The sequence below is a fragment of the Microcebus murinus genome, chromosome 1, assembly GCF_040939455.1.
Source record: "Microcebus murinus isolate Inina chromosome 1, M.murinus_Inina_mat1.0, whole genome shotgun sequence".
NCBI lineage: Eukaryota > Metazoa > Chordata > Mammalia > Primates > Cheirogaleidae > Microcebus > Microcebus murinus.
Window position 1 is genome coordinate 96,060,871 of NC_134104.1, and position 1,153,433 is coordinate 97,214,303.

Here is a 1,153,433-nt window from a genome sequence, read left to right on the forward strand (position 1 = left end):
ACTTATTAGTTTTTATTGTTGTATACTGTAATAACATATAGTTTTCCATTTTTCCATTTTTTAAATGCATAATACAGTAGTATTAAGTACAGTCACAGTGTTGTACAACCATAACCACTATTTTTAAAACTGTTTTATTACCTGAAAGAAAAACTCTGTAAATCATTACACAATAACTCTCCCTGCTTCTTCATCCCAGGCCCTTCTTCCTTTTATTCTGCTTTCTGTTGCTATGAATTTGCCTATTCTAGATACTTCATCTAGGTGGAACCATACAATATTTGTCATTTTATATCTGGCTTGTTTCACTAAGCATAATGTTTTTAGAATTTATCACTGCTGCGGCATGTAGAAGAGCTTTATTCCTTTCATGTCATGGCTGAATAATATTCCCTTTTATGTGTGTATGTATCACATTTATTATCTTTCTATTGATGGACACTGGGATTGTTCCCACCTTTTGGCTGTTGTGAATAATGCTGCCATTGACATTGATGTCCAAATATCATGAATCCCTGTTTTCGATTATTTTAGGCATATACCTATGGATAAAATCGGTGGGTCAAGTGATAATTCTATGTTTCCTTTTCCGAAGGACTGACAAACTGTTTTCCATAGAGGCTGCAATATTTCATATTCCTACTAGCAATGCACAGTGTTCCAATTTCCCTACATCCATGCCAACTCCTGTTATTTCTGTGTTTTAAAAAATATCTACTACTGTGGGTGTGAAGTATTATTCTAATTTTGATTTGTGTACACCTAATAACTAATATGTTGAGCATTTTTTTGTGTGCTTACTGGTCATTTATATATCTTCTTTGGAGAACTGATTATTCAAGTCCTTGCCCATCTTTTGATTGAGTTGTTTGTTTTTGGTTGTTGTTCAGTTTTAGGAACTCTTCAAATATTCTGTATATTAGTCTCCTGTCAGCTACATTCAAATATTTCCTGTCATTCTGTGGGTTGCTTTTTTACTCTATTGATAATATCCTTTGATGCACACAAGTTTTTAAAATTTGCATAAGTACAATTTATTATTTGTACTTTTCTTACATGTTTTTGGTGTCATATCTAACAAAAAATTGCCAAATCTAAGCTTTTCCCCATGTTCTCGCTTAAGAATTTTATAGTGTTAGCTCTTAAGTTCAGGTCTGTTGTCCTTTTGAGTTGATTTTTTTTTTTACGTGGTGTAGGTGATGGCCCAATTTCATTCTTTTGCATGTGGATATCCAGTTTTCACAGCACCATTTATTGAAGGAATTTTAATGTAGCTAACTCTACAAGTCTCATTTTTCTACTCCTCATGAATTGTTGAATTTTGCTTGTTGAAGGTTGATACTGTTTGTGACTTTTCCTTTTTGCAAAATGTGTATTGTTTGCTGTGTGAGGTCACTGAGATTTCCCTTCCATTATCTTTATGATTATCTAGTAATCTGACAAATATTTTCTTAAATGTCTAGCTTCAAAAAGGGGAAGAGAAGTAAGTGCACTGGCCCTTTAAATCTCCCTATAGATGCCACTGAAGAAAGCTGCTGTGTCATAGAGGCCACCAGCCGGCTACTCCAGGAATATGGGCCACTTAGCCTATAGCCTAGGTGGGAATGAGGACTGGAGAGTGGTAGCTTGCTGGAGGACACCGCTTCTCCTCCTTTATAAAAACAGTCTAACATCCTCCAATTGTTAATATGTCAGTCAGGCCTTCAGAGTTACTAAATGTTTGTACCAATCTCTCCCCAAATCAAAGATTATTTTGTTGGAGACACCTATCCTCAGACTTTCTTACTCAACCATTTTGCATGATGTCATTCTTCTTTTATCAGTGGTTTTATAAACACAATTTCCATAATTTTCAAAGTTAATGGTAAAGAAAATGTTTAACAATTTTTCAATTAAATTAAAAACCTAAATTTTGAGAAAATTATTGCCCCCAAATTATGTATGATATATATTTATTTATACCTAAACATTGAGGAAAGCATTATCAAAATCTTACATTTTTCCTTTTTGACATTTATAAATATGTAAGATGGATTCTTGTGAGAAATGTAGTGTGGTTATTACAAAGATACAAAGCATAATTGTTATGGTTACTACCACTGAATTGGAAACCCTTTTCCTACCAATGAGATAGCTTTTACTTAGCATGTTAAACTTCGAACTTCTGCATTTACTAAAACCACAAGCTATGTATGGTGTTAAAAAAGTTAAAAAAATAACTTTATAGAAATAAAATTTAGCAGAATTTATTTGAGCAAAGAATGATTCATGAAATAGGAAGCAATCTGAATCAGCAGATGTTCAGAGACATCCAACAGCAACATGAGCAGGCAGTATTTAATAGAAAGGAAAAGGAAGTGACATACAGAAAGTGCTTGACTGATAACAGCTCAGCATTTGCCATATACAGACATGGTCTGGTCAGTTGGCAGTCTGTAATTGGCTGAAGCTCTATATATACAATAATATACTCTTAAGTTAGGTTGCAGTTTGCTATGTAGAAACTCAAAGTACTAGGGCAATCTCAGTCTAAATTTAGTTTAATTTAACATTCTCTCCATGTTTTTCAGCTTCTCAATTTGAGAGAATGACCAAAATTTTGGACATTGACACCACTCTCTGTCACCATCATAATGGAAATTTTGCTCTCGGTATGGAATTCACAATTCTCAATAGTGAGTCAGCAGAGTGTTTCTTTCTGTTCTGTTTGTGTTTTTGATGCTCTAATTATAGTGAGAAAATTTGAAGTATAAAGGATGGCTGTATGTGAGCATTCAAGACTCTTGAGAAAATATGGCACACCAAGGAGACTATAATGATGGCTATCAGGAGAATAATACTAAGAGATTAAAGTATACTCCTTAACAGAAGCCTCCATGAACAAAATTGATGAAAATTAAATATATCAAAAATGAGCCAAAAGAGGCATCTGTTTTAACTAAGTAGCTTATTTTTTGATTTCTTACAAATGAGTTTCTACCATGTCAGACAGTTTTATACAAGTGCAGCAGGAGGTGTTACCTATTGCAGACTCCCCCTGCTCAGACATCAGATAGTCCAAAGTAATTCTGTTATCTAAAACAACTTTAGCAAGAGAATTTAAAAAGTTTTGCTGGGCAACTATGCCTTTTGCATTAGAGTCAGCTACACTTGCTAATGTTTGAGACAGATCTCTAATTATAAACTCATTTACTTTTATTCTAAACCAGGGAAGAAGCATTTACCAAAAGATGCCTACTTAGGGGAATTCTGCCTGTTGGCAAATTCCTCTTTATTCCATAGTGCAAATTAAGAAGTGTTCAGTTTCCAATTTGCTGTGGAGTAACAGTGATACCAGGTGGTTCTCAGTGAGTCCACACTTAACATAAAATTTAGGTCTTCAATGGTAATTTATTTCTTCATTTCAAGTGCATAGTACTGTTTATTAAATAGGTAATCATAGGTAATTTGACTTAAATCAATCTTATGGATTTCATTCTAATCACATATCATAACACTTTCAGTATTGGCTGAGTTATCACAAAAATCTGCCAAAGCATTTTTTTTTTTTTGTATTCAATTAATTCTTCTTCTGCTTCATGTTGGGCTAGCAGTTTTATGAAATGAACCAATGTTTTTCATTAGACTTCTGGGAATTTTTATCCAGTCCCCAATGATATTAATATTTTCTTAAAGTTATTAGAAACCTATTCTTGTCAGTCTTTTCCATGAATCTTCTGAAAGGTAAAACACTTAGGCTTGCGACAGCTTACATAGGTGCTTGTACCAGAGTAAACACTTAACTGTCTGTGAATAGATGACTTAAAATGGCCGTGCTTAAAAATATAAATTAATTGCCATAATCACAATTGTCAAGGAAATTTGGATATTTCTATTGTATGCAACATTTTAAGATAAAAAACTAGAATTATGAAAGATTTCTGAAAATTTCTGGAACACATATTAATCACACATGGGTACAAATATACCTGAGATAAGGTTTAGCACTTTATTATTTGACCATGTTTCACATATATCAAATAAGTCCAATTAGTTTAATATCTGTCTTTTTATAAGGATAGAGATCTTTTTTCAGATGTTTCAAAAACCCATCTGGAAAATTCCAAACTTAATTCAAGCTCAAGAAAAAGACTTAATTTAAAATTTAAATTGGGTAATTTTATCAAAAATATCAAAGGTTTAAAATAGAATCACAGGTCACTGTAAAATAATAGTCATTCATTTAACAAGAGTAATAATCTAAGGAATTCAAAGATAAATATAGAAAGTTACATAGTTGTAGGAAAAAATCTTAATTTTTTAACAGAGAGGACTTAATTTTCATAAGTAACCAAAGCCTAACAATGACAACATGAAGCACATGAAATTATCTTGGTAAAACACAGAATCTTTGTTTTCCAGTTCAATTACCCAAAAGATAAAGAAAAGACTTTCACAATGTCTTATTAAGAGCAGAAAAATACTCCAAGAAAATCTTGCTGTCATAGGACAAAATTCTAGTTTTGCTTTAGTATACTTTTGATATTAATGTTCAATTTTTAAAAAAAAAATTATAAATATTTCCTTCCTAATCTTAGGCAGCTTGATCATATCTAAAAGTCCTTTCACAATATTCATCTTTCACAAAACTTTCATAATTTTCTTTTATCCTTTTGGGTTTTTGTCCCATATTTTTCCTTTTTCTGATTTTATAATAACCAGTCATTCTACTTTAAGACAAAAATTTCTCTCTTTTTCCCTTAACAAAAACCACATATTTTATGTCAGTTTCATTTACTAAAAATGTCTTAGTTTCCTTCATAAGAAATTTTTCCCTTCTTATTAATAGTTTTCAAATTTAATTTAATTTTTATTTTTAATTATTATGGGTATGTAATAGATATATATTTTTTTAGGCTACAGGTGATATGGGCATAAAATGGTAATTAATCAAATAATTACCATATAGTAAGTAAAATTTTAATTCTTAGCAATGGTGAGTCAGCATTTTATATATTAACATTTCATAATTTATAGAAATATTTGCTTTATTGAAGTATAAATTTTCATGTTTATTAACAGACCCAAATATATTTATCTTTTCTAAATCATATTAAAAACAAAATGTCAAAATTATATGAACATAAACTTTTGACCAGCAATTTTGTATTTTACCTTATTTTTAAATGATCTAGATATTAAAGGAATATTCATCATTTTATTTAACTTAGCAAAATTGCAAGGATGTAAGTTATCAAAGAGATTTATAAAGGTGTCTTTAAGCAGACATATGTAACACAAAATAAAGCTAGCCACCACCAGGTTATTTCCTTGTTAACTATTTTTACTGAGGGTACATGCATGTTAGGTAGTCATCACAAAAGCAAAAACCTAGAGTTAGATATATGATCATTTTCTTGTTTTACTGTTGTGCTTGATATACATGAAGTAATGGACATTTCACTTCAACTTTCATATTTATTCTTAACCTGAACTCCTAATTTCAAGATCTTAAATATCTGATAAATACAAAAGTTGTAAATCTACATTATACTTAATGCTGAAAACTCTGAGAAGATGCTGGTTTTAATTACATCAATCATATTCTTATTTACCAAAAAGATTCTTATTTACCAACTTATTACCCAAGTTATATGAACTTGAAAATCATTTGGGTTAGTTCTTTATTTAATGAGACAATACTTCCTTTATATGGGTACTAATTTTTCTTAAAGCCAATTAAATAAAACTCTTTTACAGTTTGATTTGCCAATATCATAGGAAGATAGAAAAATATCACACATATATAACATACATACAGATACACATAAGCATATAAACACATTTTATAGCCTTCATTTGAAAATTTTAGCCATGTGCCAAGTTCAGTAATACAAATCTCATTAATTTGTTAAAGAATATCTGGATGCAAATTGTTTTGATAGCCAATGAAATAACATTTCCTGACCAGAAGGCTAAAATTTTTGACTAATATTTCTGAAAAAGACTTTAAACATTTTGTTATTTGCTTTCTGTAGGAAATTTTTTAAAGAGGCAATCTTTGATTTAGATAATCTTTTAGATAAACTCAACATACCAGTTGCAGAAAGCATATCATTGCTTTTGTGGCATTTGGGGTACTTTATTTTCTTATGCACCTTGCAAGTAAACAATTTTATCTAGGCTAAAACTTCCTCAGTATGGCAATTGTGATTCTTAGTTGTCCTTAGTAAAATTAACCCATAACCCATTTTTCCAAAAATATACAAGTCCCAGACCATAATTTTTATACATAAATTTAGCCAGTGTCTCAGGAAGTGGATTCCCAGACTCATGGAGTCCTTTATCTTTGGAGGAACTTATTTCCAAACCATACCTACCTAAGGCCTCTAACAGGATCCAGTCCAGTTAATTATGAGATTTAATCTGATCTTGGATCCAATCCAAAAATTATTGCTCAAATACATCAGAGAGCTCAAGATGCAATTTTGTGGAGCTCAAGTCTGAGAGAGAACTCACCCATAATCACAGGTGCTGTGAGAGATCAATGGGCACAATTGGTTCTGGCAGGTACTTTTTCTTGGTCACTCAATCCCCATTGGGGTCACTGGAAGTTGAATTTGGATCCTAATTCTGACACTCCAAACTGTTGTGAAAGGAAACTTTAGATAATTTAAATTTAGCAGCATTTAATTAGGCAAAGCATGATTCACAAATCAGGGAGGATACTGAACCAGGTGAAGTTTGAAGAGATTTACTCAGCAAGCTAACAGGTAGTATTGATAGAAAGAAAAAGAAGTGCCACTTAAAACAGCTTGATTGATTACAGCTTGGCCTTTACCTCATATGTTTATAGTATGATCAGTTAGTAGCCTGTGGTTGACTGAAGTTTGGCTGCAGTGATTGGCTGAGACTCAGACAGTTGTCACAAGAATATTCTCTCCAGTTTGTTTACATACTAAGTTAGCTTACAGATTGTTATGTATGAACTCAAAGCATGGAGACAGGCTCAGGACAAATTTAGCTTAATTTAACAATGGTTAACAAAAGCAATACTCTATTCCTGAGGATTAATAAGAAGTGTTTATTAAACATAGTGATGATTATAGGGAACATGTTACTAATTGTTACTATAATACTGTAAATTTGGCCAGCACAAACTAGACAAGACCTGGCAACTAAGAGATGTCAATGGGACCTAGAGATAGATGGTCATTGTTTTTATTTTTAATTTTATTGTGGTAAGAATACTTAATATGACATCAAGCCTCTTAATAGATTTTTAAGTGTACAGTACAACATTGTTATCTATAAGCACAATGTTATACAGCAGTTCCCTATAACTGAAATTTTATACCTGTTGATTAGCAACTCCTTTTGCCCTCCCCTAGTCCATGTAAACAACCTTTCTTTTCTTTCCTTTTTTGAGTTTGACTATTTTTGATACCTCATATAGGTGGAATCAAAGTATTTGTTCTCCTGTGACTAGCTTATTTTACTTAACATAATAATAGTAGTAGACTTTAATGACCTACTTTCAATGACAGAACCAATAGACAGAGAATCAACAATGAAACAGTGGACACGAACAACACTATAGATCACATATATAACATCATGTATATAACAGACATATGCAAACATTCAAGCCAACAATGGCAGAGTATATATTCTCCAGGATAACATCACATGTTAGGTCACAAAACAAGTCTTAGCACATTTGAGAAGACTGAAAACATACCAAGTATCTTTTCTAACCACAATGGAATAAAATTAGGAACCAGGCAGAAGGAAAACTGGAAATTTTACATATACATGGAAATTGTACAACATACTTTTGAACAACTACTGGGTCTAAGAAAAAATTGAAAACAAAATTATAAAATATCTTGAGAAACAAAGTGAAACACAATGTATCATAACTTATATGATGCAACAAAAGCATGAAATTTATGCAGTAAATGCTTACATAAAAAAAGAAAGATCTCAAATGAACATCCTAACTTTACATCTTAAGGTACTAGAAAAACAGAATAAACTAAACTCAAAGCTAGTAAAAGGAATTAGATTATAAACATTGGAGCATAAATAAGTAAAATAGAGAATATAAAAACAATAGAAAAATATCAACAACACTCAGAGTCATTTTTTGAAAAAATAAACAAAATTGACAAACTTTTAGCTGGACCAAAAAAGAGAGAGAAGACTCAAATCAACAAACTACAAAATGAAAGAGGATGTGTTATAACTAGTGCCACAAAAATAAAAAGGATCACAAGAGACAACTATTAACAATTATACACCAATAAACTGGATAAATGGACAAATTCCTAGAATCAGACAACCTATCAAGGCTAAATCAAGATAAATAGAAAGTCTGAATAGACATATAACTGTATGAAGGTTGAATTAGTAATGAAAAATCTTTCAACAAATAAAATCCCAGGACTCCATGGCTTTACTGGTGAATTCTAAAAGAAGAATTAATTCTGAAGAATTAAAGAAGAATTAATTCTGAAGAAGTCAAGTATTGGCTTATGAGGCACAAACTTCGATGGAGGTTTCATTAGTCTTCAAGCAGTAGGGAGGTATTCTCTAACAAAAGCACATTGGCCAACTCCATAGATTCAAAGTTTTTAAAAGAATCTGGGCAATCTGTTTCACTATAGGATTAGAAAAAATAATAAAAAAAAAAAGAATCTGGGCATTTGAGATTCTTACATATAAGTACCTGGATACACATTTGGCCTAGGAAATTTTCCTAGGCTGTTAGTTCAACCTTCATAAAATTCTGCCACACTTAGAATCAGGAATCAGTTCCGGTCTTCAGTTATTTTTCCCCATTGGTTGAAAGAGATTAATATCTTATTAAATGCACTTAAGTAGGTGTTCTGACTTTCATATGGCTTTATATTCATCATTAATAGATTTTAGCCTAGTATTTTATCTCTTTAGATGCTAGTAAAAGCCATCTATTTCTCCTGTACCACACACATGTCAGAAATATTGCACACAAATATAAGTCTTCCCATGTGGATCTCTTCCTAGTGCAATGAAGGCATGCATTCTGTTAGAATAATACACAACTATAACATTGCAAATATCACCAATATCCCTACTAGTGATGTAGTATTAGAGTATAGAATGTTATAGAATGATGGAGTCTTATTGCCAACTTCATGAAGAATGATACAACGTCAGAATTCCATCCATAAAATCTGTTTTCTGGTCTTCTCTTAGTAGTAATACTCTTTGGTAAGGGTCTCTAGAAACACATCTTTACATGGAAATTCTTGTGTAAGTTATTATTTTTATTTCTTTATTTTCTGAAAGCATTTGAAATGTTTCTTTCAATATGTTCATTCTGGACAATTTCTTAACAAGCAATTTGAAAATGCAGAATTTTATTTATTAAGATTAAATACACTAGAAATCAAAAAGCCCATTCAAACTATAAATGCATAATTAGGCATATCTGAATGCTATGTGTTCAAGAAAATAAACAGCATTATTCAACAACATTTCTATGGTCTTGAAATTCATGGGATATGTGCATTTTCTCAATGATCCTTTAAAACTCAGTAATGTTGCTGAGAATGGGAATGTGAAATAGCCCTGGAAAATCTTATGGCAAATTGGAAAATCTTAAGGTAAATAAGTAATATGTTTTAAATACAGATAAATAAGTATAGATAAAAAATAATAGAAATGCCTCCATTAATTCCATGATACAGGGATTACTGAATGGAATTTGAAAGTACCTTTTGTCTCTCTCCAACAATTTCATTGCAATTGTATTCTCGACACAGTGATAAAGGAAGAAATTACAAAGAGAGTAAGAATAAAGGCTGGGGCAGGATTGGAGGTAAAGTTCTGGTGCTATGTTTTACATTTCAAACATGTTAAGTTGAAATGGTTCTTAAATGTGCAAATCAGTCACTCATAGTAAAAATTTTGAGTTATGGGAATTTTCAAGATCAGTTTGGTGTTTTAGAAAAGAATAGCCTTGTAGGTATGTGGATAATTGACAAGAGTGGAAGCTTTAAAGGAAGGAGACTATGGAAGACCATTAACACTGTATGAGATTAAAGATTTTACCTTGGACCAGGGTTGCAGTACAGATGGAGAGAAAGGAATAGATTTTGGACATATGTTAAAAGAAGGAACTACTGAATAAATGATAAATTCGATGTAGGATATAAAAAATAAGAAATACTGAAGGATGACTTGTAGGTTTTTGGTTGGAAGAAATCAATGTGTATTCAGGCTATGACTAAACTGTGAGAAGATGAAGACTAGGAAACGAATAGGTTTTGTTTTGGATGCAGTGTGGGAGGGAGCTCAAATCATGAGTTTTCCTTAGAGTCTAGAAAATGACACATATAAAAGTGAGTTGATAGTCAAGTTGTTACGGTCAGCAACTATTTTTAACCTCTGTGTCAGACACTGTTATACTCTCTGAAGGACACAAAAAAGCAAGATTAGAGAAGTTACCTAATCTCTCTTTGCATCATTTTCCTTTATTGTAAAACTGGCTTAAGAATGGTATCTAGTTCATGACATTGTTGCAAGGGTTACATAAATAAGTTACATATTTATCTATTATAATTGTGTTTGTTAAAGTGTAACCACTACAGAATAAAAATGGGGGTGCAAATTAAAGTTGGAAAAATAATTTTGTTCTAAATTTAAATTTGTTAATTAACTAATTATATGTAAACATCTACAAACAATTCTTCCTGCAAAATAAAATGTTATTAGTGTTGTATGTGAAGATTCCAGGGTTCCACAAAACACAGTTTGAAAAATTAAAGTGTAAATCTATGATGTATTACTTGGGAAGTAGTCGTTAATTGGCTTGGCTCAAACATTCTGTTTCCCACCTTCAATTTAATTTCCGAAGCAAGCGCATTAAATTTTCCACACTGTGATATTAGAAAATAAAGTTAATCTACACACCCAAGGAGAATCAAATTAATTTAGCCACAAAAATTCAGTAATGTTTTGCCAGTGCCGTCAGATTTTATTTTGAAATCTGTCAAATTTTCATGCGTCACTGATCAAGAGACCCTCCAGTTTCATTTCTCTGTGATATATAGGTAAATTTATTTACTGTTTGTCTTTAAATGCCTTTCTTCTCTCCTCTTTCATGTTTTGCTGCTGTTTGTTTTTACAGTGAACAATTTACCATTTTAAAGATGCTCGCTGTCACCAGTGTTGAAAGCAAAATTTATGGCTTCAACTATTTTTTATATTTCAGTAATGGGTTTATATATTTTCATTTAGAAAAAAGGAACTTCCCAGTTGTTGCCTACCATTGAAAAGCAGAATATTGGTCTGAATTTAGCAACTGTATAAATCTACGAAGAATCATCCTTTTGGCAATACTATTAGTTGAGTTGATAGGATAGCTACAATGACTCATCATCTGTTTGTTGAATGGGCTGGGGATCTCTTTTATTTTTTTGGAGAAAACTGTAACGACATTATTTTCCTTCCTATTTTTCCTGATTGATTCCACAGTTTTTTTCTTCCTTATCATAGATGTTTTAGCTTTAATAGTATCTTCTTTAGAGAGGCTTACATTAATCACTCTATCAAATTAGCTCTCTTTCTACTGTACTTTATCCATATATCTTGTTTATTCCCTCAGCAGCACTCATCAAAATGTCTAATTATCTTTTCATTTGTTTCCTTACATTTATTTTCTTATCTATCGCACTTTATTATAATTTCTTCAAGATCAGAGACCATATCTGTTTTATTCACTTACTTTAAAAAATCTATATTTTTTGCTTAGGAAACCTTTCAGCTAGCTAACTTTTTCCAGGGCAGTTCTGTGGTGACCAGGTCACAGGCTTCCATCAGCTTCTGGGGCGTATACCTGCCACTTTCCTTTTTATTGTGTATTTTTCTAATGCTCTTGTAAGCAACACCCCAGGTAAACACTTTTAGTCCTTATGCCTGTGAAATCCTAAATTGTGGAGATGTTAATGCCTGTGAGATTCTGGATCCATGGAGAAAGAAAGTGGAGAGATAAATATTTCTTCTTTTAACTTTCTGAGGGTATAGTCTCAAAATAAATGCTGTAAAGCTCCTCAAAAGTACTGAAAAAGTGAAGATCAATTGCTACAATCCATAGCTAACTTGTTAATGCAACCTTATATTAACTTTCCCTCCTTTATTTCACTTTCATTTTCCTTCACTTTCATTCCCTGGCATTGCATTTCCAAGTAAATTAACCTCTTGCAAATCCTTGTCTCAGGCTTTGCTTTTCATGTTACCCCTACGACAGTCTATTTCAATCTAAATTAATTAACATGAAATAAAATCTAAAAATTAGTTTATCAGCCCCACTAGACACATTTCTAATGCTTAATAACCTCATATGCCTAGAGACCACCCCATTGGAAAATGTAAATCTAGAACATTTACATCAAGGCAGAAAAGTCTGTTGAATAACACTGACCACTAAACCATGAACTAGTGTACTATAGAGCCCCAGAAGATAGGTGAAGGCACATGTAGGTAGATATTAACCCACCTTTATTATCTAAAGGAGAATCAAAGCCCGATGGTTTTGATACATGTGGCAAGATTTTATTCATTGATTCATTTTCCCTAGATCATATATTTTAATTTTTAAGATTTGCCAATTTCCAGGATTTATCAAATGACTATGCCAATTTTGGGATTTCTTGAAAAAAATTTCTTGTGAATAATTTATAAAGGCAGCAATAGCACATGGAAAAGTGATTATAGTTTTTTAAAAAATTAAAAACAAGTATTCACTAAAAATAGAAGAGATACACTACTCTTATATTTGATAAATATTTTGAGATCTTTGCATCAAATGAGATTTAACAGTCAGTCTTAAGGTATAATTTAAAATAAAATTAAAAGAAAAGAACAATTTTGTTTTAACCAAGTCAATTGGGATATTCCTTAAAATAATGTTGGCACTATTTGCTGTAATCAACCACTAGTCTCACTGGTGTAAATAGAATACTATTTGAAATATTCTTAAAGTTAAAATTCTGCTAGATAATTCTCGTTTAGACAAAGGTGTTTTGTGGTTTCTGAGTTTTAATAGTGTAATGATTTCTCTTCTTGTATCACTTCAGGCATCAAAATTCAAATTTGCTCCGATTAATTGTCTAAACTAAGACTTCTGTCATGCAGGAAATCTTCATAATGCTTATTTATATTTCCAAGACAAAAATTGTTTGTTGCTTATACCACTGTCCTTTTTCTCCTCTAGAGTCACAAGTGTTATCATAGATGAGCTTAATTCACCTTTTTTATAGGTTCTTCAAAATCAATAGGTTCTTCACATTGTAAGGTCTGTCATTCAGGCCTCTATCAGAATCAAAAAATGTTTTACTAAATAGGAGAAACCATCTCAGTAAATATTTGAGGTATAGTACAACATGTTCTCTTTGATCCTTCATAGGTCCTCATATTTTGACAGTTATTTTATAACAAATGTATGTATTTTTCTGTATAGACACAATCAAAAGATGAGGATGTTTAGAGAATTAAAGATATTCCTTCTTATTTGAAGCAGGAACTCACATATTTATATAATATCATTAAGACTGATAGTGTTGCTTCTGATAATTTGCTTTTTTATAATCCATAAGAGGGCATTTTCACATTGAATACAAATATAGGTTTCCAGTTTTTAAGATTTTAAAATTATTTTTGGTTATCATTCTTTGCTATACTTTTTTTCTCATTGCTTGTTATACTGTCTTGGAAAATACCTAGCACACAGCCATACTAAGAAAATACTAAGAAAATACAATGAAAGCATGTTCTTCACTCAATTAATGTAACACTTGGTTCTCAGCACACCCAGTCATTCTGTAGCTATTTAAGTTTCTATTGTTACTTAGCACTGGACTAGCCTCTCTCTCTGTCTCTGCTTTCTCTGGCAGATAAATATTAGTAGATAAATATACAGTAAATATTATATTATATGTGAAGAAAGAATAAAGAGGACATAGAAGTGAAAGGAATCTAAGTATAGAGAAAAGTGTAAAGCTTCCTGGAGGAAATAACTAAACTAAGGCAAGTCTACTTTTATGCTTTTATTACAAAAGCTAACTCACATTAGATGTGTTATCTTTCAAACTAGGAGTTCTCTGAAAGGAAAAGTTAACTCATAATGCTGCATCCACAATTTCAAGTGTGTGCGTGGTATGGAGTACTCACTCACACAATTTATATTTATTTATTAATGAATTGAACATTTGAGCTTAATCACAATAAACATACTGCATAGAATTTTTGTATATTATGCCTTATTTTAGTACAGCTTATTTTCATTAGACTACATTTTATAAAATATTGTAAATGTGATGCCTAAGGGCTACCAGTTATTTGATAATAAATGATTGATCTACCCTCCAATCCCTTCAAATAAATGGTTAGTACATTCTTTGGAAATCAAGCCCTTTCTCCATTTTCTCTCCCTGCCCCCCATTTCTCTTGCTTTCTCTTCCTTTTTGTTTTTAAATAATTAGAAATATTATTAGTACTTTTTCCAGAAATAATACTGCAAAAGATTCCCAGGGAAAATTAATTTTATATTAAATGGCTGATATCCACAAGTTTTTAATTGTTTTAAATCAAATATTCTTTTTTAGATGATCTCGTAACAAGGAATAATCTTTGTCTTCAAAAAAACCAAATTTAAAACTATTTGAGAAAAATTTTTTGAAGTTTAAATATATGCATTTCCTTCAAAAAGAATTCGAAAAAACCCACAAAACCTAATTCTCTTGGCAGAAATGGAAGAATATCGAGTTTAAATGCATATAATTTTTGATTCTAATGTGCTTCATTAAAATCTCTGATGAAGTCAAAAGACAAAGATTCCATCGCTCTGTTCACTGAATCTGAATTCTTACAAAATTTTGCCTACATATCCTCCCAAGAAGGAAATATATATAAAATATATTTTAAAATAAATACCAAGTGGAATCATCGCATTAAAAGTTGTATCATGTATATTAAAAGTAACACTGTGAACTAAATGATGATTAACTATGTACAAAAGAAAATTAATTTGCTGCCTGTCTGTTCATCAACTTTATGAGAGATTTCTGAAATGATGATCAATGACTTATAATTAACAAGTAGTACAAGATGTGTTTGGTATGAACTTGTGCATATTAAATTAAACATGTTTGACAATGAAAATGAATGTGTGAAGCACCTCAAATGAAATTCACCAAAAAGAAATATCAATGACTAATAAATATGCAAAAGCATATTCAACTTATTAATGTTCAATAACTGTTTCAGAAAGAAAAAATGATATTACTAATATAAATGGAATTATAGATTGGTGTGAGTTTATGGGAGAATATTTGACATAAAACAAAATTTTATGCTGTAACTTTTGATCAAGGCATACCACATGTCATGTACATATTTATCGCATGAAAAAAACTCAGAGAAAAGCACAGAAATACATGGTTTAGGATATTCACTATACAATTACTTTTCATAGAGAAAAAAGTAGTAAACCATAATTTTCTACTTTAGGGGATTGATATGATTTGGATGTTTGGTCACTTCAAATCTCATATTAAAATTCAATCCTCAATGTTGGAGGTGGAGCCTGGTGGGAGGAGTTTGGGTCATGGGGGCAGATTTCTCATGAATGTCTTGGTGACCTACCCAGGATGATGAGTTCTCTTTGTATTAGTTCAGAGAGAGCTGGTTGTATTAGAGAGCCTGACACCTCCTCATTCTCTTGCTTTTTCATTCACCTTATGGCATGTCTGCACCCTCTTTGCCTTCCACTTTGATTGAAAGCTTTCTGAAGGCCTCACCAGAAAGCAGATGATAGCACAATGCTTTTTGTAGTGTCTTCAAATCTCTAAGCCAGAATAAACCTCTCTTTTCTTTATATTTGCCAAGTCTCAGGCATTCCTTTTTTTTTATTATTTCGGCATATTATGGGGTACAGATTTTATGGTTTCAATAAATGCCCTTTCCCCCCTCTCCCCCCCACAAGTCTGATTTTCCAGCATGACCATCCCTCAGATGGTGCACATGTCACTCATTATGTATGTATATACCCGCCCCCCCCTCCCCTCCCCCTCCCCCTCCCCAATACCCTATTACTGTAGCACCTATGTGTCCACTTAGGTGCTACTCAGTTAATACCAGTTTGCTGGTGAGTATATGTGGTGCTTGTTTTTCCAATCTTGGGATACTTCACTTAGTAGTATGGGTTCCAGCTCTAACCAGGAAAATATAAGATGTGCTATATCACCATTGTTTCTTAGAGCTGAATAGTACTCCATGGTATATATATACCACATTTTATTAATCCATTCTTTGATTGATGGGCACTTGGGCTGTTTCCACAGCCTTGCAATTATGAATTGTGCTGCTATAAACATTTGAGTGCAGGTGTCTTTTTTGTAGAGTGTCATTGGATCTTTTGGGTAGATGCCCAGTAGTGGGATTGCTGGATCAAATGGTAGATTCACTTGTATCGCTTTAAGGTATCTCCATATTGCTTTCCCCAGAGGTTGAACTAGTTTGCAGTCCCACCAGCAGTGTAGGAGTGTTCCTCTCTCTCCACATCCATGCCAGCATTTGTGGACTAATACAAAGAATGAATTATCTGATCAGGTAAAATATTACCACACAATGACTTTTATAAAGTCACAAAATTATATTCTTAAGAACCTAAAACTGTTCTAAAATTAAGTCTATTTAAAATTATTTTTAAATATATTCATGAATCTATACAAACTCTCACTACATTATTAGATGATTAAATCCAATTACAAAGCACAGCGTGTGTTATGTTGCCAACACTATGAAATGATAAATAATTAAAGAGAGATATAGAAAAATTATAAGAATATAACAGTAAAGTTCTTTATGCAGTAAGTGCTTTGAGTTTTCTCATTTGAACATCCCAACAACTTCATGAACTGGACACTAAATTCTTTATCCCATTTGATAATTGAGTAGACTGAAGCTCATAAACATTAACTAATTTACCAAAGATCAGGTTATTACAAATGTGATTTCTAGAAGATTAAATTGTGGAAAATTTTAACATTGCTCTTTTTATCAGACTATGTTACTGAATTTTCCTCAGATAATTTGCACTGTTTTAACAATCAGAAAAAAATGCAATTTTACTAATAGCTGTGTCTTTTGATGCTGATGTGTGACCATAAATGTACTGGCATTTTCATAAACACCAGCAATTATCCTCATCTGAAAATTTTAAATTTCAATTTAAAGTATTTTTACCTTAACTAAGTTTCCTGGGATGTTTTCATAGTGTTGTGAGCATATATTAACAATATTCCCACCAAACAAATAATAGTTCAGGATATTTTAATTAATAGTTAAATAATTAAATATTTAAATAATATGTTGCTTGAAAACTATTACTATAACACATACATTAATATTTAAATGTAATTTATATTTTTGCATATCATAAATCTTACTTAAAGTTGATATCAAATTAAAACCCTTCATATTTCCCTGTGGAAAATAAATTTTTGCCTCAGGTTTAAAGTTCAGGTTTGAGTGATAGGGTACCAGGATCTATCACGTTAAGATAGCAGATTGTAGAGAAGGTACTTGGGTATAGATGTTTAGGTGAAGAGTTTTGAAGTCTTACATTAAATAAAATCGAAGACCAGTTAAACTGAAGTTTGTTTTTTTTTTCCTTTAAGTAGTGGTCACAATTCTCTGTAGTTTCAAAAAAAGTTATCATTTAAGAACAGACACAATTTTCAACTTTTTTAATATTTTTCCATATTCTTTCATTAATCCTTTGCCACAGGAAACTGATTTTGAAGTCTTTATTGTCATAGTTTGGTACAAAGTCACCCCACTGGAATGGTTTAGTAATGAGTCAAGGAATAAATTACAGACCTGAAAAATTTCCTCAATTTTCAATTCCAAGGGGCATTTCAGAGTCTCCAGGAGGAAATAGCAAGGTCTCTCTGGATCACCTGCATGAAAAACAGTTCTGGTGACATTGAATAGTCTGAAGTGTGTTGATTGTTTTTGTTTCTAACACTTTATTGTGAGAATTTTCAAACATACACAAAAGTAGAGAGAATAGTATAATTAACTCCCATACGCACATCTCCCAGTTTCAACAATTATCAACAACCTGACAAACTTATCATTTCCTCCCTTCTTCCCTTCCTTCCTTGCTCTGTTCATTTCTTTTTTTTTCTTGCTCCTTTTATTCTTTCTTCTATTATTTCCTTCCTCTGACCATCTAATTAGTCATATTTAGTTTTGTTTGTTCTTTCAATGTGTCCTTTGAAAATAATAAGAAGAAATATTTTTAAAAACTATGTATGTATGTAGAATTATACCACTTCTAAGTTATTCCTACGTATAACTGTCCTGTGATTATGTAATGTATAAGTGTTAGAAGTGGATGATACAGAAACTGTACTAAGGTTGCAACTTTATTACAAACTCCAAATTATCTTAAAGTAAAAAATATATATGTATATGTATTTCTTTTAAAAACTTTTTTCAATTTTTTATTGTGAAAAAATAAATTTAACAAGATTTAACATCTTAACTACTTTTATTAATGCATACAATTAGTGATATTAAAGTAATTATAATATTGTGTAACCATTACCACCATTCATACCTGAAACCCTTTTCATCTTGCAAAACTGGAACTCTACCTATTAAACAATAATCTTCTCCTCCTCCCTACCCCTGGCAGCCACCATTCTGTTTTCTATCTCTATGATTTTGGCTACTCTGAGTAGCTCATATAAGTGGAATCATAGGATGTTGGTCTTTTTGTAACTGGTTTATTTACTTAGCATAATGTTCAAGATTCATCCACATTGCAGCATATATTAAAATTTATTTCCTTTATTTATTTTTTATTTTAGCATATTATAGGAGTAAAAATGTTTAGGTTACATATATTGCCTTTGCGCCACCCGAGTCAGAGCTTCGAAAGGCTGAATAATGCTTCACTGTATTTATATACTACATTTTGCTTATCCACTAGTCTATCAATGGATACTTGAGTGACTTCCACATTTTAACTATTGTGAATAATGCTGCTATGAACATGGATATACAAATATATCTTCAAGATAATGCTTTCAATTTAGGGGAAGTGGAGTTGCTATGTCATGTGGTACTTTCATTTTTAATGTTTTGAGGAACTGCCATACTGTTTTTCACAGCAGCTATGCCATTATATATTTCATTTCTACCAGCAATGCACATGCACAAGGGTTCTACTTTTCCTAATCCTTCCCAATATTTACTACTTTCTGGCTTTTTTTTTTTTTTTTGAGACAGAGTCTCGCTTGTTGCCCAGGCTAGAGTGAGTGCCATGGCGTCAGCCTAGCTCACAGCAACCTCAAACTCCTGGGCTCAAGCAATCCTGCTGCCTCAGCTTCCCGAGTAGCTGGGACTACAGGCATGCACCACCATGCCCGGCTAATTTTATATATATATTAGTTGGCCAATCAATTTCTTTCTATTTATAGTAGAGACGGGGTCTCGCTCTTGCTCAGGCTGGTTTCGAACTCCTGACCTCGAGCAATCCGCCCGCCTCAGCCTCCCAGAGTGCTAGGATTACAGGCGTGAGCCACCGCCCCCGGCTTACTTTCTGGCTTTTTAAATTGTTTTTTGTTTTTTAATTTCAGCATATTATGGGGGTATAAATGTTTAGGTTACATATATTGCCTTTGCTCCACCCAAGTAAGAGCTTCAAGCATGTCCATCCCCTAGATGGTGTGCACCACACCCATTAGCTGTGAATATATCCTTTCCCTCCTCCCTGTCTTGCCTGCCTGACACCCGATGAATGTTACTACTATAAGTGCACATAAGTGTTGATTGGTTAATACCAATTTGATGGTGAGTACATGTGGTGCTTGTTTTTCCATTCTTGTGATACCTCACTTAGTAAAATGGACTCCAGTTCTATCCAGCATAATACAAGAGGTGCTAGATCACCATTGTTTTTTGTGGCTGAGTAGAACTCCAAGGTATATACCACATTTTATTAATCCGCTCATGGATTGATGGGCACTTGAGTTGTTTTCAAATCTTTGTAACTGTGAATTGTGCTGCTATAAACATTCTAGTACAGATGTCTTTTTTATAGAATGTTTTTTTGTTCCTTTGGGTAGATACCCAGTAATGGAATTGCTACTTTGATTCATTTGTTGTTGAAGAATGTGCTGTTAACCTTCACAATTTTGCAAATTTTCCAGTTTTACCTCTGTTATTCATTACTAACTTCATCATGTTGTGGTTGGAGAAGATACCTAGTATGATATCTATTTTCTTAAAATCTTTTGAGATTTATTTTGTCACCTGGCATATGGTCTATCCTGGAAAATGTCCCATGTGCACTTGAGAAAAATCTTATATTGTTGTTCTAGGATAGTGTGTTCTTTATATATCTGTTACATCTAATTGGTTTATTATTGTGTTTAATTCCTTTATTTCCTCACTTATTTTCTAAAATTCATCAATTCATGAGTGAATAGTACTCTGTGGAGTGTGTGTATGTGTGTGTGTATCACATTTTCTTTATTCATTCATGAATCGATGAGTTTTAGGTTGATTTCACATCTTTGGAATTGTGAATTTTGCTGAGATAAGCATTCAAGTACAGGTGTATTTTTGATAAAATGACTTCTTTTCCTTTGGGTAGACACCCAGTAATGAGATTTCTGGATAAAATGGTAGGTCTACTTCTATTTTTCTTGAGGAATCTCCATACTGTTTCCATAGGGCTTATATTAGTTTGAAGTCCCACCAGGAGTATATCAGTATTTCTTTTTCTCTGCATCCATGACACCATCTGTTTTTTTGTTTGTTTGTTTTATTTTTAATAGTGGTCATCTGACAGTGGTCATTCTGATTTTTTAATAGTGGTCACATCTCATTTTGATTTTTATTTGAATTTCCCTGATGAATAGTGATGTTGACATTTTTTAATATTTTTTTACAATTTGTCTATCTTCTTTAAAAAAGCTTCTGTTCATATCTTTTGCCTACTTTTTGATGGGGTTGTTTATTTTTTCTTTTCCTGGCTGAGTTCCTTAATTTCTTTATAGATTCTGGATATTAGTTCTTTGTTAGATGTAAAGTTTGTGAATATATTCTCCCATTCTGTAAGATGTCTGTTTACACTGATTATTTCCTTTGCTGTGCAGAGCTTTTTAATTTAATTAAGTTCCGCTTACTTATTTCTGTTGTTGCACCAGCCTTTAAATCTCCTGGCAATCACTTCAGCTGGGATGGCAGCAGGCTTGCCACAATGTGGAGTTTCAGTAATAATGGCTGCCCACCTCTTTGTGTGAACTTCTGTTATTAGAAGCAAATATCAATGATCAGAACACATATTCTGATATTTGGTAGCTAGGGCCTTTTTTTGCACACCTTGGCTCCTGATAGCAGTGTGCTCCAAGAACATGTGCATAGCTACCTGAAACAAGGCTAGAGGTGGGGAACGGGTGGCTGCTGCTGTGCTGAAAGCTGAAATTGACCATCATTCACTGCAATTTACCATTCAAGCCTTCCCTTGGAAGTTACAAGCTTTGGACACACTCCTTCTATGTTCAAAAAGTAACTTTAGCTATCTATCATCTAACTAGCTAGCTATCAATCATCTGTAAGTATTTATCTACCTTCAGCAAAAGTGAATGAAGTTGCTTTTTTCTCTTGACAATCACTTAATATCACTACATAGAAATATTTTCCAATTCCTTTCATGTGTGTATAGCACCTCATTTATGAATGTGTCGTTGTTTTAATAAATTCCCTGATGCATATTTGAATTGCTTCTATTATTTCCTATTACAAATAAAGATACAATTAAATAAACTTGTGTGTTTTTATTTATATTTTTGCATTTGTATGCTTAGATTCCTATAAGCAAGTCAAAAACTAAGTGGAAGTTTGTTAGTACTAAAATTCCCTTCAAAAAGGTTGCACTATTTTATATTTCCACCAATAGTATGACATTTTTGTAAACTTTAAAAGTTTTTTCTAGTTAGATTTTTGGGTTTTTGTAATGTATAGATGAGAAATAGTCTTAATGTGGTGCTAATTGTCTTATTAAGAATGAGATTAAAATTCTTTTAAATGTTCAGAGACATTTGCATGTCTTTTACTATAAACTGCATTTGCATATTTTGTTTATCATATCACTGGTATATATCTTCTTGATTTGGTAGGAGCTCTTTTTATATTAAGGACATCAACCTTTGTATGTAGTATAAGACTGTTATAGTTTCCTTTATTAGGATGTTTTATATATTTTTTCATCTGCTATAATTTCTGACTTGAAAAGTTACTGCAGATTATTGTGCACAGATAATAATTCTCACATCTTTATGAGAATTTTAAGGCCATATGAAATATTTCTTTGTTCCTTAATTTTCTGGTAAAAATTCTATTTTTTCAGATGTGAAGATTATGACGCTTAGGTTCCTTTTATTTGCATTTGTCAAATATATATTTGCTAATGCTTTTATTTTTAAATACTAAAAATCATTTTGTTTTAGGTATCTTTCTGTTTTACTTCAAATGAGTGGATTTTATATTGTTAAAAACTGAAAATAGGCCGGGCGCTGTGGCTCACGCCTGTAATCCTAGCTCTTGGGAGGCCGAGGCGGGCGGATTGCTCAAGGTCAGGAGTTCAAAACCAGCCTGAGCAAGAGCGAGACCCCGTCTCTACTATAAATAGAAAGAAATTAATTGGCCAACTGATATATATATATAAAATTAGCTGGGCATGGTGGCGCATGCCTGTAGTCCCAGCTACTCGGGAGGCTGAGGCAGAAGGATCACTCGAGCCCAGGAGTTTGAGGTTGCTGTGAGCTAGGCTGACGCCATGGCACTCACTCTAGCCTGGACAACAAAGCGAGACTCTGTCTCAAAAAAAAAAAACAAAAAAAACTGAAAATATTTTTATTTTAAAGATGGAATTTGACATACTTATTTTTACAGAAAAAAATGTTTGTTTTCAATTTTGTCATATTGTTTTATTACACTTTGTATGTAAAGAAAACATGTTACTACCTGATTTGTTTATTTATGATTTTTCTTTTGTTCTACTATGTTTTTTGAAATTTAATCAGATTTCTTGACTCCTTGAGACTAAGTATTCACAACATTTAGTATACCATTTAGAAAAAAGCATACATATTGATCACAAATATTATTTTCTGATAGAATTAAGAACTATTTCTTCTCCAGTTTTCTCTTCTTTTTATTCTTCTCATTTACTCTATCCTTCTTCTCCCAGGGGGATCAATATTTGGTAATTTAAATTTTCATGGACCATGAAAATACATATATTCTTTCTTTTTCCCCAAAAGGTAACTTTACCTTCCCTACCACAGGTTTACTAAGGATAATTAAGGCAGATTATTCCCAGCATATATAATGAGAATATTCTCTATCTTCTGGCCTTTAAAATCTGCCTATTTTATTCTGAAAACTGCAAAAAATTCAAGTATAAAAATTTCAGTTTAAGATTATTTCTAATGTTAGTATAAGGAGAATTTACTTGAATACATGTTGAGAGAATTGAAATATCATTTTGTCATAAAGCAAAAATATGATTTAGTATAGGTCAACCTATTTCTCCATAGTCCCACTAAAACTGTGCCTGACAAAGACAGATGGAGATAATTTGAGACAGGTGCGACAGTATTTGTATAATAAATCTGTTCTGTACAGACAATGATGTGGATCTGATGGGCCAGGTGTCAACAGAACAACCAGCATCAACTAAGCAGACAGGTTTGTAGTTAATATTGTTTGAACAGGTGCAGGATATCTACAAATATAAAAAATATCCATTTATTGAATGGAACATGTCCAGTTGGAATCAGTACTGATTCGTAACAGATGAAGAAAATGTACCAAACACCTGTTAGGTTTTCAGAAGAGAAAATATGTTGGTGGTGTTAACTAGGTTGTCAGATAATTATGAAAAGCTATTATAAGACAACTGAAATTTAATTTTAATTTTACTGTAATGTATCACCATGCTGAACTAATTCCCCCAGAGATACGGGTGATGTGAACTTGCCATCAGCAGAGCAACTTCTCCACAGTAGATGCTAGAGGACATCATTGAACATAAATTGGAACTTCAAATTTATGCTCAAAAGCATAAATTGCTTCACCAAATACAATTGAATTGGCTGATTTGACTAAATTCTTATAATTGCTATTCAATTTAGATAGAATTGATTTATCTCATAATGCACTCCCTCACAAAAGGATGTAAATTGGATGTCAGGCTTTCATTTTAAATCAGATGTGTTGTTTGTTTCTGGTCAAATCTCTTGTCAATACAACCAAACGACAACAACAAAAAAACCCACAAAAAACAAAACAAACAACAAAACTAATTCACCCATACATACAGAGATACCAGCCCTGAGGTCATTATAAGTCAAAATTATTCTAGTCTAAAAATTAGAACAAAAATGTAGTTATGCTTGGAGGTACTCTGAAATATTTGCAGATATAAACATTGGTATTTAATTTAAAGATAAAAATAAATGATTTATATTCAGTCTAACATTTTATAATGTCTCAGTAATATATGTATATATGATCTACAAAAGATATAAACATGCCAATAAAAAATATTAATATTATCTCTAATCCACTTGAAAGTAGTAGGATCAGCCATCTCCCCTCAAATTATGTGAGAAATATATATGCAAATATTTTTATATGGTATCAAATTTGTTTCCAAATCATTTAATTTAAATTTTACAAAATCTTAAGGATGTTATAACAGCAATGTAGATGATTTTGAATCTTTATTCTAAAATTGAAATTGAGATTGTAACATTTTAAGAGCAATATCAAACATTTACAAAATTTTTTAATGCTTAAATGAACAAAGTGATTAAATGCCTATGAACTTTTCATGCATGTCAGTTTGTGACATGTATAAAATATCATTTCTTTAGCATTTATAGTCTTTAAAACACTCGCTGAAAACAATGAATCACACAACCAACCAATTCAAGTCATTATTACTCTTGCAAACATTGAAGACCATATCTACTGAAGCAAAGTTTACCAACTCAGATTATCTCTCCTGCCATTTTTTTCTTAAGCTAATTGTTTTATAAATTAGAAAATGAAGCTCAGAAACTTTACATGAAGATAGTCATAGAAACTGAGCATAGGATCAGAATGAACAACCAAAACATCTCATCATAGGGCTGGGTGTGGTGGCTCATGCCTGTAATCCTAGCACTCTGGAAGGCCAAGGTGGGTGGATCCTTTGAGCTCAGCAGTTTGAGACCAGCTTGAGCAAGAGTGAGACCCGTCTCTATGATAAATAGAAGGGAATTAGCTTTACAACTAAAAATATTCAGAAAAAATTAGCTGGGCTTGGTGGTGCATGTCTGTAGTCCTAGCTACTTGCAAGTCTAAGGTAGAAGGATTGCTTAAGCCCAGGAGTTTGAGGTTGCTGTGTGCTAAGCTGATGCAACAGCAGTCTAGCCCAGGCAACACCAGGCAACAGAATGAGAATCTGTCTCAAAACAAAACAAAACAAAAAATTTCATTATAGTCAATTGCTATTAGAAAGTCCAGAATCAAACCCAAGTACAATATAAATAAATTACCAACTATATATAAGCATAAAAAAATGCTACTAGGGTTTTACAGTTTGCACACACTTTTACATGTATAATTTGTTCTCAATATATTTTAAAATATTCATTTTTGAAGAAAGAAATGTAATATTTTGTTTTAAATACACTGAACATTCTTGGAAATTTATGACCTTTCTTTATTTTGAATCTTCACTTCTTTGTATTAGAGTGCCTACCACCAAACTATTGTCAACTATTGTCTCAAGTTACTTTTTTAAAAAAGCATTTAACTGCTTAGCCTGCTAAATGTATTACGTTAAACTAATTTTTAAATGCCAACTATTATAAAGGTTTCAGCTTTAAATCCCAGGAATCTCTGAATATGTTTAAATGTAGAAAGACTATGAACACATCCACATGTGGGATGATCACAGTGCCTAATATCTGCCTGAGTTTTTGAAAATAAATTCAGCACAACAGATGCAAATGACACACTCACTGTACCACAATCCATTCTCAAGCTAATATTCTTCCCTATTCTCAGAGGCCCAATTGGCCACAAATTCCAGCTAGTGGCTCTCTCTACTTCTCTCCTGAGGGATGGGTCACAATTGGTTTCAACCATCCAGAGTGATGTCATTCTCTGTGAGAGGGATTGGTTTAACAAAGACATGTATTAATATTTTCCAAACCAGAGGGACATGAAATGAATTCTGATGGGAGTCATGAAAAAGGTTGGCCTTCCCTATTTAAGGACGCACTTGGGAGTAAGTTATCTGTCTTCTTTGCTGCATCACAAAACTGCATGTAATACCTGGAATTACTACAACAGTCTTTCAATTGAGGATAAGGGCATAGGAGGGAAATTGTTAACAGCTGTGGTAGTGACAGATGAAAAAATCTGGGTACCCAATACTGTGTGTCATTAAACCAGCGGCTTTCAATTTCTGAAGGTTCAGGACTTCTCAACAGTCTCAATAATTACTGAACAATCCAAAGAGCTTCTGTTCATGTGGACTATATCTATCAGTATTTACTGTATTAGAATTTAAAGTGAGAAATTAAATATATTATTTATATATAATTAAATATATTATATAATATATATTAAATATATTATTAATAATACATATTAAATATATTTAAATATATTATTTAATAAATTAAATATATTATTTGGTTACTTAAAATGAAAATAACATCTTCATATAAACTCACCCAAAGATTCTAATTTTGATTTATATTTTTTAAGTTGCTATGAAAATACTAAGCCTATCCAGCAGAAGCTATAGAAAAAAGAATTTAAAGTGGAAAAAGCTATACTTGTTTTGCAGGAGAAGTTTCCTAGTCACAAAGTTAGAGTCCATTATATTGCATCTATAAATTTGAGTTTTAAAATAGTTTATTTACTATTGAGTAGTTAATTAAATTATATATTATATAATATTAATATATTTATGCTCAATCATGTTTTGGAACTGACAAAATTTATTTTATTGGAACAGAGAGCTCTCAAGGAGCAAACACCTTAATGTTGACAATTTGTAAGGTCATTAAATTAATTCCATTATAATTTGAAGTCCAACAGTTTCTTGCCAGATATACTCATAGTTAAAACAGAAAAATACATATTTGCATTTTAGGAACAGAAGCTCATATAGATTTGTTGCTATCACATTTTAAATTGATTTGATGGTTTAAACATGATAGGCAACTTAGAAACACAACATTGTTTATCATTTTGAATCTGTCTTTCCTGAAAGAAAAAATAATTTATTATGAAAGAAATTTCCATAGAAAATTAGCCTTTGAAATATGTTTATAAAATTAAATTTGGAGCCATAAAATGGAATATTCAACTAAACATGCCACAAATTATTTCAAGTTTTTATGAAATATTATATAAAATCAATATTATCATTTCTCTGGTTTGATATGAAATGAAAGTTAACATATCAAGAAAAATTGTTAACAGCTGGAGTGAGTGTTAAATTAGTTTATTTTGAATGCTGGCAACTCAGAAATATCATTGAAATGTTTAACAAATGACCAAAATAATGTTTACTACATATTAATAACTTAAAATATTTTAAAATTTATTTTTTTCCTGATAGAATTTTAGAATCAATTATTTGAGAAAATATTTTAGTGGAAAATTTATTTAAATATTAATGAAATATATTAAGTTTTATAATGTTTTGAAACTTTGGATAATCATAAAATTATTTTCTCATAGAACTAATGAAAATGGATTTTTAAAACCTAACACCATTGTTATGTTGTGTCTTTCTATCTTGCCCTTGTGTTCTGAGTTAAAACTACACTAGAGTTACCAAGTTTTTGTTTTTGCCATCTACTTTGAAACTGCCATCGTGTTGCCAGGTTTAGTGCCTGCTTCACTGTTTTGGCTAAGTAGTTATTCTATTCTGGAATGCTTTCAGTGGGGGCACAGGTTATTTGATTCCATTTAAAGGTAAACCTTCCTCTTTGGTCAGGCGTGGTGGCTCATGCCTGTAATCCTAGCACTCTGGGAGGCTGAGGCGGGCTGATTGCTTGAGGTCAGGAGTTCGAAACCAGCCTGACCAAGAGCAAGACCTCGTCTCTACTATAAATAGAAAGAAATTAATTGGCCAACTAATATATATAGAAAAAATTAGCCAGGTGTGGTGGTGCATGCCTGTAGTCCCAGCTACTCGGGAGGCTAAGGCAGCAGGATTGCTTGAACCCAGGAGTTTGAGGTTTCTGTGAGGTAGGATGACGTCATGGCACTCACTCTAACCTGGGCAACAAAGCAAGACTCTGTCTCAATAAATAAATAAATAAATAAATAAAAGTAAACCTTCTTCTTTACTTTTATGTATCCTTACCCAAAATCTACAACCCCAATCTAATCTAAATTTTTAATGAGAAAACATTAGAAGAATCCTAATTCATGGATGTTCTACAAAATAACATGACCCATAATCTTCAATAGTGCACAGTGCATGAAAAACAAAGAAAAGACTAAGACATTGTTACAGATTGAAGGAGTCTAAGGAGACATGATGACTGGATTCAATGTGGTATTCTAAACTGTTCCCTGGAATAAAAAAATGGACATTAATGGAAAACTGGGTGGAATTGATAGTTTAATTAATAGCATTTTATTACTTTACATTCTTAGTTTTGATGACCGTACCATGATTATGGTTAGGGGATCCTACCTGAAGGGTATAAAGGAGATGTTTACTATCTTTGCAGCTTTTCTATAAATATCAAATTATTTTAAACAAAAAGTTAAAAAGTTAAGTGAAAATATATTAAAAATTGCCAAAGCCTTGCAGTTTTTCCAAAGAATTTATGCAGTCTTTAACTCTGAGAGTACCAGTAGTAAGGAACAAGACAGACATTTTCTTTCTTTTTTTTTAAATTTATTTTTCCCATCATCTTCCAAATCAAACATTTTCTTTCTTTCTTTTCTTTTCTTTCTTTTTTTTTTATTTCAGGGTATTATGAGGGTACAAACATTTTGGTTACATTTTATATCTTTGTCTTTCCCTAGCAAGGGTTAGAGGCATGCCCTTCCCCTCTGCAATGCTCACCGTGTCCTTTAGTTCTGAGTTTACTCCCCCCCCCCACAGAACACCCTAATCCCTGGAGAATATTACTACCACGTGAACATCATAGTGTTTATCAGTCAGTGCCAAATTGATAGCTGATCAAATGAAGCATTGCGTAATATCAAGGCCCCAAACAATGTTTAAAAAATAGATAAATCATTTTATTCCTCTCCCTTACCTGGAATGACTAAGTGATTGAATATCTTAATCACAATTATTTTCCAAGTAGTATTTTTGAGATATTAACCAACCCAATTTCTCATTTATATGGTTCACATGTTTTGGAAGAAAAACAATTTAAAATGTATTTCAAGTCTATGATTTTTATAATCAGAAGTAATATAGTTTTATTTTCTTTCAAAATATAAAGTCTTAAGGAAATGACAAAAGATAATAAAGTTTCCTTGATGCCTTCATTTCCTAAAGGATTTATTCACTATTTTAAAATATTCTGATTTCATAGTCCTAACACAAGCAGTAACTTAATATGGAGTACAGTGTAAAGTCTGTTCTTATCCTTTATCCCAGCCTTCCACCTCGATCACATGATAATCTGAAGAAACACTGTCCACATATAAATTGGGAAAAAGGTACTGGACCAGTGAGTTGATTGGGAACATCATCACTTTTCAGGAGAGATATCTTATTGTTTTAATAAATATTTCAGGGTTTGAAAGATATCTTTTGAAATATTTTATAGTATAAAAAACATTTATAAATATGAAAATACATAGGGATTCAATATATATCTATTGTTTAAAACTAATCCCTTTTTGTCTTCAGTTTTATGGAGTTATGTCAACAATAATACAAAAGGACATATTAAAAATTAATTCAATTTATAAGGAGTTCTCATTGCAGGCCTTTTAAAATCAATAAAATGAGATTTCAAATCTATTTTTAGTTTATTTTTTTATCTAAGATTCCTTTATCCTTAATTTATTGTAAAATAGTTATGAATAGGATATACATTTTCATTTTTATACATATATATTATAATTTTTTGCTTTTTATTTGCCCCCTATACTTTGTTTTGCTATATAAAAGATCTCCAAACAATATTTTTTAGTGTATTTGCTTGATAAAATAGAGGATGGGATATAATTAGTTATGCTGTCCACTAGCACCTGGATAAAAGAAACTGTAGAGAAAAGCCCAATTTCTTCTCTTTCATTTAAAAATGGTAAATCTTTATTTTATTGTATAGGAACAGTCATGAAAGTTTGAATCTTACTAAGTTTTATTAGTCTATGTTATACTAAGATTTAACTCTTTTCTGTCCCTTAGGTATAGTTCCCTGATGTTCAGTGAATCCATTCTGGGAGAACAGTAATAAAGACGATCTAACATTACAGGTAGAGAAAGGAATCACTGATCTTCATGAAGAGTCTACAAGATGAGCAGGTAAGTAATGTTACTCTCTATGCAAATTTTTTCTGCAGGATATTGTAGGGGCTGGGCCTAGAAGAAAGGTTGGATGCATGGAAAGAATGTGAGCAAGGTGAATGAAGGGTCAGGTGAAAATTCCTGCCCAGGGCTGCTTGTTTGCTCAGTGCAAAAGTCAGCTGAAAACAGCTGACCTGTATGGAAGTTGTTAAATAAATTAACAAATGGTCCTGACCCTTTGCACATGTCCTTGGAAATAAATATGGGGAGGAAGTTAGCTGAGGAGGCAATTTTTTCCTTTAGATTATGGTCTCTCCCCTTCTCTGTAAATACTATGTGTTTCAAGCAATTATTCATTCCTTCACTACCTAGCTCAGGAGTGAAAAAGTAGCCACAACAGGATATCACACTTGTTGTCTTCCCTTGCCTTCAACTTTCTTGAAAGAATCGTATCATGTAAATAAATATGATGAATGAAGTCATTTAATTCTTGCAATACCATAGGCAATGTGCATTTTATTCCTTTGTTAAGTAAAGAAATCATGACTAGAGTTGTGCTGCCAGATTTGTTTAATTGGCTGTGGCCCTCAACCCCTGGGCCACAGACTGGTACTGGTACTGGTACTGGTCTGTACACAGAGCTCCACCCCCTCCCCCACCTCCAGTCTGAAGAAAAATTTTCTTCCATGAAATCAGTCCCTGGTGCCAACAAGGTTGGGGACCACTGGTTGGTTATTCCTTTGCTGTAACCCATGTTCTATGGATTCTGTTATTGCCTCTTTTGTGACATTGCTATAGGATTATAAGAAGGTCTTTTCCACAATGTTTGGAATTAACAGTCATTGCTTGTATATTGTGTTTATGGTGTCTTGCTGTCATCTTCAATATCAGTCTGTGATGCTGAATTAATGTTCTATCTGTCAAAAGTTGCAGCACCAAAACAAATGTATAGTCCTGCTGTCACTAGAACTCTCCACCTGGAGTAATTTAGTCTTAGCTTAGTTAATATGATTTTGTTTATGTTGACATTCTGTCAAAATACAGCAAACTTTCAAAATTTGTTTTCTATGCATTGTCCTTCATCTAAATTATACATCATTCTGAATATTTCAATTTTAAGCCTTTTTCCTGAAAAGAAAAAGAAAGAAAAATAAAAAGAAGAATGTTTAAATATCCACCTTGAAATGACTCTACTCTAGAACGATTTCTAGTTTTTTCATAGGGACATTTTTCCCCGTCTATCCTTGGGAGATTTAGATCTATAGGAGAAACAAGGCATCAATAAAACTTTATTTTTAGTATTTATGGATATGTCATAGGTATACATATTTAAGGGACACATATTAAGGCGGTACAAATGTTTTTGTTACATGGATTCCTTGTATAATGCTTAAGTCAGGGCTTTTGGTTTGATAGGCTTTTGCCTATCACCCAAATAGTGTTCATTGTACCCAGAGGTAAGTTTATATCTCTTACTCCTCCTCTCAACCTCCCTGTTCTTGGTTTCCCATGTCATTTATATCTCCTTTTGTCTATGTGTACCCATTGTTTAGTTCCCACTTATTAGTGAGAACATAATGTGTTTGGTTTTCCATTCCTGAGATACTTCACTTAGGACAATGATCTCCAGTTCCATTCAAGTAAGTTGCTGCAAATGATATTATTTCATTCCTATCTATGGCTGAGTAGTACTCCATGGTGTCTCTCTCTCTCTCTCTCTCTCTCTCTCTCTCTCTCTCTGTGTCTATATGTGTATACACAGACACATTTTCTTTATCTACTCGTGAATTGATGGGCACTTAGGTTGATTCCACATCTTTGCAATTGTGAATTATACTGTGATAAGCATTTAAATGCAGGTGTGTTTTTGACAAAATGTATTCTTTTTCTTTGGGTAGACACTCAGCAGTGGGATGGCTGTATTGAATGATAGATCTACATTTATTACTTTGAGGAATCTTCATACTGTTTTCCATAGAGATTGTACTAATTTGCAGTCCTACCAGCAGTGTTTTAATGTTCTTATCTCTCTACATCCACACCACCATCTGTTTTTTTGGTTTTTGGTGTTTTTTTGTTTGTTTGTTTGTTTGTTTTTTAGTAATGACCATTGTGATGTGGGTAAGGTGGTATCAAATTGTAGTTTTAATTTGCATGTACCCATTAGTGATGTTGCACATTTTTTCATGTTTGTTTACCATTTTTCTGTCTTCTTTTGAACCTCTGCTCATGTCTTTTGCCCACTTTTTGATGGTGTTGTTCATTTTTATTTCTTATTCATTTATTTGAGTATTTTGTAGATTCTGGATATTAGTCATTTGTCAGATGTAAAATTTGTGAGTATTTTCTCCCATTCGGTAGATTGTCTTTTCACTCTGTGAAAAGACTATTGATTATTTCCTTTGTTGTGCAGAAGCTTTTTAATTTAATTATATCCCATTTATTTATTTTTCTTGTTGCTGTATTTGTGTTTAGGGTCTTAGTAATAAATTATTTGCCTAGGTAGATGTCTAAACGAGTTTTTCCTACATTTCCCTCTATTATTTTATGGTTTCATGACTTACATTTAAGTCTTTTATCCATCTTGAATTAACTTTTGTATGTGGCAAGACATAAGGATACTTATGTCCCCATTTGGTATGATGATAGCTGTGGGTTTGTCATAAATGGCTCTTATGATATGCTCCTTATATGCCTAGTCTGTTGAAGATTTTTATAATGAAATGTTGCTAGATTTTATCAAATGATTTTTCTACATCTATTGAGATGATGACATGGTCTTTATTTTTGCTTCTGCTTATATAGTGAATCATGTTTATTGATTTGCATATATTGACCCATCCTTGCATCTCTGAATATTGTTGAATTCAGTTTGTTAGTATTTTGCTGAAGATTTTTGCAAAAAAATCTATGTTCATAAGGGACATTGTTCTATAGTTTTCTTTTTCTATTTTTCTTTCTTTCTTTTTTTTTGTACTTTTCTGGCTTTGGAATCAAAGTGATACTGGCTTCGTAAAATGAGTTCAGGAGGAATTCCTACTTCTCAATATTATGAAATAATTTCTGTAGTATAAGTATTAGTTCTTCTTTGTAGGTCTAGTAAAATTTGTCTGTGAATCCATCTGGTCCAGCCCTTTTTATTATTGGAAGATTTTTTATTACTGCTGCTCTTTATTAGTCTGTTTAGGATTTCTATTTCTTCCTGATTTCAACTGGGGAGGTTGTGTGTTTCCAGGAATTCATCTATTTCCTCTTGGTTTTCTAGTTCATGTGAGATTTTGTAATATTTATGAATGATATTTTATATTTCTGCAGTATCAGTTTTAATGTCTCCTTTTTCACTTCTGGTTGAGGTTAAGTATCTTCTCTTCCGTTTCTGGTTAATCTGGCTAACAGTCTATCACGTTTGTTATCTTTTCAAATAATTCACTTTTTGTTTCATTGATACTTTGTATAATTTTTGGTATTTAGTTTCTGTTCTGTGTGATTTTTTTTTTTTTTCTACTTCTGGCTTTTGAATTTGGTTTGTTGTAGTTCCTTGAGTTATGACATTAGGTTTTTAATTTGTGACATTTCTATCTTTCTCATGTAGGCATTTAAGGCTCTGAACTTTCCCCTTAGGACTATGTTTCTTGTATGCCATAGATTTTGAAATCTTATGTCCCTTTTGTCATTCAATTTGAGGAATCTCTTGATTTCCATTCTAATGTCATTATTGATCCAAGGAGGTTCAGCAGTAAGTTGTTTAATTTTCATGAATTTACATAGATTTATGTTTCTGTTGGAATTCATTTCTAGTTTTAATTCACTCTGGTCTGAGAAGAACCATGGAATGATTTCAACTTTTTAAAATTTTATTGAGACTTATAATGTGGCCTAAGACATGATCAATCTTAGAAAATGTCCCCTGTGCTGATGAGAAGAATGTACATTCAGTAGTTTGGGGGTAGAATATTCTATAAATGTCTGTTGAGTCTTTTTCTTATAGAGTCCCATGTTTCCTTATTCATTTTATGTTTCAATCATCTTTCCAGTTCTGTCAGTTGGGTGTTGACATCCTCAGCAATAAAGATTCTACTGTTTATCTCTTTTCATAGATCTAGTAGAAAATGCTTTATGAATCTGGGAACTTCCGTATTAGGTTTATATATATTTAGGATTGTTATGTGTTCTTGTCGAATTGCTCCCTTAACAATTGTATAATGACGATTTTTGTCTATTTTTTTTAACCATTGTTGATTTAAAGTCTATTTTATATCTGATACCAGAATGGCTATACCCGTTCGCTTTTGGTTTCTGTTTGTGTGGAATATTTTTTCCATCTCTTAATTTTGAGTATATATGAGTCCTTGTGGTTTAGATGTGTTTCTTAGAGAAAGCAAATACTTAGGTTGGGTTTTTTTCTTCTTTCTTTCTTTCTTTTTTTTTTTTTTTTTTTTTTTGGTCACCTAGTCTATATCTTTTAAGTGGGGCATTCAGACTGTTCACACTGAGTGTTAGTATTGATATGTGGGATGCAATACTGTTCATCATGTTGGATGATATCTTCTTTTATTTTCCTTCTTTTGCTATTGTTTTATAAAAGTCGTGATCTTTGTCTTGTGAGTGTTTTTACAATGTTCAATATTTATTGTTCTGTTTCATATAAGATGAACATTTGAACATTTCCTGTAGGGCAAGGCTGGTAGTGACAAATTCCCTTAGTGTTCCCTAAATGACTGTTTTATTTATTTAACCACTTCGGTACGGCGCTCACCAGCCGGGAAACCTTGCCCACAGTCGGCACTCATAGTTCGCATGATAGTTTGTGCTGTGCATTGACGACGAATCCGTTTTGCTCTTGTGTGATGAGGAAAGCTTTAAAGCACTGAAAGCTTGTTTTACTTTACAGGCAGCTTTACTTGTAATGTAAATCAGAATAGGTAACATATACATATATGTTTTCATTACGTTATTTTTAAATGTTCACAATTTTATTTTGTTAAATGAGAAATTAGAAAAGTCATATCACAGCTGTCGGCTAAAGTTGACGCTCAGCTGTGCGCCTTCATACCACGGCTGTCAGCTAAAGTCGCTGTCGCGTTCATCTGTGGCTATCGACTGTAGTCAACGCTGGTACCGAAGTGGTTAAGTTCAGTTATATCCATTCTTATGTTGTGTATCTCCTTATCAAGGTTTTCATTTTTTTCATTCATGTCCTGAAATTGTGTGTGTGTATGTTGCTTTTCAACTTTCTCTTCAATCCCATTCATCTTATTTTCCATCCTTATTCTAATTCCATTTCTGATATTTTGACAATTTCCTTTTGGTTGAAGTCTGTTGCTGTAGATTTATTGTGATCCTTTGGGGATGTTGAACTAGCTTGTTTTATTATGTTGCCAGAATCCTTTGCTGATTTATTCTCACCTGAAACCTCTTCTCACAGCTCAAGGCTAATAGGTTTGTGGCACACTTGTTCTCCTTTGCTTGGAACTGTTTTACTTAGTGAGAAGGAGGATATGTCACTATATAGCCCTTTTGTGCCCTACTCTAGAGGATTGACCCAGGGGGAGAGGGGCGGATGCACTGAAAGCCTATAATGTAGCTACTCTCTGACATTTCCCTGTGGTTGTCACAGTCCATGCCAGTGCTGGGAGATATTCTTTCAGATTGGTGGGTTGGTCTTCAAGCCACTGTTGGAAGTCTTTGCTGAGTGCTGGGTAGTTCTTCTCCATGAAGGTGGGTGGTGACCTTGGCAGATGCTTGGGCAAATCACAGGACCTTAGTTGGTGCCTGAGTGTTTCACAGGACTGCAGCCAACAGTGGAGTTGATCATGGGAATTTTTGTGTGGTTGCCTGCACATTTTGTGGGATCTTGTTAGGTTCCTGGACAGGTTGGTTGGCCTTGGACAATACCTGGGTTCATTGGAAGACTGTTGCTGACAGCAGGGTTGTCAGGCTGCAGTGCTGTTGGCTGATGGGGCTGTAGAGATGTACTCCTCCTCACTGGGGAGTTGTGGTGACTGGGGCTTTCCCTCAGCCCAGGTCTGACTGTGGCAGCTGCTGTGGTACTATGCAGGTGGTAGCAGCAATGCCAGATGCTGAAGGTCTATGTGCACCTGCTCTGCTTAGCTCCATGGGTGGGAACCAATGAGGGGCATTCAGGTGGGCACCACACCCAGTCACAGTGTGTGTTAGAGCATCTAACCTTCTCACACCTTCCCTGGCCTGGAAGGGGTTATGGGGAGGTGAGCAGTGGAGCCAACCCCTCTCAGAACAGGCACTCTGGGGCTGAGAGCATAGAGTGGTGCCTGTTACACCTGAGACCAGAAGCTGGTGGGACCCCACCATGCCTACTCTAAGGTGCAGTGCTGTTGCACAGTCTCCAGGCAGCTCTCTGATCAGTTCATAGGCCTACTATGGATGGGGAGCCCCTCTTGAAGCTTGGGTTGCAGTGTCTGCTTGGGGAATGTGGAACCCTGGAGATCCTTCCACTGTCACTTTCTCACATGTGAATGCTTCCCTCAGGAACCTTCCGATCTTGCCAAGCAGAACACCCTGTGTCTCTCTCCCCAACTTAGGGTATCCCTGTCACTTCTTTGTTGATTCACTGTGCTCTCTTTGAAATGATCTGTCTCCAGGTGAACCTCTACACACAACCCTTCATCCTCTCCTTGAAAGCAACAAGTGCAGGTTGCTTCTAGTCTGCCATCTTGTTCCACGCACCCAACCTGGGACATTTTGATACATGCATACAATGCAGAATGATTGAATGTAGGTAACTGGAATATCCATCCCCTCAAATATTTATCATTTCTTTGTGTAGAGAAGGTTCAAAATCTTCTCTTCTAGCTATTTTGAAATATGCAACTATTTCAAATAGTGTTAACTATTGTCATTATATTTTGCTACCAAATACTAGATCTTATTCCTTCTATCTAACTGTACTTTTATACCCATTAAGCAACCCCTCTTCCTTCCTGCCTCTCCCTTACCCTTCCTATCTTCTGGTAACCACGATTCTAATCGCTATCTCTATGAAATCAATTTTTATAGCTCCCACTTACGAGTGAGAACATGTGATATTTGTATTTATGTGCCTGACTTATTTCACTTAACCTAATGACTTCTAATTCCATCCATGTTGCTGTGAATGATATTTCCTTCTTTATTATAGCTGAATAATATCCCACTATGTACATATAGATTTTCTTTATCCATTCATCCACTGATGTACATCTGTGTTAATTCTATATCTTGACTATTGTCGATAGTGTTACAATAAACAAGGGAGTACAGATGTTTCTTCAGTATACTGATTTTCTTTCTTTTTGATAACTGGATCATATGGTTGTTCTGTTTTTAGGTTTTTGAAGACCCCCCACACTGTTTTTCCTAGTATCTGTACTAATGTACATTTCCACGAACAGTAGAAAGAGATTCCCCTTGCTCCGCATCCTTGCCAGCATTTATTTTCTATACTTTTGATAATGACCATTTTAACTGGGGTGAAATGATGTCTTCCTCTAGTTTTAATCTGCAATTAATCTGATGATTAGTGATATTGAGTAGTTTTTTTTATATACCTATTGGCCATTTGTATGCCTCCTTTTGAAAACTATTTCAGGAGGAAAAAAGGCCCTTTTATCAGGCTCTTTCAATCAGCTTCAGATGCTATGTTAAATAACTTGAGACCTTGAGACCACTCTTTCATGACATCTTAACGAGGGGATTTCTTGTGAGGACTATGGAATGCAATTATCACAATTTCTCTGACTCAATTGAGACTGCTAGATTCCAAGTGAAAAATTTCCAGGTTTGAAGATTAGATAGACAGATGATGGATGATAGATAAATTTGACTTCTCTTAAAGTAAGTTGAATTATCAAAGCATGAAATAGATCGTCACACTTATCTCTTTTCAATATAAGGCAAAAAAAAAAAAAAAAACATACCAAGAAAACCTACTAGAAAATTCAAAGGAAAAGTGATGAAGGAACTTCATTAAAAATAAGAACATTCATCTGAATTATTTAGGATTTTATAGGACTAAATACACCATTCTCTGTATATTGCCAAATAATGAGAAATTAAAATCTGCCCTTCAGTCCATTGGGTTATTTGAAAAGTTTCTGCAAATAGAGTAGTGTTACAATACTTCTTGTTGTGAACCATCACTAAAAACTCATGTCTAAAATATTCTTTAAATATGTCTCATATTTTAGGTAATTATATCACACAGACATAGTCACCTATATTTAGGTAAACTGTTTTATTTGAACCAATCAAGTAACAAAAGATGTGCCTGTATGTATGTGTGTGTGTGTAATTTACACATATAAACTGAAGTTCTTAAAATTTTTGATCCAAAGGGAAATTTATTGTGGGAAGCATGAGAACTTCCTACTCCAAATAAGTGAAAAGCATATGAATTTGCAAGAAAATTGAAATACAGGGTTTTGAATTTTGAATCTCATTGTTTCTATTACCCAGCTTGTTTATATTGATGATATTCAAAAAGAAAATCTATAAATGGGGTTTTATAAGAACATATCCATATTAGTGGTTATATAAAAGTAAAAAGAAAACACACCTTCTGTAAGCATCACTCTGATATGTAGAACATAATTGTATTATTCAATATTTGTTGAATAATAATGTTACATATTTGTTCACTTATTTTATTGTATGTACACTCTGATGCTCCCATTTGTAATTTCATCTATAAGGTCATCAATGCTACACTGGACCAGTGCTACACACTGTTAGTGTTACACTGGGCAACATTAACATATGGTCTTCATGTTTGCTAATTCTAGTACCCACCTGACTCTCATCAGGGCAAAAGATGATGGCAAAAGCTTACACATAGTGACACCTCTCATCATGCTCGTATTATAACTGTCTTACAAAAATGCCTTTTGTACTTAGAAACATTGGCTATTTTCTCATTATTTTAGGAAAATGAACTCACGTTATATATAATAGTAAACATCTTACTTTTCTCACTATATTATGGTGAGAATATAATGTAGAAATTCCTATATTCATACTAGATTTAGTTCTAAGGAACAGGTGTATGATATTTCATGATCTTGAATATTACTGCAACCCTTCTTCTATTCTATATTGAAGCACTTTCACTTTCTTTCTAATTCTGTTTTTGATTTTTTTTTTTTTTTTTGTATTTCTTTTTGTGCCTTTGCTACTACAAATGATTCTTCAGGAAACATTCTAAAAAATAAATTACTGAGAACAGAGTTTTCCAGTATGATACTCTTTTATTTTTGGTGTAGATTCCCAGAAACTGAATTTCTAAGACAGCGAGTACATGTTTAATGCAATAGTTTTAAAAATACACTTTTATTACACAGCGTGGCATCCGAGAAATGTGATTGTTGAGTCAATGGGTACATTTGTAATGAAATTGTTTTTGAATTATGTTTTTATTTCTATGGTATAAAATTTCCAGAATGGTATTGCTGAGTAAATGTGTACATTTTTAATGCAATAATTTCCAAATAGTGTTCAAAGAAAACCTAGAGTTTAAAGATGGCTTTTTGTTGTCATTTTTAAATTTTTAAACAGGTTGATGGAATGTCTACTGGGTGGTCTTGGGTTCACTTTCATGCTTTGACCAGAGTAGGTCTGCTTTTTATACATTTAATGTATCGCTATGGCACCTATTGATAGCTATTCACCAGAATCTGTTTTCTTTTCCCTGGGCACACATCAACATTATATTTCCTAGCTCTCCTTGATGTCACTTGTGGCTGTGTGGCAGAGTGCTAAACGATGGAACAAGAGCAGAAGAAATGAGATCAGTGACCTCGAAGACCCCCCAACCCCCATAGAAGCCTTCCACATGTCCTCCATCCATTCACCTTCTGGCTGAAATTGGGAGCCACATTTTAAAGCTTGGAAAAGCTGTCAGTCTAAGTGGTTATGGTAAGATGCACTCTCCTGATGGCTAGGAAAACTCACCTTGGAAAAATAATTTAAAGGAAAAAAATTATGTCTGAACCATGGCAAACTTGGGATCAATCGGTTATGTAGCTAACATCAACCTAACTAATAATTACATCCATGCAAGTCTTCAGCAGAGAAAAAGCCTTCTGATGACAGGTACCTTGCTTAATTAATACCCTACTAAATGCTTAATATAATTTCTAAAAAAATAAGTTATTTTATTTTCTAATAATAGTGGCAAATATGATTGTAGAAATCACATAAAACAAGATATTTTTAAAAAGGTGCAATGTGGCCTTGCAAAGCTGGAGGCTTAATAATTATTTCCAGCTTCAGGACACAAGAAGATAATAATAAACTATATATAGATTTCAAATTTTCAACACCTATGTTAAGATTTTATAAAAGACATCAACATGGTCTGTCTTTAAATAAATTGTGATTTGGAGGCTGATAAAGGTGTGATAGTCTTTAACAAAGTAGGGTAAAATCAAAATTAAAATGTTACCAGTGATAATTCTCATGACATCTCTCAGCAGGAGCAACAGTAATATCACAGAATAAAGACCAGGAGGAAGACATTATCCCTCTTCATGAAATAGAAATAGATTACATCAGTCTCTTTCTCTTTTCTTAATTTTTCTCCTGACATTGCTTGTGTCTTAAAGTAAAATTAGATTTGTCTCCCAAAATTTGCTCAAAAAAAAATGATTCTTCCTGTCTTCCTTCCTTTCCTCTTTCTTTAATAATGTCACCAAAAGCCACTAAATAGACAAGTATAAAGAAAGGCCTGGTGAGGCTTGGGACCCATATGAGGAAGGGGGCCAAATAGGGTGGCAGCCGTAGGTGTCAGGATATTGGTTACCTATAAGGGGATTGAGAAATAAGTAAATATTGAGACACTATCACTAGACAGATTTCTCAATGTTAGAGGAAAAAATTACAAATATAGAAAGGAGGAAACCTGGAATGAATACCATGGTGCTGGATTGGAATTTAAGTTTTTAATGTAAACTTATGAATATATATATATATGCATGTGTGTATACATTTTTAAATTATGAATTCTTTTACTTAATTATAATTACTATATTTTCTAATATGTAAAGGATATGAAAATTATATCAAAATATATTATTATGATGATGTAATTTTGTATTAGCTTACAGATAGACAAAGTTGCCAATGAAACAGAAGAGAAAGTCCAGAAACACCAAATACTTCTGTGGTTACCTGATTTATTACAAAGGCAGTAATGCAGCATAAGAGGAAGAACATATCTTTAATAAAGGTCTCTTGACCCACTACCCTCATATCATATACAAAAGTCATTTTACCATGGATTAAAAATTTAAACAAAAAGTAAAAGTTTTAGTGGAAAATATAGGAGAAATTCTTAGTGATCCTGGAATAGCAGATTGTTTTTATAAAGGATACAAAACCTTATGAGAATTGTAGAGAAAAAGCTAAAACAGTCTTTATTAAAATAATGAACTTACATTTAACAAAAGACATAAGAGAATAAAATAACATTTTAAGTGGGAGAAAATATTAACAATGTATATATTCCTCAAAGAACTCTTTATGAGCTCTAACAAATTATAAATTAATAAACACAGATAATCCAATAGAAAAAAGGCATAACATATTTGAACAGATGCTTCATAAAAAATATATCCAAATGACCAATAAACATATTAAAAATTGCTCAATTCCATTAAGCATAAGAGAAATACAAATTAAAACCACAAGCTGATATCACTACACATACTTCAGGGTAATGCAAACAAAGAAAATACTAAGTGAAACCACCAGAACTCTCATGCACTGATAGTTGAAATATAAATGGATAAATACAGTATATTGATAAAATGAAATACTATGTAGCAATGACCACAAATTATATATAACTACATGAGATAATAGGAATGGATTTCATAAACATACAATTGAGTGAAAGTAGTTAAACATAAAAGAGTGCACTGCATGATTCTATTTACATAAAATATAAAACAGCCAAAACTAATCTATTGGGTAGTAATCATGAAAGTGAATATCTTCCTGTTTTCAGAGGTTATTAAGTGGAAGAGGGTATGAAATTTCTTCTAAGATGCTGACAATGTTTCTACTTAATTTGAGTGCTGGTTACACAGTTATCTCCATTTTGGGAGAATACACTGGACTGTATATGTATATGCATATTTCTGTTTTTCATACATCTCAATAAAAATTTTAAAAAAAATAAAAATCCTGAAATGGGAATGGATTGATTTTTATCATACACCAAATAGGAATCTAATATAAATAAGTAAAATATGCCTGCAGCCTCTAATTTTGGATTAAAAATCTATATATCCTTATTTTAATAACTTATGTGACAATCATATTTAAGTATGCTTTGCAGTAAGTCATATAATTAGACTAAGACTTTCTTTATCTCTATTGAATGTTGATGGAGAGTTTTAATTCTGCAGTGTCAGAAGGTAAACTTCTGAAAAGAGACTATTTTCATAGTAATTCTCACTATTATAATGTAGGCATTTCTACCATGAGAAATGCTTCCCTGTAGTTCTGAAAAATCTGCTTGATATATATTTTTTGTGAGTATAACACATTTAATTTTTTAAATATAAATGGTCTAAAATCTAACAGGAAATTTTACTTTTAGGAATTACAATCATCATTTATTAACAATATAGTGGACAGTTTTAGTGAAACATCACTCAGGCTGCATACATTTACATTTTGTGTGCCTATTTTGTTCTTTTCTGCTCATAATAAATAAGTCCTACAAAGGTATTTTTTTTCTTTTTTTGGAATATTTGATAATGTTTGACCCTATAAAGAATTCAGTTAATCTTTACCATTTTGGAAAAGAAGGCAAGGAGAAAGAGCCCTTTAAGTTTCATAAGAAAAAGAAAGCTCCCTGATCCCTAGTTAGATAATCAAGCATATAAAAATAGTAACAATTTTATGTTTGCAATTTCAGCAGCTAAATATATACTTCTGTGATGCCGAGGAACTTAAAGGGTCATGAGTTTGAAAGAATTGGAACCTAAGGAATTCCTTTTTGTGAACTCGGGACATTCTGAGTCAAGTTTGACATGGGAAGACTGAAGTTACCACTGAAATCTGTCTCACATGAAAAATAGCTCTAGCCTCTGCTTGGTTCAGGTCAAGCAAGGCAGAACTGCATCAGGATCTGAAGCAGTCAGAATATGGAAGATCAGTGCTCAACAGGAGCACATTTTGATAAATGGATCTAGGAACAGTCATGGGTTGATTGAAAAACATAGATCTCACTGCTTAAGGAACTGAGTGGAATGTGAAGGTTATTTGGAAATGGATAATTTTAGAAATTGGAAATGGGGAGTGGGTGATGTGTCAAAGAAGGAGATATTAGACTTTCTGCTACTCTAGGCAGAGGCTCTTTAAAATACTATGAATTTGAGAAAGAAAATACAGGAGATTAACCATGCATCTGAATGGTATGGATTATTTCATATTGTTTATTGGTTATCATACCCTTAGGTACCTAAAACAAAATGATAAAAAAAGAAACAAATAAATAAAAAATTTAAAAAATTAAATGAAGCATAAATAGAGGCTGAGGAAAGCTTGATAGGAATAAATATAAGGGAATCTTTGAGATTGCATTTAAGTAGCACATAAAGCAAGGGATGTTTCTGAAGAAAAAATTCAATATGAACCCAAATAATGAAATTAGATGACAATCAAACACAAAGACTCAATTAATATTTTTTTCTTTGTACTAAGATGCAAAACATTGCAACCAGCATGGGTCACCTTTGTTCAAAGCGAATAATAAGAGAGTAAGATAAAAATAAATCAAAATGAAAACACAAATGAACACAAATGGGTATAGTGGAGAAAAATAGAAAAAAATGCAAAATCAAGAGAGTGTTTTGACTTCTATTAGTTGTAAATTAAAAGATGCTAAATTTGAAAATGTTCTTATCTCTAAATGCTCATTTAGGAGTAATGTAAAACACAGCAACATTTTGACATCTAAAAGCCACCTCAAAGATGATATGTTAAAGTGGACAAATTGAAGTAGTATGGAGTATTGGATTTAAAAACTCTGAAAAAGTTTTAACTATCTTCAGTAGTTTGATTTTTTACTAATAATTTCTTATTGTTGAAAGTTTTACCTATTTCTTTTCTAGTTTAATGATTCCTTTTTTTCCATTTGTTACTTCATTCTTTTATTCAATATATCACTATGTATTTATTATTTTAGGCAGTTTAGTAAGCTATAGGAATTCGCTAGAAATGCAACTGAGAAAAATGTAGTGTTATTCTTAGACTTTTAGCTCTCTCTCTCTCTCAACATATATATAAAATATATATTAGTGTGTGTACATCTATATCTATATTTATCGTCTATACATGGGCCAGCAACCTATGGCCTATGGGCCAAATCCAGTCGGCCTCCAATTTTTGCATGGTTCATGAGCTAAGCATGGCTTTTACATTTTTAAGTGGTTGAACAAAATTAAACAAAGAATAATATTTTGTGACATGTGAAAATTATGTGAAATTCAAATTTCAGTGTCCCTAAATAAAGTTTCATTGGAACACAGGTACACTCATTCCCATATGTATTATCTATGGCTGCTTTCATACTACAGTAGCAAAGTTGAGTAGTTGCCAAAGAATCTGTATGGCTTGAAAAGCCTAAATCATTTACTATCTGTCTTTTTGTGAAAACTATTTGTTAACTGCTGATACAGTACCATATGGTTCTATAGTGTTGCTGGTAGTCAAAAATTAGGCACACTGACCCAGAACCCAGGCAGGAGGTCAAAGAAGCACTTTGCTCTGTAGTGGTCTTCCAGAGATACACGGCATAATCCAAAAATTATCACTCTTTTAAAACTTTTAAATTTTTTCCTTTAAAATGTACCAAGATTATAATACAAATAATTTTCAAATAAATATATATTTGTATTCAATATATATATATTTTCATCTATAATTGTAAATTAATACACATTTACATATACCCATCATAGAGACAACAGAAATGAGTGGTGGAAGGTTTGGTTGGAGTTTTAAAATAAAGGTCATATGAAATCAGGTTGTGACCATAATGAAAAATTATCTATATATATTTTAATAGCAACATAATTTACATCAAATGGATTATATTCTAGCATCTTAAAAATGAGGCAAGGGAAAGCAGTGAGGGAAGTAGAAAGTGAATATTTATAAAATTATTCATAAAAATATAACTAAAATAAAAACAACTACCATGCTCCTTACATATGTTACTTTTTAACCACAAATAGCGATTCTTAATTATATTTACTTAAAATGTATTCATAGTTATAGACAGGAGTAACCACCTATGTATATACCTATTTCTTAGGTGAAAAGTATTATCTCTTTATAGAGTATTACTGTCTTACAGCTCAAAAATTGGAGGACAAATTTCATAGGACACTATGTATACTACAAAAAGACATCAATTGAATGAATGTCAGTAGTAGTTCTCGAGTATTTGAGAGGCACCTTCTCAAGCCATTAAAAAGTCATATAAAAAGTGAACACAGGATAGCAGGATGTAATGTAATTATGCCACATGGTTTAGTTATTTTCCTACAATAATCATGAGTGTTTTCATTTTAGTATTTAAAATACAATGTAAAAATCACTCACTAGTTTTTCCATATGGTAATGATTAGGGTACACCAAATCACATTTCAGCTAAAGTGCAAAATGATTCATGATTATGTTGTGATTTGTCACTTTATTCATGTTCATAGCTTGACCTTATGCTCCTTAGACATTAAATTTCCTTTTGTCTTACTCTGTTATCCATATCACCCTCTAAATTAGTAATTAAATTGGGTAGAGTAATAACCAACAGCATTTTGTTTTCAAAAATGAAATTGTATAAATTGTTTTTGGTTAGTTCTTTGTAAATGACAAGCTTTACAAATAATAGCAAGCCATCATATGTTTATAGTTTATCTAAAACTTTGAATCTTTTCATGTCATGGTATACTTAAAAAATTATATTACCTGCACAACACACTGGGATAAGCACTTGGGTCTGCTTTCATCAGTAGGCAATTGGCAAGGAAGCTCCAGCTAACTGAAGACCTATGCAACCACTCTGAGGGATGTGGGGGCATATAATACTGGCTGTCTTACACTAGGATTCTCCAAAGTATATGCTGAGAAAAAGACTTGCAGGTAGATATAATTTATTTGAGAAGTGACATCAGGGAGTAGGAATGAGGAACAAGGAAATCAAAAGGGAAAGAAGGACACATTTCACCATGTTGGCCATCACTGTGAGTGATTAGGGCTCAGTCACAAACTGTCCACCTATTGTACAAGAGACAATAGTGTTTGTTTGTTTATTGGTTTCCATTCTCCATTGGCCAAGAGTGTTTTCATGGACTAGCAGTACCCACTTCTAAATTCCACATGCCATGAGCACTCATTCAGTGGGTTTTCCATGCCACTCAGGAGCATTTCAGACAAGGCCTGTGACAGGAAGTGAGAGGCACACAGTGAAGGCCTGAGATGAGGTTGCACCTCTGCAAACTTGGTTAAAATATTCATGGAAGTTCTTAATACAGTAGCCACTATCAAGAGGATTTGGAGTGGCATGTAGCACCTTAACCCGTTTAACAACAGCCCTGTCCCTTTAATGATGCCCTGGCAGTCATATACCTGCTGGGAGGCTCTGTGTTATTGGAAACATTAGTAAATATATGTACACTGATCCAGGGGCAATGAATTGGTGCTGTAAAAATTACATAAATGTAACAAAATTGATCCTCCAGAATAACTTTTCATTCAATTCTTTCAAACATTGATTCCTTCCCCTTTAGTTTTTATGTGTAAATCTCAATCTAGTTTTAATTCTTTTGTATTTGTTAACATAGCTTACTTCTTTATTTTGATGCCAATTTGGCAACCATTTACATCACTACCTCTCATGATTTATCTTCAATTCTATGCATGTTATGTCAATACTTTTATGTCAATAAACCAGAGAAAGGGGAGAGAAGTGAGAGGAGGAAGAAAGAGAAGGGGGGAGAGACAGAGAGAGAGAGAGAGAGGGGAGAGAGAGAAAGAAAAAGAGAGAGAGAGAGAGAGAAAGAGAGAGAGAGAGAAAGAGAGAGAGAGAGAGAAGCCTCTGTAAATAAATTTAAAAGTTTGAGAGAAAATGTTTCCTTACTGGAGAAGATTAAGTAAGACATCATCAGACTATAATATATTCGAACTAAGGACAATGTGGAATCCAGATAAGCCACAGATGTGACCAAATGGTTAAGTCACTTCCAAGCTGTTACAAACTTGAAATGTCACTTTCTACTATAATAAACTTCAATATGTTTTTGTGAAACCTTATTAGATACATAGTGAACTCTGTGTGGTTTATACAGAAGGCAGATATTATATATTCTATTTGTGTTTGGTCAGGCAACCTTCACAACTTGATAGTTAATGAACATAACATGATGCTAATATTTTTTCTCCCTTTTCATGTTTTGGTTTTGGGGAATTACAATCTGTTTTTCCTTAACTGAAATATCCATTAAGCTATTAGAACTTTGTTCCACATTAACAATTTTAATGGATGTTAAAATTCTTCCCATTGTCATGTAATCACTGGATGTTTTTAATTTCTGCAAAGTTGTTGAATCTAGTCATTTTTGTATTCTGTGAGTCTGCTTCTTAAGCTGCTAAATTCAAGTAGCTCAGGATCATCACTTGATTATTATATTTGTTTTCAATTTTTAAACACTTTGAGTAATAATATTTCATATTCATTAGCCATTGCTTCTTCCCAAATTTCATCAAAATAAAAATATATTTACAATTGCATATAATATTTTAAATGAAAATATCGTTTCCAATAAAGATCTACTCATTCAAAATTTTGAAACGCAGAATTGAAAATAGGTAAAAAAATGTATGGATACATTAGGAAAATACTATTGACAAAGAGTAGTAACAAAGTCCTGATTCTCTTACTTAGCTGGAACACTTGAATGTGGCACATGCCTTCTGTGTATCATTTTCTTCATCTGAAAATTTTACAATTAGAATGGATGCTTTCTAAGAATTCACCTAATTCAAACAATTTTTGATTCATATATAGTCAGTTCTTGATTGTATGTGAACTGATTTATCTACTCTTTATTATCTATTGGCACATAAAAATTATACTTAACTTTATAAACATTAATATCATGATAATTAAAATGGCTATATATTTCAGCTCTTGAGATTGGTCTGTTCAGGAAATCTATTTCTTCCTGGTTGAGCCTAGGAAGGCTGTGTATTTCTAAAAATTTGTCCATTTCCCCCACATTTTCCAGTTTGTCTGCATAAAGATTTTTGTAGTATTCATAAATTGTATCTTGTATCTCTTTGGGATCAGTTGTGATATCTCCTATTTTGTTCCTGATGGAGCTTATTAAAAATTTCTCTTCTCTGCTTTTCCGTAGCTTAGCCAATGGCGTGTCAATTTTGTTTATTTTTTTCAAAGAACCAACTTTTTGTTTTATTAATCTCCTGAATAGCTTCCCTGTTTTCAATTTCAATTAGTTCTGATTTGATCTTTTTGATTTCACTTGTTCTGCTGGGTTTGTGGTTGGTCTGTTCTTCTTTTTCCAGCTGTTTGAGTTGTTTCATTAGATTGTCTATTTGTGATTTTTTTGACTTTTGGTTATAGGCATTTATGGAGATAAACTTTCCTCTCAGAACTGCTTTAGCTGTGCCCCAGAGGAGTTGATAACTTGTCTCTCCATTATCATTTTGTTCATAGAATTTTTTTATTTTCATCTTGATTTCTTCATTTATGAAGTAATCATTTAGTAGGAGGTTGTTTAATTTCCATGTTTTTGTGTAGAAATGTGAGTTTCTGTTACGGTTGATTTCTGCTTTTATTCCACTGTGATCTGAGAAGATACATGGTATGATTTCTATTTTTTTAATTTCCTGAGATTTTCTTTGTGTCCTAGGATATGGTCAATCTTAGAGAATGTCCCGTGAGCTGATGAGAAGAACGGAAGAACGTATATTCAGTGGATTTGGGGTAGAATGTCCTGTAAATGTCAGTCAGACCCAATTGTTCCAGAGTTTTGTTTAAGTCCATTATCTCTTTAATAATTTTCTTTTTAGAGGATCTGTCTTGTGCCATCAGTGGGGTGTTGAAATCTCTGGTGATTATGAAGTTGCTATTAATCAATTTGCTTAGATCTAGTAAGGTTTGCTTTGTGAATCTGGGTGCACCTAAGTTGGGTGCATATATATTTAAAATTGTTATTTCTTCTTGTTGAACTGTGCCCTTCAACATTATTAATGACCCTCTTTGTCTTTCTACTTTTGTTGGTTTAAAACTAAATAGTCTGAAACTAGAACTGCCACACCAGCCTTCTTTTGGCTTCCATTTGCTTGGAAAACTGATCTCCACCCTTTTACTTTTAGTCTATGTGCATCCTTGCAGTTTAGATGTGTTTCCTGAAGACACATACTTAGCCTGTATTTTCCTATCCATTCAGCCAGCCTACTGTCTCTTGAGTGGAGAGTTTAAGCCATTCACATTTATTGAGAGAACTGATAGGTAAGGTAGATTACTGTTCATTCTGTCGAGTTGGATATTGTTGCTTTGATTTCTCTCTTGAGCCATTATAATATCTAGCCTTTAGTCTTTGGGTTTTGGTTGCTTTTAGATTCGTGAGTTTTTATTATGGTGTTCCGTGCATAACACTGTTTTGAGTACTTCTTGTAGGGCTGGTCTTGTCTTGGTGAAATTTCTGAGACTTTGCTTATCTGAGAATGTCTTTATTAATCCTTCATATATGAAGCTTAGTTTATCAGGGAATAAGATTCTAGGCTGGGCATTGTTTTGTTTGAGAAGAGTGAGAATGAGGCCCCAGTCTCTCCTTGCTTGTAAAGCCTCATTAGAGAAGTCTGGTGTTATTCGAATTGGCTTTCCTTTGTATGTTACTTGCTTCTTTCATCTTACAGTGCTTAGAAGGGCCGCTTTAGTTGATATTTTGGTCAGTCAGATGACTGCATGTCGTGATGTCTTCCTGTTTGCATTGAATCTCCCAGGGGTCCTCTGAGCTTCTTGAACTTGTGTATCGATATTTTTAGCAAGGCTTGGGAAATTTTCCTCTATTATATCTTCAAATAGCTTGTCCAACCCTGAGTGTTGTCTTCTTTCCCTTTTGGTAACTTTATGACCCTCACATTAGGTTTCTTCACATAATCCCACATCTCTTGTAGGCTTTGCTCTTTTCTCTTGTTTCTCTGCTCTATCTCTGTGGCTAATTTATTTAATTGGAGGGTGTTATCTTCAATCTCTGAGATTCTTTCTTCTGTTTGATCTACCCTGTTCTTGAAACTTTCCACTGCATTTTGTAGCTCCCTGAATTGATTCTTCATTTCTAGGAGTTTAGTTAAACTTTTCTTCATTGTGTCAATTTCTTAAAGCTGAAATAGAAACAGCAATTAAAAATCTCCCTAAAAAGAAAAGTCCCGGTCCAGATGGTTTCACACCTGAATTTTACCACACTTACAAAAAAGAACTAGTACCTATCTTGCAGAAACTATTCCACAACATTGAGAAGAACGGAAACCACCCCGACAACTTTTATGAAGCAAATATTACTCTGATACCAAAACTAGGACAGGATGCAACAAAAAATAAAACTACAGACCAATATCACTAATGAATATAGATGCAAAAATTTTCAACAAAATCTTAGCTAACCGAATCCAGACGCTTATCAAAAAAATAATCCATCACAACCAAGTGGGCTTCATCCCAGGGATGCAGGGATGGTTCAACATACGTAAATCTATAAATGCAATTCACCACATAAACAGAAGCAAAAACAAAGACCACATGATTCTTTCAATAGATGCAGAAAAAGCTTTTGACAAAATTCAACACCCTTTCATAATACGAACACTTAAGAAAATAAGCATAGAAGGGACATACCTAAAAATGTTACAAGTCATATATGACAGACCCATAGCCAACATTATACAGAATGGGGAAAAACTGAAAGCATTCCCACTTAGAACTGGAACCAGAAAAGGCTGCCCACTATCTCCACTGCTATTCAACATAGTGCTGGAAGTCCTGGCTATAGCAATCAGACAGGAAAATGGAATCAAAGGTATCCAAATAGGGGCAGAAGAGATCAAACTTTTTCACTGTTTGCTGCTGATATGATATTATATTTAGAAAACCCAAAAGATTCAACCAAGAAACACCTGGAACTGATAAATGAATTTAGTAACGTCTTATGATACAAAATCAATACACAGAAATCAGAGGTATTCATATATGCTAACAACAATCTAATTGAGAACCAAATCAAAGACTCAATTCCCTTCACAATAGCAACAAAGAAATTAAAGTACCTAGGAATATACTTAACCAAGGATGTAAAAGACCTCTACAGGGAGAACTATGAAACACTGAGGAAGGAAATAGCAGAGGATGTAAACAGAGGGAAATCCACACCGTGCTAGCGGATCGGAAGACTCAACATCAGTAAAATGCTATACTACCCAAACTGATCTACAGATTCAATGCAATACCTATTAAAATCCCATCAGCATTCTTCATAGATATAGAAAAAATAATTTTACACTTCATATAGTACCAAAGAAGACCCCGAATATCAAGAGCAATTCTAGGCAACAAAAACAAAATGGAAGGTATTAATATGCCAGATATCAAACTATACTACAAAGATGTAGTAATTAAAGCATTCTGGTATTGGCACAAAAATAGAAATATTGACCAGTGGAACAGATCTGAGAACCCTGATATAAAACCATCCTTATATAGCCATCTAATCTTTGACAAAGCAGACAAAAACATATGCTGGGGAAAAGAATCCCTTTTCAATAAATGGTACTGGGAAAACTGGATAGACACTTGTAGGCTAAAGCAGGACTCACACATTTCACCTCTCACAAAAATCAACTCACGCTGGATAACAGACTTAAACCTAAGGTATGAAACTATTAGAATTCTAGAGGAAAGTGTTGGAAACACTCTCCTAGACATCGGCTTAGGCAAAGAGCTTATGAAGAAGTCCCCAAAGGCAATCACAGCAGCAACAAAAATAAATAAATGGGACATGATCAAACTAAAAAGCTTCTGCACAGCCAAAGAAACAGTCATGAAAGCAAACCGACAACCTACAGAATGGGAGAAAATTTTTGCATTCTACGCATCTAATAAGGGGCTGATAACTAGAATATACTTAGAACTCGTGAAAATCAGCAAAAAAAATCAAATAACCCTATTAAAAAGTGGGCAAAGGACTTTTCTAAAGAAGACAGAAGAATGGCCAACAAACATATGAAAAAATGCTCAACATCTCTAATCATCAGGGAAATGCAAATCAAAACCCAATGAGATAGCACTTAACTCCAGTGAGAATGGCCTTTATCGAAAAATCTCCAAACAATAAATGCTGGCATGGATACAGAGAGAGAGGAGCACTCCTACTCTGCTGATGGGACTGCAAACTAGTTCAATCTCTGTGGAAAGCATTATGGAGATACCTTAAAGTGATACAAGCGAATCTACCATTTGATCCAGCAATCCCATTGCTGGGCATCTACCCAAAAGATCCAATGACACTCTACAAAAAATACACTTGCACTCAAATGTTTATAGCAGCACAATTCATAATTGCAAGGCTGTGGAAACAGTCCAAGTGCCCATCAATCCAAGAATGGATTAATAAAATGTGGTATATGTATACCATGGAGTACTATTCAGCTCTAAGAAACAACGGTGATATAGCACATCTTATATTTTCCTGTTAGAGCTGGAACCCATACTACTAAGTGAAGTATTCCAAGAATGGAAAAACAAGCACCATATATACTCACCAGCAAACTGGTATTAACTGAGCAGCACCTAAGTGGACACACAGGTACTACAATAATAGGGTATTGGCCAGGTGGGAGGGGAGCGGTGGGGTGGGTATATACCTACTTAATGAGTCAAATGTGCACCATCTGGGGGATGGTCTTGCTGGAAACTCAGACTTGTGAGGGGAGGGTCGAAAGGGAATTTATTGAAACCTTAAAATCTGTACCCCCATAATATGCCGAAATAATATAAATGGCTATATATATATTTATATGCACATTCTTCTGTATATTTATTTAAATATATTCAAGCATAATATCTCATCTGATTGAATTCTCATATGTAGTCATAATTATTCAGCTCTTACTAAAACTGTAATTGTTAGAGTACGAAAAGATAGCATAGGCAGGCAATCTAATTCAAAATCAAACTCAATGAAGGAATTCTTTATGCTTCATACCTTAATGATAGTCACCTAGGATTTCTTTTAATACCTCAAACAGTAAGAAGATACTCTGGTAACAAAAAAACCTTACTAACACTCAAGGCAGTCCATTCAATTTTTAAATAGATTCAACTATTCAACTCAATCACATATATCTATTGATCATTTATAGCAATCCATGTACTATTCTAGGCATTTGCAATATCCTTCCTTACATTGAACTTAAGATGTGCTTCAGTGTATATTTCTTCCAATTGCATTGTCATTCATGACTGAAATGGATATATCTTAGGACTATGGGTATATTTTCAAATAAATTTAAATGGTAATCTACACACACATCTTTGTTAGAGTGTTCATTGTTAATTTTCTGTTCAGAGAAATAATCTGATTCTTTCTAACTTTCTAGTGGCATATTCAGCTTAGAGAAAAAAATGACAAGTGTATAGATACATCCTCTGTACAGTTGTCTTTTCCTGCCATTTCTCAGTGTAGCTTTGACAGGTAATGTAAGTTTGCCCTATTCTATGCGTAGTTAGACGACATTTGCTTCATAAATTGTCAGCATGTTCTCTCTTCAAAGTTGTAAGGATGACCTTAAACAAAGACAAATGTCTTGTTAGAATACTAAATTTCTTCTAAAAAGCCTTAGCTTTCAGACAGAATATCAAGATCTTTTCTTAAGAGCACATCTGAAACCTTGAAGCACAAATAAGTTAAGAATACATCTAAATTAGAGATTTCTGACCTTTACCATTTATACATTGGCATTTGCTTAAAATTCTCCAAGGTTTGGCTAATAATAATTAATATTAATTATATTGGATACAACTATCAAACTACTGGAGATTAAAATTTTTAGTGGAAATACTTTGATATCTCTTTTTAATTTATATTACTTTCCTCATCCTTAAATTACTCTAGGGCATGCCATCATTTGTGGCTACCAGGACTTGTCACTGATGTTCTCGTTTTTATATCTGGGCTAAAAATTATCTCTACTCAATAAAGGATCTCTGTGTTTTAAAGGGCATTGTATTACTTTGACATATAATGATATATTATAATTTGGATACAAAATACTAATCTGAAAGTCATTGTACTCTTATACAGTATGTATATAATTTATTAGTTAATTAAAGACAATGCTATTAGTTTTATTATATAACAGTCAAAAGAATAGCATGTCCATTAAAAACTGGACATGGAAGTCATGTGTAGGGTGGCATTATTACTTTCTTTTATGCAATAGGGTGGAGAAGGCTAGCAACAGTCTAATTATATTCCATAATCATAAATTATATCAAGAGAGAGACATATTTTATAATTTAATCCATAAAGTTGTTCACTTATTACTGCAGTTAATATTTATTTACTGTGTGCTACCATGTATAAGGCATTTGGAGTACAGAATTGGAAAAAATATTCTACCTTGAAGGAACTTAAGTTTATTGTAAATACCAGTCAATAGAGTTGTTATCCATGAATGACTATTTGTACCTTATTAATTTGGTATCATTTATAGTATTTGACTATACACTAAATCAAATAGCAAATATGGCAAGGGTAGATAGCTTCTATAAATTGTCAGCATAAATCCAATCATGATATCATATTAATTATCTTTGTTCTTTATATTCTTTTGGTTTGGGTAATTGCTTTCAGTGTGATTTTTTTTCTTTTTGCTTAATTTTCTTCCTTGGAACACTTTGCTGCTGCATAAATGTCAGTACAACAATAGTACAAAAATTCAAAGCTAAAAACGTAGCAATTAGGGTGTGGAAGTATAAAATATTGTTTTCATACTTAAATCAATTTTTCAAGTGTGGAATATACTTTGGATGGAAAATTGGTGTCACCAGAGCAAATGTTTGACAGATTTAGGCAATTTCTAATTGAAAATGCCAATGGGACACATACTTTTTCCTCTTTGTATGATAACTGTAGGTCATTTGAGGACTTCAATAAACTTAAACTGTGATTACTTTGATCCTTGCCATACAGTTGCATTGTTGTTGTTATTGTTTTATTTTGTTTATTTTAAAGGTCTAGTAAACAGAGGATTTTGGTGGTTTGGGAAAAAATGGTTAGTTTTCTAGTAATGCTTTCTCCAAAATAATCAAATATCCTGAGAATGTATTCATTCTTCTCCTTCAAATAGAAGCATATTATATAGAGTAGAGATCAGGAAACTATCCCTTGCTATCTTTACTTGTAAATAATGTTTTACTGGAACACAAATATGCCCATCCATTTAAAAACTGTGGCTGATTTTGCATTCATAGAGAATGTGGGATAGTTGTGATAGGGACAAGATGATATGGTTTGCAAAGCTTAAAATATTTACTATTTGGTCCTGTACAAAAAAAATGTACCTTAACCACTTGAATAGAGATAAGGAATAATGTATTACCAGAGAATGGAATAGAAACCAATGTGCAGAATATGCACTATTCAGATGAGGAAGGAAGAGTTCGATTAAATGAAGAAAAGCATAGAGATCATAAAAGTACCAGAGAAAATATAAATAAAAAATATCTACACAAATATGAAGCAATTATAAAGGCCAACAATATCTTGGTAGTGATAACAACAATTGCATATCCTTCTCTCATATACTAGAGACAATTAGAAAATTAGAGACATTCTAAAAGTAATATATAACAGGTGCAAGGGAGGCAAGATCTTGGTCAAGTACCTAAATAAACCTAGCATGATAACGTTACTATGGAAACCAACCAGGTTTTAAGAAAAGAGGATGAAAGCACCATATGTATTCACTCCGGCTTCAAGAACTGTACTAATCTCAAGAACTTGGAACTTGGAACTTGGTATTTCAAGAAGAAATACCTGAGAATTGGCAGCAATGCAGTAGTGAGCAGGTGTTAGGCAGCAAATATCTGTGAAATCTGTACCCGAGATCCCTCAAGCCACACTCTGTTGGATCACTGTACAGATAAATTAAATCTCGGGCAAATGATAATTACTACAGTAATCTTCTGCTAAGAACTGTAGCCCTGGAAGAAAGGGGGAGGTATAACTTGGGAAGCAATTCAGGTGTCAATAGTGATTGCAGATGCTTAAAGATGAAGATTGACCAGAAAGCATATGTGCTTCATGATGATGCCAGCAGAGAACTTCTTTATCCTTTGAGGAAAACTAATGAAGGAGTGTGATGTTACCTTTCTGATAACTGATTTCCACGCAGAGAAGATACATTATATATGCATTTGTTAGTGGACTAGCGGATAGATACCCTTTATGGAGGAGAAATACAGGGAGACCAGTAAGATGAAAGAGTCAGTCATTGCTGGCAGCATGCATAGTCATGACTGAGGAGGGTTTTTTGTTTTGTTTTGTTTTGTTTTTTATGAGTTTTAGAACATCTGATTGGATCTTGTGGCTTTCCTTCACATTTCCCCCAATGCCTCTTTCGAGTTATCTTATTACTCAGGTGCTTCTGTTTCTTGGTTTTTTTCTCTGTTTGTTTCCTGTTAAAGAGCCCAATTTTCAGATAATCAGTAGCTTCAGCTTTGTATTTGGTGAGAAGAAAGAGACAAGAGAAAAGAAGGATAGGTTAACATCTTTGTCAAAGCAACAAGGTTAGAAATATTTTAAGAATTAACAGTTGAGTTTGAGAGACAAATAATGACAAAAGTAGTCAATAAACATCACCTTTAAAACTTCTGGCCAATTCACTGTTGCCAACTACTGTGTACCAGAAATTATAACCTAAACAATGTATTGTTTTATGCCTGCTTAATTTGTTCAAATATAAGCTAGTTTGGGGACTTACACTAATATAGTCACATGTCATATAAAGACTTTTTCTTTATTTCAGCATATTAAGGGGGTACAAATATTTAGGTTACGTATATTGCCCTTGCCCCCTCCCTACCCCCACCAGTCAGAGCTTCAAGCGTGTCCATCCCTCAAGACAGTGCACATGGCACTCATTATGCATGTATGTACCCAGACCTTCTTCCCACTCCATATGCCAGATGCCCAATGTATGTTATTCCTATATGTGCTCTTAGGGTTGATCAGTGAAACCAATTTGCTGGTGAGTATATATGGTGCTTATTTTTCCATCCTTGGGATATTTCACTTAGTAGAATGTGTTCTTTTTTGATCAATGGTGGACCATATATACAATGGCGGTAACATAAAATTATAATGGAGTTGAAAAATTACTATTGTCTAGTGACACGGTAGCCGTCATAACATCATAGCAAAATTTATTGCTTTTTCTATGTTTAGCTATGTTTAGATACACAAATACTTATGTTACAACACACAAATCATCATGTTACAATCGCCTGTAATATTCTATACAATGACATGCTATGCAAGTTTGTAGCCTAGAAGCAATAGACTATGACATAGGGCGTAAGTGTGTGCTAGTCTATACCAACTAGGTTTTGGTAAGTATACTCTCTGATTTTTGCATAATGACAAAATCTCCTAATGACACATTTCTCTGAACCTATTCTATCACTAAGCAAAGCATGACAGTATTTTTTTATGGAGTCTCAATGTAAGAGTTATATCAAAGGTAATTATTGCATCTAACATTCTTAACATTAGTTTTATCTATTGATCTGCCCATTAACCTGGGGACATGGTAAGTTATGACTGTACCTTTGTTATGTCCCTACCCACAGCAGAAAAAAGAGAGGAGAAATAATAAAATAATAGTAATACTTTGTGAAGAAAGATGTTATATTTTGTGTTGGGTATTTATGTTGGGAAGTAAACACTTTTGGGCCCAGATTTTCATAGGGTTTCAATATTTTTATATCACAAATAAGGCATTAACTTTAGCAGTGAACCAAGGAACAATGAAACACTAAACTGTCCTTTAGAATAGTATATTAGTATTTCCAGTGAATACATGCAGATTTCCAAAGAGCCTAAGGGAAAACTGGAAATAAGGCTGGGTATAACATGTCTGATTCACTGATATCTCTTTGGATTGACAGCATCAAAGATTTGGGCACTTCAGATCAATATTTTTTATATTAAAAAAATCATTAATGAACTTGTTCTTGGGTATCATATAAAATTTTATCATTTAAGTTTTTGATCCAAAGTGGCATAATGTAGAAGCAGTTTATATATTCTATCATTTTATAAACATCCAAAATAAGGGCAAATTATTGGTCTACTTTAATATATCAAAAGCTGTCGTCTATATTCTAGCAATGCTGCTTCTCTGCTGTGTTTGGTCATACCAAAGAATTTCTTTAATACACTTCTAAATGCACTTCTAAACTAACTGCATTATTTCCAGAAGATCATAACACTACCTTTTAATTTTTTCTGATTCCATTATAATACACATTTAGTTTTTCAGAACCAGTTAATAAAAGCAAATCACTTTTTCTTAATTACAACTGGGAGAAATTACAACTACTTGAGCAATGATTTTACACTTATGGCTCTGAAACTAGGCCAGCCTGGATTCTTCTGTATGGCAAACTGACCTAAAAAAAAAATTGCTCAAGCATTACAAATTTTAAATAAAGTAAAATATTTATTTTTAAAGAGCCAAGCATTAATGAATTCCTTAAAGATGTGCACAAATATTACCTTCATAGTAAAAAAAAAGTTTTTTCCACCCACTCAGAGTGATTTTTTCCACGCTGTGGACATAGGACATGAGCTAATACTAGCACAGATGCCACTGACCCATTTGTTTCATTATGAACTTATTTATTTATTATCTCTTATGATAACTGAGAACTTTAAAGTCAAGTATGATGTCTTATTCATCTTTGCAGAATGCCTAGAAAAACTGAAGATACATAATAGGAATTCAAGTATAATTTCTAAAACAAATTGTAATTAACTAAAACTAACAGAATTACAAGTATGTGAAGTTTCAAACTTTATTAATTTATATCTGTTTTGATAAGGCAGTTGAACTTCGCCAAAAAATATGTAAGGTCCTCTGGCATATTTAAGTAGGTGGAGAGAAAATCAATAATGCTTAGAACCACAGAAAACTGAATAATGAAATTACTTTAAGGATTATCATTCATACATAGTTTACCAATACGGATTTTTCATTTCAATTACTGTTGGTAAGTTTTTAGACAAACATGTGAATTTTTTTATTAAAATTATCTTTCAGTACTTTGACTAAGCTAATGCTTAAATATTTCTAAAACTTTTACTCTTAGACAAACCAATAAAGCTTGTAAATAAAATATAATGCTTGCTGTTACATTTAAACTGCTCTCCATCAGGTTAACCCTGCAATTAATTGGAATGTCTTCCCTAGTTATATTGTAATACAAGTAATTCTTATATTGATAAATGTTTAAACATTTAAACATATCTTCTAAGTTAAGCAATATTCTACAGAAGTTGTCTGGAAACTTGAGGATAAGGAGTTCATATTTTAAAAATTTTTAACCACAATTTTTGAGAAGTGACAACCACCTAATATTGGATATTATTCACATATGTAGGTTTTTGACCATTTTAATCTAAAGTAGAACTATGTCTCAGAAAATTGATGTCAGAAATTCCAAGTTTAAATTAGAAAATATTAGCATTTCAAAATTATTTAAAAGACAAAACTCTGATACAAAAGCATTAGGACATATTTGAGTCACATTCAAGGGTTAATATTTATTGGTTGAAGTCTACACAAGCATTTCTTCCTAGTGGTTAAAAGCATAGTTTTTGGGGTAAACATGCCAGTGTTTAAAAGTTGTTTCTACCAATTCTTAGCTTTTCGTTCTTGTGACTGACAATTCCTTTCTCTTAACACAGAGAAATAATAATTGCACAAGATTGTTATAAGGTTTAAATAGAATAATACAATAGAATAATATTTCTAAAACTTTATTTCTTAGAACATAGTATTCTCTTTAAAAATGATGCTATTTTTTTATTTCGGCATATTATGGGGGTACAGATTTTAAGGTTTCAATAAATGCCCTTGTGCCCCTTCCCCCACAAGTCTGAGTTCCCAGCATGACCATCCCCCAGATGGTGCACATCTCATTCATTATGTATGTATATACCCGCCCCCGCCCCTCTCCCACCTGGCCAATACCCTATTACTGTAGTACCTGTGTGTCCACTTAGGTGATGCTCAGTTAATACCAGTTTGCTGGTGAGTATATATGGTGCTTGTTTTTCCATTCCTGGTATACTTCACTTAGTAGTATGGGTTCCAGCTCTAACCAGGAAAATATAAGATGTGCTATATCACCGTTGTTTCTTAGAGCTGAATAGTACTCCATGGTATACATATACCACATTTTATTAATCCATTCTTGGATTGATGGGCACTTGGGCTGTTTCCACAGCCTTGCAATTATGAATTGTGCTGCTATAAACATTCAAGTGCAAGTGTATTTTTTGTAGAGTGTCATTGGATCTTTTGGGTAGATGCCCAGCAATGGGATTGCTGGATCAAATGCTAGATTCACTTGTATTGCTTTAAGGTATCTCCATATTGCTTTTCACAGAGGTTGAGTTAGTTTGCAGTCCCACCAGCAGTGTAGGAGTGTTCCTCTCTCTCCGCATCCATGCCAGCATTTATTGTTTGGAGACTTTTGGATAAAGGCCATTCTCACTGGAGTTAAGTGCTATCTCATTGTAGTTTGATTTGCATTTCCCTGATGATTAGAGATGTTGAGTATTTTTTCATATGTTTGTTGGCCATTCTTCTGTCTTCTTTAGAAAAGTTTCTGTTCTAGTCCTTTGCCCACATTTAATAGGGTTATTTAATTTTTTCTTGCTGATTTTCATGAGTTCTAAGTATATTCTAGTTATCAGCCCCTTATCAGATGCGTAGGATGCGAAAATTTTCTCCCATTCTGTTTTTTTGCTTTCATGACTGTTTCTTTGGGTGTGCAGAAGCTTTTTAGTTTGATCATGTCCCATTTATTTATTTTTGTTGCTGCTGTGATTGCCTTTGGAGACTTCTTCATAAACTCTTTGCCTAGGCCGATGTCTAGGAGAGTGTTTCCAACACTTTCCTCTAGAATTCTAATAGTTTCATACCTTAGGTTTAAGTCTGTTATCCAGCGTGAGTTGATTTTTGTGAGAGGTGAAAGGTATGGGTCCTGCTTTAGCCTTCTACAGGTGGCTATCCAGTTTTCCCAGTACCATTTATGGAAAAGGGATTCTTTTCCAGCATATGTTTTTGTCTGCTTTGTCAAAGATTAGATGGCTATATGAGGATGGTTTTATATCAGGATTCTCAGATCTGTTCCACTGGTCAATATTTCTATTTTTGTGCCAATACCAGATTGATTTAATTATTGCAGCTTTGTAGTATATTTTGATATCTGGCATATTAATGCCTCCCATTTTGTTTTTGTTGCCTAGAATTGCTTTTGATATTCGGGGTCTTCTTTGGTTCCATATAAGGTGTAAAATTATTTTTTCTATATCTATGAAGAATGCTGATGGGATTTTAATAGGTATTGCATTGAATCTGTAGATTACTTTGGGTAGTATAGACATTTTAATGATGTTGAGTCTGCCGATCCATGAGCATGGTATTGATTTCCCTCTGTTTACATCCTCTGCTATTTCTTTCCTCAGTGTTTCATAGTTCTCCCTGTAGAGGTCTTTTACCTTCTTGGTTAAGTATATTCCTAGGTACTTTAATTTCTTTGTTACTATTGTGAAGGTGATTGAGTCTTTGATTTGGTTCTCAATTAGATTGTTGTTGGCGTATATGAATGCCTCTGATTTCTGTGTATTGATTTTGTATCCTGAGACTTTACTAAATTCATTGATCAGTTCCAGGTATTTCTTGGTTGAATCTTTGGGGTTTTCTAGATATAATATCATATCATCGGCAAGCAGTGAAAGCTTGATCTCTTCTGCCCCTATTTGGATACCTTAAATTCTACTTTCCTGTCTGATTGCTGTAGCCAGAACTTCCAGAATTTCCAGTTGAATAGAAGTGGAGATAGTGGGCAGCCTTGTCTGGTTACAGTTCTAAGTGGGAATGCTTTCAATTTTTCCCCATTCAGTATGATGCTGACTATGGGTCTGTCATATATGGCTTGTATCATTTTTATGTTAGTTCCTTTCTGTAACTATTATATTGTTCATGCTATGGCTATGCCACTTCAGATTTCTAACTCCAGGTAGAAAAACAACTGATGAATATCCATTGACATACTTGAAAGATTAAAATAAGAGCTATACAATTTCAGAATAAAAATATTTTAAAATAATAAAATCGATAAAAATGGTATTCAAGAACTAGAAATATGAAAGTGAATTTGATATTTCTACTACCAGATGGATTTCAAACAAAGTAGGTTTAATGCAAGGAATCTATTGGTTACAAAGGTTTTGAAAGGCTGGATTTTTAAGTGGAGAAAGGAGTAACCCAGATATTAATCTTGAATGTAGCCTCAAACCCTATGACTGGTGAAAAATGAAACAGGTGGTGCTATTAGAAAGCAGTTGATTAGATTAGAGGGCCCCACATATTCCCAGGTGCTACGAGGTACTACTTTGCTGATCCCTGAACAAACGTGGCATGGGGATTATGCACAAGAGTACCTGTAAACTGAGACTGGAGCCTTACCTTTCCTCAGCTACTACAGCATATTAAACACAGCTGGAAAAATAAGCAAGTCCTGTTTCTTTTCTTCTTTGTTCCAATCTTCCCCTAGTGCCTCCCATTGGCAGAACCTAGTAAGAAGCACATAGTAATTGCACTGGGAAAAGGTAGTTCGCCTGTTCTCATCTCAAGCACAGAACAGATTTTAAAATAGTGATTTGGGGAAGAAAGAAATAAACAACTGGTATATGTCTTTCTAAGTCTATTAATACAATGAAAGAAAAATAATAAATTGCCTCCAGATATCTAAGGGAGAAATGAGAAAAAATAAACTTAGACAAATTTTCTTTTAACAATCATAAGGCAAGAGGAATAAAGAGTAAGAGATGGAGAAATTCAAGTAAACTTCATGTTTCTTAAACAACTACTTTCACAGGCACATGAAAAAATAAGCTAATTATGTAGAAAGTGTAAAAGGAAATCAAGGAATCAAATTGGCTTAGTCCAGCACTAAGGAAACCCGAAAGACAAAAAAGGTGATCTTGAGACAGGAAATCAGGGCAAGTCACAATGAGGGTATATGAAGAAATAGTATATGTGGATAGGGAAAGCAGTACATACAAAAATGGCAATGCAGTTTGAGAAGCGCACTAACAGCAATGAAAACACATTGCTCAATTATGTGAGATGCAGTGATTGTCCAGGAAGAATGCTTCATCTCATGAAATAGTAATACAGGTACATATATTTACCTAAAAATAATTTGTCTTTCTTATGAGATCATAGCTATGTTCTTTTAATTATTTGTGGATTTTAAGGAAGTGTTTTATTTCTACTTGGAAGAATCAAGATGTAAAATCAAGACAACACATTAAAAAGCATAAGCCAAAACCTTTGGCAATGTTCTTAATCAACACTTCTTGGTGTCATGTATTGCAGAATTCATGCATAATCAGCAGGTGATATTGCAAGTTAATTAGATATTAATTTTAAGTTCCTTGAAGGTCTGCAGAAGTAGTCTAGGATTATTCAAATTTAAAATCATGGAAAAATAATTAAATACAGAGCTATTATTTTAATATTTGGAGAGTTTCCAGAAAAATGTAGAAAACCAAAAAGCAAAGATATTATCAAGTAAAAATAAACATTTGAAAATAGTATTTTAATTTAATTTTAATTTTTTTCTTTAATAATTTGGTAAACCAAAGAAATAAAAAGTTGCTTTAGTGAAATAGCTATAGGCTCACACAGACTATTAGGGTTCTTATTACCTGTCCTAAAAATTACGGACTTTGAAAACCTGTGTAACCAATTCCTTGTATTAAGTCTACTTTAGAACATATCCAGTAAAAAATAATATCAAATTTACTTTGATTTTTCTAGTGATCATTCTCCATTTTTATTGATTTTATTATTTTAAAAGAGTTTTATTCCTAAATAAATATTTTATATATTTATGTATATATTTATATATTTTTAAATACTTTTATTCTGAAATTTTATTTCTCATTTTAACCTTTCAATTATTCCAATGAACTTGATTATTTAGCATCCCAATCCCTCAGTTTCTTTAACTGCAAATTGGTAATAATAATGGTGCATCCTAATAAGGTTATAGATTGAATAATTTAATATATATGACACTTAGAAGAATATTTTATATATAATATAAACTCAATAAAAGCTGTATCTTCTAATTGTTATCTGACAGATATCTTAAAGTTATTTTTGGTCAAACATTTTGTTCAATTTTATGATATTATCATAACCAATGGATGACTAAGGGGATAATAAGTGAGATAACTTATAGCAATTATTTACTAAAGAAAAAAATAATTCTTCTCTTTTTGCTTTCATTTCTGTCTTTATATCCATTTCATTCCATTATCACCCTCAATCTATTCACTCCAACAATATTGTGCATTATTCAACTTTTCTTTGAACACAATATTTTATTTGATTATAAAAATTGCCCACATTTTGTCCCCTCCTTTTTGAAATATATTTTTCCACTCCTGTCACCCATACTCTAACTTGTCACAGCTCACATTCAATTTAAAATTAATTTTCTCAAAACATATTTTCCTGACTTACAATTATGTCCTCACTCATTCCAAATAATTTCTTACTCATCATAACATTTGTTTTATTTTTGATTTGCTATTGACTGATTTATCTTCCCCATTACATATAAGCTCTGTGAGAGCTGGTGTCTTCAAGAACCAAAATAATAGTTTATCTTCATACGTGGAATGTAAAACATTCTATAATTGTGTACTTGGAGCATTAATTAAATTTTTTTACCCAAAAGAGCAAAACAAATTCTATAATAAAGACATCTGCACCCAAATGTTTATGGCAGTACAATTCACTATTGCAAGGATGTGGAACCAACTCAAGTGCCCGTCAATTCATGAGTGGATTATGAAAATTTGGTATATGTATACAATGGAATGTTACTCAATATAAGAAACGACAGTGATCTAGCACCACTTATATTTTCTTGGATTGAGCTTGAGCCCATTATCCAAAGTGAGGTGTCACAAGATCGGAAGAATAGGCTCCACTTGTACTCCCCACCAAATTGGTTCTGACTGATTAACACTACGGGGCTTACATGGTAGTAATGTTCTCCAGGGATTAGAGAGGGTTGGGGAAGATAAACTCACAACTAAAGGACACGGTGAGCATTGTAGAGGGGAAGGCCTCTGATCCTTGCTAGGGAGAGGCAAAGATATAAAATGTAACCAAAATGTTTGTACTACCATAATTTCCTGAAATAAAAAAAAAATAGGGGAGATGTTCCAACTTTAGAAGTGATAAAATAGCTCTTATTGGACTAACCTGCTCAAATTACAATTATAAAATAAGGCTTGAAAATGTTTTAAAAAGCCCAGCTATTTGAAATCTCCGGAGAGTGAACTAAAATAGGCAGAAACTGGAAAAAATTCTACACTTGAAAGAAAAAAAAATGTATTGGAAGAAATCAATCCTTCTATGTTTCTCTGCTTTCTGCTAAGAATACTCACCAGTCTGTTTGGAGTGAGGTGGATGGAATTTAAGCAGAAAGCCTTATTGACCCAAAAGGCTGAATTTGGGCCTGCCAGAACAGGTGAAATATTTGCATAAAAACTCTCCTCATATCCTTGGCTGACTCCTGAACAACACATTCCTTGGAAGACTTCAGGGAGCTCAAAACAAAAACAAAAATAACAATTGGGTGCCTGAGAGAATTGAACAAGATTTCAATTTTTGTTCACTGCAGGAAAGAAAGAGTTTAGAATTTTGAATCCAGTAAAGCTGAAGTGCTCCAAAAGCATCTCAAACTTTCTATAGATTAACTCTATCAAAAAACAAAACTGAGCCTTCATGATTTCAGAGGTAGCAACCAATAATTTAAATGCTTGCTTAAAAAAAATAAACACAGGAACACACTTCAAAGAAAAAACATAACTGAAAACCTGTGAATGTATTATCTACATTTTTCACTGTATAATTCAAAATTACTATGCATATGAAGAAACAGGAAAATGTGAGCCATATTGTTGAGAGGTAATAAAAACAACCACTAGAATACTGGAAATGTATTCAATAGAATAAATACTGTATTCAATAGAATACTGGAAATAGAAACTGGAAATGTGAGACTTAACAGTCAGGAACATTAAAGAAACCAGTATACATGTAGGTAAGAATATAAAGGAAAAGACTGTCATAATAAGTAAATACAGTTAATCTCAACTATGAAAACCAAATATAAAACTAAATATAAAACCAAAACAGAAAACTACATAAAAATTTCAAAGTTCCAATATCTGAAATTCCAATATCTGAAATATCTGAAATAAATTCAATGTACTGGAATGGCTACAAAACACAATGAAGGCAGCAAAAGAAAGTTTCAGTGACTATAAAAAGAGATCAACACTTATGTACACATATGGAAGTAACATTCATGGGGTGTTGGGCAGGTTGGGGGAAAAAGGGCATGGGTAAATTCACACCTAATGAGTGCAGTGAACACTGTATAGGGGATGGGCATGCTTGTAGCTCTGACTCAGACAGTAAAAAAGCAATATATATGAACAAAGTGTAATTGCACCCCCATAATATTATTCTGAAATAAAAAAGATATTATTTATTTATTCATTTTATTTTAGCGTATTATGGGGGTACAAGTGTTAAGGTTATGTATATTGCCCATGCCCCCCTATCCTCCCTTGAGTCAGAGCCTCAAGCGTGACCATCCCCCAAGTGTTGCACATCTCACTCCTTGTGTTTGTATATACGCATCCCCTCCTCCCCCTTCCCACCTACCCGACACACAATAAATGTTATTCCTATATGTCCACCAAGGTGTTGATTCGTTAATACCAATTTGCTGGTGAGTACATACGATGCTTGTTTTTCCATCCTTGAGATACTTCACTTAGTAGAATGGGTTCCAGCTCTATCCAGGAAAATACAAGAGGTGCTATATCACCATTGTTTCTTAAAGCTCAGTAGTACTCCATGGTATACATATACCACATGTTATTAATCCACTCATGAATTGATGGGCACTGGTTGTTTCCACAACTTTGCAATTGTGAATTGTGCTGCTATAAACATTTGAGTGCAGGTATCTTTTTCATAAAGTGACTTTTGATCTTTTGGGTAGATTCCCAGTAGTGGAATTGCTGGATCAAATGGTAGGTCTACTTGTATCGCTTGAAGGTATCTCCATACTTCCTTCCACAGAGGTTGAACTAGTTTGCAGTCCCACCAGCAGTATAGGAGTGTTCCTATCTCTCTGCATCCACGTCAACATTTATTGTTTGGGGACTTTTTGATAAAGGCCATTCTCATTGAAGTTGAGTGCTATCTCATTGTGGCTTTGATTTGCATTTCCCTGATGATTAGAGATGTTGAGCATTTTTTCATATGTTTGTTGGCCATTATTCTGTCTTCTTTTGAGAAGTTTCTGTTCATGTCCTTTGCCCATTTTTTGATAGGGTTGTTTGATTTTTTCTTGCTGATTTTCCTGAGTTGTAAATAGATTCTAGTTATCAGCCCAATTATTTAATATAAAGAAGAAAACAAAATATAAAAGAGTTACAGTACCCTATGAGATAATATCAAGTGGTCTAATATAAATTAACTAGGAGTCCAAAAAGGAGACAAGGTAAATGATATAGAAAAAGAAGCAAAAAAAAATATGAAGAAAAAATGTCCATAAATCTTTAAAATATGATAAATAGCATAAATGTAGAGATCCAAAAGCTTAGCACAATTCAAGCAGTATACTTACAGAGAAAACTAACCCTAGGCAAATCCTAATCAAATTATAGAAAATCAAAGAAATAAATTTTTTTTAAAATGTTGAATATAGCCACACCAGAACACTGATATAAATTAGGCCTGACTTTTCCTCAGAGATCAGAAGCAGCATCCAGAAAAAAAATGTAACATTTTTAATACACTGAAAATTGGGTGACTCAAACATTCATCCCATAGTACCCACTGAAATGTAACCTGTAAAATCAGATAATTTTTCACCAGCTTACTACACTAAAGGAAATTCTAAAGGAAATTTTTCAATTAAAGGGAAAGGACACAGGAAGGAGTGCAAAATATCTGAAATGCTAAACACAACAAATTATTTAAGGCAAAATTATAACATTATTTTAGCTTATAATATCTTTAAACATGAAATATAGAGTAGCAATGGCACAAATATTAACTGTGAGTAGAGTATAATAAATTAAGGGTGCCTATTTTAATCCATAGAACACAATAAAAATAATTATAATTGTGGGAAGATGTATAGTTTAAGAGGCAAAAGAGGAATCAAATAGGAATACTGAAATGATTCAATTAACTCAGAAAAGACAGAAAAAGGCAAAGATAAACTAAATAGCCAAATGGAACAAATATAAAATAAATATTAAAGTGATAGACCAAAACCCAAGCATGTATTTTTTGTAGAGTCCTGAGTACTTATCATGTTTATCATACATTTTCCAGAAAAAAAAAAGGAAGATCGAGTCTAGGTTCAGTGTTCATTTAAATTGACTTCAATCATTGGTATGTTTGATAATAATTACATTCAACATATTCTACAATAAATGGAAAAATAAAATAGAAGAATTAAGAATATGCTTCTGTACTTTATTATTAGATAGAATCTCAAGTAACAGATATAAACATTGTATTCCCAAGGATAGTTTAACACTTAAAGAGTTTTATACCTATAGAGTGTAGTGAAACTACTTCAAAACTGCAATTAAAAACTTCATGAAAATATTGATAAATATATCAACTTCTCTGCCATAATACAGTAGGCTATTCTGAGAAATTTAAAAGTAGGTAAAATATCTAAAAATATTTTTGACACTATATAAATGGGTTGATACTGTTGTTCAAGCAACTAATATTGATTTGTGAAAGATTCATGCTTAAGGTTTGAAGTTTCTATCGTACAGATAGCAAAGTAGTTGTTATGGACTGAATTTTTGTTTAGACAACATGAAAGTTATTATATCATTTCTCTACATCAATGGCATGGATCTAATTGGTCAGCATGAACAAGGAGTGGCTAGCATGCTGGAGGCCTGGCAAGGACAAATACTTTCTAGATGGTGTAAGATAAATTCTACTAAATACTCAAGGACCTGCCACTTCAGTAAAGGCTTTAGGGGTCCAGTGATCAGAATATCACTTTCAAAAGAAGAGACAAATTGTTAATTTTCCATTCCTTACTAACAAGAGGGAAGCACAGTGTACAAGAGGTCTTTTAAGTTTCTGGAGGCAACACATTTTACATCTAGGAATAATGCTCCCTCCCACATACCAGGTGACATGGAAGCCTATCCATTTTGAACAGCTTCTAAAGGCCACTCATTTTCCTTGGTTCCTGGTCTCTTAGTCCATTTTTAAACACAGCAATGTTGGTCCAAGTTTTTCTAACCAAGTGCTATTTTCCTAAAATATATATTTTTACTTAAGTTGTTTGCTAAATATAGGGTTTAGGGTTGTAATTCTTACACTAGGGCACTCCTTAAACTCTAATTGGCATATTTCCCACCTCTACCACAATATAGTATTATACCTCTAATATTCTTGGCATCAGATCTACTGGATTTTATGTCCCAATCATGATACCATTTTTCCATTTTTTTTTTCTTTTTTTGGTTCTTTGACCATAGCTGGGAAAGGTTCTCCACTTATAAGGACTCATTAGATTAGGCCTACTTGGATAGTCCAGGATAATCTGCCATCTCAAGATTCCTAATTTTTTAATCACATGCAAAAGTTTGCTTTAGCTATATAACCTAACATATTTACAGTTTCCAAGGGCTAGAATGTGGACATCTTGGGGAGACCATTTTTCTGCCTACCATACCAATCTTCCAATCTTTCTCTTTGTTTCTTTTGTAAAAAAAATTATTTCAGAATATTATGGGAGTATAAACGTTTTGGTTACATAAATTGTTTTTGTACCATTCGAATCAAAGTGTGCCCATTCCCCAGATAGTGTGCATTGTACACGTTAGGTGTGAATTCACCCATGCCCTCCCCGCCCTCCTACCTGCTTGATTTCCAGTGAACGTTATTTCCCTATGTGCACATAAGTGTTGATTGATTAGTTCCAATTTAATACTAAGTACATGTGGTGTTTGTTTTCCATTCTTGTAATATTTCTCTTAGAAGAATGGTCTCCAGTTCCAACCAGGATAATACAAGAGGTATTAGTTCACCATTTCTTATGGCTGAGTAGTACTCCATGGTATACATATACCAAGTTTTATTAATCCACTCATGTATTGATGGGCACTTGGGCTGTTTCCACATCTTTGCAATTGTGAATTGTGCTGCTGTAAACATTCGAGTGCAGGTGACTTTGTTATAGAATGTCTCTTTTTCCTTTGGAGTAAATATCCAGTAATCGGATTGCTAAATCAAATGGTAGTTCTACATGTAGCTCTTTAAGGTATCTTCGTATTATTTTCCATAGAGGTTGTGCTAGTTTGCAGTCCCACTAGCAGTGTATGAGTGTTCCTATCTCTTTGTATCCATGCCAACATTTGCTGTTTGGGGACTTTTTGAGAAAAGCTATTCTCACTGAAGTTAAATCATATCTCATTGTGGTTTTGATTTGCATTACCCTGATGATTAGGGACATTGAGCATTTTTTTATATGTTTTTTGGCCATTGGTTTATCTTCTTTGTCTTTGCATGTTCTGTCCTGACAGTAAAGCCATCCACAACTGCTCATCTTAACCATGGTCCACTTCTCTTTCCATACAAAGTATATGATTAGGTATATAACCTGACGATCAGACCATTAAGAAGTTTTTCTCTCACTAATTTTTTAATACTGTCATTGAGTAGGGCTATACTGCAGTCATTAACCAGTTTCTGATTGCACCAAAGCATCAGACAACCCACTGGGGATTCTTCTCTTAGCATATATCTGAGCTGAACTGTGCAATTGTAGTGGATGACATGAGGCCCCTACTATCTGATCACATGGCTTGCTTCTGCCTTTTGTCCCTGCTTATACTCAATTCTGGTTGTATTAATACTATTTCTATCTTAAAATAGGTTGTTTCTGGACCTGTGGATGACTTGTTGGTTTTGGTAGAACCCAACTCATGACTATCGATTCTGTACGCATGGTCAATTGTGAGATGTTTCATCTCTACAGGGGCCCAATGGTAAACCAAGTGCTATTTTCCTAAAATATATATTTTTATTTAAGTTGTTTGCTAAATATAGGGTTTAGGGTTGTAATTCTTACACTAGGGCACTCCTTAAACTCTAATTGGCATATTTCCCACCTCTACCACAATATAATATTATACCTCTAATATTCTTGGCATCAGATCTACTGGATTTTATGTCCCAAGTAGTATGACCCTCTGAATCACAACCTGATCTTACAGTACAACTCTTTCTTGCTCTGGACCCCATTCACAGCTAGAAGTATTTTATATCATAATGTTCACGAGTCAGAGCACTATTTCTAAGAGTAGAATATGCTAAAGAGGAGTACTAGGCATTATTGTCCCTTACTCCTGTTGGGATCTGCAATAAATGCAATATTTTTTCCTTTATTATAGAGAGAATGACCAGTAGGTCTCAGGCCATTGGTACACACACACGCACACACACACACACACACACAATTTTACTAATGTGATTTTTCTTTCATTTTCTACAGTTTACTTTCTACCATCTGGAGTTCATATGCCTTACCAAGGCCTCCAATAAGTTAGCACATTCTTGCTCTACTGATCATGATATCATCAATAGAATGGGTCAGTGTGAAATTCTACAAAATATCAAAGGGGTCCATATCTCTCTGGACTATGTTATAAGAAAAGGAGAAAGAGTTAATATAGCTCTGGAGAACAACTGTTCATTTGTTATATTTTCTTGTTGTTGCAAATAAACACAACCCACTCTTCGGAAGTGAATGTAAAAGGATTCATTTGACAAATAAATAGCTATATATCATGCACATGATATTGTGTTAATTTGCAAAAACCCCATATCTGGCACAGTGGCTACAATTGCACCTTGGTTGAATTTATAACAGTCCATCATCATCATCCATGATCTATCTGTGTTGTTCAGCAAGCAGGTAGGTAGATTAAGTTGAAATGTGACAGTGATGATCGTCACATTGAATATCTAAGTCTTTAAATGTAGCACTAATTTCTGACATTTTCCTCATGATAAAATATTGGTATTGCTTTACTATTTGTGAAAGAGTAAAATGTGAAGAACTGGAGACTTACACTTGGCTTTGCTTGGTATAATATCTTTTACCCTGCTGTATACAGATCTAATATGAGTTTTGTGCCTGCAAACACGTATGTCTATTTCAGTGATAAAGTCAGTGACTGGATAATGAACACTATGTATATACACAAATCTAGTGGACCCACTTTGACTAGAACAGGCCAAAACTATTTATGTTTGACCCCAATATGCCTCATATAACACAGAGCCATAATGGCACTTCGTATCTCTAGACCTAAATGACAACTTTGACTCTATGTCCAATAGTCCTCAAAATATTTGAGTATCTCCTTTACTTCAAGGTACCTGAATAAATATCTTTATGTTCCTTTGAACATGGAACATGGGAATCATTAATGTGCAGATTTGCCCTGTCATTGGAATGTCATTTGTCCTGGGGACCTGTCTTTTGTTCAGGCAATGAGTTCTGTGTAAGAAAATGGGATATGATTCAGAAGCTGAGAAAGGACTAATGAATTTTTATTGGAGTGATTACCTTAGGCCCATGATCATCCTTCTTTGGCTTCTCTGATGATATAAGTTGAGACACACCCTTGGTATCATCCTTTTTTTGTCCCTAAATATGCTGTGGCCTATTGTGGTGCATAATAAGAACACCCTGACTGTTTCTCCAAATTGCCACTCAAAAGTCTTGAAATCAAAGACTGTGCCCACAAGGTTTTTGAGAATTATATTTCAACCTGGCATTTATTATGGTGGCTGCTGTTACCACTAGTGCCATTAGTGAGCCCAGTTTTGTAATATCATCTTATACCATCCACCCCAGCCTTCAGAGGAGCTGCCTCTAAATTGTTAGTGATGCTGGTGACCACTCATCAGCATATTTCTTATTGCTTTGGTAAATGGTATATATTCCAGGCTATTTATGGGAATGTACTCACATGGGTATTTTCTGGCCTTACTTATTAAATCCAATCTAATATTCCCACTTCTTTGAGCATTTTTCCTATCATTTATTTCTGTAATTCTGGCATTTTGCCTCACTTAAGGTGGGCAATGTTTTTCATTTTTTATTTTTTTATGTATATGAGCCTCCCCAGAAACAGGTTCACACCATTTCTCAGTATCTTTGCCAGAGTGTTAAATCCTGTATACTGGAAGAGTATATTATATTAATAAATCATATTTTCCAAAATTATGTTTTAGCATTCTTATTCCAGCACACTCAGAAGTCAATAATATGTGTACTTTCCAGGGCCCTGTGGGTATATATTGGCTATGTCTAATAATTCCATAATGTCATAGTCCCTTTACTCTCATCAGGCTCAGCATGTTTCTGCCAGACTCTGTTGTGACTTAATTATAGTTAATGACCTAATGTCCAGGAAGGAAGGAAAGTAGAGGCAGACTATAAGTGAGAACCTATTGTATTTCAACAGAGAGTTCTGTTCTTTGCCATCAAACAAGGTATAGGTATGTGTGTGTAGGCGGGGAGGTGGTAGGTGAAGTGCTATAGTTAATAGAAAGCAGATTAATGGGCAAATATTTCAGAGAAATCTAGAGTATGGGAATTTGGGGGCATCAACTTAGATATTCCCATGATGATTCTGGATCCTATTTTTCCTGATTATTGTCCTAATTTTGGCATAACAGATCTGCTTTGTTTGGACTTTCAAACTTCTTTGAAGTTTGGCTACTCTCACAATAAATTCCTAGTCCTGATCCTGCCTTTTCTCTGCTTGCTAGCTGCCCAAGCTGAGAACTTCTTTATATGAGACAAATGAGGCCCTTTGGTTTTCACAGTTGATTTTAAATGGACAATTTGCTGTTCACTCTCATCATTTTGCTGTCTTTTCCCTGATATTAAGTGTTCCTAGCAATAACCATATAATTCTACTATCTTAATAGTTACATTTCCTCCTTCCCCATAACTCTCAAAATTTTAATACATTTGCACAACCAAGTGCATTTCATTCCTCTAGGTGTGCCTTCTCAGCTGATCACCAGTGAAAATGTTAACAGTTGTCTTTTTGTGACAGGAGTTCTGTGCCCTAGCTACCACTAGTTACAGGGTCCTCATGCCAGAGAGGTGCTGTGACAGTGCTAAAATCGCATCTGAGCACTTGCTTTCTCCAATCATTTCTGGTACCAATTGTCACAGCAGGTCGAGTCTCATAAGAAACAGATGGGGAGCTTTGAATTCTGTCCCGTTGAGTTGTCTCAAATAGGGATGAGGTGATAAAGCCTTTACCACAGCATTTCATGCATTCAGTAGTCTAAGGATCCCCTAGAAATTCAGTTTTCCTCTGTTGAAGCATTTCAAAGGAAATCTGATAGCTGAGGTTGATTTTCTGGCTGCTCTACAAGCAGCTAAAAAGAAAGATCAGAGCTGTGTTTCACAGTGCATATTGAACATAGTAATAAAAAAAGATCTTTGGACTTAACCTTATATAATCATTCAACTAAGATTTTATCAAGATTATAAAATTCAATACAAATATTTTAAGCTCTGAAAATGAAAAGATAAAAGGCAACATCAACAGTGACTGAGATGTAGAAGGGGAGGGACTGGTGTAAATGAATATGAGATTTCATACCTTCAAGTCCATGATGGAGTCATGATATAATTCTGTGAAGAGGTAGAATAGGAAAGTTAGAAAATGAACATACTTAAATAGCAATACAATTATAAGAATGGAAGAAAGAAAGGAGGCTGAATGGAAGTTGTATAAGCAAATTAAATTGTCATTTTTTAATGGTGTATCAATGTATATGTTGTCTTAACTGATAAAACAAAACAGATTTATGTTAATATATTATTATGTTAATATATATTATGTTAATATATATATATTATAGTTATGGAAATAACCAACAAACCACCTTAAAATAGAGAGACTTAAAAGAATTAATTTTGAAGAAGTGTCTGGGGGTCAGAATTAGTAGCACAGAAGATCGATTCTTTTTACACCAAGTTTTTCTATTTGCATCTATTTCATTTGTGTTTTAAAGCAAAGTATTAATATATAAATCAAAAATAAAAGAAAAATTATTGTTTTTGGAAAGAGAAATTTATTAAGGATTTTATTCTTCAATAGCATTGATAGAGGCTATGCAGAATCTGGTTAAAATGCAAAGTTAATTTCTGGTTAATTCCTCTGGTTGTTGAATATATAACATCAATGTAAAGAAGAGGTTCAAAAAGTTGTATAAAGAAAACCACAAAATGTTTTGAGGTTTTGGCATGGATTATTTAATATGGTGATTTATATTGATCCCTTCATCTTTCATTTGCATTCTACCCTCTTAGCCAGGTACTCCACTACCCACCGCATATCTTTTATTCCCCTCTTTCTATTTAGAGAGGTTTAAAATTGTAATACACTTGATTAGATAAGACAGTTTGTAAATAGTCAGCTCTAGTGAATAGGATAACTATTTGTGTGTGTATGTGTGTGTGTGCATATACATATATATACACACACATATAAATACACACACATTTATACACACACATTATATATGTCACAGACCAGGAAACCTGTCTTCTGAATTCTCACCAATGAAAATTAAAGGTAAATATAAGCACTTCAGATATAAATTTAATCTCCTCTAATGTAGGATGTCTTCTTTGTAGAATTAATGGCTTTGTTAAAGTATCTTGGTTTTTACTTTTTCTTCCTGAATTTTTTTTTTTAACTCATGAACACAAATTCCTTCCTATGTGAGTTTTAACAAATGATAATGGCACATAGAATTTTCTACTACATCTGAACTACTGCTATACAAATTGAAGGCAAAATGTCAGAAAGTTAGGAAAACCATGAAGAAAAAGTCCACAAATTCTTTGACAATAAAACAAAATTGATATTTAAAAGGAGTATAGCTTGAAGTCTGGTAATGTTATGTGTCCAGATTTATTCTTTCTGGTTAAGATTGCCTTGGTTATTCGGGAGCTTTTCAGGTTCCAAGTGAAACACCTGTTTTTCTTATTTGCTTTAAATCTATCCTCAATAAACCTTAAATCTACTCAAGTTTAATCTGCATATATTTATTTACAAGACAGATTAATGAGCCTTACTTTTTTGGAATTATGCACATACATTTTAAGACATCATTAGTGTTGAAAGGAGGAGAATTCTTCGCAGACTCACTTTCTCTCTCTCTCTCTCTCTCTCTCTCTCTCTCTCTCACACACACACACACACACACACACACAGAGTTGGAAGCAAATCGTCATTAGGAAGCTAAACCAGACTGTAAGCAATGAAAAGTAGCATTCTTTTAATTGCAGATGTTAACAATATCCCTACTAACGGGATACTCAGCACTGTGTAAATTGTAAAGTGAGGAAAAAGAGCTGTGGACTTTTATAGTGAGGTGAGAGTTTCAAGAGTTCCTGAAGTGAACTGAGATTTTGATGCTACTAGTAAAAGCAAAAGCACATTTTCTCTTGAGAAAAAGTTTCCCAAATTAGGTCCACAGGGTACTCACAGACTGTGGTAAAGTAATAAGTTGAAAATCATAAAATCAATAGGCATAAGATAATGTATTATTTATGCCAGTCAAACAAAACAACCAACAACAGGTCTACTTCCTCCCCACAAATTGCATAAGTCCTTATTATGTGGGAACAGAATTCTTTTTATTATTGGTAATTAAATCAAAGAAGAACTATACAGAACATTAGAACAACACAATTAATTTGCTTTATGTGATAGGCATATATGAAATTCAGCACCCAGCAATTAGAAAACATGCACTGTTTTCAGTAACACATGGAATATTTATATAAATTGAGAAATTCCAGGAAATAAGGATCAACATATTTCTAACAAATAGTACTATGAGCACAATATAATGAATTTTGAAGTCAATAAGAAAACAAATGAAAAAATTCAAGCACACAGAAAACAAACCTTCCTAGTCAGAAAAGTTAATCTTAATGTAAAAACACTTTGAAATAAAAGTTATGTGATTTGGAGAAAGTGGTAGTTACAGAGAAACATCTTGTCTTAAATGTATGTATTAGAAAGAAAGGCTAAAAATTAATGAGGTAATTTTACAACCTCAGAATTTAACCAAAAAACAAATAAGCAAAATCTAAAGGAAATAAGACAATAGAAAACAAAAGATGAAATCAAAAGAATTTACAAAGATAATGTTTGTTTAGTTAAAATTCTAATAAAATAGAAAAAGATGAGATTATAAAAAACCAAAGGGAGTTCCACTTTCTTTACTTCCTCTTCTGCCCTCCCTAAACAATTCAGTCCAGCAGCCACCAGGTGTTGCTGAGCAACATAGTTACTTGTCTGTGCCAAGGTGAGGAGGGAAGCTGCGGGGAGCCAGAGAAAGCTGTGAGAGTTTAAGGACTGTGAGGAGCCTATCTATCTCTGATGAAGAATAGAAACCTGGTTTGCATGTTAGAGTTCCTGCACGGCTGGGAGAGCTTCTACATAGAGAGATGTCCCAGCTACATGACAAAGAGAGTATTCTTGCTCTATGACAAGGAGACAGGGTAGGGGAATCTGAACGCAAGTTAAGTGAAGAGAAAATCTGCATGTGCATGTACATACACAGATACATGTGCACATATATGTGTGTGTATATATATATATTTTTTTATTTCCCCCACTGAGTGAGTCTAGAAGCAACCACAACTCAATTGAAATGAATATATCTCTGATTCTTCATCTATATTAAGTATTATCTGGAGTTTTAAAATATGCTCTCCAATGAGTATAAAATGTTTGTTCAATGTCACTTTAATTTGCATTTTTGACTACTAATTAGTTTGAGTGTCTTTTCATATGCTTATTGACCATTTGGATTTGTTCCTTTGGGAATTGCCTCTTCATACCATTTCCACATTTTCCTATTGTGCTTTTTGTCCCTGACTTATCAAATTATTTTTCTTCCATGCTTTGAATGTTTCATTTACTATTTTAGGGCAGAATTCTCATCTCAACAGTGATTATATCTTCAATTCATTTACTAAATTGTTCATTTGGGAAATCATGTTTTTATGTGTCCTAGCTCTAAGTCTTTTCTATGTGTGTATGCTGCACTTGAATCTACTAACTTGTTTTTTATGTTGTTATTGAAGCAGCTACCTGTCAACACCAATAACTTTGTTTTCCTTAGTCTGTATTACTTTTGTTTTAACTGCTCTTTTTGTCTTGCTACTTGGAATCTTTAAGTTTGTTGTTATTATCATACTTTCTTATTATTTTGGAGGTTTCAGGTTTAGTTTGTGCAGCACCACCTACCTGTGAGCAGATGGTATGAAAGTGTTTTCCACTCTGTGGAGATGGGGATGCAGCATTTGACAGGCTGTCATTGAGCCACAAAGGCACCTGGAGAAGTGTATACTAGGTCTCCTCATTCTTAAGGCCTCAGGATTGAGGAGGGATAAGCACACTTGCTCACATCACTTGTGTTAACATGTCATAGATGAGTCAAATGATCTCAGAGAGCTAAGCTTTTCCAGGATATGATAGTCTTTCATCTTTAGCACAATGAAGAGTCCTAGATAGGCAGAGAAATATGAAGTTCAGAGTAAAAGGAAAGAGCTGAATTCAGCTCTCAATCTTTTCAGAGTTTTATGCCTGTATTTTGTTTCTATGATTAAGTATATACTAATATAGATTAGCTCATAGTTACTTGAGTATAGTGAAGTCTTTAAAATATCTCATGCAAAATTGCTTTCAGCATATAAATAAAAGGTGAGAACAATTGAATTTAAAATAGATTACTAGTAAAGTTAAAATTGGTAAGGCTTTTTTGTCTCTGTCAAATGCAAATGCATTTTTTAATCCTCTTTCTCTGTGTTTTCTTTGCTATTATATTCTAACTTGTCAGTCATAAAGATAAAATTTAAAAAGAGAACAAATAAAAATGAGGTGAATATAAACTTTTATATTTATCTTTTTACAAAACTTTTAGCAAATGAAAGCCCAATAGTATTGAAATTCTTTTTAAAATACAATATCTTAAAAATTCACAAAAGAAAGTTCTGGCAGTGACATTTGTACAGTGTTTCACTCTGACAGTATGTTCACTAGTAGTATAAGTGACCTACACTCCCTAAACCTTCACAAATATCTATATTTAGGGTGCATATTTTTCTTTTGAGTTTATATTATATAAATTTTTCAAAATTCAGAGTTGCCTAGTGTATTACAAACAAAACTAAGCATCATCTAATTTTACTATTTCAGAAGACTTTTTAAAGAGAAGGTTGAAAATTTTACTTTTCCCTTTAAAAGCTTTGGGGTGGAATTAATAATGCATAATAATATTCATATTTCATTTATGCCTATTTTTAGGTTAGCCATTTTCAAAGTAATAATGCTATGCTTTAATAATACATATTAATGGTGTGCTATTAGGTTGCTGGGCAATTTTCTTATTATAAATAATGTCTTTTATATTAGACAGATTCTTTTTATCTCTATGGATTGGTTGTCCTATGCTTTGTATGCATCATATATTATGGGCTCATTATTCCAAGCGCCAAAGGTTACCTACCTAAAACTTTAATGTAACTAGAATATCTTCAGGATAATTTCTACTACTATTAATAAATCACATTGGAAGACAAATATAGTGGTCACTTTAGAAAATCAGATGCCATGTTAAAAGTTATAATGAATTATGATATAAATGATAGCATAATGTAAAACTTGATACATTGTTCTGCTTAAAATTTTTAAAAATCTATGTGACTTTGAAAACTTTAATTACAATTTCAAAAAGATATGCAAGTAGAAAAGTTAAATAATAGTAATAATATTAAATAATAATTCAGTAATTCAACAGCACCAACAAATATTTTATCTATGCAACATTCTTAATAAGAAGTGGATTTGTAATGCAAAGACCTGAGTTTAGCTTTGCATCTACTCTATGAAAAATTTATTTAAAAACTTTTGGGAAACTGTTCTACAGATCTTTGCAACTCATTCTCTTCATGTGTCACATGGGAGAAAATAGAATTATCATAAAATAAATAAGATAATATATATGAAAACGGTTTTAAAACCCCTTTGTAATGGGTAATACAAATGTAAGGATTGGTACATTATAAGACATAAACAATTAATGACAAAATAAATGTATATTCTAAATTTTTCATGTCTCACATTTTAGAGATAGTTATTAATTAGATTTTTAAAGTTTAGTCTATATTTCTGAAAAAGTAGAAAAATAATAATGAAGGGGAGGAGAAGGAAGAAGAGATGGGAGAAAGGAAGAACAAAGGAAAGAACAAGTGAAAAACAAAACAAATCAAAATTATAAAATCAAAAATGCCTATCTGACTTGTACTTCATGAAATGGATTATATCCTGTTTATATGGAAACTAAGAAAATACTAAGCCATCAGACTAATGAAAAAATTCATAATAAAATATTTTAACAGTTTTTAACATAAAAACATGCTAAAATATATTTTAGCATTTCTGTAATATTACAAACTGAATCTGAATCATGTGAAACTTCTGTCATGATATTTATTTGTAAGAAATGTAGGGGAGTCATTCTCTAGCAGTTTGCTGTCTTAGGTGTGTTGGATCTTTTCTCAGTTAATCTTTGTAATCATCTCTGAGTTACTCATGAGTCCCATTTCACATAAAAGAATACAGGTAAAAGACATTCAACATTAAACGTTCAGGAAGAACTAAACTGAGATTTGAAGCCCAGTTACTTAATCAGAGACATTTTTGTTTCATCACACCATCTTCCTTCTGTAAACATTTTCTTAATAATTAGGTGAGAAACTGAAGTGGAGAGAAGCTAATTTGTATAATATTAAAAACATCATTTAACAAGTATAGGATTAACATGATTTAGGAAATGTTTATAAAACTAATAAGTTTAGAGTAAGCAAAATCAGCAACATCAGCAGTCTCAATTACAACATAACCTTTCAGTTAATCTTTTAACATTTGATCAAATGAAGCATGATTACTCTTAATTTGAATGTGGATATCTTTTTAATATAAAAAACAGTTTTTTACTGATTATTAAATTCATAAGAAAGGTACAATATAAAATTTCTGCAACGGCATTATTTTTTCTTTGGGAAATTGAAAATAATCTCATTGAAATTAATTGATCGATGGGAGGATGATATTTGCAATGAGCTATATTTTTCAAACAACTCCCTTTGTGACAAATTATCATTATCTGTACATGTAAGATTAAGTTCTTGGTTGAGTTTATTTCATTTTAGTTTTCTTGTCGATCCATATTTCCAAGTCACATTTAATGCTCCATAAACAATAATACAACACCTATTTGTTTGATGTATGTCCTTAAATAATGGTGCTCCTTGTAAAATACATTTTCATGTTTATCTCAACTTTAAAATTATAATATTGTGCTATGTACATTGTTTATGTTTTGTACGTTTTATTCATACAACTACATTTCAACATTCATCTGCTTCTTTAGGAACATCTTATTTTTGCTTTCTATTAATAATTACATGACACTGAAGAGAATTTTATCCACAGTATTTAATTCATTCATTACTGTAGATATGAAGGTATAGGGCCCCTCTAACTCTCAACTAGAATAAATATATTCAAATAGTCTTTTATTATGGACCTTCTATATAGACCAGAGAAATTATATATATATATGCATACATGCACACATATATTAATATATATGTATGTAGATCTATATATACATGCCATACACATACACAGGCATCAAATTGCTAAGTTAAAGGAAATACAAAATATTAAATTCTGCTAAATAAAAGCAAATTACACAATGGCCACTATTTCACTTTCATCTTCACACTGTCATTCTGTTGTATATAATATTTGTGGATATGGGCAGCATTACTTATCTGGTAATGTGGAGGTTACCTGGCCAGAAACTTGCTTTGTAATCTGGGCCCTACCTGTAACTGGGCAGAGAGTGTACTCAGCCCCACCCAGTTTCCTTTGGGACTCACGGCACCCTCTCCACAGCAGCCTCCTCTATGCCACATTCCAGAGACCCTGTTAGTTTCCAGATAATGAGAAATTATTTTCCCAGGGATTGCTTTAAATTGCTGCCATTTCATGACAAGCAGCTATGCCATAAAAAAGGAATCAGAACAGGAGAGAGTATACAGTGCAATCAGTTCAGCTTTGGACCAAATTACTAGGAAGTTATCAGGAAATCAGGGAAACGAACATCTTCTACCTTTATGCCTTTGAGATTATCAAGTACCAAGCAATGCAGCTGGTGTTTACCCTGAGACCAGAACATAGAAGTAATTTTTTTTCAACACCAATAAAATATTACTTCATTGACTGCTTCCAATCAGAGACATTAGAGGAAAATCTGATTATTTGATTCTTGTTCATTTTTATGTGATAAGTTTTTTTCTCTTTAAGCTTTTATAATCATCTTGTTTATTTTTCTAAAATTCCATAACAAGATAGAAACACTTAGAATATTCTTTTGGTTCATGATTTTGTTAAATTTCACATAACACATCAAAGTATGACTTTTTTTTAATCCATCCTCTTTGATCCTCTATGAAATAATTGACAGATATTTTCCATTATTCTTTATTTCAAAAAATTCTTATTCCTTATATTTTCAAATACTTTCTTACTTACAATTACTTTCTCTCTCTATCTGGTAATACTATAAAGTTATCTATTATATAAGATATTAAAATTGTCATTCCTGCATTTTATCATCTGTACATATATTTCTTTTCCCATTCTTTTATTTCAATATATCTTTATCTTTGAGTTTGAAGTGAGTTTCTTGCACGCACAATATAGTTGGATTATGAGAGTTTTTTTGTTTTTTGTTTTTTGTGTTTTTTTGAGACAGAGTCTCACTCTGTTGACCAGGCTAGAGTGAGTGCCGTAGTGTCAGCCTAGCTCACAGCAACCTCAAACTCCTGGGTTCAAGCAATCCTCCTGCCTTAGCCTCCCGTGTAGCTGGGACTACAGGCATGCGCCACCATGCCTGGCTAATTTTTTCTATATATTTTTAGTTGGCCAATTAATTTCTTTCTATTTTTAGTAGAGACGAGGTCTTGCTCTTGCTCAGGCTGGTTTCAAACTCCTTATCTTGAGCGATCCACCCGCGTCGGCCTCTCAGAGTGCTAGGATTACAGGTGTGAGCCACCGCCAGGCCTGGATTATGTTTTTGTTTTAAATCCACTGTGCCAATTCATGTCTTTCAATCTGCATACTTAGACTATTCACATTGAAGGTAACTATTTGTATGTTAATGTGTAATTCTGCCACTTTATTACATACTGGTTTATACATTGGTTTTCTGTTTGTTTCCTCTGATTCTCATCCCTCTGGCTCATTTTTTCTTGTCTCCTTGCAGGTTATTTGAATATTTCTTATATCTTGATTTTTTATACTGGTTTAAATGCATCTCTTTGTAGAATTTTTATAGTGATGGCACTGAGTATTTTAATATACATAAATGACTTACACTAGTCTACTAATATCAACATTTAAAACTTCTGGAGAAGTGTGGACTTCCTTACTTCCATTTGGTTTACCTTTTTCTTTCACTTTTAAATATTCATTATCAGATTGTGCAATAATTTTTGCTTCTATCATTAAATATAGTATATAAAACTCCTGAAAAACAACATAATCTATGGTATGTACCAATATTTCTGCTCTTTCTTTTCTGCCTTCTTCTCATCTGATATTCCAAGATTGCTTCATTTATCATTTCATTTCCACTTGAAAAATTTTTTAGCCAATATTTACAAATAGATTCTCTTAGAAAAATTATTTTAGTTTTCCTTCACCTGAAAATTTCTTATTTTTTCTTAATTCACAAATAGTAATTTTACCAAATATAGAATTCATGATAGAGAGGATTTTGTTCTTGTTTTTTCTTTCTTTTTTTTTTTTTTTCATCCCTTAAAAACATTTCATGGTTTCACATGAGAAATCTCCTGTCATTTGAATTGATAGATAAAGCATCAATTCTCCCTGACTTTTTAAAAGATTTTTTGTTTTGGGGCTTCAGTTTTTTAAAGTTTAATTATGATGAGTTTTTGTGTAAATATTTTTTTAGATTTATCTTGTTTTTGTTTGTTCAACTTCTCAGATCTATAGGTTTTTGTCTTTCGCCAAATTAGTGAGGTCCTCAGCCATTACGTCTTCAAATACTCTTTTAGCCTCACACCTTTTCTCCTCTCTTTCTGCAACTCTGATTATATAAATATTAGATCTTAGTTACTGTCTTGAGGTTATGTTCATTTTTTCCCAATCTATTTTGTCTCCATTATTTAGAGAGGGAGAGTGTAGTGGCCGTTTTTCGCTTCTGAGCTCAGTAGCAAAGGAATAATTACTCTAAACCCATAGTGTTTAGAGAGAAAGGGACAGACCAAAGCCTGAAGGAGAAATTAGCCTCCTCAGCTAAGTTCTTTCCCATATTTACTACCAAGGATACGTGCAGAAGGTCAGGAAGTACACAAGAATATGGAAACTCAAGCAAGCATCGCTCTTTGCAGATAAGGAACAAAATGTGTAGGTATCAGCTAATAATTCTTAGAACACAGACTTAGCTAGAGGACAAAGGTCTGGGTTTTTGCTAACTTCTTTAACAACCTGAACTTTGCACACAGCAGACAAGCAGCTTCCTCTGTCCTTTCATTCACTCTGCTCACATTCTTTCCATCCATCCATCCTTTCTTTTAGACCCATCCCCCACAGGAGAGTTCTCTAGTTTTCTTCTCTTTAGTTCCAATTCCTCTATCTTTTGTCATCTCCAATCTATTATTGAATCCATCCAGTGACTTTTTTATATTTCTATTATTGTATTTTTGATTATATAATTTCTATTTACTTTTATGACTTCTACTTGTTGATATTATCTATGTTTTCATTTGCTTCAAGAGAACTTATAATTTACTGCTGAAACATTTTTATTAATATGATGGCTGATTTAAAATCCCCATCAGATAGTTGAATTTCAGATTCCACTTGACATTGGCATCGCTCTTTTCTCACTTAAATTGTGATTCTCTTGGTTCTTGGTATGATGGGTGATTTTTAATTGTATTCTGGAAATTGAATCGATTATGTAATGTGATTCAAAATCCTACTTAAATATTTTATATTAGTAGGTTGTCATCCAATTTAGGTTTAACATATGCATTTTGGTGTACTTTTGTGGGCTGTGGCTCAAATGGCAGTTTAATTTTCAGAGTCTTTTCAGTGCTATGCTGGTCTGTATATTATTTATCATTCTCTAGATAAATAAAATCAATAGGATATATATATTATTTATTATGGGAACTGGCTCTGTGATTATGGAGGCTGAGAAATCCCACCATCTACTGTCTGCAAGTTGGAGAATGAAGAAAGCTATTAATGTTATTTAGTCTCAGTCTAATAAAGGTCTGAGAACCAGAGTAGCCAATCCAGGATCCAAAGGCCCTACAACCAGGAGTGGCAATATCTTAGGGCAGGAGAAGATGGATGTCCCAGCTTGAAAGGAGAGAGACAATTTGCCATTCCTCTGCCATTTTTTATATTTGTTTCCAGTCCCTTAATTATTCGGATGACGGGTATATTCATTGGTGAGGTTGAACTTCTTTACTCAGTCTACTGATTCAAATGCTAATCTCTTCCAGAAATGCCCTCATGGGCATACCCAGAAATAATGTTTTATCATCTATTAGGGCATTCTTTAGCCCAGTCAAGTTGATTCATAAAATTAGCCATCACAGTCTTCTGTTTCTGTTGCTGCTGGGCTTCCTGTTCTTTGCTGTTGCTACCTAAGGAGGAGACAAGGCTTCTGATGACTTTGGTGAAGATCCTCCCTCTGACATAGTGTCTCTAAAAAGAGGACTGTATGGGAGGTCCTATGAGGAAAAAGTCTTTCTAAACCAGCCACTTGTTGTGGCTGCATCCCTTTTGCTAGCTCTACCTGCCTGCCCAGGCATCTCTGGGTTGAGGAATAGAGTCTCAGGCTTACTGGGATAAAAAGGGGTTTTGGATCTAGTCCTCTGCTGAAGTTGGATCTCTTCTCCTGATTCTGTCTGTCTGATAAAAGATACTGGAAAGTCTCCAGCCTGGCAGAGAAGGAGAGTGCCTCCCCTAACTGCTTATTTCTGGCAAGATCCCCAATCAAGCCTCCTTCTGGTGGTGTTAGGTTCATATGATGTGAAAAGAAACCCAACTTGACACAGAGGAGGAATCAGAATACCCAGGATGCCTTCTGTTGCTAGGTTGGGGGTCCATAAATGCCAAGTTTGGTTGGTCTTTTTTCCTGAGTGAGAGGTCTCAGATTTTCTGCTGTGTGCTGTTCCTCCAGTTCCGAGGTCCAAAAAGAACTCTTCTCTTTATTTCCTTTCAGAGGCCTCCTTTCATTGTTTCTTGTACCATTTCCAGGATTTATAGTTGTGCTTAAGGAGGAGAAGCAAGGATAAACAGATCTATGCCATCTTGTCTGGACCCAAAGAATCAGTCTACTCAATTTTGAAATGAGGAGTTTCAAACAATTGTAATTTAGAATTACTTTTTCTTTGAATGTACTTTAAGGTAGACTAGTATAGTACTGGTTTTAAATCTTTAAAAATTAAATGTTTCTTTTATATAAGTAAGATCCATGCTATCAATTTGACAAGATATAAATAGTAGGCTTACTCAATTAAACATGGTTGACCTAGCACACACATTAATTTTTGCTACCATCCAATTTATTTTTCAGGTATATTGTATTGGGTTTGGACTATATTAATGAAAACATTTTAGAGTACATGGACATATAAAATAATGGTATCATTTTTTGCTATGAAGAACTATGAAGGGTATGAGATTTTTTTTCCCTGTCTATATGCTAACAAGTTAACCTTTCACAAATTCCTGGATGCTAGTAGAAAGTAGGAGGCTGCTGGGTCAGAGACAAAGGACTCAGGTACAGCACAGCAAGTAGGGTGAACTTTGCATTTGCATAAGTTCTCCCTAAACCCCAAGTTCCAAAGGAATGGACCAGAGAGGGTCCAGGTATTTGCTGCACATGTAGTCTCTTTGCATCACAGCTGAGGAACCTTGAGCCTAGGGAACACTCAATCTTTAAAAAGGCCAGCATTTACCTCTCATGCAGCACCCTCTAGGATAGTAAATCCACCCCCCACCCCCCACCCCCGTCCCCAGGAATTGTGATGTAACTTCCCCACAGTCCTGCACTTTGGAACAACTGAAAAATACGGAATATAAATCTGCATACAGGGTATGCAGCATAAGCTCACTTTAGAAATCATCTCCTTCAGGAAGAGTTAACTGAATCCTTAGACAATGCTAAGCCTTCTCTGCTATGCACTGGTTTATGTGTGAGACAAAAACTCCATGCCTTGAACATAAGCCTTGTCCATATCTTTGCAGAAAGATATTCTTCTGAGATAATTATAAAAGTACCCCATGCCAATAGTCAAAGTTTCAAGAAAAATGTCCTGCAGTACAGGCTTTATAAATAGGATCCATTCATTTACTAAGTCTCAATATGTTCCCCAAAATATGATTTGAAGGGCCTGAATTAAAGTAAACCAAGTCCTTCTTTTCAGGTTGACTATGCTGGCAAGAATCTAACTAAAATAAGTTGAATGATGATTGGCAAAACTGACCCAGCTTCAGTGGGTTGAAAGAATAATGCATAAAAGGATTAAGAAAAAAAATGTGTTTTGAAAAAGTCTTGAAATCTGAGGTGTCAAAAAGGAGACTATGTCATTGGAATGATAGAAATTCAGATTTTTGACAATGCTTCAACTGAGACAGCAAGATGTTCATTCATCAAAGGGTCACAACAAAGGCTCAGAATTCAGGGAACTGGGAGAATCTGTATGTTATCAAGGATATGGCAAATGTGTGATATGGTTTAAGAATAAAGAAATGTAAAGAAGAAGGAAAGAGTAGAAAAAGAAGAAGGAAAGAGTAGAAAAAGAAGGAGGAGGAAAGGGAGATGAGGGGCAGGGGAGTGAAGAAGAAGGAGAAGAGGGAATTTTCAAGAGTTGAAATATAGAAATATGTGGCATTAATTCCTTTTTAGGATATTCCCAGAAAGATTAAAAGTAAGACATATCAAATGATCCAGTTTTTATATTTTTTCTTTGGATTTAGCTTTCTCTGATAACAAATATAACTGAATTATACACACATACACACACACACATACACATACAGAACAAGTAGCATTGTCATGGATTTCATTTACATAGTGTCATCCTGAATTTCAACTTTTAGAAGGTTAAATTTGAATAAATTTCAGGATTAAACTCTGTTTATAACTAGAGGAAAAGAAGTCCAGGTAAGGGAGACAGTGATAGAATCAAGGCAGAATAGTTAAGAGGCTATATCAACTATCCAGAGATCTATGGTACAGGTAGTAAGAAGTCTTTAGGTTCTGCATACTTTTAGATTATAGAAGCAAGAGAGATTTGTGATCGCTAGATGTGAGATATGAGATAGTAAAATTAAGCCTTTGTTAAAATCAATGGACTATACACTACTAAGAGTGAATTATTCTGTAAACTATGGACTTTAGGTGATAACAATGTGTCGGTGTACATTCAAATGTACCACTCGGTACTGGATGTTGATAGTGGGAGAAGTTGTGCCTGCGTGGGGGAAGGAGGTATATGGGAATTCTCTGCAGTTTCTGCTTAACTGTACCATAAACCTAAAATTGCTCTAAAAATAAAGTCTATTAGTTTAGAAATAAATAAAAAGAAAATAAGAATAATAAATGTCTTAAGCAATTAGAGAAATGGAGTTGCCATTTATGAAGACAGAAAGACTCTAGGGGAAAGTTTCTGCTAAGTTGAGAATCATGAGTTCAATTTTGTCCAAACTAAGGGTAATGTACCTTCTAGATATATAAGTAGATGTATTAAATGGATGCTTAGAAATATGATTCAAAAGTTCAGGGGCAGAATCTAGGCCAGAAATAAAAACTTTAAAAATGTAACTATACAGATTGTTTTCAAATATACAGAGATGTTTTGATCACTGAAAGAGTGAGTAGAAATAGAAACTCCAACAATTCAGGGTCAGGAAGGTGAGAAGAAACAACTGAAAGGATGTAGAGGAGCTTCCGGGGAGGAAAGAGAAAAACAAAAAATGGTAATACATAATAACTGATCATTGGATGTGGTAACGTGAAAGTCATAGAAATCATTGACAAGAGAAGTTTTCTAAAGTTGTCAGAACAAAAACCTGATTGGTTTGGGTTCAAGGGAGAATGAGAAAAAGGTTGCTGGGTTTCTATAAGATAAGATGGTTAAATCAGATTATTTTAGCATATCCTCAAAATATTATATATATATTATATAAACATGGAAAACTTACAATATAACCTGTAATCTGTGGTTAATAGTATCATACAGCATAAATAAAAACAGAATTTACAACAAACTTTAAGTTAATGGAGAAATAAACTTCTAAAACTGGAAGACACATCTACCACTACAGAGTATAGAACTGGGAGAAAATCAGGCAGGAAGGATATCTTTCCAAAGTAGGACATACATAAATACAGACTGTGCTTTTTCTCATGGCTAGAGACATATTTATACTCCATGATTCCTGAATATACACCAGATAGCTAGGGTTGTTATGCAAATGACCTTTTCATATGTATAGTAGTGCTGAAACTGGATGATAGAATTTGAGTCATGTCATACAGATGATATTAAAATATTAGTCATCAGGAACTGATTTCTAATGATAGTATCTAAAATTAGTAGCTGATTTCCACAAATTAAAAACAAAACATATTTATTCAATCTATATTAAGGAAAAACAAATGAATGTTTTAGCCTAAATTAAAACTTCAGTTGTGCTAGTCTCAAATTTCTATGCAAATATTATAATTTCTGATTATGTAACTCATAATGACAATTTAACAGTTACACAATTACATTATACAACTTAAAACACTCAAAAAGAACATTGCATAAGTATACATGTAATTTGAGAATTTGTTTCTAAGTAACATATTAAGTAATGCAATAATTATTCCAGAGGAAATTAGTTTATTATTTATTTGCCTGCTAAGATATTGAGATTTCATTAATGCATAGCTTATTATATTCAGTCTCCCACAATGATATTTAATTTAGGTAATGAGAAAGATCGATAATATTTTTTTAAAACTCTGAAACTATAGGCAAAAAATAAATAAAATAGGTCCTTCATCATACAGAAAAGGAGACCAGTGCTTGATATCTCTCATTTAACTTATCTAATTGGAATTGTACTCTAAAAGAAAATGTTCTTCATAAAAATAAGCATTTCGAAAAAATAAGTGACATGTTGCCAGTACCAAGTGAAAATGAAATACCAAACCAACAATTAGAGACTGTGTGAATTAAGGGAAAAATAAATATTACAAACCTGAATTTGGAATTACAAATCAAGATTAGGTTCCCAGCTCTCCTGTCTTGGTAGCAAATCATGTCATCTACTTACTGAACTCACATAGGCTTTGTAATAGTTAGGTTAAAGAATGTGTGGCAGAGAATTTTATAAAAAATATAAAATTCTAAGTATGTATCACATAGTAAATATTTTTACATAATAATAAACATGATTTCATGCATACAAGATGTATGACACAAAGCTGCAGAATATAATATTCACATATCCAGGTCTTATTAACCATAAAGTTTAAATATATTATATTTATATATTATTTTATATAATGTAATTAACATTTATATATTATTATTACTAGTTAATAATAACTATATTGCTTAATTTTTTTCTCTATACTAGAATTGTCACTGAGCTCAAATAAGACATAAAAGACACCAGAGGAGGCTGTCTACCTGGTAGCAAAGAAACTAAGGGAGTCAGAGTTCCATTAATAAAGCCCAGGTAGCTCAACATTACACTGATCTTCACTTCCCAAGAAAGAGAACAATCACAGATCATAAAAGAGGCTTAGAGCTATGTTCTAGAAGGTGAAATTTAAATGGGTTGTGTATTATAGTACTGAACTATTGTTAAATAGGAAAAAAACACAAATATATTCTCAAACTGTACAAATTTCCTGCTTCGGGTAGGGTAAAGTGACACAGCAACTCTAGGTGTAAAATTCCCACAAAAAAGAAGCAGATGCTTTCAACACTAGTAGTTCCTCCTTGTTAGACCATCACCATTTGTATTACATGCTCTCTAACACTTACCTATACTTTTCTTTCCTTGACAAAATCAGATCTTCTCCAGACTCTCTCAAAATCAGTTAAATTTCATTTGCCTGAGGATCAGTCTTGATTTTATTGCGTGAGAACACCCTACATTTGCGCCCTATATATAAAACTTTATTTATCTATCAGTGTATTGGTGACTACACTTCTTTTCCTTTGAGACAAACTTTTTATTTATTTTATTCTTAAGGATGAAAGGCATAATGTTTATAGGTTAACTCTCTGATGCTCATTTTTGTCAAAGAATAATAAAACATGTCAATGAAAAAGACTGACAAGGGGATTTTTGTTTTGTTTTGTTTTGTTTTCTATTTTTAATAGGGAAAAACCTTACAGAAAGAAGGTAGACATTCTGGCTCTGAACAGAGAGTTTGCTGCCTGAGGCAAGAACAAGCAATGAAAAGGCTATAGAAAGGGTAGTTTCAAAATAAGTGATTTTCACAAATTTTAACTTTTTTTTTTAAAGAGTTAAACAGATTTACTTCCACCAGAGTGGGAACAAAGAAAAGTTGCATGGATAGGTACAAACCTCAAAGCTGATGATATATAATAGTAGTTTTTTGTTTTTTTGTTTTTTTCCATTTAACAGAGTTGAATTCATTGTATTACTCCAGATATCAACGTATTTGTGATAGTGGCTCTCAAAGTCTACTGTGCATAAAAATAGCCCAGAGGTCCTGTTTAAAAATGCTGAGTTCCTTCTCCCATTGTCAGAGATGGAAAAAGCAGGCCAGGTGATTCCTATATAGGCAGTCCATGGATCCCCACATGTTGAAAAACTCTGTGGACACCGTTTAATGAAAACCATATGGAGAACAACTGCTTTGGTATGTACACTGAGAAAAGACATTTGAATATTCACTCTGCCACAAATATGGTTAATAATAACTAACACATTTTCTCCTAGGTGTAATATCTTGTTAAATCTATGCAACCATTTGTGATAGAGACATTATCTTTAGCACCATTTTCAAACTGAGGGAACTGAAACTCAGACCGCTCAGGTAATATATACTCTTCTTCACATTAGTTCAGTAAATATTAAATAAGTATCTCAAAGCATTTGCATCCCCATAATAATCTGAAATTTAAAAAAGGGGTCTCTTATGTGCCTCGTGTTTTTCTAAGTGGTTGGCAAACTGTGGTGAAAAAGACAAATAATTCTTTGTTCCTATGGTAAGAGGTGTAGTAAAAAGGGAAAATAAAATATGAACAAATAAATGCAAAAATGAAATAATTTCTATCAGTTGAAGGAAATAGCAAAAGATTATATAAACGTGGTGGTCAGATGAAGCCTGAGAAGTTATTTTTTGAGTGAGACCTGAATAACAAGAAGGAATGCAACCATGAAAAGGAGCTAACAGATCTTTTCAGGCAAAGGAAACAGCAAGTGTAAAAAGGCTCAAGGCATTTATGTTAAAAGCTACAGTTGTAACTCCTTTAGCTGAATTTTTGCAATGGCTATTTTTGTTCGTTTCTCAAAAAGACATGTACACCTGGAGGGGTATGTCTTGCTTTTATAATAGAACAGGACTCTCATACTAATTGCCAAAGTAACACAAAGATATTTTATTTTCTCTTGGCAAGCTGAACAGAGTACACTTTAATCAGATAGAGTGGGGCTGTATAAGTCAAATGTGTATGGCTTAAGCAATTACTTATTTGCTTGTGAAATACTTTAAGTTAAAGAAATCATGAACAAAGAGGAAGAAAAACAAATGCTGTGGACATAAAGAGGCTGAGAATATGCAACCAAGAGGTGAACTTAGGGCCTCTGACCAAGAGCTCATCTAAGCTGCCTGTCGTCAAGTAGAATGTTTGTCTACATGTACGTGGATTCTGGAATAATCTATGAAAGGCTTAATATAGAAAGATTATTTTTTTAAAGAAATGAGTTGAATATCATATTATTAATGAGTTAAAGTAAAGATGATGCTTGCCTCATTGTATGTCAAAAAAGTGGTTTGTTCAAACATTTTTTAAATGTAGACAATCGGTTACTAACAACATACCAATTAGGAGTGTACACCTTTCTAAGATTTTTTTGTCCTATCTTGTATATACTGTCTAATATATAGAACTAAAGTCAATTTCAAGGGAGAAAATATTTATTGATACTTTGGAAAATTAAAAACAACACAAAATCAACTTTGAGTGTTGTGGGTTCTTAATGTTTCTACCTAAAGACTTAAGGAAATAAAAAAAAAACACTCTGAGATATTAATAGGTTAAGATATCTCAAGTAGTGGAATACTTTTAATTATTTAATTTAAATAATTTTTTAATAATTTAAACAGCCTACAAGTTTTGCCTCAATTTATAATAGCTTAATCTTCTCATTAAAAAGTGAAAAAGTATGAGTATCATATTTTCAAAATGAAAAGTAATCTGAGTCCTAGTGAATCTATCTAGTACCGGTATCTTGTTTAGAAATAGAGAAATGCATGTGGCATAGAAGTCAAAAGCTGCAAAGTATTTCAGAGTTTCTTGCTCTACCCACTTTTACTCCAAAACTCCCAACATCTAACCTGATGCCATTTAACTTTCGCCTGCAGGCTCCAGGCTTAATCTGATCACCAGCAAGGGATGACATAAATCAAAGCAATTCAAGGCTCAGCCTTAGATATGCCCTGCTGCCTACTAAGACCTGTACTTCTTTGCATATTTTGCTTTGTTCTTCATAACCAAATCATTGACTTATATTTCAATTAACAATTACTGAGAACCTTTCCTACCCACTTCTACCAGTTTCCTTTCTGGTCATCCCTTACTTAATTCAGCCTCATTTTCTGCCCTGGACCTTGGACCCTGAACCTTAGTCCCCACTGTAGCCTCCCACTATGTTTTTGCCAAATTCATGTATCACCTTCCTGCTATTATCCAAGTTTCTCTATCCACCTGCCAGTGTGTTCTGGTCTTGCACACTTTTGCATTACCTGACACAGAGACAAGGTTCCAATTCTAGGTTTTTTGTTTTTTTTTTTCTAATAAGAAAGTGCTTCTTAAATCTGCTTGTATATAATAATCATAGGAGGGATTGAAGAAACTATAATTTCTGGGGTACACATTCCAAACCTATTGAATTAAAAACCAACCCATATCACAAAAATCAGTATTTTATAAAGACCCTCACTGATTTTCATATTGCAAGGATTAGCAAACCTGAAGATATTTTAGAATAGCTTGAGAAACTCAAGGAAATCTATTTCTGGACCCCACTTCAGATACATTTAATCAAAATCTTGGGAGCAGACCCAGGTCTAGGTAGCATTTCTAAGCTCATCAGGTGATTCTAATATATAATCAGAGTTGAAAAGCACTGAATCACAACCAAAATATTTGGGACTCACTGTTCAAAGACACTTTGAGTCATCTACTTTTGATTATACTGGTTACTATCTATATTATTATCTGGACTGCTTCATATCTATTGTTTATGTATAATTTTAGTCATCACTCATTACATATTTTTTTTAGTGCTGAAAGGTGACAAGTATAATGCTAGGTTCCACTGCCCACCCAATCTTGACAGATTTCTATAGACTTGGCTGTGATTTTTTAAGAAAAGCAAACATATATCATTAAAACTTACAGGGAGGCATTTATAAAATACTAAATTCCTGAGATCTTATAGCCAGGGAGTGGCTTTCTTGTGTAATAGGAATATCACAGTTGCAATAATTTAAGCAAAGCAAATATTTTGCCAGTAATATTGAGTCTAAAAGTTGTGCACTTCTGAAAAAAAGGAAAGGAAACAAAATAAGCAATTGTTGAAAGAGGGAGGGGGGAGAAAAAGAGAGAGAGAGAGAGAGATAATGCACATGAGCTAGGGAGAGAGCTGGCAGAAAGAAACAATAGAGAAAGAAGATGCTCTTCCTTGGTAACTTTGAACTAGGTATTTTACATGGCCCAATTGATCCAAGGAATCTTTCTTAGGTTCAATATACATGAGACTTCGATACCAGTGGTCTTTTTGTCTTCCAGGAGGCATTGACAATATCTGAAAACATTTTTTGGGTTATCACAACTTTGGGTAGGGTGCTACTAAAGTCTAGTGGGTAGAGCCCAGGGAAGCTGCTAAACATCCTACAATGCAAAGAACAGGACCACACAGCAAAAATTATCCAGCCTAGTGTATCAATAGTACTGAGGTTGAACAGTCCTGACCTATAACAGTAAATTAGGAAGAGTCTGAGCTGAAGCTGAAGAAAAGATTGTTGAGCAATTGGAATCAGGGAGACAGAAATCTAAGTTTATATAAAAGCCTTGCTAAGTTTATATTCTAGTCTAAACTAGCCCACGATGTGAAACAAAGGAAGAAAACAGAACAAAGGCAATATAAGTAGAAAGAGATCCAAATAGAACTGTGACAGATTCAGCTAATGGTAACTCCATACAGCACTGTTCAGCAGAGGTTTCTGTAATAATGGAAAAGTTCTGTATGCAAACTTTCCAATACAATTGCCACTGGCCATATCAGGTTACTGGGGACTTGAAATGAACCTATTGAGCTAGTATGAATGAGGAACTGAGTTTTTAATTTTATATAATTTTAGTTAAAAATACTTCAAATATTAAAATACAGTCAATACTCATTATTCACAGATTCCAAATTTGAAAACTTGCCTATTTGCCAAAACTTATTCTAACCCACCAAATCAATACTTATGTTAGTTTTACAGACATGGGCAGATTGGTGGAAAATTTGAATCATCCGATGCATATGTTCCTACTTGAGGTTAAACAAGGCAAGACACTGCTTTCCTGTGTCAGCTCCCATACTCTAACGTTTCCTTTTTGTGGTATATTTTATGTCATATTTTCACATTTTTTTTGGTTTTGTTAATGATTTTTATATTTAAAGTGATCCCCAACTGTAGTGCAGAAGTATACTTAGTCCAGGAAGTCTGTGATGTATCTTTATGAAGAAATTTATTTCAAGAATGAGTTATAGTGCTGTTAGCAATGATTTCAATGTCAATGAATCAACATCATTTTAATATGTGTATTAATAAGGTGTATTTAGAAAGTAACACACAACAAACAATGTTATGTATTAATCTACTGATAAAAATATTGTGCCACGAGGCACACAGGGATCTAAATCTGCATTTTCTCTAGAAGCAATGGTTCAGTGTTCACTAATCCAGTGTTTTTGATGACCTTAGGAAACATACCTACTTCAAATAATGAGAATAAAGTGTATTAGAAATTAATTTCTTTGAACTAGAGCAGAAATGTTACTGCTGAAACTGATTAAGCCTTTTATATATCTCATCAAATTTCACTGACTTAGCACTAAAATTATAGAAATATTCAAATATCTATTTTTTAAATAAAAAGTACCATAGTCAAAAATTTACTAAAACCCAACTGTATCACTATCAATATACAGAAATGAAACATCTATTTAATAATTCTGTAGCCTCCTTTAAATAATATATAAAAATTCAGGTGGATTGAAGAAAGATTATCTAAATTTCAATCTACTCTGATAGTAGATAATCTGATATGCATGGAGTCATGACAAACCAAAAATTAAACTATTAATTTATTTGATCCTATAATAAATGTGGAGTTATTTTGGAGTCATTTGTATTCCAAAATCTCTGTAAGAATTGTATAGTGTAACTATCAATGCATACTTTATGTTAACCATGCATATTCAGCTTAAGTTTGTATTTATTTTTTCACTTTTACAAAGTACCACATTTTATGTAAAGCAATATCATTGTTTATAATTTTATTTATTGGGAACATATATGTAACTGTATTTTCAGGATTATCCTGAAAAAGAAAACATATACACATATATATGTGTATATATAATATATATTTTATTATAACTATCTACAATTATATATTCCAATTTTTCATATACATTTATATATAAATAATTATGATCTATATGTATATATAGAGAGATTGATTATAAGGAATTGGCTCACATGATTATGGAGGTTAATAAGTTCCAAGATCTGAAGTCCACAAGCTGGAGAGCAGGAGAAGTGATGATGTTGCTCCAGTACAAAAGCTGGCAGTCTTGAGACCTGGGAAGAATTCATGTTTCAGTTCAAGTCCAAAGGCAGAAAAACAGAGATGTCCCAGTTAAAGGAAGTCACACAAGAGGAATTCCCTCTTATTCGGGAGAGGGTCAGCCTTTTGGTTTATCGAGGCCTTCAACTGATTGGATGAGGCCCAACTCCATTAAGAAAGACACTCAGCTTTACTTAGTATATCAATTTATTTTTTTTTCAGCCAAAACACCTCAAAGTTTATTAGTAATATAGGTGTTTGAATATAACTACTGTCCATAAATGCTGTAGCAAAGGGATTAATATACTGATTTGAAGATTGTCTGCCAAATAGATAGGGCCTTTCTTTGGAACAACCAAATTTTATTGGCCGTCTATTATAGTATATCAACTTAAATGTTAAATATATCCAACAATATTCTCATAAAAATACCCAGAATAATATTTGGCCAAATATGCAGGCATCCACTAGTCCAGTCAAATTAACACATACAATTAACCATTACAGTGACCAAGATATATTGAGGCACAATCTTAAAATTAATTGTTTCTTTAGCAAACATACATATTGAGCAGGCTTATTCTAAGAAATTTCCAACTGTTCTCTCAATTAAGTTCTATACATATCTCATGTAGTAACTCTACTTGCAGATTAGGAAACTGAGGCATAGTGAAGTCAATTAATTTTTCTAAAGTAATACAACTGGCAAGTTTTAGAGCCATATATAAACCTATTCCATAACCTCAAAGCATGAGGCTATGTTGCCTTTTTATCTTCCTACAAAAAGTACTCCTCCACACCTAAACTCACTTTACTCTTACAATAACATGCTGAAATAATCATTATTGCCTTCATTCTACAAGTGGGAAACTGAGTTTCAGAATAATTAACCAGGTATATAAAATTGGAAATGTACTAAGACAGAACTAAATTTCACTTTTTAAGAAATTTCTGAAGTAATCTCAATTATAAAGTGGAAACACTGGATAAAATATTTTTTTTGTTGAGCCATTATTGTATAACTGACATAAATGGACATGCAATATACTTAAAAAATAATCATGTGGAATCAGAATTTCTAAAATATTTTTTTCTGCCTGCTACTCAGTTATTGAGTTAATATATCACCAAGACACACTTGTTCTAATTATGTAACAGTGTGATTCATCACCACAAATACACTATCACACTGATAATGTATTACTCAATAAAGTCACAACAGCTGGCAAGAACATCCACCGAATTATACAATGTGTAAATTTATTGTGTTTTATTATTTAATTTACTCAATTCAGGACAAAAGAAGACAACATAGCTGTGAAACCTCAAGAGAAAGTTTAAAATTTTCCAAATTAGCTTTTCTACTGTTCTTTCCATAATGGAAAATGTAAAAAGCTGTAATTTAATTTTATTTATAAACTTTGTATTTGCTTGGCAGCTTAATAGTCATCGTGAGAAAGCCTCTATGTAATGACCTATTTGAGTGTCTCTGGTAATATTTAAATAGTGTCTAGTCCTTTTGATATCCTAAATAAAGTTCTATTTCCATTCTAGAAAGGGAAGCTGATAATAAAAGAGATTGAAATGATCTTTATATTCTTTGCTATTTTTATTATGTGCATATCAAGTTGTAGCTAAGGTTATATCCTACAGAATTGATCTCCATATGAATCTTGTAAGATTGAGAGTAACTCACAATCTTGTTCTTATGATTTTCAAGCTGGACATCAGATGTGCTGAAACAATAACATTTGTGTAGCAGTAAGTACTTTTTTTGTTGGATTTTTCTGATTTTCAAATATGAAATAACAACCTCTAAAATCCTGAAAAAGACTCTTCACCTGCACATTTGCTCTATTTTTGCTTCCAAAACAAATATGCTTAAAAGGACTTCTTCCTGAAGTTTCCAATAAAATCTTCCTCCAAATAATGGCTTTTCAAACTGACTCCACTGAAGGGCATAATCATATGAACTATTTATTTTTATCCCATTTGTGGTCTTACTGTCTCAGCCGCATAGAGTTGAAAACTCTATCTTTGACTTTTCTGTCTCCTTTGTCCCACCACCAGGTCAACTGACAAAACAACATTTACTTTGGGGATATCTTTAAAACCTGATCTTTGTCATTCTGCTTGTTGAGTCTTTCAGGTATACTGCAACCACCGCATGAGTGATACATTTGAATCACCATCAGGCTTAGAATAAAGGCAAATCTCTGATGTCCTGGATCTTCTATATTCCCCTCAAGATGCTCACTGAGTCTCCCTTTCTTCAAAGGATATCTTGTCTACCAACAATTTCACAGGTTTTGTGGAGTTTAAATAGCAAAGAGCAATAATATAAAGACTCTAAATTGCAATATAATATAAGGCCAAAGGGGATTCTTTGGAAATGGAGTGTGAAATGTTGGAAATAGGAATGGCTTTGACTCAAATAGAAATAGATTTGAATAGTCAATCTACCTGGAAGTGGTACATAACTTTATAAGGATCACCATATAATGCAACCGATTAGTAGGCACTTATTTTTTCTTCTTCTAAATAGTTCATTTGAATCTATCCAACATACTGCCTCTGGGTATGGGGCCACATAGGAATTAGGTCTAGCAGACCTCCATCGATAGGTTCATTGTTGATCAAGAGCCCCAGATGCTGCACTCTGAAATTCATCACAGTCAGACTTCCTCAATAGGTGGGCACAGCAAAAGTACTTAAGTCAGGCCTGTTCCTGAAAAATATGGAACTCCTCTGATTTTGACTTTGGGACTGCTGGAGGACAGTTGAACATTTCCAAAACATTAAGGCAGTTGATCTCCTTCCCTTGAGATCAGATTTGCTTGCTGCTTCATAATTCTCCCATCCTTCACTCAGATTCTCTTCCAATTTTCTCTCACTGTGGTGGTTAATTTTAAGTGTCATCTTGACTGCATAGAGGGATGCCTAGATGATTGATTAAGTATTCTTTCTTTCTATGTCTATCAGAATGTTTTTGGAGAAGATTGGCATGTGAGCTGGTGGATGGGGTAGAAAAGATCTGACCGCAATGTGAGTAGGCACCATCCAATTAGCTGGGAGCCCAGATGGAATAAAAAGGCAAAAAAAAAAAAAAAAGGGTGAGTTCTCTCTCTCTCTACTACCCCACTCCTGGAGTGGAATGTCCTTATCTTTCTTCCCTTCAACTTCAGAACTCCAGATTCTTTAGCCTTTGAACTCTAGAACTTGTACTAGTGGTCTCCTGGGGCTCTTTGGCCTTTCAACTAAGAATGACAGCATTGGCTTTCTTGGTTCTCAGGCTATCTAGTTGGTACTGAGTAATGTTAATAGTTTCTTTGATTCTAAAGCTTGCAGATGACTTACTATGGGACTGCTCAGCCTCCATAATTGTTTGAGCTGATTCCCCTTATAAATCTCATACATCTCTATATTTATCTATTTATATCTATCTATCTACCTATTTATCCATCTCCTATTGGTTCTGTCTCTCTGGAGAATCCTGATTAATATATTCTCTCACAGTATCATAGACCATTCAGACTACTATAACAAAAACACTATAACTAGGTGGTTTCTAACAATAAACATTTATTTCTCAAAGTTCTGGAGGCTGGGAAGTCCAAGATCAAAGTGCTGGAAGATTAGGGTCTGGAAAGGGCCCTTTCTTCATAGACAGCAACTTTTCACTGTGTGCTCACATGTTGGAACAAACAAACAAGCTCTCTTGGGCCTCTTTTACAAAAGTACTAATCCAAGTCATGAGAGCTCTGCTCTCAGATCTAGTAACCTCCAAAGTCCTGCCTCTTAATATCATCATAGTGAAGATTAGCTTAGATTTCAAAATATGAATTCTGAAGGTGAACAAACATTCAAATCATAGACTTTCATTCAGAGGCTCCCAAAATTCATGTCCTTCTGCAATGAGAACTATATCCCTTTCATCTTAATAGACTCCAAAGTATCAACTCATCCCAGCATCAACTCAAAACTATTTAATGTAAAATTGTGAGTTTTACTTAAAACTAGACAAGGGTGAGACTCAAGGTACACACTATCCTGAGGCTAGCTTCCCTCCAGCTATGAGCCTGTGAAATCAAACATGTTATATGCTCTAAAATAGTCTGACAGACATGGGATACACATTTTATTCCAAAAGGGAGAAGGAAAGAAAAAATGGGTAACAGTTCCCAAATAAGTCCAAGACCAATAGGGAAAATATTACATTTTAAGGCTGAAAAATAATATTCTTTAAATCAATGGCATGCCTCCTAGACACAGTAGGGCAGGGATTTGGCCTCAGGGCTCCAGATGACCCTGCCCCAGTGAATTTGCTGGACACTGCCCTAGTGGGAGTTGTCTATAGTGGCCCTACCCTAGAGCTGATCCTCTGCCTGGGTTCAGTGCCCAATGCTCTGGGTGGCTCAGTCCTTCAAAATCTAGAGAAGGTAGCTACATCCCCATGGCTCAGGTACTGTGTGCATCTGTGGATATGGATGGCAAGTTTGTGTGTGGATGATAGAAAGGTTTAACACTCGTGCTCTTTGTAAGTGTGGACAGTGTGGCCCACACTACACTGGGCCACTGAAGCCACACCTGGATGGCTGAGAAACTCTGTGGCAGAATGCAGGGAGCAGAGGCTTGAGATGGCTCTGGCCAGAAAGTACCAAGGGTCCATGAGTGCTTGAAAACTCTCTTTTGACATGATTTTGTCTCCTGGGTCTTGGCACTCTGGGCCTGTGATGGGAAATGCAGTACCGATAATCTATGAATGCCTTAGGTATCTTTCTCACTATCTTGATAAATAGCACCTGACTTCCACTGATTCATACACAAATCTTTATTAAACAGTCACTTGGCCACACCCTGGTATTCTCTGCCAAACACACTTTCTCATTTTTTATCATATGGCAAGGATGAGAATTTGACAGACCTTTACATTCTGCTTCCTTTTTGATTATAAATTTTCTCTTTAAGTTGTTTATCTATTTTTTGCCTTTTGCTATAAATATTCAAGAGAAGCCATGCTACTCCTTCAATACCTTGCTTAGATATTTCCTCAGCCAAATCTCCAATTTCATCATTCACAATTATACCTTTTGTAAAATACTCAGACAGGCATGTAATTTAGTCAATTTCTTTGCCATTTTATAACAATGATTGCCTTTCCTCCAGTTTCCAATAACATGTTATTTATTTCTATCTGAGACCTCATCATTATAGCCTTTATTGTCCATATTTCTCAAAACATTCTGCTCAGGACCACCTAGTAATCTCTAAGAATATTAAGGCTATCATACATTCTCCTCTTCTAAGCCATCGCCAGAATTGCCTTTTATGATCCATTCCCAACAATAGAGGCTTTTTTTTAGTAGGTACTTCAAAACTTTTCCAGTCTCTTCCTATTACTCAGCTCCAAAGCCAGTTGCACCTTTTTAAGTATTTGTTATAGCAGTGCCACTCTTCACACCAATTTCTGTCTTAGTCTGTTCAGGATACCACAGCAAAAATATGAACTTCTTGATTTATAAACTACAAATATTTATTTCTCACAATTCTGGAGGGTGGGAATTCCAAGATCAAGGCACTGGAAGATTTGGTGTCTGAGGAGGGCTTATTTTCCTAGATAGCAATGTCTCCCTGCATCTTCACATGAGGGAGGGGGCAAACAAGCCCCCTTGGGCCTCTTTTTAAAGACAATAATCCAATTCATGAAGGCTATGCCCTCATGTCCTAATTACATTCTAATGGTTACACCTCTTAATACCATCTTATTTGGGATTATTAATAGGTTTCAATGTATGAATTAGGGGAGGGGTATAAACATTCAGACTATAGCACATGATTCCCTTAATAAAATACTGGTACATTTAATTCAGTCTTGGTATTTGCTTCCCAGAGAACTCAGACTAACACAAGAGGTGATCTATAACACCCTCAAAATCTACCCCTAGTTACCTTCCAAAAATCACCATCAACAAAATCATACCCATTTCTAGTGCCATGATTAATCTCTTTATTATCAATAAAATGAGGCAACATATTCCCTAATGAATAATAAGCCCTCAAATATACAATGTTTAAACTTTAGAACTATCTATCATATGTGATAAGATTCTTATCGTTTTGCATAAAGGAAAGCACAGGCTTACAGATATTAAGTAAATAAACACGTCTAATACTGATAATAGATGGTCAAGGAGAAATTTAACCCTGTTCTTCCTGATTCAAAAGCAGGGCTTTTGAAAGATGTGAGATGCTGCCTCCTGAGTATCACCTAACTATTACCTCATGTGTCAAATAATACACCTCAAACTTATTTCCAGATCATCACTGCTTCTTCTCTCCCATTATTGCTCTGTCTTAATATATTTGTGTTTCCAATATTACTGCACATTTCACAAATGGCAGCAGTTCAATAAGGATTCAATAAATATGTATTAATTAATGAATCAACATGTAGATGATGGACCAGTTAGCTTTCAAAAACTTACACTTACAGATTTTTGAATCTTATTCATAAGTACTCAAAATTTTTCTGACAAATTCTTTTCTTTTCAGAGTTTTTCATAATGCAGTATCATCACAAGCTCGATAAACATCTGCACAGAGTCATTGGAAACTGAAGACAGGAAGAATGTAATTAATTTTACTGAAGTACACAATTTAAAATGTCTACAACTCTTCTGTTACTGAATTTAAATATAGCTTCAACTTAAGCACAAGATTATGTTTTCATACATGGGAATTTTTGTCATTTTGACTTTGCTATATTTCCAATATATTTATTTCTACATTTGACCATACTTTTATATAATAGACTTTTAATAATTATAAAATAAAGAGTAATTTATGGAAAACAAATTTTCATTTAATTAAATAGGCCAAATTAGAATAAGGAAAATGTTAATATGATGCCAAGAACAGATTTATCCCTAGTCACAACTAAATATTTATACATTTTTACATTCAATAGTTGACAAAATATTTCTCAATTTTAATGACAGTAGAAGGAAATTTATTGTAAGAGCCAAACCACATTCCTGGAATATATTTCTTAACATAAAAACTAACTTTTATGAATAAACAAAAATGTCAATTTTAGTAGTGTATACCTTCTAGATTTCTGAACCTCATTTTGTTTATTGCTGTGGAAATTACTGCTTACCAAATTGCATCCCCATGGTGTGAGTGAATCAGAAAAGTATATGTGTATACAAAGCTGTCACATTTAGCATGAGAAAATTTTAGAGCTTGAAATTGGCATTGAAATGACAACCTAATCCTACTGTTTACAATATCGGAAATGTGCTACTAAGTACCAGGTTAATGCAATAAAAAAGGTGCATTTTCTCAGTTTAAAGAAAGTAAAACGTGGTTCGTTAAACATAATGTGTGTCTAATCTGAAACTGTTTAAACTTGCAAATACTCATTAATGCAGTAACCTGAAGTCATTTTATTACTTTCGTTTCACTCTTTCCACTAATTTTTATTGAGCACCACTTATGTGCAGGACACTCTGAAACTCATTTTACAGGAAATATACCATCTGGTATTGGAGGTAAGACATGTATACAAATAATCATATGTATCACTTAAAATTATAAAAAGATCATAAGAAGGATTCTGTTCTGGTAAAATGGCAGCTTGAGTGAAAGCATCTAAGTATTTATTTCCCAAAGTTAATGAAATCCCTGATTTGAAAAAAAAAAGTTTCAAAATAAAACATGAGCTTAATTTAGCAATTGAGAGAAATTTAGACATCTACATCAATGGGAAAAAAAATAATAAATGGATTTTATTGCTGCTCACTTGTTAGACCTAATCCTGTCCCATGGCACATCCATTTGGCTCTGTGTTTTTTCAAGTGGTCATAGGATTCCAGAAGGAATGCTGCACGATAGCTGAGACTAAGAATTGCCTGGATGCTTATGTAAGCACCATTGAAGATACCCTGAAGAAAGAGGCTGCAGCTAAGCTGTGCTCATATTCCTGAGCCAGGGAAACTTACAGATAATTAATGTGCTATGCTTTAAACTTCTACATCTGTGATAATTTTATTAGGCAGCAATACATAACTAATAGATGCTCTTATGTCATTATAAATAAGACTTCTCTTATAGTGATCTGGTACTCCTAGCAATCTGAATATTTAAAATTTCTCTTTCACGATGATATTTTTAAAATTTCATCATACAGCTATAAATTTATTAGAATAAATAGTAAATAAAAAGAATTGTCTGAAAAAGCCTGTAAGGGAGTATTGTGAAAGAAGCAAAGTAGCATTTGATATAATCTCAGGCCTCCACAATAGGTTTATAAAAACAAGAGCAAAAAAAGAATGGGGCTCAAAAAATGAAAAAAAGTTATAAAACAAAGTATTATAATTAAAATATAATAAAAATTTCCTCTCTTTATGGGTTGTCTTTAGCCATTATCTTCAACCAGGAATGTCTGAATACTGGTTGTGATATTAAAAATGTAGCACCTGGGTTTCTGGTTCTACAGGCAAGGAGCTTGGAAGTCACTGTTTCCATTCTAAAAACAAATTAAAGAGTTGAAAAATCGAAAACTCTTTTTAGATTGGGAAAAGGTGAGATTAAAGGGCAAATTGTTGCTCCCAAAATTAGTGAAATAGACAAGTAGATACAGAGCAGATACTTCCACAGGAATCAGTGCTGGCGTAGGAAAACCTGAACTGTAACTGAAAAAAATGCTGAAGTTCAGTGTAGACAAGTCTAAAACTTAAAAACTCCAGGGGGACCCAGCCATGGGGAGGGTCCACACTTTTGTGAGTTTTGTCTCTAAGAGCTCCACTCAGTTGTCAGAGTAAATATCAGAGTAAAAAATGTCCTCCTGCTTCTAGAAGGGAAAGGAATAAATGAACCATTTGAAATACATAAGAGCATTCTGATCTTAGCAAGGTTTTCCCTCAGGAGAAACTAGTTAACCATAACTAAACCTACTAGAGTTGTATCAGAGTCTAACTTACCTCAGAGCAAAAATAAGAATTATACCCAACTTTTTTGGTCCCTGGTCTTACTAGAAAAGCTTTGAGTTTTACATCATTAAGTATTATGTTAGCTATGGGAGTTTATTTATAGATTATTTTTAATAAACTGAGGGAATTTCCCTTTATTCCTGGTTTATTTAAAGTTTTTATTTTTTTTATCATGAATGGGTGTTGGATTTTTTTTAAAATGCTTTTAATTGTGGGAAAATCTTTTATCAAGTTCTGTGCAATTATATAATGACAGTCACTGTAACTTATTGACTACTATTCTAGGAACTGGACAGGGTGACTTTTCTAGTCACCCACAGTTGGCTGACTTGTACCACAGTATTCTTGATCTTCTCTTCCCACAGCTTGTGCCAGCAATTGGTCTAAAGTCTTCAGACTTGAGCAGTGACAAAGTGTGAGAGAGCACAGGTATGCCTATGGTGGAATCAGACATCTTGTTTCTATAACAGCTTTGCATTTCTAAAACTTTTAGAGGGGGAGGAAAGAGTTCATTTTTAAAAATTTCTTTGCTTATATGTCAAAACCATTCATGATGTGACTAATCAATTTCAAGGTTTTCATGAAATGAAATATTTTATAATGTTTTAATATTTGCTGTTATTTAATCATTTATGTCAAAAATATTGGTGGAATAGTAAAACACAGTTTAGAAATATCAACCTAGTGTCTATTAGTCTATTTGTATTTGCTAGTGAGGCATTATAGGCTATAGCCTATGTTTGTTACTGAATAAACGAACTTCTCAATTCTTCTAAATTTAAAAAAAAATTTTTTCATAGCTGGTAACTGATTTTTAATTACATAAAAATTTGTTATTGTTCATAACTTTATATTTCTCTAGATACTATGTAAATTGGAAAAAAATGAGCAAACCCAAAAGCATTTTATAGATCTATGATATTTTTTCTTTTTCATTTTTTAAATTTTTATTTATTTTTTATTTATTTCAGAATATTATAGGAGTAAAAAAGTTGTTTTGGTTACATGGATTGCTTTTGTATTTTTTGAGTCAAAGTTATGTGTGTGTTCATCACCCAGATAGTGTACACTGAACCCATTAGGTACGATTTCATCCATCCCTTCTTCCATCCTCCCACCTGCATGATTTCTGTTGAGTTTTACTTCCATCTGTGGACAAGAGTGCTTATCGGTTGATTCCAATTTCATAGTGAGTACATGTGGTATTTGTTTTTCCATTCTTGCAATATGTCAGTTAGGAGGATGGTATCCAGTTCCATCAAGATTGTTGCAAAAGGTATTAATTCACTTTTTATAATTGAGTAGCACTCCATGGTGTACATATACCACATTTTACTAACACATTGACTGCCACACCAGAAAAAAAAAATCTTTTTCCTTAGGGCCACAGTTTTTTTATTATGAAAATAGTATATAAACTTTGAAAATAAATTGATCCTTTCTAACTTAATAAAAGAGTTATTTTTTATTGTTTTCTGTGTGTGAGTTACATGCAACTTGAAAAATAGTTCACGTAGCTCCCAAAGTGGAGGAATGTGAATTACATATGCTTCACAAGGCCACAGGGTCAAAACTAGCATGAGTTAAATACAACTCACTTATCAGTTAATGTGTAATCCACTCATAAATTGATGAGCACTTGGATTGATTCCACGTCTTTGCGATTGTAAATTATGCTGCTATAAACTTTGAATAAAAGTGTCTTTTTGATAAAATGACTTTTGTTCCGTAGTGGGATTGCTAATCAAATTGTAGATCTACTTTTAGTTCTTTGAGGAATCTCCATACTATTTTCCATAGAGGTTGCATTATTTGCAATCCTATCCACAGTGAATTTACTTTCTGCATCCACACCAGAATCTATCGTTTTGGAACTTTTTGATAAAAGCCATTTGCACTGGGGTTAAGTGATATTTCATTGTTGTTTTGATTTGCATTTTTATGATGATTAGAGATTTTGAGCATTTTTTAATATGGTTATGGCCATTAGTCTATTTTCTTTTAAAATGCTTCTGTTCATGTCTTTTGTCTACTTTTCAATGAGTTGTTTGATTTTTTCTTGCCGATTTGCTTGAGTTCTTTGAAAATTCTGGTTATTAGCCCTTTATCAGATGGATAGCATGCAAACATATTCTCCCATTCTGTAGGTTGTCTCTTTGCTCTGTTAATTGTTTCTTTAGCTGTGCAGAAGCTTTTTGACTTAATCAACTTAAAAAAATTCAAAATATTACTACAGTACATATGTTTTTGGTTGTATGTATAGATTTTGTTATGCTTGAGTCAGGGTTATAAATGTCCCCATCACCCAGATAATGTACATTGTACCCTTAGGTAGGTTTTAGCCTGTCCTCTTCTTCCCCTCCCCACACTTGATTTCCATTGTGTTTTACTTCTGTCTGTGCATGTGTGTTCTTCTGTTCCAATTTAATAGTGAGGACATGTGATGTTTGTTTTTCCATTCTTTAGGTGTTTCACTTAGGAGAATGGTCTCTAGTTCCAATCAAATTGTTGCAAAAGGCCTTAATTCATCCTTCTTTGTGGCTGCGTAATATTCCCTTACACATACCATATTTTGTTAATTCATTCATGTACTGATGGACACTTGGGTTGATTCCACATCTTTGCAATTATAAACTGTGCTGCAATAAACATTCATGTGCAGGTGTCTCTTTGGTAAAATGACTTCTTTTTCTTTGGGTAAATACCCAGTAGTGGGATTGTTGGATTGAATTGTAGGTCTACTTTTAGTTCTTTGTGAATCTCCATACTGCTTTCCATAGAGGTTGTACTAATTTGCAGTCCTACCAACAGTGTTCAAGTGTTCCTTTCTCTCTGCATCCATGCCAGCATCTATAGTTTGGGGACTTTTTAATAAAAGCCAGTCTAACTGGGATGAGGTGATACCTCGTTGTGGTTTTAATTTGCATTTTCCTGATGATTTCTGATGTTGAGCATTTTTTCATGTTTATAGGCCATGTGCCTATCTTCTTTTGAAAAGCTTCTGTTTATGTATTTTGTCCACATTTTAATGGGGTTATTTTTTTTCTTACTGATTTGCTTGAGTTCTTTGTAGATTCTGGTTATTCGCCCTTCTAAAGTTTTTAATCAGATCATTAGACAGTGTGGGTCAGTGGCCAAAAAAGACCTATATATGTATTTACTCTCTCTTTCAATGTATTCTCCATCTCATTATCTTTGTTGGCAAAACTCTCAAATCCATGTTCCTATGTATCTCAATCAGACCAGCCATTAAATACTAGCTTATTCAATTTGTCTATCGGTTAGCACAATTTCATTTGTAAGTAACAGAATATGTAGCTGTGGCGTAAATCCTGAAATTAATATGCATCTCTAAGCAATAGAGTATATTTTAATACATAGTTATATACTCTGATTTATTGTTATTTCATTTATTCTAAAATATTCACCATTCTTTCAAATAGAATAATTTAGAAACATAAAATCACAAGTAAATCAGAGGTGTCTATAGCTCACATTTATGCAGTAGACATTATATGCTAGACCTATAACTATGTTGTATTACTTAATAGATTAAATAGGTCCATACATGCAAAGCTGAGAGTACTGAGCACATTGCACTCACTTGCTGTGTGGTAGGTAGTATGGTAATATAGAGCACTTAGTTAATCAACATAAAATTTCTATGAATTAGGTTTAATTTTCCTCATTTATAAACTAGGAAGCATAAGCACAGAAAAGGTAAGTAACATTTTCTATTCAAACACTGGTAAATAAAAGACAATATTCACATTCAGTTCTAGAGTATTCCAAATGGTTTGCTCTTTCTGTGCCATCAGGGAGGAACAATAGAATTCCCTAATATTATCATGCAGAAACTTGTCTGTTGGGAAATCAAATGAACCTTGTTCTGGCTTGTAAACCAAACCATATAAACTGAAATTCTGGAGAAAGATTTACTTTCAGCCTCAACAGAATATATATCTTCTTCAACCTTCCTCTCCTAATGCAAAATCACAAGAAATGCTCAGAAATGACAAATATTTCTCCTGTGATCATTTTCTTCTATCCCTACATCTCTTCCTACACCAGAACCATGGGTGATTGGGCCATGATGAATCACCTGAAATCACAACCATGCTAATTAGAGTCCTTCCCTTTTTGGAATTTAAAACCAGAACCTAATGTTGCTAGTATTTGTAGAGAGTTTTCGTAGAAAGTTTTCCTGCTCTCTATGATGTCTGTGAACAATAAAGTCACGTAGAAAAAAGGCTAGGCCAGGCTGGTAGAAAGACAGTCACCTGAAATGAGTAACAACAAAGTAGATAAAATGAAAGAAACAGAAAAAGAAATTTTATAACTCTGGGTGAAGAGGACCATTGAGAGGCAGAAAGCAATAGGGAGAGTGAGAACAAAATTAAGAGTGAGAATTGGCTCCTCAAGGCTTGGTACTTCTTGGAGTTAGTCTTTCCAAAAGCTTCATTGCAATTAAAACATTAGGTCTCCTGAGATACATCCATATCATTCCAACACATTTTCTTTTGCCTTTAACCTAGTTTGCCTTGTCATCCTTCTTGGAGCTGAAGGAGCCCCACATGAGAAAACAAACAGTATAAACTGACTTCAATTCTATAAAAGTTCAAAAGATGAATGAGTTTTAAATTTTTGAAAATACTGACTTTATTATATTATATATTTACACTTTTAAATACATGATACTCTATTTTCCACAAATTATATGGGATATATTTTGCTCAACATGCTTATTTTACATTTCCCAATTGACATGGGAAAACATCTATGTAGCTCCAATTTACTCACATGTAATCTGGTAATTATAATATCTTAATACAAAATCTGAAATAAATTACAAAAAGCAATTCTCACATAATTTGAAAAATGCTCATGCATATTTATTACTCTGAGTTCTCCAAAGATTATTCTTTTCACATTTCTGCACTTCCTGGAAACTATGAAATCTAAAGGATAAAAAGAAAAACAGTGGGCATGCCAAAATGTAGTGGTGCTATAAACACTCTCTTCTTTTTTCCTAACACTTCATTTTCAATCTATTCCCACAAAAGCCATCAACTGACACATATAATATTCCAATTCATTTTACACACTGAAATGTTGTCATATTTGGCACTCAATTGTGTCAAATTATCACAAGCATCAGATTTTTAAACACATCACTGACAGATGATTTCCAGGAAGCAGTCCACTCACAGAAATTGTGTTAGTTTAATAATATAAAATAACTTGGGAAAGCAGACTTGTGTTTTTGAAATATTTCCAGGTTCACTTTAAGATATCAACAGCAATTTACTTGTTTAGTTTCTGACATACAGTGAAAAATGCTGCAAATGATATGAAAAAATGAGGACATAAGATCATGTTATCATATCATTAAAAAACAACTAACTTTCTCTACTGGAGGAATCAGACCTCAATAAATAGAATAGAAATTATTTATGTTTGGAGTTGAAAAATTATGAATTAGTTTTATATGATAATCAGATACTAAATTGAGCATTTATTCCAACTAGATGACCAAGAACATCTCACTAATCAAAGCAGCCTGCCTTTCCAGAATCACTGTCAACTGCTGTTAGTCTTAAACTTCACAGTCCAAAACTGCTCAGAGTTCTCTATATTTGCAGGGTGCTGTTTCAGGCCTGTACCTATGTTCATATTAACTTCCTTCTACCTAGCTTTGTCATATAAGATAATATGGTAATCATTTTTTGGGATTTATCCTCCTGAATGTCTGGTAGGTCTTTGAAGATACGGACTATTTTCTGTCCACTCTCGTAATCCCCTGCAAATACCTGGACTTCTATTTATCCCTGTTGTGGGGCGATAATCACAAATTGTATCCCCCCCACTCCTTTTCTGCTGCATTCCTGGTAGAAGTATAGCCTCCGCCGTGGCAGGATTTGCTTCTACCTGGGAGAGATGAAAGAATGTCTTCTCGCTCGATGTCTTCACCTGACAGTACTGGTAGACAGAGACTTCCTTCTTGAGCTTTCTTTCCTCATCACAAGATATCTAGGCGTGACTAACTTAGGTGCACTCTCACATATGAAATGCTACCCTACGGCTCTCCTCCCTGAATACCAAAACAACTGCCATAGTTATTGGCCTCACAGTAAAATATACCGGTGACTTCATGATGATGTGAAGTTTTTAGTCATAAACATTAATGCGTCTTTAAATGTTTACCTTTCACTTTGTCAGCAAATCTCACTACTCCATTTTTATAATCTCATGTTGGCAGATAATGCAAAAAGATGAGAGATTCCTCTACCTACTTATTAGTACTTTGAAATAAAGCATTTCTAGAGTTCTTCCAAAAAAAAAAAAAAAAAAAAAGACAGCATTGTCAAGGTGTCAAGGTCATCTGGCAGAGTGTATCATCCACACACCATTTGTCATCCACACACCATTTTAACACAAAAATTTCAATTTATGTACCTATTCAAAAGGGCCTCAATGTTTAGCATTTTCCCAACTGACAAATATTATAACTTATATAAGGAACCAAATACATCTTGAGGCTCAATTGCCACGTAATTGGCACTCTGTCAGGTTTGAGACAAAAGAATAAATTCAGCTAAAATCTTTTTTTTTGTTGTTGGACTGCCTAAAGAATGCACTGCTAAAACTACCAGTTTAGCCAAATTAAGCGACTTGTCAGTCAGTTTCCTAAAAGGATCAAAAAGCATCACCCAAAACAAAAGGAGATGGTCAAACATGGATATTTTGCTTTCAGAAATAGTGTCACATAGGTTTGGAATTGATACTTTAATATATACCACTTGGGTTGGTCAGTAAGACCCCCCAATTGCTTTGCGAAAAATGAATATCTATTATTCATTTAGATGAAGTCTGACACATTGGTCTTGCTAAGCAGATTATGAACATTTATTTTCCGTTTCTCATTAAATGATATAATGAAAGAGCATTAGCTCTAGCATTATACCATAGGATCCTTGAAGAGTTATTTTCCATTCACCCTCCCCCACAGCATTCATATTCCAAATTAGGCTAATAGCCTCTTCCAAGATTTATGGCATATACTTAGTGGTTGCTTTCCTTTGAGGCCCCTCATGACTTTATTCCCAGTGCAGGTTATAACACAAATTTCAGCTAACTCACATCTGGATTCAGCATCATTTTCTTAAGATTCCAGAGTAGCATTAAATTAGTTAGATTAAACAAATTTAGGCCTCTGGGATACTATTTGGTACACTAGAGCAGACTTTCTCTATTAAACTAATGATGCACTAAATGGCACACTGATGACCTGAAAGAATAAATGTGTCTCCTTGAGAACAGGACTTCTAACTAGGGAGAGACCTGGACAAGAAGAAAAAAATGTTTCATTATTACTCAACCATCAACTACATAATCAATAATCTGAGAATCCAGAGGCCTCTTTATATAGTTAGGCATTAATATATTATTAAAATTCTTTTTAAACATTGATAAGATATATCTTGTTAGCTAATTAAAGCACTGTTTCTACTAGATAAATACAGAAGAAAGAGTAAATTTCTAGTGGATTCCTGTCCATTGATTAGCTTACAGACTGATTTACTAGCATTATATTTAATTAAAGCCCTATTTGATATTAATGGGAGGAAGTTCTGTTTATAAACATTAACTTCCTTTCCCATTCTTCTTTTCAGCTCACAATCTCTTTGTATAAAAAGAATATAAATTTCACTGACTTTGAAAGGTTATACCCATATATACATTTCAAATTTGTAGTTAAATTATGCACAGCTGTGAATTGTGAATAAATTACATATTCCTTGCTGAAGCTACAGTTTCATTGTTTTTTTTTTAATTTCTCGATTCAGACATTAGTTATACTAACAGAGTTATAATAACAATACTAATTCCTGAGTATCTCCCATGTGACTAAACTATTTATTTACATTTTTATTGTGAAATAATTATAGACTAACAGGACTCTTGTTAAAAAGAGTACAGAGGCCTGTGTGCCCTTCACCTGGCTTAAACCAATGGTTACATATTACAGTAGTGAAATAGCAAAACCAGGAAATTCACATTTGTATATTACTAGTACAGACTTTACTTAGTGTCATCCCTTTTTAAAACTTGCATTCATATGTCTGTTATATGTATGTATAAATAATTTTATTCACTTTATCCCATTTAAAGTGTTGTGGTTTTGATAGAAATTCAAAAGAAATTGTATTCATTTTATATTGCTGCATAACAAATCACCACAATCTGGCCTTAAAGCAATAATGAAAATGTATTATCCACGATCTTTTTTGAGAAAAGAAACATAGATTTAATTTGACACTAGAAACTAAGAAACATTATGCTAAAAATGTATCTAAAAGAAATTAAGACAGAAAAAATAAAGCAATGAATTCTGTGGAAATTTAATAAAATGTGAACTTGCAGCATGAAATTAAGATAAGAACTAGGTAAGTTATATGGCAACTGTCTTTAATATACCAGAGGAAGAATATGCTTGACAAATGTGTTTGAGCTCTTTAAATGTGATAAGAATAAAAAAAATTAATAGCAAATAAAATTTTCTATACATATCAGGAATGATTTTGGTAATGGTACATCACAGATATTTAAAGCACAAAGTCTTCAGTCATAAATAATGTTATTAATGTATAATTTTACAACATAATAATTAATATACACATTTTATACAGAAGCAATTAGTGTGATTTTTTTTTACATCAAATGATAACAAGGAGCATTCAGTTCCTCTAGATATTAGTTTTCAAAAGAAAACACATACAATATTCCAAAATTAAGGTGAGAAAGTACAAACAAATTAACAACGAGAGATACAGATTTGGTTTATGGGGAGAGAATAGTTGGAGCTTTTGAATGTTGATGGAAAAAAAAAACAAAAACAAGATAAATCTTGGACTGTGAGTGAAAAAGAAACATTTTCATGAGAGAAATTAAGAAAAGAGATTCCTTAAGAATAAAATTATTTACATAATAGGTCATTGAAGAATAATGGAAATAAAAACATAGAAAATATTTACCATTTAAATCTCTAGAATTAACCATTAAAGTTTCTTTGGGAAAGGAATAGTCAGATTTGGAAACATATAACTATAAATGAAAAACAACTATATAAGGATAGAAAGCAAATCAAAATTTCAGGATTTATGTTAGGAAAATTTATGAATAAAAGAAGATATTAACTTATAAAGTTAATAATGAAATGTTTCCCTTCGCCTTTTCCCTTTTCCCCAATTGTCCATACTTGATGCTAACAAGGTGTTCTTTGTTGGAACTAATTAAAACTATATTTTCCAAAAGACTTAAAATAAAATTTAAAGCTACTAGCCATGATAGAAGAAGAGTACCTCTTTAGAAGGGTCATGAAAATATCAATGTCTTAGAAAAGAGGCCACATAAATCAGGTGAACAAGAGATTAGACAAATTAGTGAAGTAAGAAGAAACTAAGATTACAGAAAAGGATTATGAACTTGTTATTTTTTTTATAGCTCCGTTAACCTTCACCATAAGTAAACTGGATTACTTCTGTTGCCGAATATTCTTTTACTTTTTATTAAAAATCAAAAAAATAGATTTAATATTTAGTTGAAAACTGAAGTGCAGGGATAAAGAGTATTAAACAGTAAAACTGAGGCATTTTCTCTTACTCTGAGAATTTTACTCATTGCCTTTAAGGGAAACCACAAGATTTGTTTATATTGTGAAAATGTAGTTAATGAAATGTACATGTGAGCACACACAATTTGGCAGGATGATTGAGAACAGGAGTGTGTTAATTACAGCAAAAGTGTGCCTCCCAGAAGGAAACTGTGATCCATCTAAATGTCCACAAAACAGATACACTCTTTTTTAACCATAGTTGCTGCAGTCACTGGTGGTTTTGATAGAAATTTGAAAGAAATTGTATTCTTTTTATATTGCTGTATAACAAAATTATCACAATCTGACCTTTAAAAAATAATGAAAATGTATTACCTCACAATTTCCATGAGTTAGAATCTAAGTGTGGGTTAGCTGAATTACCTGTTCAATGTCTCATCAACCTGAAGTCAAGGTAGTGACAGGAGTGCAATCTCATCTGAGTGCCTGGGCCCTCTTCCCATCTCACTGGTTGTTGGCAGAATCCATTTCCTTGTGGTTGTATGACTAAATTCCTGATTTTCTTTCTATCTGTCAACTGGGAGCCCCTCTCAGCTCCTAGAGCCACCCTGAGTTTTTTGATATGTGTCCCATTTCTCTCAGAATGTGTAAGTTTGCTTTATCTCAATGTGTGCAGGAGAGCACCTCTCAAGCTTTGCCTTCTTCTAAAGGGGTCAGTTTTGCCTTCTTGCAAAAGTCAGCCCTAACTGGGTCAGGCTCACCCAGAATTAAATCCCTTTAATTAACTCAAAGACAACTAATTAGTGATATTCCATCATATTCACTGGCCCTACCCACACTGAATCAGAAGTCATTATATGGGACATGTATACCACAGAGTGGGAATCTTGGACGGCATCTTAAAATTCTGCCTATCCTAACAAAGGATGAAAATAATTTAGGGCAATAGAATAATAAAGAAATGGAAGAAGTGATACCAGAAAAGTGAATCAGAAGATCTCTCTTTTCCCACATGAAACCAAAGCGGTATGAGAAGCCAAAATGAAATGACTATAAATGATGTAAAGCCATTTAATGGCATATTATACAGCTATTAAAAACATGTTTTCAGGCAAAATATAATGACATGTAAAATGCATGAGGTACAATACCAAGTAAAAATAAGAAATTACACATAATAGGATCTACTGTAAAATATTAGCAGTAGCTATAGCTGGGGAATCATCATCATTTTGTGCTTTTATGGTGATCCATGGTTTTCAAGATAATGTATGTTATTTTTATAACCAGCAAAAAAATAAACATAAAAGTAAAGCCCATCTTCTTTAACAGCAACAGTCAATTTTAAGGAGACATACTACACAAAGCATTAGCTGTTTGGGCAGTAAACTTTTTCAGTACATTATTATAAAATAAAAGTATAAAAATTGACATTGTAATAAGCATATCGAGGAGTTATTAGAGCTCTTCAAAGAGTTTGGAATTTTTAGTTTTGAAAACTGCTGGGACATAGCAAAGCAAATAACTGTAGCCTTAGAAATAGAAATTAGATTTAAAAATCATTACACTCAATGGACAAGAACACTATTTTCCTATGAAGTTTTGGATAAACCAACTTCTACTGGGGAAGCCAATTTTAAAATTATTTTTTCTTATAATCAAAGATACAGTGATACAATTCAGAAGCAGGTTTTCTGAATTATGTACAAAGCATGAATTCAATTTTAGTGTCTCATATGACTGCCATAAGTTACAGAAATAGCTTAGGAAACATTAAAATGTCATCGTATAAATTTACATTTAAAATCAAAATCAAGATCATCCAGACAGAAAACCAACAAGAACAACAACAACAAAAACAGAACTGCACACTAGACCAAATAGGCCTGATATTTATAGAGCATTTTACCCAACTGCTGCAGAATACACATGCTTTTCATCAGCAAGTGGGATATTCTCCAGAGTAGACTATATCTTAGGACTTAAAACAAATCTCAACAAATACCAAAAAGTACAAATCAAATCAAGTATCTTTTCTGACTATAGTAGAATAAGAGTAGAAATAGTAGAAATTAACAAGAGATAACTCAGAAACAACAAAAACGCATGGAAATTAAAAAACATATACCTCAATGAACAATGAGTCAATGAAGAAATTAAAAAGGAAATTAAATTTTTTTTGAAACAAATGAAAATAAAAACACAACATACCAAAAATCTATGGGATACATAAGAAACTGTACTGAGAGGGAAGTTTATAGCAATAAACGCCTATGTCCAAAAAGTAGAAAGATTTCAAATAAACAACTTAAGGATGCATCTCAGGGAGCTGGAAAAGCAAGAACAAATCAAACCCAAAGGTAGTAGAAGAAAAGAAATAATTAGCTGGACATGGTGGTGTATGCCTATAGTCCCAAATACTCAGGAGGTTGAGGCAGTTGAATCGATTGTGCCCAGGAGTTTGAAGTTGCAGTGAGCTATGATGATGTCATGGCACTCTACCTGGGGCAACAGAGTGAGACTCTGTCTCTAATAATAATAATAATAATAATAATAATAAATATTAAAGCAGAAATAAGTAAAATTGAGACCAAAAACCAATGGAATAATGGAAACATATTCCAACAATGAAACATAAAGTATTTAAAAGATAAAAAATCAACAAACCATTAGTTATACTAACAAAGAAAGAGAGAGAAGACTCATGGAAATAATATTCAGCAGGTGCTGGGCAGGTGGGAGGGAGGTGGAGATGATGGGTAAATTCATAACTAGTGGGTACAGAGAGCACTGTCTGGGGGATAGGCATGCTTGTAGCTCTGGCTTTGGCAATGGAAAAGCAATATATGAAACCAAAATGTTTGTACCCCCATCAATTCTGAAACTTATAAAAAAGAAAATAAATAAATAAAAGTTAAAAAAAAAAACCCAAACAATAAGAGAGAAGAACCAAGTAAAGAAAATCAGAAATGGAAAAGGGAGGTATAGCACTTAAGACCACAGAAGTACAAAGAAAATCATTAGGGACTATTATTAATAATTATGAAAGCCAAAGTAGCCCTGTAAACAGAAGACATCACCTTATATTTAGAAAAACTTAAAGACTTCATGAAAAAACTCTTAGAACTGATAAATAGATTCAGTAACTTTGCAGGATACAAACCAATATACAAAAATCAGTAACATTTAAATATACCAACAGTGAACAATCTGAAAAAAAATCAAGAAAGTAATCCCATTTACGATAACTCCAAAAAATATAAAATATCTACTAGTCAATTTAACCAAAGAAGTGAAAGATCTATACAAGGAAAACTATAAAACACTGATTAAAGAAATTGAAGAGGATACACAAAAAAGGGAAAGATATTGCATGCTCATGTATTGGAAGAATTAATATTATTAAAATGGCAATACTACCCAAAGCAATTTACAGATGAATATAATTCTTAGCAAACAAAATACCCGTGACATTCTTTACATAAGTAAGAAAAACAATGCTAAAGTTCATATACCAAATAGCCATTACAGCCTTGAGCTGAAAGAACAAACGTGGTGCCATCACACTACCTGACTTCAAAATATATTGCAAAGCTATAATAACCAAAACAGCATGGCATAAACATAAACACCTAGACCAATGTAAGAGAATAGAGAATCCAGGTATAAATTCACGCACTTATACCTAACTCATTTTCAACAAAGGTGCCAAGAACATACAATGGAGAAAGGACAGTCCTTTAATCAGTGGTACTAGGAAAACTTGATAAACAATCATATGTAGAATGATGAAATAAGACCCCAGTCTCTCACCATGTAAAAAAGTCAAATCAAATGGAATAAAGCCTTAAATTAAGTTTTAAACCTGAAACTTTAAAAGTACTTGAGGGAAACATTGGTGAAATTCCCCAGGACATTTCTCTGGGCAAAAATTTTTGTGTAAGACCTCAAAAGGACTGGCAAAAAAAGCAAAAAGAGACAAATGGGATTACATCAAGGTATAATGCTTCTGCACAGCAAAGGAAACAATCCACAAAGTGAAGAAAAAAATCCACAGAATGGGAGAAAATATTTTCAAACTATCCATCTGACAAGGGTTAATAACCAGAATATGTAAGAAGTTAAAAAAACAGCAAAAACCAAATAATCTGATTAAAAATTGGGCATAAGATTTGAATGAACATTTCTCAAAAGAAGACATGCTAATGGCCAATGGATGTATGAAGAAACACTCAACATCACTAATCATTAGAGAAATGCAAATTAAAGATTAAAGCCACAGTGATATATTATTTCATTCCAGTTAAAATGGCTTGTATCAAAAAGAATAACAGATGGTGGCAAGCATGTTGAGAAAGGGGAACCCTTTTATTCTGTTTGTTGGAATGCAAATTAATACAGCCACTATGGAAAAGAGTATGAAGCTTCCTCAAGAAACTAAAAATAGAACTACTATATGAACTAGCAATTTTACCACGAGGTATATATTCAAAAGAGGAAATCAATATGTCAAAGAGATATTTGCACTCCCATGTTTATCATAGTGCTATCCACAATAGCCAAGATATGGAACCAACATAAGTGACATCAATGCATGAATGGATAAGGAAAATGTATATATACACAATGAAATATTATTCACCCATATAAAGAATGCAATCCTGTCATTTGCAGCAACATTGATGGAACCAGAAGCCACTTTGTTAAGTGAAATAAGCCAAACATAGAAAGACAAATAGCACATGTTCTCGCTAATATATAGACACTAAAAAAGTGGATCTCATGAAAATAGAGAGCATATTGGTGGTTATAAGAGGCTGGGAAGGGTGAGTATGGCAAAGAGAGCTTAATTAAAATTAGACAAATATACAGAGAATGAATATACATTTTGATAGAAGCAATAAGACCTACTGTCTGAGAGATGGCTAAGGTGACTATAGTTTATAATAATCTATTGTATATTTTAAAATAGCTAGAAGAGAATAATTTAAATGTTCACAACATAAGGGAAATAATCTTTACATAAAATTGATCTTTACATAAAATTGATCTTTACATAAAATTATCACAGGTATTCTGAAAATATGTACATCTTTTGTGTATGAATAGAAAATAAATTTTTAAAATTTTTAAAAAATTAAATTCAAGTTTACACTAAGCAGATCTGTATGAAGTGTTAAATATTTTTTTAAAAAATATTGCATAAGAATTATATTTGTAAGTAATGTATCATAAATTTTTGCAACATTGTCACAGCCTGTAAAATACTCTTAACAGCTCTAGTAAAAATTGCATCAGTGCAAAAATTCTTCTCAAAATAAAAAAAAATTATCAAAATTGTTTGCAATACTCTATTTGCCAAAAATGACAGATGATGCTTTCAATTATGTTGTTTGGATATGAAGTTGTTAAAAATATATACTTTGAAAAAAAATATATACCTTGATAACTAAATGAATATGCAGAAAAGTGAATCAGAAAAATTTTATGATTAGTTAAGATATCAACTTATGACCAATCAAGACAACCTGCTATGACTCATCATAAATACTATTAATATATGTATACAATCTACTTCTGTACACAAATATGTAGGACTCTTAAATAAGTTTTTCAGGCTCTGCTTACATATAGTTATTCATTTCGCCTATAGATAAGATTCCTCTAGATCATGTCATGATAAATTAAATATATGGGCAATAATATTTGAGCCATATTTTTTCTTCACTGTGAAAGAATGAGTTGGTCTAATATATCCAACATAAAAACTCAATAGTTATTGTAGTTTTCTTAATTTTCTACATCCCCCTACCTCATCCCTCTTTCTACCTCAGGTCACTACAGGAGGCTGAATTTGTACTAGGAAATTGATTAAACATGTACATATTTTGAGGAAAGTAGAAGCCAAATCTGTCACTATCAGAGAAGACAATGATGGATATGAAAAATGGAGAAAACCAGAATAAATATTGAAGTGTTATATGCTTGATTCCTCCATCCACACAGAGCTTCTGCATACCCTTTATTCATGCTGTCCTCATCTCACTGTGGCTCTGACCCTACCATAAATACAACCCCTCTTCACGTACACCCTCCTCATCTTTGGCTTCATCAGCCTATACTAAGTTGTTTCCTCATCAAAATGTCTTCCTTACCTCATGAAGGCTCTGATACTTTGTGCTGGGCTGCTGCAATCCCTGGCATTCATAGTCCCCTTGCTCTATTTAGTCTCCGATATCCCACAATGGATTCTGCCTTTCTCCTCACCCCTCTGCCATGTGGCCAAGGGTGGTTTAGGAATGGCTTTGCAACCACTAATTTATAGTGACATCAATTGGTAAAGATTTGTGCTTTTTGTCCCAGCAATGTTTAGCTCTATAAGTAAAGTCAAAGAAAAGGTGTATATTTAGGTACATCTACCACTTACACCTTGTATTTTTCCATGCAGATGCAATAATTCAAAAAACTAAAAGCAAAGTGAAAGAAAAAAAGAAAATATTTGCAATTCATACAGAACCATGCACTTAAACTACAAAAGAGCACTCCCCCCAAAAAAGGGGGAATCTTGATCATGGCTCTCAATGAATGAATGAGCTGAAAGATTCACAAATTGTGGTTGGAATGGGGGTCATTTAATTCATTACTTTGGAAAGAGGTGCAACTGCTGTTGGTGATGATAAAATCCAGAATATGAGCAAGTGTGTTCTCACCATAATGTAGAAAAGATGTTATTAGTGTCAGAAAACTGTCAGAAAAGCAGGTATATACATTTTCAAAGGCCATGTTAAAGAAACATACAAAAAGTTGTCAATATCAATAGTCTGTAAAGATTTATTTGTGTTAACTTTGAACTCTGACCTCAAGTTATTACAGCCATAGAGAAATATTAAACCATCATTTGAGGTAAATATTTAATTTTGTCTCAATTTCTGAAATACTTGCCTACACTAAAAAAGTTACAAAACATGGCTTATATGTTAATTAATCATATAGTCCCAAAACACAATTAAAGGATACACAAAGGACCTAAAATAGACCATTATAATCAACATGCAGTATGTAATGGTTGGATAGTTGGTTGATTACTCTTCTGAATGTAATTTAAATATAATAAAAATGAGAAACATAAAAACTAATTATAGGAGAATGTGTTTGAAATTGTAGCTATTAATGGTCTAGTCCACACTACTAATAAATAATATCACACTGTTTAATTACTTGGAGAAACTCTAGCTATTTAAAATAGATATTTCATGACATTAATAATTACAACAGAATAAATATATTTGAAGATAACTTAATTTAGTCATTTATTTAGAAAATGAAATAAATAATATATATACTTATATTAATATTAATATGTAGCAAATATAGATGTAACTGTAGTTATAAACTAAGATATACTTGTAGATATAAATATTTAGTGGACTTCAGGAGTGGCTCAATTCTAGTCATGCCTAGCAAACATCTAAATCATTCCTAGGTAGGATTTATTTCAAACATAATTTTAAATATTATGGAAATATATTGACAAAGATCATACATATTGGCATTTCAAAGAAAGGAAAACATACAGAGAGATAAATTTTGTCCTTTCTTAAAGCACATAAGTAAAATAATTTAACATAGGGGTCTTACTAGTATTTTCCTTTCTTTTTCCTTAAATATTTAATAGTCTGATGCTGTTATAAAAGGTCTTTTTTAAAAAAAATTATTTTCCATTTTTTTCATTATTATTACTAGAATAAAATGTATTTTTGTGTATTCATTTTATAGTATTATTTTGCAAAATTTATTTTTTGATTCTAGCCTTTAAAAAAAAATACTGTTATTTACAACAAAATATTTTCTATTTATAAATCCACTTTTACTTTTTTCTTTCCAGTCTTTATGGCTTTTATTTCTTTTTCTTCTTCGATAGTACTGGCTTGGCAGTCTAGTAAAATGCTGAATAGAATGATGAAAACAGAAATCCTTTCCTTATTACAAAATCTAGAGAAGAAAATATTCAGATTTTCATTATTGTGTATGATATTAGCTAAATTTCTTTCAAAATGCCCTTTACTAAATGACAATTTTTTTTCTTTCTTTTGGAATATTTTATCATAAAGCAATGTTGAATTCTGCCAAATGACTATTTTTTGCAACCATTGAGATGATTGTATGATTTTTCTCCTGTATTTTATTAATGAGTTTAATTATACTAATTGGTTTTTAGATATTAAAAAAGATTTGTGCATACTGAGGGTATTTTTTATCATTTCTGAATTTTGTAAGCTTATCTCACTGAACATATTATCACACTTACAAATTATGTAGCAATTTTAAAAAAAGAAAACAAAACAAATAATACATTAGAAAGAGCAGAACCTGTATGTCTTGTGCAAGAAGTAAAGGCCAAAATACAAAAGGGTGTGATCAGTTTAACCAGAGTGTCAGACATAACATTATAAAACAAGTAGTATTTGAAAATGATTTTAAATAATTTTAGTATAATGTATTTAGAAAAGCATGTGAATAGAATAGTATGATCAGGTTCATTGCCAAATAGTAATAACAATAATAAAAATAGACTTAGTGTAAAAATTAAATAATGGTAGGTTTTAAAACTTGCTCAGTAACTTACTACAAAGCTTGAGTTTACCCTCTATATATTTGCTAAAATATTATTTTTTAGCATTAGACTGAAATTATCAATTAAATGTTTTAAGAATATTAATTTAGCAGTGATAAAATAAGAATAAGATGACAGAGGGAAAGCACATCTTGAAGACTATTGCAACAACCCCCAGAAAGCCATTGAAAGTAAGCAATACATGCAAGATATATTGTACTTGGAATTAACAAGATGTGTTGTCTGTGAATTTAGCAGATAGAGAGGGAGGTACTGAAGATGTTTTTCAAAATTTTGAGAAGGGAAATACTAACATTTACTTTTTTGAAAATTAAAATAGTAGAGAAACAGCTTGTTATTTAGAGGAAATAAAGTGTTTAATTAAAATTTTAAGTGATCTTAAGATGATGATGAGACATCAGAAATAATTTTGCACCAGCCAATGGAAAAGTATTTTGGGATAGTGGTATGTCTAGAGATTACTTATCTTCAAGAAAATGACAATGAAGAATTCCCAAATATACTGGAAATTATAACAGTGCTTAAACTGCAAATATATCCATGAAATTGATTTCCTGGAACTTAGCTTCCTAAAAATTCATTTTGAAAAATAGTATTTATGAAGAAATACTCTGAGGCTGTTCTAAACTCTTTATGAGAACATTTAATGATATGGGAAAATGCAGATAACAATTATAAATTTGGAACTGGAGCTGAAAATCCACTTTCCCACCACCAGCCATTGTATCATACCGTCCAAGTTATCAGATGGCTTAGAAAATTTTGTAAAAACAGACTTTCAATTTTGTAATGATCATAGTTATTTCTCCATCATACCACTTACCACTGTGTATTGCATATAGTGGATACTCAATTATTTTTTGTGTGGTATTTTTATAAGCAATAAAAGAAACAGAGAAAAGGTGTGGTACACTAGCTTTGGAACAACTGCATTTTAAAATAAGAGGAAAGATTTCCAGCTTAAAGTATGCCCACTGAACACCTAAATAGTATGATAAATGAAAGATGTATAATTATTTGATGATCATGGAAATAACTATGACATTGGCATAGAAAAGTTTTTAAATAGTGTGACACAGAAAAATTATATACAGAAAATTATACAGAAAAAATTTATATATCTTCTTAAAGTATAAGCACAGTTTTTGGTGCAAAAGGTATGTTTTAAAACATGTCACAAACTGGGAAGTGATATTTGTATTTTAATAACCAAAGAAATATTGCTATCTAGATTACATAATAATGCTGTAGTCTTAATTCTTAAAACAACAACAACTAATGAGGACAAATCAAATAATTCCAAAGATAAAAATGGGAAAGCATATCACAATGTGAAATTCATAGAAAAATAAAAATAAGTGTTCCATGAAGCTGTGAAAAGATTTTTAGTTACACTAGTAATCAGAGAAATAAAAACCAACAATCATTTTTCATTTTGACATTGATAACTTATCATATTGGCAAAAATTAACATCTGATAGTACTGCATTTTCAAGGGTGTGGGGCAAATGGGACAACTTACATGTTTCTGGTAGAAGAATAAATTATGACAACACTGGAATTCAATTTTCTGTTTAAGTTTTTAGCCTAGAGATAGTTCAGCACTTGAGAAAAAGCTTACATGGTTTAGGAGACTCACTGTTTTACCATTTATAATGGTGAAAGTACAGACAAAGTCATTGTAAAAAATTATATTTTATTCAAATAATAGAATATTTTTATAGATTACTAAATCTACATATATTTACATGAATCAAAATAAAAAATACATAATACAGGGAGAAAGCCCAACTTCCAAAAAAGTTTGTTTATGGTATGAAACCATTCAAATAGAATAGAAAACAATGTGATATATTCTTATATGAATGCAGATATATGGGCCAAATATGTTTAAAATACATAGGACTAATAGGCACAAACTTCAAACTTCTGAGTTCATTTCTGAGGAAAGTAGAAAAAGGGATAAGGATAGGGCTTTGGTAATCTGTATTATCTGTAATTATTTCTTTATAAGAAAAACATATAGGAAACAAGACAGCTAAGCTTATGTTTAGTTTGCTTAGTTTCAAGAATGAATAGTTGTGTTAATTCTTGTAATTTCAAATTTTCAAAATTAAAGTTAATCCTTTCAAAATAAATGGTAATGGTGAATGGATTTAAACATCTAATTTTTAACATCAGGTGACCTGGATTTAAACATCTACTCCCTGAAATTGTTGTTCTCTCCATCACATTCCTATAGAAAGACCAAATTCTTTGTGCATCCAAAGCATGACTAGCATTTTCAGTGCACCAAATGAGAGAAACTTCCCTGATTAAAACTAACAAAGTCTCTGAAGAGCAACTACGTATAAAATTTCTTTTTGATTTGTCTCTGGCCCAATTAAAATGGGTTGTATTAAAATTTAAGTATGACTTCTAAGCCATACACATACCATTAAATTTGCAGGAATAACGAAGCCAACCAATTTTATTCCTCTTTAATAATGCATTCCTATATTTGCTCTTAAGGTAAGGGTAGCATTTATTTATTGATCACGATGCATTATCTACACAGTGGAAACTACTAAGCAGTTTTCATCTCCTGTTATATTTCTAAATAATTCAGAAACTAATTTCTATTTTCTTTTTCTCATTAAAGTTTGTCTCTTTTAAATGTAGAAAATTTAAGTGACCTATGGTTATTGAGTTTGTTTATATATTGCCCAGATGGCACAAATGGCAGACATCAGTATCCCCTATAGTTTCACCTTTTTCTATATTAACACCTGTCCTTTCCAAATATTTAGGAACAAAACACAGAATAATTTTTAAAATATATCTTTTTAACCTACCTCTCCTTATAAAAACTAAAGTCTCACTCAGGTTATTCATAGCTGGGTATTGTTCAATGCCTCCATTGTGTCACTTTCCATCAATTCCTAAAAATTGGAAATCTAGCTGGCTTCTGCTTCTCTATCTTCAATCCTTTAAAGCTAATCTTGCTAATATCAACAGTAATTTTTTAATTCTTATTTGACCTCTCTTTGGAGGGTGGTGGTATGGATCTTTCCCATTTCTCCATGGAAATTATATATGAGGATGAGTTCTAGCCTCAGAAGATGAGTATAAAGTATACCTTGAGATGGAAAAATAATATAAATTCATAAAGAATTGAAAGAACATTAGTTTTATGCCTTGTTAATTCTACACTTCACAACTCATAGTGTGTAAATTACTTTTGCTATTAAGATTTGATTTTCTTGCAATTGTTTCTTAAATCCACTCTTTTCATTTCAATCTATTGCTCAGCTTGTTTTTTTTTTTTATCAGAATTTATAAAATTGGATTTGCTGTTAACTAAGCAATGTGACTTTTGGCAAGTTTTAAAACATTGCATTGGTCCAGTTTCCTTAACTATAATATGTAGGTATTAATGTGCCATTTATTGTGTAATTGTTCGGATTAAGCTATTTAATATCTGTAAAGTAGTTAAAACAATAAACAAACTGACCGATGGAACAAAATAGAGGTTCTGAAAACAGACTCACAGATATTTTATAAACTGATTTATTACAAAGGCAATAGGGAAGCATGTACAGAAATACTTTCGACAAATGATTGGGTTGGTTGGATAACCATATCTCACACCATAAACACAAAATAATTGCCAATGTATCACAGGAGTAAGTGTGAAAGGTAAAGCCATGAAGCCATTAAAAGAACACATAAGAGAGCATTCTTTGTAAATTTGGAGTAAGCAAAGATTTCTTAAAAATATTCACACACCAAGTATGAACAATATCAAAAAGAAAAAATTAAATCAGGTGCACTAAGATTTAGAAATTAGGATCACCAAAAGTAGCCAATAAGAGAGCGAAAATGCAATTTAAAGAGTGGAAAAGATAATCATAATACATAAATCAAACCCAAAAAACTTGTATCTAATATGTACAAGAGATTCATACAAATCCGTAAGACAGATAACCCAAAAGCAAAAAAATGGGCAAAAGATTTGAACATATATTTTATAAAAATTATATACAAGTACAAACATCTGAATCTAATTTACACTCTTGGACAATAGTGATTTATCTTGATTAGCATGTAGGTGGGGTTAGGGGGTTAGATAGCAACAGAAAGGGAAGACAAGAGGGGCTTCTTGGTCCTAATAATGTTCTGTTTATCTGGTCCTGACTACGTGAGTGTCCTTGGTATTGTAAAAAATGATCACACTGTAGATATGCTCATTTTATATATTATACACACACACATTCATATATATTTGTAGAAAGTAACTGACACATAGTAAATACCATAGAAATATCAGCTGTTATTATTATTGTTATGGTTATTATTATTTAATCCTGTATCTTTCCTATGAACATGACAGGCTACTTTTCTTTTGGCTTTAGAAAGTACAATAGCTTTTAGAAGTAAGCTTCTCTTCCAATTCTTTTTCAGGGTAAAACTCTCCTGTTCCTTATGGTGCAGAATTTTTATAGACCTCATGTTGAGTTTTTCCTGTTTGCTCATCCTTCTACAAAGGAACATCTGCTATGCTGGGCACTTGCCAACAGCAGGGTGTATCGAGTGCACTTGACCCCCACTTACTGTCCACATGAACACTTGTAGACTGTCCCACATGGCTGTAAAGCAGAGAACCAGTTGACACAGCTCCTAGTTTAATTTTCGGAGTCTAACAGAGATTCATGTAGTGCCTTTCTATCAAATTGAAAGGCATCCTTTCTTGCTGCACTAACCCATTCTCTCAAACACAAGAAAAAGAATATCTATCTTATATCAAAGGCTTTCCAAAGTGTGTTCCTCAGAGGCAAGCTGAATTTCATTCAAAAAAGGCCCTTAAAACTTTTCAGTGTACAAATAGGAGTTCTGCAAACAATTTGAAACTGAGAAAGAATTGAAGAATATAATTCCTAAAAATGGTTTTAAAAGGAGCAATTTATATATTATAATATAAATTCTCTATAATCATACCATATAAAAGAGATTGTATTACTCATAAATCTTGAACACGGTTAATGACCAGAGAAGAAAATATAGATTTATTTATTTGACTTCAAAATATAGTCCCACCAGCTCTTTATAGCTCATTTCTACTCATTATGCATTTTCTCCTCTAGTAAAATCTAATGTCATTCACCACACATGCCATACCATTTCCCAGATCTAAGATAGTAAATAAACCTCATCTTTCCACCTAGAGAAGTCTTCTCCAAGATACTCACATTTTCATAAGCTAATTATATTTTAGGGGATAAACCAATCATCATCTATTCTAATGTTACAATTCCCGCTTCTGAATTTCCAGGGCATTTTATCTGAACATTTTTTGTTTATTTTTTAATGACAGTTCAAGCTGGTATATTTGTTTCGATACGTGTCTTTCTTCAAAGGCAGCATCATCACCTAACACAACTGTATATTATCTTCATCTCTTCTTAAACCACCGTAAGTTCTCATAATAATTTGTACTCTGATAGTCACTTATGAATATATTATCCATAAATATATCAAAACATTTAATGGACCTGGTACTGAATTCTACTCTTTACATCTGTAACTGTGTAACCACAGTTTATGTATTTGTTCTTTCTATTCTATTTCCTCAGAAAAGATATGAAAATGGGTGAATGGGAGAAATGAGTTATGTAATGTAATTACTCAGCCTAAAATTCAATAAACACTTAATAACTATATATCTTTTAAACTTAAGTTCTGAATATAGGTTTGGGGATACTAGCCCTTCCCTTCCTGCTTTATATTTTGCCTAAATAACATTCTTGTTTATTGATTTGTTTTCAAATTTTTTTCATTCCCTAGCATTTGCCTCTTTCAGTTCCAAGAAAAAGTCTGTCAAGTTTTTCTCTTTGGCCAATCTGACCAATATTTTGAAGGATAATTCAGAAAATATAGGTCTATGACATTTTCCTTCAGTAAAACAGTAGATGCAGCTTTTTTTTTTTTTTTTTTTTTTTTTTTTTTTTTTTTTTTTTTTTTTTTTTTTTTTATGGAAGCTGTTCAGCTTTATTTTTAAAAATTGAATCATATTTACAATGTAGAACAAGTTTATAAAATTGGTGTGCAAAGTTAATCTTAAAAGGATAACACTATTTGTTTAGAAACAAGCTGCCTCCTGTTTAAATTTCCTTAATTCTTAATATAAATTGGAGACATATACTATTTTAAAATAATACTTTTTAGATAGTAAAATATACAAGAGATTCCTGAGCATAACAAAAATATCTTGAAAATATGTGGCCATTTGAAGTATAAAATAGCAAGTGTAAGAATAGCGTGATTGTAAAACTACTGTTGGAAGGCTTATAAACAGTACAAAATAGTTTGCCTTTTCTGAGTGCATAATTATACATTAGTGCAAACAAAAATGTCTCAAAATTTAATGGCTACAAATCTCAAAGATTTGCAGAGGTGCGCAAAACATGAAATTTCTTTAGTGTCATGCGAACGGAACCCAGTTCCCGATTAATCATTTCCAAACGATCTTCCAAGGCTTCCTGATTTAATCTTGTCTGTAAAGTGATTCGTCCTCCAGGAGAAGGCATCCGGCTTAGAGCTGCCTCAATCTGGTCCTTTTCTTTTGTAAGTTCATCAAAAAATCGTTCCGTTTCAGCTAAGGTCCTAATTTTTGCTGTATATTCAAAATCATTACCCTGTGGTGTTACTGAAACAGGCTTACACTGTTCATAGCTAACTGATTTATTCTTCTCCCAGGCTGGTCTTACAGATACTTTCTTCATTTCATTTGGCAACGGTTCGGGGCAAGAGCTATGATTAACATGGTTGTCGGTAGCTTTTTCTGAATATTTTTTTTCTTCCGGGTCATCTAGAGGAAGAAACTGGAGTTGTTTTCTTGGATTGGTACGTTGTAATGTCGACACAGGAACAGTATCTAAATCATCCAAAAGTATATCAAATCTAATTGGACTGTTTTCATTTTTGCTAAGTAGATGACTAAATCCTGGAGACAAATTTTCTTTAGGGGATCGCTTTGGACTATAAGCCACAGTCACTGGTGTTAACATAATCTCTCTCTTTGTTGGAGTGCTTGATTTACGATTTGAAGGTGGTAAAGAGGATGATCTCTGTGAAGCAGAATTAAGTCTCTTTTGTCTCTGTTGGGCACATTTTTCTGGGGAACGACTTGCATTGACTGAAGTTTCAGTTTGCCGAGGATTCACTAATTTATTTGAGGTATCCTCTTTCTCTGTTTGTGTCCCCCAATTTTTAAATATTTTTTCTTCATCAAGTTCTTTTAAAGCTTTCATGATCGGTATGTCTGAAGTCTCTCTTTGGTTTTTCATCAATAAGCTTGTTGGTGAACTTTCAGGTGAAGAATCCTTTTCTGGAGGGGAATGGTACCCAGGGACACAGGTTTCCTCCAGCTGGTGATCTACGCTACTGCCCTGGATGTCCAGGGGCTGGCCAGTGAAGATGGAATACTCTGCGCCTGGAATCAGCCACTTGCGCCTGCTGACGTCAGAAGTTGCCAGCGTGTTGGCACGAGAGGGTCTCACGTGAGTTTTAGAATTATGACGAAAGCTTAACATATTTTCATGCTCCACTTGTTTGACCTGAGCTTCAAGTTTTGAAATCATTCTTTTCAAATCAGAAATCTGAGTATGTGCATCAAGCAATTTGTTCTCAGTTGTATTTAATGTATCCTTTACTCTTCCATGTTCTTTTCCAAGGGACTCATACTCTCCTAAAAGATCTTGAAACATTTTGTTTTCTTGTTTTAGCCTAGCTTCTTTATCATCTGAGAGTTTGTAAGCATTCTCAAATGCTTCTTCTAAATCCTGCAGTCTAGATTTTAGTCGAATGATGGTATTGTCTTTTTCTTTATTACTTGTTCTCATTTCCTCAATTCGTTCCTGCAAAATTTTGGAGGCACTGCTGGCTGCGCTGAACCGTTCTCTCAAGTCATTCACTTCTATTTCCAGTAAGTTATTCTTATTTTCAAGTGTTCTGACACGACCAGTAGCTTCATTCAAAGCATTATCTAATTGGCCACATCTGTCTACAAGAATTTGATTGGTTTTTTTCCAGTCTTCAACTGCAGAAATTTCTTTTGCCTCCAGCTTCTGTTTCAAGCTACTTATTTCTGCTTCATAATAAGCTCGAAGATCTGCTATGTGTCAGGCATGCTTTTCCTTCAGATTCTGCCTAATCTTGGACAGTATCACAGGGTCTTCCACGGAAGTCAATGAAATGCAGTCTGGGACCCCACCGGCTGTACCTGGAAGCTGGGACGGACTGACAGAGGCTGAAGCTACCATGACAGTGTTTTCTTCATCTACAGTGTTGACGGAGACATCATTACTGGTGATAGTATATACAGAAGGAAACGTGGAGCTGGTCCTGCTTTCGTTTTGGAATGCATGACTTTTCCAGGAGTCCATCAGGGAGGCTTTTGTATTTGTAGGATATTTGGGGAATCCAGATAACTGAGAAGCAACATTACTTGCTTGTGAAAATGAGTCTATGTCAGAGTGACTAGACATACTAGGTTCTAGAACAGAGTCTGGTGAAAAGGATATTCTGTCATCAAGGGCATTCAAAAAGTCATGTGGCTGAATCCCTGAAATCTGCTGATTTGGCTTCATATGTAACGAGTGATCTAGAGTCAGTACCTCTGGAGGATGATTTGGGTTGGAAGCAGGAGTGAGATTCCTCTCAGGTAACTGCTTGTTTTCCCTTTGTTTTTTATGATAAATATCCTTCAGTGATGGTAGCTTCATCTCATTACTAGTATTAGGCTGCCCGGATAACATATTTGTGGAGGACAACGGTACAAGAGTCTTCTCTAAAGTTTCAGGTAAAGAGTGATACGTGTCCTTCTCCTCTAGTTTCCAGTAAGTCAGTCCTGTTCCTGAATCAGACATCCAAGAATTTGGAGTTTCATCTGGTTTACTGAGATAAAAACCACAAGGATGTGGAGCAGCAGCAGCAAAATCAGTTCTCTCAGTTGGTGGTTTCTTGCTTTGCTCATTTCCTGGCTTAGATCTTGAACATTCGTCTTCTGCATGTGCTCTCTTTGGTTGGTTCTGCTTCAGCTTTTGTGCCCATGATGTTACAGATTTACTATTTGTTTTTCCACTGTATACTTCAGAAATCTTATTTTCACCAAGAAAATTATGTTCAAATTCACCAGGAAAAATGGAAATATCTTCCTTTAAAGATGCACCAAACTCTTCAGTAGTCTGTATATAAAAACCCTTGTTTTTCACACTGTCTACCAGCGAATCAGACTGAACCACAGGTGCTACGTACTGTCCTTTAGAAACGTCTGTGTGCTCCATGAACTCTTTAGGGTCTTTAAGTTTGTATGTATTTAACTCTGAGACACAAAAAGTACCATACCCACTGCTCACTGAGCTACTGTCCATGTTACAGTCTGGTTGTGATGAGGACGTTTCTTGATGCATTTCAGTTTCTTTAGATTTAGGGTAACTGATAACAGATTCATTTCTCTCACTGTTTTCAGAAAAAAAACCCATTTGACTTTCTGATGATACTTGTTTGCATGAAGAACTTCTATCATAGGAAGCCCAAGAAGTATCACTCGTCTGTAATTTGACTAAATTTTTTATCTCCTCTTGTATACGTTGAATTTGGTTGTGGAACTGTTCCTGCTGGGCAACTATCTGTTCTTGGCATTGTTTTTCGACCAAATTGAATAGTTGTAACCACCTGGTCTCACAGTTTTTCCAAAGTTCCGAGTCAGTCTTTCCACTGTTTTGTAGCTCTTGCATTAAAGAAGTCAGGACTTCAACTGTCCCTTGAATGACAGATGGTCTGGTCTTCCCTATTGGTATTTAAGTTCGGTCCAAAAGAATGGGGAAAATTTTTGATATCAGATTCTACAGAAGATGAAGTTTTCTGTAAGGTTTCCACCAAGTCAAAATCTCCCATAATGCACAGAAATTGTTATACTCTCTTATTGGAAAATAAAGATTCTTTGACTGTTTGAGGAAACTGAATCCGTGTCATCTTCAGATGCTTCATCGTCTACCGGCATTTTCAGTTGCTAACATTCAGAACCACGAAATATCCTAAACTTCCAAGAGAGTCTGGCCGCCGCTCCAGCTGCCGAAGTAGATGCAGCTTTTGAAAAAGAAAAAGAAAACTCCAATTTTCTAAGAGGACAACAGCATAAAGATGGTCTGCTACAAAGTTTCATGTGTATCTCTAAACTTTTGAACAAGGCTTTAGAAAGATTAAGACAATGGCTGCTCTGCTAAGAATATTGTGTTCCAAAGGAATTATGCTCATGAAATATCTCTAAATTCCTTCCAAAGAGCATTACAAAACACTGGCAAACTTTTTGTACAATTAGAATTTACAAATCAATAGTGAGAGGCAATCATCTGGTGATGTGAAGTCTGTGATTTATAATTCTGGGCACTAAATGAAGCCCATGATGTTAAAGCCCTTTGTCCTTCTTACCCAGTTCTTCTTGTTCCCTTCTTAAGCCTCTGACAGGCTTTCAGGCTCAGGAATGAACTCTGGTAAAGCTACAGCTACATTCATTTCAATCTCCCTTTGTCAACTGCGTTTCAGCATCTTATGCAGTTCCAGACTCTCTATAAAATGTTGATTGTTGGTTGTTCTTTCACATTTTAGTGGTTGTTGTTATCATATGCTATCTGAGGAAGCATTTCTCAACCAAGCATTATACCAAAGATATCTCTATACATAATACAAACCTTCAAAATAGGGCTTCATTAACCCTCCGAGGACATCAAGAGGCAGCAGATGAGGCTCTCTTCAGAGTAAACCTCTGCTACAGTAAGCCTGTGAACACACAGATTAGAGAAGACCACAGAGATCTTAACGGAAAATAACAATTTAACAGAAAACTGTCTAGCCTGGGAGGAAAACCCTCCTTAAAACATCATAACTTTTCAACCAAATTTGTCCCAACATCTTTCCTAGATGTGTACATTTCAATAGAATTTTTTTTTTACTGCTTATTCTTAAATACTATCAGTTAAGCAAACCTCTAAGTATTGTAAATTGTAATGTTAATTTAAAGTTATTTATAGAATATAAGCTTTCATTATTCTTTATGTTCAGTTAAACTGGTTTGGGCCCTCATTATTTATTACCTAGATTGCTGTAACTACTCCCTAGTTGGTTTCCCTGTCTCTCCTCTTATACACTCTAAACTTCTTTCACAGTGATATTCCTAAAAGGCAAATTTCACCAGAAATTCCGGAATTTTTTTGTTTTTTTTGTTTTTTGTTTTTTTAGTTTGGCTAGGAAGTAGGATTTATTAGTGGGCACAAATGAGGGGACAGCACAGTGGAAGCCCTCATGAGTGCAGGGCCTGCCACTTGTCAAGGGGGCCACAATTGGGGATGTATTTGACCCCACAGCCATCTGGGATGAGCCACTTCTCAGCCGTATCTTCAAATTCATACACATTAAACTTGGTAAAGCCCCACTTCTTTGTGATGTGGATCTTTTGGCGGCCAGGGAACTTGAACATGGCTCTGCATAGGGCCTCAATCGCTCGCACGCTCGTTGTTCTGCAGTTTGGTGCGGATGGACATGACGACTTGTCCAATGTGAACCCTGACCACCATGCCCTGGGACTTTCCAAAGGCACCGGGCAAAGCTGCCTGGAGCCTAGACTGGGGACAGCACATGGCCTGACAAATGAACATGTACTGGAAGGGACTGTCTTCAAGGTCCCATACTAGCAGCAGGCTGCATACACTATCAAGGAGGCTGCTGTTTGCAGCCATTGCACACCGGGCCCCCATGAGGAAAGTAGCAGGGTAGGCTTAATTGGCTGCAGGAGGAATTCCTTACTTTAAATCATTTAATAGCTACTCGCTGTCATCAGAATAAAACCTTCACCAGGTTGTCCTAAGTCATTCTGGACCTGACACCTATTCATTTTCCTTTCCAATTTCAATATTCTCCCCACAAGCATACCTACCCTCACAAACTACTCTCAGTTTGCAGAAAGCTCTACCACTTTTGTTGCCTTTGATTTTGTAATTGGTATTCACTCTGGTTAGCATGTCCTTGGTATTTATACCTGGGTATTCATCTTACTTAATCCTCATGATTCTTCTCACGTGACACCTCTGATAAGTATTTCTTGACCCTCCCAAGCATTCAATATATGAACATTGTGACACTGCTATAGTGTGTGAATCAGATTCATGCTTTTATTTACCTAATGCAGTCTTACTTAAGGGTTTGAGCTGTTTTTAATAATTTAAATTTAATTCCTCACTTCCACCTCTTCAAATCGATTGAAATCATAGTGATGAAAGTTTTCTGTTTCTTTGTTCAAGACTTGTTTGTTTATTAGTTATGAAAAAAACTTTGAAGATCTACTATTTCTATCCAAACAGAAATCAAAAGGTATCAATATCATTATCATAATAATCAATATCAGCATGTAGTCATAAAAAGACCAGTAGATCTTAGATTGGTCTTTTCACTTGATGAATTAAATGAAAAAGAAACTTTCTGGCTTAGGAATAGTTTAATACACCATGGGCATTGTTATTAATACAATCAGTGGACATGAATTGATTCTCACATTAATGCCTTTAGGTAGGTAATAATTTTTCACTTTATAGATGAAGTATAGAGTGTTTAATTAACTTGCCAAAAAGTATTACAAGACGAGTAAATGTGAAGCCAATATATAGAAAAAAGCAGTTTCTTTGCATTGTACCACCTTGACTTTTAAGATTTTTTTTCTATAATGAGAAATTGTTGAGAATGAATCCTGAAAATTGTAAAACTCACACCCAAATAAGATTAGTAAGAAATATATTATTAACAGTACAAAAAAATCTATATTTTCTAAAATTATCTTGAAAGTGATCAAGGTAAACCAATGACGTGACTGTTAATTCTTAAGAATTAAAGGTGCAAATAAAAAATACTTTCCTATACCTATATTATAATATTTAGAAATATTTAGAAGCCTATTGATTGTATGTGATTTAGATTGAGAATTTTGTTAATATACAATTTTTGTTTTCTTCTGTCAAAATATAATATTGGTCATCTACAAGAGTTTGGTGGATATATCCAAATAGAGTTGTAGCTATTAATATTGAATGATCTTTTAAAGGGATTCATGTCTGGAGTGCAGATGTGGACTAAATGATTTTTACATTCTCCTCTGAATATAATATGTTATGATTCTGCCACGCTCCACTACTTGATTAAAAGATCTTCCTAAAAGAATATGCCCTGAGCTTAAATGAGCAAGTACTTGCTATAAATTGCCAGTGATAGGACCCCAAAGTTGCCAAGACTTGCCTCTAAACTAATGTGCAGATTTAGTCCCTTAGGAGATTTTCACTGTCCAAGTCCATAGCCCACCAACTTTAATTTGCACTGCTGAAAAATTTGTTCCCTGCAAAGCTTTTCCCACTGGCAGATCTCATTGGTAAATTATCAGATGTTACATCAGGGAAAGCTTGCCAAGAAATAACAAGTCATAAAATTGATAAGAGACATGCCTATGTATGGAGCTCAGTTTTCTGCCCAGCATTAATTATAAAATTGAAAAGAAAAAAAGGAAAAAGAGAGAGAGAAGGAGGAAGAAAGAAATTAAAGTTTCTATTAACTTTAAAACCTTAGTTAGCAAACTGGCCAACTTGAAAATGTTGCATTCCCTTTGCAATTTGATCACTTTAAAAGTGCTGATAGCCAGACTTTTTAAAACTATTTTAGACCTGTCTGTCTGACTATGAAACTTAGCAGGTATTTGAGATCTATCGATCATGTACAGTAAAACTTCCTTTTACTTTATAATTTCTGAAAAGTTTTCTCATTTAGTGTCAAATCAGCAAATTTGTTTTCTCAGGCTCCTAAGCAAGCTAGTTCAGGATCTGAAATTCAGATGTGATAGGTGGACATGCCTGAACATAGCCTTGAAAGTTTTGGTTCTCCCAACCATCACATGGAAGAGAGTATTAAGGAGGGCTCCTCACGCTTAGCAATGATGCAGTGGCAGTGCGACTAATGGTGACAAAGAGACTGATGATGGGAATGGTCAGCAGTAGCCTGGAGAAATAGGCCATCAATGGCCAAAAAACATCTTTTCCAGTTTCATCAAAATTCTTATAATGGGATGACTGCTTCTTAGACGCAAAGCATGAGGCTATAGGCTTATGTTCATTGCCATGACTACTTCATAGCTTCAGAAAGCTTTTTAATATTTACAGTGTATAATCTTATTTTGTGTACAAAATGTATACATTACCTATGTACCTGTATAATTTACGCTTACATAATTCTTTTTTTTTCATTATCTTAATATTTTTAGCCTCAACAAATAAACAGATTTGGTACTATAAACAAATAAGATATTCTACTGTGGCTATTTTGAACTGTGGCTATTGAACTGTGGCTCATTGCTACTATGGAAAATTGTCCTTGATTAATTTCCTAAAAAAGATTGACTTACAGTTTCACAGTAATCAATGGCAATATTTATTTAATCAATTACCTACATTTTCTTTCTCTTCAGACAATGCCTCTATGTCAAGACAAATATGGCTTAGAAAGATATTGTATTAAGCTAGATTTGATGTGAACTTATGAAAGAGATAAAAGGAGGTAGAGAGTAGTTTCAAAAGTGTTTAAAAAGCAATGTTTACATACTGAATAATCTATTATTTATTTTCAGGTTCTGGAGTTGAATGCCTAAACATAGAATAGAATGCCCCTAAGTCATCACATTTCAAGATGCTTCACCATTTGCACTATTTGGGCCATGTGTATTTATTTAAAACACATAGTATATTTTAAATAAAAGCTTAAGAGGCCAGTGTGGTGCTAGTGAAATATTATCCATCTCAGGCACCTGCACTAATTCGGCTAATTATTCACTCATATAAAAAAGACTCTGAGGAAGAGCTTACACTTGGCTCCATTACCTGTATCGGTTAAATCCTTCCAATATTTTCTGAAACCAGATTATATCTAAACTTCTTAGAGTTTACCATCAGACATGTAATTAAAGATATGCCTCTCCCAAATTGACAGGACTTTCTTGAACCAGCAATTTCAGTATGGAATTTCTGATGCTCCTAAAATATCAATGCCACTGGCTGAAATTTTCAATTTAGTTCCATATCCTTATTAGGCATGTTTTGGAATGATTCTGCCCACCTCCCCCAACACACACACACACACACACACACACACACACACACATACATACATACACGTGCACACGTGCGCACTCACAATAAATCCCTTCTTCCTGCACCCAATGCCTGCTGAGTGGCCATGTCTGTTTAAATCCTGTGATTTCTTAGCCTAGTTGGTAAGATTAAGGTCGAGCAACTAATTCCAAGCCAGTCCATCAAGAGGAGAACAAAATTCTATATTGTGTAGGACCTGGAATAATCAATATCCTCTTTGGAAGGGTGAAATTTAGAAACCGGTGTTATTAGTGCCAAGAGAGTTGTGAGCAGCTGAGCTGAACCATCATTTCAGTCTGGGGTTAAGGAAAACCCCTTGAACTGTCTGCAGAAAAAGCTGCTTTGTTGGAAGGAAAATGGAAAGATCTTACACATGCTTGGCACTCATTCAATATGTGTAAATTAATGTTCATTAATGATAAGAAGTAAATAGCCAAATGCCATTGAATTCTCTCCATTACTACTATTATTTTAAGCCAGAAAAAAGGATTTCATGGAAATGTAAATCCTCTAATCATTTCAGAAACTGGAATATGACCACTCTTTCCAAATATTATCCCTAAGATAGATGGCTTTGAAAACAAAGCAGAAGATGCATATTTAAGACAGAGCAGAATGAGATCATATTCTTGCATCATTATTTCTACAGAAGAAAGACCAAGAAGCCTGTAGCTCAAAGACAATGGAGAGTTATCCACATCTAGAATTGAGGGAAGGTGGAGACAAAAGAAAGACCTACCTGTTTTCTGTTCTGATCATCAAATCCCTATACATAGGCCTTTCTTTTGAAGCATGAGTGTCATTCACACTTGCTTTCATTAGTCCTATACAAGTAGGAAGAAATTTAGAGATCCTAATGGATATGAACCGTCAAGCCAGTGTCATCAATATCACAAGGGGAAAAAAAGACAAAAGAATAACAATTCCATACAGCAATTACCAGTTATATCCCTCTCCTCTGGGAAGGTATGCTGGACATAAAAAAATAAATGACACATAATAGTATTGGATTCAGCTGACTCTAGGCCAATGCATTGTACAACCAATCTAGAATCAGAGATTTAGATCCCCATCCCAGTTCCTCACTGAAAGTATTTATGTAGAAAACATGATTATACTCAGAATCTCAGTTTTCTCTTTCTTACAGAGGTGGTAGTTAAACAGGCTTGACAGGGTTACTGCAGAATTAAGGAAGATAATGCTTCTGGTCTGTAGTAAGTATATCAAAAAAAAAGGTAGTTACTAATATTATCACTTCTAATATTAGTATCTATTCCTTTACTTGAATCTGAGGTGCCTGATGATAGAGCACATTCCTTATTTCTCTTTGTATTTGCAGAAGCACAATGCCTGGAACCAAGTAGATGCTGCATAATTATTTGTTGCTTTTAATAGAACTGCCCCAGACAAAACTAGGACTTAATGTCAGTGAAGCGGGAGTAACAGGCCAGATGGGAGAGGTTTAGGTTTATGAGACCAGGCATGTTGAGGGAATACCAGCCACACACAAAACAGCAGGCAGGGACAGGAAATTCATACAGACAGATAAAAGATGCTACTGAGAGCAAACCATTCACAGAAATTGGAGGGAATCAACTTACATAAATTAGTGAAGACCAAAAAGAGCATAGTACATTTCAACAGAGTAGAAAAGCCTAAGCTTTGACAACTGTCAACTGGGAACATAAAGATAAGTAGTGACAGTGCCATGGAAATCTTTTAGAAGTCAGTATATAGTTGTCAGATAAAATATAGGAAGCCCAGTTAAATTTGAATTTCAGATAAATGGTAAATAATTATTTTAGTAAAAGTATGTCCCAAACAATACATTATCTCTCTTAATTCTTATAACAACCCTGACAGAATGTGCAACTACAATCTTTTTAAAGAAGAGAAAACTGAGATTCCAAGAATGATCCTATGTAATATTTAGGACATACTTATAACAAAAAAAATTATTTGTTAATTATCTGAAATTCAAATTTAACTGGTATTCTATATTTTATCTGTTAATCAAATAATCTTGAATTAGTGTGTGAAAGTTAGAATACCAAGCTAAAGTAGGACCCACATATAGCAAAAAACTGGATTGGTAGGCAAGCCAGTAAGAAACAAGTGACAAAGACAGAGGCCCAGATAGTGGAATTCAAGCTTAGTGAGAAAAATGCTGACACTTATGGAAGCAATGCTAAAAAGCTCTTCTTGGGTTTCCAATAATTTAATGTACCTGAGTATGATGGTTGCGCACTTCTTACCATTATGAATCCAGGATCTCCTATTTCCCCCTAAGTATAAATTTGAGTTACAGCTAACTCCTGAGTCAGGGACAAATCTGAAACAGAATATGGGAAGGTACAGGGCCAGGAATCCAATCAGGTTTTCATTTTCCTAAAAATTTTTGTTTTATATTGTATTTAATTCTGTAAACTTTCCCAAATCTATTTAAGACAAAAACTCAGGTCAATCCTAAAAGAAAGAATAAATTAATATGTAAAACCTCACCCAGCCCAAAGCAATTATAGACAACTGAGGTTAGGAACGCAGACATAATCTAAGGAGCAGTTCACATTTCTTCCTATTTTTTTTTGAGGTCCTTCTCTCTGTTACATATTTCCCACTGTCAATTTTATGCTTCCATATCTATGGGAGGAGGGATGACTACTCTGTTACAAGAGGTGTTCTTCAATTTCCCAAAGCCAACTTCTAAATAAACCTCTAGGACAGGGCTGGAGGACATACATAAAAGTCTATAAAATAGAAAAAAAATATTTTCTGTCTCTTTAAAACTTTCCCCACTATATTTGGGAACTGAAGCCTGGCCTGCATCCCTGAGGCAGGTTAAGGCCTTTGTTAAAAGAGATAACTGGGCTATCCCAGGCTATCCTTTGTCTTCAGCAGAGATGGGACACTAGAGTAGTTAACCACAATAACCTAGAACTGAAGGGCCCTCCCTTTAAAAGCTCTGTATTTCTGCTTATGTTCAGGAAAAATTGGATTTTGAGATGAGAAGGTCTACCATTTCTCCTCCTTTTCTGGCAAAGTAATAAAAAATTTCTTTCCTTCTCCACAAACTACTTGGTCCCATTCTTCTGGTGTGGCCTTGGAAATGGAAATAAGTGCCGATCTTTTGAGCTTTCAGTAACACTCTTCCAACATAATTGGAAAAGAGTATTAACAGTAGGCACTTGTTAGCACAGCACTCTCTTTAGTTCTTTCCAAGGGGTGACAGTAGAAATTGTGGGGGTGAGGAGAACTTCTGCTTTCCTCAGAAAGTTTGCTGAAAGATCAGACCACAATTAAGGAAGATTAGTAAAAGGATGAGGTTTATTTATCCTGCACATGGGAAGAATCCCAGAGTGATTACCCAATATCACAATGAAGTTCAGAAATTTTTATGCCTTTCCTTTAGATGAGAAAGGATATATGATATATATATATATATGTATATAATGAGATAAGGAATATAGATAATTGTGTTATTATATATATATATATATTTTTTTTTTTTTTTTTGAGACAGGATCTCACTCTGTTGCCCCAGATAGAGTGCAGCAGCAGCATCATAGGTCACTGTAACCTCAAACTCCTGGGCTGGAGCAATCTAATCCACCTGCCCCAGCCTCCAGAGTAGCTGGAACTACTGGTTTTCACCACTATACGCAGCTAATTTTTCTATTGTTTGTAGAGATGGTGGGTCGAGGGAAACATTGGGGTGTTTTGCTCTTGCCCAGGCTGATCTTGAACTCCTGACCTCAAGCAATCCTCCTGCCTCAGTCTCCCAAAGTGCTAGGATTATAGGCATGAGCCACCTGCCTGGTCTGTTTAGGGGCAATAAATGGTTTCTAGAGAGGATGAATGTGTGGGCAGACACACTGACTTGTAAATTAATCTCTCTGCAAATTAAATTAACCTTGAGAGAAAGGTATTATATTTAAAAGAATTTGAGCCAGGTATGGTTGCATTCTTGATCATCTTTCCTGTAAAATACTGAGATAATATGGAGGGGAAGAGAAGTCAATTGTCGTTTGTGATGGGTCAGTCTGTTTTGTGCAGGTAGAGGGAAATCCCCTTTCAAGGGCTTGCTGATCTCTAAGGGCCTTTAATTCAAAATACTTTTTATACCAAAGAGTCATATTTGGGGGTGAAATGTCCTGAGCTCCTTGAAAAGAAAGACAAAATTATGACTGTAAAAATTCAGGATCATTTTACTGCTCAAAAATTCAAGTACTCAGCTCATTGAAGCACTAAAAGAATGAGAGAAATCCCTGGGTACTCTGTTCACTCTCTGCTCTTCTTCTGTTTTGTTGGTGACTCATTCATTTCTTTTGATTTTTATTTGAAATACATTGACAGTAGAGGAAGCTCTGATATTGTGTTCCTTTTCAAAAAGACAAAGTCACCCAAATTGTTTTCCATAACAAAATTATAGACTAGGAAACCCTGATTCTATCTTTACTATTAGAAAAAAACAGATTAAGTTATAATGTAGACTATGTAAGCAAGAAGAGAAGAGGAGGCATCTGGGTTGTTTTTGTTGTTGTTGTTTTCATGAATAATATTTCATATTGTTACTACTCAATTACTTAATAAACAATTATCTATATACCAAGAAGAACCTGATATAAAATGAGGGTAAAGATACTTTTTAACTAACCAAGACTACAAAGGACTAAACACCAAACTAGGCCTCTCCACTCTAATCTCCCTTCTAGCATTCCCAAATCATGTTTGCTATGACAGAGTTTTGCTCATATCAGACTAAAAAATTCCCTTTTTTAAAAATAGAAAAATACAAAATACATAAAAATTGTTTCTTATTTGATTTCTCAAAGAGCTAAAAGCATATCTGCCAGTCAATCTAGCAATCTTCCTACTGTATATCTACCCCCCAACCCCAGTTAAACTCAAATCATTGTATCAAAGGATATCTGCACTTGTGTGTTTATCACAGCATTATTCACAAGAGCAAAGTCATGGAATCAACTTAAGTGTCCACCAAGGGATAATTGAATAACTAAAACATAGTATACTTATATCATGTAATACTACTAAGTTATAAAAATAATGAAATCATGTCTTTTGCAGCAACATGAAAGAAACTGGGGGCCATTATCTTAAGTGAAATAATGTAGAAATAGAAAATCAAATATTGCATATTCTCACTTCTAAGTGGGAGCTAAACAGTGGATACAAATGGATAAACAGGGTGTAATAATAGACACCAAAAGGTAGGAGTGTGGGAGTGGGATACAGGATAAAAAATTGCCTGTTAAGTACAATGTACATTTTTCAGGTAAGGAATAAACTTAAAGTCCGGACAGCACTACTAAACAATATATTCATTTGTAACAAATCTACACTTGTATGCCATAAATTCATAAAAATTTTAAAACATTGAAAACAATTTTTAAAAAATCCTCATAACATATTAAAATAAAAATAAATTTGTATAAAATATAAGCTTATTTGATGAAATCAAATGAATTTCCCAAAAGTTTTATATCATAATCATATATCTTATTATTTTATAATTATAAATTAAATTATAACTATATTTTTAAATTTTGTAATAAAAGGGCTTATTAATTATAGTGGTAGATATATTTTTAATACTATGGAAAAATAGATGAGAGGGAAAAATGAGAAAATTATTTCAGATAGGGAGAATTTAATAGAATATCATTATAGGAAATATAGAATATTCTCCAAATTTAAAAAGGTCAACATTTCTGATTGACCATAGCAGAAGAGTATATTTTAAGGTGTAGAAAAAAAACACGAGTCAGACACATAACAGGCTATTTGAGAGCATTATACATTTGGGCTGGGAGATACATGAAAAACAGTAATAAGACTGTAACTGAAGTTTAAGTAAAACCCTTGTTTTGCTATCCAGAACTTGATTACTTACCTTTTCAGTTAAGCTTTCTTTCTCTTCTTCCTGAACACACTGTTGTGCCACATAATTCTATTTTGTTTTTTTTTGTTTTGTTTTGTTTTCATTTTGGGGGGGTTGGCAAGTTGTCAGGCCAATGCAATTTGGGTGGAAATTATATTTTCCATATTGAGCCACATAAAGTCATATTGAAGCTTAGGCTATAACAACCTCATATACAGTATCCTTTTTCTCCTCTGTGTTTGATGGTTGTCAGTGACAAAGGTAACCTTGGGAACCAAGTTTTGAGGTTAGAGAACTTCTGTCATCTGAGTTCCTGAATTTATTTCATCAAGTCAGGGAGTGAAAATCTGTTTTTTCAGGCCACTGATATTTCAAGGTATACCTGTTATAGCACCTAGCATAATTTTAAAGCACTATATTATATAGACTGTGCTGAATTATCAGATATTGGTGACTAGGAGCGATGCAACATTGTGCACTTTAGGAAGATTACTATGTTAGTAGCATAGAGAAAGAATTCAAAGGAAGAAAAACAGAAAGCCCTTTTGAAAGCCTTTGCAATAGAATAGAACATTTATTAGAGAAACCTGAACTAGGGGAAATACAGTGACCAAAAAAAATGCAATTACTACCTATATCAATCCATTATCTCTATCCAGCATAGTTGCTGTTATATTGTAACATACTTGGAGCCATTTCAATGTTCAATGACTGTTCTAGCTTTTTGTATTTAAATTGGGAAACATCAAAGCTTACCTGATAAGAAATAGCATTCTCTTTTTCAGATTCACAAAAGATCATGAAAGAAAGAAAGAAAGAGTAACCTCTGAAAGCTATAAAATAAAATATGTGTTTTATTTTTGAAATGTTTCAAATAAGCAATATTTGAAAGTGAAGTTAATAAGAAAACATAGAAATTAAGACTACACAGGAAGGAAAAATAGCACACACAGCTTTGAGTCAGATGCTTTATTTATTAATTGGGAAAGCTCTTTAAGCAACACTTCATAAGCTATTTATCATCATACTCCTTCATTACCAAGTACTCCACAATATTTATTGGTGATAACCTGATATTGGGTTGACATTTTAAGATCTGTCCACTGTTCCTTTTCTTTTCATTCCTATACACAGTTTACCAAAACTTGCATCAGATTTTCTAAAGTCCTCAGAGCCTGAGGTCATCACTTGACAGTTAATAACTAACTACATTAATAACTCTTAATTTGAACAGCTGGGGACATTTGTTGTCAGAAATTGTCCTTGGTTTATTCCCACATTAACCATTATCATATAAATAGATATCATTCAATGTGAAAAATTTTTAAAGTATAAATCCATTATAAGAACTCAAAACAATTATCTCTGCATATCATCATTAAGGCTTTCATACACATATTTCAACATGATAAAGAATATATTATACAAACACCTTTTATCTAATCTCTAATGTTATCTTTTTTATAGACATGGGGTTTTGCTATGTCGTTCAGGCTGGTCTCTAACTCCTAGTCCTAAGGAATCCTCTTGTCTTGGCCTCCCAAAGTGCTGGGATTCTAAACATGAGCCACTGGTGCTCTTATATGGTCATGATGAGTTTTTCCCCTCAAATTGTTTATATCCTAGTCAAATTCCAGATAATTTATATAGATATGTTAAAATATCTTTTATTTATTAAAGTTCTCATACAAGATTTAATTGAAAAGCTAATGCTATTTTGACTTTATTAATTGCTTAAAGAGCATAATAAGACATTTAGTCTTTGTTGAACTATTTTCTTGATTTTTGACTTTGGATATTTGGTTTTTCTTATAATTTCGTTATTTAATATTGGGTTACTAACCGAATTTCCCAAATCCTTTATTACACACATGCACACTCACACATGTGCATTGTGTATATTTAGTAAGCAAAAAAATGAAAAGCATGCACATAGATCACATATACAGAGTGTTAGAAAAAAGAACACATACTGCAGTATAATAATTCATATGAAAAGAAAAAAAGATCATTCTGAAAGAAACTATGTATCCAGATATTCTTGCATCTGTCAAAAAACAATTACACCATTTTGAGAAGATGGAAAAATATCCATCTCTAAGGTCTCAATTCTCCAAATGTTGTTCACATTTTTACTCAGTTTCAGGTTCATATGTGCCTCAGAAGACATTGGTGACTAACATAGGTAAGGATATGCCAGATTGCTCTAGAAATTTCTCCTTATATTTGTTAAAGAAAAAAATATATTATCTTAAATCTTAAGTAAAGGTAATACAAATCCAAGTTTTTAACTGTGGGGGAGAAAAATGGTAAAAACATCCAAAAACTTTACAGAAAAATTTCCTTTGACTTTTAGGGCCAGGCTCAGTGGCTCATGCCTGTAATTCTACCACTTTGGGAGGCTGAGGCAGGAGAATCACTTGAGATTCTGTCTCACACCAGAAGTTTTGGGTCAAGATTTTGAAGAAATGGCCAAAATGGAGTTACTTTGGAAATGCCTAAAATAATTCATTTGCATGAACAATTGGAAAAGAAGTCGGTTTTATAACCAGACAAACTGAATGAAAAATGCACTTTATGTTTGTCCTGGCTGAAGTCTGATAATAAAAGATTTGAAAGATTTTTATGGTAAGATTTTATGGTCAAAGAGCTTTATGGTCAGAAGTCAGCTTAATTAAAAACTAATATTAGGCTACAAATTTTTTTCAAAATTAAAAAAAGTCTTGTGTATATTTTTTTTCCTTTTGGATCCTATTTCAGCAAATTTTTTCAGTTGATGGGAACCCCTTTTTAAAAGTGTTTTATTCCTATCATGTGGGTATGATTTTTGCTCAGAAAAATCTTCATTGGCATTTTGGAAAGTTTAACATCTCCCCAAATTTATTCCTCTAAGACTAGCTCTTCCATTTCCAGCTGATTCCTCCTTCATGTAGCCATTTTTGATATCACATGAAGAAATATAGAGTAGACTTCTATTGACTCTGAACTCCTTGAGAAATACAGAAAAAGGCACCACTCAATCATAATTCAATACATGGAAGTTGTACATTGGTTTCTCCTGAAAAAACAGGACATCTCAAAGTTGGGCATTCTGGAAGAATGGAAGTCTGGAACATATACCCAGACTCAAGTGATCTGTAAGTAAATTGATGACCTACAGATATGGTTTAATTTTGGATTATGTAGTCTGAGGACTGTTAATGATTTACAAAGGGTATTTCCAGGAAGGAAAGATGCATGATGACACATGTCTGATTTCCCTTCTCATGGCCAGCAACTCACTATAGGGTATTTCTGGAGTCCCTTTGGCTGAGAGGGGTTCATTTAGTTAGCTGGGGTGCTTAAGATTTTATTTTAGCTTGCAGAGTAGTTTAATGATAGTCATTTTAATATCAACAACTGTCTTCTGAGTTATCACAAAAATGCATATATTTAATTTTAAAGATTTTGCTTTTAGGACACTTGGCCTGATGTACGGTATTATAAAAATGTTTAATAGAAAATTTAACTTGAGATGTTGGCTAGATTTGTCTAAAGTATCCTAAAATTCCAAACATAATTGTTAAGAATGAATAAATTATACAGATATAAATGGGATAAAAGTTTTAATAATAATTATGTTTTCTAATCTGTTTACTTGAAATGGTTTTTCAAATCCTCTTTGGTAACTTTTTCCTTAGAGTTTTGCTAAGCCAAATTAAATAATGAATATTTGTTGAATATGTAGATCTTCTACAAATAAGATATAGTGGTAAGATATTAATGACTACTTATGAGTTTAACCTTATATACTCTTGGCTTCCTATTTCAGAGAAATGAAGATGTTTAGATCTGTTAGTAGAAATGTACTATTCCACATTGAAAACTTGTTTCATTATTTCTAAATATTATATTCATAATTTGTTGGTTTGCTACTCACAGTTAAAAATTACTTACTTTGGTTGCTAAAAGGTAAAAATGATACTAATATGTGGTGACTAAAACTAGGACAAGAAGTGAAACAATTTTACACAATGTATAGAAAAGTAAAATATGTTTTTGTTAAATGAAAAGTAATTTCATGGTTATTAAAGGCTGCTTTAAGTTGAAGTGATAAAATAATGAAAGAATTAGATAGATAAACTGAATGGATATAGAAAATTGGAAAAGAAAGAGAATGGGAAAATTGTAAAGGTTGTAAAATGTTTATGGAAACTTATATTTTGTGGTCAAAACTGAGATTGGATGAATCTGTTTATAAGGGTTTATTAAAATTAGGTATAATATTAATATTAATAACACTGATACAAAGATAAAATATTGTTTTCTCTTTTGAATAAGATTTTCATACAATATTAATAACATAAATAAAAAACCTTTTGTGTACCTTTTGAGTAAACTGAAAAACAGATTTTGTTGGTGTCATGTAGTCTTTATTAGGTCTTTCAATTGACTGAAAAACTAAGTCTCCTCTCTATTAAAAAGTAAAGGTTTTTGCTTTTTTAAATATTTGAATTATCACTTTGACTAAATGAATGACTATTATTTTACATTGATTTGTGACCCTATTTTGATAAAATTTTTTAAACCTCTAATATTTAACATACTTCCCCAAATCAAATTTCAAATCCTATAATTAAGCTTTTTCCAAAAGGAACCTCTGGAAGTCTAGGAGAGACATACTCGGTTTATTTGATACTTTAAAGTCATACAGAAAGCATTGCCAAATGAGAAATTGTGTTTAACTTTCTTTAAGTTATATTTGTATGTATATGTTATTAATATGTGTTCCAAAATTATATATGATTCCCAAAATTTTGACGTGTTTTGATCTATACGGTGTTTCCCCCAAAATAAAACAGGGTCTTATATTTATTTTTCCTCAACAAGACACCCTATGGCTTATTTATTTTCAGGGGATGTGTTATTTTCCTCTCAAAGCCTCAGCTTGCAGCAGGCACAGGATGGCTGGCACCTGACAGAGGGAGCCGACCTTGTTGATGGGGCTGCCCGCACCTTTCTGGTCACCTCTGGGATAGTAGCTGTCACAATGGGACAGATGTGAAGGGCTGCTCATCTTCTTTGCCGCTGGGCAACAAAATGCATGGGTTATGCAGATATGCTGCATAGCTACGCCCATCACTAGGTCTTATTTTGGGGGCAGGGCTTATATTGTGCAAATGCTTAGAAATCCTGCTAGGGCTTATTTTATGGGTAGGTCTTATTTTCAGGGAAACACTGTATTATCAAACATAATTATGGCTATTATGCTAAATTGTTGTATGCCACAGAAATAACCAAATTTCCTCAGGAATTATATCTTTAATCATGGTTACTCTAAGTTTTTTGTCATCCACAGAAAATATTGCTTTATTTTGATTCTTCTCAAAACTGGTTTATCATTGGTTACAGTCCAAAATTTGCTGCTTCTTCAAGGAAATTCATGGAAAGGATTATGTCAAAAATTCTAGGATTTTAATTAAAAAGTTTATGTGTTCATGAAAATTGCTAACTCTTCATTTAAGCAGAACAGGAATTACATGGGCCTGAACTGATAGAGGACTAAAATGCTTTTATAACTTTTTGTTTGAAACATTGATGATTCTTTTTGTGATTTTTTTGGTCCAGAGTCAAAAAAATATATTTTTGAGCTATTTATAGATTATAGCAATTTGGTAAGATATACTTTGTGGGAAAAATCGAAACATTTACCTCTTTACCTAATTTTTCTATAATTTGGAAACTATTTATGAATATTCTTATTATATAATGATCTAGTCATTGTATACACTCAATAAGAATCTGTTTTCTTCTGTGACAGGACACAGTGGGGAAAACTGGTTATTTTACCAAGGCTTTGACTGGAGTGGCTTATTATCAGATATCACCAGAGTACTTTGAGAAATAGAAGTTAGCTTTGCAGAGCTGATAAAAAGCCCCTTGGAAAGACTGGTCTAGTACTTGTCTACACAGTTTCCTTGCAAGGTTCATGTCCTTATTGTAAGTAAAGAATGCCACTTTCTGACTGTCTCATGAACCACAAGGTATTTTGGGAACCTTGAAAAGAGAGGAATTTACCCAGTTCTTACAAGTATTATGAGCACACTCTTATGATAAATCCTTGGTTTGTCTTTCTAGTCTCAAGGTTTTTAAAAATCTAATCCAAAATTTCTTATAAAATTTTCAACAAAGCTGACTTAAAAGAGCTTCTATGGTCAATGACTATTTTTGTTGCATTTTATTCAAATAGTCATGTCAAGTATAATACTAAAATTTATTTTGTAAGTAAACTGGTATTACTAAGATTTATCATTGGTAAAAACAGAAAACTAGAGAGAGAAAAAATATGTTTTAGAGAAAAATTATAGCATACTGGTTATTAGATTCCAGCCCTGATCATTGTTTTTGATTTTTTATGATTTTCTTACATTTTAGACTGAATCTTGAATTATTTCCTAGCTATAACTAGTCTCTAAAGTATTTAATTCTCTTCATAATGTTTTATTTATTTGTTTTTGTTTTAGTTGACTCCCCAGTGGAATAAGTTTTAACTATGTATCTGTCATTATTTTACTTCTTCCCAGAAAAAAAAAAAAAGCATGATATTGAGTCAATACACTCAATCATCAAACCTTCAGGAGAAAAATTTAAAATTCCTTACTCTGGCAAAGAGTGGACAAACTTGTCTGATATTGGGGGAAAGCATTAAATCAGAAAATAATTCCATTTTATTCTTCATCAGGACATTTGTCTTTTAAATATATGTACAATTATACAATCTAATTGTAGAAATTTAACTTTTAAAACTCTTACTGAATGCCCATTATCTGTAAGATTCTAAGCCAATTACAAAGGAATTAAGTATAGCTCCTTTTACAGTAATGCTAAGTATTTAAAGGGAAGTTCATAAACTATTTTAAAATAAAGTCAAATATGATTGTGCCACATGATATTGAAAACAAATTTTAAAACATGGAAAGATCACCTCAGATTGGCAGGATCATGACAAAAACTTGATAGCATATTAAATATGTGTTTCTTCATTTCATCATTCAGCCTCTGCCAGAAATATAGATATGGTTATTGATTTATAGATAGATCCAACAAGTAAAATTATACTTGGAGCGTCAGAATAAGAATGTTTGAGCAGATTTTTGTTAGGTTAAATTGGGAAAAAGTGGTTTGTAGAGAGAAAACTCTAACAGCCACAGTGCCCTCAGGACCCACGGGTTAATATAATAAATGGAATGAGTCACATGTAAGACTATAGGGAGAGGTAGGCACATGTGCCCTTTAATGAAGAATTAGCCTTTACTCTTCAGACAAGTACTTCCATGCAGCTATATATAAATAAATATATATATATATATACCCACACAAAAAATAAATGCATATTGATAAGACACATTATCTGCCTCCCAGTGATCATTTTCAAGAGTTAAGAGAGCTTTCACAATGGCACTGCTTACTGGTTTGTATCTGTTGGCCCATATAGTTCTTCATTTAAATATCCTAAGATTTTATGTCAGTGAGTGTCTTATTGTGAATCTCTGAGAAAAGTCTGCATTTGCTCTTTATCTGATAAAGGATCTTTCTAGCAAAAATTAGTTCAAACATTCAAGAATCTAAGGAAAACATTACTATTACAAATCACTTGAAATGTAAAAAGTGAATTTAGTAATAAACAAAATGTTGAGGTAAATGTGGTCTTGTTACAATAGGTTATAAAATATCAGTGCACTTTGAGTCATTGTATTACAGTATTACAAATATTCAAACTTGATTATCAGTATTTTTGAAACAAATTTTCACCTGCAGCTCTTATTCTTCTATTCTCACCCTCCCCCACTAAAAGCAAAACAAAACAAACAAAAACCTTATTGCAAAGGAGATTCGATGGCCATCAGTGAGATTAAGTTCTGAAGTGAAATACTTTCTTCAAGTCGTTGATACTTTTCCATCAAACAAAACATCTAATCACACATATTTTCTTCCATTTTTATACGGAAAATAATTAAGTGATAAAAAAATTTCAATCTAAATCTTTGTGCTTGTTTGTTTGTTTCTTTATTTGGTTATTTATTTTTGAGACAGAGTCTCACTCTGTTGCACCCTAGCCATTCCATGGCGTCAGCCTAGCTTATAGCAACCTCAAACTCCTGGGCTCAAATAATCCTCCTGCCTCAGCTTCTGGAGTAGCTGGGACTGTAAGTACCGGCCAGGGTGCTCGGATAATTTTGCTATTTTTAGTAGAGATGGGGTCTCTCTCTTACTTAGGCTGGTCGCGGAACTCCTGAACTCAAGTAATCATCCTGCCTCAGCCTCCCAGAGTGCTAGGATTACAAGCATGAGGCACCACATCCAGCCTAAATCTTTGTGGTTTTAAATATCTGCAAGACTTCAAATTGTTGAAAATATTGAGGTTTATATAACCTAATTAAAAATTGAATGTATTCAGCATATACATAACAAATGCCCAATTAATACTATATAATCAGTTAATGATAAAGACTATATTCAATATATTATATTTTTAATAAATCACAATTCATATCTGGTAAAGCAATGATCCATACACTATCTTAATCTGGAGATATTAGATTTTAGAAAGAAACCTTAAGCGTTTTAAATAATTAATTAGGAGAGATCATTAGGTATACAATAATTTAAAAATTATCTATTAATTCTCAAAAGAATCACTTATTAAAACTTACCAATTACATAATAAACATTTTCAATATTGTAGTGACATGTTTGTGCAATCATACATCCGTTATCTCAGAAAGAAAACTAAATAAATTTTGTAGATTTGACACATTGTGTCAAATAGAAATGGAAAACAAACTTAAGTAACATGTTTAAAACCACAGAGACTGAAATACTGGGTTCTCTATTCTGTTCCATTGGTCTGTTTATCTACTTTTATACCAGTGCCATGCTGTTTGGGTTACTGTTACCTTGTAGTATAATTTCAAGATGGGTAATGTGATGCCTCCAGATTTATTCTTTTTGCTTAGGATTGTTCTGGATAATTGGGCTCTTTTTTGGTTACATATGAATTTTAGGGTTGCTTAAAAAAGTATCTCTAATTGCCACAGCACTTTAGTTTTGCATTCTTAGAAAAAACTAAATTGGTCAAACAAAATTAAAATTGTCACATTTTATTAATGCTTATGGTCTATAAATTTTCCAAGAGAAATTGTTTTTAATCAAGGAAAATGACCAATAGCTGATATTGAGGGGAACATTCCTATTGAATCAAATTAATTCAGATACCCAGAGGGCCCACTATATTTTTAAACTTCATGATATTTCTTGGTTCTATTGGAAAATAGAGAATTTGGTAAAGTAGAAAGATTCAGAGGCATATTTCACAAGACTTAATATTTTCTTGGCCCTACACTCTCACATTTGTAAAATGTATTTCAATAGATAGCCACAGTAGTTTCTAAACAAAAGGAAAACATAAATTTACCACACTAAATGTATTATACTAAGGGAATAGTCTAAAATGAATACAGATATTAAACCTATTTTAAAAATTAATGTGTATTGAATCACCAGACAATAATTACAAAAGAAAAGTTTGGAACCCATGCTTTTTCCATTAATTGTTTCATTGTGATATTTAAACATTGCATTCTATAAATTTGATTCAATAATAATAATTTTCACAAAATAAGTTAATCCAGGATATACTACCAGTCATTATTGCCATGTGTTATCTGAGAGAATTCAGAATAGAGTGGGTTGGCCTTTCTCCACTAGTGGAGACTAACCCATTCCTCACTCTGGGACTATTTTTACTTTGTATAGCTATTGCTTCCTTCTTTCACTCTCACTTTGTATATAGCTTCCTTTTTTTCTATAATAAAAACTATTTGGAAAAAGATGGAGTGGATTAAGGTTAATTCCTTGTTGAGTAACGTTTCAAAATCAAATTAAAGTTCAGGGAGAACAGCCAAAATTTCTGGCATGTGATATACAAAAGTAGATGCATATTATCCTGAGTAAAAGGAGTATTAATTTTTTTGAATTATAATTAAGATGAGAAGTAATTGAAAATAAATCCAATCATGTAGAGGAGATAATCTTATCAAATATAAATATTTATTTTTCATTAATGCTAACACAAAAGTCCTATTTCTCCTAAGCCAACAGAAAATTAAGTTCTTATTAATCTGCAGTAATGATGGCAACAGCTGAATTTGGGACCTAATAGCTAAGATGCTTAACCTTCAGTTTCATATGACAGATTGTTTAAGCCTATATATGAAAACAGTAATGTGCTATGAATATTAGGCTAATGACTTGGAAGAAACAAAATTTTATGCTGATCTAAATATGTTTAATTTTCTATTATATAGAATTAATGGCAAAAGACATTATTTTAAGAAAGGCTAAAAACTTCAAACACAGGCAAGCAATGAATTTTTATCTAGTTTTTAAAATGTAAAAACATGTCAAAATGAATTTCAGTACTCTGTCATGGTTAATAGACAACTCATGATTTCAGAAGATAGTGTGCCTAATGCACTGATGATTTCAAATTTATAGCCCAGCTGTATTAATTTTCATGTAAGGAAGATCACATTAATTGTAAAGTACGCAAGTTAGACATTTCAGATTCTGAAAATAGCAGCAAACAGAAACTAATCATATAATTTTAATAAAGAAAGATAAAATTCCAGAGTAGTTGCTTCTGCACTTTTTATTCCTCCCAATATTTCTGTGGCTTACCCTTCTTTGGCTTCTACTGGCTCCTCTTCATTTTGATTTGGAACCCTTCTTCTATCTCCCTGGACTTGCTCCTTCTGCGATCACCCATGCATAGCTTTAACTATCAAAGCCATTGTGACTGATCTCCAAAGAAACCCAACTACTCTAAGTTTCCATTTGATTCATTTACAGGAATTTACAGAAGACTTTAGAAATGGTCATTTGGCATTCTGTCTTAGTCCATTTGCATATCTGTAACAGAATACATGAGACTGGGTAATTTATAATGAACAGAAATTTATTTCTTACAATTCTGAAGACTGGGAAGTCTAAGATCAAGGAGCCAGTATACAGTGAGGGCCTTTTGCTTTGTCATTCTATGGCAGAAGGTGGAAGGGCAAAAGAGACGATGAGAGGGAACCAAACTTGCCCTTGTATAGAGGCACCGATTACACCCATGAGGGTGGGGTCCTCATGGCCTAATTACCTCTCAAAGTTCCCACTTATTAATACTGTTAAAATGGCAATTAAACTAGAAAATGATTTTTGGAGACAACAAACATTCAAATCATAGCAGTTTTCCTGTACTTCATGGATAACATGAACAAAACACAGGAATGCTTCTGAACAAACTCCCTTCCACTCCACAATTCTATGTTTCTGCAAATGGCATCAAATTCTTTATGTTTGTTCTCCCTTTGACAGCCTTTACCTTTAATATTTCATCAAGTCTTACTGATTCCTCCTAATGAATTCATCCTTCCATTTCTTCTTTTACTCCTGTTAGCAATTGTTTAGTTCTGCACTCTATACTTCACAAATTGCTTTTCCCAATATAATCTTTTTTGTTCACTCAACTATTCTATGTATATCATTTAAAAAAAAAATCCTATGGAATACTTAATTCTATTCAAAAGGAAAAACATAATATGAATGATAAAAATTATCATTTTTGAATGATTGTTATATTTTATATACTATAGTGGACAATATCATATTTAAATTGAACCTTTTGAATTAAATATCATTATTAAAACTTACAGAGAAATTTTTAACAGCTCAGTGAGGCTAAATGATCTACCAGCTTGAGTAGCATATGGAAGGGCCCCATTAATAATGAAGGTCTTCTGTTGATTACTCTCCCATATTGTGCATAGTCAAAGGGCTTTTTATTGCCAACTTCAAGTTCTATCTTTTTCCTGTGATGTATAATTTTCAAAGGTAAACTTATGACCATCAAGCAAATAGAAAATGAATATATGCCCAATATTTTATTTAACTCACTAATTAATGAGGGAATTAGGAATATGTCATGACTGATTCAAAGACCATCTGAGAAGCTAGGATATATAGACATTTTAACAAAGAAATGTTAGGATATATTTTCTGAAACAGTTTAATGATCACAAAACCATATATCTTTAGGGTTATCTGTTCCACTAGACAAAAATTATTTGTATCTCTGTTAGACAAATATCTAGAAGTTAGCAAGTAACTTAAGAGTCTAGAACTTTTAATCAATAGTGACTAATAGCATGAACTAGAACATTCCTCTAGACCAGTTCACAGCAATAGAAATATAATGCAAGCTACACACACACAATTTTGATTTTTAGTAAACATATTAAAATTAAAGAAATGAAATGAATTTTAGTAAATAAAGAAATGAAATGAAATGAATTTTTACTTAAAAATATACATAAAAATATTGTGTGATTATGATTTAAGCATATAATTAGCATAAAAAATTAAGAAGATATTTTAATTGTTTTCATACTAAGTGTTAGGAAACTGGTATCTATTTAAATAGCACCTCTTTCTTCGGACAAGTCATAATTAAAGAGCGTAACAGCCGCATGCGGTTACTGTGTTTGATTGGACATTGTGGCCCTATCCCAGACAATCTTTGAGTGGCCTCTGCCCAGTATGACATACCACCTCTCTTTTATGGCCTTATTTATAAGTTTCAGACAATTTTTCTGACAGGGAAAACATTCAACACCTTCCCTAAGGTTGAAAAATCATATCACTCTAGGAATTCGTTAACACTGAGGTCAACTCAGCCATGACACATCTCACAGGTCTTGCCATTTCTCACTAAACCTTCATCTCTCCTATGGTTGCTTCATTACACCAGGTGAATTTTCAGTTGAATGCTACCTGCTTTCTATGTATCATCTCATTTAATCCTTTCAGCTATCTCATGAGATTGGTGCAATATTATTTTTATTTTACAGATAAGAAACATGAGACAGGAAGGTTTAAAAACTTAGCTGAGATTGTAAAGGTAGCACATGGCAGAGCTTGGATTTTAACCCAGGCATGTAGTCTCTCAGACTATTCTCTGAATTTTTCTATCTCACTTTAATGCTTTAGCATTCTACTTCAGCTAATATTAATAGGTGATTTTCTGGGCATATACAGTATGTTTATAATGAATTCTATATAACTTAGCACTTACTTTTATATAATTGTTATAGCTGAATCATTCCTGTTTTCCTTGTTTGACATAAGCTCTGTAAGGACTAAGGTACTAATTTGTTTTCACCAAACAGTATATATTGGATAGATAATCAGCTGGACATACAGGTAAATGAATTTTATTATGATTAATGCTCCATACTGTCTCTTTCAGAACTGACACTTATCTTACCTACATTAAAATGCCAAATAATGACTTCACACCTGGCTGAGATATGGTCAGGGAAGGGAAAATATGATGAAATAAGTGAATCAAATTGCTCCGAAAGGTTTTCAGTAAGAAGAAATCAAGAATATTGATACAACCAGAACTGGTAGACTCCCTTCTCTAAGGTTTACACTTGAATTCTGATTGGCTAGTGATCAAAAATGGTTAGCAAGTGTGGCATTACTAGACAAGGAAGATAAAAGAAATCGAAGACTATGTAAATAAAGCGATTAAACTTAAACACATTCTATCATTTAGCCATTAACTTTAAGCATCCACACTGCTTCTCTTAGTTTCCACAATTTACTTAGTGCCTAGGGAACATTGATTACTACATTTCTGTAGTACCAATGGATTTACCAACGAAGACAACTCTGCTTTTCAACATCTTCTATTGACTTCAAGTAAATTGAAAACAAAAGGAAAATTGTAACATACAAATATATTTGGGCCAGAAACTCTATGTATACACAGAAGATGTTTTGCTTAGTGACACATTTTTTAAAAAATAGAGCAATATATACATGATTTATTCTTTGTTATTGCTAATGCATACTAGACAGGTTATTTCCAAGGAGGTCAGTGTTTATGAAAATCTTTACTCTTTGATAAACATGATACATCTGTTCTCAGAAATTTTAAATTTAGGTATTTGTGTTCATAGGCTTATGTAGATATACTTGCCCAGAGCAGTCAGCAATTGGCTAGAATAGAGAAGTCTTAAAAATAAATATTAAAGTAAATGCATCTGATTGAATGTTTCTTTGAAACTAGGTTTTGTTTTGTTTTTTTTTTTTTTTTGGTGTTCTAAAAAGGAGACTTTAAATTCCTTTCTAGTTATCTTCCCAGTGGCAATTAGATCATTTGGTATACAGAAACAAGAGTGGTTTATTTTTAAGAGTACTGTGTTTCTGAATTTGTGACTCTTCACCTATCATCCATTACTAGTATATTAATCTTATATTTCTAAATTTTTAGTTTACTATACGATGTGAATTTTTTTAAATTAATGAAATACTCTTCAAAAATTAAATATACCACCTATTGTTTAACAATAGTTTAAAAGTGATAGTTTTCATGCCGGATTACCTTCTTTGCCAAAAGTTTTCTTTTTATTTTTTCCAGCTAACAATTTCTACTCTAGATATCATAGCTGAGATTATGATGCTAACTGTATGAATTTTTGATATTCTTATAAACTTCCAAATCTTAAATCACAAATGTTCTTTCCCATAATTGAATACTTTGACTTTATACAATTACATATGAAATGTTTAAGACCTAAAATAAAGCAAAGGGATATAAGAGACCAAAATGAAATATGCATGGAAACTTGCCTGTTGTCTTGAGATTTTTAAAAGATTTCCAATATGACCTTCTCTGTAGATGTAAAAGTTTAACTCTCACAAAACTAAAATAGTCTTTCCCTCAAAGGAGACATATCAAAGCTTATTATGTGCAAAATTTAGCATGGTTTTGAAAAACTTATAGAGATGTTCTTTGACTTGACTAAGGCCACAAAGGCCATATGTTAGAGCCAAGATTGACCATTTTGCTTTTGTTTTTTAATTCAAAGCAACATGTTTATTCAAACTACAAATTTTGCGATAGCCTGGTATTAACTTATTCAGATAATAATTAGGCGACTGTATTAAGGGTTTTGGCATTTGTTTTGTCAAGTCAGAATTTATTTTCTCATAGTTATAGATTTTATTTCAAAAAACAATTTTGGTATGGTTTTCTTCAATCTGATATATTGTTTTTTCAACATTGTACATAATATATGTCATGTACTAAATTTTAAATTAATTAAAAATATTGAGCATTAATTTTACTTGTGAAGAATATTTTAAATATGAAACTTTATAAAAATAAATGGCTGCCACTATACTTATATTTTAAAGAAAAATATTTATTATGTATGATTTAAATACACACCATTTCTATTCACTTACCCCCATTTTTCAAAGAAGTTAATAACACAAAAAACTAAAGAATCAGAGTAACTGAAGTTGAAATTTACCAGAAATTTATTTCATTGCATTTTATCATGAAGTTTAACTTTTGAAAATGATGCTTTTAAAGTTTTAAAATAGCAATTATTTCATTTTTTTTTAAAAAGAGAAGTACAATTCTTTTGTCTGAAAATAACTAATCCCTTCCAATTCTTTAATATTACATACAACATTCATGGGCATTATGAATATAAAAGTGAGGAATATTTTTAACAGATGGTTGTTACAGCCTCTAATCCTTATTTAGAGTAACCTCTCACACTATAATTTAGATCTTCATCTGTTGAGAATGTGATCATTCAAGCCCTTGTATTGCTTATAAAGCAAAGCACTGAGCATTGAAGTCAAAAGCATTGCGAATTTAAAATTTACAACCTTTTTTAAATTAAACAAATAATGTATTCTGAGTAACTCATGCCTTGTGGGTAATATTGCTGTGACAGATCAAAGATATTCTAAAATGAGATATAAGTGTTGAAAGTAAGTTTATATTCACTTAGGTGTGTTATGCTTATATATTTCTGGATACAATAGTTTTATTTCTATCATTAAAATAATAAAACAGTAAAAAAGAACATTTTGGACTCATTTCACTAGTTAAAACCTGAAGGTAATTTAATTCAAGATGTAAGTCATAATATTGAAAATGTTTGGGGAAACAATAAAATAAATTCTGACTTGAAAAGACAAATGCCAAAATTCTTAATACAGTGGCCTAATTATTATCTGAATAAGTTAATATCAGGTTGTTGCAAAATTTATATAGTTTGAATAAACATGCTGTTTTGAATCAGAAAATAAAAACAAAGTAGTCAACCTTGGGACTAACATTTGGCTTTATGATCTTGATCAAGTCAAAGAACATCTCCAGTTTTACTTGTCTCGTAAGAAAATGACAATAATAGTTCCACTTATTTTTAATGCATATAATTGTACCTATTAGCTCAGATCCATTGGTGAAGCCCAAAAGCTCTGTGGATGTCCTGTGCTTACCGTAATAATTATAAGAACCATCATAGAAGGACTTTTTATATGCACTAACTCTAATTTTATGATTTACTTTTATTATTATTATTATTTTGGAGTATGAGTAGACCAAGGTTTCTCAACATTGGCATTATTGACATTTTGGACTGGATAATTAATTTTGTTGTGTGTGGAACTCTAGGATGTTCAGAAGCATCTTGGCCTCCAACCACTTGATGACAATAGAACACCTCAATCTCTATGACCCATTTATGACAACTAGAGCTCTGGCCAGATATTATAAACATTTCTTGATAGGCAAAATTGCCTCCAGTCAAGTACCACTGGAGTAAACTGCAATTCTAAAGTGTGCTAGAGCTCTGTTGTATTTAAATGGTGAAATAAAATGTTTCAGACATACATATATTTAATTTCAATATAATACAATAAGATGTTTTTGTTTTTTTTAATCAAGATGGAAATTAGACTGAATAATAATTAGGCATTGAGAAACAAAATTGTAACAAGTTTCTAAAAGAGGAAAAAGTGAAATAAATTTTACAGCGGTGAACCACATTAAATTTACGTTTGTTCAAATGATTATGAAAGTTCCCCCAACCAGTACTGACCTCTTTGGGAAAGATGCAAAATTTGACCTGCAAAACAATGTTTGTTAAACCAGATCTGAAACATATGGCAAAAATAATGAAGTTACTTTAGATGACTGAGCAATTTTCTAAGACTGTGTCCCCAAAACTTTCCTGGGTCTAAGAACTGCTTTAAACTATTTTATATACACAAATTTCCAGTCGTCACTTTTAAAGAATCTGATTAAATAAATCTGAAGTGGGACTCAAAAATTTTCACTTTACAGGTATTGTAGAAAATTTTGATGCAGAATATCTACCACATTTTGAGAAACTGAAAATTATATTTAAAAAGTTCTGAAAATGGAATTTCTTGGGAACATTCCATTCACACCACCCCAAGCTGAAGCTGAACCTCAATATTCAATATAGAAATGAATCATGTTTAAGGTTTTTGTCACTATAAGCTCTTTAGATGTCTGTGATTATATTTTTGTGTGTATATGTGAGTGTTGTGATTCCACATACTGGATCACATTTGTAGAAAAAAATTTGGTTTTTACTGGAAAATTATGCATTGTGTGCAACATACACTGTGGGTTATCAGATTCTCACTCTGTTCATTATTTTTACAACTCTGTATTATTTCATACTAATTTAATTGAGTCTGCTTCCTTTCCCCTTTTGCTTTCCCCCTGTGGAAAACCAGTTTTGTATCCATTTGCAATTCATCTTAACATTCCTTTGTCTTATATAATATGTGTTTTTTGATATTTCTTTTGAATTGGTTATAATATTTGCCTAATTCCCTCATATTACGTGAGTATAGTAAATTCTTTAACATGCTCATTTTTATATGTGTATGAGAGTCAGGATTTCACCTTTTTCTAAAAATTATCTTTTAATATATTTGAAAATTATTCCTCATCATTTTGTGATACTGTGATTTGAAGGTACTTTATTTCGATATGTGGGAATTCTTCAGGTATAAGAAATACTTCACAAAGAAGTACAGATTTAGATGAAAAAGCATATTCTTCACTGTGTTTATTAAATCATGATACATAATATTCAACCAGATTCATAAATTATTTAATAATTTTATTGAATTTTAGCCAGTAAATTTTTGTGTCCACTGCTTTTAATCAGTCTCACATACTAAATAGAAAGTGTAGAATTTTCATATTTTTGAGAAAGAGGTTCAAGATCAACTAATATTTTTTCTTTGAAATAATTTTGAATTTCCATATAATAATTATATTTGAACTCTAAATCATGAGAGTTTCATAGGTGCCACTTGTTTTAATATGAAAATTAGATGATTATAAAAACACGTTCCCAAATGTCTATTTTCATAAGGTTTCCCAATAAAAGGATCAAATGCACTTCCTACTTCCACTTTGGAAAAGGGCAGGTGAGTAATTTGGACCAGCCATGTCCTGTTGCTCAAGAAAACCATAACATTGGAATGAAACTCTGCATGAAGTCTTCAGAAAGTAAAAAGATGTAGAGTATAAGAAAAGAATACACTGACAGAATGTTTAACTATCAAGCAAATAGTGAGCAAAAAAATAAATCAATAAAAGAGAGAGAAAAATAATAAAATATGCTATAACAATCAAAAATCTAAAAGAAGAAAAAAATGAAGCCAAGGATTCAAGAGATAGTACTCAGGGAGGGGTTTTATAACAGAGAGTGAAATAAAAAGAAAAGGATTTATGGAGTCTTGTAGAGAAAAGAGTCATATTTTGTAAGAATTTAATTAGTGTAATGAATTTCTTTAAAGTTGAATGGAAGGAATTATCTAAAATAGTAAATCCTCATAAAGAGGTTTTTGGTAGTTTGAGGTAGCAGGTAAATAAATTATGCATGTGACCTGGCTAGGCCTTAGGTTTCTTTTGTTCGTTAGTTCCTTCATTTCTTCCTTCCTTATTTACTCCCTCCCTCTTTCCTTCCTTCCCTTCTTTTAGATGAGCATATAGTCCAAAATTTATTTTATGCTTCTTAATTTCTTGACAACTATTCTATTGCCCTATTTCTATAATGCTGCTCCATCCTTCTTGCCTATGGTCATCATTACACATGTTTGTTTTGATCTCTGAGCTGTCACCTTTGTAATTCTCATGATATTGCTTTTCTCTATTTTTTTCCTAGAAAATCTATATAAAAACAAATGCATGTACAAAATTTAACTCATATAAAATAGTCATCAAGAACTGTAAAACAGTGAGGAAGCAGTATGTATCACCATTACTGTGTGAGTGTAGAAGTTTTCACTATTAAGAATCCACCAATAAGAGCTATAATCTATCATAGCTATTTGCCTTTGAATTATCTTTAAAAAAATATCTGTCCAAAATGAATGTCCTGATGGTTTCCATTGAATATCCATTTGGAAACTGTCAATGTAAATTTGTAAAAAATATGCCCACATGCATAGTTAGATAAAAAATGTTTCCTCTTAATATAGTTCTTAAAGGTTTGAGAGTATCTAAAACTGTACACAATTTTCTGTAGATCTAAAAAAGGTTACTGAGTCCTATAAAAATTATTACTCACATTTTGTAGAAATTCTTTGGCAAAAGAGGAAAAAGGAGGAGGAGAAGGATATAAAAAATAATTTTCAGAAATAGTAGAGCTAAACTTTCATTTCAGTAGTTTCCTCAATCTTGCATTTATTTCTTTGACATAAATATACTATTGACATGCACAAAAATAATAATAAATAATCAAATGTTACAGAACTATTATCTTCACACTAAAATTATTATTGTTGTTAGTAAATACTGATTAATTCTTAGTTCTAAGTTCTATATTAAATGAAAAGCAATATGAAGAAATTGTCTTTTTTTTATATTCTCATGAAAAGACAATCTTTGTCAAAACCAAGTAATCAATTAAATTGTATGCTTGCTTATTTTGGCTTCAATATAATTTACCAAGTAAAAAAAGCGAAGAGATTGGTAGTCTGTTAGTTTAGGTTTCCTCACAAAGGTTAGATCACATGTTTGTGTCACTACAGGCAAGGCATTTGATGGTCATTCAGAATTTGTAGATAATAAAGTTCCTGTCTACTGACAAGGCTGCATAGAGGCTTAGTCACTTAACTGTATATAAAACCAGGTATATTTTATAGAAAAATATATGCCGCTATTATATTATATAATATTTTTATTAATTCTTAATACCTACCAATTGAAAAAAATGAAATGCATCTTATTGCTAAAGGCCTTTCTGAAAGACCAGTTAACCACAAGGATTTAAGCCTTTTATTTTTATTTTTTGACTCTCTATGTCACTGATAAATATTAGTTCTCATTAGTGGTTAAAACTTAAGGTCTTTCAATTAACTATTTCATATTATTAACATTACTCAAATAAAACATAATATTAATAATAATGTAACATTTTAATATAAAATTATTTTTGAAGAAAAGTAATTTTTTTCTGTGATTGCACTTTTAAAAGTTCAAAAAGTATATTAAGTGTATTTTATGTGAAGCTTGTTAAGAGAAGCACTAAAATATTTTGGAGGTAGTTATTAATAAAATATTAATTGTTAGAAGTAAAGAAAAAGATCAGGAAGCAGGATTATGGACAATTTTCAAGGATTCTATCCTGGATGATATGTCCACATAAGAAAGTTTGCAATAATCCATTAAAAATATCAAAGGTTACATTAAATAAGTACAAATTTTAGAGTGATAGGGAGTGGAGGATTTAATATATAAATATATACCTTAGAAATAGCTATTAGTATAAAACAGCAATATAGATATAAGATTTTTGTGTTTTATTAGAGCATTTTTAATAATTGACAATTAATACATTCAAGGATTCAAAGATTATTAACACTCCAAAAGACAATAAGTATATTGTGTTTATTTTTTAAGAAAGAAGAAAAATATAATTTTATAAAATTTTTTTAAAAAAACAGAAATTTCTCTATTTTAAAAGATCATCAGCTTATAATTCATTAAGGAAAATTCTCAAGAGAAATATTTAATATTTTTTTCTTCACTGAATCTTATATCCTCTAAAACCTTCCCTAACCGCTTAGGTAAAGATTTAGCATTTGGAGAAAATTAAATCTGAAAATCAAATTACAGATTTGACTTTTGACAAAGAAAACTAAATATTAGGTGATTTCATGGAGTTCTGTGTTCCATGAAAAATTAAATAGTCTTAGGGTATGGGCATAATTTGTCAAGAGCAGTTGAAAAACTTTTCAATTTTTATATTCCTGGGTAAAAGTTAATGATTATGTTCAATTTAAAGAATCATAGAAGCATAACTGCTATCATTATTGTTACACAGTTATATATTGGGTGCTTATACTGTGCTACCTACACTGGAAAATCTGTGTATCTATATCACTGTATTAGCCTATTATTTTTCAATTAATTCCTATGAGGAAGTTCTTGTCAAAGATTAGAAAAATGATGTTTAGAAGGCCAAGAACTTTTTCCAAGGTCACACAGCACATGAAAGACAGAAGTATAATTTGTTTGATTTGGAAAGCCCTCATTCATTCTGCACATAATTTATTGCATGTCTTTCATGTTCCAGCTCCTTGTTCTAGAGGCAAACTGAGACAGTAAAGCAGTCATTTATTTCACCCAGCTTTCATGTTATTTTTTCCCCAGTATTTTTAAGATTTTTGTAAACATGTGCTGTCCACTCTGCTTCCTCATTGATTCCATAAAGGCACTACCACCTGTTGTGCCAAGCACATTCAGCTAGGGAAGTTAGTGGCCAAGGCCCATACTTCCTGATACCCTATTTGGAAGTATTTGTACCACACAATGCACTGATAAAGCATGTTTTAATATGTTTGTAATATTATCTTAATTGATAGAGTATATAATTTAGACTTCCAAAGAGGTACATTTATGCTTTCAAACCTCTAAGACACTCTTGCCCTGCTTCTGTAATGTAGGAAGAAATAAAGTTTATATTATGACACAGATGTCTTCATGAAGGATACTGATCACTGCTATGAAGATGTTCTTGTGGCAGTACTCATGGATTTTTAGAACAGCCAACATAAAGAGATAACCCATGCTATGGTCAGTTAATCTTGCATATATGGGCAAGGTGCTATGTACAACCCAGTGATTAGTTTACAGCTGGTTTAATTAAAGAACAACACTGTTCTTTGTAGAAACAGAGTCTCTACTTGATTCACGCACAAAAAAGAAGACATACAGCTAGTTAAAACATTACAACGTTGCCTAAAATCTTAGTGTTATCTCTTGCAAGTAGGACACAGTGAAGAAAAGCAGCAAGCAAAACATGTATATTGTATAATATTATATAAAGGATTTACTGACACTAGAATACCTAGTAGTAAGAAACATTTTACAGTTATGCTTACTTGATCTTAACAACCAGCCTGAAATTCTTTGATGCAGCGAAAGAATATTAGTTATTAGAATCTTTTAAGAAAAAAAAATTGAAAACACAAGAAAAGTGATTCCATTTGCTTTTATTTCTATTTTGAACTTCCTCCTTTTATAACTTTGCAATTGTACAATTCATAAGGAACAAAATGGGCCATGAAGTTAAAATGAAATAGCACATATAAAAGACTTATGACAATAGCTTCTATGTAACAGGTGCAAAGTATATCTTAGAGTTTTAAATATTCTTTTATCATTAAATGTTGGTAATATTTTTACCCAACTCTTAAGAACAAATTTGATTCACCATGCTATAAAATTTCAAATTGAGGGAAGCAGAGCAATTTGAGGGAAGAGAAAATACTGATTTTTATGGCTTAAGTCAAATTCTAAACCTAAAGCAAAATCTATTTATATAGATTATACTATGTGCAAAAATATGATTGATCTTAATAAGGGAATAGGGAGGAAAGCATGGCAATTTATACATATAGCTAGCAATTTTTAAAAGCAGAAAAAAGAAAAATGTGATTGTTTCTCTTTCAATCAAAGTTTAAATAAAGAATAAAAATAAAACACACACACACAACATACTAAAAATGTATTAATATTCTCCACAGAGTATTTAAATTGTCTACTAACCTAGTTTATCTTAATTAAACACAGGTAAGTGATAGAGAAACCCTTTAAAAATATGGCAATAGCAGAACTGGATAACTTTGCTCCTCATAATAAATCCTGAGCTGTCAATGTGTACAAATATTACATTCATTTTAGGATGTTTATATTATATTTGTATTTATAAATATATTTATATGTATTTATTCTGATACTTAATATACATTTACTTCCATTGGTATTTCTTAAAAAGATGGTCAGTATTTTATGTTTAATATCTTAGCATTTTGTTGTTTTTGATAAGTGTAGTAGTTTATTATGACTGCCATAAAAAAATAACACAAACTAGGTGAATTAAACAAAAGAAATTTATTTTCTAATACTTCTATAGGCTGAAAGTTCAAGATCAAGGTGTCGGGACAGTTGGTTTCTCCATAGTTCCCTCTCCATGGCTTGCAGATGGCCACCTTCTTTTCATTATACCCTCACATGGTCTTTTTTCTCTGTGTGTGCATCCTTCATGACTGTTCCTCTTCTTATAAGTCCACCAGTTCTACTGGATTACGGCTTATCCTTATTACTTCATTAAACCTTAATTACCTCCTTAAAAGATTGTACCTCCAAATACAATCACATTAGGGCTTAAGGCTTAATTTTTACTGTTATTCAGTCCATAACATCAGGAAAGAGAGAAGCAATTACATTTTCAAAGGCTGATGGGTAGATGTGCAAAAAAGGATTATCCTTGCCCCCCAAAAGATTTGACCCGTTCTTCAAGGTCCTGAATGCTTAATGTCTAAGCCCTTAAAATGTTCTGCCTGTTAATAAAACCACCTATATTAAAGTAATGTATGGACATAAGGCAATAATTATGGCCTGATTACAAAAAAGTCTTGATTACTACAGAATGATAGACATAACTATAAGTTAACCAGACATTGTTTCCTTACTTGCCTACCTGTAATTGCTTATTGCTTAAGTGTCTGGTTTCCTTCACAGGTGCAAGACTTGTGACTTCCCCAATCACTTCTATAGATAACATGACTATTGAAAAACCTAAGAGTGATCATTAAGATATCTTCCAGACTGCATTGCTGGGCAGCGGGGCAGAGAGAGGGGGCAACTGATGTCAACTGGACCAGTGGCCATGTGTAGGAACTGACCCAAGAAGTCTTATGACCTTCTATGCAGAAAGTCTCTTAGCCAAGAAGACAATTTCTGCTTCGCAACCCTATGAGTTTATCCCTAGCCAATCAGCAGATCCAATTCCCTAGCCCTCTGTTTGCCAAACTACCTTTAATACACTGACTGCCACACTAGAAAAAAAAAACGTCCTTGGGGGCCACTGTGTTTTATTATGAAAACAGAATAAAAACTTAGAAAACAAAACAATCTAATTCAATAAAAATGTGTTATTTTTTATTGTTTTCTGTGAGTTATATGCAATTAAATTATCAGTATTAATTGTAACAATAAGTACATCAACAGGTAAGATTTTCACCAACCAACTACAGTTACATATGCTTTTAGCCCTGGGCTAAAACTATGTAAAAGAGTAAAACAGTAAAATAGTAAAACTATGAAATATGATTTTAGCCCCTGGGCTAAAAACTAGTGTGAGTTAAGTACAATTCACATAGCAGTTAATGTGTTAAAAAACATTAGCCTCCAAATACTTGGGGAGATGGATTTGAGAAATTTATCCCATCTCAGATTTGAGAAATTTCTCCCATCCCCTTGCTTGACACTTTGCACTATTAAACTTTTTCTACTGCAATTCCTGTTCTCTATGTATATTAGCCTCCTCCTGGGTAGCAGGCAAGGGACACAGTTAAGTGGTGACATTAATATTTTCTTTGATTACTAGGGGACCTAGGGACATGCTAGCTAGTCTATGCTAATAAAGTGATTTATGGAAGGGGCTTTGGGCCATGGGGTATTATCTTGACCTCTAAAGGAGATGGAGAATAAAGATACAGAAGAATTTAGCCAAAATCAAGTTTAAGGGCATGGTCCTTCAGATTACTAGGTCTACCCAAGACTTCTGCCACAAACTGCACTTTCTGGGATTTCCCAAAACTACCTCAGGTTCGGTAATTTGCTAGGCTTACAGAACTCCGCAAAAGCTATTATATGCATGGTCACATTTGCTACAGGGAAAGAAAATAAATTATAACCAACAAAAGAAAGAGATACATAGGACAAAGTCTGGAACAGTTTCAAATGTAAAGTTTCCTTCTGGTATCAATATATAGCAACATGTACGAAGTAATACCAACTTAGGAAGCTAACCTGAGTTTCAGTATCCAGTGATTTGCGTGACACTTTATTACGTAGGCATGATTGATTCATTTACTCGAGGGGTTGAACTCAGTCTAAATCCCCGCTCCCCCAACCCCAAGTCAGACTGTTATCACATGGTCCAAAACTCTAACCCTCTAATTGTTTTTCTTTAGCAGGGCCAGCCCCAACTCTGACTCATCTTGTTAGCATAAATTATCTGGTGTGATCAAGGTGCCCACTCTGAATAGCAAAGACTTTTACCACTCAGGAAATTCCTAGTGCTTAGAGATTGCCTCCCAGGAGCCTAGATGAAGGCAAGACCTCTTTTGGATGTCAGACTCTTTGCTCCACATAAGGTCAGACACGTGGGCAGTCAGCCATGTCTAAGTGACCAATATGCACTAACTCTGGACCACATGGCTCAGGTGAGCTTCTTTGGTTGGTAATGCTCGGTGATTGTTGCCAAACATGGCTTTTGAGGAAAGTAGGCACTGTCTCCATAATCCACTAGATGAAGGTGACATGAAACTCTATGCCTGGTCTTTCCTGTACCCTTCTTTATGTGGCTCTTCCCTTTGATAATTTTAATCTTTATTCTTTTTATTTAATAATATGTACTTTTGAGAGTAATAGCTTTTCTGAGTTTCTTGAGTGTTTTTTAACGAATCGTCAAACCTGAGGGTGGTCTTGGGAACGATTTCCAGAACACATGGCACTATTTTGAATGTGGGGAAAGATATTGATAACTATCACTATAGAATTTTTATTTTTTGGTTTGCTCAGCAGTCAGAGAAACTACAATCCTAATTATTTTATTGCATCATGAAGACTGAAGATAATTTAAAGATCCTGAATCACAGTGCAGACTCTTATATTTCCACTTTGGAAAGGATATATGAGAAGCAAATCAATATGATAAACCTCCAAAGGTAAGGTATTTAGTCTGAGAAAACCACAAATGCTATTTGATTTGATCACTGGCCAGTGTAATTTAATGACCACACAAATTTTCTAATATTCTTTAGTGCCAACAAGAACATCCAAGTCAGAGACATCAGGATTTTTTTTCTTAGATATACAAAGAATATTTTTCAAACTGTAAACACTGGAGAGAAAGCAAATTTAAGCCTAACCTCAAAACTGTGGTGTATATGCAGTCACAGAAGATGCTAATTAAACTTCAACATACTCTAAACCCATTTTTATCTCTAAATGTACATGTACTTTACATGTACATTATATTGTCTTTGTGTATAAATATACATGTAAGCAAATATACCTACACCAATACAAACAAGTGTTTTAAGCACTTTACATATATATACTAATTTATTTAATCCTCACAATATTCCTATGACTTAGGCACTATTATTTTACTTGTTCTATGGATAAGAAAATGTGGGCACTAAGGTTAAATAATTTAGCTCAGTATAGACAGCTTATAAGTGCTAATGCTATGATTCAATTCAAACCTTGCCAGCTTAGCCCCAGAGTATAGAAACATGATGCTATGGTGAAAGACAAAGCAAAACAAAAAACAAAACAAATTATATATATATATATATATGTAATATATATATATAACATAATTATATATATATTTAATTTTATTCAGAATCAGTATAGGTCAGAGCAGTGTTTAAGAGAAGTAGAATAAAAATTAAAATCTTGGCTTCCACATTTTGTTACTATGACTTTTGGACATGATAATGACCTCACAGTGTCCATGATTTCTGATTAATAAATTAGTGTAGTCACGGTACTCATCTTAGTTCATAAAGTAATGGTTACATGAACAAATTTATATCAAGTATTGAGAAATTTTCCTAGTGCATAGTATACACTTGAGAGATACAATGTTTCCAGTTTTAGAGCCCAATTTCACAAATAAATCTCAGACAATTATTAAACAAGAATCTTGAAATTGCCTTGTATAAATTTATTCACGTTTTATACAATAGAAAGAATTCAACAACTGTTTTTGAGGGCCCCTTTGATAATATTTGTTTCAACTGATCTTGAAATATAGATGTGCAGGTTAGGAAGGTTCTCAACACTTTGCATTACTTCTATATCATATAAATTACAAATTCTGAGAGAATTTCAGAATCACCTAGTTTTAATTACAAATAAATGTTTCTCTGAATTCAAATATAATTAGCCATTGGTTCACGTTTTTACACTGCATGTTGTAAGCTTCTGTTCTCTGTTAGACTCAATAGCAAACTTGATTGAGTATTCAGGGAATTTCTATGGTGCTGATGTGTCTCCTGGTATGGAACCTTGTCTTAAGATAAAAATAAGCCAGAAGTTTAGACCTTGGCCCCATGACAAAGCTTTGTCTAATGAAAGGATTTCTAAATTTATTGTTTTTATAAGGCCCATTTCATTAAAAAGAACTAAAGAAGTGAATTCCACTACAAATGTCTTACCTTATTAAAAAACATGCTTGGAATAGAATGTTCTTGGAAAGAAATGTGTTTGGAATAAGATGTGCTTGAAATAAAAGAGTAAAATAAGATATATTAGGACCTGAAAGCTCATGGCTCTAAGGAGGGAGGGGACATTTTCAGGTTAGGTTTATTCTAAAAGATACACTAGTGGTGAAGAAAGGGCTTTTATCAAGTTAGAAGAGCACAACGGGGAGAAAAACAACAGGAAAACACAGAAGCACAGGCAGTTACAATAGTACCAGGCATTGGCATTTGCTAGAGGACAAAGGATCACAAAAATCACCATTGAAAGACGAACAATAAAGTGTCTATTTGTAAAACATGAACTCTGAAGATACAAGGGAGGACAGCAGATTCTTTCTATTTGAAATTAAAAAGTCCAACTGAAGGAAGACAGAGTGCTAAAGCAATTCAGTTTGGGGTACAAGAAATATATAGGAAAAAATGGGTAGGACAAAAACATTTCCTGTGACCACTTATACCTGAAAGTATCCCAAATTGGCTGCAGGTGATATATTTGTAGAAAAAAATCAAAAATTAATTTTAGCTAATTATGTAATAGTTCATGCTTACATTGTAATAAGGTATATATTGTTCTATGTGTTATGATATGATTCTTAATGTTGAGATTGTGAGACATGTCATATGACTGAAAATATCAATATTTTGAACCCTTCTACTTTTAAAAAAGGCTTGTTTTTTTATTTTTTCTTAATTGATGGAGTTATAATAAAGGAAATTATTTTATACTTCACAGAGAAACAATGATACCTTTGCTCAAAAATGATTCTTTTAAAACTATACTTTCAGACTTCAAGAATTTTATCTGTTGCAGTTGTTTCCTAATGTGAAATAGCTTTGCTCCATTGCTCTTGTCTGTCCTTCACCATGTCCTTATAGCATTCTGTATTCTCCCTTTCCTGCTTTTGCACACCCAATAATAGATTGTCCAAGAATGCTGCTGTCACTTGTCATTAATGTGAATTTAACCCAAAGTAGACAATTGCTGTAAATGCAATTCCAATACTGATAATCTGGCTGTATTCTCAGAGGTGGCATAATGTAGTATAGTAGAAAAAGCATTAGATTTGAAGCAGGATCTCTATCTCTTTTAAGGTTAAGTCTTTATTAGGCAAGTTAATTTCATAATTTTGTGAATCTTCTTGCAATTTCAGGAGCACAAGTTTCAAAAGTGCTTTAATAGACAGTACATGGAATTTTCAGTAAATACAAGTTGTCTGACTTTGTCAGCAAAGTATTCTTTGAAGAAGAGTACATATGACATCATGTTTCTGTTTTACTTGGAGCAGCTTCATTTTAATGCTGGAGTTTATTTACAAAATGTGTGCAATACATTAAAATTCATTGACTGATAGCCCTCTATAACGATGTATACCAAGTAATTGCTATATATTAATAGTGATAGTATAATAATTCTGTCAGGTATGGCCATAAACGATGAACTACTATTGACTTCAATGATATGGCAGGCAGAAACTGTCAACATTTTATTCAGATCTATGAGCAAGTAGTGTGGAAATATCTAATTGTTAACCATTTATGAGGTGATAAGAGTTCTCTAGATTGCACTAAATCAAAGTTTATACGACAAGTAACTATAAAGTACCAAACAAATGAGCATATGGGAGCTCCGAAATTCTCTAATTTTGACTGCCAGATTTAACTTACTGCTAAGTTTTGCAACCATGCAAAGGGAAACTCACTTCACAGTATTCATGAGGGAGTTTTCACTCTGTTTAGACAGTGAAAAAAACGCCAGTGTATTTTTTTACTGATATTGCATGGGTCAAACTGGAAAATTACAAAATTATTCCAAAGGGTAATACACATGGAGGCAATGCTTTATGTTGTAATCTTTAGTTTGATATTGAGAAGGCAGTTTTTTCTCCTGATTTTAAAAAAAAGTCTTTGTTTTAGTCCTTTTGGGCTGCTAAAACAAAATACTATAACTGGGTTGTTTATACAGAATAGCAACTTATTTCTCACAGCCTAGAGGCTGGGAAGGATCAAGGTGCTGGAAGATTTGGTGAGGGCCCACTTCTACATAGCCAATTGTTTTCTCATTGTAACAATGGTGAACAAGCTAACATGGTGAACAAGTAACATGCTGAACAAGCTCTCCAGGATATCTTTTATGAGATCACTCACTAATCTTATTCATGAGAGCTCTGACTTCAAGACTGAAGGACCTCCCAAAGGCCAAACCTCGTAATACTATCACCTTGGGAATTGGGATTTCAACATATGAATTTTAAGAGAAAATAAACATTCAGACCACAGTAGTCATACTCAGTTTACAATCAAATTTTCATTTCCATAAAATGCATTTATGTGGGTTTTCTTCTCTTTGGTTACTCTATGAAATCATTGTGCATTAATAAAATATTCTAAATTGGTCTTTTATATCACTTATTGTTCTGTCTTTTTTTTGGGGGGGGGACACTGAATCCTTATATGAAGACATACTTAACCTTCAATTTCTGTCTCATATTTATCTCAGTGGAGATAATATTATAGCATAGAGACTGAGGTTATTTTATTTCTAAAGACACATGTTTTTCTATTATTCTTTATGAAAAACATAAGAGCTAAAAAAAGCTCTTAGATAATCATTGCAGAACATGTTAAGGAAATAAATCTGTGTTCAAACTAAAAATGTTAGTAGGTAAGTATTGCTTTCAGCTATAAAGAAAGGGTTCATAAATTTTTCCTTTTAATTACAGTAAAAATAATGTCCCATCTGCCTCTTCTCAGAAATAAATAATAGTTTCTGTAGGATAGCATCCCTTGAGAAATTTAAAAGAAGAGATTTTTTAGGTTTGTATTTATTCCCCAAACAATTTTGCCTTTGTGTATATGTGTGTGTTGCTACTTTTGCATTGGTTTCACTAGAGACATCTTACATTAAGCATTTTAATGTTTTCCTTTGTGATGTTCCCTCTGACCATCTTATCTATAAATAGAGGTACCACTAGGATGAACACATGTTAAGAATTTCTGAAGGTGAAGAAGACAAGATTTTCAATACACAGAAATTAGAAGGCATACATTAAAAAATTATAAAATATATAACTTAAGTAACTGAAGTTTTATCATCTTTCTTATCCAACATTTTCTTCGCTAGGTGAGGCATTTGTATAAGCAGAGAAACTCATTTTTTTTTTTTTTTTTTTGGACAGAGTCTCGCTTTCTTGCCTAGGCTAGAGTGAGTGCCGTGGCGTCAGCCTAGCTCACAGCAACCTCAAACTCCTGGGCTCAAGCGATCCTCCTGCCTCAGCCTCCCGAGTAGCTGGGACTACAGGCACGCGCCACCATGCCCGGCTGATTTTTATATTATATATATTAGTTGGCCAATTAATTTCTTTCTATTTTTATGGTAGAGACGGGGTCTCGCTCAGGCTGGTTTTGAACTCCTGACCTTGAGCAATCCGCCCGCCTCGGCCTCCCAGAGTGCTAGGATTACAGGCGTGAGCCACCGCGCCCGGCCTGGAGAAACTCATTTTTGAAAATTCACTTGTAATAAGGGTATGTTACCACTATACTTTATAATAGAGTTTGAATTCTAGTATGGATGAAAAATCCAGAAGAAAATGGAGATTATATTCACCTTCAAAATAGCATAGCTGTCATGTTTTCTACCTGATGTAAGTATGTGTGTGTGTATGTGTGAGTAATGTTCCCAATGAAGAAAGAAGGGGGATAATTAATATTTCTATTTTTTCACAAAAAGCTAAATGGGGATTTAATAAGACTAATACCAGTGATCTGTCATTAATAATATGACGTACTGGCATGACATTATTTCTAGAAATTAATTAATTTTCTGTATACATTTGATATTTTATAGAATCAATTTAATGGTTCTGCCTATCTGGGTGGAAAATAAAACCTCAAATATTTTTGCCACCACACTATTAAACTTCTTTCATTTCTAACTATCTTGCATAGAGTCCATGCCTGCTTGATGCAACTCATGTGTTAATCACAAAGTAATATGATCTAAGGAGCCCATTATTCAGTGATAAATATAAATTGACTTATGAGTTTATAAATTATAAATACAATAGTTCACCAAAGCATACATGCAATATTAGAGCAATGCAATATCTTTAGCATATCATAGGTTCACTTTTCGATACAAGATAAAACACATACACAAGAAATCTAGCAGAAATCATTTTAACTGAAAATATTAAAACTTTCTTCATAGAAAAGACTTAATACAAATTGAAAGTTAAAAAGTGGTTTTCACTAATAAGGAAATGGCAATAGTCAATATAATGTAAGTCACTGAATAATTTTGCATATTAGTAGTGCCAAGTACTGGGGTGGCTGAGGCAGGGGAATGCTTGAGCCCAGGAGTTCAAGGCTGTGGTGAGCTATGATTGTGCCACTGCACTCCAGCCTGAGCAATACAGTGAAACTATGTCTCTAAAAAAATTTAATCATTTACTTGTACAATTAGTTTTCCACTGCTACTCTTTCAACATATAATATCAAATTTATATGTGTTACAAATACAAGAGTCACTATTTAATTATATTTAAATAATTGCCCTGATATATCAAATAATTTTAATCAGCAAAAAATTATTTAGAGGGAAGATGAGAAGAAACAAGAGAAAAAAAAAGGAGGGGGAGATAAAGAAAGAGGGAAACACTGCCTTGTGTTCTTAAAATTAGAACAAAATAAAATTAATTCTTTAATGTTTTGTTGGCAATATTCTACTCATATTCCAGACTTTATATTAAAAATATGTTTAGTTAGGTGTCTGCTCAACTCATCAGTGGATATATTCCTGTTATTGGACACCTTAAGGCAATAAACTTTCTCCAGACATTTTATCTAGTAGACTTGGCCTTTATGTATTTTTATTAATGTAAACACTTAGCAATTAGCCATAAGGGATTCTTTCCAGTCCCTTCCTTAAACAGAGTGAAAAAAATGACCAGGCCAGAAACAAAAAGCAAACTCATATATCAGTATTTCCCAACACAAATTTGTTCCAACTAGTTAAAGTTACCATGTAATATAAACAGTGCCTGAATTTGTCTGTGCATCTGTTCAATTTATTTTACACACACAGGAACACACACACTGAGTCCATAAGTAAGTGGTGACTATTTGAGTGTTAAACAAGAGTTACAAGACACAGTAATACTCTTACATTTGTTTATAACATCAATTTCATTGAGAGTGAAATTATCATGAAGGAAACATATAATTAATTGTTAGCAAAATATAGATACACACTCACTGTGTACTGTATTTTGTCTGTTTGGAAGAGAGACTGAAAAGGTAAATTAGATACTTAAATACTTTGAATCCCTCTTAAGAAGTTGAAACTATTAGAAAATTTGACACCATCAAAGATTTTCCAGCAGAGAATCCTTATATATTAATATGTATGATCTTATTATATGTGACATGTATGCTTATTACTCCCATCAGATGTTGAATTCCTTGAAATCTAGAAGAGAGTTTAATTTATCGTTACATCTCTATTATCTAATTAAATGACTACTGGATACCATTGATCAAGACCTATGTTGATAACAACATTTTTAGAAAACTGTCACTGGATTTACAGGGGTGGCTTCCTGTAAGCCATGTTGATACTTTATAACCCACTCCTCATCCTCAACTGTGGGCATGGCTCATAGGTTTGTGCTTCTGTTCTTTCCTCAAGCTAGACCAGGTAGGATTATCCTCTCGGAAAATTTTAATTAGAATTTTCAGATTGTGTTTGTGGCTAAAAGAGGGATTAGGGATACATAACAGAAAAATGGAACAGAAAGCACAGAAAGTTTCTACATATTATCTCTTCTCCCTACACACAAGGTTTCCTATTATTAATAGCTTGAGTCACTGTGTTGCATTTGTTTTAAGTGATGAACCAATGATTATACATTATTATTTAGTAAAGTTTAAAATTTATATGAGAACTCACTCTTTTTGTTGTACATTTCTGTGCTTTTAAAATGACAACTTTCCCTGGATATATTCTTAATACTTTGGTCTTATTTAACACCTTCTGAATATTTCAATTCTCTTTCTCTTAGTATAGGCTGAATTGTTCATAACTGATAATGTTCATCATGAGCATTGGAAAGCTCTTGAGATATGTGTGACTACACCTGCATAATTATTATGGGAAAAAAAATTTTTATATCTGTACTTACGTTGTCTTACATACTTTCTATAACCTGATTTCTTTTATATGTTTATTTTTGAAACAATAGATATTTTGAAAAGTGATACATTTTAATTCCAACAAATAAGAAAATATCACATTGAACTCTTGAAAATAAAAAGTAATGACCATAGGTAACAAAATCTCATTGGACTCTACAAGGCCGTATGTCTTTTCAGCCCAGATAATGTAACTGCTCAGAACAAAAGGAAAACATAGCAAGAAAATCTCAGGTATTTTTAAATTCGGTTATTTTCTGTCATCCTGGGACTTTCTAATGACCCTAGACATTATAGTTTAAAATTCTAAATATCATTATTATTGAATCTGTTGTGAACTATTCAATCTGTTTGAAAGCACAGACAAATGAGGCCATCAGAACTTAAATGATTTCTATTCCACACAGTGATTTCAAAATGAATCACAGCTTACATTTGAGGATCTGAATAAAGAAGCAGTTGTCATCACAGACTCAGCATATAAACAGGGGGAAATGTGTTGCTGCACTTGAAATAATCTGATATAAAGAATTTATGATAGTGACAAAGAAAGAGGAAAACTAAGAATAGCGATTGCTTTGTGTAATTTTGGTTAACAAAGGAGTAGAAAGTACCTTGGAAACTCAGTTTATGGTAATTAAGAGAAAGCAGTTTCAAGTTATACCTTAAATTTTAGTGCTAGACTGTATCTAAAGACTTTGTGTTATGGAATCTGCAAATATCTTTCCCTGTGTTCTTTCCATTATCTGACATTGACATATTTTTAGTTCTTCAACTATAAATTATTAACAATTCACTTCTATATTTCACGGTCCTTCAAGAAACCCCTATGTGAGACAATGCTATTAAAATCCACATATTTCCAGACTTTCCCCATTTACCTCCACTCAATATCCGTGGTTTACCTTCTATCAACATCTATACCATTGCTTTTATTGTTGCCAAGTTATTAATGTTATGTTCTCTTTACTGTCAAATCTTCTGCATTTTTCCCTAGGTTGATTCTAGATGATGGAAAAAAATGACATTTATCTTATTGCTCTTATGCAATTATTTTTTACCCCGAGTAAAGTTCTGGGATTTTATTTTTTTCTGTATAGATAATATGCATAGATCTTTGGGGCACATGAAAGAGACTTTTTTTTTCTACTATCCAAACAACACTGATTCTTTTTCTCTTCCTTTTTTATATACTCTGATTTTTTGTTTGTTTGTTTTATAATTAGGCCACATTTTACATAATTTTATATTTGAATTCTTAATTTCTTTTAATATGTTTGTTCCTTTTGAGTTTTATGTTTTCATTAAATATTTAGTTTTTTTCCTTCCTTCAAATGTTTTCCATTTTTAAACCAGGTCTCTGTCTTGATAACTCTATCCTCTCATTCCTAAAACTTCATGTTCTCCTGGATGGGGCCACTGTTTTCTAGACTTCATACCTTTTTACTTATTTATTTTCATCCTCATTTTACTGAAAATAATCTCAAGTAATTACCTCAAAAAGGGTATAAATAAGAAAAATATTTTTAGAATGTTTCCATTTGATAATGTTTATTTTATATTTTCTCAATACATTACCTGAATATATACTTCTTATTTGCAAATGTTACACCAAAATTTCATAAAGATTTTGCTTTCTTGACTACCTCTTAATTTCCAAGAGCCCTATAGAGTTTTCTGCTCACTTTTCACATAACAGAATTCACATTTTAAGGACATCTTACTATAATATTTTGTGTGTATTTCTTAAAATTCTTTTTTAAAGTTCTCTTTTCTTTTCTAAATTACCCTTTTCATATCTTTTTCATGATGCTATGTCTTAATTTTTTAAATTATACATATTGATGTTCTGTTTATATAATTTTGCTATTGCAAGTCCTTTCATAGTTAAGGCATAAGAACAAAAGAGCTAATAGCTGTGCTACGGTATATTGCAAGTGGCACTTTTCTGCTAGGTATTGAAGAGTGACAATTGTTATTGTAAGAAGTGTGTATTTTGTCAGAACAATTGTCACATTAGAAAATGCTGGCAGGCAATGGTTTGTCAGGATGAGGTTAGTGCAAAGCCCAAAAGTGAAGTTTTTATTTGGTGGAACTAACTGCTACACTGAAAGATTTAGCTTTCCACAGAAAATGTATTCTTCTTCCCCCTTTGGCCAAGGAGTGCCCTGCATTTTGTTAAGGATTATTAAAAGACTGGCCATATTTTCAGTTAAGTCTCTCTGTTTAGCAGTCATACTAAACCCATATTTAATTTAGTATGTATGCAGTATGTAATTATCAGTAAACAACCCTCCTCCTCTTTGTTTTTGAAAAATTAGTTGCATATCTCATCTGCTGAAGATACTTTATTCCTGTGATTATCTTTGTACTTTCGGACTTTCCCTTTTGTTCTATTAGTTTTATATTTCAGATAGATTAACAGTGAGATACGGAGTAGGTCTACATGTAGATTAGTTTAAAATCATTTATTGATTTAAAAATGATCCTATTTAAATGAGCAATATATTATGAGATTTGATATATTTTGGATGATTCAACACACCACATAAAAAAATTCAGTTACAGAAAGTTCTGCTATTTGTTCTATATTCTTGTTTTCTGTTTTAGATATCTTTAACCACTGTCCTAGAAATCCATATTTTACTGTTATATCTATATTCTCCTATAGACAGTGAGGTCTTTAAAAATAGCAATAAGGTCTTACATTATTTTTTATTCTTTTCTAAGTCATACACAATGCCTCTGGTACTACATTAAACATTGAATTAATGAATTGAATTCCAGTATGCAAAAGTTTATTGATAGCTTTAGAAATATTTTAGATTGTTCAACAATGAATATTTCATGTATGTTGCCCTAAGCATTCAAATAAGTAGCATATAATTAAATATATAAACACATAGTGTCTAGATTAAAACTCTAGGAATACATAGGTAATATCCATAATCTATAGCTATATTTATATCTATTTCTATTTGTAATTATTTTTTTCAACTTCTATTTCTGATTTTGTTTGTCTTATGCAAGATAGAATGTATAGTTTTTCTTAGGTTGACCTAAAAGTCAAGAGACTCGTGTAATATTTTTATTTCAACAGCATCAGATGTCATGACTTACAATCTTCCAACTCATTTATATCTATAATATATGGAAAAGACACAAAGCTTTATTCCCATGTTTTACTCAGACTATAGAATATAGGTAACCACCCTTTGTATAAGTGTGAGAAGTAAAATTACCTCAGGTCTGGTATAAATCTCTTTTAACATTATGCTTGTTGTGGTCCAGAAACCTTGAGATATGCTAAATATTACTTTCCTCTTTAAACTTGAATTTTATTTATTTTTTATTTTTCTTATTTTTTTATTTCAGGATATTACAGGGATACAAATGTTTAGATTACATTTATTCCCTTTGCCCCACTTGAGTCAGAGCTTCCAGTTTGTCCATGACCCAGACGATGACCACCACACTCATTAGGTGTGTATATACCCATCCCTTCCTACTTCCTCTCACCTGCCCAACACCCAACGAATGTTACTACTATATGTGCACATAAATGTTGATAAGTTAATACCAATTTGATGGTGAGTATATGTGGTACTTGTTTTTCCATTCCTATGATATTTCACTCAGTAGAATGTGCTCCAGCTCTATCCAGGATAATACAAGGGGTGCTCCATCACCATTGTTTTTTGTGGCTAAGTAGAACTCCATGGTATATATATACCACATTTTATTAATCCACTCACATATTGATGGATACTTGGATTATTTCAACATCTTTGCAATTGTGAATTGTGCTGCTATAAACATTCTAGTGGAGATGTCTTTTTTATAGAATGTCTTTTGTTCTTTTGAGTAGATGCCCAGTAATGGGATTGCTGGATCAAATGGTTGTTTTACTTGTAGCCCTTTGAGGTATCTCCATATTACTTTCCACAGAGGTTGAACTAGTTTGCAGTCCCACCAGCAGTGTTTGAGTTTTTCTATCTCTCTGCATCCATGCCAACATTTATTGTTTTGGACTTTTTGATAAAGGCCATTCTCACTGTAGATAAGTAATATCTCTTTGTGGTTTTGATTTGTATTTCCCTGATGATCAGAGATGTTGAACATTTTTTCATATGTTTGTTGGCCATTAGTCTATCTTCTTTTGAAAAGTTTCTGTTCATGTCCTTTGCCCAGTTTTTGATAGAGTTGTTTGATTTTTTTCTTGATGTTTTTCCTGAGTTCTGTATAGATTCAAGTTATCAGTCCTTTATTGGTTGTGTAGCATGTGAATATTTTCTCCCATTCTGTAGGTTGTCTGTTTGCTCTCATGATAGTTTCCTTGGCTGTGTAGAAGCTTTTTAATTTGATCAGGTCCCATTTATTTATTTTTGTTGTTACTGTGACTGCCTTTGGGGTTTTCATAAATTCTTTACCTAGGTCAATGTCTGTAAGAGTTTTTCCAAAATTTTCTTCTAGGATTCTTATAGTTTCATGTGTTAGGTTTAAGTCTGTTATCCACTGTGAGTTGATTTATGTGATAGGTGAGAGATTTGGATCCTGTTTCAGTCTTCGGCATGTGGCTATCCAATTTTCCCAGCACCATATATTGAATAAGGACTCTCTTCCTCAGTGTATGTTTTGGTCTGCTTTGTCAAAGATTAGATGTTTGAGGATGTATGAGGATGTTTTTACATCTGGTTTCTCAGTTCTGTTCCATTGGTCTATGTCTCTATTACTGTGCCTGTCCAATGTTGTTTTAGTTACTATAGCCTTGTAATATAGCTTGAAGTCTGGTAAGTTGATGCCTCCCAATTTGTTCTTTTTGCTTAAGATTGCTTTTGCTATATGGCATCTTCTCTGGTTCCCTAAAAAAGGTAGAATTACTTTTTCTAGATCTTTGAAAAATGATGCAGGTATTTTAATAAACTTTACTTTTAAAACACATGATATATGTTTTCAAAACAGGGTTGCTTTTATGGATTTTAATAACCACACTTATTCATTATAGCCATAGTATTTGAGTATGCATGTAGGATGATAACAAAATGTTAAGCCTTTGTAAAATGTGGTATACAAAATGGCATCACTCTGATTCAAATCTCTAAAGTGGAGCCGGGAAGCCTTTCTAAGAAAGACTAACTGTGCAATCAACAACTTTGCAAAACATTAACTTACTATGAACCTTTGAATTGGGCTAAATTTCCATGACCTAACCATTCTAGAAAACAGCTAAATTTTGCCAGTGCTGCAACTCCTAAACAGCTACTACCAAAGAACTATGGACTCATGTACTAAGTTCAGTTACCTCCACAAATGAAAATTATTTCAAAAACATTGCATAATTAGCCTTGTCTGTTAGTCTTGAATTAGTCTGTTGAAAAAAAAAAAAAACACCTATTTTCCTCCCTGTCTCTACAGAACATAATTGGTTTGTAGCTGAATCTTTTTCTCCCAAATTGCAATTTCTGGAACTCCAATAAATGCCTTGTATTACTTCTTTTCGGTCTGGTCTTTCACTTCCTTTTGAGGCCAATTTGAAGACTTGACACCTTCAAATCAAGTAGATTTACAGTAATTTTCAATACAGATGTGTTTGAGACACATCTTCTGATTACAGAAATGAAAAAATAATTTTGTTATTGGAAATGGAGTGGATATTTGAAGCAATCCCATAGATGCGAGGACTGAACAGTGATCTTTTTTATTTTTTTGCTCAAAAAATTCCTTTCTAAGGGTGCCTGGTGAGTCATGCCTATAAATGATAAAATCTCAGTAAGCAGGGTTTTATGATGTGGTTTATTTTCCAATCTGATTCCAGTATAGCATCCCATAAAAGATAGAAGAACCTTATCTTAACTCAAGCATTCCTTTCAGCTGATTTCTAGTGTTTTTAAACAAAGCCTAGCTGAGGCAATTATCAACTAAAGAATCCCTAAATTCACCTATAACTTGTAAGCCCCCACTTTGAGATGCCCCCCCTTTTTTGGCCAAACCAATGTATGCCTTCAATGTATTGATTTATGAATTTATCTGTAATTCTTGTCTCCCTGAAATGCATAAAACCAAACTGTAACCCAGCCACAGTGAGTCCACTTGCTCAAGGCTTCTAGGGTGTGGCTTCAGGTATGGTCCTCAAATTTGGCTCAGAGTAAACCTCTTAAATTCTTTTACACAGTTTGTCTTCTTTTCAGTTGACACATATTTGAATATTCCAGAAGAGTTTTGTTAAAAGTTTTTTAATTCAGATTTCATGAGATAATGTGAGAATGATCTTTGTGTTGCATTTTTAGACCCCTGCAGCTCATTCTACTTACAGTCTAAAATCATGTTTCAGAAAGAAGATTGAGAATTTATAGTAATTTTTCTCTGTAAAATAAAATGATGACTAAAAACTGAGAGTAAAGTATAGGATGGTATTTAAGCTTGAAAACAATATTTTGTTGCCTAATTACATTTGTTTAATTACAGCACTGAAATTATGTAAAGGGGTAACATAATTATAGAAATTCTTTATGAAGAGTTTAATAAGCATACTGTTTCTTTGAAAAAACAGCAAAAGTTCTTGGCAGTATTTTCATTTTTTTAAGTCTTTTTATAAGACTGTAAAATGTCTTGCATTTTGGTAAGTGCTCATTATCTATTATCAAGTCCCCTTCATACCTAAGATGACACATGTAGATAAATTTGTTTTTATTATTAAAAGAAATAATTTGTGGCAAAATGCTAAAATTACATTTCTTAGATTCTTAATAGTGACATCATGTGTTTATATGTTTTGAAGAGCTAACATCTGAAGTAATAAAAAGGAGACGAAATAATCAGTTCCTAGGCCATTAAAGATGTGGATTCAAGGTCAAATCATGCTTTAGCTACTTAAGAATAAACCAAAGCTGGAGACTCAGGCTTTTAAGAGTCATTAAGTATTTAACAGTTATTTGCCAAAAGCCTCTGGCAATTTTATTTGCTACAAAGAACTTTGCTTCAGTGGCTCCACATAAAAACATCTTAGGAGTTTTGATTGATTTATTTAGGGTTACTTGGCATATTTAGAAAAAAATGGTAATACAATATCTGTGTCTAGATTATTGTTTGAATTTGTTTGATGGTACAATTATATTATAGCTTTAAGCAGTGGAAAATACACAAATAAACCCCGTAAGAGGGCATAATATAAGGTAGAATTTTCTTTATTGCATTGTTTTTTCATGTGGCTCATGACATTACAAATTTGATGTTAAAATGAATTAAAATTACTACTTTAAATTTGTCTTTGATGAAAAGTTGGCCTGTGAAGTTAACACCAAATATGAGCAAGGGTTGGAATAATTGGACACTTTTTATGAATCATTGAGTGTCTAACTAGGTAAAGTATCACTAGTGAAATGAATGCTGGCTCAACTGGAGGGCCCTGCTTACTTGGAAATCTCTGCCACAACAAAAAAAAATCAACAGAAACAGAACAATTGTACTTTTTCAAAACTGGTTGCATTCAGGGGAAGATTTACTAGGAAGAGCACTAGAGACTTTGACAATTCTACATAGTAACCAATAGTCTTCTGGGAATGATGAAATAAATAATGACATAAATAATATTCATGTCTCAGTAAAATCTAGTTGTATCTCGAATGACAAACATAAAATACTATGCTTAAATAATACCTCACAATTAACTTCAGATTGAAGTTTCAGTCTTACAAAATCACCCATGTAGTGGTCTTTGGCATTTTAATTTTACCTGTTAAGCTTGGCAAATGTACCCTTATTATATGCTATATAAATATTTAATAAATATATGATACTGTATGTCAACATATAATATTAATATGATATTTATACTATATATTTCATAGTTTTATATGCACTTTTTATTTTAATTAAGGCATATCAATTTTATTCTTATTCAAATGAAGGAATTATTTCATAATCTGGTTATAAAAAACAATTAAATATCTATCATTGGTTGTTCTTTTTGCCCCTTTCTTTTCATTGAAACTTAATATTTTCTAGCTTGAAATTTTAATTTTGCTTTAAATTGGATTATTGTAATAAACAATAAAAATATGATTTTTTAAATAATAAAATATGCTACCTCTTCATTAAGAAATATGAACACACAGTGACATGAATTAAGTGGGTCAAACTCATATATTTACAAAAATATTGAATTAAAACAATGACTAGTCCAAGTGAACCAGCATAAATATTGTTAATGATTAGATTATTTCATTCCATAGAGAAAACGACTGGTGCCATAGTCTCAGTTTGAATAGTTTTTTTGTTCTTTTCTTCTTCTTTTTAAACACTTAAGGTCACCACTGGAAATATGAGTCTATAAAAATAAGTAAAACCTGAACTTCAGTCAAAATAGTATTTTACTGATGGAAGTTCATTATGTACCCTACATCACATCCACAGTAAAGGAAGGCAGAAACGAAGCATTATCAAAAGAAGAGATAGGCTTTTTTCTTCTTTGTTGACATTTATTCTACTCAGAAGTTAATGTGAAAGTGCTCTGTGATCTTTAGTATCTTTCTTCCTAACAATAAAAAGAATTGCATAGGACATTGTCAAACCTAGTGGGCCAGAGTGGGGTGCATTGCTCTTATTCAGCGGATGGCTATCAGAATGCTTAGCATATGACAGGAGTTTAATTAATGATTCAAGAAGTTAAGAGTAACTGATATATTTAGGCATTTAAAACACAATGAATATGAAACAGAACTAATTATACATCTCCAGAATCTTACTGACGTTGAGTCTTAGTTCAATTGCCTTGGAATCTCCAGTTAACAGGATTTTCTGATTGTTTCCAACAGATATAAGCTCTCTGTGGATCCATCAAAGAAAATCTAAGCTGGACAATAAAGTAGGAAAAAAAAGTTTTACTCTGGAACTATTGCGATAGAAGAAAAGAGACCTTGGTACAGATCTGGCTCAATTCTGAAACAATATGGAAAGGTGGGTTTTATTGCCAAAAAACAGGTTGGAGTAGATCAAATAGTGGATGGAAAATTACTGAAAGAAATTTCGGGGGTAAAAGGGGATTTCTAAGCTGACTTGACAGGCTTTTTGCTGAAGGGAGGCCAGGGTGATCAGATATCACTTAGATGATGATGAGGAATTTAATTTGATATGGAAAGTGATCAGATATTAAAGGTTGGGGATTCTTAGCATGATTTTTGCTAAAATGGGGTGATGCAAAGACAAACATGAAAATCCAAAGGTCAAGGCCCACTTGAGTAGAAGATTCAAAGAAAACTGAAGTTTGGTGGAGAACTTTTGTCAGACTCATGGCACTTCATTAACAATGTTCTTACAATATTGGTCTCATCATAGTGAGAGGTTATTGTAGATCACTGGTTTTTAACAGGAGGCAATTTTGGCCCCTAGTGGACTTTTGGAAGTACCTGAAGATATTTTTGATTGTCATAACTGGGGATGCTACTGGTATCTATTAGGTAGCAGTCAACAATGCCACTAAATATCCTACAATGAACAGGACAGTCTCTCCTAAAAAAGAATTATCTATTTCAAAAAGTCAAAAGTGCTGACATTAAAAAACCTTGCAGTAGATCAAGAATTCTGTCCTACTGTCATGTTCTTAAATCTTTTCTCAGTGTGTGTTTCATATGAAGAATATTTTCCAAATTTTACACATCAGTGTAAGAGATGCTCAAGTCTACTAGAGGGAGCTCATGATTTTTAAATACTATCACACAATAAGATCAGTTAAGTACTCATTTAACTTATTTTGTTCTTTTATTATAAAAATCTTTTAATAAAATCTTTATAAAGGCATTTTATGGCTTTAACAAGGAAGACATGTGTTTCTCCCTCCTTAAAAAGTCTAGATATAAGTGAGCCAGTAAATATAATGGCTCCACGTCATCAATACAAGGTTTCCTAAATCTAAGGTAGTTTCTCTGGAGCTCTTCACTTCCATTCTATTGCAAGGAAAAAAAGGTAGGTGAGCACATTTGCATTTCCAATTAGAAACATAACCTAATAGCCTATTAGTCAGAACATGGGGCCAAGTGATCACACTAAGGCTGGAAAATGTTGTTTCTTGATAGAAGGCCATATGCAGAGTTCAAGTTCAGGAATTCTATAGTACTTATAAAAAAAGGTAGAATGAATATAGAACTAGCAATCTCTGTCAAGTAAAGTAAGGTAAAGTTTGAAAAATATGGAAAAAATATAAAATAACAGCTCAGTTTTAAGAATATTAAGTTCTAGGTTTTTCCCTCCTATTTAACAAACTACAACAGTAAGACATCCCAATGCTATTAAATATTTTATTATGAACAGCCTTTTATGAAAGTGAATGCTCTCCAAAAAATTAAGAGCTTTAATTACTACAAGGTGTTTCATTATGAACTTATGATATTATTTTCTTAACCATTAGTTTTTATGGACATATCTATAACTTCTTATGAATCACTGCTGCAAAAATCACAAATGAACATTTTATACAGATATGTGTCCACCTCTATAATTATTTTCTTAGGAGTGAATCCTAGAATTGGAATTTGTAGATCAAATGTTATGAGTGTTTTATAAAAATCTTAAGGCACACTAACAAATCGCCTTTCAGAATGGTTATAGAAATTTATACTCCACCAACAATATGTGAGGCTGTATATTTGACTAAATCTTTGCCAACAATTGTATTACTGCTAAAATAAAATCATTGCCAGATTTACAGACAATCTATTGCTTTCCCTTGTTTTTAAATTACATTTGTAAGTATTAGAATTAACATTTTAAGTATATTTATTGGTCATTACTACTGTATTTTAAATAATTATCTTTATCTTTCCACTCACTAGTTTTCAAACTGTATGATTAAAAAACATTACCTTTACTTAAAAATATTACAATGTCATTTAACTTAAGTCAATCAATAGGCCTCAAAGTCAACAACATATCTTTAAACTAGTTGCCACTTCTATTCATCTTTTTAAAATCTTTTTTTCCCAATTCCCGAAAATTTTCAGTAAATGAAGGAATTTATTTGGCACTAAAGTCATATCTGACTTTACTACTCTCTCATTAGGGTTCATTTCTGCACCTCGCCTTCCCTATTCCACACAAAAGATTACCCAAATTGCTCTAAAATAGGGAAAGTTTCTGGAGAAGCTAAGAGTCAAGAGACAGAGAAACTAAATTAATTCTGTTTAAAAATGGATGATTAAGTGATGATACAAAAATTGTGGTATCAAATCAAAGCAAGAGCAAAGCAGCATCAGTTTGGAAGCAAACCACTAGAAATCCTCATGGATATGCTCAATTTGCATTCATGAAATGTTAGGTATATGGGATTTGAAGGAAACAGAATGGCCTCAGATTTTATGGAATAGAAAAAGAAACATATCCTTAAGTCATAACTATCAATAATAGGTATTGTAGTAATTAGTAATTAGAGTCCTTTATGATTACTCTTTGTGCCAAATTGTTTCTCATTACTAATGTAAGATAAACCAACAATGTTTTAGTTTATTTATAGTACATAATACGTCCTGTACACATTCTACATGTGACAATAGAGTCACATGCTCTTAATAAGAACAATTTTACAGATAACTATGAGTATTATATACCATTTTACTATTATATACTTTATGCTCATTCATCATTTTTGGCTCTTTAAGGAATATTATTTTCTGGACTGTACAATAATCTCCAGATGAAGTGACATTTATAGAAACTTTAATTCATGCAAACTGTCAAGTGCAAGCACATTCAGAATTAAAACAGTCACATTTAGGTAAATTATTTAATAAAAAGCTATGAAAATAATATTTAAAATTATTATTTTAGTAAGAATCACTATGATAAAATAAATCAATTTTTATTTAGCATATTATGAAAATAATAGTGCTAACTAAATGCATATAAGCTTGAGGTCACTTTATCCCTTAAGGCTTTATTTTTTAGAACAGTTTTAGATTCACAGAAAAATTGAGAAGAAAGTACAGAGATATCCCATATACTTCCTGCCTGCACACATGGGTAACCTCCTTCATTGTCAACATCCTCCACCAGAATGGTACACTTGTTACAACTGATGTACCTACATTTATACATGTTATCACTCAAAGTCATAGCTTACATTAGGATCCTCTCTTGGTGTTGTACATTCTATGGGTTTGTAAAATGTATAATGACATATGTCCACTATTATCACATGGGATATTTTCACTGCTCTAAAAATGCTTTGTGCTCAGCCCATTCATTCTTCCCTCCCTACTAAGCCCAGACAACCACTGGTCTTTCAAAATTCTCTTAACATTTAACAATAAGAAAACAATCTGATTTTAAAATGGACCAAAGACCTTACCTGACACATCACCAAAGATATACTGATGGCAAATAAGCATATTAAAAGATATTTCCCATCATATGTCATCCAAAAATTACAAATTAAAAGAACAATGAGATATCACTACATACCTATTATAATGGCCAAAATCCATAACACTGAGAACACTAAATGGTGGTGAAGATGTGAAAAAACAAGAACTCTCATTTGATGCTCTTTGGAATGCAAAATGGCATAGCCACCTTGGAAGATAGTTTGGCAGTTTCTTACAAAAGTAAATATATTCTTAACCATAAGCTCTAGCAATTGCACTCCTTAGTATTTACCCAAAGGAATCGAAAACTTCTGTCTATAAAAAACCTTCACAAGGATATTTATAGCACCATTATTAATAAGTGTCAAAACTTGGAAGAAATCAAAATGCCCTTAAGTAGGTAAATGTGTAAATAAACCGTGGTACATCCATGATATGGAATATTACTAAGACCTTAAAAGAAATGACCTATCAATCCATAAAAAGATGTGGATGAATCTTAAGTGCATATTACTCAGTGAGAGAAGCCAATCTGAAAAGGACATATACTATATGATTCTAACTAAATGACAATTTGGGGAAAAGAAAACTATGGAGACTTTCTATGTTGAGAGAAAAAAAACGATTTTCGAATACCCATTTATTTGCAATTGGTATTCTGTAAAAGCTCAACTAAATATATATGACTAGGTTGATTTTTAGATTCTCTATTCTTTTCCTTCGATTTATTTACCTATTCTGTTTTTTTTTTCATTTCATAGATATTTTATTTGAGAAAAAAATTTTAATTTCAGCATATTACAGGGGTACAAACGTTTAGGTTACGTAAATTGCCCTTGCCCCACATAGTCAGAGCTCCAAGCCTGTCCATCCTGGGAAAACTGGATAGCCACCCGTAGAAGACTGAAACAGGGTCCGCACCTTTCACCGCTCACAAAGATCAACTCGTGGTGGATAACAGACTTAAACCTAAGGCATGAAACTATAAGAATTCTAGAAGAAAATGTTGGAAACACTCTTATTTATCTATTCTTTGCCAATGGCTTAACTAGTATAACATATCAGTGAATCCTAAACTCACATTGTTGTAAGTTTTTCAAGTTTATTCTTCTTTTTCAAAGAAGTTTTATTGTCTATTCTAGGTCCTTCGCATTCCATATAGAGTTTTAAAATTAGCTTGTCAAATTCTACAAAAAACCTTGACAGAATTTTGACTGTGGTTGAGTTGCTTCTATAGATTACTTTGAAGTGAATTGACATCTTAAAATACTGAGTCTGTCATGCTTCATAAGAGACATAGTAATTTTCAATTAAATGCATTTCTAAGTGTTTTAAGCTTTTTGATATTATTATATGTTATAAATTTCATCCTTTTTTGCTTTTATTTAGAAATACTGTTGATTTATACTACATATCTTTTTATCTAATTTCACATTTACAGAAAAGTTTCAAGGATTACAGAAAAAAGTGTTTATCCAGATTCACCAATTCCTTACATTTCCCCCATATGCTTTATGATACTATTATTTTTCTGAACCATTTGAGAGTAAGAGGAGATATTAATATCTTGTCACTTTATCCTTTAATAAGTATTCCTTAGTACAAAGCCATTATCTTACATGGTCACAGTATAATTATTAAAAGTGAGAATTATACCATAAATATAATATCTAATATCTAGATATTAGATATTATCTAATATCTAACTTTAGTCCATACTCACATTTTGTCAATTGTCTCATTAACGTCTTTAATGGCCCTTTATTTTCTTAGTCTAGGATCACACATTGCATTATTTACTTGCCAATCTTTTTTAGTCTCATTTAAATTATCTGTATTTTTTTTATCTTGACATATGAACGTTACAGGTATTTTGCAGAATGGCTGTCAATTTGATTTTTCTGATAATTCCTTATGATTGAATTCATGCTATCTATTTTTTGGCAGAAATACTACAGAAATGATGTTTTTCTCAAAGTATTATATAAACAAACACATGGTGTTGGCTTGTCACTACATTGTTATAGCTAAAATTAGATCACCTGTTTAAGATTGTGTCTGCCAAGTCTCCTCTCTGTAAAGTTAATATTTTTCCCCTGGTAATAGATACATTTTGTTGTGACATATTTCAAGACTCTAAATATGAGATATTTCAAGATATAGATATTATGTACTTATGAGCATGTAAATATCTGGTTCTTCATTAAATACTCACTAGTTTTAGCATCCACTGATATATTTCTAAATCCATTATTCTCTCTATCATCTGGTTGACATACTAAACTGACATGCTTTTGCTTTATTTCTTATTTATTTATATATTTATATTCAGGTAGACTCATAGATTTTTTACTTTAATGGATTATGGTTCATTATGATATTATTTATTTTACTTCCCTAATTGCCTCTGATTTGACTAGCAGGAATTCATCAATGTTTCTCATATTATTTTGATATGTTTCCTCATTCTTTGAGTGCTTACTTTAGTTTTTTAATAACATGATTTTCCAAGTTCATTTTATATTTTCCCTGACCAAGTTCTAGAATCACCCTTTTCTTTCATTATTGTAGTTTCTTTTAGTGGAAAATACAATTTAAGCAATAAAAATCTGAGACTCTGTGTACTCATAGCTATAGTATATTCTTGCTTCTACCTCTATGCAGTCAAATACAGCACAAAAATATGTTACTATTTTAATTTAAATATAATTTAGCAACAATTAAATACTATTTAAAATCTGTTTCTTGGTCATACTGGCCACATTTCAAATGCTCAGTAAACAAATGTGGCTAGTGCATGATGACCAGCACAGATAGAGAACATTTTGTCATCACAGGAAATTCAATTAGGTAATTCTATTCTATAACCACTCAGTGAAAAAAGATTGAAAATACATGCACACATATATAATGCATGTATATACAGGTTGAGCATCCCTAATTGAAAAATCTGAAATCTATAGTGCTCCAAAACCCGAAATTCTTAAGTGCTAAAATGATATCACAGTGAAAAGTTTCACCTCTGATAGTTCAATGCACTCAAACTTTATTTCAGCACAAAATTAGTTTAAAAAAATTTATAAATATCTTCAGACCAAGTTTATAAGATGTATATAAAACATAAATAAATTTCATGTTTAGAATTGTGTCCCATCTCCAAGATATCTCATTATGTTTATGCAAATACTCCATAATCCAAAAAATTCCGAAATCTGTAAGACTTCTGGTCCCAATCATTTCATATAAGGAATCATCAACCTGTTCATAATATAATATATGTAGAAGTATGATCTCAGAGCTCTTGCTATTACCTTAATTATATGGAACATTCTAATTTTTCCCTTTCAAAAGATTTAATTTGTATAACTGAAAGTGAAAATCCTGTTCCTTATTGTTCTCAACATGTTCCATATTTGTTTAAAATATAACAGAAACAGAAACTAGTTCAGAATTTCTCACCTCTACACAGCAAAGAGAAAACCCAATAATAGGAATTCAATATTTTTTAAATTCAATTTTCAATATTCAAAAGTTTTGAAATAAAGTTTGCATACACTGGGCTTCTCATTCTGGCCAATATAGAGTAAGCTTGCTATAGCCTGTCTTATCTGCTGATTCATTAAATGTTAAAAATAATAGTGCTATAAGTAAAAACTCTGGAGAGAAAAATCAACTATCCGAAGATTCAGAAAGTAAACAAATGGAGGCATCTGGTAAAAGGAAGACAGCACTTAAAGAAGTGATCTACATGAGAATTAACTTTGTTTTTAATTTTTCCATCATGATTTTTTTTCCTGAATGTGGTTCCCAGTGGCAGAGCTTTATAGTGACAGAGATGTAGGTGGCTAAAACTTTGGCATAAACTCTTCCTGGCTAGTCTTACCCTAGTCATAGAGCTGTATGACAGTACAGTATGAATGACTGAAACTCTGAGATAATCATTATGATGTTTTAGCTATAGGACTTGTAAAAATGTAGCCCTGTGGGCCACAGTGTGTGAGGAGTGCATCACAGATGACTAGAAAGCTGGAAAAGGAAATCTAATGAATGCAGACAAGCCCTAGGCTTATTCCCAAGGTATACATGTGTGGAACCAAAACAAATTAAAATAGTAAAGGCATTGAAAATTGGACTCAGTTTTAGACCACTGTCCAATTCTGAGTAAGCCCTGAGTCATATTTGTGTTAGGCAGATCCAAAACAGTGTAATAAAAGTATGAAAGAATGATTTAGAAGACAAGACAGAATTTGCATTCTAAAACCAACCATACTGAAACAAACAATAATAATAAAAAAAGAAAACAAAAATCTCTAGAAGATCACATCAAGACCCAGAGCTTACACAACATAGTATTCAAATTTTCCAGCATATTATCCAAAGATTCCTCAATATACACTCATTTGAAACCTGTAGACACTTCTCAAGGGGAAAACAATAAATAATTGATAATATGAGATGATCTATCTGTTGTAATTATCACATAAAGACTTTAAAGTAGCTATTATTAATATAACTACACTGCATTAGGTAAAAGTAAATGCATTGAAACAAATGACAAGATGCAAATTTTAGAACTAAATAATATAATTTCTGAAATTAAAAAACAATCTCTTATTAGGCTGAATAGCATGACAGAGATGATTGAGATATGAGACATTAAATATAAATTAAAAGTAATTATCCAATTTATAGAACTGAGAAAAAAATAAATGGAGCCCCAAGGACTTTGGAGAAATTATTGAAAGGTCTAATATTCATACCATTGGAGTCTATAAGGAGAGGAGAAAAAATGGGAGCAGAAAAATATTTAAATAATTGCCTGATATTTTCCAAATTTGATGAAATATATCATTTATAGACCTAAGAAGCTAGGTATATCACAAATAGATTAAACTCAAGAAAAAAAAAAAAAACACAGCCAGACACACCTTAATTAAACTGCTGATGGGATGAACGAAAAGCTGCCTCAAATTATGGCATCTTGGAAAGTGAAGCAGGGAGGCCATTTTCAACTTCCCTTAACATTTATTATCTGAAGTAGTCCATAAAGTGTTCCTGATTATACTCTGACATTTTTCCTCCCTTTTCTCCCAAAGACACTTCTGTGACACTCAAGTGTCACACAGGGATGCCAATAACAATTTGAACAAACAGGCCTTGCTAAGTTCCCTCAGTGTATTACTGGTAAATCATACCTTTTCTTTCTTCAACCATACTTCTGCATGACTTTCCTTAAGAATACACAGATTTCCCCATTTCTCTGGTTCTTTATTTTTGAAGACTCCTGTTTCACATAAAACATATTAAATTAACTTGTTAATTATGATGATGATGATTATGCAGAGTGTTTCTTTTATACTACTAAATACTCATACTGTGCCAAGAACAGTTTATCACTTAAACCGCACAAATTCTTATTTGTTATATATTGGTATCCCAATTTTGGAGATTACTTAAATGAGGTCCAGAAATGTCAAATTCTTCACCTGATTAACAGAATTAATGTCAGAGGAACTGTGATTCAATTACCAGTTCATATCTAAGATTTCAAAGACTAGAGTACTGATTTCACGGTGGTAATCCAATAAAGTGTTGTTTTAAGAGCTTGATATTTGAGATATAGACATGCTAATTACCTCAACTAATTCAGAGAATTAAGAAGTGAGAATCAACTGGGATTCAATTACTAGTTGATCTGCTCTGAAGATTAGGTGTCTGGAATGCATAGTGTGGACAGTTTTACAGTTTGTCTTTGACTTAATGCATACAGTTTTGTCATCTATATCATCTTCATCAGCAGAGTTGTCAGACATTGACACATATTGGGTACTATAATTTTGACTGAATATGTAATTGCTGAAGAAACAAAGCAGCTGAGTCATTAGTACTCATTGTTAAAGGAGAAGACATATTCTATGTTGAATTATTTTTCATCTCTTAAAATGTAAATTTGTTTTACTGATATCAGAAACTATCACCAATAGCAAAATATTACATATATGACCCAACATTAAAAATCAGAGTAACAATTAGAATTTGGTTAAACACAGACCTTCATACACTACTACCACTTCTATATGTAATATTACCTACAGCGGTAATAATACTTCCAATAACACTGAGTTTCTTTACCAGCTTGCTTTAATGATGATTCTAGTTTAAAATATAAACAATAGTCTCAACTTTAACTTTTACACTTTGGAAATTCATGATGTCTTCCCTTTATTGGAAGAATTCTGAATTTGAGACCCATCTTTATATGTATTTGAATTAATTACTTTCTCTGGAGGCTTGCTAATGTACAGCAAAAGTGAATTTATCTTGTACAATATAAAACCCTACAGTGGTATAGGCTTTTGGTGTTATAGTGTTATGGCAGCATAGATGAACATCTTTCAAGGAAAATGTTTGTACATCAAAGGTCTTTCCTTGGCATGATTCCAAAGGTAGAGAAATATTTTTGTTGGGGTTACATTCTGATAGGAGACAGATTCTTTCTGTTGTTTGCTGCACTCTAAGAACAACAAAAGAAAGAAAAAATTTTCTAAAAAAATATTTTAAGAAGGCAATGATTATGTGCTTTCACATTGACCGTATTGTGAACCTTAATGGGCAGAGAATAAGAGAAAATGAGCAACTTATGGGTATACCCTTTCCAAGTAACTATCTATAGCACAGGTTGATACATTTTTTTCTGTAAATGGCCAGATAGTAAGTATTTTTAGTCTATGTAGGCCATATGGTCCCTGACATAATTATTCAACTCGGCTTACCTGGTGCAAAAGCAGTCATTGACAATGGCCAAAATTGTGTTCCAGTGAAACTATTTATAAAAATAGGCTATGGATTGAGTTTGGCTCATGGGTCATAGTTGGCAACTGCTGATATAGATCATCTGCTTCCACCCACATTCTCTCAGAAGTTTCTGGGGTTGTCAGTTAAACAGCAACTTGGATCAGAACGTTGGGTCACTTTGTTCCAGCCCTGGAATGAATGTTGGCTATAGCAATGTTTATTGATGTATTTAAAGAATAAAGGTTCTCTCTTAACTGTCTGAACTCATCTATGTACCTATTTCTCTTTACTAGTGTTTTTGAAATTGCCTTTTCCGAGGGAAATTTTCTTTAAAGAGAGAAAGGAGGTACAAAATTGAAAAGATATTCTTTTTCAAGGTTATTCCATATAATATCAATCTGGGCTCATAAACAAGCGTATTCCTTTCTTGTCCTACACTGTGGTAAGCAAATCTAAAAGGGCCTTTGTGTTTTTTGATCACTGATTTTCTTTGAGTGAAAGGGTGAGATTGATATGCATGTATTTTGAAGTATTTTCAAATGAATTAAATATGATAGCATTTAAAAATTCCAAATATAATGTTTGATACACAGTCTTCCTTTTTAATATATAAATTTCTATCTTCCATCTGTTTCCTACTTTTCTCATCTTAAACATTTTTCTTTCTCCATGACTTTAAAGCTGTTTTAAATTTGATCTGCCCAACTGTGTTCTTGTTCTCTCTTTGTTCTTTTGTTTTTTGATTGTACATTAATTTAATAAATATTTGGAGAGGTTACTGTGCTTAAATGTATAACATTTTATCTTAATCCTCAATCATGTCATATCTGATTTTTCACATTAGTGTATATATGTAGATACTTACTTAAAATTGATATAATTTTTTCAACAATGCCATGCTTTGACATGATTTTGGAAAAATATTCTCCATTGGATTTTTAGTTATTAGTTGTATCATGAAATGATGCAATACACATAAATACACATGGTATAAATTCAAAGAACATAAAAGGTAAAGAAATCTCAAAATTAATATTTTTAAGATTCTTAATTTTTTTAAAGTAGCAAAACAATAAATTGTTTTTCCTCAAGGAAACAGACTAGAGGAAAAATTATAATTCAGTGTGTTGTCTGTAAGGTGGTACTGTTTCCACATTTGCCAATATAGTCATTATTTTTTGTTTTTGTAAAAATATGATTCCTCTCATCCAAATATCTAGAAAAACCAGCATTCATGCTGAAAAGATGTGTGTTAAAACACAGTTCTATTTTTGTTTATATTAGAAATAGATAGTCTCTTTCATACCCAATATTCATGTAATTTGCTAAATTTTATCTGATTGTTCTCAAGACTAACATGGTTTGTGAGTTGTTGGTGATAATAGAGGTTAACTATGTATGACCTTTTGTTTCTAAGCCTTAATTTCTCATTTCAAACTTGCTTCCTTTGAGGTTTCTATTTTAAAGGAATGAAGAAATTTATTATCACAGAACAGACATTTTCAATGTCCTTAATCCTCAGTATGACACATAGCTTTGTTGATCCTGTAGGATTTTTTCTGAGAAATTACTTTTTTTTTTTTAATGAGGAGTCAGACACACTTAAAATTTCAGTGTATTCAAGTCCTCCTTGAGGCTTGAAGGATGCATGCAATTATGCTAATGGAACCATCAAGTCGCTGTTGCTAAGAAAAAGCATGAGAGATATCTCAAGCCGCAGTAAGTTGACCTCTCCAGAATAAAAAATGAGAATTTTTTCTCATATTTTCCAAAGTAATTAGCAAGGATGGCAAGTCTCATGAATTTGATTTAAACCAAATGATACACTAAATTCAAATCCAATAAATCTTAATATACTCTTTAAGAGAATGGAATATATTGCTTCTATGCTCTAGTATGTAATATAAAGGAGAGCAGCATATGGTGCCTTGTTAGAAGCATTCCCTGGTGAGCTGCAATAATAGTCGACAGTGGGCAGAGGTTATTTACAGCAATAGCAAACATTAGGGACTTTCTCTTCTAGCTGTAGGGTAGCATACAGAGAATTTGAAAGCAGTCTACTACTTCATTTTAGTATCTTCTTTATAAAACATTATCAATTTATTATGCTGACAGTGGTCAAATTGTTGTTTTGTTTTGTTTCCAAATAAGAGTTTTAAAAAGTCATTCTATAAATCACCAGTGGATGGTGAAAAATGAAAGCTTATTATTGTTTATTCTCACGTTATTTGAATGTCCTTAAAAGAATTCAAATCTATAATTAGAGAATGGAATTGAAGTGAGTTTGGAGAACACAGTGTTTATCTAACAATTTGATCTCAATTATCTAATGATTTACTTTCAAGTGTATTCTATCAGTAAATATTGTATTCATACACTATTTTAATCTACTACATTGTCCCCATTCAATGTAAAAAGTAAACTGAAAGTTACCAGAATAGGAGATAGGTATGCTGAAGAACAAGCTCTTCCTTAAGGACTTAACGGTGCACCCCTGGAAAAATACCTTCATAAATCAAATTGATGCACCCAAATTGTTATGGTAACTCAGAGGTGAGACAGAGTATGTCTATTTGGAAACTTGGATGCAACGACCTTTGTGTTTGGCTTATAAATACATTGCAAAGTTAATCACAGATCTAGAATGATTTCATTGACATCTTTGAAAGGATAGGAGACTATAGGGCCAATACTGGTAATCATATCATCTTCCACATCATCTTCAACCATCTAATAGTTTTCAACCATGGAGTGAAGCCCCAAAATGCCAAATCTTAGATATACTGCAATTAAATTTACATTAAGGAGTTTATATTTAAGTAAGTTCAGATTTTATTAATTTACAATGCATAATACCCATGGTTATTTCCCTTATTTCTTTTTAATGAAGCAATGTAAATGGGAAAGATGTTCTAATTAAATTTTCTCAATAACCAAAACAATAAGAAATGCCCATAAATAAATAGATACATAATACCATAGAGATTTCAGGGGTGATAAAGTAAGTTATGTAAGTATTTGTTCATGACCAGTAGTGTTGATTATTGTTAGGGTGTGAAGTCCATACACCATACATGGGGTTGGGAGATGGGGGCAAGGGGAGAATCCTCAGACAGTGTTTAGGATAAACAAAAGTAAAAGTTTGTTTATTTTTCTGAGAAAGAGAGGGGTGGGGGAGGAAGAGTGACCATAACACACAGAGGGAGAAAAGAAATGTCAGGTGGTGAGGAAAGTTGCTTGGTGCTTTTAAAGGGTAAAAATACCTCTTTTTTCCCTCTCTGTTTCAGGGGACTGATAATACTGTGAAGCTACTGTTTTGGCTTTTTCTGTTTCTCACGCATCAGATTGATAGCATAAATTACTTCCTTCTTTCTTCTTGGTAGCGGGAAGCACCTGGTACCATCTCTTCTTGAGGAAGCAGGAAAAGTTCGCACTCCTACTGTCCACTCAGGAATTGAGAAAGAATAAACTCAGAGATAACAAGTTAGGTCACACATGTTTTAATTAAACAAAGGTAGCTGTGTTGTGAGTTTATTTCTCTTACTTTCTGTTTGGTAGTTTATTTTCCTTTGTTACATAGGTTTTAGTAAGACCACCTTTCAATTATGACTAAAAATGGGAATGTTTCTGGGGAAACACTATTTTTGTAAAAAATGCATAGTTTATTATTATATTTATAGGTTATAGAAAATAAAATAAATGCAAATATATTGACTAATTCATCACTTTTACAAAAATAATAAAAATATTATGAGTTAGGAAAAATCACTGTATCAATAGTAAATATTTCCATTTTCTTTTTATATTGAGATAAAGGCACAACTAATCATTTAAATTTTTGCTAATTTTCATGATCATTAGTGCTATACAATGCTCATTATAATTATGCCTGTAATTGTTTAGAGATTTGTTATTTTGTAAAATATGGATAATGAAGAGGGAAGGGATCCTATCCCAAAACATCTCAATGTTCTCCTTTCTCATCAAATCTATTTTCCTAGTCAATACTTCTTACACCTACAGTGCATGTATACACAGAGGTTGCAGCACATGAGGAAGAAGTTTTATATTCTAGTTGAGGCAACAAACAACTTTCTGGTACATATCTCCTCTGTTTCCAATTCCACATATATATTTAAGACGGGAACCCCTAAATGTACACTACTAATTACAAAATCTGGATAGTGGCATTAAATATTATATATTTTTTTATTTTTGTTTTTATAACTTCTAAAAATACATATATTACTTATAATTATATATTATAATATAATTATATTAATATATATAATTATATTAATATATATTAAATATATAATTATATATTTTATAATTAGTAAAATAAACAGAGTATAAATGTAATATAACTAGTTTTGATTAAAATCATATTTTAGAGAACAGAGCTTATACAAATTACTCAATGAAGACATGGAATTTTGAAATTCGTCGCATGATTAAATTCTAAAAACAACTTTAGTCTCCTGTTTTCTAACAATTATCAGCTACAGAATCATTTGATGATGTGAATATTTACATTCATACACCTCCTTATTTATATTTATTTGTCATTGCATGGTAAGCATGCATTATGAATAATTAGCCCTAGTAGTGTTTCAGAGACTGAGTCATACAATGCATTGACAGTGTTATCACAGTTCCAGTGAAGTCCTCCCTGAAGTTCTACTTCAAAGCACCTTTCTTATCAAATCCTGTAAAATTATTAGAGTCTTATATTTGACTTCTATTTTTTATATATCAAAAAATGACTAGCACTCTGGGAGGCCAAGGCGGGCGGATTGCTTGAGGTCAGGAGTTCGAAACCAGCCTGAGCAAGAGCGAGACCCCATCTCTACTATAAATAGAAAGAAATTAATTGGCCAACTAATATATGTAGACAAAATTAGCCAGGCATGGTGGCGCATGCCTGTAGTCCCAGCTACTCGGGAGGCTGAGGCAGCAGGATTGCTTGAGCCCAGGAATTTGAGGTTGCTGTGAACTAGGCTGACACCATGGCACTCACTCTAGTCTGGGCAACAAAGCAAAAGAATGTCTGGCAAGCTCACAATATGTTTGATGTGGTGCTGAGTATCTGTTTTCCTCAGTGTTGACAGGGACAGCCTGGTCTTACTGAGGTGATGTTTGCCAGGTCAATCTATATTCTGCAAGTTGCTTAAGATATTCTTGATGTTGATTAGGTATACTTCCAAGTCCATTAGTTCTTGAGAGCTATAGGTATATGTATATATTCCATATCTCTATGGAAAACCATTTTCAGGTAATTCTTATTTAATCCTCCTCTTAGCTCTTCTATCATCTTCTCCAACTAACACGTAAAAATAGATTCAATATATCCAGTAATATCCAACTATATATATTTACTAAAGATCTTTGATAGCTTACTAATGAATTGAAATATTACATTCACCACTGGACTTATTTCTTAAACACATTATTAATCATTGCTGTAATAATTGGTTCAGTGTGGATTGCAGAGGCAAAAGAAGAGGGTAAGGAGGAATAGAAACAATACAGATGCCAAGAGATAAAAAGCAGTTTTTTTTTTTTTTTTTTTTGCAATCACACAAGAGGAGGTTTATTTTCTGGCTAGCTAGGGTCCAAGCCCCAGAGCACCAACGCAGTGGCCACTCTCGCAGGCAAGGACCCCGACCGGAACAACGGAACAACGGCATGCCTTTTATCCCCATGGTGCACAAGCTGCGCACAAGCTGACTATGCATGGATCATGCGTTGACCTTTAAAATGATTGGTTGCCCACTATTGCCTTTTGAAATAATTGGCGGGTTGGTTGCCCTCTATTGCCTGATGGGCCAGTCGCCCGTGCTTCAGTGACCTCATCCCATAATTCCCCAGACAGTGGCGTAGCAAGCAAGCAATGACCAGAAGCAAAAGTTTGCGGTTAGCTCATTGCCCCACCCAAGTAAATTCCCCACAATTGGAAAAACTCCTCTGCCCTTCCTCTGTCCTACAAATTCCCCTGCCCTACATTCCCCCCTTTCTCTAGGTAGCAGACGAGCACTCCTGCTCGTCCTCAAGGTCTCTTAGGTGCTCTAGTTCTATAGCACTTGACCATAGCTGCTGATATTGTTGTTGCAATACTAGTAGCTGGACAGTGTTTATCCGTTCTTTCACAAAAGCTACTAGTCTATTAATTACACATGGCGCAAAAGTAAGGACAAAGATTAGCATAATCAGTGGGCCTAGTAGGGTGGATAGTAGCATTGTTAACCAGGGGGAACTGTTAAACCAAGACTCAAACCAACCTGCTTGCTGTTCATATTCTCGTTTGTGGCGGGCAAGCCCTTCCCTGACCTTAGCTATAGATTCTCTAACAACTCCCGTATGGTCTGCATAGAAACAACATTCTTCTTTGAGGGCAGCACACAGTCCTCCTTGCTGGAGGAATACTAGATCTAACTCCCTCCGGTTCTGGAGCACTACCTCGGATAGGGAGGTTAGTGACTTGAGTATTAAACCCTCTTTGCCGCATTGCCAGAGAAGAGATACTAGTTCCTGCTCCTATTGCCCCTAAGCCAAAAAGAGTAGCCAGAGTTATGGCTGTGAAGGGCTCTCTTTCTTTCAAAAATTAGGTTGGTGACTCTTCGCCCTACTATGCCCTCATACATTGTCTCCTCAGTGTGGTATATTATTTTTGGGAACACTAGCACTATTATACAGTAATCTTTAGACCCATGTAAGGTTATGGGGGTGGTTGGGGTTTGGGGCAGTAAGTACAGCTGTAGGTCTCTATCCCATTAGACCAAAAACACAACATCCCCAAAACACAACAACCAACCCCCACCGTGACCCGTCCATGTTTGTCACCCAGTTCAATCTTTAGATGCCACAACCCCAGTCCAAGTCTGGGTCAGCAGTCCCGGGCTCTCGCCGCCACAGGGGTCATTCTGGTCTTCAGAGGATTCTTCGGGTCTGCAGTTGTTTTCCACTGGTCCTGGCACCGCTCCTGGTCTTTTTTATTAACAGGTCTCACGTAGGAGTGGTGTATCCAGGTCACTACTATTTTATCGACCTTAAGAGTAGTGGGGGTAACAAGAATAATTTGATAGGGGCCCTTCCACCTCAGCTCGAGGGTTCTGCTGTTATGCCGTTTCACCCACACCCACTCCTCCCGCTGGTGTGGGTGAAACGGTGTCCGGCACCCTCCTCCTCAGGCCGGTAGATAGCACGGAGGGCCAGCCATACTTGACTGTGGACACGTTGCAGAGCCTGCACCGCTTGTAACACTTCTTTGGGATGTCCCGGAAGAGTCTCAGGGCTCATCCTAGGAACTACAGGAGGGGGTGTGCTGTACATGATTTCAAAAGGGGTTAAACCCAACTGATAAGGGGTGTTCCGGGCTCGGAACAGGGCGAAGGGAAGGAGGGTCACCCAGTCTCCGCCAGTCTCTAGGGCCAATTTAGTCAGGGTCTCCTTTATTATTCTATTTATTCGCTCTACCTGCCCAGAGCTCTGGGAATTATATGCACAATGTAATTTCCAATCTATCCCCATAGCCTGGGCCAGCCCTTGACTAACCTGACAGACAAACGCAGGTCCATTATCTGATCCTATCCCTTCCGGCAGTCCATACCTGGGGACTATTTCTTCTAATATTTTCTTAGCTACTGTCAAAGCTGTTTCTCCTTTCGTAGGGAAGGCTTCTACCCATCTGGAAAACGTATCTACCATGACCAGTAAATATCGGTACCCGTATTTTCTAGGCTTGACCTCTGTGAAATACACTTCCCAAAATAGTCCTGGCTGCCTCCTCCTTTCCCTTGTACCTGCGTGGGTCCCTCTGGTCCTCCCCGGCTGCATGACCTGACAGGCTTGGCAACTTTTGACGATGTCATCTGGAACCCGTCCTTGTGACTTGAACCTTAGTTGAGCAGTGTCCAGCAGTTGCAGCATCTTTCTCTTCCCTAGATGTGTGGTCTGATGCAGGTGTTCTAACAGGTGGCGTCCTAAGAGTTCTGGCACTATTAGGCGATGCCCTTCGTCCCGCAACCAGCCATCTTCACATAGCTGCTCTGAGGCCCAGACCTCATCTACACTGGAATAGTCCGGCAGAGGAGGCAACTGTCCCATGCCCGGGGGGTGGCAGGCTAAGGTGCAGGATGTTTGGCTGTGGAGTGCCTTCTGCAGCCTTCTTAGCTTCAGCGTCTGCTCTCCGATTGCCCCATGCTTCTACTGAATCCCTGCTCTGGTGTCCCGGGGTATGGACTACCGCCATTGCCTTTGGCAGCAAAACAGCCTCCAGTAAGTGGAGTATTTCAGGTTTGTGCTTAATTTCCTTTCCCTCTGCCGTGATGAAGCCCCTTTCCCTGTAGAGGGCCCTATGTATGTGCACAGTCCCAAAGGCATAGCGGCTGTCAGTGTACACCGTCAGCCTTTTTCCTCGGCCCAGCTAAGAGCCTCCGTCAGCGCTATTAGTTCTGCCTTCTGAGCAGATGTCCCTTGCGGAAGGCATGCCGCCCAGACAAGTTTACCTTGGTCATCTACTATGGCCGCCCCTGCGTACCTGTGTCCGTCCTGGATGAAACTGCTTCCGTCCGTGAACCAGGTCAGGTCGCTACCTGGAAGGGGGTGATCCTTCAAGTCTCTATGGGTCATCTGGATCTCGGCTAGGATCTCGAGGCAATCATGTTCAGGTGCGGCTGCATCGGGGGTTGGCAGAAGCGTAGCCGGATTCAAGGCGGCAGGGGTCCGGAACTCGATGCGGGGTGCGTCCAGCAAAAGTCCTTGGTAATGAGTCAGCCTCACATTTGTGATCCACCGTCCCAGTGGCTGCTTCAGAACCCCCTCTGTGGCGTGCGGGGTGGTGATCTGCAACCGCTGCCCTAGGGTGAGCTTATCAGCGTCTTTGACCAACAGGGCCGTGGCTTGCGATGATTCACAAGCACACTGGCCACCCCACCGCCACCGGATCTAGTTTTTTTTTTTTGACAAGTATGGCACCGGTCTCTTCCAGGGTCCCAGGGCCTGCGTGAGTACCCCCTTGACTATTCCCCTCTTCTCATCTATGAACAGGTGAAACTCTTTTGTAGGATCAGGGAGTGCTAGGGCCGGGGCTTCCAGAATGGCTGCCCTCAGGGCCTGAAAAGCTTCTTCTATTTGCACAGTCCACTCCCATGTTCGCCCCGCCCTACACCTTTCATAAAGAGGTGGAGCCTTTTCCGAAAACCCAAGGTCATCATGGAGGGCCTCCTTGAACAGGGTAGGCAAGTTTTTAAACACCTGGGGCAGTCTCGTCTACCTCAGCTGCCCATAAATTCCTCTGTCCTCGTCCTGCCACTCAAAGGCGAAAATCTCCTGGCTGCATGTCGCCACCGCCAGGCTAAAGAAGGCATCCTTTAGGTCTAGGACGGTATGCCAAGACAGTGTAGGAGAGAGAGAGCTCTGCAGAGTATAGGGGTTAGGGACTGTAGGGTGGATATCCAGGGCCCTTGCATTGACTTCCCTGAGGTCTTGCACAGGCCTATAGTCCTTACCCCCCTCCCAGGTTTCTTCACCGGCAATGGGGGTGTTCCAGGCCGATTGGCATTTCCGGAGAATCCCACTGTCCAGGAGTCTCTGAATGTGGGGCGTAATTCCCACTCTGGCTTCCTGGGACATGGGGTACTGTCTGACTCCGGCTGGCTCGGCTCCGGGTTTTAACTCTGAGTGACCCGGGGGCTGTTGATGAGATTGCTTTTATTATCAGTTATTATTACTCCCTCTTCTTCAAAATGAATTTGAGCCTTAAGCTTGGTAAGAATGTCTCTTCCCAGTAGCGGTGTGGGGCACTCAGGGATGACCATAAAGGCATGACTCACTTGTCCTGAACCCAAATCCAATCTCTGCCACGTGGTCCACCGATATAGTTTGGCTCCTATTGCCCCCTGCACCCAACTGGTCTTACTGGACAATTTTCCTGTGTCTTCCGTTAGTACCAAATGTTCTGCTCCTGTATCTATGAGAAAGCTGACTGGGTTCCCCTCCACTTGCAAAGTTACCCTAGGTTCAGGGAGGGGGACCGATCCCCGTCTTCCCTATTCATCTGTCACCTGTCCTGCAACCATGACTTCTTTAGGACCTCCAAGTCTTCGTCCCCCTTTCTTTTTGGGGCACTCTCGGGCCCAATGCCCATGCTCTTTGAAATTGGCACATTGATCTTTTTAGCCTCTCCCGCTGGGGCCTTTCCCTATCCTCTGACCCTATCTGCCCCCCTCTTGTGGTGGCTAGCAGGATTTTAGCCATCTCTCTGTTTGCTTTCTGTGCTTCCCCAGCTTGGAATTTTCTATATTCTATCCTGATCCTCTCTAACCTCTCTTCTGGCGTTTCTCTATTGTTATAGACCTTGTCCGCCACTTCTAACAGGTCCTGCAAAGTCTTCTCGCCCAATCTATCTATTCTCTGCACTTTGTGCCTAATGTCGGGGGCCGCCTGATTGACAAACGCCATCATAACAGCTGCCTTACTCTCCTCCATTGTGGGATCTATGGGGTGTACTGCCAGAAGGCCTCCATGATCCTCTCTAAGTATGCTGCTGGGCTCTCCGGCCCCTGACGAACATCTCCTACCTTGGCCAAATTGGTTGGCTTTGGCGCCACCATACGGAGACCGGCCATCAGAGTCTGGCGGTAGACCCGGAGACGCTCCCTACCTTCAGCCTCATTGTAGGCCCAAAACGGCCGTTCAAGGGGAAAAGTTTGGTCGATGGTTCACGGGTTTGTAGTAGGTCTGCTGTCCTCCCCCGCGCCTCCCCCTGAATCCTTTCTCTTCGACAACTGCTGGCAATCATCTCAGGTGGGCTGATGAGTAAAAAGAACAGAGTCTAAAAGATAAATTAGGTCTCTCAGATTCTTGGAGATTGGAGTCCGGCAACACTGGCGTCCCAACGGACCGCGGACCGCGTGCCCTCTCCTTTCTGACCTCTTTAACTGCCAGAACTTCTGCCTTTCCCCTCGGGGCAGGTAGTCGGGCCTTCAGCCAGGGTGGCAGGTCTAGAACCAATTCTTGCCGGACCACAATATAGGGGATCTGATCAGTGTGGCTGTGGTGGCCAAATACCACCCCTTTTACCTTTTCGATCAAGGAGGCATCAAATGAGCCCTCCCTGGGCCACCCCACTCCAAACGTGGGCCACTCGGCCTCACAAAGGGTAACAAACTTTCCCTTCTTGACCTCCAGGGACAGGTTGTGTGCCCTTGCCCTGACATCCTTAAAATGGCTCACCAGGATGGACAACGGCGTTGTTAGAGCCTGTCCCATGGCTAGTCAATAATAGGCAGATGTGCAAACTGATATTCCGCAGTTGGGGCACTGGGGACAAGGATCTGAATCCCTAGCCTTTCACTCCCTACGGAGGTAATGGCCGTGCCCCTCCCACACTAGCCACTCCTGGCACGGGCAGCAGGAGATACACTGTGTGTTGCCAGCCCATGTAGGGGAATACTCACCTGGAGGTTCTAGTCGCCCCTGCGGATCTTTTCTTGGGTCCCCTGATTCCACAGCCCCAGCCCTAAAACCCATGCAACCCTGATGGGTTCTCGGGCTGAAACCATAGAACCCAGAGACTCCAACAAGCCAACGAGAGATATCACACTCACTCACACACATACAGAAAGCCGGCGACAAACAAAGCAGACAACAGACAAGTAGACAGTGAGGTAAACACACAGCCTAACCTGGTCCGGACCTACTCCCCGGTATCCTCCTGACCGAGCCCTTGGCTACAAGGTCAGCTCTGGAGTCCCAACGGGGCCAGAGGACGTCTCCGCCTGGCTCCGACCGGCGACCCACCAGCACGTCCGCCTAGGTCCTGTGCCGGCATCCTGATCCAGGGTCCTGCAAGGGGATTCCGCGTCCCTTGCCCAACACCATACCTGGCTAGTCCGGGGGTGGATTTTCACACTCCTCCCTCAGCCCTGAATTCTATCCGGTAGTCTGTGGGGAAGGCAAATCCTGGACGAGCCCCCAAATGTTAGGGACTGACCTTCCACAGCCCCACCGGACAGAAAAGCAGAGACATCGAGGATGCAATCACGCAAGAGGAGGTTTATTTTCTGGCTAGCCAGGGTCCAAGCCCCAGAGCACCAACTCAGTGGCCACTCTCGTAGGCAAGGACCAAAAAGCAGTTTTTAATTTGTGTAAAATGTGTCTTTAAAGGACCACATAGAGCAAAGAAAGCCACATAAATATGGATTACTGACACTTTATGTATGCACATTTAAAAATTTAAAGAGTATTGTGAATAAAAGGTTGTTCTAAATTTTAAAAAAACTGTGAATTCAGTTCAGATTGTATTATTTTAGATATTATCTATATGAACAAGAGAGAAAGTAGGGAATAATGTATGAGAGAAAATGGAGCTGTGTTTTGGTTTTTAAACTGGTACTATTACTACTTTATGTAGACTGGTTTTAGACCCTTAAATGAGGGAAGAAGTCTGTAACTATGGACCTCACATGTTAGCACCTTCTCTAACCAACTGAGCTATTTATATCATTCCAAAAGTAGGTGTGGGATGTTAGAAGAGACACTGGAACAAGAAGACAGGACTAACTAAAAAAAGAAAATGATTCACAATTTAGGAGCTAAAGATACACCTGAGAGTTAATTATTAACTTCAGAAATTTCTTGAAAAGCTATTCCTTTAACATTTTCAATATACAAATATTATAGTTATTACCTCTATAGCTTATATATAAAATGAGAATAATAATATTGTGCCACAAGGTTTTTTTAAGTGATTTAATAACATGAGCTCAAGTTAAGCACTCAACAATATTAACTGTTACTATTTGAGTTACACAGATAAAAATGCTGATAGGGTTGCAATTAGTTTAGAAAATTATATCCATTTTAAAAAGGAGCCAGTATGAATTTTTAGAAATAAATTGTCTTATGAAAGGTATAGCAATATAACTGTGGTTATTTTAATAGGTGAATATGCTAGAATAGTATTTTTAAAATCTCCTTTCAATAATGCAAATTAAATGGATTTCAATGTCTCATTATAAACATATATAATAACTTTTACCTGTATAATGAAAAATCCATTTATATCTGTGGGTTTTAATACTCAAATATTATAGCTATGCATAATTGAACACAGTTTTAAAACTCTTACATCAGAAACAAAAATCATGTCAGCTACTGTTCTAAAGTCAGGACACAATTCTGTCCCACTCTTTTGGGTTCCATTTTGAGAGCAATTCATTTTTCTGGTGACATTACTGTTAAAATAACCAGATAAAAGGAAGAAGTACAAGAGGTCATGGCAGATTTGCAGCCAAATGTTCTTTCTTGCTGTTTCCCTCAACTAATCCTGAATCTTGGGAGGGGTGACATTTCTAACCCCAGAGCTGTTTTTGGACCACCTGTCATTTCTCTAATAGTAGTAATAATAAAAATAATTTAAATAGAACAGCCATCATTTACTACTGTTTGCCATGCTGATCTCTTCTACATACCACTTTTCATTTAATCCTCACAGTATGTTGAGTTAGATATGATCATTACTATTTTACTAATGAGGATCCTAAGGCTCATAAAAATATGAGCAACTCACCCAAGGTCCTATAGCAAGTAATTGGCAGAGATATAATTTAAATTTAAGTTTGTCTATCAATAAAGCTTGTGCTCTTACCAACTGAGTTATGCTACAGTGGTTGCAAAATGCACCGAGTAGTGAGGACTACCATGTGACAGTTCCCTTTATCTCTAATAGTAACCAAAGACACTGATTAAAATAAAAGCAGGCTTAGTGTAGGGAGTTTATTGCTGGTTATTCCCTTCTGTTTCATTTTACTAGAAAATTTCCAATTTGTGTTTAGAAATAAAAATAGTCCATATTTTTCATCCTCATAACTTGTATCCATGCTTTAAAACATAAAACAAATTATTGGATTATAAGAGAAATATAAAACATGCAATGTATTATATAGAGACTGAAAATAAAATTAATAGAAAAGGGGAATACATTCCAAAGCTTACTATAATTACAAACAACCCTATTAAAAAGTGAGCAAAAGAAATGAATAGAGGTTTTTCAAAGGAAGACAGACAGATGGCAAAGAAACATATGAAGAAATGCTCAACATCACTAATCTTTAGGGAAATGCAAATTAAAACTATAGTGAGATATCATCTTGCCCCTGTCAGAATGGTTATTACTAAAAAGGCAAAAACAATAGATGCTGGAGAGGATGCAGAGAGAAAGGAAAGCTTACACACTACTGGTGGGACTGCAAATTTGTACAACATCTATGGAAAACGGTATGGAGATTCCGCAAAGAAAATAGATGTAGACTTACTATTTCAGCAATACCAATACTGGGTATCTGTCCAAAGGAAAAAAAGTCATTTTATAAATAAGACCCCTGCACTCGAATGTTTATTGCAGCACAATTCATAATCGAAAGGATGTGGAATCAACCTAAGTGTCCATCAATTCTTGAGTGGATTAAGAAAATGTGATGTGTGTGTGTGTGTGTGTGTGTGTGTATTTAATTTATATATATATACCATGCAGTACTACTCAGCCATAAAAAGGAATGGGATAATGTCTTTTACATCAACTTGGATGGAATTGAAGACCATTATCCTAAGTAAAATACCTCAGGAATGGAAAAACAAACACCACATGTATTCACTAATAATTGGAAACTAATCGATGGTCACACTCAGGTACAAAGAGATGTTAAAATCATAGGAAACAGACAAGGGGGAGGAGGGAAGACAAGAGGGTAAAAACCTACAGATTGGGTACAATGAACACTATTTGGGTGATGGGCACACGAAAAGCCCCAACTTAAGCATTATAAAAAGTTTCCATGTAACAAAAACATTTGTACTCCCTTAATATTTTGAAATTAAAAGAAAACAAATGAGTAAACAAAATTTAAATTTAACTATGGATCCATAGTATATTGTTCTCATCCAAAAAGTAATTGGGATTTCTTATCTTATAAAGGAGTTATTATTATACTCTTTAAGGTGGAACAGTAGGAACTGAATATTATAGAAACAGGTTCTTAGGTAAGATTTTATAGTAAGTCATAAAATAATGAGAATACATATCATCCAATCAATTTTAATCTGCCATGAATTAGTTATTAAAAAGGTTTATTAGTACCTACCTACTCAATATATTTTAAATTAAAAATAATAAACATATTTATAAATGTTTCTTGGTGATTATAATATATATGGCAAAATAATTTTTCTTTATTTATGAACATATGATATCAGATTATTTTGAATCCATTTTTCCTGGACATATCCAGGACATAGAAATTTAAGGATTTAAACATCTTTTTATGGGAAATAGTGAGGCAGAAATAATACTATTTTTTAGGCTAGTTATTTTTAAATCCTCTTTCTCAATTAATAATATATGACTATAAGATTACTCTTAATAACTTCAGGATAAATCAAATACCATAAACTTATTTTACATAATAACCAAATTAAATTATAGTTTATAGTTTCTTTTTCTTAGTCCTTCTGCCTTCTAATAGGCTTTGTTGTATAAAAAACAAATCAAAATTATTATATTTATAAAATAACCCAATTTACTTTCATTGTATTTTTATTCCAGAGTTCCATTTCAATTTTTTGATAATTAACCCAAATAAAAATGCAATACAATTTAAGATATTAGAACCAAAATGTCAGAATTTCAGTATACATATCACAGATTTTTGCATGTGTTTATGTACATGCATTATAATTCTGTGCAAAAGAGAAGAAATTAGGATTCTATGAACTATATAATATATGTAGTTGGAGTTGAATATTGTATACTAGGAATTATAGAGATAAATTTAACTATGTTCAGTATTCTAATTTTAGCCTAACCTGTGACTCTTCTAAGAAATCTTATGTGTACGATAGGAGAGTCAGGATGAATTCAATTCATATAAAATCTTTCCTTTTAAAAAATTTATTTTAAAAAATAAAATATTAATGAGGAAGCAGAAAGGATGATTATTTTATAATTCTTAATAAACATTTTATACATGAAGTTTGATTAAAACAATATGTTAAAATTATGTACTAAATATTAATCAAAATCAACATATAGAAAATAATTATATTAATTACATGCAATGATAGTGGACAGATTTAGATCACTTACATGGTCTCTTACAATAATTTGGGGAAAATTCTGAGCATAGAATAATGTTTGCTATTCAGATATGTTATTATTCCCCTGAATCAGGAGTAGAAGTAGTTAGAGAATGAAAATAAAAATAGATACAACAGAATTGCTAAAAATAACTTATGGGAAAAGGTATATATTTCCAATTCTACAAATCAATTGACACAGCTTTAGTATACTTGAATATTCACAGATCATTTATCCTGTAGAAGAGAATCTGTGTTATTGGAGGTACATTTGAGGAGATTCTAGTATTGAATGGAATGATGAAACTTATTGTAAATGATGCTGCTGCTAATCAGATAAGACTGTGTCCAGTGGAATTGGAAGGAATCCACTCAATGTGCTTAACAGGAAATGAGAAAACCTTCTTGAAGTAATGTGATTACCTGATGAGATGTAGCAGGATATGATAGGAGTCTATAGTACCTGGAAGATTCAATGTTACCCCCTGGAAGAGAAAATTTTTCCTGAGAGATGTAGCAGTACAAAATGGGAGCGGAAACATCTGGTGGAAATAGCAACAGAGACTTATAGGCAATTAGCAATACTTAATCAGCTTTTATTGAAATATGCTGTGTAACAACTTCTGAAATCTTAGTGGTTTTACAACAGTAAACATCTTTTCTTATCAACATGAAACATATGCTGAGGGTTGACTGTGGCTCTGCTACAGACTGTATCTTCTCACTTTGACACCTAGATTGAAAAAGCACTATCTTCTAAGGTGTGTCATTCTAATGACTGTGGTAGAAGTATAAGAAACTGAACTGACAAAGGTAATCATTATAAAACCTTTTTTTGGACCTGTTAAAAGTCACATCTAAGAAGCAATAATAATAAGTGTAAGGCCAAGCCAACTAATGATATGGGAAAGTATAAAAAATGCATAGCAAGAAAATGAGATTACAATCCTCCTACAGAAGAGGAAACATGTAATTATGAATAAGAATACCATTTAACCATAGGAGTCTTCCTTTTACCCCCTTAAATATCTCCTAAAAGAATTTTGGAAAAAAAAAAATATATATATATATTCCCTAAATTTTAGGTTAAAAACTAAAATTTTTTATTATAAAAGCTTACTTACATAAATTATAAAATTTAATTCAGAATGAAGTCAGCATTTTAAAACTAAATTGACTCTAATCTTTCATACACAGCCCTATGGATCTTTAACACAGAAGAAAGTAAAAATTCAGCTCTGGAGTTTGGATTTCAAACAGATAGTGAAACCTTTTACAGGCAGCAACATACAACTATATAGGCAATCAAAACTTCAATGATGGTGACTCCAAAAGAATTATACAAAAAGGAAAACCCTTTAAAATAAAAGCTTATGAACATTTTTCAATCTTATACTCAAGTATCATTGAATCACAAAGTACATTGTCACTGAGGAATTTAATGAAGCCTATGCTGGTATAGCCAAATTTCCCAATGTAAAAGAGAAACAAATGAGTAAGAGTTTTTCTACTGTATAACAATAGTGTACACAAGATCCATGGCCAATATCATACTGAATAGGGAAAAATTGAAACCATTCCCACTTTGAACCGGAACTAGACAAGGATGCCCACTATCTCCTCTTCTATTCAACATAGTGCTCGAAGTCCTAGATATAACAATCAGGCAAGAAAGGGGTATTAAGGGCACCCAAGTGAGGGCGGATGAGATCAAACTGTCGCTCTTCACCAATGATATGATATGATATCCAGAAAACTCCATGGATTCACCCAAGAGACTCCTAGATTTGACAAATGAATTTGGTAAAGTCTCAGGTTACAAAATCAATATACACAAATTAGAGGCATTCCTATAAGCCAAGAGCCATCAAGCTGAAACTCAAATCAAAAATATAATATCTTTTACTAGTGCCACAAAAAAATTAAATATCTAGGAATATATTTAATGAAAGACACGAAAGACTTATACAAGGAGAACTATGAAATGCTAAAAAAAGAAATTGTTGAAGATGTAAACAGATGGAAAAATCTACCCTGTTCATGGATTGGTAGAATCAATATCGTTTAAAATATCAATGTTACCTAAAGTGATCTACAGAATAAATGCAGTCCCCATCAAAGTACCATCATCATTCTTTACAGATCTAGAAAAAAATAATTCTTCACTTTGTATGGAACCAGAAAAAACCTCATATAGCCAAAGCAATCTTAAGTAAAAAGAACAAACTGGAAGGCATCAGTCTTCCTGACTTCAAGCTGTACTATAAAGCAATAATAATTAAATCATCCTGGTACTGGCATAAGAACAGAGGCATTGATCTTTGGAATACGACTGAGATTCCAGAGATGAAACCATCGGCATATGGTCGCCTAATTTTTGATAAAGCAGACAAAAATATACATTGGGGAAAAGAATCTCTTTTCAATAAATGGTACTGGGGAAACTGGATAGCTATATGCAGAAGAATGAATCAGGATCCCTACCTCTTACCTGTCACAAAAATCCACTCAAGATGGATAACAGACTTAAACCTAAGGCATGAAACCTTAAGAATCCTAGAAGAAGATGTTGGGAAAACTCTTTCAGACATCAGCCTAGGCAAAGAATTCTTGGAGAAGACCCCCAAAGCAATCACTGCAGCAACAAAAATAAACAAATGGATCTGATCAAATTAAAAAGCTTCTGCACAGCCAAGGAAACTATCACTAGAGCAATAGACAACCTACAGAATGGGAGAAAATATTTGCTCTCTACACTTCCGATAAAGGTTTGATAACAAGAATCTATCTAGAACTCAAAAGAATTAACAAGAAAAAAATCAAACAACACCATCAAAAAACAGGCAACAGAAATGAAGAGAAACTTTTCAAAAGAAAACAGAATAATGACCAGCAAACATATAAAAAATGCTCAATGTCTCTAATCATTAGAGAAATGCAAATCAAAACCACAATGAGATATCACCTAATGCCAGAGAGATTGGCCTGTATCAAGAAATCCCAAAACAACAAATGCTAGTGAAGATGTGGAGACACAGGGATGCTCTTACACTGCTAGTAGGACTGCAAATTAGTGCAACCTTTGTGGAAAAGAATTTGGAGATACCTCAAAGATCTAAAAATAGAAATACCATTCAATCCTGCAATAGCATTATTAGGCATCTACTCAAAACAGCATAAGACATTCTATTATAAAGATATCTGAACCTGAATGTTTATGGAAGCATAATTTACTATTGCAAGGATGTGGAAACAACCCAAGTGCCCATCAATTCATGAGTAGATTATTAAAATTTGGTATATATTTACAATGGAATATTACTCAATTCTAAGAAACAACAGTGATCCTGCACTGCTTATATTATCCTGGATTAAGCCTAAGCCCATTATCCAAAGTGAGGTGACATATGATCAGAAAAATGGGCTCAACTTGTACTTGTCATCAAATTTGTTCTGACTGATTAACACTATGGTGCTCAATGGTGATGGTGTTCACCAGGAATTCAGGGGTTGGGGGGGTAGACCCACATCTGAAGGATGAGATGAGCATTGTGGAGGGGAAGGGCATACCTCTAATCCTTGCTAGGGAGAGTCAAAGACATAAAATGCAATCAAAATGTTTGTACTTTCATATTATCTTGAAATAAAATAAAAATGAAAAAAAACAATAGTGTACACAAGAAATAATGTTCACATATCGGGAACAAAATTAGATGACTACAACTTATATTTTATGCATTTGAACTCAATATTTTAAAAGATATTTCGATATATAGGTATAACTATTTTTATTTTTTATTATTTCAGAATATTATGGGGGTACAAATTCTTTGGTTACATAAACTGCCTCTGCACTGCCTGAGTCAGAGCTACAAGCATGTCCATACCCCAGATAGCATGGAGTGCATTTGTTAGGTGTGAGTTTATCCTTCCTCTCCTCCCTTCTCCCACCTGAGAAACATTTGATGAATGTTACTACCATATGTGTGCATACATTTTGATCGATTAGTAACAATTAAATATTGAGTACAAGTGATGTTTATTTTTCCACATTTGTGATACATATTTTTACCTTATTAAAAGAAACACTTTTTTCCTCAAAAAATGTTAATGTGTCAAAGTTTCAATTTTTATTTATGTGTTTATTCATTTTGCTTAAGCATGTATAATAATGCATTTATCTGTCAATGTTGTGCTGTGTGGCTAAGGTACAGGACATTTAATTTCATATGAGTTCACTGACTGTTCTTTTTTCTGTCAAACTACCTTCTTCTTTTCAATAGCTATAATAATGAGTTTTCTTAAATTAGTTTGGAAATTTATGTACTTGCAGAGTAATGTGAGTGTAGAAGCCTTCAAGAGATGAATGATTTTTTTCCTAATCTATTTTCCAAATATATTACATAAATGTCAAAATATAAAAACTTGAAAGAATAATATAACAAATCCCTGCAAATGCATCATATCCTATAGATTTAAAAATTGTTGATGTTTTGCCACACTTGCTCTAGATTATTCAACCATGCCCACAGTAGTATCTTTTGTTATTACTAATAATGCTCCAGTGAATAGCCTTAAGTTAGTTTTAGTTTCTTAATAAGAAAAGTGAATCTATCCTTTAATAAAACATTTTTAGTATCATTATTTAAAAATCTATAAATAATAATTATAAGAAATTTATTAAAGGAACATTTATAAAAAATATGTCAATGACAGTAAATGAAATATTGACAGTTCCAATTATGTTTTCATAATTTTAAAAATTGGTTTAGTAGGCTTCTTCATTTATATCAATTATAAGTAAAGAAACTTAATAATTTGGTATTTAGGTATACATGAATAGATATCGATATTTTTGTATATAGGTATATTTATGAACAGTTAAACATTCAACTGGCCAAATATATTTCTATATTCATGTTAGCAATATCCTGACCAAATATTACTTAATGCAAGTACCGAAAGTCAAGGAAAATGTACTTAAAATTCTCACAGAGATTTTTTTGTAGGAGTAAATATTTGTGGCCAGTAACCTATGGGTTCCAAATTAATTCCAGATTGGTGCAGCCTGACAAGTAGCAAAGAAACTAATAACAGATAATATCCAAACATAACATTAAATCAAACCTTTAAAATTCTACAACTAAATATCTTCTAGGTTTCATTAAATATTGAACATTTGTCAGACATTATGTTCCATTTATTCAATAAAAAAAAACTGATTAAATCATGCATTTTCCTGACGATAATTTATGCATTACATTTTTGTCATTTTTGGAAACCTAATACACTTATGGAAATTGTAGTAATATTAGCAATAAAATATTTTTAACTATATTGTGTTTACTAAAACATATTTTTTAAATTCTTTATTGATTTCTTCTGTTTCCCTTCTGAGTATACTTATTAAATTAAAACTTTCATTTTACTTACTTTATAAACAGATGCTCAAGTCAAAAAGTGGCATTTATGTATCTAAGTATATATTTCTAGAAGTTTTATTTGGTAAGAGGTCTATCTGATGGAAGAGATTATAATAAAGAACACCTCTATCATAAAATACCTATCATTAATGTGTAAGTGTAATGAATGTTTAAATACTTTTAATCATAATGTACCTATCATAATTGAACATGATTAGCTACTATTTTATTTGAGTCTTTCATGATGATCAACTTTTTCATGATGTTTTAATTCTTTTATTAAAGAATAAATTGGTTGATTCAGTTTATAGCATTATTTCTCCTCTGGGAAAAATTTAAAATGTGGAACATGAAGGGTATCTATTTTGTGATGTTTTCCTTCTTTAAGTAGAATTTATTATCAATCATCTTTGTCATAACAATTCATAATGAAGTTATAATCCAATCAGTTTATAAATAAATGTGTGAGAGCTTTATGTATTCACTGAGAAAATATTTAATATAAAATAAAAGCAAAACATTTGTGTTAAGGAGTCATGCATATGCTTAGGGCATGAGTCTTTGGTAAAACAATTGTTTTTCTAGAATAATCTTATGTATTAATTGTGTAAGACTCTCATTTTGAAAAATATTCAACTTAACTTGCACATGCTTCACTTTTATTTACTTTCATGGTGAATTGCTTTTGGTGTGTTACTATAAAGGAAGCTTAAAAAGTTATTTAGGTAAATACAAAACTATCTGTAAGTAAACATTCCAGGATTGAATCATTTATATGACAAGATTTACATTTCAAGAAGAAATTAATAAATATGAGTCATTTCATTTTTTTCCCATGAAAATTGAAAAATATTAATGGGAGCAGTTTTATCAATTTAACAACTCATCCTTTTAATTATACATATAACTGAATAATATATATTTTATTTAATATATTTATTTTTCATTATTGTGGGTACATAATAGTTGTATGGGTACATTTGGCATTTTGATACAGGTATGCAATGTTAATTAATAAAATTAGGTAGTAAAATGAGGTATCTCTCACCTCAGGCATTTATCATTTCTTTGTCTTAGGAACATTCTAATTCTACTTTTTTAGTTATTTTAAAGTATATCCTAACTTATTCTGGATTATAGTCACTTTGTTGTGCTATCAAATATTATTCATTCTATCTAACTACATTTTTGTACTCCTTAACTATCTTTACTTTAACCTCTTCTCCCACATCCCCTTCCTAGCTTCTGGTAACCATCATTTTACTTTCTGACTCCATGATATCAATTGTTTTTAATATTTAGCTCCTGCATATGAGTCAGAGCATGTAAGATTTGTCTTTCTGCACTTGGCTTATTTCACTTAACATAACGTTCTCCAGTTCCATCCACGTTGTTGTAAATGGCAGGATTTTATTTTTATGGCTATATATTTCATTGGAACCCATTTCTATATAATATGCCATTATGTACCACTATTTCCTTATCCATTTCCTTACCCTTTCCTTATTCATTGACGGATACTTAGGTTGATTTCCAATGTTGGTTATTGTGACTAGTACTACAATAAACATGAGAATGCAGATATCTTTTTGACATACTGAATTCTCTTTCTTTGAGTAAATACCTAGCAGTGAGATTGCTAGGTCATATGGTAGTTCTATGTTTAGTTTTCTGAGGCGCCTCCATGCTCTTCTATATTTTTCTTGCACTAATTTACATTCCCACCAAAGGTGTGCAAAGTTTCTCCTTTCTCCACATCCATGCCAGCATTTGTTATTGCCTGACTTTTTGATAAAAGCCATTTTAACCAAGTTAGAAGATATCTCACTGTAAATTTGATTTGCATTTCTCTTATGAATAATAATGTTGAACATTTTTTCATATATCTGTTAGATATTTGTATGTCTTCTTTTGAGAAATGATTATTCAGATCTTTGCCCATTTTTAAATAAGATTATTTGATATGTTCCTACTGAGTTGTTGGAACTCCTTATATATTCTAGTTATTAATCCTTTGTCAGATAGGTAGTTTGCTAATATTTTCTCCCATTATGTGGCTTGTCTCTTCACTTGGTTGATTATATCCTCTGTTGTACAAAAGTTTTTAGCTTGACGTCATCCTATTTGTCCAATTTTGCTTTGGTTGCCTGTGTTCTGGGGGTATTACTCAAGAAGTTCTTGCCCAGACCCATGCCCTAAAGCATATTTCTTTTAGTAGTTTCATAGTGTCAGGTCTTAGATTTAAGTCTTTAATCCATTTTCATATGACTTTTGTGTTTGGTGAGAGGTAAGGGTCTAGTTTCATTTTTCCGCATATGGGTATCCAATTTTCCCGGCACCATTTATTGAAGAGATCATACTTTCTCCACTGTATTTTCCTGGCACCTTTGTTGCAATAAGATCATTATAGATGTGTGTATTTATTTCTGGGTTCTTGATTCTGTTTCCTTGGTATATGTGTTTTTCTTTACACCAGTACCATGTTATTTTGTTTACTACAGCTCTGTAGTATAATTTATAGTCAGGTCATGTGATTCCTCCAGTTTTATTCTTTTTTTTCACAGGATGACTTTGACTATTCTGTGTATTTTGTGGTTTCATATAAATTTTAAGATTATTTTTCTACTTTTTTGAAGAATATCATTGGTATTTTGATAGGAACTGGATTCAATTTGTAGATTGCTTTGGGTAGTATGGATTCTTTAAGCAACATTGATTCTTCAAATTCATGACAATGGAATCTTTCCAGTTTTTATCTGCTTTTCAATTTCTTTCATCCACATTTCATCAATATTTTATAGTTTTCATTATAAAGATCTTTCACTTCTTTCTCAAATTTATTACAAGATATTTTACTTTATTTGGAGCTACTGCATATAGGATTATTTTCTTGACTTTTAATTTCACATTGTTTGCATTATCATATAGAAATACTATTGATTTTTGTATGTTGATTTTGTATCCTGAAACCACTGAATTTACTTATCATTTCTAATATATTTTCAGATAGTATTTAGATTTCTCTTGCTATAAGGTCATATCATCTGCAAACAATAATAATTTCAGTTCTCCTTTTCCAATTTAGGTGTCCTTTATTTCATTCTCTTGTCTTACTGCTCTAGCTAGCACTTCCAGTACTATGTTGAATAACAATGTTATAGTACTGGAAGTGTTCCAGAACTTGTCTTGTTCCAGACCTTAGAGGACAGGCTTTCTGTTTTTCCACATTCAGTGTGATACTTGCTATGAGTCTGTCATATGTGGCTTTTATCATGTTGAGGTAAGTTCCTTGTACATCCAGTTTTTTGACAGTTTTTATCATTAAGGGGTGTTGAATTTTATCAAATGTTTTTCAGCATAAATTGATATGATCATATGGATTTTGCCCTTCCTTCTGTTGGTATGATGTATCATATTGATTGATTTGCATGTGTTAAACCATCTCTGTATCCCTGGTATAAATGCAACTTGATCATCATGAATAATCTTTTTAATGTGTTGTTGAATTTGGTTTGCTAGTATTTTGTTGAAGATTTTTACATCTGTGTCCATCAGAGATATTTGCCCATCATTTTCTATTTTGTTGTATCTTTTTCTCGTTTTGGCATCAAGGTGATACAGGCCTTGTAGAATAAGTTTTGGCATAGTCCCTCCTCTTTGACTTTTTGGAATAGTTTAAATAGTATTGATACTAATCCTTCTTTGATTGCTTTGTAGATTTCAGCAGTGAAGCAATAAGGTCCTGGGCTTTTCTTTGATGGAAGACTTTTTAAATTAGTTCTTCTATATCATTAATCATTATTGATTTATTCAGGTGTTATAATTTTTTCTGGTTCATATATATCTAGGAATTTATGCATTTTGTCTAGGTTTTTCAATTTATTGGTATATAGTTCCTCTATAGTCTCTAATGATCCTTTGAATTTCTGCAGTATCAGTTGTAATATCTCCTTTTTCATCTCTGATTTTATTTATTTAGATATTCTCTTTTTTTGATTAGTCTATCTTGAGGTATATCAATTTCAATTTTGTTTATCTTTTCAAAAAACAGCTTTCTGTCTTACTGATTTTTTGTATTTATTTTTTGTTTCAATTTCATTCATTTAAGTTCACATCTTTATTATTTATTTTCTTTTACTGATTTTGAGTTTGGTCTGCTCTTGTTTTTCTAGTTTTTTGAGATGCATTGTTAGGTCATTTATTTGAAGCTTGTCTAATTTTTTGTGTAGGTATTTATTGCTATAAACTATCCTCTTATTGCTGCTTTTAATATATCCCATGGGTATTAACATGTTGTATTTTAATTTTCATTTGTTTTGAAAAATTTTTTAATTTCCTTTTTAATCTATTCATTGACCCACTGGTTGTTTGGGAGAATATTGTTTAATTTCCATGTATTTGTATGTTTTCCAAAGTTTCTCTTTCTGTTTATTTCTAGTTTTATCCCATTGTGGTCAGGGAAAATACTTGATATGATACTTTTTTAATTTTTAAGATATATTTTGTGGCCTAACATATGATCTATCTTTGAGAATGGTCCAAGAGCTGAGGAGAGGAATTTGTGTTCTGTAGCTGTTGAATGAAACATTCTGTAAATACCTATTAGGTACATTTGGTTTATAGCACAGATTAAATCCAAAATTTCTTTGTTTATTTTCTGTCTGCATAATTTGTCCAATACTGAAAATGGAGTGTTTAAGTCTCCAAGGGTTAATTTATTGGGGTCTATCTCTCTCTTTGGCTCTGATAATATTTCCTTTATATATTTGGGTACCCCAGTGTTGGGTTTATATACATTTAAAATTGTTATGTCCTCTTGTTGAATTCATCCCTTTATCATTATATAATGACTTTCTTTGTCTCTTTTTTATTAATTTATTTTATTTTTTAATTTTTTTTATTTCAGGAAATTATGAGGGTACAAACATTTTGTTTACATGTTTTGACTTTGCCACATCCCAACCATGATTTGAGACGTGCCCTTCCCCCCTCTATCCCCAAAGAATATTACTGCTGCGTGAGTACCTTAGTATTGATCAGTCAGTGCCAGTTTGGTGGCGAGTACATGTGGTGCCTATTCTTTCATTCTTGTGATGTCTCACTTCAGAGAATGGGCTCAAGCTCTATCCAGGAAAATATAAGAGGTGCTAGATCACTCATTGTTATAATTGAGTAGTGTTCCATTGTATACACATATCATATTTTATTAATTTACTCATGGATTGATGGGCACTTGGGCTGTTTCCACATCCTTGCTATGTGAATTGTGCTGACATAAACATTCAAGTGCAGATGTCTTTATTATAGAATGAGTTTTGTTCCTTTGGGTAGATGCCTAATAGTGCTATTGCTGGATCAAATGGTAGTTCTACTTGTAGTAGCTCTTTGAGGTATCTCCAAATTCTTTTCCTCAGAGGCTGCACCAATTTGCAGTCCCACCAGCAGTGTAAGAGTGTTCCTATCTCTCCACGTCCTCACCAGCATTTGTTGTTTTGGAATTTCTTGATACAGGCCAGTCTTACTGGAGTTAGGTGATATCTCATTGTGGTTTTGATTTGCATTTCCCTAATCATTAAAGATGTTGAGCATTTTTTTTTATATGTTTACTGGCCATTATTCTGTCTTCTTTTGAAAAGTTTCTGGTCATCATTGCCTCATTTATTGATGGGGTTATTTGATTTTTTTCTTGTTGATTTTTTTTTTTTTTTTTTTAGTTCTAGATAGATCCTTGTTACCAATCCTTTATTGGATATGTAGAGAGAAAATATTTTCTCTGTCTGTTTATACATTTTTGTCGTGAAATATATTTCAAAAGTATAAATACTCTTGCCCCCCCCCTTTTTTTTGGTTTCCATTTGAATGGAATATCTTTTTTCCATCCCTGTAAGTTTATGTGTACTTTTATAAACGAAGTGGGTTTCTTATAGACAGCATACAAGATTTTTTTTTAATCCATTCAGGCAACCAAATCATTAGGTTGGAGAGTTTAGTACATTCAAATTCAATGCTATTATTGCCAGGTAATGACTTACTACTGCCATGTTGTTATTTCATATCTGGTTGTTTTGTGATTGTCTCTTTCTTTCCTCCTTATGTTGTGTCTTCGTTTGTTAAAACTGATTTTCTCTGGTAATATGTTTTAATTTCGTGCTTTTTATTTTTGCTTATCTGTTATAAATATTTTGATTTGAAGCTACCATAAGGTTTGTAGAAAACATTATTAACCAATTATTTTAGACATATGACAACTCTACTTACAAACAAACAAGCAAAGAGAATGCTAACAAATTTTTTATACTTACTCTGTCCCCTCCACTTTTGGAGGGGACAGAGATAGATGTACCACATCTATCTCTCAACAAGTTGTAGTAGTTATTTTGATAAGTTTGTTTTTTAGTCTTCCTATTCAAGATATAAGTGGTTTATACACTACAATTACAGCGAGAGTGTATTATGTACTTGAGTACCAACTATTGCCAGTGAGTTTACCTTTAGATAATTTTTGATTGTTTGTTAACTACCTATTCTTTTATATTGAAGAACTTCTTTTAGTATTTCTTGCAGGGGTTGTCTAGTTTTGATGAAATCCCTCAGTTTCTGTTTGTCTGGGAAAGCCTTTATTTTTTCTCAATGTTTGAAGAATACTTTTGCAGGATATAATGTGGTAGGGCTAAAGATTTTTTTCTTCATCACTTTGAATATGTCATGCCTTTCTCTTCTGATCTGTATGCTTTGCACTAATAGTTCAGTGGAACTATATAAAGGAGCTCCTTTATGTGTTATTTTTTTTCTTGCTTCCCTTAGGACCTTTTTAAGAAATTTTTTATCTGTGATCTTCAGGACCATGATTAGTCTTTAAGTTAGTCTTTTTTGGATTAAAGTTTCTTACTGTTCTGTGATTTTCTTATACCCGAATGTTGATATTTTTCTTTAGGTTTGGAAATTTCTATGTCATGAATATTTCTTTGAATAAGCTTCTACATCAATCCATCTCTTTCTATCTCCACTTTGAGGACAACAACTCTTAGATTTGCCCTTCTGGGGGTCTTTTTTAGTCATTTTTCTTTTAATTCTTTATTCTTTTTATTCTGACTGTATTTTCAAATAACATGTCTGCAAGCTCACTAATTCTTTCTTCTGCTTTATCAATTTTACTGTTGAGAAACTCTGATACACTTCTCTGTTTATCAATTGAATTCTTAAGCTGAAGAATTTTTGCCTTTTTATTATTTTAATATTTGTTACATTTCTCTGATAGGCTTCTGAATTTCTTCTTTGTGTTGTCTTAAACTTTACTGAGCTTCTTCAGAACAGCTATTAAATTTTTTGTCAGAAAGATTACATATTTCCATCAGTCTGGGATTGGTCACTGGTACCTTGTTTAGTTTATTTGGTAAGATGTTTTCCTGGATGTTCTTAATGCTGTGGATGTTTGTAGATGTCTGGGCATTAAAGCATTGGGTACTGATTTAATTTACATCTTTCTAGTCTGGACTTGTTTGAACCTAGTGTTCTTGAGAAAGTTTTCCAGATATTCAAAAGAAATTGAATGTTGTGATCTAAGTCTTTGGGCACTACAGCCATAGTAGACTGGAAACAGCCCATGCCCAGTAATGCTTTGATTCTTATAGACTTTCTAAGACTCTTGCAGACTTGTCGGCATTACCACCAAGGTAATACCTTGGAGGTCTAGAGTAAGATATAGAAGAATTCCCTGAATTGGCAGGCAAAGTCTCTCACTCTCTTTCCTCATTCTCTGCTAGGCATCTGGAGTTGGTGGAGGAGTGATGTGGGCACTCCCTAGTGGCCACCACAACTAGGACTATGCTGGGTCACACCTGAAGCCAGCCTAGTCTTACCCAAAGCCTGCGGTGACTGTTTCATGGCGAACTCTGATGTTTATTCAAAACCCAAGTGCTCTTTATTGAGTGAGTGGTGAATCCTGCTAGGAGTGGGTCTTTCCCTTCAGGGCAGTGTGCTTTCTTCTGGTCCAGGGTGAGTCTAGATATACCATCCAGGAATTGAGGCCTATAATCATGGGCTTTAGGAGTTTACTGGGTACTTTATTTTATGGTGGCTGAACTGCAACCCAAGTTGCAAAGCAAAGTTCTCTAAACTCTTCCCTTGCCTTTCCCAAGTGGAAGAATATTCTCCCTAAGCCACACTGCCTATAGTTGGGGCAGGGGTAACACACCCACTGTCTTGGCCACTGCCACTGGTGTCTCATTGGGTCATATATCCTTCAAGTCAACTGTCTCCAAGCCAGCACAGTCACAGAATTTCCCAAAGACTGCAACCTTCATAGCCTGACTGCCTTATGAATTTATTCCAGGCCCCAGGCCACTTTTTGTCAGCCAGTTATGGTGCTATCTGGAACTCATGATTCGGGGTAGAGGATCTCTCTCTGGACAGGCTGGTCTAAAGTGTCCCTCCATGGACTCTGGCAGAATTCTCCCCGTGCTTTGTTCCTCTGTGACAGACTGGCCCTGATTCTTAATGCAAAGTGCCACAATCACTTCACTTTCCTTGCTCCGGGCATATAGATTCTCTCTCCACTGGCTCAGCTCTGCCTGGGGATGAGGGAAGGATAATGTATATAATGAAAGGCTATCTTTTCTGGCCTCTTAAGTGTCTCTTTCCTTGATACAATGTTAAAGCCAAGTACTGTGATCACTCACCTAATTTTTGTTTCTTCTGAAGGTGCTTGCTAGTGTGGATAGTCGCTGAATTTGTTATTCATGTGGAGCGATGATCACTGGAGTTTTCTGTTTAGCCATCTTTCTGTGGCACCTCCTTTATTTAATATTTGATAGTATTTCTATATATCCAAAAGGAACACTGACAAGTAAATGCTTTTATGATTTCAAAAATTTTAATGTGAATTAATTCCGAAACATTTTCCTGAAAAAAAAATGAGTAATGTAAAATCTCTATTTGTGGGGACTATGACTAGTAATCTTATAACCAAGAACAACTGGCATGGTGATTGCTGAGTAGCATGAATTCAAGCAAGGATTCAAGAAATGAAAATGTTCTTATCATTGGAGAAAAGAGTAAAACCCTAATCCCAGGAAGAACACTTTTATACATTGAAATCTCCTTTTTATAATTTCCTTTCTTGAGAGGCAAGTTCTCTCTGGGAATGAGGCTTAAAGTTTTTTGAAAAGTCAAATATAGCAAAGAAAATATTATTTTCTCTTATCATATTTTCTACTTGTATAAATAAACTCTCTGACCATGGTGGGCTTAATTTTTTTCTTACTTTTTCTGCCTTTCATATTATCTTGATAAAATGCTCTGCATCTTTAAGAACTATCACAAAATATTCCAATTTTATGCTGAAGATAATAATATTTATTCAATGTTTTGTAAACCTAAAGAAAGTAAAAATGAAGGCCATGTGTTCAGCCAATAAGTAGAAACTTGCACATAACTGTCATTTACTTATAATTAAGCCAAAATATTTGACCATGTATGGCAATGTAAAGTTTCAGTAAAAGTGTACTAGTTACTGCATATATCTACATGTCAGAATTGCATTTTTTATTTATTATCAGACTAAATTTCTTGATATATCATAAAAATAGGTCATACATATGATTTATACATAATATTTTTTCAGCAGATTCTATTATCAAATAGCTATTCAAAAATTAACTATAAACTTAAAAACTATGTATCTGAAAACTAACCCACCAAATTTCTTAAAAAAATGGTTGGAGGAAAGAGATTTTGGAATAACCTTACAAAAGAGAATTTTTATTAAAAGAAAGAGATTTTAAACTTGACAAAAACAGTGATTCAGCTCTTAATATATGCCAGACATGTTACAGTGAGTTTACATAAATTTCTCATTTTTACGATTTGTGATGTGTTTCATTCAATTCCCTCAAGAAAAAACCTAGGAGATAGGTAATATTATCTCCATTTTTCAGATGAACAAAAAATAAAGCTTTAAAAATTGCATGCCTCTTCCCTAAGATCTCATAGCACCAACTCTCAAAAGCAGAATCCTCCCATCAGCACAATGGCAGAATGCGTGCTTTTATTTAACATTTGTGCACTACTAGATGTTTAACTGCTGAATTATTCAGTCAGGTTTTCCAGAGAAACAGATCGCACATTTTATATATATATATATGTGTGTGTGTGTGTGTGTGTGTGTGTGTGTGTATACACACATATATACGCACACATAATATATATATGTGTACATATATATGTGTATACACACATATGAATATATACACATATACATATATATGTGTATATATGTATGTATATGTATATATACATATATATGTATATGTGTATATATCCATATGTGTGTATACACATATATATGTACACATATGTATATTATGTGTGTACATATATGTGTGTATATATACACACACACACATATATATATTTAAAATGTACGATCTGTTTCTCTGGAAACAGATCTCTCTCTCTCTCTCTCTCTCTCTATATATATATATATATATATATATATATATATATATATAATTTATTGTAAGGAATTAGCCCACACAATCATGAAGTTAGTGAAGTTCCAAGATCTTCCACATGTAAGCTGGAGACCCAGGAAAGCTGGTGGTGTCGTTCCAGTTTGAGTCCAAAGGCCTGAGAATCAAGAGAACTGATGGTGTAAGTTCCAGTCTGAGGGCAGGAGAAGATTCTATCTTCTTTCTAATCAAGTTGAAACATAAAATTAACCGTCAGAAATCCAACTCTTTTCAACTTGAGGCCCATATGCACCTCTATAAACCATAGTTAATCTGCAACTAAAATAACAAAGTCATAATTCTATCTAACATCATATAATTATTTAGCATGTAATACAAAAATGTCCTAGCCTTTTCCCTTGAAGAGGAAGCAATATCTGATGTATGATTTGCATTTTTCTCTCCCATTCCATACGTTATTTCTTCACTCTCTTTATTGTTTCTTTTGAAAACAGAAGTTTTTAGTTTGATGTAATTTTATGTTTATTTTTGCTTGTGTTGCTTGTGCTTTTGGTATCCTATCAAAAGAAATTGTTTCCCAGACCAATGCCCAGAAGCTTTAATTATGTTTTCTTTTAGTATTTTTACAGTTCCAGATCTTACTTATAAGTCTTTAATTCATTTTGAGTTGATTTTTGTATATGGTATAAATATTCAATTTCATTCTTCTGCAAGTAGATACCAGTTGTGCCCCACCATTTATTGAAGATATTGTCTTTTCTCTACCGTGCATTCTTAACACTTTTGTTCATGATCAATTGACAATAAATGTATGAGTATTTATTTTTTGACTCTCTATTTTTGTTCTCTTGATCTGTATGCCAGTTTTTATGCCAGTAAAATGTTGTGTGGAGCCATTTGTTTTATTTATTTATTTATGCATATATTTATTTATTTGGGCTTTGGTCATTACAGAGATAAGCAGAGATCTGTTCTACTTATTTAATGTATTTGACCTTTAAAGAAAACATGTACTCATGCTTCTGCCAGAATTTCTTATTTTGTCACCACTGAGGCCAGCTCATCTTTGTCTTGGCTCTCCTGAAAGATGATTCTCAAACACTGTGTGAGGATTATTTTTGAGGTCAAATCTCAGGAAGCAGGAGTGAGGGTGTAGGGAGACTGAGACAGAAGAGGAGGAAGAGCTAATTTACAGGTGTCTTCAGGAATAATTAGAGCCTAAATATGTAATCTCACTTCCATTTGATGATGTGGTGCTGCTGTGCACACCCAACTTTATGAATTTGTGGCTTGGATAACATCTAGTTCATTATGAGCAACTAAGTTTGCATAGTAACTTGGTGGCCCATGGTTAAACATTTAGCCTCTGCTTATGCCTAGTAGCAGGTCAAGTGTTGTTTCTCAAAAGGAGAGTAGTTATCTACTCTTTGTGGAGGATGTCAGGGATTTGATTTAAAACCCTAAGGACTTACTCTACAATTCACCTACAGCACACACCAAAAGCTTCAAAAACATCCCTGTCTGCCCCTGATACTTCAAGTAAGCTCAGATCTGCTATGCTACATCTTATTGTCCAACTGGTAGAGCAGCTTACACATCTGCCTGGATCTGTTGCAGAGCTTTCTCTTGTTCTGAGTCTCACTGAAGACTACCAGCTTTTTTGGGTTACTCAATAAATGGGTCAGAGTAACACACTCAAATAAAAAATACATTCCATCAAAAATTCATAGAATTTTGAATTCAAGAATTTTGAATTAATAGAAATTTGAAATTCATAGAATTTTGAATTCAAGAATTCACAGGTCTTGTGACTATTTTTTGATGGTAGGAAGGGTCATATACAACAACTTACCTTTTGCTTTGGAAAGATATCTTGACATGCTCCAGTGTCAGTACTGAAAGCTGTTTTAGTCTGTTCAGGCTGCTCTAACAAAATCCCATAGACTGGGCAGCCTAAATAATTGCCATTTATTTTTCACAGTTCTGGAGACTAGGAAGTCCAAGATTAAGGTGTTAGTAGATTCAAATGCTGGTGAGGGCCTACTTCCTGGCTTTCAGATAGCTGCCTTCTTGCTGTGTTATTAAATGGCCTTTACTCCATGTATGCATTGGAGAGATAATCAGAGAAGAAGCAAGCCCTCTGGTGTCTCTTATAAGTACACTAATTTTATCATGACTATCCTACTCTCATCACCTTATCTAAGCTTAATCATCTCCCAACAGCCCCATCTGCAAATATCATCACATTTGGGATTAGAGCTTCAACATATATAGTGGGTTATTAAGTAAGAAATGTTCAATTTAGTTAAGTACTGATTTTGACAGTATCTCTGACACTGCACTTGGACATTTCTAGTTTTATTTTTATTATGAAGCCACATTCTCAGTCTTTCAAATGCACATGTTGCCTTGTGATTATCTTTCAAATTCTTTTTAGGGAAATTTTTGTGAAACCATGGATAAGTCAAAAATTCAAGTCATTTTCAAATATGGGTTCTGGTGGAACCAAAGCAGTCCGGACAGCTTGAAATATCAGCGGAATATTTGGGAAGAATGTAGCTAATAAACGCACAATATCTCCATGGTTTGAGAAGTTCTGTTCTGGTGACTTTAATTTTGAAAATCAGCCACATGGGCAACCTGAGACTAAGGTGTGAAATGATGAACTGAAAGTTGTAGCTGAAGTGAATCTATCTCAACTTATGTGAGAATTGGCAGCAAGGTTTGACATTACTATTCCAACAATATTGGAATATTTGAAACAAATCAGCAAGGTAAAGAAGCTGGATAGATGGGCTCTGCATGAATTAAATGAGCATCAGAAAAAAAATCATCTGGAATTTTGCCTTTCTTTTTTGTCATGACACAAAGGTGAACCATTTCTACACCTTATTGTTATGTGTGCTAAAAAATAGATTATTTTTGACAATTGCAACCATTCAGCACAATGATTGGATAAAGATGAAGTGCCAAAACACATTCCAAAACCGAATATTTATCAGAAAATATTAATGGTGTCTGTTTGGTAGTCTGGTATTGTCCACTACAGCTTCTTGTAACCTGGTCAATCGATTACAGCAGATGTCTACTGCAACCAATTGGACAAAATGATGAGGATACTCACAATTAGGCAGCCCAGATTGGTCAATAGAGACAGGTAAATTCTCTTGCAAGACAATACTTCACCACATGTCCCACAAATAATGCTGCTCAAACTACAGAGGCTGGACTTGGAAGCTCTCTGTCATCCACTGTATTCACCAGACCTTGCATCAACTGACTACCAGGCTTTGGACCACTTCTTGCAAGAAATAATATTCAATTCTCAACAGCTGTGGTAAAAGTTTTTGGTGATTTCCTCACCACTTGCTCTCCAGGCTTCTTCTCTGCTGGCATAAAAAGGCTACTATACTTTGATTAATTGTACTGTTTCTTTTTTTTTTTTTTTTTTTTTTTTTTGAGACAGAGTCTCGCTTTGTTGCCCAGGCTAGAGTGAGTGCCGTGGCGTCAGCCTAGCTCACAGCAACCTCAAACTCCTGGGCTCGAGTGATCCTTCTGCCTCAGCCTCCTGGGTAGCTGGGACTACAGGCATGTGCCACCATGCCCGGCTAATTTTTTACATATATATCAGTTGGCCAATTAATTTCTTTCTATTTATAGTAGAGACGGGGTCTCGCTCTTGCTCAGGCTGGTTTCGAACTCCTGACCTTGAGCAATCCGCCCGCCTCGGCCTCCCAAGAGCTAGGATTACAGGCGTGAGCCACAGCGCCCGGCCAATTGTACTGTTTCTTGTTTGAGATATAATAAACTACCCTTTTGATTTAAAATCAGACATTTCATATTTAATGACCTAATATTTTGGGGGGAGGACACACTTTAGTCCACAGCATTCTGCCTGTGACCCCCAGAGGCATGTTCTTATGCAAAATACATTCATTTAATCCCAACACCATCAAAAGTCTTAATTTGTGCTAGCATCAACTCTAAAGTCTAAAGTTCAAAGTTTTGTCTAAATGTCATCTAAATTAGATATGGATGAGATTGGAGGTACAATTTTTTTCTGAGTCAAAAATCCTCCCTAGTTGTGAACTTGTATAACTTAATAGATAAGATATTTGCCTCCAAAATACAATAGTGGAAGAAGTATAGGATAGATGTTCCCATTATAAAGGGAAAACTAGAAAAGAAAGAAGGGTTCTGCACAACTCCAAAACCTAGCCAGGCAAATTCCATTGGACCTTAAGTTTTGACAATAATTCTCTTTGGCTCAATGTCCCCACTTTCAGGCCCATCATGGTGTCAGTGTCACCTCTACAGTTCTGCCGGGCAGCCCTGCTACTTCAGCATCTCTCTGCAAGGGCCTCTCCCATACAGTTTTAGTAAAGGTAGCCTGAGTGATAAGGTCTAAGAACCAGGAAAATGGTATAAGTTTTAGTCAGTGGGCAGAAGACTTACGTCCCAGCTCATGTCTTCAGGCAGAGAGAGCAAATTCTCCCTTCCTTTACATTTGTGTTCAATTCAGGCCCTCAAGGAATTGGAAGATGGCCACTCACATTGAAAAGTATCATTTTCTTTATATAATTGACGAATTCAATCTCTTGAATTGGTACTAATCTCTTCTGGAAACACTCTTACAGACACATTTAGAAATAATGTTTAACCAAATATCTGGGAATCAGGGCCCCATCAATTTAATACATAAAATTAACCACCACACTGCCAACTACTTAAACTGCATAGAAATAAAGTCATTCATTTTCCATTCTTTTGAAGAGTATAAAAATTGTTGGTGTCAGGACAAAAAAAATAAATGAAAATACCACTTACCAGAAAAATATTCCATCAATATGCTATCAAATATAGCTTCTGGTGTACTCCTGCAAATATGGGTACTAGAGTAAACATTAGTAATGAGGGAATCTAGAAAATTAATTTTCCCATATCTTTATATTCTTGTTATAAAGAAGTGGGTTAGTAAAACAACACATTTGTGAAGTTTGTGTATTATATTTATATAAGTTTTTAAAATAAAATATATTAATTTATATGAATAAAATTGATGACATGAAGGCATTCAGTTCACTTTTTTAAAAAACTGTAGATTTTTTAACTAAAAAAATACAAATATATGAATTCTATTAAAACTTGTTGAATATATAGAGAGATGAGATATATAACTGAGGTAAAGCTAGGATATTATAAGCAAAAAATTATAAATGAGTTTTGAAAGATTACTATATCTAAATTTGGGGCTTATTAAAGGCATAATTATTGAGTCAGTAGTGACAGAGACCTGGCAGTGAACAGAGTCTTTGATCCTCACAGTGCCAGTGATATTACAACTGGCCAGAGATGGTTATCAAAAAATATTCAGTGGAATATTTAAAATCTATTGAGCATAGATTTTAATTTTTTAATGTTCTTCTGTCTTTAAAGTAAAATATATTTTGTAATCTAGGAGCAATATTTTAGTATCTCATTTTTCTTATTATATTTGACAACTATAAATTCTATCCAGTAAGAGTACTATTGAAGGCTGGGTGCAGTGGCTTTCTCTGCTAATCCTAACACTTTGGGAAGCAGAAGTGTGCAGATCACTTAAGGCCAGTAGTTCAAGACCAACCTGGGCAACATAGTGAGATCTGTCTTCACACACAAAAAAATTTAAAATTAGGCAAATGTGGTGGCATGTGTCTATTGTGTCTGCTACTGAGGAGGGTAAAGTCGTAGGATCCCTTGAGCACAGGACTTAGAGGTTACAGTAAGCTATTATTGCATGACTGCACTCCAAACTGGGTGACAGAGTGAGACATCGTCTATTGACTGAATAAACAAAGAGTGCTATTAAAAGTTTTGAATCACAGTTTCGAAGACTCAAGAAAATAAATAAAAATACCCTAAATTTTTATATCTGGAAAATTGTTCATTTCTACCAATGTATTAGAAATATTCTTTGAATTATCTCAACATAAGAGCAAATATTTCAATGAAGGTATTGTCTTCAGGATAACATTCCTCTCCTGCTCTAGGAAAGATAGGTTCACCTCGTGGGTTCTTAAAATGGTCTCAAATTGTTTATATAAATGTCATTTACTTATTTAAAGATTGCATGCTAGTGTTAACTTTAGAGTCTCAGCAGGGAACTATGCCATTTAATTGTCATTATGCTTTCCTGATGTGAACTGAATGATTATTAAACTTAAAAAGATAAAAAGTCATATACTTTTAATGCCCAGGTTAGGATGCTTATATACAATGACATACTTGAAAATTTAGGTGATGGCTTTCTATTTTAAGTAACACACAACATGAAAATATTTGGAGGCTTAAAGAATTACCAATCTAGTCCATTAAATTCTGCTTTAGAAAGCCTTAGAGTAATAGATCTTAAAAGTTATGATGAGATGTTAAGCAACATTTTGCCTAGGCTCTGATTTTATTCATTAAGAAAATTGAAGCAGAAATGATTTAAGATATTTGGTATTTAGTATCAAAGCCAAGGCAAACAAACAGGTCATCTGATGCCAAACAGTGTTCCTAAACCATTTATTAATATTCAAATAAAAATTAAAAAGTTTGCCCCACTAGGTGAGTTATTTTAGATTCTATGTGACTTGGAATGTATATCACAATTACTTTTAAAAATACATTTTTATGAAATAGTTATTTTATTTGAGACTTTTTCACATATAAATTTTTAAGTTTAACAACAGTTCTTAAATGCCAAATGCACATATTTTATGTGCATAAGAATATTTAAGATTAATAGTAAAAGCATTTCTCTTCTGTTTATTTTGTTGATCTGGGCCTTTCCTAGTATAAATCAGAGTCACCAAAGGATTAGAATGATTTTTATAGATATTGTATCTATCATCATGTGATGTTAATATCCTTTCTTCTGTCTTGTTTTAATTTTATTTTTAATAACACATTAAAACTGTCTTTCTTGTTTTTTAAAAAGAGAAAAATGCAGAAAAATGCAAGATAAAGAAAACAAAATAAATATGCAGAATATATATGGAAAATTACTTAGACTTTCCTCCAATTTGAACATTTAAATATGGTTAGATCTTCCTGCTTTGTCAGCATGTCCAGTACAAAGTTTAACCTTAGGCATCCTGTCTTGGTAATTTTACTGCATGGTATGAAAAAAAGGGTGATGTTGAGTATAACAGTAATTTCTTTAAGAATTGAGTTAAAAAATGTATGATCAAGTGTTTCATAGATTTTAAAGTGCTAAGTAGAAAGTATCATTATTTCTATATTAAGAAATCCATCATGTATTGATGGGCACATCGAAAAAAAAAAAAGAAAAAAAAAAAGAAAAAAAAGAAATCCAATCATTCAAAATCATAAAAGTTACACAGCCACATGAACAATGGAAGATAAAATAAATTAATTTTTATTTAGTGCCGACATCTTATATACGTCCAATGAAACAGAGGTTTAGAAATCATAATCTTGAAGACTGAGAGCCATTTGAAGAGTTTCAGAGGAACCACTTAATATTTTATGCTAATTCTACATTAGTAAAATTGTATGTTTGATTACCACATGGCTAAGTAAGCTGCTATAGATTTGCATCACAAGAACATGCTCTAAATACATTTCTATTGTCCTATAATTCCATATTATATATCTAGATTATTATTTTATTTATTTTTTCCTTACCATTACATGGTCTATTAAAATGGATCTTATAAATAAAGGAAAGAAATATTCAGAAATGTGTTTGAGAATGTCGAGATGTACGTATGTGTATATACCCATTCCGTCATTCCCTTACTTTTGTCTAGTCCTCTATGTGGACCTAGAACTGTCAGTTAGCATATTGAAAAATAATGTCAGGTTGATTATACACATACACACGCATATATATATATATATATACACACACACTTAAATTTGTGTATATTTTAATGTTTGTATATATGTATATTTGTACATATATATGTATATGAGGATTACTTTATGCAGTCATATAAAAACAAGCTTGTTTCATATATGTATCAAAAATTGTAATAATTTTTAGGTGACAAATAAATGCAAAGAACACTTTAAAAATTTAATTCTGTGAAAAAGCCCATGTTATTACTATAGTTGTAATAACTATGACAAATACTATTGAGGTGACCAAGTTACATTTTCTTAATCCAGGGGAATTCTGGAGAAATTTCAATAAACATAGAGACTCATTTATATTCCATAAATAATATAGATAATCTACATTGAATGATCTTGGGATATTTTATTGACGACATCATGATCACAAATAAAAGGAGATTTAGGGAATTTTAAATATGATATGCATAGAGAAACTGTAACAATGACTATAGGAATGGAAATAATAAAATATTTTCCCAGTATCCTTTCAATTCTAACACTATCCTATCATTAGAATAAACTCAGTAACAAAAGAAGTAGAAATCAGTTCTAATACAGATTCACAGACTTTCATCTATTTTTTTAACATTAAAAGATTTACCACAGCAATGCATTTAATGAAGAAGATCTCAAAGTACACAAATTTTACCTATATATCTTCATATTCCTGTCAAGGCTTTTCATGTAAAGGGAATAGCCCTAATCAATTTACTATAAATAATAGGAATAGAAGTAAAGCCATGTGCTAGCAGTTCTTGAACTGCAGTTTGCATACAAATCTCATATACTTCTTTAAAAATGTATATACATACATAATGAATGCGATACGCACCAACTGGGGGATGGACATGCTTGAAGCTCTGACTCCAGGGGGTAGGGGGCACAAGGACAATATATGTAACCTTAACATTTGTACCCCCACAATATGCTGGGAAAAAAAAGAAAGTTTCATATAACCACTACAAGGATTCTGATTCAGTTGACTTTTAGAGTTTGTGAAAGTAGCAAAAATCTGCATTTTACCAAATAACCCAGGTCATTCCATTACGGTGATCCAGAGACTACATAATGGGAGAGTCTATACTCTGCAAATGCAAAACCATTCTCTTTTTCCAATCTTAAAACATAAAGTGAGCTCTAAGGCCCAGAAAGGAACAAGAACCTTGGCAAACTGGTTTAGTGAGAATTCCTCTAAATTACTATATATATGATAAAAAATAATTTATTAAAAAGATTGTTAGCAAGATGGCGATGAATAACACCGCCAGGCTGAGTGTCTCTGCAGAAAAGACAGATTCTAGCAGAAATTATAGGAAAGAAGCAAGAAGATGAGCATACAGCAGACGAGGGCCGGAAGGAGGGGTACCTGAGACCCCGGGAGACTCCGCGGGAGGAGGCTGTGGAGGAGAACTGGAGGCTGAGACCACCGGAGCAGCCCGGAGACCAGCAGCAAGGGTAGGTGGATTTGCTGTTTCCCCTCCACTACATTTGGGACTGCTGGTGGGCTCCCAGTGGGTGGAGAGACCTGCTGACATCAGCCCAGAGACGGCCACTGCCAGCCAGCGGTGAGCCTGTAGCAGACGTGGCACCAGGTTCCCAACTTCCTCCGGCACCTCCATATGCACAGACCCGAGCCACACGGCAGGCGCCATATTGCCTCCTCCTCCCCTCCGCCGACCCTACCCGTGGCTGCCCAGAGACACAATACAGCCAACAGCCAGAGGCACTTCCAGGGGACAGGACCTTCCCTTTTGGGACCCTACAGCAGACTCAGGGGAACTCAGAATGTGAGCCCCCTACCCGCCCGCCCTCCCAGATGCTGCTGGCACGGTGTTCCCAGGAGAACGGTGCCGACTCAGAGGCTGAGAGACATAGACCAACCTTGGGCTCCCTGTGGGTGAATTGGGACCAGAACTCCTTTCCCTGGTGGGGATACAGTTTGAACTCTGGGACACAGAGGTCGGACTTGCAGACCAGATCCCCTGCACCGAGGGCTAGCATTGCCCGGGGCACAGAAGGGTTATACGTGAACAGCCTACTGAGGTGTGTGCCTCCAGGGGCAGATCGGCGTCCTAGAGGGCAACCCTCCTCCCAGGAGGAGGCCGTGCACCCAACCCAGGTGGCGTTCCTGTGCAGGGAATCTCCCTGCCGGCATCACAGTCTGGGGAGGCCTGGTGGCTTGTGGTCTGGCCTGCTGGCAGAGGCCCAGGAGTAGCTGCAGAGTTGGGGAGGGTGGAAAGAAGCGAGGCCCGCTCCAGACTGTGGGTCTCAGACAGCCCCAGCCCCACACACAGACTTTCTGACTGAGCGGGACTATTCCAGCACCACCCTGACAGCTTTCCCTGGAAGCAGAGAACGGAACTTTGACCCCTGCTAACGGCCTGAGGGCAGGCTTACCCAACCAGCTCTGCCCAGAACAAGAGCTGATAACAGGACACAAAATCAACAGCATAGTCTGTTCCTCCAAGCAAATGCCACCTACTGACAGGGATGGCATCTTGCACAGCCTTTCCACGGCACCCACTGACTCAATATACAGGGAGTGGTCCAATTTCACCCACAGACACCATCTAACGCCTCAGAAACTAAACAAGGTGTGTGAATACCCAAACAATAATTTAAGGAAAGAAACAACAACGGATCGACATGGGAAGAAATCAGCGAAAGAACTCAGGAAATATGAAGAACCAAACAGAAAACACACCCCCAAAGAGGAGCCAGCCCCCTAGAAACTGACACCAACCAAAATCAGGCAACCAATATGACAGAAGAGGAATTTCGTATGTGGATCATAAGAACACTCACCCAGCTGCAACAACAACTCAATAACCAACACAAAGAAACCACAAAAAGCCTCCAGGATATGGGAAAAGAAATAGACACAATGAAGAAAAGTGTAACCGAACTCCTGGAAATGAAGAATCAATTCAAGGTACTACGAAATACAGTGGAAAGTCTCAAGAACAGGGTAGATCAAACAGAAGAAACAATCTCAGAGCTTGAAGATAACACCCTCCAATTAAATAAATCAGTCACAGAAATAGAGCAGAGAAACAAGAGAAAAGAGCAAAGCCTACAAGAGCTGTGGGATTATGTGAAGAAACCTAATGTGAGGGTCATAGGCTTACCAGAAGGGGAAGAAGACAACACTCAAGGGTTGGACAAGCTTTTTGAAGATATAATAGAGGAAAATTTCCCAGGCCTTGCTCAAAATCTTGATATACAAGTACAAGAAGCTCAGAGGACCCCTGGGAGATTCCATGCAAACAGGAAGACGTCATGACATGCAGTCATCAGACTGACCAAAGTATCAACTAAAGAGGCCCTTCTAAGAGCTGTAAGACAAAAGAAGCAAGTAACATACAAGGGAAAGCCAATTCGAATAACATCAGACTTCTCTAATGAGACTTTACAAGCAAGGAGAGACTGGGGCCCCATTCTCACTCTTTTGAAACAAAACAATGCCCAGCCTAAAATATTATTCCCTGCAAAACTAAGCTTCGAATATGAAGGAGAAGTAAAAACATTCTCAGACAAGCAAAGGCTCAGAGAATTCACCAAGACAAGACCAGCCCTACAAGAAGTACTTAAAACAGCGTTATGCACGGAACATCATAATAATAACCCATGAATATAAAAACAACCAAAACCCAAAGATATTAAAGGCCAGATATAACAATGGCTCAAGACAGAAATCATAGCAACAACATCCAACCCAACAGAATGATCAGTAATCTACCTTACCTATCAATTCTCTCAATAAATGTGAATGACTTAAACTCTCCACTCAAGAGACATAGGCTGGCTGAATGGATAAGAAAACACAGGCCAAGTATATGCTGTCTTCAGGAAACACATCTAACCTGAAAGGATGAGTATAGACTAAAAATAAAAGAGTGGAGATCAATGTTCCAAGCAAATAGAAGCCAAAAGAAGGCTGGTGTGGCAGTTCTAATTTCAGACGATTTAGTTTTTAAAACAACAAAAGTAGTGAAAGACAAAGAGGGTCATTATATAATGGTGAAGGGCACAGTCCAACAAGAAGAGATAACAATTTTAAATATACATGCACCCAACTTAGGTGCACCCAGATTCATAAAGCAAACCTTACGGGAGCTAAGCAAATGGATTAATACCAACTCCATAATCGCCGGAGATTTCAACACCTCACTGACGGCACAAGACAGATCCTCCAAACAGAAAATTAATAAAGAAATAATGGACTTAAACAAAACTCTAGAACAATTGGGTCTGACTGACATTTACAGGACATTCTACCCAAAATCCACTGAATATACGTTCTTCTCATCAGCTCACGGGACATTCTCTAAGATTGACCATATCCTAGGACACAAAGAAAATCTCAAGAAATTTAAAAAAATAGAAATCATACCATGTACCTTCTCAGATCACAGTGGAATAAAACTAGAAATCAACCCTAACAGAAACTCACATTTCTATACAAAAACATGGATATTCAATAACCTCCTACTAAATGATTACTTCGTAAATGAAGAAATCAAGAGGGAAATAAAAAAGTTCTATGAAGAAAACGACAATGGAGAGACAAGTTATCAACTCCTCTGGGACACAGCTAAAGCAGTTCTGAGAGGAAAGTTTATCTCCATAACTGCCTATAACCAAAAGACAAGAAGATCACAAATAGACAATCTAATGAAACGACTCAAAGAGCTGGAAAAAGAAGAACAGACCAACCCCAAACCCAGCAGAAGAAGTGAAATCAACAAGATCAAATCAGAACTAAATGAAATTGAAAACAGGGAAGCTATTCAGGAGATTAATAAAACAAAAAGTTGGTTCTTTGAAAAAATAAACAAAATTGACACACCATTGGCTAAGCTAACGAAAAGCAGAAAAGAGAAATCTCTAATAAGCTCCATCAGGAATAAAAAAGGAGATATCACAACTGATCCCAAAGGGATACAAGATACAATTTATGAATACTACAAAAATCTTTATGCACACAAACTGGAAAATGTGGAGGAAATGGACAAATTTCTAGACACACACAACCTCCGTAGGCTCAACAAGGAAGAAATAGATTCCCTGAACAGACCAAACTCAACAGCTGAAATAGAAACAGCAATTAAAAATCTCCCTAAAAAGAAAAGTCCCGGTCCAGATGGCTTCACACCCGAATTTTACCATACTTACAAAGAAGAACTAGTACCTATCTTGCAGAAACTATTCCACAACATCGAGAAGAACGGAAACCTCCCCGACACCTTTTATGAAGCGAATATTACTCTGATACCAAAACCAGGAAAGGATGCAACAAAAAAAGAAAACTACAGACCAATATCCCTAATGAATATAGATGCAAAAATTTTCAACAAAATCTTAGCTAACCGAATCCAGACACTTATCAAAAAAATAATCCACCACGACCAAGTGGGCTTCATCCCAGGGATGCAGGGATGGTTCAACATACATAAATCTATAAATGCAATTCACCACATAAACAGAAGCAAAAACAAAGACCACATGATTCTCTCAAGAAAAGATACAGAAAAAGCTTTTGACAAAATTCAACTCCCTTTCATGATACGAACACTTAAGAAAATAGGCATAGAAAGGACATACCTAAAAATGATACAAGCCATATATGACAGACCCATAGCCAACATCATAATGAATGGGGAGAAATTGAAATCATTCCCACTTAGAACTGGAACCAGACAAGGCTGCCCACTATCTCCACTTCTGTTCAACATAGTGCTGGAAGTCTTGGCTACAGCAATCAGACAGGAAAATGGAATCAAAGGTATCCTAATAGGGGCAGAAGAGATCAAACTTTCACTGTTTGCTGATGATATGATATTGTATCTAGAAAACCCCAAAGATTCAACCAAGCAGCATGATTCATCCATCTCTCTATGAGGATTTGCCAGGGAAGAGGGGTCACTCCCCAAATCTATCATACTTCACTAGCCACATAAGAGTACTGGAAGTAAAAAGCAATCCATGGAGGGGGAAAAAGGGCAATGCAAGAGGAGAATACAAAAGAATTCAAAGATGTTAATGATTTAAGTGATAAGCCAAAATCAAGCTCCTTAAAAGAATATACAAATAGAAAATGACATATGAAGTTATGAAACATGTTATAGTCTATTCCCTCATTATACCAACACTCTGTTCTAATGCAAAGGCAGAAGAGGACCCCTTGGGATTGATCATGCGGTGAGTGATATGTGCTATATGAGTAAAGATGACTTTGGCTACACTGTACAGAGGAGACACAGGGAGATTTCTCTTGCTAGGAGACAAGAGATGATGGTGACTTAGATAAGATGGAAGTGATAAGAATGCTTAAATCCTGCACACACTTGAAGTTAGAGCCCACAACATTGGTTGATAGATTTGAAAGAGGAACTCTATAACTTTCACTCTAGATATCATGCTTTGAGTGGCAAAAACTGTAGATCTGGAAAATTAGTAATGTTTGGCTCCTAGTAACTGGCTAATCTTCATCAAAATTATCTCAGGAACTGCTTGCATCTGAAACTGTATGTTGACTGTCCATTGCTGTATCTGTGGGGAGTTGTGTGTGTAGCTGGATGAAGAATAACACAGAGAGGTGACACTATTTTATTTCTGGTGCATAGGTCAAAACTGGATTCATATTTCCTTTCTTAAAAGGCATAACAATTTATTTTGGACAACAGACTTAAATGGCTGTATCTTTTAGAGGTACTTTTAAAAAATACTATAATTACAGTCTTTTACAAAAAAGTTATTACTTTGTTTCAAATGTTAGTTGATTAAAGTGGAGTCCACTAAACTGAAAAAGAAACTCTCTTACAACTGTTGAGATTGTAGAAATTGCAAAAAAAAAAAAAAGGCAGCAATTTATAAATTTATATTTAGCCTACTCCACAATAAATGTTTTAGAATCCACATGGGAATGTTAAATCTCCTCATATAGAATTTCTTTCAATGAATCAAGTTAAAGTACCCAGTATTCAATTTTATGGTCTCTTGCATCCAACAAAATAGGACATTTAGGATTGCATTAGGCTATTTTAGGTACACATGTAATTCTGTTCAATCCACTAATTTCCAAAGAAATATTTTATTTGAACTTTTGGGCATCAAAACTTAATCCCCAGTGTTAAATTATATGAAAAATAGAAAAGAAATAAAGTTATAATGGATTTTCATATTTAAAATTGCTTCTAACATGGTAAAAACATTCCAATTTTGTGAATCAGCTTAAATATACTCTTCTTTGTTTGCAGTACCTATACTATCTGCATATAAATTAAAAAGAAATGCTGTAACTTTAATATGAATGCAATTTTCTGCATCCTTACAAATATCCACATTCAAGCAAATGCATGCACCATAAAATCTTGGTGTGTTGAAATTAACAACTTCTACAACATCCTGAGAACAAGACTAAAACTGTTTAAATGCAAAAATGTAGTGAGGTATGATACTATAAAATCAGTATTTACACCCTCTTAAAATATCTATTTTGGGGAAGGATCAAGTTTTATATAGAGAAAAACAAAATAAGTTTAATTTTTCATGTGTTTAGTAATTTTTAAAGAAAAATGTGTTTAGTAATTTGTTTCATGTGTTTAGTAATTTGTTTTAAAGAAAAAGTCATATTAGAAAGTTCATTGAAAATAAAGCTTATAATGAAGTTTCTCCTAAGTTCATTATGAACATTTATACATATTGATGTCAACTTAGTGGAATTTGACAATGATAACTTTTTCCCTAATTTTACTTATTTAAATATACTTTAGAATGATTTTAAATTTTTTAAGGGAATATCAATTTGTAGTTTCTTAGAAGACAAAATAGCATCAGTCTGCTTTAGAGTTTTCTTTCAGAATACCTGAGGGTAGTTTTTTATTTAGGTTGTTTTTGAATCAGATTTCTACTCTGATTCGCTATTCAACTATCACCATAATGAACTTTATTTTCAGAATAAAAAAGAAAAACATACCTAAGTCAAATTTTTGGGAGCACTGACTTAAATCAAACCCATTTTAGATTCTATAAGGCCTGATGATACATTTAATTACATTGCAGGTTTATATGGTTCTTAATTTTATGAACTTGTGAAAGAACATCTGGTTTGCTACACTAAAATCATATTTTTATTTCTCATTTCTTCTGTAATGGAATTGATTTAATGGTGGCAGTTCTTACTCTTATGCTGATGGACTGTTTTACCTTGTCGTTTGATAGACCATATGGTGCCTAGATGATAATGATGCGATATTTAAGAAATGGATTGTGACAACAATATTGATTTAATATCAGGCATCTTAAACAATGTTAGTACTGAAGATTTTTAGAACTGATTTTTGTAAATTTGATCTTTTATTGACAGTGTTACTCATTTTTTCTTTCACTATCTACACATCTCTTCATCCCCCAATGTAGTAGTAGATGATACTATTTAGTGGTAGCATTTTGAAAGTTTTGGAAGAAAACAAAATATTCACTAAAAGATAGTTTAAATTCTTCATAACAATCTTTCTAATTTATTGTTACCTGATACTTCACAAACTTTTGAATTTACCTAAAATTCTGTTCCATGTCAAATCATTTTATATATTCATATACATATAGTTTTATATCTATATATCCAATATATCATATTCATTATTATAACCATAGATGAAGCATTTTGATTTCTAGTTGAATTTAGAACACAAAATCCCATAACTTAAAGTGTGAAATAAAGTTTGATTATTACTGAAATAAAATAATTTGTTGATTACATAATTTTCACTTTTTAAAATCTAGTAATAATGCAAACCAAACTTCCAAACTTTTAAACATTTCATTTAGAAATGTAGTATGGATCACATCAATATAAATTATTTTCAAATATTATAATGGTTCTGAAATAATTACCTGTCATTTGTCTATTTTGTTAATTTGCTCAAAATTTACCTTTTATTTAAAAAATATTTATGAATCAGATCTATACTTTTTATTTTCTTTATCTCTTTAATTCTGCTTTTATCTTTATCATTTCTTCTTTGTAATTTCTGTTAACTACTCTTTGTCCTCATGGGAATTAATTTTTTTAATTGATATAAATTGTGGTAGTAAATTTTATGAGTCAACGTGCCTATACCATGATATCCAAATATTTGCATAAACATTATTCCAGATGTTTCTGTGGAGGTATTATTTACACAAGATTAGCATTACCCTCTGTAATATGAGTGGGGCTCAACTAATCAGTTGAAGGCTGCTATAGAAAAAAGACTGACTAAGGAAGAGAAATTCTGCCAGCAGACTGCCTTCTGCTGAAAGAAGAAGACTGACTAAGGAAAAAGACTGACTAGAAAAGAAAAAAGACTGACTAAGGAAGAGAAATTCTGCCAGCAGATTGCCTTCAGCCTAGAGCTACAACCTCAACTTTTCTCTGGGTCATCAATTTGTCTGTCGCACCATAGATTTTTAATTTCCCAGGCTCACAATAACAAGAGGTAATTTCTTAACAAATCTCCCACTTTCCCTCTTTCTCTCTCTCTATTTTTTTTTTATTTCAGCATATTACAGGGGTACAAATGTTTAGGTTATGTGTGTTGCCCTTGCCCCACTGAGGGAGAGCTTCAACAGTGTCCATCCCCCAGTCAGTGCACACTGCACCCATTAGGTGTGAATATGCCCAGATCTTCCTACCTACCTCCTTCCACCTGCCCGACACCCAATGAATGTTATTACTATATGTGCACTTAAGTGTTAATCAATTGATACAAATTTGATGGTGAGTACATGTGGTGCTTATTTTTCCTTTCTTGGGATACTTCACTTAGTAGAATGGGCTCCACCTCTATTCAGGGTAATACAAGAGGTGCTAGATAATCATTTTTTTTGTGTGTGGCTGAGTAGAACTCCATGGTATACATATACCACATTTTATTAATCCACTCATGTATAAATGGGCACTTGGGTTGTTTCCACATCTTTGCAATTGTGAATTGTGCTGCTATAAACATTTTAGTGCAGATTTCTTTTTTATAGAATGTTTTTTGTTCTTTTGGTTAGATGCCCAGTAATGGGATTGCTAGATCAAATGGTAGTTCTACTTGTAGCTCTTTGAGATATCTCCATATTACTTTCCACAGAGGTTGTACTAGTTTGCAGTCCCACCAGGAGTGTATGAGGGTTCCTATCTCTCTGCAGCCACAACAGCATTTATTGTTTTGGGAGTTTTTGATAAAGGCCATTCTTACTGGAGATAAGTGATATCTCATTGCAGTTTTGATTTGCATTTCCCTGATGATTAGAGATTTTGAGCATTTTTTCATATGTTTGTTAGCCATTAGTCTATCTTCTTTTGAAAAGTTTCTGTTCATGTTCTTTGCCCACTTTTTGATAGGGTTATTTGATTTTTTCTTGCTGATTCTCCTGAGTTCTATATAGATTCTAGTTATCAGCCCTTTATTGGATATATACATGCTGATTCTAAAATTTATTTGGAAACACATGGATCCATGTAACTGATAAAAAAAAAATTAAAGATAGTTCTAAAAGGAAGACTTCTACTACCTGATTTAAAGACTTAATAGAAGTGCCAGTAATTAAGACAAGGTTGTACTGGAAAGACAAGAGACACATAGATCAATGGATTGATTTCAAATAAAAATTCCAATGTATCTAATTCTTCTTCCCCAAAGAAATTCACATCCTTATCCCAGAGACCTATAAATATGTTGGCTTACCTGGAATCAGGGACTTTCCAGAAGTAATTAGGGTAACAAACCTTGATATTGGAAGATGATTCAAGATTATCTGAATAGGAACAAACTAATTATGAATCTTCAAAATTGGATAATCTTTCCTGCCGATATTCACAGAGACATGATAATTGAAGAAATTCAGAGCATAAAAGAATCTATTTGTTGTTACTGCCTTTGAAAATGGAGGAAGGGGACAGCTGTCCAACAAATGTGGGCAGCCTCAAGAAGCTGGGAAGGTTTTAGCCAACAAGGAAATAGGTTCTTTAGTCCTATAAATGCATGAAAATGAATTCTGTCAACAAACTGAGCAAGGAAATGGATTCTCTTCTAGAGCTTCAGAGAGGAATGTAGCCTTAAGGACATCATGATTTGAGCTCAGTGAAACTATGTCAGACTTCTGAACTACATAAATATTAAATAATAAGTTTGTATTATTTTAAGCTGCTAAATATGTTGTATTTTTTTTGTCACCAACAGAAAATAAGTACAGTAATTCAAGAAGAAGAAAACAGTCATTTTAACAAATAAGTTCTGGATATCTACGGTACAGCCTGGTGAATATAGTTAGCAATAATGTATTGTGTACTTGAAAATTGCCAAGACAGATTTTAATGTTCTCAACACAAGAATGCAAGTTGATAGATATGTTAATTATTTTAAGCATTTCACAAGGTATACATATATCAACATCTCATATTTTAGACTGTATATATAAAAAGCTCTATTAGTCAATTATACCTCAATAAAACTAAGGCAAAAAAAACCCTCAAACAAATAAAAAAATGGTTATTAAACAATGGATATGGATATCCATATTCTTATGTAATATCATATTTAAAAAGTAATTCTATAAGAAGTATAGCCCAAAATGTGAGATTTATAGCTATAAAACTATTGGAAAAAATAGAAAAATATTTGTGACCTAGAGTTAAATAAAGATTTCTTAGGACACAGAAAGCAAGAATTATGAAAGAAAAAAGGTTTTAAATTTAATTTCATACAAATTAAAAGTTTTACTTTTAAAAGTTTACTAATGGCTGTATGATAAGAGGCTCTGGTTCAAGAAACTAATTCTTTCTCTAGAAAGATATCTTACCTTCGCTTCTGTACCTGTGGAGTTGATCAAAGAACTAAATTACAGAGAAAAGGAATTGGTGAATGAGAACAAACAAACAAAGAAAAAGACACAAAGACAAAAGGGAGAAAAAGGAAGAAAATATGTTTCCATGAGAATGTGTTTGTATATGTGTGTGCAGGAAAGAGAGACAGGGAAGGCAAAAAATAAATCAAGATTGTTAATGAAGTTTTAAGATTTATATTGAGGTTAAAGTGCAGGATGACATATGTCTACAATGATTTAAAAAGAAGGTTAAATTATTAGCTGAATTTGTTATATAGAAGAGTGTACATTCTTTCAGAATCTGCCTTATTGAAACTATTATTTATTATTATTATTTTTAGAGATAAGGTCTTCGTATGTTTGCTGGGCTAGACTTGAACTTCTGAGCTAAAGAAATGCTCCCACCTCAGCTTCCTGTAAACTACTTTTAAAAGTGACTAATAATTTGAAACCACATACCTATGTTTATAAGAAGAAGAAGGAAGAAGGAAGAAGGAAGAAGGAAGAAGAAGGAGAAGGAGAAGGAGAAGGAGAAGGAGAAGGAGGAGGAGGAGAAGAAGAAGAAGAAGAAGAAGAAGAAGAAGAAGAAGAAGAAGAAGAAGAAGAAGAAGAAGAAGAAGAAGAAGAAGAAGAGGAGGAGGAGGAGGAGGAGGAGGAGGAGGAGGAGGAGGAGGAGGAGGAGGAGGAGGAGGAGGAGGAGGAGGAGGAGGAGGAGGAGGAGGAGGAGGAGGAGGAAGAAGAAGAAGAAGAAGAAAGAAGAAGTTGGAAAAAGATGTTTTTCCAACTAAATCTCATTGCAAAAAATGCATATGAAATACATAATGGGAACTAGTGGAAGTATAAAAATAAAATTCTAGGTCCTTTTATTATGACACAGGGGCCTATTCCCCATCTGTGGCGAATGTATCTGGCTCTTGCTCTGTGAACTTATCCTGTCCTGAGTTCCCAGCCATGACATGATGGGAAAACAGACACCTTGTTATACTCCCTCCCTTTTGCAGTTGAAACACAGCAACTGACAAACATTAATGTTAAAATATAGGTAATAAGACTGACAGAATAGATTCTTTGTGTCAATAAGAAACCAAATTGTAAATAGGATCTAAGGACATGCCAGGAAGAGTTAAGTCATGCACCCCTACACTTAAAGAATAAAATATGTTCTAATCGCCACAGGTTTTCCTTTTTCTCTAGGAGCTAAATAAGCACTGGTCTTAAGATAAGCAATATTAAAACAATTTGCATCTCTACCACCAGACACTGACACCCCCCCAGACACACTTTCTGTTCCATAAACCATAATTATAGCTTTGATTGGACATTAGACTGATTTCAATAACTTTCTACTGCTCAAAAGACCACTGGTAACTTTTGATAAAATGACTCACTTTCCCTTGGGTAGATACCCAGTAGTGGGATTGTTGGGTCTAATCGATGGGCACACACAGGCACAAAGAGATGTAAAGGTCATAGGATATCAAGAAGTAGGATAGGAGGGAAAGGGTAGAAACCTACCCATCAGGAAATACAATGAACATAATCTGGGTGATGAGCACACTAAAAGCTCCGTCTTAAGCAGCATAAAAGTTATCTACGTAACAAATACATTTAAACCCTCTTAATAGTTTGAAATAACAACAACAACATCAACAACAAAAAGATCACCCCACATGGATGTGTTCTGGCTGGTTTTACAGAGGCTACACACTAGAGTGCCTTTGGATTCTGAAAAGACCTTTTGACATACAGGGCCTAAATGTACTACATTTAAATGTTAAATCTCCATCCCAAATTGAATATGAGTCATATGTTACATACATATTTGTTCAATACACATGCATCGGGACCCCCTTTATTAATGTTCATAGATCCTCCTGTAACATGTTGAATATGTACTCTTGCCCGACCCATTCAGTATAAATTCTGTCTTAACCCTTCTTAACCCTTCACTCCTTTAAAGTATGTGTCTCTGGTCTTTGTGGGAGGCTAAATCTATGCTTTGCAGCCTGTCAGAATGGCCACTTTTTAGGCTGTAACCCTGGGTAAGAAATAAATTAGCCTTTCCAAATGTATAAATTGTGTGATGTGATTTTTAAGTTAACGTAAGTGTGGGCTAAAACAGGAACACACGGAGAATGAAATAATTGCTTCATAAAATAAAAGCCTTATGCTGTAGATATACAGAAGGAGTGATTAATTATATTCAGGTGCATTTGAGGAGGGTTTCATATAGAGTCTCATGTGAAGACAGTCTTTAGTATGAGTTTGAAATATGCATTTTTATAGGCATATAAAATAATTCAAAATTTCTGAAAGGTAGCATAAGGAATAATACCATCCATGGAAAGAAAATATGGGTATATTAAAATATATATAAATAATATAATGTATCACTGAGTCTCAATCAGACTATTCTGAAAAGTGCTAGAAACTTCTGTTTGGTAAGCAAAAGATCAAAATGCTGCCACACTGAACAGGTGTCTATTTATCTTTTTATTGCAATAATGTCTATCTTTTGGTCTTTCTTTCTTTTAATCTTGACCAGCGGTTTTCTTTGCATCAAGACTCAAAAACTCACGGTAACAACACGGCAATATTTTCCTCACCAGGGTCCAGTAGTGTTACTCATTAAATCCAAACACGGTTGCTTTATAGGAAATTCCTCCTGAGACCCATTGCTAGGAAGATAGATCTTTCTTCTTCTATACAAAGGCAATGAAATTCTCCTTTCACAGTACTGCATTACTTAGCTAGATATGGATTATTAAAAATAAAACCAAGCTCTCATAAGGCAAAAAATCTGATAACTTACTTTCTATACAGTTTCAAACTGGCTATATGTCCTGTTTTAGACAACTCTCTAAAAGGAAAATATTTCTTAGAGTTTAACAGAGGTGCTCAGAATTAACATACAAAAGTCAATGGAGAGATTTAAAGTGAATATGGGAAATATTTAACCCGGGACCCTTAGATGGACATGTGATATGGTCAAAATTATTTTTCCTGTCCTCTCTTTTGTCTCTGTACCTACTAGAGCGGGGGGGGGGGGGCATTACTAGGTCTAAAGATCCTCCCCAAGGTACAGAGCAATACTAAATGATTTGCCCCTGTGGCTTCAATTACAATACATATACACTAGGATTATTTGGGATTTACCTAAAGTGTACTGAATCTTAAAAGCTTTTTCTAGTAAGACTGGAATATTTGTGTTTATAAAAACATAGGTCATTAGGAACTCTATGCCCTTGGTGCAAACTCATTAGTTTGGAATAATTTCCAATTACTTCTCACTTGAAAGTTACTTGTTTACTGTCTTATTATATCTGGATTTGGCTATTTTCTAGAGGCCAGTTGCAATGAAGATAAATCTGTACCAATGTTATTCACCTCTAAGGTAATACATTAAAAGTTCATTTTCTTGGAAACATCCTTAAGGAATGATTTTAATTGACAGAAATTCTGGCACTGTGGAAAAACTGTGAGGCAGATTATTAAGCCAGGTAATTTTTAAAGGTTCCTGAAAATATGGCGCATAGATAGCTATTAAGATCATTCTGCCTATATACAGGCTGTAAACATCATCCATGTGGAACAAATGAAATAGTTTCCCTCTGTCAGTGGAATCAGAAGAAACTCATGTTAAAAAAAATAGTTATAATGACTCATAAATAACTTCCACTATTATCTTTCAGCTTAAAATGGCAGTCAGAGTATGTGAGAGTGCATCTTTTCAAGTGAAGTCATTCGGCAAAGTGATTTTCCTACATAATACTCAGTTTTATAGATATTTGAGATAAAAATGTACATGACAGAAAGTTTCTGATACAAGAAGCTTAACTTGCACAGCTTAATAAATAAAACAATAAGTATTTACTGGACAAAATTAGATAATTGGAGTTTTAAGATGAGAAAATCTCAGAATGAGATAAACATCTAAACTCATATTGAAATATACTGTACAATTACATGTGATATTTAGAAAAAACATTTTTATAGCCAAAATGAATTGTTCCATAGTGCCAATCTAGTTTATGAATAGTATACATTTTGTGTAATTTGATTTCTTATGTTAAGCATTTTCATGTTTACCCTCAGGCCCAGAGTAAACTAAAGAGGACATGTTTTTCTTTATATATTACTGTTTGCTATTTCTGAAGAGAAACAATTTTTAAAATAAAGATGATTCATATTTTTGCATATTTTAAACATACTGTAACATTTTAGTCATGTGTGAAAGTTGAAGTTTTATTTAGACGGGACAAAGTATACACAAAAGTCTGAATACTATGCAAATTGAAATAATTATAATAATTATACAAATAACATGTTTTGAAATTTTCATTGATGAATCCTCAAAAGCACCTTGGAAGAGGAAATTTTTATCAGAACATCAAATTAGGAATGGCATATACATGGGTAGAAATTTGATATGTAGAGTTGGAGGAAAAATACTACAAAGACACAGAAGTGAAATATCATAAGTCACTTCTTACATCTTCAGAGATATATAGTTTGGCTTGAGTACTGGGTAAATAGAAGTGAAAGGGTACATAGAGGAAGCAAAGAAATTTATTTATTTATTTATTATTTATTTATTTATTTTTGAGTCAGGGTCTCACTCTGTTGCCCTGACTAGAGTGCAGTGGCATCATCATAGCTCACTATAACTTCAATCTCCCTGTGTTAGCCTCCCGATTAGCTGTAACTACAGGTATGTGCCATCACACTCAGCTAACTTTTCTATTTTTTTAAGAGATGGATTCTTTTTTTTCTGATTTTATTTTATTTTATTTTTTTATTTTAGCGTATTATGAGGGTACAAGTGTTAAGGTCACATACATTGCCCATGCCCCCCTCCCCCCTCGAGTAAGAGCTTCAAGCATTTCCATCCCCCAAATGTTGCACAACTCACTCATTGTGTTTGTATATACCCATCCCCTCCTCCTCCCTCCTTCCCTCCCGACACCCAATAAATGTTACTCGTATATGTCCACTTAGGTGTTGATCCGTTAATATCAATTTGCTGGTGAGTACATGTGGTGCTGGTTTTTCCATTCTTGAGATACTTCACTTAGTAGAATGGGTTCCAGCTCTATCCAGGAATATACAAGAGGTGCTATATATATCACCCTTGTTTCTTAAAGCTGAGTAGTACTCCATGATGGATTCTTGATGTGTTACTCAGAGTGGTCTCAAACTCCTGGCCTAAAGGGATCCTCCCACCTCAGCCTCCAAAAGTAGTAGGATTACAGGAGTGAGCCACTGCACCTGGCCAGCATTTAACTTTGATTAGGACAATGACTCACAGTGAAATGTTTGGAATTTACATTCCCTGTATCATGCAGATTTACCATGCAGTTAAATCATATATTTGGAAAGTAATTTGGGTTCCTTAGGATTGAGTCTTATTTTTGCTATTTACTGTATGTGTAGGGAAACCATATATTTTGGTTTGCCTGGGACAATTCTGACATATATAGAGTTAGATAGATATTTATTGATAGTTTCTCTTTCTCTCTCTACTATGTCCTGGCTTGGATGATATGGTCACCATAGACTTTATTTAACTCCTTTAAGTTTCAGTTTACTTATTTTCAAATATGGATGATTACTATAACTACCATATGAAATTGTTATGGACAGTAATGAGATATTGCCTCTGGAGTACTTAATTTAGTACCTTGCACAAAGCAATCAACCAATAACTTTTAATTATTATACTTAAAGCATTATTTAAAAGATGATGCCAAATATTCACTTGAATACAAAATATTCAGTTGACTCAAAAATCAGTTGGCATGCTAATCATTCAGATAATTTTTAAATTGTTATTCAGCTACGAAATTGATGTAATTAGTATGTATAAACCACTAGTTGTAAATTTTCTTTTTCTCTCTCATCTGCATACACACATATGCACAAACACAATTTATAAGGAATTATGTTCTAGTGGCATCATGTATTGGATATTTTTCTAATAAATGGAAAGTTTACAGTCACCTCCCAATTTGATTATATACAAATGATTTGATACATTATTTTAACTGAGGTGAGATATCTCATTGTGGTTTTGATTTGTTTCTCTTTGATAATTAGTGACATTAAATATTTCTTCATATACCTGCTGGCCATTTGTATGTTTTCTTTTGAGAAATATCTATTCAGACCTTTTGTTTATTTTAAAATTTTATTTTATTTGAGTTGTTTCAGCTTCTTATATATTCTGGTTTCATGTCACATATATGGAATGGTCCATGGGAGAATGCAATTCAAGAGTATAAACAGGTGAACAAGATGGCAGTGAAGCAGTATCTCTAATCTGTTTTCTCACATAGAAATTAAACTGTTTGATAAAAGTAATCTATAGTCTGAAGTGATTATTAAGTGTATTTAATGAATGTTTTCAGTCTTTTTATAAATATTAAAATATTCTGCAAAAATTTTCTGAACCCAAAGCCATGAAAATGTCAGTGTTTGCATGATACGTTATATGTTTTAGTACAAAGAGGTCTTTTATTTTCTGAAGACACTAACATATTTCCAGTTGAGGAATATAACTTTCCATCAGCTAATAAAAACATTGAAATAGAGTAATAAAATACTTTGAAATATTTGTATATGCATGTATTTAAAGGTTTTAATGTTCTAATTCTGTTTATTCTGAGATTTTTAAAAAAAATTTCTTTCAAAGCATCAGGAAATTCAGGAACATTCTGATCTCTGTAGTAACTACGATCCATGCTACACACAATACTACCTTTTTGTATGGCTAGCTGAATTCTAATATTTCTGAAGCAAATTCAGATTATTATTATTAACACATAGATGTTGGACAAATATTGCTTAATGTTTTAGCTCTATTCATTGATGCATAATAGATGTATTAATACATAGTTGAGTGTACATGTGATGAGTTGACACATCCATATACTCAGATCAGAGTAACTGGGATAGGCATCACTTCAAATATTTACCTTTTCTTTACACTTGGAACATTCAAATTATTCTCTTTGAGCTAATTTGAAGTATATAATTGATCTACATTAGCTATAGATCTATTGATCTATAGATATAGCTATAGATACAATTGATTTATGTTAGCTATAGACCTATTGACACCAAGACATTTCTTCTATTGAAGTGTATGTCTGTACCTATTAATCAATCTTACTTCACCTCCCTTCCCCCATACACTTCTTGGCCTTTGGTAACAACCAATCTACTCTCTATCTTCACACGATGCATATTTTTAGCTCCCAAATATGAATGAGAATATACAATATTTGTGTTCCTATGTGGCTTACTTTACTTAACATAACATCCTACAGTTGTGTCTATGTTGCTGCAAATAACTGGATTTCATTCTATTTTATGGCTGAATAATGGTCCATTGTGTGTGTGTGTTTTAGCCACACATCCATTGATGGACACTTAGGGTAATTCCATATTATGGCTATTGTGAATAATGCTGCAATAAACATAGGAGTACAGAAATCTCTGTGATATATTGATTACCTTACCTTTGGATAAATACCCAATAGTGGAATTACCAATCATTTGGTAGTTCTATTTTTAGTTTTTTGAGGCACCTCAAAATAATATTTTCCATAGTGGCTGAATTCATATACATTCTCACTAATAGTGTACAAGATTCCCCTTCTTTCCACATCTTTGCCAGCACCTATCTTTTTGATACATTATTTTAACTGAGGTGAGATATCTCATTGTGGTTTTGATTTGCTTCTCTTTGATAATTAGTGACATTAAATATTTCTTCATATACCTGCTGGCCATTTGTATGTTTTCTTTTGAGAAATATCTATTCAGACCTTTTGTTTATTTTAAAATTTTATTTTATTTGAGTTGTTTCAGCTTCTTATATATTCTGGTTTCATGTCACATGGATAGTTTGAAAATATTTTCTCCCATTCTGTAGGTTGTCTTTTCACTTTGTGGATTGCTTCCTTTGCTGTGCAGCACTTTTTGCTTGATGTAATTTGCAATTTGTCCATTTTTGCTTTTGTTTCTTGAGTTTTTGAGGCCTTACACAAAAAATATCTTTGTCAGACCAATTTTCCAGAGCATTTTCCCAAACTTTTCTTCTAGGAGTTTCATGTTTCAGATCTTAGATTTAAGTCTTTAATCCATTACATTTGCTTTTTATATGGTGATAGATAAGGGTCTAGTTTCATTATTCTGCATATGTTAATAGTTATTCAGTTTTCCTAGGACTATTTATTAGCATCTTTGTTCTTGACATCTTTGTCAAAATAGAATTGGCTGTAAATTTGTGGATTGACATCTGAATTCTCTATTTTACTCCATTGGTCTTTGTGTCTGTTTCATGTCAGTGCCATGATGATTTGGTTGCAGTACCAGGCTGATGTTTACTATAGCTTTGTAGCATATTTTGAAGTCAACTAGCATGAGATGCTTTCAGCTTTATTTTGTTTCTCAGGATCGCTTTGACTATTTGAGGTCTTTTGTAAAGGACCGTATAAATAAATAAATAATACTAAAATAATAAATAATAATAAAAATAAAATTCCATATAAATTTTAGAATTTTTTTTCTATTTCTATAAAGAATGTCATTGGTATTTTGATGAGATTGCATTGAATCTATAAATTGTCTTGGGTAGTATTGTCATTTAAGTACTATTAATTCTTCCAATCTATGAGCATGATATATCTTTCCCTTTTTAGACCTCTTCAACCTTTTAATCAGTGTTTTATAGTTTTCATTAGGTAGATCTTTCACATCTTTATTGAAATTGATTCCTAGTTATTTTATACTCCTTGCAGCTATTGTGAATGGGATTTCTTTCTTCAATTCAACATATCTTTATGATAAAAACCTTCAACAATCTGAGTATTTAAGAATCAGACCTTAAAAATAATAAAGGCCATATGTGAGAAACCCACATGTGACATCATATTGAGCAGAGAAAAATTCTAAGGTTTTCTTTAAAATCTGAAACAAGACAAGCCTGTTCACTTTTGCCACTTTTATTCAACATGGTACTGAAAGTCCTGGCCAGTGAAATTAGGCAAGAGAAATAAAAAAAAGGGGGGGGGGGCATCTAAATTGGAAAAGAGGAAGTTAAATTAGCCTTGTACTCAAGACAATGTGATACTATATTTAGAAAAGCCTAAAGAGTCCAACAAAAACTATTAGCACTGATATATAAATTCAGGAAAGTTGCTGAATACAAAATCAACTCAGTGGCCTTTACATATACCAACAGTGAACAATCTGAAAAAGAAATCAAGAATTTGTATCTCATTTGTAATGTTTTTATATTCACTCCATTGACATTACTCTATGACAATTCCTAAGATATAGAAGGTAAATTAATGTTCCTTTTCTAGGGTTCAGCAAAGGTCATGATCAGGACATAAATAAAGTGACTCCTTATTTGGGGGAAAATCTGTAGCAACACACACGCAGTAGTCAATTCATAAATCTCTCAAGGTGAAATCTGATTATGGTATCACTGGATGCTGTTGGTATAGACATGCCATCAATCAACCTAGAAGTAGAAATATGTTTAATTTGTCCAAGTTATTCAATGAAAGTGAGTCTTTAAAAAATGTAACCAGAGATAACACTAGAAATAATAAAACAAACCAGGCTACATAAAAAGTAAAACAAATATTCCTTTTATTCAAAGTGTTTTGTTTTCAGAAAAAGAATGGAATATGTGGGCCCAGCTGGATTAGCCATGAGTATTTACTTTCTCCAAGTGTTCCAAGTTATGTCATATTTGAGTCTGTTTCAGGTAATGATTCTTTCAGCTATTTTGCAAACACAAGAAGAAACTAATGAAGAGCATTTACATTTTATAGAATAGACTATGAGTTTAAATTGGAGGTAGAGGGAAGGGACTTTACAAAGAAACTATGTGGAAGCCTTTTTTTGAAAATTATCATCCATGGCAAATGGTTTGGTTGAGGCATCTTGAGACTTAAAGTTAATTCTTTTGGTTTGGTATCTCTATTCCAATCCAATAAGTTTCATCCTGCTTTAATGAGACCCAATGTTTCTACCCAAGCTATGATGATACTTGAAGGAAAAATCATCATATGCTCAAAAATTACAAGTCCTTATTTGAGTAAGTTTGTCAGAAATGTTGAATGGATGCCGCATTAGTTCTCATTGCTGCTGTAAACAAATTACCAAAAATTTAATGGCTTAAATCAACAAGTTTCTTATATTGCCTCTGGAGGTCAGAATTTTCACATATGTGTCATTTGGCTAAAATCAAGTGGTTTGCAGGCTGTATTTCTTTTGGAGCCTCTAGGGAAGAATTCATTTCCTTGACTTTTCCAGCTTCTGGAGACTGCTTGCATTTTTTAGAACTTTGACACTTCCTCCATCTTCAAAAACACCAATGGCCAGTTGAGTTTTTTCTTATATCACTTCATTCTGACTCTGACCCTCTGACTCCCTCTTCCACATTTAAAGGACCACTATAGTTACATTATGCCAACTTGGATAATCTAGGACATTTTCCTTTTTTTACAATGATCTGATTAGCAACTTTAATTCCATTTGTGACTTTAATTCTTCCTTGCCATGTAACATAACTATTTGAAGGTTTCTGGAATAAGGCCATGGACATATATGGGGATCCATTATTTGTCTACCACACTTGAAAAAGATACTCCATAGGTGTTTTTTTTTTTTGTTTATTATGCTTTCACTCATAGTGTGACCAGGTTGATAAGCCAACTAGGTGTTTTGGCTGTCCATGCTTAAGACTCTACTTGTCTCTGAAGAGACTAACCTGATTCTCTTCACTGCAAATCTTATCTAGGGAAACATCTTACAACAACACATCCATAGCTTAACGAAGTTTGAGATATAATAATCATAATGCATTCTGTACTTTTGCTTTGATACATCTTAGTGCACACAGATAAGGCATTTCTAGGGGAAATATGGGCATGTCTTGTAGAGAAACATGAGGTGAAAATACTGTCAACCACTATTATAGAGATACCTAGTCAGACACTTATGATATTCATTGCATAAGAAGAGATTTTGGCATCTCTAGTTCACCAGGAAATGTCAAAATATCCAACTGAAAGAAACTGGGTATTTTTATAAAACTCCTAGCATGGAGTTTAGAAGTCAAGACCAAAAACCTTAAATGATTCAAATAGGACAGTTAGTTACATCAAGGATTCTTGTTTGTTCTCAGCGGGGCCTACTGATCACAGGTGTATGGATTACAGTCTGGTATCCAGTTGAGGGGATTTTGAGGGGGAAGTTGCAAGCTCCAAAAGATCTGGATTACTGACAGCCAACCAAACAAGGGCTGAAGTAAAGGAACCTTTTTGTTACAAGTGAGAATAAAATTTGGGAAACTGGAAAAGGTAAAAACCCAAGTATTAAAAGTAAAATAGTACATCAGAACAATCCTAGCAGCACACGCTGACTGGTGCATCCTGAGTGCTCAGTAAAAATTATGAACTTTCTCCTGCTTAAGTCAAATCCATTTGAGAGACAGAAGTTAAACTGAAGTTGATTCGTGTAGGCTGAGTGGAGGATTGTGAATATTTAAAAGAAGAAATTTTCTGGGAATGAGAAGCAGTACCTAGTATCTTAAACAATTATTTTGCCTGTAGCATAGCATAACTTAGATCATTGTCATTTAATATATTAATTTTGTTTACAAAATTATAACTTTCAGAATAGTAACCAAGCCTTTTTCATCTTGATTCTCTCTTACCATACCTACGATGTTTACTCATATGAAATAGATGCCTGTAATCTTTCTTACAGATCGTCCACTTTGATAATTTTGCCTCTCCTAAAACACATTTGTTTGTTTGCCATGGTTTATAAACCTATATTGGCCTTAATTAGACCATGGGTTTCTGAAGACAATTGGTAGCCTATAAATATACTAATTATAAGACAGAAAGGAGAGGTTATGGCAAACTTGTAAATGCATTATTTGAGAATAAGAAGAAATATCAGCATTTGATTATTCATAATAATTAGATCACCTCTTACTTTAGCTATCCCTGATGTTTATTCTCTTTTTATTAAATTCTGATGATTCAAAAAGCATACTTACTATGGATATGCTCTAGCCATATGCTATTTATTATAACTGTTAGGCTGGACCCTTTGCCTTTGAGAAGCCCCCTTCCCCTTTGAGGGCCCACACAAACCCCAGTATAAAAGCCCTGGACACCCACCATTTCGGCCTGATGCCATCCTTGCCTCAGCCCATCTGTATGCAGATGCCCTAATAAACTTTTCTCCATCTACCTCGGCCTTATGCATTCCTCCCTCAGCATTTCTAGCACTAATGTGTAAGCAACTTACTTTTATTGTTTCTCCATAAATTATTTCTTATATTTGCTTATCAATTCATCTTTATGATTTTCTTCTTAAGCAGGTAAAATTCTACTTGTTCTATTGGATTTTTATCTGTTACAATACAACTTGATATCAATTAAATATTCTACCATATCAGTGTATGCTTAACTGTTTAAATATGTCTTTTTGCATTAGTCTCTATGATGTTCTAGGCATTTTATCTATTCTGGTCCGAAGATAGATGATATTAATAGACAGATAGATTCAATGATTCATTCGTTGATTGTATAAATGTACCAAAAATCTCCAAAATACTAACAAAAATTTGTGCATATGGATGACAATCCTCACTCTTTAGGGATTTATAATCTAATCAATATTAGAAAGCATTTAGACATAAAAAATTACATAAAAAAGGAAAGCACATGATTAAATCCAAATATATTTTAAAATATAAAAGGTGGGGTTTTTTTTCTGGTTTACCACACACTTCCTTTTGCTTTATGATATTTGATCTTTATCATCTCCTAATGTACCATGATTTCTTTTTAAGCTGAGGCAATGACATCAGTTATTAAATAGCAGAGATAAAATTCTGACTGTCCTCTAACTATAATATTTATGCTCTTTTCTAAGTAACACTTAATTAGCTGTGTATGAGAAAAACCTAGTTTGGGAGGCTCAAAATAAGTAAATTTATTTACTTAATGATACGGCAGACAAGACTTCAATAAACATGTGTCTTGACTTAGGCCTTAAAAGGTAGATGTAATATAGATGCTGGGAATAAGAAAGATAGGCATTATAGGCACAGAGCAGAATAAGAAAAGGTATGGAGAAAGAAGTCAGCCCAAAATGTTATCAAAACAATAAACAGCAAGTGCCAAACAAAGTCTGATTGAATCATTCTACCTCACATTTGTTCATCTCAAATTCAACACTAAACCTTTATCCAATCGGCCTATCAGGTCAGGAATTACTTTCAGATAAGACAAATTACTTTTACCCAGCATATAGTTTCAGAACCTAATGCCAAAGTGGTTTGCTTTTCTTCATTTGTAAACAATACTGTGTCCTGAGTCAGGAGTATTGGATTCACACTTTATATAGGAATATATTAGATTTTTAAATTACATGGCGTCGTATATGTCACACTCCAGCAGGCTCATTCCTGAAGGGATACAGTTAGTCATGAATAAAATACTTGCACTAGAAACACAAATGCCTGATGAATATACAAGGGTAAATAAGTGAAATGTGTATTGACGATATGAAGACTGAGCTGAGATTAGACAGCCTACCAAGGAGGCAGAAAAGGCTTCTCAAAACTCATTATTTAATATGAAATTGTACAAATGGTCACCTTTTATTGTATAGTCTATCTTTTCATTTCATGTGCCACAGGGTGGCCAATAGGCAGAATGCCTGTTTTGACATATACCACTCAAGTGTGAAAGTAACCTTTTGCTTTAATGGTTTCTTCAAGAACTAGCCTGGTGTTTTAATTCGCTAATACTGCTCTAAAATGTGCAGTCTCCCAAGGAATATAATACTTCCAAAAAACAGTTCTATTTTAATTTCTTTCATTTCAGTGTAGCTTAATATGAAATCTGTTTTACATCCCAGTTGTAATTAGTGAGTATAATAAGTGTAAAAATTTGAATGGTGGTTGCAGCTGCAGTATATTTGGACTGTAAACATTACTAATATTATAAAAATATTATTCTAGAATCAAAAAGGAGATATGAATGCCAAATACAGTTGATATTGCAAAGCTGATTTAAAAAACTATTTCTGGAACCTATATTTATTCTAATGTTGATGTAGCTAATTTTTACTTTCCTCCATTTTCTAATTTTTTCATTTAATTTCCAGCAATATAATTAGGTACAGAATTTTTTTTTGTCTTCTGACTTCAAATAAAATCAATCATGGTATTCATAAGACAACAAATAGTTTAGACATTTTAATCATCTGTCTTTAAAATTAGTAATATAGACAATACATATTTTAAAAATGCAGTTAACCTTAATGACTAATTTTAGTTCAACATTGAAAAAAGGGAGATGAATAATAATAGGAAATGCCCTTAGTAGAGGTTATAGATAAAATTCAGTTTCAGGTAAACTGTATTTGTCATACACATATGTTGTTGTACCTAAGGAAATTCTGTGTTGTTTTCAATTACTTCAATATGTTAATAAGTTATCTAATACTTTAGATCACTTTTTCCACAGAAGAATTTTTAATACTTTTAAATTAACAGCTTAGAAACTACTAGAAAAATAAATGTTTATTTTATAAGAAAATATGAATATTGTACAAGTACCAAAGACACTTGTAAAATTTGACATTGAACATTGTAATTGACAACCTCCAAGTTCTCAAGTCATTTACAATTTTCAATTATCTTTGTTTCTTAAAGAGTAGACCAGTTTGTTTATGTGGCTTTGTGAATGATTAAAATTGCATTTAACATTTGGACACTTTTCTTTTTTTTTGAGACAGAGTCTCACTCTGTTGCCTGGGCTAGAGTGCTGTGGTGTCAGCCTAGCCGAGCTCACAGCAACCTCAAACTCCTGGGCTCAGGTGATCCTCCTGCCTCAGCCTCCCGAGTAGCTGGGACTACAGATATGTGCTACCATGCCCAGGGCTAATTTTTTATATATATTTTTAGCTGGCTAATTAATTTTTTTTTCTATTTTTAGTAGAGAAGGAGTCTCGCTCTTGCTCAGGCTGCTTTTGAACTCTTGACCTTGAGTAATCCACCCGCCTTGGCCTCCCAGAGTGCTAGAATTACAGGCGTGAGCCACCGCACCCAGCCTGGACGCGTTCTTTAAAATTTCAACTTTTGTTGAAAAGTGAAAATAATTTATCATAAGTCTATCACTTCCCACAAAATTGCACATTACCCATCTTTACCTTGTCTTTCCACTTACCAAATCACTTTGAATGAAAAAGGAAAACCACTACAAAAGTAAATAAATTATACCCAGTGCAAGGTGCATTTCTCCCTCTCAGATATTTAGATGTTACTATCTTAGATTATCTTTTGCTTTCTAATGTTGTGGTCATATACATGGCACTAAGTACCAGATTCCAAATCAGGGCTACTATATACAATATGGTTCAAATCATCTGAGATATATATTTAGTTATTGTTAAATATATTGAAATTTGGTGTTGAATTGGGAAACGTGTTAATTCTCTTACCTTTATTTTGAAAGTATTTGGAATTGAATAATGATTCAAATTTCATGCCTCTACATCTAGCATTAGTTACTCAGTATGACTTTTTAGAATGCCTAATTATTTTAAAAATCTGTTATATATTACTAGAGCAGCTTATCCATATTTAAAAACAGCATTATGTAATTATTGAATAATTACATTTTAATAAAAACATCCTAAAATTCTAATTATGTGTAATATTAAAAGTTGAATGGAAGTTTTTGCTTGATTATTAATTTGCACATCACCTTCAGAAAAGTGTTTGATATTTAATATAAAGATACCCTATTAATATTGTTTTAGGTATATTTATTTATTTTTTTATTTCTGATTATTATGAATGTACAAACATCTTGATTACATAAATTACCCTTCTACCATTTGAGTCAAAGCCACAAGTATACCCATCACCCAGACAGGCATAACACCCATTAGGTGTGAATTTACCCATCCTCTCCTCAAATTATATACTTTTATAATCTACCTTATTGTTTGTTGAATTCTATATCATGAGCATGTCATTATGATATCAAATTCTCTTATACCCACATTTTAATAATCATCTAGTATTTATTTGTCAAATGTAAATATTTTTATATCTGGATTATTGGAAATGTAATATTCTTCTGATTTTTATCATTATGACTAATGCTGAGATTGCCATTTGTGAATATAGACTTTTGCCTATAATTCTAATAGTTTCATAGGAATAAATTTAAGAAGGAGAGCGATATATCAAAATTTATCAGGCAAGACTCTAGACATACAGCGATAATTTTTTTTTCAGAAAATCTTTATTTACCAAATTACATCTTTACCAGCAATGTACAAGGGCACTAGATAAACATCCGAATGTTTTAAATTAATTTTTCCCTTATTTTATATGACGAATGGCTTCTTCTGTTAATATCATTTTGTATTCTGAAAAGTGTTGAAAAATGTTTATCACCTAGTTTACTTTCTTATTTTGATATATTTGGTCAAATGCTTGTTATAAGGTGTATAGTATTTCTTATTATCATTTATAAATTATATATGACATAAAATCCTCAAATCCTTTTTTAAATCACATTCTGTATTATTTCCCCATACTTATTTTCCATGCTTATTTTTAATACACAGAATATTTGTAGTTTCATTTAGAAAAAAATTATATATTTTTGCTTTATTTAAAATGCCTCAATATATAGAAATTATCACTTTCCAGAAGTTGTTCAATATTTAAATTTTCTTTGTCTCTTATTTTTGAAAATATTTTATTTTAATTAAGTTTTGATTTGGTTCATATAGTATGAAGCAAGGATATTTACTTATTTACAATAAAAATCAGTGTGGTGGTTAATTTTATGTGTCAACTTGTCTGGGTCATATGGTACCTTGATTAAGAGTTAAGCATTATTCCTGGTTGTCTGTGTAAAGTTCACCCAAACAATTGAATGGGCATCATGCAATCAGTTGCAGGCCTGAATAGAACAAAAAGGTAGAGTGAGGTTGAATTCCTTCTCGGGCTAACTTGGTCTGAAACATCAGTCTTCTGTTTCTCCCAGTGTTCCTTGTTTTCAGGACTTTAGACTGGTGGTATCTACACCATTTATTTTCTGTCTCTCGGGCCTTTGAAATATACCAATAGTCTTTGTGGGTCTCCAGACTGCAGCCAGCAGGACAGACTATGGATCTCCTAAACTTCCATAAACACATAAACCAATTTCATATAAGAAAATCTCATTCTAGCTATCTGTCAGTCTATCTCTCTATCTCCTATAGGTTCTGTTTCTCTGGAGAACCCTGACTACTATCTCAGTACACCTAAGATAAACATTAAAAATTACTTCTTCATTAAGATGGAAATTACATAGTACATAATAGTAACTATTTATGGTGTTTTTTCTTTTTCTCTGGCCTATTCTTTCCAGTATTGTGTCATCATTTTCTTTATTCTGGTTAAAAATAGCATGTTCTAATAACTATAGAAATAATATCCTATTTTTTTCTTACACTAATATTTTCAAGATTACTGTCCTTTTTTTCTTCTGTATAAAGTTGCTAATATTTGTCAAGTTAAAAGAAAATTCTTAAAATTATCTTATTAAAATGAATATGAAATTGTAATTTTGAAGATAATAGAATTCTTTCTAATGTTTTTCATTCACATATGTTTTTCATACATTTGTAATTTATGTTTCTATTTTCTATATTATATAGTTATATATGGATATAGCTATATAGTATGAGAAACTTTGCCAGGTGTTTTATGTATGTTATATATTTATATAATATATTTATATACACATACATATTTATACATCATATATGTATATACACATGCATACACATATGCAAACACACATATATGTACATAAATATATATTATAGTCTCTTTTGAAAGGAATAATTATTTCTCAATAGATAATATAAAAATGATATTCATGTAAACAAATAAAAGCAATATTATGTAGTAATAACAAATGTAAATGGAAAGTATAGAAATGGTATTGTAGACTAAGGCATTATTAACACTCTGACATCAGAGTTTAAATTTTATGTTGTCTTTACTACCCTAACTTTGTATATTAGCCAACTTATATAATCTTTTAAGCCTGAGATTTTTTCAATTCAAATAAGTTTAAGACAATAATGTACGTACAATGTTCAACATGGTGTTATGAATACACACTTTAATTTTAATAATGATATAGTGATGATGATGATGATTAAGGCACTTAAGAGAATGATTTGAAATGTCAAATAAACAGGAATAAAGGATAAGAATTGGTTTTCAAATATAGGAATTATTCTGGAAGATAGAGAAGAGTTCTCCTAAGGACAAAATAAAGGTGAATCAAAGGCTATAAATTTATAAAGACTACCTTAGGAGATGTTGGACAGATAAGAAAGGGCAATTTGTGCAGTGACTAGATGATCTAGTACAAGTAAAAGGCATGGGCATTCCAGATTTTTGTTTTAGGAAGATTATGAACATGGTTGTGTTGAATATGAATCTAAAAGAAGCAAAATCACAGATAAGGATTTATGTTAGAAGAATATAATATTTCAGTAGCCCACAAAAGTGTTGATGGTGACCTGAACTGGAATGTTCTCAAGTTAAAAAGTAGAAGGGTGAGATGGAATTTGGATCAATTTAGGAGGATGAACTCTCTTTTGAAAGTGGAGAGAAGGTTTGGGGCTTATTCTTGACATTAATACTATGGTAGATAGTACAATAGAAATTGAAACATTCACCAAGAAACAAAAGGCAAAAGAAAGTACTGGTTTAGGTAGGAAGAAAATGCTTTTAGTTTTTAACAGGCAGCAATTTAGATATTTATTGGACATAGGATGGAGTTATCTGTTAAGCAGTCTGGGGTACAGCAAGAAAGTCACTGGGCTGGTAATATAAACATGGGGTTATTTGCACACTGGTGATGTCTAAAGATAAATAGAAAACAACTAAGGAGACTGTTTAGAACAAGAGAAAAAGGCAGTACAATATACAGGAGAAGAAAATTCCTAAAGATGGCTGTGAGAAATTGGAAAGCTTTAAAAACAAAAGGACTTTGGATTTTATAACTAGGAATTATTAACAAAGTCAATTTGAGTGGAGTTGTGAGAGATGAGTGCAGATTCTAATATAGTGAATAATTAATGTGAGGTAATGATGAGGAAAGAACATGTAGACTACTTTTTTGGGGGATGAGGAGAGTTTTGATGTTAAAAAAAGAAGAAAGTGGAAACCTTTATAATATGAGTGAATCTTAAGCATGTTTAAAGAAACCTGACAGAAAGGTGACAGAGGGAAGAAGAAGGGGCTGTGGGAGAGGGTGGTGGAAGAGAAAGAGAAAGTGAGAGAGAGAGAGAGAGATTGAGATTGTGATTAAAAACACTACATTGCAGCTATAATCTTCAAAGCATATGAGGCTACCTGCTGCAGTTTCACAGTGGATGGGCTTGTCAAAAACGTAGATTCATAGGCCCCACAACAGAGATAAAGATATGCTGCAGATATGCAAATTAATATTTAAAATTCACTGCTCTAGAGAAAATAATTTGTGTTTTCTGAAAAGACATGAGGTGATGGGATCCAGGAAGGATATGGGTGAAAGACTTAATATCCATTAAATAAAAATAATAACAACAAAAAAAAAACTTTTCTGGAATTTTAGCCAGATGATCTTTATTTTAACTGATGACTTCTAATATTTAAAAGGAATAGTAGAAAATGTTATCATAGAGTAATGCAGTTTGAATAAATTGCCAAAATAAGTTGAAAAATTACTTAGAGATGTGATGTGGATTCAAATGTTGGAAATGACAAATTTCAGGGATAGAAAGCTTCATATAGTTTTTCTGCCCCCAGCCACATTCTGCTTAGAATGGTGTGGTGAACAGAGAAGGTGGATAAATTCAGGATAGGGACTTTATATGGCACACTGGGAATGGTTACAATACCACCAGGGAGGTGAGGGATGCAAGTTTGTTAGTTGTGTTGGCAGACTGTATAATTTAGATTTGATCAAGGAGGAAATAAGAATTAGAAGAAGGAAGATTGATTAGAATAGACATAGGTTAAATGATTGAAGTACCAATTAGATCAAATTATGTCAATGAGAGAATATGTATAAAAAAACTGTTGTGAGAGACTTGAATTTTGTAGATTAAATTTGCAGATGTGGTCATCATTGGCAATCAGCTTCATTAGTTTAGTCTCATGACATAGTTCAGTCACGTGAAACCAAACATATTTAATTTGTTTTATCCAAAAAAAGAGTTTGATCTAAATTAATACTTACAAAATTAGTAAATTCCATATCATTTATTAATCAAAATATTATGTCAGTTGCCATCTATATTTTGAGAAATGTTAAAAACAATAATAAAGAATACTTAAATGAAATTTGGATACCCACATGACAACATATTTTAAAAAAATCAGTTCCAGAAAGATATAAAACTTAAATGTGAACAACTTAAGATTTTTAGAGTAAAAAATACAGGAGAATTTTAAAGGTCATATGATAAAGAAGGACTTTTAAAAAATGCAGAACATGACCACTTATACTCAACCATCAAATTGGTATTAACTGATCGACACTTAAGTTGGCATATAGTAATAATATTCATCAGGTGTTGAGCAGATGGGGGGAAAGAGCTGATGAGTACACATCTAATGCGTGTGGTGTGCACTGTCTGGGGGATGGAAACGCTTGAAGCCCTGACTCAGGTGGGGCAAAGGCAACATATATAACCTAAACATTTGCACCCCCGTAATACACTGAAATAAAAAAAAAATTTAAAAACTTATCTCAAAAGTGAATTGATTGCCATAATAATTGTATCATTAAATAAAAATCATAAAATAAAAAAATTCAGAACATGGAGGAAATGACTGATAAAGTACACTGTACAAAAAGAAAAATCTCTCTTAATGAAAATGTCATAAAAATTAAAAGACAAGCCACTTTTTGGAACGCATATAGCCAACAAAGGGTTATTTAGGGCAGATAAAGAAGTATTCTATTATTGTTCAGAAATTCAAGTAATAGAGTATATCTTAAGAAGACTATTTATTTCTCCTGAGATTACTTCAAAAAAGTCTGTGTTAGTAGTGTTATTGTTTTGAATAGCATGGTAGATGAGAGAATAGAGCCTTTCAAACTTAATGTATGTATAACAACCACCTAGGGAACTTATTTAAAATGCCAGCTCCCAATCATAGAGATTCCATTTTGCAACTTCTGGATTGTGCTTAAAGAATTTTCTTTTTAGCAATCAAATGGATATTAGTTTTCAAAATAGAACATAATTTTAATATTTAAATCCATTTTAATTATCAATGTTAGTGAAGAAGCCTCATCCTCCAGATAACTTTTAAAATCATTAATACATCTTTCAGTTATACTAAGAATCAGCATAGATATACACATATGTATACATCAGAATATATTAGTAAGGCCTCTGCTTTATATATATATTCAGTGCGGTGGTTGCCTCTCTTTGGACAGAGGTGGGGCAAATGTGTAGAGGGGCACATAGAGGACGCTTCATTTTTTGGTATTATTTTTTGTTTGTTTCATAAGCTGATGTGACACATGGATTTTATTTGGTATTTTGTTAGAAACTGTTTATATTTTATATGCTTTGTATATAATTATAATAAATAAAAAATTAAAGGAAACCAAATTGTATACACTGATTTGTACCTTCTCAAGATATTGATAGTCACAAGATAGAGATATCAAAATGTCCACAGAATGAGAACAAAAAGCAGTTCTTCATCAAAGTTTTTCTGTTTGTTTAAGAGTAGCTTAATCCCAATCTGGCTGGTTAAAATGCAATAAAATTTTACTAAAAGACACTGGGCAACTCTGATAATTGGTAACAGGCCACACCACTAGGTTCTACATTGAGGAACAACCTCCCAAATCACATTGCAGAGCATGTTCAGTGATGAAAATCTTGCAGCTGCCAAGCATCAAATAGCTTGAATTGCCAACACAACCAGCCTTTTTTCACTGTGTTACACCACCCCAGGATGTTTGCCTACCTGTAGTTGTCTCCAGAGGTAGATTTTAGCCATTCCCACTTGTTTGCATCACCAGAGATTAATTCAAGGACTGAATGGGTTATTGTATTGTTTTTGAGGCTGTGCCACATGGCCATGAACTATTTGCAAAAAAGTTTAAAAAAAATGTAATACCTGACATTTTAAGCTCCTACAATTGGAGGTTTTCTCAGTTTCTCACTAAGGATTGTAATCTGGAGATTTTCCAAACACAGAAAAGGTGTTCAGATTATGGGCAACCAAAAGAATAACATCTGTTTACTTCAAGCTTTATTCATGATGTAGACCCTATCTAGATTTTCAAAAAGAAATTAATTGTCAAAGAATTTCTTGTTTTCCATGTGTATATTTACAAAGCAGGCTTTCTCAATCTCTGCACTATTGACATTTTGGGCCAGATAATTCTTTAATGTGGGGCTTGTTCTGTGTATTGTTTTAATAGGATGTTGAGCAGTATGTCTAGCCAGTAGGAGTCCCCCACTCCTCCCAGGCATGATAGCAAAAAATGTCTCCATTCATAGATAAATGTCTTATAGGTAGACAAAATTGCCCCCATTGAGAACAAGTGCTATTATATGATGTTCATGAGCACAGCTTCATCATAATAGACAACATGGAGACAATAACATTAAATCTCAGTCCAAAGCATATATTTTTAAGCATATTTAATGCTTAAGGCAATAATTATATGGTATTTTTAACCAAATACAATCATCACCAACTAGAACTTAAACTTTATAAATTAAGGGCATCCATATTCTTATGGAATAGTCATGAAAGAAGTGCAAGCAACATGTCAATAAATATAACATCTTTCTTAAGAGTTTACAGTGATTTTGCATGAGCAAAATACTGCTTCACATGTGTTATCTCTGTGATAGGGCACAAATTATTGTAACCTAATTTTTGTCCTCTATAAAATGGAGATTTAAAAATATATATATTAATTATATATGGCTTATTGTGAAAATTCATTGAGTTAATGTATGCATGAACCATATGGAGCTCTTAATAAATATGAATTATTATTGATTGAAAGATTAAATTCGAAAGCCTTCATATTATAGAATAGACTCCAGTGAAGTGAAGTTAAAATTACTATCAAGACCATAAACCTTCATTATATTTCCTCAACTTGCTGGTTAGGGAAAGAAACCTGTTGGAGGACAATTTGTCATGGTGAGGAGTACACCTTACTAGCCTGTATAACACATAATGGTATGGATGTCCCTGTAGAGTTGCATGTAAGACCCTATATTATGGACACTGCATTCAGATAAGATCTCTGCTCTCTCCCTTGTCCCAAGATTTTAAATAAAATTTTTATTTCAATGACTCCCAAACACTGAGAAGTTTTTTGAACTGCAGAGATATGTAGCCATCTCTTTATATATTGTATCCTCAAATTCATCATTGCCAAAAGAGCACCTCTGATTTTTTCCTGCCACACTTGCTCCTCTCCCAGTTGTTCTTATCTTAGTAAGATACCATTACAAAAATCTGAGTTATCCTTGTGCCACTTTTTTTCATTCACCTCCCACATACAATCAATCACTAATTCCTATGAACTATCATTTCAAAATATGCAAACCCCAAATATTCTGCCATGAGACTACTGAATTTGAAAAACTGAGCAAAGTCTCAGGTCACAAAATCGATGTACAGAAATCAATAGCATTTCTATACTCCAACAACAGTCAAACTTAGAATCAAATCAAAGACTCAATATCCTTCACAATAACAACAAAGAAAACATAATACCTAGAAATATATTTAACTAAAGAGGTGCAATACCTCTACAGGGAGAACTATGAAACACTAAGAAAGGAAATAGCAGAGGATATAAACAGATGAAAAACCATACCATGCTCATGGATCAGCAGAATTAACATTCCTAAAATGTCTATACTACCTAAAGTGATGTACAGATTCAATGCAACACCTATTAAAATATCAACATTATTTTCACAGATCTAGAAAAAATAATTCTAAACTTCACATGGAACTGGAGAAGACCCCATGTAGCAAAAACAAAAAGAATAATTGGGAGGCATCAATTTACCAGATCTCACACTATACTACAAAGCTATAGTAACCAAAACAGCATGGGATTGGCACAAGAACAGAGACATAGATCAATGCAACAGAACTAAGAAACCAGATATAAAACCATCCTCATATTGCCATCTGATCTTTGACAAAGCACACAAAAACATACACTGGGGAAAAGAATTCCTATTCAATAAATGGTGTTGGGATAATTGGATAGCCACATGTAAAGTACTGAAACAAGATCCACATCTCTCACCTCTCACAAAAATCAACTCACAGTGGATAACAGACTTAAACCTAAGCATAAAACTATAAGAATTCTAGAAGAAAATGTTGAAAAAACCCTTATAGACATCGGCCTAGGCAAATAATTTATGAAGACGACCTCAAAGGCAATCAGAGGAACAACAAAAATAAATAATGGGACCTGATCAAATTAAAATGCGTTTGCACAGCCAAGGAAACTATCACTAGAGCAAATAGGCAACCTACAGAATGGGAGAAAATAGTCATATGCTACATGTGCAATAAAGTGCTGATAACTAGAATCTATATAGATCTCAGGAAAATCAACAAGAAAAAATCAAACAACCCTATCAAAAAGTGGGCAAAGAACATGAGCAGAAACTTTTCAAAAGAAAATAGACTATTGGCCAACAAACATATGAAAAAATGCTCAACATCCTCTGATCATCAGGGAAATGCAAATCAAAACCACAATGAGATATCACTTAACTCCAGTGAGAATGTCTTCTATCACAAAGTCCCCAAACAATAAATGTTGGTGTGGATGTGGAGAGATAGGAATACTCATACACTCTGGTGGGACTACAAGTTAGTACAATGTCTATGGAAAGTAGTATGGAGATACCTCAAAGAACTAAAATAGAACTACCACTTGACCCAGCAATACCACTACTGGGTATTGACCCAAAGGAAAAAAAGACATTCTATAAAAAGGACACCTGCACTTGAATGTTTATAGCAGTACAGTTCACAATTGGAAAGATGTGAAAAAAAACCCAAGTGCTCATCAATACATGAGTGGATTAATAAAATGTGATATATGTATAACATGGAGTACTATTCTGCTACAAAAAACAATGGTGAACTATTAATAGTATTATCCTGGATGAAGCTGGAGCCCATTCTACTAAGTAAAGTATCACAGAGTAGATAAAGAAGCACCACATCTACTCAGCATTAAATTGGTACTAATTGATCAACACATATCTGTGCATATGGTAGTAACATTCACTGTGTGTTGGACAGGTGGGAGGGGGGAGAAGAGGATAGATATATGCACACCTAATGAGTGCGGTGCACACTGGGGATGGGCATGCTTGTAGCCCTGATTTGGTTGGCACAAAGGCAATATATATAACCTAAACATTTGTACCATCGTAATATTCTGAAATTTAAAAATTTAAAATTAAAAAAATATATCCCCTGAAGACATCCATGTCTTTTCATTCCCCATCACTACCTTTGTCCAAACCATCCCCTATAGACTAATGCAACAGATCTTAACCTGTCTACATGTATCCAATTCTCTTTCTTTATAATCTATTTTCAAGAAATAAATCAGAATGAGTTTTGAGAATGTAAGTAAGATTTTATAATTTTTCTGCTTGAAATATTCCTCCAGTGGTTTTTCATTGTACTTAAAATAAATCCAAACCTATACCCTAACAAATCTGGGCACAAAATCCTCACTCTCTCTGACCATAACCTACTCTTTTTTTCTTAGACTTGCCCAGTATTTTTCAACAAATCAGCCTTCTTTTGGTTTCTGAACAGGCTTGCTGCACTGCACAACTCAGAGAGCACCAGCCATCCTACTTAGAATATGCCTGTGGATGTTTTGCCAGCGGCTCTTGCATTTTCCTGAAAGAAGCTTTTGTTAAAGGTGGCTTCTACCTGTAATTTAGGCCTTAGATTAAATGTTACTATCTCAGAGAGGCTTTCCATGATCATTCAAATATAAATACCTATACGGCAGATATCATATAAATGTACAGTATCCTAACTTTATGCACATGGTATATTTTATGCTTTTATGTATGAGTTATATATTTGTAAAATGATTGATCAAATTATTTTTTTATTATCTGTGTCTTTGAAGTAGAAATTAGGCTTTATTTTTTTTTTTTTTTTTTTTTTTGGCCACAAAGTATCTGCTGATAGGCTTTATTTTAAAAAGGAACTTTTCTGGCATTTTCACATATATCTTAAGTGCCTAGCATAGTGCTGGGATATAGTAAGGCTTTATACAAGAATTAAAATTTTTTAAGTAATTGATATTTTTCATAGTTATAAAACACTATAATATCCCCTTACCAAAGAAGTATTTTATCTAGAGGGCAACTAAGTGACAATAAAGTCCTTTGACTTTTAGAGATTGGAGGGGAAATTGGTAACAAGCATGTGACTTCTGTTATTTAATTTGCAGAATGAAGACAATGAACAAAATATATCCCAATTATCATTTATATAGCCAAAAATGTTGGAAGGCCATAACCTCCAAACACAGGATTGTCTGTTAAATCGAACACATTTGGTCATAGAAAGAATTAATCACATTATGCATGTTTTTCCACAAATTTTCTCTAATAAGTCAGTGAAAGCTTATTTCTAGAACAACGGGAAATGTTTGGGAAGCATTGGCTGAACGTAGAGAATAGAATTTCTTAGTCTAAACTGAGGTTTGTCAATTTTATGTATCTTTCACAGAGTTGGCCAGGGTAGTTTTGCCAGCTCTGACTCAGGGGACCAGAGACTATGTAAAGTCTTATTATTATATATTTTCTGTCTTTGAACTCTGCCTTTCTTCTTTTGAACGCCTCTGGTTTATGAAGTGTTCCATATCTGGCCTGATCTAATTATCCTCTATACAAACCGCCTTTCTCAACCAGTTCAGCATAACTTCAACAACCATTAATCACTAACTGCTAATACCAGTTTGACCCTAACATAGATCCAACAATGAAAGTTGAGATTTTTTTTTAAAAAGGTGACTGTGAACCTAACTCTTGAAGGTAATGGGGAAATAATCTGATTGGGGGGAAAAAAGCAGATAGATATTCGACAGGCAGACAGGAGGTAATGACATGTGCAAGACACAGAGGTGGAACTTAATGAGTCATGTACAGAAAATGACAATAAAGACCTACTTGCCAGGGGAAATAAGACTTCAAATAACATTTCTATCTATTCCTTTTCTGATTTATTTCTTCTGCCCAGAATATTTTTAAAGAGGGTTGGAGAAGAAATATATATGGGCCCACAGTTCTGATTTGTCTTGAGACACAATATTCCAAAATCATTTTCTACATACAGAAGCTTTCTTCATGTCCTCACAAAGGAAACAATTTTACACAATCTACATTTTTTACATCACTCAAAGATGAGACAGCCAATTTTTTCTGAGCTAGCGACAGCAGGTTTCTCTATTCTCATCACAGTAAAGAGGATTTGAATGATTCACCTCTCATCGTTTAGATAGCATACACACACAGAAGCGGCAGCTGGGCTCCTGCTCTCCAGGCTGAAGATGAAATGGATGTATTTAGATTATGATGGATATCATTTATAAATATTTTAACTATTGCTGCTGTAGATGTCACTCTTTCCTTAGTCTTTTATATATTCAAGGATATTTTTTCCTGGGTTGTGTATTTGAATAAGATTTGCACAAGACCAGGTAAGCAAAATATGGTAAGCCTTCAGATCTTTTATTTTCAGAAATACTTTTTCTGGAAAACATATTTCTTTTCTGTAAAGGTGCAATTTTATTTGAATTTTTGACAAAGATAAAATAACATTACAATAATTTATTTCCCCTGATATACACTCATGAGTTAGGACTGATACTAAATATTATTAAGATGGCCCTATATATCCTCTTTTGTGCTTATTTGTTGTTTTTAAAGTCCAAGGTGCTTTAATGTAGCAGCTTTTAATTAAAACTGGCATTTTCTGAATTATTTAGTAAAAATCTCTTACAAGCACAGGAAGGAACATTTTGTCAATTCTAGTGTCCACCCATTTACTTCCTACAGGTAAAACACAAGAGTTTTATACTTTCCTTCATGTTTACACTGAATCTTGTTTCACAAAAGAGTTTGTTGTATTTTTATAAATTAATCTTTACTATTTAGGTAAAAATATTGCTACTGAAGCTAATCCTGCTTTCCAAAAGAATTGCTCTTTCTTGCTCTTGTGATTTACTTTTATAGCTATTACTTTTTTCTTTGTATCAATATCAAAAAAAGTGGCAGCATATATGTGTAAAATACAATTAAAAGAAATAAAACATGCATAACTACAAATGGAATTAACATGGTAAATGTGATATCTGATGTCTTCTGACTAATAAATAATTCATCCATTCCCCCATCTCCATCACATCACCTTCATCAGATATTATTAATATAAGCTTTATACTCTCTAAGCTTTCTTAATGTCATTCTATCTAGTACATCTTTCTATCCACTTTAGTGACTTCAACATCCACTTTGATTTATCTTATAGATCTTAACTTCTTAGTTGTTTTATCCTTCTAAACTTAAATGACCTTTATTTTAGCATGACATCATTGCAAACAACTGCCTACATAGGTTATGTTTTAAACTCCACTGCCATTAAAAATTGATATCAGCAATATCAAATTCCAATCTATCCCCCTCTCATGACAAGCTCACTACTTTTTACTTTTAATTCATATATTCTCTTCCTTCTCCCTTAAACCCTAAGTCAAATCCAATGAAAAGCCTTGATTTATCATACTTCTAAAATTCCTCAAAATAACACTATTTACAATACCCTGTGGAATTTTGTTTACTCACTTCCATTTCTGGAACAGTAACTTTGTGATTGTAATCTTTTCCTCTCCAAATTTTTCACCACTTTGGTGCAAAATGCTAAGCTAATTGTGTCAGCTCTCTGATCAAAACCCTAGAATAACTGTACTAAATTATTTTCAAACATCTTAAAGAACTGTCGTGTTTTTCTTTTTACTTCCCTCTGTAAAAAATACAAGATTTTCTTATCTGCCCATGATTAACATCAACTCAACTTTCCTGTGTGAGCCTAAATGGAAAATTCTATAGTAGCATACTATGACCTATCGAAGCCAGATTGACATTCAAGGTGTCTCCATAATCCTATGTCCATATTATAATTTTTATAATATGAACAATGATTCATATTATAAAAACTATGAATCTTTGTTCTATTAAGCTACCCTAATTTTTGGTAACTATACTTCTATTTATAATCTGCATTTATCTACATTTTAAATCCTGTTTTTATCCTACTAAATCATTTCCTCAGTGCTGTACTTTAAAAGCCACTTCCTTATAGAAGCTTACTCTAATCTCCTCAGACTATGTACACCAGCTCCATTTTATAAATATTTTCATAGCTACCAAAATTTTTTCCTCAAAATACATTTTGCTATGTATTCATACGAAAGTGTGATTAATGGAAGCCACCCTGATTACAATTTTACAATCACCAGGGTATTAACTGAGCCAATTTTGCCAGTTACCATATATTGAATATGTAACATTGAGCCTTAGAATAATAATACGTAAGTAGTGACTATATTGTATAAATAAATAAGTCATTTTATTGGATTTAAAACACAATATTATTTTGTAGACTGCTTGATTCACTAAAAATATGTGTTGTAAAAAATCATTTTATGTCAAGATTATCCTCATGAATAAGATATAAGAGATCATGCTAGCTAAAGATCTTGTGACAATTAGTTTCTGACCCCCAAAAAAATTTCATACTGTTCATCCTTAAAAGAACCCACATAAATTATAAGATCCTATTTTAATAGTAGCAAGGAGCTGTGAATGCCATGAGGATTAGATAAGCAAATATTCCAGACAAGAAAATTTTTCTAAGAGAAGCTGATGCACTTCACTAGGTGTTCATTAATTTTTGGAATGGGCTAAAGATTGGAATTTTCCCAACAGAAAACATCTGTTGGGAGAAAAAGAAATTAAAATAAAATTAGTGGTCACGTAGAGCTGATTGGACCATGTAGAAATTAGAAAGAAGGGAATGCATCATAGTCAGTTTTTTCCAGTGGACATTTGTTGAGTTGTGATGCTGTGCAAGAGACTGGGAACTAGGTTGAAAGGCAGAGTAGATCTAATGTATCCTGCAGTGCTTAGGAAAATAAGGCTTATTTGGAAGGATATTTGCTCCAAGCACAACACTTTTCTTCCCCTTGAGATATTATATATGCTAGATTTTTAGTTTCTTGGAACAGAAAGAGGGAGAGCTTGGTTTGTAGTCTCTAAAGGACTGAGCTAGATCTCATAATATTTTAGAGCTAGGGAGACAGATATTCATTATACTTCAAGGATCATGCCTTAAGAACAAGGGTGAAATTGAGATGGACTGAGTTTTATTAATAATGCTTTCTAGCCTGACCCAACTCAGCCTTTGATTGCTTTATATAATAAGATAGAGAGACCCATGTCTGATGAAAAATATCATCTGGATTTTTTTTTCCCTCTATTTTCAACATATAGTAACAATAAAAAAATGATGAGAAATGTGAAAAACAAAATTAATGGCTGGTAAGCAAGAGTAAAAACCGATAACATATGTAGAACATACAAATGGATCATTTATTAAAATCTGCAGAAAAGATTCTTTGAATTAACTATGATAAATTTATTAAACAAAATATATAAAAAATGGACAAAAGTAAATAGTATAATAAAGATTTTCAAAAGATAATAGAAATCTATAAAAAAGAATAAAATGAATATTTCAGAACTGAAAAACATTATGAAATTTTAAGTGGATTTATTTAACAGCAAATATAAGATTAGTGAACTCAAAGACAAATCAATAAAAAACAAATATCACATAAGAAAAATATTAATAAAGTAAAAATAAAGCATAAGAGATATGTGAATTATATCAAAAATATTTAACTTATATTTTCTTGGAATCCTAGAATAATACAAAACAAATAATATGGCAAAAACAATATTTGAAGAGATGAGGGTTGAGAATTTTCAGAATTGAGAAAGTATAATATAGTATACTATAGTGTACTATAATATATACTATACTATACTATAGTATAATACAGTATATAAGTATAATATATCAACTCTCAGATGCAAAATGTTAGAAAACACCAAAGTGAAAGAAAACCCATACCTAGGCACATAATAGTAAACCTGTTGGTTATCTTAGAAAAAAAATTTAGTAGCACCTTGAGCAAAAATACATGTTGCTTTCAAAGGACCCAAAATATAATAGATCACCAATTACTCAACAGAAATACTTCAAGCCAAAAGGTAATGGAATCTTTACAGTGATTATAGGAAGTCTACACAAATCTTGAATTTTTTACTCAGTGAAAACATCCTGCAAAAATGAAAAAGAAGAATAAATAGATAGTTTTAAGCAAACACTAACTTAGGAAACTGGTCACTAGCAGGCCTTCACTTAAAAAGAAAAGTAAATGTAGTTCTGGGAAAAAAAAAAAGATTTCAGAAAGAAACCAGCCTTTTTAGGACAAATTGAAGATATCAGAGAAGGCAAATATTATATAGGTCAATAAAATAAATACTGACTGAACAAAATAGTTATAGAAATGTCTTATGGAGCTCAATTTATATTAGGAAAAACATGTATGCCAAAACTAAAAAAAAAAAACATAATTGAGGACAAATTTTAAAGGATCTAAAGTTCTGCAACTCTCTCAGAATTGGTAAAACTAAGAATTGGTCAGTAATAAATCAAAGATGCAAAAACACTAAAAGAATAAAAAAATCATTAACTAATAAATTAAAATTAATATAAAGAAAACATAACAAAATAATATAAAGAAAAATAATATAAATTACAAATATAAAAGAGATGGGATAATAACAACAAAAGGTATCTTTTGGAAACACGTAAAGAGAATGTAGATGAAATAGTATGATGAGTGGAATTACATTAAAATAAATCTGGAGGAAAAGACTGTAGACATGACAGTATAAATGGAACAAGATTGGTGATGAATTGATACACATTGAAGCTAAGTGATGGATATCTGCATGTTTATTGTATTATTCTGTCTACTTGAATTTCTTCATAATTAAAATACTACATATTGATACCTAATAATTATAAAGGTATAATACAAAATACCTGTTAAATATTTTTGTGAATTTATTTAATTTATTTTTATAAAGGTAAAATATACATATATAATTTACCATCTTTATCATTTTTAAGTTCAGTGGTAGTGAACTCATTGCATCCCTGGGTTGAATCCCATTTGATCATGGTGGATAGTCTTTTTAACGTATTGTTAAATTCAATTTGATAGTATTTTGTTGAGTATTTTTGTCTTTATGTTCCTCAATGATATTGGCCTTTAGAGTTTTTTGTTGGTGTTGTGTCTTTGTCTGATTTTGGTAGCAGGGTAATATTGGCCTCGTAGAATAACTTTAGAAGTAGTTTTTTCTCCTTTTTAATTTTTTTTGAATTTGAGTAAAATTGGCATTAGTTCTTCAAATGTTTGGTAGAATTTAGCAGTGAATTTATCAGATCCTGGGCTTTTCTTTGATGGGAGACTTTTTTTATTACAGCTTCAATCTAATTACTTGTCACTGATTTATTGAGGTTCTCTATTACTTCACAGTATACTCTTGGTAGGTTGTATCTGGGAATTTATGCATTTCTTCTAGGTTTTCCAATCTGTAGGCATATAGTTTTATAAAATAGCCTCTAATGATTCTAGGTCTTTCTAAGGTCTCAGTTATTATGTCTTTTTTCATTGCTATTTTTTTTATTTGAGTCTTCTCTTTGCTTATTCTTTGTCTAGTTAACAGTTTGTTGATACTATTTATGTTTTTAAAAAATCAACATTTCATTTTGTTAATCTTCTGTATTGTTTTTTGTATTCTCAATTTCATGTATTTTTGCTTTGATTTTTATTATTTATTTATTTCTACTAGTTTTAGGGTTGATTTTTTTTCTTGGTTTCCTAGTTCTTTGAGGTACATTGTTATTTTTTTAATTAAAGTCCTATTATTTTAATATAGGCATTTATTATTGTAAACTTTCCTCTGAGTACTGCTTGTGCAGTAGCCCATGGATTTTGATATGTTCTATTTTAGTATGTTCATTTCTTCCAATAAATAGTTAATTTCCTTTTAAATTTCTTCATTGACTTGTTTGTTGTTCAGGACCATGTGGTTTAATTATGTTTTTGTATATATTCCTATGTTCCCCTTGCTATTGATTTCTAGTTTTCTGTCATTGTGGTCAGAAAAGATACTTGATATAAGCTCTATTTTTTTTCAATTTGTTTTGACCTTTTTGTTGCTTAAGATATAATCTATTATGTAGAATGTTCCATGTATTAATAGGAAAAATGTGTATTCTGTACCAGTTGAGTGAAATGCTCTGTAAATATCAGTTAGGTTTATTATATCTACTGTGAAGTTTAATTTCACTATTTCTTTGTTGATTTTCTGTCTGGAAGATCCATTACTGAGAATGTAATATTGAAGTCCCCCACTATTATTGTATTACAGTCTCTATCTTCCTTTAGATCTTTTAATGTTTGCTTTACATACTTGGTAACACCGGTGTTTACAATTGTATTTACAATTGTTACATCTTATTGCTGTATTGACCTGGTTATCATTATATGATTACTTTTTTTTATCTCTTTTACAATCTTTGATTTTTAATATATTTTATCTGATATTAGTATAGTTGCTCCTGTTCTTTTTGGTTTCCAGTTGCATGGAATATCTTTTTCCACCCCTTCACTCTCAGTCATATGTGTCTTCACAGGTGTATGAGTTGCTAAAGACAAAATATAGTTGGATCTTATTTCTTTATCCATTCATCCTTTTAATTGTACAATTCAGACTATTTATTTATTTATTTTTATTTCAGCATACTATGGGGGTACAAATGTTAAGGTTACATACATTGCCCTTGCCCCTCCTCCCCCAAGTCAGAGCTTCAAGCGTGACCATCCCCCAGACAGTACGCACAGCACTCATTATGTATGTATATATCCATTCCCTCCTCCTCCTTCCCATCTGCCCGACACCTGATAAATTTATTCCTATATGTCCACATAGGTTTTGATCAGTTAATACCAATTTTCTGGTGAGTACATGTGGTGCTTATGTTTCCATTCTTGGCATACTTCACTTAGTAGAATGTGTTCCAGCTTTATCCAGGAAAATACAAGACGTGCTATATCACCATTGTTTCTTATAGCTGAATAGTACTCCATGGTATACATATACAACATTTTATTAATCCACTCATGGATTGATGGGCACTTGGGTTGTTTCCACAACTTTGCAATTGTGAATTGTGCTGGTATAAACATTTGAGTGCAGGTGTCTTTTTTATAGAGTGTCTTTTGTTCTTTTGGGTAAATGCCCAGTAATGGGATTGCTGGATCAACTGGTAGATTTAATTGTATCATTTTAAGTTATCTCCATATTGCTTTCCACAGAGGTTGCACTATTTTCAGTACAAGCAGCAGTGTAGGACTGTTTCTATCTCTCTGCATCCAGGCCAACATTTATTGTTCTGGGACTATTTGATAAAGGCCATTCTTACTGGAGATAAATGATATCTCATTGCAGTTTTGATTTGCATTTTCCTGATGATTAGAGATGTTGAGCATTTTTTCATGTATTTGTTGGCCATTATTCTATCTTCTTTTGAAAAGTTTCTGTTCATGTCTTTTGCCCACTTTTTGATAGGGTTTTTTGATTTTTTTATTGCTGATTTTCCTGAGTTCTAAATAGATTCTAGTTATCATCCCTTTATCACATGTGTAGCATGTGAAAATTTTCTCCCATTCTGTGTGTTGTCTGTTTGCTCTCTTGACAGTTTTTCTGGCTATGCAGAAGCTTTTTAATTTGATCAGGTCCCATTTATTTATTTTTGTTGTTGCCGTGATTGCTTTTGGGGTCTTCTTCATAAATTCTTTGCCTAGGTCAATGTCTACAAGAGTATTTCCAATATTTTTCTCTAGAATTCTAATAGTTTCATATTTTAGGTTTAAGTCTGTTGATTTTCATGAGATTTGAAAGGTGTGGATTGTGCTTCAGTCTTCTACATGTGGCTATCCAGCTTTCCCAGCACCATTTATTGAATAAGGATTCTTTTTTCCAGTGTATGTTTTTGTCTGCTTTGTCAAAGATTAGATGGTTATATAAGTAAGATTTTATACCTGGTTTCTCAGTTCTGTTCCACTGGTAAATGTCCCTATTCTTGTGCCAATATTAAGCTGATTTAATTATTATAGCCTTGTAGTATAGTTTGAAATCTGGCAAACTGATGCCTCCTATTTTGTTTTGTTTTTTTTTTTGTTGTTGTTTTTTTTTTTTTTGAGACAGAGTCTCGCTTTGTTACCCAGGCTAGAGTGAGTGCCGTGGCCTCAGCCTAGCTCACAGCAACCTCAAACTCCTGGGCTCAAGCGATCCTCCTGCCTCAGCCTCCCGAGTAGCTGGGACTACAGGCATGTGCCACCATGCCCGGCTAATTTTTTTATATATATATCAGTTGGCCAATTAATTTCTTTCTATTTATAGTAGAGACGGGGTCTCGCTCTTGCTCAGGCTGGTTTTGAACTCCTGACCTTGAGCAATCCGCCTGCCTCGGCCTCCCAAGAGCTAGGATTACAGGCGTGAGCCACAGCGCCCGGCCCTATTTTGTTTTTATCGCCTAGAATTGCTTTTGCTATACGGGGTCTTCTCTGGTTCCATATAAAGCGTAAGATTATTTATTCTATATCTATGAAAAATGATGATGGTATTTTAATAGGGTTTGCATTGATTCTGTAGGTCACTTTGGGTAGTATAGACATTTTAGCAATGTTGATTTTGCCGACCCAGGAGCATGGTATGGATTTCCATCTGTTTAGTTCCTCTGCTATTTCCTTTCCCATTGTTTCATAGTTCTCCCTATAGAGGCCTTTTACCTCCTTATTTAAGTATATTCCTAGGTACTTTATTTTCTTTGTTGTTATTATGAAGGGTGTTGAGTTTTGATTTGGTTCTCAACTTGACTGTTATTGGCATATGGGAATGCCTCTGATTTGTGTGTATTGATTTTGTATCCTGAGACTTTACTAAATTCATTTATCAATTGCAGGAGTCTCTTCTTTGAATCCTTGGGATTTTCTAAATGTAATATCATATCATCAGCAAAGAGTGAGAGTTTGATCTATTCTGCCCCCATTTGGATGCCTTTCATTCCACTTTCATGTCTGATTGCTACAGCCATGACTTCCAGCACTGTGTTGAATAGAAGTGGGCAACCTTACCTGGTTCCAGTTCTAAATGAAAATGCTTTCAATTTTTTCCCTTTCGGCAAGATGTTGGTTGTGGTTCTGTCATATATGGCTTGTATCATTTTTAGGTAAGCTCCTTCTATGCTTATTTGTTAAGTGTTCTTATCATAAAAGGGTGTTAATTTTGTCAAATGCTTTTTCTTCATCTATTGAAAGGATCATATGGTCTTTGTTTTTGCTTCTGTTTATGTGGTGAATTGCATGTATAGATTTGAGTATGTTGAATCATCCCTGCATCCCTGTGATGAAGCCCACTTGGTTGTGATGGATTATTTTCTTGATAAGCACCTGGATTCAATTATCTAGGATTTTGTTGAGAATTTCTGCATCTATATTCATAAGTGATATTAGTCTGTAGTTTTCTTTCTTTGTTGCATCATTTCCTGGTTTGGGTATCAAAGTGATGTTGACTTCATAAAATGTATCAGGTAGGATTTCATCCTTATCAATGTTGTGGAATAATTTCTGCAGGATAGGCACCAGTTCTTCTTTGTAGGTGTGGCAAAATTTGGGTGTGAAACCAACTGGTCCAGGACTTTTCTTTTTAGGAAGGTTTTTAAATTACTGTTTCCATTTCGGCAGTTGATATTGGTTTGTTCAGGAATTTTGTTTCTTCCTGGTTGAGCCTAGGGAGGCTGTGTTTCTAGAAATTTGTTAATTTCCTCCTCATTTTCCAGTTTGTGTGCATAAATGTTTTTGTAGTATTCATAGATTATATCTTGTATCTCCATGGCATCAGTTGTAATATCTCCTTTTTTGTTCCTGATGGAGCTTACTAGAGATTTCTCTTTTCTGCTTTTTGTTAGTCTAACCAAAGGCGTGTCAATTTTGTATATTTTTTCAAAGAACCAATTTTTTGTTTTATTGATTTCCCATATAGTTTCCCTGTTGTCAATTTCACTCAGGTCTGATTTGATCATGTTAATTTCAGTTCTTCCCCTGGGTTTGGGTTTGGTTCGGTGTGATCTTCTTCCTTGAGTTGATTCATTAGGTTGTGTATTTGTGATCTTTCTGACTTTTGGTTATAGGCATTTATGGAAATAAACTTTCCTCTAAGTACTCCTTTAGCTGTGCCCCACAGAATTTGATAATTTGTGTCTCCATTGTCATTCAGTTCAAATAATGTTTTTATTTCCATCTTGATTTTCTCATTTATGAAGTAATCATTCAGCAGAAGGTTGTTTAATTTCCACATTTTTGTGTAGAAATGTGAGTTTCTGTTAGTGTTGATTTCTACTTTTATTCCACTGGGATCTGAGAAGATGCATAGTATAATATCTATTTTTTTTTTTTTTTTTTAGTCTTTTGAGACTTGCTTCGTGTCCTAGGATATGGTCAATCTTAAAGAATGTCCCATGAGCTGATGAGAAGAACGTATATTCAGTGGATTTTGGTTACAATGTCCTGTAAATGTCAGTCAGACCCAATTATTCTAGAGTTTTGTTTAAGTCCATTCTTTCTTTATTAATTTTCTGTTTGGAGGCCCTGTCCTGTGCAGTCAGTGGGGTGTTGACATAGTTGCTGTTTATCAATTTGCTTGGATCTGGTAGGATTTGCTTTATGAGAGAACATTCATATTGTGTTATTATTTATAAATAAGGATTTACCTCTGCCATTTTGTCATTTATTTTCTGGTTGTTTTGGGTCTCCTCTCTTCCTTTCTTCTTTGCTTCCTTTGTCACTAATTGATTATTTTTGGTTCTTTGTTCTAATTTGTTGCTTTTCTATTTTTAGGAGTCGATTAATATTATAGGTTTTTGTGCTGTGATTACCATGAGGCTTAAAAACTCATTTTATAGATGAAACAAGTTATTTTAAAGAAATTACAACTCAACTTAGATCAAAAATAAAAGAATAGAAATAGACAAAGGAAAAAAAGCACATAAATATATATACTTAAATCCAAACCCCATACATTTTGACTTTTTGTTTTCTCAATTTATATATTTTCATATTACCTATCTTTTCATTGGTTGCTATAGGCATAATTGTTTTTGATAGATTTATCTTTTGGGCTTCATACTAGAATTATGAGTGGATTTGACACCCAAATATGGTAATAGAGTATTCTGGGTTTGTCTGTGTACTTAATTTTACAATTGGGTTTTATTCCTTGAAAAGTCTTATTTTGCACATTAGTAAATTATTTTTCTTTCAATCTGAAAAACTCTCTTTAGCATTTCTCGCAGCTTGGTCCTAGTGGTGGTGAATTCTCTCAGACAACAAAGTCTTTGTCAGAAAATGACTTTATTTTTCTTTATAGTTGAATGATAATTTTTTTGGATAAATGATTCTTGGATGGCAGTTCTAAGACCTTCCTATATCCAAATAATTATATCTTTATCACTTTTTGGAATGTTTTCTGTTATTATTTCCTTGAATAAACTTTTTACCCCTTGCGCTTGTTCAGCTCCTTCTTGAATACTAATAATTGTTATATTTGATATTTTGAAGTAATTTTTTATACCTCTTAGGAGGTCTTCATTTCTTTTTTCTTTTTTTCTCTCTGTGTATTTTCAAATAGCAAGTCTCTGAGATCACTGATTCTTTTCTTTCACTTTGTTCATTCTGCTCTTGAGAGCCTCTAAGGATTTCTTCACTTAAGCTAATATATGTATTTTTTAGTTCCATGATTTCCAATGTATTTATTTATTATTTCAATCTCTTCACTAAATTTGTCTAATAAATTTCTGATTTGCTTTTCTATGTTATTTTTGACATCAGTAAGTTTCCTTAAAACTATTTTGAATTCTTGGCCAGAGAGCTCACAGATTATCATCTGGTTAGAGTCTGTCACTAGATTTTTGCTTTGTCCTCTTGGGGAAGTCATGATTTCCTATTTGTTGTGGTTTCTTATAGGTGTACATCTATGTCTTTACACTATAGAATTATTTATTACATTTTCTTGTGTATATTTTGTTTTAGTTTCATTGAATATATTTGCTTAGTGGACCTTTATAACTATGTCATTGCCTCCATTTTGGCTCTAGGTGTCACCTCAGCACAGATTTGCCTTGGCTCTAATAAATGGTTGATGTTCTGGCCTGTCCCAAATGGGGGAGGTTCCAAAGAGATTATCTTGGTATTATAAAAAGGCTGTCTGGGGCTCCATGCCCAGCAGACCTGCAGAATATTTATGATACAGTGTGGTACTATTAACAGCCACTCTTATTTGGTATCTTCTTTGGCTTAGTTACAGAGCAGAGTTTCCAGGTCAGGGGATAGTAGATCCACCTTTCTACCTTTTTCTCTGCTTATCTTCAGGAATATTTCTCTTCAGGCAGTCACCATGCTTCCCCTGGGTTAAGTCAAGGACAGATATCCAGCCAGAGAAAACAAGAAAGTGGAGGAAATGGTTGATTACCTTTATTTTACTTTTTCCAGTGTAGAAATTGTGAGTACAAGAGAGATATTCCACACATTCTTGGTCCTGGGGAGTTTTGTGGATGTGGAAGTCCAATTTTTCTACCATCTGCTCAGGGATTTTCCATTTCTCTGTGGTCCTAGGGACTGTCTCATCCTCATACTTTAGCTCTGGATTGTTGCAGGTGAAAATCTCTGCATCATATGTATGGTTTTGTTTTTCTGTGAAGGAAAATGAAGCCAGCTTGCTTCTACACTGCCATTTTGGAGCCAGAAGTTTAAAATACTTACTAATCTTTAACACATATTATAGCACCCTGCCATAGCTACATTGCCAAGATAATTGCTTTCTAATGTTACTCTAAAGTTTTAAAAGAAAACATATACGTTAATTGGGAATTTAGATTATGATGCCTAAAATGAAAATGAGGAAAACATAAAAATGTGACATATTTTAAATTATAATAATTTATAGACCTACCTAACACCTTAAAATAACATAATTTTGATACTTTACTTTTGTTAAAATTAAATTTTAAGAAGTCTGTACCTTTATGATTGTGGAAATAGGTCATTGTATTTTAAAAATAGTCTTTTGCAAAAAGATAATATCTATGATAATTGATCTGACCTATAATCCACACCTTACTTTGGAATCACTCATAACTTTGCAAATCCCATGTGGTAACAAAATACACTAAACATATCATATCATGTTCCTGAGCCCCTGCAATCATCTATTTGATCAAAGAACTCTGTGAATTAAAGAAGTTATATTCCACTTTATAATCATTTGATTTTGTATCTAAATTTGCTTCATGATTCTCACTCTTATTATTAACCTTTCCTAGATTTAGTATCCCCTACTATGTTAAATTATCATCCAACTCAGATCACTCTCTGACTCATCTTTCACTAAATTTTGGTGTTATCTATTTTTTCTTTTTCTCAGTCATCATCTCCTTTTGAAATTATCAACTCCTTTTTGCCCTCATAATTTCATAAGGCTCTCATACCAGTTGGGTGACTTAATAGTTTATAAAATGAACCTAATGGTTTATTGCTGATAACAGCAATCTATATCAAGAAATATTTAGCATATTGTGTTAAAAATTAAAATTTTTGCATTAAGGAAAATGTATTAGAAGTTTTAGCAATATAGTTTTTTTCTTAAAAACAAGATTTCTATTATCTAGGAACCATCTTCATATTGACTTGTTATCTTATCTTTCAATTTCTGTACAAAATTTACTTGACAAATAATTATCTGCCAAATACTGCATGCCAGTCTTATCAAGTATAAGATATGAAGTAATGAACAGGCAAGTTCCCTCTTGTAAACTTAATAATATAGTTGAGTTTGAGAGACTCTGCTTTCTTAACTTACTAGGATTCTTACTCATTTTTATGTATATATTTATCTACTTACATTTCAGATTAATTGCTCTACATTCTTTCAAAACAAATCATTCCTCTTTAAAGGCTTCAATTCCATATCATAACTTTTCCCCCTGTATTAGGATTTTGTATTATTTATGCTTGTTGATATAACTAATGATTTGATTTCTAGATGTTGAAACCTTTCAATGTATGGTAAAATCTGTTTTAGAATTGGAGTGGTATTTGGAAGGCAAAATAATAGTGTTGTATACTAAAAACACTTGGGTCAGAGTTCCAGTTTGGAATATCTATACCGGAAGAGAGTGGAGAAGTCTCACATAGATAATGCACTAATTTGCTAATGCTTCTGTAACAACTCACCAAAAATTTAGTGGCTTAAATCAACACAAATTTATTATATTATTGTCCTTGGTGTCAGAAATCCTAAAATCAGGGCATTATCAGGCATGCATTTCTTCTGGATGCTCTAAGGGGGAATATGTTTACTTACATTTTCCATCTTCTAAAGGTCACCTTCATTCTTTAGCATGTTCTACTTTCCTTCATTTTCAACACCATTAATAGTATGTTCCATTTGTTCTCTCTCTCTCTCTCTCTCTCTCTCTGACTTCTGTGCCTTCCCTCAAATTTGCTTATTTATCTCTTCTTCCCTAAGCATATTGCACTCTTTTACTGACCCTCCTACCTCCCTCTTATAAGGGCCTTTGTGATTACCCTGCATCTACCCAATCTAGACTAATCTCACCATTTCAAGCTCCTTAATCACATCTGTAAAATATCTTTCATCATGTAAGGTAACATTTTTAGAGGTTCTGGAAATTAGGACACGAGCAACTTTGGGAGCCATTATTAAGCCTACCACTATCTTAAACAGAGCTTCTCTATGTATAATAGGGAGGGGCTAGCACATGTCTTTCTCTAACATAATAAATCTGGATTGATTCTGTTCCAAAAGATAAGATTTAAAGTTTTCTGAAGATTATGCCATGGTATGTAATAATCTTTAATAACTAGAATGGAGGAACAAAATATACAAAATTCAGTGTATTTCATTGAGCTTTGGAATAAAAATTCTCAATTACAATGCAATACTCAGCAAAATATTTGTATAAAAATAAAAAGATTTACCGATTTAGACAATTTATTGTGAAACACATTACTAATTTCCAAAATTTGCTGATTAGAGTTATGCAAGAAAATAAAATAAAGCAAGTATTGTCACCACATCAAAAATACAAACTATTATAGTATTTTGTATAAAGCATCTAAAAAGTATTATAACACTGTATAAATACATTTCTAATTTTTTTCACTTATTATTCTTAGAATTTTGGTCCTATGTAAATTAAAGTTATTAATATTAATTGTTGTTGAGGCAAGAAAGACTTTTTGTTTCTTAAATATAAAGCATCAAGGTTATATTCAAAATCATGTGTGAGCTATAAATATTTGTTGATGAGTTCATCTTTATGTACTTCAGTCGCAATAATGTTTAATGTTAATTATAAATCCACAGTTTGAAATAACTCATCAAAAATACTCACTAGGTGCCTACTGATACTGTAGTTTTCATGTTATATAATTGGGTTACAAATCAAAAGCTGTAGGATAGAGTTACTTAACCCTCATAAAATGTAACATTCAGTAATCTAATGTCATGGAAAAATAGACATGTATTAAACATATCTGCACTACCATGTTTATTTCAGCATTATTCACAATAGCTATGATATGAAATCAACCTAAAATGCCCATCATAAATGGCTAAAGAAAATGTGGTACATATATACAATGGAATATATTCAGCAACAGAAAGAAAGAAATCCTGTTATTTACAACAACATGGCTGGAACTGGAACTTAACATTATGTTAAGTGAGATAAGCCAGGCACAGAAAGATAAATATTGCATGTTCTCACTAATATTGAGAGCTAAAAAATAACTGAATTCTTGGAGACAAGAGAGTAGATTGATGGTTACCAGAGGCTGAGGAAGATAGTTTGGGTGGAGGGGATGGTTAATGGGTACAAAAATACATTTAGATAGGAGGAATAAGATCCAGTGTTTGGTAACACAATAGGGTGAATATAGTTAACAATAACTTATTGTATATTTCAAAATAACTAAATAGTTGAATTGGAATGTTTCTAACACAAAAAATGATAAATACTTGAGGTGATGGACACTCCAATTACCCTAATTTGATCATTACACGTGGTATGCTTGTATCAAAATATCACATGTACCCCATGAATATGTACATTATTTTTTAAGAGACAGAGACTCACTTTGTTGCCCAGGCTAGAGTGAGTGCTGTGGCATCAGCCTAGTTTACAGCAACCTCAATCTCCTGGGCTCAAGCAATCCTACTGCCTCAGCCTCCCGAGTAGCTGGGACTACAGGCATGTGCCACCATGCCTGGCTAATTTTTTGTATGTATATTTTTAGTTGGTCAATTAATTTCTCTCTATTTTTAGTAGAGACGGGGTCTCGCTATTGCTCAGGCTGGTTTTGAACTCCTGACCTCGAGCAATTCACCTGCCTCAGCCTCCCAGAGTACTAGGATTACAGGCATGAGCCATCACGTCCGGCCACCGTGTTATATTTTAAAAAAATATCATTACTATTTCCATGGGACAAGAATTCAGGAATGGTTTAGTTGAGTGATTCTGGCTCAAAGCTTCTTATGAGATTGCAGTCAAGATATCAACAAGACTTTCAGTCATCTGAAAGTCTGGTTGCAGAGGATCTCCTGCTAAGGTGGCTAACTCACATGACTGACAAGTCAGTGCTGGTTGTTGGTGAGAGGCTTCATTTATTTTCAACAAACAGCTCTCTATAGGCTGTTTGAGTGTCCTCATGATGTAGCAGCAATCCACCAAAGAGAAAAAGAACTAGACACAAGTGGAAACTATACATATTATGAAGTAATATTATAAGTCACATAACTTTACTTCTGCCATATTCTATTCATTAGATAGTAGTCACTGGTACACAGAAATGATGGCTCTAATTATATATAGATGTGACTATTTTCCAATAACATGAGGTAGTTTGAATAACACTCTGGGAAATATCTTTATTTTTATTCAAATTTATAATATGAATATATTGTTTGCGTGGCATTATGTCAAATATGAAGGAATATCAGGTATGACTTCACCTTAAATATAATTTAAATAATGTGCAACATTAGAAATATTTTCCACTATATATACAAAGTTTAGACAAGAAAGTTCTCATGATGGTGTTTACCATCCTGGGTAACTTAGATTCACTTATAAGTCTTACAAGCATCATGGACATATGACATTTTGAAATGTCTTTCAGATTAACTTTTTTTCCCTCTATTATCCCCACTAATAGTATTGTCTAGAACATATAAATTATAGAACATATCCCAGCAATTTTCTCAAGTTCTGTTCTATTCCAACTCTTTGAAACTCTCTGTCTTTGCCAGAGAAATCTCTCTCTAAACCATATTCATTATGATTTTCTAGTATTTATTGAAATAAATATTGCATCAAATATTCACAAAACCCTCTGCCTGGTGTTCCAAACCTATTATTATTCAGCACTACCCTACCACCATACTGGTTCTGATATTCTTTTTCTGTTCTAAATTATATTCTAAATTTACTCATCATTACATTTGTCCACAGTGGTAATCCCTGCCTTGTTTACTTGTGTCATACTGCTATTCTATTTATGAATTATCTCTTCTTCTTCACTATTTTTTTTGATATCTTTATGTTTGAAGTCTTAGAAAACATTCTACAACAAATAATTAAAAAAACTAAAGAAACATATTTAAATAACAATTCAAAATAATAGAAAATATGCCAACAGAAGCACATAAGTAATTGTTAGCTCAGTAATGTCTAAAATATTCATGAAAAGAGGTTATTTTACCAAAAAAGGTGTCATTTGTTATAATCCTAAGTGTTGTAGTCATTGATTTAGCATTCCTCTGCTCATTCGTCATTTCTTTGACCTATTAATCATGAGAGGAAATGAATATATGAAAGCTCTAAGAGTTTTCCCTGCTTATGTATTTCGATGTAATAAATCACCCCAAAAGGTAGCAACTTAAAAGCTCTTTTAATTATATTAATGTTTCCCAATTCATAGGTCAGGAATTCAAACAGTGATCAGGTGGGAGATTCTTCTGCTCTATGTAGAAGTGAGCAAGATACTTTAGTCATTTTCACCTGGCAGTATGTCTTGTCAGAGGGTGAAAATGACTTCATTTACACATTTGGTTCATTGTAGCAATGACTAAAAGGCTAGAATATGCTAGGGGCTGTTGCTCAAAGCTCCTATTGATCACCTCGGTGGCCCACCTGTCAAGATAGCTGTGCTTCTTACGTGGTGCTCAGAGGTCCCTGAGGAAGGGCTCTAAGACACTGAGCTTCAGAGCACCTTATAACCTAAACTTGGAACTCATACATGAACACTTTTGCCATATTGTATTTATCAAGCAAGTCACTAAAGCCTGCCAAATTTAAAGAAAAAGAACTAAACTCCAACACTTAATTAAAGAAATAAGAAAAACATCTCAATTATCCTTAATATGCTATGGAGTGATTGTAATAATGGAAACATATCTCAAGAAGAAGCCCTCATTTGACTAAGTTTCTAGGAGTCTACATTGAGCAGACAGCTTTACCAATGGAGGTTGGAATTATATCTACAATGAGAAACTTCTGAGTTGTTAAGTAGCAGATTTGGGAGGTATTTGATAATTGAAGTATAGCTAGGTCATCAAGGCTGCTAAAGAGTATTTTTGATGGATCTGGAAGACCCAATAGACAGTGTGAAAAAGTAAAGCTTTGAAGTCAGGTAGAATTGGGTTTAGTCATTTCTTTACTGAATGACCTTTGATGAGTGAACACTAGAAAAGAGAAAAAATGGAAGGTGCCTTTTGGAGGGAATTGCTTGAGTAGGGGATGGTCTAGAAAATTTTAAATAAACAACTTGATTGGAATGGAAGCTTCTAGAAGTTAATAGTGAAAAATTCTGAAAAATATGCTGTGGTCAAATTTAATTCAACTTAAGAGTATTGAACTTCAGCTCCAGGCAACAACAATTCATGAATCTGTTTATTATAGGAAAGTAAGAGTATAGAAATAATCAACCATCAAATAAATAACTTACAGGGTGAATACTGAAGATGAGTAAGTCAGTCACAAGTGACAACTGAAACTCTACTAGAAAATGCCTCATTTCTCTCAGTAGCCAATATACACATAGACAATTATTTATCACTTAGCATATGTTGGTTTCTACTCACAGTTTTGTCTTCTGTGTATATTCAAATATTCTTTCAAAACAGAAATTTCCTTTCTGTTTGGAAGGATACCTAATTTCCTTGGGTATCCTTTATGTCCTCCACAGATCTAATACAATGCTAGGTACATACTAGGCCACCTAGAAAACCAATTTTAATAGAATAAATTATATAATATTATATCTATTTTTATCAGGATCTGTTAGAATCTCTTCTCTGGGTAATTGCAAAAATTTTATTTCTATTTTCAGAATAGGAAATGCATGATATATTAAAACATGAAGTTTTAGGCTATGGTAGATATAAAGAAGTATCATTTTTTAAAAAAAGAAAATGCAAAATGCAATAGTTTGGCTTCTTTTAAATGGAATTTCACACTATGCAGACACATACAAAGAAAACTTAAAAATTGAGGCAATTTTGTGATTTGAGGCTTGAATTATCTGGATAATTGCTTCAATTTTCCACCTCACTACACATGGAAACACACACTGAACATATTAATACATATTCTCACACACCAGAAAAAAAAACACAGTTCTTTTTTATTAATGGGGAAATATAAAATAAAAAAAATAAATCTTAATAATAGTACAAATATTATGAACAAATTTTAGCCTACATGTTTCAATGATTGGTTTTGGGTAGTTATCTTAAACCTTCCATTCAAATTCAGAATTTTGAATTCAAGGCAATATTAGCTTTTAAAAAACAAATGGGTTTAAACCATACAATCTTCATTCCTGAACTGAAATGGAAATGGATCATTGCAATCTGCAGGGAGGTGAAGGAATGCTCATAGTTCATTAAATAATGTGGGTAGTAATGAGGTTTACACAAATCAAACAGTGTGTTAGGTAATTGTAATGTTGCTTTGTGGTGAACCACCTGTCAGGAAGCACTTCCAGCCGAAGGCTCAATCTGCTCTTGTGCCTCCAGACGATTTCTAATTAGTGTAAACTTCATCTGTGGCAGGCTCCCAGAAAATAGAGAAAAAGTTATTTGTATGCCTCTTTCTTTTCTCCGTGATGAAGGAAAATAATTGCTTTACTTCAAGTACTCACTTTAATTTTTTGAGAAGTCATTTAATATGCAGGCTGTAAAAGAGAAAATACATGCAGATACTTAGACATAAGAAACACAGACACTCACAACAAGAATGTTTCAGAATAGAGAAGCACTCACTGAACCTTTTCTTTATCTTGGGTCATAAGGAAAAAGAAGAAATAAGAAAGAAAGAGAAGAAGAATGAAGAGGAGAAGGGGGAGGGAGAGCAGCAGGGAAGGAGAGAGGGGAGAGGAGGAAGTGGGGAGAGATGAAAGGAGGCAGGAAGAAATAAAGGAAGGGAGCCTAGTAAGAATAATAACAACGGAGATGAGATTTTAATTTACATATCTCTATTATTTCTAATATTTTGAAAATCCTCGACATCAAATAGATATAATTATGTTTGATATCAGCCAAAAAGAAATGTAGATATAAGCCTTTTGTAAAATGACCTATATACATTTCCACAGAAATAAGTACAAATGTGAGAGTATATTCGTAGTAGACAACAAACAAAATACCCACAGTTAGAATTTGCAAGATTTACATGACCATAAAATAATCACCAAATTTTAGATTGTATTCTAACCTAGATATTCTTTGCCATTTTCCACCAAACACAATTAGGACAATAGGATCAGTGACTTAAATTGATTCTATGCTTACTGTAATTATACAGATCTCATGATTTGAGCCTTAAAGGAAAAGCACCTTAGTAATAAAAAGCTTGGCCTTTTCTGTTAAAAACCTTTGATTTCAAATCAGATCTCTAACATTTATCAGCTGTGGTCCTTAGGCAATGTCATGAAACTGTCTAAGAACAGTTTTCTAATTTGAATAATAAGAATGATGATAATCCCTAATTCATAGCTTGTTACTATGGATTAAATGAGATTTCATATTCCTTTTATCTGCTCTCCAGATATCTTTTGCTTAGCTAATTGACTTACTCAAATTTTCAATCTCTTTGTTTTTAGGTTTATGTTTTACTCTACTCCATAAATATTTAACACACACTAAAATTTCGAGACTTACTTTCTAACTAATTCATGTTGCTCCGTTAGCTTTGTCTATAGCTGTAGGACTTCAGTCTTTGGCTCTTTGAATGTACTTACTGGCCACTTTCCACAAATGGAAGTAGCAGCCACTAATGAGCCCTTAGACTCTTTTCCCTGTGTTATCCCTTTATCCTCTGCTATACTTTAGCATCTACTTATAGACCCCAACTGACAAGACTTGCCCCTTTTCTCTCCTCATCATGACTCATCATCCAAATTTGGGTTTAAGTCCATCACAGGGTGGGTAAGAGCTGTTCTACAGCTCAAGAGGGAGTGTCTTTTGGAACTTAGTAAGAATGGAAAGGAAGACTTCAGGAAGTCTAGCCTTAGGGGGAAGCATTTAAATAATAATCTGATCATTTAATTCTGATATTAGCCTCCTAATAAAATTTGTGTTGTGATTTATACTGATAGAGTACAATATTCATTGAGTTATGATGAAAAACATCACTTCGGGCCGGGCGTGGTGGCTCACGCCTGTAATCCTAGCACTTTGGGAGGCCGAGGCGGGCGAATTGCTCAAGGTTAGGAGTTCGAAACCAGCCTGAGCGAGACCCCGTCTCTACCAAAAATAGAAATAAATTAATTGACCAACTAAAAATATATATGCAAAAAATTAGCCGGGCATGGTGGCACATGCCTGTAGTCCCAGCTACTCGGGAGGCTGAGGCAGTAGGATCGCTGAGCCCCGGAGATTGAGGTTGCTGTGAGCCAGGCTGACGCCATGGCACTCACTCTAGCCTGGGCAACAAAGTGAGACTCTGTCTCAAAAAAAAAAAAAAAAAAACATCACTTCGATTTCCTTAGTATGGGTAACTGCCAATATCTAGGAGAAATAAATGGTGGTGAGAGAAATCTTTCCCGGCTGTATATGTAAATCAAGTAACTGGGTGCCTAGCTCATATATACTACAAACATACTGATGCTGACATAGAAAAAGATTGAAAAGAGAGAGACTCTTTCTCTGAAAGACACTGAAATTCTATTATGTTTCACTGTACATTTCAGTTTTCCTCATTATTTTCAGATAAGAAGAGAAGGAAGACCCTCTACTTAGGTATATGTTCTAAGGGAGAAGTTGGGTCTATTAGCACATATATGTATGGACATGTTATACTATCATTACAATTTTGAACTTATACATAAACTTTGATCTTTGAAAAATGGATAAGAAATATAGGGACTCAAATGATAATGAAGACAATGGACGTTATCTTTGACTATGAATGAGTTTAGTTTCCATCTCCATTCCCTTCAATATAAGCAGAGATTATTTTATTTTACTGTGATGATTGGCTGTGGAGAAATATCAACTTTCATTGAATGTCAAATAAATTCATAAAATTCTAGACTTTCAGCATTGAATTTGACTGTGACATGGCCAATGTAGAAGTTTACCAGCAAATAATATGCAGAGAATTTGAATAATGTTCAATTAGAAAGAAAATAAATATAGAAAGAAAATAAATATAGAAAGCTATGTTTGTTAACTGGCCTTAAGTGTACGTCAGCCATATAATTGAAGAGTTAAGCATTGCTGTTTTTAATTGTGTTAATTTCAGGTAAGTTTGCATATTTCTGAATGTTTTTCAAAGATGGGATATCAGATTAAGCTTTGAATTTATGTTACACATTTGACACTGTACAAAAGTTGCTAATATAGCAGCCAGTTTTCTACTATGTTTTGAGAAAAACTGCTTGGAAGTTCCTAAAAGACTGCTTGTTAAAAGAAAGAAGAAGGAAGATAAGATGAGAAAAGAAAAAGCCAAAAAAACAAAAACCCCATTATATAAAAAATATTCACTTCACTGTGATTGACATAAGGCCTATTCTAATTGTGTACTCCAATTGTGGAGTCATCCCAGATATCATTCCATATAAAAAGGACTGAGACATAGTGCCAATTAGTTTATTTTTGCAATTATATTATATTTAAGCTCTACACCATTAAATTGTAATGAACCTATGCAAAATAATAAAACATAATAAAATAATAGGATCAACCAACATCAAATTTTTTCTTATATAGAGACATGTAAACACCCAAGTTTTCTAGGATACAAACTTGTATCCTAGTTTTTTACAAATATGTTTAATACAAAGATTTTAGTCATAACCATAAATATGCATAACCATAAAAAGCATGGAATGAAACAATTTTTAAAACATCAAGTGATCTTAATCATTATGTATCTCCCTAATACCTTAGTCTTGATGAGAATTCAAAAATCATGGCTACTATATCTAAACTATTAATAATTGCCCATAAAATTCAGACAGTAAATGTGTTAGTTATGAAAATTGATTATAGTATTTAGTCCTTTAAAAAATATTGTTAGGTTAGGCATCAGATTGTACTTCTTTACCTTTGCCTAGATTTCAGAAAGCAAATAAAATATTTTAATAAATCTATTCACTATTGATACACGATAGCTGTGCATATTTTTGAGGTACATGTGATATTTTGATATAGGCATACAATGTGTAATGTCCAAATCAGTGTAACCAGAGTAAATATCACTTCAAGCATTTATCTTTTCTTTGTTTTGGAGACATTCTAATTCTTCTTTTAGCTATTTTGAACTGCGCTGTAAATTACTGTTAACTATAGTTATCCAATTGTACTATTGAACAGTAGATCTTATTCCTTCTATCTAACTCTATTTTCATATCCGTTACCAATCTCTCCTTAATGCCCCTCTCCCTACTCTGTTCAGGCTCTGGTAACCACCAATAAACACTCTACCTTCAAGAGATCCACTTTTTTAGTTCCTACATATGAGTGCCAACATGTAGTATTTGTCTTTGTGTGTCTGTTTTATTTCACTTAACATAATGATCTCCAGTTCCATCCATGTTGCTGCAAATGACAGAATTTAAATTCTTATACTATATATTTTTATGTCTAAATCTAAAAAATTTATATATATTTACATTATAAATTTTATATAATTTTATATTATTGATTTATTTATATATTATAATATTCCATTGTGTTTATGTACCATATTTTCTTTCTCTATTTATGGACATTTTGGATGTCCATTTTGATGGACATTTAGGATGATTTTATATATTGGCTATTGTGAATAGTGCTGCTAAACATGAGAGTGCAGATATCCCACCAATACACTGATTTTCTTTCTTTGTATATATACCCAGCAGTGGGATTGATGGATAACATGGCCATTTTATTTATAGTTTTTTATTTATAGTTTTGTAGTTTTTTATTTATAGTTTTTTGAGGCACCATCATTCTATACTAATTTACATTCCTATCAACAGAGTACGAAGAATTCTCCTTTCTCCCTATCCTGACCAGGGTCCATTATCTTTTGTCTTTTTTGATAATAACCATTTTGATGTAGTTGAAGTAAGAATGCTAAGATTACAGGCATGAGCCACTGTGCCTGGCCAATGTTACTGATTTTTAAATGCTGATTTTGTGTCCTGCATCTTACTTGAATTTATCAGTTCTAAGAGTTTGGGGGCAAAGTCTAGGTTTTTCTAAATATAAAGTTGTGTCATCTATGAACAAGGATAATCTGACTTTTTTCTTGGTGGCCTTTATTATTATGTCTTGAATAATTGTTCTGGCTAGGACTTCCAGTGCTATTTTTTTAAAAATATTTTTTATTTCAGCATATTACAGTGGTACAAATGTTTAGGTTACATATATTGCCTTTGCCCCACCTGAGTCAGAGCTTCAAGCATGTCCATCCCCCAGACGGTGCAGACCACACCCATTAGGTGTGAATATACTTATCCCCTCCTCCCCCCTCCCATCTGCCCAACACCCAATGAATGTTATAACTATATGTGCATTTAAGTGTTAATCAGTTTATACTGATTTGACGGTGAGTACATGTGGTGCTTGTTTTTTCATTCTTGTGATACTTCATATTGAATGAGGATAACTGAAAGTCCTTCCTCTGAGATCTGAAACAAAACAAGCTGACTACTTTCACAACTTCTATTGTGAATAGAAACTAGATTGCTAGTTTCACCTCCCCTCTTTGTCTCAAGCTGCTCTCAGTAATTTTTCTCCCTACAGGCACTTGTGGGATTTCTCATGAGTAGAGGCAAGAATGGTTTGCCTGGAAGGAAACCCAGAATGACAGGAAAGCTGACTGTCTGCCTTAATCTTACTTTTCCCAGCATAGAAACCATGAGTCTGTGGGAAATTTTCCATGTGTGGTGCCTGACATATTGAAGAAGGGATACTGTGGTTAGAGAGATCCATTTCTTTTACAGTCTGCTCAGAGTTTCTCACTTCTTTGTGGCTCCAGGGATCATACCATCCTCAGGTTTTAGCAATGGGCTATTGCTAATGATAATCTTGGCACTAGGTATTTGTTTTCAGTGTTCTATGTAAGGGAGTGAAGCCAGATTGCTTCTTATCTGGCGACATCACTTCTCTTTTGTTTAATTCCTTATCAGTTGTTAGATGTTCAAATTTAACATGGAATAAAAATATTTAAATAATTATTTGTAAAAATAGTGTGATTTGTGTTTATTTTCACTGCTTACACCTGTTAATGCCATTGAAAGCCTCTGCCTTATTGTTCAGCAGCAAATTTAGCAGTAATTTCTCATCCCTTTTAGAAAATAAATGTCAATCAATTACTAGAAAATAATTAATAATTGTCCTTTGAAGATTTTAATCATAGAAAATTGGGGGCTCGGTATTATTCTGAAAATATTGATAATAATATCTTTAAGCATACTTAGAACTTTCTCATAAAATCATTTTATAGAAAACACTTTTACATAAATTTTATTGTTAATCACTTTGATTAAAACACACAAAGGAAATGTGATTTGTCTTTTTACTAGGAAATTTTAGTGATTGGATGATATTATTTATGCATAAAGAAGCCATAGTAATTCATTCAGAAATTCACCCTAGGTTCCAAGTATTATCTCAATCAAAAATAACATAAAGAACAACAAATAAAAGAAGCCAGAGAACTAAAGCATTGCTTTTAGAGTTGAAATTAAAGCATTAATATGCTTGCATAACTTGCATAAAATAGAAATTCATAAAAATCATCTTCTCCACCACAGACAACTTCTAAGCTCTCTAGTTTCTACTTATTGAATGACAGAAAAGGTTAGTTTGATGATTGATTTGTCACCATTACATTTTTTTAATGTAGGTCAATTTTCAATTGCCTGAATGAATTGCTGTGTAGAGAGGTTTGTGGCAAAATGTTTGGGGGGGCCCACAGATTTTTATAAATCTAAGCTTGTAAGACACTCACTCTAATTAATTCTCCCTCACCATCCTTACACCAGTGAGAAACATTACTGAAAACTCACTGCTTAAACTCACAAAATATCATGTCACTTCCTTTCTTTTATGTTTTTGTGTGAGCAAATAGTCCTTAATACCCATACCCTCACTCCACAGTACTGGAAATTAGTTTATACTATTATCTAATGCTATGAAGAAATATAAAACCAGATTTTAACTGAGTATATTTGTAACAATATCATTTAGTAGGACAGAGTTATGTGAACTATATTATTTTACTAAAACATTTTTTCTGTCCTTTTTGAAAATACAAAGGTCTGAATATGAATTCATATAACACGTGTACTGGGAATACATTTCAAATGTATGATAGGGCATTATTATGTCTTATTTTTCACCAGTAAAGAAATTGAAGGATGGGACACTTCTATAGAAGTCATTGGAAAGGGACAGATAAGAGAATAATTGGATGTGAATGAATACCTAGGAAAAATATGGAGTGAGATGGTATTGCATATGTGATACATTTCATAAATGTAAAGCTGACAGGTTGAATCAAAGGAATAATCCTGCACAATGTCTTCTATTTAATTTTAAATACTAGTGGAGGAGATACTGAGGTCAAATCTAAGTATTTAATTTAATAAAATTTAATGTGTCCATTCAAATATATTTTGAATATAGTTAGTGGTTCAGGAAGAGCCTTATTCTGGAGAGACCATGAGACTTCTGCAGAGAAGTTTACAAGTGTATTCCAGGCAATTAAATTGCCTTTGGTTTAGAAGAGACAACATGGTGGTAGCCATTGTTTCTTGTTGCTGTAACCGAACATGATTTTTTTCTATAATATTCCTAAAATCTCATATATTCACATCATATTACTGTTATATGTTATTGGTAAGATTTTTATCATCATGATAAAAATAAAAATTTATGTAGCCTTTTCCAGGAACATTAACACATTTTTCAAATTTAAATTATAATTAGTGTAAAATAGCATTTTATATTTTATGAATCTTAGCTACTTTTCTAACTCCAGATCAAAGAAATTTTGCATTTTCAATGTTGTTTGGATAAAGTACATTTCATAGACACACCTGTGCTTCAAATCTCTTTAACTCTCACCTAAACCAAATCAACCCCATAATATGTTTTTAGCTCTTATATTTCTTTAATTCAATCAACCTTCAACAACATTGGGAGATTAATTTTATGAAAAGAGCTCTGATTATGTAAAATCCTGGACCAATTCAGAATAAATTTATCATCATGTCTTCTACAGCATTACCCCAATTTTTGAACTCTTTGTAGACACTATATCTCACTCAATATAGGCTATATTTTTAAAAATATTCCTAAGTATTTATTTCTCATTCTATACATTAAATATAAATACCATTTATTTACTCCAACTTTAAAATTCTTTGATTATTATAGATATACTTCCATTAGATATTTTTCAATTTCCTCTCTTTTTAAACCTACATAATACAAGCGTTTTTTTTTTTTTATGTATTTATTGATTGATTTTAAAAGACTAGTTTTTAATATATCTTAATGCATCTACTTTCTTATTTTAATTACACTGGATCAATATGAATACAAGGTTAAAATAATCAGTAATAGAGATAAACATTCCTTTTATATCTTTCTGAAATTCCTTTTCTTGCAAACCTTGCTTTCTGGTTGAAAATATATATGCCTGGGTACATATAACAATTTGTATTTTTGTTTTGTTTTATGTATTTTTAATTTTAGATGTAATTTAACACATGTATATTGTATCCTAAACCTCATTATATTTTTTAATCTGTAACTTAAAAGTTACATATGTTCTAGACACTCATATACCATATTTGATTTTACTATTATCATGTTAAAGAATATTCAGGTCATTATATTTTTTCTGATACTATACATAATGCTGCAAAAATTTTTTTATGTCTCTTTATGCTCATAACTGATTTTTTAAAATTCTGTTTTAAAACAGAATTTGTAGGTAAGGTTTGATTAGGTTATGCTGCAATAAGAAATAATTCTGATATGCCCTATATATTATTATTACCTGTACATTTTCTGCCTTTTAAGGTAAAATTTATTTTCCTATTGATAATTTTTATTTCAGTATACCACATTGAGAAGTTTACAAGTGTATATCAGAAGATGAGGCTTGTCTGCTTAGCATTCTGCTTCCTACCACTTGTCATTTTGCAACATTTTGAGTAGAGGAAAATGTGTATTTATACTTTGGATCTACCTTTGGTGATTATCTTCACTTTATTATGGGCTTATTTCTGAACAAATATAGGTAAATTTAAATATTTTATTTTTTAATGACAATAAAGCATGCTTTAATTAAATAAATAATCATTGACATGAAAAAGTCAAGTGTATAAACATAAAATTAAAAAAAAATCACAGTCTTTGTATCTCACCCCTTCTGCCAACCTGTCTTCTCAACAACATTCTCAATTTTCAAAATTTTTATATTTCTTGACTATTATATCTTTGAATACTATACTTTGTTTATCTATTGATGCCAGATTAATACAAACTCACATTTTAAAATAACAACCATTGAATTATTTTTTAGAAATGTGTCGATCAGGAATTTGGACAGGGCACATAGAGGAGAGCTGATCTCTGCTCATAAATAACATCTGCTAGGACTGGATATTCAAGATGACATCTTTATTGATATGTTTGGCACTTCAGCTACCTCTACTTGCTGGGGGCTGCCTGTAATAACTAGGGTTATATTTTGATTTTCAGTTCTCACTATTGGCTGAATTCCTCAGTTCTCCTCCATGTAGTATATAGTTCTATTTCCAGGAGATTTTTATATACGTTCTCCAGGAATGCAGCTACTCTTATGTAAATGTGTTCCCAGATTTTATGTGTTGAAAACTTAATCTTGTAATTCATATTTTGATTGGAGTTGGGGCCTTTGGGAGGTAATTGGAATTGGGTAAGGTCATCAGGGTGGGTTGCTGATGATGGCATTGGTGGCTTTATAAGGAAAGGAAGAGATACTTGAGCTCACACACTTGCTCTGTCTCACCATGTGATGCCTCCCACCATGTCATGATGCAGCAGGAAGCCCTTCTCCAGACTCTGGTGCCATGCTCTTGGACTTCCCACCCTCCAGAATTTTGAGCCAAAGAAACTTCTTTTGTTTAGTAATTATCCAGTCGGTGGCATTCCGTCACAGCAACAGAAAGCACATTAAGAGAGTAGCCAAATATTTTACATAGAAGCTCAGGATTTCCAAGAACAAGAAGGTTGAAATTGTCCCCTCATAGGCTAGACTTAGATTTGGAATATTTCATTAGTCAAAGTTAAACTATAGATCAGATCAGATTCAAGATTGTGAACAAATAAACACCTTGTCTTAATGGAGCAAGGAACAAAGAAATTATGATCGTTTTTTTATTCAAATATAGATCAACCATTGATTACAAGTTGTTGTCATTCCTCTTATATGCAAAATACACTCGCCCTTGCCAAGACCTCAAAGCTCTCAGAGTTTTATGAAATTAGGTTCAAATTTAAATTTCTGGGTCTTGTCATATAAATTATGACTAGGTACAGATGAGGCTTCTAAGTTATAGCTCCTCTTGATTTAAAGACAGTGAATTAAAGAGACAACTTATCTGGTCACATTCTTCACACGCAACTTGCAATCTTCATCAGAGACTTGAAGATATGTCCATTAAAAAAGAATGAAAATGAGTGGCCATATCCGCCACTGGCCCATTGAAGTTCTGGAAAAGCACTCTGGCATATGCCTCCAGTTTCTAAATTAAGGCTTTGTCATGCTTCTTAGGAGTAATTTTACATGGCTGTTATGTTCATTTTTCTTATACCTTGGCTATACCTTCTGAATTATCTTTTGTTTTTCATTAGAAATGATTTATTTTTACATCTGAGTAGCTTTCTCATTAATCAGGATTTCTACCAATAGAAAGTTCACTGTTCAGAGCACTCTTTTTCTTTTATGGGTCACTGAATTTTTTAGTCCAGGTTGATATAATATTATATATATAACATATCAATTTATAGTATTTTCATCACAACAAAATAACCCACAGTCCCAATTTCTTCAAGGTAGGCCCCTATATATCTTTACTCATGAATCAGGATACTGTGGGATAAAATCTGAGATTGTGGAAGTCTCCTGTCTAGCTTCGAGAATTTTAGGAAGCAAGTCATTAGCATTCTTAGAAACATTGCTATCTAGCTTAGAAAGTCTGTGAAGCATACCCTTCAGAAAGGGTCTTTTATTTACATCTTCAGTCCCCAAATCCTAGGCCGCAGACTGGTACTAGTCTGTGGCCTATTAGCAACCAGACATCACAGCAGGAGGTGAACAGGGGACAAGTAAGGGAAGCTTCATCTTTATTTACAGCTACTTCCCATTGCTCACATCACTGTATAAGCTCTACCTCTTGTCAGATCAGCAGCAGCATTAGATTTTCATAGGAGTGAGAACCCTACTGTAAACTGCACGTGAGGGGGCTCTAGATTGCACACTCCTTATGAGAATCTAATGACTGAAGATCTGAGGTGGAGCTGAGGCAGTCATGCAAGCTCTGGGGAGCGGATGCAAATACAGATTATCATTAGCAGAGAGCTTTGACTGCACAATAAATGCAATGTGCTTGAATCATCCCCAAACCATCACCCTCCCCAACCTAGGTCCATGGAAAAATTGTCTTCCATGAAACTGGTCCCTGATGCTAAAAGGATTGGGGACTGCTGATTTACATCACTGATATGATTGATCATGACTGTGGGATAATGTTTTTCTTGTAGTATCTTGGAATATTCCTTTGCCCCCAGGTTTTATTTATTTTGAGAATTTCTTGTGCACTAGAGAAGTTTGGAATTAGGAATACTTGTATTTCCTAACCTTGCAAGTTCTGTGTTGAAAATGTTTTCTCTAGGTTTTTGTTAAAAACGAAACAGTTTCTTCTCTACTTCATATTTTCAATCTGTATCTTACCCCTATTTTATCATATGAAAATTGAACTTTCAATATTCTGCTTGAAAATTTCCTTAGCCAATTCTACAACTTCATTAGGAGTGTGTGTGTATGTGTGTGTGTCTATGTGTATATATGTGTGTGTATAATTTTTTACATTTTTCCAACTTCCAATACTGCCAAACATCAAATATTGTTTTAATGCATGCCACATTTTTTCACTGCTCTACTGGTCTTGGTTGATAGTATTTTCAGGACTCACTAGACTCTGCCACTAACCATTCCTGACAACAATGTTTGACAGACTTTTTTCTAACAGCAGCAACCACTTTGGGTACAAATTCCCACTATTGGTGTCTATTGCTACATAACAAACTATTGCATATTTGGTACTTTTAGAGGAAAAAACCCTTTTTGTTATTTCTCATAATTCTGTGTAATAAATTGTCTCTGCTCCACATAGTGTCTTCTAAGGCTGGAGTACCCAAGATTATATCTATGTGACCTAACTAGTATGTCTCTAATCCATGACGGCTAGCAGGCATGATTCAACTGGGATTATGTTTCAGAATTCTTAGTTTTCTTTTTTAACTGATTTGCTCTGTTCTTCTTTATGTAAACTCTAGGTCTCTTTTTTCCTCATGATGTCTCCATATATTCTTTTAAGAAAGGTAAACTAACATCTGACTCTACCAAAATTAATTTTTCTTTATCTTATTTAGACAATATTAAGAGAGAGAAATCTTGCACACTTAACCTACCTTCTGTTTCTATTTCTTATTTTACCACTTGATTTTTTAGTTATATTATCACTTTTTATTTTAGTGGTTGCAGGATTTGAATAGTATAATCAACTATTTTTATCTTAGTTTATCAACTTTAACAATTTTATCTTTCATCATCTATCATGAAATTTCAGAAAGTTGGGGACTCATACTTGTAAACTCAGTACTTTGGGAGGCTGAGATGGGAGGATCACTTGAGGCCAAGACTTTGAGACCAACCTGGGTAGCATAATGAGACCCTATCTCTGCAAAAAATAAGAAAAATTAGCCAGGCATGGTGATACACCCTGTAGTCCTAGCTACTCAACAGGTTGAGGTGGGAGGATTGCTTGAGCCCAGGAGTGTGAGGCTGCAATGAGCTATGATCGTACCACTGCACTCCAGCCTGGGTTACAAAGCAAGATTCTGTCAATAAATAAATAAATAACATGCAATGAAAGAGCATAGCAAACTTATGCCAGGCACAGTGGCTCATGCCTACAATCCTAGCACTTTGGAAGGTCAAGGTGGGAGTATTGCTTGAGGAGGCCAGAAGTTAGAGATCAGCCTGAGCAACATAGCAAGACCCTATTTGTTATAAAAAATACAAAAATTAGTTGCAGTGTGCCTGTAGTCCTAGCTACTCAGGAGACTGAGCTAGGAGGATGGCTTGAGTCCATGAGTTTGAGGTTGCAATAAGCTATGATGATGATGCCACTGCAATCTAGCCTAGGCAATAGCCCTGTCACCAAAAAGAAAAAAAAAAATAGTGAGAATCAAATATTTAAAGATTATCTACACACATATTCTCTCTGGGATAAAAAAAATAAAGAAATTAAGAAACTTAGAGTACATGACATTCATACTACCTTCTTTACACTTTTACCAATAGTTTTGTTAATTAAATATTTAAGGCTGCAACAAAAAAGACACCTGCACTCGAATGTTTATAGCAGCACAATTCATAATTGCAAGGCTGTGGAAACAGCCCAAGTGCCCATCAATCCAAGAATGGATTAATAAAATGTGGTATATGTATACCATGGAGTAATATTCAGCTCTAAGAAACAATGGTGATATAGCACATCTTATATTTTCCTGGTTAGAGCTGGAACCCATACTACTAAGTGAAGTATCCCAAGAATGGAAAAACAAGCACCAGATATATTCTCCAGCAAACTGGTATTAACTGAGTAGCACCTAAGTGGACACATAGGTGCTACAGTAATAGGGTATTGGGGAGGTGGGAGGGGGGCGGGTATATACAAACATAACGAGTGAGATGTGCACCATTTGGGGGATGGTCATGATGGAGACTCAGACTTTTGGGGGGAGGGGGGGAAATGGGCATTTATTGAAACCCTAAAATCTGTACCCCCATAATATGCCAAAATAAAAAAAAAAGTATATTATATAAATCCTCTAGGTTTTTTCTATATTAACATTTTTAAAGAACTAGTTTACTGTTTGTGCTTCTGTAAATATTACCTACTAGAGTATCTAATAGTGTTATTGGAGTCACATTTTAAAAATTCAGTCCTTAAACAACTCAGACTTCCTGTTAAATTGAGAATCTACCAAGTGTTCAATCTAACAACTATCTTTCCATTATTTTTGGCTTCCTTATGTTAATTGCACTCCATTTTTCTAATTTCTCCAATTTAATGTGACATTCTATCTTGGATTAATTTTCCTCACCCATATATCAGGCATAACACTTATATGGGTAAACTTCACGAGATATTGCCTGATGCACTCATTCTTGAAATTTGGTTGGATCTAGAATTCTAAGGTTAATGCAATTTATTTTTCTTATAGACCTTGAATTATAGTAATTTCTAATATGGAAGGGTAATTAAATGACTAAAGTCTCATTTCTGTTGCTTTATGTGTAATGTTTTCCTCTACAGAATACTTTTTATTATTTTATTATGTGAATATTACAAATCTGTGACAAGAACTCTCACAACTAATGTTGTATTTTTGTTTTTGAAATTTAAAATCAGTACAGCAAAAATTGAAAACTCTCAGACTTTCTTTATCTTAAAGCCATCTGCCCCTGTCATGCATGACTAAGTGCAATATAGGGAGAAAAACAATGCTGTAACATCAGCCTAAAACATCTCATTGTAGGTTGCATAAAGCTGCATCCTGGGCAGATTTCTTGAATGCAAAGATATTCCAAGAATCCTTTGGAAAGTGTTGGAGTATTTTGTTAGGCAGTATTTCCTACAGAGTCAGAAGATTAGTGAGGATAAGATTAGAAGACCAGGGAATAAACTACTACTCTACCTGATGAGTATATTCTTTATAATTAAATTTATTTATTTATTTTTCTTTCTCGAGCTTAAACTTGCCATTAACATTTATTTAAAAAGAATATTGAGTTTCTTCTGGTTTTTCATGAAAGTAAATAAATGTATTTCTTATGTTTTATCTGCTACTGATACTTTCTCCCCAATCACATACAACTTCTATCTTTTATCAACACTTTAAAGTTATATTTAAGTTACAGACTCTCTTTCCCACTTCCTTAAATATTTCATTTTTGGGTCACTTTCATGGGAACTTGGGATCAATAATAACTAAATCTGTGAATTCATTTTGCTCAGGAGAAATTCTGGAATTATACTTTCTGTGTTTATATGTCTTAGCTCAACTACTAACTGGCAGTGTAACACTGGACAAATTAATTAACCTTTCTGTGCTTCCTTTTCTTCCTGCATTACTATAATGATAGTAACTACTTCATAGAGAGTATGAAAACCAAATAATTTGATATTGATAAAGCTTTCATATGAGTGGCATGTGTATGATCAGTGAATTAAAGTACACAACAAAACAAAAATTTTAAAAATTTTAAGAGAAAAACAATCACAGGTGCAGTTTTTCTAATATTAACAAACTATGAAATTTCAGTGTATGTTAAATTATAGCTTGTATAACTCTACATAGAAAGACAAAACACAGTTGATTTTCTTCTAGCAATAAACCAGAGTTTATTACAAAGATCAAGTAAATCATTTGTTTATGGGGTAATATATACATGTACACACACACACACACACACACACACACACACTAGAACTATTTGTGTTTACATAAAATCAGGGTGTATATTTCCTGACAAATATTCAAACACATAGCTTCTTGTATGCAATTGTTATATATGGTAACACATACACATAACATGTTTAGAAATTACATGCCAGATTGCAATCTTGCTTTAAAAAGAACATATTACATTCATTTTAAGGAGTACTGGAAACACGACAGTTAAACATGTCAAGAGCTTTTGCAAACTTAGTGAGAACACTTATTGCAGAAGTGTTGATTCCAAAAGGTCACACCCATAAAAATATTAATAAAAGACTGTGAACTTAATTTTAATCTGAAACTCTTTAGTTTCATGAAACATTTCTATTAGTCTATCATTTTTAATTACATAAAGTTATTATTTTAATTATGTAAAATTGAGAAAAAGATAACTATTATCTAAAGGTGAATCCTTCATGTAATTTGGTTCATTTGAGGTTGTTACAGAAAATGGCTGAGGAACGGGGAGAGGAATTGTTGGCCATTTTGGGAAAGGCAAAGAGAAAACTCATCAAGGAGGCTTGCTCATTCTACACACTCATTATGAAGTCACCAAGTAGTGGGTCAATTTAATGTTCCACAGAATGTACAGAAAATCCAGATATCTTTGAACCATATTATGACAGAGGGAAGAAGAGTTAACATATCCCCAGGGCAAAACTGTCAATGAATATTGTCTATTTCAAATAAATGTGAACTATTTTTGATTAGATTTTCTGATTGATATAGAAAAGAACACATTCACTAAATCAGTGGCCACACCCCCCAAGTCCTTATCATACCTTCTAGCAATTGCACACTTTATCACAGAAGTTGGGATCAGGGATACTACTTGTATGCATTTTCAGTAGTTTATAGTTATTCTCTAGGATCCATTCAAGTTTTGCATGTGTCAGACCGGGATACCAAATAGAGATATGATAGGTGATACGACCTTTACAAACCTTAGATCTTTAAGGATGGTACTAATTGCTGCCTTTCCTCCGCTTCTAGATAAAATGCTATTTATGATTTACTATCTTGGCCAGGAAAGGGGAAGTTTCAAGTATTCTACTTGGCCTTCCTCAGTTTTACACCCCTTACTCCAGAGGTTAAGGGCTTGATGTGGAGGTTATTCCAACTTCTACATATATCAGTCTCAATTACACATTTGAGAACAAGAGAAAGGACAGATAAATGGGTCTTCAGATCCAGTGGACATACTATAAACTGAATTATCCAGCATTCCATATATATTTCCTAGCCATGTGTACCTCATGATAACAGACCAGTCATGGTGCTACTTTTTGCTTACAGTTACCAAGGTCAACTCAGATACTATGTCCAGTAGCCCTTAAAATATCCATATATTCCCTTTACCAAGTTTATATGGAAAAGGTCCTTTGGGAAGGGACTGTGAAAGTTTTGCAGGATATACTGGATGTGGTGTCACAGGGTCCTTCATTCTAAGGACCTATCCACCCTTTTAATCAATGAATTCTGGAACTGCAAATTGGCTCAGATTTAGAAATGGAGGAAGGAATAATGTCTTTTCATTGAGGTAATTCCTTCATTCTCCTGTTCTACATTAATGTCTTCTTTTGATTTTAGATATTAAGTTGCAGTCTCAATGGTTGTTTCTTTTTGTCCCTAGGCATACCTAGGGACAAAAAGAAATGTTCTGTTAGGCACCTTCATAAATATCTGAAATTTGATATCCTTTGACTATCCCTCTAGCTTTTTGACCATTATAGTTATTGTGACCTCTGGGCTTCTAGTTAGTTAACATTCTTCACCTGGCCTCTATTGTGTGTAGGCTCCATCATCCCTATCAGTATTAATAAATAAAGTTTTATGACCACTCCTTGTACTTTCATCCCTCATCCGTGGTTGAGTGTCAACATTGAACTTTTTATAAAAATATATCATATGCAGAAAAATGTATTGCATAAGAAGAAATTATATTATTTATATGGCTTTTTATTTAGTGGATAAAAATAAGCCCTGAAGAAATACCTGAGGATATTTTTCCATGATAATTTATTTTGGTGTCCTATCATAATATCAATACTTATTTGTTAAATTATTTGATTCTTAATGTGTAGTAAATATTTTTTATACATTTAAAAATGTGTACATGTTTTAATATTTTTAAAAAAGTCAATTTAGGGCCGGGCGCTGTGGCTCACGCCTGTAATCCTAGCTCTTGGGAGGCCGAGGCGGGCGGATTGCTCAAGGTCAGGAGTTCAAAACCAGCCTGAGCAAGAGCGAGACCCCGTCTCTACTATAAATAGAAAGAAATTAATTGGCCAACTGATATATATATATATAAAAAAGTAGCCGGGCATGGTGGCGCATGCCTGTAGTCCCAGCTACTCGGGAGGCTGAGGCAGGAGGATCGCTTGAGCCCAGGAGATTGAGGTTGCTGTGAGTTAGGCTGACGCCACGGCACTCACTCTAGCCTGGACAACAAAGTGAGACTCTGTCTCAAAAAAAAAAAAAAAAAAAAAAAAAAAAAAAAAAAAAGTCAATTTAGTTAAAAAGACAAACACCTATGCTAGTCTGAAACATACTAAACCAGAGAATGATTAGAAGATTTATAAAATTTTTAAAATTTGAATTAATTTAATATGTATTTTGATTTATTGAAATAATGAAAAGAGTGACCTAGAAATTACATACAAGTGTACTTGATTTTAGGTTAAAATTAATTTGTAAAATTAATTTGTAAAATAAAATGTATAATACCAGCTGACTTAAAGTTTATTTAGCATCTTAATAAATTATTTCATTAAATGTATATTTTGTTAGATTGTCTCATTTCTATACATGTTATATATATATATATATATTACAATCCTTACTTTGTTTTTGATATTTCAATTTTTTTTCCTACATCTTTCTTTAAAATATTGTCAGCTGCTTTGGGGTAAATGAAGTTGACAACCCTATCATCTCTAAAGGAATCATTATATCATAAAATTTTAAAACTAAATTCTAATTGTCTCTTTTTATGAAAAAATAACATTGTTATGATATTTACTTTTTTCTTGTGACAAATGAGCATCATATATTTAGTATAAACTAAGTATTAATATCATATTTTTATATTATCTTTTGAAAGCTACTTAAAAGGACATACTTTTCTAATGGTACAAAAGGAAAACTGAATAGATAAATTTACAAAAAAAAGAAAAGTCTGATTGAGACACTTTGTGATATTTAAATTAGTGGAACATTTAAACTATATATTATTTTATAATAAAATATTTTAAGTATACTTCATACTTAAATTCAAGTAAAAGTCCTGGTGAACTGAACACATCTTTCATTTACTTGCATATAAAGAGCATTTGTTGAGTCTTTAAAATCGTATGCACCTAGTCAACATGTAATACATGTTGTATCCTTTGCTGATGTGCTTAGAAACCATTCTTAAAAAGGGAAGAATCAAACTTAACCTAACTAAGGTTGTATTGTGGAATACGCCAAACGAATCTTTTGCTAATAATTACGTTTCTTGTATTTCCATTATTGAATACAGGAAAATTCTGTCAAAAAATGATGCTAGAAAGATTCTGCATTTCCCTGTGATTTTTTTTTTTTTTTTTTTGCTTCTTACAAATATAACAGAGTCCCTAGTATCAGGATATCTAGTTACCTGTTTATAATTACCTATCTGAGAGCTATAAGCACAAATGTAGAGTTGGTTTCAAAATGCTAATTTTCTTGTACCTTTTTCTAAAGTTCTTTAATATATTGCATGTTAAAAAAAAAGTGTTTCACCAGTGCTTTTCACAGTTATAACCTTATTATGTATTCTCTACATAAGATAAAACATATATAATAAATATCTGTTCTTTTAAACTATATCTTCAGAACTAAGTAAACCTGATATTCAAACCCAGAATTACTCATTTCATTTCTGTGACCTTAGGTATAATTAGCATTTATCATTGCACTGTTCCTCCACAGAGTTAGAATAATTGCACCACCATTTATGGCTCTTATGTCAAAGAGATAATAAATTCACAGCCTCTTCATTGTAAGCATGCAAATGGTAGGTATTATTTTGCTTCTGATTCGAGTACTTGCTTTTGTATATATCATGGACGTAAAATAAATTCATTGTATAAGTAATTATGTGGAAGCATAGCCCAAGAAATGATGGGTCTGTGTTTCAAAATAATAAAGAAAATCAGTCTTTGAAATAAAAACATTTAAAATTAGATTTGTGTAAATGTGTCTTGTCAGAAAAGATGTTGTTTTCTGATTCTATATTAGACCTAAAAAGGCCTTAAAAAGGGACTTAAAAAGACTGAGGGCAGTCAAGTTATATTTAGCTCCCCTAGCTAATTTCAAATGCGTACTGATTGCAGGAACAACAAAAATAATTCCTGCAATTAAATGAGTTACTTAACTTGATAAGTATCTGTATACATTTAGCTGGATTCAAGGTTCTAGAATAGATTTTAGAAACTTAACTATATAGGAGAGGCTACAGATCATGTATTTGCAATCAACATCTCTTCTAAATGATGAAGAAGGAAGAAAATATGTCATTTACTTTTTCCAGAATTTCTAAAGATTTATCAAATATACTTTGCATATTTTATATATGATTCAAATTCACAGTACTATATAATGGAAATCATATTTTCTATCAGTGTTCTGAGAAAAACAAGGGATCCATTTTTCCAAATAATCAATTTTTATGATTAATATTTTCATGAACAGAGTTAGAGTCAATCAAACTAATGACCACTTTTATTTGGTAGTCATCGAATATATGTAATGTATTGTTTATATATGTCTATGTGTGTGTGTCTGTGTATACATATACTTGTTGACAAATACACATTATAGCCAATGGCTTAGTTGGGCATTTCTCTGTAGTAGGTAGCTTCCTGAAAAAAATGTATGCAAATCATAATACACTTTGGTCGTATCTTTTCATAAAGTAAGTTAATTTGGGAGCTGAATAATGCTTTTAAATTACAGCAAGGAAAAAGGCATTGCATAAAAATAAACCTCCCAATGTACCTTTAGTTGAAAATGCCTTTAATGAATTTAGGCTCACCACAACATACCTGAATCTACAATATTACCTACTTGATGGTGCTCTTTAGTTTCTGGCTTCTCCCTGGATTTTGAAATTTATTGCCTCCTTTATTGTTTCTTTGTTTATCTCCATAAGTCCTTCAATGAACTGTAATTGATTATTGATACTTGGTGTCGAGTTTATTTATCTTTCTCTAATATATTTGTTCAGTTTTTCCACCAAGAAGTCCTCATCTTCGGGGGGATTACATAACAGAAAAGAAGCAGTCTTTTGTTCTATCTTTTGACACATTTTTTTTCCTATTGCACCAAGAATCAGACTCTTCAAATTGGGATTCATAATTTGAAAGAAATGTGTCTCTAAAGTATAAAGTTAAAACATTCCTAAGTGTTAGGTAATTTGTATAGATTGCTTTTTTTGGTAGCATAGTTTAATGGGAAGTCCCAGATAGAACCGGGTTTCATTTGCAGTTATTTGGCCTAAGAGTAGTATTAGTACATATGTAACCTCTGTAAGTATTAGGTGAAAACTAGTCAAATTCATAATTTTCTGACCATTAATCCAGAAAGACGTGTGTCAATGTGTACAAAGGAACATGAGGAAATATAATTTTTTTTTTTTTTTTAACAAAGATGCCTCTGGAACTAATTTTATGACCCAGAGAAGTGATGCAAAGGGTGATGGACAGATAGATTGATGGAAAGTAGATAGATGATTGGTAAATAGAGACTAAAGAAGGAAGAAAGAAAAGGGAATGAGGTAGGAAGTGGGGAGGAAGGGAGGAAGAAAGAAGGCGACTTCGTTGTAGTAGTGAATTTCAAAGAGCCTCAAACCAACTGGCATGCCTGTATTTTTGCCTCTTATTAGAATCACTTCTTCATAATCTTTTTTCTCCTTCATTTATTCCTATTGTGGTACTTAGCTATAGCGTTCTTTTTCATTTTTCTTTTGTTTCTTTCTTTTTAGGGGGAGGTAGGGACATTCCTGTTGTTGGCTATTCTATCCCATCAACAACTTTATTCCCTTGGCCAAGAAATGAACATACCAAATATCCTGAACTATCAGGATCTCAGCTTAATTTTTATTCATTTTCAAATATAATTATTCAAGCCAATACCATCCCCAACAATTTTTCTACAATTTAAAAATATTAACTTTGCTTAAAGAGATCATACTAGAAATAATGATACACAATACATTTTTGTTAACACATTGTGAGGAGCTAATTAAGATGCTGATATATCCTTTAATTTCGTATTGAGCTCATTTAATCCTTAGTTTAAAATTGTTATTTGCTCAGAATCAGACTATGGAACAATGAAACAAAATAGAAAAATAAAATATATAAAATCATGTATACATCAAAATTTACACTGTGATAAAGGCAAAATTTCAATTTAGTTAAAAAGAGAAGAACTATTCAATAAGTTGCTATACTTTTTGAATTGGCTTTTAACATTACGAAATTAATAATTAGAGTAACTGGGCATTGGAACTCAGGCAAGTCTGATTCTAAACTAAATGCTTTTTCCAATTAAACATGTTACCTCTTTAAACAGAAAATTCAATGAATATTTTCTCTATTTTTAAGATTTTTTTGAGATTTTAATTATAAAATTATTTATAAAAATTTATTCATAAAATTTCTATTTTTGTTTTGGATTTTATATTCATAAACTACAAAAATTAAAATAATCCACATATAGATGGTATTAATATGGTGTAATATTTCTTATCAGTCCATCATGTTTGCATTCACAGATTTATTTTTATAAATTAGAAGTATACCTGTTTTAGTTCAGGCTGGTATAACAGAAGACCATAGAGTAGGTGGCTTACACAACAGATTTTTTTTCCCTCACAGTTCTGGAGGCTGGGAATTTCAAGATCTAAGTGCTGAAAGATGTGGAGTCTGGTAAAGACACTCTTCCTGACTTGCAGATGGCTGTCTACTTGTATCTTCTTCACATGAGGGAGAGAGAGATCACTTCTCTTGTGTCTCTTTTGTGTCTCTTCTTTTAAGGACCCTAACCCTATTCATGAAGCCTACACCCTCAAGACCTAATTATTTCCCAAAACCCACCTCTAAATATCGTCACACTGGGAATTTAGAATTCAGTAAATGCATTTTGGGGGTATACAAATTTTCAGTCCATATTAATGCCCTACACATACATAATTATCATTTTTTGGTTTAACTCAACATTATACTTTAGTGAGCTTTTTTCCTAAAAGTGACAATTTTTTTTTAGTTCTTATTTAACTTATATTATTTCTCTTTAGCATTTGACATAATTTATCAACCTCTCTTTTCAGTATGAGCCACTATAAAACAATTCTTTTTTGGTTTTCTTTGTACCATTTTGGATTTCTTTTCTCATTCACCTTTGCATTCTTCTTCTCCATGCATTTTTGGATTGTAGTTCTTAAAGAATTCATGTTTGTTTTCCTGTCCTTACTGTAGAATCTCTTCTTAAATTGCCTTATTCAACATCACGTTTTCAATTACCACCTATATATTAGTGGAATTCTTACTGAGCAGCTCTATGTAGATCTTCTGTACACTGTCCAAAATCGAATTCAGATTTTCTGAAAAACAGTTATCTTCTTTCTCCTTTAATTTTCTTATTACCTTCTAGAGGAAGTTTAAACACTTTGGTATACTATTTAAAGCCTTTCAAGATCTTCTTCTGTTCTTATAGTGCTGCTACTCTTTGCTTGGCTATGCTTTATGGAATAGAAAATGAGTAGCAATCAAATACATCTTTGTGTGCTAAGACAGTCTCATAAAAAGATTTGCTGGAAAAATTTTTATTTACAATAATGTTTATGTTTTATTTACTTTTAGCTCCAAGTATTTGATGGATCACTGTGAGAGTTTAGATTAGATAGCCCAGGGTGGATCCTATAAATTAGTATTTAACCGGAGAAGTACTCTTCTATCTTTAGTCTGCGGTGGAGAAACATTCCCAAGATAAGGTCCAACAAAATAAATAAATCATAGTCACCACACAGAGAAATTGCTATCAGGAAGAAGATGGTAAGCAACTGTGTTTTATTTTCCACTAACTGCTAGAAACAATTAATTAATATATAATATGAAGAATTCAATATGGTGCTCACATGGTAGTAGTATTCTCCAGGGATAGGGGTCTGGGGGGAAGGTAAACTCACAACTAAAGGACATGGTGAGCATTGTAGAGGGGAAGGGCATACCTCTAACCCCCGCTAGGGAGAGGCAATGATATAAAATGTAACCAAATGTTTGTACCCTCATAGTACCCTGAAATTAAAAAAAAAAAAATAGAATTCAGGATTATCATAAGTTATTAATCAAGTTCATTAACAATATCAAAAAAGATTATGGTACAAACATAAGTATTGGTGTCTTAAAACTTAAATTTATCTTAAAAGTAGGATATTATGTTCAATTTCCTAAGCAAATAAATAGATTAAATAATTACATAATAATTGCTTCATTTTTTCTTTTTTTATATGGATGATTCAATATTTACCTAATTCTACATTAAGGTTTGCAATTAAATATTACACTATGGGGTGACATAAAACCTTTAAGTCAAACTCCTCTCTTTTTTGCCATGATAGATTGTCTTTATTCTATTAAATAAATAATTCAAATATATTTAAAATCCATTCAGCATAAAACTTCTTTTGTTGTATTGACTTAGAAAAATATTGTCTTGGGTAATGTAGGCTCATCTTATTATAAGAAACCTGAATTCTATCAATATTTTGCCACTGTACATTTAAGTTTTTCTGAAATATATAAAACTAGAAAAATATAATTCATTTAATTCTGATGACAAATAAGACATTATTATCTCACTTGGTAGATGAATAAAAAATTCTCAATTTAGTTAATAAAAGCAAGCTTGTTCTACATTAAGCAAGTGGTAAGATGAGAAATCAGGATTTGCACTCACAAAAATTGAAACACACAAATTCATTTTTCAGCTATAAAACATAACTTAATGATTTTTCTCCTTTTCAAAATTATATGATTTCAATTTCCTCTAGCATTTTTCTCAGATAAATGAGATAACTTTATCTCATTTATTTTCAGATGAGTATTTTTATGTGAATAATTTATTATTATTATTTGTTTTCTATATGAATAATTGCATGTGGTAGAACTTCTCTGTAACTTTATAAGTAATATAAATGTGTCAAGAAGCTAAAAGATTTCTAATTATACTATAAACTGCTCATCATGTTCATTATTAGTCTCTGATCTATTATTTGTAAAGGTATATCTTATGAGGTCCAAGAAAGTCTTGGTATGGATCTGGCGTTTTGTTTTCAAACTTCCAATACTGGGTTTCCTGTATGTAAACAGTCCTTCTTACATGTGCAGAACATCCTACTAGCATTTGAAATACACACAATTTCCCAAGGCTTTACACACATGCTCATGGAAAAAATAGTTGTTAGCTCCCAAGTCCTCTGCAACCAACAAGTGTAACTTTTTAATTGTTGTTCATTCAGTGTATTTGAATAAAAAACAAATTTTGTATTTTTACTGAAGAGATCATGAGTTTCCATCCATGTCAGCACATTACTCAAACTATACAAATCATCAGAGCAAATGACAAGTTTCTTACAAAATTGTTGAAGGTCTTGCCTTCTAAAGAGCCTGTTGCCTAAAAATCAATGTTATTGCCTGACATACTCCTATGATAACAGGAATTCTGTATCCTTGTTGCTCTACACTCTGATTATTACAAATGAGCAAAGTTAATTATTTAGATGATAGAGAACCAATGTTTAAGAGTTTAGTAGAAATTCAAAATATTTATGAAAATTCAACAAAAGAAAAAAATATTATCTTTGAGACTCAATTGAGTTAACTTCTATATATATGTACTTCAATGATAATATGTGAAGAAGTTCAGTTAAAATTGACTGATTGATTCATAAGAAAAATAATACTAGTTAAACATATTTTTAAACTTTATATATTTAAATAAAACGAATATGTGTCTTTAAATAATTTTCGGCTAAATTAGGTAAAACTTGTACCTAAAGAATAAGGATATACTTGAGGATTTTTTTTTCTTTTTGTTTACTATCTCTCCCAAAATTAGTTATGTATTTTTTGGTGGGTGGGGAGATACAAATAATATTTTCAAAATCAAATGAATAGTGAAAATTATTAATAGTATATACAAAGCAGTGCAGATATAGTATAATTGCAATTCATTTTGATAATTAGCTAGATGGATATTGATATGTTAAATAGTGATTTATATGACATAGTTTGATAGCATTATATGCATTTTAGAAATGCAAAACTTTAAAAACAAATCTAGTCAGATATTTTTAAATATGCTTGATTTTTGCAAAGACATTTACTTTTATTTCTAGATCCCTTATTTAAAAAAAATAATTCTAGAGAAAATAAATCTATTAAACAGCAGGATGATTTCTTGAACTTTAAAAAAATTATAATAGCCTTAGTTGGCCATATATTGAATATTTTAGTAATCTAATATGTATCCTATATATGTAATATCTTATTAATGACTGGGAAAGTATTTATAACTGAACCATAAATTATTGCCCTTATAAGTAAGCATGACTAAATTATCACTTATAATCAAACCAGGTGAACATGCATGATGTATGCAATTGGTGCAGGTGCTTTCAGACTTTCAAAATAAATAGTTTTAATCTACTTTAATAGTATTTGAAGCAGTCTACCCTAAATCTTGAATAATAAATAAACATGTGGTTTTCCAATATACCACATTTTCCTTTTTGTAGAACAATATTGCTAAGCTGCTTCAAATCATAAAATGTAAACTCAGAAAATGAAGTAATCTCTAATTAAATATATAAAACCATCACTGATATTTAAGAAAAAGGGTATGAATTTTATGTAGATCACATTTCAACCTATTGTTGTATAATTGTGGATTTTTAAAACAATGAGTATATAACATTTTATTACAGAGTGTATTTTGAGCACTTTGGTGACCATCAGTTCTTTACAAATTATAGAAGACATATGTATAATTAATTGTTAAAATAATATTTTAAATTTATAACTTTGTTTTGGTTGCAAATTCCTTTATAAAAATGTATTTTTCTAATAATTCTTAGAATTAGTTCATTTTTTAATCTGTGACTTTCCTGAGGATAATTTCAAAGATCTTATAGTTTAAAAACACTAAAATTATCTTTGGAAGAAAGGGTATGTTAAAATTAATCGATAGAACTAATTGATTCAAATTAATTAATTACAAAATTCAAGTTAGAGAAATAAAACATATTTTCAATAAGTAAAAAAAATGCTATCTATAAACGTATGTGTTAGGTAGTTATTTCAGAGTTGGACTTTCTACAAATGTTTTCTATTTTCAACAGCATTTCCAACAGACAGTAGCAGCTTCAAGTTCTATGTGAGCTTTTATATTGTTGGTCTTAATAAACATTATTCACTTTACTTGGGCCAATAGAATATCTTACAACCCATAAAGTGTACATTTTTTAAAAAGAACAGATTGCATTTTGTTCTTGTGAGTTCCTTTTCAAATTGCAGATAGCCAGAGGCTCAGCAAATATAGAGATGACATCAGTCTGCTATATTTTAGACAGTGTGACATCTTTTTATTTAAATGAGCAAATGTCGATGGATCAGATTAAGAAGGTTAAAATAAATGGGAAGCTAATAAAACTGGCTAAATATATTAAAAGTAATTTTTAAAATATATATTTGTGTCAAAAATGTTTGTAGCATGAAATATAATAGAGTCAAAATTTATTTACCTAAAAAATTTTTATAATGTATCTCCCAAGAGATCTCCAAATATAGTCCTTTTGCATAAAAAGGAAGAAATTGAAAAACCAATGAACAATGGAGCTGTAAGCATGATGCTATAGGAGTCAAGCAGTACTGGGAGTGAGGAGTGGCAATATTTGGCTGTATAACATTTTCTGAGCTAGAAGAGGTCATTTTCTAAATAAAGTATGAAACAAAAAAACAAATGCATATCCTGAAAGAGCAAATGCATATCCCAAATGTAAGCTGCTATTCCCTTATCACAATTAGGACAAAGCATAGTTTAAACACATTTCAACTACTTGTCATTTACATTTAACGCTGGGTAATTTTGAAAAACATTCATCTTCATCTCCTTAATGTAACATTTTAATTTTAGTAAGGTATATAAAAAACAATCTTATTTTGAGCTTAATCAGGAATGATCAGTTGTTTTTATGTATTGTAGATTTACAGTAACATTCTAATAGCAATTAATAGAGTATGAAATGTTACAAACTGGGAAAGTTTTATAGAGGTATAATTTATAAATGCAAGATAACTTCTGTTTGAATAATGACAAAATATTTTTAATGATATTTCCATTTCTTTTATATAAAGGAAAATTTAATTTCAACACTCTCCAGTAATCTTGAGACATATTTTATCATCATATACTAAACAAAAAGATAGTCCCTGGCTTTTGCACTAATTTTAACAGAGTGAATTGAAATAAATTACACTTTTATCCCCAAATATAAATTTATTTCATGTTTTAGCTTTACTTCTGTGGTAATCAGAGAAGGGTGAAACAATTTTAAATGCATTTCTTAGCAACCAATTATCTAAAAATATAGAAAACCATTTTTGTGCAATAGTTCCATCTACTGCTTTGAATTTCTGTCTGCCTTAATACTTCATTTTCATGTGAGCAAATTTTGAGCACATCAAAATGCTAATCAGTTGTCAGAATAATACAGTATTCTATGCAGAATTCTTTTCTGTGGGAGCAAACAGTAGGATCACCTTACATAACCTAGAATAACATTTTCTTCCTAATTGGCAGAATATATCTGTCATTTTCTGGTGGTTTCCTGTTGGTTATAACTAACCTTTGTGGATATTATTAATATATTGGATCACAGTGTTTTCCATATGTATGTTTGTATATATGTGTTTATTTAGGTGATATAGGTAAGATTATTTTTTTATTTAAATGATATCATTATAGATATTATTTGGATGTGGCTCTATTAGCCCATTTGGAGAGAATTGTAGACTTCATATATACATGAAAAATTAATGAGACACTAAACTCTTGTATGCTAGGGCTGTAAATAGTTTGATTTTATATTTGTAATACTTTTCTGGGTGACAAGCACAGAAGTCGTTTGTTGAATTAGTGTTTAAAATGTGAAGATATTTCGTAGCTCATGCTATTTAATATTTGCTGCTTTGCATAATAGTATTACTTTTTATTAACTAAATATGATGCTTATTGTTTTTCTGATCATCACCTATGCTTAATAGAAAAAAATATGAAAAGTAAAAAAATTAAGATTCATAATCTCTCTTATAGATATAATTTTTAATATTCTGTGACTTACATATGTATTTTTAATTTTAATTTATATATGCGACCTTAATGTGAATTTTTTCAAGTCATTAAATTTTTTCATGTATCACACATAATATTGATATAATATTAAAGTATTATGTTATTCTATAACAGATGTATATACAGTTTATTCGTAATTACTGCTATCATTGAACATGTAAGTGGTTTCTAATGGTCTTATAAATAACTCTGTAAGATCATATCCTTGTGCATACATCTTGGTATACATTTTGCCTTTTTTTTTTTTTGAGACAGAGTCTCACTTTGTTGCCCAGGCTAGTGCGAGTGCCGTGGTGTCAGCCTAGTTCACAGCAACCTCAAACTCCTGGGCTCAAGGAATCCTGCTGCCTCAGCCTCCCGAGTAGCTGGGACTACAGGCATGTGCCACCATGCCCAGCTAATTTTTTCTATATATATTAGTTGGCCAATTAATTTCTTTCTATTTATAGTAGAGACGGGGTCTCACTCTTGCTCAGGCTGGTTTCAAACTCCTGACTTTGAGCAATCCGCCCGCCTCGGCCTCCCAGAGTGCTAGGATTACAGGTGTGAGCCACCGCGCCCGGCCTACATTTTGCCTTTTTAAAAAATAATTTATTACTAAGATAAAACTACCGACTCAAGATTGTCAGAATTTTAAAGCTCTAGATACATAATTATTAACATATTATTTATACTGTAGGGGAGGAAGGTTTCCTCAACCTCTTATGGTCCCTGGCTGAATCAAAGAATAAAACTGACAAAAGCAGATTAACAGAAGAAAAGCATACAAATCTATTTAATGTTAAGTTTTCCCTGTCACAGCAGCCTTCAGAAATGAAGAACCATAGACAGGCAAGGTGGTACACGTTGGTAGTTACAGCTACGCAGGAGGCTGAGGCAAGAGAATCATCACTTGGGCCTAGGAATTGAAGATTACAGAGTGAAGTATGATAACACAGCTGCATTTAAGCTGGAGAAAGAGTGAGACTATGTTTCAAAAAAAAAGAAGACCCAAAGGAACAGGGAACTCTGTGTGAGAGAAAAAAAACAAGCATTTTAAGTAGAAGTAACCATGGGCAAGTAACCATTCCAGAGAACAGCTCAATCTGTCAAAATCTGGGATTGGGTTTCCTGTAGAAGAGAGAAAGATAGAACACTTCAGGAAATAAAAATGTAAGCTTGAGGAAGGCCAGATTCTGAAGAGTATCACATACCAAATGATGGAGTTTGGACTTTATCTTTAAGACAAAGAGAATATTACTCAGGCTTTAAGGATCAATCATTAACAACAGAATCTCCTTTTAGAAGACTGATAGAACTCAGTCTGGACCCCTATAAATGTCTAATTACATAAATTAACCAAAGACTCCAAATCAAAATTGAAGTCTACATTATTTCTCATTTAAAATGGACATAATAACACGTAACATTAAGTTTTGTTATAATGATTAAATAAGTTGATCCTTTTAAATAATTAAAATTAAAGTCAGTCATAGAATAAGTACTCAATGGAAGAAATTAATATGGATTAAGGTGTTAGTTATAAATTAAACTTTCAGTGTTTGAGAAAAATATCAATTTATCTATTCTACACAGTTTAGATAATTTTATCATGTCCTAAAACATATTTTCTATATGACATACAGAAAATCCAAGTCTAGAAGCTTCACAAAGTCAACATGGACAGTTTAAATTATTTCACATGATCCTACCAGGGATCTCACCCTCCTGTTTTACTTCCACCTGTCAGTGGTTCTGGTCCATTATAGAAGAACCAGAGAGCCATTCTTGAAATTTCTTTTGAAATTCACTAGCTCCTTTTCACATTTTCTTATGCAAATTTATGTCATTGTCTTGGCCATTGTAATTCTAGTACATTTTTAAAATGTGTTTATTTTCTGCTTACTGGTACATTGTGTTTTCCCCCATCTGTATGCTTGTAGTTTAAGATTTGGAAAGTGAAAACTTTAACAAAATATTTTTTTAGTGTGGGCATTTTAATCAATATCACTGGTACTTGTTGAATTTCTTCATTGTAAAGTTTTGTGTTTATGCTGCATATTACTTTGATTTTTGCTTTTCTAATTGTTCTCTTCTCTCCCAGAATTACTGTTTCAGGAATATTGAATCATGTACTCATGATTGGTATCCAATTTTTTGTTGTTGTTCCTCAAAATTCTAAATAATTTCTAACATTGACTTGCTTGTAAATAACAGCTCATGTGTCATTATCTATTGCATAATACGTCTTTCATTAAGACTACTCATTTCTGATTCAAGATCACAGATCTTGTAATTGATATTATTTGTTTTCTTAAGTTTTCTTTTTGTTTTATGAGAAAAATTGTCTCTTTGTTTTCTGAGCATGACATACTTCTTTTGAAGTGTTTTTTTCCACACTTCTACTGCTGTTTTTATATTTTCCACCCTTTAGAGAAATGTTCCTATATTTGCACATTATTAGAATTACAATTGGATTCTGTGTAAATTTATTCAAAATATTGAGTCTCCAAAATAAAAGTGGTAACTGTGATTTTTCTAATTTTAGTTTGTTAGATCAAGACTTTCTTGCCCATGAGACATACAGAGTCAGAAACTAGGAAGCCCATCTGTAAAGGTCTTTTCACTAGTTTCTGAGTGTTTTTGTTTTTTTTTTTTAGACATTTTATGTAAAGTAACTTAAGAATCATTCCCAAATAATTCTTGGAGATGACTTATATCCTATTTTGTTCAAGATGCTGCCTTTGCCATCAGTTTTTGGTTCCTTAGGCCAAAATAGCAACTTCTTATGGAAGGCAAAAAATTAGACACACAAAAAATCATTTTATTGTCAGGGAAACCATTTTTTATGTCAAGACATCTGGTGACTTGCTTCTTTTTCTTGTTGGGAGTAGCATAAAAGTAGCTGCAGTATGTATTCCTTTCTTCATCATAATTATCATTAATTGTTATTATAATATAGTTTTCAATGTCTTTTTTATTTTGGTTCACTAAGTTCATGGAAGTGGTAGCTTTTTGTTTAATAGCTTTATTGAGTAAAAGAAAGTAATTCCTCACACATTTTTAAATTCTAAAATGTGATAGGTTTTGGGATATATATATATATACACCTGTGAAACCATTACTACTTCAAGATAATAAATATCCATTACTACCCCAAATGTCTTCATACCCCTTTGTAATCCCTGTCTCTTCTCCCTACTGTCAAGCCCTCTGCAGCCCTTGCTGACCACCAATTTGCTTTCTGTCACTGTAAACTGGTTTGCATTTTCTGGAGTTTTATATATCATAATATGCACTTTTTTTGGTCTGATTTTTTTACTCATATAATTATTTTGAGATTTATCCATGCTGTTTCATGTATTAATAGTTCATTCATTTTTATTTTGTGTCATATATCATTGCATACATACAACACAATTTTTTAATCCATTCTCCTATAGGTGGGCATTTCAGTTTTTGTTGCTGCAAGTCAAGTTGTTCTGAATATTTATGTACAAGTCTTTTTTGGATATATGCTTTTGTATTCAATAAATACTTGTGAGTGGTATCACATAGATTATCTGATAGCTGTATGCCTAAATTTTTAAGAAATGGCCAGAATTTTTCCAAAGTGGTTATAGCACTTTACATTTTCATCTTTCATCACAGCATATGAGAACCAGTGTTGTTCCACATCCTTGTCAACACTTGTGATAGTCTTTTTAATGACATGTTCTAATAGGTGTGTAGTGATAACCTATTATGGTTTTAATTTGAATTTTCCCAAAATGATTACTGATATTGAAAACCTTTTTTTTTTTAGTCAGTTTGACATTGGTATGTTTTTTCATAAATTTTCTGTTCAAATATTTTGTTCATTGTTCTTGAGCTATTTTCTTACTGAATTTTGGGTATATCTTGAATATTCTAGATGCAAGTTCTGATATCATATGATTTTCCCAAATCTTTTGTTTAAAGAATATTTTTTATTTTCATTAAGTCAAATTAAGATTTTTTAATGAATCATGCTTTTGATGACATAGCTAAGAAATTATTGGCTAAGAAAATGTCAAACAAATCATTTTCTACATTTTATTATAGAAGTTTTATAGCTTTAGATTTGGGAATGATCCATTTAAATTAATATTTATATATAGTGTGAAGTAGGTATGACAGATTATTTTTCTTTAGATATCTAATTGTTTCAGCACGACTTGTTGAAAGATTATCCTTTCTCCCCTGAATAGTTTCTGCACCTTTGTCAAAATTATTTGTTTTTAAACAAAACAATATGTGTATCTGTTTATAGAAGCTCCATTTTGTTCTGTTGGTTTATGTGTTTATCTGTATACTCAGACCACACAGTCTTGATTACTCTATATAGCTTTATAATAGTCTTAAAGTAAAGAAGTATTATGCTTCAACTTTATTCTTAATTTTCAAAGTTGTTTTATCTATTGTAGGTTCTTTGCATTCCATATGTATTTTAAAATCTACTTATAATTTCTACAAAAGGAAGTCTGCAGTAATATCGAATGGGATTGCATTAAACCTATAGATAAATTTTAAAATATTTTATATCCTAAAAATATTGAGAATTCTGACACACATTGTATAACTCTCCATTTATTTAAAACTTCATTAATTTGCTTCTATAATTTGCTCCCTTGGTATTGCTTTATAGGTATCCCACATATATTGCTATTAATATATTTTGTTTTATTTTCATTTTAGTTGAAAATACTTTCTAATTTCATTTTTTAATTTTTTTCTTATACTCATGGGTTTTTTAGAAGTATATTAGTAAGTTTACAAATATTTAGAGATTTTTTTTCAGGACTTTTCTGCTACTGACTTCTAATTTAATTTTACTTTGTTTAGAGAATATTCTTTATAAGATAAGACTTTTTTGAAATTTATTGGGACTTCTTTTTGTCTAAGGTCCAGGATGACAAATGTTTCATGCACACTTACAAATAATCTGAATTATGCTATTGTTAAACAGAATGTTCTAAAAATATCAATTAGGTCACGTTGGATAATTTTGTTCAAGTCTTTCATATTCTTACTGATATTCTACCTACATGTTCTATTGACTGTAATCGTGGATTCAATTATTTCTTCTTGTAGTGCTATATTGCTTCATGAATTTTGAATCTGTTACAAGGTGCATAACCAATTATGTTGTTAGCTCCTCTTGCTGAATCAACCTCATGACATTGTTATTTGATCTTTTTACCCTTAAAAATATTATAATATTCAATGACCTGAAATCAACTTTGTCTGATATTAATGTAGCCACTGCTACTTTCTATTAGTCTTAGCATGCTATTATCTATTATCTCTATCTCTATTCTATTATCTGTGTCTTTATAGTTAAGGTATATTTCCTGTAAGCTACATATAGGTGGTAGTTAGATCTTGGCTACTTTGTGTATGTGTGCGTGTGTGTGTGTGTGTGTGTGTGTGTGTGTGTGTGTGTATGGTTTATGTGTTTGTCTATTTTTTTCCCAATATGAAAATTTGGAAGATATTGGGTGGTTTATAGTTAATGCAATTGTTGATATAATTAGGTTTTTTGCTTTATTTTTCCCCAGCATATTATGGGGGTACAAATGTTTAGGTTACCTGTGTTGCCTTTCCCACCTTCCCTTTCCCCTGGGTCAGAGCTTCAAGCATGTCCATCCCCTAGATGGTGCTCATCGCACTCATTATGTACGTATATACCCGTCCTCCCTCCCTCTTCCCATCTGCTCGTTTAATTTGCCATTTTGGTATTTGGTTACTATATGCCACATCTGCTTTTTTAATATATCCCTCTTTTCTCTGCCTTGTTTTTGATTGAGCAGTTTTATAATTCTATTATTAACTTATTAGTTATAATTTATTTTATTTTAATTATTTCTTTAGCTTTTATAGTATACATCTTAACTTATAATCTATGGTATAATGATATTATATCACTTTGTGAAGAGTATAAAATTTTTACAATAGTTTACTTCCATTTCTCCTCTCCTATTCTTATGCTGTTATTCTCTACATTTATCATGAAAAAGCACATATTACTTTGTTATTATTTTTGTTTGATTTGTTTAAAAGTTATCTAAAAAAAGATTTTAGTAATAAGAAAAATATTATAGATTTATTCACAGAACTTATTTTTGGTACTCTTAATTCCTATGTGTACATACATATTTCTTTCTTCCTGAAGGACTTCCTTAATATATATTGGAAATGTATCTGCTGGTGTAATTTTTTCAGTTCCTTTATCCTGGAAAAGTTTTAATTTTGCCTTTGTTTTTGAAAGATATTGCTGCTAGTTATGGGATTCCAGGTTGATGTAACTTTGTTTTTTCAGTACTTTAAAGATCTTTCAGTGCTGTCTTCTCACTTGTATGTTTTTTTCTGATGAGAAATCTGACATGCTTTTGTTTTCTCTAGCTGTCATAATATTTTCTATTTCTCAAGAATATGCTATATGCTATACTCTTATTTGGAATAATTGCAACTACTTTTCAAGATTTTGAAAATTCTGAGATACATGGCACTTTGTAAACATTCAAAAATGAAAATTCTTTTGTACTTTATTTCCTTCTCTTGTAGATTTGATGCTAATTTTTCATGAATTATAATAAATAATTTATCTCTTTTCTGTTCCAAATGTTTTTTTACTTCCATTGGCTCCTTTCCTCCTCTCTGTAGACATAATGAGAGCCATTGGAAATTCCATTAGTTAGTCATATTCTCTTACTCTTACCAGTTTTTAAAAGTAAGGTTTAACTCTCTTCCTCTTATCTCTCTTGGTAAGTCACTTTACCTTTGTGGACCTCATTTCTAAATCTTTTCTCCTGACAATAAAAAATACATCCTACTTTTAATATTTTTCTTTCCTACTGAATATATGCTATACTTCTCTAGTTGTCACTAGTCTCAATCATCTCTTCTATTCAATTTGTCTACCTCACTTTTTACTTCAGTTACAATTTTAATTCCAAATAGGTTTGCCACTCATGTTCACATAATCATAAAACACATAGTTTTACATATTTATTATACTTTTTCTCACTTCCTTTTCCATACCTAGAATTTCCTTCTTTTCCAATTACAAACATGCAAATACGATTATATTTCATTCTAGATCAATTTCAAGCCCAGGGATATCTCCATCCTCATAAATGTCCTTCACACTTGAACACACATTATATGTTACAAAATTAATATATATCTGTTTGTTTCATATTTGTTCAATATAATTATTGTTTGGTTATGTGTAACTAATTTGAAGGAAGAAATTTCCTGGAATATATTTCTTTTAATATGTCTAAAGATGTTGAGACAATGCTATCACTGATAGCATTGACAATGCTATCAATGCTATCTTCCAGTGTTGCTTTTCTTGTCTAGGAATGTTCAAACTTTTGTTTTTATTATAGGAGTCACCTAACCCCTTCTTTTAGGAGCTTCTCCTTTTGATTCAAATTACACAGAATTACCATTAGTTTATTTAACTAATATTTATTAAAATCTAATACATGCAAGAAACTCTTAAGTACTACAAGTACAAAGACAAACACAATCACTGCCTCACAAGATGCATCCTGCTAGAATGTCTATCAAATCCTTCTCCTAAAGCTTTCTCATTCTTCAATATCCACTTCATATTACTCCTTTTCCATGACGCCTTTCTGGATATTATTAATTTAAATTAACTTCATTGTTTCTTAAACTTTTACACAAGTTTATATCCATTTATGTAATTTTATAAAATAGCTATATATGCATAATTTTATAAGCTAATAATTGTTACCATATTTTGTATCAGTACAATGTTACATAGTACTTCTTGCCTTGGGAATGTCTAAGATATAATATATATATATTTAATATTAATTGACATATGTAAATACCCATTAGGTTGTAGTTAACGAAAAATATTAACATTAGTTTGGTATATTAGCTATGGTTCAATCTAATACTTTCTGATTATATAAGAAATAGTTTCTAATTATGAAATGATGAATTTTTTTAGACACATAGTTTATCATTGTTAATATTCTCTACTTGAATATCAATTTGAAAATTAGCATATTTTAAATATGTAAATGAAGTCATATCGTTTCTCTCAACTTATCAATAGGTGTGTCTATTACCATTATTATAACATAAAATTGAAATTTTAACATTAGATATAAAATAATACTGTTTACAGCAATTCGCTGTAACAATTTTAACATGTTGCACAACTATATTTGTTATGTCTGAATAATTCAAGTCTTTTTCCTTCCTATGATTTTCTATGTAATTTCTAGTGTATCTCATACAAAATTCAGAAGCTCTCATTCTTCCTGGCAGCTTTATTTGTGTTTTACTGAACACTGACTCTCTAAAAGATTTTTCATTGATTTTTAAATGATTTCACTCTCATAGACAATACTTAATGGCTATGTCCTATGCTTTCATGGGAGACCTTTCATCACCTTATGTACCTTGTTGTTCACTTAGATTTGAATCTGCTGGTTTTTAATGTGTTCTAATCATAACCTTCAGAAAATACGAGCAAAAATGTTTAGTAATTAGGTCCCTCAACAGGAAGTAAGTTCCATGCTGAACTTCAAAGTGACTACCCTCATAATTTTGTAAAGCTGGCTCGAAATAATACCTTAGTAAGCACCACTTTGAGCTATTTTTTCATTTTCAAATATTTGAATTTAGTTTTAAAATACTCAGTATTTTTATATCTCAACATGCTGTACCATTCAATTTGAACAGTTGAGGGCTAAGGTTAATAAATTTGTATTGTGACATTTCATACATATACGGGAAGTGGTTGCATAGCCATGTAACAGCAATAATATATTCCCACGGGGGGGACAAAAGAAAAAAACATCATTATTTTCCATTTCTTTGATATGTTGGTAACTCATTACTCGTAGCCTAGACCAGCCATCTAAATAGATATATATGCAAATGTGTGTATATGTGTGTGTGTGTGTGTATGTAATATATATAGCTGCCATTTACTAACTGTGTGACCCTTGTAAAAATATTCCTTACTTTTTAAATATCAGAATGAACAGTTACATAGAAACACCAAGATTTAATAGGATTTGTTTTTGTTATATTTAGGAATTATTTGGGTAATTTAAATAAATATGGATTTTTTGACAACGCACATGAATAACTTAGGGAATCTTCTACCTTCCTGCATTATATTTTTATATAAATATATATGCATTTTTTGATGCCTGTAATCAAAGGCCTGTCATAATTTTTGCAAAGTATTTAGTACCTAGAAATGTCCCTAATTGACATTCAGAAAAAAATCTACAAGTTACATTTTTATCTATACTTCAAAATTATGTATTTAGATATTTTCTGTATTTGTAAAACAAATATGACTCCATAACATCACTACAACTAAAATATATCCATTGTTAAATTAAGACATGTGATTTTACAAAGCACTAGAAATCTGTGGCCAATAGTTTAAATTTGATTGAACCATTCACAAGCTTTTTAACTGAAGGCAGATAACTTTACCTCTCCATGTTTTAGTTTTAGTAAAACTGCTTATACATAAGTAAGGATCAAATAAGAAGTTCTCAGAATTTTTGACATATCATTGAAATTCTATTTCTTTCTATTTTTCCCATTCTTCTTGATAAAGTGCTGTGGTTATAAAGTGTTACACATATGGAAGTTTCTAAAACTAAAATAGGAGACAAAGCCTCTCAAATTTTATGATCAAGTTATGGATGTAAATGAAGCTGGATTATTCTGTTTCTCTACAAATTTGGTTCTAGAGGCCTCAGGCTGTATCAGTCCATTAAAAAAAAGTAAGCAAACGCAAGCCAGATCTCTGAGATCTTATTTAGCTTATGGGAGTAAGTCTAATATATCAAAAGACCAATGGTAAAAGGTATTAGTTTTAAGGTCTTTAATGAAAACAAAATTTCTTTTGCATTTTTAATATTATTGTGAACACACAGACAATATTGCAGTAGCAAGTTAATACGTAGGTTGGAAGCAGAGGTAGGAAAGATCAGTAGACATATAGATATACTTTGGTTTTTGCAGAAATTTGAGAAAGATTATAACTTATAGCATGCATGTTTATTTTATTGAAGGCTTTCGTCTTTTGATTTGTTTGTTTTGTTTTGTTTTTCAAAGAACAAATTCCAAAGAATTCTGATAGAAAAAATTTGAAACCCTTCATGAAAGAGTTAGAGCAATGATTAAAATATATTCCTATAATATGGCATATTAATTGATTTTTTAGCTGAACAACAATAAATAAAAAATGAGGCTCTTGACTTTATGCAATTTAGCAAATGAATAAAATTTCTCTCAAGATAACACTTCACATAAAAAAGTAGCAAAATATTATTTATTGTCATAATTCAATTTAAATTTACTTCCAAAATTTTTTGGCACTTTTGCTTTATATTTGCAAGTAGTTCCAAGACAATAAAGAAGACAAACCTTGAAAAAATATAATTCTTCATCAAAGTTCTCTTTTGCTGCAAGTTCGCAACTTAAACTTACTCTTAATGTTGCTTCTTCTACTTAGTAATAGTAGTAATGTTGTTTCTTTTACTTAGTAGTATTTCCAAACCATGACAAAGTGCCAGCGTACTGTTTTTTATTTTCTATTTTAATATGTTTCATCAAAATCATTTTGAATTATTCCAATACAGTAGTAATTATCTGAAAGAGACTTAGCTTCTAATTGCATAAACTGTATGTATTCTATCCACATTTAAATTAAGAAAATGGGAAATAGAGATTCATTTGGCCCAGAATTAATTCATCTCTCTTACTCTTTGTGTTAATCTGCTGACTATAAATGGGTCACCTGTGCTTTCCTTTGGGGTTGTTAGTCTTGCTTGCCTACTTAATTCCAAAGCAATAACCTGGGGCTTGACATGTTACTTTAAAAAGCACAATACCACTTCTTGACTATTTCCATATAAGTATGCTTAAATACTCCCCAGTTCTGTTCATTTTGAAATTTTTATTTGAAATCCCAGTGACAAGGCTTTTAAAATTTGATGTAATGCTTTTAAAATAACAGTGATAGTACAATATATTGGGAAAAAGCTAATTTGTCCAAAGAAATGCATCTTTTATCTATTATAACAAATTATTTTATGTAGAGTTTGTATCCAAGAATACATTTTAATAATATTTGCCTATTAAAGAGAAAAAAATCACCATAAAAGAGTTCTGTAGTAAACCATATAAAAAAGGGCACAATAGAAATACTATAGGAGAATTCTAAGCAGGTACTATATGTATGTACGTGTGTGTATATACATGTGCATGTGTCTGTGTGTGTGTATATATGCTGTGCCTGCAAACCAGGGTAAGTTTGTGAATTGATAAATAATAGTACCATGCCCATAATTATGTGGAGCTAATTATATGTCACTATCTTTCAGGTATATAAAAAAAAGTTAATGAAAATAAACACAACTCATATAACTTCCTGAATTATTCAGAATTAACTGAGGAGATGCACACTGCAAAATACTTTCCAGGGTGTGGATAATGTATTATGATCAATAAGCAAATACTGTCTAACTTAAAACTGAATTTAAGAATGCATAAAATTGGCTGGCTCCATCATTTATGCAAACGTGCATGTCTGATGAGATTTGCATTGTAGTGGAAAATGCAACTTCTTATCTCCACAATTTTAGGAAATATAATGCTTGGAATATTGTATGCGGTGAATCCTTGATAAAAGAGAGAAAAATAAATAATTGCTGAACTATTTCACTAAAGGGCCACAGGTCTAGCAATTCATTATCTTACCTGGTTTTTCATCTTTATCAAGACCATTAAAAAAAATGAACAAATAAACAAACAATGAGCATTTCTTTCTCTACTGCTTAAGACAGTTCAGGCTGCTGTAACAAAACACCATAACTGAGTGGCATAAACATTTACTTCTCAGTTTTGGAGGCTAAAAAGGCCAAGATAAATGTTCCTGCAAATTAGGTATTTGGTTGAATCCCTGCTTCCTGGTTTATAGAGGGCAATCTTTTCAGTGCCCTCACATCACAGAGGGAGGAAGAAAAATCTCTGGGGACACTTGTAAAGACACGAATCCCATATAAAAGGGTTTCATCTCATGACCTAATCTAATCCTAATGCCTCCGAAATGATTCATCTTCTAATACAATCACATTAACGTGTCAGGCTTCAACATATGAATTTTGGAGGAACACAAGCATGTAGTCCATAACATATACCAAATATTCATCATGAAAACTGTACCACCTACTTTGACATTTACGCAGATTTCTGTGACTAAATTTAATTTATTTAATCCTGTTTATTAAACTTCCTAAGTCAATCTCCTTATTTACTTGTTTAAAACTCTGAAAGGTAAACTTATCCTTGGTATACATTTTTAAAGAGGCTGGAAAATTCTAAATTAATAAATTTCGAGCATTGCATAATTAGCATCACTTTGAATATTATTCATATAAAAATTGGATTAGAATGTGTGTGTAAAAGTAGGTAAATTTTAATTTTAAAAGTCCTTAATTTTTTGATTTAGTAGTTTGAAACATTTTATCATTAATAATATTAATGAAACAACTTATGAAGAGAAAGGAGTTTTTTTTCAATAAAAATCAAATTACTAATGTACCAATAGAAAAACATAGAAATATCTTAATTTCCCCAAATTGAATTGTAAGGAAGGCAAAAAGAAATTAATTTACTTGTACTCAACAGAAAGTTGATGAATATTTTGGTTCAGGTTTACCTGTGTCCAGCCCTACTTCTATTGCAATTACTGTCATTTCAATTTCCATGCAGGTGTTCTTCCCAATAACCAAAGCTTTTTTCCTCCAATGACTTTGTCCTCCACCTTGACTTGGTCACTAACTCCTATGGATATCATTGATTTTATTACCACATGCAAACCCTTGTGTCAATGGAAAAAACTCTGTAGCCAAACTCTGTAAAATAATTTTAAAGAGATTTATTCTGAGCCAAAATTGAGGACCATGACCTGGAGCCATGCCCAAGAATCCTTGAGCTAATGGACTTGCTGTGGTTGGGTTATCATTTGGTTTTATACATATCAGGGAGATAAGGATTACAGGTAAAGTCATAAATCAATATGTGGGAGGCATACATTGATTTGGCTGAAAAGATGGGCCATCTAGAGGGTGGAGGTGGGGGGCTCACAGGCTATAGATGGGTTTAAAAATTCTTTGACTTGTAATTGGTTAAAGACATGAAGCTTTGTCTAAAGGCTTGGAATGTTTTAAGATAAGGAGGTCTGTTAATCACAGACAAGCCATAGGACATATATTTGTTGTGCAAATTGAGGGCCTACAGGTTTGTCTTGCATACCCTTAGGCCTGTTAATGGGTTACAAAGTATGTCTCCAAGAAGTTGGGGGGCATGAGGCCACAAGTCTGACCTCCCTCCTCCTGGCAAGCAATTTAGTTTTGGCCAAGAGGGGGTCTATCCCCTTGGCCAAGAGGGGGTCTATTCAGTCAACCTGTCGGGGAGCCTTAAGATTTTATTTTAGTTCACACTTGGTAATCTCAGTTTTGAGTCCCACTTTTGCATATCACCTTTTATTTTTCCATCTTGCTATCTGTAATTATTATAGTCTTGTAACCATTAGTTTCTATAAAAATTTCAGTCCTACTTATCTCACTTATCTCCACTGTAGTACACCATCACTCAGAATCGCATTACCTATATTAGAGTCCAGATCTTATCATTATAATCATTTTTTCATATGTATACTCAATTTCTTTGCTCTCTTTCACAATTTGTGGAAAGAACCAAATCTGATTCAGTCTCACTTTCTACTTCTTTGAGATGTTAATTCCCAGATGAATGTGGCTAAAGAGAAACAAGCAGTCATGCTGATTATTCTCCTTTGAAATGTAAACAGTGTCAGATGAGCCCCTTTAATACTTTTTAACAAATCATACTATATTTCCTTTTTTAATTCACTATTTCACTTCCCCTACGTTTCAAATCTTTTATCCACAAGCCAAAATTCAAAAGGCTATGAAAATGAGAAGATTTTTGTATCTCATCCGGTTATAAAACCTGAGCTGACCAGACCTAAATTCACTGGCAGGAAAATTTAACTAAAACTGATGTATAGTTATTTATAGTCTTTTTTATTCTAATTAGTGTGAATATTTATAGATTTCCCCACAGACCCATTAATGTTTTGATTACAGCATGTTACCTAAAACTTTGTTAGGTTTTTACTTAAGACATGAAGGCTATATCACAGCATTAGTTGTCCAAAATCCAAAAACGTTCTCATTTCATAACACATCTGTAAAGGTCTTGAATATGGGATTGTGAACCTCTTATCTGCCTTCACATTATATTCTATTTCTGCAAAGGAAGTCATGCTCCTGTATAAGATTTATATCCTTGCTTATATATTATAAGGGCAAATATTAACACAAACCAAAACAAAGAGGCTGCATTTGCCCCTTTGAAAATAAGAGGAGACTCCCCTCACTTTTCTTAGAGCATTTCCTTTAGAACATGTGTAAATTTTCTTTCTTTTTAAAATGTACATAAATCTTTTTAAAAGCTAAATAAGCTATTTCCCGACTTTAAGACTCAGTAATAGCTTTCTGAAAGTCCTGAGAGACATCTATTTAAAGTGTAATCAGCAAGGAAGACCAGACCACACCCCCATCTTTCAGTTTCTGTTGAAGAGTAGGAGCCTGACTTCAGTGGGCACTTTTAGAACTTAGAGTTCTAAGTTCTAAGTTATGTTGTCATAAAGACACAAGAGGTTTATTTTTCCTTTGCATAAAATCAATTCGCAAACAAAGATGACCAACCCAATTAACAGATGAATAACGGATGAACTAAGTGTGACAAACAGTCCTTTCAAGGCTTCTTACTTGAGAACTGGCTATTGTTTATCTTGAGAACATGAATCTCAATGAGTTGTATCTCCTAACTATATAAAAAGGTGATTTTGCTTTCTGAATTAAACCTATTGAATAATAAAACTGTTTAATTTTTCTATTTTGTGGAGAGGTTTTCTGGATTGGCTGAAGATTTTATTTTTAATGATGTTTCCTAAATAGTACCCTTATTATCTAACTTGGTTGTTCAATATGTCGCCATAGCAATTCTTTCTTTTTTATGATTTTTAAGTATTTTTTTCTTACTTGATCACTCTCATTAACATCATTTCATTTCATCCTGGTTTGTATGTTCTCCAACAATGATACTATCTTTTTGTTATTTTTTGAGTGAATTTGTTCCTTTCAAAATTAGATATTCTTCTCTTTGTGTGCCATTTCTACTAGACCCTCCAATATTAAGCTTTTGACCTCATCGCTCAACAACATTGTTTTTGTAAGGGTCAAGGATAATCTCCAACCGTAAATCCTTAGTTTTCACATTTCTTGTCTACTAGCAGTCTTTTACAAAAGTGATCACTGCTTTCTTGAAACTCTGTCTTGCTTTAAGGACGCCACCTGATGCCTATCTACTACTGGCCCTCTGTCTGGTGCCTTTCAGGCTCCTTTATCAGTTTTTCCTTATCTCCCAAACTCTGAACTATGAAGTGCCCTAGAGATCAGCCTTGTCCTCCTTATTAACTTGGTCTACTCCGACTTTCCTAACAGTTGCTTTCAAGCTTGTAGGTTGAGACATCACCTCACAATTTATATTCTATTTCTTAGAGAAATAAAGTATAGCCTTCCGAATATATTTCTCCAGTTTGGAATCCTCTCCTAAAATGCACACACATTCTCATCTGCTTGAGATCTAATAACCCCCTTCAACTTAATGTGTCCAAACTGAGATCCCATTCCTTCTCCCAAACACTGCTTCTCCTATAGACTTTCGCATAGAATTATTCAGTAACTCTTCACATTCTTTTGAATTCCATTTCTAATCTGTGAGCAAATCTTGTAAGAGATCTACCTAAATCTAAATAAGTGAAATCTAAATCTGTTTATCTAGTGTATACACCTTAAAAATCTATTTATCTAAATATCTGGCATCCAAAATCTAAATATATATATAAATCTTTCCAATTTTACCTCATGTTTAGTTATCATCTTGTACCAAGTCATCATCATGGCTGAATGATTTCTTCTTTCCACTATTGTCTTTCTGTACTTTGTTCACAAGACATATCACTCCATTACATTAGCCTGTACAATGTCTCCTCATTTCCCTTGAAGAATAGCAAAGAATCCTTACAAATTCCTACAGGGCTTATAATATTTTACACTGTGCTTAAATTCTGAAATTATCATCAACTATATTTCTTCCACACTTAACTTCTTCTGAAAATTTTTAACATATCAGATATTTCTTACCACCAATTTCAGCAGTTTTTTCTCAGACTTAGAATACCCTTCCTCTGCATTAATGTTGGTCTCATTGCTCATCTTTCTTCAGGGCTTTGCACAGATGTCACTTCATTAGAAAAGACATTCCAGAATGCTGCATACAAAATTAGACATGTTTCTTCTGGTGTGTCATTCCTGGTAAGCTCTCTTAGTGAACAGAATTGAGAAATAGGTAATACTTATTTCTCAACCTTTATCTATATCTATATGAATATCTATACTAATATCTATATTTGTCTTTATTAAACACCATAAGTTCACAATGATACTACCAATTCTAAGTAACATGGTACATTCTAGTCTACTCCTTTCCATAGTTATAACTCATTTCTCTAACAGTAAAAAATCTGTTTCCAATAATTTGTTATTCATTCTCTCTCTCTGTATGGTTTCAGAATCACTAATACCATAGTTAAAGGGAAAACAACTAAATTTCAATATTTTACAGTCGGATTTAAATGTACAGAAAGAGTGAAATGTATAAATCTTATGTGTACAATTTGATGAATTTGACAAATACAAATACCTATGTAACCTGACCCTATTAAGATATAGAACATAACCATAATCTTGGAAAGTCCTCCTGTTCTTTTCCCTGTCAACACACCCATACCCAAAGAAAAGAGTTTTTTATTTTATATTTTACTAAATATTAGTTTGTCTGTTCTACAGCTTCATGAAAATGGCATTATATAATATGTATTATTTTGTGCCTAGATTCTTTATTTCAGCATAATGTCTGCTAAATTCATGTATGTTGTTGTATGCTTCAGTAATTTGTTCCTTTTTGTTATTAAATATGAATATACCAATCTGTTTTTAATTTTTTGTTGATGAACATTAGGGTTGTTTAAAGTGATTGGCCATTTGAATACAGCTGCTATAAACATATTTGAAGGCTTTTTTGTGGGCATAGATTTTCAGTTTTCATAGATAAATAGCTAGGAGTTGAATTCTATGTCAGGGTAGCTTTATTTTTACATTTGTAACACAGCATCAAATCTTCTTTTAATGTGATTGCATCATTTTGCACTCCCACCACATATATAAGAGTTCTAATATTTCTGAATAGTTGCCAACATTTGTCAGAGTTTTAACTCTTATCAAACCTTGTAGTTTTGTAGTGGTATTTTATTTTGGTTTTAATTTAAATTTTCTTGAGGAAAAATGTTTATTTTCTTCGTTATTTTGCCCATTTTTATATTGCTCTATGTGAAGTGTCTGTTGTTTTTGCATTTAAATTACATTTAAATTGTCATTTTATTATTGTTACATAAGAGTTTATATCTATATATTTGAAATTTAAATTTTTTGTAAGATGTGCATTTTGCAAATAATTTTTTCTAGTTTGTGGTTTGCTTACTCATTTTAATAAGACTTAACAGTTTGTAAATTTAAAGATATTTGTTTTTTATTTTGCTCATTTAAGGATGTTGCTTTTTATATTTTTATAACAAATCTCTGCCTGTTCCCAAGTCATGAAGACATTCTCTGTGTTACATAAGTTCTATAGTTTGTGTATTGGGATAATGTATATAATGTATTCCAAATTAAGTTTTGTGTAGTACATAGTATGAGATAGGGGTTGAAGTGCTTTTTTCCCCATGTCAATGTATAATATTTTAAATATTCTTTATTGAAAAGCCTTACCTCACTGAATTGCCCTGGCCAAATATGTATGGATTTATTTCTGGGTTCTCTATTCTGTGTCTTTGATCTTTTTATCTATCATTATGTTAAGATGGCAGGCTTAATTATTATAGTTTTATGATATAGGCTTGAAGTAAGATAGTTCTTTTTTAATATTGATTTTTATAGATCTTTGAATTTCCATAGAGATCATAAAATCAGCTTGTCAAGAATTTTATAAGGAAATTCTGCTGAGATTATAATTATTATGACTTTAAATCTGTAGGTTAATTTTAGGAGAATTACAAATTTCAAATATAGTCTTTCAATCTATGAACATGGTGTCTGTCTCCAATTATTTAGATCTCTATGTTTTTCCTCAGAAATATTTTGTAGTTTTGCCTTTATAGATTTTTCAATTATTTTAAAAATATACCTAAATATTTAAGTGGTTAAATTCTATTAAGATTACTTTTTAGAAATATTTTTATTTTTTTATTTCAGAATATTACAGGAGTACAAATGTTCAGGTTATATATATTGCTTTTGTCCCACCCAAGTCAGAGCTACAAGTGTGTCCATCCCCCAGACAATGCATACCACACTGATTAAGTGTGAATATGCCCATCTCCTCCCCACCCCACCTGCTAGACACTTGATGAAGGTACTACTGTATGTGCACATATGTGTTGATCAATTAGCACCACTTTCAAAATAATCATAGACCCACAGAAAATCATAGGAATTGTGCAAAGTGTCCATCTTGCCCCAGTGATGACATTTTATAGTTGTATTAATATTAAAACCAAGAAAATGATGCTAGTACAGGCCATAGACCTTATTCAATTTTCACCATTTTAACCTGCATTAGTGTATGGATGTACGTGTGGAGTTCTATGCAGTTTTATTTTATGTATTTGTTTATGCAATCAACACTAAAATCAATATACCAAACTGTTTAATTACCATAAAAAAGCTCCTGCGTACCGATCTCATTCCATGGCAACCATTAATCTGTTTTCTATCCCTACAGTTTTGTACTTTTAAGAATGTTATATAAATGGAATCATATATAATATCATGTTTTTGATTTACTTTAAAATAATCTTGGCAATTGGTGGGAGTAGTGGGAATAAAGATGAAAAATGTCTAACCATAGTTGGTGATTGTAGAAACTGAGTGAGGAATCCTTAAGGGTTCATTTTACTGTACTCTTTACTTTGGAATATGTTTGATATTTCCCTTAATAATAATAAAAAATTAAAAGCTCTCAAAGAAGAGATAAAAATCTTTGAAGTAAAGGATGTTCAAAATAGAAGAAGGTGAGAGGACTGCTGCTCAAACTGAGAAAATACATGAGAGAAAATTAATTAGCTGTATCAAAAATCAGAATAAAAACAACCAGAGAAATTAAATAAGCATAATTGAAATAATAGTACAGGGTATTATAATTAACTTTGTACAGTTATCTTTAAAAATATTAAAATCAATTATTAAAAATAATTATAAAGCATATTATGTATAGCAAGTAGCTGAAATATATTAATTAAATTTAATTGCTAATCCTGAAGAAACAAATGCAAATATAAAATTAATTTATCACATTCACGTCATAGATTCCAAGCTTTTCCATAGTTAAAAATGTAATTGCAATTATATTTACTGTTAATACAGTGTATATTGTAGATTATTATTAACACAAGTAATGCTAATGCTGAACATAGGAAATATGTATGGAAAGATTAGCCAATACTGAAGTGTCTTAAAAATGGACAATGGTGATTTAAAAATAACATTCTTTTCAAGTGTAGCTGCAGGCTAACTGAGAAGGGATTTTCATCTAGATGATAGCAACTGCTCTTTGGATTTGTGACCCACTAGAATCAGACAGTGAGGAAAATTTCCCTTGGGATCATTACTCTAAAGCAGTGCATTCCAATAGAACTTTCTGCAGTGAGGGAAATGTTCTCCGTCTGTGTTGTCCATTATCTTAAACACTAGGCACAGGTGGTTATTGAGCACTTGAAAATTTTGTTATTATGACTGGGGGATTGAATTTTTAATTTAGCTTAATTTTATTCTTTTTCATGTTTATACATTCTTTTTATAATTAACTTTTTTTATTTCAGAATATTACAGGGATACAAATGTTTTGGTTACATAGGTTGCTTTTGTACTGCTTGAGTCAAAGTTATAAGTGTGCCCATCCCTCAGATAGTATACATTGTACCCGTTAGGTAATTTAAATTTAAACATTGATGTGTGGCTAGCTATAGTATTGGACAGCACAGGTCGAGAGGAATCCAAAAGCACTCCCTTTTGGTCAATTGATCTCAAATACCCAGATTTGGGGATTGGTCATGGATTTATTTTATTCTGTTCCAAAATTTTTTAGGAGTCTCTATTGTTAACTCAAAAGTGTTATTACATAAATCACATTCTTATTTTTTGCTACTATAAGCCTAAATGCAATCCCCTTGTATTTCTCATATTTATATTACTCAGTAGCTGCCTAAAAGGCACATATATAGCAAAATGCATGTAGCTATGCCTTTATGTTACGTACAGTCATGAGAAGGAAAAAAAAAAAGAATCAGCAGACAAAACTTCACTTGAGTCTTTTCTTGAAGGGGAAAGAATGTCTATGCTCATGCTGAAATTTCAGGTAAAAAAATTTTTTTAAATTGGCTTATGACAATGACTGTATAATACTCAAGTAGAGTTCTTGGCAACACAGCAGATAAATTGGCTTACATTCTTCAGTGATATATTAGGGCAGCCCTAAACCAACCTGATCCAATTTGGCTGAAGGAAGACACTTACCCCATGAGAATTTTGAAAGCGTTTAAGCAAGCAAAACTTACATTTTGCTATTATCTGCATTTTAAAATGTGCTCATTACTTAGCCTGTGAGCATATATAAGAGGCTAATTGCAATACTTAAAGAAAAGAATGGTTGAGTTTCAACTTTTCAGTCTACCTGCATCATCAGGCAAAAACCTGATTAAACAGATGGGCCTCACCCCATGACCCTTAAAATCAGTATTGAAAATTTGGAGAAATAAGAAAAGAAAGTGCCAAACAGTGTTCATTCTTCATGGAAAAATCCCCAAGGCACCTAAATATGCTACTGTTGAATTAGCATTACACTTCGAATTTGGCAAAGTCAAAAGAAACAATGTCGCAAAGAAGCTTTATTAGGGTTCCCTAAAATCCTGAGATATAAAAATTTTTAACATTTATTTTCAGTACACTAATCTTATTAATTTAAGAATAAACAAACGTATACATATCCTTAAAAGGCTATTTCATTGTTATCTTACATTACAAACTAAAATGAAGCATAGATATGACCCACATTGAAAGTGCCAATTAAAAAAAACCCCAAACACTTTATAATAGAAAGTAAATGGCAAAAATGCCATGCATGAGGTCCTGGGTTTCAGTGTATATATGGCTTAGAATGATCATCAATAGCAACTTAATTTCATATGGATAAACATTTCACAAGGTAGGAGTATATAGCCTTTCTGATCATTATCACTTTTAAGGATCAAATGGGAAATGATACCTTCTCAGAGAGTTTGGAAACATTAAAAAGGAAAGACTATCTTCTTAAGCCTAGTTGTGTAAATTGTTCAGAATTAACATTGGGTAAATTTTCATTATTTTTTTTCCAAAATTACAGATTATAGTAACAATAACATTATATGACCTTTATGCATAGATATCAACCTCCAAACTCATATATGTACATACATACATACATAAGTGTGCATACTTGTACACTTACATACTTAGATTGTTTCAGATGATGAGATTAAGGAAAACAAAATAATGGGGTATCTTTAGAAATGTAAATAAGAATTGCAAAGGCTGTTACATATTTTTCTCTCATTTACTTATTCATTCATCCCTATTTTCACTTATTCATTTATGCATTACTTTATTTAATACATGATTACTAAATGTTTTATCTTTCAGATTTATGGTAGGCCCTTGGTATAGACAAACTGAATGTTAATTTCTTTGTACTGAAGAGACAGTCAACTTTAAATACATACTTACTATAAACAGCATGATGTGTTACATGCCCTGGAGAATAATAAGTGATATAGTGTGTACTTCTTAAAAGAAAATTATATGCTAATTAAATTGCTTATACAAAATTTGCATTGCTTTTTTTTGAACATACGACTTTTATGAGCTTTCAAATTATATTTGAATCTTGTCATATATCATCGCAGTACAAAATGTGGTATGTTAAAACAAAAACACTATAAATAAAGTATAAGGAACAGGGGAAAGAATGGAAATCACTTAACTGAATAATTCTACTTTGTTTCTTTTAGAAAAATTCCACACTCTCATAATTCCTAATTATATCTATTTGTAAAATGTGTACTCACAAACATTTGCTAGTATAGTTACTTGAACCTTTGCAAAAATTTTCATCTTACAGAGAATATGATTTCTTTTTTCTGTTTCTATTTTTTATGATTCTTCTCATTAAATGAAGAAAATTGCTGCTTATATATTTATAAAATAACTATTTGATGCATAAATTGATCTTTATCTTCTATCCCGAACTAGACAGTGCATTGAGTTGTCAAATGGCAAATATTCAGTACTGTGATCAAAAACATCAATCCTACATCTTGCGTAAACAGACAGAAAGATATGCCTAACCCAACACCTTGAACTGTTTCCTACCAGTTAGGGTTACATATGCTAAAAAATCTGGTGAACCTGGGAGAACTATTAATACATTCATTGTTAGTCAAGCTTTTGTTTTTAACCCCAATATGTGTTCTTAGTCATCTGTAGTAAATGGAATTTAAAATAAAGAAATTTTATTAGACTAAGCCAGAAATAAGACCTAATCTAAAACCAAACTCAATAGCTCAATCTACTTTCACTGAAATCACAATTTGGCCTCAAATTTATATTCACTCTTCATGAATTCAAGCAATTTTTTTAAACATCTACTATTTACTTCTCCAGGCATTGAGGTTACAGGCCAAATAATGTTCCTCACATAATGTATTTATCTTCAAGTAAATCTAGAGTTTGGCACTCAAAATGACAAAAAGAGAACAAAAGAACAAACAGAAATTTCACAGTAGCTGCTGGAGACCCATTTACCAAAGAGAAGAATGTTTTAGATTTCTCTATCCCACTGTAGTAAAACTACAAAACAGAAAATAGCACAATAAATCAAATCCAAAGAGATTTCATCTTTCTTCAGGATTCTCAAGATGCTAAATCAAAGTTGAAATCACTCTACTTATTTCTTATACAGTGCCAACTCCCATTACTTTGAACCCATGACATAATCAGTTCTCATCCTCAGAAATGAAAGAATGGAGACATAAAGATGAGAATTACAGATCTTTCTAGAGATCAATATTCAACAAAAAGCAAAATTGTTTGTCTACCAGTTGTAAGCATTTAAAAATATTCTTAAATAAATTAATTACTTCAAAAATAATTTAAAAGCTATAATGGTGATTTTTTGGTACTCTAAATCCAAATGAACAGAGATAAACCTGTTGCCAAGAAAAGAAACTAAAATTTGAAAGAAAATTAATTTGGTCTTTCTACATTACATTTCTCTTTCTCTTGCATCAACCACTTGGGATGACCAATTTAGCAGGTACAATCTGCAATTAACATATTGATACAAAACATTTTCCTATCATAAAATCTGAAAAGGATATTTAGGTCTATTTTTTAGTCTATTATTAATGTACAAAGTCAGCTTTTAAAAGTATCACCACATGGCATGAATTCAACAAAGATTATTTAATATTGGTATCTTTTAATTGCTATGTGTTTCAGCAAAATCATTTTTATCTCGCTTTGCTACCTATGTCTTCTTTCTGTAGAGCTAGATGTTTGCAATATAACTCCATTTTTTTTCTATGCATATGAAGATTATTTTCTTATTCTAATTTGTTTTTTTCTCCTGATCAAGTATCAGACAGTTCCATGTCATATAATTTGTAAGCTATGCAATAAAGCTTGCAGAAACAGTCCAACGCTATTATCAGAATGTGTTCAAATGTCAAATTTTCACCACTGCCCTGCTGCTGTTCTTACCTGCAATATTAAATACCCTATTAAAATGCTACTGGGTTTTATCTATTTATTTTTCTCTTAATGTTATATTTAAATTAGCAAAGTTATCTGGGGCTGGATTGTTTCTTAGTAATGTCTCCTACCCACTTTCCTATATTGTCTTTGAGCCAGCTTATGGATCCTCCATATTTAAATTCTATTAGCCTAGGTGATCATCCCCTTCTATCCTATTTCTTTAAAGAGTACTATTCAAGTTGTCTAGAATATGGGGTACCTAAGCGAATGTGTTTTCTACCTCTTCTTTAGGGCATTACATAGCCACTAAAGCTCTCCTGAAATTGTAAACAAAGGCTAATTAATCAAAGAAGGGTTAATAAAATACATTTATATAAACTTAAGATAGTATATGCCCATTCTAAGCATGCTTTTACAAGTAATATTCACCACAAATATTTCTGGTCACATTTTTAAAATTATGTGAAAAAGGAAAGTTCAATAGAATAGGTATTGTATTAAATAACAATCAAATTAGCAAAAATACGAATATTTAAATTGTCCAATATTTAAATTGTATAATACAATTTATCTCTGTAAATAAAATTATTAATATCTTTTCTTATATTAAGCACTCTACAGGCATAGAAGTGGCATATATTATGATTTCATTAAGTAACACACAATAGTAGTGAATTTCTTGGAAACAAAAAAGATAAACCAGGAGCCAAAAGATTTCCCCTGAATTCTAAACTAGTTTGAATTCAGTGCACCCTCCTTCTTCATGGTTCTGAACTTTAGAGATCACTCCCTTGAATGGCATAAGACTTAGGACTGATTTAAATCTACTTTCTCACATAATCTCCACTGGACTAGCACAGAACATCAATCTATTCTCAGATTTGCTTGGCAAGAGTTCAATAAAGACTGTCTCTTTCAAGGTAAAAGTTTCATCTGAATTCTCCTTCAGCATAGATAGGAGAAATATATTGGACACATGACTTGATTAGATCTGTTGATGCAGTCTTTGCCAAACCTCTCAAGACTCTCGAGGTACTAAATCAGATAGGGAAAATAAGAGCAACATATTATTGTGGATTCATTATTTTTTGAAAGTTCAAAAGGTAGTAGTATATAAATGTGCATAGATATTTGTAAAGAGCTATAATTCAAGCTAATTAAATTAAGAAAACCATTGATGTGTTACTTCTTAATTAATGCAACTAAGCCCTAATAACCTTTCTAACTCACAGTTTAGACCATTTTAGTTTAAAATGTTTGTATGTTAATTTTAAGTCTTAGTTTTGCTTGTATAGTATGTCTCTGTTCTGGATTCAATTCCAAGTTCTTTAAAGGCAGAAGATTACCTTTTCTTATTTGCCACTGCATATTTTTAACCAACCCAAGCCCTTTCCTCTTATTGCCAGAGGTGACCTGTCCCAATTTATCCCATTTGCTTGTGCTGACTCTCATAATCTCCCAAGTGGTAAGGTACACTCTCTCCCACAGTTCACTAGTAGAACCTTTATATTTATTTCAATAGTCCTTAATAAATGCTTCAGATTTCAGACAAGCTGCGAAATTAATTCAATATGTATTTCTAGTAAACTCATGCATCAATAAATGGAAGGTGTATGTTCTGAGAAATACGTTGTTAGATGACTTCATCATGTGGGAACATTGTAAAATGTACTTACCCAAACCTAGATGGTATAGCCTACTACACACCGAGTGCATATGATATAGCCTATTGCTCCTAAGCTACAAATCTGTATAGCATGTTATTATATTGAATACTGTAGTTAATTATAACACAATGGTAAGTATTTATGTACTTGAACATATCTAAACATAGAAAAGGTACAGTAAAAATACAGTATTGTAATCATATAGGACCATAGTCACATATGCAGTCTGTTGTTGACTGAAATGTCATTATGTGTTGCATGATTGTATTTTTTAGTTGTTCTTATAGAGTCTGGGTAAAGGGAAAAGTTAATAACCAAAATAAGATTTAGAAATTATCTGAAGATTTCTTTAATTAAGAGTCTTAGTCACGTAAACATAAATAATTCAAAGTGGAAACTAGACAAAGTTAAGAGAAGACTGTCAGGCTCTTGACATCATAAATGAGGCCCATCACATCCATCAGAGATCACTTATGCCATTTTACAATGGTGCACTTACTTCCATCAAACTATGTGATATCATATGGAGAGTGATATGACCTTGGTGTTATTGGCAATATCTTTTCAGGTACTTGACTCTTTGGGCAAAATCAATTTTGATTTGTGTTCAGAAACAGTGTTATTTAAGAAACTTCGGAGTTTCCAAGGTATAAGAGGTCAGAAAATATTTGAGCAAGAGGGGGAAAAAACGACAGAATGAGACAACAGGAACAAGAAATGAAGAAAGGCATGAGCTATGCAAATATTAGACCCAGGAAAAAAATCTACAAGAAAAATTTGACAGAGAAAGGGAAAGGCTCTGAAATTAGAGCATTAAGGCCTAAGGAAAAGAGGGAGGCAGTCTTATACATAGGCACATAATGACAACACATTCTAAAACTTAATAGAAAAACTCACTTATTTTGAAACCCAGCAAGAATAGAGAACCAACTCTGCCAGGCACGAAACTTATCAATCAGTTCCAGCACCCTTCCGTATTCTTCCTTGTGGTGGTGGGGCTTAAACTCCATGGATATTTCTTCTTTGCCAGTAAGAAGCAGGAAAGAGAGAACATAATTTTGTTTAAAGGGATAGATGGTAAATAGTTTTGTTTTGTGGGCCATATGTCATCTTTTGCACCCATTCAACTGTGTCCTTACAGCTTGAAAGCACCCACAGACAATAAATAAATATATGAGCATGGATGTATTATAGTATGATTTTATTTTTAGTCACTGAAATTTGAATTATATATAACTTTCACCTGTCATGAAACCATTTTTTTTAATTTAAAAAATGAAAATATAATTCTTAACTCACAGACTCTACAAAAATAAGAGGCAGGCCATATTCGATTCATGGTCTGTGCTTTGTCACACCTTGCACCAGAGAGACACTAGAAAGCAGAGGGAATGGTCTTGTTTCTTTTGTTTACAGGTAGTCCACATGACTACAGAAATGAAGTTCCATCCTTGCAGTGGAAGTTGATTCCCATCTCCTGTCTTTCCTTGGCTATTGCTCTCTGTGGACAAACTACATCGTACTTCCTGAAATGCACCTGAATGATTCAAGCAGTGTTCAAGCCATAGGCTCCAAGACACTCCTCATTTGAGTTCCTGAGGACAAGTAACACCTGAGTGCTGCCTCCTCTCTCAGCTGTGTGGGCCTCTCCTCCAGGCTCCTGGGAAATTAGTGTTCTCTAGTCTGCAATCCCTCCTATGAGGTCTGAATTCCAACTCTTTATGGTCTCTTCTAAAAGAGTTAACACTCTAATAGTTTTCCCTTCTTTCTCCAAGCCCTTGAGGTTATAGTTATCTCCTGACATACTGTCTCTGTATTAAGTCAGTGTTCCCTTTGCGTTTTTCTAGTTCTCTCCCACCTGTATAACTAATTATTTCATTAAATTCTGTCTGTTGTAGTACCAAGCATGGTTTCTGTTTTCCTTAATGGGTAATGACTGATAATACTGATACATTTCTCTCTGGCTATGCAACCTTTATTACTCAGGTTGCCTAATCAATTACAATGGCATTCCAATTCAATATCCCAGCAATTATTGATTACTAGTTCCTTTTTTCATTACCTTTAGTACTGATTCCCTTGCTTTCCTTCTAGACACCTATTTCTGAGAAAAATCAAACTAGGTTCAAATAAGAACTTTTAAGCCTATTCTTTGTTCCTAAGAGATACTGCAAATTAAGTATCACTATTATACCAAGACAAGTTGACTATAAGTTATCCCAGTCACACAATTTTCAATGATTTATTTTAAAGTCTCCTGGCATGTTATCTGCCTAATTATACGAAGTGGAATTTTTAAGCTTTTTATAACAATAATAACAACCATTGACATTTAAAGAAAACACTATGTGTCAAGTATCATGTTAAGTAGGTAACATTTTTTTATTTAGTTCTTATATTAATCTATGAGATAGATATATTAATAATTTCTCTTATCTAGATAATGATATCTTAGCATAAATATAGTTAACACTTTTTTCAAGGTTATGTACATAATAAATATCAGAATCATCATTTAAAACCAGATAATTTGACTTTGGATGACTGATTTTTAATCACTATAATGTATCTCTCTGTTATGCACAATGCAGGTCCCCCTTCAGGATTATAGGATTTATTCTCTTAGCTGTTGGGAGGGCCACTGGTTTATTGCCCCTTCTGGAAATTGCTCTGGGCTTAAAGGAACTGCCTTGCTCAAGTTAAGTTATGCCCTTTCTCTTGGGCAGTAGGTAGCTGGCATCACTGCACTCTTTAGCATGATGGGAACAAACTTTGCAGGACTATCCTAGTTTCAGAGCTCCCCATGATGTCAACCGAGACACTGAAGCCCAACTTACTCTTCTTTCCTGTCCTGCATCCTTCTCTTTTTTCCACAGTGATTGATCTAAAGAGATTCCTAATAATTGTATTGCACATCAATCTCTGTCTCAAAATATGCTTTCTAGGGAATGTAATTTGCAAATCTCAGTTAATTTAAATGAAATGAAAGTTGTTTAACATAATTTCATAGAAAGGAGGCTTACGGATGAAAGGATGAAAACCTTACTATTAACTTTAAATTGATTAATAATATTTGTTAAGTGCTAACTCTAAGAATTGTGTATTTTCTTTATTATGACATGATAATAGAATATCTTCAAGTTTCAAATGAAGTAAAGTAATTTGCATAAAGTTGCATATAGTGAGTTAAAGAGGTAGATTTGAACCAAGGTCTCTCAAATTCCAAAATCTATATATTTCCCATTTTATCCTTTGACTATAAATTAGTTTGGTAAAGAAAGATGACCATCTGTTCATAAAAGTTAAGTCAAACACATTCAAAATTTAAATCCAAATGATTACTTGAATGCAGGTGAGTTTATTTGGGAACACTATAAATATATATATACAACCACTATAAAACAACAATAAACAAACAACAAATCAATTTAGGGCTTTTTATTTTGTTAACTTATTTTTCAGAAAGAAGCCAAATGAGTCAAAAAATCTAATTGTTAATTTCTTATTTAGCAATAGATTCTGCGATGAGTATAAGATGTACAAATGAGTTACAGGTGTGAGTAATTTCTCTAACACATTGAAATATAAGAATGCCATTTCACATTTTTTCCTAAGTTGAGCTCTTAGTTTCCTTCCTTTTTCTGAATTTTAGTCATCACATTTGAATATAAGTGGTATTGGCTTTGTCCTCATTAGTAAACAGAGTTCTAGGCTGGAATTCTAAATGTAAGGACCCTAAATGATAGATGTCCTCTAAATGAACCTAAAGTCAGTGGTTGCTACCAAGTCCTGTAGCTTGGTCCAGCACTGGTGGTAAAATTCAGTGGTAAAATTCTCGCCTGCCAAGTCCTGTAGCTCAAACACTTGACAGGATATGCCCTGGAGAAGTTACTGCAGTTATAAAAAATAGCATTTCCTGTTTATGCTCTGCTCTACTACATCTTCACCTTCCTCCCATCCGATAGTGCTTAATTGTCTAAGGATCTCTGGGATGTGTTTAATTCATGTTAACTATCATTATCATCATGCCCTTCTTTCTTTAAATTATGTAAACTGCTGACTTAACATGCAATTAGAGCTATCCTCAGCCCTACTCCATAAAAACCAGTTTAATTGGAAAAATGTATTCATCTCTCTAGGCTAGGATAATCATTTCTCTATTTGGTCAATGACTAGACAGTAAAGAACTTTTTAAAGTTTTAACTTTTTAAAAGTTTTGGTTTGTATTGAAGCTGATTTTTTGAATATTTTATTTGTTCTGTGTAAAAACGTGCACAAAATACGTATTATTACCTTTTGTCAGAGAAATGGTCCTCTAGAAAAAGAGGTATTAAAAGGTTGTAAATGGAAAAGTACATCTAAAATATTCCATGCATGAATATAAAGGCTAGCTGAGTTGCCCTGGCCTATTCTAAATAGATTGTATGTTTCTCAAAGGCAACTCATCACTACCATCATTTGTTATAAGCTTAAAGTGGAATTGATAGATCCATGCTAACATCTATGCTGATTTATCTGCACTACTATTCAGAATTCTAGCAAAGGATTTGACAGCAGAAAGTGCCATTCATTATTTCTACAAATACTCATGAAGAATTATATAAGATACCAAAATGGAAGATGTGGCAAATATGAAGATGAAACAGATACAGGCAGTTCTAATATTGTATTACAATACAATAAAACATTTTGGAGAAATACATAGTAAAACTGCACAAATGCATATAATGAGAGGTGCTACATACTGAGTGGCATAGGAAATGTTCACCTCATATGCCACAGGAGTTCCAGGAAACTTGATCATGAATCCACTCTCCTCTTTTACAGATTAGAAAAAAAGAGGATTTAAAAAAAATACGTGTAGTTCCCTAAAAGCACTTAGTTAATTAAACTAGTTTCCAAGTTATTTTAACAGAACTAAAATATAAGAATCAACTATTATTTTTAATCTAGTAATAGATGTTTACAAATGATTAAAATTCCATGTACAGCATGTGATTATTCAGAAAATTCTTGTCCTCATATAAATGGCTTCTGGGCTTGTACTTTACCAATGCCATCCCTCAATCATCTGATGTAAACCAAAGATAACAGTTCTTCATCGATTTATAAAGCCTCATGGTATAAATAGGAAGTAATTATTTTATAATTTTGGGGAAGGTTAAAAAAAAACTAGTCATGAACAGTAGCGTGGTATACAAGAGAGAATTATAGAGTACTTTCTGAGGTCTTAAGTTTAGCCATATACTATTGCATTATTGAATACATTATTATATTTAGGTTCTATTATGTTATATAATCTAAATAGCTTTTATAAACAGCCCTCATATATAATAGCTAAAACAATAGACATACATTTCCTGTTCATAGAATTCCAAGTAGATTCCAGATCTGGGGTGAGATAGTGATGGGGGCTAGAGGCTGGTGTGTGTGTGTGTGTGTGTGTGTGTGTGTGTGTGTGTGTGTGCTCTGCTCTGTGAAGTTATTCAAGGATTCAAGGCTCAGTTTATGTAATATTCAATTTATAACTCCCAAGATAACACTAAGCATTGTCATTCCCATGTTACCTGAGGAGAAGAGAAAATTGAACACAGGTCTAGAAGACAGGTCTAGAAGTGGCAAAAACACTCTGTTCATATTTCAATGGCTAGAGCTCGTAACATAGCAACAGCTAAATGCAAGAGAATGGAAAATATAATCAAGCTACTAGTCCAAGTGAAATGGAAAATGGATGCGAAGCCAGCTAGCAAACAACCCTGATCTTTTTTCCACCAAATATCCTTGTCACTCTTTCCCTCACACTTAGAACCCATTCAGTCCCTCCCAAAGCATGGCAACCTAAGCTTCCATTCAGTTATTACATCAAGCTCAAAGTTCAGAATATGATGTTTAAATGCAGCTTCCTAGAATACAATTTATAAATGAATAAATAAATATCTCTCATTTCTACAAGCACAAACATACACACACACACACACACACACACAGTGGAGAACAGAAATGATATCTGCATTATGTATCCCTCATTGGACAGAGAAAAGCAGTGCAGTTTTTGTTGCATAAGAATGACAGGCTACTTTTTAAAAAATATATTTATACATAACTAATTATGTATAAATAAATTGTACATACTTTTGTCATAGAGGTGATAGCTTGATACATGCATACAATGTGTAATGATCAAATCAGGGTATTTAGGATTTCCGTCACCTCAAATATTTATTTTTTCTTTGTGTTGGGAATATTTAAAATATTCTCTTCTAGCTATTGAGTTAGCACCATGAAGACTTGTTTTTTGGCAGTGGATCTGTTTTCAGGGGTGAATTTCTTCATCTAATATTTTCCATTATCCCTAGCTCCATCCTGTGGAAAGTTCTTTCTTATCCATTATCCCTCATAGCCACAACTGAACAGGATTACAGTGAGTATGCCCTCCGTGATTATTGTACATTTCTAACAGTCCTGCTTTCTGTTGCTGTAAGTCTATGCCTCAAGGGTTATTGCTTGGTTCATAAAGTCTAAAGCTTTCTGAGGCCAGGCTCATGATTTCTCTGGTAATATAATTTCCAGTAACCTTTTAAATTTTGGCTGCACCACATTTCCTCTAATCTATACCTTTCTTTGGATGTTACATCAGTATTTTATGTACCACTGTACTATCTTTTATCAATATAAATGCTTATGTGACATTCATTGAAGTAGAACTTTTAGTCTTAGACATAGATATTTAATCCTGGGTCAGTGGTTTCCAAACTCTATTATGTATGAGAATTACCTGGAAGGCTTGGGAGAACATTGATTCCTATGTTTCTGATTCAGTAGGTCTGAGTAGAGCCTGAAGATTTTCATTTCTAGAAAGCTTCAGGTGATACTTACATAGAAGAACAGGTACCAGTCTTTGAGGACCATTGTTATGTCATTCCTGTGCCTATGTAGAAAAAAGGATTCTAAGCAAATAGGTTAAAGTTTCCTGATTCTGCCTTCAGATTTATACAGTCCAACTTTTATACCTACTTCTCAACTCAGAACCATTAAAGAAAATGTTTTCTAGACAATGACAGTGTCATCATGAACATGAGAGAGAAAATCTATTACATAAAATAATCAAAAGTCATTGCTGCTAGATTCTTATGTGGGCTGCATTTAAGTACAACTAGCCTACATCTCCCATTTCAAGAGTATTTATTCACCACCTTGCCCTTCTTCTCATAACAAAACAAACAAACAAAACTTTCCTGGAGTTAAAAGAATGTTCCACTGTTTACTTCCAGATTATTTCAGTGATTGTAATATTGTAACAATTTTATAAGGAATCTAATTTCAGAGACATTAAAATATGGGGGAAAAATAGAATCTTAGAATTATGAATATACTACTTGGCTCCAAGACATTTCTTGTACCAGTAACCACATTCCAATTCTTTTGCTACATAATTCTTAAATCTACTTTATTATCTGTTATTGTCTGAAAGTTTGTGTCCTTATATAATTCTTACCTTAAAACCTGATCACTAGGGTGACAATATTAGGAGGTACAGCCATTGGGAGGTAATTATTAATAGAACATAAGCACAGAGCCTTCATAAATGGGATTAGTGCCCTTAAAAAAGGGAATACAGGAAGCTGTCTTGTTTCTTTCATAATGGAAAGATCACAGAGAGAAGCTGCCATATATGAACCTGAAAGTGGTCCCTAAACACAAATCAAATTCACTTGTGTGTTGATCTTGGAATTCCTAGTCACCAGACCTCTGAGAAATAAATTACTGTTGTTTAAAATCTACTCACTTATGGTATTTTTTTATAGAAGCCCAAGTGGATTAAGAAATTCCCTCACCTACCCAGTTTAATATTAGCTATGTGAGGCTATCTGAAGCAATAAACTTCTTAGGAAGTTGGAACAATGATGAGTTTGTCTTAATTGAGAGGTCTTCTGCTTTGTCTTTTTGAGCACATTTTAAAACTACCTCTTACTGTTTATGATCCCGAAGCACTCAGATTTTCCAATACTGTCAGTCTCTTAATCTTCAAAATCAGTCCAATTTTTTAGGCTCATTTATTTTTCTGCAATAACTTTTTAAAAGCACCAATTAATTATAAACAAAAATTGATACTGTAATATTTTCCAACTTCTTAGCCACTACTGGAGTAGTGGGCCCATTATCTATCTCCAAGTTATAACAGGTAAGAGTTTATCAAATGTTTTGCCACAAGATAACATAGATCTCCATTTTTTCAATTTTCCATATCTGTTCCCTTGATTTCAACCTCTAAACTGCTAATTCAATGTTACATATTTTAGTTATTTGTCAGAGCATGACCTCACTATAGGGTACTAATAGGTTTGTCGAAGTGCTCTGAACTGAGTTTGAAAATCAACTCAAATGATGGCTTGATATGATAAATGTCTGTCCTCTGCCTACAAAAAGAGTTAAAGGCAATTTTAGTTTGGTTGTCCTTGGTAAAAGATGGAGGGTGGAATGATAGGCTATGCTTCACAGTAACTCAGAGATCAGATGATGGAGACTCTACTATCTCTAATATGTAAGTTAGACTGCCATCTTGGGCATTGCCATCCCAGTTAGCTGGATAAAGATAAGAATATGGAGAAGCAGGCATGGGGGGCTTCATGAAATTTGCACACATCATTTCCACTCATATTCCTTGCTTAAAACTCCGTAAAGTTAGATTATAATAAAGACTGATGTAAACTATAAATGTGTGACCAAGGAGAAAAGGGAAAACAGAATTCAATGGATAGCCATGAGACTTTACAAACTAATACAATCTTAATGTCCATTACTTGAGCCTGAAATAAAAAAATGGGGTAACTTTTGTATTATTAGAATTAAAAATGATGATATGTCTTGGCTAGGGGTGGTGACTCACGCCTGTAATCCTAGCACTCTGGGAGGCCAAGGCTGGAGGATTGCTCGAGGCCAGGAGTTCGAAACCAGCCTGAGCGAGACCCCATCTCTACCAAAAATAGAAAGAAATTAATTGACCAACTAAAAATATATATAGAAATAATAAGCCAGGCATGGTGACACATGCCTGTAGTCCCAGCTACTTGGGAGGCTGACGCAGGAGGATCGCTTGAGCCCAGGAGTTTGAGGTTGCTGTGAACTAGGCTGATGCCATGGCACTTACTCTAGCCGACAACAAAGTGAGACTCCGTCTCAAAAAAAAAAAAAAATGATGCTATGTCTAAGAGTTTCTTGTAAACTAGGAAATGCAAACATTAGATATTTTCAAATAATGACCATATCATGTGTAGTACAAATTTTACATTATTAAACTATATATATTATATACCATATTTCATTCTTTTACATAATCTATCATATCTTTATAAAATTTTTATTATATTATTCCTAAATACGAATCACAACTGAAGTCTTCTATAAAATATCCATTTCACATACCTATGGCATACGGTGGTTTTGGTCAAGGACACTTTCAGAAATGGATGAAACTCATTTCTATTTGTAGAGAAAATGTGTCAAAACAAATACACTTCAATATTTGTGACATTTCCATATTATTACATTGGATGGAAATTGATTTTCTTCACAGAAAATTCTAAAAATAGTTTAACCAAATTCATGTTTCTTTCACATGCATATTTCTTGTAAAAGTGATTGGATTAATTTTTAAAACAGTAAAAAGAAAATAAAAAATGAGATCATTATTCTCTATAGAAGAGATTGTAAATAAAATTTGCCATAGCTGTTTAAATTGAGGACTAGTCTTTAAGATGCCAAAGCACAAGTCATTCTTTGATGTTTGGATAATTTAACTTTTAAATTTTTTCCAGAAATTATTAAGATGAAGACGCACAGAGTTCTGCAGTTGAAAATAACAATTAGAGCTCCATTAGTTTGCTTGGTAGATGTGTGCTGTTTTTTCAAGGAACATACACATTCTCTGAGAATCTTAAATAGACCCCTCAACTCTATTTATTTGCTCAAATCAATGAGGTTATCTCTGGATAGGTTTGAAAATTTTTCTCTATCTCTACCAACAATTTATAAAAAATTACACAACTGTTTTTTGTTTAAGTTTACAGAATAGAAGCTACACAAGAATTCCATAGTGTTTCCCACATCTGCTAATTTCTGTTTGCAGAGAAATGAATGAGAATTTGTCTTTTTCAAATAGAGCCAGCAAAGCGCTTCCTTCAACAAGGAAACTTTTCAGACTATTAGGCCCTTCTTCCTGAATGGCAGCACTCAACAAGGGTGCTTCTAAGGCTTCGAATTAAATGATATACTTCATTTGTATAAATAAAAATAGATTTCAATTATGTTTGAATGTCATACATCTATTTTCTATGAAAAAGATGAAATATCTGTGCAAAAGTTGAATCAAGAAAGCACTAACTGGCCGGGCGCAGTGGCTCACTTCTGTAATCCTAGTACTCTGGGAGGCAGAGGCGGGAAGACTGTTTGAGCTCAGGAGTTCGACACCAGCCTGAGCAAGAATGAGACCCTGTATCTACTAAAAATAGAAAGAAATTATATGGACAAATAAAAAATATATATAGAAAAAATCAGTCAGGCATGGTGCGCATGCCTGTAGTCCCAGCTACTCAGGAGGCTGAGGCAGTAGGATTGCTTGAGCCCAGGAATTTGAGATTGCTGTGAGCTAGGCTGATAATGCCACACACTCTAGCCCGGGCAACAGAGTGAGACACTGTCTCAAAAAAAAAAAAAGAAAGCTCTAACAGAAACCTGAAATCGAGCAATCATCTATATAATCAATGACTACCTATTCTGCTCACATTTCATAACAAAACCTCTTGAGACAGCATGGTTCAAAGTCTCAGATAAGAAAAAGCAGAAAATAATTTGTTCATTCAGAATTTTTGGAAGAGTCTTTAAAACCAATTAATAGCCATGTAGAAAACAATGAATTACAGTCATGTGCAAAGTTTATTTTAATTTAAACAACAAGATTCTGGTATTCCTAAGCAATAAAGATACACAAACCTTGCAGAGAATATCAGGGTTTACCTTCCCACTGAAATTTTTCCAGATAAAACTATTTTCCTATTTTTAAGGCAAATGTATCATTTTACATTTGCATAAATAGCTGTACAAATTAGGATTTTCTATTTCAGATGATTAAGTGTATCTAAAACAAGCCAAAAACCTAAGTCTGACTGCAATATCAGACATTGATGATTGCATCTAGTTGTTCATTAATGACAAATCTAGTAGCTGCCAGGAACTACTTCAAACTATTAAAATAAATGTTATCTATTTTTCAATGAACAATATCATTAAGTCATTGCTTCAATGACTCTTACTTTTCTGTAATATGAAACAAATCCATATGTTCAAAAGTTTTTTTTCTCCCAGTAAAGTAAATTAATGTTTTCCTTTACTTGACAATGCAACAAGCAATTTGTAAGACATTTTTGTTCAAGGCTTTTATGCTGGTCATAAATTCAAAATTATTTTTTAAGTACTAACATTTAGCAATAACGTAATGTGTTTATGATGCTTTTTTACCATTGAAGCAGTTTTGATATAGACAGTCATTAGTTGATTTTTCTGCTCATATTAGAAAGAACTTTGCCACACAAGAATGAGCCTTTTGTGTCTCAGTAGTGTCTGTGAAGGAAATAAAAGTATAAGGAAACTTTCTTGTTTTGTATTTTTAATATTTTTATTCTTATGTGAGAGACTGATATAAGAAAAAGAAAATATGTACAATCCCAATAAAGCATTACATTTTTCTCTTTCTCTTAGTAAGAGACTATTCTGAGGAAAGTATATATCCTATGCCACTGTCAAATAGCCTAAAGTGAAATAACATCGTAATCTGACATACAGGTATTTTAACGTACTAAATTAAATTATCAAAAAAGGAGAGAAAAACTTGTTTTTGTGAGATCAAGATACAAAACTTGTCTGAATAGAAACTTTATAATTTGTACTCCAGAAAATATCAAAATCATAAACTTTGAGTATATATGCTTTTTTAGGGAAAGTAAGATATTTCTTTAAAATAGATAAAATTTAGCAGAACTATTCATATTTAAAAATTACATACATTCTTTTTTCATTTTAATGAATAATCTATATTCCTAGATTTATATTTATCAAAATACAGACATTAAATAAAGATAACATTTGAGAATTTGATTAGGCCATTCAAGATTTCTCAGAATAACAATTATCCTACCATTTTTAAAAAGTGCTTTAATCAAATACTTTGTTGCTGCTTTATCAGCCTTTACTTTTACACCTGGCCTTTCTTCCATTGCTAATGTGCTTTTGGCAAATATGTACAAATGATTTTCTTTAATGGTATGAGTATTGGGATTTTAATATTTTAAAATTAGCTTAAGAATTTCCTTTACAGACTAATATTACACTTCCACTTAGAGGAAAAATAAATCTCCTTCAGGATTTAGAAACAGCTTATCTTGAATCCTTTACATACTATAGAAAGGAATGAATGCAGGCATGCTGCTAGTTATTAAATCCACATCTTTTAGTTTTAGTTTATTTGATCAAATATTTATTCCATCAACCCACGGACAGGGACCATTTCTTTCATCACTAGCAGTACAGTGTTAGAATCACCATATTTACAAAATATGTATTTAGTGAGTACCTTCATTTTATCTTATTTCAATTACTTTGTTGTTACTTTGTCATCCCTGAGTCTTGAATATTTTATGACTATTACATTTTCTAAGATGATAATTTTATAGCACATTTTCAAATTAAGATAAATGATAGCTATATGTTTATGTGTGTCATTATTGTTACTTATTCAAATCATATACTTGGCATATATAAGGCAGCTACATTATAATGGAAAGAACATAAGGTTTGGAGGTAAAAGGCTTGGCCCTAACTTATCTCTTTCCTGATAACATTCACTTCATTCATGGAAGTGAGAAACAACTGCAGGAAGAGTAGAGGGTGTACTTGGATATAAAAAGCTAGACATGTTAAATCTAATTTCAAATAGAGGTTTCAAATATGTAAATGTTTTTCCTTAAATGTTTTATAGTTACTAACATGTTTGGATTATTCTTAATTTACGAGCCAGTGGAATTCTTCACAATTGTTATTATATTTAGAAGAAATTGTGTATGGGAAAAGGTGGGATTTCTTAAATTCTTAAATAAATGGTTATAATATTCTGTGGTATAAATGTTACTCCTATTAAAGGTTTATTTTGAAGAGTTTAACATATTATAATGGAAACAATGAAAATTGTGTTATATGTCTGAATTTGCCTATAAATCTGCTTATGTCTTTAACCTTATTTTGTCTATATCATCTTTTAAATCCTTGAATTGAAGCTCCTATACTAAATGTCTTGCAGTTCCCTTTCCTTCCTGCTCTTACATGCTGAGAGTGCATGATTTTGCCTGTTTATCAATTTGTACACTCATACACACACATATATAATATTCTTTATTATTATGAACTTTATATTAGTACATTTGTAGAGAACTAGGATTTCAAAGTGCAAAATTTGGTATACAGAACATATATTAGAGACCTTAAAAAAGCAGTCAAAGAACAACAAATATCAAAAATTTCTTATGTCATTTAATTCCAAGGAGGGTTAGAGAAGTTAAATAACTTGCTCAATGTTATGCAAAGTAGAGTTAAGATTATCTCCCTGATCAATTTAATTCTAAAATCTATACCATTAATCATTATATACTACAGATACTGAATTTATAGCAACTAGCTATAGCCAGACCTGTACTGAAATCTAATTTCCTATTATATTTTTTATATATCTGCATATGCCTTTGTGTTTGTGTATCAATAAAAAAATGATATACATTAAATAATATGGGAAAAGTAATGACTTATTTGGAAAATATTGAATTCATTTTGGACTCCTACCTAAAAATATAAATGAAAAGTCAAAAGTCTGTCATCATTATTCAAATCAGTATAAAGTCTTGATTTTCTTATATCTAAATTTAAAAGGAAATTAGGTATAAACTATATATTACATATTTATATAAAATTTGGGTAAATATTTATGCCATCAGGTACATATATACATCATTACATATATATTACATATATTCATATGTGTATACATAGTTAAAAATATTCAAATATACCAGAATAATGGTATACACATGAGTGTCAGATTTGAGTCACTGCTTATGGCCAATTGTTAAATTATATCTCTTTGATTAAAATATTTTCTTTAAAAGAGTGTGAAGTATTAAGACTCTCCATAGGAAAGAGTACATAGATTCTCTTAGCTATAGATTGCTGAACAGATCATTAACTTTCATTTTTTAAAAGATTATTAAAAATCATAAAACACAAGAGTGCACAGGGGGAAAGTTCCATGACATTGGTATTGGCCATGATTTTTTGGATACACCACCAAAAGCACAGGCAAGGAATACAAAAATAAAAAAAGTAAGTCTACATCAAATAAATGAAAAATAATATGGAAGTTCCTCAAAAAATTAAAACTATAATTACCAGCTAGTCCAGCAATCCCACTTCTGGGTATATACCCAAAGGAAGTAAATTACTATATCAAAGAAATATTTGTACTCTTATGTTTATTGCAGTGTTATTCACCATAGCCAAGACATAGAAACAGCCTAAGTGTCCACCAGTGGATGAATGGATAAAGAAAATTTCATATATTTAACTGTAACATTTTCTTTATATATAAATAAATATATACACATATATAAAAAGGGGAAATTTATACAAACCTTAACAAAGAAGAAATTCTGGCATTTGTGACAACATGGATGAAACTTGAAGGCATTATGCTAAATTATATAAGCCAGACAAAAATAAAATACTGCATGACCTTAGTAATAGAATCTAAAAAAATTTGAACTCACAGAAATAGAAAATAGAATGGTAGTTACCATTTATGGAAGGGGGTGGGAAGATGTTGGTCAAAGAGACAAATGGTCAGCTAAGATGAGTAAGTTATGGAGACCCAATACACCACATGGTGACTTTGATTAGTAATAATGTATTGTACACGTAATATTTGCTGAGAGAGTAGATCTTAAATATTCTCACCATAAAAATATATAGCTACGCTAGGTGATAGATATGTTAATTACCTTGGTTGTGGTAATCATTTAACAACGTATCCATGTATCAAAATCTCATGTTGTATATCTCAAATATATATAATTTTCATTTGTCAATTATACTTCAGTAACATTGGAGAAAAAACACATTGGCTAAACATATTGTTAGGCAGGGACCAAATCTGCAGGCAGCAGTTGCAAGCCAGGAGGCCATTTCCTAGGGTCGGGAAAGCTGGGGACCAATCAGGGGAAGAAACTACAGAAAAATACAGAACACCTGACAATCATGTAAATTAATCACCTGGTAACACCCCACACCTCCCACAAGTCCTCCCCTGAATCAGGCCAATAAAAAGGAACCACCTGGGATTATTTAACATGTTCCTCTACTCGTGGAGACTGACCTGTTCTTTTCTGGACTAAAAGCTATTTGTGTGGAATTGCTTCCTGTCTGTTTTCACTCTGTCAAACTGGCCCGCTTGTGATTTTTCCAAGCAAGGAGTCAAAGAACCAGGACAGCAGTCCACCAAGAGACCAGATCTGACATTATGAGTGTCAGTAAAGAAACATTAATTTGCAATAGCAAGAAAATCAGCAGCACATTTATTATAATGGTACTGTATGAACAAAACATTTATGTAAATGTGCTGGCAAAATTTATTTACACAAAAGCTTTATAAATGCAGAAGATGGAACATCACCGAATTGCATATTTTTTCACATTTAGTACTGTTACATTGCATAAAATAGAATTTATCCTGGAAAATGTGAACCATATATTTTCATGTCTGTGGCATATTATTGGTATTTTCTCTAGCAAAGCCATTTATTCCCCTGTATTCATCCCTCAGAAATATTAGAATTATATTTAAATTATTCCTAGTTACTTTTACTTTATTTTACACTCATTATAATTCTTTCTAGATATATTTAAATATTTTTCATTTTGCCATCAGTCTCTGTTTCATTATAAAATACATAAAACAACATTTTTAATCTTGGAATCTTAGACCACTATTAATGTGAAAGTCACCTGTATTAAGCTGATTAAGTAATGAGGACAGAGAACAGTCTCTAATATATCTAGCAAAAAAAGTCCCTACAATTTAATGGCACAGATAAGGTTTAAGGGCTTATCTTCACTGTTTTCTTTTAAGACACATTAAAGAATGACCATCTTCTTAATAGATAAGAGTAAGGTTGGTTATAACCCCTTGTTAATTGTAACCATTTCTTTTCTATAAAGATTCAGTTATAGCTAATTCTATTTATTTGCCATCTAATGTATCATTATAAAAGCACAGAAAAGATTTATTTTTATCTGTTTTGTCAGAAGACAAAAAGTATATTTTATATCTTTTCTTAAATTTTATATGACATTAGTATCACAAGGAAGGTAAGAGTTGCCAAAATTAATTGAAAGCCTATTTTGTTTAAAATACTTTTCTAGGAACTTTCACAATCTTTTCAATAACCCAGTGAAGGAGGCTTTTAAATACAAATGTTATAGTATGGAAATTTAGAATGAAATGAGAAATATTTCCAAGATCATACAGGTAATATCAGAACATGTTTCCTCTTTCCAAAGCCATAGTTTTTCCACAGTATCTCACTACCTATTCATGTTTTTATTGTAATTTGTTCAAGTAATCATTTTAAATAATTAAAAAGTGCATTTTATATAATGCAAGGGAGAGTTGAGGCAGGGCCACGAGGAGATCAGCTGCTTCTCCCCACAAAGCCAGGTCCCTTAGATAGGGGTCGCCACAGAGGATAAGAAAATTGATAGGAAATAGAATAAAAGAATACACAGAGACTAAGGTATAGTTTATTGTTTTATATAAAAAGATCACAATAATCACAGTTAGGTACACAGAAGATTAGACATAATCTCTGTGAATGTCTAGCAATATAGTTAGATTCACATAGGTTTTTATAACCACAGATATCAATTACCAGTTGCCATAGTGACACATTTACATATCAGGGAATGCAGTTGCTATGGGCGACAGGTAGTGGGTTGGGGTCAAAAGTCCTTTCAAAGGGCTTCTAACAAGCTCTAATCTATCTGGGTGAACAAACAGGTACAAAGTCTTTCAAGAGCTAACTTCTAAGTTTTAAGAAGTAACTGCCAATTAACAAAGGTATGATAAAAGAGGTATAGTGACCCTATGTTTCTTTGATCTAGTTATTGTGGACTTAAAGGCAGTCAGGAGAGAGCAGGAAGCCTGTTTTCTACAAAACAAGTTGTTTATAATCACCAGGCACATCTCTGGGCAAAGGGTGCTTATTGTCTCTGGCTCTCATCCTGTGGACCATATTTGCCCTGCCTTGTCTTTCAAGGAAACAAGGAAGCTCACAGATTCTGAGATACTGGGAAGCCTTCTGGAATACATCCCTACCAGAGCCATGAGAGCTCTCCCTTGATAGCAGCTTTCAATAAGTGAACCGCTGAGTTTACACATTCCTTCAGGGCAAAACCCTGCAAACTCCTGTTTCTGTCTTTAATATAGTAATATTGGGTAATACAATAAAATAATGGTCTTATTAAGTATATCACATTAATTCTTCAATCATATTTCCCCAACAATATAAAATTTTGGCATTTATTAATTGACCCCATTATAGTCCTTGAAACTCTCTTTTGTACCAGATTGTCTACTAGTCTTTTAGTATCAAGCATTTGGCTTCTTGTTGCTAGAGAGTAGAATTCTGAGAACCCAAGGTAGGGCTACTCTATAATGATGCTTATTTTAAAATAAATATATTAACATTTTCAATAGTAGAAAATGATGAGAATTAGATATTACTCTTAATTAAGTTTAATTAATAAAAATTATATTCTCAACATTTATGACAAGCACTTGTTTTTGCTCTCAAAAGTGCCATAGTTTATGAGATAACTTCTATAGTTATTATGTCTATAATAGAAGTGTGGTTCAGGTGCCACAGAATCATCAAAAATAACAGGCAAAACAGACTATGAATCAAGAAAGGATTTCTAAAAGGCACTACCAACTTTATTTAACAGATGAAGAACTCAAGATTAAGAAATGTTATATGAATCTGCAGGATAGCAGAATAGGAAGTTCCACCCCTGTCCCTCAGAGGAACACTGATTTAACAATATACAGACCAAAATGCCTTTATGAAATTCCTATAATCCAGTTAAGAAGTTTTGCTACCCTAGGCAAGCACAAAGCTGAAAACAGCCACATTGAAATGTGTAAGAAAAGCAATTTTACTTTACCCATATCAGCAAACTACACCACGCCTTCATAGCTAGGTGCAAAGAGAGATAGCCCTGACCTGTGACCCTTTCCTTGAGGGAAAAAGAGAGTTTGAAATATACATTAAGTGTTCCAACTTTTCACAGCCCTACCTGAGGGACTTTTTTCTGACTCTCCTCACTCCTTATTCACAGCACTAATGGAACTGGAATAGGCCAGAGGGCTGGAGGATGCTGAAAACAACATAAAGAAGCAGGTGGCTTGCAGTGGCCAGCATGGCTTTGTGAAATTGGGAGAGGATGCACAATTTGTGGCTTCTCTCCTGTGAAGGAAAAAATGGAGTGGAATATACCTCCAGCAACTGGACTTTTCTGAGAGTGTTCTGACAGACTGACTTCTATCTTTCCTCAACCTTCACTTAGAGTGACAGAGAGAAAGAGAAGTGGAGTGTGTGTCTGGAGATCTAGGTTATTGTAGGGCTTCCCATGAGAATTATAGCCATCTGCTCTAATTTGGGGCATGAATGGGGAGCAACCTGGCCACCACTGAGAACAAGGGAAAGTAAGGAAGCTTGCTCTTGCACCAAAGAACATGCAGAGCCCCAGACACCAGAGGAAGCAGTATATTATGAGGTCCTGAAAAATAGAAAAGAGTAAATTCTAACAATTAGAATTCTACATGCACAAGTCCAGGAAAAAACACATGCATGGAAAAGGTTTGAGAGGTCCCAGATTCTTTATTCAGATTGATAAGTGAAGGGCTTTTTCTCTACAACTTTTGTCCATAAAGGCTGGGAGAGGCAGCCATTTTTTCAAATGCACCAATGTCAATAAAAAATTTAAAGAACACAAAGAAACAGCAAAAATGATTGAACCAAAAAGACAATATAATTCCAGAAATGGCCCCAAAGAAACCATTGAATGGTTTCCCTGACACACTGGTAAAGGTAGCTATATTGACAAATACAGAATATTATAATGGCCAATACATAAATCACTATTAATTTTGTTATAGAAGTTAAAAAATGAAAGTATAAAAAACTATTACTGTAAAAATGTGTAGGCCGGGCGCTGTGGCTCACGCCTGTAATCCTAGCTCTTGGGAGGCCGAGGCGGGCGGATTGCTCAAGGTCAGGAGTTCAAAACCAGCCTGAGCAAGAGCGAGACCCCGTCTCTACTATAAATAGAAAGAAATTAATTGGCCAACTGATATATATATAAAAAATTAGCCGGGCATGGTGGCGCATGCCTGTAGTCCCAGCTACCTGGGAGGCTGAGGCAGAAGGATCACTCGAGCCCAGGAGTTTGAGGTTGCTGTGAGCTAGGCTGACGCCACGGCACTCACTCTAGCCTGGGCAACAAAGTGAGACTCTGTCTCAAAAAAAAAAAAAAAAAAAAAAAAAAAATGTGTTAATTGATACAATATAAAAATGATAGCTGTGCATCTTCATAGATTGCATCAACTTATTAACAGTAATAATATAATATGCCTGATTATCTCACTAATGAATTCTACCAAACATTTAAGGTGCTGATACCATATTTTTGTAAAAATCTTTGAAAAAATTGAAGAAGAGGAAAAAATTTCAAACTCATTTTATGAAACCAGGATTACACTGATACCAAAACCAGACAAAGACTCTATAAAAAAAGGAAATTACTGGCCAATATACCTAATGAACATAGATATAAAATTCTCAATAAAATATCAGCAAACTGAATTCAATAGCATATTAAAAGATTAAAATTATCATTTATCATGATTGAGTCAGATCTATTTCAGGGATGCCTGGATGGTTCAACTTATGCAAATCTATAAATATCCTGTACCGCATTAATAGAATCAAGGACAAAAATCTATATAATCACCTAAATAAATGCAGAAAATTATTTAACAAAATCCAATATGCTTTTATGATAAAAACAAACCCTCTCACCTAATTAGGTATAGAAGGAATGTACTTCAACATGATAAAAGACATATGCGACAAACCCACAGGTAGTATCATACTCAATGGTAACATGTTGAAAGCTTTCCCACTGACATTAGGAATATAATAGGGGTGTCAACTCTTTTCACTTCTATTCAATGTAGTATTGAAGTTCCTAGCTAGAGCAATTAGACAAGAGAAAGATAAAATGCGTCCAAACTTGAAAGGAAGAAATTAAATTATTCCCTTTGACAGATGACATAATCTTATGTATAGAAAACTCTAAGGCATCCACCAAAAAACTATTAGAACTAATAAATAAATTCAGTAAACTCACAGGATACCAAATTAGCACACCAAAATTAGTCGTGTGTCTATATACTAACAGCAAACTATCTGAAAAATAAATGATGAAAACAATTTCATTTACAATAGCTATGAAAAACAAGATACCTAGGAATAAAATTAACCAAGGAGGTGAAAGATTTTTACTTTAATATCTAAAAACACTGATGAAAGAAATTAAAAAAGACATAAACAAATGGAGTTTATCCTATGTTCATGAATTGGAAGAATAGATATTGTTAAAATGGACATACTAGCCAAACAGATCTACAGATGCAATGCAATTCCTATTAAAATACCAATGACATTCTTCAAAGAAATAGAAAACAAAATCCTAACTGATATAGAACCACAAATGATCAAGATAGCCAATGCAATCTTCAGCAAGAAGGTCAAAATCAGAGGCATCAAGCTACCTTGACTTCAAAGTACACCATAGGGCTGTAGTGACAAAAACAGCATAATATTGACATCAGAACAGATACATAGACCAATGAAACAGAATAGAAAATCCAGAAGTAAATTCACACATCTACAACCGATCTTTGCCAAGATTACCAAAAACACAAATTGGGAAAAAGGCAGTCTCTTCAATAAATGATGCAGGGAAAATTGGATAGCCTCATGCAGAAGAGTAAAGCTAGACTCCTACCTCTCACCAAATACAAAAATAAAATCAGAATTGATTAAAAACCTAAATGTATAACTTCAAATTATGCAACTACTAGAAGAAAATGTAGAATAAATGCTTTATGACATTGGCCTTGGCAAGGATTTTTTAAAAATAGGAACTCAAAATCATAGACAATAAAGATAAAAATAGATAAATGTGATTACATGAAATTGAAAAGCTTTTACACAGCAAATGAAACAACAAGGTGAAGTGATATCCTACAGAATGGGAGAAAATATTTGAAAATTAAACATCTTACAAGGGTTAATATACAGAATATATAAAGAACTTAAGTCAATAAGAACTTAACTCAATAAAAATGCCCAAATAACTTGATTTAAAAATGGGCAAAATACCTTAATAGACATTTCTCAAAAGAAAACATACAAATGGCCAAAACATACATGAAAAAATGCTCAACATCACTATCTATCAGATAAATGCAAATCAAATCCACAATGAGATACCACTTCACTCCAGTTAGAGTGACCATCATAAAAAAGAAAAAAGAAAAAAAATATGTTCATAAGGATGTGGAGAAAGGGATCATTTACATACTGTTGGCAGGATTATAAATTAGTACAGCCACTATGGAAAACGGTATGGCGATACCTCAAAAAAGTCACAATAGAACTACTGTATGACCCAGCAATCCCACTATTCAATATATATTCAAAGAAAATGAAATTGGTATGTCAAAGAAATATCTGCACTTTCATGTTTATTGTAGCACTATTCACAACAGCCAAGTGTTCACAGGAGAATAATACATAAAGCAAATGTGGTATATATAAACAATAGAATATAATTCAGTCATAAAAAAGAATGTAATTCTGCCATTTTTGACAATATGAATGGACCTAGAAGACATCATGTTAAGTTAATAAGCCAGACAAAGAAAGCATATACTGTATGGTCTTACTCACATGTGGAATCTAAAAAAAGAGAGAGAGAATGAGAGAGAGAGAGAGAGAGAGAGAGAGAGAGAGAGAGAGAGAGAGAGAGAGAGAGAGAGAGAAAGAGAGAGAGAGAGAAAGAGAGAGAGAGAGAAAGTTGATACAGAAGCAGAGAGTAAAACAATAGTTATCAGAGACTGAGGAGAAGAGGAGAGAGGGGAGCACTGGGAATGTATTAAGTTCTGTTGTTTTATTTCACAGTAAGGAAATGAAGGTTAACAGTAAAATATTGTACATTACAAAATAGAGGAGAGGATTTTGAATGTTCTCATCACAAGGAAAGATAAATGCATGAGGTGATGGATATACTGAATACCCTGATTTCATCAGTGTACAACACATATATGTATCAAAACACGAAATTGTACCCCATAAATATGTACAATGTGTCAATATTAACAAAGAGAAAAAAAGACCTTTCCTATCAATAATTAATTGAAATTTAAATGGATTAAGCTCCAGAGATAGAATCACTGAAATGACTAAAAATATAAAATCTAACTGTATTCTGTCCTACAAAAAACTCATTTTAGACTAAAGGACATGCATAGGCTGAAAGAGAAAGGATAGCAAAGAATATCACATGCAAATTGTAACAAACAGAATAGGAGGTGGCCATTCTTAAACCAGACAAAATACACTTTGTGTCGAAACAATCACAAGAAACAAGGAAGGGAATTATATAATGATAAAAGGGCAAATTCACAAGAAGATACAACAATTATAATTATATATTAATCTAATATCATAGCACTTAAATATATGAATCACATATTGAACAGAATTGACAGAAAAAATAGAGAACAACACCATAATCATATGAGATTTCAATACACAACTTTTAATATTGGATAGAACATCCAGCAAGAAGATGAATAATGAAATAGAGGACTTGAACAACCATTAGGACCAAATGGACCTAGCAGACATATACAGAACATTCTATCCAAGAGCAGCAGAATCCATATTCTTCCAAATTGCACACAGAGAATTCTCCAGAAAGGATCATATTTTGTGTCACAAAACAAGACTTAACAAATTTAAGAAGATTGAAATTATTCTAAATATCTTTTTTCACCACAATGGAATGAAGCTCAAAATCAACAGAATAAAAACTTCAAAATTCATAATTACAGAGAAATTGAGAAACACATTCTTCAAAAACTAGTGGGCAATAAAACATGTCAGAAGGAAAAATAGAATATATTTTGACAAAAGTGGAAATGAAAGCATGCCAACACTTTTGAGATACCTAATATGCAACGCTATGAGGGATGTTTATAAAGATAAATAACTACATACAAAAAGAAGAATGCCAAATAAACAATCTAACTTTACACATTAAGGAACCAGAAAATAATAAACTAAGCCCAAAGTCATCACAAGGAAATATATAAAAGATTAGAGCAGAAATAAATGAAAATACAGAATAGAAAAACAATAGATATATCAAGGAGACTGAGGGTTAGCTTATTGAAAACATCTCCAAAATTGACAAACTTTTAGCTAGACAAAGAGAAAGAGAAGATTCAAATAAATAAAAGCAAAATGATATGGTATATATGACAACTGATGCCACAGAAATAAGAAGTATTATAATAGACTACTGAGAACAATTATATACCAACAAATTACATAACATAGAAGCAGTGGATAAAATCCTAGAAACATATAACCTACCAAGACTAAATCAAGTAAAACATTTGAACATATCTATAACTATTAAGGAGGTTGAATTGGTAATAAAAAATATCTCAGCAAAGAAAATACCATGACCAGGTGGCTTCACTGGTAACTTATTCCAAATACTTAAGGAAGAATTAATACTAATTCTTCTCTTTAATTTTTTTTTATTTCAGTATATTACAGGGGTACAAATGTTTAGGTTACATATATTGCCTTTGCCCCACCTGAGTCAGAGCTTGAAGCATGTCCATCCCCCAGACGGTGCATACCACACCCATTAGGTGTGTATATACCTATCCCCTCCGCTGCCCTCCCGCCTGCCAGACACTTGATAAATATTACTACTATATGTGCACTTAAGTGTTGATCAGTTAATACCAATTTGATGGTGAGTATTATGTGGTGCTTGTTTGTCCATTATTGGGACACTTCACTTAGTAAAATGGGCTCCATATCTATCCAGGATAATATAAGAGATGCTAGACTACCAATTTTTTTTTTGTGGTTGAGTAGTACTCCATGGTATACACATATCACATTTTATTTATCCACTCATGTATTGATCAACATTTGGGTTGTTTCCACATCTTTGCAATTGTGAATTGTGCAACTATAAACATTCGAGTGCAGATATCTTTTTAATAGAATGTCTTTTTTTCCTTTGGGTAGATGTCTAGTAATGACATTGCTGGATCAAATGGTTGTTCTACTTGCGGCTCTTTGAGGTATCTCCATGTTACTTTCCACAGAGATTGTACTAGTTTGCAATCCTACGAGCAGTGTATGAGTCTTCCTATCTCTCCACGTCCATGCCAACATTTATTGTTTTGGGACTTTTGATAAAGGCCATTCTCACTGGAGATAAGTGATATCTCATTATGGTTTTGATTTGTATTTCCTGGATGATTAGAGATGTTGAGCCACCATCAAATTGATATTAAATGATCAGCACTAAAGTGCACATATAGTAGTACCATTAATTGGGTGTTGGGAAGATGGGAGGGGGTAGAAGGGGATACGTATATTCACACCTAATGAGTGCAGTGTGCACTATCTGAGAGATAGATACCCTTGAAGCCCTGACTCGTGTGGGGCAAAGATAATATATGTAACCCAAACATTTGTACCCCCGTAATATGCTAAATAAAAAAATAAAAATATAAAAGAAACAGGTTCTTGTCCAGCTCACTGGTCATCTGGATAAGTCTGTGTTTACCTAAGTTTCTGTTAGCAATTTTATTCAATTTTATCATGAAATTTATGTCCAAAATCACCTTTTAAGGTATGAAAAAGTTATATATTTTTATTGTTGTCCTCCAAACACAGACATTTTTAATGGTCATTATGGTACTCCAATATTTCTTTTTAGAATTTAGCAAGTTCTGCTTTCATTTTTTCACATTTTCTCCTACAGTGTGATGGGAAAAGAAAAAAACATGAATAAGTATTTCTAAATATGGTAAGTGTTCCACATGCCTACACATATTGATGCCTTTGTAAAAAAAAATGTACCTGTGAAAATCAATGGTTAGTTTGTATTTAATATACTTGGATACCCACCTTTACTAGGTGTTATTCACAGTGATTTAACATGCCATGTTCCTTACCTTCAATCCCAATCTGAGGTACCTATTAAAATCTCCACAGCAGATGCAAACAATTCTTTTAATAAAATGAGAAAAGAGAAGTCAACTTGAAAAATGTTAGAGAGATAGCAAAAATAAAGCTATGCACTCTGATTTAGGATTTAATGGTAAATTTAGCATGAGTAGATAGTTTTTATGATTCATTTCACTGAGCTTGATTTGAATATTTGAGAACATGTTTCTCCTCCAGTGGAAAATATTTGTTCCTGAGAACACTCACAAGAAGTAATTAGTATGATAGAGAAGTATACATTTACTGGCATATGTTAAGAATTTAGTACATTGGTCAGTGTCAATAATAGGGAAAATTATTATTTATTATAATTCTAAATATGAAAAAATTATAATGAGTTCTATGGTTCATTAATTGTGTTAATTACATTTTCATATCAAGAATTATAAATAAAAGCAGATAATTAAAAATGGACTAAAATGAAGTTTTTATATAACATTGCACATTGTTACAATAAAAATAATAGATATTTCATTAAAATATACAAAAGGTTCATATATTCAATCATTTATGAATATTTAACATAATATATTTATATCATAAAATTTGATTCTCATCATAATACTGTTTAACATGTCCTAGAAAGTGAACTAAAACATAGCAAAATGTATAAGACTGTGTGTGTATACACATGCATCTGTAATTTAGAGTTTATCTTTTGGTTACTAGATAACTCTCATGGACTATTAATATTTTCTCATTTCTTTTATTTTTATTAATAAACTATTTTATTATATATTTTTAGATAAAATAGAAATAATTATACAATAAAACTAAATAAAATTGAATTTGATTTAAATACTACTAATGTACCACTAGCTAGATTTTTTCCACAGTAGTGAACAATGTCTTAGTGTTTATCTCCAGTAAGACATAGATTAACATTAAATTTGATCAATGAGGAAATTCCTGTGTCATACTTCCTTTGGTTAATTTTTTCTGAGGATCTTGTAAAAAATAGGTGATTGAGCATAGAGATAAATAACAGATATAATCATTTATTTGTGTTTGTAAATAGATATAGATATAAATGTTTTAAGATACAGAGGAAATTAAAAGATTTACCTCAATTTAAAAATACATTTTCACTAAAAATATAGTATGATTTGCACTTTCTAAAAAGTTCATTTTAAAAATAGATGATTAGTAATTTCAAATTTTGGACTAACTTTTTAATCTGAATAATTTCATAGGTAAAAATCATGTCATAGAACTAAAAGACAAACATACAAACAAAATCATTTAGCAAGCTAATTTTGGTTACATACTGCCATAAATTAATGGGATTAGGTTTATAAGTGACACAGCAGATTTTACTTGATAGTTTTTTCTACAAAAGGCAAACTATTAGAAAAGCAGTAGCCACTATTCTAAATTTCATTTACAAATAAAGACTGTAACAATAAGCAAAGAATGAATGTTTTGCTACTCAAAAGAGCAAGATCTGGTTAGGGTTGCTGAGGTTTGTTGCACAAAATAATGGATTTCCTTAATGGTGCAACAAGAAGGCAAAATAGTAGTAAATGTGGAAGCAGAGTTAAAGGAGGAGAGATAAAGAATAAAGAAAATGAAAGGATATATGAACTTGCATTATATTCTACTGGCATGGTTACAAATAGACACTTTTATTAACAGTACTGTCTGAATAAACGGAAGAAACTGAATAAATTCTGGAAGAGTGAAATTGATGGCTTTGTCACCCAAACAGGTTTAAGTGGCATGAATATTACTTAGCACCACAAAGAATAATTGTCTGGCAGTTCCATTCTCTAGAACAAAGCAAAAACGACTATTTGAAACTTCCCGAAAAACCTGAAGACTGTCGGATGCTTCGTCCAAAATAATTAGCTGGAAAAATTATACTACAGAAAGCAAGATGAAGGAAGTAGAAGAAATGAGGGTAATGCCTTGGGATAAGTACGCTGAAGGATGGTATCAGAATAAATTTTTCTGTGTTTATATGTTGTGGCTCCTTCTCCAGTTCTTGGTTAAGTGACTATGCATGCATTCGGATATCATTATGCTAAATGTACCTGGTGGAGTTTATAGTGATCACTCCGGAGTACCCTTTACTTTTGCTGGTAAGTAGGCTACACAATATCAAGTAAATAATTTTTAAAAATTATTCAAGGATAGAGATATGTAAAACTTTGGAAATAGTTAAAATGAACTTGTGTTAAAGCATTATTAATGGGGGCAGGCTCCATGGCTCTTGCCTATAATTTTAGCACTCTGAGAGGCCAAGGCAGGAAGACTGTGTGAGCTTAGGAGTTGAAGACCAGCCTTGGCAAGGGAGAAACCCCCGTCTCTACAAAATTTAGAAATTAGCAGGGCACAGTGGCATGTACTTGTGGCCCCAGCTACTGAGGAGGCTGAGGCAGGAGGATAACCTGAACCCGAGAGTTTGAGGTTGCAGTGAACTATGATGATGCTCTACCCAGGGCAACAGAGTGAGACTCTGTTTCTAAAAAAAATAAACAAATACACAAAAAACAACAACAAAAAACCCCACACACATTATTAATGATTTTTAATATAAGAACAATGTTAACAGAGTCCTACTTCATATATGATCTTAAAAATTCTGTTAGTTGTGAGTTTACCCACCCCCACCCCCCATAATATCTTGAAATAAAAAAAATTCTCTGTTAAATCATACAAATATCATTTGGGAACCTGTGATATTGAAAAATTGACTTTCACATCAAGCATACAAGGACATAAATAAATAATATTAGTAGAAAAAAAAATCACTGAACTAGGCTAGACCAAAAAATGCCAGAAAAAGAATGATGGTCCAGGCTCATCTTTAATTGTATAAAGGATACACAAATAGTTTTCACAACTATTTGTGCTTGAATCAACAAATGAGTTGTGCAAAGGATATTCAAGGATAACCAGAACACTGAAGCAGAAATGAAGAATGAGAATCAAAAGCAACTCTATTCTTTCTTTCACAGTCCCTTCACAATTTATCCAGTGAATGATATGTTTCTCCTGATTCTAAGTAAAAATTTGAGCAAGTTTCATAACTGTAGTGGTACTTTTAGATATTCAAAAGTCTTACAATCACATTAAGTAACAAATATAGACTCAATCAGGCTGATCCTCAAATAGCAGAGACTTTTTTTTTTCTTCTTCCTATATGTTTACTCACCAAAAGGTAAGTACTTGTCCACTGAACTCTAATTTCAGAGGTTACAGACCAAATTTCTAAGTAGTCCTACTTGAAGCTCATTTCTCTTGATTTAAAGGAAGGTGTAGCTCAGTTAATACCAGTTTGCTGGTAAGTATATGTGGTGCTTGTATTTCCATTCTTGGGATACTTCACTTAGTAGTACAGGTTCCAGCTCTAACCAGGAAAATACAAGATGTGCTATATCACCATTGTTCTTAGAGCTGAATAGTACTCCATGGTATACATATACCACATTTTATTAATCCACTCATGAATTGAAGGGCACAACTTTGCAATTGTGAATTGTGCTGCCATAAACATTCAAATGCAGGTGTCTTTTTTGTAGAGTCTCATTGGATCTTTTGGATAGATGTCCAGTAATGGGATAGCTGGATCAAATGGTATCGCTCTAAGGTATCTCCATATTGCTTTCCATAAGTGGACTCATAGGAACTACAGTAATTGGGTATTGGCAGGTGGGAAGGGGGAAGGGAGGGTATATGCATACATAATGAGTGAAATGTGCACCATCTGAGGGATGGCCACACTGGAAGCTCAGACTTGTGGGGAGAGGGGGGACAAGGGCATTATTTGAAACCTTAAAATTTGTACCCCCATAATATGCTGAAATAAAAAAAAGGAAGGTGCAGTACCACTCTCTTCTTGAATGAGGTAGTGCTCACTATGTAGCTTTTTCCATCAAGTTCTTTCAAAAATTTCTTCATAAATCCCTAATAATTTTACCCTTGTATAGTCAACAGAAGTAAGGAGTTTAAGACTTATTATTGCTGAATTTCCTTTTGAGAGTTCCTCAGATTGGTTTATCAACACCTCAATTTGTATCTTGGTGCCTTTATAAGCATTTCTAACTACCATAACATATTATTAGTGAGTTGATCTGCCACCTTATTTGCTCCTTAATCTCTGCTTCATTTCCTGATTCTATCTGCTCCAAACCCAGCAGCCCAGAAATTATGGTGAGAAAGCTGATGCAAAAGGCAAAGAAAGAAAAAAGCCCATCAGATCCTTTCCCCACTTAAAGTCATCCCACCTGTATCAGGCTTGAAGAATTCAAGCAGGAAAGAATGTGTACTTGAAATGAAGTTGGCAGATTGGCCTACTACATAGAACCTGGCAAAATAATTACAGAGAGGAGACTATATTTTGTTACTAAACTGACCATACAATTTTTTAATAAGGGTCCTTAAAATTTTTTCCATTGTCACTCTCTTTGAAAAGGTCCTAAGTGAAGAAATAGAAATACTAGTCTGACAGAAACTCATTACTCTTTAGAAATGTTTTAATATTTCTTACTAAAACATACTTTTACTAAAAGTATGTTTACTCTTACTAAAACATATTTTTAATAATTTCACTTTTATATTCCCAGTATACATTCTACTTTTATATGTGTGATGCATTGTCATTTTAAGGGGAAAAAGCAAAATGCAATGATTAATAAAATAAATTTAAAATTCTGTATGAACCCTACTTTGAATTATCACTTAATATTTGATGAGACATTATTTACCAAGACATTTGCAGGAAATAAATTTACCTAGGCTAAAAAGGAGATAAATTGCCCCCCTGCCTTAGTACTCTCTTCTTAATTTGCATTTAGATTTTACTTTTATGCAGGGTATCATATGCTGCACTGATTACTTATATGTGATCCCACTTAATATACAAAAAAGAAAATAAGTTATCTATAATATCTATTTGAATAGTTCAATATTTTGAATTAATCATTATTCTTCAGTGTCTTAGTGGAATATATTTTGATTTACTTCACTATCTATATAATTAGAAGCATGCTTGCTATCACCTAGCTCTCTGAATTGGAACAAATCTGACATACTTACTGAAAGACAACATTTATTTGAATGTGAATGTATTTATGAATATAAAAATGATGATAAGCTTACTTTCCAGGCATAAATTACATAAATTATGTTATATTCATCCTTAATAAACTTTCCTGAATCTTCTTTATGTTTTTCTTTTCCTATCCATTGCCCTGGTGAAGTAGTTTCAAGAGATGCTATACATTCTTCTATCATGGGGTGGTTATTATACTATATTGAAAATATATAAAAGAGAAAGAGGTTTTGTTTTTCTTAATAGATAGCACCATCTTTAAAACCTCAACAGCTGTTAGTTTATTAAATATAATAATCATTGTTTAGAGAATATTTGTTTACTGAATCAATTAATTAGGGTTGAACCACTGGGAATATAAAGATTAAAAAAAACCCTTAAGGTTTCTGAAAGTTTGTGCAATATAGATTCATCTTGGTTGTTTTATTTGGAATTTTTAGTTAAAATTCTTCATATGAATGGACTACATATAAAAGAAATATGAACTATGTTTTAAATTATGTTTTCTGGGACATGAAAAACAGTTAATAATTTCCTTATTACTTAAAAAATACAATTTCCTTTGCAATATATTTTTATTCAACTTAAGAAAAGCTATTATCTAATAATTTTATTGACACTTCTCATGGTACAAATGTGGAGATACATGGTGAGAGTATCCATCTCAACTTGAAAGAAAAAAAAAATGACTGCCAGGTCTAGAACAGAGGTTTAACCACTTGAAGTAAAAGGAATGTGCGACCTTCTGACATTGTTTATGTGTAACAGAGGAAAAGGGGCAAATAGACAAGATTTTTTACTGAAGAAGAGTATTTAAATTTAACTTGCACATAATTTGTGCCAATATAGTTTAAGTGAACAAAAGTGATAAAAATAACATTGAAATGTCAGAAGACTGAAATTTATGTCTCCAAATCCACTTGATCATATAGACTTAGCATAATGATTAAAATGAATTCATTAAGATTGACAGTTGTAGGCTTTTAATATATCACTATAAAGCTTTAACTATTAATTTCAAAGCAGTTCTATTTATAACTTCAATTAATTTTAAACACATTTTCATTCATTTTACTAAGAATTTTGCTTTTGGTAAGTTGAATTCTTATTTTACCTTAGATTCTGAAAAAATAGAGATTATCTAGAAATATTAAAAGAGTATTTTATTCTTTGTACAGTTATGAAGAGGAAGTTTATCCAATACTTTATTTTTTTCCTATTTATTTATTTATTTTTCTTTCCAGCATGTTGTGGGGGTACAAATGTTAACGTTATGTGTATACTTTAAATATGACCAACTCTACAAATAGTAATTGTTACTTTCCCCAAAATTGTTGGTTTATTGTAATGAACTATGTTTCTGTGGTAACTGAGTTATGTTTGATCTTATAAATTTATACAGAAGAGGTAATAATTACATAAACTATGCATTAAGTTAAAAGCAAGAGATCAGAAATAGATTATATGACAAGAAATCACAATGTATTGATATCTAATATTAATTAAAATTAGTTAACATTGATCATATTTCAGATAGCATATATATTTGCAGATTTTATACAAAGTAAAATGGATTATCACTGTACTATATCATAGATTACACAAGACATAGAATTTAAGGTAGTGTTAATATGTATTGATAATTATTGAATAGCAGGCTGTAGGTTTTTTGTTGTTGTTTTTGCTTTTGCATGATAATAATCCTTAGTTTAGAACTTAGGAAACTACTTTCTGACTTTTTCTGTATATTCCAACAGCATACTTTTAGTGACCTATTATCTGCACTTCGGCTTGTTTAATAAATTATTTTATATGCTGTTGATAGTCAATCCATTTCATTCTAATGGCCTCCTATTGCTGCCTCATTAAAATATAGAGTTTCAGATCCATTATATTCCAATGGTCACTCATTGATTTCCTTCTGTTATTAAAACCACTCAGCTTCAACAGGAAGCCTAATCAGGATGAATCATCTCATCCTCTACAAAATAGGATGGAATATTCCTAACTCTATTTTTGTACTTTGAAAACAAACTACACCTTTAAATAGATATAAAATAAAATTGTTTTTTTCTTTGAAAAATATATATTTCTTGGTATGAATACAGTTTTTCAAAATAATGGCTCAGACATATCTTTTGTGACATTGGTATTCCCATGGTCAGTGAAAAGACACATTGCAGCTTTTACTACCATGTGAAGAAGATATTCTAGTCTTATTTTTGCACATTTCTTATATGATTTATATAGTCAAACCAATACTTTCTTTTCTTAATTCAAAATCTACTCTTATACTAACACAAAAGATAAATGTTTGTACATATATATATATATATATATATACATATACACACATATACATATGTGAATTGTGTTACTTTAAAGGGTAATGTATTACTCCAAAGAGAAATTTCTTAACCATCATACAAAGTTTATTCATTCATGAGTACCATCAGGGCTCCTAAACTCTATTTTATAAAAGATCATTTGTAATTTTTTTTAACTAATTTTGGAAACTATTGCTAGGGGTGAATCTGTGCTTACTCAACTTCAGTATGTAAATAAATATTATTTTAAAATAAGAGCTTGGTAATGATGTTTTGGTTATTAGGAATGAAAATAGCTGCTTTACATAACATTAGTATTGCGATCTTTGCTATTCTTTCATAAATTTTTCTCTATAGCATAAGAAGGTAAAAATTTTTCTGTGTTTGAAGACAAATAAATTCTCAGACCATATATTTTATAGTTTTAAATGCACATTGAGTTTAACCTCATATTTATTATCAATTCAACTTGTACATAATCAAATATAAATTAAAATATATTAAATTATGATAAAATAACAATAATAAACTTCTCAACATTGAGGTAGATTTTTCTCCTCATTCTTTCCCCTGCAACTATTATAAGCTAATAGATTTTTTCTTCAAATTTTTTCTTCAAATTGATTTTTCCTTCAAATTATTGTTCTTTTTTGCTTTTTTAGTAACCCTGGATATTATTAGGTTGTGTTGGTACAGGTTTCTGTGGCTCAGGCTATCTTGAGACAAGATATCTTTATACAGATTTTTAATGTTCTATATATATATATATATATATATATAGCTCATCCTTAAAGGCCATTTCTCTGTTTAATATCTTAATTTTAGTCAATGCCAGGAGTGAATTCTTATCAATCTATTATCACGATATTCCATAAAATATTACTAATGGGACCTGACATAAGAAATATCAATGAAAGAATATTTTGAAAATACAAGTTACATGAAATATCTACTTTACAATGGACAATAAAATCAGGAAAATATTTGAAGTTTTAATGTCCCTAAATAACTCAAGTTAGAGTAGATCTAACAAAATGCACTCCACAATATTGGCTGCATCTTGGTAACAAGAGAGCCCTATATAAGAAAAAAGTGTGTGGCTTGTTTTTATTTTAACTCAGGAAAAATATAGCATGAATTCATCTTTGAGTCTTCAAAGTCTGTGCTCCTACCTTCCATCCCCAGCCTTGATATTTGAAGATCCAAACTCCTCAGTCCAGCTGATAGTTCATCAATCCTCTCTCCTACAAATAAATGGAGCACAGTAATTACTTGCTTCTTTGATACCTGAGATAAAGTATGGAGGTCTGAACTCCCATACTATGTTGATAACTTTAGGTATAAGGACACTACTAGAGTTTTTGAAAAAGAAAATCTTAAAGAAATATGAACAATACCCCTCTTATACTAAATTTTGTGAATTTGATTTTTTTTTTTATTTCGGCATATTATGGGGGTACAGATTTTAAGGTTTCAATAAATGCCCTTTCCCCCCTCCCCCACAAGTCTCTGTTTCCAGCATGACCATCCCCCAGATGGTACATATCTCACTCATTATGTATGTATATACCCACCCTCCTCCCCCCTGCCACCTGCCCAATACCCTATTACTGTACCATCTATGTATCCACTTAGGATTTTTTCATCTTGCATGTGATTCACTGAATTTATCTCTCTCTCTCTCTGGACTTCAGGGTGGGGTGGCTGTTTGCCCTAAGCTTTCTGTTTTCAGATGGGTTCAAAAAACAGTCATTGCTTTTCAGTTTGTTCAATTTTTTTTATATTATTTCCCTACATTTTACTATAATAAATTTTAAACAATTGAAATCAGATTTTTTATGCCACATATCAGTAGTTCATATCATTTCAAGTATAAATACATTTAAAATAATAAAAATATTTGCATATGCTTCAGGATTACACTTTTCATAACCAATAACTAAGGCTATCCACAACAAAAGTATTTTATGAATTCAGTAATGCTTGCAGATAATTTTGTATTTTATTACCCCACAAGTGCATACATTAAAAACAACATCATATAAACAAGTTCATATTATTTTTCCCTTAAGTTTACAGGCAAAGCTTTCAATTTCTACATAATACACAGTCAGGGACAAGTACTATAATTGTTGACAATGTCAGTTTTTCTTTCAATTACTCATAAAACAAACATTTTACCATATTTTTTATAAATTAGTAAACCTGCTTAAACTTCATTATAAATGTTTAGTGCCATATTTCACTCATAAGGCTTTGAGCATTTCAATAGTTACTAAAAATCATAATTTAAAAAATGTTGATTAAGTTTCTATTAAATACTATATGACAAGCACTATTTTAAGTTCTGAAAATATAGCAGTAAATTGACACTTAGAAATTCCTGCACTCAGAGCTTACATTCTAATCGGAGAGACAGAAATATTAATTTAGAGAGTAATACACACTAAGAAATAATATAAACTGAGTAATAGGATTTGGAAATGTTATAAAAAGAATAAAATCTTACACACAGAATGGCTATGAAAGACGATATTAGAAGTTAACCTTTGAATAAAGACCTAAAGGAAGCTGAGACATAAGTCATGCATTTCCTAAGAAGAGGGAAAGGAGACCAAAGTTCTTGAGGCAAAATGTTCCTGGAATGTTCACAGAATTGACCCCATAAAACTGTGGTTAGAAAAGGAGAAAATGGAAGAAAATGAAGAAATGGAGAAAAGGAGAAGAGGTGAACGGGATAAGAGATTTGACTGGAAGACAAAGGTAGAACGGCTTGCGCAGCACCACTCAGTGTGTGGATCACAAATAGACATAAGAAGTTAAGAATAAATATTGAGAAATTTTGTGTTTATTTGTTAAAGTAAGAGAATAACTTTGTTCATTAAAATTATTGGGGCTCATATGTCCTGTTTTCATTCATTTTATACTAAATCATTTTTACTTATTTTACACAATTTTTAGGCCATAATCAACTGTAAATAAAAATAAAGAAAGTCCTTTATCACTAATAGCTTGAGAAGCTCTAATCTCAGGAATTTCAGACATAGTAAGAACATTAACTTCTACTAGAATTGAGTGGGAGAAAAATTGTCTTTCTTTTCTTTTCTTTTTTTCTTTTCTTTTCTTTTCTTTTCTTTTCTTTTCTTTCTCTCTCTCTCTCTTCTTTCTTTCTTTCTTTCTTTCTTTCTTTCTTTTCTACTAAGGGAAGTGTAATCACCATACCCATATTTTTAACAGAACCACTATGGGTGCTGTGCTTGGAAAAGACTAGTGAATTGACTAGTAAATCGAATGTGAAGGTGAAGAAAACAGATCAAATAGTGATTATGACAGGTTGTAAAACTCTAGATATCTTAAATGTACAGCTAACAAGACTTTCTGACAGATTGAAAAAAGTGTGTGAGAGAAAGAGAGACTCAATAATAAACCCATGTTTGGGGCTTAGGAGGAGGTGAAATAGAGTTGCCATTAATCAAGATGAGGTAGAGCACAGGATGAAGGTGAGGAGGAACATCGGGTGTTCATTTTTGATATGTTGAGTTTGAGATGCCTATTAGATATCTGAAGAGAGATAGCTGAGTAAGGAATTGTGTTAAGAGTCTGGAGTTCAAGGGAGTTTGGGTTTGAATAATAGATCTTGGGGTCATTAGCATATAAATAGCAATTAAATCTATAAGATTGGTTGAGTTCACCTGGAGAGTGAATGAAGACCCAAAAGAGAAGAGATTAAATGAATGAATGCTGTGGCATGTCAATATTTATACTTTGGAACAGAGGAGGTTGACATGGAGTGGCCACAGAAAGAGAAGTAAAACCAGATGGACATAGTGCTACATGAAAGAAGTGTTTAAAGGAGAAGAGAGATTAAGGATTTTAACTTCTATAAGTAAAGAAATGAGCACTTAGTGGAATAAGGACAATAAAATGGTAGTATGAATAAGCAAACAAAATTTTTCCTGGCATGGAGGGATTGTTGGAGCTAGGGGTTAAAAAGAGAGGTATCTGAAATATTTAATATTTATAGTCAGGGTTGGGGTGCTTGAAGCTGAGATTAGGAAGGATTTGTAGTTAAAGTTTAGGATAAAGTCAAGGGTCTGGTGATAGATTAAGGAGGGTAACATGGAAAGAGGACAGATCATTGCAAGACAGGTGGTTATGAAACTGAGATGATAAGGATTAAGAAGCATTATCTACATTAACCCTGAGTTTATCAATTTATATGACAGAAGTGATTCTGGAAGGAAACATAAACTGTCCTATAGCATTGTGGTTTCAAATATAGGACCCAAGACTAGCTGTACATAAAACAATCCTAAATATGTGTATTCTTTTACTTTTTTCCTAGAAGTTCAGAATGTTGTGGTAGTAATTTTAAGATAGGACTTTGAAGTGTACAGTTAAAAACATGACTGGATATCATGCTATTGCATGGACAAATAAGGAACCTCTGCCGCAAACACTATATTTTCATTTTTTCTTCAAATCTCTAGAAAAATTCCTACTTTTCACTCAGTTGATCACTGCTATATCCTAGCAAGATTTGAAAATGTTATTTTCGGTTTAATAGGTTACCTTAGTATAAGGTCAGTTTACATTAAGAATTGGGATAATGAGTAAATAACATTATACCTTCATTTGAGTTATTAAACAAATGTGATACATTGAACCAATGCTTATAAATCTATTTATAATATATTTTCTTTCTCTTGAAACAATTATGTTCTATTTTCTTATCTTACAAAACATTTAAAAGATACTTTTGCATATGTTAAACCATACATGCATCCCTGGGATATATCTCACTTGACTATGGTGAATGATCTTTTTACAACTTTTGTGTTCCTCAAACTTATTAACTGTATTTTAATTTTTTAACATTTCTATTAGCTATACTTTTTTTTTCCCAGTTTAAATTGAACAAAAATTAGCAGCATAGCAATTCACTTTTTTTTAATCTGTTCCCAACCCTTTTCGTTTTACGTCATTTATTTAAAATATTACAGAATGTCAGGCACCACTCAAGGCAGTAAGGAGAATTTTTAAACATAACATTTGAACTTGAGTGCTTCAGCTCATGAGTCTATAATTGTATAAGAGGTGTGGGAACAAATAATTGCAGTGATGCAATGTGTTTTCCAGCCAAGGCTTTAACAGGGCATTGTAGCAGTTAGCTATTAGTTTAAGGGCAAAAATAACTTTTGAATCTATAATGTAAAAACAGAAATTGATATCACTAATTTGTGCACAGTAATTAATGAAACTTTTTACTTGGTAGCATTTACTATGAAAATAAGAAATGAAGTTTAAATATTTTTAAGGAGCCAATCTTCCTACAGAAACTAATACCATAATTAGAGTATATAAAAGCAACAATTTATCCATAGTGACACTAATACAGCACATACTGTGAGCCTGTAATTTGAGAAGAAAAAAATCAAATTTAAGGAAAATGTACTTACTGGCAATCAATAATCTGACTAACACAAATAAAACTTCTTTAGATGACAGTAGTTCAATGAAATGAAATGCAAAACAATTGAATACAACTTTCTAACTGTAATACATTTTCCCAGTCCATGGATTGATGTATATGTTTGTATATGAGGACCCTTTTAGGCTGGGAAGCCTAAAATCAGTATCTATTGTAGTCTTGTTTCATCATAGAGGACATATCACTGTGTGTTCACACAGTAGAAGTGGAGAACTCTGTTCTCTTCAACTCCTTATAAGGCATTAATTCACACATGAGGTCTCTACTTTGATGATATAATCACCTTTCTAAGTCCCCAGTTTCTAATATCATCATTTTAATATAAAGTTTTAACATATGAATTGGGGGGATTTATATTCAGTTCATAGTAATAATATTGCTAAGTAACGTCTGCTTCTCTTTGTCATTGACTTTACTGACCACTAATTTATAAGCATGCATTCAGCAAACATAATTATTCCTACAACTGCAAATATAATGTTAATTCTAATGTCCATATGAATTCAAATCAAAAGCCTGACTCATATTTCATCAACTCAATTTAAAATTCATTTATTTGCAGTCTGCAATAGTCATGTCTTCTGACACTTATTTCTCATAATCCAAGTGTGTTCCATATAACAAACATTAAAGAGTAGGGTCTCTTATGTTAATCCCCTACTTTTTTAATTTTATAATACTCCTACTCCCAGTAATCTATGCTCTTGCATCTCATTATGTTCTCAACTTCTTTTTATTTTATATTTTAACCTGGTTGATCAAAGTTTATCTTGGATTCACTATTTTTAATAAAAATCCTGAATTCATAATGTATTGCTAAATTAGGCAAGGGTTCTCAGGGTTCTTGTTTGAAATATTAGATATTAACAACATATGATTTAAACCAATAATATAATTTATTGCATTATCTATAGATAGGTCACAAAATCAGCACTGAAGATGGAGAATCAGGTTTCATAAGTCATGCAGCCATGACCGCAGACAACATTATTCCACTAACATGCTCCATTGAAGACTCCTTTGGCAGCACTAATGACTACCAGATGAACTGACTTGAAGTATAAACAAAGCTTTTATTGTGCATTAGATATTACTCATGATGTCTTTTCCATTATGGACTATAATTAGATGTTTTTCAGTACTACTACCTTCACAAAAGTTTTACTATTTTTCCTAGTAATTTTTTATTTACTAAAATCAAAATCAAAACTCAGGAAAAGTATATTTTATTGGGTTAGAGTACATGAATTATTCATGTAAAATAAACAATGGAGTCTGGAAGATTCAGAAATAACTGTTTTCAACTTGCATATTGGAAGTTGATTTTCATTTCTAATCAAAATTCATAAATTTATCACCCAGTAGAATCAGTCTTAAAAGGCCAAGTATCAGTTTTAAATTCCAATTCAAAATAATCTACATTTTCAGGTGAAAGCATTCTGCCTATTGGATTAAAATTTCTAAACCTTTCCACAAAGACACCAATTATAGGGACAGAGAGCATTTTTTGCAAGTTGAAAATTTTGATGAAATAATAACTATCTTTTCCTTGTCTTCACTTTGATTTTCAGCAGTGAATTTAGTCTACATATTTTAACCCAAGAGTTTAAGTATCTTTGATAACAAAGTCTCTAACCTTGTTCCTTCCAAGTACTTGAATATCCTGTCAAACCATTTATTACCATGCATGAATTATCATCGACCCTCAGTATTAGTCAGAATTGACTACAATATGCTGAGGAAAAAGAAAAAATCTTTCACCATCTCAATTACTTAACAAAGCAATGTTTCCCTTTTATTCCTGCTGCAGTACAAAGCATGCTAAGGTAGGGAGACAAACATAGGCTCTGTTACAAAAATCACTTAGAACGGCGGTGCTATCATTTCTTACTTTGTTTCATAGCCTTTGGTCAGATGCCATGACATTACAACATTTTAATTGTATTAGGGAGTGAGAAAATGTAGGACAACATACAGAACCTTTAGAAAGCACCAAATTATTACTATATTAATTATCCTAGACAAAGAAAATTTCATCTCAAATTTTAGCTGTTGACATTCCCTATCTCTATGGTTCTTCAGTGAAAAACACACGTTAGGGTGACTGCCTAGCCTTTCACTTTCTGTTGGTGCCAGCATATCTTGTAGAGCCAACTATTATTAAAAGTTAACTTCTTTTCTGGAAAAATAATGGTCATAAGAAACTTCATTACAAAAGTGAAAATACTGAAAAATGGGCACAGAGTGAATGTGAAACACCTGCTCTTATGCTATCATGACTCTTCTAGAGGGATTCCCTTGACATGGCAAAGAACATTGGGGTCCCTAGACACTACTTTAACCTGGATATTTCTGAGTTATGTTGAGAAAAAAGCTTCCATCCTCTGACATATATGAATCTTATAAAAAAATCTAAATATCTGCTTTGTCAGCTCTCTAGATCCAAATAACCTGTGGGCCCTTGGGATTCTGCCATGTTCACCAAAATCTGTAGAAAATTTTTTTGGTTTTTAGCATATCCTCCCAGCATTCTCATTATATAAAAAACAAGCCAAAAAAAAAAAAGAAGAAGAAAGAAAGAAAGAGAAAGAAAAAGTAAAATACCCAAAACACTCTTTCAGATATTAATTACTAAATTATTTTTCAATGCCTTAGTGAATGGATTATTTCCAGTACATCCTTAGATATAATTAAGGAATGGGCATTTTGTCCCCATATGATATATCCATGGCAACATACTTATTTACCTAACTCATTGAATTACTGCCTCAGTAATATTTCAAGAAATATCTGGCATCATAGAGAGCAGTATACATTTACTAATAAAACAATGGACTTGTAGCCTAGGTGTAAGTTTTGTTCTGCCATTTACTGTGCCAATTTCCTAGCCGTCATTTTATTCACTTATGAAATAAAGGATAATAATCATATTTACCTAACATGGTTATTATACATAAATTATCCATGTACAGTCATCCCATAATGATGTTTCCATCATAAAAATCCCATAAATGATGGAGGTCCCATAGTGTATAATGGCGCTGAAATATTTCTATCGCCTAATGATGTCTCACCTTCGTAGCACAATGCATTACTCATGTGTTTGTAGTGATGGTGGTATAAACAAACCTAGTGCACTGCCAGTCATATATGTATACCACATACAATTATGTACAGTACATAATACTTGCTAATGATAATGAATGGCTATGTTACTGGATTATGCATTTACTATACTATAGTTTTTAGCATCATTTTTGACTGTATTACTTTTATTATACTTATATTTGTATAAAAATTAACTGTAAAACAGCCTTAAGCAGGTCCTTCAGGAGGTATTCCAGAAGAAGCATTGATATTATAGGAGATGACAGCTCCATGCATATATTGCCCCTGGAGACCTTCCAGTTGAACAAAATGTGGAGGTAGAAAATCGTGATATTGATGATCTTGACCCTGTGTAGGTCTAGGCTAATGTATGTATTTGTGTCTTCATTTTTAACAAAAACAGTTAAAAAAAACAATAAAAATTAAAAGTTTTAAAAATAGAGAAAAGCTGATAGTATAATAATATAAAGAAGGAAAATATATCTGTACAGCTATACATTTTATTTATATTTAAAGTAAATATTATTACAAAGAGTCAAAAAGGTTTAAAAAATTTAAATATTTACAAAGCAAAAGCACTACAATAAGCTATTTTTAAATAACTGCAGTGTAGTCTAAGTATACAGTGTTTATAAGCCTAGCGTAGTATAGAATAATGTCCTAGGCCCTCATATTCACTCACCACTCACTGACTCACCCAGAACAAATTCCAGCCCTGCAACTCCATTCATGGTCAGTGCCCTATTGGTCACTGCCCCATTGGTCAAAAAATGATCAGGTATACTGCTGTGGCCTGTTTGAAGGACGGAGGATGAACACAGAACACAAAGAAAGACACAGACATGCACAGCTACAGGACTCGAGTGCCCACTGGTCAGTTTATTTTTATACTCTAAAAAATTAAAGTTATTTCCCTGTATGTGACAACCCAGGCATTATAGCAATGGCCATAAATTCCAGAACATGTAGCCTTAAGGACACAGATGTCCCCTGGCTCAAGGTTTCCAGATAGTTGCTCTAGGTGCCAGGCAAAGATTACAGACCAAGATTAGCAAGATTAGGCAAGGCAGCCATGGGGGGTACTTTCATCCCCAGCTCCTCTAGGTTGGCCCCCGGCGGCTGTGTCTGTCTTAGGTCTTTCCTCTCTGAGGAATCTTACCCATCATTGACTAACCAGCCATCTTATGGGGCTAAGCAGCAATCCTAGGAACAATATGTTTATCATGTGGCCTCCAGACCCCCACTGCTGTGGGGCTGGGCAGCTCTTGCTTACTTGCAGAAACTCAGGTCCTTTGTTATGCCTCTAGGAAGCAACCTTGTTTGTCATAAGGACCCTGTCTGGAACACATTAATCTCAAACGCTCTGGGAAGAGCATGTACATTACTCACTAAATTTAATTTTTAAACCAGGAAAGTATAATGTCAGTCTCTAACAGTATACCATTTTTTAAATCTTTTATTATATAACTTAATTTAACTGTATCTTTTCTATGTTTAGATATATTTAGATACACAAACACCCTTTTGTTACTATTGGCTACAGTATTCTGTACAGTAACATGCTATACAGGTTTGTGGCCTAGGAGCAATGGGCTATACCTTACCTTATAAATTAGGAATGTAGTAGGCTATACCATACAGGTTTGTGTGAGTATACTCTGTGATGTTTGGCAATGAGATCATCTAATGATGCATTTCTCAGCATGTATCCCCATCTCTAAGCAATTCATGACTGTACAACACTATAAACAGACCTTTGGATATACAAAGAAATCAATAATATTAAATTATAAAGATTATCTCAAATTTACTATTATCATAATTTACTATTAGTTTGAACAAAAAACATGGAAAACTTCGAATTGCCTAAGTTGTTGTAGTATCCTCTCAAAACAGAATGAACTCTTGCACTCCCATCCACTGAGAATTTGGTTTGTACATCAAGATGGAAGGTGACATACAACCACTAAGAAGCTAAAATAAGTATAAAAGCCTCATTTTCTGAGGCTTTCTGAGAGGAACAAGGCACACACCCAGAGAGGTCTAAAACTGGCTTGAGAAAGAAGGGAGTGTGGTAACTGGTTTGGGGTTTTATGGTGACTGGGGCTGGGGTTGTGATAAAGATTTCCTCACATGGGTAGGATTTGCATGATTTGAACTTTCTGCCATTGTCAAAGACAGAAAACCAGGACATTCTTATCAGTTTTCATAAATAGAGGAAAAACGAAATTGGGAAAGGTAAGTTTGGCACTTGTAAGCAGTTAAACAACAAAAACAAATTCAAGCTCGTTATGAGATTAGTACAATGAGTTGAGGACTTTGTATGAGTACATCAACATCAATAGATTTAGACTGATACCAATGTTCTCTACAGCTTGTTCTGATATATAAAATCATAATAAATACTATGTATAATTTATTAAGTAGTTATTTTGTCTCAGGCACTGTTAAAGAAATTCAACAGAGCTGTACATATAACAGACATGAAAACTGAGGTTTAGCAAAATAAAGCTATTTTTTCTGAGATTCATAATATCTAAAATTAGTCAATGACAGTGCAAGTGTATCATGAGATGATCTAATTTTAAAATCTATAAACTTGTTATTATGACATACTGCTTTTCTGGTAAACATGCTGCATACTACAAAATTATGAAATTATAGTACAGAAAAATAATATTTTAGCTAAGATAATTAAAAATTGATATTAATAAAGAAAATCAAAAGGGAACACTTTGATTTGAATAAAAGTATTAATTATGAACTAATAGTAATAACAGTGATCACTTTGGTTAACATATCATGGAACTGACATTAAACCTTTATTGTTGAGTTAGAAATAGCCTTATCTCCCATAGAGAGAAACTATTGCATAAAAAGTGCAAACCTTCAACAGCACATCAATTTTTTCATAGAGGATAATTTCTTAAATATTTAATATATGTATCAGATACTTATTTAAGATTGTTACATTTTTCAGTAACAGTAGGATTATTTTTGTCAAGATTCAGCTTTCTCTACTCTATGTAAAAAATAATCTACAGTAATATATACCAAATAAAAAACCATCCAAATGCATCATATTTAAAATTAAATATTATTTATTGCATCAAAAAATAATATATCCTAAATTGTCAAAAACCTCTTCTAAAATTGGTTAAAATATTATAGTGGCAATTACATGCAACTAATAATAATAAAACTGTGTGAAAGGGGTCTCTGAATTTGTGAATTGCACAGCAGATTCTATTACTTTTGATAGGATCCTAGGAACCATTTCTAAAGTAATTTCACACTATGATGCACTGTTTCTTGCAGAGTTTACAAATTGCCTTATAAGACAATATAATAAAGAAAAAATATAAGCAGCTAATTCATTTATAAAGACAAAGAAGGTGTTTTACTCACTGCTTAACAACATAAATAATTATTGTTTAGACATGACAAAATTAAAAATAACTCCAGCTTCAGACTCAATTGGTGACATAAATTCAAAACAATATACTTTCTATTTGCTTTATCACAAATGTTGGTTGCAGCATTTTGTGTTAAAAATTTCAAGTAAAATTCTATAATGACTTATCCCTCTTTTTATATAGGTCATTATTTGGTCTAAGTTTTCTTGCCTAAAAAATTTTGCTAACTAAAGCATTGATTTAACCTTACAAACATGTTACTTCCATTTTTCAGTCTGCTTCAACTTATATTTAACATTTTATTTTATTTTATTTTATTTTTTTTTTTTTTTGAGACAGAGTCTCACTTTGTTGTCCAGGCTAGAGTGAGTGCCATGGCATCAGCCTAGCTCACAGCAACCTCAAACTCCTGGGCTCGAGCGATCCTTCTGCCTCAGCCTCCCGAGTAGCTGGGACTACAGGCATGCGCCACCATGCCCGGCTAATTTTTTATATATATATCAGTTGGCCAATTAATTTCTTTCTATTTATAGTAGAGACGGGGTCTCGCTCTTGCTCAGGCTGGTTTCGAACTCCTGACCTTGAGCAATCCGCCCGCCTCGGCCTCCCAAGAGCTAGGATTACAGGCGTGAGCCACCGCGCCCGGCCTATATTTAACATTTTAAACAAAGGAGAACAGATGAGTTCTGTTTCTTTTTATTTGTATTATACTAATAAACTCTATATGTGCATTTAATTAGCTGTTATAAACTCTCCAAAAATACTATTTTACATAGAATGTGAAAATACTATGATTCTGCCGTATAGGGAGTACAGCATGTATGTGCAATGAAAAATGGCTATATTTATTCTACTAGAACTGGATTCCTGATTTTTTTTGAAAACTTATGAAACAAAGGTCTATATATTTTTTATCATTTGCACATTAAGAGGCTTTATATATTTGATAAACTCAATTATAATTAGGGTGAATATTAGGTGAATAAGGACTATAAAATATTAATAAAATGTATGCTGGGTTCTATACCCTGAAGTTATTTATTTGCTGGTTTAATATTATAAATTAATCTGAAGGCAAAATTTTTACCCCTAAGAAGTTTGTGCTAAGAAGAAAAAGAAATATTTCATTCAAAAAAGTGATTTGACACTAAAACCTTTAAGCAGATTAGAATAGGTATTTATAAGAGCTATGATAAATTTAATATTTGTTGATGTATTCAATGGAATTTTTAAGGTTTTACTCAAAAGATATTCTCATACCAGATTTTATATAAGTAGTCTTTAGATTCAAAGATTAATTAAATATTTCCAGAGATTAAGAATAAAATAATTGCTTCAGTTACTTCTTAAATGGAAGAGAAAGAACATTGACCTAGGCTAGGTGCAGTGGCTCACGCCTGTGACTCTAGCACTATGGGAGGCTGAGGTGGGAGGATCACTTGAAGTCAGGAGTTCGAGATCAGTCTGAGCAAAAGTGAGATACCCCGTCTCTACTAAAAATAGAAAAATTAGCCCGGTGTGGTGGTGCACGACTGTAGTCCCAGCTACTAGGGAGGCTGAGGCAGAAAGATCCCTTAAGCCCAGGAGTTGGAGGTTGCTGTGAGCTAGTCTGAGCCACACACGGCATGCTAGCCTGAAAAAAAAAAAAAAAGAAGAACACTGACATTGACCTAAACTTAATGAGATTATATTATTAATCACAAAAATTCCTGGCTACATTATCCTAAGTGAGGTATCACAAGATCAGAAGAATGGGCTCCACACGTACTGGCCATCAGATTGGCACTGGATGATCAACACTATGGTGCTCACACGATAGTAATATTCTCTAGGGATGGGGGGGGGTTGGGGAAGGTAAACTCACAACTGATGGTCACGATGAGCATTGTAAAAGGGAAGGGCATGCCCCTAATCCTCACTTGGGCGAGGCAAAGACATAAAATATAACCAAAATATTGGTACCCTCATACTATCCTGAAATAAAATAAATAAATAAATAAGAAACTAGAATATACATAGGTCAGTGAAGCATGAAATTGTAACTTAAGAAAATAAAATGTTATGTCTGAAAAAAAATGCTTGCCTAAATTTGGCTTATAAAACATTTATTTCCATATTGATTTAGTTCAACACTTTTGTTTAATAGTTGTAAGTGGTAAGTGGGAGGTAGAAAAAAGGTAGAAAAGGTGATGAGGAGATACTAATTCTACTTCTTTCTCTAAACTAATGATATTTGACAGAGGTTTGTTACTTGAAATTTCAAGACCTCATAGCCCTACTTTGTTAATTTAATTGAAGCAAATAACATCTTAGTTTGTTTGTGGTTTAAAATCTGTAATTTAATTTCCAAACTATGAAATTTATAGTAACTCTCAAAACCTATATATAGAAAATGTTTTATTTGACATTGAATCATTGTATTTATTTTAAAAAATTAAAATTTCCTGAAAAAAAAATGAGATCTAACGAAAGCCTTTGTTTCAAAATGGCAACCTTAGTCCAACAACATGCTTTGCTTTTTCTTTAGGATAGTGTATACAAGAAAAAGTTTAACATGAGGTCAAGGTTACCCAGCTTCCCTCCTTCGTTTAGTCACTAATTGTTATATCCAGGTAATATCGACTGCTTATTGTTTGCTACTCACTGGGCTTGAGTCTGAAGATAAAAAAGAAAAAAGTGGGAAAATATATTAAAGATAAAAATATGATCATGATATCATGAACATATTTTTACAATATACAAACATTAAAGGTGCTGCTGGTGATGAATTAGAAAGAATTATTGAACATGCTATTAGTTATTACAGGAAAAGTTATTTTTTTATATATATGTCATTATATAGTGACACACAGCTTAGTAGAGTTGTGTCCCACAGTTATGTAGAAAGAATTTATGAATGAGGAATTGGACATATAGCCAAGGTGATTGTTATGCAAAGTGTTGAGGGTGAATTCTGAGTTTTTCTTTCTGCTCAAAGAAAAATTATAGAGAAAAGAGATAAATTAAGGAAAGAACTATTAAACAAAGAGAAAATAGAATTTCATGATTTGGGAAATTCTCACCTTATCTAAATTGCAAAAGATGCCAAAATTAAATGATTTGCTATCAGGCTAGTATGTTCTATCTATGCATGTGTCTGGAAATAGTTTTGTTAATACCTCAGAAAAAAACAAAAGATGAGAGTATTTATTCACACAAACAGATCTTAGAAAAGATTAAGCATGTGACTTACAGATCCTCTCAACTTTCTTAGAAGAAGCCAAAATATAGATGGAATTGTTTACAAAAGATCTTTGGAAAAGGCTCATGTCTAATGGAGAGAATTCTGGTGACAATAGAGGAGATCTGCAAAGCTTTTGAGACTTTTGTACCAGCAAATCACTGCCAATTATACTGAAAAAGACTGAGATAGGACACAGTGAAAGCAGGCTTTCAGACACCCATAATTCTATAATCTACAATTACTCTGTTGTAAACACATACTACCTTTCATGGAAAAGAAAGGGTAATTTAGAGCGTGGAGCCTTGAACAAAAAGGCAAGAGCCACATGAAACCAAGTGTTAGTCTGTGGCTTTGAAACCAAAAGGACCTTCCTTGGCTGGGTTTTAAAATTGTTTCAGACTGCTGATTCCTTTTTACTTTTCATTTTTCTAGCTTTTAAAACACCAATGTTTATAATTGGTTCCTATGCCTGCCACACCATTGTACTTTAGGAGTAGATACCTTGTTTCTTGAATTTCACAATTTACGGATTGAGAGATAATTTGCCCCAAGATTCTGAATATCCATAATCTTATGCATATCTGATTTACATGATGAGATTTGGGATTTCCAAGCTAATGCAACTTTGATGAGATTTTGGATTTTGAGTTGATGCTGTAAAGGAACGAGATCTTTGGAGATCTAAAATGGAGCGAATATATTCAGTATGTTGGAAAGATGTGACTCTTTGGAGGCCAAAGGGCAGACTCTGGTAGGCAGAATATTGTCTTCATATCCTTCTCCCCAGAATCTGTGATATATGTTATGTTACATGACAAAGGGGAACTAAGTTTGCATATGAAAGTAAGTTGCTTATGATCAATTGACCTCAACATAGGGAAATTGTCCTGAGCCATAGAGAGCTGCCAGCCTCTAGAAGATGTAAAAGGCAAAGAAATGATTCTTTCTTAGAGCCTCTAAAATGAAATGTGGCCCTGCTAACATTTTTATTCTATCCTAATGAGACACATTTTCCATGTCCGACCTCCACATTTGTGTTGTCGGGCAATTTGTGGTAATTTGTTACAGCAGCCAGAGTACTAGCACAACATACAACTCCAAACAAAATTCCCAGCTATAACATGTTAATTATATCTTTGTGTACAATTAATTGTTGCTATAAGGATTATGATATACATATTTAACTTGCACAGTTGATTTTGGATTAACATGACACATTTCATATAAAATTATGAACTTTTTGAGAGTATAATTCAAATCACTCTTTTACTATCGGTTATAGTTTTCATATATCGCATGTCTAAATAATTTATAAAACCCTACAACATAATCTTATTATTTTGTTCTGTACTTTTTTCCTAACATAAATAAAAGAAGAAAAATATATTTGGATGTATTTATAAATATATCTATCATTTCTGGTGCTCCGCAAGTTTCCATCTGACATTATTTCCCATTCGCCTGAAGAATTGGAACTTTTGAATTATTTTTCCACTGGCAATACTTCTCTTATCTTTTATTGACTTGAAAATTTTCTTAATTCACCCTGACTTTTGTTGTTGTGATTTCTATTGTTATGGTTTCTTTTTAATTTGGTCTGGAAGTCTCTCTTGAGAGTGGGCTAGAAGCTAAGATAGCCACTCTCTTTGAGAGCCCTGATTGTGGAAAAGTTAGGTTTGCGTGTGTGTGTTAGGTGAGACACAATCAGGAGGTGAAATCAGAATATATGAAACATTAGAAATTTATTGATCAAAGGTTTCCAAGAGGTTAGGGGTGTCAAGAGGATCCTGGAAGGATGTTCAGAGGCAGCAGGAAGCTCAACCAGAAGATGTGTGTGTCAGAGGGGAGAGAACCAGTGACACTATGTTTTTGTTAACATCCATGGGCATTATTCTTTAGGCTTTCCCTTTGGTGTTGTGATGTGAATTGGTTAGTTTAAAGAAAATACATGTGAAGGGAAGAACTTACTTACATGACTATGGTCAACACTAATGTCTTGGTGAAGTGTTGGGTTTTTAGTCAGTGAGATGAGGAGTAAGCTGGCTGTCTCACAACCAACCACATAGGAAGGAGAAATTTTAACTAAGGGCAAAGGTTATGGGGTATTAGTGGGTCCCAAACAATTATGTCAGGCCTAAAAATGCATGCCATGGCAGCAACTATACAAGAAATCTGATGTGCATGTGTGTGTATTAATATACATACATGTACCTACATATATGCACATATAAAATCCCCAATGTGTGAACTTTCCAATCAATCACTATGGAAGCAATTTTTTTCTGTCCAATTAACCTCACTTATTCCCCTAAAACATGGATCTTATACCACTTGATGTAGGCTCACAAATCACTCATTAACACTAGCAATGCATTTATCTAATAAGCTCCAAAGTTGCAATCTGCATCTTGGGAACTATTGTTTTGCACAGGTCTATGTTTCCTCTATCCATTGGAGGCTTCAAAGTATCCTTTTTCCTTCATAAACTCTTCTTCACATATATTTTCAACAACATTGCCACTGTCTAGACACATAACTTACATTGACTAGGTGAAATAAGTTGCTGACTAATGTTGCATAGAGGTCACACTTTGGGCTGACAGTGTTTGACTAAAAACAAAGTTTTACTTCCCTAGAGAGAGTTAATCTCCTCTAGAGCTCTGTGGAAACCTCTTACAGTCTGTTGCTTAAGACAATTAACTTTGATAGAATGCTACGGTGCTGGATCAGTCCCCTTTTTCACCACATTGCTTGCTGCAACGATAAGGCTTCAACCCAAACTTTTTAATTGTAGTCAGGGAGAATCTAGTGTTCTAAATTAGCAGAAAAAAGCATGGCTAGATGCCAAAGACTTGCCTGTTAATTGCTGTCAATCGTGTGAGGTGGGGTGAATGCTTCCCCCATCATATAGTTTACATGTCCACAACTGAAGTGTTAGGATGCCTTTCCTGGATTGTAATGCCTGGGCATGCCAGATTATTGTGCACTAAGATGGTAGAACATTGCACCTGCTTCTGCCACTGTCTATGGTTATCCCCAATAAACCTCAGTTTAGCCAATCTTGAGTGTGGGCTGCTTGGTCACTCGTTGTCATTTGCTCAATATCTCAAACTTTGCCTCTTATACTGAAATGAACTCTTATGCTATTCTCAGAAAGGTAAAAAGATGTATATTTGGTTTAGTGTTTCATTTCCCTTACCCACAAACTTATAAAATATTAATAGTACATGATAAAATAGATGGCATCATATAGCACAGAAGAATAAAGTGCCATGACATATTTCAAATAATCAAAGTAACTAACTTACTCTTATAATCAAAAAGCATCCAATAACATTCATAGGGTACCTACTGTATCCATCAAGTGAATCCCCAAGGTGGTCATTGCCATTGTTTAAGAGAAAGTATTTTAAAATGATTGCTTTTTCTATGAGAGAATCATTTATGATACCTGACAGTTTATGGTATCCATTAAGTTTTATATTATTGAATGTGATTTTATCACATTTTGAGGGAATATTTGTTCTGAACATAGTGCCCAATTGTTCCTTTTAATGGTCATGTTTGCTTGGAATGCTGGTCATCAATTTCTTTAAGAAGAGTTATTGTTTTATATTACTTTTGCACACCATAATGCTTGATAGAAACTCAAATGTCAAAAATATTATAATACCACCTTGTACTTGCTTCAGCTATAGAATTAGCTATTTACTTAATTATGACTGTATTAGTCACAAAAATCTTCTATGATTCTTATATAACTCTTAAATGTGTAGTACAGTGGGCATCTTTTGTTCTTATAATGCAAGTTTTTTGTGTGTGTGACTATGTGGACAAACATAGTCTACCTAAACCAAGATACAAGTTTAATTATTGATCCTTGATACATATTTTAAATTTCATCAATTCTCATTTTCCCTCCTAACATTCTTCCCATTGGCTAACAGGAACCCTAAAAGAACACAAGCATGTAAGACCAATCATATGACACTTTTCTCTGGTCATCAACTCAATGGTCTATGACAGAAAAATCTACCATTTTAGCTGGACAGGCTCTGAATTCATGGCTTTTTAATTCTTCCATTATATACTAATCCAGCGTTTGAGTTAGTTTCTTCTCTAATATTTTCAGTGTATTGGGAAATTACTAATCCAAACTTCTGTTCTAATATTGCTGAGCCCATCTGTGTACTTCTCCAGAGTCCTATATTGTCTTGTTTTCCTTATACCCCACTTCATTTCATACTACACAATCCCATTTTCGCAGAGTTCCAGAGAGCCCACTTCTGCAGGTTAGGCTGCAATCACTCTTGCTTCCACACAGCACAGATGCTGAAGGCAGGAAGCATTCTGCTATTTTATCTCCATTGTAGAACCATTTGAAGACACAACTTTTTTTCTTTAAGCAAGAAGAAAAGTTGACCTAAATATACTTAATACAGAATGTAATAATTGACTTAATTAAAGTTGACATTATTTCCACATCTCATTCTTGGACACAAATGTGAACTCTTACCAATTTACAGATTAATTCTACAGAGACTTGAATGGGGTTGGATAGTTTAGGATGCATGTTTATATGGATGTACACATTTCCCAGAATACTTAGGCCCAGTGCCTGACAACACAAACCACCTAGACTCATAGACAAGTATATGGCACTCTTAAAAAGGAAAGCCTATTGCCCTTATCTGTCTTACCCCATCTCCTGGAGGATTAATTTTAAGTTAATGAAGAGTTACAATTTACTGCTCAGCTTTTATAATTCCCAAATTCTAAAGCACATGTACATATGACCAAAGGCTTTTGATCATGACCTTTCTGGAAGCAAAGCTGGCATTTAATTACACAGTGGGTTTAAAAGCCTCCAGGTTAACTTGTACTATTTCCTTTTGCACTGGATTATAGATGATCTGATTTACAGGGCACCTTTACTTAGAAGCTGTGGTAGAGTACTTTTTGCTTGCTCTATTAATTAAATTATATTCAAATGTTATTAAAGCATTACTTAAAGAACCCTATTGTTAAATAGTTAATAAAATAATCTATATAATGTATCTAATCTATATAATGTATCAGTTTCTTTAAAATATATTTGTGAAACCATATATTTTGCTTGATAAAACTTATTTTTTAATATAAAATCCATGAAAAACATTTTCTAATCTTTTCTCAAATACCAAATTATAAGATATAAGACTCTCAATATAAGACTTTCAAGAGAAAAATATTTTCTTTCTCCAATTTTTCACACATCTACCAGATTTACTTATTTTATTTTTGAAAACTCCTAATTTGGTCATCCTATTGCTGTAAATTCAGTTTTGCAATTAGCATAACATACAGACATTGCAGTATGGCATGCAATTTCTTTATATCGTGACATTATTTGATTTTTCTCACATAATTTTCCATCATTTTCTAAAAACAATCCATATTCTAGATTCCCTTTTATAGGCCTCTTTACTGTTCCCCAAATCAAAAATGTTGCATTTCTCTGTTTTTTTTTAATACTATCTTTTCTTCATGAAATGGACTCTACTTTTCCTATCTCAAAATTTTACTTTAATTAAAGATTCAGCTGAAGAGTCACTTTTTCTTTAAAGCTTTCTGTGTTTCTTAAGTATAAAATTATTTACTCTTTCCTCTAGCCAATTTGTATAGATATTCATTCTCCATTCATTTAAAACAATTTCTATCACCCATGCTATTTGGGCGATGGGGACACCTATAGTCAGGATTCAAGCATTATAAAAGTGGTCCATGTAACCTAAAACATTTGTACTTCCTTAGTATTTTGAAATAATAAAAAATTTCTTAAAATTGGAACACTATATCACCAGCGTCAGAATCACTTGATTATGTGAAAAATACAGGTTTCCGGACCCCACTCTGAAACTACACAACCAAAAAGTGGTGGCAAATACTGACCAAATTCCAAATAAGCACTCCAGGTCATTCTTATGTGCATTCAAGACTTGGAACTACTGCCTGTGATGATGGTGAGCCTCTTAAGGACAGAGTACTTGTTTTGTCCTTTAATTTACCTCTAGAGATAATAGGCTAGCAAAAGTAGTATCTAGGTATAATAATCTCTCAATATAACCTCTCTAAATGAAGAGGATTACAATGCCAAAATAACAATGTTATATAAGTCCCTTTTTAGTGCTCTGATAATAAAAAAAAATGTTCAGCAATAAGGGTGGAATTTGTTCTTATTAATTATAGTATTTATCAGTGATTTTCTAATCTATTTTTAGTTGTGAAGGCTTTGGAATTAAACAGAAACAGAGCACAGAGATTCACCACTTGGTTAGAACTCTCTTATTATTACTACACCATAGAATTCCTAGAACATCTTCGAACCCACATGGAAAACAATATATAGATACAAATATGAGTTGAGAACTCTAGAAAAGTAGAACTTTTAGTGAATCATCAAGTTTTGATTTAGTTCCCTGACACATTATATCTAATAAAAACTGAGGAAAAATAGTCCAAAATTTTTAGACCGTGTATTTGGGTATTTTAAAAACATGTTATTCAATTTCATATTGAGTAAGTTTGAGTGATTGTTCAACTGCAAACAGCGAATCTCAGCTATGTCTTTCATCCTCCCCAGACCTAGTGGTTATTCAACACCATTGTAGCCAGGCAACTTTCTAATGCCTGTAAGGGGGAGGAGTTTCTGCTAACACTAAGTTCAATTTGACAAAGAAGATTAACTGAGAAATAAGGAAGGATATGACTAGTTGATGGCTTCTACTGAAGTTTATCACTTCCTACACTTATTGTTTACTTTGTAATGATTTTTCTTCAAGGCATTGCTCGGATTGGTAAGTATGAGTTTAACTCTAAGATAGAAATACATACCACCTTCAACATACTGATTTTTTGAAAGTTTTAATGGTAGTTTTGTAAGTTGGATAATAGGCACAAAAAACAATTAAATGGAAGAAGTTAGTTCTAATATTCAATAGTAAATCAGAGAAATAATATTTAACAATAATTTATTGTCTGTTTCAAAGGAGCAAGAAGAATTATAATGTTCCTGATACAAAGAAAAGATTTTGAACCTCTCCAACACAAACAAATTATAAATATTTGGGGTAGTGGATATCTCAGTTACCTTGGTTTGACCATTACACATTGTATATATGTATACATTTAACAAATGGCTAACGTGCCTAAATTAGAAACATAAATGGGTAAATAATGAATATTCCAAGCAAAAGGGACACTGTAGGGGAAGAATCTTAGACAGTACTGAGTATGATCAAATGAGAGAGCAGAAAACTATTTCACTCAACAGATGTTTATGTTGAAAATCAGTGAGACACAATGTAAGAAATATGCACAAATCAAAATTGGGTAGATTTTTGAATAGAAGCTTAGATGGGGTATGAAATAGAAACAATATAGGGGCTCTCAAGGAGGTGGGATTTGTTTGATGTAGGGCTGAAATTGAAAGTGGAGACTGCAAATGTTAAGTCTCTTGTCTAAGGTTCTGTGATAATTTCCACTTACTCTTGTGCTGCACACCACGCCCCATGGGGAAGAATAGGAATGTAGTGAAGGAATGTACGGTATATTAAACCCAAGAAGATTTGAACATATCTTCCAATCATACAAGGTGAAAGGTGTAACATCTTTCCTTACCCATCATAAGTGTCACAGCTGGCACTCCTATAACAAAAGACAGGTTAATAGGAGAAAAACATAACATATTTATTTAATTAAAGTTTTACATGATATAGAAACTTAAGAAACAAGGATCCATATGTTTGTCAGCCATTATTCTGTCTTCTTTTGGGAAGTTTTGTTCATGTCCTTTGCCCACTTTTTGATAGGGTTGTTTGATTTTTCCTTGCTGAATTTCCTGAGTTCTAAATAGATTCTAGTTATCATGCGTTTATTGGATGTGTAGCTTGCGAAAATTTTCTCCTATTCTGTGAGTTGTCTGTCTGCTCTCTTGACAGTTTCTTTGGCTGTGCAGAAGCTTTTAAATTTGATCATGTCCCATTTATTTATTTTTGTTGCTGCTGTGATTGTCTTTGGGGTCTTCTTCATAAATTATTTGCCTAGGCCAATGTCTAGAAGAGTATTTCCAACGTTTTCCTCTAGAATTTTAATAGTTTCACACCTAAGGTTCAAGTCCTGTTACCCAGCCTGAGTTGATTTTTGTGAGAGGTGAAAGGTGTGGGTCCTGTTTCAGTCTTCTACATGTGGCTATCTCTAATCATCAGGGAAATGAAAATCAAAACCACAAGGAGATATCACTTATCTCCAGTGAGAATGGCCTTTATTAACAAGTCTCAAAACAATAAATGGTGGCATGGATGTGGAGAGATAGGAACACTCCTACATTGCTGATGGGACTGCAAACTAGTTCAACCTCTGTGAAAGCAATATGAAGATACTTTAAAGTGATACAAGTGGATCTACCATTTGATTCAGCAATCCTATTACTGTACATCTACCCAAAAGAACAAAAGTCACTCTATGAAAAAGACACCTGCACTTGAATGTTTATAGCAGCACAATTCACAATCGCAAAGATGTGGAAACAACCAAAGTGCCCATTAATACATGAGTGGATTAATAAAATGTGGTATATGTATACCATAGAGTACTATTCAGCTATAAGAAATAATGGTGATATAGCACCTCTTGTATTATCCTGGATAGAGCTGCAACCCATTCTACTAAGTGAGGTATCCCAAGAATGGAAAAATAAGCACCACATGTACTCATCAGCAAATTGGTATTAACTGATCAATACCTAAATGGACATATAGGAATAACATCTATTGGGTGTCGGGAAGGTGAGTGGGGGAGGGAATGGGTATATACATACATAATGAGTGTGATGCGCACCAACTGGGGGATGGAAAAGCTTGAAGCTCTGACTCGAGGGGGAGGGGGAAAGGGAAATATATGTAACCTTAACATTTGTACCCCCATAATATGCTGGAAGAAAAAATAAAATAAAACAATAAAAAATTAAAAATTATAAAAAAAAGAAATTAGGATCCAAAGACCCAGAGAAAACTGCCCATTTTTATGTTTAGATTTAATGAAGAATCGACAGCTGTATAGAAATGTGATTGGGCAGGACCCCTCTGGAATAAGGGTCTTTAAATGAGAAGGGAAAAGGGAGAGAGTGACCTTTCTAAATTTTTGGTTTGCCTCAGGAGGGAGGAGTTTTAGTTTCTATGACCAGCCATAGGGAGAGGAATTCTAGTTTCTATGACTCACTTCGGGGAAGAAAGAGCAACAGGAGGTAAGAGAACAGGAGAAGTTCAAAGACACCTTGTTTCTGAAGTTCACTCAGTCGTCTTCAGTTCAAAGTACTCAGCAGGCCAAAGTGCCAGACTTTTGGGTGTTTATTTTGAGCCCAAACACAACACTTAAGACATTTTTGACCTTTGGAAAAAAGAAAGGAATGAATGAAGGAAGAAAAGAAGGAAAGAAAATGGGAAGGGGAGAAAAAAAAACATTTTTACTCTAGTAACCAAAAAATAATCTCTTCTTCTATCTCACTTGTGCTTATTTTGTTTAAACCACATTAGCTTTATCTCATTTATTCAAAAAATATATTCTACACCTCATTCAGGGCTTTCAATTACATTGGTGTCTTGGTTTGGAATCCTCTTAATACTCTTCTCTTCAACTGGATTATGTTTATGTCCTCAGAATATTTAGCTTCTTTAAAAAGCATGGCTTGTGTTTCCAAATCTTATTCCTTTATATGATCTCAATGTACCATGTACACTTTTATTCATACTACTCATCACAATTATAACTTTTAAATAAGCTTATCTTTCCATCCATAAGCAAGAAGGTAAATAAAAATTAAATGTTGGTATCCTTTACTGCCCAGCAAAGCTCCTCAAACTTCTACTAGGGAATAATTTAACATGCCACAGAACTTTGCACCCTAAAGACAGACTATGCAATTAATATTCCTAAAATAAAAATCTAAATACCAAAATAATATTCAAAATAGTATATCCTTTGACAATGTTGTCCCTGTACTACCTGGATCAGGATTACCTACAGTTCTTTATAAAATATAGATACCTCCATTCTACCACAAACTTACTTTATGACATTCTTGAGGGGAGGGAAAAAAATACCTTTTTAGTGGAAATATTACAGGTGATCCTTATATTTGCAATGCTTCAGAATAGAACAATTGTTTGTGATGTTTAAGAATAGACCAATTAGGAAATGTATGATGTAACACATTATAAACAACTATTAGTCCAGGAAAACTTGAATACCCAAATTTCTCACAAATTATTCTACCAAATAATGGAAATAATGTGGAATGATGAAAAATGAAATTACTGGAGCTCCTTTAGAGGATACTATCATGGCATAAGTAGATGTATTGTGGTAGAAGAGAGGCTATAAAATATTGATGGACTATTGACTAGAGGTGGCAGAGGAAGGTAAAAACAAATTATCTGAAAGCACAAAGAAGCTGCCTGTCGCCATGGAATGGAAAAGAGCTTCAATATTAACAACATTAATGAGTAATCATTGTCTGAAATACATTTTCCTTATTATCATATCAGAATTATCTTCATTTCAACTTCAGAGAAACAAAAGACAATTTTTGCTTCCATAATTATATATTCTACAGCAAAGTAACAGTTCACTTTGGCAAGATGATTCCAAATATAGATATTGTGATTGTTACAAGCCAAAGGACTGTGGCTATCTTCATGAGCTAGTACAACAGTTGAGCTGTTTGGGGTTCATTTGTTATGGGTCTGAATTCCAAGTGATTAAAAAGTTTTACCTGCTCAAATATTGTTCATGCCTAAAAATAATGTTGATAGAATTTAAACATTTCCATTCTAGCTTCCCACACCTTATTAGAAAAAATTTACTTTGCCATGAAAATTGGAAACAAGGCAAATTTATGGTTTTCAACTTAAAGTAATATTCTAGAGTGCCCAACATTCATTTTCATAGCATTTGAGCTCAAAAAAAGAAAATAAAAGAAAGAAAGGAAGGAAGGAAGGAAGGAAGGAAGGAAGGAAGGAAGGAAGGAAGGAAGGAAGGAAGGAAGGAAGGAAGGAAGGAAGGGAGGGAGAGAGGTGTATCAGAAAAAAAAAAAGATGTGTGCATTTGTATGCACATTATTTCTCTTCCTGGAAGTCCTTTTCTCTACTTCCCTAACCCACAAAATATCTTTTCCTCAAATACTATGTGTCCAATTAAATTTGTCATTACTCTAAAATTCTCCTTTCTTTCTTGAAATCGCACTTACTTGAAGTTGTTTTTTTTCTTTGTGTGTGTGTGTGTGTATGTGTGTTTATAACACAGTTTATATATTTCTATTCAAACTTTAAGAAGAAAGTTTAAAAGAAAGAAGGTTTTAAGAGCATGTAAATCTTTCTCAATGGTCTTTGATATCTAAAGATCAGGAACATTGCATAAGTCATGTTTCTGGCTTCATGTCCTTGCTGGGGCTCAGGAAGAGATACTCCAAATTATGACATTTTTGGATGCTAAATTGAAGAAGACTCAAGGTCTCTCTGACCTCCTCCTTAGCTCATCCTGTTTCTCAATCTTCTGTTTCTCCCAAAACATAGCATGAAGTTCTCTAATATTCCCTTATCTGCTTAAAGTCTGGACACATCAAAAAAGAAAACACAATTCCCTCTGGTCCCTTCGTTGAGTTTTCATTTTCTCAATTCATACTGCAAGAAGAAAGACCAAAGTCTTTCTAGACACATCTAGACAGATTTTGTCACAAATGATTGTCTGCTGTGAGAACCCAACAGACTGTGTCCCAGGTCATTATGTGTTCTTCAACCCCATGAAATCACCCTAAATGTTATTTACTACCCTCCTAAAATCATCCATACTTTGCTATATCTTTTCCTCTAAGAAGAAGGATATATAACCATTTGTGCCCCATTGCATGGTGGGATAATTATTCTGTGTTAATAAATCTGTATCCCATTTTTCCTATTAATCTGACTATTATCAGTGTAGTTTCAGTGAACCTTCAGAGGCTGAAGGGAAAGTTTTCCCTTGTCTGTTATAGCCCTATATTGTGAAACTGAGAAGGTTCAGTATCTGGCTCAACATCATGATAAAACAGATATTCAGTAAAAGTTAATTTAAAAAATTTTCAACATTCACAGGTTTCCCAAAAAAAAAAATAAAAAATAAAAAAAATAAAAAATTTGTAAAATACTTGATACAAGTGGACCAAGGCAAGTTAATTACTGTTATAATAGCAAAGAATCTAAGATTGGGTGAGATTAAATAATTATATATTTAGCCTGGATACCTGATTACATTTACATCTTACTCTACCATCTCCTACAATTTTCTGATTTAAAACATTCCAGTATCTATGCAGAGGTTTCAATAAAAGTGCTGCATTTCATGTTTTGACCCAAATCTTTGAATTGAACATTAACCTCATAGAAAACTATATAATTTGGTGAGAAATTATATCCTAAAATTTATACATAGTCAATGCCTAATAAACTCAAGTTTTTCTTTTCTTTTCTTTTTTTTTTTTTGAAGATAGAATCTTGCTCTGTTTCCCAGGCTGATTGGAATGCAGTGGTGCAATCATAGTTACCTACCTCAGCCTCTAGAGTAGTGGAGACTACTTATAGGCATGTGCCACCAAGCCTGGCTAAAGATGCAAAGCTTTTTAAAATTGCAATTTTGCAATAGAATTTAAAATAAAATTTACATAGTTCGTTGACATTGTTATCACAATTTGAATTATGTTTTCCATATGCCCTAAATTAGGCATATGCAAAACATAATTGTTTAGGGTGTATGAAAAACATAATCGTGAAAATGATGAAATTAAAATAATAATTTGTATTAAAATCTCATTACTAGAAAATATTGACCAAAAGATTTATTACAGGACACCCAATGTTTAAAGAATAGAAATTTGTGGTTTGCTTACTAATATCATAAGCCAAATATCCCAAATCATATCAATGATTTCAAAAAAGCAAATTTGCATTCTGCAAAATTCACAGGTTCTTATTTCTGGAAGTCATATATGAGAACAACAAAATGATAAAAAGTGAAGTGACTAGACATGTTGTATTCAACTCCTTTTATATCAAATTATATATATTAAAGACATACTTCTAATTTTCCCTATGATGATATTTATATAATCTATTCTTTAACATATCTGTGTGTGCATTAATGTACAAATACATATAGATACTTATAGATTTAGACAGATTCAACTTCCTTAAACAATACAGTTCATTAATTTTTTTGCCATGTAACCTCTCTAATTCTTTATAAAAATTATCTCTGTTTTTTCAGTTGCAAATATATTGAGACTTAAATAAGATCTTCATTTTAGAGGAATACTGCCCCATAGTTGCTGGCCAAAAAGAATGGAACAAACATATCTTCCTAAGTTCCCCCAGTTTATAACCATTAGATCATACTTCTCAATATTCAATCATGTTTTGCTCCACAACTACCCACTTCTTTCCTGAGATTTAGTATAACAATATTGCTTCCTTTCTCGTTTTCCCTAGGCCTTTGAGTTTTTATTTTTGAAGGCTCCCATGTCATGTAGAACCTTGATTAAATAAATTCGTTATGCATTTCTCATTATTCTCTCTTTTGTTACAGGGGTATCATCCATAACCCTTGGAATGAGTGAGCAAAAGGTATTCCTTTTCCTGTGTTATTTCTGTAATGTCACATATCTTTTTGCAAATACTACAAAGTGAATGAGTACTATTTTGGAAAGAGAAGCATAAATATCAGGGAAAAGAGGTCCATGAGCAAAGCCAGTCTAGAGGAAAGTCATAGCTGTCACTGGACAAAAGGAGGAATTATTTTGATTTGATTCATGAATAAAGGGGAGCCAGATGAGAGTGACAATGACAATATTTAGCAAGAAATAATTTGGGGACTCCCTTGCAAAATACTACATGGGAAGGACCAGCGAAGTGTATTTGTGTGACTAAGGGAGAAATTGATCAAGGTCTAAATTACTTTGTGTAATATAAGAAAAATAATAATTGGCTAGATTTTAATTAGAGAAAAGAGAACATAGTATTGGTGGCTGTGCACATTCAAACAACAGATCTTTATTGCCCCAGCCCTATTCCCCCTATCCTATGATTCCGAGTCAATGCTGGATTGGAAAATTAGAAAACTCTTGATGTAGATCTTTGAACATAACTAAAGAATATTACACAGGTGAACATGCTTGGAAAGACACTTTGGAAGAATGCTTTCCAAGCACTAGGTGAAAGTTAAAATTTGTAGAAGAACATCCTTGTGAAGTTATACTAAAGGAATTTTGAACACATGGACAGAAATATAAACCTGTTTTTAAAAACTTCTAAAAAAATCTTTAAAATGCAGAATGAAAAACAAGTGACTTCTAGATTCTAGGCAATTTTTAGGCTTTGTTTATTTTCTATAACCACAGTAGAGAACAAAATGTGTCAGTACTTTTAGCAATTTTCTGCCTCCCTGTTGTTCCCTCTGTTAATTTTTTTCTTTTCATCTTTATTCCTATTATGGAGATTTTTTTTACCAATATAATTGAAGGACATAGAAAAGTACTTGGAATATAATAGTTGCTTTATGTATACTGTTGAATGTGAACAGGTTTTAACGATTCCTTTACATCAGAATTATATCTACCAAAATAGATAAGATTTCTTGTCTCTTGTCATTATAGAAAAGCCCACCATAAAAGCTGGAATTTGAATTCATCATAAAAGTTATTCTAAATTACATCTTAATCAATGAAACGACAGAGTCAATAGAAAGCAATTCAGTAGCCTCTGAATTTGTATACTTTATATTAATACATATATTCTTTTATTTCATCAGTGATATGTTATAGTTAATACTTAAAAGGGAACCTCCGTCTATTAAATTTCTTACCCCTAGATACCATAATACACATCTTGCTTTTTCAAATGCCTCATCCAAGTGCTTGGATCTCCCAGGTAGTTGCCTTCCTTAGGGGAACATGACTAAGAAAAACACTGTCCCCAAAAGACAATGTCCACAATAATTAATGAAACCATCAAGAGCAAATGAGGAAAATCAGTGCATTCCTTTGCCATAAAATATTGAGACCATCAAAAATCACCAGATATGTGAGTAAAAACTAAAACAACAGAAAAGAAGATTAACAATATTAATGTTAGAGAAATGATATAATTTAGGAGAAACCCTAAATTAACCCTAAAAACTATTAAGGGGAAAAAGAAGAAAACAGAAGACTTCTTAGTTTACATAATTTCTAGAGTACATCATATGATAGACAAGAGTATTTTTATCTGACTCTCCCTTTGATATACTGTTTTCTAATAGTTTATTATAATAGTTTCTAATAGTTTATCTGTATTACTTTCTGAACTGATTGGGCCTCCTTTGTCTCATATTTTTTACTCTTGATTTCTCTATTTTTTATAATTGTGCTTTAATTAGATTTTTCTTGAATTTATCTTACAGTCCTTAATAAATCGTATTCTTGTCCAAGTAAATAATCAAGATTTTTTAAAAACACTTTCAAGAACTTTCTTGATCTCTGGTTAATTTTTGTTTCTTTATATAAATATGTTCTTGGTTTATACATGAAATATTATGCTGATTTTACTCTTGAAAGTTCCTAGGACTTCTATTGTTTTTCCTTTTAAATTTTATCTTTCTCAAATTAACTATATTTCTACAAATATTATTTTTTAAATTTATCTTATCTTCTAATTAACTTTCTTTAGTTCTCACGAATCTGGTGATTTTTTGATGATTTATTTATATTTTATATTAGAAGATCACATGGACTTCCTTTGGTGGCTCTTGAAGTTTTCCTCCTCTACTATGGATGTCAGTGTTTTGTCAGGCATCCTTTCCCCTGAGCAGGAAATCTGCATGGGAGATATGTGTACATAGGTAAGGTGTGGTGACTAGCAGGATTTGGTTGAGTACAGTTAAGACGGAATGTGGCCATTAGACTAAGGAGCCCCTAAATGTGAAATTGAGAAGGGATTCTTATTTTCTAGTGTCAGAAACTCCTTTCCCCTCATGAACTCTCCCAACCATACCCTTTCCTAGCAACTCAAAGTCACTCTCCTTGAAATTTAACCTATCTCTCTTCAATCAAGAATTCTTTTGATGCAAACCTTCAGTCTCTATAGGATTGTACCTATGAGAACAGCCATCTCCTCAGCTGTAAATCTTGCATATATCTTTGGGATTTTAACTAACTCCACATGTTTAATTTCTCAATATTTCCATTACATTTCCTCTTTCTGTAATGCATTAAACTCTAATCTGCAATGGAACCCTATTCTTGTTCTGATCATAGTTTTGTTATTAATTTTATATTAGCATATGTAAACTAAAAATATTCTGGGTTTAGTTTTATAAATTATTAATCATACAAAGAAAAAATTAATGTCAGGACAGGTGGAGAGTAGCAAAACACTATAAAGTTGTACAAGGAATAAAGACAACTAACAAAAGAGCAATGTAAAACAGATAATCATGGCCAAAGCAGAACTGTTGATTTTTCACTTTTTCTCATAGAAAAGAACAATTAGAGGTATATACCAGAACTTTGTTGGATATTGGTTTAGATTTCCTGTCTGTAAAGTTATTCTTAAGTTAATTAGACAGTTAAATCTTAATTTTTCTTATTCTAGATTGTTGGTATTGTTTTTTGCTTGTTTCTAAGTTAAACTTTCAATGTCTTTGTAAAGTACTGAATTAAAGAATTCCTTAAAGACTAGATTTAGATTGACCATATGGATAGTCTGACTGTGATTTTTTCCTGAATCTTAAAGATTCTTATGAACAGAATGAAAAAATAAGTAAGAAATATTCCTTATAGAATGCTATATTAACAAACTTAGTTCCATCTTGGTAAGTATCACTTTACAGAAATATTTTGTAAAATTTCTTGGAAAGGTTTAGTATATAATCAGCCATCATTCATTCATTCATTCATTTTTTCATTTTTAAGTATAATAAAAGTTTATAGTTACAAAATAAAATTATCCTAAACTTAATATACAATGGAAAAATATCATAATATCTCTGATTTATATTACTTTATTTACCATTTTAACGACTAGAAGTAATTACCTCTTTTTTTGTATCTTTCTCATATTACATATAGATTTCAAATTATATTTCATGTCACTTTAAAACAGATTAATAAAGTTGAACTGTCATTGAATAAAGTAGATTCAGTGTATCAAATAGTTAATAGCAATCAAAAAAGTGTTTGCTAAGAAATCAAAGCAATAAATATAAATGGTATTGAAAAATAGGTAGAGAGTGATGCTAATATAACAATATGAGCAAAGAGAAGAAGCTATGAGTACTATGTAATAATTGGGAATAGTCATTAATTGGGTGTGGCATATTTACAGAGTACAAGAAGATTGTAAGTACTTTGTACCTTATTCTTAGATTGCCAGAACTGGTAATTAATTCTTTTTGAGATTACTCCTTTATCTGACAGTCAGTATTGATATTTGTCTTCAAGCTTACTTCCTGTATTCAGCAATAATCCCTACAAAATTCAAATAGTCACATATTTATTATATTAATCATCTACTATAGGCAAAAGAGAAAAAAGACTGTAAAGTTGATCTTAGAAAATTTAGAGTCCAGTGTTTGATACAGAAATGAATCATGACTTTTTTATAATATGTCTAATGTTTCAATGTATAGAAGTACAAAATGCTATGAGCTCTCCAAAGAAAGCCCTTTTCAGACTTAAGGAGTTACATAAGGCTTCAGAAAAGAAGTAAGACCAAACTTGATTCCTAAGAAGTGATTGGGTATTATCCAGTTTGAGATGTATGTTGTGGAGGCCAGAGTGACTATTCAGATGAAATAATTGTTAGGAAGTAGAGACATGAGAGTAAAATTACACATTTAGGTAAATGCATTTACATGTATTACATGATGGGAATCGAAAGTTTCTGAGACTATAATGGGAATGAGAGGGAGAGATGTAACTAAAAGTTGAATCTAAAAAGGTAAGAAAAAAAAAAGAGTATAAAAACATCTCCTATGCTATATCAAGAAATGAATACTTTTTTCTTGAGAGAAATTGAAATCCCATTAAATATGTTTTGAAAAATGTAGTAGTTATATTTAAATATTTTTGAAAGATACTGTGTCTCTCTTATCCAGAAATTTTAAAGTTGAACTGTACTTGAAAGAAGAATACCAACTATGAGTCTCTTACTGTAATCCAAGTGGAAGATAATATTGGACTGAACAAAGATAATGACAGTGAGATGGAAAGAAGGAGGAGAAGAAGAAGAAGAAGGAGGAGGAGGAGGAAGAAGAAGTCAGTAGGCCCTAATGATTAATTCAGTATGGTTTCAGGAGGGGGAGAACTTTCTCAAGTTCTCAAGTATTATCCTTTCTTGTGGATCTTTCTTGTGTTTTGAGCCCCAAAGCATGCCTGATGCATAGTGGGCTTTAATACATATGTTGCTGAATGAATGAATGAAACATTTAATTTAGTCTGTTTTCCTGGTGGTGGTAGTAACGGGGACTGGATAAAAAAGAAGGACATGTCCAAGATATCTGCATTAGTTTCTGCTTCTGTTTATGTGGTGGATTGTGTTTATTGATTTGCATATGTCGAATCATCCTTGTATCCCTGGGATGAAATCCACTTGATTATGGTGAATTGTCTTTTTAATATACTGTTGAATTTGGGTTGCTAGAATTTTTTTTTTTTTGAGGATTTTTGCATCTACGTTCATAAGGGTTATTCATCTGTAGTTTTCTTTTTTGTGTGTGTCCTTTTCTGGCTTTGGTAGCAAGGTGATACTTGCTCCATGATACAAATTTGAGAGGATTTCCTCCTTGTTGGTGTCATGAAAGAATTTCTGTAGGATAGATATCAATCCTCTTTGTAGATCTGGTAGAATTTGTGAATCCATCTGGTCTGGGGCTATTTTGTTGCTGTTTGGGGGAAATTTTTTTCACTGCTTAAATTCACTGCTTGTTATGGGACAGATTATCTCCATAGATGCAGAAAAATATTCAGTAAAATTCAGCACCCTTTCATGATAAAAACCCTCAGCAAACTGGGAATGAAGAAACATTCCTTGTAAAATTATAAAACCCATTTATGGCAAACTCACAGCTAACGTTATGCAGAATGGGGAGAAGATGAATGCATTTCTTCTGAGATCTGAAACAAGACAAGGATGCCCATGGTCACTACTTCTATTCAACATAGTACTAGAAGTTCTAGCGAGAGCAATCAAGAAAGAGAAAGAAATAAAGGGCATCCAAATAGAGAAAGAGGAGATCAAAATATCCTTGTGTGCTTATAATATGATTTTGTATATATAAAATGCTTAAGATTCCACCAAAAGATTTCTAGAATTGATAAATAAATTCAACAGAGGCTGGGCGCAGTGGCTCACGCCTGTAATCCTAGCACTCTGAGAGGCCAAGGTGGGTGGATTGCTCGAGGTCAGGAGTTTGAAACCAGCCTGAGCAACAGGGAGACCCCATCTCTACCAAAAATAGAAAGTAATTAATTGGCCAACTAATATATATAAAAAAAATTAGCCGGGCATGATGGCACATGCCTGTAGTCCCAGCTACTTGGGAGGATGAGGCAGGAGGATTGCTTGAGCCCAGGAGTTTGAGGTTGATATGAGCTAGGCTGATGCCATGGCACTCTAGCCTTGGGCAACAAAGTGACTCTGTCTCAAAAAAAAAAAAGAAAAAGAAAAAAAATTCAACATAGTCTTAGGTTACACAAATCAGTATCACTTCTATGTACTAATTACAGTTAATCTGAGAGTCAAATCAAGAACTCAATACCATTCCTAGTAACCATAAAGAAAATAAAATATCTAGGGATATACTAAACCAAGGAGATGAAAGATCTCTACAAGGGGAACTACAAAATATGAATGAATGAAATCCTAGATGAAACAAACAAATGGAAAAATATCCCTTGCTTATGGATTGGAAGAATCAACATCTTTAAAATGTCCATAATGACCAAAGCAATTTACAGATTCAATGCAATCTCTGTCACAATATGAATGTCATATTTCACAGATCTAGAAAAAATAATTCTAAGCTTCATTTGGAACCAAAAAAGCTTGAATAGCCAAAGCTATCTTAAGCAAATGTATAAATCTGGAAGCATCACATTACCTCACTTCAAATTATACTACAAGGCTATAGTAACCAAAACAGCATGGTACTGAAATAAAAGTAAAGATATAGACCAATGGAATAAAATAGAGAACACAGAAATAAAACCATACAGCCATGATCAACTTTTCTTCAACAAAGCAGACAAAAACATACTGGGGAAAGAATACTCTATTCAATAAATGGTGCTGGAAAAATTGGATAGTCACATGCAGAAGAATGAAACAGGAGCTCTATCTCTCACCATATAAATAAAATAATCCAAATATATAAAAGAATTAAATGTAAGGCATGAAAGAAAAAAAATTCTAGAATAAAACACTGGAAAAACTCCTCTAGACGTTAGCCTAGGCAAAGAATTTATGACTAAGATATCAAAGGCCAATCCACAAACAACAAAAAAATTAAAAAATTGACTTAATGATATTTAAAACTTCTACACAGCAAAGAAAATAATCAAGAGAGTGAATACATAACCTATAGAATGGGAAAAAATAGTCACAAACTATATACCTGACAAATTTCAAGAATCTACAAAGAACTCAAGCAAATCACCAAGAAAAAAACAAAAAACAAAAAAACAAAAAACAACTCCATACAAAAGTGAGCAAAAGATATGAACAGAAGCTTTTCCAAAGAAGATAGACAAATGGCCAAAAAACATATGAAAAAAATTCTCATACTAATCACCAGGGAAATGCAAATTAAAACTACAGTGGGTTGCTATGGCACGAGGATGGGATGGATATTCCTTGCTGAGCAACCTGCCCTAATCCAACAGCACAACTTTCCACATGTCACTGAACTATACAAAAACTTACTATGAAAAGGTGGTTTGGGTTAGAATCACCTTGAGAGAAGCAAACACATCTGACCAAAATTTAATCTGTCAATAAACCAAGTCCTGCAATCTAGGCTGTTTTGTTAAGATAATCTTTTCTTTAGGTCTGCTAAGAATTTTGTGATCCCCAGAAAGAAATAAAAATAATAATACTGAAACCCTGAGAGTGTATCAAAATAAGCATAGAAAAACAAGCACAAAAATAAAAAAAGTCATCAAAACCACGATACTGATGCTTTAAAGATTTAAATGAAACTATAGCAATGAATTCTGTAATCTTTGTTTTTATATATTTGTGAATTAAGGTTTTGAAGTATTTAAAAGGATTAGCCATTCTAAATATATAATTGCAGTTAGTTTATATTGTTTAAATGATTTTTTAAATAAATTTTTAATCAATATTTGAAGACTCCAAGAAAAATTGGTTTTCAGTTTTTGGTATTAGATTTATGAGCTTAATAAACTGAGCAATAAACAAAGGGGAAAAATAACACAATGAGATACCACCTTACCCTATCAGAATGGCCGTGACTAAAAAGTCCAAAAACAATAGATGCTACTTAAACACAGAGAAAAAGGAACACTAATACACTTTTGGTGGGACTAATAATTGGTATAACCTCTATGGACAACAGTATGGAGATTCCTCAAAGAACTAAACATAGACCTACCATTTGATCCAGCAATCCCACTCCTAGGTATTTGCTAAAAGGAAAAAAAAAAGATATTTTATAAAAGAGACACTTTCACTTGAATGTCTATTGTAGCACAATTCATAATTGCAAAAATGTGAAATCAACCCAAGTGCCCATCAATACATGAGTGGATTAATGAAATGCGGTATATATAATACATAACATGGAGTACTACTCAGCCATATAAAGGAATGAAATAATGTCTTTTGCAGTAACTTGAATGGAACTAGAGACTATTATTCTAAGAGAAGTATTTCAGGCAAACACTACATGTTTTCATTTACAGGTGGGAGCTAAATGATAGTTACACACAGGCTCAAAGAGATATAAAGGACATTGGAAACCAAGAAGGGAAAGTGGGAAATATAATAAAATATTATATTTATTTATCAATAAAAATACATTTATTTTATAGGGATCAAATATAACCTATTGGGGAGAGTAAACACTATTCTGGTGACAGGTACACTAATAGCCCTGACTTAAGCATTATACAATGTATCCATGAAAAAAATTGTACCCCCTTAACATTTTGGAAAAAAAAATCACAGAGCAAAAAATATCTGCATTGGTGAAGTCATTAACCAAGGCAAAAAGTTCAGTTTGAACTGGTTGAATTGGAGCTGCCTCTGGAGCATCCAATTTGATAGTTTTCCGAGGCAGTTAATTACATATGTTTGGAAATTGAGAGTGATTAGAACTGCCAATATAGATCTTAAAGACAGCAACACATAAAAGCTTACTGAACAAACTGATAAGTTTGCCCTGGGAGAATGCGTAAAGTGAGAACAAAAATATGTTTGTGAAAAACCATGAAGAACAATAGTGTTGGTGAGATGGAAGAAGAAACTGAATCCAAAAAGGAGACTTATCAGAGGCAGCTAGGAAGAGACGAGAAATCTCCAGAAGATGCAGGTCACAGAAACCAATAACAAGAGCAGTAAATATAATCAAAGTTAGTAGAAGTCACATAAGTAATAATAACTGAAAATTGTCCATGGAAGTCATAACCTGGGAATCATTATAACTTGGCAATTAAATACTTACAATAAAGTGGTAAAAAAAGAGAAATCACATTGAAACGTGTAGCAGAGGGAATGGAGAAGGCGAGTTACAGGTTATCTAACCCACGTCTCTTTCTTTATTTACCCCATAGACATCTTGTAAGAATCATTTAAATCCTATGTTCTCCTTTCCCTTCCTCTTACTATTCTGTACATGTTTCTCTTTCCTTTTTGAACTGCTATAAAATTTATGTCTTATTTAAACACCATAAGAGTATCAGCCAGGAATTGTAATTTTAAGCAGCAGTCTATGACTCTTTTTTAACCAGAAAAAGAGAATTTATTATAAGAAAAAAGTTAGGAAGACTGGCATATGAGAATGAGATAAAGAGATAAAACCAAGAGATGTAAAATGGAAAGAATGATAGCCAAACTCTATTCAGCAAAGAGACTTCTCACTGCTAAATACTTGGCACAGCCTCTACCACCTGTACCTCTTTGCCTAGATTCCTTTATTGATGCCACTGCCACAGTTGCCCCTAGAAACATTACCCTTTCTACAACCTGTTCAAGCACAGATCCAAATTCAAAATTCCTAGACTCCCTTTCCACCTCCACCTACCTCCTCCCACCATTGGTTAGGCTCAGGTCTTAGAACACAGTCCTAGCTTCTAGGGAGCTGGGAAAGAAAGTGGCATTTTCAGCTTCTATACTGGGCAGCATATTCTGCCTTCCACTGAGTATCAAACTGAAGATATTATAGAAAATTCCCCAAAAGTAGGATAGATAACCAAAACAAGAATATCAGTCACAATAATAATTAACTTTTTTTTTTTTCAGGAAAAATTTGTCGTCTACAGAAGTAGGTTGTAAACTCTTTGGACATACTAAATTTTGGTCTAGGTTTCTTATCCCCCACTTGAACTAGCACAATTCTTACTGTGGTTAATAACATTATTAACCACATTCTTTACCCCTTCATTGTTCCTATTCTTTTCTGGGTGACTTTTCAGTTTCTCCCATTAAGGAACAGAGTATATTTCCCTGACCCTTGTCTTTGGATATTATCTTGTGTATCATTTAGCCAATAGGATTAAACTGAAGCAAGTCTGTGCAAGTTTGAAGCCTGGGCTTTAAGAGGCCCTGTGATTTGCTACTTGTGTCTTGTGTTCCTGTCATTGCTATGAAAGCAACATGCTTGGACTAAACATTGGCCCTAGGTGGGGAAGAAACTTGCTCAGTACAGAGACAAGCTGCAAAACACTAGCCCCACCTAGATCATTAAATCCAAATGAGCTAACTAATCCAAGTGAGCGAAGTAAATACCTGTTGTATGCTGGTGAGTTTTAATAGAGTTTGTTGTGCAGAAGTAACTAAGTGATATACACGTTAGAGACTTTTTTCTATATTATAAAAGGTCACATAAAAATAGTAATGTTTCAGGTATAAGTTTTTCGGTGAAATAAAGGAGAATATGTTCTCTTGTATATATCACCTTCCAAAATCCTTTTATAAAGTCATTTTATCTCTATTGAGTATTTCTGTCTAGATGTCTTTTTATACAGAAAACTTAAAAGGTTCTCTCTTTATGTGTTAACTTAATCCTTCCAAGCTCAGCATTCCTGTCACATACTCAATTTTAAGGGTAGCAGCTCAAGGTTATCATTGAGTGAGCCAAATAAAAGGAAAAAAGAGTACCAAGTTTGGACTTGTACATCCATCCAGCTGTATAAAAGAATAATATTGAATTAAATCATAAAGATCTTTTGCTCAAAGTCACATGAATAAGGTTATACACCCTGTGGGGCCCTTTGGGATACCATACCTTGATAACTATTGTATAAAGTGACAAAGCAGAGCCCTTTACAAGAAAAACAATGATGAAAAAAAGAAGTCTAAATTTAAATCATATCACTTTCCTTTATCCTCATAAAAATTCATTTTAGGTATACAGATATGCATGCAGACACATAGTAACTTTTAACAATTAGTGCATATTTGATAATTTAATATTTAAAAAGAGAGAAGAAGTAACATCAAGGGAAATGTGCTAAAAATATTAGGTTACACAAAAAATTTAAAATGTTAAAATAGAAATGTCAAAGATAAAAATGAGTAGTGCTATTGTTATACGTTCAGTTTATTGTAGGGAGATAATGTGTTTTACACCCTACATAATATATAATTGGAACTGGGATTGTTATGTAATTAAGATGCACGCTGCTTTCCATTATAATCCCCGCCCACTAGAGAGATGACAGATGGGTAATTTCAAACTTTTAGCTGCAGAGAGGGAATGGGCTTATTGCTTCATCTGTCAGGTAAGCCACTTTGCAGTTATCTCTGACTTCATTAAAGCTTTCCTGTCTTAGAAGATATACATTTCAATATGGAAAATAGGTTGTTTGGGAATATTTATGCTTGACCTCTCTCATTGCTTCAGCTGTCCTATGTCAAATTTCTACTCAGAACTCTCTACAAAGTCAATGATAAATTTGGCAGTATTCCTGCAATCCTCAGAAACAAGGTAATTAGACCTGGAAATTCAATCATCTCTACATATCTAAACATTTTCTTTTCTTCCAGGCTGACACTAAACAAAGTACAAATTAGATTAATGGTTTTCACTTTTTTCTCCTTTCATGCACTGACAATACGCCTTCTTTCTCTGATATTATATGGCTGTTTGTATTATAAGTTCAGGACTAGCACACAAGACACTCACTATAATTACAATGTAATGATCCTATTTCTCAGAGTAGGCCTATTTTATTCAAATTAAGTTTAAAATGTACTGAACTATAAGGCACCACATCTTATTTTTAATATACTTCACACTGTAAAGCTCTGGAAAAATGGCAGATGATTTTAAGTACTTTTTAAAGTTTGAACTATACCATGTGAACATGATAATAATAAATGGTGGAATGATGCTTAGGTGGAACTAAGGGGAAGCAAATCAATTTTTTTGAGTCAGCAAATTAAATAAACCATATAAACATCCCTGAGATAGTTTATCTGTTTATTTGTTTTTTTCTAATAAAAAAAATTGTATTTACTTAGAAGCATTCAGAATGCCAACAAAACAGCTGCACCTTTTTTTTTTGCAATTACAGAGTGATATTCAGTTAATAGAACAACAATTATTTTGTATAAGCTGCATCAGAGACAACTGAAGATGAAAAAACTACCATCCCCATATATAACTAATTTGTACTGTGCACCAACAAGAACCTGCTTTAAATTTCCATGCCAATTTACAATCTCCATACTGTACCAGGCAATGTTAGTGGCTATTGAAAATACCACCAGGACAGGGCTAGCTAAAGACACATTCGGTAGTGTGTTAACTATACAAAAAAAGACACTGTACAGTTTAAAAACAAATCTTACACAGCCTTACATTTCAATTTTTTTCTTTAAAAGGAGTGAGTTGTGTACAGAGGGGTTAAATGCTTTATAGACAAGAAAAAAAACTGCGCTAGAACCAACTTATTCATCATCATCATCTTCTTCTTCATCTTCATCTTCTTCATCTTCCTCCTCCTCTTCATCCTCTTCATCTTCCTCATCTTCTTCCTCTTCCTTCTTTTTCTTGCTTTGACGTCAGCCTCGACGACTCCCTTTATTGCTGCATCAGGCTTTCCTTTAGCTCGGTATGCAGCAATATCCTTTTCGTACTTTTCCTTCAGCTATGCAGCCTTCTTTTCATAAGGCTGCTTATCATCTGCAGCAGTGTTATTCCACATCTCTCCCAGTTTCTTTGCAACATCACCAATGGAAAAGCCAGGATGTTCTCCTTTGATTTTAGGGCGATAGTCAGAACAGAACAAGAAAAAGGCCGAAGGAGGCCTCTTGGGTGTATTGGGATCCTTGAACTTCTTTTTTGTTTCCCCTTTAGGAGAGATATAGGTTTTCATTTCTCTTTCATAAGGGGCCTTGTCCGCCTTTGCCACATCGTCAAACTTTCCTTTCTCTTTAGCAGACATGGTCTTCTGCCTCTCTGAGCACTTCTTAGAAAATTCTGAGTAGGTGATTGAAGCATGTGGGTGCTTCTTCTTGTGCTCCTCCCAGCAAGTTTGCACAAAGAATGCCTATGATGACATTTTGCCTCTCAGCTACTTAGGATCTCCTTTGCCCCCGTTTAGTTATTTTTCCTCAGTGAGACACAGAGTTGCCCAGTGCCCATCAGGCTTTCACTTGCCCCGGAACTGTCTCTATGGAGCTCAATGTACTGCAATGGCTGTGAGAGCAGGAGCCAGACGCAGCCTCCTCACTCTCTCCACTCTGTAACATTACTCTCTATTTATTTGTTAAAGGGAAATTCATTATGGACTATGTTTATGGTCATTGAGTGTAATTAAAGCAGTTTAGTCAAACAAGAGAATCTTAGCAAGAACTGTTCTGTGTATATTTAAATATGGCAAAAATTATGCAAAATCTATCAATGAATAATCTTTATGAGAAGTTTTAAGATGTAAGTTTGCTATTTAATGTGTCACAACTTTTAAATTTCCCAAATTATATTAAAATGATTCAGAGTTTAAGTCATAAATAAAAACTATAGTATGATGCATCATGGGACCTCTATTAGTTTTCAGATCTAAGATGTAATATTCTTGTATAGTTAACCTGGAAATCAGAAAGAGACCTACTAACCAAGAATTGTCAAATAAATGTTTAAATCCTGTCCATTGAAAATGATAAGCACTATTTCCCAAGTTTTAAAAATCAAATTTCTGTTTGTATATATGTTAGCTGTTCAATAGATTGAACACAATTATTTGCATTTAAGGCTTTGTGTGTGCACATTTGTATGTGTATAGAATTTTACCCAATAAACAAAGCATTTGTAACATTTCTAGCTTGGAAAATGTAATAGCCAGTTGTTTTCTTTCTCACAGCTAAAAACAACACATTTCCATTTAATTAAAGTCTCAAACATAGCCTGAGTTCACATTAGAATTGCGATGTTTGCTAACTAAATAAATGGATTTGCTGGCATCTAACATTACAATAAATTGCAGACTGAGTTGTCTTTTGGCAAAATTCCCTGGAATTTCAAGACCTTCATTTATATGTTTAAATTCAAAAGTGCTGATGAAAATAAAAAATGAAAATGAAATGGGTCAACAGTTTTGTTTCCCCTTTATATTTTATTTAACATGAGTTTCTTGGTTTCAACTCCTATCCTTAAACCTTCAATTTGAAAACAATACAAACTATGAAAACTAAATCTAGAGTTTTGAGATTTTATAAAAATTGTTTTGAATTCATATTTTCAGTTTTCAGAGTTTTAAATCTATATTCAACATTCCAACTATTGTATTTGAATAGATGTGTGCTAGAAATAAAATCTTCTAAATAAAAATGATTTTTATGATTTATTTTCTACTTTAAACTAATTTTAATTAATTATTATATTCTGACATAAATCTGGCGAGCATAACATTTTTTCAAAGAAAGAAAACTCTTGACTTATGGAAATAAAAAGATTACAAATAAAAAACAGTAAAGAGCAAATTGTTTTTTTCTTAAATGAATTAGAAATTAAAGATTAAACCAGAAAGAAACATGATTTCATTTTTTCTGAATTTAATTTGACAAAGCTTCATTTGGGTAATAACTGGTGAATAATCTTATTTATTAATGTTCAATTTAAAGAGACAGGACATCTAAAGGGAAAATCTCTTAATTATGTAATTTCCTTTTTCAGTCCATTCTATGAAAGAAAATGCCAAATTTTCAGATATTGATTATTTAAAAATACAAGATTTTCTTGATTGTATAACAAAATATTGTATCTTGTTTGCTCTTTTATTCTTAACATATGTAAAAGCACATGATATAGCATTAAATAAAATTTTAAAGTATTTATGCAATAAAAATTATGGATACATGTCAATATTTTTAAATTATTCTGTAATTCTCTACATCAAAACTAAAACAAAATATTTTATGTGCTGAAACTAGGGACGAGATTCATTGAATCCCATAAACATGAGATGATAAGGACCAAATGCAGTGTAGTTTGCAACATGTGTGTGAAAGGATTTGAAGATGTTCACATCAGGCTTACCTTCTGTGTTTACAGTGAGGTGTGGTGAAGAAGTAAAGGAGATAATTTTAAAGAATCAAAATTTTTATTCATTTTGGAAAAGTGCAGGAGGTATAGTCAGTAAAAAGAGAATTACAAAAACTGTAATCAGTTTTTAACAATCAATAGTACCAACTTTTAGAAGTAGCAGTAGTTTATATAAAGTAAAAAAAAAACATGTATGCATAATATGCATATAATAATTATTTACACATGAATGAAAAATATATAAATACATTAAAAATTTCAAAAAATATGTTACATAGTTTATACATAAATATATAGGAATTATGTATAAATAATACCTATATGTATTAACATATATGTGTGTGACTACATGTGCATGTGCATACATGTATGTGTAAAAATAAAATGTATTTTTTCTAATTTGGCATCCTTATCAGAGTAACAGACATACGGAGTGTATTAATACTCTGATATGAAGGAAGCAAAAATGCACATTGAGTCATAAACAAATAGCTTAGATATGGCTTTAAACAGTTGCATAAGTTAACCTAGAAAAATTTTACTATTCCTAATACAAGTTCACCTTCCAATGGAGAAGACCATATCTTTGCAATCTAGGTACCATCAATGCAACTCACAATTGCAAAGATATGGAAGCAGCCCAAGTGTTCATCAATACATAAATGAATTAATAAAATGTGGTATATGTATATCATGGAATTCTACTCAGCCACAAAAAACAATCAGGATCTAGCATCTCTGTATTATCCTGGATGGAGCTGGAGCCCATTCTACTAAGTGAAGTATCACGAGAATGAAAAAACAAGCACCACATGTACTCACCATCAAATGGGTATTAACTGACCAAGAGTTATGTATACATATAGTGGTAACATTCATTGGGTATCATGCGGAGGGAGGCAGTGGAGATGGGTATATTCACAACTAATGGGTATGGTATGCACCGTCTGGGGGATGGATATGCTTGAAGCACTGACTCAGGTGTGGCAAAGGCAATATATATAATCTAAACATTTGTACCCCTATAATATGATGAAATTTAAAAAAATTAAAAAAGAAAACAAAATACCATAATTGAAATAATTTGAATAGATTAGAAATAGAAGAACACAAATTAGTAAATTGAAGGGTAGTTTTATAGAAAATGTCTAGATCAGAGCCAAAATAGGAAAGTAAAGAACATGAAAATACTGAAATGATAAGCAAGGACATGTTAATATGGTGTCAAAGTCTAATATACTTACAATTTAAGAAGAAAGGAAAATGATAATAGGTTAGAGAAAACACTAGAAGAAATATATCTAAATTTTTCCAAAATTGAGATAAGATATTGAACTCTATGATTTTTTTTTAAAAAAGGCTTAGCAAAACCCAAGAATTTTATATCTAGGCGTATTATAATAACATTTGGAAAAAAAGGAAAAAAGAATAAAAATAAAGGTAATCTGAGAAGAAAAATGCATTACCTTAAAAAAGCAACACATAGTTCACTGGTATTTCAAGAGAAATTATGGAAACCAACAGCAATAGAATATAATGTTTAAAATGTTCAAAGAAGAAAGAATGTCAATCCAGAATGCTATTAACAGATACAATGTTCTTCAAAAATAAAATACTTAAATACATTGTTTAGAAAAACAAATATGAGAGAGTTCAGAACCATAACTTCTTTATTAAAAGAGAAAATATAAGACCAAATGGGATAAGAAAATAAAATAATATTTAAAAAATCCTAGACTGGAGAGTACCAGATGAGGCAAATAATGTAATTATATATAAATAAGTATTTATACCATAAATGATTATGATAATGATAATATAATCATATTGAGTTAAAAATAAATGTAGAAGAAAAACATATGAAAACAAGAGCACAAAAGATGGAAAGTGGGTAGGGACATTAAATACATGAAGGTTCCCACATAATTATATAAGTGGTAAGAGTACTAATTGAAAGAAAATCTTCAAATATTTGGTAATTAAACAATGTGTTTTTAAATAACAAAAGGTCAAATACAAAAAATCACAGTGGAGATCAGAAATGTTTTGATTTGAAAGTTGATGAAAATGTGAATTTCAAAATTTTTGCATTGCTACTATAACAATAATTAGAGAGAAATTTACACATTTCAATGTATGTATTCAAAAACAATGTAAGCCTATATTCTAAGCTTCCATTTCACAATACTCAAAATAACAATGAAGTAAAACTAAAGGCTAGAGAGAAAAAAAATTATAAAACTCAGTGAGATAGCTACAGATGTTGGCACAAAATTCAATATATATTCTCTAAAAGCCTTAAAATCAATTAAAATCATAAAGAAAGAAAACTTCTAATTATAAGAAAATTATATACTTAGAATGAACTTTATAATAAAAATAAATCTTCTGAGGAAAACAAGTAAAATTTTAAGTAGAAAATTTATCAAACTTAGCAGACATTGTTCTATTTTGTAATTATGTCAATTATTTCAAATTTAAGAACAAATTTGCTCATAGGCTACTGGAGCCCTCACATGCTCATCCTATTGTACACAGGGGCAAGGTAGGGGAAGGGAGCCCTGGTCCTTTTGACTGTTGTTTAAAAAGTTAACTGAAGTGCAACAACTATTTAAAGAGTTTATTTGAGCAACTATTGATCTAGAATCTGTCATCTCTAAGTCAGAAGTGGTTCAGGAGGGCCAGTGAGGGAATGTGAGGGAGAGGCTTTTATAGTATTAGCATAAACACAGAAGTGAAGTAAATAAAATGTTTAATTGGTTACAGTTTACAGTGGCCTTATTTGGTCTATTCTTTTGGGAAGTCCCTAGTTATTTAAATTTGTTGGCTGTTCTGATTGATTAAGCTTGAGTTCTGTTTTTCTTTAATATAAGCATTTACAAGAAGTAGCTCATATTAATTTTTGCTTATAATTGAAAATTAGGGAAGGGTTGAGGTCACTTATGAGGCCTAATTGGCTTTGTTTGCTCTGGTGTTCTTGAGACCTGGTCTCCATTTTAATTTTCTTTTAACACTGTGCCTACATCCCAGCACAGGCTAGGAGACAGTCGAAACACCACTGGTGGGATGCTCCACCCAAGAGAAGCCTTAGCTCCAGACTGGGACCTAGGAAGACAGGGAATTTTTTTTTACTCGGCTGTACTTGCCCAGAGTAAAGCACACTGGGTGAAGCTTTTGAAGCAAGAAGCTGGTTGAGGTGGGTGTGGGGGGCAATGCTATGGATTACAAGTTTGTGTTCCATCTAAATTTGTATGTTGAAGTCTAATCCCCAATGTGATGGCATTTGGAAATTAAGCCTTTGGGAGGTACTTAGGTCATGCATGACAGTGAAGCCTTTACAAATGAGACTATAGCTCTCATTAAAAAGTAGGAAATACATCTCTTGTATCTGTCTCTGCCATGGGAGACTGCAAAGAATAGATAGCCATCTGCAAATCAAGAATTGGGCCCTCACCATATACCACATATGCTGACACCTTGACAACACAAAATAAAAAAAATTTGGGAGATACTATTATAATGTTATTTGGTGGTGATTACAGAGTTTTATGCAGAATAATGTTTGGATTGGCATCTGGCTATAGATTTCTACAGGATATGAGGAAAGACAGAAGCGGGACTAAACAGGAAGAGAAGTACAAATGGCTGTAATGATAGTGGAAATATAGTTAATAGGACACTTTAAAAGAGATTTTAGGAACAGAATCTGTAGCAGTAATGATTGATTCATTAGGTTGGTGAGGAAATGAGAAGAGTCAAAAAAATTCTGAGTCACTAGATTTGAAGTTGTGATATTATTCTTAAGAGGAGATCAGGCTAAGGCATTGTGTCAAGGGAAGCTATGATGAATTCATTGTGAACTTCACTTCATTTGAGGTGTTGGTGATATTTCCTAGATAGCCAGAGAAGACTTTGATGAACAGAAGAAAGATTTTGACTAAGATATATTTGGGAAGTGCACAAATGGCAACTAAAGCCAAGGAGAATAGATGAGATTGCCAAGAAGGATAAAATAATGAAAATTTAAAATAAAAGGACCAGTGGAATTTTCTTCATAAATTCTTTGCCTAGGGTCATATCTAGAAATGCTTTTCCAACATTTTCTTCTAGAATTCTTATGGCTTCATGCCTACCATCTAATTCATTTATCCATCATGAATTAAATTTTTTGAGTGGTGAGAGATAGATCCTGTTTCATTTTTTTTGCATATGGCTATCCAATTTTCTCAGCACCATTTATTGAATAGGGATTCTTTTCCCCAGTATATATTGTTGTCTGTTTTGTCAGAGATCGGTTGGCTGTATGTGGATGGTTTTATATCTGGGTTTTCTCTTCTAATCCATTGGTCTATGTCTTTATTTTAGGGCCAACACCATGCTTTTTTGGCTACTTCCTTGTAGTACAGTTTGAAGTCTGGTAATGTGATGTCTCCTGATTTGTTCATTTTGCTTAAGATTGCTTTTCATATTTGGGCTCTTTTCTATTTCCAAATAAAGTATAGAATTATTTTTTCTTGAGCTGTTAAACATGTTATTGGTATTTTGATGGAGATTGAATTGAATCTATACATCACTGGGTAGTACGGACATTTTAGCAGTGTTGATTCTACAAATCCATGAAAATGATAGGTTTTTTTCACTTGTTTGTATCATTTGAGATTTCTTTCCTCAGTGTTTAGTTCTCCTCTTTGTAATGATCTTTCATCTCCTTGGTTATGTATATTCCCAAGTATTTTATTTTCTTTGTAGCAATTGCGAATGGTATTGAGTCTCTGATGTGGCTCTCAGCTTGACTGTTATTCGTGTAAAGGAACACTACTGATTTGTGTACATTGACTTTGTAACCTGCAACTTTGCTGAATTTATTTATTTATGGTGGAATCTTTGGGGTTTTTTTTCTAGATATGAGATCATGTCATCTGTAGACTGCAATGGGCATCATAGCAACAACAAATTTGTTCTCTGTTCTTGTGACTACACATGAAACTAGACAAAAATAAGCACCCTCTTTCCTATTTTCTGCCTTTTTTGAATCGCCAAAGGCAAAAGTCATCAATTTCAAGGAAATCAATGACTTCTCTGAGTTTTAAAATGATATAAAATTGGTGAATGTACAAGTTTTACTTATGCTATTTTTTTCATCCACCATAAACAGGATCAACAATTTCAAGCAATCTGTTCTTAAGAAATATAAATTTAGTAATGTCTATACTTTGCCATTTAAGGTTAATTACACTAATCACTCTTAGGTAAGAATTATTTTCTAAATTTAATCTTAAATTTCATAATTTTCTTTATATGATATAAAAGCTTTTATTTTTCTTTAATTGATATATAAGAAAGAATTCTCCCTATATGTAATAGACAAATAATACTTAATAATGTCCAGTTGTCTTGACCAATTAATTTATATAATTCTTTACAAAATATTGAAGAATTATTTGTGAATTACTAAATTTAGAGAAGATGAGAATCAAGAATGAGAATTACCTACAATTTTACTAGAATTATGCTTTAAAAAGTATAGCAAACCTCAAACATCATATACACGATTATAATGCAAATTTTAACTCTTCTTAAAAAGCAAAACCAAACAAAACAAAACACAATGAAAATCTGCCCTCTGATAAAGGAAAGTCAGTAGTATTTTATGAAAGTAAATAATTCCTTTCTCTTGCATATCCTGCAGATAATTTTACTTTGTCTAGGTCCTCTGGTAGGCTGGTTTGGGTAGTTGGTCTCCTCCTTATATTCTAGTCTCTAAAATCCAGTCTGATTATTTTTTTGATCAAAAATTACATTACTTGCAATTTTATCAACTAGATAGCTAATAATGTGTTGCTTTATTCTAATTTGTTCTATGTAATGTTGACAGCTGGCTCTCTTTATTACACATAAACTCTGTGTATAAATTCTTTGTGTGCTTGGTAGACATTGCAGTTTTGCTTTTACGTAGGAATGCTAGAAAACTCTTTATATAAGCTCTCTAATGAGAACATATTTCTTCCATTAGAAACACATTCAACATAATAGCATTAGCAAAGTTAGCTAACCACCATCTCCAGAATCTCCCTTCCAATCCTCAGAGCAGCTCAGGTTATGTTCCTGCTGAGCCTCATGTCACATGGCGTTATGAACAAAGTTTAGCCTGTGCCCTCACTTTAATTCCTGCTCTTTTTTACTTGTTTTGTGAGCTTGAGTAAATTATTTGATTTCTGTGATTTCTTCCTCATGTTTAAAACAGAACTAATTATAATACCTATCTCATAAGTTTGTTTTAAAAGGCTTATAAATTAATTCTTGTAAATAACTCAGAACCGTGCTGGCACATAATAAGGTATTGTTGTCCGTTTCTTGTACAGTTCTATATAGCACATTGGTTAACCTAAGCAATTATTTGAATAACAAATCTAATTATAGACAATTGGAATGTTCCTAACACAAAGAAATGATAAGTGCCCTGATTTTATTAATTCACATTGTATGCCTCTATCAAAACATCACATGTACCCTACAAAGATATACAACTCTGTACCTTAATTATTAAAAATAAAAAATATTTTAAAATGAAATTATAACACAAAATTGTAATTACTTAAATTGACAGTATAATTTAAACATGTTTTAATAGATAAACATTTGGAATAATTGACTATGTTTTATTTAGATAACTGTGCGTCAACCTCAAACTTGTTCAAATGCAATTGGGCTAAACTTTTACATCATAAATTTCATAAAGGAAAAAGACTGTCACTTCATAAAATTGCATAAATGACAAATTTCAAATCTTAATGTTACTAACTTTATCAGTAAGACTGCAAGTTTGACATATTTTTAAACATTTGCAATACACACTGTATAAATCAACTTAGGACAGGCAAGTGACAGTGCTTGTGGAATTCAGTACCTGTCTTACCTTGGTAATGAGACTGACTGATAATTTTTCTATGCTCTAAATAACTAAACTTCACTAATGTGAACCCAAGTCTGTAAATCATATTTTATATGTAGCTGACTGGTAAGCAAATTTGATTTCATGCAAATATTTTGAAATGGATTAGTCGATGGAGAAAAGGTATCTGAATGCTAATAACATGCCTCTACATATAAACAGGATGAAAATTCCTTCAATCCACAGAAAAGTGTCAGCATTAATAAAGCAATGTCATGCTATACTTCCCTCATAGCTGGCCTATATTGACATGAAAAATTATAATGGTAGAAATATAGAACTTTTCAGATATAAATAACCTCACTGTTTTATGAAATTTTTATCAGGAAGGGGTAACTGAAAAGAAGGAAGAAATCAATGTAAAGAATTTTATTGCCATCTATTGACAATGAGATTTATGATAAAATGTAAAATCTATTTTGATTATATAGTTGTCATTGTCTTATTTATTAAATAATGACATATTTGCATATAGAAAAATAATTCTTATTTAGAGGGCATAAATTTAGGGATAATAAATGTATATTTATACTACCTCTTAAGTATTAACAACTTAAAAAATTCTTTAGAATGTATTTCTATAGTGTCACCTATCATAATTTGAACATTTTGTAGCATAACTAATGAAGGCTAGGGAATGGGGCTCATTTCTTTTTGAGGGTTAATATTCACTAATATCTCTTAATTGACTCTTATAGTTCTTTTCTTAGAGGAGTTACTAGGTAGGAAGTTGAAGTTTAATGTTATTGAATTCCCAAAGATGCCTCTATTTTATAAACTAAATGATTCAATTGTAATTATATACTATACATATGTGTGTATGCCTATATCTATAGGTCAAATACTTCTATAAAAATTATAAAAGCCAACCTACATCATTTCACAATGTACATATGTATCAAAACATAGAGTTGTATACCTTAAATATATACAATTTTCATTATACCACAATAAAGCTGAAGGAACAAAAAAAATCTAGCCAATTTAATAGTAATCTTTCAAAGAATTCAGGCTAGTGTAATAGCATGTGTCAAGCAATTGAATTTTGCTAAAGATTAATCTTCTCTATCTGTGAGAAATGTTTCAAATATGTTCTAAGACACCTATCTTTGTATTGGTATGGACTTCATGTACAACTACCATCTTCTCCAGTATCTAGTCTTCCATCTACTGGTAATTATTGGTATCATCATCATTAATAAATTCAAATATCTGCCTGCAAGATGTATACATTCCCATAAAACAAAATTACAATAAGGAACAAAAGAGAGAGGCAGTGTTCTACATTACTTTTAAACACAGTGTGACTTTCTTTTGGTCTGCCCGAGTATGTTAAAATCCTGGGCATACAGCATAGGCCATATATATATCCATACCTACTATGAAGAACTAAGATAGAACATGATGCTGTAGGATCATTGCTTCTTCCAAATATATACATTCATGGCCAAGGAAATAGCTTTATCAACTTTGTCAAGCTCATTACAAATCTCTAGAAAAAGAGAAAATAATTACATACAATAAATTATTTTAGTATAAAGTGGCTGCTACCAAGAACATTGGAGCAAAACCCTTTCACAATATGCACTTGTATGTTATCTTCCACTACTTAAATTTTGGAGGTGGTTCTGGTTTCCAATATATTGCTGTGTATTTCATAGGCGAAGTGATAATTGTGGAAACAAACGATGGTCCTAAACCACTCTAAACCTATTACAGTGAAGTTATTTGAAGTAAACTCAGGCAATGAGATTAAATTCCTCTCATACCTGAGTTAAGTCCAAGAGCAAAGAAAGGCAGTTGAACCTGTACTTATTTTGTAACTGTCTGTGTATAAACTATAAACTACATGAAAGGCTTTCACCATAGTAGAAGAGTTTTTTTGTTCTTTTCCTAACAAATCTTGTAAAGGAATTCAATTATTACTTTTGTTTACTCAAAATTCTGGAATTTTTTCTAAGATTTGCTTAAAGCTTTAATGAGAGAAAATGAAACAAAAACAAAAAAATGAAGTTTTGTTATGGTAGCTGATTTGATCTATGTGAGAATGCAGAACACAGATATATGTGTACTTCTGTGTCTGTGTATTTTATTATCAGTTCTCTTCCTAGACATAGAAAGACCAAGTTCTTATGAGATACTCACCAAAGGAAAAATAAATACATTGCTTTATTAATCATAAATGTGATGTGTTCACTAAGTTCATAGGTACAAGTCTAACCTCTAAGATTCTATCTATGCTTCAAGCACCCAAACGACCTCAAACATCCTTCTGTTGGTCTTCCAAAATATCTGACATATAAATAGATATTCTAATTGTGAATGTATTATTCTAAAGAACAAAAACATTTACATATTTTTTTCCTTTGTGAGAATAATGGAAGCCAAAACATGACAATGGTAAGAATACAAAATAGAGCAAGACAAGTTATCTCCTGGCCTTAATGGAACTTAAAATTTACTAAGGGAGATTCTGTAGGCATACATATGAATATACAATGTATACATTTTAAGGATGGCATCTATTTGAGTACCAGAAATGTGCCGTTCACTGTGTTAAGCATGAAAAGGTATGATAATGATTTTACAGTGGAAGAAAATAAAACTCAGAAATATTGAGTAATTTGATCAAAATCAAACAGCTTTATAGGAGAAGTCCAGACTCAATCAAAGCCAGTTAATTCCAAACTTCTACATTTTTAAGGTAGGATCTTCTGTCTATGAGACATTTTAATTAAGAAATGCATACCGATGGTTAAAAAAAAAAATCTTTAAAGAACATGTTATTTGTAACATGTAAGAGTTGGGGCCTGATTCTTGAATAAGTGGCATTTAATATGCACATGGAAGCCAATGAAAGCTACAGAAAATGTAAGTGACATTCTTAAACAGAGATAGCTTAGTGAATGGGTATGTCAATTTCAAACAAGGAATGATGGACTGAATACAATTCAGTGTCTAATTTTACACAGTTTGAATTAATAAGTGGCTATGGTCACAGATACATTCATATAAATGGCTCAGCCAAATTTTGGAAACTGAATAATTTGACTAGAAGATTGGATCATATTCTGTGGATAATGAAATCATATTGAATGTATTTGAATCATGCTTTTAAATCATGATTCTTGAGAAGGTCTACTTAAAATATTTAAATCTGCATAAACCCTCTCTATGTAGACAGGACTCATTAGCACTATTTAAATTATCAACTTTAGGTTACTTTAATCATTCTTCTTAGATCACTAAACAATGTGAGGGAGGGTTGGAAGTGCTAAAATATGGAATCTGGAGAGATTATTTATTTGTGGGGCTTAAAAAGTTTTAGCCCAGTGATCTTTATTATGATTTTCCCCAGACAAAATCAGCAAACCATCATGATTCTTTGAGTTTCCCTCTTTCCCAGTGATGATAACACCCCAGTCATTGCGAGAAACATGAGAGATGGAATAATAATGATCCATTTCACTGGTCAAGGATATTACTAGATATTCTTTTGAGAGATTCATGATTTTGTTCTCATGAACAAAAAGTAAAGACTATTTGTGGTTGTTGAATCATGATTTCTGGAATAAGTAAGAAGAAGAAGGAGAAAAGAGGAGGAAGTGGAGTAGGGTGGCAGCGGTGACAGAGAAACTGATATCGTTAACTTTTGAAATTTACCAACTCCTATTCTCCTTCTCACTCTCAGCTTCTTTGCTCTTCCTCAAGGACCTTAGCGTTTACTATTTCCTCTGCATGCAATGTTCTTCTGGTTGGCTCTCTCCACCTCACAAGAGAGGAAAACCAAAAATTTTCATTCTTTATGCTAGATATATTATTATAAATGTATTTTTGTCTATAGGCTATCTTCTCTACAAATATCTAAAATTAGATAGCATACATGTGGGATTACCCTACATCAGCATTGTTCTAAACACTTTATTTATAGTAACTCATATGGAGATACCTTAAAGCGATACAAGTGAATCTACCATTTGATCCAGCAATCCCATTGCTGGGCATCTACCCAAATGATCCAATGACACTCTACAAAAAAGACACCTGCACTCGAATGTTTATAGCAGCACAATTCATAATCGCAAGGCTGTGGAAACAGCCCAAGTGCCCATCAATCCAAGAATGGATTAATAAAATGTGGTATATGTAAACCATGGAGTACTATTCAGCTCTAAGAAACAATGGTGATATAGCACACCTTATATTTTCCTGGTTAGAGCTGGAACCCATACTACTAAGTGAAGTATCCCAAGAATGGAAAAACAAGCACCAGATATATTCTCCAGCAAACTGGTATTAACTGAGTAGCACCTAAGTGGACACATAGGTACTACAGTGATAGAGTATTGGGGGGGGCGGGTATATGCATACATAACGAGTGATAGGCGCACCATCTGAGGGATGGTCATGCTGGAGACTAAGACTTGTGGGGGGAGGGGGGAAGGGTATTTATTGAAACTTTGAAATCTGTACCCCCATAATATGCCGAAATTAAAAAAACAAATCATATGAGGGATGTATTATTACTCCTGTATTAGAAGTCAGGTACCTAAGCTACAAGGACATTAAGTAACTTGGTTAGAGTTACAAAGCTAAACGTTATGGAGCAGCTGAAGTTCCAGTGAAGGCACGTGGTGCTAGAATCTATGATCTCAAATCATTACACTTTGCTGTATTGTGTTGTATAAGTGCTATGAGTACAGAAAGTTGGTCTACTTTATTCATTACTGTATTCCTAGTAAGTAGAAAGGTACCTGGCATATAATAAGTGACAGATATTTTCAGAATGTGTGAATAAAGTAGAATGTTAGCATATACTAGGAAAAATGTAGAAGTGGATGCTTGTTTCGAAGGGTTGTGTCACGTCAGGACATGAAAACTGAGTCTGAATGTAATCCATGGCTAAGACATTAACCTATTACAAGGGACAAAGAGCTTCACTAATTGCTTCACTAATTATGAATAGAAAATGGAAGTTAATACCAGAATCTTAATGCAGTAAAACTCTATTTATGATTTCTTATGTATACATGTTTGATTAATTATTTAATTTTTGTAGATGGTTAAACTTAGTTTGTTTTTAAGTACTTTTTAATCTCAGAAATAAAAATTCAGCACTAAAAAAATCCAATCAAGTCTTTTAGGGAGAGATATTTGAGCAAGGAGGAACCAAGAACATTTGAGATCATGGATGTAGTACTCAAAAAATAAAATATATTTGCATAGCTTGCAAAATGGTATCTCTTTCTGATCAACCTTAGACCTCTTAGCCAACAAATTCTTATTGCATTATTCATGTTATGGGATAAAAATTATCTTACCACAGTTGTCTTTAAGTACTTTCAAATTCAATCCATTAAAATTGGTTTCTGTAATATTTTCCAAATGAGAATTATTTTCTATATTTAATGGATTTATATTTTCAAAAAGAAGAATAAAACAAAATAGATCAAACACGTTAAATGATTTGTGTTAAATATTTTGAAAGTCATTAGCTAAGACAATGATATTGAAGATACAAATGTCATGTAGGAATAAATGTATTGAGTCTTATTTCAATTAAGTAAATTACTATTAACTGGAATTTTTAGAGCTCACTGAGAATGAAAAATTATTTTAAATCCTTAAAGAGCTTATGTCTCAAAACCTGGAGATTTTATCTAAAACTGAAAGTTGCTAAACTTTTTGCAAGTAAGATGCAAGTCATTCTCACAAATAACAACAGTCTCTAGGAAATATGGTTACATATTTTACTTTTGTTTAACATAAAACTTTCAGATTACTGCTCAATTACCAGTTTCTTCTTTCACAAGAAATGGGTTCTACAGGAAGCTTTCTTTTGTCATAGAATTTCTGAGAACCTAAGTTTTGAAATTTATAGGAGACCTTAAACAGAAAGCATGGCTTTTTCAATATAGAGAGGAAATTTTACTGTTTGGATGCCAAGTTTAAGAGGAAAGTATATTATTTTGGGATCCTGGTGATAGAAACATATGACTGGAGTCACCAAGATCAATATAAGTTGGTAACTGAAATAATGCTGTAAAAACTAAAGTAGAGACATCATTTTTGAAAAGATATTATCAGCCACAGACCTAATGCATTGAAGTTGTGTGACTATGGGTGGCATTTGGGAATTGAGGTGAAGATAATAAACTATAGTTAGAGGAGTTTATTTGTTTTAAGAATAACATTTTCCAAACTGTTCATGTTGATACATGTCATCTCTTCTTCCTTAGGGGGAAAAAAAGCTCTTTGAAAATTCAAACTATATACCATGCTTTCAGTGAAACATCTAATTTGCTAGAAAAAAGACAAAATATGTTTTTAAAAAAACCATAACACTTCTTTTTGAACTGTTCTTGGTTGACTGGATGTTCCTAACATTAAGAATTGTTGCAGTTTCTGATATTGCTAATTATGTGAATTTGCAAGTGAGGTTTAATAATATACTGAAATAATTCAGTAAATATTTTGCTCTGTCTTCTATTTTATTCACCCAGTAATAACTTAAAATGTTTTATTGAACATGAAAGATGTAGTACAAAAAGGTATAGGAAAGCAAAAAAACAACAAAAAAACAAAAAACTATTTCAAACTGCCATTGTTGGCTGGGAGTGGTGGCTCATGCCTGTAATCCTAGCACTCTGGGAGGCTGAGGAGTGTGTGTCTTTTGAGCTCAGGAGTTCCAGACCACCCTGGGCAAAAGTGAGACCCCATCTCTACAAAAAATAGAAAAAAAAATTAGCCAGGCATGGTGGTGCATGCCTGTAGTTCCAGCTACTCAGGAGGTTGAGGCAGAGGACTTTTCCAGTCCTACTCTCCAATAATTCCCTGGTGAACACATTTATCATTTCAGTTTGTTTCCTGTATTATTTCCACAGTGATAAATAACAAGTTATCAAACCTTTCGTCTAAACGTGTCCACAATTCCTTCTTTCACAAAATGAACTGTGAACCATTCATTTTAGCATTTAAAAGATTCAACATTTGATTCCAGCTTCTAGCTTAGGGAATCTCATTTTTAGTCCCTATCAGGATGTGGAAAAAAGCTAGCAGTAAGTATCCCCACACTTGGGCAAGCAAGGATGTGGCTTGCCCTACAAGGTGCACCAATCAATCTAAACACTGAAGTTTCCTTAAAGTCTAGTGGTATCAACATCTCTTTGTGCTTGAAACACAGTAAGGACTTCCGTCTCACCAACTGGTACTACCTAGCAATCTTTTTGAGCTTCATAATTTCCAGCTCCATTCTTCCATCCAAGCTATGCTCTCTACTAAGAATGCTCTTTGATTTTCTCCATTATTAGAGAGATGAGGGAAGGCAAGGTGAAATGTTATTTTTCCATGAATCATTTCAAAACCTCCATTAGAAATTAATATTGTATCATCTTTAGTTCCTTGCTACTTTTTATTATAGAGCTTACTATTATCTTACATTCTGACTATCTAGTGACATTCATATCTGTCTTTCTCTCATTACCTTAAGAGTAATCAAAAGCAGGCTCATGTTTTCTTTATCCTTTGACCTCACATAGTACCTAGAATTCTGTTCCTTTATGGAATGAACATATACATTTTGATCAGTTATCTGGAAGGAAGAATAAACAAACTTGTACACAGAAGTTTTGTGCCTTTGGAAACTATACTTTCTGCCTTCATTCTTGAACTACTACTTATTTTCCAATTCTGTTTAGAAATTACACAATATTGGGAATCTTTATTGCTTTTCATTAATCTTGACTGAAATCTAGACAGGACTATATATCTACATGTATAAGTCATTAGCTTATGAATGTTTTCTTACATTAAACTTTGAATTTATTTCTGCTAAGTGTGCTCCGAACTTATCTTGAATATTGATATTTTATATACTTCTGGTGTCTCTTTTCCTTATCTCTCATATCCAACTTCTCCAATGCCACCACCACTGCCTATCCCAGTTTATGTACATGATTAGTGCTCAAATAGTAGAAGGAACAAATGAATTGTATAATTAAAAATTTAAAGATTTTAAAGAAAGCAAATAGATTGAGGGAGATAAAAGTTATTCCTACAAATATTTAAACCTGTTAACCACAGCCTCATTGATTTAGTTTTCACGGAAAAAGGCAGGAAATATTAATTTTAAATGATTCACCTTTCAAATTATTTAAAACAATAAAATATGCATATTTCTAAAATAACCGACATTAGTCAAGTGAAAACACTTAATGTTTCTAAAATTTTTCAATCTATGTTACCACAATTTGGCAAAGATATTTATTGGAAGGTAGAGCAACTTAGGGCACTTAGTGCTATTAATAAGTTTCACTAAGAAGAGACTCATTGCAATCTAAATTATTAAGGTATTTATTACTCTTACCATCTAGCAGCTATTGTAGCAAATAACTTGAAATAAATTGGCTTACCTTTACCTTGTTGCTTAAAGCTAGAAATGCATAGCACTGTGAATATTAACATTGTTAAAACTCTTACTGTTAGTATCAGCAGGGAGAGTTTGCAGAGACCACAGGACTATAAAATAACTGTCACTCCAGTAGAAATTGGCCCTTGATCATGTAAGCATGTACACAATCAGTACGCTGCTGTCCATATAAAAACTGTTGAAGTTATTTGTCAGTTTGGCATAATATATTGATAATGCTTTCTTAAAGATAATTGAAAACAACATAGGGTTTATCAATTTTCTATTGCCGCATGACAAATCACTCCAAAACAGAGTGGAATAAAATAAGAACATTTAACTTGATTGTGATGTTGTGGATAACAAATTTGGACTGTACTCAGCTGAGAAGTTCTACTGATAATGTTTGTCAGTTGGTCTATTTGCTGAGGGATCATTGGTCTTAATGACCTTAGCTAGGACTGATTTTCTATGCTTTACATGTGTATATTATTACTAGGCAGTGAAGTCTTTCTCAACTTGAGGTCTTAGAGAACATCAGATAATAAATCACAAGGCACAAATGATACTCTCACATTGCCCAAAGCAAGTCACATAAGCTAAACCCAGGTTAATGTGGGAAGAGGCTATGTTGAGACAGAGAAATGTGATCCATTGGCCATTATTGTAACAGTCTGCTACCTATGATAAGTCATAACTGAACACTGGGCATATCCTATATTCTAATTATTTTAGATAACATCTTATCTTTAAAAAATTACACTATCATCATTGCAGATTATTTGCTAGAAGAACAACCTTTTCCTAACACCATTTATATGCATATTTATAAAATTGTATTCTGCAGAATTTGTACTTCAATAGATAAGACAGAGTCATTAAGTTACATATCACAATTTATTCACAATTTTGTCATTAATTGTAGAATACAGGAAAGACCAGATACATATATTTATAAGTTATTCTGTCTCAAAAATTAATGCCTAAATTTTGGTTGACTTTTGTCATTTTTAAAAGGTCGTTTATTTTAACATACTTAACCTCAACCACAAATTAAAAATTAACTTTGGAGGGACTAAATCAAATCATAAAATTTTAGGTCAATTTTTCTACACCATTGTAAATACTTGTCATCTTTTATATATATAATAGCCATCTTAAAAGGTATAAGATGATATATCATTGTAGTTTTGATTTGCATTTCTCAGATGATTGGTGCTGTTGAGCACCTTCTCATATACCTTGTGGCCACTGGCTATAATTTGAATATATGTGTCCTTCCTAATTTCATATTTTGAAACTTAAATCCCAAAGTGATGATAGTAAGAGATGGAGCCCATGAGCAGTGATTAGGCCATGAGGGCTCCATCCTCATGAATGGGATTACTGCCTTTATAAAAAGAGTCCTTACAGAAGTGTCTGGTCCATACATCTCTTCTGCCCTGTGCGGACACAGAATTCATTCCTTTTTACTATTTTGCCATGAAAGGACTCAGAAATAAGTGCCATCTATGAAGCAGACAGTGTTGTACTGAACTGAAAACTACCCCCAGGATATGCACTCTAAAGAATAAAAGGAAAAAGAATTCTTGGGAACATTGATGGGATTTTGCAGGTGCAGCCTAATCAGGTAGTTGCCTGGTTTACACACCCTCTTACCAAGCTCACTGTTTCTCAACATATGCTGCAGTGCTGTTTCCCTTTCATCAGAGTGCAGTGTTTAGTGTCTATACCACCTTAGTCAAATAAGGAATACTACCCTATTAGGAGGCCTTCATAGTGTTTTTTTTTTTCTTCAGTTGCTGTGTGAGTTGTTTATTCCATCATTCAGTGCTTCCATTGGTCTCAAATGACAGGAGGGAGACCAATGGAGAGTTCATCATATTCCATTAAAGTTCTGCCCATTGTTGTGTTGGTTGGATAGTAAAGAATGTTCTTTGGACAGAGTGAAGTCCAATGGGGTACCCTAAAATATGACTTAAGTTCCTCTCAAAGGTGGCTATGGTAGTTCAAGCATTTACATCTTTGTTACTTCCAGGTAGTAAAGTATAGTCCTCATCACCACACAAGGTATTCTTTACAATCTAGTCATTCAGTTGTCATTATCCTGACTAGATAGCTAGAGCTGTCAGCAATGGTCCATGAGTCAGTGAAAATATAGCAAGATATAGTGATGGGTGACCTGAATGGCCATCAACACTACATGTAGTTTGGTCCATGTCCAGTCTCAGTCAAAAGATAACCGCTATTGACCAGATGGCAGGTGTAGTCCAATTGACCCTGACTATCTGTTGTTTCACAAAGCCATGGATAATTATGCCATACCATTAGTAGGCATGTCTGTAAGTCTTGGGTTCTAGGCTGCCACGGAAGAAGCCAAAGTATCTTCTGTGGTTGCTAGGTCGCTCTGGTAAGCTAGCCATCTGAATATGGAACCTACTCGTCCCTTTGGGTCCAGGCTGGGTATGATCTTGAATGTACCATTTCCATTTGATAACTGGGCTCTGTTGAGCCTTTCCAATTTTATCAGTGGGTATATAAGCACTCAAGTGAGAGTGGAAAGTTCAGGTTGCAATGTCATATGTGGTGCTCCAGATGTAAGATGGCCATTCCCCACTAGTGCCCAATAGCAACCAAAAAGTTGTCACTCAAAAGAAGCATATCTGGTGGCTGCCTCAGATAACTTATGCTGTCCAATATGCAAGGAGCTCGTTCACCCCAGTGGCAGATTTTTGTTGTCATAGACTCCAATCAGCAATCATGGAAGTTGCAGACACCTGTAATTTTATCTGGCTAACAAGTTCTAAATGTTTTAAAAGCAGTGCCTGGGCCACAGACTGTTGAACAGCTACCAAGGCCTGCTGCTGCAAAAAGTCCCTTTTTAAAGCTGGTGGCTTCATTGTTCAGCCTGTCTGAGCCAGACAAAAGAAGAGTCAGGTGTGGTACATTCTGTCTGTAGTACTCAAAGTGATCTACCAGCTGTTGGACCTCCTTTTTATTAGCAGCCACCACCAGGGCCAACAATTTGTGCTTGGCTGTATGTATCTGGGATACTTTTTTTGGCTTCCTGCCTTGACAGGCTGTAATAGTTTATTGTTAGTTTCTGTTTCCATGTCCCAGATGATTTTTTGATCAGCCAAATTGGGCTGTTACACTGTGACAAGGTGAGTGGTAACCTTTTTCTGTAGCAAGTCATGAATTAATACAATAATGTTTTGTTTTCCATTTGGTATGCAGTACTACTTTTGTTGAATAATCTACTGCAGCTTAGGTAGTTTTGGTGGCAGACAAGAGTGCATATGCTTCACTGTAGATAAAAAGTATCAACATTGTCAAGAAACAGAAAAAAATTCTTTATCAAGGGATTATTGTGACATGTCAAAAAGCAAAATAAGACCACTCATGTAGGTACTCTTTATTAAGAATATAAAGACAGAGTTTATTTATCTAGGTGCTTTAAAACTCAAGCAGAAAATATGTACTATCCAGTGAGTTCCATAGTATAAATATTTCCACCAATAGAGATTCAAGAAATTAGTTTCTAAGTCTTTTTTTTATCACTAGCAAATCATATCAAGTTAATAAGCATACACTGCCTTCCATACATGAAATACTTATCTGGAAATGAAAGGATTTTAATTAAGTAATCTGAAATCTCCTTCCCAGGATGAACATTATATAATTTAGTTTATGATTCTTCCAGGATAGTGGGATTGGAAAATTTTTACTAACCTGATGCTATCAAGAATTGAGGTAGTAAAGGATTGGGCCTGGATTGCTATGCATTTAAAGGATTGCTATGGATTTACAGTGAGCCAAGCACACATACATAAAATTCTTACTATAAGGAGTAGGGTGTAGTTAAAGTTGTGTTTGTTGCTTTCCATCCCTGTAAATAAAATAAATTCCATGCTAAAATAACTTTAATTACTTTATCATAGTAAATGGTAGCACTAAAATGTTTCCTTTTTTAAAAAAATGTCTGTATTCTTATTGGGAACCAAAAATGATGAGACCTATTTTCAAATTGGTCTACTCCATTATGTAATTGGACATGTGACAAATTAATTTTGAAATATTTAGATGTGAAGAAAGATAATTTCCAAGTTCCTTGAGAACCTACAAAGGGACTCAGCTTTACAGATGCTGCCTCTCATGCAAGTCTGCTGTTATAAATATCCTGAAGATATTTATATAAGCAGACCTTTTTTATCACCATCCATTTTATTTATCTATGGTCAGTATGTGACTTTAAGGTTGCTTAACATAGCAACTAAACTAAAGATAAGAAATTGAATTCCTTTTTTGATAGCTAAATAATAAGAATATATAAAACATTAAGTTATTAATAATGTGTGTGGGCTATATAGTATACAGACAATTTCTTAATGGTTAATCTATATATGTGTTCTGACTTTTTTTATTATTTATTTTATTTTATTTTATTTTATTTTATTTTATTTTATTTTATTTTTTTGACACACAGTCTCACTCTATTGCCCAGGCTAGAGTGCCATGGCATCAGCCTATCTCACAGCAACCTCAAACTCCTGGGCTCAAGCAATGTTCTTACCTCAGCCTCCCGAATAGCTGGGACTATAGGCATGCGCCACCATGCCCAGCTAATTTTTTCTATTTTTAGTTGTTTGGTTAATTTCTTTCTATTTATAGTAGAGATAGGATCTCGCCCTTGCTCAGGCTGGTCTCGAACTTCTGAGCTCAAGCAATTATCCTGCCTCGGCCTCCTAAAGTGCTAGGATTATAGGCATGAGCCACAGCCCCCAGCCTGTGTTCTGACATTTAAATGATTTAGAATGTACTTTAGAGCCTGCCTATATATATTCAAATCTTGGCTCTTCTGCTTACGAATTATATAACCCTGGACAATTTAACTTCACCTTCCCTCAGCCTCAGTTTTCTCAGCTATAAAAATAGGAATAATAATAGTAGCACCTTCCTAATACACCTGACAAAATAATTAAATTATATAAAATAAGCAAAATATTCAAATTAATGCCTCAAATATAATAAGCAGTATATGTATTATTACCATTATTCTTATCAGTAATAGCAATACATCATCATCATCATAACCATCATTTTCCAATTTGATTATTAATAGGAAGGATGAAATATGCTGCTATGTTTGAAAGCAGATGATCTTGACTCAGACTATCTTGTTTCCATTTCTGTTATCCCTATTACCATCTATATAATCTTGGTAAAATTACTGAATCTCTCTAAGCTTCAACTTCTTTCTCAGAAAAATAGTTTTAATAATTAGCACTTATCTCACTCAGGAGCAGCAACATAATTTGCAAGGTTCAGTGCAAATGAAAATACAGAGCTTCTTGTTCAAAAACAGGAAATAAGTGCTATTAAAGGTACTAAAAATAAAACATTTTCCTTTCTTCTTAAACCTTTTTCTTGACTTGTTATTGTGTTTTTTTTTTAATTTTGTACTTAAGTGTTGTTGTAAGCAAAGAATAATTTAAAAAATTACCTTTGACGCCTGTTGGATTGGCACTTGTACCAGCCTCTGAGGAGCCTGAATGCAGACTTGCTCTACCCAGCCCAACCTGCCACTGCCCTCCACATCAGCTTGGGTGGTGTCAGATCACAAGAAGGGGCCCCTGAAGAGTTCCAGAGTCCTGCCCAGTGCCTAGGATATCTGAGTGCTACTTCTGATAGATAAGGGCCAGGTATAACTCTCACAAACACCAGCACATCTAGCTTTCTCTTTCTAGCACCACATACTGGCAGGGAAGTCAACATACACAGCCTATTTCATAATTTACTGATTCAATCTTACAGGGCTTGGCTGACTCTTAGAGCAAACACTACCTATTTTTCTATAGATAAAACTGAATGTCCCAACACATTTCTTGCTGTTAGAAGCACACAGGGCTGGGGGAAAAGGCAAGATCCAAGAGACTCCCACCTGTATGTCTTGGCAAGAGACAGGAAACCTAGTCACATATCTAATGTATCACCAATAACTAGCATTTGAGAAAATCACCACATTAAACTATCTATAACCAAAGAATTTATTCAGAGCCTTGGACATCTCAAAGTACCCACAAGCAAAATCAAAGGTCCTTACCTAATATATGCTACAGTCAAACTCTTCAAAAGAGGTAGAGGTTATCCTATATAAACAACAGTAATGTCAAAAACAAGTGACGGCTTCTCCAGATGAGAATGAATCAGTGCAAGAATTCTAGCAGTAGTGTGTGTGTGTGTGTGTGTGTGTGTGTGTGTGTGTAACCAGAATGTAACAACACCCCCCAAAGAATCGCTTTAGCTGTCCAGCAAGGGACTCCAACCAAAAAAAAATTACTAAATGTTAGATAGCAAACTCTAAATATGGATTGCAAGTAAGCTTAATGAGATCCAAGAGAAAGTTGAAAACTAACAAAAGGAATCCAAATAATAATTTGGTTCATGAATGAAAAATTCACTAAAGAGATATATATTAAAAGAAAAATAACAAGGCTTTTGGAATTGAAAGAATTATTCAGGTAAGTACAAAATCCAGTAGAGATTTTTAAAAATAGACTATGCTAAACAGAAGAATTTCAGAGATTGAATACAAGGCTTTTGAATTAACCAAGTCTGTCAAAAATAAAGAAAAAAGAATAAAAATTGAAGAAATTCTTCAAGAAATATGGGATTCACCTGAACACAAGAGTTATAGGTATCCCCAAGGGAGAAGAAAAAAAGTAAAATGTGTGAGAAACCTGTTTGAGGGAATAATGAAGGAAAATGTCCCTGGTCTTGCAAGAGATTTAGACATCCAGATACAAGAAGGCCATTGAACTCCTGGAAGATTCATTACAATCAAGACATCTCCATGGTGCATAGTTATGATACTTGTCAAAATCAAAGTGAAGGAGAAAATCCTACAAGCTGTGAGATGAGAGCATTAAATAACTCACAAAGGGAAACCCATCAGACTAGCAGCAGACTTCTCAGCAGAAACCTTAAAGCCAGAGGGAATGGGGTTCTATCTGTAGTCTTCTTAAACAGAATAACAGTCAGCCAAAAATCTTGTACCCTGCAAAACTAAGTTTCATAAATGAAGAAATAAAGTCTTTCTCAGAGAAGCAAATACTAAGGGGATCTGTCACCACTAGCCCTGCTCTACAAGAAATGCTAAAAAGGGCCATATGCATGGAACAGAACAATCCCGACCTATCACTATAAAAACACCCAAAAAGTAAAAACTCACAGCTCTTATAAAGCAGTAACACAAGGAAGAAAAAAAGTAACTAGATCATAATCCACATAACTGGAGCAATATATCATATATCAATATTAATATTGAATATTAATGGTCTAAATGCCCCACTTAAAGATATAGACTGGCACAAAGGATAAAAAAACAACCCAAATATGTGCTGCCTCCAAGAAACCAATGTAATTCACAAATATTCTCACAGATTCAAGGTAAAGGGATGGAAAAATATATTCCATGCAAATGGAAACCAAATGCAAGCAGGAATAGCTATTCTTATATCAGATAAAATGAACTTTAAATCAACAACAGTAAAAGAAAAAGACCAAGGTGGTCATTTTCTAATGATAAAGGATCAATTCAAAAAGAAGATATAAATATTCTAACAGTGGAGCTCCCAGATTCATAAAGCAAATGTGACTAGACCAAAGAAAAGAAATAACCAGCAACATAATGCCCATCAAATTAATAATTTCAAAATGCCCACCACAGAGCACTAAACTCTAAGTATGTGGTCTTTCCACACGTGGAGCTTTGTGTACTGTACTAGTTACTTACCTAATGAATCTGTTAAGATGAATAAGGAGGATATTATTAGCTGAGATTATCTGTGTAGCCAGACTTCCTACATGAGCAAAGCAGAACTTGAGAATATTTCTTGTAACTAACTTAGGGGGAAAAAAATAGCCTCAGCCAATCACAAACAGCCAAACAACCAACTAATTATATAACTAGGAACCTCTCATTAGACCATGCCCTAATAGGGCAAATGCCTCCTCACACCATGCTCAATTAAGGCAGAAACCTAGCTGTAGCCAATTAGGTGATTTCTCTACTTCGTTTCTGTGTTTGGCCTATACAAGCTTTCTGTTCACACTATTGGGTGGGGCTCTCTGAAACTCTTTTGTTTCTGAGTGCCAATTCATTGATTACTCTTTGTTCAAGTAAACTCCATTAAATTTAATTTGTCTAAAGTTTTTCTTTTAACAAATCTAACCCTAATCTTACTGCATTGATGTGATTATAGAAGAGTTCTTGTCACATAATAAATGCGGAGTAAATGTTATTCATTGCTATTGTGTTTTTATTTAAAAAATTAGACACCAATTAATTGGTGATGCTGATTGTGCCTTTTGTTTTGTTTTGTTTTTAAAATGTACTCTGAACTTAATAGCCTAAAGTACAAGTTTCTCAATATTCAGAGTATTTCCTTTCAACTGTAAGTAAAATAGAAGTGGTATTTTGAAACCATATTGGAAATATTAAAACAATACAATTTCATAATACTAACAGTTGTTTCTCTGTTTTCTACACCTTAATCTGACAGCCATATGAGGATGGACTAATTTTTCTACAAAGAGTACTAACATTTCTTTATCTTTCCCAAGAAACTATAGCTGATCCATACTGTCTATGACATTAAGTCTGTACTCTGTAGTCAGATACTCAAAATCTAATGATAATTGACTCCTTTTTTAGTCATCTTTTCCTTTGTGCCTTTCTTCTGTCATTCAATCTATTGAGACTACTGTGTTAGGCCCAAATAATACAAAAATATATAGAATAGTTCCCTGACCTTGTAGATTCACAATAGAAGACACAATACAACAAATAAATAAAAGCTGATAATGACATGTTTATTCTTAAGATATAGACACCCAAGAGAACACACAAGGAACTTAACAGTGATTGAGGTAAGAAAGCTTATGATTAAGAAAAGCTGTTTTGTAACAAGTTAAAGAAGATAGAGAGAGACAAAAATTTCAAAGCAGAGGATGGCAGACGCCAGAAAGGTATAGATGTGGTAAAGAATGTAAAGTCTGAGGCTATAAGTTTTTTATCTATGCTTGCTTTGTAATTATTTTTAAATTGAGCTCTGAGAGCACATACCTTTATCTGAGTAATGACTATGTGCAGGAATTGGGCTAAGTGATCTCCTATTCCATACAATCATTAAAATATTCCTCTAGAACACAGTTATTTTCCCATTTTATGTGGTGTGAAAAAATACTGATTAATTAGAAAACCTGGACAACAGCACACAAGTACAAAAGGACTCAAATGAGATTGAATTTCAAGATTGGCTCACTGAAATGTACACCATATGCTCTTAACTATTTACCCATATTATTTTACCGTCATTTAAAGTTACAGAATATTAATACTGAATAATTCTTTCAGTGGTTTGAGTGAAAATAAATAATGATAAGTTACAGGTCTGTCTTCAGTCAGCTGTAATGCTTCAAGACTGAACCTGCTTGAAAATTTATTTTCACTAAATTCAAAATAAGTACCTCAAATATCATATTGTAACTCTTTAGGGACAATTGGGAAGCAACATTTTTAAAATATTTTTTTCAAAATATTCTAAACAATATAATTAGCTATATGTAATTGGCTGATAGACCTTTAGAGTAGATACCACATGTGAATAGCAAAATATACTACTAGCCTTTTAAGAAAAGCACTATTTTTTCAAAGTTAATCTCATTTCTCCAAAATACATCTTGCTTCTCTTGTTAGATTTTACATTTTCCATTGGTTTGTTTGGGAATAACATCTGGTATTAGCCTCTCCAAATCCCATCCCAAAGCCAGACTATCAAAATGTCAAGATTAAAAAGATTAAATCTGGAATTTTGGCATTAGTAACAATTTGGCCAAAGACCAAAATTTGTTAACAAATAATATTTATAAACTTTATGATTCATTATAAAAAAGTTGTGTCAATCAAGATCATACTGAAAACCTAAAAGTCAAACAGTTCTTGTACTGAAGGAATTTAGACTGAGGAAAAAAGTGAGAATATAAGGATGCCAGTGATTATATCAGTGGTTGCTGAACCATCTATGTGTTCTAAAAAGGTACACACAAACATGTATGTGTATATCATTACTTGTATTCATAGAAATAAAATATAGAATGCAACAGATTAGAAAGTTAAATTACTGTTGTAATTTATTTAACTGAAACTTAAAGAAGTTCATAGAGTGTTTTAATGATTTAATTTTATTTCATATTGTCTGTATATGTACTACATAGTAAAAACTTTTAAGATTGTACTTTATTTGGAATATCAGAATAAGTACTAGAAATATTATTGTTGTGAAAGAAATGTATCTATATATATACTTTTCTTTCTTATTTTATTTCAGCATATTATGGGGGTATAAATGTTTAGGTTGCATGCTTCACCTTTTCCCCCTTACCCCCTAATTTTGGTTTATTTTAAAATTCAACAGTCATTGGTTCACATCAAAACACACCAATCATATTTGTATTATTTAATTGGATTTATTAAAATGAATGCAAGTAATATTTAGGTTTCAACTGATACTTAACCTAAAAGATTTAAAAAAATGGCCATTATGATTAAAGTGCAATGCCTCCTTATAGCTTAATCCAGCCATATATTTTAATTCTTTGTAAGAAGTCTAGCTATTTACTTTCAACTTTTGTCAAAAACAAATCTATTCCCAATGAAATTAAAAATACAGTATATAACAACTGAAATTATTTCTTTTGCAGAATTCACCATCTATAATTAATATAATTGAGACAACTTTCTAAGAGAAAGGATCATACAATGTCAATGTCCTTTAATATCTTTTTTCAAAGGAATGAGATTACTTTTATACTAGCGTATAGGCCACTCTCTAAAGATAGTTGATATAAATTAGGAAAAGCATTTCTATTGCTCATAATGTTTGTTATGGGATTTTTAGTAATGAAACACAATACTAAATAACTATTCTTCCTCAAATACAGAAATATCTTCCTTAGGGTTCTACAAGTATGGGGCATTATCAGGTGCTCCTTCCTGAGTCTTACTGGCTGTAGGCAACTAGTGTGATATTAAAAATAAATAAGATAAAAGCTTTCACGATAAGAGGTTATAGTTTAGTAGCAAAGAAAGTGGTCTTCCTAAACCCACAAACAAATAAAACAAAACAAAAAATAAACCACTAAAAACTAACAAACATCTTTTATTTCTTAACCTTTATTATGTTTTCTTGATGAATATCTTCTCAGTATATAGGCATTAACCTAGCCACTACTTTTTCTGTGAGTAGCAACACACAAAAGAGGTCACACAATAAACTTTATAAGCCTAATAGCATCCACAGAAATCTAGCTACCAACTCAGATATGGCATATGTAATTTCCATCCCTTTATTAAAAGATAAAAGCTGGGTATGCATGGATAGATTAAACACACCAGTACTGAGCTGAACCAATATTATTTTTGATACTAAATATGAGGATCAAATATATTTCACCAGGCTACTTTTGTAGTTTTCAACAATCACTGGAGACTATTAACTTCCTGAAAGTTCACCAGGACCTGTTATATATCCTGCAAGACAAGATCAGCAAAAATTAAATCCTGCAGGCTACTTAAATCACAGTTTGTATGATTATTTATTCCAATTGCTTAAAAGTATCTTACTGAGGTCATTTATGAGTTAAGGGAATTATTTTGAAGGAGTAGAGAAAAAATTATTTCAGTCGGGGCATAGTACAAATGAAGTTCATGATGAAGTAGGGTGCATGCACTAAGCTTATAGAATAAACCAGGCTATTACCAAAAAAAAGTCCTGCTGAGGAGAAATAGGAGATAAATTTGAATTGTGTCCAAAGTGTTACTCTTTCTCTCACATCAAAAGTTCTTATTCAGCTTCTGTTCAAAACATCAACTTATAATTCTCTACTTCTTTTCTCCATCCTATTTTCTAAAGAATTCCTGGACATTCCACCTAATCATTGTGGAGTTTGGCTACTGGCCCAAAGTTACAGTGATCGTATATTTTGTATTCCAATTTTCCCCTCACTCCCAGGCCACCTGTTGTTTAATTATTATTAAATTACTAACACTTACTTTGTGCTGACTTTTTTTACCAGTCTCTGAACACAGAGTATATTACTGAGCTAATTAAACACAAATTCCCACTCTCCACTTTCTAAATCTCAATCTAGAAATCCAACTCTCAAAAAAATCATTCCTATCATTTTGAAGCTTTTCTTTCTTTGCCAGCTAATTTTTTATTTATCTGTTTGCAAACTTCGTAAAAAGTAAAAAGTGGATTTTTGTGTGTGTGTGGTAGTGCAAAATAAAGAAAGAATATTGAAATTACTTAATTTCATTGATCAACAAACAAGTGTTTTAGGCATTGAGACTATCACTATGAATAAAAATTGACATTAAGACACATTGTTTTATTCTCAACATGATTCTTTGAGAAAGGTGGTATAATTTCTTTTGATTCAATACAGTGATATTTTTTTTTTTTTAGGATTAAAGAGGCTGCCAAATGTTTTAGCATTAAAATTTCATAATTCTTGGCTTTACATGTGTGAATGAAGGTGAATTCTTTTTTTTTTTTTTTTTTTTTTTTTTTTTTTTTTTTTTTTTGAGACAGAGTCTCACTTTGTTGCCCAGGCTAGAGTGAGTGCCGTGGCGTCAGCCTAGCTCACAGCAACCTCAAACTCCTGGGCTCGAGTGATCCTTCTGCCTCAGCCTCCCGGGTAGCTGGGACTACAGGCATGCGCCACCATGCCCGGCTAATTTTTTTTTTTTTATATGTATATCAGTTGGCCAATTAATTTCTTTCTATTTATAGTAGAGACGGGGTCTCGCTCTTGCTCAGGCTGGTTTTGAACTCCTGACCTTGAGCAATCCGCCCGCCTCGGCCTCCCAAGAGCTAGGATTACAGGCGTGAGCCACAGCGCCCGGCCTGGGGTGAATTCATTTTTAAAATAAACTTTTTTTTTTTTTTTTTGAGACAGAGTCTCACTTTGTTGTCCAGGCTAGAGTGAGTGCCCTGGCGTCAGCCTAGCTCACATCAACCTCAAACTCCTGGGCTCGAGTGATCCTTCTGCCTCAGCCTCCCGAGTAGCTGGGACTACAGGCATGCGCCACTATGCCCGGCTAATTTTTTTTTATATATATATCAGTTGGCCAATTAATATCTTTCTATTTATAGTAGAGACGGGGTCTCGCTCTTGCTCAGGCTGGTTTTGAACTCCTGACCTTGAGCAATCCGCCCGCCTCGGCCTCCCAAGAGCTAGGATTACAGGCGTGAGCCACAGCGCCCGGCCTAAAATAAACTTTTAATTTTAGAATACTTTTAGATTTACAAAAAAAGTTTTGAAGATATTTGTTTCCATATACCCCTCACCCAGTTTTTTCGATTATTATATTATAATAACATCATATGTTAGTATGATATATTTGTCACAATCAATGAACCCAAAATAAAATATTATTAACTGAAATCCATATATTATTCAGATTTATTTTGTTTTTACTTAATGTCCTTTTTTGTGTGTGTCTCAGTTTCCACATAGGATACCACAGCTCATTTAGTTGTCACGTCTACTCAGTCTCCTTTTGGATGTGAGAGTTTCCTAGAGCTCATTTGTGATAACATTGACAATTTTGAAGAATATTGGTCAGGTATTTACAATATATCCCTGGGGATATATTTGTAATATATAGTAATATAGACATATTGTATACAGATATTGTATACAAATATATATATTGTATACAGATATATTGTAAATACATGACCAATATTCTTCAAATTTGTCAATGCTATCACAAATGAGGTCTAGGAAACTCTCACATATCTGGGGATATATTTGTAATATATCCCCAGAAAAATTGAGATTTTTCTGATGTTTTCTCATGATGAGACTAAGGTCATAGGTTTTTAGAAAACCATAGTCAAAGTGCCATATTCATCACATTGTATCAAGGATACATACTATTAGGATCACTTATACTGTTGCTGTTAGAGTTCGTAACCTGTCTGATGTAGTGTTTGCCAGGTTTCTCCACTGTAAATTTACTCTGTTTTCCCCCTTTGTATACTATAGTAATTCAAAGGAAGTTGCTATATGCAGCCCAGATTTAAAGATTGAAAAGTTATGTTCCATCCCATAGCGGGCAAACGCGCTACATCTATTTTTTGGAATTCTGCACAGGAGATTTGTATATTCTCCCAATTTGTTTATGTATTAAATCATTTCTTTATATTAGTATGGCCTCATAGATATTTACATTATTCTTTGGATTAAAATACAATGTTACTTTATTTTTTTGCTCAAATTGTTCTAACTTTGGCCATTGGGAACTATTTCAATCGGCTTCTTTATTCTTTTGACATACCTTTATCACTGTGTGGTTCTGTCTGCTTGTTTTGAGTGATTCCTTACTTTCTGGCACTTCAAAATGTTCAAATCTTATATCACATATTCCTCAACTTAGCCCTATAATGAATAGTTTTTCAAGAAAGCTCTGGTTCCTTTAACAGAGAGAGAGCAAGGAAATATAGTTTGTATACTAATTGGTATAGTATATATCCCTATAAACATTTACATAGGTATCTTTCTGTTTCTATACTAAGCTAAACATAAGTTCATAGTGTTGTCTCCAACTGTAATACAGCACTACTTAGATAATTCTATTTTTCTTTTCTTTGTCTATAACCTCTCACTCCAACAGTGAAAAATGTAACTCCAAACATCTCTCATCCATTTATGTAATTGTTTGGTTCCACTATACATAAATAGCAACATCATAATTGTTAGTTAATACCCCAACGGAGATAATTTTATCAAACAGAGAATAGCTATTACCTGCATTTTCTTTTGCCTTTAGTCTCACACAACCCCATTCATTCCAAAGTTAAGCACCTTTCCCTCCACCCTCTTCAGTGAGCTTATTTCATACATTTGTAACACAGATTACTTTGAAAAGTCTGCATTCTATCCTGGATCCCTTGACTGTCTCATTACTTTAAAAAAAAATTATACATTAAGGTTTACTTTTACTGCCTTAAAATTCTATGGATTTTGAAAAATACTTGTTGGCATATGTTCACCATTAAACTTTCATAAAGAATAATGTCATTGCTCTAAAATAGCTCCTGTGTGCCACTTTTCAATTTACTTCCCTTCCCAAACCACTAGCAACTGCTGGTCTGATTCCATCTTTATAGTTTTGCTTTTTCCAAATGTTATTTAAATAAATAATACAGTATGTAGACTTTTTTTCAAACTGACTTCTTAGCAATACATTTTGAAGAGTCATCTATGCTTTTGCATGGCTTGATAATTTATTTACTTTTATCACTAAATAATACTCCATTGAATAGATGTGCCACAGTTTATTTATCCATTCATCTATTGAATGACACCTTGGATGCTTCTAGTTTTTTGTTAATATGAATAAAACTACTATAAATAGTTGCATGCACATTTCTATGTGAACATATTTTCAACTGGGTAATATCTGAAAGCATGATTGCTGAATTATTTGGTAGATTTTGATTAGCTTTTATAGAAACTGCTTAACTATCTTCCAAAGTGTCCTGTGTCATTTTACAGTCCCATCATAAATGAATACAAAAACAAAGTATTGTTGCTCATTATCTTATTAAAAATTGGTATTGTCTTTTCTTTTCTATTTTCTGTTTTTTTTTTTTTTTTTTTTTTTTTTTTTTTGAGACAGGATCTCACTCTGTCGCCTGGCCTAGAGTGTGGCATCATCATAGCTCACTGCAACCTCAAATTCCTGGGAATCAAGGATCCTCCTGATCAGCCTCCCAAGTACAGGCATGTGCCACCATGCCCCTCTACTTTTTCTTTTTTTTTTTTTTTTTTCTATTTTTCATAGAGAAGAGGTCTCATTATGTTGCTCAGTCTGTTTGCAAACTCTTGGAGCCAATTGATCCTCCTACTTCAGCCTCCCAAAGTGCTAATATTATAGGCATGAGCCACTACATCTGGTTTTTCTTGTTTTACTTTCCCTACTAATATCCCTTAATTTTGCTTCCATTTTTATATGTATATTTGCCATTTATACATCTTCTTTGCTGAGTCATCTGTTCATACCATTTGCCCATTTTTTAGTTGGCCTATTTCTTTTCTGATTGTTGAGTTTTAAAAGTTCTTTATAAAATTTGATACAAGTCCTTCAGCAGATATGTGTTTTGTAATATTTCTTCCCAGTCTATAACTTGCTTTTTCATTTTCTTAACTGTGTCTTTCACAGAGCAGAAGTTTTTCATTTTAGTAAGCCCAACCTATTTCTTTGTCATTAATGTTTCTTTCTCTTTGGTGCTGTATGCTCTGAAGTCTATTTTGCTCTGAAGTTAACATAGTTTGTACCATTTTCATTTGATTAGTGCATCATAGAGTATATCTTTCTCTAACCATTTACTTTTAATCTATGTGAGCGCTTTTTTTTAATATTTAAAGTTATTTCTTTTGTAGAAAATAAATGATTAGATATTTTTATCCATTCTAAAATCCTCTGTTTTTAATAAGTATAGTTAAACATTTACATTTAAAGTTATCAATATAATTGGGTTGATATTTAGCATGTTTGTAACTTTTTATTCATTGACTTTTTTGGTTTGTTTCTTATTCTCCCTCCTTTTTATTTTCTCTTTACTTATTTAGATTCATTTGAGTATTTCATATAAGTCTATTTTTGCTCTTGTCTTAGTGCAGCAATTACACATCCTTTAAAAAATTTTAGTAGTTACCCTACAGTTTACAATATTTATTTCTAACTAATCAAAATTCACTTTAATACCACATCATATTGCTTCACATCTAGTGAAGATTCTTTATTTTAAAAATTCCCAATTACTTCCTTTAGTCCTTTTTGACACTGCAATTTATTTTACTTTTCCATATGTTTTTTTTCATCCAATACATTGTTGCTACTATTGTTTTTAAATTATAATTTAGGTAAATTAAGAATTAGAAAAATACGAGATTTTATTTGATTTTTATTCCTTTCTTTTTCAATGCTCTTCTTTTTTATGGTGATTCAAAATTGTGACCTATATAATTTTTCTACTGTCTGAAAATTATTTTTTAACATTTTTGAAGGACAGATATTGTGGTTGATGAATTCCCTTAGTCTTTGTTTGCCTGATAAAATCTTTATTTTTTTTAACCTTTAAATTTTAAGAAAATAGAATGCTTAGTGCTTATATATTTTTCAAAAAATAGATTTTCCTCTCCTCTCTTTTTACTTGCATAGTTTCTGATGAGAAGTCCGCTGCAATTCTCATCCGTGTTTCTTTTATAAAGAGTTTTAATTATTTTTCTTTTGGTCTTTGGCTTTCTGTAATTTCAATACAGTATGCCCAGGTGTAGACTTTTTGATGTTTACTCTGCTTAGTGTTCTCCAAGTTTCCTGGATTTATGTGGTTTGGTGTCTTGTTAATTTTGAAAAATTTTTAATCATTGCCATTTCAAATATTTATTCTTCTCTATTATCTTTCTGATTCAGATTTTATGTATATTATGCTTTTTGAAATTGTTTCACAGTTCTTAAATGTCTTCTGGTTTGGGGGGAGGTATTCTTATTTCTGTGTGCATTTCAGTTTGGAGATATCTATTGGTTTACCTTCAAACACAATGATTCTCCTTAGCCTTGTCAAGTATACTGATGGAATCATTGAATACCTTCTTCTTTTTTGTTACAGTGATTTTGATTTCTAGCATTTGCTTTTTAATATTTTTTTGTGTTTCTGTTTCTGCTTACTATGCCCATCTGTTCCTGTGCATTGTCTACTTCTCCCATTAGAGTCTTTAATATATCAATTACAGTTATTTTAAACTCCCTGTCTGAATTTCAAAATCTATGCCATACCTGAATTTGGTTCTGATGATATATTTTATCCTCAAAGTGTTCTTTTTCTTCCTTTTTGACATGACTTGTAATTTTTATTGAAGGCCACATATGTTACATTGGATAAGAAGACCTATGGTACATAGGCATTAAATATATTTATGTTAATCTTGTTATGAGCTGGCTTGTGTTAGTATTTTTGTGGCTATAGATATCAGAATCTTCTCATTTTTCTCATGTAGATGTTTTTGTACCCTCTCTTGTCATTTCTTTGTATGGTTATTCATAGACAGTTTGCATCTTTCAGCTCGTTCAGCTGGAATTCACTGTTATTATACTTGAGCTACCTTGATGTGGTGGTATGACGTGAAGAGGGAGGCGATTTAAAAATCTTATGATTTAATTCTGTCTTTCAGTGGGCCTTTGTGTCAGTGGTATGTCTTTTACATGTATTTGATCTTTCTTCCAGTTGTATGCCATCCTCATCCTGGACTCTATTTCCTTCCTTGACTGCATCTTTGCCATCTATTTCCTTCAATCCATGTCCCCTGTTGGCTGTGTTCCTCCTGGAGCTCCTCAGGTGTGACAAGAATATTGGAGGGTATTGGAATGGGGAGTAATTCCTTTTTACCAGCTAAGTAAAGTTTTTAGAATCGTGTTCTCACAAAGTACTTTTCACTGGAGAGTAGACTCTTTTAATGGAGAAGGTTCTGGTTGTAATTCACAAGGATTACTCTTCTTGTTGCCTTGTGAGAGCCATAAGGGATCTTTCTCAGATCTGCACCAAGAGAACCTGGAAAAAAAGCTCACAAAAGTGTGGGGCTCCTATAAGACTGTGATTCCCAGGAGCCTCATATTCTCATGAAGGCAACAAAAACTATATCAACAGGAAAAAATACTGAAACATTCTCAAACCCAAAGTAAGTGACTTGGGGGCAGTGCACCTCAATATAAAATAATGATGACGTTCTTATAATCTAAATTGTCATGGCATCATTATTCAAACTAATCGTTATTGACTGTTTTTGTTACTTGGCTTGCATTTTCCAACAACCTGATTTTCTCTCTACCCTCTATTTTCTTCACAGAGGTTTTTCCCTATCTTTAGTGTCTGATCTGTCAGTGCACTGATCCTCTTGGCCTCTCAATTATGCCAGAGCTAGGCTACTGAATTACACTATTTTAGATACAGTAAATGTTATGACTGATATAAGATATGAATAAGAGTATTTTTTTGTGATGAACATGGATCTGTGTGTTGGACATATTGCTACAATGACCTGAAAACATATCTAGTAATAAAACAAAACCAATAGAAAGGGAGTGGGGTTAAGAAATGGAAATGGAGACTCAAATGTGTGAAGTGGGAAAGGATGCTCAAGATGCTGATCTAACAGAAAATCTTAGAGATAAAGAAAGGTGATAAGATGCTAAGTTGAAATCAAAATTGAGGTTATAGAAAGGGCAGTACATTATATGGAGATCTTAAAATTGTTCCAGTAGCCAAAATTATGGTGTCATACTGAAAGGACAGGATTTCCTTTTCTTTAATATTTTCCTTGTCTCCTTCCTTTTTCCCTCAATACTAGGGACCAAGACTAGAAAGAAAATGTAGCAAGAGAAAAACATGCTATGAATTTCTGCCTCTCTTTTCTTTTCCTTTACGTACCTCTTATTATCCCTGAGGAAAACAGAAGTAATTACTTGAAACTTTCCACAGAGTTTCCTCTTCTCTCTAAAATTTCATATTTCTCTCCTCCTTTTCCTACCATTAGTCCAGATGGAAAAACTTTAATTCTCTCTATGATAAAATGGAAATAAGTGACTGTACAGCATGAAAGAGAAAATGAAGAGCAGAGAAAAAAAGTTTTAAAAGGTTTACACAAACACAGGTCTATAGAAGAATCTGGAGATGAATATTGCTTTCTTTTTGTCACACTTCTTAGGCTTCCCAACTCAAAGGAAGGCTTAATGTTTAGTTAGTTTTACTTTGAGAACCATCTATATTACTTTCTCAGTCAGCAAAAGGATTATATACTTATATAATCCAGTAGGAAAAGATTATATACTTATAATGGGTCACTTTAAGACAATTTTATTTAAGAAAAATATGAAGGAAAATCAGATCTAGTGTAGTACACTGGTGCTAGTAAGTGAGGTGTCAAGGGCAGGAAGCAGAAAATCAAGAGGAAGAAAAGTCACATGAAACTTTACAGGGGTTGTGACCTGTGCTGAGTGACACAGCCAGCCAAAGTAATGCTGTAGAGAGTGAGTGGTCAGGGGAATAAATATCATGAACACAGTCTCTTCCCTTATCCCAATATTCCAACTGCTAAACCACAATTAGAAGCCAAAGGGCAAGAAGCTTACTGACACAGTACAGGTAAAATACCAACCCCATACAGAAGGAAGAAGAACAAATCTGAATGGATAAATGGAAAACTTCTAGACTTTAAAAATTATCAGAAAAATACAAGAGGAAGTTTCAGAGTAAATAAAATTTTCCTTCAGTCATGAAGGCTTATTTAAGTCAGATATCACCACTTGTTTTGGAAATCACTCTATTATAGAACATAAGAAGTTGTCAAATTTCAGTTTGTGATAGGCATTTGAAGTGTAAAACTCAAGATTTCAGTTTGCTGAAACTTAAGATTCAGATTATACAAAATTATAGCACTAGGAGAAAACACAAATCACAACAGTAATTTATACAATAAATAAAATGATTACTTGGTAGAAAAGTCTTATCAAAAAGCACTAGTTATGTGTCAAGCCAAAGTACAATATCTCTGCTCATGTTAAAAGTTAATATAATTTTTCTTCAAAAATCACATTTGATGTCTATATGCGTATGTATTTTTGAACTTTGTTTTCAGGTGGTTATTTTTGCTGATGTAACTTCCACTTGAAATGGATGTCTTAATTTAGTACTAATCTTAGGAAAAATCATTTAGTGATCAAATTAACCCAGGTTTTACCCATTATATTGATCATGTTAAAGTTATTAGATAATTCATTGTGTTTTTTAAAATAGAAGTCCATTTAATTACAGAGGTTAATGTGATGAGTACAAGCACACTAGGAGCAAATCTTCAATTGTATAGTTCAATGCTTGATAGTCTATATTTCCTTTTTGGGCATTCATCTATGTGAGAGATGATGTGGTTTCTATTTGATCTTTTTACAAAGAAAATAAGATGTTTCCATATGTTATCACAAATAGGAGAAAACATTTTGAAAGTATTCAATTTAACAATATAATTTCTTCTAATTCAAGGAACATTGTTTAAAAATCTGCTCTGAATCCAATATGTCATCAGATCCTGTTTGCTTTGGTGATGTAAAAGAGGTATAAGCTCATCTAAAGAAAAAAGAAGAAAACAAATAAAAACCGACAACCTAGTTAGAAAAAGCCATGAACATATTTATAGAGATATTTCTCTTTAAATCAATCTCTCTCTCTCGTTGAAAATCAACTTTCTTCCATGAGGTAATTCAGGGATTCTATCCATCCTGTAGTATCCATTCCATAAGTCCTCGGAGGAAATAAATAGAGAAGACACGTATCATAACTGCTTATACAAAAGCAGAAACATAAAACAAATTCACAACAGCAAAAAAATAATCAGATGTGGAGTAAAAGTGACACACATTGCTTTAGTTCATGTGTGTGTGTGTGTGTGTGTGTTTGTGTGTGTAGAAGAGGACTTAATCAGACAACTATGAAAATCTTACATATCAAGATATATATAATATATCAATATTATAAATATATGTATATTTTTCTCTTTTTAATCCATTCCCTATACTTTTAAAAAATTAATTTCTTGAATCCATCACATTACTCTCCTGTTTAAGATTCCACAATGCTTTTGTTACCAATAAATAAAAGTCTGTATACAATATATCCATGCAAACTTTTAATCTTATCACCATTACTCTCAAATGAGAAACATTTATCTTTACTAAACTGGTCTTCTTGTTGACTGTTAAACACAGTGGATTCATTTTTATTCTCCTTATATTGCACAAAAAAGTTCCTGACTACATATTTACACAAGTGCATTAGACAATGATGTTGGAAGATTTCTGTGGAAGAACATGAAGTTGAGCCTAAATACTTATAAAGGACTTCATGAGCAGTTCAAACAGTAATTGGATTGCCTTTAGTAGTTGGATTCATAGGAATGAGATACAGAGGAACATCAGTTATTGACATGTTGCAAACCAACATTTTAAGAAATGAATTTTATCTCCTTAGTCTTTCATTTTAACATTTTAATGAGAATTTAAAAAATAAATAAATAAATTTGCTACTTAAAATGTGTTTCTTTTCACATTATCTGGGGAAAATATCAAAGAATAGTAATAAGATGTTTGGCATTTGAAGCTAGTCCTGCAGAAATAAAAACTGAATTTTCTTTTGTTTTTAGAATATTCTAGGTGAATGTTATTATTTGCCATTAGCAATAGCAAATTACCCTTAAATAAATTTAACTGAAATTTATTTTAAGTTAATTTCAATATTAAAAAGAGAACTAATAAACTGGGGTTTTGGAGGGGCACAGAATCAATTAATATTATAAGCCTTCCTGACTGGTATAGAACACAAATTCAGGTAGCTTGTCAGTATGCCATCATATAGATGAGTTCTGTCTCTTTCCATTTTATTACTTATAGATGAGTGTTATTTTAACAATGGAAGCTAGATTAATGAGAGAAATTATAAAGAAAATATGATGAAAATACAGATGCCAAGTGGAAAGACCTTAACATTCCCCCCCACATACATACATCTTAATTTTATTTTGTACAGTTTGAATCAGATGATAAGTAACTTACATCATAAAAGTGAGCTGTCACCCTATCATGCTCTTTGGTTCAAATATTATATATTAATAGCATAATAAAAAATGCCATGAAATAGGTAAGGGATACTATCATTTATCTTCTGATTGATCTTGACTTTTAAACATAAAATATTTAAAAAATAAATACTATCTACATTTATTATAAACTATTGACTATAAACTTGATTCAATCACCGAGGAAGTAGAGCAGCTGTGTGAGTGAAAAACAAATAGGAAAGAAAAAAATCTCCAAGCACAAGAATGCCCTTCATGACTCTAGATGTATGGCATTATTCTTCAAATACTATATTTCTGAAAATTTAGTTATGTTATTTAGCTATTCTTATGATTTAATTTGCTGCCACCAGCTGAAGAACATGTATCAAAACTAAGCCCAGGATCAGCAAACTTCAGTGCCTGAGGCCAACAGCCTATTTTTGTAAAGTATAATTGTCACACAGCCACTTTCATTTATCTATGTATTGTCTATGGCTGCTTTTGTGTTTCTATGGCAGAATTGAGCACTTGTCACATAGACAGTATCTGTGCTCTGCAGATCCTGCAACATTTACTGGCTTGTTCTTTAAAAAAAAAAAAACATGTTTACCAATCCTTGCTGTAGGCAGTAAATTAAATAATTTAAGTTGCAAAATAACTTTTTGCTTACTTTTACATTTAATCATGAATTATTACTCTTCTATTCCTAGTATATGCTAAAGGAATTTTAGGGTATTAGTAAGGATAATACTAGTCATATAAACAATAACAACAACAAAATCCTAAAGTTTAGATGTTTTACAAAATAGAAGTTTATTTCTTGCTTATGTAACAGTTCATGAAAGTGTAGCTATTTGAAGGTTAACTTTCTTCTGTGAAGTAATTCAGGAATTCTGTCCATTCTGTGGTATCCACCCCACAAGTCTTCTGAACATAGATGAAAAAGGGGAGGGGAAAAAGATGGAGAAGGCGGGTCTGCTCCTACAAAAACAAAACATAAAACAAAGTCACAATAAAAAATAATCAGTCTTGGAGTGAATGTGGCACATATTGCTTCAGTGCATTTTCTACTGGCAAGAAATAATCTGGTGGCTCTATTAAAATGCAAGAGTGCTAGGATCCCTGAATTGAGAGCCACTTCCCAGAAATGACTCTATTGTGAAAAGGACAGTGTGGATCCTTGAAAGACAGCTCACAATTTTTGGCACACTGTATTTCTTTATGCTGATTTTTTTGTCAACTTGTGTATGGGTATTTTGGCTTGAGTAAACATTTCTATATTGCTTTTTTACTACAATCTGTTTCTGAAATAGTTACTTTTTAAATGCTCCTTATTTTTGTGTCATATTTTAAAGATTGGGAAGTATAAAAAGAAAGAAATGCAGTCATTGTATTATCTAACTTTGTATCTTTGTATAAGAAATTAATAGCAGAATAATATTATATACACTATTATGGATATTATTATGTGCAAACACACACACAAATACAAATTAGAATAGTATCTATTCCAATACCTCACTGCCTTTGTTGATTCATAAATAATTGAAATACCTTGTTTTTCCAAAATATTCTTCTAGTTCTAGGAGGATTGGATAATATATATATCAGGCAGGATCTTCTTCCTTTCAACCTACTCCTTTTCACTTAAGTTCATAATTGTGATTATGGTGTCACCTGTGTTTCATTTTTACCTGTCTTAGAATTAAAAACTAAACATCTACTTTCTCCAGTAACAATGCCATTGTCTGCTACACATGAAAGTAGATACTCCAATATTCCTACTGTGCAAGGGGCTGGATTATATTGTTTATCTATTCTTCTGGTGTGGGTACTGCTTATACACAAGATAAAAACTATGTAGAATATTGGCTATGTACTGTGTGGACCAGAGAAAAATCCTCACTATTCTGACTGCAGCCATGCCCTCAGCCCTCTTACTTTATGCAACTTCTTTCCTCTGGTGAAAACAAAAAGCAAAAACACACAATTATATATACTTTCTGGGTATACAAAGTGGGTTTACATGTATTATATCATGTGTTATACAATATTTCCTGAACTCAGAAAAAGTGAGAAAGAACTCTGCATACTCAAAAAATATATATTATATATATTATATTATTATATATTATATAATATAGATTATATATGTTATATATTATATATAATATATTATATATTATATGTGTAGTTGGTCACACACAGAACAAAAAGAAAACACCATGAGTAATGAGTTGTACATGTTTACTTTATAAACTAAAAGCAGATTTCATGATATAGAGCAGAACCACCACACAACAGTGAAAATAAAATTATGGCCATCCCAAGAGCTCAGGGTTGATCAGAGGCAATCCTCATAATTTTTTAGAAATATATCAGATCTTCCACAAATTTCCATACTCTTCTAATCCATTGCATATAGCATGTTGCAGACATCATCATCATTCACAATTTATTTCCTTGTTAAACCTGCCTCTTCTCCTTTACTCTCATTTTGGCTACTTTTAATATTTACGACAGCACCTTTGATACTCCCAAGCATATTCCTGATTTCACTTTAATTAAGTTTTAGGTCAGCTGTGGTTGAAATGAGTCTGATGTAACACAAAAAGGTTCAAACCTGAGTTCTAACACCTAGTGATTCCACATCTTTTCAATTGTGAATTATGCTGCAATAAACATTTTAGTGCAGGTGTCTTTTCGATAAAATGACAAATATTCAGTAGTGGGATTGCTGGATCAAATGGTAGGTCTACTTTGAGTTCTTTGCAGAATCTCCACACTGCTTTCCATAGGGGTTGCACTAATTTGTAGTCCCATCAACAGCATTTAAGTGTTTCTTTCTCTCTGCATCCACACCAGCATCTATTGCTTTTAATAAAACCATTCTAACTAGGGTAAGGCGATATCTAATTATGGTGATTTTTGTGGGCAGTGAGAGCTATGGATCCTGTTTCATTCTTCTGCATGTGCTTGTTAGGAAGGGGCCATCTGAGATTCACAATCTGGCTGTTAGGAGCAGATTTGGCTCCTCTCCCCTATCCCTGCTCCATACTCTCCCTCCAGTGTCTGCCAGCTGGCAGGAGCTCAAACTAGCTGAGCTCCCCCACGAGTGTGCAGTGACTGGGACACACACTGCACTCTCTTTGCATCCTAAGGTTAGTTCACAAATCTCTTCTTTGTGCCCCCAAGCAACACAATTGGGTCTTGGGCGTACAGAGTCTGACTTGCATGCCTGTCCCTAGGTTCCTGAAGATCAATCCTTGACTGGGTTGGGGAGAACTTTGCTTGTCCCAAGTTGCCTATGGTGTGCCCAAGCAAGTTTGATGCTCCTCTCCTTCGAGGTGTGCCCTGCTCTGATGGAGCAGCCAGACAATCAGCACCAGGGAAGGTCAGTGAGCAATGGGCTCACAGTCCCAGCACCCTTAGTCTGCAGCAGGTCTTAAGGATAAAATGTGGAAGCCCCAGTGTGGTAGATGCACCGATAGAGGGGAAAAGAAGTTCCCACAAACCCTGGCTCAAGTGTCTTTCTCAGCATTCATGGGTGGGGGAGGGAAAAGGGAAAAAAGAGTAAGAATAGAAGAAAGCTGGCACTCTGGTTGTCTCTTTCCCTCTCTCCAGAAGGCAGCTTGTCCAGAATACCCAGGCTCTGGGGTCACACAGATGCCCTGGGACCCACCGTTCTGCTGTGTCTTCCTTAGTCTAGGCCAGAGTTGGGACATGTTTGCGTGGGAATGAGTAGAACAAAAATTGAGAGGCTGAAGCCCTCTGGGGAGGACAAAGGCCCACAGTGGGTGCTTAATATGGTGTCTGCTGTTTTAGCTTGTGTCTCTGGTGGTGGGAAGCAGTCCCAAAGGCACTGGCAGCCTGGTCTCAAGAAGCTCCCAGTTCACTCTTGGTAGCAGGTATTGTGCTCATAAGGGTAGAAAAGGAGTCTCCAGCAGCTCGGAAGCCCACTGACTGCCACACATGTGGGAGAGGGAGAAAGAAACTACTTAACTCACCCTTCTCACTGGATTCCAAGCCTCTCAGGGGTTGGTCTCTGCCAATATTGTGCTCCTTCTTGTTCTGCTCTGCAACTTCTTTCTGTGAAATCTCTGGAAGATTCTGGCACATTTCCCTTGGAACTACACCCAATCTATATTTGTTTTTTTTGTTTGTTTGTTTTTCATGTAAAACTTTTTCTTCTTTCTGAGATGATCTGGCAGCTGGTGTCTGTGGTCTGCCATCTTGGCTCTCTCTGATTATGCATTGATTTCATCACATAACTGTCAATTTACATATTCATTTCCTCTTCAAGTCCTTGAATTCTAGAGAATGTGTTCATTTGTTCCATAGTGCCCAGAAATTGCCATAGACATAGTATGCATAGAAGTATGTTGAAAAAGAATTATCATAAAAGTTAGTCCTATCTAATTTTATTTGTTTATTATTTATTATATTTGTTTATTATTTTTGTTGTATATATATTTATATATCTAAGGAAGACTAACAATTATATCAACTTATATTATTAGTTAGAAGACTTACGTGTTATTTTTTAATGGCTGTTAAAAAATATTTAAGTTTTTATAAAGCTATTGTGACAAGTATAGAAAAAAAAAATCTCTAATGAAATAGTTTCCCAAAGAGATTATTAATATAAAATTATTTAACATGTAATAATAAAACAAGTATCTTTTTGTGATGTTTTTCTACCCCAAAGTAGAAAGGACTATATATATTTTTTAATTCCTTTAATACTTTTAATTTCAAAAATACCAAAATTTCAGGTTACAATGCTTACATATATTAATTGAGTTAATTTAAATGAAGTAGAGATATGTATGATCTATATTCTTGAAAAATAATTTATATTTTATAATGGCTTACAATATGGAACTTGGACAGAAAATTGTTTTGGTGGAAAGTTAATGTAGAAATTTTTTGGAGGGTTTGAGACTCCTAACTCATTCAGAATTTCAAACGAAAATTTCAAATTATTCAAATAAATCTTTTTCTCCTAAGATTAAATAATGATCTTTCAAAGCAAATCACTATATTTATTCATTGGTAAGTATCCAAGGATTAGGGTTTGGGAGAAGGTATAGAAGATTTTTCTTGAACACCTCCTCATGGTTTAGTAAATTAGTTTCTGAAATCTCTGCAATGAATTGAATTAATTACCACTGAGATACACATTAGTGAATTATTATGAATTAAGCATCCTGCTTTCTGCTTCAATTTATTTTTAAGCATGGATTATATCTTTTATCAGGTTGCATAAAGAGAAATCTGCATATTTTTCAAGAGAAATCTGAAAATAATTTTATATTCAAGTCTGTTATTTTTTTTTACCTATAACAACGTGTAATCAAATTTATTTTCTTCTAGAGTAAATGTAAGTCACATTAAACTTGTAAGGAAAGAATATCTAAGGACAAAGTTTATGAAAAATTTTCTTAAGTTAATATATTGACACTAAATTATTTTAATCCAAGATTCTTATATGATTATTAGGAACATTTAAAAAGTACCTCTAGAGAATGTTGGAGGCAGGATTAGAATACTGGAAAATGTGACATTTTTCTTTTGTTTTTTTTGAGACAGAGTCTCACTCTCTTGCTGGGCTACAGTGCCGTGGTGTCAGCCTAGCTCACAGCAACTTCAAACTCAGCTCAAGCAATCTTCCTATGTCAACCTCCCAAGTAGCTGGAAACACAGGAATGCACCACCATGCCAGGCTAATTTTTTCTATACATTTTTAGTTGTCCAATTAATTTCTTTCTATTTTTAGTAGAGACCGGGTTCTCCCCCTTGCTCAGGTTGGTTTTGAATTCCTGATCTTGAGCTATCTGCCTGCCTTGGTCTCCCAGAGTGCTAGGATTACAGGTGTGAGCCACTACACCTGGCCTGACATTTTTCTATTAATACATATGTGACTGATGCTAAGACAAGAAACTTTGTAATAATAGGGGAAATAGAGGGACAATAATCATTACTTATGTTTTAGTTTTAGTAGTCACTATTTTACAAGATAGGCTATGAAAGTTTAAACACATTTCTAATCTATTTGTTAATCATCATCTCTTATGTTCCATATTATTTCAGACTGCAGGTCCAGCTGTAGTGTTTGCCCCACCCATTATAAATCATGTTTTTATTAATTTCAGTTTGCATGGTAGGCATCAACAGATAAAGGATAACATAAAAAACACAGTAAATCAATTTATATACTAACATAAATGTTACTAAGAAAAAACTTTTTAAAGTTAAGAATTTTATTTCAAAAATGAAAAAATTGGAAGATAAATTGGAAAATATAGGATTAAAAGTGGAGAAACAAGATATGAAAAAATAAGATAAAAGTCCTACAGGGTAAATGCAGAATATGTATCTCCAAAAAGATAATTTATAGGAAGATCACTAATGAGAGCTTGTTTGGAGATTCTAGCAGGGGAGTGAGTGCAGCTACTCACATACCCTTAACCCAAGAATGGTCTTCCTTTAATGGGGAAGGTCATTCTCTTTGACTGAGCATGCTCTCAGAGGGACACACATGCAGCCATGAGGGAGGAAGGGGGCACCTGCCTAGCAAGCCACATCAGCCAGATCAACCCAGATCAATGGGCTGACAGATGTTGCAGCCAGATCACCCTCATATCTGGAAGATCACTAATGAAACAATAAACATTTTGACAACATTTTGAGGAAAACTATTGTAGGAATAATGAAAGAAAAAATTCCAGCATGTTTAAAGAATGGGAACAAAGACTCAAATCTTCATATTAAAATACTTGTTATTGGCTAATGCAAAAAAAGAAAATGTAAAAATCCCCAACATCTAGAAACATAATTGTGAATTTTCTTAACATGAAGCACAAAAAGATGACCCTAAAATTATTTTAGAAAGAAAAAAGGTCATCTATAAAACCTGATTAATACATAGAATAAAATTTAAATAATCATGTATATATTCAAGCATAAAGAAAATATAAAGAAAGAAACATAAATATAGTATTCAAGAAATACAGATCTACTCGTAAGCTGGTAACTATGAAGTAGAAATAAAAAGTAAGCAGAAAAAATTACAAAAGAAGCCAGACCCAAAATTGAGTTATCTCAAATAAAATATAAAAAGAGGAGAACAACAAAAGCAAAAATAAACAAAACATATTGAGTTTTCACACCCTTAATTATACTTGAATTAGACTTGAAGTCCTAATTCAGTAATAGATATGAGAATAGGAAGGGTATTTTTAAGACAATACAATCGCCCAGAAAAGTTAATGGATAATGTTAGCTATATTCATTTAGAAATAGAAGTAATAGAAAACTTATTGCAGTTACAGAGATAAGTGGAATAAGAAATAATCATAAGTATTGCATTCTAACTGATTGGACCTTTACCTTGGGGAATATTACAGAGTAGAGAGGAAAAATTAGAACAAAAGTTGCTCTCTTTTTTTAAATTTGTTCATTGTAAACATTAATTTTCTCTTTTTTTTTGCCATGCTCACTTATTGCTTTTACAGTTTATTTATTCAAAAATATGTATTTAATGCTACTATTTACAAAATAGCAATTTAGTTGTGTCAGATACAAGAGAAAACAAAATACTTTCTTTGTGTGTGTGTGTATACATGTGAATGAAGGCTTAAAATGTTAAGAAATGTGCAGACAGTAAAGAAACCTCAGATTATTTTACTCCAAAAATATTTATTGTACTACAGAAAACCAATTGTGCACTCAGAGCCTCTTGCCTTGCACAGTTCCACTGGTCTCCATTGATATTTGCTATGTGAGTGGGATCCTTTGAGCACATGACACAAGCTCAGAAGAGGAATCAAGAATAATTCTGCATGTGAAAAAACTTCATTACCTGCAAAATTACACATAAGATTGGCTGATATTGCTCTTGCTTTAGATCCTGAAATATTTCTGATCAGGGCTGTAAAAATCACCTATGTACTGTCATGTGTTCCTTGGAAAGAATGTGTTTTATTCTTTTTATTTGTGAACACTTCTCAGGTAAGAATGCTCTTAATCAAAAGAAATGAAATTATATAGATAATATTCTCCACTTTATTAAGAGAAGAGATAAATAAATTACTCTAGATTCTGTAGGAAATGTTTCTATCAATTTTCTCCTCTGTTGATATTAGGATAATTGAATCTCTCTGTATGTTACTTAAATGTAATACACTAGTAGTTTATTTTACTTAATAACATCAGGATATAGAAATTATTCCTGATCTCCCTCATCTCTATCACAGGTTGAAGCAAATATGAGGGAAGTTGGTCTCTTTCAGAAACTCAGCAAGGTGTGCCACTAAAATTAGTGTGGTAAATGGTGTAAATTTTATGTGGGCACATAGTATTATCAGATTATTATAAAAGTAAAAATCAAGGCATGTTTTCTTTGAGGTTGACTAAATAACAGTAGTGAAAGCTACTCATTACATGCAGTATCTCACATCACTTTCTGTTTTCTAATTGATAAAGCATAAAAACCTCCACTTAGGTTTCTCTAAAGGCAGGCATGAAATTAACCTATAAAATTCACTTTAAATCTTAACATTGTGTATAAGAAAGTTTAAAGTATTAATTGTACTTACCTTCCTTAATACCTTCCTTATACCTTCCTTAATAAGGAAGGTATATCTTCATTTTAAGTAATCATGAGATAAACTTTGGACATCCTTGATAACCAGATGATTTCCAATCTATTCTCAAGTCAACTGAAAGCTAAGGTTTCAGAATCATACTGAGTTATTGTAAAAATGATTTCCTAAAATATCACAGTGCATCAAAGAGTCCAAATGTAATATAGTTCTCGAGTAAAGAGTCCTAAAACAATACTGGCAAAAATGAGAAGTCGTCCCAGTGAATTTCTTTCAAAATTTATTTTAAGTATCTTGAGAAAAAGTAGAAAATTAAGAATAAAATTCTTTACCTCATCTTTTATTTATTTTACTAGAATGTGACTAAAATGAAGATAGCAATGGCTTCACATTTTATTTTCAAAATTATAAAATTCCATTTCTGTTTGCTTCATCTGCAGAAAAGAATACTAATCTGGAGCATAATTCTCTTTTTTATGTGTGACCCATTCCTTTACCACCTGCAACTATTCTTTCTGGAGTGATCAGAAAAAGATGTAATGATGATTAACATGGTGCAGGGAAAGAGAATGTGCTACAGTTATGACTGTTTTATGCAGTTCCTGTAAATTGGAGTAACAAATGACATCCTCCTTTGCTGAATCTGAGATAATCAGACAGCATCTGCCTTCTGTTTTCTAACTCCATTTGTAGAAAGATATGCTAGCTTTAAAATCATTCATCTTTTAAAGTGCTAACTCCTTCCACTCTCTACAAATCTCCTCTGCTTGTTTCAAATATTCTTTTTTGAGATGTCTTATCTTGATCATTCAATACTATCAAATTTAACATTATTCTTTTTTTTTGAAGTGCTGGATGGAAAAACACTTACTAATATTTTTGTACTTTAAAAGACTAAGCCTATTTTTGGCTTAGTTAAAAAAATAATTTTCAGCAGTAAAACTGATACGTACCCTTTTAAAAACAAAACTAACAGGTCTTCCTATACATTTGTAAAAGCATTAATTTCTCTTTTCAATCCAGAGGACACACTGCTGCCACGAAAAGAGAGTTGTAACTCATCCTGGATTATTTGCATCATCTGGTATTTTGAACCCACTAAGTTAACCCATGGTTCTTCATTTGTCAATTTAAGTTAATTATTCTCATCAGGATGTAGACAGAGGTGGCAGAGGTTGCTCTGTGTGATAAGTCATAAGTGTCTTATGTGTAGGCTTGAACCTTTGCCTACACTCTGACTTGTTATAAGAGCATGACTTTGATCATAATTCAAAGGGGTATATATTATCTTGTAGAAGTAGAAGACAATCATAGCCTTCAAAGAAATTTAAAATTTAGAGGCAAAGATATAAGATTCAACCAAAATGTTTGTACTCTCATATTTTCTTGAAACAAATAAAAAAATTAATCACATGTAAGACAACAAAAATAATCTCATAATTCAAAAAATAGAAAGTACAGATTATACTCTTTAAAACTTACCATAACCCATAAAACTAGGTACTAGCAACAAATGGATGATCTTTAAAAAATTCTAACCATATAGAAAATGCAAAACATTCTTCTAAATATGTTTTAAAAAATAGAAAGTTGTTAGATACATACATAATTGACATATATAAGTTTTATATTACTGTGTAATAAATTACCACAAATTTAGCAGCTTAAAACAATAAAAATGTATTATCTCACAGCATTTGTGGGTCAGAGTCTGGGTAAGGGTTAGCTGGGTCCTCTGCTCAGGGTCTCATCAACTTGATAGCCAGATGCTGGTCAGGGCTGCCGTCTCGTGGGAGACTCAGTGTCCTATTCCAAGCTTACTAGTTATTGGCAGAACATAGTTCCTTCTAACTATGAGACAGACATTTTTGTTTTCTTGTTGCTTATTAAGAGGGAACAATTCTACAGGCTTTGTCCACCATTCCCTGAACACGTCCCTCATCACAAAATGGCATTCTACTTCTTCAAGCTGGCAGCAGAATCTTCCATGATTTAAATCTGCTCTCAAAGAAAGGGTACAGTCATTTTTATGAAATCATATTATTAGGTTAGTTCCTCTTAACATCCTCTCCCTTTTGATTAACTCAAAGTTAACTGACTATATCTAAAAAATGTTTTGCATATATGGTAGCATAATTCTAGGAATGATGTTTCATCACATTCTCACATTCACTGGGCTTCCTTATGGTCAAGAGCAAGGGGATTATATGGAACAAGTACATTGGTGGAAGTTGGAATGTTTGGGGCATCTAAGAATTCTGACTACCACAAAGTACAGGTTGGAATAACATACATGTACAAATAATACAGAAATTAGATTTATGAAAATTGAGTTCACATGTACTATATATACACCGAGGAAGAAATGTGGATAAGAAATGGTGACACAAGTCTGAAAACATACATATTTTTCCAGGTGGCGGGAGACATGACAGAAGAAGAAAGAATATATTTCAACAAAGAGAAAGGCATATAATATAGTGAAAATGAAAATACAAGGACTGTTTCTGCAGGCTAATTTGGCTAATACATCTAATGGTAAAGATTCAGGCTTTAAACAAAAGGCTTTAAATGCATTCTGCTCATTTGAGAAGGCAATGGGAAGCTACTGAATTTTTGTGGTGCCTGAACTGTTCTCTACTTGCCCTTTCAGATACGCTGTCCATAGTTTACCCTGAAAGGTCCACCTATCTGTACCATTTTCATAGGATCACTTGGCTTCAGGCTTCCAGTTCAGTTTGCCCAATCAGAACCAAGAAGCAGGCCATCAGGGGGATGGAAGGAGAATGAGGTGGGTTATGTTCCTAGGTTCTCTTCTTATGGGGCATGCTATCCCCCTCATAACAGGTGATCTTTCCACACAGGCTTTTGTATCATTGTAAGTTCCAGTAGCCACATTTGCTTCTCTCCCCTTTAGGTGTAATGAGAAAAACACTGGCATGTAAATCCCTGGGTATGTTATTATCCTTGACCAGCACCTTTTAAACTCTGTATGAAAGTTTTTTAAAAGTAGCCAATTTGAGTGTGCCATCTGTTTGCTATTGAGTCTTGACTGGAATTGGAGCTGATAAACTGAAATTCTTGTGGGAAAATTAATCTGACAGTGATAAACAGATGCTGTAGATAGAAAAAAGTTTGAATATGTTAATCCAGCTAAAAGTACTAATGAAGGAATGAACTAAGGGATGAACATGAGAATAGAGAAAAGATGAAACAAGAGGTAATGTGAAGTTAGAGAATACATAGTACTTGGCAACAGACTTAACATAGGGGATGAAGGAGAAGGAGATGAGCGCTAAATCAAAGACATAAATCAGTAATTTAAAAAACTGCCATTATAGTAATAAAAGAATCAATTTCAACAGGAGACATTAATTTAGTGGCTAGTAGAAATAATAGAATTTGTTTCTTAACAATTATACATAACAATAGTGGACATTCAAGTAGAGAAAACAAGTAGGCAGTTGGAAAGGCGAACTTGACATTTCAGAGAGTAGTTGAGGCCAAAATTATAAACTTAAGAACTACTTATTCATAAGAAGTATTATGTCTTGGGAAAAATAAAAGAGCAAAGAATGCACATCCAAAGAAAAAACCTTAGGCATCTAGTCAGAGAGAAATTAGGAGAAAATTTTTCAGAAAAAGAAAAATGTAAGAAATGTAAAAATAAAAAACGTCAAGACACTGCAAGTAAAAACTATATTCAGAAGAGTTTTGTGAGAAGCAGGAAGTGGTTGGATTAATGCTGATCTCAGTGTCTGCTTGGAAATAGCTCCAACTAATCAATGCAGTGTCATCCATAGCCCTCAGTCCATAGGTGTTCAATCTTTTATTTCACCATGTGACCATGTCATCTGTCCCATCACAGCTGTTTGGAATAGAGGTAGACATTTCATCCAAAGGTAATTAATTCATAATCTGGTTAGTTGTCTAGGAGTATACTTGCACAATATGTACTTGAATTTAGCCAGACATTATTACTTTTATATCACTGTCCCTCAGACCGTTGGAGAGTGTGCACTGTGAGCCTGGGATGAGCTAAGCAGGACAGGCAGTGGTGGCAAAAACACCCAGAGGGCCAGATAAATGTGCTAGGCAGCCTGCATGTGGCCTGCGGGCTGTAGTTTGAGGACACCTGTATATAGACGCTAGACATATACATAGAGATATAGTTAGAAATATAGGTAGAGATGTAGAATCACTGGAGTGGAAATCAAGAAAGGGGAATCAGAAGACTCAAAAGGTCTTAGGAATTAATGGGACATTTCTAAGAAATGAGGTGAACTAATTCTTTGCCAAGTATAGGAAGGCAAATAGTCAGTTCATGACTGGCATAACTGTCTGCAGCTCCTTCTTCCCAGGTTCCATGTTCTGACGGCCACCTCACTCTTTAGCAATAAACTATGTGTTTATGTGCAGATCAACTACAGCAACCCATTTGCTGATTAGCAACCTATCAGTGCTCACATGGAAAAGACAAGCTGGCTAATGAGATGATCAACATCAGGAACTGAAACTAAGAATCAGAGAGTTGATCCGATGAATAGGTAGAAATTGAGTTTAAAAAACATGAGGCATAATTGGAACTAGAGAGGTCATGATGGGTCTTGTTTACTATAAATTGTAGGATGAAGTCCATCAGTGGCTGAAGACTACAACAAGATAAAAATAGACTGGAGTTGTCACATTAGTAACGCAATATTGAGGATATACAAAATCCTTCCTGCTGCTGAGGTACTTAAAACTACTGTGAAAACAGTATCATCTCTAAACCATGGGTTCAGTAAGCTTTACCATCATTGTAACTTCTCTTTTTTGAATTTTTTATGAAAATGTTGGACATTTAACCATATTATTCCCTTGAAATTAAATAACAAAAAAAGGAAAAAAAAAAAACACACAAAAAAGTAGTTTTATAGTACCAAACAGTAGAGTGAGTTTGAGAAAAGAGATACTGAAATACATGTTATATTTGGGGGAAAACAATTTACTAATGACCTCTGAGAGAGCAATTTCCGTAGATAGGTAGGGAAAGAGGAAAGGTTGTAAGAGACAGAGACTGAAGACTTAAATGGATAATAAGAGCAGAGAGGAAATGGATTTAGAGCAATATAAATGAAGATAGATTTTGAAGAGGAGGAATGAGGTTAGGTCAAAGAATGGCAAGCACAGTTGAATCAAGAAAAGGTCCTTTTTTGTTGTTTTGCTTTGCTTTGAAGTGTTGCAAAACTAGAGAATATTTTTAAGCAGCAGAGTAAGGTCTGTAGAGAGGATAACCAATCGCAAACTCCTAGAAAAATGAGATCTTCTTATTTTTCAAGTATTTTCTAACAGTTGTAAAATTAAAGTATTTGCCTTGATTTTTCTGCCCTTCCTCTTTTTAAAATCCTATTAATATTATGCATTCTCTAAAAAAGGAGAAATACTGAGAAATCATATGGTTCAATTCCTCATTTTGAGTAATAAAAATATTCAGTAACTCATTGCCTAAATCATATAACTAGATTGTATGGTTTGGAGTCCTCATGTTCTATTAAAGTTTTGCTTTCCCATTACTTGTGTCCCCAAATGGTTAAAAAATAAATCTTTTTACAATTTCTGACATTATATCAAATACAAATATGAGGTGGTATAGCAATATAAAAGTGCCAGTAAGTGTTAAGTTTGAGAGTTCTATAAATGGTTTGTCCAGTACATAGTCCATTTGGCTACATAACTTAAAGAAATTATAAGCTATATTATTTCTATTTAATTAGCTTTTTAATGTAAATGATTAGTAGAAGATTGATATGAATTTAAATGTAGTAACTTTGAATCTTGTTTCTTTGTGCTTTTTTTAAACTGAAAAATGAGTTAGAATGAGTCCAGTAACTATGAAGAATGTGTCTTGCCTAAAGAAAGAAACAGATTAAGGAAGGAAAGACAGAGTGGTCACACTAACAGGGGTTAGAAATTTTATGCTGAGGTTATTTACTTATTTATTTATTCACATCTGGAAATAGTAATTCTATCAGTGGCAATATTTAAAGAAAATGCCATGGAAAGGTTTATATCACAAATAAACTGATAATAATATGAAAAGGAAAATATTAGGTTCAATATATAGTGCATATTAAGGGTCAGATCAAGCACTCGCAATCAATTGTGAGATTGAAATGCCTTATTTAGACAATTACAAGAGCAGATTGGGCACCACATACATGTAAATGTTAAATGTGACAGCAAGATGAAAAAGTATTTAAACTAAATGTAGTTTAAATATTAAGAAATATTTGTTGGAAAAATAATCCTGAACAAGCACATTAATGATTATTTTAACTATTACTTTGAAGCTTATTCATTTCCAGTTATTCTAAATTAGGTATTGTTTAAAGCACTGGTGATTCAAAGATGAATATGGCAGGATACCTGCTTTCAAGATGCTCTCAGATAACTGAAATTATAAAAACCACATCCTAGCATATTGATACATACTAACTAAAAGTTTAAATTTAAAAGTTCAGCAAAGTAACATATTACCTATAAGCTCTAAACACATTTACATCACAATATGTGTGTGTGTGTGTATATATATATATACATATATATATATATATATATAAAAGAAAAGACAGTCTTGCATTACCTATGCCACACCTTCCTCATCTCCAAACAGCACCATGCCAGCACATTTATTAGAGAAAGAATCCGAGTGCATGACAGAGGGAGAATGAAGTTACTATAGGACTTTGCATTGAAACACAGGGCCATCCTGTCACAAGGGAACAGCACCAGGCAGAATTCTACTAGTGCCCATGGAGAAAGCAATTAGACCAACCAGGCCAGAGAGAAATCCTCCACCTCAGTGGTAGAAACCTGAGTTCTGGCTAGCCCCACCTACAGCTGGCAAAAAGAGGACTGGGATCCAGAATAAATTCATTAAGCAATCAGGCCACAAAGACTGTAATTCTTGGGCAAGTTCTGTGGCTGTGTTTCTTTGGAGCCAGTGGACTTGGGGTGCATGTGACCCAATGAGACACCAGTGGTTGTGGCCAAGCCAATGCCTCTGTCACCCCTGCCCCAAATCTAGACTGTGCAGATCAGGGAGAGTCTTATTCTGAATGGGGAAATAAAAGGGAAGAGATTAGATGACTTTGTTTTGCAACTTGGGTACAAGCTCAGCCACAGTAAAATACAGTATCAAGCAGACACCGGAAGCCTATGCTTCCAGGTCTTAGTTCCTGGATGGAATTATTAGACCCAACCTGGATCAGAACAAAATTCACTGGCATGAAGTTAAGGAGCCATTCCTGGCAAAATTTAACACTTAGTTACTAAAGAGCTCTCAGGCTTTAAATAAACATCAGAGGTAGCCATGCAGCAATGACCACAGGCTTTGGGAGAGAATGGGTTGCCTTTAGGTGTGACATGGCAGAGCCCCAGCTATGGTGGCCATGGGGGAGTGCCCACCTCACTCCTCATCCAACTCCAGCAGCCCAGCACAGAGAGCAAGGGAAGAGATTTAGAGATTTATCAGGTAACCCAGGGAATTATCCTGTATCTTACTCAAGTCCACAAAAGTGATACCATCAAGAGTCTGTAAGAGTCACAGCCAGACTGGGTTTGGGCTATACTCAGTGATGATACAGCTGTAGTGATCAAAGACTTAGATCAAACACTCAATTCTCTTTGTATACCTGGATAGCCTTCTCAAGTAGGACAGGTTCAAACAAGCCCAGATTGTGAAGATTAAAATAAATAACTGAATCTTCAATGCTAAAACATTGACTAACATCCCCAAACCATCAAGAACATCCAAGAAAACATGACCTCACCAAACAAATTAAATAAGGCACCAGTGACCAATCCTGCACTGATGGAGATATATGAGTTTTCACACAAATAATTTAGAAAAGGTGTTCTGAAGAAGCTTAATGAAATTGAGGAAAACACAGACAAGGAGTTCAGAAGGCTATCAGAGAATTTAACAAGGATACTGAAATAAAAAAAAAGTCAAGCAGAAATTCTGGAGCTGAAAAATTTGATTGCCAAACTGAAAAATGCATCAGTCTCTCAACAGCAGAATTGATCAAGAAGAAGAAAGCATCAGTAAGGTTAACGATAAGCTAGTTGAAGTCAGAAGAGAAAAAATAAAAAGAAAAGAAAGAATTAAGCATGTCTAGAAGATCTAGAAAATAGCCTCAAAAGAGCAAATTTAAGAATTATTGGTCTTAAAGAGGAGGTAGGTAGAGAGAAAGATTTGGGTAGAAAGTTTATTCAAATAAATAATAACAAAGCACTTTCCAAACCTAGAGAAAGATATCAATATTTAGGTACCAGAAGGTCATAGAACATCAAACAGATTTAACACAAATAAGACAACCTTAAGGTAATTAATAATTGAGCTCCCAAAGGACATAGATTAAAAGAAAAAGAATACTAAAAGAAGAAGAAAGGAGTAACATTAAAAGGAGCTTCAATAGGCCTGGCAACAGAATTCTCAGTGGAAACCTTATAGACCAGGAGAGAGTACCATAACATATTTAAAATTCATAAAGAAAAAAAGAACTTTAAACTACCTAGAAAATCATATCCTTCAAAAATATCCTTCAAACATGAGGAAGTAATAAAGACTTTCTAAGACAAACAAAAGCTGAATGGTTTTATTAAAATCAGACTCATCTTAGAAGAAATGCTAAAAGAGATTCTTCAATCGGAAAGAAAAGGATGTTAATGAACAATAAGAAATCATCCAAAGGTATACGACTCCCTGATAACACAAAGTACACAAATACAGGATACATTATTGCTGTGATTGTGGTGTATAAAACACTTATATCTTAAGTAGGAAGACTAAAAGACAAACATCAAAAATAAGAATTCCGACACCATTTTCATAAATAAAAATAGCAAAAAGTAGGGGAATGGAGGTCAAATGTGGAGTTTCTTTAAGATTTCTCTTTTTTGTTTGCGTTTTGTAAGCAGAGTTAAGTTGTGATCTGTTTAAAATAATTGGTTTTAAAATGTTTTTTGAAAGTTTCATGATAATCTCAAATTTAAAAACCTACAACAGGTACACAAAAAATTTAAAAAATCAAAAATTAAAACACACTATGAGAGTAAAATCATTTTTATACAAGGGAAGAGAAAATGAAGGAAAGAGAGGACCACAAAACAACCAGAAATCAAATGACAACATGGCAGTAGTAAGTCCTTATCTGTCAATAATAATATTCAATGTAAATGGACCAAATTTTCCAACAAAAGGCATAGAGTGACTGAACTAATGAACAAAAAATAAGACCCAACTATATGTTGTCTACAAGAAACCCACTTCACGTATGAAAACACACAGACTGAAAATAAAGGGAAAGAAAAAAGATATGCTACCAAAAAAGAGGAGTAGCTTTGGGGTGATTAAATATGAAATGTCCGAATTCAAATCAAAAGTGTACTTTATTATATCTGAAACAAGCAGCAGTACAATTAATAAAAGTATGTGCCTAATCTATTGGCACAGGTTTGTCACCTTAATGGTACCTTTTTTTATGGCAGCAGCAAAAAAGCCCGGAGAGCAAGTGGTGATGAAATCATGAAAGGCATTTTCTACATTTGAGAAGTGAATATTTTTCCTTGCAAGAAGGGGCCCTAAGCTTGGAAGAAATGGTAGTCAGTTGGTGCAAGGTCTGGTGAATGACAAAGAGTTTCCAAGTCCAGTTGCTGCAGTTTGAGCAGCATTATTTGTGCGACATGCAGTTAAGCCTTGTTTTGCAAGAGGATTGGTCTGTCTCTATTAACCAGTCTTGCCCACTTCATCACAAGCATCCTCATCATTCCATCGAATTGCAGTAGATATCCACTGTAATGGATTGACCAGGTTTCATGAAGCTCTAGTGGATAATACCAGCTGGACCACCAAACAGACACTATTAGCTTTCTTTGATGAATATTTCATTTTGAACTGTGTTTTGCCACTTCCTATTTATCCAGCCATTCTGCCAAATATTTGCAATTGTCAAAAAGAATTCATCTCTCATCACACATAACAATATATTGTAGAAATGGTTCATTTTTATGTTGTGACATCAAAAAAAGCAAGATTTGAGGTGATTTCTCTTCTAATGCTTGTTTAATTCATGCAGAACACATCTATCCAGCTTCTTTACCTTGCTGATTTGTTTCAAGTATTCCAATATTGTTGCAATAGTAATGTCAAACCTTGCTGCTAATTCATGCATACATTGAGATGGATTCAGTTCCACCATAGCTTTCAACTCATCATTATCCTCCTTTGCCTCAGGTCACTAACATGGCTCATTTTCAAGATGAAAAGTCACCAAAATGGAACTTTTCAAACCACTGTTGTACTGTGAGGTCATTAGCCACATCCTTCCCAAACACTCATTAATATTCTAACTGTGCCGCATTTTTCCATGACAAAACTCATATTTGAAAATAACACGAATTTTTTACTTATCCATGGTTTCATAAACATTCCTCTAAAAATTTTTGAAAGATAATCACAAGCCAAAACATGCATTTGAATGACTGAGCATATAACTTCACAATAAAAACAAGAAGTACCAAAGTGAAGTGTCAGAGATATCAACTATCAAACTCAATCATTAAGGAAATCAGACATTTCATACTTAATAACCTAATATATTTCTATTAGTTAAAATAGATTTATAAGAGAAAGACAGTTATTATATAACAATAAAGTGGTCAAAAATTCATCAAGATGACATAACAATTCTAAATATATATGCACTTAATACTGGAGTACACTCATATACAAAATAGATACTATAAGATCTAAAGACAGAGATAATCCCCAAAACAACAATAGTTGCAGATTTCAATACACACTTTTAGCATTGGACAGATCATCCAGAAAATCAGAAAATCAACAAAGAAACATTGAACTGAACTTAATCTGCACTATAAACCAAATGGACCTAATAGATGTTTATAGAATATTTCATCCAACAGCTGCAGAATAGACTTTCTCCTCCTCAGCTCATGGATTATTCTTCAGGATACACCATATGTTAGGCCACAAAACAAATCTTAAAAAATTCAAAAAAATTAAAAAACATATCTAGTGTTTTTTTTCTGACCACAATGAAATTAAACTAGAAATCAATAATAAGAGGAATATTAAAAATTATACAAACACATGGAAAGTAAACATATGCTCCTGAATAATGGGTAGGTTGGTGAAGAGGTTAAAAAGGGAATTAAAAATTTTCTTAAAACAAATAAAAATTAAAACACAATATACAAAAACCTATGAAGTACAGTAAAAGCACCACTAAGAGGAAAGTTTATACCAATAAGGGCCTACATCAAAAAAGTAGAAATGCTTCAAATAAACAACTAAACGATGCATCTTAGTGAAATAAAAAACACACACACACAAGCAAAACAAATTCAAAATTAGTAGAAAAGATAATAAATGTCAGAACAGGAAAAAACGAAACTGAAACAAAAAATACAGATTAATGAAATGAAAAGTTGGTTTTTTGAAAATATTAATAAAATAGACAAACATTTAACCAGACTTAAAAAAGAGAAAATTTCCAATTAACATCAAAGATGAAAAAGGAGACATTACAACTGATACTAAAGAAATTCGAAGGATCATTACAGACTACTATGAGCAACTATATGCCAATAAACTAGAAAATATAGAAGAAACGAACAAATTCCTGTACACATGCAAGCTATCAAGATTGAACAAGGAAGAAATCCAAAACCTGAATAAACCAATAACAAGCAATTAGATAGAAGGAGTAACAAAAAATTTTCCATCAAAAACAAAACACTTCACTGCCAAATTCTATCAGGCATACAAAGAATAATTTATGCCAATCCTACTTAAACTACTCCAAAAAATCAAAGAGGAAGGAACACTCCAAAACTCATTCCATGAATCCTGTATCACCCTCATAACAAAACCAACAAAACAACAAAAATAGAAAACTATAGGCCAATATCTCTGATGAACATAGATGCTAAATCCTCAAGAAAATGCTAGCAAACTGAATTCAATAGCAAATTTAAAAGATTATTCACCATGATCAAATAAATGTGATTCATCCCAGGGATGCAAAAATCTTTCAACATATGCAAATCAATCAACAAGAAACATCATAACAACAGAATGAAGGACAAAAACCATATGATCATTTCAATTGATGCTGAAAACACATGCAATAAAATTCAACAAACTTTCATGTTAAAAACTCTCAAAATATTTGGCATAGAAGGAAGCTACCTTAACATCATAAAAGCCATATATTACAAGACATAGCTACTATCATACTGAATGGGAAAAACTGAAAGCCTTTCTGTTAAGATAAGAATGTCCATTTTCCCGCTGTTATTAATATTTGACATAGTACTGGAACTTTTAGCTACAGTAGTCAAATAAAAAATAAAGGACATCCAAATTGGAAAGGAAATAAAGTATCCTTATTGGAGATGGCATGATCTTATATACAGAGAAACCTAATATTACACACATAAACACACACACACACACACTATTAGAATTGATAAACAAAATCAATAAAGTTGCAGAATACAAAATCGACATACAAAAATCAGTAGTATTTTTATGTGATATCAACAGTCTGACAAATAATCCAAGAATATAATCTCACTTATACTAGGTACCAATGAAATAAGATATTTAGGAATAAACTTAACCAAAGAAGTAAAAGATCTCTCAGTGAAAACTATAAGAGATTGATCATAGAAATTTAAGAGGAAACAAACAAAAAAAAAGAAAGATATCTCATGCTCATGGATTGAAAGAATCATATTGTTAAAATGTCCACACTCCCCAAAGTAATCTACAGATACAATGCAATCCCCATCAAAATACCAATGACATTTTTCAAAAATAGAAAAATATAATCCTAATATCTATATGGAACCACAAAAGACCCAGAGCAGCTAAAGCCATCCTAAGGAAAAAAAAACAAAAACAAAAACTGAAGGAATCATATTACCTGACTTCATATCATACCACAGAGCTGTAGTAACCAAAACAGTTTTGTAATGGCATAAAAACAGACACATAAACCAACAGAACATAATACAGAACACAGAAATAAACTCACTCATCTCTAGTGAATTTATCTTCAACAAATGTTCCAAGAACATACATTGGAGAAAGCACAGTCTCCTCAATGAATGATACTGGGAAAACTGGATATTCATTTGCAGAAGAATGAGACTAGACCCTTATCTCTCACCGTATCCAAAAACAAATCAATATGGATTAAAGACTTAAATCTAAAATCTGAAACTATGAAAACTACTAAAAGAAAACATTGTAAAATGCTTCAGGACATTGGTCTGAACAAGGATTTCTTGAGTAATATCCCCAAAGCACAGGCAACCAAAGCAAAATTGGACAAATAGGATCATATCAAGTTAAAAAGCTTAGGAAAAAAGGAAATAATCAACACATTTGAGGAGACTGCCCACAGATAGGGAAAAATATTTGCAAAGTGCCTATCTGACAAGGGATTATTAACTAATAGAATATTTTTGAACAATTTATTAGGAAAAAAATCAAATAATCCAATTAAAAGGTGGTCAAAGGATCTGAATAGACATTTCTCAAAAAAAGACATACAGATGGACAACAGGCATACAAAAAGAAAATACTCAACATCAATAGTCATCAGGGAAATTAAAATGAAAACTACACTAAGATATCATCTCACACCAGTTAAAATGGCTTTTATCCAAAAGACAGGCAATAATGAATGCTGGTAAGAATGTGGGGAAAGGAGAATTCTCACGCACTGTTGGTGGGAATGTAAATTAATGCAATCGCTTTGGAGAACAGTATGGAATTTCTTCAAAAAACTAAAAATAGAACTGTCATATGAACCAGCAATCCCACTAGTGGGTATATATCCAATAAGGAGGAAATCTGTGTATAGAAAAGATATCTGCACTCATGTTAATTGCAGCACACTATTCACAGCATCCAAGATTTGTAATCAACCTAAGTGTCCATCAATGTATGAATGCATAAAGAAATTGTGGTACACATACACAATGAAATATAGCCATAAAAAGAATGAAATCCTGACATTTGCAATAACATGCTGGAACTGGAGAAGTTAAGTGAATAAGCCAAGCATAGAAAGAAAATTCTCACATGTTCTCATTCATATGTGAGACCTAAATATTGAAAACAACTGATCTCATAGAGACAGAGAGTAGAATGATGGTTACAGTGGGGGAACATTGGAAGGAAAGTGAGGATAAAGTGGCGATGGTTAATGGGTGCAAAAATATAGTTAAATAGTTACATAGAATGAAGTATATTTGACAGCACAAAAAAGTGACTGTAGTTAACAATAAGTTAGGGTATACTTTAAAATAACTGTAATAAAAGTGGAATTGGATTGTGCCTAGCACAAAGAAATAAGAAATACTTGAGGTGATGGATAACCCAATTACCCTGATTTCAATAATACACGTTGTATGCCTGTATCAAAACAACACATCTATTATGTGCCCATAATAATTAAAAATAAAATCTTTAAAAAATTATGTCTGAATGATATTTTTACTTAAAATTTTAAGTGGCTTTACCCTTATTCCCTTATCTTTCATTTCTGTTTTTTTATTGTAAAGATGCATTGTATAATAAAAAACAAACTTGAATAATTTTCCAAATTCTATTTTTAAAACATTTAAATTCATGAATAATCTCTGCTGTCTCTAGAATGGCTTCAAGTTAAATAGAGATAGATCTCTAGGTAAATCTATAAATAGCTAGATAGATAGATGACAAATATAGTAGATTTATAAGATTTTGTTTTAACCTTTTACATGAAATTTCTTGTGAGTTAATAATTTGCATGAAATCTTATAAATTTACTACAGTTGACTATTCTTTCAAAATTTTTACTTTTCTCATTTTATATAATCTAGATATGTTTGTTATGAAAAGGAGATTAAAAGAATAATCTATATCACTTTAATTTATGTGTATTCTGTCTGTATGTCCGCTAGACACAGTCTTGATATCTGTGTGCATTTATGTATGGAATGCATGTCATACAATGAAACTGTGAAAAATACTTGTTTTCTAAATATGCTCATTTTCAAACTGATTAAATCTTAATGTCTTAGAGCAAAGCAAAATAATAAAGGAGGTCAGATTGGCTGAGTATGGCATATTTCCTCTCCTTTATCACTTGTTCTATCATTTAAATGCTTCCTTTGCCTCCATATAGGACTTTTCGAATGTACAATTTGTTACATTACAGAGGAAAGTCATCTAATAAACACATTCACATTAAGATTATGGGAGTTATTGTATTCTTCATTTCAGGTATATTTGCATTTTAATGAGTAGGGAGTTAGTATTATTAGCATGCTGGTTAATCATCTTGCTTCTAGATTTAGAGAGAAGTGGACTCAAATCCTGGTTCCATTAGGTACCAGGAGCAATTCACGTAAAACTTTTAAGACTCAGTTTCCTGTTAAGTGGAGATAATATTCACTCCATAGCATTGATATTGCGTTAAAATGAAAAAAAAAATACATGTAAACTACTTAGCACAGTCTCTGGCAAAAATCACATGTTTTATAAATCTGAGGTAAGAATATAGCTAAAATTGGTTGAACCTATCTATAAAGAATGTAAATTAATGTGCAACGTTTGGGAGATGGTCACACTTGAAGCTCTGACTTGAGGGGGGAGGGGGGGCATGGGCAATATACGTAACCTTAACATTTGTACCCCCATAATATGCTGAAATAAAAAAACGTTTAAAAAAGAATATAAATTGATTTAGAATAAATTAAGAAATATTTCCATAGTTTAATGAGCACTTCAAACATTCTAGTCATTGTGAGCAACTGTAGAAGTAAAGTATTAAATATTATATGTGCTTATGTTTGTCTATAAATGTACTTATTTATGCATCCATGACATTCTCACATCCTTCAATAAAAGACAGAGACAAAATGTCTCAAATCAGCACAGCTACTTGGTTGGTGGTAACTTACATAACTCCTCTGGGTTGTACAAATGGGCAAATATTGGTTTATAACAGGTGAAGTGATATAGAGACAAAGAGGAAAATTGGGTTATAATTTTATTTATTTTGAAAGTCCAAATAACTTAATGTTCAATGTTTTTATCTTTTGTGTTCTTGGTTTAATAATCCTATTATATTTTTGTCAACATGAATATTCCACTTAGTGGAAATTGCAATATGTATTTTTTCTGCTTAAGGGCTGAGGGAGTGTTTAGAAAGGACTAATGTTGACACCGTACATGGTAGAATGGAGACTGTGCACAGGTCAGAGAGGGACAGCTATCAACTCAGAAGTAGAAAGTTTACCATGAGACTATGGATAAAATTGTCATCACTGACATCAAGTGCTGGGGGCCAAAGTTTAACTGTGGATGAATTACACTTTGCATTTCTCTAGTGTTTGAAGGCAAGTCTAATTGTTTTAGGGCTTAAGCCCCCGATATTCTTAGAGAAGCATGAAGAAGGAAACATTTGGAGAAAAGAGTCAGACTTGATGCTAACACAATTATAGCTGTAGTACAAGATTGTAATAAAGATGCATACTTATAGTTATACTATAAGCTACTAAACTGGATCAATAAAGGAATCCATGCAAATGGATATATGTATCAAATTTAAATGGTGAAATGCTGGAGAAATAGTATTTATATAGAATTTATCAAACATACAATACATGGTCAAACAGTAGATCTACAATTCACTTACATAGCCTGTCAACATGATAATGCAAGGCATTCTGACAAACAAACTAAATGTTTTTTCTTTATTAAGTGCTTTGAGAAAGATGTGATGGAAATATCATTTAAGCAATACAACTATCTTATTATAAACTTGAGGTGTTTCATGACCTAAACAGCTTTCCCTATATATGTGAGGCAAGTACGCAACTCATTTAGAAACCTCGCATATTAACCTGGCGCAAAGCACACGTTCAGTGCAGGAATAAAGAATCTGGGTTACATGTAGTGTTGGAGGTTTCAAACTGTACTCGCTTTCCCTTTGACTCACAATTACTTATGTCTTTGAAGTTATTACTAAACTTAACTACCAGGAACTATATATAGATATGTCTTACTCTGTTTCTGCTGCTGTTAAAACAAACAAATAAACAAACAAAAAATCCTGAGACTGGGTAATTCACAAATAATAGAGATTTATTTCTTACAGTTCTGGAGGCTGGGAAACCCAGAGAACCAAGACCAAGGCACAAATAGACTAAATGTCTGGTGAAGGCTTGCTTTCTGCTTCATAGATGGCACCTTGTCACTGCATCCTCAAATGGCAGCAGGGAGGAAAGCAAAAAGGGATGAACACTGTGTACTCACAAAGCAGGAGATATAGATGGACCAAGCATCTTTCTGAAGTTCTTTTATAAGGACATTAATCTTATTCATGAGGGCAGAGTCCTCAGGACCTAATCACTTCCCCAAAGTCCTATCATCAACTTGATATTAGGTTTCAATACATGACTTTTTGGAGTAATACATATATTTAAACCACAAAATTCTGTCCTTGACCCCCAAAATTCATGTTCTTCTCATATACAAAGCCTATTCCATTTCAGTAGGCTCAAAAATCTTAACTCATTTCAGCTTCAACTTTAAATCTAAATCTGAAGTCTCATTTAAATATCATCTGTAATAAATCAGATATGGGTGAGTCTCAAGATATGATTCATCCTGAGGTAAATTTCCCCTCCAGCTGTAAGCCTGTGAAATGAAACCAGATACGTGTTTCCAAATACAATGGTGGAATAGGCATAGAATAAACATTCCCATTCCAAAAAAGAGAAATTGGAAAGAAGAAAGAAATAACAAGTCCCAAATAACCCCAAAACTCAACAAGATAAATAACATTAAATCTTTAGGCTCGAGAATAACATTCTTCAACTCCATGACCTGCCTTCCGGATACACCGGGATTGGGGTTGTAACCCGCAAGCCCCAGTGGCCCACCTTCATGGCTTTGCTGGGCACAGGCCCCACCACGTTTCTCATGTGTTGGAGTTACATGCCTGTGGCTCTCCCAAGTTGGTGCTGCATGCTGGTGACTATACAATTCTGGAATCTCTCTGCAGTGTGTCTGACAGATGCAGCAGTTCTTTGCCTATGCCTCAAGTTTCATTAGGGCATCCTTTGAAAGCTGGGTGGAGGTAATGATGACCCCACAGCTCTTGCTGTCTATACACATGTGGAGTTGGCATTATATCGATGCTGCCAACATTTATTACCTGTGCCCTCTGCAGGCATGGCTAATGCAGCCCACACTGTACTTGGACCAACTAGAGCCTCACCTTGGGCATCTAGAGAGCACTGCACTGGAACGCATGGAGTAGAGACTGGAGGTGGCCCTGAGTAGTGAACCCCAAAGTCCCACAAGCACCCTGGGCCTTGAAACAATTTTGCCCTTAAGGATCTGGTACTCTGGGCCTGTGATGGGAGTGGAAGTCTCAAAGATCTCCAAAACGCCTTTGGGGTCATTTTCCTATTGTCTTGATGAATAGTATCTGGCTTTCTTCTAGCCACATTAATCTCCTTATCAAATAGTCCCTTGGCCACACAATTGCTGTTCTCTCCTAAACACGCCTTTTCTTTCTTTACTACACGGCCAGGCTAAGAATTTTCTAAATTTTTAAATTCTGCTTCCCTTTGCATTATAAATTCCATCCTTAATTTGTTTCTCTCTTCTTGAATTTTCATATAACCAATGAAGAGAAGCCATACTACACCTCAACACTTGTTTAAACATTTTTTCCACTAAATTTCTTAGTTCATCTCTTGCAAGTTCTTCTTTCCACAAAACACTAAGACAGAGACATAAGTCAGCAAATTTATTGACCTCTTTATAACAATGATGTTGTCTCATCCAGTTTCTCATGCCATGTTCTTCATTTCCGTCTGAGACCTCATCAGAACTGCATTTACTGTCTATATTTCAATGAAGATTGTGTTCACAGCCACTTAAGTAATCTCTAAGAAAATCAAGGCTTTTCTATAGCTCTCTTCTGAGCCCTCACCAGAATTGCCCTTTACAATCTGTTCACAGCAAAATGGGCTTTTTGTAGCCTGCTTCTCTAAACTTATACAGCACTGCCCACCACCCAGTTGCAAAGCTGCTGCCATATTTTTAGGTGTCTGTTATAGCAACACCCGACTTCTTGGTACCAATTTCTGTCTTAGTCTATTTGTACTACTGTACAAAATATCTGAGCCTGAAAGAGTTATGAACAATAAAATTTTATTTTCTTTCAGTTCTAGAGGCTGAGAAGTCCATGATCAAGGCACCAGCAGATTTGGTGTCTGGCTAGAGCCTTGTTTCTGCTTCTGGGATGATATTTTGTTGCTGCATCCCCCAGAGTGGAGAAAAGCTGTGTCCACACATGACAAAAAGCAAAAAGAGCAAAAGGACTGAAAGTTCCCTGAAAACCTCTTTTATAAGGGCATTAATATCATTCACGAGGGCAGAGCCATCATGACCTAATCATCTTCATAAAGCACCATCTTTTAATGCCATCATCATGGTGATTAGGATTCAACATATGAATTTTGGAGGGAGACATACATTTAAAACATAGAAAGATATGTAACTTAGATACACAAATGTATTATGTACACTTCTTTTATAGCTCTTTAGAATAAGATGTGAACTTTTTTTATAGTAACTCAAAGTTACAAAATAATAACAACACTAATCATCAGCATTTATTGAGTCTCAAGTATGTGCTGAAAGTTTTTTATGCATTATTCTATTTAACCATCATAAAATATACAAATGATAAAAATATACAAATTTTTATTATGATTAAGAATATAAGTCATTAAAATATTAAAAGAGAAAATATTTTTAAAAATAACAACAAAGCCTTCCTAAACTCTCAAAACAAATTAAAAAGCCAAGTTGATATTTGAAACTATCAGGAGCTGATTAAAAATACTACCTCTACACTAGTGAGGGAAGCAATAAAGTAAAATCTGTAAAAGTAAATAATAAAGCCTAAAGAAGAGGGATGAATGATCATAAGAAAAAGAAGCTTAAGCTCAGTGATTATCATAGAAAACTATTTGGATTGGTTTTAAAGATAAATAGGAGTTTACTAGATAAATAAAAATAAAGAATGGGCTTCCAAATTGAGAGAACTTGAAAAAAATCTATATCTTGATGCATCAGAAATGATCAACCATTATTGTAGGTAAGGGGCTTTTTCTAAATATTTTTCAAATCATACTGTGAGCTTCTGCCTATATGTAAGTCTGAAGTTGAACCTGAGCCTGTTTTCAGAAATTTAGATGTTTCTGTGAGTATGCTGGAGGCCCAGACTATTGCTACAGCTCTGAGAGGGAAATGTGCGCTGTAATAAACAATATCGCAGTGAAAGAGGGCTTTCTGTGTATTGGGATTGTGACTTCAGAAGCTTTTTTTTTTTTAACTTCTTATTCTGTGAAATATTTTTTCTTGGCATTTCCTGTCTATTTTCTGTTTTCAGCCTTCTGTTTTCATCCTGATATCATTTGAAATCTGCCTAGGGCTTGTCTGTATGTGTGTGCATGTGTGTATGTGTATGAGTGGGAATGTGACATTTATAGCAAAATATAAATCTTATTTAGGGCAGTCATGATTGCTTTCAGGAAGCTACAGATTCATTAAGGGACTCAGTTAATAAAATGAATGAGAAATATATGACTGAGAACCAGTTTCTTTTTTAAAATTTTGAAACCTTGAAACACTTGCTTTGCTCCCTGGCTAGATATTTGCTATATTTCTGTGTAAGTTTGCAATGTGTACAAGATTGCATGTTTAATGCTGATTAAACATGATTAATTCTTTAGGACTCTAAAAACTAAATTTAGTTATTCAACATACTAGAAATTGTAACTAGAAGAAAAAATATGACTGTTAGTTGCCATTTATTAGTAAATATTTCAAAAGATGTTGACATTTTTTATTGACACTATATATTATGTGAATAATTCTTTGTGTTTAGTGATTAGAAAGATGTAAGAGACATTCAGGTAGCTATGATAAATCTATACTCTTGAATTTAGAGGGTTTTCCTTAGGGAAGTTGCTCCAAATATGTAGGACATGTGCTAATATTGATATAGAGATGATTTCAGGTGTTAAAGATGCAGATTTAAATTACCTTGGATTACATGGGGAGAAAATTTAGTTTTCAATTTGGTTTCAATCTTTCTGATTGCATCATAAGGAATTTTACACTTTGGCACTAAAATGTATTTTAAAACTCCTGGCTTTTGCTAACCTCCTTTTTTATAAAAAAAACTGTGGGCCTTCATTGCAGAGCCTTCTCTAATCAGTGGTATTTGGCTGGATGTTCATAGTATCATGTTTTTATTGGATTTATTTGTACCATCTTTTATGGGCAGTTAGTTCTTGTTTTCCATTTACTATAGTGAATTTTAAAAATTTCTTAAATTCATTTAATGCATTTGAAATACATTTATTTACTAAAAAATCTAACAGAAAACTGGAATTTGAGATGATTTTTCCATGTATTAAGATTTTTCTCTCTCAGGCTGGTTCTTTCAAAACAAAATCAAATAACACAAAACATATAAACAAAAAAACCCTCAGTCTTCAAAATTGGAATGGCCTCCAGAGGCTCTGGGCTAGGACTACTTGTGACAAAAAGGATATACAATGACAATGGTTTATACAGAATGCACAACACATGTGAGTAAAAAAGGTCAAGAACCCTTATATTTCTTATGAATTAGGCCAACAATGAACATTGGATACTGACCAGGAAACCAAAAAATTAGCAACAGTCATGTGACTTTTTATTTAAATGAAAAATTAACCTGCCATTTTTCCTGGGTTTTCTATTTAACATTTCTTTTATTGAACTGGTAAAAATTCTTTCTCAAAAGGTTATACAATAATTCCTGATGATAGGGGGTTATAGCTGCTCCTATAAATTGCCACTTAGCCCTGTCTTCCTCTGATAACTAAACTGCCAGTAAGGCATGCAGTGTTATAACCTGTAGTGCATTATTATTATTATACAGTTATTACCTGTAGCTTATAATATAATAATATAATATTTAATATTATAATATAATATAATAATTATTATTATATTAATAATATAAATAATATTATTATAATATAATAATATAATAATATAATATAAATAATATTATATATTATTATATTATTTATATTATATTATTATATTATTTATATTATTATATTATTTATATTATTATATTATAATAATATTATTTTATATTATTAATATAATAATAATTATTATATATAATATTATTATATATTATTATATATTATATGTATTATATATTATATATTATTATATATTATGTATTATATTATAATATATAATAAATATATAATAATAATATATTATTACCTGTAGCTTATTACCTATAATATTATTATTATATAGTTATTACCTGTAGCTTACTTAATAAAATACAAAGATAAACAAATCCTTGCTTACTTTCCTTCTTCGTTCCCTCTTTGTAAGTTACAAGAGTGAAAAAATGAGTAAAGTTACCCTAAAGGACACTAAAGTTCTCTAGAGAGACTGTAATGTGTTTATAGGATTACCAAATGAAAAGAACAGCAAAAGGATTTATTTGAAAGGATTACAGGGGAGGAGCATAAAGAAAAGAAATTCAAAAAATGCTAAGATTTATAAGATTAAAAGTTTTGATAAAGGGGTATAGATACAGAATATGCTCTTTACTTTATTAAAAATATACTTAGGATCTATACAAAATTTCTGAGTGTTTGGCTAAGAAAACAATTTGCAGAATAGCATTGATGACTGAGTGTAACAAGGTAGACTTTAAAATGCCTATTAAAATGCAAGAAAAAATGTAGCAGGAAGGACTTTGTTTTCAAGGACTAATGAATGTATAATATTGATTTAGAGAGGGATATTAATGAAAAGAGGAAAAATTAGATAATATTTGTTGATATATATTCCTGTTTTGAAAATGCTCAGGAATACAGGACCACTACTATGAGGAATTTGGGCAGTCTCATCACATTTAACTTTCTATGATAATAATCTAAATATTATTTTTGGTGGAACTGAAGGAAAATAATAAACCTAAGAGAAAATAGAAATATCTGTACAATTAATCATTTAAATATTTATAATAATTTATATTTATACACATTCTTTTCTTAAAAAGAGAAGAGAAAATATTAAAATGTATATACTTCCAAAGTGACAGATATCTTTCAAATACTACTTTATTTAAAATTGTTAACAACTTTGAAACATTGTTGTTAGAATCTCTGTTTGAAAGATAAGGGAAATTGCACTAATATGTGTTATATGACTGTCCATAATCATATCTGCTTTCTCCCTACTAAAGGGTCACACATAACTTTTTTTCTATGTAACTTCAAATGCTATGAAAGAAGAGGCAGAAAGCCTTTATTCTGTGATTCTTCAACTATATTCCAAGTTGTGGTTGCTTTTTTTCTTTAACTTCCAGCTCTAATACAATTGAGTAACTGGAATCAGATTTATCCTTTCATCAAAAACAGTGATAAAACTGGACAAAATATGTTAGGCAACTGTTTTGGGCACTGATCCAGACACAGCTCATGACTGTGATCCTTGAAAGAAGGAAAACACATGAGGACAATGTCATGATCCCCTTAGGTTTCTGCCTTGAGACATTTTTCTGCCAATGCTCATTAAGATGGAATCCAAACAGGGCTGTAGTCTCACTGAGCAGAGAATGCAAATATTGGAGTTAGTAGGCTGCTAATGTCCAAGAATTTGCAGGACAGTTGTTCTGAAAAGATAAATAAATAAAAGAATTGCATGGGAGAAGGCCCTTTGTGGGGATTAATTGCATGTGCTTAACCAATGTCTTGGCTACTCATGCTCAAACTTTAACTCCAAGATTTATTACAAAGATTCCTTGCCATAGAGCTGAAAGATAACTGAGGATAATGAGGGCCATGCAGTGTGGGGACACATTAGATTTATGATCCAGCCATTGTGGAGAAACCTGAGTCCCTTGGTGTGATCTCAGAAAAGATAAGCATTTGAAGTAAAACCACACCATAGAGTAATTACCACAATCCAAGTCCAATATATAAACCAAGGTAGGCCTTCCTTAACAAAGAATAAAATGAAGCTTGACAGAACCAGGAAGATCCAATAATAATTTCTTTTTCCTGTACATATGATATTCACCAGTTAGTTATGCTACATACTGAGCTATTAAATAAGTCTTGATCACTTTGAAATTATTGATATCTTTCAGAATATGTTTTCTGACCAAAATTAAATTAAATTAGAAATCAATAAAGAAAGATATGGAAATTCCCCACACATGTAGAAATTAAATAGCACATCAATTAACCAATTGTTCTATTGGGAAATTAGAAAATATTCCAGGCCAAATGATTTTAAAAAACATAACAAATGCAAATTGTGGAATCCAACTAAAGAAATAAATTGAGATAAATTTATAGCTTTAAATGTTTATATTAGAAAGTGCAAAAGTTTAAAATAAGTGATGTGTTTCTACCACAGGGAGATGGAAAATCAGAACAAATTAAAAACAAAAATTATGGCAGAAAATAATAAAGATATGAGCTGAATTCCATGAAATAGAAAATTAAAAATGTTGGTGAGCATGAGCAACAACTGTAATTCTCATATATTATTTTTGGTTTTATAATATGGTACAACCACTTTGGAAAATAGTTTAACAGTTTCTTATAAGTAATTACCAATGTCCCAACAATACCTCTCCTAGTTTTGACCCAAGGGTAATGGAAACATAAGTCCACAAAATACTTATTCAAAACAGTTTATAACAACTCTATTTATAAGAGTAAAAAGTTAAAAATATTAATGGGAGATTGGGTAAATAAATGTTTTGTGATTTAAAATGATATACCATTTAGCAATAATAAATTAGGACTACTAATTTTTCAAACATGGATAGATCTCTAAAACATTTATGATAAGTAACAGAAATTATATATAAAATATTTCACTCACATGAAATTTAAGAAAAAATTAATCTATGCTGAGAGAAGTCTGAATACTTGTTGCTTATAGGAAATGCAGATTGCCCAAAAGGGGGAAAGGGAATTTTCTGGGAAAGTGGAAGTGATTTCTGTCTTCATTGCTGTTAGGTTTAAGAATGTACTCTTCTGTCAAACTTGTCAATTTTTACTTAATATCCCACATTTCATTCTGTAAAATGTACTTCATTTAAAAAATACACACATATATATACAACAAGGATGAAGAAAAAGGATAGTTACAGAGACAACTATTTGGTAATTTTTAATTATTCAACCTCCAATACTCAAAATGACATCTAGGAGATGGAATTTCTAGTCAAGAGTTTAGTCATTATTGGGGGAAAAAATACATATATCTATGTGTGTGTGTACTGCATATTTACATTTTTAGCACACAAAAATACATGTGTATACAATTAGAAATAAAAATAAAATCCTAAGCCCCCCAACTGACTAAATAAATTCTCTTTTGCCAACGGTACCCCAGAGAAACTTTAAAACCTGAGTTCTCAATCATGAAGGGATGGGAGGTTGGACATGCCTTATTATACACCCCCTCCCTCAGTAACTACCTTTAAGCTTTCTTTTCTAAGGGTTAAAGAGCCTTTGGAAAGACTTGTTCCACAACTATTTCAACCAGCCTCCTGACTGCCTCTCTCTTTTGTGATTTCAACACAACTGACCAGCATTCCTTCCTGATTAGAGACCACTGACCACAGAATGGTTCTGATCATTCTATGGAGGATGCCCAGAGATGATTTTCATGCCCTCTGTTTCACCTTTTGACATCAGAGGGCCCATAACTCCACCCTCAGATTATGCTAACGCTGCCATTTTTTAAACATTTGATTTAAAATGAGGCAGGAAGCTCCATTGTACATGCACATGTTTCTCCTCATAAATATTCGGTGCTTCTCCTATAGTTTATTAAATATGTATATTCACCCATCTCACTCAGTATACATTTATGATGCTTTTACTCATTTCTCAAAGTGACCGTCTCTGGTCTTTGCTAGAGGCTATGCTTGCCAGCTGCAAGATGGTCAACCTGCAGGCTGCAACCATTTATGAAAAATAAAATTCTCCTTTCCAAATTTATGAAACTCAAAATTTTTCAGTTGACAGCAGACAGTCCTCAACTTACAATGTTTTGACTAAGTTTTTTCCACTTTTTATTATGGTGTGAAAGCAATGCACATTGAATAGGAATTATACTTTAAATTTTGATCTTTTCCTTGGCTAGTGATAAGTGTTAATGTATTCTCTTGAGTGAACTTTTAACATAATAAAAAGTATAGTAAATGTACAAATACATAAAGCAGTAACATAGTCATTTTATTAGCATTATCCAGTGGTATGTACTGTCCATAATTGTATGTGCTGTGCTTTTATATGACTAGCAATACAGTAGATTTGTTTATGCCAATACCACTACAAACACATAAGTAATGAATTGTGATATGACATCACAACAGCCACAATTTCACTAGGTAATGGGAATTTTGAAGCTCTACTATAATCTAGCAGGACCATTTCACATATGCAGTCTGCTGTTGAGCAAAACATAGTTGTGTGGTACATGACTGTGATCTTATTTTTCCTTTTTTAAATATTTATAAAAATATTACACAATTTAATCCTGAGATATGTGTGCAGCAAACAACTTAGATCTAGTATCAAAAATTAATAAAACCTCAAAAACAAACAAAAATTATTGTTCTGTTAATATTTTGCATAGTAAATATACAACATAGCATTATTTAGCACCATACTTTCTCACGGTAATATGTGAAATGAAATATATATATATATATATATATGTGTGTGTGTGTGTGTGTGTGTGTATTATATATACAAACACATACATGCATAAATATTTGAGATATAGCTAAGAAAAAACTGTTAAGGAATAAAAAGTACTAAAATTTAAATGACCCAACGTCTACATGAGATTTTTTTCCTACACATTACAGAGAATATTTTAATTTTAAAAAATAGCAATATATGATTAAACCTTAAAATCACTTTGATGTAATAAAGTAATATGAAAATAAATAAAATTAATGAAGTAAGTTTTTGCTAAATACTATGAAACAAGAAAAATTTCCATAAGGATAGGAAAGATTTCAACGAATTCTTGAGGTTAAAAAAAGCATAAGTGATAGAATTGATGGCAAAATTAGTGTAAAGAAAAAATACATAAAAAAGTATATATGTATAGTTCACATATATTTTATAATATACATATATCAATGTATATAACCCATTTGTGTAAATTTATATGTGCATATATTTATATATAAAATCAAAATATTAGTACTAGTTAAATTTGGGTTATGAATTCTAAATTTTTTTTTTTACAATAACTATGAATCATTTACCTTGAGAGTATTGGGAAACTATAATTAAAAACAAAAATCTTTCTGCCAACTCAGTCAACCTTTCCATAAAGATAATAGAAAAAGAAAACAGTGTTGTTATTGAATAAGGATTAAACCAGATGTGGTACTCATCATAGGCAATATGCTAAGAGAGTCTCAGAATTTTTACCCTGTTATATGGCCAGGCAGTTACAACACATAGCACACATGTTCTTAAAATGAACAATAACTAGCCCTCAAGTAAGACAACTTGAAAGCACCATTTGCCATACATAATGCATCCTAGATTCACCTGGTAATTGGATTGACCACCTGGGTTAGCTAATTGTCTTTAGCCAGAGGAAAAAAAAACTTCTCATATCTTTATGAGGAAAGGTAGTTATGCAAATTAGAGCAAGAGATCCACTGAAATTAAGCTCAGACCTTTCCACAGTAACTGGGAGATAGAAGCACCATCTCCCTGTTCTTATTTAAATATTAAAGAGCTAGTTTTTGAATATTCAAGAATAAACATTCCTGACTCATAAAAAAGTTATCTAATTTTCAAAAGAATATATACATTTCCTTGAGAGAAGAAAATACTTACAATTTTTCTAAATTATATGCTGCAAAAAAAAAAAAAAAGTGAGGGGAAGAAGTCTCTTATTTCCAATAGGGATAATTAAGCATCTTATTGAGGGAAAACGCAGTCACTTTTAATAACCAGTAAAACACAATTTGTCATTTGTTAAATAACTACATGCAAACAAACACTTGTTTTAAAAAAGGGAGCTTACAGTCCCAGAGTCGTAGGGGAATATATAGTAACAAATAATAATGATGCATTGTCAAATGCACTACATATATAAAAGTGATGCAGACAGGGCATAAAAGATAGATTATCTCTGCTTAACTTTGGGGAGACAAGGTCAAGAAAATATTAAGGGGGACTTTTCGGGGTAAGGTTGAAATTGAGACTCTAAAAACACTCAGGAATTTGTCATTTGGACACAAAGGAGAATTTTTTTTTTTTTTTACCACCTGCAAACAGCAAATGCAAAATCACAAAAACAAGATTCAATATGGTCTTACTTTAACAATGCTAATGTATAAGAGATAAAATAGCATATAGGTTGACAAGGGCCAAATTAGAAACTGCTTCGTATTAAATGCTAAGGATTTAAGATATAGTTATCTATCTAGAAAATAGTAATCACTGAATGTTTTTAAAGCATGAGTAGATTTGAGTTTTGAATAACTGTTGATTGTGAGGAATCTGTTGCTGAAAGAGGTGAATCCCAGGGCTTGAATTTTATTTTATTTTTTAATAAATAAAAAAATAGGAAGGAAGGACGGCAACTTCTCTGCTGGTTTTACAGGCTCTCTGGCTTATCTTTAAAGAAGCACAAATTCCCATATTTAAGTAAATTTACTGGCAATCTTAAATATTTCTGTTTGTGACTAAAGGTGTAAAAGGTGTACACTTTGCACTATGTCATAATTTAAAAATATATTCTAATTGAAACTTTTATTTTGAAAATTCACAACTTAAATTTGAGCATTTTATTCTGACTCTAACCTCCTGTATGTCTAGCTTTCTCAGTCATTTCTTTCAAGTGTACCTTTTGACACAATGGGAAAGGAGTCCTACTTCCTGTAAAAACACATCTCTCCACTTGGACTCTTCATCCTATATCCTACCTTTCTTAGGTACTTTCTTTAGTGATAATCCTTTCTTCTTGATCTTCAACTTTCTCCCCTTCTATGCTTTCTCTTGCTCACTAGCATTTCAACACGGCCGACCTCTTTCTTTTTCTTCTTTTAAGCCTAAAAGAAAACAAAGGCTCACAATGAAAACAGCCATTATAACTCATTCTGTATCTCACTAATTCCTCCAACCTTCTGTCCCCTTTAGAGTCAAGTCTACCAAACTTGTCTGCATTACTTATGTCCTTGATTTCTGACAAAACCCTACTGCATTGCTTACCTTGATTGTAGCCTGGTTGTTTGCTTATCACACCACTGAAGCTAATCTTATTAATGCTAAATTCAAAAGACATTTGTCATTCTTCATTGTTCCTGGTGTCTCAACAGCAGTTGGGCCAATTGACCCTTCTCACCTGTTAGAGACACGTTTTTGCCATTGATGTAGATAATACTACTATCTTCCAATATTTTTAGTCTCAATTTCTAATTTCCATTGGTGAGATTTTTTTTTCTCTGATTTTTCATAAAATATAAAAATTACTCAGTGTTATATTGTTTTTCCTTTTCCCTTTCTATCCTATACCTTCTATCTGGATGGTGTCTTGTATTTTAATGGCTAGAAATGCCATCTATATGCTGCTGATTCTCAAATTGTTATACTGAGAGGCTTTCCTTAACTGTGTCTTGAATATGCCAAACTGTACTCAGCAGCACCTTTTGCTAATCATTCCTTACTCATATATCCTTTCTCAATAAATTGTACAACTATATAGCCTAGTAATCAAACTGAAAATGTAAAGCTATTTCTTTGCATTTTTTCATCTCTTCCCCCCATAGCTAAACTGATATTGGGTAGGGACCCCTCTGAGGGGTCTGCTGGTCCCTCCAAGCATGGAAATGAAGGAAAATCTCTAGTCCCTTAGTTTGAGGCACCTACATAGCTTTGAAAAATGAATGGAATAGCAATGTCCTCCATGCAAACCAGAGTCATGAGGTGTTTTTGTTCCCTATGGAAACTGAAAGATGGCATCTTAACACACATTCTTGAATTGTTTTCTCAGAAACACCCACCAGATAGAAAAGGGGGGACTGAGGCATTAAACTCTAACCACCATTCTTTGTTCTAAATTTTTCTCTGAAGGTCCTGTAGAGAGTTGCACATACCTTAACATTCCTTTGCACTAATGGAAGAATACCTGAATCTACGATGTGTAGGTCCTCACTTCAGGATATCCCACCTTTTTGGGTCAGGCCTACGCATAACCTCCATGTATTGATTTACAGTTTTGCCTGCCTGACATGTAACCCTGCTTTTAAAAACCCTGGCTTGCAAGCCATTGAGGAGTTTAGATCTTAAGCATTAGCTGCCCATTCCCTTGCACAGTGTCATGCAATAAAAATGTCTCTTTCTCTACCTTCAGCACTTGGCTTAAGTAACTGGCTTTGCTGCACCAAGTTAGCTGACCCCAGTTTGACCTGGTAACAAAACAATGACCAAATCTTATATTACCAAACTCTGTGACAGGTTAAAAAGCTGTTTCTCCCTTTTCATCCCATTGCTATGTTCAAAATATCATCTTTGCATTTCTAAAATAGCCTCAGAAATTGTCTTTCCATCCATTGTGACTATTGGACATATAAGACGTTTTCTAAACAAATTGAAATTATGTTTCTAAAATTAAAACAATTATGTCTTAAGTTTTCATGTCAAAATTTCTTTCAATTCTTTATTGAAACTGTGTTGTTTCTTTTACTTGGTACATGGTGTTTTCCTCTCTTTCCACTGCCATCTATGTTCTTTTTTGGGGGTAATTCTGAGTAGTCCTTCATTATAAATGTAGACAGTGCTTTCATGCCTAGTGCCTTTCTAATCCTCCAAGACTTTACATAAGTTACTGAAACACCCTGCAGTCCACTGCTACAATTTTTCTACTGCCTTGTATTAGCTGTATTTTGTGTTATTCGCTAGAAACCAATTGAGTGCCCAAAATATATCTATCCTTTGTCTACTTATTACATCCCTAGTATAGACCAGTGGCTGCCTTGCAGAATATGAAAACTATTTTTGATTTATGGTAAATATTTAAGAAAGCAAATGGTTAAAATAGGGTAACTAGGTTTTTTGTTCTCCAGTTACAGTTCTGTAAGGAAACTCATGAGTTTTGTGCACGATAGTTCACTAGCCCATCACTAAAAGATGTAACAGAGGAGAAAAATGACATTGAAGTATGTACTCAGGACAACAAACTTTGATGGACATAAGAAAGGTAGCCGGAAGAAAAAGAAAACCACTTAAAGAGAAGACAGTTGCCATATGCTAAAGATCATGACATAACTGCATGCTTTATTATTATTATTATTAAAGGAAATTATAAGAGTACAAACATTTTGGTTACATTTTATATCTTTGCCTCTAACTGCATGCTTTTAAAAGATAACATGCTTCTAGGGGCCTAGGTTAGACCTCTGCTTGGCACTTAATTCTAACATATTACATATTGCTTATCTTGCATATATAACATTTTACAAAATAGCACATTCTGGAAAAAACTGGCTAAAAGGTTTGGATACTTAATAGTAGCCTTTTGAAGTAGGATGATTTTTTAAAAATCTCTATTTTATACATGAGTAAAGTGTGCTTCAAAGAAGTTAAAACAACAGGCCCAACATCACATATTTAGTAGGAACAAAACTTTTGATTCAAAACTAAGTGTTCATTTATTGCCATCAACCTTGAATCTCTACTTTTCAAAAGCCAGGATTGTATTACTGCCTTTCCTACTCTACAATTAAATTTCATCTTGAAACACATACTTTCAAAATCATGTAAAACTATCATATGTTAATTTATTTTTAGCTGCTCCATTTAAAATATCTATTTTATTTATTTAGAATTAAAGTAAATAGGTTTTATTATTTTTCTTTCAAAGCTGACTTAATTAACCACTTCGGTACGGCTATAGTCGATAGCCACAGATGAACGTACACAGCGACTTTAGCCGATGGCCATGATATGACTTTTTAAATTTTTCATTTATCAAAATAAAATTGAGAACATTTAAAAATAATGTAATAAAAACATATATGTATATGTTACCTATTCTGATTTACATTAGAACTAAAGCTGCCTATAAAGTAAAACAAACTTTCAGTGCTTTAAAGCTTTCCTCATCACACAAGAGCAAAACGGACTCTTTGTCAACGCACAGCACAAACTATCATGCAGACTATGAGTGCCGGCTGTGGGCAAGGTTTTGCGGTCATGAGCACCATACCAAAGTGGTTAATTCCCAATATGAAAGCAGTTGCTATAATATCTTATATAATATATATTTTAGGATATAAAATGTAAAAGGTGTGTTTAATTATGGGTGAAGAAGAAAATTTGAACATTCTAAGTGCCTAAAACATAATAATATGGCATTGCATACAAATAGGATAAATATCTCTGCTTTGTACCAAAATTCCAGTTAAATCAAGCATTTAAAATTTAAAAATTGGAAGCTATAAAAGTTCAAAAGAAAATATGAAGTTATGTGTTCATATAAATATACATGTATATATGTTTTATATGAGTAGCATTCTAGATATGAAGGATCCTTTCTGCTCAGAAACCATAAAGAGAAGCATAAAACTCAATACCTTCTGTAAGGCAAAATTATTTATTATAAATAAAACTGAAATTAAAGTGAACACTGGACATATGGGGAACATGGGAAGTTTGTAAAATTTACCAGCATTAAAGGACTGTGATAATATAAAAAGAACAGCATATTTAAAAATATTGAAAGGATATTATCTTACAGTTCAGAGAAAAGAAAATTCAAATAGATCTTAGATAGGGAGATACAGAACATAATTTATAATTAAATAAGTGCAAATAAAAAATACAAGATTTGGCCAGGTGTTGTGGCTCACACCTGTAATCCCAGCATTTTGGGAGGCCAAGATGGAAGGATCACTTGAATCTAGGAGTTGAGACTAGCTTGAGTGACACGGTGAGACCTTGTCTCTCTCTCACTCTAAAAAAAAAAAAAAAGAAAAGAAAAGAAAAAAAAAGGCTGGGTATGGTGGCATGTGCCTGTAGTCTCAGCTACTCGGGAGGCTGAGGAAAGAGGATCACTTGAGCACAGGAATTCGAGGTTACAGTGAGCTATGATAGTGCCACTGAACTCGAGCCTGGGCAATAGAGTAAGGCCCTGTCTCCAAGCGGAAAAAGTAATTGCAAGATTTTATTTTTTCATTTGTCAGTATGAGCATCAAAGTGATTGATAATCTATACCATGTGATAATGTGTAGAAGCAGATATTCAGGTATTCTTTTATATTTTAAAGTGAGAATGTAAATTGAACATTCATGAGGATACTTAATGTATTATCTATCAAATTTAAAATGAGCATAATTTTATAGCAGTATATTTCTTTACAGGAATTTACCCCAAAGTTGTTGCAAACTTGCACAAAATATTATATATTAAACAACATTCAAAATGTCAGTAAATATAATGATAAATGATTAGATTTAATGTCAACATAAATACATTATTAAATAAATTATAGAACTTTAATATGATGATAACTAGCTACTTAAAAGAATGAGAACTCTCTCCTCTCTTTCTCCCTTTATAATTATATTGAATGAGTATCAGAGGTACATGATTAAGTGTCTTAAAAGAAAAACTTTAGACAAATTAAACTAACAAGAGTTTATGTGAGCAAAGAATGATTAGTGAATCAGATAGTACTCAGAATAGGTCCGGAGAGCTCTGCCCAGCAGTATGAGCAGTGAGCTTTTATAGGCTAGACACAGAAGTAAATTAATCACCTGATTGGCTACAGCTAGGCATTTGCTTTATTTGGACAAGGTATGATGACATGTTTGCTGTGTCAGGCATGGTGTGATGAGGGGGCCGCCTGTGACTGAAAGCCTGAGACCTTTAGTAATGATCGCTGGGCAAGGCCAATGTGCTCTTCGTGCCCTTACCTGACACCAGCTGATGTGGTGATATTTCACTCCCCTGGGTTGGGTTATTTCTTTCTTTCTTTCTTTCTTTCTTTCTTTCTTTCTTTCTTTCTTTCTTTCTTTCTTTCTTTCTTTCTTTCTTTCTTTCTTTCTTTCTTTCTTTCTTCTTTCTTTCTTTCTTTTTTTTTTTTTTTTTGACAAGAGTCTTGCTCTGTTGCCTGGGCTAGAGTGCCTTGGCATCAACCTAGTTTACTGCAGTCTCAAATTTCTGGACTCAGGCGATCATCCTGCCTCAACCTCCCAGTAGCTGGGACTACAGGTATGGGCCACAGTTCCTGGCTAATTTTTTGTACCTTTAGTAGAGACAGGGTCTTGTTCTTACTCAGCTTGGTCTCAAACTCCTGACCCCAGGAAATCCTCCTGCCTTGGCCTCCCAGAGTGCTAGGATTACTGGAGTAAGCCACCATGCCCAGCCTCCTGGGTTGTTTTTAGATGTGCCAAAGGAGAGATGGATACTTCTTGCCATCAAAGAAGACTACCTACTTATCCCATTCACTGGCCTCTTGCCTATGCTCCCATTGGTGCTCTGTATAGACAGGGGTGTGATTCTTTGAAAGTCATCACACACAGTCTCTTAAAAAGTTAAAAGAGAAGATTTACTTGGAAAATATTTTGTTTTTCGTTTGTAGTACAAAATCCTGATTAGCAAATTTATCATGGTTAGAAAATGAGTGATTTTTCCCTGCCATTTTCCTACATACTCTAAGTATGACTTATATTTGTAGTTATCAAGGGAGCACAGTAACAACCTGTGGTAGAGTAAACGTTCGTCTGCATTCACAGGTGGCATGATGGAAGATGCAGTCATGAGCAATGATGTAACCAAAATTAAACAAATAATATAAGGGAACTGCACATGCAAGTTATGCATTGTTTTAATAGAAATGGGCCCCACAGAGCCATGCATTGTTTGTAAGGACATTGCTACATTTTTCTCTAGATGGGAGGTATAAAATTATCCAAGAATGACCATTTGACAATAGAGAACACCAAAAGATAGTTTCTGGACCTGAACAAGAAAAGATGATACCTAGAAAGTTGTTAAAGTTAACCCCCCAAAAAAGAGAATAATAAATTAGTAAACATAAGAAATTGAAGCAGTGGCAATAAATCTTACCACATCCTATTTTTTCCATATCCCAACCCCTTTCAAAAAAAGGTGTTTAGATTTGATGTTTGTACAGTTTTGTCAAACTTTAGGCAAACCTATAACCACTTTTATATTCAAAATATTTCAGATAATAGACAAGATTGATCCCTTCATATTTTAAAATTACTATGATTTGACATCAAACCAAAAAACAAAAGAAAGAAAAAAAATCAAACGTCAGCCTAGCTATAAACATAGGTGCACCTATTGTAAGTACATAGGAAATGGGAAACAAAGAAATAGAAAGTGCAACAGCATATTTAATAATAATAATAATATGCCATGACTATGTAAGGAATATACGTTACATAGTCATGTAAGAATAATTCCATATTAACATACTAAAGCAAGAAAAAAGGCATTTCATTGATACAAAAACAGTTCTATAAGTGGATATCTTATTAGTATAGAAAATAGACTATATAATAACCAGCATATGTAAGTGATAAGCATTTTTTGTTCTTGCTCTATAATATCAAACAACTATTTGTCTATAGACATTTAAAAATAGCAAAATTATTTAATGATAATATTCAATTTTGACCTTGTGTTTAGCTATATTATATATAACTATATAATATATAAATGCATACTCAATGGAGATTAGAGATATATAAATATTTAAATATTAATCATTATACATATGCAATTTTTACTTCTGATTATTATTATTTTATGTTAATCCATTCTACCATCTTAACATCATTGTTCTGGTTATGGTTATGAAATCTAAAGCTTTATTTTACCTTTTCTGCTAAAGAACCTATGTACTCTTATTCAATGATAACCCTTGCATCCCAGCTTGATATTTTAGAGAAATATAAAACATTACCATTTTTCTCTCCTGATTTTTGTTGTAGGTTTGTTGTTATCTTATAATTTTCATGACAGTAGGTATAAAGTTTGATTGTTAAGCATATAAACTTGCATATCAGTGATATGTGGTTTTAAATACCACTTTAAAAATGTTACCCTTTCTAAACTTCATTTTTATTGTATGTAATATGGCAGTCATAACATGCTACATAAGTGTGATGGAAAGATTAGTAAGAATAATGCATCTAAATTGCTTGTACATAACAAATAGTCAATAAATGCATCAATTCTAATGTTAGGAATTATTTTATAGCAAAACATATGCTGTTACTAGAAATTTAGATTTTTAAGGCATCTGTACAGAAGATAGTAAATTAAGGTGACAACTTTGCTTTGGTTCATTTTAACTTATGTGATACTATTTCAGAGACATTAGAACTAGACCAAATGGGATTGCAGTCATATATCCTTTGGTAATAGAATGGAGTCCTCAAAATCAAGAGAAACATTTTTTCTCTTGATTCCACAAAAAGAGAAATGTGGTAAGCACCAAATATTGAGTTGTAATCATGTCAGAAGGACCAATGTTGCTCACAACTGAAAGGGGTGAGGAGCAAAAGGGTGCAAATGATGCAAGAAGAATCAAAATGACTGCCACAAATTAGGTTTGTAAGAAGTCCAGATTTTATTGCAAAACTCTGATTTTTCTTGATTAAAAGGCTTAATTTTGGAGCATATATTTATTAAAACTGATACAGCATTTACTTTAAAAATGTATTAGTATTCCACAGACTCATTCAGTCTAAAAAAAAAAAAAGTATTAGTAAAAGAGAAATCATCTATATTAAGCCTTAAATGTGTAAAACCTTACAGACCAAATATGAAAACCTCAAAAAGTGTAAAATTTATGCAATTATTGGCATTTTTCATTTAGATTTGTTTGTTGTTTTTTTTTTTACTGAAGGTTGTGTCTATTTCATTAAATTCTCAACAAAATAGCAATGACAATTCCAGTATTCTATTCTACTCATAGAAGAGTCATTATTTCTCAACAACCTTTATCAAGTTCTTATTTTTATGTGACTTTTTAAAAAAAAGAACATTCAGTAATTTTTTATTAGATCTTTAAGATTTTCTAAACAAGTTACCTTCTGAAAAATTACTTTCTCTGTTTCTTCTTTAGCACATCTGTTCTAATTTTTAATTTTCCTCTTTAGATTTAGGTATATTACTAAACAATCTTTAATTGATCACTCATTTTACCTTTTAGTGGATAATTTGGCATGTCCTGGCAGACTAATATTTTGTTGGTATTTAAAAATAAAAAATATTTTAAAATTATTTTTAAATAATGTTATACTACATATGCTATAAATGGAGAAACATAATTCACTCACAGTAATGATCTATGTTTCAAGTAATTTTTTCAAGTTGACAACGAATATACTAATTAAACCTGTTTTTACTATAATAGAATTCATTAGTAAAATCAACCATAAAGATCAAATACATACATATAAATTATTTAGATAATGTTGTCAATTAAAAATAGATCATAATTAGAAGGAACATTATCCTTACCTCTTTTTACTAATTTCTAGAATTCCATAATGATTTTTTTTCTGAAGAAAATACTGGCTTTTAAGTTTGAATATGATTCATTCAGCAACTTATTCAATAACCATAGGGAAGAAAAAAATCAATAAAGCAGCTAGTTAATTGTGTAAAATGATTCCTTGGTGGACACGTTTTTCCTATCTCAGCTACAGAACAGTTGTGCTGCAGATTCTGAGTATTGACAGTTTTATTTTTGCTATAATTAGCTAATATTTTAATTTTGGGGGTAAGGCATAGAAGAGATAAGGCTAATAGCCTTATTAATATTGAAGTCAATGTTTTGGAAAAAGTAAAAATTAACAGACACATTTAGGACCATTTTCCTCATACCCTAAAATATTAACAGTAGCAACATGTCAAAATAAAAAGGCAACAATAAAATCATAGAGAAAAATTAATGACAAAGGAAAGGCAAATAGTGAAGAAATTATCAAAACTGGAATTTGTAGAGACTACTCATGGATGTTCTTTTGAAATAAGTATGACTCTTAACAAATTTACTAGCTCAAATGTAATAATGAATGTATTTTGACCATTAAGAATGGTATAAAAAAACACTAGCAAATATTAAAACATATATGCTTCATGTAGTATTAGCTTTTGTAATGTTGAGAATATTTTCAGTAAATCTCTTGACTCTATATAATACAGTAGCCCCATTATAATAGATAGTAGCTATGTAACAACATTCTCGATCTTCATAATGAGTTCTGTCTTAATTTCTACATATAAAATAGTATTGTTTCAATGTTCTACCAATGGTTTATTGCTATTTTTCTCTATAATACACACACACACACACACACACACAGACACACACACACACATTGGGTGATCTCAACCACTATGATTATATTCTATTGTTTTATAGATGCACATTGATGACTCCCAAATTTATGTTTTCAGATTAAACTGTGCTCATTTTACCAATATAAGATATCCACAGTTAAATAGATACATTTTACTCCTTGAACTTACTGCTTCACATGCAGTTAACAACATGAGTCATCCAAATAATCATAAAGTTTCTCTTCACTTTCCTCAAATTTCTTAACTATTCAATCCCCAAATCTTGTTAATTTGCTTTCTGCATATTTCAAAAGTAAGTAAGCCCTATGTAGGCCTTACCCTGCATTGTTATTAAGATATGTTACCTTGATAACATGTTATTATTAATAGTAATGTTAATAATAATTATTATTAATAATAATGTTATCGTAATAACATATGTTATCTTATCATTTTGTAAGAGTCCTAACTGTTCTTGTTTTTAGCTATGCTTCAATTTTATCTGCTACAATAATCAATCTGAAATTCTAGGTTTTTCTGGATCAAAATCACTGTGTTCAATGCACAGTTCTGCTTTTTACTAGCTGTATAATCTTGATCTTGGTCAAATTACTTAATCATTCTGTGTCTTAGTTTCCTTACTGAACATTGGGCTAACGAAGGACCTACCTAGCAGAGCTGTTAAAAGATTAATTAATACACATAAAAACTTAGAAAAGTGTCTGGCATATAGAAAAATTCAGCTATAACATTACATTAGACTCCTGATTATTAGCTTTTAAAAAGTATAACAGGAATCTTATAGAAATTAGTTTTAATTACATTTTTATATAATCTAGACTTTTTTTGACTTAGAGCTGAGATTAATAGTTTCATGTGTCATGCATGAATCTTATTTACCAACTAGTCTCCATTTGATTCACCTTGTTTGAAGTTTACCTGCCATACTGTTGCCTTGAAGTGGCTACAAAAGTTCTTGGGACTCACTAAACAATAGTAACTATCAAAAAATGAGTTTGGGTTCTCTCAATCAACAAAAACAGTAACAACAGGCCAATTTCCTAATTTTCTAGTGTTCATGGAATCCTTTCCAAGCTTCCCTGCATATCACAACAGGAGCTTTATCACTGGTTCATCTACTTATTCTTTTTATCTTTTCCCTTCTTCTATTTTATTTTATCAACATATGCCCTAATATTGAGCATTTACTCAAAATTTGGTATTCTCCTCAATGTCTGGGTTTCTTGCTTTAATGAAAATCTTCAGTTTACCAATTTTCTCCATGACATTTATGTCTGAAGCTTTGTGGAAGCAGATTTATTAATACTTTGCTAGGATATGTTACTCATTTTGGCAAAATCTTTGTCTATGTATTTTCTTGGTTTCCTGGCTCATTCCCTGATTACCCACCCTACCTAATCCTCGAGTATTTGGCTTTGTAATATTTTATTTAAACATTTTAAAGTGCTCTATGGAGGTGAATATGTTTCAAAATGTTGAAGTTTTTTCAATGTTATTAAATGAGATCAATTTTTAAAAATATTCTATGTATAGTTTAAAAGAAAGTATATTTGTATTCTCATAAAGTATAGAGATTTATATGTAACAATCCAGTCTTAACTATTTTCCTCAGTATATATATATATACATATATATATATATATTCTTTTTTATTTTTTGACTAGTTGATATCACAAAGACTATTATGATAATGATCCTATAACAAAACCACACACACACGCATACACATACAAATACCCCCCCACACACACACACAGGCAGTCCTCACTTTGCCAGTAGAGTAAGACTGTTAAAATGACCATAAAACTGTGCAAAGTAATCTTAATGGTCATTGGGAAAATCTGCAACTGTTCTATGACCTTTAAATATTTTTATCAAGACATAAAAATTCTCTCACTGTCAGTTATAAATGTAAAGGGGAAAGGAAAATTAGCACAATTAATGTTTGTTTAGTATATTTTAAACATGACATTCAGAATTAAATATTTTATTTCCTTATAAAAACTTATCAAAAGTACTTTGAACAATGCTTTGCTCTCTTCTTATTGTAAAACTTGCAATATGGAATGACTATCTTTTCTGTGCTTTGATAGATTGTCATACTCCTTTCTAAGTTTAGATCTGCTTCCAATATTTCGCCCTTTTCACTTTGAATATCATAAAATACCTTGAAAATTTCCTTAGTGAGAAGTTTTTGCTAACATCAGTTCCTCTGGGACATCTTCATCATTTTTGTCACAACCATTTCCTCATTTATGAGCATGCTTGTCTTCATTGAGTTCCTCCAGCTACACAAGTAGAGTCTCTTGAACAGTGGCCATGTCAACATTCCCATGGTCAGCTATTTCTCATACAACTCGATTTACATTTAATTCAAATTTCCTTTTGACATTATTATTTTTTATCTCCTTACTGTACTTTAAATTCATTGGCCAATTCTCTCTCTCCATTACCCATTTTTTAAAGATGTCATAAGAATTTGTCACTGGGAAACAAAGGTATAACATAAGTACATGCTTTACCGTCTGTATATGAACTAACAAATGCACAGAGGCCAATCACTGAGATATATGGAAAAAAATGAACTGATTGGTCATTGATGATAATTCCTTCTGTTATTTACTTAGCGATTTGTAGATTGAAATACCAGCAAAATCTATACCTTATGTAGTCCTCAGAGTTATTATACTGTAATAGTAGAAATTTGGACCATTGTTGGACAACTGGTGCTATTTAACTACCAAAACAGTACAAAATGAGGACTGTGTGCAAGTGTGTGTGTATAACTCATACATATATATATATGACATCCCTACCTATTTGAAACAATTTTGAATATGATATTATGTAATAAGAGTTCTAATTATCAGTTAAAAATCAAGAGATTACTCTTAGCCCTCATATGTTTGATTCTGAAATAAGAAGAGTTTAGATCAGCAGTTTGCAAACTATGGCCCAAGGCCAAATCAGTAACACCAATTATTATTATTATTTTTTTTAATTTTCCACAAGATAAGAATGTTGTTTACTTTTTGAATGGTTGGGAAAAGATAAAAAGAAGAATAGTGTTTTTTAATGTGAAAATTATTTTGTGAATTAAGTTTCAATATCCATAAATAAATTTGGGGGATTGAACATGTCCATTTACATATTGTCTCTACACAATAACAGCTTTTGCACTACAACAGCACAATTGAATACTTACAAGAGAAATTCTATGGCCTGCAAAGTTTAAAATATTGCTGCCTGGCCCTTTACAAAAGAAATCTGCCATGCTCTATTTAGAAAATAAAGACTTTATTCATGAATTATGTATATACATATAGTATACACACATATGTATATATTTGATGGTATGTATTTTGTGTTAGTGTATTCTGTAATTCAGTGGATACTAGTAACTATTACATCTTCCTTGTAGATGACATGTTTTTATAGTTATTAAATGGTACTCTTTTTCACTTTTGTAGCCTTTCATCCTTAACTTTACTTTATGTAAAGCTAATATATCCACCACTACTATTTCTTTTTGGTTTGCTTATCTGATGATTATTTTGCTTATCTTTTTTGTTAATGCTGTTATTCTTTTATACTTAATATTTATTAGTTATACAGGTGAAAACTGATATTTATCTCAATAGGGAATTTAAACTATTTATATTTATTAACATACCGATATTTGTAGTCTTTCTCCTCTTGTATTAGTTTTCTATCGTGTCATAACTTTTCACAAATTTAGCAGATTAAAAAACATACCCATTAGCTTACAGATCTATAGGTTCAAAGTCCAGGAACGTTATGCCTGGGTTCTCTGATCAAAGTCTCATGAAGCAGGAATCAAATTCTTGGCTGGTCTTTGTTCTCATCTGGAGATGGAGTCCTTGTCCAAGCTCAGTAAAGTTGTTGGAAAATACAGTTTCTTGCTATCAGAGTTCACTCTCAGCTCCTAGAAGCAGTCCACATTACTTATCATGTGGCTTCTGCCATTTCAAAGCCAGAAATAGAAAATCCCCTTGTGTTGACTCATACTTCATTTCTCTTTCCAGGAAGAACCCAGTCCTTTTAAGGCTTCACTAGATTAGGTCAGGCTTACTGATAATACTTTCTCAACCTTAAAGTCAACTGAGTTGAGATCTTAATACCTTATTTACATCTGTAATATTACTTCACAGCAGCACATTAGTGATTGAAAAATTGGGAGAGGGTGTGTATATTTACCAGAGGGTAGATAATCTTAGGGGTCATCTTAGGGCACTGCCCACCATATTCATCTTGCTTTAAACTATCCCTATTATGTACTTTCTTATTTGTTTTATGTGTGCTATACAGTCTATGGATTATTGGCTGGTATTTGGAAATTTGTCTTTTTGCTTTCATTCAGCAATAGGAATGCTGCGCTCTCATCTTAACAAAAATAAGAATAACAAAAATAAGAATGAGTGTTTACTCAATCTAGCTCCATTGTGGCTTATTTTTTGTTTATATTTTGTCAGTCCATAGGATGTCAAACAACAAAAAGATTTAAATATATATACCTCTTATTCTGTCTCCAGAATCATTTTAGAATGTGATATAGGTAAATTATTAGTTATTATTTTAAGATACCATTTTTAAACAATTATTAAGTTTCTAATAGTCTTTTATCTAATAATTTTTTATGAAATGTTTTGGTATTTATTGGAAATTTAACACTCTAAAAAGCTATATAAACAAATTTTATGGTTTTATGAATTGGATTTATTATCATTAAATATATATCAGTATAAAGAAAAGCCATTTGAATGACTGAAGCATTAATTTTACTAAGGAATTAAGGCTGGCTTATCATTATACCTATTTTTAATCTCTGACCCTCTAATTCTACAAATAACTGCTCTCAGTCTGAAAACTATTAAGACTTTAGAGGAACATCACAAACCAAATAAATGGAAAGACACATTTTAATGTCCCTTGTCGCTAGAAGGCCTATCTTCCTGATGTAAGATTGGCCTTATCCTGCTGTGCAAGACATAGAGGATCTTTCTTCAGGGTCAGTGGTGGTTCAGTGGCCTGCTGTGATTTCCCCAAGTCAATAGTTGTCAGCCAGTCTGTTGACTATCATTTGAGATAATAAATCTTGATCTTCTCCATAGTAGAAGTCAATATCCACTTAAGTTAAGAAAATCACAGTGTTTTCTTTTATTGTAAAACAGGAATTGCCTAGACCTGGTTTGACCTACTCGACTAAACTATTTCCTGTGGCGAAACTCATTCTGACATGTCTTGATTGAGGGAAAGAATTCTATGGACAGCCACTAAAATGTCAAGATGTTGTGATTTACCTCTCAAAATATTTCTTCCAATTTAGATGAGGAGATTCTTAAAATAAAAGTTATGAATTCCAGTTGCTGGCTTTACTGTTTTATATGACTTGTCTAAAGCAAAGTATTTATTTGCTAGTATTTTAATTAATCTTTAAAAATATGGTTCTGCTTAGACATAACTTTGAATGATTACCATTTATTATCTATTTAGTCATGTGCATGATATTTAAAATCTAAACTTTTTGAACAGGCATTACCTTGTTTACACGTTGGTAGTAATAATTATACTGTTATTCTTAAAATTAAATATTATTTCTAAATAAGTTTTAGCATATAAATATATATGAGGCATATCATAAAATTAATAAAGGATTTTTTTTAATGTGGCTTAAATTTCTCATTCAATTACTGTGCCCAGACAGGGTTGAGCTAGATAATATCTATTACTTGACATTCCAGATAGGTTAATTATCAGGGTCTTATATCAAAATATTTTATGCCACTCCTTTATCTCAATAATTCTTAATTCCAAACCAGCCAAGTTTTGAATGATCTTGTTGAGATGGTTTAGATGTTTGGCCTCTCTAAGTCTCATGTTGAAATTTGATCCGAAATGTTGAATGTGGGGCCTTGGGGGGTGTTTAGGTCATGGGGGCAGTTCTTTCATGAATGGCTTTGTGCCATCCCTGTGTGTTTCATCTTATTAGCATCTTATTAGTTCATGTGAAGCTGTTTGTTTAAAAGAGCCTGTCACCACCTCCTCCCTCTCTTTGTGTGACATGCTTGCTCCCCCTTCACCTTCCGCTTGATTAGAGGCTCCCTGAAGCCCTCAACAGAAGCAGACGCTGGTTTGATGCTTCTTGTACAGTCTGTAGAAGTATGAGCTGAATAAACTTATTTTCTTTGTAAATTACCCAGCCTTAGGCATTCTGTTATGGTAGTGCAAAACAGACTAATACACTTCTTTTTCTTCTATGCAAATTATTTTTCATTTTAGACATCTACACATGTTTTACCCACAGTTATTTTTATTTCTCTAATTGTTACAATATATTTTAACTTTTACTCTGCTCTTGGGATTCTCCCACATCTTCCATTTCAAATATCAAGTTTCAGACAAAGCATTATTCAAAAAAAAAAAAAAATCTAGGTTTTCATAGAATAATGGCAATAGCTGGAATCCATATCTTTCCACTCTAAAAAACACACATATAGAAAAGATGGTAAATTAAACTATTTCATCTATTGATAGTAGAAAAATATTCTATAATAACAAAGCATGCTCCTGAGACCATATCAGAGAAGGGTTAGATGGAAACTACACAAAAAATAGTACTGATTGAACATAATATTATGAGTTGTAGAATGCATATTAAACCATTTGCAGAAAAAAAATCCCACACTGTATGAAAATGTTTGAAATAGATCTATTAAATAAAGGTTCAGATATTGGCAACTAGTCGATCAAAAAGAAGGGATTGGGTTTGAAGTTTAGGAAAGGCACTGCTTCAGGGGAATTGGGTTTACTTGAATAGAGAAGGCGTCCCTTGGAAGTTTGATGGTAAAGGGAAACAAGGACACAAAAGGTGAAAACAAAAAAGCTGGCAGAAACAAAATAGAATCACAAAAATCAGAAGACATACAAATTCAACCTTTCAAAATGGCACAGTTGATTACAGAACATATACATCACTCTGCCAACAGAAGAGAACACTCTTGAGCTAAAAAGTAGAGTTTTTAATCCTACTAATTAGCCTATTACTTCTAGTCCAGAAAAAAAAGGTGGGAGGCAATATAAAACAAACAGTAATGTCAGACAGTTGTGTATAAGGCTAACTTAAGAAGAAAATAGGAGATGAGAATAAAACCACTTGGTTGATGTGGATATTAGTTTCCACAGCCAGTGTAAGCCAGCCCCAGTATATGGCACATGCTCATTGTCTTTTTTTTTTTTTTTATTTCGGCATATTGTGGGGGTACAGATTTTAAGGTTTCAATAAATGCCCATTTCCCCCCCTCCCCCCAAAAGTCTGAGTCTCCATCATGACCATCCCCAGATGGTGCACATCTCACTCATTATGTATGTATATACATTGCTTCTTAACTTTTTGTGTGGGACAAGATATTATATTTTATATTTTTCCTGCCCAGGGTAATCTTATATTTTTTCCTGCCCAGGCTGAGAAATCAGTCATTTCTCCCAAGATAAAAATTGTTTTCTAAAGAGCAACCAAGAACAGAGATAAACTCAAACAATACATTGCCAATTAAATGACATATTCTTAAGCAACCATTTAAAAATATGCAAAAATGTCTCAAATCAGAAATTCAAAAACTCAGAAAAGACACATATCCAATAGCCCCTATTTAAATATGGAATGAGTTAACACATTTGGAAAAAAAAGTTTAAAAAGGACAAAATTATGTCAGAAATAAATACTAAATTACAAGTTTCCTAAGAGATAATAAATCAGACTGGAATTATAAAAAAATTTAAACATGAAAATGAAGTTAAGAAATAAAAGATGTCAGATGGAAAAAAATCAATAAGGCAGGCAAAGATATCTAGTATGTGTGTGTGTGTGTGTATATATATATAAATATATATATATATATACATATATGGAGAGAGAGAGAACCTGAAATAATGTTCTTTTTTTTTTTTTTTTTTTTTGAGACAGAGTCTCGCTTTGCTGCCCAGGCTAGAGTGAGTACTGTGGCATCAGCCTAGCTCACAGCAACCTCAAACTCCTGGGCTCAAGCAATCCTCCTGCCTCAGCCTCCCGAGTAGCTGGGACTACAGGCATGCGCCACCATGCCCAGCTAATTTTTTCTATATATATATTAGTTGACCAATTAATTTATTTCTATTTATAGTAGAGATGGGATCTCGCTCTTGCTCAGGCTGTTTTCGAACTCCTGACCTTGAGCAATCTGCCCACCTCAGCCTCCCAGAGTGCTAGGATTACAGGCCTGAGCCACCACGCCCAGCCTGAAATAATGTTCTTGAAAAAATTATTGCTTAACCCAAAATTGGCCAAGAATTGTCAGCTCTGAGCCATATACCAGCAAAACTATTTGAAGCTGAAGATAAAAATAAAATCTGGAGGGGAAGGGGCCAAGATGGCAGACTACAAGCAGCCTGAACTTGCCACTCTGAAGGAGAGGATCAAAGATTGAAGGTAGAGTTTTACCCACAAATGGACTGTCTCAGGGAGAGCATGGTGAATCATTAGACAAGTGACTAGAGACACCTAAAGTGGGGGGGAAAGAGATGGGGTAACTCACTTGGCAAGATCTGAAGGTACCTGGGGGAAGAGTTCATACCTGGGAAGAGTTAGGAGAGAGATCCCCAGTGCTCTGTGCACCCCCAGCAGACACTGCAACCAAAGTTGTGAGGCACATGCCCTACCACAGTAGGTCTCTAATCTGATCAGGTAGCTGCTTGGAGACTGTGTAGCACTACTGCACCTGCAAGTGGCCACAGTGAGATCCCACCAGCTTCTTATCTGAGATTGCTGCAACAGATGCTGTTCTGCGTCCTCGGCCCCAGAGTCCCTGATCTGCAGAGGGATCAGCTCCTCAGCAGCCACCTCCTCATTAAGCCTGGAGGCCAGAGAGGGAGCAGAGAGGGTAGGCACTTCCATATACACTGTGACTGGGTGCCCATGCACCTTGTCAACTCCTCTCCCCCCTCGCAATGGCCACCTCGAAGGGATCTAAAAAGAGCAGGTGCTCACAGGGCCTCAGAATCTGCTGCTGCCACCTTGCCTTCTTGCTATCTCAATAGCACTGCCAGTGCCATCTGAGTAGCACTGCAGCAGCTGCTGCAGTTGGACTGGAGAAAGGGAGAGCCCTAGACATCATGATGCTCCAGAAGGGTGCCATGTGTCTCTGGGCCCACCCAACATGGGTTGTCCAGCTACCTTAGCCTGACGAGCCACCTTGATGCTGTTCAAGGTCCCACAATATGCCTGGGCACCAACCAAGGTCTCACCAAGTGCCCAGCTGCCTGCCAAGGTCCTGTGATCTGCCCCACTGCTAGCTTCTGTCTTTCAATTCACTGAAGCATCTGACAAGGTTCTGCCTCCTTCTCAGATACTTGCCAAGGTGCTGTGACCTGCCTCCTGCCACTGGCTGCAATCCCATGACATGCCCAGGTGCTCACAAAGGTCCTTTGAAATGGCCAGGTACTCACCAAGGTCCTATGACCAACTCAGCTGTCACAATCATTGTCGCAGAGAAGCCTGAACAAAGCAAACTTCCACGCCACCTGATTCTGTAGAGAAGGACTCACCTAGTCCATTTCCTAAGCTTCCCACAGTGGCCTGAAGGCCAAACCCCCACTCTGTAGGAACATTCCCCAACACCATCTTGGACTCTGACAATCACATGGGAATAGGATGATGTAAGAAAAGAGCTGCATTATAGGCTCTTAGTGCATCTGCCCCTCTCCTACTGGGTCAATCCCCCAGAATAGGACAGAAAAGTGCTACTAGGGACCTCTCTTTATTCTCACTGAGTAGGAGAGTTCCCATCAAAGAAAAATTGGTGCACCATAAATCTGAGCTAAAAGAAGAGGTTTTAGATGAGAAAATACCAGCAAAAGAATTCTTGCAACATGAAAAAAACAAGCTATTTTGATATCCACAAAGGGTCACAATAGATCCACAGCAATAATCCCCAAGAAAAAGAAAATTGTCAAAATATCAGAAATGAAATTCTGAATATGAATGGCAAAGAATATGAATGGAATTGAAAAGAAAGTTAAAACACACAGCAAAGAAGCCAAAAAATATTTCATGATGTGAATGAAAAAAATAAAAACTTGCTAAAGAGAGAGACAACATCAGAAAGGATGTAACAGAACTTAAAAAAATGAAAGAGTCATTTAGGCAATTGCATAATACAGCAGAAATCTTTAACAACAGGATAGACTAAGCAGAAGAAAATCTCAGAATTTGAAAAAATGGCTTTCAAACTAACCCATACAAAGATGTAGAAAAAATTATAAAAAGAATGAGCAATCACTCAGAGAAATATGGAACTATATAAAGCAATCCAATATATAAATTATAGGTATTTCACAGAGAGAAGAAAAAAAGCAAAAAAAACATGGAAAATTTATTCAGGGGAATTATTGAGAACTCCCTGGCATCACCAGAGATTCAGATAATCAGATACAAGATGGTCATCAAACACCAGAAAGATTCATAGCAAATAGGACATCTCCAAGACACATGGTCATCAACCTAGCCTAAGTCAAAATGAAAATGAAGGAGCTTCTACAAGCTGCAAGACGAACCCGCCCCCCCAAAAAAAATAAACTACAAAGGAAAACCCATCAGGCTAACAGCAGATTTCTCAGCAGATATCTTACAAACTAGAGAAGATTGGGACCCAATTTTTAGTCTTCTTAGTAAGAACAACTGCCAGCTAAAAATTTTGTGTCTTGTAAAACTGCGTTTCATAAATAATAGTGAAATAGATACTTTTCCAGACAAGAAAACACTAAGGGCATTTGTCACTACTAGACCCGCCCTACATGAAATGCTCAAAAGTGGATTATAAATGAAACAGTACAATAGATATACACCAGTGTAAAAACACCCAAAAGTTAAAGCTCATGGTTCTTATAAAACAATAGCACAAGAGAGTTAAGAAAGTAAGCTATTATCCAAAGTGGTGAACAGAACAGCATCCTACATATCAATACTAACACAGAACCTGAATGGTCTGATTACAGTATTTAAAAGACATAGACTAACTAAATGGATGGAAAAATACAATACAACTATTTTCTGTCTTTAAGAAACATATCTAACCCACAAAGACTTGCATAAATTCAAAGTAAAAAAAAATGGAAAAAAGTATTCCATGCAAATGAAAATCATTTGCAAGCAGGTGTAGCCATTGTCATATCAGATCAAACAGACTTTAAATCAGCAATGGTAAAAAAAAGACAAAGATGGTCATTTTATAATGGTAAAGAGAACAATTAAACAAGATGTACCAATCCAAAATATGTATGCAACTACTTAGGAACTCCAAGATTCATAGAGCAAATTCTACTAGATCTAAGAAAAGAAATAAACAGTACCATCTTCATTGCCAGGGACTTCAATATCCCACTGATTGAATTGGATGCATCATCAAAGGAAGAAATGAATAAACATTGAACTTAAATTGGACTCTAAAACAGATGGACCTAACAGACATTTACAGAACACTCTATCCAACACCTTCTGAGTATACATTCTTCTCATCACCACATGGGACATTTTCCAAGGTCAGTCATATGTTAGGCCACAAAACAAATCTCAGAAAATTCAAAAAAATCAAAATCATATCATGTATCTTCTCAGACTACAGTGGAATAAAACTAGAAGTCAATTCCAAGAGAAACACTCAAATATACACAAAATCATGAAAATTAAACAACCTACTGATGAGTACATATTAGGGTTCTTGCAGACATATTTAGGAACCATTTCAAAGGTAGGATTAGATGTGCAGAAATGTTTAGAAGCCCAAATAGATTTCCATTCTCCAGCCCATATTGTTTTGAGAACAGTTTTCATTTACTTTTTCTATATTAATGTTCCTAGTAAGACTTACTTTTGAAAAAAGAAATTCTTCCATAGCTAAAACAAACAGAAATTTGTGTTTCAGGATCTTTCGTTTTTTGTGTGATAGTGAAGTAAAATATACAATATTGATTGAGCCTTTAATGTCTGCTCATAATCATTTAAAAATATAATGTGAAAAAATTCTTTCAATTTTCATTGTAACCCTCAGAAGCAGGCCTTCATTTTTTCAGATGAAGAAATTAAGACTCAATAATATTAACTATTTTACCTAATTATTTGAAAGAGGAAGATGCTGGTTTTGAATTCATATTCCTAACAATTTTATACCAGTTGATACAGCAATGTCTGAGATGATAATGCAATAATATCAGAATCTCCATACATCCAGAAAACACAGAACTCCCATTCTAGAAAAACACTCCACTTTCTCATTGTCCTAATAACCTTTCTGACCAGGAGGGGCTGAAACAGTATATAATAGCTGCTAGTCACTCTGAAAAAGAAAATAAATTGAAGGTTCAGTATTGAGGAGAGGGATTATAATTCACTTTTAGTAGAAATTAATGGGGGAAGGGATTTCCTGGAAAGATAAAGGAAGAAATGGGACAGATTTGTATCCAAGGTCAAATAAGCTAACTCTTAATAGAACACTTTATAATAAGCAAATGAAAGTGTTTTAGTGTTTGAGTTGAAAAAGTAAAATGAAGAACAAACCACTAGAAACAAAAGTGAAGAACTGCTCTTTTTTTAAAAATTTCAGCTTATTATGGGGGTGCAAATGTTCAGGTTACTTGTGTTGCCTCCCCCCCAGCCAGGAGTCCCACCCAGCCATGAATCCCCCCCAGACAGGAGTCAGAGCTTCAAGCGTGTCCATCCCCAAGATGGTGCACGTTGCACTCATTATGTATGTATATACCCATCTCCTTCTCCCCCCTCCTATCTATCCAAAGCTGGATAAATGTTATTCTCGTATGTGCACTTAGGTGTTGATCAGTGAAATCAATTTGCTCGTGAGTACATGGGGTGCTTATTTTTCCATTCTTGGTGTACTTCATTTAGTAGAATGGGTTCCAGCTCTATCCAGGAAAATACAAGAGGTGCTATATCACCATTGTTTCTTAAAGCTGAATAGTACTCCATGGTGTACATATACCACATTTTATTAATCCACTCATATATTGATGGGCACTTGGATTGTTTCCACATCTTTGCAATTGTGAATTGTGCTGCTATAAACATTTGAGTGCAAGTGCCTTTTTTATAGGTTGTCTTTTGTTTGAAGAGCTACTCTTATGTGAATAATAGAAAATGAATATGAGGGACTAGAGATAGGAAAATTTTTTAATATTCTTCCAAAAATCATTAAGGTAGATTTGGTTTATAGGTCAGAGAACTGACCAAGAAATAGTCCAAAACATTTAAGAGAGGTTCTCCTTGACAGTGGGTGGTAGTTACAGGTGTGAGTACCACATAAGTATTTCAATATCAATCTGATTCATGATGGCTCATCAATAGGGGGGTATTTATCTTTTCCAAATAATAATATTTATGTGTTTTATACCTTGAAGTTTTAAATTTCATATATATAGATTCTCTTATCTTATCTCTATGAAAATGATGTATAGAGTGGTGAGGCAGATACAGCTATCATCCTTACTTTTCATATAAGGGCATAATTAAAAATCCAAATGGTTATGTATAGAGTTGATCAGAAAGCTAGTGAGTGGTCATGCCAGGGCCAAAATCACTGTCCAAACTTTTAAAACATAAAGGTAGAAGTACACTTCCATTGAGTCTTATGTATATGTATTTTTGTGAGCAAGTGTATACAGGACTTATACAGTGTAAGATCCTATTAAGATCCTATATAGAATACAGACAATAAAGACAGAAAAAAAAAAGGTAAGAATAATGAAGGCCTGAATTGAATATAGACATAGATGTCAGAATAACTATAGAAACAACAATTGAGGATTTTCCTAACTTAAATGAGGAGAACTTAAGAACAAAAACCATATGAAGACTTGATTGTATAGGAAAGAATATTTATTAAGTTCTATGTTGGATGAGCTAAATTTATATGTTTTGTGTACGAAGTGTCAGTGTTTTTAAGAAAAGGCAATGCAAGTCTTGGATGTTCATACGTGATTTTGTAATTGAAAATAAAATTTGAGAATTGAAATTCTAGAACCAAGCTACCTAGTTCAAATATCAAGGCTGCAACTTCTGTGTCTTTTGCAAGTCTCAGTTTTTCAGTGCATACTTATATATGTGGTGTATGTGTGTGTGTATATGTACATGCATACATACATGCATGTATATATACACATTGGATAAGAAAGTGTCTTTTGTAGAATAGTACCTGATATGTAGTAAGTGCTAAATAGTTACAGTTATTTTATTTACTGAAACACTATGTCTTACAAATAAGAAGTTAAGCATTGAAAAATAAGGATTAATAAAAAGAAAATGGTCAAGTATATTGTGCAAGAAAAATTAAATTTAGATCTTTCTTTGGAGTCTTTTGTTTTTTTTTTTCTTTTATTTCATCATATTACGGAGGTACAAATATTGTTAGGGTTACAAATATTGCCCCTGCCCCCCCCTCCCTCCCCCCGATATGTCCAATCCCCTGGTGGTGTGCATCACACACATTATGGAAGCATACATCCCTTCTTTGGAGTCTTTTGAAAAGAGAAAAATAATATCTCAACTTGAAAATTATTAGAAATAGCAGTATTAGGGATAATATTTTCAGATTGGAAAAGAAAGAAAGGAATATTGAAGTAAGATTAACTATACAGGTTGAGTAGTTTACTAACAGGTGGAAATGGTTTCATAGGACTAAATCGAAGGAAGATGGCTGGGGGTAAAGAAAAAAAAGAGTGAGCTACATGTGATCACTGAGGCAAAGATGTTTCTTGACTTACAATGGAGTTACATCCTGATAAACCCATTGTAAGTTGAACATATAAATCAAAAATGGATTTAATACACCTAACCTACGTCACATCATAGCCTAGCCTAGCCTACCTTAAAGGTGCTCAGAACACTTAATTATCCTACAGTTGGGCAAAATTATCTAGCACAAAGCCTGTTCTATAATAAAGTATCCAATATCGCATGCGTTACATATTGCTAGCCTAGAAACAGATCAAAATACAAAATTTGAAGTATTTTGAAATTGCAATGGTTCTACACCATCATAAAACTGAAAAGTCACAAGTCAAGAATGGTCTGTACAAGAAATTAGAGGAGAGTTAGAGAGAGATATATACATAACGATGCTAGTAACCATTTATTTAATGTGCATGGCACTTTAACACTCCTCTGACCTTGGAGGTAAGGGAGCAGAAAGTAAGGAGGCAATCTTGTGTGAAACAGTAACAATGGAGTATGGTAAGATCAAATCGTCTCCTGGAGGGGGTACTATACCAAAAAGAGGAAAGGCATATGCTCCACAATAAGCAGTTGTTGGTTTTTCTTTCAGTTAAACATAGTCAATATGTTTGAAAACAAAGCCTTAAATTAGTTGAAAAACTAATTTTCCCCAGCTGGTAAATCTCAGCAAAATATAACATAACTCTGTTTAGGCTTGCTAAAATAACTTTCATTAAATTAAACAACAATAACAATGGCAAAGTGAGAATGAAAAACCCAATTTACATCTGGTATTGGAACCATGAAATTTTTACTTCAAACTTTTAAAGGATCAGTAGTAATTGTTAAAACATTTTGGAAGCTGTACGTCCTTTAGATTATATTTGTTAAGACCTCTATGTTTTTTAGGCACAATCATTTGCACAAATAGGGCTCAAGTCTGCAGGTATGTTTGGGTATCAAATACAGTTATTATTTTCTATGTACTGCATACAGAAGTATATATGTCAAAGAAGAAACAACACAACTATAAATGTCAAAGCTCTTGACATTTTTAATATTCATAGGGTATAGATAAATAGGAACATTTCAGGGAAATATGATGTAAATTTCTATAAAAAGTCAAAACCATCAAAATAAGGTTATAACATGGAATTTGAAAGCTTGTTTGGAGGTCCTAGAAATTGAACTTATCTGCTCTTACACTCTGACCTGAAAAAGAGCATTTTGCTCTCCTATTGCCTGCAGGATGAGGATATCCATCTAGCCAAACAAAACAACTCTAGAAATCAATGGGATTACAAATTGTAGCAAAATCACCCACAGATAACAAGGTAACAAGTAAAAAGAGTTTCAGAGATTTGCAAGATGATGTGACTGCACAGATAAGGCTTCAACTGAAGTTATACTTTAACTGAATGGCTAGTCAGTTGTCCCATAAAATATTTCAGTTGCTCCATTTAGTAAGATTTCACTTTATCAGAACAAAGTGTCAGATATAATCAAAACCAGGTGCCTGCCAACCTAGTACTTGCAATCAGTTTGGATACTTTCTGTCTGTGAAGAAGACAATGAATATTTACATAGAATAAATGTTATTAAACTTTATATACAGCATTAGATATAAATAGGGTGAATATTAAGTACTGAGTACTATTATTAAGAAAAATTTCATAAATAAGTGAAGGAACATACATTATAGAAAGGTCATTACAGGAGGGAAAAGTTACTTATGTCAAAGCTTGTACACAATCAACAAATTAAAAAGGATAAAAAGTTAGGCATGGAGCCCACAGAGTAGAGAAATGAAAAAAAAAAAAGTCAGTCATTGAGATGAAGAGAAACAAAGCTGTTTTAGAGAAAAGATCAGTGTATGAAGTTTAAAATGAATATGCTTGATCCATGGGAGTTTCTTAATAAACTCAAACAGAGAAAGGTCAATAATATTTGCTCAATTTATTGCAAAGTGGGTTCGTGAATGGAAATGCAGGAAAGGGGAACTATGGGAGAGAACCATAAGGTTTTGAGAGGGCAACTTCTCCGTGGCTATCACTAGAGTACTTAACAGTTGCCAGAAACTTTATAGCATTATTTTATTTAATAATAGTAAGTTAATTTTAAATTCCATAATAGTTTTGATTCCTTTTTTGAAAAAAATGTAGCTTTAATCCCACTTCCTCACATGACTATTTTCATTCTTTCTTACTATTCTATTGGTCATATATAAGCATGTTTAAAATAAGAATCATCATAGAGTAGGTCTCTTTTGGCAATTTTGTGTATATATTTGTGTGTGTGCATGTGAGTATATTTGTGGGTGCACAAACATTAATGCCCATGTTCTTTAAATGTATTTTCAATTAGTGATTTTTTTCAGTATGAGGGTACAAACATTTTGGTTACATTTTATGTCTTTGCCTCACCCAAGAGAGGATTAGAGGCTTGCCTTTTCCCTCTACAATGCTCACTGCATCCATTAGTTGTGAGTTTACCCCTTCACCCTCCTAATCTCTGGAGAATATCACTACCGTGTGAGCACCATAGTGTTGATGAGTCAGTGCCAATTTGATGGTGAGTATTCTTCTGATCTTATGATACCTCACTTCAGATAATGGGCTCAAGCTCTATCCAGGAAAATATAAGAGATGCTAAGTCACTGTCATTTCTTATCATTGAGTAATATTCCATTGTATACATATACCAAATTTTAATAATCCACTAATGAATCGATGGGCACTTGTGCTGTTTCCACATCCTTGCAATAGTGAATTGTACTGCCATAAATTTTCGGGTAGAGATGTCTTTATTATAGAATGTCTTATTTTCTTTTGGGTAGATGCCTAATTAGTGCTATTGATGGATTGAATGGTATTTCTATTTTTAGCTCTTTGAGGTATCTCCAAATTCTTTTCCACAGAAGTTGCACTAATCTGCAGTCCAACCAGCAGTGTAAGAGTTTTCCTGTCTCTCCACATCCTCGCCAGCATTTGTTGTTTTCGGATTTTTTGATAGAGCCACTCTCACTGGGGTTAGGTGATATCTCATTGTGGTTTTGATTTGCATTTCTCTAATGATTAGAGATGTTGAACTTTTTTTGTATGTTTTGCTGGCTATTATTCTGTCTTCTTTTGAAAAGTTTCTGTTCATTTCCTTTGCCCATTTGTTGATGAGGTTGTTTGATTTTTCTTATTAATTTTTTAAAGTTCTAGATAGATTCTTGTTATTAGCCCTCTAGCGGATGTGTAGAGAGCAAATATTTTCTCCCATTCTGTAGGCTGTCTATTCATCCTAATGATAGTTTCCTTGGCTGTGCCATATTGAATATTTTTTAAATATGCACTCTTATTTATATGATAAATGATGCATATTAGTGTTTTTGTCTTTCATATTTTGAACTTTACAAATATCTCCTCAGTATCTACATTTTAAAATATTTTTCATTATGTGGTTTTGGTAAGTTCTTATGAGGAAGTTCAACACAGCCAAGAATAGAGAAATTTCTAAATCTCCTCCAAAGTACTACCATATATTAGGTTGGTGCAAAAGTAATTGCAGTTCTACATTTTTTAAATTTGTCATTTGATAATGGAATACATTCTTAAGTAAATGTGGTTATGTTGTACATATAATTTTAATGTGCATGTCTTGCTTTTTTTTGCTAATGACATTGTTTGATGTTTATTTTATATTTATTTTAGAGTATGGAAATGATGTTAGACAAAAAGCAAATCGGAGCAATTTTCTTATTCGCATTCAAAATGGGCTGTAAAGCAGTGGAGACAACTTACAACGTCAAGAACGCATTTGGCCCAGGAACTGCTAACGAACCTGCAGTGCAGCCATGGTTCAAGATGTTTTGCAAAGGAGATGAGAGTCTTGAAGATTAGGAGCTCAGTGGCTAGCCATCAGAAGTTGACAACAACCAACTGAGAGCAATCATTGAAGCTGATCCTCTTACACAAGAAATTGCTGAAGACCTCAACATTGACCATTCTACAGGTCATATGGCATTTGAAGCAAATTGGAAAGGTGAAAAATCTTGATAAGTGGATGCTTCATGAGCTGACTGAAAATCAAAATAATTGTCATTTTTAAGTGTTGTCTTCTCTTATCGTATGCAACAACAATGAACCATTTCTCCATCGGATTGTGATGTGAGACGAAAAGTGGATTTTATATGACAACCAGCATGATCAGCTCAGTGGTTGGACTCAGAAGAAGCTCCAAAGCACTTCCCAAAGCCAAACGTGCATCCAAAAAAGTCATGGGCACTGTTTCGTGGTCGGCTGCTGGTCTAATGCCCTACAGCTTTCTGAATCCCAGTGAAACCATCACATCTGAGAAGTATGCTCAGCAAACAGATGAGATGTACTGAAAACTGCAATACCTACAGTCAGCATTGGTAAACAGAAAGGGCCCAATTCTTATCTATGACAACCCACTACTTCACATTGCACAACCAAAGCTTCAAAAGTTGAACAAATTGGGCTATGAAGTTTTACTTTATCCATCACATTCACCTGACCTCGTGCCAACTGACTACCACTTCTTAAAGCATCTTGACAACTTTTTGCAGGGAAAATGCTTCCACAATAAGCAGGATGCAGAAAATACTTTCCAAGAGTTTGTTGAATCCCAGAGCATGGATATTTATGCTACAGTAATAAACAAATTATTTATCATTGGGAAAAATGTGTTGATTATAATGGTTCCTATTTTGATTAATAAAGATGTATTTGAGCCTAATTATAATGATTTAAAATTCATGGTCTGAAGCCACAATTACTTTTCCACCAACCTGATAATTTCCTAAAGAATTTTTACCAATTTAAACACCCGTCAGCTTTTTCCATTGGAAAAGACAGATGAAACTTGAGAATTTAATAAAATATATTAAAAATTTTTATTACTTACTATGAGAATTACAGGAAGCTAAAGTTGAACATAGTTCCAAATTTGGTTTAAATCCCTTTAAATTGTTACACAGTTCCAAAAGTTACTCTTAAATTGTTAAAAAAATAGAACTTCTTAGTGGATTAATAAAATGTGGTATATGTATACCATGGAATACTACTCAGCTTTAAGAAACAATGGTGATATAGCACCTCTTGTATATTCCTGGATACAGCTGGAACCCATTCTACTAAGTGAAGTATCTCAAGAATGGAAATACAACCACCACATATACTCACCAGCAAATTGGTATTAACAAATCAACACCTAAGTGGACATATAGGAGTAAATAAAGTTCATATATAGCAAAGCAAATAATACTCAGTAAAATTTAAATATTATTCAATTATGTCTCACAATATTTTTTGCTTTTTTACTGTATTGTTGGTTGGAAAACATTTTTATTAAATTTTCTAATTCGTTATTGTTTTTATACAAGGAAACCATTATTTTATATTGTTCTTTTATCTTCCCTATTTATCCAACTCTCTCATTAATTATGAAGTTTTATAATTAGTTTTTTGATATTCTTAATATCTTTTGCAAAAATATTTATAATTAGGATTCATGCAATTTAAAGAGAGGAAAACAGAAGGAGGAGAAGGTAAGGGAGAGGGAAGGAAAAAGAGAAAGAGAAAGATACAGCAGAAGGAATAGTTTCAACTTTGAATTAGTCCAGGAGTTAGGGACAAAGGCTCTGATTTAGGAGTGTGGCTATGAAAACAGAAAGGAAGCCAGAGATGAAAGAGGCATTAAGAAGGAAAAAACTAGGTCTAAATTCATAAATATATTGACAAGTGAACAAGAAAGAGGGCATTAATAATGGCTAGATCTAGATGTTCCTCATATATAAGACCAAGATACGATTAAAAGTTAGAATTGGAGTCAATATTCATGTCTTCTCTATCATAATAATATGTTCAAAAGTTTTATGATACCATCTATAAAATAACTTCTTCTTTTCCTTTGGGTAAAATACCCAGTAGTGGGATTGCTGGATCTAATGGTAGGTCTATTTTTACTTCTTTAAGGAATCTCCATACTGATTTCCATAGAGGTTGCAATAGTTTGCATTCCCACCAACAGTGTGTAAGTGTTGCTTTCTCTCCACATATCTAAAAGTGAAATTGCTGGATCATACACTAAATTACTTTTCACTTTATAAGAAAATGCCACAATATTTCCCAAAGTGGTTATACCATTTTGCATTCTCAGTAGTAATATTTGAGAATTTCAGTTGCTCCACATTCTTGTCAGTACATGGATTTGTCAATAGTTTTCCTTTTACTCTTTTTAATATGTAGGTAGTACATTTGCATTTCCATAATAATAATAATCTTGAATATATTTTCATGTGTCCTTTCCACATATATATATATATATATATAAAAATATATATATGAAATATCTATTCAAATAATTTGCACATTTTAAATTAGGCTATTTTCTTATTGCTGAGCACTGAATGTGTTTTTATATATTGTGAATAAATATCCTTTGTAAAGTATATGATTTTCACATTTCTTAGTAGTAAATGGCTTACCTTTTATTCTGTTCACAGTATCTTTTGCAGAGCAAGTATTTTTAATTTTAATGAAATCCAATTTACCAAATTTACTTTTATGGAATGTGTTTTTAGTGTCATATCTAACAAGTCTATTTATGTCCATTTCACAAGTATTTTTTTATATTTTCTTCTAAAAATTAGAGTTATTATATCTTTACATTTAGACTTATGATCCATTTTGATAGCTTATTTATTAAGTATGAAGTTTAGGTTGAGATTCATATTGTTTCATGTGGATATACATTTTAAAAGATAATCCTTTTCTGTTTAATAGCTTTTGTACCTTTGTCAAACTTAATTCATCATTGTGTACATCTATTTCTGGACATTCTTTTCTATTCCATTGATCTATATGTCTATCCCTTCATTAATAAATGACTATTAAAAATGAGACACTAATTTTAATAACATGGTTCTTTTTTCAAAATTATTTGGCTCTTCTAAGTCTTTTGATTTTCTTTTCTTTTTTTTAACTCAGACATAATTTATTCCATGTTTTATGGATGTCTTCTTGTTCTCATTTTACATGTACAACTCCTATTTATATATGAAATAACATACAGAATACAATTGTATTTAAAATGGTATTTTGCATAGATTTGAAGTCATTTTTATATGGCTATGGATTTCAAGATTTAAACGTGTACCATAAGTAGTATTTTCATGTCGATGTCAGCATAGCCCTTTTAATAATACATTAACTCAATCATAAATTGAAATTATCTACTCAATATAATTGAATAAACATATTATTAAAATATATTAACATTTAAGATGAAAAAATTGCAAAGGTTCAAAGGTTTTGGAGACAATTGCCAGTGACTAAATCCTTTTTTCTTGCAATTACTGTGCATACCTCATTGAGTTTTCTGCTCAATGACAGTATCATCCCTCTGCTTCTGCTTCATTTAACTTTTCTCTGTATTAAACTCAATTAAACTCAGATTCCATGTCATGCATAAAGCCTTCTTCAAATCTTCCAACACATACTGGTTTATCCCCGCCCTAAAATCATTCTCTTTTTAATCTTTTTTTTTTTTTAAATTTCAGAATATTACGTGTGTACCAATGTTTTGATTACATGGATTGCTTTTGTACTGCTTGAGTCAAAATTATAAGTGTGCCCATGACCTAAATAGTGTACATTATACCTGTTAGGTGTAATTTCACCCTCCAATCCTCACCCCTCACCTGCACTATTTCTGTTACTTCTATCTGTGCACATAACTGCTGATCAACTAGTTCTAAAGTAATAGTGAGGACATGTGGTGTTTCTTTTTTCCATTCTTTAGATGTTTCACTTAGGAGAATGGTCTCCAGTTCCATACAGATTGTTTCAAAAGCCATTAATTCATTTTTTATGGCTGAGTAGTACTCCATGGTAAACATATACAACATTTTATTAATCCACTCATGGATTGAAGGGCAATGGAAGGGCACTTGATTCCTCATCTTTGTGATTGTGACTTATGCTGCAATAAACATTCTAATGCAGATGTCTTTTTGAGAAAGTACCTTTTATTTCCCTTTGCGTAAATACTCAGTAATGGGATTGCTGGATCCAATGGTAGGTCTACTTTTATTTAATTCTTTGAGGAAACTCCATGCTATTTTCCATACAAGTTGCACTAGTTTGCAGTCCCACTACTAGTGTATAAATGTTCCTTTCTCTCCACAACCATGCCAGCATTTATTCTTTTGTCACTTTTTGACAAAAGCCATTTTCATTGGGGTTAGGTGATATCTCACTGTGGCTTTGATTTTCATTTTCCTGACGAATAGTGATGTTGAGCATTTTTTCATATCTTTATTGTCCATTAGTCTATCTTGTTTTGAAAAGCTTCTGTTCATGTCTTTTGTCCACTTTTTAATGGGCTTGCTTGATTTTCTTGCTGATTGGCGCAAATAAATTTTAAAATCACCTTGTCTATATGTATAAAAATCCCAGCTTGAATTTTGATTGGGAGTATGTTAAATCTACAAATCGATTTAGACAGAATTGTCATCTTGACTATCTGAGTCTTCCAACTCATGAACACAGTAAATGGATAACTTTCTAATCGACATTTTTATTTTACCAAATGTATATACATATAATAAATGTACAGAACATATAAATCATACTATTTATCTTCATCATTTTAACAATTTGATGGCAAATTTGAGTGACTCAAAAATGCTTGTATTATCATAACAACGTAACCTACATTCTGTAAATAATTTGATATACTTTATAGTTGCTTTGTTTGTGGTTCTAAAAGTGTCACCCAATCAAACTAAAAGTAAAAATGAATTTAAAAAAAAGGAAAAGAAGGAAAAGAAGACGATTTTTAAAAAGGAGCTAGGTCAGTGAGTGAGATGTGCACCATCTGGGGGATGGTCATGATGGAGACTCAGACTTTTGGGGGGAGGGGGGGAAATGGGCATTTATTGAAACCTTAAAATCTGTACCCCCATAATATGCCAAAATAAAAAAAATAATTAAAAAAAAAAAAGGACCTAGGTCACCCGAGCATAGTTAAACACAGACCCTGTATTTGTGTTGTTAATGTGTTAATGTGCTTGGATTCAAAGGAATCTTAGTCCAAATGTCTCCTTTTAAAGAGCACCTGAACACAAGATAAATTTAAAAACTTGCCTACAGTCAATAAGAATTCACTGTAAGAGCTAGAACAAACTCTTAATTCGTATGACTGCATTGTCCTTTTTAAAGTTTACAAGCACTTCCTTATTATACAGGTTGTATGGAAGCAGATACAACACATCTAAGAAGCAGTCCAAACTTCACAGAAAAATGAGTATTGTGAAAGTTCATCAAAAAGACAACGAATTAATTTTAAGGTCACTTTAAAGATGTTTGGTGACTACAGAAGCATAGTTTTAAAATAATAGCTTAATTTTCTGTACAAAGCATGATTGCTCTGTTCAAATGTTTGGTCTTTATGAAGATAAATGAGACATCTAATTTTTCTAGACTGCCATGGGGCAAGGCAAATTTAAATGTACCTTATAAAAACCAACAGGATGTTTCCATTTTAGAAAAAGTGACTTTCTTTTTAATTATATAGAGTAGTTTTAATCTGTAGTTTGTTCATTTTCATAATTGTCTAAAATAACCTCTTAATCTTGAGAAAGACATAGAAACTTAAAGGATAAAAATTAAAAAACTAGAAAGCAGAAAGTGTTCCAAGGCTTATTTTATATTCCTAAGCACTTTCCAAGTTTTGCAGAAAATTGGCTAATATCTATATGCTGTTGAATTATAGCAATATTACAATACAAACTACATTCTGAGGAGGCAGAATGAGTTTTGAAGAGAAAGTCCTGAATATCAATGTTTTTTCAGTGAGTTTGGACTATATCAATTTGCCAGACATATTGTTGGAAATTTTCCATCTGATCCTGCAGGTGCAAACTCTTTTCTGCACCATGTTCTGTTTCTGGGAAGTTGAGCTGTGTGGCATACATGACAGAGATCCATTGTTCCTCTCTTTTTCTTGGATCCAGACAACACAGAAGAAAATTGGAGGAAGGGAGAATCTGTTCAAGATATATTTCTTTGACTCCATACCTGTGTGCTGCAGGCTGGCTTAAATTAAGCTTTTCCATGGAAGTTCTCACCTCCTATTAGATACTAATCTCCAGACAAACCTCTGTCCTTATAGTCCTCTCTGCCAACTGGATATGACTGCTCCCTCTTGTCACACCTTCAAGTCTAGGAATAATACCAGAATATCACTAATATCAGGGAATTGCATTATTGCTTAGGGTTTTCCCACTGCTCAAAACTTGTACATATTGACTTTTATTAAACTGTCTCCCACATTATACTAATTTGAGTGTCATCGCTTTCTGCTAGGACTTTTACTAACATAATGCCATTTAAAATAGCATGTAAAATTTGATACAAGCAAAAGCATATTTGCAAACTATATAGAAATTATTAAATATAATAATAAAATGAATATCTGTGAACCCAATACTTATTTGGCACAAGAGACAAACCATTGTTACTACCATTACATCTAAGTAAATATAACTTGCGTCTTCTCTGTTGTCTCCACTCAAAGGTCATCACTATCTGAAATTGAACAGCTTTATCACATACATGTGCTTGAATCACATACTAATTATTTTTCTTTGCTTAATTTTGAGGTTTCTACAAATGATATCATACTCTATTAACAACTTGCTTTATTCCACTAATTTTTATTTTCAAAGACTTTTCCATATTGTTTCATGTAGTTTTTTTCTGTTTGTTTCTATTTGGAGTACTGTTGTCAAATTCATAGAGATGTCTGTGTACAAGTTATCTAGGGCATATGTGTAAAACATTTTTTAGAGTATATGTCAGTAATGAAAATATTAAATATAGTACACAAATGTTGGAAAGAGACAAAATTGTTTCCAGAGAATTTGTGTCGACTAAAATACCCAACAGTTTTTATGAGTTGATCAATACATCCAAACCAATCATTAATATTGTCAAACTTTTAAAACAATTGCCAATATAATTGATATAAATTGTAATTTATTAAAGTATTATTTTTTATTTCCCTAAATACTAATGAACTTGAACATCTTTCCACATATGTATTCAATTTGTGGGTTTTTTTACTTTCTCTATCACTCTTTCATTTAATAAAATGCCAATTTAAATCTCTTGCTCATTTTTCTATTGTGTTAGCATATCTTATATCTTATGAATTTAAAAAATTCATTTTTTTATTTAAAAAATTTTACATACTTTTTTTAATTCAAGAAACTAAATTTTTTGTCGATTAAAAATTTTACAATGATCTTTTCCCAGAATATGGCTCATGTTTCACTTTTATTAAAGTATTTTTTGATAAACATAAGTACTTAATTTAATGTCTCATTTTTCCTTTAAATTTTGTGTTCTATATACAGATTAAAAATCTTTCTTACCTTAATGGTTAAAAAGATATTCAACTATATTTTATTCCATAGTTTTGCACAAATACTAAATTTTGGGGAATCAATTTTTTACCATATTATGAAATATACAATGCAATAATATTTGGTTTGTATTGATTAGCAATCATCCCTGCATCATTTGTCAGGTTCTTTCCTCTTCCCCATGACATTCAAGGCCTAAATTGTTGTATATTTGTGAAACCATTTAATAGGCTTTCCATTATGTTCTACAGGTCTAATCTTTTTAATCCCCAAACCATTATAATACTTTCTGTATCTAGGTATCTAAGTCATCTATCTGTTTATCTATCTATCTACATATCTTTGACTTTATTTGACAGAGGAAACTCCTCCCCATCCCCTTCTCCATTCATTTCATTTCAGTTGAATCATTTTTCTTCTAAATATCTTTAATAATCAGCACACTAAATTCTTAAAAATGATACTTTTTTGACTTTTAGGTGGAACCATATGCAACTATTGATATTCAATTACCTGTAACTTTTCAGAACAGTAATTTCATACAGTATAAACAAATAGCTCAAATTACATTAAATTAAATATGAGGTAATTTTATTATCATTAAGTTCTAGATATTTTACATCTTCATTATGATTTCTTTTGTGATACATGAGAATTTAGTGCATATATTTTAAAAATTAACAAATGAGTTTTTATTTTTGTTTATAATTTATTTGTTGACTTTATTTACTTTGTAATGATAAATATATCACAAGATACTACCATCTGATGGCAGGTACAGCTGCAATGACTGGTAACAGATTTTATGTGAGCAGTGGATCAAAATTGGGGAAATGATATTGTTCATAATTGCTTTCCAGAAATTGTTATGATATTGGCCTAAGGAAAGAGCTTAATGTCAAAATATATTGCTAGGCCGGGCGCAGTGGCTCACGCCTGTAATCCTAGCACTCTGGGAGGCTGAGGTGGGCGGATTGCTCGAGGTCAGGAGTTCGAAACCAGCCTGAGCAAGAGCGAGACCCCGTCTCTACTATAAATAGAAAGAAACTAATTGGCCAACTAATATATATAGAAAAAATTAGCCGGGCATGGTGGCGCATGCCTGTAGTCCCAGCTACTCGGGAGGCTGAGACAGAAGGATCGCTTGAGCCCAGGAGTTTGAGGTTGCTGTGAGCGAGGCTGACGCCACTGCACTCACTCTAGCCTGGGCAACAAAGCGAGACTCTGTCTCCAAAAAAAAAAAAAAAATATATATATATATATATATATTGCTAAATGCCTAAAATTATAACTTCTTATATCATAAAATGGAAAAAAATACTTTTAAAATAAAATGTAAAAGAAAGCATAAATGATTTGTTTTTCCATTCACAATTAAATGACCCATTTATTTTACAATTATATCTATAGAATGATTTTTTTTAATATTCCACAGAGATAATTTTCTTTCTGATCATAGTGGCTATTCGATATTAGTAAAAAACAAAAAACAAAAATTTCTGATTTTTCAAGAAATTGGGGAGGAAGTAAAATGAAAACAATGATATATCTGTTCATTTTAAATTCATTTCAGTGTCTAAGAAACTACATTAACCTACATTATTAACCTATATTATTAAATCTATCCATGGCTTATGTGGCAAGAATTGGGATTTTACACTTTAGTCCTACTGTGTGAAAATTTTTCCATCCAAATTTGTTCAGAAAAATTATAAGAAAAGGAAAAGAAAGACTATAATATGTAGGACCAATTTGGAGTATTGCAAAAATATAAGAAAGCTTTATTAAACATATAAATATAAGCCGGGCGCGGTGGCTCACGCCTGTAATCCTAGCTCTCTGGGAGGCCGAGGTGGGCGGATTGGTCGAGGTCAGGAGTTCGAAACCAGCCTGAGCAAGAGCGAGACCCCGTCTCTACTATAAATAGAAAGAAATTAATTGGCCAACTAATATGTATACAAAAAATTAGCCGGGCATGGTGGCGAATGCCTGTAGTCCCAGCTACTCGGGAGGCTGAGGCAGGAGGATTGCTTGAGCCAGGAGTTTGAGGTTGCTGTGAGCTAGGCTGATGCCAGGGCACTCACTCTAGCCTGGGCAACAAAGCGAGACTCTGTCTCAAAAAAAAAAAAAAAAAACAAACATATAAATATAATTGGTAACTATATTACTTACAGCATATAATTGATAATTCTATTGATGTTGTATATGATAATAAAGTTAGTTCTGCTAGTCATTAGATCACACATATGCCTTTCAAGTGACTTGAGAATGAATGACAGTTCCTCTCTCCATTTAAGTATATCACTCATTGACTGTATTAGTCCTTAAGAACTCAACAACACAGATTTATTCCCATGAGATTAACTACTCCAGGGTAACACAAAGTTGTCTGCATTTTCTGCATCCTGTATTTACCATGTTATTTTGTGGCATAACACATTAGATTGTCCATAGGCTCCATTAGACTATAAATGCCAAGGGATCATTTAGTCATTTATATAGTCAAAAATATTTTTAAGTGCCTATAATAAACCAGACACTGTTCAAGATTGATAATACAGCAATAATTCAGAAAAATAAAGTTTTTACCTTCATGGAGATTATATTCCAGTGATGAAAACATAACAATTAAATAAATAAGTAATGTATTTTCAGATAGCAAGAATTCTGTAAGGAAAACAAAGCAAAGGGATAGACAGTGATAAAGAAGAGTGACATTTGAGAGTGTCTAGTTCATTTTGTATTCCAGTACCTAATACAGTATTAGCTCATTAGGAATTTGTTTTTAAAACAGTTCAGTTAGAAAATGCTAGAAAACATGTATCCAGAAATCTTCTGTTAATTTTTTATAAGTTATTCTCCTAAATAAGGATAAAACATAAAATATTTATTGACTTTACTCAATTATTGTATTGACATATTATTTATGTGCCAATTTAACATCTCAGTAAGGCTCAAAAAAGGGGAAAGATAAAAAGTTGACAGAGATAGAAAAAAAAAGGAAAATTTTGAACATAGAATATGTGACCTTATGTAGTTTTTATTTTCATTTCTTAATCCATGTTTTCAGTTACCTCTCTGATATGTAGCAAAACTTTTCTGATTTTGTGACTTTTTTTTTAAATCACTTCCTCTGTGAGTCTTCCCTCTTCCTCATTCCTGTTCCTCTTATCTGTGAATATGTTGAAAAGGTCCATCATTTATTGTATTGATATTTTGCATTCTGTACTGCTTTTGGATGAATCACTTGTGTTTTTACTACCTGCTATAAGAGGAAATATCTAAATCATTATCTCTGTCTGATCCATCTCTTCCTTAAGAAGAGATGCCTGATCTTCCTTAAGAAGATTCGCCTGACCTGAATTTTTACTCATTTTTTTTAATCATTAACTCAATCACATTTTTCTTTGTATCTAAATGGCCAGAACCTTGAGAACAAGATAAGGTTGCCAGATAAAATGTAGGAGATCCAATTAAACTTGAAGTTTAGGTAAATAATAAATAGGTTTTTGTATAAATATGTCCCAGATCTAAAATGATTATTTGTCGGTTATCTAAAATTGTTATTTGAACCAGTGGTCTTGAATTTTTACTTGCTGAATCTGGCAAACCTGTGACAGGAGCATTCCACTTTGTCTTTACCTGTTATGAAACAACTAGTATATATCAAATATTTAATCAATGTAAGTAAAACAGAAGCTATGTGGGAAATAAGTGTATAATATATTCAAGGAGTTATGCAGGAACTTAGAGGGCACTAGAACTGAGATAGGAGGTCAGGAAGGTCTAAAAATGAAAAATAAAGCCCAGTGGGTTGGAAGACATTAAAGTGTGCTGATTTTATTTCTTTATTTTTTTTGTATTTTCAGTTGGCCATTTAATTTTTTTATTTTTAGTAGAGACAGGGTCTCGCTCTTACTCAGGCTGGTCTTGAACTCCTGAGCTCAAATGATCCACCCTCCTTGGCCTCTCAGAGAGCTAGAATTACAGGTGTGAGCCACTGCACCTGGCCAAAATGTGCTGATTTTAAATGTTGGTAAATATTGACCCTAAGTATCAATAACCTATAAATATAATACTAGAACATATTTTATTTCACTATTTTTCCTAGATTATCACAGTTTTATATCATCTTACTATTATTCATAAATTATTTACTATAAATTATGATGAGAACAGGAGCAAGTTGATTCAGACTTTTACCCTTGGATATATTTTCTGCATACTATAGGCATTTCTATATATAAGAAATAACATAAGTATGCACAATGTGCTTGCTTAAAGTAATTTATATCTGGATGAGACATAAAATTAATGCATACATAAATTAAAAATCCATCTATTTTGATGATTTTTTGCCAACTTATACATACTAAAATGACCATCTTTCTAGTAAATTATCTTCAGTAAGTAGTAAAGTTCATATTTGAAAGGAGAACCAAAGAACTGTGTATGGCAATTCTTTTTTTTTTTTCTTTTTTTGTTTTGAGACAGAGTCTCGCTTGTTGACCAGGCTAGAGTGAGTGCCATGGCATCAGCCTAGCTCACAGCAACCTCAAACTCCTGGGCTCAAGCAATCCTTCTGCCTCAGCCTCCCGAGTAGCTGGGACTACAGGCATGTGCCACCATGCCCGGCTAATTTTATATATTTATTAGTTGGCCAATTAATTTCTTTCTATTTATAGTAGAGACGGGGTCTTGCTCTTGCTCAGGCTGGTTTCGAACTCCTGGCCTCGAGCAATCCGCCCGCCTCAGCCTCCCAGAGTGCTAAGATTACAGGCGTGAGCCACCGCGCCCCGCTTGGCAATTCTTTTAATACATCACAAAACAGATGTCTTTAATGTGTGTTGTTTTACTTGATAAAATGAGAATTGGGGATTGTCACTATTGATTGATGGTCTTGCTATTAAACCCCTGACAGGCTACAGCAATGTTAAATAACTTCAAACTTTTCATAGACTTCTAGAGATGAAGTACAATAAAAAAATGTTGCTTTAAATAAGTGCCTTAGGATAGAAAAGCCTCCTACAAATTTTGATCTTGCAAGCTTGTATTCATGCTAAGCACTACAGCAAAATATAAGCCCTTGTATATTTCTTTGTAACAGTGCTTCTTACACTGTGAACTTCAGACCTTTCCAATTTAAAGGGACTTGCAGAAGCAGAACAAGGCCTAGAATCTACAGGAACATAACTCCTGATTCCACTGCCTTTCTGAAAGCAGATTAAGATTTATAATGACTGTAGTCCAATATTAATTAGTTTGATGAGTACTGATTGAGTTTGTGGTTTTTAAGCTACGCAACTCTAGGATTTGTGTTCTTCAGATATTTTTTTTCAATGTCCATTGGCTTTTATGTAAAGGACATTATTTTCCTCAAAATCATCATTACACTGACAGTTCAGATTGGAAAATGTAAAACTTACTCTTTCACTACAGTGAAAATGGGCCATAAAAGGACTTCATGTTCTCAAAACACCTCTTCAACCCTTATGTTGGTATAAAAATTTAACGCATATTTTTATGATGTTGGCTAAAAATTTAAAACCTACCATGGCTCCTCAATGTATGAAATTATTACTGATAATTGTTAAACTTTATTAGTAAATCATAACTTATTGGGAATTTCTTTTTCACACCATTTCTTGATAACTTTTAAAAAATAGAAATGGAGGTCAGAATCACTGCAATAATGAGAAAAAGGTATGACAAAGGTATGAGAAAAGCAAAAAAAAAATGTAGAGAAAAACATATGGAGGACAGAGGATAAAGAGTAAGAGACAAAGATTTCATACTCATAGAATTTGAGCACATTAACAGTTCTTATGTAGAATGTCATATTATGTTTATTTCTCTCTTCATACCTATGTCATTCTCTTTTATTTCTGAACATCAAGTCTCTCTGTATCTTTAGTTCACATATGGGGTGGCAGATTTTCACCCTCCACAAATCTCAAGCTTAGTTTATGATACTGGTAATCCAAAAACAGGACCTCAGTATGATATCCTGGGACATCAGTTTTTCTGAGTGCTCTAAGAATGTAAAATTTCACCTACTTTGGAGAACTTTTGGCAGTATCTTATAAAGCTAAACATGTTTACATCCAAATTCACAGCAATTTTACTTCTTTGTATATATCCAATAGGAAAAAACACTAAAAGGCATGCACAAGATGCACAGAGCAGCATTATTCATAAATGATTGAAAATGGAAACCATCAAGTATTCATTAACAATAGAATGAATAAATATATTGGACTATATTCATATCATGAAATACTATTTTACAATGCAAATGAATGAACTTCTGCTATACCCCCAAACAATTCTAAATCTCATGAACATAATACTGGCAAAAGAAATAAGACACAAGAATGGACATGATTTGTATCCATTTTTAGTTTGTTTAAAAGAGGAAAAACTTAGGTGTAAGAAGCAGGATAGTGGTTACAATCTGGAGAGGAAAGAGAAAATTATAATAGGAGGAGACACAAGAAAGACATTGGGGCCTAGTTTGAGTCTATTGTAAGAAAGACAAAAGCAGCTCTTGACATCTAAGCCAGCCTTGGTACTACCAACTTTTACACATTTACAGCTAATATTAATAAAAGGCATTGATGTTTTCTCAGCAAAGTTATGCAGAAAGGATATGTAATATTGAAATAAAAAATAAATGAACTGTGTCAATGCTTAGGTACCATGCATTAGGATATGTGCAGAGCTTTCCAGAACTGTCTTTCATCATAGTCCTTTTAATATTTGGCATCATTCTGCAATCCATAGCTTATTAATGATAATTTAAAGGCAAAATATTTAGTGAGATAAGTTGGACGTGGCTACTACCACTCACAAAACGTAATCATACATGTTAGCAGGTTGTTTAGAAACAGATGTTTAGAAAGTACATAAAAGCAGCACACTTTTATTATTTTTGATTTATAAAGTTGTAAGTCATAACAAATAAATTAACAAATTATTACCTTGTTTTGAGAGAATAATGTCAATTCAGATTTTAATAGGAGCAAGAGATATAAGATAGAAAGGTCTTGGTTATAACATTAGACAATCAATCAAGATATGAACACATTGCCAGAAGAAAGATTTTTAGCAAAACTAGAAAGACCATGAGTAGAAACTCTCCAAACCCTTTCCAATGGTGAAGATAAAATAAAATGAAGCTTTTTGAAAATAAACATAATGGAAAATCTATTGACTTACCAGATCTTAGAGGGAGATAATTTGTACCAGAAAATTAGGACATCGTATAGACGCATTGAGAGAAGAGGGCAGAGTGACTTTTGGGCAAAGATACAGCATCATGTCAAAGACATGATGATTTCTTTCACATACGTTCACCAGAACATTTCAGAATAAGAATGAAAAAAAAATGTGAGATCATGTTTCCCTTTCAGTGTTTTTTTTGTTTGTTTGTTTCTTTTTTTGTGTGTGTGTGGGGAGGGTGACAGAGTCTTGCTCTGTCAAGTTGGGTAGAGTGCAGAGCATCATCATAACTCACTGCAACCTGAAACTCCTGGGCTTGTGTGACCCTCCTGCCTCAGCCTCCCCAGTAGCTGGGACTATAGCTCTGTGCCACAATGTCTAGATGATTTTTCTAGTTTTAGCAGAGACAGGATCTCGCTCTTGCTCAGGCCAGTCTCAAACTTCTAAAATAAAGTAATCCTCCCCCCTTGGCTTCCCAGAGCACTAGGATTACAGGAATGCGCCACTGCATCCCGGCAAACTTTTTCTGTGTTTTTTAATCTCTCTCTCTCAATTATAAAAGAGGTAGAAGATAGGAAGTTGAGCATTCTAATTGACTTCTTCTCTTTCCTTACCTGTAAAATATCTAATATTCAAATATTAAAAATAAATCAACAATGTGAATGCTTAGGTACTATTCACAATATGAAAACAGACATTTCTTGAGACTTAACATATTCAAATATATTAACTTACCAGATTTACATGCAACCAGCAGGTACATTGCAAATTCAAAGGAAGATAGATTTTTCATAATATATAATTTGGAGTTAAATAAAATCTAAAACTATTAGATAAAAATAATTGCTAAATAATCTTCAGGCTTTAACTTAAATCCTGGAGATTTAAACCAAAATCAACTTCTGTTGATTTCATTTAATTGTCATGTTCTCAATTATATGAAAATTTTCACTGGGAAATGCTAAAATAAGGACTTTTTTATTTCTAAAATCTTTTTATGATCAGGACACTAGCTTGTGTGTGGAATTAATTCTTCTTATTTTTTTGAATCCTAATATCTTTCTTAATTTTAATTGTAAACCTTAATGATCCTAATTTTGGTCAGTAGGAAGGAAATAGCTAAAGAATACTATACATGAAAATAACAAAGCACAAGAAATATTTTATTTTTATTTTTTTTATTTTAGCATATTTTGGGGGTACAAATTTTAAGGTTATGTATAATGCCCTTGCCCACCCTCCCCCCACAAGTCTGAGCTTCAAGTGTGATCATCCCCCAGACAGTGAATATCTCACTCATTATGTTTGTATATACCCATCCCCTACACCCCCTCCCATCTGCACAATACCCAATATATGTAATTCCTATGAGTCTACTTAGGTACGGATCAGTTAATACCAACTTGCTGGTGAGTATATGCAGTGCTTATTTTTCCATTCTTGGGATACTTCACTTAGTAGTATGTGTTCCAGCTGTATACAGGAAAATACAAGATGTGCTATATCACCATTGTTTCTTAGAGCTGAATAGTACTCCATGGTATACATATACCACATTTTATTAATCCACTAATGTATTGATGGGCACTTGGGTTGTTTCCACAGCTTTCCAATTGTGAATTGTGCTGCTATAAACATTCGAGTGCAGGTGTCTTTATTGTAGATTATCCTTTGTTCTTTTGGGTAGATGCCCAGTAGTAGAATCGCTGGATCAAAGGGTAGATCTACTTGTATCACTTTAAGGTATCTCCATGTTGCTTTCCACAGAGGTTGAACTAGTTTGCAGTCCCACTAGCAATGTAGGAGTGTTCCTGTCTCTCTGCATCCACACCAACATTTATTGTTTGGGGACTTTTTGAAAAAGGCCATTTTTACTGGAGATAAGTGATATCTCATTGTGGTTTTAATTTGCATTTCCCTGATGATTAGCGATGTTGAGCATTTTCTCATATGTTTGTTAGCCATTATTCTGTCTTCTTTTGAAAAGTTTATGTTCATGTCCTTTGCCCACTTTTTGATAGGGTTATTTGATTTTTCCTTGCTAATTTTCCTGAGTTCTAAATAGATTCTAGTTATCAGCCCCTTATCAGATGTGTAGGATGTGAAAGTTTTCTCCCATTCTGTAGGTTGTTTGTTTGCCTTCATGACTGTTTGTTTGGCTGTGCAGAAGCTTTTTAGTTTTATCAGGTCCCATTAATTAATTTTGTTGCTGCTGTGATTGCCTTTGGGGTCTTCATAAATTCTTTGCCTAGGCCAATGTCTAGGAGAGTGTTTCCAACATTTTCCTCTAGAATTCTTATAGTTTCATATCTTAGGTTTAAGTCTATTACCCAGAATGAGTTGATTTTTGTGAGTGATGAAGTGTGGATCCTGCTTCAGCCTTCTACAAGTGGCTATCCAGTTTACGAAATATTTTAAAAACTACCTATCAAATTCACTAGGACATTTATTTGAATGAGAATAGACATACTATAGTCTGTTTATGTTGTGTTGTGTTGGCACCATATTAAATTCATTATAGAAAATGACAATGTTCCAAACACAAAAGAACTTACACATATAGTATTTTAAGCAAATAATTTAAAATAGCTTTAGAGTGAAGATAATCTGATACAATGGATTACCAAACTTTAATTAACATAATAAATATGAATAATGTTGGAATAGTGAGAACCCTTAAGATATAATGTTACATACAAATAAGATATCAATACGATATATATATCTAAAACAATGGTTACACCTGTGTAAAATTACATTTATATATGGACTGAATAAAAAAATAGAAGACACAAAATTAAAATGATTTGTTAAAAGAGTATAATTTAATGTTTTCCTATTTTTTTTCTGATTTGCTCTGGTTTGCACTAGTCTTGTTAATAAAACAAAACCTACATAATGTATTCAAAGTATATAGTGTTTAAACTATATGTTGTGTTAGTAGAGATGAAAACAACATTATTCTCTTTGTACAATAAGTTCATCTCCAAAAAAAGAACTCCTGGGTGGCTAGGGGTATTGTCAATAAGCAGTAATATTTTAAATCTTTTTTTTTTGTCTGAGCAGTATGTCTCAATAAGGGGCTTAAAATATTTAGGAAACCATGTTGCAAGCAGATGTGCTATCATCTAGGCTTTGATGTTTCATTTCTAGAGCACAGACAGATTATATTCACCATAATTCCTTGGGTCCCTAGGATTTTCAGAATGGCCAGTGTGCATTGGCTTTAACCTAAAGTCACTAGCTGCATTAGCCCCTTACAAGATTCAGCCTATCTTTGGAACCTTTGAAATCAGGTATTGACCTCTCTGAAATTATGAAAATCCTAGATAGCATATTTTTCTAATATATGCCTATTTTATCTACATTAAAATTATGTTTTTTGCATAGTCACCTTCAACAATTATCTTAGCTAGATCTTCTAGATAACTTGCTTCAGCTTCTCATCAGCACTTGCTGCTTTTATGTCAAAAAGTTGGCTTCTTTTCTTAAACCCCGTGAATCAACCTCTGGTAGCATTAAACTTTTTTTTCTGCAGCGTCCTCACCTCTCTCAGCCTTCGTAGAAGAGAGCTAGAGCTTTACTCTGTATTGGGTTTTGGCTTAACAGAATGATGTGGCTGGTTTGATCATCTATCTAGACCGCTGAAATTTTCTCCATATCAGCAATAAGGCTGTTTTTCTTTCTTATTTGTGTGTTCACTGGACTAGCACTTTTAATTTCCTTCAAGAACTTTTCCTTTGCATTCACAATGTGGCTGTTTAGTGCAAGAGCCCTAGCTTTTGGCTTACCTCAGATTTTGACATGCCTTCCTCACTTATGCTTACTCATTTCTAACTTTTGATTTAAAATGAGTGACATGTGACTCTTCCTTTCACTGAACGCTGAGAGGCCATGGTACAGTTATTAATTGACCTAATTTGATTATTGTTGTGTCTCGGGGAATAGGGAGGCCCAAGGAGATGGGGAGAGAAAGGGGAATGGCTGGTCAATAGAGCAGTCAGAACACATACATTTATCGATTAAGTTTGCCATTTCATATGTGTGCAGTTTGTGGCACCTTAAAATGATTACAATAGTAACATAAAAGATCAATGAACACAGATTACCACAACAAATATAATAGTAATGAAAAACTTTGAAATATTGCAATAATTACCAAAATGTGACACAGAGACAAGCAGTGAGCACATACTTTTGGAAAAATAGTGACAATAGATTTGCTCAGAGCAAGGTTGCCATGAACCTTCAATTTTTAAAAAATGCAGTATCTGTGACATGCAATAAAGCAAAGTGCAATAAAACAAGTTATGTCTGTTTCCTCATTCAGTTTAAAGCAATAAAATAACCAAGGACTTAAAAATTATGGAAATCATCAGCTTCTGAATTCCCATTGCTGTGAAAACTGGTTTTAAGTCGCTGGCTAACACTAAAGGCAATTTTAAGTAATCACTATATTACTGAATATAGAGAATTTTTTATTGCTTTTTTCTCTTATTTGGAAAAACATTGTATTTCATCATGACTAACAACCAGTGATTTTCATGTAAACCATTATTTTATGTAAACAGTAAGAACATGTGTAGTCAATGAAATGACAGTCTCATTATTTGCTGTATCATGAGTTCAGAGCATTAAAAGTTGAGGAAAATATTCATTTTAGGATCAATTGAATTCAATAAAGTTATTCCAAATCCAAAAAAGAACAAAAAAATAAAAAATATATATCATTGTATCATGCCTACGCAAATAACTAGGTTCAAGCTAGTGTGCCTGCTTCTTTCCTAGAAGACATGGAGTCAAACTAAATTCTTGCTTACTCCTTATTCACTATATAATTTGACATATCATTTCATTCTATAATTAATTAAGAGCATATTACTTTTTAACTTTTTAGATTTCTGTTGCAATTTAGTGTTTAATTAGTGTTTAGTTATATATAATATGTATATTTAAATATATATGTATATTTAAATATAAATACATTTATATATGAAATATATATTTATATATAAAATTCTAATTTGTAACTAAAAATTAATCAAGAATTTACTTTGTATAAAGTATTTTCTAAATGATGTGAGAAATACAAAGATTAGTAGGGCATGGTTCATCTTCTCAGGGAAGTTACAATATAATAGTTTGAATAGTACTTGGTCTTAAGTAACTGTAGGAGTAAGGATGATTTGTACAGCAAAAGAGTAATAATTATTGGAGGACTCCATTGAACACAAATAAATACTTGTTAGGAAACATTTCAAATAGCTAATTTTTGGTTTGTTTTTATTTAGGTTAGTGACAATAAATTATTTATCAAATATTGTTATTTTAAAATTAAGCAATATGAAATAGAAGGGGGGAAATCCCTACTTAAATATTAAAAATGTGATTGTGGCCAAGTAATTTCATCTTTTGGTGCTTCAGGATTGTCAGGGTTGTACTGAGGAAAATAAGCAAAATAATTGACTGAATGTATCTAATTTGCCATTAAAAATTTTTAAAGCTATATTACCACTGTTTGTAAATACAAAAGAGCATGTGTTGCCATTTCAATTTTATTTCATTATTTTTTGTTTCTATTTTTTTTGTTTCCATATGATAAGTTTTGAGCTTCCCTAACCTGTTGGATGTTTCTTTGTTTGTTAGTTTTTCTCAGTATCAATCAATGGAAATATGGTATCAAAGCAGAAACTCTAGGCCTTTATGAACTTCTGATCACAAAAATACACAAGACAAAAAGAAAGTTTCATCTGTTCCCAAAGATGTAGAAAATAACATATTATCCAGCATAATTTAAAAAATACAATTTTCTTGAAAATATTATTTCATAAGAAGAAAACTCAAGGTAACCTATACTTCAGAGATTGTTGTTACATCCTTTGTGAATGTAACATAGTACTTCTAAAATCCTATGATTCTCTGTGGTGAATAATATATCAAGTTTTCATAATGTGTAGTACTTTTTCTAAGTTCTGTAATGTCTACACTTGATCTATTTGGCTATCACTGTAAAAAACAAATTATTTCAATTTTGATAGTTTTATATTAAGCAGAAATTTTGAAGATGAGTCTTTTCCTTCTTATTCTTCCTCAAAATTAATTTGACTTCACTTGCCTGCACTCTATCATAATAGCTTGTTGATTTATGGAAAAATTAACCTTGCAATTTGAATAAAATTGAATTTCACTCAGATTATTTGGGAAGAATAGTCATGTTTATGGTATTTAGTACCATTTTGCTGATTAAGTTATAATTCTATATTTAAGATCTGTATGTTGCTTATAAATTAGAAGAAAAAAATCAGTGAGGGAAATTTATATTGTTTAGTAATTTATGAAAAACAAATGTGTTTCTAGTCCACATCATAGCAAAAAAGTATTTTGACAAGAATTAAAAACCTAAGAATTGCAAAATGTTTTCTTAAAGAAGAAAAAGTAATAATTTCTTTGTAGCACTGAAGAAAGCTATTAAAATTACTAAAAAGGCACAAAATATACACAGAAACATTGATAAACTTGACCTTATGGTGTACAAGAAGACAGCATTAACAAAGGAATTATAAGTTACGAAAAAAATTAAAAATTAGTATTCTTAATATATAAAGAACTTCTATAATTCAAAAATAGAAGTACTAGAACAAATGAATAAATTTTTAAAGGCTATAAATAGCAAATTCATACAGGCATGAGCATGATATCTAAATATAAAAAATTTCCCAGACTCAGTAATAATCAGACAAATGCAAATTAAAATGAAGATACATATCTTTTCATTTGTTATATTGTCCAAATTTTTAAATTTAACAATATTAAGTGTTGAAAAACACTTATGTATGAAAAAACAGTATGAAAAAACAGAGACTTTAATTTACTGTGAAAAGTGTTAAGAATGAGCACAAGAACTTGAAGACAATTTAAAAAGTATATGAAAGTTAGGAGTCAGACACAACAAAGGTACATTTTCTTTTTTACTTCAGCATGTTATGAGGGTACAAATATTTAGGTTACGTATGTGGCCATGCTCCCCCTGTCCCCCCAGTCAGAGCTTCAAGTATGTTGATCCCCCAGATAGTGCACATTGCACTCATCTGGGGGATGAGTATGTATATACCCATCCCCTTCTCCCCTTCTCCCCTTCTCCTCCCATCTGCCCAAAGCCTGATAAATGTTACTCCCATATGTGCACTTAGATGTTGATCAGTGAAACCAATTTGCTGGTGAGTACATGTGGTGCTTATTTTTCCATTCTTGGGATACTTCGCTTAGTAGAATGGGTTCCAGTTCTATCCAGGAAAAAACAAGAGGTGCTATATCACCATTGTTCCTTATAGCTGAATAGTATATGACTTAGAAGACAATCTCATATCCACACAATGAGAAAATGTCAAAAGTATTATTGTCTTTTAGTTTACAAAGTAGTTTCCAGATCATACTTATTTAACATCCTACACATTTTCCTGTATTGCAATTTGTCACCCAGTTCTGAATATTGAGTAATTTCCTTTGTGATTTTTTTTGTAAACCTTGAATTCTTCAAAATCTTTTGGGAGTAGTTTGAAATGCATTTTAACAAAATCTATATTCTTATTTATTTCTAACTTGCATAGTAATAAGAAAATTAACTGTTTATTTTGCAAATTCTTATAATTTTTAAGATATTTTTGTGGCCTAGAATATTATAAAGATAATTTTTTGTTTATTAATGTATATTTATACAAAGTTTGCAAAGTTTATACAAAGTTTGTAGACATATTTATAATATTCTTATTGTTTATATTGCTTCAAAAATTTTCACTTGACATACATGCTTTGAAAAGCAACAAGCAAAGATTAAAATTAATTAGAAAATATATAGCAGTGAGTTCCCTACTGAAATTTAGGAAACCTAAAAATATCATTACATTCTCCTAAAGAGCTGTCAGTAATTCTATCCCATCTTTTGTGTCTCATGTTGTTAGTTTATTCTTATTTATTATTTGTTTATTTTCACTAGAATAGTATCTATTTCACTAGACTTGTCAAAGAGTAAGATTTTAACTATATCAATATTCTCTATTGTTCTTTGTTTTGAAGTCTATTAATTTTATATCTTCAATATTTCCATACTTCTTGATTTTGGAAGGTACATCCTACTATTTTGGCTATATTCCACATATTTCTAAATTCTTTTGTTGGCACATGCATCATTCTTTAATTCTTTATTCTTACCTAAAATAAACAACAAATGTTACACATTTCTCTCTAGGTATCTATCAATTTAGCTATATTTAATAAAAATTAACATGTGGATCATAAAATATTGATCATTTATGAGAAGTTTATATATATACACATATATAATACACACACATACATTTCTTCACATACATATATATAAACATGTTTGTTGCATTATTGTTTTTAATAATAAAAATCATGCAATGATCCAAATAAGGAAATGGCTATTAAAATATTATATAATCAGCCAAGGACTAATATGAAGCTATAAAGAAGAATGCTATAAAATTGTGTGATTTTTTGACAAAACTTTCTAACATATATATTGATTGTAAACCTATGAAATAAGGATTTAATAGTAACATTCAATTGTAGTTCAATACTAATTAGAGTTTTACCAGACATGCTATTTTCTTGGTACTAAAAATATTATTATCTCTTAAAAGTATATTAATAAAATGGAAATGCAAATTTAAATATTTTATCTTGCAGTTATAGACTTAGTGTTTTCATATAGTTCATCAATTGCGGTGCCAAGAGAAAAATTATATTGTACACTTAACTGATAGACCTGTAACTTTTAAAAGTATTTTTAAAAGAAGCTTGGTAAAACATTTATCTTTAAAAATCTTCACAACTTTGTGGCACAGCAGTCATCCACCTGAGCAATTATCTTATGACTATAATTGAAATAAATTAACTAAAAACATTTTGTACACAATGCATCATTATTTGGGGAAAAACTCAATGGAAAACTAGCCAAACCTTAAATACTAGAAAATATTTAATCAATTTAATATTATTTTGCTTTATACAGCTTTTAAATATAGACATGAATTCAATGTAGCAGGAATAGAAATTGTAAAAAAGGCTCAGTGATAGCTGTTAATGTCCTGGATGTATTAACAGAAGTTTTGAAAAACAATGGAATGATCTAGTTATACAACTATCTCATCAGATGTTTTAAGTAGAAAAATCAGTTGTGTAAATCTCAATAATATATTAATAATTTCATTTAATATATGTAATCAAAATGAAATTTGAAAATTTATTGTGCTGAAGAATAAATTGAGTGGATTAATAAGATGTGGTATATGTATACCATGGAGTTCTACTCAGCCACAAAAAACTATGGTGATCTAGCACCTCTTGTATTATCCTTGATAGAGCTGGAACCCATTCTACTAAGTGAAGTATCTCAAGAATGGAAAAACAATCACCACATGTACTCACCATCAAATTGGTATTAATTGATCAACACTTAAGTGCATATATAGTAATAACTTTCATCGGGTGTCGGGCAGATGAGAGGGGGAAAGAAGGGGTGGGCATATTCACACTTGATGAGTACAGTGCACACTGTCTGGGGGATGGACATGCTTGTAGCTGTGACTCGGATGGGAAAAAGGCAATATATGCAATGTAAATATTTGTACCCCCGTAATATTCTCAAATTAAAAAAAAAAAGTTCAGTTAGACTGAGAACAGGTACTGAAGAGTGCATTTGTAACTGAGAGGCAATAAACAGGTAATTAGCACAGCAAGAAATCAAAAATGTCTTTGAAGTGTTCTTTTAAGAAAGCATTGTAAGCCCTGGGTTGGATACTAGTAAAAACAATATCATTGGGAAGCTGTATGGTGTCACAGGAGGAGGGGAATGAAAAGGAAAGAAATAGGTGTAAATAAACTATACTCATGGAGAGTATGCCTAGGAACACAGAGTCCAGACAGCAGGTGTAAAACACTTTCATTTGTATAGTTTTTAAGAATTTCATAGTTATGTGTTATCTCATTTTGATTCTCACAACCATCCTATGAGGTTGAGTCACTTGCTATTATTACCAATTTATAAATAAGGTAACATTAACAGAAATACCCAGACTCCCAAAGCTCTTGAACTTCAGAGAATTCAGTTTTAAATTCTTAGAAATGCATGACTAGCACTATGATACTTAACTTGGAATTGACCATGCAATTAGACTGTCTCAGAGCCTCATTACCTGAAAACATATTGCAAATTGCAAATGAATCTACCAATAAACCATTAAGACTGAACTCTACAAGTCTAGACATCTTTATAATTTACTCGGACAACAGCTAGCCACTTTTCTCCTTTGCAATTGTTCTATAATCATGTGCCGACTACACAAGACACTAGGTAGACACTTAAGATATAGCAATAAACAAAACAAATAAAAATACCTGCCTCATGAAGTTTATATTGTTTTTGTTAAAACAGAAAACAAACAATAAATGTAACAAATTTATATCTCATATTTTATAAAATATAAAAGGTGAGAAGTACTTTGAGTAATTGAGAGTTAGGAGTTGAGTGCTAATTATCAATAGGAAACTATCACTAACTATCTATAAATAGAATGTCACATCTAATCAAAATGCTGAAAGAGCTGAAGGAGTTATCTGTGAGGATTCTTGAGACTGGGAGCATTTCAGATAGAGAAAATAGCCAGTACACAAATTTCAAAGGGGAGCATCCCAGCAATGTGTGAGGAAAAGCAAGGAGCCCAGCATTGCTAGACCTGAATGAGCCAAGGGGAAACAAGTAGGAAATGACCTTACAAAGTGATAATATTTAGTGCACTCTTGAAGAGCATATTGGCAAAGTTCAAGAAATTTTTACTCTACCTGAAATTTATTCACTTGAATAAATTTCTGATAGGAAAAGTATAGACTAATATTATGCTTCTTCTGAATTCACTGAGTCTAAAGAATACTTAAACTGAAGAAATATAAAATATTGAGATTACTTATTATAGCAAGAGCAGATGTCTTACTGATACTGTAAATTTAAGTTGGAAGAAAAGTGTAATAGAATTATTTTCATTCCACTGTGGATATTTCAACATCTATTGATGATTGCTATGTGACATTTAGTTTGTGGTCAGAAAATATGTCAAAATTTTGCTAAATAAGAATCATATTTGCAAAATAAGAATTGCAGTTAATTTTCTCAGTGAATAATCTAAGTTATAAAATGTTGAGCCATCATCAACAATAAAATGGAAACAAAAGCTTGAATTAGTAATAAAACCAAACAGAAGGTTATATAGTCCACAGACCATGGGGAAATAAAGTTAAAAGGTCAGCATGGTACATTTGGAAAGGAGACAAATTTTAATAAACTCTAGAATATGGAACTCTTAAATAATGCAGAGAAAATATGTTAGAGGTCTTTTAGGACTTTCAGATTTTTCTTCACCATAATATCATAATACTTTTAAACAATGTTGCTTTTTCTATTTTGAGTATTGATTTTATTAAACGACAGAAATTGGTGGATATATAGAATATCTTGTTCATCAAGGGATCTATAAAAATTCTTCTGGTTCTGAATTAAGGAGGTAGAATTTTTCTTACTCTTTAGTTATTTACTCATATAAGACTATATTCTTTTAAAATAACATTAGAAATCATTTGATTATTGTTTCCTTATAAATAAAATCCTATTTTAAAAATCTACTTTTCATAGATAAATATTTAATAATAAGATAGCTTCTGAATTTTCTCCTTTACATGATGGCTATGATTTATGTAGCAGTGCGTATCTATTTAGTTCCCCTAAACACAAGCATGGTAGATAGCCTAATATATATTACCACCTAATGAAGGAAGAAATACTTGCAAAGACACATAGTGTTAACATCAATTTATTTCACAGTTCTTAGTTATTCTCTAACATAACACTGATTATTTGAACTGTAATTATAAACAATTTCATGTTTGATATAATTTTCTATATAAGAAAAGAGTTGCTTATACAGATAATATATGTAACTAGTACATAAAGAGAAAACAGTGTAAAATTTTGTTTTTATAATAAACGTTCATTAACGTAAAAAAGTATTCATTCACATTAGCATTAAATACAGAAACTATTAATTGTGTTTTAATGTTTTCTTTACTTTTCATAAAAAATAAAGGCCTAGATTAATCAGGCAATTTCTATGGTTATACCTGTTAAATTATTCACTTACAAAAAGATGTCTGTCTCTAATTTCTTGAATAAACTTATTTCTTAATCTAACAAATAATTCTCATTTCATTGCTGTTCTTTTTTTTTTACCTCCTATTATGGAGGTACATATATTGTTATGGTTACATATCTTGCCCCTGCCCCCCTTCCCCCACCCCGCTGTGCCAGACCTTCAAGCATGTCCAGCCTCTAGGTGGTGCACACTGCACCCACCTTGTAAGTACATACCCTCATTGTTGTTCTTAGAGTTGGTCTGCACTAATGAAGTTAGCAAAATTTGCTTTCAAAGAAGACAGAAAAGCAAAATGGTATAAATTGCTCATATACGGTAATGATGAGAAGGAATTGTATTAGGTATGATTTGAGTGAAACAATGGCAATTAGTTTTCATATTGTTTACCAAATCCTGTGAGTGGAATACTGTAAAATCCTTGTGTTAGTTGGGTCATTTGGAACCAGAAATTAAGATAGAGTTAGAATTGCAAGAGATTTATTAGTAGATAATGTCTATGAAAATAAATGGAGGCAGAAACAGGATTGGGCAGGGGGGCCCATGGACCTAGAAGCATATTAATATCTGATAAAGGAAAAGGGTAGGTCAGGATTTGGCAGGGAGATTCTCAGATCTAGTTCTTTCATTTATAACATAATGGCACATTTAAATATTTCAAATTACTAAATTTTTGAACTTGTCTCTGCAAAGATAATGTGTCTGTGTGTGTTTCACTTGCTAGTTTTTTAAATTGGACTTCTAAATTCACTCATTTAATTCACTTTCTAAATTCATTATTTTTCTCAATTTCTCCATTTCATCTGGACATCAAAGGCAACATCACTTTCACTAGCTTTAGCTATCTTACTTTGGATACAATACCAGAAATTAGGTCTACGATGACTGGACTGTTACTGATCTTGGCTTTGACTTTTTCATGCCACATCTCTTATATGATTTTTAACAAAAACAGATTTATTATAAATTTTACAGAAATAGCAATCTAGTTAAAGGTTTAATTTGTATCATTGCCAGAAGACTAGCTTATATATTCTCTGAATAAAATATTATATTTAGTTATTGTGTTCTAATTAACACAACATTAATATTTTATTACATTTCTTTATTCCTCCTTGTAACTTTGGTAGGTTTGAGATTGGTAATGCTTCTGACTCCCCTACTTAAAACCATCTGCTTTAATTGTATTTTTGCTTATTGTTTGTTTGTATATCTAGAATAATAAAGTTTTGTTTGTTTTTAGCTATTCATGATAAAAATATAATTATATATACTTTGAATATTATCTCTTATTGACAAACTATGCAATATAAACTAAAACAATAGTAGAATTGATATTAGAGTCCATTTTATTTTTCCAAAAATAAAGAGAAATATTTAAATAATTGCTCATTTTCTATTGGAAGAGTTAATACTCAAATAAGTGTTAGCTATGATATATGCAATGGAACTGCATATGTATTTAGGTATTTAGTGACTCACCTCAAATACCCACTATATAACAAGAACTGCTGGGGTAGAGATGGGCCAGGCCAGTAGGTCCTACAATATTTAGTGTAAACTGTGCTGCAGGGTGCCTTTTAATTGTGACTTTAGTATTTGAAATTCAAAGGCAGATCCTAGACGATATATTCTAGATGTAGTTAAGATATAATAACATGTAATCTCAGCTGAGAAATACATCAGACATGTCAAAACATCACTCACATTGAGACTGGAATCAACATGAGGAAATGAAGCATTTGGGAAACTGAGAGTGAGGAGCAACATAACAGGCAAGTGGTGAGGAATAATGCCAGAGATCTAGTACAAATAGCAGGTAAGTTATTATTTGCTTATAGAATGAATTATCTGATAATCTCAAATTTATTTTAAAGAATTGGAAATAATTTAAATGACAAAAGAAGGTGTTATTCAGATTAATTTGCAACTGTTTCCACATCCTATATCAATACACTGATTTTCTGAAAATACTTTTTTCATCAGATTAAATATTTTATTGGATTGTTCAGATATTTTAATAGTATTATTCAAATTTGAAAGAAAGCAGATAGAGTTAATACTTGTAGTGTTTTAGCAAAAAGAGATAAAAATCATCAGGGTAATGAACGACAATAATCTTTTTCTACTTACTCCTTCTGTTATTCAAATAGTTTGTATATGGATAATACAGGAAACAACTTATCTTGAATGTTTTATTATATTGATCTCATAGTGAAACAGAAAAATGGATAACTTTTTTGGTTCTGTATATGTAACTCCCACAGCATAGATTTACTATAGTCCAACATAATAGCCACTAGCCTCATGTGGCTACTTATTTTTATGTTTTTATTTTCTTAAATTTTTTTATTGCTAATCTTCTCTGTATCATTCCAATTTTAGAATATGCTGCCAAAGTGAGCACATGGCTACTTTTTTAAAGTTAATTAAAATCAAGTAGAATAAAAAATTCAGCTTGTTAGTCAAATTAACTATATGTCTTGTTATGACAAAATGCAAGTTTACATCCTAGGTACCATGACCAAGAGAAATACACATTTAATAAAGAGGGATTGGTGGCAGACAACTAAGAGTATGCCCCAAAAGAAGTTTTCCTAGCAAAAACCTAGAGTGGATGTATGTAGGTATATATTGAGTAGAGGTAAGAAATAAATAGAAATAGGAAATGGAGAAAATCTTTTTTTTTTTTTTTTTAACATGGACTGGGTCAGGAGAGATCAAATGGGGAGAAGTATATAGAGAAGTAGAATTGAAAAGCGTTTTAAAGATGTGTAGAGAGAGAGAAAAAGTGTATGTGCGTGTGTATTTATATTTGATGTGAATGTATAAATGAGGGAGAAAGAGAATGGAAAGAATGAAATAAGGGGCTCAAATAGTGTCATCTCCCTATTGCTATAAGAGTAAAAGATAGAAGGCTAAATAGACTTTTTTAAGTTATTAGTTTCCATATGATAGCTTTCATTTCTGTTGTGAATGATATTGATTTTACTTGCTGATGATGTGCAAGAGGAAAGGGTTTGAGAAGTTTGTAAAAATTGAAAATAGTGTGGGAAAACAAGATTACTGGAGAAATATTGTGTGATTAATGGACAGTGTTGATATCCAGTTGAGGTCTTTGATCATGTAGTTATACAAAGTACCCAATGTGTTATTTTGTGATATTTTCTTCTCCATGCTCAGAGCCTCTGGAGAAATGTATAAAAGGAAAAAAACAAAACAAAACAAAACAAAAAAACCCCAGCATGTCAATCATCAAAACTCAAAAATAAAACAATAAAAGATACTTTTTTTAAAAAATGAATATTAAGCTATTGTCTTTAATACTAAGCTGCTCTTGCATTCATTAAACTATGACAAACTTTTATTGTTTTAAAAAGATAGACATTCAATGAGAGGTTGTATCCTAGAAAAATATATGTGGTATTTTTCTTCTATCAAACAAGTGATTTTTTATTAATTTCTTTTTAAATAAGAAGAAAACTGGGAGATATAACTTCATGTTATTAAGATAGACTATTATCTTAATGACAGACAATTTGAATGAATAGTAGATTTATGTGGTAAACATCCTGTCACTCTGTAAAATTAAAGTTATGATTTCCATCATCACAGTCTGAGGCCATTCTACCTGGATTAGCATTAACATTAGTGGACATCACTAGCATGTCAGCCATATCAAATGTCACCACAGCATGATTTTCCTTAACCAGATTAACTTAAAAATCCAGTCATACCATGGAAATATTTTTATTAAGAAAATATATTCACAATTGCAAAGATGTGGAAACAACCCAAATGCCCATCACTACATGAGTGGATTAATAAAATGTGGTATATGTACTCCATGAAGTACTATTCAGCTATAAGAAACAATAGTGATATAGTACCTCTTGAATTATCTTGGATAGAGCTGGAACCCATTCTAATAAGTAAAGTATCTGAAGAATGAAAAAATAAGAACCACATGTACTCACCATCAAATTGGTTTTAACTGATCAACACCTAAGTGCACATATAGGAATAACATTCATCAGGCATTGGGCAGATGGGAGGGGGAAAAGGGGATGAGTATATACATACATAATGAGTGTGATGCGCACTGTCTGGGGAATGGACATGCTTGAAGATCTGACTTGGGGGGGAGCAAGGGCAATATACATAACATAAACATTTTTACTCCCACAGCATGCTGAAATAAAAACAAATTATATAAACTACAATCAAAAAAAGAAAGAAAATATATTCCATTTGTAAGTCATAATTTGTCTTAATTTGCCATGGGAAGCTTCAGCAAATAATTTACATTTTATATAATTTATTTAGAGTGCTAATTATTTCTGCAATTTTCTAATAGAAGCTTAATTCCATATAATGCACCAAAATAAAATATCTAGAACATCTAGTGAAGAGCTCAATTGATATCATACTATTATTAAAATAATACATTTTCTATTAAACTAAAATTTAATAGAAACATTAAAAAGATAAGATTAAATGGAACCCAATTAACAATAATTTGAATGGATGTGATTTGGATGCATTATATAATCATGAGAAAAAATTACATCTATTTTCAATAAAGAAACATAATTGTGAATTTGATTCTTAGATTTTTTGGCAGGTATAATTTAATATTTCTATTATAAATTAAGATATAAGAAGCCCAAAATTTCTAAATATATTAGATTAAATATATAGTTTTTCATTCTGATATGTTTTTCCTTCCATGAAAACATACTTGAACAAAGTAAATATATTCCAAATTTTAAAAATTGTGTGTATATGACAAATTTGTGTAGTTAGAATAAATTATTTTAAAACTTCAGAAGAAATGCAAGGAGAACTAAGTTTTAATTAACATCAACATTTTATTTAGTAAATGTATTAAGTATTTTCCTCATATTATCTCAATTAATTCTACCATTAAGTTGGAAGTGATCAGTTTAATCAAGTAATATTTCTCTGTTATGCAGGCTCTTTGACAAGTTTCCTGACACTTTATTAGGCTCAAACTTCTTGGGCTTAAATTCCTCAAATATGGGATATAAAAATACAGTAGGTTTTCAAGGTTTCCAAAACCAGGATTAGACAAATCCCCAAAACTATTTGTTTCCCTTAAATATACTGTAGCTTAAATATTTCTTATTTTGTTTCTTAAAGGATTTGAGAGAAATAAACATAAAGAAATGAAAGCTTCCTCATGAACTTAGAGTTCAATTAGGACAATTTAATATTTCTTTTGACAAGTGTTTGGTATCTACTATATACCAGACACTGGTCTAAGTGCTAAATACAGAAAGATGGATGACAAAATGCCCCCGTTGCACACTGACTCATAGCCAGCACTGACTGTTCTTGAGTTTAAGCAGAAACAGTGTAAGCAAAGAGCAAATGATTACTTCTTCTCCATTTCCAGAAGGTGTGTTAGTATCTTAGAGTTAGAAATTTGGGCAGGAAGAGTTATAGCTATAATCAATCAGCTCTTGTGATTTATGGATCATAGATATATTTATCTTCTTTTGTCCTGAAGGATTCTTGTTTTTCCATGCACCACAATGTGGTTATTTAATTACACATCTGAATTAGATGTATGAAAAGCTCCTTGGGTGAAAATAGATGATGAGTGTCCAAGAGAAGTGTGAGTACACATTGCACTGATTTTGATTAGGCCTGTCTAAACCTGTACCAGAGTCTTTATCAAGACCTTTAAATTGGACTCCTTCTTATATTGAGATTTCAATTGAAATGCAAGAATATATTTTGTCTTCTTTTTAATTTAATTTAAATTAATTCAATTTTCTTTTTTTTTTTTTATGAACAAGATTACATGGGCTTACAGGGGATTGAACATGACCTCAAGGAAGATATTTAACTTCCTTGTATAAAAGTGATTCTTTTCCAAATTTCTGTGTATTAGGGAATTCATTTTCATCTATTACTTCATGACAAACTCGAATATTTCAGAAATAGAGGGATTGCTTCATCTCAGAAGAATTTTCTACCTCCAGGAAGAATACAGCTTCCTAGAACACAAATAGAAATTTAAGGATAAAAATAGAAACACAGAAACACAAAACAATAAAGCAATATTTTTGAGGTGCTTGGAGAAATTAAATTCTTCTTTAGAAAATAAAGTTACCTTGTTACATAACTTGTGTGCTTCGAGATGGTACATATAACTAATGTTTTATAATAAATGGCTTAACTTGCTGAATTATAGCTATAATAAATCCGCTTTTATCAGTGATTATGTTTCAGGAACCACAAGTTTAAGATCTTTAGTGAGGAGAAACTGGAGATCACTGTATTATTTTAAAGCTCATTTTACATAATCATACATAGTAAACCTGATGTTTTCATCTCAGAATCAGTGTTTGGAATAGTAAGAACTTTTCTTTATACAGTAGTGGGCTTAAGAATCCCTGTGGACTGATGCAGCAACATGGCTGATTAGAGACAAATGACACTCATCTCCCCCCAACCAACAAGGACCAAAGCAATGAATAAATAGCTAAAATTTGACTAAAATGTAGAGGGGAAAGTTCTGGAGTGCAGGAGAGGAGTGACTAAAGTGTAAAGGAGAAAGTTCTGGAGTGCAGCTCAGGAATTGGAGACCAACCTGAGCAAGAGTGAGACCCCATCTTTACCAAAAATAGAAAATAATTAGCCAGGCCTTGTGGCATGCCTATAGTCCCAGCTACTAGGGAGGCTGAAGTAGGAGGATTGCTTGATCCCAGGAGTTTGAGGTTTCAATGACCTATGATAATGCCACTGCATTCTAGCCTGGGCAACAGAGAGAGACTCTGTCTCCAAGAAAAAAAAGAAAGAAAGAAAAAAGAAATCCTGCCATTTACAGCAACATGGATGGAATTAGAGGACACTATGTTAAGTATAATAAAATAAGCCAGGAATAGAAAGTTAAACACTGCATGTTCTTACTCACATTGGGAAGCTACAAAAAATTGAACTCAAAGAAGTTAAACTAGAACAGAGAATACTAGATGCTGGGAAGGGTACATGAAAGGGAGGGTAAGGGAGAAAGATTTGTTAAAGGATACAAAATTAGATAGGAGGAACAATTTCTGTTGTTATATACCATTGTAGGATGACTATAGTTAATAGTAATATATTATAGGGTTTCAAATAGCCAAAAGGCGAATATTAAATGTTTCTAACACAAAGAAATGATAAATGTTGGAGATGATAGATATGATAATCACCTTGATCTATTCAATGCACATTATATGCATCGAAACATCACTATGTACCACATAAATATGCACAATTATTATTTGTCAATTAAAAATAAGAAAAAAAGAATCCTCTGGATATATATTTTTTCCCCCAAAATAGAAATTTTTGTATATTTTTAAATTGTTTCTCTTAGGGGTTTACTTGTCCTGTTTGTCCTGTTTGTCAACATTTTATAGACTATCTAACATGCCAATTTATTCATAGGTGATTAGCAGTCAAATAACAGGCACATCACTTTTATTCCATTATTTCTCAGGCTTTAGATTCTTCTTATTTTCATTTATTTCTGTTTATAACTGCACGTCCCAATTTACATGAAATGGCTTCTTCCCATTTCTGGCTCCTTTGGTTTTCATCTTATTCATATTGGGGTATTTGATTTAAAATGAGTAAAGAAAAGTAAGAAATAAAGAGATGAAAAATGGACAAAACTCTTTCACAGCTAATTTCTATTTGAAATTTAAAAGTTAATCTTTCAGCTGAAATATCTCCAAAATAATGTGACTAGTCTTACTATCAAAAATTTTCCAGAATTAATTATTCATTACCCTCCCTAACAAATTGACTACAGTAGAAATGTTTCCCAATATTTCTGGTGTTTAAAATCAGTCTTTTCTGCCCTCCCAAATTGTTTGGACTTAGACCATGAATACTAAACTTGTTACACATTAAAGTATAAGAACAAATTACTTTTGTATTAATTTATAATTAAAATAGAACTATGAAGTTGGTAAATATTTTGTATTATCCCAGTCATTGTATTGTTCTAAAAACTATTAATACATGATGGAATAAAGATGCACACACAAATGGACTCATACAAACACACACACATACGAAATGCATAATGCATGAGATAAATACAAAATGTAAGAGTTAGTAATATTATTTACATGTGTAATGCTTTCATGCTGATTCCTCTTAAACAAAATTTCATGTATATTATTAATACTAATTCTTAGCAAATTGTTTTATCTGGATAGTGATATACAGGCTCTGGTATGTACCCTATTAATATATTCCTTTTCTAATTGACATAAGTATTCTTTAGATATGTCAATATCATCTCTAAAGTAATGAGAAAATAATTGTACTTTTTACTTTTAAATAGGAAAACATTTTTTCTTAATACTTATCTCATATATTTACTATACAACAACTATATATAATATATTAAGATATAGGATATATAAGATATAGCTTAAGTAGATTTTGTGTCCATTATGGTCACCCTCTGTGTGCAATTCTAACAAATTCTCAGTCCATATATCTTTGCCTTGGTCCCTAAATATCCTTTTCCTCTCTGCTACATGCAACTCTCTCCTTCATTCCTCATTGTGTACTCTAATCCTAACCTTAGCATCATTTAGGTATCTTTTTATGCTTGTGCTTTTATTGTTGGCTTTTCCCTCAGACTCTCATTCCACTTCTCATAAAAGTCTAGGTAATACCATGCATCTCATATGCTTAAACCAAATTACTGTACCAGATTTCCTATACCAAAGAAAACTCAATGTGCTCTGGAAGGAGGAAGTTAAATGTCCCACAATGTCCCACATTAACTTTGGAGGAAAATGTGTGACAACATGTCAACCCTCCACTTCCCAGATAAATGTGGATGTGTCTACTGATTATCTCAAGTTGGATTTCAGAATACATATTGTAGGGAAAGAAATGTTATAGTTATCATTAACATTCTGAGTATGTCCTAGAAGAAATAGAGTATTATTTTTGCATGTCTTACTGGGATGTAATATAATATGGTTGTTAAGTTTCTGGTTTTAGATTCAGACATTTCAAATTCTGCTTACTTATCATAACCTGTCTGATCATTACAAATCTCAGTTTCCTCAACTTCAAAATAATAATATTACCTAATTTTTATAGGGTGTTGAGATGTCTGTACAGTGGCTGACAGAATACAGCCTCTCTTAATGGTACCTCCTCTCTTAATGGTAAATTTTTATTATTTATCAAATACATAATTTTTCTATTATAAAATGGATTTTTAATTTTAAAGGGTAGTTAGAAATGAACCTTATTACTATAATTTATGGATGGAAGACTAGTTTATGGTTAATACATTTAAAAAATAAGAAATGAACTGATCTTACATTCTAACACATTTTCATGGAAAAATACAAAATTATGAATTAATAACATTTGATATTAATGTCTTTAAATATTGTTTAATTTTACTGAAGAAATAGAATATATGAATTTATTTCTGCCTTAGCCAACTCTGTGAGAAACACTCTGTAAGTCTGAGCTTTAGAGGTTCCATACATGGTTGAAGAAAGATGTTTTCTGTGAAAGTTATTTCAGCAGTGATAAAAATACCCTGTGCATTATTTTTTATGAATACACAGACTAAAAAGAAGCATTGATTACTCTGAAGTTCATGTCTTTTCAAAAATGTATATTTTGTTGTTAAATATATATGACATCCTGAAGCATAACAAAACCTATCATCATTTTATATAATTTAACAACTGGAAAGATTGCTTACTAAAAGTGGAAAGAATTTAGTGTCTTAGGAATTAACATATGTTTAGAGTCAAAGAGAAATAAATCAGGTTTACATAGAATACTATATATATTACTAATGTGATTAACTATTGAATTTTTTCCATGTTTCAGTCTTCTGCACAATTGGAGAAAGAGAGACAAAAATTAGAAGATACAGTTTTTGATTTTTGTAATGCATAATTCTAACTGAAAGGGAAATTACATTATTAAATTATCTAATTATCTCCATATGTATATTTTTTCAAAATATTAATGTAACATTTATAAAACAAAGATACACAAAGGAAAGTCATACCAGCTCTATTTCTTTGATGGTTTTCTTATAAAAGATAGTTTCCATAAAAAGTTTTTTTCCTAAATAAGACATGATAGGGAGTTTATTTCTAGCCCACAGTGGTATTTACCATCTGAAAGGTCAACTAACGTTTGATTTCAGTTACACAGGAAAATAACTGATTTGTATTTGGGACTGGTATTTTAAAAAGTTTGGTGGGTCTCAAAGGAAAATTACTTGTCTTTCCTCAAGAACTTCTCTCTTACAGATGTACAACCAATAAAAGTGACTTCACCAGAAAGGACCAAAACAGTAGAGCTGTAAGTAATAAGGCACATAGTAACCAAAGATAAAATTGTCAAGTATGATCAGATAAAATATCCTTAAAAAATATATTTCATTATTCAGAAGAGACAAAATATTCTCATTTGGTTTTACCAATTAAAAAATGAGAAAAATTATAAATCTGAAACTTATCACATTCTTTATCAAAGATTTCTCTGAGAGAGAGAGAGAAACAGGATTGACTACATAATTTGGGGGGCCGAATGCAAACTAAAAATTCAGTATCCTCTTTTCAGCTATTATTTTAAAAATTAAGACAGCCATAGAAAAGCCTTAAAGTAAACAGAGAGCCTTTTTTTTTTTTTTAAGATAGGAATATCCCTCTGTCACCCAGGTTGGAATGCAGTGCTCTTATAATAGCTCATTGCAGCCTCAAACTCCCAAGCTAAAGTGACTCTCCTGCCCCAGACTCCTGAGTAGCTGGGACTAAAGCACCGTACATGCCACCATGCCTGATTAATTTTTTACTTTTTAAATATTTTCTAGAAACAAGGTCTCACTATGTTGCCCAGGTTCCTATGTTGGCCTTCCACAGTGCTGGGATTAGAGGCAAGCATGAGCCACCACACCCAGCTACAGATCTCTTTTAAGTGTGGGCTCCTATGTAACTCTGCAGCCCATGCCCATGAATCCTGCCTTAGTAGACACTGCAAGGAGCCTCAAAGGAGTATATTGTTTCTGAGTTGAGGAACATGGAGAATGACAATGACGAGGAAGCCATTGGATCTTGGTAAGCCTCCAATATTGTTAAATCTAGCTCTCCCAAAATATTATTAAAATAAAACTGCTGATGAGAAAAACCTGAATTTATTCTAACTGTGATATAGAAGAAAGCATGTGCTTGAGAGTGTCTTTGTAAAGCCTTGAAATGAGAGAGAGCGAAGTTAGAATATTTATATATTTCAGAGTCTGCTTTAGGATGGTCTCTAAGTTCAGAAACTTTATGGGGACTTGGTAGTGATTATGATATAATAATATTTGAAATGGTTATGAATAAGGATTTTGAGACAAGGGTTCCAAAAAGCCTTAGGAATCAATCAAATGTAAATAATTTAATGGCATCATTTGACGAGAGGAACCTTTTGTTATTCATTCAAATGGGGTTTTTAGGAAGTTCCAGGAATGAACAATGAAGTTGTTGCAACTTTTATCTTATTGGACAAGAGTAATACTTTAATAGTAAAGTCAAGTTGATGAAAGTAGCAATGCAATGTAATAGAACAGCAAAATCATGCTAATATAGAAAGTATTAAGCTATGTCTGTGTAGTTTTGTTTTTCAAAAATAAAATCTAAGATCAATATAACTGAAAAATATTGTTACTAAACAGAATTCAGAAATTTCTCCCAAATATGAGTAACAAATATAGTTTCTTGTCTCAAAACCAAATTGAAGAAAGTACAGAAATAAAAGGGAAACAGATTTCAATAACCAGTTGAGGAAGAAAGAGAGAGAGAGAGAGAGAGAGAGAGAGAGAGAGAGAGAGAGAGAGAGAGAGACTTAGGAAAAAAAACTTGGGAGACTGAAGACTACCTTTCCTCTGATTTGCTGAGGATAATTATTGTCTGTCTCTTCATTGCAGCAAAATAGCAGCAGCCATCCCAACCAGCATATAACATAAAAGGAGCATAATAGCTCTGCTTGAGTCAGGGAGTCATTAACACATATGCAGACCGACAGGACACACTTGAACTTTCATTTTTCTAATGACTTTCTTTCCAAACTCCCTGGATGGATTGAGTGAAAGACTGTCTCTCCCTATTGCTATTTTATGTTAAGGATTTAAAAACAGAGATCAGCAGAATTTTGTGCTGTGAATGACAGTAATCAAGAGTCTTTCTCGGGTGTTTGGGCCTCTTCCTAGACTTATCAGGACCGTCACAGAATTATGGAAGAAGAGGACTCAAGCCCCCAGTAGATAAGCCAGCCTTTGGGAAACCTAAAGTATCTGTTTAAGAAGAAGGAAAAACAAAAATGCTGATATTCTTTTGCTAGTCTTTCTTTGGTTATTTGTTCTGTCTACAGGATGAAAAGTCCTTAGTGAAGATTTCCTCTCCTGCTAATCTGTCTTGCTGCTGGGTTTACCATACTCCTGTATAAAATTTACCTTCCCACACTCTAAATTTGAGAAGTCAGTCTCTTAGATCACCTACAGAGTGTGACTAATACTCTGTACTCAGATGTCCCATGTTTCTTTCTTGCCCGGCCCTGTATCAGACATTATATACAAGGCAACAGTAAGGACATACAGTCTTTGTATTAGCTGCCAAGCAGGGTAAAATCTCTCTTATCAGGTATTCTCTATTTCACCTTGTCAATCCTCATGGTTGTAGTTGTTGCTTATGCCTTTTTTTACTTTGTAATCTGTTACATTCTTTATTTTTTGTAAATCTACTGCCAAACCTTTGCAATGCCATATATGAGGGCAAAGCTTCCCTCTAAAACATCACCCCAATTCAGCTGGAAGTAGCTTGATGACTACATCATCCCACTTCCCATAAATATGGAAGGGTAAAATTGACAGTGGGGAATACGTAACAGAAGGAACAGCCTGAAAACAGGTAAAATGTTTTACGAGGTGTCTCTTCAACTACCACCCCCGCCACACACACACTCGTTTTAGGAGTTAAAACCTGCATCCCTGCCTGAGGCCAGTAATCAGAGGTACAGGGGAGTGTCCTTTTTGCTTTGTACCATAGGAGATGGTGCAGTGGAATTTTTTGGGCAGAGATCATGAGACTGTCTTCACTGGAGATGCTATAGTTAAAGAGCAATAGCCTGGAGCTGAAAACCCAGTTTAAAAGCTTTGTATTTTTGCTAATAGATAGGATGATTTTTTTTCCCCTAAGATGAGAATCTACCCTCCTCTTAATTTGCTGGCAAATTAATAAAATTCTCTTTTCTTCTTCTCACGCAGCTTGTCCTTGTTCTTCAGTGTACTAGCTTTCTCTTTTCTCATCATCGTTGCCAGCATCTGTTATGTTTTGTCTTTTTGGTATTGCTGTTTTAACAGGGTGATCATAAAAACCTCAATGTTGTTTTTATTGATAATTTCATTATTTGTGATATGGACCATATTTTTAATATACCTATTGGCCATTTGTATGTCTTCTTTTGAGAAATGTCTGTTCAGATCTTTTTGCCCATTTTTAACTGGTTTATTTGATTTTTTTTCCTATTGAGTTGTGGGGGCTCCTTATATACTCTAGTTATTAATCCCTTGCCAGATAGGTATTTATAAATATTTTCCCATTCTGTGGGTTGTCTCTTCACTTTGTTGATTTTTTCCTTTGCTGTGCAGAGCTTTTTAGCTTGTTATGATCCCATTTGTCCCAATTTTGCTTTGGATGCCTGTGATTCGGGAATATTACTCAAGAAGCCCTTGCCCAGAAAAATACCTGACGTGTTTCCTCAATGTTTTCTTTTAGTAATTTAATAGTTTCAGGTCTTAGATTTAAATCTTTAATCCATTTTAGTTTGATTTTTGTATACGGTGAGAGATGAGGGTCTGATTGCCTTCTTCTCCATATGGATATCCAGTTTTCCCAGCACCATATACTATACTTTCCCCACTGTATGTTCTTGGCAAGTTTGTTGAAGATAAGTTCCCTATAGCTATGTGGATTTATTTCTGGGTTCTATACTCTGTTCTGTTGGTCTATATGTCTGCTTTTATGCAAATTCCATGCTGTTTTAATTACTACACTTCTGTAGTATAATTTGAAGTCAAGTAATGTGAGAGAAACTTGTAAAAGATATGTTTAAGATTTTTTGGACCATTTATTTCTTTTCTTGGGAAAACTATGATAAAATCTGGAACGAATCTCTGTGTTTCTTCTTAGAGGAAAAAAGAGGTCCCAAGGAAATTAAAGGGATTCTCAGCATACTTCATTTGATCCATGCATACTTCGTCAAGGTAGTCCCAGGATACAATTCTGCTTACTGCCGCTATTCTGATGACAATAAAGAGTTCAGAAAGTCAGATGTTAAGCCAAAAGCAACTTTTCTAAGTGCAAATTGCTAAACTATAACATACGCCATAGCAGTGTGAGGAAAATCCAAGGGTAGTTAATATGATATGATATTTGTACCTGTTCTTTCCAAACAGGTTATGAATAGTAAAACTAGGGAACTCCAGAAAGTATGAAATTAAAGAAGAATTAAATAGCCAGGCATACAGAAACTTGAATCATGGGATGTGGGGTGGGGAGAATGGTAAATACAGAAATTGGCAAAGGGTAAAACTGATATTTCACTAGAATTGGTTAGCCAGAATACTGTTTTCTGGGCCTTCTGCTTCTGGAAACATTTTTAATTTTTTAAAAATGTTTTCATTGCTTTTTCCCTACTTTCCTGCTTTGTTGATTTGGTTGAAAATTTCCTTCTTCTTTCCTTAATTCAGTCCTTTTCTTATTGATCAAAACCCTAAATGGAAAGAATTTTCAAGTGTGAAATGAAATGCCAAACTTCTTTGATGTTTTACTATTTTGACCTGAAGGTCCCATCAATTTCCTTCAAATAATGTTTTCTAAGGAGATTTTATTTTTTGTTTGTTTGTTTTTGTCGCTCTTCAGTGCGACAAAACTGAGGAAGTTAAACCTCTCCTAATCCGGGGGGTTAGCATAGTTTTAGAGACTAAAAAAATAATCATGTACAAACCAAAGCCAAATTTTGTATACTCTCCAGATGAACAGATAAAACATTGAAGAAAAGGGACCATATAGGCAAAGACATAAAATAAACAGAGTATCTCACTTTATCAGTGTGAAAAAGGATAAGAAAATTTGCCATAACTGATAAGACTTTATTTAAACAAATGCAATAGCATACTTCAGAATTAATATGATGTCGTGGAAGAATATAGATGGTTATACTTTTGGAGTCTTACCTGTGATATAGACTATTTTTCCCCAAGGCAGATGATGTATTAATAATCATAAATCCAAAGGGTACAGAAATAGCTATAAGTTTTGGCAGAAAACATGGTCCCTACTGTTGGCAGCAAAGGCATCCAGCTGGGGTCTAGATTAATTTATTTATTGGTTAAGTGCTTTATATTATGTTAAATGATTGACAATTTGGAAAGTCATATCACTTATAAACCCAGCTGGCACACAGGAGATGATTACAGGAGATGATTCACAATTATAACAAAACATTAACTGGTAAGTGATTAAATGGCTTTCTTAGAGGCACAAAGTAAACTCAACCGTTTTTTACATAAAGAATTTCATGCAGTCGAGATGCATTAAAATATTAACAATATGTAATTCACAGTGATTAAATAATCCACAGTAATTAAATATATAAATGTAAGTCAATTGGATAGGCACACATAATTCATGGATGTTAAATAAGGTATGGCTATGAAAACAGGACTGATTTTTATTAAACATACCAATACTGATAGGTCCAAAAGGACACATCTTTGTATGCAAACAGTTATTCTAGAGGGGTTATAAACTCTATTCACTTAAAATCTCTTTTGAAGCCATAAAAGGGGAGAGTTATTGATATATGTACCAATATTTATCTAAGCATCATTTCACAAGCTGTTATTGGTCAATTGGGTGGTGATAAGGATATTCTACACAACACCTTTCTTTGGACACTGAACAGAGATGTACCCTCATGCAAAAACTTGGTTCAGAATTCAATGCTGATGACTCCACACAAACAGGAAGAGAGTATGAAGAATTCTAATATATTCATAATGAGGCATTCTGTTGAGAGCTGGGCAGGTTTCCAAGTTGACCCAAAAATGCCTTTCAAGGAGGTAAAAGTTTTAGGATGGGTTTTACAGTGGTTATAAAGTGAAGACACGGTGAGTCTTTCTGTTTAGAAGGGTTAGAATTTCTAGAACTTAAATTTCCTGCTAGCATCAAAGGGAAGGAACACTCAGGTATTTACAGATGTGAGGCAGAGGGAAAGGGAGATATGTTGGACTTGAAATTTGTCCATTGTCAAATACCAAATATGGAGTCAAGCTCTTCATTGCATGCCCTCTGTTTAATTACAAAAATTCTGACATAAACAATGTTAAATTGGGTTTTTGAACCTGTTATATGCAAACATTATAAAATGCTTAGAATGGGAAGTAAATGCAGATTTTCTCATATGTAAAGTTCTCTAGTGGTAAAGAAGCAAGTAGAAGAATGTGCATTTTTCACTTCATGCATTAAAATGTAAAACCCATAGGGAATAAATGTAGCAAATTATTTATTAGTATTGAATTTAATACTAATTCATAGAACCTTGTGATTTTTGACAAGCCCTCATAACCTAAGTTTTAGTTTCCCATCTCTATTAACAAAATTATCTGTTGCAGCACTTACTTCATTATATTATTTTGAGCTTCAAATATACATTTGAAGCAACTTAAAAAACACAACGTATGGTATAAATAAAATAATTTTATTTTTATACAATTTTAACATATATACAAAATTGTTATATATACATAAATTAATTTTGTCTCTAAAATATGTGGTATAACTAGGAACAAAGAGCTAAAGAGGAATTTGTTCATTTGTTGTTATTCTTCATTTATTTTATTCTTCTTAAATGTAGCCAGCTGAGAACATGTCTACAAATATAATAAGCAGAGTATACACCTAGACATTTGGGCGACTAGAACAAGAAGTATGATTGAAGCCTAAAAGCATGGACAAACTCGGTGTTTAGCTCCACAAGAAAACAAGCAGGTTTCAAAAATAGGCTACCTTTATCCATAAGTAAATGCTTAAGACTACCAGTAATTGTTTGTCCTGATGAGCTATTCTTGATTAGTTATTCTGTTAATAACCCTCAAAAAGGGGAGAGTTTTATAACTTGAAAGAATAAGAAAATTATCTTTACTAACCCCATTTAAGTAATTATAATTTTTATGTGCTTTAAAACATGTAGCTGAATATTGTGCAAAAAGGTAGATGCTCTCTGGAATGACCACTATCCAAAATGCTGTATTTATTATCCAGGTGATACTATTTGTATGAATTAAGTTACAGGCCAGGAAATGTAATCTCTCTTAACACTGAAAAATCTATCATTTAATGAGCTTATTTTTATTTTGTTCAAAACTATGTCCATATATTTAAGTAAAAAAAAAAAGAAAAAAACACTTTTTCTGAATTAGTGTCAATCTGCAGAAATACAAAAGATAAACTATAATAACTGCCAACCAATGTTAAAATGATGCCATAATGTTTACTGCTAAAAGATCAAAGTGTTTATTTGTTAGTGTTATTCCTAAAAAGAATAATTTGAGATAATTTGAAGCCTATAGCTTGAACAGGATCTATTATAGCATTCCATCTCATGAAATCATTCATTTTCATAACACATTTGTACTAAAAATTCAAATAGTTATTAATTTGAAAGTTTGCAATGTTATTATTATATGAATTTTGCTTTTAACACATGATTATGGTACACAACAAATGCTATTGGAAATGTGCTATGCACTTAAACATTCAGTGAAAATATCCACTCAACTGTTATTAAATTATAAGTATAAATGGTATTCAAATACCTATATATTTATACTCTCTATATTCAGTACATATGCTTAAAGCAACTGAATTCCTGCTGCTAAGCATTACTCCCTATTTTTGAAATTGATTTCCTTTACAAAGGAGAAAGTGGAGTTCACTTGAAGAAAATCTATGCCTTGGGGGCATTTTATAATGAATGACTTGCCTTTTTGTGTGAAGGCGCTTGTACTATTTTGAGAAATGGATATACAGTAGGATGGTTACCAGCAGTTCACTTTGTTGTAATTTCTGAAAAGCAGTTTCCTGTGTTTCAGAGAATAATTGATTTTTTTAAAATAGTACTCCCTTAGCCACAGGAGTTATTTTATACATTTTTTATTGCTTTTAAAACATATGCTTAATTAACTTTGCAGCAGTGAACACAATTAAGTTACAGAGTCATATTTTTTAAATTTTAGTTTAATATGTTTTAAAAGAAAATACATTTATAATGATAAATATCTTTTTCATAGCTTAAAAAAAGTGTCAAAAGCCAAATATTCTCAATTATAACATTCTGTGCCCAAGATAAATATGTATACATGAAGCTATGTCATAATTACATAATGTCTTGTTTTATAATTATAATATGGGAAGATTTGGAATTTAGTATACTTAAAAGATTAAGAGTATAGTGATATTGAATTGTAGAATATCTTAAAGAGGAAAGGATAAGGATGGATAATTTAATTAAAACCAACTGTGTTAAAAGTTTAAATTTCTATTTGCATTTTTAAATATTATTTAAAGTGTCAGATATAGTAGATAATAAAAATTTCTCTGGAGTTTTCAAGAAAGAAATGGATGCCTTCTATGTGTATACAGTATTTATTATTAAAAATACGGATGGCTAAAATACAAAATTAAAAGGAAAATCAGGATGACAATCCAGATGAATTGTGTTAAACAAGAATGTTGTTCAGATCTTTAGGAAAATCAAACTATGATTTATAGAGCTATATCATTTTTTGCTCTGTAATTATCATCATTGTGTAAACATTTGTGATATTTCTCTAATTGTAGGATGACATGCTGGACTGTCTACCTAAATCACTTATTACAGTGCAGATTTGACTAAATTTCTTCTTGCCATTATTGACTTTTTTTTCTCTCACCAATATTCTTTCTTTCTTTTTCTTTCTCATGTTCACTTGTTTGTTCCTTCTTTCCTTTCCTTTTTCCATTTATTTTTCCTTCATTTATTTGTTCGACTAAGGTAAATATTTATTTCGGTTGTATTTTCTTCAAGTCATATACCAAAAATACAGAAATTATAACTAAAAAGTATTTACATGAAAAATGTTTTTCATAAGTAAAATATATGCCCATGAAATCTATAAACTGATAGACTTAAAGTAATTTCTTCTATGGCATCTCTTTTCTCCTAAAAACTCCTATTTCCTTTACTCAAGTTAGTAATCACATTGTCTGGCACCGTTTATTTGTTTCCTTTTACAAAGTGCATTTTTTAATGGCTTCTAATAAACCTCATCTTAAATTTTTGCTTATTGGTAATGGTAAGCTTTGATTTAATAGAAATAATATAATTTATTCTATTTTCCATGGTGGAAAGAAAAATATCAACTGAAAATGTGTGGGAAATTTGATAGCAAAATATTGGGAAACCATAAGTTATATCTCTAGATTTTTTTAAAAAGATGAAAACACACATTAACTTTCTATGTTAGGCTTCATCTATATATTGGAATCCTAGAAACAAAATCTTTGTTAATTGTTTCCCCTTATGGGGGGAGATCTTTCCCTTCTTTCGTGCTTTTTTGTAGGATTATAGGAGTTGTACTATTTGATCTACATATTCTATCATGGATTAGAATATTCTCATTTATAATGTTACTTATGATTTAAAATAGACAAATGTTCTACATTTTTTATAATGTTTCCATTTGCCATTAAATTATTCTACTTTAGTGTGCTAGTCCAGAGTTAGTCACAACTTGGTGATAGATAATTCTATAGTAGTTTTGTAAAACAAGTAATCAAAAGAATAAAACAACTATAAAAATTTGTATCTCCACAATATCATAATTTTGTTTTCTAATTGTATTTATAATCCTCAAAACAGAGAGAGGAACACTCCTACACTGCTGGTGGGACTGCAAACTAGTTCAACCTCTGTGGAAAGCAACATGGAGATACCTTAAAGTGATACAAGTGAATCTACCATTTGATCCAGCAATCCCATTGCTGGGCATCTACCCAAAAGATCCAATGTCACTACAAAAAAGACACCTGCACTCAAATGTTTATAGCAGCACAATTCATAATTGCAAGGCTGTGGAAACAGCCCAAGTGCCCATCAATCCAAGAATCGATTAATAAAATGTGGTATATGTATACCATGGAGTACTATTCAGCTCTAAGAAACAATGGTGATATAGCACATCTTATATTTTCCTGGTTAGAGCTGGAACCCATACTACTAAGTGAAGTATCCCAAGAATGGAAAAACAAGCACCAGATATATTGTCCAGCAAACTGGTATTAACTGAGTAGCACCTCAGTGGACACATAGGTACTACAGTAATAGGGTATTGGGCAGGTGCGAGGGGGGCGGGTATATACATACATAATGAGTGAGATGTGCACCATCTGGGGGATGGTCATGCTGGAAACTCAGACTTGTGGGGGGAGGAGGGGAAGGGCGTTTATTGAAACCTTAAAATCTGTACCCCCATAATATGCAGAAATAAAAAAAAAAGAAAGAAAAGTAAGATGCCAGCCAACTCTCCTTATGCTATTGTTACTATAAATAGATAAATGGTATATCACACACAAAAATATATATTCTTATACTTTACATACATTAAATATTCAATCTACTTTGCCACAGTTAACTTTTATGTCTAGTTAACTTCTTACCTAGTTTATATATTTTAGTCAATATAATTCCTTAGTTAATTCTCAGATAATTAGATTACAGGAATCAAAATGTTTCACTCCATTAGATAATATCAGCAAGATTTAGGAATCTTATAAAAACAGGTCATTTTATTAGTATGTTTTCTTTATTTTCTTTGTGTATGCAAAACAATCCTTGTTGGTAAATGAAGGAGATATAAAGAACCTTATATTTCTCTAGGGATTTATAGTTTTAAGAGCATTTTACTTAAATAGTATTACTCAATTATCATTTCACAATAAATTATAATTCTCACTTTACAGATGAAGGACCAAAGCTGTAATATATTTTAAAAGTATATTTGATAAAACCAAATCATAATTGATGTCCCCCTTATTAATTCATCATACAGTCACAATGTTTTGTGTATATAATTCAGGAAATACAACCTATTTTATTTGTAATATTTTAGACATTAGAAATCTTACTTTTGTTAATATTTTCTTAATGTAATTTTTCCCAACTATTCTGATGACCTTCAATGAACTTTATTAAACACTTGTAAATTTTACAAACTAAAAAGATCTCATATAAGTTAACAGCCTGCAGAAACAAAACTTAATCCTCTTCAAAAGAAAACAACACTTAACAATGAAAAAATAACAATGTCCAATAACCAATCAAAAATTACTAGGTAGATGAGGAGGCAGCTAAATGTAATATAGAAAAAATTCAATAAGGAAAAATAGATCTATAAATGAAAGGGATTATAGAATTAGTAAAAAAAAAAAGAGTTTTTAAATATGCTAACAGAGTTAGAAGAAACCATAAACATAATGAAAAGATAAATGGAAAATATATGAAAATAAATTGGGTTACTAGAGTTGAAAAATTACTACAAACAAAATAAAAAAGTCACTATGGGGTGTCATTAACACCAATAAAATATCTGTGAATTTGGAAATAATGAAATAAAACCTGTCCCCAAGGAAGCATGGTGAAATAAATAAGGCTGTAAATAAACTACAGACTTCAATAACCTGTATGGCTATATCACACAGTGAAACATACATTCAATTAATATTTCATAAGAAAGATATATCAGTAAAAGTCCAATGATAAGAAATACACCATATAGTCTAATATATAGTCTTATATTCTAGAATTGAATATCAAATAATTATAAATAGCAGAAGATTTCAAGACAATTATATATTTTCCACAAGTTAGTACATAATGTTCTTCAAATTTTATGTATCTTAATAAATTTTTGACTGCTTATTCAACTAATTACTGAGAAGGTAATAATAAAGTCACCAACTATGATTTAAAATATGTCTTTGTCCTGTTATTTATTTCAGTTTTTCCTTATTTATTTTGAATATATGTTCATAAGCACAATTATCCACTGTATAATGACATTTCAGTCAAAGACAGACCACATGTACAACAGTGGTCTCATAGAAATATAATGGAGCCAAAAAATTCCTGTCACAAAGTAATGTCATAGCACAACATATTATTCATGTTTTCTAGTGATGCTGGTATAAAAAAAATACTGTGCTTCTAGTCATATAAAAATATAACAAATATAATTATTTTAGTAAATAGTACTTAATAATAAATGACTGCTACTGATTCATATTTTTACTATATAACACATTTTATTATTTTAGAGAGTACTCCTACTTATTTAAAACAAAAAAGTTAACAGTAAATACTCTCAGGCAGGTCCTTCAGGAGGTATTTCAGAAGAAGGAATTGTTATCATAGGAGATGATAACTTCATGTATGTTACTTTCCTGAAGAACATCAAGTGGGATAAGAGGTGGAGGTGGAGATAGTAAAATTGATAATCCCAAGCCTATGGAAGATTAGGTTAATATGTGTGTCTGTGCCTTAGAGTTTAAGTAGTTAAAAATAAAAACATGTATATATATATATAAAGCTTATATAATAAGATATAAAGGAAGAAAATATTTTTTTGCACACTGTGCAATGTATTTATATTGGAAGATAAGGTTATTTATAAAGAATAAAAAGGTTAAACATTTTATAAAGTAAAATCTGCAGTAAGCTAAGGTTAATTTATTATAGAAGGCAGAAAAGAAATTTATTTTTAATTTAGTGTAGCTTAAGTGTATGGTATTTTTAAGTCTACAGTAATGTACAATAATCTCCTAGGCCTTCACATCCATGCCCTACTCACTCACTTACTTGCCCAGAGGGGCTCCATTCCTACAAGCTTCATTCATAGTAAGTAGCATTTTTTGAATCTTTTATACTGTATTTTTACTATACATTTTCTATGGTTAGATACACAAATGCTTAACATTGTGTTGCAATTGCCTATGATATTCAGTACAGTAACATGATGTATAGGTTTATAAAATAGAAACAATAGGCTATATCATTACCATATAACCTAGGTGAATAGCAGGCTATATTATCTAGGTTTGTGTAAGTACACTCTATGCTGTTTGCACAACAACAAAATTACCTAACAATGCATTTCTCAGAATATATTCCCATTGTTAAGCAACACATGACTGTATATATATATATAGTTATAATTATTTCTTTTTGATGAATGCAATTTTTACTAAACTTAATATTTTCTTTGTTATGGTATAATGATGTGTTTTATACCAACTATTACTTGGTGTGATATTAATACAGCTTATTGTATTAAACCATTGTATTGTATTGTATTGTATACATTGTATTGTATTGTATACATTGTATTGTATCAAACCATTGTATTGAACCATTACAGCTTATTGTAAAGTTTCAGTGTTTGTGATTTTTTTTCCTTTTACTTTTAATTTTTTAAAAAATTTATTTCAATAGACTTAGGAGGTACAAATAGTTTTTGTTACATGAATGAATTTTGCAATAATGAAGGTAAGGCTTTTAGTGTACCCGTCACCTGAGGGGTATACCAATAGACAATTTTCATTCCTCATCCTCCTTCTCCTCTCTCCATTTCTGAATCTCTGATGTCCATTATAGCACTCTATATGATCATACATATCCATAGCTTAATGACCACTTATAAGTGAGACTATGCGATATTTGTTTTTTCATTCCTTAGAAACTTCGCTTAGGATAATCTCCTCTAGTTCCATCTAAGTTATTTCCTTCTTTTTTGACTGAGTAGTATTCTAGAGTTTATATACATATACCACATTTTCATTACCCACTTCTCAGTTGGTGGGCAACTGTTTTTTTTTGCATGTATTTTAAATGATGCATTATGCAATGATAAACATATGAATGCAGTTCTCTTTTTTCTATAATGACTTCTTTTCCTTTGGGTAAATATCCAGTAATGTGACTGTTAAATCAAAGGATGGGTCTACTTTTAGTTCTTTGAGGAATTTGTACACTATTTTCCGTAGACATAATTATTTGCTTTACCACCAACAGAGCATAAGTGTTTCCTTTTCACCACATCTGCACTAACACCTGTTGTCTTTTGAATTTTAAATAATGGCCATTCTGAGAGATATAAGATAACATCTCATTGTGGTTTTAGGTTGCATTTCCCTAATGATTAGCGATATTTATTATTTTTTTCATGTTTTTGGCCATTTGTATATCTTCTTTTGAAAAATAATAGCCTTTTCTTTTGTCCACATTTAAATGAGATTATTTAGATTTTTTTTTTCCTTGCTGATTTGAGTTCCTTGTAGGTTCTGGTTATTAGTCTTTTGTAAGCAAGATATATAATTTGAGAATTGTTCTTCTAATATATGACCATGGGGTGGTTTTTTTTTCATTTATTTGGGGAATCTATGGTTTATTTCATCAGTGTTTTGTAGTTCTCCTTAAGAAAATTTTCACCTCCTTGGTTAAGTATAATTCTATTTTTTTTTTTCAACCATTGTAAATGGTATTGCAACTCTTGATTTGATTCTCAGCTTGGCTGTTATTTGCATATAGAAATACTACAGATTTTGGTATATTGATTTTGTAACCTGAGACTGTACTAAATTCATTATCAATTCTAGGAGTCTTTTAGAGGAGTCATTCGTTTTCTAAGTATAAGATAAGATCATATTATTGGCAAACATGGATAGTTTAACTTCCTCTTTTCCAATTTGAATGCTCTTTATTTTTCTCTCTTGCATGATTGCTCTGGCTAAAACTTCCCACACTATGCTGACTAGAAGTGGTATAAGTGGAGATCTTTGTCTTATTCCAGTTTTTAGGGCAATACTTTCAACTTTTCCCCATTCAGTATGATTTTGGCTATGTATCTGTCATATACAGCTTTTATTATTTTGAAGTAGGTTCCTTTGCTGAAGATTTTTATATGAATCTATGCTAGATTTTATCAAATGTATTTTCAGCATCTATTTAGATTATAATATGTTTTTATTTTTAATTCTGTTTATGTGGTAAATCACATTTATTGATTTGTGTATGTTAATCCATCCTAGTATCCCTCAGCTGAAACTTTCTTGATCACAATGAATTTTCCTTTTGATATGCTGCTAGATTCAGTTTGCTAGTATTTTTTTGAACATTTTTGCATCTATGTTCATGAGGGATATTGGCATGTGGTTTTCTTTTTTGTTGTGTATCAAAATGATACTGACTTTATAGAGGGAGGTAGGGAGAATTCCCTCTTTCTTGATCTTTTGGAGAAGTTTCAGAAGGCTTAGTACAAGTTCTTTTTGTAGGTCTGGTAGAATTCAACTGTGAATACATCTAGTCCTGTTTTGTTTGTTTGTTTGTTTTTTAATTGGGATTCTTTTTTATTAATGATTCAATCTTACTACTTGTTGCTGTTCTGTTCAGGATTTCTATTTCTTTCTGATTCAAGGTTGTATGTTTTCAAAAATGTATCCATTTCCTCTAGAATTTTTAGTTTTTGTATATAGAGATATTGATAATAGTTTTAGATAATCTTTTGTATTTCTGGGGTATAAGTTATAATGTCTCCTTTTTCATGATGACTAGAACAATAGTTCACATATTAATATTAACATTGAATGTACATGGTATAAATGTCCCACTTAAAAGACATAGATTGATGAAGTGGTAAAAAAACACAACCCAAATATGTGCTGACTCCAAGAATCCCATTTAACTCATAAGGATCCTCATAAACTCAAGTAAAGGGATGGAAAATATGTTTCCCAACAAATAGAAAGTGAAAGCAAGCATGAGTAGCTATTCTTAAATCAGATAGAATGGACTTTAAGTCAATACCAATAAAGAAAATGTAAATGTGGTCATTATATAATGCTAAAAGGATCATTTCAATAATAAGATTTAACAATCATATCCGTGTGTGTGTGTGTGTGTGTGTGTATACTACTACCCTCACATTGTCACGTCCAGATTCACCCTATTAGGATGAAGGAAAAAAATAAATAATAACACAATAATAGTGGGGGACTTCAACATTCCACTGACAGAACTCGACAAATCATTGAGTCAGAAAATCAACAAAGAAATACTGCTTTTTAATAAGACTCTAGACATTTGCAAATTATTCTACCCCCAAATCACTGAACAAACATTCTTCTCATCAGGACATGAAACATTTTTCAGGATAGACCATAAATTAGACTGTAAAAAAACTCATCAAATCTGAAAAAAAATCAAAATCATATTATATACTTTCTCAGATCACAGTGAAATAAAACAAGATATTAATTGCAAAAGGAACTCCCTAAACTATATAAATTTATGGAAATTAAACAACCTGCTGGTAAATGGTCTTTAGATCAACAAGAAAATCAATATAAAAATCAAGAAATTTTCTGAATTGAATGATAGTGAACACAATTTGCCAAAATTTCTGAGATTCAGCCAAAGCAGTGCTAAGAGGAAAATGTATAGCACTAAATGCCTACATCATACAGACAGAAATATCTCAAATTAACAATTTAATACCAAACCTCCAGGAATTAGAAAGTAGAAACAATCCAAATCTAAAGATAGCAGAAGATAAGAAATAACAAAGGTCAGACAACTAACAGAAGTTGAAAGCAAAAGAAAAAAAAGAAATATCAATAAAATGAGAAGTTTAACTCTTTTAGAAGATAAGTAAAATTGATAGATCACTAACTAGATTAAACAAGAAGACAGTAGATTCAAATAAGCTCAATAACAAATGTCTTTTAGCTTTTCATTTTTAACACTGCTTCTTTATAAGTTTGTTGGAATTGGTTTTATTAAACACTCTAATTAATAGTTTATTTAAAGTTATGTTTTATTATATTCTTTCAATTTTATTTCATTTTCAATCATTTTTGCAATAAAAACTTTAGTGAAATATATTGTGCTATTTGAATTTTTTTTTTTTTTTGAGACAGTCACTCTGTTGCCCAGGCTACAATGAGTGCCATGGCATCAGCCTAGCTCACAGCAACCTCAAATTCCTGGGCTCAAGCAATCCTGCTGCCTCAGCCTCCCAAATAGCTGGGACTACAGGCATGCATCAACATGCCCAGCTGAAATTTGAAATTTTATATTAAGGAAAGAATGGCTTCAACATATAAAGAAGTTTTACCAATAATGAAAATATAAATTAATGAATATTCCAGTGAAAATACATGGTATTAGATAATAAGAAAAAATATATGTGAATAACAAATTGTAGAAAAGTAATAACATCATTAATATAAAATATACAAATTAAACAATAATGATATTATATTGTTTCCCTATTTGACTTTAAAGAATAAATATCTAGTGAGGACACTATTCCAGTGAAATATGTCATCCTTTATACATATGGCTATACTGATCCCACAATTCTAGAAGATTACTTGGCAATATATACCAAAAGACATTAAATTAAACATGTACTTTAATCTAACCTATTTATCAAGACTATGAGTTGATAGAGCAACACGTATTGTTTGATTAATATTGTTATGACAAAACATCAACAAAACTAGTACTTGAATCCTGAAAAACAACAAATAATAATATGTTCTTTGACCTTAACCTTTTGTCTAAAAATATCATGCTCCTTCTTCTACAAGAGAAATATAACTATTGGTGGAAATATATAAATTTAAAATAGTTATGGATCAAGGGAGTATTTTATAGTGATTTAAAAGAATTCAACAGGATTTTATATATATACCATATGTCAGCCATTTAAATATATTAAATTACATCCAGATAGATTGTTTTGAACACAATTTTAATAAAATATTTAAGTAATATAGATTTCCACAAAGTTTGACTTAGAGATAGTCCTTACCAATGAATTCTGTATATACTCAGAAGACAAATAAATTTGTTACAATACTTTCCATTTTCTTTCATAAGAATTCAGACATAGGTATACTGCAAAGTATTCTCTAGCTAGGTAAATAAAAATCTCAAGATCCCCAAACTACTGCTAGCCAGTCAATTTCCTTAATAAAGAGTAGCAATTTGAATTTCTACTAATATCAAATTCTGAGAATACAGAGCATAGTTTTAGAAAAAAATGCTCAAAACTGAAAATTCTAACACAAAAGAGTAGCAGAACTAGAGTGCTTGAAAAAATAGAATTACCTGGGAAATTATAGCATCTTTAATGTATGAAAATTAAGATATCAGTTGCATTTTTAAGAAAGAAATAAAATATTTTGATGATAATAAGTCTCATAAGCTTTATATAAAAATGGTGATAGGAATTATGATCATAGTAGAAAATTCAATTACCTAAAATATATTCAGATGTACATTGAATAATGGGAAGCATAATGATGAAATTTGATCTATGTTCCCTCAGTAAATTCTTTAATATTTTTGTGTCATAGCCATTTAACTCCAAAAATCAAGCCAATTGTACAATTGTAACCTTATATACTAGTGCATTTTGCTGCCATCTACATAGACTCTGAATTCAGGATTTTTTAAAAAATCACATTTAAGTGGGCTTATCTTATAAAATATCATATTATATTTCACATCTTGAGTAACAGTCACATACACATTGAGAGAGAGCCATGAATCAAATTCTCAATCCATATATATTCCAGAGAATTTTTACAATTATGTTTAGATTTCATATTTGAATATTCATATTGTTTAGCCATTCACTTATCACTCATTTTATTGCATGACATTAATGAAAACTTGACTATGATGCATATATATATATATATATATATACTACTTAATTTCTGTTCTCATTGCTGCCCATTTTGATAGTTACAATAAAACTGACATTTTTGTCAATCTACTCCAACACTACTGTTATTGTGAGATTTTGATATGGCCAGTAAAAGATGTGAGTACCAGAAATAGACTGCTCCTACTTTTGGTTTCTGCTCCAACATGCATTGAGCTTGGAAGTTGTCACTCCCAAACTTATGACAAAAAACAAAAATTGAACAAACTAAAAATTCAGTTTTTTATATCATCAGACAAATGAGTTAACAAGATGATCTGATGCCCTGAAACTAGAGAGACAGGAGAATATAGAGAATCACAGCATAGGTAAAGTAAAACCACCTGTTGGTTAAGGTTTACTTCCAATCAGCAAGGATACTTAAACAGTAATTGACTAATTTCTGGAGATTTAGCATGAATTATTTTTAAAGTTAACATTTCTGGAGGAACCAGTCATAAGGGTGCTTTCACATTTGCATAAATTTTATATTCATCATATTCCCAGTGATGATCAGAAAAAAATATTCTTCTGTTTTGACAGGGTGAGGGTAAAAACAACCATTTTGAAATATGCCCAAAGCATTCTGTTCTCAGTAAAAAAGACCTTCTCTCAGCATAAACTGCTTTACATGAGCCTTATATAACATAGGAGAAGGGCAATTATATAACTTGAGCCATTCCAGCCTCCTGTCACACATATGGGAAGGAAAAAAAATACTAAAAATCTCCTCTGAATGTCATAGCACAGAGACTTTTGCCCAGTAAAAAAATCCAACATTTAATAAGATTACCCAAAGTTTCCACTCTCCAATACTTTACCATCATATCCACAGTACTTCAGTATAATTAATGGTGAACTGCAACTGAAGGAGCTGCTAGACCCACACTCTATTTAAGGAATTCTACGAAACCCAAAGGTAACTGTGGTAACACAAGCAAAGACACTACAGAAAATTGAAGTCTCTGATACCTTTAACTATACAAATTGTTACTCTTTATTAAGCACAGCCTAACTCTAACACATAAATATGAAATTTCACATTAAAGACTTATCTCCTTGCCTGTTAACCAATACATCATGTCCAAAGTCATTTTAAAAACTAAGAAAAACACAGTATGAAGAGACAAAGCAAGCATTATAATGAGACTCAGAAATGGCAGAAATTTGGGAATTATAAAACAAGGAATTTAAAATAATATGCCATGTGTTTTATTGTGAAAAGTACACAATTCAAGAAGAGATGTACAATGTAAGCAGAGAGAGAGAAATGCTAAGAATAAATTAAAAGAATGCTAGATGTAAAAACACTAAAAATTAAAAATGACTTTCATTGTCTCTTGAGTAGACCACAGCTGAGAAAAGAATCAGTAAGCCTAAAGGTATGTCAATTAAACCTCCCAAAACTGAAAAATAAAGAGCAAAATAGGAACAAAAAATAGTGTTGAATATCCAAGAAGTGTTGGACAATTATAAAACATATAACACATACATAATGGAAATACTAAAAGGGGGAGTAAAGAACAGTAGCAGAAATATTTACAGTAATTATGCCTGAGGATTTTCCAAAATAATTGATAAACATTAAAACAAAGATCTAAGAAATTCAGAGAATACAGAACAGGAATAAGTACCCAAAAATTTACACATAGGCATATCATATTCAAAGTGCAGTAAACTAAAGAAAAAGAAAAATTTTGAAAGAAGCCAGAAGGAAGAAGAACAAACCCTTAACTTCCATTTCCAGTTGAGAGAAATGTAAACAAATGTAAGGATGCACTATGAAATCATAACTGCATTAAATTTACTGTGCACACTGCACTACTGTAATAGTTTTATAGGCACCTCCTTTTGCTATTGTGGTGAGCTCAAGTATCTGCTTAAAATACTTTGTGATATTATTTATCTCCCTAGAAGATTTCATGTGGCAGTAAAAAGTGATCTCTCACGATTCTCACATATTTTTTATCATGTTTAGTGCAATTCCAAAATCCTTGAAAAACACGGTGGGATCCATAGAAAGTGCCACTAGAGGTGCTGGTAGTGTTACTAAGAAGCAGTCATGACATTACAAGTAAAAGTTGAATTACTTGATATATACCATAGATTGAGGGCTGTAGCTGTGGTTGCCTTCCATTTCAAGATGAATGAATCCAGCCTAAAACCATTATAAAAAAAGAAAAATAAATTTGTGAAGTCTTTGCTGAAGCAATACCAGCAGATGTGGAAAACTTTGCACATTTTGCAAAATACATTTTTATCTCATATTGAAAATGTTACTTTTATATGGGTATAGAATTGCCAATAAGAAAGTCATACCTACAAATTCTAAAATATAATTTGAGATAAAGCAGTCATTATATGACAACTGAAAGGTCTAATGCTGGAGAACTTAATGCCAGCAAGGGATGGTTTGATAATTTTAGAAAGAGATTTAGCTTAAAAAATATCAAGATAGCAGGAGAAGCAGTTTTTGCTGACTACAAGGCAGCAGATGGAGTTTCTAGACATTCATAAGAAAATAATTGATAAGAAAGGATATCTGCATGAACAGATTTTTAATGCTGATGAAAGTGCCCTATTCTGGGGGAAAAAAAATGACACAAGGACATTTATATCTAAAGAAGAGGTGAGAGGATTTAAGGCAGGAAGGGATAGGCTAACTCTACTGTTTTGTGCAAATGCAGTCCATCTTAGATCAGGACTGCCCTTATCTATAAATTTGCTAGCCCCCAAGCCTTGAAGACAAAAGATTAATACAAGTTCCCAGTCTTTTGGTTCTACAACAAAAAGGCCTGGACAAGGAGAACACTTTTTCTATCAGTACTTTGTTCCTGAATTTAAGAAATACCTTGCCAGTAAGGGACATCCTTTTAAAGTTCTTTTGATATTGGAGAATGCCCTTGGCCCCTCAGAACTTCATGAGTCCAACAACGAATGTGTCAAAATGGTTTACTTGCCTTCAATACAGTAACCTTTCTTCAGCCTCTGGATCAGGGGTAATAAGTATCTTTAAGGCTCATTATATACAGTGCTCTATGGAAAGGGCTGTCGACACTTTGGAAGAGAATCCTGACAGAACATGATGAAAATCTAGAATGATTATACTATCAAAGATACTATGAGTGAAATAGAAAAAGTGGCCAAAGCCAGGATATTTGAAACAATGAATTCCTACTGGAGAAAACTATGTCCAGATGTGATGCATGACTCATAGGATTTACAAGAGAGTCAGTCAAGAAAATCATGAAAAAGTTTGTGGATATGGGAAAAAAAGCTGGGGGAGTGATGTGTTTCAAGATATGATTGTGGAGAAATTTCAGAACTAATAGACACCACACCAGAGGAATGAACAGAACATGACTTGATGTAGATGAGTGCTTCTGAACCAGTGCCAGACATGAATACAAGAATCAGTGCCAGAAAATGAATTGACATTAAACAATCTGGGAGAAGGGTTCTGATTAATCAAGACTTCTTTTACAACATGGACCCTTTTATGATATAGGCATTGAACCTAAAGCAAATGATGGAAGAATGATTGGTAGCATATAGAAACATTAATAGAGAAATGAAAGGCAACAATGTCAGGACAGAAATTATGATACATTTTTATAAAGTTATACTGAGTATGTCTGCCTTTCCTGCCTCCCTTTCAGCTGCCTCCACCTGTTCTGCTTCTGCCATCCATGAGCCAACAAGACTAACCCCTCTTCTTCCTCCTTTTCCTCAGCCTAGTCAATGTGAAGACGATGAGCACGAAGACCTTTGCGATGATCCACTTCCATTTAGTGAACATTAAATATACTTTTCTTCATTATGATTTTCTTATATTTTGGGGAAGTCAGACATTATGTGCAGATTTTTGAATGTACAGGGTGTTGACACCCTCAACCCATGCATTATTCAAAGGTCAACTGCATTTACCTAGAAAAAGACTCTTTCACCTCCTCCAAAAAATATAGTGAAAATCTTTTCCACTGTACACATGTTAAATTAACTTTAAATTTAAAATTTCATAAAAGATGGATGGTAATGATATTCTGATAATTGTATATATACATATATATGTAAATATATGTACAAATGTTAGGCAGGTGCAACACAGTCTGGGAGAGTTAATAATTCCTCTCTTTACATTGCCTGAATTTATGCTCCTTTTCTTCTTCCTCCTCTTCATGTATTGTTTGGTCTATTTTTTGTCTAGTCTTTGTTTATTATTTAGGTTTTATCTTTCTGCATATGACAAATGCAAGCAGCTGAATATATTTATTATTGTTTTGACTGAAAAAGTGACAAGTTAATTCCAATAATATTGGGCTATAGGGATATTAAATTTATAGGTTACTCCTGCATTTACCAGACACATTTCTTAATAAGAAGTATAGCAAGCATACTGTCAATATTCATACAAATATAAAAATAAACTCGTTTTGGATTATATGAAGAATCTGGGCATTAGGACCATATTTATAGTAATTAAGAAATGGAGATAATTCCTCTATAAAATGTGCAAAGTAGAAACCATGTTTTTAATCTGTTTCATTCTACCAGAGTGTAAACTACAGAAGAACAAGAATATTTTCTGTCTAATTTATAATTTCAGCATTGAGAACAATATCAATCATGTGGGGGAAACTAAAAATTTTGTTGATATGAAAGAACATTAAATAACCATGTATAGCTTTGTAAAACTAGGAATAATTTATATAGCCAATGTTTTAGCTAAAATTTTAAAAAAGGATATATTTCTTCAATATTTAATATTTAATAAAATTCATAGGTGAAATTGTATAAAACCACATCAAAATTCATCAAAATTGAATGAAACTACTTGTGTATGTATTTTGGCAATCTGAAATACCAATAATATTTAAACTCACCTGCTACATAATGAGATGTGCTTCAGAGAAAGCAGCAAGTTGCAAGAAGTTTATTATTCAGGAAGTTCATTTTTAAAACCTTTTATTTTTGTAATTAGATTGTGGTAAAGTTATAAAATAAAATTAACTAGGAATATTCATTTCTCTTTCTCAGAAATAATAGGTTTTCTTTGCTGTGTTTGCTAACAATTCAAATTAAAGAGGTAAAGACACTAGTTATTACTGCAGTTTTACAGTAGAGCTTATTTTAATGCATCCAAAAAGTAACTTTTTTGTCTGTTTGAAAATCATGCTTAAAAGTCCTAATTTATATAATTGTAAAGAATTATTAAATGTGACCAGTGTAAGAGGGAAAGATTTCTTATTAATTGTACTTAGTAGCACATTTTGTTTCAGGGCCTTTCACTCACACAAGTCCCATCCAAGGCCCTGGGAGGAGCTCAGGCAATGTGTTCACAAGGACATCTGCTTTTATAGAATTTGAAAAGTAAGATATTTTGTATTATTCCTGTAAAAGATTCCTCAATTTTTCATAAGTTTCAGGTTCTACAAATCTCATACTTGCCTTCATTGAACATATTGTTCATCATTTCACACATAAAACTATATGTACATAAACTTTTTGATGATTATACTGTTAAAATATTTTCCCACATGGAAATGTAGGTCTATTGCTATTTAATGCCTGCTCTGTGTACATGTATTTTTTCTAATTCAGTGTATTCCTACATGTTTTTGCAATAATTCAGTCTTTTACATTTATAGTAATTTTACAAATAATTTTATTTTCTCTAATGTAACTAAATTTTTTTAGTTACGCTGAAAACTTCAAAAATTATTTTAGACTAAATTAAATACCTCTGTTATGTGAACAGAATAAAATGAACTCTGCTAACTTAAGCTGTGTAAAATTTAAACAGAATGGTTAGGTCACTATCTTTGCTTAATGTTCTAAATATACGGTTATAAAAAATATTAATAAATTAAGTAAATCACTTTGTAAGAAATTTGGTAAAATATTGATATATAGAGTAAGATTAAAAATACAGATAAGAAACATTAAGAATTATAAAGTGTATTGGCTAAGAAACATTGAATTCATTAGCTGATACAATGCAAAAATGTTTTCTGTATAATTTGTATTAATTTCATATAATTTTAGAAAATATAGTCTAACCAATACATAGAAAAGGCAGTAAAATGAATTAATATTAGTATACATAAGTATGTTTTATAGGATTGATAAGAGATACTTCGACAGAAATTTACATGATATCTTTTTTTTCATTTAAGTAAAATAATTTCGATTTTGTTCAGGTATTTGTGATAGACCTCAGATAAGGTAGATCTCAAACACTACTTTTAAAAATGAATAATGACTGGATGGGCACTTATTTCAATCTCATTCCCCTTGCCACTGATTTGTTTAAAAATGAGAGTGCATCAAAGTACTTGTAAATTCTTCAATGTCTGATCATTTTTAATGTGGAAAAATATTAATTATCATCATATATATTAGAGTTGAGGTTTTCTGTTAAATATGGGTAAATAATTCTGACATGATAAATTAAAATTATAAATTGATAACTGAAAAAAAAGTAAGAGGTTTTCTATAAAGACGATGTTTACATAGAGTGGGTGGACTATTATTAGTGACCTACATAATGTGCAGAATTTGAAAACATCTTCTCCTATAAAAATTTTCATGCTATCTCTTCTTTCATAGAAACCTCAATCTAACTTATATCATTCAGTTTATAAAACTTGAAGTTTATTATTTTAAAAACTCGGGCACCGTAGTTGTTAAGCATAACTCTGTAATTTGATTAGTTTTATAGAGTAGGTACCAGGCTAAGGCCTGGAGGGATGTGATGGAGGACAGATAAACTGTGACAGAAAAAAGTATGGCTGGGTCATGAAGTACATTTAACAGAATGACTTAAAGGGCAATGGCAGTCTGAAAGCACTGACCAACTGGGGAGACAGTAAAGAGATACAAAAATGAATGACAGATGAGGTCAAATCATTTTTACCTTTCCAAGGACCATTTCTGCCTGACAAATTGCTTATCCTATTAGGAATTTTTCTCCAAATATTTTCTGATTCTCTGCTGTATTTTCAGCCTTTTTATGCAAAACTATGTTTCAAGGAAACTCGAGAATTTCAAATTATAAAATAATTCCACAAACTGCTAGGTTAATGAGGGTGATTAATTATTATTTTCAGGAGAAGATATAAAGTAATTTTTAAAGGTAAAGATTACCATTTGAAGGTAGCATTTCTGGAGCTAGGAAACCAATAGCCAAACTTTATTTCCATTCTATAAAGGTGCTACACTTCATACTTAGGCTCAATCAACCACAGTAATATATCTTATCATGGATGTTTTTACTTGTAATATCAATAATAAATGGATATTTCTATTTCTAGTATTTATGCTTAACTAGGGAGATATTAAGGATTTTGTTCCTTTTTCCCCCATACTTTCATTTGAAAGTCTAATGTGTTTGTATAACGGATAGAAAAATAGCTTACAGTTAAATGCAAATCAAATCTTTGATCCCAAACAACTTGAAGTCAATTCTCACTTTCAAAACTCTAAAATCTTTGATCACGATTGCAAATATGACATTGAAAAACTACATATCAAACACATATACAGATGTTTCTTACATCTAAAAAACTGCTTGATTTGGAAAACTGGAACATATTTAATAAATTAATCAATGTTATTACTTTAATCTTTAAAATGAAAGGTAATAATATCTTACATACCTATCATACATGGTCAGACACAGTGTCACATATATGTATTTGGTGAGATATTCTTGCCAAATAAAGAGGGTTTTCAAGTTTACATTTATATTCTCTTGACTACTTTGAATCCCATCAATTACCAGAAGATGAATTCAACCAAATTCAGACCATACCAGAGAGATACTAAGATTCTCTCTCATACAAATATAAAATACCTGACCATCACATCTGAAGAAGAGAGGTACAAGTAAGAATCTATCTCAAGCAGATGTCCTTGTAGGGCTACAGCAAAAACAAAAAATCCAAAAAACAAAGAGTTATTTAAAAAAAGATCTTCAATCACAGCCCAGAGAAACAGGAAGCTCATCTCTGCCAAAGGTTCTAGATAGAGAAACAAAAAAGTTGCAAAAAGCAAGAATTTTCAGGTATCTTGAGTTTTAGAGGACATATATCTACTATTGAATTTTTGTCTGTCTTCAAAGTATCTGGTCTTACATAGTCATCTACATAATCTGTCTTATGCCCTGAGACATTATTTTCTTCATCCTTGAAAATCATATAAAGTCTATTTCTAACATTTTTAGAGACTTATTACAAGTAAGCATCTATGCTACATATTGAGTGTAAAAAATATAATAAGATACGTCTTCTTTTTTTCAGAGTGTATAGGCTATAAAGTATCTTTATCTTTTTATCATAGCTTTATTTCCTATAACAATTAGAAAAGTGAAATAAAAGACATATGTATTTGCAGATACATTATGTTTTACCTTTCCTCAAATATTTTACTCCTTCTATGTTCATGCACTGTATCAGCAAGTTTTTTCTGTATTTTTATGGACAATTATGTTATCAAATTAAAATTTACAAGTAATTGTTAGTCTTTTTAAATGCATCATCATTCAGAGTTTCTTTTTGTCTAGAATTGGTATTTGAGAGGTATGTTGCTAATTCGTGGGTTTTCTGATTTTTGTATTTATTCAGAATGACACTTTGATTTCTAGTGAGTCCGTCAAGCACAGTTTCCTGTTTCTGCAATCCAGGACTTTTTTATTTCCTGAGTATCAGTGACCATATAATGCATAAGATAATTTAATTTTTTCAAAGCCCTTGTAATTTTCTCTCCCTTTTTCCTCCCTATACCTTGCAAGGTAGTGTAATCTGTCATTTGTATTCTGACAGATAATCTGTTTTCTGAATTGGGTTTCAGTTTCACTTTAAATATACTAAATTTATACTAAATATACTAAATTTATGCAACTTAATTGAGAGGCAAATTTATTTATTATTTCTGAAAAAAAAACAAACACCTTATTCTGCTTATAGTATCCTAATTAACATTCCCAACCAAAAATGGATTATTTTCGTAGATACTGTCCTAGTAACATATTATCAACCTGTAGTTCTAAATGGTTTCTGAAATTAGCCTAGCTATAAAATGCATTGGGATTTTATAGATTCTAATTGTTATAATTTAAAAAGATAACATTCTGTATGATTAGAAATGAAAACACCTAACTGACTACACATGAAAATACATTTGTCTAACGAAGAGATTTCATTTTACCTTTACGGATATGCATCTCACTGTACTGCACTGTGCAATTTTCACCACCAACACTTGGACTTCAAACAAGTCATCTTGATGTATATGTGTATCCAAATGATTTTGTTCAGAATGAGATCATGATTCAGCGACTTCATTTTATACACAGCTTATGGATTCCACAGCTCACAGCTTGACTGGTTCTTATGCTTAGAACACTTTGCTTTTTTCTGGTGGCTTAGCAACTCACTGGTGCAGTTGTTGGCTTGCTTTTTATCGTCTGCTTAAATATAAAAATTTCAGCTAGTATTGGAGCTTTAAATACAAGCATGAGAATGAAGTATTTACTGAACCTTAAATTTCTGGTAACTTACTTTTAACATCTTCCTGTAAAAGATTTTAAAATATAAATTTTAATCTGAATGGACAGATTAGAGCAGAAATGGCATTAACACTTAATATTTTAACCAAATGACCAGAAACAATATATAAATTATGATCATAAAGAAAACAATATGCATCAGTGTGTAAAATTTCTCAGCCTGCAAGATTTAAAAGTAATAAATCTAGGGTCAGCAACAGAGGAATTTAAAATACAAATAATATAGTTTTGTTTATTAATATCCTAGCTATAAGTACTGCAAATACATGGTAGGGAACTGTATCACCCCTGAATAATTTTCCATTTTGAAGGAGGATAAACCTGAAAAGAAGATTATATAATCAACGTATAAAATTATTCAGAAACTAGGCTACAACAAAGGATGTAATCAAACCTTCCACCAAATTTCCTTCCTGCTTTCTCATTTCACTGAAGCAATTCAGTTCACTGAGTGTCATTAAGTAAAATGGAGCTCAAAAGTCAGAGCAATTACCAGAGAAATGTTGAGAAGATTTAAATTTGTCCTAAAATGAGACCCTGGTCCTGATGTTACACTATATGTCAATTTAATGTGTCCAATTTAGCAGCTGCCCCTCAGCAAACAAAATATAAAATCAACCAGTTTACCCTTAGGTTTTAGCACAACTCCTGACAATTACTTTACTTCATCTGTGTCGACCTAAAGGACTTTAACAATGTACATTGAAGTCCAGAGCCACCTGGAGTTTAATCACAAGGATTTTAAGCAACTATTATGTGGGTCTAGCATCTAATTTTTGTAAATCGGCAGTTTCCTCTTAAGACTTTACCCCAAGCATCATGATTAACCCTGAATTTTGGGTGTCTATTCCAATTCTCCACATGAGATCCTATTAAACCAGTTCTTTGTATGTGTCTAAGTGTAAGACTGTGTGTACATTATAAACAGTAAATTGTTCTCAGCAGCTGCAAACAGGTGGTAAGAAATTCAAAGGATAGGGCTACTGGGACATTAGCCTTAAATGGAACTTCAAAGACAATTGCTATTCAAATTAACTAGAAAAATCAAAAGGAATTATCATCTTCTTCTTTCATTTTAGCATTGGTCAAGACTTTTAAGGTCATTCAGAGGTAGCCATTGTTCAAAATTCATTAATCTGCTTTATACTAATAATAGCTATTACCGTTATTTAGATTTCTGGTTCTAAACCTGGTTTTCCATAAGTTTCCTTGAGATTGCAATGTGAAATACAGATTCTTGACCTTTATCACCAGAGATTCTTCTTCAATTTTAGAAAGCATCAGCATAGAATACCATGAAAATTAGATACAGGGTTTTATGCACTTTGAATTATACAGACTCGGAATTCCAAAATACTTAGTTTTAATTTTTTTTAATTATCTTATTTTTATTTCAGGATATTATGGGGGTACAGACATTTTGGTTACATGTTATGACTTTGTCTCACCCAAGCCAGGATTAGAGGCATGCCCTTCCTCCATACAATGCTCACCGCATCCGTTAGTTGTGAGTTTACCCACTTCCACCTCGCCAACCCCCAGTAAATATTACTACTAAGTGAGCACTTTAGTGTTGATCAGTTAGTGCCAATTTGATGGCGAGTACATGTGGTGCTTATTCTTCCATTCATGTGATACATCGCTTTGGAAGATGGGCTCAAGCTTTATCCAGGATAATATGAGGTGCTAGATCACCATTGTTTTTTTGTAGTTGAGTAGTATTTCATTGTTTACATATGCCATATATTATCAATCCACTCATGGATTGAAGGGCACTTGGGTTGTTTACACATCCTTGCAATAGTGAATTGTGCCATAAATATTCTGGTGCAGATGTCTTTATTATAGAATAACTTTTGTCCTTTGGGTAGATGCCTAGTAGTGCTATTGCTGGATCATATGTTATTTCTGTTTTTAGCTCTTTGAGGTATCTCCAAATTATTTTCCACAAAGGTTGTACTAATTTGCAATCCCACCAGCAGTGTAAGAGTGTTCCTATCTCTCCAGATCCATGCCAGCATTTGTTGTTTTGGCACTTTTTGATAAAGGCCATTCTCACTGGAGTTAGGTGATATCTCACTGTGGTTTTGATTTTCATTTCCCTAATGATCAGAGATGTTGAGCATTTTTTATATGTTTGCTGGCCATTATTCTGTCTTCTTTTGAAAAGTTTCTGTTCATGTCTTTTGCCCATTTATTGATGGGGTTGTTTGGTTTTTCCTTGTTGACTTTTTTGAGTTGTATATAGATTCTTGTTATCAGCCCTTTATTAGATATGTAGAAAGCTAATATTTTCTCCCATTCTGTAGGCTGTCTAATAATGGTTTCCTCAGCCATTTCTCATCTGTTAATCTTGAAAGTATATATTCATCCTCAAATTATTAGATCAGATACATTTTTCCCCTAAAAAGCATTCTTAAAACTTCCTGGCAGACTTAGATGTTTCTTTTGTGTTTTCATTTACTTGATATACACTGGCTTTATGATTATTAATTTGTAAATATCTTACAATTATATCTGTGTCTAACTTAGAACAAGACCATGTAGAAGAGATTCTGACTTTTTACATCTTTAATAACAGTGTTCTACTTGATAACCTTTCAATCAATGAATGAAAGAATGAATGTAGAGAAATATCCACTTATCTTGAACATCAATTCTAGTATACTATACAGTGTTGCTAACTATAGTCATATTACTTGCACAGTTTTTGAATTTTTTTCTAGCTTTACTGAGCTATAATCAAAGAATAAAACTGTATAATTTTAAGGTGTCCAATGAGATGACTTGATATATGTATACATTAGGAAATGATTACCACATCAGGTTAGTTAATATATTTATCACCTCACCTAGTTATCATTTTTTTTATGATGAGAGCATTTAATATCAACATTCTTAAAAAAATTCAAGTATACAATACAGTATTGTTTCAGCAAACAATACAGTACATTATTGACCATACCTTAGAGCCCCAGAATTTATTCATCTTATAATTGAAAGTTTGTACACTTTGACCAACTTCCTCCCATTTCCTCCCCTAGCAACCAGCATTCTACTTTCAGTTTCTATAAGTTTGACTTTAGATTGCACACATGAGATTGCAGTATTGTCTCTCTCTGTCTGACTTATTTCATTTAGCATACTGCTCTCAAGACCAAATATTCCTTCTTTTTATGGCCAAATAATATTTCATTACCAATGTATATAACAACATTTGTTAATTCATTTATCTGTTGGTGGACACGTAGGTTGTTTTCACATCATGGATGTTGTGAATAATGCTACAATCAACATGGGAGTATACATCCCTTTGAGATAATGATTTCACTGCCTTCAGATATGTAACCAAATGTGGTATTGCTGCATTATACAGTAGTTCTAGTTTTATTTTTTGATGACCATCCACACTCTTTTCCATAATGACTATACCAATTTAAATTCTCACCAACAGAGCACATGGTTGTCTTTTCTCTGCATTCTCACTGATCTTTGTTATCTCTTATCTATTTGGTAATAGACAGTCTAACAGATGTGAGGTGATATTTCATTGCAGTTTTAATATACATTTCCCTGATAACTAATAATATTGAGCATTTTTAAAGTATCTGTTGGATATTTGTATGTTTTCTTTAGAAAAATATCTATTCAGGTCCTTTGCCTATTTTTAAATCAAGTTATATGTGTGGGGTTTGTGTGTGTGTGTGTGCACACGTGCATGTGTGTGTGTGTGTGCTTGCACATGTGATAGATTTGTATAAGTTACATATATATTTTGGATATTAATCCCTTGTCAGATATATTATTTGCAGATATTTTCTCTCATTACATAGTTTTATTATTATTATTATTTTGATTGTTTCCTGTACTCTGCAGAAGATTTTTTTAATAGTTCAATATTGTTCCACTTATTAATTTTGGCTTTTTTTGCTTTTGCTTTTTGTGTCATCAAAAACATCATTGCCAAGACTAATTCCAAGCAGCTTTTTCTATATGTTTTTTTTCAAAGAGTTTTATGGCTGCAGATCTTACATTTAAATCTTTAATCCATTTTGAGTTAATTTTTGTAAGTGACGTGAGATAGGGGCCCCATTTTATTTTCTTGCATATGATTATCCAGCTTTTTCAACACCATTTTTTGAAGAGACTATCCTTTTCCCATTGTGTATTCTTGGCACTCTTGTCAAATATTTGTTGACTATACAGGTGTGGGTTTATTTCTGGGCTCTCAATACTATTCCATTCATCAATTGTTTTTATGCCAATAACATAATGTGTCAATTATTATAGTTTTTGTAAAACAGTTTGAAATCAGGAAGTATGGTGCCTCCAGATTTGTTCTTCTTGATCAAGATTACTTTGGCTATTTGGAGTCTTTTGTGATTCCATAAGCATTTTAGGATTGTTTTTTTCTATTTCTTTGAAAAATACTATTGGAATATTGATAGTGATTCCATTAAATCTGCAGACCACTTTGGGTAGTATGGATTTTTTGACAATGTTGATTACTCTGATCTATGAACATGGTATATCTTTTCATTTATTTGTGTCTCCTTCAGTTGCTTTTATTAATATCTTATGGTCTTCAGTGTACAGATCTTTTACTTCTTTAAATTTATTCCTACATGTTTTTTTATGTTATTTCAAATTGGATTATTTTTTCATTTCATTTTTAGATAGTGATTTGTTAGTTTAACTAATTTATTCTATGTTTAATTTATATCCTGAAACTTTATTGAATTCATGTATTAGTTCTAACAGTTCTTTTGGTGCTGTCTAGAATTTTCTGTGTATTAGATCATGTTATCTGTATACAGAGACAATTTTAAATTTTCTTTCTTATTTGCATGACTTTGCATCTTTTTCTTGCCTAATTACTCTGTCTAGAATTTCCAGTACTGTGTCAAATGGAAGTGAAGAGAGTGGTAACCTTTGTTTTATTACTGATATTTGAGAAAAAGCTTTTGGCTTTTCATCATTGTATATGATACTATTAATAACTCTGGGCTTGTCATATATAACCTATATTATGTTGAGGTACATTCTTTCTATACCAAATTTTTGAGAGCTTTTATTGCATCACAAAAGGTTGTTGAATTTTGTCAAATGCTTTTTCTGCATCTATTAAAATGACCAAATGATTTTGATTCTTTGTTATTGTGGTGTATAATATTTATTGATTTGGATACACTGAATTGTTCCTGCATTTTGATAGTGATGTTTAACCCTTTTCACGTGATATTACATTTGGTTTGTTAGTATTTTTGCATCTATATGCATTAGGGATATTGTATCATAATTTTTTTCTTTTCTAGTGTCCTTATCTGGCTTTGATACTAGGGTAATGCTAGCCTCATTAATGAGTTTGAAGTGGACCCTCCTCTTCTATATTTTAGAAAAGTTTGAGAAGGATTGGTTTTTAACACTTCTTTAAGTGTCGTGGTAGAAATTATCAGCGAAGTCATCTGGCCCTGGACTTTTCTTTGTTGGAGCTTTTTTTTTTAATTTTGATTGAATCCTTACTCATTTTTGGTCTGTTCAGATTTTCTATTTCTTCATGCTTTAGTCTTAGTATGTTGTATGTTTGTAGGAAATTGCCATTTATTCTAGGTTATCCAATTTGTTAGGTATTAATTGTTTGCAGTGCTCTCTTAAGAGCATTTTTATTTCTTCAGTATAAGTTATAATTTGTTCTTTCACCTATAATTGTATTTAATTTTCTTTTTGTGTTTTCTTGGTTAGTTAAATGTTTGTCAATTCTGTTTTCCCTTTTAAATATTATTAATTTTATTAATTGTTTTTATTGTTTTCTAGTCTCAATTTAATTAATTCATATATGATATTTATTTTTCCTTTCTTCTGTTGGCTTTGGGCTTAATTTGTTATTGTTTTTCAAGTTCTCTGATGTATTAAGTTAGGTTGTTTATTTGAGATGTTTTATTTTTCGTAATTGAGGCATTGATTGCTACAAGCTTTCCTCTTAGAATTGCCTTTGCTGCATCTCATACATTTTGGTAAGTTGTGTTCCCATTTTCACTGGGCTCAAGATTGTTTTAAGAATTTTTCTTTTGATTTCTTCTTTTACCTATTAGTTGTTCATGAGTCTGTTGTGTAATTACCACATATTTGTGAATTTTCCAATTTTCCTACTGTTATTTATTTTTAGTTTCATACCATTGTGGTCAGGAAAGATACTTGGTATAATTTAAATCTTTTTAAATTTGTTAAAACTTATTTTGTGGCCTAACATTTAATCTATCCTAAAGAATATTCCATGTGTATTTGAAAAGAATGTGTTTTCTGCTGTTGCTGGATGGATATTCTATATATATGTTTCAATTATTCGATCTATAATTTTGTTCAAATCTGCTGCTTACTTACTGATTTTCCATCTGTGTAATATTTGCATTGTTGATATCGGGTACAGATGTTGCCTCTTATTATTGTATTGCTGTATATTTTTGCTTTCATTTCTTGTTAGTATTTGCTACATATGTTTAGATGCTTCGATGTTTGGTGCCTAAATATTTATAATTCCTGTATCTCTGATGAATTGACCCTTTTATTATGAAATAATGATCTTCTTTTTCTTTTGTAACTGCTTTTGTCTTAAATACCATTTTGTCTGATATAAGTATAGCCACTCTGGATTTCTTTTACTTAACATTTGCATGAAATATCTTTTTCAAGCCTTTAACTTTCATCCTACATGTGTCTGTAAAGCTAAAGTGAATGTTTTATAGCCAGTAAATGATTGGATCTTGGTTTTTGAATCCATTTAGCCACTGTATGTCTTTTGATTGGGAAATTAATCTATTGATACACAGATTAATTAACTTACTATTTGACACTTTTAAAATTTTCTGTTTTGTAATTGCTTTGTTTCTTTCTTCCTCTCTTGCTCTCTTCCTTTGTAATTTGATTGATTTTGTGGCAGTATACTTTGATTCTTTTCTCTTAATATTTCCTGTAACTAATACAGGTTTTTCCATTGTAGTTGCTATGAGGCTTACACAAAATAGTGATTTGTATAACATTGTATTTTAGGTTGACAACTTCACTTTGCATATAAAAACTATACTTTTGCTTCTCCCTCTCACAATATTTTAGGTAACTAATGTTATCATTACATATTATTTATTGTATATTATTAGCTAATTACTGTAGTTATTTTTAATGTTTTTCTTTTAACTTTTATACCTGAGTTGAAAGGGAGTTATACATCATTAATACAATATTCGGTAATACTGACGTTGTCATATATTTACATTTGCTTATAAATTTTATACATTCATAATTTCTTATGTTGTTTATTAGTGTTATTTCATTTCTACTTCAAGAACTTCTTTTAGCATTTTTTATAAGGCATGTCTAGGAGTGACAAACTCCTTCACTTTTGTTTGGGTAGTATTTATTAATTCTTCATTTCTGAAGGACAGCTTTGATACATATGGTGATTTTGATTGATAGTATTAGGTGTTTGATTGATAGTATTAGGTGTTTTTGTTCAATAATTTGAATATATCATCTTATCCTTTCCTGGCCTACAAGATTTCTATTGAAAAATCCACATGTAGTCTAAGGGGAGGTTTCTTTGTAGGTGACACATCACTTTCCTATTTCTACTTTCAATAGTCTCTATTTCTCTTTGACTTTTGATTTTTTTGTTTGTTTGTTTTATGTTTTTTGAGGCAGAGTCTTGCTCTGTTGCCCAGGTTAGAGTGCAATGGCCTCATCATGGCTCACTGCAACCTCCAACTCCTGGGTTCAAGCAACTCTCCTCTCTCAGCCTCTCAAGTAGCTGAGACTACAAGCATGTGCCACCGTGCCTGGCTAATTTCTTCTATTTTTAGTAGAGATGCTGTTGATGTTTCACTTTTGCTCAAAGTTGTTCTTGAACTCCTGACCTCCAGTGATCCTCTCACCTTGGTCTCCCAGAGTACTAGGATTACAGACATGAGCCACCACACCTGGCTGAGTTTTGACAATTTAATTATGTCTTAGTGTAGACTTGTTTTAATTCAACATATTTGGAAACTTTTGGGTCTCATGAATCTGAATATCCATTGCTCTCTCCAAATCTTTTAGGTTTTTCACTCATTAGTTCTTTAAATAGACAGTCTGTTTCTTTCTTCTCTGAGATTTTAACAATATATACATTGCTTCACTTGACAGTGTTTCATAAGATGTATAAGTTTTCTTTATATTCTTTTTCTATTTGTTCTTCTTACTGGATAATAATTTACCAAATGATTTGTCTTTGAATTCACTGATTCTTCTACTTGATCAAGTCTGTTATTTCAGCACTTAAATGAATTTTACAATTCAGTCATTTTATTCTTCACCTCTAGGATTTCTTTTTTATGGTTTTTATTTCTTTGTCACATTGCTCATTTGTATATGAATTGCTTTCATCATCTCATGTAATTTTCTATCCATGTTTTAGTCTAGTTCACTAAACTTATTTAAGAATAGTCTTCTCAATTCTTAGTAAACAAATGTTCATTTCTTGATTGTCAGTTATTGGAGCTTTATTAGTTTCCTCTTATGGTATTATGTTTTTCTGATTCTTCATGATTATATCCTTGCATTGTTGTCTTCCCATTTGGGAAGGCAACCATCTTTCCAGACTTTATAGCTTCATTTTGACAGGAAAAGATTACTAGTCAATTCATCCTGGGAATCTAACTGTGCCATCTTGTAACATCTGTGGCTAGGCAAATCTCTCCATTAATTTCTCCAGCTGGGCAGGGCTGCTGCCTATGCTCCATGATCAAATGTGTTCACTGACTGAGCTCCATATTTAGGGGAAACCACTTTCTAGGCTCCATGGTTGCTTCTGGTTGTGTAGGAGTACTGCCTATGCTTTCAAGTCAGGCAGCCTGTTGGCTGAACACAAGCAAGTAAGCCACAGGCTGGGCCCTGAAATTTCCCCTGGTCTAGTTAGATCTTAAGCTGTTCCCTCTGGCCAGGTAGTGATGCTGCCTGGACTCCATATATTGTCAGGACTGAAGGTTTGGCTATGAACTTGGTTGTAACATCAGACTGAGCTCCATAGTTGGATGGAACCTCAGACTAGAGTCTATGATTGAGCAATGCTGTCGAGTATTAATAGTTAGTAGGGATTGCTGTCTTGATTTCTACTCAGCGTGGTTTGCTGGCTATGCTTCATATTCCGGTGGGCTTGTGCTCTGGGCTCCCTTCTCAGGTGAGCTGCAGGCTCTTCCATAGTTGGATGGAATTCCTGGCTGGGCTCTGTGACTAGGCAAAGCTGAAGGGTGTGCTCTGTGGTCTGCAGGCTAGCTAGCCTTGAGGAGCTACAAGCTATATTCTATGACTGAGTGAAGAGAGTGTATGGACTCCCTGCCCAGGCAGAATTATAAGCTTTGCTCAGCAATTGAATGGGGCTGTGGGCTGGTCTCTACAATTGATAGAGAATATAGTCTAGGCTCTGCAGTCAGGCCAGGTTGCTAGCTGAGTTCTTTGATTGTGTGGGCCCAGGCTTTTCCCCATAGTTAAACAGAGTGATTGGCTTGGTTTTCTGCCTGAGTAGGGCTATTTACTAGGTTCTCTGGTTGGGTGGGGTCACTGTTCAGGCTCTTAGTGAGGAGGGGCTTGAGGATCTACTTTACAACTAGGGGGGTTACAAGATTAGCTCTCTGCCTCAGTCAGGCCTTAGACTGGGCTCTACAACTCAGGCCATACTGATGGTTAGGGAACCAAGCTGGGAAGAACTGTTGAGTATGATTCCTGATATGACAGTGCCACCAACTTAGCCATATTTGTGTGGATGAAGCCCCTGATTGGTTTCTATGTTGAGGCATTGCTTCCAGCAAGAACATGATACCACCACCAAGACTCAGTGCTGGTTAATGTAAGCCCTGTCCCTCTACTTTGTTCCTAGCTGAACTGAAGTAGTCTAGTCCTGCTGATTCCCATAGTCTTCCCTTCAAGGAAAGGCAGAAGTAGGCCTCTCAGAAAGTGCCTCAGAATGCTGGAGCAGCTGGATATCTTTCTTGGGCTTTCTTTTTCCTACTGGAAAAATTGTGGGCCCAAGGGAACCTTCTCAGTGTGGTGCTGTGCTGCTCTGAGGGCAGGGCAATGTGAATAAAGTGAAATTGCTCCTCTGATACTTCTTATATGGCTTTTCTTAGTTTTTGTGGTCCAAGAGAGTGCTTCTGCCTCACCCTATTTACTGGGAATTTCACATAGGCCTTTTTTGTCTGTGGATAGTTGCTAAATAAACTCTCTGTGAGGTAGACCAAAACCGGGGACCTCCTATTCTATCATCTTGCTGACATCACTATGCTCTAATGGAAATGCTTCTGAAACTTCTCCAATTTGTAGTTTTTGTTAGGATCTTTGTCATTCAACTAGGAATTCTCTCAAGCAGACATGCAGACTGTTTAATGGCATTCAATGAATCGCAGAATAAATTTAGCCTTTATTGATGATCCATTTTACTTGCTTCTAAGACAAGAGAAGATCCAAATTACAGTTTTTTGCTTTTTTAACCTAATGTCTCTTGATCTGTGACCTTCAAGTTATTATTGCCTATAGTCTGGCTTTCAGTTGTTATATCCAACTATTAGTCCTGTAAGCTTTGGAGCAAATAAGAGAGGGATGTTCCTGCAGCTGTGTCAAGATCTCCACAAGGTGATGGGAAAGACTGAAGACAGAAGCTGAGGTAGGTGTGCCTGCTCCCCACTCATGCTGCCACTTCCCAGGGCTGAAAGTGCCTGTGAGTCTGTGTCCTCAGGATTACAGAGCCCAGAGCACAGCACCCACCCCTGTTGCAGAGGCTTAGTGCTGAGACATGGCTGGTTGAGGTGGTGAGACTGGATTCTACAAGTGCAAAAGCTGCTGAGCAATATTGTCTGCATTAAGCCCTTATTTGTATGAAATAAATAAATAAAAGAGTATAGTGGTAAAAACTGCATGTATTTGCTTATGCTCACAAGATATAAATAATCAGAAGTCAATGAATATATTTACTTACATTGTATGGTTGGGCCTAAGTCAGAAAAGTAAAGATGAAAGATACTACTCTAAATACTGTATACCTGTTAGTATGGTTTTGAATTTTAAAATCATATTATAGTTTACATAGTAAAATAAATTAATCAACAAGGATGGGAGGAAAAGAAAGAAAAATCTTACACTGAATACCAATAAAAATAGTTGAATATGATTTTACATAAATTTTTAACATAAGCACAGCAATTCTTTTAAAAAAAGAATTAACTAAGGAAATTAAATAAATTTTTATAATACTATTTTAACTATGTTCTTAATGGTATATATATTAGAGGGAAAAACAGAATAACTGAAAAGACATTTTGCATATCACTTAGTAATGTTGTTTTTGCAATAGTGTTACAATTCTGAAACTATTTTCTGCCAATTATAGTATTGAGCAAATGAGCAATATACTGATGCCTTGAAGAATTAGATATTTGCAGGTGAGAGAAACAGGATGCAAATATAAAATGAGGAAAGATAAAAAGAACTTTATAGCTTTGGATTGGAATAAGTATAATTAACTAAAAATAACATAATATGATATAATTTATATGCTGTTCTATAATCTATATCCTAAGAATGGAAGAGAAAAAAAATAGCATCTAGATCTTGATTTCTAAATATTATGCTCCATAAGGAGAAACCAGATCTCTTAGAGAAATGTCATATTCTAGACTGATATCGGGAAGTATAAAAGGCACATACACAAAATTGTTCTGCTAGTAAGTGTTTAAGAAAGAGGAGATGTTTATAGAACACTGAAGCTACCTTTGTTTCCCATTGGCCATAATTTGTAAATATAGGTGGAGTACATAAGAATGTTCTTTTTATTATTTTTGCAATTGTCTGTGTATCTGAAAATTTTTCAGATAAAAACATTGAAAAACTATAAAAATTCTTAATGAGTAAAGACCATTTTCTTTTCTTTCTTTTTCTTAGCGAATTATGGGGGTACAAGTGTTAAGGTAAAGTATATTGCCTATCCCCCCCTTCGAATACCCATCCCTTCCACCCCCCTCCCACCTGCCCAACACTGGATAAATGTTATTCCTGTATGTCCACTTAGGTGTTGATCTGTTAATACCAATTTGCTGGTGAGTACATGTGGTGCTTGTTTTTCCATTCTGGAGATACTTCACTTAGTAGAATGGCTTCCAGACCATTTTCATTGACTGATTTATGTTATGTTTACTATGTTTTTCTCAAAGTTATCTTTCTACTACTTTTTATATTTTCATGGTATTTTTATCTAATATTTCAATTTTTGCTCTACTGTTAGCTTTATAGTAATATGTTTTATACTGCTTGTACTGCATTGTATCCTTACTTAAACTTCTAATATTGGATTTTTGTAATATAATTAGACTTTCTTCTTAACTATGCAAAAATAATTTGAGTTTTTTTGACTTCCTGTATTCTCCCTTCTTCCCTTTCCTCTTTTTAGTTGTTATATTTGTAATTTGTAAAAATATATATTTTTAGATTATTCTCTTACACATTTAACCAGTTCCATTTTTGCATTAAACTAAAACAATTAAATATGTTCACGGTCAACATCACATTTTTTGCTTGTTTTCTCAGCCATTAATGGAGTGCTTAAAGCATATCCTCTAGTATAGTCAAATGACTATACTAGAATTCAAGACTGTAGATCTTCTTTAGCTAGTAAATGTTTAAAACTTTCTATAAGGCTGATACTTATAGTTTGTAACCACATAGTGATATCTCCAGCTTTGTCTTTTTTCCCATTATTACCTTGACTATTGAATTTATTTTGTGGTTCCACGTGAATTGTTACTTCCATGAAAAATGACATTATAATTTGATAAGAATTTTATTGAATCTGTAGATTATTTTGAATAATATATATATATTAACAATACGAATTCTTTCAGTCCCTGAAAATGGGATCTTTTATTTATTTGTATCTTCTTCAATATCATTAATGAATATCTTATAGTTTTCAGAGTATAAGTCTTTCATCTCCTTACTTAAATTTATTCCTAAGTATTTTATATTTTCTGTAGCTACTGCAAATGGAACTGTTCTCTTGATTTTTTTTCTGATAGGTTTTGTTAGTGTGAAAACTCTATTGATATGTATATGTTTGTTTCTGAGAGAAAAGTAACTAAAGGTACAAATTAATTAAATACTTGCACCTTGCATAACATCTCTTACATGTCCAACTTAAGTCCCCCTGCCCCAAAGAGTTTATCAACTTTACAAATACCATATAATTTACTAACTTTTTAATATTTTCAATGTATATTGGCTATCTCATCATTCAATGTGTCTGCTTTCTCATCATTCCTCCAGAATAGAAAGGATCAGGATTTGCTTTGTACCATGTTGTATCCCAAGCATCCAGATGGATACAGGCTAAATAAATATAAAGTAATGCCTGAATAAATAGTAAAAATAACTCATCTTAGCTGATATATTAAGGCTTTCATTATTTTAAGTGTTATCAAAACCTATTAGTATTAATATTAATATTAATAATTAAATATTAATATAAAATGTATGCACATACTTTTGTTAAAGATGGGGAATATATTTCAAACAAGAAGTTTTTGGCATCATCTTTTTTCTTACATTAGTTAAACAAACAAAAATATTCTCCTTAAAAGACCTTAAAAGAGACATTAAGGTTACATTTTATCTTGCAAGTAGCTATACCTGTGCTTCATCATTGTTTTATTTTTCTTCTTTTCTGTTAAGCGCACTAAAATGCTGAGACATGTATTATTCACCAAACTCAGAAACACATTCAAGGTAATCTTGAACATTCTCTCCAAACTGAATAGAATGTTACACTCTCAATAGATTTCATAGTTTTCAATTTTCCTTCACAAATCCTAAGTAATCTCCATTTCTCAAAGCCTAATGTATTTCAATGTATGCCATCTGTAACTCAATTTCTCCTTCTTCAAAATTGCTGAAGTCTACTTAAATCCCGATATCTTTGCAATTGCTGGAAATTTTTCTTCAATCATGCTATCATTTTAAGCCCACAATTTCAACCTGGAAAGGATAATATATTGTAGCCAAAATATGCTGTGACTTCTGCCTCTGTTGTAATTCTGTTTTAGAGTCTGTTTGTTCCCCTTTTTATTTCTATTTTAATTGAATCAACTACATGAAATAAGTGAGAGGCCATAGGAAAAAAATCTTTTAAATTTCTAAGTATCTAAAACTACAATCTACATTGAGCTTTTGATACAGTATGCCTCCTAATTCTTATTTTTTGAGTATAATTAAGAAAATTAAACTAAATAATGGAAGAATCCTGAGGGATAGGAACAACTAAAATTTTCATATTTTCACAATCTCATATACAAATAAAATTATTTTTAACCCTTATGAGAAGCAAGGTTATCATTTCTAATAAATCTTAGTGTGTATTTTGAATATTGATTTAGCCTAAAATGAACTGTTTTCACAATTTTATTATTTAAGTATAAGAAAAAAACATTTCTTTTTTGTTTTGCTACCTGGTCCCTTCTGCTAAACTACTTTGAACTACTCTTAATGAAGAGGATAAACCCTTCAAAAATATACTAATAATGAATTGAGTAAAAGTTATTTACAGTAGTAGCAAGTCACATAAAAAACAGTATTCACATCATATTAATGCATTAACACAAAGATGAATTTAATACATGTGAATGAAAGCCAAACTTTTCAAGATAAACAACTGTGTAAAATCAAATTCTCTTTGATTATTCACAATTTTGAAGAAAAGCACAGGACATCTTTAAAATACCTTACTTTTTGAAAACCAGAACATTCACCTCAAAACTGAGCACTTAGACATCTTAATGACAATATCATTTGTTGATAACTAAAAATAATTTAATATAAAAATTTCACAGAAAACTGATAATCCTTAGAACCTCTAGTTTTATTAAAGTAACTGCATCCTCTAAACAAGTATCTATAAAACTGAACATCTATATGGAGAAAGTAGTTGCAATTATAAACTGTACTATTTAACATTGTTTGGCTACAGCATAAATGACATATATTCTACTCCAGCAGCTGACAAAATCCTTGCTTATTCTTCTCATATAACAAGATGTTCATCTTGAAGTAGGTGGTCCAGAGCTGGTGGGAGACATCTCAGTGTTGGAAATATTTCAGCCTACCATTTCTTTTGGCTACAACATTATTAACAGTGCCATTTATTGCTACTGCATTGGGATGGTTGCTGCAGCTGCAGCTTCTTATTTCATCTGGTAAAATGTAAAATGCTAAAATTTAAAGAAAAAAAAGCCTTTGGCTTTTTATTCCCAAGAAAATTAAAACAACAAAATTAGGCAATGACAATGATGACCATATCTTGAAAGCCTCACAAAGGATTGCCCTCTAACTTACTTACCATATTGGGTCATGTGATCACCATCAGGTGAAAGAGGTTAGGGGAAATGAAGAAAGATGAAAGTGAAAATTGATGCAGCTGCACTCTGGCTGCAGTGAGAGATTGACTCTCTTGGGTAGTAACTGAGGGCTGGGCAGTAGTAGCAGGGCATCTAGCTCTGCCTTCTTATGTTGGCTGATGACTTGAGAAATCTGGTTGTAATATAACTCATAGTAAACACTTATGCCACATTTTTGTAATTGGGAAAATATTGGCTCCCAGGTTTTCTTAGAGTTATCCCAGCAACTTTTACCTCTTGCTGGAATCTAATACCTGGACTGAGCTGATTACAGCTTCTCCCCAACAGGAAATTGTGAGATTTGAAAAGGAAAAGAAAGGGAAAACAGATAACCTAGTGGTCTACCAAGTGGTTGGCAGCTTTCTCAATGCCTGGCTACTCTCACCTGAGGCTTGACAGTGAGTGGCAGGGTCTGCCTCAGGGCTTCTGGAATTTCTCTGGATCCAGCTGGGTTGGGGCACTCTCTAAACCAGTTGTGTGTTGTTAACATCAGGGATGGCACAGAATGGTTGTTTCTTCACAGAGGGTGGATTATTTCTCCATAGAGCATCTCAACCAAATCACTAACAATCACTGTCATAAATTCATATAAAATATCTAAACAAGGGAAATAAATTTACTATATGCAAATCAATGTTTGCCACAAATAGTACTTTTTTTCTTGCCAAAACTGTATGTCCTAAATATCAGAGATATAATTTGATATATAGCTATTGTATCTATTTTATTGATTATATTTAAGTTTTTTATACCCTTATAAAATTTTTAATTTTAATTTGATGTTTTGTACTGATTTCCTAGTATTAATGTGTTTCTCTATATGTAGCATTCCATCTTTTGTAGCTTTTGTTTTATGGATATAATTTCAGTGTAATTTCATCCATAAATATTGGTGAATATTTCTCCTTCATTGTGGTTTATGGCTTTTAGCATTAAAATAAACTTTTCCTTTCACATTTAATGATTTTTCTACTTGAATTATACTTTTTAAAATATCAAGATCACTATGCCTACTTTTGTTCTTGTTTCCATATTTTGGGATGCTTTAATTGGCTATGCTTTGGCTATGCTTTAATTTCAGCATTTTTTATTAATTTTGATTTATGTCTTTTATACAGATCATAGCTACATCTTGCTTCATGAACCAGAATGGAAATCTTTTTCTTTTTTTCAGTTGTACATTAAGAAAATTTATTTCCATTGAGATAATTGATATATTTGGTCTCTGTTCCATCATGATATTTTATAATTACATGTGTGTATGTGTGCACACTATGTTTTTTGATGAGATGTGTATTATTTTCTCTTTTACAAAAATAAATTTATTTTTAATTGTTTTTGTATTTTTTCCAGTTATTTCTGTGATTATACCTTAAGATCCTAAGTTATATGCTTAGTTTTTAAGTAATTTGTTATTTTAAACAATGCACTTTAACTCCCAATATATAGGCTATACGAAAAATCAAAGTGATTATTCTCCTTGCCATTTTCCTTTTCATTATTCTTTTTTTATTTGCATTACTTTGTCACAACAGATACATGTGTACATTAGTCTTCCACACTTATCACAACCTTTTATTTCATCTGAGATATGTCAATATATAAATATTTAAATGCTAACCTATAGTTCTTCTACTAAAGTTTTGCCAGTCCTGTCTTGGTTGGAGGAAGATTGTTTTGTAAAATACTCCTTAAGAAAGTCTTAAGGATACAGAATTCACTAAGCTCTTGCATGTTTGAGATTTGATTTTCTTGATACTTGAAGTTCATTTTAGCTAACAAAATTACCAAATGTCTAACAAAGCCTTTATTTTTGAGTGCACATTTCAGAATGTAACTTGTCTACTAATATTTCTATAGGATTGTTTTTCTTGTTTTTCTTTTTCAATTTACAATCAGTGAATATTTGGATCATTAACATTTTGTTTGTTTTTGTGCAAGGACTATGGTCATTTTAAGGTCATTTTATTAATAAGATCATTTTATTAAGGTCATTAAGGTCATTTTATTAATAAAAACATAGCATTATTAGAGTTGATATAGTTATCTCAAATTTCTATACAAGAGAAGAACAAATACCATAATTATTTGCATTAAGAATCATTTTGTGAGTTTTCTGAAAAAGTATTTAGCACATGATATTATAATAAAAAGAACTATATATCTTTTTATAAGTTAACAAAATACAATGATAAATTTTATTCCAATTATGTCTTATAAAATTGCACTGAGTTGTGTTCTTCAATTTTTATCTATCTAAATGATATTTCCCATTACTTCTCTGAGCTTGTATTTATAACATTCTATTGGAAAAAATAATATCAGTTTACAAGTATGAAATATCTACTTGAGTACAAAATATCTGTCTATACTATGTATAATACTTGAGATATCATATCCATTGAGTGCACAATATCTACTTTTTTGTTACCTGATTGATGCCAAGGTAAATGTTGAGAGTGTGTCCCTGTATTTGTATGTATTTAGCCATTCGTTCTGCCATCCTAAATATTCAATATTATACACTATCAGCCATGATTTGGCTCACACTATGGAATCAATTGACATTTTACAGTTCAATTCATAGATTGTAGAAAGTGCAGTAAACCGTAATATAAAATAAATCTCATAAATATATTCTGTGAATTTAGATTTTATGGCATATATATGAAGAGGAAGTTTATTTATAGAAAAATAGGCATCACAGACTTGATTTTAAGCGTGACACAGAGTTTTCCTTCATGTTAACTTCAATATAACATTCTCAGAGGATCTCATACTGCCAAACAAATATATTAAATAAATACTCAATGAAATTATGATTTGCTCTACTGGTTTTGTAAATATACTATTGTGCCTTGCTAAAAGGTTTGTGAAGATCAGTAAAAGCTAATATTGCAAAATGTAAAATCAAGTGCATAACTAGCTAAACAAAATCCCTTACAAGAGTATATTAATTTATTTAAGAAGCATAGATTATGAGATTGTTTGTTTTATCATAAAAAATGGCAATTTGAAAATTGTCCTAGTAAAGAATGAAAGGCTATCTTTAGTTGTTTTAGTTTTTCCCAAAGGAGGAAAAAAGGCATGATGTAAATTGAAAATGGTGGCAAATCAAAGCTAAATAGCTTAAGAACACAGGCCTAAGGTGTAACAATTAGGCACAATTCATTATTGTTTAAAATTGGTCACTCTGCCAAGATATTATACTCCAGTGAATTCAGTGTATTTCATTATATTAGGCCCAGAAGCCTATTTCATCATCTTATTGTTTGATTTTAAAATATGCTAGTATTATATATTTCAACCTTCCAAATTTTCCATTTTCTATAAGTTAATATTACATTCTTATGTAAAACCATGCTCCCAAGAATAAGCCAAATGAAAATATAGTACATCATATTAAAATGTTAAAATATGATTTAAATACTTACTTTGTTGGTTGGGGAAACTTTAATAAATAGATGTAAATATATATGTGTCTATTAAAGTTATCTCTTTACTATATATTATATCAAAGAAATAAATATATATAATATAAATATGTATATAAAATCTGTCATAGAAAGCTACTCCATTATACCAAATATTTACATATTCAAACTCATTTAATTCTCTTAAAAACTTCTTTATTATTATATGAGGCCAAATTATGCCCCCTCCAAGATAGCCATATCCCAGCCCCTAGAGCCTGTGATTATATGACCTTACATGTCAAGTGAGACTTTACAGATGTACCTAAATTAAGAATCTTGTGTTAGGGGAGATTATGCAAGCTGTACAAATGTAATTACAAAGGTACTTATTGAGGGGGCAAGAGAGTGAAAGTCAGACAAAGAGATGTTAATGTGATGACAGGAGGAGAGCAGGAGCAGAGTATGGGGAGGGGAGGGGAAGAGAGAGAGAGATGTAATGTTCTATTGCTGGTCTTGAAGAAGATGGAAGAGGCCTTAAGTTGAGGAATGCAGGTGGCCTTTAGAAAGTGGAAAAGGCAAGAAAATGGCGTCTATCCTAGGGCCTCCAGAGGAATGAAACCCTGACAACACTTTGATTTTATTACTTCTGACCTCCAGAACTGTAACATGATTTGTGTTGTACTCCACTAAATTTACAGCAATTTGTTAGAGCAGCAAGAGAGGATCAATGCACTTATCTATTTAAAATCATTTTTTAAAAAGTTTAATTAAGTTGTGTAACTTGTCAAAGATATCACAGTTAATAAGTGATAAAAGTAGAAATCTATGCTGGGTATTTCTTTAAGCCATAATCCTTCCATGGACTCCTAATTTTAAAGAAGTACTACTATTAATAGTTGTTTTTCTAAAACATGAATCTTAAAACATGCTGCAAGGAAAAAAAATAGAAATAACCACACTTCAGTCAAAATATTAAGGGAGTACAGAAGTTTTTGGTACATGGATACCATTTATGTTTAAGTCAGGGCTTTTAGTGTGCAAATCACCTGAATAGTCAAATCCTCTCTCTTCCTTCCTTCCCCACCTGTGGATGCCTCCCCGAGGTACCTTATAATCTTGTGGAGTGGTTGCCCTGTCATCTTCTCCTTACCTCTGAGTGTTCCCCATCACTTCCCTGGTGATTTACAATGCTCTTTCCAAGAAGGTGTATCCTTAGGTGGGCATCCACTTGCAACTTTCTATCCTGTCCTTGAGAGTAGTGTGTGGGGGCTGCTTCTAGTCCACCATCTTGCCCTTCCGCCTTCATACTTATTGAATTGCAACTTTTTATATGATGAAGAATCTATGACTATTGAGCATCTAATATATGACATGCACTGTGCTATGTGCTTGGGATATAAGAGAGATTAAGCAGATAAAGTACCTAACCTAATGAAGTGACTATGCCTCTTCTGAATAGTTTTTTCACTTGGACAATAGGGCACAGAAGGAAAAGTTTTAATTGCAACAAGAAGGAATAAACACAACTTATAGTTTTACTTTTGCAGAAGCCTTAGTTTTCCAAAAAGAAAGTAATGATAAATATATGCACATGATGAACTGGTTTATCTTTTTAAGGCTTGCTTAACCTAAAATATTTATATGCACTATCAATATACAAAGCTATATTCTTTGAAAAAATGCAATTCATTGGAATTACCTTCCAACTAGAAAGAATATATAGTTTTTAACAAATTATAAGTCTATACATCATTTAGCCTTTAGATTTATTTTATACACTTTTAAGTAAATGGAAAGATTAAAATAGATGAACTTCATTCCCACAGTTTGATACATGCTGCTGTGTTCAAAATGTTTACCTATAGTTAGAACTACTACAAACGTATTTTCAAGCAATTGTTCAACTATAGAAGGAAAAAAAGAGGGAGGAGATATTTCTTTGATGAAAATTCTTTCTCTTTATTCTTGATGACAGATCTATGTGACACGAATAAAAATTAAATGGATTTCAGTAAAAAATTATTTATATCAATGCTCCCCAAATATATCAGAGTGACAAAGCCAAACATTACTCTTTCCACCTCTCATCATTTTATGATTTTTCTAGTAAATGGATAAGCACACCAAAGAGAATTAGATCACTTGATGAGAAAACAAATCAATGTCATCAATGGAAAAGTGACTAAATACATGATCAAATTATTGACTGTTGATGTTCCAATTATTTAGAACATTTTCAAGGTATTGTTTATATCAGGTCAGATTTCATATGTAAAATAAATTTTTATTTACCTTTAAATGAAAAATTATCAAAAATTATAAATGGTGATGACTTTTTATTTTTACCATACATAAATTTGTTCAATATCCTTTAATGTTATTGTTTATTCAGAAACTATTCACAGAAAATATATATTTTCCAATGAAGCAAATCTCAGTTTTTCTAAAAATTTAGGCTTGAAAGTACGATTTTTCTTTTGAAAATATTTTTTGTTATCACCCACCCAACCACCTGTGAAGAATGAAGAGATCAATAGGATTGAATACATTACTGTAAGTATAATTTTCAACTCTTCAAATTATGGGATTTATTACTCTAAGCAGTAATAAGTTATTATTAATCTTATAAAGATCAGTAAAGTCCCAAACGAGATCATTTCTTAAAACATATATGTCATGTTTTCTACAGAAATAGTATCTGAAAGTTAATAATATTCTCTTCTTTATGTATAATGCATTAGCACCCTATGTATAGGATTAAAAATCTGCCTACAGATAAAAATTCAGCCCCTTGTCAAATTTTTATTGGATCCTACAGTGTTCTAAATATATGAAATTTTGTATTAGCATATCCAAATCTGTGCCCTTTTTATAATTAATACATTTTATTTATTAGAGCAGTTTTAGGTTTACAATAAAATTCAGCAGAAAAGTACAGAGCTCCCACATACCAAACTTGATTACTTGATTACTTTAAGTTCATAGTCAGTCTTTAAGTAGTGTCAGTCTTCTAACTTTATTATTCTTCAGTGTTGACTTGCTAGTCTGAGTATTCTGCCTCCTATATAAACTGAAATCAGTTTGTCAATGTTCACAAAATAACCTGTTAAATATTGATGGGGATAGTGTTAAATCTATAAATTAAGTTGAGAAACGCTGGCATCTTGACACTCCTGAGCTTTACTATGCATGAACATGGAATATCTCTCCATTTATTCTTGATATCTTTCATCAGAGTGTTGTAGTTCTTCCCATATGATCTTGAACATATTTGGTTAATAGCTAAGTAATTTACGTTTGAGGTGCCAATTTTAAATGGTAATATGTTTTTAAATTTAAATTTTATTTTTTCATTGCTGGTATATAGAAAATAAATTGTCTTTTGTATATTAACCTTATATCCTATGACCTTGCTATAACTGCTTATTAGTTTAAGGAAGTTTTTTTTTTTTTTGGTCAATTCTTTCAGATTTTTTTTTTTTTACAAAGATAATCATGTTCTCTGCAAACAAAGATGGTTTTATTTCTTCCTTCCCAGTCTGTATAGAATTTATTTCCTTTTTTTAAATTACATAAACTAGCACTTTTAAGATGATGTTGAAAAGCAGTGGTGAGAGGAGACACATTTATCTTATTCCTTATTTTGTGGGAAAGGTTTAAGTTTCTCATTACTAAGTACAATGTTCATTGTAAGTTTTTTGGTAGATGTTCTTTATGTAGTTGAGCTATTTCATATTTGTATTATTAATGGGTGTCGGATTTTGTCAAATGCTTTTCTGAATTTATGTGATTATTATTCTTTAGCCTATGTATGCAATGGATAATATTAATTGACTTTCTAATGTTGAACCAGCCCATATACCTGGGAAAAATTTCATTTGGTCATGATGTATAATTATTTTTATACATTCCTGGATTCAGTTTGCTAAGATTTTTGCACCCATATTCATGAGGTCTGTAGTTTTTTTTTTCTTTTTTTCCCCTTTTTTTCTTTGTAAGTATTTATCTGGTTTTGGTATTAGGGTAATGCTGGCCTCATAAAATAACTTAGAAAGGATTCTCTCTGCTTATATTTTCTGGAAGAGATTGTAGATAATTGATATAATTACTTCCTTAAATGTTTAGTGGAATTCACAAGTGAACCCATCTGGGCATGGTGCTTTTTGTGTTGGACGATTATTCATTATTTATTCCATTTTCTTAATAGATATAGACCTATTCAGATTGTCTATTTCTTTCTGTGTAAGTTTATGCTGTTATTATTTTGAACAAGCTGTTATCTGTTAGATCAACTAAGAATAATAAATGTTTTTATTTTGTCTTTACTTATTCCTTCTTCACTGTTCTTTCTTTCTCCATGTATATCCAAGTTTCTTAGCTGACATTTTGCTTTTCTTCTAAGAATTTATTTTAACACATTTTTTAAGGTAGGCCTATTGTCAACAAATTTCCTCAATTTTGCTTGAGAAATTTCCACTTCTTCATTTTTGAAGAATAGATTTGCAAATAGATTTTTTTTCTATGTGCACAAGAAGAAAAAAAAAACTGTTACTCAGCATCCTAGTTTGTTTTATTTTTATTTTTGTCTATTTTATCCTTCAGGTCTTCACATTCCATAAAAAAATTAAGCCTACTTTTTTGCTGGTCTGCAGCATATATGCAAGTGCTAGTCACATAGTAGGTGATCAAAAATTATTTTTGGAACCAAATATGGAGTTCTATAATCTATATACTTGAAGATAAAAGAAGAACTTGTGTTGTTCTAAGTGATAATGCTAATGAGGTTAAGAGGAAATAAGATAATAATAAGGAAATAAATCTTTAAAGCTAAGGTTTTTAAACTTTATATTAAGAAAATTAGAGGCTGTTGGAGAGATTTAAACAAGTGAGAACTTGTCAAGGTTTCAATTTTTAAATTTCAGTTGGGTGAAAGTAGTAAATAGATTGGGGCATGAAAAGAGGAACAGCAGAGGAAGAGGTTAAGAAGATTTTAACTACAGGGAAAAGAGATGGTGGACACTAGCAATGTAGAAAAGTGGATAAGAGATGCACAGGATTTACAGTAACAGACTTTTGACTGATTAGAAAATTTGGGAAAGGATACTAGAAAAGGAAGAGCCAGGATAATTTCAAAATTATTTAACTATAGACAGAGAAAAGTGCTGACATTAATTCTCTAATTCTCATAGCATGCTAAAAATAGGTGGAGGTGATAGCATGCTCAAAATTCAAATGGGGATGCAGATATAGACACATGACTGAATATATGAGTTGGCTCTCAGTAGAAGGAATTGTGTATAATATCTTCACGTATAGCTAGTATATGAGACTAGCAGAGATCTTCTAAGTGCAAAATGAGAGACAAAATGATCCTTGGACAGAGGCATTTTCTTGAGAACAAAAATAAGTGAGATATTACAGGTAGAAAGAAACCAGCAATGTTGGTATTATTACAGCTACTTTCTGGAAATGGAAGACAGTCAACAAAATAAAGTAGCATTGTCTGGTAAATTAAGATACAGACTGACAAATGGTCATTAAGTTTTAAAATGGGAAGAGGATTGCTGACCTTTGAAGGACCTTTGGAGCTTATGCAGTTAGAAAATGAATATATATGTGATGAGAGTTGAGATAGAAGAAGTAAATAAAGAGTTCAAATGTGAACAATCCACTGCAATTTTAGCTGTGTGGGTAATAAAAGAGAATGGTGTGTCTAACAGAGTCAGAGTGAAAGAAAATTTGTTTCATTTTTTTCTTCCAAAGATTTTCCATGTGAATGTGAGCCACACATGGACATATTTAAATGCTGATAAGAAGGGAAGTGTAAAGATGATGAAAAAGAATGCCTATAAAATCTGAGAAATTTGTATCATATTTAAGAAAGCAGAAATGGAAATGTAAAAGAATACATTAGAACAAAGACAACTGTTACCTGGCAAAAGAAGGTAAGAAGAAATGAGAAGATATCTTTGACTATGGTTGGAAGCTGATCAAATTTTAAAACAGGGCATGAGGGTAGAGATTTTTTTACATGTTTTTCAAGTAGGGGTTGGTTGTTCTCTGATAGTGAGAATTTGTTTATATGTGTGGTGGGAGGGTTCAGTGTTTTGAGGAGAGTAGGAATAGTTGAATTAGACCTTACATATATTCTAAGGATAAACTTACTATGGAAATATTTGAATATTAAGCAGTGTCATTGGGTCTATTTGAGGTATCACATTTAATGTTGTTAATTTTCCTGATTGTGTGATTTTCCTAAACAAGGACTAAAACCCTACATAGTGTCAGATGTAGTAAAAGAAAGCATTTAGAATGACCCAATGTTAACATTTTGCTGGATCAAAAAATCAATAGAAAATGACGCTAAGACATTTCACATATCAGCAAGAATAATTGAAATCATGAATCACATAAACTACAGTATTTGAAAAGAGAAACAAATTGAGAAGGACAAAAATGCAAATAAAAATGGGCTAGAGATACCAATAAGATCAACTGATTACTGTGAAAGGAGAAATAAACCAATTATTCAAGAAAATTTGAAATATGGGAACTTGTGATAAAGAAAGGGAAATAATTGTCTTGTTTTAGATTATTCCAGATGATAAGAGACAAGAATTTGAATGCAAGTAATTTATATGGGTGTTTTGTACAAACAGTCATAGGATTGGAAAATGAGACAAATAAGGGATGGAAAAAAAAAAAAAAGGAAAGTTCTCTAGCAAGTTAATTCTGTGGGCAAATAGAAAGTAACCATAGTGGGAACTTCAGAAGACCATGTAGAACATACCTCATAGTTAACATGCCTAAGAAACAAGGAAGTTGAGTGTCTTTATCTATTCTCTACTGTCATTCTTTGATAAAGTGCTATCACATGGGGAGTTAACTTCTCCATAGTTTAGTTTCTCCCCAATCTTCATGCAAATAGATGCTGGAAGTTGGAAGTCAGTCCACCTTGCATGGAAAAGATAAATGCCAAGAGGATGTGGCAGGTCATCAACAGCATTCGCCAAAAGTATTATCTAGGTCTGGAATGGGTGCCTACAATGCTTATATTAAATGTGTGTTGCCTCTTTTCCTTTCCTGATGTTTTCTTTCTGTAAAACAAAGATCGGCAGCATTAAGTTTGGGCATTAGCCATCGTTTTAACTCACTCAGTTTTAGGGAGATATAATGACTTCTCTTCTTGGTAGATGCATTAAATAATAGGTGTACTTAACTCAGATTTAGGCTTCTTAGGCACCTACCACCCTATAAGGACCAAATTTTTCTTATGCTCCTGTGTGCTATAATGTTTGTAGAGCTTCTGATCTGGCTCTGTATGAGCTGAGCTGGGTACATCTCTCTAAGTCTGTAACTCAGGCCTATTTGGTTTTTATACTCAGCTACATCCTCCAATTTAGCTTTAATTGGTAGCAAAGTTGATAGTTTTGTTCTTTATATTTCCCCTTTGTTTTAATTAATTTAGATTTAAATAGATATTATCATATGTGTCAAGTAGCTACTGTAATTGGACAGCACATGTATAAGGGCTCCTGTAAAGGTCATACAGAAGGAGAAAAGCTTTCAATAATTAATGGTTAAATATAATGTTTGCTGTAATTTTTATTGATGCAATTAATCTGATTAAAAATGTCATACAATTTACAATTATTTAGAGCAGGGTCAGCAAACTATTCTTGTTTTTATAAAATTGTATTAGAACATAGTAATGAATATTTGCATATTGTTTGAGCCATTTTATGCTACAATGACAAAGTTGAGTAGCTGTTGAAACTATGACCTACAATCTTAAAACATTTAAATATCTTGTTCTTCAAAAAAGAATTTGCTGACTCTTAATCTAGAGTTTGTATTATAAATAAATGTTGAATTAGTTTTTATCCTTTATCCATCTAGAAATGTATCTGGGCATTTATTTCACCTACATTTTCAATTTCTTTGGCAAAAAGTAATTGATAATATCCTCTTCCATCTCTGTTTATTTTCAGTAGGACTGGTAGTAATATCCATTTTTTAAATTAATAACAATGAAAATGTGGGTATTCTCTGTTGTCTGTCTGTCTGTCTGTCTCTCTCTCTCTCTTTCTCTCTGTCTCTTTTATTTTTTTCAGTAAACTTTGGCACATCTTTATCAAATGTAGTTGTGTTTTCAAAGACCCAAACTTGGCTTTCTTTTTTTCTATTTATTATCCTTCTATTCTATTTCATTCATTTCTCCTCTAGACATATTTTTTTGCTACTATTTTCTTTGTTTTTAATTTGTTATTCTTTCCTAGACGTCTAAACAGAGTATGTAGATTAATAATTTTCATTTTTTAAAAAATCTTCAAGTATATACATTTAAAGGTCTACATTTAACTCTGAGTATGTATGCATCAGCACATATTATTATATAATCTTTGCCATTCAGATTACTTATTTCAGTTGTGATTTATCTTTTTGATCCATAAGTTATTTAGATTTATATTGCTTACTTTCTAAACTTTTAGATGTTTTCCCAATTACCCATTTTCAATGAATTACAGTGGAATTAAATATGTTGTTTAAATCTTCTGTAATCTTACTGATGTTTTATTCCATGTTTCCATAAGTTATTAAAAGAGATATTTTAAAATCTATGACTATAACTGTGGTTTTATGTTTTGGGGGAGGTTGCTTTATATCTTTGAGGCTTGTTTTTAGATTTACATTAAGTAATAGTTTTATAACTTCCTGTGAATTAGCTTTTTATCACTTTAAAATCTACCTCTCTTTATTTAATAATGATTGCATGATAGTAAGTGTAGCTCTACCAGACTGTATTTGTATGTGAATGTGGCATATCTTTTCCATCTCTTTAGTTTTAATTTTTTTCTTTATATTTAAGTTGTTTGTTTTAACCAGTATAAAGTTACATTTTGCTATATTTATAAGTCAGACAAAGTTCGCTTTGTAACTGGAGTGTTTATATCATTTAAATTTAATTAAACTACTGAAATGTATGTTTTTAAATTACTAGATTACAATTTGTTTTCTGTTGCTCCTACATGTTCTTTGTTCATTTTTGCTTCACTTTCTTGCTTTCTTTTCATTTAGTCTACTATATTTTATTGTTTCATTACCCCTCTCTACTAACTTGTTGGCTATCTATCATTTTACTCTTCCTTTATTAATTCAACTATGGATTATACAATGTACACTTGATTAAAGCATAGTGTAAATTAATACTTGCATGATATCCTTTACAATGTTAGGATTCTGTAAATTTACTTTTCAACCATAATGATTTTGGGGTTATAGTTTGTCATGTATTCTAATTCTATAAATTTTAAATTCCACATGATATAATTATTATTATTTTATATAATTAACTTTCATTTACAATTGTCTACATATTTACTGATTTATTTATATTTTCATTGCTCTCTGCATCTTTTTTTGCTTCGATTTGGCAGCATAATCCTTCTGCCTAAAATCTTTCTTTTGTATTTTCTTTGGTGTAGGTATTCAGGTGACAAATTTTGTCAGGTTTTTTTGGTCCTAAAATGTCTTTATTATGTCTTCAGGTTTGAATGATACTTTTACTTAGATATTTGATTTTCCTTCTCTTTGGTCTTGCCTTTCCAATTTATTTGCTCTCTTTATATTTATCTCATATTTTAATTATAGCTTTCTATACATTTATTCTGTTGGATTTGCTTCTTGAATCAGTGAATTGATGTTTGAATTCATTTTCCAAAATGTATCTATTATCTTTTCATATATGTCTTTTGCATCATTTTTTATCTTCCTTCCTTCTAGATCTGCAAATAAAATATGTTATACAATTTATAGTATCCCACATGTAACTCCTGCTCTCTTCCTCAGTTTCTCTCCTTCTGTCTTTTAGTTACAATAATTTTAATGGCCTATTTTTAGCTTAATAATCTTCTCCTCTATGTCTAACCTGTTAAATATTTGTTTAAAGTTCTTAAATTATTAGTTTTTGCATCTTACTAGTTATTGCATTTCTCAGTTCTAACATTGCTATTTGATTTTTTTAAATGCATTCTTCTCTTAAAATTTTCTGTTGTCTCCAACTTCTCAATAATATTAATATTTAGAATTCTTATGAGACTACTTTTCTTCTCCCTCTCTCACTTTCTCCCTCTCCGTTTTTGAAATTTGGTCCTGTTTCCTGTTATCCTAAGCCATTTTTTATTAAATACTGGATATATTATTTGAAAAATTATAGAGATAATTTGAGACTTCTTTAGGGAAAATTCACTTTTGCTTCTGGATGGCAGTTAGGGACAGTCATTGGGAGTTTAGAAGATGAGACTATGGAACTATTAATAAATTTATAGAAACACTTTGGTAAACCTAAGTTATGACAGGACATTATTGGATAGTGTTGCTTCTATTGTTATTCAATAAAATCTTCCTGGTTATGTCATCTAATGCCTTCCCATGTTATCTAGTATCTCTCCAGTGGTGAAATTGCTGGTATTGAACTCATAAAAGAAAAAGTTCGTGTTATCCCTATAGGAGGTAATTGGACAATATTACATAAAGATACTTGAAAGCCCTTGTCTATAAAGTCCTACACTACAATATCTGGTATATAGGTATTTCCACAAACAAGATGGAATCTACAATTTAGTAAACACTGGCTTTTATTCACCACCTCAGTTTTTGAGAATGTGTCATCATTTCTGTTGTTAAAGAATAATAATTATTTTTGTTGTTAAAGAACAGGCAATAATAACTTTATTGTAATTTTTATCATAAGCAGTGTGTCAAACATTACTATCTATGCCATATCTATGTGGTGTTACAAAAGTTTTTAAGTTTATTGACAGAATTAAATAAAAAACAAATAAGTATTTGGTTCTTTGCAAATAGTTGTTTTGTATAATTCGTTCAGTGTTTATAATTGTTATGAGAAGAAGGATTAATATGAATGAAAAGTACCCTGTGTTTACTGGAACTATCAAGATTCTTAAAAAAATTTCTCACAAAACATAAAAATCTGAAATTTAGGAGGCCAAACTATGGAAAACATACAGGATTCTTCTAGCACTCTTTGTTGTTGATGATAAATCAACCATCAATCTTATTTGAATTGTTTTGTAAATTGTATTTTCTTTGGTGTTTGTTTTTAAGGGGTTCTCTTTGGTTTTTGTTTTCTTTATTTTCACCATTATTAATATATGTCTAGTTACAGATTTATCTTGATATTTTTGATGTGTTAAAAACAGAATTTTTCAAAATTCTCAGTCATTATTACTTTGACAATTTTCTCTTGCATAATTCTCCATAGTAACTCTTTAAAAGATTAATAAATTGAATGTTACATCTTTTTATTCTGCTTGCTAAACACCATAATCTTTCACATTTCCTATTTTTCTCTGAACCTCATTCCGGTTTATTGTTCCATATCTATTACATAACTGGCTAGGTAGATCTTCAGCTTGATCTAATATAAGGTTTAACTCATTATCAAATTTTTATGTTTAGTTATCATTTTTAAGTTCTAAATTTCTAAATTTTCAAAACTTATAAATTATTTTTATAGAGTTATTTTTTTCTCATCTATACAATTCCTTTCTTTCTTATAATAAATAAAATCTTTCCATGTCTCATAATTTCAATATTGGAAGTATTTTTGCTTCTTATTCTGCTCAGCCTCATGATGCTTCTTTCTTTTTGCTTTTGTGATATTTAATTGAATTATGAATTCATGAAAATATTTAGAGCTGACTTGGAATTTTATCACTCCAAAAATGTTTTCCGTAGTTTCTGCCAGACAAATCAAAACATAAACTAATCTGGATCATGTGAAATTAAAATTATCTGCCTTAATTCCTACATAGTGCAATCCACCTGCACTAAGATGGTATGAATCTGAGAGGAACCATGTGAATGCATTTAAGGCATAACTTTTCTGGGTCCCTGCTTTATTTTGAGAAGCACTGTCACCCTTTTAACTTGGGCTAGATACAGGGATAGGAAACCTTTTCATGTCGGAAGGCTGTATTAATTTAGCTATAATCAAATAAGGTCACATTCAAGAAACGTCAATTAGATATACTGTGAAGTGTGCATGATTTTGTAAAAATCTAACTACTATGTACTTAATAATTTCAAAAAATGAAAACTATTTGTTAATTTTAAAGATAACAAACCTTTTAATGACTTTGCAGTGTCTGCTTTTTGATGGAAAGCATTCTAATATTTGGTTGCAGTGTGGAGATCAGCAGTTTCAGCTGATCTTCTAGCTGGGTATTAGCCGTTTGTGAAATTAAGGGCATCTTGATCGGTTAGGTAGGAGAACATAGATTCACTACAATACGTGGTTGAAAAGCAAGAAAGCATTTTCGAGCATGTTGCCAAAAGCATGACAATTCTGCTGCATTTTTTCTTATTTCAATTGGATCTTTCTTAGCATCAAACAATGACTTTAAAATGTCATCTACGGAGAGCTTAATCAATTCTATCTATAGTTCTTTAAGTGCTTTGGTGATATCAACTAGGTGAAGCTGAAATGCTAATGTGTGATGCCATGATTCTCAAGGTCACTGAACCTTTCATTGTATTCTCTAATTAATAGGTCTATAACAGCTGTGTATTCTTCAGATGATTAGCATATATCATCCTGCTCATCAATGACCTTTGTTAACTGGTAAAAATGTTCATCTGAAATTTCCCTTTGAAGAAGTGATTTGAAAAAAGACAGCTTTTTTCAAACTGCTTGGATTTTTTCCCACATATCTTATATAGACTTAGTTTTACCTTGCAAAGAAATATTCAAGTCATTTTGATTCGACATGATATCACACAGAAATGCTGCATTCCCATGGAAATCTTCTTTCAATAATTCACATTGCTGATACTGTTCTTCATAAAATTTAACTATCTGTTCTTACAGAGATAAAATTTTGACTGACACCTGTTCCTTCAATAGTCAATACATTTTAGAATGATACTTCAAATCCATACTGCATACCTCATTGTTCAACTTTAGCATGTTACAAAACTGATGATTCCATGTTGCATTTGCACAAATATAGTTAATAATACTTATAACTTGTTGCAAAGCGTCACTTAAAATAGTTTTAGCACAGAGATTTTGCTGATGCAAGCAAGCTACAATGAAAAGAAATGAGATAATCTGGATCGGTTAATACATTTTTTTATCTGTGCAATAAACCCTTCGTGTTTTCCTGTCATTAAAGGAGCACAATCTGTACAAATACTCACTAAATTTACCGAATTCAGTCCAACTTCATGATGTTTGTCTTAAAAGTGTTGTAGATATCTATTCCTGTGTTCTGTTCCCAAGAGTACCCAAAGTGAGTAACTATTCATAACAAAGAAAACTTTCTGTTATGACCAGAAAGAAGTATAAAACCTGCACTGAGTCAATACTATCAGCTGATTCTTCCAAAGCAATTGAATAATATATATTTTCCTTTTGAAGTATTGCATGAAGTTGTTCTGTTAATTTGAAGGCTAATTCATGCTGCCAATCAGTTATGGTTCTCCTTGAAAAAGGCAGTTGTTTATACTTTGAAACATTATAAGTGTCTAAGCATCATACACCTTCAACAATGCATTCTTTCACAATTTCCACATCACTGAATGGCTTCTCTTTTTCTTGAATATATATGTTACTTTATAAGTTGCTTCAGTGGCATGATTTTCAGGTCTTATTGCTGCTTGAAAGAATTGTCTTTCCTTTTGCTTTTAATCCTTTAGTATCTGCAATATAAACTTTTGTGCATCTCCCTCTAATTTAAAATATCTGTGGTCCTTATGAGTGTTATAATGCTGATGAGCAATGTTGATATTGCAGTATCACAGGGCAATCAAATCACCTTATCTTTAGCATAAACAAGACAATATTGTAATCCCCAATCCTTATTAAACAATGTTTCCTTCCTTTAGTGTTCTCTTGGTTTTCTTTGAAGTGTTGGGTTGTTAAGTAGATAGCATTAAGAAATATTGTTAAGCTGTGCAACTATTCTCAAATTCCACTTCAAACAGCAACACAGTGCACTGTTGTCAAAAATTGATAACACATTGATCTTCTCAACTCCCATAAACTCTTGCCAACCAGCCTCATGCATTAATTATGCCAGCCCGGCCAGGAAGTTAAAACTAACTCATGAATGTAGCAGCCATCAATTTAGCTCTTATGGCTTGCTAATCCTCTATTTGTGCATGTAAATCTGGGAGGATTATTTCATTGACCTTATTTTATTCTTTGTTAAACACTTTCATTTTAAAGATAAAATAAAAAATAAAAGATGAACAAAAGTGTCTTAATAAAAACAAAAGTATTTTTTCTTTAAGATTTGGATTAAGTCCAAAGGCCACACTTAAGGACATTGAAGTCCACACGTAGTGATAAGGCCACAGGTTGACCCACCCCTGTCCCAGACTTTATCATGTAGCTACCAGAAATCCATTACTTCAATATTACGAAGATTCATCAACATGGTTAGATTGAAATATGCTTTTTGCATTTCCTAAATACTCAGACCTTCCACTTTGTTCTCATTTTGGCATTTTTTGCTTGTTTGTTTGTTTGTTTTGTAAATCTGTGATTAAAGACATAAAACATGTAGTGACCATATTAATCTTTTTTTTTTCAAAGTATTATGGGAGTATAAATACTTTGGCTTATATATATTGCCTTTGCACCTCCTGACAAGCATGCTCATCCCCCAGTCAACACATCACATCTGTTAGGTGTGGATTTATCCATTCCTTCCTCCCCCCTCCCACCTGCCTGGAACCCTATGAATGTTACTTCCCATATGTTTGCATTAGTGTTGATCAATTTAGTACCAATTTAATGGTGGCTACATGTGGTGTTTGTTTTCACATTCCTGTGATACTTCACTTAGGACAATGGGCTCCAGCTTCATCCAGAATAATACAGTAGGTAGTTCATCACTTTTTTATGGCTGAATAGTACTCCATGGTATACATAGGCCACATTTTGTTAATCCATTTATGTATTGATGGACACTTGGGTTGTTTCCACATCTTTTCAATTGTGAATTGTGCTACTATAAACATTCTAGTCAAATGTCTTTTTTATAGAATGTCTTTTTTTTTTCTTTTGAGTAGATATCCAGTAGTGGGATTGCTGGATCAAATGGTAGTTCTACTTTTAGTCCTTTAAGGTGTCTTCATACTACTTTCCATAGAGGTTGTATTATTAATAGTTTGCAGTCCCACCAGCAGTGTATGAATGTTCCCATCTCTTCATATCCACACCAATATTTATTGTTTGGGGACTTTCTGATAAAAGCCATTCTCCCTGAGATACAATTTAGTGATATCTCATTGTGCTTTTGATTTGCATTTCCCTGATGATTAGAGATGTTGAGCAATTTTTCGAATGTTTGTTTGGCCATTAGTCTGTCTTCTTTTGAAAAGTTTCTGTTCATGTCTTTTACCCACTTTTTTTTTTTAGATTTCTTTTTTTTTTTTTCCATCATCTTATGGGGGTACAAATACTGTTAAGGTTACAACTTTTTAATGTGGTTGTTTGATGTTTTCTTGCTGATTTTCCTGAGTTCTATATAGATTCTAGTTATCAGCCCTTTATTGGATGTATAGCATGTGAATATTTTCTCCCATTCTGTAGGTTGTCTATTCACTCTAGTAATTGTTTCTTTGGATATGCTGAAGCTTTTTAATTTGATCGTGTCCCATTTATTTATTTTTCTTGATGCTATGATTGCTTTTGCAGTGTTCTTCATAAATTCTTTGCCTAGGCCAATGTCTATAATAGTTTTTCCAACATTTTCTTATAGAATTCTTATGGTTTCATGCCTTAGGTTTAAGTCTGTTATTCTTGATTGGAAGGTTTGATTTGAGCATTTACTATACCACATTACAGGAGATAGAAATCACATTTTTTCTTACTTTTTCTTACATAGCTCAAATCAGTATCCCTAATAGGTGTAAAGGCCTATGTATGTGTGAGCGTATGTGTGCATGTATATAATTATCTATATGTACATATGTGTATTCACAGAATATTTGAACTAAGTCATATGAGTGAAGAAGTATGATAAATTGTTTACCATTGCAACTTATAGATGTATAGCAAAAGGAAAATTATCAAAATAGAAATGTTGCATAATTCTTTGGAGCAAACAGATAAATTAGTTGCCATTTCAAAGGAGATTACATGTTCAACAGACTATTAGAAATATGGACATCTTATACATACTAAAAAACACAAACTTTTGTGTACTATACTGAATATTTATTAGATTTTGAATCAAATAGTCTTCACTTTGTATTCAAGGAAATAACACTTGATATGATTTTAGAATATTCAACAGACTTACCTCATAGGGAAAAGTTTATGTCCTCATTACCATATAACTACAAAAGGAAAGTGAATTAGACTTAACAGAAAACTCATGAAGTGATTATTTTGATTAAAAGTGTGTCCACATAAAATAGGGATAAAAGTCTAGACCAATAATAAGTGAAACTATTCATACTGTTATGCAAATGTTAAATGTGAACAGCTGTTAGAGTGAAGAAATCACCATGCCTGGTAGTTAATAGTCAAGTAGTTATATAAACACCCTTCTTAATGTGGGAAAGTAATTTTCTTAAATCAAATGCTTCAATCAACCTTCATAAGAGTGTGTCATGCTTCTACAAGCAAAGAGATTATTGTTTTCCTCTATCACCTATTTAGAAGATAAATAAACTTATTTGTGTCAATATTCAGAACAAGTTTTCTAATCATAACAAAAATCATGGTATTATATAGGTAGTTACAAAACATAACATTAGAAACAAAACTTTATAAGAAAATGTAGTATTTGAATTTTATACTCACAAAAGCAACATTAATACAATTAAAAACATGACACTTGATAGAGATTTATGAAAAGGTAAAAAGGGGGATTTGTCATTTATCAGTTGCCTATGAACTCCCATACTCTTTCGTAGAAATTTTAAATGCATTACCAAATTAAACTCACTCAATATCACTGCAAGTAGGTATTATTATCTTTATGTCATGTATTATGCACATTCAAGTAGTCATATTCCAGTAAGAAAGCAAAGTAAAAGTTGACATAGTCTTTAATAATACTTGAAGCTTAAAAAAAAAGAACATTTTTGACTTTACAGTTATAAAACACATCTTTGGGTTAGAATAGTAATGTAACACTAGTATATTATTTGATAAATCAGTTTTATATACATATATATACACACACAAATGTAAATGGTATATGCTATTTCTCAAACTAAAGATAAACTACTGGAGAATTATTTATAGTTACAGAAGAAAATGTGTATTTGGCTAAATTTATTGTTTGAAATGTACCATAATGTATTAACTTTGACAATAAATATAAATATGGAGTCACAGGTACGGAGTCTTAAAGATAAAAGAAAAAATTTGATGTGAAAGAAATGGATTGAAGCCCTATAAATGTGAAATTTAAAACTATAAAACCCGCAGAAGATAACATAGGCATGAATATTTATGACTTTTGATTAAATAGTTTCTTGGACATGAAGCATAAAACAAATGACAAAAGAATAAAATAGATAAATTGAACTTAAAATTAAAAACAAAATTAAAAATATTTGTTCTTCAACAGAGACTCTCAAGAAAATGAAATAAAATCCACAGAATGTAAGAAATCAATGATTACAACTTAATAATTAAATTATAACCCAAATAATAAATGGTCAAATTAGTTTTTTTTTAGTATTTTATACTTTATTTAACATTAACAAAATGAAAAACAGTTACAGGTAAATGACAATTCAGTACATTTAGTTGTATATTATTTATAAATTTACATATTCACAAGCTCATAGATCCATCCTTCATCACCATCAAACATTTTAGTCTATGTAGTCAAAGTCTTCTGGAATTCCAAAATTTGTATCAATTTTATTTTCTTCAAGTCCACATTTTCTTTTGGCCCAAGGTTTTATTACAAATATATTATTTCAGGAATTAGAGTTGCTCCTGCTCCCAAAGAGAACACGTTTTCTCCAGACCCTTCTTCCTTTCCCACAGAGAGTAATGGCTTCCAGACGATCAGGCCAGTCCAGCTATTAGCAGCTTCTTTGGCTACTGTATTTGCTTGACGTATTTCTTCTACAACTTGTGGGTCACAGTTTTTGTATTTTTCGACTTCTGCCTTTGGCTGTTCCCATTGGTCCCGAAGTGAAGAGAGTTCTTTTGCTAGCATAGTTCGCTCTTCCGTCTGATGTCGACCAGTTTTAGTGCTTTTCCGTAGATTTTCATGCTTTTGGCTTCCCTCAGACAACTGAGATTCCAGAACCTCCAAATTACATTTCCATTCATGAAAAGCTTTACTTGGAAAAGCCCAATAATAATTAGAAGTTCCAATCCTCACACAGTCAACCATACCATCACCAACTTAACTTTGAAGGACTTCTTTTACTGACATAGCAATAATACCTTCTTCTCTTTGGGAGCAATCTTCTCTATGTATTTTAATTGAAATACATCTTTTGTCTCAAAAAATATTTCCATCATGTGGGCTCTCTTTTCTTCTGCACTCAGTCCTTTTTTCTTTGACATGGGTCGGGTGCAGGGGTTTCTGGTGGCGGGCAATAAACGGTCAAATTAATTGAATAGCCATTTCTCTAAAGATGATACGCACCTGTGCAATAAGCACATGAAAATGTATTCAATATCATTAGTCTTTAAGGAAATGCAAATGAAAGCCAAATAGAAAACAGTTTGGCAGTTCCTCAAATAATTAAACACAGACTTACCAATGACTCAGTAATTCTACTCTCAAATACTCATGCAAGAGAATTGAAAGCCTATACACATACAAATATTTGTACATGAATATTCAAAGCAGCATTTTTCATAAGATTCAAAAAGTGAAAAAACCCAGGTGTCTCCTAATTGATGAATGGATGAACACAATGTGATACATTCATATAATGGAATGTTATTCAGTCATACAAAGTAATGAAATATTATCAACAACAACAATAATAATTATCACATTAAAAAGTAGGCAAGGGACATGAACATTTTTCAAAAGAAGACATACCAATGGGCAAGAATATGAAGAAAATGTTCAACATTACTAATCACCACAGAAATTAAGATTAAAACCACAATGAGGTCTCATCTTATACCAGCCAAAATGGCTATTATTAAAAATACAAAAAAAAAAAGACAAAAAGTAACAGTTGTCTGTGAGGATGTGGAGAAAATGGAATGCTTATACACTGCCAGTGTGAAAGTAAATTAGTATACCTCTATGGAAAACAATATGGAGATTTCTCAAAGAACTAAATGTAGAACTACGATTTGATCCAGGAATCCCACTATTTCTACCCAAAGGGAAAGAAATCAGTGTACCAAAAAGATACCTGTACTTACATGTCTATTGTGGCACTATCCACATAGCAAGGATATGGAATCAATCTAAATGTCCATCAACAGATAACTGGATAAAGAAATGTAGTATATATACACAATGGAATACTATTTGGCCATTCATAAAACAGGATGAAATCATATTTTTGCAGCAACATGGATAGACCTAGAGATTATTATGTCAAATTAAATAAGTCAGACACAGAAAGACAAATATCATATGTTCTCATTTACAAGTGGGAGCTTAATATGTACATATGGACATAGAGTATGGAATGATAGACAATGGAGACATGGGAGGATCAAGGAATGGGATACAGGTGAATAATGAGAAATTTCTTAATGGGCACAAAGTACATTATTTCGGTGATGGACACACTAAAGACTTACCTCACCACTATGTAATATATACATACAACAAAGTTACTTTTATAAATTATTTAATTATTTATATAAATTTTTTAAAAAGGAATGAAGTATTGATATATATTACCATATGGATAGAGTTTTGAAAAAAGTGAAAGAATCAGATACAAAGGCCACATATTGTATCATTTCACTTATATGAAATATTCAAAATAGGCAAATCCAGGGAGAAGGAAAATAAATTAGTAGTGTTTGTAAGCTAGGGGTAGGCAGAATGATGAGTGATTACTAATGGATACAAGATTTTCCTTTTGGGTGAAGAATACATTCTAAAATTAGACAGTGGTGATCTTTGCATAAATCTGTGCAGACACATCATATTATGATCTTTACATATCACTTGCTACAAATACTCCTAGGAGCCTACCCCCAAATGGCCACCAATGACTGTGTCTATACTGTAAATATTATGAAGTGTCCAGAAAGTTGCACTAATCACTATCCAAATTACTACCTACCATAAAAGACAATAAATAGATAAATAATAGCCCTTTAATGTTAGATGAGCTTTTATAGTATTAAACTTGTTATAATGTTTGAGTTAATGATTTAATATAGATAGTATTTAGATAATAAACAATAGATTAATAAATAATAGAGGTAACATATTGTCAAGTAAGTGATGATGAATTATTTGAATGAAGCATATATAGAACTCACATCATAAAATAAATTTTAACAAAGATTTAAATTTTATTCAGGAAATGCCAAATGAAATTGACTTAATAATCAAAATATTTTCATGCAATAATGATATAGAAAATAAAATTATGCTATAACAAATCTGAAACCAATTATGAATTTAGATTAATATAATTATAAAATATATACATGTGTCTGAATCAAATAAGGAACAACACAGAGATTCTGCAAATTGAAAATTATTTTTCAGTAAATATCTCTACAAAAATTATATTCTTGGGTTCAGAAATACTAAATTTAAGATATTTTGAATAGTTTTCATCCTGCAAAAGTAAATTCTAAACTACACTACAGCTACAATTCATATACGGTAAGGATTCTGACAATTCTAGGAGAGTGAAATCAAGTTAGGTGAAGATTGATGATAGCATGAGCAAGAATTAAGGTACAGGCAGGTCAAGGTAAGAATTATTGTTGATTATGCCTAAGCCTAACAGCATCTTAAGAATATAGACCAAATGTGTTAGGAAAACAAGTTTTAGCTCAAGAATGACTAATATTTTTAGCCTTGGGAGCAGAGCTAATGTCTGAGTTAAAGAGACAGATTGTTAGTGCAGTTGTCAGCATAGTCATCCATCTGGAATTGTTTTTATCCTCCTGGTTTTTCAGTTTTTCTATCAAAAAAAAGCATTCTCCCTTTGTTGAGAAAATGAAAAGTAACATGCATTTAACATGAATGTGATCCAGATTATTATTTGGCACTAAAGTTTTGTCTGACATTTAAGTAAATCACCTAATTAGCCTCTGTCTACATTTTTCAAAATATGAAGCTGATCTTATATATTTTATATTTCTGGTAACAAAATTGATCAATTTTAATGTGTTTGATATTAAGAGTTTTTTGTGATGTATAATTTGTTATAAAATATTTGATTTGATGATTTAAAGGAATAACAATATTTATAAAAGACTAAATTAATGGGACAGAGCTATCTTAAAGACTCAAAGCTTATTTTCTGAAATGGTTATATTGTAAGCACAAAATGAGTTGTGAGAGTTGTTTGAATTTTTAAAAAATAATTGTGCCTACCTTATATAATGATAGATAATTTGGTACTATTATTTAATATACAAATTAGCATACCATACAACCATATATACACACAAGATGTAAATGCAGAAATCTGTCCATAATGAAACATTGAGATATAAAATTCTAAAGTGATAATATTCACTGTTCTATAACATTTACCAATTTGAAGAATACTTGTTGAAATATACAGTCATCTAACACTTAACAATATGGATACATTCTGAGAAATGTGTCGTTAGGCAACAACTTTGTTGTGAGACATCGTAGAATGTACTCACACAAACCTAAATGATATAGCATACTACACATGCCTGGACTACATGGTCTAGCCCATTGTTTCCTGGCTACAAACATGGATAGCACACTGCTTTACCAAGTCCTGTAGGCAACTGTAACCCAATGGTAAGTATTTATGAATCTAAACATATCTAAACATTGAAAAGGTACAATTAAAATACAGCATAAAAGATAAAAATTGGTACACATGTATAGGTATTCCTAATTTACTATGAATGGAGCTTGTGATGCTCTGGGTGAGTCAGTGAGTGAGTTGTGAATGAATGTGAAGACCTAGTACATTACTGTACACTACTGTAGACTTTATAACCACTGCGTACTTAAGCTACACTGAATTTATGAAAATATTTTTCTTTATAAATTAACCTTAGCTTATTGTAAATTTTTACTTTATAAACCTTTTAATTTTTAAAACTTTTTGATTCCTTTGTAATAACACTTAGCCTAAAATGCAAACACATTGTACCGTACAAAATATTTTATACTAAACAAAAATATTTTTCTCCTTTATATCCATATTCTTTAAGCCTTTTCTCTGTTTTTAAAATTTCCTACTTTTAACTTTTTAATCTTTTGTGCTAACAACTAAGACACTAGCGCATACAATACCCTAGGCCTACACAGGGTCAGGATCATAAATAACATTGTCGCCCACTACCAAAGCTTGTCTCACTGGAAAGTCCTGAGTGCAATAACACACATGGAGCTGTCATCATATACACGGATAATGCTTTTTATGCAATACTTCCTGAAGGATTTGCCTAATGGTGCTTTATAGTTAACATTTTGTTAATAAGTAGAAAGAGAACATTCTAAAATAATCATAAAATGTATAGAATAGTGCATATATAAACTGGTAACATAGTTGTTAATTATTACCAAGTTTTATGGACTGTACATAATTGTGTATGCCATACTTTTATATGACTGGCAGTGCAGTAGGTTTGTTTACACCCGCATTACCACAAACACGTGGGTAGTGTGTTGTACTATCATGATAGAATGATAGAATGGCTACAATGTCATTAGGTGGTAAGAATTTTCAGCTCCATTATAATCTTATGGTATCACTGTCTACATGCCATATATTGTTGAGGTACATGACTATAAACAGTGAGTCATTCTTTTTTTTTTTTATTTCAAGAAAATATGAGAGTACAAACATTTTGGTTGCATTTTATCTCTTTGCCTCTCCCTAGCTAGGGTTAGAGGTATGCCCTTCCCCTCCACAATGCTCACCGCATCCCTCAGATGTGGGTCTACCCACCCCAACTCCTAAATCGCTGGTGAACACTGCCACCATTTGAGCACCATAGTGTTAATCAGTCAGTACCAATTTGATGGCAAGTAGATGTGGAGCCCATTCTTCCAATCTTGTGTCAGCTCACTTTGGATAATGGGCTTAAACTCAATCCAGGATAATATAAGCGGTGCTAGCTCGCTGTCATTTCTTAGAATTGAGTAATATTCCATTGTAAACATATACCAAATTTTAATAATCCACTCATGAATTGATGGGCACTTGGGTTGTTTTCAAGTCCTTGCAATAGTGAATTGTGCTGGCATAAACATTCGTGTGCAGATATCTTTATTATAGAATGTCTTATGCTCTTTGGGGTAGATACCCAGTAATGGGATGGCTGGATCAAATGGTATTTTTATTTTTAGCTCTTTGAGGTATCTCCAGATTCTTTTCCACAAAGGTTGCACTAATTTGCAGTTCCACCAGCAGTGTAAGAGTGTTCCTGTCTCTCCACATCCTCCCAAGCATTTGTTGTTTTGGGATTTTTTGATAGAAGCCAATCTCACTGGGGTTAGATGATATCTCATTGTGCTTTTGCTTTGCATTTCTCTAATGATTAGAGATGTTGAGCATTTTTTTTATATGTTTGCTGGCCATTATTCTTCATTCTTATTTGAGATCAACTCAACAAGGTGTTGGGAAGTTATGGGGAGAAGTGCAAAATGGAAAACTTAGTCATACTTGAAGATTTTGCAGGTTCACTATTGAGAGATAAAAGCAAAGTGATATAAAAGTCTTAATACCCTCCAGTATGTGGGTTAGGAAGATAGAAGGAGGAGCCAGTGGGTAGCTCGTGATATGGGTGGAATTAACTCTATTTTATTCTATGTATTGAGAGGGAGAGTAAGTGTATTTACTCAACAATGTACAAGGAGTGAACCTTAATACATTTTTAAAAGTTTCTGGGAGGTGAGATAATCCCAAGGTGGGATGCAAAATGTAACCAAAAGATACAACTGCTTTACAAATGCATGAAACAGTATCACTGAAAAGGGTGGAAAAATGGTGCCGACATTTTTTTTTTACTTTGGAAATGTGTGGAGTGTGTAAGACTAAAGGCAAACACACACACACACACACACACACACACACACACACACACACACACAGAGTACTGTATTTGATAAGTTTGTTTACCACAAGAGTAGAGGTTAGATTCTGACATCACTGTACATATATACTGGAATTCAATAATAAAGCAAATGTGTGGTAGATGGTGGGAGCCAGGTTTCTCATTACTAAGAGGGAAGTTGCAGACCAGCAAGGGGAATAGGCTACAATGATCCATGTGATTATGGATTAAAGTTGGAGACATCAGTGTGAAGGCATGAGTAGCATAATATATAGATGATAACATATAAGGATATTTATAGATATGTGTGTATATATGGGATAATATACACTTGTATTTTTTCCTTCTCTGTCACATCCAAAGACCTACAAGCAACCACAGTAGCAAAGAGCACACTTAGCATCCATATCTTGGTTTCTAATATGAGTTATACAATAAAAGAGATCAGGGCTCCTTGGTGAAGTGGCTGATTCCATGTTTGGGAGGGAGATATACGCAATGAACCTGAAACATCTGATAGCACAGGAAAGTAAAGTCCTAAAAAAATTCAATGATGGAGGTATATCAGAGGCACAAAAAAGGCAACTGAAAAGCTCCCAATGAGAAACAAAATCTTTATCAGCCATATTAATATGAACAAATATTTGAAATAATAAAATAAGAGAATACAAAAAATTTCTCTGCAGAAGAATTATAAATTTATATGTAGATACTTCATCCACAAGGATGTGGAGCAGAACTTCCTACTCTTCAGTGGCAGCTGCACAAAGTGATATCCTTCCAAAGAGTTTAGTATGCAAAGGATGAATAAAAGTTCAATTGTGCAGTACAGAACCTAAAAAATACCACCTAAGCCAGGTGATCAACCTAATATCAGAAATAAAAATTCATTTTGATCATACATACCTTTGATATGATGTGATAAAAAATTCAAATTACTTCTGTAGCTTTCCTTTAAAAAGTCATCTGTACAGTCTAATCTTTAAAAAATATCAGAAAACTCTAAGAATATTCTACAAATTCACTACCAGTATTCTGCAAAACAGGCAAAGTTTTTAATAAGAAAGACTATCTGAAAAATTATCAAAGCCAGAAGGAGCCTAAGATGCCATACTGATTAAATGTAATGTGGTATCTTTGATTAGGTCTTAAAATAGAGAAAATAAAAACTAAGAAAACCTGAATAAAGTATGGACTTTAGTTAATTATAATCAATATTGTTTTATTATTGTTTATTATAATCAATATTGTGTTATATATCAATATTATTTTATTAATAATGAAAAATATATCTTACCATTTTAAAATGTTAATATATAGGGAAAAGATACGGGATATGAGAGAACTCTCTGTGCTATCTTCACTATATTTCTATAAATGTAAAACTATTTTAAAATAAAATGGATTTTTGTAAATGTACCAGAGGAGTGGAGATGGAGAAGAAAGGCATGGATGTTTTTACAATAAAATAAGTATTATATCTGAGTACCATTTATTGAGCAAAGCAATTCTAGCCATCTCTCCTCTTACCTTTCATATCACTGCATCATTATGCAACTGGGTCATAACACACACACACACACGCACACACACGCATATTTGTTTCAGCTGCAAATCACAGTAATGTGGTAACTCAAAGAGTCATGCCGCCAGTTACTTTGAAATTGAATTAAAATTGTACTCTTTCTCCCACAGAAAATGAAAGAAGATAAAACTAAAACAAAACAAAAACTTTACAAGCAATGTGATACCTTTTCTAAAGAGCTTTTTGGATTAATATTTTTTTACTGTAAATCTGTTTTTTCCTGCTAGAATAATTATTATTTTGTGTGTTTACTTGGAGAATGATTCCAGAAAGAATCATTTGTGGCATTGTGGGTACTATATTCTGTGAAATTATAGAACTTAAACAATGGAGACTCTTCTAAAACATTGTATGTAATAACAAAAAAGCAAAAGCTGAAGTTAGATAAAGATGAGGGCATCGTGGGACATATCATGTACTAGTAGGAGCTAAATTTATATATGAAATAATTAAAAGAATCATAGAAGTTTCCTGTTGTTGGTGTCATGCAATCTTTCACTTATAATGTTCAAATGCATATGGAGAGTGTATTTAAAGATTTAAGCAAAGAAAGATAGTAAGAGCTTACTTCTACTTGTATAAGAACAAAGAACTTATGTATCTGGCTGATGTTATTCTCTCCATCTGTTTGATTAGCCAATTCAACATCCATGAACAATGTAGGGAGATCTATCTTAGCCAAATCTAATTTCACAATGTGTGTTTAAAGCATGTGGAAGCAACTTAATAGCAACTCATACTTTATGCTGCCAAATTTTTCCAAAAGATGGGCAGGTAGATCACACAATAGAGGACCAAGTAGTGAATTATAGCAAGTAAATGACTATTTCTTTCACTGAAACAAAAATTGCTCTTAGTCTTCCTCTCAATGTAAAGGATTTTTCTCTAAAACTTTAAAGTATCTAATTTAGTTTATAATTTATTTCAAAAATCATTGTATAATAATAATATAGACAACAGTAAATACAGGGCTAGCTAAAAATTCAGACAACCATAAAGAGAAGGTTCTTTATGCATTGAGATTTCAACCACTGAATCTCATCTTCATTTCTGCTAAACAAATCCATGACCTTACATATTAATGATTAGTCAGTATACATGGGACTAATTTTGACATAGGTCCTTTTTATTATTTTAATAATTAAAGTCACTTAAAAGTTTTAATTGCTTTATGGCCAGTAACAAAGGAAAATGCCACCTCAAAAGAAATTCTTTTTTAAAGTGTTCCTACAGTGTCAGAAAATTACAGTATGTCCTCAGCAATAATGGATTTCCACCTACACATATTTTTTTTCTATTTTTTAAAAGTTTGATGTTTCTGGGGAAATATGTGATACACTGCTGTGATAGTGTTTTGTTATAAAAATGGTATTAAATTGGTATAGAGAAGCCCAAGAAATGTTAGACCAGGAGGAGCACAGGAAATTGTCCACAGTTCTTTTGTAGTTTAGGTAGAGTTGCAATTGTGTGATGTCAGGGTTTGTCTTTTACCTGCAGCAGTTGCCTAATTACTTTTTGAGAACTGTTTACTATAGTTTTTCTTACTGTCTGGAAAATTTAGTTTTCTATTAAACTAGGAGAATTTTGAAGTACAGCATTGCTTTATATTTTCAGCTCTGTCTTTCCTTGAATTTTAGATCATTAACATTCTCAATAAATATTTGTTGAATAAATGTGTATATCTGTATCTGTGAGTAAATGTTTAAACCAAAGTGATATTAGGTAAATGTGATTGTCTCAAAGTGGCAAATTTACTACAGAATTTTGTAGTTATTTTTTAATTGGTGTTTCCAAAATCTATCCATATCATAAGCATGGAACATTTATGTTACACCAAATAAATATTCAAATCTATGAAGGAAGGAAGAAAGGAATCAAACAACAGAAAGAAAGTGAAAACGGTATGAGTGAAGGAGGAGAGAGGGAGGGAGGGAGGGAGGGAAGGAAAGGAAGAAAGAAATGTGTTCAGTTTAAATATATTTTTCTAAACAGGCATAAACCTAACCTCATTTGGGCAATTTAATTTGTTTTTGTTTCTTCCTAAGATTTGAGTACTTGCAAAATAATGATTAGGAAAATATAATTCCTCAAAATGTCTAAACAAGATGCTATTAAGAGACTATATGCAATTCTTCCTTTGTTATTAAGCTTTAGGGTGTTATTTATTATATTTTTCTTTTAAACAAATACTTTGATGAATATATTTTTCCTCATTATGCTTTAATACTATCACTACACACTTAGTAGTTTTGTTCAAAACTTTCTGCTTGGCCCCCTGGTAAAATCTCTTTGGACCATACTTTCTCAAAAGTAGGAACATGGCATTAGAGTTTAAGGTAGTTCAAAATATCGTTTAATGTCATAGACATCTTCCACATTCCTAAAAAAAATTTTAATTTTAAGTGATTGCTTTTATACCATTTTATGATTAGGTTTTTATTTTCTCTAAAAAATCAAGAATATTTTAATATGTATTAAGTCCATAGGGCAAATATCAGTTGAAGCTAATACTGTACATAATTATGCATACATAAACAACTTCCAAATTTGCATATTTAATGTGTACAGCAATATTGATTTCAAATACATTCAGAATTCTAAATGTTTTTCCATCCAGCCATGAAACCCTACACAGAAATATTATGATGTCCTTATTTCATCCTAGTCTAAATGACTAGACTTATAGTAATGGGCAATATTGGCAAGAGGAGTTGTTAAACTGCTGAGGTTTGTAAGAAAAGATAGTTAAAAACATATAATCAGAACATTATCCTAGATGGGAAGCAGAATAGAGATGCTCATAATGTCTTCAGCTCTCTCATCTCATGAGTTACAAAGAAATGGAAAAGATAAGTGGAGTAAATCTATGACAATTACTGAACAAAGACTATCTTTTCTAATTTGGGTCAGGCTGTTTGTATTTGTCTTATATAATATTCTATTTTTAGTCCAAATATGTTTTTTAATAAATTTTCTACTTTTACTGTTATATAATTTATAACAAAAAACAATCATCTTACTATAAACATTATCACTTATTTCATTATTGCCTAAAGATAAATATTTAGAAGTGATATAAATATTTTAAAATCCACACATTTTATTCTTACACACAATATCATCATGCCTCCATAAAAATTGTGTTAGTTTATAATTCTACCTATAGTACACCAGGTGGCTTGACTTCTCAAAAATGAACATTATATATAATTAAATACTTTCTAAAGACAAAAAAGTGTACCTTTACTATGCATTTCTGTATTTATTAGTAAATGTAACCATCTTTTTATATATTTAATGCATACTTTTATTTCATTTTTCTCACAGCACCTTTCAATTTTTATTATCTAACCTCTGATCTAAGTGGCATGTTCCTTAAGTCATGTCTTTTGAAACACACACGTTACCAATATAACTACATTTTTTCTCTTTTTTTCATTTATTTTATTATATTATGGGGTACAGATATCGTTAGGGTTACATATATTGCGCCTGCCACCCCTCCCCCTGCCCCCGCCGTGCCAGAGCTTCAAGAGTGTCCAACCCCCAGGTGGTGTGTACCACACCCATTATGTAAGTATACAGCCTTCCCCTCCTATCCCCCCCACACCGGCCCACCACCCAATAATTTTTTTTTCTTTTTCTTTCTTTTTTTTTTTTTGGCATTTTGGTTACTTCGTATATCTTTGCCTATCTCTAAGAAGGGTTAGAGGCATTCCCTTCTCCCAGCAATGCTCGCCACATCCCTAAGATGTGGGTTTCCCCCCAAATCCCGAATCCCTGGTGAGCAGTATGGAAAACGGTATGGAGATACCTCAAAGAACTAAAAGTAGGCCCGGGCGCAGTGGCTCACGCCTGTAATCCTAGCACTCTGGGAGGCCAAGGCGGTCGTATTGCTCAAGGTCAGGAGTTTGAAACCAGCCTGAGTGAGACCCCATCTCTACTAATTGACCAACTAAAATATATATATACAAAAAATTAGCCGGGCATGGTGGCACATGCCTGTAGTCCCAGCTACTTGGGAAACTAAGGCAGTAGGATCGCTTGAGTTTGAGGTTGCTGTGAGCTAGCAGAAAGTAAATTCTTTGAAAACATCTCTTTTATGAAACAGCCTATGCAGGCAGATCTACATATAGTTTGCACTTCTAGAGATATGGGTTGAAAATATTTTTCTTCTAACAGTATAGGCACATTTATTTCCTCAGGATAGATATAAATTTTGCAAATTAAAAACTATGATACTTCAGTAGTCCTAGAGCTTTGATGATCATTAACAAAAACAGCACAAATATATAATGTGATATGTGTTACATTTTAAATAGTGTGTGTTGAGATTTTTAGAATCTAAGAATATAGTCTTCTGATGGATATCATGTTTGTTAATCTAGAGGGATTTACCTATATATCTATACAACTATGTCTATTTCTGTGTATAAATCCAGAAACTTATGTATTTATTTGTTCTTAAGAATAAATTTACTCTGATGTTCAAAGAAATTTTATTCAAAGGATAGAATTGTGCTGTACTGTATCTTCAGTCACTTCCAGAATTTTTACAGATAAAGGCACCACAACCTTTAGAGAAAACAAACTTAATTTTTCACAGTGATAAAGCATGAAAATAAACCTAATGAAGACAATGCAGATAATTATAATAATATATGACCATGGGGAAAATAAATCTCTAATGGCAACTAATTTAAATTTAATTGTCAGTCAGTGACAGGTGGACACAATCCTGAATATTTTATTCTTATCAACAAACACATAAATAGCCTTATCCTCTACCCCCAGGCATTTAAAAGAGACAGTCTGAAAAAGCATCATGATGAAGCCCAGGAAAAGAAATGTTTCTATAGCAAATAACACATAATAGCTTATTTTAAGTTTCTCATCATACATCACATTATCACATTTTAAACAAGTTATTTTGAATGCATGGCTATAGATTCAAAAGACTACCCAAACTACTGGTTTCCTGGGCTTTTGAAGCCTAGAAAAGATGCCCTTAGAAGTTTTAGGTTAACATAACAAAAACAAATTACACAAAATGAATTCTCATGATACCAGGCAAATTCTCTCAAATGAGCATATTCATTTACTCAGCATTTAAGAAATATTATTAAACATCTATTCAGAACAGAAAACTGTGCTGGGCATTGAGCAAGGCAGGGATACTTTTGTTAATGGAAGTAAAGAAAAATACCATTAACATCATTAATAAATTACTCTCTATCTCCAAAAATGTGTGCCTCAATTCCTAGCATGGGGATACAGTCAAGCAAAGATTACATATTAATATGAAAAAGAGGTTAACAATATAATAAAATGATATACATAACCATTATGATCACTGAGGAAATAATTTATATTTGCTGTAAGAATGGTTAAATAAATGGTGCCTCTTATTTTTGCTCAATAATGGCTATTAGATTTTGTCAAATAATTCTTCTGCAGGGCTTAAGATATAATTTTAAAAAATTTATTAATATGATAAACTATGTTGATTGATTTTCATAAATATTTAATAAAATGTTTAGTGAAATTTTAGATTTATAGTATAATTATCAAGATAATAAAGTTTCACATATACTTCAAAATCAATTTCTCCCATATTATTAATACTTTAAATTAGTATGGTACATTTTTCACAATTAAAATAACCAATATTGATGTCTTATTATTAAATAAAATTCACACTTGGTTCATATTTCTTTAGTTTTTATCTAATGTCATTTTTCTGTTCTAGGATCCCATCCAGGGTTCCATATTAAATTTATCTGTTTCCATAGACTTCTCTTGCCTGTGACAGTTTTTCAGACTTTATTTTTGATAACCTTGAGCATTTTACTTATTTATTTATTTAAATTCTATATGCATTGTAATTCATTCCTCATGGTAGTACAGCAAAGTATTTTTTTTTAATTTTGGAATATTATAGCGGTACAAACATTTAGGTTACATGTAATGCCTTTGCCTTGCCCAAGCCAGGGCTATAAGCTTGATATAGTCCCCTGATATAGTGCACGTCACACCCATTAGTTGTGCATTTACCTACCTTCACTTGCCCCCTCCCACCTCACTGGCATCCAATGAATATTACTACCATGTGAGCACCTTACTGTTAATCAGTTAGTACCAATTTGATGGTGAGTACATATGGTCCTTTATTTCCATTCTTGTGATACCTCACTTTTAAGGATGGGCTCAAACTCTATCCAGGATAACATAAGAGGTGCTAGTTCACCATTGATTTTTGTAGTTGAGTAGTATTCCATGGTATACAAATACCGCATTTTATTAATCCACTCATGTACTTGGGTTGTTTCCACATCTTTGCAACTGTGAATTGTGCTGCCATAAACGTTCAAGTGTAGATGTCTTTATTATAGAATGTCTCTTTTTTTCTTTGGTATTGCTGGATCAAATGGTATTTTTATTTTTAGCTCTTTGACATATCTCCAAATTATGTTCCACAGGTGTTGTACTAATTTACAGTTCCACCAGCAGTGGAACTATAGATTGACCTATCTCTGTAGATTCATGCCAGCACTTGACCTCAAACATTGTGAGAGTACTGGTCAGGGATATTGTAAAAATTCCCTCCATTGGGATTTCCCTGATGTTTTCTTCACAATTAAACTGAGTTCATGGGTTTTTGGTAAACCACATAGGTAAGGTGCCATTTCATCACATTATATCAAATGTAGACACCATCAACAGGATTTATTATTGTTAATATTGACCTTGATTTCTGACTGAGGTAGGAAAGTTACTCTTTTTTGTTCTTTCTCTCCATACTGTAATCTTTGGTAGTAAGTCATGTATGGAGATCATACTTGATGATTGGGAGGTTTTATTCCACTTCCTTGAGACTATCTAACTAAATTGCTTAGAATTCTGAACAGGATATTTTTCCATTTCCTTACCGGAGCCCATTTATTATTATAAATATATATATATATATATATATTTTTTTTTTTGAGACAGTCTCACTCTGTTGCCCAGGCTAGAGTGCCATGGCATCAGCCTAGCTCACAGCAAGGACCCCATTTATTTATGTAGTCAATAATTTTATTTTTATATGAATCAATTCATAAATATTTATTTTGTACTTTTACTTTGGGTTACAATCCAATAGTACTTTATTTTGCTCAAATTTTTCTAGCTTTGGCTATTGGAAGCTGTTTCAGTTGGTTTATTTGTTCCTTTGATATACTCTGATCATTAGGGTTTGCTTTATTTGTTTTAATTGAACACTTTCTTACCTTCTGCAACTATAAGATACTACAGGCATATCATCTGTAATTTCTGCTCCAGTCCTAAAATCAGCTATTTCTCCAAGGACTTCTGGTTTCTTTTAGTAAAAAAAAAAAGTATTAGAAACCTAGTGTGGGTGCTGTATATGCTTATTACTACTAGAATGTCATTACTTCTAGGTCCTCTCACCTGACAGTTCAAGTCTACATATGGGCATATACAAATCATAAGTGTACAAATATCTCTTTAGCTATCTCTATATATCTATACATTTTGATCTTTGCTAAATTAAACATGCCTTCATACTGAGGTCTTCAACTCTAACCCTTACCCCTTAAAGCATTCTGCCTTCTCCCTTTGCTTCTTTTAACCTCCCACTGTAACACTGAGAACATTCCTCCTAACATCCATTATCCATTTACTTGATTGTTTAATTTTAGTCTATGTGTATAGCACTTTCAGAACTGTTGACCTGTACCCCCACGGGAAACAACTAAACAATTTTATCACCTACAGTAGAGTACTGTTGTATACTTACTTTTACCTTTAATCTTTCTGACTTCACTCATTTCCAAAGTTACTTAACTCACCATCTTTTTCACCAATACATTTCTTAAGGAGATTTTATGTATTTATTTATTTGTTTGTTTATTTTTTAAGATTATATTTTTTATTTAATAGCATTTAAATAATTTCACATACTATGCTGAAGTGCCCAAATTACTACAAAATATAGATACAACATTTATATTTATAATACGATTAGTTACTTCTGTCACAGTCTTCATTGCATATGGGATTTTTCATTATTTTCTAAATGTTTTATATAATTTTCATATATTAGGGTACAGTCTTTTCACTGTAAAGATCTGAGGGGTAGTGATTTGTGACCAGCCTGGGTTATGTAGTGAGATATTTTCTCAAGAAAAACAAACAAAAAAAACAGGATCTATGGATTTATCCAAATGAATAGTGTCATGTTACCACCATTAGAGTATTATGCAGAATTATATACTTTCATTGGATTATTCTTAACTATTTAACCTTCCTTTATCATCAGGCCCTTTGTAAAATATTGATCTGTTTACTATTTCTGTATTTTTTCGTCTTCCAGAATGTCATATAATTCAAATACTGCAGTGGGTAGCATTTTCAAACTGGATTCTGTCAAATTGTAATATGCATTTAAGATTCATCTATTTTTTACATGGTTGGATAGCTAATTTCTTTTATTGCTGAGTAATATTCCATTGTATTGATTTACCAGTTTGTTTATCCATTAACTTATGTAAGCACTTCTTAGTCTTCTAATTTTTGGTGATTAAGAATAAAACTGATATCAGCATTCACGTGAGTGTTTCATGTTGTTATAAGTTTTCAAATCAGTTGGGCAAATGCCTAGGAATGCAATTGCTGTATCATATGCTAAGGTTAAGTTTAGTTTTGTAAAAACAACTGCAAAATTGTCTTCCAAAGTAGTTTTACCATTTTGTATTCTCATCAGCAATGAGTGAGAGTTTTTATTGCTTTGATATTGATTGAGTATACAATGTTAAACCAACCTTGCATTCTTGGGAAAAATTCTATTTGGTCATGAATTCTTATTTCTTTTATACAAGTTTGCATTTGATTTGCTAAAACTGTAGAAAATTGTGCACTGATATCCATGAAATATTTGGGTTTTCAGGGTTTTTTTTTCTTTTAATGTCTTTGTCTTATTTTGTTTTTAGAATAATGAATCAAAAAATGGCCTTGGAGAATGAGTTCTTTAATTTTCAAGGAAAAAAAAAGTCTAGCATTGATATTGTTTATTTCATAAATGTTTGGTGGAATTTATCAGAGAAATCATCTAAACTTAGAATTTTCTTTGAATTAATAAAATGGTTTTTAAATACAATTCAATTTATTTTATAATGTCCAAGTGTTCCCAATTGCCTATATTTTACTGTGCTCTTTGTCATAACGAAATTTTGGTCAAGCTTCTCTCCTGCTACAAGCTGCTGAGATCGTTTTGTCCCTAACCCTGAGAAAGCTCTAAAACTTGGAGCATACAACATTGTCAATTTATCCTGAGAACCAGCTGATCTCAGCAAGACAAGTTTCCTGTCAAATGCCACTGTCATTTCCCCTTGCTTGTCCAAATTTCTCTTAAAGAATTCTTATCTTTACCTATTCCCTTTGACTTTACAAAGAAAAATCTTTTTCTGGTTGATTTTGAGATGCTAGCAGTTTTCTGGAATCATTGTTCTCTCTATTGCAAGAGTCTTTCTTCTGCATACAATTTTTCCCTGAGAACAGATTTGTTTTTATTAGAAAATAGATATAGATTTATTCATATCATTTCTTTATGAGTAAGCTTTGATAGTTTTTGTTTTTCAAGAACTATGCCTATTTCAATAAGGTTGTACAATTTATTTGCAAAGTTTTTCACAATATTTTCATTTCAATATCTGTAGCATCTATAATGATTTTCCCTTCTTCTATTCCTGATATTGATATATTTGTCATTTCTCTAATATTTTTATTACTCTGATTAGAGGTTTGTCAATTATATTGATCTTTTTAAAGAAACAAGCTTTTATTTTATTGATTTTCTCTATTCTTTTACTATGTTCTAATTCATTAATTTCTGTTATGACTTTTATTTTTGTTTTATTTTCTCTGTCTGTCTGTCTGTCTGTCTGTCTGTCTGTCTGTCTCTCTCTCTCTCTCTCTCTCTCTCAAATTTATTTAGGGAAAAGCCTGGATTCATTGATTTGAGACTATTTTCTTGTTTTATTTTAAATAAAGGCATTTAGTGCTATAAAAATTTTTCTCTAAATATTTCTCTATCTGCATCCCATGACTTTTGATATATTATGTTTTCATTCACATATTCCTGGTTTTACATGCCTAGTTTTTTTTTGTTTTTTTTTTTTTTTTTATCTGATGCCAGGAATTGTGGCTTTTATTTTAATCATACTGAATAGTTTGCAGCTCTATAAATATTACTGAATTTTGTTCAGGGTGACAGTTTAATTACTTGAAAATTGTTTGGGGCTTCAAGTCTTGCTTTGAAGGTTTGTCAGGCAAGACATAACCAGCTTTTAGTAAAATGCTAATTATTCCACACTTGCAAGGAATGATTCTTCTGAGTGCTCTGCCCAATGCCCCATGGATTATGAAATTATCCATCCTGGCTCATGGGAATTAGCACTATTCCTGGTATTGTGTGAGCTCTAGGTATTGTTTCTCCTAATCCTCTCAGGTGTTTTACTTTTTCTCCTGGTGTTGGGTATTTTCTCAAATTCATTAGTTATCAATATTCTCTGGATATTTGAGGGGGCACCTACAACAATTTTCTAGTCTCTGTGCATTTTTTTTAATTTTCTTGTTCTATGATAATCTGCCTTGCAAACTCTAATGTGACTTTCTGGATCCTTGAGTGTGCCCTTTTGGCTGAATCCAAATTTTAATCACTTTTAATAAAGGGATTTGTTCTGTGAAGTTTGGATTTGGTCGAGGGGCCACACTGGAGGGCCACACTGGAGGGGCATCTGGAGGGCTGCATGTGGTCTTGAGGCTGCAGGTTCCCTCCCTACCCCTGTGTCTCGACTCTCACCTCCATCTCTTCAACTAAAGCAATCTGCCAGTATCCAACTGGTGTTCTCCTCTTTGCCGCACAGCCAGAAATAATTCCCAAGGCAATAATCTGGATCACCTCATGTGATATTTAGTTCTATTTTATAAATTATATTAATACAGCAACTAAAATAATAATAATAATGCCACCAACACAAATTTGGACAAAGCATTAGGAAAAGCTAGATGAGCTTCTGTAAAGTAAGTGATTATAATTGAATATAATACCTATAGTTAATAAATATGTATGCAAAATGTGTTTAATTGTATTATTGAAATTAATAAGATTCTGAAACACCTATACAGTGGTTTCTTTGACTAGCAGAATCAGAAGTTCTCTATGAGTTTAAAGTCAGCTTGACAAGAGTATATATATGAAATAAAAGTTTCAAGGACAGATGTGAATGGCTGTTTAAAATCACTGAAGAAAAATACTCATTTTGTATGATCCTTAATATAAAAAAGTATCTTCTTTTCTAAATTAAAATCAAGACTGCAAAAATTGACCACTAGTATATTTACTAATTCCACTCTTCTTTTTTCCCCTCTTTTCATTTGTATATGTTGATAAGTAATATCTGTTCTAAATTTTAAAAGTAATTCAAAGCCTATTATCCTTGGGATAATAAATTGTAGTTCTTGTTGTTTTAATTTAAATCTTAACTCTTTGAGGCATTCAATCTATTGATAATATATGCTTTAATGGGCACTGATGAATGACATAAAGTGTTGAGAAATAACAGAGCACTCACTAAAAATATCAAAATTTCAATTTTAAGAATCCAAGGAAAAGATATCTTCAGGAAAATATGAGTTCATTAAAATATTTTTTTGGTACAGGACATGAAAATATGAGGTAATTTAAGATACTACACCTTAAAATGACACACTCTCATTATTTGTATTTCCCTGCAACACCTCTGGTCCCTACTTAACATTTGGAAAAATTACATTTAAAATTATGTTTGTTAGGTGAATTGTCAAGTTAGTGAATAAATGCAATGTGATTGGATTGTAAATTTTACCTTAAAATGTAGTAGTACAGCTAAATGTAGTAGTACAGCTAAATGTAGTAGTAGAGCTAAAATCATAGTATTTGTTAAAATTGCAGTAAAACCTAATTCTGGTCCAGTGTAGGATTCTGAAATCAACATGATTAAATATTACTAATAATGTTCCACACAGTAGAAAAAACTGTAAATAATATGAACGGGAATGTAACTAAGAATAGTGTACATTCTTCACATGATATTTTAAAACATGAATCATAATAATTTATTAATAATTATTACCATTTGCAACTAAATGACATATTCCTTTCAAGGTAGGAAATATTAGGAATGTGACATAACCATGATAAAGCCATTTAATAGAACACTAGACTCTTGTCTACTTAAAGCAAAGGACTGATATCACATTTTACTTCCTAGAATAGAAATGTAGGGACCACAAAAAACATAAAAATATAATTCAGTTTTAATGTAAATGGATATATTTAAACCTAATTTCTTCATAATGACATACATTTCAAAAGAAGATTGTGTTGGAATCTCTAGAAAATGAAAGACTTATGCAGAGGAAATACATATATAACTCTTATTCCTCCATTGTTGCATTTCTGTAGTTTGCTGTTAGAAATGGGGCCTCTTCATGGTATTATTTCATCAAAACAATATTTGTAATTAAGGAGTGTGTTATATCTTCTGTAGGAAAATTTGACGGAATTAGTAGTATTAGTATTTAGAGGTTTTTTCCTCCATATTTTAAACAAATTACACATATAGCAACACCTAAGGAACACACATGGCATCAGTGATTCTGAGAGATTGAGTAATTTGTACCAAGTATCATAAACATATAAGGGACTTGAAATTTAGATACAGGCCTCAGTCATCACAAGTCATTCTCTTTCCACACAACTTTACCTTTCTTCTTCAAAATTCCTTTTTAATGTAAAAAAACAATCCTCAGAAAAAGGAAAGTTGATTTGTTCCAAATCATATCAAAAAGTGTTCAGCTACCTAACTTGTCACTAATGATGAGATCACTTGAAATTATAGATTGTAATTTTCTTTCCTCTTATTTCTACTCTCCACCATCTTGTGAAGGTATGAAAAGAAATAGTAACAAATGTTTGGGTATTTTTATAGGAATATGGCATTTTTTTCACGTTTTGCATTTCACTTTGATTTATACTTGATTTTTTAAAAAACTATTGAGTCTTATTCTTCCCACTACCAGGAGAGAGTAATTGCCATAAATCCTTGATACTGCCTTTACACAAAGGAAAGGATCGTTCTGGATTGCATGATATATATAATTCCAGCTCAGTGGCAAAAAAAATGTGATGAGAGAAGAATTCTCTAATGTCTTCTAGGCTTAGAAAGGTAGAGAGCAGGCCTTTCATTAACAAGGACATATTAAATGAATTCATTTGTAGTACATAATTGTATAATGGAGAAACTACTTTCTTTCAAAGATCTAATCATAAATAAAATAAATGGAGCATTTTTCTTACCATTAAAATCTAAGTTCCATCAATTATAACTGCTTGGAAATAATTATTATAACAATCATGTCATGAACTATCATAATGGACATCAGTTTTCTCAACCATACCAAAAAGTTCACTGAAATAAGCACGCTACCTTTTCCAAGGCATTCTAAAAAAGCTGAATGTGTGATAACTATGACTAAAATCATGTTTAAAATATCAATGTTTTATGGGTATAAACAACATGCAGAGCTTTATAACAAAATACTACAGTTTTCTAAGCACATGATTATCTTCATTCTGTGAGATATAATCATATTTGTAACAATGTAATTTTGGACTCTGAATAATTACAAAATTATGTGGCCATGATAAATCATTTTGTTTTACATGGAAAATGTGTTAAGATTATTTACTATAAAATGCACAGCTATATTTTTCAGGCATAGACAGAGACCTTAGAAATATCCTTATAATGACATTCCATAATATTTAACAGTTTATAATTGTAGAACTTATTTTTTTAAATAGCAGCACTGAAGGACAATGAGAAAAGCCAAAACTCAGATACATATTAGGCTTTACTCTATTCTCATTTAAATTCTGACAAAGTAATCACTATTGAATAAAAAAGTAATAGAACATAGTCACTCATTCTTTAGTATTTTTTCACTCCTTTAGTTTTCATTATGAATTATGATTTTATCAGGTTTTGGGGTTAATTTTCTAATAACTGATTTAGCTGGAAATCCTCCAAAGCAGAGATGCATGATTAAAATAGTAAATTTATATTATAACATAACTTTAATAAGTTGATTTCTAAGTGAATTTTTACAGGACAGCTTGTGAACTTAGGATACTCATTATATCATTATCATTATTTTATCTAGTGGACATAAATTGGTCATTATAAAATGTTAATAAAATAATTCAGAGAATATTCTATTTTTTAAAAAATTCTAGCAGTTCTATATTTGACAGCTTGTATCTGTTTCTTTAATCTGACTTGTGATGATATATTATGGTTTTAACTGAATGTAAAACATACTGACAAAAAGGACACCATGTACACAAAAACTTGAACAACTCTGAGGTTTTACATTTTCAACACAAATAAATGATATAGACTATCAAAATGGAAGTAACATAAATTTTTCCCTTCATGTTTACAATTACCTTTATTTCAAATATTTATTTCATAAATGCTGAAATACATATGCCACAGGATTGGAGACAGGAACTGCAAAGCATTCCAAATAGTTACAATTTTTTTTTTATTTATTGAAATAAATTCAGGGTACTAAATATGTGGCAGATTGGGAACCAACTACTATAACAGAGAGTTCTTAAATATACAGTAAAGGAAAAGTGATAAAAATGTGCTAATTGAAGCATATATGTGGGTATTTAATTATATATATAATTATATATATCATAATATATATAATTATATATATTTATAGTATATATAATTATACATATAATTATATATATTATAATATATTTATATATTTATATATTCATATATTTATATATTTAATTATATATAATATAATATATAATATATATTATATATATACAGTGACTACACAATTTTTTAGAAACTAGGCCCAAGAAAATAAAAAACAAAAAAAATTCAGAAAACCATTGTTTATTTTGTGTTTTATTTAGAATTGCTCGTACAGTAGTTAATACAAACCAAATACTTGATTTTCCTTTTATTATAAGTTAAATGTCATTAACAGGCAAGGCGCATATTTATTGTATTAGATGTAGACAACCCTGCCATAGGGCCCTTATTATGCAACTGCTAATATCTGAATTATGCATTAATATGTGCACATGTGCTGGGATTTCAGCACTCAGATTATGTTTTAGCCCTGCGTTCTATCTCAATTTACATGATAGGTAGCTATTGACACATTACTTCTAATTAATTTGTTTGTGCGAATCTATGTTTGATGGAATGGCTGCTGTCTTTATCACTTAAATACCAACATTCACTATAAGTAGATGCAAGCATCTGATTACTCTATTTTGTTTTCAACTGTAGTTATGTCCAAACATTGACATATTGTGCTGCATGTTTGTCTCTCTCAGTTTTCATTTCTTTCCTTGTAGTTTTCAGAGATGGAAATTTAAAAGCTACATATGATAGATACATATGATGAAAACTCACTGGTAGTTTTCTGGCTGGGAGCTAGATTCTAACAGTTGCACTTGCATGAGATTCAAAAGTAAAAAGGGAGACAGAGAACATTCTGACCTCCCTTTTTGTCTATTTCTGATGGCAAGCATGGTTGTGCAAATGAGAAAGTTCTCTAGAAAAACATTACAATTTCTATACTCCAGTGTCTTTGATGACAGGAAATAGTTTAATGTTGATGGTGGTTTCCTTATTTCCCAATATGGCTTCTTAATTTGGGTAACGGATGTGTGTGTCCACCCCATAGTATACTGGATGATGAGAGAAAGTTGCAACCTTGGTATTGGCAAGGTCGTGTTGTAGCATAATTTTATGATTGCCTAGAAGCTGTCTTCTGGCTCAGTTCTGTATTATTTTGGTGTCTTTCCTGGTGTCCATGTTTAGACATTCTCCTTCAACTTTACATTTTTATGCCCATCAACACCTATGTTAAATCACTCATCCTTAAGTTACTATAAGTGGTTTTTGTTCTTTGCCTTTGCCCATAACTGACATGTATTGACATTGAGGCATTCTGCTATCAATAAAACATATGCTTTTCTGAAATACCTTGTTTTATGTAAATCATGAAATAAAAAATCAGAAATTTGGGGAAATTTGGATTACGAAAGGACCAACAAAAACCTATGCAACTTTGTAAGGAAAACACTATCAAAATCAGTAACAATAATAATAAAAACATCAGCATTATTAAAAAGATATACTATATTTATAATAAATACAGAGGTACCATAACAATACTGTCTTTATTTTTATTGAGAATAGTAAAGTTAACTTGATGGAAAGTTTGAGAGGGTTAATGGCATTTGTCTTAGTTCATTTTATGTTGCTTATAGCAGAAACTAGATTATTACCTGAAACTGGGTAATTTATAAGAAAAAATTTCTTAGCAGTTATAGAGGCTGAGAAGTCCAAATTCAGGTGGCCACATCTGGTGAGAGACTTCTTGCTGCTGGGGACTCTCTGTAGAGTCTCAGGGCAACAAATGGTACAACATAGTAAGGGAGCTGAGCATGCCAGCTCAGGCCTCTCTTCCTCTTTTTATAAAGCCAGCAGTCCTACATGGATTAACCCATTAATCCATGATTAATCTATTTATATATTAATCCACTCATGAACACAGAGCTATCATGACCCAATCATCTCTTACAAGACCCAACTCTCCATAGTGCTACATAGAGAATTAAATTTAAACATGAGTTTTGGAGGGGACAAATATGCAAACCATAATTATGCACCTGGACCTTTAAAACTCATGTCCTTCTTACATGAAAATGCATTCATTTCAAGCCCATAGTCCCAAGTTTTAACTTCTTCCAGCACCAATTCACAAGTCCAAACTCTAGAGTCTTATCCGTAAGCCTGTAAAATCAAAGCAAGTTATCTATTTCCAAGATGTACAATGGTGCAGGCATAAGACAGACATTCCCATTTCAAACTGGAGGAATAAGAAAAAGAGAGGAATAATCGTCCTCAAGTCAGTCCAAAACCCAACAAGCAAACATTGAATCTTAAAGCTGTAGAATAATCTTTTTTCACACCCTGTGCCAAATCTTGGAGAAATAGGGAAAGAGGTTGGGCTCCCAAAGTTTTATGCATCCCTGCCCCTATGGCTTGGCTGGCTGAAGCCCACTTGGCTACTCATATAAGTTGGGGTATGATGCCTGAAGCTTTCCCTGGCAGGAATTGCATGCCTCCAGTGACTCCACAGTTTTGATGTCCTGATGGCAGTCCCATACTCCCAAAGTTCCACTAGGGAGTATCTTAGTGGAGACTCTCTGTGGTGACCTCACTTGCATGGCTCCTATAGGCATTGCCCCAGTTGGGGCTCTCTGAGGTAGCTCTGTTCCTGTGACAAGTCTTTGCCTGGGCCCCCAAATTTTCAGCAGCATCCTTTGAAATCTGGGTGGAGGCTGCTTATCCTCCACAGCTCTTGCTTTCTGAAAGCCTTCAGCATTAGCACCAAGTGAATGTTGCTGAGGCTTACAGCTTGTATATTCTTGAATGACAGACTGACCTATATATGGGGCTGCTTATGCCACAGCTAAGGTGGCCGAAAGCACTGAACTAGAATTTGGAGAGCAGGATCCCAAGGCAGGCCTAGGCAGTCAGACTGTAGAAGGTGTCTTGGGCTCATTTCAATATCATTCTGCCCTCACAGGCTTTGGGTCAGTGATAGGAGGGGCAGCCTTGATGATCTCTGAAATGCCTTTGAGATCTTTTTTCTATTATCTTTTGAGGAATAAAATGTGGTGCCTGTCTATCCTTTCTAATCTCTTTGGTAAACAGTCATTAGGCTGCATCCTTAGTTTTCTCTTCTGACATGCTTTTTTAGTCTTTATGTTTCAAGACTGTCAGTTTCTCAAATCTTTATGGTTTTCTTCTCTTTTGGTTATAAGTTCTGTCGTTAAGTCTTTTTTTCCCTTTTCACAGCTTAAAATTAGTGTGATTAAAAGTAGCCATGCAGCAACCTCAATATGTTGTTGCTTAGATATTTCTTCCACCAAATATCCTAAGTTATTGTTCATTCCAAAAAGACTTAGTGCATGGAAAAAATAATGAAACCAAATTCTTTGCAAGTTTATAAAATAGAGTCCTTTAGTTTTCAATGCATTATGCCTCAGTTCAATTGAAATCTCATCAGAAGTGTCTTCACTGTCCATATTTCTATCAGCAAAATTCTAATCACTTAATCTCTAAGGCATTCCAAAATTTCATTAGTTTTCTTGTCCTCTAAACTCTCATGAGAATCTAGGCTTTTTATGTCTGCTCCTTCAAACTTTTTCAGTCTCTGCCCATATCCAATTCCAAAGCCACTTCTACATCTTCAGGTATTTGTTATCAGTGATTTCCTGTTCTTAGTATCAATTTTTGTCTTAGTCTGTATTCTATTGCTTATAACAAAATACCTGAAACTGGGTAATTTTTAAGAAAATAAATTTATTTCTTATAGTCATGGAAGCTGAGAAATCCAACTTCAAGGGGTCATATCTTGCGAGAGCCTTCTTGCTGGTGAGGACTCTCTGAAGAGTCCCGAGGTGGTGCAGGGCATCACATGGTGAGAGAGTTGAGTGTGCTAACTCAGGTCTCCCTTTCTCTTCTCATAAAACCACCAGTTTGACTCCCATGATAACCTATTAATCTATTAATCCATCAAACCTTTAACCCATTAATCCATCCATAGATTAATCCACCAATGAAAGCAGAGCCCTCATGACCCAATCACATATTAAAGGCCACACCTCTCAATACTGTGATATTGAGAATTAAATTTCAACATCAATTTGGGAGGGGACAAATATTCTAATCATAAAAGCATTCAATTATGAAAATAATTGATTATGTCAGAGGACTATCACAATCAGAAGAGGAAGAAGATTCAGGTAGACAAGTAGATGAAGGCTTTGAATAAAATGATGTGATGTGCCAGGTATATAACTCTAGATCACATGGTATTATATTTATTTATAAAGTTCTTTCAAGACAGAGATGTTGCCAGACTGAGAGAAGTAGAAGACTATGGGGTGAATGATTACTGTGTATACTACTATACTTCTCTATGGCTTACAGAGAGTTCATGTATCTTACACTAATTTTCTATTATTTGAAGGTATAAAATTTTCATATGCTGAATAAATTTATGTTATACTGACTGATATATAATATTACCCATGCATAAGCTAATTTTAAATTATTGCAGAGCAGATGATGCAAATAGTTTCATTTAAATTAATTTTCCTCAATAATATTAAACTTTTAAAATTCTGATTATTATGTTTATGTAAGCAGGATGCTTTATATACTTTTTTTATTTCAGAGTATTACAGAGATACAAACACTTTGGTTACATAAATTGTTTTTGGTCCACCTGACAAGCATGCCTATTTGCAAGACATTGCACATATCCATTAGGTGTGAATTTATCTGTCCCCTCTTCACCCCTCCCACCTGCCCCAAACCATATGAATGTCACTTTCCATATGTGTACATTAGTAGTGATCAATTAGTACCAATTTAACAGAGTACATGCAGTATTTGTTTTCCCATTCCTGTGATAATTTCACTTAGGAGAATGGGCTCCAGCTTCATCCAGGATAATAAAATAGTTGATTGTTTTTATGGCTGAATAATACTCCATGGTATACATACATCACATTTTGTTAATCCACTCATTTACTTATGGGCACTTGGGTTGTTTCCACATCTTTGCAATTGTGAATTGTGCTGCTATAAACATTCAAGTGCAAGTGTCTTTATTATAGAATGCCTTTTTTTTTCCCTTTGGGTAGATACCCAGTAGTGGAATTACTGGATCAAATGGCAGTTGTACTTTTAGTTCTTTGAGGTATCTTCATACTACTTTCCATAAAGGTTGTACTATTAGTAGTTTGCAGTCCCACCAGCAGTGTATGAAAATGTTCCTATCTATCTGAATCCATGCCAACATTTGTTGTTCAGCGACTTTTTGACAAAACTCATTCTCACTGGAGTTAAGTGATAGCTCATTGTGCTTTTGATTTTCATTTCCTTTATGATTAGAGATGTCGGGCATTTTTTCATATGTTCCTTGGTCATTAGTGTATCTTTTTTGAAAAGTTTTTGTTAATGTCCTTTGCCCACTTTTTAATTGGGTTGTTTGATTTTTGCTGATCTTCCTGAGTTCTATATAGATTCCAATTATGAGACCTTTATTGGATGTATAGCATGCAAATATTTTCTCCTATTCTGCAGGTTGTCTATTGGCTTGAGTGATAGTTTCTTTGGCTGTGCAGAAGCTTTTTAATTTGATCAGGTCCCATTTATTTATTTTTATTCATGCTGTGATTGCTTTTGTGGTCTTCTTCATAAATTCTTTGCCTAGGCCAATGTCTATAATAGTTATTGCAACATTTTCTTCTAGAATTCTTATGATTTCATGCCTTAGGTTTAAGTCTATCATCCATCGTGAATTAATTTTTGTGAGAGGCAGAGGTGGGAAGTGCAGATCCTGTTTCAGGGTTCTACATGTTGCTATCCAATTTTCCCAGCAACATTTATTAAATATGAATTCCTTCCTCAGCATATGTTTCTGTCTGCTTTTTCAAAGATGAGATGGCTATCTGAGGATGGTTTTATATCTGGGTTCTCAGTCCTGTTCCATTGGTCTATGGCTCTGTTCTTGTGCCTGTATCATGCTGTTTTAGTTACTGTAGCCTTGTAATATAGCTTGGAATCTAGTAAATTGATGCCTTCCAATTTGTTCTTTTTGCTTAAGGTTGCTTTAGCTATATGCGGTCTTTTCTGATCCCATACAAAGCCTAGTAAAATACCAAAATCATTTTTTACAGATCTATAAAAAATATACAGATTTATTTCAAGAGTTATTGTTGCAAAATATTTATTTGTAAAAAGCTATTTACTGAAAAAAAAAAAACAGATATTTTATCACATGTATTTGAGGTCTTTCTCAAACCCTTTGTTCTCAAAGACAATAGCCGGTGATGATTTGCTATTCTTAATTGTCATCACATCCCTCTCTTTAGCCCCCAACATTTGTGATTTCACTTGCAAGAACTTGGAAGAACTCATTGTTCAATTTTCACTTACTTACCAGTATCCTTACTTTGTGCATCCTTTCTTGTCTTCATTTACTGGTTTGGTAATAAACTTTAGTGAAATAAATCAAGTGAGCATAAGTCAACCTTCTCAATGCAGACTAGATTTAGAGAGCACACCCCGGACTACCTCACATGTAACCCTCCCCCACCCCCAAGATATTCTAAGCTTCTGCATACATGAGGAAGAGACTTAGTCTCCTGGCTACTGTCATGCTCAGATTTTTATAGGTCTAAATATAATGCACCTTAGAGTAGCCAGTAAATACCTACTATTTTGTGATTGACACTCATAGTAGGCCAAGTGCCACATTCAAATGTATAATATCTAGAAGTTGACAGTCACTGAGATTCATCAGGCTGAAAATTGTTTCATTATGCATTTCATATTTCTCATATACAGTGACTGATTGTAAAGCATTTTCCAAATCAGTGGCTGTCTTCTCATGTCATTTATTACAGTATAAAAAATCTGTTATATAATTAAAATGAAATATTACATTTTATTGAAATCACTTAAATATAAAAAATAATGTCTCCTTACTGTTATATTTTTCTATAGATTTATAATTAGAGTCATCACAATGGTAGGTGAAAGCTATTATATTAAAGAAAGTCAATTGTAAATGACTAATAAATTTGGAATTAATTATTAAATAATGTGTAGTCTAGTAGTAAATACCGAAAGATAATCTGATTATTTTAAACCGCAGACCATGCTTTTCCCAAATGTTATCCCTAAAACTAGCATTATAATTAAAATAGATGCAGACTACATATTGGCATATATACAAGTTTACTTACATTTACATGTTTTGAAATATTAAGTTTTTGATACTGTTAAACTCTTTCAGACTATGCGAGAAGCATACTAACATGTACTTTGTGTGTATTTAATTATTAATATGCCACTCCCTTATCTTTTTAACTGTCAGTCATTCAGAATTTTTTCAACTGTTCTTTCAAACTCATATTATATTTTATTATATTCAACCTAGGACTTAAATTAAATGTTAGCTGTGAATATTTTATTTTTCTAGAAATTCATATACAGAGCCATTAGTTAAATTGATCTGCAGTTGAATGTGCATTTCTAAATCCTTCCTTAAATTTTAATGCCCTACTCACACACTGCTTCTGGCATAATCTTTGAATGTTTTTTTGTGCCCATTTGGTGCACCTAAATAAACTTACATTATCATATTATGACTTATCAGTTTTACCTGAGTATTTTCCATAGCACAAAGTATTTTTTAGCTTTCCCTAAACAAAATATATACTCTAATCTCATTAATTTTCAAATTACAACTTAAATACTATCTTTTCCATGGATATACACCAGTACCAGGAGAGAAGCAAAATTTCCCCCTTTTTCTCCTGAAGAACTTAATTTTAATACTTGTTTTAATTTATATAAAGCCTTGCATGATAAACATTTGAATACTAATGAGATAAAACATTTGAGGTTTGGAAGAGTTTAAAGGCTATGTTTGCACTCAGGACCCAACTTTTGGAGTATAAGTATTGTAGGAAATCAAGTTTGGAAAGATATCATTTTCTTTCTCCACATTCTAAAAGTTATACAATTCTAGTAGTTCTATTCATCATTATTTGGAAAAAAGTATGTATTACATTATATATTATCTATATTTTCATTTATTTATTGATCTAAAGATGGTAGTGGTAGTATTGCAATATTACTAAGAGTATTCCGAGCACTAAAATTTACTAATATTATCTAACTTAATTCTGCAATAATTTCCATTTTATAGATAATCAAAAAGCCTGAGTGGTTATTTTCTCAGGATGATAGACCTAATATGTAATAAAATCTGGCCTCAAATCCAGGTTGATATTTTATAACATTCATTCATTCATTTTATTATTATTACATTATTGATAACTATAAAATGACTAGAAAGATATCTTCTCTCACTTTATTCATTTAATTTAACAAATATTTCATCTATTGATGTTAATATGACATTATTTCCCCAAGTATATGCTTTAGGTATACTAAATTCATAAAATGAAATGCTGTTACGCACTCTTTGGGTGTTATAGCTGACATGACAAAAAAAAATGAAGATAAGATAGTAAAAAAAATCATCTTTTTGGAGTATAGGTAAATTTAAAGTTGTTTGTAACTCTAAGCAATTCAGATAGTTATTTCCACAATTCTTACAGCAAATATAGAAAAATTATCTCTTTATTTAGAGATGGCTGACTAGATACGTTATTCCACCTATCTAGTTCTCCTCAGAAACAAGAACCAAAGTTACAGATGAATAATCCCATAACTCGAATAGCCTATGAAGGGGAGAGTGCTGGAGCCTAATGGATAACTCATAGGAAGAAGATAGGACACAGAAAAAGAAAAAAGCAAAAGCCTGACAGAAATCAACTAGGAACTCAAGGGACTTGATATTTTGTCAAAAAGAGAGGTGGAAGTGTTTTTCCTCCCCTGTTTCTTGAGACAAATGTCTTCTATTCAAACTGTCAAAGAGCTCTGCATCTCTTTGAACTCAACACTGGTATGGGGGACACCAGACTACTAGTTTACACAGGGTCACTCACTCTCCACCCAGACTCAAAATTCTGTGGCTGGCACCACACTTGGGTGCACTCACTGGGGAACAGTGTCTTGCCCAAGGAACCTCAGCTCTTGTGTCTACACAACATCAGAGCCCCCACAGACATTCGCTGACCTTCACTTGAGAATGTTTGGCCAGACTTAGGGGAGCTGCAGAGTTCTCAGTGGTCTGGTCCTCAGGGAGTGCTGCTTCCTGCTTGTGGATGGAGAGTGCACCGCACAGTTTTGCAAGGGAGGAGTGTGGTTGATCCCAGTAGTAAGGCAGCCTCAGTACTCAGGCATGGACATTAAGCCCATTGCTGCAGATAGCTACTCCCATGGGAAATTGGTGCAGATTTGCCAGGGGATGGCCATTCTAGGGTTATTAAGAGAGACTGGGTCCCTATTGGCATTGGTCCCATCCTCACCTGGATTCACACAAAATATGGGGCCCCATGCCTGTCTACACAGAGCTTCAGAGTTCTTACAGCAGAGAGCAGGAGACCCACAAAGATGTGTGCTTGGAGCTAGGAGATGGTTTCTGCACAGAAGACATTTCAGCAGTGAACCACAGGGCAAGCTTCTTTCTAGGCTCTCAGCTAAATTGCACTCTGGAGGCAGATAGCAGTGTCTGTCTGATCTGAGTGTTCTTAGGACAAGGACAGGGGTATGACAGATGAGGAGGTCAGGTTCTTGCCTGCCCAGATCTTAGAGGTAAGGCAGACCCCTTCCCTGCTGCAGAGAACTAGGCGCATTTCACTAGGAGATCCCACCATTGGCAGGGCTGGGGTTTGTGCAGTATAGTATACAAGGGCTTGGCAGTTCAGCTCCATCCACCTTTGTTCCCACCCCAGAGGCTGAACAGGGAGTTCAAGCCAAGGTGACTTTCATAAACCCACCAATTGCCTAAGTCAGCAGAGAACTCCCTGGTAAACAGATGAGACCAAGCAGAAGAAAGAGTCTCAGAGCTTTAAGACAAGTCTTTCAAATTAAACTAGAGAGACAAAATGAAGAAAAATATTTTAAAACAATGAACAAAGCCTTAGAGAACTATAGGATTAAGCAAAATGAGCAGATCTATGAGTCATAAGTATTCCTAAGGGAGAAGAAAAAGTAAATTGTTTGGAAAATCTACTTGATGAAATAATTGAAGAAAAGTTCCCTACTCTTGCTAGAGATTTTAGACATCCAGGTAAAAGAGGCTCAGAGCACACCAAGGAGATACATTACCAAAGAAACTTCATCAAGATATATAGTCATCAGACCATAAAATCAACATTAAGGAAAAAATTCTACAATCCTAAAATATAATTTTGATTATATTTTATATATATGATCCAGTAATCCCACTGCTGGGTATCTACCCAGAGGAAAATAAACCATTATATCCAAAAGATACCTGCACTTGTATGTTCACTGAAGCACTATTCACAATAGCAAAGATCTGGAATCAACCTAAGTGTCCATCAACAGATGATGATGATGATGATGATGATGATGATGATGATGATGATGTGTGTGTGTGTCACACACGTATATGTAATACTACTCAGCCATGAAAAGAATGAAATAATGTATTTTGCAGCAACATGGATGAAACTGGAGACCATTATGTTAAGTGAAATAACTCAAAAACATAAGGTCAAAGACATCATTTTCTCACTTATAAGTGGGTGCTAAATAGTGTGTAAACATGGACAGAGAGTGGAATAATAGATATTGGAGACTCAGAATAGTGGGATGGTGAAGGGGAGTTAAGGATAAGATATTACCTATTGAGTACAATGTACACTATTTGGGTGATGATTATACAAAAAGCCCAGACTTCACCACAATGCAATACATCCGTATAACAAAACTGAACTTTACCTGTTAAATCTAGTTATTTTAAAAAAAGAATTATCTTAAAAAGCAAGGGAAATATCTGATTGTAGAGAGATTACTCAATAGAATAATGGGCAAGAATTGAATTGAATAACCATTTTATAAAGGAAAATATAAAAAAAACTAGGAAAAGGTAAAACTAACTTACCTCATTTTTCAGGCAAATGTAACAGCAGTAAGATATAAGAATGGCAAACACTTAAAAAAAATAAAATGGAAAGAAATTAAACATATCATTCCTGCCAGTGGGTATTTCCTACTTAAGATTTCAATACCAACACACAAATTATAAATATATAGTCAAACTATAACCTCATCTATATCACTTATTAAATTCCTTCATATCCTTCGTCTACCTTAAAGTGACATATTCTCCATGAATTATTTTCTTAGATTATTTCACCCCACAATATTCATTCTTTCCTCTGAATATTTGGTACTTTCAATTTTAGTACATGTTTTGTCAATGAATATGCATGATATTCATTACTGCAATTCAGTTGTTTTCAGTTGTCCATGAAATTTTATGTTCTTTGAGCTATTCAAGATATATCTTGTACACTTCTTCTAGTTTCATTAATACCATACTGGGTACAAAATATTTGTTTTTGATTGATATTTTTATTATTTTCAAGCCAAGATATTTACAATGAGAAGTACATTTTCTTCAGTAATATAACTGTCTAAACCAAAAAAAATATGTATTTACTTTTGCTTCCAAAATCAGCCATTTAATTTTATGGAAGAGAAATTAGAGATTTACATAGGTTAATGAATTTGTCCAATATCATATAGCAAGCTAATGGCAAAATTGTAACGTGGATAGGGTCCATCAATTTGCACACTACTGCACTGCATAATTTAATAAATAATTTTAATGGAAATATGACTTGAAAAGAACAGCAACTTGATTATGACTATAGGAGTAAAATTTCCTTTCCTAGAATGAAAGTTGCTTAATGAAGAGTCAAAGAGAGCTACTTCAATGCCTGTTTCCTTCTCCCTATGATATGTAATGCTGAATGCTAGTTGACAAATTTAGCTGAAGAGAAAAGGTAGTATATAACACAAAGAAAAGTAAAACAAAAAAGCTGTAATGTTTCCCTATAGGATAATATGCACAGGAAAGAACTCTGAAAGTCAAAAGGATAATAGATATTGTACAGTCATCTGGAATGCCAAATGCAGTGCACATAGCAAGAAAAAACTGAAAATTGATGGACATTTCGTCTTCCATATCATAGTACCAAGAACCACAAGAAATTTTTCAATAAACAAGGGCAAACACAATAACTTAATCTAATAACAAAACTCTGTAGCAATAAATGCAGAAAATAAAAAGATGTGTCTGGCACTGATAAAAGTAGAAAATAATCAAAATTTATAATTAAAGATAAATGATGAAGGAAAGCAGAAAAAAAGAAAAAAATTATATGTAGTAGGTGACACAATTGCCAAAATATATTTACTATCATCCATTTTAATAACAGTATTTTTGGTATGGCTTACCAAAATCATGAGGATTTTTTTATTCCCTCAAATATAAACTACAGTACAAAATCATTTGGTAAGATTTTGGGGTGTTGCTAAGTTATAATTTTATTTTTAATTATTTCTTTAAAAGACTTTTCAAATAGTATCATTAGAATTCATGTTTTATTTCCTATTCATTTCCAGTTGCCTTTAAAATAACTATTGTAATAATTTGCTCAAGTAAAATGATAATTAATAAACACAAGCATTAAATTAGCATCTGTGAAAAACAAAATGAATAATGTATGACAGATGAATGTTAAATAGGTGAATGAAATTGAGAAACTTTTTAGAAATATTTTTTTGTAACCTGCTAGGAAGAAACTTAGAAAGAAGATGATTATAATTTTACCTAACACTTGGAAAGTGTATACCAGCTTTCTGTAACAAATTGATTAGGAAAATGTATGTCTGTAAAGAAGATGTTAGTCTCAATTATAGCATAATCATATTTAGAGGAGAAAAAAGCAGAAGACAAGTCTCCATGACTTTATAATTAATAAAATAAGTCAAATATTTAAAAAGGAAAATTTGGTAGGTCTTTAGATGAATAGGCCAAACAACAAACCAAGCTTGCTTTTTTAAAGTAATATCCTACAATTTCTATTACAGATTTATACATACTTCAAATCAAACAGATTTAAACTAACACTTAGTTATGTGATTAATTTTCTTTTTTAAAAATTACCCTTATGTAGCACCATGAGCTTGAATTTTATTATCAGTAATTCCATTAAGACTTTTTTCTTTAAAAAAAGAACAGTTCTTTCCCTTAGATAAATCCTAGGCTAAGCTCTTCATATTGGCCAGCTTTCAAATAACATCATTATTTTTGAATTCTGACAAACAGAAACAAACATTTGTTTTGTAGCAAATTACAAAATAGTGAAATCAATCCTTTAAACTGGTGGACTTCTCTATTGAAATAGATTCACTTGTATGAGATTCTTGGGTGATTATGGGGGTAATGGGTAAGCTCTTGCTATCTAAGTCTCTTCATTTGTGTTAGGGTAGAATATCCTCCTTTTTTTTTTTTCACACACTCAGATTATTGAATGAGAATGACAGTCATCCCAATGGCACCCCTGTATTGGAAAAGAAATAGCCCATATTTATCTCTGCACTGAAGTTAAACACCTCTAACTCCTATTTTAAAATTGCCTCTGACAAACCCTTAGGAAAAAAGAAAATCAACCTTTTTTTTCATTTATTCCAGGAAATTATGGGGGTATAAACATTTTGGTTACATGTTATGACTTTGCCACATCCCGACCATGATTTGAGACATGCCCTTTTCTCCCCTACAATGTTCACTGTGTCCATTAGTTGTGAGTTTACCCACCCCTAACCCCCCAACCCCAAAGAATATTACTACTGTGTAAGCACCTTAGTGTTGATCAGTCAGTGCCAGTCAGTTTGATGGCGAGTGCATGTGGTGCCTATTCTTCCATTCTTGTGATACCTCACTTCAGAGGATAGGTTCAAGCTGCATACAGGAGAATATAAGAGGTGCTAGTTCACCATAGTTTTTTGTAGTTGAGTAGTATTCCACTGTATACATATACCATATATTATTAATCCACTCATGGATTCACAGGCACTTGGGTTGTTTCCACATCCTCGCAATAGTGAATTGTGCTGCCATAAATATTCTAGTGCAGATGTCTTTATTATAGAATGACATTTGTTCCTTTGGGTAGATGCCTAGGAGAACTATTGCTGGATCAAATGGTATTTCTGTTTTTAGCTCTTTGAGGTATCTCCAAATTATTTTCCACAGGGGTTGTACTAGTTTGCAGTCCCACCAGCAGGGTAAGAGTGTTCCTATCCCTCCACATCCTCTCCAGCATTTGTTTCAATAAATGTTGCTGGGAAAACTGGATAGATGCATGCAGAATATTGAAACTGGATCCCCACCTCTCACCTCTTACAAAAATCAATTCTAGACGGATAACAGACTTAAACTTTAGGCATGAAACCTTAAGGATCCTAGAAGAAAATGTAGGGAAGACTCTTTCAGACATTGTCCTAGGCAAAGAATTTATGAAGAAGACCCCCAAAGCAATCACAGCAGCTACAAAAATAAAGAAATAGGACCTGATGAAATTAAAAAGCTTTTGTACAGCCAAGGAAACTATCATTAGAGTGAATAGATAACCTCCACAATGGGAGGAAATATTTGCCCTGTACATATCTGATAAAGGGCTGATAAAAAGAATCTATCTAGAAATCAAAAAAATCAACAAGAAAATTCAAACAACACCATCAATAAATGGGAGAAGGATATGAACAGAAACTTTTCAAAAGAAGAAAGAATAATTGCCAGCAAACATATAAAAAATGCTCAACATCTCTAATCATTAGGGATATGCAAATCACAATGAGATATCACCTAACTCCAGTAATATTGGCCTTTATCAAAAAATCCCAAAGCAGAAAATCAATTTTAATTTTTAATTTTATTATTTTTATTATTTTTAATAATTTTTATTTTTAAATAATTTTATTTAAATAATTTAATTTTAATTTTAATTTTATTATTATAAAATTAATTTTATTATTTTTATTTTTATTTTATTATTTTTAATAGTTTTATTTTATTATTTTTTAATTTTATTATTTTAATTTTAATTTTATTATTTTTATTATTTTTAATTTTATTAAAAATTAAATTTTATTATTTTATTTAATTTTATTATTTTTTATTTTTTAAAAAAAATAAAATTTTTAATTTTATTATTTCATCAAGGAACAATTTGGAAGTAAACAACAAAATACTGTAACTTGTATAGTCTTGAATGTGATCCATGACTTATCAGTAGAAGTTCTTGCAGTGCCAAAAGGTGATATAATTAGCAGGTTTTATTTTAATGAGAACCTCATGCCAAATTCATGGCCTCTAGAGAATTATGTCACTGACTATTATTGACAGATTCCTGTACATTCTTTTAGTGATATTTACAGAGTACTTCTGAGCTTTTCATTGAATCACAAACTGATCTTCCTCACTTCCAATTTTTGTTGAAGTCACAGTGCTACATCTCTTTTTAGTATCTAAGATTTTGTGAATTAGTCTCAGGTTTACCTAATGTAATTCCTCCTGATGTTTGTCATTGACAAGGCAAACATATCCTTTTTGACATTTACAATGACATATATAATGCTGCACCTTTTTTTCCATATCTATTATGTAAGCAGTAATAACTTTTATTTTCACATTTGATGTTATAATTGACATCTAGACATATATTGAAAAATACCTGTTTTACAACAAATATTACCAAGATTTATTTTCTTAATATTGTTATGTTTTATTAGATTATCAGTCAGGAAAACAAAAACAAGAACAAAATGGTCTTTAATAGCATGGTTGGGCTCATTCCCCTATAAAACACCCTATAAAACACATCTACTACAGTTGCATTTGAGGAAAAAATAAAAATATGTTTATTATTACCCTGAGGTTAGATAGAATTATAAGATTAAAAATTAAGGAGGAGGAGAGATAATTATTGAAAAATATTACCAACATACAAACTAAACCAAAAAGTGCTAGCAATTTGATTCATAGACTGCTGGATTTCAAATATAATGTAGCAAGCTCTTACTCATTTATACATCAATTAAACAAATCTATACTCAGTGTGTGGTGTATGAGGATAGTCTGAACTTTTCGTTCTAAAGCCAATAAAACTTAGAGCCATGGCAATTATCTAGTGACTAGCCCAAGGCACACTTCTAATTTTGTAAACCAGTGCTATTTTAGAAAGTGCTTTTATTTGACTTACATTTGAAATTAATTTTTAATACAATTTTAATTAATTTTTAATGCAAAAAACAATTTAGCCTTCTCCAAGTTACATTTGATATGATTATTTTAAACCTCTTCTTCCCCTCCAACAAAGTCATCATATATCAACATTTACTATTTTTAACTATCCAGGAGGCTGCTTTTTCCTTATCTTTGCTCCAGTAATCACATTATTTTACCAAGGAAATAACCTGAGTCCCACCTAAGAAATAATAGAAAGGTTTAGCAACAAATGTAAGATAAAGCATGTTGTACAAGGTTTTATCTTTCTATGATAATGTAGCATCATTTGTTGACTCTTTATAACCTTGAAAATTTAGCAAGTACTCAAACTGTCCTTTACTCTCAAGTCTGGTCCACAAGAAAATCTGTATTTCTGATAGAAATTGGAGAAGCAATGTTATCATTTCTCAGGCTAGCTAATTAATAAGAAGCTAAGGAAAAGTGGCAGCTTTCCAGTTGCAGGCCATCTATCAAACTGAAGTATACACTGGAAGGTCTGAGTCTACAATTACAAGTGTCACCAGCAGGCCAGCACCTTCTGATTTTTTATTCCTGGATGTAAATTAGTTACATTCTCAGTTAAATTCTGAACTTATACTCGGTGTCTAAGTGATAGATAGAAGATGGTCTCAAGGGAAGAAAGAAACTGATTTCACTTGTGACTAATAATTTAAGTTTATTTCTGATTTTAATCAATCTATTTTATTAAAAAGGAGACATCTTCTTTTATAGAGGGTTTATTTGTTTTTTTAAACCCATGAAATTGAAAAGTTTGCAAGAAAAAAAACAAAAATAAAAACTAGAAGATAGGAAAACCTGGTGGACTAGAAGCAGCCAGCCAGCATCCTCCCAAGGAAAGAAGTGAAACGTGCAGGCCTCTACCTACATATAGATCGCTCCTCTCTGAAGCAGCCTTGTGAAATCACAGAAAATGCAGGACACTCAGAGTGGGGGTAAACAAGGTGATGGGGTGATACATATAACAAGATCAGAGAACACATGGGGAACAATAGGAGGATAGACTGCTGGGGCACCATGCTCGTTCTGCTGGCATCATGTGAACTGAACTTCAAGATGGCTCCCACCACCTCCACAAACTTCTGCCTGGTCAGACTGGGAACCTGCCTGGAGTCTATGCAGAGCCATTGCACCAGGTAATAGGCAAGATGGAGATTGGAAAGCAGCTAAAGCCATCCTGAGTTCTGGGGTGCACTGCTCTAGGTCTGCACTGGGCTGGGGAGGGAGTAGGCTGGCTTGTGGCTTCCCAGAACCATACCTGGTGACTTGAAGATAAGCTCTTCTCCCCTAGAGTGCAACAGGATCTGAGCATGGCAATTAACCTACCTGAGAGCTTTGGGTGACTGCTTTGGAAGGTCCTAGGTAGGGAGTGGAGAACTCTGTGGTCCCTGGGCCACTGGAACTGACATCTGCCCACCTGACTTGGCCCCTGATCGTGTAGAACAGCCTGCCACTTGCTCGGCCCCAACTCTTCCCTCCAGGCCCCCAACCACCTCCTGCCCACTTGGCCCTGACCCTACCTTTCAGGTCAGATAAGCCCTGCCATCTGCACTGCCCTGTTTCTCGCTCCTCAACCCTGCTCAGAGGTTCTGCTTCAGGCCCCTCCCTAATTCCAGCTCTCAGGCTCTCATGCCAGAGCCCAAGGCCCTGCATCTGTGCTTCCAGAACCACTGCCAGGCCCAAGACACCATCCTCAAGTTTCCAGCACTACACCTGTACTCCAAGATGCCACCCTAGACTCTCCACCACTGCAGCAAGGCCAAAAGAACTGCTCCAAAGTCCAAAGCTGCACCCGGACCCCCAGCCTCTAGCCACTAGTACACTACAACCTGGTTTGAGCAAATGCACACAGCCCAGGAACCCATGACAACTGTATCCAGCCGCTGCTGTTACCTGTGTGGAAAGTCCCTGGGAAGAGCAATCCCACAACACCAGCCTCTATGAAGAAGGTTTTGCCCAGTTCCCAACTCAAACATCCTATAGCTATCGTTCAACAACCCAACACCCAACCCAAACAGCATTCAGAACAGGCTTGAGCAAAAGCAATCACAAGTGAACAGAACAAATCAGAACAGCTTCATTACAGGTTTCTAGTGCACAAGCCCCTCTTCTGCCACATCAACATTCTAGAGTAGGAGGAGAAAAAAGGGCACCTTGTAATGATCTCCTCTTACTCTAATCAAGCAGGAGAATTTCCAGCAAGGAACAGGAGCCCTGCAAACCTGTTAGACCTGAGTTGAGAAAAGAGTTCTCAGATGAAATTAAACCAGCAAAAGAACCCTGGAAAAATGAAAATCAAAATAGATCAACACCCCCAAAGGATCACAATGGAGCAGCAAACTCCAACTACAGACAAAAGGACAGAAACGTAATTCAGAATATGGACAACAAAGGATTTGAAGAGAAAGTTGAAACCTACAAAAAGAAGCCAAAAATATATTTCAGGAAGTTAATGAAAAAGTCACTAAATAATGAGACAAAATTAAGAAAGATATAATAAAACTTAAAGAATTTAAAAGTATTTTACTGGGTTTTTGTTAACTATGAAGTTTATCATCATTGGCTCAGGCTAGAGTTCAATTATTTTCATATTTAGTGTTTATTGCATTCATAATCATTTTCAATATTCTATAAATCTCACAGTTTAGTTCTGACATTTACAATGCTAAGTGTGACTTAATTTTCCACCTAACACTTTAACTCTTTTTGACTATCTTTAGTCTTAGATAACATTATCATTTATTATATTACATTCCTTTCTGATCCATCAGCCTTCTAAGTATAGTGAAATCTTCCATATGACTGAAGCTTCCTTTTAGATGTCTCAGAAATCTTTTATTTTTTCATGTTTAGTTTTTGATCTTAAATTTTGGTTTGAACTTTGAATTATATTTGACTCAAATGAATATTCCAAGAGCATTTTAAGGAACTCTTAGATTTTCATCATGATTGATTTGGTTTAGGTATACAGATAGATGCAAACAGACATACTTTAACCCTGTACCTGAGAATAAATTAAATACCATTTGTCTCTTGACAAAATCAACAAATCTGCTTTATTGCTTCTTGTCTGTTTCACTTGTTTTCACAATCAGTAAACTATATAAAACTGTTTACAAAAGGTTGGAGGGAACACAGTGGGGTGAAATATACATTCTGTGGCTTCCCGTTTATTCAAATGAAAAAGCCACAGGACTATTGGGCTTGCATTGTGAGACCACTGAAGTGCTCTGTGAAAGATACTATAGCACAGGAGGTGTTAAAGATCTCTCTTTTGTTCTTAATAAAATAATGCTGACTAAAGTCTGCACTTTAGCAAGACGACAATTTGAAATGTTGGGGGTTTACATGCATTAAACAAACTGAGACACTATAAGATTACAAGGTTATGCATTGAGCCTATGAAATATTATCTAAAGCTGTTGAGTTAAAAAAATCACTACTGTACCATCCTCAAGAAACTCTCCTTATACTCCAGGTATTGATCCTAGTGGTTTTTATATACTTTCTAATTTAATTTACAACAAATTTATATGGGAAATATCATATCCTCATTTTAAAGTTAAATATTGAAGTTTTAAAAAGTAAATAACTTGTCTAAAGTTATCATTGTTGTAGTAGAAATTCAAACCCTGATTTATGTGATGATAAAGCAGACAACGTTCCAATCTCATTTTTTTCTCATTTTAATATACTATATTTAAAAAACTCAAACAAAAGTAAAATATAACATTTCCTATATATTACAGAATTATTCTTATGTTATTTGAGTATTTAAAATGGAAAATGATCCTAATAAAAAAATCTTTAGAAAAGTTTATGAAAGATGAGATTAGATACATGATAACAGCATTAGTTTACAAAAAGTAATCTAAATTTTGAGTGGTACTGGAATTTTATTCTCCTTTTTTAAAGTCATAATTTTGTCCTATTAAAATCTGGGGAAATGTTGCAGCTCATGAAGTGACTAAGAGATAATGTAATCAAACTTTTTAAAATAAAACTATATAATTGTTCAAAATAGAATCTGAACAAAATTACTTTTATTTGCCTTCCCTTTCTCCCTCTTTTCCTCCTTTACTTCTCTCTCCCTTTCTCCTTTCTTCCTTCCTTTTTTCTTTCTATGTGTTAAAGGAAAATTCCTCAGTTTTAATATATACTTTGATTCTAATTATTGAGAAGATTAGACTACAGAGTGCTAAAAGTATGCTATTTTTAAATATTTTTGACATTTGTTAGAGTAGTAACATATATCATCTAGCATTCTGATCCATCCAAACCCTTGATTTGGCATAGAGACCTTTATCCACCTGAAGAAGTCAGTCAGTTTACACTACTGTATATGTCACAGTTCTGAAGAAATCATTTTAAAGATAAATTTATTCTATCTATTTAAAATATTTATTCTATCTATTTAAGATAGAATAAATTTTGTTTGACACAAAGCTTTGCTGAATTTGAATACGGATCATCCTTTAAATATTATAGGAAATTGGAACTCTTATTTAAATTATGTAGCATTTAAAAATTAATTTTATTCTTTATATGTTGCAATTATCACTTAGTGAAGATGTGTGAAAACTCACCATTTCAATGTTTGAGTTTCAAATACTTCCGTACACATCCTGCTGAATTAAGTACTTCATGAATAATCTACAGCAGCGACAATGAAAATGTCATTACTCTTCATACATAAACTAACAACAAGTTGAGTTTCAGACACTCCTTCCATGATACGGAAAAATCTAGAAGGACACTGTTCAAACAGTGCTGTTAAAAGCTAGGTATTTTGTTTGTTCTGTTTTGTGCATTTTGTTTTGTTTTCATTAGGGCTTCTATCTTATCTCTAGGAAAAGAAAAGAAGCATGCACATCTCTGGCCCATGATCCCACCTCCAACCAGAGAACCAGAGATGTCAGTGAGAGCCACTTGACATTTATTAAATCTACACTTAACATTGTTTTCCTTTGAATAGAGGATTTAGCTGTTACTAAAGCAAAACAAAACAAAAAGCAAAAAAAAAAAAAAAAAACAAATTAAAAAACAGTTGAAAATCACTGGCCTGAAGGCAAACAAGATAACACAGACCATGAAATGTCCACTGAGTGTACTGATAATAAATGTGTGTGTGTTTCTGTTATGAACTCTAGGAATAATTTGGGTCCCTACAGCATAGACATAGACATAGGTCATCACCCTCCTTATATATTGTATACTTACAAATTATACTTTCCCTTTACCCTGAGGAAAAGCAGAAGCATGAGACTATCCATGACAAGTAGAAGAGAAAAAAAAATTAAAGGCTTTAATCATGCATGGTTTTCGCATGGGGAATCAGCTAATGTATTTGTGCCCTCATAAAGATTTGTTTAATGGAAAGCAATAGGAAAATAATTAATGTTTGGTAATGGATACTGCTATGAGTGTTGCATGCATTTTTATGAGAGACATACTGCTGATTCAAAAAGTAGAATTTGTTATCAAAATGAAAAACAAAATCTTGTCAAGGTATTTTCAAACATTGTTGAGTATATTATTCTGACAATAATTGAAACTGATTTTGACAGTAGATATAAAGTTAATATAAAGCTAGTTCTAGTTTGATGGAGGATGAAAAGCTAGATGCTTAAAGCAGCCACATAGACCTTCAGCTGTTTCAGGAAAAAAAAATGGAGCAGGCCCTCTGCTTTGTTCCTCTATAGAGAATATTTGAATAATAGTTCAAGAAAGGAATAACTGCTAAATTATCAAACTCTTCTGAGAGGGGAAAGTTCTCTAAGCATTCATGTTTACAATTATTGATATTTATTTGTTTATTTTAGAGATGGGGCCTCCCTCTGTTTCCCACACTGCAGTGCAGTGGCAAGATCATAGCTCACTGCAGCCTTAAACCCCTGGGCTCAAGTGATCTTTTTAGGTTACCTGCTGAGTATCTGGGATTACACATGCAGGTCACCTTACCTGCCTTATTTTTATGGATTCTGATTATGGAGGTGTTTTGAATTGAAGAACACATTATTTTTTTCCTTATCCTACAGGCATTTGATGATATGTGATTTCCTTTTCTAAGTAAAAGATCCATTGAGAGAAATTTTTGTGATAAAAAATAATATAGGGAGATTGTGTATTTCCAAGAATTCGCCCATTTTCCTTACATTTTCTAGTTTATGTGCATAGAGATTTTCATAGTATTTACATGTGATATTTTGTGTTTCTGTGATATCTATTGTAATATTTCCTTTTTCATTTCTGATTCAGCTTATTTGGGTCCTTTCTCTTCTAATCCTAGTTATTCTAGCAAGAGAGCTACAATTTATTTATCTTTTCAAAGAACCAACAACAGATGCTATCATGGATGCGGAGAGAAAGGGATACTTACATACCATGAGACTCCAAATTGTACAACCTCTTTGGAAAACAGTTTGGAGATTCCTCGAAGAACTAAAAGTAGAATGACTTCAATCCAACAATCCCAATACTGGGTATCCACTTAATGTAAAAGAAGTCATTTTATCAAAAAGATACCTGCACTCAAATATTTATTACAGCACAATTCATGATTACAAAGATGTGGAATCAATCCAAGTGTTCCTTAATCCATGAGTGGATTAACAATATGTGGTCTAAGTACTACTCAACCATAAAAAGGATGAATTAATCCCTTTTGCAACAAGCTAGATGAAACTGGAGACCATTATCCTAAATGATGTATCTAAAGAATGGAAACATACACACACACAGACACACACACACACACACACACACTCACACACACATACTCACTATTGAATTGGAACTAACCAATAAGCACACATGTGCACTGAGTGGAGTGAAAATCATTGGAAATTGTCTGCAGTCTCACCAGCAGTGTAGGAGTGTTCCTCTCTGCATCCACGCCAGCATTTGTTGTTTGGGGACTTTTTGATAAAGGCCATTCTCACTGGAGTTAAGTGATATCTCATTGTGGTTTTGATTTGCATTTCCCTGATGACTAGAGATGTTGAACATTTTTTCATATGTTTGTTGGTCATTATTCTGTCTTCTTTTGAGAAGTTTAAGCAGGGGGAGGGGAAGGAAGGCAGGGGCAAAAACCTACCTAATGGGTACAATGAACACTGTGTGAGTGATGGCAACACTTATAGCCATGGCTTAAGCATTACAAAAGTTACTCCCAAATAAGGTGATAAGTCCAGCACAGGTTCTGAGGGCTCTTTACTACTTTTCAAGGAAATGTTCCAGGCCCAGGCCAACTCTTACATAGCCATATAGTAATCAAAAGACTGTGATGCATTATTCAACACGCTGTTAATTTAGTGTTGATAAAATCTATATATTGATATATTGATGTTTCTTATTATTTAATATAAACTGTAAGGTAATATGTAGACATTTGCAATCCAAAATATTTTTAAAACATAGTTGTCACCCTTAGGATCATGTACTAGGTGGATGCAAACATTAAAATACATATGCGCTTTACCTTAATTGTTAACTTTGTCTTAATCATACTATGTAGTGTGAATAGGTTCAGGCAACCCTGGTGTAAGAGAATAAGTTATTATTACTTAATTCTATATCTGTATGCCTTCTGAGATAACATAAAAATAGCACATTTACATTGAGGACTATCTGAGTTAGTTATACAACTTATATATACAACTATTTCTCTTCATAATTGGTGAACATGAAAGTAAAAAATAAGATAAAACAGAAAAATTAACTCTATGTTTAGCCTTTGTTCCTCTACATTCAGTCATGCGAAATTATGTGTCAGCACTAATGATAAAGTGTATACTTTTCTTCACCTTCCACATCTCTACATCAATTATTCTCCTTCTGTTCTTTTGTTCCTATACTGTTTACATTTGATGATGCTAATAAAATAACAATGCAAACTCTGTTTCATTTATCTAATTCTACAGCCTATCAAAACTATCAGAATAATTAGATGGTACTTAAAATTCAAACAAGTCTGATAGAACTCCCTTTCTTAGCTAAAAAGTTTTTATCATTATTTTATTTCAAAATATTAAGGGGATACAAAATTTTTGTTACATGGATACATTTTATAAGGCTTAAGTGGAGGTTTTTTGTGTGCCCGTCACCAAAATAGTGTTCATTGTGCCCAATAGGTAAGTTTTTGCTCCTCCCTGTTCTTGATTTCCAATGACATTTACATCTCTTTGTACCCACATGTGCTCATTGATTAGCTCCCAATTATTGGAGAGTATATGTGGTGTTTGTTTTTCCATTCCCAAGACACTTCACTTAGGATAATGGTCTGCAATTCCATCCAAGTTGCTGCAAAAGACATTATCATTCCTTTTTTATGGCTCAATGGTACTCTGTGATCTATATGTATCACATTTTCTTAGTTCAATCATGAATTGATGGGCCCTTAGGTTGATTCCACATCTTCACAATTGTGAATTGTACTGCAATAAACTGTGAAGTGCTGGTGTCTTTGTGATAAAATGACTTCCTTTGAGTAGATACCCAGTAGTGGGATTGCTGGATTGATGTTAGAGGCAAGGACCCTCAAAGACCCTCAACTCCCCTATGACTTGTCCTACACACGAACTTCACCCTGGAAAATTCCAGCTATAGCTCCAAGAAGAACGCAGTCCATGACGTGCTGACCACGGAATGCTCCAGGATGTGTTGACTGCAAATGTTCCGGTTGGAGATGAGTAATCAGTCAAAAACAAGATACGATAAGACACTGATTAGGGCTAATCAACCCAGACCCAAGCCTCATCATCACTACTCTATTTTTTGTTTTGACTTCCTTGTTTTTGTATGCCTATAAAACCCACTAAAAATCTAAGTAAAGCAGACCTTGACAACCATTTGCTTGGTCTCGTTTCTTTCTCTCGCTCGTCTCTTTCAGGCACGGTCCCCCTCGCCCCCGCGAGTAACAGAAGGTCCCGCAGGCCGGGACAAGTGGCGCCCAACGTGGGGCGCGAGGTACGGACCTTTGTCGGGTGACGCCACGGAGCGCTCTTCGGCTGAAGGAAACCCTACAGAGACCCTCGTTCTGCCGCTCACAGAGTCGACGGTCTGGTGAGTAAATTTTTACATTGTCACCCCATCGAGATGGGCCATTCATTGTCTAAGGAGGCCGTTTTTATCAAGGATCTCAAGGCCTCATTCAGAGAGAGAGGAATTAGAGTTAAGAGAAAAGACTTAGTAAAGTTTTTTGTGTTCATTGATTGTGCTTGTCCTTGGTTTATTATTGGTGGACCTGAGATTCACCCACACAAATGGCAAAAAGTAGGTAGAGATTTAAGAAAAAAGGACTTAGTAAAGTTTTTTGTGTTCATTGATCGTGCTTGTCCCTGGTTTATTATTGGTGGACCTGAGATTCACCCACACAAATGGCAAAAAGTAGGTAGAGATTTAAACGATTTACTTCTAAATCAAGGCCCAGATGCCGTCCCTGGATCTGTTTTTTCGTACTGGGGACTAATCAGAGATATTGTTGAAGGGGCAGATTCAGACCCCAATAAAAAGCAGCTGCTCTCAGTAGCAGAATTCTGCCTCCGACCCGTGTCGCGGTCCGCTTCAAAAACGTCTTTAGAAGCGGCCGAAGGGTCAGCCCCCCCTGATAATCCTAAAAGATCAACATGCACTTCCCCTTGCCCCTCAGTTTGTATTAATATGCCCCCTCCAGACCCATCGGTTGAGCTCCAGACATCTAAAGACGAGCCCTTGCTTAGTAGACCAGACACCAAGGCCCTCTACCCTCCCTTACCCGAGGTTACGGCTCCTCATGCATTTAATTACCCAGTATTCAAAAAACAATCCCCCCCGAGAGTCCCTCGACCCCACCGAAGAGGCTACCCTCGGAGAGGAAGCGGTCCAATATTACGATCCCAAATGGCCGCCTCCTTACACGCCCCAGATTTACGCACCTTCGTTAATACCCCCCCTTACAATGCCCTTACTTTTGCGTACCAAAGAAGACTTAAGTCAAAGGGTTACGCAATTAAAGGATGTTTTACAACTTCAAAAAGAGTTTGCCCAGCTTTCCAAAGACTTGTCCTCCCTCCAAGATACGCTTAAAGATTCGGTTTTCATTAGCCACCCACGTCATGAGACCGCCCAGTCTCACGTCACCTTACATAAAAAATCCTTAAAATCCTCCCATAAAGCCCTAGCATTCCCGGTAGTTACCAGGTCTAATAGGCAAGGAGACCTTGCCGCCCCTTCTTCGAGCCAGTCCCCGCCCCAAGATTCAGATAATGAAGATACGGAAGGGAGAAAAAGGGAAAGTGATAGTGATGACCCCCCAGAGGAGGCAGTCCCGGGGCCCACTGCAGAGTCTACTGAGTTCCGCAGACTAAAACTTAAGACTTTAAAAGAATTAAATTCTGCTGTTAGGACGTATGGGCCCAATGCACCCTTTACCTACTCCCTCCTAGAGGCAGCCTCGGGAGGCGGCTACCTGCTCCCCGGAGAATGGACCAGGCTGGTTCAGGAAGTCCTTTCACGCGGATAGTTCCTCTCGTGGAAAGCCAATTTTCTCGACCGCTGTCAAACTACGGCTACCAATAATTTAAAAAACCCCAATTCTGCCTCTTGGACCCTTGAAAAACTTAGCGGACAAGGGAAATTTGCCACTGAACAGCGCCAAAGGGGACTCCCAATCGGGCTTTTGTCTCAGACCGCCACAGCCGCTTTCGGCGCCTGGCGAACACTTCCCTCTACGGGATCTGTTCTCACTCCCCTGACAAAAATCACCCAGGGAGCTCAGGAGGGCTTTAGTGAATTTGTGGGCAGGCTTTTAGAGTCTGCTGAACGAACCCTTGGGCACGAGGATGAGAATAATAGGCTTATTAAACAATTGGCCTATGAAAATGCTAACAGTGCTTGCAGGGCCATCCTCAGGGGCAAACTCAAAAATAAAGACCTTAATGACATGATTAGAATGTGTAATGATGCTGACCCCTTCGCCCATAAGGTGTCGCAGGCTGTGCAGCTTGCGATCGGGGCCGCCATTCAAGGCACTGCGGCACAGAAAGGCTGTTTTAAGTGTGGTCAGCCAGGGCACTTTGCGAAGCAATGCCCCTTAGCCACCTCCTCTGCTGCCCCTAACCTCAATAGACCACCAGGCAGGCCAACCTGGCCCCCCTCCCTCTGTCCTCGCTGCAAGAGGGGATACCATTGGGCTAGTGAGTGCCGTTCTAAGACCGATGCCCTTGGAAATCCCTTGCCACCCCTTTCGGGAAACGGCCTGAGGGGCCAGCCCCGGGCCCCTTGTCCTATTCAATTTCAGTCGGCCTCGGGGAACAGCCGACAAGAGGATCCCCAGCCCCTAGACTCCTCCGAGCGACCACAGGGAGTGCAGGAGTGGACTTGTGTGCCTCCTCCGACACAATATTAAGACCTGAAGATGGTGTTCAAATTTTGCCTACTGGCTCATTTGGACCCCCACCGGCTAACATGTTCTTTTTTATTCTGGGCCGAGCCTCCTCCACCCTTGCAGGGCTCATAGTCCACCCCTCCATAGTAGATAGTGACTTTACCGGGGAGATTAACATCTTAGCCAGTGCGCTCACCGGCCCTGTGTGTGTCTCTAAGGGACAGCGCTTAGCTCAGGCGTTGCCCTTGCCCCTTAATACATCCTTCCCAGCCATCGCCCCTAACCGAGGTGCTTCCTGCCCTGGCTCTTCTGATCTTTATTGGGTCCAAGCTATCACCAAAAAACGACCCACCCTGCGGTTAAAGTTAGATGGTAAACTTTTTGAAGGCCTTCTTGATTCTGGCGCCGATTCCACAGTTATTGCCCAGGATGCCTGGCCTCAATCATGGCCACTGCAGCCTTCACTTACACACTTACAAGGTATAGGACAGTCTAATAATACTCTCCAAAGCTCAAAAATTTTAACATGGGAAGACCCTGAGGGAAACAAAGGCACCACCCAACCCTTTGTAGTCCCAAACCTGCCTGTTAACTTATGGGGGCGTGATATCCTTGCACAAATGAATGTCATTATGTGCAGCCCCAATAAAGTTGTAGCCAGCCAAATGCTTAAACAGGGATTCCTCCCAGGACAGGGTTTAGGCAAAGAGGGTCAGGGACTAAGAGCACCCTTAACCACCCTCCCTAAGTCAGACAGATCAGGACTAGGGTTCAAAGAACATTTTTTGTAAGGGCCATTGATCCCCCTGCACTTCAGGCAGATGAAATCACTTGGAAAAGTGACTCACCTGTCTGGATCGATCAGTGGACCCTCCCATCTAACAAGCTAGCCGCAGCTACAGCGTTGGTGCAGGAACAATTAGCTGCCGGACACATAGAGCCCTCTACTTCACCATGGAACACCCCCATTTTTGTCATTCAAAAAAGGACTGGCAAGTGGCGGCTACTACAAGACTTGCGGGCTGTTAATCAAACAATGGTTCCCATGGGGGCACTCCAGCCTGGTTTGCCTTCGCCCGTAGCTATCCCCAGAGGCTACTATAAGATAGTCATTGACCTGAAAGACTGCTTTTTCTCCATACCGTTGCACCCAGATGACTGTAAGCGCTTGGCCTTCAGTCTCCCGGTAGTAAATTGTATAGGACCCTCCCCGAGTTTCGAGTTTCCAGTGGCGAGTATTGCCTCAAGGCATGGCCAACAGCCCTACCCTTTGCCAAAAATATGTAGCTCAGACAATTGATTCTTTTAGAATTCAACATCCTCAACTATATATAATTCATTATATGGATGACATTCTTTTAGCCGGAGCCGAGGAGGCAACCTTACATCAAGTTACTATGCAGGTTGTCTCGGCCTTACAAGCTCGAGGCCTCCGCCTGTCCCCCGAAAAGATTCAGGTCTGCCCCCCTCACCTGTTCCTAGGTTTTGAATTATTCCCCAACAAGGTCCTCTCCCAAAAAGTACAGATCAGAAAAGATTCTCTTCAATGCCTTAATGACTTTCAGCGTCTTCTAGGCGACATTAATTGGCTTCGCCCATATTTAAAACTCACCACAGGACAGTTAAAACCCCTATTTGACATCCTGCAGGGAGATACTGACCCAACCTCTCCCCGCTCCCTAACTAAAGAAGGGCAGCAAGCACTCGATTTAGTCGAGCAGGCCATAAATGCCCAGGCCATTGGCTACTTCTCCCCAGATTCCCACCTGTACTTCATTGTCCTCCCCACCCCCTTTTCGCCTACGGGACTCTTTTGGCAGGGCAAGCCTCTTTTTTGGGTTCACCTATCGGCTTCCTCCCCTAAAGTCCTTCCCACCTACCCTTACTTAGTAGCTAAGATTATTTGATTGGGGCGAGAAAACTCCCTTAAACTCTTTGGAAAAGATCCAGATATCATAATACTCCCTTACAATGCTTCCCAAATTCGGTGGCTAATACAGACTGATGATGACTGGGCAGTTAACTGTACGTCTTTCCAGGGCAAACTAGATAATCATTACCCCCCTGATAAACTAATTCAGTTCCTCTATCGGACACCTGTACTATTTCCCAAAAAAACAAGAGTCTCCCCCATTCCAGGAGCCGTCTTAGTCTTTACCGACGGATCCTCCTCAGGCACCGCGGCCTATAGCATTAATGGCCAGGTCCGCAGTTTTCCCACCAGATTCTCCTCTGCTCAACTGGTTGAGTTAGCAGCCTTAGTCACAGTCTTCAAATACGTAGATCAGTCACCATTTAACTTGTATACTGATAGTTCTTATGTTGCTCATGCTGTCGCCACTTTAGAAACTGTGCCTCATATTCGGCCCTCCAACAATACTACTCAAATGTTCCAGCAACTACAAGGACTCATTCACTCCCGTTCTGCACCCTTTTTTATAGGCCATATTCGTGCCCACACTGGCCTTCCTGGGCCTCTAGTAGCTGGAAATAATCTTGTTGATCAGGCGACTCGCGTTGCAGGCGCTGTTCACAATATCACTGTTGATCCTGTCTGCGCTGCACGCCAGGCTCATGATTTACACCATCTCAACGCCCATACCCTCAGGCTTAAATTCTCTATTACTAGAGAACAGGCCAGAGAAATCGTCCGCCAATGCAGGGCCTGTTTTACCCTTCTCCCTGAGCCACACCTAGGAGTCAACCCTCGCGGCCTGATCCCTGGGGAGCTCTGGCAGATGGATGTCACTCATTACCCCCCTTTCGGAAAGCTTAAATATATACATGTCTCTATAGATACTTGCAGTGGATTTATCTTTGCTTCCCTACAAACAGGCGAGGCCACCCGCCACGTTATCAGCCATGTTATAGCCTGTCTCACCTCCCTCCCTCAGCCTAAAGTTATTAAGACCGACAATGGCCCGGGGTATATCAGCTCCAATTTCAAAAGTTTTTGTGCTCAGTTAGGCATCAAGCATATTACAGGCATTCCATATAACCCTCAGGGCCAAGGTATTGTAGAGAGAGCTCATCAGACGTTAAAAAATATGCTCTCCAAACTACAATCGGGAGGAGGAATTTTGTACCCTTTAACAGGTAATTCCAAAACCCTGCTTAATCATGCCCTGTTCATTTTAAACTTTCTCACCTTTGACACTGCCGGTAAAAAGGCCGCCGATCGCCTTTGGCACCCATCCACCACAGATACTTATGCACAGGCCTTATGGAAAGAGCCGCTTACAGGCAAATGGCTGGGGCCTGACCCTGTCCTCATATGGGGAAAAGGACATGCCTGCATCTACGATACCCAGGCAGAAAACGCCAGATGGCTACCAGAGAGAGCGATTAAGTTATATAACCCACCCAGGGAATCCCGAGAAGAATTCTTAATTCTGTTCTCTTCCAGAACTACAATGACTCCCCGAAAAAAGGTGCTGCCTCTCCTATGCCTGATTCTAGTCGTGATCAAGAGCACCATCGCAACCAACATCCATCAGATCTACAACTATACATGGCAGGTAGACGCAGCCACACAAAAATCGGTCTCCGTGTTTTACCAACGGCTAGAACAAAGAGGCTCCAGAGAAGACCTCCATACAGAGTCTCCCCATTCAGCCACAGAGGGTTTAAATTTCTCAGACCTTGCCTCAGACATGGAACGCATTTGGTTCCAAAGGCTGTGGAGACGCCCATGACGGGATTATCGCGATGCCGTGTACCAGGTGCACACCCCGCCAGCTGTGAGGTAACTCCATGACGGGAATATTGTAGGTCCATGCCCGGGGGCACACTTCATAATCAGAAGTGCCGGAGCTGGATGCCACCTACATAGCCTAAGACAGAGGCCTCACCTTCACATTAATCGCCAGATCTTATATTTGGGGTGTTGGTCGCGGAAGCACATCGCGTAGCCTAAGACAGGCTCTCCACCCACTTATATAAACCTCCCTCATATTAATAAAGAGAGGGGGAGATGTTAGAGGCAAGGACCCTCAAAGACCCTCAACTCCCCTATGACTTGTCCTACACACGAACTTCACCCTGGAAAATTCCAGCTATAGCTCCAAGAAGAACGCAGTCCATGACGTGCTGACCACGGAATGCTCCAGGATGTGTTGACTGCAAATGTTCCGGTTGGAGATGAGTAATCAGTCAAAAACAAGATACGATAAGACACTGATTAGGGCTAATCAACCCAGACCCAAGCCTCATCATCACTACTCTATTTTTTGTTTTGACTTCCTTGTTTTTGTATGCCTATAAAACCCACTAAAAATCTAAGTAAAGCAGACCTTGACAACCATTTGCTTGGTCTCGTTTCTTTCTCTCGCTCGTCTCTTTCAGGCACGGTCCCCCTCGCCCCCGCGAGTAACAGAAGGTCCCGCAGGCCGGGACAGATTGAATGGTAGGTTTACTTTTAGTGGAAATCTTCATACTGTTTTCCATAGAGGCTGTACTAATTTGCAGTCCTACCAACAATGTTTAAGTGTTCCTTTCTCTCTGCATCTATGCCAGCATCTATTGTTTTTTGACATTTCAGTAATGGTAATTCTGACACAGGTTAGATGATGATATTACATTGTGGTTTTAACTTTCATTGCCCTGATGATTAGAGATGTTAAACATTTCTTCACACATTTCTTGGCCATTTGTTATCTTCTTCTGGAAAACTTTTGTTCATATCTTTTGCCTACTTTTTATGGGGTTGTTTTTGTCTTGCTCGTTTGTTTGAGTTCTTTGTAGATTCTGGTTATTAGCCCTTTCTCAGATATATAGTTTGTAACGATTTTCTCCTATTCTGTAGGTTATTTATTTTGTGTGAAGAAGCTTTTTAATTTAACTTAGTCCTCTTTATTTATATTTGTTGTTGCTTTATTTGCCTTTAGGGTCTTAATCATAAATTCTTTGACTGGACTAATATCTAGAAGAATTTTCCTATATATTTTCATCTATAATTTTTATAGTTTCATTCCTTACAGGTAACTCTTTTATCCATCTCAAATTAATTTTTGTATATGGAGAGAGAGTATGGTCTTGTTTCATTCTTCTGCATGTGGCTATCCAGTTTTCCTAGGACCATTTATTGAATAGGGCTTTGTTTCCACAATGTATGTTGTCTTCTGCTTGTTGAAGACCAGTTTGTTAAATCAACATTGTGAAAAATATTCATACACCGAAAGTATGGACAGATTCAATGCAATCCCCATCAAAATATCAACATCATAGTTCACAGATCTAGAAAAAAATAATTCAACACTTCATTTGGAAATAAAAAGGAGCCCAAATAACCAAAGCAATGTAAGCAAAAAGAATAAATATGGAGGCATCACATCACCAGACTTCAAATTATACCACAAGGCTATAGTAACCAAAATAGCATGGTGTTAATATAAAAGTAGAGACACAGACCAATGGAACGGAATAAAGAATCCAGGTATAAAACTATTTGTCCACAGCTAAAAAACTTTCATGGTGATCAAGATCTTTATTTTAATTAATTGGGAAGAAAAAGAAACTCATATTTTTTCAGAATATCTTTCATTCTTTTGGGTAGATGCCCAGTAATGGGATTACTGAATCAAATGGCAGTTCTACTTGTAGCTCTTTGAGATATCTCCATATTACATTCTACAGAGGCTGTACTAGTTTGCAGTCCCACCAGCAGTGTATGAGTATTCCTATCTCTCTGCATCCATGCTAGAATTTATTGTTTTGGGACTTTTTGATAAAGGACATTCTCACGGAGATAAGTGATATCTCATTGTGGTTTTTATTTGCATTTCCCCAATGATTAGAGATGTTAAGCATTTTTTCATATGTTTGTTGGAAATTTGTCTTCATTTGAAAAGTGTCTGTTCATATCCTCTGTCCACTTTTTGAAGACATCTGCACTATAATATTTATAGCAGCACAATTCACAATTGCAAAGATGTGGAAACAACCCAAGTGTCCATCAATACATGAGTAGGTAAATAAAATGTGTTATATGTATACCACGGAGCTCTTCTCAGGCACAAAAAACAATGGTGATATAGTACCTCTTATATTATCCTGGATAGAGCTGAAGCCCATTCTACTAAGTGAAGTATCACAAAAATGGAAAAATAAGCACCATATGTACTCACCATCAAATTGATTTTATCTGATCAACACTTAAGTACACATATAATAATAACATTCATTGGGTGTCAGGCAGATGGAGAGGGTAAGGAGGAGGTATATACACATCTAATGGGTGCAGTGCACACTGTCTGGAGGATGGACACTCTTGAAGCTCTGACTTGGGTGGGGCAAAGGCAATATACATAACCTAAACATTTGTATCCCCATAATATTTTTAAATAAAAAAACCCCACATTTTGAGTGTTTTGACATTGTTGTGAAGCTAATTCCAGGGCATCACAATAAAAAATAACAAGAAAAGTATATTTGCAGAAATGGAGGAATACTTTAGTCTCAGTTGCATACATATGAATAGCATAAAAAATTAGCTGAAAAATTAATGTTATTGATGAATCTCTATATTTCTCAGTCACAATATTTATTTTTTAAATATTTTGCACTATATCATTCTTATATTGGTGAAGCTATAATTTCAGTAAGGAGTACATTAAATAGCTTTAAATAATATATTCCATGATGTTGATTTAGCTTCTTTTCTATGTGACTTTTCCAGTCTAATTCTAAATTACACAAGTAGCTACAAACAAATTTGAGACCAAAATTAGAATAATACAATAATAACAAGTAGGTCTATTATGAGTAATGACAATAAACAACAAAGCTATTTGGGTTACATTATATGTAAGTCAAACAAAATAATAAGAATGTTATCATATTTTCCTCAATAAACCTATATGTTATTATTCTTATCAATTTACATAAGAGACATTATAGTTTGATAAAGGATAAGTAATCTTTTGGGAATCTCACAGTTTGTAAGACAAGGATCTGGAATTTGAAATTATATCTGTCAGATTCCAGATCCAATTTCTTTCCTTTATACCATGATATTATCTTAATTATGCAATCTTTTGCTTCTCAACCATTTGTTTCATGGTCCTAATTTTTCACACTTTGGTGAAATGAAGGCTGGTAGAGAACAAACTACTTAAAATATTTCAAATGGTTCTTTTCTCAAGTTTTCCCTTCTTATCTTCTGTAAGAATTATGAATGTTGAATGAAATTATCCAGGTACCTTTGTAAAATTTTTTAAATTTCTGAGAATATTTTTCAAAATTCCTTTCATTTAAAATGAAAAAAAAACAAGACATTTTGTCAACTTTTATGATCTGTCATCAATCTTAATTATTATTATTTATTACTGAATAGGTATTTAATGTCAGGCACATGATATTGATAGAGAAAAACACCCACCCCGGGACCCCATGGCTGAACTCACTACTGATTGGATGTAAAGCTTGTTACTGATTGGATATTAAAGCTTGTTGCTAATTGAATGTAAAGCTTATTGCTGATTGGATGTTAAAGCTTGTTGCTGATTGGATGTTAAAGTTTGTTGCTGATTGGACACTTTTTGAATCCCACCAAAGCTATAAAACTGGAGGAGAACAAGGAAGTGGTGCTCAGAACCCCTCTGAGCCTGCTGGCGGAATAAAGGCTGATTCTCCAACTCTCCTTTTGCCGCTCAGTTCTTTCCCTGGTCAATTGCTGTTAACATTTGCTGTTACACTTGCTGTACACTTGTAGGAACAGTATAGCTAGTGCAGAAGTCTATACTTTAATCCAAATTTAAAAATTTAACTGTAGAATTCAAGTCTTTGTTCAACTAAATATTTTTTGAAAGTATCACTTTAGGATATATTATATAGACTGCATTTTAGCTGTAAATCAAGGAGTAAAATCATTGATATGGAAGCATACTTATTTTTTACACCTTGGTTATGTGATGAATATTTCAATAAAACATTTAAAAACTTAAAAATAATAAAACTTAAAATAAAATCTCAGCAAAACTTTTGTGATGCTGTCTTTCATTGCACTGCTAGTTGTAAGAAGTCACTGTGCATAAATTCCCTGAGTGAGATTTAACGTAAGAGGGAAAAGAAGCATTTGGAATTTATTCTAATGTTTGATTCATCTAAACCATGTGGAAGCAAATATTGAACTCATGTTAATATTTAACTTTTGTCAAATGAAAACTATAGAAAAATAGATAATAGTGCAGATTTTGAAATCTATTCAAATCATGCTTTCATTTTGATTTGCACATGGAAGAAAAATATTTTCACATATGAACAAAAGTACCAGGTTAATTTATCTTTCTCCCCAATTGTGTGAATGTGTAATATTTGTAAAAATATTTTGTTATTTGTAACAGAGTTTCATTTCTAACCATGAAGATAAAACCAACATTCCCCCAGATTGCCATTGGCGAGTCATTTCTGTAGTTAATTTGCATACTGACTTCTAAGGTTTCCTAGTGATAAATTTCCTGGTTAGTGTTCTTAAAATTGTAGTATACATCTTTATCTTTCCTTATTCCTCTAAAGTTAAAATATGGCTTTTCACTCTCTTCCTTGACATTTATCAACTTGTTATATTTCTCATAAACAAAAAATATATTTCATTCAACACTTCCAAAATCTTAAAATACACTTTCTGTTGGTTCTTCTTGATCTGAAACCATCTGTGAAAAACTATATTATATATACAAATGTTATGTATGTATATGTAGACAGATAGATGTAGATATAAATATATATATGCACACACATATGCACATATATACATATTCATATACTTAAACACAAATAATGAATATATATTTAAAAATAAATTTGATAATTATAATTTGTGTTTACTTGATTTTTAATGAAATATAAAAAACTATATATATAAATTTAGGGTCTTCATTGTCCAACCAACATGTAAGGCAGATTGCTGGTTCTGGTACAGAAGACTACATTGGGTACATGTGAGAAAAATTATAATGAAATCAACATTGGAAAAAGATTAGAAAAAAAGCAAGAAAATAATTATCACATTGTTTTAGCTAGATAGCCTTCACTAAAAAGTAATTCCATTTCTCGTTGGTAAATATTTGATTATTAAGACTAATAGTTTATTAACCAACCTAATATAAAGTAAATTATTAATAGTAGAAGAGGGCACTTTTCAAGTTATAATTGTAATGCTCTGTCTCTTCCCAGTGGAGGCTTCAGAGCAGCAATTTTTGAAAATAATAGGTTATAATTCTGGTAAGACGGAAAAGACACAATTTTCCCTATTATGGGGGCTAAGTACAAACCAAATCCTGGATTTTATATATAAAACAAATTTAAAATCATTCTGAGAAGTGGAGACAAGGACTCAGACTGGCTAGGATCCTCTGGACCCAAAGAATGAAAGGTTGGTGAGTCCCCTCATTTTTCTTTATGCCCTATGTATTCTATACTTGAAGGTGAAGAAGCCAGGAATCTTGAAATAGCAATGGACAGAGACAAAAACAAGCTCTAAGTGAACTATCGCAAGAATGGAAAAACAAACCTCACATGTGCTCACTATTTAATTGTAACTAACTGATGAGCAAACAAATGCACAGAGGGAAGAAAAACTTAGCGGAAATTTTTCCCCTCGACCAGGGGAAGAGGAAGGAGAGGAGGGGAGGGGAATAAACCAACCTAATGGGTACTATGAACACTATTTGGGTGACGGGCATATCTATAGCCAGGACTCAAATATTACAAATATGATTCATGTAACCTAAAACATTTATACCCCCTTAATATTTTGAAATAAAAAAATACAAAAGAAAAAAAGCAAGGAAACAAACAAACAACAACAAAAAAAACCAAAGTCTGCTCCTCTTTGTCCAAAAACCAGGAAAGATATAATCTATTCTGGTGTACAATGACAGAAAACATTTAGACAATAAATGCTCTACTCCAAACACCACAGAAAAATTATGGTCCTCATCTTTACCCATGCCAGTAAAAGGAGATTGAGGATTTTAAACTTCTACCTCAGCTACTACTGTAACGAGCCCCTCTCCACACTCCTGACCTCCATTAGGATTGTTTTAGAGAAGGCCAGGTTGGAAGCTAGCGTTTTCCACAAGAGGGCCTGCAATTCCCTTTTCCACTGGTGTGGTAAAACAAAAGCCTATTAGAGAGTTGAGACTTTTATCAATACCTGCAATGATGAGGCTGCCATTTCTGAGTGTCAGTGAAGACCAGATGGGGTACACTAATGAGGTACTATTATCCCTTGATGCCAGAAAGTTATGAGTAGAGGCCTAGTAGGAAGCTGCAAGTCTCTCCCCTGTCCAGCAATCACAAGAAGATCCCACTTCAGGTGTCAACAAAGCCCTTGTGGGAACCCTAAAAATCTACATCCACCTGGCAGTAACAATGTTATGTCTTCTGCTTCCCCTGCTAAAGAGATATCAGAGGAATTCAGCCTAAAGAGAAAATTTAAATAAGAACCAGAACCTTATGATTTCCTAAATGTCCAGTTTTCAAATGAAAATGCTTCCTCATGTCTAGAACCAGAAACATATCAAATTGAATAAAAACTATAAACATATATTATACAATATCAATTTCTGGTGTTGATATTGTCCTAAAATCATGTAAGATGTAACCATTGGGAAAAACTGCTGACATGTGTATAGGGCCACTCTGTACTATATTTGTAACTTTCTGTGAATGTATAATTATTTCAAAATAAAATATTTAAAGATAACACAATACATAAATAACAAGAGTAATAATCAGGAGAGATAAATACTATTAACTCAGAGCCTTTTAAAAGTATATCTTAAGAAAAAAAAAAAAAGGCAGACTAGAAGCAGCCTGCCAGCATGCCACTCTCAAGGAAAGAAGTGGAAATTGCAGGTAGCTGCCTATGTGCAGATTGCTCTTTTTCAAAGGAACATTTTGTAATCACAGAGAAGCAATGTGGGACGCTTGGTGTGGGGGGAAAAAAGGTAATGGGGAGATATTGACAATATTAAAGTATGTGCAAAGAAGAATAGGAGAGACTGCTGGGGTGCCATGCTCACCCCTCAAATGATGTGGCTGAGCTGTGAGAGGGCTCCCTTCACTGCTACAGACCTCTACTTTTACAGACAGGGAACTTGCCTCGAGCCTGTGCAGAGTCATTGCACCAGACAACAGGTGAGGTGGGTATTGGGCAGCAGCTAAAGCCATCCTGAGCTCTCAGGTGCACAGTGCCAGGTTGGCAGAGGTCTCAGTTTTGCAGAGTTGGCCTTCACATTGCTATCACTGGTCTAGGGAGGCAGCAGACTAACCAGAGGCTCCCCTAAGCTATACCCTATGACTGGAAGCCAAATGCCCCATTTCTACAGTGCAACCGGATCTGAGCACAGACATTAACTTGAGTGTTACAGGCTCTGACATGGGAGGCATTGAGGGGCTGCTTCAATGTATCCTGGGTGGAGAGGCAGGGAGAACTCCATGGAACCTGGGCCACTGGAACTGACCTCTACCCATAGGACTCGGCATCTGCAGGGTCCCTGAGCTTGTGGAACAGCACTCCACAACTCGGTCCTGATTACACACTCCATGTTGGATCAGCCCTGCTGCCCCCGCAGCCTTTTTTTCTGACTCTAAGGCCCTGCTCAGAAGCCCTGCTTTTGCCTCCTCCCCAGTACTGGCTCTGAGGCTCTCAAGCCAAAGGGTGAGGTTCCACCTCTGTCCCTCCAGAGCACCCACCAGTTATCAGACATTGCTCCTGAGATTCCAGCACTGTACCTGAGCCCTGAGACCCCACCATAGAGACTCCCCAACTGCCACAGGGCTGGAGAAAATTTGCCAAAGTCCAATGCCTTGCCAGGGACCCTCCAACCTTGAGCTGCCAGTACACTGCAACCTAGTTTGAGCAAACACACATAGCCCATGACCACTGCCTAGATACCACACCCAGCTGCTACTGTCACCCAATCCCCAAAACACCAACTTCAGTGAAGAGGGTCTTACCCAACTCCCAACTCAAACATCCTACAACTATCTTGTGAACAACCTAACACCCAACACAAACAGTATCCAGCACAGGCTTGAACAGAGGCAATCACTGGTGCATAGAACAAATCAGAACAGCTGCATTACAAGCTTCTAGTGCACACTCCCCTCTTCTGCCACATGAACATTCCAGAGTAAGGAAATAGGCACCATATAAAGACCTCCCTTTCTTCTAAATTAAGCAGGAGAGTTTCCAGCAAATAATAGGTACCCTGCAAACCTATTATCCCTGAGTCAAGAAAAGAGGTTTCAGATAAGAAGAAACCAGCAAAATAATCCTGGCAAAATAAAAATAAAATAAAACAAAATAAAAACAGGTTGACACCCTCAAGGGATCACAATGAAGCTACAGTAGTTAACTCCAAACACAAGGAAAATGTTGAAATGACAGTAATAGAATTCAGAATATGGATGGCAAACAAAATGAATGAAGTTGAAGAGAAAGGTGAAAACCAACAAAAGAAATCAAAAAAGTATTTCAGGAAATTAATGAAAAAGTCACTAAAAAGCTATATAACATAGGAAGGATATAATAGAACTTAAAGAATTGAAAGAGTCATTTAGGGAATTTCAAAAAACAGCAGAAAGCTTCAACAAGAAATTACATCAAGGAGAAGAAAAATATACTACTCACAGCTCAAAGACAACCCTCTCAAGTTAACCCAGTCATTTAAAGAGGCAGAGAAGAGAACAAAAAAGGCAGAGCAATTACTTAGAGATATGTGAGACTGTGCAAAACAAACTAACACATGAATTATAGGTACCCTTGAGGGAGAAGAAGAAAGAGCTAAAAGCATGGAAAATCTATTTGAGGGAATTATTAAGGAAAACTTCCCCGGCATTGACAGAGATCCAGAAATCCAGATAGAAGATGAACATTGAACACTGGGAAGATTGATAGAGCAAACAGAACATCTCCACGACACATAGTAATCAACCTGGACACAGTCAAAATGAAAGAGAAAATTCTAGAAGCAGCTGGATGTATACAACAACTAACCTACAAAGGAAAACCCATCAGGCTAACATCAGAGTTCTCAGCAAAAACATTACAAACCAGAGGGAGCTGTGACTCTATCTTCAATCTTCTTAAACAGAACAACTTCCATCCTCGAATTTTTTATCCTACAAAACTAAGTTTCATAATTGATGAAGAAATTAAGTCTTTTCCAGACAAGCAAGCAATGAGGGAATTTATCATGACCAGAACTGCCCTGTAGGAAATACCCAGAACTGCATTACACACAAATCAGCATAATAGATACCCACCAGTGTAAAATCACACAAAATAGCTAAAGCTCCCAAATCCTATAAAACAATAGCACAAAAAGGAAAACAAAACAGCAAGATATTACCCAATATAATGAACAGAACAGTATTTCATATATTAATTCTATCTCTCAATGTTTACAGTTTAAATGTGCTACTCTAAAGACAGGCTGGCTGAATGCATAAAAATACACAACCAAAGTATTTGCTGTCACAGGAGATACATCTAATCCACAAGGATGCACACAGTCTCAAAGTGAAAGGATGGGAAAAAATATTCCATGCAAATGAAAACCAAAAGAGAACAGGTGTAGCTAACCTCATATCCAACAAAATAGACTTTAAATCAACAAACATAAAGAAAGACAAAGATGGTCATTATATAATGGTAAAGGGAGCAATTAAACAAGAAAACATAACAATCCTAAATATGTATGCACCTAACACAGGAGCTCCCAGATATATAAAACAAATTCTACTAGAGCTAAGCAAGGAAATAAATAATAGCATCAAAATTGCCAGGGATTTCAACATCCCACAATCAAAACTACACAGATCATCAAACCAGAAAATAAATAAACACTGGAATTAAATGGGACCTTAGAACAAATGGACCTAACAGATATTTACAGAACATTCTACCAAAAAGCTACTTAATATCCATTCTTCTCATCAGAACATGGGACATTTTCCAAGATTGATCATATCTAAGGCCACAAAACATGTCTCAACAAGTTTTAAAAACTCAAAATCTTACCATGTATCGAACTGAACAATAAAGGGGGCATAAACTATGAGAATCTATGGGACTCAGCAAAGGCATACCTAAGGGGGAAATGCATAGCCTTAAATGCTCATATTCAAAAGTCAGAGAGATCACAAACCAATGACCTAATAAAAACTAGAACTAGAAAAAGAAGAACAAACCAAACCCAAAGCCTGCAGAGGAAGGCAAATAAAAAAAAATCAGAGCAGAACTAAATGAAATGGAAAACAAATCAAAACAAAATACAAAAGGTTGGTGAAACAAAAAGTTAGTTCTTTGAAAAGATAAACAAAATTGATGGAACTCTTGCTAGATTAACCAGGAATAGAAGAGAAAAGATCCAATTAAGTTTAATCAGAAATGAAAAAGGAGAATATTACAAAAGGTAGCACAGAAATACAAAACATCATTCATAAATAATAGAAAAATATCTATGCACATAAACTAGAAAACAGAGGAAATGGACAAATTCCTGGAAACACACAACCTTCCAAGATTTAATCAGGAAGAAATAGAACTCCTAAACAGACTAATAATGAGCAGTGAGATTAGAGCAGTAATAAAAAGTCTTCCAAAACCAACAATAACAAAAAAGCTGGACAAGATGACTTCACAGACAAATTCTACCAGATTTAAAATAACTGGTAACCATACTGAAGAAGTTATTTCACAACGTTGAGGAGGAGGGAATCCTCCCCAACTAATTCTATGAAGCCAGTATCACCTTGATATCAAAGCCAGGAAAGGACACAACAAAAAAAGAAAAGAAAAGAAAAGAAAATTATCCCTTATGAATATAGATACAAAAATCCTTAATAAAATGCCATCAAACTGTATTTAACAACACTCCAAAAAAATATATATATATACCATGACAAAGTGGGCTTCATCCCAAGGTGGAAGGATGGTTCAACATATGTAAATCAATAAATGTGATTCACCATATAGACAAAAGCAAGAACAAAGACTATATAATCATCTCTATAGATGCAAAAAAGTATTCAACATAATTTAGTACCCTCTCATGATTAAAACCCTTAACAAACTAGGCATAGAAAGAACACAACTCAAAATTACAAAAGCCATCTATGCCAACTCCATAGCCAACAACATAATGAATGGGGAAAAGTTAAAAGCGTTCCCCCAAGAACTGGAACAAGACAATGGTATGTACTCTCACCATTTATATTCAACATAATGCTGGAAGTTCTAGGTAGAGAAATCAGGCAAGAGAAAGACATAAAGGGCTTCTAAATCAAGAAAGATGAAACCAAACTATCACTTTTCACTGATAATATGACCTTGTGTTTGGAAAACCCCAAATATTCCACCAAGAGATCCCTGGAATTGATAAATAAATTTAGCAAAGTTTCACTTACAAAATCAATGTACACAAATCAGTAGCATTTCTATATATCAATAATAGTCAAGCTGAGAGTCAAATCAAATATTCAATACCATTCACAATAGCTACAAAGCAAATAAAATACTGAGGAATATACTCAACCAAGGAGGTGAAAGATCTCTACAAGGAAAACTATAAAGCACTGACAAAAGAAATTGTGGATGACACAAACAAATGGAAAAACATAACACACTCATCAGAATCAGAATTGATCAGAATCAACATTATTAAAATTTTAAACTATCCAAGTGATTTACAAATATGATCCAATCCTGATCAAAATACCAATGTCATATTTCACAAATCTAGAAAAAAATTCTATGCTTCTTTTGGAACAGAAAAGATCTCAAATGGCCAAAGCAATCCTAAGCAAAAATAACAAAGCTGGAGACATTACATTACCAGAGTTAAAACTATACTTATAAGGCTATTATAACCAAAACAGCATGATATTGGTACAAACAGAGGAACATAGATCAATGGAACAGAGATCCTAGATATACACTATCCACCTACAGCCAACTGATCTTTCATAATGTAGACAACAATTTACAATGGGGAAAAGAAGCTCTATTCAATAAATGGTGCTGGGAAAGTTGGATGGCCACATGCAGAAGAATGAAACAGGACCCCTGTCTCTAACCACTCACAAAACTTAATTCAAGATAGAGAAAAGACTTAAATGTAAAGCATGAAACCATACAAATTCTAGAATAAAATGTAGGAAAAATTTCTTCTAGACAGTGGTCTAGGCAAAGAATTTATGACTGAGACCCCAGTGGCAATTATAGCAGCAACAAAAATAAATAAGTGGGACTTGATTAAATTAAAAGGCTTTTGCACATCTAAGAAATAATCAACAGAGAAAATAGACAATTTATAGAATGGGAGAAAATATTCACAACATATAAAATGGATAAAGAACTAATAACAAAAATCTATAAAGAACTGAAGCAAATCAGTAAGAGAACTAACAACTCCATTAAAAAGTGGCCAAAAACATGAACAGAAGTTTTCCAAAAGAAGACAGACAAATGGCCAAGAAACATATGAAACAAAGGTCAACATCACTGATTATCAGGGAAATGCAAATTAAAACCACCATGAAATATCATCTTACCCCTGTTACAATGGCTTTTATTAAAAGTCCAAAAAACAATAGATGCTGGCATGGATGTAGAGAGAAGGGAACACTTATCAACTGTCAGTGAGACTGAAAATTAGTACAACCTCTATGGAAAAGAGTATGGGGATTCCACAAAAAACTAAAGGTAGACCTACCATTTGATCCAGCAATTCCACTATTAGGTATCTACCCAGAGAAAAAGATGTCATTTTATCAAAAAGACACCTATACTTGAATGTTTATTGTAGCACAATTTGCAATTGCAAAGGTGTCTTTTTGATTAAAATGACATCTTTTTCTTTGGGTAGATGTGGAACTAAAGTGCTCATTAATTCATAAGTGGATTAACAAAATGTGGTGTATGTATACCATAGAGTACTTCTCAGCCATAAAAAAAGGATGAATTAATACAATTTGCAGTAATTTGAAAAGAACTAGAGACCATTCTCCTAAACAAAGTATCTCAAGGATGGAAAAAGAAACACCATATGTACTCTCTAATAGATTGGAACTAACCTAGGGGCACACAAGAGCAAAGCAGGAAGTAGAATAATTGGAAATCAAGCCAGGGGTTAGGGGAGGGAAGGGAGGAGTAAAAACCCACCTAATGGATACACTATTGGATACATAATGGAACACTATTTGGATGACAGGCACTTTTATTGCCCTGACTCAAGCCGTGTATCAAAAACATCTGTACCCACTTAATATTTTGGAAAAAAAAAGAAACATTAAAATACTTTCAAAATTAAATAAATATATATATTTATATATATATCTATATATATTTAAAATCCTCTATGAATAGAGTGTTTCTAACTATAAAGAAGAATATAAGTTTTATTCCTTTCTTCTACTAAGGGAGGGCTAAATGAAGATTACGGAGAAGATGTAATTCAATCCCATCCCTAAACTAAAATCCTCACACCCCTGAACTGCCAGTGTAATCAGTTAGTTTTGCTACTTGTCCCCTGACCTAAATGCTACACACACACTCAATTGCCTTTTTTGTAGCACAATTGAAAAATCTAATAGACATGTAGAGTAAACATGATCAATAAAAAATTATTCCTGTTCCTGGGAAATGTTGAATTGCCATAAAATTGAGGTATTGTAGCATATTGAAATATACTTCAAAATCCTATGTTAATAATTAATTACAAGTAATGTTTCCCTATGTAACCACATAATTATTTTAGAGAGGTTGACAATTTATTTTACCTAACAATGTGGTATTAATTTTTCAAAAGCAGTCTACATTGTAATAAATAACTTTCTGACTCACTCAATTTTAATGTTTCTCTTTAGCTGACAGATTTCTCTACTGCTGACAGTTCATTTCTCTAGGATCAACAGCTTGTAGAAAAAGAAAATTATTCTCTCTGCACTATCAAGTGCATAAGTAAGGTCTCAAATATAGTGAATACTTCTCCTTAATATGCTTCTTAAAATTTTGAATGTTAAGTCACATAAACATTCCTTGTATTATTATTTTACTACCAAAAGTATCTTTCAATTATGTACTTAGTATACAGATTCTACAAAATGTTAACAAGCAACTCATTTGGAAAATATTTTAGTTGGTACTTTGTATCTTAATGAGGAGGGCATTTTGTTAATCACAATACCATTATCTCACCTAATATTAGCAATAATCCATAATAACTAATATCCAGTTAATAAAGTTCTCCAATTGTCTCACAATATATTCTATTATTGCTGACTTTATTAGTAAATTAATTATGAGACAGTATTTTAAATAATAAATTAATTTGTAAAATTTTTCACTCTTGCTAGATTTGAATGCCAGTGTCTCTTTAGCACTGTATCATCTCTGAAATCTTTGTTGATTTCTCACCCAACAGCAGCATTTCTTTGCCAGTCTTTTTGAGTCTGTCTTTGAACAGTGAAGTCTGTCCTTGACCATGTCAAGTTGAGAATTCCACTTGGAAGAACCATTAAACATAATACCAGGGCTCATTTTCTGCTATTCCTTCTTCTCTGGACCCTGCCCCAAATTCTGGCCACCTTAGCTAAGCAGTCACTGTCCCTTTGAACTCCATTTCCCAGCACAGCAATTTGGAAACTCCCCCTTTTAGAGTCAAACCATGGAGGCTGGTCTAGGCTGAAAAATGATGTTGTAGACTCTTTTCAAGGTTTCTTATTCTTTGATTTACTACAAAATGTCTAGGTCTGAAGTTCGACATTGTTTACTGTGCTTGTAATGAGGCAATATCCTCTTGCCTCAGCCTGCTGTGTCAGGCTTGAGAGTTTTCCATCTATTTAGGAAATCAGTTTATAGTATTTCTGTGATCATATCTGACCAAAGCTCACAACACTGTGTAGGTGTATACAGTTTACACACATATATATATAGGATTTCACCCATGAATAATATTTCCTTAAACTATGTTTCATTAGTGATGACCTCATTACTTGACAATGGATTAGTTCAGAAAGAATCAATTTTGAATTGGTTTTAATGTTCAATGAATATATATATTATAATTATTTTTGCTATTGTGCTAGAACCAGAATTAATGTAATCCATCATAGGATATTAATACAAATGAATTATTATAATTTGGAGTTCTTAGACATGGACCTGCCAATTAGTGTTTGCAGGAAAATTTTGTAAACAAAATCATGAACTACTAATTTTTCATACTATGAGGTAGGGTAGTTTGATCTGGTTCAACGTGATGTTTTAGTCATATCATTAATATTTTCCAATTAAAATTTTTATGAAGTCCAATTTATCATTTTTTTTATTTTCTACATTGTGCTGTCAGTGTCATATCTAAGAATGATGTCTAATCCCAGAGCCCAAAGGCACTATGAGTGAAAGAAACCAGGTTCAAAGATTATGGTTCCATTTACACAACATTCTTAAAAAGATAGAACTATAATGACAGAGAAAATAGCAGTGGTTGCCAGAAGTGGAGGATGATGTCACTACAAAAGAATGGAATAAGGAGTTTTCTGGGGTGATGGAGCTGTTCTGTAATCTTATTGTGATGGTAATTAAACAAATCTATGCATGGTTAAAACTCATACAACTACACAGATCTCAAAAAAAGTCAGTTTTACTGAATATTAAATGAAAACACAAAAACACAAATATAAAGCAAAAATGGGTGTGGTTCGCACTGTCTGGGGAATGGGCATGCTTGAAATTCTGACTCGGGTGGGGCAATGGCATTATACATAACCTAAACATTTGTACCCCCATAATACACTGAAATTTAAAAAAAAAATAGAAAAAAAAAAAAACACCTAAAGGGATCATGCTTTATAAAGTGGTTACAGTGTGCATTGTAGCTGGTCCCTGTGAATTCAGTAACTCATAGATTCTTGGAAGAAAGGAAGACATTATTAGCAGTTATTTCTTTGTTTGTCTAGCTGTTTATTTATTCAATATGAGTCAAACCATCATAACTCTAGCTTAGAACTGAAATTATTTTTTCTTATTGACATTCATAATCTTAATTGTATTTTTTCTTTCCTTTTCTTTACTTTTTGGTATTTTGGGTTTAACAAATAATCAGATTAGTGAATCTCTGCAGACAGCCCCTAAATATTAATTAACTATTTGTTAAAGAGTACACAAACCTGTATCTACCCATTTTCTTGTTTCTTAATTGATACTAGGTTACTGATATAAAGAAGTAGATATGATTACTAAGAACCTTTATGGATTTTTTAGGTTGGAAAAGGCCACATTCTTTTTTTTTTTTTTTTTTTTTTTTTTTTTGAGACAGAGTCTCGCTTTGTTGCCCAGGCTAGAGTGAGTGCCATGGCGTCAGCCTAGCTCACAGCAACCTCAAACTCCTGGGCTCGAGTGATCCTTCTGCCTCAGCCTCCCGGTAGCTGGGACTACAGGCATGCGCCACCATGCCCGGCTAATTTTTTATATATATATCAGTTGGCCAATTAATTTCTTTCTATTTATAGTAGAGACGGGGTCTCGCTCTTGCTCAGGCTGGTTTTGAACTCCTGACCTTGAGCAATCCGCCCGCCTCGGCCTCCCAAGAGCTAGGATTACAGGCGTGAGCCACAGCGCCCGGCCCACATTCTTAACAATACTGGAAGAAAATAGACAAAAAAGGTTTCAAGGATAAAATAAATAAAAGGAACAAAAAGTCTGTGCTGGCAGAACAGTTTAAAAATATAAATTGTTTTGAATTCACCAGGGGATAAACAATGATACAAAAATAGGCTGCTAATTAATAAGGAGGGGCTTAAAATGAATGAGTTTTAAATGGCCGAGTTACTGAAACTATTTGCACAACTTATTTTTTAATAAAAAAATTAGAGAAATTTAGGAAATGATGAATTTGTAAAAATTGCTATTGACAAAACACAGGGAAGGGAATTCTTAAATATTTGAGCAAACTCAAATGAGCAAATTTGGATGATCCATTTCCAAAAGCATAGAGCAAGTTAGTTACATAACATTACATATTTTTGTACCAATCACTGAGTTGACAATAATAAATATTTTAAAAATCATGTCTACACATCTAGGTACAGATAGGTCTTTGGCACAAATTCTGCCAATCATGATAAAAATCTACTTTTGATTCAATATGTCTTTCAATGCATTAAGATTTTTGCAGACCTCAAAATAAGAAATTAGGTATGTTTTTCTTTCCCTGTTTTGCAAAATTGTAGCAATTGAAATAAAAGAGAGAATAACTGTTGATTTAAAAACAATTGGATGCTGATGAGAATAAGAGAAAAATCCATGGTTGAAGAGAGTGAGGTGTTTTTTTGTTTTTTTATTTGTTTTTTTCTCTGCTGGAATAGCAAGGAACTTCTTTCTGAGAAGATGACATTTCATCGGAAGCTTCAAAAATGAGAAGGATCCAATGATGTATTGAGGATAAGACCATTGCACAAAAGAACAGTGTATCTAAACCTTTGAGCAAAAAATGTTTATGTTTAAGAAATGAAAGAAGGTCTTCCTGGCTGGAGCAAAGTGCTTCTGAGTGACGGTAATAGAAAATAAGGGAGATAGTCGGGATTAGATCATGAAAGATCATCATAAGAAGTTTGAATCTAAAAATGTAAAGTTAAATATATAATTTACTTATATGATCACCTTTAAATGAAAAACATTCATCTGGTGTCAGGCAGGTGAGAGTGGGGAAGATGGGCTGGGTATATTCACGACAGATGGGTGTGGTGTGCACTGTTTGTGGGGTGGGTATGCTTACAGCTTTGAATTGAGTAGGGCAAGGCAATATATGCAACCTAAACATTTGTACCCCTGTAATATTATGAAATAAAAAAAGATGAAAAGAAAAGAAAAGAAATAATTTGAGATTCTGTTTTTATTCAAAGCAAACACAGTGACTGGAGATGTTATGTTAGTAGCACAGAATGGAATTTATAAGTAAAGACAAAAGGATGGGAGCAGACTAAATGATAGATTAAAGAAAAAGGAAAGTAACATATATGGCTAACCTAAATTTCTAACTAGTAATATAAACAGAGCTGCAATGAGAAACTAGATTATCTCTACAATAACTTTTGCCACAAATTCTAACACAAACTCTTTTTCTATACTCCACTATTAATCCATGATAATGCTTTTTCTAATGTGTAGAAAACTTAAAGGTTAAAAACAAGCAAACAAAAAGTACTTTTTTTGTTAGTGTAGTGAATATTTTGAAGAACTGTAAACATGGACTTGAATGATAGCCAACAATTAGCACTAGTAAATCTTATTTCATTCTGAATCATAATATAAATGTTTCAGTAGCTCCTGTTTGGAGGTAATGCTATTACACAATTTACTTTTAGAGTTAAGATTAGGTGAGATGTAGTTTTTAAAAGTTCAAGCCTTGCTATAGGAGATATTATTTACAGAAATGTTAATTCTGCAACTTTTACAGATACCCAATACACATTTGCCCACTAATGATTGTGAGAAGCTCTATTTTTTTTAAACATGCCAGGTCTAGGTAACTTTATTCAAAATTTTGACAAAATGATCCCCAATGTAGTATAAATATGGACACTTTTAAAAGTTCAGATACGAAATTTCAAAAAAAAATTTGAATTCAGTCTAAAGTCAATATTAATTTTTAAAAAATTGAACCAATTAAAATCATAATGCTATTTTCCTTTTTCAATTCATTATATTTTTTGAGAAAGTTTACCAGCTTAGTTTTTTCTCTCATATTGGTATTTGGAATCATTTTAACATGGCTTAACATCTTTAAGTTCTAAGCTTGTATTTATCCTGAATAGTCTTATTATAATTAAAAATATAAACCCAGAAGCAACAACTCTTCTCTACAGAGGAATTCTAATCAATAAATGTAGAAGAATGAGAGAAATTGAAAATCCCCATTAGGGTAGGGCGTGGTGGCTCACACCTATAAATTCAGAACTCTAGGAGGCTGAGGTGGGAGGATTGCTTAAGTCCAGGAGTTCAAAACCAGGAGCAAGTGTGAGACCCTGCCTATACTAAAAACACAAAAATTACCCAGGCATCATGGCATGCACCTATAGTACCAGCTACAGGAGGCAGAAGCAGGAGGTCGCTTTAGCCCAGGAATTTGGGTTTGCAGTGAGCTAGGATGATACCACAGCACTCTAGCCAGGGTGACAGAATGAGACCCTGTCTCAAAAAATAATAAAATAAAATAAAGTAAAATAATAAAATAAAATATCGCCATTAGAACACCACAGTAATAATTGCCACAAGCAAGATCTGCCAATGGTTAGTAAAATGACTGGGCAAAAGTTTAAGCAGAAACGAATGCCTCGAAGTATCTCTAGCAAATATTTAGTGATAACAAGAAAAACATAGTAAGTTTACAGCAGAAAATTCCAGCAGACACCAGCCTAGCACAGTGATCAAAGTTAAGAACACAAGAAATACATTATATCAGGTACTTCCTGTTTTAATACACTGTAACAGACTAGAGGACACAACAGAGATATGACCACTAAATGCAAGATGGAATCCTGCTTATATTTTAACAATTAAAAGGTCACGAGTGAAAAGACTAATAAAATTTCTACTTTTAAACTCTCTACTTCAGTTAATAGTATGGTATCAAGATTAATTTCTTAGTTTTGAGGAATGTTCTATGGTTATGTGAGATAGTAATGTAAGGGGAAAGTGGATATAAGATATATGAGAACTCTATACTATTTTAATAACTCTTCTGTAAGTCTAAAATGATCTTACAAACTTAAAAAAACTGTTAAAAACATGCATACGTATATGTATATAATGTGTGTACATATATATAAAAATCAAGACACCATGGAAATCCACATCTTGGGTACCCAGACAGTAAATAGTAGTGTTATTTTCTGAACTATTCATTATCTCACTGATAACTTAGCTTTAACGTTCTCCCCATTCTATATTTTTATTCTCAAGTATAATTTCTATTTTCTATGGATTATTTATGTAGCATTATTAATTTTAGAGCCAAATTTAAGGAATGGATATTGAAGGAACTTACCAAGCCTTACTTGGGTAGCTTTATGATGTTGTATAAAAGTGACTTAGGTAAATAAATTACTTATTGAATCTGAGGTGACTTTCAGTATATACTATCTGTTCTTAGAAAAACAACTGTTTCTTCATAAGATATCCAAGTGGTATTTTTTTTCCCTAGACTTCCAGGCCTATTAGTGACACTAAATCTATCAGCTATCTTCATTCTTTATAAATAAATCAGGACCAGCATATTAGATGAGAGAAAATGAAGTAAACATATTGGCTGGATCTTATGGTTAGGATGAGTGATTTTATTCTTAGAGAAGCTCTATATTTAAAAAAATTGTACAGAATATTTCATATTGGTCAGTCCTTTCATTCCTACTTATTCCTGTCTCATTTACATCACAAATATAAATATTTTGCGAATGGATGTCATATGTAATGGAAAAAAGACCTAAACAAGAAAGTCTGGGCTCTAGTACCAATACCTCTCTTTCTAACAGTTGGTTGAACATAGGAAAGTCATTGACCATCAGAAACTTTGGGTGAAACAAAAAATCATCATGGTGCAAGAGAAACAACAGTAGCCTTGTAATCAAAGATGATTTTTGTTTGTTTGTTTCCAAAATACTTACTCTGCTCCTTATTAGCTCTAAAACTCCAGCTGATTATTTTACTTCCACGGACTATGTTTTTTATGAGGATAATAAGAATGGGAATACATTCTACACATATTTATGTGTAGGACAAAATAAGATGGTGTGAAAGTGCAATATGATCCATAAATAGATATATTTATACATGAAATCCCACAATTTTCATTGAAAATAAGTGTTATAAATAGTTAACTATTCTCTACACATTAGAGATTTTATCATTTATTATTTTGTTAGCAACAGTATTTTATTTACACTGTTATATATATATATTTATTTATAGTTATGGAATAATTTCCTGTAACTTTAGTAAAAATCTTTTAATTTTCTCTTTATTTCTTGGCCATAATAATTTATCTGAAGTTTTTCTTATCATTTATTATATGAACAGCATTGGAATAGATACTGAGGGATGTTATACGTATCCGTGAAATAGTTCTTATTCCCTAAAAGTGTGTAGAATAGATAAAAATGTATAATTCTTCACATACCATGAGGCAAGAGTAAAATATTTTTTCTCAGTTGATTGAAACAGCAATGATATATGAGTTGTGGATATCAGGAATAATACAAAAGGAGCTAGCATCTAGGGTGGGTATAATAAAATTTGAGTAGATGATGTTAGGGATAGATAACATTCCATGAAAAGACGGTGGTGAGAATACACATGAATGAGGTAGAAAGCCAGCAGTTGCATTTGGAACAGTGAAAATGCACCATATTTGCTCTAGCTGAATATAGGAATTAGTAAAAAGGCTGGAAGAGCTTTGATGCTAGCTAGATGGTTTGGACTTTATCTCATAGTCAGTGAGGATGCTGTGGAAGTGCTGGGAAGTGCTATGATCAAAGCAGCGTATATGGAGGATCAATCTGTTGCTGTTGCACAAGACAGACTGGAGAAGGAAAAAGAGCAGCACTAGCTAAATGTATTATAAGGATTTGTTGGCATTCCAGGGATTCATGAGCGCCTAGCCCAGGGTGTGAAAAGCACAATCGATAAATGAAAGGATATACACGAAAGGTATATAAATGAAGACTGCACAGAGCTTGGCAGCCAACTGGATCTGAGGAAGAAAGGAAGGCATCAAAAATAACTATTGACATTGGATAAATAGGAATATGAATGAAAGAAGTAAATTGCTTCTGTAAAAGCAAAGATAAAAAGAAAAGTGAGAAGAATTATGGGTGGACATGGCTTGTTGACTCACAATATTCCATTTTTATCGTGTAATAACTCTTCTTAAAGTGATACTGAATATTCAAGCACATGGTATTTCATATTAATTTTTATTTTTTGATCACCTATACATGTATGAAATATTAATATGGATTTTAAGTGTTCACATATCAAATTATATTTCAATATAGTTTAGAGGAAACCTGTCACCAGAGAATAACATTGGAACTCTAATTTTGGTTCAGACTAGTGAAATATAGCATACTGATATGGAAATTATCTTAGACTACATTGAAATGATCAATTTTCAACAAATATCTAAGGTAACACTTGAAAATTATAAAAAAAATAATTAAGAACTAGGAAAATTGTCATTGCAACACAATATTTTAGAAAAAGTATTTTTCAAAGAGAATATGAAACTATGATAAGAAATGGTACTGGGCAAAGACATTGATATATTTTGTCATAAATGGATATAAAAAGATGAAAAACTTGAATGATATACAAAAGTTTTAGGAAGTTTTATATAAAATATCATTACATGTTAAACAAAAGTCATTTTTAATGACCATATATAATATTATTAAAAATAGTCAAACTGAACTAGAGAATAGGCAGAAAAACAGGAATCTCAAAGATATTTTAAAAAAACAAGAAAATTACCTTTTAAATAGCTATTGTTGCACACCTGTTAACTTAAAACTTCAAAAAGTTTATGAAATGACAGATAATGAATAAGCATTTTGAAATTATGCAGTTTGAAGCCAAATTCATAATATTAGAGATAAATAATTTAGAAAGAAAATATATGAGTAATACTTCCTTTATACTTTTAGTAATAATGATTGTAAAACATTCCAGTCATAAAGATTAATTTTAAAACATAGGAAGGCATTAAAATGTTTAAAGAAAATTGATCTCTTTAAAAATATTGTAAAAACATGATTAATATTATTTTATGTGATAGTGTAATTATTTGAATAAAAAATTACAGTATCAAAGAAAAACAACCTATAAGGATGGAAATTATTTTGGAAACCAGCAATTTTTAAAATTGATCTTATTACCTTTATCAACAATATTTGAATTATTGACCTTTGATTTCCTTTGTTTCCTTTTTTATTTGTATAAATGTATGAGGTATAAATACAATTTGTTATATGCATAGATTGTGTAGTAGTCAAGTCAGAGTTTTTAGGGTATGTATTATCCAAATAACACATATTGTACTCATTAAGTAATTTCTCATCGTTCACTCATCTCACCGCCTCTCACCCTTTTGAGTCTAATTGTCTACCATTTTTCTCTCTACATCTATGTGTAAAAATTTTTATAATAGCTCTCACTTATAAGTGAGAACACACAATATTTGTCTTTCTGTGTCTGACTTGTTTCACTTAAGATAATGGTCTCCAGTTCCATCTATGTTGCTGAAAAGACAGGATTTCATTTTTTATGGCTGAATAGTATTCCACTGTGTATATATAATATATTTTCTTTATCCAATCTTCAGTTAATGGACACTTAGATTGATTCCATATCTTTGCTATTGTGAATGGTGCTGCAATAAACATATGAGGGTAGGTATCTTTTTTGATATATTCATTTTTTTTTCTTTGAGTAGATACCTAGTAATGCAATTGCTGAATAGAATGGTAGTTCTATTTTTAGTTCTTTGAGAAATCTCCACCTGTTCTTCATAGAAGTTGTACTAATCTACATTTCCATCAACAGTATTTAAGAGTTCACTTTACTTTGTATCCATGCAATATTTTTTATTTCTATGTTCATTAAACCTGTATTTTTTGGTTAAACTTCAAATTAATTATAGATACAAGTGGCTTGCCTTTGTTGAGTTATTTACTCCCAAGCTTATAATATCATGAGCTACCAAGTAGTGAAAATAAGACAAAATTCCTTTTTTTCAGAAAAATACTTTCTTTGGGGGAGAAAAAAATAAAATTCAAGTTTATTATTAAAATATATAGATAATTATATACATATTTCAAACTCCAAATAATCATATAATTATTAATATGCATAGAATATTCCTCACATCTTTGTTTCCTTTCAATCTGATAATACTCTTTAATTTTATGAAATAATAATATGTGTTACTTCAATCAGACTTGGACATTTTATATTGTCACATTTAGGTGTTCTATATGATATATAAAGAGAAGAAGAATATTAGATGACTCGACAGAAATTTTGAATGAATAAGAACACCTGGAACTAAGGAAGAATGACAACAAGCTTAGAGTTGTAACACAAGTTGTGCATTGTTATCTTAGATAATTTTTGGTGGGATTCCATGGGAATACAATGTCTAGAATCTGCTTTCTCTTATTTTGTCCATCAAATTGATTTCATCTAGTTTAGCAGCTACTATATATGAGAGTGAAATAATTTTTACCAGGCATTTTCTATCTATGGCCCCCACTTCTCTCCTGCTTAAAAGACATGTGATATAAATATATATGCACACTGTACACATTTAGAAGTATTAATGTATATATCTATGTAGAATTTTGAAAAATTAAAATTCTCTGCTTCTGCCAAAAAATGCAATAAAGTGGAAATAAAAATAGCACAGTGAAGAAAGCAGTAAATATAAGATATTTGGTTTTGATTAGATTATTTTGAACAGAAAAATTACTAGCACTTTCTTGTCAAAATAAATATTTTGCTTTCCAATGTTAGTAACATATTAAATTTGTAGTATCTTCTAAAAAGAGTTTCTGTAAGATATAAATATTAATGTTTTCTTTAAGAAATGTGTAATATTAAAGAAAGATAAACACGATGTTTTCAAAATAAATTTCAAATAAAACAAAAGAAATAATTATTAGACTATATATAAGGAAAGAAAGATAACATAAATGAGGAGAGGCAAAAAAGAAAAAAAACATGCTAGCAAAACAAACTACTTTGAAAGGTGGACTCAAAATAACTAAAATAACTCTTCTAAAGTCAAAAGAAAGATAAATCATGTAGGATAGAAAGTAATAAAATACCCTGTATTGACCATTGACTAACATTTGATAACACAAATTGATAATACAATGACAATGAAATATGTCTAATAATCTCAGTCAATTTGGTAAAGATAGTGTTATCTCTTTGGGAAAGCAGATGTTCAATAATTCCATGCTTGGTAATGTTATAAAATGTTTGCATACTTTATTAAGAAAATGATATTAAGAAGATACAGGATTAGATGCTCCTATTCGCCATTAGCCTTCACTCCAAGTTCTTACTATTTAAATTTCTTCTATTAATGCTGCTGAGTATTATAACTCAGTTACCTTTACTAACCTGCATCAGAGATTTAGGATGACTTCACATGCAGTTATGTTTCTGCTATACTTGTGAGAAAATGCTGAAAACCTGTCAGTGACATCTTTCACTTCTCAAATAAGGTGGCTAAGAAATCTTGGTGACCAAAAAAATGAGGTATTCACAAACTAGATATTGTCTTTTTCACTGAATCTGAAAGCAACAGTTTCTTTAATATATTCATCGAATTTTAAAAGAATTCATTCTATATTTATATATTTTTTAAATTAAATAGTTATCCAGATTTTTGAAGAGAAGCCAGATAAATAGGAAGAGCCAGAAGAAAATAAAACCCTATGGCAAAAGGAAACAGGAATGCCAAAGAGAAGATATTTCATCATTATGAGTCAGTATTAGAATGGGAGACATAATTCTGTGAGAAATCAATATAAAAATAAACTTCTGCTCCTTAAGGACTTTTGATTTTTCAATGGCCAGCTGATATAGAGATAGAAAAAGTGAAAAGCTGTTTATGCAGGGCAGAAATAGGGATTTTTTCCATGTCAGCCTATACTTTTCTTGCAGTATTAATTTTTATTTCTGAAATTCTCATTATGAGTGAGCAGTGGATCCAAATATATCTGTGTTAAATGCCCCAGGATCATAGCACAGTGGCTGGCACTGAAAGGTGAGGCAAAATAATATGTACAAGAATTACAAATGACAGTATCTGAGCTCTCATGGAACTCATGTGAACATACATGTAGGATTGTTTACCAGCAACCCAAGCCTATATGCCCTTTGATTAAATCATGCAGTAAGAACTTGGTAAAAACTATAGGTGTTTAATTTATAATTGTTTTCATATATCTAGAAGTTCTTATTTATTCTAGCATATAATTTGTTAAATCATAATCTATATAATAAGAATAAATTACAAATATAATAATTGCTCTGGAAATTAATTAAAAATGTCTTATAGCAATTACCATAGATATAGAAAGCTTTAACCTGAGGTCTGGGTTGAAATATTTAACTACTACATAGAGATAATATATCTAGAGCAAATAATATTATTTTAGATATTCCTAGAGGAAAGTTAATAATATTGAATATACTTAGAGAATTATGAATAAAGAAATATTGAAAACAAAATCAATATATTTATAAATATGAATACTACCAGTATTCATTACTACAGACTAATAGTAACTAATAGTTACTGTTACAGACCACTATTGAGTCATTTCTTAAAACCAAGGTTCCCCTATGATTTTTAAAGGTAATACTTCACTTGATCCTCACACAGGCTTATAATTCTTATTATATGTATCATATGGATGGTCAAATGAAACTATAAAGATTAAGGATTTATTTAAATGCAGTAATTGCAACAGATTAAATCATTTTTTTAAAAATTTAGAATGAGTGGAATAATTTATTTAATTTTTTTATTTCAGTAAATTATGGGTGTACAAACATTTAGGTTACATGTTATGACTTTGCCACATGCCAACCATGATTTGAGACTTGTCCTTTCCCTCCCTACAATGCTCACTGCATCCATTAGTTGTGAGTTTACCCATTCCAATCCCCTTACCCCAAAGAATATTACCACTGTGTGAGCATCTTAATGTTGATCAGTCAGTTCCAGTTTGATGGCGAGTGCGTGTGGTGCCTTTTCTTCCATTCTGTGATACCTCACTTCAGAGGATAGGCTCAAGCTCTATCCAGGAGAATATAAGAGGAGCTAGATCAACATCATTTCTTATCATTGACAGTATTCCATTGTACACATATACCACATATTATTAATCCACTCATGGATTCATAGGCACTTGGATTGTTTCCCCAGCTTTGCAATTGTGAATTGTGCGGCCATAAACATTTGAGTGCAGATGTCTTTATTATAGAATGACTTTTGTTCCTTTGAGTAGATGCCTAATAATGCTATTGTTGGATCAAATGGTAGTTCTACTTGTAGGTCTTTGAGGTATCTCCAAATATCTTTCCACATAGGTTGCACTAATTTGCAGTCCCATCAGCAGTCTAAGAGTGAGTGTTCCTATCTCTCCATATCCTCGCCAGCATTTGTTGCTTTGGGATTTTTTTTTGACAAAGGCCAATCTTACTGGAGCTAGGTGATATTGTGGTTTTGATTTGCATTTCCCTAATGATTAGAGATGTTGAGCATTTTTTTTTATAGGTTTGGTGGCCATTAGTCTGTCTTCTTTTGAAAAGTTTCTGTTCATACCCTTCCCCCATTTATTGATGGGGTTGTTTGATTTTTTTTCTTGTTGATTTTCTAAATTTTTAATTAGGCTAGATTTGTAGTACAGTGTTTCCCCAAAAATAAGACCTACCCATAAAATAAGCCCTAGCAGGATTTCTAAGCATTTGTGCAATGTAAACCCTACCCTGAAAATAAGACCTAGTGATGGGCGTGGCTACACAGCGTATCTGCAGTTCCCATACATTTCATTGCGAAGCCGTAAAGAAGATCAGCAGCTCTTCTCATCTGCCTCATTGTGACAGCTACTATTCCAGAGGAATAGGATGGAATTCAGGGTTTGGAGAGTTATGATGATGTTCCAGAGGAAGATGACTTAACTATATTTGAATAAATGTTGATTGTTGTACAATACTTAATAGAAATACCATTTAACCTAGCAATAGCATTATTAGGCATCTACCCAAAAGAGCATAAGACATTCTATTATAAAGACATCTGCACCTGAATATTTATGGTAGCACAATTCACTATTGCAAGGATGTGGAAACAACCCCAGTGTCTGTCAATTCATGAGTGGATTATTAAAATTTGGTATATGTTTACAATGGAATATTACTCAATTCTAAGAAATGGCAGCAAGCTAGTACCACTTATATTATCCTGGATTGAGCTTAAGCCCATTATCCAAAGTGAGGTGACACAAGATCAGAATAATGGGCTTCACATATACTTGCCATAAAATTGGTACTGACTAACACTATGGTGCTTAAAGGGTGGTGGTGTTCACCAGGGATTTGGAGGTTGGAGGGGTAGTCCCACATCTGAGGGATGTGGTGAACATTGTGGAGGGGAAGGGCATACCTCTAACCCTTGCTAGGGAGAGGCAAAGATATAAAATGTAACCAAAATGTCAAGAAAAAAAGAAAAACAAACACTTGTCAGATGTGGGGCAGGTGGGAGGGGGAGGAGAGGATGAGTATATACATACATAGAGAGTGTGATGCACATCATCTGGGGGATGGACATGCTTGAAGCTCTGACTCGAGGGGGTCGGGGAGACAAGGGCAATGTATGTAACCTTAACGTTTGTATCCCCATAATAGGCTGAAATAAAAAGAAAGAGGAAAAAAATTACACATCCCCTGAAAATAAGCCCTAGGGTGTCTTCTTGAGGAAAAATAAATATAATACCCTGTCTTATTTTGGGGGAAATATGTTATTTCAGAAGGTATTAAAATCAGTAAGTCTTCTAAATTTGTTTGTAGATACTAATAACTCAGCAAACTATAGTTATTTGTTACTCTTTATGAGCAGATTATTATAAATATACCTGCTATATCTATAAAGTCATGCAACCCATAACAACCTACCATTCAATGACAGATCATATATATGATAGTGGTCTCATAACATTATAATACCATATTTTTACTGTACATTTTCTATGCTTAGATATGTTTATATATGCATATATTTACCATTGCATTACAATTGACTACAGAATTCAGTACAGTACAGGTTTGTAGCCTAGGAGCAATGGGTTGTATACCTCATATCCTAGGCATGTAGTAGGCTATACCACCTAAATTTATGTATAAATTTATGTAAGTACACTCCATGATGTTCACACAAAGATGAAATCACCTAACAATGTATTTCTCAGAAAGAATCCCCATTGTTAAGTGATGCATGACAGTATTACATTTGTCATACGCTAGACATTGCAATATATTTGTGCATGTTATAATATATTATGCATATTGCATACACAATAATCCATAAAATCATAACATAGGAGACTTAGAAAGACACTGAAAAAATGATAAACTCCATTTATTGTAGCCCTAGATATCTGTGTCTCTCAGTCAGAATGATAGCTATGATCAGGCATGACAGGCAGGACAGGCAGCCACCATCCAATAGAACAGCACTTCTGCCACACTGCTTTCTTCTATCTCTGATCTTTCTCTTTTGCCTCATGTGTTGAGGGAAAAAGTGGCAAAAGATATTAACAAAAACTTCTCAAAAGATAAAAGACAAATGTCCAATAAACATATGAAAAAATACTTTACATCACTAATCATCAGGGAAATGCAAATTAAAACCATAATGATATATCACATTACCCCCATTATAATGGATTTTATTAAAAAGTCTAAGAACAATAGATGCTTATGTTGATGCAGAGAGAAAGGAATGCTTGTACACTGTTGGTGGGACTGCAAATTAGTACAATCTCTATGGAAAACAGTATGGAGATTCCTCAAAGAACTAAAAGTAGACCTACCATTTGATCCAGCAATTCCACTATTGGCCATCTACCCAAAGGAAAGAAAGACTTTTAAACAAAAAGACACTTATACTTGAATTTTTATTGCAGCACAATTCACAATTGCAAAGATGTGGGATAAGTCCAAGTGCCCATAAATTCATTAGTGAATTAATAAAATCCAATATATTTATACCATAAAGTAATACTCAACTGTGAAAAACAGATGAAATAATACCTGTTGCAACAATCTGGATGGAAATGGAAACTATTCTCCTAAGTGAAGTATAATATCTCAAGAATGGAAAAACAAACACCAAATGTACTCACTATGAAATTGAAACTAACTAAAGAGCACACATGTGCACAGAGTGAAGTAAAACTCAGTGAAAATTAACCAGGGGACAGGGAGAGGAGAGGAGAGGAATTAACCAACCAAATGAGTAACATGAAAACTGTTTAGGTGATGGGCATAGCTGTAGCTGGGACTCAAACATTACAAAAATGATCCATGTAACCTAAAACATTTATACACCTTTAATATTTTGAAATAAATAGTACAAAAATTAAGCATGATTAAAGATCCTCTCCTTCTGACCAGTGAGTTTTGAACAGACTTGAAAGGTAAAGTATGAGCACTTGCTGTATGCTTTTTGCTTAACATATGCCCTCACTTAACCTTGAAGACAAATCCTAAAACCTAGGTGTTCACATTTTACAATTGAGGAAACTGAGGCTTAAAGAAATGATATAATTGCCTAATAAAACAAAGGTGTTGAAGAGTCAGTTCTTGAATTTGGCTCTTCCTGACTCCAAAAATTATGGTATTTTTCTTACACTATGATGTATATTCAGCAAGATCTTAATTGAAACAAAGGCTAAAAAATGGAATTAATTGTAAAGCAACTTCTGCTGCCACCAGCAATAATTATTCGGCTTAATTTGGTTTTCCAATACTTTCTTAGTGAATAATGTTTTAACTTTCCTAGAATTCCAATTTTAGAAAATATTTGAGAATAATAAGCTGGAAACTACTACTTGTAAAGACAAAAGATATTAATATTTATAGAATTTTCCCCGGTAACTCACCACCAGTGCTGCTTAATGAACAATAGAGAAATTGGATGAATGCATTCAAGATTCAAATTATATGCATTTTTCTACAGTGGTATCTCTAAGGAACTCAAAGTCACTGTAACTATATATCATTACTGCATACCAGGCAAGAAAGCTCCAATTTAGCACAGCCAATGCATCACAAATATGCCTCTAGGTCACCTTCTTCCACCATGACAGTAGTATGAATCAGGGTGATTCTTCCACAGAAGAAGAATGCTTGGAAAATAAAAAGTGTTTTATTCTCACAATAGCTGTTCTTGGTTATGGTACATGTAGTTTTGCTAATCAACTCCTCACCAGCCTCTCTCTCTCTCATGACTCTCTCTCTTGTTCTCTCTCCCCCTCCCCCACAATGCATTATGAAATATAAATATTATATTCACACATGTAATTAAATGCCAAGGAAATGCATTGTTTATTCTCCTTGAAGAAGTAAAGGTACAAGTGTCTTTCAGAGATCAACACTTAGGGTTAGATATTATTTTTAATAATTTATAAGTGTTATTTTTTTTAATTTCTTCATGTTTAGGTTACATATGTTGTCCTTGCTCCCCTCCCCCAAGTTAGAGCTTCAAACGTGTCCATCCCCCAGATGGTGTGAATCACACTCATTATGTATGTATATAGCCATCTCTTCCTCCCGTCTCCCATCTGCCCGACTCCCAATAAGTGTTATTACTATATGTGCACTTAGGTGTTGATCAGTGAAACCAATTTGCTGGTGAGTATACGTGGTGCTTATTTTTCCATTCTTGGAATACTTCACTTAGTAGAATGGGTTCTAGCTCTATTCAGGAAAATACAAGAGGTGCTATATCGCCATTGTTTCTTATAGTTGAATAGTACTTCATGGTATACATATACCACATTTTATTAATCACTCATGGATTGATGGGCACTTTGGTTGTTTCCACATCTTTGTAATTGTGAGTGGTGCCACTATAAACATTCTAGTGCAGATGTCTTTTTTATACAATGTCTTTTCTTCTTTTAGGTAGACGCCCAGTAATGGGATTGCTGGGTCAAATGGTAGATCTACTTCTATCTTTTTAAGGTATCTTCATACTGCTTTCCACAAAGGTTGCACTAGTTTGCAGTCCCATCAGCAGTGTAGGAGTGTTCCTATCTCTCTGCATCCATGCCAACATTTATTGTTTGGGGACATTTTGATAAAGGCCACTCTCACTGGAGATAAGTGATATCTCATTGTGGTTTTGATTTGCATTTCCCTGATCATTAGAGATGTTGAGCATTGTTTTCATGTTTTTTTGGCCATTATTCTGCCTTCTTTTGAAAAGTTTCTGTTCATGTCCTTTGCCCACTTTTTGATAGGGTTGTTTGATTTTTCTTGCTGATTTTTCTGAGTTCTAGATTCTAGTTATCAGCCCTTTATCAGATGTGTAGCATGCAAAAATTTTCTCCAATTTCTAGGTTGTCTGTTTGCTCTCATGACAGTTTCTTTGTGCAGAAGATTTTCAATGTGATCAGGTCTCATCTATTTATTTTTGTCATTGCTGTGATTGCCTTTGGGGTCTTCTTCATAAATTCTTTGCCTAGCCCAATGTCTATAAGTGTTTTTCTACCATTTTCTTCTAGAATTCTAATAGTTTCACACCTTAGGTTTAAGTCTGTTTCCCAATTTTCTGTGAAATTTTAGAGAATTTGAGTTGGAAACTTTATGATTCAGGACAATTGAAAATTTGTACTGCAAAAAAGTTAAAATAAAAAACATGAAAATAAAAACAGATAAAATACATATATAGAGAGAGAGAAAGAGAGAGAGAAACTGTCCCATAATTTGTTACTTCGAGGGTTTCTGAGGACATAGACCCTTAAATATAGAACAGTCTTGCGAAAACCTGGATAGGTAATCACCCTATTACAGGTCATTAGTTATTAAAAAGGCCTTTTGTTTTGGGAATCCATCAGGAAGACATATACTGTATTTTCTGTATATATAATATTTCCAAAAATAATTGCCCCAAATTGATTTTCTGGTTCTGTAGGGAATGATATATCTCCATAGATTCTAGGAGGGAGACTGTACTTCTAAATATTTGTTTAGCTAGTATTCTTATAAGGGTCTAAAGACTTTAAACTTCAGTGAGATCGTGATTTCTTGGGTAATGGTAATTCCCTTTCTTTTACTGCTACATCTTTATTTTAAGTTTGTGATAGAAATGTGATGGCGATTAATTCAACTTCTTGCATCATCTTTCCCATCCTTTGTAATCTTCTTATGTAACTCACTGAATCTACTTTTCATGCTATAGTAATAAGAATGATAATAATGACTCTTTTCTATCCTTATATGTCGACATGTTACATGTTTCTAAAGATATAATACTTAATATTTCTTTCATCTGGTTTATAACTAATTAGAATTTAAACATGATTTATATCTTCTTCACTTAAAAATACACTGAAACAAAATAAATGAAATACAATTTTTACTAAAAGGGTGAGCTAAACTAAACCAATGTTAACTAACTAACCACAGACAAGCAGCTTTCCCAAACTGTTTCTTTGCAGCCTTCACACTACTTCATAACTCTCTTCTGTGTTCTTTTCACAGCACAGCTCCTTAAAAGAATTATCAAACTGACTTAGCAATTTAATCTCTAGCCAATAAAATATGGGTCATTTATTTAGTTATTTTTGCCTTACTCTTTATAATCTTTTGATCCTGAGATTTCCTTTGTTGTCAAATCCAGAGGATGCCTTGAATTTGAATAAATAATAATAAAAAAAACAGACACCACCAACCAAATTGCCATAAGATGCAAGAACCAATTTTATGAGAATTACAATTCAACTAAAATGATCTGATATGAAAATAACCAGTCATTAAAGAAAAAAATTGCAGGGATATCTATTATAAAATAAAAGATAATACTTTCAAAGGGTTTATGGAGATCTCTGTACCTTCCTCTTAATTTTGTTATGAATCTAAAACTGTTCTAAAACAATATAATCTTAAAAAATAATGAAAAACATTAAAGACAAGGAAATATGCTCTTTCCTGAAGCCTATAAAAGAATACAGCCTTGGTGACACCTTGATTTTAGCCCCATAAGATTCATTTTAAATTTTGGACCTCCAGAACTATAAGATAATACACTTGTGACTTGTGCCTATAATGCATTTGATGGAACTAGCATTTAAAAATCATAATAAAAATTAAGATTAATATATGATCTTCATATTTATCAATGCTTTATTATATAAATGTGGAGATTCCAAAAACATTAGAAAGATTTTGTGCACACAAAATAATATATGAGATAATATACACCATTGTCATTACAGGACTAGGTAAATGTATGTCAATGACAAATAATTTTTTAACAAAAGGGGAGAAAATAAAGCTAGACATTTTAGAAGACATTTCATTTACTGATATTATTCATTGTATTTGTTGCTCTGAGAATTCCTACTCATTACTAAAATTAGTGATTCATTTACTAGGTTTTAATTCATATCAAGGAAGTAGGTTCTATTGTTTGTCACTGGTTTTAAAACCATCTATACTCCTTATAGAAATGTATGTAACTGATGTTCTGGCAAAGCCTCCCACTTACTATTCAGGGAAGAAAAAGATGGCACAAAATATGCACATGCCATTCAGTAGGCTGCTCCCATTATAATCTATCTATTGACTATAATAACAATGAATATTTGAAACCAAAAGTCTACTTAGACTATCTAATACTTGGCTGTAAATATTCATTAAAATTTCCACAATTGATTTTTTTTTATCTCAGTTCCTGTCACTACACTGGCATTAAAAATTAGAACAATTCTGGCTAGGATGATAGGGGTTTTCTGGAAAGTGTTATTAGGATGCATTCTCTTTATTCATTGAAATTGATTTTTATACACTTATTAGAAGGAAAGAAAAGCAGATTTTTAAAGTGTATCTCAACTTTACTTACTAACTCCTTTCTAGAATGATTTTAATGTCCTTTATTTAATGATCCTGTCAGTCTGATTTAACCAGATGCTCCAGGTCTATCTGTTCCTGGATTCTGTCTTTCTCAGACCATCACCTCAAGCACATCTGACTTAACAGTTTGTTTATTAATTTATTTCAAACTTCCCTGGTTTTGAACCTTTCAAGAAATCTGAGTAGGCTACCATAAATCTTTCCAAGTTAGGTTCAGTTTTGAATATTTAAACAGCTTTTGAAATATCACTTTCTTCAGATACCTAACAAATTTTAGGAAATAATTCCAGATCATTCAGACTCCTTTACCATCTTGTACAACATGGGTGTGGATTTATTCTGATCTAAGTCTTTAAGGAAAATAAAATTTCCTGATTTAATAGTTTAGATTGTATTTGACATAAAATTAGCAGTCACTAAAAGTGACTATACATAGTAAAAAGAAAATAAATACTCTTTCTACAATTATCATATAATCTATTAAAGGAATGACATTTGACTAAAATCACACATTGAATATGCACAGTGATTTGATCAAATAGGTGATCCTGAACAGAAGTAATTAATAATGGACAAAAGAAAACTGATAAAACATAATGATCCCACAAAAATATATATAGTTTCAGCCAAAAGAGCAACAAAGGAGACAGATAAATTGATAAACCAGGAGTTCATCAGAGGGAGTATATTTAAAATCACCTGGGAAATATTTCTAAATATAGCCAAGCATCACGTAGCTACACATCATGAGACTAATTAGATTTCAGGGGGATAGAGTATACTGATAAAAAATACTAAAGAATTCCAGATAAGTATAGCATCCACTTATAAAATGGGTAACTAGATTTTCACAAAAGTGGAGGGGTAAAAAAAAACAAAAACAAAAACAAAAAAAACTATTGCCAAAGGTCAGGAAACATGAAGGAATAGATTTTCTTTTTGGGTTTTCAAGATGACATATTGAAGGCATAGAAAACATTTACTAGTCAAGGGCCTGGCCATACATGGAACAGTTCAAGAAATTATTATATTACCTGTTTCAGTTGAAATCTTGAACTAACTGGGAAACATTGATTTGGAAAAATAGATCTATTCTAGAGTGTGGATGATATTGGTGCAACAAATATATAGGAAAATATATGATTTTATTTAGTATGTTTTAAAATAAATGCACATAGTTTTATGACCCAACAATCACACTGTTAGATACATACCTTAAAGAAATGCTTACACATATGAATAAAAAGATGATAAAAAATCCAAAAATGTTCATACCAGCATTATTTATATTAGAGAAAAATTAGAAATAATTTAAATGTCTCCTAATGGAGATATGTGTAAATAAGCTGTGGTATGTTCAGAAAATGGAATCCTAGGGAACAATTTAAAATGGATACATTATATCTATATATAGCTCTATAATTATACTTTAAAATCTAAAGAAATGATAAACAGTGAATTCAGGATATGGTTACTTCTTGGAAGGAGAGTGCAGGGGTATAACAGGAAAGCTTGTGCAGTGGACATTAACAATATTTGTAACATTTTTTTCCAAAGCTTTGATGGCCCCAACTTAGATCCCAAATTAAATTCAAGGAGATTTCCAGTATCCCTTCTAACCTAGCCTGAAATTCACTCTCAGTCATTTCAGCCATCATTCCTTCCAAGTGTTGCAACAGAATCTCTTGGAAAGGCTATGAGTCCCCAGACAAATTGGCTCTCAGTTACCTGCCCAACCTTAGCTTCTATTACTGTCTTCTTGCTTCCCTTAGGTCCTTATTTGTAGGAAAGTAAGCCTCCTATCTATTCCCTAAATCTACCAGGGAAGCCCCTGCCGAAGTGATTTTGTACTTAATGTTCTCTCTGCCTAGAAACATCTGGTCCCAGATACCTGCATGACTGCCTGCTTTCATTTTCTTCAACTCTTCTCTCTTGTTACCTCAATGAAACTTTCTCTTACCAATCTATTAAAGTGCCAATATCCCACCCCTATCTTCCCTATCACTTTTTACTCTTTTACCTTTCTCTTTTTAGGATTTATAATCTTCAAATACACTAAATAGTTTACTGATTGGTTTATTGTCTACCCCTAGCACTTTAAGAAGATAGCAGAAAATTTTTGTCCATCTTTCTTACTGTTGTGATGCATGATAAACACTTGAGATATTTTTTAATGAGATGAAAGGCTTATGACTGAATTCTTCCATTCCCGCTTCCTAAATGAGTATTTTAGAATCCAGGTGACTCTCCAATCAGTTCCGTTGTTCTCATGTTTGGCAAGGCAAAGAAAACATGCACCAGGGCTCAGAGCCAAGTGTCCAGAATTCAGTTTCCCAAGATGTCTCACGCAGGTTCCTCACTGCATTTTTAAAAATCTATTCGAGTTCTTCCAATGACCTTTGTTCTTATTCTTGATGTCGTTCGTGCATTCAAATATCAGTTTGCTTTTAGACACTAGGTTTCCTTACACTTGCATTCTCCTCAATCCCCCTAAAATGCATTAAGCACAGTATTTTCAATAAAATTTCCTATAGTAAGCTTTAGAAATACAACAAAAACTTCTGAATGTGTCCTAAATGCTCAAATCTCTACAAAGAACAAGTGGCAGAAAAAGTTATCTTCTTGCAATGAGGAAAAACAAAATAATGAAGGGAGAAAATGAACAATTAATTATCTTTTAATATTATAGCAATATATAGAGTGGCGCAATTGGTCATCATTATGATCCTAGTCTTTAAAAGTGGTTTTTTTTTATTTTCATTAAAAATATCATCAGAACTATTTTTCTAGTAGATGCTATAAATTTGGAAAATGTGTACATATTTCATTGTCTATATTACCTTTGTGCACAGGGAAACATTTTTATAGGGGGTCAGGAACTAAAGCTTCTAAATGAACCTGAACTTAACCTTATTAAGTTGGTGGTTTAAACGACTTAGCTGTTTAAACAAAATTATTTTGACTGTCTAAACTGTATCAGATTAGGCAATATTATAGCCAAATTATCCTCAAATGTGAAAGGTGAAAAACCAAATTATTGGTGTCAATCAAACACTATTCTAGCATATAAATATTGAAAGCATAACAACTGCCAATATTCTAAGAATTTTATGTATAATACCTCTATTTTAGAAGAAAACTTATATTTTACAAGCTACCGATGTGATAATTACATGTCATTTCTCTTTTGGTTGAAAGTTTAACTTGTTTCTATACAATAAAAAGAAAACAATCCAAATTCAGTTACAGGGTTTGTTCATCATTTTTATACTATAACAGATTTCTTAACAATAAGAATATTTGAATTCATCATGACAATGTCCTGCTTCTGTTTAAGAGTATTAATTATATTTGTAGGAGGAGGAAGGCTAGAGCACAATGATTCCTATAGGCTCCCAATAAGTCAATTACCCAGAGTTCACATAACTTAATTATATATCTTAAAACAACCTGATGACTTCTTCTGCTTGCATTTTTTGTTGAACTTTCTCATGAATTTGAGTCTTTAAAAAAAACCATTCTACTTGTTTTTAGTGAAACATTTTTTTTTTCATTCTGTCAATGGCGTGCAGTATCTAATGGGTGATTCTGACAGGAAAAATGTACCTTATTTTGAGAGATAAAAACAAGGTGAGTACAAATATGACAAATATATATTACTTCAAGACAGTTCATATTATCAAAATGTTTTCTAAAATAGAGGTTTAGAAACTCTAACGTTTTATCTCCATTTTCATTCAATATGTTGTCAGGAAAAGTTTAAAAATTTGAGGCTTGTGGCAAACATGGACAAATAATCAGGAGAGTGTAAAACAGAAAGAAGCTAGGGTCATATTTTATTAATTAATAAATGAAAAAGCCAGTAAGGCAAAATTTGCAATGTTAGTGGGAAATGGGAAATTATTAATAATATACTAATATTTATTAAATGCCATAGCTAAAATAGACTTCAAAAGTTGATTTTAATATTTGCAAGGCTATATTTGAAAATATATATATATATAAGTACTCACAGGCTCTCACAATATGACTCCTCAATGAAATCACTACAGAAAAATATGGGTGAAAAGGAAATATTCACAACTCCCCTAAAACCTATGAATTCATATCATACATAAGCCAAATTGCCTTTCTGAACTCAGAGAAGTACACTGTAATGAAATAGTGAATGGGGAATCCCTGTCCATTTACCTCTTTTCCTAATGAAGAATCCATTATCGTTAAGATACTACATAAAATAAAGTTAGCAATTTTGAAATTTATTCACTTTAAAGTTGAAATACTTTAGAAACAAAACATATTTTTTTCCTATAAAGTTAAGATTTGTGTTTTTAATACTAATAATCTGTGTTGGTGACGAGGCAGACAAATGAAGCACTTCCATACACATCTAATGAGAGTGTGAATGCTTTTCAAGCATACTCTGCAATAAAATTTTCCAAAAAATATTAAATGCCTTATTTTAATCTATCATTGTATTAAGCTGCAAGCTTCCATAACAAAATGTATTAATAATAATAATAAATATTAACATTATAAAGGAAGAAAAAAGATAAAGAAAACTTGGCAGTAGATTTAGGCCAATAAACCCTAGATTGTTGGCACCGATCTAATGAATGATTGTTGTCAGTGAAAATATACTCATTGCTATCCACTAAAAATAAAATTGACAATTTTATAAAGATGGAAAAAATGCTCACCAAGCATCAAAGCATTTTAATATTTCTTCTCCTGGGCCCTTTGAAAATATCAAGTGTTTGCATGATTTTTCTAATCTCCCACCTTTTGTATTGATATTAAGAATTCAAGGCAGTTTATCCATGTGAAGGCATTTCTGGGTCAAAATTTTTAAAAAAAGCATAACTTTTTAAAAACCCCTCTTGCTCTTAAAAATTCATTGACATAAGGGTAAATGATAAATTAATAAAATCTGAAAAAGAGTATCTTAAAAAATAGGTTAATTGAGGGCACTGTTGATTAATGAATGAGAAACTAAACAAATAAATATAAGATAGGGTAGTATTAACTTATGAGATCTAGAATTTTTTTCTTCTTAAATGATAATGGATAAAGTTGAGAAAGTTCAGCTCTTTTGATACCTGAAGAGATTTAGGTCATAAAAAGCCCAGATAAAGAGAATCTTAAGAGGAATAAGTGGGACCAAAATAAATATTAAATAAAAATCTAAATATGAAACCTCTTTTTTGTTGTTGATTTAAAGACTATTTTACCTTATATAAGAATAGCTCATCTTGCTCACTTTTGGTTTCCATTTGTGTGGAGTATTTTTTCCCACCCCTTTATCTTGAGTCTATGAGAATCTTCATGAGTTTCTTTGTGGCTGCACATATTTTGGCTGTATTTTTTAAATACATTCTGTCAATCAATAAATGTATTTTAACTGGGGCATTTAGATCATTTATATTTAATGTTAATATTGATATTTGAGATACAGTTCCAGTCATTATATTGATTGTTACCTAGTTACTATGTATTCTCCCTGTTTGTAACTGTTTGATAAGAACTATGAATTTTTCCTTTTCAGCTGTTTTTAGAACTTTATCAACTGTTCTGTTTGATGTTTAGAGCACTTTTAAACATTTCTTGTAGGGCAGGGATAGTGGTGACAAATTCCCTCAGTTTTTGCTTGCATGAAAAATACTTTTTTTCTCCTTCATTTATGAAACATAGTTTTGCAGGATACAAAATTCTTGGCTAACAGTTATTCTATTTAAGAAGACTAAAGATAGATCCCCTATCCTTTCTATCTAGTAGGATTTCTGTTGAGAAGTCTGCTGTTAGTCTGATGGGTTTTCCATTGTAGGTTACTTGACTCTCTTGTCTCACAGATTGTAGGATTTTCTAATTCACTTTGACTTTGGCAAGTCTGGTGACTATGGGCCTTGAAGATGTCCTATTTGCAACAAATGTTCAAGGAGTTTGAAGACCTTCTTGTATCTGGAAGTGTACATCTCTAACAAGATCAGGAATGTTTTCCTCTAGTATTAACTCAAATACAGTTTTCATGGTTTTTGCTTGTTTTCCCCCACCTTCTTCCTCAGGAATATCTATAATTTTTATATTCAGGCATTTTGCCTAATCACATATTTCTTGAAGACTTTGTTCATGTTTAAAAATTATTTTTTTCTTTATTTCTGACTGACTGGGTTAATTCAAAAGCCTTATCTTTAAGGTCTGAAATTACTTCTTCTGATTGGTCTCATCTGTTATTAAAACTTTCTAGTCTATTTTGTACTTCCTAAATGATTACATGAGTATTTCCATTCCAGAGGTTTCATTTTTTAAAAAAATCTCTTTAGTTCATTTTTCTTTCGTGTCCTGAATTGTTTTTTGGTTTCTTTGTGATGATTTTCAACTTTCTCACTAATTCTATTGACCTTAATTGTGACCCATATTTTGAATTCCACATCTGAAATTTCAATAATTTCTTTTCAGATGCAGTCCCTTGCTGGAATGGTAGTGTGACTGGGGATTTTGTTTTTTGGTGCTGCCAGAATTCTTACATTGATTCCTTTTCATCTGGAGAACCTGCCACTTCTTCTTATATTTCTTTCTTTTTTTTTATTCCTTTACTTTGGTTTATATGAAAATCCCCCCCCCCCTTTAAGGGTTTGACTGTAGCATATATAAGGTAAAGATCTTTGGTATTGGTTGTGTGTACTCCCAGATGGCCAAGGCTCTGGATAAATTTCTTAGCAATAGATAACTTTGGTGTGGTGGTTTTCATAAATTCTAATTATTTGTAGTCTGTAGTGGTGATGTACTATATGTGTGAACAAATAACCTGCCACCTGTTGAGAAAGAGAGATGGGGGTCTCTTGAATTGTTCATTTTTAATAAAAATAACTATATTGGAATGTCTAGTTTTGTCACCAGACCAGTAAGTGATACTTGCAGTTAAGAGCCAGCTGAGCCCTGTACAATTACATCAACAAATGTACAACTTGACCTCCCTGCCAGTAGGTGACACTGGCAGGAGAAAGCTACATGTGTTGTTGTTTGTTGCACCTATGCCTGGGCCTCATCCATCTCAAGAAGTACTCAGATGTCCCAGGCAATGGGCATGGCCTTTGTATTCTCAGGGGGCCACTTGTGATTTGTCACACCAAGGCTGATGGGAGGTGACAAAGCATGGTGGGGCTGGGTGAGACAATCCTGCATCCAGGCACCCCATAGTCTGCTAATAGTGCCATCCCCATGAAGGTAGAAGAGTGCTCATACCATGCCAAAGAACATGCTTCTGGAAGCAGGGCAGTCCGGAATCCACAGTCTAGCAGGCAGAAGTGGGGTTCAGGTTATTTCCCCTTCCAGGCTTTTGGCCGAACCAGGCAGGGAAGTCCAAAGGTGACTGCTCTCAGGCAGCACAGCAAAACCAGAGTGGATATATCACTAGCCAGGACAGACAGCATGGCTGCTGCTTCTAAAGGGGACAGGGTATCCCATGCCTGTGCCACAGCACAAATGCATTCCACAATCTCGTCTCAGTTCTGTCCATGTGAGCTTTCTCCCCACTGGTGATCAGTTCACAAATCTCCTTTCCTTGCCCATGAATGACACAATGAAGTCCTGGGAGTATAAGAATAGGCCCATAGACCCATTTGTAGGCCCCCCTGTGCTGACCCTGACCAGGAGAAGCTGACTGGTCCCCATCTGCTTGGGGGAAATTCAAACCAGCAGTTGGAGTTTCATTTGGATTTTCACTGGAGTTTGGTATAGGGAAGTCAGGGACTAAGGATGCCACTTTCTGTGGAATAAGCCAAGTGGACAGCTGTGGTAAAAGTCTGGCAGGTGTGGAGCTCCTGGTCCCCAAACCCCTTGGTTACATTCCAGCTCAATCTATGATGGGAATCCCAATCCTGTTGAGCAGGAGATTGCCTGGTTCCCATCTCTCTCTCTGGTTTGGTGGCCAGGCAGTATCAGCTTCAGTGCAGGATTTAGGGAATGGGGTGCGGGGAAAGGACCCTAAGTTAGTTCTGGGTACTGGTCCCCAGGATTTAGATGCCTATAATAAAATAAACACTTGAGTGCCCCATAGCACTCTGGGGGCCTGTGAGTGTCAAGGAGCTCCTCTTTAGACAAAACTGCAAAGGTTCCAAAAAGGAACGTGGGGGCCTATAAGGTCTCCTACTTACTAATTCCCTGAATCCTGGTCAGTGGTTCTCTCAAGGCACTCAGAAAACTCACAGAGGCAGCCTCTGCTCTTGCTTCACCCTCAATGTCTTGTGTTGCCTCTCTGTTGTCTTCATTATATCTCCCTTCAATGACCTATTCAAAATATGAGTTTTTTATGGATATCCTCTGGAAAAGAAGCATATGCCTGCTTCCTCTAATCAGCCATATTATTCCCTGTTCAATAATTTAGGTACTAAAAAACACCTAAATTATCTGAGTCTGGCCAAAACAAATGCCTTAGTCTCTTCATACTGTTCTTATTAAATATTTAATTGTCAGATATCTTAGTCTATATATGTGTTGAAAATTGGAAGTAAATAAGTAATGTTCACTCTTCTCCATCATAAATTAGTAACCAATTTGATAAAATAGACACTATGTTCATACAGAATTAGATACAGTTTTTCATCTTTGAGACTCCTCTAGCTTTCACTTAAGATGTAAAAAGATAGAACAACCCTGTTCTAATAACAAAAATATTTTGAATAATAGAAAAAATTATCACTTTTCTTGAGTCCATTGGATAGCTGAGATTAGAAGACAATCAACTAACTTGAAATCCAAGAATAATATGTGCCTCTAAAGAAAAAATGGGTTGGGAACTCCTGTTTACCTGAAGTAGATGCCAAACGCACACAAGCCAGTGAAAATAATTCAGCTAAAATGTTAAACAATGTTATACTGGCAGAGTTTAGGCTGCCGTGAGAGTTTAAAACTCTTGGGATGCAGTGCAGTTACACACATGTGGGCTCTTCTCCTTAGATCTCATTATGTACTCTATATAATAAAGACTAGAGGCATGATGAGATTTCAAGATAGTTCATAGAAAAGCATGGTATATGGTGCAGAAAAAGAAAGAGAGACCAAAGCCAATACAATAAAGGCACAAAACTCCATTCTGGTCTATTACCTCTATAGAACAGAAGTCTAAGCCACTGAGAGAAGGTCATTTTTCCCAGGGAATGGGTGCCTTAGAGAACAAGTAAAGACACATTACCACCAGAGATATGAAATAAAAAGTAAAGCAAAATAGGCCTTCACCCCTGAAAAATGTCAAGGATCCTTTGACGGAGAAGAATGGGGAGTTGCATGTCAGATTTGGCCTTTTAGTGGAGTGTTGTCCTGGTTCTTTGGCCCCTCGCTTGGAAAATTTACAAACAGGGCTGGTGCAACAGAGTAATCACAGACAGGAAGAAATTCCACACGGCTTTTATTGCAGAAAAGAAAGGAGCTATATACAAACTGAGAGTATGTTTCAGAGAGGAACAGGTGGGTTTCCAGGAGTGGAGAAAGATGTTAAGGGTCCACAGGTGCTTTTCTTTTGTTGACCTGGTCTGAGAGAGTGCTTAGTGACAGTGTGGGATGTTATCAGATGATTGATATATGTGACTGACAGGTGCTCTTATAACGAAGTCGCAGCTCCACAAGTATGTGAGGCTCAAAATGTCAAGTTCTTGCTCTTTGTATTTGTTAGCTGTGTTTTCCTGCAGTTCCTTCCCCAGCTTCTCCACTTGTAGGACCTGCCCTCCTGGTATGTATCTGCCACCTGCAGACTTAGTCTCAGCTTAACATTCTCCCTGAAAACATGGAGCCTGAAAATCTTTGGGTCTTGGGGCTGAAGGTTCATCTTCTGTGGCTGCTTTGAGCTGAATAAGGGAAATGTTCTTAAGGCTCCGTGAACCCTTTTAAAGGATACACGTGGAAATTACTTGGGGCATTATGCAGTGACTCAGTGGGTGGTGATATTATCTTGTTCAGGTATGGGGTGGAGTCCCTGAGCTAGCATAAGTTTCACATGGAAGTGTTGAAGTCTTGAAGACATACAAACTTAGTAAGAAGGTTAAAAATACATGAGCCAAATATTAAAAGGAAAATGGCCACTAAAGTTCTCAGGAATGGTAGCAATCAGGTCATACTTGGTAATAGTGAAGAAAAGAAGTTGTAGTAAGATGAAAAAATAAAATCATAATGAAAATTATGAATGCTTGAAAATAGCCAAGCATGGGATTAATCCTTCATGCTGCAATATATCTAATGTTCAGGGGACTCCAGCAAAGGCTAGCATAAGAAAGATCAGGAAATGTATGTAGGGACTTTTTACTATCTGTGATGGCATAGCCTGTGAGGTTTAATTATTTCACTTTTTGCAAGAGAAACTTTAATCCCTCAGTTTGTTCACATTCGTAGGTATCTGTGGTTTCATAATCCTTGCTCGAGTTTGGGCTCTGAGCATCCACCTGTTCAGCTCTCAAGACGTGTGCACAGCACTCCATTCACTTCAGTTCCAGTCCTGTGGGGTAGACAACAAGACCTGATATGGGCCCTTTCACATGGGCTCTAACTGACCAATAGGTCCTCTTTCTTTCCAATCTTAAGGAGGATCCAGTCCCCCAGTTGTATGGAGGAAGTGATTTTCCCTTCCTGTGGACCAGGCAGGATTTGTTGCCCATAGTCCAACAATGACTGTTGTACTTTCCCTAGATCTATGATGTGTTTTTAGAAGATAACTAGCCTCAACACATTCCCTAATAATTTGCACTTGGAGTCGTCAGACATATAAAATTTCAAAAGGACTGAGTTTTAGTGTCCCTCTGGGACAGACATGAATCCACATCAGAGCAATGGGAAGATTTTGGACCCAACCTGTCTTAGTCTCCTGATACAGCTTACATAGGGTCTATTTTAGAGTCTGGTTGGTTCTCTCAACCTTGCCAGATACCTGAGGTTGCCAAGAGGTGTGTAAGTGGTAATCTACTCCTAAGGCAGTTGTCAGTCTCTGGGTTACTTTGGACATAAAGGCCGATCCATTATCACTCCGAAGGCTCCGGGGAAGAGCAAAATGAGGTATGATATCATTTAACATTTTATATAACTGTGTGGCCTTTTCTGTATGGCTCGCGTATGCCTTGACTCATCCTGAGAAAGTGTCTACCAATCCCAAAGAGATTTGTAACCTCTGTGCTGACTCATCACAGTAAAATCCAGTTGCCAGTCTTCCCCCACCCCCATCTGCCTTGCTGCTGTATCAGCTCTAGCAACCGAGGTGGGTGAGCTCCCCCTTGTGGCTCATTTTGCATACACCGGTAGCACAAATCAGTAACTTGTCTGACCTATTTGTCTAATACTTGGATAATCACCATTTTTCCTAAAAGGATCTTTAAAGTCTTGGCCCCCACATGGAAGGCTTGGTGGACGCTAGAGACCACCTTTTGAGAAATATTAGAAATGAGGAAGGGCTTTTTCTCTTGCTGCACTGTCCCATGGGAGTAAAGGCGAATCCCCTTCCCTTGGTCCAATTCTTCTCTTTGGAATAGACTGGTCTGCTTGAACATCTAAGGGCTCAGGTGAAACCTATAATGCTATAGATACAAAATCCTCTTCACTTGACACCCTCTTGGCCTCTTGATCACCTTTGTTGTTTCCCTGTGATCTATCCCCTTCTTTTTGGTGTTCTCTACAATGCATGACTGAGATTTCTGTTGGCAAATACAATGCCTGTAAACGTTTCTGAATGTTTTCTCCATGTTTAATTGGAGAGTTTCTAGCTGAGAGTAGCCCCCACTCTTTCCAAAATTGGCCATGTGCATGGAGAAACATGAAGGCATATTTACTGTCAGTATATATTTGTATTATTTTATCCTTGACCAGTTCTAGTGCCTGCCTTTGGGTTATTAGCTTAGCCTTTTCAGCTGAGGCATTTGATGTTAAGGGGCCACTCTCAAGAAGCTGAGAATGGGAGATCCCTGCTTACCTAGCTCTCCAATGTCCATCTATCACCATACTACTACTGTCAGTAAACCAAATGTCGTCTGGGTCTAATAGAGGGGTATTCCTTAAGTCTGTTCTCTCTGCCAACCCTGTTAGTATTGATTCTTCACAATTGTGATCAAAAGTTCCATGTTCTCCTGGTTCTGCCAGAATGACTGTGGCCAGATTTAAGGCCACACAAGTTTCCAGTGTAATGTCTGAGTGTTCTATTAAGAGGAGCTGATATAACACCTAGCTATTGGTTAGACAATTCAGTCCATATTTGGTTAAAAGAAGGGCCAGAATATGTGTTGCCCAAACCTTCAGAGTCCTGGAAAGTACCAACTTTTGAGCTTTCTCTATGAGTAGAACCACGGCAGCCAGCACTCTCAAACAATGGGGCTAGCCTCTGGCTACGGGGTCTAAATTTTTAGAAAATATCCTACTAGTCATAATTCCCCTCCAAAATCTTGTACCCATCTCTCACAACCACTTTATTTCTCACATCAACATATATTATAAAGGATTTGTCTAAGTTTGGTATTCCCAAAGCTAGAACATGGGTTAAGGCTTGTTTTTTAGGTTTTGAAAGGTTTTCTCCTGTTCCTCCCCCCACATCAGGACTTCACTCTCATCCCCTTTTAAGGCTTCATATAAGGCTTTTGCTATTTCTCTAAATGTGGTTTCCAATTTCTATAATATTCAGCCATTCCCAGAAATTCTCTTAATTTTTTTTTTTTGTAGTTGAGATTACCAGGGAGCAAAGTACCTGTACTCTACTTTAGGAGAATTTTCGTTGTTCTGGACTTATAACAAATTTCAAGTAAGTTACCTCTGATACACACAAACAGTGTCATATCTGCCAACAGGAAGGGCTTTGGGCTAGGAATTGCAACAATAAGGATAGGCCATTCAAGGCCCCTTGTCAATGGTACCATCAAACAGATCACTGGATTGCACTCTGTCCTATGGGATGGTCCCAGGAAGGGAATCAGTTCCCAGACTTTATCATGGCACAACAATGAAGGAGCCCACTCCCATCAGCCTCCTCATAACTATCACTGGACTGGAGCCAAGCATAACCAACCTGGTGGCAGTAAATTTTGTTTTTGATACTGGGGCTGTCTACTGTGTCCTTTTTGCCTACTGTGTTCTTCTCACCTACTCTGGAAAACTGAGTACTCAATCCTATATAGTTATCAGAGTCTCCAGGTCTCTATCAAACAATTCTTTATTTTTCCTTTGTTTGTAAGAGGATGTGGTCATTGAACATTCATTTCTGGTAATTCCTACTTGTCCTGTTAATCTTCTATCATGTGACCTGCTTTCTAAACTGTGAGCATGGGTTGCTTTCTACCCTCAGGAGGAATCCAGCCTCATAGTCCTCTTAATAGATTCAGATATCTTAGGCCAAGACCAACAGGACTGGGAGGCAAATATCCTTGCAGTAGTTTGGGACATTGGTTCCCCAGGCCATGCTAGAATGTCCCAGATGGTTATAGTCCATGTCAAACTGCAGCCGGGTTATCCCCATGTTAAAGAATATCCCTTGAAACCTGAGGCCTGCATAAGTCTTGGACACCTTATAAGAAAATTCCTACTTTTAGGTCTTTATCACAACTTGCTCTGCTTGTAACACCCATATTTTGTCTATCCCCCCCAAAAATGTTGGTACTTACCAGTTGGTGCAAAACTTTAGGGTTGTCGATGGGGCAGTGGTGCCTCTATATCCTGTAGTGCCCAATACTTGTACATTAGTGGGTAATATTCTCCCAGAAACCACTTATTACAGTGTACTAGACTTGAAGGATGCTTTCTTTTGCATTCCTCTACACCCTGATTGCCAAAATTTATTTGCTTCTGTATGGGTGCCGCTACATGGCGGCATACCCCAAAAATTAACCTGGACAGTGTTACCACAAGAGTTCTAGGACAGCCCTCATCTTTTGGCCAGGCCATGAGGAAAAATCTAGATACCCTCCAAATTCACGGGGGTGTGGTGCTTCAATATGTCAATGACCTACTGATTTCCTCCCTTAACTTAAAAGAAGTGCAGGAGTCTTAGGATTCCTGGCTGACAGAGATACAGGGTGTCCTGTCCCAAAGCGCAACTGGCTCAAACTAAGGTGACCTTCTTGGGGCTTATTCTTACCCCAGGAAATGAGACCTGTCTTGGGAGCATGTTTGGGCCATAATTCACCTACCTGAACCCACCACTCAGCCCCTTCTGTACTCTTTTTTTGGCTTACAGGGTTCTGCTACATTTGGATACCTAATTATGATCTTCTGGATAAGCCCCTTTATAAAAGCCTAAAAAACAAACAAACAAACAAACAAACAAAAAACCAATCAGGAACCTCTAATATTAGAGCCTGAAGGAAAAAACAAAAAACACACAAAAAAACACCCAGGCTATTCAGGCATTAAAAATGGCTTTACTGCAAGCCTCAGTCCTGGGCCTGCCACATCCTCAGAGAACCTTCTTTTTATATGTCTATAAAAGAAAATAAATATCTGTGGGAGTGTTAACACACCTTTGGGGGCCACAATTATAACCAGTGTCCTATTTTTATCAAAGAAATTAGACCCCATGGCTGCAGGATGGCCTGCCTGTTTGAGAGCAACAGTAGCCATATCTTTACTCTTACCAAATGCCACTAATTCACTATGGGAGTTTCCCTTACTGTTGGAATCTCCCACAGGAACTCCAAGCTCCTCCAGGGAGAGGAAACAAAATGGATTTCAGATAGCCACCTATTAAAATTATAAGCTATGTTTATAGAAACTCCTGACATTAACATTGAAACCTGCCCAGGACTTAACATCGACACCCTTCTTCCAGAATAGATGATAGGGGAACCAAGCAGGCTAGTACATAACCGTGAAGAAAATATGGTTCACTACTATCTTTCCCAGGCAGAGCCACCCTCAGTTCCCATTCTTCAAGTCCATCAGTGGTTTACTTATGGCAGAAGTTTTGTTGAGGATGGGGAATGGCATGCAGGCTCTGTAACAGTTACTGAGAGTCTACAAGTGGTGGAGGTCCAGGCATTACCAGAAAATACATCTGCCCAACAAGCTGAACTCATAGCTCTAACCCAAGCTCTCCAGTTAGCCAAAGACAAGAGAGTGACCATCTATACAGATTCTATCTAAATTTATTTCACCCCACCTAGAGGACATCAAGCTACAAGTGGTCCTATGTTCTCTACCAGCCCTAGTGCCTATCTTCTTCTCATACCTACAACAATCTTCTGAGAACATATACTGAAGTAACCTGGAGAGACTCCTGGAGAACCTTCAAGAGGCCACCATAATAGGGATCAACACTACCACTCTGCAGGGTGCAGCCAGTGGAGTCAACCCCACTATTCAATGATTTCAGCCTGTAGAATAGAGAGTGGGGAAATGTTAGGCAGATAGAGAAGGACCTCCAGCTATCCTAGTAACAAAAGTGGGTGCTCCACTTTGGTGCTACCTTGAGCAGTTGCCACAGCTGGGGAAGAAAGACAACGGTGATGCCCTGTCTTGGTGCTGCCCCACCTTGCTTCTGTCCCAAGCAACTGCAACATCTGGTGGAAGGAGGAATACCCTACCAATCTGCAAAAGAATGCAGGGAAATCCTCAGCTCTTGGGTCAGACAGCCCTAACATAATAGGGTGTGGGAAATGATCTGGAATAACCTAAGGCTATTAATTATATCATGTCATTAACTGTCCATCCAAGTGGATCAATGGTGACATTTGAACCACAAGGAGGGCCTAATCCAGACAACCAACATAAAACAGAACCCAGAGCATAACCAGAGCCTCTTGTTATGACAAGGGGCCTGTTCATCATGTGTGGTGAATGTGTATTGCTCTTACTCTATAAACTTGCTTTTCCCTTCCTCAATAAACCTCATTTTCTTACTTACCTTGCTTTTGGTGTGTCTGGTCATTCTTTGGCCAAGAGCACACCAAGAACTGAGAACAAGATTGCTGATTTGACGTTTAGTCTTCACATTTTCCCAACTAGTTTTGGTGTTCTGATTTTTTTCTAAATAAATTATTTTTTGTTTTTACTTTTTTTTAATTTCAGAACATTATGGGGGTACAAATGGTTAGATTACATATATTGCCTTTGCCCCACCTAAGTCAGAGCTACAAGCAACCCCTCCCCCAGACAGTGCACACCACACTCACACATAAATTATTATAATGATGTTCTCAATGTGGTGGTTTATTAATATAATTATCTATTTCTGAAATTTCTTACTTACTTGTTGTCTTTTTACTTAACAGAGGGCTTTCATTTCTAATTTTTTAAAATATCAGAGTATATTCATAGATTCCTAATTTATTGAATGGATCATAACTTTTTTCTGTTGTACCAATTGCCCCATGTTGAAGGGAAGGCCTTTCAAGCTAGTTTTTGTGTCTTTTAACTTGTCCCTTTTATTCCCTCAGCACTTTCTCTGTTTCCAGACGACAAGAAATACTAAATGCATTTTGAGCTGCCATCCCAACCCTGGAATGAGGCCTTTACCCAGAAAGGCCTCATTCTTTTTAGCAAAGAATTCTATTTATCAACTATAACTTAGACATGATTTGAGTTCACAGACACTGGGAGATTGTTGTTCTAAGCTGAATATATGTATATCTGTATGCATACATATATATGTATCCAGAGACATCTGTACCTACTTACAAAGCTATCCATATTTAGAACTCTATCTATATTAATGTCTACATATGTCTGTGTCTGAATATGTATTGGTATTTGTTTCTATATAAACACATGAGCTCACACTGACACCTCCCATTCCAATCCAAGAACAGAGGCTCCTTTTTCCCTTGTTCTAAATTTATAATGTTCATATCCATTGTGAGATACCAAACTCCAGTTATCCATAATATACTTACATAATTGTTCAATCCTTGAATACCAACATAGTTTCAGAATTTCTAACTATGTCCCTGTGAAAAATAAACCTGTTAACTATAGAGTTCAATATTTTTAGAGTTCTTTTTTCTTGGCCTGAGCATGTATCATCTAAATGCTGATTAAAAATTACTTGGGTGGTGGTTATGTTACATGGTGGTTATGTTAGTTATTTGAAATATAGTGTGGTTCATTTTTTCCATTTGTATTTTCTTGCAATTTTCCATTATTTTCTTTAATTTTTGTGTGAAACACTAGCAGGTTCTAAAGTCATTATAGTACAGAAAGGAATTTTTCTGAAGAATTCTTAACATAGGGAAAAGAGAATTTTATTGCTCTTAAAAAATTAATAGGAACATTAATTTGGGTGAATATATTAATAAGGCAATTAAATAATTTTCCTGTTAATAGATTATATAATATACCAGAGGTCCTGAAATATAGATTTTTAAAAATAAACCATCTTAAAACATTTAATTCCAAACACTAGTCCCTCACATTATGACAACCAACTATAGAGTGTTCTTCTTTGGCAGTTTTAACATTAGAAATATTTTGTTATTTTGTCTACTTTAAAAACATTGTGTTATTTCTCTATATAAAATTATATAATTCAATAGTTTCTCATTTCCACTTCTCAAGTTTTAAAATTGTAAGGCTAAATGATTAAAGGCAACCACAATAGGGGATAATCAAATAAAATCTACAGCCAAAAAATAAAAGGAAAATATTGTTAAAGGGTGACTGAAATAATGAAGAAAAACTTTATAGTCTGAATAATATGAAATTGGCTGCATGGATGAATGACTAAAGTGGTGCCATGCTCCAGAGAGCTTGATTAATGGCCTTTTTTTAGAGAGTAAATAAAGAAAAAATGTAGAAAATATTTTATTCCATTTTTCTAAAAAGAATGTAATTCCCTAGTTATGAAGAATCTCTTCAAAATATCAAATAATTAATTCATTACATGTATAAAATAACCCCCTTACATTTTATGTCAATTACATATTTTCAGTTTGTATACTTTTTAAAGTAAGTACAACTGAGCATATAAAACACACTCCTGTTAATACCATATACAACTTAATATTTTATTATTAAGATATATGACATTGGAGAGCAATGATCCAATGTTAACCAAGTATTAACCTATATACAATAAAAGTATATATTTATACATTTTTCACTTTCTTAAAGGTAAGAGAGATATAATTTTAACAATCAAATATAAAGCCATTCTTCAATTTTTGTCTCTTTGATTCATATAATCATAGGTTTTCTGAATAGTAATATTTACTTTCAAAATTAAAATATTGAGTCGTACTTCAAATAAATACTATAAATATGTAGTATACTCTTATATAATATATAATGTGTTATTGTATTTTATATACATGTATATGGGTAAGAAAGTTTTTTTTTATTTTTTTTATTTTTTGAGTCAGGGTCTCACTCTGTTGTCCAGGCTAGTGTGTGGTGGCATCATCAGAGCTCATTGCAACTTCAATCTCATAGGATCAAGTAATCCTCCTGTTTCAGCCAGTAGTTGGGACTACAGGCATGTGCCACCACACCTGGCTAATTTTTCTGTTTTTTGAGATTTGGTCTTGCTCTTACTCAAGCTGGTCTCGAACTCCTGACCTCAAGCAATCCTTCTGCCTCAGCCTCCCCAAATGCTAGGATTACAAGTATGAACCACCACACCTAGCCAAGGAGGGGATCTTAAGTAGCATATTTGTCCAGTGGTTACTGATTTCTCTTTCCCAAGATGAAGAGAGAAAGAGACAAAGGCAGAAAAAGAGACAGAGAAAAGATATAAGTAGTAGGTGAAAAGAGATATCAGGACAAGATGATGTAGGAAAGTGATTGACTAAATTTGAATTTTAAAAGTAAAAAATGTTCAATCAATAAAACTAAGTCATAATTTCCATGTTGTTTCTACATTACATTACTTACAGATAAAATGTTCTTTTCACTCTTCTTTAAAAATCTAGAATAAAATAGTAAAACAAATTGATAACCATCTAATTACTCTCAGTTTCTGAGACAAGTAATTTGCTTTGAAATGTGAATAATTCTATTTAACAGTCATTTTCTAATGTTTTTTTGATTTTTTTTCCTTTCCATAAAGATCTAATGAATGATATTTAACAAACTTCTCAACATTTTACTCACAGGAAATAAGAAATATGTCAAGTATGTGGCAGTATAGATATTCCCATAAACAATGTCTTTTTTCCTAAAGAGAAATGAAAGATGGAATATCATACCCTCTCTAAAAAAAACATGAGAAAGAAGGATATTAAGTCAACAAAATACATATAATTCTTTACACTCACACTTTTCAGGAAAATAGAATCTCTATCTACTTGCCCCTTATAGCATAATTATGATTAAGTACTTAAAATCACTAATAAAGGTATAAAGGTGAAAGATTATGAATTTTGGATGAAATCCAGAGAAAGAATATTTAAAATTAGCACATATAATTACACTGAATTGCAATAATTGTAGTAACCATATTGGTAGTACTAACTTAAAAGGAACTGTCAAATTACTTCTCAATTTAGGAGCATCATTTGGTTAATAAGATTTTACTTTACTCAAGCTAGTGGGAATTACATAGTGAAGGAAAGCCCCTTCTCTCTCTCAAAAAAAAAAAAAATATACATATAAACTGGAAGAAAATTACCCCAAAATTAGATACTTGATATGAGCACAAATTCAATGTTTTGATTCTTAAAATTCATATATTTTTATTAATTTGATTTTTTATTAAATACAAATATCTATTGAGCATCTGCTTTATGCTGAATATGGTCCTAGATTCCTAGATACTGGAGATAGAACAGTGAGCAAAACAATAAAAATCCCTGTTGTTGTATGCCTGTTGTTTAGTGAGGCTGTGGTAGTGTTAATAAGATTTGTTTTTCAAAAAATATGATATGTTAGATAACAAGTACTGTGAACAAAATTAAGAAGGAAAGGAGGAGAAGAGAGTGTTTAAGGGTAGTAATTGTAGAGTAAAATGATGTGCTTAAGAAAGAAACATTAGTCAGCTATGTTAAATTGTGGTAAAAAAAATAACTCATTTTATTTGGTTTGACACATAAATTTGTGTTTTTGGCTCATGAAAATCCTTCTGTAGGTCTGGCACCTGGCTATGGCAACTCCCTCCTAACAGGTGACACAGAGATACAAGTTCTGGCTCCATTGTAACAAAATACGGCCTTCTTTATTACTGGGATGGGGATGAGTAAATTGGCATATTGGTAATGGGCTTTTCACTGTCTCTGTCTAGACATGACATTATTTTTTCTCACAGTCATCAGCCAAAATTAGTCATATAGTTCTTTCTAATATGTAGTCAGATTGAGTACTGTAGCTTTCTGTGTATTCAAGAAAGTAAGCAACTTTAGATATTTATGAGCACTAATGGTATCACCACAAAATCTTTACTAGGAAGGTGGCATTTAAGTAAAGACCAGAGGGAATTGAGGGATTAAGCCATTTATAGACCAAAAGAATGAATAATCCAGATAGAGGGAAGAACAAATGTAGATGGCCCGAGGAGGGTGCATGCTGAGCTAAAATCAATGAAACATTATGAGGAACATTTTGCTCAAAGATAATTAGTCTGTTCCTTAGACAAGAAAAGGTAAAAATGTCTCCAAATTAGAAGACTAATAGATGTACACCAATTTGAGGGTAGTTGAAAACACCTTCTTGTTTCCTCACACTTCTTGCTGATATTGCAGAACATGAGTTGGCAGAATGTTGACCATCTGAATTCTAAGGCCCAAAGTGGAAAAGAAATACCAGAGCTCCATGGAATTAAGGTGAATCAATTCTATCATGATATCCAGGCTAGCCAACCAAAGATCAAGTCAGTTTCTTCTGTGTATAAACTGCATTATTTTGACTCAATAATAGGAGGATTATTGGTAAGAATCTTAGTCCTGAATGAAATTGTATGTCTTATTTGCTCTAAGGGATAAAGATTTAAGTGGATCATGTATTACAACTACACTGATTAGTTTTGAACAACTGGAACAAACTCTGGATCATGAAGTCTTCCATAAAAACCAAATGACTATGTGGTTATGTCCCCACCTTAAAACAAATTCTCTGTGTTCAGTTTATACAGTATTTCTATTAAGAATTGTGTATCACCACTCCATATTTTCAGTTTTTTGTTTTTGTTTTTTCTTTTTTTTCTTTGTTTTTGTTTTCCCCCAGTGAGGTGTAACTTGGTATGTTTACTCACTGGGGGCTTATGTTCCTGGCCTCTTTTCTCTCAATAAACAGAGCAACCAATTGCTTTTAGTTTATGCAATCTACATTCAGGACTTCCTATTCTCAAATGCCCTAACCATGAATAATCTAAAATTAGTTTTCTGAATGATGAATTTCTGGGTCAAAAGTTATGCCTCTTATAAAGCTTTTAATTCATTAGCCAAAATTCCTTTTAGAGAGATTGTATCATATGATATTCCAGGTTGAATTGAGATTTGGATAAAAAATCTTTCCAATTTGATAAATGAAAAATAATATTTTTTATAAACACTCCACATGATAATAAAAATAAAATTATTTTAATAGTTTAAATGAAGATTGTTTTTACCTCACATTCATTCTGTTACAGTTCTCCATAAGCAATACAATAGAGTGTTTAATCATATATGATTGGGGTGCAGACTTTTTGGGTTTGAATTATGGCTCCATAATATATCATCTGAGATTTTGGGCAAATAATTCAATGACTCTGTTTCTCAGTACAATATTAGGACCAACTTCAAAGACATTTGTTTGTGAATTAATTGGAATAACATATATAACATTTTAACACACTGATTATTCAAATTACAAACTGGAAAAATGTTATTATAGTGTGCTTCATTATAAAACATGAATTTTTAAACTAAAATATAAGCAAATGTGAACTATTCATAGAGCATCTTTTAAGTTATGCCTTTTCCACCAAATTAATTCAAGCTGTTTTTTTAAATTTTAAAAACCTCTATTTTTCTAATTCATTATAAAATATATAAGGTATTTTACTTTGGGCATATTTTCATGTAAAAGAATTTATTGTTTACATGATTTTTATAACACAGCCAAATTTAAATGTGTTGTCTGATTTTGTGCCAGAGGACAATGAACTTTATACTGCTTTTAGTACAGCTCTCAAATTGATTGCTAAAATGAAAGGAAGTGGTGAAAACCCACCGACATTGTTTGGCAAAGGCATGCTCTCTCTGTAGGTGAAATAACTCATTTTACTGAATAATATGCCCCTTGTCAATCCCTTAGTTACTCTGCAGATGTCAACCAAGGACTCTTCAAAACATCAGGTACCATTTTGAACACTATGACAAATTTCATAGTTTGCTTTGATAATGTGCTAATAATTAAGTTTATGGACTTAATTTATTATTTGGAAGATGTTGAAATTAGTATTTACAGAGTAAAAAAGGCAGCATTTGCACAGATAATTATCGTTTCTCCATTAGTTGTCATTGAAAATAATGTAAAATAAAGTAGAAATGTTATAAGTAGCCTAACTTTTCATTAAAAAATATTTTTGATTAAAATACAGTTAAAATCAATTGAATTATTATGCAAAGCTTTGAAATAATGAAATTATTTCTAAAACTAATAACTTGGTGGTTTCATTTGTTAACCTTCTCAGAATGAAAAGTATTGTGTCTCTGACATTCCAAACATTCAGTTGCTCAGATATATAGATTGCTAATAAACAAAAAGAGTTAATGAATAAGAAACCTTTTAGTTACATATATGTGTCATATGTCTTAGTTAAACATGATGTCATATTATGAGATACATATTAATAAATGTGAGATGTTTAGCTACAATTCATTATGTGGAGCCTAATGGATTTCCAACAAAAATCACGGGTCTGTTTACTGAATTTCACCACTGTTTGTATAAAGAATTTTATACATTTCTGTGAAATTAGTATTTATTTGATGCTTTATCATTTGCAAGGTTATCTAGCTTGGCTTGCCATTTAACCTCAAAGGAAAACAATAAAACAAATATTTTTGCCTATTCTCAAATGATGTAGCTGAATTTCCAAAACCTCAAGTTTTCCAAGGCCAACGAAGTGAGTATTAAAGGCATTATAGATCAGCTGATTTAAATACAGTCAGCACTCAATTTCTATTATCTATTCACCACACCACTGCCAGTATGATCGCTTAAAACATATATCAGATCATGTCTCTGCTTGAGTAATTTCTCACTCAGATAGAAAATGCTTACCACCCCCTGTGAGTTTCACCAATTCTCTACCTCTTGAATACTCTCTGACTCTTTGGTTCTTTGATTTCACCATACTCACCTCATTTCTGGTCCTCAAACAAAGCAAGCATGCCGCTGTTTCAGAATCTTTGCACTTAACTTTTCCCTTGGCCTGGAACACTATTTCCCAAATTATCTTATCAGTTGCTTCTTTATTTTGATCTCTTATTAAACATTATTGCCACAGATAAGGCTTCCATGAACACCCAATATAAAAAAAAGCCCTGACACTTTACATCTCCCCACCTATATTTTTCTTCATGGTGCTTCTTACTGATCTGTTTATTGTTATGACATTGCACTCATAAGTCCACATTACTTCACATTACAGGCAAATCTCTTTACTGGAAATGAGTGTTGAGTTCATATGCTAGTTCTTCTGCTCTTATTTATTTTGCTAGAATAATCCAAAAATGTTTGTGTTCTAGAATATGGTGACAGTGCTGAAACAACTGATCCAAGGAGCACTGGAATTTTCATATCACATCAACACCATGGACCTGAAACAGCACATCAGATATTTATAATTCATCAATTAGAATGATTCTAAAGACTGAGACTTTTTAAGATTTGTTTTTATTGTGACTGATTCATCTCATGGGCCACACATATTCCCAACCTCTATGGGTGTTAAATTAACTATTACTTAGATAAAAAGATCAAATCTTAGCTCAACTGCTATTGAAGCTTCTTACAGGAAAGACCTCTACCAGAAGGAATACCCAATTGCTACCTTCCAAGGCCTTTTTCCCTTACCAACACAATGGTTTATGCTTACATTCTAGATGTGAAAGGCTCCACTCCTTTCAAGGCTTATTTTTATCTTACTCATACACACACACACACACACACACACACACACACACACACACACACAAGTGGGAACTCTAGACATTCCATTCGACTGACGTTGGAATATTTGGCCATAAGTCTGCCTGCATAGCACTCCTTTACATTCAAACTAGTAATCACTTATTATCAATATATTTTTTCATATATATTTTCAAAAGAAACCCTTATGCCCCAAATGAATTTTATTAAATAGATGGCCAGTACTTAAATATATATTTACTCAGTATCAAAATTAATGTATTACAATAAAAATTGGAAAAAATCAAGATAGAAGTTTCAAAAGTGAATACAGCTTCATATTATTAATTTTATAGAAATCATAGTTTTCAGTTAAACTTAGTATCACTTCAGTTGTTTCGGCAGCTTGTCCCACAGTACGAGATTTTGCCCTTGTTTTGTTTCAAATTTGACTATTTATTAGAAGAAAAGTATATAGTTTAGATTGCTCAAGATTTGAATACCAAAATAGATCTCTTTCAAAATGGTTATGTAAACAGTTAAGCAACCTCATAGCAAACCATATCTAGGAGAACTGGGATAGCTGGATTCATACTATGTAAATTTGAACTGACACAGCCTTTGTTGGTGACACAAAGATCAATTTTTTAAAAATGAACCAAGGGCTCTTATTTTCATTCTTCCTAAAATATAATGTATTTTTATTTTGCTTGTCTGAAAACATAGATTATGAAATTATTTCTAAAAAGCAAAATTAACATTTCTCTTTTCTATGAGAGTCCCAGTACAGTGAATAGAATCAATTTCTTCTTTGGGAATTGAAATTCACTTTTAATTATTATGCAAATAGTCATCATAAGGACTAAATATGTTTCTGTTTTAAAATACATGCCATATTTCCTGTAATAATATGTGTATGTTGTTTAAATCAAGACTAGAGTATATATTTTAAATATAAAGTTAAATCTATAGATCTTTTAAAATAATATATGCATGAATAGTGTTCAATTTAACACTATTTATCTGAATACATCACTTTAGGTCACTCATCCTTATAAATAGATGACTTTGAACACTTGATGTGGCCACCAACCTCTGGTATACAAACCACTTTACCCAATTCAAGATAGCACTTTTGGCATTCATGTGACTCCATTTTCTAAAAGTGACTCCCCACCATACTGCATTTTAGTTACTGATGCTTCCTGTTATAAGTTGAATTATGTACCCCTGAAATGTACATGTTGATGTTTTCACCTCCAGCACCTCAGAATGTGCCCTTATAAAACAAGATCATAACAGATATAATTATTTAAGATGGGCGTATGGGGTTTGGTGGGTTTGTAATCCATTATGACTGATGCCTTACAAAATATGAAGTGTGAATCCAAGCAAGCACACAGGGAAAATGTCATGTGAGGGTTGGAGTTACATTACCATGAGCCAAGAAATGAAAAGAATCTAGGAGAAAGTTCTGGAACAGATCCTTCCCTAGTGCCTTCAGAGAGAGCTTGGCACTGCTAACATTTTGATCTCCTATTTCTAGACTTCAGAACCATGAGAAGGTAAGTTTCTCTTCATTAAACCCCTCAGTTTGTCATATTTTGTTAGGACAAACCTAGGAACACTCATGCTGATATCCACACTGATGTTCCTTTGTCCTACTGACCCATTTGGAAATGTTTCCTTGGATGGACTTTCAGTAATTTCTCTTTATAAAAATTTGATATTCATATTCCATCCTCATTTGCCATAGCAAAAATATAATAACAATATTTCTGGCATCCCTTGGTAAAGCATGGCCCAGAATTGAGCACACTCCTAGTCAAGAGAAAAGGATGACAGAAACTGTAAATGTATTTTTGTAATGATATAAGGATGTAGACATTGCTTACTTCACTGGAGGTTTTAGATCCTGCATTTTACTGTTATTTGTTTTACTCATATTGCTTTGATAATTTCTAAATGGAGACCCCTGAGGAAAACAAACTGTTCTAGCATATACATTATATTAGACCTTGTGCTGTACAGCTCTAAATACTTTCTAACTCAATTAGAGAAAAGCAACAAGCTGCTAATTGTATGGGTAATTGTTATATGGAGAGACACAATAATGAAAGGCTGCTAGAAAATGGTACAAAATGTAAAGAAGAATATTGATAAGTGGATGTAAGTATGTACATGAAAATTTTAGGTTTAATTGTAATGTAAATATTAGGACTCCAAGTCATAAAGATAATTTTAAATGGTAGAAAATAGATTAGAGACAGGCTTGGTATGAATCATAGGGTTTTTAACACTATTATTATATTTTTAAACAGCTTTATTGTAATATAATTCACATTCCAAATAATTTACTCATTTAAAGTTATAATTCAATGTTTTTAATATATTCACAAAGTAGTGAAATAATCACTACAATATAATTTTAGAACATGTTCATGCCCCACCCTAAATGAAACTGTACTCATTACCAATTCCTCCCCACATTCCAACCATAGGCAACCATTACGTTATTTTCTGTCCCTGTAGATTCACCTTTTGGATATTTTATATAAATGTATTAATATAATATATGGACTTTTGAGCCTGATTTATTTTACTTAACAGATTTTTTTTGAGGTTCATCTATGTTGTACTATATATAAGTATTTTATTCCTTTATATTTCTGAATTACGGTTCATTATATAGATATATCATATTTATTTGTCTATTCATCAATTGATAAACATTTGAATATTTTATATTTCTTGGCTATTAAAGAATTCTGCTATGAACATGTGTACAAATTTTTGTGTGAGCATATAGCTTTCATTTTTCTTGGATTTATAGCTAGGACTGGAATTGCTAAGTCATATGGTAACCCTATATTTAATAGCTTAAAGAACTTCCAAACTGTTTTCCAACAATAATTCATTATTTTACAGTCCCACCAGCAATGTATGAATGTTCAAATTTCTTCACATCTTTGCCAACATGTGTTATAACCTGTCTTTTTGATACCAGTGAATATGAAATGTTATTTGGTTGCAGTTTTGATTTGCATTTCCCTAATGACTGACTAATCATGGTGACCATCTTTTCATGTGGCTGTTGCTCATTTGTATGTATTCTTTGGACAAATGTCTATTCATATCCTTTTCCCACATTGTGATAGGTTTATGTGTCTTTTTGTTATTGAGCTGTGTTTTTAAATCTATTCTAGATATTATTCTACTCTCAGATAGATGATTTGTAGTCATCTTCCAAACAAAGTCAATCCTCTCTTTCAGAGACAGCTATGTATCTCTTCATCCTTATGGCCTTCCTTTCTTTTCTCAGAGCCCTTGTCCCATTATGCCATTGTTGGGAGTCAAAATTTTCTTCTAGTGGAATGACACGTCTACTTCTACAAGTTGGTACTAGGTTGCTATGAGTTGCTGCAAACAGTCTTTGGTCTTCCAGGATGGGAAGCCTCTCTCTACATGAAAACTTCACTCTGTGGACAAGCTGGGGCTGGGTGTTTAGGTTACCCATATTCTTAGTCCTGCAATATTTCACAGAAAGTGTTGCTCCCTGGAAACTCTCTCCAATCAATAGGATTTTGCAACTGTAGAGTTTCCTCATTGTTTTTTCCTCTCTCAATGATCATTGAGCTGGTTTACCTGAAGTCTAGTATCTGGAAGTCATTTTGACCAGCTTTTTCTTTGAAAGTAAATCTAGTTTTTGCTATTTACTTGAACAGAAGTACAATTATGCCATTATTTTCAATTTTTTTCTTCCATTTTCTGGATCTCTCTTTTTTTGGTTTTCATTGCTATGTCCATAAATTTATTTGAAGTCAAACAACAGAAGTTCAAACTAATTTTGTTGAATTTTAACAAGAATGTAAAAATGGGATAATTTTTATTAAACATGGTATATGTTTGGCAGAGTCAACGCAAATGTGAATTTAATCACTACTGAGAAAATAACTAAATATAATCATGTAGAATTCTAACATACATATAAGTTATAAGAAATAATAAGGAAAACATGTTTTTTATTCATAAATATTAGGGCAAGTGATGCAATGAGAAAAATAAAGCTCCTGATGATTGTATTTTATTATCAAATAAGGCATGTTGAAAATGTAGTCATTTGTTCTTCAGAGACTTTAAAATCTAAAAATAGTACAACTTCCCAAAAAACTCTGAAAACAAAAAATAAAAATTATTTATATTGGTGTATATATCTATATCTATATATATGTTTTAACTTAATTTATAAGCATATTATAACATTTTATAAATAGAGTTGAACACATAAAACTGGTTTTATCTCTTAAAAAATTATTAATTGATTATTTTTGCCTCCTAAATTCCAGTGAAACTGTTTCTAAGTCACTAATCCAATGGTTTCATTGTTTCATAGCCTATTTGAGAGTTTTTGTTTTTCTTTTCATTCCCTTTTATTTATTTTATTTTTTATTTTTATAGTTTGTAGTTATTATATATATATGAAGTTATTATATATATGTAGTTATATATATATATATGAAGATCAGTTATAGCATAGGGGGAAGTACCTAGGGAACTGTCGTTTCTCCATAAATGCCAGCAATATGGGTAGATTCATACAGGTTTTTATAATCACAAACATCAATTATCAGTTGTCAGGGTAACATATTTGCATATCAGGGAAATGCGGTTGCTAGGGGATACAGGTAGTGGATTAGGGTCAAAAGTCTTTTCAATGGGCTTCTTATCTATCTATCTAGGTGAACAAACAGGTACAAAGTCATTTAGGGGCTACTTTCTAAGTTCTAAGAGGTAGTTGTCAATTAACAAAAGTAAAACAAAAGATGTATAGTGACTCAATATTTCTCTGGCTAGTTATGGTGGACTTAAAGGTAGACAGACAGGAGAGAGTAGGAAGCCAATCTCTATAAAACAGGTTGTTTATAACTACTGGGGTGCATCTGTGGGCAAAGTGCATTCATTGTTTCCGGCTCCCATCCTGTGGGCCATATTTGCCTTGTCTTGTCTTTCAAGACACAGGGAAGCTCACAGATTTTGAGATACCAGGAAGACTTCCTGGAAAACATCCCTACCAGAGATTTGAGAGCTCTCCTATGATAGCAGCCTCCAATAAGTGAACCATTGAGTCCACACAGTCCTTCAGGGCAAAACACTGGAAGCTCCTGTTTCTGTCTTTAATATAGTCCTATAGGGTAATACAATAAAATAATGATCTTAGGAGCCACATTTCATTAATTCCTTAAATCATATTTCCCCAGCATCTCCCACTTTTTATTTTATTAAAAATGAGTATATGGAAAAGTTAATGGAAGGGACTAGATCAAGATGGCAGACGAGAAACACTGCCAGACAGAGTGTCTCTGCAGAAAAGACTGATACTAGCAGAAATAAAGAAAAAAGAAGCAAGAAGACAAGCATACAGCAGAAGAGGGAGGGAAGGAGGGGTACCTGAGACCCCAGGAGACTCCACGGGAGGAGGCTACGGAGGAAAACTGGAGGCTGAGACCGCCGGAGCAGCCTGGAGGCCAGTGGCAAGGGTAGGTGGATTTGCTGTTTCCCCTCCCCTGCATTTGGGACTGCTAGTGAGCTCCCCAGCAGGTGGAGAGACCTGCGGACTCCAGCCAAGAGACGGCCGCCGCCAGCTAGCGGTGAGCCTGTAGCGGACGAGGCAACAGGCTCCCAACTCCCTCCGCAACTCCGTGTGCACAGACCCGAGCCGCGCGGCAGGCGCCATATTGCCTCTTCCTCCCCTCCGCCGACCCTACCCGCGGCTGCCCAGAGAGACAATATAGCCACCAGCCAGAGGCACCTCCAGGGAACGGGACCTTCCCTTTTGGGACCCTACAGCTGACTAAGGGGAACTCAGACTGTGAGCTCCCTACCCGCCAGCCCTCCCAGGTGCTGCTGGCATGGTGTTCCCAGGAGAACGGTGCCGACTCAGAGGCTGAGAGACACAGACCCAGCTTGGGCTCCCTGTGGGTGAATTGGGACTGGAACTCCTCTCCCTGGTGGGGATACAGTTTGAACTCTGGGACACAGAGGTCGGACCTGCAGACCAGATCCCCTGCACCAAGATCTAGCATTGCCCTGGGCACAGAAGGGATATACGTGAACAGCCTACTGAGGTGTGTGTGCCTTCAGGGGCAGATCAGCATCCTAGAGTGCAACCCTCCTCCCAAAAGGAGGCCTTACGCCCAGCCCAGGTGGCGTTCCTGTGCAGGGAACCTCCCTGCCGGCATCACAGTCCGGGGAAGCCTGGTGGTGTGTGGTCTGGCCTGCTGGCAGAGGCCTAGGAGTAGCTGCGGAGTTGGAGACGGTGGAAAGAGGTGAGGCCCACTCCAGACTGCGGGTCTCAGGCAGCCCCACCTCCACACCCAGACTTTCTGGCTGAGCGAGACCATTCCAGCCCCACCCTGACAGCTTTTCCTGGAAGCAGAGAACAGAACTTTGACCCCTGCTAACGGCATTGGTGGTGCCTGAGGGCAGGCTTACCCAACCCAGCTCTGCCCAGAACAAGAGCTGATAACAGGGCACAAAATCAACAGCATAGCCTGTTCCTCCAAGCAAGCGCCACCTACTGACAGGGACGGCATCCGGGACAGCCTTTTCATAGCATCCACTGACTCATTATAGAGGAACATACAATATATTGCTGAATTCTTGCAGTTCAACTTCTATTTTTTTTCTTGAATTCATTCTTTCTTCTCTGTGCCCATATGCTGTCAGGCCTTTATTCAGTCCTTTTCATCAACAATTCTAATATTTCCTCTATCTCCTTGTTCTCAAACTTTGCCATTTCCATTCTCCTTAGAGTTTCCTCTTCCTAAAATGTACACCAGGCCATAAAACTCTACAAAATCTCTCATTTGTCTGAAAAATATACAGACTTCAATAATCTTGAAAATCTACCCTGTACATAGTTGTCAGTTTCATCTCCTAACACTCCTATTCCTTTCACCTTTGTTATCTTACAGTAGAGGACTGTGCAGGCTGAAGTCTATCTCCATGCCTATGTATATGGTCTTTTTTTTTTTTTTCTGAGATAACCTTTAAAAATATTTTTCCCACCAAAAACTTGCATTACACATACGTTGTAATGTTTGACATGCTCCACAGGTCTTCCAGACTGCACATACTTTGTTTTATTTTGGTCAAATAGATATATTTTTTTTACTACTAAAGCTTAATATTTTATGGATTAAATGAGTTTCTAGGAATTCTTCCATGATACAAATTGGATAGTTTTCTACCTTAGTACAGTAGTCCTCCCCTTATCTGTGTTTTCACTTTTCATTATTTCATTTACACAGTCAGTCATAGTCCAAAACTATTAAATGGAAAATTCCAGAAATAAACAATTCTTAAGTTTTAGATAACTTTTATTATATTAATAGTATATAGTTATAATATTTTATTTTATATTTATTATTGTTAATTTTTTACTGTATGTAATTTATAAATTAAACTTTATCATATGTATATATAGGCTTCAATACTACCTCTGGTTTCAAGTATCCAGCAGGGGTCTTAAAATGTAGCCCCCACAGATAAAGGAGGACTACAGGATTCCAAACAAAGCCAATCCTGCACACTTGAAATCTAAAGGGGGATAAAGTTAGCTTATGTTACTTTTTGAGTGAGGGAAAAAATGAAGATATTCAGAGGTATCAGAGTTGTCAGCACTCCAAAACAACTATTTAATATTTGGAAAATAAAAGAGACCTTGGGTGCTATATTATTTGGATGTTAATGGATATGGCAATTTACAAGGGGAATTAGTGTGTGTTTTGAAGCTAATTAAGGCACAGTTGTTAAATGTCACATTTGTTGTTAATAAAGTGTATGGTTTTAGGATTTAATCTTGCATAGATCTGGCATTTTTAACCAACATCTGCTTACATTTTGGTCTGTAATGATTTTTATTTTCCTGTAGTTTATTGGGATTCAATATTTTGAATTCAAGATCAATCTTGATTCAAAATTTCAAGTGTGAATCTTTAAAATATTTTAGAGAGAAATTTTAAAATTAGATTGTAGTCTGTGACTTTAAAACTAATAATATTTCTATGTTAAATTAAAAATTATAGTGCTAAACAGTATTCTAGGAATTAGAAAGTATTTCAACCATTAGATGACTATTTGGTCCTTCAGAAAAGAATTTGAGATCATTTAATGAAAACATTCATGTGCTGATTATTGATAAATAGCTTTTATTCTTGCATATCTATTTAACATGGATTTGACTTTTCTTTTTTCTTTTCTTTTTTTTTTTTTTTTTTGAGACAGAGTCTCACTTTGTTGCCCAGGATAGAGTGAGTGCCATGGTGTCAGCCTCACTCACAGCAACCTCAAACTCCAGGACTCAAGCAATCCTCCTGCCTCAGCCTCCCAAGTAGGTGGGACTACAGACATGTGCCACCATGCCCGGCTAATTTTTTCTATGTGTATATATTAGTTGGCCAATTAATTTCTTTGTATTTATACTAGAGATGAGGTCTCACTCTTGCTCAGGCTGGTTTTGAACTCCTGACCTGGAGCAATCCACCTGCCTCGGCCTCCCAGAGGATTTGACTTTATATTGCCTTGTTTCCAAGTATGCGAGATTTAACAATATGAATCACCATGTAAAACACACAACGGTTCATTTGGAATATATAAATGTTATAGAAGTTTTCCTGAAAACTTTAATTAAAGATCCCCTTTTTAGTATAACACAATTTTATTTATAATCAATTAATATTATCTTTAATTGTTAGAATATAATTTGTCCTGTGTTTGTGTCTGTAACCTAGAAAGGTAAAACAAGAAGGAAATTATAACTTGACCTCTTTTCACATCTAATTCGAGAGCATTGTTTCTGTGGAGATAACAGTTTCCATGGTTACTGGTCACACAGACTTTTTAAATGTTTTAACAATGTTAGGGGATCCATGAGGCTGTTGCTTTGCATTTCAGCAAATAATGGCATTAGTCCTCTGAGATTGCACCTTTGAAATAATAAATTTGGATTAGATGAAGTGCTCTGTAATGTCTATAACATATCAACAGCTTATAAATGTGATTATATGGGTGATTATCCGATGAGATACTCTGTATCAAAATTTGTAATTTGTCAAAGTAAATGTCTGTTGATAGGTAGAAGTGGGTACTAGTGTCTAAACAGATCAATATCACTGTGCTGTTCAGATAACATAAGGAAAAGGTCTCCAGTTAGAGGATCAGTCTTGTTATCTCTGAATATGTCAGAAAATATAATATTTGTGGGGTGAAGCCAGAAGTGTCACTACAGGAATAAAAAAGTATTTTACAAAGGGTAATGATTTATAAAAATAGTCTGAACCCTGACTAAAATTAATGCAGCTTTAATATCCCTTCTGTAAGTAATTTTTTTGGAATACAATAACTGAAGAGGGAGGGGAAGTGAAACATTAACTTTACATGTTTTACCATTTTAACCACTTCATCCATCATAATTTTTTTCCTAAAATGATCTATTCCTCCAGATGACAATTCTGTATGCATATATTTTTATCCTATATAAATGCATAAAAGGCGATACTATAGGTTTGCTATTAGTCAAAGACTGTGGATTTTTTCCTGGCATATAAAAGTTTCGGTTGGTCTGAAGATTTCTATTGTATAAACCATGTAAATGATTAGCACGTATAAAATATATTTTTCATTTCCCTTCAGCATATTTGAATTGTGAAATTTTGAGCATTTGACATTAATAAGAAGGTAGAAATTATTCAGTTTTAATATTTTTTTTCAGTTGGTCATTTTAGCCAATTCATCTGGGACCAACTACTGACTATGTCTGTATTACAACGATAGACCACAGGAACAAACTGAGGGAAACAGAGCATGGAAGTAATCCTCCAGAGTGTTGGTATTTTGTTTGAGAAGATTTATTCTATGCTCTGTTTCACCCATCCTCAGAATCAGTCATTTTAATTCAAGAGCTTTGTGTCACATACTTTAAAAAAATGTTTCCCCTATTAAAATTTAGCTACTTTAATCTCAAAGATGAGTCTTGGCTTCTCTTTTCTTCTATTCTAAAATTTACAGAGTTATAGTTTAATATATATTTGTTTCACATGGAAATATCAATCAAGTCTATTTAAAATTATTTTCCCTAAATTTTTAGTATTTTTAATACTATTCACAGAAAAATATAAAAGGAAACAAGCAAATGAACACAATACCATAACTTACTGAAAACTACTGTTACAATGTGGAGTGTGCACCCTTTTTTCATTTCAGTCTAGCAATATAAATGTCATTATCTGACTTATAATATATTCTTGTGAAGCCATTAGTAATGGTGTCAATAAAGGTACTTAGTAAATTAAAAATTATCTACAATTAAAATTATGTAAAAATGCAAAACTATGAAGATTTTTAAAATACATATATGCACATTCATGCTTGTACATAGTTTTAAAGGACTTATACAACATGTTTTATGTATTCTTTATCATATACATAGAATATGCTGCTTTTTTGTTCACATCAAATTATCAGTATAAATAATTTATGTTAGAAGACCTTAGAGAGGTGAAAAAAATTTCATGTTATATATCATATCTACCAGGCAAATATATCTGATTCAATAAAAATGTAAACTTGATATCACATTCATCTAAAAGTATATAAAAGACAGATAATGTTTCAACAATTAAAGATTGTGTTCTATTTTGTTCTATTAGTGATTTCTTATGATTTTTTTAGTATTCTGCAATATTATATAGATTAATTTAAAAGGGTAAATAAGACTGTGAACAATTTCAAAGACTCCATATTTTTTAATTTTAATTTTGTTTCTAAAGCATTATCTTACAGAAATTAGGAAATCCATCAGAGATGTTTGTGCAGCAATACTCATTTTAAATATATTTAAATAATAAAAAAAATCTCAAATGTCTGCTTATCTATCTATATAGCACTTTAGTCAGATCTTTTAGTTTTTCTCTAAGGTAATATGAAAATCACATTAGGACAATCTAAAAAATGTTTCTGACAACTTCGAGGTACTATATAAATACAAATGATAACTATTGCTGCAGTTATTACTGGCTCGGCAAAAGTAATCTCTTGATCAGAGGGAATGGAACTTAAATGTACCAAGTACAATGGGTCAGAATTTTGCCAGATGATTTATGATTGTTTTGCAAGGACCATTTTCCTGTTTTCATTTTATCAGTTCTTCTATCTTTCCTGTATTTTCTACTGTCCATTGTTTTCTTGTTTTAATTTAGATTTTTAAATTAAAAAACATTTTAGATAAATAAAATTGTATATATTGTATACAAGGTTTACATTGTGATGTTTTGTTATATGCATATGTTGTGAAACAATTAACGCAACTATCATATCCATCATCTCATACAGTTACTGTTTCTTTGGTGTGTGCTGAGACACTGAAAATATACTCTTCTCAATTTCAGATAGGCAATACACTATTATTTACTATAGTTACCAAAGGCAGTGAAAAAAAACGGGGAAATTTGGATCAAAAGGTATAAAATTTAGTCATATGATGAATCTGTTCCAGAGATCTAATGTCCATTCTTCATTGTCTCTTCTTTATGCCTTTCTTTTTCTCTTATTCCCACCCTACTTCTCACCTTTTCTGTTCCATTTTCTGTCTTTTTTGTTTGTTTTTTCCTCATTGGTCAACTTGATCTTTTTTGTCTTTTATAACTGATCTCTTGGGATGTATATGAGAGCTGTTAAATTTGCAGTGGAAATCTAAGCCACTAATTCAGTTTTGCTCTGATATAGCCTCCCCTGCCTTCCTCATATATTATTTTCACATGTGTACAAACTAATACATAAGCCCTCCTTCATACATCACAGTATGCAATATGATACTGCAATATACAAATGCAGTATGATATTTATATTTAAATTTAGTGTATATGCATACATTTCTTAATGAAAATATTTTGCAAATATATGTTATTGTGCTGGTTCTGATATTAATCAGACTTTGATTTTGGACAAAGCTTACAAAAGTGGTGAGCCTTAATTTACTCATTTATAATATAATGGGGTTTGGATAAATGTTTTCCATAAAGTATGTTAATGTTTTACATAGTTGCTGTCCACTATGATTTTTGTGTAAGATATCTGTAAAATGGAGTCCATTTTGTAATGGCATTGGGATGTAAATTTGTAGGTAAAATTTAGGTAAAAATGCAGAATACAATCCAGGGTTTAGGTACAAGCTTATTCTCTGCTTTTTTTTTTTTTTTTTTTTTTTTTTTTACACGAGCAAGGCTTTTACTGGGACTTTTTGTTTGAACAAAAAGGGAGACAGTGCTGGTTAAGGGGACAAGAAGGCTGGCTCTCCCAACAAAAGGCTGGGGAACTTGTATAGTTGTGAAGAGGGTTATAAAGAGGAAGGTAGGTGTGTCAGTTTTGAAGTCATCACATGTAGAGGCAGGGTTCTGTTGGCGGCTGCTCACTTGGTGGTCATCCTGCTTCATGCATCGCTTGTATAATGAGCTTGTTAAACCTCCACCCCTGGGCATGATTTTTAAGTGAAATGAGACTATAATGAGGGAAAGATCAGGGAAAAGTAATTTACATAGCCAAGTAGGTGAATTTTACATGTTAACAATAATGTCAATTTTTTTCTTCTTTCTAATACTTCACAAAGGTCTTTCTCCTATAACATATCTATTACGTGTTAGGCAAAATCATGTCTACTGGATATATGACGATAAAATGTTATGGTATCCTCATATATTTACTCACTCATTCAGCAAATATTTGAGTGTGTCCTATGTGCCAGGCGCTGTGTGAAACACTGGAAATAGAACAAACACAACAGGTCATTAAGAGTACTCTAATGTAAGTAAATAAAAAATGTTGCAATGTGCCTACAATTACTCCAAAGAATATGTTATTATAGAGAATAAGAGGGGAGGCTTTCTGAAAGTTGAGTATTAAATAGTACCTTACTTAAGGAGTTCTCTTTTAGTGAGGGACACAAATCAGTAAAGAGATAATTCTAATATCATATGATAATTGTCTTGGGCAAGGAATGTTCGCAGTGTATCATGTACACACACAGGGTAAAGGGGTACTCTGACTCTTGCACAGAACTGGAGGTTGGATCAAGGAAGGATTTCTGGAGGAGATAAGGTGTGAACAAACTATATTCTAAAATACAAGTCTGTGTTTACAGGGCAGGGGGAGAGAAGAGCAGACATAAAGGATCCAAAAAGAGAGAGCAGGGAGTGTATAGTAACAGAGCCATGATAACAGATTGGTCTTACTAGAAATTATAACTATTAATATTTTGGCAAGCTTGTTCTGAGTAAGCCATATTGATTTACTTCTCTATTTTCTAACATGCCATGACAGTATTGCCTTCACGTTTATGTATTAATAATTATTACATAAAGGCCTTATTTTGCTCTTTAAAATAATCTTAAGAAAACAGCACAAACATATTTTCTTTCTTATTTTATTTGTTAGCAATATGACATTTGAATTATTCCTATCTTAGGTTAATGCTGATAATTCTGTTTCTGGGTCAGTAAATCTGTTGTATCAGTCAAAGGGAGTCAGGTCAACCACTTCTGTATTTTTGCTTTTCTACTCTGATCTCTCTTGATCTCAAGCGTTTGTAATTTGTGGCACAGACTTAGATAGCTTCTCTCAGAGGCTGGAGCTACAAATTTGCTTTTGAACTGTTTCTGTCATTAATCACATTTAGGATATGTTCTTTTTTGGTTCTTATGAACAATACAATAGAGACCTTAATGATGGTCAATTAGGTAGAAAAAATTATTTTGCTTAATTTCTTTGCAAAAAAATTGACTATAAAATACTGCTAAAAATGAAAGATTTAACGAAAGGGAGATACCACCATTGCATGACAATGAAACTGCATTTTTATGTAAATCATACAAAGTTTATAGAAGGTCTTCCCTATGTCATCTATTAGTGACATCAGTAAAGTCATACTGGGAGTCTGAAAGTCATACGAGGTAAAGTAACCTCATTATAAATAAAATGATAATTCTAAAATACAAGTATACTAAACTTTGACCTAGAATTCCTGAATTTTATCCAACCACACTTCCTTACTCTTGATTTTCCTTTTTATGTCTACATATGGATATGTAAAATATATATACATACACATATAAATATTTATGAAATTTAGGTATGTACGTAAAAGTAGTTACTATTGTACATCACTAAAATATTTTCACCAAGCATTAACAAATCTATATTATTGAAATGTCATTTACATATATTAATTTCATTTTAATTTTACAGTATAATAGCAAACTTTAATTGTACAGTTTAATTTCTTTTGATGACTGTATATATATATATATAAAACCACCACCACATGCAAGGTAAATTTTAATTGTACACTTTGATATTTTTTTTAATTTAAGAATATTATGGGGGTACAAACATTTTGGTTACATGTAATGCCTTTGCCTCCCCCAAGCCAGGGCTAGCTACAAGCATGCCCTCCCCTGCACACGGCATGCTTCACATCCATTAGTTGTGAGTTTATCCACCCCCACCACTCCCCTTTCACCTGACTGGCACCCAGGGAATATTACTACCATTTGATTACCTTAGTGTTGATTAGTTAGTACCAATTTGATGGCAAGTACATGTGAAGTGGTGCTTGTTTTTTCATTCTTGTGATACCTCACTTCAAAGGATGGACTCAACCTGTATCAAGGATGATATAAGAGGTGCTAGATCACCATTGTTTTTCACAGTGGAATAGTATTCCATGGTATACCACATTTTATTAATCCACTCATGTATTGATGGACGCTTGGGTTGTTTCCCCATCTTTGCAACTGTGAATTGTGCTGCCATAAATGTTTGAGTACAGACGTCTTTATTATAGAATGACTTTTTTTCCTTTGGGTAGATGCCTAGTAGTGGGATTGCTGGATCAAATGGTAGTTCTAGTTGTAGCTCTTTGAGATATCTCCAAATTATTCAACCAAGAGACTCCTGAAATCAATAAATGAATTCACTAAAGTATCAGGATACAAAATTAATGCATACAAATCAGTGGCATTCGTATATAACAATAACAGTCAACCTGAAAATCAAATCAAAGACACAAGCTTTCACAATAGCATCAAAGAAAATTAAATATTTACAAATATATTTAATGAACAAGGTTAAAGGCATATATAGGAAGAACTACAAAACACTGAGAGAAGAAATTGTAGAAGATATAAACAGATGCAAAATCCTACTGTGCTTATAGATTGGCAGAATCAATACTGTTAATATGTCCATACTACCTAAAGTGATCTATAGAATTAATGCAATCCCTATCAAAATATCATCATCATTCTTCACAGACCTAGAAAAAAAATATTCTATGCTTCACATGGAACCAGAGAAGACCTTGTGTAGGCAAAGCTTTCTTAAGCAAAAAGAACAAATTGGAAGACATCAGTCTATCAGACTTCAAGCTTTACTACAAGGCTACAGTAACCAAAACAGCACGGGACTGGCACCAGAACAGAGATATGGGCCTTTGGAACAGGACTGAGAACTTAGATATAAAATCATCCTCATATTGTCATCTAACCTTTGAAAAAGCAGACAATAATATGCATTGGGGAAAAGAATCTCTATTCAATTAAGGGTGCTGGGAAAACTGGATAACCACATGCCGAAGATTGAAACTGCATCCCCACCTCTCACCTCTCACAAAAATCAACCCAAGATGGATAACAGACTTAAACCTAAGGTATGAAACCTTAGGAATTCTAGATGAAAATGTTGGGAAAATGCTTATAGACATCTATAATGCTTAGCCTAGGCAAAGAATTTATGAAGAAGACGCCCATAGCAATCACAGCAACAATAAAAATAAATAAATTGGACCTGATCAAGTTAAAAGTCTTCTGCACAGCCAAGGAAACTATCACTAGAGCAAATAGCCTACAGAATGAAAGAAAATATTTGCATTCTACACATCTGAGAAGAGCTGATAACAAAAATGTATATAGAACTTAAGAAAATAAACAAAAAAAACCAAACAAACCCATCAATAATGGGGCAAAGGACATGAACAAAAAGTATTCAAAAGAAGACAGACTAATGACCAGGAAATATATAAAAAAGTGCCCAACATCTCTAGTCATTAGGGAAATGCAAATCTAAACCACCATGAGATATCACCTAACTCCAGTGAGAATGGCCTTTATCAAAAAGTCCAAAAATAACAAATGCTGGCGTGGATGTGGACAGATTGGAACATTCTTACACTGCTGATGGGACTGCAAACTAGTACTTTGATGTTTTTTGACAAGAATAAATACCTATATAACCAATGCCATGATCTATGTATAGAATAATTTGGGATGAGGGAAATACCCTAATAGTAATTTTCATAGATCTGATAATCTAAATGAAGTAGATCTATGGTAAAGAAGTCATAATATTTAATATAATATGTAACTAATTAACTTGTAATTTATAGGTAATGATGAAATTATGTAAGATCCATGAAGGCAGAGATTTTTATCAGATTTATTCAATGCCGTATCTGCCATTGACACACACTAGGTGCTCAATATATTTATATTGAATGGCTGAACTAGGAATACATTACTTGGATAACTGTCTTTATTCAATACTGCAATTTGTCATCTTTCAAATTTCTCTATACCATCAATCATAATTAACTAAACCTCTGCTTGAATTTTCATTTGATTGTGTTATAGGAAATAAGGAAAAATAAATATTAACAGGATATTCTTCTAAATTTAATACTTTATAAATATATGTAATTTAACAATTTTATCTTATCTAAATGTTATCCTCTTAACCCCAGCATCATGTCAGTATTTAAAAACCTATACTATTTATACCTAATTAATGAAAAGCATTCGATTTGACATGCTACCTAAGTCTAATTTAATATTTGCTTAGGTTTTAATGGTAATAGAGGCATAACCTTATTTGACTGATACAATGTTAAAACACTGAAAACAATGCATCATTAAAAAACAATTACCAAATTATAGATTATTGACTAGATTAATAATCAATAATCAATTTTTCCTATATAATAAAATTTTTATAGTCCTAAGAAAACTTTATCATCCACACATAAGCAATTGTCTGTAGAGATGCTAATATATTAAAAAGCAACAATTCGCACTGTTCTTAAACCTACAAAAATTATTTTCATTCCTCAACAATTGCAGTTCTCCATGACAACAGTAATTTTCAATGTCTGGAAAATCTATTTGACATATTAGGGTCAAGAGTTGTTATTACCAGTAATAGCAGGTACTTCTAATTTCATGACAACAAAAAAGTCTCACCGATTATGACTGTTATAAAATTTTAGGCAATAGATCTTTCATTCTTCAGCAACATCATTCTCCTCATAAAATAGCCAATTTTATTCTTTTATAATCATTTATCTTATAAAATTGAATTTTCTGTTTTCCTACAATGCATGTTCTGGATAATTTTCTCCCACTTACCCTTAGCCATTCTGACAGGGCTTTGTTTTTCTGACAGCCCTATCATTGCTTAGCTCCATCCTACCAGATAATGATTGTCTTCCAGTTCCTTAACCACTTTAATGTAAATTCAGATATTTGCCTCCATCTTTTCATTCTATGCTATGTATTCATTTCAGTGGAGGGTATGCCTGGCCAAGGACAGGAAACAAATTTAAACAATTATCATCAGCAAAATTAACAAGAGGGAATAATTATAGTTTAAATATGTACTCAGTGGATATACTGCAATAGCAAGGAATGGCATTTTTTGTTTCCTAAAAGAAAAATAAATGCAAATAAACAAACTGAACTACAGTAGCAGGTGGCTTGAAAACTCATGAAGGAAAATTATTTCTTTTGGACTGAAATATAATCCAATTTCTTTAGTAACTGTACTCATGGGGTTTGGAATAATTTTACTAGAAACTTTTTAAAGATTATTCTTTAGTCCTCAGTCAGTTAAAAGTGAATTTACAGGCATCCAGCAATTGCAGTTAAACTTCACTGCACTGAGAAATCTTTTTAAGAATGCAAGTGTTTCCAGAATTCACTTTTAGAGTATATTCAAGTGAAGAAATGAGTCATATATCTGTAGAAAACTCTATTGTTAGTTGATTATCATGAAGTATACTATAAAATTGATCAGTCTAATGAATAAAGTGAACCTTTATGGTCACAGCAAAGCTGTTCAAGTTCAACAGCAACAATAATAACAGTAAAAATAATGGTATTAAAATTAGTACAGACCAGCCATATTTTGTTATAGGCAAGTGACTTATCCTAAAATGAATATGAAATAAATGTCAAGACATGAACATATTACTTTTATTTTCAATACAAAGTTTTACATTTCCAATACTATATGAAAGAGAGAGTGGGGGAGAGAGAGAGACAGAGAGAGAGAGAGAGAGAGAGAGAGAGAGAGAGATTCTGATACTCTATTCACATATCTTCGTATCTATTTTGTCATCAGTTATTGTTAAGGTATGTTTCATTATGTGATATGAAAAATAATTAGTGGAAATTACAATATATACACTCTTTTCCTTAAAGGCTTAGGTACTTACTATGATATATTTTATTTTTATGATAAAAAATTCATTGTTTTTCTCGTTGAGGAAATATGAAATGTATCTAGATAATGAAAAGTTATGAGTAATATACAAAATAGATTTTATTTCATAGTAAGAAATGTGGAGCCAGACCAAAAAGCCTACACACAAATAAATTTGTCCAAGTGATTATCAAGATTCCTTGTAAAGACAATTGAAGATGTAATTATTAAGGTCAAAATATTTTTATCTGCACCTGCACTTAAGAAAATAAAGTACATGAGCCAATAGCAGTGGTATGCACCCCTAGTCCCAGCTACTCAGGAGGTTGAGGTGGTAGGATCCCTTGAGCCCAGAAGTTCCAGATCAGCCTGGGCAACATAGCAAGACCACATCTCACACAAAAAGATAAAGCACATGATGATAGGAGATACATCATCTGTACTTATAGCAAAGTGTCATACAGGGTAGGTAGTAGATATATATGATTCAGTGAATAAGTAACTGAACAAATGTAGAAAAGTGTGAATACTTAGAAAAGAAAAAAATTATAAATAAGCCATCACTTGTTCATTAAAGAATGAGTTTTTCCATAATATTTTCTTACTTCATTTTAAACAGGATTACTGATTATAGAGTAGCTTCCATATAGAAAGGAGAACCCTAAGCTACAAAATTTTTCAGTCAGCTACTTTGTACAATTAATGAGATTTCAATCTTAAAACATATCTGATTAAAGGTATGACCTATATGAACTTTGCTTGTGATATTCACTGGTGGACTTTCTTAGACAGTATCATTTTAAATTGTTTTATAACTATTGTTGATGCTAACATAAAAGGTAAGATTATCAAATATGTGGAGGAGTTATGTAAACTAGTACATTTATATTTAACGTCTGTAATAGACTAAAATAGAAAGAGAGTTCAATATTAGTAGAGATAAAGCTCCTGAGTTTAATTTAAAAATACTTAGTAATACAGATTTAGTATGGGCAGAATTGACTTAGAAACTCATGTGAAAGGCATCAGGGAAAATTTAGTTAAACTGAAGGCAAATAAATATTATTAAAGTATGTGAAGCAAAACAACGCAAACTGAGGTTTTATTAATCAATATATAATGTCTACATTACTTTTGTACTATCATTGCATATATTAAGTATAAAAAAAGTGTAATATTGACACTTAAGTATGCATACGATCTCATAATATTCCACATGGCCTTCAAACCTATCTGTTATTTTCTTTAGATTTTATACTTACTCTCTTTAATAAATGTAAACATGTTAACATGTTTCTAATTAACTCGTAGTTTACTTATGTATAATGTTCAATTAGATACACTCAAAGCCAGGCCAACTCAAATCATGGTAAAATACAGTAAAAGTACCTTGAGGATGTTTTATTTCATTAAAAATGAGAGAGAAAAAGCACTCAGTGAATTAGAAGTAAAATCAAGAGAGTATTCCATTGTGTTCACTAAAAAAATAAAAAGAGCTTTTTTTGAAAAGCTTCTGTTCATGTCTTTTGCCCATTTTTTAATGTTTGGGTTTTTTTTAATTTTCTTGCTGATTCACTTGAGTTCTTTGTAGATTCTGGTAAATAAGCCTTTATGGGATGTATACCATGTAGATATTTTTTCCCATTCTGTAGGTTGTCTATTCACTCTATCTATTGTTTCCTTGGCTGTGCAGAAGTGGTTTAATTTAATCAGGTCCCATTTATTTATTTTTGTTGCTGTTGTGATTGCCTTTGGGGTCTTCTTGATAAATTATTTGAGTAGGCTGATATCTCTAAGAGTTTTTCAAACCTCTTCTCCTAGAATTCTTATAATTTCTCACCTTAGTTTAAGTCTGTTATTCATCATGAATTAATTTCTGTGAGAGGTGAGAAGTGTGGAACCTGTTTCAGTCTTCTACATGTTGCTATACAATTTTCCCAGCACGATTTATTGAACAGGAATTCTTTTCCCCAGTGTATGTTTCTGTCTGCTTTGTCAAAGATCAGATGGCAATATGAGGATTGTTTTATATCTGGGTTCTCTGTTCTGATTCATCAGTCTAGGTCTGTGTTCTTTGGCCAATACCATGCTGTTTTGGTTACTATCACCTTCTAGTATAGCTTGAAGTCTGGTGAAAAGATGCCTCCAAGTTTGTTCTTTTGGCTTAAGTATGCTTTGGCTATTTGGTGTCTTCTTTAGTTCCATACAAAGTGTAAAATTATTTTTCAAAATCTGCATAAAATGATGCTGGCATTTTAATGGGGATTGCATCGAATCTGTAAATCACTTTGGGCAGTATAGACATTTTAACAATGTTGATTCTGCTGACCCATGAGCATGGTATGTTTTTCATTTCTTTATGTCCTCTGTGATTTCCTTCCTAAGTGTTTCATAGTTCTCCCTACAGAGTTCTTTTACTTCCTTGGTAAAATATATTTCAGAAAACAGACTAATAGCCAATAAACATATGAAAACATGCTCAGTGTCTCTAGTCACCAGGGAAATATGAATCAAAACCACAATGAGATATCACTTAACTCTAGTGAGAATGGCTTTTATCAAAAAGACCCAAAACAATAAATGTTGGTGTGGATGCAGAGAAGTAGGAACACTTATACACTGTGGTGGGACTGGAAACTAGTACAACCTCTATGGAAAGTAGTATAGAGATACCTCAAAGAAATAAAAGTAAACCTACCATTTGATCTAGTAGTCACACTACTGGGTATCTACTACCCAAAGGAAAGGAAGACATTTTGTAAAAAATACACTTGCACTCCAATGTTTATAACATCACAATTCACAATTTCAAATATGTGGAAACAACACAAGTGCCCATCAATACATGAATGGATTAATATAATGTTTTTTTTTATTTTTTATTTTTTATTTTTATTTTTTTAAAGGAGGGCAGGATAGAAATAGACAGATTCAGCCTCCTCATTTTTTTTTTTTTTTTTTTTTTTTTGAGACAGAGTCTAGCTTTGTTGCCCAGGCTAGAGTGAGTGCCGTGGCGTCAGCCTAGCTCACAGCAACCTCAAACTCCTGGGCTCGAGTGATCCTTCTGCCTCAGCCTCCCGGGTAGCTGGGACTACAGGCATGCGCCACCATGCCCGGCTAATTTTTTTTTATATATATATCAGTTGGCCAATTAATTTCTTTCTATTTATAGTAGAGACGGGGTCTCGCTCTTGCTCAAGCTGGTTTCGAACTCCTGACCTTGAGCAATCCGCCCGCCTCGGCCTCCCAAGAGCTAGGATTACAGGCGTGAGCCACAGCGCCCGGCCTAATATAATGTTTTATATGTATAGCATGGAGTATTACTCAGCCATAAAAATCATGCTGAACTAATACCTTTGTAACAACCTTGATGGAACTGGAGACCATTCTTTTAAGTGAAGTATCACAAGAATGAAAAATCAAATGCCACTAAATTGGAACTAAATCCACTAAATTGGAAGTAATATATCAATACTTATGTGCACATATAGTAGTAAAATTCAATGGAAATCAAGATGAGGGGATGTGTAGATTCACATGTAACATGTATAATGCATACTATCTGGGTGATGGACACATTTATAATGTTGACTCAAACTGTGCAAAAGCAGTTCATGTAACCAAAAAATTTGTATTCTCATAATGTTTCAAAATTAAAAAAAGAAAAGATCTTCAACGATGAGAGATTGAGCTACTATTTTAAATGCTGCTAAATCAAGTCAAATATGGACTGATATAGGACCATTGGACTTAGCAAAATGGAGGTCAATTTCTCTGGAGTAGCAGAAATAAATCCTAAATTTTTCAAGGAGAAATAAGCTAGTGTTGGTGGTGGCCTTTTTCATGGGAAGAAGTTAAAACATGTTTGTGTGCTGATTATATTGATATAAGATGCAAGGAGGAAATACATGTTGTAGGATAGAAAGTAAAATTGCTGCGTGTTGTCTTTAAAAGCAAGAATTTTGGATCTTGTACAGGAAAAAATGGAGGTATTGTTTTGGATAGTAACTAAATAATTCATCCCTAATAATAGATGAACAGTAAGAGATGAATGCAGATAGAGGTGAGTTAAATATGTTGATGAGTCTTCATGAAGCTCTCTTCTAACTTCTAATTCTTTCCACTGTCAAATAAGAAGCACAAATATTAGGTGAGCAACAGGATAAGAAATAGGGTGATTTGAGTTTTAATAAAGAAAAAAACAAATGATATAAAATTATCATGGAGAGTAGGGTGGTAAAAAACTTTAAAAATCATGATTATCAGGTGATATCAACTTGAATCTTATAATTATAAATTTAAGAGTTGACCATGGTCTCTTGTATATTAATTACTCAGGCTACTTTCAGCTGCAGGAATTCAGGTGATAGGTAGGCAGCATTGGATTGAACCATATTTGTACCAGAAAGAAAAAAAATAAGGAAAAAGTATATGTGGAGGAGAATTTAAGTTGCTAGTGCAAATTAATTTTACCGAATTATAAAAAATATCTAGCTATTAAATAGCTGAAATTGGATTTGTTCTGGTTTGCTCTATCAAGACAAGTAGAATATACAATATTATGGAAACACTTCACACAAATAAGAAACAGTCCAGTGCAGTGAGATGGTGAAGGAGGCAGTAGCATATCACAGTTATGAGTATACTCTGGGTCATTAAAAGTCTAGAATAAATACTATCTTCAAAACTATTCTTGGAACATCAATAATTTACTTAAATTCCCTAAGTTTTAGTTTATTTGGTTGTTTATTTTACTTATAAGCTTGATATGGGAATTTAGTGAGATATGTATATGGAATATTTAGTAATATTTTTACTCAGATTAAATGATCCATCATTTATAATTTATTATGATTATATCACCATAAACAATTCTGTTTGTTCTATTCACCAGCCATCTTTCTTAGAGCAGAGCATTGCCATATATTCTCCCCATCACCACACATCTTCACAAGAGAATTGCCTTGATTAACATTTCACCCATGATTTCATGATATATCACTAGCTGCCCCTTGCTCTTTTGACATTTCTAGCTAAATTCATCCTGGGGACATTCAGATGTTATGCTTTAATAGAGTAATAAAGGTTAGAGGACACTCCCTGACTTAGCTATTCTAAAATATAAAATGTCATTTAAAAATTAATTTCTCAACAAACACATGTAGGTATATTCTTTATGTACATTTAAAAATACACATATTTATTACACATATACATTAATTTATCTTATTTTACACAGATTTTTCACTTTGGCATATTCTATAGGAAATTTACATTCTTACTTTCAAACATAAAAATTTGCTAAAATCATTACATTTTTCAAATTAAATTTTTATAAAGTTATTATTTATAGATTATAAATGAACAAATGAATCTATTTGTAAGTTAATAAACCATGTATGATAGTATATCAACTGAGGGTGATATTTTCTAGATATTGTCAAAGTGGATTATATTAATTTTAATTAAAGGTATTTTTCATTTGCAGATTATTCTGAATAATTTAAATTATGTCAGGCAAATTACTAATTTAAAATGAATGTCATTTATATTTTTCAGTAACCTATGAGGCTGGATAGAATTTAGTTTATTTATTTGGTGTCCTGTGGTATCCCAGGGTGATTCTACTATACCAGTTGTGCCTTAATCTAGTATCTTATCTAAGAGTGGTATACAGCAGCATCTGCTACCTGCTCCTATGGACTATGAGAGGAAGCAGGGTAGCCCTAGGCTCTGGCACTTAAGGTATATATTGGCAAAGGACATTTTTCAGGAAGAGAAATATGGAAAGTAGTAGGAAGATGATAACAAGCAGGAAGATGCAGGTTAGGTTTATTCTCATCAATGCAACTGAACATCACAGGTCAGGTAAAGACAAATAAGCCTTTCTGCCAATTTCCTTGAAAAACTAAAGTAAATTAAAGCAAGTATACTTATAGGATCAGGCAGGTACATAATATTATTTTAGGAAAAATAAATAAACTTTTTCTCCCAAGAATCTTCCTGTTACTGCTCCAAGATGCTTATGATTTTGTGTGTGTGTGTGAAAAATGTAAGGACTTCTAAAAGGTTATTTTAGAAATAAAAAGCTTAAACTTGAAACCTCCCATTTCTAAAACATCTTATTTTAAGTAGAATGGGGAGGTGGGGAGTGGAAGATGCTAATACAACTGGAAACCAAAGATTATGTGCAATGGGAGAGATAAAACATCTGGGAATAGTGTTTGTGAAATTCACAATATTACTTAGACCTTGCTTGTTTATTTTATCTGTATGTTGACAAAAAAGAATACTGATACAGGAGTTTCTGGTCCTGCTCAACTGCATTGAGGCTCATCTTCGTGAAAGCTCTGTTTATAAACACCTCCAAAGTAATTAAACTATAATAAAGTGTCACCCTTATGAAAATCTAAAATGTTTACAAACTCTTTCCCTTGAGGGTACTTAAACTGCTTTATTAATTATGCAATTAAGACCAACAACTCTAAAATTAAGAAACACTTGTTGTGTACTTCAAAACCATTAGGAGACTTATTCAGAGCATGTGTTGAATTCCTTTTAAACTTTCTCCTCTGAAAGGTTGTTTTTTTTCTTTTTGATCTTGAGAATGGTCTTCATTTGTAGCTTTTTATTATGATAACATTTTATAACTTAATTGTTGAGTTACTTTAATACAATACACTCATGCGTAAATATAAGTGGGTCAAAAATAGTTCTTTTTATGCTTCAAATTAGTTTTTCTCAAAACCCCTGCCTTGGATAACATTATATTTATAAATTTTTAAAATATTTGTTATTTTGTTAATATTCAACTTAATTTACCCATTCATTAATTTAATACCAAATATCCAGTACCCAAAACTCACAAAGTAAAACTAGCCTTGGTTTTATATGAGGAGATTTGTTTCTTTCCTGATATAGGATTATCTCTTTCTAATGATATTTTATTTTTAATAAAATATCTGTTGAAAGCAAAGCATTATTTTATGGCTGTTTGTAATATTATAGGGATCCCTAACATCTCAGAGTCTTATTTTTCTGTGTTTGTTATACAAAGTAGAGGAGTACTGTCACCTGTATGTATGTTCATATTTATAGCATTGCATGCTTAGGAAAAAAACAAAAATATTTTATATGTGTGAATTTTGAGTCTTGCTACAGGATTTCATTGTTTAAGCCTAGTTATCAAAAGATAAACCTAAACTTTTGTATCCCCGAAATTTTAAAGATTACTACATCTAAGACATCTAGGAACTGCAAAAAAAAAAAAAAGAAAGAAAAGATAAAAAAGAAAAAAAAAAGATAGAGTATGGCTCACTGATGCAGTACTGCAATTTTAAGATAACATGCTCCTAGACGGGAGATTTTTCATAACTATTTATAGAACCTGGCACATACTATGTGGCCTGTATGTGCCTGCTCATGAAATATTTGTAATGAAGTATTGAATAGATACAAAGAACAAATAAAAGTTAAAATTTGCTATACTATTCTATGTACATTTTGAATTTAGGTAATGTGATACCTCCAGCTTTCCTCTTTTCGCTAAGTATTGCTTTGGCTGTTCGTGGTCTTTGGGGTTTCATACACATTTTTAGGACTTTTTTTCTATTTCTATAAAGCATATCATTGTTTTCTTGATAGAGATTGCATTCAATCTGTAGATTGGTTTGGATAATATGACCATTTTAATAATATTAATTCTTCTGATCCATGAACATGGGTTATCCATTTCTTGGGTGTCCTCTTCATTTTTCTTCATCAGTATTTTATAAATTTCAGCATAGAAATTTTCTACTTCTTTGATCATATTTATTCCCAGATATTTTATTTTTTGTAGCTATTGTAAATGGGATTGCTTTCTTAATTTTTTTCAGATTATTTGCTGTTGGCATATATAAAGGTTACTAATTTGTATATGTTGATTTTGTATTCTTTAATTTTACTGAATTTCTTTATTAATTCTAACAGGTTTTTGGTGGAGTCTTGAAGTATTTCTAAATAAAACATTATTTTGGAACTTTATCTTTAAAAAACATGTAATATTAGAATGTCCCTATTATGAGCTAGTATGCTTTTGTATTCAGTGTTACCTAGGAAACACTCACTTCCCATGAAAGTTATCATAAAACCTTATTTCTCTAGTACTTAAAATATTGCATAGGTAAAATATTATTGTCTCAAATTGTTTATCTTTACTTCTAAATCTTCTCAATATGAATTCTTTATTTCTGTTTATGTTTAATACCTTTTTTGTTTTATCTTAAACGCTAATCATTTTTATAAACTCCCCTGATATTATTCTATAGACTAATTTTTCAATGTCCTTTTGCAATATTACATCTCAACAGACACATAAGTCCAAAAGTCTTTCATGCTAAACGAAAAGGTAAAATCAAAAACAAACTCTCAATATTTTTCTACTCAATGTTTTTCCTTCAGCTATTGTCAGATTTCCTAAATCATCTCATTTAAAACTTTTAAGACAGTAGAATGTCACACATTGATGCAAAACTATTTAAATAGCCATTATTTCCTTCACTAAACACTATTACTTAAATGTTTGTCACACATCTAATTGAATTCATCCATCAGCTAATTATATTCCAGAGAGGAAAGAAACTATTGATTAAATTGTTTTACCTAGTTTAACATGTATCATCTGTCAATGAATTAAAAAACAGTGTGTTTTAACAATAAATAACAATTGACTAACTATTATTTCATAATACAAAATTTTTTGAGGTTTTTTTTGTAAACTCTTATAACAATTGTCTCACTGATCTTAATTCACCACTTTTTCATTATGAAAGGCAAGACATAAGAAATAAAATGAAAATACTAAGTGAAAGTAGGAAACTTTCCTAAAGCCATTAAGCAAATATATCCACAATGAATTACTAAGCTTTAATTTTAAACACTAGTGAATCTGAAATTGCTGCTTTTATGACAGGCTACTTGCAGGTTTCTATTTCCAGTGACAGCTATACTTCAGTAATCATGTAACTATTTGCTACTGCCATAAAGCTCTTGCTTAGCCATGATAGCATGCTGTTTCAATTTTCTAGCACAAAATCATATACAATAATTCAGTTCAGTCATCATAATACTCTTTTTAAGGACTATAAGAAGCAGAAAGTTGATAAGCTTAAAAAGGGTGAACCCAAGGCATGGATTTTTTTTTCTTAAATAAAAATAATATGAAGCAATTTTAAATCCAATTCCTTTAATATTCTGTATTTTAAAGTTAACTAGCCATATTTCTGTACTTTATAGCATAATTGAAACAATGAATGAATTACTAAACATGATATCTATATAGCATTTTATGTTTTTCTGTCATTTATTTAATAAACTTTTAAATAGCAACATGAAACACTAGCTATCTTTTACTTGTGAATGTATTACATATTTGTGCAAAACTTAATGTTATATATTTTAGGCAGGAATTAAAGTGCATGCATATGTTTCATTTCATTTCATAAAACTGGCTCAAGTAAGTGAAGTGAAATAATCTTTATAGAAAACAACATATAAAACAGCATAATTTGAGAAATGATACATGAGTAGATACAGGGATATTTGCAAATAAAATTTGGTTAACCCAGTACACCTGTGACAATTCAGCTAAATAATGTAAGGCATATCCTACAATGGATGGAGAGGAATAAAAGAAAACTCTAGGAAAGTTTATAGGAACCCTCAGCTATTCTGGTGGCAGTGCCCTTCTATAACTAGACACAGCCTCCTCAGTGGTCCCTGGACTCATACAGATACAGGGGCACAAGTCCTGTAGTGAGCTATTGGTATGGTCCAGTCAAGCTGATATTTCTTTTTTTGTATACATATTTTGACATTTCTTGATCTCTACACGTAGGTTAGTTTATTCTTTTTCCTTGCTTGTTTGTCTCTACTTTTCCCACTCTCCTTTTCTGTTTTCATTCTTAATCCATCTCTTTCATTTTGCCTTCTTCCCTCTCCCTCTCTCTCCCACCATCCCTTTCTTCCCTCCCTCCCTCCCTCCCTCCCTCCCTCCCTCCCTCCCTCCCTCCCTCCCTCCCTCTCTCCTTCCTTCCTTCTTTCCTTCCTCCCTTCCTTCCTCCCTCCCTCCCTCCCTCCCTCCCTCCCTCCCTCCCTCCCTCCCTCCCTCCCTCCCTCCTTCCTTCCTTCCTTCCTTCCTTCCTTCCTTCCTTCCTTCCTTCCTTCCTTCCTTCCTTCCTTCCTTCCTTTTCTTCTTTCATTTCTCTCACGTTCACCTCTTAACATCCCCATAGCTATTTTCTCTCTGGCCAATGGCAAGTTACATTCCCTAGATCAGTATTGGCACCTGTCTTCTTTGCTGATAAGCCCACATTTTGGCTTTTGATGGGCTCTTGATGGGCTTTAAGTGATCTATTGTATCCTGTTGCACTGGCAAGAAAGAAGTCTTGATCCTAGTGTAACTGGCAGATAGAAAAATTCTGGAAATATTAGAGCTGGTTTTATTTTGCTCTGCACACAATCTTATCTTGGTTTGGATGGTTGTATTCATCTTTACATTTTTAAATATGTACTCATTTTCTCTCTCTTCATCTCCTCGCAATTCTTAAATTTTAAAACATTTTAATTACTAAAGTGTGCCTTGGAATTTCTTAAACTCCAAGCTTAAAAGTATTGATAACTGAGTAAGAGTAACTAACTTTATTAATTTATGCATAGTTACATTCTGTTATCAAACTTTAAGTTACCAGGTAGTGAACATAGATTTATTAACATTATTTCAAAGATTAAAATAGCCTTTTAAATTGATAATATCAATTATATGAATTATATGAAAATACTATAAAATATATGGGAACTCATATAGTGAGAAAAATTTTAATCATGGTTTGTTGAGAATACCATGAAAGTCTTCCTTGAGGAGGAGGAGGAATTGAAGCTAGATATATAAGATAGGTAATAGTTTGGCAATAGTTAAGACAAATTATTTAGAACCATTTCAGAAATTTAAAATAATGTGGACATTCACTTCCATCAAGAATATTGTAACAGCATGAGACAGAGGTGGCTCAATTTCACTAAAGCCTACAGCCAATGATGGGTATATTCAAATGTAAAAGTAGTTTGGTCAAGAAGTTCCAGGGAGTTGAACAGTTTTTCCTTTAATTAAGATACACTTAATAAAGAAAACTTAATAGAAAAATTTGGTTCATAAGAATGGATATAATACTATTTTGTTAATGAAATAGAGATAATGGATATATATAGTGAGAAAAATATGGAAGAGTTCTGAAAAGCAGTTTACTTTCTGCTTTGGGACTTGGTCAAATCTGACCTTTCTGCAGTTCAGTTTCTTTAACTATAAGATGGATATTGTAATAATAGTAAGTTCTGGTTATTTTATAGACATATGATAAGGATTAAAAGATTACATATAGATATCTACTTTGTATGCAAAAGCCTTTTAAAGAAAGACACTATGTGGAGAGTAGTTACAATGGTCTGGAAAGGTATGTGGAACATAGAAAAGTGTAATCCTTCTTTATTCTAGTGAATCAATATTCAAAGGCTTCCCATAAATAAATAAATGTTAAACAATGTAACATATCAATCTATAAGTAAAATGTAAACAGATGATTCAAAACCAGGAAATAAAAAGAGAACTTTAAAAGTTAGATGTTTAACATATCCTACCACTGAAAACATTAAATTATATTGTGGGTTTTTTATCTACTAAATTGACAAAATCAGTAATGTTCAAAATACTTGACACTGTTAAGAATGTAGAGAACAAAGACCTATGTTGTGAAAGGTGTACAATATAAACCATTTTTGTGGGAATCCAATATTTAAATGCATATTCACTTCAAGTCAGCAATTTCAACATTTAAGCAATTGCACAAGAAAATGTGGACTGTCCTCTGTAATCCAGGATATATTCAAAAGTGGGAAGACATTCTTTCATTCTTTCTTTTAAGCTATTAAATATGTACATGTGTCAATTTTGTAATAAAATACCATTATTAAATAAAAAATGAGGTGTTTTTTTAATGAGATGTTATAAAGATCTGAAATTACTGTAATGTAAATTTTTGTTTTGAGTTGCTCTGTATAACATAATGTATGTAGGATACTTCGCTTCTTTTATTTCTATCTTATGCACTATGTGGTTATGTTTTCTGTGAGTTCAGACCATTAAAATGAGCTTTATAGATAATCACCTCTCTTCCTACTTTTATTACTGGTCATTTTGAAGCTCACTGTTGGTTTTGATGAATTCTGCCTAAGAGGAGAATAATTCTAGCAGTTAGTTTAATTGCTCCATCCCCACGCTTTACCCAGTGGGAAAAATATCACAGTTTCTGACAAGAAGCAATCATAAATGATAATATCATTTGGCTAATTATCATGACTATCACGTGCTGTGATGCAAATTAGATAAATCAATTTTAGCAACATGTTGGGCCCATTTTTGTTGATTCTTTGCATCTAGGATAAATCCAGATATCAAAATATACATGGATCAACTGAAACATAATTTATCAGATACATTTGATGTCTTACTTAAAAATCATTTATAATTTGGGAAAAATTCTAATCATATTCCTTCACTAGCTTCGCTATGGGCCTTCTAAAATCTAAGCTAAATAATTACATAATAATTTGCTATCTACTAAGTCACTGGTTATTTTTTTCAAGTTGCTTAATATAAATAGTCTATTATATATCTTTATTTTTAATAAATTTATAGAAGTTTCTGTACACATTTAATCCTTACAATGTGCAAGACAAGGCAGCCACCTTCATTGAAGAGAGAAGTAAAAGGAGAAATAATTTTTCTTATATAGTAAATATGGGGCTTGAACACAGATTTTGTTTTCAGGCCAATGTTCTTTCTGAAGCAAACAATTATCTGTATACCTTGAAATTAGTAAGAAATTAGAAATTGTCTTCAACATACTTACTTGGAAATTTTAAGGCATATTACATTGACACTCATCTATATTAAGCACATATAGTATATGCTGTCAGTGCCTCATGCATATTCCCTTGGTCCTTATGATTTCTGAATACATTATCTGAAATTCCAACTGGTGGCAGCTGCATCCCTTTGCCTGAAGGCTTTTTGGCAGCTGGAATCCAATTTGTCCATGTATGGGACAAGTCAGAAATCCTGTGTAATTAATAACACACTATACAAGCAATGACTGTTAAAGAACTAGTAAACAAATACTCTGGCTTTTTTCGGTGACATCACTGAGGAGTGTTTTGTACTGGCTTTACAAGTATCTAGTGGAATTAAACTTTTAGGAGAAATGGCCTCCAGTTCTATCCAAGTTGCTGAAAAAGACATTATTTCATTCTTTTTAAATGGCTAAGTAGTAGTTCATGGTGCGCCTGTGTGTGTCTGTGTGTTTTCTTTATCCATTCATCAGTTGATAGGCACTTATGTTGATTCCATATATTTACAATTGTTAATCGTGTTGCAATAAACCCATGAATGCAGATGTCTTTTGATATAATGACTTCTTTTCTTTTGGGTAGATACCAGTAGTGGAATTTCTGGATTGAATGGTAGGTCTGCTTTTAATTATTTGAGGAATCTCTATACTGTATTCCATAGAGGTTGTACAAATTTACATTCCCACCAACGGTGTGTAAGCATTCCCTTTTCATTGCATCTCTGCCAATATCTACTGTTTTTTCACTTTTTAATTATGGCCATTCTAATAGCGGTAACATTGTATCTCACTGTGGTTTTAATTTGCTTTCTCTGATGATAAGTAATGTTAATCATTTTTTCATATATTGGTCATTCATGTATCTTCTTTTGAAAAACATCTGTTCATGTCTTTTGTCCATTTTTTAATGGTGTTATTTATTTTTCCTTGCTGATTTGTTTGACTTCCATGTAGATTTTGGATATTAGTTCTCTGTTCAATGTATAGTTTGTGAATATTTTGTCCCATTCTGTATGTTGTCTGTTTACTCTGCTGATTATTTCCTTTGCTGTACAGAAACCTTTTAATTTAATTAAGTCCCATTTATTTATTTTTGTTTTCATTGTATTTGCTTTTGGGGACTTAGTCATAAATTCTTTGCCTAGGTCAATGTCCACAACATTTTTTCTTAGGTTTTCTTATAGAATTTTTATGGTGTCAGGTCTTAAATTTAAATTTTTAATCATCTTGAGTTAATTTTTTGTATACAGTGAAAGATAGGGATTCAGTTTCATTCTCTACATGTGGCTATGCAATTTTCTCACCACCATTTATTGAATAAGACCTTCTTTCCCCAGTGAATGTTCTTGTCTATTTTTGTCAAAGATCAGTTGGCTGTATGTATATGGTTTTATTTCTGGGTTCTCTATTCTGTTCCATTGACCTATGTGTCTACTTTCATATAAATACTATGCTGTTTGGGTTACTATAGCCTTGTAGCATAATTTAAAGTCAGGTAATGTGGTGCCTGTAGTTTTGTTCTTTCTGGATTTCTTTGGGTATTTGAGCTCTTTTTTTATGCTATATGAAATTAGGATTGTGTTTTCTAATTCTGTAAAAAATAACATTAGTAATTTGATAGCAATTGGATTGAACCTGTACATACTTTGGCAATATAGACATTTTAACAATATTGATTCTTCCAATCCATGACCATGGGATGTTTTTCCATTTGTTTGTGTCATCTATGATTTCTTTCATCAATGTTTTAAAACAAATGGACAATAAATGTATCAAGGGTTGAACAATTTTTGATTCAGTTGTTAGAAAATTAAAATGATTCAAGGTGATTAAGGATTCTAAGAGTAAAATATTAGTAAAGTACAGAAGACTGAAAAAGATAAGAATGGTGAAGATAAACTGAGCTAACTCAATTCATCAGTCAAATCTTTTATATTTTTTAAATTTATTAAGTACCCGTTTCCTGTAAAAAAAGTATGAGATCATGACCTCAAGAAAGTAGAATTCATTGCTTTACATGTTCATTTGTTCTGATTACCATTGTCCAGTATTCCTTTTTCATTTTCCCTTTGTGAAGCCATGTAGAGAAATAGGAAGAAAATTTTTAGTGAAATAATTGAAGAAAATGGAAAAGAGAACATAAGAGTTATGAAGAACTGGCAAAAGTTATATGCAGCATTCTGATCTAATCTTGGCCTTTAGGTGGGTCATTTTGTTAAGGCAAGACTTAATTTGAACTATATTTGCAAGTAAACCATTTTTTCACACCTGGATAGTTTGCAATACTGAAGCTGATGTTTCCTTGCTAAGATAGTTTTAGATAATTGGTTTTGAATTTCTTTAATGATAGGTTTTTGCTCCCTGCCACCTATGATATTCCTTTTCTGTAACTTTAGCTCAAGGAGGATTTCAAACATCAAAGTAAGATAATTTTGAACTATTACTCTTCCCTTACTTATGTAAATATATCTGCTAGTTTAAAGTTATGAACTTTCTTTATTTAGCTGTTTAAGGGATCAAGGATACTATGGCTTTAATGTTTGTGTTTTCCAAAATTCACATGTTGAAATTCTAACTCCCAAGGTGACAGTATCAGAATACTGGGGCTTTGGGGAAGTGATTAACTCATGTTGTAAAAGAGGCCCCAAAGAGCTGCTTTGCCTCTTCCACCATGTGAGGTCACAGTGAGAAGGGGCCATCTATGGAACTAGAAACGAGCCCTCACCAAACTCTGAACCTGCTGGCACCTTGATGTCGGACTTTACAACCTCCAGATCTGTAAGAAATAAATATCTGTTGTTTATGAGCTACTTAGTCTATGGTATTTTTTTTATTGCACCCTGAATGAACTAAGACAAAACAGTAATATGCAATGGTGACAGTTTAGTAAGAAAGAGACAACACAAAGTTCCAGAGTCTGAAATCTTGTGATGATGATGCCATTTTATTATAGAACTAAGTTTGAGAACCACTATTTTACGAAGAGATTCTTTTAAGCAATGATATCTCCCCCAAAAGGCTGAAAATTTTCGGAAAAATACACTGTTGCAAGCAGAGGTTGCTATGTTTTGCCTATCCAGAGCTCCATCTCTTTAGAGGGCTGCTCTTCCCACTCTATTGAAATGAAGAGCAAAGTTGTATGTAATAATACTGCTAGTGTTCTAGAGTGTAATAGCTTTTTGGGGAGCTATAGGAAGCCATGATAACCTTATAGTATCATTCTCTAGAATCTTCTCAGATTATTAAACTTATTTTTCAAGAATCACGAACCTTGCTTAAAGCTTATTCAGTAGCCTTTCTACTTGGTGATTTTGTAAATTGTAATTTATTTCCATGGCAAATTACTAAACAGTAAAGATTTCTCTAGAAAAAAGCCTTTGGATATTAAAATTCCAAATGTCATATGTCAGGCAATCTGAAAATAAGTGCCAGAGGAAAATCAGAAAGCATGATCAGTATAGCCATATACATAACTGGTTAGCATAAAGATGGGTATCTTTACCATCTGTAGTTTGTGACAAGAAAGTTCACCTAAGGAAAAGCAAGCATCTGACAATCTTAGGTTCCATCAGCCACCAAAATTATGATTATGATATCTTTGGAGAGAAGACCAATATTTTATTTCTTTAACTTTTAATCCATAAAAATTGGCTTATGAATTATATAGGTTTTAATAAAGGAATATATGGACTACCAAAAATTAAGATAAAGCAATACATTTCTATATATGTTAATAAAGAAAATATTTTAAAAGAAAAGACAATCCAATTCAATAAAAAGGGGGAAAAACTAAGAGAGATAAGGTAGCAATCAAATAATTGAAAAACTAATTGTTTTACAGCAGTCTTTACAACTCCACAGTTGATCACTGTGCTCAGCCTATGAAAGAAAGAGAGAGAGTCTGGTAATAGCACTTCTCAGTTCTGTAAGCATATGAGAAACACCTGGGCAAACATTTTGATAGTTTTCTCTACTCATGAGAAAAACGTTATTTATTCATGCAGGGCTACAAAGGATACTTTCATACACAGGTATATATATATATATATATATATATATATATATATATATATATATAAAACAGTAATTATGATGCTCATTATTTTTCAGTATTTGATAATTATATTTAATTTCAGGAAATAAATGGAATTCATATCCTGATCTTTTATTGATATTAAATGGCACTAATTTGGATTTTAAAGGAAAAAAATATACCTGCAGGAAAATGTAGAAAATGTCTTTCACTAAAGCAATGGGTGTTGACTTGCAATGTAGTATATTACAGAGTTAGCAAATCTATTCTCCTATCAGATCAAGTAACAAATTCCAAATCTGTAATTCTTCCACAATCAATTTAATGGTAGTACAGGTGCTTAAGAAATACTCTTCAATAAAGAACTATACACATTAAAATCTATGGGGACTGGCATGGTGGCTCACGTCTGTAATCCTAGCACTCTGGGTGGCTGAGCCAAGAAGATCGCTCAAGGTCAGAAGTTCCAAACCAGCCTGAGGAAGAGTGAGACCCCTGTCTCTACTAAAAACAGAAAGAAATTAATTGGCCAACTAAAAATATATATGGAAAAATTAGCCGGGCATGATGGTGCATGCTTGTAGTCCCAGCTACTTGGGAAGCTAAGGCAGAAGGATCGCGTGAGCCCAGGAGTTTGAGGTTTCTGTGAGCTAGGCTGATGCCACGACACTCTAGCTCGGGTAAGAGACAGAGTGAGACTCTGTCTCAAAAAAAAAAAAAAAAAGTCTACATTGGCTTTCCCCTGTTCACTCTGGTCTAATCACACGCAGACCATTTCCACCAAACATGCTAATCTCCCTCCTGACACAGGGACATTTTCATTATTTTCTCTTTTTCCTGCAGTGATTTTTTCCCCTGAGATATTGATATGGCTCTTTTTCTTTATTAAGTTCTCTGGTCAAATTTCAGCTCTTAATAGAACCCGTTGCTTAATACTCCATCTAAAGTAGACCTCATTTTTTCTTTAATCCCTTGCATTGTTCTATTTGTTTCTTCTTTGTAGCGCATACTGCTAACTGCCTTTTTGACTCCGCCTCGAAAAGAAGGCAAATTCAGGTTTAATATGAAAAAAAAAGTCTTTCACAGCAGTGTTTATTTTATGTGTAATACATTCAGTTATTCTTACCCTTGCATTCAGGATAATCCTGTAGAAGAGGCAAAGAAAAAGACTGTGCCCTTGAGAAGCAATGAGAAGTTGAGAAGCCCATGTGAAAAACTCTGAGAAAAGTGCTGCCTCTCTGCCTCCCAGGGGAGAAGGAAGGGAGGTTCTTGGCAAATAAAAAAAAAAAAAAAACAAAAAAAAAAAACGGGGCATGTTCTCCTCTCTCAAGAGTTTTGGGAGTTTGTATCCATTCATGCTGTTATTAACACACATTAATTCATAGTTGATTTTAAATCATTTGATCCAGAAATCCCACTAACTAGGCATCTACCCAAAGGAAAAAAAAAGACATTCTATAATAAAAACATCTGCAACTCGATGTTTATGGCAGCACAATTCACTATTGCAAAGATGTGGAAACAACTCAAGTGCCCATCAATCCATGAGTGGGTTAATAAAATGTGGTATATGTATACTATGGAGTTCTACTCAACTACAAAAAAAAAACCCAAAACACCACCAACAAAAAACAATGGTGATCTAGCACCTCTTGTATTATCCTGGATAGAGCTTAAGCCCATCCTTTGAAGTGAGGTATTGAAAGAATGGAAAAACAAGCACCACATGTACTTGCCATCGAATTGGTACTAACTGATCAATACTAAGGCAGTCACATGGTAGTAATATTCACTGAGTGCCAGTCAGATGGGTAAACTCACAACTTTTGGATATGGAGTGCGCTGTATTGGGTAGGGGAACACTTGGTTTTGGGGAGGCAAAGGCATTCAAGATCTGCCTTTTATTAATTTCTTAATACTTGGTATATCCTAGAAGCTGGCAAAGGGTGCTTTTGCTAATCTTTTCTCACTTCACATCCAGAAAGACTTTGCATACCCAGGCTACTTATATTATGTAGTTATTTTTATTCTTTTCAAAAAGAGACATATTTAACTATCAGATAGGATTTCTGATCATCAAGGAAAGAATCTAGTTGCCAAACTAATTGACATATAGACTCAAAGCAAAGGTACATAGAAGTTCTCATTTGTTTCAAAGCAGTAAGTGTGTCGCAGTTCATGGCTTTGGCATACCCTTGACCTCAGGGAAGATAACGTGTTAGGGAAAGAGGAGTTGTACTTACCTCTTTAGGCCTGTTTGGCCTCAAAGTTTCCATACACCTGAGCTTTGGTGACATCAGGTAAATTTCCAGGTGAAGAGTGAGGATATCATGGCCTCAGTGTCACCAGTAGTTGTTCAGAGGCAATAGCAATGGCAGGTGTCATTCATTAATCTATTCACTCATTCATAATCATTTAAAAGTAATTCTTCAACAAATATGTAAGTTCTACAATCTTTTTTCAATTATGGACAGTATTTAGAATGCACTGCCTTAAGATGCTCAGAGTATAATAGAAAATATCTGTAAATATATATGTACACACATACATATGCATTTATCTGTGTATACACACACATGCACACACACAGGTACATTCCATGACAGATGCTGCAATAGATTCCTCTACAAGTAGGAGAAGGACAGGAATGAATATAGTTAGGGTACATAGGAAACACCAAGGTTGAAGTGAAGAAAGTTAGAAAGAGCCAGACTATGAAGAAATTTGAATTACATGACCTGAAGTTTTTATTTCATTTGTAGGCAATAAGGAAAAGTAGAAGGTTTTTAAGCAGGATTACAATGGAATTAAGTGTGTTTACAGCATAATAGAGTATGGACTGGAATGGAGGAAACCAGTGAGAAGGCCTTGAGTTTATAGTCTATTCAAATAGTCTATTAAGGTTGAATATAATTTCACTTTGATTTAAAATAATGATGGTTGATGAAAAGTGTTAGGGAAGAGTCCAGGGAATCTGGAGACTGCTTAACACCATTTTATACATAAACTTATAGAATAGAAAAAGAAGCAAGAAATAAAAGTGTGTTGGGGAGATGAAAGTAAAAAATCCACTAGTCACAGGCTTACTTTCTTCTTTTATGTTCCCTTCTCTTTCTAGATAATGCCAAGCAAATTTTCTTCCTGTGTCTGTCTCTGTCTCTCTCTCTTTACTGTCTACTCTAAGGCAGGAAGTCAAAAGAACTTCAGAGTTGAAACAGGGAAAGTTGAGCTTTAAGTTCCTATTGCATTTAGAAATACTCTAACTAAGTTCAATAGCGTTTGACAAGATTTAGAAACGTTTAAGGAAATGTTATGTTAATTTTTTTCTCAGTTGCATTGATTTTATTTGTGTGGATCTATTTTTGTTTTCTTCTTGTGTGGACTCGAGATGTGAAGTATTTTAACAGTCAGAAACAGAACAAAATGTGGATTAAAATTCCGATGCAAATTCAGTAAAATATATTCCCGGTAAATAAATTTTTAAAAATTTGAATGAAGTATAGGATTTTTTGTAAATCTCATATGGGATTGAAAAAGAAACTTAAAAGATACTTTACTATGGGTGTATGTTGTTATCACCTATGTTTTTAATAAATGCCTCTAGAAAAGTCATTGGGGCTTTCATTTTGGGTTTATCTTTACTCAGGATTCCCTGCTCTGTGCTGCCTGTTGTCTGCCATAAATCATGGCAGATTAGGGTGGGAGAGCTAGTTTTGTTTTAGTAGTTCCATCATAGCTAGTAGAGATATTTCTTGATGTGTATTTATTCACTGCATATCTTAAAAGTTAAATGTTTTCCTAAACTTCATAAATTAAGATTTGGGTTTTTTTTTAAATTCACTGTAAAATATATGTGCTATAACTAGTGTTTTTTTTTCCAGATTATGATAGGTTCTATATATGTATCTATTATGAGTTTTATAGAGGCACAATGAGAAAGAGTGAGAAAGAGACAGCTATTTAAAGCCCTTGTGTGTGTGTGTGTGTGTGTGTGTGTGTGTGTGTGTGTGTGTGTGTGTTAACATTTTACATGTCTATTTCCTCTGGATAGAATTTTGGATTGTCTAACTTGTATTCAATTACAATAGCTACCACTAGGCCCCTTCCTCTATATGTCCTTTTGTGCACATGGACAAGTGTTTCTCTAGCATATTTGTAAGACTTACTGAATCATATGTCATGAGCATTTAGATCATTTTAAGTTACTCACTAAAGTAATGGTACCCATTTAAATTCTCACCAGCAATGAATGTATAGTATACATTTTCTGCGTCCTACCATGATGTTAGGTTAATAGCATTTCCCCTTCACTCTAAAGTCACCTTTTATTCCTATTCTCGTTTGCAGTCTACATTTATATTATTTAAGTCACTAGCCTTAGCTTTGTAACGTGTATTTTTAACCAAGTCTAAATTTACTCATTTTTATTCTAATTTTGAATAAAACAAGTAGCTAACAGATTTTAATTTCCATTTGAAAACCTCATTCCTAAATTCTAAGAGATTTTGTCTATTATTTAATTGTAACTACATTTAAGTATATAAAAATTACTGTTATTAACTTATCACAATCATGTTTTCTGGCTTGACCAATATATATTACTGATTTCTTCCTTCATTTTACTATACAGTTTGAATTCACTTTTTTTTTCTCTGTGAAGTGCATTGTTTATATTTCCCAATACTACATACTATATTTCCCAATACTACATACTTCCCAATATTACATACTAAATTTCCCAATACTACAATACTTAGGAAACAGCTTCCTCATTTAACAGGTCAAATCGTATAAAATTTCTGGAAAACTACTTATACTGTTATTTTTATGTTATTTTAGTTTGATTGATTTGTTTTATTTAAGGGTCTAATTTCAATTTTCTCTTAAAGTTTTGAGGCTATTACTTAGTTGTTCTTATTACTTGTTCTCCATTGTTGTTAGTCTTCTCTCAGTTTATGTTTCTTTTTCCTCAATGAACTTTAATTTGAAAACAATCTATATTAACGTTGATTTTTAAAATAAATCCTACTCAATATGTAGGAGTGTTTTTCAATTTCATCACTCAGGCCTTTCTACATTTCAAGATAATTCTTGGGTAATATCTATAATCAGATTATTTCCCCCTAATATTGTTGTAACACATAAATGAATAGTCAATGCTAAAAAAGAAACAATAATTTACAAATCAGAATTCTCATTCAAAAAATGGACATGATTTTAGTAGTTATATTTCAATAATTATTATAATACTGTAATAGCATAGGTTTCATTTCAATGTTCACATAAAAAATAGTACACCATAAAAATAAAAGAGAATAGGAAAAATAGCAAAACTAATTTTTTAGCTTGTGTTAGTTTGGGTTTGCCCCCTCATTAGAGTTTGAGTTTAGGACTTGTACTCAAGTAATTCTTCATTTGGAGAACTGATGTCAAAGACCAGGAGTGGGGAGACCAGGAAGAATAAAACAGGAAAGGAGAAAAAGCCCATTTAAGGATCAGTAAAGAGTTAGCTAGTTTTGTAGGAGAATAGACATCCTTTTTCCTGGAAATAGTCTAAGAAACCTTTTATTATGCATTCTAGAATCATCCATCTGAGACACAAATGAGTGGAATATGCATATTGGCTTTTGCTGCTCATTGATCAAACTTTGTCCCAGAATTATTACGTCTTTCCCACTTCTGTATTTGTATACGCAAAGATCTCTCCAGTTTGGATAATTGAAAAGATTAAGCAGACACCACAGAACATACTCATATAAAGCTTTAACTTAAAGGCACATAATGTGGTCCAGCACGAGAAAGAAAGTGCAGTGCAGGCAAGTATCAGAGATCCTAGAGATAGTACATGCATAAATTCCCAGAGCCCTTTATTTACAAATATAGACTGTGCTCTCTCTGCATCTGAACCACTGACATCAGTGTGAAGAATCTGGCTTCAGGGGACCTCAAAGCAAAAGATCTAATGGGAGTTTTAAATACAACTCTGGTCACTTAATCAGGCAAAGATGACTTAACTGATTAGGCCAGTGGCAAACTATCAGTACAAAAAAAAAAAAAGACTGATTTGGAGATCATTAGGAGGGTTTCAACTTTAAATTGTATATTATAACTCTTACATTTATGTTAGCCAAAAGCCAAAACAGATAAATAAACAAAAACAAAAAATCCAATAAACAAACAAAAAACTCCAGATATTTAGGCATCCCCAGAGATAGAGACCAAGATTTTTAGCCCAGCTGCAAATCAACTCTGTGTCTACAAGTGCATGCTCCAGAATAATTGAGCAGGTTCTGTGGGTATCCATTTGGTAGAGGGAGAGGCTGTCCAAGGCATAAAGCAAGAGATTTGGGATGTAGGTGAGCAAAGTATTACCAGGATAATTCTCAACTGCTGTCTGCCGCAATGATGGTAAGGACAAAAAGGTGGGTAAAACTGTGTAAGGTAAAGCATAAAAGATATTCAATACAAAGTAAAAGGGATGCAGTGTCATTTATTGGAAAGGCTTTTATACTATAGAACTTGTTTTTTATACCTAATAACTTACCATTTCTTAATAGGAAGCTATTTCAATTACCTTACAGAAACAGATCTGAAGGTGATAATGTGTCATATTTTGCCAGTAACACTGTCCCACTTCCATATTCCTTGGGAATATTGTTTGTCACTTAGGGAGGTCTTGTAGCACCCCCTGAACCAAAATAATGTTAATGTCAATAATAATAAAATAAATTTAGTGTTTAATGTCAGATGTTACAATCAAAAGGAATAAGCATTCACTGATTATAGCATTTTTATAAAATTATAGTCTCAACGGGTACATAAGTTGGCAGCCAATAATCAAGAAACACCTTCAAGGGGAAATTACAATTAATGCTTTATACATTTCTTTGAGGATATCTAGTAATATTTAGCATTTCTAGGCAACACAATAGTTCTGAAATATAATGAGTAGCAGGAAAGTACAGGAATAATTTTTAAAGACAAATGCAGTTTAATGTTTTCAAAAACTTACACTTATTAAACAACTTAAGAATTGTCAGAAGATAGTACCACTGAGTGACTCTGAGTTGAAAAAGAAAATCCAAAGGCTTCAAAAGCTTTAACAAAATTTAGAAGAATGATTTGGAGTGACTTGGATCAATTTGTACAAATTAAAAATATTAGAACTTTTTAGGAAAAAATAATGTCTTATTATTTAGAAACAGTTGTGAAATTAATATAACTTCCATTTTAAGTATAGGGTATATTTCTCACTTCTTAATTTTCATAATTCACCCTCCTTATATAGAAAAAGTAAAAGTTCCCATCCATAAAGTATACAATTTTCCATGAAGTCGACACGTTATGTATTTCATTTTTCCCTTTGCGAAATTTATCTGTAAACAGTAATAGATATATTACAGTATTATGGAAGTTAAAATGTGAATATAATTTTTTGTACAGTAGACAAATTTTTATTTGAATGAATTTATCAAGAAAAAGGAAGCTTACTTTCAGTAGGGTCAAATCTCTCTTATAATCAGCTAATATATAATAAATTTGGAGAGCTGTATCATAATTATATAAATATACATATTTAATAAAATAATATGAATAACTATTTAAGAATACAAAGTGATAAAATATAATGTAAAGATATGATGAATAAGTATCATTTGGAAAAAACATGAGGTATCTGTGTCTAGTGGTAATTCATTCTGTTTTACTTTTCATTTCTCTAATGACGAATGCTGTTGTGGACTGAACATTTGTGTCTTCACAAAATTTATATATTGAAGTCCTAACATCCCAATGTGATAATATTTGAATATGTGTCTTTTGAGAGGTAATTAGAAATAGATAAGGTCATAAGGGCGGGGCCTTTATAATAGAATTATTGTCCTTCTAAGAAGAGACACTGGAGAGCTTGCCTTCTCTCTCTTTCCACCTTTTGAAGATACAGTGAAAACATCTACCTGCAAGTCAGGAAGAGAGTTCTCACCAGCAAACTGGCCAATAGAGAGAGTTCTCACCATCAAATTTGGACTTTCCAGTCTCTAGAAATGTGAGAAATAAATTTCTGTTGTTTAAGTTGCCCATTCTATGGTGTTTTGTTTTGGCAGCCTAAGCTAAGACAGATGTTGATTATATTTTTGTATGCTTATTTTTAATATATGAATATCTTTTGGTGAGTTATCTCTTTAGATTATTTACCCAATTATAATTTTTTGAGTTTTAATTTTTTTAATATTCTTGATAAAATTCATTATCAGATATGTGTTTTGAAAATAATTTCTGTCATTTTGGGCTTGTGTTTTTATTTCATTAGCATTTTTTACAAAGCAGAGGTTTCTAGTTTTAATGAAGTCCAACTTATCAATCATTTCTTTCATTGATTATACTTTTGGCATTGAAACTAAAAAAACCTAAGGTTATATAGATTTTCTCCTTTGTTTTCTTCTAGATGTGTTATAGTTTAAAATTTACATGTAAATCTATGAACATTTTGAGTAAACTTTTATATAAAATGTGAGGCTGTGTAGAGGTTCACATTTTTTACACATAAGATTCCGAATATTCCAAGAATACTTACTGAAAAGACTATTCTTTTTCCAATGAATTGCCATCTCACCATAGTCAAAACTCAGCTATGTTTGTGTACATCTATTTCTGTGCTATTTTGTTCCATTCATCTGTGAGTCTATTCTTTGCCAATGTATTGCTTTAATTACTTAGATTTATAGTAATCTTATTATTCAGGTAGTGTGAGTCCTCCAACTTTGTTATTTTTCTCTTTCTTTTCTTTTTTGTGCAATTGTTCTGGTTAATATAGTTTCTTTACCTTTCTATATTAGTATTGAATCAATTTGTCAATTCCTACAACTAGCTGTCAGGGGATTTGATTGGGATTGCCTTAAATTTATAGATACAATTGTAAGGAATTCATATCTTAACAAAATTTAATCTTCCAACCCATGAAAATAGATATAACAATTTATTTAGATTTTTTTTTCATGAATGCATATTTTGCAGTTTTCCATATACAGATCTTGTACATATTTTGTTACATTTAAACCAAGGCATTAAATGTTGTTGTTATTGTAGCTATTTAAATAGTACTGCTTTTAAATGTAAAGCCACATTATTCATGCAAGTATATAGGAAAACAATTGACTTCTGTGTATTGATTTTTACATCATTCTCCCTTGTGATTTTCACTCTTAGTTCCAGAAAATTTTACGTGATTCTCTGGGAATTTCTAAATAAACAATTATGTCATCTGGAGTAAAGGGAGGCTTGTTTCTTCCTTTTTAATAAGTAGGTATTTCAGTAATTTTTCTTGTCTCATTTCACTAGCTAGAACTTCCAGTAGGAAGCTGAGTAGTGGTAATAAGATTGGACATTCTAGCCTTGTTCTTTTTTCTTATTGTTTGTTTTCATTTTCTTTCCTCTCTTACTATATATGTTTAAGGTATACAACATGGTTTAACATAAACATAAACATATATGGTAAAATGATTATTACAGTTGAAAAATTAACATATCTCCTCATATAGGTAGGTACTTTTAGGAGTGTGTGTGTGTGTTTGTGTGTGTGTGTTTGTGTGTGTGTGTGTGTGTGTGTGGTAAGAGCACCTGAAATCTACTGTTTTAGTGTTGTTCTTGAACTTAAGAGAAAAACATTCAGCCTGTCATCAGAAAATATAATGTAGATTTTTTGTAGACATTCTTAATCAAGTTGAGGAAGTTTCTTATAGTTTGCTAAGAGTTTAAATCACTCACAGCTATTGGATTTGGGCAAATGCTTTATCTGCGTTACTTGATATTATCATATGAATTTTCTTGTTTAGCTTGTTGATATGGTGGATTATAAGGATTGATTTTCAAATGTTACGCTAGCTTTCCCTAGATATAATAGATGTCATGTGGTTGTGGTAGATATTTCTCTTTAAATATTATTAGATTGGGTTTGTGTCTGTATTCATGAGAGATCTTTACCTATAGTTTTCTTTTCTTGAGATGACTTTATCTGGTCTTGGTATTAGGGTAATGCTAAACCTCATAGAAGGAATTATGAAATGTTCTTTCTGGTTCTACTTACCAGTAGAGATTACTAAAAACTGGCATTACTTCTATGTTAATTCACCAGTGAAACCATCTTGGCCTGATCTTTTCTGTTTAAAGTTATCAATTACTGATTCAATTTTTAAATATATACTAGACAATGTGATTTTTCTCCCTTCTTTTACTCTTACCTTTTCTATATATTGTATTTTAAATGGATTTCTTGTTAACAGGATATATTTGCGTATTGCTTATGACATCTTCTTTTACTGGCATTCTAACACATTTGCTTGAAAAAAGATTGTATCATTCTGCCAGCTGTTTTCTATTTGTTCACTTTATTCTTTGTTTTTTTTTTCTATATTTCTGTCTTCTCTGGGTTTGATTGATTGATTCTTATTATTCTATTTGACTCTTCCACACAGTTATTATTTATACATATTTTTAAAAACTTTTTGTGGGTGTCTTAGGATTTATAATATATATTTTTAAATGTTCTGAAGCAACCTTCAAATAATATTAAATTGCTTCACATGTAGTATAAGAACTTTATAATCCCAAGACTTTCTTTTCTTTCATTTTTGTCTTATGGCTCTCTATACATATGCCATGAAGACACGCTCCATTGTTACTTCTGATACTTCTAGTGATACATAGTTTGTATTTTCCCATTTAGGTAAGGGTCTTACACTGCTGAGATTCTGAAAAGAGAATCTGTCTCTTGCAGCTTTCCTAGCTTTATTGTACTGTCATTTTTATTAAAAGCATATTAGCTTTGTGCTGGGGGTGAGGGACTAAGCCTTCTTTGATGGGCTAATTAGGCCTTGGTCTTCCTAGTTACTGTAATGCTGGTTATCAAGTGTATACTTCACAAGTGTCACTGTATCTTCTCCACATGCAGTACTGCACCCAGCATGTATTCCTCCTCTTTTTCTAGCTGCAGTGCATTTTTATTCTGCACCTGGGATACACCTTTTGGGGGTTTCTTTCATTTTTCCCTTTTATCTGTAGATTAAAGACTTCCTTCATAAAACAGATGGAGAGATGAATGCTGGCAGATTTTCTTATGGGCATATTATTTTGAAACATTTATAATAGAAAAAATTTTAATTTGTAGGAAATACATGCTTTCTAGTCATTAAATTAAAAACTGTTATGTTTCAATGCTAAGTACAAAGACTATTTTATGAAGCTATAAATCTAGGAATTAATAAACAAGATAATGCTTACTGCTAATGGTCAATTAGTATATTATTTTCCCCAGCCATTCATGCCTAAAACAAATGTAATTTAGCTTGTTTCTTTCCACTCTTATAAAATAGTAATAATTCCTAATGTTGAAAAATAGTGAAAATATAAATAAATCTTTTATATAAATATAAAAATGTCCAGTTTTCTTTGCATTTGAGTTTGAAATTAACAGTAGTATAAATTGTCTTATGAAAAAAAGTTCCCCCATGTTCTAGTTCAATTCAAGAAATGAAGTGATGAATTTTAGTACACTTATGTATATATTGAGATATAATTCTATTTTTCATTATTTCAAATCATTCACACTTACCTTTTTAACTTTCCAGATATAAAAAGTAAATTTTAAAATGCAAAGTATTGATGTAATTAGAATAACGACATTATTCTGTTGTAGAAATGGACTCCCATTATACATAATGGAGTACTTAGTACCTACTGGAAGAAAGACAAATAGATCACAGTAAAATGACAAGGCATGTCAGCAGATGACTGATTTTCAAAATAGAGTTGAAATAACTAGGTAAAACACTTGACAGCTTAAGGAGCAATTGTGTAAAGAACCTCTTTGGAGAGTTTTTTAATACTTGCTGACAATGAATTTTATCAAAATACTGAAAAATTAGAATGGATATTTGGCTTTTGTTTTTTGAAGTAAGGAACATCAATTTTTAAAGCACCTGAAAGTTAATGAAATGACAATTTAAAGGTTAAACTTATTTTTGTATACAAATGATTCTATCAGTTACCTTCACATGTTTTGGTAATCTTTTGTGACTTTTGGTGCTTTTTGGTAAGCCTTGTTCACAACCTAACATTGCAAGGAGAACTGGAAAAAAACAAAAAATGGTAGGTAGGCCATCAGTGCAAAACTCTAAATGATAGCAGGATAAAAAGGGAATTTTTGTTTTGCCTAATAAAATTAGATGCCTCTCTGACAATGGAGAATTGAGTGAACAAATATAATGATCTTCTATTTTGCTGTAAAACATCCAGCAATTTTTACATAGCAAAGGTTTTGTTTTGTTTTGTTTTTTTTCAGAAAGCACACTACTTTTGCCTTGGGTATTAGATGACAGATGTTTATACGAAAGAATTAACAATTTTTTCACAAAATAACACATTAAATGATTTGATTCCTAGAGTAACTCATTGCCTGTATAACAGGTAGAGATCAGCATATACTAAACATTTTTCTTATCAAGTCATCCTAATGCTCTTTACAATTTTCTGCATTTTTGTAGAAACTTGATACAGTTTTTTAGTAATTATTATTTAATATCAATAGGTTCAACTACTGTTGTTAGGCACTATCTAGTAAGGCTAATGTTGAAATGGAAAAATCATAATTTTATATTTAGTCAATTTCCATAAAAATGATTTTATTGAAATAATGAGGCTTGATTGATTAAAACATTTCAAGTTAATTTTAAGAGCACATGAGATAATCAGTATATTTTACTTCAAACCATTTTACTAAATTTTTCTATTTACAATACTTTTTTGTAATTTTTAAAAATTTAATCAGAAACCAGGTCTCTCTTCTAAACACAATTTTTTAGACTAGGAAATACTCATTTAAAAGAAGGAAGAATGTAATTCCATTTACTTTTTCCATTTATCAAATTTCCTTTACTGACCCAAAGATTTTTCATAGTTTGGTTAAATATATACCATGACTACATTTCTTTCCATTTAAAAAAGTAGAAGAGGCAGAAATTAAATATTTAATATAGCAAATAATTTATTTTTAGGGGCAAGAATTCTTTTTGTGGGAGGATCAAAATACATTGTGTTCCATGATCCTCTCACTCTGTGTTCTAATTGAGCTATGGAGTCTGAAGCAATTAACCTGAAATGTCAGGAATTGATGGCTAGGACATCCTACAACATGACACATGGAACTGATGCAGAATGGCCCCCTCCTAGGCATATTAAAAATACATAAAAGTTCTGGGATTATTTTTAAATAATCATTCATAGTGGAAAAAAAAGGAGAAAAAGCCTTCACTTCTAGAACTGGAGAGAAAGGCAAAAATTGTTAGATTAGTAAGAGCAATGTCATAGCAAGTCAAGGAGAGAAAGACAAAAATTGTTAGATTAGTAAGAACAATGCCATAGCAGGTCAGGGTATCAGTTATAATTTAGGTTTCCTTTTTAATCTGAATAGGCAGCCTATTAATAACAGGCTGTAATATTACTGTAATCAATGTAATGTTTTGTGCAAAAAAAAATGTTGTCTAGACATTAAAATTAGGTAAAAGGATACACTCAGTAGAGTGCTTGCATAGCACCCTTGTTAATGTTGTATTTACTGAGCTGCTTTGTAATGGGATATATGCAACTAAAAGTTAACTTATAGATTTTTATCTGGAAAAGATGAAATATAATAACCCCCAAAGTTACAGTTTGTTTCCATGCAAGTCATTAACCAGTTCCATATTTTACCCAGTGGTCTTATCTTTACATTTCTTAATAGAATTTCCTATTCATAGTTGGTCTCTCAAATTTTAGTTTGAGCCTGTCTTAACATCTTACTAGATCCTTTTTAACAAGGTAAACAAAATTTAAAAAGCACATTTGTTTTTTATTTGAATGAATGCTATTTTGTTCAACCTTTTGTAAATTATATTACCAATGTTTATCAAAGCAAATCTCCAAGATAATGGTTAATTTGATTTTGAAGATAACATGGTCCTTTGTGAGTGTACGTGTGTGTTTTAGATTACAATATAAATGAAACTTTCTTACTAATTCAAAGTAAGAAAGTCATTGAAAGTCATGACTTTCAATTACTAAAAGTCATTGTTTTCCAATCTAGAGTTTATATGCTAATATTCATCAAAATATTTCTAAAAGTCTATTGACAAATGTTGAGAACTAAGCTCTTTTCCAAAAGCTATTTAACAAAAGTATGAAAGAGCTGTATTTTCTATTAAACCAGATCTAGAAAAACCTCTTCCTAAACTGGCCCAACAAAGAAGAATATATAGTGTTATACATCCAAGCCATTGTTACAAAAATAAAAAATTACCAAAGAGAAATTTAAAACACAAGCTTAAATTATAAAAGAGCAGCAGAGGGGGAGTTCTAAATGTATGGTACTTGGTATGTAAGAATTTCAGGCATATAAATAAACATACAATTGATTTAATCTTGAAACCTCCCCTCCAAAAGCAAATTCAAAACCACTCTGTAGGCTCTTTAACAGCCTAACCCAAAAAGCAAAGTTAGTTTATAATAGTTAAAATAATATATTAAAAAATTATTTTAAAAGAGTAAATATAAGAACAGAATAATTAGCATACCAATAAGTAGATGCTCTATAATATCCTGAATGATATTATGGAAATATATATTCCAAGAAAGGAGCAGATAATCATTATGAAAGGAACTAACAATATGAAAATAAATCAAGATATTTAACATCATAAGTAGAGAAATACTTTATGTTCATGAATGAAGTTGATTGAAATAGATATTTAAGTACAAGCTCATCAAACTAGAACTTATAAGTTATTCTAGTGTGGATAAGAAAATCTAGATTAATATTTTTTTCAATATTTATTATCTATGGAACCCTGAGAGATTTATTTAATCTCCTAGGACTCAGCTTTCTTTTTATAGAAGCAGAAAATTAAAAACCTATAGAATCTTTATAAGGATTTATTGACAAAAAAGAAACACAAAGTAGCATCCAAAATAATCTTAGATATAAATAAATATTAAAATTCATGTTAGCATCATTGTTCAACTCCTCATGGAAGTCAATTCTGATACCTACAGAAATATTACTACTTACCTAGAGAAAGTAAATTCTTCAGCATTGTTGTTGTCTTTGACATTTAAGATGATATTTCTTGAGATAATATATTAGTGGAAACTAATTTACACTTAGTACAAAATAGCTTGATCAAGGTAACATAAATTATAGCCAAATGTAATAAAAAGAAATAGTCAAACACAAAGCATTTAAATTTCTTGATTATTAGTTCTAAATCAATTATTAAAAATGGATGATTTGGGGAATTTTAAATAAAATATATTGATAATTCTGTATGACTTGGTTATGAATAGACCTAAGTCAAAGTGTTAGTGTAAGAAAAAATGAGTATAAATATAAAATTAGATTATTTAATATTATCATGATTATTAAAATTTGTTCATTTATTTATGCTTCAGTCTTACTGGGCCTGTGGGCTCATCAGTGAACAATCTACAAAAGTGCATATAAAAATATTTCCCATCGTAAAATTGCTCAAACATGAATTTTCCTAGGAGTTATAAAATATTTTAAGAGGAATTCAAACAGTTCCTTTAACTTTCTAATTATAATAGGTTATATAAGATTCGGCCTTTGTTATCCACAGAGTAATGATAAATCTGACATATCTTTTGTTCCTATTTGAGTATATAGTTCATTTTGAATGACTTTGTAATTATTTTAAGCTTTCTAGAGGATTTTATTTGTATTGTATTCTAGTGTATTGTATTCACTTGTATTCTTTTTTATTATTATCTTCAAAATTCTTTTACATTATCAAAATGTAAAATTGATTTTTTGGTTGAATTTCTCTATTACTGAATTTTCACACATGAATACATTCATGTTAAAACCAACACAATCAGAACACAGAGAAATTCCATGACTGCTAATGATTTCATTGTGTTATCCCTTAAACCCTGCCCATCTGTACTCATTGTTAAGATCTTTGTCATTATAATTTTATCTTTTGGAGAATGTCATATAATGGAATAATAAAGTATATAAGTTTTTTAAATGGTTAATTTTACTCAGCATAATTCCTTTGAGATTCATCCAAATTATTGAGTGCATCAGTAGTTCATTCCTTTTTTTATTACAGAGTAGTATTCTACTATATGGAAATACAATAGTTATTTACCCATTTACCCATGAGGGAAGGTTTGGGTTACTTCCTATCAGGAGAAACTATCAGTAGACCTAGAGTACAGGTAGAGCTGAGAGATTGCTGCTGCCACTAACTTTATACTTTGTGTTGATCAAATTTCTCCCATATAATTAATAAATTACTAGTAACACAATAAATTTACCACCTTAGACAATCTTTTGGTACAAGAGGAAAAAAGTGAATTACAAAGGTTATTAAATATGAAATGTCCGATTTCAAATCAAAAGTGTTTATTATATCTCAAACAAGAATCAGTACAATTAATCAAAGTGTGCACCTAAATTATGAACACCATTTTGCCATCTTAACAGCAGCTTGTTTATGCCAGCAGCAAAGAATCCTAGAAAGCAAGTGGGGAAAAATCACTAGAGGCATTTTCCACAGCTTGTTGAGAATTGAAGATTTTTTCTTGCAAGAAGTGGTCCAAAGCCTAGAAGAAGTGGTAGTCACTTGGTGCAAGGTCTGGTGAATATGGAGGATTTAAAAAGTTTCCAAGTCCACCTTATGTAGTTTGAGCAATGTTGTTTGTGTGACATGTGGCCTAGCATTGTCTTGCAACCAGATTGGCCTGCCTCTATTGACCAGTCTCTTCTGCTTAATCACAAACATCCTCATCTTTTCGTCCAATTGGTTGCAGTAGACATCTGCTGTAATCAATTGACCAGGTCTCACGAACCTGTAGTGGATACTACTAGCGCTGGACCATCAAACAGTCACAATTAGCTTTTTATGATGAACATTCTGTTTTGGATTGTGTTGTAGCACTTCATCTTTATCCAGCCACTGTGCCAAAAGTTTATGATTGTCAGAAAAGAATCCATTTTTTATCACACATAATAATACAGTGTGGAAATGGTTCATCTTTATGTCATGACATCAAAGAAAGCGAAACAGGAGATCATTTCTATTCTGAAACTCGTTTAATTCATGAAAACTCATCTATCCAGCTTCTTTATCCTGCCAATTTGTTTCAAACAGTCCAATATTGTTGGAATAAGAACATCAAATCTTGCCACTAACTTATGTGTAGGTTGAGATGGATTCACTTCCACTACAGCTTTCAGCTCATTATTATCCACCTTGGATAATCACAAGCTAAAACATGCCTTTGAAACACTGAGGATGTACCTTCACAATAAAAATGAAACAAGAAGTGTCAAAGTGAAATATCAGAGAGATCAACATATTAGTACTTAAGGAAATCAAACATTTCATATTTAATAACCATGTATATAATGATTCCTATATAAGTGAATGAGATTGTTATATAATGAATATTACAGTGCATTTATATTATTTTGCCCTGCCAAACTTCCTTACTTGTACTGGCACTATAACTTTCATTTTGGTGAAATTTTTCTCCAATCACTGAAACCTTAAATTTCAAATGAGTGTCACCATATTTTTAAAAAAGATCTTCTTTAATTAAATACACACTAATAAAACTTTCTCTAGGTTATTTGAATTCATATAAACAATTCTCTCTTTTGGAATAAGTCTATAGAAACCAGACAATTTAGTTGATCATCTTTACACATATTTGGAAAAAATTATCTGTTAGAAAAGCAGATGAAGCAGCCACATTGAAAAAAGGAAAGATTCAAAAAGGAGAGAGAACTGATGGCTTTGGCTTCTCTGGTGTCAGTTTTCACTGAAGAGTGGCTTTCTCCCTGTTCTTCCCTAAGAGTTGTTCCTTAATCTCTGTTCATGTAAGAGATTCCAGCATGCTTTTCAAACCAATACTACATGAACACTACCTAAATTTGTATTTCAATATCTAGAAGCCAAAAGAATTGTGATTATGAAATTATAAAAGTTCCTGTTTAAGAATCTGTCTTGTTGTTGGTGTATGTATGGAATTATACTTTTAATAGTCATTCTGTTAAAAGTAAGATATTCTCCAAAATTATGTTCATTTCAATGCTCTTATTCATTAAGAGATGACTGAATGAAGAGAACAAAAGCCTTTATGACAAGGGTGATGAAGTGACCTTCTAAGTCCTTAAGTGTGGTCTTTTGAGTAAATTCAAATTTTACAGAGCAAATCCTTTTATTTTTATTAATACATCTTTGTTCATCTTCTATATTTTTATTTTATTTTTAAAACGAATGTATTTAAAATACCAAAGAATAAAATAAGTTTCAGTCAAATAATCCTCCCAGATTGACCAGCACTATTGGGACATTAGTACACCATAAGGGCTAAATTGATAGCTGCTATGCTCATGATTTAGTTCTAACTTCCCCTTCCTGATGTGCACTAGAACTGCACAAGGCTGGTTGGCAAGAGTTTATGGGAGTTGAGTATGCTGGTCTGTTATCAACTTTTGACAAAGGTGTTTCTGTTCAAAGTGGAATTTTTGAATAGTTGCACAGTTCAACAGTATTTTTAATTCTGTCTGCTTAACAGCCCGTCATGTCAAAGAAGACTAAGAGAACACTGAAGAAAGAAAACATATTTTTAATGACAATTGGAAATTGCAATATTATCTTGTTTCTGCTAAAGATACAATGATTTGATTGCTTTGTGATAGTGCAACACCAACATTAAAGAAATTCAGTGCTTATCTGCATTATAACACTCCTAAGGACCACAAATATTTTAAAGTAGAGGAAAAGGCATGAAAAGTTGTATTGCAGAATTTAAAAAATCAAAAGCAAAAGGAAAGACAATTCTATCAAGCAGCAATAACCTGAAAATAATGCCAGTGAAGCAACTTATAAAGTAGCTTATACACTTGGAGGAAAGAGAAGCCATTCAGTGATGTAGGAATTGTGAAAGAGTGCATTGTTAAAGTTGTAGAATGCTTAGACCTCAATAACATTTCAAAGTACAAACAACTGACTCTTTCAAGAAGAACAATAACTGATTGGCAGCATGAATTAGCCTTCAACTTAACAAAACAATTTCATGAAATACTTCAAGGGGAAAATATATATTATTCAATTACTTTGGATGAATCAACTGATACTACTAATTCGGCACAGGTTTCATACTTCATTCAGGTTATAACTGGAGATTTTCTATTCTACGAAGAGTTATTCACTTTGGGCACTCTTGCAAACAGAACATGGAAAATAGATATCTTCTACAACTTTCAAGATAACTATTGTGAAATTGGACTGAATTTGGTAAATTTAGTGAGCATATGTGCAGACAGTGCACCTTCCATGACAAAAAAAAAACCAAAAAACCAGAAGGGTTTATTGCACAGATAAAAACAAAGTATTAACAGATCCAGAAGCTCTCATTTCTTTTCACTGTATCTTGCAGCAACAAAAATCTCTGTGCTAAAACTACTATATTAAGTGACACTTTGCAACAAGTTATATGTATTGTTAACTATATTCCTGAAAATGTAAGATGGCATTGTCAGTTTCATAACATTGTAAAGCTGAACAATGAGGTATTCAGTGTGGATTTGCTGTATCATTCTAAAGTGCACTGGCTATTGCAGGGACAGTTGTTAGCCAAAATGTTATCTCTGCAAGAACAGATGTTTAAATTTTATGAGGAACAGAATCAGTAATATTAATTTTTGAAAGAAGATTTCTATAGGAATGCATCATTTCTGTGTGATATCATGTCAAATCAAAATGACTTGAATAATTCTTTGCAATATAAAACTAAGCCTATACATGATATATGGAAAAATTCCAAGCATTTCAAGAAAAGCTATCTTTTTTTCAAAACCTTCTTCAAAAAGAAACTTCAGATGAACATTTTCCCCAGTTGATAAAGGTCATTGATGAACAGGATGTTATACTGTGAATCAGTTGAAGAATATGCAGCTATTACAGACCTATTAATTGAAGAATACAATGAAAGTTTCACTGACTTTGAGAATCATGACATCACACTCAAATTAGTGTTTCAGTCTCACCTAGTTGATATCACCAAGGCACCTGAAGAACTACAGATGGAATTGATTGAGCTCTCAGTAGATGACATTTTAAAATCATTGTGACACTAAGAAAAATCCAATTGAAATATGAAAAAATGCAGAATAGCATCGCCTTTAGCAACATGCCTGAAATATGCTTTCTTGCTTTTCAAGCACATATTGCTGTGAATCTACAATCTCCTCCCTACCCAAATCAAGCCTTTAAATTCACAAATGACTAATACCCATCTAGAGCAGCAGTCCTCAATCTTTTTGGCACCAGAGACCGTTCTCATGGAAGACAATTTTCTTTTCTTTTTTCCTTTTTATTTCATTATATTATGGGGGTACAAATATTATTAAGGTCACATATATTGCTCTTGCCATCCCTCCCGCTCCCACTGTGTCAGAGCTTCAAGCATGTCCATCCTCCAGGTACCGTGAATCCCACTCCTTATGTAAGTACACACCAATCCCCTTCTCCCCCATCCCACCTGCCCACAACCCGATAAAAGTCTTCTTTTTTTTTTGACATTTTGGTTACATTTTATATCTTTGCTCTCTCCTTTCCTAAGGGTTAGAGATAAGCCCTCCCCCTCCACAATGCTCATCACATCCCTAAGATGAGAGTCTCCCCCCACCCCCGAATCCCTGGTGAGCATTAGCACCATTTGAGCACCATAGTTTTAATCAGTCAGTACCAATTTGATGGCAAGCATATGTAGAGACTATTTTCCTGATCTTGTGTTACCTCACTTTGGATAACAGGCTTGAGCTTAATCCAGGATAGTAAAAACGGTGTTAGCTCACTGTCATTTCTTAGAATTGAATAATATTCCATTGTGATTATATACCAATTTTTGATCATCCACTCATGAATTGACGGGCACTTGGGTTGTTTCCATGTCCTTGCAATAGTGAATTGTGCTACCATAAACATTCAAATGCAGATGTCTTTATAATAGAAAGTCTTATGCTCTTTTGGGTACATGCCTAGCAATGCTATTGCTGGGTTGAATAGTATTTCTATATCTAGCTGTTTGAGTTATCTCCTTTGTTTTCCACAAAGGTTGCACTAATTTGCAGTCCCACCAGTAGTGTAAGAGTGTTCCTGTCTCTCCACATCCTCACCAGCATTTGCTGTTATGGGATTTCTTGATACAGGCCATTCTCACTGGGGTTAGGTGGTATTTCATTGTGGTTTTGATTTGCATTTCTCTGATGATTAGAGATTTTGAGCATTTTTTTATATGATTGCAGGTCATTATTCTGTCTTCTTTGGAGAAGTTTCTGTTCATTTCCATTGCTCATTTCTTGATGGAGTTGTTTGATTTTTTTCTTGTTAATTCTTTTGAGTTCTAGATAGATTCTTGTTATTGGACCTTTATCAAAAGTGTAGAGAGCAAATATTTTCTCCCTTTCTGTGAGTAGTCTATTTGCTCTAATGATAGTTTCCTTGGCTGTGCAGAAATTTTTTAATTTAATCAGATCCGATTTGTTTATTTTTTATGCTTCTGTGATTGCCTTGGGGGTCTTCCTCAAAAATTATTCGCCTAGACCAATGTCTGATAGGGTTTTTGCAACATCTTCTTCTATGATTCTTAAGGTTTCATGACTTAGGTTTAAATCTGTTATCCATCTTGAGTGAATTTTTGTGAGAGGTGAGAGGTAGAGATTCTGATTCATTCTTCTGCATGTAGCTATCCAGTTTTCTCAGCACCATTTATTGAAAAGAGATTCTTTTCCCCATTGTATATTTTTGTCTGCTGTGTCAAAGATTAGGTTACCATATGCTGACGGTTTCCTCTCTGGTGTCTCAGTTCTGTTCCAAACATCGATACTTCTGTTCTTGTGCCAGTACCAGTCTTGGGTCTGGGAAGACAATTTTCCATGCATGGGGGAGAGGGGGAGCTCAGGCAGTGACACAAGCAGTAAGAACAGGCTGCAAATACAGGCGAAGTTTCACTGGCTTGTCTGTTGTTTATCTTCTGCTGTGTAGTCCCAGGTCCCTAAGTTTCATGGAAGACAATATTTCCATGGATGGGGGGAGCTCTGCATCCAGGTCCCTAACAGGCCACAAACTGGTACCAGTCTATGGCCTTGGGATTGGGGGCTACAGATCTAGAGGATCAACTGAAACTGAGGACCTCCATGCTGCAATCAAATATTCAAATGCTTTCCAACTAAAAGCAGATACAACAAAGTCATTAAAATGTTAGTTAACTTTATTTATTTATTTATTTGTTTGTTTTGGGACAGAGTCTTGCTTTATTGCCCAGGCTAGAGTGAGTGTTGTGGCATCAGCCTAGCTCACAACCTCAAACTCCTGGGCTCAAGCAATCCTACTGCCTCAGCCTCCCAAGTGGCTGGGACTACAGGCATGTGCCACCATGCCCGGCTAATTTTTTCTACATATATTAGTTGGCCAATTAATTTCTTTCTATTTATAATAGAGAGGGGGTCTCACTCTTGCTCAGGCTGGTTTCAAACTCCTGATCTCGAACAATTCACCCGTCTCGGCCTCCGAGAGTGCTAGGATTATAGGCGGTGAGCCACTGTGCCTGGCCAAAAGGTTAACTTTAAAGTTAACAAATAGTTTTCATTTTTTGAGGTTAATAAGTATATAGTACTTAATAGTATTAGAGTACTATTAGTAGTTAGACTTTTACAAAATAATGTACATTTTTAAGTAAATCTAATTGATGTTTCTTGGATGTTGCCTTTTTTGATTATAGCTAAATTAAAGTGGCCTTCTGACATGAAAATCTTCTCCATCCCTGCTTTATGCATTTCTAAATGCTAACTTTTCCTAATGTGAAGGGATGGATTAAAAAATCTTTAGCATTTGCATTTTCAATATATTTTATTTATCCTGAGGATCAGAAATAAATTCTATAACCAATGTTGTATTTGAAGAATAATAATTTGAATTTTAATGTTTTTATTTTAAATGATAAATCTTCCAATTGTATTTGTTGTTCATATTTGAATGATTTTATGAAATTTGTGTCAAGCAATAATGTTCTCTTAAAATAAGACCAATTCATTATGTAATATTAAGACATTGTTTTATAGCAATTTCAGGAATTAGAATGATACTAGTCTACATTATCTTGCATCATTATTTATTGCCATTGGAATTGTTACCAAATATTCTATCTTTCATTGTCAGAAAAAGAAAACATATGTTACACTTCAACACTTTACAATTGCTGAAGTGCTTAAAAGCTAATGATATATTTGTACTAGCTTGCTTGACCCACTAAACATCATTTTCAAATTAATGATCTGTGGAATAAACACATCTCAATATGAAATCATTAATTTCTTATTGCATTTAAAAGAACATTTTCTGACAATGAGACTATTTGAATTTTAAAATATAAAATGAAGCTTTTAAATTTTTTTAATTAAAATAATCTTGAGAAATACCTCATGTTACACAAACTTAATTCTGGTTGTTATTGTTCTTAATATTAAAGTTTCAAATTACCTGCATCATTTTGAAGCCTGTAGAGACAAATTTATATGGGAAACATGTGAAGGAACATTTGGTTTCTCTGTATTGAACCCACAGGAATTTGATAATTTTATTATACTTTCATATTTTTACTAAAAAATAATACAGTTTATAACAAAGTGAATATAAGTAATTTTTGTATTTCTTCAACATTTTTTCATTATATTGTTCATGAAAAAAATTAAAAAGGAAGAATAACAAGATTAAATATAATACAATTAAATATATTACAAATATAATACAATTCCTCACTTTTGTACTTGGACCATTTACTGTGACATTAACCAGCAATTGCACAGAAATATGTAAGCAAATCAAGTAGGGTTTGAGGGCAAAATATGGTTATTCAAATGTTAATATAATAACAGAAGTATTGTTGAATTTTAATGTTTTAACTTACATATATAGTGAGCAAGGTTTTTCGCACATGGACCAGGCCTGCTTACTCTGAATTTTCTCTCAATCTTCAGGCCTAAAATTACCAGAACTTTACTGCTATGTTAGTATGTATTTAGGAAAATCCTTCTGAATAGAGAAATCTCTGTGAAACAACTATTATGTAAGGCAATGATTTTGCAGATATCTTTTTTTTTCACAACAGAATTGCTTTATTTATTTATTATTACTTCAAAATATTAAGAGGGTACAAATGTTTTAGATTACATGGATTGTTTTGTAGTGTTTGAGTCCTGGCTATAGTTTTTCCCATCACCCAAATAGTTTTCATATTACCCATTAGGTTGGTTTTTTCCTCCTCTCCACTTTCCCTCTCCTCCCTGGTTAATGTCCACTGAGTTTTATTTCCCTCTGTGCAGATGTGCACTCTTTGGCTAGTTCCAATTTAATCGTGAGTACATTTGGTGTTTGTTTTTCCATTCTTGAGATACTTTACTTAGGAGAATTGTCTCTATTTCCATTCAGATTGTTGCAAAGGTATTATTTCATCTTTTTTTTTAATGGCTGAGTAGTACCCCATAGTATACATATATCACATTTTATTAATCCACTCATGAAAATAAAATTGCTTAAAATGTCTCAGGACTCTTAAGTGTTACTATCTGTTCTCACCAAATCCCAATCAACTATTGGGTTATAGTAGCCATAAAAAGATAGACTGTGATTGAGGTTCATTGTTCTAGCCCAACTATAAAATGCAGAGGTGAGCCCTATTTGGGTAGATGATTAGGAGCTGGTGATTGTGACTATTAGCAGGAGTTGTAATCTCAGGGATGTCATACAAAGTTGTTATTTCCATCTGAAGAACAAGGTGAGGAAAGCACTCTGTAGCAAGCTTGATATGACATTCTGAAAATATTTTGAGTTGAAAGTCCAGGAATCTAGTCCAAATTATAAAACTGAAAGATAAGAGCCAGGTCCAAGAAAAGCTAGAAAAAAATATTCTACAATAATTAAAGACCACTGTCTCTTCTGGCATATTTGGAATACTCCATCATTGACCTCAACTGTTGTCATCTTGGTGCTGCTCTACTATTAATTAATAAATAGATTAAAAATAAACATTTGCATATATTTATCCAGAAAATACGTTTATGTGTGGGCTTAAAGATTATTTGATTCTTGAGGAAATAAAAACTCAGATTAAGAGTAAAATGAGGGCAATGAGTAACTAGAAGGCACCAATTTTACTTGGCATAATGTTCTACAGATTTTTGGATATTGTTACAAATGACAGTATTTATTTCTTTTTAAAGGCTGAATAGTATTATAATTCATTGTGTGTGTGTGTGTGTGTGTGTGTGTGTGTGTGATCTTTGTGTATGTGTGAGCACACGTTTACTTTATTCAGCGATGGACACTGGGTTGATTCCATATCTTGGCTATTGTAAATAATGCTCCAGTGAACATGGGAGTGCCAAAAATCCCTTCACCATAGTGATTTCAAATCCTTTTGATATATACCCACAAGTGGGATTACTTGAGCAATTAAAGCATATAAAAAGGCAAAAAGAAAGAAAGATGCACTTGAGGAATCTTGAGATGCACAAGATGCACTTGAAGGTTTCTTCTTGAGGAATCTTCCTGGCAGTTTTAATAATGGCTACACTAATTTATGTTCCCATCAACAATGTTCAAGAATGTTCTTTTCTCTGCCAATACTTGTCTTTTATCTTTTGATAAAAGTTATTCTAAAGGTGTGAGGTGATATCTCATTGTGGTTTTAATTTGAATTTCCCTAATAATTAGTTATATTGAGCATTTTTTCATGCATCTTTTGACTATTTTCATGTCTTCTTTGGAGAAATGTCTGCTCATATCTTTTTTCCATTTTTAATTGGGTTATTTGTTTTCTTGCTACTAAGTTGAAAAACAGGTAAATGGAAAGTTATCCAGTGCTCATTGATTGGCATAATTGATAGTGTGAAAATGTCCCTACTACCCAAAGCAAACTACAGATTCAATGCTATCTCTGTCAAAATCCCAATATCATTTTTCGCAGAAATAGAAAACTAAATTTTTAAATTCACATGGAACCATGAAAGATGCTAAATAGCCAAAACAATTCTGGGCAAAACCTCTAAAAGTACTAGCAGAAAATGTAGGTGAAAAGCTCTACAACATTGATCTGGTCAACAAGTTTTTGGATACACTGTCCCAAAGGTTGGTGGGATAAAAATATTTGTAAATTGTATATCTGATAAGACGTTAATATATAAAATATGTGAGGAAGTCAAACAATCACCTTATTTTAAGGACCCTATCTAATAATTTCAACATCTGTGTCATATCTGAGTCTGGTTCAAATTATTGCTTTGCCTCTTCAGAGCGCATCTTTCTTTCTTTTTGCCTTTTTATATGCTTTAATTTGTTTTGTTGTTATTGTTAAAAGCCAAACATGTTGCTGTGTGTGTAGGGAGACTAAGGTAAATAGGCCTTTAGCATGAGAATTTATGCTATTCTGGCTAGTAGGTGGAATTTCTTTAATATTTTTTCATGGTTATATCTGCTTAGACTTCAAGTTCATCTAGCATCTTTGTTTTTTTTTTTTTTTATCTCCCCTTTGATTTTGGTACTTTTCCCTGTACTTCTTCTTATAGAGAATCTTGGTTTTGCAATCCTTTTAATTAACTTGTTGCTTTGTTGGTAAGTGTCAGGGGAGAGAAGTGGTCTATACTCATCTGATTACTTCTCAGTCTTTAAGTCACCTGTGTCTTAGAAGTGTGACCCTCACAAGTGTTTTTTTCCATCCTCCAGGAGTAGAACTTTTTTACCATCTGCACCCAACTCCCTACCCTGGCTACAGCATTTACAGTGCATTTATTATTTTTCATTTTTGAATATTTTCTTAGAACAGTATAGTTAAATAGACAATCAATAACAAAAAGATTATGAAAATCTAAAAAAACCACTAAATAAATTATAAATATTTTAGTAAATAAATTATCATACAATATAAAATATCAAAACTTGGGAAATTCAGCTGAAGCAGTACTTAATGGATAGACATACTCTTTGATCCATACATTTTAAAAATGCTAACTATCAATGATATAAGCATCTATCTCAAAAATTAAAATAAAGAGAACATAGAAACTAATAAAAAGATAAATGAAAAGTGAAAAACCTATAAAATAGGGAGATATAGAGGGTAGATATATAGATAAATAGATATACATATAGCTGGATATAGAGGTAGAGATATAGTGTTACCTCCTTAAGTTTCCAGTGTACAGAATTGTCGGGGAAAAAAATGGAAAGAAGTAGTACTTATAATTCTAGAATAAATATATATAATATTATTCAATCTAGCCATAAATTAAAAAATTAGCAAACAAAACTTTGCATTTGCTTGAATAAAATATGCATGGAATAATTAAGTTAATTTTAAAAATCAAATGTCTCCTCTGGATTTATGAAACAAATATAAGTGACACAGTATGCATTGTTTTTTCACAACCTGGAGTCTTAGGTTTATAAATAAGCTGCTTCTTAGCTCTGTATGCATATTTATAAGTCCAATTATGAATATTTTAATTGACTTTTACTCTAGAATAAGTCACTAATATTTTAAACTGCATTAATTATATCCATGATTTTTATATCAATTACATTTCATGTGCACTATTATTTTCAATCTATTATTACTTTTCAAAGACAAGAATTTTGACTGTCAAATGCAGCATTGTTATCACTTAAGGAAATTGTCATAGAGAAAAATATAACACTGGGAAACTAAAAATAAACCTTATCTGTAATACATCTAATAAAGTATCTTAGCAATGCTATTATTGAAAGAAAACAACATTTAATTACTAATAACACAAAATCAAATCTACAATGAAAAATCTATAATTTCTCACTCTTTTACATGCATTTATTTTTAATTGTATCAGATTCTGTATTTTAAAAGATAATAAAAATATGTGATTTAAACCAAGATTTAATTTACCCAATGATTTTGATCAAATGTTTTAAGAAAATAATAAATACTTTTCCAAAGTATGTAAAAAGAAAATTTTTTACTGTGTAAGAATTTAAAAGACCCTCAAATGTGCTATTTTAAAACTGAATCTAATTTTTAAAATGTTCCAATATTAATGATTATGTGAATTAAAAAAGAATAGTATAAATACATGTATGGAAAAACATGTATGGAAAACTAAAAATAGATGGTAAAAATAATTTGAGTTTCCTCCATGTCACAATGAAATGGAATTTGTGAGGTTAACCAAAACTGACTCCAAGACAACTTGCCATATACTTCAGGAATAGATATAAGCAGCACATCCCAAGCAAGAATAAATAAAATCTTCATTTTATTGAAGGTCTATGTAATATCTGATTAACTTTTTTATCTTTAAGGTAGTAGGCCTTCCCATTGACATTCTAAGTATAAGCAATAAAATGGGTTTAAGTTTTGGCCCTTGATGCTAACTTTATACTGGCACTAACAAATCTATCACGAGTTCCTGGAAAGATACCTATCAAAGGCTATTAATGTTGAATCATGTTGGCAATTCATAGAACATTATTGAAAATTTATGTTGGCATGGTAGTATTTTAAACTGTAATATCTTTTAAAACAATAAATTTGAATAACTCAATGTTGTCACCATTTAGGTTTTAATTTTTGTGACTCAGTCCCGTAAAAACTGTTTTCTAAAGTTCTTTGTAGAAACAGGAATGTAATTGTAGTCTGTCTTCTTCAATTGGGAAAAAATATAGTATACACAGAAAATAATAATGTATGTTTTTATTTGAAAAGTGGTTGTAATTGCATTAGCTTTTCAATGCACTTCAAGAAGGTTGTAAAAGTATCTTAGATGGAAGTAAATATGTATATTAATCTTGGCATGAAGTACATATTTACATTTGGTATAGTTTTGATTTGGCATTTCAACCTATATAAATCCTTCCTAGGTGAAAACACCAGGAGAGCCATCTGCTGGTAAAAATAGGACCTATGGATGGGACTTTATTTCTCCTGTTATCTAAGGAATCATAGCACAATTTGTTAACTAAACAAGTCAAGTTATGTAGAACCATAATAATGCAACAGCATTGGTAAAGCAGACTATTAAAACAATAAAGCAGGATACCCTAAAGCATATTTTGAAACTTTTTTTTCTGATTTTTAAAGACATTAATTTTTTTCTGTTCTATTTACAAACAACATATTTCTAAAACGAATGGATTAAGTATTCTTTCAATTAATTCTATAAAACATTGATAATTTATAAATAGAAACTTCCAGTGTTTATGTTTAAATTTTCAACTTGTCATCTCAGTCTAGATTTTAAAAATTGAAAAATTTTTGTAAAAAGTTGGGGATATTTTCATTTTTAAAATGAGATGTTAGTTGCATTAACATTCACTGTTAAACATGTTTATTTTTGTCAATTTAATAGTATATGAAAGCACAGCAAAATGCTAGTTTAGTAGAAGCGTTTTTTTTACCATGATTTTAGAACACTTGGATAATAAAGTTTATTTTGTTATTTTTGTATGTTTTATGAACAGCTTAATTATTGGCAGAAATGTTTTCTTTCACATTAATATATTCCAGACCAATGAAAATAGTTCTATTTCAAATTACTTTAAACTCTCATTATTGGTAGTTGAAATTAATTAAGCATATTGATAAAAGAATAATTTACAAACATGAATTGAATCTTGGAAGGAAAAATGGCATATAAAAATGTCCTATAATGTTAGTAGATTTCTACTCTATTGACTCAGAAAATAGATGGATTGAATGAATTTGCTTGGTAGAATAGTGGATTTCCATTTTGGGGGAGAAAACTGTTTTTCTGAGTTTGACAATTAGATTGCACAAAGAAGATATAAACAAGTGTTAGCCATTAATTTTAATAACTACTTATTTGTGTATGTTATTTTTCTTTAATAATTGCATAGTAAATGATCAAACCAGCAAAAGCAGTTGGTGTTTGCATGTTGGGCCTCTTCTTTAGTATTTATTAAAATATGATTGCTTTTCCAAAACTGATGCTTTTATGAAATTGAAAACAATTTTTCAGATATTAATTATAAGATCATTCTGTAAATTTTAATAGACCAATGAAAATTTTATAGACCAATGAAAACTGAATTATTTATCTTGAACCTTAACTATAAATGTTACATCAAGAAATAAAAAATATACTTGCTTTAAAAAATATTTCTCTACCTAAGTAGAATGAGAGGAAGCCAAAAAGTTCATATTGCTATGATAAACTGCTATCATGGAAAGTATCAGACTAGTGTACTAGAAAATGCCTGCGAGCAGCAATTCTGGATGCTCATATTAGGAGAGTTACTGCAGGTGACATCTATTCCACACTCAAATGTCATAACGACAATGGTGCAAAGGGAGAGTCAGCACTGGGTCAGCAGTACTGAAAAGTAGATTTAGAAGATGTCAGCATAAATGTAGTAGTAAAACTCATAAGCATGAGTGATGGTGCCCCCAAGACACATATAAATACATACACATTCAAGTGAAATTTTGAATGATTCCTGTGTGATTCCCTGAATAACATGGGCAATACCAGCTTAATAAAAACATGTAACACATTGTGAAAAACTAAAACTTATTACAAGCTATAGCTGTATGAAATTTTATATAACAACTAAATAATTTGAATTCAAGCAGTCAGTGGAAATAGCTATGGCTAAAGATCATGGTGGAAAATGAGTTATAAAATTTTAAAACAAAAGATTGTATATGTTTTCATTTCATTTATTTAATCAATATTTATGTAAAACTAATAAAACAGCCATTGTTTTAAGTGCTTTATAGATATTAATTCATTTAATACATATAACAAACAGATATAATTCATGTATTACTAATGAATAAACAGAGATTTTTAAAAATTTATCCAAAGTCATCTAACTAATCGGTAAAGGATCTGGTTTAAAAACTCAGGATCTTCCCACATGATGCAGAAAGCATAAATGATTATGAAATTAATGGCACTAGACAGCAAAAGTTGAAAAAGCAAATATTTATTTCAAAATAGTATTTGTAATGTTCTTTATGGAAAAAAACAAGTACTAATGTTGACTCTTTCATGACTTTGAATGTAATTTTTTAATAGTAGTTATGAGTCTTAGAATATCATTTGGTGCTCTGGTGCATGACATTGGTATAAAACAGTCACCATATTGGAAGGTTCATGATTTTCCCACATCAATAATCAATATTAGTGATCTATCACTTTAGGTTGACCAACTCATATGAATTTTGCAGGGATATTTCTGACTGTAGCACTGAAAGTCCAGCACTCTTGAGAATGTCACAAGTCCCAGGCAAATAGGCACAGATTGTTACCCCCACTCTGTAGTCAAAAGTAACAACAGACGTTAGCTGTGTACTCCTTTCTGGTAGGAAACATTATTGAAACATTATTTCAAAGCCATTGAAATCATTGCATCTGTTACCAAATTTTCTAGATTTTTTTTATATTTTTAATTTCAAAAACAAATTTGGCAGACCTCTGCTGCATGACAGAATGGAGTAGCCTGTGTGCCCTAGGAGAAAAAAACAGAAAAGCTGCATTAAGAAAATCTATTTAAAATCATCAGAAAAATCTTGAAGCATCCAAGATAGGAAGGGCCAAATTTCTGGTGATGGGATGATGGCAGACAGCTGAAATGACATTCTCAAGTAGCTTTTTTCCCACAGGGGTATTTGCTGATCTGTACCTAAGGCATAAGACTTAGATTCTGAACTTTTCCTGGACAAAGGGCTTCTGCTAGGTACAGAGAAACCAACAGAGATACAAATATTCTCTGGGGTCTGAAATACAAAATTGTAGAATAAGGGCCAAAATCCTGATGAGAAGAGTGAATTAGAAAGCTCAGTCTGACAATCAGACTATCCATCTCCATACATATATAAAACTATGGAGTTTGCACAGCATCAGAAAGCCTCTGAAAGACACCAAATAGCATTTCTGCAAGCTCACCATGCCTAAGAGGAAAGGGTTAGAGACCAGATCCCTCTACTTTGAAGTCTGAGAGAAATGTCCTGCAAGTGGACTCATCAAAGATAGACAACACCTAACCAAACATGACAGACTAACAAAGAAATGTCTTCCAACAACCATTTTTGGAATAAAGAAATACATGCTGTAAGTTATATCCACAGAGGACTGGTTCAGCTCACATCTTGGTCCAATAAAGATTATCATGCATTTTAAAATTTAGTCAGGAGGATAAACATATGATGAGAATCCTAAGAAAGTTTATCTGTAACTGAGGAGTATTATTTTCTTGCCTAAGTTTAGATGACTCCCTAATTTGTAACAGCTATTATATAGGTTAATGTGAACTGGTCACATTGAACCCTAGTATAAAATGCTCCACAGCACCATTAACCTTAGAACAGCCCATATTTGGAAGAGCCCTCTTTTTCTTCCTATTGCAGAGGGCATTTATTTTCTTTCAGTGTAACCCCCTGTAAGGTTTATATTTAAACTGAAAATTTTTCAGTGGGCAGAAGAGTTGAGTCCACATTGAGGCAATGTTTGTTATTTTTTAGATTGTGTACAGTGTTTACCTTGTAGTTAATTCAATTAAATAAATGTTTATGAGTAAATTCTATGTATCAGAATACTTTCCATTTCAATAAAAATCATTTATATGATGCTGACCATTACCTTGTGCAAAACGATTCTGTAAATTGGTGGCTAAAGCTATCATTATTATTTCATAATTCATGCTTTTATTCTCTTCCACCCCTATTCCCTCTCTCTCTCACTCCTTTTGTGTGTGTCTCTGTGTGTCTGTGTGTGTGTGTATGTGTGTCTGTCTCTCTTTGTCTGAGTCTGCCACCTCTTCAAGGCAATTAACACCCAATTCCATGAATTTATACCAAAAACAATACAGTCTGCTAAGACAAACGTTATCATGAGATGATCACTGCATTGTGAAAACCAACCAGGAAAAGGCCAGATCCAGTTGGGTCACATAGGGAAAATGGTTTCAAAGCAAAAGTGAAACAAATTGCTCATTACCTCATTTTCCATGGTAAAATGGATAAAATGAAGCTCTTGCTTCAGTGGGGTTTTCTAGATGGGTGAAAATATCTCCCTGTGACACATTTTAACCAGAGAGATATTTTAGTTGTGGCTTTCTGTTGTATTTTTTGTGACAATTTAAGCACCAGAAATCAATAGCCTAGTGTCTTAGAGCAATTGCTGTAATTTTTTCTCTGTCTCTCTCTTAGAGATTGTTTTTAAAGATGATTCATAACTAGAAAAAGCACTACTTGAATTGTAGTCAATACTAACTAAGGAGATTATTTGCATTTAATCTCTATAAACTATATCTCATCACTTTAAGACCATTGATCTGTCAACAATCATTTTCTCTGGAATCTCAACTGTCTTCATAAACTTATAAAGTATACCTGTATACTACTCCCAGAAATATTTTGATCTGAAATCAGATGCCTTATCCATTAGGCCATGTGGCTGCAACATAACTCCCAGAAATATTTTGAAAAAAATATTATCCTGAAAGCATAAATGATACAATATTATTTATTAGCATAAAACTCTTGAGAAATGTTTTAAAATATTATATTTTAAAATATTTGAATGTTAGAGAATATTAAATACTATATCTTTTGCTTTGAAGACTTTTTATTGGCTTTTATGTTAAAATATAATATTGAAATAAAAATTTGACTTTTTTCTTGTTAGATTGTAATGTATATGTCATCAATTGGGAGGATATTTACTAAACTAAAAATCGTGTCCAGAGTGTCAAACTCCATCTTAAGTACTTCAGTTGTAGCATTTTCTAAACCATTTAGAGCAATCACAAATTAAATACAGCTTGTGTCTATTAAGTTTCTAAATACATGTATGATATATAGGTAACTAGGAAAAAAGAGACTTTGTTGCTATTTAATAGTATTAAATTTACAAGCTATTCCTCTGGCCTACATCTGTCTTCCACAACTTGTGTTTGTGGGAGCTGTCCTCATTTTATACTCATTGTAATTTACTTTGCCAGAATCCTTTCCTTCCACTCATTCTAGAATACTTTGATTCTCTTCTCATATATCTATAAAACCATCTATTCCTCCTATTATAGTTGTCTTCTAACCTCTAGGTCTCAACCTATAATTTCTTAAATGCTTCACTGTTACCTCACTACTGTTTTAGACCTTGGGTATTTCAAAAGCCACAAAAATAGCCCTTTCAGTGATTGTTACTCAACTCTATCACCACATCTCTTCCAAATATAGTATGTGAACTAAACTAAATCTTAAGGCTTTTCCTCTACCAGCTGACTGAATGGACCCCCTCCTGGCCAAGGGAATACCCTAAAACTGAATTGCCTGCCATGAGGAGGGAGGTCAGACATGCCTCATCATGCTCCTCTCCCTTCTTGTTGATATCCTTGGTAACATATTAACCGACCTAGGGCTATGCATTTCAAACCTGTAGGTCCTCAAATTATACAACAAATATTTAGCCAGTAGCTTGTCTCAGATTAAGTGACTTCCTTATCTAACTTAAAACATTCCAAGCCTTTAGGAAAAGCTTCATTTCTTTAATTACAAGTGAAAGAGTCTTTAAACTCACCTATAACCTAGAGGCTCCCCCGACCCCTGCTTTGAGATGTCCCATCTTTTGGGGCCAAACCAATGTATGCCTTCCATGTATTGACTTATTACTTTAGCTGTAATCCCTGTCTCCCTGAAATGTATAAAACCAAACTGTAGCCCAACCACAGCAAGTCTACTTGCTCAAAATTCTTGGATGTGGCTCCAGATCATGGTCCTCAAATTAGACTCAGAATAAACCTCTTTAAATTATTTTACAGAGTTTGGCTTCTTTTCTGTTGATAATAACTATTCAACCTTTGAAACTACTCACTCCTATGATAATTCACTAGTTCTTATCATTTCCTAAAATGTCACCTCCTTTATCAACTCAATTTTCAGTATTCAACTCTTTACTGACATCTCACTTTCAAGTCAACTTTCAAGTCATTCTTATATCATTGTACCTAAGGAAACCTCTTGCTTTATTAGGTCCCTTATCCCTTGATCTTAAGTTTTTTATTGTCACTACCTAATATCGTCATTTTGTACGTTTTCCAGCCTAAATGCTATGGGCAATTATTAGGAGAATTATTAAAATTACTTATTTGCATTGCTTCTTTTACACTTTTAACTAGTTCTACTTCTATGCTTGGCAAATCCATAACACTAGTTACATAAGCGTATTCAGGGCTGCAGGTGTGAGGCTGAACCTGTCTCAGTAAATAGCATACATACATAATAGTCTGATTCTTCTCACATTATCTTAACCGCTTACTACAATTTAACATGTTCAAAAATAATCATGAGATTTTTTTATCTTCTTCCCTTCCCAAGTTGTACTTCCGCTATCATTTTTTTCAACTCATTTAATGAAAACACCATCTTTCCAATTTTTCATACCAGAAAGTTTGACTTATCCCTTAATGTGCCCCTTTTTATCTTGTTCCAAATCACCAGACTCATTCACATAATGCTGGCTCAAATCATCAAAATCTGGAAAATTAAATAAAATAAAATAAGCATCCACTTTATTAGTTTGCTAGGGCTATTGTAACAAATACCACAGGCTGGGGAGTCTGAAATACCAGAAATTATTGTTTAATAACGCTGGAGGCCAGAAGTCCGAGATCAAATTGTAGCAGGGTAAGTTTTCTCTAAGATCTCTCCTTTGGTTTATAAATGACTGTCTTCTCCCTTTAACTTAATGTGTTCTTCCCTCAGCATGCGTCTATATTATCATTTCTTACTATAAGGACATCAATTGTATTGGATTATGATTCATGCTAGTGACTTCATTTCAACCTAACTACCTAATTATGGATCTCATTTCCAAAAATATTCATATTCTAAGGTGGTAAGATTGTGATGGTTAATTTTATGTTTCAACTGGACTGGGCTAAGGGAAGCCCAAATAGCTGGTAAAACATTATTTCTGGGTGTTTCTATGAGGGTATTGCTGAAAGAAGCAGACATTCGAATCAGTAGCTTGAGTAAAGAAGATTTACTCTGACCAATGTGACTGGGCACCATCTAGTCCCTTTAGGGCCAAGAACGAACAAAAAATGGAGGAAAGATACATTTTTCTCTCTTTCATTGAGTTGGGACACTTATGTTCTTCTGCCCTTGGAAATTGGAGTACTTGGTTTTGAGGCCTTCAAACTCCAGGACAAATGCAATGGACACTACAGTTTCAGATTTTTCAGACTCACATTGAATCACACCATCAGCTTTCCTGGTTCTCCAGCTTGCAGAGATCACATTGCAGGACTTTTCAGCCTCCATATTTGTGTGAGCCGATTCTCATAATAAATTTTCTCTTGTCTATGTACATCTACATGTGTATACAAATATATCTCATTGGTTCTCTTTCTTTGGAGAGCCCTGACACAGCCATAAAAAAAGTGAACTAATAACTCTTTTTCTTGTATCATCTTGTCTGCAGCTGGAGCCCATTCTTCTAAGTGAATACCACAAGAATGGAAAAACAAGCACCACACTTACTACCATTAAATTGGCACTAATTGATCAATGCTTATATGCACATATGGAAGTAACATTCAACAGGTGTCAGGCAGGTGAGAGGTTTGAGGAGGAAATGGGAAAATTCACTCCTAATGGGTGTGGCACATACTTTCTGGAGGATGACCCAGGTGGTGCAAAGGCAATTTATGTAACCAAAGTGTAGTCCCATAATATTCTGGAAAAAAAAAGGTTTTCAATTAACAACTGGCACTCAGCTTTCCTTCATTCCTTTGGTATCGTGGTTCTTATAGCCATGCCATTATGTCCCTTTTTCCCTCTTTATTCTTGATAGATAATTGCAGCATTTATAAATTTAAAGAAGTGACTCCTCCTTAATATTCACACAGAGATTTCTATTAAAAATATAGAATGAAAAAATGTCAGCAATATGGTATAATTAGATGCTCTTCACCATCCCTCCTCCCATTGACACACAGAGTAAACACCTACACAAGGCTCAATTCCCTTAGACATGTAGTCACCATCAAATTGGTTTTAAATGATAAACCCTTATGTGCACATATAGTAGTAACATTCATCAGGTGTCAGGTAGATGGGATGGGGGAGCGTGGGTTGGTATATACATACCTAATGGGTACAGTGTGCACTGTATTGAGGATGGACATGCTTGAAGCTCTCAGTTGGAGCAAGGGCAATATACATAACCTAAACATTTATACTCCCATAATATGCTGAAATAAAGAAATTTAAAAAGATAGCAAAGAAAAAATTTCCCTCTGAGAAAAACCCAAACTTTAAATGAAAGACTCCTACATACCAAGTGAATGAGAAAATACTCATATTAAAATACACAGGAAAAGGGGATATATACTTGTGCACAAATTGTATGCTGATCACAGTGCCTTATCATTAGAAAAAAAAAAAACCCAGCTGCTAACTTCTTCCTGAGAAGCAGCTAGTTTCTACCAAACACATAGTTTGTACCACTCCAATTGTTATAGTCCCTGACAGACGGCTTGGTTCTTAGATCATCTTTTCTGAGGAGCAGCAGGGACGGCACCAGAGTATTTCACTGAAGCACAAAGAACAAGCGAGGAGGGAGTTGAACTGCAGGACCACTCTCAACAGCTATAGACTACAGGATTAGTCCACCTTTCAACTTCTCCCTAAATAACATTTGGATACAAATTTTCCAGTGGTTCTGGCTTCAAACAAGCCTGCACCTGGGATCCTACATAGAAAAATATAGAATAAACGTTCTGAAGCCTAAATAGAAAGTATGACCCTTTTTTCACCTTCTTCCTCAGCTTGTTCCAATAATAAATCCCTGCAATCTCTCCCTGGAAGGAGGCTGGGAAACCTAGACATGCCTGAACAGAAGAGTGAGCATGCCCCACACCTTGTTCACTGCTTTGTAGAGATAAGCCTAGCCTAGAAAGCTCCTGGAAGGAGGATGTGAGATCTCTGTGAGTCTGAAAATAAGGGTGGGTACACACCGTGACTTCTTCAATGGCTTGCTCAAGTAATAATTCCAGGTTTGCAGATTCTTCCTACAAGCAGGTTGTGTGACTTTAGCAAGATTGAACAGGAGAGTAAAGAATCCCCATATGTCCCGCCTTGGTCTGTCCTAGTGAAAAATCTGGGTCCTCAGACTCTTTCTGGAAGTAGTTTCTACATACCTCAAGTAACCCCACTATTACTGCCCCCACCCAAGGGACTTCTCAATAAGTTCTGGGAGTTAATTGGGCTCTGCATTGCTGAGTATCTTAGACTATTGAGATCAAAAGGTGATTTTTAAACTTGCAAACATTCAGGGCTACCTTCCCATTTTGAAAGTAAGCAGTCTGAATAAGAGTACAGGCATCTTCCATGGATGATTTTTGTGGCATAGGAAAGAATTAAAGGAAGATAAACTTCAGCTCTATGCTTTTCTACAAGGAAAGAAGGAACTGTAGTATACATCTAACTCGCCAACTTTTTTGTTACATCCTGAGATTCTGGCTTCTATCTCACTCTTTTACCTGTTTCAAGGCAATTACATGACTTGGGACACCCTAATCTCCTGGGTGCCACTAAGAACAAAGATAGTGGGCTGGGTAAATACAAATAGTTGAGAGAAACATATAATCTCTGGCCAAGGTTTTTAGGAAGGAACATCTAGTACATGAGGCTGGTCTAACAATACAGGAAGGAGTGTTTCTTTTTGTTTGGTTTTGTTTTGTTTTTTTAATCTAATGCACAGAAACCAACACAGAGAGTCAAGGATATGAATAAATAAGAAAATATCTTCCTATTTGGAAGATATGATAAATCTCCAGAAACATGATAAATCTCCAGAAACCTACACTAATGAAATGCAGAGATGTGATTTATCTGAGAGAGAATTTAAATGAATGGGCATAAAAATGCTCACAGAGATCAGGAGACTAATGTATGGACAAATTGAGAATTTCAATAAAGAGATACAAACCATTAAAAGTACTCAGCAGAAAATATTGGTTGAAGAATACAATATCAGAACTCAAAATTCAATAGAGGCATTGAACAGCAGACTAGATGAATGGAAGAAAGAATTAGGGAACGTGAAGGAAATCAGTTACTAGAAACCGTTGAACCAAAGTTGCAAAAATAAAAAAAGAATGTAAAAGAGTTAGGACAGCTTTATCACCAACAAAAAGATGTGCATTTTTGTTATTCCTGAAGAAGAGAAGAAAAAGTTACAGAAAACATATATGAAGAAATAATGGCAGAACACTTCCTAAGTCTGTGATAGAAAATATAGTCCAGATCCAGGGACCTCAACAGATGCCAAATAGGATGACTCCCAAAGACCCACGCGAAGAAATATAAACCAATTATAAAATGTTAAAGACAAGACAAGAGAATCTTGAAAGCAGCAAGGGAAAAGTGACTTTTTACATACAAAGAGAAACTTTTATAAGATTACCAGGGGATTTTTCAGCAGAAATCTTGCATTACAGAAGGGAGTGAGATGATACATTCAAAAAGGTGGAAGAAAAAAATTTCAACCAAAAATACTGAAGCCAGCAATTCTACCCTTCAAAATGAAGGGGAGATAAAAATTTTCTCAGATAAACAAAAGATAAGGGAACTTATGACCATGAAATTTGCCTTAACAAAAATGTTGCAGGGTGCTTTAAGCTGAAAGCAAATGTTTTTAATAACTTGAAAATATACGAAAGTATAAAACTCATTGCTAAAACTAAGTACACAGTCAAACTTAAAATCCTCTATTACAGTAACATGGATATTAATGCTCATATGGAAGCCAATATTATCTATAGTATGCAGGCCAAAATACAAAACTATTTTAAAAACTATAGTTACAATGTTTTGTTGTTGGATACAAATTTTAAAACAAATGTAAATTGTGACATCAAAAACATAAAATGGGTGTGAGAAAAATAAAATTGTAGAGTTTGTACAAATGATCAAAGCTTTTATCAGCTTACACTAGCATTTTATAACTATAAGTGGTTTATGTAAGCCTTATAGTAACTATAAAAACTGCAAAAACCCTTAAAAGATATACAAAAAAATAAAAAGAAAATATTCAAAACATACCACTATAGAACAATCATCAAATCATAAAAGAAAACAGCAAGAGAGGAAGAGAGGAACAGAGAATCTATGAATCAACCAGGAAACAAATAACAAATGACAATAGTAAGTCTTTACCTGTAAATAATTACTTTGAATGAAAATGGATTATATTCTACAATCAAAAGACACCCAGGGGCTGAATGGGTAAAACAAATAAACAAACAAAAACCAAACTCAAATATATGCTGCCCACCAGAAACTCATTTCACCTTTAAGAACATGCATAGACTGAAAATGAATGGGTAAAAAAGATATTTCATACAAAAAAATAAAAACCAAAAGAGAGTAGAAGTAACTATATTTATCTTACACAAAATTTGCTTTAGGTAAAACAAAACAAAACACAAGTGTATAATAAGACTAAGAAAATCATTACATAATGATAAAGGGGTCAATTTATCAAAATAATATAACAATAGAAAACATACATGCATCCAAAATTGGAACACATATTAAGCAAATATTAGAAGGGAGAGATAGACTGCAATGTAATAATAATAGCTTAAATATGTCATTTTCAACAATGGACAGATTATGTGTGGACAGAAAATCAATACAGAAACGTTGGACCTGAACTATATTTTAAACCAAATGGAATTAAAAAACATATTCTGACCATTCTTCCCAACAGAAACAGAATGTACATTCTTCCCTAGAGCACACAGAACATTTCTCAGGATAGATCATAGTTAGACCACACAACAAATCTTAAAAATTTTAAGAAAACTGAAATCATATCAAATATCTTTTCAAATCACAATGGTATGAAAGTAGAAATCAATAGCAGTGAGAATCACAGAAAATTCTCGATATGTGGAAAATACATGATTTAGATCAATCAATGATTCAATGAAAAAAATTTAAATGGTAAATAAGACTTTTATTTGTCTTCTTTTATTTTTATTATTTCTTTGTAAGTCTAGCTAAACATTTGTCAATTTTTTCTCAAAAAATCACAACTTCTCCTAAAAATGAGACTGTGTCTTAAAGATGTTTCAGCTATAATCCATTGCTATTATTTTGGAATTCTGTTGGTATGGCGGTAAGATGTAGGGAGGGAGGAGTGTTCTATAATCTTCTTATTATATCTCATTATTTTAGTGGACCTGAATCTGTGTGTTGTGACCTTCTCAAGTGTTTCCAGTGCTATAAAAATGTTTTTCTCCCATAGTTGAGACAGTAAAATTAAAAAGGCTGAATTGGGAGTAACGTTCTTCTTCCTCTGGAGATAAGTCTTTGGAATAATTTTTTGTTGTTGTTCTGGAGAGTGGGTCTTTGTTAGCTTGCATGATGTGTGTATATTTCACCATTGTTACCATTTTATTTCCCTTGCTAGAGCCATGAGGGTAATCTCTCTCAAATACTGACCATAAAACTTAGGTTCTTGAAGTTAAAATTATTAAATTTTGAGGACTTCCTGAGACAGACTCTTCCAGGGTTTTCTTAGTCTCATTCTAGTACACACTTAGCCTCTAGTAATGTATCTAAGTGTTCTTACCAATGACTGCTGCTCTAGATAAGCAGAAAAGCTGTGATTTCTATGTCTCCAGATTTGGGGGAAGGCACCATGAGGTGTTACATTTTTCTCACTGTTGCAGTTCTCTAATGGTTCCTAGAAAAGTCACTGAATATCATTAAACATCAGTTTTTTCAGCTTTTTGTAGTTGTCTTTCATGTTCACTATTTTATTACTATGTATTATTATTTCAGCATGTGTTACTGTTTCTGCATGACTCTTTTTTTGTTCTAGTTCAGTATATTACGGGGCTACGGTTTGTCTTTACGGTTGCGGTTATGTATATTGCCTTTGCCCCACCTGAGTCAGAGCTTCAAGTGTATCCATCCCCCAGATGGTGCACACTGCACCCATTAGGTGTGAATATATCCATGCCCCTCTCCCTCCCAACTGCCCATCAATCAGGATATGTTGATCTTTTCAGAAACATTTATTTTAATTTTTATTATCCTATATCTATATTCTGTTTCATGGATTTTGCTCTTTTATTTATTATTTTCTCTATTCTACTTTATTTTGATATAATTGACCTTTCCTTAAGTATATGTGGGAAGCTTATGTTATTACTTTTCAACATTTTTATTGAAAATGTATTATTTAATGAAATTAAAATTCTTACAACTGATTTCTGAAAATCAAATAAATTTTGTTACTTTATAAATTTGCTCAAATGCTTTTTAATTTTCACTGTCATCATTTGAATTATCATTTAGAGTGTCACTTCATTTTCAAAGTTTTGAACAATTTCTAATTAACTTTTTGTTATTGAGATATTTCTTCTTGATTGAGATATCATTTAATTTTAAAGCCATCTGAGAACTATAGAAAACATATCTTCTAAATGTATTGAAATATTCTTTATGACTCAGGATATTATTTATTTTGGTAAATGACACACAGGCCTTTGATAAGCATTTGCATACTCTATACTTCAATGAAGTCTATTGTTTACTGGTATTGTTGAATATATGTTCTGATTTAAAGAAAACATTTTTTCTATCCTTTAATGAATGAGATATTTAAAAATACCAAAATATAGATGTAGATTTGACTCTATTTTCAATTCTAATGTAGTTTCTTTTTGTACATCATTATTATATTTATAACAACTATATTATTGATTGCACACACTTAAAATTGGTATACATGCTTAATGAAATGATCCTTTTATAATTATAATCTTTATCTCTCATGTTCCTTTTTGCTTTAAGGTTTACTTTATCTCATATGAACATAGCTACAGTAGCTCTTTCATATGTTTGAAAGGTGTAATCTTTCCCTACTTTTACATTCTCTGTTCTTACGTTTAAAGATTGTTTTTGAAAAATAACATAAGTAGTCTTTACACTTTATTTAGATTTACTGTCTTTATTTAGTTGGTGTGTACAGAGCTTTATATAGAAAGTAATTACAGCTATAATTGAATATAAAGCAGTGATGTGCTAGTAAGCGTTTAACAAGGGGATCTTATTTAAGTCACAGATGAAGAAACAATGAATATTTTCCTTGACCTGAGACCCTATGTTCCAACTATATGTTGTTTACCTTTACCATCATTGCTTTTTCTCAAGTATCTGGGAACAAGAAATTGAAATTTGTCAACTCTTCTCTTCTCTTCTCATTTTGAGGTCTCCTTAGTGAATCCTCTTTCTCATTCTTCATCATGAAAATTTTTTGTGAAAGCTTTGCAAAGCACCAGGGCCCATGGAGAACTCTTATCCTCATAATTCACTCTGTGTTAAGGGAAAAATTTCATAGGACTTGAGCCTAATATTTTGTTGGATCATTTCTTAATTCTGGCTGCTATAATGCATTACAACATACTGGGTGGCTTAAGCAACAAACATTTATTTCTCACAATTCTGGATGCTGGAAGTCCAAGATCAAGGGACAGGCAAAAGCATTGCCTGGTGAGGGTCCACCTTCTGGTTTGTCATTTTCTCATAGTGTGCTCACGTGGTTGACAACAGAGAAACAGGAAAAAACTCTCTCATGTCACTTTTATAAGGACAGTAACCAATGCTTATAGCCTAATTACTGTGCAAACTCCCCATGTTCAAATGCCATCACATTGGAGATTAAGGTTTCAACATATGAATTTTGGAACAGAAACAAACATTCATTCCATAGCAGATCAGAATTCCTTCATACCTTGAACTGAGTTACTTTTGTATATTTTGTTTTTACTGAGTACTCCCATCATTATCAATTTTTTTATTGCCTTACTGAGGTAGGTATACATTACTAGTTATATATTCGTCTTTGCTGATTGAGTCCCCACATATTGGTTGGGGCAAGCAAGTATTTACTTTTTTTTAACCCAATTTCTTTATAAAATTAAGTAGAAATAGAAGAGATTTAATTTTTGTCAGCTTGAACTTAGACAAAATGAGGGTGTTCAAATTTGGCCTTTCATATACAGTTCAAAATTAGTTTGATCCACTCTTCGTGTTGCACATACTTTTAACAATAATATAATTTTATGATCAAGGAATCTAGAAACAACATGTAATATATAACTGTCATTCTCTAAGAAGACTAGTTTATTTTTTAGATTTGTCATCATATATAACCCATAAAACACCTTCTATAATTTTTCCTTCTTATTCTCTTGGAAACCATTTTACCTCTGTGGAAAGTAATATGGAAATACCTCAAAGACATACAAGTAGAACTACCATTTGATCCATCAATCCCATTATTGGGCATCTACACAAAAGACATTCTATAAAAAATACATGTACATTAGAATGTTTATAGCAGCACAATGTACAATCATAAAGATGTGGAAACAACCCATTTTAGAAATTCTTTCACAAGCTGCACTAAGTAGTCAGTAAACCACAGGACTGGCTCCATGGCCAGAATGATAGTAGTGTACAGTGATTAAGAAAATAAATATTATGCTTCAGTTTTCTGAATACCTATCATGAGTCTATTCTCTATTTTTACGTGAACTTGTACAAATTGAAATTTCTGTACTTAAGTTTTCAGAAATCTTATAAATATCACATTTAAAACAGATATAATATTTGCATATTTTTCTTTAATTATATTTATATCTTACATATAAATGTAAAAAATTCACTCCCTTAACACAGAGCGAATTATGAGGATAAGAGTTCTCCATGGGCCCCGGTGCTTTGCTTTCACAAAGAATTTTCATGATGAAGAATGGGAAGGAGGATTCACTAAGGAGACCTCAAAATGAGAAGAGAAGAGTTGACAAATTTCAATTTCTTGTTCCCAGATACTTGAGGAAAAGCAATAATGGTAAAGATAAACAACATTTACATGTAAAATATAATGAAATTTAAACAGTGAATATTTATAAAAATTTAATTTTTATAAGGTTTCCTAAGTCAAGATGTATATTAACTTTATCTCTTATTATGTATATTTTTCATTTGCAAAACAATATTTTCAACTCTGTCTCTGAAGATTTTGAAGCATTGACAAAATTATTAGTGCCCTGTACATACCAGGAACTCTGATTTTAAATTAAATTTTTCATGTTCAATTCAGTTGTAGCTGAAAAAAAATCTAAGCAAACACATACATTTACATGACTTAAAATAACCTTGAGTTTTCATTAATAACATTAAATTTAAAGTACTTTTAGAATTTATCTGGAAATTTTATAGAAACATTTTTGCCTTTATCATATTCAATAAAAGATAAGCTACAACAGGTAGTCAGATCTTTTACTTAAATTTTTCTTTCTCTGCGTAGGAACCGCAAGTACTTTCTATTTAGAAAAAGGACTCAATACTGGAAATCTATCAATTATATTGGATAAAGGTTTGATATAGTTTAGATATTTGTCCCCTAAAACTCTCATATTAAAGTTTGATCCCCAGTGTTGGAGGCAGGGCCTAGTGGGAGGTTTAAGTCATGGGGTTAGTGCCCTCATGAATGGCTTGGTGCTTTCCCCATGGTAATTAGTGAGTTCTTCTTTTATTGGTTCATACCAGAGCTGGTTGCTTGAAAGAGCCTAGCACCTCCTCCTCTCTCTCTTCTTGGTCCCTCTATCATCATGCCTGTTTCCCCTTTGCCTTCCACCACAAGTGAAATCTTCCTGAGGACCCTCACCAGAAGCAGACGCTGTTACCATACTTCTAGTACAGCCTGCAGAGCCATGAGCCAAATAAACCTCTTTTCTTTATACATTACCCAGTATAAGGCATTCATTTATAGAAACACAAATAGACTAACACAAGTTAGCACAGAATAACAAATAGAAAACTGTGCCTAGTTGTAAACTATAATAAATAAAAATTTTCATAGTACACAGCCAAAATTCAACTTACTTATGTGTACTAAATAGGACCAGAGAATTAGTATGACAAATTGCATGAAGGAGCATATTTACAAGCTCAGTAAATATACGTGAAATGAAACTATATTAGAAGTGAAATTGTAAATTAACATCCTTATATAGTGATATTTGGAAAAAATGAGTGAGAGAGTGAATGACCAAGAGTGAGACAGAACCCTTACTCATTTTATGTTGGGAAAGAAAGAGAAACTATAAAGAGAATATCTGACTATAATGATTTAGAGAAAAGCCATAATGTAAAATAATTCATATATATGTACACACATAAATGTATACTGTAGACACCAAAAAGAATCAAATTTCCATAAATAATGTATTGAGCAATGGATATTAAAAATTCAACTTTTTCCTACAATTTATATCAACAATTTGATAAACTATTTTAAGTGCAATGATGGAGGCATTTCTCACAATGTACTTTTATATTTGTACTTCACTGAAACTTCATATTTCTGGAAATGTGTGGGTTGGTCTCAAAAGAATAGTCTTGAGTTAATTATGTTGAAATGATACCTGTAAAAAACTTTTAAGACAGATTTAGGTTAATGTAAAAAAAGACACTGAATATTCATGAAAGCAATTTCATGTCTTATTTCTAACTAAAATGATATGATATAAGCAGTTGTTATAAATAAGAATAAAACAAATAATTTTGTATATTTTTATTTTCTCATGCATAAAATAAAACAAATGACCCTACTATGCTAAGTTAAGCAGTTTCCTTTTCTTTCTTAAACTACATTTTCTGAACAACCTTAAATAAAATATGAAAATATAAAAACACAATAAATATCGTCATATTTACCAATAGAATACTAGTGATTAAAAAATGGAATAATGTTAAAAATAACTACACACATACACACAAGCATGCAAACATGTAAAAATGTAGCTATTTACTTATGTTTCCATACACACATATATCTTACAACATTTCTTCATATTTTATAGAAATATCCAGAAGTTTTAAATTTCAAAAATTAATCAATTTATGAAAAATGACAAATGTAAAATCAAGTATGATTCAGAGATGTTAGAGAGATAGAACTCTCTGTAGTATTTTTGTAGGATGCTGCATTGAAAAAGGAGTGGGGTAATGGCAAGCAAAAATGCCACACATTATTTTACCATTTTTGAGTGAGGTATTTTCTTGTGTAGGTGTTCATGTGATTGCTGCAGCTTCTTAGCTTGTTACTAGAGTGCTCACAATGCTATTTTGGTATGTATGTTGTTTACTCAGTGTTTCTGTCAGGGAATATGCTATCTTGTTAATGTCACCTACTTTAGAAAGTATTTTAATCTACAATAATACCAGAAAAAAATAAAAATAAATTTTTAGCAGCACATGAAGTTATGAAGAAAAACTTACCACAAAGCAGAAAGCATATATAAATGAAATGAAATAAGAGAATACATTGTTAAGACAGTTGGGAGTCCTAAAATAGAATGAGGGAAATGGGAAGTGGCATATATCAGGATAGATAAACAATTACATACATGAAAGCAACAATGTATTCAACAAAAAGAAGAAATAAGTGATTTGTAGGAGGATTTCAGAGTTGCACAGTGCTGTGAGAGTTCTTATATTTGAGAGAGTTTGATTTATATATTTGGTTGTATGTGTGTGTGTGTGTGTGTGTACGTGTATAAGTAGAATATCCGAGAATCTCAGCAAAGAGCTAAAAGGATAAACCCAAAAGGAATTGAGCACTAGGTTTATCATAGAGGAAGGCTCTCCCAGAATATTTTGGCTTCTTAGTTTATACCCCAGACAGTCCACATTTTAAGAGAAATGTTATTCTAGCCCTGTAGTTAAAGCATCTCCAGACTCACTAAAAATAAAAATAAAAGCAATCTTCAGAAGGATCAACTTTATCCTTTTAGTAAATTAACTGCCTGACACTAAAAATAAAATATACTCAGAACACACTCAATATTCCTTAGACAAAGACCCCATGATCCAGAATTTCTACTATTTCCTAAAGTCCAAATATGTGCAGAACACAATTACCATTTACTAGAGGTGGTGAGAAGCAGAAAAATATGAGTTATAATTAGAAGATAAAATTGTTAATAAAAGCCAACTCTAAGATTACATGGTTATTGTGGGCTTTGGATGTGCCTATTAAAAATATGCTCAAGGATTTAAAGAAAAATATGATTATTTTAATGAATTATTGTATGGGAAATCTTAAAATATTAAACTATAAAAATAAGGAAATAAAATTTTAGAACTGAAAAGCACAATACTTGGAATGAAATCTACAATAGGAATTAACATTAGATTTAAAATGGAAGAAGAAACATTCAGATTGTTTGGGATGGATCAGTAGAAATTATGCAATCTAAATATCAAGAGAAGGAATATTTACAAAAATAAATAGGCCTCAGTGACCCCCATTGGATAGTATCAAGTCATCACATCTGCATAAAATTTAATCCTCAGAAATTGAGCGGAAAAAAGTGCAAAAATATATTTGAGGATATTTCACTAAATGATTTACATATTTGATGTGTGTATACATACACACACACACATATATAAACTTAGTATATCCAAGAATCTCAGTAAAGAGCTAAGACAATATCTAAAAAGAAGTGTACACTAGGTACATCATAGTCAACATTTTGAAAATCAGATATAGGGATAAAAGCTTGAAAGAATCAAGAGGAAAATGATGTACATAGAGTGGAAGAATGACAGTAAAGTAGCTTATTCATCATGAAAAACAATAAAGTCCATTCTGGGTCCCTAACAAAAAGAACAAAACTGGAGGAATCACATTACCTGACTTCAAGTTATATGATAGAGTTGTACTAACCAAAACAGCATAGTACAGGTATACAAACACATAGACCTATGAAACAGAATAGAGAACCCAGAAATAAATCCACACAGCTATAGTGAACTTATCTTTGACAAAGATGCCAAGAACATACAGAGAGGAAAGACAGTTTTTTTCTATAAATGGTGCTGGGAAAACTGGATATCCATATACAGAAGAATAAAACTAGACCCTTATCTCTTACTGTATATGAAAATCTAATTAAACTGGATTAAAGGCTATAATCTGAGACCTCAAACAATGAAACTACTAAAAGAAAACATTGGGTAAATTCTTTAGGACATTGGTCTGGGGAAGGACTTCTTGAGTAATACCCCCAAAGCACAGACAACAAGAGCCAAATTGGACAAATGGGATCACATCAAGCTAAAAAGCTACTGCACAAAAAAGGAAACAATCATAGAAAGAGAAAACACATAGAATGGAAGAAAATATTTGTAAACTGACAATCTGACAAGGGATTATTAACTAGAATATATAAGGAGCTCCAAGAACTCAATAGGAAAAAAAAAAATCAAATAATCTGATAAAAAAATGGGCAGAAGATCTGAATAGAAATTTCTCAAAAGAGGATATACAAATGACTAAAAGGTATATGATAAAATGTTCAACATCATTTGTCATCACAAAAATGCAATTCAAAATTACAATGAGATATTTTCTCACCCCAGTTAAAATGTCCTTTATCAAAAGGACAGACTAAAGCAAATACTGACTAGGATGTGGAGAAAAGAAAGCTCTCATACACTTTGAGTGGGAATTTAAATTAAATTAGTCAAAACCACTATGGAGAGTAGTATAGAGGTTCCTCAAAAAAATAAAAATTAAATACCATATGACACAGAAATCCCACTTCTGGGTATGTATCCAAAGGAGAGGAATTCAGTATATCAAAAAGATATTTGCCCTCCCATGTTTATTGCAGTATTATTCACAATAGCCAAGAGGTTGAATTAACCTAAGTGTCCATCAATGGATGAATAGATAAAGAAATGGTGGTATATATACATTATAGAATATTATATAACCACAAAAAATAATGAAATCCTGATATTTGTACCAACATGTATGGAACTGACGAATATCATGTTAAGTGAAATAGACCAAGCACAGAAAGACAAATCTCACATGTTATCATGCATATGTGGAAGCCAAATATTTAAAACAACTGATCTCATGGAGACAGAGAGTAGAATGATGGTTATCAGAGTATAGGAATGGTAACCGGGAAGAAGGGAATAAGTGGGAATGCTTAATGTGTGCAAAAATATAGTTAGAAATTGGATAAAATGAATAGTATTTGCTAGCACAACAAAGTGACTATAATAAAAAATAAGTAGGGTATACTTTAAAATAACTAAAATAGTAGAATTGAAATGCTCATAACACAAATGATAAATATCTAAAGTGAGGGATACCCCAATTATGTGATTTGATTAATTACATTGTATGCCTGTATCAAAACATCACATGTGTCCTATAAAAATATACAACACTTAGCACTCTGGGAGGCTGAGACAGGATGATTGCTTGAGGTCAGGAGTTCAAAACCAGCCTGAGCAAGAATGAGACCTTGTCTCTATTAAAAATAAATAAATAAATAAATAGCCAAGTGTGGTGGGTAGCCCCAGCTACTTGGGAGGCTAAGGCAAGAAGATCGTTTGAGCTCAGGAGTTTGAAGTTGCTGTGGGCTAGGCTGACATCATGGCACTCTAGCTGGGACAACATAGTAAGATTTTGTCTCAAAATAAAAAAAAGTACAACTATTACATAGCCATAATAATTAAAAACAAAAAAAAGGAAAAAAATGGACAGAAAAATATAGCAATATATTTGCATTTATGAAATAAAAGTCAACCTAGAAATCTTATGTTTAGAAAAAATATCATTTATAAATAAAGATTGAGTAAAAAAATCACAAAAATAATAATAGAATATGTTTATTGGTAGCAGACCTGCATAGAGGAAATATAAAGGAAGTCTCTGACTCTTAGGAACATTGACACCAAATGGAAACTCAAATCCACAAAAATGACTCAAGATCAGTAATAGTGAACATTATTGCAATGCTAGCAAATATTTTGGTAAATATAAACTACTGTTTTTTGGAAAACAGTATGGAGATTCCTCAAAAAGCTAAAAATAGACATACAATTCATTGAATCAAGCAATCCACTACTGGGTATCTACCCAAAGGAAAATAAATCATTTTATCAAAAAGACATCTGCATTCAAATATTTATTGCAACACAGTTCACATTTGCAAAGTTTAAAGTCAACCTATGTGCCCATCAATATATAAGTGGATAAAGAAAACGTAAAAGGAATGAAATAATGTCATTTGCAGCAACTTGGATGCAACTGGAGACCATTAGCCTAAGTGAAGTATCTCAGGAAGGGAAAAACAAACACCACATAGACTCACTAATAAGTGGGAGCAAAACTATAGGTGTAGATGGACACAAAAAGATCTAGGGCACATTGAAAACTAAAAAGTGGGGAGGGTGGGAGCAGGGTGAGTGATAAAAACTTACCTATTGGGTACAATAAACACTGTCTTGGTGGGAGGCACACTGAAAACCTTGACTTCAGCATTATAGAGTGTATCCATGTAACAAAAAAATTGGAACCCCTTAATATTTTGAAATTAAAAAATTAAAATGAAGTACTATTTTTATTACTCTTTTACTTCCTCTAAGAACATGACTATGTAAAACAGAACTGATAACACTATATTATTGAAGTTATATGCACTTGTAATATTTATGAAAACAATTGCAACTATAAGAGAGAATGGAAAATGGCAGTAAATAGTCCCTAGGCTTCTGTATTGCATATAATATGATCCAATATTAACTTAAAGCAGGTTTTAATAAGTTAAAAATACATATAGAAACTCCTAGAGAAAAAATAAGCACGATTTAATGCAAAGGAGTATAGGTGAAAAGCCAAGGAAGGAGTTAGGTTTAAGCCACACAATTCTATTTCTGGAAAACAAAGTGGGTTTCAGATTCTCTCATTGTCACTGATGGTCTCATGCTGGCTGAATCTCTTCTATTTCTAATCAGCGTCTTCTATTTCTAGTCAACATGGTAGATGATAAAAAATGTGATGAATCACAGAATTGACACTCATACCACTGAATGAACTGAATCATTTATACGTGACTAACTACACTCAGCCAGGTAAAGCAAATATATTAAGTGACTGAAAGGAGAAAAGAAAGAAATACTTGTGAAGATAGCTAAGGGCTAACCTTGTCCCAATCTCACACATACCAAAAAAAGTTATAATCCTCTGTTTAAAATTTTATCATTTGTGTTAAACATAATACTTGACCTCCAAATATATTAGGTCCAAGTACCTGTAATGTGTAAATTACTTTATTTTTAAAAATGTATCTTTGCAGATGTGAATAAATGAAGATGTTAATATTGAGAGATCACTTGGATTTCCTGGGTGTGTACTAAATGTGATCACAAGTGGAGGAAGATTAAAAAGCACTCCATGGTGGATCAGGGAGGCAGAGATTTAAATGATGTGACCACAACCAAGGAATGGAGGCAGCCACTAAAAGTTGGAAGAGGCAAGGAATTAATTCTCCCTTAGGGCCTCCTGAGATAAGGTAGCCCTGCTAACACGACACTTTTATTTCAGCCCAATGAAAATGATTTTGGAATTTTGTCCTCTAGAACTGTGCAATTATAAATTTTTATTGTTTTAAGTCACCATGTTTGTGGTAAATTGTTGCAGAAGTCACAGGAAACTAATACATCATTTTTTTCTAAAATATCTTGCTAATTAACCTCTCTCCACAACTTTACCAAAATACGGCATACTGCATTTAATTAGATTTTGAAATATTAAATGCCTTCCATTAAATTTGCATTTCATAATATTGAAAAACTTTACTTAGATCAACACATAATAATAGTAAATATTTATAGGGTCTATAGTGATGTTGCAATATGTATAATGTATAGTGATTGGATCAGAGTAATTAGTATATCCATCATCTCAAACATTTACCATTTCTTTGTGTTGGGAACATTCAATATCCTCCTTCTAGCTATTTGAAAACCTATAACATATTGTTGTTAACTATAGTCATCTTACAGTGCTACAGAACACTACAACTTACGATGATACTTTATGATCTTGTTTAACCCCTAATGTAACTTTTTCTTATTCGCTTGTATTCCAGTGACATTTATTTCAAGAAACTTGATTTCCACATTCAGATCACTCTGATGAAAGGAAGCCAAGATATAAATGAATATATAATTTATATGCAACTAGCAAGTGAATTAACATTTTTTCAGGAAAAATCTTGTTCAACTTTAGTATTTTCTGATAAATCATGACAGTTACAAAACGACTTATTTATGAATATATTTTATTGATGAAGGCAGGAACTAAATACCCTAAAGCTTTCTGCTAGAACAATCAATGTGACAGAAAATGACACAGTCGTAATTTTAAGAGTTAAATGTGTTTGTTAATTTTTAAGCAGCACACTTCTGCTTCTATATTTCTGTAACAAAGTCATCTATTACATGATTCATCTATAATGGAATGTTAGCCAAATAGCTTTGTATTTAATGTGAGATGCATACGGAAATTGGGAGTAATAGGTTTCCAAAGCTGAATAACCACTTTCACTTCACATTTTTATACATTGAAAATATACACTTGTTTAGTTTGTATATATTTTTGCTTGTATGTGCATATATAAATTAACTTATGGATTTTATTATCTATTGAGGCATAATTTATGCATAGTAAAATGTATCCATTTTAATGTGCAGTTTCATGAATTTTGACATGTGTGTATGGCCAGTTTATCATCATGACAATTAAGATATATTAAGAGAACATTTCCATAACACCAAAGATATCTCTTATTTTACCGTGTAGACAATCTCTTCTGTTTTTCCCCATCCCTAGACAATATGTGTTGTGCTTTCTGACATGGCAAATTATATATCCTTATACTCACATTCCCTAGGCATTACATTATGCATCAAATAAATATTTCTGATTTCTTGTGTACTGTATGATAGATGTGAGTCCCCTCCTCCTTGTTGGGTGTATTGGTAAGTTATTTTACTTTATTGATGAAGCTCCATTTTGTGGATACATCGTAGTGTGTTTTCTATTCATTGGTGGAAGGATATGTAGTTAGTGTCCAGTTTTTAGCTAGAACACTATGTAATGGACATTCTTCAGCAAGACTTCATCTGTATGCATGTTTTACCTTTTCTGGGTTAAATATCTAATAATTAATCTGTTGGGTCACTTGACAAATCTATGTTTAATATTATGAGAGACTGCCAAACTCTTTCCCAAATTACTTTTACCATTTGACATTTTCACTAGCAACAAATAAAGTGCTGGGGTTTTTCCATATACTTTCCAAAAGTGAATATTGTCAGTCTTTCTAATTTTGGGTATTGCAGTGGATATGTAGTAATTTTCCATTTTTGGTTTCATTTTTATTTCTGTAATAATTGAAGATGTTGAGGTATTTTCATAGGCTTAATATCAATTTCTATATCTTCTTGTTTGTAGTGTGTCCTCGAATCTTTGTCCATTATTAATGAATTTGACTTATTATTATTATTATTATTGATCTACAAGAATTCTTTTTACATTAAATATGTAAGTTCTTGGTCAGAAACATGTTGGTAATTTTTCTCCTAGCATATTGTTTGATTTATATTTTATAAAAGTGTCTTTCAAAGATACTTTTTAAAAAATTTATGATTTATATATTTTGTCCTATCTTGGAAATTTTGCTTAGTCCAATGTCATAAGATTTTCTTTCATCTTTTCCTATATAGATTTTTATATTTTAGCTTTTATGCTAATGTCATAATACATCTTAAATTAATTTTCATATGTCTGATCTGAAGTAATAGCCAAGCTTTTTAAAAAAAATATGGTTCTATTTGTTTTACTATAAAATATTTTTGTCCACATTTTATAAATCAATTTATTATATATTTATTAGTCTAATTTTAAACTCTCTATTCTGTTCTATTAATTTCTATATTTGTTTTCCTATTATTATATTTTATTGTTATGATTTCAATAGCATTATAGCATCATGTGGTAAAAATCTTGCAACTATGTCTTCTATTACAAATTGTTTATGCTATTTTAGGTCCTTCATTTATCTTCCTGATTTTAAATCCATCTTGTCCATTTCTACAAAATAGCCTACCAGGATTTTGATTGGGATCATATTGAGTCTATAGAATCATTGAGGAGTAAATGACATTAACAATATCGATTCCTCCAATCATAAGCATAGTATACCCCAGATTAACTATTCCTATGCACGCTTTTTATTCTTAAAAGTTAATACATTGTCCCCATTTTGTTAAATCTGTCTCTAAGAATTCATGATTGTGATGCTATTTTTTTCTTCCTTTTATTTCATCATATTATGGGGATACAAATATTGTTAGGGCTACAATATTGCCCCTGTCCCCCTCCGTCCCCCCAATATGCCAGAGATTCAAACGTGTCCATTCCCCAGGTGATGTGCACCACACACGTTATGTGAGTATACACCCCCTCCTCCTCCCCTCTCCTGCCTGCCCACCACCTGATAAAAAGTTTTTTTTCTTTTTTGTTTGTTTGTTTGACATTTTGGTTACATTGTATATCTTTGCCTCTCCCTAAGAAGGGTTAGAGTTATGATGCTATTGTAAGATTTATCTTTAAAATTTTATGTTCCAATTGTTGCTGAAATATAAAAATGTCATTTTTTGCCTTGTGTTTTTTAAACAATCTTTTAAAATTTATCTTTATTTCTGGTAGCTTTTTAATAGTTATTTTTGAATTTTATACATGCAAAATTATGTGCTTTGAAGATAAAAAGAAATTCCATTCACTATTTTCAATTTGAATGTTTTCTTTCCTTTTTTATTGGCAGAATTTAAATTTTTTTACTTCTTTGAACTTACTAACATTTGGAGGTAAATGTAATGATAATACAATCATATTTAATAATAACCTCCAAAAAGCTGTATTTATAAAATGTTTTTTGAAGTAATGAATTTATTTCATTATTCTTAATGATAAACCTTGTCATAGGTGTGGAATGCCTTTGAAATATTAAAAATAATATTATAATGAAATATACTTTTATAAATAACCATACAAACACATATTGGAAGTATGAGCTTGAATTGTTTTTTGCTCTTATTTTGTCCTTTTAAATAAACAGAAGTGTGCAATAAAATATAAAGTTTTAGTTATGCAAGAAGAATAAGTCAAAGTACCTGTAGTTTACAATACTGTATTATATATACTTAAAAATTTGCTAAGATGGTTGATCTTACATTCAGTGTTTTTATTATAATAGTACCGATATAATTAAGAGATTGCGAGAAAACTTTTGAGGTAATGGATATATCTGTGGCATAAATTGTGGTGATGACTTCATATGTTTATATTTATCTCCAATTTATCAAGTTGTATACATTAAATATGTACAGTTTTTGTATGCCAATTATACCTAATGAACTAACTTTTTAAAATGTGGTAATCACTGTCCTGAATTATATTATGCAACAAGCTAGAAGTCTCTGTATCAACACTCTTTTTTTTTTAGCCTTTTCATACAGTGTGCTGAAATCTATTATTATTCTGTGTCTTTTCATTTATAAATTTGGTACTTACATCTGACAGTTAGTAAGGAAATATCAGTAAAACTTCTTTTTCATTGTTTTCCTCCAAAAAGGTCCCTTTAGAAAATAAAGGAACAGAAATAGGTAGATAATAAGTAGGTAATATATGAGAATTGATGACTGGGCAGTAGATATAGTCTCTCTGCAACAGTAGCTTATACTGATCAGTGCACATTGTCTTCTGGGGCAGCACACAGGTATATAGCAATAATGTATTTTCAACTAAGTGAAAGTTTGCCCAGGTTTTCTACTGTGAGATTTTTAAATAATATATGAGAGAAAATATCAGCTCAAAGGCTAGCATGATTAAAGACTGAGACACAACAATAAGGTCATTTGGAAAAATCTTGATCTCTTGCCCCATATTGCTACCTGACATCATTAGGCAGATGCACTTACTGGAAATTATCAGGAACCAAGAGTTGAGGTTACTGCAATATGATATGGTGCAAAATTGACCTCAAGTAACAGGTTGTGGCTGCAGGAACATTAGCTCTTCCCAAGATATGGACAGGGCTACTTGATGTGAGTGAGCCTTCTGGTATTAGCTGTATGATATGGCAAACTAGTGGTTTTGGCACTGATCAGCTGCCTTAGCATTCTACTACAATGGATTGCCTTAGATTTTCAGAAATTCTAACTGGATCTCTGCAGAGAACATCTTCCTTTCTGAGAGGCTATTCTTCGGGGAATAAGTCAAGTTAACCTTTATTTTTGATAGATTTAATCTAAGAAATAGAGAACAATTTCTCCCTTTGTAATTCATTGTATGTTCTGAGGGATATGAAATGAAAAACATATACTGTCTTATATTTTAAGACATTTATAATATTAGATAAGCTGGAATTTTTTATGTCTCTGTTTTTAATATATACACTTAGAGTTTTCCAATCCAAATCCAAAAAAACCAATACTTTTATAATATAGCTTATCATTTTGCATGAAATGTCAGTCAAGGTCTACAAATGCTTTAATCAGCAGAAATAACAATGATATCTGCAATAATTATATGAATTTTAACACAAGATAACAAATTTATGAAAAATATGACAAACTAATCGCTTTTACTTGTACTTAAGCAAGCGCAAACTGAATATGGCATAGATAATTTTGAATTTTTGAAATATTCAAATATAATATAATCACATAAATAGAATTTTGTTCATAAATTCCAATTTTTGCATGAAATTTCTACTTTCATTCAATTAAGTAACTTTCCTAAAACTTGACAACTTTAGTCTTGATTTTTTTCCCCTCTGTTCTTTAAATATTGACCACCTATATCATAGTGGTTAAATCTATCACTATCAATTCATTAATGTTTGTTTTTCCCTTTAACTGACCTCTATACTTATTGAATACAAGTAATTATTGGCGTTGTTTTTTGGACTATTTTTCCTGGATAATGTGATTAATATGAGTCCAATAAATGTAAAACCAAATTTCCATTTGTAGTATACATCATTATGTCTATTCTCCTCAATTGTAGAAAAGCTATACTAGTTGAAAGGGCTTGGTTTCATTTCCAGTAGAATGATGTCTCTGGATTTGCTTATGATAGTTAGATGCTAGGACAAGTGTAATATCCCTTAGCATCGGGATTGGCTTAGGCCAGTGCATACAATATAGCCTGAGCCAAGCAGTAGAAGGCATTATCTGCTGTAATGTCTGGTTTAACAGGTTAAGTTGGATGGTGTAATCAGTCACATTCAGGAAGCTTACATTTGATTTGTAATACACTTTAACTCTACTCCCTAGATATTAATGAAAAATATAAATGTGGGGTTCTCAAATTTAATAAAAATTCTGGGTTTCCTCTTATTTACATTATATTTACATTACATTTACATACATTTCAGATATGCAAAAATCAAACTTTTTGGCATTTGTGTGTCCCAAATTATTCATAGGATATACTTATACTAAAAAAAAGTTGTTTATCTCAAATGCAAATTTCATAGAGGATCTTGTATTTTATCTGACAATTCTACTCTATATCATTTATGTAGAGTTGATGTAAATGAGAGAAATTAAGTTGAAAACAAGGCAATCATAAAAGAGGATATTGCAAAAAAACTGAAAGTATAGTCAGAGACATGGTTTTATCATTCTAGAAGTCTGTTGTACACCAACAATTTTCATTTTACACATCATCAAATTGTTAACTTATTGTCACTAATTAATTTTTATTTAATTTTGATAGTTTGTGCCAATAAGAAAACACAATGAGTGAAAAGACATAAAGATATCTGAGCAGAAAGCATTGTAAGCAGTGGGAATAGTATGTTAAAAAATCTATGACAGAGTAGGTTTGGCAGGTAGGTATAACAATCAGGCCAGTACAGCTTGCATACACTGAACAGAAAAAGAGTTTTGAGAAATGAGGCTAAAGTAGTAATTAGGATAAAGAAGAGTTAAGACTTGTATGTTTTAAGATTTTAGGAGTGTATTCTACGGGTGGTGCACTGACATGGAAGTGTTCAGAAAAAGGCAGTATGACAATCTGGTTTGAATTTTTTAAATATTATTTTAATATTTGTGAAGAAATACATTCTAGAGATGAGTGAAACTAATTTGTTTACAAAAATTTTGGTGACTAAAGAGAATAGTGTGGACTGGGGTACTAGAGGTGGAGACAGAATTGCACAGAAATATTCTATTTTATGGCAATGAAATCAAGAAGAGACAACTGCCTGGACTGAAATCTCAGATCCACCATTTACTAAATCTAATTACTTAATAATAGATTGATAGACTTTGAACTATTGATATTTCCCTCTGTATAATTATTTGATGGAATGCGGGGGCAACTATCCTGGGCATCGTAAGATGTGTAATCGCATCTCTGGCTTCTACCCACTAGATACTAGTAGCATGTCCCCAGCTGTGAGAACTTAAATATTCTTATACATTGTCACTTCTATAATAAAGTGAGCTGCTTAGTCCCTGAAAATTTTGTCTTACTGAAATGTTATGGCACATGCATTAAATAGTGTAAAATTAAAAGATTATTAAGCCAAATAACTAATGATACCTGTTTTATGCTGACACCAAGAAATAGATGTAAAGGTAGAAAGGTGGTGGCAAGGGATTGCAGGGTTATAACCACATCAGAAAGCACTAATCTTTAAATATGATAATAGCTGTGTTTGTATGTTTGTGAGTATGTGTGTATCCTAATAGTTCTTTTTCTCTGGGAGCCTGACAAATTCAAGTGCCTACTTCCTTGAGTTATAGAAATTAAATTAATGATAAATGCAATAAATAAATATGGCAGTAATACTGACGGTGATGTGGCACTGCTTAAAATAGTGTGGACAAGAATTTTCCACCGGTGTTCTCACTGGACAAATATTTGCATTCATAGAAGAAATGTATCCATTTATACTTAAATTATAATGTTCAAAGCATTATTTTTGTTTCAAATGTTAGAAAATTAAAATCTCTGCTGTAAATGTCCCTGAATTCTTCTGATTACCAGTTGTAGTGAGAATTGCCTAGGTTTTTAAGTATAAGCAAACTAGTGATATTTTGAGTGGACATGAAAGTGATTGAGATTAAAATATTCATTGAAAAGCAAACATACAATATCGGTAATATGTTTGGATGGGGAGAAAGATTTTATTAAATTATCTTAATCTAAAAAATGTCAGCGTTTTAAAATGATGAATTCTATCATAAAAAACCTTGTAGTGATGGAGAATTCTCTAATACAGTTTTGATTCCCCATATTTTGCTGGCTGGATAATAAGTACTATAACAATACCTATAACAGCACTTGAAATTTTCAGTGTAGGCCTTTACTTTCTGATGCTAGACAATCTAGATTTCATCTGTATATATTTGCATTTTCGAAGAAAATCTAAATTTTGTAAAGTTGTACATATTTTCAGAAAAGTATATTTTAATGGAACCACAGATTCAGCTTATAAGAAAACAAACTCTTACATAAAATTTTCTCAGTGAAATACCTGACACTTTTATTCAGAGTGGTGTTTTTAATTTTGCAACTGTGTTAAATATTATGCATTATAATTTTATTTCATTCTTTATGTAATCTGCTGGTAATAATCTATAGATAAATACCTGCTTGGTGTTCCCAGAGTGTCCTGTGTGTTTGTGGGTTGGCATGCCAATGGAAAAGAAGGCAAACTCTGTAAAATAGTTTAAAGAGGTTTATTCTGAGACAAATTTGAGGACCATGGCCCAGAGCCACACCCAAGAAGCCTTGAGCAAGTGGACTCACTGTGGTTGGGTTACGTTTTGGTTTCATACATTTCAGGGAAACAGGAATTATAGGTAATCATAAACCAATACATGGAAGGCACACATTGGTTTGGCCCAAAAAGGTGGGACATCTCAAAGCTGGGGCTTACAAGTCACAGGTAGGTTTAGGGATTCTTTAGTTGACAATTGGCTGAAAGAGTTAGGCTTTGTCTAAAAGACCAGGAGTCAGTGGAAAGTTAAGATAAGGGTCTTCTTTTTTTCATGTGATACTATACTGGAATCAGGTTGAAAAGTAAACCACATTATGTTGGGTTAACAGACCTTTTTAGTGAGATTTTATCGGTTGTAGGTGTGACTCACCAGGACCACTTAGAAAGGAGTTTGGGCAAAAGAAAAAGATCAGAGTTTAGTCCTCAAAGCTGTGATTAATATTGCAAGGGCTCTAAAGGAAACAACATATAAGAACAGATTAGCATTATCATCAGATAGATGAAAATGTGAAGAAAGAATCAAAATGGAATGCCAGAAATCAAAAAATGCCTTTTATGGGATCTTCAATATACTGAAAACACATCCAAGCTTGAAGTGAACTTGAAGACATGGCCACAGGAACTTCTAAAACTGAAATGCAAAGAGAAAAAAGAATTTAGAAAGGACAGAATAGCATATCCAAGAACTGTGAGACAACTGAGAAAGGTGTAAAATACACATAATGGAAATATCAGAAGGAGAGGAAAGAATTAGAGAAACAAAAGAATATGTAAAGCAATATTGACTGAGAATTTTCCAAAATTAATGTCACATGCCTACGACCTAAAATAAGATCTTAAGCCCCCTCCCCTCACTACTGGCAGAATGGACCCCTCTCTTAGTCATGGGGATACCCTAATTACTGGCCATGAGAAGGGATGTCAGACATGCCTCATCATGCCCTCCTCCATTCTTGGGCATGGTTCTGGGCCATGGTCCTCAAATTTGGCTTAAAATAAATGTCTTTAAATTATCATATGGAGTTTAGCTTCTCTTCTGTTGGCAGCCTACTAAAATTCCTAGTATGATAACTCCAAAATCTCCGCCATATCTGATTCTGGTACTATCACTTTAAAGTCTGTTTTGTTTTGTTCTTTTAGTATGACTTGTATAATTTTTTTTTCCAAAGCCATACATTAGGTTCTGTGTAGAAGGAGATGAGGTAGCTAGGCCTTTATGTGAGGTGTCATCTTTACTGGGCTACTGTTTACTGTTTCTTCCAGCTATAGGTGTCAGAGGCTAAAATTTCCTCGTGTCCTTGTTTTTTGTCTTCCTGTTGATTTCGGGGTTCCCTAGAGACTTCTTTTAAAAAGTCTGAAGTGTGCAATTCTTTCAGTTCTAATCCCTTGCTATTATACAGTAGCCCTATTGATGTGGTAGTAAGGGTGGTAGTAAGTATTTTATAGATAGAATTATTTTATAATTCTATCTCATTCTTTGAGGAAGCCTGTGCCCCTGGGCTGTGACCTTCACAAGTCCTTCTCAGTCTCTCATCCTTCCCAACATAGGCGAGGCCAGAAGGCTGAAGGAGCATAGAGTTGAGCATTTCCCTTCCCACATGTGGAAGGCTAGAGCGGAATGGAGTTAACATTTCCCTTCCCTAGGTTAGTTAGTCTCTAATAAAGTAATTTCCCTTGAGGGCTGGCCTTCAGGAGGAGAACAGAGTGCTCTAAGTGTATTTCACAACTGCCTTTCCCCTAACCCTGCCTAGAGCAAGAGAGGCTTGTTCTCTGATCATTTCTTGAGAATCTGAGAGGGCTCCTTGAGGTAAAACTCATGAATGTGTGTTCTTCATATTCCCTCTCCCCAGGGTTTTTAACTCTCAAGGCAGCCCACACTAAGCCTCTAATAATTGATCAATTACAGCTTAAGTTTTTCTACCACCTTACTGGCTTTAGCAGCAGGCTTCCACTGTTGGGTTTCTGCTCCAGTAAGCTGTGATTCTTCATCTGTGCTTACCAGTCTCTTAAATTTTGAGTGCAGAAATTTGCTCTTTGATTTCAGTTTTCTAATGGTTCTAATAAAAGTTGTTAATTTTCAGTTTGTTGAGATTTTTTTTCTTTCTATAAGGACAAGAATGATAACTTTCAAGCTCCTTACCTGCCTGTTTTTTTTTTTGTTTTTTTTTTTCAGAAGTAAATTGGGGGCATCACATAAGTCTTTAATCCTATATTTGCCTTTACATTTTTAAGCTTTTCATATTTTCTGTAAATATATATGAATTAGAACATATATGCTGTACTTTTTGGTGCCATCATATTTTTCCTTTCTGGTTTGCATCATCCTCTCTCTCTCCTCCAAACTACTGATGTTGTCACTTCCTCTTCCCCTTTGTACTGGTGTTTCTTGTACATATAATCATGCATGTGTGTGCACACACATACAAACTCACAAATTGTTTTACAGTATACAAGCATTAGATACTCCTTTCTCTAAGTACTTTGAAAGAAATGTGCTGTCTTTACAACTGCCTAGCCCTAGAGTTAGGTGGTACCATATAGTCATTCTTTTGGGCCCTGTGGTATTGATCCAAAGTGCGCAAGTACCTAAAACAGTTCATTTTTACTACTGAACAAGTGATATGAACAAAGAAACAGTTTCCCTTTTCCTTATTTAGAAGTTCAATTTGTATATGATTTATTCACCAGGCTCTAACTAGACACACACACATGCACACATACACATATGAATATGTATATATTTTTATAGATACTTAGAAACATATATGCATATACATATTTATACATGTATGTTATATATTAAAACAAACCAAATAAACATATTATTAAATATATTATCATATATTTAATATAGTGCAACCTGTTTTATACTATGCTTTAACAATAAATTATCACATTAGTATATGTACAATATAAATGCATTGATAACTTTTGAGTCATTTAAAATAAATGTTACTTTCATTAAAGATATTTTTAAAAGATTTAATACAGAAGTAATTTTGATAACTGTATATAAACTTTTATAATGACCTGTCAGGGAAAATGCCTAGAAACAAATGAAAATTTTCTCAATTTAATCCCTCTCTTAAGAGAATTTCTGCTTTTTATATGATAAGTTTTTTTCAATTTAGAAACAAAATCCATGTCCACCTATGTTTATAGCAGCATTATTCAGAATAGCCAAAAGGTGGAAGCAACCTGTGTCTGTTGATAGATAAATAAATAAAATGTGGTATCTACATACAATGGACTATTATTCATCCTTAAAAAGGCAGGAAATTCTGACACATCCTACAATATGAAGGATTCTTGAAGACATTATGCTATGTGAAATAAAGCAATCACAAAATGACAAATGATAAGATTCCACTATGATGACATACCTAGAATAATTGAATTCATAGAGACAGAAAGTAGAATGGTGTTTCTCAGGGTCTAGAAAAAAGGAAATATGGGAAGTTATTGTTTATAGTGTACAAAATATCACTTGAGGATGTGAATGTATTTAATGCCACTGAACTATACATGTAAAAATGATTAAAATGGTAAATTATGTTATGTATATTTTATTTTAATAAAAATTTCACCTGTGAAATATTAACTACTAATGGTTTTGAAGAGATAGAAACTTCAAAATGAACAAGTATCCAGATTAAAAAAATAAATGTTAGTCTCAAACTACTTACCACAAATCATAAATATGAGAAATGAAAAAATATTAGCACCATAGATGCTTTAGACATTAAAAAGACAATACAAAGCTATTATGGTAAAAATCAATACTATTTAAAAACACCCAATGGAAACATGAACTTCTTTTTGTCTAAGGTGCCATTCTCTAATCTGTTCAAAAGTAAAATACAACCAAAATTCTCAATTTTTCCATGGGTTAAGACAGGAACAATAGAAACATTCTCCTAACTGTGAGGTGTATCTGGGTAAGACCTATGCTATTTCTTAATATTTCACTATTACATAGATAAAAAGTAATCCATGGAAATAGTTTTTTTTTTAATTTTATAACAAGTAATAAAATGTGCTAATTATTCTTCTCAAGAATTATGCAATTTAAAGTTAGGATATGGGTTATTTTGTGTTGTGCATGAGTGTGTATATATATGTGAAAAAGATATATATAGTAAGATCAGACATAACATTATGTTTAAAGGAAACTAAATATTGTATTTCAATGCCAAGTATAATACAGAGAATAAGGTAAATGCAAGATACTTAAGCTATTAAGGATAATAATCTGAAGCTGGAAACTTTAATTTTTTATAATACTTTAGCCACAGAAATCTCATCTTAAATTCAATCCATATAAGAGATTGGTCCATTTAGAAAAATACATTTAAGTCTAAGTCCTACATTATACTCTTTGTAATGTTCTGAAATCTAATTTGAGTATAAATAATAGATTTATGACTATACGCTAAAATTTTATAATTGAAATAAATAGTCATATTGTGGATATTGATACTGATTTTAGCTTTTGTTCAAAATACTTTTCCATTACATTTTTGGGCAAAGATCAGGCAACTGTCACTACCTATTAATAACTATAGACAAATATTTTAGACTCATGGTGTGTCATTTAATTCAAAGGATACATTTATGATAAAAGCTTGTTTCCTCTTCTCAATTATCTTTATTTATTTATAGAAATATTCCATCCTCATACTCCTCAATAGGTATATGGCTTCACAAATTAATGTATGGAATATTAACCTGGTGCCAAATTTAACCTTAAATGAATTTTCATTACTTTACTGACTCAACAAATATTGACCGAGGAATTTCTGATGTATCTTTCACTGCTTTAGCATGAGAGAAACAGCAGTGTATAAAACAGAGAGAGCACTTACCCTGAGAGAGACTTCATTCTAGTGAAGAGCAAAGTGCCTGATACAGAAAACTGTATCACTTTTACTGTCAGGAAGTGTTATCTCAAATGATATCTAAGTCATAAATTTTGTGGAGCACACATGTTCACTATTCTCCAAAGTATTTCTTTCACTCTGCACCATGACTTTTTTTTTTTTTTTGTATTGACTAAGGATCGGTGATATTTTTTTTCTGATTTTTCAAAACTATAATTTAGCATTTAATAAGATTAGAAATCCAATACAGCCTCAAACTAAAATCTGTTTGTATAAATGAAATAGAAACTATAAATTACAAGGCATATCATTTAGTTTCAGCAGTTTTTTCAGGAGGTGTTAACCTAAACTTAATTTTACTTAAGTCTTAAAAATAAATCACATACATATATAAACACACACACACAATTTAATAATCTGCAGTTACGAGAGGAAAATGAAAATGCAGAGGTACCTTGTTGATAGAGTAGGAAAAAAGTCCCATTAAAAGTAATAAATATAAAATACTTTCCTTTAAAAATGTTTTATTCTTTTAAAAATGTAACAGAGGTAATAGTTATACATGAGTAACAAGATAAATTTGCAAGTAACACTTGTTCTTATTAGACATTACCATATGTTTAGTACAGTTCACCAGAGAAGTCATAGGGGCCTGGGATTTTTTTTTTTATGGAAACATTTTTAATTTACTAATTCAATGTTATTAATTTTGGTAGACATATTCAGATTATTTATTCTTGAGCTAGTTTTGGTAATTTATGTCTTTCTATAAATTTGTCCTTTTTATCTAATTTATCTATGTTGTTGACACTCAGTTGTTCATACTTTTACCCTAGGCTTTTTAATTTATTTATACAAGTATATGGTATATACTTGTATTTATACAAGTATATGGTATATCCTCTTGCATTATTGATTTTTTTTTTTTTTTGAGACAGTCTCGCTTGTTGACCAGGCTAGAGTGAGTGCCCTGGCGTCAGCCTAGCTCACAGCAACCTCAAACTCCTGGGCTCAAGCAATCCTTCTGCCTCAGCCTCCCGAGTAGCTGGGACTACAGGCATGCGTCACCATGCCCGGCTAATTTTTTCTATATATATTAGTTGGCCAATTAATTTCTTTCTATTTATAGTAGAGACGGGGTCTTGCTCTTGCTTAGGCTGGTTTCGAACTCCTGACCTCGAGCAATCCGCCCGCCTCAGCCTCCCAGAGTGCTAGGATTACAGGCGTGAGCCACCGCGCCCAGCTACATTATTGATTTTTATCTTTTTTTTCTTGGTAAGTTTAACCAATATTTAGTCAATTTTATTGATCTTTTCACACAGCTTATTTTGGTTTTAATGTTTTCTATTGTTTCTCTATCTTCAGTTTTTTTTTTTTTCACTGTATTATTTCTGCCCTCTTCTTGCTTTGGGTTCAGTTTATTCTTTTTATAGTTGCTTGAAGTGGAAATTCAAGTTATTAATTGATCTCATAAAGATATTTTTAATTACCTTTGTGATTTACTTAGTCAAGCCACACACTATTTAGAAATATGTTGTTTAATATTCAATTTATGAGGATTTCTAATATTCTATGTCTTATTTCTAATTTTTATTTATTGTGGACAAATAACATACATATTGTGATTTCAGTCTCTCTAAATTTATAAAGATTGTGTATTGGTTAACATATATTCTGTTTTGGTGAAATATTTGCACTTAACGTGTAGTCTGCTATTATTTAGTAGAGGGTTTTATTTATATCTGTCAGTTAGAACAAGTTGGTTGATGTGGTTCATATCTTCTAAATACTCAAGGGGTTTGTGCCAGTTACTGAGACAGAATTATTAAAATCTCAAATTATAATTCCTTATTTGCTTGCTTATTCTTTCAATTCTTTAATTTTTTGTTTCATGTGTTAAGTAACTTGATTGGAATGTTCATGTATATTTTCAATTATATCATCCTAGTTATTGATCCTTATCATCATTATAAAATGACCTTTGACTAGTAGCAATATTTGCTGTGTTAATGTGTGGTTTGTCTTATATTAATGAAACCACTACAGCCCTCTTATGGTGAATGTTTGCATGTTATATTTTTATAATACTTTTAATTTTTAAGTTATTTGTGTCTTTTTATATAAAATGTTTCACTTGTGGACAATATATAGTAAGAACTTATTGTTTTTAGTCAGAGAATTTATGACTTTTAATTGAAATGATCATTCTACTCATATTTGATGTAATTATTAGAATGTTTAGATTTATATCTGCCATTTTGCACTTTTTTCATATATTTTATGTACTTTGTCACTGTACTCTTCTTTTATTGCCTTTTAAAAGTTACACATATTTTATACTACAAAATTTTAGCTTCTCTGTTGAATTTTAACTATGTTTCTGTCCTATTTTCTTGGTTGTTCTAGTGATTACATAAAAAGCTTTCATTTTTTTATAGTCAAACAGATTAAAGCTGATTTATTTCAGCTTAAACCTAAAATATAGCAATTTTGCTTCAAGGTACCTTATACTTGGTGTTTTATATACATATATATGTTATATCTCTATATTTTATAAACAATTCAGTGTTATACTTATTACCTTTTTTTTTTTTTTTTTTTTTTTTTTCTGAGACAAAATCTCATTCTCTTGCCCAGGCTAGAGTGCCGTGACATCAGCCTAGCTCACAGCAACCTCAAACTCCTGGGCTCAAGCGATCCTTCTGCCTGAGCCTCCCAGGTAGCTGGGACTACTGGCCTGCACCACCATGCCTGGCAATTTTTCTTTTTCTATTTTTAGAAAAGACAGGGTCTCGCTGTTGTTTAGGTTGGTCTTGAACTCCTGAACTCAAGTGATTCTCCCACCTTGGCCTCCAGAGTGCTAGGATTACTTATTACTTTAAATAGTCTTTTGATTTTAAAATAAAGTAAGAGAATAAATGTAGAAAATATATCTATATTATCTATGTTAGTTTGCTAGTGTTGCCACAACAAAGTACTGCAGACTGGGTGGCTTAAACAACAAAAGTTATTTTCTCACATTTCTGGAGACTAGATGTCTGAGATCAAGATATTAGCAGGATTGGTTCCTTCTTCGGTCTCTCTTCTTGGCTTGTAAACGGCCATCTTCTTTTGGTATTTTCACAAGGTCCTTGTTACTTATGTCCAACATCTTCTTCTTATAAGCACAACAGTCATATTGGATTAGGGCTCATCCACATTAGCTCATTTTACCTTATTTACCTTTCTTGAAGGCCCTATCTCCAAATATAGTCACTCTCTGAGGTACTGAGGATGAGGACTTCAACATAAGAATTTGGAGGAACACATAACATAATAATCTTTTATATTCAACTACATGTTTATCAATTTTGGTCCTCTTTATTTCTGCATGTTTGAGTTTCTATGTGTTCTTTCCTTTAAGCTCGATGGTCCCCTTCCTTACTTTTGGTAAGATAAATGTCCTAGACATGTATTTTCCAGTTTTTCTTTAACTGAGAATGTTTTAACTTTGTCTTAATTCTTGAATGATAACATTTCTGGATATAATGTTCTTGGTTGACAGCTTTATTTTTTTTTTTATTTGAGTACATCAACTATTCTATGTCATGGACTTCTGGACTCTCTTGCTTCTAAAGAGAAGTCAGCCATTAATTACATATATGGTTCTTTCCTTGATGAAATATTACTTCTTTGATGCTTTCAAGATTTTCTCCTTCTTTTTGACATTAATTTGGTTCACTAATTTGTTGTAGCTATCTGGTTAGATCTCTCTATGTTTATTCTAATTAGTATGTATCTCATTAAACTAGGGAAATTTTCTGCCATTATTTCTTTCTTAAAAAAAAACATTTTATTAATATATGATTAACATACAAAAAATTTTATATATTTAGTGTATACAACATGATGAGTTTGGAGATAAGTATACATCCATAAAACCATCACCACAATCTATTCTATAAACATATGCATTGTCTCAAAATGTTTCCTCCTGTTCTCCTTTATTATTGTTATTTTTGTAATAAAAACATATAATATAAAATTAACTTTTTTAGCAAATTTTATGTATACCATATATTATAGTATTGTTAAATATAGGCACTATGTTGTACAGTAGCTCTCTAGAGCTCATTCATCTTGTATAACTGAAACTTTTCACCCTTTCGATATACCTACCATTACCCCTCCCACAGACCCTGGAAACCACAATTTGAAAAATAGTTTACTATTTTATATTCCTATATAAGTGTTATCATGTACTATTTGTCTTTCTATGTCTGGCTTATTTCATTTAGCATAATATTTTCAAAGTCCATGTTATCAAAATGGCAGTATTTTCTTCTCTTTAAGTTTAAATAACATTCCATTATGTCTACCTATCTATGTATCTATTTATCTACCTACCTATACTCCTACCTACCTATGTACCTACCAATCTACCACATTTTCTTTATCCATTCATTCATTGATGTACATTTAGGTTTCTTCCCTTCTTGGTTATAGTGACTACTACCTGCAATGAACATGAAGGTAACAATATCTCTTCAGGATCTTGATTACAATTTTTTTTTAAACTATATACTCAGATGTGGGTTTGCTAGGTCCTATGATAGTTCTGCTTTTTTAATTTTTTGAGAAAACTCCTTTTTCCCATAGTGGCTGCAACAATTTACTTTCCCACTAACATCATATAAGTGTTCTTTTTTCTCTACATCCTTGCCAACACTTGTTATCTTTTATTTTCTAAACAATGGCCATCCTGCTATTATTTCTTAAATTATTTTTTGCTTCTTTTCCTTTCTTCTTTCTGTCTGAACTTCCATTTTAAGTTGGTGTGCTTGATCTTATTGCAGTTACCTATGGCCCTTCATTTTTCTTTAGTATTTTTTTTCTTTGATATATTAAATACTTTATAATTATCTATCTTTAAGTTACCTGATTATTTCTTCTCCCACTTTAAGTCTTTTCTTTAGAATTTATAAAGTATCTTTTTCTCTTGTTTAAATTTTATTTCCCATGTTTTTAAACTTAGAATTTTGATTTGGTTCATTTTTAAAATTTTCATTTCTCTACTTAGATTGTCTATTTTTAAAACATTACCATCATATTTTTAAATTATTATATCATATTCATAATAGCTTTTTAGAGGTCTGTTTGCTAAATACAACATTTGAGCCCACATGTGTTGCACTTAACAATCATAATTTTTTTGCTGAATATGAGACATGCTTTACAGTGTGGACTTATTAGATAATATGTTGTACTAACTCTGAATTTATATTACTTATTTTTGACCCCTTTGGTAACCTGAACTTAGGAATGTTTCCCATGGACTATACTATGACACTGATGTCTCTGCCTTTTTATTTTTTTCCATATTTAATTTTTTTTTTTTTTTGGCCTGGCTTTCAATAGATTGCACCTACATCTATGTAGTGTTTTCAGCCAATGATTTCAATATAGTTTCTGCTGAAACAGCTCAAACCCTTAAGGCTTCCACTATCTGACAAATTATCTTTGTGGGTGTTTGAGAGCACATTCTAAATTAAGTTTGTTCTCATTGCTCCCTTGGGTTTAGTCACTGCCACACTTACCCTGACTTCCACTGCTTATACCTAATGAACCAGACAGTCGAGGTTTGGGGAGACTTTATCTAGCCTTTCTGTAGCTGTTTCCCCAAGATAACTATAGTATATTACTGGTTTGTTCACTGCTAACAACAAGCTATCCGCAGCCTTGATCTAACAAAGCTGTAGGTTTCCGTGTTTTTTCCTACCACATTTACCATTTTTACCTGACAAAGCCATGTGTTTTGCCCACCCTTGCCCTCAACATAAAATATCATATTCATGCATTCAGGCACCAAAGCTGCTGGTTTTCAGAGCCAGCCTAACCATTCAAATTGTAGTTTTCAGCATAGTTTGGGCAGGGTTTTGGTGTTGGGGAGAGCACAGTCTTCTAGACACCTATCCTGAATTCACAAGAAGTCAATGCCATGAAATTAAAAAGTTGGAGCAACTTTGGCTTTACTGACATTTGCAATATTACACAACCACCACCACTATCTTTTTCCAAAATTTTCATCAACCAACAGAAACTGTGTACCCCTTAAGCAGTAATTCCCGATTTTCCTCTTTCCCTAGTCCCTGGTAGTCTGCAGTCTACTTTCTGTCTTTATCAACTTATCTATTCAAAATAACTTATATAAATGAAATCATACAATATTTGTACAGGCTTATAATACTTAGCATAATGTTTTGAAATCATTACTGTTGTAACATGTATCATAACTTCATTCCATTTTATAGTTAAGTAGCACTTCATTATTATTATACTACATTTTGTTTATCCAGTCATCTCTTGATGAACCCTGAGTTTCTACCTTGTGGCTATTGTACATAGTGCTGCAACAAACACTACCATACAATTATCCCTTTGATTCTTTGTTTTCAATTCATTTGGATACATATCTAAAAGTGTTATATGGAGATATACAGAGAGAGAGAGAGAGAGAGTTTATGTCTCTCAGAAATCTGTCACTGTCTTTTTAAAATTCCTTTGTAGAGGATTTATAAATTTCAAAATAACTTATTTAAATCACACTTGTTGCTTTCTATTCATTTTTCAAAATTTTTTATTACTACCTTTTATTTCACAGGTGCTCATTACTAGCTTTGATCATGCTATTTAATTCATAAGTTGTAGTTATCATGCAAATAAAAACATAGTTTACATTCAAATGACATGGCACGAAAATATCATGCTATGTTGAAGCTTATTATTTTATTGGCCTTGAGCAATTTTTAAATTTAAGTGAGCTTCATGCATCATAACATGTATTTTGCATTTATTTTTGCAAATAGAACAATATAAGTAACAATATAGGACAGTCTCAAAATAATTATATCTGACCATAGCTAACTCTACTTATATATTCTACTTATAGTAGCCATGAAACTTAAGTAATTATTAAATCATAAATCAAGATTCTATTCTATTATAGAAAGGTATTTATTGGCACTTGTGAAAAGTCATTCCAAACTTACTTAGATAATATTTGAATCATTTAATAAATATAAAACTCAAAATGGTCCCTGATATGGGTGCTCCAGAAAATAAGAGCATTATAACAATTGTCTATTTATCTAGGCACATAAATTTTATTTGTGGTATCTATAGTATATTTAAGCCTGAAAAAAAAAGTATTTAAAATTTACTTATCCAATTTTTTACAAAATTTTTTTTTAGTTGTGTAGCCCTTTATTAGTGACTAAAATAGAAGCCATCTGTTGTACAACACGGGTTGTAATTGACTATAACTAGAGATTCATTATATTCTAATACAGATCATTTATAAATGCAATTTCTTTATTAAAAAGCTTCCACCTTTTTTTTTGTTTGTGTACAATTTGCAAAACTATTCTGAAAGTGGAATATATGTGCACAAGTCTGCAAAGAGTGCAAATTTAGGATATGGTAAATGCTTTACAAGTTACTTTCAAAAATCTGTCTGCCATAACTGGGCCTTTACATTGTCATTTTTTTTTGATCAAAATATTTTGATACCAGCTTCCTTCCACTGCCCTAAATTATAAAGCATTTTTTAATTCGTTGAAATTAAGGAAGGACTACATCTACTAGAAGAGAAGAAAGTTCTGTTAGTTTGAGGTTTCAGAATCCCGCCAAACCAGGACCAGTATCTTGGTAAAGGCTAGGGTGGGACCCCAGACAGAGTATGAGAATGTGCAGGTGGCATCCCTGAGGATTCAGAGCTTCAGTGGGCCGAGAGTGCTCCAGCTGCATAACTCACTGAACTGTCTTACCAGGTTCTACACTGGCTTGACTGGGCATAATTCAAAAAGGAAAAGCTCATATTCATTCCATTCTACAGGAGCTCTGTGATAGCATCGAATAACATAATATATTGCTCTTTTGTAATGTGCTTTCATTAAACTAGTTTATATTAAATACCTACCATGTAAAATGGAAAGGGCCAGGTAAGTGGCAGAGGAGGCACACAGAGCCAGGACTGGGGACTAAAGAAAGAGAGATAGAGAGAGAGAAAGAGAGAGAATTGAAAGAGGAAAATGTTAAAAAAAACATTAAACAAAATACTAAAAGTGCAATAGAAATGCTTATAAAGACCTTGAAAATATATAGACTCATAGGCAAGAGAATAATTAATGCTAACTTACCCCAAAGTATTAATACTTATATTTAGCAATAAACAATTTTGATGCTGAAGTACAGATTTAAATAAATGCTGGTTAAATAATCAACATATTATTCAATAAAATATTGCAACTATTTTTCTTATTTTTTTATAAGTGGCGGAAGACACACAAGTCATTTTAATTAAATAAAAATTTCTGTGATAAATCTTTAAAATAACTAACATCAAACATATTTTTGAAAATGAGTAGTTTAGGTGTATTTTTGTTAAAATAGGCTAATTTACCAACAAATTATTTCTTATTTTTGGTTTATCAACTTGTATGGAAAGTCTAGAAAAAAATCAAATTACTCAAAATAAACTATTTGTAGATAAACTTCAAAACAATGCATCATTCAAGAACTTTGAAATATGCAGATGAACTTATTTTAATATTTGTTAAATATTTCATATAATTATAATTGTCATAATATATCTGATTTGTATCTAATGAAAGTTCATGAATGAAGAAAAAACTGCTCCAATTAACTTTGAACTTACTGTAATTAAGATTTGGAAGCTGTAATAGAATTGCCTTCAGTAAATAATGGTAAACTTCCAAAATGTTCATTCTTTTCATGTTTACTGCTAATTGCAGCCAAAAATTATACAGAAATATGATGACCTTCTAGGATAGCATTCAGAAATATAATAAATATAACCAGAAATAAATTTGTAAAATAATATGCCATCTTGAATGTTAATTCTATTAATATTATACAGAAATAAAAATCTGATTTATAGTTAGTTGTATTTGCACTACATATGATTTGCATTTTTTACTGTTGGCATACTATGATTGATTAACTCTTCTGGAAGATATTAACCACTCAGACTGTTGATTTTTCACTTTTCAGCTTTACTGCACTTCACACTTCTAAGCTTGTTATTATATTGCTTCAAAATCTATTTGCCTTTGAAGTCTAAAATATCCAACTGTCAGAAAGCAAAGGCATTTGGTAATTAATTTAATACCAAATCAGACATCTGCCATTAGAATGAAAAGGGATAATTGGATATGCATTTTTTAATAGTCATTGTACTTCAAGTGCAGGCTGATAAAATATTTTGAAAAATAAATAATTGATAAATTTAAAGATATATTCAATTTATTATGTATCAATAGTAGAAGAGTTTTGGAACTAAATTCGATTGAAAATGTCAATACAACTGGCATTTTAAAATTAATTCATGTATTCATATACATGTACCAAACCAACACAATTACCTCAAGGTCATTTTCAAGAAAAAATTGCTAAGCCTATAGATAAATAAACCTATAATGTTGTGATTCACTTCCTGGCTTAATTTTGATCCTAGATATTCAGAAAAGAAAAGGAAAATTATAGTGGCAGCCATATGGTTGTGCTTATATAGTAATCATATCATAAATCATGGTGTCTCTGGAAAAGGTCAAATAATTTAAAATAAAAAAAAATCATGTCTTGCAGAATTATGTTCATTTATTATGATAAATAAAAGTCTACTTATGGTAAAAAGCATTTGTTAACAAAGATATAATCATTTACACACAAACCCCGTCCTTGAAGAAGAAAGTTATAAAATTTCACATAAGTAATTTGCTTAATGTTGAAATATAGCTGATTAAAATGTTCACAATAATCTTTGTAGATAGTTTGAAATTAAAACTGTATTGAGAATACCATATATCTTTTTAATTATCATTAACTTTAAATTGGCATACAGCATTGTATGTTTTTATCATCTACAACATGATGTTTTGAAGTACATGTACATTCTGGAATGGTTGTATCAAGCTAGTTGTACTCAGCATGTAGGGAATAAGACATTGCTGAAGCATGAAGAATTTCTTAATTTTCAATATCCTTTATTTCCTGTAATCTAGAAATAAGATTTAAAGAATTATATTTATATTAAACATTTTGGGGGAATACACTTCATAATTCATTCCTTTTTCATTTTGTTTTAACATCTTCAGTAAGTATGTGACAAGACAGCTTAAAAATCTCCTGTCACCAAGTAGTTTGCCTTTGGCTAAAGAAAGGTAATGAAAATGGCCCTGTCTTTGTTACATTCAGTATTTCTGTAACATTTGGATATGTTATAATAAAAAATAAATTCTTAGGAATCATAGTGGACTTTGCCATATATGTTTCATGATCATCACTTTGTACGACTCAAATATTTTACCAATATCTGAAAGTGCATATGTAGGTACTACCAACAATTTGTTGAACTGGCCAGGCATGGTGGCTTATGCCTGTAATCCTAGCACTTAGGGAGGACAAGGTGGGAGTATTGATTGAGGTCAGGAGTTTGAGACCAGCTTATGCAAGAGCAAGACCCCATCTCTATGAAAAATAGAAAAATTAACCAGGCATGGTGGTGTGTGCCTGTTGTCCCATCTACTCAGTATGCTGAGGCAGGAGGATCACTTGAGCCCAGGGGTTTGAGGTTGCAGTGAGCTCTGATCCAGCCACTGTACTCTAGCCAGGGCAACAGATCAAGATTGTACTTCAAAAAAAAAGTATTTTCGAATAAGCTTTGTTCATAAAATTGATGTTTTTATTCTAATTAGAAATAAAGTTAACCAATAAGATTTCAAGTTCATTAATAAGTAATCAATAATATGCAAGTTCAGCAATACCAAACATGATGTTGTAGTTACCACTTCATTTTGTGATGTGAACAACACAAAGAGAAGTCCAAACTGTGCAAGCCCATTTTAAGTCTTCATTTGCATAAAGTCTGCAACCATTCATTAGACCAAGGAAACCAGACAGCCCAGCTCTAGCCCACAGACAAACTGCAGGGTTACATTGCAAAGGACTTGAAAACAGAAAAGGGTGAATAGTTAGGCCTAATACCAAATTACCTACACATCCTATGCATCTGCTACTAGACTCACCAAATATAATAATTATTTCCAGAACTTTTTAATAACCTTCATGCTTTGGACATTTAATTTTATTTTTCTCATGCTTTTTCTTCAATTTGATCTCTCTCTCCCTCTCTCCTTCTCTTCCCCCTCACTTAGCCTATACAAACTTACCATTCTATATGGTACCATTATATTCTAAGTGAATTATATTTCAAACCATCCCACCAGAACCCTGTATCAGGTATATTATTCTCTCTCACATATAAGCAAAATTAATCATGATTCACCTTTGTCCCATTTCATTCTTTTTTTAAGAGGTAGGGTCCTGCTACCCTTCATTTCATTCTTCTTACTGTCACTCTTGCACATGAAAGGTAATTAATAATTTTATTAGATAAATAAGGAATAAACAACACAAACAAAATCAAAACCCATATTTTCACATAAAAAAATCAGTGTCTTAGAAAAGCCTGAATGAGTATTTACAACCAATTTGCAAGAGGATCACTTTAAATTTAAAATACTAATATATGCATATAATCATGGTAACATACTTTAGAAATATATCTATTACAAAATATGTAATATTTACATAAGTGTATTTAATAAAGATCTTGGCTAAAGCTATTTGGAATGACCTTTAGTATGCAAGAAAGAAAGAATTCCAGATTTTTCTTAACAAAATGTTGTTCTGAAAATGATTAGCATTGAATTTTTGCAGAATTTTAAAGGGTTCAGATGTCTGCCACTGGGTATATAGGTTGATAGGGTTAATCAAATTCTTAACCTACTCCAATGTCTTTTTTATTAGCCTAATACACTTATAGCTCTTGAGACTAGCACCATTAATAAAACTAATTATTCAGTGTTAAGTAATTTTTAAAGTTTTGGCTCCTTTACCCGACTGCTAACTTCTCAATTCTAACTTCTTAATTCCATCTCCTCCCTTTCTCAGTTTCCTGGTGCCATTCAGAAAATGGAAAATTGAATACGTAATAAGTTAATACTAGTTGAGCAATTAAAAACAACCAAAACCAACCAAAGTCTTTTTCTTAGTGTTACATAGTTTAAGACGAAACTTCTTAACTGCAGATTCAGCACTTTCTTATTGAGAACATGAGAAGCAATTTGCAGCCCTTAAAAATACCTTTATATAAATATTACTTTCAATAAAATGATCATTATTCTCTGATTACTATTTACTGTTATAAAGTGTGTAAACTTAGTTTTACACTTCTAAACTTGAATGACTTCTATGATAACACTTTCAGGTATAGATCTTTATAAAGTTAAGACATCATATGTAAAAGAATGCCCTCAAATTATGCTTACTTTATATGTCAATATATAATAAACATATAATTCTAACAGAAATATTCTAATATAAATTCTAATATGTATTAATAATTCTAATATATATTGAATATATTATATATTTCTAATATATATTAGATATAAAGTTCTATTGTATATTAGAGGTAAAATTCCAATACATATTCTAAATGTAAAATATATAATTCTAATTCATACTAAAAGCATTACAGACCCTAACTATCCCATTCCATTTCCACTTCCATTTATGCTCTCCCCATACCACATTTATTCTCTCTCTGTCCACATAAACCTATACAGTTTCCACTTCCAAGGAATAAAACAGCAGTTCCAAATTTGTGAGGTGGAGAATTCACCTTCTGAGAATTGGGTGACCAGAACAAAATGCAACTATGCAGTGAAAGCCATAACGTTAAGAGCAGTGTATAGGTTTCCTTTAGAAAGTCATAGCCTTCAATGAGTAGACTCATTCTCCCTTGGTGTGTCATGGTAGCCAGTGCAAGCGGCTAGAGAGTAGACTTCATTACAGTCACAGACCAGCTACTCACATGTCCATGGTTAAGTTCAGCACCAACATTGTTTTGCATTGAGAAGCCAGGCAGGAGCAAAATTGTTAGTTCCTTGTTCTTCATGTTTAGGTGTGGAAGAGAACTTGATACATTTTGAGACAGAATGAGTGCTTTGCTTCCTGTAAATACAAATTTTCATGCAAATTTCAAGAGAAAGTTACAGACAACCTACAGAATGGGAGAAAATTTTTGGATCCTACATAACCGATAAAGGGCTGATAACTAGAATACACTTAGAACTCACGAAAATCAGTAAGAAAAAATCAAATAACCCTATTAAAAAGTGGGCAAAGGACTTGAACAGAAACTTTTCTAAAGAAGACAGAAGAATGGCCAACAAACATATGAAAAAATGCTCATCATCTCTAACCATCAGGGAAATGCAAATCAAAACTACAATGAGATATCACTTAACTCCAGTGAGAATGGCCTTTATCAAAAAGTCTCCAAATAACAAATGCTGGCGTGGATGTGGAGAGAGAGGAACACTCCTACACTGCTGGTGGGACTGCAAACTAGTTCAACCTCTGTGGAAAGCAATATGGAGATACCTTAAAGCGATACAAGTGAATCTACCATTTGATTCAGCAATTCCATTGCTGGGCATCTACCCAAAAGATCCAATGACACTCTACAAAAAAGACACCTGCACTCGAATGTTTATAGCAGCACAATTCATAATTGCAAGGCTGTGGAAACAGCCCAAGTGTCCATCAATCCAAGAATGGAATAATAAAATGTGGTATATGTATACCATGGAGTACTATTCAGCTCTAAGAAACAACGGTGATATAGTACATCTTATATTTTCCTGGTTAGAGCTGGAACCCATACTACTAAGTGAAGTATCCCAAGAATGGAAAAACAAGCACCACATATACTCACCAGAAAACTGGTATTAGCTGAGTAGCACCTAAGTGGACACATAGGTACTACAGTAACAGGGTATTGGGGAGGGGGGAAGGGGACGGGTATATACATACATAATGAGTGACATGTGCACCATCTGAAGGATGGTCATGCTGGAGAATCAGACTTGTGGGGGGAGGGGGAAAGGGCATTTATTGAAACCTTAAAATCTGTACCCCCATAATATGCCGAAATAAAAAAAAAATTTTTAAATAATAAAATAAAATAAAATTCTCATTAATAGTGCACTTACAAACTTTTGTGCTTTCCTAGAATGAGATGTAATTGTACAATACTTACAAAGTGCAATTGTGGTAAAGTTCTTAACCATTTAATTTGTTTCAATTCTAAAAGTTCAGTTTTAGCAAAGAGACAGATACAGAATTGGCTCTTCTTATTGCCTTCTCTGGGTTTTCTTACAAAAATATTTTAGTGCCTATGATCTTCCCAAACTCCATAATCATGTGTCTTTCACTAGACTGCATTAAAAGATCATGTTTGGAAAAATAAATGGAAAATTGTGAATGGATTATGTTGCAGTTATGTTCCATAAAGTGAAATATACAAACTTAATTTTACTGATATACTAAATGACTGTAACTGTGAATTACAACATTCATCTTTCCCTTCTATAATTACTTTAGTTAGGAAAAGTCAAGCTACCACCAAAAAAACATTTTATTTTTTTGATGCAGAGTCTAACTCTGTTGCCCCATCTAGAGTGCCATGGAGTCAGCTTAGCTCACAGCAACCTCAAGCTCCTGGGCTCAAGCAATCCTTCTGCCTCAACCTCCCGAGTAGCTGGGACTACAGGCATGTGCCACCATACCTGGCTAATTTTTATTATATATTTTTAGTTGGCCAATTAATTTGTTTCTATTTTTAGTAGACACGGGGTCTTGCTGGTGGTCAGGCTGGTTTCGAATTCCTGACCTTGAGCAATCCTCTCACCTTGGCCTCCCAGAGTGCTAGAATTACAGGCGTGAGCTACTGTGCCCGGTCCCCCAATTTTTTTAATTGATAGATCATTTCCTTACATTTTCATTCAAGATGTTGATAAATGTGTTAAGAGATCCAGCATGCTCTTTACCTTCCATAAAATGATTTATCATTATAACAATTCCTTCCTGGTTGCAAATTTACTATATGCTAAATTCCTGCTTCTGAAAACATAAAATTGTACAGTCACCTGGGGAAACCATTTCACAGTTAAACAAACACCTATTATATGATCCAGAGATTTTGCTCCTAGGCATTTACCCAAGAGAAACAAATACATATAAAACTTGTACACAAATATTCATAGGAGCATTATTTGTAAGCCAAGAACTGGAAATAATGCTAAAGTCTCTGAGCAAATAAATGGATGAACCAACTCTGGTATATCTATACAATGGAACATTATTCACCAATTAAAATCTCGATTCACATAATAATATGGATGAATCCCCAAATAACTGTGCTAGTGAATGAAGGCAGTAAGAAAACAGGAATACATACTGTATTCTGTATGTTATGATTCAATTTATATATGGCTACAGAAAATACAGCTAATGTAAACAATATAGCAATAGAACAGATGGCTGTTTTGTGGGAAGACCATGAGGGAGGGTTTACACAGGGATGTGAGAAACGTTTTTGAGTGATGATACATTCACTCCTTGACTGGTAATGGTTTCATAGGTGTACAGATATGTTAAATATTACCAAATTGTACTCTTTAAAGGTATACAGTATTAAATGTAGAGTGATATTAATTATACTTCAAAAATTTGTTTAAAAATAAATGAAAATAAATTGTCTGTAGGTCACAGAATCACATTATTTTCCCCAAGACCTATACATAATATAAAGAAGCAAAAAATAAAGCATAGTTTGTTGTTCTCATTGTCTTTATTATTATTAATATATATATATATTTACACACACATTGGACACATTCTGGATATATGGAAAGAAAAATAATTCTATCCTATTTTCAGGTATTTTGTTATAATGTTCTCTGAGACAGAGAGCAAAGAGAACAAACAAAAATTGTGAAAGTGGTTAAGATGACTCAAGAGGAAAACTAAATTTACAAGAAAAAAAGAGTAAAAAAAACTTAATCTTGTGGGAGGCCAAGTGGGCTGATCGTTGGAGCTCACGAGTTCAAGACCAGCTTGAACAAGAGCAAGACCCTGTCTCTACCAAAAATAGAAAAATTAGCCTGGCATGTGGCACATTCCAGCTACTCGGGAGGCTGAGGCAGAAGGATTGCTTGAGCCCAGGAGTTTGAGGTTGCTGTGAGCTAGGCTGATGCCACGACACTCTAGCCAGGGCAATAGAGTAAGACTCTATCACAAAAGCAACAACAACAACAACAACAAAAACTTGATATTGATTGCCATGCTCACCTTAGAAAACAACTTATATGTGTAAACCTTGGTACAAGGTTTCCTGTTGGCTGGACACCAGCTTCATTTGCACATGTAAACTCTGTATAGATTATCTACACTAATATTTTCCATCACTGCTGTTAATACAAAGTACATTGTAATTATAATACAATATCTATCACTGAGAGCTGTGGAAAGGCTAATAAACTATTTTTTTGCAAATTACTTTTAGGCATTTCAGGGAAAGGTGTTTATGAATGTCAGTGACTCTTTTGGGGCATTTGACTCTAATTATTATCTTTGAAGAAATGTGTATTCCCATCTTGTATAATGTGTTAACTATTTTCCCTGATTCTATAATGTGTTGACAATTTGCCAAATCTTTACCAATCACACATGATGTTATATGCTCAGAATAATTACACAATATCAATATATTTTATGAAAAATTGAGGAAAATCTGCACAGAATTTTGTATGCCATTAAAGGCTGTTCTTCAAGCAGCAAATTAAATTTAGTTATAACCTCATTAGAGGTTTTTTATTGTAAAACATATCAATAATAAAATAAATTGACAAGGAATAAACATAGATGTAGATATGAATAGCTAGACATATAGACAATACAAGCTTTCATGGATGTAAGACTTATACAAATCAGTCATTCAGTATAAAAGGGTGAGAATTTTAAGAATTTTTTTTTGTTGTTACAGCTGGGTGTTTGCTTTATTTGAACCTGGTTTGAACAGTTGGCTGCCTGTGTTTGACTGAAGTTTGGCTGCTGTGATTGGCTGAGAGTTGCTACCTGTTACAAGAGTAGGTTACTGTCTGTTTACACAACTAGTTGGGTTACAGTTCATTATGTATGGAGAAACCTTTAGGTTGAACTTAAAATACATAAAGAGGCAGCTTTAGGCCTAACTTAACACTTCCCCCTTTTGGTCAACCTCTTAATTTTTGCTTTTATGTACACTATACAGGGACTAGATATCCATTTTTTTATTAAAGTGAAAAGCTTTATCAAAATTTCATTACACTATAATGATATATAAAAATCAAAATGACTATGATAATTAAGGTAGAAAATTTATCATGAAAAAGTCAAGCAAAAAACAATTTTTGGTTTTAATTTAAAAATATTTCAGATGTATTCATTGAAACAATCAGTAACTTCAGATTCTGTCACTTTTACAAAAAGTTTTAAGATCTCAATGTTGAGAAATGTAATTTATGTAGAATATTCATGTGTGAATTATAGAAAAAAATGAGCAAAGATGAGATGTATATTTCTCCTTAGAGTTATAGGTTCTTACATAATTGCATATCTTTATTATATTTTTCAACTTATATTTTTTCTAGACATACATGCACTTATTTTTAACAGTGTCAAGCAGAGTATACTTAAACGCCTAAGAGTAAAAATAAATGGAATGGTAGGCATTTCTTATGGAATTTAATACTAAAATGTTCAATTATATTTCACATTGTATCTTAAATATACAAGCACATAAAAAATCAAAAGAATCATATATGTTTGTGTCACATTTTGTATTGAATGATACCTATCTTAAAATGTTATTCTTACCATGGACCAATATGAATACATACCAATTGAAATATCTATTTTATGTTTCAAAACCAGCTAATTATCTTTCTCATAAAATAATCTTTTTTTTTAGGATTATAAAATCTGTGAGTGGAAACAAACCAAAACGCACACACACATACACACACACACACACACACACACACACACACACACACATATATATCCCTGACATAGTTCATAAATGAATATTCCATAATTATCAATGAATGAATGAGTAAAATATTAATAAGTTAAAAAATCTTAGACTTCTCTAACTAGAGCCACGTAAATTAGCATAGCTATAGATTTACTTGAGAAAATTAACTGTAACATTTTTATTAAAATACAAATTTAATTAGCACAACTTTCTCATTAAAAATATTTTCCACCAGGAACAGACTTTGATCTTCCTAAATCACTATTTTTATAGGCAAATGAAACAATGAAATTAATAAAATGATATTAGGCAAATAAGAAATCTAGGTTTTGATCCTCTGAGTTTAATATCAACTGGAGATTGACCTTGGAAAATCACTTAACCTCCCTGAACCTCAGTTCGGTCAACTGTAAAATGAATGGCTGTACTAAATGGACTTTATACTCACTTCCATCTCTGAGATTTTCTATACCTCTGAAAAATACTTCTGAATAGTAGGATGTAGAAAACTATGATTTGCTGCTAAATCCTGCATTTCTATTTAATTTGTAATGTGCTTATTTCCTAGAAATTTGAGACTTGATTTGCACATTTGTCTTATGCTTAAATGGATTTTCAGGATTAAAATATCCTAAATATACTGAAAGTGCACTTGTAGAATATATATCTTTCTAGAGCTTGAAAAGCTTCTCTCAACTTCACCTTCATCTGACTCACTGTTGCAAATAATTAAATGTCTCAAGGTGTCAAAACTAATTTGTTCACAGTAAGATGTGGCTTGGTTGTTCAGGGTCCTGAAAAGGGAAAGTCTAAAAGGGTTAGCAAATGGATTGCACTGTGAAAAATGAAGAAACTATGGTCTTAAATTGCATATATTTAAAACATTCTTGAAAAAAATAAATTACCTCATGTGTGTACTTTACTTGCTGTGTTATAGCTATGAGGATACACAAGTTATAATAGTGATATCTTAGGAAAATGATATGTACTAATTTTACATTTTCTGTTGCAATATTGATCCTTCTGCTTATGTTGATTAAAAACAAAACAACAGAAAATGTTTTAATTAAGAGCTCGACCAATTCAATTTCTTACGATTGAAATTACACAATTGGCATTATGTTGAATGCTGAGAGGCAAAATATATATATATATAGTTATGTGTCTCAATCTGTTTGGGCAGCTATAACAGAATACTGAGTAGTTTAAACAACAAACATTATTTTTCACAGTGCTGGAGGCTGTACATCTGAGATCAAGGTGCCAGCAGGGAAGGGGGAGGGCAATCTTCCTGGTTATGTCCTCTCACGGCCTTCCCAGGTGGGAGCGCCCAGAGAGAGAGAGAGGGAGAGATCCTGTATCTTCTTCTTTTTATAAGGAAATTAATGTCATCATGAGGACCCCAAGCTCATGACCTAATCTAACTCTAATTCCCTCCCAAAGGCTTTCATCTCATTTAGGATTTTCATCTGATTTAGGATTTCAACATAAGATTTTTTTTTTTTTGGCAGAAGAGGGTACAAACATTCAGTCTATAGCAATATGGAAAAAAATCACTTCAATATTAACATGCCCAAATGTGAATATACTTTCATAGCAAATTAAGAAAAAAAAAATAATAATCAGGCCAGGTGCAGTGGCTGACACCTGTAATTCCAATGCCTTTTGGAGGCCTAGGCAGAAGGATTGCTTGAGGCCAGAAGTTTGAGACCAATCTGGGCAATATAGTGAGACAAAAAATAATCATAAAAAATTACCCAGACATGGTGGGGTGTGCCTATAGTCTTAACTATTTGGGAGACTGAGGCAAGAGGATCCCATGAGCTCTGGAGTTCAAGGATGCAGTGAGATATGATCATGCCACTGCACTCCAGCCTGTGGGACAGAGCAATACTCCATCTAAAAAAAAAAAAAAAAAAAAAAAGAGAGAGAGAAGAAAAAAGAAAAAATTCACATATCGACAACAGTTTTGGCTTATCATAGGTCAAAGAAGTAAATTGATACTCATATCAATTTTTATTGATAAGGAACAAACATACAAAATAGTCTTCCATGATAATAAAGATAAAATTTCTATTAACTCTTGTGATAAAAGGGTCTGTAGTTTTTAAATTTAATACCTTAGGGAAAAATCTGTTAATCTTCAGTAACTCTTATGAATAAAAGTGATGTTTTTCCCAAAATGAAATCACTGAAAGTTGGAAACAAATTATACTTTATTTTTCTACAATTTTTAAACCTTATGTTCATATTTCCACATTTTGAAGTCAATATTAATTGATGTTTACTGTGTTTCTTAACTAGATTGAAATAATAAAAAATTATTATTTTATTTACACAATAAAATAATATTTATTACTTTAGTGAATGAATTGGGCTTTACTAAAAGTTTAAACCAGCATTTTATTTTAATCTTATTAATGTGAATATTCTGTTTCATTTCACTAGTAAAACTTGAATAACATTGCTTTTGTCCTTAAAATCAATATACCTATACACAATATTGTGAAGACTGAATGTTTAAGGGATGTGATTTGTTTTTAACCAATCTGAGCATAAGAGTTTGGTATGTTAGAGTCGAAGAGTTTCTGCCTCCTTCAGCCTTTGAGAGATGGAGTTCCAATCACTCAGAACTTCATAAATATTACAAATAGATTGATGATATGAATTAAGCTACACAATGTGAACTATGATTGTAAATGTATTCACTTATAGAGAATCTTCAACATGTCAAGTACTGTGTTAATTATGCTACTGATATAATTTGTAGTTCTTACAACGCTGAAATTTAGCTATTTTTCTACTTATTATTTTTTAGTTCAAAGTGGTCAAGTAACTTAACTAAAGTCACATAACTAGTGGTTGAACTATTATCAGAACTCCTGACTCTTCAACTCCAAGGCCTCTTTCTGCTTCTTAATTATTTCTTCTGATTGTTGTATTTTTCTCTAATTTGTCTGAGGCCTCTCTGAAGAGTAGCTATAAACTCTAGCCTTGCCCTTGTGGGGCTCCAGAAGAAGTGACTGTAGATGTTTAAAATGTGTCTTTCAAAGGATACTTGTTTATCCTGGTGGATGGCCTAATGCCTAAGTGTCCAACTCATGACTACATATCCGTCTCACAGGAAACTTGTTTATATTGACAAACAACCTTATGGCTCTTGTTTGACCCATGTCCAGTTTATTCCTGACGAGATAGCCACCCTCTAGGAGAACTTTGACAGGGAAGAAAATCAGGTCCTATGGTGTTCATGAAGTGATACCATCGTAGGCAACACAACAAAAGCATATGAAATCACAGAAAGGTTTATTTATAGATGCATGAGAGAAGAGGAGTACTGATGAGGGTCAATAGGAAGATAGCAAGATCAATGTGCTCAATCAGCAGTAGGGAGAGAGAAAGTGAGAGGTCCTATAGGTTAAGGCCTTTATTGGGGTTCAGGGCATTACCTAGGCAGACTTCAAGGGGAGTTCTATTTGGTGGGTTTTGAGCAAGCAGTTGCGAATTCAGTGGGGTTCTCTGTAACTGAGAGTGGTCACTGCAGCAGCTCCTTACAGTTCATGCAGAATGTAGGGTCACTGGGGTGAGTTAAGTAGGTTGTAATTATATGTCCCACAGTGAGGTGGTTACAGAATGGTATTTGGATAAGGTGGATATCTGGACCACACTGAGGAACTAGAAGGAGTTGTGGAACTGAAAAGTGTGTCAAGGTTGGAAAAACGTAAGCCTATATTCAAAATGAATGCTGGAGCAACATCAAATTATAGGAAATCACTATACTGAAATATAAAAACTGTTAATAAAATGACTATACATCCTACTATGCTCAAGAGAGTTTTGATTTCTCTCTGTTTTCTTAAAGGCATATGAATAGACCTTCTTTTCATTATCAAAAATACCCTGGTTTAATTGATAAATTATGTGGTCTCCCTAAATATGGAGAACATGCAAAAGAATTGTACTTTAATGTCTAGTTAATAAGAAATGTTTGAAAATCATTAACTAATTTATTATAGTCTGTATTCTGGTAAAGTCTAATTCCTTTTCAGTGGTAATTTTGCTGTCATTTTCTCATTACATCTGTACAAGAATGCTAGTCTGTTGTATCAGGAAACTTATTACTGAAAGCATGATTGTTTATTATCTTGCTCAATGCATAGCTCTTTAGGTACCAAATTGTCCATTGATTTCTAAGGACGGCTTTCCAAATTGCAGGCTGCCTGCTCTTATAATTACATGGCAGGAGGAAAATTTCAGCTCCCTGACTGTTTAACCAAGCAGCCCATGTTATAGTTGTTGTGGTTGTGCATTTTGGATTCCTTTTTTGTTGTTGTTGATTTGTTTGTTTGTTTTTTGGGGGTTTCTGTGTATATTGATTGGGTCAAAGTTCAGCATAATGGCAGAATGGGAGGTATGTTTTAAATTTCTTTTTGCAGTATCAGCTGAAAAATGGATCCCTCATTGCATAGTGTCATAATTTTCTGATAAACATCATTAACCATTGCCCAGCCACAGGAGCTAATAAGGAGCTATACTGATCAATGGCTCAGTGATCTACTTGGTGCCGGTTATTACAGGTGCACATCCATGTCTTGGAAGAAGCACTTTGAAGGTCAGTGTTCTAGGCCTCTGGCTTTGGACAAAAGTTATATCTCCACATTTCTTCTTAAAATACTTAAGACCCACATTTATTTAACTAAAAGATAAAGCTGAATGTAGAGTTTAAAGAATACATTGTGAGTCAAATATGTATAGATGTTAATCCATGTGCTGCCACTTACTGGGAATGTGACCTCGGTTAAAGTCATTAAGCCTTTGAGTTCTTATCCTTGTATAAAGATGTTAATGCATAATACAGAAAGTAGTGTAAGGAAGATTTGAGATAACTATTAATAATATAAGCATTTATGTCAGTACTTGGAGCATAATACTCAATAAAATATAGCTGTTATGGTATGATTACCTTACATGCTCAGTTTTAAATTTTAAGTTTGTAAATATCCAGGGATATAAATTTTTGAAAATCACAATATAAGATAGATGAACTTTAATACAAGGTAAACATAAAGGCTTAACTCATTATATTATCAGTATTACTGTGAGTGGTTTCCATATAAAAATATTTTCCTCATTTCCTTAAAAATGGATTATCAAGTAAATTTTAGAAAAGTAATGGCTTACAAAAAACCCCAGGGGTGTCTATCTTCTAGTTCCAGGACTGACAGAATGTTTCCTGTGGGAAAAAATACTCATATCAATTTTTATTCATAAAGGAAAAACATACAAAATAGTTTGTCCATGATAGTAAAGATAAAATTTCTGTTAACTCTTGTGATAAAAGAGTCTATAGTTTTTAAATTTATTACCTTAAGGAAAAATATGTTAGTCTTCAGTAACTCTTATGAATAAGAGTGATGTTTTCCCCAAAATGAAATAAATATGATGGAATAGTTAAAACAATAGCATTTCACCTATGTTATTTTTAAACTAATATGTTATTATGTAAGATCTCCATTCATCATTTTTTGTGTTCTAAAATTATTTAGAGACTCCTTAACTTCCAATAAGATGACTATAAATATTTTTTCTCAATTATATGTTGTTTATGGTGAATGCCATTCTAATAATAGTAGTTAAAATTTATCATCCCCATATCAATAGCACCATTATGTTCTAAATACATATGATTACTTAAATATTTTAAAAAATTAATATCTTTAATAATTTTAGCCTGAGGCAATATTGATTGTGTAATCATCACACTCCATGATAACATCACAGCAAAATCCATGTCCATTTTATAAATAAAATTGGGCTTGTATCCTTTTTAACAGATCAAATACAAATACCTCCATTCTGCTCTCTTTTCCTTTAACTCATTCCTTTTTTAACTCAAGCTGTAAATTCCTCTTTTTTTTCTAATTTTTACAGATAGAAGTACCTCTGTATATCCAACAGAATAAATGTTTATCTCATATCTGCATAAAAGTTGAGATTCTTTTAAACAGACTCACAAATTGGTTTACCATATTTTTCACCACTCCTCAATATATTTCAGCTTCTACTTGTTTGCTAACATTCAGTGACACTTTACACTAATGAGAAACCGTATCCTATAATTTGCCTGAAAGCTGGGATTCCCATAGGAAAAACAGGAACCTGGTACATATTGCTATTCAGGCATGTTTGGAAATAATCCGTGTGAGGACATCTTGCAGAGTGAGGCATAATTAGCAGAGGAGCACTGGTATTACTTTGAGTCTTTGCTGACCCAGCCTCAAACCTTGCACACTATTTTATGGCTTGTGTTCTTTGATAAAAAGAAGGATTGAGTTGGAACAAAAACATTTTACTAAGAGGGTAACAATGCCCCTTTAGGAACCTATGACTCCCTGTGAAAGAAGGTTATAAGAAGATGAAGGAGTCCAGATGGACAGAGAGAAGCAACAGAAAACACCAGTCCCTGTTTTCTAAGATTTGTAGAAAAAAGTACTATGGTAAAAAATATTGGATTTATAAGGTAAGAAAACAAGAGCATTGATATTTGGAGAAGTGCTATATGTGTATATCTACTCACGAGCAAGTGAAGCTTGGATGATACCAGTTATAAGTATTAGTAGTTTATATTAGTAAGTAAAAGGATCTTACATTTATTGAACTCTGAATATGTAACATAATTTCTTTGAAGAATTTATTACTAAATTCTTATTTTAGTATTATACCAACCTAAAGGCAAGTCAAATCACTGTAACTTCTTTAGTTCACTATGTAAGTTTTTTGTGTGTTACACAATTTATGACATATAGAGCAAGGGGTGATAGTTTGTGGATGGCATAACAAAGTACAAGATTCCCCAACCCTAATGAAGAAATATTCCCATTTCCATAACACATTTTATTGTTAAAAAACAAACTATTACTGAGAGCTTGGCACTTGTCTCCCAGGCTGCATCAGAAGAACGAGGACAATGGTTTGAGGAGAAGGATAAGAGGTTTATTAATTTGCCAGCAAATGAGAAAAAGGCATTGATGTACCAATTTCTGTGTTAAAGTATCTGTTTCCTGTATTAAAGTATCAATATTATGCCTCAAATTGCTACATTTCCCCACCTCCCCTTCCCCTATGAAGAAGGGTATATAAACATCTATATCCCATGGGGTTATTTGCTGATCATTTTCCTGTGATTCCCGTATGCTATGAACATTGAAATAAAATTGGTATGTCTTTTCTCCTATTAATTTGCCTTTTGTCAGTTGATTTTCAGTACACTTCAGAGAGCAAAGGGAAATAATCCCTTAGTCCTTACAGTCCAAAATTCTAACCACTGATTCTTGGGCCTGACAGGTATATTGTATAGATTTTACCATGATACATGGGCATAGAAAAATCACAGTGCTTATTATTTTGTTCAAATTAAACCTAGTTCAGTGCATACATATGGAGGTCTTAGGGTAATCCTATATTAGATATTTTGTGGGGAAATTATGACATACAGGATTTTATAAAACCTTTATTTCTTTGTGCTTGTCATTTTCTTCCACTGGTCCTCCAAATTGCCAACTATTAAAAATTAATTTAGAATCTGGAATAGGAGAATTTTCTATTATTATCCTAGAACTTCATTTTCTTAGCTTTGTCTTGGAATTGGAGAAAAAAATATGAATCTTATCAAGAACCTCTAATCAAGCTTTATTTGTTGCCCTCTTTTTCTTCTTTTGAGTCAAACACTGCCTGTACTTTATCTCCCTTGGCATTATAAAACTTTCTGCAGGATCATTTATAAATATTTTAATAAATCAACAGCATGTCCCAAATCAACAGTGACTTTTAGGAGCTGCCCAGTCCAGTTGAGCTACACACCAACCACCAACTACATATTTCCTAGCCTCAACTTGATCTCAGCTTCATGGTTTTGTATATTATTCTTTCTTGGAATACACACTTCCATAGTTTCTGTAACTACAATAACCCATGTTATATTCCAAGGTCTAGCTCAAGTGCCATTGTGTACTCTAAAAATTTAATTTTCTTTCTCCAAAAAACCAAGATCATTTTCTAATACTGTGTCCTTCATCATATAAAATCTGTATATAAGATTTCCCATTGCAGTTTAACACCTAAGAAAGTTTAAATTCTTTGAATGCAGGCATATTTTTTCTATGTACATATTAAGACTATATTATAAATACTTACATTAACAGATATATATTCATTTTAACACCTTTATTTGATTCAACTATAAATCATTGTCTTGATTATCACTTAAATGTCTTTATAAGATTCTACTCTTGTTTTTCTTCTTTTTGAAACATCTTATTTATTCATATGACTAATCTACACATAAAGTCTTAATGAAACAGTAATCTTTAATCTCTATGCTGTTAAAATTTAACTTTGAATGAAATTTGAATATTATACTTTTTTAATAATAAAACTTTTTATTTTTATTCCAAAGTGACCCACAGAAACCATATATTTGTTAAGTTTTCATCTTTGGAAGGATATGTTTAAAATTTAGAAAATTATTCCTACATATAATCATCACTATTGATTCCACAGCCCCTCACAGCCCTGTACTACATTCCATAACTTTATTTCAGAATACAGTAACCCTTTATATAGAACAATTTGTTTTAAATATAACCTACAAATTCTTACAAACTCATGAGTCAGACACTGGGAGCAGAGGAAATTGAAGATATTTTTAACAGACATCTTTTTCAAAAATAGACCACTGATATCCCGCGTTTTCTTTACAAAGAGAAATACTATTGTCTGGGGGTTCTGTGGTTCTGTTTTGTTAAAAAACAGCTATACACTTTTAAGCTTCTCTTCTGACATCCCCAGTTACCCAGAGAGGAGGATGACCTTTGTACTTTATTTTATTTCCTGCCTGACTTTACAAAGGGTTGCCTCTTATATCCAATGTTGGTATCAGTCATAATAGCTAGTCAGTCTAGATAATCTTTCAGATTCTCTTTCTATAATATTGGCATTGTCATCGATGCTAGTGATCGTGGGATACCTTCCACCCTATTTGACTTCCTCTCTAAATCACCAGTACTAAACCAATCAGCTGAAGACATGATGCATTATATCTATCTATAAGTTGGATATTCTTTCACATTGGTAGTCTAATATTTTCATTTTGCTTAATTATACCCATATCTATCTGGCCGTGGCCACCATAGTATCTCTCAGCACATGCTCTTCTGCACTGTAACCTTGTTCCTCACTCATCAAGAGAGAGAGTCAACTTCCCTGACTACTGAATCTGAGAGAAAAACATGAACAACACACACATTAAATGTAACAGTGAGAGATGTAACAAAGTGTGAAAAATAAGGTTGCATAATGGAATACAGAGTTACAGGTGAGGACCTGGATGGGACTTTTAAATAATGAGTCAGGAAAATCTTAATTAAATGGATGATATTTAAGTAAAAACAAAATCGGGGAGCTGGCCTTATGGATATCTGGTGAGTGGCCTGTGTATTTGCTAACTTTTATTAATTATAGTTTTTATTAAATAAATGTAATATTTTCTGTAATTCAGTCAGAAATTTGATCACTTTTGTTACATTTTTTTTCTAGGATCACTAAAGTTTAATTGTTGACAAATAAAAATTGCATATATTTACAGTGACTGTATACAACCTGATGTTTTGATATATTAACCTGTATACATTATGAAATGATTACTACAATTAACATAAATTACTAATTAACATAGCCATCACCAGACATAGTTACTTATTTTTGTGTATGCTGAGAATATTGAAGATCTACTCTCTTAGCTAATTTCTAGGATATAATATTGTACCTAGCTGAGACTTTGTACCCTTTGGCCAATATTTTCCCATTCCTCATCCCCCTAGGACTTGACAACAACTATTTTACTCTTTGCTTCTACAAGTTTGATTTCTTTTTCAACTCCACATAAAAGTGAAATTATGTAATATTTATCTTTTGGGGCCTGGTTTATTTCACTTAGCAGTATGTCCTCCAGGTTCATGTATATTTCCACAAATTATAGTGTCTCCTTTTTTAAGGCTAGATATTATTCCAGTGTATAGGTGTGTAAGTGTGTGTGTGTGTCTGTGTGTAATTTTCTTTAGCCATTCATCCATCAGTGGACACTTAGGTTTATTGCATATCTTGGCTATTGCAAATAATTCTTCAATGAAGAATGTAGATATTTCTTCAACATATTCATTTTATTTCCTGTGGATTTATACCCAGAAGGAGGCTTTCTGGATCATATGGTTGTTTTATTTTTAATTTTTTGAGGAATCTTTTTACTGTTTTCCACATAGCTACAAAAATTTACATTTCCTTCTACAATGTACAAGAATTCTCTTTTCTCTACATCCTTGCCAACAGTTGCTATCTTTTGCATTTTTGATAATAGTCATATTAAAAGTTTTGAGGTGATTTTGATTTGCATTTTCCTAATGATTAGTGATGTTGAGCATTTTTTATATACCTGTTGTAGGCTTTATTTTGAGAAATGCCAATTCAAATAATTTGCCCATTTTTTAATCAGACTATTTGTCTTCTTGCAACTGAGTTGCTTGTGTTCCCTATACATTTTGAGCATTAATCCCTTATCAGATGTATGGTTTGCAAATATTTCTCCCACTGTGTAGGTTGTCTCTTTACTATGTTAATTGTTTCCTTTGTTCTACAGAAGTTTTTAGTTTGATACAATCCTATTTGTTTATTTTGCTTTTGTTTGTGCTTTAAGTGTCATATTCAAAAAATCCTGGCAAAGACTAATTTGAAGGAACATTATCCTTATGTTTTCTTCTGCAAGTTTTACAGTTTCAGATCTTTACTTAAGTCTTTAATCCATTTAGAGTTAATTTTTGTATATAATGTATGACAACCAATTAATTTCATACTTTTGCATATAAATATCCAGTTTTCCTAACACCATTAATTAAAGAAACTTAACTTTCCCTATTGGTTTTCCCTATTGGCATGCTTATCAGAGATCAGTTGACCGCATATGTGTGGGTTATTTCTAGGCCCTCTACTCTGTTCCTTTGATCTATACATCTGTTTTTATGCCTTTTTTGATACCATACTCTACTATGATGTTACTATTTTAGCTTTGTAGTATATTTTGAAATCAAGTAGTATAATTCATCTAGCCTTGTTTTATTTCTTCAAGATTGCTTTGGCTATTTTGGCTTTTTTGTGGTTCTATTAGATTTTTAGGATTAAATATAATTTGACAAAATATAATATCTTTTTATGATAAAAAAAATTCTCAGTAAATTAAATATAGGTAAATATACCTTGATAAAATAAAAAGCTTTGACAAGCCCACAGGCAACAACATACTGAAAGCTAACGACAAACTATCCAAAAAAAATAAAGAAAAGTGTTTCATTTATGATACCATAAAAAAATACTTAGGCATAAATTTAATCAAGGAAGTGAAAAGTCTATACAGTGAAAACTATGAAATATTGTTGAAAGAAATTGAAGAAGACACAAATAAATGGAAAGATACCCCATGTTCATGAATTGGAAGATTTAATACTGTTTAAATGTCCCTACTAAGTAAAGCAATGTAGAGATTCAATGCAATCCCTATCAAATTTCCATTAACAATTTTGGTATCTTTTTAAAGGCAGTATCTTTTGATATAGATAATGGTTTATGACAAATTTTCTACATATGTGCATAATAAATATTTCTTTTTTTTCACAGTTTATTAGAAATGTTGTAAATTCAGCTATCTTTTGAAGACATAAATTTCAGAAAGAAAAAATAACATCAGAATTATCAGAAGTTATTCAAAACAGCTAAGAACAGAAAATGATATCTTTCTCTCCCTACCCCCTTCATTTGAGTCATAGTTTTAGACTTACTCTTTGAGAAGTTAAAGAGTCCATTTTGATTTTTAAAATACTACTAAAAATCAGGCTTGATTTTTTTCAAAATGTTAAATAAATCACATATCCTTGAAATTTAATTTTTTTATTTATTAGTTTTGAATTTCTTTTATTTATTAGTTTTGCAAAATAAGACATGGTTATATAATTAAAGAAAATCATGAACTCTTAAAAGGAAGTGTGCAAGAAAACCCCATATTTTTGTTCTTTTATAATTCTCCTTGTAAAAAAAAATCTGTCAATTAAAAAATATAAATGTCTCAGAATAGAGCATCCTCTGTGTGTTAAAGTCATAGCAATGGGACCTGTGTCACTGGAATGGAATAATGAAAAATCAGAGTATTAGGAGGTGAGATCAAGAGGTAACAATAGAGCTCTTTATTGCAAGACCCTGTTGGCCACTGTCAGGAATTTGCTTTTCTTTGAGAGCACCTGAGATTCATGAAGATTTTTGGAGCCATGGAGTGACATGACAAGATATATTTTTTAAGTGGCTCACTCTCAACTTTGTATAGAAAATAGATTGTATGAGGAATAAAAACCAAGGGCAAAAGCATGGGATACAGTTAGATGATTACTGCAGTAATAATACAGGCAAGGGAGTTTGTGTCATCTTCCAGGGAGTTTGCAGTGGAATGTTAAGAAATAGATTCTGAATGTAGAATCTATTTAAAAGTAGAAGCTACAGAATTGAATGGTTACATATGGGGCATGAGAAAAATAGAGAAGGCAAGGATGACTTCAGAGACTTTTCCTGAAAAATTGGAATGGTGGTGATGAAAATACTACAGGAAACAATACTATGTTATTAAACATAATTTTAAATTTAACAATTTACCATTAGATAGAAGGAATAAATTCTAGTGTTCTATTGCATGGTAGGATAACTATAGTCAACAATAATGTATTATATATCTCAAAAAGCTAGAAGAAAAGATTTTGAGAGTTCTCACAACAAAGAATGACAAGTGTCTGAGGTGATGGGTATACTAATTACCCTGATTTGATCATTACAGGATCTATGTATGTATTGAATATCATGCCATAACTCATAAATGTATATGATTATGTGTCAATAATAAACAAAAGAAAACATTAAACAATATAATAATTAATTAGTTTTTATTAGAGGATAGAGACAATCTCTCATATCACTCACTTTTCCCTGTCTCCCACCGTCTGCCCGAATACTGAAATTTATCCTTTTGTGACAAGCTGTACAGGGTATGAAAAATATTTCTGTAATTGTTCTGAAGAACAGGCTCTGGTACTTCCTTGTTTTGGAGGAGAATCAAACTAGAGCACGATCTTGTACTTGAATGGTGACTACTTCATATGAAACAACTTTGGCAGGCCTCCTTTTTTAGGTTCCAAAAGCACCTGCACTTACAGGAATGCACAGTCTGGGTCTAATGCTGATCCCTCCAGCATGGAGATGATGAGAGAGATGTTTCTAGAGTGTAAAGTACTCATTGATTTTAGAAAAAGCCAAATTGTGTGTGATGTCAAAACCCATACTTGCTCCACTCACCACTCAGATTATAGCTGTCCTGTGTTTGAAAGAATGTGAACATCTTTCAGCTAAATTGACATATGCAGATGCTATATGCATGATTTCAACAAACAACTTTAAATCGCTCTATTCTAATTGGACTGAAAAATTAATGACAAAAAAGTTAACTTTTTAATGATAATAACTTTTTAATGATAATGATAATACATTAAATCAGGTATCTTTAAGAATTTTTTTCAGATTATGTTATTCAGGTAAGGCTTGTAAAATTGGTCTGGGAATGGCTACCTGAAAATACATGAAAAACTGGAAAGTATGGGAATGTACTATTGTGTAATTCCTGATTTTTGTCACAGAAAATTGGTGGTTGGTATTTTCTTTGTAGTATGAAAATGTTTTGTTTAAGGTTTGTATAGTTTGTGCTTTTAATTTTGTAAACAGCATCAATGTTGTAATGAGAGTGCTTAGAAAAAATATTAAAAAGTAATTTATTAGCTGGCGTTGCCTTTTTGAACATGCTACAATATTCTCCACTTTCAGTGTGATCAGAATTATCAGCAAGATGCAGGTATTTTGTTGGAATACTATAAGACTGGTCCTGAACATTGTGAAGAAAACCTAATAATTAATTTAGTCTTGATTGTTATTTTCTATTTAAAAGATTTATGCTTTACCAAGTTATAATTGTACATATCTTTGTTTCCCAATTTAAATATGTTTATTTATGATATCTAATACATCTTGAAATTGGTAAGAACAAAAACATGATGCACACCAATCATTAACTCATCTACTTTGATTCAGGTAGTTACAGATGTGAACAACACCTGAAAACACATACATTAATAAAGACAAATCTCACAAATAAACACAAATTTTAAATTGAGGTAAATGCCCTGGAAATATAAGCATGTGGTGTGGTGAAATCACGTTTTAGGAGATATGACTTTGGAAATTTTTGAAAAGACTCTTCAAGGAAAGAGAAATTGATCTGAAAGAAGGATGATGAATAAAAATGGAAAGAAAATATCTCCAAACAGAAGATGCAGCATTTTCAAAGTTCTGTGGCAAGAAGGTACATATACCAGTGCTGAAAGGAAGCCAATCTCTGTGTTCATATAGTGGTGGTGGATGGAATAATGATACAATATGGGTTAAGAGAGACAGAATATTAACATTTTCAAAGGCCACAATAAATTTTTCTAATTGTATGATCAAGAGTTACCTAAAGCAAGCAAACAGAAACTTCTAAATATCTGAGAGGAGATAAATTTTGTCTTATTACTGTTAGGTAGATAGCAATGGATTCTGCATCTCCTAGGGACAAAAGTGGGTGCTGTAGCTTTTGTGCAATTACCCCACCTGGAAGGAAGGCCCCCATCTTGGTCCTGCCCTACCCTAATCTCTCCAGCAACTGCCATACCTGGGGAGGAGAGAATACCCTACAAATCTACCAATCAGAACTTAGCACTTCAGCTGCAAAAGAATGCACAGGACTTTCTAGCCCATAGGCCAAGCCGCATAGGTACAATAGAGTTTTCAAATTGACCTAGAACAAACCAAATGTGTAGAAATGCAACTCCCAACTGTCCAATCAAAGTGGTTCCGTGGTGACCTGGGAATCAATAGGAGAGCCCAGATCCAGCACTATAAAACAAGATGCAGACCATAACCAAGCCCATTTTCTGCACCTTTTCTTTTGCTCTCCCTTTGCTGTAACAATGGGTCTGGTCATCATCTGCAGTGTGTGTATCATGCTTTATAAACCTATGTTTTGCTCTTTCCCTATAATCCTATCTTTCTTTCCTCAATAAACCTCATGTTCATGCTTGCCTTACTTTGGGATGTCTAGTCATTCTTTGGCCATGAGCTCATCAAGAACAGGTGTTTCAGCCTGAAACCTGACATTACTACCAAAAAACATAAAGCATCAGAATGTTAAAAGTTCTGAAATATATATAATGATTTTAAAATATTCCTTATTTTATCAGTATCAGCCATTACAAAATATATCCATTTTCTTAATAATTTGCCACCCACAAGCATCATTAGGAGACATTAAAATAAGCAAATAATTATTTTGATAATATTATTTTGTATTGAAACAAAAGAAACCAAAGAGACATTATGCCTATTGTAGGAAATTAATGAAGAGTTAAAATTATAGACTTTCTCATTTCACAGAATATCAAAAGAGACTTGTTTTTGTTTCAATAAAATAGAAATTGGCTTTTAGAGAATTTGAATACTTAAATTTTCAACAAAAATGATGACATGGCCATATAAATGAATACATATCCAATGAATAAAACATTTTTAAATCAAACTAGAAAGTTTGGGGAAAGGATGAAGTAAGTTACAATTTCTGCAGTGATGTGTCAGTGGTAGCCATGGCTGAATGGAAAGTTGTATTCTTTTGTTTACAGATTCTCATAGTCAGGATGCAAGAAACTCAAGTATCTTCTTTTCCAGAGGAAAAATAAACTACATAAAAAAGATAAGATAGGTCTTCATATAGGGTAAACTTGTCTGAACTGCCAAATGAGGAGCAAATACTCTTGTGTCAGAGAGCAAATATGGTGGGAGAAAAAGCAGTGATAGCATGAATAATTATCCCTTGCAATTTATAGATTATTTGCTCATGTGTTATTAATATTTTAGTTGGCCTTCAAAATAAGCATATGAAGAATGACTTACGTGACTGATGTCTGTTAATTAAGTTATTGTCAATTATGTGCTTTTATAATATGTATTATCATAATAAATGCATTTTTCTATCAGTATAAATCCCTAAAGGAGTGTTCTGCTATATAAAGATAAATCACCAAAGAAGAATGTTGCACTGCCTTTTCTAGGGCAAAACCACATTTTTCCTACCTACATACCTTGTCAAATATAAGAATTTCCTTGAGGTTTAGAAATTCATTTCTAATAAAGCATAAAGCTAGTTTCAAAATCTGCTCTAATTATACCTTATCAAGCAAATTTAAATTTTTTCTAAATATTTCCCCATTTTCAACAATTTAATAAATCTGTTGTATATAATTAATAATTTTAGTCAATAAATTCATCTCATTTTAAATATTAGAAATACTATAATGTCTAGATTCTTCAACTGTTGTTTTTACCAAAGGACATGATTATTTCTTTTTAAAATATTAATTTTACCACTTTTTGTGTGATCAATTATCTCTTTCTTTTATTTTGATGTCAATGTTTTCCTAATTTTTTCTTAGCAAAAAAAGTCAAAATCGACCTTAGCTGAGACTTTTTCCCCATCTTCTCATCTAGTAATTATATCCTTTAATGCTCTTTTCAGTCTGTATTTCTTCTAACTTCCCTAAATCTGCCACGTTGGTCAATTGGCTTTTTAATTTTTTGGATTTATCATGAAATCTTCCTCTGTCTCTTTAGTTCTACCATCCTTTCCTTGGGACACATGCTCCCTCCACTTTGCTTCCTATTGTGACCCATTGTAAATTCATTTATCCATAAAATCTCAATTAACAAAACAACATCAGTTAAGGATCATCACATAATTCACCTAAAATCAGTCTGTTGATCTCTCTAATTTCATCATTCTTGATTCTCTACCAAGCAGCAGGATCCTACTGTGTGTTCAGAGTCACAGTCATGCTTGTTTAATAAACTAGAGGGGGGGAATTTTGTCTTATCTTTATGTAGGTCTCACTACTGGCAAGAAACTTGCTCAAAATTGCTGCCATGTAAGAACTCAATGAGTAGATTAGTTTCAGTTTCACATCAGTTATGATAGTTAATGTTTAAGGATGATTCATTTGTATTTGGTAGCCAACTGTTCTTGGATTCTGGACTTTTGCCAAATGTTCTTAGATTCTGATATTTAAATGATAGTCTCTCTTTTTTTTTTCTATCTAAAAAATCAAGAAAGTATTATCTTTCAATGTCAACTGTGTTTGCTGGGTCATGTTGTACACACCAGTTAATGGAGCACAGTTCAACAGCATTAATGATTCCTATCTATAGAGCCATCACTACTTTGAAACATGTTAACAAATGAAAATATCCATGTGACACCTTAATTATAACCCCTCAACCTGTTATTTTTCTATTTGTGTTTCTAATAGTCTTTTTCTTAAACTTCTCTGATCATTTTTGTGGTATGTCAAAAATAAAACTTTATATTAATTGCAATATAAATATCTAAATCACTTTTGTAAAAATGGTAAAGAGGTATCTTCCTAGATTTCAAAACCTTATGAATAATTTTTATTTTTAAGAATATTTCAAATCTCACCTTTTCCATTTTTATATGAATTTTTTATGTTTTCTCCTCTTTGTCTCTCATAATACTTTTTATACATTTAATTTACATTGTTTAAAGATTATTTTGAATTTTAATTTTATTAAATGGCTAAAATTTGAGTAATGTATGATCTCATAACTATAAATTGAAGCAAGCACGATGTGTCAAACGATCTTAATTTGTACAAAACACTTAGCTTTTAATTGTACAATTGGTTTTTCTTTTTCTTATTTATCACTTTTTATTTTATTTAAAAAAATAATTAATTAATTAATTTTCTTTCAGCATATTACAAAGGTACAAATGTTTAGGTTACATATATTCCCTTGACCCTACACAAGACAGAGCTTCTGCTTGTAAATCTCTCAGACAGTGTGCACTGCACCCATTAGGTATGAATATATCCACTACTCCCCTGTCCCACCTACCTGACACCCAAAGAATGTTACTACTATATGTGTACTTAAGTGTTGATCAGTTAATACCAATTTGATGGTGAGCACATGTGGTGCTTGTTTTTCCATTCTTGGGATACTTCACTTAGTAGAAGGAGCTCCAGCTCTATCTAGTATAATACAACACATGCTATATCGCCATTTTTTTTATGGCTGAGTAGAACTCCATGATAAACATATGCCATATTTTATTAATCCACTCATGTATTGATGGGCACTTGGATTGTTTCCTCATCTTTGAAATTGTGAATTGTGTTGCTATAAACATTCTAGTACAGTTTTGTTTTGTTTTGTTTGTTTTAATAGAATATCTTTTTTTTTTCCTTTGGGTAGATGCCCATAATAGGATTGCTGGATCAAATGATAGTTCTATTTGTGGCTCTTTGAGGTATCACAATATTACTTTCCACAGAGGTTGTACTAGTTTACAGTCCCACCCATCACTCAACATGCATGCCAACATTTATTGTTTTGGGACTTTTTGACAAAAACCATTCTCACTGGAGATAAGTGATATCTCATTGTGGTTTTTATTTGCATTTCCCTGATGATTAGAGATGTTGAGCATTTTTTCGTATGTTTGTTGGCTATTATTCTTTTTTTGAAAAGGTTTTTTTCATGTCCTTTGCCCACTTTTTGATAAGATGCCCACTTTTGATTGAGCCTAGGGAGGCTGTGAGTCTCTAAGAATTTGTCTATATCTTACACATTTTCAAGTTTATGTGTGCAGAGTTTTTTACAGTTCATAGGTGATATTTTGTATTTCTGTAATCTTAGTTTTAATATCTCCTTTTTCAATCCTGATGGAGCTTATTAGAGTTCTTTCTTTTCTGCTTCTCATTAATCTACCAGCAAAAGATGTGAAAATTTCGTTTATTTTTTAAAAGAACCAATTTTTGTTTTATTAATCTTCTGTATAGTTTATTATTATTATTATTATTATTGATTTCATTTAGCTCTGCTCCGAACTTGGATACTTCGTTTCTTCTACTGAGTTTGGGGTTGGTTTGTTCATCCTTTTTTAGCTCTTCTAGACCATTCATTAGATTGTTGATTTGTGATCTCTCTGTCTTTTGGATGTAGGTATTTATGGATATAAATTTTTCTCTCAGGACTGCTTTAGCTGTGTCCCACAGATTTTGATTACTTGTGTCTTTTTTATCATTTAGTTCAAAGAATCTTTTGATTTCTATCCTAATTTCCTCTTCAACATAATAATAATTCAGCAGAAGATTGTTTAGCTTCCATGACTTTGCATAAAGATGAAAGTTTCTATTGGAGTTGATTTCTAATTGTATTCCACTGTGGTTTGAGAAAATGCATGCATGGTATGATGTCTATTTTTTCAAATTTGTTGAGACACACTTTGTGGTCTAATATATGGTCTATTTTAGACAATGCCTCATGAGCTGAAAAGAAAAATGCATATTCAATGGTTTGGAGGTTGAATGCTCTGTGTCAGGCCCATTTGTTCTAGAGTTTTGTTTAAGTCCATTGTCGCTTTATTTTCTTTTTGAAGGATCTTTCCTGTTCTGTCAGAGTGGTGTTCAACTCCTCAGGTACTTCAGTGTTGCTTTTTATCATTTTGTTTAGATTGAGTAGGATTTACTTTATGAATCTGGGTGTACCTGAGTTAACTGCATAAATATTCAGAATTATTGTGTCTTCTTGTTCAATTTTACCCTTCTCTGTTATATAGTGGCCATCTTTTTCTTTCATTACTTTTGTTGACTTGAAAACTAAGTTATCTGAAATTAGAACTGCTATGCAAGCTTTTTCTGGCTTCCATTGCATGAAATATTGTTTTCCATTCTTTCACCTTGAGTTTGAATCTCACCTACAAACACCATGTAGTGGTTCAGAGACTAAACTGGATGTGTCATTATCTAAATGAAAATCTAAAGGTAAGAAGCAGCAGCTGCTCCAGATGGGAAGGAATCAGTGAAAGAACTCTGGAAGTATGAAGAATCAAACTGAAAGTGTACCCCCAAAGGGGAACACTAGCTCTCTAGCAATAACTATCAACCAAATTCAGAGCACTAAAATGATAGAGGAAGAATTTTGAACATGGATTGTAATAAAACTCAGTGATATGCAAGAGAATATGGATACCAATACAAAGAAACCAAACAAAAAAAATCCAGGATTTGGAAGATAAATTCACTAAAGTAATTGAAATAATAAAGAAATATAAAACAGAACTTCTGGAAATGAAGAATTTATTTAAGGAATTACAAAACACAGTGGAAAGCCTCAAGAATAGGGTAAATGAAATAGAAGAAAGAATTTCAGGGATTGAAGATAATACCTTTCAATTAAATAAGTCAGCTTCAGAGATAGAGCAGAGAAATAAGAGAAAAGAGCAAAGCCTTCAAGAAATGTGGGATTTGAAGAGGCCTAACATGAGAATCATAGGCATCCATCAGGATGAAGAAGAAAATGCACAAGGGGTGGATAAACTATTTGAAGATACAATGGAGGAAAATTTCCCTGGCCTTGCTAAAAATCTAGATATGCATATAAAAGAAGCTCAAAGGACTTCTGGGAGATTAATTGGAAACAGGAAGACACCATGACACATAGTCATCAGACTGGCCAAAATAAACACAAAAGAGGCCCTCCTACTAGCTGTAAGGTGAAAGCAACAGGTAACCTACAAAGCAAAACCCATCAGACTAACTGCAGAGTTCTCAGCTGAGCCCTACAAGCCAGAAGAGACTGGGATGCCATTCTCATTCTTCTCAAACAAAATGATGCCCAGTCTAGAATCTGGTACCCTGCAAAACTAAGTTTCTTAGATGAAGGAGAAATAAAGACATTCTCAGACAAGCAGAGACTAAAAGAATTCATCAAGATAAGACATGCCCTTGAAGAAGCACTCAGAATAGTGTTATACATGGGTCAGGACGATAAACATTCACAAGTGCAAAATCATCAAAAAGCTAAAGGTCAAAGGCCAGATACCACAACGGCTTAAGAGAGAAAGCAAAGCAACAAAGTTCAACTCAATAGGATGAACAGAAATCTTCCACATGTAGCAATTCTTTAAATAAATGTGAATGGCTTGAACTGCCCACTAAAAAGACATAGGCTGACCAGATGGATAAGTGTACACAAAGCAAGTATCTGCCATCTTCACAAAACACATCTAATTCACAAGGACACAAGGATGCATTACTTTTCTTCAGTAGCAGATAGAGAAAACTTAACATGACAGATGCCGGGTGGGTAGACAACCTGTAGGCACAGCTATCCTGAAAACCAATCAGCCATAGAGGAGTTTTGGATAAAATGGCAATTGATTGGATGATCTGTAGAAGTAGCTGGTATGGAGTCAGGAATTTTAATCCAAAGTTGATGATATGCAAACAGTGTTTCTTAGCTTAGGTTATTGATTTTAGTAGGACAATTAAACAACATGCTTTGCTATGTATTGATATGTATTTCTAATTAATAGCTATAAAGATAATTATCCATTATCCATATTTTCAATGTCCTCGTTTTAACAAGAGAAGCTTTGTCAAAGGCTGTGTTTGTACATTATTTTTTTTATTTTTGGTACAAAGAAATCTTTCAGGCCAGGTGTGGTGGCTCACGCCTGTAATCCTAGCCGAGGTGGGTGAATTGCTTGAAGTCAGGAGTTCAAAATCAGCCTAAGCAAGAGTGAAACCCTGTCTCTACTAAAACTAGAAAGAAATTAATTGACCAACTAAAAATATATATACAAAAAATTAGTGGGCATGGTGGTGCATGTCTTTAGTCCCAGCTACTTTGGAGGCTAAGGCAGGAGGATCACTTGAGCCCAGGATATTGATGTTGCTGTGAGGTAGGCTGATTCCATGGCACTCACTCTAGCCTGGGCAACAAAGTGAGACTCTGTCTCAAAAAAAAAAAAAAAAAAAAAGTAAAGAAATCTTTCAGTAGTTCAGTGTTTAAATATGTTAGGAAAAAATGTAGAGTTGCCAAATTTAATGAAAATATACAGGTGTTATGTATATATGTATATACACACATATATACATTTATATATGCTTGAGTTTAGGTAAATAATCTAGATATTTTGTTTAAAATTAAATCTTCAATAAGATACATTAGGGATATTATTTTTAATCTTAAGCTAATTAATTGCATTTTCAGTATCTTGGTTATAATATATGAAGAAAATATTATGTACATCATATTAAATGAGATAATTCATGTAAAGTTCTTCAGCCAGTGGCTTTCATATTGTATATACTCAGTAAGTGTTAATTATAATTATTAGTAAGAAAATTATAGGACTCTAGTGTTACAATTCTTTTTCTCTGGCTATACAGCTGAATATGAATTCAAATATTTTAATATTAACTCTGAACATTTTTATATTAAATGTAATCATAGCATAAATAACTAAGTAAATTTTCCAATATTAAAACCTCTTCACTCTAACTTGGAACAAAACTGTCTGATTATTTACAGTATTAACTCTGAAAACACAATCTTATTTCATTTTCCTGCTTTGCCACTTAATAACCTTATCATATTGGACAAATTGTTTACCTTCTGGGTCTCAGAGTCTTCATCTGTGAAATGAAGATGACATGAGAGCCTACTTCATAGGGTTGCTGAGAGGATTATATGTAAAACATGGCATGACAAAGTAATCATGCAATTGATGTTATTTATAATTAGAATTAATATGATATTTTAAAATTTTGCTAAAAGATAAATGAAGTTTCTAATCTTTTTTATTGTAGTCTATAAGAAGATCTAAGTAAATGCTCAGCATTTGGGAGGCATGTTTACAGATGGATTTATTGAAGATTAGATTATTTTTCATTTAGAAAAGTCACCCTGGAAGGTTTTGATATCAAGTTAATAAGCATTGATTAAAGCCATAAAAAAATTAGAAGCTGAAATTTATAAAAATTCTCCTAAAAGAGTGTTTGGGTAAAGGAATCACACAGTTAGTAAGGCACTTTGTACAAAAAAACAAACAACAAAAAAACCAAAAAAACCCACTATGATTTCAAATATAAGATAAAAGGAAATGCAAAATCTCAAAGTATGTGCTGAGTGTGATCTAAGGGCTCCTATTATGGGAATGCAAAAAATTACATTCTCAGAAATAAAGTAGAGGGAAGATTTTATCTAAAGGTGTTTAATATTTCTTCAGGTCAATGTACAGAAGCCACTGGTATAAAGATAAGAATACAATGATGTATAGGAAACTGTTGAATATCTACTAGTTATGTCTAATTTTTATGCCCAAATAATAAAGCCTGAGAGTTAATTTTATAAAGATAGATCAAGCAACTTCATATATTAAGTCTCCAAATGAAAATTTAATAAATAATTAGGAGGGAATATGGCTAATTAAGGATGATTGTTGCAAATTGAAATATAAGTAAGAAAAAAAAAGTATGTATTTGAACTACCTTCTACCTTATTTGGGGGAAATGGGCCTATTGCAGTGTTTCTTTTGACCCTCAAGGCAATTTGGGAGATAGATATTATAATTGCCATTCATGTGTTTTGAAGTTTGATGAGTAAAATGTTCAAATGATTTATCAAAGTTTGTGAAGAAATTCTTATCAAGACACATTTGCTACTAAGATTTGTGTCCATGCTATGATACCCAAATCAGTAGAAACATAATGCTTATGAAAAGAAGTGGTTATTAGGCACAGCACAAAGAAACATCTGATTGGTTTCTTGAGTATCTATTAATAATTCTCAACTAGTAACCATAATATTGTATATTAAACATCAATATTACATTTTTCCTATTTCACATTAATTATTTATTTTCCTCCCTACTAAAAAGCCATATCTAGTATTTGGGATATAAATTAAATTATTTTTAATATTTAAGTAAATGTATTATTGAGGAACAAAAACAAAAGAGAAAGTGAAATGTCCAATAATTTTATACAATTTATTGAATTTCTTGAATATGTGTGGCATTTTAAATATATAAACTGGAAATCATAATAAACTGATCAGATCAGTGTCTGTTTTATGGTTAAGAAAGCAGTTTTGTGAGTCTGAACATTCCATGAAAACATGTACAAAATTAAGGAGGCAGCTTTAAATTTCAATCAGAGATCTAGCTGATATATAGTCTGTGGACTTTTCAGTGAAACTTACCCATGACAAATTTAGTTTCTCCAAAGTAGTGCATTATAATAAAATATTTCTCTATAAAGAAGAACCATACCAAACAATCTCTCTACTTGAAATCTCAAGTAATGGCTGGTATAGTTTGAAGAAAAAATTATTCCATTACATGACATTGTCTCAAGAGTGGTAGTTCCACAGGATTAGTTAGCATGAATAACCCAGCAAAAAATGATTGTATGGGTGACAGAGGTAGTAAGGAAAGAAAAATGATGATGAGTGGTAATGAAAACAAAATTCATCCACTCAGCAGATTTGTACTAGAGATCCTGAGACACAAGAGAAATTGAATATGCATTTGTATTCAATATAGATATTGCTACTTCTTTGAGGCATGGAACTTCACTATCATTATTTTAGTTTCTACAACTACAAAGTTATTAATGATTGTGAAAGTATCCCTCCTGAACTTTAGGTACAAATAACCCACCCTGTTTGTTAAATTCTGTGTAAAAAAAAAAAAAAAAAAAAAAGCTCCTCTTCATATGACCATGAAAGTAACACAACTTTGACTTTTCATTATTACCCACAACAATTGCCAAATAATTTTACCACAATAGTCATAATTTTTAATGCTTTCTTATAAAATCTTCCTCAGTTTTTACCCCCTCAGTTTTGTATTTTTTATTGTATTTAAATATAATTGCCCTGTCTATATGGATACTTTCATTTTCTTTATATGAAATACTAACTTGATTTTAAAATACATTGCTTATTGGTTTTTTCATACACCAAATTTAGAGATGGTATTTGTCTTTTAAAATTTATTTTTAATTATGAATTATTTTAAACAGTGAAGTATATAATTTGATATAAATTAATATAATGTGCTCCAATGAAACCTGATGAGATAAAACTAATGTAAAATATTGAAGTATGTATTTTTAGATAAATAAACAAATTACAGTTACATCTAAGGCCACATTGAATCTATTTCCCCTTGAAACCCAGATGTAGCTATTATAAGAACAAGGCTGAATCATGTAAGATTTTGCAATCTATTTAAAAACTACCTTAATTTTAAATGAAAAAGTTAAGGGAACCATTAGTCACTTTTAAGCAGAGCAGCAATATGATCTGACATGTTTCACTGGAACGCATCTCTTTTTATTTTAGTCTTTTTTTTTTCAGAATATTATGGGAGTACAAATTTTTAAGGTTTTGAATATGAAATATTTCTACATGAGGACTTATCATTATATATCCTATTCTAAACTATGTGCTATGAGAATGAATAGAGTAAATGTGAAAATTAATCACAGATTATGAAGAAAAAATGAAGTGTGCTTGAACATTATAGTATTCATTGCCAGACGTCTATGTCACAAATACACAAATGTACTAAGATTTTTGCAATTTCTCAATGGATTTCTTTAAAGAAAAAGTCAATTTGTGAGCATTTTAACATTTAAAAAATATGTTTTATATATTCAGAGTACTCCATGATTATCTGGCTCCAGTGGGGTGGGGGAAAGCATTACAAATAAAGCCTCAGAAAGGAAGGAATATATGCCAGTCAAACGTATGTATCTGCAGAAACTTAAACCAGTAGATGAGTGCAGAAGTTTTCTCCATTTTTCTTCTCTGGATTTCCCTGTACACTTGTTCTACCGACTATCCCAGAAGGCTGAATTCTAGGTATCTTCAACTATGTGAAGATACTTACTATGGTAGCCAGAAATGGAGATTTTAGCCTATGAGTCTACAAGACCTCTGGAGTTTGGATTTTTGTAGACAAAGTCTATGTTTGGGGGAAAGAAAACCTAATTAGTTCAGGGTAGCTGAAACATTGGTCTCTATTGGCCAAAGCCATAGGGTAGTGGGTTACTCAAGGATGGTGACAATTCTGCTAAGGAGGAACTATAGGTGGGGGGAGAAATTAACCAAAATAATTTTATCATACAAAACTAAGCAGAAAAATAATGTGTTGATTAGCATAAAAAATGCCATATTTAGTGTTACTTTTACAGGTACTATTGATTATTAATTGCCATTGCTTACTTTTTTTAAGGTTCCTGATATGTAATTTAGGATAGTGTTCGGGAATAACATATAAATACCATTTGGGGAAATGCATATTGAAGCTGGTAACATAAAAATATTAAGTTTTATTGTTGTTGGAAAATGTGAGCTAAATTTTTTCAGCCACTTTTGTGTTAAATCAACTGTAAAATAACACTAATTTTCTTCAAGTTCCTATAGAAATTTTTATCATGAACTACCTTGAAGCAGAAAAGGTCTACAATTGCAAATTCTGCATTCACTTATTCTTCTCCCAGGAATTATACAAATTTCGGTAAAAATCTGCAGTGATGTTGATTCAAACATTGATTTCACACATGTATGCCTAATGGTCTAGTTTATAAATAGTATTTTCACAGTATATATAGAATACTAATAGGAGAATTATGAGGATGTCTAATATTCTTTCTTTCCTAGTGTTCTAAATATTTAATGAAAGCTATTATTCTTTAAAAATTAATGCTGAAAAATTAGGATAAATTGTGGGCAAATAACAGCATTAGCTTTCATTATTATAGCTTGTAATTCCTCTAGGCCATTCATAGCAAATTATTAATACATAATGCTTCCAATCAGATAAATCAGAATAATAAACTTTGAATTTTACTTAAAAAGGCACAGATAATGTTTGTATAGGAGGTCTGTCTGGAAAGTATCCAGCCAATTAGTATGAAAAATAGAGACATTTATTGAAGCAGATACAAGATATATGAAACATTGTGCATAGGACAATGACACCTCGGTCCACTTCAAAGTAGGCACCTTGGGACCTCCCATAGTTCTCTCAGCAACTCTTAACCTAACCCGCACATGTTCACCATTCTCAAGTGTTCTGCTTGTTGCACATCTTCCAGAACATGGACCACTTTCAAAAGATTCTCAACCATCTTTGAAGCGTTTGTGCCACACTTTTATTTGCAGTGCACTCATTGCATCATCCCTAAACCCTTCTGATTCATCCAAATAGTTTCCATGGAAGAATGTTCAAGTTTATTGCAAATTTGATGCAGTATTGTTGCTCTACTCAGTCATTTTTAATGTGATCGCCAAACAATGCACATGCTCACTCAAGAGCGCTAGGCCCACGTTGACTAGTACAGGGAAGGCATCATTGTTCATGCATGCGCATCACAGTCCACGCTCCCTGGCTGCCAGGCTACATTGATGTTGCACGAATTGTTCTTGTTATATGGATACTTTCGAGACAGACCTCATAGAGCCTAATGTTTAAGTTAAAGTGCCTTTTAATCACAATTTTCTTTTTATTTGAATTGTATTTGTGTAACATAAACCACATAATTACTCAGAGAAAACTCTCTCTTGTACTTATACCCCTTTTTTCTGCCATCTTTAGAATCTTGTTTTTGTAATTGGATTCTTCCTTTCTGCCTTCTACTATTCATTCTTCACATCAAAAGAGGACAAAACTAACCACGAAATCATTTAATTTAGCTGAAGATTCTAGTCTCAAACATCCCTGTTCTATAGTTGACAAACCTCTTGAATTTGGTTTACTTTTCTCAGAAATGCATCCTTAGGCAATTTTATCCTTGTCTAACTATATGGTATAGCCTATAGCTCCTAGGCTACAAACCTGTATAGCATATTATTGTACTGAATACTGTAGGAAATTGTAGCACAATAAGTGTTTTTGTATCTAAATATAACTAAACATTGAAAAGATACAGCAAAAATACAGTACAAAAAATTAAAATGGTTCACCTGGATAGAGCATTTCCATAAATGTAGTTTGCAAGACTGGAAGTTGCCCTTAGTCAGTGACTGAGTGGTGAGTGAATGTGAAGGCTTAGGACATTACTATATACTTAAACTACGCTAAATTTACTCAGATATTTTATGTCTTCAGTAATAATCAGCTTACTTTAATTATTTTACTTTATAAACTTTTTATCTCTTTTGTAATAACACAGCTTGAAACATAAACACATTTTACAGCTGTACAAAAATACATTTTTATATTAATATATAATTTTTTATATTTTGAATTTTAAATTTTGCTTTTTTACATTTTAAAATCATTTATTAAAAACTAAGACACAAACACACACATTAACCCTGGCCTGCACAGGTCAGGATCATCGATATCATTGTCTTCCACTTCTGTATCTTGTTTTCACTGGAAGATCTTCAAGGGCAAAATAATGCAAGGAGCTGTCCATTCCTGTGATAACAGTTCCTTCTTTTGGTATAGCCCTTGAAAGACCTTCCTGAGGCTGTTTTACAGTTAACTTTTAATAATATATCTAAGTAGAAGGAGTAAACCTCAAAATAATGATAAAAAGTGCACTCAAGGCCGGGCGCTGTGGCTCACTCCTGTAATCCTAGCTCTTGGGAGGCCGAGGCGGGCGGATTGCTCAAGGTCAGGAGTTCAAAACCAGCCTGAGCGAGACCCCGTCTCTACTATAAATAGAAAGAAATTAATTGGCCAACTGATATATATATAAAAAATTAGCCGGGCATGGTGGCGCATGCCTGTAGTCCCAGCTACCCGGGAGGCTGAGGCAGAAGGATCACTCGAGCCCAGGAGTTTGAGGTTGCTGTGAGCTAGGCTGACGCCACGGCACTCACTCTAGCCCGGGCAACAAAGTGAGACTCTGTCTCAAAAAAAAAAAAAAAAAAAGTGCACTCAAATGTTTATTGCAGCTTATTTCACAATTGAAAAAATATGGAATTAACCTAAGTACCCATCAATTCATGAGTAGATAAAGAAAATGTGATATATATATATATATATATAAAATCATGAAATACTACTCAGCCATAAAAAGGAAATAATGTCTTTCGCAGCAACTTGGATGATACTGGTATCCATTATCCTAAGTGGAGTATCTCAGGATGGAAAAACAAACATCACCTGTTCTCATTAATAAGCAGGACCTAAATGATGGGTACACACAGGCACAAAGAGATGTAAAGGACATTGGAAACTAAGAAGGGGGAGGTTGGAAGGGGTGTGAGGGATAAAAACTTACCTATTGTGTACAATGAACACTGTACAGGTGATGTGTACACTGAAAGCCCTGACTTCAGCATTATCCAGTATATCCATGTAACAAAAACATCTGTACTATTTAATATTTTGAAATTAAAGAAAACAAAAAAGAAATTGCATGACAGGAAACCAGGAGGGAAGCTCTAGTGAAAATTCAGGAAAGAGGTAAGAGAATTGAACCAGGAAAATTGCAGAAAGTCTAGATCAGAAAGGATTTAAAAGATATCCAGTAAGTAGAATCAGTAGACTCAATACAATTTGGGTGAACCATTGGATAGGTTGAGTGACTGGTGAGAAGACATGAAGAACGAAAGGGGACAAAGCTCCAGTTATGCAGGAGGAAGAAGTCCTGGAGATCTATTGTACAACTTGGTGACTATAGTTAATAATAACATATTATATACTGGAAAATTACTGGGAATGGATTTTAAATGTTCTTTCCACACAAAAAATATCAATATGTGAGGTGATGGTTATGTTAATTATCTTATGTAATCATTTCACAATGCATATGTATATGAAAACATCACATGGTATATCATAACTATTTTTTAAAATTTAATTATAGTAATGGTTAATAAAAATCAAACAATATAGATTAAAAAGTATGGTTTAGGCCGGGCGCAGTGGCTCAAGCCTGTAATCCTAGCACACTGGGAGGCCGAGGCGGGCGGATTGCTCGAGGTCAGGAGTTCGAAACCAGCCTGAGCAAGAGCAAGACCCCGTCTCTACTATAAATAGAAAGAAATTAATTGGCCAACTAATATATATATATAAAATTAGCCAGGCGTGGTGGCGCATGCCTGTAGTCCCAGCTACTCGGGAGGCTGAGGCAGCAGGATCGCTTGAGCCCAGGAGTTTGAGGTTGCTGTGAGCTAGGCTGACGCCACGGCACTCACTCTAGCCTGTGCAACAAAGCGAGACTCTGTCTCAAAAAAAAAAAAAAAAGTATGGTTCAGTAAATAGACAAAACAGTAATATAGTTATTTGTTATTATTTTTAACTATAATGTACTATTCATGATTGTATGTGCTATACTTTCATGTGACTGGCAGCACAGTATTTTTGTTTATGCCAGCATCATTATAAATACATAAATAATGCATTGTGCTCCAGTGGTAGGATGGCTATGATGTCACTAGATGGTAAAAATTTTCTGCTCCTTTATAGTCTTATAGGACCACAATGTTATATGAGGACTGTTATTGACTGACATGTTGTTATGGGACACATGAGTGTAATTTAATTCAAATTCAAATTAGTTCTTTATTCAGATTCAAGTAGCACTTATTAAGCACTTCTTTTAAACTTTATATATACATATATATCATATATCATCTTTGCTACTTGTACAAGAGTTTATTAAAAAGTAAAATCATTACAAACTATTAAACAAATGAGTAAACATTTTGAGAAATTTGCAAGCATTATGCTTAAACAGAGCTGCATATTTAATTTATCTTTGATACGTATTAGCCAGAGTCTAATCATAAGTGAGAAATCACACAATACTTTGAATAGAGAAAGTTTATTATGAACAATTGATATCTATAGCAGGAGATTAATGTGATAAGAAGTAAAAAAGGCTCTAAACACATGGGAATAGCAGATACAAAGAGCAGCCACTACCACTATAACTAAGATAGAGCATCTAAGGGAGAGACTCCTCATCTGGGAGCCAGACTTTGTTGGAAAAGAGATTTATAGCTCACTAAATGGATAAAAGGTCACTGTAGTGCTATCAGTAAATCTTGCTGGAAAGCCACCATTTGGAATTTGTTAGAAATCTGCTTTCCGTAGTCTTCGGGAAAGATGTTCATGGAGTGGTGCATCACTGGAAACACTGCAAAACAGCCCAAGGCGGATGTGGAGGAAAGCTGCTGACCACTAGGCGCTGCTATTCTCCATGCACTGCAGAAGCCAGGCATTGGAGAAGCTGTGAAGGCTGAAGGAGTCTGGTGTTCTACAAAACTGCCCAAAGTGGGTGTTATAGGGAAACTGCTTGGCTCTCAGTACTGCCGTCCACCACGCCTTTTGGTAGCCAAACAATGGAAAAGCTGAGAGCACCGCAGAACCTTGGTGTTGGGAAAAGCCACGTTCTGCAGGAGCCTGAAAGTGGGCACACAAAAAATAGGAAGCAAAACCCTTTTCTCCTGCCATGTCTTTTCAACACCCTTTATAGGTGAAGGAAGCTTCAGTTGCAGCTAAGAAAGACATTATTTAAAAGGCCAAGATCCATTTTTACAAAGCAGGTGAAATGGTGCAAATTTAGAGCTGAAAAACAGAAATATATATATATTCCTCCCATCATAACACTCAATTCTACCTTATGATGATGTTCAATATAGCAGCATAACGTGACTGAACCCACATAAGTTTCAAAGGATCCACGATTATTGAGGAAAGTTAATGTATTTAAGATCAATAATAGGTGTGTAGGTCATCTATTTCTTTTTTACTTTTAAGTCAGTACAGAGAGATCTAGCAGGAAAACAGGCAGCTGGGGTATGGGAGTTTAAACGGTATATTCAAAGAAGCACAAGAACCTCCCATATGAGGTCAAGATTAAATATGCATCATCTATATGGCATAGAAGAAACTTGCATCCAGATATATTCAGCACCATCAGCTTTTATCTTCAAGGAAGTCTCATTCTTTCTCTGACATGATCAAGGATTTGAATTCAGCCAGGACATTAAGCTGTTCATCCCAATAGGACCTGCAGCCTAAGTGGAAGTATTTTGTAGGACTTACTGCCTTAAGCATTTTCTCTAGTCATTGCCACTGAGATTTGCAGGAGCCAACTTGCAAGGAATCAACATTGGACAAGTAAATGCTCACCTATCAAAGGTTGGGGGAATTGTATTTTTCGCATTGGCTATTACAAATTCACTTTTCTCAGTTAGATATTTCAGAACAGATTCACATTTTCCTAGTCACTCACCATTACTTTTCCATACCTATTATCAACACTTTTGTATAATTTTGATCATCTTAAAGCTCCACTATTTCTGTGGACTCCAAATAGGTATTTAGCACACACTAGATTTTTACAGGAGTCAATTGAAATTAATTTTATCTTTTAGTAATGGAAAAAGTATTGAAAATTAAGGGGAAAAAGTCCTGTTTATGAATCTTAGCTCTGTCACTTACGTATCTCATTACTGTAAGAAACTAATTTTGTCTCTCCAGATTTTAGTTTCTCCTCTCAAAATGAGTATGGATGATTTAGTATTTATGGTGCATTCAATTTCTAAATAGGAGGGTAAATGATGGATAAGTAAAGTGGTATATATTATTATTGCTCTCTGATATTTCTAGTTGTCTTTCTCATCTAAACATACCAGAAGACTAAAATTTTTAGTTGCCTTGAAGTTTGACATAACCAAATGACTTCATTGACTAATGAATTGTGATCAGAGGTATGAATGCCACTTCTAAGTGAAAGTAATTAGGATAATTCTTGCCATGCCACCATGATCTCCCAAGTAGGCCTTCATGTGATAATATCCCCATCAAAAAGCATGCAATAAAGAACCCATATAGGGGACAACTGCATAGAGAGTTTCCCTAATTGCCCCATTATAACGATTGTGTGAGAAGTGAACTTTTATTAAGAAAAGAGAGGTGGAAACTGGCAATTTAACTGCAAGTAGTTAAAGATACTTTGAAACATTGTGTATAAGTAATATAAAGAAAATTTGGCATTATAAAAATTTGTTTTCGTCTCTATAAAGTCAAATGCAAAAATTAACATTTATTCTGGGATCAAAGTGACAACAATGACAGAAGAAGTAAAATGACAAAGAAGTAACTGATGATTATCAAATTGTTAATGGTAGTGAAGGTCAGCTGATGACAGATTCTTCAAAATACCAATTTACAATCACTTATATTATCAATAGCAGTCGCATAAAAGTAGGCATGTTTATAGTTCACAGTTTTTTCGGAGGTTGAAAGTTTACTTTAGATCAACTCTAGATTAGACTCACATAGGCTAGAAAGGATATTTCATTAAGGAATTCACTTATATGCTCCAGAAACATCTGCTTTCCTGTTAATAGAATCTCTTTTCTCTCTCCCTCTCTCTCTCTCTCTCTCTCTCTCTCTCTCTCTCTCTCTCTCTCTCTCTCTCTCTCACACACACACACACACACACACACACACACACATGCACATACACAAACATAGGCTTTGAAAAAGTCTTGATAGAAAGTTTATAAATGTTTCAAATAATCTAAGAATGTACATATAGTCATCATGCCAAGCTCTCTTCTTATTGCCTTCTAAAGTATTTTTGGGTTTTTTTGAGACAAAGTCTGGCCCTGTTTCCCAGGCTAGAGTGCCGTGGTGTCAGCCTAGCTCACAACAACCTCAAACTCCTGGGCTCAAGAGATCTGCCTACCTCAGCCTCCCAAGTAGCTGGGACTACAAGAATGCGCCACCATTCACGGCTAATTTATATATATATATATATATATATATATATATATATATATATTTTTTTTTTTTTTTTAGTTGGTCAATTAATTTCTTTCTATGTTTAATAGAGATGGGTTTCACTCTTGCTCAGGCTGGTTTCAAACTCCCGACCTTGAGTGATCCGCCCACCTTGGCATCCCAGAGTGCTAGAATTATAGATGTGAGCCACTGCACCCAGCCTAAAGTCATTTCTTTATATTAATATTATGACATGCAGGTATATTGTGATAATTTAATCTGATGAAAATTAACTTCATCATCCATTATCTATAAACATGAATATTGATAAAAATGTTATATTATTTCTATGTAGAATATTATCAAAAGTACAAAGAAAGACCAATGTTAAATAAAAATTTCATGTTTTTTATTGGAATATCTCTCAATATTTAAAAATGATGGAGACTTCTCACCAAAGAAAATTATGAGCATGAGTATTTGAGATTTCTCATCATTGTTTTTATGCAAAATGCTATGGAACAAATATAAAGACAAAATAGAAGAGATAATAAGTCAAAATAGAGACAGAAGAAGGGACATGATGGATAAAATTCACTTATTTAAAAGTAGATCACTTAGCACACATATTTTCCTCCTCTCAAAAGATATTTGAAAAAAATTTATTTAAAATCTTAGTATCACTGAGCCATAGAAAAGAGTGTCTGCATTGAACCAAATTTTGAAGACTTTCTGGAAGACATGAAGCAGATGGGAACAGATGGAGGACAAAGCTGATCCATGCAAAATAGCCTGTGATTCAAAGCAGGCAAAAGGGGAAAACCTGGAGGAATTAATGAGCAGGTTTTCTAAACTGAGCCATGAAAACAATCAGAGCTCAGAATAGAAGGACTGGAGCAAGGCAACCTGGGTAATAAGGCAGAAACTGATGGGATTTGGATTCCAATCTAGTTATTCCCACACAAGGTAGATGGGAAAATCTCAATTGCCGGGAACTATTTAAAAATGAACTGAGGGATACGGCATTGAAATCTGTCAATGTGTACAGCAGAGACAATGATAAGAGATTTACCACAGCAAACATTTGAGTGCCATTGATGAGAGTTGAGAAAAAAATGCTTCAGCATATTTGGCAAATATTGAAAATCATCTGGCATTTTCTTTCCTATTGGACTCTGAGAATTAATATTCTAACTGCATACCAACAATCCTAACATCTTCCAGAGCTTGGAAGATTGGGTAGCTTGGGGAACAGTCAGGGTGATCAACTACAGGACATTTAGGATATTTTCCAGTGACCAGTACGCTGAACAGCTAACCATACACTCAAGCTACACTTCATAGGAAAGCAATGTGAAAGTGATCATACCATTTAAGGAACTCTATAGCCCAACTCCTGATTGAAGGATTTGAACATCTGCTGGAAGGCTTCTAAATAGGTCCAAATTCTCACATCAAATACCCCAATCTACCAATACACACATTAATAGCTCCCTTTGGACAAAGCTCTTGACAATTCGCTAGTTTGGGATTGATTAAACAGATGGATAGGGGAAAACTCTCACTCCAGTGGATGACAAAATAGGCAAAATACCTAGTGTATTTATTTTGGTTTTAGGAAAGTTGTCATATGCTGAAAAAAAGATAATGTAAAAACTTTGCACATGATATAACCCCAATGATGTGTATTAACTTCTTTTTCACTGAGTGATATAAAGATGCCAGACAATTTATGTCTATATAATCAGATAGACACTAAGAGTGATTCAGAACATGAGGAGAAATTACTTACTTCAGGAAAAAAGAATGTTGGACAAGGACTAGTAAAAGTAGAATTGACCATTCTGCTCATTTTAATGACATCCTTTAGAGTTAGTCTGCGACATTTGATAGGCACACAATGTAATGTCAGGATATGGTCCAGGATAGGCACTTAACCTAACTGTTGATAATCTCAGTCATCCAGAGAAAAGTGCCAGGGAAATGATAGTATTGTGATTTAGGAACAAGAGTGAGATATCAGGGATATCAGCACACTAGATATTCACTAAAACAGTTTTTCTCACTTTGTCACCTGTAATTAAGAGGCTTAATTATAGTTTTTACTTTCCTTATGTTTAGCCTGTTCAATTTATTTTCCCAAGAAGAGATTTGGAGAGATACAAATAACATTTTTCTCTTATTTTTTTCATCACATACAAGGGGCAATTGAAATAGAAAATATATTTCTGTCCCTCAGAATACTAAACAGTGACATGATTCTTTTTTTAATTTTATTTTTTTACTTGACAAATAATATTCTACCTATTCATGGGTAACTTAGTGATGTTTAATAGATATAATCTTCAGTGATCATATTAGGGTAATTACCATGTCCTTCATCTCAAACATTTATCATTTCTTTGTGTTGAAAACATTCAATATCTTCTTCCTACTTATCTGAAACTATATGTTATTGTTAACTACAATCATCCTACAGTGTTGTAGAATACTGGAACTTATTTATTCCTCTTATTTAGTTATAACGTATGCTAAACAAGTCACTAGTACTTATCAATCTAGACCTCCTTTGTCTGAAAGGAACAGATTTGAAAAAATAACAAGATATATGAGGAGAAACATAAAATATGCAAAAGAGGTATGAAATAAGTGTATTATTCAGGGTAATGTGCTATCACTGAAAAAGCTGAATGCAGGAAAGCTGGATGTGATGACCCTTCAAAGAATAAAGCTAACAATGAAAGTATACTAGGAAAAGAAATATACATTATTTACAAGTAAATGATAGACATTTAGATATAAATAATATAGATACAAAATTATTTCTGTGAATAGCTTTACTCCTGATATTTCAGATTATAGTAGAACTAATAAATTTCATTTTTTGGCATGTAAATTTACCACGGTAAATTTACCACCTCTTACAACTGAAATATTTTTGCTACATCCAAAATATATTTGAAAAATAAATATAGTAAAACAAAAAGCAAATAATAAGATACAAATAATGACATGGAATACACAGTATGCAGGCAGAAAAATGAAAAAGTGAAACTACCAATAATTATAGTAAGTCTTTTATTAATAACATATATATATTTTTTTATCTCAGCATATTATGGGGGTACAAATATTTAGGTTAACATATATTGCCCTCACCCCACCTGAGTCAGAGCTTCAAGTGTGTCCATCCCCCAGATTGTGCACATTGCATTCAGTATGTATGTATATACCCATCCCTTTTCCCACCTCCCATCTGACCAACGCCCATGAATATTACTCCTATATGTGCACTTAGGTGTTGATCAGTTAAAAACAATTTTATGGTGAGTATATGTGGTGCTTATTTTTCCATTCTTGAGATACTTCATTTAGTAGAATGGGTTCCAACTCTATCAGGAGAAAACAAGAGGTGCTAGATCACCATTGTTTCATTTCTTCTTCTTTTTTTTATTTTTTTTGAGCTTTCTTTTTTTTTTTTTTCAGCATATTATGGGGGTACAAATGTTAAGGTTACGTATATTGCCCATTCTCCCCTCTCGAGTCCGAGCTTCAAGCATGACCTTGTAGCTGAATAGTACTCCGTGGTATACATATACCACATTTTATTAATCCACTCATGTATTTGATGGGCACTTTTTTTGTTGTTGTTGTTTCCACATCTTTGCAATTGTGAATTATGCTGCTATAAACATTCAAATTCAGATGTCTTTTTTATAAAATGTTTTTTGTTCTTTTAGGTAGATGCTCAGTAATGGGATTGCTGGATCAAATGGAAGATCTACTTGTACTTCTTTGAGGTATCTCCATATTGCTTTTCACAGAGGTTGAACTAGTTTGCAGTCCCACCAGCAGTGTTACAGTGTTCCTATCTCTCTACATCCACTCCAAAATTTATTGTTTTGGAACTTTTTGATAAAGGCCATTCGCACTGGAGATAAGTGATATCTCATTGTGGTTTTGATTTGAATTTTCCTGATGATTAGAGATGTTGAGCATTTTTTCATATGTTTGTTGGCCATTATTCTGTCTTCTTTTGAAAAGTTTCTCTTCATGTCCTTTGCCCACTTTTTGATAGAGTTGTTTGATTTTTTCTTGCTGATTTTCTTGAGTTCTAAATAGATTCTAGCTATCAGCCCTTTATCAGATGTGTAGCATGCAAGTATTTTCTCCCATTCTGTAAGTTGTCTGTTTGCTCTCGTGATAGTTTCTTCGGCTGTGCAGAAGCTTTTTAATTTATATTTTTAAATATAAAGCAAAAAATTCAAGTAAAATTCTTAAAACTTTTATATTGATAAATAAATTTGAATATAAGATTTTGTCTGATTTTTGTAATCCATTTACTTTTCAATTAATAATTATTAAAGATATTTGTGATCAAATATAATTGATTAATATTTATGAATAACCCATATTAAAAAATATATTAGATAAGATGTTCAATGCAATAAAAACAGTAAAAAGAAACATCTGATCAATAAAGTATATTAAGTCAATTATAAAATAAAAATATAAAAGTAATATATAATATAAATATTATAAGAATAAAATAAAATATATTATAATTAAATTATTTTTAATTTATTTAAAGGAAAAACCTAGCTCTTTGAGGTAAATTTTAAAATGCATTGGAAAATTCCACTTCAGGGAGAAGATAAAACATTAATTAACATATATAATATTTCATGAAACTTAATGTACAAATAAATGGATTTTGACAAAACCAAAATCAATGAAAAACCCAGTCTTCCTTAATAAATCAAGAGATGAGTTCCCTAACAGGTGATTAAAAACTTGTAATGAACAAATAGATGATAAATAAACAAAGACCTAATCTAAATGGCTTAACACAAAGAAGATCTAAGTCTTTCATGTTATGTATTATCCACATGACTCAGCCATGAGAATTGTCCCTAGCTATTCAAGTTTCAAAACACACACAAAAATTTATCTTAACACAAATTTCTGCTGCTGAGGGAGAAAGAAATAATATGGCTAACAATGCACTGTCCTTCAAAGAATCAACTCTTAAGTAATGAACTTCACTTCCATTTACATGTTATTGTGTGAAGCAATTTCCATGGCTAGAGCTTATTCTAAAGAGGGCAGGGCAGTTAATTTGCCACGAACACAAAGGGCCAGAAATAATTGGTGAACCACACTCAAGACTAACACACTTCATCCTTTTGGTCATCCTGAAGACAAAATGCACTTAACCCTCCCCTTCATATTATCTATGAAAGATAATAATGCAAGAATTCCTGCAGACATAGTATTTAATATATCAAGCTCAAGAGTCAGCTGTTCTGAGCAGCAGCCTCTTCATTGTGAATGATGTATCCTAGTCTCCAAACCAGGTCCAGAAATAGCTTCTCTTGATCCAAAAACTCATAAAGTAAGAGAACAAGTCATGTGCACCTTAGACACAGCCAATATAATGGTGCAACAGAGATTGTTTAACTGCAGAAAACACTCGCATTTGTAAAGGTGAAAAATAGGCCACATACAGCTCACTCTTTTTAATGATTCTCAAATACCATTTTGGCATTTATTGATAGGGTAGCCTAGCCAGAGTGAGGCAAGGCAAAATTTTCTTAAGAAACTTTGCTGATTTTCTTCCATGATCACTGGCTTCACCTTTGGGGTAAAACATCCTTTTGATTCCAATCCTTGCCCACACTTGAAACTGGTATCTGAAAATATGCCCTGGGGCTGAGTAACTTTTCAGTCCACTTCATTTATGCTAATGTGTGTGGACACTAGTCTTCTATTGCCATTTAGTACAGGATTATGGTGCGTATGATGGTTAAAGTGCCCTAATCAATCAGCTTCTTATCTGTTTCAATCAAATCAAATCAATTCCATGGGTTAAACACCTACAACCACAGACTTGAGCAGACAGTTCATTTCTTGACATAATTCTCATATTTACTTTATTTCTTTCTGTCCCCAGACCCTGACCTTTTTCTTTCTCTCACTTTACCTAATCTGGATATTATGAACTTAATAGGCTTTGGTAGGGGAGTTATACCTTTGGCCTCTTTCCCATGAGTTATTTTTTCTAATTGAATAAATTTAGTGGTACCACTTTGTTCATACAGTTTAACAATGAATTCTGTTGCTTTGATATGTCACACAATTCTAAGTTTCCATTGGCCTTTGTAGCTCAAAGCCCTCTTCAGTTTATTTTTTTATTTTGGGGAATTTAGAAAAAAAATTATTTTCCATTTCTGCAAGCCCATGAATTTCTATCTTCTTTTTCATTCTGCTTCATATTTGCTATATATAGTTTTTCTACAGTTATGTATTTTTATAGTGCTTAATCTGTTGAAACCATTGGTCACCCAGACACTCATACTAAGATTATGTTTTCTAACATCTAACTCTATAAATATAAGTTCAATAATATAGTACTGATGCATCCCACTTTATCACAGGGACAGTTTTTCCAAATGTTCTGTCACTATATATTTATCTACTTCTTTACTTATAGACTCCAGTACTAATATCTTCTAATCCCTTAAACTAATTGACTCTTAAACCAATGCTATATTTTTTGTGTTTTCATTTTGCCACAGTGGCACCTACTTCAAGAATCTCTTTCTTTTTTAAAATCAGTCTTACTGCAGTAACAAATACATGCAAAGTTCCCTGGCTTACTATAGCAAATGTTTCATTCTTCATCAGACTCTCTTAAAGGCTCAGCTCATCTTGGTTGATGAGGTAGTCAGCAGGACAGCTTCTTCTTTGACACATGCACGCATAATTTCCAAAGAAGGAAGAAGGAATTTGGTGAGACACACAGTGGCTCTCAATGCTTAGGAGAGAAAAGCATTACTTATGCTTCCATTTCACTGACCTAATGAAATCTCACAATTTGACTAATAATGTTGAAAGTTTGTAGAGAAGTACAATTCTATTATACTATGTGACACACACTATGCTAACATCTGGGTATAAGATAGTAGATAGTAAACCAAGCAGAAAAAGTTCTTAACATCTTTGAAATTTTATATTTTATTCAAATGAAGATATATTAGGTTTGCTTTTGATTTTTAATCACATATAAATTAGAATATTTTTAAACTTACATATATTTTCCCCTATTCTAAATTTAGCATAACATTGTCAGAGAATGTAGTTTCTCATTATCTTATTTTAAAGTTTATTAGGAAGTGTATTAGTTTTCTATTGCTATCTAAAAAAAATTTCCACAGGTTTAATGGCTTAAAACAATGCCCATGTATTACTTCACAACTTCTATAGAATAGGGGTCTGGGGTCCTCAGCTCAGGTCTGATTAAAAGGCTGTAATCAGGTGTAGTCTGAGCTGTGTTATTATCAGAGACTCAAAGGGGAAAACTCTGTTTCAGATCTTCCTCAGTTTGTTGGCAGGATTTATCTCCTTGTTGCTATAGAACTGAAAGAATTTGTTACTTGCTTTCTATCACTGGCTGCCACGTCAGCTCCTAGAGGCCTCAGGAGTTCTATGCCATGTGGCTCTTTCCATAGGCCCTCTCACAACATGGCATTTTTCACCTCCAAAGCCAACCAGAGAGACTCCCTTCTTAAGGAGTGCCCAGTTCCTTTTTTAAGGGATATTCAATAGAATAAGTCAGGCTTTATCAGGATCACTTCCCTTTGATTAACCTGAAATCAATTAATTGGAACCTTAATTATATCTTTAAAACCCTGTCATTTTCCCCATATTCTACCTGCCATAGAAAGGTCCGAGGCCCTGACCACCCTTAAGGGGAGAGGGTTAAACAGGTGTGAACACCAAGAGGGGGCCAATCATGGGCAGTCAACGTAGGGGTACTCACCATCTCTAAGTTGGTGCTCACCACAGGAAGGTGGCTATTGCATTCTTTACGTCCAACTATGTAGTTTAATCATATTGGTTAAAAAAAAAAAAGTCTTATCCATTAAATAACCATTATGGTTTTCTAGTCATTCCTCATTGTCCTTAAACTGTTTTGTTAAAGGTTGTCCAATAAATGTGTCTCTCAATTTATTTTATTCCTAAGCATTTCCCTGGTATGTACTACCTACTGTTTCGTATAATGAAATGATTGATTTAAATTTCTTATTTTACCTCTCAGTTAATGAGTTGTAATTTTTTCATCAGGCACTCTGTTAGCCACTTAAATATGTTATCTTATTATAATAGCTCCAATTCACATTACAATAATGGTTTCCTGAAAATACCTAGTGGGCCAGTGACTAATGACAAAATCATAGTCGCAAGTTTATGTCTGTCTATGTATAATGGGAATTATTTTATGTGCTATATGTATTTGATCCATTAATTTAACAATAGCTTCAATTTCAATTAAAATGTTGCCTTAATTTACATAAAGATTTTCTGAGTTGATTGTTCTTCGAAACTAAACTTCTCTTTTGCATTCCCTAGAGTAGCTTTATAAATTAATTTCTCTTTAAATTTTCTATGATGTGAAATTTTTTTTATATATTTTGTGATCTAACTCAATCTGAGTGACTTTAATTTTCAAAAAACACATATGTATGTCACTAAATTATTATTTATATTCTTTGGTGTATTTTAATTTCTGCATCTTTTACTTTTCTCATTGCTGCCATTCTGTTTCTTTAACATAATTTCCTTGTTATGAAAGTGGTGTTTTCTCTAGTTACTTTAACTTAGATTTGATAAATTTATGTAGAAAATTTCTAAAGTTGCTACTGGTTCTGCTTACTTATTTCAAACTTATTTGGGCATTTACAAAAATTATTAGAGTTAGTGGGTTAAAGTGCATTTTTGTATAATCTATTTTAAAGAAATTTAAAAATCTTTTATCCTAGTGTTCATGTTCTTGTGTAATCCTGTCTTTTATGTGGGCTGGGTCTCATGACCTTCTTCTATCAAACAGGATAAGGCAAAAAGTAATGAAATACCACTTACAAGACTAGACTATAAAACATTATGGCTTTCACCTTGACTACACCCTCTCTGCCTCCCACCTGCTCATTCTGATTAATCCAGTGGCCAAGTGGTTGGGCTGCCCCACGGAGAAGCACAAGTAGCAAATAACTGAGGGCAATTTCAGGCCAACAGTCACTGATGAACTGAGGCTCTCCATCTAAGAACGTTTCAGTCCAAAAACCCACAAAGAACTGACTCTTTCCAACAACCCCCTGAGTGAACTTGGGAGTCAATCCTTCTCCAGGCGAGGCCCAGCAAGCATCTTGACTGCAACTGTGGGAGAGAACCTGCAATAAAGGAGTCATCATAACTACACTGAAATCTCTGACCCATAGAAACAGGAAGGTAACAAATGTTTGTTGTATTAATCCTTCAAATTCTTGGGTAATTTGTTATGCAGTGACAGATAACTAATAAAATATTTTACATAATAATTGTTCTTCCACATATATAAAAAGATACTTTTCTGTATTAGTTGTTTCCAATAACATAGTCTAAGAAGAAATCTTCAAAGTTAGGTAGATGATAATCAAACTGAATATCTTCACTGAACAAACATTATGCTTTTCAAAAGAGAAAGCATGTAAATAAATGTATTAAGTTTAAGTAATTTTATTTTTAAAAATTATTTTTATCTTAATATTTTAACAAAGAAAAAATTGATGTACATATCCATGAAAATTTTTCTTTCTGTATCAAATTATAATAAAACAATTAAAATTGATTTATAAACATGAAATTATTTAAATTCAAGAAACAAAATGAATCTGAAACACAATTAAACTTTGTACCTTGAAATAAAATGAAAAATATTTAAATAATATTAATAAGCTAAGCTTTTTGAAACACGAGGATTACTCAAAAACTAATAACAAAAAAATACTCTTCAACCTTATGTTTTTAAATCCAGGAGTTTCTTATAGAGTAGAAGTATACATTTAAATTTTGCCCTAGATTCACTCACTGAAACTGGTTTACTAATATCAAGAATTCCCTTAGGCCTGGGTAAGTTTATTTCATGCCATTAAACACTTGTGTTGATTTCACCTGACATTTAATTCTGTGCATGCTCTAACAGCTCAGTAACTCACATGAAAAGTGCAACTGCAAACATCCAAGGAGTGGAATTTCCCATGATTCATAAAAGCAAATATTGTATGCCACTAAAAATATAGGAACATATAAGATTTATTATCAGCATTCACAATTTTACATCCTTGGTGAATAATATTGTGTAAAGTTCAAAAGTAGTAATAGTAAAGAAGTAAGAAAGATACAACTTGGCCTAACTATTAGAAAACACTGTTAAATTATAGCAAGGATTTCTTGACATGATCAAATTCCTAAGAAAAAACTATAAGAAATGATTCTGTAGGCATCATTTATATTAAAAACATTATCTGGTATATTTTATTACTATTTTCAATTGCTTTACCAATTAGAAAATTATACTAAGATTCACATCAGAGAGCAGAGTTACTTTTTTATTTGAAACCTCTGACCTCCTGATAACCAGTAGTTATACACACACATACACACACACGCACCAACTTTTGTTTCTAATACACAAGTTTTTGATGCCATGCTTATTGTTTATTTAAAGCCCTGTTAACTTTGCCCACCATTATGATGACTTCCGGACTCTTACAGTTGACAAGCCCTCACAGATCAATGAGAAGGACTGACATCTATTGATTTTATTCATGTCTTGAAGGTGAGAACAGAAATTAAGAAAACATAATCTAATCAGTAGTGAAACCATAAAAATGGTCATTTTTACTTCATAATTTCATATACTTTTCAATACATTTGTTAGCATTTCAATAACACTCTGTATATTAGAATAAACACATAAATAAAATTATAATTTATACATTTTTATCATTTCAGATATTAATACAACAGCATTATCAACAGATAAATAAAAGTTCAGATTGAGTCTTTTTAAATAACTTTAACACTGATAACATTTTTTAATTTTCAATGGACTTCATAGGAAATAGTAGCTAGAAAAAAATAGTTCTGGTCAAAATCTTTATTAAATGTTAAAAGAATGATTACTTAACCATATTTAAATTCATATGAGATAATAAATATGCATTCAAGCAACTATCTGAACAATCGTATTATTACTCATATTTTTCACTTGGCAGAATGGCATGTATATTTAACTAAAAAGTATTTCAATAAATAATATCAATAAAAACCCAAAAATTTGAGAGATTTGTTACCAAAAAATGTCTATAATTTCTAAAACATCTACTAGTTTACATCTACTTACAATTCATTTCACAAGCTGTTACTATTTCCAGATGGTTTATATACTGTAAAATATTTTAACTTTGCTCCAGGCAGAATATTACCATATAAAAATATAAAATCTAAATCTGTAAACAGATTTTTTAAACAACTTCAAAACTGAAATGATTTTAAAATATTTTATTTACTATATGGAAATTGAGTCAATGCACAGAGTCCTGACTTTTCAAGAAATAAAAAGATGAGAAATACCTAAAGAATTGTCATGATTATTAAATTGTCAGAACTGCTAAGTGTTTCATACAACCTTTCCCCCCATAAAAACATTTTAGTAAATTATGTAATGAGACAATTATTTCTCAGAAGTAATTTTTAGGTAGAAAAAAATCAAATCATATACAAATATTTTCATTTGAGCATTAAAAACAAGCCATTATAAAATGATTACTCTAGATTTTACAGGTGCTTTGCAAAATATATGTATTACACTCACAAATATACTCTATTTTAACTCATTTTCAGGCCAGCGAACTGATATCAAGGTTAAATTTCTTGGTTTCACTTCTAATTACTAGTAATTATAACAAAGCTTGAGAAATATCAAGTAGAAATATTAAGTTTGGGAATTCACATAGGTTGCTGCGGAAGTGAAAATTTAGCTGCTGAAATGTAATTTTTTAGTGTATAAAAATTATTTTTGGTAATGTAATAAAATTAAATTCTACAAATAAATTGATGTTATGCTGTCCATTATTCTTTGCATTTATTATATGGTGCTATCTGCCATGAAAATACATGGGGAAAAATCTATCATAGTGCCTGACACATAGTAGGTATTCAAAAGTTTATTTATTTCACTTTCATTTATGTTGGTTGCATTAGTCTTCTGATTATGGCCTCTGTTAGATCTTACTTTGTGAAAATAACATGCTTCAGTATTAACAATATTTTAATTAGCTTTTATTTAGGTAATATTTACATAAAATTCCTCATGTTATTGTATACAATTTCATGACTTTTGAAAATGTAAACATAACCACAATCAATTTTAGAATATTTCCGACACCTGACAAATTTTCCACATGACCCTTTGCAGAAAAAATTCCTTCAACAGTGACCTCTAATAACATTTGATCTGCTTTTAGTTTCCTTTTCTTTTCTTTTCTTTTCTTTTCTTTTTTTCTTTTCTTTTTTTCTTTTCTTTTCTTCTTTTCTTTCTTTCTTTCTTTCTTTCTTTCTTTCTTTCTTTCTTTCTTTCTTTCTTTCTTTCTTTCTTTCTTTCTTTTTTTTTTTTTTTGAGACACTGTCTCACTGTGTTGTCTGGACTACAGTGCACTGGTTTCATCATAGCTCACTGCAACCTCAAACAGCTGGGCTCAAGCAATCCTCCTGACCCAGCCTTCCAAGTAGCTGGTACTACAGGCATGTATCATCACGCCCAGCTAATTTTTTTTTCTTTTAATTTTTGTCAATATGAATTTTCTCTGTGTTTCTCAGGCTGGTCTCTATCTCCTGGGCTCGAGTGGTTCTCCCAGCCTCGCAAAATGCTTGAATTATAGGCATGAGCCAATACTGGCCTGATCTGCTTTTTCTTACTATTGTTTAGCCTTTATAGATTTTCATATAAATGGATTCATTCACATGTAGTCTATTGTGTATGGTTTCTTTCATTAGCATAATATTTTTGAGATTCATACACTTTGTTCCATTTATTAGTATTTTGTCCATTCTCAATGTTGTATAATATTCACTTATAGGTAAATAACTCAATTTGCTTATCCATTTACCAGCTAATGTATACTTATTCAGTTTTGCCTCTATTTTTCAGCTATAATGAATAAAGCTGCTATGAACATGTGCATGAAAGTCTTCTTATAGATCTGCATTTACATTATTCTTGTGTCAGTAACCTAGAAAATGAATTGCATGATAATATGGAAAGTTTATAGAAAACTTTAGTTTCTAAGAACTCTTAAATTTATAAGAAATTCTCAAATCATGTTATAAATGGCATATTTTAATTTCCACCAGCAATAAATAAGAGTTCCAATCACCCCAGACTCACAGCAACAGTCTTTAACTTTGGCCATTTCAATTTCTTATTGCTACTTAAATTTGCATTTTCAAAGGACTAAGAATGATGAGTTTTTTGTGTTTGTTTATAAAAACGTGTGTTTGTATATAAAAACGTGTTTGTTTTTATATATTTGATGAAGTGCGTTTAAAAGCTTTTTGCCTAAATCTTTTGTTTATTTATTTATTTACTTTTTGAGACAGTGTCTTGGTCTGTCACCCAGGCTAGAGTGCAGTGGCATCATTATAGCTCACTGTAACCTCAAACTCCTGGGCTCAAGCCATCCTCCTGCCTCAGCCTCCCCAATAGTTAGGACAGGCTTGTGCCACCACACCCAGCTAATTTTTCTATTTTTTTTTTTTTTTTCATAGAATAGGGGTCTTGCTCTTGCTCAGGCTGGTCTTGAACTCCCAACCTCAAGCAATTCTCCTGCCTTGAAAATCTTTTATTTTTAACTTCTTGTTATTATGTTTTCAGTGTTCTTTGTATATTTTAGATACAATTTATTCTACAAAAATGTATTCTATTTATTATATACAACATGCTAATATTGCCTATATTATTCGGCCCATTAAGATGCTGTGCAGTTCTGTATCCTGGGTGCAATAGGTCATACCAGATAGCTTAAGATGTAGTAGGCTATCCCACCTATGTTTGTGTAAGTGCACTCTATAATAGTGGCATAATGACATCACCTAACCATGCATCTCCTGGACCTAGACTGTATTCTGCTCATTAACCAATGACTGTCTTCTTAGAATATATGATCAAGAAAATTGTTTCACATTTTCCTTAACAGTTTATTTTCTTTTAAAATCTTTTCATAGTGTTTAGCTATAAAACTCAATATCATAGTTGGTATAGACATTCAAAGAAGAAAAATAGAGATAAAGAGGATAGTAGCTTGGCCATCACTGATCTATTATAATGTTAAAAATGTTAAACCAGTTAACTTGTGAAAAATAACATGGACATTCTTTGGTAATTGAATGTCAAGCTCAATTATTTGATATCAAAGAAGTTTTTAACATATCTTTAACATAATACATTATTTTTTGTTTCAACAAGAACTTACAAAGAGATTGTGTCCTCTTAATATATTATTAGAAAAATAATTAAGCAGATATTTTAATCATATATGATGTACAGTTGTTTATATAATTAGTCTATGTAAGCATGTGCTAATATGTGTATTTTAACACTATAATTTTCCTTCTGAGGTGTTTTGGAGATTGCTCTTCTTTTCTATTTCTCATTTGTTTTGTCCAGTTTGAAAATTCATAGGAGGCTCAAAAGCAAAATGATTAAAAATGGAAATAAAACATTCTCTGGAAAATCTCAAAGGCATTCTTGAGGTTCTCCAGGATCAAAGTGATATTCAGGAGAAAGCTTGGGGAAAAGGAAGCAATGACAAATTCATTGTCCAGAGATCTTTTTTTAGTCCAAAAAAATAGGTTTTTTTCCATCTCCCATATAGGATAAAATATGTAAATATTTATTATATAATTTATACATTTATAATTTGATTTACACATTTGTAGCTTGAATATTATAAAGCTAGTGAAATTGGTTGTTGCACATAAACAACCTAGACTGCTGAAATAATACAACTATAAATTATTCCATATGACTTTATAACAAATATTTATTTTATGGATCCTAACATTTAGTTTCAAGTTTACAAATTACAAAATTAGATATTGATAAATGATTTAGACCAGGCATCCTCAAACTACCACCCACGGGCTACATGCGGGTGTTTTTGCCCATTGTTTTTTTACTTCAAAATAAGATATGTGCAGCGTGCATAGGAATTTGTTCATAGTGTTTTTTAAACTATAGTCCGGCCCTCCAACAGTCTGAGGGACAGTGAACTGGCCCCCTGTTTAAAAATTTTGAGGACCCCTGATTTAGACTATATCATAACTACGCTAAAATTTTCTTTGTAAATATCATCACAGCCTTAGGAATTTATATTAAACTTTAGTAATTCATGATTTTATTACACATTTTGAGAAGTTTTTACTTTCCAAATATGTATTCTTATGCAGAAAATTGCTTAATCCCACCCAATGAGAGTTTTAGTAGTATATTTGTGTCAGTTATTTATTTTGAACAATATTGATAAAAACTAATGTAGACAACAAATATATCTCTCTATATAGATAGTCTCAATAACTATAATCCTTAACAATTACATCTTCATGCATTTTTAAATGTCACCTTTCTAATTTATTTGTTTGGTAAGGTGCATATGGTCATTGAATGCCATAACTGAAGTGTCCTTGTCTGTAGAACTTACGTTTATCCTTTTGCCCTATTTCTTCCATCTGTGAAGAACTTTCAGAACATTAGCTAATCAGTACCCACAACTCACCTCTAGATAAGATTTTTATTGCTCAAGATGAGAAAGCTTAAGAAGAGTTAAGTAACTATACAAACAAGGTCAGTGTGAATTGGTGTCTGAGCTAGGGTTAGCATACAGATTGACTATACCTATAATTATTTCTACATTCTCTGGGCATAGCTGTTCCAGACAGTCCAGTGACAGAATATCCTTTAACTGTGAATCTTCATTAGAAAGTTAAAAATAGCTGAGGACTATTTCCAGTTGGACATTTCTGCGTATTTTCTACCAACTTTTATCACAGGGCAGGTTTTCTGGAGGAAAAGTCTTTCTTATTCGTGTGTGCATATACATATATATATAAATACGAAATACTAATTTTCTGATTCATATTTTATGTATTATATTATCTTTTTTGCCTAATTTTAGAAACGTGTTTCTTTCTCATCGCAAATGTTAACTGTATTCCAAAATTCAATTTATTATCATGTTTTTCCTTTATATTCTTTATTGAAAGTAGCATCAGAACTAGTGTAATTTTTCCAATATATATAAAAAAATCTTAGTTGTAGGTCTTAATTCAGTTGATTGTTTCTTTAAATAACTTCAAGTTATTAACTGTTCTGAATAGCTTTATATGTATATTAAATATGCTTAGATAATGTTTGTAAAACTTCAGAAAAGCTGCAGTTCTTGTTTTTCACAAATTGATATATACTAAAAATTATGTAATTTTTTGGACTATTTTCATTTCAACAGATCCTTTCTACTTCAATATATCTACTATTCCTTTATCTTTTGAAAACAAGAGATATATTTTTACTTTAGCAAGCAAGATTTATTTCTATGCTTAGCACATCCCATCTTCACTTCAGGCTTGTATGCTTTCTTTCCTCCACCCTTTTAGACTGACTAGGATTGATTGGTCCAGTCAAATCTGTGAGTATCCGAGCAACTTGGATGCCATATCCATTATTATTTTGCTTCAGGTTTTTATGACCACTTTGACCAAGTTTCTGAAGCAGTCAACATACCTTACGGTTTGCAAGTATTTAGTAGCACTTTTGCTGTCAGGGACCTTTTGTAATGCTGTGTTACTTTCCTGACTGATTTGCCTCTAATCTTTCAGTTGCAATCTCTCATCTTGCTTCCTGAACTAATATCTAAATAATTGCTCCACTTTTTGTGTTTTATTTTTTAACTTAATTAAATACCTTTTAATTAACTTATTTAAATAAGCTAATCCATTAACTTATTTTTCTTTTTGTTATTAATACTGCTTCCTCTATCTTGTAGTAAATAGGGTATGCATATGACTTTGACTACCACATTAATGGATATTATAATTATTTCTTATTTATTGACTGATTTTCATATACTCATATAACCTTAACCTCGGTGAAATAATTCACATTATTCTCTTTACATTATTTGTTTGTTTACTTATAAGCTATGTCTTCCAAATACACTAAGAGTGGATCATTTTTCCATTTTGTATCAATGGTATTTGTTTCAGTTACTTCACCCAATACATATGCCATTTTACAGTTAATTTGTACTACTAATATTGACAGGTAATATATTTTATGAAAGCATAAATTCACATAGCTCAGGCATTTATCCTGGAAACTATATGACCATGATAGGAATTTCATGGTGGTCACCTTGTCATACCTGAATCCTTATTTCAAAAAGGATAGTTATTATTTATTGATTACCTTTGAAAGAAAACTTAAGCATGTTGAGGCATAGTATTAAATACAATGAACTAAGATGCAGCATATGCAAAGCAACTGACACTATAAGGATACTCAAAAATATTATCTTTCCATTTTATTTTCTAAGTTTTTCTAGCTGCATATACTCCAGCTCTATGCCGATGGCTGGCATACTTTTAACTAAAAATCATGGTAAGAAATGAGATAAAACTGCCTATCATATCTTACAAAAATTTTTCTGATAAGTAAATGGTTCAATTTAGAATTTTTTTGATTTTTTTAAATTTCAGAATATTACTGGGGTACAAACATTTCGGTTACATGCATTACTTTTGTAAAGTTTGAGTCACAGTTAAAAGTGTGCCCATTCCCCAGATAGTGTGCATTGTACCCATTAGGTGTGAATTTACCCCTCCTCTCCTACCCCCTTCTACCTCCTTGATTTCCATATAATTTTATATATTTTAGATATAAATAGGAAACAGCTCTCCCCTCTTTGGTGCTTTGCATGTTGTTTATTGACTTTTCCTAAATTAACCCTTTGAAAAACTCTTACCAGAATCTATAGCTTCCGGGGTTCAACTATCAGAAAGATTTTTAGTTAAAAATTTTAACATTTCAGTTATTGAAAAAAAAATTGTCACTTTCTAGTCACATGTAAAAGACTTTGACTCTAGATGGTTTTCAATGCTTCTCACACCAGATTAAAACTCTTTTGGCTCCAGGAATCTACAGTAAAATAATGGAGAATGCTCTGTTCTTAAAATCAATGTTCATTTTGTTCTCCTTTCTTTTCCCCTAAGATAAGGCAGGCCTGGGGTGAGTGGATTAAAGGAAAGACTTAGGTTTTATGTCATATTTGAATTTATCTCCTGGCTGCCAAAGTCCTCTTTATGATAGCTATCCAAACCTAATTATAGGCATAGATTATTCGGACTGTCCCCATGGCAAATTATGCATTTCACATATGGCATGGCATTTGTTATCCCAGGATAAACTTTTCTGACATATCCCTTCATTCTTGCCCTGGTGAGTACACTCCACACCTTCTGACTGATGAGAACCCCAGATCCTCTTAGGAGGGATTTCTTTTAGTATACTTCATCTGAGATCTTGACATAGAGACGTCTCTACAAGTCTCCACTTGACATGAAGAAGATTTCTCATACATTTTAAGATATACCAAATAGCAGAAGTGCAGCCTCTCTCTGTTTCATCACTCTCTATTTTTTGTGACATTACAGAATATATTCAAGAGAGAATAGGATAATAGCCTTCCTTTCTTATAAGAGTGGTTAGTTGTTCTGAGTGGTTCTCAAGGAAAGCCATCTCATCTTGACATTATCCATCTATATTCATTACACTGACTATTCACAAAATACAATTACATCAATACATGCCTTTCAAAGCATGTATTCTGTAGTCTTTTTTAGATGAGGTGATTGGTATTGCTGTTTCGTGATAAGGGTTAACAGAAAAGCACCATACTTTTAAAAATAATGAAAAGAACTATCAGAAAGCTGACTGTTGCCCTCATTAGAATTTATGGCTTATTTTCAACTTTAGAGATTTAGGGAAAAAAATACAAAGACTGCAGATAAAAATACATTTTATACTCTATTATATATGTTTGTATCAGTCATTCATCTTCTTTGTATCAGTGTATTCTAATAATTATTTAGTGCAAAAAAAATGCTTTACACTCCAAAGCAACAAACTTATAAATTTGTTTTAACTTAATTTCTTATATCTAATAACATTTTCAACTTAGTTGTGTAACACATTGATTTCAAATGTTAAGAAACAAACAAGATTACTAACTGCTGGATTTGAGCAGAAAGCATTTGAAATATATTTATTGTATATTTAATCAATTATGGAAAAGAAACATATGGATAAAAATGTTTCTAATAAAAATAATCTTTTCATGTAGTAATATCTAAGAAAATAATTCAAAAAGATTTTTAAGTTTTGCTTGACATTGTACATAATAAATCTGTATTAAAAAGTCCAAGAACTTGTATAATATTGAAATGGGCTCAATGTAATAAGAGAAAGAATAATTTAAATTTTAACATTCAGAAGTCCAAGCCTACTGAAAAAGACAACTTATTAGTAAACATCTAACTCTTCCTACAGAGAAACAATTTATTTCCACAGAGAAAACAACATATGAACAGAAACTTCACTAAAGATATAATCTGGTTTTAAGGAGCAGATGCTGATCAATAATTCAATATCTAAAAATCAAATGATGAGGAAAGAATGGCAAACATTTATTTATGGAGAAGTAAGTTATGTCTTTGTGTTTCATGTTTAAAAAATAGAAAATTCTACAACATAAGCTATATTTCTTCATTTTCATCAAAGTATATCTTTTGGTATTTGAGGAGTAATTGTCAAAAAAGTAAAACACACACACACACACACACACACACACACACATATATATATATATAATCATTCACCTCAGGGGGTATTTTCATTAAGAAGAAGCTCAATCACTACTTTTAGTTTTTAAACCCTCTTGGTAGAGAATCTATTTATCTAGTAAACTCCACCAAGTAATAAATAGTGTAATCAAAAGACTACAAGGAGAAGCAGAATATGCTATCTAAATTTTATCTGTCTTGAAATAAGGTTATTAATATATGCCATTGATTATGATGGATGATATGGTTTCCACTATTTGTTTCTACTTATTCTTACTTCAGTTTATATTCTATAATTGGGTAAAATCAGTCAAAATTATTACCCCAACTACCTCCAATATGATAGTTAATTAAAAATCAAGATACTAGCCTTGACTTTCTAATAGATCTCAATATATTTCCAATGGCCTATTGGAGTAATTCTATCCTCACATCACACAAATATCTGTTATCTCAACATGGCTTATAGTGAGTTCTTCACATTTGATATCAAACTTTTTTTCCCTCTAACATTCTCTTTGTAGATGAATCATACAACCACATAGAAATATATTTAAAGTGACTTAACTTTGTATTCTGGCTCCCAGCAGTGAATAACATTACTAATATTATTAATATTCAATAAAATTCAGACTTCTTTTTTCCTTACAAGTATATGTTGCTATGAAATTAAGTGTGACAATTATTTTATTTGGACAGTAAAAAGGACCTGGAAAAAAGTATAATTTTCAGTCCAAAGCTTGCAATTTCTCTTCTGTAGTTCCCCGTGTTCTATTTCCTTGTTTTGGAAAACATGGAAACTAATTTGGAGATAGAAATTCCTGGAATATTAACTTACCACATGGACAATAAAAAGCCATAAAAAGCACTTTGTATTAAAAAATGAATGTTAATTTTGTTAAGCTACAAATATTTAGGAATGTTTATTAAGGTATCATAACCTAACCCATCCTTATAGACACTGTTTTTAAATTTTTTTAATTTATTAAATTTTTTAATTAAAATTAATTTAATCTCTTTAACTCCTTCCTTGAATAGACTTTTAATATTTGTTGATTTAACTGAGACAGTATTTGTTGCCTAAACTTCAGTCTTCACATGGAAAAATTAATTCATCTATAAGCCTCTTACATTAAAAAATAAATAAAATCCTGAGCTCCCTGTCAAGTCTAAACTTCTTTGTGGAGCACAGTGTCCCTGGTTGGCCAGATTTATTCTGTGAATATTTATTGAGAACCCATATGTGCCAGGCAGTGGCAGTGTTCAAGGTCATTGAGATACACAAGTGATTACACTGGATGACACTGAACAAGGATTGCTTGCTCATGTAAGGCTAATGGTCTAATAGGGAAAAGCAAGAAATAAGTATAGTAAATGAGAAAACTTTATTATTTTAAGAGCTCATAGTTGGAATGAACAACACATAGAGTAGGATAGGAGTGTTTATTGTGGGGCAGGGGATAATTTGTTGCCTTTTTACAAGGTAATAAGTATAATCTCATTAAGTTTCAAAGATGTTTGAGATAGACATTCCAGGTATAGAAAAAGTCCCAGGTAAAGGAATAGCCAGAGCACAAACTCAAGCATGCCTGGTGCATTAGAAGGACAGCTTGTGTCCATCATGGCCTGGAATCAAGAATATCTCAGAAAAAAAATCAGGAAATAATGTTATTGAGGTAAATTGTGATGAGATCGTGTAGAGTATTATAGTGTCTTTTAAAAACTTCATTTTTATGCTGCGTTAAGCAAGAAATTATTGCAGGGTTTTCAGAAGAGACTGCTATGATCTGACATTGTTTTAAAAAATAACTTTGGCTACTCTGTAGAGAAAAGCTCATGTAGAGACAAGGGTCTGATTAAGAACTATTAGGCTATTTCAGGCATCTAGATGGACGGTAACTTAGTTTCATCAGCTTTCTAACAGCAGAAAGAGTCAGATGAAGTCATTATATATTTATATCATGTATGTGTTTTATCATTATGCATTTATATTGTAGTATTTATAATATATGCATATGTGTATATATTTTTTTAAAAATCGATGTTTGTTTTTAGATTAGATGTGGGGTGTGAGAGGAAGAAAAATGTCAAGAATGACCCAAAGGCTTTTCCCTGAGCAACTGGACAGATAACAGGCTATCAACATTGTCAGAGAAAATATGGGTTTCAGGTTACACCATGTTAACTTTGATAGTTAAGTGGAAAGCCTGAGTAGATATTTGAATATATGAGTCAGGAGTTCAGGAACATTCTGGAGCATTTCTTTAACAAAGAGAAGCTCCTTTGTCCTTTCATTAGCCTATTCTTTAATACAGATAATGTGTTTATAGTACATGTCAGTTTTCTATTGAAAAATATTTTATTCTCGACAAAATAATGCAAATTTGCTTTATTAGATAAACTGTGTTTCTCACAGATATTTTAACTCAGACTCAGAACAAATGTATACAAACATTATATCTGACTATTGAGAATATCCTGGAACTTGAGTTTTATCACTTTTTCCACTCATAAATTTTTTTCCACCATTCATAGTATAGCTTCTCAATTACTATATAATTTCAAATTAAGCATCGCTCTAATTATTGATTTTTACCACTATGTGAGGATTTTTGCTCCAAATCTTTCATGTATTGCTGTTCCTTTGTGATTAAGCTATCATTCCTTAAGGAAATTCAAAAATACTTGCATGATTGTGCACTATAATAGTAGTTGTTTAGAGAGCTATTCATCACTTAATTTTGTCATGTCCACCATCAGTGACTGTATCTTTAAGCAGAATAGTTTTTAAAAAAGTATGAACACTTTTAAAATAAATAAATCATATTTATCAACATATATAAGCCTCATGTAGTCACACAAGTTGGGCTCAGTGATTGTTGCCATAAAGCATTATAAAATTAACATTTTTTTTTTTTTTTTTTGGAGACAGGGTCTCCTATGTTGCCCACGCTGGAGTGCAGTGGTGCAACGCAGCCTTCAACTCTGAGGCTCAAGAGAGCTGGAACACATACTACTAAGTGAAGTAACCCAAGAATGGAAAAACAAGTACCACATATATTCACCAGCAAACTGGTATTAACTGAGTAGCACCTAAGTGGACACATAGGTACTACAGTAATAGGGTATTGGGCAGGGGGGAAGAGGAAGGGGGGAGAGGGGTGGGTATATATATACATAATGAGTGAGATGTGCACCATCTGGGGGATGGTCATGCTGGAAACTCAGACTTGTGGGGGGAGGGGGGGAAAGGGCATTTATTGAAACCTTAAAATCTGTACCCCCATAATATGCCGAAATAAAAAAAAAAAAAGAAAAACAAAAAAAAACACAAAAAAACAAACTTAACTAACACACACACACACAAAAAAGAGATCCTCCCACCACAGCCTCCCAGATAGCTGGGACTACAGGCATGCACCACCACACCTGACTAATTTTTTTAAAAAATTTGTAAAAACGAAGTCTCACTATGTTATCTAGGCTGGTTGCAAACTCCTGGCCTCAAGTGATCTTCCCAATTCGGCCTCCCAAAGTGCTGGGATTACATGCATGAGCCACTGAACCAGGCCCAAATTAGCACATCCTTACTTAACGTTCTACTATTCTTTCATTGTAATTCTTTTCTAAAAAAATTGTGGTGAGATTACTGAACATGAGATCCACTGTTTTAAAAAATTTTCAAGTGCACAATACAACATTGTTAACTATAGGAACAATGTTGTACAGTAGATCTCTAGAATTTATTAATCTTGCATAACTGAAACTTTATGCATTGAACAGCAACTCCCTATTTTCTCTATCTCTTTAGCACCTGGAAACCACCACTCTACTTTCAGCTTCTATTGGTTTGACTATTTTAGATACCTCATTCAAGTGGAATAATACTGTATTTGTCTTTCTGTGATTGGTTATTTCACTTAGTATAATGGTCTCAGGGTTCATCTTTATGGCAGAATTTCCCCCTTTTTTAAAGTCTAGATTATAATTTATTGTATGTATTTATCACATTTCCTTCATTTATTCATCAATGGACATTTAGGTTCTTTTCATATCTGGTCTATTGAGAATAATGTTGCAACAGCATGGAAGTGCAGATATCACTTCAATATCCTCAATTTAATTCTTTGGGATTCAAACTCAGAATTGGGATTGCTGTATCATATGCTGTGCTTTTTTTTAATTTTTTTTAAATTTTTTGAGAATCTTCCATAATGTTTTCCAGAGTAGCTGCACCATTTTACATTCTCAACAGTATACAAGGGTTCCAGTTTCTCCACATCCTTGCCGACACTTGATATATTTTATTTTTTTGATCATAGCTATTTAGCTAGCCTAAATGGTATGAGGTGATATTTCATTGTAGTTTTGATTTGCATTTCCCTGATGATTGGTGATATTAAGCATTTTTTCATATACCTGTTACTCATTTGATATCTTCTTTAAAGAAATATCTATTCAAGTTCTTTATCCATTTTTAATTGGATTATTTGTTTCATTGTAGTTTTTGCTATTAAGCTGTAGGAGTTCCTTATATATTTTGGATATTAAACTCTTATTAGATATATGGTTTTAAAATATGTTTTCCAGTTCTGTAAATTGTTTCCTTTGCTGTGTAGAAGCTTCTTGGTTTGATGTAGTCTCACTTTTTCTAGTCTCTTATTTTTGCTTTTGTCTCCTATGCTTTTGGTTGTCAAAACCAATGTCACAAAATTTTTCGCCTTAATTTTCTTCTAGGAGTTTTGTGGTTTCAGGTCTTACATTTAAGTCTTTAATTCATTTTGACTTGATTTTTGTAAATCAAGTGAGATGATGTGAGATAAGGGTTCAATTTCATTCTTTTGGTGTGGTGCCAGTTTTCTCAACATCATTTGTTGAAGAGATTCACTTTTCCTTATTGTACTCTAAGTACCCTTGTCTAAGATCAACTGACCTTAAATGAGTAGGTTTATCTCTGGGCTCTCTAATTTGTTCCATTAGTATCATGTAGTTTTAATGTAGCTTTATAATGTATTTTAAAACGAGAAAACACGACACATTAAGCTGCTTTTCTTTTTTTTTCCTTAAAACAAATAGCTATGGCTATTTAGAGTTTTCCATGGTTTCATATAAATTTTAGGATGTTTTTCTATGTTTATAAAATAATGTCATTGGGATTTTGATAGGGATTGCATTAAATCTGTAGATCATTTCAATAGTATTTTAACAATCTTTAGTCTTCCAATGCATAACCCCAGGATGTCTTTCCATTTATTTGTGTTTTAATTTATTTCCCCAGTGCTTTGTATTTTTAAAGTTATAAGTCTTTCACCATCTTTGTTTAGTTTATTCCTATTTTATTCTTTTTAATGCTATGATAAATGGGATTATTTTCTTAATTTTCTTTTTGTATTGTTCATTGTTAGTGTGTAAGATACTGGGCTATAAGGACAATGGACACCTTCCAGCTTCTGTTTACTGCTTGTTTGCTAACCGCAAGGCATTATGAGTACATTATGAGATGCAGAAGACAAAGACAAAGAACGCGGAAACCAGAGTCGATCAGCTAGGACCCGGAACAGGTTAGAGCCTATCAGGGGCACGATGAAGTAAGAATCACTGTGGGGGGAGATGCATGACCAGTGTGTAAACAATTGAGTTATAAAAGAGTCTCTAACACACAAAGGAGGGTCCCTGCCCAAAGAAGAGGCCACTGCGCTGGCACTCTGGGGGCTTGGACCCTAGCTCGAGCTAGACCATAAAACTCTTTTTGATAATTACAGCCTCGGTGACTCTGTCTCTCTGTCCTGCGGCCCTGCAAATCTCAAATATAAGAAGTGTATAGATATGGAACTGATTTTTGTATGTTGATTTTTTACACTTCAACTTTATTGAATTTGTTTATTAGTTTTAGCAGGTTTTTGGTGGAGTCTTTAGGGATTTTTACATATTAAGTAATGCTATCTGCAAACAGAGATAATTTTACTACTTTCTTTCTAATTTGGACACCTTTTTTTTTTTTTTTTTTCCTCTTTTGCCTAATTGTTCTGGCTAAGACTTCTGATACTATGTTGAATAGAGTGCTGAGAATAGACATCCTGTCTTGTTCCTGATCTTAGAGGAAAATCTATCAGTTTTTCACCATTCCAGATGATATTAATTGTGGGCTTGTCATATATAGACTTATTATCTTGAGGTACATTTCCTAATACCCTAGTTTGTTGAACATTTCTATTAAGAAAGTGTGTTAAATGTGTTTTCTGCATCTATTGAGATGATCCTGTGATAGTTTATCTTTTATTATGTTAATGTAGCACATCACATTGATTGATTTTTGTATGTTGAACCATCCTAACATGCCAGGGATAAATTCTTTTGGTCATAGTACATGAGTTTTTTAATGTATGTTGAATTTGGTTGGCTAGTATTTTGGTAAGGATTTTTGCATTTATGTCAATCTGGGATATTGGCCTGTAGATTTCTTTCCTTCGAGTGTCTTTGGCTTTAGTAACAGTGTAATGTGAACATCATAACATGAGCTTGGAAGTGTTCCTTTTTTTCAATTTTGGACAAATTTGAGGAGGATTGATATTAAATCTTTAAATGTTCATAGAATTATTCTGTACAACATCTGGTCCCAGGTCCTTTGTTGGAAAGTTTTGATTAATGATTCAATCTCCTTAACAGATATAGGTCTATTCAGACTTTTTATTTCTTCATAATGTGGTGTTGCAGGTTGTATGTTTCTAGGTATTTATCAATTTCTTCTTGGTTATTCAATTTGTTGACATATAGTTGTTCATAATAGGTATGATTTTTTTTAGGTATGATTTTTTTTATTTCTATGGTATCAATTATAATCTCTTCTCTTTCATTTATGATTTTATTTGACTATTGTCTCTTTTTTCCTTAGTCTAGCTTAATGTTTTTCATTTGTGTTAATCTTTCAAAAAACCAACTCTTAATGTCACTAATTTTTCTACTGTTTTTCTATTCTTTTTTTTTCAGGTTCTTCAATCTAATCTTTATATCTCCTTTCTGCTAACTTTAGGTGTATTTTTTTTTCTAGTTTATTAAATTGTGCAATTGGGCTATCGATTTAAGATCTTTCTTCTTTTTTATGTAGGCATTTGTAACTTTAAACTTCCCTGTTAGTGCTGCTTTTTCTGTATCTCATATACTGGGGGATGATGTGTTTTTGTTTTCATTTGTTTCAATATATTTTCTAACTTTCCTAGTGATTTCTTCTTTGAGCTATTGGTTATCAAATATAGTTTTATTTATTCATTATTATTTTTTACGCTTCATTATATTTAACTCTAAATGTTTAGCAATTTCATTAACATAATTATAAAATCCATATTTGAATCAATGTTGGAATAGCTATGAATAAAATGCATACATTTATGCATTAATGCCAACCAAACAATTGCACCAATCAAAGTATGATTGTGTTCCTACTTTATTTATAGGCTCAAAAATATGTATGCAAAGGTACATTCAAATATGTCAGGCTTAAACTTTACCTCACAGATTAAACTACATGAATGCATATACTGCACTTAACTCATAATTGACTTTCAGTTACAAATTGCAAGGTGGCAAGCCCATTAGCAGGATATTCTACACTCTTAACAGAGTGCCTTACACATAACAGTCATTCAATGAAACTGTATTCAATAAGCAAATATTTGAAAAAATACTAGAAAATGCAAAAGTGGGCTAATTACATATTACGGCAACTTCTTTTATCTGTACTTGACTTTCCAATGTTTAAATATTCTCTTATATACTTAATTAGCAGAAAATACTGTATTTTAAAAATGAGACAACTGAATTAAGTCCTTCTGACAATTTTCTTGTTTGACCATATTATTGCAGAGCATCTTATGATAAGAAAATATTAGCTAGTGAATGCTTTATTGATTATTTGGCAGAAGGAGTAGAGTAAGATATGACGTATTATTATAATAAAGATTAAATATATGAAATACATTCAAATTCTAGTTAAATTTGAAATGAGTCACACAGTCTCACCATATTGTTTCTCCTCATGCTAAGTAAATAGCGTAAATTCTGTATTTAACAATTTGGAATGATATTAAATATACTATTTAGTGTAATTCCCTAAACAAAGACTATTTTAAACTAAATATTATGTTGTTTTATATACAAATACTGTTAATGAAAACAATGTTATATTTTATATTTCTATGTTTAAACAATAGGGTCTTAATAAAAAAAACATTGTGTTAGAAATGAATTTTCCAAAGCATATAGAAATAGTTCATACCATTGGAATAATTAAGAAAATCCAAAACCCGTATGAAGGTTAGACTAAACTTAGTACTTCCCAATCTCTAAATAAAGTTAATGCTTATAATTTCTGTAAGCAATGGCTATTTTTTTATTTTGAAAATTTCAGTTATCCCATTATTTTCATCATTTTATTGTAAGCACATCTGTGAGAATAATGGAATATTTTTACTCTTAAAGTTCAAGATCATCTGTCTGTGTCCAAACACAAGCAAGGACCATCATTTTGGTGAGTCCTACTGTCAGCACCATTGTGTTTGGTTCTGCTCTCATGTAATCTTAAACTTCTAGGTAAAGCTATCTATTCCTCTTATACAAAAAAATCTCTTTTGAGGATTTTTTATCACTCTGAGATATGTATGTCAATGATCTCAGAGAATATAATGCTTAATCTTTACTGTATAAGCTATATTGTGGGACTATTACTGCTTGGTAGTTTATAAGTCTCAGATGGAATATAGATAATATATTCAAAAGAGCAGTTAATATTTATCAGTTCTCTTTGATCTCCTTTGAAACATTAACAGTAATACTATCGTAAGACATCTCTTTGATTGTGATTGGGTTGTTGTCCATAGTGGTGAGAAAATTGCTCTTTATTATAGTCACATCTTCTATATCAAGATAGTAAATTGTTTGGATTATTTTGTGGGAAAATATGTCAGATAAATATGTTTTTCTTATCCTTTTTTTCCTTCAAAAAAGAAACTCTTTTAACTGGAACTATGGAGTCCAACAATTCCTACACATCATGTGTGTATTGGGGGATGGGATGCTTATTTACAATTTTTCAAAAAATAAAACCTAACTAAAGTAATTGGATTTAAAAGAAAAATAGCTTCTTTAATCACGTTGCAGGTTCTGTTAGAGTGCTTATATTTACAAAGGGTAAAGAGTTAAATCTGAGTGTGCCTTATTCCTTACTTTTCTAAGTATTATTTCTATTTTAGAAGGTAAATATAAGAGAAATGAACTCTCCATGGACCAAGAGAAAAAGTGTTTGGCTCCTTAATGCTTCTTATGCTTAAATGTAAAATTCTCAGTTGACTTCTCCTACTATCTGATTGGGAATTCTAACAAATTTAAATGGCTATTTGTTTCAATGTAAGCAAATGGCTTTCAATTCAAATACTTCTAAATACATTCTTAATGAACACTTCTGGCCTTATGTTATTTGTGGTAGCTGAGTCTATCCCTAAATACAATTTAACCTGACATAAGTTGACCTCTTTTAAACACATGACACTATAATTATGCTGCCAGGTCTTACACATTTGTTTCTTTTTTGTTTCCTAAACTATACTCCATGGATGTTAATTTAAATATTAATATTTAAAATAATAAATCAATATAACTAATAAATAATTTAATAATAATTAATTATATTCTGCTCTAAATGTTTTCAACTTTTAGTCTTTTTCATAAAACAGAAAGCTACATTATTATCATAACATGCAGTTAGATGGTAACTCTTTTGACAAATTGTGGCTTAACTATACTACTAGAAACATAGTCTAAGATCTCCCCCTTCCTAGTTGCCAATATCCTTTACATCACTTTGTGACTGTGTGTGCCCACCATTTAGTTCCCACTTATTAGTGACATATAGTGTTGCTTTTCCATTCCTGTGATACTTCACTTAAGATAATGTTTTTCAGTTCCATCTAAGTTGCTGCAAAATCATTTTTTTAATTTTTTCAAAATGGCCATTCTGATTGGGGTAAGGTGGAATTTCATTGCAGTTTTAATTTGCATTTCAAGGATTGACAATATTGAGAATGTTTTCAGATGTTTATTGGCCATTTCTCTATATTCTTTTGAACAAATCTTGTTCATGTCCTTTATCTACTTTTTTTTTTTTATTTCGGCATATTATGGGGGTACAGATTTTAAGGTTTCAATAAATGCCCATTTCCCCCCCTCCCCCCAAAAGTCTGAGTTTCCAGCATGACCATCCCCCAGATGGTGCACATCTCACTCACTATGTATGTATATACCCGCCCCCCTCCCCCCTCCTACCTGCCCAATACCCTATTACTGTAGTACCTATGTGTCCACTTAGGTGCTACTCAGTTAATACCAGTTTGCTGGAGAATATACCTGGTGCTTGTTTTTCCATTCTTGGGATACTTCACTTAGTAGTATGGGTTCCAGCTCTAATCAGGAAAATATAAGATGTGCTATATCACCATTGTTTCTTAGAGCTGAATAGTACTCCATGGTATACATATACCACATTTTATTAATCCATTCTTGGATTGATGGGTACTTGGGCTGTTTCCACAGCCTTGCAATTATGAATTGTGCTGCTATAAACATTCTAGTGCAGGTGTCTTTTTTTGTAGAGTGTCACTAGATCATTTGGGTAGATGCCCAGCAATGGGATTGCTGGATCAAATGGTAGATTCACTTGTATCGCTTTAAGGTATCTCCATATTGCTTTCCACAGAGGTTGAACTAGTTTGCAGTCCCACCAGCAGTGTAGGAGTGTTCCTCTCTCTCCACAACCACGCCAGCATTTATTGTTTGGAGATTTTTTGATAAAGGCCATTCTCACTGGGGTTAAGTGATATCTCATTGTGGTTTTGATTTGCATTTTCCTGATGATTAGAGATGTTGAGCATTTTTTCATATGTTTGTTGGCCATTCTTCTGTCTTCTTTAGAAAAGTTTCTGTTCAAGTCCTTTGCCCACTTTTTAATGGGGTTATTTGATTTTTTCTTCCTGATTTTCGTGAGTTCGAAGTATATTCTAGTTATCAGTCCCTTATCGGATGCATAGGATGCAAAAATTTTCTCCCATTCTGTAGGTTGTCTGTTTACTTTCGTGACTATTTCTTTGGCTGTGCAAAAGCTTTGTAGTTTGATCATGTCCTATTTATTTATTTTTGTTGCTGCTGTGATTGCCTTTGGGGACTTCTTCATAAACTCTTTGCCCAGGCCGATGTCTAGGAGAGTGTTTCCAACTTTTTCCTCTAGAGTTCTAATAGTTTCATACCTTAGGTTTAAGTCTGTTATCCAGCGTGAGTTGGTTTTTGTGAGAGGTGAAAGGTGTGGGTCCTGTTTTAGCCTTCTACAGGTGGCTATCCAGTTTTCCCAGCACCATTTATTGAAGAGGGATTCTTTTCCCCAGCATATGTTTTTGTCTGCTTTGTCAAAGATCAGTTGGACATAGTTATATGATTTTTTCTGGGTTTTCTATTCTATTACATTGGTCTAAATTTCTACCTTTGTAACAGTACCATGCTATTTTGGTTATCATAAGTATGTAGTATAATTTGAAGTCACATAATATAATGCCATCAGCTTTGTCCTTTTTCTTAAGATTGCTTTGTGTATGCAGCCTCTTTTTTGGTTCCATATGAAGTTTAGAATTATTTTTTCTAGATCTGTGAAAAAAAGCCATTGGTATTTTTATGGGAATTACATTGAATCTGTAAATCACTTTGGGCAGCATTGACATTTACCAATGTTGATTCTTCCAATCCATGAGCATGGATTTTTTTTATTTTGCCAGAGCTCTTATGCTGGTTCCTTTTCATCTGAAACCTCTTCTCTCAGCTCAAGACAGATAAGTTGTGTGTGCACCTGTTCTTGTCTGCTAGGGATTCTTTTTATTTAGTGAAAAAAGGTAGATATCCCTTTATTGTACATTTGTGGCCTACCCTAGATGACTCACCCAGCAGGAGAGAGGTAGATGCTTGAGAGCCTGTAACACTGTTGGTCTGTATCATCCTATTCCCCATGTGGATATTACAATTCAAGCCGGTACTAGGGGATATTTGTGCAGAGAGATGGGTGGTCCCCAGGCTGCTCTTGGAAGCCTATGAAAACAGCTGGGCAACTCCTTCTCCATGGAGGTTGGTGGCATGGGAGTTTGCTCTGCCCAGCTCTTCCCATGATGGAGTGGTGGCTGGGTGAAGTTATGCAGATGGTGGCTGTGGGTGCTCAGGTCCAGGGGCAGTAGCAGCACATGGCAGGAGGCAGCTGGTGGCAATCAGGTCTACAGTAGTGTGCAGGGGTTAGTACTGTAGTGGCCAGGCAGCACGTGGTGCATATGGGGTCACTGCAATACATTATGTGAGGCATAGGCAGGGCACCAAAAGAAAGGGCAAAAAGCTGGGTGGGTCACAGGACTGTCAAGGATGGGCAGCTGAGCAGCTCATACTACTGGAATTTAGGTTTTGAGATTCCAACCCAAAGCCTGGATATTTAGCAGGTCAGTTCCATCTTCTGTTGAGCTGAATTCCGATTTTTATTCTACCAGGTCAGTGATTGTGTTATAAATTCTATTCAGTGTCTAGAGTAAAATAAGTGTTCCAAAATGGGCAAAAGAACTGCTTATTTAGTTTAATTTTTCTAGGTTTTTCTCCTTTCTCAGATTTTGGCTTGGAAATTCCTAAATGCCTTGTTATCTTTCAATTTATTCTTTCAGCATACATTTTTAACATCTAATATTCTGTAGATCACATTATAGGGTTTTTATCATACAGCATATATTATAGTGTAGTTCCCTGTTAGGAATGAAATGCAATGATCTTATAAGTAAGTTAGAGAAATGTAGTAAGAGATTCCTGAAATGGCAGAGGGTAGGGACACATGTTAAACCTGAGGTAACAAGGCAGGAATCAAAGTGCCACATGAACACACACAAAGACACACACACACACAGAGAAAGGAGGGGAAGATTAAAAGCAAATACATCAACATGTTAACATGGTTAAATCTGGGCCAACAGGTGCATGAATGCCTACTACATTATTCCTGTACTTTTGTATATTTTAACTATTTCAACATAAAATAAAATAGTCTTAGCTTCAGATGACCCAGATCATATCTCATTGATTCCAAGAAGTTCCTACATTAGAATAAAATTACTCTCTTCCTTTGTTCCAGTCTTTTTAAAAAGTTTACTTATATTCCTTTTGTGCTGCTTAAGACATTTCATTGTTATAAAAATATTGTTTTTATATATCTGAATTCTTTAGATATTTGGAAAGAAATGTAAGTCAAGTACAATGGTAAAGTCATTTTTTAAATTCATCTATACAGATTAGTGCAGTACTTTAAACATATTAAGCACCCTTAAACATAAGGGCATATTTATTTACCTAAATATATTTAATAATTTTCATCTCCAAAGGTGAGTTTGGTAAACACAGACATGTGCCACTGAGAACCAATTTCAAAGAAAAAAATGATGACCAGGTGCAAGGAGTATATTTAGCAGAGCCCCATCAGCTGTTAGCTCCTTAAAGTCAGCCTCAGCTGCAGAGATGTATCTATTCTGAAGTCACATCTTTCTCAGGTTTGCACATATTTTATGTCTAACTCAGGTGGCAATGGATACTACTGGCTCCAGGGCTTCCTAATGACCTAAGTCTTTCTTGGACCTACAACAAAGTTCTACTTTTTATTTTGTCCAAGATTGCTGCCCTTTTCTTTGTAAGGGTATTTCTAATAAATGGCTTATATCCTATTGTGAGCTTAATTGTGTCTCCCCCCAAATTTATATTTTAAAGTCCAAATCCCTCTCCCTGCATCTCAAATGTGACTGTATTTGGAGATACGGTCTTTAAAGAGGTAATTAAGGATAAAATAGGACATTATGGATGGCCCATAATACAACATGACTGGTATCCTTAAAGGGAGGAGGGTGGGACATAGACACACATGCAGGGAAGACCAAGTGAAAACACAAGGTGAAGACAACCATACTACAAGTCAAGTAGAGAGGCCTCCAGAATAAACAACCCTACAGACACCTTGACTTTGGACCTCTAGCTTGAAGAACTGTAAGAAACTAAATTTTTGTTGTAACCATCTATTTATTCTGTGATATTTTGCTGTGGCAACCCTAGCAAATTAGTACAAACCCTAAACTATGCCTCAGAATATTTTTTTTCAGAATCCAACCTGCGACAGTTGGTACTAAAAATGGACGGAGAAATTAGTCAATAAGGTAGAATTTTGGAACTGATATGAAAAAAATAATAAAAGGCTCTGTCTGCAAGGGCATTGTCAGAAGTACACCACAATCACTGTTCTTCCTATAGCCAGTCCTGCCCACCTCTTTTGTAAGTATTGATAACCAATAAATGTTTCACAGCTCAAACATGGATGTAGCATTTGCTTCCAGAAAATATGGACTTCACTTACATAGGAAGTATCACAATAATAAATATAGGTCAGGAAGGAAATAGTAAAGTTTCCATATATCTTTCTATTTCTCTTTCACTCTTGCTCTCTCTATATTTTAATATATACAGAGATAGATAGATAAACATAGATATGTGTTCATATGTCTTTGTGTTGTATTATTATATATTAAGTGATATAATATTCACACAAATGATAAATATTCTATGTATCATCATGCATGTATGTATTCCTTTACCTTGTGTATGCAAATTAGTAAGGCATATGGTTAAGAAAGAGGCCTCTAGATTCACAAGACATTCCAAAGCCATGTCTAGAATTCTGGATATCTTAGTATTTGCGTTTCTGTGATTTTAAGTGAGCCAATCTTCTGTGCCTTGGTTTTTGCACCTGAAAATAGAGATGATCTAGTTCATAAAGTTATAATTGAGGCTTAAATAAATTAGAAGAACTTAGAATGATGTCTATTCCATAGCAAACACTCAATAAATTATAATAACTACTATTATGTATTATCTTTTAAATCATGCGGTTCATGATCCACAAAGATTGGAGAAGACTACAATATAGTAAAAGAAATATGATATTTCACAATTATTTGGGCAGGAAGAAATGAAGGGAATAAGAATAAAAACTAGTTTATTTTTGCAGTATGAGAGTCAATGAAGGAATAAAACAATTTTCCATTTGAGGCTGTCACCAAGCACAAAGCTAAATCTTTAATGTGATATTTTAAGATCTCTTTTAGATGACAAATTTCCTAAATAGTATTGACTCTATCTGCCTAGGTTATCAATCAATTGACTGAAATAATTTTTAATCAATAAATAAATCAAACTTAAATCCTACATTCTCATGAATATATTGGTAGTGAATTTTCAAACTTGAGATTTTAAAAATCAGAATAATATAAGACATAAAGAGTTTGAGGGAATATATGTACAGAGTTCCAAATGGCCAAATTAAAAGGAATTTGAGTGACTTACTCAATGTTAATATGAGATTGCTTTTCTCTAAGACCAATTCATGCACACACACCTATGCTCACACTAATGAAGTACTATACTGAAGTACAGTCTCATTTTTTGCTCACATGATAGATATATACATATGCAAAATAAATAAAATAGAACATGCTATCTATTGCAAGTTATATGTAAATTAACACAGATGTTTTTGTTAAGAATATTTGGGATTCTAGATTCCTTGTAAAAGGAATAGATTTTAATTGGCATTTCCACCTCAAGACATTTTCTTAAGTTGTACTTTTTATATTTGTGCTTGCTGATTTTATTGTAATCATTATGTAAATTTTTACCACTGGCTAATTTTAATGTTTATCCAAGCGCACTATTGAAAATCACAGAAAATATATGTTCTTATCGTCTGTCATCTTATCCTAAATTATATGATGACATACCTAACTTATTCCAGGAAAAAAGTAAACATTTGAATAATGCCTCAAATGACCATGAAAGAAAAATTTGGTCTTTTTAAAAAATTTTATTAATTTATTTTAATTGAAAAATAAAATTTGTGATATTCAATGTGATGTTTTGATATATGTATATGTTGGGGAATGATTAAATCAAGCTAATAAACATATTCATCATCTCACATACTTATTTTTTGTGTTGGGACATTTAAAATCTACTCTCTTAGCAATTTTAAGGTGTACAATCATTGTTATTAACTATAGTCACTATGCTGTACAGTAGATTTCCAGAGCTTATTCCTTTCGTCTAACTGACACTTTCTACCCTTTGACTAGTATCTCCCTACCCCCACCTGCTAGGCCCTGGCAGTTACCATTCATTCTATTCTCTGTTTCTATGAGTCTGACTTCATTAGATTCCACATGTAAGTGAGATCATGCAGTATTTTTCTTTCTCTTCCTGGCTTATTTCACTTAGCATAATGCCCTCCAGGTTCATCCTCAGTTGGCCTTTTAGCAGCTCATTTGCAGTTCAAAGTGGCAATGGCAATGCCAATCTAAATCTAAATGTTTTAATGAATATCATAGACCTCAATACAGTGTATAATTCAATAAAGGTGGAATGACAGCCTTCTGCACTCCTGGAGGCAAACAGGTGTTTCTGTTTTTTCTTTCATTGCTAATATGGATGAGCCTTAATTAGATTTATTAGAAATTGATTTTGGGAGTAAAGGTTATAGGCATAATAAAAGTCACATACAATTGGGACCAATAGTTTCAACACATAAAATGACTACTGAAAAAAAAATGAACCTACTATTTATATTTTCAGATTTTAGCTAGTGTAAACACAGTGTTTTCTTTCCGCACTAATGAACTTTATATTCTGTGAATTCTCTTAAGTAAATTGCTTCAATTTCCAAAGATTAGTGCATTTCGAAACTAGTATGTCCCAACCTAACTCATTCTTTTTCTCCCAAATAACAGATCCCATTCTCTCTCCTTTTCTTTTCTTTCTTTTTTCTTTCCTTTAATTTCTGGCAATCTCAAATAAATTATGGTGAAGTAGCAGATATTATAGCCAAATCGTCTTAATATCTTCAAATGGCATTTGAGTAAATGTACATTTTGTGGCATCGATTATAGAACAGAAATGATGTGCGTGTGTATGTCCGTGGGTATAAATATATATACACACATATATGTATATATAAAATAGTAAATGGTAATATATACATAAAATGGTAATATATATAATAAATAGCAATATATATTATATACTATTTTACTGTTTATACTCTATCAATATGTAGATAAAATATTACCTATTTTCTTTATAATATTTTTCTTCACCCCAACCTCTCTTTCCACATGGTTCAGTAAATCAGAGTAGCATAATACAAAAGAGAAATAAAACTGATATTAACTGAGTAGCACCTAAGTGGACACATAGGTGCTACAGTAATAGGGTATTGGGCAGGTGGGAGGGGGGAGGGGGGCGGGTATATACATACATAATGAGTGAGATGTGCACCATCTGGGGGATGGTCATGATGGAGACTCAGACTTTTGGGGGGAGGGGGGAAATGGGCATTTATTGAAACCTTAAAATCTGTACCCCCATAATATGCCAAAATAAAAAAAAAAAAGAGAAAATAAGACTAATATTTATTGTGCATGCATGTGCCAAGTGAAGTAACCCTTTTAGTATAGGATTAACTGGACTTTTTTTGGTCCTGAGTTACTTCTTTTAGTATTTTTGTTTTCAAGTATTCATATTTCAGGACTTTTATTCTTTCTTTGAATTATCTCAAAGAAAACAAAAGCAAATTTCTCTATTTTAACAGATTATATTTAATAATTTATTCTATCTTGCAATTACTATTTGGGTCCATTGAATTGTTATAAAAATAATTATGAGATCATAGTGATCTTATTTGCTCTATATTTTTAAAAGATATTTCTAATTCATCATCTTAAGATTGTTTTATCATTACTAATGATTGTCCCCTTGATTATTCCCAACCATAGTAAAAAACAATATGTAATAAGAAAAAAGAAAGGAATGATAGAATCACTTAGGAAATTGATGCAATAGTGGAATAAATTGTTATTTTTCCATTTTCTTATTGTGTTGTCCAAAAGATTGCATCATCTTTCAAGAAGGTAGTTGCAAAGATTGGAGATAGCATCTTGGTGGTCTATTTTTAGGTTCACTGAACACAGTTGAAAGTTAGAAGTTTTTATTTTTCACCCATGATGGAAAACAAAATAAATTTGACATTCCACAGTTATAAGATTAATCTAAACAGGAGATGAATGAAAAGAAAATAATAGCAACATTCTAGATATTAATGACATAGTAAAATTTATCATATTAATGAAATCTCAGATTATATGTTTTTATAATAGATGATATCATAAATGAATTTTCTCAAATTAAGGACCAATAACTGAATAATATATTTCCTAGGCCAAAGTGGAAATCCAGTATTCTTACCCAGTTATTCAACAGTAAAAGACTTCACACAATCGTTTTGAATAAGAACTTGGATGATTCTGCTTTGTTAAAAGGATTTGTGACAGTATACTTTTTTCTACCATCGGTGTTTGTGCACAAAACATTTACTGATTAAAAGTTTTATTATGTTAAAATTTATTAATATTGAATAAGGTTGCTTTCCCTATGTCTTTATTCGTATATCTGTAAATTACTTGTAAAATGACTCAAAATTTGAACATAAAATTAAACAAACTGGTTCTATGGGGCCTAGATGATAAACAGTAATGGTTATTTTTCCTAGAAATCTGAGGATTAAATATTATATCTTACTAATTTTACAAAAATCCTATGAAGACTCATAATCATTATACTTCCAATTTGAAACTGAAGTAACTTTTCTAAAATTTTATAGTTAGAGCATATTAAAGCCACAGTGCAAACCCATATTCCTAATTCTGAATTATATATTTGTTTATACCATTTTCTTCACTTCAAAGAGGAAAAAAAAAAACACCTAACTCATCTGATAGTTCCTAGGACCTCTTATTAAAGAAATGGGACGGAGATTTTTTAAATAATTAATTGAATAAAAAATCCACACTTATTTATCATTTTCACATGTTAGATAATTATTTACTGAACACTTTAAATGTACCTGAGTAGTATTTAGATAAGCAAAAATAGAAGCTTGTGTTATGTTTTCCTCAAAAAGTTTTTCTTTTTTAGGAACCTATGGCTTAATTTCTTGGAAAAACTAGAAGAGTTTATGAAGAAATTTCCAAGAATGGTATCAAAATGACAATAAAGGCTTTTAGCAAACATGCATTAATAGATTAAAGTGGCTCAGATATCTTGAAGTGAAACTTCTAAATATAAACTTTGCCTTGTGTAGGACAAACATTACATGAGAATTTATTTGGTGTATAGTAGATTCACCAAAGTTTGCTAAACTTTGTTGTAAATGTGGTAAGTCAAGGGAATAAATTAATATTTTTAAATTTGGTATATAAATACTTAGGAAAGTACTAAATTTCTTAATATTTTCATTTTGTATGTTATTATTTCTGTTAGCTTGAATTTACTTTAAATTATAAAGTAAAGGGGAAGACATTTAAATAGTAGGTAGTATTTAGTAGATTGAATGGAAATATTTAGATTAGTTTCGAATACCGGATTGAAAAAACCCACACTGTGTTTTTCGTTTCATGACATGAAAATGCTATGTACATTTTTAAAGATGTAGTGCAAAAATTATGGTTGTTTAAGGAATTATTTTGTAAAGTATTGATTACTTTCTAAAGATTATATGTTTTACAAACAACTATATGTAGTTACATGTCAGAGTTAGAACTATCCTCATTCTAATATTTTAAGGCATTTTTACATCATACTAATCAAATGAAAAATGTAACTTGTATTCCTAAATACAAGTGCTTAGAAAAATTCTCTAAATTCATCCCTTGGGATACGGAGCATTAATAGCCTGCTAATATTTAGGCAAATATAGCAATTGATCTTAAAATATATATACCATACTTTAATTTTTCATTCAAATCATCTTGGTTTACTAAAGAAATATCTAGTTATAATATTACTGTTGCTGTAGCACCTAACATTTGTTTAATATATACTGGGTGGTTTGTTAGGTGCAGTTTATCCAGTTTGTTTCACAATGCTATAGAAATGTTGATGAGAGAGTTATAATGTTGCTGCTATCTGCTACAGCTAACATTTGTTTATTACTTACATGGCACTTTGTTAGGTGCCTAGTTTATCAAGGTGAAGTTTCACAACCACATGGAAATGTTGACAAGAAATAGATTTCAGTAGGAAATGGAATGAATAGGGTAGGACTCATAGAAGAAGAGACACGATCTAGGCAAAGACTGTAAGGACAGGATGAAGTAATACTGGTGAATTCCTGGAATAAGAATATTCTAAGCATAAAAAACAGGGTGGAATGCAAGTTCTGCAGTAGAAGTGTGCCTGGTTGCACTGTGTGTTTGAGGAAGAATGAATGAGCCTTGTAATTGAGGCAGAATCAATACAGAGGAGAAGAGCAGAGATCAGAAAGGTAATGAGGGTAAATGATGAGGCATCTTGGCAGCAGGATGATGGACCATCCTACGCTCCCAGGCCTATTTAATTTTGTGTGTATTGTTCTGTTACCATTATTATAACTCCTTTCAATCTCTAATCTGGTTAGGATCATAAATTATATAGTCACTCTACTTATAAGTATTATATTAATAGATACCTGGGCTTTTATACCAAATGTAAACAGTAGCTATGAAGGGTTTTAAGTAGAAGAAAGATAGCTCTGATTTATGTTCTGAAAGGTTCCTTTTGGAGGCTGTAGTTTGGGCATCTAAGTTCTTGGATATTAGCTGGGAGAACCCTTGGGAGTTTATTGTGGAATTCCAGGTGAGAGACAATGGCTCAGACCAATGGTAGCAGTGGAAATGAACAGAGTGCTTGAAATTTGAATATTTTAAAGTTGAGTAAGCTTGATTTTATGATAGTTTGGTTAGTGATAATTTGTTTATTTGGTTGTTTGTTTAGTGTTCTATTTATTTTTAAGTAAGGGATTCTATGATGAAATAGTTTTTATTTCTTTTTTCCATTCTTTTTTTTGTCCTGAGAAACTAGAAGGGAGAATTTGTCATCAACTGAAACAGTGAAGGCTGCAGGTAGGTGGGATTTTTGTGAAATTATCTTGAGTTCATATTTGGATGTGTTAAATTTAATATAGCTAAGAAAAAACAAAATGGTGATGAATGTAGGTTTTGTGTATCAAAGTCAGCTATTCACAAAAAAAATTCTGGATTAGATATATTAATTTGAGAGTTGTAAATTCATAGCTGATATGTTGAAGGAGTAGGCATAGGACCCCTTCAATTTTAAAAGTGCAAGAGAAGTAAGAGATGTAGCATTATAAACCAAGAAGCAATCCCCATGATATGGGAGAAAATTCGATGGAGTTTTCAGTCCTATAAGTCAAGTGAAAGAAGTATATCAAGGAAAAGAGAGCTGTGTCAAATGTTCTGATAAGCCAAATAAACAAGCATGCAAATAGGCCATTAAATTTAGGAACTCATCTATCATTGGTAACATTGATGCAATCGGATTCAGTGGAATGACAGGAATTTATGTGGAGCAGAGTCTTTGGAATTAAGAGAGAATAGGAAGAGGGTGAGAGTGCGGAGGAGGGGATGAGTATATACAACCACAATGAGTAAGATGTGCAACGTTTGGGGGATGGACAAGTTTGAAGCTCTTACTCGATGGGGGTATGGGCAATATAAGTAACTTTAACACTTGTACCCCCATAATACACTAAAATAAAAAAAGAGAGAATAGGAGAAAAGAAATTGGAAATCTCAAGTTTATTACCAGAGAAATGAAGTAAAAGAAAACAAAGAACAAATCAATCCTAATCCATCTAGAGCCAGTGAGGATCATTCAGAGCATTTATTTATTTATTTTGTCCTTTTTCCATTTCCACCATGTGCTAGGTATATAACATTAAGGAAGTTAGTGACTTTTCTAAACATAAATTTATGATAAAATGTATGTCCAGTTATGATTTACCACAGAGTGTTACTTATGTTCAATAAAGTGAGGCCTTCTATTGAAAGCATCTAATATCAAATCTCAAAAGCAGTCATTATTATTGTAGTTTTTTGTTGTTGTTACCACTATTTATATTATTTCCACTATCTCCGTTTGGTTTTTACTTAACAACATAGGAATAGTCAGAAGTGTCTTGTCTTTTCTTTCTCTTTACACTTTTACACCTCTCTTATTTTTCCTCTTGTCCCCATGCTCGTAATATCTCTTTCTCTGAGTCCAAAAATAAACTAATAAATAAACACACAAAGTAAAGATTAAAAACTTCTTGTTTAATCTATAAAAGGGAACTGGATGTTTTTAAATTCTCCTGCATAGTTCATTCATCAGATAAAAAATTCTTTCATTGACATTTTTATATGTTTTATATCATAATTCCTCACCTCCTCAGGGTGAGACTGAAGCAGAATGATAACGTGAAGGAGGCAGAGTTGTTAGCTACATCTCCAATGTCCCACACTTTTCTGGCTCAAGATCTTTTCATCTGCTGCACATTTTGGTCAACACGTCCAATTCCCTCTTTCTTCACTGATTCTTAATTGTTTTACTTCGGAATTTCACACTCTGTTCAAATGAGAATGCAAATTGCCTCTAGTCCACATAAACAATTTGTGAGCACTGAACATCTATGTAATATCTTTTTTTAAAAAAATGGTAGCAGTGAGTGTGGAGAAGAGAAACAATAATATATTGTGGACCAAGTGCTCCTCCTCTCCTTTTCCTTTTTCTGAGGCCCAGCACAAGGCATTATGAGAGTCTCATCTTAAAAATGGCTGAGTGTCATGGTAAATATGGCTTATCACCACAGATTACAAATCTTATTATTTTATCTTCTTTACACAAACTATTAACCAGAGCTGTAATTAGTATTAGTATATTTGGTACTCTACTGAATGGAATTCCTAGATTGTGAAATATATTTTCTTTACCTTGATATTGTGAATAATGGCATCCTGTTTTAAAGTTTTTAATATAGTTAGCATTCCCATGTTTTAATTAAATTGAACCAAATTTTATTCCATTAAAACCCCTACATAAATTTTTCCTATATTTAAGTATAATGACAGATAGTTCATTTATATATAATATTTTATGTCTGTTACTATAACTTTGGTTCTCACTTTATAACAGCATAAAATGTTTCTCATCAATCTTTTCATCCTCATGTAAGATAATGAATTTTCTTGAGTTGTGGTCTTAAAAGAAATCTCATATTCTCTATATAATGTCATTTAATGAAGAAAAGATAATAATATAGCTCAATTTTCACTCTATTGACCTCTTTGATCACAAGTTCTGGTCTAACTTGTATTGATTGTGGCATATTGTTTTAAAGCAATATGCTGATTTATATGAGGGAGTAGTATATACTGTAACATGATGTTGGGTTCCAATACATGAAATGTAAGATGTTCAGAGGCCTCTCAACATGCTAAATAGAACAACCAAAAATTGGTTACAGATGACTAAGGAGTTATTAAACATAACAGAGCTATTGCAATAGCCATGGACTGCCAGTTTACTCCAAATTCAATCCTTAAAAGGAGAGTAGTGAAGTTCTACAATGTTATGAACTGTCCAGATGAGAAATTCTTTTTCTTCTCCCCATGAAGGAGAGAAGGGGAGCACTCAACCCAACACCAAATGAATCACTATGCGTCAAAACTAGCTTTTGGCTTAGTATTACATCTGAGGATCTACTCTAGAGCTTCTAAGAAAAGAGAATTTGATAAGATTATTCTCAGGAAATCGAGAAGAGTCTCCTGATGTTTGGGAACATCCACAAACATAAAAACTGGTGCCTGATTCTAACATAAAGATTACCAAAGATTAGAGGCATACCTATAGTCATATAAACAAGAAGAAAAGCATAGAGCTCACTTCATTTTGGTGTAGTTGGAGATGGTAAAAGAAGAGTTTTCTAGTGTCTGCAGCTCCTGTAAAGGAGTCACATTCCCCAAATCAGTATAGACTACCAGCAGCAACTAGCATCAGATGGATATCCAAGCTGAGACATTCTACTAACACGGACAATGACAGTTTCCATAAAATAGGTATGTTCCCTCTCACTCCTTACCTTCAGGATCAAAGGAGATTGGTCTTAAAAAGGATGAGATTAGAACGTGTCACAAAGTCTTGCCTAACCACTGTTACTGCTAAACTAAAAGGCATGACTGATGACCATCTTTAAGGGTACAAAATATGAGATTTAAACTGGGCTTGAGATAAAAATTGTAAATCAGACTTTACTTTTCATAAGAAAAAGTGGCCAGAAAATTATGGAATGTGTCCAGACTATTACTTAAGAGATGAGGAATGATAATAAGATGTAGAACTGTTAGACAGAAAATATAAATATAATTTTAATGATATTCCCCCTTTGAGATTCCTCTATAAACTAGATTTTACCTAAAAATGAGAATACATTATATGGATTATACAAGGAAAGAGGGAGAGAGGAAGAGAGAGAGAGTTAATGTTTAAACAAAAAAGTTTTATTAAAACATCTGAGAATTAAATGAATCATAACTTTTTCCTAAATGTGATTTATAAAATCCAGTGGGAAGATGTTATAATTTAAGCTTGCAAATTAAAGCATATTATTAGTAATTTTGGCTCAAGAATACTTTGTTTTATTCTCAACAGAAACTTTTGTAGGATTGAGATAACTAAGATTTATTTATATCACTTTTTGGTGAGAATATTAGCCATTTTAGTGACATCATGACATGTTTTTTAATGTCTACATTTCCGAGTTTTAGAATTTACATTGGAAAACACACTGGCTACGTAAGTAACCAAAATGGGTGACATAACTTTACTGCTCACCCTTGTTTCTCTTCAAGTCAAAACATACGTAAAACCCCATTTTCCTTCAGCAAATGACAAGTTCATAATTTTAAGATAATAAATTCAAACAATTTTTTTTTCTTCTTGAAATAAAATTCTTTCCTTGCATGTTGGATTTTTAAGGTTATATTATATTTTCTCTCAAATGAATTGTTTGAATGTCAGTTACCAAACCAACAATTAGTTTTTCTTTATCTCTAACACTACATTTTTGGAAAGTTTTAATATCCGTTGTTATTCAGTGTTCAAAATGTATTGTCATTATTCTGTGTTTATACTCTAACGTACACAAGGATGACTACTTCTACTTCAGCTAACTTCTACTTCAGCTAATCATCTTTGGAGTTTACCCTGAATAAGTAGTATTTTAAAATCTTGTACTAGGAAGTAATAGATAAAATATTCTCTTGTCAGTTATATTGTCATTTCAAATTATGTACCATAAATTTCAATACCACAGTACATTCAAGTTCTAAACTTTAATTGTATATAAAGTAAATAAAAGTTTTATTCAAAAAAGGAAATGCTACAGCCATACAATTTACTTATTTAAATATTTTTGGGGGGATTCACCTCTGTATCATGTCATTAATCTAAAATTATTAAAAAATTAAAAGAATTGTGTCAAAATAAAACATCAATTCGGTTGAAATAATGCATCCTTGTATGGGGTATATCTGAATCTAGAATTTGTAGAAAACATAAATGTCAATGAAAAAATGAGAAATTAAATTAGATTAAATGTGTAAGATTAACTGTAAAAGACTAAATTTACTAATTTTATTTCACAGTAATAAGTCATGTAGCAGCTCTTTGGAATAAATAAATGAGTCAAATTGACTTTAAATATTGGCATATTCTGTATTTGGAGCAAAAATAAAAGTGGCTGAGTCTCCTAATTTGTGAGCCTATTATTACTTGAATATACAAAGAACAAAGTGATTTCTAAAATCATCAGAGCCATTTAAAATTAACTAACACTTAATGTGAATCTACATTTTCAAACCAGTAAGGCATATGTCAGTAAATTGGAAGCCAAAAATTCCAATAGGTTTATTTGAAATAAATATTAAGAAAAGTATATTTTAAACAATTCAGTTGATATTGTTATTTTTCCCCTCATTTGGCTGCTATATTATATATTTGGATTAAAATAATATGCAGATTACTTACTAAATAGTGACATTGTATTCTAGGTGGGTCATGAGACTAAAGTAAATCTACAACACTATTAGAATGAAGGGATAAGTATTGCTTTAAGTGAAAGTAATTAAATTTATTAGAGATGAAATTAAGCTATAGCCTCAGTGAAAAGATATTTTTCTATACATTTTTTCCAAAGTTTATGTTATTGTTTTAACATAAACATTTCTAATTGCTCATTTTTTAATAATTTTTAAAAATCTATGCTAAGAAAGTATATTCAGAATTAATTTCCATATATTCCCTATAAATAGAAAATCTGTACAATGAAATTGCATACAAATCAAGCAACAGTAATATCAAATTTAAAGGCACACATAAATAAGATTGACATCTCCAACAGGGTCTTTTTAAGTTATCAGATATAATTTACATGTAATGTGTATGAGGGAAAAAAATCTACATCTAAGAAATATGTGCTATTGTGATATTCAAGAAAGAACCTCTGCACAGTTTCCAAGAACCTTACCCTACCATGTGATTCAGAAGAAGACCTACCTCATGTATTCGGATGTTGGGTGTAGTCCAAGCCCTAGTCAGAAGTTTTCTGATTGGTTTGTGTAGAGGACATCCTAGAAAATTATTAGACATGTTGGGCCAATCTTGCTATCATTCACTGGTGGCTAGGGGATAGGAAGAGAAGCCCAAAGTACAGACCACTCAGGAAGAATCCCCAGATGAAAATGAGAGTACCAGATTTAGGTTTTATTACTCTTTCTGAATGATTTTATAGATAATAAAACAGTGTATTTCAGAAATCATCTGAATGAACGTGAGAACTTCATTTAATTGCAGAATCCTGGCATGCACCTCAAATCAGAATCTCTGAGGATTCTCTAGATTTTTAACATATACTCTGGTTGGAAAATGGTAACATAGGAGTTTAATTCCAAGAAGTGAATGTCTAGCACATATACCTTAACACAAACAAACACATCTGTTCTTCCCATTTCTAGATTTTCCTGTGATACCAGCCCACCTATAGAAGGGGGCACTTGAGGATATTAGAGTATCATGCAGTGCAAAGACTTTGTTTCCAGTAAGGTTATACTGGAGAATGGCAGTCAGATATAGACTAACATTGGAAGATTCATTGGGGTGTTTGCTTGTCTGCCTATTTAATGATTCAGTGCTCTCTCCTGGTCTAATGGGTAAGGACAGAGTTATAAGAAAGTCAATTTTAGGGAGCATGATATTTCTATAAAAATGATTTTTCCACTGCATTGTCCCAGTGTTTGGGGGTCAAAATTTTCTGCTCACAAAACTCTAGAAAAATGGAAACTTAGGAGATAAATAGAGCCACCCATATTTAACTAAATGTGTTCATTTGCTTTGGAAAATTTAAATACTTGGTAGTTCTTACATTACTTGGTCACTTTTCTAGATAATGAATGGGGTCATAGTTATAGATAAAAATGACTTGGACATCACCATCATGGAGCTTATACTCCTCTTGCAAGGATAGACCAAAAAAAATGTATCTTGTTTTGCAAAGGTCATATTCAATTATTTTATTGATATTTTACTATTTTTCTTCTTAATTTGTATATAAAAAACTTTTCTTCACCATCTATGTTACAAATTGCTATTTGTAGTTGCCTTTTCATTTTCTTGGTGGTATCTTTAACTTATTTTTTAAATATACATATAGAAAAATTTACTTACTTTTGGTGCACAGTTTATGAATCTTAACAAATACGTATATGTATGTAATCACCAGCAAAATAAACATACAGAACAGTTTCATCACACCAGCACCACCCCTCCTCCACCAGGGCAGTGCAGTTCAGGGAGATTCCTTCCACTTGGGAAAAGGAAATGGAAGTGTACAAAGGACTTTGTCTTGCAACTTGGGCAACAGCTCAGCCACCCTCAAATAAAGGAAAAAGTAGATTCCTAAAATCCCCAATTTCAGGACTTGGTTCCTGAATGACACTTCTCGATTCACCCTAGGCCAGAAAGGGACCTGTTACCCTGAAGAAAAGACCAGTCCTGGCAGGATTCACTACTTGACTAAACAGTCTTTGGGCCTTGAATAAACATCAGCAGTAGTCAGGCAATAGTCACCATGGGCCTTGGGTGAGACCCAGTACTGTGTTGGCTTCAGATGTGATCCAACAGAGTCCTAGTTTTGGTGACCATGGATGTACTCACATCACCCTTTCCCCAACTCTAGGCAGCCCAACATGGAAAGCAAGACTCCTTATGTTTGGAGGAAAGTAAGGGAAGAGAATGAGAGAAGTTTCCCTATAATCCATGGAGATCTCCTCTATCTTATATACCAAGACCAGCAAAGTGGTACCTCCAGGAGTCTGCAAGAGTCACAGCATTACTGGGCTTAGAGCACTCCCAGTGACGATACAGCAGCAGTTACCAAAGACTTAGATAAGAGCACTCAATCCAATTGAATACCTGGAAAAACTTCTCAAGAAGGATGGGAAAAAGAAGCCCAGACTATGAAGATCTGAACAAACACCTAACTCATCAGTACTCAGACATTGACAAACATCAATAAATAAAAAGAAGGTCCAGAAAAATTTAGTTCACCACATTAACTAAATAGGGCACCAGTGACCAATCCTAGTATGATGGAGATGTATGATCTTTCAGATGGAGAATTCAAAATAACTGTTTTGAGGAAGCTGAACAAACTTCAAGATAACACAGAGAAGTAAATCAGAATCCCATCAGAGAAATTTAACAAATATATTGAAATAATTTTTTTAAAAAGTCATGTAGAAATTCTGGAGCAGAAAAGTTCAATTGACAAGTTCAAATATGTATCTAATTCTCTCCAGTAAAATTGATCAAGCAGAAGAAAGAATTAGTGAGCTTTAAGATAGAGTATATGAAAATACATAGGTAGGCTAGAAAAAAGAAGAAAAAAATAGAATGAAGCAAACCGATCAGATCCAGAAAATAGCCTCAAAAGACCAATCTAAGCGATATTGGCTTTAAAGAGGAGGTAATGAGAAAAATTGGGGTAGGAAGTTGATTCAGAGAAATAATAACAGAGAAGTTTCTGAGGAAGTTATCAATATTCAGGTACAGGAAGGTCATAGGAAAGCAATCAGATTTCACCCAAATAAGACTACCTCAAGGCATTTAATAAACTTTCAACGATCACATATATAGAAAGGATCTTTAGAATGGCAAAGGAAAGAAACAACATATAAAAGAGCTCCAATACATCTGGCAGTAGATAGCTCAATGGAAATGATACAGGGCAGGAGACAGAGCCATGATATATTCAAAGTACTGAAGGGGTCGGGGAGAAACTTGATCCTAGAACATTATATCCTGCAAAGATGTCATTCAGATGTGAAGGAGAAATAAAGACTTTCCCAGACAAACAAAAGCTGAGAGATTTCATCAATTACAGATCTGTCCTACATGAAATGCTAAAGGGACTCCTTCAATCTGAAACAAAGGATATTATAAAACAATAAGAAATCATCTAAAGGCATAAAAGTCACAGTAACAGTAAGTACACTGACAAATACAGAATACTCTGTCATACTAAAAGACAAACCTATCAAAAATAATAACTTTAAAAAGCAGATAGTATAAAAAGATATATAGAGAAACAACAAAAAGTCAAAAAGCAGGAAGAAAGGAATTAAAGTGTAGAGGTTTTTTTTAGCTTTCTCTTTGCTTGTTTGCTTTTAGTGATCAGAGTTATCACCAGTTTAAAACACTTGGTTATAAGGTGTTTTTTTGCAAGCCTTATGGTAAAATCTAATGAAAAACCTACAATAGATACAGAAAACATGAAAAGTAAAGAATTAAATCATACTACCAGAGAGAATCACGTTTAACAAAGGAAGACAGTAAAGTAGGAAGAAAGAAAAAGAAGACCCCAAACCACCAGAAATCAGACAATATGGCAATAGTAAGTCCCAATCTATCAATAGTAGCACTGAATGTAAATGGACTAAACTCTTCAATCAAAAGACATAGTGTGGCTGAATGGATAAACAAACAAGACTCAACTATCTGTTTTCCATATGAAACCCACTTTGCCTATAAAGAAACACACAGACTGAAAATAAATGGATGAAAAAAAAATATTCCATGCTAATGGAAACCAAAAAAGAGCAGAAGTAGCTGTATTTATATCAGTTAAAATAGATTTAAAACAAAAACTCTAAAATAAGAAAAAAAAGTCATTATATAATGATAAGGGATCAATGTAGCAAGAGAATATAATAATTCTAAATATATATGAACCTAACACTGAACTACTCAGATATATAAAGCAAATATTAGTAGAGCTAATGAGAGAGATAGACACCCATATCATAATAGCTGGAAACCTTAACACTCTACTTTCAGCATTGAACAGATCATCCAGACAGAAAAGCAACAAAGAAATATTATGCTTAGTCTGCGGTACAGATAAAATGTACCTAACACATATTTACAGATTATTGCATCCAACAGCTGCACAATACAATTTTTTTTTTCTCAGCGCATGAATCATTCTAAAATATAGACCATATCTTAGGCCACATAATAGGACTGAAATAATTTTTAAAAATTGAAGTCATACCAAGTTTTATTCTCTGACCACAATGGGATAGAACTAGAAATCATCAAAAAGTAGAAATTCGGAAACTATACAAACACATGGAATTTAAAGAATATGCTCCTGAATGACCAGGGCATCAATGAAGAATTTAAGAAGGAAATGTAAAGATTTCTTTAAAAAATTAAAATAAAAGCAAAACATATTGAAACTTATGGAATACAGGAAAAGCAGAAGCATTACTAAGAGGAAAGTTCACAGCAATTAAGTGCCTACTTCCATAAAGAAGAAAAGCTTCAAATAAACAACCTAATGATGCATCTTAAAGAATTATAAAAACAAGGGCATACCAAACCCAAAATTAGTGGAAGAAGAAGAAGAAAAAAGATCAGAGCAGAAATAAATAAAATTGAAATTCAAAATAGAAAGATCAATGAAATGAAAATTTGGCTTTTTTTTTTAAAGATAGAAAAATTAACATGCTCTCAGCTGGAATAAGACAAATAAAGATTAAAGCCTCAAACAAATAAAATCAGAGATGATAAAGGAGACATTATAACTGATATAACAGAAATTCAAAGAATCATTAGAGACTACCATGAACAACTATATGCCAATAAATTGGAAAACCTAGAAGAAATGGATAAATTCCTAGACACATATAATTTACCAAGATTGAATCAAGAAGAAATACAAAATCTGAATAGACCAGTAACAAGTTACGAGATTGCAGCAGTAATAAAAAATCTCCCATCATTTTGGCCTGAATACTTTTAACCCTAGCTAAACTCTTTGCATACTCTGTGGTTGTACTAGAGGAGGGGTAGAGCGCAGTGAGCTGAACTTGGCTAAAGAAATATATATAACCAGTTGATTATTTTAATTTTAATTAGTTACCATAAGCACCACATGGGTACTAAGCACTGGCAGGCATTCATACCACATATCCCTAGTTTCTTTATGTTCCAATATAAATATTTTAAAACTTTTCTCCATATCATAGTCTCATAACAATTTTTTACTATTGAATCTGTAGATTGCTTTGGATAGTATGAACATTTGGACAATATCAATTCTTCAATCCATGAGCATGGGATATCATTCCCTTTTTTTGTGTGTCCTCTTAAATTTCTTTCCTCAACATTTTAAAGTTTTCATTGTAGAGATCTTTTACTTCTTTGGCTAAGTATATGCCTAGATATTTTATTTTATTTGTAACTATTGTGAATAGGATTACTTTCTTATTTTTTCCCCCCAGTGGTTCTTATATGGAAATACTACTGATATTTTTATATATACTTTGTATCCTCTAATTTTACAGAAATTGTTTATCAGTTCTAATAGTTTTTTGGTGGAGTCTTTAGGTTTCTCTAAATATAAGATTATCACATCTGCAAACAAGAATAATTTGACCTCTTCCTTTGCAATTTGGATGTCCCTTATTTCTTTCTCTTGCCTGACTCTAGATAAGAATTCCATTACTAGGTTGAAAAACAATGGTGAAGTGGGCATCCTTATCTTTTTCCAAATCTTAGAGAAAAGGCTTTCCATTTTTTTCCCATTCAGTATGATACTCGCTGTGGATCTGTCAGATAAGGCTTTTATCATGTTGATGTTCTTTCTATATCTAGTTTTTTGAGGGTTTCTATCATGAAAGGATGTTGAATTTTATGGAATGCATAAACATTTACTCCAAATACTTACTCTATTCAACCTACATTTTTCAGTTTCCATGCTAGTTTGGGCCCTTGACCATAAGGTAGTAGACTCTGAAAAAATAGTTTCAAGCCAGTTACAAGCTGGTGTTCTGCCTCCATCTTTTCATATAATTACTTTGGAGAGTATATGTCCCCACTGGCACAGCTACAAAATGGGCTGGGACTGCTCTCTTGACCTACATCACACTATATTGCAAGAATAAATGTTTAGCCACTGAGTTTTGGGAGTTCATTTGGGATCACAGCACAGTCTATCCAATCTCATGACATACAGAAATTATATAGTATATTTGTGGTACAGAAATTAGATGTCACTATAAGAGAAACTTGTATTTGACATTGAAATATGGCCAGATTGCAGTCAAATAGTATGATGACATGGATGCTAGAACAATGTTAATCTTCACCATGCAGTACCAAAATATTTGGTAAATAGTCTTTACCATGTAGCTTAAATGAGGAGTTGGTAAACAGAATGTGACAAGTGTATTTTCACAAATACCAGCTGATTTGGGGAAGTTATTACAAAAAATAATATCAGAGAATAATTGGTACACAAGTATAAATGAATGGGAAGAGATAAATTTTATACTTAATGGATTTGTATGTTTGGAATGATAGATTCCTTCCAGACTAGATAAGAAACAGCAAAAGATGAGACTGTAACACACTTTGAGAAAACAAATGTCCAATAAATACTCACATTGTACAAAGTGACAATGTAAAAATATAACTAAGGATGTGACCTGTCCAATTTTTTTCATATTGTTTCCAGGCAGCCTCCATTAAATTAAGACAGAGAGATACAGGAGGGAGGCAACAAATAAATAAAGTACATTTGAAATTGCCGTATTAAAAATTAACTTTGGATTTTTTTTCTCTTGGAAATAAGCAAATAGACCAGAAGCCTGAGAAATTTTTGAGGGTAATGTATTATGAAAGAAATTTTAAGCTCAGGTTTTAAGAGAGTTTTACTATACCACAGTAAAAACAACTCTATTGTCATTATGCTGAGAAAATAAGAAAAGGTATTCCCTATTGCTCATTGCAGCTCCACCTGGAGAATAGAATCGTGGCCAAATGAAGAAATTTCCTCCATAATATCATAGTAAGGCTGCCCAAGGCCATCACTGTCCTGGTCCATTGAACATTCAAAACCACTAAAGAACAAGAAAAGCTGTGTCTCCCATTGTTCCCCTATCTGAACGGTATGGCTATTGAAATTACCAGTTGCTGTTCCACAATTTCATATTGATAGAGTGAGGTAGGTAAAATATTAGTTTTGTTTATTGTTTGTTTATAAGTTTAAGATCACTGCACCAAAAAGGAGTCACATTCAGATCTCATGCAAAAATAACTAACCGTTACCCAGAGATCCTGTAATTTCAGCTGGAGAATGAATGAGTTTGTGGTTTGAATACCTTGAGAATAGAGTTTTATCCATGGGGAAAAGAATAAGTGACATTTAAAAGAACGGCAGATTATGGGAGAGACCATTAGTGATCTCCTAACATTACTGGTCTGCACTTGTAATTACGTTGGAGCCATGATTCTAGTTCAGACTCTAGAAATGTAAGAGTGAATCCTGCACATCACTATGGGGAAGAGGCAGTTAAGAGAGTGTGTTTTCTCCCTACTTCTCTTTTACTTAATTTTAGTTACAGAGTGATCAAGGTAAACACATTCCTGAAGATAGTATAGCTATGATGGAAGAGGGTCTTGCATGTCTAGGAGGGAAACAAATGTTTATTGGCTTAAAATACTACAATTATTGATTTAACTGATTACTGCAGCCTAGTCAAGCCTGCCCTATGGAGAGGAGAAGAAAGCCACAGAAGCACGGGATTTATGCAAGAATTTTCATTCAATATCTATTGAATCTTCCAAACACAGATTTTTTTGTTTGTTTTTTCCTCCTTCGGGGGCTTTTTTTTGTTTATTTATTTATTTATTTATTTTGGTTTGTTTGATCATATATATATATATATATATATATGTTTATTAAGAATTTAATTTAAAGAAGAACTTCTTTTCTTACAAGTGAGCATAATTGTCTTAAAACACATATAATGTAAAATTTCATTAACAACATAGAGTAGGTATTGTTCATAAGATTGTCTATATAATAATGACATCAGTATATTAGGTTTTATACATCTATATAACTGCATTAGTTTTATGAATATGTTTTCTATAGTAGTTATAAAAGCAGATCATAATAGAAATATTTATAGACTTGAAAGAATCTATGAATTTTAAAGTGAAAATTTTGACTAACTAGAAAAGTACATTGATTTTAAATCGATTATATGTTGAAGCCTTATGTAATCATTTACTTATCCTTAAACCCTGCTTTTAAGGCAATATAACAGGTTTGTAAAAATATATTATCAGTTAAAATCACAAACACTTGAGTGAGGCTGCCTGGTGCTGTAGCAGATGCTGACAGTACCCCATAAATACCCTTTCTGCATTTAGCATTTCTATATTCCCTGAGGAAGCTTGTAACTGCCCACATCGCAACTATTTGTCTGAGGGCGTTCTCTGGCCTCCAAAGACCATCTACTCTTAGCTCTGAGCTTGTAGAAACTGCAGGCAAATTAACAGCCTCAAGGAGCAGCCCTCAAGCAATAATAAATTGTTCTTTAGAGGGATGTATCAGAAGCAAGATTTCTGCCTTGTACACAGAGTTCCCCACCTGGATTAAGCTTCGCAGCCTGCAGTGGTAACTTGTTTTAAAATATAAAAGTTTTGGTTTCCTTTCTTCCCTTATTTTGCATCCCAGACCCCTACCAGGTTTCATCATATCAAAAACCAAATAAACTACTTACACTTGAATGTTTATCTCAGATTCCACTTCTGGATAATTCAAATATTGCCACCCACAGTTCCCTAAGCAGGAGACTTTTATCTCAAAATGGTAGTTACTTGAGCCAAAAATCTTATTAATCACATGACCCACTCTGTGTGAGAGTTTCAGTAGACCACTGCTGTTTACTCCAAGATCTTTTCACAATACCTATATATAGATTAAATTGAATTAACTTTGATCTTTAGAATTGAGTAATAAAAACTAATACCTTAAATTTTAAATTACAAATAATTTTCATGCAGTGTTTCATAACGGAAATATGTTTCAAAATAGTGAAAGGATAGGGATGATTTTTCTTAGTTTTGCTCTTTCTCTCTGTTACACATAGATTTGCTGTGTGATGTCTCAAATATGGCATACACATATTTGGAAAACTATAAAGTACAATATAAACATTAGTGTTCATTTTTTTCTAAGTGGGAAATAGTGATAAAAGGTAAAACAATACAAAGTAGAAATAGTAAAAAAATTAAATGCAAAATGAATTTAGACAAAGACAAAACACTATAATTTTAGGAAGTCAGCTAACTAAGATTTCATGTTTGACTCTGATGTTTGTGATCTTACTGAGTAGAAAAAATTGTGTAAACTCTCTCATCTTGGTCTCCTAATCTGTAACATAGGAAATATGGTAGTACCTTCTTCATAACACTGATGGGAAAATTAAATGAGAAAAAAATACAAGTACAAAATTTACCACTTTACCTGATCCAAAGTAATCTTTATGTCAGCTACTCTACTATTATGAATGCTAAAATTATGGTTATTATTCTACTATTATAATTATTATAATTAGCATTATAATGAAATAGAAAAAATTCCATTTGAAAATAGAGAGTAGATGGTAAATTCTCTGTAGACCCATACAAATGTCATTGAACTATATTTGAATGTGTCAGTTTATGAAAGAAGCAGCTCCTAAATTTTGGTTGCTTTTTTTCCTAAAAAAATTATGTATGTCAATGCTTCTTTCTTAGAAACTGAGAATAATGATTCTGCTTCATAAACAGGTAAGTCTTAAAAACTGGAAAATTTGGCATAGGAAATTAATATAGAATTTTTATCATACATTTTTAAGTTATGAAGTCAACATTCATTGAAAAAGTTATGAACATTTCAGTTTTAGCTGCAAAGAGTTGGAGGTAGTTGCAAACATTCTTACAATAAGAAAAGGCTGGAAAACAAATATTGACTTTTCTTAGACCCCTTCAAGGATTGATATTAGAGAGCAAATCAACATCCCCAAATCTTGAAAGACAAGTTTGTCCCTGGATGTACAGAAACTGAGATTTGCTTACCTGTAGGAGAAGCCACTGGAGCTGTAGACTACTAGGACTGTTTAAATGGTGATTTTGATACATTGTCAGAGACTGAGTATAAACAGTATACTGTTTATAAACAGTATAAATAGCATGAGTGTGAAAAACTCCTGGGGACTGCAGTCTTAGGTCACATGCACTCACAGCCGCAGGGAGGGGATGTTCCTGCACACCATGCTGGGTCACATGGAAGTTGTACTCAGGAACAGAGTGAAACAGAAAGGGACCATGTGAGGCAGGTTCTAAAGTAACAAGACTGTGAGGTAGACCCTGGCTCCACAAGAGGATGTGGTTAGTTTGTCTGAATAATTTTGTTGGCTGACAAGAAGATGAAACCCTAGTTAGTACTGAGTGGCATGGGAGCACAGCTGGTCTGGTGGATTGTACACTTAGGCAGCTATAGAGTGTTTCCTACTAGATAGGAAACTGATAGGGGAACATTGCAAGGTCTTATGATAAAAGGTCAATATAGAAGAGTTAAGTGCTTTCCTAAATACTAGCAATGAACAATCAAAATTTGATACTGAAAAAATGTATATCACTTATAATAGATTCAAATAAAATGAGGTACTTAGGTATAAATCTAACAAACATGTAAAAGATCTCTATGTAGAAAACTACAAAACATTCATGATAGAAATAAAGAACCCAATAAATGAAGAGATATCTGTATTCATGGATTCAAAAACTCAGTATTTAAGATGTCAATTCTTCTCAACCTGATCTATAGATTAAGTATAATTCTAATAAAAATCCTAATAATGTAGTTTGAAGATATTGAAAAACTGAATCTAAAATGAAGATACAAAACAACATGCCTAGCAAATCCAACCATATACTCAAACAGATGAATAAAGTTAGAGATTCTGAGGACCCAAATTCAAGAAATACTCTAAAATTACAGTTATTAAGACATCCTAAAATTGGCTACAGAACAGACACATAGATCAATGGATCAGAATATAAGGCCAAGAAATAGACCCATAAAAATATATTCAACTGATTTTGGACAATGGTACAAAAGTAAATCAATGGATAAATATTATTCTTTTCATCCTGTGATGGTATAAAATTTGGATATACATATGCAAAAAATGCATCTAGACATAAACCTTACACCTTATATCAAAAAATATCATAGGTCTAAATGTAAAATGAAAACATGTAAAGTTTATTTAAAAATTATACAGGAAAATTTATATGATCATGGGGCTGGTGATGAGTTTTAGATACAACATCAAAATGCAAATTATAAAAGAAAAAATAAGTTGTTTCATTAAAATTAAAAAATTTTGCTCTGTGAAAAACATTGGAAGGAAATGAAACTATTTTGCTCCACCTGCAATAAAGCATTCACAAATTACACATTGGAAAAGGACTTGCATCTAGAATATAAAAATTGCTCTTAAACATAAATAAACAGAAACAAAATTAAAAAGAGGTGAGAAGTCCCAATAGACACATCATCAAATATCATACACACATGGAAATGCATTCAACATCATATGTCACTAGTGAAATGTAAATTAAAAGAATAATGAGATACTTATTAGAATGACTAATATCCAAAAATAAAAATTAAAATAAATATTTCAGTGCCTATTACTGGAAAGAATATGTAACAACATGAAGTCTTATTCACTTCTAATGGGAATGCAAAATGGTACAATTTGAAAGAAAATTTGGCAGTTTCCTACAAAGCTAAACATTGTTTTATCCTATGATTCAGGAATTATGCTTCTAATGATTTAATAAAAAATATACATTTAATTTTAAAATGTAAGATAATCATTTAATGAAAATGATTTGAAAACTTATGCCCACACAAAAACCTTTATGTGAATGTTTATATCATTTTTATTGTAATTTCCGAACACTGGAAGCAACCAAGATGTCCTTCAATCAGTGAATAAATAAGCAACCTATGGTATATCCATGCAATGAAATGTTATTCAGCAATAAAAAGAATGAGCTATCAAGTTGTATGAAAACATATTTGAAATCTAAATTCTTACTGTTAAGTGAAAGACGTCAGTCTAAAAAGGTTACATGATGAACAATTTTGTAAGGTAAATCTTTAGAGACCTTGAAGAGATCAAGGTCTCTAGGTTGCTGGGGTTTGGGGAGAGGTGAGAGTTGAATTTATGTAGCACAAGGGATTTTTATTTTAAGTTGGTAAAATTCTTCTGTATCATCCAGCAATGGTGAATACGTGACCTTTGACATTTTTCAAAATACAAATAGAACTTTGCATAAAACCATAGAACTTTACAGCATGAAGAGCAAACTGTAGGATATGCGATGTTAAAATATCATTTAGGAGGACTAGAGATCCCAGGATAGAATACAGACCACGATTACAGAATCTCAGTATATATGAAGTAACCCTTGTTGAGCCAAGTAAATGATTGAAGCAAAAATCTCAATCAATGGAGGCCAAGATTATGAGGACCTGTCCTGGAAAAACACAAAGCATGAACAAGCTATGCCTATTTTTCCAAAGGGGAATTTGGAAACTTCAGCATTTTAAAGGCATACAGAAAGAAGAAAAAAGGGAGGAGAGGTTAATAAAGCAAAATGGTCATATTCTTGTGAGGCCCAGGAAATCTACATTTTGGATAAAATAAGGGGACTATTAGAAGGGGATAAAGGGAACGAATGCAGCATCAATTGTATAGATGTCCTTGGGTAGGTGGCAGAATGTCTGATTTTGTCCTGTCTCCAGTTCTGTTACCTATAAAATTAACTTGTAGTAATTCATTATTAGTATTGAATCAAATAGGCTTTAGTTTTAGGTGCTAGACATAGGTACAATTTGCATGTCCTTGTTTATAGGAGATTAGCAAATAATTTCCTTAATGAATGTTCCATGGGGTCATTTCTTTACAGGTGCCTGAGGCTTTTTTTTTCAGGGTATTATGAAGGTACAAATATTTTGGTTACATTTTATGTCTTTGCCTCAACCAAGTGAGGATTAGAGGCATGCCCTTGCCCTCTACAACGCACACTGTGTCCTTTAGTTGTGAGTTTATCCCTCCAACCCCCTAATCCCAAGAGAATATTACTACCTTACTACCGTGTGAGCACCATAATGTTGATCAGTCAGTGACAATTTGATGGCAAGTACAACTGGAGCCTATTCTTCCAATCTTGTGATACCTCACTTTGGATCCAGGAAAATATAAGAGGTGCTAGATCACTGTCATTTCTTATAATTGAGTAATATTCCATTGTATACATATACAAATTATAATAATCCACTCATGAATTGACAGGCACTTGAATTGTTTCCACATCCTTGCAATAGTGAATTGTGCTGCCATAAACATTCGAGTGCAGATGTCTTTATTATAGGATGTCTTTTGCTCTTTTGGGTAGATGCCTAATAGTGCTATTGTTAGATCAAATGATATTTCTATTTTTAGCTCTTTGAGGTATCTACAAATTCTTTTCCACAGAGGTTGCACTAATTTGCAGTCCTACCAGCAGGGTAAGAGTGTTCCTGTCTCTCCACATCCTGGCCAGCATTTGTTGTTTGGGGATTTTTTGCTAGATGCCAATCTCACTGGGGTTAGGTGATATCTCATTGTGGTTTTGATGTGCATATCTCTAATGATTAGAGATGTTGAGCCTGAGTTTTTTACCTTTCTTTTTGCATAAGGAGTTGGAGAGGGTGGCCCGAGACTGATTTTCTCTTTCCACCATACTGAAGAAAGTGGGAGAAATGCTGTTATCCTAAGTAACTTTGTTAAATGTGTAGAGAATTTAAGACTAAATGCCAAAAGAACTATATGTAAGCACTGGACTCAAGTTGGCAAAGTGTTCTGCATGAGGGTATTGCTTAGCAATTATGAAACCACTACCATACATGTATGGTGGAATTGAGCAATTAAGTAAGTTGATGGCAAAGATAGGAGGAAGGTTTCTCATTATTGGAGCATGAGGTTATAGACAAGTAAAAGAAGACAATAATGATGTATTTGGTAATGGATTAGAGTTGAAGACATCAGTATGAACTCATGTTTAGCTTAATGCAGAAATAGATAGATACTTGTGGGAATATTTATAGATATGGATATATACACAAATTAGTATACATAGATACATTCCCTTACTCTGTTAACTGAGAGGGCCTAGAAACAAGTACAGTGCAGTAGTCACAGCACACAAGCTCTCAGATATTGCTTTCTATTATCATTCTCCAAGAAAAGGATGCTGGGTTCTTTTACTAAATAACTGATTTTAGGGTGGGTCAGAGAATTTTCAAAATGAGTCTGGATCATCTTGCAGTGCCAGATATAATAAGGAAGAACTCACAAAAACACGATAAAGGGATATGTAAAAGGGACACAGGAGCTAACTGAAAGAGCCCAGAATGTCTAAAACTGAAACAATTAGAGCAATCAAATAAGTAATACATTATTGGATTATAACCTAATATATGAAATAAATATCTTTTGATACATAGTGATAAAAATAGTTGTACAAATAAATAAATTGGAAGAGAATAGACAGATTCCCAGTGGAGAGGAATTCAAAATCCTTCAGCATGGCTTCACACAGTGAATTCCTTTAAACAGTACAATGTGGAAAGGAGGGGAAGTGTTACTATTAATACAATGTAGAAACTGACCAGTACTACCACATTCAGGTGATCAATGGTAACATTAACAGACACAAGTCACTCTGATATGATGTGATGAGAATGGCAATCTCCCTCTGAGGTCTTCCTACCCCAAATTCATAATCCTCATCTAATCATAAGAATTGCATCAGAAAAAAAAAATCCCATTTAGAGATATTTTTCAAAATACCTATCAGGATCTCTCAAAATTGTTAAGGTCATAAAAACAAGAACATTCTAAAAAATCTAAAAAATTGTCACAATCTGCAAGTAAATGTAATGTGCCTATACTGTCGTGACAACTAAATGATACCCAGGAAGGAATCCTGGAACAAAAAACGACACTAGGAATAAAGTATAGACTTTAGTTAACTATGTATAACCGTTGGTTCATTAATTGTGATAAATGTATCATGTTAATCTAAGACATTAATAACAGGGGAAACTGGGTATGGAGTACACATGACTTTTGTGTATTATGTTCATAACTTTTCTGTAAATCTAAATCTATTCTAATATTTTTTAAAAGTTTATTTAAAAAATTAAAAAATAGGATATTTTAAAAGGTCATGTTAGCAAACCCGAAAGAGCCCTCAGTAAACAAAACCAAATCAATTTAAGCAATGAATAAACAACTTATTATTGGATTATAAACCAAAATACAAACTATATATTCATGAGCATATACAAATATAAATGAATAAATAAATAAATAAGTAAATTGGGGAGAAGAGATAAATCTTCCTTATAGAAGAAATATATATATATACTATATCTGGATAGACCATTCTTCAGGAAGTATAATATTAATATAAGTTAATCAAATTCCAGGACTTGCTTGATAGTAACAGTGGGCTATGCATACTAACTTCCTCCCAAAGAACAGATTATAGAAAGGCAGCAGTAGTAAATTTCACAGTGAATAAATCTGGGAAATGCTTCTTAATCTTTAAAGGTTAGCATTCCCAGTGATAGCATGTATTACCTGAAATGGTGTGCTGAGAAGGGCACTGTGTGCTATTCTGTCCAAAAACTCATAATTCCAGTCTAATTATAAAACAAATCAGAGAATCCCAGGTTGGGTACATTCTATACAATGCTTGGCTAGTTTTTCTAAAGACTGTCAAGGTCATAGAAGACTAGGTGAGACTAAGAAACTGTCACAGATCAGAGAAGACTAGAAAGACATAAGTATAATGTACTGCCCTGGATTTGAATCTGGAACAGAAAGAGAACATTACTAGAAAAACTAGTGAATTCCAAATAAAGTCTGTAGTTAATATTACTGTACAAGTGCCAGTTTATTCATTTTTATAATTTTTCCATGGCACTGTAGGATACTAAAAATGGGGAAAACTTTGTGTGTGAGTAGCTTTGTGTGTGAGTTATATGGGAACTCTCTGTATTATCTTTGAAACTTTTATGTAGTTCTAAAAGTGTTCCAAAACAAAATAGCTTATTAAATAAGAAAGATGTAGACATTATTTTATAAATTGTAGTGATAGTACTACTAGCGATAGGGGAATTATGATGGCTTAACATTCTTTTTCATTCTTTCCCCCAAAAGTGAAGTCTAGTTCTGAAATTTCTTTTAAACCTAACTAAGTTTGTGAATGTTCTGTTGAACTGAATCATGTTGGAAATGACACTGTTCTGGTTCAGGACCTAGTCTTTAAAAAGACTCTCCACTTCTGGCCAGGCGCGGTGGCTCACGCCTGTAATCCTAGCATTCTGGGAGGCTGAGGCGGGCAGATTGCTCAAGGTCAGGAGTTTGAAACCAGCCTGAGCAAGAATGAGACCCCCGTCTTTACTATAAATAGAAAGAAATTAATTGGCCAACTAAAATATATATAGAAAAAATTAGCCGGGCATGGTGGAGCATGCCTGTCATCCCAGCTACCTGGGAGGCTGAGGCAGCAGGATTGCTTGAGCCCAGGAGTTTGAGTTGCTGTCAGCTAGGCTGATGCCATGGCACTCACTCTAGCCTGGGTAACAAAATGAGACCCTGTCTCAAAAAAAAAGAAAAAAAAAAAAGAAGACTCTCCACTTCTGATTCCTTCATCTTTGAACCCAAATGTTATGTTGTGAGAAAGCCCAGATAGTCAAATGAAAGAGAAATGAGGTTCTCCAATCAAAAGAGCTGAGCTTCCTAATGACAATCAGCACCAATCTGTCAGCATGTGGATGTCAATATTCCAGCCTTAGTAAAGTCACCTCAGCTAAAAAAACACTTAAACAGACACAAACTATTCCCATCGAGCCTTGATTAAATGATATCATGGGTAAATAAGTGACCATTAAGCTATGGGGGGAGTGATTTTTTTTATTTAATGATATGTTGCTAAAACAACATTTGATTTCAGAAATGGCATGATATGCTGCTAAAACAAAAACCTAAAACATGCAAAATTAACTTTGAAACGAAATGGTGGGGAAAAGTCTCAAGGAGACTGTTGGGAAGGCTGGAAGGACAGTGATATGGTTATTAGATATATGAGGCAAGTGGAATAACATTGGCCAACACTGTTACTTGAGATATTCTCAAAAATAGAAATGGCATCTAATCAACTCATGGACATGGCTTACGAGAGTTCCAGGCAGAATGCTGCAAGCACTAGCTGGCTTCTTTGTGATTGTTGTGGTAAGATGTAAAGCTGCAAGAAGAACTAAAATTAACTCTTCAGTTTTTAGTAGAATTTAAAGGAAATATAAAAGAGCAGGACTATGTTTGAAATTAAAGGTGTATTTCATTCAACGCCTCTAGACAAGAGGTTATCAAAGTAATAAATGGCTTCAGAAAATGATCAAATCCAGTGTGATTTTAAGTCAAATGAAAAGTTTCCTCTGAGTCATATACATTACTGGTGGAACTTGTAAGAAGCTTTGCTAAGGCCTAATAAAAATATAAGAATATGCCTCACAGACTCATGTATCTAGACAAGAGCTTCAAAGCAACATAAGAGTGTTGTGTAACAGGAGCCTCAAACATGACCTAAGGCTAGAGAAGGGCCCAACTTGGAAAGAAATGTGGGCTTGACTTTTATTTCATTGTGTTGAATATAAATTGCATACAAGAAGCTAACAAAGTTTGCAAAAGAGTATTTCACTTGGACTGAAAAGGACAGAGAAAGTTCAAAATGAACAGTGACCTCAAAATCCTTAATCTTCTATGAGCATGATCAAAACTGAGACAGCTATTCAGCTGTAAATTTGAAATATATCTCATGGAAAAAGGCAGAGTCAAGAGCTCAGAGGATGAAACTAAGAGCCACATAAAACTATTCTAAACTAATAGAACTAAATGATAATTAAGCAATTGATAATATGCAAGTAGATGGATTTCAAAATTGTTATGAAGCAATGACTTCTATGTGCTTACCATTATATTCCTTTTTGAATGCATAGGGGGCATTTTTCTTTTTACTTCATAGTATTTTTGAAATCAAGAGGAACCATATGTAAAGAATTACCTCCACTACTGACCCTCCTGATACAGGTGAAATTAGTCTGGATTTTGAGTAAGATGACAAATGGGAAAAATCTTTAGGAGGTTTTATAGGAAGGAGGTTTTTTTTTTTCATGCGAGAGTTATGTAAATAATTGTGGCTTGAGAGTAGAATGTTGCAGACTAAAAAGAGCTATAAATTCTTCACCAGTCACTCACAGAAATGCCTGGTCTATTTCTCCACTCCCTTGAATCTGTACTGATCCTGTCACGTTTTGTTTAGTAGAATACAGTGAGGCTGACTCTATGTCAGTTTCAAACCTATATTTTAAGAAGACTGTTAAGTTTTGTGTCTTCTTTCTGAAAACATACCCTGTCATGCTGTGAATAAAAGTCCATGGAGCCATGTGGAAGAGAAGTTAGCTTCCCAGCTGAAAGCCCTGGATGAGCTTCTGGCCAACAACCATCCAGGTGAATGAATGATCTTGCAATTTTATCTTCCCTAGTCAATTTGCTCTACCTAGAATAGGGATGTAAAGTTCCCACTGAGAGCTGCCCAAATTGAAAAGGAAACAAAACAAGAGCAAACAAATTATTGTTGTTTTAAAGCTTAGTAATCAGAGTAGTTTGTATGAAGCAATAAATAATCAAAATAGTAGCTTTCAACTCTTTCCCTTTTATAACAATGATAGCAAACTTTATGTAGGCTGAGGTGCATTAGAATCAAAAAGGTCTTTCTAGTAGCTTTTTAAAAATAATGTGATTGAAAAATTTTGTGTATCTGTTAAATGTTATAATTATATTTTCTCTTTCTTTCATAAAATTAGGAGTTTTTTTGTTAAAACAAATTACTTTCATTCATTTTACATTCATTTCAATGAGACAACCTTCTAAATTATCTCTAGTTTAGAACTTAAGAATATCTGTAAGCTATATCCAAATTAGTGTGTGAAATTGCAATTTATTAATTTGGACATAGTTATCATTAAATTGTGGTGATAAAAGTAACCTTGAAGAAAACTCCTGCATAATGAATTTTGGTTTCTTTTATAATTATTAGTACTTAAACTTGATGGTATTTTTTGACAGTTGACACACTTGTGTTTATGTGGCATCAATTTGATTTAATTTCATCAATTTAGTAAATTATTTTTGCATATACTATGCCATCTAGTGACAATAAAATTAAATATAATAGAAATACTCTTTTAAGTCACTTTGAAAAAAATTGTGTGATATGCGCTTGGTACTGATCTAGTACAGGAAATACATGTTTTTACATTTTTTTCTTCTTAAAATTATTTTTAATGAAAATTCATTATAAATGTCTTCAATTTTACAACGTTCCATGCCATATATATTCAATATACCTCATGTCTCTTACAATTCAATTTCGCTAAAAGAAGAATGATGATATAAGGTTATTAAATATGAAATGTCCGATTCCAAATCAAAGGTTTAGTTCATTACAGCTCAAATAAGAAGCAGTAAAATTAATCAAAATATGCGACTAAACTATTGACACAATTTTGCCATCTTAATGGTAGCTTGTTTATGCCAGCAGCAAAGAAGTCTGGAAAGTGAGTGGCAAAGAAATTGTGAGAGTTGTTTTTCAGAGCTTGTTGAGAATTGAATGTTTTTCCTTACAAGAAGTGGTCCAAAGCCAGGATGAAATGGTAGCTAGTTGGTGCAAGATCTGGTGAATACTGTGGACGACAGAGTTTCCAAGTCCAGCTGCTGTTGCTTAAGCAGCATTGTTTTTTGGAACATGTGGTCTTGCAGGAGGTTTGGCCTGTCTCTATTGAACAATCTTGGCTGCTTAATTGTAAACACCGTCATCATTTCGTCCAGCTGGTTGCAGTAGACATCCGCTATAATCAGTTGACCAAATTTAATGAAGCTGTATGGATAATACTAGCACTGGGCTGGGCATGGCGGCTCATGCCTGTAATCCTAGCACTCTGGGAGGCCGAGGTGGGAGGATTGCTTGAGATCAGGAGTTCCTAGACCAGCCTGAGCAAGAGGGAGACCCTATCTCTACTAAAAATAGGAAAAATTCACTGGGCAACTAAAAAATAGAAAAAAATTAGCTGGGCATGGTGGCAGGGGCCTGTAATCCCAGCTACTCAGGATCACAGGAGGCAGAAAGATCATTTCAGCCCAAGAGTTTGAGGTTGCTGCAAGCGAGGCTGATGCCATGATGCCACAGCACTCTAGCCAAGGTGACAGAGTGAGATTGTCTCAAAAAAAAAAAAAAAAAAATACCAGTACTGGACCACCAAACAGACACCATTAGTTTTTTGTTGATGAATATTCAGTTTTGGACTGTGTTCTGGCACTTTATCTTTATCCAACTATTGTGTCGAAGGCTTGCGATTGTCAAAAATAATCCATTAGAAATGGTTCACCTCTATGTTGTGACAGCAAAGAACGGCATGCGTTGAGACAATCTTCTGACACTCTAATTTGTGAGGTACCAATCTATCCAGCTTCTTTTCCTTGTGGACTCCTGTCAAAAGTCCAATATTGTTGGAATAGTGATGTCAAATCTTGCTGCTAATACACGTGTAGATTGAGATGAATTTGCTTCCATTACAGCTTTCAGCTCATCATTATCCATCTTGATCTCAGGTCTCCCACATAGCTCATTTTCAAGATTAAAATCACCACAGCAGAACTTCTCAAACCATCCACCAACCTACTGTGCAGTCATTAGCCACATCCTTCCCAAACACTTCGTTGATATTTCAAGCTGTCGGCACTGCATCATTTCCATGACAGTAGTCATATTCAGAAATAACACGGATTTTTGACTTATCCATGGTTTCACAAAAATTGTTGTAAAAGAAAAAAAAAGAGAGAGAAAGATAATCACAAGCCAAACTGTGTATTTGAAAGAATGAGGATGTACCTTCAAAATTGAAAAAAAACAAAAACAAAAAAACAAGCACTGTCAAAGTGAAATGTCAGAGATATCAACTGTCAAACTTTAGTACTTAAGTAAATCAGACATTCCATACTTAATAACCTAATAGTATACTCTGTCAAGTAATCATTATTTTGTACTCTAATCAAGTTAAAAGTCCTATCATTTATACTTGATGTTATGCTTATTTTATAAAATGGAACTTATTATCATATTGGCAATTAACAAAAATATCTCGCACCTGTTGTCTCTACAGAATATACTAGCAGATTTTTTTCTTTCAGAAGAATATACTCTCAATATTAATACACAAAGTGTAATGTATTCTAGATAACAAAACATTATTTACATATATCTCATTTACTGTCTCTCTGGATCATTCTATAGACACAGGTATTGAGGCTTAGAAAAAGTATGTGATTTGTCACTGACAATTTGTGGCAGAAATATACTTGAAAAGAGGTCTTCTCATGGAAAAACTAAAATTAAAACTACTGTGCTAACAAAATTTCAATTATAATCTATAGTATAATATTTGACATACAGATTTTCCTGTTTGTCATTCTAAGCTTCTTATACTTTTTTATAAGCAAATGCTTGACCATCTTTCAAATAGCTATGCAAAACAAGTGTATTCCAGAGGTATTTACTCTAACTTCTTGGCAAGGAACTTATAAATTTAAAAAACTTAGAGCAGAATTTATAAAACTTTTTCGTTGTTTTCAGCTACTTTGAGGTTCTAATAAAAGTCTATCTCTTAAAAAAAAAAAACACTCCTCAATAGCCTATGAAAGAGATCATTAGGGACATTACATTAAGGAAAACTTAACTAATTTCTCTGACACTAGTGAGCTATTTTTATAATTGAATATATACTAGAACCGACTTTTTCTCTTTTTTAAACATTCTTGATAAGTTTTCCTTTAGATGTGATGTTATTCCCCTTTCTCAAAAATGTGCACCAACTGAGAATTCTGTTCTGTCTATATATTTATGTACCAGAGAAAATATCTTGAAACATTATGTATGTATGTATATGTATATACATATTAATGTTGGACTCATCTTTTGTATTCTGAAATGTCACAAGGAAATAATTATCTGTGTTATTGGACTCTTTTTCAGGATAGCAAAGAATAGAATATTGTTACTTGGATTTTGAATATAAAATTTTATCAAAATAAAAAATATTTCTGAATTTCTTATTATTTGTATTGTCATATCAATAGCCTAGGCCTGGAGAACCTGATCACAGAGTTTAAACTACAGAGAAGTTCTGAATCAGACAGTAAAAGGAATGGGGGAAAGACCAGCTGTCCTGGTCCCAGGGAGGTGCATGGTAGAGAAACACAGATTTAAGGAGTCAGATAGACAGATGTCTTGATCCTACTTGCACAGATTTCAACCCTGGGAGTGAAAGTATTTTATACATCTTTAGATACTTTTATATCTTTTTTTAATTTCAGCACATTATGGGGGATACAAGACACTTTTATATCTTAGAATTTTAAAGGAGAGAATCTGTACAGTGCTCTTCTGCAACATTAGTGGGCTCTAGCACACAAAACCGAGCAGATCAGCTATGTTACTTGGCAAGATGGATTAGCTGGCACTCTTCAATACCCTTCAGTTTGTACTTAGTGTGCTGAGTCTTAGTAATCCCCACCTGCCTTTTAGGGTCAAGAGAAGTAACCAAATAGAAAGCCAAGATGACCTGTAGTATGTACTATATAGCTAAAAAGGAATATGGCCACCGTGAAATAAAGGCTGAAGACAGACTAGGCAGGAAACCAAATGTGGAGTGTGGCAAACAATTAGAGATTAGGGCTGATGGATGACCAGGCAGCAGAATAGATTACTAATAAGGTCTACTGACCCAAATTAATTCAGAAGAGATATATGATACATGGTAATCAAACTGTAAACATCTGACCCATCTACTAGCTCAATCCCCGAGCATAGAATTCAATCAAATTCAACTGAAGCACACCAATCTGGGAGAATATAGAAGACAGGTTATGGATTTGAAGATTAGTATTTTCTTTATTCCCCCATTCCCTTGCTATCACAACAGTCTTCTTCCACTGTTCCACTCTGTGTGAACAGGAGCAGGTTGAGTGAACAGGATGTTGAAAGCACGGACATTTCCTTGCATTTACTAGCAGAGCTTCAGTATGAAGCATTAAAATAAATCTAATGGATTCTTTTTAAAATCTTCCATGTCCCTAAAAAACTCCCATCTTTTGCGTATTACTGAAACCATGTGAGGGTTGGGAACTCATTGTATAAGAAATGTGCTATTAATAGAAAAAAAGTGAAGCAACTAAACTTTCTTTTAATATCTGAGTTTAGAATAATTCGCTGACTCCACTACATAATTAAAAACTAAAGTATGTAGTTATTCCAAGGAAAAGCTGAATCAGATAATAGGTGGACTTCTCTCTGCTATCAGTATATATTATGATAAGATGTTATAAATTAAATCATCAATTGATTTTGATTAGTATATTTCTATTCTGATTGTTCGATTCATCCCTGATTTTCAATGGGCATTTATTCAGTGATATTATAAAAATGTATGTGGCTACCACATAATTATTGTAAGAAACCACTTATTATTACAATAAAATTGAGATTTATAGCTATTAATGATTTAGTCTTGTTATTTATAGAAACTGTTATAAAACAAATTACACAATTAAGTACTAGCTAAATTGCAGTAAATTTCTAAATTAATGTTCAGAGCACCAATAAATGTTTACCAATAACAGACTCAAGAATCAGCTTTATAAAATGTTTTGAGGGTACTCAAGTTCCAAATTAAGACATTTATTAATTAATGAAAATTAATTTGTAAATTCTCCAATAAATCATTTTTAGACTTCCTACTTAGAAGAAATTTTATACATGTAAACTATTATTTCAGTGCTTTATATATATATTTATTTAATACATATTGTAAATAAAATCCATTATGAAGGAGAGAGTACTATAAAGTCAATATCAGAAATGAGATAACTGATGAACAGAGGTTAAGTAACTGACCCAAGGTTAAATAGCTAATAAGTAAAAGGCACACACAGTCTGGCTTCAAATTCTGTATTATTTAAAACTATACTATATTGCCCCTGCCATATATTTTATAATGCAGATATTATTGTTTCCTCAACATCTCTAATCATCAGGGAAATGCAAATCAAAACCACAATGAGATATCACTTAACTCCAGTGAGAATGGCCTTTATCAAAAAGTCCCCAAACAACAAATGCTGGCATGGATGCGGGAAGAGAGCAACGCTCCTACACTGCTGGTGGGACTACAAACTAGTTCAACCTCTGTGGAAAGCAATATGGAGATACCTCAAAGTGATACAAGTAGATCTACCATTTGATCCAGCAATTCCACTACTGGGCATCTACCCAAAAAATCAAAAGTCACTTTATGAAAAAGACACCTGCATTTGAATGTTTATAGCAGCACAATTCATGATTGCAAAGCTATGGAAACAACCCAAGTGCCCATCAATTCATGAGTGGATTAATAAAATGTGGTATATGTATACCATGGAATACTACTCAGCTTTAAGAAACAATGGTGATATAGCATTTCTTGTATATTCCTGGATACAGCTGGAACCCATTCTACTAAGTGAAGTATCTCAAGAATGGAAAAGCCAGCACCACATATACTCACCAGCAAATTGGTATTAATGGATCAACACCTAAGTGTACATATAGGAGTAACATTGATCAGGTGTTGGGAGGGTGGGAGTGGGGAGGAGGGGAGGGATATGTACACCCACAACGAGTAAGATGTACAACGTTTGGGGGATGGACATGCTTGAAGCTCTTACTCAAGGGGGGAGGGGGGCATGGGCAATATAAGTAACCTTAACACTTGTACCTATAATATGCTAAAATAAAAAAAATAAAAATAAAAAAAACATTTAGACCCCTTCTCTTCATAATATCTAAATTTTTAGTGTATTCTGGTTATACATCTTGAGAAATTTAGTAGAATATAATTTCTCTCTCTTTTTTATTTCCTTATATTGGCATCTTACCGGTATACAAATGTTTAGGTTACAGATATTGCCTTTGCCCCACCTGAGTCAGAGCTCCCAGCATGTCCATCCCCCAAACAGTGCGAACCACACCTATTAAGTGTGAATATACCTATACCCTCCATCCCCCTCCCACCTGCCCAACACCTGATGAATGTTACTACTATATGTGCATGTCAGTGTTGATCAGTTAAGACTAATTTGATGGTGAGTACATGTGGGGCTTGTTTTTACGTTTGGGGGATACTTCACTTAGTAGAATGGGCTCCAGCCCTATACAGGATAATACAGGAGGTGCTAGATCACTATTGTTTTTGTGGCTAAGTAGAACTCCATGATATACATATACTACATTTTATTAATCCACTCATATATTGATGGGCACTTGGGTTGTTTCCACATCTTTGCAATTGTGAATTGTGCTACTATAAACATTATAGTGCAGATCTCTTTTTTATAGAATGTCTTTTGTTCCTTTGTGTAGATGCCCAGTAATGAGATTGCTGGATCAAATGGTAGTTCTACTTATAGTTCTTTGAGGTATCTCCATATTATTTTCCACAGAGATTGTACTAGTTTGCAGTTCCACTAGCAGTGTATGAATGCTCCTATCTCTCTGCATCCATTCCAACATTTATTGTTTGGGGACTTTTTGATAAAGGCCATTCTCACTGGAGTTAAGTGATATCTCACTGTGGTTTTGATTTGCATTTCCCTAATGACTAGAGATGTTGAGCATTTTTTCATATGTTTTTTGGCCATTCATTTGCTCCTTTTGAAAAGTTTCTATTCATGTTCTTTGCCCGCTTTATAATGGGGTTGTTTGATTTTTTTTCTTGCTGATTTTCCTGAATTCTATAAAGATTTTAGTTATCAGCCCTTTATTGGATGTGTAGCATGTGAATATTTTCTCCCATCCTGTAGGTTGTCTGTTTGTTCTCATGATAGTTTCCTTGGCTGTGCAGAAGGTCTTTAATTTGATCAGGTCCCATTTATTTATTTTTGTTGTTGCCGTGATTGCTTTTAGAGTTTTCTTCAAATATTCTTTGCCTATGCCAATGTCTATAAGAGTTTTCCCAACATTTTCTTCTAGAAATCTTATAGTTTCATACTTTAGGTTTAAGTCAAGTCTGTTATGCACCATGAGTTCATTTTTGTGAGAGGTGAGAGGTGTGGATCCTGTTTCAGTCTTCTACATGTGGGTAGCCAATTTTCCCATAACCATTTGTTGAATAAGGATTCTTTTCCACAGTGTATATTTTTGTCTGCTTTGTCAAAGACTAGATGGCTGTGTGAGGATGATTTTATATCTGGGTTCTCAGTTCTGTTTCATTTGTCTATGCCTCTGTTCTTGTGTTATTCCCATGCTGTTTTAGTTACAATAGCCTTATAGTATACCTTGAATTCTGTCACACTGATGCTTCCCAATTTGTTCTTTTTGCTTAAGATTTCTTTTTCTATATTTGGTTCATCTATTCACTTCCTCTGCTATTGAGGAAGGAAATAGCAGAGGATGAAAACAGGTGGAAAACCATACCATGCTCATGGGTTGGTAGAATCAATAATATTAATATGTCTATAATACTCAAGGTGATCTGCAGATTCAGTGCAATCCTGGAAAATGAGCTACACATCTACTCGCCATCAAATTGGTACTGACAGCCTAAAATTATGGTGTTCAAATAATTGTAGTGTTCAACAGAGATCTGGGGCGGGGAGAGACCCACATCTTAAGGATGTGATGAGCATAGAAGGGGGGAAAGGATTACCTTTATCCCTTTTTAGGGAGAGGCAAAGAAACACACTGTAACCAAAATGTCTAAAAAATTTTTTTTTGTTAATGGGAGGTGAACAGGTGGAAAGGGGGAAAAGGGGAAGGGTATGCACTTTCATGGTGGGTGCAGAGCACACCACTTGAAGACTGGACAAGCTTTAAGCTCTGGCAGAGTGGGGTGGGAGGGGGGGACAGGGGCAAGATATGTAACCCTAACAATATTTGTACCCACAGAATTTGGGGGAAAATAAATAAATAAAAATTAAAAAAATACCAACCTCATTTTTTGCAGATCTAGAAAAATAATTCTATGTTTCATATGGAACTTGCAGAATATAATTTAGTGCAACATGCAGCTCAGGCCTAACAGAACCTGCAAAATCTCATTCCTTAACAGCCACTATAAGTTCAGATATAGAAGAAACATGACCCAAATGGGGAATAAAAAGATATTGCAGAAACTTATGAAAAGAAGCTTCTTCATTTTGTAAGAGTTTCCACATGCAAAATTATATAGTTCACTTTAGTAAATTTGCTAGAGTTACCAACTGAAGCACAGAGTGTCCAGATAAATTTGAATTTCAGATAAACACTGAAATAATTTTGTATAGGATATACTTATACTAAAAGACTATTTGCTGTTTATCAGAAATTCCAATTTATCTGAATGTCTTGAATTTCATCTGCCAATCTTACCCTTATTAATGACAGAATAATGCAGATATGAAAGCTTTTGGCAGACATCTTGTAATCATAGTGGGAAGTCAGTCTTCAGATTAAGTGGCAGATAGTTAAAGAGAAAGCCGGGAAGAAACAAGCCCATGCCATCATGTTTTAGCTGCTGAAACAAAACAACCCCCAAGTCTTTCTTGCATCATATTTTTCAGTAAACTATGCAATATATTTCATGACATTTTTTTTTCTAGGTTGAGTATTATGTGACTATAATCTAATATACCTACTCTGATACACACTGAAAAGTTAACATGAAATACTATTGATCTCAAAATTTGTTGCCATTTCCTGAAGATGGCTCAGACACTTAAAAGTTACAGACTTCAAAGATGGAACAAGAAGTGACTTGGGATATACCAGGCATGTTATGTCACATAATAAGATTGTTTGATTTGACTTGACTGACAAAATATTAAAGTTCATGTCAGAAGTACAAAGGGGTAAGAAAAATGCAATTTAGGCCAGGCACAGTGGCTCACGCCTGTAATCTTAGCACTCTGGGAGGCCAAGGTGGTAGGATCTCTTGAGGTCAGGAGTTTGAGACCACCCTGAGCCAAAGCAAGTCTTCATCTCTACTAAAAATAGACAAAATTAGCAGGACATGGTGGTGTGCACCTATAGTTCTAGCTACTTCAGAGGATGAGGCAGAAGGATTACTTGAGTCCAGGAGTTTGAGGTTGCTGTGAGCTAGGCTAATGCCATGGCACTCTAGCCTGGACAACAGAGCAAAACTCTGTCTCAAAAAAAAAAAAAAACCCAATTTATTTTATATCATGCAATGGAAACATCATAAATCAGTACAGAGTTCATCAGTACTCAAACATATCTTGATGTTAGTTAGAATTTTGTATAATTTGTTTCACTAGTGCCCATGAATGTTATGTTTTGTTCTTTTGGTTTGGTTTGGTTTGGTTTGGTTTGGTTTGGATTAATTGTTGTTATTTCCCACAAACCACATCTTAAGTGCATCTCTCTTTCTTTATGTTGGGTCCATTATTCAACTGCTGTCTTCATTGTTAGCTCACTATCTCACTGGTAGGATAATGTTTCCATGGTGAAAGAGACATTGACCTACTTAGATTTTGGTTAGAATCAGATAAACTAGGGACCAACAACTCATAAATGTATGAAATATGTTTCAATGAAGGAGAATATTGGAAGTAATAGAAGATGAATACACAGTAGTATATATAGCTTTACTTAAGAAATTGAAATGAATATATATTTTATTCAAATAACTAGCTTTGTTTTAACAAATTTTGAAGAAATTCAACATAGAAAAAGACTAACAAATATGTATAGCAAATCGCACATCTTTATTTAAATGCAACCTATTTTTTTCCACATATTTGCACACTATATAAACACACATACATGCGCACACACATAATTTAAACAGAATTCTTCCCTCGACCAGCCCATTTAATACATTACCTTTTCCCTATAAAAATTCAGAGCATTTGTCATCTGTGATAAACAGTGCTCTAAAACAGCATTTAAACACAGAAATGCCTCCATTCTATATCCAAAAATATTTTCTGGCTGCTTACATTTTTTGACTTAAAAAATTATATTTCATTTTGAGCTCATTATCACCCATTATCACTCAATATTATCTTATTTTGAGGTTATTTCAACAGTGGATGTTTTTTCCTCATAAATTTCTCCTTTTGTGGAAAAAGTAATGAATGTATATTCACCAACCGCTTATGTGTCTTGCTCCTCTTTCAATTATGAAAAATAATATAGTTCTATAAATCTGTTTTTTAACTTCAGCATATTATGGAGATATATTTGTTTAGGTTACGTGTGTTACCTTGCCCACCTCTTCCCCGCTGGAGTCAGAGCTTCAAGAGTGTCCATCCCCCAGATCGTGTGCATTGCACTCATAATGTATATATATACCCATCCCCTTCTCCCCCTGCCCATAGCCCCAACGCCTGATAAATGTTATTCCTATATGTACACTTAGCAGTTGATCAGTGAAACCAATTTGCAGTGAGAACATGTGGTGCTTGTTTTACCATCCTAGGGATACTTCACTTAGTAGAATGGATTCCAGCTCTATCCAGGAAAATACAAGAGGTGCTAGATCACCATTGTTTCTTAAAGCTGAATAGTACTCCATGGTATACATATACCACATATTATTAATCCACTCATATATTGATGGGTTCTTTCCACATATTTACAATTGTGAATTGTGCTGCTATAAACATTATAGTGCATATCTCTTTTTTATAGAATGTCTTTTGTTCCTTTGTGTAGATGTCCAGTAATGGGATTGCTGGATCAAATGGTAGTTCTTCTTGTAGCTCTTTAAGGTATCTCCATATTGCTTTCCACAGAGGTTGCACTAGTTTGCAGTCCAACTAGCAGTGTAGGAGTGGTCCTATCTCTCCGCATCTATGCCAACATATATTGTTTTGGGAATTTTTGATAAAGGTCATTCTCACTAGAGATAAGTGATATCTCATTATGGTTTTGATTTGCATTTCAAATCATTTGCATGATATGTTGAGCATTTTTTCATGTTTGTTGGCCATTATTCTATCTTCTTTTGAAAAGTTTCTGTTCATGTACTTTGCCCACTTTTTGATAGGGTTGTTTGATTTTTCCTTGGTGATTTTCCTGAGTTCTAAATAGATTCTAGTTATCAGTCCTTTATTGAATGTGTAGCTTGCAAGAATTTTCTCTCATTCTGTAGGTTGTCTGTTTGCACTCATGACAGTTTCTTTGGCTGTTGAGAAGCTTTTTAATTTGATCAGTTCTCACTTATTTACTTTTGTTGTTACTGTGATTGCCTTTGGGGTCTTCTTCATAATTTTTTTGCCTAGGTCAATGTCTAGAAGAGTATTTCCAATGTTTTCCTCTAGAATTGTAATAGTTTCACACCTAAGGTTTAAGTCTGTTACCCAGAGAGAGTTGATTTCATAAATCTTCTTTACACAGAAATTGAAAAGCATTCATACACATTTGTAGTAGATTTTTTTCACTATTCAATGATTTTTAGTTACATTAGGGAGTAGTACAACTGTCACCAAAAATCAGTTTCAGAACATTTTATCTCCAAAGATTTGTCTTTTCTAGATATTTCATATTAATGGAGTCATACAATATGTGGTCTTTTTTTATGGTTTCTTTCACGTCACAAAATGTTTCTGAGGTTCATCCATGATGTAGTGTGCATTAGTAGTCTGTTCCTTTTTATTGTAGAGTAGCATTCTCTTATATGGATATATTAGTATCATATTTTGCGTTCATTTACGAGTTGATGGACATTTTTGGTTGTTTCCAATTTTTGGCTTTTATGAATAATGCTGCTATGAACATTTACATGCATCTTTGTGTGGATATATGTGCTCATTTCTCTTGGATAGATACCTAAAAGTAGAATCACTGGGTTGTATAATAATTTTATGCTTAACATTTTGTCATTCCTTTTTCTCCTATAAGAGTATATATGATCAACATTAAGATACATTAAATAATCTCAAAACCTGAGATGTTCACAGAATTCCAACTGAGCAATAGTCACAGGCAATGATTTTATTGATGAAATCCAAGGTCAAAAAGACATCAACATGGAATATAGGTGAAAATTTTATTAAAGTAGTAAGTTACAAGTTCCTGTCACCAAACAAAATAGTCATGAATTTTATTAAAGCAATAGAAAATGTTTATTTGTAGTTATATTGATATTTTTATTAAAAATTTATTATGATATGCTATTAAACACTTATTATAATTACCCTAGAGAAAGATTATAAGCAAAATATAGAACAAATCAATATGATGACATAGTAATTATATAATTGCCTTATCAAATGTTTAGGTAAACACAACTGAACTAGATGAGCACAGAACTATTGTTAATGACAAGAAAGTATTAAAATTCACTCCAGCTTTGAATATCAATACAAATCAACACTTTACATGAGTAAATAAATGATGAGACATTATTTATTTATGATTTTTGAATACCACTACAAAAATTCACTATTTATTAAATATGTACCTGGGAGTATGGAGTATCAACACATACACACACACACATATATATGTTTATACATACACATAATAGATACCATACACACAAGAACTTACATGAATATAAAAAATTACAAAATATAAATTTGGTACATAATGTTGTTGAGAATTACCATCCTGTCATGAGTGGTCACATTTTATCATAAGAAAAATGTTAAGAGCAACCATTTTATTGCAAAATGGTTAAAAATTTTGAAAAATTTAGGAAGGGTAACCACTATAATGACAAAAATTATGACCTTTAGAGTTTTTAAAAAGTGAGGCTTATTTAAACAAACAAACAAAACATGTAGGGAAGAAAGCTTCAAAAGATATTGGAAAGGGCATTTGTTTTGTTAGAAATCCTGCAATGACATCTGTTTTTTTTTTTTTTTTTGAGGGGGGGTTGTTTTTTGCTCTCATAAGAAAAAGTGCTACACAAGATCTAACACATAGAGATAATTCTGTGTCATGAGGAGAATTGACATTTTCCAGGAATGCAAAGTTCTCTTGCAACTCTCTATATGAACCTTTTGAATATTCCAGGAATAGTAAAATTCAAGATAAATAACTACTAAAAAGAAAACAGACATGTATATACACATGTATATATGTATATATATTAAATATGTAAGAAAATAATGAACAAACTATAAATATATGTCAAAGAGAACACTCACCTCAAAAGTGTAATCACAAAGGAAATACAACTACATATCCTTATTAATTAAAAAATAATGAAGCAATTATCTCTATAAAAATAAATGAATAAGACACAAAGTCTAGAAAAGCAATAACAAAATAAAAAATGATATAAAAGAAATTTTTTAAGTGTTGAAGAGTAAAATAACTATCACTAGAAAGAAAACCAAATTATCAAATTAGAAACTGGAAGAAAAAAATAAACAACACTTCTGAAATATAGCAAGAACTGGAAGAACAGAGAAAAAAAAGAAAAAGAAAAGACATAATTACATAATTCAGTGGAAATGAACAAAGTATTAAAGATGATTAGAAAGAAAATGAAAATCAGCAAGAGGACGTCAGTATGAACACTATTGGTATCTTTGAATGAGAGAACTGAAATAATTAAACCAAAAATACATCAGATATAAAAACTCTAAAAACTTGAATGAAAAAAATTAAAAATGCATAATGTCTTTAAGAAAAATAAAGGAACAACTTCTATAAGATCAAATATTGGCCAGGCATGGTGGCTTAAGCCTGTAATCCCAGCACTTTGGGAGGCCAAGGTGAGAGGATTTCTTGAGGTCAGGAGTTAGAAGAACAGCCTGAGCAAGAGCAAGAATGCCCCCAATCCCTCCCCCTGTCTCTACAAAACAAATAGAATAATTAGTCTCAGGCACCTTTAGTTCCAGCTATTCCTCAGGAGACTAAAGCAGGGAAGCATTGTATGAGCCCAGGAGTTTGAGGTTACAGTGATCTATGATGACCCAGTGCACACTAGCCAGGGTGACAGAACAAGACTGTCTTAAAAAAAAAAAAAAATCAAGTATTCATTTATCTTTCATTCCAGCAATTGTTCTGAGAATTGATACCTTGGAAATAAAATAATAATAAAATAATAATACTTAAATATAAAATAGAAGTATGATTCTTGAAATAGTTTTCATAGTGACCATAAACTAGAATCAAAGTCACTGCCAATCAGTAAAAAACAGCAGGAACTATTGTGTTTCAAATATTTAAAATGATAAATTAGAACCATACCCCATAATGTTTGGATATCTCCACCAGGTATGACTGAAAGAGAAAAGCTTGATATAAAATACCATGTAACATCTTTTATAGATTTACAATGAACTAAAAATACATATACTCTTTTATAAGTAGACTTTTTCCTCTCTTTTCTTTTTCTTGTAATTTTCCTATTCTCTAGAATAAATATATACTTCTGGTAGAGATAAAAAGTTATTTTTGAAAACATAGCTTCTAACACATTGTTCATGCATGCATATTCATAGACACATGCAGAGAAATAGACTACCCAATTATCTATGTATTATTTAATACACCTACTTTTAGTAAAAGATTGAGGTATTTTGTTTTGTTTCTTATAATTTCTCTTTACAAAATAAAAATTTTAAGAGGTGCTACATTCAGTAAATATTGTCTTTGAAAGCAGAGAAACAAGTTTCAGTAATCCCACAGCATATGATATAAAGTTTTGAATAATCATTCTCAAAATTAACAGTTTCTACTAATTAACAAAGTGAAATTCAAGTTAATTTTAACATTTGGAAAATATGCTAGCAAGTCAAAAAGAATAAAACATATTTAAAAACATTTAATATTGATAATACCAGCTTAATCTACTTTTCTGTCTCTTTCTGACTTTAAAAGAGAGACAAACACAAGCTTCAATCTTTGAAGAAAAATTGAGTTAACAGGATTCTGATATAAACCTTTTTGGGATGAATACGACGCTTTAGTGGAAGTGATTTCTTAAGGTGGAGACTGTGTTTAACCTCACTTCACATTTTCATTATTTTCCCTCTCTAGCTACTTTTTAGCTAATCAAATTAACCAACTGATAAACAAAAAGCATTTGTAAAGCCTAGATAATTAACATGGATCATCGGTTAGTAGCAAGAAACAAACATCATTTATATGTTGACTTCTCAGAAAACGAAGGAAAGATCTTGAATTTGAAAGCATACCATCATATTCATCATTTAGCTGATGGCTTAGATATATTCCCTACATATTGAGCTACATTCTAAAAGAGCCATTATAAACCCTTTATAACAGTGTATTCCACTCCTCTCTTATAGACTTTATTTCATTATTCCTGAATTTATGAGTCAACAATCAAACAATTCTAACTTATTACTCTTAATGATTATTACTCTCAAACTTGTGTTATGCTGAATGCTGTCAAACAGTTTTACATATTTTGCCCATTTTTATTCCACTAAATATGATCTATTGTGCTAGAATATGATATGGGAATTTATTATAATAAATATGAATAAATAATCAAATAATAATTAAATAATTTATCCATCAATTTTCTTATTTTACTGGGTTAATTTTTAGAATTACTACTAATATATTTCATATTTAATTTTATATTAGTGCTGTTACTATCCACCTAAGGATGTATCATCATGACTCAGTTGCTAGATAGATATATCCAAAACTATATCTGAGATTTTTTAAAACTTTTTATATATTGGTTTCATTTATTAATAATCCTTTGTATTTCTCAAAACAAATGCTACCACTTCCAAATACAATGTGTTCTGCATTTTCAGTTTGTATATCACCTTTCATATTTTGAAAAAAATATGTTTAACTAAGAAAGGCAGCCATTAATACATTTTTCATGCAGTTTTTAAGCTATTATTTTCAGTTAAATATTACTAATCTGCTGGGAAATATTTATTGATTGTCTTTCTTTTGTCAAAATTTGTTGTAAAGCAATTATATTTAGTTAATTTCCCATTTCCCATTTCACCAAAACCCTAGTAGACAAAAAGAAGTTCTACACATATAAAACCTCAGGGCCTTGAGTATTGGATCCACATCTCTCAACTCAAGAGGACCCATCCGACTCTTGGGACTGTAAACCCACTGGAGACCTCAAGGTAAAGCTGATGAGAAGACGTTTTTCCCGAGAAATAAAGAGCATCCTAAATGTGGACACCTTTCCGAAGACCACAGATGAAGCTTCTCTTACCTGTCACCATGAAACCTTTGTCCCTTTTCCTCTTGTCTTTGTGCTTCTTTTCTGTTTATTCATGGTAAGATAATGAGATAACTAAAATATGATAATCAATAGCATCTTCAGGTAACTTACCTGAATGTTGTATACATCATGTTAATTCTAAATCCCTACATGATCTTAGAGAGTTTCAAATTCACCCAGTAACAAATTTTACTGATATTCCAAGTGTGACTATTTTTTTCAGATTGCACATCTGGTACTTTCTATAAGGTTAGGTTTTTATACTCATCTATTTGGATTCCTTTTTTAAATCCAACAGTAGTAAAAATCTACAGTAAGGGTTTTGTAGTTAAATTATGCCAAAAATTGAATGAGAAGCCAAAAGAAAGATAATTCAACATCTTATAGACAAACGTATAACCCTAATCCTTTAATTGTCAGTAGAGTCCAACCATGCAATGGTTCAATTATGGAATCTTGGATAAAAATCACTAGTGATTCCTTTCTGGTGACCAGTAATGCACAAGGCATCACACAGGGGACTGTCTGTTGTGTTCCTACAGGATGTATTTTTATTTGTGGAGGATTGAACTATTACCATATGTATGGGCAACCTCATATCTTTATAAGTGAAAAACAAGGTGCAAATGTAGGTTATGAATTCTAACTGTACCACTGTCACTCCATAACCGATTGGAACTGAACATTGATCTATACCTATTCATATACACTGTGGACTAAAGAGGAATTTGCCAAGAGGAATAAATCCCTCTAAATGGGTATCTTTTGGTAGAATGTTCCTTCTCTGGATCAGAATAAATGTAAATGAGGTTATGTATAGAAATCTGTTTCACACATTAGTAACTATATAGCTGACTACTGCAAAGGCTATAGCTGTGCAGAAAACTTCTTTAAATTCTCTGCTAAAGTTGTTCTAGGTAACAGGATTGCTTTGGACTACCTGTGGGCTGAACAGGGGAAATGTATATGACAGCTAGCAATTTTAGCTGCCCTTGGATAAATATGTGGGATATGATAGGAACTCAGTTGCAGAAATCAATAAATGAGCTGCTTGGTTAAGTAGTTTCCCCTTCTGGCTCATTTTTATATTTATTTGATTTTAATTTCTTTGGATTGTAGGGCCTTCTATTAAAGAGTACATTTTGGTCTCTGGGTATTATGATGGATTTAGTCATCATAGTAGTCTCCCTAGTGTCCTGCATACCATATGGTCCCTCCCCAATTAAAGCAACAAAACATGAAGAGATGTTCAATTGACCTGATGTCATGACTTGTGAATTCTACATGGAGACCAAGCAAATTCATCATGATAGTAAGGGGAATGGCATCAGTGCCCAAGTTTCTGGTCAATCTCTCAAAATTGAGAGACTGACCAAGAGGAGGAAATTGCTAAATTTACTTAAATTTGGCCTGAGGCTGCATCTATACACGTGAACCCCTACATAGTGATCTAAAACATAACTTAGTATGTCAAAAAACTGGAAACTAGTCGTATAACAAACACCTGAGTTTCTGAGTTTTAGCCAATAACAAGTAGGCAAACTTCACCCAATCACAGGCAGCCAATACATCACACCATTCCCAAATAAGGCAGACACCTAGCATAGCCAATCAGGTGATTCTTCTACCTTGTTCTGTGTCCATCCTATAAAATTTACTGCTCATACTGCTGAGCAGAGTTGTCTGAACCTCTTCTTATTCTGAGCGCTGACCAATTCATGAATCTTTTTTTTTCTTTTCTCTAATACACTCTGTTAAATTTAATTTTTCTGAAGTGTTTCTTTAGGGACATAGAAAAAACAGAAAAATAATATAAAGGGTAAAAGCTCCATTTCAATCATGTATTAGAATGTCTACCTTCTTCAAATGGAATGGTATGAAATCAATCTATTATTTATTTTTCACCTTCAAAGAGCATTTACTGTATACCTAAGTCCAAATGAAATTCATAAAATGAATAGTGTTGGTCTTTTACTTCTGAATGTTCACAATATAAGACAAGTAAAAGAAATCAGAGACTCAATGTTTTCAAGATAAATTCTTATTTTAATATTATTTCAATTACATTAAATTTCACTATTATTTAATAATATTAATTATATTAATTGGATACTATGGCCCATTTTGTACATTAACTAACCCATTGTCCTTTTTGAAATCCTTTCTCCTTTCCTGTGTCTACTATATTTCCCAGGCTCCTATGCAGAAAAGGATGAGCATAAAACAGTTCAGAACAATAATGAGAAAATAGAAGCCTACTGTTGTTGCTTCTTCTAACAGTCTTTACTCTCTTGCTTGAAAATGAAGATATGACACCTGGCACAACAGCAGCTATCTAGTGACCAGGATGTGACAAGAATAAGGAAAAATCAAAACACATTGATGAAAAAGGAGTGGAACTCTATATGAGTTTAATCTGAGTTTTTCAGTGGCATTCTCAGCTCTCAATGCTTCTACAGTTATTTGCAGATTCTGCAGATAGCTTACTTCATGAGTTAAATCATCTCCTTTTGTTAAGCGTCATATTAGAGTTTTCTGATGTTTGATGTAGAGTCCATTTCCAAATGATGAATTTGTTATTAATATGACCTATGCCTAAAATATGGCATGTATGTGTCTATATGTCTATGCATGCCTATGCATAAACACACCTCTTTAAGAGTCATTTTGTATATTTGGGAACCTATATGAACCTAAAAGGAATAAGCATAGCCTTTACTATAAATGCCAGCTAAATCACCATTCCATTTCTTATCATTGCTCCATTTATGGGAAGTGCACATAAAAGTGATAATTACTGGTTCTGTGTTCATAAAGATAAGTTAGTACAAATGGTGTTTAATAATAATAGAAAGTAATAATTATTATAAATTTTAGCATTATTTAGATTTCCTTATATCCCAAATAATGTATAAAATGCTTTGCATGCATTATTCCAAATAACCTATCTCATAAATAGGAGTTAAATACAGTATTTTCATTTCCACAGTGATTTTTTGAGTCTCAAACAGGTTACACCACTTGACCAAGTAAATGGCAGTTATGTTATTTTAGGCAGTTTGATTTGATTACAAAACTGAATTTCATCACTGTATACCCTCTTCCTAAGATGAGGTGCTTCTACCGTCAAGCTCATGTGTTTTCTTGAATGAGATAAATATTATAGCATGCCTTTCCTTCAAATTACTCCGTGCACATCCACATTTACATTCCACTTCTATCTAGGAGTTGGGGAAATACATTTCTTTATTAATTCTAATTTTTCATGAACACTACTATTGGTCATAAATGAAAGTTGAAATAGCCTATTCTAGAAGAAAAAAGGAGAAGGAGGAGGAAAAGCCAATATAGATTAAAGATTCCAGAATATTAAGTCTATTTCTGCCTTTTTCCTACACAGTTGTATAGCAGTGGGCAAGTGATTTAATTATTTTAAAGCTCAGTATCAATATGTTTAAATTGAATAGAATTGTATAGGTAATCTCAGAACTCTAATTTTTAAATTTTAAATCTAAATATTGGACAATACCAGAATGTATGAATACAAATTATTTTGCCCTTCCAAATACTTGAAATAAGTTACTTTGCTCAAAATATATTATGAATAAAATTGTGAACTGCAAACAACTCAGAACAAATTTAGTCAAATTTTACTCTCAGAAATTAAAATCTCCTGTGGAGTTACACAGAAATAGAAAAGATGGAGTTAAGTAATCAGAAGCCTAAAGAGGCAGTCTATTAAATAGACCCTTGCTCTGTCACAGGTTAGAGTGCAATGGCATCATCATAGCTCACTGCAACCTCAAACTCCTCTGCTCAAGCAACCCTCCTGCCTCAGTCTCCCAGTTAGCTGGGACTGCAAGCATGTGCTACCATGCTTGGGTAATTTTTCTACTTTTAGTATAAGAGACAATGTCTCACTCTTGCTTTGGCTGGTCTAGGACTCCTGAACCCAAGCAATCTTCTCACCTTGGCTTCCCACAGTGCTAGAATTATCAGAAGGGCCTTCACACATGAGACAGATTGAAAAAAGATCTGTAGAGATGTGAAAGATTTCTGTATCTATGATGTAAGACAAATGGTGGAAGAATCAGTTGAAATGCATACAGCTCTTGAGAATTAAATGAATATTTATTAAGTGACTATTATGTACTAAATGTTTGTGTCCATACAAATTTACACACTGAAATCTTAACCCTCAAAGTGATGGTATTATATTAGCAGCAGGTGGAGCCTTTGGGGGATAATTAGGTCATGAAGGTGGAGCTCTCATGAATGGAATTAGTCATGTAGTAAGAGGCCAGAGATCTAGTTTGTACTCTTTCTACAACAAAAGAGGGAAAATATGTGAGGGCACAATGGAAATGGCAGTGTGCAACCAGGAGGAAGGCCATGACCTAAGCATGCTGACACCAGAATATTAGACTTTCAGCCTTAAGAAATGTGAGAAATAAATTTCTGTTGCATATAAGCCACCCATTTTGTGGTGCTTTGATATAGCAGCTCAAACGAACTAAAACAGTGAATAAATAAAAAAGGATGGATAAATAGATGGTGAAGACATCATGGAAACCCATACATGGATAGGAAGGGTCTTATCAAAGACAGGACATTTGAGAATTGAACTGGAAAGTTTAGATTTATTTCTGGTAAATAGCAACCAATAAGGGAGGAGACAATACAGAAAATCTAATCCCTCATATGGGAAGTGGAATTGATACGGTGAATATCTTGGTTTTAGAGAAGATATTTCAAAATGCAAATGGAATTAAATTACAAACCAATCAACAGCACAATGGGAACTAAAGCTAGAGAAATCAAATCCAAGAATGTTTCTTATCTCATTCATTGCCAGCCAGTTTCCTGCTAAGCAAAAGTCATCATATGCATATACCCTATTTACACACCAGGGGATTTGGAATAGATAAATGGATGACTGGTGAAACTTTTGTTTTTTTCCTTCTTTGTTCTAAACATCTATGATAAAGTCTTCTTTTTCTTATTTGAAATGCCTGATTTTAATAATAAATGTTTTAATCATGCAGTTGATATAAAGTATATATAAAATCTAATCAATAAAACAGTCTTCAACAAATAAAAAAAATCTGTATTTGGATCAATTTGAATCAACATATATTTATTTTCAGGTATATTCGTCACTAACTAATAAAAATATGCTATGGAATAAATTTAATAACTTAATGTTTTGTCACTCTTTCTTTTATTACCTTCATGTTCTCAAGCCAAAATATATCCAAAAAATAAAAAAAAATTTCTGAAAAGTAGTTACATATTCATTCCCCATAAAAGATAGTAATTTCACTCTGATTATATTCATATTTAAATGCAAACTTCATAAGCACCCCATTAGTTGCATAGAATTGTAATAGTTTTTAATTTTTAGATTGATGTTTTTGGCTTTTAGAAAAACTGGGGAGAGTGCTCTATTTTGTTTTTTTATTTTCTTCTTTATAGATTAAGCTGAATTTGAAAATTAATTAGCATAGACCTTTCATTAACTAAAGTACATTGCCTATTAGTTACCACTCTGAGCAATTTTCTATAAGAGGCTATTACAAGTTATAACACTTATTTTTTTATGCCCTTAGAGAAATATGCTTAATATGTTGTGGAATCTAACTGATTTTTATCCAGAACATTAATTTCAAAGATAAGAGTCATGTAATACATATTAAAGAAACTAACATATGCTTATGTATCCAGCACTTTTTAAAAGTGATGAGATATTGAACCTCAGACATTCCGTTTGTTGTAAGACTCAGAAAAATAATGTAATATTTGGTTTCTAAAAATATCAATCAAAAAGGTGCAAAATGATAAAAATCACAGCTTGGATTTTAGTGTAAATATAAGTTATAAAATATGACTAGTGTCTTGCAATTTTTTATGAAATCATTTTCCCAAATGCAAATATATAAAAGACTGAATAGTAGAAAGATTAAAATAGCTACTTTTGTTATTAGAGTGGTTTGCTGCTTTTAAAAACTACATTTAAATACAACTAGTTTGCTACAATAATCTTGTAAGCTCTTCTTAACCATACATGCAAATTAATGAAAAAATTGTCAATGATATTCAGAAGTAATAAGGCTTTGATCCAGAGGGAAAAAGAGAAGGAAAAATGCTACTAACACTTTTAATTGACTACTATAGACAATAATGGTTCTAAGCACATTATGTATATGATTAGAACAAAAATATATATTTTTAAATTTTACTTTTGAGAATCTGAAATACAAGAAAATGGAATAATTTTTACTCACATGTGGTCAAACTGGGATTAGGTCAAGGTCCATTTAAAATAAACTTATTTTTCACCATACCACACAAACTCCAAATATTATGAAAATATATGTGCATATGTGTAACTTATCCACATAAAAATATTACTTTAGAAAGTGATTACTAATAAGAAAGAATAAAGAAAAAAAAAAGAAGAAGAAAAAAAGAAAAAGAAAAACCATGTTTTGGACCAGAGATGTTATCTCTTTTTTTTCTGTTCCCATGATCAATGTGCTTAAAATTAAGCATGAAAGTTAAACATTATCTAGGCTAACAGTTGTTAACTTTGGGCAAGCAGCTATGAAACAGTAGGTAAGACGTGGGTCCAGACTGTCTACATTGAAATAAAATTCTCCATGTGTATCAAATGCACATCCTCAATTGTAAAATACTGTTCTAATTTACCTTAAATGCTTAAGTGACTGATTTGCCTGAGCATAAGCGAATAGGTTAATAACTAATCAATAGATCTATAAAAATGAAGACCTTCCTATAAGTCAGGCAGAGTGGTAAATGTTTTTATATATGATTTCTTACATTCTCATAAGAATCTGATGAGGTTGGTACAATTATTACTCCCAGTTTTTAGAGGAGTTCATGTAATTTCCCCCAAATCACAAATGTTACAGGAGGGAAACCAGCACAGGAACCTATATACCATATTCTCAAATACCAGAAGACAAAGTTTATAGTAGATATAGAAAAATGGGAAATAAATCACATTACAAGGTCAGCCATGTATATGGAAATATATTTGTCTTTTTACTGGCAAAGAATCCTTATGATTATTTTAGAGATATACGGTATTAAATATAAGGTCATGTCAATAGAAAGTGAAACTTATGAACATTTCCCTTTCATTTTCTTTCAGATATTTCCAGTTAATTTTATTACCTAGAAGTAATAAAAAGATTGTAGTAATCTTTGAGAATTGATTATGTAGCTAAATTGCTTTAATATACTAAAGCTTTCCCAATTACTCATATGTTAAGCTCTGTGGAACACCTCCACATTCTCTAGGAAGCCATTCTCCTGTGACAGTTCTAGCAATCTAAAATAATGAGGATTCTGAAAATTGATGAATGGTTCTCAATTTATCCTCTATATTCTATTTTCTTGTTTGTTTAACATTCTGCACATTTATTTACCTAAGAAAATGAATCTATCATACAACTGTGAAATCTATTTTTAATTATTCAAACTAATTCTCTGTGTAGATCAGAAAGAACATAAAAAATCATATTTTCCTGATAAAAAGGAAGAAATTCACAACTCACTCCCTTGGTGAATATTATCCTCATCAGGGCTTGAATTGAGCTTGGGTCAAAAATTACAGTCTTTAACTGCCATTATCCATTGTCCATATTACAGTAAAAGATGTGTCAAAAGAAATTTGATAAGGTTTTTTTGAGAGGGGAAATAGGGCAATGTGTTATGCACGAGAATACGGACTGCATACAGGGACAAGCCCATGAACTTATGTAACAACGCAAGTACTCTGCTAGCCACCACTGGTGAGGATATAAAAGGTATGAGATTTTCTTCAAAGCGCTTAAAAGTAGTAAAGTATATTTCTTAATAAAAATGTTTAAATTTCTAAATATCATTTAATGACATATTGATTATTAATTTTAAGAGATAATCTTAGTGCAGAATCTATTTTTTTTTAGTCTTATGCATGAAAATCTCTAGGAAATCTGGGTTCATCCCAGGCTATGTTGGAACTGTGCTGGTTTTCTTCTGTACCTCTTTATTTACTATTTGGTTTTGTAATTACTTGGTCAAATTCTATCGGTATCTACAGTGAATGTACCTTAATAACAAGAATTCTACTTTTGCTTTATTCCTTGAGTATGATAAAGGGCCTGGCATATAGAGATACTATATTTTACTCTTTTAGCTGTAAAATGCATTGCTATATCTTTATATAGAGAGAAGTGTCTGGCACATGGAAAACATTTAATTAATACTTGTTGAGTGATAAAGGCTATAAGGTATATACATCAATATGTAATTCCTTTTTATAGTATTGTATTGCTAAGTATTTTTAAATACATCATATCACATAAACTCAAAAAATTTTAAATATGAAAAAATATTTAAGCCTCCTAGGTATATAAACTTAGAGGGGAACTAAAATGTCAGTGAAGCAATGAACCTGCTCGTGACTTTATATTAACTGCTGTGAAAAGTGAATATAGACATTAAAGATAGAAAAAGAGAAAATTCTTTGCTCCCCAAAAGAAAGTTAAAATCACTGTTCTTTAGAGAATCCTTAGGGAAAAGATAATTACGTGCTTATTCAAATTATTTACTGTGCACACAATATTTTATGCTAACATATATATACCACATATATTACGAATTGTCAACATTTTTAATATTTGTTTTTCTCATTAGATTGTGATATATATGGAAATAGCAGGTCTTTTTTATTTAATATAGTATCATCAGTGTTAAAAAGAAAGCCTGCCAGATAACAGGCATGATTCCAGGTAATTGTTGAATAATTAACAAGTAAATTTTTATATTATATTTCTGAAATACAGTTAATGGTATGGGATAATGATTTTGATATAATGCTTATTAAGAAAAATGAGAAACTGAGTATTTAAAAAATATTTCTAGTTTGGGAAGAATTTTACTTTATTTTTTAATACTATGAATATTTTATTTGTAGTACATTATATATCTATTAAGATCTCTATCTATATTTAGTGATATACACTAACCAAATCAAACCTCAAATTTTTGTGCAATGGACATCTTTTGGTCTACAGTTTCACATCTAAGGATTTTAGACTGATTGTGAGAACAATAGAGACTCTATTTTGAATGCTAATCTGCCATGTGACTCCTGACTAACCCTCAGTCTGGGAATGCCTCCAAGATGTCTAGCTGACATATTACTTTTTATATAGAAACACCTATTCACTTTAGGTTTTACCTTTCCTCCAAAATGATGCTTAATATTATTGTATACATCATAGGCTGTGTGTGATGTTTGTAGAGTTCTGTAAAACACCTGCATATTCCTTCCAGAGCACTTATACTTTTCTCCAAGATATAAAGATATAAGCCTTGGCCCTGGGGGTTTGCAGTGTGAAGATCTACCAATCTACCTGTCTTGTGGCCACCCAAGATCATGCATCTGTTAGTAAATTCTCCTTTTGCCAACAAACTGGATTCGTTTTCCTTGTTTTTTGGTTTCTTGGTTTCTTTGGCATTTGGAGGCAGTTTTTCATATACAGCCCTTTGACACAACACTGACTGTAAATGTTCTACTAGACTTCTTTTTTGTATACCTGTTTAGCTCCTTCTCTAGGTAATTCCCTTCTCTTACATTAAGCTCCAATAATAGTATTTTGTAATAATAAGTATATATTCTTCTGCCTTTGTACTTGCTTGGTGCTCTTCACGCATGCACTTTCTCTTTCTCTCTCTCTCACCACTTACCAGTTTTCTGTATTGGTTTCCATCAATGCTCTGTCTCTGAAGTAAGGAAGTACCTTGACAGTAAGGGACTGCCTTTTGAAATTCTTTTGTTATTGAATAATGCCCCTGGGCACCCAGAACCTCATGAATGCAACACCAAAGGAATAAAAGTGGTGTACTTGCACCCAAACACATCTCTTATTCAGCCTTCAGATCAAGGGGGCATAAGGACCCTTAAGGCTTATTACACACATCACCATATGGAAAGTATCATCAACACTGTTCAAGGGAACCCTGAAAGAGAGAACATCATAAAGTCTAGAAGGATTATACCTTTGAAGATGCCATAATTGTTATAGAAAATGCCATGGAAGCTATCAAGCCCAAAACAATAAATGCCTGCTGGAGAAACTGTCCAGATGGGGTTCATGGCTCCATGGGATTTATGAGAGAAATCATTATAGAGATTGTGGATATGGCAAAAAACAGAGGGGGATAAATTGTTTCACATATGGATCATGAGGAAATTCAAGAGCTAATAGACACCACACCACAGGAATTAACAGAAAATGATGCAATGGAGTTGAGAGCTTCCATACCAGTTCCAGACAATGAGGAAGAAGACAGAGAAGAAGCAGAACCAGAAAACAAATTAGGCAATCTGGCAGAATCATCTTGATTATTCAAGACTTTTTGATTTCTATTTATGACATGGGCCCTTGTATGTCACAGGCACTCAAATTAAAACAAATGACAGAAGGATTGGTACCATATAAAAACATTTTTTAGACAATTGAAGAAGCAAACACATCAGGCAGAAATTACCATGTATCTCCATAGAGTTACACAACATGTGCCTGCCTCCCCTTCCATATCCTCTTCTTTTGCCACCTCTGAGACATCAAGATTAACCTCTCTTCTTCCGCCTCCTCCTTAGCATACTCAATATGAACATAACAAGCATGACGACCTTTATGGTGATCCACTTCCACTTAATAGGTAGTAAATACATTTTCTCTTCCTTTTAATTTTGAAATAACATCTTTTTCTCTAACTTCCTTTATTGTAAAAATATAGTATATAATACATATAACAGAAAAATACGTGTTAATTGACTGTTATTGGGTAGGTTTCTGGTCAACAGTAGGCTATTAGTAGTTAAGTTTTGGGGAAGCCAAAAGTACTAGCAGACATTCAACTGTGTGAGGGGGTCAATGCCCCTACCTCCCGTTGTTTAAGAGTCAACTAAGAATCAAAATCTAACCACTCTCCTTTTTCACATACCTCCTCAAATTCAATAACATGTTCTGTCATTTCCACATAACAACAATAATAATGATATATTAAGCACTTACTATAATGCAAAGGTTTGTTATGAACAATTTAACATATCTCATTGATCTTTAGTAATAAATTTATGAAACAAGTAGAATTCATATCCTATAAGAGTAAGGGGCGTAAAAGCAGGCATTCAAATCCAGAGCATCCCTGTTTAATAGAAATACCTGAGACACAACTGCAAGCATGTGAATGATTTTAAATTTTCTAGTAATCATAGTGACAAAAGTAAAAAGCATTGCAGAAATTAATTGTAACATAATATTTTATTTAACCTAGTAAAATGAAAAGTGATCGATATAAAAGCAAAACTGAAATACTTTGCATTCTTTTATTAAAAACTAAGGCTTCAGGCCGGGCGCGGTGGCTCACGCCTGTAATCCTAGCTCTCTGGGAGGCTGAGGCGGGCGGATTGCTCGAGGTCAGGAGTTCAAAACCAGCCTGAGCAAGAGCGAGACCCCATCTCTACTATAAATAGAAAGAAACTAATTGGCCAACTAATATATATAGAAAAAATTAGCCGGGCATGGTGGCGCATGCCTGTAGTCCCAGCTACTTGGGAGGCTGAGACAGAAGGATCGCTTGAGCCCAGGAGTCTGAGGTTGCTGTGAGCTAGGCTGACGCCACGGCACTCACTCTAGCCTAGGCAACAAAGTGAGACTCTGTCTCAAAAAAAAAAAAAAAAAAAAAAAACTACCAATAAAATAAAAACTAAGGCTTCACTATCCAGTGTTTATACTTAAAGTACATCACATTATGGTCTAGCCTCATTTCTAGTGTTAAAGAGACACGTGTAATGAAGGGGATGATGGAAATAAAGATCATGACAGGAAAGAAGTTAAAAGAGTGAGGTAGAGGCTGTGCTATTAAATAATGCATTGTATTGACTACTATATCATCTCTACTATTTCTATCATGGCCCAGGCACTACTGTCTCTCATCCACTGTGTTGCAATAATCTCATAATCAAATTTATTGCTCCCAATCTTACCTCCAAAAAGTCCATTCTTCCCCCAAACTTAGACTGATATTTTTAAGATATAAATTTCCATATTCAAATTATCTTACTATATTCTAATTAATATTTGAGTCCTTAAGACTCCACCAGACCTGTCCTCAATATTAATCATTAAACTCATCTCCTCTCACTTTCTTTATTCCCCTTACATTCTTCATTCCACAACAAGCTTGTTAGAGCCTTAAACTCTCTGTCCTTGGTATACTCTCATCCAGAAACTCTCTTCCAAAAGAACAATAAAAATGGTAAAAGTTATTTAACACTTATTAAGTACGAGGCACTTTTCTAAATGCTTTGCATGCATAACCCTCATAACAATCTCATGGGAATATACTATCACAAAGCGATTTCCCAAATGGGGAAACTGTAACAGAATAGTTAAGTGATTTACCCAAGTTCACAGGCTAATATCTGTATCTGTATGACTTGGAAAGTGGTTTACAAAGCAACTAAAAATTATCAGTGGATAAAAGTTACAGTAAAGTTTGCTTCTTGCTTTAGTTGTGGTCCAATTCAGATAGATGAAAAATCTCTGTATGTTCAGAAACAAGATTATTCCCTCTTATAATTCCAGTTGCTTGTAGGTAATCAGAACCTCTCTGTTCAGCTAGAAGAAGAAGAAAAAAAGCATATGAATGATGCATTTTCTCATAGGTTTTCATGAGCTAGGCCTTGAAGGATGTACATCACTACTACTCACATACCATTGGCCAATATTTAGATATATGACTTTTCTAACTACGATGTATGCTGGAATATGAAGTTCAGGCTGTAATACCACATTTTAGATCACTTTCTTTACTTTCCATGCTCTTTTCAGTTACAACCTCTCTGAAATAACTTTTATGAACAATGTACTTAATATATATAAAATGTGCCCCACCATTTACTGTCTAATCTTATTTTATTCATAATACTTATAGCTAAACAAAATTAAGTTAGTTTTATCTGTTTATTTTTAATTTATCTCTCTCTCTCTCTCTGTATTTGAACTGGAACAAATGGATACATTTATATCCATTTTCTGGGTTAATAAACCAATAGATTCAAGTATAAAATATGACCTAGTCATCCTTATATTCTGAGGCCCAGCAAAGCCATTTTCCCAAATAAGACTTTGTATAATTCCAGCTCCTCACATGTATAATCCCCTGATGATTTGAAGGGTTGAGGCTGACTGAAATAAAAATAATAGAGAACATACCAATTCTGGATAAAGCAATTGTGGATAAAAAGTATAAAGGCTTTTTTAATGAAATAGCATTGAAAATTTTACTTCAAGGAAATTATTTTTTTAATATTTTATATTTTTGTTTCCTTGTGTATCTGAATATCTGCATTCTGTTCAAATATTTTCATAATAAAGACATGCTGATTTTAGTAATCTGGGTATCCTAGTCTCACAATTTTAGGCAAATTTAACCTCTGTGCTTTGCTTTTGTTTTAATTCATAATTACTTTTTGTTGACCTACCTGATTGCTATTTCCTAGTCGTAAGACAGAGTACATTGAAGTGACTGTGTATTGATGAAAAGAGCAAGTTCTTCCCAGAGAACCAGTGGCTGAATGAACCTATGTATCTGGCTTTTGTAAGATTGGCTCCTAAGCAGAGAAAAGAAAATTTAAACATTGAATATTTGGAGAAAATTTAATGTTAAAAATTATAAAAGTTGAAAGGGAAGTTTTTATTAACAATACGTATTCTTTCACACTATATTCATGTTGGAGACTTCCTAAATCTAGGCTCTATTTCCTGAGCTGCCACACAATAGAGCTGTACTCTATTTCATGAGTACAATTATGTACTCATGAAATCCAATACTGAAGAAACTCATGAAATGTTAGATCACTATTCTCTCCCTACAGTGTCTGACCAGGTTACTGCTGGTCTGGATGGCAAAGCAAATGGGGGAATTTCTTACCTCCCTATTTCCTTGACTATTGCTTCTTCTAAGTTTGTTCATCCACTTTTCCGCCTTCAGGAATTCCTACTAGACTTTGTTGAAGTTTTCCTCTGTATAGTCTTTCTTTTAACTTGTTTTCTGCATCTTCATTTTATGTGCTGTATTCTAAGTAATTTGTAATTACTTAACATTTAATACCTTTAATTTATTATAATTAATATATTTAATATTTTAATAAATACTTTTAGTTATTTCTGCTCTGGTTTATAAACTCAGTAAAATTCATATTTTCTTTCTTTTCATTTCTACCTCTGTTTGCTTGTTTATGACATGCGTAATATTCTTTTACTGCATAGTGGATCCTAACCCACACATACTGAATACTTTATGCTTATGTAGAAATCAGTTTCTGGTTGTTCTATTATATGCTGCTTTGAGGTTATAAATTTGACCATGTAGTTAATCAGATGATTCTTTTTCTTTCTTGCTTGTTAATCTTTATGTCTCATATTCAAAGACTGTGTGTGTATGTGTATGTGTGTTACTTATGTCTAACTTAGATTATTGACATCTCAGATTTTTTTGATATTTTTCTTTTGCTGAATGTAGTTAGTAAACATGTTTTATTTAATTTTTCACCTTGGTGTTTCTAGACAATACATTTAGTAAAAATCAGGTGTCTGTGTCAGTGACTGCAGCATATCTTGAGTTTTTTTTTTTTTTTCCGGCATATTATGGGGGTACAGATTTTAAGGTTTCAATAAATGCCCATTTCCCCCCTCCCCCCAAAAGTCTGAGTCTCCATCATGACCATCCCCCAGATGGTGCACATCTCACTCATTATGTATGTATATACCCGCCCCCTCCCCCCTCCCACCTGCCCAATACCCTATTACTGTAGTACCTATGTGTCCACTTAGGTGCTACTCAGTTAATACCAGTTTGCTGGAGAATATATCTGGTGCTTGTTTTTCCATTCTTGGGATACTTCACTTAGTAGTATGGGTTCCAGCTCTAACCAGGAAAATATAAGATGTGCTATATCACTGTTGTTTCTTAGAGCTGAATAGTACTCCATGGTATACATATACCACATTTGATTAATCCATTATTGGATTGATGGGCACTTGGGCTGTTTCCACAGCCTTGCAATTATGAATTGTGCTGCTATAAACATTCGAGTGCAGGTGTCTTTTTTGTAGAGTGTCATTGGATCATTTGGGTAGATGCCCAGCAATGGGATTGCTGGATCAAATGGTAGATTCACTTGTATCACTTTAAGGTATCTCCATATTGCTTTCCACAGAGGTTGAACTAGTTTGCAGTCCCACCAGCAGTGTAGGAGTGTTCCTCTCTCTCCACAACCACGCCAGCATTTATTGTTTGGAGATTTTTTGATAAAGGCCATTCTCACTGGGGTTAAGTGATATCTCATTGTGGTTTTGATTTGCATTTCCCTGATGATTAGAGATGTTGAGCATTTTTTCATATGTTTGTTGGCCATTCTGTCTTCTTTAGAAAAATTTCTGTTCAAGTCCTTTGCCCACTTTTTAATGGGGTTATTTGATTTTTTCTTCCTGATTTTCATGAGTTCTAAGTATATTCTAGTTATCAGTCCCTTATCGGATGCATAGGATGCAAAAATTTTCTCCCATTCTGTAGGTTGTCTGTTTACTTTCATGACTATTTCTTTGGCTGTGCAGAAACTTTGTAGTTTGATCATGTCCCATTTATTTGAGTTTTTTTATGAGAGACTAATTTTATTCCATTTTCTATGGCAAGTTCCTCTATGAACCCCAGATTTGTAGTTGGAATTGATCTAGTGTTCATTTTTAAAAAGTGACTGTGCATCCTGAATTTATGTGAGGAATTCTTTTCTCATTTGCCATTATGAATAGGCCTGAAGTCTCAACTGCCATCAGCACAGAGGCTAAATCTCATCTTCATCTTATAGTCCCTTCCTTTAAGTCCCTTCAGTTCTAAATTCAGTTTTTTCCATCTCACAGTTTTGCATTCTCTCTTTATATTTGTCATCTACTAATTTCCTTTTCCTAATTTCAAGACAATTATGAATTTAAATGTTAAATGCATTATGTTATTCAATATCTTTATATGTTATATGGAAGAGGGAACTTCCTCTGTCGCTTCAGCCTCTGTAGAAATGTATAAGATACATTTAAGAAATGTAATGTTAATTCTTATACTACAAAATTTGACCTTTGCAATGCTATTATTCCATCTGGTCACATAATACTCACAAGAATGAATTTTGCTCTCTGATCACATGTGTAGTCTCAACTTTATCTTTGCTTATGTTTTCTCCTAAAAGAGGAAATGTATTCCCTAATAATATCAACTTGGCTTCATTTTCTACAGTAGACTTTTCTGAATATTTCAGTTTACTCTATATCTACAACTTAAAATTTTTTTTCTACATTTTGTGTTAAATATGAATCATATTATATTCTATAATAAAAATTGACTTTTATGACCCTAGAGTTGATATAACAATGTCAATACCAAAAAATGTAGTGGTGGTACATTATTTCTAGATTTACTACTATCTTTATTATTATTAGATAAAAAATTTCTTGATGAAAAACTTAACTGCGTATTCCTTATGTTTAAAAATCCTCTTATGGTGTCTATAATTATAGAGCCAGAAAGAAGCAAGTCAAAAAAATCTTACAACTCTAATTTTTCAAGAAAATATTAAGTAATATTCTAAAGCTGTGAACAATCTCATTGGATTCTATGTAGAACAGTGATTTAGAGAGTCAGTAAGTAAGTAACTGTAAAATCTTTCATTTTCCTCTTTCTCATTCATAGGAAATGTCCACAACTTTTAACTTTCCTTCAAGACAGTATATTTCAGGAATGAACACTGTCTGAAGATATTCCATGTTTTTCCCATGTTATAAATACTTAAAAGAAAATGAGTACTGTTAAGATCATTTCTCAAAGTGATTTCAAGATCATATTATCTATATATGTCTATTGTGTTGCTTGTCAATTAACATTAAAAAGTAGTGATACCATAAACAAAAGACAGAGACTTGATTGTGTTAGCCAGCACTGAATATCAGGGCTCAAATAATATTCTTGTTTTAAACAGCCAAAACTTTTTTCAAGGTAGTAGTAGTTCCATAATTTGGATTCATTTCAATAGTTTTTGATTAACATTCTTTTTATGGATTATTTTTCTTCATTTGATAGTCATTGGTCACAGGCACCTTCTATACCTATACATTTTCTTGTGATTTGCTATGTCATCAGCATAGAGAATACTAATTCTCTATGCTAATACTAATTCTAACTAATTTTTATGTTTGTTAATTTTTTTAAAAAAAATATAAGATGGAGAGTTAAGTATGAAGGTGAGTTGCAACTGTTTTGTCACTTGACTCTGCACAGAATTACCAAGAGATACATAAAGCTCCCACTCAGGCCTTAGAATCCTAAGAATAAGAGTTATGATACTTTGTGCACTGCTTAAAGACATCTAAAACTCCACAGTGTGAAGCCTACCTGATTTTCTTCAGTACATTAATCAAAGTAACTTTGACAACTAGAATTATGTTGTTATTCATGTGAGGCACTCAAAACTGTTCTAGATTCCTAGGTGACATTCATTTCACTATACTAAAGTAGTGACGGAGAAAAAAACCCTTAAAGTATTTTAAAAAATGATAAAATATTTCTGATTAACCATATATTAAGTAACTATTTGACTTTTAGAAGTAGCCATTAATGTTGTATATCATCTATATGCTATTAAGAAAATAAATACAAAATGTTTAATTTTTTGCCATTTCTTTCCTATGCATTAAAATTATGTTTATGTTCTTATAAATTTTATAATATTTAATATTTTAATAACTCAATTAGTTCATGGCAAACTAATACTAAAATTATGGTCAATAGCAAATATGGCTGTATTTGTTCATTCTTAATGAAAGTAATTAAAAGTTGAAAAAATTTCTGGGCTCAAACACAAAAAGAGTATATTTGTAAAAATAACAAAGTATTTGACCATAGAAAATGTAATGAACTAAAGAATTACTGCTAGATTTAACTTTAGTATTTTAGTGTTTGTGAGTTTAATAGAAACGCTCAGCTATTTAAAGTTATTATACTTATTGAACCTGAACTATCTTATTATCTGAGTCCTAACTTGGCTAGAAGATTGTAATCCTTCTGAATCACTATGGACTGAATCCTAAAATCCAATAATCTAGAGGTCTGCCTTTATTTTTGTTTTATTCATACTTACTTATTGCTACTACAGAAAATCTGAATTTTTCAAGATTTTCAGGACAAATAAAGGCTGGTATAAGGGCATATAAGCAATCAAATTCAAGCATTGTTATATGGAAAATGCAAAAATGTGCATGTAATTAGATATTTGTTCAGGGGAGTATCTAATAATCCTAAAAAGTATTGAAAATAATTACTTATCTGATCAAAGTCAAATCAGTATCAAGTTCAGAACTGAAGTTGTAACCATTTTGTTTGTGGAGAAGTAGGTACAACAATCTGTAGGTGGCACAATCATGTTAAATAAAGTTGTAAAGAAATGGAAATCTTTGTTTACTTCATAGTCACATAGTTGCCTAAAGTTGATAATGTAAAGTTGAGAAAATCTTCTTACATTCCATTTGCTGAGGGTTGTTACCATAAATGAATAGTTAATATTGTCAAAAGCTCTATTAGTTAAAACTATCTTATGTTCTTTTTTCTGTGAATATGGACAATTACATTAAGTGTTTTTTTATATAGTAATCAACTTTTCATTCCTCAGATAAACTCCACCTGGCTATGATGCTTTAATTTTTTTTAAAATATTGACAGATTTTATTTGATAGTATTTTAGTTAAAGATGATTGCCTTTGTTCAGAAATCTTGGTTTGTAATTTGATTTTATTATAATGTCTTAGTAGGATTTTGACATTAGGATTATGCTGACCTTATACATACAATTGCTGAGTATTTTTTTCTCCACTTTCTGCAATTGATCCTGTAGATTTGTTGTGATATCTTTTAAATATTTGAGAATGCAAAATGTGTTTTCGTGCTCAGATGTAAGGAGGGAGTATTTCCTTGGAACATTTCTCCATTACTGGGAAGTTCTGCCTTCCATTATCCTATATAGTGACATCTCACATAGGCAATGGGGAATATGTCCTTGGGGTGTGAAGTGTTTTTGCGGCCCATTCTCTACTATGAAAGATCAGAGCTAAGACCAAATTTTAGACTTAAATAGTCATAGGTTTGTTTAGTACTGTCACTTTACTTACTTGGTTTTATTCTGGGAGACAGGTGGAGGATTATTTCTGATTTTGTTTCATTTTGGTGTTTATTGTTTTGTTTTGTTTTATTCTGGTTTGGTTTTGGGTTTTCAAAATCTCTTGATAAGAAGAGTCAGTTTCTTGTGCTAATAATCACAGCCTCAGTTATTTTCAAGACACTTTTCCTGAATTTTTTCATCTGTTTGTTTTGTTTTTGTTTTTGTTTTAACTTTGTACCTGCTACCAAATGGGAGATATTGGCAATATAACACTATTTGAGAAGTACTATCTATAGATCAACAAAATAGTTTATTCAAAATTTATTTCAGTAAATAACTTGGAACAAAGATATCCTACTTAAAAATTAATCTTAAAAAAATTTTACTCAAATCTACTCATTGTGTAAATCTGTAGCATCATTTTTGTCCTCAATTATCAATCATAATAAAACACACTTTCACATATTTATATTCTTATTATTCTTAAGAGCAAGTGCTTAGTGCATATTGAATCCTTCACATATTTTTAAATAAGGATACTCAATTTGACTTCTTTAACTGAAATCTTTCTTGAAATATAAACTGGGAGTTTTCATTAGGAAGTAGCTAACCTTAATGGATGAATGTTAATGCTATATTTACAGTGAATTTTTTCACACCAATTGTATTATAAAAGCTGCTGAGGAAACAAAGAAGTAAGAATGAACAAGAAAGTACAAAGTCATGTAATCCTTTTAGGTAAGTGCATACCAGAGAAACTTAAACATTGAATATTACATATTAGGTCAGCAGTTTCAGTCTACCATGAAATAAGGAAAGTAAGATCTGCTCTTGGCAGGGAACTAATTAGTCCCAAACAAGTTGGAAAATTCATTATTTCCTAACAACTTTTGCTGGCAAGATGTAATGCCTGTTTTTGTTGCCCACTTCAACTATAACTTTACAGCACATCCTAGTGGAATTGTAGTGCACTCATATTCATGTAAACTCACTTTAAATCACGTAAAATAATAAAATAATGCTCAACTGGGTTAATGCAAATTAAAATTATGCAACATTCATCAGAAAACAGGAGTGTCATTATAAATAATGAAAGTAATTGTTGATTATGATATGAACACCAAGCAGACACACATGCATATATATAGGATTTATATTTATAATTAATATAAATATTTTTGTTATGATATCCAGGAGGATGAACTAAAATGTGAAAATGCTCTATTTTCCCTCATATTACTTTTTCAAAAAATGTGAATGGAATTTAAGTAACTTGAAATAAATCATATGACAGATTTTAAATTTGCAGTAAACCAAAAGATCATCTATTATCCTTCTCAAAGATAAAATGGTCTTGTCCACATCCATTAACATATAACACAATATTCCATTTACTGTTTAAAAAATAAATTCTGATCACTTCCACTTAATTCCAGCATTTTCTACTTATTCTTTATCTCATCAAAAACATATGGAAAGTGAGAACAAAAAATGTGAAAATCAAATTGTGAAGGGATAAAAGCATTTCTGAGCGCCTGAATCAAACACACATTCATGCCTATGATCTACTGAGAAACATGTCAGGAGAGTGAAATTTCCTTCAGTTTTTAAAAACCCGTACAATGTTATTGTTAATAATACATAATACATAATCTATGTAAGGGTGATGACAGATGATGAAAGGGAAGGAGCAGCTGCTTAGAAAGGAATGCAGATTTCTTCTTGATGTGCTCTACTTTCTTTTGATATTAAGACAGTAAAACTATTTGATGAGAATGATTTTAATTTTAGTTGTTAGTATTTAATGTGACAGGGTAACTAGGTCTCCCACCCTAACCCATCCTTCCGCCCCTGATTATTTTGTCGGATTGATTTCCCTTGAGTCAGTGCTGTTCTATGTGTTTCCTGTTCAGTAGTTGCTCTTGAGGATTAGTTCTTTCACTCTCATCTTTCAATTTTATAAGAAAAGAGCAGATTTTTTTCAAAACTGGTATTTGCATGATTGAATTTCTTATAATAGTAGAAAAAGATATAGATGCCACCCAAAGTCTTGCTGTTAGAATTTTGCACTCTGACATTGATGCAATACTTTTAAAGAAAAAAACAGACTCAAATCAAAGATTACCATAGTCATTATAGGCAGTATAAAAAAGTTGTATATCAAAATGTAAACCATGCGGGTGCAGCTAGATGCTAATGAGTAGTATCTACAAAGGTTAAATATAAATACTCATAATTATAGCTTTCTTGTGACAAGATATTATTACTTTCTTTCTTATCCGCAAGACATAGCTCTAAAATAACAAACTGAAATGAAAGTACATTTATTCTGCAATCATAACGGAACTAGGAAATGTAAAAATATGGTATAGCATCTGAAACATTTTGAATATGTATTGCTACTGCCTGTAGACAAGATTAAAATTTTTCAACCAATGGCGTTGTGTATAATAGAACATTTGAATTTTAAAATTTTAAACTGGTGCTGAAAGAAAATATATATTTTTGTTTATGTCAAATTTATTACATCAACAATCACAGCAAAATCTTAAACAATGTCAACTAGTTCCAAGGTAAAATCTATAATAAGGTATTTTGAAGCAAGACTACCAGAAAAAATAGATTGTATTTAACAAAGATAAATTGAATTATAAATTATTTTTCCTGTGTTATAAACATAACTGTCAATAATAGACAGCTGTCAATAATAGACAGCTGCTCTTTAATGTACTTGTGGGTTTCAGTGTAGAATAGATATAATCAGCATGATAATGAAAATGAGGAATACTTATAGAATGTTAACTGAAAAAATGATGAAAATTGGATTTATTTTATGATTATAACCAATATAAACCATATACATATGCATATATACCACAATTTGAGGGCAACATTAAAAAGAAAAAAAACTTAAATTTATAATTATAAATTTGTTTTATTTATCTTGGATTTGTTTATTACTATAATTTTGATGAAATGAATTTATTCTGGAAAAATAATTTTGGTAGATCTTTTGAAGATATGAAAAGGCCAATCCTTTAAAATAGCACTCGTGAAAATTAGTCTAAAGATAGAATTGGGGGGTAATCTAGAGTAATTATGTTATGTTAATTATTTTGTATTTATTGACTAGAAATAGGGCAATTACAGTACAGGAATTTCTTTATGCATGATAATTTAATCAGTTTGGTACTGTATATTTTTTTCAGATAAGCATAATGTATTGAAAAAACAAATTGTCCCTAAAGTCTTCCCTCTTCTGAATTTTTAAGAAGAATAGTTTTCTTTATCTAAAAAGAATAAAAATAAATGAATATAAGTTCCTAGCATGGTATACAAGATCCTACAAGATCAATGCAACCTTTTTGAACTCTTGGCTATTCTTTTCTTTTTTCCTTGAAATATAGCCACACTCTGTTCTTTGAACTCTCCAAGTTTGGTCCTGCCTTAGGGCATCTGTACTTGCTTTACCTCTGCCAAGAGTGTTCCCCCAACCCACCAGATTCCTGCCTACCAGTCTCTCTCTTTTTATTCCAGTTACTATTTATACAACCACCTCTTAGAAAGCATTTCTCTAATTATCCCATATAAATTAATGATATCTGCATCCATAACTCTCTGTTACATTTTTATTCTTTATAAATGAGCATAGAGCTGCCTGATTTTTATGTGTATCTATGTATTCTATGCATATGTGTGTGTGTTTCCTAACTATCTCCTTAGGGATGTCAACATGGACATTTTCTGTCTTTTTGCTGCTTTATCCCAGAAGAGTATCTGATGCATATGCAGTACTCAATACATATTCAGTTGAATGAATTAATGAGTCAGTGAAGGCACACTTAAACATCCAGGGACCACCAAAACTGGCCCTTCTTTTATGCTCTCAGTCTCAATTATAAGGAGGCATAAGGAAGGGCCAAGGCTATTGAAATTACATACCACTTCCCTTGATGTTGACATTACAGTATCTTGCAAAAGCCCAGAGGTCCACTTCCCTTGATGTCAACATTACAGTATCTTGCAAAAGCCCAGAAGTAAATTGAGCTTTGAAATTTTTAATTCTGGAAAGCATGGTGAGATATTACAAGAACAGAAGTTTCAATGACCCTAAATGTCAGCCATCGTTGGATAGTCCTATTACAAGCCAACATACAACTGATTATAAATGCAAATATACACTTAAATCTAGTTATAAACATGAATATATATGTGTTGCAAATATCTATTCATAACTTAAATATAATGTCATTTCCATAGACATGTAATTTTATTCTGAGCTTTATATACTTAATAAAAATAAATTCAATCACTTATTCTTCGAAATTTGGAGTGTTTTTCTCATTTTTTTCCTAATTCACTACTGTGAAGCTGCTTTTTTCAGGAATTCTAATTGCAATAGCGAGAAATTCAACCCAAGTGGCCATCAGTATATGAGTGGATTAATAAAATGTAGTATATGTTTACCACAGAGTTCTACTCAAGAACAAAATCAATGATCATGTAGCAACTCTTGTATTGTCCTGGATACAGCTGGAGCCCATTCTACTAAGTGAAGTATCACAAGAATAGAAAAACCAGCACAACATGTACTCACCATGAAATTGGTATTAATTGATCAACACTTATGAGCATATATAGTAGCAACATTCATCGGGTGTTGGGCAGATGGGAAGCGGAAGAGGGGGTCAGTCTAAACACAATTAATGGGTGTGATGCACACCATCTGGGAGATGGACACACTTTAAGCTCTGCCTCGGGTGGGGCAAAGGCAATTACAGAATCTAAGTTTTTGTATCCCTGTAATATGCTGAAATAAAAAAAATAAAAACTAGGTTAAGATTGAGCAGTAAAACATTCATCAGGTCAGGACTAAAAAAAGGAGTGAGGGCAGCTGACTCTCTTCTTATTTTATCTCTCAATTTTATAATTTGTCTGATTCTTTGCAAACCTGCATGGCTTTCGTCTACAGGATGAGCACTGGGGTAAGACAAAGCCATAGACTAATCCAAATTTATGCCATTCCAACTTTGAGAATCAAAAGAGAGAGAAGGGAAAAGAGGAACATACACATTGCAGTTACACAATATATAAATATGATGAAAGACAATACTTGGTCCAGTTTAGATAAGTGCCTATTTCATGAAGCAATCGTTATCTAGAAGAAGGTCAGTAGCCACCCTTGTAGCTAGAGCTTATGCTGCTGTGTCTGATATCAAATGGAAAGTTTCAATAATGCATATAGGATGCCAGAGAATGAAGTAAAGTGATATAGTGTGCAGTAAAACTCATTCTAAGTGTCCTTATACTATCATTTTGTAAATTGTTATTTCTTTAGTATATACTAAGATTATAGTTTCCAAATGCCAATGTAATAAACTTATTTCAAGAACATGTAATATGCATCATTGTAGTTTTGATACTTAATATTACACTTGACTGCAATAAAATTATGCCCCTACTAAATTTACCTGGCACTTGCCTACCATTTAATTGAGCTGGGTACATGTGTGGGCAAGTTAAATAACTCTTATATGATTTTTACAAGTGAATATTAATATAAGAAAATTATAAGACAAAATGATCTTAATGAAGAATTAAAGAGAAGTTCATAAATAGGATATGGAAAATCTACTCTATATTAAAATATAGCATGTTTGAATGTTACCTTGTTTATACAACAAAGAGTTTCAGTAGTATTGATATGAGAAAATTCGTCTATAATTTGAATTTTAATGTTATAAAATGTTAAGAGTGTTAAGACTCACATCAAACATTTGATTTTTCACATACTACAAAACTTCATTACTAGGTGCTTAATATTTTCTGCAATATAAAAAATAATAATGGTAGAGAGAGTTTTACAGAGTGTATAGTCTGCTACAGAAGACAAAACAACGCAAGACATACAGACAAACAAAAGAAACTAAACTAAATGAAATGCATCCAACATGGAATGCCAAAAGGATAGCTAAAATCATGATAAGCAATGCTGGGTTTGCCATATTAAAAAGGAGATTTGTTTCCTTTACTAAGACAATGGTAGTATAAATGGAGAAAAATGATAATTGATGACTTTATTATGCATGTGCTAGCTCATTCTATGTGGTCAGTATTAGTCTGAAACCAAGAATAGATGAAGATATCACAGGAAAAGAAATCAATTTGGAATTGATGCAAATGAAAATAAAAATACTACCTATTAAAGTTTGAAAGATACATAAAAAAGAAGTTCTGAGAGAAATATTTTTAGCAACAGATGAACATATTAGAAAAGATCAAGTCTCAATCAATACTCAAAGATGATACTTCAAAATTCCATCAAAAGGAGAGTGAAATAAATCTGAAGTAAGAAGAAGAAAGGAAGTAAGTTCAGAAAGCCATACAATCAAAAATAGAAAAACAGTAAAGAAAATAAATGAACCCAAAATCTGGTTCCTTGAACAAATCAATAAAAAATCTATCAATATTTACCAAGAAATAAAAGGTACCCAAATTAATAATATCAGGAATAAGATAAGGGATGTAACTAAAGAACTTTCAAACATAAAAATTTCATTAAAAGAATTATACAAACCTTAAGCAATAATTTGATGATTTGGATTAACAGGACCAAATCCTTAAAAATCTCTAACACAACTCAATATAAAATAAATAATTTTAATTGCCCTGTAACTATTAAGTGAATTGAATTAATAACATATAATCTCCTGAAAAAGAAATCTCTAGGCCCAGATGGTTGTATTAGAAAATTTTATCAAACAATTGAAGAAAACTAACACAATTCTTCACAATTTCTCCCGGAAAATAGAAGCAGTGAGAAAGTCTTTGGCATGCATGGCTAGCCAAAAAATTTTAAGATGGACACTAAAAGTAAGAGGCATAAAAGTAAAAGTTGATCAATTGGATATTATTAAAATTAAAAAATTGTATTCTGCTAAACACTCTGTTAATGGGACGACAAGAAAAGACACAGACTGGGGGAATGTATCTACAAACCACATATCCAACAAAGAATTGGTATCTGGAATCTATTGGTATCTGGAACTTTCTCATAACCAAAGAGTTAAAAAAAATTCAATTAGAAAATGGGCAAAAGACATGAAGACATGTTTTATAAAATAAGATTTACAAATGCCAAATACACACCTAAAAAGATGTTCAACATCATTAGAGATATGTAAATTATAACCAAAATGCAGTATCACTACATATCTAGTAGAATGGCTAAAAATACATATGTATATATTAAAATATATATATATATATAACTATAATCACTCTATCTATCTATCTATATGTAATGACAACACTGATCACTCATATATTGCTGGTGAAACTCTAAATTTATACAGTTACTCTGGAAAAGTTTGGTCATTCTTTATAATATTATACATGCAACTACCATTATTATGCAATTAATTGCATTTGTTAGCATTACTCCAAGATAAGTAAAAAGCTATGCTGACAAAAAATCCTGTACAAAAATATTTATAGCAGCTTTAGTTGCTATAGTCAAAAGCTATAAATGTAAACAACCTTTAATTGTTGTATGGTTAAGCAAACTGTGGTACATCTGTACCATGGAATACTACTGTACAATAAAATTAACAAATTATTGATACAAACAATATCAATATTGTAAATGTATCTTCAAAACTTACTCTGAGGGCCTGGAAGTGACTCACACCTGTAAGCGTAGCACTCTGGGAGACTGAGGTAAAAGGATCACTTGAGCTCAGGAGTTCAGAGACCAGCCTGAGCAAGAGCAAGACCCCATCTCTACTAAAAATAGAAAAACATATCCAGGCATGGTGGCACATGCCTGTAGTCCCACCTACTCAGGAAGCTGAGGCAGAGATTGCTTGAGTCCAAGAGTTTGAGGTTGCTGTAAGCCAGGCGGATGCCACAGCACTTGCCCAGGTGACAAAGAGTAAAGTTCACATATTATATGAATCCATTTATATTATATAGTTGAAATGACAAAATTCTTAAAATGAATAATGAATTAGTGGTTAGGAATTATGATGGCTGTGTAGGCAGGAGGGAAATTGTGGCTATAATGGGACAACAAGAGGTTTCCGTGTGGTGTTGAAAATATTCTTTATTGTGACTATATCAATGCCATTATCCTGGTTGTAATACTGTACAATAGTTTTGCAAGGTATTTCTGTTGGGTAAAACTAAGTAAAGAGTTACATAATATCTCTCAATATTATTTTCTATATCTGCCTGGGAATTTACAATTATCTCAAAACAAAGCTTAATTAAAGAAATGAATAAAACAAGTTGGGATAAAAGTAACTATTTGGGAAAAGTTTAATAAAAATAATCAGGCATAGTAATTATTATATTCAATATAAATTTAGAGATACCTATAGGAAATGTCCTTATGCTAATCAATATTATGACTATATAATAAGTATAAAATGTTATTTGTGAGTACAATTTATCTTTAAATTATAAGACAAAACAATATTTTGTGTAAAAATAATAATGTCATATGGCAGTTACATGAAAATTTTTTTCAGAAAAATGCACATTTTGCATAAAAGAGGCTGAATTTAATGTTTATCAAACATGTTCATGGGGAAATAGTTCGTTTTTTTAGTAGAGGGAATGATGAATTATTTGAGATCAGTAACTCAAAAGAGAAACATAATGATTCCCAAATACACTTATGGTACGAATTCTACAAAGTAGTTATCATTTTAAATTATAAAACCTAGAATGGATATATAAAAATACTCTTAATTTTCTAAAATGCACAAAATTGTTAACAGAGAGAAATAAATTTATTTTATTATCTAACATTAATAAGTACTCTTATATAATAGCAATGAAAACTTTAAGTGCTAATGAGTATTAACAAGACTTGCACTGCTGCCAACAATACCACTTAGAAAACATTTACCCTCTACTATCAGTTGATGGGAAGGCTATAAAACATTTTGAACTCAGTCTGCTCTTCTGACTCAAGGGTGGAAAAGGATCCAATCTTTACTGGTAATTAGAATCATATCTTTAACCAAAGAAGTTAGAAGGAATCCACTTCAATGTAAATGCATTCCAAATAATACACTTCAGTTATATATTTAAATTAGATAATATTACATTAAAGATGAGGGACTAATTAAATATTAAGCCCTAGGCTCCCTTGCATTACTTACTGGTACCGAATAGCTGGAAAATCACTGAAAATAGCTCTCCAGAGCAGAGTAGCTGCAAGAGCTGTATCAGCTATGGGTGAATCTTCATTTTCTCTAAAGTTTTCTGCAAACAGTGACTGTGCTAGCACAATTCTCCAATTCTATATTTACATAACCTGCTGGATAGATCATGTGTGCCACATTATATTCTTTCTTTAGAGTTTGAGAATTCTATCTCTTGTGTGTTTACTTTGGGGACTTGTTTTGGGGGGAAAATCAGCTAGAGTTAAACTTTAATCATAACCTGAGAAGCGTTGACCCATTAACTTCTAGCTTCAAATACCATCCTAATATTCCCCTCATAAGGACTTCTACATTGATTCAGGCAAAAGTGCCAACAGTTTTACCCACTATTTCTTAGATACCATTAGTGCATGCATCATCAGAGTGAAAAAGACAAATAACCTGTTAATATAATGTGACTATAGTTTTATCCTTACAGGCTCTTAGAAAGATTCTGAGGGACCGATATGGTCCCAGAGACCACACTGAGAATTGCTATCATAGAGAAAATAGCCATTCGTCAGGTAATAACTGCATAGCAAGTACAAGCTTTTGTATTGCACTGAAAAATTCCAGTAAAGATCTGGAACAACAGATGCAATCGAGAGTTGTCATTGATTAAACTTCTTACAATAATTTATCATCTTCAATATCCACCTATGTTCAAATTGTAAAATCTATTCAGGGAAGTGATAGAATATGCATTATGCTACTGAAGCATTTTTCAACATTGTCATGGTAGTACAAACTTTGTGTTACTCATGATTGTGGAATTGTTTTCATGTCATTCTTTTGGTAGGGGAGATGTTCCAAGGACCCTGGCTTGCGAAATTTGCCACCATATTTTTAACCCTGTGGATCTGAAAGCCATTGTGGGCATTTGTTTAGACCTAGATCCTATTGTATCTATTGCAGGGTACATATTATCTAAAATTAGTGATATATCCATAAGCTTCCATTCTGAATAGTGAACCAAAATTTATTCTGAGTTGTCAGTAATTAATTTTTGTTCAGTTTACAATGTGAAATAATTCAAAATATTTGGCATTTCCTTTGCTAGTATGATTAACCTATTATTGTCCATTGGACAGAAAAATACTGTCCAAAATGAGAAAAATCCTTATGATACATTTCCTACTCTTTGATTTTGTGTTTATTTCCCCTAGACATATAATTAGAGCCATATCTCAGCATGCACTATTTACATAGTCCAACCTAAAATGCATGACACATAATTAAAGAATTTTGTAATTTATATCAACCAAAATTTAGAGAATATATAATAGGAATGAGTTCTTAGTACAATAAAACAAATGAGCAAAAATGGTTTTAGATGTGCCAATAAATATATTGTGCACAGACATTTATTGAGTTGAATGTGATAGCTAAAATAAAACTGATATTGTTCTTATAATTTTCCCATATGGGCACCAAAATGATGCAAACTAAAGTGATTTTTGAGATTATATAAAATCCTGGAATAATATATAGATACTTATGTGAAGTTAGGGTTCCTGGAATGGATTTATTTTGTGAAATATTATCACTAAACTCCTTAAGTATGTTTTCTCATATTATTCCAGAAGACATCTTTCATCAAGGTTTAAGAAAAATATTGATTTTGAGAGAACCTACACCTGAGAATAGTATTTAGTTGATTTTTTTTTCTGAAGGTGGGGATGCTAGAGTGAGGTGTAATAGTTGAAATGATCTCTCTTTTTTATGATAAGGGTGTTATTCCAGCATATTAGCATTCAGGTAGAAGGGTTAACAGTAAAGAGATAGAGTAAGAATAATTTGTGTAATAGACAGCAAATCTACCTGCCAATTAGGAAATTAGAACATCTAGAGAGAGAATAAATCAGCTTCAACAGACAAGTAAGACTCTGATGGTTTGGATTATTCATGTCCTTACAATTCTGTCATATGAAACTTTTTGAATTCTCAGGTTCTCAAATTTTCTTAAGAAATTTCTAGCACTTTGTGAAATTCTTCTGAAATTACAAATTGTCATTCTGAAGGATCAAACCTCGTATTTGCTTTTGGGTACTACAGCTTAGCAACACAAAAGAAAAACTTTTAGCATGTTCACCCAAAGTCCAGCTTCTCAATCCCTGCTTTAAACTAGAGAATTTATAGATTTGGTCTTGCAGTTCTCATTTTTTCACAGTGCTTATCAAAATCTGATGCAAACACTTCAATCCACTGTCCTTACATTCTTCACTTCCTTCATAATGTTTATGGCAATGGCTGATGAGTCCCCCAAGCCTTGTTTTCAATTGCATTTCACTTAGGATGGCAGCAACCAATTATTTAATTAACTGTTTTGACATTGAATGATTTAGGCTACTAAAGTCTCATCTCTGATTATTTTCTACTGAGTATTTTCTCTTGCAACTTCCATCAGATTCAGCTCCTAAAAGACCAGGTAATCAGTTTGTGATCCTGTATTTTATCTGCCACTCACTTCTGATATCAATTTCTATATGTGTCTAGATTATTGGTTACACAAATAAGAAACTGTATAACTAATTAAGCACAGAAAGAATGTAATGGATGGATGTTTTTATAGCTTAAAAGAATAAATGGGGATGCTGGACTATGAAGCTTGGACCAGTAGCTGAAACCAAAGGAAGCAAGAAAATCAGAGCATGGCCAATGTTCAACCATGGACGCAACCCACTTAGAATACTGCTCTGGAAGTGAGATTTCTCCATGAAAGGTGGTTAAAAATCTGTCTAGCCAAAAATGGTTAAATGAACATGATAAGCCTAAATCAGAACAAAAGTTCTCCAAAAGAACTGAAATAGTTAAAATAAAATTGTAAGTGTATCTGTGTTTCAAAAACTGGGTGCCTGCGGGTCTCTATTTTTAAACACTTAAGAATTCTTGTCTTTAAATATTATAATAAAATGATATTAAAGCTCTCTAGTAGGGGTAGTTCTTTGACAAAACGAAATTCCTGTCCATTCCTGAGACTTAAATTCCTTTTGAACTTGAGTGCTTTGTTGATAAGTAGAAAGGTAGAACTTTATTAAAAGGATAAGAAATTATGTCTTATGTATTAGAGAATATTCTCTACCAAATATACCATTACTAATCATTCAGTGAAGAAAATACAATTTTATCATTTACAATCTTCTAGGCAATGTGCTATCACCTGGTATTATAGCTGTGAACAATGCAATATCTTATTTCCGTCAAAAAGTTCAAGATGGATATGTATCTTTTATAAACTATAACTGGATGAAACGTATCTATTAAGAAATTTCAATGGCAAGAAAACTAGATGATTCCTCTTTTGCGTATCTAAAAATTGCATGTGCATGTGAAAATTTACAAATCAAACTTGGAGAGATATATTCAACAAAATGTTAAAAGTAATCTCATCATGATAAAATGTGCCAAAGCTCTTATCAACAAATCTTATACATATTGCCCCAACTAAGAATTATCTGGTTATAGTTTAGCATTCTAATCACTATATATGTACCATGAGATACCGTCTAAACCTATTAATAAGTGTAAGATATATTAATTGCTTATTAATTTTTGTTATGAGTGTCATAAATTATTAGTATTTACATTATAATTTTATTTAAATTTGGTAATATTTTTGTAAAGTAGTTAACTTATTTTCATAGGTAATCTATTTATTTTACATTTATTTGACAAGCTAGACTTAAAAATGAATTATTTATTATTTCATCAATTTCCTAAAATTTTTTATTTAGCATGGGGATATTTTTACAAAGATTAATCACAAAGAGCAGCTGTGCTAGACATTTGTATGGATGATATTAGCATCTTATTCACTTTCTTCCAGAAATAGCATATTTAAATTTCCTGATTATTTTAAAATTCTGTTACTATTATATTCCTATAAAGTCATCCCAAACATTGAAATATTTATATTTTTTACCCTAATAGTATAGCTTGATAATACTTTCAAAGTTAGGATTTACTTATTTCAAATCTTCCTTCTTTTCTGTAAAAAGTTTTGTTTTACTATCTCAAATGTTTCTCAATTTTTATGTGCAACTTCTACAATCAGATGCACAGTATATTTACTATTCTACACTATTTATCAATTAATATTAAATTAAAAAGACTTGCTCTCAGTAAAGAATAAAATAATTTGACTTTTAAATCATAGCCCATGTGTACAAATGAACATATTGAATAATTCCTTTATGCAGTCCATGTTAGGGAATATAACTTGACCCCTTCTGATATGCTTAAGAGAGATCTTTTAGGGAGATGGTTTCTACTGCAAATAATGAACGTATAAGTTTGTAAAGTTTTAGTAGAAAAATTGACTTTTAACAACTGTATTTAATGTATTTTTATAAAGTTGGGGGCACTTTGTCAGTGATTGCTGCTGCTTTTCTAGTATATGACTCCTGTGGATAATTGTTCAGTGTGCTTAGCCCCATGTCAGATCACAAGCTGGCAGCTTCATTTTTAACCACTGAAAATAAAACGATTTGTAATAAAAGATCACTTAATGTGAAACTCATTTAGGCAAATTTATATGAAGCAATTTGTGACCTATCTGTTTTTAAAGAATTGAAGCATATTCTCAGCTTGAGGGCTAAAAAAAATCAGCCAAGGGCTGAATTTGATACGAAGACAATAGTTTGCTCACCCCTCACCAGGATTATAAAATCCTTGAAGATAGAGATTTTGTCTTTCTCAATCATCCTTGCATCTCTTTCTCTTTGGTTTAAAAGTAGCAGGTAAAGTGATACTGTGGTTTCTTTCTGGCTGCTCCAAACTGCTACTTCTTACATCTAGAGCCATGCTAGAATGTGCAAATAGTTTACCAACATATAAAGTAATTTTAATCCAAAAACAGTGAATGATTTTATGGTCATGTTAGGACTAAAGGATGCTTATGAAGAACATAGAGCATAATAATACAAGCTATGAAGTAAGACAGTATAAATCTGAATACTTTGAACACTTAATAATTCTAAAGTATTGCACATATTATTTAACTTTCTTTTGGTTCAGGAATATAAATAGTAAAGAATTCGGGTTTGTGCATATGGCTGTATGTGATATGCCCTCAGAAGAAGGTCTTCAAAATGTAACCTGAACAACATTGTAAAGAATTCTTGATACATAACCCATATCATGAAGTTACATGACTTAAATGAGATGTTCAATATGAAATAATTAGGATATTCTTTGCACCATCATATGAACTGTATAAATAGTAATTGGTACTTTGTGGAAAAGTACATGCATAGTTTAAGGTCTTTGGGGGACTTGTGTTCTACAAAAATATATCTTAGGTTCATTTTTTTGTTTATGTAACAATAGTTTTCATGCAAAATTTTATAATGCTCAAGATGCAAACAAAACCTTTGAAGAGGTTTTGAAGAGAAACAAAACCTCTTCAAAAAACATATATGAAGAGGTTTTACAGATACAGTTGACCTGAATAGAGGTAAATAATTTGAAATTATATTTTATCTAAAATATATGAAATGTTTTAGAAACTAAAATTCTTAAAGTCTAAAATATCTCTGGGCAGTGAATAATGAGAAAAACTACTATTTTATGAATGCCTAGTACATTCTAAGGCATTTGCTACAAACTCAAGAATGCCACAGACAGGCAGTGTGTGGTAATGCTTAAGAGCATGAAATCTGAGGGGAGAAGAGGGAATGGGTATATACATACATAGTGAGTGTGATGCACACCGTCTGGGGAATGGACACGCTTGAAGCTCTGCCTCGAGGGGGGAGGGGAGACAAGGGCAATGTATATAACCTTAACAATTGTACCCCCATAACATTCTGAAATAAAAAATAAATAAATAAAAAATTTTTTAAAAAGAGCATGAAATCTGGAGTCAGACTGCATGGGTGAAACCTGGCATGAATTCTTCTGTAGATTCTATTAATATATTAGGAATGGGATTGGATTGGGAAATTGCCTAAACTTTCTGTGCCTCATTTTCCTCATCTGTTAAATGGGGATAATGATAGTACCTATCATATGAGTCTAGGTGCAGATGTTAAAAATTCATTTATGAAAAACCTATAGAACAGTACCGGACAATCATTGAAAGCTAAGAAACATTAGATATTACTAAAGGGTCTATAACAATTTAATAATTTTATTAGAAATGCTTTTAAGATATACTGAGAGACAGCTAGAAGAAGGTAATGTATTTAGTAAGTAGAAAACCTACATTCGAACTCATTTATTTAGCTACTTCAAGATCCTCATCTACAAAGTAATCTTAATATCCACATTTGGCACAATATGAGCATGACAAGACAATTAAGGTGGTGAAGTACTATACATTGTAAAAAAAATTATAAATCTATCATAACTTTCAAAAAAAGGAAAAGGCAAAATTCTTCTATAGAAAAATACCAGTTAAAATGCAAGAGAAAAATAATTATAAGAAATCATTATTTTAAAAGTCAGTGTGATAATTGATTCAAGCAAAGTATAGCATAGATTCTAAGACAACTGTAGGAAAGATTGTTGAAAAGTGGATATTCATATTGTCTTAAAGTATCAACACTTTTATTACTAATGTTATAAAAAGGAAAATACACTTTTTCAACATGCTTTAACCTAGTTTATAAAACTTGAAATGATGTGTTTCCTAATGTGATGCAATGAGATGTAAACAGCAACACAAATAAAACATATACAACATCATCTCTGTACTGTTCTTACTAAAAAAATGTGTAACTTGACACAAATCCCATGGAAATAACACACATATTCATAATGTGGAATATACTATAATATACTATTAACATCAAAACAAGCAAAAATATATGGGCAATTCTTAATTAAACAGACCAAAGTATTATAACAATTTCAGCAATTCAGTAGCTGTAATTGAATCCTGACATTACAAAAAACAATAGTAGAAGATATTTTGGAAAGAGTTGGAGATAGTTGAATATGTACTATATATTAGATATTTTCTGATATTATTGTTAATTTTAATATAATGATACTGTGTTTATGTGGGAGAATGGTCTTATTCTTATGATATATTTCTCTCTCTCTCTCTCTATATATATATATATATTTGAAGTGGAAATTTTGTCCTTTTTGAAATTAGCAAATTTTAGTGTGTTCCTTATTTTCCAGCTTTTAATTTGAAAATTTCAATTTTACTGATATATACTATAAAAATTTCTATTAAAACTTTTACCTAGATTATCCAATTTAAGTATTTGGTTTTAGTTCTTTTTCATATAAATGTATTTATTTATGTACAAATAAAATAATATATATTCCTATGACATACACACAGTATGAACCTGGAGCCATCTTGTAGTACCAGAAAGTGAAGAGGTGCTCCAAACACACACACACACACACACACACACACACACACACACACACACACACATACACTAATGGTAGTATCATGGGTCCCAAAGCCAAACATGGAAAATGACATTAGAAACCAAAATCTGGGATCTAGTTGTTCTCATTGCTACTACAGGGAGAACTATGAAACACTGAAGAAGGAAATAGCAGAGGATGTAAATAGGTAGAAGAATATATCGTGCTCATGGGTCAGCATAATCACCATTGTTAAAATGTCTAACTACCCAAAGTGACCTACAGAGTCAATGCAATTGCTACTAAAATACCATCATCATTTTTCACAGATATAGAAAAAATAATTTTACCCTTCATATGGAACCAGAGAAGACCCTGTATAGCAAAATCAATCCTAGGCAATAAAAACAAAATAGGAGGTATCAATTTATCAGACTTCAAACTATACTACAAGGCTATAGTAATTAAAACAGCTTAGGACTGGTACAAGAACAGGGACATTGACCAGTGGAACAGAATAGAGAACCCAGATATAAACCCATCCTCATATAGCCAACTAATATTTGACAAAGCAGACAAAACATACACTGGGGAAACGAATCCTTATTCAATAAATGATGTGGGAAAACTGGATAGCCACATGTAGAAGACTGAAACAAGACCCACACCTTTCATCTCTCACAAAAATCAACTCACGCTGGGTAACAGACTTGAACCTTAGGTGTGAAACTATTAGAATTCTAGAGGAAAACGTTGGAAATACTCTTCTAGACATTGGCCTATGCAAAGAATTTATGAAGAAGACCCCAAAGACAATCACAACAGCAACAAAAATAAACAAATGGGACTTGATCAAATTAAAAACCTTCTGCACAGCCAAAGAAACTGTCATGAAAGCAAACAGACAACCCACAGAATGGGAGAGAATTTTCACAAGCTACATATCCGATAAAAGGCTGATAACTAGAATTTATTTAGAACTCAGGAAAATCAGCAAGGAAAAATCAAACAACCCTATCAAAAAGTAGGCAAAGGACATGAACAGAAACTTTTCAAAAGAAGACAGAATAATGGCCAACAAACATGCAAAAATGCTCAAGATCTCTAACCAACAGGGAAATGCAAATCAAAACTGCAATGAGATATTACTTATTTCCAGTAAGAATGGCCTTTCTCAAGAAGTCCCCAAACAACAAATGCTGGCGTGGATGTGGAGAGATGAGAACACTCCTACACTGCTGGTGGAACTGCAAACTGGTTCAGTCTCTGTGGAAAGCAATATGGAGATACTTTAAAGCAATACAAGTATATCTACCATGTGATCCAGGAATTCCACTACTGGGCATCTACCCAAAAGATCAAATGACACTCTACAAGAGAGACACCTGCACTTGAATGTTTATAGCAGCAGAGTTCACAATTGCAAAGTTGTGGAAACAACCCAGGTGCCCATCAATACATGAGTGGATTAATAAAATGTGGTATATATATATACCATAGAATACTATTCAGCTTTAAGAAAATATATAGCACACTGCTTGTATTTTCCTGGATAGAGCTGGAATCCATTCTACTAAGTGAAGTATCTCAAGAATGAAAAAACAAGCACCACATGTACTCACCAGCAAATTAGTATTAACGGATCAACACCTCAGTGGACGTATAGGAATAACATTTATCGGGTGTCAGGCGGGTAGGAGAGGGAAGGAGGGGATGGGTATATACAAACATAATGAGTGAGGTGTGCAACATTTGGGGGATGGTCACACTTGAAGCTCTGACTCGAGGGGAAGGCATGGACAATACATGTACCCTTAACATTTGTACCACCATAATATGCTAAATAAAAAAAAAGTAAAAAAAAAAAAGTGCCCTGTTAATATAATAAAACAAAGAAATACATGTTTCTATGCTTAACCTTGTATATACATATCTCTGTAAATAGTTTTGTAAGTTTCTCTCAATATATATATTAAGTAAAACATAAATTCATGCTGACGTCTCCAAATGTAATCCAGTGGCTCGTTCTAGCTTCTTCTTTTGAGTGCCTATAACTTCCCACCCAGCTAACAGTGAGAAAGCTGACTCTGTCCACCATCCATGAATTTAAGTGTTCATTTCTCATATACATATATAGTGGTTTCAGAATTGACCCATACCACTATGAGAACAACTTTATAAACTAGAGTGCAGTGCTTATGCATAGTTCTTTGGCATTTATTCTTATTGTCTCCATTCCTTATCAAAGTTACTCAAGTTGACACCATAACCCCTTCAGTGAGGTTGTTTCATTCATTTGCAATAATTAGATTATTTTGTCACAGTCTGCATTCTATCCTGGGATCCAAGATCCTAAATGACTTTTAAAAAAATTGTGTACATTAAAACCTAGACATTTTGTTGTATGGTTCTGAGTTTTGACAAATGCAGTGTCAGAAGTCCACAAATAGTGTCATAATAGAAGAGTGTCACAATCCTAAAAAATATCTTTTGCACTTCATGTTTGACTCTCCCCTTCTTAAGCCACTTGCAACCACCGATATGTTTACTGTCTCTATAGAATTGCCTTTTATAGAATGACATACGAATGGAATTAAATAGTTTGTAGCCTTTCAGACTGACTTGTTTATCTCTTAGCAATATTCAGTTGTTTCATTTGTTTTAAAATAGCTTAAAGCTCCTTACTTTTTATCATTGAAGATTATTTCAGTGTATGGGTTTGTGAAGTCCATTCATCTGTTCACCTGTTTAAGGTTTTCTTGTTTTCTTCTAGTTTGGGGTGATTATAAATAAAGCTGCTATAAACTTTTTCTGTAGGATTCGTGTAGCATAAGCTTTGCAATCATTCAAGTAAATACTCAGGAGTTTTCTAGATTGTTTAAGACTATGTTTAGCTCTGTGAGAAACTGACAAATCGTTTTCTAGAATGACTATCATTTTACATTCTCACCAGCAATGAATAAAAGTGCCTGTGGCTCTGCTTCCTTGATAATAATCACTATCATCAGTTTTATATATTTTGTTTGCTTTTGTTTAGCCTTTCTTTTAGGTGTGTAGTAGTTTCTCATTGTTTTAATTTACATTTTCCAGTAACAATTGATGATTAGTATATTTTTATATGCTTATCTGATATGTGATATCTTTCTTGATGGTGAGGTTTCTGTTGAGAATGTTTCACATTGTTTAATTCCAGATATGTAACTTGGAAATATGTTCAAACAGTCATGCCTTGTATGATTCTCTTAAGAATGTAATTCACACAGCAACCTTTAATTAAAAATACTTCTACTCAATAATATTTGTATCTTTCATGACAATCTTTTTGGTGTTATATTAAAAACTTACCAACACATGCAAGGTCATATGTATTTATCTTCTTATACGTCATCATCTAGAGGTGTTATAGTTTTACGTTTTGTATTTGGAGCAATAATCCATTTTGATGTCATTTTTGTGTTCAATGAAATATTTGTGTCTAGATTCATCTTTTTGCATATGGATATCCAATTACTACAGCACTGCTTACTGAAAAAGACTACCCCTTTTCTACTGCCTCTGTGCCTTGGTCAATTATCTGTTGAATTTATCTGTGTGGGCCTATTTCTATGCTCTCTGTTTCAAATTTTTTGATCCATGTATTGATTATTTCACCAATATCACACTTCCTTGATTATAATAGCTTTAGGGTCAGTCTTGAATGTGGGTCTTTTAAGTCCTCTGAGTTTGTTCTTTTTCAATGTTCTAGGTATTTTTCATTAACATATAAATTTTCAATATCTACAACATAGCCTTCAGCAATTTTGACTGAATTTGCATTGAATTTATAAATCAAGTTATGAAAAATTAGCATCTCAATGACATTATATCTTCTAATCCATGAATGTGGAATAGTTTTTCATTTAATTACCTCCTTTGATTAATCAGTGTTTTTCAATTTCCATATATAGATCTGTTATATATTTCATTACTTATACATAATTAATTTTAATGTGTTATTATAAATGATATAGAATATTAATATCAAATTCCAATTACTCATTGTTGGTATGTGACTTTTATACATGTATCCTGTGGCCTTGTTACATACTTGCTTATGAGTTACAGAAATTTTTCCTGGATTGTTTAGAGATTTCTATTTAGAAAATCATGTTACCTATTAATATTAATAAATACTTAAGAAACTAATGGGAACTCTCAGTTCCATATTAAATATGAATCATGAGTGAGGACATCTTTCCTTTTTCCTGATATTCAGATGAAAATATTCAGTCATTCTCAATTAAGGATGATGTTAGATGTATGTGTCTCAAATATTGCCTTTATTAGGTTAAGGAAGTTCCCTCTTTTCTTCCTATTGATATTTTATCATGAACAGTGTCTATTTTCTTGAAAGATTTTTATGCATCTATTGATTTTTTTATATAATCTTCTGTATGTTCACATGAGGATATACATTGATTCATTTACAAATTTTAAACCAGTGTTGCCTTCATGAAATGAGGCCCAAACTTTTAAATGATGTATTTTTTTGACCTTGCTAAATTTGATCTGCTTATATTTTGTTAAGAATTTTTAAATACATATTTATGAGAGATATAGATGTGTACATTTATTTTCTTATAATACATTTATTTTGTTTAGTATAAGGAAAATACGGGCCTCACTGAATCAAACAGAACAGAACAAACATACTTCTGCTCCTATTTTTGCAAAAAGATTATGGGGAACTGTTATATCATCCTTAATTGTTTGGTAGAATCACCAGAAAATTATCCAAATTTGTGCTTTATTTTGAAGAAGGTTATTCATTATTTTAATTATTGATTCAATTTTATTTTTTTCTTGTCTATTTTTCTTTTATGCACACAAAAAAGAAGGAAGGATTCAATTTCTTTAATGTATACAGGCAAATTCTGTTTGTTTCTTCTTGTGTTAATTAGGTAGTTTGTAACTTTCAAAAAATTAGGCCATTTCATGTATGTTATAACATTTCTGAACATAGAGCTGTTTTTACCATTCCTTTAGGGTCATTTTAATATCCATGAGATCAGTAGTGATGATACCTCCATTATTTTTTATATAAGTAATTTCTATCTTATTTTTTTCTTGGTTAGTGTGGCAACAAGTTTATTCATTTTTTTGGATCTTTTGAAAATATCAGCTTTTGGTTAAAAGGATTTTCACTATTTTTTTCCTGTTTTCAAATTTAGATTTCTGCTGCAATTGCTATTATTTGTTCAAGTATCCTGACACATAAAATTTGGTTATTGATTTAAGATGTTTCTTCTTATCTAATATATACATTTAATACTATAATTTTCATCTCAGCACTGCTTTCTTACCAGCCAACAAATTTTGATAAGTTATATTTTCTTCTTCATTTATATATATATATGTATATATTTGTGTATGCGTGTATTTATCTTTAGATATATTTCTTAACCCATTAATTGTTTAGAAGTGTGTTATTCATTTCCAGATTTTTGTGGATTTTTCCAGCTTTGTGTTATTGATTTCTGGGTTAATTTTTGTTTTAGAATATGTATCATATGACTTTTATTCTTCTAAATTACTTTAGATGTATTTAATAGCTTAGGTCTTTTATTTTGTGATTAGTCTCTATGAGCTTGAAAAGAATGTGTATTCTTCTGTTGTTGGATGGAGTATCCCTAAATGTCAATGACACCGTGTTGATTCAAAGTGCTATTAATATTTTCTATGTAGTAATAATTACAAATTTTCTGCCTGTTTGTTATATCAATTACTCACAGAAGGGTGTTGAAATCTCAAACTATCATAATTATTTCTCCATTTCTCCATTAAGTTCTATCAGATTTTGCTTCATATATTTTGAAGCACTCTTTTTTAAAAAGATGTATAGATAACTTGAATTGTTATGTCTTCTTAGAGACTTGACCCCTTTATGCTCTCATTTATCCTTGATTAAGTTCATTTTCTATTTTAAAATTTTCTAAATGATGTTTTCATTTCTACAAATTCCTTTGTTAACATCTCTATCTTTAGTAAATGTTTCAGTCATGCTCTGAATAATATTTTTTGTTTCATTGTGGTGCTGATCCCATTGATCCCATTGAGCTTACTTGTGATCCATATTTTTAAATGCATATCTGACATTTCAAAATTTCCTTTTGGTTGAAGTCCATTGCTAGACAGCTAGTGGGATCCTTTGCGGGTGTCCAAAGAGCCTATTTTTTCATACTATCAGAGTTTTTATGGTAGTTCCTATTCATCTGGAACCTTTTTCGTCAGCTCAAAACAGATCGCTTTGCAGTTCACCTGTTTTTCTCTGCCAGAAACTCTTTTTCTCAGCTTTTTGGCTTATGCAGGTAGGTACCCATTATGGTGTTGCTGGCAATTTGAGTTGGGTGGATTTCACCCCTCAGAGAGTGTTCAGATACCAGTGTTCAAGGACTAGGTTCAGTGATTTCCAGTTCCCTGGTCCCCAGATGGCATGCTTGAGTTTTGACCAGACTGACATCAAGCTGGCAAACTTACCCTCAAGTCACCATGATTTCACATTCTGTTTGTGATAGTGAGGGGTGAGGTATTCTACTGCTTTGGGTATGCTCATGCAGGAGAAAGGTATACTGTAAGCCTGTGACAGAATAGGGTGTCCTCTTGATGAGATTGTTGGCAGCAAGCAGCTGTGGGGTGCACAAGCTGCTCACACCTTCCTTTCTTGGCGTGACAAGTGACTTGGGTCTCTGTCCTCTGGGGACACAAAAGTGTCCAGCTTCCATTCTGACTGAGCTGAAGCAGAGGTTGTGGGCAGCTCAACTTGCTGTGTGATGAGCTATCAGACTGTCTGTGGACCGTGGATGAAATTTTCCAATGGGGGAGATGTGGTTGTGCCAGGGCTGGTAGGTTCCTCCCAGGAGGGACAGACTGCTCAGAGAGAGGATTGCTATCCCCACCCTCCCTCAGAAGAGGCAGTATCTTTTGTGCTTAGAGCATATGAAAGTTATTGCTGTGCCTTTTTAGAATGAAGTTAGCCCCAAGCTCCATGCCATACTGGGTGTATAGGTGCTCTGTCAGAGGTGTGGAGGCTGCTCCCAGTTCCCTCACTTAAGTGTCCCCTGTAGAACCGTCACCTTCCTGAGCAGAAACAACCATGGCTGCCTTAGCAGTAGAGGGCAGTGGAGAGGAGGAAAAGTGTCCACATGGTGGGGATGTGGTGCCCTAGTTTCCTGTTTTCTAAGGGCCCTTCTGGCATTGTGCACCTTCTTCTTGGCTGGAATTGCCCTTCGCTGAAAGCCCAAGCACCAGGAGACCCACGGTTACACTGGCCCCCCAAGTCTGCTGTGGTCCGAGTGGGTGCTTGGGAAATTGGCTATGGATCCAGGATGCATACGCTACCTGTGTCTAGCTGGATATCTTGATCTCTCAGAAAGAACCCTTAAATGGCAATTTTGAAGAATTACTTGGGGCTGAATGTAAACTAAAATGAGAGTAAGAAACTTGATACATCAGGATGCCCACAACACTTTTGTGGGCATTGCCATGAGGAAAACCATGAGGCGAAGAGTCAGAAAACATCCTTATGGTTCTGGTAGGGGAAAAAAAGAGAATTAATCATCGTGAAATATGCTCATGGTGTTACTCCTAATAAAGGTCTACTCTCTAGAGGAAAATACTTTAGCAGAATCTAATCTAACATGGAGGGAAAGCATTTCACTGACTACAGCCCCCTTTGGCCTTCCTCTCTTACATCAAAAGTGAGAAAAGCTAAGAAATACTCTGGAGGTCACTGCTATAAGGTTATAGTATGCTTCTCTTCAGCCACATCTTACTACAAACAAGTAAAGCTTCAGTATAATAACAGTGGATTATAGTGAAAAGAACTTCAAGAGAAAAACTCTTAAAAGAAGTACTTGTTGATGCTCAAAGGCAACACAATAGACAATAAGGGCATAGCATTATGCCATTAAATATAAAATGTCAGATTTCAGATCAAAAGTGTAGTTTATTGTATGACAAACAAGAAACAGTACAACTAGTCAAAGTATGCACCTACACTATCAACACAATTTTGTCATTTAATGGTAAATTTTTTATGCCAGCAGTGAAGAAACCTGGAGAGTGAGTGGCAATGAAATGGCAAAAGGTGTTTTCCTCAGCTTGTGGAGAATTGAATATTTTTCCTTGTAAGAAGTGGTCCAAAGCCTGGAAGAAGTGGTAGTCAGTTGGTGTAAGGTCTGGTGAATATGATGAATGACAGAGAGTTTCCAAATCTAACTGCTATAGTTTGAGCAGCATTGTTTGTGCAACAAGTGGGTGAGTGTTGTCTTGCAAGAGGATCAACCTGTCTCTATTGACCAATCTCAGTTGCTTAATCACCAGCATCCTCATCGTTTCATCCAACTGGTTGTAGTAAGCATACACTGTAAATCAACTGACCAGGTTTCATGAAGTTGTGGATAATACCAGCACTGCACCAATAAACAGATACCATTAGCTTTTTTTGGATGAATATTTGGTTTTGGACAGTGCTTTGGAACTTCATCGTTATCCAACCATTGTGCTGAAGGCTTGCAATTGTCAAAAAGAATTCATGTGTCAAAAAGAATACATTTCCTCACATATAACAAAATGGTGTAGAAATGGTTTGCCTTTATGTTGTGACAGCAAAGAAAGGTAAGCTTGGAGACAATTTCTCTTCTAACACTCATTTAATTCAGGAGGAACCCATCTACACAGCTTGTTTACCTTGCCCTCTTGTTTCAAATGGTCCAATATTGTTGGAAAAGTAACATCAAACCTTGCTGCTAATTCATGCATAGGTTGAGATGGATTCACTTCCACTACAGCTTTCAGCTCATCATTATCCACCATGGTCTCAGATCACCCACATGACTCATTTTCAAGATTAACTCTCCAAATGGAACTTCTCAGACTGTAGATGTACTTTGTGTTCATTAGCCACATCCTTCCCAAACACTTTGCTAATATTTTGAGCTGTCTGCACTGCATTGGTTCCACAATGGAACTCACACTCAATAATAACTTGAATTTTTGACTTATCCTTGGTCTCACAAAAATTACTCTGAAAAAAATTTGAAAGATAATCACAAGCACAAATTTGCATTTGAAAGACTTAGGAAGTACCTTCACAATAAAAATAAAACAAGAAGTATCAACGTGAAATGCCAGATATATTAACTGTCAAACTTAGTACTTAAAGAAATTGGACATTTCATACTTAGTAACCTAGTTGATATATGAAGATAGTTGAAATCACTGGCAACTACGGCTACAGGGAAGAGCTGAACTTCCAGCCAGAGTAACATAAATCTTCACACTAAAAGCATATCATATTTACTCTCTATAACCTGATATAGAATATCTACCTTCCAACAATAAAATTATAAATCATTATAAAAGCCAAGAAAAAGTACAGTCTAAAAAGACATGGGAAGCATCATAACCAGATTCTTGTATGACATTGATGTCGGAATTATCAGATGTGTAATTAAAAATAAATATGCTTAATACATTAAGGAATCTAATGAGAAAAATAAACAACATATGAGAACACGTGAGTATTATAAGAAGTGAGATGGATATGATAAAGAAATGAGCTCAAAGGAAATGCTAGAAATTAAAAAAAAAAACCATAAAATTGAAATGAAGAATGCCTTTGATGGGCCCTCAGTAGACTGAACATATTGAGAAAATAATTACAAGCTTGAAGATATGTCAAGAGAAACTTTATAAACCGAAACACAAAAAGAAAAAAGAATCAAACAAACACAAAGGAGAGTTCCTAGGAGAGGACAGTTCCAGAAGCATTGCTACAAAGAAGCAGATCACAGTTGCCACATCTTTCTGCATGTGCCTATCTCTCCAGATTGCAGGGCAGCAGTTGCCCTGTGACCTCAGTTTCCTAAAGTGCCCAAGACGGTTAATGATTTTCACTTGGTATAGTGACAGGAGACAGACTTTCAAGTTCTGTGTGTGTCAATGCTGAATATGAAAGTAAATATTTTGATTTTAAATGATTGTTCCTATTGTTTTAAAAAATCCATTAATATTTAAAAAAGATAAAAATTAAACTAAAGCAAAACACACTTTCCACATACTTTTGAACTCTATCAAAATTGTGTTAGTATAAATCTAGGCCTTTGAAATATATATATTTAAAAAAATATGTTTTTCTACATTTAGTCCTGGGTAGTGATTACTCAGTTTTTTGTTTTATAAATCATTCAGCATTCAGTTATGTAATATTTATGGACTTTTTAAAGGTGTCTTACATTTTAGAATAATATTTTATAAAAATAAAGCAAAAAATAGATATATCTATTATTGATTTTAGCTGCTTTAAATATTTCTGATCATTTTATCATTTACTTTTTTGTAGAGGAAAAAAATCCAAGTTTGTAAGATGACTTCTGGATGATCTACCTAGGTTTCATTTTACATCTGTTCTTCAGTGAAACAGCCAAAACTGGTAAAAAGTAGAAAAACAAAGAAAGCATTTAAAATCTCTGGAAATTGTCCTAAAGCAATACAACAAAGAAAAAAAAATTCTACAAAACCTAAATCTTCATAAGAATAGCTTAGTCCATGGTACTTGAGATGGCTGAAGTTCCACAGCAGTTGAATGTGGCAAAAAAGACAGGGCTCCTTCTCCCCATGTTCCCAGTCAAGGGCTACAATTTATCTCCAAAGGGGAAATCACCGCCATTTTTCAACTTCTGAAACTCCTTGTTGCAGAAGTTCAAGGAATGAATAGCTAATATGTCTGGAACCCTCTTCCTCCACTCAGCCCACAGTAATAGGGTAGAAGGTCTAACCCAAATCATGCCATGTTAACACAAAACTATGAAGCTTTTCCTAAAGGAATTGACTTTTATTTGGGACAGATAAAATTTGGGTAAGCTCACTCTCTGAGTTACGTTAAAGAGCTAAGAGAACTTTAAAACATTTCAAGTTTGATGGTAAGCAATTAGCCATCAGTGAAATGCAAATCAAACCCCACAATGGGACACCACTGCATACCTACTAGGATTGAAAATCAGATAATAACAAGTGTTGAGGAAGATGTGTAGAAATCAACACCCTCATATGCTGCTGGCAGAAATGTAAAATTGCAAAAATACTTTAGAAAACATTTGACAGTTCTTCAAAGTTTAAACATGGAGTTATTTTATAACCTAGCAATTTCCCTCCTAACTACTAATATATACCTAGGAGAATTGAAAACATAAGTCAACACAAAAACATACATGCAAATGTTCATAGCAACATTATTTATAATATAACCAAAAATGGAATCAATATGAATATTTATCAACTTATGAATGAATAAATAAAATGTGGTGCATTCACACAATAAAATCTGTTTGGCCATATAAAAAAGAATTAAGGCCGGGCGCGGTGGCTCACGCCTGTAATCCTAGCTCTCTGGGAGGCCGAGGCGGGCGGATTGCTCAAGGTCGGGAGTTCAAAACCAGCCTGAGCAAGAGCGAGACCCCGTCTCTACTATAAATAGAAAGAAATTAATTGGCCAACTGATATATATATTAAAAAATTAGCCGGGCATGGTGGCGCATGCCTGTAGTCCCAGCTACTCGGGAGGCTGAGGCAGAAGGATCGCTCGAGCCCAGGAGTTTGAGGTTGCTGTGAGCTAGGCTGACGCCACGGCACTCACTCTAGCCTGGACAACAAAACGAGACTCTGTCTCAAAAAAAAAAAAAAAAAAAAAAAAGAATTAAGCACTGATACATACTAAGGTATAAGATGGGTGAACCTTAAAAACATTACCCTTGAGTGAATGAAAGAAATTAGTCACAGAAGGCCGTATATATGTACACATATTTTTGAAATATTGTTCAAATATCTATTCTTAAAATATTATATATATATTTCAAGAATAGACAAATCTATAGGGTAGAAAACAGATTAATCATTTCCTAGGGCTGAGGGGATTACTAGGGGAAATAGAGGGAGAATGGCTGCTGATGGCAATGGGTTTTTTTTTTAACTTTTTCATATATTTGTGTACTTATTGTTCATTCATTTATTCATCAACTCATACTCATTCTCTTGCTTATCTACTCACTCATTTAGTACTTAGCAAGTTCTAGTATGAGCTTAGTTTTCTATTCTGCTGTGTTGGTTTTCCAGAGCTATCCTGAGACAGTCTATCCTGTCTCTCAAAGTCAAAGTTGTTTTCTTACACAGGGAAATGTTGTGTCAGGAATAGCCATGGACAGAGAGTTTGTGCAAAGTACACAAGGATTGGTTCTGTCAGTTAGTCTAACTATATGGCTTATGAAAGAAGTCTTATCTGTACAGCAGGCATCTTGAGCTTCCTAACTCTTGTGTGAGACTGGCTGCTTGTGTCAGAAAGAGTAAGCAAACCTCTCACATATGAAGAGAGATTGAGTCTTTGAAGGAGAGCATCTAGGTGGGAAGGAGCCAATAAACAAAGCCAGATTTTCTCCTCCTGAGATTTATTCTTCTCTTGGGATTTACTCCCTGAATTTTAGTCACCACCATAGGCAATGTCAATAATAAATTGCTTTTTCATTTAATACACTGAAATACACTTGAAATACATTTTAAAAGAAACTAATAACCACCTTGTCTATTTTCTTTTAAAATCAAAATCTGCGGCTGATATTTCCAAGTAGTAATTACTTAAAACTTAGTGGGTACAGACATTAACCAGGAAAGTCAAAGTATTTGTAAAAACAATTAAGATTCAAGGGGAATGCTTTTACCCCTAAGAATTCTTTGACAGCCTTTCTGTGCCCCAAGCCCTGTATCCTGAAATAACTCCCCTTCGTCAATTAGAAAGGCCAGCCCAACTTAGCAGCCACCTTCCTGGCTGCCATTCATCCAAGTCCTAGCCAGTTCCTTCGTCACGCTGTTTTTGAATATCACTGGTTTTTGAGGCAGATGATGAAAATATTCTAAAATTAATTGAGGTAAAAGTGTTGTGCAACTCTGTGAATAAATATAAAAACATTAAATTGTTTACTTTAAATTGATAAATTGCATGGTGAATGAATTATACCTCAATAAAGATATTATTAAAAAACTAAGATTTTATTATACTAAAATTATTTTCTCAATAATTATACTTTATACCAGGTTTTTTCCCATACTATTTGTTACATTCAATATCTTAAAACTGCACAATACCTAGGCAAGATAGATATTTTTGTGACAGTTTTGCAGATGAAGATTAAACCCAGAGAATTTAAATTTCAGGTGGCTCTTCTGATGGCATATCAAGGATATAAATTTAGGACTATCCATGCTAACCATACTTGTTTTGGTACAGTAAGCTAATTCTACTATAAGTTACTTGAAAGGGCATGTTTAAACAAGTACATAATCCTGTTTAATAAAACATTGCTGTTATTATTAATTTGTTCATCTATTTGTTGAATAAATATTTACTGAAGTCTTCCCAAGCCTCAGCTAGCCATTGGGGCATTAATTTGAAGAAAATGTGTTTTATTTTCCAATTTGTAATAGTTCTGTTATGTAAAGAAAATAAAATGGACTATTCAATTTGTAGAATCATTGATTCCCTTGGTAAATACAATTGAGATTTATCATGACAAATTAAAAAATACAGAAAATTTTAAAAAGTAAACTTTAATATCAAACATAAATCCACAACAGGTTTCTGTACAATTACTTTCATAGGTTATCATAGGCGCAGAAAGGAGTGATACCTTTCCTTACCCGTCATTAGGATCACAGCTGACACTCCTATAACAAAAGACAGGCTAATGAGAAAAACACATAATAACTTTATTTAATCAAAGTTCTACATGGCATGGGAGCTTTCAGAAAAAAAGACTCAAAGATCCAGAAAAATTGACTATTTTTATGTTTAGGTCTTATGGAGGATTGACAGTCATGCAGAAATGTGATTGGACGAAAGAGTAGGATCTAAGTGGGATCTAGACCGAGGGAGGAAATCCAACAAGATGTGTCTGTTCAGATTACTCTTAGCTTCTCCGTTTGGCATTCCTTCCTCTCAGGTATGGGGCAGGGCCTCTTTGGAATGATAATCTTCAAGTGGGAAGGGAGAGAGTGACCTTTCTATGGTTTACCTTTGGGGAGAGAAGTTCTAGCTTACATGATCTCCTTTTGGGAAGAGAAGTTCTAGTTTCTATGAGTTTTTGTGGTGAAGAACGAAGGAAGGGAGATAGGAGGGCTTCTGAGCCCTTTCCAATTTCCTTTAAAGTACTCAGCATTCCAAGGTGCCATACCTTGTGGTATTATCTTCTGAGCCCTGGCATTACCAAATAAAGAGAATTTTTTTGTTCTTTCATTTTTTTTTCTTTCCTAAATGAAATTCAAATTTACTGGCATTCTTGCAGAGCATCAGTTCTGAAGACAATAACAGGTAGAGAGAATAAAGAATAAGATTTATAGATTGGTACTTCTTAGCACTCATCTGAGCCACAGCTCATCTCCCCACAGCTTTTGTGTCAGATGGAAAGTGGAAATTATTACATGTGCTCAGACAAGCACTTATAGTAAGATGAGTCTCTCAATTTTCATGGATCCCTGAGTTTTGACACTGCTTAGAGGAAGAATTTTCTAGTGATAAAATCCTAGGATTTGAATAAAAGTACAAAGATATATTCTGATTTAGAATGAATATGATAATTGTGACACTGTACATTATTACACAAATTCACAAAGGCAATTAGGGATCTCTGAACAAATTTCTAAGAGAAAGAGCAGCACTATGGCTAAGGGAGTATTGCACTAAAATTAGAGGCACTGAACTATAACTGCTTGCTAGGGATGGTAGAGCCATCAAATTTTGATGGTAAAATGAGAAACAAAACCAAAAAAAGATGATAATCAATACGGATGACCATTACTCAAATATTATTGGTTAGAATATAATTTAATAGTTTATGTTTGTGGTATAACTTGATGGTGATTCTCCAAATTATGACTTTAAATATTCAGCAGTGTGCTTCTAGGAATGTAAAACCCATAATAGTATATCTTGAAGACGTTAGATTATTTTTACCTTGGCCACATCCCCAACATCTACATCCCCATCATTTTCAACCAACTTTATCAAAAGCAAAATTACAGGTTTCCTTTCCCCAAAACATGTCCTTCTTCAATCATTTTAACTCTATTTCCTGGAAGATTGTTAAAATATGTAAAACAATTCATATTATCTCTTCTTTAAAAATGTCAAAGATCTTTTCATTTCCCTTACAGAATGAAAACCCCTTATCATTCCCTACAAGGCAGTACATGGCCTGGCTCCTTGTCTACTTTCTCATGGTCCATAGCGCTAACCGTACTACGTCCTTACTTTTCCTCAAACTTCATCAATTTTCTTTTTCATATGTTAGATTAGCACTGGTTGTCTCTTCTTAAAATACTTATTTTCCAGTATTTAGCATGACTGGCTCATTTTCCATTGTATAAGTACTTTCAAAGAACCAGTTTTTGATTTTGTTGATTTTTTTGGTATCTGTTTCCTATTTTTAATTTCACTGATTTCTGCTCTGATTTTTATTCCTGTTTTTCTACTTTGTACTTAATTTATTCTTCTTTTTTTAAGTTTCCTAAGGTAGAAACTTAAATCAATTTTAGAGCTTTTTGCTTTTCATATCTATCTATCTATCTATCTATCTATCTATCTATCTATCTATCTCTATGCATGTGTGTATATGTACATGTACATATACACACAATATATAGATATAGTCTCTCTCTATATACATATATATATAATTCTAGTCTCTAAATTTCTGCTTTTGTAGTATCCCACAAATTTTAAGTTGTAACTTTAATCTTATTTAGTCAAAATATTTTTAAATTTCTCTTGAGATTTATTTGACTCATGTGTTGTTAAGTGTGTTCTTTAATCTCCAAGTATTTTGCGATTTTTTAGCTATCTTTCTGAAATCTATTGATTTCCAGTTTATTTCAACTATGGCCTGAGAGATATTATGTATGATTTCTATTTTTTTTAATTTGTTAAGCTATGTTTTATGGCCCTGAATGTGATCTATCTTGGTAAATATTCCATGTGATCTTGAGATGAATGTGTATTCTGATGTTGTTGTATGAAGTATTCTATGGATGCCAATTAGATCCAGTTGATTGATGGTGTCATTCACTTGATCTATGTCCTTACTGATTTCTAGCTGCTGGATCTGTTCGTTACTGATAGAGGAGTGTTGAAGAATTTGCTATAATAGTGAATTTATCTATTTCTCCTTTCATTTCAATCAGTTTCTACCTTATGTATATTGACATTCTGTGGTTAGGTGCATACACATTAAAAATTGTTATCAATGGGCTATTTTATCATTGTGTAATGCTTCTCTTTATCTTTGATAAATTTCCTACTTTTGAAGTCATCTTTGTCTGAAATTAATACAGCTAATCTAGCCTTCTTTTGATTAGTGTGACTGTGGTGTATCTAACCCTTTTCTGTTAATTTATATATGTCTTTAGATTTAAAATGAGTTTCTTGTAGACAACATAGTATTGGGCCTTGTTTTCTCAATCCACTTTGATGGTCTGTATTTTATTTGGTATGTTTAGTTCATTGACATTTAAAGTGATTATTGATATCCTTGAATTAATATCTATAATATTTGTTTTTATTTTATAATCATAGCCTTGTTTTTTGTTTCTTCTTTTGTCTTCCACTATTTTTCTACCTTCACTGATTTTGATTATTTTGTATTATTTCATTTTTTCTTTTTTAATATATAAATGATACTTCTATTTTATTTACTTTATGGAATTTCCTGACATTTATAATATATATTTACAACTAATACAAGCCTTCTTTTATATAATAGTATACTTTTCCCAGGATGTGCAGGTACCATATAGCAAAGTATTTCCATTTCTTCTCTCCCAGCCCTCATAACATTGCTGCCATTCATTTTATTTATCCACAAGCTGTAATCACTGAAAACATTGTTTCCATTATTATTATGAACAACTTATCTATCAAATCTGTTAAGAATAAGAAAAATAAATGATTTTATTTTACCATTATGTATTCCTTCTTTACCACTATTTTATTGTTTGGTTAGATCAGAGTTTCTGATCTATATTATTTTTCTGTTCTTTGAAGAAATTTTAACATTTCTTACAAAGCAAGTCTACTGGCAATCAATTTGATCAATTTTTGGTTGCCTGAGTCTTTATTTTTCTTTCATTTTTAAAGGATGCTTTTGCTGAGAAAAGAACTCTAGGTTGGTATTTATTTCCTTTTAACATATTAAATATTGTATTTCATTCTTTCTTGCTATGTAAATCTAAAAAATAAAGAAAATTATCTCTAAATATATTCAATTAGAACCAATAAATAAGGATTATGACCTAGAATGTATGGAATAACAAGCTACTGGTGCCTTTGATAAGGGAAGGATAGAGGGAATCTTCTATTAGCAAAAAATGATTTACATAAACTGCTTAGAAGGAGAATTCATTGGTTCCAGAGGTTCACAGTCAGAGTTGCTGTTGGTTCATTAGTGGAGATGACAACCTTAACCAAGCAAATGTTCCTCCTGGAGCATTTTATTTGAATTACTATAGCTTTTTAAAAAGTGTCTAGTATTAAAATTAATTAAAGCAGGAGCTGTGTGAAGGACAAGAAAGGGTTTCTTGTGAGTTTGTAAGAAAGTCCTAGAAAACAGTTCTTATCTCAGACATGTGAGCATGAGTCTCCTCTCCTTTGGGCCTCCCTGGCTCTATTTAGTTTGGGTCTGACAAAAGGTTTTCATCTTGGTAACTTTCAAATTTTCATGATTTCTGAAGAAAACACTAATATAATTGTTATCCTTGTTTAACTATAAATAGGGCTTTTGTCCCTCTGTCTTCTTTTAGGATTTCTTTTCTTTGTCTTTGATTTTCTGAAGTTTGAATATAACACGCCTAGGTGTAAATTAGAAAATTTGAAAGAAAATAAATAAGTTTATTTATACTGAATTTAAAGCCTGATCCAGGGACTGTTCTTTTGATAATAGACTCTTCCTTGAGAACAGATACTATGTCAATCTGATTTAACTCTCTATCTCCATCTTCTGACACATGCCGTGCCACAATATACCCTTGATAAATACTTGTGGAATACATGAAAGCCTTCTAAGTGCTTGCTGGAGAACATCAATCCAAATCACCACTGGAGAACACCATTGGGAGCATAAAATGGTGCATCTCCTACTATAAAACCCTAATTGCTCAGCAGCCTCCTACTATCTCTTCAATACTGACATGAATTATCTATGTCATTGAGGGAACCATAAAAATTATCAATATTCCCACTAAACTTCAGTGAATGAAACTTCATGACATTAGAGATCCAGAAAGGTAATATTACAACATGAATATTTTGTAGAAATCTTGAATTATAAGTCATCTTTCACATTTTCAGTAGATAATTTGACACTATCTGAAAAAGATGGTTATGATATACTATAATAAATTATTTTTTGAAACTCATTTCTCTTCCTTCCTTCCTTCCTTCCTTCCTTCCTTCCTTCCTTCCTTCCTTCCTTCCAGCCTTTCTTTCTATCTTTTTATCTGTTATAGTTCTCTGAAAATTCCAAGATCTCTTAGCCATTATAATTAACTTTCACTAATTGTTCTGGGTGCTTTCTTCAGGTAAAATTCATGATGAAGGAAAATTATTCATATAAGTTTTTAAAAAAGTACTTGCCAGATTGCAAGTTTTATATACAACAGAGTAAAACATGATTTAATTAGAAACAAAAAGTCTGTTTCCTAGGACTGCAGTAAAGTTTTGAATTTAGAAGGCCAGATGGTTGTCTAAAGTAGCACATATTTCAGATTATTGGGTAGCAGCAAAGTAGACTTAAATCAACTGGATGAGAGGTTCACTTTAATCAGGTCAACCAACAGTTATTACATCAAAGCTGATTGAAATTAAGAAATTCAGTGAAATAAAAGAAAGTAATTCCCACATTTCAAACTTCTGCTGAGATAAAGCATACAACTAATTTCACATTCCCCTATTTAAAGATTTGTTAATGTCATGGAAATTTACTTAATATTTTAGAAAAATAGAAATCTAAATAAAAATAGTTCAAACAAATATAAACTGAAAGATAATTAACAGATAGATCAAATTTAGTGAAACTCAGGATGGCAGTCAGAATACTCACATATTATCTAAATATATTCTATCTTTTAACATTTATTTTCATATCAAGATTTAAAATATCATTTATAAAAAAATATTGGAGGAAATAACAGTAAATGCATAAGAAGAAATTGAGAGTTTACCTTTAAGATCTTTCTAAAAATATACTAATTTTTTTAACTATTTCTCATTAAAACCCTTTGAAGCTTAGATATTAACAATTACCTTGATTTCTCCAATAATGTATTTACCCATATGACATTGGCAATATGACTAAATGATTGCTGAGAACTTTCTTCATTTTAATATTCCCTAACTCTATCATTTATCCCACCAGGGGAAAAGTAAGCTATTTATTAATATGGATTTGTTCATTCATTCAACAAATAAATAAAGCAGATATATGTGGGGGGGGGGGAAAGGCTCTTTGAGGTGAGTATGCAGAAAGAAACAAACATATGAAGTTCCTTCCCTCACAGTACTTAATGTTGTATTGTGGATGGAAAGTCAGAAAATAAATAAAGAAATGTGTGGAGAGTAATGTGCTTAAAAAGACAATGCAATGCAAGGCTGTGGAAACAGCCCAAGTGCCCATCAATCCAAGAATGGATTAATAAAATGTGGTATATGTATACCATGGAGTACTATTCAGCTCTAAGAAACAATGGTGATATAGCACATCTTATATTTTCCTGGTTAGAGCTGGAACCCATACTACTAAGTGAAGTATCCCAAGAATGGAAAAACAAGCACCAGATATATTCTCCAGAAAACTGGTATTAACTGACTAGCACCTAAGTGGACACATAGGTACTACAGTAATTGGATATTGGGCAGGTGGGAGGGGGGAGGGGGGTGGGTATATACATACATAATGAGTGAGATGTGCACCATCTGGGGGATGGTCATGATGGAGACTCAGACTTTTGGGGGGAGGGGGGAAATGGGCATTTATTGAAACCTTAAAATCTGTACCCCCATAATATGCCAAAAAAAAAAAAAAAGACAATGCAATGGACTAGAGAGCATTGAAGAGGCTGAACTATTTTATGTAGGATGAAACAAAATGTGTGCAAGAGGAAAAGAGAGGTGAAGTGGAGATATTAAATTTTTAAAGTTGTCTTGGGGAGTAGGTATGTTAAATAATTTACTGTCCTATGATTGATGATAGTTTTTATTTCTTTAAATTCCTCTGGTTTGCTGTGAAGCTTTGAATAATCCCATCTTTTTAAATATTGAGGTGATGTAGATATTTGAGAGAAAGTTTTGAAAATGCAAGAGGGATAATCAACAGGTTTAATCAACAGGATTGCCTTTCCAGCAGAGGAAAGAAAATATCTGTTATAATAAGATTCAAATGTAGATAAATATGCAGATAAGCTTCTCTATTTGCATTCTGATTTTGAAGTAAGAGGTATAGTTATCTGCTGAAGCAAATGAAAGAGGTAGTAGGATTAGGAGGGTAGAGTACATGGAGAAAATTAGACCTCTGGGGAATGTGGACAACAGCTAACTAGGAAAATCCGGAAATAATGAAGCAAGGCCAATTGATGTTTATGTTGGAAAATTCAAATTTAGAGCAACATCAATCAATTAATCTGTCAATCAATAACTTCTTCTTCCTCCTTATTTCCTTATTTTGATCTCTCTCACAGGAAAGAAATCCCACTACATCTATCTAGAAAGCAGAATGAAACAATTTAGAGATACATTATTGAAATTTTAGCTAAGTAATATATATTTAATTTCATTACATCTTTTGTACAATACTACCACATATATGGAATATTTGTGTGTGTGAAAAGCTTTAAAGATAAGGAAGCTACTTCACACCAGATCTTTTAAGATATATGTTGTATGGAAAACTTTTTGCTTGAAGTTGATTTAGTTGATAGGTTGAAAAAATATTTCTAATATAAGGCAATTATATTTACTCTATCAAGTACAGTTAGGAACATAATTATCAAGAAGAAATTCCATTTCAAATTTCTTTAATATAGAATCATCCTACTATATTTCCATTCTAATAATACAATTTTTATTCTACTATTTATTTTATTTTAATGATGCAGTTTTTACTACCTTTAGCAAATTTTCTGTTGAATATAAGAAGGGTGACATTTGTGCATCTTTCTGTGAAAAAGATAAAGGCAAAGATATGAACATGCTGCCTCTTATTTTTTTTTTTAGTATGTGTTATTAGTTTTTCATTAGATTTGTGTAAGCTTTATAAAAACATCCTTTCCAAAAAGTCAGAATCCTGTAGGTCCATAGATACAACTTGCTACACAGATAACTGAGAATTTGGTAGTGAAAAGACCTAAGAATATAGAGATTATACATCTGTATCCTGGTTATCATTCTGTCCTTGAGTCTTAGATGCTTTTGGGAAGGCTATCCACTGTTTTGCCATTTAATTTTATTACTTATAAAATTAAACTACAAATAAGTTTAATAGTGGTATGGGAATAACATATAAAATTTAAAAATTCTAGAAGAATAAGAAATAGTCATTGGTGGACGTCAGATTTTTCTAAAGAAGAGATTTTTGTAATTTTCAAACTAATTCCTAGAATAGTGGTATGCATTTTTATACTATTTTCCCTTTGTTTTTCATTTTTTAAATTTAATTTTAAGAAAGTAGCTAAAGAGTCTGTAATTTTCTCTCAATATCCATCTTCTTTCTTTTCATTTAGTAAAGAAAATACAATTTTTTTTTTTTTTTTTTTTTTTTTTGTATTTAGAGCTACTAGCTAGCAAGAACATTTTCCGGCCCCTCTTGGAGCAAAGACATAATGTGTAATTCATTCCCACTCATGGGGTATGAGGAAAAATGAAATGCACAATTTCTCAATTACATCTGTTAAGGGAAGCTGTTTACTCTTTTCTCCATACTAAGCACTGATATGGAGAACATGCTAATGGGCCAGCATTGGCCTTGCAGATGGGGATGGTGAATCAAGAAGGTAAAAGAATGTGTAAGACCTCCAGCAGCTCAGGTGCCCTGTCCTATGGGGCACCGATCACATTAGATTTTTGTGTACTTGAGAAGATAGTGTTTTCTCTTGTGTAAGGCACTGTTACTTTTTCTCTATTAAGGCAACCACATAAATAGCCAAGCTAGTAAAAATGTGCATTTAAAAAAAATCTGCCAATATAAGATCTGCAGCTACTTAAACACTGTAATTATCATACCCCATTCTCCATATATATATATATATATATATATATATGGAGATATAGTTTGTTAAAAAAAAAGAAAAGGTTACTTCACTAAAATAGATTATATAATAGGATAACGAAGCTTCCCTTTACATAACTTCATGTTCAGATGCTTTGAAGCTTTCTTATTTAATACCTATAGAAATGTGATCCTATAGGTAATATACCATTTTCTTCTTGATAATATGGCAGAAATATTAGGTCATTAAATATGAAACATCTGATTTCAAATCAAAAGTGTAGCTTATTATATCTTAAATAAGAGGCAGTACAATTAATCAGAGTATGTGCCTAAACTATCAACACAGTTTTACCATCTTAATGATAGCTTGTTTATGTTAGCAGCGAAGAAGCCTGGAGAATGAGTGCCAATGAAATGGTGAAAGGCGTTTTCCTCAGCTTGTGGAGAATTGGAAACTTTTCCTTGCAAGAAGTGGTTTAAGGCCTGGAAGAAGGGGTAGTTAATTGGTGCAAGGTCTGATGAGTATGGTGGTTGACAAAGAGTTTCCAAATCCAGCTGCTGTAGTTTGAGCAGCCTTATTTGTGTGACACTTGGTAGAGTGCTGTCTTGCAAGTGGATTTACCTGTCTCTATTGACCAATCTCCAGTGCTTAATTTCAAGCATTCTCGTCATTTCATCCAATTGGTTGCTATAGCCATCTGCTGTAATCAAATCAAAGGAGCAGGTTTCATGATGCTGTAGTGAATAATACCAGCACTGTACCACCAATTAGACACCATTAGCTTTTTTTGATGAATATTTGTTTCTGGACTGTGCTTTGGAATTTCATCTTATTCAACCATTGTGCTCAATGCTTGTTATTGTCAAAAAGAATCCATTTTTCATCACATGCAACAAAACAGTGTAGAAATGGTTTGTCTTTAAGTTGTGACAGCATACAAAGGCAAGTTTGGAGACAATTTCTCTTCTGACACTCATTTAATTCATGAGGAACCCTTCTATCCAACTTGTTTACCTTGCCCACTTGTTTCAAATAGTCCAATATTGTTGGAATAGTAACATCAATCTTGCTGCTAATTGACTCACAGGTTGAGATGGATTCACTTCCACCACAGCTTTCAGCTCAACATTATCCATTGTGTTCTCAGGTCACCCATGTGGGTCATTTTCAAGATTAAACTCACCAGAATGGAACTTCTCAAATCATCGATGTACTATATGTTCATTAGCCGTGTCCTTCCTAACATGATATTTCGAGCTGTCTTTGCTGCATTGGTTCCACAACAGAACTCATATTCGAATATAACACAAATTTTTTAATTATCTGTGGTTTCACAAAAATTGCTCTAAAAATTTTTTAGAAAGATAATCATAAGCCAAACCAAGTGTTTGAAAGAATGAGTATGTACCTTCTCAAGAAAACAACAACAAGAAATGTCAAAGTGAAATGTCAGAGATATCAGCTGTCAAACCTAGTACTTAAGGAAATCAGACATTTCATACTTAATAACCTAATATAAAGCTTATTTATAAGCTAAAACAGCCTTCCTCAGCTTCTGCTTCCCAACCCAAACCCAAATCATTCTTTCCCATCACCTTCTCATATATGGGTGTATTCACTATTTTTATTTTATGTACCTTTTTATTTTTATGTAATTCCCAACTTACACAAAAGTCATAAGAGTAGTATGAAGAACTTCCATGTGCTATTTACCCAGATTTAATCATTATACATAATGAGTGTGATGCTTACCACGGGTGTATTCACTTTTAGGTATAGCAGCCAAGTATAAAGAGTTTGAAGTCTTGAGAAAACTAGCATTTCACAACCTTTTATCATGGGCTCAATGCTCTCTCTCTGAGGTCTCTCAGCACTCCTCTCCACTTCCCACTTTGAATAGTCTGTGGTCACTAATACCCACACGCAGGCAAACCCAGATCACTGTTTTATTCTCCCGCTTCTCTCAGACAGGAAAAGAGGACAACGAAACATTGTATAGATTCCTGAGATGCACAGTTCGGGTCTGGTCCTACAAGAAAAAAATTGACCTTTCAAAATGAGATGATTCCTAAAATTAGATCTTAGATCTTAAATTGCACTGTCAAACTAATGAACTGTAACAAAATCAGAGGTTATATATTATCCACCAATAGTTTATATAGTCTATTTTTGTCCACATATAAGGCATGGAAATATTGTATGTAATCTTTAACACCTATGTTAAAAATAACAGGATTAAAAAGAACAACAAACATGATAGGGCTTTTATATTATAATGTGTTTTACTGTGCTATATTATCCTACATAAGGAGAATTCCAGAAACTATCTTCTGGGTCAGGATTCCCAAATTCTGTTCTCAGAGTTCAGAAACCCCAATAAGAAGGGAGTGAGGTGCTAAGAACAGATTGTAGAAAAATAACTTACCTCCAGTCATAATTAGCTATATGAACTAACCTTCATATTTACAACTTCAATAAATGAGCAACATCTGTTTAATAAATGTACTTTATTTGAAGAAAATGCTTAATGAGCTTTGACTGAATAACAAACCATTCTAGGAAATTTCAAATATATTGGAATTGTAAATGAATTGACTTACATATGATGTTTTTATTATAGTTTGACAATCAGGAAAGATCAAATTAATTGAAGTTCCAGTCATTATTTAGGTTTGCTTGTCTATTTTGAGTTCTTTAAGCATAATATGCATAATAATTCTATCATAGTTCATAAACATTATCTTGCAAGAGTTTGTTTCTTCAGCCAGCTGAGAGCTTCAAAATAGACCCAAATAAAAATTATGCTAGAACTCATAGTCCTTAAGAATGCGGTTCCTATATATTAAGTGCCCAATCATTGCTTATGGACTGACAAAATTAATTAATGACTCATTCAGTGTATATAATTGTTAAATTAATATTAAAAGGATCTCCATATAAGCCCATTTCAGAATTGAGCTTTTATCTGAATTATAGCTTCACTTAAAACTAGAGAGATACAAATAATAACATAATGTGAACCATACTAGTGAGAGGTTCTGGTAAAATATCACCCTTGGCACAGAAAGCATGGAATTCTCCTTGGCAGATATCTAAGGATGAGCTCCTAATTGAGACATGATAATCATCTTTTATGACAAAATCTTCCAGGAAGATGTTTTAATTACCATTCATCAAATGAAGAAGTATATCTAGAAATTCTAGGGACCTAGTAAGATTAAATGCTATTTAGTTATATTGAGGAGATTCTAGTTCATCAACTAAAGTGTTTTTCCACAGGAAGTTTCAGTTTTGAATTCCAGGAAGAGAAATAGCAGACTGTGTACTATAGAGAATTGAGGAAATCATCTGTGAAGTACAATGTATTACTCAACTATCACATTAGCAGTCTAACCTAAATCTGATCACTCACAATATACTTTATTACCTATCCAGTAATTTTATGGTACTTCAGGAATCCATCCAAAATTTTACCCCCAAAATAAAAAATAATGTCATATTTCTTTTTGCTGTAGTTTTTTTGTTTATTTATTTTACTTTCCCTTTTGTGTTTGTTTTGTTTTGTTTTGTTTTTGGTTACTTATTATTACAGGTGCATTTATGCACTTCTTGAGTTAGAGAGATATGTGAGACTTTTATATTGTTTTTGTAAGTGAAATCAACATTATCATTATATAAATTATGCTTTGGAAAATTAATTTTGATGGCTGTTTTAGCATAAAATTTTATCAGAATAAAAGTATTAATATATCAGCATCTGTACAACTAAATCACTCAAAGTTTCTAGCCTATTATAAATGGGCATTATGTATTATGTCACTGAACTTTTCAAATAAGTAGAGGTCATTAACATAATATGTACTGTATCCATTTACCAATTTCACTTTAGATAATTGAACTTTGTACTAATGACCTTGTGACTAAGAACATTATAGCTTGTAATATGGACCAAATATTCTTTATATACTAACAGTTTACATTTAATTATACTACTTCTGCTGTCACAAAATTGTATATGAATGATGACTATTGTAATCTCTGATTTGATATATATGTTACAGAGTATTAAAAATAAGCATGATATGGACTTTACCAAAGAAAGAGTAAGAATTATGTATGAAAATATCAGTCTTGAAATCAATAGAACTTGAGACAACTTTTGAATTTATAGTGACTTTATTTCTCTCAGCATCATGTATTTCATTTGTAAAAAAGAAATAACAGTGGCTTCATTGTAAGGCTGGTTTGAAAATCAAAATAATTAAAAAGTATTTATTTTGCTTGTCATTTCCTAGGCCTTTCATGAATGATAGCACTTTTTTCCTCCTTGGCATTTACTTCTAGTGAAACAAAGTGAACTTACATAAAGACATATCTAAGAATGAAGGTAGATTTTTTAATCCATATCATCAAAATAGAAAGATCTGATAAGAATCTTACAAGACGTAACATTCACCAAATATTTAATGGGACCTCTAAGACAATGTTACTTCTACTGGGAATATGGCAGGAAAAAAAAGAAGGCTCATCTTCTGATGGAGGTTCCATTATATTAACAGGGAGATAAAACAAAGTTAAAAAGTAAATAAGCAATAATAAATTCAGATAAATATAATTGTGTAACAGAAAAATACAAAGAACATTGTGATAGAGATTGATCCTGGGAATGAGACACATTTTACCTTGGAAAGGACTTTATGGATGGTATCTAAGAAGATGTGATTATTTCAGCTAAAACTAAATGATGAGAAGAAATATACCGTGTGAAGATATGGAACAAAATAATTCCAGGAAAAAAGGAAGAGCTACTGGAAATCTCTTAATATAAGAATGAGCTTGCTGTGTTTTAGAATCAAAAAGTAGGTCCACTGGCTTGATCACAATGAAGGATAATGTCAACAAGTCAGGGGTCAAATCACACGATACCTTGTACCATATAGTAAAGAGTTAGGTTTTGTCTAAGTGAAAGAGAGAATGATTAAATTATATCAAGGAGTTGAGTTTTATGATGTTTTATTAACATATTTGCTTATTTTTAAAAATGGTATTCTAGCTGTTCTGTAGAAAATGCATTTTGATAGGGCAAGTGAAATGAAGGAATTAAGTTAGAAGCTCCTTTAACAGATTTTTGGAATCAAATCAATTTCAAAACATAAAATCATTGGTAAAATGTACATTAACGCATTGAATGCCACGTGAGTTGTATTTAACTCAGGCTAGTTTTGATACCAGACCTTGTGAAAGAAAAACCCTGCTGTTGGTTTGTGAAAATCTTATTGATGTTCTTATTGTTACAATTATTATTGAAAATTTAATTCTAAATGCGTGGATTGGATTGCACATAACTCACACACAGAAAACAATAAAAAATGACAAATTAGAAATGATCGTTTTGTTTTGATAAAACACTATGGCCCCAAGGAAAAATTATTTTTCTAGTGTGGCAGTCAATATGTTAAAAGATGAAATCCTTTTGTGGTTAAGTGTGATGATTGGATTTTCATGCTTATGCATGAGATGACCTTTCTCAAACTTTTTTAGGACGTCAGCACTTGTACCTGACATAAAAAAGAAAAGAAAAAGATGGAAACAAAATATGTAAGGGTAAAAACTAAAATTTATGTAGAGATTGATAGCAAATATCAAATATGCAGACTAAAAAAAAGTAAAAGTCAATAAATGAATTAGTGAATAAAATAAATAATTCATAGGAAATACATATTAAAAAATAACAAATGGGTTTCTCTTGATTCTTATATAGATACAGAGAGAATAACTGGGATACTTTGGATAGTGTGATTGTAGGAAGACTTTTCAACTGGGAACTGAACAACTTTGAAAAGCCAGCAAAGAAGTGCTTTCCAGAGTATTTCGGCGACACAGCTATCTGGATGCCTAGGAATAGCCAGAGAATAGCATTATGTGATGATGGGCAAAATGTCAGAATATAATTGTGCTCTGAATTATGGAGCCCTCAAAAATAAAGTTTAGTTCTTGTTTGGACCCCAGGAAATGAATGTCATTTATCAACTATAGTTGTTATGAAGAAGGCTATTAACATAATTGCTGTTATTTTTGCAGGAATATGATGAACTACAAGAACAGAAGCTGATGTCCAATAATATTCATTCTCCTGGACCATAAACATTAGTTTCCATCTTGCTTTAGATTATATAAAACTTTTAAAAATATTTCATTAGGTTCTTGTGTCTTGTTTATCATATATCTAAATAAAAATACATATTTTGATGGAAAATAAATTATTTGGAAAGTAAATTAAAAGGTAGACAATTATAATCAACATTTACAAATATTTTCTTTATATTCTCTCAAAGAATCCCTGAAAGATTAACAATTATACATTTCAAAGTCTTTTGTCTTCTATTATTTATTGTGTGAAGGATGGTAGAGTAGGATTTTACAAAAAAATTAATTCCAAAATTTGCCAAAGCAATTAAAATGAGCTCACAAGTTTTCCCTGAAACACTATGTAGTAAAGAAAAATCTGAGCAAAACCCTCAGTTGTCAAAGCTCTGTCTTTATGACCCAGAGCTTGTGGATTGACTTCTCCCACTAAAGAATTATGTGTTTTGAAGAATATGGACCATTATATGAAAATTACAATTACAACATGATTTATCTTCAGATATTATATATCAATTTGATATAGATATAGATACGGATCTGTGAATTACAAATGTTAATGTCTGAGAAAGTCTTTCAAAGAAAAATGTTAAAGAAAAGCTAAAGATACAACTAAGTAAGCACTAGAAAGTAACAGTAACACTGTTAAATAAAGTAACAGTAACACTGTTAAATATGACATTCAGAATACAGAGATATAGAGAATGCAGGTAAAAATGGAAAAAATAGAAGTCCTATCCTGTACAACCAAAATATGGATGAGTCTATGTTGATTTTCCATTGTGGGATATCATAAAGAAGAGCATCCCTTTTTACTCATCTAGTCTCAGGTCCAGCGTTAGCTACTCTTTTGGTACCCTAACACCTGTAGCTTTTTTTATTCAAGGAATTCTACAAACCAAGAACCAATGGAATTGATGAGCCTTTCCACAATAATCCCCATCTTTCCTCTTTTCACAGTTCTAGGGAAGTAGTTTGGAGTAAGAATTGTTGGTAAATGCCACTCAGGGAACCTCTGAGCAACCACCATTATATTTGGTTGACTAGAATCTGGATGTTAAGCATCCTATTAAAAATTTATTTTGAAAACTTTATTTGAAACTTTGAAATTCAGCTCCCAAATCCTGATGGATTATCAACCTATTGTAAAATAAATTGTAAATATCATAACTCCCACAAAAGAACATCATTCTAAAACTCATTAAGGACTTCATTAGATTAAGTATATTAGTGGGACACAAATCATGAAGCAAGGTGGTTTGAATATTTTACAAATAATATTAAATGATCATACCCTTTGAGTCTAACTACATTCCTTGTTACCATATAAACATCCAAATTCAACACTTTGACTTTGTGGTCTTTGTCCTCAGTTTAGAGCCTTTTTCTTATATTTAACAGTTATCCTTCAGGCATCATGAATAAACAGGGAAAGCTTTGTTTCTTTTTCTTCTATATTCTTATCCTACTCAACCATAAGGAGAAAGAAATAGCTGTGAGCAGCCAGATTTTTTATTTACCATATTAACCTTCTGCAAGATATTTATAAAATTTATAATTAATATATAGTTCTTCATTCTTTTTGTAAATATTTTAAAGAGTTAAAGTTATCATTTTCCACTTTTTATTCTAAACAACAGCAGCGATGATAACAACAAAAAGGTAGCAACATAAAATCTATCTTTAAATAGCCTTCAACGTAAATCATTCACTAAAAAATAGCAAAAGATAATTTGTTTCCTACTAGGCTGACATTCCTTCTTCTTGCAACATTTTAGGTTAACCCCATTTGTTTTGGTATCAATTTTATTTTGCTTTTCTGTAAATACAAAAAGTGCTGGTAGTATCAGCAGCAATTTGCCACTTAACAAAGCTCCAAGTAACACTGTAGTATGCCACTTGCTAGTAGTGCTATGTTTTATCTGGAGGAGATTAATAGGAGGTGCCAAAATCCAATTATGAAGTGGTGGAATTTCAGCACTTAATTCCCAAGTGCTACTATCAACATAAATTCACCGACTATGTGTTTCCATAACTGTCTGCCAGGCACTGAAACTGTGACATAGCATCCCTCGTGTGCCTTTCATGTCTAATAAGTAACTTCATGGACTCAATTAACTCCAAATGATTATGTATAAAATTTTTACTCATTAGTATAAGGTATCAACTATAAGATATACTGGTTGGAATATTCGCATAATTTTCTCTTGTATCGTGTGCATTTCCTACACATAAAAAAGTAATTTGTAGTTCCACTTTTTCAGCCTTCTGAGTGGTGTCAGAAAAATTATCTATAACATATTTTTGTCTCCACTCTGTTATATATTTAAGATTTTTTATTTTATTTTAAGTGAAGGTGCTGAAGCCAGCTAAAAATTCCTACTATACTCACCCAGAGCCAGATAAATGTTCCATTTCTACGATAGTCTAACTTTTAACACTATTTTTTGGTATGAAACTCTGTCATTGTCTCCTGTCATTTCAAGTGATGACCTTATCTTGTACATCCCAGATCAAAGAGAGACTATCTGGCATGAACTGCCCAATTTCCCAACTCTACGTCTAAAAATGTTCCTAAAATAGTATCTATTATTACTTACGTCCTGACCTTGTCAGGTAAGGAATCACACTTTTTTTCCCCTCCAAGGCTAACCCATTACCCTGATCTATTCACAGTGCTATTTGTTTTGCATTCTGAGGAAAAGTTATCCAATAGTTATCCACTCTACCTTGTATAGTTCTCTTTCCAACAACTCCTTCTTATCAGTTTTAATTTCCTGGGTAATTTTCAGTCGAAAATAACATTATTTTCTGAAAAATGTTTATAATATAAAAGAGCGATACTTTTATTATTATTATTTTAATAATAATAATATAAGCAACCATACCCAACTGTTTCTGTTTCTTCTCCTTTTTATTAATTAATGTTTGATATATATATATATATATATATATATATAGATATATAGATATATAGATATATATATCTTCCAACATTTCACCTACTACCAGTATTTTAAAACTGTTAAAAACTTTTTTATTGTGGAATTTTTAAAAGTGGCAGTTTTTAATATGGTAAGAAATAAAAAGGACCGAAAGCAGGAAAATTGGATCAATATTACACAACTGGTTGCTACCAAAGGAAGGTTCTACTGCCACTTCTTTTTTTTCTATTTGTTTTTAGCAGTTTAACTGTTATTTTATTAGGTCTGATTTTCTTTGTATATACCGTGTTTGAAGTTTAATAACCAGAGCAAATGGATAAATAAAGAAAATGCTGGAAAAATATATTTTATCCCTTATGAGGGTTAAAAATAAACTAGGTTGAATCTTTAACTTGGAATACCCATGGCATGATTTCTCATAGTTAAGATGTATTAGGGATCTATAAGTAGATGTGGCCTAAGAATGTAACTCAAGGTTAAGAACATTATTTGTGTCCCCCTACATAAAAGTGTATTCTATTTCCTAACATGACTGAAAAATTGGCTTATCTTGTGATTAAGCAATTTTGTTTGCATCCAAACATCTGTCATATAAGGGAGGATAGAAGTTCATCAAATTTACAAAGAAGATTATAAGAATGATTCTATGCCTACTTGCCAAAAAAGGAAAATGTTTGCTCCTGTGAAATAATTTACACATGGGCAATGAAACTCACTCTCACTGTTATAAGTCACAACATAACAGGGATACAAAAAGAAGAAATATACAACCTATACTCACCTCTAATTATCCGAGGTTAAAGATATTTTTTCAAAAAGAACATGACAATGATTTAAATGATATGTGGGCTTAGAATGATTCTGAAGCACTCTGTTTTTCTTTTGAATACTATACTGAGGAATACACCTCATGCGAAGATCATAGACTTCTGTATGCTATAATCAGATGCTACTTCAGTACCGTAACAATCTTGGTTTTCTTTCTTTGGGTTTAATCACTCCTAGACCTTAAATGATATATGAAACCTAGATTCATTGTGTAATTTACTCAGAATATAATGGAAGTAAAAAGGTGATCATGTTACTTATCCTAGAATAGAATGATTTGAGACATGTTTAACAAATGTAAAATCACTTCATTGTTTCCATTTTATCAGATATGAACAGATCCTCAAGAAGAAAATGAGTACTTTTAATAAGGTACAAACACTATACTCAACCCAAATCAAGACTGCATCTAACACTGTGCATGCATACACAATAAAATCTAAAGTACTCTTGTTGCTTTTCTTTTTTACTTTACAACTAAGTTACATGATATTATTAAGTACCATAAGTTTAGATAGTGCATTGCTTTCATGTTTTTATTTGACACATTTCCGATTTAAATATTACATAATTGAACAAGTAATGTACAGCTGGCTGTTGAAAAACTTCATTATCTTTTAAGTGCAAACTTAACCATGTCTCATGCTTTGACATTTCATAATGAATACTATTCTGCCTGCTTCATAATTTAGAAAATAAAATAACTACCTGAAAGTTTTTCTAATCTACTATACAAAAACGGCATCTCCAAAATTAGCACTTATTCCCAAACCTAAATCTCTCAGCCAGTAATTTTTTAAGTTTTATGATTTGATATAATATGCCATTTTAATAGAATTTTTTGTTGAAAAAAATTGATAAAATTTTGATAAATCATTTCCTGAAGAATTACAAAATATTTTACAGATTGAAAACTTGTCCCCTGTCCTTAGCTCCATTAAGAGAGAAAATATTGCAATATGTTATGAAAAGAGTATTTTATGTACTAAGTCTGTCCTCACAGTAATCCAGGCCATAGGTGATTAGGTTAAATCTAGTACTATTAGGTGTTGCTGCTAGGATTTTTTTCCATGATAGTGATAATTGGAATGTTGTATATTTTTTGTTCACAATTTCTTGTTAGCTAATCAGCATCTTAAGACTTAGAGCTCTAACTTTTTCTGGTAAAAATCACTTCTAATAATAAGATCTCTATTACTAATTGCAAATGTAAAGAGAAGACTCTTATCTATCCATTTAGGTCCTTCACCATAGACTCTGGAATTTTTGCTATGAATTATTAAAATCGAAAATTGTATTATCTTAACACTTGGGATCCTCTGCTGCTGTATCTAAGAGCAAATCCCTTCTCTCTAGTTTGGAGTCTTACAGTTTAGTACTTGTTTTGTCCCTAGTGGGGATGTGTAAATCCAGTTTCCTTGCCTTATTTTTCTCCATATTGCAATGAAGAATACTGGCATTTGTCTAAAATCAAGATATTGGTCATTTACAAATATACAGGTCACATATTCAAGAAAAATACACTGAAACAGGTCCTTGCCCCTAAAATCTGAAAAAATTGTTAAAATTGATGATATAAATTAGCATTACCAGTTTGGCAATTTTCTTTTAAAAATAAATTTTCCTTATTTAAGAACGTATGTATACAACTTTTCAAGAATAAAGGAGTTTCCTCAGGACAGTAAGATAGCTTCTATAACCCCTACTTTCTATCTCCATGGTCAACATGTGGTTCTTATCTAAGCAATGGTAAGAATAATAAAATATCTACCATTTCTATAAAATTAATTTTTCTAAATATTGTCTAAATAGTTGGCACTCGATGAATAAATATATTTTTAAAATACTGTTCTGAGCAGCAATGTCACCTTGTTTTATGTAGAGCAGTACATAATAGTGCTCTGTGACTAATAAATAGATGGCCCTTAACAAAATGTTACCTGTTCCAATACATTGTGGAAACACCAAGTTAATCAAAGCTAAATTGATATCTCTAGGGGAAGATATCTCTGAGCCTTAAAAATGCTTATGTGTATGTGAATCTTTCAAAGGAGAAAAAAGAATGTAAGTTTTTAACATACACTTTCCCACAAGAACTCTTTCTGTTTGTATACCTATTAATATTTTTAGGATCTGTCTCATACAAGGAGAAAGTGAGAAAATGATGGTGATCTATAGAATATTTTCTCTGTAATGAATTAATAATATATGATAATATTAATACTTCCTTAGTCTGCTCAGGCTGCTATAACAAAATTCCATAAATTAGGAAGCTTAAACAACATGTATTTCTCACAGTTCTGGAGGTTGGAAAGTCTAAGATCAAAGGGCCAGCAGATTCAGTGCTTGGAGGGGTCTCTTCCTGGTTTACAGATGGACACTTTTTTGGTATATCCTCACATGACCCTTCCTCAGTCCATGTGCCTGGAGGTATGTCTTTTTCCCTCTCCCCCCTTTTCTTCTTATAAGGACACTAATCTCATCAGGACCTAATCTAAAATTAAGCACCTCAAAAGGCTTCATCTCCAGTACCATCACGTTGAGGAATTGGGCTTCAACAACTGAATTTGGTGAGGGAACACAAACTTTCAACCCATAATAATACTCAATATACTTGACCAATTAGCAAGGCCTAATTAGAGAGTAAGGTTTTGGGAACTCCTCTGTGTTTCCAAAACTGATTCTCTTATAGATAGTTCTTGGGAAGATAGGGGCGAAAGAGTGGGGCAGGGGTAAGGGGTAGAAGAAAATTGGAGTAGCTGAAGGTACTACAAGAGAGAAGTACTTTAGCACCAACTATTTTTCAACCAGTGTGGAAATATGTTAATATTTTATGAAAGTACATGTCCTGAAACCTGGTTGAAAGTAAACCTTCATTTTTTCTTAACTGTTTTGGTTGAAAATGAAATATTTGGAAGTTTATAGGTAGGCACAATTGAAAATACTCTAACAGGGGTAAATCAAATAATTTCTGCCTCAAAAGAAATGATAACTAGTGGGACATCTGTTCTCATGGATCAAATGAATAATGTTATATTAACATCAGCCCAAAGCTTCCCCTTGCTATAGTAATTTGTAATGTATAAATGGATATACGTTTTATCTTTTGATTATTATTTTAAAGAATATTACTTGATTTTTTTCTATATTGTGTTTTTCTCTATCACAAGAATGACCATGAAAGGAAGCAAAAGTTGCTGCTCCATGAATCCACAGGAATAATACTGCATTGCATATTGCACTAACAGTACACAAACAGAGACAGAAACAAAAACAAAAAGCTACACCCTCGTTGAAAGTGTTAAAAATATCAGCATGTTGTATTTTGTCATATTACTTCACTGTTTATATTCGTGAAGTATTATTTTTTCTTGAAATTTTTAATTTCTAATACTTTTTATATACTAAAATAAGGTTTACTGAATTGAATTACAAAGCAGGCTAAATTCTTAGAGCGAGATATTCCCTTTGTGTCAGTAGTAATATTTTTATTATGATAGTCATTGAGAATATATAATTTATTTATGTACCTTTCTTAAGTAAACAACATTAAAGGAAGATTTTTTTTTAAAGTACAATAAACACCTTTAAACCCTTCAAACAGATTTATCAATATTTTTAAACTAAACTCTAGACTTGATTTGGATTTCACCTGTTGTTTTCCAATAACATCTGTTTTTCCATTATAGAATTTCACCCAATATATCATATTTCATTTAGTTATTTTATATCCTTAATGTCTTCTGGCCTGTGATAATTTTTCAGTCTTTTCTTGGTTTTCTGTTATAACTTTGAAAGTTTTGAGGGATTATCCTCAGATTTTTATAGAATGACACTCAATATGGGTTGGTCTGGTGATTTAGGTTCATGTGATGATTGAAAATGGTTTATGGGTTTTTGGAAAGAACACGACAGAGAGATCTGCCATTTTCCACATATGGTTCTGGACTGAGGATCACTTACAAGAAATAGCAGGAACAATTTCATACATCATATCAAAATACCTTACCTTGAAAAGAAAGACCTTCTTTTTTTCCTACCCAGAATATATATCCTGGGCTTTACTATGACCAATGTAGGTACATTGTCTATAAGGGTGATGGGGTTAAAGTGATTTTCTGGGTCAAAGTCTATCCTTATAGCTGAGTGTGACTTTAAACTACATTAAAACCTAACCAGTAGCATGGGAGTGAACAGAAGAAGCTGGAGGCCCGACTAAACAGAACAAAAATTTAAAAAATATCCACTCTGAGTAGTCAGACTGGATTGTTTTAACCTGATTAGACTGTGAATCTGACACTACAAAGTACTGTGATTTGATTGATGAAAAAATATGGAAGTTTATAGAATGCAGCCTAAGTTATGATATTATAAACCAGTGAGAGACAATTCTGGAATTTAAGTTAGAATAATATGGAAGATGGTAGATTTAGGAACACAGTACAAAGTATAAAAATATCTTTTAACATGTTGCTGGTCTCTAAAGTTTATGATTCAATAATATTTTGTAAATAAATTAATGTTACTAATATTTTCCAGGGACTATTTATTACTTAAGATTTGATGTGATTATTTAAAAATATTGGAAAGACCCTTAATACATAAAAGAATAATTAAGATAATAATTTGAAATAGGATTATAATTTTAGCTCTCAGATATTTAAACCAGAGAGAAGTTCAGAGATATAATAATTCTCATCTTCCTGTAAATAGCTGTTGACACAATTTAATGGGATATGTCTTGCTTTGCTTTGTCTTCTAAGTTATGTATTTGTGTAGCTATGCTAAGCATTTGGTTCTTTTCATGTCAAACATTTTTTCATAAATGCTTTCTAAAAAGGTGTTAAACTAACTCAGGAAGAGTTTACATATTTTAACCTCTGAGATTCTGAAAGCCATTTGACATATACATATTTAACTGTAGTTGCACAGTCTATGGAGCCCAGAGAACAATAAAATATGTTTGCTGCATTAAAAACCTGCATAAAAACTGGATACAAAATGAAAATCCTAAAGTATGCTTTATGATTCTGCAAACAACCTAGATAAATTTTAAGTTAGGTGCATGCAAATAGTTATTATTGTGTGCAATGATTATATCCAAATTATGCTTAAATTAGTTTATCCATATATATCCAGATATATATGGACATATATATCTATATATCCATATATATGTGAATATATATCCATGAATATATATTCATATAATAGAAAAAATACCCAAAGTGAAAGAAAAAAAATCTAAGAAATCCAGATATCTTTCAATTTAATTATATTCTTCAGTAATGATGAAATTTGTTATTCATGCTTATTATTATTTTTTAAATGTACAACAGATCTACAAACACAAAAATTTACCTAGGGGAAGAAAAGCTTTTATAACAAGAAAATGCAATCCAACAGTAGATCACTATGTATTTAGTGGAAAATCTAGGGCACAAAGTAGAGAAAGGATAATAAAATAACTTCTGTTTACGCCTAGACACAAAGTAGGGCATAATTGCATTGACTTTCACATATGAAATTGTTGGGAAGCCTAGAAAGAAGGAAATAGAGAAAGATTCTTGCAATTTTTTTTTTTCTTTTGCTGGAGTTGAAAAATGATGAGATACTTGAGGACTTTGCTAGAAATTCAGTTTCTATATACAATGTTTACAAAAGATCACAGAGAATCTCCAGGTTTGAAAGGAAAGTCAGAACTCATTTCTTCCAATGTTTTATTCAATTCTGAATATATTTTATTTGCTTAATTAAATAGGCAAAATTAGACATGATCTCCAGAACTGTTATATAATCTTCAATATAAAATTTCCTTTGCTAGGTAAGATAATTTTAAGTTCTTGAAGTACATCTGTTGTGTAAACACCATGAGCTGACAGTGGGAACACTTTGTGTCATTTACTGAAATGAGTAACTCACAGCAAGATGTTAATGTTTTTACAGGAGACTAGTACTGTGAGTAATAATTGCCTGGCTATAATGTCTTGAAAACATGAAATGTGTCATATACAACCAAAATTGAAAATTTCAGATTCTTTTACAGAATCATTTTAGCATTTTCAGCTGATAATCAAATAAACATGAGAGAAGAACAAATAGACACAAAGAAAAATTCTTTAAAACCTTCCAAATGTCAAGTTCACTAGGTCATGCTTAGGAAATTACATTGTTTTACTTTGTTGGTGGGATTGATCTAAGTAGCTCTATATTGAACTAGTAAATTCCAACTTATAAAGCAAAATATTTTTTGTGTGTGTAACAAAATTTTACTCTGTAACCCCAGGTAGAGTGCAGTGGGTAATTGTAGCTCACTGCAACTTTGAACTCTGAGATTCAAGTGATCCTCCTGCCCTCAGCCTCATGAATAGCTGAGACTACAGGCATGCACCACCACATCTGGCAAATTTTTTTATATTTTTGGTGGACATGGGGTCTCTCTCTTTCTCAGACTGGTCTCAAACTCCTGAGCTCAAAGAGCTCCCACTTTGGCCTCCCAGAGTGCTAGGGTTACTGCACTCAGCTTAAATATTTTCCTAAGTCATATGTCTATGTTTGTGTTTAAAAAATGTGCCCAATATTTTAAAATTTACTAAATGTATTTTATGAAAACCTACCATGAACTCTTTAGGAAGGGTGGATTTACTAATTAGCTGTATTACTATCAGATGGCTGAAAACATTTAATCCACGTTATTCAAAGTATTATTCCCCCAAATAGTAATGCTATTCTAATTAAAACATATTGAGATTAATTTAGTTTTATTTTAAGCATAGTAAGTATATTCATTCTTTATGTATTTGCTGAATTACTAATTTATGTCTTTTTTTAAAACGGTCCAAGTCTTTCAGATTATATGTAATGTTAAAGAAATTTCCTAGAATTAAATAATAAAACAAAACTGGGTTCACTGCAGTGGCTTACACCCGCAATCTCAGCACTTTGGGAGGCCAAGGCAAGAGGATCACTTGAGGCTAGGAGTTTGAGACCAGCGTAGGCAATATAGTGAGACCCAGTCTCTATAAAAAATTTTCTTTAAATCATCTAGTGTGGTGGCACATGCCTAGTCTTAACTGCTTGTCAGACTGAGGCAGGAGGATCCCTTGAGCCCAGGAGTTTGAAGTCACAGTGAGCTACCATCAAGCCACTGCACTCCAGCCTGGGTGACAGAGGTAGACCTTGTTTCTAAAACCAAATAAAAAACATATATAAATAAATAAATAAAACAAACTAAATCATTTGAAAACTTTATTCTCATTGATCTTATTATTGCTTTTTGGGGGCAACATTTGGCTCTGTCATAATCCTGAAACCAAAATTTTGCTATCTGACTTGCTAGTCTAGTATTTGTTTTCCGTATTTAGGAAAAACGGTAAAGAATTTGACAATTTTTTAATCTGCATATTGATTAAGCATATATTTATTTCACACCTATTTATGACAAATGTCTTTACTTGCTGTGAGTTCAAAAAGCAAATAGAGTTTCTAGTTTCAAATGACTCAAATCCAGCAGAACTGACTTTGAAAAATGGCAATTACAATAGAGCATATAAACAAAGTTTCTTTGGGCAAGTTAAGGATTTCCCAAAGCCCAGAATATGGTTATGGTCATCTTGAAGACTTTCTGGAGAACTAACATTTTAATTAAAAGATAAGTAACAATAGAAGTTAACTGAAATGAGAGAGATGAGGAAAGACATAATGAGCCTTAGGATGGACACTTAATATTAGACCAGAGACAAGGTATATTATTAATATAAGCAATCAGAGATTTAGAAGTTACTGTACAGACCTGAAATGTAAAAGGCTCTGACAAGGATAAGGGATATTATGCAGGATTTCTTGTTATTTAACCAGAGATTATGCCGACAAAGCCTTGTGAGGTGTTCTAGGAAATTTTAGCTGTACATTAAAAGCATAGATACCCAGTAACGTGCCTGGAACTGTTATTTGCCATTTAGAATAAGAAGAATGTTAATGGAGAAATAAGTGAAGGAAATACTATTATAAAAATTACATTTAGGAGAATATGTCATTATTTAGGTGCAGGATGATGATGGATTGTGTTGAGTTAGTTACCAGATAGATACAGAGAATTGGTTAATTGGAGAGAAATAAAAGACAGAATCTATATATCCTAAGAATAGGGTGCAGATTCTAGTCTATCACAAGATAAGTAATGAATATAGCTATTCACTGAGACACACACACACACACACAAAAGATTTAGGGACCCAGATGAATAGGTCACCTTTATCATCTGTGCTATTCTCCAAGTCACAAGTCAGGACCCTTAATTTACATTCTCTCTTCTCCTTTTTCTGTGTTCTTTTTCTGTACCTCTTATTATTTGCATGTTATCTTCCTTGATTGATAATTTAAATTTAATACCATGCCTACTTTTTAATTATTTTATCTTTATAACACCTTTTGATAATTATATAACCTAGTGGATATAATAAAACAATACTCATTTGATGCCATTTCTGGAAAAAGAATAACAAAGTGAATGATCCTACACATAAAGCTTTCACCTTCAGGCATAATTTTGTCCTGTTAAAAAGCAAGACAGGAAAAGAATATTCATTATTTGATCTTCCTACCCTGGTTATGAGAAGCTTATTGCATTGCCTGTTGTATTTTCCTTGTTACAGAATCTGTTATAATTAGTATCCAAAGAAATTGTTAAACACTGCATATTATACAGACAAAATGATTAGTCCTTTGGTAATATTATTAAAGAAAAGTTATAACCCAACAAAGCAATGCTTTAAATATCCTGGTTGAGAATTATTTCCAACTCAGAATTATTTGCAAAATATTTTAAAAATTTATACAAAAAGTTTCCTACCATGAAGCCTGCTTGTCTCTGCTCTAAAATTATCAGAATCCAACAGCATATCAAAACAATAATACATCATGATCAAGTGGATTTTATACCAGAGACACAAAGATGGTTCAACTAACACATATCAATAAATGTGATACATCGCATTAATAGAATGAAGGACAAAAACCATATGATCATTTTAATAGATGCCAGAAAAAGTATTTCATAAAATTTGTTATCACTTCATGGTAAAAACCCTCAACAAACAAGCAATAGAAGAAGTATACCTCCAAATGACAAAGGTTGTCTATAGCAAACCACAGCCAACATTATATTGAATGAGGAAAATTTGAAAGCATTCCCTCTAAGAAGTGGAAGAAGACAAAGATGCCCACTTTTACCACTCTTATTCAACATAGTACTGGAAGTCCTAGCCAGAGCAATCAGGCAAGAGAAAGAAAGAAAAGGCTTCCAAATTGGAAAAGTAGAAGTCAAATTATCCCTGTTCACTGATATTATCTTATATCTAGGAAATCCTAAACACTTAACCAGAAAACTTTTAGATTTCATAAACGGCATCTGTAAAGTTGTAGGATATAAAATCAACTTGCAGAAATTAGTAGTGCTTCCATACATCAATAATGATCAAGTGGAAAACCAAATCAAGAAGACAAACTCATGTACAATGGCTACAGAAATAAAATATTTAAGAATATATTTAGCCAAGGAGGTAAAAGATCTCTACAAGGAAAACTACAGAACACTGATGAAAAAAATTGTAAATAATGCAAACAAATGGAAAAAAAAAACATTTCATGCTCATGGATTAGAAGAATGTAAATTTACATACAATATTTAATTAAGCTACATTAAATACTTAAAATTCACTAAAATTCATATGGAACCATAAAAGAGCCTGGATAGCCAAAGCACTTCTAAGCAAAAAGATGCTGCAGGTTTCTTATTATCTGACCTCAAATTTTACTACAAGGCTAAAGTAGCCAAAATAGTATGATACTGAATTGCCATGTGTGGAAGAATAAAACTAGACCCATATCTTTCATCATATACAAAAATCAACTCAATATGGACGAAGGAATCAAATATAAGACCTGAAACTATAAAAATACTGAAAGAAATTCTAGGGAAAACTCTTCGGTCTAGGCAAGAATTCATGACTAAAACCTCAAAGGGACAGGCAACAAAATCCAAAATAGACAGGTAGAATTTAATTGAACTAAAATGCTTCCACACAGCAAAATTAAATTAAATTAAATTAAATTAAATTAAATTAAATTAATCAACAGAGTGAGCAGATAGCCTGCAGAAGGGGAGAAAATATTTGCAAATGATCCATCCAACAGGGTACTACTATCCAGAATCTAGAAGGAACTCAAACAACTCACCAACAATAATTAAAAAAACAATTCACAAATAATCCCATAAAAAACTGGGGAAATGGCATGAATAGAAATTTTTTAAAAGGACATACAAATGGCCAAGAAACATACAAAAAAATTCTCAACATCATTAAAAATCAGAGAAATGCAAATTAAAACCACAATGAGATATTACCTCATACCAGTTAGAATGGCTATTATTAAAAAGACAAAAAATATGCTTTCTGCACCCTTGCCAAGAGCTCTTATTGGGAATGTAAATTAGTATAATACAACCTCTCTGGAAAATGGTATGGGGACCTCTCAAAGATCTAATAAACAGAACTACCATTCCATCTAGCAATCCTACTACTTGTTATCTACCCAAGGAAGAGAAATTATTTTATCAAAATGATACCTGTACTTGTATGTTTATCATAGCACTATTCAAAATAGCAAAGATATTGAATCAATCTAACAGCACATCAGTAAGTGATTAGATAATGAAAATGTGGCATATATACATACATATACATGCAAAATGGAATATTATTTGGACACAAAAAAGAATGAAGTCATGTCTCCTTCATCAACATGGATGGAAGTGTAGCCCATTATCTTAAGTGAAGCAACTTAGAAACAGAAAGTCAAATACTTCTTGTTCTCACTTATAATTGGGAGCTAAATAACGTGTATACATGGCCATAGAGTGTGGAATAATAGACAATGGAGAATCAGAAATGTAGGAAAGTGTGAGGAGGTGAATGGTAAAAAATTATTTAATAGGTACAGTGTACGTTATTCTGCTGATGGATATGCTAAAGCCATGTAACACAATTTTACTTGTACCCTATATGTTTGTACACATTTAAAAAATAAAACATAAATGACGCCTGACTAAATATCTACTTCACCATGTGTTTTGCAGCAGAAAAAAAAAATAATTGATCCATGAAAAAATAAAACATCGAATCCAGGAAATAAAATACTTATTCTACATAGGGTCCTATAGATTTCCACACAGGTGGCAACAATGAGAAATTTGAGGATGAAAGATCAAGGGAGTTTCCTTCCTTGTATGGTATGTAGCTATGCAGTATGGTAGCTATGCAGTAGTCCTAGTGATCCAACAGGATGTATCCAAGTAAGTGAACAGACCTTATCAGCTGAGGAGTCTCTGGAGGAAAAACAGAAGAGATGTCCTTATGAATGTAAAAATGTTATTGATAGCATTTATAGCCAACAGACAGGTAGAGAAGTTGTGGGAGAAAATAAGATGGTCTTCTAGAAACCTAGGCAAAGGAAACAAAAAGGAAATTTATTATTTTCAATACATCTATAAGTTGTAATACATAATAAAAATAAAGATTAATTGATTTTAAAATGTAGCTTGTATAGGAGATGTATGTATGATTATTAATGTTTTCTCCCAGTGACATCTCAATAGAATCTCTCTCTTTAGACTCTATAGAAGGAAGTTATTGACAATTCTTGATCTGCCATAAGAAAAAAAAATAGCTATTAGTCAAGAGTATAGATAAAAGGAAATACCAAAAAATAATTTAAAAAGAGATATGTATGAAATAAATTACAGTATATATAGGAAAAATAAGAAATGAAATAGCAATATCATTATTTCAAATACAACCATAACAGTTATTATATTAAATATAAATGTTACAGATATTCAACTGAAAAGGTAGAGGTCAGGAGAATAAATACAAAAAGAGGGACCAAATACTATGCCATACAGAAGAATCTCACTCTAAATGTTGACATATTAAAAGTAAAAGAATGGGAAAGCTATTCTGTGCAAACAATAAGCATAATACTAGAGTGATCCATAAATCAATTTTTTACTAGTTAACCACTTTTTAAATAATTCATTCTTTCAAAAATAATTCACAAGCCACTTTCACTCTTTACATTTAGAAAGGATTATGTTAGTGTCTGTCAGTCTGTTTATTTATTCCAACATCAATAATATAACTCTTACTTATAATGGTTTTATGGTATATATTAATACCTAATATTAAACTTATTATATTTTTTAAAAATGTATGGCCATTTCCTATAAACAAATATTAAAAACATTGCTTAAACTGAAATAAAACAAAATAAAACATATCAGGCATTATATAGCTTATATAAAATTTACAAATAAATTTGGGGAAATTGCCATGGTAACAAATATTTATTCTTTCAACCATGTAAAAATCAGCATGCATTCAAGTTTCCTTCATGCCTCTCATTACATTTTTGTAATATTCTTCACTTACATATTGCAGACATCTTGTTAAGTGGATTCTCTTGATTTCATATTAACATTCATATTGATATCAATGACAAAACTTTTCTCAATATATTTTTAACTTTTTATTCATTTTACATTTGTCTAGTATCTTGAAAAGTACAATTTTTACATTAGGTTAGTCATAACTTTCCATGTGATATTTTTTGGATTTCCAAATTAAAATCACAGTGTTTAAAAGGATTCAAATTAATTGCCTATTCTTTTCCTTTATATATATTTCCTCCATTTTTTCTTATCTTATTTCTATTCTAGAATGATATTAAGTATGATAAAATCAGGTCTCTCCAAGCTGGTATTAGTGGGAACATAGTTTGTGGCATTTCATCTAATACAAAGTATATTAGTGGTAATAGACATATTAGTAGCAATTAATAATAAGAACAATTATCACTGACTGAAATCCTATTGTGTATCAGGAATAGTTTCTTATTTCTACAATTTAGGTATAATTAATATATTTTTAATGTTTACAAAATTAAGGCAAAAAAAAGCAAATTATCTGTCCATGATGATATCATTATTAATTTGAAGAGTTTGTGTCAGCCTTGAGTTCTTTGTCTTTCTTCATCCCTTACACACTAGGGTTGGAGATGAATACCACACTATCACAGAGTATGGGTTAAACAACATATTAATCATTTATTAGAAAAAGAACTCATGAGTGTTTAATTCTTCTGTCATTACTCAGGAAGTCATACCAGAGTCAGGAAGTTCTGCTATATTTCAGTGTGTTTTTCTGTTCTAATGGAATTGCTCCAATTTCCACTGTTCTTAATTTTTATAGGGAAAGTTTGGAAAAGCAGTTCAGTTAATGAGAAGAGGTGCAGGCTCTTTGTATAATGTGGCTTGGGGAGCCAAATTTTAGAGAAATTATCTGAGAACTTCAGCTACTCTGCACTTGGTAACATTGGGGGCTGTGGATTGTTGCATTCTATCATGCTTTAAAGATAGGGGAAGCTCAAGGTGGGGATTTGGGTGGCAAGCAACAGGTTTTAACAAAAGTTAAACTTTGCGTCTCAAAAGGAGATGTTCCTTAGGATCCAACTGGCTTGCTCTTCAGGCCAACAAAATGGATTACTATGGGGGAAATTCTGCTCATGGCATTTCTAATGGAATTTTAAACCAGAAAATCCAGTCTTTGATTCACTAGAATCTAGTTGAAAATTGAAAATATAATAGCTTATGGATGACAGAACTCCTTGCATAATTACTGTAGGATCCTGTCTTTGATAAATGTGATACAAAGGGCAATATAGCAGAAGGGTCAAGGCCCAATCATTAATTCTAGACCACATATATTCAAATTACATTTCTCCAGCCACAAAGCAATACTTTTCTCATGTTTCTTTCACTGTTAAAGGAAGATTTTGATAGAAGTTAGCCATTAAGATTATTGTGAAAATTAAACTTACAAACAGTACCTGACTCATAATAAACCAGGGCTAACAATTAGAATGTTAACTCTTATTGTATTATAAGCACATTGGGCTATTGGCTAGAAATAGATATATTATGGTTTAATTATTTGTTATTATACTTCTATAAATAATGACATATAAAACCATTTATTTCACTATTGATGTTGAATTATATCAAATGCTATTTCAACATCCTATAGACTAATCACTTTATGTAACTCATTTTGCCTATTGTTTAAGATTTTAATAAGTAATAGATATTATCCATTAGAGCTATGCTCATATCTAACAATTATTTACTAATAGTAAATACTCATATTTATAGTAAGTACTCATATTTATGTTGCTAAATTTGATATTTCAATTTCAATGTTTTCATTTGTGTTCAAAAGTGAGATTTTCTCTTTTGTACCATGTTTGTCAAAATTTTTCTTGGAAATATGCTAGCTTTTTGAAATTATATTAAAAGAAAACTTTTTCTTGTCTTCCAAAGCTTTGGGACTGTTTAAAACCTATAAGAACCTCAGATATTTCTGGATTAATAGCATCATTTAGTTTGGAAAATGCACATGTCTGTATGATAGTACTAACCAACAGCCTATTTATCATGATTCTAAATGATGTTATATTTGTTTTACACATATACTGAACTCCATCATCATCTTCCCAAATGTGTCAAAACATAGCAAAACACCTAATAAATGAAAAGTTCACATTGGGATGTAAAATGCTTAAAACATTACTTTCAGGTATCAAACTATTTGCAATTATATCTTTCCTTACATTGAAATTATTTTTCTTATTCTTTGTTTTAGTCTCTATATTTTTATCAGACCTTCTCAAAATTTAGAGGTCCCTTTTAAAACACTAAATAACAACAAAAAAAGCTATGTATGAAAGTCCCTAAAGAAACACATTCAAGACAAGTATGCAGTGGCAGAGAATGATTCAAACTGAATAGGAGGCTCAGACGCCTTTCTCAGTTTCAGGAAAAAGTCAGACATGTAACCTTGTTGTTGATGTTTGATATGTTTTGCAAAACAACTAGTGAACTTGATATTCTATTTTTTTCTCTTATTTTAAAGCCCGCTATTGTTGAAATGAACTTGATATTCTACAGTAATATTTGAAATGTAGGTTAAATGTTCCTATCTGTTTTTGCTTGCTTAAAATAATGTATTAAGTTTGGTGAAATTTGGCTAAAAACCATTGTATTTTCAATGGTTATATATATAATGTCACTCTCCTGAAAAAAATACTATATGTGGGGAGTGTCTGCAGGGAATGATAATTTGACATATGAATGCTGATGGATTAATAGATGAAATTACCTATTGCATATTACATACTGGGAAACAAGATTTTTTTTTCAGAATATATTTCAATGAGGATATGATGCAAAGTTTTGAGCTCTCTACCTTGAAGAGTAATTCTCCATATTCCATTGTTTCCATAATCTTCAAGGCAGTCTGTTGCTAGGCTATCCTACTCAAGACCCTATGGGTCAGAGCCTCATGCATAATTCCAAGATTATGCAGTTTTAAAAAGCACCATAATGATCTAGTGTATTTTACATGTGCTTAGTAAAGACTTCTTTACTAAGCAAAGACTCCCTTTCAATTTTCTTTGAAAGTCATCTGCAAAATGCATTAGTAATACAGACTTCATACACTTGAGGTGAAGAATAAGTTAATAATGTATTATCTTGACATCAAGATCTGAGAAAGGTGTTATCATAAAATACAAAATGCAAAAAACAAATCTGTTATGAACATAGACATAAAAGTGTTGAACAAATTATTAGCAAATAAAATCCAGCAATATATAAAAAGAAATACTTTTTTACTACGTTTCTTTTAGACCATAAAGCGACTTGGGTTTAAGGAAAATCAATATAATTCACTACATAAACAGAAAGAAAATAGAGGAAAGCATATAATCATCACAAAAAAAAATCTATACTCATTTTTTGATGCAGAAAAAAACATTTGACTAAATTCAACATTTATTAATGAGAAAAATACTCTGAAAACCAGGGATAGAAAGAAACTTTTTTCAAAATAATAAAAAGCAACAGCAAACCATCTCGAGGTAACTTCATACTTAATGTTAAGAGACTAAATGGCTTCCTCCTGAGATCTTGAACAAGACAAAAAATTTCCAATCTCACCACTTCTATTTAACAATATGCTGGAAGTTGAATCAATTTAAGCAAGAAGAATGAATAAAAAGCAAAAGTAAAAAAAAAAAACTACAACAACAACAACAACAACAAAAAACCTGTCTTTATTCCCAGGCAACATGATTATGTACATATAAAACCCAGAAGGATTTACCAAAAATTTACCAGAATCAGTAGAAAATTAGCAATGTTGAAGAATAGAACATAAAAAAAACTCAACTCTATTTCTGTATACTACTAATAAACAAATGGAAAATTTAAATCTAAAAGGTAATGCTCCCATTCTCACTCTTCTGAAACAAAACAATGCCCAGCCTAGAATCTTATTCCCTGCAAAACTAAGCTTCGTATATGAAGGAGAAATAAAGACATTCCCAGACAAGCAAAGTCTCAGAAATTCACAAAGACAAGACTAGCCCTACAAGAAGTACTCAAAACAGTGTTACGCATGGAATACCATAATAAAAACTCACAAATATAAAAACAACCAAAATCCAAAGATTAAAGGCCAGAAAATACAATGGCTCAAGAGAGAAATCAAAGCAATAACATCCAACCCAACAGAATGAACACTAATCTACCTTACCTATCAGTTCTCTCAATAAATGTGAATGGCTTAAACTCTCCACTCAAGAGACATAGGCTGGCTGAATGGATAAGAAAATACAGGCCAAGTATATGCTGTCTTCAGGAAACACATCTAACCTGCAAGGATGCATATAGACTAAAAGTAAAAGGGTGGAGATCAGTATTCCAGGCAAGTGGAAGCCAAAAGAAGGCTGGCGTGGCAGTTCTAATGTCAGATGATTTAGTTTTTAAACCAACAAAAGTAGTGAAAGACAAAGAGTGTCACTATATAATGGTGAAGGGCACAGTTCAACAGGAAGAGATAAAATTTTAAATATATATGCACCCAACTTAGGTGCACCCAGTTTCATAAAGCAAACCTTACTGGATCTAAGCAAATGGATTAATAGCAACTCCATAATCACCGGAGATTTCTACACCCCACTGATGGCAAAAGACAGATCCTCCAAGCAGAAAATTAATAAAGAAATAATGGACTTAAACAAAACTCTAGAACAATTGGGTCTGACTGACATTTACAGGACATTCTACCCAAAATCCACTGCATATACCTTCTTCTCATCAGCTCATGGGACATTCTCTAAGATTGACCATATCCTAGGACACAAAGAAAATCTCAAGAAATTTAAAAAAATAGAAATCATACCATGTACCTTCTCAGATCACAGTGGAATAAAACTAGAAATCAACCCTAACAGAAACTCACATTTCTACACAAAATTGTGGAAATTAAACAACCTCCTAATAAATGATTACTTCATAAATGAAGAAATCAAGATGGAAATAAAAAAATTCTATGAAGAAAATGACAATGGAGAGACAAGTTATCAAGTTAGCTGGGACACAGCTAAAGCAGTTCTGAGAGGAAAGTTTATCTCCATAAATGCCTATAACCAAAAGGCAAGAAGATCACAAATAGACAATCTAATGAAACGACTCAAAGAGCTGGAAAAAGAAGAACAGACCAACCCCAAACCCAGCAGAAGAAGTGAAATCAACAAGATCAAATCAGAACTAAATGAAATTGAAAACAGGGAAGCTATTTAGGAGATTAATAAAACAAAAAGTTGGATCTTTGAAAAAATAAACAAAATTGACACGCCATTGGCTAAGGTAACGAAAAGCAGAAAAGAGAAATCTCTAATAAGCTCCATCAGGAATAAAAAAGGAGATATCACAACTGATCCCAAAGAGATAAAATATATAATTTATGAATACTACAAAAATCTTTATGCACACAAACTGGAAAATGTGGAGGAAATGGACAAATTTCTAGAAACACAGAGCCGCCCTAGGCTCAACCAGGAAGAAATAGATTCCCTGAACAGACAAATCTCAAGAGATGAAATAGAAACAGCAATTAAAAATCTCCTTAAAAAGAAAAGTCCCAGTCCAGATGGTTTCACACCCGAATTTTACCACACTTACAAAGAAGAACTAGTACCCATCTTGCAGAAACTATTCCACAACATCGAGAAGAACGGAAACCTCCCCGACACCTTTTATGAAGCGAATATTACTATGATACCAAAACCAGGAAAGGATGCAACAAAAAAAGAAAACTACAGAACAATATCCCTAATGAATATAGATGCAAAAAGTTGCAAGAAAATCTTAGCTAACCGAATCCAGACGCTTAGCAAAAAAATAATCCACCACGACCAAGTGGGCTTCATCCCAGGGATGTAAGGATGGTTCAACATATGTAAATCTACAAATACAATTCACCACATAAACAGAAGCAAAAACAAAGACCACATGATTCTTTCAATAGATGCAGAAAAAGCTTTTGACAAAATTCAACACCCTTTCATGATACGAACACTTAAGAAAATAGGCATAGAAGGGACATACCTAAAAATGATACAAGCCATATATGACAGACCCATAGCCAACATCATATTGAATGGGGAAAAATTGAAATCATTCCCACATAGAACTGGAACCAGACAAGGCTGCCCACTATCTCCACTTCTATTCAACATAGTGCTAGAAGTCCTGGCTACAGCAATCAGACAGGAAAATGGAATCAAAGGTATCCAAATAGGGCCAGAAGAGATCAAACTTTCACTGTTTTCTGATGATATGATATTATATCTAGAAACCCCCAGAGATTCAACCAAGAAATTCCTGGAACTGATAAACCAAATTAGTAAAGTCTCAGGATACAAAATCAATACACAGAAATCAGAGGCATTCATATACACCAACAACAATCTAATTGAGAACCAAATCAAAGACTCAATTCCCTTCACAATAGCAACAAAGAAATTAAAGTACCTAGGAATATACTTAACCAAGGAGGTAAAAAAAAAAAAAAAAACCTCTACAGGGATAACTATGAAACACTGAGGAAGGAAATAGCAGAGGATGTAAACAGATGGAAATCCATACCATGCTCGTGGATCGGCAGACTCAACATCATTAAAATGTCTATACTACCCCAAAAAAAAAAAAAATAGAAATATTGACCAGTGGAACAGATCTGAGAATCTTGATATAAAACCATCGTCATATAGCCATCTAATCTTTGACAAAGCAGACAAAAACATACGGTGGGGAAAATAATCCATTTTCAATAAATGGTGCTGGGAAAACTGGATGGTTGCAGAGAGAGAGGAACACTCCTACACTGCTGGTGGGACTGCAAACTAGTTCAACCTCTGTGGAAAGCAATATGGAGATACCTTAAAGCGATACAAGTGAATCTACCATTTGATCCAGCAATCCCATTGCTGGGCATCTACCCAAAAGATCCAATGACAATCTACAAAAAAAGACACCTGCACTCGAATGTTTATAGCAGCACAATTCATAATTGCAAGGCTGTGGAAACAGCCCAAGTGCCCATCAATCCAAGAATGAATTAATAAAATGTGATATATGTATACCATGGAGTACTATTCAGCTCTAAGAAACAATGGTGATATAGCACATCTTATATTTTCCTGGTTAGAGCTGGAATCCATACTACTAAGTAAAGTTTCCCAAGAATGGAAAAACAAGCACCACATATACTCACCAGCAAACTGGTATTAACTGAGTAGCACCTAAGTGGACACATAGGTACTACAGTAATAGGGTATTGGGCACATGGGAGGGGGGCAGGTATATACATACATAATGAGTGAGATGTGCACCATCTGGGGGATGGTCATGCTGGAAACTCAGACTTGTGGGGGGAGGGGAGTAATGGGCATTTATTGAAACTTTAAAATCTGTACCCCCATACTATGCCAAAATAAAAAAAAATGTAAAAAAACAAGAAAAAATTAAAAAATAAAAAGGTAATGCTTCTACATAAAATAAAATACTCAGTTATAGATATAACAAAAGAATTTAAAACTTGTACATTAAAATTCATTAGGAATACATAAAGAAATGTAAAGATATATGGTTTTTTAGAACCATATTTTATTATTTTAAATTTTAAACAGTTATTTTTAATTGTTAGGGATATAATAGTTATACATATTTATAGCATTACATGTGATATTTTGATATAGGTCTACAGAGTGTAATCCTCACATTATGGTTATTGGGGTATCCCTCATCTCAAGCATTTATTATTTCTTTGTGTTAAGAACATTCCAACTTTATTCTTTTAGTTATTTTGAAATATACAATAAATTATTAACCATAGTCACCCTATTTTGCTAATGAACACTAGATCTTATTCCTTCTATCTGTCAGTGGAAAAAAGCCAAATTCTGTAAAGTAATTTAAAGAGGCTTATTCTGAGCCAAATTTGAGGACCATGGCCTGGAGTCACACCCAAGAAACCTTGAGCAAGCGGACTCACTGTGGTTAGGTTACAGTTTGGTTTGATATTAATACATTCCAGGGAGAGAGGAATTATATGTAAAGTTATAAATCAATACATGGACAGTGTATATCAGTTTGGCCTGAAAGGATGGAACAACTCAAAGTGGAAGCTTGCAGGTTATAGGTGGGTTTAAAGACTCTTTGATTTGCAATTGGTTAAAGAAATGAAGCTTTGTCTAAAGGCCTGGAATGTTTTAAATTAAGATAAGGAAGTCTGTTAATCAGAGACAAGCATGGTAGGCCAAATACCCAGACTCAAGTGATTTGTTATGTAAATTGAGGACTTACTGGTGGGTCTTGCATAGCCTTAGACCTGTTAATGAGTTACAAAGTATATCTCCAAGAAGGAAGGGGGGAATAATGAGGCATGTTTGACCTCCTTTCTCATGGCTAGTATCTCAGTTTTAGGGTATCCTCTTGGCCAAGACAGGGTCCATTCAGTCAGCTGGGGGGGGCAGGCTTAAGATTTTATTTTGGATCATATAACTGTATTTTTATGTTTTTCAAATGTGATACATAGTTCAAATTAGTATATTGTTTGAATGCAGTCCCATCAACATTCTAACAAGTTATGTTATAAAAATTTACAAATTGTTTCCAAATTTGTATGTAAATTAAGAAGACCTAGAGTAGGCAAAATAATTTTGGAAAGAAAAAAAAATACTGGAGAACTCCAACTCCCTCATTTCTAAGCTTAGTAGAATTACTAAGTATTAGCATGAGAAGAATCACCAGCTCAACAGAAAAAAATAAAGCATGCAAAATAAACTCCCACATGCATTCTTCTATTGATTTCAATGCTAAGGTATTTAAATGGCAGAAAATACCTTCTTTGTAATAAATGATGGAGAAGCAGCAGGATATCATTTGAAAGAAAATTAATCTAGACCTTTACATTAATTAACCTCTTTAAATTTCTTAGGAAAACCATTAATGCGTAAGAATACAAAAAAGTAAAACATTACATTGAAGAGTTCTAGGAATCAGACTGAGACAACTTAGTGTTCAACTCTATCATTGAAAGTACAACATTTGTCCTTGAGGTTGCCTCAGAAGAAAGAGGACAAGTGGTTTGAGAACAAAGAAGGGGAGGTTTATTAATTTGCTAGCAAATGAGGAGTATGACAGACTTGCATCTTAAAGTACTACAATCCTCCCTGTTAGCAGAAATACAGAATTTTTAAAGAGAGGGTTTTCAGTTTCAGGCTATTACTTTTTAACTATAGTTGATATTTCTGATCCATCCTATCTCCCAGGAAGACAATCTTGTGACCTCTGCAGGGACAATTCAGTTAATTCATCTCCCGTGGTACCAAAAACAAAAGAATACTCCCTTGTCCCTCAGATTACTGGCTTCAAGCAGAAATGTAGGTTTTAATTCCCCAAAAGGTGAGAGTATTTTAAAGAGACAACTGGTAAATCATTTTGCCCTTTTCTTTAGGCTGTTCTCTCTGTTGCAACTCTGCAAAGATTCACATTGACCATAAGGCTGATAAGACTGTGTTGAGGATCAGTGGGTGTCATATCATAGATATAATGTCTTATAAAAGTTAAAGAGAAATGTACTGTCACCTGAAAGAAGGGAAATTAAAGAGAAATGTACTGTCACCTGAAAGAAGGGATGGAGATATATTTTTAGGTCCCCATTCTCTGCTGCCTAGATCCAATACTCAGACTATTTCTGGCAATAGCCAGAGTGCTGAATGAAGGCTTTCAAGGCAATGCCTCTCCCTTATTTATTTATTTTGTTTTGTTCAAACATAACTAATGACAGAAAACAACACAGTAGAAAATCAGAGGTTGTAAATTTTAGTGCCTTGTTTATATTTTGGGAACTGTTGCCCCACAAGGAAAAAATCAACTATTCATAGAAAATGAATAGTAAATCACAAACCCTAGTGGAAATTAAAATTCTCCTCCCCCTACCTTCCCCTGGCACTTTAAAATAAAAGTATGTGGACTCAATGCCATATCAACTTAATCAGAATCTTCATCTTCAATGTAGAAGAAAATTCTTAATTATCCAAAACCAGTACTTAAGACATGTCAGGAAGATGTTTTAACACAGCCTAAAATGCTATTAATCACATTTTATTTCCAGGTGGATGTTCTAAGGAACAAGAAATATATAGCCTGAGGCTTTGCTTTTAATTATCCTGGACTTAAGTTTGATAACTGTGCTTAAGCTTTGTGAGAAACAAGAGGTCTTATCTCTTCAAGTATTTCTCCTTTTTAGGCCCTAAAAAAGATTTTGGCTTCTTCACTGCTTTAATTTCTAATCTTTTTTCTAGTCTTACCCAAAAAAAGAAAAATTACAAAAATTCTGTTTCTGCCTATGCTACTTTTTCTTCCTTCTCCTCCTACTTTTTCTTCTCCTGTTCCTCCTTCTTGAAGGCTGCTAAAGTTTTAATGTTCATTTTTTTGGTGTATTTTTTTTCTTTTTTCTTTGGAACTAATTTTATAATACTAGCAAAGTTGCAAGCCATCACGGTCCTTTACCCTGTTTCACCTGAAGTTAGTATCCTATACAACACAGTACAATTATCAAGAACAACAAATATCAGTACCATATGATAAAGTAAACTATAAACATTATGCAAATTTTACCAGTTTTTCCACTGGTGTTCTTTTTTGTTTGTTTCAGGATCCTAACCAAGACCTCACATTAAAATTAGTTGTTATTTTCTCTGCAGTCTCTTCTAGATGGTAGCAATTCCTTATCCTTCCCTTGTCTTTCATGACCTTGGTTGGCACTTTTCATGAGTACTGATCAGTTATTTTTTAAAGTGGACCTCAATTTATATTTGTCTATGTTTACACATGATTGGAATTAGGTTAGGGGTTTTTGTCAAGCATAGCACAACAATGATATTTGTCTTTTTCAGTGCATGATATCAAACAGTCCATGATGCTGATATGCCTTATTAGTGTTGATATTAATCTTGACTGCTTGGCTTAATTGATGTCTTCTGGCTTTCTTCATTGTAAAGTGACTAACTTCCCTTTTGTATTTTATGTCTTAGAGGAGAAACTCTGAGAACAGGGAAATCTTGTTTCTCCTCTAACTTTCAGCAATGTATTCTTCTTGATTTTGGCTGTACTATAAATTGAATATTTAAAATGAGACATTTTTTCTCTATAATTTTTGTTTAATTTTGCAGTGACAAAGTACATGCATGGGTACCCAAATTTCCAATCTAAGCTGGCGGAGGATATCTTAATATTTTATTGATGTTTAACTTTGATGGTAATGAAAGATATAGAAGTTTATGAACTAAGAAATTTCCTACAGCATATCACTAAAATTTTTTTCCCTATGTAAAAGAGAATTTCTAAAACAGTCATGCTTTATTGAACTGTTCAATAGTGAAATGGTTTGTTTTAAAATAAATAAAAGCTAAAAAAAATTTTGTAGTCAGTACAAGCTGGTCTGAAACAAAGTTTTATTTCTGCTTGCAATTAGCATTTGTCTCCCTGGGTAGCATATTGCTATTGAACATGTAGTAATTAGAATTTCTCAGCAAGTCTTAGAGGAAAATACAATAAAAGAGGCAAACCACTACTTCAGATATAAAAGTCTGGGAAAACAGACTGGTCAAACATAGTCTAGCTTCTGATGCCCTAATTCATTTCTTGTATTTTCTAGCCCAAACTAATTTTAAGGAGAGAAAAAATATTTTTAAAACAGTGTTTGTATTAGCTTGCAAAAGTAAATGTCCCCAAGTTAGGAAACAATAAACACAACCTCGTATGAAATATATGCTATGGATAGCTGAGATTATTTCTCAAATGTGACCTTCCTGATACACACATGCAGATGTATTTATTTAGACCTAATTTTAGAACTTTAAATTCCCTTCTTTGATACTTATCACATATCATTTAAGAACAAATAATTTATTTTAAGTTCTACTTTCTACACTAAAGTCTCTATCACTGACTATCATGTTATTTCATTGTTTCATAGCATTTTATTGGTTTTATCATGTAAATTAACATGTGCATGCATCTTGCTAGTTTAGTTATCTGTTATGTTCCTTATTTATATTATGTTGTTTGTTATGCAATAAAATAGATTTCTGATTCTTAACAGCCATTGGATAATTTAGCCTATATTAATATTAGTAGAGGCTTTAAATGTTAGTTGATTGGATATTTATGTTGATAATGCTAAAAGTAGGAAAATATCATAAAATACTCTTTGTTTTTTCTATTTCACTCTAATTCAGGAATATGAATCTTTTATGTGTAAATCATATTAATACTGACATTGCAAGTAGCTTCTTTTGGGACCATTTATATTTCATTATATCTAACTGTAAAGTTTTATGAATAAGTTTATGGACCAAAGTTAAAAAAATTGGATACATAAATATTAGGCATAACCTTATGAAATTGTTAATTAAGTAGACAATATATTTAATTTCATATAATTCAAGTTATAATTATTTGACTGAAATCAAATTAATTTCAAATAAAGTATGATTTTATGCTTGAGTAAAGTAATTTAATAAATTGGTAGAAACAATAGGAATTCCTCCAATGTTATTTTAGCCAGACATAGGGAAGCACACTGGGATCTCCTTTAGACATATCCTGCCTCACACTCTGTCTGATATACTTGTTAGATGACAAAAGTAAAGATATTTATGCATGGTAGACATAGTACCTTATGCAGGGGACTTCAAGTTAGCACTCTGTCTAAAGCTAAATCTAAGTTAATTACACAAAGAATGAATATAAATACAATGTATGTAGGAACTTAAAATTCAAGATAGTACTATAAACGAGGATATTACAATTTGAGAGATAATAAAACTAATACAAGAAACCAAAAGCACAGTAGACATTGTGACAGATTTAAAGAAAGGAGACAATAATAGTGGTTCAATTTTGTTTATTTAGTTTCTTTTTTCACAGCTACAAAATCAAATTAGTCTATTTATTTTTTATTTGGATAGTCATATAATGATTTATAACATAAAAACAATTTTCTAGAAACATAGATGTATAACACAAAAAAATAAATCTATTAAATTCCCAGACACTTATATTACTGAGACTTTTTTGTGTGAAACCTACACATTCAGTGTCATGTATTCAGAGCTGCACATAATCTAAGTACATGTGACTGTACTTATAGAATGTGTTACTATATAGTCAATTTTCTTTGAGATTGAAATTTCTAAAAGCTACTTGCATAAAACCAAACAATCAAACACTTAAGAAAGAAGGTCAAATGTAAAACAGTGTTTTTTGTTTTTTTTTATTTCTTCCTCTGCTGGCCAGCTCAGTCTTTCTCATAATTAATTTAAAACATTGTTAGTGTGGGATATTTTCCTTCTTCCCAGCTACATTGTTGACTTTACTTAGTGTCAGATAGAGTCTCTCATCAGCAACACTAAAAGCCTTAGAGGATGCATTTTAAAACAAAAGAACTAATTACTGTTGAATATGAAGTGACTTTGCAATTCTGCCACATACAATATTTTTTGAATAAAATCTGGTTAGTCTCATTCTCTTTGATTACATTTTAAACCAAAAATACACTCTCAAAGGAGTATACAAATCTGAGCTGGGTGCCACGTTGGAGTTTGATCTTATTTAAGACATTAAAAGCTTGACAGTGACCAAAGTTTTATTTGATTTTTTAAAAAGTCTTATAAATGTTAAGATACTTTTTCTTTTACTCCATAGATGAAAACTGACAGAGAAATTTTTCTTTGCTCCTTGCCCTATATAGATGTCCATTTTATCTTCCACCTGTGTGCCATACTTTGCCAACCACTGTGTTATAGGACAGACATTGAGAATTACATTTTTATTTATCTGGGGTCATCGACTGAAACAAAGTTCTTTCAGGCATTTTATGATAGAAATGATATTGTTGAATTAAAAAATAAAGTGCTATCCATATGAATTAATTTTTTTTGGTTTATTCTTAGGTCAAATACTAAATTCTAATTCATCCCCTCCTCTACTTCCTCTATAAAAAGAAGAATCAGAAGAGAGAGAAATATTTATAACAATGAATTTATTGTTTATGTGATGAATTTTCAGGTCAGACAAGATTTAATCATATGATCTATTTATCTGTCAATAGTAGCATAAATTCAATTTTCTGAAAACAGGTGTAACTGTTTTTATACATCCTCATAATTAGTACCCCCTGAAATGATAAAATGTCACAAGCTTTCATTTCTTTTATGAGTAATTATCTCATTTCTTCTGTGATCACATGGAATGACTTTAAAAACATTGGTTTAAAAGGGTGTGAAAACACTCCATCAAGTTCAATACAGACAAAACCTGGGTGTGGAGCCTCATGCCAATAATCTTAGCACTTTAGGAGGTCAAAGCAGGAAGATCACTTGCCAGGAGTTCAAGACCAGCCTGACAACACCATGGCACTCCAGCCTGGGCAACAGTGCAAGACCTTGTCTCAAAAAACAAAACAAAACAAAACAAAACAAAACAAAAACAGCAGAAAGCAGAGAGAGAAAGAAAAATCATCATTTTTTTTTTTTTTTTTTTTTTTTTTTTTTTTTTTTATAAACCATAAAGCTCACAGCAACCTCACACTCCTGGGCTCAAGCAATCCTCCTGCCTCAGCCTCCCGAGTAGCTGGAACTACAGGCATGAGCCACCATGCCTGGGTAATTTTTTCTATATATATTAGTTGGCCAATTAATTTCTTTCTATTTATAGTAGAGACAGGGTCTCGCTCTTGCTCAGGCTGGTTTCGAACTCCTGACCTTGAGCAATCTGCCCGCCTGGGCAGATTTCCCAGAGTGAAGAGAGAATTCAAAGTTGGAATGAAATACAAAATTCAAACTAGTTATAGATGGCTTACTTACCACGCTGATGACAAACACAAATAGCATAAGATAGCTAACGTCTAACAGTAATTAAAATGAGAAATGAATTTAATAAGAGTTAAGGGAAAATTTAAGGAAGGCCTTGCAAGTAAAATATCATATTTTATGCTTTACAACACTGCACCAGGTAAATGAAATCTTTGGAAAAGAAGAATTACAGCAGGTAGTGGAAAACAAAATGGAAGAATGGATGAGGATGGAAATAGGGAGACTACCTTACAGCAAGTACAGGAACAAATTAAGTTTAAACTGTTAGGTCTCTGGATCCAAGTCATGACATGCAAATAGAAAAGGAAAGTGAGCCCAAGAGTCATGCTGGAATAAAACAAGATATAATTTGATGAGGTTTAAATTAGGTTTAAATATAAGGAACTGAAACAATATAATGCAGTGAAAATAAATGGTTGCTGTTTCAGCTCTGGCATTTAACCTGCTGTGTGCCTTGACAGGGCAAGGTAAATAACTTACTAAAGTGTAATTTCCTTCTTTATACAATGTAAATGACATGCTACAGATAGAATAATATATACTGAAGTGATTACAGGGAATAATATGTATAAAACTTAGCATGACACCTGGCTACTGTATAAATTTAATAAATAATGCTAGCATTATGAACATTAAGGAGAAAAGATAATGCAAGGTGTCTCCAAGACCCTTGTCTGCATGAATTGGAAGTCTGAATTATAGTTCACAGGATTGTCAAAGAGATACTGTTATGGGGTGGAGTAGGTAGAGGAAAATTATAGTACAATACAGTCTGCATCTGGTTTGTGGGTATGTGCTCTATCCAAGTGGTATTAGAGTAAAACTGATAGGAGCACATAGTTCCTACTAAAGAAGTGGTTTTGTTTTCCTTTTAGTTATTGGTTTTCAAATTCCATTATTCTATTTTGTTTTAATCTGTTTTATTTTTCCCTAGTGGTAACAATGGTCTAATACAACACAACTAATTTAAATCCATCCTATGGATAATACAGAACATGTTATACCACGTGAGACTCTGACCAAATTCCTTAACTCTGGTTGCACACAGAAATTATATTCATAAGCATTTCTTCAGCCATTATCCAAATTACAAATGAGAAGTAAACTTTTATATAAACATAGTTTGAAAGCAGGTGGTGTTTTGATTATTTGCATTTGAACATTCTAATGAAGCCATGAGAAATGAATAGATGGTAATTTATTGAAAGAAATGAAAAGAGAGTTTTTAGCTGAAACCTCAGGGTGAGAAGAATGCTTCATGAAATCACCAAGTATAAAATTTAAATTCTCCTGCTGAGCTAAATATGCCTTGACAATGTCAATGAACTTCGAGAAAAATGACAAATTACTATTATATGCTCAAGTTTCTGAAAGTCATGCTGTTTGCTATTGTAAATATTGCAAGATACTACTGAAAAGCATGTTTTATATTTATCCTCATTTTTTGTGCAAAATATTTTGCCTTTTCCATCGCTATAAACTACAGCTGAGTTCAGAAAACATAAAGATTATTAAATTTTTCCCCTGTTAGAGGAAATACCAGTATGTAGCAGAATTCTAACTTTAAATTTTATTTCATAATTTTAATCTGTTACTATCTACAAAAACCCCAAAGCTCCCTTATCCTCCATATGAATACAAATATTTATGTTAACTTTTTGAAAGTGTGTTTACTCTTATTGCTGAATATGCAGTTATAGAGTCTAGTAAAAGTGGAAATTGTCTGATTATACCAGAAAGTTTTTTATTTCTATTGAAAATAAAGTTACCAGAGAACCAGGAAAAAAATAATTGATAAATAACATCTAAAATAAAACAAGAGAAATTGAAAATGTCCTCTTCTCTAATTATAGCACTAAAAGAAATGTTCTTGTTTAAAATTTTGAAGCCTATGGAAATTATTTCTATTTTTAAACATAAAAGTATTTTTGATAAGCATGTTAAAATAAAACAAAGGATAGCCAGAACTACATTATATGCATTGATAATTATTATGTATTAACTTTTAAATAACAGACGTAGAATAATTACTGAATTTATGGCTAGTTGCAGATTTATCTTAATAAGAACAATAATTTTGACCTATGATAATGTTTAATGCTGCCATTATTTAATACTGATTCCTAAAATAGAAAATTTGGCTTCATAATTGCTTTCTCTCTCTGATTCTCCTGCCAAATCAGTCACCTATTACTATTAATAAAATCTGGCACTATCTCTTAAAATTGGTCACTCTTCTCCATCATTCACAGCCCTGCTTTAATGTAGGCTTCTTATGTAATCTTCCCTCATTTGAACTATCATGTTCCATTTTCACTGCACTTTTCTTCCTAATAAATCCTAAAAACAGCTTGTAGAATTATTTTCTTAAAAGAAAGCAATCATTTACTCCACTATTCATTAACTGATTTTGCTTATGCAATTCAAATGGTATAAAAGCTACTTTGTTAATTTGGCCCTCACTATCTCCAAACTACTCTCCCAATATCCTTTGAGTTCATTAGTTTCCGCAGATCACACTGAATGTCACAGTATCCCAGACTTTTTCATAATTCAGTGTCCTTTTATATTATATTATTACTTCTGCAAGAAATGATAACATCTTTTCTTTAACAGATCCATTAGCAAAATTCTACAAGTCCTTCCAGACTTGGTTCAAGTTTTGCTGTCACAATGAAACTTTCCATGACATCTTCAGAAAAATTTGATTTCTCAGCCTTTGATATGTTCTTAAAAATTCATTCTTAACTCTGTTTTACTACAGAGTTATCACATTGTGATCATATTAATTTGTTAAGGCCCTTGTTTTCTAAAATGAATTATGAGGCCTTTAAGAACCTGATACACAAAGACAGATTCATAGGAGAGCTTGGGAACTTGTATGAAATGCAGATTCTATGGCTCCCCTCAAAACTTCTGACTCAAAAATCTGCATTTTTAGCAAGATGCACATGTGGTTATTACGTATACTAAAGTTTAACAAGAACTGCTGTGGAAATATATATATATATATATATATATATATACATGTGTGTGTGTGTGTGTATGTATTTCCACCTATCCTTTTTTGGGCCAATTATAAAAGCTTAATTAAAATGTACAGAATGAAGAAAATTTTAAGTTTGAATGTAATGCTATCAATTTCACTAATGAAGTTTATTGTGTTACTTCAAATTGCTGGTTATGGACTAGTGAACTCTAGACTGTGAGCCACTCCTTTGCCTAAACTCACTGAAGAGAATTTTAGAAAAACTCAAGCAGCTCTTCTGTCCTACATGGGCAATGAAATAGCAGGGCTAGTTGTTGCAAGAGGATATGCAGAATAGAGATTCAGAATCAATGCAAGCTCATTTCATTTAAGATAATAATATTCCTCAGTAGATTATAATAGAAACTCATTTTACATTACACCTTTGTAAAACTGAAGAAACATGTCCCTGTGGGATGTAGGTTAAAAACTAAAAGGTAATTTTTTTTTATTTCAGAATATTACAGGGGCTAAAAGATAATTAATAAAACCACTCTGTATGGCCTTTCAAAAATACCACTAGTTGCTAGTTCTAAATGCTGTTCTCTCCACTGCTTTAAAATTGGATCCTTAGCAATGTGGGACTATTTGTTGTTGATGAAAGGATTAATGGCTTAATATATTTCTTCTGTAAGTGGGAGTTGAAATAGAAAATTAATAAGTTGAAATTTTTTCACTCTTGGTACATGGATATAGTCCAGAGAATAAATGCTTTGCTTTATATATATGATCTTTAGATATGAAATATCAAGTTGAAACTATGTCCTTTAATACTGGCCCTATTCACATTTCTATCTCTTAGATAATGAAAATATCACACAATTAAAAGCTCTTGAGTCTGTCTCATTGTGAATTGGCCAAGAGGCAGTGAATCTGCCAAAAAACAAGTAGAACAGCTGTGAAGATGCCAACACAATTGAGTACCCCATCTCTACATATTTCTAAATATGGAAATTTATTGGAGACTTATGGGCATGGAATGACAATGGGGTCAATTCAACCATAAGGCAGTGCTGAGACACCTTCATTATGACCTTACCCTGGCATAAGTTATGTCTTAATAAATGCATATCTAGTCACAGACTGTATGTGCAGATGGAAAAAAAAAAGAAAGCATAAGACACGAAACATGATGCCTATCTTTCATATAATCATTCTAGAAATATTATGTAATCAATTAAGTAAAAATAGGCAAAACTATTTGTTTTTATTTGAGAAACATTATATTTTATGCATAGAATGGATATTTCAAATTAAAAATTAAAAAGAAACAGTTTAGATATACTATATTTTTCCTCCTCAAATGCTGTTTATCATTGTGCAATTTTTACTTTATTGTGTTCATTTTCAAATCTAGGTAAATTCAAAATATAAAAATTCACTTGTCTTCAGGCACAGTGATGATCATGTGGCAAAATGAAAGCCATCATACTGCAGAGATCTACTAATTTCCACTATTACCCTCCAGATTTTTCTTTCAAAAACAAAACTGTTGATGAAGTGTTTTCCATAAGATTATTCCAACTCTCCCTTTAAATTTCTTAGTCTCGTCAAATACTCCATAGCACAAACCGAGTTTCATACCAGGGTGGAACAATTCTTGGGTCATGCCCCAAAAAGTCATCTGTAAGTCAGAAATAAAAATGTGTACTTTTTAATTGATGCATTCAATAAAAATACATTTAGCACTATACATAAAACAGTATACCAGGATTTGAATATTTCCTTCCCCTCCAAACCAAAAATTGTATGTAGTAATGAGAGTTTCAGCACTAGCCCAAAAAAGGCTATTTATCTCAATGAAGTTGTGTCATTGTTTCATTGAAGTTTTCTCATTTAGTTTCCTTTTCATTCATGGAAGGGCTAGTCATATAATTAAGGAAGATAAAAGAAGTGGTTAGCATTTATTAACCATGTGTTATATGCTGGTTTATTTAAATATGGTAGGCCAATTACATGTAAAACTCTGAAGTAAACTGAACATTTTCCAAAATAGAGGATGTTTTTTTCTCCTCATTTATTGGACTGGATTCAACTGGCCTACATTTTCACTCAAAATAGTTCCCTTCAAATTCAAAATAAATGATCCCTTAGTTAATTTTGAGTTCAAAAATGACTATAACAATACTTTAGTCAACAAAGAATTGCATATATGATTGTGGTCCCATGAGATTATAATGAAACTGAAAAATTCAAGCCTAGTGATGTCATAGCTATCACCATGTCACAGCACAACAGATCACTAACACATTTGTGGTAATGCTGATGTAAGCAAATCTGTGCTCCCAGTTATATAAAAGTATAACACATACAATTATGTACAGTGCTTAGTACTTGATAATAATAATAAATGACTATGTTGCTGCCTTATGTATTCACTATATTATACTTTTTATTATTAGAATGTACTTCTATTTTATTAATAAAAAAATGTTAACTATAAAATAGTCTCAGGCAGGTCCTTCAGGATGTATTCCAGAAGAAGGCATTATTATCACAGTAAATGATAGCTCTGAGTGTGTCATTGTCCCTGAAGACCTTCTGTTGAAATAAGTCATGGAGGTGGAAGACAGTGATATTGATGATCCTGACCCCATGTAGGCTAGGTTAATATGTGAGAGTTTGTGTCTTAGATTTTAACAAAAAAAAATAAAAAGTAAAAAAAGAAAAAATAGGAAAAAAAGAAAAATGAAGCTATGGGATAATATTTTTGCACCGCTATACTATGTGTTTGTGTTTTAAGCAAAGTATTATTTCAAAAGAGTCAACAATTTAAAGAATAACAAAATAGTTTATAAAGTAAAAAAGTAGCAGTAAGCTAAGTTTAACTATTATAAATGAAAGAAAAATATTTTATACATTTAGTATAGCTTTATAAACTCTATACTGTAGTGTACAATAATGACCCAGACCTTTGCATTTACTCCATACTTACTGACTCACCCAAAGTAACTTCCTGTCCTTAAATCTCCAGTCATAAGTGTACTCTTACAGAGATACCATTTTTAATTTTTGTGCTGTATTTTTACTGTACTTTTTCTATGTTTAGATATGTTTACATCCACAAATATTGTGTTACATTTGCCTACATTATTCAGTACAGTAACATGCTGTTTAGGTTTATAGACTAGGAAAAGTAGGCTGTGCCATATGGCCTCAGTTTGTAGTAGGTATACTATACTTTTGTGTAAGTACATTCTATGTTTGTATAATGAGGAAATTGCCTAATAAAACATTTTCAGAAAATATCCGCAACATTAAGCGACACGACTGTTAAATAACCTTTTTAATTTTAGTAAAAGATAAATTTGGAAATGATGACATTATCAAAACTTCAATTTCCTTTTTTAAATTTCTAAACCCATTGAAGTGCAAGTGCTCATAAAATAAGAAAGGCTCTTAAATGTTACTGTTTTTATCCTTAATTTTATACTTAAAAGTACTTTTTTTTAAGTAAAATGAAGATGGGGGATTGATAGACATAAGAAAAAGAAACAAAGAGAGAAAGAAAAAGAAAGCAAACAGGCATTTTACAAACTTCACATGAAACTGAAAGAAAAGGATAATATTTATTCAGTAGATACTATGTACACTTTTAACATCTGTATATTACTTACTATCTAACCTTATAAGCAGATACCAAATAAGTAATTTTTATCAATATGCCAAGAAAAGTAGGTAGGGATGTATAGCCATATTTCAATAACACACAGTCATTGAAATTGATGATCAAGGACACATTTTAATCTTCCAAATTCTGGTTTAACAATTTGCTTAAATCTTTTCTTTCCCAAATAAATAACATTATATCCAATCTCTGTCACTAATTTTAGAAGCAGACCATAAAGAACATATGTTTAAATTACTGTGCAATTCAAAACTCTAGTGCTTTTTCTATTATGCAAATAAGCTAATGGTATTAGATTATAATCAAATGTCCTCAAAGTTAAATGATAGTTTGGCACTTTTATTGCATAATTGCCTTACAGTTACATTTCCACAGTATTTTGAATTTACGAATTTATTATTTATGCCAAGCAAATCCAAATTAGAAGATAAGATCATCCTTGGGAACTGTTATAAAATCTTCCACCATACAATTAAAGGGAAATAAGTTAGTTTACCTTAACTCTTACCTATATTCTGGGTGTGTGTAAAGGGCTCAAAAAAAGATTAAAATCATGTTTCTTTAAAATGTCTTATTAATATTTTGAAATGATTTATGCCAAAAAAGAGGGAAACAGTAATGCAATATAGATATGATTATTAGTTATGAAAGGTTTAGTAGCATATTAATGTCTAGCATTTTGATCTAGACTAATAGGAAAAATACCATAATACATAATAAAAGTATTTTTAAAGCATTTTCCAATTTTCTAATGACAATGTCAAAGAAGTTGATTATATTAACAAGTTTACTTCAGTAACATTGATAAGAAAATTGCTCTTCAAGTATTTATGTATTTTCTAAATAAAAGGTTGAGAAATTGAAATTTAAAAATCTTTTTATTTTAATATCATGATATAAAAGCTCAGTTCAGCAGAGTAGTAATTAATGAAGATTACACAACTTTCTGAAGCTTTCTTTATTCTAAACAATTGAGAACATGAGCATTGTGAAAGTCATGCACATGGTGAGGAATGATGACATCATTCAAAGGGATCAAGGAGATGTGATTAGAAAACAAACACAATAAGCAAACCACAAATCACATTTCAGAAATTGCTCTTAGTTGAAAAAAATGCCACAATTTAGTCCACATAAATTGATCACTAACCTCCTCTGCTTATGGACAAAAAACAAAAATAAACAGAAACCAAATGTGATGGTTAATTACACGTTTCATCTTGAGTGGGTAATGCTTTTTACCCAGATGGCTGGTAAAACATTATTTCTGGGATTTTCTGTGAGGATGTTTCCAGAAGAGATCAGCATTTGAAGCACTAGATTGAATAAAGAAGATTCATCCTCAACATTGTGGGGTAGGGATTACTCAATCTATTGAAGGAGGAACATAATAACATGGTGGAGAAAAGGTGAATGAATTTTCATTCTCTCTTCTTGAACTGCAACATCCATCTTCTCTTACACTGAGATATCAGAGCTCCTGTTTCATGGACCCTCACCCTCCAGGGTTCATACTAGCAGCTCACCTGTTTCTTGGGCCATCAGAATCAGACTAAGCTATACCACCAGATTTCCTGGCTCTCTGGTTTGCAAACAGCATATCATGACATTACTTGTCCTCCATAATCATGTGAGCCAATTCCTGTAGCAAATTTACTCTTATATATCTTTAGCTATGTATTATCATCCATCTGTCTATCTGTATCCTATTTGTTCTGATTCTCTGGAGAACTCTGACTAATACAACAAATAGTAGATAAATTGATATGGGAAAACAGCCAATAATTCTCCATCTCATATAGACTGATCTTCAAAGAGATAGTTGAAATTTCATATATATGAATGGTACTAGAAATTTCAAATTGAAGTTCTGCAACTGAGACCAAAAAAATCAAGATTTTAAAAACTCTTTACAAAAATAGAAATAAAAGAGCTAACACAACTGAAATAAAAACAGATATGCTAATTCTGGTCTAAAACTGGCACTAATATAGTTTGTATAGTTACTCAAGGTAATAAAGTAACAATGCTTCATTTCATTTTTGTGAGGTTCAGGTTGGTTTATGATCATTAAGCCAAGCACACATACATATGCACATGCACACATATACACACACAAACACACATCCCTTCCTAAAAACACACCTCCCTCAAAGAAACAAACATTATACTATCTATCCAGAGTTTAAATTCAATTTTGGAAAAGATAGTTAATACCATTACAGTTATACTCAAACATAAGTGGACAAATCCAGTATAGAAGGTCTTTTGCTTAATTACCAAAGGATTTCAAATGCAGCAGTTGACTAAGTGATGGTAGGAATTACATAACAGATAGATGGGGTTTAACTTGAAATCACTAAAGCTCTTATGAGAGATAAAACAACCTTATATAAAAGGAAGAATAAAGATTATGCAGAATGAGGAATCTTTCATTATTTTTTACCTTATTTCCTAACTTCACCATAAGTAAATTCACAAATCTTTCTACTTGAGTTTCTAGATCTAAGTAGAAAATGTATTACAAATGTTTAAACAGTTTATCAACCTTATCTGGTATAGTTTCAACATAGTGAAACTATGTTGTCCAGCTCTACCAATTAGTTCAGTAATCTAATGTGTTGTCCTTTCATTTAAAGTCCTAATTAAGTGATTCTATGATCCCAGTTTCTAAGTTACCAGAAACTTATTTTCTATCCCCATCAATACCTCCCTGCACAATCCTACCAACTCCTAGAAAAACACAAGATTCCAGGGAATAACCCAGGGGAGTGATTAGGTTTAAGTACCTTGATTCATTAAGTGAAAATTAGAGAGGCTGATTATTGAGCTATGTTACCTTATTCATTGGTGTTATTGCTGCTTTATAGAGTCCAGTTGAGTGCATCAGTTCCCTGAAAGGTCCTGTTTTCCTTTTCATAGAATTCTTCTACCATTCAATGATGTTGCTACCAGAATTATGCTATCAAGCTGGCCAAGGAAAGGTGTTTTTCTTGCACCAAGTGTTGCGACAGCTGAGACTTGCGGCCTGACCATGTGGCCCTGTTCTCTGCAGAGTACGGTAGCCAGTGAAATCTTCTTCAGCAGAAACTATAACTATTGTTAAAGATATTGTGGGAATTGATGATTGTCATTATTATCTCAAATTTGTTAGTGATTCCTGATGGTATGTGTGTCCTGAAGGAAGGTGAGGCAGATTAGTAGAAGCCAGTCTTTCCTAAGTATCCTCTGAAGTATGCCCATATGAGCATTCTATCTCCCTTGATTTCTGCTCAAACTAGACCTTCTTGTACCAGCTCTCTATGATGAAGACTTTTTATATAATTTTAATTAACAGTTTTCCAAAGTGGCAGGATATGGGACAGTCTAGCATCAGAAATGCACTTACTTATTAAATTAATCTTGTTATATCTACTGCTTTCAAATACTGTCAATACACTTTTAGGTTGTACCATATATTCTCACGTCGTGTGGCCACAGCATGATGAGTTTATGAGAGACATCCTTTAAATCTCAAAAGAAAGAGTGTGAGCCTCACTCCCTTCTCTCCCAGAAAACCTATAATGTATTTTCAGATTGTCAACTTGGGGCCTTCAATTGGCCCATAGGTCTGGAAGACTGATTATATCAGCCTATAACCAAAATTATTTATTTATTTATTTTACTTCTGGATTTATTTTTATTTAGGTTTTTTTTTTCTTTTTGTAAAACATACATAACATAAAATTTACCATTTTAACTGTATTTAAGTGTACAATTCAGTGGCATTAAATACATTCATTCACATTGTGCAACTGGCGCCACGCTCTATTTTCAGAACTTTTTCGCCACCCAGTGGAAACTCTACCCATTAAATAATTATTCATTGTTCTACTTTGTGTTTATGAATTTGCCTATTCTAAATACCTCACATAAGTAGAATCGTGCAATATTTGTTCTTCTGTGTCTGGCTTATGTTACTTAGCCTAATGTTTTCAAGGTTCATCTATATAGCATATATCAAAAGTTAATTCCTTTTTATGGCTGAATAATATTCCATTGTATGATATATTACATTTTGTTTCTCCATTCATCTGGTGATAGACACCTAGCTTGTTCTTCTTTTTGGAAATTGTAAATAATGTTGCTATAAACAAATGTCTGTTTGAGTCCCTGTTTTCAGTTCTTTTGGATACTTACCTACAAGTGGAATTGCTTAGTTGCATGGTAAGTCTATGTTTAATTTTTCTTTTTTAAACAGAGTCTTATCTATTTCCCAGGCTGGTGTGCAGTGTTATAATCACAGCTCACTGGAAACCTCCACTCCTTGGTTCAAGTGATCCTCCTGGCTCAGCCTCCCGAGTAACTAGGACTTCAGCCACATGCCACCGTAACAGCTAATATTTTAAAATTTCTTTTAGAGATGGAGTGTCACTATGTTGCCCAGGCTGGTCTTGAACTCTTGGCCTCAAGTAACGGCAATAGCCATTTCTAGTGAGCGTGAAGTAGTATCTTATTATGGTTTTGATATGTATTTCCCTAATGAGTAGTGAAGTAGAACATCTTTTCATGAACTTATTGGACATCTGTATATCTTCTTTGGAGACAATTTTCATGCTTTTACCAGAACAATGTTCCTTAACCTATGGAAATTTCTCCTTCTTCAGATTGGATTTGGCAATGTCTGGAACCATTTTTGCATGTTACAACTGGGAATTATTATTGGTATCTGCTGGGTAAAGGGTAGGGATTCTGCTAAAACCCCTAAAATGAACTAAATGGTCTCACATAGCAAAGAATTATGCAGGCCAAAATACCATTAGTACCAGGGGTGAGAAATATTGCTTTATAAAGTTTTCTGTATAACAACAGCTTACTGTTTTCACTCTCAGACTCCATCCAGCTTGTATTTCCTGATACTACAATTTTGGAGTCTTGTTGAAAAATTGTCAAATGCTTAAGCACAATCACATAACATTTCCTTGAATTAGAGTTTATAAGCAAGATTTTGTTATAAATGAAAGGAAAAGCTAAGAAACACATTTATTCAAAAATAGAATACTTTTTTTTTCAAGTCAAAGTTAAAGGCTAAAATAGGAAGTTAGAAATATATAAATATATTAATGGAAAACATTAAATTGTGCCAAATTAATTAGGACTTGGAGATATTTTAACACATTGACTGCCGCACTAGAAAAACATTTTTTCCTTGAGACCATGGCTTTTCACTACAAAAATAGAATAAAACTTCAAAACCAAATAATCTTTTATAATTTAATGAAAAATCTGTTTTTTTATTAAATTTTTTTCTGTGCATGAGTTATATACAACTTGAAAAATAGTTCTCATGGCTCCCGTGGTGAAGAGATGTGTAAGTTACATGTGCTTCACAAGGCCCCAGGCTCAAAACTAGGGTGAGTTAGATACAGCTCACATGGCAGTTAATGTGTTAAAGGTACAAAATGTGACTGTATGTACATTTGTGTTTTATTGATTGGAGAAATACATCAAAATGTTACAATAGTTAATACTGAGTATTTGGAGTATGAATAACAATTATTATTTTTATTACTTTCACAATCAGAAAAATAGTAAAGTAGTATCATTTAATAACATTTTTAAACAGAATATAGATTCTAAAATCTGACCCACGCATGCAATTAAATAATTTATGCTAAAGATAATCTTGCAGTTTGGTGCAGAGAGAATAGTCATTTCAATAACAGTGCTGTGCGGCTTATGTATCTAAATGGAAAACTAATAATCTTGATCCAATAGTCTTAACCATAATAATCTTCACAGTATATATGAAAGTTTATTACAGATATAATATGTGAAAGATATAAATATAAAAGAATAAATAATAAAAGTTTTAGAAGAAAACATAAAACATCTTCATAATCATATAGTATAAAATTGTACTCTAAAAAAGGACCAGAGAAGAACAAATCATGAATGAAATTAAAAATGTACAAATTGGACAATATTAAAATTAAGAAATATTCTTTTCAAAAGGCATTATAAAGTAAAAGGACAATCTATAGATTCAGAGAAAATATCTGGAATTAATATATTTAACCTCACATCTAGAATACATAAAAAATCCTTATAAATTAATAAAAACATAAAAGTGGGCAAACATATCTTAAATAGAAAAATCACAAAAGGTATAAAATAGCCAATACAATTATTAAAATATACTCAGCTTTATTAGTCATTAGTTAAATATGTATTTAAACCAAATACAACAACAATGCAGTAGACACACTAGAATAGTTAAAATACAAAAAAAATAAGAAAAACCTCTAAACTCTAATAATTGTCAAGAATGTAGAGCAAATAAAGTTCCTACATTGCTGATGGAAGTATAAATAGGTACAATCTACAACAATATTACAAAATTGTTTGATGATATCTACTAAAGCTGAGCACCATACCTACGAACCAGCAGCTCCTTTCCTAGGCATTTATCAAAGAGAAATGCTTAAATATATTTGCCAAAAATTCTGTACAAAATGACCACAATAGCTGCATTTGTAATAGTTGAAAATTGTTAACAACACACGTATCCCCTACTGTGCAATGGAAATGTAAATATAGTATACTAAAACAATCAAAGGCATTACAGCAATGAAAATGAACAAATCACAACTACCCCAGCAACATGAATGACTCTCACAGACATTATTTTTAGAAAAAGATGTCACATATGAAGGAGAAAATACAGAATGATTTTATTTATACAAAGTCCAAAATTTACACAATTAATCCATGGCATAAGAGTCAAGATAGTGTTTAGCCTATGGGATGGATTTTGACTGAAAGACAGGAGAAATTTGAGTTGCTGGTTAAGCCTTATTTTTTTGTTATGAATACTATTTAATGAATGCTTTCCATTTGTGATAATTCATTGAGCTTAAATATAAGACTTCACATCTTTCCAGTGGGTATTTTACTCAGTAAAATTCATAAAGCAAATGTTAAGAAAATAAAATTATTTTATGAATTTAAAAATATTATTTTTATATGTCCATTGTACTTCGATTATAATGCTTTTAACTCAATGGAAAATAAACGTTTATTCTCATTACACAATAGCTTGCAAATACTTTTTGTTCAGATGAGGAGGGGTATCTGTTTAATGTCAATAAGGGACATAAGGAAATGACATAATCGTTAGGGTGGGGACTCAGGAGGACCTCATGGCCTGAGTGGGAGAAAGAATTCTCACCCTAAGAATAGAATAGAAAGTAGTAAAAAGTTTATTTTACTTTATCGATAAAGAAAGAAAAGGAGAGAAAAAAAGTGAGAAAGAGACAGAAAGAAGGGAAAATAGCACAGCACTGAAAATAATGGGAGATGCTGGCAATTGAGGAGAAAAAGCTTAGTGTTTTTAAAGGGTAAAATTTTTTTTTTTCTTTGCTGCAGACTGATAACAAAAGTGGCTGTGAAATGTCAGGGAGTTGGCTTCCCTCTTTCTCTTTCCTCAGGAGGCAGGTTTGTCCTTGGGATGTGGCTTTGGCAGGAACTGAGGCAGGCAGCTCCTGACCCTATTGCTTGCTTAGGGCTCTTCAAGGCAGTGAAACAAACTCTTAAGAGATAGCAAGTTAGGCTTGAAGAGAAGTCGAGTGCCAGGTGTTTAATCAAATAAAACAAAGGGCAGTTGTGATGTGAGTCTTTCTTTAAAGGGACAATTGTATGCTGACAGTTTACCTCTCTTACTTTCTGTTTAAAGTGTATTTCCCTCTGTTAGATGGGTTACTAATAAGGCCACCTTTCAATAATCTTCTTCAAACTCCAGTTCATAAAGGCAATCACAGCAGCAACAAAAATAAATAAATGGGACATGATCAAACTACAAAGCTTCTGCACAGCCAAAGAAATAGTCATGAAAGTAAACAGACAACCTACAGAATGGGAGAAAATTTTTGCATCCTACACATCCGATAAGGGGCTGATAACTAGAATATACTTAGAACTCACAAATATCAGCAAGAAAAAATCAAATAACCCTATTAAAAAGTGGGCAAAGGACTTGAACAGAAACTTTTCTAAAGAAGACAGAAGAATGATCAACAAACATATGAAAAAATGCTCAACATCTCTAATCATCAGGGAAATGCAAATCAAAACCACAATGAGATATCACTTACCTCCAATGAGAAGGGCCTTTATCAAAAAGTCTTCAAATAACAAATGCTGGCATGGATGAGGAGAGAGAGGAACTCTCCTACACTGCTTGTGGGACTGCAAACTAGTTCAACTTCTGTGGAAAGCAATATGGAGATACCTTAAAGTGATACAAGTGAATCTACCATTTGATGCAGCAATCCCATTGCTGGGCATCTACCCAAATGATCCAATGACACTCTACAAAAAAGACACTTGCACTCGAATGTTTATAGCAGCACAATTCATAATTGCAAGGCTGTGGAAACAGCCCAAGTGCCCATCAATCCAAGAATGGATTAATAAAATGTGGTATATGTATACCATGGAGTATTATTCAGCTCTAAGAAACAACAGTGATATAGCACATCTTATATTTTCCTGGTTTGAACTGGAACCCATACTACTAAGTGAAGTTTCCCAAGAATAGAAAAACAAGCACCACATATACTCACCAGCAAATTGGTATTAACTGAGCAGCACCTAAGTGGACACATAGGTACTACAGTAATAGGGTATTGGGCACATGGGAGGGGGGCAGGTATATACATACATAATGAGTGAGATGTGCACCATCTGGGGGATGGTCATGCTGGAAACTCAGACTTGTGGGGGGAGGAGGAGAAAGGGAATTTATTGAAACCTTAAAATCTATGCCCCCATAATATGCCGAAATAAAAAAGAGAGAGAGAGAGAATAAATTATTCACAAAGGAATAATGTGCAATTAAATTAGAAAATATATGTAGAACTTATCACAAATCCTAATACAAATATTCAATTCATATAATTTAATTTTTTTCTACCTACTTAAAAAATTCCAAATAACATCTGTGAAATAATGGACATATTCAGATCAATAAGAAATTAAGTTGAGAACTAAATAACATTGTGAAATATAATAAAACCTTAAGCCCCTAAGCCAATTAAATGGATGCCCTCTTGGTCAAGGTGACTACCCTCTCCCCCCCAAAAAACCCTAAAGCTAAGTTGCTGGCCATGGGGAGAGAGATTTTAGACACCTAGTTATGCCCTATCCTTTTGGAGTTATTTTTGCAACAATAAGATACAAAATCATTAACAAACCATGTAATACAAAGGTTAAACCACACCTACAGGTCATCAATTTACTTAACAGATAACTTCTGTATGGGTATATATCTCGAGGCTTGTCTCTGATTAACAGAATTCCTTATCTTAACTTAAACTATTACAGCCTTTAGACAAAGCTTCATTTCTTTAAACAATTATAGATCAAAGAATCTTTAAAACCACCTGTAATCCTCTGTGTTGAGATGTCCTACCTTTGGAAGCCAAACCAATGTATACCTTTCATGTATTGATTTATGACTTTATAGGTAATTCCTGTCTCCCTGAAATGTATAAAATCATACTGCAACCCAATCACAGTGAGAACACTTACTGAAGACATCTTGGTGTGGGTCTCCAGGCTATAGTCATATTGGTCACATATTGGACTCAGAATAAACCTCTTTAAACTATTTTACATAGTTTGGGTTCTTTTCCATTGACAAAATTAACTAAGTTTTCTTAGGAAGTTAGCAAGGGATTCTAGGTCTCCTAGGGATGAAAGTGGGTATCTTGCCTTAGTACAATTTCCCCACCTGGGAAGAAGGACAAAGGTGGGCCCCAGGCCCTCATCTTGGTCCTGCTTCACCTTAATCCTATCTCCAGCAACTGCCATACCTGGGGAAGGAAGGGATACCTTATGAGTCTGCCAATCAGAACTTAAATGCAAGCTTCAAAAAAATGCAGAGGACTCTCTAGACCATGGGCCAAACAGCACAGGCACCATAGTGTCCAGTCTGGAAAGTGACCTGCAGCCCACATGTGTAGTAAGGCCCAGGTCATGTGACTCCCAATTGTCCAATCAAAGTGGTTCCATGGTGACCTTTGAACAATGAGGGAGGTCCCAATCTGGGCACTATAAAACAAGACTCAGACCTTTTTGGCCTTCCTTCTGCTCTCCATTTGCTGCAACAGTCGGTCCAGTCATCATCTGTGGCATATGCATCATGCTTTTTAAAGCTATATCTTGCTCTTACTCTACAATCCTATCTTTCTCTTTTTCATGCTTGCCTTACTTTGACATGCCTGGTCATTCCTCGGCCATGAGTCTGCCAAAAACCGTCATTTCCAACTAAAACTTGGCAGTTTCACTCTGCATTTAGCAATTGACCACCTTGATCAGCATTTATTTTCACAATTGCTTAAAATTGTGTTACCAGCACACATGGCAAGCCCTCCTGCTGTCACATCTTTCATCTGATAAGCCCTGCTAGATGCTGCTGATAGTGATCATCATCATTTATATTTATCATGTGATATAAACCATACAGCCCTAATATCTACTCAGAACCTCAAAATGCCAAGTGACAGTTGCTTTCACACTTGTATGAAGAATATCATAATATATTGCTATTTTAACTGGATTTGCACTAAAAATTCACACTAGCTAGTTCAATAACCTAAACATTCTTAAGTTGTTAAGAATGTCAGGAAAAAATTACTTAAAAGAATTATAGAGGGGCATTTACTATCTCCAAGTGGAACCAAAGTTCAAAACATGTATGGATGATACCACTCTTGCTTGGTGCTGTTCTACATAACAATAATCCACTATATTATAGGTTCTTCCAGGAATCTGATTTTAAAAGATCAAGATAGAATCCAAGGTACTCCTGAGAACTAGGTGAGTCGATAGTATAAATTTCATTACACGTACTAAAGAAACCAATGTTCCAGGGCAAGCAAGCAGGCAGGAAATAAAGGAGGAATTCTTCCTTTCTCTCTGTTTTTTTTTTTTTGTTTTTTTTTTTGAGACAGAGTCTCACTTTGTTGCCCAGGCTAGAGTGAGTGCCGTGGCATCAGCCTAGCTCACAGCAACCTCAAACTCCTGGGCTCGAGTGATCCTTCTGCCTCAGCCTCCCGGGTAGCTGGGACTACAGGCATGCGCCACCATGCCCAGCTAATTTTTTATATATATATCAGTCGGCCAATTAATTTCTTTCTATTTATAGTAGAGACGGGGTCTCGCTCTTGCTCAGGCTGGTTTTGAACTCCTGACCTTGAGCAATCCGCCCGCCTCGGCCTCCCAAGAGCTAGGATTACAGGCATGAGCCACAGCGCCCGGCCTCTCTCTGTTTTTCTGTTTGTTTTATTCAGGCTGTAGATGGATGGGATGATGCCTACCACACTGCAAAATGTAATCTAAGTCCAGAGATTCAAATGCTAATGTTTTCTGGAAGCACTGTCACAAACACCCAGAAATAACATTGAACCTTATATCTGAGCATCCCATGATATAGCCCCTCGTGTAGAGTCATGTATTGCTTAACAGTGGAGAAACATTCTAAGAAATGTGTCATTAGGTGATTTCATTATTCTGTGATCATAATAAAGTTCAATTACACAAACCTATATGGTGTAGCCTATTATTACTAAGCTACAAATTTGCACAGCATGTTAATGTACTGAATACTGTTGGCAATTATAGCACAGTGGTAAGTATTTGTGTATCTAAACATATCTAATTAGAAAAATACAGTAAAAATATAGTATTATAATCTTATGGGATCACCATGAAATGTGGCTTGCCATTCACCAAAAAGTAGTCATGTGGTGCATGACTATATTTCTATCATTGCCATGGTGAAAATGAGCCCAGGGTAGTCTGCTAAGCCAGTGGAGTGAAAGATAGCAGAGCAGACTGATACTGAAGTTACAGCATGGAGTGAAGCCCAGCCAAGCACTTCTTTGATTAGAAGAATTTCAGCCAACCCACAGGTAGGTGAATGACAAAGAAATACTTCGTGGTTTCATAAGTTTTTACGTAGCTGGATAGACAGCTTTATTAAATCCATAACTAATTAATATAAACTCCTCTTTCCATGTTGGAAATCTCTATAAATATCTATTCTTGGCTCTCCATTTTTATTTATAATTTAGGCAATATGTTCAGAATAATGTTCAGAACCTATATGTCTGTTTGTAGGATAGAGCTTGAAGGTCCTGACTCAGATTTCACTGTTGTGTAACAAAGCCATTAATGTTTTGTTTGTTTGTTTATTTTGTCAATCAAGCTTCTCCAAACAGGACTTTTACTGAACATTTTATTTTTAATGAGTCATTTTAATGAGGGAGAATTTTTTTTTTCAATTTTCAGCCTGTGAGCCATAAAAATCATTTCTAGTATCCAGAGATCCAAAAATTGAAATGGCTAAGGACCTTATCTTCAATGTGTAGACTTCTACTTAATCCTCAAATTTTCATTAAGGCATTTCTTCTTACCCTCAGTTAAATGCTTCACGGGGAGCCTTTCTAGTTTAGTTTCTTTGGAAAGAATATGAGCTTATGCCATCTGGCATAGATACCTTGTTGGGGCAAAAATGAAGCATGGAATCTAGTATTTAAGTAACAGTTTTATGCAACCTGTATGAATAACGATTATGTCAACAAACAGTTATATATTGACAACTACATGCCACTGTTTCAAGGACTTTGTACATATCAGCTCCTTTAATTCTCCCAACAACCATTTGTGTTAGGAATGATTATTAATTTCATTTTCCAGATGAGGATATTGAAATAGAGATAGACTAACTTGCCCAAGGTAATAATATTTGGAAGCACCAAGAAGCCTGGGTCAAGATTTCTTCTCTTAACCATTATACTAAACTGATGCTTGTTTTTAAATGCCCATTGAGATTTAGCACAACTTGTATCCCTACTTTCAGAGCTACATGATACATGGAATACTAGTTGCAACTGCATATCCTCAGCCTTCTTAGTGTATTTTTCCTGATGCATGGATTGATATCACTCTTGCTATTTTCCTCACGCAGTAACTAATTATACATCTCCTTTGTAGTTTCTCGAAATGTGATACTATCACTTTGTTGATGCTCTTTGTTTTTGTGTTATTGTTGCATAAGAGAATGAATATACTTTTTAGAATTCTAATATTGTCAATCAAATGTATTCACTAAATGAAGTACATATATCTAAGTCATTACAATATATCATATGTTTGTATTTTCACTGAACTTAAGAACAAAAAATGGTTAATATGAATAGCAAATAATTTAGGAGAAGTATTACAAAACCTTTAGGATATATGTAAGATACATGATACTGGAGTGGGATAAAGTATAAAATAAGTAGTTATTTGCCCATTATTAACAGTGTTATTCTCTGCATGCATTTCCAAAGTGCATGAAGCATTCCATGGGCTAGAGATTTACTTCTTTGTATGGAGAGCATCTCTATGGTTTTGTGCATTGTTTTTTCTAGCTCTGCAGCCTTGATGAAATGCTTTGCATTTTTAATCTTGTAGCATTTCTATTTCAGTGATAAAGTCAGCTTTAACTGGTTCCATGGCACAGCTTGCCCTTCATGGCTGTATGATTCAGGGGTTTGTCTTGCTTTAGTAAAACCCGTCTGGCCTGGTGTCTCTAATACACACATCTGCAGAGGCAGCAGGTAATTAATGTTATTGATGGTGCTCATTTACATTGCCTCTTTCTACCAACCTCCTTGCTAAAGTAGAATGGGTTTTCACATGAGAATTCTTCAGAGAAATCTTAAAATATTCCTTTTCACAATTTATTACTACTTGATACCTCTAGAAAATATCTTTTTCCTTCTTTACTTAAATTATTCTAAAGTCACAATAGACATTCCTTTTATTCACATTGAGAAAGGGTGATAAATGTTTTCTAGGAGAGCTTTCATGCCCCTGATGGTTAACTTTTTTTAATTGCCCAATTTATCAAGGAATAAAGCAAAGGTCTTTCAAGAAGGAATCATATTGAATTAGGATGAAGAGACCATTTTGGATGGTATTTGGCATCAATTAGCTGTTGCTGAATAGTTTATTTTGAAAGTTCATAAGAGTCTGCTCTGAGTCTAAATTGGAAGACACCTTGAGTAGTTGATAGTACAGCTTGTTTAACTAAGACCTCAACAAAATGCAAATCTAACATGTGTGCTCATCTAAAACAATCCAATTCACAATGAAGTCTCGTCTTATACAAGGCACATTATTTGTATAGTATTAGTAAGGGATTTATCAAATACACATATTTTGATTGCTGAATACTTCTTTAGCACACCAATTGAAAATTTTAATTTTCCTACCTTGTGATTTCTTCAATATGCTACTTCAATGTTTTTGTTTACTATGAAACATTTTTTTCAAGAGGAAAAAATAATTCTACATAAATTTAGATATTATGCAGCACTAAACTTTGTGCAAGTAAAGTTGAGCTATTAGTGCCATCTGCATTTATGATGTTGCTCCTACATTCAACCTGTGTCTTAAGATACATGCTATTCATTAGAATATAAGCATATTCCATAAATAACTCTTTAGTACAGGCCTGTTAATTCGGTAGGACAAAGTGACAATTATTGAAAATTGGTAAGAATTATCAAAACAATGTATGTCATTGCACAATAATGTTAAGATAGTCATAGTATTTCTCTGTTTTATGTCAAATTGGCATTGTTATAAGAATCAATTTTATATGTGCATATACAGAGGAGATATAGAATGAAAAACTCAGCTACCATTTTCATATATGAAAGAAGGAATAGACTTAAGACATGCCAAACTATTTTATATGCTTTTCCTGGCATTTCATGACTTATGATTAAATTATAATAAGATTGATTTTCTTTAAAAATGATCAAATTTTCACAGATTCATAATTGCTCTTATTTATCTTGAGATTAAATGAACTGTACCCATATATTTTATTATGATTTGTTACTTTTAATATTCCACTTGAACTGAGAGAACTCCTAAGAGTCTATTGATGGATTTTGAGCTTATATCAAGAAATAAAACATCAATTCAAGTGATTAGAATGGGAATATGACAAAAATATGAGGAAGGACTGACAAGTCAAAAGTTTATAGGTATGGAATAACAAATTAATATCAATTTGATGATCAGCTGCTAAGAATTGCAGATGTATAAATTCAGCTACATAGTGGGGAATATCCGTTAATGTAAAGTCAGAGGGAATGGTATATAGAAACAAATTTATCAAGAATCTGAGCTTTTGTTGATTAAATATTGGTGATTGGAGAAAGCATTCAGTTTACTTCACAAAATATTTATTGACACTACTTTGCACCAAACTATAGATACAATGATTAAACAAAGTACCTATGTAATCTTCAGGTACTTATATAGGAGATGGAGAACCAAATGGCTGCAGTGAAAAAAAGCACATTGTATTAGAATAACAGAAAGCCTCAGTTTCTGGCACCTTTTAGAAGACAGAGGGCTGAAGATAAGATATAGGAAGTAGATCCAATTTGAGGGTTGGGTATATTAAAATAAGCATTTATCCATATTCATTCATGTAGCAATTATTGAGCATATATTATATTTCCAAGATTCCTTGATAGGTTCTGCATATACAATGGTGATTCAGAGAAAGCCCCTGCTATCAAGCAGCAGATAGTGGAGATTTTATAGAGCCATGTAAATAAGAACATGTGTAATAGCCAATTTGACTAGTTGATAATCTTTCTTTAGGATCATATCCGTTAACAAACGGCTCCTGAACTTTAAAGAATGAGTATTTTTATGCATCTGTTAATTACTTCTGAAAATTTAAAGATACTCCTTTCTCTGTTCTGCCATGTGTAGTTACTTAAACACCATACCATACATACCCCAATGCCACACACCAAAGATTTACAGAAAGGGTAATTTCCATTCCTCTCTCATTTTGACTATCCTTTCTTTAGAAACATCTTTGACTGACTTCTCCCATTTTGTTTCTCCTTGTTTTTATTCCTGTTAGCAAATTATCCATCACTTGCTCTCCTGTTACCAGCTTTTGGATATGACACAGGGCAGACTTACCAGGTGGTATTTTTATTTTCTTTTGAGTATACATCTGAAATACATAACTCAAAGGAATAAAATCATGACTACTAAAAATACACATACAAAATAAACATGTGACTTAGTAATTTAGCTGCTATAACAAAATACAATGAACTGAGTAGCTTACAAAAAAGGACATTTATTTCTCACGGTTTTGGAGGCTGTAAGTCTGAGATCAGGGCTCCAGTATGATCTGGCTCTGTTGAGGGTCTTCTTTTGGGTTGCAGACTGCCCACTTTTTGTTTATCTATCACAGGGTGAAAAGAGGCTGAAAGAGCTCTCTAGGGTCCCTTTATGGGGGCCCTAATCCCATTCATGAGAGCTCCAGCCACATGAGTTAAATAACTGCAAAGACTCCACCCCCTAATACCATTACACTGGGGGTTAAGATTTCAACATATGAATATTAGCTTTCAGTCTTGTTATAGACTTGTTTGACACATGTTTATACATGTGTCAAAAATTTATTTAATCCATTAATGAAGTGGCAAAAACATAATTTTCAAAAAGTTAAAATTATTACTTGCACAGAAATATAAAATGAAAGTTTCAAAGATTCAATTTAATTTTTAATTAATGACATGAGTAAGCTATTATGGATCATTTAAAGAACATTTGAAAAATTATGGTATTTATAGATACAATTGCTAGATTAGATCTAGAACTCATTAATGTGCTACACAATCATAAATTATGACATTTCATCAATACTTAATCACTAAAAAGTGAGTCAAACTAAGTACATTTTTTAGACAGTCTTTTGAGTAACTTTACTCATGTATGACATTAGAAGAAAGAAATGCAATACAGCTTTTTGCCTTATTTCTAAGTTTCAGATCAATTTTTGAGCACATATAACTTTGTCCTCACCTGTTTAAGCACTGTGTAAAAAACAAACTTCCTAGTTAAACCAGGTCAAGCACCTAATTTCAGAGTCCTAGCCTTCTCCAATTATTTTCATGGTTATCTCTATAACTCCCATTTTGCCATGAATGTTACAAATTCCCATCAGAAATCTAGCATCTTTAGTGCAAAAATGATCATTTTCAATTTTACTCTTGACAATATATAGTTATTCTTTCTATTACATTTGAAAGATAGTCTTAATATGGTAAAAAGTTAATAAGAGAATTTTTTAAATAGTAACTTTGTGTATCAATTTTATATTTATACATCAAACAAGCAGCCTGTATTTCTAAATATCTGGTTAATAGCTCAGCAAGGCAGTTTGTATATGACCCCCAAATTAGATGGGAGACAATACTGACTTTTGATAACATCTTACTTACACATGTATTCCACATTTCAATCTTAGATCATGTAAAGAAAACTATTGGGAATGTTTTGTTTGTTTGTTTGCTTGTTTGTTTGATTGACTGCTTTTGATATTTTATCTCACCTTCAGAGAGTATGTGAATTTTTTCTGGCTAATATAGTCTTCAAAATCTTGAAGGGATCTTTGACTATCTAAGTGGTTTCAGAAAAAGAAGATTCATCTTACATGGAAAATCATGTCACATAAATTATTCAGGCAAAAGGAAATACGGTTTTAAGTAAATAGTGTGAATTTTGGGATTACACAAACTAGTATTTCATCCCTATTACATACCTTATTATTAAATAAATTTGATTTACTAAATTTTAATTATACCTCTGAAAAAGTAAAGGACTTTTAAAAATAATATTTATACTAACATTAAACCTGTTGTCTGGCATGTAACAGAATCTACAATAATTTCTTTTCTTCCTTTCCACTGACTTACCCTCTTATTTTCTGAGTCTTATTTTGAATCCTGAAATTAAGCCATGATATTTTTGCAAGAAGCTACTCAGTCATCAAAAGTGTCACAGAATAATTCTTTATACCTTACTAAGCCATATTTTTGTCTCTTTTTTTAATGCTACAAGATTGACACTAGTGTCCTTTATTTAACTTTTTACAAGAAATATTCTTTCTTTGAACTTCCTTGGCACTTTTATTAGCAATGAGTATGTATTTGTTTGCTAATTTTTTCAATAAAGAAAAGCAATAAATGTTGGTGCAGATGTGGTGAAAAGGGACCTCATATACATTGTTGGTGATGACGTAAACTTGTATAATACAACCACTATGGAAAACAGTATGGCGATTCCTTAAGGTAAACCTACTATTCCATCCAGCAGTGCCACTAATGTGTATCTACCCAAAGGATAATAAGTAATTTTATAAAAGTAGACACCTGCACCCACGTTTATTGCATCACAATTTACAATTGCAAACAGCTGAAGTGTCCATCAACTGATGAGTGGACAAAGAAAATGTGGTATATGTTAATATTGATATATATCATGACATAGCATTCAGCAATAAAAAGGAATTCAATGTCCTTTGCAGCAACTTGTGTGGAACTGGAGACCATTATCCTAAGTGAAATATCTCAGGAATGGAAAAACAGATACCTCATGTTCTCATTAATAAGTGGAAGCTAAAGAAGGGAGGAGGCTGGGAATGGAGTGATGGATGAAAGTCTACCTATTGGGTAAAATGTACACTCTTCTGGTGATGGGTACACTGAAACTGCTGACTTCAGAATGATACAATTCAACCATGTAACAAAACACACGTGTACTCCCAAATTTTTTGACATTATAACAAAAAGTAAATTAACAAAAAACTGAAAAAAATTCAAATGCATTGCATTTACATTAAATTTCAATGGACCAAGAATTTTAACAAAAATCAGAAATTATTAGAATCGATAGAAAAGCAAGATCCAATTTTATTTTGTCTACAAGAGAGGCATTTTAATAAAAAGACACAGATAATTTAAAATTAAAACAAAGGGATATTATTTCATATAGAAGATAATATTATAACAATATTAATAAATTATTAATAAAATTTACCTCAATAAAATATTTCTTTTACACTCTAAATAAAATCGAATAAAAAAAGAGAAAAGTATAATATTAACACATATCAAGATATAACTAGTTTGCTTGATGTATAAGAGATTCTTTAGGAAAATAGGGAAAAAAACCACAATTTGAATGTGTGAGATACAAGAAGAAATATGTTGTTAAATAAGAAACACTGATAGATTTTAAGATATTAAAAGCTATCTTTCTATATTCATTATTAGAAAAATGGATATTAATATTTGAGAAAGACATCACTTTATCAATTTTCAACCTGAAAATGATTAAAAAGTTAGAGGCTAGTTTGAATAAAACAGTATAACTCTTGAATACTTGGACTGAGATTCAAACCAGGGAGAGCGCACGTAGCAAGTTATTTTACAACAAGCTTTGCAATGTGGTCAATTAAAGTACAGCTGGAAGGGTAAAAGACCCCTATCAATGACATAATTTTCAGTGCCTATAAGATGAAAGACACCAATTGCAGAGGACAAATGAAGTTTTATTGATCAATATAAAAAGCAGAAAATTATTCCCACTATTATATATAGATAATCTATAAAATCTAATGAATGACAGCCACTGTAACGTATTTACCATATGTAATAGCATATTTCATGTGACAAACCATAATGTTGATCTTCAGTACAATCTAATGACAGTAAATAGAAGTCAATTCTAGGGCCATTAGAATTTTTTACATGGCTTGAAGATGGCCAAAATATATACATTGACAGAAGAGTTCTTTGTTTCAATATGATTTATACTCACTTTGAAATTTGATAAGTATTTGATGTAAATACATTTTAGACACTGACTTTACTCAAGGATTTCTTAGATTCTTAGTGCATATGTGATTTTTTTTCTTTTATACTGAAAAACATGGTATAAGGCAAAATTGTAGGAAGTTGTTATCGATCCCATAATCAGTAGGGACATTTTAGATTTGGATAGGAATGATCCACAGTCAAGGTGTGCTTGCTCACTTATGATAAGGAAAAAATAGAGTAAGACACAGGTAACATATGATATAGTCTATTAAAAGACTGTAAAGACATTGGTTGAAGTGCAGGCAGCCCTGTAAGGGCCATAATTGGATATTGTACTAGATAAGGTAAACAAAATAATGGCATGCAATGGAGGATCTAAAAGGAATTATCATTTTTTTTTTTTTTTTGCAATGAGTGGTTTCTCATAGTGAAAATAAAACTGTAGGAGAAGGAGATGAAATGGAGAATGTTAAAATGTTTAGAAGCGAGGTATGAGAAATGGATGTGGAACAGAGTTGTTTAGCTTCTATAATTAGCTCCTGCTCTATCAGCTAATTTGTAGGGGGTCCATCTGCTATACCAGTAAGCTAGCTAGGAAATAAAACTCACTGATGTTTCACAGTATTCTACTTTACTATCTGGAAAATTCACCCATGATCAAGACAAATTACATTACTAATGATTTGGAACAATTCATAAAGTTTACCTAGTTGAGATAGTCACTCTATTATTATAATTTATGTATATATATATTATATGTGTATGTATAAATTGTTGCTCTACCTAGGTAATAAATATATGAAATTAGTAAATCTAATACAGTTCCTGGCTCTTCAAAAGTGCTCAATAATGGCAAATGGATTAACTGAACTATTGGTTATCACATAATATCCAAAAAGTTGCCCTGGTTTTAAAGTTGTAATTATTTTCTGTTTTCTACTTTAGAGCACGTAGCATATTTTCTAATTTATATGCAAATGGTATTACCATTATCATTGTTAATCACTGTCATTTTACATACTCCAAACTTTCTTCTGTTTGCATTATCTATTAAGTGAATTTTAAACAATTATATTTTCACTTTTAAAGCCTATTTTCATCAAAATATTTACTGTAATGTCAATTAATGAATAGATGCTAAATCATTGAATGAAAATTCAAACATCTCTAGATAAAGCAACACACACACTTTGAAGAAACAGAAAGAATTTTTGATAAGTGAAGGAGAATGAATTGAAGAATTAGTAGTAGAAAATCTAAGCTGGAGATCAACTGGTGTGAGGGATCAACAAATAAGATTATTTCCATAAGAGTGTATTGAAGAGTTAGGTTTCAATTCTTGGTAAACGATATTGGTAATCATTTATAATAAGAGAATCCTTGGTGAGGTTTCTAGTGCATTCATTTTTGTTTGTTTGTTTTTTATTTGTTTTTCTTTTGTTCAATGTTATTTTACAAATTGCAAAATAGAGTTATTTTTCAATTCTATTTTTCTTCCATTATGGCTTTGTTCCACATAGAATCATGATTGGACTTAAAAGAAAAAATTATTTCTTTTGACTTTTATTCTTAGTAGTGATATATAAAAGAATTGCTCAATCACCTTCTGAAATGAGGTTAAAATTTTGTTTGGAGAGTAGGACATGCTTGATGTTTTGGTACGGCTGGGGGGGGGAAGGTATGAGGAGGAATGGCAGGGGCAATATATGTAACCCTAACAATATTTGTACCCCCATAATATGAAAAAATAAAAAATTAAAAAAAGAATAACAATTTAAAAAAAATTTTGTTTGGATTCATAAATACTGTTGTTAATTTATAGCTACCTATTGTATGTATCTAAATTTCACAAGCAATATACTTTCATTAAAACAATCAGCAAAATCAAATAAGAAAAATTATAGAATACTGAAAATGCAATTATTCATATATATATATGTATGTATATGTATAGATACTTCAAGACCTTTGTATATCTTATCTAAACATCCATGCCTACAAATAAGCATTTGTTATCTATTTCTGAGAAACAAATCATACAAAACCTAGCTGCTTGAAACAGAAAATATTTATTATGTCATAGTTTTTGTGGATCAGGAATAATGTACAGTTTAGTTGGGTCTGTCTAGCTCAGGATTTCTCAGAAGGCTGCGATAGAGGTTTTGGCTAATGCTGCCGTCATCCCAATGCTCATGTAAGGGAGGATCCACCATCAGTTTCTGTTATGTGGCTGTTGGCCAAATGTGTCAGTTCCTTGCTACATGGCTCAAATCTTACAACAGCTCACAGCAGGGAAAGAGTCCAAGATGGAAGCCATTGCCTTCCATAACCTAATCTGGATAGTCACATTCATAATTTTTATCTTATTCTAGTCATTAGGAGTGAGTCACTAGGCCAAGTCCACACTTAAGGGGAGGGTATTACACACGGGTGTGAATACCAGGAGGTAAAGACATTGGGGGCCATCTTGGAGGTTGCTTACTTCAGCTTCTTTCTCTGTTGCAGTAAATATGTCAGAATCTGTAGATAGCATTAACAAGCATCATTTCCAACCCATCTCTTCCAACACCTCAATCATAAAAATTGTAAAAGCTAAGTACTTACAATTAAGTGTGTCAATGTCACAGTTTTAGTCAGTTACATATGATATGAGAAGAATTCTGATTCAATATTACAATTAACCAAAAATTGCTGTGATAAAAAGCAAATAAAATTGATCAAGTATCTTCTATCTTTTGATTTGGAATTAGCTCTGATTAGCAGACAGTGCACAACCGCTTCTGCAAATGCTCACATTACCATATGATCTGCACTGGTAATGAGGCCATGGGTATTCACATTATGGAGAATTTTATCATCAAGAAGGCAAGAGCAGAGCAGATAGTATTTGTGTATCACATTGTTTAATGTGGACTAAAGAGACAATGAAATATTTTGGGCAGATTTCTAACTTTTTATGTTTATTTGTTCCATTATGATCATAAAATAGTTAAATATGATCTTCCCCATGAAAGGAACACTTAATTTTTGTTAGACCTAGCAAGAACTGGTAGAAAAAGAAAAAATAATTTGCTAAGGATAAAGAAAGATCCATTATTTAAACTCATGTTTTCTCTTTTATCAAGAGTCAAGTTATATGTTAGATGCCATTGGATGAGGATATGGTGCCAAGTTTTATAAACAGAACAAGTCACTCAGGGAATCTAGAACTACTGGTAAGCTGATCTTCATCCTAACCTTACTTTTAGGCTAACTCTAATTCTTACATCTCATGGATGAAAAAAAGTGAGTGTCATTAATTACTATGAACAGTTATATATGGTCCATGCATGATAAAAATCTGCAGACACAAAAAAGGGAAATAGATCCAAGGTCAAATGCAGCTGCTGACTGAGCTACAGTATATGAAAACATCCTTATCAGTCCTACTTGGCTATATTATTTTGAATGCATTTTCAAACTTAGCTTAAAAAATATGAAATTAAATAACACTAAATTCATTTAAGAATTTTTCTCTGGTGGTGAAAACAATGGGTTATGATAACTTTTGAATGAATTCAGTACTACCAAAGAAATAAACTATCCATTTGCAATTGGTTAGTTAAGAGGGTGTCGATTCTAACATGAGGAGGTTATATTGACTTCTGAGATATGGAACACAGGCTATACGTATTTCCTTCACTTAAACAGACATAAATTCCATTGTGACAACAACATGTTATCTTTTTCTATATTTCTCACTGTTGTGATTAATATTTTCTACTTAAATAGTTGTCTACAGCTGCTGAAAATTGACTTATCCTTGATGTTAGGTGAACTTGCTGTCACGGAAAATATTTTCACAGTGATGATTCTTAGTGGTATTTTATTTCTTTGTCTTTGAGTTTCTTTAACTTCTTTTTTATGTCTTTAAGCTCCCCTAATAATTCTACTTGATTTGTAAATCATGAGATATTTATTGGAAATATATATACACAAATATATGTATATAGCAATTCAATGAGTAAAAATGAATGTGGATTTAAAAATAAGTCCTCTACTTCCAATTACCCTAATATTGCAGTTTTATTCTTCAAAAGCAACCATTAAATCTAGCTTATTTTATGTATTTCTACAGTTATGGATCACATGTGTATGTGCTCTTTTTTATTTTTATAACACAAAAGGTAGCATGCAGACTCTGTTTTACATCTTTGTTTTCCTTAGCCTTACTTATGAGCAGCTTAATTCATAAAAATATATTTTGATATGAAGTGAGGGAGGTAGATAGATAAATCTGCCTAATTATTTTTAACAATCACATAGCATCCACTTTATGACTATGTTATTGAACCAATTATCTAATAATGACATGAATTGCCATTAGAAAACATGTGTAAATAATTCTTGGGTAATTATTTGTATCCACATATGCACACATATATATGAAATCACAGGATATGCTTATTATAAATTTAAGAATATATTATTAGATGACCTTCTAAAAGAGTTTAAAAACTTACAGTTTAATGAAGACTAAAATGACAGTTTTTTCCATACTACAATAATTTTTTAACACAAGGCAATACCAAAAATTTTTTTTAATAAGCTGTAAATACATTAAAATTTAGCATTTAAACAACTCTAGTATGTAGGCAATAAGAAAAAAATATGTAAACTATAGTTTTAGGTATTTTCTTCAGAGAGAAATTTATATATATGTAAAATTTATATATATAATATATAATGATTACATTATAATTGTAAATTATAATATGTAGATACTATATTTTTGTATACTATATAATTATATTATATAATAGATAATTATATATAATTACATTGTATAATATATAATTATGGATTATAATGTATAATTATAATATGGATTATAATTATATTATAATCATTTATTATATATAATATATAATAAAACATATATTGCAATGTTAATCTGACTGTTTATTAAGCAAAACTGTGAGTACTAAAATATTAACAATATTGGCTTAATGAGTAAACATTTGGTTAATTGTTCTAGCTGCCTATTTACATTTTGCATATGTTCAATAATTTATGGAAAGCATCTAGCACAATCTCAGGCACATATAGCATTCTATTTAATGTGTTATACAGTGTATTTTATATTATAAATGTGTAGGGCAATAAAACTACGTATAGAAATTAAGAGAAGATAAATCTCAACTATCATTAAATTTTAACAATAATATACTTCTATCAACAAATCTAAAATTATTACTTTAAATACATTTATGATACCACATACCTAAATTGACAAAATGTCAACTGATGAAAACTCTATCCTCTCATGTAATTTCATGACACATAGTTACCAAATGAAGAAAACTAATCTAAGGGTATGATAATGTCCCTTGACATTATAATAATACTCGATGTGAATCAATATTTTTAAAGTATTTGTGCTTTATACTTCTAAATTATTTATATTTTATACTTAGCCCTTTTGTACAAGTAAATGCTTCCCCTCTCTTGCTTGGCTTATCAATGTATTTAACAAATATGCTGAGGTATAATTAATACATGATAAACTATATTTGAAATGTATAATTGGATAAGTTCAATATATGTATACACATGTGAAACCATCACAAAATCACAATAGTGAGTCCATCTGTTACCCTTAGAAGTTTTCTTCTGACCCTTTATAATCTTTCCCTCCTATTCTTCCCCAGCCATCCTCTCAAGCAACCATCGATTTGAGTTTTGTTCCTCTACTTTGCATTTTCTAAAATTTTATATAAATATGTATTATGTACTCTTTTGCTTAACTTCTGAAATTTATCATTATTTTTGAGATTTATCCATGTTGTGGGTATCAATACTTTGTTTCTTTTAATTGATGAGTAGTATTCCATTATCTGAATATACCATAATATGTGTGTCCATTGATCTGTTAATGAATCTCTCTAAATATTTTACATGTTTTGATGATATTATAAATAATATTTTAAATTTCAATTTCTTAGTGTTTGTTACTAATATATAGATAGAAATACAATTTGTCATGTTGGGTGTGTGTTGTACAACCTTACTAACTTCACTTACTGCTATGAATATTATTTTATAGATTCCAATGGAATTTCTACTAAACTATCATATCATCTGTGAATTTTCTTCCCCTAGGAGTGCATTTTCTTTTGTTTTTATAATTTTTAATTTATAATTTTTTTATTTTCTAGTTACTTTAAAGTATATACGAACTTATTGTTAATTATACTCACTTTATTGTACTATCAAATATGACTGTAAATAACTAGTTAACTATATTTTTGTGCCCATTAACCATCCCCACCTTATCACCTCTCTCTGTCAATCCTCAGCCTCTGATAACCATTGTTCTACTTTCTGTCCCCATGAGGTCAATTGTTTTAACATTTAGCTCCCACATATGAGTGAGAACATGTGAGATTTGCATTCCATACTTGGCTTATTTTGCTTAATTTCTCTGGTTCCATCCAAATTGTTGCAAAATACAGAATTTCATTCTTTTTTATGGCTAGAAATACTCCATTGTGTATATGTACCACAATTTCTTTATCCATTCATCCATTGATTGACACTTAGGGTGATTCCAAATCTTGGCTATTGTGAATAGCACTGCAATAAACATGTAAGTGCAAATATCTTTTTGATATACTGATTTCCTTTCTTTTGGATATATACCTAGGGGTGGGATTGATGGGTCATATGGTAGTTCTATTTTTAGTTTTTCAGGAACCTCCATGCTGTTCTCCAGAGGGGTTATAATAATTTACATTCCCGCCAACAGTGTATGAGGATTCCCTCTCTCCAAATTCTCTCCAGAATTTATTATTGTCTGTCTTTTTGATAAAAGTCATTCCAAATGGAGTGAGATGATAACTCACTATAGTTTTGATTTACATTTCTTTGATGACTAGTGATGTTTAGCGTTTTTTCCTATATCTGTTAGCCATTTGTATGTCTTCTTTGGAGAAATGTATATTCAGATCTTTTGTCCATTTTTAATAGGATTATCTAATTTTTTTCCTAATGAGTCATTAGATCTCCTTTTATATTCTAGTTTAATCCCTTGTGTAGGTGGGTAGTTTGTGAATATTTCCTTCATTCTGTGGGTTGTCTCCTCTCTTTGTTGAAGCTTCCTTTGCTGTGCAGAAGCTTTTTAGCTTTGTGTGATCCCATTTGTCCAATTTTGCTTTGGTTGCTTGTGCTTTGAGTATATTATTCAAGAATTCCTTGTCTAGACCAATGCCCTGAAGTGTTTCACTAAAGCTTTCTTTTAGTTGTTTCATAATTTCAGGTTTTAAATTTAAGTCTTGAATCTATTTTGATTTGATTTGATTTTTGTATATGGCAACAGATACATGTCTATCTTCATTCTCTTGCATATAGATATCAAGCTTTCCCCAGGATGACTTAATTAAAGAGACTGGCCATTCCCCAGTGGATGTCCTTGTCAACTTTGTCAAAGATAAATTCACAATAGAATTGTGAATTTATTTCTGGGTTCTCCATTCTGTTCCATTTTTCTTTGCGTCTTTTTTTTTAATGTCGATACCATGCTATTTTGGTTACTACAGCTCTGTAGTATAATTTGAATTTAGGCAATGTGATTTCTCCAGTTCTGTTCTTTTGGATAAGAATAGCTGTGGCAATTCTGGGTCTTTCATGTTTCCGCATGTATTTCAGAATTAAATTTTCTATTTCTGTGAAGAATGTCTTTGCTATTTTGATGGTGATTGCATTCAATCTGAAGATTGCTTTGGGTAGTATGGCCTTTTAATAATATTTATTCTTCTAATCTATGAGCGTGGAATATCTTTCATTTTTTTGTTTCCTCTTTTTTTTATCAACATTTTACAGTTTATATTGTAGAGATCTTTCATGTCTTTGATTTAATGTGTGCCTATGTGTGTTATGTATTTTATTTTATTTGTAGTTATTATAAATGGGGAAGAGTGATGTGGGCACTTCCTGTGGCCACCCCAGCTTTAATTGTGCCAGGTCATATCTAAAGCTAGCCCATATTAACCAAAGCTCATAGTGGCTGCTGTCTGGCTGTCACTGATATTTATTCAAAGCCCAACTCCAAGGGCTCTGTAGTCAGTAGTTGATGAAACCTGCTAGGACTGAATCCTTCACTTCAGGGTAGCAGGTTTCCTTTTGGTCCATGGGGTGTCTAGAAATGCTTTCCAGGAACCCGAATTCCTGGAACTAGGATCTAGAAACTAGGAACTAGAAACCTGGAATCAGGGTTTCAGAAGTTTTCTTGGTACTTTGTTTTACTGTGGATGAGCTGGGATTCAAATTGCAAAACACAGTCCTCAGAAAATTTTCCTTTCTTTTCCTCAAGTGGAAGAAGACTAACCCTGTACTGTTCTGCTTGGAGTTGCAGGAGATGTGACATGGGCACTGACTTCCCTGTTGCTGCCAGTGTCTGACTGGGTCAAGTGCATCCCAAGTCCACTGGTTTTGAGCCAACTGAGCTTCAGGAATTGCCCAAGGACTGAAGCCTTTGTGGCCTGATTGCCTTATGAATTTATTCCAGGCCCCAGGCCATGTTTTGTCAGCCAAGTTGGGGTTATCATGTTTCAACCCAAAGGATTTCCCTCTGGCCAGGCTGATTTGAAACCTTCCTGTGTGAGTGCCTGCAGAATTCTGCCCTGTTCTGTGTTCCTCTGTGATGGAGCAGCCTTGACTTACAATGCAAAGTCCCAGAATCACTTCATTCTGCCTACCCTGGGCACACAGAGCCTCTCTCCACTTGTTGCTCTGGTGCTGCCCTGCTAGGGGATGAGGTAGGGTTGTAGACAATGCAAGGTTGTCTTTTCTGCTCTCTTCAGTGCCTCCTTCCTTGATATAATGTTAACACCAGGTATTGTGATCACTCTGCTGATTTTTAGTTCTTCTGAAGTTGCTTCCATGCATGGATACTTATTGAAATGGTCTTAGTGTGGAAGAATGATTGCTGGAGGTTTCTATCTGGCCATCTTACTCCACTCCCTCCTCCCACATTTTATTTATTTTTCTTGCTTGATTTTACTGACTGGAACCTCTAATACAGTGATGAACAAAAGTGGTGGAAGTGGACATTCTTATCTTATTTCTGGTGTTAGGGGGAATGCTGAACATCTGAGAGTCAGGTCTCTGCATATCACAGGTGTTCTCCTCTCTCTCTCTCTCTTTCTCTCTCTCTCTCTCTCTCTCTGCGTGTGCGTGGGTGCATGTGTGTGTATGTGTGTGTATGTGTGTGTGTGTGTGTGTGTTTTTGGATAGCTCTTTCCCCTCCAATATTTGGTCTTATGAACTTGACATACAGTTACCAGATGAAGCAAGCTAATTGTGCTCTACCTGAACTCTAAACACTGCTGGGCTCTCTCTCAGTTCTGTCTCAGTATAGCACAGGCTAAAACTTTTCTCAAGGCAATAAAACAGATAAGACAATTGTTTATTTCCTTTGGCTCATGCATCACTGTCTTTCATTTTCTGAATCTAGCGTTCGGAAGATTCCTATTTAAACATTTGGTCTGTTTTCTTTTTTGATTGTTTTAGATTAGAATAAGACCACTCACCTTATTACCTCATTTTGGGTAGAAGGAGAAAATTCTCTCACTGATTTTTTTTTTAGCAAAGACTAAACTATTTTTTAAAAGTGTCTATATTATTATAAACTCCATATTTATTATTATAAACTCCATATTTATTATTATAAACTCCATATTTATTTAGTGAAATAAATATTTATAAAATATATCAATTCACATTTATTATATTATAGATTTATTTCTATTTGCATCAGTTTTTTATGAACCATAATCAGTAATATATTAGGGCTAATTTTTGTTTGTCATTAATTGCAGTTTAGTAGTAAGTTCAAGAGCTCTGGTAAAGTGTGCAATTTTGTACATTAATTATCAATGCCACATAAGCAAACTGTGAAATTTATATTAAAGAATCTAGCTTTTATAACATTTTTTAATTGTTCAGAATCTAAACTTCTGAATGCTTTCTACTTTCCTTGGATGATTTTTATATGTTGGATTCAATAGAGACACTGGAAAAACTATTCTCTTAATTTCCACAGTTCATCACAACAGGTTGTAGGAATATTTTTGTAATAATAGGAGAGGTTTATAACTATTATGCAGACATATTGACTAATGTAAGATAAACTATATTTTATGGTAAAATTAGATAATGCCTTTTATCAAGTTAGATTTCAAGATGGTCTTAAAATATAGCAGCAACTCGCTGTGTATAAAAAAGAAAAGTGCTTATTCAAAATTCCTTCCACAATCACCTTGAAGTATAGCAGTCTTTCTTTAGCAAGCTAAGATTACCAGAAACTCATTTTTTCTCTATCTTCTCACATTAGAAATTATGAAAGTGAAAAATATCTAAATGGAAATTATATTGCTTTAACAGTTCTAGATTTCTGAGACATATAAGAAAGTGCTTTAAAAGTAGTCAGGCATGATATTAATATGATTATAAGAAAATATAATTTTTTTCATAATTGAACATGTGAGAGAATTCTAGTGTTCTTATTGATTTCAAAGAAGCTTAAAGTGTAAGATATTAAAAATACATAACAATGCAACAGTATAAAAAGGCATGCCCCCATATACAAATTAAGTTAATTGAATGCTTCATTATTATGTAAGCCTTAATAGTAAAATTATAAATTTATGTTTTGAAATGTAAAATTCTGTTTTGTATTTATGTACATTTTAATTAATCTCATTGATTAAGATGTTTCTGTCGCATTCCTTTGAATGTAGTTTCACTCTGAAGATTACACAATGACATATTCTTTAAAAATGACAGCTCACTGCCTTATTGTATATTCTCAATGCATACACATTAAATAATATGAATTACATTTGAAAGTTAAATATTAAGAGATATCAATTTTTAGAAAATTGATAATGTTTCCTAGTCCATTCCTGAAATTAGCCAATTTTGTTGTGCCAAATCTATATTAGCACTTTCCTCCCTCCTCCCATGAACACCATTTTTAGAAAATACAGAAACTTTCTCCTTATCAATACTTTCTCAGAAAAGAATGTGATTTCAAATATCTATAACTTTAGCACATTTGAGCACATCTTTCATCTCTTAAGGAAGTAGACATTTAAAATTAAATGTTGGATTATGCAATATGATTTTGCCCAAATAGGATAAAGATGAGTCATTGGTGATCAGGTGAAAAACAATTTTGTGGAAAATAATGAGTTGTTTTATCACAAAACATACCCAGCTAAATTGGCGCAGGAGTAGTCATTGTACATCTATGCATGTAATGTTTATTTAACAAGAATGACCAATTTACAATAGGAAGAAAGGAAAAACAGAGCTGAAACACCAAGTCTATCTTCCCTTTTAGAACATTTACATAAGAAATTTGGAATATGTACCTCATTTTAATTGAAAGATGAATTTCACTGATTTAAACACACCCAAATGATTTGTTTTATGGCTCCTTTATTTGTTGTGTTCACAACATCCCTCTGGTGCTGACAGCTCCAAAAAACATTTTTATGAGGAATCCGCTAACTTATACTTGAGAAGACATTGCACAGCAATTCACTATTGTCTATTCAAAACAATTTTAATTAGTTCCAATGTTAGAGACAGTGTAATTCCTTAATGAAACTACACAGACTGCTTCATTTGCCTTTTAACAGTTAGAAGTATTATAGCAAGTTCATTCTACTTTTTTCACCAAGAAAGCCTGCCAGCTGTAGTCCCAGTACAATTATTGCTTCCACAAAGTGTTCTAAATCTGTCAACAAGAAAATACATGAACTACTGTATAATAAAGCTGTTAAGAAGGTGACCTAGTTGTTACACCACAACTGCTTTCTCTGGCAGAGATAGTTAGGCAAACCTGCTCATTAACAGTGTCTTGGTAGCCAGAACAATTAGAGAGGGCTTTACTTTTTCCTATTATACAAAAGAGAATCTTAATGGTTTTAAAATCATTTGATAATGTTTGCATCTAATTGATTCAAATGAAAATTTAGGAACAGAGTATTTGTAGAATATGAGCAATCTCAAATCCTTTTAGGCAACAAAAGGGGAGAGAATTATTAGGTGTCTACTGTGTATTCAGTCTTTAAGTCACACTACTTCAATAAAATCTCAAACAAATCTATGACAGGTAGTACTTTCTTTTAAAAAGAACAAATGGAATTTTGACAGTTTGGCTCAAATCACATGGTTTATAACTGACAAAACTATAATTCACAATAAAGTCAGTGTTAATACAAAGTTCTTTCTTCAGGTCACCACTATCTATAAATACATGCATATATGGCTATAAAACTGCTACATGGCATTACACTTTTTAAATTTTTCTATATCTGATCAATTATTCCTCACAAATGCCTTATCACCTAAGTATCAGAAAATTAACTTTAGTTAAAACTATATAATGAATAGAATTCAACTTAAGAATGCTTTAAGTAAACTTTTATTGAAATATACATAGAGAAAACATGAACAAATTCTGAAGTTCCATTTTGATAAATTTTAACAAACTTAGTACATCTGTGTGGTCATTCAGAACAAGAAATAAACCTTATCCACATCACAAAGGCCTTAATATGTCACCTTCCTTCACTACCCACCTCCTAAAAAGGTAACAAGCATATGACTTTGACCACCATAGGTTAATTGTACCTATTCCACAATATGTAAAAATGAATTTAAACAGTATGGACTCTGCTGTGACTGGCTTCTTTCAGTTAGCATTATGTTTGCAAGACATACTGATATTGTTGTATATAGTTGTATTTGTAGTTCATTAATCCTTGATGTTGCACGAAAGTATGAATATACCAAAATTCCTTAATCCACTCCACTATTGATAGTGTGAGGCTGTTTACAAGGTTTGGGTATTATAAATTGTGCAACTATAAATATTCCTGTATACTTCTTTTGATAAGCATATATATACCGTCATGTGTAACTTAACAGCATACATTCTGAAAAATATGTTGCTGGGTGATTTCATTGTTATGTGAACATCATAGAGTAACCTTACAAAAACCCTATACAAATCTTACCACATACCTAGGCTGTATGGGATAGCCAGCCTATGTTATAGGCTACAGACCTGTACAGCATGTTCTTATACTGAATACTCTGGGCAATTGCAGCACAATGGTAAATATTTGTGTATCTAAACACATCTAAGCATAGTAAAGGTAAGTAAATACACAGCATAAAAGAAAAAATATAGTACAACTATATAGAGGACTTTTCATACATAGAGCTTTCAGGACTAGAAGTTGTTCTGGGTGAATCAGTGAGTAAGTGGTGAGTGAATGTGAATGTCGAGGACATTATTATACCTTACTAGACTTTATAAACACTGCACACTTAGTTCATACCTAATTTATTAAAAAATTTTCCTCAATAATAAATTAACCTTAGCTTACTGACACTTTTTTACTTTATAAGCTTTTTACTTTTTTTTAACTTGTTGACTCTTTTTAAATAAAATTTAGCCTAAAATACAAACACATTGAACAACTATACAAAAATATTTTTTTCTTTATATCCTTAGTCTATAAGCTTTTTCCATTTTTATTTTAAATTTGTTTTACTTTTTTTTTAAAACTAAGACACAAACACACACCTTAGCCCAGGCCCATGCAGGGTCAGCATCAGCAATATCACTGTCTCCCACCTCCACATCTCCTCCCACCGGAAGGGCTTCAGGAGCAATAATAACATGGAGTGATCACCTCATATAATTACAGTACCTTCTGGAATACATCCTGAAGGACCTGCCTGAGGCTATTTTACAGTTAACCTTTGATTGTTTGATAAACAGAAGGAGTACACACCAAAATAATGATGCAAAGTATACTACAGTAAATACACAAACGAGTAACATATTTATTATTGTTATCAAATATTATGTACTGTACATAATTGTATATGTTATATCTTTATAGGACTGGCAGCGTAGTGAGTTTGTTTACACCAGCATCACCACAAACATGTGAGTAATGCATTGTGCCATGATATTATGACGCCTCTAGGGAATTTTCAGCTTCATTATTGTCTTACACGCACACCATTGTATTTTCAGTCTGGGGCTGACTGAAATATCAGTATATAGCATACAATTATATCTGTTTCTATTGAATTTATATCTAAAATCATAAAAATTATTTATTGTTATTGCATATCATGAGCTTTTAAGAATACTCTGAAAGTATTCTGCAGACAATACCAACATAGATATACACATTTAAACTCCTACCAGCATCAATATGTAAGAGCTCCAGTATCTCCACATCCTTGTCAATACTAGGTCCTGTCAGTATTTTTCATTTAGTTCTTTTCTGTTTCATAGTATCTCATTGTAGGTTTATTTTGCATTGCCTGATGAGGTAGAACATTTTTTCCTCATTTTCACTGGGTATTTTGATATCTTCTTATCCAAAAGCTCTGTTCAATCTTTTCCCAATATTTCTATTATATTGTCTTACTGATTTTAGTTCTTGAAATAGCTTTCATAGAAGACAGTTATCAGATATATATGTATATACACATACATGTATATACATAAGTGTATACATGTATATATGTATATGTACAGATATATATGAAATCTAAAATATTTTCTGCCACTCTATGGTAGATTTTCCATATTTTAAATGATGTTCTAGATTGAAAAAAAATTTAATTTTAACATAGCATGCACACTTTATTAGATTTTTTCTTTTTAGTTAAAGATTTGGAGACATCTTTACTGATCTGAAGGACAGTTATTTCTCTATAGCTTCTTCCAAAAGTCTTACTTTTATACCTTTGAAATTTATGTCAATTCCATCTGACATTGTTTTTCTGTGTCTGATGTAGGGAAGTTTTTTCTGTTTTTTTTTTTTTTCTTTTCATTTTTCTGTATATCCAATTGTGTCAGCATTATTTTCTAAATTTATTTTATTTTATTTTTTAATTTCTTTCATCTTTTTATTTTTTATTTCAGCATATTAAGGGGGTACAAATGTTTAGGTTACATATATTGCCTTTGCCTCACCTGAGTCAGAGCTTGAACTGTGTCCATCCCCCAGAAGGTATGCACCATACCCATTAGTTGTGAATATACTCATCACCATCCTCCCCCCTCCCACCAAAACATGCTATAAAAAAGACACCTGCACTCGAATGTTTATAGCAGCACAATTCACAATTGCAAAGCTGTGGAAACTACCTGAGTGCCCATCAATACATGAGTGGATTAACAAAATGTGGTATATGTATACCACAGAGTTCTATTCAGCCACAAGAAAACAGTGGTGATCTAGCACCTCTTGTATTATCCTGGGTAGAGCTAGAGCCCATTCTACTAAGTGAAGTATCAGCATCATTTTAAAAAGACCATGCTTTCTCCACTGCACTACGGTGTCATTTTTGCCCTGAATCAGATGGCAAATTATATGTGTGTACTGCTAAATCAAAAGTTTAAATATTTTCCTTAGCCAATTCAAGCTTCCTTTGAACAACTGCTTAAATTATTCTGGATCCCTCTCTCCCTTAATCCCTGAAAGATGACAGGGGAGAAGATTATAGAAATTATTACAGTGTTTTTGAAACTTTTTTCAACAAAACCAAAAAATAGAAGTGAATTTTATATCGTGACCCAATATACAGACAGCATGCACGTGCACACACACACACATACATGCACACAAAACCTATGGGTGTTTGTGATTAAGTGGCATATGTTCTTTCTTCCAAAGGTAGCATCTGCTTTCCTGCTGATCATCACATCCTTGAAAAAATCATAGCAAAAATATTATAGGAGAACAAGTTTTAAGAAAAAGAAATAAGAAAAAAGTACTTTGTTTAGTACTTTCTTATATACACAAAAATACATACCAGCACATGTATATGCATGCTCAATAAGATAGACATATTAAAATATGGCTCATGGTCTTAAATGGAGAGCTAGTTGTCCAATCAGTTTTTAAAAGGGTGTAATATATAAGAGTGTTACCAAAAACAGATTAAAAACAAACCTCCTAGAATTTTTTTTTCAAAATTATTATTTTTCTATTTTGTAACATTAAGAAATTTGTTATAACTTTTCCACAGCTCTTATGGGATTATAAAATATCTTTATATATAGGAAACTGTACTAGGTGAATAAAAAGTATTTTCTTAAAAATTATCTTAAATATCTTTAAATGTTTGTTCCTTAAAATTAATGCTAACTTTTAATAATTTTTTAAATTTTTAAGATTTCCTTTGACCGTCAAATCATGATACAAAATTGATTTTTGTCAAACTTAAGAAAATAAGTTAAATAACTTCCAAAACAATATTTTAGTTAGTTTTTCTATCATTCAATTCTACAGTATATTGTTTCTCTACTTACTGAGCTCTAATATTGGTACAACTGTTGTCATGGGACTTACATTTCTGTGGGTGTGGGGTGGACACAGACAAAAAAAGTAATCAAGAAAACAGAAATTAACACATTGCATTAATTACAATGAAGGAAATACTAAGAGAAGGAAATCATATCCATCTGTGCAAAAAGACAGGGAAAAAGAGAGGAAGTAAGCTACTTTAATTAGGCGAGTCATTGAAAATCTGTCTGAGAATATGTTATTTAGGTTGAAACTTTGAGTTGAAAAAATGTCTATCAAGTAAATTGAAAGGATAAATTATTCCAGGAATTAAAAAGTCAAGGAAGTCTGTCCCAAGTTACCAGAACTTCAGTACACTGCATCACAGTGAGCCAAGGATGTCAGGGTCATAAGTTTGGCTTGAGGGAAGGGGTGGCTTGCAAGGGCCTGATAATGCACAGTCTGGGGCATGGAGAGGGCTAAAGGTGGTAGGATAAAAGTGAATTTATTTTAAAGCAGAAAATAACTTGATCTGAAATAACTTCTTATATTTAAGAAGCTCAGTCTAGCTGCACATTGGAAACAATCTCTAGGAAAACAAGGATGGAAGATGGAAGACCCCGTCACAGAAGTGTAAGTGAAAGGTGCTGAGGCCCAGACTGGAGCTGTAGCTTGGATATAAAGAGAAGTCAATGGATTTGAAAAATATTTTCAAGATGACATTGATAGAATATTTTGATAATTTGAATTTGTCAGGTAAAAGAAAAGGGAGAGATCAAAGAGGAAGCTCCAGTTTTACCTTGAAAGGCTGGGTGAGGGGTAGTGCCATTTCCTTTAATGAAAAACACAGGATGGAATGGGGGAGCTTGGCAACACGAGTATGATCAAGACTCCCTTCTGCACATGGAGAAGACATTTATGAGATTATAAAATGGATATGACAGGTAGGCAAATTAGAGTATTGCAATGTGGAGGACAAGAGAAGTCTGAGATAGAGATGTGAATTCAGAGACATTCAGTGCATGTATGTAAAACCACAGAAAATAACCAAAATTACCTATAAAATATAAACACTATGAATGAAATATTCATGCAGAAACAGAAAGAAACTGGGTCTTCTCTGATTACAACAGTTAGCTTACTCTGTGCTGTGCTGGGAGAACAATAACTGCAAAATCTCAGTGAACAGACAAAAGTCAATGCTTATGTCTTGCTCATGTTACATGTCTTTTGTATGTTAGATGAAGCCTTAATCTTGTCCTCATTTTGGGGCTCTGGCTGAAGGAGAGGACCTTGTCTGAGCTCTTAAAGCTTCTGCTAGGAAGTGCTACACAGCACTTCTCATCATATGTTATTGAACAAAGCACATCTCACAGGCAAGTGTGACATTAGTGGGAAGTCCACCCTTGACTAGGGAGGAGCCCACAGAGAGCAGATGCAAACATTCTGAACAACAATAAAATGGACTTCAGACATAAAACTCTACACATTTGCTCCAAAATTATGTATGTGTTAAGCATTTATGCTCTATATTCACTTTATATTTCATTATGAAGTACTGTGTATTAGTTTTTTCCTTAATTTCCTTTTTATTGTTATCAAAATACACATGGCAAAAATATTAAACCATACTGAAAAGGCTTAGACTAAATAGTGGCTGGCCCCTATACCATTCCTTCTCAACTCCAATCCTCCATCCAATTGCTAAAAATTTTAACTTCTATTTCTCATCAAAATATAAATGTCAAATGTAAATTTGAAATGAAAATGTAAGTAAAAAGTAGATTTAAATGAACAGATCTATTATATGCTTTTATCCATCTAGTGAATAACACCAGTAATATTGTTTGTCACAATTGAATTAACTTGTATTTATTTTTGTGTCACAGCTTAGGTTATTAATTGAACACCCTTTGTGACCCAAAATTTAGCAAAGTTTATAAACATTGAATTCTAAAACAGTGGTGATATTTAATATTTACATGTTTGAGAGAACAAATAAAAAATAAACAAATATCACTATATTATGTGTTTAATTTTACTCATTAATTTAATATGATTTAAAATTATGAGCTATCGACTACTTCATTTCCCACCATAGATCAATCATTTTCCTTTGCTGAAAGGAAATATTCCAAACATTTTTTTACCCTTGGCAGGAAATCTGAAGGGATTGTACCACATTTTTCAAGGAGATAGGGAGTTCTAGGAAAGCTTATAGAAGAATTAATTTACTCTTCTTTTAAAAAGGATTGATGGCAATGGATTGGGAATAAGTGAAAACAGCAAACACATTCCTTCTGGTTCTTAGGAATATCGCTAGAGGTAAGAAGTGACAATGTCTTCTATGTAGTCCACTACCTCTTTAGAGTTTGCATGGACAGTATGTACTTTATAAATTGTGAAATTTTTTGGAGGCTGCAGCCAGAAAGCTGTTTAAAAGTGTAAACAGGAATTAGGACCTCTTTTATAAATTCTATGCAACACAAACATTTTTGAGTTCCAAATGAGTCTTGCAGTTACTTTTCCTTGCAAAAATCTAGGAGTTTCAAATCATCCCTACCATAAAAACTATGTAAATAAAACTGATCAAAAGTCAGAGCAACAAAAGTAGAAAGACCATTCTAAGGAAATAAGGGCAGGCTTCCTGTTTTTCTGATGAGCAAGGGAAACAAAGGATTTCTCTTTTAGGATTTCAAACTAATGAGGTAAACAAAAAGTAAAACCTTGTCAATACTTGACTGTGTTTCTATAAGTTTAACTTTCTATTTCTTACATCATAGTTCTCTACTATATACACTGGGTTATAGTCTAATCAGCATTGAACAATATAGAAAATTGACATTGACTAGTCTGATACAAGAACATAATTTCTCCAGAAGAAACCCTTTTAAAGAAATAAATGATTATGTTGAACACACTACACAATAAACTATATGTGGTCGATATTTCATAATTCAGGTTTAGGCATCTTTACATACAACATATCTGAATGAATTCTCAAGGTAAATAATTCCTCCACATAGTTTTAAATACTAATATATCAACTGAGAATGCTCCCTCATATTATCAATTTTAATGAAGATATGGTGGAAAGTGGGCACCACTTGATAAGCATCATTTCTTGTAGAATGTTGACTTAGCAGGGCTTGCTTTCTTTTTTAAGTTTTATTGCATGTTGTCATAGCAAATGGATGACTAAAAGTTCATATTCTACCTTTTCCTTTACATAACCAATCAAGATTAAATATTTCATGGCCATATGAATTATATTTTAGGAATTCCATGCATATTTTACATACTATAACATGATGTGCTTTCAGGTTTATCCCAATAATTTTTCTCCCATCTCATAAAATCTGACAATATTTTACAAAATAAATATAAGTAACCTAGCATCATGCACAACTATAAGACTAAGGGTTTCACCTCTAAAATCTTCTGATATAAAAAGACTCAGGGAGGAGGGGGGGAAAGGGCCATCTATGTAACCTAAACATTTGCACCCCTATAATATGCTGAAATAAAAAATATATTGAAATTAAATCTAAGGTATTTTAGTCATAGATTTTATAATTCCAGAGTAAAATCAGACATTTCCTTGATTGAATATATTATAATGCAGTTTTTGAAAGTTTGGCAGATTAAATAGTGAATATTGCCTACCATGTTTTCTCTTTGCTCTTTTTTTTAAAGTAAAAAAAAAAATAGACAAACAACTTGACATTAAAGGATAATATATATTTGTGCATATAGGCCCTGAGTGTTTGTATGTTGTAGTCTTGAGTAGGAAAATCCAAAAGATAAAAAAGCATAGATTTAACAGGAGAAAAAGTGATAAGAAAGAAATATTAACACTAGAAATATAGACAAATAGACATATAAACATCTGTAGATTAAAATTTTGACACAAAAAAGATGGAAATGAGTGGGAAAAGAGGAAGATTTTCAGTAAGACTATCATGCAACAGTGGGGAGAGAGGAGCTCATATAGTAAATATTCTCTTTTCTCTGTCTTTCTCAGACATGACACCTAGAATTTTTTCCTTAAATGTGCACCAGGGTCCTGAATCTCAAACAACCCACAGCCTTGCTTCTGAAGGAGCTTTCATATTCCACTGCTGTTATGGGTTGAATTGTCTGCCCTCAAAATTTATATGTTGAAATACTAACCCCCATACTTAGATTGTGATTGAATTCATATATAGGAGGGCCTTTAAAGGTGTTATGAAGTTAAAATGAGGTCATTAGGTTGGGCCTTGAATGAATATGACTGGTGTCCGTACAAGAAGAGGATACTTAGACACACAAAGAGACACCAAGGATGCATGCACACAGATCAGAGACTATGTGAGGACATAGAGAGAAGGCACCCATCTGCAAGGAAAGGGGAGAGGCCTCAGAAGAAACCAAGCCTGTCTAACCCGTGAACACCTTGGTCTTAAATATCCAGCCTCCAGAACTTTGAGACCATAAATTTCTACATTTAAGCCACCCTGTGTTTAATATTTTGTTACAACATCCAGAGCTGACTAAATACAAGTGCTGTTCTGGGAACAATCAGCTGATCACACTTTGAAATATAATCCCAAACCATTTAAAATACTGGAACAAGGGAGAGGAACAGTATTAGCTAACAACTATGTGCCCCTCCCCCAAGCTCACTGTTTTCCATAGATAAATAGGAAATTCTCATTATTTTTGTTTTCTTTATTTGGAACTGTTTGTAAAAAATTCAGATCCCTAGGTAACTTCCTTTACATTCCTCCTCAGTCACAATGGCTACACATTTAGTTGAGTTTTCTTACTAAAATGCATCCTTTGTAGTAAGTTTTGATATTGTATTTTAGCAGTGTTTAAGTTTTAATGTGTCACGTATTCATGTTGATTACAACTGCGATCCCCAACCCCCTGGGACTGGTCTGTGGCCTGTTAGGGATGGGGTGCAGAGCTCCCCTGCCCCATACTCACCGTGCCCCCCCAACCCTGCCATGGAAAAATTGTGTTCCATGAAACTTAAGAAAGGGGGTATGGGGTGGAGGGCGTGAGGGACACACAGCAGGATGTGAGCAGCAGGCAGGAGAACAAAGCTTCATCTGTCTTTACAGCTGCTCCCCGTGGCTGGCATCACTGCCTGAGCTCCACCCCCACCCTCCAGCTCCATCAGCAGAAAAATTGTCTTCCGTTTAACTGGTCCCTGGTGCCTAAAAGATCGGGGACCACTGGATTAGAAGAATGCATATATTGCCAATAAATCACAGAGGATGAACCACAATTATTTTGTGTGCTTTATAATTTTTTAGATGTCCCTTTTCTTATGGTCTAATTTGAATCTTCATTTCCTTCCAGGCCCACATTGTTTTCCAGAGCACACTGTTCATCACTGTATCACAGCTCTGTAATTCACCAGGATTTCTCTTATTTGTCTTCTTTCCTCACACAGTAAGCTTCTCAAGGACAAGCATCATGTATTATTAATCTTTGTATCCAGTGTTCTTAGCAAAGTGACTGGAATGTACTTGGTAGACAAGCGGATATTGAGTAAATAAAAGGAAGCATTAACTTTAGTCAGCATATTCTGCATTATAGACACATTTGCTTTCTGAGACTACCTGCAGCACATTAAGAGAAACTCAACCTAGAAATATTTTGAGTGTGATGTTATAGTATTCTTTAAAAGTATATAAAGATATTTTTCATAAATACTTAGAAAAGTGTTCATGACACAATAAGCATTTGAATAACATATACACATATATATTCAAATACACACACATATATTCAAACATACATATATGTGTGTGTATATATATGAGTGTATATATCAATATATGTACATATTTTTGTGCTTTCCACTTATAGTGATTACTCATTCATGTATCTTGAGGTCTTGAGGTTGGTTTATTTATGTCTTACCAGGATTGATGATATCTGGCCTGCATAGTCTAATTGTTGGCACAATTTGTTCTTTCACATATAAAATTTGTGTCCAGTGTAATACATATACTACTTAGGAAAATGACCCCAACTAGGTATAAAATGTTATTCACATATAGAAAGTTAATCAAAATTTTCCTTGTTCAAGTTGTTAAAATATACTTTCAATAGAGTCTTGAATCAAAAATGTGAAAGACCAAGTTTGACTTAGTGCCAAAGGATATATGGATCTCTGTCTGTCTGACTGTCTGTCTGTCTGTCTCTCTCTCTCTCTCTCTCTCTCTCTCTCTCTCTCTCTCTCTCTCTCTCACACACACACACACACACACACACACACACACATTATCATTGGGGCACAGACTGGGACAGGCATCTATTTTATTTTCCCCAACAATGTAAAACTGCACACTTGAGCTGGCCCTTCTAACCCATTCTTTGGTAAAGATCTTAGGAATTCAAGCCATACTTATTTTGCATTGAGGCTGCTGAAGGCTTTTTTTTAATCACATTATATTTGAAATGTTTGCACTTCATTAACCATATCTATTTTATGCTCATTTATTTATTATGCTATAAGGTCTGGTCTTCCTGTTTGTATCAGTATGTTTTGTGAAAATATTAAATTTCTATTTGGAATTCTTAATTAAAATGTGTGTAAGAGATTAATGGTTACATTGAATATATTTTATTCTTCCATATATTGAAAAATGTAATCTCTACAGTGATAAAAATGAATCTCTTTAAGACACTGTTGTCTCTTACATCATAATGCCTCAATAAGTCCCTAAATATCTATGTTTTAAAATTATCTAGAGTGTATATAGTTGTCATTGGATATTGGAGACTAATATAGGTTTAATCTAAGGAAAAAGCCACATGTTCACATATTAATGACACAATTATTAGGTGTTTAAACTAAAACAAAAGCTATTAATATGTTTGTTATAGGTTGATATCAAATTTTGTTCTTTAATTAGTTTTGATAACATGTACAACTTTAGAAAGTACATGATCACCAGACTGACTTAATAAATGTAGTATATCTTTTATAGTCACCACTCTGTGACTATATAATATTATCAGGGTTGTAAAAGTTTTATTAAAAACATAAGTTCTTGTGGAGAATTTTCTCAAAAGTATATAGATTGTAACATATTTCCCTTTTCAAGATAAATATGTCATGCTGATATGCTAGAGTCATGCAGTAAAAATGTTAGCTCAAAAGCCATTATATGTCTATAATATATTGTAAGCCATCAACAAAAATTTACCAGAAAATGTTCTAATTAATTTGATAAAATATAACCAATACTTTTGGTTAGTGATCCCCAAACCTATACCCAATATCTTTCTCCCTTCACATATCCTGCTGAAGAGGCAAAACATAAGTGACCACGCAGTTTAGGGCTCATCATGTATTTGGAGTTATCTCAAACACCTAGCCGTAAATTTGTGCATGTCCCATAGCAATATATTAGTAAATAGAAATGGCATATAAGAGATTGAGCATGAGTAGATCTGAATGGTTTGAGTAAATTACATGAGCAGGTGGGTCAGGGTACTTCAATACCAACTCCTGTTGCATTGCCTTCTCTCTGTCAGTCCGTGTTTATATACTGCTGGCATTCCCTTCTTGACCAGTTGACTGAAGAAGATAAATATTGAGCCTGATTTATACATGAGTATACATTACATGTGGATACCATTTGAAAGTGGGCAGATGTGGCACTGCACACTCTTCCAGGTTATCTAGAAGAACAATGGTGGAGGAACATCCTTCCAGGAAGCAGAACTTTGAGTAGTGCATTTATTTGTGTATGTATTTTGTGATATATGGCCAGAAACACAGATTTACACTGATTTAGGGGAGTTGCTATGATTTCGTTGGATGGAACAGCATTGGAAGACTAGGGATAAGTAAAAGAATTATTATCAGGAACTTCCAGAATGAACATAGACTGTGAAGAGGTTTGTGTCTTACATGATTGCCCAACAAATGGGACGCATGACATGTTCTGTAGATATCATAAGTCTTTTCCTTAGCTATTCCAATGCTTGCTCAATAGATCCAGAAATTTACTGGCCATGAGGGCAAAGATGAAGGCTTTGTATGACTTAAATAATGTAGACTTCCTAGTTACCCAATTGAAAGGTGAAACTGAGAAGACTCAGTTACAATGCCAATTGGAAGACAACAACCTGAAAAACTGAGATATTGTCTTGCAGATTCTGTATATGTTTTGAATTAAAATTATTACAGTAGTATTTCCTTATCTGCAGTTTTGCTTTCTATGATTTCAGTTCCCACAATCAACTATAGTCTGAAAACTTTGAGGGAGAGAATTTTGAGAGACAATTAGAGAGAGAGACCATATTCACATAACTTTTATTATAGAATATTGTTATAATTCTACTTGTATTTTTATTAATCTTTTACTGTGACTAATTTTTTAAATTGAACTTTATCATAGGTATGTATGTATAAAAAATAGTGTAAATAGGGTTAGGTACTACCCACAGTTTCAAGCAGCCACTGGGAGTCTTTGGACTCTTCCCTCACTGCAAAGGAGAGACCACTAAACTATGACCGCTGCTCTCTCCCACTAGAACCAGAATGCATGGGTCTAGCAATCAAGGAGCAAAACTGGGGGTGGCTTCTCTCACTATCACATGGAATAACGTAATTGCAGAATTTTTGTTTCCTAGCCCAGCAAACTTGGGCTCTGTTGCTTTTGAGATATAAATCCCCAAAGTATAAATGCTTCAATTGTTTCCTTGAATTGGAAGATAAAAATACAAGTTGGCTATTTTTAGCTCCTATGCTATTGAATCAAAAAGCAGGAAAAGGAGATGCTCTAAGGGATAGAGTAATTGATTCAATTTCAAAGAGGAAATTAGGTTGCTACTAGACAATGATGGCAAGGAGAACTGTGTCTAGCACCAAAGTGAGTTTCTGGGATGCCTCTTAATGCTTCCATATTCAATAGTAAATGTTAATGGAGAATAATAACACACAAAGGAAGGGAGAGAAATTGTGGACCTTTAGGAAAACTTGGGTCACTACAGTGGGTCAAGACCCCTACGAGGCTGAAGGCTGAACCCTAATATGGCTGAAGCAGGGAATATATAAAATGGTTAGTGGCAGAGGAAACGACAAATGTCTGTTACATTCTCATTGGAGAATGTGCAGGCAGAGCTCATTGGATGGCAGACAATCTCTGAGATTCCATGCTGGTAGAACTTACTGGAAATTCGTACTCTGAGGTGCCAGGGTAAACCATCCAGAAGGAGTTTCCATACTTCGAAATTCACAGGCCTTAGGTGGAGTCAAGGATTGTCACTAGTAGGAAGAAGCACTCGTCTGTGAAGCTGCTGGCAGCTGGGCACTACTGGCTGCCACACTACAGAACCAGATGCCAGAGAAACTGCTATCTTGGCAGGAGCTGGGTTCTAGAGAAGCTGCAAACAGTGCAGGACCATGGTGAGAAAAGTATATGAGAACTAGGAGCAGAAATGCTTTGTCCTCCACTGCCCTTTCAGCATCTTTTACTGACAAAGATTAACAATTATGCCAACCAGAAAAGGCAAAATGTTAATAGGGCCTATCCACATTGTCACAGAACAAGCAATATAGTGGATTTGTAGCTGAGAGGAAATAAATTGAGAACTGGACTAGCGTGAGATCAAAAGTGTATCCCACTCTGATGCTAATTGTTAGAGAAGAGAGTTTGTCCCTTACTTTATCAGCAAAATGAATAGTCACAGTCTTTTTTCTTTTCAAAAGATCTGTTATCAAAATTCTAACTGAATTGAAATATGAAGTTTGTTTCTGAGAATTGAAGTGTTTCTTAATTACTGAACCTAACTCAGTGGCTTGCGATATAACAACATAACAAAAAACAGATAGTTTCCTCAATTTTTTAGGTTTTATCTACCTGATCAGTTATTCCCTGTGGATCTTCACACCTACATTTTTCTTTTTGAGAAGACTAAACTACTCAAAACTGTGGTACATAGGATTTTAGGTGAAGAAAGATGTTAATCAGTATTAAAATTAGGTAAAGGGTATGGAGAAATGACAGATAATTCTAAAACACACGTATGCACACTTCACTTTATGGCTTTGAAATGGCCTATGAAAAACAATATTTATGAGTATAATATTGTACATTGATACTTTCCATTTTATTTTGACAAACTTAAAGGAGTAAGCATGTTTTGCAAGTTTTTTATAAGTCACTATTATCTATTAATATATGTCTATAAATACACACACTATTATATATAATATATAAATATAAAAATAGATTATATAAGTATAGAGTATATGTATTATAAATTACATAGAATATATTAATATAATAATGTTGAATTATAGATTTTCTGGAATTTCATGTTTTATAGCTTGTTTTATACTTAAAAAGGAGATCAGAATTGGTGTGCTTCTCCTGAAAAAAGAATTGTATTTTAATAAATGTGTAGAACTTTAATAGATGTGTAGGAATTTTGCCCAAACCTTTACTTATGCAAAATAACATTTTATTTTAAAACATACTACTCCCTTGGCACTAGTAAAGAGAACAAACATGTAACTCCTTTTATTGTTAAATCCAGTGCAGCTTACTTAAGAGCTTTACAATTCTCAGTGTTACACTAATAAATGCCTTTCAAAATTACTGTCAACTTTCTTTCATCACCCTTTTGGAAACTATGATAACAGATATATCTGTGTATCCTGAGGATTGTAGAAAATGTTACCCTTTCATCACAATGCTGGTATAGTCCTTAATATTAATTGAAAATCTGAAGGAAGTTCAGTGTATCAATTGGATAAGAATATTTTTGACCATGTCCTTTCAATTTAACTATAATTAATAGAAAAATAAATGCATGCTTGCAGAACCCAATCTAAGGTAATATATTTTCGTATACACAGATCATTGTTCAAGTATCTGAGCTTCATGGTGTTATGAATTTATAATTGTAATATTAATGTGCTATGCATTTTAAGAATTACACTTTTTTCATGATATTTTAACTTACTTGATTTGCTACTTTCCATTATATGATAATAGCTCAGCGTATAAAAAATTATCTTATAGGAAATTTTAAAATAGAAAAAATAATAAGCCCTGTATAACTTGTAACATAGTGGCAGATCTTTAAGTCATATAGTGTCTTAGTGAATTTAAATATAATGTGATTGTATACCAGTTGTGGCCCACTGCTATGCAGGTTATCCTCATATCCCTGAAATGTACTTAAGCCATGAAAAGACTGAATATATATTCTGCAATCCATTTCTAGTAGGTCTCTACTTTAGGTTCTTCTACAAGAGGTACTGGCTGTGGGTTCATCAGCAGACTACTGAAATTTTTCTCATTTGAGGATAATATATTTTCCTGGCTTCTTTTATTCCTGTACTCACAATGATTATATAAGTATGTATTTCTCTGTATTTATGATAAAAATATTTAGAGTTTTTTTCCTTGTTATATTCCTTATTGAACTTTAATAAACAATGTGTTTGATTCATAATTTTTAGATATCTCCTATGCACAAAAGACTTATATACAGTCAAATACTGAGGTAAACTTAAAATATTTTTAATTATATTTTATTTATTTATTTTTTCTGAGTACTTGATTTAAAGCCATTACCAGCAAACCACTAGATATTGTTTATGAAATAATGTTTTTTTGTTTTGTTTTTTATAATTTGCTTATTTTTATATTTGTTTTATATCTTCCATCTGAATAACACTTCTATGGTAAAATCATAATTCTATTTAATATATAAAATGCCATTGATGTGTTATCCAGAAAATCCTATATTAAACTATTTATTTTATAATAAAAGCTATGTCTGAATCTTCAATGCATTGTATAGGATTATATCTATATACCTATATTGCTAGTTTTTTAAAAAAATTATTCTCAGAAATGCTATCTTAACTCATATTTATAGAGGTAAAGGTTTATATCTTATTTGACTTATCAAATTTTAATGATCTAGTAATGTGACTGATAAGATATCAATGATGTTTGAGAAATTAAATTATTGATTATTTTTCCAGGAATAATAAATTGTTCTGTGACAATTTATTTAAAGGAATTTTAAAACTCTTTTATTTCCTTGAATTATCTCCTCAGAAAATCCTTACTGGAAACCTGGGAAACCTGTCAAACTATCCACAACACTGTGACAATGATTAGCTGGAGAAACTATTTCAACTGGGTAGATATCTGATTCTCACAATAAGTTATCATTTCACATGTACAGAAATATTGCTAAATCATCATGGCTTGCCTTGCAGATAAGTATGGAGATTTGACTGAGTTCTGGCAATGAAGACTTGAAGGTCTTCTAAAACAAAATTAAACTTTTGCTTTTTAATAAATGATACAAACAAGAAAATTAAAAAAACTGGAGTTTTTACCCCCATCTCTGTGATCTATGACCTTCACTTTGATATTAGAAAATGAAAGAATCATTTAATATACATGTGGGTAGAAACAAGAAAATGGCATGCTAAGATGAGTAAAGCAAAACTAATAAAAATAATAATAATAGAGCTATATTTTCTATTATGTTGTTTTTTTTGTATCCTGGACACTGTAAACCTTCTTAAGCGCCACAAATGATTTTAAACCAATGCTGGTTTGTTTCCCTGATATTTGCAGCTGAAGCAATTCCTAATCTCAACAGAATTTAATGTTAATGGGAAATACCTTGTGATGAAACTAATTTCATATTACCATTGTAGATATTTTAATTGTATAACATTCTGTAGAAATACTCTATCAATTATAAATCACACACAGCATTGCCAAAATATATTCTCTTTTTTTGGATGAAATTGGAGACCATTATCCTAAGTGAAATATCTCAGGAATGGAAAAATAGATACCATGTGTTCTCACTTAAAAGTGGGAGTTAAATGAAGGCTATATATGGTCATAAAGAGCAGTAATGGACATTGAAAACTAAGAAAGGAGGATGGCAAGGGGGTAAGGGATTAAAAATATATCGAAAGCATCTTGAGAGGAATAGGAAAGATAATGATACTAAATTCTGTCTGATTCTAATAGAAAGCCAAATTCATTGATTGGCTGCATATTGCAAGACCAAGCAAGTTATCTCTCCCAGTTGGAAGTATGAGTAATCCTTCCTCTGCTCTGGCTGCATAAATTTGTCCAGGAACTCAAGCAATAAAATCATTTTTTAATTAAAAATATCTACCTATCAAGTACAATATACACTATTGTGGTAGCAGGTATACCGAAAGCTCTGACTTCAGCATGAGACAATTTATCCACATAACAAAAAACACTTGTACTACCTAGATTTTTGAAATAAAACGTATGTTGTTTATGGAAATCATATTTTTAAATCCTTTGACTTAATGTGAAATTTGATATAATGTTGTCAAAGTGGTAGTTTTCAAATATGTGCTGACAGTAATTATTATCATATCTGTGGTCATGTACATAATTGCTTCTTATACTGTCAAAATAAGGCAAGTAAATAAATTGTTTAATAAAATAAATCATATCTAAGAATGCATAAGAATATAATAGCTGATAATTTTAATATGATCTTAGAATTCATAACTTTATATAACTTGTTTTTAATTTTTTATTTTCAATTGTTATGGGAACATATTAGTTGTATATATTTATAGGGTACATGTGATGTTTTGATGCAGGCTTATAATGTGTAATAATCAAATCAGGATCATTGGAATATCCATTACCACAAGCATTTATCATTTCTTTCTGTTAGGAACATTCCCTTCCACTCTTTCAGTTATTTTAAAGTATACTAAAACTTATTGTTGACTACCAAATACTATTAATTCTATCTAATTATTTAACTGTATTTTTGCAAAAAGCAATATAATTCCAGATTAAGATGATTGCGTTTATGTTTTGATAAATGACTATTCTCTACGCCATATAAGGAATAAATTCCAGAAGAAAGCACTATAAATATTAATATATAACTCTGCTCAGATGAAAGCTAATTTTTACCTTTTTTAAACTTGAAATTGATCCAGGCTAAAGCCATGGGCCTGCCATTCTCCAGTTTGGCCTGCCAAACTTTCATCTGGATTATGGGGCTCTGTGGAGCTCTGCATACAATCAACTGACCCTTCAATCCCGGGGCTCTTTATCCTCTGTGCCAACTCCTTCTCGTGGCAAAAAATAAAGCTCTGAAAAACTCCTGGCAAACAATTAAATATCTACAGTCTCTAGAAAATAAAGGATTAAGGAGATAGAGGACCAGCCCCACTTTATAATCGAGAGCTGAGTCCACCTATCAGTTATGTCTCTGGCTGGCTCTGCGACATGCCATTCACCACATCAGCACAAAGCAGGAACTTCCAGCTCCCATTACCAAAAGGACAGAAGACAAAGAGAGAGCCTCTCTCCTGTACATTAAGACTTTAAACTAAAATCCAAAAACATTTTAAGAAATTAAAAGCTGGGAATTATAGTCAAAGAAACTTTAAAAACTAACTCCTAATATAATAATAATTAGGCAGAATAATCTTCTGAAAACTTTATAATACAAATATGTCTATGTGTGGGATGTTTAAAGATATGAAAAATTATAAAACAAAACTGAAATGTTAAGGAAAAAAGATCGTAAAGAGATTTGATGAGAACTTTAAAATAAAAAGTTAGTTAACAGAATTAAATTAGAAGTAAACTGCACAAGCTCTAAGTATATCGGAATTAACATTAGTAAATTTTATATTTCCACTGAGAAATTTAACCCCAATACAATTTAGAGAGAGAAAAAAAGTAATATTTACTGAAGAAAATTGGAAAACTATAAATATACACTGAGAAAATTAAATCTAAATATCTCAATGCCAAAACCTGCATTGAAATTTGTTGATATATGTTTATATAATCTTACAAACATTATATTATTGAACATATATTATATTGTAATATTATGTTTTGGTCACACTGTATGTTTCAATAAATTAAAAAATGCATTATCTTTTAGTTACATAAAATTTGTATTTTGGTTATATATTAAATATTCTATTTAGTTTTAAAGAACATTTAAATTATGGATTTTTTTCTGACTATAACAAGATTGGTACAAAAGAACTTCTACACATAATATTGAATATTCATTTAATTTTTGCAATAAATTAATAAAAATTGGGTCAAAAACTAATTAAATTCAATTTATTTCAATTCAAATCAATTTAAATTCAATTCAGCTTAAATTCCTGAAAGTGAGTTAAAATGCATAAATGAATTTTATAAATATCTCCATGTAAAGCTTGTTATTGTGAGGGTTACATGAAATAATACATCTAACAATTTAGGACATTGCCTCTTATATAATAAGTGAATTATAATTTTCAGTTAAACTTATTACTGACAATACTACATTATCCTATAATTTAGAAAGGCAGAAAAATGCCTTTTACATAACTTTGCTTCATATTACCTGAATATTTGGAAGTTTTTACTTATAAAATAGCAAAAAGCTTATATAAAAATAAAAGTTTATTCCCAAAATGAAATATTAAAAACTTATCATTCCTGCTTCAATGTCTCTCATCTTTTCTATGGCCTTCATCCCATTAAAAGCTAAAAACCTTTTCACTCCTTTAAAACTTTCTTTTTTAATGTAGTGAGAGTTAAACTATAAAGAATGGTCAACTAGTTAGAGCTTGCAGAATTCCATGGATAGGCTGAGGAGTTAGTTAATGTGTAAAGCCTGTATAGGAAGGTCATATTTCACATGCTAGGCCCATTTTAAAATTATGACATCATTAAAAAGTAACTTTAAATGGCGATCAACATGTTTCATCATGGTCATCAACAAATGTCATGCTATTACTTATGTTAGAATGTTTGGTTATGATCTTCTAATTCCCACTAAGTTGGTGATAGCCTTTTTTATTCCTTAAAGGTCTTCCCTCTTACAACTAAAAGCACTAGAACTAATAAAACAAATAAGCACTGGGAGACTGAAATATGAAAACAAGGTGAACTACCTAGGGACCTCAGAATTTGAAGAATGGCATGATGACAGTTCTCTGAATTTCTTTATTGTCTCCCATCCATAATAGACAAGCTCATTAGCTGCCTCCAACCCAGAACTGCCAGCAAGCACAGACAAACCAAAAATTACCAGCAAAAACCTTTTCCTCTAGCCTGAGGATCAGGAAGAGAGTGGCCTGACAGGAAATATTCCTATCTTACACCAGCCAAACATAAGTAGAAGCATCTCTCCTGCCCCTATGATTACAAATGGATCCAAGAAAGTATTAGGTTGGTGCAAAAGTAATTGCAGTTTCAGACCATAGATTTTAAATTATTACAATTAGGCTCAAATACATCTTTATTAATCAAAATGGGAACCACTACAGTCGACACATTTTTGCCAACAAGAAATAAGTTTGTTTATTTCTGTAGTGTAAAAATCCATTCTTCGGGATTCAGTGAACTCTTGGAAAGCATTTTCTGCATCCTGCTCATTGTGGAAGCATTTTCCATGCAAAATATTGTTGAGATGCTGGAAGAAGCGGTAGTCGGTTGGTGAGAGATAAGGTGAATATGGCGGATGAGGCAAAACTTCGTAGCCCAATTTGATCAACTTTTGAAGCATTGGTTGTGTGACATGCAGTTGGGTGTTGTCATGGAGAATCATTTCCTTTGTTGAACCTTTTCGTTTGTTGAATCAACCTTTCTGTTGACCAGTGCCGGCTGCAGGCATTGCAGTTTTTGGTGCATCTCATCGATTTGCTGAGCATACTTTTCAGATATAATGGTTTTGCTGGGATTTAGAAAGCTATAATGGATCAGACTGGCAGCAGACCACCAAACAGTGACCATTACCTTTTTTTGGTGCAAGTTTGGCTTTGAAAAGTTCTTTGGAGCTACAATCCATTTTACGTTGCACATCACAATCCAATGAAGAAATGTTTCATTTTGTCGTATACAATAAGAGAAGATGACAAATCCAAATGATGATTTTTGTTTTATTTTGGGTCAGCTCATGAGGCACCCATTTATCAAGCTTTTTCACCTTTCCAATTTGCTTCAAATGCCGAATGACTATAGAATGGTCTATGTTGACATCTTTAGCTACTTCTTGTGTAGTTATAAGAGGATCAGCTTTGATGATTGCTCTCAGTTGGTCATTGTGAACTTCTGATGGCCCACCATTGCACTCCTCACCTTCCAGGTTCTTGTATACTTTGCAAAACTTCTTGAATCACCACTGCACTGTACATCCATTAGCAATTCCTGGGCCAAATGCGTTGTTGATGTTGCAAGTTGTCTCCACTGTTTTATGACCCATTTTGAACTCAAAGAATAAAATCACTGGAATTTGCTTTTTGTCTAACATCATTTCCATAGTCTAAAATAAATATAAAATAAATAGCAAATAATAAGTCATTAGCAAAAAAAAAATAAGATGAGGAATGGATTAAAATATGTATAACATAACCACATTTACTTAAGAATGTATTCCAATATCAAATGGTAAATTTCAACAATGCTAAATCCACAATTACTTTTGCACCAACCCAATAGTTGATCTTTCACCTCACTCTCAGCCCCTATGACATGTATTTGATTATGTACTCTGATTCCCTGGCTGAATAATATAGATGGGACTTAGTGAGCACCTGACTTTCCATTCTCCCTTTATGGAACCAGACAATGCTCTGATTTCCGAGCCTGGGTAGTGTCAGTGGCTATAGCAACAAGAGCTTCCATTTCCACCAGGCAGCAATAGGATTCGATAAGGCAGTGCCACTTGGGGTTCATCAGCATTTCACTGTTACCCTACTCCTTGTATAATACCAGCAGAGTTGGGAGGCAGACCTCCACACCCACTTGGTAGGACCAGATTAAACCATGCAGCTTGCAGCAGGCACTTTAGTCTCTCCTTCCCTCCCATTGTTTGTGGTGCTCAGTGGAGCATTGAGCCTCCACTCTCATTCAGAATCAACAAGACTGAACAAAGCAGTTGGAAATAGGGCTAATTGATGCTTCACTTCTCCTTGGTCTTGGTGTTCATGGGGCTTGGTAAGGAGCTGAGCCTCCACCTCCTGGTATCAATAGATGTAATTAGGTAGTGTAATGTGGGCTAAGTAGTAATCAGCTTTTTTTTTTTTTCTCACCTATTCTGATGGCAGAACAACCCTGTGGGCTCCCTCCACTCTTCTCTCAGTAGAACTCTAGGGAAGCTGGCCTAACAATCCCACTGAGAGGTTAGGAAGTGGTAGGAGTCAGTGCCCTACTTTTATAGCAAACTCCCAGCAAGGACCAAAGAGAATCCAAACTTCTATTTCACCATAAGGAAATGTTTAAGAGAATCAAAACTCATAGTATTACTATTTTTGTAAAGACATTCATCAATCTGAATGTATTCTTGTGAAGATGTAGCAAATATGAACTACTTTTTTAAGTCTGAAAATTCTAATTTAAAATATAGCAACAACAAAAATCAATAAATGGGACTTAAGAAAAACTTCTGCACAGCAAAGGAAATAATCAATAGAATGAATAGACAACCTACAGAATGGGAGAAAATATTTGAAAGCTATACATCTGATGAAGGTTGATATCAAAAATCTACAAAGAACTCAAACAAATGAGCAAAAAACCCCAAACAATCATATCAAAAAGTGGGCAAAAGACATGTATAGACATTTTTTGAAAGATAGACAGATGGTCAACAAACAAGTAAAAAATGCTCAACATCACTAATTATCAGGGAAATTCAAATTAAAACTATAATGAGATGCTACCTTATCCCTATCAGAATGGCCATTATTAAAAAATTTAAAAATAATAGATGCTGGCATGGATGCAGAGAGAAAGGAATCCTTATACACTGTCGGTGGGACTGCAAATTAGCACAACTTTTGTGGAAAACAGTATGGATATTCCTCAAAGAAATAAATGTAGACCTACCATTCAATCCAGCAATCTTACTGCTGGATATATCTACCCAAAGGAAATGGAGTCATTTCATCAAAGGACACTGCATTCGAATGTATATATGTTGAAGCCTTAACCATTTGGAGGTGAGGACTTTAGGAAATAATTAGATTTAGATAAAATTATGAGAGTAAGACCTCCATGACAGAATTAATGTTTTTTATAAGGAGAAGAAGAGAGATAAGAGCTCTCTTTCTATGCCACATGAAGACACAAGAAGAATGCAGCCAACTGCAAGCCCGGAGGAGAGCCCTCACTAGGAACCAAGTCTTCTGGCACCTTGATCTTGGACTTCCCACACTCCATAACAATGAGAAATAAAAATCTGTTGTTTGAGCTATCCATTCTATGATATTTTATAGAAGTCTGAGATGACTAACATACTCTTTAAAACATAACCCTGATAACAATTAGAAGCCTCCCTTTTATAAAGAAGGTAGTATTGCTTACAGTAAATGAATTCTCAAGTTCACAGTTTTTGTAAATGGTGAAGCTATGTTTCAAACCTAAGTTTCTTTAATTTCTAAGATCTCTATCTTTATTTACCACATAGGAACCAGCAACCATCATAATTTTTAGTTTTTAATGTATAAAAATGTGTTCTGCAGTTATTGTTAATTCTCATTATATAGCAAAAGTTGAACTGGTGAACCATTTTTATAGAAAATTCATTCCAGTGGAATGACTAGGTACTTAATTTAGACATCTCTGAAATCAAGACCTATTGAATACAAGGAGGATGTCAGTCTAAATGTCTTTCTACCATAACCACTTTCATACACATGTCAAGTCTCCACGTGAGCTGGCCTCTCTTCCTCATGTTCACCAGCCTGGATTCATTCAGACTTTGCTCTTAAAGAGTTAAAATGGGAATGAAGTTTTTTATGCACGATAGGACCACCTTCTGTGGGAATTTGATGAGGTGGAGTGTTTATAGACAATGACTCATGTACAGCAGGAAAACTGTGCCCAGAACTTTTAACCCAGAATTAGATACTGTCTAAAATGTAGACCATTAAAGGCAAACAATTCAAAGAGCCAGAATTCTGTCTGCCTTCTTGTGAAAAGAAATATAGGTATAATTAAGCATTTCAGATTATCTTAAAGTACTTTTGTATTGACCTGGAAAATTTTATAGAAATTAATTTTTTAAAATCAAGATGTAATAACAAAGAAATGATGTAAGCCTTATTTTACAGATTTTAAAGGTAAAAACAAAACCAAGTATGAGAAAATCTTTCTGTAACTTTTCAAAAACTTTTAATACTGAAGAAACCTAAAAAATTAGATCAGAATTATCACCATTATTTCTTTTCCAATTCTAATTCCTATGAAATTCTATCTTTAAATATTATGTTAGAACAAATGAAATAAAAAAGTTCAACTTTGTGGTTAGAAACACATGTGGCTCTATAAAGAAAAAAATGTTTTTATTCATAGCAATGATGTTCATATTCAACTTATTTTATAGGTAAAGAATCATACTTTAAGTTAAAAATTAAGTTATATATTTTATTTCATCATAAATCAATTATAAAATAAAATATACCATAAACTAACTAATAAAAATAAAAAAAATTTAATATGTTCTTCATAGAGTAAACATATATAGCTTACAAGAGGCAAAATCATTCTTAGTCCTATTTTTTTTACCAAATATATTTTTAGACTTTGAAATCACTTTCTTACCATGATGCAAGAAGAAAAAATCAAATAATCAATATATTTCTCATAGTAATCTTTCTTTTTTTGTGAATTAGCTCCCTTATAATAAAATTGTTTTTTCTGACAACCAATAGAACAATGAGTGAGAGGAACAGAGTTAAAAATATAAAATGTAGCTATCTTCCATTCCATAATTGAAATTAGGATATGCTTTTGAAAATAATTAACTAGTCTTATGTTGCTCAAAGAGAAATAATCCCTGCAATAGCTGCATAATGGTAGAAAACTTTGGAAAGAATACCAGAGGGAGTAAATAACTGTTAGAAAGTCAACACAAATGACTTGAAATAGCAAAGCTGATCACTGAATAATTAGAAGGTGAGCAGCAAATTTACTACTTTGGAAAAGTTTTCTGTTCATGTCCCTTGCCAATTTATTGATGGGGCTATTTGATTTTTTCTTGTTAATTTTCTTAAGTTTTATATAGATTCTTGTTATCAGTCCTATATCAGATGTGTAAAATGCAAATAATTTCTCCCATTCTGAAGGTTGCCTATTCTCTCTAATGATATTTTCCTTGGCTGTGTAGAAGCCTTTTAATTTTATCAGATCCCATTTATTTATTTTTGTTGCTTCTGTGATTGCTTTGGGGGTCTTTTTCATAAATTCTTTGCCTAGACCAATGTCTATAAGAGTTTTCCCAATATTTTCTTCTAGATTTCTTAAGGTTTTATGCCTTAGGTTGAAGTCTGTTATCCATCATGAGTTGATTTTTCTGAGAGGTGAGAGGTAGGGGTCCAGTTTCAACCTTTTGCAGAATAATGGCCAGCAAACATATAAAAAAGTGCTGAACGTCTCTAAACATTAGGGAAATGCAAAACAAAACCATAATGTGATATTATCTAATTCCAGTGAGAATGGCCTTTATCAAAAAGTCCCAAAACAGCAAATGCTGGTGTGGATGTAGAGAGATTAGAATACTCTTATGCTACTGGTGGGACTGTTAATTAGTACAACCCCTGTGGAAAGTAATTTGAACATACCTAAAAGAGCTAAAAATATAAATACCGTGATCTAGCAATCTCACTACTGGGCATCTACCCAAAGGAAAAAAAGAGATTCTATAATAAAGACATCTGTAATTCAATGTTTATGGCAGTACAATTCACAATTGTCACTTTTACCACTTCTATTTCAATATACTGCTGAAAGTCATCGCTAGAACAATTAGGCAGATAAAGTAATAAAAGGAACCCAAATTGGAAAGGAAGAAGTGAAATTGTTTCTTTTTTCATAGATGACATAATCTTATATAGAAGACCATAAGATTCAACAATAAACTGTTAGAATCAATTAATGAATTTGGTAAAGTTACAGAATACAATGTTACTTAATATTTTTTTATGTTCACTTTTCTCATCTGCTAAACTGAGATATTGCAATTAGAGAAATTGCAAGGACTAAATAGGAATATTGAACATAAAGTATAGTTCACAATTCCTGATCATCTGTCTCATGATTTTACACTCCTCCAAAGTAATATTACTACTTCTGTTAGCATTGGTCTGATTTTGCAATTTCCACAAGTTTGTATGTTTCCTAATGTCTTTTCTTATTAAATTATATCATCACATAATTCTCAATGAGATGCCAATAATTGGTGACATAGTCCAGTTCATGGGGCTTTAGGATTTGCACTCACCATACCTGGATTATAGTCTTCATTGAAGGGAGTTTTGCATGTCTTAGATTTATCCCATATAGAACACATGATTTCATCAAAAGATTTGGTCAATTCTGCTATAAGTTTTCATTATTTTTTTCTGAGTTGCAATAATTTATTCAATTTAGTTTTTATACCTTTCTTAGTGTATTTTTTATTTCACCATTACTGAAATAAAATTACTGTGGGTACAAATGTTTAGGTTACATATATTGCCTTTGTCCAACCCAAGACAGAGCTTTAAGCATGTCCATTGCCTAGACGGTGTGCACAGCATCCATTAGGTGTAAATATACCCATTCCCTCTTCCCCTCTCCCACCTACTAAACACCCGATGAATGTTACTACTATATGGGCACTTAAATGTTGGTCAGTTAAGTCAATTAATACCAATTTGATGGTGAGTACATGTTGTGCTTGTTTTTCTTTCTTGTGACACTTGATTTAGTAGAATGGGCTCCAGCTGTATCCAGGATAATACAAAAGGTGATAGATCGCCATTGTTTTTTGTGGCTGAGTAGAACACCATGGTATACATATACCACATTATTAATTCACTCATGTATTTTTAAGATATTACTGAGATCAATGATTTTTTTTCAAGAAAGCAAGTATAAATGATGCAAATAGGAAGAACAACTGATTACTGACTCAGACCATTACCTCATTGATGGGACTGTCACCATAGTCAAGGCAACAATACTTTTTCTTTGGCAGAATGATGTTTTCTCACATAATTCCTTTTAAATTGTCAAGACTCTATGACGCATTTTGGAAATATTCACAGTAATGGAAAAGAAAGAGAGTTCAGATCAGAATAATGCAGACATGAAATATTTCATTTGTTTCTAATGCAATTTTACTCATCACCTGTCAAGGCAAATAATTTCAAATTGGTGATTTTGGGGAACAAATTTAGTTGGTTATAAGATTTTCACCTAATGCATCATTTCTAACTTTGCAATTTTTAAATCTGTAATCATTAGTACATGAGTGTGCACAGTATTGGAGAAGGTATTAACCCATAGATAACCAACACTGATTAACATTCATCTCTAATTATTCATGAAATTTTTCTTATAAATAATAGTTCAAAATATATTTTATAAAAAATTTTAATAAAATACATATTTCAAAATATTCATGAAGTCATTTCACCAACCCTGAAATTCCCTTAAAGAAAACAGGAAATTTTCATTAATCTATTGGTAGCAGATATGACCAGTCATCTATTCAATCTCTCTACCTCTTTTATAATGGAAGCCCTATCTCATTTGGTGTGACACAAACCTCAGGTAAAGACTGTTTTATAATATCCCTCAAGTTAGCTATAGCTATGTGATTAGGTGGCTAAATTCAAGCCAGCATTTGTGGGATGGACTCCCCTAAAGGATACAGGAATGGGGACTATTATCGACATTTTTCACTTCCATTGTTTGTTATGCTTTATTTCTAATAAATTGACATAATGGCAGGAGCTCCAGAAACCATCATGCATCCTGAATGATTCTATAAATAAATATTATGTGATATTATATGAATCATCAAATATTAATATAAAAAAGTGTGTGCTTTGAAATCTTTGGACATCATAACAGTCTGGACTTCCAATATCCAAATTTCTTTTATTTAAGAGAAAATAAATCTTTATTTGGTTTTCACTATGAAAATTGGGCATTTTCTGATTTATGAAACCAAATCTAATCCTAATGAAAATACAACTCATTGTAGGCAGAGGTCTAAAAATGTCCCTCTCAAGATTTCAGTCCCCTGGTTATTCAAATGAGAATTCTGTATTGCTGAAAAGGTGACTTGCAAATTTAACTAAGGTTATAGATCTTAAAAAGTAGCTTACCTTGGATATATGGGTGGACCCAATCTAATCACTAGAATCTTAAAAGCAGAGAAATTTGTGAGAGAGATGAAGCAAGAGAGGAAGGCAGGAATGATGAGACAGAAAGGGGGGTGATTCAGGGAAATTTAAATAGTGAAAACTCAACCCACAATTTCTGGATTTAAAGATACAGGAAGGAAGCCAGGCGGCAGAAATGAAAGCTCCTTCAAGGAAAAGGGAATTATGCCAAGCATATAGCCAGGAAATATGGACTTCCGCCACCGGATCTCATGGAGTTGAATACTTTTGACTTTCTGAAGGAGTCTGGAAACAAATTCTCCCCAAAGAGCCTCTAGTAAGAAACACAGCAGCCCTACCCACATCTTGATTTCAACCTTGTGAGATCCTAAGCAGAGCCCATCGGACTTTATGTGAAACACAGATGAGCCAACCTAGACTTCTGGTATACAAGTAAGTTAGATAATAAATCTGGTTAGTTTTAAGCTACTAAATTTGTGGTAACTCTTTTTGGCAACAACACATGGTAAAATATTTGAGAAGATGTTCAAATTGAGAAATCAAATATTCCCCTTTATATAAATGTTAGCTGATACTCTCAAGATTGTTTGGCGTTTGCATTAGTATTTATTATTAATGAGATTCCAGAGGACACTAAGTATAAGAAAATGAAGCAAAAGGTGAAAAAAATCTGCTATGAAATTTTTAACACATAATGGTAATGGTAAGCTAGATTATTCGGAAATAACTCTCTAACAAAAATACAAAAATGCTCAATAAAGTAGAAAATATTTTTGAACACATTGAAAAGACATTAAGGGAATATCTAACCAGTAAGGGAAACCCAGATTGTTAAATAGAAGAAATTTGCTACTTTTTCTTTGAGAGCACTTGCAATTACTGACAACTTTAAATTCATTTTGATAGACTCATCAACGCGAAGTCTTAAGAAAACAAAGTCTATGGACCTTGAAGTTTGGGAAATCTAATAAAACGCTCTTCTTCAAATATAAGATGAGAACATAATGTTCTGCAAACTCCAGGATGGATGAATCAGATGTAAACCAGCTCTTTTGAGGAAATTTTGCCTGATATTCACATTAATAGGGTGGTATATATTACCTCAAAATTTGAACTTTGATCCAAATAATCATAATTGTTTTAAAGAAATAAAGGCAAATACAAATAAAAATATCTACACATTAGTACACATATTATTCCTAAAAATATTATTTCTTGCATAAATAGTGCATTGTCAAAGTTAACCACTCAATGAAGTAAGTTAAAAGACAATCATCACAAAAACAAACATTAGTGACAAACATGTAAAAAGTCTAGACTTGCTAGACATGCTACGCTTAAAAAATAAAGATCCTGTCTAGCAATATCACCACTGGCTATATATCCAAAGGAAATAAAATCAATATGTCAAAGAGATATCTGCACCCCCATGATCATAGGAGCATTATTTACAATAGCTAAGATATGGAATTAAACTAAGTGTCCATCTGAAAATGAATGGATAAAGAGAGCTTGCTATATAAACACAATAAAATTCTATTCATTTTTTAGAAAGAAAGATATCCTGCAGTTTGCATCAACATAGATGAACTTAGAAGACAGTATGTTAAGTAAAATAAGCCAGTCATAGAAAGACAAACACCACATGATCTCACTTATATATACACTATAAAAAAGTCAAATTCTTAGAAGTAGAAAGTAGACCAGTGGTTATCAGGGACTGGAGGAGAGAGGAGTTTGAGAAGATGTTAGTCAAAGGATATAAAATTTCTACTAGATGGCCGGGCATGGTGGCTAGCACTCAGGGAGGCTGAGGCGGGAGGATACTTTGAGCTCAGGAGTTTAAGACCAGCCTGAGGAAGAGTGAGACTGTATCTCTACTAAAAATAGAAAGAAATTAGCAAACAATTAAAAAAAAGAGTATTAGCCAGACATGGTAGTGGTGTGCCTCTAGTCCCAGCTACTTTGGAGGCTGAGGCTGGAGGATTGCTTGAACCTGAGAGTTTGAGGTTGCTGTGAGATAAGCTGATGGCACGGCACCCTAGCCCAGGCAACAGAGTGAGACTGTGTCTCAAAAAAAAACAGAACAAAACAAAACAAAAAACAATTTTCAATTAGATAGGAATAACAAGTTTAGGAGCTCTATGGAACACCATGTGACTATAATAACAATGTATTATGTTCTTGAAAATTTCTAAAACAGTACTCTTTATGTGTTCTCACTACAAAAAATTATTAAGTATGGGAGGTAATGCATAAGTTAAAAAACTAAAAGAAAGATCAAGTTTGAAATGTATATTTTGAAAAAATAGGAAACTATCAATAAAGCTGTAGGAATAAAACACAAAAGATATATTCAGTTTATAACAAAAATTATAACTGAATTTATATGTTTAACAGTATAATAGAGTGAATATAAATATATTCATAAGATTAATTGAAGCCTTTTTGTCGTGACAAGGGGTCCATTTATTGCCTGTGGTGAATGTGTATTGCTCTTGCCCGGGAAACCTATATCTTGCTTTTGCTCTGTAATCCTATCTTCCTCTCCTCAATAAACCTTGTTTTGTGCTTTAAAAAGACTAATTGAAATCTCAAGATAAAGCATAATAACAAGGGAGCAATGATATTTGGATAAATATTGGCTGTTTTTTAAATAATGAAAGAAATCAATTCAAATTAATATAAAGCAGGATAAATAAAGTGACCATAATAAAACTGCAGAATACCACGGCATAGAAGGAAATCTAAAAGGTGCTCACATAAAGGAGAAAATAGAGGTTACCTTAAAATTATTGGCAATTAGGTGGACAACTAATTTGTTAACAGTAACAATAACAGGAAATAGTAAGATGTTGCCAATTTCTAAATTAAAATGATCACCAATCTATATGAAGTGACTGATTTCTAATCAAAAGTTGAGTTTAATATATCTCAAACAAGAAGCAGTACAATTAATCAAAGTATGTGACTAAACTATTGACACGGTTTTGCCATCTTAAGGACAGCTTGTTTATGCCAGCAGCAAAGAAGCTTGTAAAAACAAAAATGTCAACGAAATCACGAAAGGCGTTTTCCACAGCTTGTTGAGAATTGAATATTTTTTCTTGTAAGACTCAGTCAAAGCCTGGAAGAAGGGGTAATTAGTTGGTGCAAGGTCTGGTGAATATGGTGGATGACAGAGAATTTCCAAGTTCAGCTGCTGTAGTTTGAGCAGCATTGTTTGTACTACATGTGGTCCAGCATTGTCTTGTAGGCAGATTGGCCTGTCTCTGTTGACCAATCTCAGCTGCTTAATGGCAAGCACCCTCATCATTTCATCTAACTGGTTGCAACAGGCATCTGCTATAATGGATTGACCAGATTTCGTGAAGCTTTAGTGGATACTACCAGTGCTAGGCCTCCAAACAGACACCATTACCTTTTTCTAAAAATAAATATTCAGTTTTGGACTGTGTTTTGGCACTTGGTCTTATCCAACCATTGTGCCAGACACTTGCCATTGTCAAAAAGAATTCATTTTTCATTACATGTAACAATATGGTATAGAAATGGTTCACCTTTATGTTGTAACAGCAAAGAAAGGCAAGTTTGGAAACAACTTTTCTTCTGACACTTGTTAAATTCATGAAGAACCCATTTATCCAGATTGTTTACCTTGCCCATTTGTTTCAAATGGTCCAATATTGTTGAAGTAGTAACGTCAAACCTTGTTGCTAATTCACGCATAGGTTAAGATGGATTCACTTCCACTATAGCTTTCAGCTCATCATTATCCACCTTGGTCTCCAGTCTCCCATGCAGTTCATTTTCAAGATTAAAATCACTAGAACACAACTTTTCAAGCCATCAAGGTTCTGTGCGTTCATTAGCCACATCCTTCTTAAACATTGTTGACATTTCAAGCTGTCTGTGCTGCATTGGTTCCATGATGGAACTCACATTCAAAAATAACACAAATTTTTTACTTATACATGGTTTCACAAAATTGCTCTAAAAGTTTTTTTTTGAAAGATAGTCAGAAGCCAAAATGTGCATTAGAAAGGCTGAGTATGTACCTTCATAAAACATAAAACAAGAAGCATCAAAGTGAAGTGTCAGAGATATCAACTGTCAAACTTAGTACTGAAGGAAATTGACCATTTTATACATAATAAGCTAATAGAATTCTATGCTCAAAGAAAACAGAAATAAAAATAAAACATATTCATACGAAACCAGAGAAGAAGAGGAAGGAGAAAAAAATATGAGAGAGTTCATCATGAGCAGATAACTACTAAAATATTAAAGTACTAAGGCAGAATTAAATTATAACAACTTAAAATCTAAGAAGCAAGAAGATTAAAAACAAATGGAAAATGAGATTAACTCTAACTGTATAAAACAATAATAATAATGCATATGCTTTAGAAAGAGGGATGGGCTGAAAGTACACTGAGGTCCTTATATTGATAAGGACAGTAAATGCTAAGTTTTAATTTTGGATAGTATAATTAACAATGTAGCGATTTTATCAGTAGCCATAAAAGAATTGAAATGATGTAAGATCAAAACTAGGCCAGGTTGATTATCCCTTATTGAAATACATGTGACTGGTGGTATTTTAGATTTCAATGTTCTTCATATTTTGAAGCATTTGTATGTACATAATGAGATATAATATCTTCGGGATGGGACCCAAATCCAATAATAAATTTTATGTATGTTTCCTATACACCTTATACACATGGCCAGAAATAATTTTATGCAATATTTTTAATCACTTTATTCATGAAACAAAGTTTGCATACATTAAACTATCAGAAAGCAGCAGTGTCAGGTGTGGAATTTTCCACTTGTGGCACCATGTAGGCTTTCAAAAAATTTCAGATTTTGGAGCATTTCATATTCAGATTTTTGGATTAGGAATTCTTAACCTGTAACAGGAAAACATACAATGGAATAATATTTAATACAATAAATACAGAAGAAGTCAAGAAAGGGAGGAAAAACACAAAGAACAGGAAGAACAAAATTAGAAGGCACAACAAAATAAGAAAATAAATTTAAGCCCTACTATAACAGCAATTTCATTAAATAATCTGGTTAAAGGACAAAGATTATTAAACTGGACTGAAGAAAAATAGAAGTATAGCCTGTTTATAAAATACATTATAAATATATTGCAATGATAGGCATTTAATAAAAGAAAAGTATAAAGCTTGCAAATTCACACAAAAATTAAAATGCAAGGGAACTATAATAATATCAAAGAAAATAGATTTTAAGCCAAAAATGTATTACTAAAAACAGTTGTTTTATTGTAATAACTGGTAAAATTCACCAAAAAGCAGTTAACTTATATATTATTTAAAATTTACATACTTTCAAAATATATCAAGCCAAAAAGTTTAAAACTATAAGTAAATGTTGTTAAATTCTAAATATAAAAAATTTTAACCACTCATTAATTAGTCATCAATTAATTATGAATAATTAAATAATTGAGTAATTAATCACTCATTAATTACTAGAAAAGGTGGAGAGAGACAGAGTGAGAGAGGAAGAGAGAGAGAGATTTGATATCTGTAAGGACAGAAAAGATTTTTTAAATATATTTTTAAAATTTGACCTAAATATCATGTAAATAATATTAATTTATAACGGAAGAATAAAACCTATAAAACTAAACAGCGTACTTACATATTTTTGCCAATGAAGAAAGTTTCCAAACTTTTGAAATGACTGAACCAACCTTAAGTACATTCTCTAATCCGGATGGAAATAAGCTAAATATCAGGAACAAAATAATAACCAGAAATACCTCACATTTTTGAAAATTAAGAAATTATTTTATTAATAACTCATTAATCATTAAATAATAATATAAATTAGAATATATTTTAGCTAATAGTATTAAAATGATAGTGTTATATTAAGTATATTAAAATGTGTTGAATGCAAGTAAAGTATTCAAAATAATGTGGTAACTGATTATCTGAATAAAGTAGAAAAATATCAGCAACATAAATGAGAATAGAAAAATAAAAGAACTAAAAATATTTAAAAGAAAGATAATTCAAAACAAACAAATATAATGTGGAGGACTAAGAAAGCTAGAATCACATTTTTATTAAGATTGATAAAATTGAAAGACTGGTTAAAAGAAAAAGTGAAAAAGGCAAACAATATCAGAAATGAGGACAAAAATAACACTAAATAAATTATAGACAATAAAAAATAATAGGCTACTAAAATAAAGGTAGGCATATTAATATGAAATATTTATAACTAGAATCCTGTTTATAGAAAATAATATAATTTGCCAAAATGGGATCAAGAAAAATAGAATAGCTGAGCAGTTTTAAAACAATTAAAGGTGCATCAGCAGTAAAAATACCTACCCAAGAAGAAATTTCTAGATTCATATGAATTTACTAGAGTGTTAGAAACCATTCATGGAAAAAAGAAACAACAAACTGGGAGAAG

At 32.8% G+C, this 1,153,433-nt stretch overlaps 5 pseudogenes; 1 reads left to right on the plus strand and 4 right to left on the minus strand.

Moving 5' to 3' along the window:
* Positions 1-131,714: 131,714 nt before the first annotated feature.
* Positions 131,715-135,802, minus strand: LOC142871488 (M-phase phosphoprotein 9 pseudogene; annotated as a pseudogene).
* A 1,590-nt stretch (positions 135,803-137,392) lies between these two features.
* On the minus strand, positions 137,393-137,515 carry LOC142875423 (uncharacterized; annotated as a pseudogene).
* A 290,158-nt stretch (positions 137,516-427,673) lies between these two features.
* Positions 427,674-428,547, minus strand: LOC105881518 (high mobility group protein B1 pseudogene; annotated as a pseudogene).
* Positions 428,548-636,807: 208,260 nt separating this feature from the next.
* On the minus strand, positions 636,808-637,516 carry LOC105881521 (meiotic nuclear division protein 1 homolog; annotated as a pseudogene).
* Positions 637,517-1,048,155: 410,639 nt separating this feature from the next.
* On the plus strand, positions 1,048,156-1,048,252 carry LOC142875520 (uncharacterized; annotated as a pseudogene).
* Positions 1,048,253-1,153,433: the final 105,181 nt, after the last annotated feature.